This window comes from Pelobates fuscus, chromosome 5 (assembly GCF_036172605.1).
Source record: "Pelobates fuscus isolate aPelFus1 chromosome 5, aPelFus1.pri, whole genome shotgun sequence".
Taxonomy (NCBI): Eukaryota; Metazoa; Chordata; class Amphibia; order Anura; family Pelobatidae; genus Pelobates; species Pelobates fuscus.
The window spans coordinates 242,528,465-243,681,897 of record NC_086321.1 but is presented as its reverse complement, the minus strand read 5'-3'; the positions used below and the strand labels follow the sequence as shown (position 1 = coordinate 243,681,897).

Sequence of the window (1,153,433 nt, the reverse complement as noted above, 5' to 3'; positions counted from 1 at the left end):
ATAAAACCTTAGAAAAATCAGTCTTGAGATATTTCTTGGCCCAGTCTTGACGTTTCAGCTTGTGTGTCTTGTTCAGTGGTGGTCGTCTTTCAGCCTTTCTTACCTTGGCCATGTCTCTGAGTATTGCACACCTTGTGCTTTTGGGCACTCCAGTGATGTTGCAGCTCTGAAATATGGCCAAACTGGTGGCAAGTGGCATCTTGGCAGCTGCACGCTTGACTTTTCTCAGTTCATGGGCAGTTATTTTGCGCCTTGGTTTTTCCACACGCTTCTTGCGACCCTGTTGACTATTTTGAATGAAACGCTTGATTGTTCGATGATCACGCTTCAGAAGCTTTGCAATTTTAAGAGTGCTGCATCCCTCTGCAAGATATCTCACTATTTTTGACTTTTCTGAGCCTGTCAAGTCCTTCTTTTGACCCATTTTGCCAAAGGAAAGGAAGTTGCCTAATAATTATGCACACCTGATATAGGGTGTTGATGTCATTAGACCACACCCCTTCTCATTACAGAGATGCACATCACCTAATATGCTTAATTGGTAGTAGGCTTTCGAGCCTATACAGCTTGGAGTAAGACAACATGCATAAAGAGGATGAAGTGGTCAAAATACTCATTTGCCTAATAATTCTGCACTCCCTGTAAAGTGCAAAATTAATAAATAAAACAGTGAGAGCACACAATGTAAAAATAAAAAAATAAATACAAAAAATATATCTTTACCACAGGCTGTACAATTTAAGCCTACAATAAAAAAAAATCAAAGAAAAGAGCATAGGGTGATACAGTACAGCATAAATCTTATAAATAACCTATGTATGATCCCACATGGTGCTGAGCCACTCAGATTGCTGGCTCAGACTTAACAGTTTTATCAATAGCTGGATGAAATGGATGTTTGTTTGAGATCAGCTTGGTGCAGCTCCCCACTTGATTTCCAGTGAATTTGAACCTTATAAACTCCAGTATACACAGCAACACTTTATTTAAAACACTTAAAAACACTAGATCTCGACCTACCTCCTGAATCTCACCAAAAATCACACCACCACCTTGACACTAAAACACTTAAACACTAAAATAAACCGCAGCATCGTAAGCTGGGCGACGGACTGCGTCGACCGAAGCCTTTCTCGTTCACACCGAAACACACAAAGCCAAAATGCAAAACTGGGGCCTACTACGCTCCACAGACACAAGGCCTGGACACGCTCATCGACAGCTTACTGGAGGCACACGACACAAGTGAGTTGGACTCCCACCTAACGACGTCGCAGCCACACACATTATTAATGGGGCGCCGATCACAAAAATCCGACAGGGACATCGGAGTTATGCTCCAATGACCGGCAGCCCCAAATAATCTGCAGATAGAGGCCCACCAGACTGAGGAGACACCAGCGCCTGCACCACAGAGTGCTAACGGTGACACCTTACCCCCTCCTCAATCTGAGCGTCCCACGAGCCTCCAATTAACCGACAGCTCAGCCCTGACCACCAAAGGTGACCTTAAAATCCTCCTCTCGGATTTACACAAGATGATGGAGGCAGACCGGGCGCTACTCAGAACTGAGATTAAATCAAACACCTACCACAAAAAAAGACGGAGGAAGGAATCAAAACCACCCAAGGTACTGTGTCCTCCTTGAGTAGCTCTGTACAACTCCACACCCAGCAGCCCAATCTCTCTCAGAGGAGGACTAACCTAGAGGACTAACAACGCCGCAATAACATTAAGATTCCGGGCGTCCCGGCCGACATAACAGCAGAGGAACTACCTCATTACACCCGGAGGCTGCTGGCGTCCATCCTGCCACCTGCGGTTGTGAAGAAACTCACCTTAGAGGGAATTGATTGCTTCACCAACACCGCTAACTCCTCTCCCACAACGCCAAGGGATGTTATCATATGTTGCGCCTCCACCCCAGACAAGGCCCACATCATGGCAGCTCTACGAGGCAAAACACCCCTGCAGTTTGAGGGCACTCACCTGAACTCTATAAAAAACAAATAGTCCACCTCACTTGGCGCGTTTCAGGGAAATACGCCTTTTTCAAAAGTGTTCATTGTTTCTGTCATCTGGTATTTTTATCCATCAATTTGGCGCCTTTTTTCTAGTCCAATTTTTCCCTGCCTGCTTCTGTATTTCCACTTCCTGGTGCTATTTAATTTACGCCATGACGTAGTCGGCAGTCAATCCTCCTTTTGCGTCACTATTCTCGTGCACAGCCGATGATGTCAGGACGCATGCACAAATATAGTGCATGTTGGAAATCAGCCAATTGTTTCATTTTATTTTTACATTGTGTGCTCTTAGTGTTTTATTTATTAATTTTGCAAACCATAGTTGAGAATATGGTATTAAAATAATTAGTGTGATCTTATGTTCATAGTAAGAAACATCCAAGCAAATCTGTTAGTCACACTTAACACTGGTAACTCTGTCTGTGCAGAGATATAGCATAGTATTAAACTGGGAGACTGTGCTATGAAAAAAATCACATTTGTTCTTGATAATCCTTAATACGCGTTCTCTATTTTTTTAAAAAAAATAAAAAAAAACATTACTAATTAACCAATAGGACAAGCTGTCACCATTATTTCCAGAACAAATGTCAGGTACTGAACGTGTGCTTATATGACATTTTCACAATTAATTAAGATGGAACTCAACAGCACTCATTTTGTACATAACTGTTCAAATCAAAAATAACTTGAAAAGTTGTTGGATTCTATTCCACTTCATTTAATGTCTTAGAGTTTAAAGTATTTGATTTGTGGTCAATATTCCTTGTATACTGGACAGACTAATGGCCAATTAAAAACAGAACTATCAGCAGTAGTCAGCTTTTTAGTTTTATCAGTGATAACTGTTTGCCGGTGACAGAACTGAAGTGAACTGGAGAAAGTTAGAAACTGTATTTTTAATCAGACGTCCATTATCTGTTATACAGGATCTACAATGGCAGTTTAAAAATGCTATTCTAATGGGAAGCTGGAGGCCAAGGGAACAAGACTTATTAATGTGCAATTTATTTTAAAGAAAAAGCAGATTGTGCATTTTTGCTAGAAATATCGTAACATCACTGTAGAGTTTATGACCTAGCACAGTGAGGACCATGTGAAGCAGGTTTCTCTTGGACTTCAAACTCACACTATACTTAGAATTATTTGGGGCAATATTCACTAGTAGAGTGTAGCAAGAACAGAAGAGCATTTACCAGCTCTGCTGTGATAATAAATTACTCCGGGGTACATCATGAGGAATCCAATGCTGCTTTGTCTGATATGCTGCATGTATCTAATAGTGGGAAAATAGGGCAAACAAGGAATTGCTTATACTGTATTTACAAAGGCTTATATTAATCACAGACAAAATGGTAACACATGCAGTCATCAAAGTGTGTTCTTTAGCTCCCTCAATGCACTCATACCCTACAATCATGCATACACAAATACAATGTGTTCATTGCAACTGTATTTTATTAAAAATGATTGTGCTGATAGGTTCCAGCTCTGCTTAGCTTCCCCAAACAGCCCCGCCTTGTGCAGCAAAGCTGGTAGGGAGATATAGAGATCTCCCTGCACGCAGGGCCTGCGCTACCATAAGGTGGCACAGGCGGCCGCCTTCTGGCACACCACCCTTGGGGGCGCAGTCTCCAGGCGACCAGCAGGAAAGGAGAACACTGCACAGCGCCCAGACCCTGATGAACAGCCACTGGAGGTAGTCTTGATAGGTAATTATTGTAAATTAAAAAAAAAAAAAAAAACTCCATTATTTATGTTGCAGGGCTAAGTGGGACAGGGACACTGCACCAACACCACTTCAATGATATGCTTTAACTGCAACTCCCATGATTTTCTGGACATCTTTCAAATTCAAAGAATTCTGGGAGTTGTTGGCCATCGACATCTTTGAGTCAGAGTTTGAGCTCATGATTGTTTTTATTTGTCTGAGATGTAAGCTGATACCATCAAGGTCTTCTAGTAAATTGATGTCTGGATATAGGTGTAGAGCTATTATGCATATAGATTGGCCAGATTGTTGTCATCTGGTATGGGGCCCAGATCTGCAAGTAGTGGTGTCCTGAATGTAGCTGGGTTTCTCCTCTACCAGGCAATTCAGATTCTTCCTATCCAACCACACACTTTCATACAAGTGTATGAACACATAAATTGATTGGCTCACTATAGAACTCTTTTAAATCTGCACTATGCTTTTGTGCAAAACAAAGTACCACACATTATGCAACCATCTTTGGGTACCCATAATACTATTAAAAATGACAGTTACCTCTGCCAGGTTATAGGTGTGATTGAAAATTCAATATATCTTAAATTTCACTGCATAGATACAGTCAGTTATTCAGCTTACATTCAGTGTATCTGACACTTAAATGACCACATTTATCACCCAGACCACTTAATCTCAATGAAGTGGTGTGGGTGCAGTGGTCCTTTAGTTTTAATCCTGCAAACGAAAAACATAGCAGTTTAATTCGAAACTGCAATGTTTACATGGCAGAGTAATATCACCTCTTTTTGCTGTCTTCCTGATAGTCACTAAAGGAGATATTGTTGCACTGACCGATTAAAAATTGGTCACAACGTGGAAGCTCATAAGAAAGCATGGAATTCAATGTTTCCCAGGTGAAGAATTTACATGTGTCTGTTTTGCGCCCATTGAGTATGCCCATCAGTGTGAAGTGATCCTATTTGAGATTGGATGTTAGCGAGAGAGCAGGATGATTTTGCTGGAGGCTGAGCAATTGGCAGCTCAGAGGGAGCCTCGGCGCTGGAGTAAAGGTAAGTGCAATGAATTCAAATAATGATCTATGCCATAAAATAAAGCATGCTTTAGATGAACCACTAGGGGCAGTGTGTAGAATTCCTTAAGCCATGTGCTTCTAGCAGTGACGTCGCAGGCCAGCCTACACTAGGAATACACTGGGAATAGAAACCAGATGGAGGAGGGCTTCAGTCTCTTTGCCCTTGCTAGTATGTAGACTACAATCAGCTGACTGTTTAGCCATAGCCCCATGGGCTGGGGTCTGCATATGTTTGTTCATGTTTTGTATTGTACTATGATCAGATGTTGTTACATTTAGCAACTGTTATAACCTTTTGTAAGTAATATGTTGTAGTTTTGTATTGTATAATTAATTGTCATTCTGCTAGCATCTGTTTACTTGTATATTATAATTATACTAAATATAAATTCAAAATTACAATGCTTTGTGTATTTTCTATCAACATATTCAACCATAATACTAATATTAATGTTGTTACTTATTGGTTAATTATTATATATTAATTAAAATATTAATATTAATCTTTAAGCCACGGCTACAACAGTAAGTTAAAACTATTTCTAGGTTTTTACTCCAAACAGGCGAGAGGACCTAAAACAAACCTGTAGATTGGGCACTAAAGGATTTATATGTACGGGATTGTATTCCTAATGCCATAGTGTTCCTTTAATCAAAGTCTCTAAAGCTGTGTGGCATCTTCATGATTTAGCTTTTCCAAAAAGGGCACTAGGTACATCCATGATTGATCAAGCAACAATGAGAATCTACAAGTTACTCTCCTTTGGGCCCTCGTTGACCCCCAAAAATTCTTCCTCGAGAGTTCAATTTGGGAAAAGCTTTGTGCCTGGCTTCCCCTAACTTAGAGAATTGTTCAATTAGGTGTTTATCAAAATGTGTTTGGTCCAAGATTGTAAACAAATCCTAGGATCAATTTGCATTTGAAATAACTATAAATTTTTTATTGCACATAGTGCATGACCTGCAACCCCTCTGTCTACCTATGCTTTGGTGGGAGCTGGAAGGAAATAAGATATTTATGTCCTTGGTAGAAGTAATGCATTTTTCATCACTTCTTATCTGATACAAGTGCCATAGGATTTGATAGAGATTGGGGATAGGAGAGAATTAAACACAATGGAAAAGTAGCAATGAAAGGTTCAGACTCACTTGCATATAGCAATCTGACTTTACATCGATTTCTATCTTTATTTCTAGATAGCCACACAAATAAATAAGAAAATATAACGTATATAATCCTTATTTATGTAAAAATATCTAGATGCATTCAGGTGTGTGAGTGCAATTTCCATGGCTTAGCTTGTTACTCATCTTTAGATTGTGCTGTTTGTTTTATTCTTTTTGTATTCTTATGCTCTGTTTCAGCAAACACATTTCTGCACAATGCATTTCTACTTATTACACAGAAGCTACATTCAAGGTGTATAGACCTACTTTCATTATAGAAGAACATAGTGGCTTTTGCCACGTCTCATTATTCTTCGCATCTGCCTATTCTTAGCTAATTAATCATGTTCGTGTGGTTCTCAGTCTGCTTATTGTTCTCTGAAGGACAATATATGAATACAGCGCACACTGTTATTCATAGAATGATAGCTAGCACAGTACATAATCAAACAACTGAATTTAAGATCTGGAGGAATATGAGGACAAATACAACACATACAACAAAACTTGTAAAATTCTAAAGTTTGTTTTTTCTTCTATAAAATGGGCCCTTTGCACAATACATACTGCTGTAAGGTGGTATAAAATAATATTTGGTTTGCATTAATTATGTAGAGGGCTCTGAATGAGCTAACAATGACTGTTGGTTTATTTAATTTATGTTAGAAGCTTGAATTCCAATTATTTATGTTTCTATATTATTGATAGAATTGCTTTTGCTCACATTGTTTGTTTATGTTTGCTCATTTTTTTAGAAGGACATGGAAAACATAGAATTATATGTAAATGGGTATTATTATTTCCATTTTAATGGTATGATTTACTAAATCAGTAAGGTACAGGATTCAGCACACATATTAAATAGTTTGTGACCAAGATAAGAAATGATTATAAAGCTGCAAGCCACGTGGAGTCCCTTACAATAATACTCCCCGGCCCCATAAACAAGCAATCTATTGTTTGGCACAACAAAAATAATATTTGACCTTGGAAATGTGCAATTTATTATTTGGCTACTTAGCTTACGGAAGTAATGCCCCTGCAATACTCATCCATTTGGAAGTCCAACCAGTTTGTTTATGCAGCTCTAGCCACACCTCCATAAAAAAGTTTCATATTTAATCAGATCTTACTGCACAGTGTGTTTACTTTAAAGGTTCTTATCTCCTGCTCTGTTGTTGAACTTTAATCACACACACAGGATGCTGCTATAAGCTCTAGCAAACACTTAACAAAGCAGGTGATAAGAAACGCAGCATCAGGAAATAAAATGTCCTATGCATTTCTTCTGAACGATCTACAAGACATACTGATGAAAACCTTGCTTAAAAAACATGCATAAGTCGACAGTTAAAGTGTAATCAATGTTATTTTTAATTTGCTTGTGACACTGTGTATACTAGTTTATACCCTTGGAATATTTCTAGTGAGAGTCACAACTTAACTCACCATGATGCCTCCACTCCCACTGCCATGTTGGATCCTCAAGATTTGCCGCTGCCGAGCACTTGTCCATTTGATTGTTCAGTATGGGGCACAAGCATCTATGCAAATTGTGTGATGTCTCCCTGGCAATTCAAACACTAGAGAGATGTGTGTGCTCCATAAAATTCAAGAGACCGGCCAGTGGATACAAACCCACACAATAAAAGTACCCATGTCAACCCCAGACACAAGAGAGGGAAAAGGGATTAGGAATGAGGCTTAATAGAGGCTTAATAGAGAGGGCAAGGATATGCAAACAGGCCTTATTAAGAAAACAGAACAGTCATGCCTTAATTGTTCATTTGTTCTCTGCTTTTGACTGATTTTCCTTGAAATCCTGGTTATTTATGTCTGGCTAGTCTTCTCATTTTGAAATCTTTGCTTCCTTGTTTTCTGACTAATAGACTGTTTGACCCTGATTATTGTCTTGCCCTCAGGATTTTGTTATCATGGACTTCAATAAAGTGACGTTACTGCATTTTTTGTTCTAAACTGCTAAATATGTGACAACGAGCATCCAATTTACTGCATAAAAGCCACTTTTTCTCTGACCTGTGTATCCTAGGAGGGGATATTTGTGATGGTCTTAGCTTTTTAAGTTTACAATTATTTGAGTTTTATCCCCCCTTTCCCCCCCACTTCAGCCATCTAATGACACCACTAAAAAAAATAAATCAGTGGGCAAAATCAGGTGGTGACCAGACATCACACAGTTTGGTCAACTACTGCCTTGAAAATACTCAAAAAGTTAAAATGAAATATTTATTTTAAACTACTGGTAAATGGTTATGGTCACTACAATTCCATATCACTTTTAATAATAAATTACATTAAAAAAGGTTTGAGTGATATTTCCTGGTAACGGAAATCCAATGTATTTTCCTAAATCAAGCCATGCAATGATAACTGCAGTGTCAACACCAATGCAAATAACTAAACTGTGTGAAAAAATATTTATTTCTATAATACCACATCATGTATATAAGTTGTGGAGTCAGTTGACATATATGTTAACCTTGATCTTTGTGTTAGACGGTTTAATTGAGTTTTTGTGACATGATTACAATACAACAGGGCATGTCATATATAAAATAAAAAATATGACGTTTATGTGCTTTTAGATACGTATAGTTGTGGAATTCTGTGTTATAACTAGCCGCCATGCACATATGATCATTTTTTTTTGTTTTTTTTTATGTACATGACCTTTTTTGAAAACTAGTACATCTGTATCAATATTGGATCAATAAAACATAACTATAATTATATGCTTCTGCTGTAGAAAATACTGTTATGTGGAAATGAATCTACCTTCTAATGTATTGAAGCAGAATAATGCATGATATCCATTAATTATTGCAGAACATGGCCATTTGAATGATTACTACCCACCTGAACTCCAGAATAACAGTAACCGCACCCCAAGTAAAATTAATTAATGAAAAGTCTCCCAGATCTGGCCTGAGCTTCTCATTTGAAAAGAAGATGAATCAGACAAGCCACACTTAGCTTTGAAGATTTTAATTGAAAGGTCAAAGAAATAGCTTTCCAATCTATTTCAATAAGACATGCGAAAATGGCTGAAAACTAAACATGCATATATATTTTCATCTCAATATATCTTGGAAAGATAATTATGCTTATTTCGCTGTTTATATAATTATGCATGCATGTGTATAATTTACATTAGTTTTATTGCTTGGAAAGCATTCAGAGACGTCCATGCAGAAGGTTAACTAAACACAAGATGGAAGGATTGCCAAGGAATGTTGGATATCATTTATTTAGCTTTTTTTGTAAGAGCAATTTGTGCACCTGGATTTGGAAAATATTCACTCATTTTGGAAAGAGGAGTAGGATAACTGCTTTTTGTTTCAGTTTTTATTCATCGCTGAGTTGCAAGAGTCAAAAATCTTTCATAACCAGAAGCCTTTATTTGTAATGTTTCACTCTGCATCATTACAGTGACCTTTCACTGTACTTGTCTGTTGTAATATTTCCAGCATTCACTGGTCTGTGTGAGATCTACTTTTTTTTGCCAAGTTTTGTGCATTAAGCCAACAATGAAATTACTGGTCTGGCTAGACTTTTAAACACATGGGATTATCCGTAGTGAGTTTTATATAGTAAATAAAAGACAAAAAAAATATTATTTGCTTTGGTCTTTGGTGAACACATATCGTTGCAAAGATCACAGGCAGTCTTTCTGTTTATTTTATAGTAACAATGGAATATACTGACTTGTAAATTAGGTAATTTAAGTGCATTTTCTTAAAAAAGCTAATAACAAGGTACTCCGTCCAGGGCCAACTTGGAACATAAATTAAGCATGGGCATGTAACGGCAGAGCAGCTTAATATGATGGTGGAAAGGGCATCAATCATAAACATGCCTTCCCAATGTGGGCATTTTCCTTTGATGCCTGTCCAGGGCAGCCCATGCATATATCCCTGCTGAGGAACTCTCGCATAGGGAAAATGCTCTGTGTTTGTTTAGTACAAGGCAAGCAAAATAGCTCTACCACCCAAACTTACCTTTCTTAACTTACTGTTCCTTTTTCTCTTACTCTCTCCAAATCTGTTATTCTTTTTTTCCTTTCTGATCTTTTTCTCATAATATAGATGTAACGGACCTTCCATCAATCAATGCTCCTAGTGCTTACCAAGGACCATCAGCACTGCACCAGACACCATAAGCACCGCAGACCCCACGAACCGCCGTAGCTTGGTTAGGATCTCGCCGTCTCCTACCCACCCTGGACCTATGACAAGGCTCCCGGTTCCAGTGGGTAAACCTCTCTATCCCCAGAAAGAGCTAAGTGATTAGAGCTCAGGGTTGTATACAAAGTATAGCAATCCCCAGGGTGAATATAGCAGTTCCCTACAATAACGAGACAAGGCTACATATTGAGGGTTAAGCAGGAACAGGAACAAGCTCTTACAAGAGCTTTGTGATTATTCAAGGGAGTATGAAGAGCATAGCAATCTCTTGTAGCAGATTCCCCCAATGAGAGACAGGACTCTAGAATGAGGGTGAAATAGAACAGGTTTAATGAGCACAAATGCATTTCATATATTCAGTTTTCCCCACAAGGTTACCACACACATGGACCTTGTGGAGCACAGGACACAAAGTCACAATAGCCAGTCAAAACAGTACTGTACAGTTAGACACTCCCAGCTTATGTACACAAACCCTCCCCTCTGCCTGTGATACAATTACCAAACACAATGGACTAACTCAATTACCACAGGCAGAAAATATCCAGTTTTACCCAAAGTCCAGAAACACCCCAAAACAACAACATATCCCCATAAATCCTACATCCCTGAATAGGGACTTCCTGAAACCCTGCTCTGATCTGGGTGATTTTTTAATATGCTGTTCACCCAGATCAGGGCTATCAGGGGATGTATTTATGGGGCTATGTTGTGTTTTGGGGTACTTATTAAAAATTAAAAATGTGTGTTTTTTCTGTCTGGGGATAATTAAGTTAATGCATTATCTGCCTTAATTATATCACAGGCAGAGGGGGGGGGGGGGGGGGAGTCTGTGTACTGTATGTGGGAGTGTCATTCATTGTCACATTGTTTCTATTGGCTTGTGCACTTTGTGTCCCTGTACCCAACAAGGTACACCTGGACTTCACCTTTGTTGGGAAACCAGCATAAAAGGCCAGTGTGCCTCCATTAAAATTGAGTTCCTCTTTACCCTCATCTTGAGTCTTGTCTCTTGTGTGGAGGGGACAGCTATATGACTACAACGGATTGCTATAATTATTATACTCCCTTGGATTCTCTGAGCTCTTGTAAGAGCTATTCCTGCTTGACTCTCTGGAGGAAGAGAGGTTCACCCACTGGAACCTGGAGCCTTGTCGTAGGTCCAACCAAGCTGCAGCAGTTGTGGGGTTTGCAGTGCTTATGGTGTCTGGAGGAGTGCTCGGATTCCTCAGTGAGCATTAGGAGCATCGATTGGGGGAGGCACTCGGTCGGAGTGCCAGGCGGTCTGTCACAATGTATGTCTAAAAACAGCTTGCAAAAATTGCAGTTCTTGTGTCTGCTACCTTTGCAAGCCAAACCTGGCCCAGACTTTGTGTGGGAAACTGTCCAATCACAGACTTCCAAATGCAGCTGAATGAGAAATCTTTGCAAGACAGGTGCTCTGAGCCATTGTTGCCTCTGGAGTTTAGCTTCACTGAGCTAAACCCACAAATGTAAACATTTTAACTTATAAAAGTGCTTTAGGGATCTGGAGTGTACATTTAATAAAGGGTGGATCTAAAGGGTAGCTTCACTTTCTTTGTCTAGATTCATCAAGTCCCATTTTCCCTCAATACTCACCTGCCCATAGCGTCCATTCACTCAAGTCTTGCGATCCATCCTATGTCCTTTTTCTGAGCATAAGGAATAAAACAGTGAGCATATGAGAAACTTTGAGAAAGGGCACATGAAGGCAGGATTCCCTAACATGGAGACAGCTTGAAATAAAATCTGGCAATGCAAACAAGAAAGCACAAAATGGCAAAAAAAAAAAAAAAAGGAAAGACACACTCCCCTTCACTGGAACACTGTGTTAATAGGGTGGAGGAGACTAGGAACCTGGAGGGACTCTATTCCTAAGCTAGAGGGAAAAGTACAGCCTACTTAAAAATGTGGGGACCTTGGTAGGACAACTGGTCCACACGGCAATCCACTGCTTGTAACACCCCCATCAAACTGACTCCCATAAGCGAACTGACCTCTATCGATGCATCTAACCCACATCTAGGAATTTAGCCACCAACACAGACCTAAGGAACCACAGATTGGTTTACTGCAATCCAGCTACCAAACACATCTAGATAATCTGTTGGCAAATCGCCACATATACAGACCACTATCCACATACTTATGCCAATTCCCCTACCCTCTTTACCTTGCTCTATCAGACAACTCTCAAGCAAATACAAAGAAACTAGTCCTGCGCTCAAACTCCCATTACCCCTGGGCGGCAGCAATGACACAGTGCATAACTCTATACAGAGTACAGGGGAAAACGGGTCCAAGATGACCCTGTTATTGGATCCTCCAGTCTTCTGATAGAAGATCCCGAGATCGCTGCCAGACTTCACGTGATGCATCACAGATTCAGATGTGTGACCTGGGAGGCCCACTCCTAACTAGATATACCACAGGTTAAACACCCCAATCTAAACACTCAGTGGCAGACTCTGCTCCACAAAGGGTTCAAGCAGTCAGATCCCCACAGAAGACCTTACTGCTGATAAAGGGTTGATGTCATATATGCTTTAACTAGTATACATGGTAAAGGCCTCATAGGCCATTGATAATAGCGCTGCTTCCCCTGTGTACTCCCCTTTTCTTTTTCTGTACCCCCCTTGCTTTTGTGTTGAAACAAAAAATAAACACAAATTAAACAAACAAACAAAAAAAAACGAGCAAAATGCTGAAAAAAATAAACATAAGGGTATGTGATAAGGACTCAGAGAGTTGGGGTACAAAAAAAATAGATATAATTAAAAATTTAAGGTCAAAATAGGTGAACTTAAATAATTCTCTAAGCTAGCTATGCTTGCTACTGTGGCCTTCAATATGTAATTCATAATTCTTACTTTAGCAAACAACCCTGTAAGTATTTGTGGATGTTATATTTGTAATTGTGTATGTTTGTATGCTAGAGTGTATGAGTATATATCGTGTGCCTGTATGTTGCAAATGTGGGTGTGAATCGATTTACTGTGGAATATTTGCAGAAATATTCTAAGAGAATGTAGGGAGATCTACTATATATAAACATGGGAAGATGTAGTAAGGAGGATGTTGGTAGGTTACTGCAGGGGAATAGTTTTTTTAAAACTTCACTTATTCTTAATTTTTTAATTTACTAGGTATGCCTGGCTGTTTCGGTAATGCAAGAGCAAGGTGTGTAAATTAAATAAACCCCTTCAGTTTTTGAAAGAAAAAAAAAATCTGTATAATTTTAATGCCTATTATTTTGTTTTTCAGTTGTACTTGCTGTAATATTGTGCATTCCTTTATACATCTCTTTGTTATATGGGTAAACTTTAATTATTCAGATTTTGCTGAAGAATCATTCACACTACCCCGATGTGTCAATGAGTGTAGTAAGCAAGTGGTGACACTCTTTTAAAAAAATTATTGGTAAAGAAATGACCAACACTTTTCCATTTATTATTATGTAGTAGATGTTTACTTTTTTTCTGTGCATTAGCACTTTTTTATTTGTTTTTACCTTTCATTGAAATGTTAACGTACTCACCTCTTCTCTAGTACTGAAGCTATACTGAAGCTGTGCCATAAATTGGGGTTTGTTTGTTTTAAAATAGCACAGGGGTGGGGGGAAGGGCATCTTGTCTGAGCTACAGCACACAATCTCAAGTGTACAGCTTTTCTGGCAGATTATACCCACACTGTTAACGCCAGCTGCCCTGTCGGTTATACTAAGCCGATAGTGGCTATTCCGAAGCGTGTTCTGATGTCCTCGGGTGTCCGCGCTACCGGAGACCTGTGTGCTGGCTTGGTGGCCTAGTGGACCCAGGAGAGTGGAGAAGCGGCCGTTCTCCACCCTGGACCCGCGCTGCTGATCAATGCCCTGTTCCCTGCCCCTTTGGAGACCTGTAAGGGTGATCCCGGTCTACTTTCAGGAGTCTTCCTTGTTACTCTGAGGGTGCGCGACATACCCGCAATACAAGCAACAGGCACTTAAACGTACTCAAGATGGCCGGTGCCGCGTGTGACCCCTGGCTATTACAAAGGTATCTCAGAAGTCCTGCACCATTTGGATGGGCTATTCGGGTCCTTTCGGGCAAGGAAACGCATCTATGACCCACTATACCAAAGTACCTGAAAACTTCTACAAGTTTGCCGACAGCCACTGGGTGAAAGGAGAGTGGTCAGTGTCATACCAAGGCTTGAATGGCACGCAGAAGCAGATCGAGACCCACTGTGGAGATGGTAGCAGGGACCACCTGCTGACCACACAGGACTTACCTGACTGCCACACACTACCACTTGAGTGAGCTATGGATCCGCCACTGTATCAGGCCTCCATCTGGGACTCCTGTGGTGGGTCTACATTCGGCCAGCGCAAGCTAACCTTTGATATCACAGTGTCACCTTTGACCCAACAGTGATGCTGCTGAACGGTTGTCTTGTTTCTTTTCATGTATTTCAAAATGCTTTCAAATACAGCCCGCCTGGACGAGCCTCCTGGGGGTTTCTATTCGTTGCTAAATTATGACATTCTTAAGTTAACTACTATTAACTCTATAGCTTCTACTCTCAGTGCAAATAGTCTGCTTACCTAATACCACAAATATTCCACTCACCCTGCACTGTGTCTTTCTTGCCTTTTTTATTTAACTATAATAAATAAAATGTAAAAAATTAGCTGCTTCTTCTCTACACTTCAACTGCTATACCATGCCCATTCAATGCAGAATTTTCAGTGTATAATATGCTATTTTTGTCATTGACAACAATAAAGAATTAAAATTAAATAAATAGCACAGGGGTGTTGCTAGTGTCATAAGACACTAGAGGATTGAACCCAGACATAATTTGGTGATTCCTTCCTAAAAGCCCAAAGCTGGCATCTCCCTACCCCTCCCCAATTCCACTCCTTGAAAATACTCTTGAAACATTCAATATTACTTACAGACACACACATACCCCCACACAGGTACACACATAAACTCAGATGGGCAGATAAAATCACAGACACATGGCAGGCGCAGATAGGCATAGACAAACACAACAGACACAGACAGGTATACATATGCACAGACAAGTACACACAGACGGGTACAAACAGGCATGAACAGACACTGACAGGCACACACGCACCGATAGGTAAACACACAGGCATACACATACACAGACAGGTACACACAGGGACAGAGAGACACATACAAGCACAGAAATGTCTGGAAATCTATTCATAAACAGGGCTATACATAGAACACAAAGTCATGCATTTAGGCTGGAAGAAAGGAGATTTTATCTAAGGCACAGAAAAGTTTTTTTCACAGTAAGAGCAATAAGGATATGGAATTCTCTGCCCGAAGCAGTGGTTTTATCAGAGTCCACAAAGATGTTTAAACAGCAATTGGATAAATACTTGCAAAAACATAACATACTGGGATATCATTTCTAATTAGTGGGGTAATAGCTGCTTGATCCAAGGAGATATCTCACTGCTATTTTAGGGTCAAGAAGGAATTTTTCCCTAGTTTTTTGCCTTCATGTGGATCAACAGCAAAAACATATGTGAGGAAGGCTGAACTTGATGGACGCAAGTCTCTTTTCAGCTATGTAACTATGTAACTATGTAACATGGACACAGAGACAGTTACAAACAGATACATATAGGCACATAGAGGTACAGACAGGCACATACATGCACAGATAGGTACAGTCAGTATCTTGGAGGCTGGCAATTGCAGGGAGTCGGGGGAATTCAGACGACAAGCCAATGTTTCAGGGCTGGTGCCTGCAAGTCTCCTGTAATGCTTTAAACCTTAATGTTTGCTAATATGATGGGCCGGGACTTTAAATTTGATAGCAGCTACTGAATAGAAACTACTAAACTATACCTCCCCAGTGCCCCTATTTAGAAGTTACTATTTTAGGCCCAAATATCTGTGTCCCTCCTTTTTATTCTAATGTCCCTCTTTTGTAAGAGCTCAGTATTCTTATTGTATTTGAATTTACAACACAGCTCCATCGCAATAGTATTCACAGTAATGTGTCTTAAAATCTAAAAATTAGAGCAGAGACAATCCTGGGCAGGGGGGCATGGTGCACCATGCCTAGGTGCAAGCTAGTTGTGGCAAAATGGGGGCGCTAAGAGCCCCGTGGGTGCATCTTGTGCCATGGCCCTGCCCCCCTTACCTCCTCAATAGTCCATGGTAGGGCTGGGATGGAGTTTGTTGTGTGCAGGTACCGTGTGGAACCAAAAAGGAACTGCACACATACAAAATTAGTGTGGAGCGCCTTCCACTGGTGTTCTGCATTCCACTGGCATTCTAACACAGAGCGACTGGACATCGAGAGGACCCTTCCCCTGCCATGACAGGTATAACAGCACTCTTTATAATGTGCTCCCCTGTCATGGCTCAGTCTGTATAATGTGCCCCCTGTCATGGCTCAGTCTGTTTAATGTGCCCTCTGCCATGTCTCCCCTCATATAATGTGCCCCCTGCCATGTCTCAGTCTGCATAATGTACCCCCTGCAATGTCTTGGTCTGTATAATGTGCTCCCTGTCATGACTCAGTCTGTTTAATGTGCCCACTGCCATGTCTTAGTCTGCATAATGTGCCAACTGCAATATCTCAGTCTGTATAATGTGCCCCCTGTCATGGCTCAGTCTGTTTAATGTGCCCACTGCCATGTTTCATTCTGCGTAATGTGCCCCCTATAATGTCTCAGTCTGTATAATGTTCCCCACTGCCATGTCTCACATCATATAATGTGGCCCCTGCCATGTCTCACATCATATAATGTGGCCCCTGCCATGTCTCAGCCTGTATAATGTGCCACCTGCCATGTCTCAGCCTGTATAATGTGCCCACTGTCATGTCTCAGTCTGTATAATGTGCCCACTGTCATGTCTCTGTCTGTATAATGCGCCTCCTCAAATGTCTCAGTCTGCATAATGTGCCCCTGCACTGTCTCAGTCTGTATAATTTGCCCCCTGTCATGGCTCAGTCTGGCCAGTAAGGTTTTGTCATGTATAAATATGGGCATACATTCTCAGGATGAAAATATAATTTTGCCTCTTTATAAATCGCTGGTAAGACCACACCTTGAATTTGCTGTGCAATTTTTGGAACCTGTTCTAAAGAAGGATATTATGGCACTAGAAAAAGTGCAGAGATTGGCTACAAAATTGATAAAAGGAATGGAGCATATTTTTTTCCAGTATACATTTTTATTTGTTTTTCACAAAGAAAATACACATAGTACCATACAATACAGCATAGGCATGAGTCATGAATCCTTATCAAACACATTACTTGATTATCGTACATTCAAAAGCGTTTCTTCTACGTCTGGAATGGAGCATTTTAGTTATGAAGAAAGGTTAAAAAATGTAATTCTCTTTAGTTTGGAGAAAACGGCGCCTCAGAGGAGATGATAACATTATACAAATATATTTTGGTCCAGTACAAACCATTATCTGGAAATCTATTTATAAACAGGGCTATACATAGGACACGAGGTCACGCATTTAGGCTGGAAGAAAGGAGATTTAGTCTATGGCAACGAAAAGTTTTTTTTTTTACAGTAAGAACAATTGGGATGTGGAAGAGCCTGAAGAGGTGGTTTTATCGGAGTCCATGCAGAGTAAATAAATACTTACAAAAACACAATATACAGGGATATAATTTCTAGTTAGTGGGGTAATAGCTTCTTGATCCAAGGAGATCCAAGTTTGTTGCAAACTTGGAAGCGCTTCAGACTGGGTTTTTTGTCTTCTTTTAGATCAACGGCAAAAACATTGATGAGAAAGTCTGAACTTGATGGATTCAAGTCTCTTTTCAGCCATGTAACTATGTAACTATGTATGATGTGCCCCCTCCCATGGCTCAGTCTGTATAAAGTGCCCCTGCCATCTTTCAATCTTTATAATGTGCTTACTGCCATGTATCACTCTTTACAATGTGCCCACTCTTATGTGTTCCTCTTTACAGTGTGAAGAAAACAATACAATCTAGTGTACATTTTAGCCAGTACTAATGATGACTTGAGTGCCCAAACTAAAGATAATTTTTATGTTGCTTTGTATTTTACACATAGAAAAATCTATTTTGCTAATTTTTTTTTAGCCAGTTGTTGCTCACCTTTGAGCCTTTATGAAAATACGTTTTTTTTTAAAAAAAAATGCTTTTAAATATTTATGCAGAGGTAACAGAAAAACTGTTTTCCTTTCCTTTATGACCCATTTGTCATTCTAAACAATTTTCCTAAGTGTATGGTAATTGCACAGAATGTGTCACTAAACATGAGTGGGTGCAAAGGCATAACATAGCATTGTGATACATGGTGTAGGAGATTTAGAAAACTGTGAAATGTTGTACAAACATCTATACAACACGATTCCCATGCAAAGGAATGGTTACTCTCAATCAAAAAAGATAGTCATATACTGTAACATTTGAGTTTTCACTTGTATGCTTTAACTAAGTTTATCGCTGCAAAATGAATCTGCCCAAATCATCTATTTTTTATTTTTTTTCTGTGTATATGTATAAGTATACAAACCAACACAGTAATCTTGAAGTCACCACGTAAAGCTAAACAGACGGTACTGCAGAAATCATCAATTAAAGTCAAACACAATCTCAAAGTTGTACATTCAATTACACACACTCTAATATATACACTCTTTTTATATATCTATACACACACTTACAGGGCTGGTGCAAGGAATTCTGCCGCCCTAGGCAAATATCCATTTTGCCACCCCCCCCCCCCCCCATGAGATAGTTCCACAAGTTCATTCAATAAACTCCAAAAGGAAACATTCCACTAATTTATTTTAACAATTTAGTAGATATACTCCTAAAGACAATATATATATTTTTTTTACTGCAAGCCATCCAATCAGAAGCTTCTCACTTTTCTGGGGCTGCAGTTGTGCACATGTGCACTCGATCACAGCTTTTCCATGTTTCCCTAGTTCAACACATTGAGAAAGGGAGAAGGCAGGTACATGCTAGTACAGAACATCTGCCTCTTCTGGTAGCTCTGTGAAGCTAAAGGAAGTGGATGAAAACCTTCCAAGCTGTGTGTCAGACAGGGAGGTGTTTTGATGCCAATTATAAAAGGTCCCATTTCTATTTAAATCAGCCCTTTTATAAACTGCCAAGAAAATTACAAACTCCAGACAAATAAAGCACTTGAGCAAATTGGAATACTTTATGTGTGTGGAGGATTCCTCTCTCTTAATAAACTGCCTTATACATACATACACACATACACTCACAAAAAACTGCTTTTTACATATAGACGCAGAATACCTAATATGTATACACACACACACACACACACACATACAAATGCCTAATACACACACACAGAAACATACATACATACATACACCAAAACATAAAAACTGCATCATACTCACAAACTCTTTCTAATACGTATACACACACTGTCTGATGCATACACTTACACTCTGCCTAATACATACACAAACTGCCTCACACACAAACAAACTGCTTTATAGATACATATTGCCTAATAAGTACATTAAAATATATGATTATTACATACATGTAGCACATAAACCAACACATAAACTATTTCATACTTACACACTGCCTCATATATACACACACACACACAAACACACACACAGACACACAAACAAACTGCTTTAGAGATACATATGGGGGTATGGATTTTATTTTTTAATCTACTTGTCCAAGGGACTAAAGTGGACCCATACACAAAAACAATGACTCATACATAAACACATTGACCTATACAGAAATACTCTGCACACTAACACTGACCCATACACACACACACACACACACACACACACACACTGCACACTAACACTGACCCACACACACATTGAACACTGACACTCACTAACACTGACCCATACACACACACACACACACACTGCACACTAACACTGACCCACACACACATTGAACACTGACACTCACTAACACTAACATTGACTCATACACACACACTGCACACTAACACTGACCCATATAGAAACATACTGCACATTGACCCATGCACACACACATACTACGCACTGACACTCACTAACACTGACCTATACACACTGCACACTGACACTATCACTGACCCATACACTGAACACTAACAATGATTCATTCACAAACACACTGCACCCTTACCCATACACAGACACACAGACACACTGACCCATACACACACAAACTACACATTCCCTGACAGTCACACACAGTACAGAATACCTGCAGCAGCCTGTCACATGCTCACTCTGCCCCTTTATAGCATGTTGACTGCTGGGTATGATGTCACGCTTAGTCCCGGCGGCCATGAGTCTTTAGCACTGAGAGGAGTGGATGCTGCCGCTCTTCACAACTCCCTGTGAAATGCAGCTAGGCCCAGTTATACCATCTCTTCACCTGCCTGAGGTAGACACACTGCTTGGCACCAACACTCAGCTAGGCAGCCATAAAAGAAAATTGTTGGGCGGCATACATTCCACATCCCTGGTACAAACTGTGAGCTTAATACTTAAAGGGACACTCCAGGCACCCAGACCACTTCTGCCCATTGGAGTGGTCTGGGTGCCAACTCCCACTACTCTTAACCCTGCAACTGTAATTATTGCAGTTTTTTTATAAACTGCAATAATTACATCGCAGGGTTATTATTATTATTATTATAATTGCCATTTATATAGCGCCAACAGATTCCGTAGCGCTTTACAATATTTTGAGAGGGGGGGATGTAACAATAAATAAGACAATTACAGGAAAACTTACAGGAATAATAGGTTGAAGAGGACCCTGCTCAAATGAGCTTACAGTCTATAGGAGGTGGGGTATTAGAAACATTAGGATAGGAAATATCAAGTAGGAGTGAAGCAGAGCTGGAGGAGAGAGCAAAGCACTATCCCATAGGAGAGCAAGAGACAGGTATGTAAGGGAGAGATTACTCTGGGAGGCCATACGCTTTCCTGAAGAGATGGGATTTAAGGCCCTTCTTAAATGATTGAAGACTAGGGGAGAGTCTGATGGCAGTAGGCAAGTTATTCCATAGGAGAGGAGCCGCCCGTGAGAGGTCCTGCAAGCGTGAGTTGGCCGTACGGGTGCGAGCAGCGGTCAGGAGGTGGTCGCGGGCAGAGCGGAGGGTACGAGGAGGGGCATACCTCTGGATCAGTGAAGAGATATAAGAGGGGCTGGAATTGTTCAGTGCTTTAAATGTATGGGTTAGCACTTTGAATTGACTCCTATAGGATACAGGGAGCCAATGTAAGGACTGGCAGAGGGGCGAGGTGTGAGAGGACCGACTGGATAGGAAAATCAGTCTAGCTGCAGCATTCATTACAGACTGTAGCGGGGCAGTACGGCTTTTGGGGAGACCAATCAGGAGAGTGTTACAGTAATCCATGCGGGAAATTACTAGAGCATGGACAAGCTCCTTGGTAGCATCTTGCGTAAGAAAGGGGCGGATGCGGGCTATGTTTTTGAGTTGGAACCTACAGGACTTGGCAACAAACTGGATGTGAGACTCAAAGGTGAGACCAGAGTCAAGTATGACGCCAAGACAGCGCGCTTGTAGGGATGGACTTATGTGGATATCACTGACTTGAAGGGAGAGTGAGAGAGGAGGATCAGTATTAGGAGGAGGAAAGACAAGGAGTTCAGTTTTAGAGAGGTTAAGTTTGAGAAAGCGAGACGACATCCAGTCAGAGATGGAAGAGAGGCAAGCAGTGACACGTTGCAGGACGGCCGGGGAGACTAGACAGCCACTAAACAGCCACTAGAGGGCACTTCCTGATTCAATTCCCCATAGGGAATCTTTTTCAATGCTTTCCTATGGGGAGACCTAATGCGCGTGCGCGGCATTGCCGCGCGTGCGCATTAGGTTTCCTCAGCCGGCGGGCGGGATCAGTCTCGCCCACCGGCTGACGTGATTACTGGGAGGAGCGACGCCGACCCAAAACCACCGCCAAGGGATATTGGCGGGGTCTCAGGTAAGTGACCTGAAGGGGTTTTCACCCCTTCAGCTACCTGGGATGGGAGGTGGGAGGGAGAGGGTACCTGCAGTGCCAGGAAAACAAATTGTTTTCCTGGCACTGGAGTTTTCCTTTAACCCCTTAAGGACCGCTGACGGTTCAGGACCGTCAGCGGTAAAACGTGCGTTTGGACCGCTGACGGTCCTGAACCGTCATAACGGTTTTGGGCAACTTACCTGATCACCGTCGGTTCCACGGCGGCGATCAGCTCTCCTCCCGGTCCAGGGGGACTCCCTGTCTGCCCGGGCAGTCCCCCCTCGGCAGATCAGGACCCCACGGCCATGTGATCACTCGATCACATGACCGCAATAGGGGTCTGTGTATCTGCCTGCAGGGGGACTGTCTGTGCTGACAGGCAGTCTCCCTGCAAGTAAAAAATCATAAAATAAAGTGTAAAAAAAAAGAAATCAGTGTAAAAAAAAAAAAATAATATGTGTATATATATATGATATATATACATGTATTATATCTATATATACCTATATATAATATATGTATATATATAATACATATAATGTCACACTAAGTGTATTTTTATATTTATATATACGTATATTAATATAAAAATACACTTATATTTAAATTACACACGAATATATACAATATATATAATAACTATATATATGGTATATATATATTATTATAAAATACAAATAATATGTTAATAAAAATAAATAACAAAATATAAAAATAATTTTTAATAATTAAAAAAAAAATTATATATATATATTCAATTTTATTCTAACAGTATTTTGATATTGATATATATATATTTATATCAAAATACACTTAGAATGTAATGATATATATATCTATGTATAAATAAATAAATAAAAATAATACAAAATATACATATGTCCACATACATAATTACATAAATAATTTCATAAATATACACGTAGACATCAAATACATAAATATGTATATATATTAAAATTCTACGTGCATATTTATGTTATATTTTTACCTAATTAAGTAATTTTAATGATTGCAATTTGAGGGACCTGCCTGCCAACCTAGGCCAAAAGTCCAGATAATTTAATTTGCTAGCACTGTGTTTAACCCTGTAACTTTCTATGACACCCTAAATCCTGTACATGGGGGTACTGTTTTACTCGGGAGACTTCACTGAACACAAATATTAGTGTTTCAAAACAGTAAAACATATCACAGCGATGATATTGTCAGTGAAAGTGAAGTTTTTTGCATTTTTCACACACAAACAGCTCTTTCACTGAGGATATTATTGCTGTGATATATTTTACTGTTCTGATACACTAATATTTGTGTTCAGCGAAGTCTCCTGAGTATAACAGTACCCCACATGTAGAGGTTTTATAGTGTTTGTGAAAGTTACAGGGTCAAATATAAGGCTTGATTTTACTTTTTTTTTTTTATTGAAATTTGTCAGATTGGTTAGGTTGCCTTTGAGAGCGTATGGTAGCCAAGGAATGAGAATTAGCCCCATGATGGCATACCATTTGCAAAAGAAGACAACCCTAGGTATTGCAAATGGGGTATGTTCAGCCTTTTTTAGTAGCCACTTAGTCACAAACACCGGCCAAAGTTAGCGTTTTTTGCATTTTTAACACACAAACAAATATAAATGCTAACTTTGGCCAGTGTTTGTGACTAGGTGGCTACTAAAAAAGACTGGACATACCCCATTTTGAATACCCTGGGTTGTCTACTTTAAAAAATATGTACATGTTAGGTGTGTTTCGGGGATTTATGACAGATAACGGTGTAACAATGTCACTATTGATACATTTAAAATATATATATATTGAAACAGCAATTTCCTACTTGTATTTATAGGCCTATAACTTGCAAAAAAAAGCAATAAAGCATGTAAACACTGGGTGTTTTTAAACTCGGGACAAAATTTTGAATCTATTTAGCAGTTTTTTTCATTAGCTTTTGTAGATAAGTAAAAGATTTTTCAAGTAAAAGTCCAAAAACATGTTTGTTTGTTTTTTTTTCCACCATATTTTGTTATTTTTTTTTAAATACAATATATGACATAATATAAATACTGGTATGTAAAGAAAGCCCTTCTTGTCGTGAAAAAAACAATATATAACTTGTATGGGAACCGTAAATGAGAGAGCGGAAAATTACAGCTAAACACAAACACCACAAAAGTGTTAAAACTGCTCTGGTCCTTAACGTACAAAGCAAAAACAGGCCGGTCCTTAAGGGGTTAATTGAAATATTTGCTGTTACCTACATGGAATACGTTCATACACTCCTTAATACAAATACAAACTGTCCAGTAGAGACACATAGTTCCTAATTCTCTCTCTCTCACACACACACACACATACACTCTGCCTTATACATGCATACACACACACTACCTTATAACACTTTCTCTTACATACACATCCATACTGCCTTACACATATAAACACAGCTGCCTAAAACATACAAACACATTCACACACTGCCTAATACATACACAGACACTGCCTAATATATATATATATATATATATACACACACACACACACACACACAATGCCTAATACATACACACACACATAGCAAGCTGTCCTTCTTCCCTCACATACTCAGGTAGGGGCTTGGAGAAGAACTGGATGCAGCACAGTCAGTCAGTGTGGTACCTATTCTGTGTCATGCTTCCAGTCTTTCTATGGTCCCTGCCACCAGGAACAGGACATGTGGAGCAGCACAGGAACTTTCTCCCTTCCACTGCCCTCCTCTTCAAAGGACTTCTGGAGACAGAGACTTAGAGGAAGGGAGGAGGGGTTAGAGGAAGGCGGGGTGCGGAGTTAGAATGTTTAGAGCCGGGAAAGGTGGGCTAGTTGCTGGATGGGTGGAGTTAATGGTTTGTGGGCGGGCAGAGGTGGGGTTACGATTGTAACCCTTATGCTTTGATGAAAGCATTTTATCTGGATGAACTACAAGGAGGAGGACTGCAGCAGTAAGGGGAGGGCGCCGGCAGCTCTATCATAGGCGGAGGCGGGGTCTCCGTGTTGTCTGTGAGTAAACACTGGCAGCATAATCTCATGGGAGATTCAGCCTGCATTACAGCCACAGCAGGCGCCCGCTCTCACACAGCGCCCTAGGCCACTGCCTAGCCTGCCTATAGGAAGCACCGGCCCCGCACACTTACACACTTGCATGTTGTTATCCCAGTAGTTTTAATGCATTACCATGGTGAGAAACAAAAATATATATATGCATAATGCAATCCCTGAAACCCAGCAAACTATAAATACATAAGCATGTCCCCAATTGCTAATTTATTCTATTAGTACTTATTGTAATCCAAAGGGATTGCATTATGCATTTAGCAATATGTATTTTCTGTTCTGTACAACGTTAATGCACTAAAGCTATTGGCATAGCAATATGCAAGTGCCATTTTCACTTCTAATTACAGTCACTGCCACAAGAGAAAAGCATTAGTATTGTAATGTTCCATCCAACCTGTCATCTATAATTGTGTGCATACCTGCTCTGACCTTTACATTGTTCCAAGCGTCATTTGACTGGTCAGTTCAGTTCTGTGTTTAGATACCTCACCTCAGGGGAATAACCTACCAAATCTCAGGTTAAATGAAATCATTCTCTTTATTATGTAAGATAAATTCTGGGATTTTTTTTTTTTTTTAATCTTTTCATTGTTAATAATAATACATTTTTTAATTATACAATGCAGAAGGACATTGGCTGACAGCTAGATAAAGTGCATGTGTCTAAGTAATATCTTTGAGAAATCATAATTGTGGTCACGCTGTGCTCTTGAAATTCACAGTTGTATATGAGATGAACATAAAATTTACAGTTTTATATAAAAAAAAAAACTGTGTGATATTACTTAAAATGGAACACAGTAAAAATGGAGATCTATTTTAAAGTGCACAGGTTTTATTTTAACAATCATTTGAGCTTGAAATGTCTTTAAGCAAGTGGAAATGTAACCCCTCTGAGTGAAAATTGCAGTCCTTTTCACCTTAGCAAAATACAAATTGTGCCCTGAACTCAAACTCCCACTACTCTTGTGCAGCAGAAATGGCTATAGTACCTATTAGCCTAAATATGCAGGACAAAATAAAAACAAAAAAATTGCTTGTGCACTGTCCCAAATCCCTGTGCATGTTTGTGTAACAGACATTTTTAGTAGCACTCAAATGTCCATTAGAGAGTAAGCTCACCTGCCATGTCAAGGCAAACCTCTTAGGTGAGTCCTAACTAATTCACTGTGCTGCTTTCAGCTTTTGTTCACCTTGCAATGGTCTATCTGTATTCTACCACTGCAAGTACTAATTCTGGAAGCAGGAACAATTTTGTATGTAGGAAAGAATTAACCAGGCTACCTACATGAAACAAGGCATACAAAGAGAACACAGATGTGTCCCACGGGCTGAGCCTTTGGACTTATGTTGTAAAGCTGGGACATTTACATAAACTGGTGTTTATGTAAACTCAAGAGACTACTGTTATGTGCCTTCAAGTTCCAATACCTCATGATGATAAAGTATAGGAAGGCACATCACAGTAGTCTCTTGTGTAGTCAGATGGGAAGCAAAACTCAATGAGTTGGTATGCCAGTCCAGGTTGGCAAACTTTTAGCACAAATCAAAAACATTTTCTAATGGCCCATGTCTAATACTTTGAAAGGGCATACTTGCAAGTGAGGTCTTAAAATTGATTTGTAAAGAGGAAAATGTATATTTTGATCACGTTAACCAATACCCCATTTTTATACATGAAAGCATCTTAGTACCGTTTGCAACACCAGACTAGCATTTACATACTGTTGCCTAGTTTGTGATCTATAATTGTTCCCACTTCCCAAGTTTCATTTATTGTTATCCACAACTCAACCCCATTTAATGTATAGTGCTTTGTGGATTCCTTATTCCAAAATGCATTGCTTTATATTTATCTGTATTGAATCTCATCTCAAATTGCCTGCCCAATCCCCCAATTAATTCAAATCCCTGCAGTGAAGTTATATCATGTTCAGACTGTATTTTCTTACCTAGTTTTGTGTCATCAGCAAACACAGACAAATGACTTTCAATGTCCACTTCAAGATTATTTATAAGCAGATTAAAGACAAGTGGACCCAGGACAGAACAGCGAGACACTCCACTTACCACTACTTGTCCATTTGGAACATTTTCCATTTCAAACTATTCTCAGCACTCTATCTTTAAGCTAGTGTTCTATACAAGAACATGGTTTTTCATCAAAACCAACTGATTTCAGTTTTTCTAGTATCCTTTTGTGTGGAACTGTATCAATTGTCCTAGTTAAATACAAGTAGGTCAAATCTACTGGGTAACCCTGAGCTATATTTCTACTAACATCTTCATAGAATGGAATATAGTTAGTTTGGCATGACCTGTCCTTCATAAAATCATGATATAATATAACAGGAATGTGGAACTGCACTCAATCCCATTTGAAATGTATTGGGTTGCAACCAGACCAGTCCCAGTACCAGGAACCAAATACTTGATGAGGAAAAAATAGAAGAGAAGTCCAGGCACTCTCAGGATACAAATTTATTGAACCCACTGTCACTCACAACGTTTCAACCTACACGGTCTTTGTCAAGCTTCTATGTTTCTTCTTCATAAAATCATATTGATTTTTTTCTTAATGATATTTTTGTTTAAAATTAATTCTTAAATATTATACCTTAAAAGCCTTTCGAATTATTTAACAACCACAGATGGTCAGCTCATGGTCTGTAGTTTCCAGCTTGAGCTTTGGAACCCTTTTTAAATATAAGCACCACCTGCGCTTTTCTCCAATCCTCTGGTACAGTTTCTGAAAGAAAAGAATCCTGATTTTTTTTTAAAATTGTGCTTTGGATATTTCTGCAACTAGCTACTTAAGCACGCGTGGATGAATACCATCTGGCCTGGGTTTTTTTTTTATATAAATTTTATTTAATTTCTAAAGCACTTTATCCTGTGTTAACCAATCACATGTGTGCTGCAGCCATGTATTCGTCATCCTCAAATACCGAAGAAAAATAATTATTTAGAATTTCTTACTTGTCCTGATTCTCCTTGATTAACTCATACATATCACTTTCCAATAGACCAACACTTTCACTATTAACGGGTTTTTTTTTTTTTGCATAAACATACTTAAAAACATTTGGGGTTTGTCTTTCTCTCTTTGGACTTTGAGCTTCTTATTCTCAAGTTTAGCCCATCTCTTCACCCTATTGGGTTGCTCATATTTGCTAAAGGATGCAATTGAACCCTCTGATTTAAATGTTTTGAATGCCCTTTTCTTATATTTTATCATTTGACTGACCCTTGTACCAAGCCATATTGGTTTTAATTTGCTACTTTTATATTTGTTACAAGACCTTCCATGTATCCTTTGTGCTTTTGCCAGTGAATATCCATGTCAGCCAATTAGTTGTAAATATGCCCTTATACTATTGAATTTTGTACAGGCCATATAAATTAGTTGTTTTTAGTTAATCTCAAATTATACCATATTATGACCACTATTTTCCAATTTTCCATGAATGTTTGAAAATTGTCAACTTTATTAGTTATGCAGAAAACAAAGAAAGGTTTAGGCACTGTGTGTGTGTGTCAGTGAGTGTGTGAGTGTTTGACTGTCAGTGTGTTTGTGTGTGTGTCTGTCAGTGAGTGAGTATGTATGTCAGGTAGTGTCTGTGTGTGTGTGTGTGTGTGTGTCGGTCTGTCTGTCTGTCAGTGAGTGAGTGTATGTATGAATTTATGTCAGTGAGTGTCCGTGTCTGTCAGTGAGTGAGTGTATGTATGTCAATAAGTGTGTGTCTGTCAGTGAGTGAGTGTATGTCTGTCAGTGAGTGTCTGTGTGTGTGAGTATGTATGTCAGTGAGTGTCTGTGGGAGTGAGTGTCTGTCTGTCTGTCAGTGAGTGAGTGTATGTCTGTCAGTGAGTGTGTGTTTGTGTGTGTGTGTGTGTGTGTTTGTCAGTGAGTGAGTGTAAGTCTATAGGTGAGTGAGTGGCTGTCTGTCAGTCAGTATGTGTCTGTGTGTGTGTGTCTGTCTGTCAATGAATGAGTGTATGTCTGTCAGTAAGTGTGTGTGTGTCTGTGTCAGTGAGTTTCTGTGTGTGTGTGTGTCAGTGAGTGAGTGTATGTGTGTCAGTGAGTGAGGGTGTGTGTCAGTGAGTGAATGTGTGTGTGTGTGTGTGTGTGTGTGTCAGTGTGTGTGTCTGCCAGTGTGTGTCTGTCAGTGAGTGAGTGACATGAGGGGGCAGCAAAATAGATCTTTGCCTAGGGCGGCAGGAATCCTTGCACCGGCCCTGAGTGCAGTTCCTAATTTACTTCAGAAAAACATTATTAGTTATGACAAGAAAACAATTTTAGTTGGCCCATTCTTCTAATTGACAGAAAAAGGGAATCAGGGGAACACCCAGAAAATGCATTTCTCAGCAGCAGGGCTTCCGTAGAAACCAAAATTATCCAATTCCACCATATGGCCATACCGTGTTAGGTCTACCAGTGTGTGGTAGTGGTGGACTTAACATGATATGGCCATATGGCGGAACTGAATCCCCGTATTTGTTTGCCGACATAGGTGATTTGAAGTAGCCTTGTAAAATGTAAAACTATATTTTTGTGTGCACTGTTCCTTAATCTGTATTTCATTATTCTACTTGAAACATAACATTATTGTTTATCAGGTTCAAAAACACGTTTTACTTAACTCTACTACTAATCCCTCTGGCCCAATCAATATCTGGCCAATTAGAATCTCCCATGATTAACAAATTAGCCAGTTGTGTAGCCTTATTAATTTGAAATAGCAGTTGCTCTTTCCCATCAGTATTAATGTTTGGGTTGTTGTAACATATTCCGACTCATAATGGATATACCATTTTGTATATTTTCTATGCATATTTGTGGCCTTAAGGCTTCCACATCCTCACTTGTATCTTCATCTGCAAAGTCTTTAACACTTGGCTTCAAATCAGGTTTCATATAAAGTAATTCCCTACTCCCTTTTCCATTTTTTTCTATCCTTTCTAAATAATGTATATCCATTTAAATTAATAATCCAATCAATTATTTTATCCCACCAAGTCTCAGTAATCCCAATTATAAAGACAAAATGCACTATTTAATGTGTTTCCCATGCTGGAATTAGTGTAGGACCCACTGATATTGGGGTACTGTGATTAAGTAGTGGTGGGCATAACACAATATTGCCATATGGTGGAACTGAATCCCCATATTTGTTTGCTGAGAGAGTAGATTTTAAGTAGCCTTATAAAATGTAAAACTGTATTTGTGTGTGTGTGCTGTTCCTTAATCTGTATTAAGAACACTGGTGAGACCTCACTTGGAGTATTGTACGCAGTACTGGAGACCATATCTCCAGAAGGATATTGATACTGTAGAGAGAGTTCAGAGAAGGGCTACTAAACTGGTTCATGGATTGCAGGATAAAACTTACCAGGAAAGGTTAAAGGATATTAACATGTATAGCTTGGAGGAAAGAAGAGACAGGGGGGATATGATAGAAACATTTAAATACATAAAGGGAATCAACACAGTAAAGGAGGAGACTATATTTAAAAGAAGAAAAACTACCACAACAAGAGGACATAGTCTTAAATTAGAGGGGCAAAGGTTTAAAAATAATGTCCGGAAGTATTACTTTACTGAGAGGGTAGTGGATGCATGGAATAGCCTTCTAGCTGAAGTAGTAGAGGTTAACACAGTAAAGGAGTTTAAGCATGCGTGGGATAGGCATAAGGCTATCCTAACTATAAGATAAGGCCAGGGACTAATGAAAGTATTTAAAAAAATTGGGCAGACTAGATGGGCCGAATGGTTCTTATCTGCCATCACATTCTATGTTTCTGTGTTTCTATGTTGCTCTCCATTCTATACTATTTACCACATTTATCCTGACTGCACTCAATCCCATCACTCTGAGCCAGGGTGCAACTAAACCTGGACCCAGCACCAGGTCCCAGATACCATATGCAGAAAACAAAAAAAGGTTTAGGCACTTCAAGGTCCAAAAAGGTAAATTAATTTGAACCAATTTGAAAAAACTTCACTAGTATCCCAAACCTTTATGCACATGAATCTCATGTCATTTGTTATCAGCATGCCTCATTGTGTATTGTTGCTTATTCGTACCTTACCTTTTGCTAATATACCCACTGTACAGAACTTTAGAAAACAACACTTTACATAGGATTTTAGCAGACATGCACTTGATGCCTTTCCATGCTTAAGGAAAATATTAGAAAGGGGATTTAACGTTAAAGAAAAAAAAAAGTTGATATTCATCTCAACATATCAGCACTTCAAAGAGAGAGTGATGCAAAGTGCTGAATAACTTTCTAAAAAATTAATTGCACAATAGCATAAATATCTCTCCGGAACTAATGCAGAAAATATAGTTTTAATAAATCTGTAACTGTCCCATTCTTTTTCTAATTAATATGTACTGCTAAGGATAGTAGAAAATCCAAACTTGTGTTCTAAATTCATTACAAATAACAAATATTTGTTTAGCTAGAAATTAAACTGCAGATGTCATACAAATTACAGTTATCTGTCTGCAACTCTCCAATAACCATTTATAAGCTTCTGTACACAGAGGACAAGAACTAAACACAAAAGAGGAAAAAGGAATGCAGACTAATGCTCATATAATACCTGAGATGCATTAAGCTGTTTTGCTAATCCCTTTATAGATATATGGATATGATTGAAAACAAACAAACAAAAGAAAAACGATATTTTTCTATATAACAAATAAAATAAGTTTAGCACCTCATTAAAATGATTGGAAGCATAATTTTGCAGTGGAATTGAAGTTCCTTACAATTAAACAAAAGCCCAGTCATTTATTGTTTTGTGTCTTTCCCTTGGGTGGCTGTTATATTTCTGTGTAATAATTCTGAGGCTATTAACTAGGGCACATTAAAGGCTTTTAGTGATGTGATTTAGATAAGACCCATGTGTTAGTCATCACAAAAACCTTTCAGGTGGAATTTACTGGGAAATAACACCCATTGGTCCTTATGCCTATAAAATGGAAGAAAATGACTCTAGCTACTAAGCAAGCCCTATTATAATGAATCAGGTGTTACATTTCCGAAGAAGAAATAATCTTTAATATCCAGTCATACAATCCATTCACAGACTCTGTTTTCACCATCATTAGCTAGATTCAAAGGGGGGAGGTGGCCCATTGTTAGTATTCAACCATCATAGTTGGAAGGAAATAGCTGAAACATTATTTTAATAAAAACAAATTCTAATAATATTAGTAAGAAAGTAAGAAATATTTCTGTACACATTTTTGTACCTATCTTTCAAGGCTATTTTAAAAGCTGTCTTGACTTAAAAACTGTCCTAAAGTCTCTCTTGGGTGAGATCACATAAGTACATGGAATGCATAAGGGAAAGTCTCAGGGTTCACAGAGGCCTAGGTGACATGCAACCAGGTAGGACAGACAATCAGGTTCGGCCCATACACTGAACCTTGCTATTGCACTCATGTACGAGATTAAGATTCTTATGTTCTTATGATATTGATTGTCAGTGTCCGGCTGTCAGGTAATAAACAGTACTGGGGGAAAAATCGTGAGTCACATGGAGAGACTGTGGTAATTAACTAGGCATAGAATTTTAAGTATCCAAGGTCGGATGTAAGCTCTCTCCCTGTGTCAATGGCAAATGTCATATGGGGCGCAATAGGAAGCCTCCTGCTGAAAAAGATTAGGCTGCCGGTTGTTTAACCCCTTAAGGACCAAACTTCTGGAATAAAAGGGAATCATGACATGTCAGACATGTCATGTGTCCTTAAGGGGTTAAATCCTCATTTGCCAGTGAAACACGGGTATGCAGCAGTCCATCTGCCTCTTTAGCCACTGTATCAGCAGTGTAGAGTACTGACTAGTATAAACATAAGGTGTTTTTTTTTTTTTTGCAAGACAACTTGTTACTTACTTTTGGGCTTCCTAATAACAAGTAGGCCAAATTTAGAAGGTTGTTGGCAAACATGTAGGTATGTTTTATTGGTCACCATTGGCATTTTATAAAATAATTGCTGATAATGGCTATACAGGCCCTGGGGAGATAAGCGGACAAGGGCACATGTATGAGTGTGGGGATAGATGCGTGTGATTGGTTATGTATGAATGTGTGGGTAGGATTATCTGTTGTGTGAGTGTGTGGGTGGTCTTACCTTAGTGTGTGGGTGATCTTACCTCAGTAACACTTGGGACTCGGGCCAGCAAACAGCTTCCCTCCCGCCCACCGCATTGGCATATTTAGTTGCCGCTAGCCGGGGGTATGTCCTTGCCAATTAAGTTTGAGGTGGTTACGTTTAAGTATGGGGAATGAAGTGAGCAAGTTTTCAGGTCTCAACTTCCCCTGCTCTAAAGGGTACCTGTTATGTCGTGTCCAACGAGCAAGGAAAAGGTAGTAAGCACTGGAAGGAAAAGGAGTTTATGCCAAAGGGGGAGATGAGAGGACATGGTACATAGGCGCATGGTCAGTTTATTGGCAAGGACGGTTGGATGCACTGTATGACACTATGTGTTACGTTATATGTTAAGTTATGGTTATTTATGTTTAACGTTTTGGCTACATAAAAGAAAAGAGATTATTAAAATAAATTATGGATGTGTTATACAGTAATTATCATATGTTATAATAAATGCTGTGGCCTGTTTCAGCCATACTACGTTGTCTGTCATTATTTGGGGGGTGAATTGGGTTGGTTTCTGTATGATGCTGCATCGCGATTCCCCACTACGTACATACATGACTGTTTCAAGTCTGAAACCCCAAGTCTTTTTAAACCCCCCAAAAATAAATGCTCCCTGTAAAAAGTATGCAAGAAATTATACACCAATCTTAAAAAAACATTTCAAATTGTTGAACTCCCTGTCAACTTTCCCTTTTTTTTTATCCTATAAAAAATATGTTTTTGCCAGGTACACTATATTTTTAGGGCTTTACCAAACATTTTATTTACAATCCATAGAGATGCACATGTGCCAATTTTTTATGGTCAGGGAAGAAAGCATGAGTTTGTTAAAGAACAGTTTATTTTAAAAAAAATCTTCATTTTTGCATTGACATAGACTGAAACAGTGCGGTATTAGGAGGCTTGCGCAGAAGCCTTATCTCTGTAAATGCATCATCGTGAGAATATTACAGATCATAAAAGATGCGGGTTACAAGCATCCTGTACATAGAATACTTGTGCTTTGCTTTGCATGAAAAGTTCAAATGAAAAGTTCAAATGAAAAATGTGAAAACGGACTCTGCAAGGTCTCTCGCCTCTCTGCTATAGAGGCTGCCGTTGTATTGGAACATAATTTGAAATGTGGTGGACTTGTGTGAAGATTGTGAAGTTCTGGGACAAAAAAAGGAAAATGGGAGAAAAGAAAATGAGAAAATTGAGCAAGAAAATAATTACTAAAATATGATACAAAGGGAGAGAAATGTGGTTATGACCCATTAGCCACAACATATTTTTGACTCAATGTTTGAAAATTATATTTGATTGAATTATACTTTACTATAGAATGCTTGTATAAACTGAATTTATATCATTGTTACTTATTTAATGCATATGTAAGCCTATGTATATATGCTTTTATGACTATGCTATGTTTGCTATATTGAAGCCATTTGCTCCTTCTCTCAATATATGTGTCCATTCTAAGTTATGTTAATGAGCTATTATTAAGACACTGAGAGGTATACATGTTCTGAAAAGTGGTGGGTTCTGTCACTATTTCTATCATATGTATTAACGTGATCTAAAAAGTGATTTTTTTTTTATAGTAAATTCTGCCAGTTTTCACAGAAGTTTCCATATCAGAAAGCTGGTAATTTTATATCAGCTGAATAATTCTGACACTTTTCTGTAGGGGAAAGTGGCGTAACTACTAGGTGGGGGAGGGGCAGGGGGCGGTGGGGGGTGCAGTCAATGTGGCAGTACAACCACCCTCAAGTTTAAGAAGCCCATCAGAGGGCCCATGCACTTAGGGCCACCCAATGGCCATCTTTGCTTAGGGGGCCCAGTTAGGCACCACTGCAATTTAACAGCGCCACTGGCCCCCTAGTCTGTGTGACCCTGCAGTGCTGGGAGGAAGTGAGTGCAATGGAACTCCTCCCAGTGTACCAACAAGCTGTACGGGAGAGAGGAGGTCCAGAGAACCAAACAGGAAGGAGACTGAGAGAAGAAAGGAGGGAGAGTCTGGACCCAACTCTGGACCATCAGACCCAGCCGGATGCCACTGAACTCCATGGATGTCACCCTCCTATACCAAAAATGATATGGAAGCAGGGGGTGGCTAAAAAATCTGTAAATTGTGATATTTGTGCCTGTGTGTGTATGTGTGTATGTGTTATATGATGTTTGTTTATATATGTGTTATATATTTGTGTGTATATGTTTTATCTGTGTGTGTATCTGTATGTGTATATCTGTGTGTGTATGTGTAAAATTTGTGTATGTGTTATCCATGTGCGCACATGTGTGCATGTGTTATCTGTGTGTGTCTGTGTATGTACGATTTATGTATATATGTTATATGTATATGTGTGCCAATTTGTGTACATTGTGCATTTGTCAGTGTGCATCGGTGTGTGTATGTTTACATTTGTAAATCTGTGTGTCTATGTGTCAATTTGTATCTGTGTGTCTATGCACCAGTGTGTATCTGTGTGTGTATGCGTCATTGTTTATCTGAATGTTAGTTTGTATGTATCTGTGTGTGTATTAGGTGTGTGTATTAGTGTGTATCAGTGTGTGTATGTATGTGTGTGTATGATTTAATGTGTATCTCTGTATGTCTGTGTGTGTATATGTATATGTGTGTGTATGTGTCAGTGTGTATTTATGTGTATATGCATCAGTGTGTATCTGTGTGTGCAAATATCTGTGTGTGTATGTGTCAGTGTGCATCCATGTGTGTGTGTGTGTGTATGCAGGGCAGTGTATGTGTATATGTCCCAGCAATCAAACACCAACTCTACATACAAACACTAACACAAGTACACCACTGCTTTCAAATAGCAACAGTACATACATACATACCACTGCACTCAAATGCCAACACTTCACACAAATACATACATACAGGGAGTGCAGAATTATTAGGCAAGTTGTATTTTTGAGGATTAATTCTATTATTGAACAACAACCATGTTCTCAATTAACCCAAAAAACTCATTAATATCAAAGCTGAATATTTTTGGAAGTAGTTTTTGGTTTGTTTTTAGTTTTAGTTGTTTTAGGGGGATATCTGTGTGTGCAGGTGACTATTACTGTGCATAATTATTAGGCAACTTAACAAAAAACAAATATATATCCATTTCAATTATTTATTTTTACCAGTGAAACCAATATAACATCTCAACATTCACAAATATACATTTCTTACATTCAAAAACAAAACAAAAACAAATCAGTGACCAATATAGCCACCTTTCTTTGCAAGGACACTCAAAAGCCTGCCATCCATGGATTCTGTCAGTGTTTTGATCTGTTCACCATCAACATTGCGTGCAGAAGCAACCACAGCCTCCCAGACACTGTTCAGAGAGGTGTACTGTTTTCCCTCCTTGTAAATCTCACATTTGATGATGGACCACAGGTTCTCAATGGGGTTCAGATCAGGTGAACAAGGAGGCCATGTCATTAGATTTTCTTCTTTTATACCCTTTCTTGCCAGCCACGCTGTGGAGTACTTGGACGCGTGTGATGGAGCATTGTCCTGCATGAAAATCATGTTTTTCTTGAAGGATGCAGACTTCTTCCTGTACCACTGCTTGAAGAAGGTGTCTTCCAGAAACTGGCAGTAGGACTGGGAGTTGAGCTTGACTCCATCCTCAACCCGAAAAGGCCCCACAAGCTCATCTTTGATGATACCAGCCCAAACCAGTACTCCACCTCCACCTTGCTGGCATCTGAGTCGGACTGGAGCTCTCTGCCCTTTACCAATCCAGCCACGGGCCCATCCATCTGGCCCATCAAGACTCACTCTCATTTCATCAGTCCACAAAACCTTAGAAAAATCAGTCTTGAGATATTTCTTGGCCCAGTCTTGACGTTTCAGCTTGTGTGTCTTGTTCAGTGGTGGTCGTCTTTCAGCCTTTCTTACCTTGGCCATGTCTCTGAGTATTGCACACCTTGTGCTTTTGGGCACTCCAGTGATGTTGCAGCTCTGAAATATGGCCAAACTGGTGGCAAGTGGCATCTTGGCAGCTGCACGCTTGACTTTTCTCAGTTCATGGGCAGTTATTTTGCGCCTTGGTTTCTCCACACGCTTCTTGCGACCCTGTTGACTATTTTGAATGAAACGCTTGATTATTCGATGATCACGCTTCAGAAGCTTTGCAATTTTAAGAGTGCTGCATCCCTCTGCAAGATATCTCACTATTTTTGACCTTTCTGAGCCTGTCAAGTCCTTCTTTTGACCCATTTTGCCAAAGGAAAGGAAGTTGCCTAATAATTATGCACACCTGATATAGGGTGTTGATGTCATTAGACCACACCCCTTCTCATTACAGAGATGCACATCACCTAATATGCTTAATTGGTAGTAGGCTTTCGAGCCTATACAGCTTGGAGTAAGACAACATGCATCAAGAGGATGATTTGGTCAAAATACTAATTTGCCTAATAATTCTGCACTCCCTGTATATACATTCAAACACACAACACATGCTTACATTTGTCGCAAGTATTTTTTTCCATTGCATTACAAGACTTGTTTATTCATAAAAAATAAAATTTATTGACAAATACTATAGTCTTTACATATGTTGAATTTGGCTTACAACCACAGCAACAGTGTGAATGGGGGCTGGGGGTAAAAAATGTTTTGCCTTGTGCGACTGAAACTCTAGTTAGGCCACTGGTGCAAATATTCATAAGACCACTGCATTAGTGAAAAAAATTACATATTGGAAATAACAGGGCACAAAAAATGCAACAGATGAAAAATTCAGACAAGATTGGCTCAAAATTAGATGGAAACGTGTCAGTGCCACTTTGAGAAACATCCCCATTATGCATTACAATTACAGAAAAGTGCTAATCAGTGGCAAGGAAGTAATTCTGTGTAATTTTTAGTTAGATGAATAATACGATATATTTTCTGAATCATCAAGTTCTTTTTTTATCTCCTGCAACTCTTTGATTAGCAAGCTACTTAAGTTGCATTCTGAAAACCATAGGACATTCATGTTTCTCGTCCAGTATGCTGCTGGCTGTGATCACTCTTTGTCTTCCAAGATTCTTTATTAGTCCTCACCCAGCAGTGGTTCAGTATGTGGTGAGGGCAGGGTTATGATGATAATTCCTCTCCTTGCCTGTATCCATACTCGCAGAGCTTGCCCTAGAGTTAGAACAATCTGCAAAACACTGTGGTGCCCATCATAGAATAGGGATGGAATGTTGGTGCATTATTCTTCAAAATAGTTTAAATAATAAAAAAGTTTTAATTGCTGGTCACACAGGGGAGATTTGCTTATCTCACCAGTTAACCCATAACTGCAAAATTATAGCCAGTTCCTCACTGGCCCATACAGGGCCAGACTGGGAAAAAATTTGGCCCGTGCATATTTAAATCATCACCAATGACAAAGTGAGCATGTTGGTTCAGGGCTCTTCCAGGGCAGACCATGCGCAGAGCTCTGCTGAAGAGCTCTAGCAGGAGAAAAAGGCCCTGTATTTGTTCTGCGCAGCGCAAGCATTTTTATTAACATGCTTGCGTTGTATTTGCTTGTAACTTGTCTCTGGTGTCTCCATAAGTGGGATACTAGGAGACAAAAGGGCCAGGGAAGGGTATTGTGCATGTGTTTGAAGCCTGCTTGTGGGATTGTGTGTGTGTAGAGTGAGCTGATTGTGGTGTAATGTTGTGTAAATATGTCGGTTTCAGATGTGTTGTGTTTGTGGTGTAATGTGTGGCTAGGGGCTGTAGAGAGTGAGAGAGTGTGTATAGGGAGCATAGTGTGTATGTAGGTTGTAGAGTGTGTGTTTAGGGAATGTGTTTGCTTACAAGGAATCTAGTGTGTGCATAGAGGTTCCAGAGTTTGTATGTCAGTTATGTAGTGTGTTTGAAGTGGATCTAGTGGGTATTTGAAGGACCCAGAGCGTGAATAAGAGATCTAGTGTGTGTAGAGGATTAAGAGTGCATATAGGAATTTAGTGTGTGTAGATGATCCAGAGATGTGTAAGGGATCTAGTGTGTGTCTGGAATGTAATATGTGTATGAGGGGTGCTGTGTGTGTGTGTGTGAGAGAGGGGTGCAGTGTGTGTAAGGGGTGGTGTGTGTGTGGGGTGCTTTGTGCGTGGGTGCTGTGCGTGTGTGTGAGAGGGTGCTGTGTGTGTATGTGAGAGGGGCAGTGTGCGAGGGTGCGGTTTGTGTGTGTTAGGGGGCACTGTGTGTGAGGTTTCTGTGTATGTGTGAGGGGTTCTGAGTGTGAGGGTGCTGTGTGTGAGGGGTGCTGTTTGTGTGAGTGTGGCGGGACCACTGCCTGTTCGTGAAATGCTAGGAGATATTCCCTGTGTTTTCCCCTGTATTGTGTTGTATTTGTGTGCTTTACTTGCTCCCCGTTCGGGAGGTCTCAATGCGAACGGGGACCACCAAGAATAAAATGTTGTTTTAGAACGTTCACACCTTGTAACAAGGTGTCGAAACCACAAACCACAAGGGAAGCCTTGGCGCGTGCCGACCCTGGGTGGGGCCCGTTCGTTATACGAACACCATCTAGGGGGAGCATTTGTGGATTGCTTCCCACTCAGTTAGATTCCTGAACAGGGAACCTCCCCCGTGCCCATTGGAGTGTTCACACCAATCAATTAGAAAGTTGGCAACTTGCAACATAAGTGTGAAACCGCAAGGGAAGAAATTAATGAGTGCTTCCCTGGGTGGCCGCTGCTTGTATACACGGATGGTAGCCCTGGGTGGCCGCTGCTTGTATAGACGGATGGTAGCCAGGGGGATCATTCGTGTCCCGAAAAGAGACACTTCCCTTGCCTGGGACCCCACGTACTGAGGCAGTACCCATTCTGGTGGTCCCTGAGATTAGTGGGGACACTCTATTGTGTGTGGTGGTTTGGCAGGCTTTCTGTGACTGGGAGTCACAGAGGTGGGAAGCTTTCCTGAGCTGGGACTCCCAGGTACAGAGGCTCAGGAAACCCTGAGGATGGGTGGCAAGAACAGGGTAAAAAGGGATTGGGGATCCGGTTCCGTTATGTGTCCCCTGGGAGGGGGAGGACCCTTGGGGGGACATTTTAATTATATGTGATTCACCCCTTGCATGGGGAAAGTATAAAGCCGAGTGTGGCCAATAAAGTTGTTGTTGTACCCCTGGAACTGTGTGCCGTCCAGTTACTGGGGAAAATGGGTATCTTCCTTCATTAACAGCGGGGGTAACCAACCGGTGCTCTCATTGTGTGGCTGCCATTCGTATAGCTGAACACCATGTGTAGGAGAAAACAGCAGCCATCTTGTTTGTGCAAAAGGATGCAGCGGGACTTGGTCATCGTGTGTCTGGAACCAAATTCGGACACTCAACTTCCCGAACACCGTCCAAACCATACAAACACCTGCTTCCTTTTCCCGACCAGCTAAGAGACCGCTGTTCGGTAGTTTTGTTTCCACAAACTAGGGGAACAAATGCTACTATGAGCCAGGGGGTACTGTTCGTGAATTTATTCGGTTTCAAGATTTTCCAAAATAGACCGATCGCACAACCTGAACTCATGGAACTGTTTCTGGGCAAAAGCCTCAAACTAAGACCTCAATGAAACTCCCGAACCCCTGAACTGATCTGGGTGATTTTTGGATATGTTGGTTACCCAGATCAGGGCTATCAGGGGATATGACATTTATGAAGGTGCTTTTGAAGTTTTTAGGTAAAAGGTGTTTTTCTGCCTGGAGATAATTGAGTTATTACAGTATCTTGTACAATTATCAACCAGGCAGAGAGGAGGGATTATGTGTTTACTGTGGGAGTGTTATACTTTGTAACCCTATTGTGATTGGTGTATAACTTTGTATTGGAGTCCCCAACAAGGTTCATGTGCGAGTAACCCTTGCATGGGGACTTGCATAAAAGCCAGTGTGGCAGCCATTAAAATCATTCCTGTTACACCCTTCATCTAGTTTCGGCTGATGTGTGGGTACCTGTCTACTTTACTGGGAGAATATACTTGGGAAACTGCCATTCGTATGGAGAATCGTTCGACTCAACACCCGTACTGCTAACTAACTAATCACTCAGGCTCAGGCATATATATATAATACGGAATAAAAAGAAGTACACGCATAGTGATGTCCCGAACGGTTCGCTGGCGAATAGTTCCTGGCGAACATAGCTTGTTCGCGGTCGCCATGAATAGCGAACATATGCGATGTTCGGTCCGCCCCCTATTCGTCATCATTGAGTAAACTTTGACCCTGTACTTCACAGTCAGCAGACACATTACAGCCAATCAGCAGCAGACCCTCCTTTCCAGACCCTCCCATCTCCTAGACAGCATACAATTTAGATTAATTCTGAAGCTGTATTCTTTTTTTTTTTTTTTTTTTTTTTTTTTTGTGTGTTTGGGTTTATTTTACATTATCCCCCATAGCCAGTAACTTGTGTTTATTATACATTATCCCCCATAGCCAGTAACCTGTGTTTATTATACATTATCCCTCCCATAGCCAGTAACCTGTGCTTATTATACATTATCCCCCCCATAGCCAGTAACCTGTGTGGGTATTATACATTATCCTCCCATAGCCAGTAACCTGTGTTTATTATACATTATCCCTCCCATAGCCAGTAACCTGTGCTTATTATACATTATCCTCCCATAGCCAGTAACCTGTGTTTATTATACATTATCCCCCCATAGACAGTCACCTGTGTTTATTATACATTATCCCCCCATAGCCAGTAACCTGTGTTTATTATACATTATCCCCCATAGCCAGTTACCTGTGTTTATTATACATTATCCTCCCATAGCCAGTAACCTGTGTTTATTATACATTATCCTCCCCATAGCCACTAACATGTGTTAATTATACATTACCCCCCCATAGCCAGTAACCTGTGTTTATTATACATTATCCTCCCCATAGCCAGTAACCTGTGTTTATTATACATTATCCCCCCCACAACCAGTAACCTGTGTTTATTATACATTATCCCCCCATAGCGAGTAACCTGTGTTTATTATACATTATCCTCCCCATAGCCAGTAACCTGTGTTTATTATACATTATTCCCCCATAGCCAGTAACCTGTGTTTATTATACATTATCCTCCCATAGCCAGTAACCTGTGTTTATTATACATTATCCCTCCATAGCCAGTAATCTGTGTTTATTATACATTATCCCCCCATAGCCAGTGTTTATTATACATTATCCCCCCCCCCCCCCATAGCCAGTAACCGGTGTTTATTATACGTTATCCCTCCCATAGCCAGTAACCTGTGTTTATTATACATTATCCCCCCCCCCATAGCCAGTAACCTGTGTTTATTCTACATTATCCTCCCATAGCCAGTAACCTGTGTTTATTATACATTATCCCTCCCATAGCCAGTAACCTGTGTTTATTATACATTATCCCTCCCATAGCCAGTAACCTGTGTTTATTATACATTATCACCCCCATAGCCAGTAACCTGTGTTTATTATACATTATCCCCCCATAGCCAGTAACCTGTGCTTATTCTACATTATCCTCCCATAGCCAGTAACCTGTGTTTATTATAGATTATCCCTCCCATAGCCAGTAACCTGTGTTTATTATACATTATCCTCCCATAGTCAGTAACCTGTGCTTATTATACATTATCCCCCCATAGCCAGTAACCTGTGTTTATTATACATTATACCCCCATAGCCAGTAACCTGTGTTTATTATACATTATCCTCCCATAGCCAGTAACCTGTGTTTATTATACATTATCCCCCCATAGCCAGTAACCGGTGCTTATTATACATTATCCTCCCATAGCCAGTAACCTGTGTTTATTATACATTATCCCTCCCATAGCCAGTGACCTGTGTTTATTATACATTATCCCCCCCATAGCCAGTAACCTGTGTTTATTATACATTATCCCCCCATAGCCAGTAACCTGTGCTTATTATACATTATCAACCCCATAGCCAGTAACCTGTGTGGGTATTATACATTATCCTCCCATAGCCAGTAACCTGTGTTTATTATACATTATCCCTCCCATAGCCAGTAACCTGTGTTTATTATACATTATCCTCCCATAGCCAGTAACCTGTGTTTATTATACATTATCCCTCCCAGAGCCAGTGACCTGTGTTTATTATACATTATCCCCCCCATAGCTAGTAACCTGTGTTTATTATACATTATCCTCCCATAGCCAGTAACCTGTGTTTATTATACATTATCCCCCCATAGCCAGTAACCTGTGCTTATTATACATTATCCTCCCATAGCCAGTAACCTGTGTTTATTATACATTATCCCTCCCATAGCCAGTGACCTGTGTTTATTATACACAGGGCCGGACTGGCCCACCGGGATACCGGGAAATTTCCCGGTGGGCCGCGGCACCTGGGGGGCTGGAGGGAGAGATGGAGCCCTGCTGCACAAGAATATTGCGGCCGCCGGCCGCATGTCAGTGCCGCCGGGTGGCCGGTCCGGCTGTACACTCTGAGGTGATTACTCACCTTGCGGCCGGCGGCCCCATCTCCTGTGCTGACAGCTATGATGCTATCAGTATCAGTGAGTGTGCCGGGCGGCCGCCTAAGCGATGCAGCAGCACACTCACTGATACTGACAGCATCATAGCTGTCAGCACAGGAGGCCTGAGGGAGGGGGCGGAGCTAACTACCAAGCTCCCTCGCGGTTCCCATAATTCCCAGCATCTACACATCATAGAGTAGGGATTACTCTATGATGTGTAGATGCTGGGAATTATGGGAACCGCGAGGGAGCTTGGTAGTTAGCTCCGCCCCCTCCCTCAGTCCTCCTGTAAAAAGGTCAGAAGGGGAAGGGGGGGGGGACAAATAGAGAGGAGGGGGGGCAAATAGAGAGGAGGGGGGGCAAATAGAGAGGAGGGGGGGCAAATAGAGGGGAATGGGGGGGACAAAGAGGGGAATGGGGGGGACAAAGAGGGGGAAGGGGGAGGCAAATAGAGGGGAGGGGGAGGGAAATAGAGAGGAAGGGGGGAGGCAAATAGAGGGGAAGGGGGGCAAATAGAGGAGAAGGGGGCATATAGGGGGGAGGGGGGAAGTGAAATAGAGGGGAAGGGGGAGAGGCAAATAGAGGGGAAGGGGGGCAAATAGAGGGGAAGGGGGGGCAAATAGAGAGGAGGGGGACAAATAGAGAGGAGGGGGACAAATAGAGAGGAGGGGGGGCAAATAGAGGGGAATGGGGGGACAAAGAGGGGAAGGGGGGAGGCAAATAGAGGGGAAGGGGGGGGGGAAATAGAGGGGAAGGAGGGGGACAAATAGAGGGGAAGGAGGGGGACAAATAGAGGGGAAGGGGGAGAGAAATAGAGGGGAAGGAGGGGGACAAATAGAGGGGAAGGGGGGACAAATAGAGGGGAAGGGGGGCAAATAGAGGGGAAGGGGGAGGCAAATAGAGGGGAAGGGGGAGGCAAATAGAGGGGAAGGGGGAGGCAAATAGAGGGGATGGGGGAGACAAATAGAGGGGAAGGGGGGGCAAATAGAGGGGACGGGGGGGATAAATAGAGGGGAAGGGGGGATAAATAGAGGGGAAGGGGGGAGATAAATAGAGGGGAAGGGGAGGAAATAGAGGGAAAACAACTAGAGGGGAAGGGGAGAGACAAATAGAGGGGTAATAGAAACACAGGGGAAGGGGGCAAATAGAGGGGAGGGGGGGCAAATAGAGGGGAGGGGGGAGACAAATAGAGGGGAAGGGGGAGAGACAAATAGAGGGGAAGGGGGCAAATAGAGGGGAAGGGGGAGGCAAATAGAGGGGAAGGGGGGAGACAAATAGAGGGGGAAGGGGGAGCAAATAAAGGGGAATGGGGGAGGCAAATAGAGGGGAAGGGGGGAGGCAAATAGAGGGGAAGGGGGGGAGACAAATAGAGGGGATGGGGGAGACAAATAGAGGGGAAGGGGGGGCAAATAAAGAGGAAGGGGGGCAAATAATAGAGGGGAAGGAGGGGGACAAATAGAGGGGAAGGGGGAGAGAAATAGAGGGGAAGGGGGGAGAGAAATAGAGGGGAGGGGGGGCAAATAGAGGGGAAGGGCAGGAGACAAATAGCGGGGAAGGGGAGAGACAAATAGAGGGGTAATAGAAACACAGGGGAAGGGGGGACACAGAGACTGAGGGGTAATATAAAGACATCAGGTTGGGGGACGACGACAAAGAGACAGAGGGGTAATAGAGAGACAAGGGATGGGGGGACAAAGAGGGGTAATAGAGACAGAGGGGTAATAGAGAGACATAGGGGTTGGGGGGACAAAGAGAGGGGTATTAGAGAGACACAGGAGAAGGGGGGACACAGAGACATATGGGGTAATAGAGAGACACAGGGAGGAGATGGGGAAGAGAGACACACTGAAGGTTTGTTGGGGGGACAAAGAGACATACAGATGGGAAGGGGAACAAAGTGACACAAGATTTGTGGGAGGCAACGCTGGGCTGGGGAAAAAGAGACAGAGAGTGGCTGGGAGAAGAGAAAGAGGCACACAGAGTCTGGCGTTAGAAAGAGACACACAGATGAGATTTGGAAGGGGAGAAAGAGACAAAGTGGCTGGGGCTAAGAACAACACAAAAGGGGCTGGGGGAAAGAGAAATACAGAGGCTGGAGAAGGGTAAAAAGAAACAAACAGGGACTGGGATGAAGTAAAAGATGCACAAGGGTTGCTGTAAGAGGAAAAATAAAGGAGACAATTGGAGACAAGATACACTAAACAAGGTAAAGGTAATAGACGTAAATTGATATGATCCTGACAGTAATACACACACACACACACACACATATATATATATATATATATATATATAGATATATATATATATATATATATATGCATGTATATTGATGTGTGTATTAGTAACATATAATTAAGCCTATAATATTTACACATATAGTAATATACATTTATATATGCATAATACACACATAAATGTCATATATGTGTGTATGTGTGTATGTGTGTAATGAGCACGTATTGGCCCTGTCTTGTTGCTAGATGCATACTCATGCACAATAACATATTCAAAGTGAAGAACGCACCCATAGAACTTCAAAATTAACCAAATCACTTCATTTTTTTTAGTTGTGCAACTGCAGACATTCAGCATTTCAGTATCATTACTAAAATGTCCTTAATAGGCCAAAGTAGTTGTACTGAAACATTGATTACATGCAAATGTACGTCTACTTAAAATAAAGGCACTCTTTTGTTTATTTTGAAGCCCTATATGCGTTCCTTCGTTGGAGTAAGAGTTTTCAATTTTAAGTTATTTTTTCACCCTCTATATCAGCACACTATGCTGGCGCGACGCATTATTGGGCTGGTATAGAATTTTTTTCCAGGGCTGATTTTAGTTCCCAGTCCGGCCCTGATTATACATTATCCCCCCATAGCCAGTAACCTGTGTTTATTATACATTATTCCCCATAGTCATTTATCGTTGGACCTGGGCAGCATGATGTCTTAGGCCGGCCCAGAGAGTGAGTGAGTGAGTGAGTGAATAATATAATATATATGTTCAGAAACATATTAGTAATATATGTAAATCGGGTTCATGCAAAGAGGGTGAATAGGTATTAAAGAAAAACACACTTATTGTATCAACTTTACAAAGCCAAACTTTTAAAAGCTTTCCTCATTTCTTTCTCGGGATGAGGAATATATCGGTTGTAGCCTGAGGATTTCCATCTGCCCAATCTTTCAATAATATGCACTGGAGTGTCAGTGTTGAAGGAGACCGAAGCTGCCCCTATTCTAAATGAAAGACCCGAGACATGGATACACCCAATCTTAGGAGTAGTGTTCTGATGTAGAAGATGAATTTAGCCGTAGTCAGAGGGATTCAGGGAGAGTAGTGCTGAAATGTGTGTGGCATGACTGAGTGTGGGTAAGAAAGAGTAAAGTATTTTAACTGGGCACTAGTTCTAGGTGGGATAAAGTGGTATAGCGGATGGATGAGTAGTTTGGTTCGTTTTAGAGGTTTGTAGAGAAAGTATATAGTGATCATGATTTTTAGCGATATCCAATATTTTAAAGGTGGTCTCAAATAAACATAAAATGCTATATAAAATTTGTGGGAATATCGAATAGACGTGTACAGTAAATCAGAGAGGGTTCAGAATATCGAACCATCGATCAGTAACCTGGATGAAGTAGGGGGTCTATCTGTTTTATTAAATACGCGGTAAAATGCTTTTAATGGGATAGGACGTTAGGAAAGGTGTGTGATTGGGATAAGTGGTTGTGGCTGTATTTACCTTATCTTGGGACCGACCTGGCTCCTAAGATTGAGCCGTGCATGGCTGGATCACTCCTGCCTCCACACGAGCTGCATGCGGCTTGATCTCCTCTTCTGACTTAGCTGCGTGCACTGACCGCAGTGATCGTGGCCCGCCTGGCACTAGGAGCACGGCTCGAGTCACGAGCTCGCTCTTAAAGGGGCAGTGGGAGCCAAAAGTTGATTCAGGCTCCCATTGGCCCACGTCATTCCAGCACCCCCACACACGAACGTTTTGGGGGCGTAGGCATGACGTGGGCCAATCAAATGTTAAAGGATATTTAAACTTCCCTAGCCCTATCAACTTTGTCCTATCGTGGTTTCTGTGTCAGTACCCTATAGTGCGTCCCTTGATCTATTTTGTTTATTTTTGTATTGACCATGGCTTTGTTCTTGACTCTGAATTTATCTTTAAACCTTTCCTGTCTTGTTTGCCTGTGTGACTGATTACCATCTACCTGACTCTGGCTTGTTCTAGTTTTCGTAGTCTCTCTGTTACCATGACCTCGTCTCGTTTCTGATTACGCTTTATCTCTGTCTGACGTTTAGTCTGGCCATTCTAAGTCCAGGTAATAAGTTATATCCTAGTCTTTTCCCTTGCTATCCTAAACTATGCATGTTGGGGTATTACATCATGACATTATGATAGGACCATGGGCCCTGCAGGTTTAGGAAAGCAAATGGCCTCCTATGAGGCAAGATTTTAAGAACAGGATCACCGTATGGACCAGATTGCCCAGGCCCATCAGACACTTTTGTTCAGAAATGCTTATTTGGCCCCTGAGACACTGGTATGCGTACCATCTCAACCCGTACCTCCCATTCCAAAGGGATCTATCCTGACAAAAGATGTCCCGAATAGTTTGCTGGCGAATAGTTCCTGGCGAACATAGCTTGTTCGTGTTCGCCATGGACGGCGAACATATGCGATGTTCGGTCCGCCCCCTATTCGTCATCATTGAGTAAACTTTGACCCTGTACCTCACAGTCAGCAGACACATTCTAGCCAATCAGCAGCAGACCCTCCCTCCCAGACCCTCCCACCTCCTGGACAGCATCCATTTTAGATTCATTCGGAAGCTGCATTCTTTTTTTTTTTTTTAGACAGAAGTGTGTTATATTTGAGCATGCTAGGCTGAACGTGCGTATATCATGACTAGTTGCACTGAGGGTATGAGTATATAGCAGTACATTGTTGTGAAAGATGGCTGTCCTGTTTAGGGTGTAGCTTGCACGTTATCAACTTTGTATTTATATCAGCAGCTCCACCACTAGTTATAAATCAAGTGTGAGTAGCCCCATGAGATGAGACTAGTGAATAACATAATACATGAACGGTTAAGGTAAAGGCATGTAAGGAACTACGACAATAAACTCTTTAGGAGGTGAAATAATGACATGTTTAAACGCTTGCTACTTTACAATTAGTTAATGTGCAGAGAGCAGTTCATGTGATCAAAGGCATGGTGTGGAGGATCGGCTATAGTGGGACATGCTTGGCAGGCTGCTGTTTACTGCTTGTGCTCATCCGATCCCTTCTGGGCGCCAGGTGCAGACCCTGGGAGTCCCTGATACCTGGAACAACAAAGGCAAGTCTCTGGCTGAGTGCCGGGTTCGTGGCTTGAGGTGGTGGAAGCTTGATTTGTCGGGTGGTCGGATCTGTCCCGGTGGTGCTTTACGTCCGGTGCGGGATTGTGGTGGCTTAAGGTGGGCTCTGTGCGTCCATTAGCTCCAGACAGCCTCTCAGGGGTGGGCCGGGATAACCCCCAGCGGTCCGAGGGGGGGTAACGGAGCTCCTGCCGGGAAGTAGCTGCTCCTGGGCATCCCAGGATCGGGAGATCGGCCGCCTCTCTCGCCAGGTGAGCACCAGGCCACACTTGCCACGCGGAGGTAAGTAAGACTCTGTCGAGTTGCTGACCGCTATTAAGCATGTCGGATCGGTCAGGTAGGAGCAACATTGCTGGGTCATCCCCTTCTGGGGTGAAATTTGCTTGTTGATAGCTGCTTAAAGTGAGATATTGAGGGAGCTCACACGAAGTGCGTCTTTCCTCCATGACAGCTAGGCCCCGCCCCCCGGAAGCTGCATTCTTAGTGAGAGGAGGGACAGATTTAATATGGAAATCGATAGCTAGGCTAGTGTATTCAGTGTCCACTACAGTCCTGAAGGACTCATCTGATCTCTGCTGTAAGGACAGCACCCCAAAAAGCCCTTTTTAGGGCTAGAACATCAGTCTGCTTTTTTTTTTGTGTAATCTAATTGCAGTTGCCTGCCTGCCAGCGTGTGTGTCAGGCTCACAGCGTATACTGTGCCCACTTGCCCAGTGCCACCACTCATATCTGGTGTCACAATAGCTTGCATTTAAAAAAAACAAAACTTTTTTGACTGTAATATAATAGCAGTCAGTTTCCTTCACACGTGTGCGTTTCAGGGCCTGCCAGGGCACAGTGTCACACCGGTGCAACTCATATCTGGTGTAACAGTAGTGTACATTAAAAAAAACAAACTAGAAATTTGACTGTGAAATAATAGCAGTCAGTTTCCTTCACACGTGTTCGTTTCAGGGCCTGCCAGGGCACAGTGTCACACCAGTGCAACTCATATCTGGTGTAACAGTAGTGTACATTTAAAAACAAAAATACAGGGGGCTTGTTGTCAATTTTCGGGGACCATTGGTGTTGTACGTGGCTGGATGGAGGAAGAGACCTTCAATGACATCAGTGAGGACAAGGAACGGGACATGGCTAGCTTGGTATCCAACCTTGTGCAAATGGGGAGTTTGTGGTTGTGCAAATGGACTGTTTGCGGTTGTTTGCGGTGCGTTAAACGGGGAGTTTGGTCTGTCACTGTGAAGCGGGCGTAACCCTTACACTACCTGATCGATACAACATCATACCTGATGTTTTAAAGCACGTTATTCCAAACAATTTAGGAATGTTAGGTGATTTATGCCCTTTATGGATTAAAACCAGACTCTGCATCAACTATGTAATTTTCCATGGGAGTTTTGCCATGGATCCCCCTCTGGCATGCCACAGTCCAGGTGTTAGTCCCCTTGAAACAACTTTTCCATCACTATTGTGGCCAGAAAGAGTCCCTGTGGGTTTTAAAATTCGCCTGCCTATTGAAGTCTATGGCGGTTCGCCCGTTCGCGAACATTTGCGGAAGTTCGCGTTCGCCGTTCGCGAACGGAAAATTTTATGTTCGCGACATTACTATATACACATAAAAATAGAATTTTAAATTTTATAAAGCTACTTATAATCACCTATCTCAACAATATGGGCATTCAGTTCCACCATATGGCCATATTGTGTTAAGCTCACCATTACTTAACAGTACTCCAATATAAGCTTATTAGGCTTCCAGCTGTTTCCTTTTTTACGTTGAAGCAGTCTCTCATGAATCCAGTACCCTCCCAAGTGAAGCGATTCTAGTTATATAGTAATACCTAGCTTATTTTAATATGTGCATATAGCATTAACTGTGGTTCAGCCAGACAGGAAACTTATATTATGTTCCATGTTGTATATTTGCTGTATATAACAACCCCTGGAGGTAACATCCCCATGACGTACTTGAAAACCAGAGTTATCTGAATGTACCTTTCCTGGTTAAATACTTTGTTATTATTATTATTATACGTCTGCCATTTCTTATGTATGCACTTCAAATGAAGCCCACTATGGATTTATCATTCTGTAAGATTAAATGTATGCTACAATAAAAAATATAAATTAAAAAAAAAAGTAATGCCACTTTAATTATAGTTTTGTATAGAGCAGATATATGATATGAATTGTGAGTATATACATCAAAGCCCTACCACTTTAATTGTTTAGTTTTGACACTGCATTTTTTTAATTGCATTTTTTTATCACATTAATTTTGCATTATACATTCCCAATGCTCTTGCAACAGATTATTAGCTTATTTAGCACTAGCACAATTTGTCTCCCTCATTGGAATTACTTTATGGCCAGGGAGGACAGTGGGCAATTGGATCTGATAGAAGGAGCTGCAGTGCTGTTCGAAGTGGCAGCAGACATTATTGAGGACCTGGTGGTCATATTTGTAGGCTTAGCAGTTTGCTAAGCTTAAAGGGACGTTATAGGCACCCAGACCACTTCACCTCATTGAAGTTGTCTAGGTGCAGACACCCTAAACCTTGAGCAGTTAGCTATTGTAGTTTTTAATAAACTGCAATAATTACATCAGGGGAGGAGCGAAGGCGGACCCGAGCAAGCACCAAGGGACATCGGTGCTGGACCCATGTAAGTGACAGAAAAGGTTTTTAACTATAACCTGCTATAACTCGCCTATTAGCCTGTCTTCTAGGGCAGATGTGCCAATATTCCAACCTCCAGGTGAATAGGGGAAAAACTAACTTGTAGAGGTGGTGGGACAGAAATATTTATTTATTTATAAAATATTTTACCAGGATGGATACATTGAGATTTCTCTAGTTTTCAAGTATGTCCTGGGTCCACAAAACATTGCATTGTTACAATAGGATACAATACTACAAAAATACATTATAGAATATATATATATAGATACAAATGTAATACATAACAGGTAATAAATATATTCAACCATGACCGGTGCATTCTGTATTGAGGTATATTGCCATAGATCTTTTAAAAGATTTTAGATTTAATGAAGATTTGACTGTGTCCCTGAGGCTATTCCATAATTGTGGTGCTCTGTAGGAAAATGAGCCAGTTTATTTTTGTATTGCGGAAGGCTAAATATCGTGCTAGTACTGGATCGGAGGTTATAGGAGGTCGGAACAGCTGGGGAGAGCATTCTACTCAGGTAGAGTGGGAGCTTCTCAGAAATGCTCTTATGCACAAGGCTGGAAAAATGAAGAGTGCGTTGGGATTCCAGCGATAGCCAGTTTAGCTCTTTCGGCATGTCACAGTGGTGTGCAAAGTAATTACATTCTAGTACAAAGTGGCAGAATGAATTATATAGCGTATTAATTTTATTAAGGTGGGTTTGCGGTGCGGGTGCATACACTACATCCCCATAATCAATGACCGGCATTAGCATTTGTGGCACTATCTGTATGCTGACTGTGGGGCTTAGGCAGGATTTGTTTCTTTACAGGGCACCTAGTTTTGGGTAAAGTTTTGAAGAGATTTTTTCAATGTGAAGGACAAAGGATAGATTAGGGTCTAGCAACATACCTGGATAGTTAAAAGAGCAGACTGCTGTCAGTGTCAATCAAGGAAAATGGCTTCAGTTAAGTCTCCTTGTTCCATGCCAACTTGGATGTCATTGCAAACTTTTAAGAGGGCAGTCAAAGTTGAGTGATTTTGAGGAAAGCCTGATTGATCAGGGGTGAGATCATTTGATTGTTGATAATATTCACATAGTTGCATGTGGATGCATTTTTCCAAGATGACAATACCGGGAGCAATGATATCGGGTGATTGTTAGATACCAAAGTATTGTCACCACTTTTATTGATAGGTACAACTTTTGCAGTCTTCCAAAGTTTGGGTATGTATCCTGACACCAGGGATTCATTGATAAGGGTAGTGACAGGTTTAGCAATTGATGGCACACTGAGCTTCAGCAACATTGCTGTGATTTGATCTGGTCCATACTGTTTTTTCATTTTTAGATTATTAAGATGTTTATTAACGACACTAACAGACACATGTCTAAAATTGAATTTCTCTATATGAGGATTTTAAAGATTTGGCACGGCCTGATCTTTATTTGTGGTCTGAAAATTAGTATTATTTGTTATCTTAGCAACCAGGGTGGTAGCACATCCAACTAAATAATTATTAAAGGCATTTGCTACATCTAGGCGGTCTTGGAGTGTTTGGTTGTCCATTTTGACAGTTGAGTGTTGGGAGTAGATTGTGTATGCTATTTATGATTTTCCAGACGTTTCTTGGGTTTGATAGGTTGTTGTTCAAATTTACACTGAAATATTGGGCCTTTGCCATTTTTTTTTGTTTAGTACATGCATTTTGCCATTGTCTGGAAGTACAGTGATCGTTCATGGAGCCAGTGTCAAGATTACCAGCACGCAGAACTGTATCACACCTAGGACTAAAGGTAATGTCTTATCGGGCCTTAGAATGGCCGGACTTAACGTACCAGAGATTAGTCAGAATACTTGCCGAGGTCGGGGACACAGAATGAGACACAACGATGAGGGAAAGCCAAAAGTCAAGGATGCCAGAATACAGGGAAGTCAAAACAAAGCCAAAGTCAATAACCAGAAATAAACGCTCAGGGACACACTCTTGGACAACCACTAAGGGAAACCATGACAGGGCAATGAGGAAATGCAAGAAAGGAGTTTAAATAAGTCTCCTTTAAATCCGATTGGCCGTACCCGGCCTCTGACCCCAGAACGTACGTGCACATCCTTTGCATAATGTCACACGCAAGTTGACATTGTCAATACCGTTGGTGGACGTGGTGTTATAAATTGGTATGGGTCCGCAGCAGCTGGCATCTTTCCATATGCTGCAGGAGTCAGGCACACCGGAACAGGGCTGCCGACCAGCATCTCCACCAATGCCCAGAAGGTAGTTATCCCCAAAGACACCACAAGGGGAGGATGAACATGTGACATTACCCCCCCCCCCCACCTGAAGACTGCCCACCGGGCGGGCAGGACCAGGTTTGAGGGGAAACTTGGCATGGAAATAACGAATCTTGCGACCAGCATGAACATCGGAAGCCGGAACCCAGGAACGTTTGGCAGGCCCATGCCCCCTCCAATCAACCAAATACTGCAAGGAACCACGAGAAAACCTAGAATTGATTATGTACCAAAATGTCGCTGAAGCAAACTATTTTTTAAGAAGTTCAAAAGCTTCTCTAGCTTCCTTAGACCATATCGTACTACTAGCCCCCTTGCGTGTCATATTGGTGACGGGGGCTATCACAGAGGAGAGCCCTTTGATAAATCTCCTGTAATTATTAGCAAACCCAATGAACCTTTGGGTGGCTTTTAGTCCATTGGGCAATGGCCAATGTAGAACAGCTTCTAGTTTATGAGAATCCATCTGAAAACCAAAAACTGTACCTCAGTCTGGTGAAAGATGCATTTTTGAAATAAAGTTTATTTTTAAGTAAAGTTTGAAATACTTGTTTGACATGTTTGTGGTGAGTCTGAAGGTCAGGGGAATAAATAAGGATATCATCCAGGTAAACTATGAATAAATATAGTCCCTGAGTACATCATTAATAAAGTCCTGGAACACAGCCGATTCATTGCATAACCCGAAGGGCATGACAAGGTACTCATAGTGCCCACTTCTAGTGTTAAATACTAGATAAAGTAGTGATGGCTCTGATTCAGAGGTCAGAACATTGACCAATGAATAAGTGCCAAGAGCCCTAGAATTACTCTCCCAGAGTAGGGAATAACCCTCAAATTTTGTAAAAAAAAAAGGAAAGGAAAGAAAGGGCTAAAGTAAGCCCATATGGAGAGTAATGTTGTAAAGGGAAGTCCCTACCTTTAATAATCCTAAGGGAAAATCCTAAGGGAAAACAATGGGTAATAAAACAGCACTTTTTTGGTAGCACTTATGGATTAAGTTAATTGATTTATTTAAGTTATTAGACAGGTAGGGACTTTGGTTCTAGTAAGCACTAGTGGTTTATCCACTGTGCTGAGGTACTTAGGGACAGTTTATCCTCTACAGGGGTTTCTGTTTAGGCTCAGATTTTGGGATTCTTTAGTGTCTCCTTTTAGAGGCTTTTTTTCACCTCTAAATTCTGGCTTTATTAAGTTATCTCTAACTACCCTGGACCACTCATTGTGAGGCTTTGTTTTGGGGGGGGATTTTTTTTTACCTTTAATCAGGATACCACCCAGTTAGCTTCACTTATAGTGAGCATCTGTTATTGTGGATATTCTCCTCTGACTGGCTTATCACTACCTCCCTGTCTATCTGTTTTATTACCCATTGTTTTCCCGTAGGATTATTAAAGGTAGGGACTTCCCTTTACAACATTACTCTCCATATGGGCTTCCTTTAGCCCTTTCTTTCCTTTCCTTTTTTAGTGTTGAATACTGTTTTCCACTCATGGTTTTCCCTAATCCTTACCAAATTATATGCACTCCCGAGGTCAAGTTTACACACTAACACACACTCTGCATTCACTAAACTATGCACACACTCTGCATTCACTATACTAACATACACTCTGCATCAACTGTACACACAGCATCCACTACACAAACATCTTGTATTCACAGTACACACACTACATCCACCACAAATTAAAACACTCTGCATTCACTATACACAGACACTGCGTCTAATACACACACTACATCCACTACAGACACTGCATCCACTAAACACATTTCATCTAGTACATACAAACACTACATCCACTACACAAACACACACTACATCACTGTACACACACTACATCCACTACTCAAACACTCTCTGCATTCACTACACATTAACACTCTGCATTCACTACACTAACACACACTCTGCATCCGCTACACACTAACACACCCTCTGCATTCACTACACATTAACACACTGCATTCACTACACTAACACACACTCTGCATCCGCTACACACTAACACACCCTCTGCATTCACTACACATTAACACACTGCATCCGCTACACACTAACACACACTCTGCATCCGCTACACACTAACACACTCTCTGCATTCACTACACATTAACACACTCTCTGCATTCACTACACATTTTAACACACTCTGCATTCACTGCACTAACACACACACTCTACATTCATTACATTGACACACTCTGCATTCACTACACACTAACACACACTCTGCATTCATTACACACTAACACACACTCTGGATTCACTATACTGACACACACTCTGCATTAACTGTACACACAGCATCCACTACACAAACATCCTGTATTCACAGTACACACACTACATCCACCACAAATTGAAACACTCTGCATTCACTATACACAGACACTGCATCTAATACACACACTGCATCCACTACAGACACTGCATCCACTAAACACATTTCATCTAGTACATACAAACATCACATCCACTACACAAACACACACTACATCACTGTACACACACTACATGCACTACTCAAACACACTTTGCGTTCACTATACACACTGCATCCGCTACACAAACACACACTCTGCATTCACTGCACAAACAGTATCTAATACACACAAACACTACATCCATTACACACATTCTAATTCACTTCCACTATGCACACCACATTCAGTCCCGCATCATTGTCAGCGGACTAGGTAGGGCGTGGGCGGGCACGGGAGGGGGCAGAGGGGGGGGGGGGGGCCCAGACCTTGTGCTTTATCAGGGGCCCCACAATTTCTGATGGCAGCCCTGTTAGTATCAGATCCATTATGTCCTGCAAGTTGTGAGGTGGGACGTCCATGGATCAGTTTTGTTGTTCCAGCACATCCCACAGATGCTGAATTGGATTGAGATCTGGGGAATTTGGAGACCAAAGCAACACTCTGAACTCATACTTCTCAAACCATTCCTGAACATTTTTTTCTGTGTGGCTGCATGCATTATCTTGCTGAAAGAGGCTTTTGCCGTCAGGGAACACTATTGCTTTGAAGAGGTGTACATGGTCTTTAACAATCTCTAGATAGGAGGTATATGTCAAAGTAACATCCACGTGAATGCCGGGACCCAAGGTTTCCCAGCAGAAAATTGTCAAGAAGATAACACTGCCTCCACTGGCTTGCCATCTTCCCATAATGAATGCTGCTGCCATCTCTTCCCCAGGTATATGATGCACACGCACCCAGGCCATTCACCTGATCCAAAACATGATTCATCAGATCAGGCAACTTCCTTGCATTGCTCCATGGTCTAGTTCTGATGGTTACATCTCCATTGAAGGCACTTTCGGTGGCAAACAGGAGCACTCTGATGGGTGTGTGGCTACACAGCCCCAAATGCAGAAAATTTCAGTGCGTTGTATATTCTAATACCTTTCTATCAAGGCCAGGATTAAGTTTGTCTATCAATTTGAGCTCTTCTGTGTGATCGGAAAACAACCTTTGGTAGTTACCAACCACTGCATACCGGGAAGAACCCACAAGACTTGCTGTTTTAGGAATGCTCTGACCCAGTCATCTATTTGACAGGACCAAGCAATGGCATGGAGGGGTCCACTTCCTAATTTTCCTGGATGTACTTTGGGCTCCCTGGTGATTTTGTGGGATTCCCTGGTGGTTCAGTAAGCTGTTAGTGCATGTCTGCACCTCTGGTTGGTTGTAGACCCCTTTCAATGCGTTGTATATTCTGATACCTTTCTATCAAGGCCAGGATTAAGTTTGTCTATCAATTTGAGCTCTGCTGTGTGATCGGAAAACAACCTTTGGTAGTTACCAACCACTGCATACCGGGAAGAACCCACAAGACTTGCTGTCTTAGGAATGCTCTTACCCAGTCATCTATTTGACAGGACCAAGCAATGGCATGGAGGGGTCCACTTCCTAATTTTCCTGGATGTACTTTGGGCTCCCTGGTGCTTTTGTGGGATTCCCTGGTGGTTCAGTAAGCTGTTAGTGCATGTCTGCACCAGTGGCGGCTCTAGACTTTGTGAGGCCTTAGGCGAAACATGAGGCCCCCACTAACACCTAAAGTTAAAAATAGGGGTTGCATTGTGTGTATAAGGTGCTGTTGTTGTATGTAAGGATGAGCTTGCAGCGCTGGATACAGTGAGCTAGTCTCTGTATTCATCGTTCAGAGACTTGCAGTGTAGCGGCTCCCTGTGCCGCCGCATTATGATCTCTCTGACTGTAGTTATGGCATAATATGCAAACTAACTTAATTTGCAATAAACAAATTTAATAAGCAATTATGCCAATCGTTTATACATGACTGAGGGGTATGGTTGCATAGCCTTGCAGTCGTGTATACATAAGTGCCGGTGTATGTATATATAACTGTATCTGACATTGTCTAGCTATGTGTGACAGGGTTTGGGGTGAGTGTTGCACAGTTGGAGTACAGGATTGTAAGGGTTTATGTAATAGGGTGAGTGTGGCAGGGTGAAGGGGGTGAGTGGGACAGACTGATAGAGGATGAGTGACAGGGTTGGGGGTTGAGTGTGACAGTGCAAGAGAAGGTGAGTCTGGCAGGGTTGATGTGGGGGGTTAATGCAATAGGGTAGGTGTGGCAAAGCAAGGAGTATTGTATGCAGGGGTCAAGTCCTAGGGAATAAAGTGTGGGAACTCACTCGAGTTCCACCCTCACCCCACCACCAGAAAAAAACTAAACTTGCATGCATATATAAACACGTACACACACACTCAGGTACACACACACTCACAGACACACACACAGACTCACAGACACACCGGTACACACACACATACATACACACACACACTCACAGACACACACTCACACACACACTCACAGACACGCACTCACAGACACACATGCACTCACAGACACATACACACACACACTCCCAGACACATACACACACACACACTCCCAGACACATACACACACACTCCCAGACACATACACACACACACTCCCAGACACACACACTCGAAGACACACACACTCCCAGACACACACACTCCCAGACACACACACACACACACACTCCCAGACACACACACATACACACACATACGCACACCCACAGACACATACACTCCCAGACACACACACATACACTCACAGACACATACACACACCCACAGACACATACACTCCCAGACACACACACATACACTCACAGACACATACACACTTCCAGACATACACACACACACACACTCACAGACACACACACACTCACAGACACACACACACTCACAGACACACACACACTCGCAGACACACTCCCAGACACATACACACACACACAAACATACACACATACACTCACAGACACATACACACACACAAACATACACACATACACTCACAGACACACTCCCAGACACAGACACACATACACTCACAGACACATACACACTTCCAGACACACACACACAAACACACACTCACAGATACACACACACTCCCAGACACACACATACACTCACATACACTCACAGACACACACACACACTCACAGACACACTCCCAGACACATACACACTCCCAGACACATACACACACACTCACAGACACACACATACACACATACTCACAGACACACACATACACTCCCAGACACATACACACACACACTCACAGACACACACATACACACATACTCACAGACACACATACTCACAGACACACACACATACACACTCCCAGACACAAACACACATACACAGACACACACTCACACATACACTCCCAGACACACACACACACACACACACACACTCACAGACACCCACAGACACACACACATACACACTCACACATACACTCACAGACACATACACACACAAAAATTATTTGTATTTTTTATTTTTTTTAAATGTCCACCCAGCCTCACTACCTGGAGAGCTGGCGTGGACCTCTCCCTGGGGTCCAGTGGGGCTTCAGTGCGGCCGGCTCTTGTCTCTCTCTGTCAGACGCGGCGAGGGAGCTGTCTCCTCTCTGCGCCCTCTCGCCGCGCGGGCTGTCTGCTGATGCCGGGAGCCGGAAATGACGTCATATTCCGGCTCCCAGCATCAGCAAACGGCGCGGCGAGAGGGAGCAGAGAGGACACAGCTCCCTCGCCGCGTCTGACAGAGAGAGACAAGAGCCGGCCGGGGAGGTCCATGAGGTGGCCATTTGGCCACCTCTTGGGCCCCCCATGACAGGGGGAACACGGGGACATTTGGGGGCAGCATTTTTTGCCGCCCCCTGAGTGCCTGCAGGACCATAAACGGGAACGGCGTTCCTGCACTAAAAAAAGTGCAGGAACGCCGTTCCCACGCGTTCCTGCAGGACTCGAGCCCTGATTGTATGGTTGCAGGAGTGACAGGATTAGGAGGGGTTATGTAAGTTTGGCAGGGTGTAGGGGGCGACAGTGTGTGGGGTCTAAAAGTGTTTGGGAATGGTGATAGTGTATGTGAAGGGGGTGTCAGTATGTGTGATAATGATAGGGTACGGGTGGGGAATGATAAGGTGTGCGGTGGAAGGCTGTGACAGTGCATGTGTGTAAGAAGGCTGTAATTGGGTGGGTGTGGGGTGACAGGGTAGGGGAGCTGTGAGAGGGTGGAAGGCTGTGAGAGAGCGGGGGGCTGTGAGAGAGTGGGGGTGGTAGGGGGTTTTGACAGGGTAGGGGGTGGTAGGGGGGCTTTGACAGGGTAGGGAGTGTTAGCGGGGCTTTGACAGGGTAGGGGGTGGTGGGGGACTGTGACAGGGTAGGAGACTTTGACAGGATAAGGGGTAGTGGGGGGGGCTGGAGCAGGGGGTGGTGGGGCAGGTGGTGGTATGGGGGCTGTGACAGGGTAGTGGGGTGGTAGGAGGACAGTAGGAGCAAATGGGCTTCCTTTAGCCCTTTCTTTCCTTTCCTTTTTTAGTGTTAAATACTGTTGTGGCGAAACCAGCTTCGCCACTGTGAACTGGAGAGGCCTGGCTGCTAGCCTCCTGCCCTGCGACTACGGCCCATGGACATATTGCTCTATAAACACTATATTTGGGCATGTACTAATTTATATTGCTGCTACTGGCCCTTTAAAATCAGCGATGGACATATTGGGACTTTTGGGACTAATGTCCCTTTAAGACTTTGTAACATATCACAGTAATACTGTCTTAAATATTATGTAGGTATTTATGTGTTCAGTTAAACTGGGGATATGTAGAAATGTGTGTTTTATGTGTTAAATGTATCAGTATGTAATTTTATGTCTTTTACTGTCTTTTTGCAACCATGTGGTTAATGGAGTCTGACTCTAGTCCTAGATAATTGGATTACTTCTCCAATTATCTCCAGGGCAGAAGGGAGGAAGCCGGGATGCATTGTGGGGGATGTTTTACTTCTGTTTGAGCCAGATTGTGCCATGCTGCAAGCCAGGGCCCAAAAGATACTTTTAGTAACTTTTGAACCCCTGGTCGGATTCATGCCATTTTTTAATATGTTGTTCCCCTGAATGGATTGATTGTGGATATGTATTTTTATGTGAATGTGATGTATGGTTTTAAAGTTATGAAAGTTGTGTAAAAGTATATTTTACTCTGTATGCATAATGGGATTATGTGTCACACTAAGGGGAGGGGATGTGTGGGAGGTAACATCTATGTCATTGGTTCTTTTATGCCTCCCCCTGGGTGTGGCCTGTATGTGTGAGTTGGAAATAAAAGCCAGACTGGGTGTCCCAGTCTAGATTTCTTGCTTAACCCTCAAAGCGATGTGTCGTCTCGGTCTTTGGGGGAATGGGATTGTATGCTGACTGCCAAGAGTGTAAGCCGATGTCTGCTTTTCTTGTTCAGCTGTTCCAGTGTTCGTGTGGTTCCAGTCGGGAGAATGGTGTTTGCAGTAGCTGCCTGTGCATCTGGAAAGGGGATTATCGCCTAAACTGGGTTTTATCCTCTTGTAAGTGAAACGGTCCGTTACAACTGTTTTCCACTCATGGTTTTCCCTAATCCTTACCAAATTATATGCACCCCGAGGTCAAGTTTAGTAAAGACTTGAGCACCCTGGAGTCTGTCAAAGAATTTGGAAATGAGGGGAATGGGATAGGCATTTTTAATTGTGATCTTGTTTAATGCCCTGTAGTCAATGCATAAACGTAATTCTCCATCTTTTTTAGATACAAAAAAGAACCCTGCAACAGCAGGTGAGGATGATTTACGTGGCCCTTACTTAGGGAATCTTTGATGTACTCATCCATTATTCTACTCTCCTGTGGTGATAAGGCATACACTGCTCCTTTGGGTGGCATAGCACTGGGTAGCAGACTTATGGAACAGTCATAAGATCTGTGAGGAGGTAGAATATTTGTCTGACTCTTACTGAATACCTCCTTAACCACCCAGTATTGTATGGGAACTTTGGAGACCTGAGGAGTAGCAGTGGGTAATGTAATGCTACCCACTCTTTTGGTAATGTGCAACATACATCTCTCAGTAGAGTATTTGCCCCATTCCAATATTTCCCCCTTTGCCCAATCAATATGAGGATTGTGCTTAATAAGCCAAGGAAATCCTAATAAGAAGGAGAAGCAATTATTTTGAATGTTATGTCTTCCTTGTGCAAGGCACCAATGGAAATGTTAATAGGCAAGGTTTCATGGGTAATCAAGGTTTGAGAGAGAAAGGTCTCCCATCAAGAGCCTCAATGGCCAGAGGTGATGATCTCTCCGTGATAGGTATAGAATGTTTTTTGACAAAATGTACATCAATGAAGTTTCCCACAAGGTGAGGATGAACATGTGACAACTAGTACGCTTGGACTTTGAACACAGTGAATCTCTAAATTGGTACATATGAATGAGGTCAGCTGTAACATTTGAATGAGGTCAGCTGTCCCTTGAAGTCGCACTTTACGCAGAGGGGCATGCAAATTCCAAACACGCAAGAGCTCAGACTGAAAAAATGCAGTCGCAGAGTCTAGATCTGGTATTAGAGGTAATCTGTGCCATGGTATGTTCTTGAGATCATTTGAAAAGGGTTCAAGATTAATAATTTTTAAAGACCTGGTGAATATAATCCTGGGAGGGAATCTAGTGGCCTTTATTTTGCGTATGCAGAAAACTAGACAGTGGTCACTGAAACTGTTAGAGAGAACGCCCGCCTCCTGGATTCTGTCAGGACAACTGGATATGGGACAAGGCTGGTAGTGGAAGTAAGCTATATGCAGCTGAGTAACTAGAGGAGGAAATTGCAACTATGAAGGAGTGCATATGTGCATTTACATGCGTGCATGTGTGTCTATGTGTGTTTGTGTCTATGTATATGTGTTTATATGTGTATGAATAAATATGTATTAGCAACAACATTAAAACCACCTGTTTATATTATGTAGGTCCCCCTGTGCTGCTAAAACATCTCTGATGCATCAAGGCATGGACTCCACAACACCTCTGAACATGTCCTGTGGAAAATGGTGCTAAGACATTAGTATCAGATCCATTATGTCCTGCAAGTTGTGAGGTGGGACGTCCATGGATCAGTTTTGTTGTTCCAGCACATCCCACAGATGCTGAATTGGATTGAGATCTGGGGAATTTGGAGACCAAAGCAACACTCTGAACTCATACTTCTCAAACCATTCCTGAACATTTTTTTCTGTGTGGCTGCATGCATTATCTTGCTGAAAGAGGCTTTTGCCGTCAGGGAACACTATTGCTTTGAAGAGGTGTACATGGTCTTTAACAATCTCTAGATAGGAGGTATATGTCAAAGTAACATCCACGTGAATGCCGGGACCCAAGGTTTCCCAGCAGAAAATTGTCAAGAAGATAACACTGCCTCCACTGGCTTGCCATCTTCCCATAATGAATGCTGCTGCCATCTCTTCCCCAGGTATATGATGCACACGCACCCAGGCCATTCACCTGATCCAAAACATGATTCATCAGATCAGGCAACTTCCTTGCATTGCTCCATGGTCTAGTTCTGATGGTTACATCTCCATTGAAGGCACTTTCGGTGGCAAACAGGAGCACTCTGATGGGTGTGTGGCTACACAGCCCCAAATGCAGAAAATTTCAGTGCGTTGTATATTCTAATACCTTTCTATCAAGGCCAGGATTAAGTTTGTCTATCAATTTGAGCTCTTCTGAGTGATCGGAAAACAACCTTTGGTAGTTACCAACCACTGCATACCGAGAATAACCCACAAGACTTGCTGTTTTAGGAATGCTCTGACCCAGTCATCTATTTGACAGGACCAAGCAATGGCATGGAGGGGTCCACTTCCTAATTTTCCTGGATGTACTTTGGGCTCCCTGGTGATTTTGTGGGATTCCCTGGTGGTTCAGTAAGCTGTTAGTGCATGTCTGCACCTCTGGTTGGTTGTAGACCCCTTTCAATGCGTTGTATATTCTGATACCTTTCTATCAAGGCCAGGATTAAGTTTGTCTATCAATTTGAGCTCTTCTGTGTGATCGGAAAACAACCTTTGGTAGTTACCAACCACTGCATACCGGGAAGAACCCACAAGACTTGCTGTCTTAGGAATGCTCTTACCCAGTCATCTATTTGACAGGACCAAGCAATGGCATGGAGGGGTCCACTTCCTAATTTTCATGGATGTACTTTGGGCTCCCTGGTGCTTTTGTGGGATTCCCTGGTGGTTCAGTAAGCTGTTAGTGCATGTCTGAGCATGTCTGCTCTAGACTTTGTGAGGCCTTAGGCGAAACATGAGGCCCCCACTAACACCTAAAGTTAAAAATAGGGGTTGCATTGTGTGTATAAGGTGCTGTTGTTGTATGTAAGGATGAGCTTGCAGCGCTGGATACAGTGAGCTAGTCTCTGTATTCATCGTTCAGAGACTTGCAGTGTAGCGGCTCCCTGTGCCGCCGCATTATGATCTCTCTGACTGTAGTTATGGCATAATATGCAAACTAACTTAATTTGCAATAAACAAATTTAATAAGCAATTATGCCAATCGTTTATACATGACTGAGGGGTATGGTTACATAGCCTTGCAGTCGTGTATACATAAGTGCCGGTGTATGTATATATAACTGTATCTGACATTGTCTAGCTATGTGTGACAGGGTTTGGGGTGAGTGTTGCACAGTTGGAGTACAGGATTGTAAGGGTTTATGTAATAGGGTGAGTGTGGCAGGGTGAAGGGAGTGAGTGGGACAGACTGATAGAGGATGAGTGACAGGGTTGGGGGTTGAGTGTGACAGTGCAAGAGAAGGTGAGTCTGACAGGGTTGATGTGGGGGGTTAATGCAATAGGGTAGGTGTGGCAAAGCAAGGAGTATTGTATGCAGGGGTCAAGTCCTGGGGAATAAAGTGTGGGAACTCACTCGAGTTCCACCCTCACCCCACCACCAGAAAAAAACTAAACTTGCATGCATATATAAACACGTACACACACACTCAGGTACACACACACACTCACAGACACACACACAGACTCACAGACACACCGGTACACACACACACATACATACACACACACTCACAGACACACACTCACAGACACACACTCACAGACACACACGCACTCACAGACACACATGCACGCAAAGACACATACACACACACACTCCCAGACACATACACACACACACTCCCAGACACATACACACACACACTCCCAGACACATACACACACACACTCCCAGACACACACACATACACACACATACGCACACCCACAGACACATACACTCCCAGACACACACACATACACTCACAGACACATACACACACCCACAGACACATACACTCCCAGACACACACACATACACTCACAGACACATACACACTCCCAGACATACACACACACACTCACAGACACACACACACTCACAGACACACACACACACACTCACTCGCAGACACACTCCCAGACACATACACACACACACAAACATACACACATACACTCACAGACACATACACACACACAAACATACACACATACACTCACAGACACACTCCCAGACACAGACACACATACAATCACAGACACATACACACTCCCAGACACACACACACAAACACACACTCACAGACACACACACACTCCCAGACACACACATACACTCACATACACTCACAGACACACACACACTCACAGACACACTCCCAGACACATACACACTCCCAGACACATACACACACACACACACACACACCCCCAGACACATACACACACACTCACAGACACACACATACACACATACTCACAGACACACACATACACTCCCAGACACATACACACACACACTCACAGACACACACACATACACACTCACACATACACTCACAGACACATACACACACAAAAATTATTTGTATTTTTTTTTTTTTTAAATGTCCACCCAGCCTCACTACCTGGAGAGCTGGCGTGGACCTCTCCCTGGGGTCCAGTGGGGCTTCAGTGCGGCCGGCTCTTGTCTCTCTCTGTCAGACGCGGCGAGGGAGCTGTCTCCTCTCTGCGCCCTCTCGCCGCGCGGGCTGTCTGCTGATGCCGGGAGCCGGAAATGACGTCATATTCCGGCTCCCAGCATCAGCAAACGGCGCGGCGAGAGGGAGCAGAGAGGACACAGCTCCCTCGCCGCGTCTGACAGAGAGAGACAAGAGCCGGCCGGGGAGGTCCATGAGGTGGCCATTTGGCCACCTCTTGGGCCCCCCATGACAGGGGGAACACGGGGACATTTGGGGGCAGCATTTTTTGCCGCCCCCTGAGTGCCTGCAGGACCATAAACGGGAACGGCGTTCCTGCACTAAAAAAAGTGCAGGAACGCCGTTCCCACGCGTTCCTGCAGGACTCGAGCCCTGATTGTATGGTTGCAGGAGTGACAGGATTAGGAGGGGTTATGTAAGTTTGGCAGGGTGTAGGGGGCGACAGTGTGTGGGGTCTAAAAGTGTTTGGGAATGGTGATAGTGTATGTGAAGGGGGTGTCAGTATGTGTGATAATGATAGGGTACGGGTGGGGAATGATAAGGTGTGCGGTGGAAGGCTGTGACAGTGCATGTGTGTAAGAAGGCTGTAATTGGGTGGGTGTGGGGTGACAGGGTAGGGGAGCTGTGAGAGGGTGGAAGGCTGTGAGAGAGCGGGGGGCTGTGAGAGAGTGGGGGTGGTAGGGGGTTTTGACAGGGTAGGGGGTGGTAGGGGGGCTTTGACAGGGTAGGGAGTGTTAGGGGGGCTTTGACAGGGTAGGGGGTGGTGGGGGACTGTGACAGGGTAGGAGACTTTGACAGGATAAGGGGTAGTGGGGGGGCTGGAGCAGGGGGTGGTGGGGCAGGTGGTGGTATGGGGGCTGTGACAGGGTAGTGGGGTGGTAGGAGGACAGTAGGAGCAAATGGGCTTCCTTTAGCCCTTTCTTTCCTTTCCTTTTTTAGTGTTAAATACTGTTGTGGCGAAACCAGCTTCGCCACTGTGAACTGGAGAGGCCTGGCTGCTAGCCTCCTGCCCTGCGACTACGGCCCATGGACATATTGCTCTATAAACACTATATTTGGGCATGTACTAATTTATATTGCTGCTACTGGCCCTTTAAAATCAGCGATGGACATATTGGGACTTTTGGGACTAATGTCCCTTTAAGACTTTGTAACATATCACAGTAATACTGTCTTAAATATTATGTAGGTATTTATGTGTTCAGTTAAACTGGGGATATGTAGAAATGTGTGTTTTATGTGTTAAATGTATCAGTATGTAATTTTATGTCTTTTACTGTCTTTTTGCAACCATGTGGTTAATGGAGTCTGACTCTAGTCCTAGATAATTGGATTACTTCTCCAATTATCTCCAGGGCAGAAGGGAGGAAGCCGGGATGCATTGTGGGGGATGTTTTACTTCTGTTTGAGCCAGATTGTGCCATGCTGCAAGCCAGGGCCCAAAAGATACTTTTAGTAACTTTTGAACCCCTGGTCGGATTCATGCCATTTTTTAATATGTTGTTCCCCTGAATGGATTGATTGTGGATATGTATTTTTATGTGAATGTGATGTATGGTTTTAAAGTTATGAAAGTTGTGTAAAAGTATATTTTACTCTGTATGCATAATGGGATTATGTGTCACACTAAGGGGAGGGGATGTGTGGGAGGTAACATCTATGTCATTGGTTCTTTTATGCCTCCCCCTGGGTGTGGCCTGTATGTGTGAGTTGGAAATAAAAGCCAGACTGGGTGTCCCAGTCTAGATTTCTTGCTTAACCCTCAAAGCGATGTGTCGTCTCGGTCTTTGGGGGAATGGGATTGTATGCTGACTGCCAAGAGTGTAAGCCGATGTCTGCTTTTCTTGTTCAGCTGTTCCAGTGTTCGTGTGGTTCCAGTCGGGAGAATGGTGTTTGCAGTAGCTGCCTGTGCATCTGGAAAGGGGATTATCGCCTAAACTGGGTTTTATCCTCTTGTAAGTGAAACGGTCCGTTACAACTGTTTTCCACTCATGGTTTTCCCTAATCCTTACCAAATTATATGCACCCCGAGGTCAAGTTTAGTAAAGACTTGAGCACCCTGGAGTCTGTCAAAGAATTTGGAAATGAGGGGAATGGGATAGGCATTTTTAATTGTGATCTTGTTTAATGCCCTGTAGTCAATGCATAAACGTAATTCTCCATCTTTTTTAGATACAAAAAAGAACCCTGCAACAGCAGGTGAGGATGATTTACGTGGCCCTTACTTAGGGAATCTTTGATGTACTCATCCATTATTCTACTCTCCTGTGGTGATAAGGCATACACTGCTCCTTTGGGTGGCATAGCACTGGGTAGCAGACTTATGGAACAGTCATAAGATCTGTGAGGAGGTAGAATATTTGTCTGACTCTTACTGAATACCTCCTTAACCTCCCAGTATTGTATGGGAACTTTGGAGACCTGAGGAGTAGCAGTGGGTAATGTAATGCTACCCACTCTTTTGGTAATGTGCAACATACATCTCTCAGTAGAGTATTTGCCCCATTCCAATATTTCCCCCTTTGCCCAATCAATATGAGGATTGTGCTTAATAAGCCAAGGAAATCCTAATAAGAAGGAGAAGCAATTATTTTGAATGTTATGTCTTCCTTGTGCAAGGCACCAATGGAAATGTTAATAGGCAAGGTTTCATGGGTAATCAAGGTTTGAGAGAGAAAGGTCTCCCATCAAGAGCCTCAATGGCCAGAGGTGATGATCTCTCCGTGATAGGTATAGAATGTTTTTTGACAAAATGTACATCAATGAAGTTTCCCACAAGGTGAGGATGAACATGTGACAACTAGTACGCTTGGACTTTGAACACAGTGAATCTCTAAATTGGTACATATGAATGAGGTCAGCTGTAACATTTGAATGAGGTCAGCTGTCCCTTGAAGTCGCACTTTACGCAGAGGGGCATGCAAATTCCAAACACGCAAGAGCTCAGACTGAAAAAATGCAGTCGCAGAGTCTAGATCTGGTATTAGAGGTAATCTGTGCCATGGTATGTTCTTGAGATCATTTGAAAAGGGTTCAAGATTAATAATTTTTAAAGACCTGGTGAATATAATCCTGGGAGGGAATCTAGTGGCCTTTATTTTGCGTATGCAGAAAACTAGACAGTGGTCACTGAAACTGTTAGAGAGAACGCCCGCCTCCTGGATTCTGTCAGGACAACTGGATATGGGACAAGGCTGGTAGTGGAAGTAAGCTATATGCAGCTGAGTAACTAGAGGAGGAAATTGCAACTATGAAGGAGTGCATATGTGCATTTACATGCGTGCATGTGTGTCTATGTGTGTTTGTGTCTATGTATATGTGTTTATATGTGTATGAATAAATATGTATTAGCAACAACATTAAAACCACCTGTTTATATTACGTAGGTCCCCCTGTGCTGCTAAAACATCTCTGATGCATCAAGGCATGGACTCCACAACACCTCTGAACATGTCCTGTGGAAAATGGTGCTAAGACATTAGTATCAGATCCATTATGTCCTGCAAGTTGTGAGGTGGGACGTCCATGGATCAGTTTTGTTGTTCCAGCACATCCCACAGATGCTGAATTGGATTGAGATCTGGGGAATTTGGAGACCAAAGCAACACTCTGAACTCATACTTCTCAAACCATTCCTGAACATTTTTTTCTGTGTGGCTGCATGCATTATCTTGCTGAAAGAGGCTTTTGCCGTCAGGGAACACTATTGCTTTGAAGAGGTGTACATGGTCTTTAACAATCTCTAGATAGGAGGTATATGTCAAAGTAACATCCACGTGAATGCCGGGACCCAAGGTTTCCCAGCAGAAAATTGTCAAGAAGATAACACTGCCTCCACTGGCTTGCCATCTTCCCATAATGAATGCTGCTGCCATCTCTTCCCCAGGTATATGATGCACACGCACCCAGGCCATTCACCTGATCCAAAACATGATTCATCAGATCAGGCAACTTCCTTGCATTGCTCCATGGTCTAGTTCTGATGGTTACATCTCCATTGAAGGCACTTTCGGTGGCAAACAGGAGCACTCTGATGGGTGTGTGGCTACACAGCCCCAAATGCAGAAAATTTCAGTGCGTTGTATATTCTAATACCTTTCTATCAAGGCCAGGATTAAGTTTGTCTATCAATTTGAGCTCTTCTGAGTGATCGGAAAACAACCTTTGGTAGTTACCAACCACTGCATACCGGGAATAACCCACAAGACTTGCTGTTTTAGGAATGCTCTGACCCAGTCATCTATTTGACAGGACCAAGCAATGGCATGGAGGGGTCCACTTCCTAATTTTCCTGGATGTACTTTGGGCTCCCTCGTGCTTTTGTGGGATTCCCTGGTGGTTCAGTAAGCTGTTAGTGCATGTCTGCACCTCTGGTTGGTTGTAGACCCCTTTCAATGCGTTGTATATTCTGATACCTTTCTATCAAGGCCAGGATTAAGTTTGTCTATCAATTTGAGCTCTTCTGTGTGATCGGAAAACAACCTTTGGTAGTTACCAACCACTGCATACCGGGAAGAACCCACAAGACTTGCTGTCTTAGGAATGCTCTTACCCAGTCATCTATTTGACAGGACCAAGCAATGGCATGGAGGGGTCCACTTCCTAATTTTCATGGATGTACTTTGGGCTCCCTGGTGCTTTTGTGGGATTCCCTGGTGGTTCAGTAAGCTGTTAGTGCATGTCTGCACCAGTGGCGGCTCTAGACTTTGTGAGGCCTTAGGCGAAACATGAGGCCCCCACTAACACCTAAAGTTAAAAATAGGGGTTGCATTGTGTGTATAAGGTGCTGTTGTTGTATGTAAGGATGAGCTTGCAGCGCTGGATACAGTGAGCTAGTCTCTGTATTCATCGTTCAGAGACTTGCAGTGTAGCGGCTCCCTGTGCCGCCGCATTATGATCTCTCTGACTGTAGTTATGGCATAATATGCAAACTAACTTAATTTGCAATAAACAAATTTAATAAGCAATTATGCCAATCGTTTATACATGACTGAGGGGTATGGTTACATAGCCTTGCAGTCGTGTATACATAAGTGCCGGTGTATGTATATATAACTGTATCTGACATTGTCTAGCTATGTGTGACAGGGTTTGGGGTGAGTGTTGCACAGTTGGAGTACAGGATTGTAAGGGTTTATGTAATAGGGTGAGTGTGGCAGGGTGAAGGGAGTGAGTGGGACAGACTGATAGAGGATGAGTGACAGGGTTGGGGGTTGAGTGTGACAGTGCAAGAGAAGGTGAGTCTGACAGGGTTGATGTGGGGGGTTAATGCAATAGGGTAGGTGTGGCAAAGCAAGGAGTATTGTATGCAGGGGTCAAGTCCTGGGGAATAAAGTGTGGGAACTCACTCGAGTTCCACCCTCACCCCACCACCAGAAAAAAACTAAACTTGCATGCATATATAAACACGTACACACACACTCAGGTACACACACACACTCACAGACACACACACAGACTCACAGACACACCGGTACACACACACATACATACACACACACTCACAGACACACACTCACACACACACTCACAGACACACACTCACAGACACACACTCACAGACACACACGCACTCACAGACACACATGCACGCAAAGACACATACACACACACACTCCCAGACACATACACACACACACTCCCAGACACATACACACACACACTCCCAGACACATACACACACACACTCCCAGACACACACACATACACACACATACGCACACCCACAGACACATACACTCCCAGACACACACACATACACTCACAGACACATACACACACCCACAGACACATACACTCCCAGACACACACACATACACTCACAGACACATACACACTCCCAGACATACACACACACACTCACAGACACACACACACTCACAGACACACACACACTCACAGACACACACACACACTCACTCGCAGACACACTCCCAGACACATACACACACACACAAACATACACACATACACTCACAGACACATACACACACACAAACATACACACATACACTCACAGACACACTCCCAGACACAGACACACATACACTCACAGACACATACACACTCCCAGACACACACACACAAACACACACTCACAGACACACACACACTCCCAGACACACACATACACTCACAGACACACACACACTCACAGACACACTCCCAGACACATACACACTCCCAGACACATACACACACACACACACCCCCAGACACATACACACACACTCACAGACACACACATACACACATACTCACAGACACACACATACACTCCCAGACACATACACACACACACTCACAGACACACACATACACACTCACAGACACACACATACACACATACTCACAGACACACACATACACTCCCAGACACATACACACACACACTCACAGACACACACATACACACATACTCACAGACACACATACTCACAGACACACACACATACACACTCCCAGACACAAACACACATACACAGACACACACTCACACATACACTCCCAGACACACACACACACACACACACACACTCACAGACACTCACAGACACACACACATACACACTCACACATACACTCACAGACACATACACACACAAAAATTATTTGTATTTTTTTTTTTTTTAATTGTCCACCCAGCCTCCCTACCTGGAGAGCTGGCGTGGACCTCTCCCTGGGGTCCAGTGGGGCTTCAGTGCGGCCGGCTCTTGTCTCTCTCTGTCAGACGCGGCGAGGGAGCTGTCTCCTCTCTGCTCCCTCTCGCCGCGCGGGCTGTCTGCTGATGCCGGGAGCCGGAAATGACGTCATATTCCGGCTCCCAACATCAGCAAATGGCGCGGCGAGAGGGAGCAGAGAGGACACAGCTCCCTCGCCGCGTCTGACAGAGAGAGACAAGAGCCGGCCGGGGAGGTCCATGAGGTGGCCATTTGGCCACCTCTTGGGCCCCCCATGACAGGGGGAACACGGGGACATTTGGGGGCAGCATTTTTTGCCGCCCCCTGAGTGCCTGCAGGACCATAAACGGGAACGGCGTTCCTGCACTAAAAAAAGTGCAGGAACGCCGTTCCCATGCGTTCCTGCAGGACTCGAGCCCTGATTGTATGGTTGCAGTGGGTGAGATTGACAGGATTAGGAGGGGTTATGTAAGTTTGGCAGGGTGTAGGGGGCGACAGTGTGTGCGGTCTGAAAGTGTTTGGGAATGGTGATAGTGTATGTGAAGGGGGTGTCAGTATGTGTGATAATGATAGGGTACGGGTGGGGAATGATAAGGTGTGCGGTGGAAGGCTGTGACAGTGCATGTGTGTGAGAAGGCTGTAATTGGGTGGGTGTGGGGTGACAGGGTAGGGGAGCTGTGAGAGGGTGGAAGGCTGTGAGAGAGCGGGGGGCTGTGAGAGAGTGGGGGTGGTAGGGGGTTTTGACAGGGTAGGGGGTGGTAGGGGGGCTTTGACAGGGTAGGGGGTGTTAGGGGGCTTTGACAGGGTAGGGGGTGGTGGGGGACTGTGACAGGGTAGGAGACTTTGACAGGACAAGGGGTAGTGGGGGGACTGGAGCAGGGGGTGGTGGGGCAGGTGGTGGTTGGGGGGCTGTGACAGGGTAGTGGGGTGGTAGGAGGACAGTAGGAGGGCAGAGGGTGGATGGGGCAGAGGGTGGTAGGGTTCCCTTGGGGCAAGGGGGTTATGACAAAGCACCGGGTGGTAGGACAGTGGTGACAGGGTACGGGGTGGTAGGGTGGCTGTGACAAGGGGTTGCAGGAGGGCAGTGACAGGGTACGGGGTGGTAGGGAGCAGAAGGTGGTAGGGTGGCTGTGACAGGGCAGGGGATGGTAGAGGGCATAGGATCGTAGGAGGGCAGAGGGTGGTAGGAGTACAGTGACAGGGTAGTGGGGTGGTAGGAGGGCAGAGGGTGGCTGGGGCAGAGGGTGGTAGGAGGACAGTGACAGGGTAGTGGGGTGGTAGGAGGGCAGAGAGTGGCTGGGGCAGAGGGTGGTAGGGTGGCTTGGGCAGGGGGTGGTAGGGGGGCAGTGACAGGGTATGGGGTAGTAGGGAGCAGAGGGTGGTAGGGTGGCTGTGACAGGGCAGGGGATGGTAGGGGGCATAGGATGGTAGGAGGGCAGAGGGTGGCTGGAGCAGAGGGTGGTAGGGTGGCTGGGGCAGGGGGTAGTAAGAGGGCAGAGGGTGGCTGTGCCAGGGGCTGGTAGGAGGGCAGAGGGTGGCTGGGGCAGTAGGGGGGGCTATGACAGGGCAGGGGGTGGTAGGAGGACAGTGACAGGGTTGTAGGAGGGCAGAGGGTGGCTGGGGCAGAGGGTGGTGGGGTGGCTGGGGCAGTGGTGGTGGGGTGGCTGGGGCAGTGGGTGGCTGGAGCAGAGGGTGGCTGGGGCAAAGGGTGGCTGGGGCAGTGGTGGTGGGGTGGCTGGAGCAGAGGGTGGTGGGGTGGCTGGGGCAGAGGGTGGTAGGGTGGCTGGGGCAGTGGTGGAAAGAGGGTAGAGGGTGGCTGGGCCAGGGGGTGGTAGGAGGGCAGAGGGTGGCTGGGGCAGTAGGGGGGCTATGACAGGGTAGGGGGTGGTAGGAGGACAGTGACAGGATAGTAGGAGGGCAGAGGGTGGCTGGGGCAGAGGGTGGCTGGGGCAGTGGTGGTGGGGTGTCTGGGGCAGTGGGTGACTGGGGCAGTGGTGGTGGGCTGGCTGGGGCAGAGGGTGGCTGGGGCAGTGGTGGTGGGGTGGCTGGGGCAGTGGGTGGCTGGGGCAGTGGTGGTGGGGTGGCTGGGGCAGTGGGTGGCTGGGGCAGTGGTGGTGGGGTGGCTGGGGCAGTGGGTGACTGGGACAGTGGTGGTGGGGTGGCTGGGGCAGTGGGTGGCTGGGGCAGTGGTGGTGGGGTGGCTGGTGCAGTGCGTGACTGGGGCAGTGGTGGTGGGGTGGCTGGGGCAGAGGGTGGTGGGAGGGCAGGGTGGGGAGCGGAGGCATAAATACCTTAGGATCAACTGTTTCCCTGGTGGTCCAGTGGGCAGCCAGGCTGTTTCCCTGGTGGTCCAGTGGGCGGCCAGGCTGTTTCCCTGGTGGTCCGGTGGGCTCCCTTTACGGTCTGCAGCTCCGCCGGGTGCAGAGCTGCAGACCACGTGGTAAATTTAGTCTCGCAATCTCAGCCAGTCAGAGCATTGCCGTGGTGACCCGCGGCAACGCTCTGATTGGGGGCGATCGAGAGACCCCTCAGTCTGCAGCTCTGCGCTCAGTGGAGCTGCAGACAGGCTGGCTCTCTCCCAGGCAGGCATAGGAGGGGCCTCGCACCCGGCGGCATTAAGGGCAAGCCGCCAGGCCCTCTCCTGTGTCGGGGCCTCGGTCTCTGACCGAGGACCCGATCTGTCACACTGCCCTAAGGCAATTTAGGCGCCTAATTAGAGAGCCGCCTCTGGTCTGCACCTCTGGTTGGTTGTAGACCCCTTTTCATCTCTGTGAGCATTGACAGCAGTCTGTATCTAGCTGGTGCAGGGAAGGGCAGGAAAATCTATAGATTGCTAATCCATGCAGCTGAAGGCAGGCTCTGCTGTCAGGGCAGCAATAGCAAATGCAATTCACCCCCACTTAATTGAGTCACATCCTCCTGGGGCTCTCTGTTGTGCAAGGCTAGATAGGTCCCTGGGATGAGGCACTGGTATCAGCGAGGGGTCAGGAAAGCTGGCTTAGACTCCCATTATAAATATGGTGCAAAAAGGCTACACAAACCTAAATATACATACATTATAAAGGTGCTGCTGGAACCAATTTATATATAGTGCAAGAGCCAGTGATACCGGAGAAACTGACGGAAGCCAAGCACAGAGAGATGGACACAGGTTACTTCAGGAAGGAAGAGATTCTTTATTCGGTTCACCGATCGGGACTCAGAGGGACTAATGTCACCAAAATACAGCAAGTTCTGAGCCCCGGACAATAGTGCAGGCTCCTTATATAGGCATATAACTCCTCCCATATTAAGCTCCACCCGCACATTCTCTTGACCAATCAATACAAATAAGAATTAACTTCCTGTTTGACCGCATGGCTTGTCCAGCACAATGGAGGAGGGGAATACTACATCCTGTATTCTCGCACATGCTCCGTACACTACTGATCGTATCTTGCCACGTGCAACTAACTGATCGATACGTCAGCATATGCACGTACACATGCCACGTGGTAATCTCGGCCTACTAAATTTATTTTTACCGAGATTCCACCACATTCCCCCCTTTGATGCCTCTTGATATTTCACAATTACTTGAGGCATCACTTAACCTTAGTTTGCATATACCTCAGGTTACCATGAACCAGACCAGACTTTTCCCATGATGTGAATCCCTCAACACTCCTCTTCCTGCATTGGTTCTCCCTGATCTAGAGCCTTATATTTATATATGGCCATTATCTGTGCTGCAGCCTTCCTTTCTGCTATATTTTCTATCAGGCTTTGCACAGACCTAACTACTAAAGGAATAAGACATGGCAGGAGTAGACACAATATTAAAATCAGTAGGACTCCGCCTACCAATGCCTTAAGCCCTCCAAACTGCTCATACCAGCTACCAAACCAACTACTTGGATTGTACCCTTTCCATACCTGAGTAGGCACATGCGCTAGTTTAACCATATGGCTAGTAATCTCAGCTATTGCTTGCCCTTCGTCATCTATTTGAAGACAGCAATTGCTCAGGTTAAACTTCCCACATACACCTCCCTCTACTGCCAATAGGTAATCCAAGGCTAATCTATTTTGGTATACTGCTGTCCTCATCCTGGTATTATGCTTCGCTAGAAGATTGAGCGCTTGTGAGGTCTCATTAGTAATAATCTCAACCACCGCCTGTAACCTTATAATACGGTTGAGCATATAAATTGGGGTTCTATAACCAAAAGTACCATCCTCTGCCCATGTGGCTGGCCCATAATAATCTATAATACGCTGGGGAGGCCATTCATTATCTTCCCAGGCGCCTATCTCTATGGGTCCCCTTTTCTTCCTATGATTCACATCATACACTTTAACACCTAAAGTCTCACCTGTTTCAATAGGTAACAAGAAGAAGGATGGTTTGAGCATACCCAGCACACATGCCCCTTCCCAGTCCTGTGGCAACTCCGAATAGGCCTTCTTACCACAGATCCAGTACAAATTTGCTGGGGCTCTCCAACTAGATGTGATGGATAAATCAAACCACACGTCCTTTAAATTGGCATATCTTGCAAACGGGTTAGATGGTTCTGAGACATTTGAAGCCGACCACCAAGTTGTATTCTTTGTATCATCATTATAAGCTTTTTGCCCTAAACAAGTTAACTCTCCTACAGAAGTATTATACATCATTCCTTTCCTTGCTATGCAAACATAACCTATGATGGAGGTCTTTAATCTCCACTCAGATTTACCTCTAACACTCATCTGATAATCGGCATGTGAAGATATTAATTGTTCAACTGCCTCAGAACCGGACATTACCTCCTTTGCTTCCCAAGGCCATTGGTCTCCCATGTTAGTACCTCCACACACATAGCAGTTGGTAACATTAAGACTACCGGCAATACTTTCAGCTAAATCAATGAACAGGTTTTTAGCGTTATGGGGGATCTTATTATCTATACTCATCTCTTCATAAAAGGAATGGTATACCTGATGAGTTTGGGAGGTTACCGTATCGGTCTCTATCCCTAAAAACAATACTGTCCCGGGGTCCAAACCCGTCCCGTATATTTGAAACCCAAATAAATTACCATATCTATCTAAGAATTGGTCAGGATTATTTATAAGAATATGGACTGGATTGCATTCCATAGACTTACAGTATGGATTGGTAGGCAACTTAGTCACAATCATATCCTTGCCTGCTGTCTGTCCCCAAGTTGCCCACCCCACACAAGACCAATATGGGCAAAAATTATATTCTCTATTTGGGCATCTAGGACTCACATACTTATTTTTACTACTGGGACAAATATATTTATCATTAGACCCATACGTTCTCTCCCATCTAAGATCCCCACATACATTCCACGGCTTTCTACCACTTGATATTGCCTTACAAGCATCAAATAGCAGAACACCCGAAGAATGTACGGATTCTAACACTGTTTTATTTATTAGGGTCCCCTGAGGATCTCCATTCCTGAGAGTCAACCAAATTGTACGGGGTTGATGCTCTGGGTTGAAGCACTTAGGTTCTCCTACCCCTAGATGGCATACACTATACTCTACATTTAAGTATCTACACCTAGACACATCTCCTTTACATTCATATTGCGAATGCCAAATTAGGGTCTGGGAAATATGGTTACCTGTTCTTGTAGTCTTAATGCATACCTCACAGCTAGGAGTGTCGGTACCTCTACCTTCCTGAATATAAAAATACATATAAATAAACATTATCATAAGCACATCTTTCGTCGGCATCCTCAGTCTTCGTCCGTGCGATGGCACCTCAGCTTCCAGGGTGTAAGGGCTGCAGGGAATGGAGTTCTGCTCGTCTTCACAGGGGTTCCTTCGAGACTTTTCCTGACTTTTAAATCACTCGTTGGTGAGCGGACAGGCTTTATTATGGCCGTCTCACTCACTTACCAATCTCTGAAACAATAAAATTTGTAATCCACAAGGTTCCTCGTCACTCCGACTGAGTCGTGCGCTTTAACCGGATCTTGCAGGGATTCTCTGGATCTGCTGTAGCTTGCCAAGAATCGACCGCTGCTGGTTTAACCCTGGAGTGATGTATCCACGGAGTCACTTCGGCCACTTTTATCGCTGTAGGGGTAGACAAAAGAACAACATAAGGACCTCTCCACTTGGGCCCTAACGGTACATTATTCCACTCTTTAATCCACACTTGGTCTCCTGGGTGGTAACTATGAACAGGGGGATAAATATTCACAGGTAATCTATCTTGTACCCATTTCTGTACCTCCTCCATAGTCTTACCCAACTCTACAACCTGCTGCCGAGTAATTCCTTCTCCCAACTGACTCAAATCACCCCTTAAGTTACCAAGTACGGGAGGTGGACGCCCATACATGATTTCAAAAGGAGAGAGGCCCATCCTTCTGGTAGGTGTACTGCGGATTCGTAACAGAGCTATAGGCAAAAGAACATTCCACTTAAGTTGGGTTTCCTGACACATTTTTGCCAACTGGTTCTTAATAGTTCTATTCATTCCCTCTACCTTACCAGAACTCTGAGGTCTATATGCCGTATGAAGTCTCCACTTTATACCAAGCATATGAGTCAGTTGTTGTAGGCATTGATGAACAAAAGCTGGACCATTGTCCGATCCTATAGCGCAGGGTAGTCCATATCGGGGTATTATTTCTCGTAGCAGGAATCTCACAACTTCTCCTGCTTTCTCTGTACGAGTAGGACATGCTTCTACCCAGCCTGAATAGGTGCACACAACTACTAGTAGGTAGCGATGTCCACCAGATTTAGGCATTACTGTATAGTCAATTTGTAGATCGGACATAGGGAGTCCCCCCATAAACTGAACTCCTGGTGGCTTTACTGGTCCTTGCCTTGCATTATTTTTAGCACACGTCACACATCTTCGTACGATGGCTTGAGTTAAGTTGGACAATCTTGGTATGTAGAAATGTTTTCTGAGAGATTCTTCTGTACTATCTCTCCCAGAATGTGTCCCGTTGTGATAGTTTTGGACAATTTCTACCGCTAGGGATGCTGGAATAACTATTCTACCATCTTCTAACTGATACCATTTGTTCTCCAAATACTTTCCAGGTTCAGTCTTTAACCACTCCTCTTCTTGAGCTGTATAAACTGGAGTCCATTGAGACAGTGGGGTTGGTATAAGAGCAGCTATATGTTCCACATATTCCTGTCTTCCTGATTCAGCAGCACGCTTAGCTGCATTATCTGCCATCCGGTTTCCTTTGGTTACATCACCATCTCCTCTCAGATGCGCTCGACAATGTATAATACCGACTTCTTTCGGTTCCCATACTGCTTCCAATAGTTGTAGGATTTCAGCTGCGTACTTAATTTCTTTGCCCTCTGAATTCAATAGTCCTCTTTCTTTATACAAAGCTCCGTGGGCATGAGTGGTTAAAAACGCATACTTGGAGTCTGTGTAGATGTTCACTCTTAAACCTTCAGCCAATTGTAACGCTCGTGTCAGTGCTATCAATTCTGCTTTCTGTGCTGATGTTCCTTTTGCCAGTGGCCGAGCTTCTATCACCTTGTCTATCGTTGTTACTGCATATCCTGCATAGCGGATCCCTTCCTTAACATAACTACTGCCGTCTGTGTAATATTGAACATCGGGGTTCTGGATGGGAAAATCACGAAGATCTGGTCTACTTGAGAATACTTCATCCATCACCTCCAAACAATCATGTTGACTTTCAGCAGGTTGTGGCAAAAGAGTAGCTGGATTTAAGGTATTTACAGTCTATAAATGCACTCTTGGGTTTTCACACAACATTGCTTGATACTTGGTCATACGGCTGTTACTAAACCAATGATTTCCTTTGTAATCCAACAACGCCTGTACTGCATGTGGGACTCGTACATAAAGTTCTTGACCCAGAGTGAGTTTATCGGCTTCAGCTACCAGCAGGGCGGCTGCAGCTACGGCTCTTAGACAAGGTGGAAGTCCGCTGGCTACTGCATCCAGTTGCTTAGACATATAGGCAGCAATATTGCCATGATCCCAAGTACTGTGTCAATACTCCCACAGCCATTCTTCTTTGCTCGTGTACATACAGGTAGAATGGTCGTGTGTGATCAGGTAGACCTAATGCTGGGGCACTCATCAAAGCCTTCTTCACATCTTCAAATGCCTTTTGCTGTTCTGGGGTCCATAGGAAGGGATCGTGTTCTGTACCCTTGATAGCTGCATACAGAGGTTTTGCCAATATCGCGTAACTGGGAATCCATATCCTACAGAAGCCTGCTGCCCCCAAGAACTCTCGCACTTGTCTTCTATTCTTGGGTATTGGTATTTGGCATACAGCTTCTTTTCTCTCTGGCCCCATTATCCTTTGACCTTTAGAGATATGGAATCCCAGATATTTGACAGTTGGCAGACACAACTGAGCCTTCTTCCTAGACACCTTGTATCCTGCCTTCCAGAGAATGTGTAGTAGATCGTGCGTTGCTTGCTGACATATTTCCCTTGTGACTGCGGCTATCAACAAGTCATCTACATATTGTAACAATACACACTCTCCTGGGATGGACTCGAAATCCAGTAGATCTTGACTTAGAGCTGAACCGAACAGGGTAGGTGAATTTTTAAACCCTTGGGGCAGTCTTGTCCAAGTCATCTGGCGTTTTGAGCCCGTTACAGCATTTTCCCATTGGAAAGCGAAGATACATTGGCTTTCTGCGGCAATTCAGAGGCAAAAGAAGGCATCTTTGAGGTCTAAGACTGTAAAATAGGTAGCCTCGCCCGGAATTAAAGCAAGCAGGTTATACGGATTGGGCACAACTGGATGTATACTAACAACCGCATCATTGACTGCTCTCAAGTCCTGCACAGGGCGATACTCATCTGTACCGGGCTTTTGAACAGGCAGCAATGGGGTGTTCCAGGGGGAAGTACAGAACTTTAGGATACCATACCGTATGAACTTATCCAGATAAGATTTAATGTTTTTCTTAGCCTTCTGCGGGATGTGATATTGTCGTAGGCTCACTGGATAAACCCCAAGTTTTAGTTCGATTTTAATAGGTGGAATATTGCGGGCCAGTCCTGGTGGGTTGTTCTCTGCCCAAACTCCTGGTATGTTGAATAAGGATTCATCACTCCTAGGGTTTTGGCTAGTCAACGCTGTATAAAGTCGCCACTCTTCTTCCTTTGGTACGGATAATGTCATAATACCTGAAGGTCCATTAAACTTAAGGATGTTGTTCCGTTTGGTAGCAACGTAATCTGCGCTTGTAATTTGGATAGCAAATCACGTCCCAGCAATTGGACTGGACATTCAGGCATGTAAAGGAATTTATGTTTTACTACATGGCCTCCCAATGTACAGAGTCGACTTTTAAGAACCGGTTTTGCAGCACTTCTTCCAGTTGCTCCTATTACGGTAATAGTTCTTCCAGATGGAGAAGCAACTAGGTTAGTCACCACCGAATGTTCAGCACCAGTGTCGATCATGAATGCACTCCTTTTTCCCCCTATTGATACATCGACCATAGGCTCCGCTCGACCAAGGGGGATGGAGCCCGGTCGGTATCAATAGTCCTCCATGACCGTGTCAGCCAATCCTACAAAGTCCCTGCTTTCTCTATCGCGGGACCTTTGCGCTGCGGGATAATATCTATCCTCTCTTACACTTCCTCTATTACCATTACTCCCTCCGGGACCTCCTCTACCTCTCGCTCTGCCTCTAAAGTTTCCATAACCTGCCCTGGGTGGATCTCTCTCGTACTGCTCTCTTTTCGGACACTCGCTTCTCCAATGCACTTCTTCTCTGCAATACGCGCACTGATTCCTACTCAAGGGCTCCCTATTCCACCTACTATCGCCTCTATCTGGGCCCCGTCTATCTACGCTTGCGATCGCTACCGCTAGCATATCCGCCTTTTTACGCATCTTGCGCTCTTCCTCTTTCTTACTTTCTGATTCCCTATTCATATATACCTTATTTGCTACTTCCATTAGTTGAGTGATGGACATTCCTGCAAACCCTTCTAACTTCTGTAGCTTGCGCTTAATATCTCCGTAAGCTTGGCTGACAAAGGCAGAGTTTACCATTCGGGAATTATCAGTGTCTTCCGGATCAAAGGGGGTATACAAGCGGTATGCCTCCAATAATCGGTCATAAAAGACACTAGGCGCTTCATCACTTTTCTGAATCACCTCAACTGTCTTCGACATATTTATGGCTTTCTTCCCTCCGGCTTTCATGCCAGCAATTATAGCATCTCTATAGGCTTTTAGGTGACGCATATCTGCGCCATTAACATTCCATTCGGGATTGGTATTAGGATAATGAGTTGCGGCCCATGCTGCTGGATTTGCTTGATTTAAAGTACGGGCTTCTTCCTCTAGCACTTTAATGGCCGCTTGGTTAATCCTAGTCCTCTCCTCATTATTAAACAATGTCATTAGTAATTGCTGGCAATCAGCCCAAGTCGGATTATGCGTCTGAACTATCGAGGTGAACAGGTCGGTCATGGCTTGTGGTTTCTCAGTATACGAGGAATTGTGGGTCTTCCAATTCAAGAGATCGGTAGTCGTGAACGGGACATATACGAAGACTGGGTCAGCATACACCATTTGACCTGAGGCATCAAGATAGGCTGACCCAGGATTCAAACGAAGAGGCATCTGATAATGTTTGGGTCGTTGGGTACCGGTCAGTTGTCGGGTTATTATAGGGCTACGTGGAGGGGCGTCGGTTAGAGGTTCCGGTCGGGGGGTAGTAAGACATGAGGATGTAGAAGCTTGATTTTGGGGAAGGTCGGTAAATAGAATATTCCGAGCCGGGCTAGAAGAAGCCTGACCGGAAGCTTGAATTGGCGCCAAATCAGGATATATGGGTTTAACGGGGGTTGGTACCAGAAGGGGAGGTTTAGTATGGGTGGGATGGATTCTGAGCTGGAGGAGGAAGTAGATGGGGACAACGGACAAGTGGGTGTGGAACTTTCTGTACTTGTATCATTTCCCTCTACAGGGAAGTAAGGGGGCGGCATAGGGATCTCGGACTCAGGGGGCATGTCCAAAATGGGCTTAACCATAGTCCTAGTGGACAAACAAGTCCTGGCCACCATGAGGCGACATTGCTCCTCGTGGCATATCCGGATCCATCTTGGCGAGTCGTTTACGGCCTGCCTCCAACAATCAATGTATGGAAACTGTCCGTAAAGTTCAGGCCTACCTGATACAGCCACGTGTACACGCTGTACCAGATTTGGATCCAAACTGCCACGTGGCGGCCATGCCGCAACCAAAGTAGGCCACTCCCTAGTGCACAAAGTGACCAAACGTGCAGGAGACATTTTAACCCCAAAATCACATACTTTAAATCCCGTTTTAAATTTTTTTACCATACAACCTAAGGGATCCAAAATCGTTGACTCCGACGCGCCCATACTTAGCAATGGAGCGTCGTTGACAACGAATGCTATACACACACTCTATTCAACAGTCACACCCGTTTCTTCCGGCAACAGCACCACGTGGTACAGTTACCAAGTGAAACGTACACAATAACACGATAAAAACACTCAGGGAATTCCCGTACACACACAGCTGTTACACCAGTCACTGAGCAATCAATATTATGCCCTTTGGCGAAACTATACAGTCACCCACGCTATAATTCTCTATATATGAATTACCCGTCTATAACACACCCCAGTAACATCGTCTTTTACAAACAGCAGTTACAGTACGGTTAGCATAGGTCAAAGTACAATTTAAGGTCACAATACAATTATTAGTGGTTATGGTGTTAGACATGCAATAAACGACAATGATTAGTACTTATATACAGTGTCAGTAAAAATACAGGGTTATGGTACCGTGCACTATAGTACAGCAACACACTATTAACACTCTCGCTAGACGGCTGAGCTTGCGCTATCTAACAAGATATACACGTTACTAACAATCTTTAACACATATACAATCCCAACTAAACTATTGGCCAGTACCTTGATGGACTACCTAAAACTATCTACATCCGTTTTGGTTAGCCACACTGCCCAAGCACCACATATAGCGAACTAGAGGGTGGAATTTACAACAGAACCCTTTTAGTCTTTCTACTCTATCAATAGTCTAGTCGGTTCCAAATTTACACGCCTTCCCACTTAGCCAAGATAGGTTGAGATCTAGCGGACCGAATTTACACAGACGCCGCTTAGTCTCCCGGTCCCTCCGACCTAGCGAACAATATTGTACACCCTAGAACGCTAGTCTAGACAAGACACCGGTGTCCGGCTAGGGCTATTTACACAGAACCCCGCCTGACTCCAAACCAAATCAAACGGTCTTACTAAAGAGCGTTCGATTGAGCGGTGCGCCTTCGCTCCTTCCCTCCGACAGAGGGGGCAGATTCCATACACAGATTTAACCCCTTATGGGCCTACCGCACAATCGGTATACCCCTAGTGGGTCCGCCGTCTAAAACAGCGGTCGTCTTACCTCCTCGTTCCTGAACCTGAGTTCACACTCATCGACGGGGACACCCCAGCACTTACTACGTAGAGGCCGATGATCTCCTGGACAACAGACCAGTGGCGCCGAGACGAAGGGAGGTCCACGCAGAAGTTCAGGGGTGCAGCCGTAGAGAACGTGGGCAAAGATAGACCATCTCACGCCTCTGCTTGTCAGCTACCGTTGAACGATGAGCTTCCCGGCCAATGCACCAAATGATACCGGAGAAACTGACGGAAGCCAAGCACAGAGAGATGGACACAGGTTACTTCAGGAAGGAAGAGATTCTTTATTCGGTTCACCGATCGGGACTCAGAGGGACTAATGTCACCAAAATACAGCAAGTTCTGAGCCCCGGACAATAGTGCAGGCTCCTTATATAGGCATATAACTCCTCCCATATTAAGCTCCACCCGCACATTCTCTTGACCAATCAATACAAATAAGAATTAACTTCCTGTTTGACCGCATGGCTTGTCCAGCACAATCGAGGAGGGGAATACTACATCCTGTATTCTCGCACATGCTCCGTACACTACTGATCGTATCTTGCCACGTGCAACTAACTGATCGATACGTCAGCATATGCACGTACACATGCCACGTGGTAATATCGGCCTACTAAATTTATTTTTACCGAGATTCCACCACACCAGCAAGTTATCCAAATTTTCAGCTATCTTTCAAATACACAAATTTATATATAAATGATGCATGTGAGGCCCAAACTTAACAGCTAGTTTAAACACTTTATAACATTTGGATGGAAGGATGTAGCTTCACTGTGGGGCATTTGTGCTGGATGCAATATCTTATATGATAGAGATTCCTATGCCTCATTTTTGCAAGGCTGCTGTATTTTCTGTATGTGCTCATTATTTCTTGTACAATCATAAGATAATAAAGGCACTCTAAGCCTCTCATCCACTACAGTTAAATGTAGTCGTTATTTTGCAATAAGACTATGGATAGCCGTCCTATCAGTTCCATTCAACCTCAATGAAGGAAGTGTAAACATTAGATCTCACTTTATAGGAAGTGTCTAGTAATGCTGTGCACATTATATGCTTGGAGGTGTGACTAGGGCTGCATACACAAAGTGATTTAACTTCCAAATGGCATAAAACTAAGCACTGAGAATGCAGGGGCATGATCTATACCAATGGTTCCCAAACATTTTAGGTTCAAGGCGCCCTTAATATTTCAAGATTTTTCCAAGGCATCCAAAGTCAAAACAAATTTCTAGGTTGTATAAATGTACAGCTCTGCGACATATACTGGGCCCCGGTTCAGCAAAAATGTTTCCCTGTCAGGGGCAGATCCACAAGCTATTCTCTGTCCCTTAGTGTTCCTCTCCCCTCCCAACGCTCCCACCCTTAGTGTTTCTCTCCCTCCCTGTCTTCCCTTCTGGCTGCGCGGAGCAGACCGCGGTACAGGAGTTTTAGTTTCCTATACTCAGTCGTCCTGCATGCGCTGGGCCACTGCTGCCTCTCACATTATTGTCAATATCGGTATCAATAGTAGCCGATACAGATATTTGCCAAAATCCAGAATAACGTCCGAACCGATAATTGGTTGATCCCTAGAGTGTATGGGGGGCAGTGTGTGTATGTGTGATGGGTTCAGTGTGTGAGTGAGGGGCTGTGTGTGTGGGGGGCAGTGTGTGTATGTGTGTGTGAGGGGTACATTGTGTGGTGGTATGGGAGCAGTGCGTGTATGTGTGTGTGTGTGATGGGTACAGTATGTGAGTGAGAGGGCAGTGTGCATGCGTGTGAGTGGTACAGTGTGTTTGTGTGTGTGAGGGGGGCTGTGTGTGTGTGTGTGTGAGGGGGGCTGTGTGTGTGTGTGTGTGAGGGGTACATTGTGCAAGGGGTACAGTGTGTATGTGTGTGTGATGGGGATAGTGTGTGTGTATGTGTGTGAGGGGTACAGTCTGTGTGTATGGGGGCAGTGTGTGTGTGTATGGGGGCAGTGTGTGTATGTGTGTGATAGGTACAGTGCGTGAGTGAGGGGGCAGTATGTGTGTATGTGAGGGGTACAGTGTGTGTGTTTATGGGGGGCATTGTGTGTGTGTATGGGGCAGTGTGTGTGTGTGATGGGCAGGGCTGGACTGGGAAAAAAATTAGGCCCGGGCATTTTTCAATCAGAGCGGCCCCCAAGAAGGGGGCGGGGCCAGAAAGGGTGTGTTTTGTCATCACTAATGACATGCACGCCCCCTCTCAAAGTGAGCATGTTGGTTCAATGCGCAGAGCCCCGCTGAAGAGCTCTAGCATTAGAAAAAGGCCCTGTATTTGTTCTGTGCAGCGCAAGCAAATTTAATAACATGCTTGCGCTGTGTTTGCTTTTAAATTGTCTCTGGTGTCTCCACAAGTGGGATACCAGAGGCCAAAGGCGCCAGGAAAGTGTATGGTGCATGTGTTTGGAACCTGCTTGTGGGATTGCGTGTGTGTAGAGTGGGGTGTGGTATTGTGTATAGGTCCATTTCATTTGTGTTTGTGGTGTAATATGTGTGGCTAGGGGCTGTAGAGAGTGTGTGTACAGGGGCATAGTGTTATAGGGGATGTAGCGAGTGTGTGCATACATGTAGTGTGTGTATAGGTGACGTAGTGTGTGTAGAGGTTGTAGAGAGGGTGTGTTTAGAGAATGTTGTATGTGTTTGCTTACAAGGAATGTAGTGTGTGTGTAGGTGGTGCAGTGTGTGTGTAGGAGATCTAGTGTGTAAAGGACCCAGAGTGTGTATAGAAGATTGTGTGTGTGTGTGTGTGTAGAGGATTAAGAGTGCATATAGGGTGTGGGATCTAGTGTGTATCTGGAGCGTAATGTGTGTAGTGGTGCAGTGTGAGGGGTGCTGTAGTGTGCATATATATATATATATATATTTGGACTATTGTATGTGTGAGGTGTGCAGTGTGTGTGTGTGTGTGTGTGTGTGGGTGTTTTTATCTGCTGTCACATTCTAGGTTTCTAATTTTCTGTTAACTCACTGAGGGTTATTTTATATATTATATATATGTATATATATATATATATATATATATATATATACATATATATATGTGTGTGTGTGTGTGTGTGTGTGTGTGCTGTATATGTGTGGGAGTGTGCTGTATGAGCGAGGGTGCTGTCTGTCTGAGGGAGCTGTGTGCGTCTGAGGGTGCTGTGTGAGAGTGAGGGTGCTGTGTGTGTCTGGGTGCTGTGTGTGTCTGGGGGTACTGTGTGTGTCTGGGTGCTGTGTGTGTCTGGGGGTGCTGTGTGTGTCTGGGTGCTGTGTGTGTGTCTGGGGGTGCTGTGTGTGTGTCTGGGTGCTGTGTGTGTCTGGGTGCTGTGTGTGTCTGGGGGTGCTGTGTGCATCTCGGGGTGTTGTGTGTGTCTGCTGTGTGTGTCTGGGGGTGCTGTGCGTGTCTTGGGGTGATGTGTGTGTCTGGGTGCTGTGTATGTCTGGGGGTGCTGTGTGTGTGAGGGGCTGTTACTGTGAATTTATTTTAATATATTTTTTATTAATAATTTTTTTTTTAAAAAGGTTATATCCCCCCCCCCCCTCCCTTCTTACCTTTAGCCCGGGAGGGGGTGGGAAGCCGGGTTTCTATGGGGGGTGCTGTTCTGCCATGGAAGGTGCTGCCTTCCCTGGTGGTCCAGTGGTGAACTCTAGCCTGCAGGGCTCCCCTGCGCTGGTCCTGCAGGGGCTGGCAGGGGAGATCCTGTGATCTCCCCTGCGGGCCTCGGCCCACCGGGCATTTGCCCAGCGTACCCGATGGCCAGTCTGGGCCTGGTGATGGGTACAGTGTGTGAGCGAGGGGGCAGTGTGTGTGTGTATTGTTGTGTGTGTGTTTGTGAAATGGATACAGAATGTGAGTAAGGGGGGCAGTGTTAATTCTGTAACTTTTTGACATATTATTATTTTTAAAATACATTATATTTTTGTATATTTTAATATGTTGACAAATAATTTTAAATGTTTATCAAAGGAAAACATTTGGAAAGCTTGTCCAACAATATTAAATTGACACCTTACTGCGGTCTACTAATAAGTGTACAAATTGCGCAGAAATTAGCATTCATGCAGTACTGACAAAGTCAATTTTTTAAAAAAAACGAAAAAAAAAAACGAGATAATGAGTGGATCTCTTTTTTGAATAGTAAATACGTTGTCCTACATTTCACTGCTCATGATGGGATCGCTTCAGTGTAGTAAGTTACATTAAATAAACCCACTTAGAAGTCATAGAAATTATACCTTAAGTGTTAATATAACAAGCCAGGGCTCCAGAAAAACAACAGTAATACCATCAGTAATACATTTTCACTTCATATAGGCAAACGTTTCCTTGGAAATATGAACTGAATCTTCTTCAATACATCAGAGAATATGTAATCTCCAAAACTCACTCTGTTTATTTGCTTAGTGATAGTCTGAATATGAAAGATAATATCTGGCATGGTACTTAAATAAGAAAAACAAGCAAGTGAATTCTACTTTTCATAAATGAGCAACAGTAATTGCCAAAATTATTTTACATAGGTTTAATTATATCTCTTTCATCTCTATTATATATTTGGTGTTATGAACCATTACTTAGGAAATTAAAAGTGTCCTCAAATGATATCAGAAACTGTAATTGAATAGTGGGCCACATTTAAATAAATACATAGATAATTCATAGGCTTAACCCATTCTCAGCAGGCTTGTAAGCTTTGTTTCACAGACCATTACACTCTCCCAGATGGTCAGTTACAACAGCTAGCACAGTTCTAAGCTGTTACACCTTGTTTATATATATAGCTGACATATTATGGAAAGGAGTAAAACAAAAACAGTATACCCTGTACTTAGGTTCCGCATGAATGTTCCGGCTTTCCACCAAGAGGGCGCTCTGTGTGTAGGATGGACTCCACTAAAACCACCAATACAGTATCAAAGAAGAGAAACACAGGCATCATTCCAGGATAATGAAGGTAAGTTTATTCTGAGAAAGAAAAAGTATTAAATATGGAGAGGGATTCTCTTCTTAGACCCACACAGAAAGTATCTAATAATCAAATTCGAATACCTTTTGTATCCACTTACAATTTAAATAGTAATAGAGTGGCCACCATTATTCGTGTCCATTGGGGAATCTGTAAGAGATCCTTCCCTAATATTTTGGAATTCCAATCTACTCCATTATTCTCATATAGAAAACCCTAGAATATTAGAAAAAAACTAGTTCAAGCAGACATTGGACCCTTGAAACATAAAAAACAGAGATTTCTTTCAACCCCGGTTTATGGAACTTTTCCGTGCCATAATTGTAATTCATGTTATTCTATTATTAAAGGTGATTCATTTTTCCATCCTCAAACAGGCAGGTCATATAACATTAAACATTATTTTACATGTGAATCTACCTATGTTGTTTATGCTCTTAAATGTCCATGTGGCCTTCTCTACATAGGAGAGACCACTATGAAAGTCCGAGAGAGACTTAATAAACATAAATCCACAATTAGAATGAAACAGAAAGAACTCCCTATAACCGCTAATTTTTTTGGGACATAACCACAATATTTCTCAACTACGTTTCCAAGTTATTGACCATGTGCCTCCATTGAGGAGAGTGTCAGGATCGGGACAGGGATCCAACACACAGAGTACAAACAGTAGCCAGATACGTATACCGGACCTTAGAATGGCCGGACTAACGTAAGTAGTACAGTAGAGAATAGTCAAAGACAAGCCGAGGTCGAGGGTAACAGAAGACAGGTAAGCGATAGACAAGCCAAATCAAGGGTAACAGAGATAAGCAGAATAGAGCAAACAAGCCGGGTCAAAACCAAAAGGGATAACTAGAAAACACGAGCACTGAGTGACTAGAACAAGCTAGAACCACGACAGGGCAATGAGCTAATGAAAGAAGCACTGTTAAATGCCCTGTTCAGATAAGTAGACACACCTCCGACGAGTCCTGATTGGTCCTGAACCAATTGAGTGACAGGTCGTTCCGGTTGACGTCCTGACGTCGACATCCGGGCGTCATGCTATAAAAGGGAGTCAGTCGCTCGTGGCCGGCCTTGCATGACCGGATGGACCGCGAGGAAGAGGGAAATCAGGCCGTCCGGATGGATGAACGACTAAGTCTCTACCTCTCTCGGAGGTAGAGACCTCAGGTACCCTGACAGTACCCCCCTCTCAGATACGCCCACCGGGCGGAAGTAACCAGGACGAGAAGGGAAGCGAGAGTGAAATGCCCTGCGGAGACGGGGAGCATGAACATCCTCCTGAGGTACCCAACTTCTCTCCTCAGGACCATATCCTCTCCAATCGACCAGATATTGTACTTTCCCCCGGGAGATTCGAGAATCGACGATGGAATTGACCTCATACTCCTCCTGACCCTCCACCTGAACAGAGCGAGGAGGGGCGATCGTGGAGGAGAATCTGTTACAAACTAGTGGTTTCAGCAACGAAACATGGAACGAGTTAGGAATGCGTAAGGTAGTAGGCAAAGCTAGACGATACGCAACTGGGTTAATTTGAGCCAACACCCTGTAAGGTCCAATATACCGAGGAGCGAACTTCATGGAAGGCACTTTTAACCGAATGTTTCTAGTACTTAGCCATACTCTATCGCCTGGAACAAACACCGGTGCTGCCCTTCTACGTTTGTCAGCGTGTTTTTTCACCAGCATAGAATTGTGCAGAATAATTTGTCGAGTCTGGTCCCACAACTTCCTCAAATTGGCAACATGGACATCAACCGACGGTACCCCTTGGGAAGAAGACTCCGAAGGAAGAATGGAAGGATGAAAGCCATAATTCATGAAGAAGGGGCTAAAATGCGTAGAATCACAAACGAGATTGTTGTGTGCAAACTCCGCCCAAGGAATCAAACCGACCCAATCGTCCTGGTGTTCAGAAACGAAACAACGTAGATATTGTTCAACCTTTTGGTTGGTGCGTTCAGCAGCTCCATTGGACTGAGGATGGTAGGCAGAAGAAAAATTCAATTTGATGCCTAGTTGAGAGCAGAAGGATTTCCAAAAATGGGAAACAAATTGGGAACCTCTGTCAGATACAATTTGGGAAGGTATCCCATGTAAACGGAAGATCTCCCTAGCGAATATCTCTGCTAATTCGGGCGAAGATGGGAGTTTAGGTAAGGGAATGAAGTGAGCCATCTTAGTAAATCTGTCCACCACACTGAGGATAACAGTCTGCTTTTTAGAGATAGGCAAATCAACAATGAAGTCCATAGCCAAACAGGACCATGGCTTTTCAGGAACCTCTAAAGGGTGCAGAAATCCGCATGGGAGCGAATGAGGTAGCTTAGTCTTGGTACAAACTTCACACGCCCCGATGAATTCTTTAATATCTTTACGTAAATCAGGCCACCAGAAATCTTTAGAGATCAAAGCATACGTCTTGCGAATGCCAGGATGCCCAGCCACCTTGCTGTTATGGAAACAGCGTAACACTTCTAGTTGGAGAGTGGCGGGAACGAAGTGTCGATCCCCAGGAGTCTGTTTGGGCGCAAGATGCTGTAATTTCATGATCTCAGTAAGCAACGGAGAGTGAATCCTGAGATTCGTGTTAGCGATGATGTTACCCTTAGGAACTATCGAGGAAAGGACTGGCTCAGTTATAGTGAACGGTTCATATTGACGAGACAAAGCATCGGCTTTAGAGTTCTTAGAACCAGGTCTATAAGTAAGTACATAATTAAAGTGAGTAAGGAACAAGGACCAACGAGCTTGCCTGGCGGACAGGCGCTTAGCCTCCCCAATATAAGACAAGTTCTTATGATCCGTTTGTTACAAATCGCTATTTGTAACTGGCCCTTTAAATGAGAAATTGCCCTGCTTCCCTGGATTGTGGAGAAGCATGTTTGCCAGCCTCCTGCCTCATGACTATGGCCCCTGGAAGATTGTGCCCCTGAAAACTTATTAACATTTATTGGGTGTGTATGGCCCTTTAAGAACCGTCTGGGGACATATTGTGACTTTGCTGAACAATACCCCTTTAAGACTATGTCCCCAGACCTGTAAAATAACTTGCCCCTGGCTCTCTCCCACTTGGTTCAGTAAATAGGGCTTACTGAACCAAGTACCACACAGGCGGACCACCCAGAAGTTTTTTTTTTTTTTTTTTTACATCTCCCCTTTGGGGGGAAGACTAACCAGGCACCTGACCTTCTGTCGGTCAGTGCCTCCATTAGTCGATCCACCAACCCACAATAACCAAATGCCAGAGTAGCCCACCCACAACAAACAGGTACAAGGGTGACCCACCCACAAGACACAATTACTGCACCTGGGTATTTTGCTGTGGTGATGTGGTAACATGCTGTGGGGACTTGCGGGAGGGCAGAGGCCGACTGTACTCTGCCCTGCTGCCAGCTCTTCTGCTGGGATAGCCTGCAGGACATCAGGCTCTGGACCAGGGACAAAGGTAGGGCAGAGGCCGACTGCACTCTGCCCAGCTGCCAGCTCTTCTGCTGGGGTAGCCTGCAGGACATCAGGCTCTGGACCAGGGACAAAGGTAGGGCAGAGGCCGACTGCACTCTGCCCAGCTGCCAGCTCTTCTGCTGGGGTAGCCTGCGGGACATCAGGCTCTGGACCAGGGACAAAGGTAGGGCAGAGGCCGACTGCACTCTGCCCAGCTGCCAGCTCGTCTGCTGGGGTACTGAGACCATAGTCCGGCTCAGTAGCCAAGGGAACATGGACGTCAGTAGGGGTTAACATCGCCTCTGTTAACCCTGGTGCCACGCTAGGAGTTAGCTGGGGAGGGGAATTTGTACTTACCCCCTCCTCCTGTTGTCCCGGTGAGAGCAGTTGGGGATCTGGACAGGTTGTCCAGCATCCCTGGAGGTCAGGCACAGAGACCACGGTCCCATCTGCGCCGTCTGGGGGATTGGTGTCTCCCCTTGTTAGGGTAAGCTGCCGCTGGGGAGAGGGGGTGCTGTGCTCCTTTCCTGGAAACACAGGCTGCCGCTGGAGAGGGAGACCGTCTGTCTCCACTCCCGTAACATTGTCCTGTTGCTGTAGAGAGGGACCAACTGTCTCTGCTCTCTGTAGGACACACTGCTGCTGGGGGGGAAGGTCGACACCTTCGGCTCCCTGGGGTACACACTGCCGCTGGAGAGGGAGACCGCCTGTCTCCACTCCCTTACCATTGTCCTGTTGCTGTAGAGAGGGACCAAATGTCTCTGCTCTCTGTAGGACACACTGCTGCTGGGGGGGAAGGACGGCACCTTCCGCCCCCTGTGGTTCACACTGCTGCTGGGGAGGAAGGACGACACCTTCAGCTCCCTTGGGTTCACACTGCCGCTGGGGAGGAGGGACGACACCTTTAGCTTGCTGTAACACATACTGCTTGAGCCTGGGTGTCCGTATCCTCAACTCCCACAGTAGTCGCTCAAATGCCATTGCCGCACGGTTCTCAGCACTCAACTGGCGCATTACTTTGGAGACCACCTCGTTTGTAAGGTCTGGGCCATAGCAGACCAACCGCCTCTTCACCTCCTCAATGTAATCGTCACCCTCGTAGCAACGTACCATTTTGAGGTGTTCTTCGCAGGGCTCTATCCATGCCTGCTCCATGCTGCCGAAGATAGGGACGCTGCACAACTCCACACGTTACCGGTGTCTCTGAGCTGCTTCTCCTCGCACTAGGACGCCATCCCACCGCTTGCCACCAATGTAACGGATCGCCTGGCACCCCGACTGGGTACCTCCGTTGAAAGATGCTCCTAGCGCTTCCAGAGGACTCCAAGCACTCCACCAGACACCATAAGCACCGCAGGCTGCAGCTATCTCCCTTCAGAACGAAGCAGGAACAAGCTCTTACAAGAGCTCAGTGATTATAGCAAGGGAATATGCCTAGCATAGCAATCCCTTGTAGCAGATTCCCCCAATAAGAGACAGGACTCAAGTTGAGGGTAAAAATAGAACTCTCTGGCTGCTAGCTTGCAGCCCTTTTTATTAGGTGCTCCCATGAAGGGGAGGGACACACACAGTAACGTACATTAACCAATCACACAATAGTTACATCCCACACATAGCCCTCCCCTCTACCTGTAAACTAATTATCTGTACACACAGGAAAATACAATTATCCTAGGTAGGGAAAATACAGTTTTTACACAACATTCATAACTCCCAAAATATACATCACATTCGCATAAAAATACATATACACAATCAATCCATTCGGGGGAACAACATACTCAAAAATCATACGAATTGGAGCAGGGGTTCAAAAGTTAGTACAAATGTGCATTTGACCTTCTGGAAGCATGGTTTTTAGAAGCTCAAACTAGTTCCCCAGAATCCTCTATCCTGGAGACAATGGAGAAGCTGATTTAATTATATCCAGGGACAAACACAGCCTCCATTAAGCACATGTTACCAGCAACCACCAAAAGACATAAAAATACATAACTCCTGTTATACTAAACAGAACCCCCACATTCAACCCATCCCCAGATGGCTTGGATCTGAGCGCTCAACATATCCAAACAGCGTTTAGATGCCACAAACACAGTTCAAACGCCATGGGGTTTAAGTTTCGTATGGGCTGATGAGAGGGCCCATAATCCTGGGGCAGCCCAATAACCCACAGTATGCCCAAATACCGTGCATAAAGGGCCAAATCGCCCAGGGACCGTAGTCACAGGGTAAGAGGCGGGCAAGCAGCCCCCTCCAAACCACAGTGGCGAAGTGGCTTTCGCTACATATCTTCCCATTCGGGGGTAGACTAACCAGGTACCTGACCTTCTGCCGGTCAGTACCTAGATTAGTCGGGCAGCCCACCCATAAAACAAAATTAGCAGAGTAGCCCACCCACAAAACAAATTTAGCAGTGTAGCCCCCCCACAATAAAGAATTCACAGAATGGCCCACCCACGGTACATAGTTCACAGAGGGTCTAACCCACAAAACAAATTTAGCAGTGTAGCCCCCACACAATAAAGAATTCACAGAATAGCCCCCCAACAATAAGTCATACTGGCCTGTAGGTCCCAAGTTGTGGGGTGAAACTGTGGCACCCTCGGCCTTGCTGGGCAAATGGCTGTGAGTACTTGGGGGCCAGATGCCCGATGTGCTCTGCTCCGGGGTCAGAGCTGGGGTAGTCTCAGGGTAAGGAAAAAAGGAAGGACAGAGGCCAGCGGCGCTCTGCCCAGTTGCCAGCTCTTCCGCTGAGGCAGCCTGTAGAAAGTCAGGCTCAGGGGAAGGAAACAAGGGAGGACAGAGGCCAGCGGCGCTCTGCCCAGTTGCCAGCTCTTCTGCTGGGGGGTCAGGGAACAAAGGAGTTGACTGGGGAGGAGAAATATCACTTACCTCCCCCTGGTACTCCGGCTGCTGCTGGGGGGGGGGGTCGATGCTCTCCACTTTCTGTAACTCCAGCTCTAGTTGGGGATCTGGGCCGGTTGCCCAGCATCCCTGTAGGGCCGGTGGAGAGATCTGGGTCCCATCTCCACCTGCCTGCAGGGGGTCCTCCCAGGACCAGTCTATGAGGTCCTCTACCTCGGGTACCTCTGGTTGCTGTTGGGGAGGGAGACCGGTTGTCTCTTCCTCCAATAACACATTCTGCCGCTGGGGAGTGAGACCGACTGTCTCCCCTCCCTGTAAAACATACTGCCGCTGGGGATCTGGTCCGGGTGCCCAGCATCCCTGTAGGGCCGGTAGAGAGACCTCGGTCCCATCTCCATCGGACACCTCGGTTTCTTCCTCGTCCCATTCTAGCTGTGGCTGGAGTTTCTCCCAACGTGCCCACTGGCCTTCCCTCAACGCCCTGTGTTGTAGGTTCCGGGTCACCATGTCCCACACGAACCGCACGTATTTCTCCTCTGGATTGGGTCCGTAAAACTTCAGGCGCAACCCTACCATCGTGCCAAACTCTAGTACGGAGTAGCTATACGCCATGCTTGCTGTAGCCACTGCTGGTTCCATTATGTTGCTGAAGATAGGGACGCTGCACAACTCCACACGTTACCGGTGTCTCTGAGCTGCTTCTCCTCGCACTAGGACGCCATCCCACCGCTTGCCACCAATGTAACGGATCGCCTGGCACCCCGACTGGGTACCTCCGTTGAAAGATGCTCCTAGCGCTTCCAGAGGACTCAAAGCACTCCACCAGACACCATAAGCACCGCAGGCTGCAGCTATCTCCCTTCAGAACGAAGCAGGAACAAGCTCTTACAAGAGCTCAGTGATTATAGCAAGGGAATATGCCTAGCATAGCAATCCCTTGTAGCAGATTCCCCCAATAAGAGACAGGACTCAAGTTGAGGGTAAAAATAGAACTCTCTGGCTGCTAGCTTGCAGCCCTTTTTATTAGGTGCTCCCATGAAGGGGAGGGACACACACAGTAACGTACATTAACCAATCACACAATAGTTACATCCCACACATAGCCCTCCCCTCTACCTGTAAACTAATTATCTGTACACACAGGAAAATACAATTATCCTAGGTAGGGAAAATACAGTTTTTACACAACATTCATAACTCCCAAAATATACATCACATTCGCATAAAAATACATATACACAATCAATCCATTCGGGGGAACAACATACTCAAAAATCATACGAATTGGAGCAGGGGTTCAAAAGTTAGTACAAATGTGCATTTGACCTTCTGGAAGCATGGTTTTTAGAAGCTCAAACTAGTTCCCCAGAATCCTCTATCCTGGAGACAATGGAGAAGCTGATTTAATTATATCCAGGGACAAACACAGCCTCCATTAAGCACATGTTACCAGCAACCACCAAAAGACATAAAAATACATAACTCCTGTTATACTAAACAGAACCCCCACATTCAACCCATCCCCAGATGGCTTGGATCTGAGCGCTCAACATATCCAAACAGCGTTTAGATGCCACAAACACAGTTCAAACGCCATGGGGTTTAAGTTTCGTATGGGCTGATGAGAGGGCCCATAATCCTGGGGCAGCCCAATAACCCACAGTATGCCCAAATACCGTGCATAAAGGGCCAAATCGCCCAGGGACCGTAGTCACAGGGTAAGAGGCGGGCAAGCAGCCCCCTCCAAACCACAGTGGCGAAGTGGCTTTCGCTACACCGTTAAAATAGTAACAGGGTGTAATGTCCCTTCTAGTAAATGTCTCCACTCCTTTAAAGCCTTAATGACCGCTAACAGTTCCCTATCACCGATGTCATATCTGCTTTCAGGCCCAGATAATTTCTTAGAGAAGAACCCACAAGGGTGTAACGGTTTGTCCACCCCTAACCTTTGAGACAGAACAGCACCAACTCCCGTCTCAGAGGCATCGACCTCGAGTAAGAACGGCAGAGTCGTATCAGGGTGGACTAGAATGGGAGCAGAGGCAAAAAGTTCTTTGAGAGTCTTGAACGCAACAAGAGCCTCCGTAGACCAAGTCTTAGTATCAGCCCCTTGTTTGGTCATATTGGTAATAGGCGAGATGATAGAAGAGTATCCCTTAATGAAGCGCCTATAATAGTTGGAAAAAACAATAAACCTCTGAATAGCCTTGAGTCCTTTAGGCAACGGCCAATCTAAAATAGACTGGAGTTTGTCAGGGTCCATTTTAAAGCCTTCCCCAGAAATCACGTAACCAAGAAAGTCTATCTGCGACTGGTCAAAGCTGCATTTCTCCAATTTACAGTATAGACCATGTTGCAGAAGTTTGTGTAGTACCTTTCTGACTTGTCTATGGTGAGTCTCAATCTCCCTAGAGTGTATCAGTATGTCGTCCAGGTAGACAATAACACAATCATGTTGAAACTCCCTAAGTACCTCATTAATCAAATCCTGAAATACTGCAGGAGCATTGCAAAGTCCAAATGGCATAACTGTGTATTCATAATGGCCATACCGAGTATTGAACGCCGTCATCCACTCGTGTCCATGCTGGATTCTCACCAAATTATATGCCCCTCTGAGATCTAATTTGGTGAAGATTTTGGAGCCCTTAAGACGATCAAACAACTCGGTAATCAATGGGATAGGATAGGCATTTCTGATAGTTATTTTATTCAAACCTCGGTAATCAATACAAGGCCTCAGCGTGCCATCCTTCTTTTTAACGAAAAAAAACCCAGCCCCGGCAGGAGAAGAAGACCTCCTAATGAATCTTTTCTCTAAATTCTCACGGATATATTCCTCTAGAACAGAGTTCTCCTGAACAGATAAAGGATATACATTACCCCTCGGGGGCATAGTACCAGGTAGAAGCTTAATTTTACAATCAAATGACCTGTGTGGAGGTAATGAATCGGCATTCTTCTTGTCGAATACTGCCTTTAAGTCTTGGTACAGGGGCGGTATCTGTCTCTCTGTGGACTGAGTAGAACTACCTGGAGTATTAATATTGGCCAATGGAGAAACCCTGCGTAAACACTTCTCCTGGCAGCTCAGACCCCACGAGAGTATCTCCCCTAATTCCCAATCGATAATAGGGTTATGTCTCTTCAACCATGGATACCCCAGAACTATGGGAACAGAAGGGGACGAAATGAGCTTGAGAGATAAATTCTCCACGTGTAGGATACCAACATTTAAGTTAATGAGTATGGTCTCACGAAAGATAATGGGGTCCAGTAATGGTCTACCATCTATGGCCTCAACGGCCAAGGGTGTCTCCCTTAACTGGGATGGGATATTGTGTCTAGTAGCAAAGGCTTGGTCGATAAAATTCTCAGCAGCTCCGGAATCTATCAAGGCCATAGCCTTTACCACTTCCTTCTCCCAGGTTAAGGAAACTGGTAGCAGAAGCCTGTGATCTTTATAATTAGGAGTAGAGGACAAAATAGAAACACCCAAGGCCTGTCCTCTAGAGAAACTTAGGTGCGAGCGTTTCCCGGGCGGTTAGGACAGTTCGAGAGTAAATGACCTCTGGCTCCACAGTACATACATAACCCCTCCTTTCTCCTGTACTGTCTCTCCTCCTCAGAGAGGCGGGTATAGCCTACCTGCATAGGTTCAGGGAGCAATGAGACCGTGGAGTCAGGACTTAGAAATGCGGGAGCTAACCTAAAGGAAGGTCTCCGGTTCCTCTCTCGAGTGTTCTGTCTCTCTCTTAAAAGTTCATCTATACGAGAAATGAACGAAATTAAATCCTCTAAATTCTCAGGAAGTTCTCTAGTAGCAACCTCGTCAAGGATTACATCTGATAGCCCATTCAAAAATACGTCCATATACGCCTGCTCATTCCACTTGACCTCTGACGCCAGAGACCTGAACTCTAGTGCATAATCCTCAAGTGTTCGGTTCTCCTGCCTCAGGCGTAACAGTAATCTGGCTGCATTAACCTTTCTACCTGGAGGGTCAAAAGTTCTTCTAAAAGCAGCTACAAATGCGTTATAGTTATATACTAACGGGTTATCGTTCTCCCATAGTGGATTGGCCCATCTCAGAGCCTTCTCAATGAGTAAGGTGATAATAAATCCCACCTTTGCCCTATCCGTAGGATAGGAGCGAGGTTGCAATTCAAAGTGGATACTAATTTGGTTTAAAAAACCACGACACTTCTCAGGAGCACCACCATAACGTACTGGTGGGGTAATGCGAGAAGAAGCACCTACAGTGGCTACCTCTAGGCCTGAACCTACAGGAGAGATAGGAGTAGTACGTAACTCCTCTGGTGGATTATTGGCACGAGATAATAACGCCTGTAGCGCTAGCGCCATCTGATCCATTCTGTGATCCATGGCTTCAAACCTAGGATCAGGAGAACCAAGCTGACTGTTTGTACTTGCAGGATCCATTGGCCCTGTCGTAATGTCAGGATCGGGACAGGGATCCAACACGCAGAGTACAAACAGTAGCCAGATACGTATACCGGACCTTAGAATGGCCGGACTAATGTAAGTAGTACAGTAGAGAATAGTCAAAGACAAGCCGAGGTCGAGGGTAACAGAAGACAGGTAAGCGATAGACAAGCCAAATCAAGGGTAACAGAGATAAGCAGAATAGAGCAAACAAGCCGGGTCAAAACCAAAAGGGATAACTAGAAAACACGAGCACTGAGTGACTAGAACAAGCTAGAACCACGACAGGGCAATGAGGTAATGAAAGAAGCACTGTTAAATGCCCTGTTCAGATAAGTAGACACACCTCCGACGAGTCCTGATTGGTCCTGAACCAATTGAGTGACAGGTCGTTCCGGGTTGACGTCCTGACGTTGACCTCCGGGCGTCATGCTATAAAAGGGAGTCACTCCCTCGCGGCCGGCCTTGCATGACCGGATGAACCGCGAGGAAGAGGGAAATCAGGCCGTCCGGATGGATGAACGACTAAGTCTCTACCTCTCTCGGAGGTAGAGACCTCAGGTACCCTGAGAGAGGTGGCAATCGCCAGGGCTTGCTTAAAAAGAGAGAATCTTTTTGGATTCATACATTAGATACCTTATGGCTTTTAGGGACTTAATAGGGAGTTTTCTTTTACTTCTATTTTGTAATTGGGTACATACTAATAGTGATTCATTTCAAGGTTTCTCTCTTCTTTTGTTTCACTATGCTTCTCAAAGTTACATCGTACCCTTTTGTACACACCTGGTATGTAGTGGTTCTACTAAAGCAGGGGTTCTCAACCCAGTCCTCAAGGACCCCCAAACTGTCCAAGATTTAGGGATTACCCTGCTGTGTCTAATGTGTTTTTAGGGGGTTGAGGAGGGACAAACACTTTAGACACAACAGAGTAATCCCTAAATCCTGAACTGGTAGGGGGTCCTGCTTCGTGGATTTATATATGCTAGTTTAACTTGCTGTATTAGACAGGACATCTGATTTTATAATGTAACGGAACCGCTGGCACCCCGACCGGGTACCCTCCGCTGACGGATGCTCCTAGTGCTTTCCGAGGTCTCCAAGCACTCCACCAGACACCATAACCACTGTAGACTCCCACGAACCGCCGCAGCTTGGTTGGGGTCTCGCCACGCTACCCACTCTGGACCCAAGGCCAGGGTCTAGATTCCCGTAGATGGACCTCTCCGAATTCCAGAGAGCAGGAACAGGAACAAGCTCTTAGCAGAGCTCAGCGATTATACCCTGGGGAGTATAGTGATTATAGCAATCCCCAGAGTGTAGTTCTCCAATCCCCCAAACATGAGCCGAAACTTCATGAAGGTACAAGATGATCTGAGGTGCTAGCACACCCAGTCTGCTTTTATTTCCATCTTACACATAAAAGACCGCCCACAGGGGCGGGGTAAAACAGCCAATAGCATAACGGTTACAACCCACAGGTTCCCTCCCCTCAGATAACCAGTTAACATAATTATTACAGCCAGGGAAAATACAGTTGTTATACATGTGCTATAACTTTAAAACCGTACATCCAATCTTCCCATATATTTAGAATCAGCACACTTCAAACATAAACCCTTCCAAAAATCAGCCAAATCCCCCCAGCGGATCAAAAGTTAGCTGGAGGTCCCTTTATGGCCGACCGCAAGCACGTTTTCCTGCCCAAAACAGTTCCATAGATTTGGGCTGTGCGGCCGGTCAATTTCATGCGAAAAAACGACTAAGTCCCATTTCGAACGGGACTTAGTCTCTGGAGCTGCAAGTTCAGTATGGAAGAAGGTAAGGGTCAGCGGTGTTCGGTAAAATGTGTAGCCGATTTTAGTTCCACAGAATCTTTAGCATACACCGCTGACCGCGTTCGACTGAACAAAGATGGCCGCCGCCACGTGCAATTAACCTGCAGTAACCTCACAGCCTGGGAGGTAAATTGCCTGCACACTTTAGCTTCTGGGTGGTCCGCCTGTGTGGTACTTGGTTCAGTAAGCCCTATTTACTGAACCAAGTGGGGGAAAGCCAGGAACAAGTTATTTTACAGGTCTGGGGACATAGTCTTAAAGGGGCATTGTTCAGCAAAGTCACAATATGTCCCCAGACGGTTCTTAAAGGGCCATACACACACAATAAAAGTCCATACGTTTTCAGGGGCCATAGTCTTAAAGGGTATTGTTACCCAAAGTCTCAATATGTCCCCAGACAGTTCTTAAAGGGCCAGCAGCAGTACAATAAAATACCATTCACTGTGCTTAAAGGGCCAGCAGTCGCACAATAAAATACAATATGCCCAAATATAGTTCTCTAAACGTACCAATTTTCAAGGGGCCATAGTCAGCAGGTAGGAGGCGGGCAAACAGGCTTCTCCAATGCCCAGTGGCGAGGTTGGTTTCGTCACAATAATGTTATGGAATATTTGCTATAGATGAGTGTATCACTATGTTACTATATAATGGGTTACTGCATCTTTAAGATCCTGATCCTATACTTGAGTAGACTCCATGTCTTATTTTTATATACCAATCATTAGTTTTAACATGTGATTATAATCTTTGATTAACTTAATTGGTTTTGGGGTTATTTTATGATGTATCCCTTATGCAGCCCCTGACGAAGGAGTCTTGTACTCTGAAACGCGCGTCGGGTTTTTTTGTTTGTGGATTTCCCTCACTCACCGAGCACACCACGATGCACGAGGGAATCCTTTTCTGACACCCGCTTTTTTTCTTTTTTCGTTAGTTTAAATGATTGTTTATTTTTCTTTTGAAGCTGAACTAGCATACTGACAACAGTCTAAGGGGACAGAGCATAGCGATCTACTAGAGCTAGAACACCCACAAAGGTGTTGGGGGGAGTTGATAGGAGCTCAGAATAGTGGTGATTATTAGGCATTATATTCGTCATTTGTGTTACCATTTATACCACTGTATATACCCTTTCCTATCACTCCTAGGCATCCAACAAGCTATTTGCAAGCTATTGAATAACGGACAGGTTGTATCCTCTCCTATATCATGCTATACTGTCTTTACTAGCGTTAGAACACCCACGAAGGTGTTGGGGGGAGTGGATAGCAGTTCAGAATAGTGGTAATTATTAGGCATTTTTTGTCCTTTATGCTACCATCTATACCACTGTATATACCCCACCCTATCACTCTTAGGCATCCAATAAGCAATTTACAAGCCTTTTAATAACGGACAGGTTGTGTCCTCTCCCATTATTTCATACTATCTTTACTAGCGCTAGAACACCCACGTAGGCGTGGGGGAGTCGATAGGAGTGTCTAATAGTGACGATTACTAGGCATTTTTTGTCCTCTATATGACTATCTATACTTCTGTATATACTTCATCCTATCACTCCGAGACATTCAATAAATTACTTGTAAGCCATTGGACGACGGACATTTGTGTCCTTTTTTATACAATGCTACACTGTCTCCATTGATCCATCTGTCAAACTTCCAAAAGATTTCGAGATATCACATTCACTCTTTCATTCCCCAGTGGAGTACCCAATAGGAATATATCGCTAAACGTTAGCATTTAACCTATTATTAAGTGGGTATTGGAATATATTCACTGAGGATGTCTAGGGTTTAAAGCATTTTTTGGACACTGACACATTGTATCCTCTCTACAGTCTGTCTAATAAAGTTACAGTGTCTCACTGTTTATGTTAGGATACATGTGTATCGAGTGTCTCCAGTATATGCTTTCCCTGTAGATATGTGTGTTATCTTTTGATATACCTATTGATATTATTTTGTATCAATCAGTGTTCTTTTCCAAATACCAGGCTGACTGGCGAGCTCTCCCCTTTTCCTTTTTTAAGGGGGAGCTAACCAATCTACATTTCTCTCTGTTATTTTTATGTATATATTAGGGTTCAAGCCCATATTCAGGTGGAACTGGAACCACCACCCTGACCTCTCACCCTACTCTCTGATCCATAAGTTCACGGACCAGAGACGACGGGATTCATAGCTTTATCCCTTATGCATGTTATATTATGATGTATCCCTTATGCATGATTAAGGCTCTGTGGAGCTGAAGCGTCGCACTTATTTTCTGCTGAGGTTGTGAACCCACAAATAAATGCACCTTCATTATCCTGGAGTGCTGCCTGTGTTTCTCTTCTTTGATATTATTGAAAGGGTCTTTCCCGGACCACCTGCCTTATTAGAGAATTTAAACTTTTCTATTCAGTAATGACATCCTAAATTTAGCTAATGCTTATGCAGAATCGATACTCCTTGCCTCTGTTGTACATAGCTTCTTGGGATTTTCATTTGGGTGTTATGTACACAAAGGTGCAATGGCGTGTGTTTTTTATGATCACACATAAATGTGTCTTGTCTGTGAGAGTGTAGGAATCCTTCTTTAAGTTACCTTTATACTGGTACATGATCCAAGATTCCATGCCTTTAAACCTTCACAATCAAATTGATGATGGTGATGTCTGAGTGGTGTTGGATCACAATTGCAAATCTGGTGGGCAGCCCAAAGATCATCCTGTATTCAAGAGGTTCATTGGGTGACATGTAGCCTGACGTAGCAGCACCCTTCTTCTCTGAAAAGACAGTATTTACAAAAAAATCCTGCATGGATACGCAATAGAAACCATAACCACTACTGCAGGGTACCTTTAAGCTTTACAGAAGTCTTTGATATCTCATAAATCTGGAAACAGTGCTGTTTATTTGCAGATTGATTAATATGTTATTCATTGAAGGAATGTGCTCCAGTTGCTATGAACAACTACATTGCATGGATGCCCATCTGTATCATTGGAATAACTTCCAAATTAACAGGTGGACAGTTGCAGCCATAATGACTTTAAATAATTGAAATGCTGCATCTATCTCATTTGTTACAAATAACTTGCCAGGTTGTGAAATTATAGGACCCAGTAATTGAAAACAAGCTGCAGTTATAATTACTATAGATAGGTAGTAAATGATTGTGAGATCATGATCTTGTGAACATTATTATGGATTTAAAAGAATACTTTAGACGTATGTGTTCACCAACATGGGCATGCTGATGCTGCACTGATACAGATCTTCATTTTCACAGACTGATGGTAAACAAAATCATATTTTTGAAACACCAATACACCTTGGCACACTGCATGTAAAATAAACAATATCACACTGAAAAAAAATAACCTATATAAATACAAACAGAAATATACTTTCACATACAGAGACACTGAACACAAATACATTTATGCATACACACGTACCTAGAACTCTGCGTGCACTTAGACCCTTCATGGAAAGAAACCTCTGTTTGTATACACATTGACAGTGCACAACAAAATATTTTTGCCTCTTGATTCTGCTCAAAATATACATTATCCATTTGAATATAATATAATATATTGTTTATTTTTGCAATTCTGTTGACAATTCTTCATTTTTGTGAATACATCCCCGTGTGTCTTTTTTTACAAGTGGATGTCAAGGGGACCAGGCTATAGATTTGACTTGGCAGGCACCCCAAGTGAAGAAATGTGTCCCTTGAACTGCATGCAGACTTCACACATACTCCATAGTATACACCTGTAATTAGAGGCGTAACTAGAAACCACGGGTCCCCAGTGTGAAAATTGCCCTGGGGCCCACCATACATCTACCTCCCACCCCATACATCCCCACCCCCTACACATCCCCGCTCCCCACACATGCAGACAAACAGATACACATGCAGACACATACATACAGACACACACACATACACACAGAGACCCATACATACAGACACACATAGATACACACACACCACACACAGCCATGTAGAGACACACACACATACAGACATACAGACACACATGCACTAACAGACACACACATACACTCATATACACACACTCAAACTTATACACACATACACTCGGAGACACATACACAGACAGACACACTCTCAGACACATACACTCACAGATACACACACTCACATACACTCACAGACACTAACATACTTATAGACACAAACACATTCAGACACACTCACAGACACATACACACTCACAGACACACACACACACACATTCAGACACACACACACACAGACACACACACATTCAGACATTCAGACACACACACACACACACATACACTCACACACACTCACACATACAGACACACACATACACTCACATACACACACAAATTATTTATATAAAATGTCCACCCAACCTCCCTACCTGGAGAGCTGGCGTGGATCTGTCCCTGGGGTCCAGTGGGGCTTCAGTGCGACGGGCAGCAGAGTTCCTGTCAGACACGGTGAGGGAGCTGTGTCCTCTCTGCTCTGCTCCTTCGCAGGCTGTCTGCTGATGCCGGGAGCCGGAATATGACATCATATTCCGGCTCCCTGCATCAGCAAATGGCACGCGAGGGAGCAGAGCAGAGAGAACACAGCTCCCTCGCTGCGTCTGACAGGAACTCTGCCACCCGCCAGGGAAGTGCCCCCCTATAACAGGTGGTATCATGGTCGCAGGGGTCGTGGCTGCTGCCAGGCCCCCTGCTGTGAGGGGCCCAGTCACAGTTTTGACCCATGCAACTGTGGTAGGTACGCCACTGCCTGTAATGCAGAGAGTATTACCCTGTCATAGCGGAAATCACAATGTGATTGGTTAGGTTGGTGTAATTATTCATTTATTCCTTCAATAAAGTTTTAAATACCATGTTTTGAAACAAATAGGCAAATGTGATTGGCCATGGACATTAGCATACAGCAAAATGTTGTAACTAACTGCTCTTATCTATTATCACCCCACTGCACATGGGTAAGAGTGCTACTGTTGACTTTTTGCTGCTGTGTTCCTGTAGTATTCCTGCCAAACATTGTGTGTTGCATTTCCTTGTCCCATTTATTATTTAGGTGGACATTCACATAATTCATATTCTTCAACAAACTCCCCTTAAGTGTTTCCAGTAAGTGTCAAAAATTCTGCTTAGATGGTTGAGGTATACAGATTTTCAGTAACCACCTGCCAAATTCACAGAAGGCTCAAGCTAAACTTCATATTGGTCTGTCCTTTACTATAACTAAAATCAGTAGCAAGTTCAAACAAAGAGAACCAACAGTTGGCCCTGATTCTCTGGCTTACATAGTTAAGCCATTCCTATATATAGTTGCAAGAAAAAGTATGTGAACCCTTTGGAATGATATGGATTTCTGCACAAATTGGTCATAAAATGTGATCTGGGGGGCGTGGCTAACCGCCGGACGAAATGGCCGCACAGTAAAGCAGCTCCGGGCACAAACAGGCACTCAACGCACACAAAAAAGCCCATAGCTCCCAGACCACCCCAGGACGGACCCCAGCAGACAAAACGGGCTAAACTGTTAAAAGTTTATGCGGACCGCATGTTGGATACCGGAGATTCCAATATGGCGCCGGCGGCAGTTGAAACATACTCGGAACCACCGAGCCCAGCAGTCTCGGAAACATCCGCTACCGTCACAGACCTGGACATTAAGGAATTACTGAGGAACCTGCCATCCAAAGATGATCTCTCCAAAATGATGGGAAAGTTGGAGACTACGTTCCAGCGCAAGATGGAGGGCCTGGAAACGGAAATACACCAGGTAAGCCTCAAGGTTCAAGATCTGGAAGATGATAGAGGCAATTTACAGGCCCAAATCCACTCCCTCACTACCAAGGCAGAATTACATGACAACCACCTCTTCCACCTTCAAAGAACCCTGGATGATATTGACAATAGGGGGAGAAGAAATAATCTGAGGGTTAAGGGTCTGCCAGAGGCCCAAAATGAGGACCTGCCCTACATCCTGCAGGAACTGTTTAACCTCATAATGGGACAACAGATAACTACACCAATCCTAATGGACAGAGCACATCGCTCGCTGAGGCCCAAGAATAGCGGCGAAACCCCAAGAGATATAATATGCCGTCTCCACTATTTTGGGGTAAAGGACACTATACTGCAAAAATTACAGGAGACAAGTCCACCGCTCCTATTTCATGGACATGAAGTCCAAATATACCAAGACCTTTCATGGTTTATGCTACAGGCGCGGAGAGCCCTCAAGCCTATAACAGACCAACTAAGATCCAGGGGCATACGTTACAGATGGGGATTCCCCTTCGCCCTCACAGTCGTGCAAAAAGGGCTAACACACACAATAGCGCTACACAGAGATGTAGCACCATTCATACGCACTCTGGACCTGACAGACACATGAATCATGGACTGGAACGCTCCAGATCCAGCACAACACCTCTCCCAACGTCCCCAGGGACAAAGACGCCGTCCGCCACCCGCAAAGAGGCAAAGAACGACCACAGCAGAACGACAACATCGTGAGGAGAGGGACCAAAATCGGGAGCACCTGGGGTAACTCCATACGATGACAGGGTAGCAAGTCTCCGCCGGACCCAACCATCCAACACCCACACTGCACCCCCAGGCACAACCATTCTCAAAAATCAATAGAACTATAACCACAGTTTCCCCACGGTACCAAAGACAGAGACCTGAACATGCTCTAACCCCCCAGCAAGATGCCAAGCCGACAAGAGTTCAAGAACGCCAAGCTCCAGGACGGATTCCAGGCCTTCCCGCCTCATAAAATCAAACTGAACTGCCACGGACATTGTATATGGCACCGAGGGAAGGGCACACGAACGCTGACTAATAACTGGGACTACTTCTTATAATTCCGAAGTGCCCCATGGCAGCATATATTGAAAAACTCAGAAAGTTGGACCGCTCCCAGGTCGTATAAGTGGCTAGTATTTCATGTTTAATGTGTATTAACTATATTACATGTGATTGCTACTAGACTGAGGATAACTGTATGGTAATATTGTTAAGCACCTCTCCCTGACAATAATTGTTCTATAGCAAGGACACGCCAGGACACCTAACCCAGGGAAAAATGATAGATATGTGGGTCACCAGACTCTAACAGAGACTGGGGAGGTTGGACATCAGGACACCTCTGGCACAACCAAACGATCCCCGTAAAAACACACAAAAAAAAACAACAAAAAAAACAACAATCTACCCAAGACCAGGGACCAATCATCAACTTTGGGTACCATGGAGACCCTTGCCGCTGTCACAACTCACACCTCCACTATTAATTCTTCACATATGCACTTAGTGCCGACACACCCGGAAAACACTAGTCTAATACAACCATATCTCCTATCCACACAACTAGTAGTTTACGACACTACCCACTAACTTCTACAGAGGGCAAACCTCTTAGAACCGCGAACCACACACTGTCTCATAAGCATTGTACACCCCCTCCACCACAGGCGGTGTCACAAACGTAATACATCACCTTCTGTGGTATCTGGACCACCACAGAGGCCGACACCAGCCCACATCGTTTCACCGAGGTATAAAGCCTCACACACTCAGGAAACGATTTGTTGTAAATAGTTTTTTGTTCTACTTTGAATTGTTCCAAATATTATATTGTTCTGTTTTAATTGCACACATCGGACCAACCTAGCAGCATCGAAGACATAGCTGAACAACTCTCGACACACTCCCCACCACAGCAGCCCCAGCCAACTACAGTCCTACTATAAATGGCGTCCATTACAATGGTCTCCCACAACGCACGGGGCTTAAACACGCCAGAAAAGCGCCACCTGGCCCTAACAGACTACCACAAACACAACGCAGATGTGGTATTTGTACAGGAAACACATTTTAGGGCAGACTCCGCACCATCCCTTAAGAATAAACACTACTCAAAGGGCTACTTTAGTAACTACACAGGGTCGAAATCCAGGGGCGTAGCGTTTCTACTACACTCGCGCCTCCCGTTCACGTATAAGGACCATATAACCGACGAAACAGGTAGATACATATTCCTAAAGGGAACAGTTGGTAACACAGCAACCACTTTTGCGAATATATATCTGCCGAACAGGAAGCAATTCCCTGCCCTTAGGAAGATCCTTAAAAAACTCGAACCCTTTATAGAGGGAATCCTGTTCTTGGGGGGGGATTTCAACGTATCACTGGACAGCAACATGGACACTACCTCCCAGGCCCAAACCTATCAAACCTCAACGAGATCGCACATAGTACGCCTACTTGACTCACACCAGTTATACGACGGGTGGAGGACACATCACCCGACAGATCGAGACTATTCCTACTTCTCCCACACTACTGGCACATACTCGAGGATTGATGTTCTTTCTCCCCCATAGATTCCTCAATTTGATAACAGACTGTGTATACAAGTCTATTACCTGGTCGGATCACGTGCCACTGAAGATGACGGTCACTATCCCGTCCTTGAGTGTTGCGAGAACCCAATGGAAATTAAATGACTCGCTACTGAACCTTGACCGGGTCCATACTAAAATTACCTCAGCCATGGATCAATATTTCTCCCTGAATACACACCCGGAATCCTCATACCCGATCATATGGGAAGCACATAAATACACAATAAGGAGCACACTCATCCAGATAGCATCAACACATAAGAAACAAAGAAACCAATACATAACAGAGCTTCTTAACACAATCAGGGGACTAGAAAACTCCCATTAAAACAACCAAAATCTCGACACATACAAAAAGTTAACGGAAAAAAGAACCGAACTAAACATACAATTAAACGCCCAAACCAAGCGTAAATTAGCCATCACAAAAAGCCTATACTACGCTCAAGGGGGTAAATGTGGCCGCCTACTGGCACACGCCCTGAAAAAGCAAAGAGAAACAACCTTTATAGCAACCATTCAAAACAAAGAAGGCAACAAATCCCACTTAATGCCAGACATAACTAATGCCTTTCATGACTTTTACACCTCCCTCTATAACCTTAGATCCACCCCCGGAGATTCAAGGATATCTCGCTAAACGAATCACAGCCGCATTACCGACTAACCTAAAACACTCTTTAGATCAACCTATAGAAATCCAGGAAGTCCAAGAGTTGATAAAAAACCTACCCTCAGGGAAAAGTCCCGGCCCTGATGGTCTCACGGCCGAATACTATAGAATGTTCTAGACATCCTTGGCCCCTCACTTCCTTAAAGCGTTTAACTCGTTGCTAAAACAACCGACCCTCCCACCACAAGCACTCGAAGCCACAATCACACTTCTACCCAAACCCAGGAAGGACCTATCGCAGTGTGGGAGTTACAGACCCATCTCCCTTATAAATATAGACCTCAAAATCTTCACTAAGATCTTGGCAAACCGAATACACCAGGTACTACCAACCCTAATAAAATCAGACCAGTCAGGTTTCGTGCCAGGCAGCGAAGCCAAACATAATACCACCAAAATTATGAATCTCCTTCACCAAGCGAAACGCTCGGGTGTACCCAGTCTACTCCTGTCGATAGACGCAGAGAAAGCGTTCGACAGAGTGGACTGGACCCTCATGATGCAAACGCTCCTACACATGGGTTTTGGCCCCAACTGGCTGGAATGGCTTGGAGCCATTTATTCTACTCCAACGGCACGCCTACGCATCAATGGCCAGTTATCGGACACAGTGCACATCAGGAACGGTACTAGACAGGGATGCCCCCTCTCCCCCCTGTTGTTCATCCTAGTCTTAGAGCCATTCCTGCAGGGTATAAGAGATAACCACAACATCAAGGGTATCCAGGTGGGGAAGGACAACCACAAGATCTCTGCATTTGCAGACGACATCATGTTCACACTAGCCCACCCTACTACAACACTGCCCCACCTAATGTCGGAAATGACACAATATAGCAATATCTCAAACTTTCAGGCAAACATTAGCAAATGCGAAATCCTACCGATTACGATGCCCTCAGACACTAAGTTACAACTCCAACAATAATACTCATTCGCATGGACCACAGGAGCTCTCAAATACCTAGGGATACACATACCCAGCGACACCACACAGTTTTACGCCAGCAATGTCCCCAAATTAATGAAGGATATCAAGACAGATCTCACCACATGGAACAAACCATACTTTGGGTGGTTCAGTAGGCTAAACATTTTAAAGATGAATGTACTTCCCAGGATTCTGTATTTACTACAAGTCCTGCCAATAACACTCCCCGAACAACTGTTTGACACGATTCGCCATATCTTTACCTCCTTCATCTGGGCACACAAAAAACCTTGCCTACCGTATGCACTACTTAAACGACCGAAAGAGGAGGGAGGTTTGGGGCTCCCAGACATCGAATTATACCATAAAGCCTCCCTTCTAGCCAGGATCTATGAATGGTCCAATCCGCACTCTGATAAACAATGGGTTAAACTTGAAGACGCATGCTTCACCACACCGATCTATACCATCCCCTGGCATAAATCTGGCCAAACACTACTCCGAACACACGGCCATCCCACCATTACCCCAACACTCAGGCTATGGTCGCATATATGCAACCTCAAAGCGGTATCTCCATACCCCTCCCCAATGTATCCGGTCACACACAACCCTTTATTCCCCCCAGGGACAGATGGAAAACTGTTTAGGCGATTTCGCAAACCATCATCATACCTAACACTAGAGATGGTCGCAAAAGGTGACGAGGTCACACCACTTAAGGAAATGATCCCTGAAAAGGAGATCACAGCGATCCATACCTTCTGCCACACCCAACTCACACACTTCCTGAAAAAAGGCCCCTTAGCACAGGGCAAAGTCAGAGACCAAACATCCTTCGAAAGGATATGCCAGAAACACACGATCCAAAAGAAACTAATTTCTAAGATGTACGAGTTCCTCCTCTCCACTCAACCCAAAGACAGGCCTATGTTTACCACAACCTGGGAAAATGAACTAAACACTTCCTTCACACCAGACACCTGGAAAAAAATCTTCACCATAATACATAGATCCACACGGAACACTGAGGCGCAAGAGAGTAATTATAAGCGCATAGCAAGATGGTACTACACCCCGGCTAGGCTCCACGCCATTTTCCCCCAAACATCCACATGCTGCTGGAGATGCCACCAACCCAACAGCACGGCAACCCACATCTGTTGGACATGTCCAGAGGTAAAAAAAATTCTGGACACGCATATCAGGCCTTATACAAACAATCATTGAAGAAACTATAGCACTCACCCCTGACACCTTTTTATTCCTCCTCCCGCCCCGCAACCTGCCCAAAAAGAAGGTGCAACTACTAACACACCTAATCACAGCTGCCAACCAACTAATTCCGCTGTTCTGGAAAAAACCCAACACACCAACTATCAGGGACTGGATACAGAAAGTGGAAACCACGAGAAGTATGGAAGAAATTTGCTACTCCTTTTCTGACAAATACACCACATACATGGACACATGGGCCAGGTGGTGCGAGTACATGCAAAACAAGGGAGCTCAAACAAGAGACAACCAGACCGCGCAACGATAGGTCAAGTCCATGGGGATCACTGGGAATCACTAAACGGCGAAGCCAATATACATGATACAATTGACAACACTGACGCTGACTTGAAAAGCTCCATGCGACTACCGCTTTTCGAATGTAGATACACGACGTTGACAAAGATCAGTTAAACACTCTAGATATGATAGAAAAAACGGGATAGCATTGCACATCCCACTCTATCTGTCAATTGTAGACAATGTGAATGCTAGTATGTACAAGAGATATTTCATACACAAAGTCTATGAGAACATTAATTGTATAATCTGCTGATCTTACTTGCTGTTAGGCATGGTACCTTTAAGATTGTTGCGATAAGTACTCACCCTTGTTCAATTTAATTCACATGTAACGCTTTGAAAAAAAGCAACAAAAAAAAATGTGATCTGATCATCATCTAAGTCACAACAATGGACAGTCTGCTTAAACTAATAACACACAAAGAATGAAATGTTGACATGTTTTTATTGAACACACCATGTAAACATTCACAGTGCAGGTGGAAAAAGTATGTGAACCCCTAGACTAATGACATCTCCAATTGGAGTGAGATGTCAGCCAACTGGAGTCCAATCAATGAGATGAGATTGGAGGTGTTGGTTACAGTTGCCCTGCCTTATAAAAAACACACACCAGTTCTGGGTTTGCTTTCCACAAGAAGCATTGCCTGATGTGAATGATGCCTCACACAAAAGAGCTCTCAGAAGACCTACGATTAAGAATTGTTGACTTGCATAAAGCTGGAAAGGGTTATAAAAGTATCTCCAAAAGCCTTGCTGTTCATCAGTCCACGGTAAGACAAATTGTCTATAAATGGAGAAAGTTCAGCACTGCTGCTACTCTCCCTAGGAGTGGACGTCCTGTAAAGATGACTGCAAGAGCACAGCGCAGACTGCTCAATGAGGTGAAGAAGAATCCTAGAGTGTCAGCTAAAGACTTACAAAAGTCACTGGCAAATGCTAACATCCCTGTTAGCAAATCTACAATACGTAAAACACTAAACAAGAATGGATTTCATGGGAGGATACCACAGAGGAAGCCACTGCTGTCCAAACAAAACATTGCTGCACATTTACAGTTTGCACAAGAGCACCTGGATGTTCCACAGCAGTACTGGCAAAATATTCTGTGGACAGATGAAACCAAAGTTGAGTTGTCTGAAAGAAACACACAACACTATGTGTGGCGAAAAAGAGGCACACCTCACAGCACACCAACATCAAAACCTCATCCAAACTGTGAAGTATGGTGGTGGGGGCATCATGGTTTGGGGCTGCTTTGCTGTGTCAGGGCCTGGACGGATTGCTATCATCGAAGGAAAAATTAATTCCCAAGTTTATCAAGACATTTTGCAGGAGAACTTAAGGCCATCTGTCTACCAGCTGAAGCTCAACAGAAGATGGATGTTGCAACAGGACAATGACCCAAAGCATAGAAGTAAATCAACAACAGAATGGCTTAAACAGAAGAAAATACGTGTTCTGAAGTGGCCCAGTCCGAGTCCTGACCTCAACCCGATTGAGATGCTGTGGCATGACCTCAAGAAAGCGATTCACACCAGACATCCCAATATTGCTGAACTGAAACAGTTCTGTAAAGAGGAATGGTCAAGAATTACTCCTGACCGTTGTGCACATCTGATCTGCAACTACAGGAAACGTTTGGTTGAAGTTATTGCTGCCAAAAGAGTTTCAATCAGTTATTAAATCCAAGGGTTCACATACTTGTTCCACCTGCACTGTGAATGTTTACATGGTGTGTTCAATAAAAACATGGGAACATTTCATTCTTTGTGTGTTATTAGTTTAAGCAGACTGTGATTGTCTATTGTTGTGACTTAGATGATGATCAGATCACATTTTATGATCAATTTGTGCAGAAATCCATATCATTCCAAAGGGTTCACATACTTTTTCTTGCAACTGTATTGTATAGTGTTAGCCTAATATATATATATGGAAAATGTAGATGTGGATTTAGTAATTATTCCTGAGCCCATTCCTCATAGTGGAATATCAGTCACAAATAAGATCTAATGTGGCACTCAGGAGTCAGTGATGCTGTAATCAGAGAGTAAGCCTCCAAAACACTAAATGCAGAAAATACATCAAAATAAATAGAAACACCACACACAGAGGAATTTAGTTATGCAAACAAGTATTTTTTTTTTTATTAGTGCACATAAATACGATAAAGTCAATCCAAAACAAGTTGTACACACTCTCCAGAATCTAATCTATATGTAAAACTGGTAAGTAATTAACAAAATAATTATGTCTGCTTATTAAAATAGATATCCTATTAAAAAAATTAAAAAAGGACAAAAAGTAAAACTAACAAGAAAAGGGAAAAAGGGAGAGAAAAAAAAAGAATGGTACGCAAATCATTTTCCCTTTTTAATGTTTTTTATTATTTGTCTTTTGCATTTTTTTGCTTTTTTATATATATACATATTTTTTTTTCTCATGTGCTAAGCCCTCCTTATTTCCCATTTTTTTTCTTATTTCCTTTATTTTGTCTTAGTACTAGTCTGGAGTATACCCAGAGCCACATATATTGTCTATTTACATTTTGTAAAATGTTTTCATATTTCTAATATAGATTATATAGTACATACTTGTTCTTAAACTTAGTGTATCATTTTCTTTTTTCTCCAATTTTTTTTACTTTTCTTGTTATTTTTTTTATTTAATTTATTTACTCTTACTTTTTTTTTTCTAATTGTGTGTTAGGATATCTATTTTCCTGATCATACAGGATTATTTTGTAAAGTGGTTATTTTAAGTATGGATTAGATTTCCGAGAGTTTGCACCAACATCTTCTTGGAGTGATCCTATGAGCACTAATAAAAAAAAAGTACTATTTTGCATATCTAAATCCCTTTTGAGTGTGATATCTTTATATATTTTAATGCAGATTTCTGTGCCAATACTCCTACTTCCAGAGTCTCCTAGGGAAGTCTACAAAATATAAACGAAAGGCCTTGTTACAGCTCAGCATAAAGAGATATCTTATGTTATTTTCCTGATTATATTTGGTCACATCTGTGTCCTATATGGCTTGATAAAGGTCACAGATTGTGACAAAAACTTTGCTCTGTGTAATGTTTCATTAAAAAGTTGTTACCTTTACTTCAATGAGTGCCTAGAGCTTCTTTGATATGCTGGAATCATGTTACTAGGAGTTGGGTGCACCACAACTGTACTTTGGATTATTGCTTTGGGGAGTTTTATCACATTTCAAGTGCTGTCCCCATCACAGGAAATGTATATATTTTCTGACTAAGCAGTGAATTCTTGAGAACTGAACACTAAATTGCATAATACAAATCACATTTTGACTATAGCTAAATATGGTAATTTCAAATTCCAAGTTAGCTATTTTATTTTAGCTTTTGAAATCCAGTTTTTGAAATCCAGTTTTCAATCCACTAAAACACACTCTAAGCTATAAGCATCTGTATAATAGTATATATTTTGCCTAGGGATTTTGTTCTAAATGTACTCCTCACCATTGCTGAAGCAGAACATCAATCCAGATGTACAGCATGAGCCAAAACCTCTTACTCTGTCTATGATAGTAGAATACTGGAACATGTATTTTTATCTTAGTCCTAAATCCTGTATACACTGCCAGTTGTTGCCATTAATTAATATTTTTAAGCCTTTTAACTCCCTCCACCCCAAAAAAAATGTAAACCCCAAAAAAGCTTCTCTCAAACAAAAAATTAGGGATTGATATATTCAATAGAATGTTAAAAATATTTAATTAAAAAGGTTGTAGAATGAATGAAATAAATAGTAAATATAACATATGATAAGTCTAAATGTATTTAAAATATATTTTCTAACAGCTCAAACTCACAATAATACAGTTTCACATGAATTAGAAATATACAGTTATTATTTTATACATTCATGCATCTTGAACATTCATGTATTCTTTATGGTATTACAAACATTACACATGAACATGAATTGGATAATTTAATCTTCTAATAAATATATACTTTGCAATCTATATGTCAATGCAAGATTTAGCAATCATGGCAAGCCATTGAATTTATAATATAACAACTCAGTTTAATGAACAATATTGCAATTGCAATCACAGTAGATACGTTTTAAACTGAAATCAAATACAAGTCTATACTTACGTAGTTTATATTTAAAGTTGATATTATTCATTCATTAAGTGACTACCGTTATGTCCATTTCTTTTGCAATATTAATTTAAAAATTATATGGAAATGTAATACATTTACTGTTTTTTTTTTCAGTGGAATAATTCTCAACAATAATTCTACTGAAATGAGTCGGAATTTAGGTCAAATTATAGCAAAGATACTTTTTGTGTTGCACGTCTAAATGAGTTTTGATCCTGCTGTAAATTAGGTCCTATGCATCGTAAAGAACAAGTGACAGACAGTAATCAATGTGAATCTCTAGCTTCCAACAGTGAATAGAGTTGATGAAGTGGAAGATCCCCGTTCTTCTTGGATAGAAAGTCATTTCTCTGTCAAGACAGAGTCTAATTTCTGCCCCCACTCTAATGAGGACTGTACTTTGTCTATTCAATAAATTATCTGTTCATGAAAACTAGATAGAAAAGCAGTACTGCATTTTACTATGGAGCCCAAATATTGATTTGCGATTTGACTGATTCATGCAAATAATATCTTAAAACTGATGATGATTTATGTATGACCAAAAACAAAACAAAAAAGAAAATCAACCCCCCTCCCCCCCCAAAAAAAAAACAGCAACAGTATTGTTCCCCTTAGTGGAAGCAAACTAAAATCAATAGCAGGTTTTCAAATGAGTCTCTGTTGTCCTTTTAAGTTGCACTTGTGAATCTGTATAATAGCAATATGTTAGCTGGTTATTTAGCCTTTACATCTTAATTGTGTATATGTTTTGCACCAGGTGGATGTAATTCACATATTGTTAGCACATGGATTTGCACATCACTACTTTACATTATATTTTACCTCTATATAGTTTAACTGTGCCAGACAAGACTGATACACTTCCATTAATTGCAATACATGTATGTGCACATCTGTGTTATAAAAACCCATGTTACAGTGAGGGTAAAAAGTATTTGATCTCCTGCTGATTTTGAACGCCCACTGACAAAGAAATTATCAGTCTATCATTTTAATGGTAAGTGTATTTTGCCAATGAGAGACAGAATAACAAAAAAAAAAAATCCAAAAAAACACATGTCAAAAAAGTTATACATTTATTTGCATGTCAATAAGTGAAATAAGTATTTGACCCCTTCGCAGAGGTCAGACGTTTCTTGTAGTTGGCCACCAGGTTTGCACACATCTCAGGAGGGATTTTATTCCTCTCCTCTTTGCAGATCCTCTCCAATTAGTATGTTTTTGAGGCTGATGTTTGACAACTCGAACCTTCAGCTCCCTTCACAGATTTTCTATGGGATTAAGGTCTGAAGACTGGCTAGGCCACTCCAGGACCCTAATGTACTTCTTCTTGAGCCACTCCTTTGTTTCCTTGACTGTGTGTTTTGGGTCATTGCCAGGCTGGAAAACCAATCCAAGACCCATTTTCAATTTCCTCGCTGAGGCAAGGAGATTCTCACCCAAGATTTGACGGTACATGGCCCCATCCATCATCCCTTTGATGCGGTGCAGTTGTCCTGTACCCTTAGCACAAAAACACCCCTAAAGCATAATGTTCCTACCTCCATGTTTGATGGTGGGAATGGTGTTCTTGTGGTCATAGGCAACATTCCTCCTCATCCAAACATGGCGAGTTGAGTTGATGACGAAGAGCTTGATTTTGGTCTCATCTGATCACAACACTTTCACCCAGTTCTCCTCTGAATCATTCAGATGTTCATTGGCAAACTTCACATAGGCCTGTACATGTGCTTTCTTGAGCAGGGGGACCATGCGGGCACTGCAGGATTTCAGTCCTTCCCAGCGTAGTGTGTTACCAATTGTTTTCTTGGTGACTATGGTCCCACCTGCCTTGAGATCATTAACAAGAACCTCCCATTTAGTTCTGGGTTAATTCCTCACCATTCTCATTAGCATTGAAACTCCACAAGGTGAGATCTTGCATGGAGCACCAGACTGAGGGAGACTGACAGTTATTTTGTGTTTCTTCCATTTGTGAATAAACTGTTGTCACCTTCTCCCCAAGCTGCTTGGCGATGGTCTTGTAGCCCATTCCAGACTTGTGTAAATCTACAAACTTGTCCCTGACATCCTTAGACAGCTCTTTGGTATTGGCCATGGTGGAGAGTTTGGAATCTGATTGATTTATTGCTTCTGTAGACAGGTATCTTTTATACAGGTAACAAGCTGAGATTACGAGCACTCCCTTTAAGAGAGTGCTCCTAATCTAAGCTCGTTACCTGTATAAAAGACACCTGGGAGCCAGATCTTGCTGATTGATAGGGGATCAAATACGTATTTCACTCATTGACATGCAAATCAATTTATAACTTTTTTGACTTGCGTTTTTCTGGATTTCATTTTTTGTTATTCTGTCTCTCACTGTTAAAATACACATCTTTGTCAGTGGGCAAACTTTCAAAATCAGCAGGAAATCAGCTGTATATATGATGGCAGTCCTCTTTACACAAGGATCTGACATTACCACTCTTTAAAGTGGCTGTGAAAGAAAGTGTGTGTTCTACACACTACATTGCTAATATCGACAGAAATGTTTTCACCTACATATTCTGGATAGAACATTTCCCTTCTCATTTCTAATTTGTTTTTGATTAATGTATGGATACAATTAGAGATCTGCCTTTTTCAGAATTTATACTTGAAATTTCAGAAGATTGATTTACTAGGCCAATATCATCATTTCACCTCTGGGGCAAAATGCCAAAGTAGTAGAGGGGCATAGTTCATGTAATGTCTGTTTTAAATGTGTGGATTTATGTATGTATGCAAGTGAATGTGTTTCTTTGTGTGTGCACTTGTATGTGACTGTGTGTTTATGGTTATCTTTAAATGTGTAGATGTGTATCTTTGTATGTATGTAAGTCTTCCATGTGCAAGTGAGTGTACTGCTATTTACATATGCATGTGTATTTGGCTAACTATGTATTTGTTTTTTAATTAGATGAGAGGGTGGGTAGCATGTGAATGTGGAAATGTAACTTTAGGAGGTGCGGTTTGGTGGGTTGATTGAGGAGCACCATTTTATTCTTGGTTTCAGGCAATAAATGTATGTTTTTTTATACACATATTGCATTATTGTGGTTAATATCACAGTTACAGGGTCAAAACACTAATATGCCAACATTTTGATGAACTGGTTTTCTGGTTGCATGCATTCATTGTGTTTAGATACAGGATCCAATTTTAAATTACCCCATCAAGGCATACTATGATACAAATGAAAACTCCACGTGCTATATCACATGACATAGACCACACAAAAACAATTTTAAATTAGGCATTTTCATTCTTTATTATTAAGGCTATTTAACCCCAAAATGCTGCCAAAACATGCAGTATTACGTATAGATTTATTAACTCATATTTGTGTTATAAACCCTTTCTGACACAAGCTACCTTTTAAATATAAGTACTACAACATTGAGAGTTAATATTGGTGAAGCAGATGTGTGTAAACTATATTTCCTATGATGTTTATCCAACCTTTAGGCACTCGTTGGGTTAATAGGTATTACAGTCTGTAATGCTTAAATCACATTCTAGTTTGTATACATAAAGGTTTAAGTGATAAAAAAAAAGTACATATAGAATTGGCACCATGCAGGCAAAGTAATTGGAACTGAGTAAAAGGAAAATGTGTCTAAGTGACATGAACTCCCACAGTACTTTGGTTTTCAAACACTAAATAACCTTTCAAGTTGGTTCAGTTATTAATGATGCCTACAATGTTTATACGTAACACAAAAAGATTACATAAATTCAAGGAATCACTTCCCACCTGAAAGAATTATAAAACTGCAGCTGATGTGAATGATGACACACTATAGGACAGTAGTGATGTACCGAACTGTTCGCTGGCGAATAGTTCCTAGTGAACATAGCATGTTCGCATTCGCCACGGCGGACGAACACATGCGCGGTTCGATCCGCCCCCTATTCGTCATCATTGAGTAAACGTTGACCCTGTGCCTCAAGGTCAGCAGACACATTCCAGCAAATTATCAGCAGACTCTCCCTTCCAGACCCTCCCACCTCCTGTACAGCATCCATTTTAGATTCATTCTGAAGCTGCATTCTTAGATAGAGGAGGGAAAGTGTAGCTGCTGCTCATTTGATATGGAAATGGATAGCTAGGCTAGGGTATTCAGTGTCCACTACAGTCCTGAAGGACTCATCTGACCTCTGCTGTAAGGACAGCACCCCCAAAAAGCCCTTTTTAGGGCTAGAACATCAGTCTGCTTTTTTTTTTTTGTGTGTAATGTAATTGCAGTTGCCTGCCTGCCTGCCAGCTTCTATGTCAGGCTCACAGTGGATACTGTGCCCACTTGCCCAGTGCCACCATTCATATCTGGTGTCACAATAGCTTGCATTGCAAAAATGCAAAAATGTTTTGTAATAGATTGAATAGCAGTTAGTTGTCTGCAAGCGTCTGGGTGTCAGGCCTTCAGCGTGTACTCTGCCAACTTCTGGCAGTCCACTTTGCCACTCATATCTGGTGTCACAATAGTGTGCCTTTAAAAAGAAAAACTGTTTTTCACTGTAAGCTAATAGCAGTCAGTGTCCTTCAAGCGGGTGTCAGGCCTTCAGCGTGTACTCTGCCAACCTCTGCCAGTCCACTTTGCCACTCATATCTGGTGTCACAATAGCGTGCCTTTAAAAAGAAAAACTGTTTTTCACTGTAAGCTAATAGCAGTCAGTGTCCTTCAAGCGGGTGTGTCAGGCCTTCAGCGTGTACTCTGCCAACCTCTGCCAGTCCACTTTGACACTCATATCTGGTGTCACAATAGCGTGCCTTTAAAAAGAAAAAACAGTTTTTCACTGTAAGCTAATAGCAGTCAGTGTCCTTCAAGCGAGTGTGTCAGGCCTTCAGCGTGTACTCTGCCAACCTCTGCCAGTGTACTTTGCCACTCATATCTGGTGTCACAATAGCGTGCCTTTAAAAAGAAAAAAGTTTTCCACTGTAAGCTAATAGCAGTCAGTGTCCTTCAAGCGGGTGTCAGGCCTTCAGCGTGTACTCTGCCAACCTCTGCCAGTGTACTTTGCCACTCATATCTGGTGTCACAATAGCGTGCCTTTAAAAAGAAAAACTGTTTTTCACTGTAAGCTAATAGCAGTCAGTGTCCTTCAAGCGGGTGTGTCAGGCCTTCAGCGTGTACTCTGCCAACCTCTGCCAGTCCACTTTGCCACTCATATCTGGTGTCACAATAGCGTGCCTTTAAAAAGAAAAAAGTTTTCCACTGTAAGCTAATAGCAGTCAGTGTCCTTCAAGCGGTTGTCAGGCCTTCAGCGTGTACTCTGCCAACCTCTGCCAGTGTATTTTGCCACTCATCTCTGGTGTCACAATAGCGTGTCTATTAAAAAGAAAAAAAGTTTTTCACTGTAAGCTAATAGCAGTCAGTAGTGATGTACCGAATTGTTCGCTGGCGAATAGTTCCTGGCGAACATAGCGTGTTCGCGTTCGCCGTGGCGGGCGAACACATGCGCGTTTCGATCCGCCCCCTATTCGTCATCATTGAGCAAACTTTGACCCTGTGCCTCAAGGTCAGCAGACACATTCCAGCAAATTAGCAGCAGACCCTCCCTTCCAGACCCTCCCACCTCCTGTACAGCATCCATTTTAGATTCATTCTGAAGCTGCATTCTTAGATAGAGGAGGGAAAGTGTAGCTGCTGCTCATTAGATAGGGAAATTGATAGCTAGGCTAGGGTATTCAGTGTCCACTACAGTCCTGAAGGACTCATCTGATCTCTGCTGTAAGAACAGCACCCCAAAAAGCCCTTTTTAGGGCTAGAACATCAGTCTGCTTTTTTTTCCTGTGTAATCTAATTGCAGTTGCCTGCCTGCCAGCTTCTGTGTCAGGCTCACAGTGGATACTGTGCCCAGTTGCCCAGTGCCACCACTCATATCTGGTGTCACAATAGCTTAAGCTTGACATTTAAAAATAATTTTTTTTTCACTGTAATAGATTGAATAGCAGTTAGTTGTCTGCCAGCTTCTGTGTCAGGCTCACAGTGGATACTGTGCCCACTTGCCCAGTGCCACCACTCATATCTGGAGTCACAATAGCTTAAGCTTGACATTTAAAAATAAAAAAAAATTTCACTGTAAGCTAATAGCAGCCAGTGTCCTTAAAGCGGGTGTCAGGCCTTCAGCGTGTACTCTGCCAACCTCTGGAAGTGCACTTTGCCACTCATATCTGGTGTCACTATAGCGTGCCTTTAAAAATAAAAAAAGTTTTTCACTGTAAGCTAATAGCAGTTAGTTGTCTGCCAGCATCTGGGTGTCAGGCCTTCCCTTCAGCGTGTACTCTGCCAACCTCTGCCAGTGTACTTTGCCACTCATATCTGGTGTCACAATAGCGTGCCTTTAAAAAGAAAAAAGTTTTTCACTGTAAGCTAATAGCAGTTGTCTGCAAGCGTCTGGGTGTCAGGCCTTCAGCGTGTACTCTGCCAACCTCTGCAAGTGCACTTTGCCACTCATTTCTGGTGTCTCTATAGCGTGCCTTTAAAAAGAAATTAAAGTTTTTCACTATAAGCTGATAGCAGTTAGTTGTCTGCAAGCGTCTGGGTGTCAGGCCTTCAGCGTGTACTCTGACAACCTCTGCCAGTGTACTTTGCCACTCATATCTGGTGACTCTATAGCGTGCCTTTAAAAAGAAAAAAAGTTTTTCACTATAAGCTGATAGCAGTTAGTTGTCTGCAAGCGTCTGGGTGTCAGGCCTTCAGCGTGTACTCTGCCAACCTCTGCCAGTGTACTTTGCCACTCATATCTGGTGACTCTATAGCGTGCCTTTAAAAAGCAAAAAAGTTTTTCACTGTAAGCTAATAGCAGTGTCCTTCAAGTGGGTGTCAGGCCTTCAGGGTGTACTCTGCCAACCTCTGCCAGTGCACATTGCCACTCATATCTGGTGTCACAATAGCATGCATTTAAAAACAAAAAACGTTTTTCACTGTTATAGATTGAATAGCAGTTAGTTGTCTGCAACCGTCTGTGTGTCAGGCTCACAGTGGATACTGTGCCCACTTGCCCAGTGCCACCACTCATATCTGGTGTCAGAATAGCTTGCATTTAAAAACAAAACAATGTTTTTCACTGTAATAGCTTAATTAGCAGTTAGTTGTCTGCAAGCGTCTGTGTGTCAGGCCAACAGCGTGTACTCTGCCAGTGTGCACAGTGCCACTGATATCTGGTGGCACAATAGCATGCATTTAAAAACCCACAAACTTTTTTTTCACTGTAATAGATTGAATAGCAGTTAGTTATCTGCAAGCGTCTGTGTGTCAGGCTCACAGTGGATACTGTGCCCACTTGCCCAGTGCCACCACTCATATCTGGTGTCACAATAGCATGCATTTAAAAACAAAAAACTTTTTTCACTGTTATAGATTGAATAGCAGTTAGTTGTCTGCAAGCGTCTGTGTGTCAGGCCAACAGCGTGTACTCTGCCAGTGCACAGTGCCACTCATATCTGGTGGCACAATAGCGTGCATTTAAAAACAAAAAACTTTTTTCACTGTTATAGATTGAATAGCAATTAGTTGTCTGTAAGCATCTGTGTGTCAGGCCAACAGCGTGTACTCTTCCAACCTCTGCCAGTGCACATTGCCACTCATATCTGGTGTCACAATAGCGTGCATTTAAAACCCAAAAACTTTTTTCACTGTTATAGATTGAATAGCAGTTACTTGCCTTTAAGCGGGTGTGTCAGGCCTACAGCGTGTACTCTGCCAACCTCTGCCAGTGCACATTGCCACTAATATCTGGTGTCACAATAGCGTGCATTTAAAACCGAAAAACTTTTTTCACGTTATAGATTGAATAGCAGTTCGTTGTCTTGAAGCGGGTGTGTCAGGCCTACAGCGTGTACTCTGCCAACCTCTGCCACTGCACAGTGCCACTCATATCTGGTCTCACAGTAGCTTGCACGCATAGTACCACTAATCCAAAAAAAAATGACAGGCAGAGGCAGGCAACGCCACAGGGGCCATCGTGGTCGTGGTGCTGTGATTCCCTTTTGCCCTAGAATAATGCCCAGTTTTCAGAGACCACGTACCCTGAACTTGAAAAGTTCTGAGGACATAGTTGACTGGCTAACACAGGACACCTAATCTTCTACAGCTTCCGCTCGGAACCTTGACGCACCATCCTCCTCCAGCTTAGCTTCGGGCACCTCTCAAGATACCACTCACCCACCTGCCGCCACCACCAACACTAGCACCACAGCCGCTTCACTTGGTATGTCAGAGGAGTTATTTACACATCCGTTTGAAGAAATGAGTGATGCGCAACCATTATTGCCAGAGGATGTAGATAACAGAGATATGTCTCAGGCAGTCAGCATTATACACATGGACGTACGGTGTGATGATGATGATGTTGTACCCGCTGCTGCTTCCTTTGCTGAGTTGTCAGATACAAGTGAAGCGGTTGATGATGACGATGCGTCCATGGATGTCACGTGGGTGTCCGCTCGGCAAGAAGAAGAACAGGGCGAAAGTTCAGATGGGGAGACAGAGAGGAGGAGGAGGAGACAAGTTGGAAGCAGGGGGAGGTCGTCGCAAGGAGCTAGTGGCACAGTCAGACATCATGCATCGGCACCCGGGGTCAGCCCGACAGCACGCCAATCAACGCATGCTGTGTCCACCACCAGAATGCTGTCATTGCAGAGCTCAGCAGTGTGGATTTTTTTTGTGTGTGTCTGCCTCTGACAACAGCGATGCCATTTGCAAACTGTGCCAAAAGAAACTGAGTCGTGGGAAGTCCAACAACCACCTAGGTACAACTGCTTCGCGTAGGCACATGATCGCACATCACAAAAGCCTATGGGATCAACACATGAGTACAAGCAGCACACAAACTCAAAGCCGCCATCCTCCTCCTGGTCCAGCATCTTCAGCCACATCAACCACTGCTGTCCTCCTTTCCCCCTCTCAACCATCCGCCACTCTGTCTCTCGCCTTGAGCAGTTCCCGCTCATCTGCCCACAGTCAGGTGTCTGTCAAGAACATGTTTGAGCGTAAGAAGCCAATGTCAGAAAGTCACCCCCTTGCCCAGCGTCTCACAGCTGGCTTGTCTGAACTATTAGCCCACCAGCTTTTACCATACAAGCTGGTGGAGTCTGAGGCATTCAAAAAAATTGTGGCTATTGGGATACCGCAGTGGAAGGTACCCGGACGAAATTTCTTTGCACAAAAGGCAATCCACAACCTGTACTCGATTGTGCAAAAGGAAGTAATGGCATGTCTGGCACACAGTGTTGGGGCAAGGGTCCATCTGACCACTGATACCTGGTCTGCAAAGCATGGTCAGGGCAGGTATATCACCTACACTGTGCATTGGGTAAACCTGCTGACGGCTGCCAAGCATGGAATACGTGGCTCTGCGGAGGAGTCGGTGACACCGCCACGACTTGCAGGAAGGCCTGCTGCCAACTCCTCTACTCCTCCTACTCCATTCTCTTCCATAACCTCCTCGGCTGAGTCCTCTTCTGCTGCTGCATCTTGCTCAACATCAACGGCACCCCCCTAGCTCCCCAGGTACTATTTCACATCCCGGATACGGCAATGTCACGCCGTCTTGGGTTTGACTTGCTTGAAAGCAGAGAGTCACACCGGACAAGCACTCCTGTCTGCCCTGAATGCACAGGTGGAAAAGTGGCTGACTCCGCAGCAATGGGATATCGGCAAAGTGGTTTGTGAAAACGGAACAAATTTGTTGGCGGCATTGAAGTTGGGCAAGTTGATACATGTGCCGTGCATGGCATGTGAGTAATCTGATCGTACAACGCTTTGTGCATAAGTACACAGGCTTACAGGATGTCCTGAAGCAGGCCAGGAAGGTGTGTGGCCATTTCAGGCGTTCCTACACGGCCATGGCGCACTTTGCAGATATCCAGCGGCAAAACAACATGCCAGTGAGGCGCTTGATTTGCGACAGCCCGACACATTGGAATTCAACACTCCTAATGTTCGACCACCTGCTCCAACAAGAAAAAGCCGTTAATGAATATTTGTATGACTGGGCTGCTAGGACAGCCTCTGGGGAGCTGGGAATTTTTTTGCCACGTTACTGTACGCTCATGCGCAATGCCTGTAGGCTCATGCGTCCTTTTGAGGAGGTGACAAACCTAGTCAGTCGCACCGAAGGCACCATCAGCGACATCATATCATTTGTTTTATTCCTGGAGCGTGCCCTGCGAAGAGTGCTGGATCAGGCCGTAGATGAGCGTGAAGAGGAAGAGTTGTGGTCACCATCACCCCCAGAAACAGCCTTATCAGCATCACTTGCTGGATCTGCGGCAATGCTGGAAGAGGATTGTGAGGAAGAGGAGTCAGAGGAGGAATGTGGCTTTGAGGAGGAGGAGGAAGACCAACCACAAAAGGCATCCCAGGGTGCTCGTTGTCACCTATCTGGTACCCGTGGTGTTGTACGTGGCTGGGGGGAAGAACATACCTTCATTGAGATCACTGAGGAGGAGGAATGGGAAATGAGTAGCTCGGCATCCAACCTTGTGCAAATGGGGTCTTTCATGCTGTCGTGCCTGTTGAGGGACCCTCGTATAAAAAGGCTGAAGGAGAACGACCTGTACTGGGTGTCCACGCTACTAGACCCCCGGTATAAGCAGACATTGGCGGAAATGTTACCGAATTACAAGTCGGAAAGGATGCAGCATTTGCAAAATAAATTAAAAAGTATGCTTTACACAGCGTATAAGGGTGATGTCACAGCACAACGGGAATCTAAAAGGGGAATAGGTGAAAGTCATCCTCCTCCTCCTACGACCATGCCATATCTGCCAAGTGACCCTATGTAGGGGGAACAGTCTCTATTCTGCTCTGTGTCAGTGTGTATCAGGGATCCTTAGGATAGGTGTCAATCCATATCTGCCAAGTGACCCTATCTAGGGGGAACAGTCCCTATTCTGTCCCTATTCTGCTCTGTGTCAGTGTGTATCATGGTCTCTGAGGACAGGTGTCAATCCATATCTGCCAAGTGACCCTATGTAGGGGGAACAGTCTCTATTCTGCTCTGTCAGTGTGTATCATGGTCTCTGAGGACAGGTGTCAATCCATATCTGCCAAGTGACCCTATGTAGGTGGAACAGTCTCTATTCTGCTCTGTGTCAGTGTGTATCATGGTCTCTGAGGACAGGTGTCAATCCATATCTGCCAAGTGACCCTATGAAGGGGGAACAGTCTCTATTCTGCTCTGTGTCAATGTGTATCAGGGATCCTTAGGATAGGTGTCAATCCATATTTGCCAAGTGACCCTATGTAGGAGGAACAGTCCCTATTCTGTTCTGTGTCAGTGTGTATCAGGGATCCTTAGGATAGGTGTCAATCTATATCTGCCAAGTGACCCTATGTAGGGGGAACAGTCCCTATTCTGCTCTGTGTCAGTGTGTATCAGGGATCCTTGGGATAGGTGTCAATCCATATCTGCCAAGTTACCCTATGTAGGGGGAACAGTCCCTATTCTGCTCTGTGTCAGTGTGTATCAGGGATCCTTAGGATAGGTGTCAATCCATATCTGCCAAGTGACCCTATGTAGGGGGAATAGTCCCTATTCTGCTCTGTGTCAGTGTGTATCAGGGTCTCTGAGGACAGGTGTCAATCCATATGTCAAGGTGTCAATATGTCATATGTCAGGTGTCAATCCATATCCATTGTGATTTAGGAATGTTAGGTGATTTATGCCCTTTATGGATTAAAACCAGACTCTGCATCAACTGTGTAATTTTCCATGGGAGTTTTGCCATGGATCCCCCTCCGGCATGCCACAGTCCAGGTGTTAGTCCCCTTGAAACTACTTTTCCATCACTTTTGTGGCTAGAAAGAGTCCCTGTGGGTTTTAAAATTCGCCTGCCCATTGAAGTCAATGGCGGTTTTCCCGGTTCGCCGGTTTGCGAATGTTTGCGGAAGTTCCCGTTCGCCGTTTGCGAACCGAAAATTTTGTGTTCGCGACATCACTAATCACAACAAATACCCCCAAAATAACCCACAATCCAGTGAGGGAACCGTCAAAACAAATGGGGGGGGGGGGGGGGGGGGAATATTCACCTCCTGTCTTTAATAAAATTTAGATTATTCCTTCACCAAGGCTAGAATAATTCCTAATTTTATGGCAAGACAGGAGGCTTCATATTTGCTATTTTAATGCGCAGACATAAACCGCAGAATAAACATGGGAGCGTGGATGAAAATAAAACGTGTGAAAAATCAACTCCCTAGACCAAACTGCCTTGGACATGAAGAGGTCCAGATAGAGCAGATCCTTAAGGAAGTCCAACACATGAAACACTGGGAATGAAGCTGACAATCTTTGGCCTCTCACCAGTGCAGGGAAAAATTCAGGATGAAGTCCAGAGGGGAGCCACAATCGCCTCGTTGTTCCAGGCCCCCATGTGTCGAAGCCGCCAATGAAGTTCCAGTTGTGCCTTGTCCGAAAGGACCATAATCAGGCCGCAGATAGTGAGCTGTCAGGCATAGTAGGGCCCAATAATGCATGGGTCCCAGGCAAATGGCCCAAATGGAGGATGAAGGCAGACTTATTGTCTGTTTCAGTTCCCACAATGTGGCCTTCAGAGCAAGCGTCTGGCATCCTTCCTAAATGTGGCCACCTTGGAGAGAGGGAGATGGAGCACCACCTGAGTCAAATCCATGATGAAGCTCAGAAACCAGACAGACCAAAAGTGAACCAGATATGACTTCTCCACTTTGATTACGGACCACAGCTCCTGGAGCAGAAGGACCATGAGGAACATTAAGACACTGCAGGACGACAGGGTCTTAAGTCATCAGTAGAATGTCGTCCAGATAGATGAAACACCATATCCCCAGGCACTCAGAGCCGCCATGACTGGTTTTAACAATGGTAGAAGGTGGGGTGAAAGTAACCTCGCCACGGGCTCCTGGAGGAGCCTGCTTGCTAGCCTCTTGCCTCAGAACTATGGGCCCTGTAAAAACCATGGGAAAATACTTAGTTTGTGCCATTTTCCTATGCTGTCCATGGACCACCGGGGAGCTTGTTAAGCCCAATTGACACATTTTAACAATTCTTACTGCAGTGTTCTAATTGTTCGTCTGGGTGGTAGCAAATCGTATGAACGACCATGAGGTTGTGGCCATCTTGTTCACATGAACACAGGCAGTGGTTCATGGAACTCAAATTGGACACTGAGACTCCTGGGGGGCCCTGAGAAGGCTCCACATCCACACTTCTGGCCGCACCGGGGCCCAGTCTAGCCAATTTAGCAGGTAATTTTCCCCTGCACGTGGGGGGCGCCTTTGCCTATCCAGGGACACTTGAATGTGGAGCTTGTCATCAGGGGGTGGAGAGTTAGATCCTCTAGAGCCAGGGGAGTAGACTGCAAAGCAATAGGGGGATGAACCCCATGTAAGACGGCAAAGGCAGGCCAGGAGGTCTTTGGGCACATAAAGGCTGAGACATCAACCATAGTAGTTCCACTGAAACAGAGAAAAAAAAACACAGGTCAGTGCATGGCCAGCTGGGGGTCAGCCAGAGTGCAAGAGAGGGTTACCCAACAAGCACTATAGCTTAAAGCAGAGTAGCCCAATAGAAAAGGGGTCACCCTCTGTGGTCAGATGTGAGTAACAGGTTTGCTGGCAATGAGTGACAGGATGGTACATCTGTAGTTGGATGTGAGTGACAGCATGGCTGGCTGGCAGGAATAGGAATCAGCAGCCGAAGCACATCACCCATCATGGCCCAGACACCCACCCTATACAGCGCACTCAGACACTAGACTGTGTAAGACTGTGAGGTCAGTAATAAGGGGCCTGAATACCAGGCATACAGAGATGTGGCACTCTGCAACAGACAATCTCCCCCACGGGGAGGGGGTTGTGGTCGAACACACACCTACAATTTAGTAGGTAGTAATGAAAACAAACCGTGAAAGGGGAGTAACACATTCATGTCTACAGAATGCATACTGTGCTGTCCTCACATAAAAAAGAACCTGCAAGATAGAGGAGGAAATAAAAGAGGGGCAAGCCACATGGCCAGTAGAACCCTCACGTAGCACTGTAAGTGCAGCCCAAGGGCTGAGACATAAAGCAAGCGCGTGGGAGCCGCACAGCTCAGACAAAATATCCTCCGCAGTTACATGCTGTGGCCTATCGCACCAAATGCAGCCGCTCGGCGAAAAAAGAGAGCACACAGGATGCGGGGCGGGTAAGAACATGGTGCGCAGCACTGAAATCTATGGGGGGTGGGGCACAGGAGAGTGGACAGGGGGAAAAGGGCATGGTGGACTCACAAGAGTGCCGCGACTGTAGCAATGCACAGTGAGGGGAGGAAAACCCACAAAGTAGTCCACAAAAGCCCAAACGCCCCACACAAAACTAAATGTTAGATAAACAATCAAATATACTAGACTAAATACAGCAGACATCAAGGCAAAATGCAGCAATATATTTGACAATATAAAATAGTTTAATAAACACAACCCTGAGCAGACACACTCTCTGAGTTAGGTAATGCTCATCATGCACACAGTCCAAGAGTCCCACACAAAAACTAGATGGAATACTGTACTAACTAAATACAGCTTAGAAATCAAGGCAAACATGCAGCATATAGTAATACATGAACAATAAAGCAATAAACAGCCCAGAGCAGAAACACTCTCTGTGTTGAGGAGTGCTCACCTGGAGGCAGCAGCAAAGAAGAGGAAGTGGGAGGGTCTGCCTGAGAGTTTTGTTCTACTGTTCTTTTGTTCTGACAAGTTATGTTAACTATTTATTTGCTGCTGGAGGTTTCACTAGGTAAAGCAAATATGAAGCCTCCTGTCTTGCCATAAAATTGAGAATACCAACACTTTATCACATGGTATTACACTGCATCAAATGAATAACCCAAGCACCATAGCTGCTAGCAGTGTTTTCTTAAAAGTAGACTCTTTCTGTGCTTGTCTGAATATGAAAAAATCCATCTTACTGAAATGCATAATGCAGGTGCTGCTCTTCTTAATAAGAGTTAAACTGGCAATTTTTGTTCTCAGATTATTAGAAAAAATATATATTCTTCTTCATATCTCTTTTTTTCTTCACTGTTTTGTGAGTCCTATTTTGAAGTCCCATGTATTGAAAAACATATTCAATGTGCACAATATATCATGATAGCAATATTTTGGCATATTTGAAAATACCGTATTTTTACAATATATTTAAATTGCTAGTGATTATACATTAGCTGAAAAGCAGCCGGAACTCATAAATTTAATCTTAAATTTAATGAAAGCTTATAGCACCCAGTTTGCTGAATGCACAATCTGACTAATGGACTTAGGAAACATTTCTCAAATGCAAAGGCACTGGCTTAAGACTTCATGCCAAAACAAGCAAAAAGCTTTTGAAATATTCAAATGGAGCATTATGAATAATTCTGTACCAGCCTAATGTCCACACATAGATTAAAATTATTCTTTTGCATTATGCAAACTGAGAATGTTTGGTTAGTTTTCTGTCTGCATAAATAAAATTATTATACTGTAGCATTGTAATAAATTGAAATAATTCAGACCTCACCAAATTAAACTGCTACTCAAGAATAATTGAAGCGTTTTTTAAGTGGCTTAAGCAGTCGTGCATGCATTATACTTAGACATAAATGGAGCTCAACAGCAAACTGAATTGGAAATAAGTCATACATTATAATTTTGCCATACTGATTAAATGTAATATTTCTTGTAACAGTATTGTTTCTTGCACTGCGACACTTCCCGTTAATCTGCAAATATAAAGTTAATATGATGTATGCAATTAATGTCAAGTAATTGTAATTCATCAAATTCCAGGGAAAATAGTGAAATGGCATTTGAAAAAATCAAACTCAACAAATATGTCATCCATTTCATTAATTGGGAGACTTTAATGGCTGGAGTTTATTAGGATGCTTATAACTGAAGCACTACTATCGGACTGCCATGTTTACATATATTTTGATTTTAAAACATTGTCTATTTTAGCAAGCCCTCCAAACATTATATGTATCAATAAACATTGAACTGAAAGTTCAATGTTAAAATCTCAATGGTCAGAGATACAAGAAGCATGTTTGTTAGCACACTTAATTTTAACTTAGAAAGAAAGAAAGGAGGAAAGCTGGGGAAAAACTGAAGCTTCAATATCAGGAGTTCCACACCTATTAGTTTTATTTTGGAGAATACAAAAGAGCTGCACTGTAAACAAGGGAATAGTGTTAAATAATCTTCTCCAAGTGGATAAAATGGAAAAATAAAATTAAAATCTCTGACAAAATTATTGATGACCTCCCATTAAATGTTTTTTTTACAGCAAATATAGAAGACCTAAACATAAACAAATTGGACAGATAATGGTATAAAAAGAATTAATCAGTTAATACACCAGAACCAGATCATATCATTTGGAAATCTTAGAAAATCAATTTCTCTACCATATAAAGAAAACTTTTCATACCTAAGGATAAAGCACTTTATAGGTAAACATAAAATGGGTCGAAACGTCATCCTATTGTATACCCTTTGATGGATTAAACACTTCGTTTACTATTTGAAAGACCCGAGAGTGCAACCTTTTTTCTATTTATCTTGTGTATATATATATATATATATATATATATATATATATATATATATATATATATATATACATATATATATATACAAGATAAATAGAAATATATATATATATATATATATATATATATATCCCTTAATCCTAGTTGATAAATGCTACTGAAGTATTATTAAAGGGACACTATAGTCACCCAGACCACTTCAGCTCAATGAAGTGGTCTGGGTGCCAGGTCCCTCAGGTTTTAACCCTGCAGATGCAAACATAGCAGTTTCAGAGAAACTGCTATGTTTACATTGCAGGGTTAAGCCAGCCTCTAGTGTTAAGCCAGCCACTAGAGGCGCATCTGCGACGCTGGAGGCATATTATGCCTCCATCGCGCAGCGCGTCCATAGGAGAGCATTTAGAAATGCTTTCCTATCGACAGCTTGAATGCGCGAGCGGCACTTGATGCGCATGCGCATTCGGCTCCGCTGACGTCAGACAAGGGAGCTGATGTCGGTGGGGGAGGAGAGGTCACCAGCGCCGAGGGAGCCCGGCGCTGGAATAAGGTAAGTGGCTGAGAGCCACGGGAGGGGGACCCTGAGGGTGGGGGCGCCCTCAGGGCACTATAGTGTCAGGAAAACCACTTTGTTTTCCTGACACTATAGTGATCCTTTAAGAAGCAAGGAAAAACAAAACCAAGTAATTCAAACACGGTTAATACATAAAAGAGAGTGGATAAAAGGAATCAATTCACCCTCGGCTGTCAATCAATTGCAAAATCTCCAGCCTAACTGGCAACAAAGTATGAGTTTAGAGTACTAATGTGTCTAAAAATAAAGAAAAAAGGGGAATGGAGTGTACCACATAACTAATAAATATGAAGAAACAAATGAGAACAAGAACGAGGGAGAAACAGCTACGCTGAAAAATAATAAATAAAGAATACATAATACAGACTTGAAATGTAATTACCTGAACAACACAAATACCCATGTGTTAAAATTCATATAAATTTTCTATATATTATACATGTTGGAAAAAACTGAAACCAAAGATTTTTCTTTGGCTTTTTAGGTCATCTGATATAATGAGTCACTACTATAGACTGATATTTGGAATAATCATCCAGTTGTCTAAATATATAAATAGTCTAAATGTGTACATTATCAATCCTAACGGCTGGTCTGAGTAAAGGGAAACAAAAGGTTCACTCAAAAAATGATAAATGATAATTTTCCTGCAAAAAGAGTGTCAAGACTCGAGGTTTGTATATATAGCCCCAATGCCTGGTAGGAACACAATCCCGAACTGACTGTCAGTAAAACAATCCAGAACATTAGATATTTAAATGTCCGATATTCTCAATATCTTTTCCCCTGGAAGAGCCAGCACTTGGCGAAACGCGCGTCGGGAACTAGTCAACGGAGGTTTTGGCTTTTAGATTAGGGATATTGCTGGAGTACCTTTATAAGAATAAACAAGCTACCTTGCTAAGATTTATTATTTTTATTTTTTCTTAAATATTTTTTTATTTTCGTTTATTATTTGCTATTGGTGTTGCTGAGGGTGTTGGGAGTATGGCTTCCTCTTTCCATTTGGAAGTCCTTTTGTGGATACATGGGAGGTATTTTAGAGCTTTAGATTTCTTTTAAGGTGTGCCTTCGAAGGCACGATAGGGTACTACCTGTTTAGGACCTATTAACCCGTTCCTGGCTCTTTCCCTCCCTGCTCACTCCGATATTGGCTAGCAGACAGACAGATTTGTACTTTTGCCTGCTTTTTTCTCCCTCTCAACCCACAGCTACTGTTCTAATTCTAAACCTGCATATATTTTTAGTGTACCAGCAACTATTAGGACATTTTGATCATATTTTTACATTCCTGATTTTGGTTTTTAAGAGAATTGATTAAAAGTGATGCTTTAATATTAGTATTATTTTACATTTGAGTTGCTCTCCCTCTCTTAGAGGATAGACATGAGAGGTCTCTATATATTTTTTTACCTCCTGGTTTTACCTCTAGTCCTTATATATTTTCATGTCTGGTGGTCTTGCCCGAAAATCAACCTACTTTGGAATAAAGTAGCAAAATTTTGCAAAGACCATCTAAAAGTAAGCTTTGATTTTTCACGTAGATTAATGGTTTTGCACATAGGTTGGCCTGTGATAGCTACATATAAAAAAGGTCTAGTGGTACATACCTTGGTAGAAACCAAAGCAGCATTAGCTAGACACTGGAAACTCCAAGATGCTCCCCCTTTGGACATGATACAACATCAAATCTTGAACCATTGCAATGGAGATGGGTATTCTAAGGCATGAAAATTACTTTAACCCCAGAATAGAATTATGGAGGATATGGTTAACTAATTTAGATTCCACAGGAGGAAGGACATTTTTTCCCCTTTTCTCCTTTTCCTGTTCTTTTTTTTTTGGGGGGGGGGGCGGCTTTTAACTCGGCACAATGTGTGAATGTAAGTCCAGTTTGTTAATCAAATATTATGAACGTATTAAAAGGTATATAAATGTACATTTTTTCTTTTTTTTTTACATAAGAATGGATAAGCATCTCATAAACTAATAAGATAACCCAATAGATGGCTTAATAGTCACTTCATGGCACTTCTAAAACCACATTTATTTACCTAGATGACCATAAATGTATGTATTTGGTACCTTTTTTCAAAACTCTATATAGGTTTTGTTGTTGTTGTCTTATGTCAATACCTGTATGTGATGATTTGTGATGATGACGTGATGATTTTTTTTTTAATTTTTTTTTTAAAATCCTAATCGTAAAATGTAGGTAAAAGTAGTTGTTCTGAGAAAGTTCTCCAAGTCATCTATAGTTACAGCATGGCTATTTTCACCTCAGTTTTGCCAACTGATTTTCAAGTCACTTTTTTCAGAGTTTAGAAAATAACCCTGTAAAGGTATATGAGGCAGACAGACTTATCTGGCCTTCAATGACACACTTTTACCCACTAATGGAAATGATTTCACTGTATATTCCAGTTCAAGGTATTCCCTTGTTCAAGTGTTGAACTGATGTGTCATGCAAGTATATGTTTATTAAATTTTATCTTTGTGGGTATGGAAAGTAAAATTGTATCTAGATAAATATTTTACTTAACAAAACAGAACTACCATGGGACCCATGCACTTAGGACCACCATAATAGTATTGCTAATCAGTGTGACTGGGCTCCTTTCACATTGGCAACCTGGGAGGAAAGGGAATTCAGGTCTCTTCCTCCCTGATGCGGAGGGAGCCACACAGGAGTCAAAGAGGAGGAAGAGAATGGACAAGATGCAGGGAGGAAAAAGCAATAAGTTAGCCTGCGCAAGACCCCAAACTCCCATCAGCATCAGACAACAGCAGAACACAGAAAAGTCACACCTTGCAAAAAAAGGTATGCCACCACAATGGATTTAAAATAAAACAACTGAAATATAATTGAAGTGCAGATTTTCAGCTTTAATTCAAGAGTTGAACATAAATATCATATGAAACATTTAGGAATTGCAACCATTTTCATACACAGTCCCCTTAATTTAGGGACTCAAATGTAATTGGACAAATCATCAACACAATCATAAATAAAATGTTAATTTGTAATACTTTGTCGAGAATCCTTTGCAGGCTATGACTGCATGAAGTCTAGAATGCACGGACATCACCAAACACTGGGTTTCCTCCTTTGTGATGCTTTGGCAGGCCTTTACTCCAGCTGTCTTCAGTTGTTATTTGTTCGTGGGTCTTTTATCCTTAAGTTTTTTCTTCAGCACACAAAATGCATGCTTGATCGGATTGAGATCAGGCGATTGAGTCAGACTATTGCAGAATATTCCACTTCTTTGCATTAAAAAAAAAAAACTCCTATGTTGCTTTTGCTTACAGTCTAGAGGAGGCGGGGTAAAAATAGACAACAGAGCAGCAAGGGTGACAGCCACCAACAAGGTGGAAAAGTAGCAGAGCTGGAGGTGAGAGTGGAGTGTGGCTCTTTAGGAGAGCAAGAGACAGATATGGATAGGTATAGATAAGTTACTCTGGGAGTTCATAAGCATTTCTGAACAGATGTGTTTTGAGGGACTTTTTAAACAATTGAACACTAGGGGAGAGTCTGATGGGGGTTGGCAGGCTGTTCCAAAGGAAGGGAGCCGCCCGCGAGAAGTCATGCAAGCTCATGTTAGCAGTAAGGGTGCGAGTAGCAGACAGGGGAAGGTCACCAGCAGAGCAGAGAGACCAAGAAGGTTCATATCTATGAATCAGGGAAGAAGTGTAACAGGGTTAGAGCTTTATAGGTAAGGGTTAGTATTTTGAATTGACACCTATAGGATACAGAAAGCCAGTGTAAGGATCAACAGAGGCTCACCACTGCATTCCACTGTACACCTATACATGCACACACACATACTCCAGACAGAAACATGCTTACATTCAAGCACACTCAAACACTGTTCACAAAAACAACCCTGTAAGGATGGGCAAATGGTAGATCCCCAGCTGGCATAGCATTGTGAGTGTTGTATGACAGATGGGGAATTACCATTTGGCCACCCTTGTGTAAAATATTTTCTTGCACCAGGACTTACACTAGTTCCACCACTGTTTCATAGTACACAATAAGCACTATACAGAAATAAAAACACAAATCCCATAGAATGTTTGTTGGTTAATATGTTAACTTATTTTTTTCATGCATATTGCAGTTGTGGCCTACTTAGAGCTTATGTATAGTATCTCACAAAAGTAAGTACACCCCTCACATTTTTGTAAATATTTTTTATTATATCTTTTCATGTGACAACACTGAAGAAATTACACTGTGCTAAAATGTAAAGTAGTAAGTGTACCCTCTATAACCGTGTAAATATGTGGCTGCCGGCAGGGGAGGAAGGGAGGCAGGAGAGGATCCAGGGAGTTCTAGCCAGCAGGTCCACCAGGATCCTCTCGCAAGGTTGGAGCGTTGCCTGCAGGCTCAACACCAAGGATGGCAGCACGGTCCCCCCTCCATGGCAGTGTAGCTCCCCCTAGCCCCCTCCCAGGCTAAAGGTAAGAAGGGAGGGTGGAATATAACGGCTTTTTTTTATATAAAAAAAATACATATTTACATTTAAAAAAACATATTCACACACACACAGCACACTCACACTAGCTTCACCCTCACATACACAGCATACTCACACTAACAGCGCCCTCACAAACACAGCACACTCACACTAAAAGCACCCTCACAAACACACACAGCACCCTCACACACACACAGCACCCTCAGACACACACACATCACTCTCAGACACACACAGCACCCTCAGACACACGCATAGCACACTCTCACACATAAACAGAACACAAACACACACACAAATATATATAATATATCAAATAACCCTCAGTGAGTTAACAGACAAAGCAAATTAGAAACATAGAATGTGATGGCAGATAAGAACACCCTCACACACACACAGTACCCCTCTTACACACACACACTGCATCCCTCACACACATGCGACACCCTTCACACATACACACAACACACCTAACACACTACGCCCCTCACACATACAATACATCCAAACATATATATATATATATATATATATATACTACAGCACCCCTTACACTGCACCACTACACCACACATTACGCTCCAGATACATGCTAGATCCCTTACCCTATATACACTCTGAATCCTCTACACACACACACACACACATACCCACAATCTCCTATGAACACTCTGGGTCCTTTACACACTAGATCCCCTACACACACACACTGCACCACCTACACACACTACATTCCTGACATACAAACTCTGGATCCCCTATGCACATACTACATTCCTTGTAAGCAAACACATACAACATTCTCTAAACAACCCCTACACACACTACATCACCTATATACACACAAACACACACTACAGCACACTTTCCTGTCCCTTTTGTCCTCTGGTATCCCACTTATGAAGACACCATAGACAAGTTAAAAGCAAACACAGCGCAAGCATGTTTTTACATTTGCTTGTGCTGCGCAGAACAAATACAGGGCCTTTTTCTAATGCTAGAACTCACTTTGAGAGGGGGCGTGCATGTAATTAGTGATAACAAAACAGCTTTTCTTTTGGTCTAGCCTAGAGATGTCTCGAACATAAAATTTTCCGTTCGCGAACAGTGAACGCGAATTTCCGCAAATGTTCGCGAACGGGCGAACCGGGCAAACCGCCATAGACTTCAATAGGCAGGTGAATTTTAAAACCCACAGGGACTCTTTATGGCCACAATAGTGATGGAAAAGTTGTTTCAAGGGGACTAACACCTGGACTGTGGCATGCCGGAGGGGGATCCATGGCAAAACTCCCATGGAAAATTACATAGTTGATGCAGAGTCTGGTTTTAATCCATAAAGGGCATAAAACACCTAACATTCCTAAATTGTTTGGAATAACGTGCTTTAAAACATCAGGTATGATGTTGTATCGATCAGGTAGTGTAAGGGTTACGCCCGCTTCACAGTGACAGACCAAACTCCCCGTTTAACGCACCGCAAACAACCGCAAACAGACCATTTGCACAACCGCAAACTCCGTATTTGCACAAGGTTGGATACCAAGCTGGCCATGTCCCGTTCCTTGTCCTCACTGATGTCATTGAAGGTCTCTTCCTCCACCCAGCTACGTACAACATCAAGGGTCCCCGAAAGGTGACAACAAGCCCCCTGGGACGCCTGCTGTGTTTGGTCTTCCACCTCCTCAAAGCCACCTTCCTCCTCTGACTCCTCGTCTTCAGACTCCTCTCTCTGCATTGCCTCTCTCTGCGTTATTATAAGGTGTGTTAAGTAGTACTATTCCTATCAGTTTAATCCCTGTTACGTCCCCTATCAGGGGACGTGTATATGGCATCGATTTTAGGAACCGGGAGACTGAAAAAGATGCTTGGTCAGTCCTCCTACTTCAAATTTGGGGCACTGCGCGTGCAATCTAATGTGCCACCAGATAGGAGTGGTGTGTTAAGTAGTACTATTCCTATCAGTTTAATCCCTGTTACTTCCTTTATCAGGGGACGTGTATATGGCATCGATTTTAGGAACCGGGAGATGGAAAAAGATGCTTGGTCGGTCCTCCTACTTCAAATTTGGGGCACTGCGCATGCAATCTAATGTGCCACCAGATAGGAGTGGTGTGTTAAGTAGTACTATTCTTATCAGTTTAATCCCTGTTATGTCCCCCTTATCAGGCCTTTTTTAGTCGAATGTATCGCCCACTGTCAGTCCCTTCGGGATCCATCCCTCATTCATCTTAATAAAGGTGAGGTAATCTAGACTTTTTTGACCTAGGCAACTTCTCTTCTCAATGACAATACCTCCTGCTGCACTGAAGGTCCTTTCTGACAGGACACTTGAAGCGGGGCAGGCCAGAAGTTCTATCGCAAATTGGGATAGCTCAGGCCACAGGTCAAGCCTGCACACCCAGTAGTCAAGGGGTTCATTGCTCCTCAGAGTGTTGATATCTCCAGTTAAGGCAAGGTAGTCTGCTACCTGTAGGTCGAGTCATTCTGAGGGTGGACCCGAAGGGCTGTGGCGATGCGTAGGACTTAAAAAGCTCTGCATGTCCTCCATCAACAACACGTCTGTAAAGCGTCCTGTCCTTGCCGGCGTGGTCATGGGAGGAGGAGGATTACTTTCACCTCTTCCCCTGTTAGATTCCCGTTGTGCTGTGACATAACCCTTATACGCTGTGTAAAGCATACTTTTTAATTTATTTTGGAACTGCTGCATCCTTTCCGACTTGCGGTAATTCGGTGACATTTCAGGCACTTTATGCTTATACCTGGGGTCTAGTAGCGTGGACACCCAGTACAGGTCATTCTCCTTCAGACTTTTTATACGAGGGTCCTCAACAGGCACGACAGCATGAAAGACCCCATTTGCACAAGGTTGGATGCCGAGCTACTCATGTCCCATTCCTCGTCCTCAGTGATCTCACTGAAGGTATGTTCTTCCCCCCAGCCACGTACAACACCACGGGTACCAGATAGGTGACAACGAGCACCCTAGGATGCCTGTTGTGGTTGGTCTTCCTCCTCCTCCTCAAAGCCACATTCCTCCTCTGACTCCTCTTCCTCACAATCCTCTTCCAGCATTGCCGCAGGTCCAGCAAGCGATGCTGATAAGGCTGTTTCTGGTGGTGATGGTGACCACAACTCTTCATCTTCACGCTCATCTATGGCCTGATCCAGCACTCTTCGCAGGGCACGCTCCAGGAAGAAAACAAATGGTATGATGTCGCTGATGGTGCCTTCGGTGCAACTGACTAGGTTTGTCACCTCCTCAAAAGGACGCATGAGCCTACAGGCATTGCGCATGAGCGTCCAGTAATGTGGCAAAAAAATTCCCAGCTCCGCAGAGGCTGTCCTAGCACCCCGGTCATACAAATAGTCGTTAATGGCTTTTTCTTGTTGGAGCAGGCGGTCGAACATTAGGAGTGTTGAATTCCAACAAGTCGGGCTGTCGCAAATAAAGCGCCTCACTGGCATGTTGTTTCGACGCTGGATATCTGCAAAGTGCACCATGGCCGTGTAGGAACGCCTGAAATGGCCACACAACTTCCTGGTCTGCTTCAGGACGTCCTGTAAGCCTGGGTACTTATGCACAAAGCGTTGTACGATCAGATTACACACATGTGCCATGCACTGCACATGTGTCAACTTGCCCAAATTCAATGCCGTTGTCACAAACCACTTTGCCGATCTCCAGTTGGTGCGGAGTCAGCCACTGATCCACCTGTGCGTTCGGGGTGGATAGGAGTGCTGGTCCGGTGTGACTCTCTGCTTTCAGGCAAGTTAACCCCAAGACGGCGTGACACTGCCGTATCCGGGATGTTGAATAGTACCTGGGGAGCTGGGGGGGTGCCGTTGATGTGGGGCAAGACGCAGCAGCAGAAGAGGACTCAGCTGAGGAGGTTATGGAAGAGGATGGAGTAGGAGGAGTAGAGGAGGTGGCAGCAGGCCTGCCTGCAAGTCGTGGCGGTGTCACCAACTCCTCTGCAGAGCCACGCATTCCATGCTTGGCAGCCGTCAGCAGGTTTACCCAATGCGCAGTGTAGGTAATATAATGCTTTGCATGCTTTGCAGACCAGGTATCAGTGGTTAGATGGACCCTTGCCCCAACACTGTGTGCCAGACATGCCATTACTTCCTTTTGCACAATCGAGTACAGGTTGGGGATTGCCTTTTGTGCAAAGAAATTTCGTCCGGGTACCTTCCACTGCTGTGTCCCAATAGCTAAAAATTTTTGGAATGCCTTGGACTCCACCAGCTTGGCGGGCTCAGAGTTCAGACAAGCCAGCTGTCAGATGCCGGGTAAGGGGGTGACTTTGTGACATTGGCTTCTTACGCTCAAACATGTCCTTGACAGACACCTGAATGTGGGCAGATGAGCAGGAACTGCTCAAGGCGAGAGACGGAGTGGCGGATGGTTTAGAGGGGGCAAGGAGGACAGCAGTGGTTGACGTGGCTGAAGATGCTGGACCAGGAGGAAGATGGCGGCTTTGAGTTTGTGTGCTGCTTGTACTCATGTGTTGATCCCATAGGTGTTTGTGATGTGCGATCATGTGCCTTCGCAAAGCAGTTGTACTTAGGTGGGTGTTGGACTTCCCACGACTCAGTTTCTTTTAGCACAGATTGTAAATGGCATCGCTGTTGTCAGAGGCAGACACACAAAAAAAATGCCACACTGCTGAGCTCTGCAATGATGGCATTCTGGTGGTGGCAACAGATTGACGTGCTGTCTGGCTGACCCCGGGTGCCGATGCATGCTGTCTGACTGTGCCACTAGCTCCTTGCGACGACCTCCCCCTGCTTCCTCCTCTCTGTCTCCCCATCTGAACTTTCGCACTGTTCTTCTTCTCTTCTTGCGGGCACCCACGTGACATCCACGGACGCATCGTCATCATCAACCGCTTCACTTGTATCTGACAACTCAGCAAAGGAAGCAGCAGCGGGTACAACATCATCATCATCATCACACCGTACGTCCATGTGTGTAATGCTGCCTGACTGAGACATATCCCTTTTATCTACATCCTCTGGCAATAATGGTTGCGCATCACTCATTTCTTCCAACTGATGTGTAAATAACTCCTCTGACAGATCAAGTGAAGCGGCTGTGGTGCTAGTGTTGGTGGTGGCGGCAGGCGGGCGAGTCGTAACTTGAGAGGTGCCCGAAGCTAAGCTGGAGGAGCATGGTGCATCAAGGTTCCGAGCGGAAGCTGTAGAAGATTGGGTGTCCTGTGTTAGCCAGTCAACTATGTCCTCAGAACTTTTCGAGTTCAGGGTACGTGGCCTCTGAACACTGGGCATTATTCTAGGGCCAAAGGGAATCACAGCACTACGACCACGACGGCCCCTGCGGGGTGGCCTGCCTCTGCCTGTCATTTTTTTTTTTGATTAGTGCTACTATGCGTGCAAGCTACTGTGACAACAGATATGAGTGGCACTGTGCACTGGCAGAAGTTGGCAGAGTAGACGCTGTAGGCCTGACACACACGCTTGCAGACAACTAACTGCTATTCAATCTATTACAGTCAAAAAAATTTTTTATTTTTTTTTAAATGTACACTACTGTTACACCAGATATGAGTTGGACTGGTGTGACACTGTGCCCTGGCAGGCCCTGAAATGCACACGTGTGAAGGAAACTGACTGCTATTATTTCACAGTCAAATTTCTATTTTTTTTTTTTTTTAATGTACACTACTGTTACACCAGATATGAGTTGCACTGGTGTGATACTGTGCCCTGGCAGGCCCTGAAACGCACACGTGTGAAGGAAACTGACTGCTATTATTTCATAGTCAAATTTCTAGTTTTTTTTTTTTAATGTACACTACTGTTACACCAGATATGATTTGCACTGGTGTGACACTGTTCCCTGGCAGGCCCTGATACGCACACGTGTGAAGGAAACTGACTGCTATTATTTCACAGTCAAATTTCTATTTTTTTTTTTTTAAATGTACACTACTGTTACACCAGATATGAGTTGCACTGGTGTGACACTGTGCCCTGGCAGGCCCTGATACGCACACGTGTGAAGGAAACTGACTGCTATTATTTCACAGTCAAATTTCTATTTTTTTTTTAAATGTACACTACTGTTACACCAGATATGAGTTGCACTGGTGTGACACTGTGCCCTGGCAGGCCCTGAAACGCACACGTGTGAAGGAAACTGACTGCTATTATTTCACAGTCAAAAAAGTGTTGTTTTTTTTTTTGTTTTTTTTTTATCATTCTTTATTTATCGGATTTATGTGTATGTGAATAAACATATCAATATTCGGGAGAGGGGGTACAGAAAAGAAAAGAGGGGAAGGGTTGGGGTGGGGGAATGACATTTGCATCCGAACAGATTTGTACCATCGCAGGGTACACATAAGAGTATTGTAGTACAATGGTATACAGTGGAATATCGACATTGATTAGCTTTTAGGAGTCAATACGTTCTCTCTTGCTCGGTTGTGGGCTAGTATTTGTGCATACCAGTGTCGTCGTGGTGAGAGGTTGCCATTCAGGTTAGGGAGGGTGGGGGTCTGGACGAGTCGTGTGTCCAGTCGGGGTTAGAGCGTCTTGTCCCGTAAGGGACGTTGTTGGGTCTTGTCTGTCGTATCTGTTGGGGATGGTTTGTTCAGAGTTGCGTCCTTGGGTATGCTCGGTTGTTCGTCGAGTTGGCGGTGAGTGGTAAGGGTGTTGGGGACTCGTATGGAGGGTAAGCCAGTAGTAGATCCTGATGTCGGGTCTGTCAGCCTCCCGTCTTGTGTGGAGAGCTTTGTGCGGTCCCTGTTATGTTCTATCTGTAGGGCCTCAGTAACGGTCCTCTCATGGCGGGTTCGGTAGTGTGTGTGTTGGTATAGTGGTCATCCGTGCGTCTCCCTTTTCTGTGGGTGTGCTTTGCGTCTGGTTGTGTGAAGGAATGTTGGGATGGTGGGGTTAGGCGGGTTGGCTGGTGTCCCTGCGGGTGGCTTTATTTGGGTGGGTTGGCGTATAGGAAGGGGATGCAGCCTGTGGACCGCCCGGGGCGCCGTGCTCCCCCGCCCGAACCCAGGGAGGGCCAAGAGTGTGCGATGTTGAGTATGAGTTTTGTGGTGAGCCTGTGTTGTGATGATGTGTTAGCGGGTCAGTCTTCAATCATGGTGGTGATCGTTTCCCTGTCTGTGTGTGCATGTCACCAGGGGGTGGTCGTGTCCCCCTCTAGCCATGGGTCCCATATTTTGTGGAATTGTTTAGGGGTGTCTCGGAGTTGAGCAGTCAATTTGTCCATTTGCGAGCTCTCTATTATTTTTCTTGTGATCATGTCTTGCGGTGGGATACGGGGCGTGGACCAGAGTTCCGCGATGGCTCTGCGGGTAGCCAGTGCGATTCGGGCTATTAGTTTGTTTTCTGATCTCGTGAATGGGTCTATGGGTTTGGATAGCAACAGGGCCCAAGGGTCCACCGGGCACGGTTTGTGTAACAGTTTGGTGATTAATTGGGCGGCGCTTTGCCACAGCGGGCTGAGTTTCGGGCATGTCCACCAGCAGTGTAGGAATGTCCCTGTCTCCCCGCATTGTTTCCAGCATGTGTTAGATGGTGTCTGGTGCATGGAGGCCAGGCGTTGTGGTGTGAGGTACCACCGAAACAGCATTTTATATGCTTGCTCTGAGTGTGTTACGCATATGGATACTGAGGCTGTTGCCTCCCAGATGTCGGACCAGTCCGTCGATTCAGTTGGTGGGCCTAGGTCTCTCTCCCACGCTGAAATGTACGGGAGGGAGCGTTGTGTGGGGTGGTTGGCGATGGTCATGTATAGGTCTGATATTTGGCCTTTTCTGTTTGGGCGGGTCGAGCATTCGCGTTCGAATTTGGTGGGCGGGGCCGTCCCCGCTTGCCTGATACTCGGTGTAGCCGCGAAGCTACGCAGTTGGATGTACCTGAAATGGTCGAACGTTGTTAGGGAAGAGGATTCTGGGATGTCTGCGAATTGGATGGTTTCGGTGCCCTGATAGAGGTGCCCTATTCTGGAGATATCTCTTTGCTCAAAGTTGGCAAAGTGTTTGGGTGTGAGGCCTGGGGGAAACAGTTTGTTCCTCCAGATTGGGGTCATCGGGGATAGGAAAGAGGAGAGGTCATATTTGTCTCTCGTCTTATCCCACAGGTCCAGTGCGTGGTTAATCGCGGGAGCCGTCGGTGGTGGTAGGGGTCTATGAGGTCTGGGTGTCCACATGTATAGGGACGGATGGTCTCGTCCAAAGATCAGGTGTTCTAGGTCCACCCATCTTTTCTTTCCAGGCGGGATATGCCATTGCTGGATCTGGGCTAGGTGTGCCGCCGTATGGTAGTGCAAGAAGTTCGGTAGGCCCAGGCCTCCTGTTTTCTTGGGCACGTATAGTGTGCTCCTACGTACCCTTGGCCTACGACCGTTCCATATGAACGTGTCAATAGCCGATTGGAGGGCTTTGAAGTCTGGTTTATGTAGTGGGATGGGGAGGGTTTGGAAGAGATAGAGGAACCTAGGGAGGAGGTTCATTTTAATGGAGGTCACGCGTCCCATCCACGATATCCCCAGGGGCCTCCATTTGATGAGGTCTTCATGTGCTTTAAGGAGTATAGGGGTGTAGTTCTTGGCATATAGGGAGGAGACGTCAGCTGGTAATTGGATCCCGAGGTAGGAAATAGCCATATGGCAGATCCTAAGTGGGAATGTTTGGCGTATCTTTTCTAGGCTCGCGGAGTCTAGCTGTACAGGGAGGAGTTCAGATTTGTTTAAATTGAGCTTATAGCCCGAGATGTCGGAGTATTCCTGTACAATGGTTAGGAAGGGCCCTAGGGAGTGTTCTGGGTTGGTTAGAGTCAGGAGGATATCGTCGGCGTACGCCGAGATCTTGAATGTCTCCCCCCGTACCGTGATCCCCTCCACCTCCCCGCTGGCTCGCACCGCCTGGAGTAAGTGCTCCAGGGAGAGGGCAAATAGCAGGGGGGACAAAGGGCATCCCTGACGCGTGCCGTTGGTGATGGGAAAGCGCGGGGGTGGTATGTGGGGTAGCAGGAGTGCTCCTTGAGGGGCGTGGTATATCGCCTGCAAGAAAAAGGTGAATTCCGGCGGTAATCCTATGTGCGTTAGGGTGCGGTGTAAAAATGACCATGTTAGGCGGTCAAAGGCCTTTTCGGCATCAAGTGATATTACTGCAGTTGGGATTTGTCTGTGTTTAGCGAGCCATATAAGGTCCACTGCTCGCCGGGTGTTGTCTGCGGCCTGTCTATGGGGGATGAATCCCACCTGATCTGGGTGGACGAGGGAGCCCAGGTACGGGTTCAGTCTATTTGCCATAACCTTAGTCATGAGTTTAAGGTCTACATTGAGTAAAGATATTGGCCTGTAGTGAGAGGGCTCTAGGTGGTCCTTCCCGGGCTTGGGCAGGAGGCAGATATTCGCGCCAGTCATGTCCGGTGGGAGGGTTTCACCCCGTAGTGTGGCGTTAAATACCCTGCACAGGTGGGGAAGTAGTAGTGGGCTAAATTCTTTATAATATAAGGCAGAGTAGCCATCTGGGCCTGGGCTCTTGTTGGGCTTGAAGGAGCCGAGGGCTGACGCCATCTCTTCCACCGTCACCTCTTGCCCCATTGAGGCCTTAGCCTCCTGGGTCATCGCGGGTAGGGATGCGTTATTCAGGAATTTATCTATACGGGCGTGTAGGGAGTCTAGGTTAGTCTGGGAGTGTCGGGTGTGGTTGTAGAGGTCAGTGTAGTACTCTTGGAAGATACTACCTATGCGTGTTGGGCAATTGCTTGTGTCTCCTTCTGTGGTGCGTATAGCTGAGATCTGTTTGGCTTCGATTCGTTGCTTGAGGCGGCGGGCCAACATTGTGTCCGCCTTGTTCCCTTTTTCATAGAATGTGCGTTTCAGCCACATCAAGGCTTTAGCGGTGTCTTTTTGTGTAAGGCTTTTGAGTAAATCCCGAAGTGCTGTCAGTTTGGTTAGCGTGGTGGGGTGTGGGTTCTTTTTGTGTAGGGTTTCTAGGTGGCAGAGCTCCGTCATCGCGTCGGTGATTTGCTGTTGCGAGCGTTTTTTCTGGTGTGACGCTAAGCTGATGAGGGTGCCCCTGATGACCGTTGTGTGTGCGGCCCATATAGTCGCGGGTGCGGTGTCTGCCCGTGTGTTAAGATCGAAGTAGTCTTTTAACTCTTTTGTAATTTTGTCTTTGATTAGGTCGTCATGTAAGAGGAGTGGGTTTAGTCTCCACGTCCAGTGTTTGTGGATGGTCGGTAGGGTCAGGGTGATCGCAATCTCTGCATGGTCTGACCATGATATGGAGCCTATTTCTGATTAGGTGACCTGGGGCACCAGGTTAGGGGTCACAAGGAAATGGTCTATGCGGGAATACGTGCCGTGCGGGTGGGAGTAAAATGTATAGTCTCTGGTCGTTGGGTGTTGCTCTCTCCAAATGTCGATCAGGTTTTGTGATGCTAAGAATTGGTAGAATAGGGCGTCATTCTGCGATGGACGGGTGCGCGTGGTATGGGGATGCGTCCTGTCTATGGCCGGGGTGTGGACTGCATTGCAGTCTCCTCCTATGATGAGGCGTGCAGTAGAATAGGTGTTGAAGTGTGTTGTTAATTGTTGCCAAAATGACGTATCTGGTGTTGTAGGTGCGTAAACTGAGGAGAAGGCATAGACCGTGGTGCCCACCCTCCCTTGTATCGTGACGTAGCGTCCCTGCGGGTCCCTGTTGCATACTATATCGGAGAGGGGGCAATTGGCTTTTAGTAGAATGGCGACTCCTTTGGTTTTGGAGTCCGGGGAGGGAGCCATATAACTTTTCGTGTAGTATCTATTCGTTAAGGGAAAGATTCGTTGGGTTGTGAAATGGGTTTCCTGGATAAGTAGGATGTCTATGTTTTGCTTGTGTGCCCATCTGAGTATGCTGTGTCGTTTGGTGGGAGAGTTCAGGCCTTTTGCGTTAATGGATACGCAGCGTAGGTGTGTGGGCATTGGGCTAGTGGCGCTCCTGAGCGGTAGCTGTGTAGGGAGTGTAAGTGGACGAGGGGCCCGCGCCCGGGCGGTCCAAGGCTGCAAGGCTGAGGGAGGGGGAGAGGGAGGAAGAAGTGGGGGGGGGCTCTAGCGCTCTATTCCCGGAGGGGGAGAGGGGAGGGGAGGCGGGGGGGGAGGCGGGGAGGAAAGGTCGGTGGGGTCAGGAGAGTGTAGACGAGAAGTCAGAGGGGATGAGCTACTGGGCTTATAGTGTGGCCAGTAGTAAACGGGGGTGAGCGTCTAACCGCTCCGTGGGTATTCGTACCCGGGTGGTGTTGTGTCGTCAGGGGTTGGCGGTCTCTCTAACAGAGTCGCCGGCAGGCATAGAGGCTGGTGGTGTGTATACCTTGATGTGTATTGGTCGGTCCATGTCACTGGTGGTTCCGTCAGGCCTGTGGTGTTTCACCTCGTACGGAGTCGTGATCGTCGTAGGTCATTGCCGTTAGGTCGTGGTGTAGTTGGTACAGCATCCCAGAGATGTCGATCGGGTTAGCTGTCCGTGTCGCCCTTTGTGTGTCTGTGGGTCCTGTCTTCCATGTAGCCTTTGCTAAGTCCAGAGGGGAGGGAGCGTCACATAGAATAAAACATATAACAGTTAAAACAGTTAAAACTTGGCATGCATAACATCAACAGCTTGAATGTACCGTAATGCAGATTAGCTTCATATACACTGAGAGTCCCATTCTCTAAGGGGCCCTGTGCGGGGTTGCGAGCATGGGGAGAAGGGGATGCCTGATCTTTTGGCGATGGGTTCCCTGGGTGCGCTCCACTGGTAGCATGCGGGGTAGCGTCTAGTGCGTATGGGACGTAGTGGGGTGGGTGTGGGTCCTGAATTGCCTGCGTGTCTCGCGCGTCCCCCCCCCACAGGGGCGGCGGAGAGTCGCTTGCCTAGCTATGCTTGGGCGTCCCCTACTCCACCTGTTCCTAGTGATGCTGCCAGAGGGGTATAGATACAGCGTGGGTAGTGGCCCGTGCCTGTACGGACTTCCTCGGTTGTAGGTGAGGATCTGTGCTAGAGGGTTAGGCAATCATGATTCTCGTAGCGGTAACATATATATAAATTTTGTATGCAATTTGTGGGGTTTTTTTTTTTTTTTTTTTCATTTTTTTTCTCTTTTTTTTGTTGTTTTTTTTTTTATTTATTTATTTTTGTTGTGTGGTGGGGGGGGGGAGGGTGGGGAGTAATCAGGGCTATCGGAGCGGGGAGGCCCTAGTTTGGGGGTCAGTGTTGCTCGCGGGAAGTCTGGGGTAGGCCTAACGGGGCCATTCCGGCTCCCCTATTGGTACATTTTGATACGGCTAAGGCCGAAACCGGTATTCTATCGTGTCCCTTAAGTCTGTCATGGGAGCAAGGGCTGAGTATACATGTACAGGAGAAAGTCATATCTTATCTGGTTCTTGTCGGCAATCGGTCGGGCAGAGTGCGGTCTTCTGGTGAGTGAGTCCATAGCTTCGGCAGTCTCAAGGATGTGTTTCATGCTGTCCTGGTGGCTTGTCGCTGGTGAGGATTATGGCGGAAGTGGTAGTCTGTTCCCTGGTGCCGCTTGCTTTTGATCGTGGTTAGTTGGTGGTTGGGGGGCGAGATCCTCTGGGCGCTGGGCTTCCCATCGGGTTTGGGTGTGGGCCTCTGGGTGCTGTTCTTCCAATGGGTCGCCTGTCTGTCGGTTCTGCAGAGAAGTCGATGGCGGGTAGACCCAGGCGTTCTGCGAATTCAGTGGCTTCCGAGATATTGTGCAAGGTGTGGGTTCTGTCATTTTGTCTGACTTGCAGCTTAAAGGGGTGGCCCCAGGTGTACCTTATGTGTCTTCTGGCCAGTTCCAGGGTGAGGGGCCTCAGTTCCCTCCTTTTGCGCAGAGTGCTCGGGGCTAAGTCTTGGTAGAAGGATACCTGATGTCCCTCTATCTGTAGCGGGGTGTCTCTGGCCGCTCTCATGAGTGCTTCCTTGATGTGGAAGTAATGCATGCGGATAATAATGTCACTGGGCTGGGCTGCATTGGGGAGGGGGGCCTTGAGAGCCCTGTGTGCCCTGTCTAGCAGGAGTTCGGCTGGTGAGGCTTCGGGTAGCAGGCCGCAGAACAGTTCTCGCAGCGTGGATGCTAGTGTGTCAATACCCACTGACTCTGGTACCCCTCGAATCCGTATATTATTACGGCGGGAACGGTTATTGAGGTCTTCTTGGGCCTCTTCCAGCTGGTGTACCTGCTCTTGTAGGGCAGCAATGGCGGTCTCATTTGTCTGTGTCCGCGAGGAGGTACGGTCCAATTGATCCTCAATGGCAGTGGTTCTGTGCGTCAGATCGTTCAGGCTGGCAGTGATAGGTGCAAGGTGCCTGGTGAACTCAGCAGCCATGTTGGTTTTAATCTCCTGGAGCAGGTGCCGGAGGTCGTCCCTTGTGAGGGGTGTTGTGGCTGCCATGCGGCTTGTGTCACTTGCCGCGGAGTCAGAATCCTCATCGCGGCCATCTTCCCCGCGTGTGGAGCTCTCTGCCCTGCGGGCGCGGAATATCGGCGCCACCTCCGCGCCATGTTTGGATTTCCTTCCCCCTCCCATGTCAGGTCGGTCCGGGGCCGTTGTGGGAATGTTGTGGGCCGAGTGGGGAATAAGTTTGTCGGGTATACTTGCTGTTGTCGATGCTTTGGATGCCTGCCGGTACGGAGCTCTAACAGAAAGCAGCCATCCGCACCGGAAGTCAGGCGCCGCCCCCCGTTGTTTTTTTTTTTTTTAAATGTACACTACTGTTACACCAGATATGAGTTGCACTGGTGTGACACTGTGCTCTGGCAGACCCTGAAACGCACACGTGTGAAGAAAACTGACTGCTATTATTTCACAGTCAAATTTCTATTTTTTTTTAAATGTACACTACTGTTACACCAGATATGAGTTGCACTGGTGTAACACTGTGCCCTGGCAGGCCCTGAAACGCACACGTGTGAAGGAAACTGACTGCAATTATATTACAGTCAAAAAAGTTTTTTGTTTTTTTTTTAAATGCAAGCTATTGTGACACCATATATGAGTGGTGGCACTGGGCAATTGGGCACAGTATACGCTGTGAGCCTGACGCACGCGCTGGCAACTGCAATTAGATTACACAGAAAAAAAAAAAGCAGACTGATGTTCTAGCCCTAAAAAGGGCTTTTTGGGGTGCTGTCCTTACAGCAGAGATCAGATGAGTCCTTTAGGACTGTAGTGGACACTGAATACACTAGCCTATCTATCGATTTCCCTATTAAATCAGCAGCAGCTACACTGTCCCCCTTCTCACTAAGAATGCAGCTTCCGAATGAATCTAAAATGGATGCTGTCCAGGAGGTGGGAGGGTCTGGGAGGGTGAGTCTGCTGCTGATTGGCTGGAATGTGTCTGCTGACTGTGAGGTACAGGGTCAAGGTTTACTCAATGATGATGAATAGGGGCGGACCGAACATCGCATATGTTCGCCCACTGTGGCGAACGCGAACAAGCTATGTTCGCCAGGAACTATTCGCCAGCAAACTATTCGGGACATCTCTATTCTAGCCACCTTACCAGTGGGCCTTTGTAATTATGAAATGCCTGGGCCTTATTTTTCTCCCATTCGTGCCCTGATCGGAATCCATATCCCTTACAATTGGTAAACCTTTCTTTACAAAGAAAAAACACTAAACATTTTTATTATGACACAAAAAAATGACCTGTCTTTCTGCAAAGATTTTTTTAAATGCACACATTATAACAGTTTACGTTTATGTTATAAATCTAAAATCACACATTGATGGCCTTTTCACTAAAGAGTGAACTGTTGTACGTTAATAGCAAATGTGTTTTTCAACAAAAATAGCTGTTACATAAAATTTCACATTGAGTCAAGGCAGATTTATTTCCATGTAGGTTATTTTGGTTCATATTTTGCATCTCACCACAAATTAAATCACATATATTATTATTAGTATCATTATTATATATATATATATATATATATATATATATATATTTTTTATTTTTATTTTTTTGACAAGTTCTATATTTCTAGATACATTGAGCAAAGATGATAACAAAATTTATTTTGACAGAATGAATGAAACCAACAGAAAATATTTTTTGAACAGATGTTTCACTTAAATGATACCATTCTGAGATTTACAGTTAAAAGAAACATTTGCATTTCTAAGTGAACACTATAGCACAAGGAAATGAAAACAATGATTCATAAAATAAATCACTAGACTAGTATTTTAGCTCAATTATCCTACACATATTAATGATTGCCTAAACAGCTTATCTGAACTTTAATTGAATTTCCACCTTTGGAGCATTGAGAATATCTTAATTAGCGTAAAGAAAATTAAAGGGAGCAATATTTAAGAAGTCAATGGGTCATCATGAGTAGATGTGCACAGTATGAATTTTTTATGTAATGCTCTAAGCACATATTTGCCAGAAGATATTACTTTAAAGTGAGGATTAGTGGAAAAGGGAGTATTATAAAACAATAAAATATTATTAACAGCAAAAAGAGCATTAAAAAAAATCTAAATACTGGGGGGGGCGGGGCGGGGGCTGGACTTCATGGCACCAAGATGCATCTTGAGAGTGCTCCTCAGCTAATACCTGAAACCTCTTTGACTTACGACTCCTAGCACTCTCAACCAGCATTCTCTGCAACCTACCTGTCATCCGGAAAACAAGCTGGGTACCTCGAATAACCCCATGAAGTGCCGCTTATTTATTCTGCACAAAACTCCATATTAGTTGAGCAGGAGAGGTGGCCACCTGGACTGGAATCCTCTTGTGGTCCCGCCCCTCCCTCCCCGGGCTGGCGGGGGATATCATGGTCCCCACTGAGCCGGCATATGTACCCCATATGCAGACCAACGCATGCTACCACTTGCTATTCCCGCAAAGTCTCTCTACCCAAGATGGCGGATGCAACACTTTCTTGCGGGCAAGTACTGTCTCTTAATCATGGCGCTGTAGATAATTTCCTGCGGCGGTTGGAGAAAAGATTTGATCGCTTTTGGGAAGCACTAGGGGAAAAAATGGCAGCATCACCCCAGATACAACAGGCAGAGGATCAGAGGCATGCAACGCCAGTCAATACCTGTACTAGCCTGGGCTGACGACCACAAGGGATAAGTGTCACGGTGCGATCGGCACATTGATGTAACCGCACCAGATCGGTACGGTCACATTATCGCACCACAATGTGAATGCATCTGATCGGTGCAGTCACACTAAGGGAGGGAGAGATTTCACCAGAGCCTCTCCCTCCGTGCAGTTCTTAATACAGTGGCCGGGTCCAGCGCTAGGAAGGATGCCGGCCTCTGCAAAGCAGCGCTATATAATACCGCCGCCAACAATGACATCACTAGTGACTTTTAAACATGTGTGCGGCATCACGTTTTCACCATGCACGCTCATTTTGGGGTCATGGGACCCAAATCAGCCATTAGTAGGGTTTACTGGGTCATTTAAACCCAAACCTGCAGTTGGTCAGTACCCTATCATGGTTTCCATTCTGTTGGTTATCCGAGAGCGTGTTCCTGATTCTGTTTATTGTTTTTTGCTCTTGGCTTGGCTTGACTTCCCATATTTCTGGGATCCCTGACCCTTTGGCTTTGTTCTTACCATATTTGTTCCTTTCTGTTTTCCTGACCTCGGCTCGTGTCTGGTTATTCTATCAGGTTAAATCCGGTCATTCTAAGGCCCGGTAACACATTGTTACGGTTTGTCTTTGTTACGTGTCTTACTTAATTCTGCATGTTGGGCCACTGGTTTGTCCTGACAGTAAGCCCCTGAAGCATCCACCACACCACCAGAAAGCTGCCCGTTGGGTACATCAGCAAACTAAAGCAACTCGTTATCGCCCGGCTGGGAGGGACTTGGACTCTATACGCTATATCCAGACGTGTGGTTCACCGAGACCGGCATATAAGGACTTTTCTTTCTGCATTTGTATCCAATTTTTGTATTACTCAGCCTTGTTACAATGCAGCCGCCCATCCCATGTGTTCCCTATTAAGGGTTAATAATGTATAGGGGTGTATATAAAAAATACCCCTTTCTGTCTCATTAGAGATTTTTGCCAGAGGCTCAAGGAAGCAAGGTGAATGGTTAGAGTTAGGACCCACCTAGGGGGGTCTGCCTTGATGTGGCAGGTGGGCTCAATCCTCTCATGGCCATTGGAGGTAACTAAAAGACCTCCATTTGTTTTAAAAATACATAGGGATAAAGGATAGAGCGCAAGTAACATGTTTTTCTTTGGTTTTTACTATGTATTGGGGCTGATGTGTACTGTAGTCATTGCAGCCGCCCAGTAGTGATGGGAGTTGAGCGCAGGACTTTTCTTTCTGCATTTGTATCCAATTTTTGTATTACTCAGCCTTGTTACAATGCAGCCGCCCATCCCATGTGTTCCCTATTAAGGGTTAATAATGTATAGGGGTGTATATAAAAAATACCCCTTTCTGTCTCATTAGAGATTTTTGCCAGAGGCTCAAGGAAGCAAGGTGAATGGTTAGAGTTAGGACCCACCTAGGGGGGTCTGCCTTGATGTGGCAGGTGGGCTCAATCCTCTCATGGCCATTGGAGGTAACTAAAAGACCTCCATTTGTTTTAAAAATACATAGGGATAAAGGATAGAGCGCAAGTAACATGTTTTCCTTCAGGTGGTTTTAATGTTGTGGTTTAACAGTGTAGAAATGCAAGAAAACACTCCAGTGAGATAAAAAAAAGGAAATAACCTATGTCAATGTCATGAATACTAACAGGATTATGCACTAAAATGAGAATTCAAAGTGAGTTCAAAGTGAATTTCAAATTTAAGGTCAATATAGCCAGATTGGAACAATTCTCAAAGTCAGATATGCTTTCAGTTCAACTACTCTAGCCTTAAATTTTAAATAAACTTTCAACTACTTTGAATTCTCACTTTAATGATGATCCAAGTTATTTAGGGGTTAAATAAATAATCAGGGTTACTTACAAAAGTGAGGATTGCTCAGAACTCAAAGGGAGCCTCAACGCTGGAAATACGTAATTTCTTTTCATGATTTTATGCTGATCTCGGGAGGGGAATCTGTCTATACAACGACAGGAACATTAACATGTTAGGAATACATTTGTACAGGGAGTGCAGAATTATTAGGCAAATTAGTATTTTGACCACATCATCCTCTTTATGCATGTTGTCTTACTCCAAGCTGTATAGGCTCGAAAGCCTACTACCAATTAAGCATATTAGGTGATGTGCATCTCTGTAATGAGAAGGGGTGTGGTCTAATGACATCAACACCCTATATCAGGTGTGCATAATTATTAGGCAACTTCCTTTCCCTTGGTAAAATGGGTCAAAAGAAGGACTTGACAGGCTCAGAAAAGTCAAAAATAGTGAGATATCTTGCAGAGGGATGCAGCTTCTGAAGCGTGATCATCGAACAATCAAGCGTTTCATTCAAAATAGTCAACAGGGTCGCAAGAAGCATGTGGAGAAACCAAGGCGCAAAATAACTGCCCATGAACTGAGAAAAGTCAAGCGTGCAGCTGCCAAGATGCCACTTGCCACCAGTTTGGCCATATTTCAGAGCTGCAACATCACTGGAGTGCCCAAAAGCACAAGGTGTGCAATACTCAGAGACATGGCCAAGGTAAGAAAGGCTGAAAGACGATCACCACTGAACAAGACACACAAGCTGAAACGTCAAGACTGGGCCAAGAAATATCTCAAGACTGATTTTTCTAAGGTTTTATGGACTGATGAAATGAGAGTGAGTCTTGATGGGCCAGATGGATGGGCCCGTGGCTGGATTGGTAAAGGGCAGAGAGCTCCAGTCCGACTCAGACGCCAGCAAGGTGGAGGTGGAGTACTGGTTTGGGCTGGTATCATCAAAGATGAGCTTGTGGGGCCTTTTCGGGTTGAGGATGGAGTCAAGCTCAACTCCCAGTCCTACTGACAGTTTCTGGAAGACACCTTCTTCAAGCAGTGGTACAGGAAGAAGTCTGCATCCTTCAAGAAAAACATGATTTTCATGCAGGACAATGCTCCATCACACGCGTCCAAGTACTCCACAGCGTGGCTGGCAAGAAAGGGTATAAAAGAAGAAAATCTAATGACATGGCCTCCTTGTTCACCTGATCTGAACCCCATTGAGAACCTGTGGTCCATCATCAAATGTGAGATTTACAAGGAGGGAAAACAGTACACCTCTCTGAACAATGTCTGGGAGGCTGTGGTTGCTGCTGCACGCAATGTTGATGGTGAACAGATCAAAACACTGACAGAATCCATGGATGGCAGGCTTTTGAGTGTCCTTGCAAAGAAAGGTGGCTATATTGGTCACTGATTTGTTTTTGTTTTGTTTTTGAATGTCAGAAATGTATATTTGTGAATGTTGAGATGTTATATTGGTTTCACTGGTAAAAATAAATAATTGAAATGGGTATATATTTGTTTTTTGTTAAGTTGCCTAATAATTATGCACAGTAATAGTCACCTGCACACACAGATATCCCCCTAAAATAGCTATAACTAAAAACAAACTAAAAACTACTTCCAAAAATATTCAGCTTTGATATTAATGAGTTTTTCGGGTTCATTGAGAACATGGTTGTTGTTCAATAATAAAATTAATCCTCAAAAATACAACTTGGCTTATAATTCTGCACTCCCTGTATTGCTAAACATCTCACAGTTTGTCCTCTGCATAAAAATTGGACATGTTTGTATGGTCAAATTAATTCACTAAACTTTAAATTATAGAGACTTGACCAAAGAAGTGTACACTTCCTAAACTTTGCGATTTCCTAATCACTTCTCCCCATTCCCAGATTAATTAAAGCCCTGTCTCTTTTTTTATTCACTTACTGATTTTGCATAATCATACACCTTGAAAAGAACTGGATAATCAGCTCCCACTCCAGTTGCAAAAACTGTGAAGAAGGTTGCAAGCACCGAGTGTGGGTTATTTTGAACACATATTTTTATTTAAAAAGTACACATGCACAATAGTAGTTATCGACTACTGCATATCCAATTTTTGCTCACTTCAGATCTAATTAACACTGATTTTACACGATGAGCAAAACTGATGTTAATGTGTTAGTGATACAAATCTCCCTCATAAATGTACCATTAGCACCACATATTCTTCACATGAACAAAAGGGCGCTAAATAGCTAAAATCATCATGTCATGTAAAATACGACAGCAACAGAACAAATGGCAAGATTGTACAAACCTATTACTTCACTATGTGAATGAATGACTTTTGTGAGAGATTTTGTGTTAATTGCTCTTTGCTACATACATCTTCTGCTCGGCTGTGTTTTGATACATGTCACTTTAAGTGTTCCCATTTTTATATTTCCACACAAGGTTGTCAAATAAAAGAAAATATGTGTTACTTTTATATCATATCCCAGATTAGGGCAGCTGAGTATTTTGGCTGAATACTCCGTACTGAAAATGAACAAACGTCAAACGATCTTGCAAGGTTCTACAAACTTGGGCTTGAGTGCAAAGAAAAAACTGAACCCCTACACTAACAGAGACTTGGGGGTGTCATGGCATATCACTGCCTCTCTATGTTATAGTTCCTCCTCTCTAGACATTGAAATATATTTAATGAACTTGAAATATTTGATGTGTTGTAGGATTGTCGTTGTGATATGAATATTATACGTTTTTTTATTCAAACTACTTCCAGAACACAGAAACTGAGGGGCCCTAACTAGGCCTATACTAGCAACAGACTATAATTGTATATGAATGGTCCCACATATGGTTCTTTTTAAGAATAATGAATGAAGGCCTGTTGATAGTAACCTTTGACCTAGCTTTGCAAGCCTCCCTGTGTATTACCAAGGCTCAAATTTCTAGAGGCATTTATTCATTTAACCATGTATATAGAACTTCTTTTCTGCAACTTCTATTTTACTGCCTAAATATAATGTATGGCTTTAATTATAGATTGAACAACCCTTTTTCTATGATAGCCACTTATTTTAAAGTAGCAGGCAAACCTTATGTATACGCCCCTATGTAACTGAATTTTAAACATGTAAACTTAAACTTTGCAGTCAGAATTTTTACCAATACATTTTAAAATCAAGCTTGGATATGATCTAGAATTGAATTTACATTGCCTATTGGTCCAGATGTGTTAGGGCAAAGACTTTGTTGTTTTTGGATGGCGTTTATGTTTGAATAAATATACATTTTTAGCTGCAAGACACTCTGATTCGATTATTAGAACATTGGTGTGTGAAAAACAAACATCTCAAGAAAAGCTAATTTCCTACAGACATGAATAATTACATAGTTATATAGTTACATAGCTGAAAAGAGACTTACGTCCATCAAGTTCAGCCTTCCTCACATATGTTTGCTGTTGATCCAAAAGAAGGCAAAAAACCAAGCCTGAAGTGCTTCCAATTTTGCAATAAACTAGGAAAAAAATTCCTTATTGACTCCAAAATGGCAGTCAGATATCTCCTTGGATCAAGAAGCTATTACCCCACTAATTAGATATTATATCCCTGTCTGTTATATTTTGGAAGTATTTATCCAATTGCTGTTTAAACATCTGTATGGACTCTGATAAAACAACCTCTTCAGGCAGATAACTCCATATCCTAATAGTTCTTAATGTAAAAAAAACAACAACTTTTCTATGCCTTAGATGAAAATTTCTTCCGGCCTAAATGTGTGACCTTGTGTCCTATGTATTGCCCTGTTAAGGAATAGATTTTCAGGCAATGGTTTGTACTGGCCCAAAATATATTTGTATAATGTTATCATATCCCCTCATATCCCCTCTGAGGCGCAGTTTTTCCAAACTAAAGAGATTTACATTTTTTAACCTTTCTTCATAACTAAAATGCTCCATTCCTTTTATCAATTTTGTAACTCGTCTCTGCACTTTTTCTAGTGCCATGATATCCTTGTTTTAGAACAGGTGCCCACAATTGCACAGCATATTCAAGGTGTGATCTTACCAGCAATTTATAAAGAGGCAAATTCCTATTTTCATCCCGAGGATTTATGCCCCTATTTCTACATGACAAAACCTTACTGGCCTTAGCAACTGCAGATTGACATTGCATATTGATTCCTAATTTGTTGTCTATAACAACCCCCAAATCCTTCTTGTGTGTGGTTATCCCTAATTCACTACCATTTAGGGTGTAAGTTGCTTGTGCATAACTTTGCATTTCTCAATAGCACAATAGCTTGTGGCTGATTCTCTCTAGGATCTCAATGAAAGCATAGTTGGCACATTCTACAAAGCTAGGTATTCACTGTGATCCCTAACTAATACAAGGTTGTGAAGCAAAGTTGTATCACACAGCACCCCCTCCCAGTACTCACCCGGAGGCACCAATCAGGGGTGTAATCAACAACCACAGGGGCCTGGTGCAAGAATCAAAGAAGGGCCCTTCTTATCACCCCTCCTTCCTTCCCCCTAAGTAATTTACCTGAGTAAGATGTGGTGGTTGCCTGAGTGTGATTCTGTGAGGGGATTGGCTGAGTGTGATTGTTCTGCTTGGCTGAGTGTGGTTGTTCTGACTGGTTGAGTGTGGTTATGTGTATCTGTGTTGCTGCCTGAGTTTGATTGTGAGGAGTTGTCTGAGTGTGATTGTATATGTGGTTTGGTTGCATGTGAATGTGGACTGATTGGCCCTGCTTGGGTACACTAACCCAAGCAGAGCAGTATTTTGTTCTGATGCTAATGTGCTTGTTTTATTGCTGGCACCTTGGCATCAGTGGATTACTTACTCTCCCAGCAAGTGAGTGACAGAGTCACAGCCTGTCATTCAATCTATGGCATTAGACCCTGTGTGCCAGTAAAGAGTATATATAAATATATGAAGATTACTACAAATCACATTGATTAAGTGAATTTTTTTCCAAATAAATGTTTTCATCCTAAGAGCTCTATACACTCTTACTGACCCATACAGGCACACACACATACTGACAGACATAAACTATTATTGATATTGACACACACTCACTAGCATACACACACTCACCGATAGACATACACTCTCATTGATACTGATACACATTAGGGATATGCATGGGCAAAAAATTCAGTTTGACAATTCCGAAATTCAGGACTTCAGCAATTTGGGACTTCGGCAATTCGACACTTCGGCACTTCGACACTTCAGCACTTCGGTTCGGCACTTCCGAAATTCGGGACTTCGGCAATTCGGCACTTAGGACATTCGGAAGCATCCGAATGTCCGGATTGCCAAAATTAATCCGAATTTAAATTCGGACTGAAACGAATTGCACATGTCTAATACACACTTATACACTCACTGACAGATGCACACTAACACACACTCACTAACAGTCACACTTTCTCAATGCTACTGAAACACACTAACACATTCACTGAGAGGCACATACACTAACACAAACACTAACCTGACACACACTTAACAGACACACACTCACCGACAGACACAAGATCTCACTGATACAGACACACACTAATCCACACACTGGACACAGTATATTTTGGCAGAATAAGCACCTGCCACCCAGGAATGCCTAACCACATAGCCACTCTCTTAATGGGAACCCTAAGGAAGCCAGATTGCCAGCTCATGGGCCCCATATGAAAGGCAGAACACAAAGGGCCCAATCACACTCTTGACCTTAGTGACCCCTGTTGTTCTGCTACTGGCACCAACAGCTTTCTTTTTTTAAATAGGTGGCTGCTTTGACAAGCAACTGTCTGATGTAATATTAGCATAAAGAAAAAAACAAAACATTAATATTATCCTACACCTTTCAGCACCTGTAGAGATCCAGGACTAATAGGCCTCACATCCAGGGCCTCAATCCCCAAACCTTCCCCCCCATGCTGCCAAAAACAGCTCTGAGTTATGGCGTTGACTAAACAAGACCTCCTTCCTCTTTTTGCAGCATTTAGACTAAGGGAGAACAAAAGTCAAAATGGTTTTGTTATAAGTAAACAAATAATTCAAAGAGAAACCCACGCCACATATAATGCCCAGTCACTTAGATCAGAGCTAGCCTCCTTAATAATTAATAATACTACCAAAGGCAGGAATGAGATAGAGCGGTATATTTGTAATCGTGAAAGTTTCTCCTCTTGGAGATCTGATGTGAGGTTTACATATTTCAAATAGTTCTCCAATTTAATGTGCGCTGCTTTTATTGTGATAGCATTTGATTGGGTTTGAAAAGGCATACACGTGAGTCCTTCATTTTGTCCTTGGCCTTGTTTTTTACTTTGGAGGTATTTATCAGGAATACTCTAAAGTCAGTCAGTCAGGCTGAAACCAGAGTGTTTTGTATATACAAACATTTATTACAGATTTTGTCTACAGCTCTAGTCCAAATGAGTAACATTTTTTATATGTTATGACTTTTGTGCTCTTTTTTTTAGTTTAAATACTGTACAAAGAGGAAAACATAACCCCTTATGCAATATTTTATGAAAAATCAGCCATGCCATCATGCAGTCCTAACTCATCAAATGGCATCTGCAAAACTGCAAATTCCCCATTAAAAAAGAAAATGGTTTATAAAATAAAGTCAAAGTTATATTTCTATGAATTATTTAGCAGCATGTCACTGTTATCTTTTAACTTGAATATGTTTTGGAAAGTATAAAACAGAAAAAAAAATCCTGCAATCTTTATTTTTAAGAAAAATTCGAACATTTTTTCGTAAACCAAGGCCTATACAATATATGATCATATACTGTAACACAATATCCATTAATTTTGCCCAAGTCAGGTGTTTTTAAGAACTATTACATTTTGTGTGCAGCCAATCAATGATTGCTCACACATGCGGTCCTTAGCTTCTGTACTAAGATGTACAACTTTAGTCAGCTGTATCCACCACAATTAAAGAGAATCCCTCTCACCCCCTCTCCCCCCAATGCTCCCTTGGTTAGGGGCAATACACATACTTCACTAAGCTTAGCCTGACATAACACAATAAAGCTTGATTTCTTAAAGGATCACTATAGGGTCAGGAACACAAACATGTATTCCTGACCCTATAGTGCTAAACCCATCATTTAGGTGGCTTGCCCGCCCTTAGCCCACCTATAAAACCATTTAAAACTCACCTTGTTTCCAGCGCCACATGGGTCTGCAGGTGCTGGCCCCTTTGTGACATCATCAACATAGCCGATTTTTAGCCAATCCATAGGGAAAGCATTGGGTTGGCTAAAATCGGCACGGGGCGGGGCCAAATACCGTTTTGGCCAATCAGGACCTCCTCATAGAGATGCATTGAATCAATGCATCTCTATGAGGAAAATTCAGCTTCTCCATGCAGAGCGTGGGGACGCTGAACAGCAGAGCTGCTTACTGTGCAGCCCTGAGACAGGAAGCCCCTCCAGTGGCCATCTAAGGAGTGGCCACTTGGAGGTGTATCTGAAAAGGCAATGCTTGCATGAAAATGCCTGAAGGGAGCTATTATACTCACCAGAACAACGTCATTAAGCTGTAGTTGTTCTGGTGACAATAGTGTCCCTTTAATAAGCATCTACCTGTGAACGCATAACAGCTATCCTATCCAGCACAGAGGGCACATTAACACCACCCATGCCTGCTATACCTCCACCTGCATAAATCTCCTCAAACCCTACTCAACCCCCCTTCTCTCATTAATGCTTTTCGGATCATTAAACTTATTGTTTCTGACACCAGGTGGAGTTGCACCTTTCAACTTAATGCCACTCCTCTACATCACTCTAGTACTTCAGAGCCTTACAACTACCATGCAGCACCATGCAACACTGTGGATTTTAGGCTTAGCTTTCACACATCCACGTTACAGTAATCGATCAGGTTCTCTTCTAAATAACTATCTTACAGGGCAGCTATTTGAATAACATAATGCCATAAAATAAGAAAAAGATGTAATTACTCTGTGATGTGCTGATTTTATTTCTTGTTTCTATGTGTAATACACAAATGTTACAGTACTCCGTATCATCTTATACCTCAATAAAAATACAGAATATAAAAAAACAAAAACAAAAACTGAGCCAAAGTTTCAGAAAAGTTTAAATGAATAAATAAAATAATTTCAATACATTATTTCTTATTTATGATATATCTGTACAGAAATCTAAATGCTAATTTCATATGTCCGTTTCCAGTGTTTCACATGTTTTTATTTTCTAAGATTTGGTGCTAAACAATTAATGAATGCTATCATATAAAACCAATATTATTCATTTACAAAAAATACCTATAAAGTTCAAAAAAGGACACAGTGCAATTAAAGGCATCAGAAATGTGAAAAGCTATGGTACATTTACCTTATGTGAAATGCCAGAAATGATTAATAGTTACTGTTGGAGATTATTGACAATGCTCCATAAAAAATCACAATGTGCAATCAACGAATCAAATTCATTAGCACTCAGTTTTATGAGAACAGATATCATCATTAGAGTTAAAAGGGAATATACCTACTAAATATAGTAAAGTAAAATCTATAATTGATTACTAGCAAAGGCATAATCTGAGTTTATTGTATGATGCTGCACACTTTTAAATAGAGATGAAATAGGCATTGGATTTATATTGCAGTGTTGGCAATTAAAGGGATTATTATTAATGTACAAATGTGTTGGAAAAAAAACATTATAGGAGGTAATTGAAAGCTTTAATTAAAGGTGAAGGATATAGATTGAAATTGTTTTGTGAAATATGGAGTCACTAAAAATTATAAAAAAAAAAAACAGCAAATAAGGTAGCAAAGGATAGTCTATGAAATGAAAACTAAAGAGATAGTGTAAAAATTAAAGTATCGGAGAATTATTTCGCTTTTTTTGTTTAGCTAAAATCCCTAAAAAAAATTATTTTTCCTTCATAATATCTCTTCTTAATATCAAATTTTAATGACTAGACCCCAAGATAAGAATTATTTACATAGTTACATAGACTGAAAAGATACATGCATCCATCAAGTTCAGCCTTTCTCATATCTGTTTTGCTGTTGATGCAAAAGAAGTCAAAAATCCAGTTTAAAATGCTTTCAAATTTTGCAAAAAAAATAGGAAAAAATTCCCTCTGGATCCCAGATTGGCAGTCAAATTTCTCCTTGGATCAAGAAACGGTTACTCCGCCTATTAAAAATTAGAATATTGTGCTAAAGTTAATTTATTTCAGTAATGCAACGTAAAAGGGGAAACTAATATATGAGATAGACGCATTACATGCAAAGCAAGATAGTTCAAGCCGTGATTTGTCATAAGTGCGATCATTATGGCTTAAAGCTCATGAAAACCTCAAATACACAATCTCAGTAAATTAGAAAATTACATGCAATCAATAAAACAAGGAGTGTACATAGAACAATATCGGACCTCTGAAAAGTATAAGCATGCATATGGACTCATTACTTTGTTTGGGCCCCTTTTGCAGCAATTACTGCCTCAATGCGGCATGGCATGGAAGCTACCAGCCTGTGGCACTGCTGAGGTGTTATGGAAGACCAGGATGCTTCAATAGCGGCCTTCAACTCTTCTGCATCTCCAAGATTTCATGTGTTATCCAGATGTGCAGCTTTCCCAATTTGCTCTAACGGCTGTTCTTCCTTGCCAATATTAACATTAGGTGGTTTATAATGTATTCCAACCAATAACTGATTTCCCTTCTTTTGCTCGAAGCAGATATCAACCCACAAAGCTTCCACATTTTCTTCCTATATTTCACATGCTTAATATATTCTTTTACTCGTGGTTGACATAGACATGACCCACCACCTTTACTGTTGTTTACACCTTCCCTCAATAATGTGTAACCATTTAAGTAAACTGCCCAACCATGTTTAATCCCACCATGTTCTGTAATGCCTATTATGTCAAACTAAAGCTTAGTAGTTCCCCCATTTTGTTTTTTAGGTTCCTTGCATTAGTAAGCGTAGATTTAATATTATCATAAGTCACTTGTACTTTATGTGAGTTTTTATTACTATTACATACCTCCTCTGTTCTAAACTAATCACTTTCACTCACTTTAGTCAATAGCCCTGTTAATGTGTTCCCAAATTCAAATTTCAACTATTACAAGACAGATAAAACATTCCTATTGAGACAGAGAGCGGTTTGTTTGAGCTGTAATATTTTACTTCACGTTTGTGGCTTGACTGTAGCTTGTTAAATATACTATGACAATGCAGTGAATAACACATAGAGCTAGGTGTGCATCTACTTTGCAGTATTCTGACATCATATATAAAACAGAATACTGTAACAAGTTAGAATTCAAAGGGAAATCAAATTCAAAGCCAGAATACCAAACTAAAAGCATAGATGACATGGAGAGTTTTTCCAGTTTGACTATTGTGGCCTTAAATGTAAAATTCACTTTGAATTCTCACATAAGTAAATAACGTAGTTAGCGTGTTAGATGAACAGACATACTGGGTTTGTCTCCAATTTTGTTTTTACAGTTACTATTTACCAAAAGGTCTTTTGCTACAGTTATAGAGTAGCAGAATTATTTATCTTTACTTAAATGCAGTATCCAAACATATATATTATTTAAGCCCAACACAGGAACACCGAATTAACACAGCGTTACCCATCAAAGTAAAGAAAATCACAGTGCCTATGAGTTTTTATTTGAAATATACTTAAGCAGGAGATAAAGGAGGTGACCACCACAGCAGGAAATCTGAACAGGTGTCTTAAGCTGTTTGCCTATTTAGTATCAGATAACCCCATGAAGGCTTTTGGGGGAAAAGGTTGGAGAACTGTCGGCTGGGCATCCGCTCAACAGTTGACAGGGTTTTAAAAATGGGTTTTAAAAATGTTAAAGATTGATATATTAATGTAGCTGTGGTTGTTGCTCTTATCCCCTAAAAGAGGTGTCCGGTGTATTATTGGGGGGCAACAGTGGTTATATGCGTTATGGGTCAGCAGTCATGCATTTGAAGGAGGGGACACCCAGAGAGACATATAGTAAGAATATCACTACCTGTTAATAGTTCAAATTGTTTGTAGCCAGGTTTTGAATTAAAAGCCGATAAGGAAATATTTTAGGCCTTAGGGGGCGTGGCTAGAAAGGTAGGTTTGTTATTTTGCAAAACATAAGGCTAAAATATATCAAATGCATTAAGACTGTATTGATGCCTGGAATGTCCCTTTATAACCAGCCTCTGACCTGGTGCAAAGATGTAAACAGCTAACTCCAGACACATTCTATAGGATATGTAACACATTAGATCTATGATTTTACATTAAAAACTTAAAGCACATATCAAAACATTTGAAACTATACGCAAAAAGCAATGAAATATTGTAATAATGGTATTAAACCTAAAAATGATTTTTTTTATATAAGTAAAGTGTGTGTCATTTAAATGAACAATTAATTTAACCGAAATTTATCAAAAAATATGCATTTGGCATGGCACAAAATAACAGTTTAACTTATTATAGACACTGTCGCTATCTCCTGCTAAGGCCAAATCACAAGGCAAATTATTCAAGCTCATAGTGAGCCTTAGTGATCAGACCAGGGCTGTTTTTTTACATTTCTGCTGTGTTTGTGTTTAGCTGTATTTTTCCTCTTACTCATTTACTGTACCCACACATATTATATACCATTGTTCTCGTCATTAAATGGTCTTTCTAAAGATATCATTATTTTCATCATGTAATATAATTCACTATACAAAAATTATAAAATATGGTGAAAAAACTAAAAAAAAAACACTTTTTCTAACTTTGACCCCCAAACTCTGTTATGCATCTACAACCGGCAAAAAACACCCGTGCTAAATAGTTCTTAAATTTTGTCCTGAGGTTAGAAATACCCTATGTTAACATGTTCTTAGCTTTTTTTTGGCAAGTTATAGGGCTATAAGTACAAGTAGGACATTGCTGTTTCAAAATATTTATTTTTAAAATTATCAATAGTGACACTGTAACACTGTTATCTGTCATAAATCTCTGAATCACACCTCACATGTACATAATTTTTTTAAGTAGACAACCCGGGGTATTCAATATGGGGTATGTCCAGTTTTTTTTAGTAGCCACTTAGTCACAAACACTGGTCAAAGTTAGCATTTAATGTGTGTTAAAAATGGAAAAAAACTATTATGAACGCTAACTTTGGCCAGTGTTTGACTAAGTGGCTACTAAAACAGACTGAACATACCCTATTTGCAATGCTTTGGGCTGTCTTCTTTTGCAAATGGTATGCCATCATGGTGGTAATTCCCATTCCTGGGCTACCATACGCTCTCAAAGGCAACAACCAATCTGTCTAATTTCAATGTGAAAAAATGGGAAATCAAGCCTTATATTTGACCCTGTAAAAAACACTATAAAAAATGTACATGGGGGGTACTGTTATACTCAGGGTACTTTGCTGAACACAAATATTAGTGTTACTAAACAGTAAAATGTATCACAACAATGAGATCATCAGTGAAAGTGCAGTTTGTGTGTGAAAAAATGCACTTCACTTTCACTGACAATATCATTGCTGTAATATGTTTATTTGTATTCAGCGAAGCCTTCCAGGTATAACAATACCCCTCATGTACAGATTTTATGTTGTTTTGGAAAGTTACAGGGTCAATATAGGGCTTGCCCATTTCAGTTTGCCAGATTGGTATTCTGGGTCTATGTTGTCTTTTGAGACCATATGGTAGCCCAGGCATGTGAACTAACCCCATCATGGCATACCATTTGCAAATGTAGACAACCCAGGGTTATCAAATGGGGTATGTCCAGTCTTTTGTAGTAGCCACTCAGTCACGAACGCTGGCCAAACTTAGCATTTTTATTTGTTTTTTTACATTTTTTTTAAAACAAAAAATGCACCAATGTAAAGGTTTTATGGTGTTTTGGAAAGTTACTGGGTTAAATATAGGGCTTGCCAATTAAATTCTCTGGACTATCTGGCTGGATTGTCAGGCAGGTCCCTCAAATTATAATTAATAAAATCAAATAGTTATGTAAAATTAATAGTTAAATATATATGTAGAAAGTGTATGTGTGTGTGTATATATATATATATATATATATTATTATTATTATTATTATTATTATTATTATTATTATTTATATAGCACCGTTGACTTGGATGGAGACAGACACAGGAGTAGCAGCACTTGAGGGAGGAAAAACTAGACGTTCTGTTTTGTACAGGTTGAGTTTAAGGAAGTGAGCAGCCATCCAGTTGGAAATAGCAGAGAGGCAGTCAGAAACACGAGTCAAGGTGGGTGGAGAGATATCAGGGGAGGACAGGTAGACTTGTGTGTCATCTGCATATAAATGATATTGGAAGCCAAAGGTGATGAGTTTACCAAGGGAGGCAGTATAGATAGAGAACAGTAGGGGGCCAAGGACAGAACCTTGGGGGACGCCGACAGAGAGGGGTTGAGGAGAAGAGGCAGTGCCAGAGAAAGAAACACTGAAAGAGCGCTGGGAGAGGTAGGAGGAGCACCAGGATAAAGCAGTATCCCGTAGACCAAAGTTACGGAGAATGTGAAGAAGCTGTTGATGATCAACAGTGTCAAAGGCGGCAGAAAGATCAAGGAGGATTAGGATAGAGTATTGGCCGCGAGATTTAGCAGCAATTAAGCCGTTGGATACTTTGGTCACAGCAGTTTCGACAGAGTGACCAGCACGGAATCCAGACTGAAGGGGGTCAAGGATTTGAGAAAGTCTGTCAATCTGGCGTACGCAACTCTCTCGAGGATCTTGGTGGCAAATGGCAGTAGTGAGATAGGGCGGTAGTTGGATGGGGAGTTGGGATCAAGGTTGGGCTTTTTCAGAATCGGGGTTATATATATATATACACACACACACACACACACATACATATAATACGTATATATATAATACGTGTGTGTGTTTATGTGTATGTATAATATATTTTAATTAAATTATTTTATTTGTTTTTTATATATCTTTATTTTTCACTTAAAATTCATCATATAACAAATTTTCAGTATAAATTACTGTGATATATTGCTGAGTTTACAAGTTTACAGAATTAAACATGTCATATATACTATATAAAACCAAATATTCTATTCACTTTTTCTTCTTCTCTACATTCTTTTCGCTTTCTTTCTTTTTTTTTTTTTCAATTCATACTCATAAAAACTTCATTCATACTCATACAAAGAACACTAACTTGCCTGTCTGAAAGAAGGTGAAATTGGGGATTAGATGGGGTATGGGGTTTATTCATTTGATCTTAAATAACTAACCCAAGGGGCCCAAATTTTGTCATATTTCTCTTTGGATACTCTGTCTAATACTATGCCTGCTTCCATCCTGTATTGGAAATCCACTTGTGAACGAATATCATACCAATTTAAAGTGCCTGTATTTCCCCAGTTTGTAGCCATAACTATTTTAATTGCCGTAAAAATATGAATCAAGAGGATTTTGCAATTTGTATTGACCCTTGGCATTTCTAAATGAAACAAAAACAGTTGGGGAGTTACATCTGTTTGTACCCCAAGAATAAAGCGTACTAGCTCATATATTATTAATTTCATGGGATTCAGCTCATCACAATCCAACCATATGTGAGAAAAAGAGCCTAGTGCCCTACCAAATCTCCAACAATCTGGAAGAAGTGTAGGTTGAAATTTATGAAGACGGGTGGGTAATAAGTACCATCGATAAACAAGTTTAAAATACACTTCCTTTATATTTACTCCATGTATATGCCTTTTCACTAAGTGTAGGCCTGATAACCACTCTTTGAGTGGAAAAGAAAATTGAAAGTCTTGCTCCCATTTAATCAATGCTAACGCTTTATCTATTTGCTTTTGATTTTTCATAAATCTGTTAAATTGGGATGCAATCTTTTTTCTATGATGAGATTCCATAAATTGATCAATTATGGTATTTTCCAAAAATTCTTTGCTTAAAATAAAGGATTTTATTCTTAAGTAATTAAATAATTCATTTGAAGGGAGATTAAATTTAAGTTGTAGCATTGGAAAAGGTAAGATTAGATTTCCTTCTAATAACTCCTCAAAATGTATAATTCCACACTTTACCCATTCTTGAATATTTATATATTTTATATAATATTTTAAACATGCTACTGGGGCACTTCTTGATATATATTTGGTACCATATTTTTTCTTTAAATGCTTTACTGCATATATCATTGTATTATTCATCGGGTTATTAGATTTTATGCTTTTCACGAGCTCGTTATCGCACCAAATAAGATATATAGGTTCCAAGTTGGTCTTGAGGTTGTAAAATTATCACACATAACTAGATGAACTGTCATGTTAATCATATATAATTTTTTAACATCCGGAAAAGAAAACTCCCCCCTCCCTGCTGTCTCTCTGTAGAATTTCCAATGAAACTCTGGGTCGCCTATCCTGCCAGATATAATCTGAAATCTGTTTTTTTAAGAACGCGTATCGTCTGGGAATCCACCATCAATGGGAGATTCCTAAAAAAAAAAGTCAGTTTAGTAAGTAAATAAGAGTTAACTGCTTCAATTCTTCCCATCCATGACAGTTCTATACCCCTCCAAGCTTTAAGAATTTTCCTAAATTGAGTGGCTATTTCTAGATAATTAAGTTTACCGATTTCACTATAATCCAGTGATAATCTCACCCCTAGATATTTTATGCTCCTAGCCTCCCAGTCACATTTAAAATCCTCATTAAGCATTTTTTTCACTAGACCCGGTTAGACCCTTTATCAGAATTTGTGTTTTTTTATATTTACTTTATAACCAGAAATTTTACCATATTCCTTAATCAGACAGAATGCTGCAGGAATAGATCTAATAGGGTCCGTGAGAGACAGGAGGACGTCATCTGCATAGAGTGTAATTTTATTCTCTGAAGTGTTCACCTTTAAGCCACTAATATCCTCATTCTGTCTAATGGCTGCTGCCAAAGGCTCTATAGAAAGGATATATAACAAGGGAGTCAAGTGGCAACCTTGTCGTGTCCCATTTCTAATTGGGAACCATTCTGATTGAAACATAAATCCAGAGATCCTAGCTTGGGGATCTTTATATAATGTCATTGTACACTCCTTAAAAACACCACTATGCCAAAGGCACTCAGGACCTCTTCTAGATATTTCCAACTGACACGGTCAAATGCCTTCTCGGCATCAAGGGTGACCAAGGCAAAGGGGGTCGGGCTTTGACTTGCATGATATAAAACATTCTTTAATTTCCGAATATTATCCTGCGTACCCCTGCCCTCCACAAACCCCCTCTGATCTAAGTGCACGATGTCTGGTATGATTCCTTTAAGTCTGTCGGCCAAAATTCTGGAGTATGTTTTAATGTCTAGATTAATGAGAGAGATTGGTCTATAATTTGAAGTATAAGCCGGATCTTTTTCTGCTTTTAGGATTGGCATTATGGAAGCCTGAAGCATTTCTGATGGAATTACTTTATAATTGGCAAATTCATTGAAAGTCCTCAACATATATGGTGAAATTATTCCATTTAGTTTCTTGTAAAAAATCGCTGTGAAACCATCTGGGCCTGGGGCTTTGCCCTCTTTTAATGCACTGATGGTGTTACTAATCTCCTTTATAGAGAAAGGACTATTCAACTGAGTTGATTTTTCAGTGGGTATATTTGGAAAATTTAATTTATCCCAAAACTGCTGTATTTCACAATTAGAAGGCTCCTTGAGTTTTAGATTGTACAAACTTTTATAGTATTCTTCGAATGCTTTAGCTATTTGGGTTGGTGAAAAATATTATTTTGTTTCCAACTATAATATTTTTTATAGAATGATATTTATTCTTATTTTTTAATTTATTTGAAAGATTTTTACCTGTTTTATTGTTTACATGATACCATCCTTGCTTTAATGTTAACATTGCTTTGTTTATTTTATCTTGAGTTCTTACCAATATTTTTTTCCTAATCTCCTCAATATTCTCCAAGACTCCATGGGTCGTTCCAATTTTGCCAGATCTATATTAAGCTCATTCAGCTCTTTCCTTTCTGTTTTTTTATATTAGCACCCAATTTTATAAGACATCCTCTCATATATGCTTTAAAAGTACACCACAACGTAGCAATTGAAACGTCCCCTGTGTAATTTCTCTCAAAAAAATCTCTGACCTGGATGCGCAATTCTTCCACTTTATTTTCAGATTTTAGGAGGGTTTCGTTTAATCTCCACATATCTCTACATTTATATTCAGCATTATTCTTTATCTCTAAAAAAACTGGTGCGTGGTCGGACCATGTTATAGATCCAATTGCAGCCTTAATGGTTTGCTCCAATGTGTCAGCCCTAACTAAAAAATAATCAATTCGAGTGTACGACTGATGAACATTCGAAAAGAACGTATAATCACGCTCTTCTGGATGTTGAGTTCTCCAGCAATCATACAGACGATTTTTAGCTAGGAAATTCTGCATCATTGATGATCCTATTTTTTTTTTTTTTTTAATTCTTTATTTTTGTTGTGCGTAAGAAAATAACATTTGCCTGTGAGGTACCCCAAAGGTAGTCCTCCAGCACAATACAAACATCTGAACATTGGGGTACAGGGTAAATCCAGCACATTTTTATATAACAATAGGAATGGTCTAGCTTGACGTTGTTTAGCGTGACGCAACATATTTTACTTATATGGTTTGCATTTAACGCTTGCATAAAATGTTCGCATGGAAAAGGTGCTTACACCAGTTGCATTAGGACGGTTGCATAGTTTAGTTACATAAAAAAAAAAAAAAATAATAATAATAATAAAAAAATAAGAATAAAAATAAAAATCGCGTAGACCACGTATACATATCATTTGTGTAGAACGAGTGCATGGGAAGTGTGCAGTAAACATTGGAGCAGGTCAGTTGCATAGGATGTTGCATAGAATATTTGCCTATAGTAAGTGTATGGCCCGTTAGCCTCTATCGTTTACCCGTAGTGGTGGCTTAGGCCGTTTGCTTGTGACAGTTGCCCACCACTGAGTGCCATGGTTTAGGTACAATCAATTAGGGTTAGGCTGCCAGTGGTTAACCGAGCAGGAGCGAGAATTTTTTGGGGAAAAACAACAGCAATTATAAACGTGTGGCTTATATCTAAAGTGACCCACATGCCTAATGGTAAGCACGGCATGGTGTCGAGCCATTCTCAGCAGCTTCCTGTGTTATACAGTACATTAGGTTAGAGGCTTTTGCGGCATATTGAAACAACAAAAGAGACATCAAACAAAACGAAATAACAAATTAAATATTACAATTTACAATAGATTGCTTGGCTGGGGAGCTCAGCATGCTTTTAGAATTATGCGGAGGTTATCGCGCTCTGCTCATATCTTGGCAATAACTTTACAATGCTGCATTATACATTACATAACGCTGTTACATAGGGACCGTCTCCCAAGCCTGGGGGCGGTATACCGGTCTCAGTCCAGTGGGTCACAGTAAGGTAATCAGTGTACTAGCCTCTTCTCCGTTAAGTTAGTCCATCGCTCAGGTGGTTGCCAGGACATAAGATTCCGACGTGGACGTTTGTGGCACAAATTCGGAGACTCCCGCCGGGTTCCATGTGTGTCTTCGTCTGGGGGTATCAGTTGGGTGTTTGTGTGTCAGCGAGTCGGCTGGGAGGCCCAACTTCATTAGGAGCGCCCCGCTCTCATGAGGCTCTTGGATTACATGTGTTGAGTCCTTGTGGAAGACTGCCATGGCTCGGGATGAGCGCCACTGGTAACGGATGTCGTGATGTCGCAAAAGAGTGGTAAGTGGTTTAAGTGTGCGCCTCCATGCTAGCGTGCTCCCGGACAGATCCGAATAAAAGGTTAAGTCCATCTCCTCGAAGCGGTAAGATGACTGAACCCTCATGGCGGACAATACCGCATGTTTATCCGTGGCGTTCTGAAATTGGATAATCAGATCTCTCGGGGCTGTGTCGGGTGCTTTGGCTGGCCTCGGCACTCGGAACATGCCGGTGAGAATCAGAGTTTTGGCTCTCCTCTGCGTCAGCACGGCCGTGAGAAGGCGCCGGAGAAAGTGCGGCAGCTCGGCGTCCACAACAGACTCTAAGACACCCCTTACTTTTAAGTTGTTACGCCGCTTGGCATCTTCTTGGGCTGCTAGGCGGTGTTCAAAGGAGCGATTCTGCTGCTGTAGTTCTGTCACTGCTTGTTGCAGTGCAGTGATCTGCTGGGCGCCCGTGTGGGTGGTGTGTTCCAGCTTGGTGAGTCTGCCTGTCAGGCCCTGCAAGTCTCCCCGCAGCGCTGTCACATCGGCAGATATTTTTTTGTGATGGTCTGCGAGGAGATCCCGTAGTACTGCCGTAGTCACCGGGGCGGTGTCAGGGTTCATCGGCTGGGTTGCCGGCTGGCTAGGTGAGGGTGGAATCAAGGCCGGCACTGTGCCCGTTTCTGCATCGTAAGAGTAGTCATCTGAGAAAACGGAGCAATCCTCTGCAAGGGACGCCATTTTAGGTCCCTGAGCGTGCTGGGCCTGCCGCCATAGGTCTCCAATTGTGAGCCCTTCCCTGGGTTTTGACTGGCTTCGGCTTCTTCGTTTTGCGCCCCATGAGGTTTGTATAAGCCAGGGGTCCCCTCCGGGTACCGTCTAGGCGGTGTTAGTGGGAGATTTTGGTCGTTGAAGGGCTGTATAGCTCGGAGCTCGGCAGACATGCGACCGGCTGCTTCTGTGGCTAGGCTCCGCCTCCTGATCCTATTTTTTGACTATCAATTTTTGTTGGGACTTGTTTCTATTTCTATCCACTTTAGTGTCTATAATACTATTAAAATCGCCTCCGATGATCAGACTTCCAGACGATACATGGTAAACCTTTTGTATTAAACTATCCAAAAATCTGTGTGGGAGTTGGTTTGGAGCATATACATTTACCAATGTGTACAATATGTAATTTATCTGAGCTATAACTATTAAAAATCTGCCCCCAGGATCAGTCTCCTCATGAACAGGTTCATATTTCAATCTACTTGAAAAGATAATTGATACCCCTCTTTTCTTATTTTTTCCACTTAAGTTAGAGCTATATATCACTGGAAATTTTTTATATTTCCAAAGCTTGGGTGTTAAGTTTATCCAATGTGTTTCCTGAACGAAACCAATGTCAATTTTGCTATCGATTAATAGTTTGTATAAATATCCTCTTTTCTGTCCAGAATAGTGATGTCCCGAACACAAAATTTTCGGTTCGCGAACGGCGGACGCAAACTTCCGCAAACTTTCGCGAACCGCGAACCGGGCGAACCGCCATAGACTTCAATGGGCAGGCGAATTTTAAAACCCACAGGGACTCTTTCTGGCCACAATAGTGATAGAAAAGTTGTTTCAAGGGGACTAACACCTGGACTGTGGCATGCCTGAGGGGGATCCATGGCAAAACTCCCATGGAAAATTACACAGTTGATGCAGAGTCTGGTTTTAATCCATAAAGGGCATAAATCACCTAATATTCCTAAATCACAATGGATATGGATTGACACCTGACATATGACATATTGACACCTTGACATATGTATTGACACCTGTCCTCAGAGACCCTGATACACACTGACACAGAGCAGAATAGGCACTGTTCCCCCTACATAGGGTCACTTGGCAGATATGGATTGACACCTGTCCTCAGAGACCATGATACACATTGACACAGAGCAGAATAGAGACTGTTCCCCCTACATAGGGTCACTTGGCAGATATGGATTGAAACCTATCCTAAGGATCCCTGATACCCACTGACACAGAGCAGAACAGGGACTGTTCCCCCTACATAGGGTCACTTGGCAGATATGGATTGACACCTGTCCTCAGAGACCATGATACACATTGACACAGAGCAGAATAGAGACTGTTCCCCCTACATAGGGTCACTTGGCAGATATGGATTGACACCTATCCTAAGGATCCCTGATACACACTGACACCGAGCAGAATAGGGACTGTTCCCCCTACATAGGGTCACTTAGCAGATATGGATTGACACCTATCCTAAGGATCCCTGATACACACTGACACATAGCAGAATAGGGACTGTTCCCCCTACATAGGGTCACTTGGCAGATATGGATTGACACCTATCCTAAGGATCCCTGATACACACTGACACAGAGCAGAATAGGGACTGTTCCCCCTACATAGGGTCACTTGGCAGATATGGATTGACACCTGTCCTCAGGGACCCTGATACACACTGGGGGGGACCTACTGTCCTCCCCCTGCCCCCACCCCTGCGTGGTGGGTGGGGGCCATAAAAATAATTAGAGGGGGACCTACTGTCCTCCCCCGGCCCCCACCCCTGCACGGTGTGTGGGGATCATAAATCACAATGGGGGGAGGACCTACTGTCCTCCCTTGCCCCCACCCCTGCGTGGTGGGTGGGGGCCATAAAAATAATGAGGGGGGGACCTACTGTCCTCCCCCCCGGCCCCCACCCCTGCGCGGTGGGTGTGGGCCATAAAAATAATGAGGGGGGACCTACTGTCCTTCCCCTGGCCCCACCCCTGAGCGGTGGGTGGGGGCCCTAAAAGAAACAATAAGGGGGGGACCTACTGCCCCCCCCCAGCCCCCACCCCTGAGTGGTGGTGGGGGCTCTAAATAAAAATTACCCCCCCAATCCCCTAGTCACCCACCCCCCACCCCAAAAAAGTTACCCCCTACCTACCCCCCTCACCCTAAAAAATTGTGAAGGGGGAATAAAATAACTAACCTGTAAAGAAAAATTCAACTTTGATTGGTTAGATTCCAAGCCCACCAATCACAGTGCTCTGTGTCATTTTACACAGCGTGGGAAAGTTCTTTAAACCAGCCTATCAGAGTGTTCTTAGCCTAATTGCAGGGCGTGGCAAGGCTTTATAAGTCTTCCCCCGCCCTGCAGAGCTCAGTCTGCGCGGAGCCCTCCATGGGTGAAGATGGATTATTATTTTTTGCACATGGGTGGGGGCCGGGGGGAGGACAGTAGGTCCCCCCCTCATTATTTTGATGGCCCCCACCAACCACGCAGGGGTGGGGGCGGGGGGAGGACAGTAGGTCCCCCCCAGTGTATATCAGGGTCCCTGAGGACAGGTGTCAATCCGTATCTGCCAAGTGACCCTATGTAGGGGGAACAGTCACTATTCTGCTCTGTGTCAGTGTGTATCAGGGATCCTTAGGATAGGTGTCAATCCATATCTGCCAAGTGACCCTATGTAGGGGGAACAGTCCCTATTCTGCTCTGTGTCAGTGTGTATCAGGGATCCTTAGGATAGGTGTCAATCCATATCTGCCAAGTGACCCTATGTAGGGGGGAACAGTCCCTATTCTGCTCTGTGTCAGTGTCTGGGGGGAGTATCTGCAGTAATACAGAGTGTCTGGAGGGAGTATCTGCAGTAACACAGGGTGTCTGGAGGGAGTATCTGCAGTAACACATGGTGTCTGGAGGGAGTATCTGCAGTAACTCAGGGTGTCTGGAGGGAGTAACTGCAGTAACACAGAGTGTCTGGAGGGAGTATCTGCAGTAACACAGGGTGTCTGGAGGGAGTATCTGCAGTAACACAGAGTTTCTGGAGGGAGTATCTGCAGTAATACAGTGTCTGGAGGGAGTATCTACAGTAATACAGAGTGTCTGGAGGGAGTATCTGCAGTAATACAGAGTGTCTGGAGGGAGTATCTGCAGTAACACAGGGTGTCTGGAGGGAGTATCTGCAGTAACACAGAGTGTCTGGAGGGAGTATCTGCAGTACCACAGGGTGTCTGGGGGGAGTATCTGCAGTAACACAGGGTGTCTGGAGGGAGTATCTGCAGTAACACAGAGTGTCTGGAGGGAGTATCTGCAGTAACACAGAGTGTCTGGAGGGAGTATCTGCAGTAACACAGGGTGTCTGGAGGGAGTATCTGCAGTAACACAGAGTGTCTGGAGGGAGTATCTGCAGTACCACAGGGTGTCTGGGGGGAGTATCTGCAGTAACACAGGGTGTCTGGAGGGAGTATCTGCAGTAACACAGAGTGTCTGGAGGGAGTATCTGCAGTAATACAGTGTCTGGGGGAGTATCTGCAGTAATACAGAGTGTCTGGAGGGAATATCTGCAGTAATACAGAGTGTCTGGAGTGAGTATCTGCAGTAACACAGGGTGTCTGGAGGGAGTATCTGCAGTAACACAGAGTGTCTGGGGGGAGCATCTGCAGTAATACAGAGTGTCTGAGGGGAGTATCTGCTTGTAACATTTATATGCACTAAAAAAAAAATGGAAAAAAAATGGTTACAGCTTCCGAATGAATCTAAAATGGATGCTGTCCAGTAGGTGGGAGGGTCTTCTAGGGAGGGTGTGCTGCTGATTGGCTGTAATGTGTCTGCTGACTGTGAGGTACAGGGTCAAAGTTTACTCAATGATAACGAATAGGGGGCGGACCGAACATCGCATGTGTTTGCCCGCGGTGGCGAACGCGAACATGCTATGTTCGCAAGGAACTATTCGCCAGCGAACCGTTCGGGACATCACTAGTCCAAAATTTAAACCCCTTGCGTTAGTAGATAATATTTTAAGTGACATCTTGCCACAATCCTCCCCACCCCATTCTCCCCTCTAACCACCTCTCCCATGGCAGCCCACACACATATCCACTCATATCATTTTCTTTCAGCCAAATAATTACTGGCCTCTTGAAAATGCTCCACTTCAAGCATACCAGCTGTACATTCATTCCGTTGCATAAAGAACTTCTAAACGAAGTCTTCATACTTAAACCTGCTGCCGTCGCAGGACTCCAGACCAGGCAAATGTGATGAATATTATCTATAGTCTAAATCTATGTATGTTCTTTTCTCTCTGTCCCTTTTATTTTCCTTCTCTCTTTCTTTTCAGAGGCACAGCAATAATAGTACTCAATATTACAGTATCAGCCCCGCATCCCACCTGCAGATTATAAATTTGTGTCCCATTTTGCCTTAGGAATGGATTTATCTAGGTTGTTTCAGTTACACTTTTTTGTACAAAGTTTCCTCTTTTATCTTCCTACCTCTTACTCTTACTCTTCTCTCTTCTCTTAACATTATTCACATAACTTTCCCAATGGTATGAGTTCAGTTATCCTATTTATTTAGGTGAACTATATATTATTATTTATTTAGTATAATTCAATCAAAAATTTAATTTGTGTACTTATTTTACTCTATTTTCTATGAACAACCACCATTTATTTTCCCCTTTCCCTTTATGCATTACAATTTTTCCTTTACCCTGATATATGTTTAGATGGGGAAAGTTTGACCCACATATGTGTTCGCTTTACTCCTTTTAAAATAATTAAACCGGATATGTGATAATTTTACTCATTTTGACCCTCCCTTCTTATTCCCCACATTTTTCCCCTTTTTTCCCCCCTTTTTCTCTCCCCTTTTCCCCTCTCTCTTTTTTCCTTCCAAAAACTCTAGAGTGTAATTGATTTCAAGAAATCTGTGTTCTCTAATTTCCTTAAAGCGTGCTCAATACTCTTTCATATATATAGTTACATAGTAAGATAGTAATAGGTAATAAGGTAATAATAATAATAAATAAATAAAAAAGTTCATTTTACGTAAACTTCCAAGTTGTCATTTTCTCTTTAAGTGCCATATTGTCTCTGAAGATATTTGTTTGATCTTTAAAATAGACCATTATTGCTGTCGGAAACAACCACTTCTAACATATCTCCTTCTTCCTGAGGATTGCCCTCTCTTCTGAGAAACTTCTTCTTGCTTGTCTTGTCTTCTGAGATAAGTCCTGGAAGAGTTTTAAATACTGAAGTTCTTCAGTGTCCAGCATCTTATTCCTTGCTGTCTGCATAATTTTATGTTTAATTTGAAAACTTGAAATGCAAATTATAACATCTCTTGGATAAGATTTATCAATTCCATTTCGTTTAGACAATCTATGGAATCTTTCAAAGGGTTTCAGACCCAAAGTCTGCTGAGACAAAATCTTTGAAAAAAAAACTATCCAGAAATGAATGTAAATCTTCTTGTTTTATTGTTTCTGGTATGCCTCTGACTCTTATATTGTTTCTCCTAGAGCGATCTTCTAAATTTGTAATTTTGTTTTCAAAATCTTGTATTTTCTTTTCTAGTTGTATATTGGATGATTTAATATGTTCATAATCATCCTGGACTTTTTGTATTATAGTTGCTTGACTTGAGATCCTCTCAGAAAGGGTGGTGACCTCTATTCTAAGATCATTTGTATTGTGTTCAATATCTTTTTTTTCTTTTTATTTGTAGGTTATCCAGCAGTTGAGTTAGTACTTGCTGTGATATTCCCTGTGCTGGTTTCGGCAAACGTGGGAAATCTTCTTGACAAGTTTGATGTTTGATGAGCAGAAAGCTTGGCATTATCTAAAGGCAGAGATTTTCGCTGCTTTTCTAATTCTGTGGACGCCATTTTGGGTGAGTAATATGTACCAATTGATGGTTTCTTTTCGGTGGTTAAGGCTTTCTCTTTCTTAGGGGCCATATGTACGGAAAATGTCCTGTTTCAGTTTAATAAAATCTGGATTACTACCGTTGCCAAGGTGATTTTGCCTTTATTATTGAACATAAAAATTCCATTTATTATAATTGAGTATTATTCTCTTAATTCTTATTTCCTTTCTTATGTGAAGAATATGGCCCCTTAAACATAGATCTGTAATCTAGATAGTACAAATTTAACCCCTTAAGGTTTGCAATAGGCTCAGATATGTGTTTGTTTTCCAGCCTTTATTGCTTGGAAAGTTTAGTCCATTTTAAATATGCAAATAAGCCAAATTTCAACTGAAAAGGCTTACATTTCTCTGAGTATATTTAAAGTTGTTATAATGCCATTACACAGTCCATTTAATATGGTTTGTTTATCACAACAGATAAGTAAATGTTACTCACAGATGCTGGCTTTATATTCACTCTATCTCCTCCTTATATCATCTCTTGCTTTTTCCTTTCTCCGAGATTTCTCACTCTCTGTATACCATAAGAGTAACACGAGAAGCCTGCAGTGTTATGGAGGCCAAATTGGCTGTCAGTCAGTGTCAGTCCGTGTTTTTTCATCCTTGCTATTGCTGCTATCTCTGCCTTATCTGGACTCAGCGTCCATGGTGCCTCTGCTCCTCATTACGTCACGCACATCTCACCCTAATTAATTAATTAAATCATTTTATAATATATTATACATACATAATGCATATATAGGATTACATTATAAGTGTGTTTTGAGTTTTATGTGTATATAATGTATATATATGTGTTATAAGTACACTTATAATGAAATCATATATATGCATTATATATGTATAATATATTGTAAAATGCTTTAATTATCTTATAATATATTATACATATATAATATATGTATAATATATTTATTTAATTATTTTTTTTTTTTTACTGTTAGCAGTCAGGGGGTAGCTTCGTAGACTACTATTGGAACCATGTGATCATTTTGATCACATGGCCCTGGAGGTCCAGGGTTGCCGGAGCTGCTGGGGTCTCGGGCAGTCCCCCCCCCCAACTGGGGTCGCCGCAGGTAGTCGATCCAGGTAAGTACAGGTGCCATATTTGCCGCGGACGTATCTAGTACGTCCGTGGTCCTTAACAACCGTTTTTTGTCGGTTGTACTCAGTACGTCTACGGTCGTTAAGGGGATAAAGATAAGTTGTGGTTCATGTGGGGACAACTTTATTAGCTCCACTGCCATGTTTAATATGTTTTTAAAAAGTATAATCACATCTTATTTATTTGAAACACTGGATGCATAACTAGAACATAAACATAGGATAGCACAGCTAGTTTCTGCATATATTGCTGTGAAGGGATACTTCATTTAAATTACCCAAGTGCCATTGTAGGGCACTGTTTAGTAGATAGCTCAATAATTTGGTACCCTTAAGTGTGATAGCATATTTAAGAACATCAAATTAGGGCGCTGTGGTGAAGCACTCGTTGGGACGATTGTGTATGTGGTCAGTTGGTTATATGTGATGATGCTGCAGCATATACTTCATCTTAAAGATTGCCACCACATACTTATTTAACATTAATTCTATTTGATGAATATATTGTTTTTATACCTTTATACACTTGTTTCTTTTGCAAATGAATGTATTATTTTTGATTTTTATGTTGGTGATTTCTGCTACTGTCTACTTTAACAACAGTTTAGGAGAGGGGTTGGTTATCAGCCTAGTTACTAGGATTTTACCATTATTATTAGGAGGAAGACAAGTCTTTTTTTAATGGGTGCCCTCAAAGGCACAGTGGGAGAAGTATATAGTTCCTCCCCTCCTTTTCTCACCACAGTCCCCTAACCTTTCCCTTTAGATCTTTTTATTCTTGAGATATGCTGTTTACCCACCCCTGTCTATTTTCAGAAAATGTCCTCATATCTTCTGTTACATTTCATCTAGGTAGTTGTCACATTTGTTTGCTAATTTCTCTCTAACAATATATGGCTAGGCAGTTACTATATGTCGTATCCCTTTGCTCCTATCTCATAGATGACTTTGCATTGCATTTATTATTTCATTAGTATTCACATCTTTACGATGAGCATTTTTGTTTATTTGTTACACTTATATGCTATAGCCTAGTAAGTCTAGGTTTACACTTTAATTTGTCACATTTTATGTTATATTCTAATAGATATTAATACAAGTAAAGTTTTATATATGGGTTGCTTTTTTACATAAAGAGTTTGTTTAGAGTTGATTTGATTTTACAGCTCTACTTCCCCTTCTTTTTTTTTCCGGTCTTTACGTCTTTTAGTGAATTTCTGATTAATTATTATTTTGCAAATCTTATACTATCAAAAGGTCATCTTATAGGAGAAGACCCATTTATAATATTTAGTTTATTATTTTTGAAAGACTAATTTTTTACATTTTCTCAGGTTACTTACTAATTTGTAGAGAAAACTTTCTTTAAATTTTAAGACTATTGTATTTTTTTTTGTCATTTGACTACTTGCTGTTTTATGTCTTAAAAGAGCAGCTCTCCCTTCTGAGAAGACTTTTTTAATCTTTGGTTTATTTTTGAGGGACTCGTTGTCTTGAATTTTTCCCAGATCGTTTGCATATTAATGCAGACGAGTTCTCATTAATTTAATGACTTTCCTACATTTCAATTATTTTCAACCTTATTACTTCAATTTTAGTTTACCCTTTTGACTTAACAGGCTCGATAGATGACAAAGAAAACTTTCTAGTGTCTTTGACTTTTTTGTTTTTTATTACCCGAAACTGATGTCCTGGAATTGTCCTGCATTTGAATTGTGGAAACTACACAATAAAAAAACATTTAAAATACTATAAAATAAAATGTCGATTTTTAAGAAAATAAATAGAAGCATGCACAGATTTGCTGGTTTGCAAAAGCACTTAATGTCTACATGTACATCCCTGATATAATAATGCCATGAGACATGTAAGCATATCCTTTCAACCAGAACTGTTAAGTAATTCTCTCAACAGTTAAGTCGTGCGTTGAAATCAATTGAAAATCAAAGGATATCATCTGGTGCATTGTAAAACATGCAGATGCCAATTTGCAGACATAAGCATGTTAGGAATTGCACTTTTAAATATACCTTAGCTATCCTTTGTGTTTGAGGCTAAGGAGCAGTGACGTGCAGGAGCAGTGATGCATTTTACACATTTGGAATTTTTATATTACAATATTTTTAATATCATGAAATTCTTTTTTTTCTCAACAATTTTATAATATTTTAACAACTGTTTACAATGAACATTTGATAGGATTATTCAACTTCAGACTTAAGTTACTCATTTAAATGATTTGCTATAGCTCAAAATCTAGCTTTATTTATATGTTATTTATTGTTCATGTCCATCTTAATGGAGACTTACTGCCTCATTCTTTTAATGAAAGGGGTTGTGTATTGAGGTCTTGAAACAAAACATGAATTAAAATATGAATGGTCATATATGTTATCATTCATCATTTTCTGACTGACATTTCTTCTGCCAATTGTCCTAACTGCTCCTTTTGTTGTATATCACGTTCATGCCTGTGTTCTTCAACCTTGTACAATAGACTGGAAGGGTCAACACCTATTTAAAAATACAAAATTAAATATTTAGATGGGCATCTTTATAACTGTTCTCATTAATGCAAATGTTGTACACTAAATATGCCCCCTGTGCTCTAAGAGTATCACAATGGCAGTAAATATATTGAACAGAGCATTCTAACTATGCCCATAACATAGCTTCTCAAAGTCTCTCTCTGCCCTGTTTGTTGCCTTATTATTTCATAAACTTGTGTGACCTGTTCCTTATTTAGCCAGTATATGCACTATCTGGGTTATAATCGACCCTATGTCTAACTCTATTAGGCCTTCCTTCTCTCCTCAGTAGGATTTGAACATTCACATTTTCTCCTGCTGCAGTGTGTTTAAGGTGCACTCCAGACTCTCAATGCACTTTAGATTATTGGAAAGCTTTATGTGTGAAGATTGTGAAAAAGATGAGTGAAGATTTGCAAAAAGTGCTTATTTCAATAGAAATTGACACTTGTAAATTAACCTGGTTCAACCCCCTTTTCGAGCACACAACAGGTAATGTTACTGCCTGGTTTGGTTAGCTCAGTGGAGCTAAACTCAAGAGGCCATAATCGCTCAGAGCGCCAGACTTGCAAAGACTTCTCATTTAGTTGCAATGGGAAGGCTGTGATTGGACAACCACAGAAGGTCTGTGAGGGGTAAGTAGGGGAGGGTTTGCAAAGACAGCAGACAAGAGAACTGCAGATTTTTAAAGCTATTTTTAGATATACCCCAAATAAAAAATGCATAATTAAAAGCATGCAAGTTTTTATTTAAGATATATCTATTAAACATTGATTTTTATTTATTTTGTATTTGGCCAATGAAGCATCCCTTTAACTGTCCTTCTCCATCATAGCTATTGTGATATATTGATTATGCCACATTCAGTGTTAAATTATTATACTTGATATAGGCCTGCACATATATGCATGACTGTATTGGCTTTGGATCCTGATTATCTATATAATGTTTTAATTGTCATATTAAAAATCTCCAAAATATATATTGGGCAATGTAGAATAAACAATGGATAATGACTGTATTCAATGCATATATGTTTAATCTATGTAGGAACTCCAAGTGAGTAGCATATGCCCTATTTTTAATGTGGGCATTATAAACTCTAAAGCCTCTTTGCCACCGGCAGATCTGGATACACACATTAGCTCAATCTTGAACCCAGCCATCACTTTGTAGTTTGAGCACAGTCACAGGCTCTCAAACCATGTATATGAGTGCACTAATGCACACATACAAGCGCAAGCAGATTTCCCCTTGGATGACAAGTGTATTCAATGAAGTGGTGATGTCAGAGGAAAAAGCTAGGTGAGTATAATAACAGTAATTTGCTGTAAAGCACTGCTCTGAACTCAATATCACTGGGCAGTGAAGCAATGTATGATTTGCTCCACTGATCCAATGGATAAAAAATTGTTTAACTTGTTTGACCCATTAAGCGGTTCCCCTAGGATGAAAAGACTTGCTAAATCATTTTCCCAATATATATTTGTTACTCAGGCAAACTAACATCTTAGCCACCAAGAATGTAATATTACAATTTCATAAACAGTTTAACAATTTTGTTTCATTTTCTGTTTGTTTGTTTGTTTGTATGTTTGTTTGTTCTTTAAAACCTGGTGTCATACTTATTGTAACTTCATACAGCATCTTAAACATTTGTGCAATACTACTTGCTGACTTATCTACCAAAGGTAACCCCTTTGTAAAGATGTCATGCCCGGTTGTTATGTCATAGTGGGATTTGGCATAACTCCCAGACAGAAATTTGTTAAAATACATTCTAAATCACAAAAGATTTGAAAAAATATTTATTTTTCCTTCTGTCTTTTATATATTTTTAATTAGCTGTTAGCTACTGCTCCCTCATCTATAATGTTAAAAGGTGCTGCAATTTCAGTTATCAGCATCTTAACTGACTGTACATTGAAAGTATCATGGATTGGATGCCACAAGAGAACGTCAAATTTTTACAAAATGTCTGCGAATTTATGTACAAAACACTGGACATTTTTGGTGAAAAAAAGACGCCGTTATGATTTTTTTAAAATCTAAAACAAATGTTAACTTTGCATTCTAGTTATTCCATGTACCAGAAAGCCATAGTTTAATTCCTCTATTTTTATCAAGAGGCTGGAAGCTAGGATAACTGTAAATAATTGCACAATGAACAATACCTATTACTAGCTAGACAGAACAAACAGAGGATTGACTCCAAATACTGAAGGGCATTTTTAGTCAATATCTTCAATTTATGAGTGCTTATTTGTCATTAACTTCTTATTAACCTCTATGGCTTTAATTATCACCCCTATAGTGAGGGAAACAAAGCTATATTTATCTGTGCCTGACCTTACATTTGCTTTCCAGTCACAAGTCACGTATTGGCTATAAGCAATCTTTGATTAGATGGCCCTTTGTCACCTTTAACTTAAAAAAAAAGTCAGATAGAATGATTCATAATTTCATCCAGACCATTTTATAGTTCTCTTCTTTACAGCTGCAAATCACATTTATTGTGTTGGTCCATCTATCCCTCATGAATCGAGATCAAGCTTCCACACTTCATGATTGACATGGGGCATTTACAAACATGTTGTCTTGTTCTCCCCAATTGCTCTTCCAGGAAATCCTGGATATATCCTCCACCCCTATTATTTTCCTAAATAGTTTTATTTGTTTGAGTCCCTTACCTTCATTTCAGTATTTATTCTCCGCAAGCCAGACCTTTATCCAAGTTGGCACCATCATCTCTTGTAGTTTTGCTTTCTGATGAGCTTGACTAAATCAAAAACTCTTACACTCATATTAATAAAACCTATTTATGCAAATTGCTTTTCACACAGTCCCTACCATGTTCAGTCAAGGTTTTGACCACTTTGATAGTCTGAACTGCTTTTTTTCCACCATGCATGCATTGTCTCCCTGCTTGTCACCCATCACATTCTGGTGCCGACGACTTATCTTTCCTTGTCACCTCAGTACCCTCAGCAACCAATAACCAAATCTATAGGTGTCCCAACAGAGTACCAGCATCATGCCAGTCAGGAAATGATGATTCACTGCTTTCGAGAGTTTGGAAAACTGTCTTAAGTTTTTGTCATGTTTAATTTAAACATAAAGTTCTCGCCCATCCAAGATTCTCTGTTGAATTGAGACCTGCAGACTGGACATAATAGTATGATCAATTTGTTGTCATGTTTGTGAAACTGGTTCTGGAAATTCTTAGCATTGTTGAATGTGGATTTATACTGGCAAATCAATTTCATGAATACACTACTACTTGAGCTCATCAGTGCCTTCTTTTTTTACTCAGCATGTACCAAACAGTTGATTTGGACACTCCAAATGTTTCTGCTATCTGTATGACAATTTTTTTTTTTTTCATGCTAAGGCTGGCCTGTCTCACTTGCATTAAGAGATCCTTTGACCGCATATGGTGGGATCACATTAACAACTTCGAAATGTGAAATGTGAATGCCACACATGGAATAAACTCCAGACCTTTTACCTGCTTCATTGATGAAAAAATAATTAAAGAATAGTTCACACCTGTCCATAAAACAGCTTTAGAATTAATTGTCTAATTACTTGTGGTCCCTTCAAAAATAGGGTGCTACATATGAAAGGGCTGTCATTCTTAAATCCTTTCTTCAATTTGGATGGGAATACCTGAAATAAAAGGTAAGAGGCTGCACTTTGAACCCATATCCATTATTTAATTGTAACTTGAATCTAGCAAAATTTGTGGTGTACAAATATTTCCAAACCTAACTGTATATAGGTAAAAAATATGTCATGACATTGCATCATGGTACGCTGTTAATTAATCAAGTAATCTGCTTTGTACTGCATGTTAGTTCTTTATACAACCAATATATGTATTTAATGTCACACAGGGTCATCTCTTGGGTTGAGTGATATGGAAAACAGGATGCTAAAACTAAAGTGTCTTACGAACTGTCTATTTTATTTCTTTATTGCTGAAACTGAATAACAAGACAGTGCTCAAGGAGCTGTTGACTTGTAATACTACTGTTATTACTGCCTTAATGAAGCATAATACTTAATGCACTTTTATTTTTAATGTAGCAGTCACTGTTTGATAAGGGCAGGTCTCTATCTACATAATACTTTATACTATATATACAGGACAACCTGGCTGGGTTTACACAAAATAGGAGTCTTGTCTCCATAGTTGTGCTTTCTGTGTACAGAAATCTCTCCCCACCTGTCCTTTACATGCCATACCTTCATTCATATTAATCTTTTTTCCAAACATAGAATAAGTGAATAAATAAAAGAGGTCCAAGTTTAGATGTAGTGGGGTACTATGTTTGTTGTAAATCACATGTGTTATGTTTGGGATGGCATAGTGCATTGTGTGTAATGTTGTTGTCACTGTGTGTAGAATGGCTGTGTGTTGCATGTAAGATGGCTGTTAATGTGTTTGGGATCATGTTTACTGCCCTGTACACAGAGGGAAGCTAAGGTGCCTAGGTACTGTTCATCATGTGCCCTCATGTTAGCCCTCCTGTGTCCTTTTATGCTCAGAAACTAGGTAACACATACATAAAATTATGACATTAAATATTACAAGGTACAAAATTGCCCCACTGGCAACATTGCTTACCATTATCCCAGATCTGAACCTGTCCAATTGGTTCAAGAAAGGTTTAACAACAATTGAATAGTTGATCAAAAATGCAGTCGTCTCTTTCTCTGAAATATATTTAAAAAAAATCAGGTTCCTAACACTGATTTTTAACATTGTTTGTCAAAAATGTTCTTAAATGTACAGCTACTATTGGCTTAATAAGACTGATGCCCAAAAGAAATCAATCTATTTCAATATGCCACCAAACAATAATATCCCATATATATTCAGCAGAGCAATAGTTTATAAAAGGTTGGGAAGGGAAAATAGAAAAAACATTCTCATAAAAACAATGGCAAACCATCTTGAATTTTTCATCTAAAATATCACGATGTGTGAACCACATTGAACTTACCTATAAGCTTATAACTCGTTTTTAACCCCAAAAATGTTTAAGTCATATATATCCATGGGTATCAAAAACGGTTGGAGAGATTGTGGGGATGAAGGTTCCTTCTTACATATGTGATGGAGCTGGCCCTATATTTTAAAGGTCTGGAGGGAACTCTTTGATCTGTTTGAATCAATTATAAATATCAAACTCCCCTTCAACTTAGAAGTAGCTATACTTTCAATATTTCCAGACTCTTTCCCATTCAGATATAAAAAATAGTACTACTTTTTTTGCTTAGCTTACAAAACTTATATTGCAAAAAAATTGGAAAGGAGGGTTGGCATCAAATCTAGAAACTATTAAGGATTCAATATACCATATTAGCCATATGGAATACATAATACAGTGAATAATACAATAAATGTTTTCTATAAAATCTGGGCATCAACAGAATCTACAGGCGGAAGATACGTAGGAGGACAATTTAGATCAACACTATAAAATCTTGGAAAATTCTAGTAAAGTTGATGACAAGGGGAGAAGGAAAAGGAAGGAAAAGAAAAAAAAGAAAGGAAAAAATAAAAAAGGGAAAGAGAAGGAAAATAAGGGTAATGAAAGGGAGAACAAAAAAAGAAAAAAATGAAAGAGGGGAAGAAAACTAAAAACTTTCATCTGAGATACATTTTTTTTTAACTCAGTTGCACAAAAACTATTTCCTTATGCCAAGCAAGAGTCAACATACAATGTAAGCTGAAATCATAGGATTGGAAGGTGCTTTACAAACATTTCTTGTTAAAGCTTGCTATGCCATGCAGAGACTGAGCAATATAATGTAGAGTTCATACCCTATAATTTTATTTAAGGACACGCAGGTGAATATTATGTTTATTATTTTTTTATTTCCTCAGCAGCAAAGAAAGGCGCATGTTAACCTTAGATGTTTGAGTCCTATGAATCTAAGGTTATGACATCGATTCTGTGCAACACCCAATTCAAACCTCCTTGACCCACCAGATCTTCTCTGTGCATACAATCTTCGCTTTTAAATGCATTTGTGCCATATCACCATTTCAAGATAGAGAATATTCATTGGGGATGTTGGGAGATTGGATGGTCAAACTCGACCTACATGATGCATAGCTCACTGTCCAAATTGCACAAGAGCATTGGCATTTTTAAATTCTGGTGGGAAGGGACCATGTTGCACTTCATATGCTTCCATTTTGGTATTTCCTCACACCCTTGGTGTTTCACAAAGCTGCTGAAACCTATGGTCACCCTATTGACAGCAGAGAAGTCCATCTGATGACCTATCTAGATAACATGCTCATCATAATGCAAGACCCTGTCTACATTGTCAACACCTTTCTTGGACATCTTCTCTGCTTCAAAATTTAGGATTCCTGATCAACTGGGAAAAGTAATTCCTCAATCTTTCCCAGTCCGTAAAATTCCTGGATTTCGACATCGAATCAGTGCAGGGGACATTTCTCCTGCCAACCTTTAAGATTAAGAATATAAAAAAAAAAAGAATCGGACCCTGTATCAGACAACTCACCAGTACAATCGGTTTCCTCTCAGCCTCCATCCAAGCCATTTTCTAAGGATTTGTTCATTACATGGTCCTTCAACACTTAAAGGCCAAACACCTGCTTGCGTCACTCCTACTCCAATTCTGTTCCGCTTGACTGAACAGCTTGGGTTAGACTCTCTTGGTGGTTTCAGCACATGGAAGCTATATTTGGTACCGCTCTGGATTTTGCTGTGGAAGAAGCAAGTTCGCTTTCTATGGTCCTGTCTCAACAGGGGTAAATGGTCCTCAGCAATAAAGGAGCTTCACATTAATTACATCATACTCATAGCAGGATTGTTTCCTCTGGGAAGTTGCTTAGATGTTTCAACCAATTGCTCCATTCTGTTACGCATGGACAACATTTCAGCGGTCTGCTAAATCAATCGTCTGGCTGGCACAAAATCAATGGTACTGGCGTAACTAGCAAAAGAGTTCTGGCAATTCTGCCTGGATTGCAATCTATTTGTGTAAATAGAGTGCATACTGAGCATGTCCAATGTAGTGGCGTATTGGAATTTCAGACATCTGTGAGATGCCAGCAACTGGTGGTTGAACCATACTGTTTTTCTCTGGTAACTTCTGGATATAGACCTGTTCACTCTCAGTTGAACTCCCAATTCCTGAATTTCTTCAGTTGGAAACTGGTCCCAAAATCTCCAGCGTTAGATGTTTTCCTACAAGCATTGCTATGCTATTGCTCCTTTCTTTCTGATAGCTTGTACACTACTACTTATATGGCATTATCAAACTTATTTGATTCTCATACCACCCAACCATGGTTCCTGACACTCATGGAAATGTCCATAGATTTTCTGAGATTACTACCTTTCTCCACAGACCTTTCACTGGATCCTGGCAAGAACTCACATTCCCTTTTGGTTCAGGGGCATCTCAGACTTATAGCTTGGCTTCTCTCTGAATACCCTGGTTCATCCCAAATGTTCCACAATCAGCTCACAATCAACTGTCGATCTATTGGCAGAAACGTGGCCTCTGGGAACAAGATGACCCTACCATCATGCCTGAAACTCATGTGATAGTTGGTGCATGGAACAACATATGGATCCCACTTGGTCTTAGCAGCATTGTGCCTCTATGAGTCATATTTAGCATTACCATACTCTCCTTTTTGACCAAGGTTTGGCTTATCGCATGATTGCCTAATTTCAGTCAGCTATTTCAGTGGGACATCAAGGATTGGATGGTTTCCAAGCAGCTAAAAATCTTTTGGTTTGCCATCTTCTTTGGGGCATCAGATTTGCATGGCCACCATGACCTAGATAGATTTCTTTGTGGGATGTGAATCTTGTTCTTCACCTTATTGAGACTTGTTAAAGGAATAAGAATCCTGGACTTTGACATTACGGGATCTGACAGCACGTGAATTTTCAGTTTTGTCGCATTGTTGATTTTTATGTTTTTTGGTACAGCTATTTTCCTACTAGTTTGTTTCGTCATAATTAATGCGTTTATGAAATGTGGGATGTTCTCATTGGCTAATATATTATGATGGCTAAACCTTACTAAGGGCATCTGTTTTTTTTTTCTATTGATATTCACATTATCCTTTCTTGTTGATTGTTGCTGGTGAGTACATAAAGAAAGAGATAAGCATAATATTCACCATGTCTTAATCAATTCAGGACTTTTCGTCATGCAAATAGTAAAATCTGGTAATTTAGAGTTTATATCATATTTACGTAGTTTAATTTCAGCATGCTATTTCCATGAGGTTGTTGAGTGTTTTAATTATTTTAAATTTATCTTCATTTTCTGAAAACAAGGATAACATTGTTATGATTATGTTTGCAAAACCAGTAAGGAAGACACAACGAGGTAGCTAGATGTGAAAATTAATACTTTTTGGCAAGGTTAGAACATTGGTTCATCAGCAGCTGGTTGTAGCATTGTTTTGGGGCATGCTAGATAAAGCCAAGAAATTAGGAAATTGATAACATATGGCGGGTCACAACTTTCCAAAAGACTAAATATTACACATCATGGCTGAACATGATTTGTTGAGTCTAGGATGCTATTTAATTTATCATTTCAACCAAGCAGAATAAATCTTTTGCTGCTTGTTTAATTAAGGTTACCTCTGTAAATTAAAAAGTTAATTACTAGCAGTTTAGCACAATTAAATCTCAGCGTTATAGGAAAGAATATTATATTTATTTTGAATTTAAAATTGTTTATGCAGGGTAGGTCCTCTAAGGTGTCACGCGTCATTTACATGCGCTAAATGGCAGCAGAAATTTATACAGTATAAAAAGATAAATGCAATGCACATTCCCAGCATGCATAACATCAACAATAGAAATGAATAGAATAGGAATATTTCAATAGTGAATCTTAATGTTAAGCAAGCAGATGGCATCTTCAAATAACTAATTTTACGGCTTGATTGGGCATTCCTCCATGTGCTGTGTATCCAAAAATACTACTGATGTCAAGCCCATCAGAAAATTATGCATTTTACTTTTGAACAAACTCTTTACACGTTTAATACACTTAACTGTTTCATGTAAATATTAATTAGCATAAATGCTATTTTAGAAGGACTGCATTTTGGACCATGCTGCATTTTGCAATTATCTTCTCCTTTGCATATTAAAATGATTATGGCCTTGCATAAAGTAATCTCTTTTCAATAAGGGATTAAAAGGGATGTGCTGTTCTCCTGAATAATGAGATTTAGTCACAAAACAGTGAATTTTAGTAAACTGAAAATTAAATAGTCTAATTTAGGCAACATTAGCTGAGGTTTTGCAACTGGGTTATAGTTACATCTTGCCTTTTTTAGTTTTAATATTTAATTTTATTAGAAAATGTAGAATTCAACATTTACAATAATATATGTTTGACATTATAAACATATTATTACTAACATTGACAACATTAAATATGTGTTTTCTTAGAGTCAATTAATCAAATACTAGATATTCAAACATACATTCTTTCAAAAAAGTTTTTGTTTTAATGATTGAGGGACCTTGGATTACTTAATTACCAAATTGCTTCCTTTATATAAAAAAATAATACATTTTATATCATGGGTGATCCTCGTAAGGACTTATTGGTTATAGTGAGGTATACTGATTTGTTGATTTAGAGTCAGCTTATAATTTTTCTTTCTGTTTTTAAAGTTACTGTTACTCAGTGTATGTTTCTGTTGATTCCTTAAGAAATATTATTAAAATGTTCCCATATTTTCTTTTATAATGAGATCCTACCGGAGTTTCTGTAAAATGCTTCTTCCATCTGCTTTTGATAATTAATCTGGTTATTTATTTCTAGCCATGATGCTACTGTTGGAATTTTCCAATTTCTGGCTATTATAAGTTTGGTCATCATTATAATATGAATAAGTAATGTTTTTTTGTTGAAGGTTACATTTTGGAAAGTATACATGGAATAAGAAAGTTTGAGGTAATAATGTTCTCTGGTGTATACCGAACTGTATAAGTATGTTGGAAATCTGCGTATTTATTTTTGCTAGAGCCTCGCATTTCCACCACATGTGGTAAAGTGTAGCTTCTTCCTTGGAGCATCTCCGATATTTTTCTGAGTAACTACTTTTGAACTTTCTAATTTTATGTGGAGTGATGTACCATCTGTGGGCAATTTAAAAACAAATATCTTGTAATCTAAGACTATGAGTTGTTTTCCTGATGCTAATGAATTTGTCTCTCTATTTATCCATTGGAAAATATTTATTTATGTCTCTTTCCCATTTGACTATAGATTTAGGTGTATCTATAACCTTTAGGTTCTGAATTATAAACATAGTTTTAGTAATTAGTTTATTTTTATAATGATTATTTATCAAGTCTTCAAATTCTGGATATTCCTTTATATCCTGTTTGTTAATTTGATGTTTTATTCTAGTATAATTAAGCCACTCTTGGTTAGGCAGCCCAAATTGTTTTTGAATGTCTTTGAACATTTTTATTTTCCCCTGTGGAGCAATTTGTATTAATTTTTAAATGTTACATTCTTTCAATTTTGATAAATTAACCCCTTAAGGACGCGGGACGGTTCAGGACCGTCATCGGCATTTTCCCATTGCCGACCGACGACGGTCCTGAACCGTCCTAAATTTAAAATGTACTTACCCGATCGCCGTCGTTCCCCCGGCGGCGATCGGCGGTGCTCCCGTTGTGGGGAGACTGCCTGCAGCCCAGACAGTCTCCCCATGGCGAATTAGGACCCCTGTGGCCATGTGATCGCCCAACAGGGCGACCACATGGTCACAATAGGTGTCCATGTGTCTGCCTGCAGGGGGACTGCCTGTGCTGACAGGCAGTCTCCCTGCATGTGTAAAATAAAAAAAAAATTAAAGCTACAGTTAATATAAAAAATTATTATTATATATGTGTATATATATATGATATATAGACATATATTATACCTATATAATATATGTCTATATATCATATATATAATGTCATGCTAAGTGTATTTTTATATTAATATGTACATATATTAATATAAAAATACACTTATAATTAAATTACACACGTATATATATAATATATATAATAAATATATATATTGTATATATATATTATTATAAAATACAAATAATAAGTAAATTAAATTAAATAAAAAAAATTAAAAATAATAATAAAAAATTAAAAAAAAATTATATATCTATACGAAATTTTATTCTAACTGTATTTTGATATTAATATATATATATATATATATATATCAAAATACACTTAGAATGAAATTGTATATATATCTATGTATATATAAATAAATAAAAAGAATACGAACTATTCATATGTCCATATAAAAAATTACATAAATAATTATATAAATATACACGTAGACTTCAAATATATAAATATGCATATATGCGGACGGCTATGGGCGGGCAGTGTGTGACGTCGGAGCGCACGTAAGCCGCGATCCCACGGACCAGGAAGTAGGGTAATGCAGCAGCCGGAGCTATTAGGGCGGTGAGAGCGCCGGGACGCTGAAACGCCGAGACTTTGAAAGCAGCGAGGCACAAGCAACAGGCTGAGCGGCGGAGCAACTCTTACTAATCTGCCGAGAGATTAAGGTCGGTACACTGATACCCAGCTTATTTTGCTACGGACGGTTGTGGATCTTGTGAGCTGCTGCGGAGGAATGGGGCAACACAGTTGCAACATTGAGACGTTGTAGCGGGGGTATCCACCTGCCCACCTGTCATTTCTTCCTCCGAGAAATCTTCCACAGGTTTGCTGCAAGTTTGCTAAAAATGCTATAGAGATACAAAGTAAAGCTGTAACTCTGGGGCATTCACCTGCCACTGATTCTTACCCCCCCCCCCCCCTGAAGTTCATCATCTTGTTTAAAACGGGTCCTGCTAATTTCTGTGGATAAAAACCGTATCTGTCCTCCCGTTTGCCACCAAACCTCTACTCTACATCTGAGAAATAAGAGCTAATTTAAAGGGGCAGTTAACTGGTGCTGCAGTGGAGAGGAAAGATTTTTTTTTTCTCTTTTTTTTTTTTTTTTTTCTCTTTCTCTTTCCTGCTAAATATGACAATGAAAATATAAAACAAATTTCTGCGTGTAAAAGGGAAAAAGGATAAATAGACCCAACTACTTGTTTTCTACGGAGCCTTACTCCATATCTTGATAAACAAGAGACAAACAAGAGATAACTTAAAGGGATATACCCGCTATATTTTGATAAATAAGAGACAAATAAGAGATAACTTAAAGGGATATACCCGGTATAGCAACGTGGAAAGGAACACCTGCTAAAACCGACAAAAGAAATACTCATCAGCAGCAAACCCTAGCGGAGCATAAAGTCTAAACTGGAAGTCCAGCACACATGCCTGCAAAAAAAGATAAAGTCCAAAACATGGACAAAAAGAAGGCAACTATAGGCACATTTTATTCACCTAAAGTGCCTAGTACAGACTTAGAGAGGCAACGCAAGTCCCTACCGCTAGAAAACGCTCAGCTCTCCGCCCTTCAAATATCAAACATATCAGAGGACGACTCACCACATCTGTCAAAAAACTCGCAGGGTTTGACACAACAACTGCTAACTCAAATGTTGGACAATTTATATAAAAAGATTCAAGCGGATATTGAAAACAACTCTAAAGATGTCAGAGCAGAAATTGCTACTCTCTCAGAAAAATTTACTAACCAGGCAATTATATTACAAAAAATCCAAGAGGAATACGAACAAATTAAAACATTGAATATACAGTTAGAAAAGAGACTGCAGGACACTGAGAAGAAGCTGACTGACTTAGAAGATCGCTCCAGGAGAAACAACGTAAGAGTTAGAGGTATACCGGAATCAATCTCACAAGAAGAATTATATTCGTACTTGATTAGTCTATTCTCTAAAATACTACCTAGACAGACGCTGGGCCCCGAGACCTTTGAAAGATTCCATAGACTGGCTAGACCTAACGGAAACGATAAATCCTATCCCAGAGATGTCATGATTTGTTTCTCTAGTTTTTGGATGAAAAACCAAATAATGCAGAAGATACGGAACGGGATCCTCGACACGGAAGAATGGAGCCATTTAAAAGTTTATCAGGACCTATCCCAGAAGACAAGACAAGCAAGAAGAACCTTTTCTGAAGAAACGGCTATCCTCAGGAATAAGGACATAAGATACAAATGGCTGTTCCCGACGGCAATTATGGTCTTCTTCAAGGATAAACCATATACTTTCAGAGACAACTTGGCACTAAAACAGAAGATGATAAGTTTGGAACTTATCCCTTAGTCAAATCAAACTCTCCCCTCTCTTTTTTTTTTTTTTTTGACACTAGAAGAAATGGTGTCAAAAGGTTTTAGGCACGGTGTAGGTGTCACCCACCCATGTATATAATGCATATAAATATAGAAGACTATATAATTATAGATTTACATATAGCACATACAGAGTAATAAAGGAAGATTTGTTTATACATTCACGTAAGGGAATATGAGTATAAAGCATAAGTCACACTTAATCTATAGCATAAAGTATAAGCTACACTTATCGATACACCACAAAATGTATATGTATAGAAAGGAATGAATGAAGTGAGTCTCACAATTGACACAAGTTAATGATGATTTGTATATATAGTAATATAAGAGATATGAATATAAAGTATAAGCAACACTTATTGCCACACTATAAAACGTATATGAATAATAAGGAATGAATGAAACGAGTTCCACAATTGACACAAGTTAATGATGATTTGTATATAGAGTAATATAAGGGAAAATGAGTATAAAGCATAAGCTACACCTATGGATACACTATAAAATGTATATGTATAGAAAGGAACGATTGATGTGTATATGTATAGAAAGGAACGAATGCAGTGAGTTTCACAACTGATATAAGCTCACAACCACATAAAAGGAGGAGAAGGGAGATTATAGATCAAGACAAGAGCCAGGGAAAGGAGTATTAGAAGACAAAACAGAAGGATAAAATTGCTCGAGATAATATAAAAATAATAGAAGGGGGACAGATTCCGTGCAGGATAAAAACGAAAGAATACAACTATGCCTTTAGAAATAGGCTCGATAAAAAGAAAGGGAAACGGAGAAGGTAGAAAAGGGAAGGAGAGGGGAAGGGGAAGGAAGGAAGAAGATAAAAGAGAAGAGAAAGGGGGAAAAGAAGGGCAGAACAATATGAAGGTTAGAGGGATCATAACAAAGAACAAAAGGCCCACTTTCCTGGTCCAGGGTCCTGCGACGGCAGCAGGGTTAAATATGAAGACTACTCAGAGTACTTCATATTATGGTTTGAATGAGGTATTAGAAAGTTGGAGTTCCACTAGGGGGTCCAAATATATAGGACCGACCGGTGGAAGTATGAATGGGGTTGAGTGTCGGATACTACGTGAGGGGAGGATAGAGGGGTGGAGGGTGTGGGGTGAGCTGCGGTAGTATGTCATTAAATATACTAACTATTAACACAAGGGGCTTAAATTCAGGTCAGAAAAGAGGATATCTGTATAAATTACTGATCGATAATAAAACAGATATTGGTTTCGTCCAAGAAACTCACTGGTCTAACTTAATGCCCAAATTATGGAATTATAAAAAATTCCCAGTGGTTCACAGATCTAACCTGGTGGGAAAGGTCAAGAAAAGAGGGGTGGCAATCTTTTTTTCAGGTAGTTTAAAATACGAGCTGATACATGAGGAGACCGACCCGGGTGGTAGGTTCCTTATAGTGATTGTTCGTATTAATGATATTTTGTATACTCTGGTAAACGTCTATGCTCCAAACCAATCCCCATATAGGTTTTTGGGAAATTTGATGCAAAAGATTGACCGCGTGTCGTCTGGTAGCTTAATTATAGGGGGGGACTTTAACTGCACCATAGATGATAAAACAGACAGGAATAGAAGCAAGCCCGCCTACATAGATGGTAAGCAAAGAACAGGCTTATCAAAGATGCAGACTATTATGGCAAAAAACTGTTTATATGATGCCTGGAGAACGTCTAATCCAGACGCAAGAGATTATACGTTTTTTTCACACGTTCACCAGACATATACTAGAATTGATTATTATTTGGTAAAACCTGAAATTCTGGAGCGAGTTAAGAAAGTGTCAATTGGACCTATAACATGGTCCGACCATGCCCCTGTAAGTTTAGTCATAAAAAACAACCCTGAATATAAATCTAGAGATAAATGGAGACTTAATGAAAATCTATTAAAATCAGAAATCAGTGTAGAAGCATTACGCACTCAATCTAGAGAATTTTTTGAAAGTAACGACTCAGGGGACGTCTCCAATGCCATGCTATGGTGTACTTTTAAATCATATATTAGAGGATGCCTCATAAAAATGGGTGCTACTATAAAAAAACAGAAAGGAAAAAAGCTTAATGAGCTTTATATCGAGCTGGCAAAACAAGAACGTCTACACAAACTTACCATAGACCATAAAATCTTGGAGGTCATCAAAGAGATTAGGGGAAAAATATTAATTAGAACTCAAGAAAGGATAGACAAAGCTATGTTAACTCTAAAACAGGGATGGTATTATGGAAATAATAAAATAGGGAAAAGTCTTTCAAATAAGTTAAAAAATAAAAATAAACTTCAATCTATAAACTATATAACTGTTGGAAGTAAAAAAATGATCTCTCCAACTCAAATTGCTAAAGCATTCGAAGACTACTACAAAAACTTATATAATATAAAATTTAACGAGCCACCCGAGGGTGAAACAAAACAGTTTTTGGATAAATTGAGTTTACCAACCATATCAAGGGAGAAATTAAGCCTACTAAATGCCCCTTTTTCTATTCAGGAGATTAGCAATACCATTAAAGCTTTAACAGCAGGTAAAGCACCAGGCCCAGATGGCTTTTCTTTAATTTTCTATAAAAAACTAAGCGATATAATCTCTCCATATTTATTAAGAACATTTGAAGATCTCGCTAACCATAAAGCCATCCCAACGGAATTACTCCAGGCCACTATAATACCAATCCCTAAGTCAGATAAGGACCCTACGTATACAACAAATTACAGACCAATTTCTCTTATTAATCTAGATATCAAGATATACTCTAGAATCCTGGCTGACAGATTAAAACAAATTATACCCAATATTGTACATATAGATCAGAGTGGATTTGTAGAGGGCAGGGGCACATCTGACAATATTAGGAAACTAATGAATGTCCTATACCATGCAGATCAAAGCTTGTCTCCCTTTGCGGTGGTTACCCTCGATGCCGAGAAGGCTTTCGATCGGGTCAACTGGAAGTACATGGAAGAAGTACTGGGGGCCTTCGGCATCGAGGGTTTCTTTAAGGAGAGTACAATGGCGCTATATAAGGATCCGCAGGCAAAAGTATCAGGATATATGTTTCAATCAAACTGGTTCCCTATTAGAAATGGGACGCGACAGGGATGCCCTTTGGCACCCCTGCTATATATCCTGTCCATAGAACCGTTGGCAGCCGCGATCAGACAGAATGAAGACATCAGCGGGTTAAAGGTGAATAAGATTGAGAACAAAATTGCACTATATGCAGATGATGTCCTACTGACTCTGGCAGATCCTATTAGATCTATCCCAGCCGTATTTCGGCTTACCAAGGAATTTGGTACACACTCGGGCTATAAAATAAATATAAAGAAAACACAGATTCTGCTAAAAGGCCTGAGCGGACCAGGCTTAGATAAACTCAAAAAAGATTTTAAATGCGACTGGGAAGCAAGTAATATAAAATACTTAGGGTTAAAATTTTCTCTAGAGTACAGAGAAACCGGAGAACTCAATTACACTGATATTTCCACCTATTTCAGGAACACCTTAAAAAATTGGCAGGGATTGGAACTCTCTTGGCTGGGTAGGATCGAAGCAGTAAACTTTTATCTCCTTCCTAAGTTGACATACCTATTTAGTAATCTTCCGTTGAGGGTGACATACCAGACGATACGCGGTCTCCAAAGGCAACTATCAAATTATATTTGGCAAGATAGGAGACCTAGAATCTCACTGGAAATACTACAGAGAGACTGGAAAGAAGGGGGGATCCGTTTCCCAGATATACAGAAATTATATATGAATAACATGGTGGCACACCTAATTAAGTGTGACAACTACACAACGGCTAGACCAAACTGGTTAGACATAGAAAAATCAGACCTTGGTGGTTTGGAACCTTTATTACTTTGGTGGTGCGACAGTGAACTTCTAAAAAATATAAGATCTAGCAACCCAATGAATAATACAATGATCTACACCGTTAAGCACTTGAAAAAGAAACATGGAACAAAACATATATCATTAAACGCCCCATTAACAATCCTAAAATTCTATATAAAGGACATAAATATACAAGAATGGGAAAACGGTGGCGTAGAAAGAATAGCGGAACTTTTAAATAATAATAAAATGCTGCCATTCCCAACACTACAATCTAAATATAATCTCCCAGCGAAGGAAATTTTTAATTATTTAAGAATAAAATCCTTTATTATGGGGAAAGATTTTTCGGAAAGCTCTCCAATGGACCAATTTGTAGCATCTCATCATAAAAAAAAAATCGCTTCCAGATATAATCAATTTGCAAGAAGCCAAAGACAAATAGACAAAGCGCCAGCAATGTATAAATGGGAGCAAGAACTTGATTTTTCATCCTCAGTGGAGGACTGGTTGTTGGGTCTACAAGCAGTAAAAAGATATATACATGGGGTGAACATACAGGAAGTCTATTTTAAACTAGTATACCGTTGGTACCTAGTCCCTATTCGCCTTCATAGATTTCAACCCACACTCCTACCAGATTGTTGGAGATGTGGTAGGGAGTTGGGCACATTCTCCCACATCTGGTGGGGCTGTGAGGAGCTGAAACCAGTGAAATCGATCGTAGTGGAACTGGCAGACTCTATGTTTGACGTTCGGACTGAGATTACGCCTCAAATGTTCTTGTTCCACTTAGACCTTCCAAAAAGCAACATAAAAGTAAAAATCCTTTGGATTCACATCTGTATGGCAATAAAAATAGTTATGGCCAGAAATTGGAGACAAATGGGTGGGTTAAACTGGCAGGAGATATGTAAACAAATGGAATACCAACGCAACATGGAAGCCGGGATAGCCAAGATATCCAGAGAAAAATATAACGAAGTTTGGGCCCCTTGGGTTAGATTTGTCAATTACAATATAACCCCCCCCCCCCCCCACAGAGATAGCTATCCGTAGATGAGAGATGAGAGAATGAGCAGTAGGTATGGTTAAGGCTAAGGTGATATGACATGTATGCTTGTATGAATGCTATGATGTAAGTTGTAAGATACAGCAGAATACTGTTTAATGAAGATGTTTACCAATGCACGGCTTGACTGGTACCTACAACTATTATTTAACGTACTGCTACTGGAAAATAATCTCTTGTACCGTGTTTAAAAACTATACAGTTGTAAGCTGTGTCTTCACTTGAATGAACTTGTTTTACAAAAAAAATGAAAATAAAGATTTATATATATAATATAAATATGCATATATATTTAAATTCTACGTGCGTATTTATGTAATATTTTTACATAATGAAGTTATTTTATTGATTGCAATTTAAGGGACCTGCCTGCCAACCCAGGCCGAAAGTTCAGAGAATTTAATTTGCTATCACTGTATTTTACCCTGTAACGTTCTACGACACCCTAAAACCTGTACATGGGGGGTACTGTTTTACTCGGGAGACTTCACTGAACACAAATATTAGTGATTCAAAACAGTAAAACATATCACAGCGATGATATTGTCAGTGAAAGTGACTTTTTTTGCATTTTTCACACACAAACAGCACTTTTACTGATGATATAATTGTTGTGATACATTTTCCAGTTTTGAAACACTAATATTTGTGTTCAGCAAAGTCTCCTGAGTATAACAGTACCCCCCATGTACAAGTTTTATAGCGTTTTTGAAAGTTACAGGGTCAAATATATGGGTCAAATATTTTTACATTGAAAATGGCCAGGTTGGTTACGTGCCTTTGAGAGCGTATGGTAGCCCAGGAATGATAATTACCCCCATGATGGCATACCATTTGCAAAAGAAGACAATCCAAGGTATTGCAAATGGGGTATGTCCAGTCTTTTTTAGTAACCACTTAGTCACAAACACTGGCCAAAATTAGCGTTCAATTTAGTTTTTTACTTTTTTCACACACAAACAAATATGAACGCTAACTTTGGCCAGTGTTTGCGACTAACTGGCTACTAAAAAAGTCTGGACATACCCCATATTGAATACCCTGGGTTGTCTACTTTAAAAAAAAAATGTACATGTGGGATGTTATTCAGAGATTTATGACAGATAATAGTGTTACAATGTCACTATTGATACATTTTAAAAATGTATGTTTTGAAACCGCAATATCCTACTTGTACTTATAGCCCTATAACATGCAAAAAAATAGCAAAAAGCATGTAAACACTGGGTATTTTTAACTCAGGACAAAATTTTGAATCTATTTAGCAGTTTTTTTCATTCGCTTTTGTAGATGAGTAAAAGATTTTTCACATAAAAGTCAAAAAACATGTATTTTTTTCAATTTTTCATCAGATTTTTTCATTTTTAAAAAATTAAATTACATGAGATTATATAAATAATGGTATGTAAAGAAAGCCCCTTTTGTCCTGAAAAAAACAATATATAATTTGTATGGGAACAGTAAATGAGAGAGCGGAAAATTACAGCTAAACACAAACACCACAAAAGTGTAAAAAGATGCCTGGTCGCAAATGTACAACATCGCAAAAAAAGTCCGGTCCTTAAGGGGTTAATATTATTGATATAGAGTCGAAGAACATCAATCGGTGCAGAAAGAATTAGTTCATTTAATATACCTAATTTCTTTTTTGAATATTTTCAGGGACACGATTGTATAATTTACTACTCTATTTGAATATGTAAACTCTTTAGAATATTCAGAGCTGATCCAGGCCAGATTGAATAGAGATGCATTTAAAACTGTTTTTATTTCTATAGATTTCCAACTTGGATCTGTACTGATAAGATTATCCCATTTCATAAAATGTGTAAACATGATACAATCATGTAATTCCACAATATCAGGAAAATGTATTCTGCATGTATCAACTCTTTTGTTTAGTGCATTATATGAAACTATGGGTATATTCCCCGCCCAAATAAATTTCATAAACATTTTTTTAAACTGGAGAAGTATTGAGAGAGGTACTCTTATTGGTATTAAACAGAAAAAATAAGTTAGTTTTGGTATACATATGCCAATACTGTGATTATACGGCCAAGCCAAGAGATTTCTAGCATCTTCCATTTTTGGAAGCTCTCTTTAAATGATAGTAATATTTTGTTATAGTTAAAGAACATCAACCGCATATAGAGTGATTTTATAATTTACAGAGTAAATATGTATGCCTAAAATAGAAGTGCAAAACGTAAATATAGTACTAGCGCTAATATTTTGAAGTGAGGAAAATAAATGAGCAGCTATAACACCAAATTCTTATCTTTAAACTTTATCTAGTAGTAAAGTGCTGGTGAAGCACTATGTAAATTACAACAGTCGTGAATAGACTCTTGGTGTATAAATACAAATTGACAGTACCTTATAGGTATACAGAAAAAATTTCCTTAGTCATTAGTCAATACCTTAAAAATAAAATATACCAAACATAGTGTAAACTGTGATAATAATAATTAAAGTAATTAGAGTGAAAAATTCCCACTCACACTTTTAAGAGCTAATAATGTATAGCTCAATTTGATAGCCCGTGGGGTCCGTGAAGGCGACCCTATCCCTTCTTTCTACTGGATATTCTTCTCTTTGATTTCTGAAATGGTGAAAAGCATATATGGTGCAGTACCTTATGGTTCCAATAAAGTATAAAAAGAACAAGTGGGTACTTACAAACTCAGAGCCATCCACATCGGCTCTGATCAAGGGTATATGTGGTTAAGGACCACACGCCTTCTTTAAAAGAGCAGGAACAATGCCAGCAGTGTATAAAAATATATAAATATACTTTATTTACATAAAAATATGTATAACAATATAAAAACACTGACTATGCATATAAAAAGTCCAAATCCATAAAGACTGACCTTCTCCAAATTACAGGACACGTTTCGCTGTGACAGCTTCTTCAACTGGATATGTAAAAATCGGAAAAGTCTCTATTTCTTCTGTAGGACCAGTTCCTGCTTTTATACCACTTTAAAAGTCCAATCTTAAGTACCAGGTTCGTGATTTCGCGTGCTTTCACCATGGAAACGGTGACGCCCTGCGATTCACGCCTCGTTTTCGTTCAGTTCCTGGTTTTCCGTATCACTTCCGGTCATGTGTCGATCGGCCGATACGTCATGCGTTCCACCTTGCGGTTCACTCGGCCGATACCCGGAAGCATGTAGTATTGTAGAATAGTAATAAGAGGTAGATGTAAAAACGATACATAAATCAAAAATTATGCGAATAATGAACATCTTTTCCTTAAAATAAGAGAGATCTTAGGGTATATCTTAACTTTGAATCCCAATAGGAAAAAAAGGAAATGTAAATATACTGCTTATATTCTTCAATGAAATATAACCCAACAAATACTTATAGTATATCCAAAAAGAAACATGACACATGTCCATAAATATAATATAAATAGGTAATTCTATTTACAAGAACATGTCAGTAGACAGCAGATAAAGACATTTATAAAATATATAAGAAGAGTGTTATATACAGTATATAAGAACCATAAAAGACTCCATTATAAGTACATAATAGGAATGATGCTCCAATAAATTAGAAATAAAACATTTATTTATTTTTAAAAATGGCACATCTCAAAGTCCGTATTGTTTTTTTCATTCGCTTTTGTAGATGACCGTCTAGGTTGTTATGTGTTTCTATATGATAGGTTTTAGAAGTAATTTTTTTGCACTATTCATCTATTGTTCTGCTCCTATCCTTTTGCCTCACTTGATAGGTTCTTAAGATTACTGTGAATCTTACTGATAGTGTGTATCATGCTGACAGTATATCTCACAGATTGTTGTCTGTTTTACTGACAGTGTGTATCAAATAAGTATTTATTGTAGTTCAATGTTCTAATTTACCCCTTAAGGACCAAACTTTCAGATTACTGCGGGTTTTTGCTGACGGTATATCCACAGAATGCTGTGCGCTTTCTGACAGTGTGGATCACAGATTTAGTTGTACTGACAGTGTACTTCGAGCTTTAGTTTTCCTGACGGCGTGTATCACAGACTGCTGCGAGTTTTACTACTGACGTGAGTTTTGCTGACAGTGTATATCGCTGACTACCGTGCTTTCTGTCAGGGTATATCTCAGATTTCTGCGAGTAACAGGTGTATACGAACGCAGTTATACAGGCTTGGCACAGGGTGTGTACAGTGCCTGTTAGCTCTTGGATTCATGTCCTTCTCAGTGTATATTTTTTCTGGCCCAGCTATGAGGTCTCAGAGGGGACTACTCTGGTATGAATTTTATGCCCATGGCGTAGATATAGATGCAGCCCTGGCTCTGACTCAATCTGTTATGGGAGACGAGTCTACGCTGATATCATACTTTTTATCAGGTTCCTGGGGAGAGTCATTGAGTTGGCTATTGTTTAACCCTACTCCTTGAGGTGTCCGTGATTACAATACCCTTCACGTGGTATGAGGATGGCAATCTATATATGCTAAAGTAATTCATATAAATCCGTGTGTGCATGTGCATACCTATCCACAGTTCATGGACAGTAGCGCTCAGTGTACCTTACATTCATGGACATGAGGGTCACTGGAATACTTCCGCTTATACCCAATTCAGCTGCAAGACCAGTATTTGACTGCTGGGCACATAGGGACTGCCAGTCCCGGTTCAAGGTACTCACACAGCTTTACGCTGTTTCAAAGGGTTGATTGTCTAAGGGTCCTAGGTCACGAGATGCCCTGAGGATCTACAATTTTTAGGGACCTCTTCCCGAACTCAGAGGCCCCCGTTACTCATTCAATACCCACTGTAAAGCGCTACGGAATCAGAAAGCGCTATAAAAATTCATGTTTATAATGTTATTATGGTAATACACAACCCATTGATTGGCCTGCTTTGTCTGTGCCCCATTGATTGGCCTGCTTTGTCTGTGCCCATAGAACGGCCTGCTATGTCTGTGCCCATAAGATTGGCCTGCTATGTCTGTGCCCATAAGATTGGCCTGCTATGTCTGTGCCCATAAGATTGGCCTGCTATGTCTGTGCCCATAAGATTGGCCTGCTATGTCTGTGCCCATATGAACGGCCCGCAATGCCTGTGCCCACGAGAACGGCCTGCTATGCCTGTGCCCACGAGAACGGCCTGCTACGCCTGTGCCTATGAGAACGGCCTGCTATGCCTGTGCCTATGAGAACGGCCTGCTATGCCTGTGCCTATGAGATCGGCCTGCTATGCCTGTGCCTATGAGATCGGCCTGCTATGCCTGTGCCTAGGAGAACGGCCTGCTATGCCTGTGCCTATGAGAACGGCCTGCTATGCCTGTGCCTATGAGAACGGCCTGATATGCCTGTGCCAATGAAAACGGCTTGCTATGTCTGTGCCCCATTGAATAGCCTGCTATGTCGGTACCTACTTGAATAGCCGGCTATGTCTGTGACTATTTGCTTGGCTAACCTTTCTGTGTCCATTCGTTTGGCCTGCTGGGCCTAGGCCCTACTGACGGGCCTAAACTATTGGTACCGAACCCCTTTTTGGCCGCAGGCCTGGGGTAATATCACTGAGGAAAACCCAGTGCACACCAGTGACCTGGAGATAGGCGGGGGTCCAGGCAAACACCACTGCCATAGTGTTCAAGATGACACCAGTATATGGCCATCTGAATAAGGTGGGAAGGGTGAAGGCCCTAAACCTCATGCCTGAAGGGCAAAGTTTCTTATGAAGACCCGGACACATCCACGGTTTACTCCAAACCGGCGACGGCACAGCTCCAAGGAGAACTTCGCACTGGCAGGGACTGGTACTCACTCCTATAGGAGTAAGCGGCTACTCTGTATCTGCCTCCCGGAGTCTTTATAGGTTTGGTAGTTTTTTTTCCTGCCTTAGGTTAGCTCCTGGCCCTGTCCAGTGGGATTTATTTTTCTTACCTTTCGGCCTGCTGTTTACATTCTATTCGAGATAGAATGGGTGTATTTTCTCTTATCTACGTTATTGTTGCTTTTTTTGTTTTTTCATGACTTCCTTTTCCTATTCGCTCGGGTCGTCGTGAGGCCTGACCTGGCCTCCTCCGACCTCCCGGGCACTCGTGGATTGCGGAGAACGTCTCCAGCTTTCCTCGGACTACCAACGTTCTACCAGGACCCCGCGCACGCGCACGGGATCCGGATAGTCGGTTGATAGTTTTTCCATTCCTGGTTTCCCAGATTGCCCTCAGCCTTAGGCTGACATTTATAATTGGTGCGCCCTACAGTTTGGTCACCCTGAATCTCTAGGGACTCTAGTTTGCACCACGGGAGGGTGCGGCCCTCCATCATCTCGATCCGAGTATATTTATTTTCAGGAACAGAGGGCGAACCCTCTCATACGGAACCGGATACTGTTTTGTTATTAGAGGGCCCAGCCCCTCACTTGTCCTCAACCAGATACTGGGCTGGATACAGAGGACAAGTTGGGTGGACCCATTCTCATAGGGAGAACCGGTCTCGGATGTAGACTCTGCTGTTGGTTACTAACGGGTGCGGCCCGCTCAGGCTGGCAGCCGGACGCTCACGGTATGCGATCACAGTAGTAGAGAGCGCGGCTCTCTCATACACTCGACGCTCTACAGTACGGCCATTTGTTCATCACACAGGCTTGTACCTGTGCAAGACATTGACGACTACATAGGAGGGCGTCCCTCCTGCATTCAATTAGAGCTGACATCCACGCTACTGACTTCGTTCTAGAGGACTGCCTGTTCGTGCGAGAATTACATGTTTAGACTAGATCCCTCTATTCTATCTCCTGTGATGGATCTACTGGATCCGGGCCGCGGTAAAACACGCGAGAAATACTCATAGGTATAACGGGGGGAGTCTCCCACTTATTTACACACACTCCTGGAGATGGTACGCTAACGGATGGTCCTCCGGTATTTTGAGAGTGCAGGTTTTTGGCATATTCTGCACCATATAATACAGAGTTTGCTTTCTGTTTTGGATATCCAGACCATTACGAGCAAACTGCGCAGACAGTTTCTTCCATGTCTAGGATGTCAGGATGTCAGGAGATACAGAGACCTCCATGGAGAAAACAGGCACTGCCTTGTTCGGGCGACAAGATTAAGGAAGGCCTATTACCTGGTCTGAAGGTTAAACCGTACGAATGGGTCACATGGTAAATCAGGAATCCCCGGTTGTCTTGTCTTCCCCGGTCTTTCAGATCTTGGGATAAGATGGCGTGACTGCCCCGTCTCCTCGGAGCGCATACCTGGTGAACATGGTCCGGAGATGGAGGACCCTTCGTCTATACTCTATTCATCCCTCACGGGAGCCGTCTTTTTTAACCTCTTTTTCAACTACCGTCGAGGAGATCTACGAGACTTTACGGAGGTACCTGGTGTGCTCCGACTCCTACAGACATCTTTCACTCTTTGACGAGGGCATTGCTGGATGGAAATCTGCGTTCCGGTTGGCATTTCCCTTTCCTTTGAAAGTTTCCAGCCTTCACTATTTCCAGAATAGTCGACCACCGTCCTTCCACACAAGTTCAGTTCGGAACCCGGAATGGACGTCCTTTGGAGTCTTTCTCTACTGCGTCCAAGGTTTACACAGTCCATTTGGAATCTTGGAATCGCTTAGAATACGGCTAGTTTGGCCACACTCTTGCCTGCATTATGAATTTATTCTCGGATGTGACATCTCACCGGATAGGACTGGAGGGAACGTAAGATCCTCCTCGGTTTCTAGTGCGATTTTGGTAGTGGACTTGGGCACATTCCTTGAGATTAGAGATCTACCTGCAAGGCCACATCGCCGAATGTCCCTGGCACGATCGGAGGAACCGCCTTACGGATCATGAGTTGAGACATGGGGAGAGTTTCTTCTCGCGTCCCCAAGTCCGAACTTGACCTTCGATGTTACAACTACAGGAATGTGGCTGATAGGTCAGTTTGCCAGCTCATGGACCGGCTGCTAGGAAACAGGTCGCAACCACATACAATGGATTTACCAGAGGATGGTACTTTTTTCCGTAATTGAGATGCTTTGTCGGCTGGCATTTTCTTTGATCCGTCTACTGTCAGTTATCGTACTTGGAATGTCCAATTAGGATTACTCTGATATTTCCTGGAATAGATATCAGCGACACAAACAGCGTTGGATTGGTGAATTGAGCGTTAAAACAGCAAATACGAAGCCTCCTGTCATGTTATAAAATTGTAGATTATGCTAGCTTTAGTGTACCTATAATCTTAATTTTATTAATGACAGGAGGCGAGTATTTCCCACCCATTCTTGTCCCTCCCTTGTTTAATGTTGTAGTTTAGATTATCAGGTACGTATGCAACTCTGTTTGTTGTCTCTGATACCTGTCGCTTGTTCCTTATGTCTGTGTTTCTTTTCATAAGTAGGGTTGGCATATCTTCATATTAAGGTTAATTTTGGTTGCTACATTGGGTACCTTCATGTTTATTCTGAGTACATTTCATTGGATAATCAACCTGTTCGTTTCTGTTTTTTCTCTCGTTTCAGTTTACAGTCCATCAACACTATCTAGTTTTGACGGTTACTCTCGGATGGTGGACATCGTTATATTCATCGTATCTAGGACTTTGTTTCTTCCCCATGATGTTCTCTGCCTTTTATTCTGTTTTGTCGCAGCTTGAAAGAGGAAATGATGCATGGGGAGGGGAGTTTTATAGTACCTAACTTTTTTCTGATTGGTTGTTTTTTCTGTGCTGCTGTGGAGTTCTAGTAAAGAGAGACTTAAGCAAATACTCGCCTCCTGTCATTAATAAAATTAAGATTATAGGTACACTAAAGCTAGCATAATCTACAATTATAATCAAATATATCAAATATTGTATTATCCTTACTCTCATAGCCCTTTAACCAATCATAATGTGAGTTCTATTAACTGGATATCTTGCCCTTTAAATTCCCCCACAACACCTTATAAACATAAATAAAATAAACTATCAAAAATTATCAGAACATTAGTGATTCATATTGTTTGAAACCTCTTATCAATCTTCTCTTCCAGTACTTTTATCCTTTATGGATTAACTCATATTAGAGGAGGAAGTAGCACTCAAAAAAAGGTACCAAAAAATTTTAAAAAAAGTTCTCGTGTCTTCTTTTTCTGATGTTCTTTTCTTGCTTTTTCCCTATTATTAGACCCTTTTCCCGTGGTATAGAAGCTTCCAACTTTGTATCTTGAATCCAGGTTTTCAGTTTTATTGCTGTGTCAAAGGACACTCTTTTTCCCTTCGTAGTATAAAGTGATGCCGGATGGAAATATCCAGGCATATTTAATATTCAATTTTCTCAGTGTCCATGTGAATGGATTAAAAGCTTTCCGCAAGAATCTTGTATGGAATGATAAGTCTGGAAAGACCTTTATATGTTCGTATGAGGAACCTTTTACATTTTTTTAAACATTATTTTCATAATTTGGTCTTTATATCTGAAGGCGTGGCAACATATCAAAACATCTCTTGGAGTATTAATATTTCTATTTGTAACTGTGGGAACATGATGGAATCTTTCTAGAAATTTAACCTCATTGTTCGGGGGCAATCCTAAGAAAGTGAGAAATTATATCAAATATTTTTCCAAATTGGTTTGCACCACATGTTCTGGAATTCCTCTGATCCTTATATTACAGCGTCTAGCTCTGTCCACCATTTCCGCTGATTTTGCTTCTATATCTTCCATCTTTTTTTCTAGATATTTAATTTGATTGTTTTGTGTGTTTAGTCGGAATGTGAAGTTTTCCATAAGCTTGAGTTTTTCTCCTAGTTTACTTAGATCATTTCACAATTCCATCGTATTTCTGTTCAGTTCTTCTTTAAATTTCAGAAACTGGGCATCTAAAGCAGCTTTTAAAAGATCTGCAGTAATATTTTGTGTCTCCAACCATAATGACTCTGCACTATATTTTGTATTATCAATATCTTTTGAGGAATTAGGATATAAAGTGTAATCAAAAGAGTTCCTTTTTTTCCCTAGCATATTTGATTGTGAGGAAAACATTTTTGACAGACTTTTCTCTGTTTTGTCATTTTTCTTTTCTTTTTTTAGAAATGCTTTTTTTGTAGCCATTATGATTTCTCCTTCCCTTATTTGTTCACTTTATTTAGAGGGTGTCCTATTGATGTAGTTTATTTCCAATATTGATTTAGCCAGATAGTTTCAACTGGAACAAAATTAATCAAGGCTTATTCAAAGGCCACACTTCCTTTTAAACCAGGCAGACAAATTATTCCCCAACAGAAAAAAATAAAAGGAAATTTTATTTTCTCTCCTGCTTTTTTTTTTCCTTTTCCTTTTTTCCCCTTCTTCTTTCTTTCCTCCCATTTCTCCCCATCTTTTTCTTTCTTCAGAGAAAAAGCATTGTTTACATTACAGCCTAGTGATAACTTCACTGGCCACTCCTTAGATGGCTGTTAGAGATCCTTCCGGGGTCATGGCTGCCTAAAATGCATCCAAACATTCAGTATCTCCTCCCTCTGCATGCAGACACTGAACTTTCCTCATAGAGATTCATTGATTCAATTCATCTCTATGAGGAGATGCTGATTGGCCAGTGTTGTGTTTGAATCATACTGGCTCTGCCCCTGATCTGCTTCTTTGTCAGTCTCAGCCAATCCTATGGGGAAGCACTGTGATTGGATCAGGCCACCACTTCTGATGATGTCAGCAGACTGCAGATCTAGAGCTTCTGGCTTGAATACAGTAAGATTTTGCCATATTTATGGAGGCATGAGGGGCCCAGGGTGGCGAGATGGTGACTTTAACACTCTAGGTTCAGGAATACAAGACGTGAAATGCAATCCGAAAGAAATGGATTACAGCTGTGACCTTTCTCTGCAGATTGGATTACAGCAGCCGTGGGAGTGGTATGTTGGATTTTAACCCCTTAAGGACGGAGCCAAATGTACACGTTGTGAACGAAACAAAATGTAAACAAAACCTGGCATTTGCGCTACATGTCTGTCCAACCGTAATTCACCTCTTTCATATTAAATGCACCCCCCTTATTATATATCATTTTATTCAGGGGAAACAGGGCTTTCATTTAATATCAAATATTTAGCTATGAAACATAATTTAATATGAAAACAATGGGAGAAAATAAGAAATGTTGTTATTTTTTTTGTTCTACATGACATTTTATCTGTCAATGTCATAATACTGTTTGCTTTTACTGCAATACAATACACATATTTGTATTCAGCAAAGTCTCACGTGTAAAACAGTACCCCCTATGTACAGGTTTTATGGTGTTTTGAGAAGTTACAGGGTCAAATATGGCGTGTTACATTTGAAATTGAAATTCGCCAGATTGGTTACGTTGCCTTTGAGACTGTATAGTAGCCCAGGAATTAAATTTACACCCATAATGGCATACCATTTGCAATAGTAGACAACCCAAGGTATTGCAAATGGGGTATGTTCAGTGTTTTTTAGTAGCCATTTGGTCACAAACACTGGCCAAAGTTAGCGTTAGTATTTGTTTGTGTGTGAAAAATGCAAAAAACGCCAATTTTGGCCAGTGTTTGTGACTAAGTGGCTACTAAAAAAGACTGGACATACCCCATTTGCAATACCTTGGGTTGTCTACTATTGCAAATGGTATGCCATTATAGGGGTAATTTTCATTCTTGGACTACCATAGGGTCACGAAGCAACGTAAGCAATCTGGTGAATTTTAATGTGAAAAAAATGAAACACAAGCCTTATATTTGATGCTGTAACTTTTGAAAACACCATAAAACCTGTACATGAGGGGTACTGTTGTACTTGGGAGACTTCGTTGAACACAAATATTTGTGTTTCAAAACAGTAAAAAGTATTGCAGCAATAATATCGTCCATGTAAGTGCTGTTTGTGCGTGAAAAATGCAAAAAATTTCACTGTCACTGGCAATATCATCGTTGTAATACATTTTACTGTTTTGAAACACGAATATTTGTGTTCAGCGAAGTCTCCCGAGTAAAACAGTACCCCCCATGTACAGGTTTTATGGTGTCTTAGAAAGTTATAGGGTAAAATATAGTGCTAGCAAATTAAATTCCCTATACTTTCGGCATGGGTTGTCAGGCAGGTCCCGCTAATTGTTATTAATTAGGATACCTAATTATGTAAAAATCTTACATAAATATATGTGTAGAATTAATATATGTATATATATTATATTTATATATAGGTATATATATATAGTGATATATACGTGTATATTTATGTATATAGATATATATATATTATTTCGTTCTACGTGTATTTTGATATAAATATATATATATTAATATCACAATACAGTTAGAACGAAATAACACACATCTATATATTTTTTAATTATGTATTTGTAGTTGTTTTTTTTGTTTTTTTTACGCATTTACATTTTTTTATATTATATATAAATATATATATAACAATAATTATATATATATATATATATATATATATATATATATATATATATTTAATCAGTATCAGTCTACGTGTAATTTGAAATTAATATATATATATATAATTATATATATATATATATATTATTAGTAAAATACACCTAGACAGTGTATGTGTGTGTATGTATATGTGTATATATATATATACTTAGATCATATATATGATCTAAGTATATAATTATTTTTTTTACACTGATTTAACTTTTTTTTATTTGATTTCAGCCAGCAGGGGGACTAACTGTCATTACCGTTAGTCCCCCTGCTGGCAATGAACCAGGCAGCTAACCCGGCCATGTGATTGTGAGGTCCTCGCAAGGACCTCACGCTCACATGGCCCGCGGGGGCTGAAGAGGAAGGACGTGCCGCGGGGGGCTCCCTGGGAGTCCCCCCAACCGCGATTGCCGGCGTGGGATCGCCGGCGACCGGGTAAGTAAGAAAAGACCGGAGGGCGTACAATTACTCCCTGCGGCGTTTAGAGCCACACAAAATAGGGCGTAATTGTACGCCCGCCGGTCTTAAGGGGTTAAAGCCCCCTTTTATACATGGCAATACTTTACTGGCCTTACCAACTGCTGATCGACTTTGCACATTGTTGCCTAGTTTGTTGTCTATAGCAATTTCCAAATCCTTCTCATGTGTTGTTATCCCTAATTCACTACCATTTAGGGTGTAATTTGCTTGTGCATTCTTTACCCAGAAGTGCAAACTTTGCATTTATCTACATTAAATTCCACCTGCCATTTGAATACCCAGTCCCCTAATTCATCTTAATCTCTCTGCAGCAAAGTAGTACCATGCTAACATTGTATTACTTTACAGACTTTTGTGTCATCTGCCAGTACTGGGACATGACTTTCAATGCTTATTTCAATGCCTATCCCTATTCATAAATATGTTGAATAGAAGCGGTCTTAGAACAGAACCCTGAGGGACACCACTTGCCACTTTTGTCCAGTTTGAAAATGTTCCATTAATGGCAACTCTCTGTACTCTATATTTAAGCCAATGTTCTTCTCAAGAATACGAATTATTATCCAGACCAATTTCCTTTAGTTTGAACACTAACCTATTGTTTGATCCACTTAAACACCATGATCTATATTTCTACTTACTTTTCTAAAGAATGCTATTCGATTAGTTTGATATGACCTATGTTTCATAAATCCACAAACAATGCTAATTGCTGTTAATAACAATGTTCTTACCAATGCATTCTTGAAAATGATCCTTTGATAACCCTGAAAATACTTTCCCAGCTACAGCAGTTAAGCTCAAAGTCCAGTCAAGGATTTTGAACCCTTTTTGAATATAGGAACCAACTCTGCCTCACTCAAATCCACTAGTACAATCCTGAAAGATTAAAACCGAGGTTTGCTTATCTCCACACTTAGCTCTTTAAGTACTCGTTGGTGAATACCATGAGGACCTGGGCTTTGCTGGAGCAATTTGTCTTGAGTCATCCAATCACAATTTTTCTACTAGTTTTTTTTTTTTTTTTTGCAGCAGTCATTTGCACTTAACGTCCCTTCTTAATTTATTCTGAGGAAAAAATGTTATTTAAAATGTCTACATTTTCCTGGTCTTCATTAAATAACCCACCCATCTCTGATTTCAGTATACCTTAACTTTCATTTGTTTTAATTCTTTTTTCAGAATGTATGTACACATGGTTTTCAATATCAGTTTGAAGAGAATTGGACCCAGAACAGACACTTAAAGGCCACTACTTACCATATTTGTCTTACCCGAACATTTTCTATTCTAGGAACAAAAATAGACTCCTGAAAAGTAATAATACACATCACTTACAAAGGTGAATAGATGTAAATCTTCTTCAAGCTATATTTCGTTATCATCATCATCATTAATTAAGGTGAACAATATTAATTTATACGATATATGTTCTGTCAATGGTCTCTTCAATCCCCAGCTCTTAAATTTCTATTAATACGTAATGCAAAAGTGCTGCTAAATATTGTTGGTTACTTTATCACCATCCAAGCCATTTGAGGGCACAATTTAAAAATGGTTGAGTAGTAACTGTTATTGCATTTTGCAGTGAAGTACAAGTAATTGGTTAATTACAAGCTGACTACAGGCATCCTAAAACTCCTTCCAACTGCTTGGAGTTTCTTCATGTGGAATTGTTTTTTCTAATAGCAGAACAAAAAAAAAAAAAAACAACACAAAATAAAACAGTGAAAGACACAATGAAATAACTTCATCGTAAAAGCAGATGTCAGTAGTTTCCTTTAAATGAAGCACTGATGAGACTAATCCCAATGTTACAAGTCTGTATCCATTCAAGCAAATTCTTTAAAAAATAACAGAAAGTGACAGTGCAGATTCCAAGTCAAAATGTTCCTGAAATTGTCATATTTACAGAAGAGATCCTAGAGGGAATAAAGAGACAGCCCCTGGTGTTAAATAACAGAAATATCCAAGGAACATGACATTTACAAAGAAAAATGCCTAAGGAAGCTTAACTTTTTGCTTGAGATGATCAGTGATTATGCCTCAGTTGTTAAATCACTTTACTTACGCACAATAATGCAGGAAACTAGACAAAAGTAGAGAACCAAAACATATAGGCGGTTTACCGTGCTTTGTTAAAGCCCAATGTATACTGCTGGGATTATTGGCCACAGCTTTAAAAAGTCACACCCGGATAAGATCTACAATCAATAAAATTATGAAATTTCAGATCTCAAACTCTTATTCAACCCTATGTTTAATCTGAATGCAATTTTTTTGAGGTACATTGACTGTGCAACCAGGGTTAGAAATAGAGTTAAAAAGACAAGGGTCCCCAGATAAACTACTCCGGAGGGACCTGCAGTTATGTGGTCATACTCAGACACATGATAGTTGGTTGTGTGAGGGTTTACATAATTATCAAGATAATCACTCTATAGCATGCTTATAAAAGTCCAAGATGTGGTGGGACAGGCCTGACTTGGGGTTGCTGTCCACTATCCACTGTCCACAAGGTTTGCTCTCTAGAGAACTGCAAATGGGGACAACAGAGACCAGGTCCCCAGAAGGTAAAGCATAAAAGGATCACTAAAAGGACAATCAAAGCTAAACTAAGCTAATCTAGCGACCATTCTGACCAATGTTGGAGATGTAGATTGTGACGAGACCAATCTCGCCACTGTGCATTGGAGGAGCCTGGTTGCCCACCTGCTGCCTTTAGACTATGGCCCCATGTCGAAACGCTTGATTTTCCCCTGCAAAGACATGAAAGCCGGGTCATTCGGTGCTTGCCCTGTTTGAGCGGTGATATGGGGATATGTTGCATGTCTGTATTTTATGTAATAAATGTAACCTTGTGTATTTTATTGTATTTTACTGTCTTTTTACTGCCATGTGGTTAATGGAGTTTTGCCTCTGTCCTTGGAGATAATTGGATTACTTCCCAATTATCTCCAGGATAGAAGACTCTGTGGAACTGGTTTTGGGCAGAAAAGCCATGCTTCATTTGGTCACAAAGGACTACGATCTATGTGCATATGATGCATACTTTTAAAGTTATGAATAATGTGGAAAAACTGTATTTCTCTGCTTGTGATAATTACATTACCCATTGTGTAAGGTAATTGTATCACAGGCAGAGGGGATGATTTTGTGTGGGAGTGTCTGAGTGTATTGTACGTGTTTATTGGTTGTTTTCCAAAACCCTGTGGGTGGTACTAATGTGTATATAAGAACAATAAACCCACAGCTCTGTCTGTTCCTGCTTGACCCTCACAACGGAGCCTTGTCTTGTTCTTGGGGGGATTTATTGTATGCTGTTCCAGTTCGACTGCTAGGAGTGTAAACCTTTCGTATGGTTTTTCCTATTTGGCTGTTTACAGCATTCGTATGGTTCCAGTTCAGCTGTTTACGGCATTCACATGCTTCTCCGGTTCGCTGTATTGGTGTCTACAGTAGCTGTGCCTGTGTCTCTGGAAGGGAAGATCTACTAAACGGCTTTTAACCCCTTCTTATGCCTGGGGGGCCGTTACATAGATCTGCTAGAGGATCTCACTTACATATGTGGTGGGAATGCTCTGAACTGTACAATCTTAAAATAAACCTTACAAGATTAATAACCAAAATTTTAGGGAAAGATTTTTCTTTGGCTTCATATCATTGTTTGTTCCATTTAGAACGTCCCGGTAAAAAAACTCTAGTTTAAAATTTGCATAGCTAGGAATTGTAAAAAACAAGGTCATCAAAATTGGTATGAAGTAATAAACCAAATAAATTATCAATGGTCTATGGAGAAGGGATTTTATGCGAAGGACAACCAAATGAACCTATTAATGGAAATATGAAATAAATGGCAAGTCTCCCCCTTTGCTAATAATGTTTGGATTTCCTAAATGACCAATATCTGGGAAGATAAAATCTAGAATAACGTGGATCATTATATTATGTAACTGTATAGTATAAACCCCTCCTTAACACTCCTTCCTATGTAGGAATGAATGTAGCAAGAAGTATGAATGACAGATTGTATGTATTTAGGTAGACAATGGTTTTCAATTTTTTATAAATTGCATTACTGTTATATATTTATTAACAAGGAAAAAGTAATTGTATGTTTTATATTAATTTTATAACAATAATGCTTAAAGGGAAACTCCAGTGCCAGGAAAACGATCCATTTTCCTGGCACTGGAGGGTCCCTCTCCCTCCCACCCCCAATCCCCGGTTACTGAAGGGGTGAAAACCCCTTCAGTGACTTACCTGAGGCAGTGGCGATGTCCCTCGTCGCTGTCTCCGCCTCCGCGACGCTCCTCCTCTTCATTGCGTCGGCCGGTGGGCGAGACTGATCTCGCCCACCGGCCGAGGGGACCTAATGCGCATGCGCGGCAATGCCGCGCATGCCCATTACGTCTCCCCATAGGAAAGCATTGAAAATCATTTCAATGCTTTCCTATGGGGTTTTGAGCGACGCTGGAGGTCCTCACACAGCGTGAGGACGTCCAGCGATGCGCTAGAACCCAGGAAGTGACCTCTAGTGGCTGTCTAATAGACAGCCACTAGAGGGGGAGTTAACCCTGCAATGTAATTATTGCAGTTTATAAAAAACTGCAAAAATTACACTTGCAGGGTTAAGGGTAGTGGGAGTTGGCACCCAGACCACTCCAATGGGCAGAAGTGGTCTGGGAGCCTAGAGTGTCCCTTTAATAAAGATTTTTTTTAAAAAAAGGTAAATCTAAGCGCAAAAATCACTTTGATCATCTTAATGAAGTGATTTTGATACATTGATTTTGCTCCTGCACACTTGCATATAAAAAGAGTGCCATTTCTGAGTACTGTTTACATTTCACAATTTAGACTCCTAATAGATTAGTGGCTTTCAGACAGACTGGTACTAGAGGCATTGGAAGAATAAAATTCAGTAAATTAATCTTATTTTACATCTGCCATCAGCATGCAAAGTAAGAGAAGCAATGTATCAGTGGCAGATCCAGAGCTCAATCTCGGAAAGGACACAGCCACATTATATAATGGTTGATAGAAAAAAACAAAAAAACATGCTGTTTATTCTCTGTGATAAACTCATCCACCCGGCACATAATTATGGCACTCGGCAATACTCAAACACAGCATATTATTGTGCAATTCTATAATACATCCAAATGTACTGCATATTAACTCCTTAAGGACTGAGCCAAATGCACACGTTGTGATCAAAACAAAACATAAACAAAACCTGGAATTTGCGCTAAATGTCTGTTCAGGCATAACTCAATTATTTTATATTATGTGCACCCACACTTATTATATATCATTTTATTCAGGGGAAACAGGGCTTTCATTTAACATCAAATATTTAGCTATAAAACATAATTTAATATGAATAAAATATTGAAAAATGGGAGAAAATAAGAATTTAAAAAAAAATGTATTTCTTCGTGACATTTTAACTGTGAATGTCATAATACTGTTTGCTTTCACTGCAATAAAAAATACACATATTTGTATTCAGCGATATCTCGCACATCCTATCTACAGGTTTTATGGGGTTTTGAGAAGTTACAGGGTCAAATATAGCATGTTAAATTTTTCAGTTTTTTTACATAGAAATTCGCCAGATTGGTTACGTTGCCTTTGACACCATATGGTAGTCCAGGAATGGGAATTACCCACATGATGGCATACCATTTGCAATAGTAGACAACCCAAGGTATTGCAAATGGGGTATGTCCAGTCTTTTTTAGTAGCCACTTGGTCACAAGCACTGGCCAAAGTTAGTATTAATATATGTTTGTGTGTGAAAAACGCAAAAAACTAATTTGAACCAATTTTGGCCAGTGTTTGTGACTAAGTGACTACTAAAAAAGACTATACATACCCCATTTGCAATACCTTGGGTTGTCTACTATTGCAAATGGTCTGCCATCATGGGGGTAATTTTCATTCCTGGGCTACCATACGGTTTCAAAGGCAACGTAACCAATCTGGCGAATTTCAATGTGAAAAAACTGAAACGCAAGCCTTATATTTGACTCTGTAACTTGAAAACACCATAAAACCTGTACATGACGGGTACTGTTTTACTCTGGAGACTTCGCTCAACACAAATATTAGTGGTTCAAAACAGTATAACATATCACAACAATTATATCATACGTGTAAGTGCATTTTGTGTGTGAAAAATGCAACAAATTTCACTTTCAATGACTTTCATCATTGTAATACATTTTACTGTTTTGAAATATTTGTGTTCAGTGAAGTCTACCAAGTAAAATAGTACCTACTATGTACAGGTTTTATGGTGACTAGGAAAGTTACAGGGTTAAATATAGTGCTAGCAAATTCAATTTCCTGGACTGTTGTCAGGCAGGTCCTGCAAATTGTAATTAATAAAATGACCTAATTATGTAAAATTATTACATAAATATATACTTAGAATTATTATATATATATGTGTGTGTGTATTTGATATTGATATCAAAATACATGTAGAACGAAATAATATATATATACTTATACATAAGTATATACATATATATACCTATATATAAATAAAAATAATTATAAAAATGTATATATATATATATATATATATATATATATATACATATATACATTTTTATAATTATTTTTATATATGTGTATATATGTGTGTGTGTGTGTGTATATATATATATATATATATATATATATATATACACATTTTTATAATTATTTTTATTTATATATAGGTATATATATTATGTATAAGTATATATATTATTTCGTTCTACATGTATTTTGATATCAATATATATATATTAATTTTAAAATACAGTTAGAATGAATTTACATACATATATATATATATATATATATTTTTTTTTTTTACGTATTGTGACAGAGTCTATGGGAGGGTAATAGAAGGAAGGTATCTAGGACCCAGAATCCTCCATAGTCTATACTCATTCACCTGCCCAATTAGCAACTGCTGAGGCTTTAATTAGCAGGTCTCAGAGCAGAAAGAGTCAGATACAATCTGACCTGCAGAGAGAGAGCAGGTCTGTGCAGAGCAGCATCTAAACAATGTGCTAAAGGTTGGTGAAACCAATGCTTATTTTTGATTTGTGTAGTTTATTACCCTGGTGAGTAAGGGACATTTCTTTATGTTTAGTTAGTGCTCAAATTTGAGCTAGGATTTATTTTGTAGATTTTCCTTTCTGTTGTGCTGCAGTTTTTGAACAAACTGATCGCTGTATGGATTTTTGTGCACGCTATAAATAAACCACACCATTTTTTGCACCAGAGACTGTTGTTCTATGCCTGTTACCCTAGAGGACTGTGTTGCTTTGCCCATAAAGGTCACAAGATGGTGGAGAAAGCGGGCACTTAAAGCACATTTATACGGTCTGTGGGTATAGAGGCCTAAGGTACTGCGACTCTGCAAACTGAGACTGGTTGTTTGAAACAGAGGCCTGCAGGTGTGGTGTGTGTGGTATTTACCAAGTGGCTGAAAAAAAAAATGGTGTGGTTTATTTATAGCGTGCACAAAAATCTATTATAAAGTCTATTATTCTATTCCCCCTGGGGTATGACCGTATAGAGGCTGGATACGTCTAAAGTCATTAGTGTGACTGTTCCTTCTAAGTTTTTAACTTTTTTCAGTTCTCCTATTAGAGTAGCTGTATCCTTAATACATGTGGGAATTCCATTGACAGGTGATTTAAACAAAAAATCCAAGTATTTTGCAATCGGTTCCAATAGGCCACCCACTGCCGAGACTATTGGCCGTCCCGGGGGTCTCTCTAGGCTCTTATGAATTTTTGGGAGCGTGTAAATGATAGGAGTTCGAGGACTATCTTTGTGCAGAAATTGAAATAGTTGCAAGTCGATAAAGCCCGCTGTAAGTCCAAATGTCAAAGTTTCATCAATTGTTTGTGCTATCTTTTTGGTAGGGTCCCCAGTTAAAGTTAAGTAAGTGTTCTCATCTTCCAGTTGTTTATAGATTTCTAGTGCATGGTCTGCATAATTCTGTATGACTATGCCTCCACCTTTGTCCGCAGAGCGTATCGTAATGGTGGGATCTTCTGAGAGGCCTTGAATGATCTGTTTTTGTTTCTTAGAGATGTTGGGATGCTGTATCTGATGTTTTGATATTAACTCCTCTGTCTCTGTTTTTACAGCCATCAAAAAGGTCTTGATAGTTGGATGACAAATGGGGGGGTCAAATTTACTGGCAACTTTGAATTTCTGTTTTATGATCTCCTCTTTTTCTGTTTTTCCATCTTGTGATTTGTGGAAAAAGTCCTTTAGTCTAAGACTCCTCCCAAACTTAAAGAGTTCTACATCCCACTGAAACTTATTAGGCAATATCATCGGGATAAAAGAGAGACCTTTGTTCAAAACCTGTATTTCCTCAGCAGATAAGGGCCTCTTTGATAGGTTAAACACCGGAATTAGCTCCTGGGTGGTGGTTTGTCCTTGAGTCCAGTGGGGATGCCCCCTCTGGCCCCTTCTTGTGGTATGTCTCTTACGTTTCTGCGACTGCTTCTTGTCACTTTCCGAGGTGGGGACAATGTGTCCATTTGATCGTTGTCCCCTAAAAAAGTCACCGACTTATGTGAAGAGGCTCCTTCATTTTCGGAGGCAGACTCCCCTGAGGTGATGTCTATTGTCATAACATCTGGTTTGATAATCTTCTTTCGGAAGCGTTTAGGTCTATGTCTTTGCTCCCCCATTAGCCATTTATACACCCGGTTCTCTCCATAATCCATCCTGACTCTTTCCATTTTTTGGCGTTTGAATCTCACTAGTTGATTTTTATATTTTAAGACTTCCTCATTCAATTTGATACTTAGACTAATGCCTTCTGATGAACTTAAAATAACAGCATTCTCACTCTCTACTTGTTGTATTTTTAGTCTAATATCCTGGAGGTCTTCTTTTACATCTTGAATTATGATGAGCATCAGGTCCATTGAACATTTGTTCATAACAGCAACCCAGTTCTTTCTTACTTTGGGTTTCATTCTCCCTATTGTGGGCGCATTTTGCACCCTAAAACCTCTTGGGATTTGTCTAGCCTTATGGTAATCAGACAAGATAATTTGAAATAGACATCTTTGGAGGTAACAGTAGTGGGAAGCTCCAGACTAGTGGTGTCCCATAGAATGTTTAAAGCTTGTTCCTCCGTGAAATGTAACAATTCCAATTGTGGAGTCTCTTCTCCTGACAGCATGTTGTCCTCCATTGTTACATTTCACGGAGGAACAAGCTTTAAACATTCTATGGGACACCACTAGTCTGGAGCTTCCCACTACTGTTACCTCCAAAGATGTCTATTTCAAATTATTAAAGCTTAAGAAAAGAGAGGTGGATTTGGACCTACATGACTGGCAGAGGGGTGAGGTGTGAGAGAAGCGACTAGAGAGGAAGATCAGTCTAGCAGCAGCGTTCATACGGACTGTAGGGGTGCAGTACGGCTTTTGGGAAGACCAATCAGGAGAGGGTTACAATAATCCATGTGGGAAATTACTAGAGCGTGGACAAGCTCCTTGGTAGTATCTGGTGCAAGAAAGGGGAGGATGCGGGCTATGTTTTTAAGATGGAATCTACAGGATTTGGCAACATGCTGAATGTGAGGCTCAAAGGTGAGACCAGAGTCAAGTATGACGCCAAGACAGCGCACTTGCAAGGATCAGAAAACTTGAAGGGAGAGCGAAAGAGGAGGATTAGTATTAGGAGGAGGAAAGACAAGGAGCTCAGTTTTTGAGAGATTGAGTTTCAGAAAGCGGGAGGACATCCAGTCAGAGATGGAAGAAAGGCAAGCAGTGACACGTTGCAGGACGGCAGGGGAGAGGTCCGGGGAGGAGAGATATAGCTGGGTGTCATCAGCGCACAGGTGGTAGTGGAATCCAAAAGAGGTAATAAGTTTGCCAAGAGAGGCAGTATAAAGAGAAAATAGAAGGGGACCAAGGACGGAGCCTTGGGGGACTCCAACCGAGACAGGACGAGGGGAGGATGTATCATTAGAAAAAGAGACACTGAATGAGCATTGGGAAAACCACGAGAGGACAGAGTCACAGAGACCAAGCGATTGAAGAGTTTGAAGAAGGAGAGAATGATCAACGGTGTCAAAGGCTGCTGAGAGGTCAAAAAGAATTAGTATGGAGTAGTGGCCTTTGGATTTAGCTGCAATTAGGTCGTTAGTAACTTTGATAAGGGCAGTCTCTGTAGAGTGGAGCGGGCGGAAGCCAGATTGAAGGGGGTCAAGGAGAGAGTTGGAATTGAGGAAATGAGACACACGGGTAAAGACAAGTCTTTCCAGAAGCTTTGAGGAAAAAGGAGCAGGGATATGGGACGGTAGTTAGAGGAGGTGGATGGGTCGATGGATGTTTTTTTTTAGTATAGGTACTACAGTGGCATGTTTAAGGTCAGCAGGGACGATGCCAGAAGAGAGCGAGCAGTTGAAGATGTGTGTTAAAGAAGGCACAAGACAAGTGGAGAGAGATCTGATAAGGTGAGATGGGACAGGATCGAGTGGGCAAGTGGTGGGGCGAGAGGAGCAAAGAAGAGCAGCCACCTCTTGGTCAGTAGCTGGGGAGAATGTCTGAAGGGTAGGAAAGGCATGATCTATGTGTGGTTGAGAAACAGAACGGCAAGGAGGGGAGAATTCTTTCCTTAGCTGTTCAGTCTTGTCAGTGAAGTAACATGCAAAGTTATCAGCATTAAGGTTAGTTTGGGGGATGGGCACAGCAGGGCGAAGAAGAGAATTAAAGGTGTCAAAGAGACGCCTGGGGTTGCAGGAACATGAACTAATGAGAGAGGAAAAATAGGACTGTTTGGCAAGGGCAAGGGCTGCACAGGAGAGGGAAGGGATGGACAGCAGTCTTGAATCAATGTCAGCTGACAGCTGCTGGATATCAAGAGAATTAAGGTCCCTCCTGAGTTGAGGGGGGGTTAGGCTGAGGTTGTTGGGTGAGGGGGTACGCGAGAGCAAATGATAGGAGGTGGTGATCAGAGTGTGGATATGGAGTGTTGCAGATATTGGATACTGTACATGCATAAGTGAAGATTAGGTCAAGGGTATTGCCAGCTACATGGGTGGGAGAATTTGCCCACTGCGATAGCCCGAGGGAGGAAGTAATTGAAAGTAGTTTAGTGGCTGCAGAGGTCAAAGGTGGGTTTATAGGAATATTGAAGTCCCCGAGAATGAGAGATGGAATGTTAGAAGAGAGGAAATAGTGTAGCCAGGCAGCAAAGTGGTCAAGGAAGAGAAGAGGGGAACCAGGGGGACGGTAAATAACAGCAATGTTAGCAGAGAAGGGTTTGAAAAGGCGAGTTGAATGTATTTCAAATGATGGGAAAGAGAGGGAAGGGGGGGTGGGAAGAGGTTTAAAAGAGCAGTGAGGGGAGAGGAGAAACCCAACACCACCACCTTTACATTCAGAGTTTCTTGAGTTGTGGGTAAGTTGGAGACCACCGAAGGACAAAGATGCAGGGGTGGCAGTGTCAGAGGGGGAGAGCCAGGTTTCTGTTAAGGCTAGTAAATCTATTGAACGAGAGATGAAGAAGTCATGGACAGCAGTGGATTTAGTTAAATTGCAAACAGAGCGTGTGTTCCAGAGGGCAGTATTGAAGGAGGATTTAGAGGAACATGAGATGGGTATGAGATTAGTGTGGATCCTTGGGTTAGTATGTGGTGAGTTTGTTGAGAGGGAACCGGGGTTTGGAGAGACATCACCAGCTGCTAGGAGCAGAAGGATAGAAAGGAAGTGAAGGTGGGAGTAGGATTTGAAAGTTTTGTAGGAGGGTATGTATGTAGAGGATTTGGGAGGAGTTGGTGGGGATAGGCTGGAAAGATATGTGTAGAGTGCATGGGATGAATAGAGAGGGGAGGGGAGTAAGGTGGAAGTAATGATGATGGTGTTGCCAGGGACAGGTGAGTGAAAGGATAGGGATATTTTAGTAATGAGAGAAGTTAGTGTTAAAGTGAAAAATAGAAGGGAGAACATTAGAGAAAATGTGTATTATATAGATATTTGTGTGTGTTTGTATATATGATCTACATATCAATGTGATATTATTTAATGTGATGTTTAAACCATTGTAAGGATGCAGTGTGTTAAATGATTTCAGGTGAGGAGAGGTTTAGTGACTTGATAGGTGTGTTAAGAAAACCAGCTGATGTGCACTATCTACAAATAAGTTGATGACCATGGGGTGGGATGGTGTGGGGAGGGTAGGGTGGGCAATCTTCCAGAGATGATACCTCTGCTCAGAAGATTCTGCAGGACTTGGTTGCTTGGGAGTGCTGGGTGTTAATGCTGTTTTAAGGGGCCCAGTCTCAACCCCTTAAGGACACATGCCATGTGTGACATGTCATGATTCCCTTTTATTCCAGAAGTTTGGTCCTTAAGGGGTTAAACAATAAGGTGCACACTCTCAATGACAGACACATAATCTCACTGATTTGAAACACACACTCTGACCGACACACTCACTGACCGACACACTCACTGACCGACACACTCACTGACAGACACATTCACTGAGAGATAGACACACACATGTACACTTACAGCACACACACACACACACACTGACAGATACACTTACACATTTACATATTCTTGCACAAACACTCACAAGTGTGTTTTATTTCTTGTTAATTTATTTTAGCCCCATCCAGCCTCCCTACCTTTACAATAGCTGGTATAGGTCCTCTCCTGGGGTCCAGGGGATGTTCTCCTTGGGGTCCAGTAGGATTCTTTTCCATGGGGTCCACTGGGTAATGGATCTTCTCACTGCAAACTTCCGGTTCATCTCTGTTTCCTTGCACTCCGTCTGTAGTAATGCCAGGGTCTGAGTGACGTCATATTCCAACTGCCGAGATCACTACAGACAGCACTCAAGGGAGCAGAGAGGAACTGGAAAAACTGTGGAATCCCCTCCCTCCCCCACCTATGGTGGGCACTGTGAAGAGTGGCAAGAAACCTTACCCAAATTCTTTTTTTTTATTGATTAAATCTTTATTTCACATATTTTCACAAATTTAAAAACAAATACAAAAATACAAAAACAATAATTTAGACACATGCTAAATAAAGAGATAAGGCTCTTCTCCTACTAATATCGAGTTCAATTCTCTTAAATCAGTGTATCATATAAATTGATTATATATATATACTTGTCTCTTCATCTTTCTTCTCTGCTCTCCTTCCTTTTCTCCTCTTCTTTTTGATACATATGGTTAAATTTACAGACTAGAATGTTCATGAGGTTAAAGGTATCAGAAAAGACTTGCTAGCATGTGTAACATTTGAAGTCTAAATCTTCTAGATATTAACACAAAAACAATACAAAATAAAAGGGGTGGGGGGGTTCTCTCTTGATTCTAAAAATTCAGGGGGGGGGGGGGGGGGTAAGGAGGGTGCAAAGACAAGTTCTCTTCCTTGTATTATACAAAATGTATTACATTTATTGAATATTCCCAGAAATCATTATGTCTTCATTTTTTGTTGATACTTGTCGGAATATATTTCTCCATCTTTATTTGCTGGTTTATTTGATGTCTTATCAGGCACCAGTCAGGTATAAATGAACTTTTCCAATTCCTTGCTATGCTTAATTTAACAGCTGTCAACATGTGGAGTAGCAAGATCAAAGCTTTTTTAAATTTTAAGTATATTGATATGTAAATTCCCACCATATATGTAAGAAATTGGCGTCTTTGGACCCTCATCTCCGGCAACCCGCAGATTGGGTGAGAAATATTTTATTTATCCTTTTAGGGACTAAATACCATCTATTTAGGATCATATAGTGTAGCTCATTCAGATTCAGACAATGTATATTTGTATTAAGCGTCAAGATTGAGCTACATCATTCACTATAGGAGTTTTGTGTATTTAAGTCTCTGTTCTATTTTAATAATGCTGGAGGATAATATTTCTTTTCCATATTATACAGTAAAAGGTTTACTTTAGAGAGTATTTTTTTTAGTGTCCTTAACATGGATAAGTTGGTCAAAATTATTTAAATTCACATGTTCAGAGGGCTTTTTTAGCCTTGTCTTCATATAAAATTTGACTTTTATATAGTTAAAAAAAATCTTTATTTACTAAATGTGATGTTCTTTTAAGATCATCAAAAGTTTTCTATTTCCCTACAGAGAAAAAAATCTGCGACTGTTTTTATACCTTTTGCGGACATAGGGAGGAGATTAATATCTGGTAATCATTCAACCATTCTATTCTAAAAGATGGAAAAATATTTTCCTTTATGACTAGCTTCCTTTTGATTTCATACCAATGTTTTAAGATATAAATCAAGGCACTGTTTTCATTATAAAAGTACAGTTTTCTAAATTCTTGGTCAGATAGCCAAAATATTGCAGACAAATTTTGAAATGGTTCTATTCTGCTAGTTTCTAATTTTTTTTTGTACCAGCCCTCTACTTGAGAGGATTGTTGGAAAATGCGTATTGCATGTGTTAAAAGAGTGGATTGAACCATTCTTATCAAGGATGGGATCCCCAAACCTCCATGTTCTATTTTTTTGGACAATGGTTTGAAGCTGATCCTTGGTCTTTTCTTTGACCAAATACAATTTGTAAAATAAGCTTGTAGTAGTTTTATCCAGCTTTTGGGAATGTTACTTGGGATTTGATTCCATATATATGTTAATTTAGGTAAAACATAGGTCCTAATAGTATTGATCTTACCCCACCATGATATTTCTTTTTTAGCCGAGTCTTTTAGTTTTATATTAGTTTCTCAGATCAGTGGTAACAAATTAATTTCCATCCATTTTTGTGGCTTTCCTGAAATTTTCAGGCCTAGTTACGAAAAATGCCCAGAGACACTCAAAGTTGGTCGTAATATCTGATTTCATTTGAGGAGTTATAAAAAAAGAGAGAACCATTGTCTTTGAAATGTTCAGTTTATTTAATCGAGAAAGGACCATATGTGCATCTTACTTGCATTAATTAATTAATTGAGGACACAGGGTCTTCCATCACAATGAGTATATCGTCTGCATATAGTTTTATTTTTATCTCCGTATGATCTTTAAAACTTTTTATTTAGTTTTTTTTCCTTATCTCCATAGCCAATACTTTTATGGTCATAACATATAAAATGGAGAAAGTGGAGAAAGCAGGCAGCCCTGTCTGGTATCATTTTTAATTTGGAAGAGTAAGAAAGAATGCCCATGCCTATTACTTTCCCTGTTGGATTTGTATATAGTGCTATAATGGCCTGGTGTATCCTACCTGTCAAACTGAAAGCCTTTAAAGTATTTGATAAAAATTCCAAGCTGACCCTGTCAAAGGCTTTCTCTGCGTCTAAAGACTGGGCCAGCATCGGTATCCCTCTTGGATTGTCTATCTCAAAAACATTAGACAATGTACAAATATGGTTAGCTGCAGTCCTTCTTGGTACAAATCCTACCTGATCTATATGAATTAAATCAGATATAAAATAATTTAGTCTTTTCGCTATAATGCTTGCGTAGAGTTTTAGGTCTTCATTCATAAGGGAAATGGGTCTGTAGCTCTTAACATCATGATGATTTTTATCTTGCTTTAATATGGTAACACTATTTCCCCTTAAAAGGTCTTCTGGTAGAAAGCCACTTTCTGCAAACTCATTAAAAGTATTTTACAAATGTGGCACCAAGTCTTCTTTAAAAGATTTGTAAAATATAGCTGTCAGACCATCAGGTCCGGGGGTTTTATTAAGTTTTGAATGGTCAAAACTTCTATGATTTCCTTCCTTATAATTGGTTCATTTATTTTTTCTAATTGTAAGGGAGTTATTTTTTTTAAATTCTTTCCCATGAAAATAAGATTCTATGTTCTGTAGGGGCTCTTTAGTACCAATGTTATATAGGTCAGCATAATACCTTTCAAAAGCCGTTGCTATTTTATCAGGGGACTGGAGAGTTTCATTATTATTTATTATCTTAGATATTAATTTAGCCTTTTGAATATTTTTCAATTTATTTGTTAGGAGCTTATCCGCTTTATTCCACTTATAGTAGTGATAAGATTTTGCCTTGCACAAATTCTTAGCATGTGTTGCCCTCTCTCAAAGGTTTGTGGTTGCGCACAGGTGCACACCTTAAAGGGAGCAGTGCCCATGATGACCCATGCCCATTTCCAAAAGTGCCTTCAATAGAGACATGAGCATAAGCACTGGACCATGGAGCAATAGAAGAAGGATACCTGAACTGATGAACAACATTTTCTTTTCGTACAGGTGGATGGCCGGATGCATGTGCATTGTGTACATGGGGAAGCGATGGCACCAGGATGCACTATACGAAGAAGGTAGCCAGCAGAGGCAGTATTATGCACTGAATAATGTTCTGCTGATAAACCTTGGTCCTGGCATTCATGTGGATGCTACTTTTGCACATACCACCTACCTAGAGATTGTTGCACACTACGTATACCCCTTCATGGGAATGGTGTTAACTGAACTCTTTGCAATGTTCCTCAAACCATTCCTCAAACCATGTATGATCTTACATACATTCTTTAAATTTACCTGTATGTTTAAAATTTTATTTAGGCAAATGTGACTTTCACTCACAGTGCATAAGTACTGTTTTTTACAGGTGAACTTTGCTTTTTGTTAGAACTTTTGCAGTCATGGCTTCCTAAATGCATATATACAAAAATATACAGCGAGCACCTAGAAATGACAAACACATTTCTTATTACTGTCAGTTATTTTTTATATTTTTTATGTGTACATCTATTTTAGGTCTCATTATAAAACTATTTTCTATACTAAAACAAGTGGTAAAAGTTATAATTATCCCACATAATTTAATATTTTTGCTTAATTTAGATTTTAATGACCATAGGAACTGCCATTTGAAAGTGGTAATTTAGAATTACTTGTGAGTGTTAGTGAACGTGACTAGGGTTTTTATAAATTACAGTAGTTGTAAGACAAGAAGGTATGAAAGACATCTCAAGGTGGCATCCCAGCTGAGATCATCCAAGCCTATCGCTTCTTCTATTCCCAGACATATCGTAGACATTGTTTTGCAGCATCTGGGACACAAAATATTGTAATTTTACTTGTGCTTCAAAGTATGTCACCTGAAATTAATTAGAAATGCTATGTGAGTATGTAACACATATTTAAGAATGTTTTGCTTTTTGTTTCAAGACTAGGTCGTGTTGATCAGATAACTCTCTTGTCTCACGGGAGACTTGTCTCACTGGCCAAACAGTATTTGATTAGTGATATATATATATATATATATATATATATATATATATATATAAATGTACTTTTATTTTTAATACTTTTGGAGTCCTGGGAGTGCTATCTCTATTTGGTTATACTATGCCGACAAGCACCGGGCAAAGACACCAGTAAGTTGGAGTGCAAGACTATTTTTTGTTTTGTGTGTGTGTGTGTGTGTGTGTGTGTATATATATATATATATATATATATATATATATATATATATATATATATATATATAACTAAAAGTCCATTCATCTGCTCTGTTATTGAATTAGTGTAAGCCTTAATAAACATCCAACATAAATGTATTATTTTGGAAATCTTTGCAGACTATAGAAATTAAATACCAATATGCTTCAGAAGTTCTCCATTGTATTCCAAGATGTACTAGATTTCATAATTGATTGCATCTATTAGGCTTATTAAGTTTGTATACTAAATACATATATAAAGTTTTCAGTTATTCTTCTAGCTTACCCTTAGTAAATGGTCATGGCCATTTTTAAGTTATCTTTTGTCAAAAGCACCCACTTATCTGGTCAAGAGTTATGTCCAATGAATAACTAAACCCAGATCAGATTTTTCAGAAAACCATTACATGACATCTGGAAAATATACAAACACTTAATTGCTTACATAGTCTTTGTTTTAATAAGTGGTATTTCTAAATAAATATGATTTAATGATAGACACTAGACTTGGGATTGGTTTTAGACTGAACTGCAATTAATCCGAATTTGGGCGACTCGGGTAATTGTAATGCACCAGTATCTCAGAGGAACCGACTCATGCTAACCTGAATATTATTGTTTTCATTGGTGATTTGGTGTGCCATTCCTGGCATCAGAAAAAAAAATGGATGGAAAGCAGGATATATAGATAAAATAGGGGATAATCTGCTAAATACAGATAAAATGGAAAAACATAGCGTTTAACTGTGTGAAGGTGAGTGACACTCAGTGAATAACAATTGGCCACACACAAATTTTCAGATGGAAAACAGCCTTGAATGAAATCCTTTCTTCAATGGTCACTGTACTTTCCCATCCTCACACTCCTATCATAGGGTTGGAATATGTAGCTCAGAAAGAGAAATATACAAAAGATGTAGTGCACTTCCAGAATGTAGTATAAAAAAAAATTAATAACTTACATATAAGTATAAAACAAATCACCACTGGGCGTGGAATTATTGAATAATAGACGCTACAAAGGATATAAAAGAACTGTGGGAGGGAAATGTATTTTATAATCTTGTTTTCATTGATGTACCAAGTCCCTGAGGAAGTCCGGTTTTAGGACGAAACGCGTAGGACGCTCAGTGGTGATTTGTTTTATACTTATATGTAAGTTATTAAATTTTTTATCTATATACATTTGCTGAAGACAGGAGGAAGTCTTTGGGGACCTATCTGGATACTTCACCTATTACAGGGAAGTTCCGGTTTGTTTTAAGTTTATATACTTTTTTCACTGGGGTTGTGTTCACATATTCTGTTTGGAAAGCAGGATAGGCTGCCAGAGTACAGCCAGGAGCACTTGAGAAGGCTTTAAAAAGGAGATTGGAGATTGGCACCTGGAATCTATAGTCCACCTTTAGAAATAGCTGGGTGTTGACAGTTATTAGCCTTTATTTCTTTTTCTGGTCATCTTCTGTCTGAAAACATAATAGCAATGTCCAAAATTAGCATAGCACTTCTTTTCAGCTTAAGAAGGCTGTTTGCGGTAGTCATTTAATAGTCAACTATATGGCAAAGTATTTTCTTGCATCACTCATAGATGCATCCAAAGTGTTTCACATGCATCTGTCCCGTATTTTTCTGACTCCAGCATGCTTTGCCATCATCGTTGAGTCCATTATTAGTATTTGAAATAGTCCAATCACAACTTTATCATGTATAATCGGTTTGGGAATGATCTTCAGTAGGTTCCTTGTGAAATACCAGTGTAGGTCACAATAGCAATTTTTTCACCATGAGCTGTGTCTCTACTTTTGAGATGGTTCTTGGAGGTTGTCTTCAAGATCATAGAACTTGTATTATGTACAGTCCAATTCAATTTAGGTGCTTCTTGGTTGTTAATCCCAATCCAGTTTTAAAACGACAGCTAGGGTTGATAATGCTGTAGATTGTAAGAAGGAGACACCATAATCAATTTTCTAGCATCCTTTTGCTTCCATCTTTGCATTTCTTTCTTACTGTATAAGATAATTCGGGTACAGTGTGTTTTCTCCAGAGTCTTTCTGATAATGATGTTGATGATTCATTCTTCATACATTCCATATTAACTGTGAATGTATCACATCTGTCTGTTCATCCTTCTCCATCACATTTGCAGGTTCAGATGTCAGATCATGATTTAGTCTGTTATGTGGCTGTGATTCTGGTGGCATTTCCGTCATCTTCTGTTTAGTTTTTTCTTGCCTTCTTTAACAGCATCCATTGTGTCAGTCAGTGGTCTTGTGAGCATTCTGGAACTATTTAGCAGGTTTTTAAAATATCAAAATTTTCTTTTCTCTGTTGGCTCTGATTTTTCTCTGTAATACAAGTTCTTGGAGTCACCCTCTCCAGGACACACTGGCCAACAGGAGGAAGTAGGTGGTCGTGTATGGTGTGGTGGGCTGGAAAAAAAATACCTACATTTCTCTAATTGAGCCAATGATTCTAATCTCTCCCTGGTGCAGAAATATGGTTGTCAGCGAAAAACGTGTAACATTCCATATGGTGTCTCACCATTTGGATTATCAGGTATGTTGTTAATGCTCATCTGTACCATAGAAATAAGTAGATACTACTGTGTGGGGGCAAGCAACTAGTAACGTGGTTAATAGTCATTTTACCTCAGCATTTTTCCGTTCCACAACCCCACTACTTTGGGGGTGGTTTGGTGCACTGATTTCCCAAAGTAACCCAAATGTGGTTGCCCAGTTTTGGGTTTCCTTTGCAGTAAATGCAGGACCACCATACGTGTGGATGGTCCTAGGACCAATGCATTCTAAGGAAGTGAGATCTAAAATCGTGGTATTAGAGGTTGCGCTTCGCACAGGATATAACCAAGTAAACCTGGTACATGAATCAACACATAGAAAAACATATTTATAACCATGAGATGTTGACAAATGTCCAATATATAGCAATTCAAAAGGTACATTAGGTATTGATATTTCAATAAACAGTACAAATACTTACAATTACTAACAACATGAACTACAGTATTTCCCATAACGGGCCACCAATATTCCTTTTCAGAAGTTAGAAGTACATTACATCTATCTATATGAGCTTGTCCTAGCCATGAATAGGCATTTAGGGCAAGTCTCTCATTCCTTTACAGGAAGAATAACCAACATATTACCTTAAATGGTTATTATATAATTAAACCCTCTAAATGATAGGAGCATTTATGTGGATAACCAGGTGGATTAGATCTAAAAGAAATAAAAAAAAAAACAAGGAGGGAGCCGGCAGCGTTACCAGTTCCCTACTTGTAATAAATAACTATTCTAACCCCCCCCCCTCCCCGCGTTAAAACCTATGGGGTCACTATGACCACCATATTAATAAAAGGGAGGTTAAACCCTCCCACATGCCTCTACTCGCGGCTTGCTATATATTTTTACATTAGGTCCACCCCATTATTTATTTATTTAGGGTCCTCACCTGCCGCTCATGGGTGGGTACTGGGGGGGGGGGGGTATTAGGTCCCCCCTTTTATATTAATAGCCCCCACGGGTCATGAGTACGTCCCCCAATTTAAGTAGTTTTAAATGCTATTTAGGCTACATGCCCATACTCGTGGCAGGATTTAACCCCCCCTTTTATTAATAGTGACCCCCCATAAGCTTTAATGGGGGGTAGGAATTGTTATTTATTACAAGGAGGGAGATGGTAGCACTGCCGGCTACCTCATGCACATTGCTGTTTTCGTCCTAATGGATGAAAATGAATTATTTTTTAACTAATTTCATTTGAAAACGAAGGCCTACTTTATGTCATTATAATGCAATTAATATTTAGGTCCAGCCTGTTTAATGCACAGGTTTATATTGTTGCTATAACTTTGAGACAAAAACGAGGCTCTGTTAAAGTGAACCTGTCATGACAGATATAGGTTTGCAGTTTTCTAACCATCCGTCTTGACTAATATTGTACAACTAAGTTTTTCTTCCCTTATTAATATTATTATTATTATTATTATTAAAAACTCATATTTTAATTTATTTCATTTTCCCGTGTCTCCTTAGTCGTGAATTTCTTTAAAATGTCGATTATACATTAAGCACATGTATAAAGTCCAATGAGTATTGCACACCAGTTAAAAGTACTTTGGAGACCTGTGGTGAGTGGTCTGCCATCCACCAGGAATAGTATAAAAGTAGAAGTCCACATGCGTCATGATGTAGGATGATGTTAGAGGTACCAGATACACCCTATACTATAGCTAACTACCTCCAGGATGTTGTTAATAATTTTATATAATGGCCATGTCACTGACATGTACTGTTCATTTTTCTTTGACTAGTTTTATGCTGTTGCTGACATGTTTTTACAAGTTTGTATGGATGTTAATGCACAACAAAAATAAAGAATGTAAAATTATATATATATATAATAAGATGACACTACATTGTTCTAAAATATATCTTTCAATATTGTAACATATGTATAAAAATGCAAAGTTACATAGATACAAAGTATCATATAACATGTATGCGTCCCCTTCAAAACTAAATATGATAAAAAAAAGTTACCAGTTTCTAAATGAAGAATATATAATAATAATAATAATAATAATAATAATAATAATAATAATAACAGTAATTATGAAAACATGGTAAAAACCCTGCTCATATAGGGCCAATAATTAGTAACATTTTGGATGTTGGGCTAATTTTATATCATGACAGGAGGCTTCATATTTGCTTAAGTCTCTCTTTACTAGAACTCCACAGCAGCACATTAACATAGAAAGAAAAACACCAAAGACAAAAACATAAGGCATCTATAAAAGGCTCCTCCTAACCAACCATTCCCTTTTTCTTTGCTGCTCCGCAGACAGTACAGGTCAGAGTACCACTGCCTCCTGTTTTATATGGGTGTCTGTGTGTGTTTTATTACTTTATCCTTGGGGGTTTATGCTATGTTTCTCATTGCAGTTATTTGGTTTTGTTTTCTCTATTTTTCTGGTTTGTGTGCTTTCTGTTTGGCAGTTTCTGACTGCCTGCCGTTTTTTTGCCTTGCTTTCTCCTGTTTTGTTTTGTTTTTGCGGCTTTTTTTTTGCCATCTGATTTTTTTCGTCCTCCTTTGCCTGTTGTTTTTCCCCTGTTTGCCGATCGCCGGGAAGCGGTCACCCGACCGCCTCCCATGCCGACGGCCGGGACCGCGGAGTAAGACTCCGGCGGCCCCGCATGTTGATTCCCGCCCGCCGTCTTTCGACGCCGGGCGGGAATCCTCTTCTTGCCCCCCTTGTCCCTCCCACGTTCCCGCTCGGCTTTCTCTTCACGAGCGGCGTGGGGAGGGATCAGGGGCCTCGTTGTTGCCGCTACAGCTGTCTGTGCGCCCTTCCCCCGTGACCGCATGGTCGGGTCCGGGGGTGCGCGGCTCCCTGCTGTTTATGTCGCGTGTGCGCCCTGCACTTAAAGGCACAGGGCCTCCTTTTTTCTTCTGTGGCTCTATTTCTCCGTCCACATCCCTGGTGGTACAGTATTAGTTGTGGATGTTGTTGGGAGTTTTTTCTTTCTGAAGGGATTAGAAATGTTGCTACATCTTACGGGTAGCACTATCAGTTAGTTGTTCCTTGTTGCACCCAAACACAGCCTACTGTGTAACCAATATATTCTGCTATACCAGGTTATATATCTTATTTTATGTTTTCCCTGTCTCTATGCATGTACCCATAGAATACATGTTGTTTGAAACTATACTAACTGCAGTCACACTCAGTACATGGATTGTGTGCCTATTCTGCTTTAGCTATGCATGCTGCCTGGTCTAATTGAGGATTGGTTTATACAGTACATCTGCATGTTTTCCTAGATGGGACCCTTGGTGACATTATTCCCACACTGGTCTGGGCCTCACCTGGGGACCTGGTACATCTCTACCCTGCACACCCTACATCCGGATTTACCTGCATGTCACCTATTGGGATTTCCTTACCTGCCTCCATTTATCACTGAGCCGATTCTACCCATGCCCGTATACTGGCCAGCCTTATCTGTGCCTATATGATTGGCCTGCTTTGTCTGTGCCCCATGATTTGGCCTGCGTTGTCTGTGCCATATTACGCATGCTCCTGGCCTGGCGGCTCCATTCCTGGACCCCTGTTATTGTGCCTGCATGCGTCAATACTTGCCTCTGCCAATTATAGGGGTGCGGCCCCTACTGCCTGCTAGGGATACCTCTGCATTATGGAGGCCTCTGCACAGGAGCAGAGTTTGCAGGCATTGATTATGTGGCGGGGTCCGCCTCTAGAGAGACAGCCCTGGCTAGGGCCCTCCCTCAATCACAACCGGACAGAGGTGCGAGTGGAACCCCCTGCTTGTCAGACGACTCAACTGAGTCAGACTCTCATGGGAGAGAGCAAGCAAGTGCGCAAATGCGTTATTGGAAGGGCGAAGACGCTGAACCACGCTCCCGGTAGGGCAAGGCTCCGGCGAAGCGACGTGGTTCGAGGTTATCAACATCGCCGGCCTCGCGCCGCCGTCTATCGGGCGCAGGGGAGGAGGCCTCCTTGCCCCCCACTACCATGGCCGTACTGGATGAGTGGCGGGCAGACCAATCCCCTTCAGTGGCAGTAGATGATTGGGACGAGGACCGTAGTGTTGGCCCGGGTTGGCGCTAGGAGGATGGAGACACGCCAGGAACAGAGGCCTCCACGGTGGTGCCGGGAGGCGACACCTTTCTAGATACTACAGGTGAACCTCTGTCTGACCCTCGCTCTATCTGGCACCCCAGGTCCTCAAAATGGTCACGGCCCGACCACTTAGCACAATTCATGCGCTACTGGGTCCGTGAACCCCTGGAAAGGGAGGCCCGCAAGAAACTACTGGCAGAATGACCCTGGCCGTCCTGCCGGACAAGGTGGCAGGGGAACCGGATTTTGACCCCTGGTGGCCTCGTACTTGAATCGTACGGGTCGGGCCCCACGAAAGGGGTTGGACGTTGCCTCCGCTCAGCGCAAGATAAACAGCTGGATAGGCTGGGTCCCTTTGTGCAGGATGTTGGCCCTGTCAGACGTGGCCTACACGGATGGTACGAGCCTGGACCCGGCCGTCATGCGGGATTGGGCGCTACGCCCCATTTGCCTTCTAGGCGATACTGATGTGGTTCTGCACCGAACGCAGGTAAACGTCTCTGTTCCGTTTGGACAACAAGCTATCGGAGCTAGAGTCCAAAGAATTAGGCCCCCTGGCAATAAGACCTACTGTTCAGGGAACCTTTCATTAAGGAGCTACAGAAATGCATCAATTTCTTTGCTTCCCTGGATAAAGCACAGTCCTCTATAAAGAAAGTGTTTCGCTCACTGTTATCCCAGCTGGTCTTCGGACCCCCACAGATCCCCTGGCCCATCCTTTTTTCCACCATACCAGCCCAGACCTCCCTACACTCGAAGGGCGGGTAGAGGTCGTGGAGACCGTGCCAGAGGACGAGCGAGATTTCCTATGGGTGAGTACAACTCCTGCCACTTTCAATTCCCCTCTATTGCATACCGACAGATTGTTTCACTGCAGAGACTGGTGGCAGGAAGTGTCTTCAAATGCATGGGTCCCTCAGACGGTACGGGGTTATGTCGTGGACTTCCACTCCCCACCGATGCATGTTGGACCTTCAAGTGTCTCCTTAGTTGCGAGAGTTCAACGTTCCTTGATAGATTCGGAGGTTCGGACTCTGCTCGCCATTGGCGCTATCCAATGAGCCTCGGATTTGGGTGGGCTTCCTCAGCTCGATTTTCTAGTGAAGATGAAGTCGGGGGAGTTCCGCCCGGTGATCAATTTTGGGAATTGAACACCTTCGTTGTCTGCTGCCACTTCAAGTTGGAGGGATTCATCTCCTTCGGGACCTTCCCAGGCCCGGAGACTTGTTCATGTGACTGGACCTGAAGGATGCTTACCTCTCCGTCCTGGTGGACAAGAGCGGTCGCAGGTAGCTTCGCTTCTCCTGGAATGGCGTCCCTCGCCAATTCACATGCCTCCCGTTCGGCCTCAGCTTGGCCCCTTGGTGCTTCACCCAGTGGCGGATCCAGGGGGGGGGCAACGGGGCAATTGCCCCCCCCGAGATTCTCCCCTGCCGGCTAATGCAGGGCTGACATTGCCCAAGTGCCAGCCCTGCATTGTGCCTGCAGACCGGGGAGGGAGATCAGTGATCTCCCTCCCCGGTCTGCAGGCACATTACTGACAGCCGACCGGCAGGGGAGGGAGAGAGGACCCGGGAGCTGTTACCAGCAGCTCCTCCGGGTCCTCCTCTCGCGAGATTTGGAGCGTTGCCGCGGTTACCACGGCAACGCTCCAAATCTCGCGAGAGTGAACTCTAGCCCTGGAGCGCGGGCTAGAGTTCACTCCTACCACTGGGACCACCAGGGAATCCCCACTGGGACCACCAAGGAAAGAAAGATGTCCCCCCTCCTCCCAGTAAAGGTAAGAAGGGAGGGGGGACATAAATTATATATTAATTTTAATTAAATGTTTAAAAAAAAAAACACACACACATTAAAAAAAAAAAAAGCCCCCCCCTATGCTTCTTCTACACACACATTGCCCCTGCCCCCCATACACACACACACACACACATACACACACATTGCCCCTGCCCCCATACACACACACACACACACACACACATTGCCCCTGCCCCCCATACACACACACACACACATTGCCCCTGCCCCCCATACACACACACATTGCCCCTGCCCCCCCATACACACACACATTGCCCCTGCCCCCCATACACACACATTGCCCCTGCCCCCCATACACACACACACATTGCCCCTGCCCCCCATATACACACACATTGCCCCTGCCCGCCATACACACACACATTGCCCCTGCCCCATACACACACACACACACACATTGCCCCTGCCCCCATACACACACACACATTGCCCCTGCCCCCCATACACACACACACATTGCCCCTGCCCCCCATATACACACACATTGCCCCTGCCCCCCATATACACACACATTGCCCCTGCCCCCCATATACACACATTGCCCCTGCCCCCCATACACACACATTGCCCCAGCCCCCCATACACACACATTGCCCCTGCCCCCCATAAACACATTGCCCCCACATACACACACTGCCCCACATAAACACACTGCCCCCACACACATACATTGCCCCACACACACACACTGTAACTGTCACACACACATACTGACCCACACACACACTGCACCCCTGACATATACTGCCGCCCTCACGTACACACTGCAACCTTCACACACACACACACTGCTAATACAATGTCCCCCTCACACACACACACACACTGCACCCCTCACACATTGCACCACTCACACATACCACTGCTCCTCTGCCCTACTACAGCCCCATTCCCCAGAGGACCTCAGGTAAGTTGTCAAACAGTTCTTAAACAGTTTGACTACTTACTCTGGGAGGGGGTATTGGCACTATAACCACTACACTGAGCTGTAGTGGTTATTGTGTCTGGATTATTTATTTAAATAATCTACAAGTGCCCCTCCCGAGATCAGGCTCTGGATCCGCCACTGGCTTCACCAAGCTGCGGACGCCTGTGATCGCCTGATTCTGGTCAGAGGGCGTCTGTTTCCTGTTATTTCTGGATGATTTGCTGGTCCTCTGCGAAGATCCCTCCAGGCTCAGATATCAAACGCGTTTGTCGATCTCCTTATTGAAGCTCCTGGGATTCGTAGTTAATCTGAAGAAATCAGCTTTGGAACCTTCCCAGACGGTGGAGTTCTTGGGTGTCGTGGTCGATGCGACGGAATGCGTTCTCTGTCTGCCTTTGGCACAGATGGCAACCGCCCAGGAGGTGATGAGAAGGTTATTACGGCAAGTCCGGTTTCCCCTCCAAATGTTTGCTTGCGTGGTGGGCCTCCTCTCAGCCTCGATACAGGCAATATACCCAGGCCCACTACTCTACCGGACCATGCAACGGCTGATGGCCCCTGTTCTACGCAAGTGACCTTCTTCGGACCGGATGATTTCTCTGTTCCCGGACGTGAAGGCCGGACTGCGCTGGTGGCTTCTGCGCATGGCCGCATGGCCGCATGGCACGGCATGGCAATATTTGGACCAACCCCGGATTTCGTGCTGGAATCGACTGCAAGCCTTTGGGGTCGGGGTGCCACGTGCGCGACCGGGTCCGCGGGCGGCCCGTGGTCGGAAAAGGAATCGGAGTTCCACATCAATTGCCTGGATTGATTGCGGGTTCGTTGGCAGTTCGGAGCCTGGTAAGTCACCTTTCGGACTGCTGCATCCTCCTTCGGAGGGACAAGGTCTCAGTGGTGCAATATACCGACCGCTTGGGGGGCGCTCGGTCTCGCACACTGGAGGTGACGAAGGGGATTTCCAGCTTCTACTTCCAGCGCAACATCGCCTTACAGACAGAATATCTGCCATGGGAGTCAAACCTGGAAGGATGCCAGCGACTGGGGACTCTTTCGACCCATCTTCTTCATACTCGAGCGTCGCAAAGGGTTCGTTCACGGTGGGTCTATTCACCTCCGGGACGACCATCAGATTCGGGCGTACCTTAGTTGGCTCCCGGACCCAGCGTGCGTGGCGGTGGTCGCGTTTCGACAGGTATGGTTTTTTCTCAGGAAGCATAGGTGTTTCCTCCGTTTGCCTCGATCCCCCGGGTATTTCTTCAAGTTCGAGGTCGACGTGTGTCTTTAGTGTTGTTAACTCCCATATGGCGGGATCAGCCTGGTTCACGGAGCTTCTGGATCTTTCCTGTCGGGATACTCTTCTCTTACCGTCCTCTCGTATCCTCCTCTTGATCTCTTTCGGGAGTGCCTGGTATGTCGAGGCGTCATCGCTATCGGCCGGGGACCTTCTCTGGGTTTCCTGGGCTCCCGGGACGAGGAGATGTTATCTCTCAGCATGGATTTCATGGTGTAGTTGGTGCTTGGGACGGGATACCGAGCCCTTTACCGACCCGTGACCAACATGCTGAGTGTCTTGTCCCTCCTCGGTGATTTGGGATGGTTGTGCCGTCCGGTTTATGTGACTAGTCAATTATTTAGGCCACGCGTGTTCCGTTTGGAGTTTTTTTTCCCATCGGTCAGGACCCGCTGGTCTGCAGATTTATACGTGGGATGAGGCTGGCACGTCCTCCGGCACCTAAATACTCTTCCCTCTGGGAGGTAAGTATGGTTTTAACGTTTTCTTTGGGATTTGGCCGGGGTTCCTTGACTTTTCCATTCGCCAGCTTTCTGCTGTGTTTGCCCTCTTGTTGTGTCTGGTTTCGTTCAGACGTGTTTCTGATGTCCGGCCCTTCTCCCCTGTCCCGACTCGATGGATGAGATGGTTATTGACACTGGCGGGGGTGAATGCGACCTTTGGAGTGCATTCGGTTAGCGGCGCTGCTGCTTCCGAGTTTCCTTGGTGGGCGTTTCTCTTCGAAACGTTTTGTCTGTGGTGGTCCGGTCCCGTGTGGAGATTTTGCGCCAGTTTTACTTTAGACCATCGGACAAAGTTTCTTTGGTTTTGCTGTCGGAGCGTTAAAACAGCAAATATGAAGCCTCCTGTCATGATATAAAATTGTAGATTATACTAGCTTTATTGTAACTATAATCTTAATTTCATTAATGACAGGAGCCGAATATTTCCCACCCATTTTTTTCTTGCCCTCCCTTTGTTTAGATTGATTGTTGGTTGATTTTCTATGGGTTGTTGAGTCGCCTGGGCTAGATATGGTAGTCTAGGGTGCTGCCTGGGGAAGTTAGGGGAGGTGTCTGTTATATTGGTATTGTCAGTAATTATATACTGGGGTTTTATGTTTTTGTACTATCAGTACTGTTCCGTGGGATTTATGTTTTCTCAGTACCTTTCATTCACTAATCGGTGTTTTCGACTCTGTTTATCTCTTTTCAGGGTAATGGTTCGACTACATTTCATGGAATCGACGGTTTCGCTGGATGTAGCGCAAGATTACATCTGTCATTTGAAGTCCTTTTACAGATGGCATTCATTGTTGTGTTATGTTTCTTCCTTTTATTAGTTTATTGCATTTTGTGTACCTTATGTCTTGTCGCAGCGTGAAAGAGGAAATGGTTGGTTAGGAGGAGCCTTTTATAGATGCCTTATGTTTTTGTCTTTGGTGTTTTTCTCTCTATGTTAATGTGCTGCTGTGGAGTTCTAGTAAAGAGAGACTTAAGCAAATATTCGCCTCCTGTCATTAATAAAATTAAGATTATAGGTACACTAAAGCTAGTATAATCTACAATTTGTACTCAGAAATGCTATGGGAAGCCACAGACAAGATATTTATTACTTAACACCAGTTTAGCACTCACTGAAACACTTTAAGTTTCTTACTGAGTCTTACATTATATGCAGCATGTGCCCATTAGAATGCAGTATGTCTAAAATGATGCTTAGGCCCTTGTTCACATATCAAATAATGAGGAGTTAAAAATAGGTAAGCAAACCAATGAGACATGTTATTCCATTCCTCGCATTATCAGGAAGAACACAATATGCAAACTAACTAGGGATTCTACACTGCTGGAAGTGGATTAAAGTTGTTAGGCTTATTAGAATGATTAAGTAAACAAAATGGAGTCCAGTATTTTCTTTCTCAGGGATGCCCAACAGGTAGATCCCTTGATGTTGTGGAACTACAACTCCCATGATCCTTTGCATGCCTCTAGAATGCATTTAAAATGACAAAGCATCATGGGAGTTGTAGTTCTACCAGATTTGGGGATCTACCTGTTGGGCAGCCCTGCTCTAACTCAATTTCTCTAAGGAAATGAACCAAAAAAACATTTTTCTATGCTTTGCAAAGTTTCATAACCAATATAAACCACTTGGTTATTGTTTTGATAGGAATGTAATGGCTGTTCCTTGTTTAACTGTTACATATTGCATGTGGAAACAAAATAAACTTAATTATAATGTTGTGTGCTGCACATTGCAAAAACATATATAAATGGAATTAAAAAATATATAAAAAATATTTCTATATTTTATTATATTATAAATATATAATTTATATAATATAAATTATAATCTATATTTTTTTAATCAGTGAACACTATCTTGGATGTAGTAGAAATCCTAAAAAAAAAAAAAAAAAGACCTTACCTTTTTTATGACACTGCCAGTCAAATCATTTAATGTCAGCCGATTTAAACTGCTGTTATCCAGAGGGGATAAAACAGAATGAAACATGGCTCAGCCATATTCTGTTTTCCACCTATTTTACTTTGCATTGCTACAAGGTCAGCTGCTGTCACATGTTATCAAGCAATCTGTTTAGACTGTGTTTTATGTATTATGGTCTTTTAAACAATTTATGTTATTTATTGTAGCTAGACTATGGCACACAAAATAAACAAACTGACCTATTTAACCTATCCACAGCTTCTTTTCTAACCCTGTATGTTTATGTCCTCTTTTATGCACTGTATTCATTTTTGATGGTTGCATAAACTAAATTTCAATGATGCATCTAGTGGCTGTTGCTAGATTTGCGAGATAGCCAAGAAATGTTATTCTGATAATATTCAATCCATTTGAGACAATGCATTGGATATACACTTTTAAGATAAAGTTTCTTGGAGCAAAAAAAAGTATTATTATAGATATCTCAGTCACTTACTTTAAATTCATTTCAGTAAATCACACATGCAATGAAAGAGAAAGAAGTAACAGTATTTAATAAACAATAAGATACACGTTACAACTAATTTAGAGGGTTATTAAAATCCATAGTTAGATAACTATTGACATGTTAACAGATGCTGATAAGGTGTTAATGATGTAGCCACATTCCCAATCTCATCATTGAACAACACGATTACTGTGATCATATCTTATGTTAAACAGTTAAGACTGAGTGATCACAATTATTCTGAAGCAGGTGTACCAACACATTAGCCAGAACCATCAGACACTTATCAAATTCAAAATGGAAAAGTAATTGGTAAATCACAGAAAACGCTTTTCAAATACGTAACAAGTACCCAGAATGTTTGCAAAGTGTTTGTGCGTATGCTTAACAAATATCACAAACACCTACCCTGATTCGCTGACTTGAAACATTTATGAATGATTCTTGGTTGATCAATTAAAGCCAATAGAGTACAAATAATCACTTTAACCCTAAGTGGGGGGGGCGGAGGTGGCGGTCTGCCCCGGGTGCCAAATGCTCTAGGTACGCCCCTGCCTTAGAGTAAAAATAACCACTGTACACTAAGCCAAAAATGTTCTTTTTGAACATGTTTATAGAAGCATACACATATATCAATGTGGATTTAAAAAACAGCTTAATGCTACACATATCACCTATTATTATCCATACCACTGTGCTATAAGAGGTCAAAGAAGCAAGTTCGATCATTCCAACATTTTGCTTGATCTCATAGTATCAATCTTGAAATTGTATGATTAACAATGACAACTTTAGGACTGATGTTAAGTTTATAATGATTTCTAACCTCAGAAACATTTCCAACAAGAAAAAGGTTGTGGCATTTTGGTTTGTGATCACATTCACACAATACCAGTAATAATATTGCTTTGATTGACTGCTGACATCGGATTGTGATCAATCCTTAGGACAGAAATGTACTTAAAAATAATTTAAAAAAATAGATAGGCAACACAAAGGATACATATATATATATAAAACATCTGACTGTAATACATTACTACACGCAACTAGTCATCATCCACCCAATTTGATTAAATCACTCCCAGTATCACAGTTCATTAGAGTGATGAGGAACAACTCGGATCCCAATAGAACTGCTATTCAAATTCAAGAAATGTTTGAGAAATTCATCCAAAGGGGTTATTCTAAATACACACTGGATCGAGCATATTCGAAAGCATTTCAGCGCTACACGGATGGGCCATCGACAAGCATCAAATTACCCAGATTAATTTTTCCACAAACTTTCCATTCACAATCCTTAAGTTTCTCAAAAATGATTCGGAAAAATTGTGAGATACTCCAAAAAGATAGCACATTGCCGGCCATATTCAAGCAAGCCCCGATCATGAGCTATAGGAGGAATAAAAATCTGAAGGATTACCTTGTACATACTGATGCACAGGAGCTGAATCAATTTGAACACTACAATGTTGGTTGCTACCGATGTTTAAAATGTACAGCTTGCAACAACATGACTCCAGGGAAATCTTTTTTTCATCCCCACTCTGGCAAAGAATATAAAATACGTCAACGTATTTTGTGTACTACCACACATGTTGTATACCGCATTACATGCCCTTGCGGTCTTATGTACATTGGCAAAACCTCAAATGACCTTCGAGAACGCATGAGGGGTCATAGATCAACCATTAGGATTGCATTGTCCAGCGGCACAGCAACTACGCCTATAGCTAGACATTTCCTTGCAGCGGGACATACATTACCAACCCTTAAATGTATGGGTATTGAACAAGTCCCGGCTCCAAGACGGGGAGGTGACTGGGATAATTTACTTCTCCAGAGAGAAGCCTACTGGATTTTTACATTGGGAACACTGTCCCCAGGGGGGCTTAATGAGATTAACCCTCTGAACTGTTTCATCCCTAAAAGATAGAACAATGCAGTTACTTTTATCAATATAGTATTAAAATTTGCTACATTGGAGCAGAGGTCATCCCAGATATTAACATTTGTATTTGTATACTAAGAAGGTTATAAATCTGTATGATACTGTGGATATCCATTCTGTGGACTAGCTAAGCTTGTCTTTAATATGCTCTTTAATATGCTCTTTGATGGTGTGCCACACGGTTCTTTGCTATTGGATTTTCCATAAAACAGATCTTTAGTAGACTAACCACTCTGCGAGGCCCTTCGGGTTTATTTTCCTTGTTTTTAAATTTTGTATTACTCTGTTCTGTTCACATGCATCTATGAGCACAGACACTTTAGATTTGGACCGAGTATACGGTCTAATCACCTCACAACACTTATGACTATAATGTCGATAGATTTCTTTATAGCTTTTTTTATAATTTTAGTTTTTATACCGCAATGGGTTAAATCTGTCTAGGTATGTTTGTTGAACTTTGACTTTGACTCGTCACTGGTGACATCACAACCTCGTCTTCACTCTCCAATTGAAATCTGCTTTCACCATATTTAAACATTGTTTACCCGCCTTTTGATTGTCTTGATAAAAGTCCTGCGAGGACTGAAACGTTGAACCTATCACTGGCACGTTTGTGAATAAACACAATATTTTCTACTAAGTCCTCTTGAGTGCACTCGTTTTTCGCTGTACATACTGACGGCTGAGGCAGCACCGAGGCGAGCACAAGACCGGTACATTGAGTGCGGAGTTCTCGATATTTCTATATATATATATATATATATATATATATATATATATTCCAATGTTATAATAAGGTGCACTCACAGGACTTTTACGCTGAGGTCTGCACCCAGGCAAGAATATTGGATTTTTTTTTTAAAAGGGTGAGTGCCAAGTGTATCTCTTTATCTCTTTATATATATATATATATATATATATATATATATCCATTACAATATATAAATGTAGGAAAAAGGGGGCGTGGCCTAGCACCTAATGTGAGCGGACGCACATAAACAAAGCTCCCCATCGGCGGCAACAAAAAGCTGGTTAAAAACCTCCATTTACGTACAAAATGGGCAATAAAAAAAAAACCACCACCAACCTGAACACTCCGGATCAAGGAGCTCCCAAAAACTCGGGCGGCCTGGACAAATACTTTCGAGACACAGTGAAAGTTCTCGGAGAAGGCCTGGAAGACAGCCAAACGATGCCATCTTCACCACGCGGCTCTCCTCCACACAGCCCTGCAGGGTCAGAATCATCCATTTTAAATCCTGCAAAATGTACCCGCAAAAGACGATCTTGCAACCATGCTGGCGAAGTTAGAATCCTCCATGCAGGACCAGATTACCTCACTAACCTCCGAAATCAGGCAAATGAACAACAGGTTTGGGGACCTGGAGGAAGACAGGGATCAAATGTTAGACAGAATTCTAGCACTAGAACGAAACCAAGAGAGCAGAGATGCAAAAATTATGTATATGATGAGAAACACAGAGGATCTGGACAACTGCAGTAGAAGGAATAACATAAGAATTAGGGGGCTGCCAGAAATGCAGGGTCCCCCGAAGACCTCCACCATATACTACAATCATTATTTAACAAAATGTTACAAAGGCCTGAAGACACTCTTGCCCTACTAGAAAGAGCCCACAGGGCACTAAGGCCCAGGGGTCTACCTCACGAGTCTCCCAGGGACTTAAAATGTAGAGTGCATTACCACTCAGAAAAATAAGCTATTATGAGGAGCGCTAGAGACACTACAGAAATCATATACAACAACGCAAAAATCTTACTCCTCCCAGACCTCGCCTTGCTGACATTGAGGTGGAGAAGATACCTAAGGCCAATCACGCAAGCTCTCCAACAAGCTAACATCAAATACAGATGGGGGTTCCCCTTCTCACTAACGGCCTCTCATCAAGGAACACAAGCTACGCTAACGTCTGCAGCAGAAGCGGAAGCATTCTCTCAGCGTCTAGGTCTCCCTAACATTGAGATACCAGACTGGTACGATATATCTGAACCAGAGACATTACAAACACATCAACAACGACCGAGAGGACAAGCAACAGATACCCAAAAAAGAACAGCATGGAAGACACCACCAGCGTCACCCTTTCTGAGACCCAGGGGACAACCGATAACCCCGAGGAAAATTAACTGAAAGCAGAACTACCCATTTGTTCAGACATTATCACTGCTGTGATCTGTCACACTAGCTGTGAAAGACTAATCCTGCACAAACCGCATATTCCACTGAATCAGGACGTGGTAATTATATATGGCAGTAGTTAGACATATTAACATGTTGACAAAACTGACAAAACTGTAATGGTAATGGTAACTGTAATTGGTAATGCTTCACATCATCTACAGGGAGTGCAGAATTATTAGGCAAGTTGTATTTTTGAGGATTAATGTTATTATTGAACAACAACCATGTTCTCAATGAACCCAAAAAACTCATTAATATCATAGCTATAGCTATTTTAGGGGGATATCTGTGTGTGCAGGTGACTATTACTGTGCATAATTATTAGGCAACTTAACAAAAAACAAATATATACCCATTTCAATTATTTATTTTTACCAGTGAAACCAATATAACATCTCAACATTCACAAATATACATTTCTGACATTCAAAAACATAACAAAAACAAATCAGTGACCAATATAGCCACCTTTCTTTGCAAGGACACTCAAAAGCCTGCCATCCATGGATTCTGTCAGTGTTTTGATCTGTTCACCATCAACATTGCGTGCAGCAGCAACCACAGCCTCCCAGACACTGTTCAGAGAGGTGTACTGTTTTCCCTCCTTGTAAATCTCACATTTGATGATGGACCACAGGTTCTCAATGGGGTTCAGATCAGGTGAACAAGGAGGCCATGTCATTAGATTTTCTTCTTTTATACCCTTTCTTGCCAGCCACGCTGTGGAGTACTTGGACGTGTGTGATGGAGCATTGTCCTGCATGAAAATCATGTTTTTCTTGAAGGATGCAGACTTCTTCCTGTACCACTGCTTGAAGAAGGTGTCTTCCAGAAAATGGCAGTAGGACTGGGAGTTGAGCTTGACTCCATCCTCAACCCGAAAAGGGCCCACAAGATCATCTTTGATGATACCAGCCCAAATCAGTACTCCACCTCCACCTTGCTGGCGTCTGAGTCGGACTGGAGCTCTCTGCCCTTTACCAATCCAGCCACGGGCCCATCCATCTGGCCCATCAAGACTCACTCTCATTTCATCAGTCCATAAAACCTTAGAAAAATCAGTCTTGAGATATTTCTTGGCCCAGTCTTGACATTTCAGCTTGTGTGTCTTGTTCAGTGGTGGTCGTCTTTCAGCCTTTCATACCTCAGCCATGTCTCTGAGTATTGCACACCTTGTGCTTTTGGGCACTCCAGTGATGTTGCAGCTCTGAAATATGGGCAAACTGGTGGCAAGTGGCATCTTGGCAGCTGCATGCTTAACTTTTCTCAGTTCATGGGCAGTTATTTTGCGCCTTGGTTTCTCCACACGCTTCTTGCGACCCTGTTGACTATTTTGAATGAAACGCTTGATTGTTCGATGATCACGCTTCAGAAGCTTTGCAATTTTAAGAGTGCTGCATCCCTCTGCAAGATATCTCACTATTTTTTCTGAGCCTGTCAAGTCCTTCTTTTGACCCATTTTGCCAAAGGAAAGGAAGTTGCCTAATAATTATGCACACCTGATATAGGGTGTTGATGTCATTAGACCACACCCCTTCTCATTACAGAGATGCACATCACCTAATATGCTTAATTGGTAGTAGGCTTTCGAGCCTATACAGCTTGGAGTAAGACAACATGCATAAAGAGGATGATGTGGTCAAAATACAAATTTGCCTAATAATTCTGCATTACCTGTATATGCTAAATCTTGGGTTGGGTGTTGTCCCTAGCCAACGCTACCCCACAATTAGTGATGTAGTAATAGTTCCCAGCGAACATAGCATGTTCGCGTTCGCGCGGTGGGTGGGGGCCATAAATCACAATGGGGGGAGGACCTACTGTCCTCCACCCGCCCCCACCCCTGCGCGGTGGATGGGGGCCATAAAAATAATGAGGGGGGGACCTACTGTCCCCCCCATCCCCCACCCCTGCATGGTGGGTGGGGGCCATAAATCACAATGGGGGAGGACCTACTGTCCTCCCCCCACCCCCACCCCTGCGCGGTGGGTGGGGGCCATAAAAATAATGAGGGGGGGGCCTACTGTCCTACCCCATGGCCTCCACCCCTGAGCGGTGGGTGGGGGCCCTAAAAAAACAATAAGGGGGGGACCTATTGTCCCACCCCAGCCCCCACCCCTTAGTGGTGGGTGGGGGCCCTAAATAAAAATTCCCCCACCCAATCAAAGGTGACTAGGGGTCCCCAAGCCCCTAGTCACCCACCCCCCCACTCCAAAAAAAGTTACCCCCTACCTACCCCCCTCACCCTAAAAAATAGTGAAGGGGGAATAACTAACCTGTAAAGAAAAATTCAACTTACCATTTGACGTCTTCTTTTTTCTAAAATCTTCATTTTTCAGCCCCAAAAAAGGCCAAATAAAAAGCCATAAGAACCGACGCAATATAAAAAAATAAATAAAAAAAAACGAGCGCAAAAAATAATAATCAATCTTCACACATGGAGGTCTTCGCGCAGACTGAGCTCTGCAGGGCGGGGGAAGGCTTATAAAGCCTTGCCACGCCCTGCAATTAGGCTAAGAACACTCTGATTGGCTGGTTTAATCCAATCAGAGTGCTCTTTGTCATTTTGCACAGCGTGGGAAAATTCCAAAGAACTTTCCCACGCTGTGTAAAATGACAAAGAGCACTCTGACTGATGGGCTTGGAATCTAATCAATCAGAGTGCTCTGTGTCATTTTACACAGCGTGGGAAAGTTCTTTGGAATTTTCCCACGCTGTGTAAAATGACAAAGAGCACTCTGATTGATGGGCTTGGAATCTAACCAATCAGAGTGCTCTGTGTCATTTTACACAGTGTGGGAAAGTTCTTTGGAATTTTCCCACGCTGTGTAAAATGACACAGATCACTGTGATTGGTGGGCTTGGAATCTAACCAATCAGAGTGCTCTGTGTCATTTTACACAGCGTGGGAAAGTTCTTTGGAATTTTCCCACGCTGTGTAAAATGACACAGAGCACTGTGATTGGTGGGCTTGGAATCTAACCAATCAGAGTGCTCGGTGTCATTTTACACAGCGTGGGAAAGTTCTTTGGAATTTTCCCACGCTGTGTAAAATGACAAAGAGCACTCTGATTGATGGGCTTGGAATCTAACCAATCAGAGTGCTCTGTGTCATTTTACACAGCGTGGGAAAGTTCTTTGGAATTTTCCCACGCTGTGTAAAATGACAAAGAGCACTCTGATTGGTGGGCTTGGAATCTAACCAATCAGAGTGCTCTGTGTCATTTTACACAGCGTGGGAAAGTTCTTTGGAATTTTCCCACGCTGTGTAAAATGACACAGAGCACTGTGATTGGTGGGCTTGGAATCTAACCAATCAGAGTGCTCGGTGTCATTTTACACAGCGTGGGAAAGTTCTTTGGAATTTTCCCACGCTGTGTAAAATGACAAAGAGCACTCTGATTGGCTTAACCCCTTAAGGACACATGGCGTGTCTGACACGTCATGATTCCCTTTTATTCCAGAAGTTTGGTCCTTAAGGGGTTAAACCAGCCAACCAGAGTGTTCTTAGCCTAATTGCAGGGCATGGCAAGGCTTTATAAGCCTTCCTTTGCCCTGCAGAGCTCAGTCTGCGCGGCGCCCTCCATGGGTGAAGATGGATAATTTTTTTTGCGCTCGTTTTTTTTTGTTTTTGTTTTTTATTGCGTCGGTTCTTATGGCTATTTGGCCTTTTTTGAGGCTGAAAAAAGAAGATTTTAGAAAAAAGAAGACGTCAAATGGTAAGTTGAATTTTTCTTTACAGGTTAGTTATTTTATTCCCCCTTCACTATTTTTAAGGTGAGGGAGGTAGGTAGGGGGTAACTTTTTTGGGGGTGGGGCGGGTGGGTGACTATGGGCTTGGGGACCCCTAGTCACCTTTGAATGTGGGGGGAATTTTTTTAGGGCCCCCACCCACCACTCAGGGATGGGGGCTGGGGGGGACAGTAGGTCCCCCCCTTATTGTTTTTTTTAGGGCCCCCACCCACCGCTCAGGGGTGGGGGCAAGGGGGGAGGACAGTAGGTCCCCCCTCACTATTTTTATGGCCCCCACCCACGGCGCAGGGGTGGAGGCGGGGGGAGGACAGTAGGTCCTCCTCCCATTGTGATCTATGGCCCCCACCCACCGCACAGGGGTGGGTCCGGGGGGAGGATAGTAGGTCCCTCCCTCATTATTTATATGGCTCCCACCCACCGCGCAGGGCTTGGGGCGGGGGGAGGACAGTAGGTACTCCCCCCATTGTGATTTATGGCCCCCACCCAACGTGCAGGGGTGGGGGCCGGGGGGGAGGACAGTAGGTCCCCCCCTCATTAATTTTTATCGCACCACCCGACGCGCAGGGGTGGGGGCAGGTGGAGGACAGTAGGTCCTCCCCCCATTGTGGTTTATGGCCCCCACTGCGCAGGGGTGGGGGCTGGGGGGAGGACAGTAGGTCCCCCCCTCATTATTTTTATGGCCCTCACCCACCGCGCAGGGGTGGGGGCCGGGGGGGAGGACAGTAGATCCCCCCTCATTATTTTTATGGCCCCCACCCACCACGCAAGGGTGGGTGCGGGGGGAGGACAGTAGGGCCTCCCACCATTGTGATTTATGGCCCCCACCCACTGCGCAGGGTTGGGTGCCAGGGGGAGGACAGTAGGTCCCCCCCCCTCATTATTTTTATGGCCCCCATCCACCACGCAGGGGAGAGGAGGACAGTAGGTCCTCCCCCAGTGTGTATCAGGGTCCCTGAGGACAGGTGTCAATCTATATCTGCCAAGTGACCCTATGTAGGGGGAACAGTCCCTATTCTGCTCTGTGTCAGTGTGTATCAGGGATCCTTAGGATAGGTGTCAATCCATATCCGCCAAATGACCCTATGTAGGGGGAACAGTCCCTATTCTGCTCTGTGTCAGTGTGTATCAGGGATCCTTAGGATAGGTGTCAATCCATATCTGCCAAGTGACCCTATGTAGGGGGAACAGTCCCTATTCTGCTCTGTGTCAGTGTGTATCAGGGATCCTTAGGATAGGTGTCAATCCATATCTGGCAAGTGACCCTATGTAGGGGGGACAGTCCCTATTCTGCTCTGTGTCAGTGTGTATCAGGGTCTCTGAGGACAGGTGTCAATCCATATGTCAAGGTGTCAATATGTCATATGTCAGGTGTCAATCCATATCCATTGTGATTTAGGAATGTTTGTTGATTTATGCCCTTTATGGATTAAAACCAGACTCTGCATCAACTGTGTAATTTTCCATGGGAGTTTTGCCATGGATCCCCCTCCGGCATGCCACAGTCCAGGTGTTAATCCCCTTGAAACAACTTTTCCATCACTATTGTAGCCAGAAAGATTCCCTGTGGGTTTTAAAATTTGCCTGCCCATTGAAGTCTATGGCGGTTCGCCCGGTTTGCCGGTTTGCGAACGTTTGCGGAAGCTCGCGTCCAACGTTCGCGAACCAAAAATTTTGTGTTCGCGACATCACTACCCACAATAACAACCCAATCCAGAAATATCTGGGACATAGTTAAGCCCAATACACAACCAGTTTACAAACAATAAGTGAAATCTATCCACCTCAAGGGGAGCAATAAAACCACTGGTATTAAGGTGGATATATACAAGAGCACAATAAGTGCGGAGTGAAATCCCCTTCTCCCTGTAGAAGTATACGATACAACAGTAAATGATCTAAAAGAACCCACACTACCCCCAGACACAGAGTAGGACCATTGGTGGTCCTGAGCGGTACGAAATTGTTGATAACATTTCTCCGACTATTCACTGACACACCCCTGAGCCAGTACATAAGACTGGGAATACTCAGGGTGCAGTACCGACTCCATTATAGGGGTGTAGAAAACCTTAAACTTAACAAGAAATTCTCTAACGTCAAGTTCATGACCTCTATTACCCACGAGAGGGTTTAGCCCCCCGTTGGGGCAACTCCTCAAAGGACACTAAGCTCAATACTTATCCACTCACACATTGTAAATAGTTTCTCATGTATAATTTGTTTTGAAGTTTTATGTTTCGAATTAACTAAGATTATCCACGACCACAAGCAACCCGCAACAGGGGCACTTCACACTCTCTTACAGTACACTCTCTTATAAACCACAAAATCCCTGTTAAAGCTTTACATTTTAAACGGTCCTTACCACCAAAAGAGCAATACAGACCGACTTACATTGGGATATGGGCTCATTGAGAATTAGCTCCCATAATGTTAGAGGACTTAACACCCCAGAAAAGAGGAGGATGGTACTTACAGAACTTGCCAACAGAAAAACAGACATAGCCTTTCTAGAAGAAACACATCTGAGAGGCCCAGACGCCCCAAAATTTAAACACCCCAAATTCCAACAAGTATACTACAATAATTATAAAAAAAGTAAATCAAGAGGAGTAGCAATACTAATAGGGAACAATGTCCCTTTCAATTACTCTAAACACATTACAGATGAATCAGGCTATTCATTATTCTACAAGGAACAGTGGGGACAGAACCAATCACTCTGGTGGCTATATACCCCCCCAATAAGCATCAATGCGGGACCCTAAGGAAGATTATGGCCAAGATCAAACAAAACACTAATGGCATACTGATTATAGGGGGGGGATTTTAATATCTCGTTGGATGCCAAAAAAGACAGCACATCTCATAACAGCAAACACCTCACCACCACGAGACTTCAAATGCAACACATCATTCACACAAACCAATTAACAGACTGCTGGAGGATATTTCACCCAACAACAAAAGATTATACACACTACTCAGCACCGAATAGATCATACTCCAGGATAGATTTCTTCTTGACTTCACACAGAGATTTGGGTTTGATAAAAGACACATCCATAGGACCAATGACATGGTCGGACCACTCACCAATACACCTCACGTTAAACATGCCTTCCCTCCCTCGTCCTAAGGGTTTATGGAAACTCAATCCCACTTTACTGCAAATAAAAAAGTCAGAGATTCAATAAACAACACGATCAGGCAATACTTTAAAGAAAATAAAACCCTGGACACCACAGCCTACACACAATGGGAAGCACATAAGGCAGTAATAAGGGGGGAACTAATAAAATGGGGTTCACAAATTAAAAGAGAAAAAACTAAACGAATTAATGAACTCATAGATAAAATTGAACAGATAGAGGGATCTCATAAACTCAATATATCCAACTCAATATATTGCAATCTAATTGCCCTTAGGACCGAACTCAAATCATTACTACAAGATAATGTGAAAAAAGCCATCTTGTGGACAAAACACCTATACTATACACAAGGAAATAGGAGCGGAAAACTACTCGCTCAGACCCTAAAACAGAAACAAACACTTACTTACATACCCAAAATCAAACGTTCAGACGGGTCGATTGCACAAATTACAGAAGACATAGCTGAAACTTTCCGAGAATACTATACCTCACTGTACAATTTGAAGGGGAGGGAATCTAGCACAGAAGAAATGAAACATTACTTAGAGAACAAACTCAATGTAATACTTCCCCCAATAGCAACAAGATCATTAGAGGAGCCATTCACCACTGATGAACTTAGACTGGCATTGAAACAGACCCCACATAATAAAAGTCCAGGCCCTGACGGGTTTTCAACCACCTACTACAAGTCGTTCCAAACTGAGCTTAACTCACACCTATTGGAGGCAATAAAATCTATCCCACACCACAATCATATACCAAGCCAAGCATTAGAGGCGACAATCGCACTTTTGCCCAAACTAGGGAAAGACTTAGAGAACTGCGCCAGCTATAGGCCGATATCTCTTATTAATGTTGACGTCAAGATATTAACTAAGATGCTGGCATCTAGGCTCAAACCCTTTCTCCAAGGAATGGTCCACCCCGATCAGGCAGGCTTTGTTCCAGCAAGGGAAGCGAAAGACAACACTTCCAAAATTATAAATTTGATTAACCACGCATCTCATGCACAAATCCTGACCTTACTCCTGACTATTGATGCAGAAAAGGCCTTTGACAGGGTGGACTGGACCTTCCTTTTAACCACACTTGAGTTGATGGGGTTTGGAAACAGATGGCTACAATGGATCAAAGCAATATATTCCCACCCTACAGCCCGACTAAAGGTCAATGGTCAACTTTCCAGACCATTCAAGATAAGCAATGGCACTCGTCAGGGATGCCCGTTATCACCACTCCTGTTTATTTTATCCTGTATTTTATCATCTTACAGGCAGTACGCAAGCACTCCAACATACAAGGTATCAAGGTCCAGAAACAAGAGTACAAAGTTTCGTCTTTTGCCGATGATTTATTATTCACCATTGAACAGCCACTAAACAGTCTCCCCCACTTGACGAAGGTCTTAAATAAATATAGCGAGTTATCCAACTTCAAAATCAACATAGACAAGTGTGAAATACTAAACATCAACATACCTTCCCTTCAAGTACAAAGACTGCAGCATGCATACCCATTCCAATGGGCAAATCACTCCATTAAATATTTAGGGGTAAAAATTACCAACACTTACAAAACTCTGTATAAAGCGAATTTCCCTGACCTACTATCAGCCATAAAGAAAGACTTAGATAGATGGGATAAACCCCACTTCCGATGGATGGGACGTATAAACATTATCTCAATGAATATACTCCCACGCATCCTGTATCTCTTAAATACTATCCCTATACACATTCCAAATGACTTCTTCCGCACGATCCAGACATTGCTTACATCTTTCATTTGGGCAAAGAAACGTCCACGGATAGCCCACAACTTACTGACTAAACCCAAGGAGAAAGGAGGCTTGGGGTGTCCAAACATCCAAAACTACCACAGGGCAATACACTTGGGAAGGATATTAGAGTGGTCCAGAGAAGGAGTCAAAAAGGTGTGGGTTGAAATAGAACAATCACAAATACAAACACCCCTAAAAACACTCCCCTGGACCCTATCCACCAGTGGGGGCAAAGTACCACATGATCTCCCCACAATAGCCGCTACTCTTGAAACTTGGAAAAAAATACACCTACATACGGAGTTTACACCAACCCCTTCACCCAACTACCCCATATCCCACAACCCCATATTCCCATCAGGCAGGGATGGTATAATGCAAAGCACTGATATTACCAAGACAAGAACCAAAATTGTAACATTAAGGGACATAATCACCGAAAACGGAATCATACCTCTGAAGGACCTAACAGGCACCAATCACCCAACAATGACACAAACCTTCCAATACCACCAACTAAAACATTTCTTGAGCAAAGACTGGCTTTTAAAATGGAGGCCCCGGGAGGAAACGCAGTTCGAGAAGCTGTGCTCCCTCCCACCAAAAACTAAAATAGTGACCACGTGTTACCAAATTATACAAGAAAGCACAAACCAATCTCTCCCCTGGTACACTATAAGGAACCAAACTTGGTTCTCGACTCCGATAGAAGACAAGATCTGGCTAAAAATTTTCACTAAAATGATGAAATCACATTCTAGCATAATGTTGCAGGAAACTAATTATAAGTTTCTCACACAATGGTATATCACTCCCGTAGATGCTAACAAATTCAAAACGAGCAACTCACCCATGTGTTGGAGGTGCGAAAAGGAACAAGGCACGTACCAACACATGTGGTGGTCATGCAGGAAGATAGAGGGATTCTGGAGGGAAGTGGCGAGGGTCACAGGAAAACTCAGTGGTGTCTCCCTATCCTTCACCCCTGAAACACTATTATTTTTTAATATCCCTGTATCCTTGAACAAATTCAAAAGCTCACTTATGTTCTACTTACTAACTGCTGCGAAATCTGTGATAGCGGGTCAATGGAAAACAAACAAAAGACCATCTAGAAGGGAAAGGTACATGAAAATAGATAATATTCACAGAATGGAAGAACTGAGAATGTCCACGCTGGGTAAATCACACCATTACACGGCCACCTGGGAAGCGTGGCAGTCTTTTCTAAAAACTAAAAACTAATTAAGGCTCACGAGGGAGGGTAAAAACACACAAACACAGACAATAGGAGGGAGAGTGACACGGAAAACAAGTACAACATACAACATACAAATGCAAAATTTCTCCGGAGTATACAACTGTAGAAGTGTAGAAATGTAAAATTAATGTAAAAATTCAGATATGGCTACTTGTGACAAATGTAAATTATAGGCATATGCTTCTCTACGATGTATAAGCTATATATTGTTCATGTTTTCATCTATCAAATGTTCACAATGTAAGATGTTTTATTTGTAAAAGCAAAATAAAAAAATGTAGGAAAAAACGCACTCCTGGGACTTGAATAAGTTGTTTAAAACTTACCTTTTGTTAAATCCATATAAAAATATCTATATATATTTTTAAATGGATTAAAGAAAAGCGAAGTTTTATACAACTTATTTAAGTTTAGTCCCAGGACTGCGATTTTTTTTACATTTTTTTTTATTCATTTTGCCTAAACCAGCATTAGGCATCATTTTTTAAAGACTAGGAGTGCAAGCTACTGCAATGTATATATAAATATACACATACATATATATTTGGTTTAAGAAGAATTAATAAAAAAAAAGTTTTTACCAAAATATAACAGCAACACAACAAACACCAAAGGAGATTTTGGCTCTTAGAACAGGAGCTAGATTCTTGTTGCAGTCCCAATTATGAACTCGTAATAGATTTATAACCTGGAATTCCCCTCTTCATAAACCCAGTGGAAAGAGCATATCCTTTATCCAGCTCAGTTAAGTGGTCTGGGTTCAGTGTCCCTATTGACCTTAGTCCTGCAATGTAAAACATTTCAGTCTTAGAGAAACTGCAAGGTTACATTGCAGCACTAAGGCAGCCTCTAGTGGCTGTCTACCAGACAGCCAGTAGAGGTGCTTCCTGGATGTTACCAGACTTTTGGTCCCCTGGACATCCTTACGCTCTCCGAGCATTAGTTAAAACCCCATAGTAAAATATTGGTTCAATACTTTCCAATGGGGAAGGCCTAGTGTGCTCGTGGCGCGGGGCTCTACCACCTGACCAGGCTGCAGCTCTCAAGGCAGATATCTCTGTCTATTCCTCTGCTGCTCTCCTTCCAGGCAACTCCTATCCACAACTCTAGCTGTAATTTGATTAGCTAATGCCACTATAAAGGCACTCGTGGTTCTCAGGCCTAGCTCTTTTGAGTTTGTCCCATGATACAGAGACCATGCAGTCAGCCAACAGGTCCAAAAACTATTGTGATCTGTCAATAAATTAGACACAGAACATACAGCTCCAAAATGAACTAGCATACTCAGCTTTATTAAAAACAGCACATCTATTTAAACCCCCACAGCCTCATTTACATACAATAATGTTACAGTGGTACACAAATTTCCCCTTCATGTCCTCCACCATAAACCCTCACAAACAGCACAAAGAGCCCAAGCCAACCAATAGCAGTATGTACTATATATGATACTATCCAATTGCACTACATATTAGTTTGAATTCAGTACTGTGCTTACAAGGAAGGGTAGCGACAGACAATAATAAGAGCTGAGGACCACATGGGAGATTTAGTGGTGTAGCATGGCAGCCACTTTGAACTGGTCTGGACATGTCACTGGAACAATGGCACATTTGCACTGCTGGGAAAACAATAAGACAAGAAAAGTGGGGAGAAAATAACTAACAACAAAAAAATACATTGTACACACCCTGCACCTATAATGAACCCTGGGTGACTAAAACATAAGGGTAATCGGGGGACCTACAGGAAGTATCAGTCTTCCATCTCCAGTGATGGTGACTACTGTCACAGTTTCCATGACCCTGTTGTATCTGTCTACATTTGTGTCTTCATACCACCCACTACCTGTCTTTTGTAGGTCTCCTGGTGCACATTAAAACACATTGCAATGATTCCAACATAGTTGCTAAATTATACAAATACACACCAGCCTTACTATTTAGAAAGGAATTGTCTAATTAAAAATATTTAGCATTTATTAACTTATTAACTTTCTGTCTCCATGCAGGAGGCTTGCTCCAATCTCCACATGTAGGAGATGATACATTGTTTTAATGAGTAATTGTATTAAGGAATAGAGTCCTTAAAGGAACACTGCAATCACTATAACTACAGCATGATATAGTGGTTGTGGTACTTGGAGTGTTCCTTTAAAAACAGGTTATTATGAACATTATTGGTTTTTAAGGGGTAAAAGAACAGTACACTCTTTAATGCATGTGTATGCATTGTGATAACTATTGAATAAGGAGCTACCTGGTATGAACAACATTCTTATTCTATTTCGAAGAAACAAATATCTGTATAAATGTTTTATATGGGTTTTTTTTCATAATGTGACATTTAAATGTGTTAGTACTTAACAATTGGCTATGATATTAATTTGCAAACACTGGTTATAGGTGAATTATCCTTGAACAAAAGAACAGTTTAACACACAGCAATATGTTGTCCTTAATCTGTTGTAATATATCCTGTTCTTATTTTGTTTGTGTCACATTATGTTTCTAAAGTAAAAATGTATTACATATTTAACATTTTTAATCATAGCAACATTTCATCAAGTTACTAAATTGGCAGCGTAGAATGACATTTGGAATTCAGTAGAAACAAGGTCAATAATGTACTCCCAATTGCATTTTACTTTCATTACCACGTTCAAGTACAAGCAAAGCTTCCAAACAAAACGTTTGAGGTATTAAAATTACAATAAAGGCAATAAAGGCATTTTTAACTGTGTGCACTAAATATTAGAACCAAAATACTTTTAAAATAAAGTTCCTTGACAATAAGGTTCCAACTATTCAATAGCTGCATTTCATGGTTAAGAGGTGTTCAGAAAATCGTATGATGCTATGCCAGTGCTGGCATGTTATTACTGATTAAAAGTGCTCAATCACCATAATCCTCTCTGGGAAGCCTTTATCTGGCATGCTGATATACCTGGAGAAGCTGCACAGTCTGTTATTGAAGAAACAATTTCAAACGGAGAGAGAAATGCACACACTATTTAATGGGAAATACTCCCAGAAAGGTGCCTCCAAACTTGGGAGAAGGCAGGCATTGCAAGGTTAACTGAAAACATCATGTTAGCATGGTTACTTAAAAATGCAGATGAGTCAATATTGTTTCTAATTTTGAATTATAAATCAGAAAATGTTATACTGTAGATTTGTAATGGTAGATTTTGTCCAGAAATCAGCATACAATGACAGATTGGGATCTTTGATTGCATGACCTCATTTTGTAGGTATTCCTTTGCCCACCTAAATATGCCTCTCATGTGTTAGCATCATTAGTTTATGCTGCACTACAACTACCACATGGTTTCAAAAATGAAACTACCAGGTTTATTAATGTAAAGGAACACTCTAGCACTTCAGCTTTTTGCAGTCTGTCATTTTTTTTTACATTTTTTGACAGTTTATAAAAGTATTGCATGCTTTATTCAGGGGTATATGTATATCTACTAATAAGTTACACAATAAAATCAAATCAAAGTAGTGTTCCTTTAAGTATGACTTATAAGGAATTGAAAGTAAATTAAAAATGAATTATACATTGTCAAAAATAAAAAACAGTTGTCGTGGAGACTTTTTTCCAATTCGGCTTTAACTGCTACATGTTTAAAAAAAAAAAAAAAAACTATCAAGTTTTTATATTTTTATATTTAAAAGAACACTCCAGACATATATGGCACTTCAGATTCCTAGAATGTGTATTTTTTTTTTTTAACAGTTTATAAAAGTGCAGATTTAAAAAAAAACTAAACTATTTTATAGTTGGCTGTTACTCAGGGGAGAATTCACCTGCCTTCCCCCTTCAAATTGAGCTGTTCAACAGATCATTAAAAATAATTTGCATTCAATCCAATTTTCCACTCTGGCTATTTTGGACAAAAACATTTATTTCATTTTGAAACAACTTTGAATTTGGTTACAATTGCATGTCTCTTAGTCCACCCATAATACAGCACTACGGAGGTTGCTGGCGCAAAATAAATGATATAATAATACTTTTTTTTAAGTTTAGTGGTAGAAACAAACACACATACGTAATTGCAAAGGATTAGAGGTAATATAATTTTGGTAGCAATTGGTAAATCAAGCTGGTTAAGTGATAGTGATCGTCCAACAACCCTCTAACAGAATAACTCTGTGAGAATTCAAAGTTAAATTTAAGATGTTATGGGCAAAAAGCTGAATGAAAAGCAGAGCTGACAGATTTTTTTTTCAAGTTTGGTAATTTTGACCTTAAAGGGACACTCCAGTGCCCAAATACTGAATAAATAAAAAAAAAAAAAGCAATGTTTCGTAGATATAACCCAAATTACAGCATGCATGCATTCAATTGTGCATTTTTTCATTGTGGTTATATCTAAAAACCTCTTGCAAAGCCTGCCGGTCCTCATGTAGGGCTCTCCTACTAACCCCACCAAGGCTTTCTGAGGCTGTCCAATCAAAGACTTCCCAATGCGGCTCAGGTGCTCTAAGCAATTGCTGACTCTTGAGAATTTAGCTCCACTGAGCAAACCCAACCAGGAAGTATCAAAATCCGTTATCTGCTTTAAAGCCAGGGGGTGTAACAAGGTTAAGTTATAAAAGTGGCAGTTTATATTAAAATCTGCACCTTTTGCATAGGGAAAAAGAGAACACACTCTTCACACATAATATATCGTTTTTTAGGGTTCTGGAGTGTCTCTTTAACTTTAAAACCCACGTTGAATTCTCACTTAATTGACTAACCCACAGTATTTGTAGCTAAAGTGATTTGTGCTGAATTCAAAGTGAATTTAAAGTATAAGGTCGAACAAGCCAAATTGGAAAAAAATCTGTAAGTCCGCTATGCTTTCAGTTTATTACTCTGGCCTTAAATTAGAAATTCACTTTGAATTCTCACTTTAATAGATAATCCTATATAATATATATATATATATATATATATATATATATATATATATATATATATATATATATATATATATTAACATGGTTATTTACTAAAGTGAGATTTCAAAGTGAATTTCAAATTTAAGGCCAGAGTAGCTAAACTGACTTAAAGAATGTTTCCAGTTCAGCTATTTTAACCTTGAATTTGAAATTCACGTTGAATGAATAGTCTTGATAATTTTCTACTTTTAATCCATTTTGTTCTTAAGAGATATGTAACAAAACATAATTGTTTTCTCTTGTAGAAAAAGGTACATTAGAGTTTACTTTGATGTCCTCTAGTATAAGTATCTTATGTAAGTGGTTTTCACAAAGTACATACCAGTAATTATGGAAATAATATGGTATTTGCTTAGCATGCTGAGACATCTACAATTTTAACATTATAAATAATCCAGAAATAAAGAAAATGGATACATATGTGATGTCTGAGTATTTAGAACAACCAAATCTCGACTGAGATACAATCTGATGTCATGTCCTCTATTTCAGTGAACAACTGTATTGACATTAAGTTGTTATTACAAGACACATAATCTTTGTCTCATTTGTTTCTTCTTTTAAGGGCTGTTTAAGACAAATCTCCGCATTTACATCTATCTGCCTTTGCACAGCCGTGACAAAAAAATCATTATTGACAACTGCCATTCAAAGCATTCTTTAGAGTTAGAATTACAGCAAATGCAAGTATCATTAAATGCAAAGTTCAGAGCCAGTAATAAAGGATTCGCTAACCACTTGCAACACATTCATCTTCTTACAATATATGTTATTTATTTCTTTGTTGACTCTACCTCAATAATGAAAAATAAAAATCTTACACAATCACACACTTTAGAAAAACTGTCAACAATTGCACAGTTAAACACAAAGACTGGTAAAATGACCTTCAAAGCATTGGGGGCGGAGCCTAGCTTCCTAGCAGGGTGGATGTGCTTCACAAGTGCTCCTGCACACCGTCGACTGAAACGGGGGATAAACCCCGATCCATCGCTCACCCACTGCTGGGAAGGTGCCTGCTGAATGGGGGAGGCCGAGGGAATCATTTTGAGGTCAGACACTCACCCGTGCCCCAGCGGGTCCCCACAATCCCGACCTGAGGCCTAACCGCGACTGAGCCAGGGAGAGACGGCCGCTCTCCTGGATGGTAACCTAGCAGGTGATACCCACGCAGCACTCACCTCCAACCCCCCCCCCCTCTGGACCGGCGGGGGTCATCCCGGTCCCTGCTGGGGACAATCACCCCCATAGCACGGCCAGCACGAGAGACAACGACGGACACGAAGAGAAAGTACTAGGCCCTGATCAAGATGGCGGCACAAGCACGGTCTTACAGAAACTGCATACTTCACACGCCACCACAGCACATAGGGGTGTTCTTTGACAAGATTGGTGCCAGCCTGTGGACTACGCTACACACTCGGAGGCCAGCCTACATGAGGGCAATACAGGAGGTGGCAGCATGGATTCGCCCGGCAACACGACGCCGTTTAGGCGGGAATCCCCTTCCACGCAAATACAAATGAGGTAAAGTCCAATTAAGGCATCAGCTCCAGCACCCAAGCCGACTGTCACCTGCCAAGCCCCTGAAACAGCAGACCGGCACATCCCGGACCGTCTGTCGGTCACCACTCTTATGCCCATCGTTAGGCAAGCAGCAGACCCGCTCATCACGGCGGGCAGGGGCAGAAAGAAAACATAGGATTAAACTCACAGACCCCCGGGACTGCTACTCCCATAACCACAATCTGGACGCTCTCAGATCCAAAAGCCCGCAACATCCTGCCTCACCCCGGGTTCCCATTACAGATCACCGGATTAAAAGCAATATGAGCCAGCGGCAAAGCGTCTATACCCCCCTCCATAGACTGGGCATCGGTTAAACGGGAGAAAAGACCCGGACCGCCTGCCAGCCAGCTCCGGTGATGATGCCGTCATAGAAGACCCTGCAGAACACATTTAACCTGGCGAATATGTACAATGAGCGGACGTTTATAATTTTGTAATTTTGTTTATCATTTTATAATCTTACATCAGTTTATATCACTACATCAGTTAATCACTCTGCATACACATGTGTCAATTTCAGTCGAGGCCTGATACCTCACATTGATTATTAATAAGCGCTCAACTAGTTCTCGATATACTCTGTGGGTGCTGTTTGCGGTTGTAGACTGCCCCTACCGCATAACACATAACATGGAACTACAAGCGATGGCTCGGACATTGGGACCCGTCATATGTTAGTTTAAGCGAGAATGCACGGTGACACGCAGTATATACAGTATAACCTGGAATGCCTGACATAAATATACATGCATAGTCTAAATACACATTAGGAGCCTAAACGATGAAAACCCTATGCTATTGTGTCTGTAAATGCAGCACTCCAACTCTGTGCCTCCCCTATGTCTTTACCTGCTAATGTTAAACAGCTAGTTATCTTCAGTTTCAGAAATCCAAGCATTAGTATTGTTTTCTTACCTACTCACAATGTCAGTATATGTTCGGATCTTTATTGCTTTATAGTGCCTGTTCCACTGACATGAGCTGCAGTTTAACCCTGAACCAAGCATGACACTTATAAAAAAAATGTGCAGTTGTAATCTATGTCGATTTAATGGCCGGCACCTGCTGTTGTGGCAGTGCTGGCATGTTTGTTATCACTATGCACGCCAAAATAAAGAATTAAAAAAAAAAAAAATGACCTTCAAAGCATCTATTGGCAATATTATAATGTATAAGGTATGTGGCTTGTTTAATCCATCACATAAGTATTTCAGACAATATGGTGACATGTTTCAAGGTCTAAATGTGGGACTATTACAAAATATATTGTTCTTTATTATTAGCAAGATTTGCCATTCAGAGTTATGTGTTACCTCTAGAAATGTGGCCACCTTACTCTTCAAACATAGACATTACGCAGGCTCATGATAACATCCACGTTTTACTATTGCAGGCACATATGTGAAGATATGACTTTTTTTTTCTTTTGAGCAAAATGCAGGTCCTGTATCATTTTATTGTGCTCTATTGTACCTATGGAAGGGTTCTTGGGTTCCTCTCCTCCTTCTGGGCTAATCTTTGCTGCTTTCCATTCTTAAAGAAAAGGCCTCTATTTTTTTGTGAATTGTATTTGCATATGGGGACATTTTATTTTCCTTCTGTTGGAAATTGCATGTTATACTCTTTATTTGCATGCATGTGACCTGATGTGGCATGGGTACCATCTTCCTGTTATGTGAGTACTGAATTATTGTTTTTGAAATTTTCCTTTTTACAGTGTATTTTACATTTTACACTGGGCGAGTTGTGTGTTTGTAGCCATTAGCCTCCTGCGTTGTTTTGTCTTGCTTGCTCTTTGTCCCTTGGTTCAGCTTGGCTTTGCTTTACAGTCAAGAAGGCAGATACTTAAGAGCATGCATTTGAGGTTGATTGTTTCTTGTCATCTTGACTGTCTACCATCCAGGAGGCTTGCTGTGCTGCCATAATGCAACGTAGAGTTGATACTTGGCTAACTGGCTTATGACCAGATAAGGTCTATGTCCTGTTATGTCCTGTTATTTATAAAGTCTTAAATATCTACTATCAGTTGGAGTTGTAAGTTAGCAGTCAAACAGAGCTGGTCGTCAAATATTCGCCTTTAGGCCCCCCAATCCCTGCAGCTGTTTGTTTAGTCCTGCAACTGTTGTGAGAGCAACGTCTGAACAGTCACAAATTTTATGCAGATTTTCACATGCTAAGAAGTTTATATAATATATATATAAGTGGATACTTAATAATGTCTTACATATCTGCTAAGATTATAAATAGTCGTTTTGAACATAAGTGCAATAACACTATCAGGATTATCTCTTTTCACAAGGGTAAAACTAGGATACACTTATCTAGTAACAAATGTATGTATCTGCCTCTACTTTATTTTAATATTAATAATGTTAATGTAAGTAATCTAAGCCATATATATACATATATATATATATATATATATATATATATATATATATATATATAATACATAAATATAACTTTTGACTCTTAACATTTAGAATTATGTAACAGTTTTTCTCTGTTACTACAACAATTTTGTTAAAGGAACACAAACATGTATTCCTGGCCATGTAGAGTTAAAAACACCATCTAGCTCCTGTGATACCCTCTTGCCCCCTCCCCCCACCCTAAATATAATACAATCTTACTTTTGTTTCAGTCTGCTGCTGCTGGCTCTGCCCCTGATTTGCCTACTTGGCTGACATAATCAGAAGTGTTTATCAAAGCCAATTGCAATCTTTTCCTACAGGAAAGCATTGGATTGGCTGAGACTGTCAAGGCTGGCAAAGCCAGCACAAGCCAAATACAGCCCTGACCAATCATCATCTCCTCATAGAGATGCATTGAATCAATGCATCTCCATGGGGAAAGTTTAGTGTCTCCATGCAGAGGGTGGAGACCAGTGGCACACACACAACCCATGTGGCCCCGGTGCAAAACTGATCCATGGGCCCTCCATCCCGCTTCCCCCTGTCTAACTCCCTTTATTTTGATTAAAAGAACAATAGATTTTTACATTCAAATACAAAATATACCAGCAACTAGAGCAGCCTGCATATTCATAACATTTTATTGCCCAATAACATGCATTTTTTCGCACAGGATTGCCACCATTTATTTTATTTTGTAAACTTTTACCCATTTTCATTTTTTGTTTTTGATTCTATATACTTCATTACTGCATACATAAATGTGACATTGTTACTTTCATTGTAACTTTAAATTGTTCTTTATTATTTCTTGTCCTGCTGTTTCCCTCCCTCACGTGTTTTGTTGAAAGCATGTCTTATGGGTGCTATTTATATCGTAATTTCAAACAATTCAAATCTCCTATAATCACAACTTAACCTAGATGAGTAAAAAATGTCCTTTTTATAATAACAGGAATGCTTCCCATATCTTTTAATTTACTTAGTTTGCAATCTTCAATATAAATGTTGTATGACACAGTATAATTACATGTGATAATACTAAATGAGCTATAATAAGCATTGCAAGAGAGAGGGAAAGACTGTAAGAAACATTACGCAAAGTATGTTTTATGCATACAATGTTTTTTTTATATACTGCCACTGTGTTAACCCCTTCAGGACGGAGTCAATAGTGCACGTTCTGATCAAAACAAAACGTAAACAAAAACTGGAATTTGCGCTATATGTCTGTTCACCCGTAGTTCCCCTCTTTCAAATTATATGCACCCACACTTATTATATATCATTTTGTTCAGGAGAAACAGGGCTTTAATCTATCATTAACTATTCATATATGGAACATCATTTATTATGAATAAAAGTAAAAAAAATGTGAGAAAATAAGATTTTTTTTAAAATTTGCATTTCCGTCTGACATTTTAACTGTGAATGTCATAATACTGTTAGGTCTTACTGCAAAAAAAATGCACATATTTGTAATCAGCGATGTCTCACGAGTACAACAGTACCCCCCATTAACAGGTTTTATGTTGTTTTGGAAAGTTACAGGGTCAAATATAGAACATTACATTTTAAAATTGAAATTTGCCAGATTGGTAATGTTACTTTTGAGACAGTGTGGTAGCACAGGAATGAGAATAACCCCCATAATGGCATACCATTTGAAAAAGTAGACAAGCCAAGGTATTGAAAGTGGGGTATGTTTAGTCTTTTTTAGTAGCCACTTAGTCACAAACACTGGCCAAATTTAGCGTTCATATTTGTTTTTGTGTGAAAAAAGCAAAAAAACAAATATTTGGCCAGTGTTTGTGACTAAGTGGCTACTAAGAAAGACTGGACATACCCCACTTGCAATACCTCGGGTTTTCTACTTTTGCAAATGGTATGCCATCATGGGGGTAATTCTCATTCCTGGGCTACCATACGCTCTCAAAGGCAACATAACCAATCTGGCAAATTTAAATGTGAAAAAAATGAAATGCAAGCCTTATATGTGACTCTCTAACTTTCCAAAACACCATAAAACCTGTACATGGGGGGTACTGTTATTCTCGGGAGACTTCACTAAACACAAATATTAGTGTTTTAAAACAGTAAAACATATTACAACAATAATATAGACCATAAAAGTGCAGTTCGCTTGTAAAAAATGCAAAAAACGTCACTTTTACTTAAAATATCATCGTTGTAATACAATTTACCAGTTTGAAACACGAATATTTGAGTTCAGCGAAGTCTCCCGAGTAAAACAGTACCCCCTATGTACAGGTTTTATGGTGTCTTGGAGAGTTACAGGGTCAAATATAGTGCTTGCGAATTAAATTCTCTGCACTTTCTCCCTGTGTTGTCAGGCATGTCAATCAAATTGTAATTAATCAAATCACATAATTACGTTAAAAGATTATTTAAATATACATGTAGAATTTTAATATACATGCTTTTATAGGTATTTAAATTCTACGTGTATACTAATGTAATCTTTTATGTAATTATATGTATTTATCTATATATATATATTTGCGGTTATTTGTATTTTATATATATATATAGATATAGATATATATAGAATGTCATTCTAAGTGTATTTTGTTACCGATATATATATATATATATATATATATTAATAACAAAATACAGTTAGAATGAAATTACATATGCATATATAATTTATATTAAATTTTGTTTCAATATTTTATTTATTTATTTTATTATTTTATTTATTTATTATTTTAATTATACGTATTTATATATAATATATATATATGTACATCTATTATATATATAATATATATACATATTATATATATGTAACGTCATTCTAAGTGTATTTTAATATTAATATATATACTTATATTAATATTAAAATACACTTTGTATGACGTTACATATATATAATATGTATATATATTATATATATAATATATATACATATTATATATATATAAAAATATATTTAATTTATTTTTACACTTGTGTTTTATTTATTTTTTATACTTCCCACCAGCAGGGGGACTGTCTGATATTTCAAACAGTCCCCCTGCTGGCAGATCCACAGCCAGCTATAGGGGGCCATGTGATCGCTCTTTGAGAGCGATCACATGGCCCCCGGGGGCCTGATTTGCCGTGGGAGGGCTGCCTGGGCTGTGAGGCAGTCCTCCCGAAGCGGATCGCGGCGGAGGTAAGTACATCTTACCTCCTGGGGCTGCAAGCCGTTACGGCGTGCTATGCCGTCATAACGGCTTTAAAGCCCACTTAACCCGTGACGGCATAGCACGCCGTAACGGCGTTAAGGGGTTAATAAATATGGTTGTCATCAGAAATTGTTGTGTAATTATAACGTTTCTTAGTTTGTGTTCCCTCAGCCCCCTTTGTCACTCTATATCTCCTCCTTCCCCTTCACCATCCTAACATCCGCTCCCCAATTTTGTTTTGTACTTTTCCTTGATTGTATTTTTCAAAATTTAGCTTAATTTCACTCCTTATCCTTTACCTTAAACTGAGATATATTATCTCCTCAAAGCATATCCTAGATTTAATCTACCTTTTCTATTCATAGGGATAACAACACATGAGCAGGGGCGGACTGAGGTCTCGGGCAAATCGGTCATGGACCGAGGGCCTGAGGCTCTTGGGGGCCCACCCGCTGGTCAGGAAAGTAAGGCTCAGCTGGGGAGTTGAATAATCTCCCCAGCCAGCCTGCACACAGCAAGGGGCCCACGCGGCACTCCCTTATTTCCACAATAAATTAACAATATATAGAAATGTAGAATGAGAGCTGTCTGTAATCAGTGTTACAGGGAGCAAGCAGTGTCTGCAGCAACATCAGACACTCTTTTAATTAAATGTTTATATAATCTGCCCCTCTACCCCCCCCGAAGCCCAACTAACCTCCACTGCCCCTCTACCCCTTACAACTCCACAGTCACATAAAAGCTCTCTACCTCCTTACAGTCCCACTACCCCCTATAAGCCTTCTAACCCCTACAGCCCCCTATAAGCCCTCAACCTCCTACAGCCCAACTACCCCCTACCCATATAAGCCCTATAACTGCCACAGCCCTACTATTCTTTATAATCCCTGTTTCCACTACCCCTACAACCCCACTACTCCCTATAAGCCCTGTATTCTCTACAGCCCCACTAGAACCTTCAAGCCCTCTACCCCCTGTCCAAAAACCCTACTATCCCTACACGTTCTCTACCCCCTACAGCACCTCTACCCCCTACAGCACCTCTACCCCCTACAGCACCTCTACCCCCTACAAGTCCTCTATCCCCTGTCCTACAGCCCCACTACCCCCTACAGCCCCACTACTCCATATAAACCCTGTTCCCTCTACAGCCACACTACCACCTACAAGCCCTCTACCCCCTAAAAGCCCTCTACCCCTCTATCCTAAATCCCCACTACCCCCACAATTCCTCTATCCCCTACAAGTCTCCTTCCCCTTGTCCTACAGTCCCACTAGACCATACAAGCTTTCTACCCCATATAGCCCCACTACCCCCTCTAAGCCCACTACCCACTAGAAGTCCCACTACCCCCTACATACCCACTACCCAGCAGTGTGTGTCTGGTAGTGAGTGTGTTAGTGTGTGTGTACATGTCTATTAGTGAGTGTTAGTGTGTGTCTGTTAGTTAGTGTGTGTGTTAGTGAATGTGTGTGTGTCTGTTAGTGAGTGTGTGTGTCAGTGAGTGTGTGTATCTGTTAATGAGTGTTAGATTGTCTGTTAGTGAATGTTAGTGTGTGTCTGTTAGTGAGTGTGTGTGTGTGTGTGTGCCTGTTAGTGTGTGCCTGTTAGTGAGAGTGTGTGTGTGTGTATGTGCGCCTGTTAGTGAGTGTGTTAGTATGCATCTGTTAGTGAGTGTTAGTGTGTGTGTGTGTTTTAGTGAGTGTTAGTGTGTCTGTTAGTGAGAGTTAGTGTGTCTGTTAGTAAAAGTGTGTCTGTCAATGAGAGTGTATATGTGTTTGTCAATGAGAATGTATATGTGTTTGTGTGTTTGTGAGTGAGAGTGTATACATGTTTGTCAGTGAGTGTGTATGAATGTCTGTCAGTATGTGTATCTGTCGCTGAGTGTGTCTGACAGTGTGTGTATCCATGTCTGTCAGTGTGTGTCTGTCAGCCAGTGTATGTGTGTCAGTCAGTCAATGTGTGTGTCTGATACTGAGTGCATATATGTCTGTCAGTAAGTGTTGTATATATGTTTGTCAGTGTGTATCTGTCAGTGAGTGTGTCTCAGTGTGTGTGTCTGTTACTGAGTGATTGTGCATGCATTTCTGTCAGTGAGTGTACATGTGTGCCTTGTCAGTGAGTGTATATGTGTCTGTTGGTAAATGCGTGTCTGTCACTTAGTGTTTATGTGTGTCTGTCGGTGAATGTGTGTGTGTGTAACTGTGAATGAGTGAGTATTTCTGTCAATGTGTATGTTTCAGTGAAAGTGTGTGTTGGTTAAACAGTGTGTGTGTGACAATGACTGTGTATCTGTAAGTGAGTGTATGTCAGTGGGCATGTCTGTCAGGAAGAGATATTTGGAGGGGGTGGGGTGCCTGAGTTTTGTCATGCCTAGGGCAGTACAAAACCAGAATACACCACTGCCACTACTCCTTACAAGCTCTTGACCCACCTAAAGCCCCACTACTCCATATAAGCCCAATACCAACTACAGCCTTACAAGCCCCTACAGGTCCTCTACCCCCCACAGCCCCACTACCCCCTATAAATCCCTTACCCTCTACAGCCAATATACTTCCTAGAGCATCTAAAATCACTGCATCCCCTTTACCTACAGCCTCTCTGCCCCCTAGAGCCCCTCTGCCCCTAAAACCCCACTACCCACGAAAGCCCCTCTGCCGCCTAAAAACACCACTACCCTCTAAAGCCCTTCTACCCCATTACTACCCCTGCACCCAGTGCAGCCCATATACCCCCTGGGCCCCTACAGCCCCTAAAATCCACGCACCCCCTACATCCCATATACCCCCTACATCCCCTAAAATCCCTGCAACCGATTACCACTTTCAGCCCCCTAAAACTCTACTACCCTCTAAAACCCCACTACCTCATACAGCCCTTCTAGCCCTTGCAACCCTACAGCCCATAGAGCCCCTAAAACCCCTGCAACTCCTACAGCCTATATATTCACTAAGGTTGCTAAATTCCTTGCACCTCCTAATGCCCCAAAGCCCAACTGCACCCCCTACAGCCCCTGCACCCACTGCAGCTCCTCTTCCCAATACAGCCCCCACTCCTACTACAGCCTCTATCCCCCTACACTCACTACAGTGTCCATTACCCCTTACAGTTACTACAGTTCCCCCTGTGCCCCACTACAGCCCCTGTACTCCATGCACCCCCAACAGCCCCTATATCCCTTACAACCCCTACAGCCCCAATACCCTGTGCATTAATGAAAGCCCTATACAGCCCCTGTGCCCCCTGTACCCACTACTGCTTCTTTTGCTCTTTTCACCCATTACTGCCCCTATCTCTCCCCTACACCTACCACAGCCCCATCCCTCCTCTGCATCCACTATAGCTTCTATTACCCCCATACCTTCACTATAGTCCCTATTTCCCATTACCCCCACCTCTGCACCCACTACAGCCTTTATCCCCTAGCATCCACTATAGCCTCTAACCCTCCCCTATACTTACTAGCCTCCACTATAGCCTCTAACCATCCCCTATACTTACTATCAACCCTGCGACTACTACTACTATTTAGTGGTGGACATTTTTAGCTTCTATTACCCCCATACCTCCACTATAGTCCCTATTTTCCCTTACCCCCACCTCTGCACCCACTACAGCCTTTATCCCCTAGCATCCACTATAGCCTCTAACCCTCCCCTATACTTACTAGCCTCCACTATAGCCTCTAACCTTCCCCTATACTAACTATCAACCCTGCGACTACTACTATTATTTAGTGGTGGACATTTTTAATACCCCATCCCATTTTGGATTGTGGTATCTGTATAGCCATTTAAATATATTTAAAGGGACACTATAGTCCCAGGTCCCTTAACCCTGCAATGGTAATTATTGCAGTTTTTGATAAACTGCAATAATTACCTTTAAAGGCAAACTCCATCTCTAGATAGCCCTATACAGCCCCTGTGCCCCCTGTGCCCACTACTGCCTCTTTTGCTCTTTGCACCCATTACTGCCCCTATCTCTTCCCTACACCTATCACAGCCCCATCCCTCTTCTGCATCCACTATAGCTTCTATTACCCCCATACCTTCACTATAGTCCCTATTTCCCTTACCCCCACCTCTGCACCCACTACAGCCTATATCCCCTAGCATCCACTATAGCCTCTAATCTTCCCCTATACTAACTATCAACCCTGCGACTACTACTATTATTTAGTGGTGGACATTTTTAGTACCCCATCCCATTTTGGATTGTGGTATCTGTATAGCCATAAAATATTTTTAAAGGGACACTACAGTCCCAGGTCCCTTAACCCTGCAATGGTAATTATTGCAGTTTTTGATAAACTGCAATAATTACCTTTAAGGGTAAACTCCATCTCTAGATAGTCAATAGAGGGACTTCCAAGTGGTTAGTCGACTTTAGGTCGCCTAACTGACGCTGGACGTCCTCACGCTATGCATGAGGACATCAAGCGTCACTCAAAACCCAAAGGAAAACATAATACAATGCTTTCCTATAGGGAAGTCCTAATGCTAACTTGCGAGGCTGAACCTAAATCAGCAATGAGCAACATCGTCGCTAGTACTAGGTGTAACAGAACCTTCCGTTAATGGACGCTTCCTAGCTTGCGCCGAGGACCACAATCACCGTACTGGACATTACAACCACCGCAGACTCCACAACCGCCGTAGCTTAACTGGAGCCTCGCCGTCTTCCGTCCACACTGGATCAGCTTCTGTCCTCCAGGACCGTGTGGGGGAGACCTCTCCTCCAGGAGAGCTTATCAGGAACAAGCTCTTAAAAAGTGATTCAAGCTCAGGGGAGTATGCAGAGCATAGCAATCTCCAGTGTGATTATAGCAGCTCCCTCCAATAACGAGACAAGGCTACGTATTGAGGGTCAAGAAGATCTGTTTTACTTGGCACCAAAGGGCCTTCTTTTATGCAGGTTGTCCCTACATAGGACCACCCACAGGGTTTTACAGAACAACCAATAACACACGTACATTACAAAAAACACTCCCAGCAATTATACACAAAATCCTTCCCTCTGCCTGTGATATAATTATGGTACACAATGGTTAACATAATTATCACAAGCAGGAAAAATACAGTTTTTATACATGTACTATAAATTTATTAATTACATATTCAGAATCAGCACACTTTAAACATAAACACTCTCAAAAATCAGACCAATCCATCCAGTAGATAAAAAGTTAGCTGGAGTCCTTTATGACCGCAAGCACATTTTCCTGCCCAAAACAGTTCCATAGATTTGGCCTGTGCGGGGCCGTTCGTGCATTTAGCTTAGTATAGCAGTGAGTTCAAACTGCCGAACGGGACTTAGTCTCTGCAGCTGAAAACGGAGTGTAGGAGAAGGTAAGGCTCAGCGGTGTTCATTGAAATGTGCAGCCGATTTCAGTTCCATGGATTTGGCTACACATACCGCTGACCTCGTTCGAATGAACAAAGATGGCCGCCGCCACATGTCCGTTTGTCGAATGGGGCCATTTCGACTACTTCGGCACTTTGGCTGCATCCGAAGTGCCAATTTAAAGCTGTAGAACTGCTCCAAAACAATTTAAAGGGGCAGCCAGTCTTTTAAAATCCAATCTGCTAAAATAGTCTTTAACAGACAATATCTTCCAGGGGCCATAGTCTTAAAGGGGTATTGTTCCCAAAAGTCACCGTATGTCCCCAGATGGTTCTTAAAGGGCCAGCAGCCTCACAACACAAATCTTGTATTTAAAGGGCCAAACCTCCCAGGGACCATAATCACATGGCAAGAGGCTGGCAAGTAGTCCTCTCCAGGCACAAGTGACGAGGTTAATTTCGCCACAGTGCCCCCAGTCATGTCTCAGTCTGTATAATGTGCCTCCTTCAATGTCTCAGTCTGCATAATGTACCCCCTGCAATGTCTCGGTCTGTATAATGTGCCCCCTGTCACGGCTCTGTCTGTTTAATGTGCCCACTGCCATGTCTCATTCTGCGTAATGTCCCCCCTGTAATGTCTCAGTCTGTATAATGTCTTGAAGGGGCATTGTTCACCAAAGTCACAATGTGCCCACAGACGGTTCTCAAAGGGCCATACACAGTCCAGTAAAAGTCCATTAGCCCAAATGCTGGTTTAAGAGGGTACAATCTTCCAGGGGCCATAGTCGCAGGGGAGGAGGCAGGCAAGCAGGCCTCTCCAGGACAAAGTGGCGAAGGGCACTTTGTCACACCAGGTATGTGACAGAAGGGTTTTTTGACTGTGGGAAACTATAGTACCAGGAACATAAATTTGTTTTCCTGGCACTATAGTTTTCCTTTAAATATACTCTGAATCCACATATCCTGACATGACACACAAAGACATACATATATTCACTTACATCAAGACACACAGTGAATATACACACAGCAGCATGCACATACAATTCCAAGATTTTACTATTAACAAGACGTAAAGTCATGATTTTATTAATGACACGGAGGCGAGTATTATGCTTTCTCTTTCTTTCTTTTCCCTCAGCAGCAAAGAGAAAATAAATAAACGTGAATGAAAAATGAATAAAAGAATAAATATAACAAATCTACCAAGGAACAGTGCAGCCAATCAGGATTCAGGAACAGTCAAGAAAAGGCCTTGAATTAGCCATCCACTTCCTCTTCTTTGCCTGTATGACTGAAGACCAGACTCCAAACCAGAAACTTCAAACAACGGCCACATAGGAAAACCATCCATGTCGAAAATCAGGCTGTGAAGAAACAAAAGATCCAAACTCCAGAGCTATCAAAATAGCAGTTTAATTCCAAGGCCATAGGAATACATCAGAAAAATAATGATATATAAGTATCATACAACGATAACAGCATAAAACCTCACATGAGACTGTCACAATGAGATTGTCACTTATCGCGTAGATAACTAAAGCATAACAACCAATTAGCGTCTGATAACCCAGCGGGGGCGGGTGGGAATAATACTTGCCTCCGTGTCATTAATAAAATCATGACTTTACGTCATGTTAATAGTAAGATCTTGGAATTTTATTAATGACATGGAGGCTCCATTAATGCTAGTTCAAAGCTGAGCCACCACTTGAGAAGAAAAATAGTCAGTCGGGAGGAAATAGAAACGTAGATTCCTGGGACCAATCAACCACCCTCAGATTATCGTCAAGGTGACAACCAATCCTCTAAGCCTTAGAGGCCATGGCACCCCGCACAGAATGAGCTGAAAAACATTGAAGTATCAATCCCTGCCATGTATAGGAGGTCTCGTACCCACCGGGCCAGAGTGGGCATAGAGACTGGAAGATGTGGAGTATGGAACAAAATAAACAATTGAAGTCGGGTGATCTCAATATCCATGTACGATCAAGCTATCAGATCACAAACATGCCACTGGGCATTGATTAGGTCTGACAGAGTATCTCGGGTAGGAGATTGATTTCGTAGCTGATTTAGTACTACATGATACTCCTTCTAGGGTGAAGGATAGCGCAGTCCAATCCAAGGCTCTAACATCTGATATTCTCTTACAGAAGAACAAACAGAGATGCATAAGCAGTTTCCAAGACACGTGTTTCAGGGACAAGTCATCATTCGGCAGCCAGGAATCCAAGAGGGTCAACACTACATTGACATCCCAAAACGAGGAGTTTCTTGCTCGTGGTGGTCTAGTGAACCTGATGCCTTTTAGAAGCCCATAAACAAAAGGATGTTGCCCGATAGGGGAACCATCCAGACCTCGATGACCTGCAGAAATAAGTCGCTCTATAAACATTAACTGTGCGATAAGCCTTTTCCCAATTCAAACAGAGTCATTAGGAAATTTAGTATCACATTCAGAGAGGCAGAAAGTGGATCCAAAGCCATGCACCAGCCAGCCGATATTCGCCATGCAGGGCGATAGGCAGATCTGGTCCACAGGGTCTGGCGTGGTCCAGGAGTTCCGTAGATGACTGTGGAATGTTTGTGAGTGTCCAGGGACTCCGGAATTTAACCACGCCATGAGTTGAAGTATACCCTGGTCTATCAAGCTGTGTGAGTTCCCATCCGGATCTAGAAGCAAGTCCGGGCCCTTTCAGATAACACACAGCTTTCTTGCTGTATAAAAAGTTTGATGTTAGAACATAACCTGGTTCAGGTTTTAATATCTCAACTCTGGTAGCTTTTGCACCCTTTTGCCATCTCAGACTCAAATTATCACACAACACCATTAAGTTGTATTTAACCAGCATTCAACACCACATGTATACGTTATATCCTGACAACCCTAGTTTTTATCTTCATACCCTGTGACAAACTGCCATTTGCCACTGGGCGTTGGAGAGGACTGATTGCTAGCCTCCTGCCCTGCGACTATGGCCCTGGGATGTATTGCCCTTTAACCCCTTAAGGACACGTCATGTGTGACACGTCATGATCCCCTTTTATTCCAGAAATTTGGTCCTTAAGGGGTTAAGGAACTGAGTTGGGGCTTATGGACTTATATCCTACTGTTTCTGGCCCTTTAACTGTGTTGTACAAAGAAAGGGTTTGTACTTTTAAACTGGCACTTCGGATGCAGTCGAAGTGCCGAAGTCGTTGAAGGGCCGAAGCAGTCGAAGTGGCCGCCATTAGACAGTCGAACACGTGGCGGCTGCCATTTTAATCCAGTCGAACGCGGTCAGTGGTGTGTGCCATCAAATCCCTGGAACGGAAATCGGCCACACATTTGAACGAACACCGATGACCTGTACCTTCCCCAACCCTTCAACACTGCGGCTGGAGACTAAGTCCCGTTCGAAGATTGTAACACACGTTCGAACGGGACTTTGTCATTTTGGGTGTAAAATAGACCTCCAGTAGACAATTGAACACCACGGAAACGCAACCCCGGTTTCACTTCGACACTTCGACAGAAGTCGAAGTGTGTTCAACAATTTGAACGCCGCCTCCGGATGGGACTTTGTTACATTTCAGGGCAGAAATAGACCGACCGCACAGCCTGAATCTGTGGAACTGTTTTGGGCATGCAAAAAGGCATGCGGTTGGTCCAAAGAGACTTTTTCAATATCTCTGGAACCACTGAACCGATTTGTACGAATTTTTTATATGTTTGTCCCCAAGTTATGTGGTTAATAAAAATATAAGTTTTATTCCTGTGTAATACAAAATCATAAAGTTATAAAAATGCATAAAAATGTATAAGTTTTAGCTTGGAGATAATTGAGTAGATACAGTAAGAAACTCAATTATCTCTCAAGCAGAGGGGATGGAATCTGTGGGATGTAACCGTTATCTGGTTGGTAAATGTCTAATTGCCTGTGGGCGTCTCCCTTGCAGGGGAGCACTGCATAAAAGCAGAGTACCTGCCATTAAACATCAGATCTTCTTGACCCTCAATACGTAGCCTTGTCTCGTTATTGGAGGGAATTGCTATATCACACTGGGGATTGCTATGGGTGGATGTAAGACGGCGCGGCTCTAGTTAAGCTACGGCGGTTGTGGAGTCTGCGGTGGTTGTGGTGTCCGGTGCGGTGCTTGTGGTCCTCGGCGCAAGCTAGGAAGCGTCCATCAATGGAAGGTGTCCGTTACATACCCCATTAAGAACATACTAAAAGGCATACACAAAGCCAGTATCACTCCTCCACTCCAAGGTTACCCATACACAAACAGATATTTAAGGATATGTCCGACTTATTAGATACAACCCCTTTCAAACATGCCACAAATTCAGTAATCAAAAGAGCCATCTACTTGGTCTATTACGGCTTTCATATATCCCACTACTTATCCTCCACAAGGCCATCTTGACAACAGCTAAGTTTATGCAGTACGCGCAAATATTACTGACTAGACTAGGTTTGAATTCCAGTAACTTTTCTGGACACTCTTTTAGGATAGGGGCAGCCACTACGGCTTCTAGTCATGATATTCCAGTACATGTCATCAAGTCATTAGGCTGTTGGAGGTCATCTGATTTTCCTTTGTTACATTAAAACATACAGTTATAAAAACATTAGCAGGTGCAAAAGGCCCTGTCTATGACATCACTTGCTGCTGCAGCCTGGCACAGGTCAGAGTATTTTTGCGGTTACCATCTTCAAACGGTCATATTTTAAAAACTATAAATCCTACAGTGAAGAACTTTATATTGTGAGAATCACAAGACCCAGACCTACATTTTGATGTATAGTATGCCTCTGAGATATTAACAATGAAGGCACAGTCGCAGTTTAGAAATTGCCCTTCAAATGTGAGCTTTGCAGGGTGGAGTTTCAATGAATGCCAATGGACGGCGTGAGTTGCAAACAAATGGTCATATTGTGAAAACCTGTGCTAGAAAGTCAGCTTTTGTTAAACTGGCATCTTTATTTTTTTAAATTTGTACACATGTACACATCTTATTCAATATATGTAAATAGAGGTGAAACATTTAAGACATATAAGGCCATTGGTGTAAAGACATCAACATTGGTATGGCATGGCAGGCGCCACAGACATTGATAAGGAGACTCTTGAGGTAAAGCATTAGTTAATTTGTTGCACATATATTGGAACTGTACAGCCAAGTCATAGGTTAGCAGAAGATTGATAGAGCACAACTGGTGCATCCCAGGATCTTAGGTGTTCATAGGAGATGGTGTTTTGAGTCTAGGCAGGTGTCACTGGATCTTTTTAGGGTACAGTTCCATTTATTATTATCCAGGCATTGCTGCCCTCGTGGGCGAAATTGCTGGGAGTTTAAGACGTCGCAGGATTGCCGCAGTGTCTCCAGAGGAGGTCAGTCCCGTGGTGGTATCTCCCTGTTTGACGGTAAGTGAGCCGTCCTCACTCCAGCGGTATTTCGCAGCATGATTTCACAGGTGGCTGGCTATGGGAGCCAGCGTCCATCTCTCTAGCAGCACGGAGAAGTCTTTGTATATTGCGACCACACAGCCTTGGATCTGGACACTTCCCAAAACTCGGGAGCGGGTCAGGATGGCAGATCGAGTCGCAGCATCCCTAGTGACCACAATCGTGTCTCTGGGCACTTCGCTAGTGCTGCAGCCACCTTGTGGACTCTGAATACTGAGGTGATTAGTGTGGGGTCAGTTCCACCCTTGATGACCATTGTTGTGATTAGCCTCCGGACAAAAGGCAGCAATGCTTCCTCCCCTATCGTTTCTGGGATACCGTGGAGGCGTATGTTCCGGTGTCTGTGTCGGGGCACCATCCCAGAGATCGTCCACGTAAGCCTCTGTACTTGCTGGGCTAACCTTCTACTTGCCTTGGGTGGACTGCAGTGCGGCATCCCAAGCACTCTCTCTGGACTCCACCGCCTGTACCTTCTGGTGGAGGGCGCCCATCTTCTCCTGCGTTTCTTTCAGGTCGGCCTTCCACACTCTGCTCAGGTCTGTCAGGAGCCTTTTAATATCACCCTTCATTGAAGGCGATGGGTCCTCATGCGACTCTGCCTCTTGGGATACCTCTCCCAGGGAGGTGAGTATGTCCTCCTCTTCACATGACTCTTCTGAGGCTTCTTCCTCCTCTCAGGGTTGCGGCGCCATCCTAGGAGGTTGCGGCGGGGTAGGCCGCTCGGATGAGAGCCTTATATCTGGCATTCTTGGGCTCTCCAGGCCTCGCAATTTTCTGTTCCTGCTCCCCATGTTGTTATCTGGTGGGGGGGTTTACCGTGTATTCATCTCCCCAAAGCTCTGGGTAGTTTAAAAGTGTATTTAGGCCGTTTCTGGTACGGAGTTCAAAGGAGATGCGTCTATGTTCCAGTTTAGTTGGCCACGCCCCCCTTAAACTGGCATCTTGAGGTATATTCCATGTACTATGTTTTCATGTATTGAATAAATATTTCTTTGGCAAGACACTTCTATTTTTGCCCATTTTATTACCGGCCTACCGCATATGCTGGTTTCGGCACACTTCAACCGACTTGTTCATATCTGTATGGTACATCAGACAATGTACACGCTAACATTACAAGAATTACACCGAACACAAATGTCAAGCAGTACATTTTTGCTTTATTTTACTAACAAGACTTTGTGGTCTATCTGATTGTTAATCACACTTAATATTAATTATGTTTATTACATTCCCTTTGTACAAAGTTACGCTATGTTTTATGATTAAAACATAAAAAATTATCTCTTCCCCTATGGAAGTAGCTTTTGGTCCACAACGTGAAGATGCAGAAATGATTTGGAAACTTAAAGCAAATTATTTCTATATGGAGCATAACACTGGGAAGTCTTAATTGTATATCAATTTACATTTAGAAGCCTTATGGGATAGATACAGGATATTTGTAGGAAAGATACAAACAGTAAGGAGGACTTTTTAATGCATGTATAGTGTGCATGACATTTACCAACACATGCAGAAACATATAACACAAATTATTATTTTTAAACAATTGCTTCTGAGATTTGACTGCAGCATCACTTTCAAAGTCTGTAATATCATACATATATCCTGACATGAGATTGTAGTTTTATTTCATGTCACACACTAGGTAATTAGCCATTCCAGAAAGAAAAAAAACAAATGTAAAAAAAAATAATGAATTACAAATACATTGCCCACAGGGTCCTGTCTAAAAGACACAAGGAGAATGAATAATTATTTTTCATTTTTTCATATTCTTTATTTATTATTTATGTTCAACTCACGAGTGTGAGATATTAGGTTTAACAATATACCATGAGACATAGACATACAATGTAAAAATGTTGGTGCAGACATCAATATACAGTGTCTCGAAAAATTTACCTGTGAGTCGAGTTTTTATATTTTAGAGTATTTAATTATAAATAAGTGTTAATAACCCTCATATACAGCTATGTGCCATTTGGGCACAAAGGCAAAATGAATTCTTCCACAACCTTTTACCCGTATAGCTGGGTTAGATCCTCAGCTAATGCAAGTAAAACTAAAATGTTCTACAATGCTTTGTAAACAAACTCCAAATTTAGCTCTTTTGGTGTAAAATTTTTCAACTCACTTGTCAACTTACATTGCTCCACCAAACTCCAGAACCTTAATGAACAGTCCCCGAAGATTTGAAAATCACAACTCAATATATATATATTTTACATAAAACAAAACTCTGCATATTTTTAAGTTGCTTTAATAAAATTAAGTATGCAGTGTTATGGTGCTGTTAAAAATTAACATTTCTATTTAACCCTTTCTTGAAATGGATTAACAGTGTTTTTCTGTCCCCTCATAATAACTCAACACACAGCCATTAATGTCTAAACCGTTGGCAACAAAAGTGTGTACACCCCTAAGTGGAAATGACCAAATTGAACTCAATTAGCCATCCCCCCCCCCCAACCCCTCGGTGTCATTAGTGTTACAAGGTCTTTCAGGGGAAGAGGCTTTCAGGGCTTATTGTCTTGGCTTTCCTGGATCAGTAATATAGCTGATAGTAGGCGCCCCATGACCATCAGGCTTCCAGTACCTCCTCTGATCTTCACATTGAGCCTCCGCCTGGAGTCCTCCTGACTCGCGAGGCGGCGTTCATACTGTTGGTTCTGCAGCTGCAGGTCCTGTACGGCCTGTTGGAGCGTGGCAATGATCCCTCCAGTTGATGCGGCCTGTCAGGCATCGTAAGTCTTCTCGCAGTGCCGTGACATCTGCGTGGATATTTTTTTGCAGGTCTGCAAATAGAGCTTTGAGGACTGCTGTGGTTGCTGGTTCGGAATCTGCACTAGTTTTACTATGTTTTACCGGCTGTACTGGGGCCAGAGGTGGTAGGTATTCTTTGTCTAGGTCTTCAGATAGCTCCTCGGAAAAATCAGAGCAGCCGCCATGAAGCACCGCCGATCGTGAGCCCCGGGGTGGACTTGTTTGGCATCATTTTTTTGGTTTCAGAGTACCCTCCTGTCGTTTGGCTGGTGAGGGGGTTAATCTGATCATTTATTTCCCCAGTTAAGGCTCGAAGCTGTGGGCTCTTGCGACCGTTCGCTTTGGCATTCAGGCTCCTCCTCCGTGGAGGGATGTTTTTAAGTTTATATTTTGGATGTGGTGAAGGGTAAACATCAAAGTGTTTGTAGCGACACTAACAATAGAAATAGTTTCCTATATTTAGTGTTGAGTAATTAAATACATTTTAATTCTATTTAGCACTCCGATACATTCTAACTTTTTGCACTCTTCTAAAGATGATGCACAAGAAGCCCGGAAACATTTTGCTGAAGACAAGCAGACTAAGGACATGGATTACTGGAACCATGTCTTGTGGTCCGATGAGACCAAGATAAAATTATTTGGTTCAGATGGTGTCAAGTGTGTGTGGCAGTAACCAGGTGAGGAGTACAAAGACAAGTGTGTCTTGTCTACAGTCAAGCATGGTAGTGGGAGTGTCATGGTCTGGGCCTGCATAAGTGCTGCCGGCACTGGGGAGCAACATTTCATTGAGGGAACCATGAATACCAACATGTGCTGTGACATACTGAAGCAGAGCATGATCCCCTCCCTTCGGAGACTGGGCCTCAGGGCAGTATTCCAACATGATAACGACCTCAAACACACCTCCAATACGACCACTGCCTTGCTAAAGAAGCTGAAGGTAAAGGTGACGGACTGACCAAGCATGTCTCCAGACCTAAACCCTATTGAGCATCTGTGGGGCACCTCAAACACAAGGTCTCAAACATCCACCAGCTTTGTGATGGTGGCCACACAAAATATTGACACTTTGAGCCCAATTTGGATTTGGGCCCAATTTCCACTTAGGGGTGTACTCACTTTTGTTGCCAACGGTTTAGACATAAATGGCTGTGTGCAGGGCTGTTGCAAGGACTTCTGTCTACACAGGCGAAGACACATTTTGCTGCCCCAAAAATTTGTCTTCACCTGTCTGTCCAATATTCTCACTTTTGCCCCTCTTACCCATTCTTTTGCTTCTTTTGTGCATCTTGCCACCTTTTCCTTTCTCGTTTTCCCTTTTTATATATTGTTTGGTATTTTTTTTCTTATTTTTTTGTGTCTTCATCCTACTTTTCTTTAATCCCTTGTGTCACTCACTCGCTCTTACACACACACACACACACACACACACTCACACACTGGCTCTAACACACACACACACACACACAGTCTCTTACACAAATGCACTGCTTATACACACTCACTGGCTCTAACAGACACACACACAGTCTCTTACACACCCTGCTTATGTAAACTCACTGGCTGTAACAAACACACATACACACACACACACACACACACACGCACACAGAGTCTCTCACACACACACACTGCTTTACACACTCACTGGCTCTAACACACACACGCACACACACACAGTCTCTTACACACACACACACACACACACACTATAAACTTCATGGGCATTGAAAGCTTGTATTCTGGATGCAAATAATTTACACAGATGAAATAAATAAATAGGGACACTATTACCTTTCCGCAAGCATCCATCTGTGAAACATTGAAATTGCTTAAACATTTTTACAACAGGAAAAAAATAAATAAAGAGCTGTTGAAAGACCATAGGTTAGATTTAGTAATACAGGGAGTGCAGAATTATTAGGCAAATGAGTATTTTGACCACATCATCCTCTTTATGCATGTTGTCTTACTCCAAGCTGTATAGGCTCAAAAGCCTACTACCAATTAAGCATATTAGGTGATGTGCATCTCTGTAATGAGAAGGGGTGTGGTCTAATGACATCAACACCCTATATCAGGTGTGCATAATTATTATGCAACTTCCTTTCCTTTGGCAAAATGGGTCAAAAGAAGGACTTGACAGGCTCAGAAAAGTCAAAAATAGTGAGATATCTTGCAGAAGGATGCAGCACTCTTAAAATTGCAAAGCTTCTGAAGCGTGATCATCGAACAATCAAGCGTTTCATTCAAAATAGTCAACAGGGTCGCAAGAAGCGTGTGGAGAAACCAAGGCGCAAAATAACTGCCCATGAACTGAGAAAAGTCAAGCGTGCAGCTGCCAAGATGCCACTTGCCACCAGTTTGGCCATATTTCAGAGCTGCAACATCACTGGAGTGCCCAAAAGCACAAGGTGTGTGTCAGGATCGGGACAGGGATCCAACACGCAGAGTACAAACAGTAGCCAGATACGTATACCGGACCTTAGAATGGCCGGACTAACGTAAGTAGTACAGTAAAGAATGGTCAAAGACAAGCCGAGGTCGAGGGTAACAGAAGACAGGTAAGCGAGAGACAAGCCGAATCAAGGGTAACAGAGATAAGCAGAGTAAGGTAAACAAGCCGGGTCAAAACCAAAAGGGATAATAGAATACACAAGCACTGAGTGACTAGAACAAGCTAGAACCACGACAGGGCAATGAGCTAATGAAAGAAGCTCTGTTAAATACCCTGTTCAGAGCAGTAACCACGCCTCCGAGGCTTCCTGATTGGTCCTGCAGCAATTGAGTGACAGGTCGTTCCGGAGGAGTGTCCTGATGACAACTTCCTGCCTAGATGCTGTAAAAGGCAGTCACTCCCTCGCGGCCGGCCTTGCATGACCGGATAGACCGTGGGGAAGGGAGCCATCAGGCCGTCTGGATGGAGGAACAGCTAAGTCTCTACCTCTTTCGGAGGTAGAGACCACAGGTACCCTGACAGTGTGCAATACTCAGAGACATGGCCAAGGTAAGAAAGGCTGAAAGACGACCACCACTGAACAAGACACACAAGCTGAAACGTCAAGACTGGGCCAAGAAAAATCTCAAGACTGATTTTTCTAAGGTTTTATGGACTGATGAAATGAGAGTGAGTCTTGATGGGCCAGATGGATGGGCCCGAGGCTGGATTGGTAAAGGGCAGAGAGCTCCAGTCCGACTCAGACGCCAGCAAGGTGGAGGTGGAGTACTGGTTTGGGCTGGTATCATCAAAGATGAGCTTGTGGGGCCTTTTCGGGTAGAGGATGGAGTCAAGCTCAACTCCCAGTCCTACTGCCAGTTTCTGGAAGACACCTTCTTCAAGCAGTGGTACAGGAAGAAGTCTGCATCCTTCAAGAAAAACATGATTTTCATGCAGGACAATGCTCCATCACACGCGTCCAAGTACTCCACAGCGTGGCTGGCAAGAAAGGGTATAAAAGAAGAAAATCTAATGACATGGCCTCCTTGTTCACCTGATCTGAACTCCATTGAGAACCTGTGGTCCATCATCAAATGTGAGATTTACAAGGAGGGAAAACAGTACACCTCTCTGAACAGTGCCTGGGAGGCTGTGGTTGCTGCTGCACGCAATGTTGATGGTGAACAGATCAAAACACTGACAGAATCCATGGATGGCAGGCTTTTGAGTGTCCTTGCAAAGAAAGGTGGCTATATTGGTCACTGATTTGTTTTTGTTATGTTTTTGAATGTCAGAAATGTATATTTGTGAATGTTGAGATGTTATATTGGTTTCACTGGTAAAAATAAATAATTGAAATGGGTATATATTTGTTTTTTGTTAAGTTGCCTAATAATTATGCACAGTAATAGTCACCTGCACACACAGATATCCCCCTAAAATAGCTATAACTAAAAACAAACTAAAAACTACTTCCAAAAATATTCAGCTTTGATATTAATGAGTTTTTTGGGTTCATTGAGAACATGGTTTTTGTTCAATAATAAAATTAATCCTCAAAAATACAACTTGCCTAATAATTCTGCACTCCCTGTACAGATGCACAGACTAGGCAAAGATTAAAAATAACATCCATGTGTTTCTCTATCCCATTGTACACAGTAAATCAATGATTTAAATGTCTGTTTCAACACAATGCCCAGCTAGTGCTGAGAAAAGGCTGTCCCTCAAACGCAAGTATTCAAACAGTACAGTGACTAATGAGAGAAACCACAGACAGGCCCATAATCATTTGGCAGGGGCTACACAACTCATTGGCTAGTGGCAAATAATTATGCAGAGGTTGATCAAAGCAGGACTCTGCATAACACTTCCCTGTGCAAAAGACTGGAATGTCAGACAAACCATCTATAAGTATGTATGGTGGTTTGCAAAGATCATGAGAGTGTTCAGTCTGTTTTACAACCGGCATAGAGCAGAGGTCCTCAAACTCCGGACCCCCAGATGTTGCTGAACTACAACTCCCATGATTCTCTGGCTATCTATGTAATTCAAAGAATCATGGGAGTTGTAGTTTAGCAACATCTGGGGGGCCGGAATTTGAGGACCCGTGATATAGAGGTAACGTTTTTTTGTATAAATTCTAAACTATCTTTAAGAGTGCAGCGCTGTATTGTATGTGAAAGCACAGTGAATTACCTGTGATTCAGAGACAATTATCCTTTGTATTCTCCAGTGCAGTGTACATACAAAAGAAAACAAAAATATATACAGATAATTGTGCAGTATGTTGGAAACTGTAGTGAAGACTTTGTGAGTAACAGATATATCTACACTCACATTTTTAGAGCCTTTTCAAGTAAATTAGGCTCTAAACTTCTGCACGTCTGTGTCTTTAAAGGTAGATCACACGACCCCTCTCTCCAGGTAGAGTGTGTTTTCCTCTCCTCAGCGTATATAAAAGACACAGAATTATCGAACTAAGTGTAGCATCCTTAGTGATACTTTTGTATATTTCAATAATGAGTTAAAGTGCTCACCTTGTTTAGAGCCATTTGGTAACTGGCTCTAAGTATGTAGGCCTAGTGTCAATTTGTGGGGTGACACTGCCCCTTCCCTGGAATCAATGGTGCTGGATACAGTGGATTGTATAAAAATAAAGGAATTTATTACAGAGTATATTAAAACAGTATAAAAATATTTTCTAGAAAAATAAAAAACAAATAGGAACAGAATATTGCAAGTATTAGTGGTTTGATAAAAAATAATGAGTCCACTTTAAAAGCCAAAACGCGTTTCGCCGGTAAAAACGGCTTCCTCAGTCAGCTTGTAGATGTCCTCTTGGTGTTCTGTGTTTTGAGCGTCAAAAATCCCGCCTAAAATCCCTTCCTCCAATCCGAATGGTCCTTTGTATCACGTGACGCGGCTAAACAGCCGTTGCGTCACTTCCGGGTTTTCGTCTGGTTGTTTGTGGGAAATATAGTCCCCAAATGGGGGATTGTCAAGTCCATATTAGAGCCTACCTGGGCTCATATATAGTTACAATAAAAATAAAAGAAAGAAATGGGTAGTTAAATGTTGTTTTGTGTGGCTTATATTTTAAATAAGCATCTTAATATGGTCCTGCTTTTACACTCTTATTTCTCCATACATATTCTAATTTTCTGGTGAATAGTAACTTCAAATTTATTCAAATTAATAAATATTTTTAATTATGTAATTGTTCTCTATTTAAAGCAAAAGTGTTTCATATAAAAAACATGCAGATATTGAACACAGTTGGAATAAAAGGTTGCTTGTACTTAGAATATGCCTCAAAGACACATTAAACATCATACAAACATTACAACATATTCAATGGGAACCCAATTACATCCTAGTAACAGCTGATGTCAGTTCCCTTTACACTATCATCTCACATACGAAAGGCCTAGAAGCAGTAGAATTTTTTCTAAAAAAGGACAACACCTACCCAGAGGAACAGATAAGCTTTATTATGGAAGGAATAGACCTTATCCTTCATAACAATTATTTTTGGTTTAATAATGAATTATTTTTACAGAAAGTCGGTACCGCTATGGGGACGAGGTTCGCTCCCAGCTACGCAAATCTATTCATGGCCTATTGGGAATCACAATTTATAGATAACAATCAGGAGTGGGGAGTGAACCTTGTCATCTATAAGCGGTACATAGACAATATTTTTTTAATCTGGAATGGTTCAGTGGATCTTTTAGAAACATTTTTAACCTTTTTAAACACAAATGACTGGGGAGTGACATTAACCACAGAATATAGTGTTAATTTTTTAGATCTAACTATTTTTATAGAAGACAATAATATCAAAACCAAAACTTTTTTTAAAACGGTAGATGTAAATAATTACATCTACCTAAATAGTTGTCATTTTTCTCCCTGGTTAAAAAACATACCTAAAGCACAACTCCTGAGAATTCGAAGAAACTGCACAGACCAAAGCACTTTTGAGCTTCAGGCCATTAAAATTAAACAAGACTTCATGGAAAAGGGGTATGAAGAAACCTCTCTCATAAACACCATTAAAGAAGTAAGGACCATGGAAAGATCCTCACTGTTGGAATATAAACCTAAAAGTAGTAATGAAAATAAGAGTTTGCCATTTATTTGTAAATTCAACCAAGAGAGTCACAAAATTAAACAAATAATAAATAAACATTGGCCCATGCTAAGGAACGATCCTATGCTGCATTCCGTATTACCAGAGAGACCAAAATTAGTATATAGAGGAGCCCCTAACCTAAAACAGAAATTGACACACAACCACATTAAAGAGAATACACCTACCCCCTTCTTTCAGAAAGAGTTTTTTTTGGCTGCAGACAGTGCTTAGCCTGCAGAAGCACAAAAAGCACAAAAAGGCATATCACAGAATTTTATGACCCAAAAGGAGAAAAGAAATACAAAATACGCCAAATGATTACATGCTTCTCTAAAAGGGTTATATATGTTTTAAAGAGTTTGTGTAATTAATTCTATGTAGGAAGAACAAAACGCCCCTTACAAACACGAATAAATGAACATATTAGAAACATTAAAAAAGGGTACGATAAACACAGCGTTTCAGAACACTTCAATCTAATACACAATAAAGACCCCCAATTTCTAGAATTTATGGCAATCCAGAAAATGACACTAAACTGGCGAGGGGAAGATGAAATTAGAAAATTAGGAAGAATTGAAACAAAATGGATTTTTAACCTCAATACTCTAGCCCCTACTGGTCTAAATGCAGACTTTGAGTTATGCCATTTTTTATAAAGCAGACTAAATATATATATATATATGTATGTATATATATTTACAATATACCAATCCCCAATACCCCCCCTTTTTTTCACTGGGTCTATTTTTATGCATGCTCTTTTATACATGTGACACCTTTTTCATTAACTAGAATAAACAGTAGTTACAGTTCCTGAAATAAATAAATTAATATGCATAAGGTGGAATGTGATTTTGCATAAATAGGATTTTATATATAAAAGATGCATATTCGAAGCACAAGCAACCTTTTATTCCAACTGTGTTCAATATCTGCATGTTTTTTATATGAAACACTTTTGCTTTAAATAGAGAACAATTACATAATTAACAATATTTATTGATTTGAATAAATTTTAAGTTACTATTCACCAGAAAATTAGAATATTTATGGAGAAATAAGAGTGTAAAAGCAGGACCATATTAAGATGCATATTTAAAATATAAGCCACACAAAACAACATTTAACTACCCATTTCTTTCTTTTATTTTTATTGTAACTATATATGATCCCAAGTAGGCTCTAATATGGACTTGACAATCCCCCATTTGTGGACTATATTTCCCACAAACAACCGGACGAAAACCGGAAGTGACGCGCCGAGCGCAAAGCACTATGGACCTTGTAGTGCCGAAAACCCGAAAGTGACGCGACGGCTGTTTAGCCGCGTCACGTGATACAAAGGACCATTCGGATTGGAGGAAGGGATTTTAGGCGGGATTTTTGACGCTCAAAACACAGAACACCAAGAGGACATCTACAAGCTGACTGAGGAAGCCGTTTTTACCGGCGAAACGCGTTTTGGCTTTTAAAGTGGACTCATTATTTTTTATCAAACCACTAATACTTGCAATATTCTGTTCTTATTTGTTTTTTATTTTCTAGAAAATATTTTTATACTGTTTTAATATACTCTGTAATAAATTCCTTTATTTTTATACAATCCACTGTATCCAGCATCAGTGATTCCAGGGAAGTGGCAGTGTCACCCCACAAATTGACACTAGGCCTACATACTTAGAGCCAGTTACCAAATGGCTCTAAACAAGGTGAGCACTTTAACTTATTATTGAAATATACAAAAGTATCACTAAGGATGCTACACTTAGTTCGATAATTCTGTGTCTTTTATATACGCTGAGGAGAGGAAAACACACTCTACCTGGAGAGAGGGGTCGTGTGATCTACCTTTAAAGACACAGACATGCAGAAGTTTAGAGCCTAATTTACTTGAAAAGCCTCTAAAAAAATGTGAGTGTAGATATATCTGTTACTCACAAAGTCTTCACTACAGTTTCCAACATACTGCACAATTATCTGTATATATTTTTGTTTTCTTTTGTATGTACACTGCACTGGAGAATACAAAGGATAATTGTCTCTGAATCACAGGTAATTCACTGTGCTTTCACATACAATACAGCGCTGCACTCTTAAAGATAGAAGACCCAAGGGGTGGTAACACCCATTGGGCCTGAAGTATTTTCTGTATCTCTGTGTTTTTTTGTATGGTGGGTTTTGAGGAGTACCCATAGAGTGCATACAGCAGCTACAACTTATTGTTCACATTCATTTTTCAGCGCCATATATTCCACACCTATTGTAAATATATTAAATTCTAAACTACTTTGTATGCTACAGAATAACACAACCCATGCCTTGACACACTCTCCCTAAAGAATGGAGGTAGTGGTGGTAGCAGCATGAACTGGGGTTTATCCTATTTAACTGCAACTGGACATCTGGATGAAAAAAAAAAAAGAATATAGTAAGACAGTGAGACATACTTAAAACCCTCTACTAGAAAACTATGGTCTGAAAGGAATAAAATAATTAAATGTCCCTCAGAGGTCTTTCCATAATCATGTTCTTTATTTCAATGATAGTCTTAAAGGTTAATAATCCATAAATCCAAATCTAACACACACACACTAACTCTTACACACACTAACTCTTACACACACAGATTTACTGCTTCTAATAATTGCCAAACAGACGTCCCGCTGCACTGTAGTAGCTTTCCTCCTCTCTCCACAGCAGTTGGCCGCCGGGATATGATGTCACGTATCCCAGCAGCCTTAAGCTCAGGAAGAGATTGGCCATGGTCGCTCCTCGCTGCTCCGCCCCCCTCCCTCAGTGGCTGCACAATTTTTCCCCCATCTCACAGTCAGCTGGGTAAATTGTTGCAGAAAGTGACTGGCAGTCTTTTTTAGTAGCCAGTTGGTCACAAACACTAGCCAAAGTTAGTATTAATATTTGTTTGTGTGTGAAAAATGCAAAAAACTTATTTAAACACCAATTTTGGCCAGTGTTTGTGACTAAGTGGCTACTAAAAAGACTGAACATACCCCATTTGCAATACCTTTGGTTGTCTACTTTTACAAATGGTATGCCATCATGGGGTTAATTTTCATTCCTGGGCTACCATACGGTCTCAAAGCAACATAACCAATCTGGCGAATTTCAATGTGAAAAAACTGAAACGCAAGCCTTATATTTGACTCTGTAACTTTTGAAAACACCATAAAACCTGTACATGAGGGGTACTGTTGTACTCAGGAGACTTTGCTGAACACAAATATTTGTAATATTTCAAAACAGTAAAAAGTATTACAGCAATAATATCGTCAGTGTAAGTGCCGTTTGTGTGTGAAAAATGCAAAAAAAAAATAAATTTAACTGCCTTGGATAATTATTAAAATGTGGTAATTTTAGATGAAAATTTGAATTTCTTTAGTCAATTCTTCACAGTTTCAGTTTAAGTGAATAGAACTGCTGTTTCAAGTTACTGAACTTTACAACCCTATTACTTGAACACCCTAACTTTAAAAAGGGGTCTTTTATATTAGGGTGACAACAACATATTATCAGTGAAAATCTAATGTCACTAAAACGTTATATAGAGCATAATTAATATTCCAGACCTGTGTTCTGCTGTAACAGCACAGCAATCTTTAATTAAGCCCCTGATTATTTTGGTAGTTATCACATGTGCTAGAAACATGCCTAGATAATTTGCAATGCTTATTGTATATGCTTTAGGCTATGCATTCTTAAACAAGTCTTACATCACTTCTACGCTATAATTCTGCCATTGATGTCTCTTCAAATCTGCTGTTAAAATGCTTTAGTTTATAAATTTTTTTCCAGAAGAGTACTTTCATATATAATATGGTTTCTAAGCAGATTAGACATTAGCTTTCATTCAAGGGTGAAAATGTTCTATTTCATACATTGTCTAGTGCAGATGCTTTCATTTACAGGTGTCAACTGCTAGGTGGTTAGGCAACAAAATCTAATGCTTTGCAATATGTTGCTCTCTTATTTGGCATTCATTAGGTTAGAACAGCATCACAAAGAACACATTTTCATTAAAATGGGCAGTGTAGTCATATTATCATTGTTATGAATATGAGTTTTAACACCTAGGAATTTTAGTTATTTAGTGTACAGTTTACCTATAGTTTGACTGGAAATTGAAGAATATTTATTTTATCATTGTTGTAATTTTTTTGCTTTATATATTTTTAAATGTTATTGTTGTTTTTTGGATCCCATAAGTAGATATTAGGCATTTACGCTGGATATGTAAACAAAACATTTGTGATCATTTTAATTATCTGCTTCATTCTTTTACATCCTAAAAACTTGGTTTGGCTCTGAAACATCAGGATGGAGTGCCACAGCCAAAATGAATTTGTTCTAGATTCCAAATATACATAGGAAAAATGGGATTTGGGACACACCTGGAACATGCATTTCTAAGTAGTGATGCTCCCATTAAGACCAACATATATACAAAATACAGATAAAGGAACAGGGAACAATAATGGGATGTTTATTCATATTTTGAAAGACCCTGAATAAGTCACTGCTGGACAATAAAAAGTATAAGGTGCTGCCCTGGTGATATATGTAATATACTTTTATTTTCAAAGTTGAATGTAATAAATATGTTAATATGGTTAGGTCTAAAATGTTTGGATACTGACACAATTTTCATAATCTTGGCTCTGAGTGTCACCACAATGAATTTAAAATGTAAAAACTGAGATGCAATTGAACTGCAGACTTTCAGCTTTAATACTACAAGTAGTTGATATTGTATGAAACATTTTAGAATTGCAACCATTTTCATACAGAGTCCCCTTATTTCAGGGGCTCAAATGTAATTGGCAAATTAAAACAATCATAAATGAAATGTTAATTGTTAATACTTTGTCGAGAATCCTGTGCAGGCAATGTTGCTTGAAGTCTAGAATACATGGAAATCACTAAACGCTGGGTTTTGTCCTCTGTAATGCTTTGCCTTTACTGTAGCTGTCTTCAGGTTTTTTTTGCGCATGGATCTTTCTGCTTTAAGCTTTGTCTTCAGCAAGGGACATGCATGCTCAATCGGGTTGATATCAGGTGATTGACTTTGCCATTGCAGAATATTCCACGTTTTTGCCTTAAAAAAAACTTCTGGATTGCTTTTGCAATGTTTTATGTCATTGTCCATCTGTTTTGGGTCATTGACCATCCGTAAAGTGAAGAGCCATCCAATCAAGTTCATTGGATTTGGCTGAATCTGAGTAAGACTTTAGAAACATTCTTTCTTCTTTTTATCATCAATAAACACTAGTGACCCAGTGCCATTGGAAGTCATGCATGCCCATACTATCACACTGCTGTCACCATGCTTTACAGATGATGTGGTATGCTTTGGATCATGAGCAATTCCAAGCCTTCTCCATACCTTTTTATTCCCATAATTCTGGTACAGGTTGATCGAAGTTGCATCTGTCCAAAGAATGCTGTTCCAGAGCTGGGCTGGCTTTTTTAGATTTTTGGGGGCAAAGTCTTTTCTGGTCTTTCTATTCTTGAGGCTTAATAATGTTTTGCACCTTGTGGTAAACCCTCTGAATGTCCTCTTGTGAATTCTTCTTTTTATGGTAGACTTATATAATGATATGCCTACCTCCTGCAGCATGTTCTTCACTTTGATGGATGTTGTGAAGGGGTTTTTCTTTACAATGGAAAGGATCCTATGATCATTAACCACTGTTGTCTTTTGTGGACGTCCAGGCCTTTTTGTGTTGAAGACCTCACCAGTGAGGTTTATTTTGTTTTTTCAAAATCGTTGATTTGACCTCTCTTATTGTCCTATAGGAGCCTAAGGATGGCTGGTTTCACTTCCATTGAGAGCTCCTTTTACCGCATGTTGTGGGTTACTAGCAACAGTTTACAAATGTGAAAGTCCCACCTGGAATCAACACCAGACCTTTTACCAGCCTAATTGATGAAGAAATAATAAAGCAATAGCCCACACCTGTCCATGAAACAATTGATTGTTCAATTACGTTTATTCCTTTGAAAAAGAGGTGGCTACATATTAAAGAGCTGTAATTCCTAAACCATTCCTCCAATTTGGATGTGAATACCCTCAAATTAAAGCTGAGAAACTGCACGTTACGCTCATATTCATTATTTAACTGTAACGTGAATTTATTTTGGTAACAATATAAAAACTTGCATCAGTGCCCAAATATTTCAGACCTAACTGTATATTAATTTTTCTATGCTGCTCTTTATGTGCTAATTTGTGTTTCTTAGAATTGGCTGCATCTTTATTGTTATTGCCTTTAACCTGGAGGACATTTGACAGTTTGGTACATCATCTTTTTAGAAAGGTAGAAATATATGAATTCCAATGAATTACAGTGATAAAATGGGCTCCAGGTCTTTCCCTAATCCATTAAATCTGATTGATGCTTAGAGGTAAGTATAGTCACCACACCCTCCTTATATTTCTAACCATCCTTCATGGTATTAGCGATGTAAAAATTAGGACAAACTGTTAACTCGCTGGTATAGAACGCCAGACTCCCTCAGACACATACACGAGACTAGCACGGGCGAATGCTGGAAATGCGGCACAATGCCGGGCACTAGCATACACATATGGTGGTCATGTCCCCGTATAACTTCGTACTGGCAGATGATGAATGCAAAGATCAAAGAGATCACTGGGGACGACCTCCCCCTACAACCCCTGCCGATTTTATTACACCACACAGCTACCCCCACGCAAGCATACAAAAACTCCCTGACCATTCACCTGCTGAATGCAGAAAAAGCTCTCTTCCCCCCAGGCCCGGACTGGCCATCGGGCAAACCGGGCAAATGCCCGGTGGGCCGCGATGGCCATGGGCCGAGGCCGGCAGGAAAGACCAAGAGATCTCCCCTGCCGGCCCATGCGCAGCAGCACCGGCCCCAAGATGGAGGTCTAACCCATCACGGGCCGGAGGGGAGATCGGGCAGTGAGCCGGTCTCCCTCGGCGCACGGCGACAGCTTCCTTTATCTTCTTCTCGCGAGCTCCGAGATTATCAGAGCGTTGCCATGGTAACCGGCGGCAACGCTCTGAAGAAACGGCGCTCGCGAGAGGGAGAGAGAGAGATGGTCTGTACCCTGCGGGGTACAGACTGAATTACCTGCCACTGGACCGCCAGGGATGTGTGTGTGGCGTAGCCCCCCCTCACTGGACCACCAGGTATGTGAATGCTCCCTCCCCCCCTGCAAAGTTAAAAGGGGGAATAAATGGATTTTTTTTTTTACTTTTTAATAATAATAATTTAAGGCCATATACACACAAACACATCACACACACATACACACACACTACACACACTGCACCCCTGCACTAACACTCACTGCACCACTAACACACAAACATTCTGCTCCCCTGCACTAACACACACTGCACTAACACACACTGCACTAACACACACTGCAGTTGCACTAACACACACTGCACAAACACACACTGCAGTAACACTAACACACACTGCAGTAACACAAACACACACTGCACTAACACACACTGCACTAACACACACTGCACAAACACACACTGCAGTAACACTAACACACACTGCAGTAACACAAACACACACTGCACTAACACACACTGCACTAACACACACTGCACTAACACAAACACACACTGCAGTAACACGCACTAACACACACTGCATTAACACACAAACATACTGCTCCCCTGCACTAACACACACTGCACTAACACACAGACATACTGCTCCCCTGCACTAACACACTACACACACAGCACCCCCTGCACTAACACACAAACACACTGCATACACTCTATACCCCTACATACACACTACAGCCCCTGCATTAACACACAATACACACTCTATACCCCTATATCCACACTGCACCTCCTGCACTTACACACAAACACACTACACACACTCTATACCCCTTATATACACACTATTCCCCTGGCACTCACATACACACACTAAACACACTCTATACCCCATAAACCTACACTACACTCCCTGCACTCTCATACGTTATACCCCTATAAACACACACATTACACCCCCTGCATGCACCCACACTAATTTATATCCCCTATAAATACATATTCTGCACCCCCTGGACACACACTACACCACCCATGCATACATTACCCCCCCTATACACATGTGCTCTACAGTTCCTATATGTATACACACACTAGAGCCCCTAGATACACTCACAAACACACAGTACAGCTCCTTACATGCACACACTCCACAGGCCCTATATAAATACACATGCTTTACAACCCAGAGACACACACACTACAGCCCCTAGCCACATGCAGTACGCCACAAACAGACCCCTTCACATACACAATTGCTCTACACACATGCAACGTCCAAACATATACAACAACACAAGGAACATCCCCACACATGCACAACACAGTGCGGTTCCTGTTTTGATCTCTGGTATCCCACTATTGAGGACACCAGAGACAAATCGCCAGCAAACGCAGCACAAACTCAACCCCCCCCCTCTCCCCCCCACAAAAACAACTCATGGCATTTATTTTAGCTCTGGAGGAGCGTCACATTAACATACTCATTTGGTGGGGGGGAAGGGGGTGTGCGTGTCAATGGTGGTGACATGACATGCCCCCTTTCTGGCCCCGCCCCTAATAGTGGGCTGCTCTGCCTTTAATTGCCCGGGCTGAATTTTTGTCCCAGTCCGGCCCTGCTTCCCCCTGCATTGGAGAGGCCAGACAGTCCCCACTCTTAGGCAATGGATAGATAAAGTCGAGAATATCTATGACATGGAAACGCTAACAGCCTCCCAGCGAGAGCGCTCGGATAAGTGCGCCTTGACCTGGTACCCCTGGAGGCTTTACGTCTCCAGAGGGTTTGCTTGAGACACCCAAGAAGGGAGAAGGGTGGAAAGAGAAAAGAGAAAAGGAAAGGAAAAGAAAACAACTCCGGGAGGGGAGCTATCTCAACCGGGCCCCGGATGCTGATCCCGCCCTGCTCTCCCACTGCCCCCTCCCTATTTTTTTTTCTTCTCTCTTTCATCTGTTCCCTTCAACAAGGATGCAAGTAAACGACAAGCAGACCGAGCCCCGCGGCCCGATCCATTATATCATGGCAGACCTTCCACGAGTAAACATCACACAGACGCTCCCCGGCCCAAGAAGACTGAGCTCCTAGCATGGGGCACTGAGCCCAACACTAACCAGAGATTCATACATAGCCTCTGACCCCCTCAACACACACTCAGATGGAAAACGAGCTACCACATGATGGACCCATGCCGGTTATGGGTAGGACAACTACATCTACCCACAATTAGCTACTAGAACCGAAACACGATCTATTGGGGGGGGGGGGGGGTTCGATGCCTAGTGCAATCCCCACCATTGATGAACCTTAAGGGTTAGCCAACATGACAGAATAGCGGGCTTGGAAGGTCTGAAAGTCCTCCAGTGGATTAGAGGTCAGGCCCACAGGCCCATTCGTATTAAGTGGAACACACACCAGAATAATAATATCCCAGATGAAAGTTAGTTACGAGGTTGAAAACCTGTCTCATAGGCAGTCCTAGTGATGGACAGAATGTAAATGTTCATAACATGTACCTTACCTGTTGTTGTACTGTGAACCGTATGCTTACGGAATTCGTGAAAATATTTGTTATAACACAATTTGTTGGCTGTACTATAGACCTGCGCAACTGAAGTGTTATGCACATGCAGATATCGTTATAAAGTACCAGTTATCGTTACACCACCAATACCAACTCCTACATGACCGCTGTTTGTTCTCACATGTCATAAAAGCTATTACTCTGTATTTTACTCTATCTTGTTAACTAAATGTCTGATTATACAAATACGAAAGACAAAATAAAAATAAAGATTGTCACAAAAAAAATAAAAAAAATTAGGAAATTTGTTACTTGACTATTTAGAGGCCATGGGGACCTCCAGGTTTTCCAATCAGTCACTGAAATCATAATGAGAAGGAATGAGAAGGAGCGTTATATGCGAATATAGTCACTTCTATTCCCTTTAGAAAAAAAAGAGGATCCAGAGAAGAGACCCTCAGTCTTTTTCCTGTCCTTACAGCCTTTAGGAAGGGAGCTCTTTAGCTCCCTCTATAATTTTTCTCTATCTCTTTAAGTATTTTACTTCCTCCTCTATATACTTTACAGTGTGCTATTGAGTGCATACAAGTGTAAATTGATTCCCACTATCTCCTTCCTATTTCTTCTTCTTTTACCCGGGTTTTATTATTACCTGTACAGTCCTGGGCTGCCTGAGAGCTTTGGGAGTCATCCTGTTCGCAGCTGGGATCCCTGGCTTTCCGTCCTCTGTTCTCCAAGGTCGGGAGCTTGGAGAGGACGCCCGCGCATGCGCAATGCGCTCGGTTAGCTTGGCGCCAGAATGCAGTCCTGGTAAAGGTCGCGAGGTCGCGGCGCCCATCTTTACTGTGGGCAAAACTGAAAATTACAGGTAATTTGCAGAAGACGCCAGAAACAGGTTAGTAAATGAGCAGAGACTATTTAAAAGTACCTGGAACTCGAAGGAGGTTGTTGTGGAGTCAGTTATTAGACAACTTGCATTGGATTATCTAGAAGAAATTTAAGACTCTGGGATCTTTCTATTCTTTGCCACAGGTTTGTGTATTTCTGATACATTATTTATCCCTTTATTGTGACAGTTTACTTGTATATTCTACAAGAATTACTTTGAATTATTTTAAATTCTTTATTGTAGTTAGCCCATTATGAGCTCTGATAGTAGGAATCCTTTACCCTGTTCAGGAGAATCCAGGTGAGTAGGATTCCATATATATTTTATATATATTTTATATATATTGATACGTTAAAGGGGTATTAACTCTCCATTTACTAACAGTTCCTTATATTACTTTTAGTAATGGAGAACAGTCTATCTCATCTCCCCCACGAAAGAGGAGACAGAAGTCAGACCCCTGTGCAGGATGTGATGGGAAGGCGTTGGAAGGCAAACAGCTGTGCTTAGACTGTTTGCAGAAAGTGGCCACTCCAGCAGCTTTAACACCCACTCAGTCACCAGTAGTGATGTACCGAACTGTTCGCTGGCGAATAGTTCCCGGCGAACATAGCGTGTTCGCGTTCGCCGCCACGGGCGAACACATGGGCGGTTCGATCCGCCCCCTATTTTTCGGCAGCAGCAGTTTCCCCCTTTTTTTTTAAGAATTTGCCAGTAATTTTTTTTGTTCCCCTCCTCTTGACACGATCAATGACCTGAGAGTCTCCGTAAGCAGGGTTGACCTGTTAGTCCCGTTTTCCATTCAAGTTTTGCATGATGTCCAGGCTAGGTTTCTATGGACAAATGTTGCAGCCTGTTGAGCGAGGTGACCTTGCTCGGGTCCCAGGTGTGCGGTTCCTAAAATCGCTGCCATATACACATCCACTGATAGGAGACGCAACAGGTATTAAACTGATAAGAATAGTACACCACTCCTATCAGTAGGTCCCCCATTGTGATTTATGCCCCCCACCCACCGCGCAGGGGTGGGGGCCGGGGGGAGGACAGTAGGTACCCCACCTTATCCTTATTTACTGAATATTCCCCTGTATAACAATGTTTGGCATTTAGTGAATATTCCCCATTCTGCTCTGTGTCAGTGTGTATCAGGGTCTCTGAGGACAGGTGTCAATCCATATCTGCCAAGTGACCCTATGTAGGGGGAACAGTCTCTATTCTGCTCTTTGTCCGTGTGTATCAGGGGCTTTGAGGACGGGGAACAGTCTCTATTCTGCTCTGTGTCAGTGTGTATCAGGGGCTTTGAGGACGGGAACAGTCTCTATTCTGCTCTGTGTCAGTGTGTATCATGGTCTCTGAGGACGGGTAACAGTCTCTATTCTGCTCTATGTCAGTGTGTATCAGGGGCTTTGAGGACAGGTGTCAATCCATATCTGCCAAGTGACCCTATGTAGGGGGAACAGTCTCTATTCTGCTCTTTGTCAGTGTGTATCAGGGGCTTTGAGGACGGGAACAGTCTCTATTCTGCTCTGTGTCAGTGTGTATCATGGTCTCTGAGGACGGGGAACAGTCTCTATTCTGCTCTGTGTCAGTGTGTATCAGGGGCTTTGAGGACAGGTATCAATCCATATCTGCCAATTGACCCTATGTAGGTGGAACAGTCTCTATTCTGCTCTTTGTCAGTGTGTATCAGGGGCTTTGAGGATGGGGAACAGTCTCTATTCTGCTCTGTGTCAGTGTGTATCATGGTGTCTGAGGACGGGGAACAGTCTCTATTCTACTCTGTGTGAGGAGGAGGAACGGGAAATGAGTAGCTCGGCATCCAACCTTGTGCAAATGTGGTCTTTCATGCTGTCGTGCCTGTTGAGGGACCCTCGTATAAAAAGGCTGAAGGAGAACGACCTGTGCTGGGTGTCCACGTGTCAGGGTTTCTTTGCTGTTTTAAACAGCAACCCTTTTCTGTTTCAGTGATTGAGTTTTCAGCTGCAATTACTATGAGCTCCTTCTGCTTGTTGCCATGGTTACTCACCTGTGAGTAATAATCAACCCTGCTGCTAATCAGTTCTGCCTATTTAAGCGGCTAAGCCCGGAACTTCCTTGCCCTTGCGTGGTTTCCTGTTTCCCAGAAGTCTCCTTGTTCCTGTGTTTCCTGTTTGTTCCTGGTTCCTGACTCCGGCCTTGTTCCTGACTCCGCTGCTCTCCGTGCTCCTGATCCCTGGCTTGTCTGACTACCCGCTCTGGTGACTGACCCCTGCTTGATTCCTGGACTTTGCTTTTGTTATTTATTTGTTATTTATCAATAAAGGTGTGTTTGCATCTAGTTCCGTCTCTGTCTGGTTCCTGGTCCCTGACATTACGCAAGGGCCATGAATACAGATGGTACAGGCAAGACACCTATACCTAACCTACTTACCCGGTGGGACCAGCAGAACCACCATTTGGACCAGTATGCCCATCTGGATCCAGTACCCAGCCAGCCTGCGATTGCAGCCGCCTCTGCCTCACTTCCTGTTCTAGCACCGGTTGTAGCCTCCAAACCTGTAGCGGCTAGAGAAATGACTCGGTCTGTCCCGCTCCCTCAGTATTTTGGGGGCAACCCAGCTCAGTGCAGAGAATTTATAAATCAGGTTAAAGGATACCTTGAAATCCTGCCCCAGGCATTTCCTACAGACAGTGACAAAGTTCACTTCATGATTTCTTTGCTGTCTGAAAAGGCCCTAGCTTGGGCAAAACCTTTCTGGGAGGCAGAGAAGCCTATTATTTACAACTACCCTGAATTTGTTGCATCCTTCAAAAGGGTTTTTGATATTCCAGCTCGCTCCACCCCTACTGCCGAACTACTCATGTCTAATGCTCAGGGCACAAAAACTATTGTCGAGTATGCCAGTGAATTCCGTACCATGGCAGCAGAAGGTGGCTGGAACAACGAGACTCTCGTGGCTGCCTTTGCACAGGGTCTCTCCGATGTGTTTAAAAATGAGATTGCAGCCAGAGAATTACCTAAAGATCTTGAGGAACTGATATCATTTGTCACCCTCATTGACATCAGACTCCGAGAGAGATCCTCATCCAGGGAGCGCCTTTGGAGGCCTCTTGTACATTTGGCACCGAGCTTTTCTTGCCCACCCTCACCTCCCTCACCTCCCATGCCTCCCTCACCTCCCATGGTCCTGAGTCCTCTGTCTGTGTGGAGCCAAGGCGGTTAGGCTTCTCACGCCTCTCGGTCGAGGAGAGAGCCTTTAGGAGGAGGGAGGGTCTGTGCCTATACTGCGGACACCACGGTCACGTGTTAAAGTTTTGCCCGATTCGTCCGGCAAAGGGCCCGCACCCAAGATACTGTCAGGGGCAGATCTTGGGTGGTCTTTCTGCAGACCCAGAGATATGTGTGCGCAAACCCTTGGTGCCTATTATCCTCTCCTGGCCTGATTCATCCATTAAAACCCGGGCATTTCTTGATTCTGGAGCCGCAGGCTTGTTTATAGATTGTGCATTTGCATCAAAGCACTCTATACCCTTACAGTCTCGCAACTTTCCACTAGCCTTCGAAGCCATCGATGGCAGACCAATACAGCCAACCCACGTGACCCAAGAAACCGTGCCCATATCTCTGGCTGTAGGGGCTCTACATCATGAGACGATCCAATTCCAGGTAATTTCCTCTCCTTATTACCAGGTTGTTTTGGGATACCCTTGGTTACAGAAGCATAACCCCACAATTGATTGGCGCAAAGCTGAGATATTATCATGGTCCCAGCAATGCACATTTTCCTGTCTCCAGAAACCGGTCAAAGTTTTGGGCACATGTTCTGCCTCTTCCTTACCCGCTGAGTACCAAGAATTCCAAGATGTATTCGACAAAGGTCAAGCCAGCGTTCTGCCACCACATCGTCCGAATGACTGTGGTATCGAACTCCAACCTGGTGCCAATCCTCCCCGTGGCCGGATTTACCCACTGTCTGTAGCAGAGAATCGAGCCATGGAGGAGTATGTTACCGATGCACTGTCTAAAGGTTTTATTCGGAAGTCATCTTCTCCTGCCGGGGCCGGCATTTTCTTTGTAAAAAAAAAAAAGATGGCGAGTTGAGACCCTGTATCGACTATAGGGGTCTCAATCGCATTACTATTAAGAATGCCTACCCCATTCCATTAATAACGGAGTCATTTGACCGCCTCAAGGGAGCAACGGTCTTCACCAAAATTGATCTGAGAGGGGCATATAATCTCGTCCGGATAAAAGAGGACCACGAATGGAAAACCGCATTTAACACCAGGAGCGGCCATTACGAATACCTAGTAATGCCCTTTGGTCTTTGCAACGCTCCGCCGGTTTTCCAAGAATTTATAAATGACGTCCTGCGAGATATGCTGCAGCAATGTGTGGTGGTTTATCTTGATGATATTCTTATCCATTCCACATCTCTCGAGAACCATCACGCAGACGTTTCTCGTGTTCTACAGAGACTTAGAGAAAATAATCTGTTCTGCAAATTGGAAAAATGTGAGTTTAACTGCAAACAGGTCACATTCTTGGGATATGTTATCTCAGATGCTGGATTCTCTATGGATCCTGAGAAACGTTCGGCTGTACTAAAATGGCCTTGACCTACGGGTCTTCGCTCTATACAACGTTTTCTGGGCTTCGCCAATTATTATCGGAAGTTCATACGCAACTTTTCTTCCTTGGTTAAACCTCTCACGGACATGACCAGGAGCGATGCTGATCCACAACATTGGTCACAAGAAGCCATTACTGCCTTTGAGTCTCTCAAAGTCGACTTTGCTGCTGCTCCTATACTGGCACACCCTAACCCTGCCTTACCATTCATTCTTGAAGTCGATGCGTCTGAGACAGGAGTAGGCGCCCTCCTGTCTCAACGTCCTAACCCTGAGAGCTCCAGGCATCCGTGCGGGTATTTCTCGAGGAAATTGAACCCGGCGGAATGCAATTACCAGATTGGTGATAGAGAACTTCTAGCCATAATTTTGGCTCTCAAAGAATGGAGGCACCTTCTTGAGGGTACTTCAGTGCCAATCCTCATCCTCACAGACCACAAGAATCTTACATATCTTTCCGAAGCTAAGCGGCTTTCCCCCCGGCAAGCTAGATGGGCTCTCTTCCTATCAAGATTCAATTATGTGGTTTCTTACTTGCCCGGTACTAAAAACATTCGGGCTGATGCCTTGTCTCAATAGTTCTCCCCTCCATCTAGAAAGGAGATAACCCCTACTCCTATGATTCCTCCGGACCATATACTGGCAACCATCCGTACTAACCTCACCTCACCCCTAGGCGAGGAGATTCTGGCTGCACAAAGTAATGCTCCTCCAGAGAAACCTTATGGCCGTTGTTTTGTACCTATTAACCTCCGTACGAAACTATTGAGTACATACCACGACCCCAAAGCAGCTGGACATCCAGGCAAAAAGCAGTTAATCTGGTCCGTCTCCCGGCAATTTTGGTGGCCTAGTCTCCGTTCGGATGTCTCGTTCCGTCTCTGTCTGGTTCCTGGTCCCTGACACCACGCTACTAGACCCCCGGTCTCTATTCTGCTCTGTGTCAGTGTGTATCATGGTCTCTGAGGACGGGGAACAGTCTCTATTCTGCTCTGTGTCAGTGTGTATCAGGGACTTTGAGGACAGGTCTCAATCCATATTTGCCAAGTGACCCTATGTAGGGGGAACAGTCTCTATTCTGCTCTGTGTCAGTGTGTATCAGGGGCTTTGAGGACAGGTGTCAATCCATTTCTGCCAAGTGACCCTATGTAGGGGGAACAGTCTCTATTCTGCTCTGTGTCAGTGTGTATTAGGGGCTTTGAGGACAGGTATCAATCCATATCTGCCAAGTGACCCTATGTAGGGGGAACAGTCCCTATTCTGCTCTGTGTCCATGTGCATCAGGGGCTCTGAGGACAGGTGTCAATCCATATGTCAAGGTGTCAATATGTCATATGTCAGGTGTCAATCCATATTCATTGCGATTTAGGAATGTTAGGTGATTTCTGCCCTTTATGGATTAAAACCAGACTCTGCATCAACTGTGTAATTTTCCATGGGAGTTTTGCCATGGATCCCCCTCCGGCATGCCACAGTTAAGGTGTTAGTCCCCTTCAAACAACTTTTCCGTCACTTTTGTGGCCAGAAACAGTCCCTGTGGGTTTTAAAATTCGCCTGTCCATTGAAGTCAATGGCGGTTCGCGCGGTTCGCGTGGTTCGCCGGTTCGCGAACTTTTGGGGAAGTTCCCGTTCGCCGTTCGCGAACTTAAAATTTCATCACTAGTCACCAGATATCCTGACCTGGATCCGACAGGAGGTGGCTCAGGGCATCTCAGAGGCCATGGAGGAAAGTAAGTGGTCAGTAAAAAGACCAAGACAGAGACTGACATCCTCAGATTCATCTGGCTCAGAATACCAGGATTCAGTTGAAGAATTTCAGGTTCTTGATCAGGTTTATTCTAGTGAGAACGAGGAAGAGGTCTTGTCAGAATATCTAGATGCCAAGACAGTGAATAAGCGCATCTTAAAGGTAAGAAAAACCCTTGAACTACCAGAGGATCTGCCTAAACCTGAAGTTTCTGATAAACATTTTGCGGATCTTAAGAAGCAGAAGCCTTCCTTTCCTCTTCATAAAGCCATTAAGGAGGTGGTGACGGCAGAATGGGAAAAACCTGATAAAAAGGTTCCGTTTCAGGGCAGACTATCCAGGCTTTACCCTTTGGAGGAGAAATGGACAACACCTCCGAAAGTGGATGCGACCATCTCTAGAGTTGTTAGGAGAACTAGTCTACCATTGGATAGTTCAGCCTCCCTGCGGGAGCCAATGGATTAGAAATTTGATATATTCAGCGGGAGGTACTGGGTGCCACCCAGCTGTTTGTCTTACGGCGGTGTCCAGAGCAATGAAAAGTTGGATAAAGGACCTTGATACAGATGTGGAAAGAGGAATCAAGAGAACAGTCCTCAGGGATTCTATCTATGATCTTCGGATAGCCACAGAATTTGTCGCTCAAGCTGCCCTGGATATCACCAGGATCTTCTCCCGCACCATGGCTCTCTCGGTAGCAGCTAGGAGAGCTTTATGGTTGCGTTATTGGGGTGTGGATTCCTTTTACAAGTCCAATCTATGTTCCATACCTTTTGAAGGCGAGCTTTTATTCGGAAAGACCCTAGAAGAATCCATTAAGAAAGCAGCTGAAGGGCGTAAGGTCTTTTTACCCCAAGAGAAAAGAACTAGGAAACCCGGCTCCTCTTGGTCAGATAAGCGACCTCAGAGGGATCACTTTTTTCGGGATGCTCGTAGCTACCGACCAGGTAGAGAGTTTAACAGGAGTAGTAATTGGCATGGGGGCCAATCATATGCTTCCCGTTCCTCCCGAGGTAGAAACTCTTCCTTTCGGGGAGGCAAGAACTTCTGACTATCCGTCAGAGGTCGGTGTTCGACTCTCCCTCTTCTGGAGGGTTTGGGCAAGGGACATACAAGATGCCTGGGTCAGAGCTATAATTCAAAGAGAGAAAAATAGTACTACTGGTAGGCAACTCGGAAACGAATTGCCCTCCAAGTAGACCTTATATCCTTATATTACAAAAAGGCTTATACTGCAGGTGCCCATTAAGGGGAGTCTTTGCATGCAGGTAGCCAAAAAAACGGGCTTGTACTGCAGGTGCCCACTAAGGGGAGTCTTCACATACAGGTAGCCAGAAAACAAAAAAACTCTTTAATAGTCCCTCTTGAGGAAAAAGAAAAAAAATTATATACAAGTGTAGATTAAAAAATAAGGACCTAGTGGGGTAGAGTAATAACTGCGCCTGGCTTTACTGTAAAGAACACATAAACTGTGGAGATATTAATGTGGCTTCAAAGGTATGCCAAATGTTCCACCAGAGTAGTTGTTTCAAAAAGGCCGAGGGTACAGAGTATGCAGCAAACAATTGCTAAACCAACAGGTTATATTTGTATCTAATAGTGGAGGATACAGTATATGCACCCAGAAATGCAAGATATAAACACAAAAGTACCTAGTATGTCTTCAAATATATTTGAATGAGTATCACTTGTTAAGTAGAGAATGGGTACAGTTGTGAGGGGTATTAACCTGGAGATAGCTTAGTGGCTGCAGATTACAGTGCAATTCAAAGTTTAGGATGAATGAAGAAATACCCTTAGTGCCATAAACTTATATCCCATGCATAAAGCACATATTGATTCTTAAGGCAAAAGGTATATGAAAACCCATACTAAATCACAGAGAAAAGCATAGTAGTAAAATATGTAGCAATATGTAACAAGATGCCTAAACAGCTAAATGTGATTTGGGGGTAGGAGTCCCTAGCATCTTGTACATATCTTATACATATATACTTAAACAGTCTTTAGCAGTGCTCAGGATCATAGGAATATCAAAACCCCAGAATTGTCCAAACAAGAAAAATTTCAAATAGAATAATCCGCTCTATGTGAGCTGCTCAACGCGCGTTTCGGCGATACAGATCGCCTTTGTCAAGAGCCGTTTGCAGAGTGGATAGCGCCTCTTTTTAAATGGGTCTTAGAACTTCCCCTGTGTGACGTAATCATCACTGTCCAATCGGTGAGTCCGTGTGGACAGGAGGGGGCGGAGTGAACCCTCCCCTAGTACAGGGTCTAAGATGCAGTTAACCCTACTCGGGAAACGAGTGCCGGTATAAATCTATCAAATGACCCGGACACCATAGGAGGCTGCAAGGGATTACATGTTATAGTCCGGATAGTCCCCAAAAATAAATGATAGTAAGACTCGTTTTGGGTCCATAGAAATGTAAAGGTCGTCCAAGAGTATTAGTAGTCAATCGGAAAAAAAATTTTTGTTAAAATTTTCGGATGTACAAACAAAACGGGACTAGTACTTAAAGGTTGCTGGAAAAATCCAGTATATAAACCAGAGTACATAGATCCAGATGTTATATAGGACGATGTTTCTATGGTAGGCATACAAGTGCCATAGTTGGGGAACAATCTAAAGATTCTAAATGTGTATATATGGAGGCGCAAATGAACATTTATAAAGGATAAATAAATGTTCATTGTTGATTAAAATAGAGGAAGTAATTAACTTAAACATAAAGGGGAGACAGAGAATTTTGTAAGAATTAGCGTGGTGTGTTGACAGATATTGTTAAAGGGTTAGTAATATAACCCTAAATAGGTGAAAAAGGGGGGTGCCGACCATACATCTTGTAAATATACATACAAAGTATTTACACAATATTTACAAATTAAATTTTACAAAGAAAATGACCTGACAGGATTGAGTTGGTGTTATTTAGATAAAGGGGGCGAAGGAAAAACCTTTGTTGAGACCTTTTGGGTGTAATGTTTTGAGTTGGAAGATCAAAAAACTTTCTCGTTGTCTTAAGAATCAATATGTGCTTTATGCATGGGATATAAGTTTATGGCACTAAGGGTATTTCTTCATTCATCCTAAACTTTGAATTGCACTGTAATCTGCAGCCACTAAGCTATCTCCAGGTTAATACCCCTCACAACTGTACCCATTCTCTACTTAACAAGTGATACTCATTCAAATATATTTGAAGACATACTAGGTACTTTTGTGTTTATATCTTGCATTTCTGGGTGCATATACTGTATCCTCCACTATTAGATACAAATATAACCTGTTGGTTTAGCAATTGTTTGCTGCATACTCTGTACCCTCGGCCTTTTTGAAACAACTACTCTGGTGGAACATTTGGCATACCTTTGAAGCCACATTAATATCTCCACAGTTTATGTGTTCTTTACAGTAAAGCCAGGCGCAGTTATTACTCTACCCCACTAGGTCCTTATTTTTTAATCTACACTTGTATATAAATTTTTTTCTTTTTCCTCAAGAGGGACTATTAAAGAGTTTTTTTGTTTTCTGGCTACCTGTATGTGAAGACTCCCCTTAGTGGGCACCTGCAGTACAAGCCCGTTTTTTTGGCTACCTGCATGCAAAGACTCCCCTTAATGGGCACCTGCAGTATAAGCCTTTTTGTAATATAAGGATATAAGGTCTACTTGGAGGGCAATTCGTTTCCGAGTTGCCTACCAGTAGTACTATTTTTCTCTATATCTCCAGGGGTTATGCCCCACTGTATCCTATAACCACCACAACACTGGCGGATGGATCTAATCCATTTCCTTCCAGGGTTGTTCTTTATCTATTTTTCAGGTTTCAATACCTAGGTTGTGTAAATATTGTGTGTGTTTGACCATTTAATTTGGGTGTTCGACCATCATTTATACTGACTATGGCAGGCTTTCTTGCTAACAAATTAGATAGCACTATGTGGTGTAAAGACGCTGATAAAGTTTTCTCTAACGAATTACTGGAAAATACGGAGGTTCCCTCTGATATTCATCAAAGTTTTAACAAACTTAACAAAACCTATAAACAACAAATAAGGGCCAGCTGGGAGATTTCCTCCCTGGACTTCTATCTGAAAAAAAGTATGATTCCAAGAGGGCTTAGAGTCCATACGGTCCCCTCCTCCCATGCTGAAAATCCAGAAATGGTTAAAGAATGGGAACTAGCAGCAGGACTCTGTTCTAATACATTTATGCAAATTATCTGTAAATTTGAAAAACTTAAATTGGAGGCTACGGATAAACAACTTGAATCCGAATTAAGTAATATTCACCAATTTCAGTCTGACCCCACATTCAATCAACTAGAACTGAAATTGAAACAGAACTTAGACAAATACCAACAAGTGATCAAAGTTAGAAAACATCAAAAATTTCTTAGGGATCTAAAAGATTACGAAACCGGCAACGTCTATAGCACGTTTAACCCCTTAAGGACCAAACTTCTGGAATAAAAGGGAATCATGACATGTCACACATGTCATGTGTCCTTAAGGGGTTAAACGCCGCCTAAGAACCAATTCCGAAAATGCGCTAACTTCGGATTACGACTCATCCGATAATGACTCAGAGAACAGATCACGGACACAAGTCTGTCCATCAGACTCTGACTCTAACACCTCTAATCAAGGCAGCTCTAGGGGCATTTTGAAAAAAGGGGTGAATTTTTTAGAGATGGGCCATTTGGACGACCCAATACCACGCCAACCCCCATACCACACGCGCAACAGGGGCCGGGGAGGGAGAAGCACAACAAGGAGACGACGGTACTAACCAATAAACTCCAAATTATCAACCTTTCAATGCATCCTCTAACCCCTCAGGAAACAAATGTTTTATCTAAGGGCCTCTCTTTTGTGCCTGTTCCACCCTTTAATAAGTTTATATGGGTAAAAGATTTACATCTATTTGTTAGAAAACTTGCTTTATGCAAGTATCATCAAATCAAATTGGATAAGAAGTTAAAAGATCTAGGCATTCTAGATAAGGATTATGACTGCTTAATGACTCTGATATCTCTCCTTGACGAGAACGATACTGACACTACCACCTATCAGACTAATTTGAAACCCCCGTGTCGATTCACACCAAACCTGGGGAATTTCAAAAACATCGAATTTTTTCTAGAATCAGTTAAGTTTGCAATTGATAATATTCACCATAAGGACCTGGACGTACAGCCAAACATGAATCTCACGAAATCTGAGAACAAAGCTCTGCAAGCACTTAAAGGAGATACCACAATCACCATCAAGCCAGCCGACAAGGGAGGGAATATTGTCATTTTAAACACTACTGATTACATCAAGATGTCTCTCAAGATACTTGAAAATAGAGACACATACCAACCTCTTGAAAAAGATCCCACAAACACATTTCTTCAAGATTATCGAGTGATTTTGGATATGGGCCGCAGTAGAGGGGTGCTATCCAGGGAAGAATATGACTTTATTCTCAATAAACTCCCTAGGATAGCTACCTTCTACTGCCTGCCCAAAGTCCATAAAAATCAAACTAACCCCCCCGGACGCCCCATAGTATCCGGTGTCGACAACCTCACCCAAAATGGCAGTATCTACCTCGATAGGGTTCTTCGCCCATTCGTGGAAAAACTACCCTCCTACATACAAGACACTAAGCAGACACTGGTCCGCCTTTCAAGCTTAAAACTCCCTGAGTCTGTGTCACTCTGTAGCCTAGATGTGGAGGCCCTATACTCCTCTATTCCACACAAGGGGGGTATCCAACATGTGAAACATTTCCTGGACAAAAGGGGCCCTGCCTACAGTGACCATTCCTTCTTCACCCTGGAGTTGCTTGAATTCATTCTTAGCCACAACTATTTCCTCTTCAACGAGAAATTTTATCATCAGGTACAGGGCACTGCGATGGGGACGGCTTGTGCCCCATCGTATGCCAACCTCCATCTGGGCTGGTGGGAGGAAGTAGTTGTGGCGAAAGATACAGCTTTTACACCATACAGACCTTTTATCCATCATTGGGCTCGTTATATTGACGATATTCTGATCCTGTGGACAGGTAGTGAGGACCTATTTAAAAGCTTTGTATCACTTCTTAATACTAACAATTTGAACTTATTCTTTACATCGGAGTTCGGGAAGGATACACTGAACTTTCTAGACCTCACAATCACAATAAGTGGAGATTCCATCAGTACCACATTATATAAAAAACCAACATCCTCTAATAGCCTCCTACGGTGGGAAAGTTTCCACCCCCAACCACTTAAACGGGGGATCCCCACCGGGCAGTATATCAGAGCTCGTAGGAATTGCAGCAACATCGAAGATTTTAAAGTACAAGCCAATGTACTACGACAGCAATTTAAGGATAAGGGCTATCCGAACAAATGCCTTAAAAAAGCTTACAAACGAGCTTTAGAGGCAGATAGGGATAGCCTTCTATCGCCCAAGAAAGTGGAGTTTTCCACTAAACCACAACCCCCACGGTTAATAGCCACATTCGATTCAGGCTGGGAGGCCGTCAGAACTGTGTTTCAAAAGTTCTGGCCGTGCCTATTGGATGATACTCACCTCAAAAGGGTCCTGGGACCCAGAGTCGAAATGACCGCCCAAAGAGGGAAGAACCTCAGAAACATCCTCGTTCCGAGTCATTTTCACTCTCCCCCCATACGTACCTGGCTACATAACACCACGGTGGGATCATATCAATGTGGCCATTGTGTGGCTTGTAAATTTATCAAACGTGACTCCAAGATCATCTTCGACAGTACTGGAAAAAGATCATTTAAGATCAAATCTTTTTTCAACTGCAATACCGCAGGACTAGTATATCTCCTCACATGTATCTGTCATCTGCAATACGTGGGAAAAACCTTTAGACCCTTTAAGGAGCGTATCAAAGAGCATGTCAGATCACCTAAACTGCTCGTTGATACCCCCATAGGTCGACATTTAAAAGAGGCTCACGCTGGTAATCCACAGGGACTTCGTTTCTGTGGACTAGAATTGGTCCGAAAGGATAGACGCAGGGGCAATTATGACCGTTTTTTGAGACAACGAGAAAGTTTTTGGATCTTCCAACTCAAAACATTACACCCAAAAGGTCTCAACGAAGGTTTTTCCTTCGCCCCCTTTATCTAAATAACACCAACTCAATCCTGTCAGGTCATTTTCTTTGTAAAATTTAATTTGTAAATATTGTGTAAATACTTTGTATGTATATTTACAAGATGTATGGTCGGCACCCCCCTTTTTCACCTATTTAGGGTTATATTACTAACCCTTTAACAATATCTGTCAACACACCACGCTAATTCTAACAAAATTCTCTGTCTCCCCTTTATGTTTAAGTTAATTACTTCCTCTATTTTAATCAACAATGAACATTTATTTATCCTTTATAAATGTTCATTTGCGCCTCCATATATACACATTTAGAATCTTTAGATTGTTCCCCAACTATGGCACTTGTATGCCTACCATAGAAACATCGTCCTATATAACATCTGGATCTATGTACTCTGGTTTATATACTGGATTTTTCCAGCAACCTTTAAGTACTAGTCCCGTTTTGTTTGTACATCCGAAAATTTTAACAAAAATTTTTTTTCCGATTGACTACTAATACTCTTGGACGACCTTTACATTTCTATGGACCCAAAACGAGTCTTACTATCATTTATTTTTGGGGACTATCCGGACTATAACATGTAATCCCTTGCAGCCTCCTATGGTGTCCGGGTCATTTGATAGATTTATACCGGCACTCGTTTCCCGAGTAGGGTTAACTGCATCTTAGACCCTGTACTAGGGGAGGGTTCACTCCGCCCCCTCCTGTCCACACGGACTCACCGATTGGACAGTGATGATTACGTCACACAGGGGAAGTTCTAAGACCCATTTAAAAAGAGGCGCTATCCACTCTGCAAACGGCTCTTGACAAAGGCGATCTGTATCGCCGAAACGCGCGTTGAGCAGCTCACATAGAGCGGATTATTCTATTTTAAATTTTTCTTGTTTGGACAATTCTGGGGTTTTGATATTCCTACGATCCTGAGCACTGCTAAAGACTGTTTAAGTATATATGTATAAGATATGTACAAGATGCTAGGGACTCCTACCCCCAAATCACATTTAGCTGTTTAGGCATCTTGTTACATATTGCTACATATTTTACTACTATGCTTTTCTCTGTGATTTAGTATGGGTTTTCATATACCTTTTGCCTTAAGAATCAATATGTGCTTTATGCATGGGATATAAGTTTATGGCACTAAGGGTATTTCTTCATTCATCCTAAACTTTGAATTGCACTGTAATCTGCAGCCACTAAGCTATCTCCAGGTTAATACCCCTCACAACTGTACCCATTCTCTACTTAACAAGTGATACTCATTCAAATATATTTGAAGACATACTAGGTACTTTTGTGTTTATATCTTGCATTTCTGGGTGCATATACTGTATCCTCCACTATTAGATACAAATATAACCTGTTGGTTTAGCAATTGTTTGCTGCATACTCTGTACCCTCGGCCTTTTTGAAACAACTACTCTGGTGGAACATTTGGCATACCTTTGAAGCCACATTAATATCTCCACAGTTTATGTGTTCTTTACAGTAAAGCCAGGCGCAGTTATTACTCTACCCCACTAGGTCCTTATTTTTTAATCTACACTTGTATATAAATTTTTTTCTTTTTCCTCAAGAGGGACTATTAAAGAGTTTTTTTGTTTTCTGGCTACCTGTATGTGAAGACTCCCCTTAGTGGGCACCTGCAGTACAAGCCCGTTTTTTTGGCTACCTGCATGCAAAGACTCCCCTTAATGGGCACCTGCAGTATAAGCCTTTTTGTAATATAAGGATATAAGGTCTACTTGGAGGGCAATTCGTTTCCGAGTTGCCTACCAGTAGTACTATTTTTCTCTATATCTCCAGGGGTTATGCCCCACTGTATCCTATAACCACCACAACACTGGCGGATGGATCTAATCCATTTCCTTCCAGGGTTGTTCTTTTTTTATATAATTCAAAGAGGTTACAGATTGGAATTCCTCAGAAGACCCAGAGGCAACTTCTTCATTCCCACAGGTATGCCCAAAGACGAGGGCAGAAGCAGGGCTCTGGGAGATTATGTTCAGAACCTCAGGTCCCAAAAGGTCATCATTCCAGTGCCAAAAGAGGAACGATTCCATGGTCATTATTCACCTCTGTTCTTGGTCCAGAAAGACAAGGACAAGTGGAGACCTATCCTGGACCTGCGGAGGATCAACAGGAGTCTTCTAAATCAGATCCTTCAAGATGGAGTCCATAAGATCCATCTCCCCAGCTATCCGAAAGGCAGATTGGCTCATATCCATCGACCTACGGGACGCCTATTATCACATCCCGATAGCCAAGGAACATCATCGTTTTCTACGATTTGTTATAGGAGAGGACCACTTCCAATTCAGAGCACTTCCATTTGGCCTGAGCACAGCACCCAGGACCTTTTCAAAGGTGTTGGTCCTGCTTATAGAGAGATTGAGGATTCAGGGAATCTCTCTGTTCCATTACCTGGACGACCTTTTGTTGGTAGCACCAAACGTCCAGATGGTGGTTCTACACAGAGAATTTGTGCAATCAGAACTTCATCGACTCTGCTGTGTGGTGAACCTACAAAAGAGCAGCCTCATTCCATCCCAGAAGATTACGTTCCTGGGGGCAAACTTCGACACACTCCGGAACTCTATTTCCCTTTCACAAGAAAGGATACGGAGGATTTTGATCTTTGTCTACAAGATTCTGCACCTTCAGGTAATAACAGCAAGAACATACTCGCAACTTCTGGGCAATCTGACCTCTTCTATAGGACTAGTCAGGTGGCCCAGTGGCATCTCAGAGTTCCTCAGAGGTCGTTCCTGAACCAGTTCAACCGGCGGGTTATGGATTGGAATCAACCCTTGAAGATCTCTCCTGTTGTGAAAATGGACCTGGTCTGGTGGTTAAGAAGGGTGAATTTGGAAAGAGGTTTTCCTTTGATAGAACCCAATTGGGTCCTATTAACAACAGATTCCAGCGCACATGGTTGGGGTGCCCACTGTCAGGACCAAATGACTCAAGGTCGATGGAACAGACAGGAATCGGTTCTTCCGGGGAATGTTTTGGAATTACGGGCCATCCACAGAGCTCTCATACACTTCAGGGGGATCCTGAAGAACAAGTGGATATGAGTCCAGTCCGACAACCAGGCAGCTGTGGCCTACGTATCTCATCAAGGCGGTACTCACAGCCAACTGTTGATGAAGGAACTACGGCCTATCATGAGTTGGTGCCAGAAAAATATTCAAGGTATTTCTGCAGTACACCTTCCGGAGATTCAGAATACCATGGCGGACTACCTAAGCCACGTGACCATAGACAAGAACGAGTGGCATCTAAGCCCCGAAGTTTTTCAGGAGCTGTCTTTGATCTGGGGAACCCCAGAGATAGACCTCATGGCAACGGCCCAGAATACCCAGGTCAAAGCCTTCTTCTCGAGACTGTTCGATCACAGAGCCAGGGGGCAGGATGCTCTATCCCTAATTGGAGGTTCACTCTGGCCTACGTGTTCCCTCCTATACCTCTCATATACCCAACTCTGAAGAAGACCAGAGGACCTGGTTCCCTATGGCGAGACGGATGAGTCGGGAACCTCCAAAGGGAACTCCCGTTCCAGGCAGGTTTACTATCCAAGGGACCATTGCTACACTCAAACCCCCTAACCCTCAAGTTGTGGGCTTGGAGATTGAGCGGGAAGCTCTGATGAATGCTGGTATGCCTGACACAGTCATTAAAACCCTCCTGCGGTCTCGTAAGATATCCACTTCATACACATATTATAGGATTTGGCATGCCTTTGTTTGCTGGGCACAAGAACATCAGGTGGTGATTAAACCTTTGGCATTATCTTCGGTGCTCTGTTTCCATCAAGCTGGCCTGGATAAAGGCCTTAGCTCTAATACTCTAAAGCTCTCTAAAGCTCCAGGTATCAGCTCTATCCGCTTTATCAGGTACCCGATGGGCACTGGAACCATTGGTCATCCGTTTCCTTAAAGCGGCAATTAAGATCCGGCCTCCTCTTAAGGTATTTCTGCCGGCATGGGACCTACCTCTGGTCGTGAAGGCCATGACTAGTGCTCCCTTTGAACCACTTGACCAAGCTCCTTTGATGGTACTCACTCAAAAGGTACTCTTATTGGTAGCTGTTACTTCCGCACGAAGGATATGTGAAATCCAGGCATTGTCCTGCGAAACACCTTACACGAGGATTCTTCATGATAGCTTAGTTCTCAGACCAGTCCCGGAATTCTTACCTAAAGTGATATCTAAGTTCCACTTGAACCAGGAAATTGTTCTACCATCCTTCTATCCTAATCCCTCTTCTCCTGAAGAAGAAGTTTGGCATACTCTGGACGTGGTTCGAGCATTATCTATCTACCTAGAGAGGACCAGCCCTTTCCGTAGATCGCCCAGATTATTTGTATTGCCTTTTGGCCACAGGTGGGGTGAAGCTGCCTCTACCTCTACATTGAGACAGTGGATGGTATCGGCCATCTCATGTTCTTTCAAATACTTATCACTACCGGTTCCTACTGGCGTCAGGGCTCATTCTACTCGGGCTATCGCTGCATCTTGGGCTTCTGTGGCAAATGCTTCTCCTCATGAGATTTGTAAGGCTGGCACTTGGTCTCCAGTGAACACTTTCATCTGCCAATATAAGCTGGATGTTAGAGCCACAGTGGACTCTCACTTTGGTCATCAAGTGCTTAATTCAGTCCGCTCCTCTCGACGCTCGTAGTTTGTATATTTATAATTTATCGGCATTAATAAAATATTCTTTTTGCATTCATTATGTCTCTTGTTTCCCCTCCCTATGCGCTTGGGTAATCCCATGTGTATATGCTGCCATGATTAGCCAGGAAAGTGGAACATGTATTCATACTTACCGTAATTTTCTTTTCCTGGCAGCATATACAACCCACCCTTATGGGTCTATTTTTCATGTAAGTGCTTGTTACTGACTGAGGGTCTATTCTCTGGATCCTCCTTTTATATAAGAATTTGGTTAATCCTGTCCTATTGGCTGTAAAGGGAGGAGCTAACCTATGTGTATATGCTGCCATGAATAATAGCCAGCAAAAGAAAATTACGGTAAGTATGAATACATTTTCCACTATATATGTGTGTATATATATTTGTTACTTTATTGTTACTAAGACACGGTACCAGAAAACTGTTATAAAAAGATTACTGGTAGGGGAGAGGAAGGATATAATTGTGCCTAGGGCCATTTGAGAAATCAAATGATTAAATCTCAAGTGAGAGATATATTATTCTATAGCAAAATGAAAACAAATAATGCCTCAGATCATTGAAAAGATCCAATGATTAAATCTCAAATGAGATATAAAGGCTATGGCAGAATGCCAATAGGTACACAGAGACAGTCATAGAATAACAATATAGAAAGCCTCTCCCCCTGGTAATCTGACTAGATAGGCTTCAGGAGAATTAAATAAATAGTAAAAATAATCAAATGTGCCAAAAACAACGTGAAGTAAATTAACCCAACATTTGCACTACGTAGTTAAACCATTTTTAGTATGTTATGAAAATGTATTTGTGCCCTCCAGGTACAGTGAGGAGAAAAAAGTATTTGATCCCCTGCTGATTTTGAACGTTTGCCCACTGATAAAGAAATGATCAGTCTATAATTTTAGTAGTAGGTGTATTTTAACAGAAAGAGACAGAATAACAAAAAGAAATCTAGAAAAACGCATGTCAAAAAAAGTTATAAATTGATTCCCATGTCAACAACTTAGTACTTGGTGGCAAAAAACCCTTGTTGGCAATCACAGATGTCAGACGTTTCTTGTAGTTGGCCACTAGGTTTGCACACATCTCAGGAGGGATTTTGTTCCACTCCTTTTTGCAGATCCTCTCCAAGTCATTGAGGTTTCGAGGCTGACATTTGGCAACTCGATCCTTTAGCTCCCTCCACAGATTTTCTATGGGATTAAGGTCTGGAGACTGGCTAGGTCACTCCAGGACCTTAATGTGCTTCTTTGTTGCCTTGGCTGTGTATTTTTGTCATTGTTATGCTGGAATACTCAACCATGACCCATTTCCAATGTCCTGGCTGAGGGAAGGAGGTTCTCACCCAAGATTTGATGGTACATGGTCCCATCCATCGTCCCTTTTATGTGGTGCAGTTGTCCTGTCCCCTTAGCAGAAAAACACCCCCAAAGCATAATGTTTCCACCTCCATGTTTGATGGTGGGGATGGTGTTCTTAGAGTCATAGACAGCATTCCTCCTCCTCCAAACACGGCAAGTTAAGTTGATGACAAAGAGTTTGATGTTGGTCTCATCTGACCACATTTTCACCCTGTTCTCCTATGAATCATTGAAATGTTCATTGGCAAACTTCAGACGGGCCTGTACATGTGCTTTCTTGAGCAGTGGGACCTTGCAGGCGCTGCAATATTTCAGTCCTTCACGGCGTAGTGTGTTACCAATTGTTTTCTTGGTGACTATGGTCCCAGCTGCCTTGAGATCATTAACAGGATCCTCCTGTGTAGGTTGATTCCTCACCATTCTCATGATCATTGAAATTCCATGAGGTGAGATCTTGCATGGAGCTCCAGAACGAGGGAGACTGACAGTTATTTTGTGTTTCTTCCATTTGCGAATAATCGCACCAACTGTTGTCACCTTCTCACCAAGCTGTTTGACAATGGTTTTGTAGCCCATTCCAGCATTGTGTAGGTCTACAATCTTGTCCCTGACATCCTTGGACAGCTCATTGGTCTCCATGGTGGAGAGTTTGGAATCTGATTGATTGCTTCTGTGGACAGGTGTGTTTTATACAGGTAACTAGCTTAGATTAGGAGCACTCCCTAAGAGAGTGCTCACAATCTCAGCTTGTTACCTGTATAAAAGACACATGGGAGCCAGAAATCTTGCTGATTGAAAGGAGATCAAATACTTATTTCACTCATTGACATGCAAATCAATTTATAACCTTTTTGACATGCTTCTTTCTGTATTTTTTTATTCTTCGTTATTTTTTCTCTCACTGCTAAAATACACCTACCATTACAATTATAGATTGATCATTTCTTTGTCAGTGGGCAAACATTCAAAATCAGCAGGGGATCAAATACTTTTTTCCCTTTCTGTAATTTGCCACATGTGGTCATCCCCTTATAGAAGGGATACGCAGTATGCTTTCAACCAACAAGCATGATGCTGCATGACCCTACTTAGCGGTGTAGAGACATTCAGGGATTTCCAATATCTATATACAGTTCTGTATCCACTATTTATTTATTATTATCATCACTGGCATTTATAAAGCGCCAACTTATCGCATTGTACAATTGGACGAAAGAAACACTACAATACATACAGACCAATACAGAATGTTAAGAGGACCCTGCCCTTTAGCTGAGATCTATCCATTGAAGCTATTTTGCACTTAGCTAGATAGCCAGTGAGCTTACAATCTAAGGGTTTAAATGGGTCTTGAGTCGAGACAATAGGTAGTAGGGTGAATTCAGAGTTTGCTGGACAAAAAAGTATTTGCAGTCACTGGCAACATGTAAAGGAGGCAAACTGAGTAAGATCACAAGCAGCTGGAGAAGAATGCTATAAATAGAGAGGGAAACCGGCTGGGAATTAGGAGGGACCAAATGGCTGGGTAGTGCTGGATGAAAATTAAGTTGCTTTGCTTTTTTTTCTCTTGGATGGCTTTGTGGATAAAAGGCCCAGGACAGGAATGGAGATAAGAACAATGTAAGATGAAGGCATTTACTGCTAGGATGAACAAGGGAAGAAGAAAGAGAGGGGTTGGGCAAAGCTGACATTTGTTGTATAGAATGTAAACGTTTGCCAACTAAATTCTTCTAGGACTTATCATCTAAAACAATTACTTCTTTATTTTGGGAATTCATTCTGAATTAATTTGTGACATAGACCAAATTCAGCGATAATTAGGAGTATTAGGGAAATCTCCATTGCAACTCCTACTAAATGCATTCAATTCACCCTTTGGGGAAAAAAGCAGCCTAAATTGAACTGATTTTATGGTTGGATTCGCTGCTGCAAACATATATTTTAGAAAATAACTCTCTGTACCTTTAAATCAGTAAATAATTTATTCAAGCTTCATTATTAATAGTCACATACACAGAGACAGGCACACACGCACATACACACCTTCTCATATATATATAATTCACATGGGTGTTCTCACTTACAGAATGTCAGAGCTCTGGCAAACAACTGGTTGAAGATTTTCTTTGTTCACTTTGCTGTGATGTGAATTTGTAATAAAACAGTGTCTATGTTAATGTCTCTGAGATGTATAATGCATGGCTTCTAATTAGTTCTGCTCCTATAATTGATTAACATTTTGCCTCCGCATTACTACTACAAAGAATTAGTAATGTAACACTATCTGCACATATTCCCTGCAGAGCAGAACACAGAGTGAAGCCTCTGTACAACATCTGTAATAGGAGGGCAGCGGTTGTTATCGTGGATGGAAACCATACAGGGGAAAAGGGTTATGTGTAGAAATAAAATGAGGAGAGTGTCACGGTGAACATGAACTGGGCAGATTGCTAGCAGGCTGCATTACAAGATCAGTACTGCCAAGGAAAGGAGACAAAGTGAACGAAATCCAACCTAACAGATTGGAATTTGTGATTTAACTTCAATGGAACTGGAGTCTGGAATATAACCTTCTGTTATAGTCTTTAATCTTAACAAAGCATTAATCTGCCATTTAAATATATACAGAATATGGATGTTCTCTTCATTTGCATTTTCTTAAACATATCATTGGGAAAAGTAAGGTAATTTAATTAATCAGCATACGAAAATAAAGCCAAACCATGTATATACTTATTAACATTATCATTCATATAATTATTATTGAGGACCCTATTAAACAAGCTTACAAATGTAGAGGAGGTGGGGTATAAATACACAAGAGTAAGAACAATGTGTGGATTGTTGCAGGGCTAAAAATTGAAAGCATCTCTATTAATGTATTGTCATTGTGAATGGGTGTTTTCTTATGATTATGAGTAATGTGTGTATGATGTCATAGTTCAGAGATAGGCAGTGCAGAAGGTTTTCTATCCCTGCAATAATGTCCTGGAAGGCAGAGACACAATTTCCTTTATTAATTTCCAGTGAGAGCAGGTTGACCTTGATCACCTTCATGTGAGGTGTAGAATCCCACCAACGTGCAAAACAACATCTTGTGAAAACTTAAGTAGCTCAATTGATATACAATGTAGTAATACAAAAATAAAATCCAATATGGAATAGAAATATACCTATTGACAGTATTCACTTTCAGATAGATGAATTGGTGCTATTTTTTTTTTTTTTTTTTTGGTTCATCAAGGTCTGGCAAATATTATATTTTCATTGCCATATAGGCATTACATTCTTGCATATAAAATTTGCTAAACGTTTTTGTTTAATGGTTATGAAAAATTATTAAAGGATCACTATAGGGTCAGGAACACAAACATGTATTCCTGACTCTGTAGTGTTAAAACCACCATCTAGCCCCCGTGGGCACCTCATGCCTCCATAAATATAGCAAAATCTTACTGAATTCAGCCTGAGGCTGTAACTCTACATGTTGTTAGACTCAGAAAAACAAGCAGTCTGCTGACATCATCAGAAGTGGTAGCCTGATCCAATCACAATGCTTCTCCAAAGGATTGGCTGAGACTGACAAAGAGGCAGATCAGGGGCAGAGCCAACTGATTAAACACAGCCCTAGCCAATCAGCATCTCCTCATAGAGATGAATTGAATCAATGAATCTCTATGAGGAAAGTTCAGTGTCTGCATGCAGAGGGAGGAGATACTGAATGTTTGGATGCATTTTAGGCAGCCATGACCCAGGAAGGATCTCTAATAGCTATCTAAGGAGTGGCCAGTGAAGTTATCACTGTGCTGTAATGTAAACACTGCAATTTCTCTGAAAAGTCAGTGTTTACAGCAAAAAGCCTGAAGGTCATGATTCTACTCACCAGAACAAATTCAATAAGCTGTAGTTGTTCTGGTGTCCCTTTAACTTAGTTATTTTACACACACCACTTCAGATTCTCCCTTCCCTGTTACATTGCATATAAAAAACAGAAGTTAGGATAAAAACAAGGTAAAATTATTCAAGTAATTTATATAGCTATATATATTAAACCTTTCCTTTGACGTCCCATTTTAGCACACACTTTCAGGCGGTCTACTTTTTGATGATCATACATTCGATTCACAAGAATACATTCAAACTCACACTATGTTTTCAAAGCTTTGGAAACACACTGTCACTCTCTCTAAGTAACAACCCCCCCACAGCTGTGAGTGTACCTTCTTTCCCCCTTCACTGTCTCAGGAGAAGACATCATCATCTTGCACAGACAATGCAGTTCTTTCAAAAAGTCCTTATCACCGTTCTAACAATCAGTGGTCATTTCTGAAAAACAAGCATCTATATTATAAGCATCTTGTAAAATGGCAAATTAACTTGACACAATGGAGAATAATAGGACAACAAGCTTACAAACTTGGACAACAACCTTACAAACTCTGTGTGCTTCTTTCTTCACCTACATGAGCACAGTACCAACATGATGATTTGGTTGGTTGTTTACCAGACCACAGGCCTTTTTCTTCGTATACAATAGTAAAACGGACATTTTTTTCTTTGTACTTTGCTCCAATAAACCACCATTTTTGGCTACACCTTGAGTGTGTAGACCATTGTCTACTATTTTGGTACACAGACAGAAAGAATGTGGCTATTGCATCTACTTTTTATGTCATTTAATCAAGCTTGTTTACCCCTGAGACATTAAAATCTAATATTTTTGCTAAGTTTGCCCTTCACATTCTTACACTTAGAAGAAGGAGTGGTGTTCTACAATATTCCCCAAAATATTTATTTATTCCTGTACCTGCCAGAACTGTCTGCTTTAATTTATCTTAGAAGCAAAATCAACATTAGTAAGGGAGCCCCACATGTGCAGCCAGATTAAGTATACCATTGATGATTTTTTTTTTCTTGGTAATAAAATAGTTATTTTGCAGGAATATTAGCCATATATGTGCACTGTAGTGAGGTATTACAGTTACAAACATTGATTGCTATTATATGAGATAAATTCCTAGTTTGGACTGGGCTAGGACTATTTCAGGGCTTTTCTCGTTAGATTTTATTATGTGCTAATGCTTGTCAGAAGGATTCATTGTTTCCAATATGTTTGTTTTTATTTTATTCATCCAGCTATGCATTTTCTCACCTAACTGTGCTTTTTGAATGCAAGATTAACAAATAAAAATCTGATTTTGTTTGCTCACTAATTTATAAAGTCAGTCTATGGAGAAGTGTATTTTACAACAAGAGCACAGTCACAGTGTTTCCATTGACTCATAAAGATTAAATAACTAAGGCTGGTGAAAGTCAAGAACTGCTTCCATTCTGTTGAATGAGCATTAGTTCATTCATTATTTCAAGTCAATGGAGTAGCTTGTACTATTGCTAAAATGCACACTTCTCCACGGACTTGTATTAGAAAGCACCGCTAAGAGCATTATTTTCTGGATTTATTTTTGTTTCCTGTATAGCATATCTGATAATAGCATAGCGAGTTTTCTGTCCGTGGTTGCTTTTACATTCCACATACCATTCTGTAAACAAACAAATCACATATAAGACAGACACAGGCACGATACTAGCACCTCATCTGTGGAGGCAATTTCAGCAAATTGAAAAGGTGGTTTATTAAAGCAATCTTTAATCGTAATTTATATAAAAAAAATAGATTTAAAGAAATCCATAAATACAATTCATAATTGATCTGAATTTTTTGTGGGACACACAGTAAAATCATGTGCCATAATTTATAAAACTATAAAAAGGGCTCCATAATTGAGCTGATAAATATACATCAAAAGAGATTATCACTCATGCCTTCACAATACAGCGTAGATAGTGCCTTGGTGCCAACCCACTATGAATATATAATAATACATGAGAGTGAGGTGCACTCAACGATCTTCACAAATGAATGGTGTTTTTTAAATCACAAAGTTACACAAGTGACAGATCAATATTTTGCCCCATTTGGTCACCATTTGGTCACTAAAAAAGACTGGACTGGACAATTTGAATACCCTGGGTTGTTTATTTTGCAAATGGTATGCTATGATGGGGTTATTTTTTTATTCCTGGGCTGCCATGAGGTCTTGATGTCAGCATAGGCTATGAAAACCAAACTGACAAATTTCAATGTGTACAAACTGAAATGGACCAGCTCTTTATTTCACCCTGTAACTTTCCAAAACACTGTGAAACCTGGACATTGGGATTATCGTTGTACCAGTGTCACATCACTGAATACGAAAATGTGCGTGTTATTGCAGTGAAAGCTACACGCAGTATGACATTTACAGTTAAAATACCATGCAGAAGATGGAAAAAAGCATTTCTTAAACTCTCACACTTTTTTTAGATTTGAAAAAAAAAGAAAGAAATAAGTTATGGTGGAACAGACATATTGTTCAAATTCTAGATTTTGGTTTTCTCAGAACTTATACAATTGTCTCTATCCTCAAGGGGTTACACAAAGAAATAAATAATTTTCTCCCACCCTCCCTGATGCCTACCTTGGGGCAGGGAGGCGGGAATCCTCATTCTTGGTGTTCTAGTGAGAAATACAGTATGCCTGCACCACAAGTAAGTGCAGACAACTCCTACTTTGTCAGATTTTGTCAACTTTTCTGCTACCCAGTCCCTCTTTTACTTATGTATTTATGAAAACTATAGTAATCAGGAAATAAAAAAAAACAAAAAAAATAATCAGGCCCAGGGAGCTATAATAAATCAGATTATATAATGTTTATTTTTGGTTACAGAGCTGCTTTAAGTCCTTTTATGAGGCTTATGTGAAAGTCAGACATCCGAAGTCTCCCGGTAGTTCCTGCATATTTAGTGTGATTCCCGGACACCCGCACACCATATGTAATATCCGGGAAATCACACGCACAATCTGACATACAATGTATGTCAGATTGTGTGTGTTTGATTTCCAGTATATTACACATGATAAATTTACACATGATAAATTCTCTTAAATAAATGTCCCCTTACTCATTACCCACCTGATGGGTGCTATTTCTGAGCAGGAGCTGGTCGGGTGCTGGCCCTTTAAGAACCTGACAGGCCCCTGCAGAATGGGCCGGCTCGGAGGAAGTGGTATGCTGTCATTTCCTCACAGCTAAAAAGACAGCTGTACAGGAGGGAGGAGGAGCAGAAGCAGGAGACTGGAGGCAGAGCCACCACCCTAGACAGTATGGAGAGGCTGGAAAGAGCTGCTGCTACTCACTCCCATCAGCCTCAGCCCAGACCCCAAATAGTATGCTAACATGTGCCTGCAATGTGTGTCAGGTTGTGTGTGTATTTGTGTATATATGCACCTGTGTGTGTATTTGTGTGTATATGTGCCAGTGTGTGTGTGTGCCAGTGTGTGTATCGGAGTCTCTATGTATGTGCCAGTGTCTGTATCTCTGTGTGTGTATGTATGTGTGTGTATTTGTGTGTTTGTGCCAGTGTTGGTATCTATATGTGTGTATATGTGTGTGTATATGCCAATGTGTGTATCTGTGTGTGTATGTGTCAATGTGTATATCTATCTATATGTGTCAGTGTGTATATGTGTGTGCATGCCAGTGTGTCTGTGTATTTGAATGTATGTGCCAGTGCAGATATCTGAGTTTGTGTGCATGTGCCAGTGTGGTTATCTGTGTGTGTATGTATGTGTCAAGGTGCGTGCATGTGTCCATGTATTAATAGTGTGTGTAAATAGTTGCAGTATGTAGTGTGTGACTGTGTGGGGAGGAGGAGGGGTGCAGCCAACTCCCTGAAATGAGTTTTTGCATATTGGGATATCTGGAAAGTGCACAAAGTAATGATAAAAAACAAAGTAAACAAAAGTGATACATTAATATGTTCCCAATGGAATATTTCTCCTCATATGATTGAAAGAAATACACAATAGATAAAAACACACATGAAAATAAACAGTCTAATCAAAATTAGCGTAATCGGACACAGACTAATGTACCAAAATAACACTGTCTGAGTACAGTTGGGATTACAGAACACATTATGGTTATAACACGAACTATTACTCAAGTAAGGTATTTCAGCACCAATCGCTTTACTTAATCTATTGAAAAATTTTAAAAATGCTTAAATACGTTACAGTGTTTGATTTTAATATCATTATTCAGCAATTGTAACAACTGCGTAACAGTGAATGATTTGAAAATAATTACAACATCAATACACCCTGCTAGCTACATGAAGTTGGGCCAAGTTCAAGACCCTTATACTGTAGAGAAGATTGCATTATAAATATTAAGTTTCTAATCTCTTGTGTAGTGCTTAGGAGTTCTCCAAATAATTTGTTTTGTTCTTCTTTGTTGAGCAGCTCCCTCTCATTTTTACAAGCATTACTTCAAATATTCTTCTTTGTTAATTCACCTAAATTGTATACCAAAATTCAGTTTATTAATTTGGGAAAGTTCCAATAACAATTTCTTTTTGTAACACATTGATCTTTTTAAGTAACTATAAAACCGAAATGAATAGCCAAAGATGCTATTATCATAATGGCATCTTTTCAAATTGTAATTGATTCCATTTTCCGTTTCACATATCAGGAAGTTAAATTAAAAATCAATTAATTGCACACAATAAAATAGAATACATTGCATCTTGTCTGCTTTCTCATTCTGAATTAGCCTTATAAATGAAAATCAGTTTAAATCTTTAACTTTTTCCAAAATGCTTAGTCAAATTAAATGATATATTCCCCATAGTATTTCAGCAAGCAGAAATGCTACGATTCCCATAATACGACTAATAGTGACCACTTCAGTACTGATATGTACAGACTTCCTTTCGATATTGATGTTGTAAAGCTCTGGTCAGTGCAACCTCTACAGATACCTTTGTCTGGAAGCATCTACTGCTTAATAAGTTGGGACCAAGTCAAAAGCAAGTACAGTGGAGGGCATGGTTTGACTGCTGAGTCATATGTACATGTAAGTTAGAAGCACCAAGGCCTCACCGGCATACCTATAACAAACCGGCACCACACATGAGAGACTTCTGCGGGAAGACCGAAATACTTTACAAAGTTGAAAATCCAAATGGTTATCATGGTTAGACAGAATAACAGCTTTTAAATTATATTATGTCCCCAAATCTTTACCAAATTCAAGTACCATTATTCTTCTTTAAGGCAACCACACAACTGATAAGCTCTTTTATTTGGAAGGGGAAAAGGCCAGAGTTGCCTTTAGAACATTGCAGAATTTATGGGACAATGAGGTCTGGGAACCTCAATATGTTTGCTTATTAGAAAGAAGTGATTATTATCTCCATAACCGACACATATTCTGAAATACACAAACCACAGTTGTCTTGTATCAAATCACATCTCTTGAGAAGCACCATGAGAAAAGAGATGCAATTTGATATAAGACAGTGGTCCTATATTCAATCACATCTCATATCTTGTGTTGCTTTTCTCATAAGCACCAAACATAAGCCTGAACAATATGGGAACATGTGTTTAGGATTAACCTTCCTGGTGTCTGGTCAAACACATTTGAAGTGATTCACCAACATTCCATCCCTGAAAGAGTTAATATGAGAAAGGCTAACATTCCAGCACACTAATAAATTTACAAATCTGCCTCTTAGTTCTCAGTAATGTCCCTAGTGTCCATTTTTTATTTTATTGTTTAATATACCAAGCTTCTTAGACTGTTCCATCTTTTCTTGGCAAATACGCACATAAGTTCTATGCTTTTTATAAATAATTGACATAATCAAAGCACATGCCTGGCTTGTATTTCTGCAACCTATTTACATTTTCTATTAATTCATACACCAAAGATTCATATTGGTGTGCCTGGGATCCATCTAGACACGTCTTCTCTGTATAAAACCATTGTTTAATTATTTAGCAAGCAGAATATCTTTGAACCCAACATGCTGCATGTGTGTCTGTTCATTGACCATTCCCCAATTGCTTGATGGTGGTTTTCCTGTCTGGGTAGAAAAAAAGAGTCCATGGCAGAGCTGAGGATTTAGAGTGATCAAAAACTACTTTCTAGGAAGGTTTGCAACTGATCTAACACCAACACATTCAGATATTTGGAATACCTATATTTCCCTTTTCCTGCTGAGATGTTCTAATTTTGAAGACATGTTTATTTAAAACTTGACTTAGACAGCAGATATATATATATATATATATATATATATATATATATATATATATAAATTTTATGTGACATAGGAACATAAGATGGACACTTCAATTAGATCCCTGGATAATATTTAAGTTACCCTGTACCCATTGTGGGTGCAGTGTGTGTATAATGTGGTTGTTTGATGTTAAATGTTTTGTGTGTTCTCCTGTCCTGATTCTCTCTACCAACTAGGTGGATTTGGTTGTGGAGCCTGTACAGCGGCATTTGTTGGTTTTGGTGACCTGAATATCAAGGCTTGTTAATTTGCATATTATGAACTCTGCAGACAGGAGATATATTTCATGTTAGTTATTATTTTTCCCAATCTATTATAAATGTGTTATTATAAGTTTCAGTATGTTTTCAAACATGTTTTGTTCATTTAAATTGTATTACGTTTATCACAGCAACTTTGATGTAGTGAATATAAGGGCCTAATTCAAGATATTACATTGGATAGATGGGTATTTAGTTACTGAAGGGCACACCACAAGGACAAATTAGTCTCCTGCTTGCCTGCCATGTCTCACTAGTACAAAGAATATCCAGGACCTCCTGCGATATTGCTCTACCCTATGGACTGTTGCTGTCAACCCACAACATGCGGTCAGAAGAGCTCAATGCAAGTAATCAGGCCATTCTTAGGCTAAACAAATAATCAGATACCTAAGAGAACACCACTTAGGATCTGTGCACTAGTAAAGACACTCCAGCTGTGTCTGCAGGGCTTAACCCTACAATATATGAATAGAAGGGAAAAAAAACTGACGTCACTAGTTTCTAGTTTTGAGACATATGTGTGTGTATATATATGTACATTTAGTGCTGGTCCAGCTAAACTTAACAGTTATTTAAACAAGATACTTACCTACTATCCAGCTTTCACTCACCCACTCTGTTGCGGTTTGAGTGACTTCAGTTTTGTTTTGTTTCCTTCCATCCTTAGGCTAAAAAAAAAAGAAAATCCATATAAGTGATCACAAGAACATTAGGAGTGGCCACATCAATAGTTTAGTACACTCTAAAAAAAGATTTGGAAAAAATTGCACCGGTGAGTTCTGCAACACAATAAGGTCTGGACGTCCACAGAAAAGAACAGTGATGGATGATCGTAGGATCCTTTCCATGGTAAAGAAAAATCCCTCCACAATATCAATATCATTATCCAAGTCTACCATACAGAGAAGACATCTTGAAATTATTCATAAACCTCAAGAATAGAAAGACCAAATTAGACTTTGCCAAAAAACATATAAAAAAAAAGCCAGCCCAATTCTGGAACAAAGGTTCACACTGTACCAGATTGATAGGAAGAAAAAAGTATGGAGAAGGCTTGGAATGACTTCTGATCTGAAATATACCACATCCTTTGTTAAACACAGTGGAGGCAGTGTGATGGCCTGGGCATTGGGTCACTAGTGTTTATTTATGATGTGACAGAAGATATAAACAGCAGGATAAATTCTGAAGTATATAGGGATATATATTGTCTGCTCAGATTCAGCCGAATTCAGTGAAGTTGATTGCACGAGGCTTCACTTTACAGATGGTCAATGATCCAAAACATACTGCAAAAGTAACCGAGGTGTTTAAGGCATAGAAGTGGAATATTCTGCAATGTCCAGATCAATCACCTGATATCAGTCGATAGAACATGCATTTCACTTGCTGAAGACAAAACTAAGGCAGAAAGACACACATACAAACAAAAACTGAAGACAACAGCAGTAAAGGCCTGGAAAAACATCACAAAGGAGGAACCCCAGTGTTTGGTGATGTCAATGCATTCCAGACTTCAAGCAGTCATTGCCTGCAAAAGATTCTCGACAAAGTATAAAAAAAAATTACATTTTATTCATGATTGTTTTAATTTGCCAATTACATTTGAGCCCCTGAAATAAGGGGACACTTTATGAAAATGGTTGCAATTCATACAATGTTTTTGTTCAAACCCCTTAAATTAAAGCTGAATGTCTGCACTTCAGTTGCATCTCTGTTGTTTCAATACAAATCCATTGTGGGGGCGTACAAAACCAAAATTATGAAAATTGTTCAAACCCCTTAAATTAAAGCTGAATGTCTGCACTTCAGTTGCATCTCTGTTGTTTCAATACAAATCCATTGTGGGGGCATACAAAACCAAAATTATGAAAATTGTATCAGCGTCCAAATATTTGCAGGCCGAACTGCAATTTCTAGCTGTTTTCTTTCTTTCTTTTTTTGGGGAGGGAATGGGAAGAATTATAGGAATGGGTATAGAAAGGGTTATTCTACCATAACAATTGTGTTTTCTTAAAGCACTGTTTTTTTTGGTTGGAGTAACTCTAAGTAAATACCAGTCTTGGATTTTTAGTTTTCATCTAGTTTTGCTATTAAAGAAAATTCTAATATTTTCCCATTAAACTTCACTTGTTTACATCCATTGAAAAGTATTGACAACCATAATTGCTGTAACTGCAATTACATTAAAAGTAATTTTATAGGACCTTATTATTTCGTGAGCAACCTCCTATTCTTTGACAAGCATAAAACTTTTAATTTTAATTTGTGAATATCAACTACATGGAAAAATGTAATTTGAAATGCATGAAAAAATACTTGATGTGTATACAAGAAAATGAACTACTCACAGTTTTATTCAGAGTAGCTAAAATAGAATTCTGTTTCAACGAACCCTTACAAAATGCCTAGCCAGATTTCTTTTTGTCCAAAACAGTATATTTTCATTGTGTGAGGTTAGTTGCTGTTAGGTTGAATCTAACAAGCCAATTTCACTTTGGGGAAATCATCATGAACGTCTGCTGATAGCTAGACAATAGCAAGTATCTTTATCTGACCATTCTGAAAATATAGTTATATAAAATCTAGGGGACTAGAGGATAATTGCAGAAGGGAGTTTGGACAAAAAGGATATTACTGACAGCCCATTAGGGAGTGCAGAAAGTTTTAAAATAAATCTAACATGCACAGACACACAGTGTTATTTTAGTATTTTTTAGAAATGAAATATTGCAATAACCTAGAAGAAAAAATATATTACCTTGGAAATATAGTTTTTAGTATTATTTTGTGTGTTTTACAAAACATCATAAATCAAAAGTGGAGTTGAGATGATTACTAGGAGTAGACATATCTTTAACAGCATGTTCTACAAGCAATTGCTTACACCAGAAGCCTCAGATGAGGTTTAGTTCACTCGTGTTGTTACCGAAAGGCCCTATATCTATAACACAACTGATTGTTGTGATTGTTCGATTTGGTGGGGCAGTCCAGAACCACAATGTAACTAAAAAACAGATGACATAGGTCTCATTAATGAAATATGACTGAAATGCTCGTAGGTACAGTGAGAAAGGATTTACTTTGATTGCCATTTTAAATTTCACAAACCATGAGAATATGCAGATAACCTAAAAACAGATCGACAGATATGTGAACTTCTTACTCAATGTGCCATTGAAGAATTCAGTGAGAGTTTGTGTCCGTAGAGCACCTTTGGTGCCACTATGGTAGGTTTGCAGTATTTTTCCATCAACAAATGAAAATGTGCTAATACCTTCTTAGGAACTCTGAGTCGGAAATATTCATAGATTACAAAATTACATAAGCTGAAAAGATACATATGCCCATCAAGTTCAGCCTTCCTCACTTCTGTTTTTGCTGAAGGCACAAAAAAAAAACAGTTTGAAGCACTTTCCTTCTTGACCCCAGATTGGCAGTCAGATTTATTCTTGGATCGAGAAGCTATTACTCCACAATCTAAAAATTATATCCTTGAATATTATGTTTTTTCAAGTATGCATCCAGTTTCTGTTTAAACATCTGTACAATATCTGATAAAACCACTTCTTCAGGCAGAGAATTACATATCCTTATTGTTCTTACTGTAAAAAAAAAAAAAAAACGTAACTAACGCTCCTTTCTTCCAGTCTAAACACGTGACTTTGTGACCTATGTATAGTCCTGTTTGTGAATAGATTTCCAGACAATTGTTTGTATTGGCCCTGAATATACATGTATAATTTTATCATCGTTTTTCTATACTAAAGAGGTTTACATTTGTTTACCTTTCTTCATAGCTAAAATGTTCCATTCATTTTATTCATTTTGTAGCCCACCTCTGCACTTTTTCTTGTGCCATAACATCCTACTTTAGATTGACATTGGACATTGTTGTCTATATCAATTCCCAAATCCTTCTTGTATGTTGTTATCACTAATTCAATACCATTTAGCATATAAGCTCTTTACCCCGAGGTGCATAACTTTGCATTTTTCTTCATAAAATTTAATCTGCCATTTGAGTTACCAGTTCCCCAGTCTAAATCTAAATCTCTCTGCAGCAAAGTAATATCCTGATCACTTTGACTTTCAATGCTTATTTCAAAGTAATTTATAAATATAATTACCCAGTCTTCTACCCAAGAACAAACATGTTCATCTAGACTCATTTCTTTTGGTTTGAACACTAACCTATTGTGTGGAACCGTGTCAAACGCCTTGGAAAAATCCAAGTAGATTACATCCAGTGCAACTGTCATGCTCCTGAGCAGGTCAGAGAGGAGACAATTGCAAGGGTTATTGGTTAAAACTGTATTTGTCATATCAGACATAACAAATTTACTGAAAATAAATAATAAAGGGCAGTCTGCCACAAACAGGATACTTTGAGAAAAACAGGGTTTAGGCGATATGCACAAACAAGATCTTTAGAAAGTAAATTAATAAAATATTTTGTATACAAGCAGGCTTGAAGTTATACCAATTAGTTAAGGATTTCCAGGATACTTTGCAATGCAGTTAGTTATAGGTAAATACCTTTTAGGATACGGCAATACAGGATCATGCAGAGTTGCAGAGGTTGAAACAGGTAGGTATATTCCAAAATAATATAATGCAGGTTGCTTACGAGATCATGCAGTGATGCAGCAATTGAAGCAGTTAAGATTCTTCAATGAAGGCAATACGCCACAAATCAGGATTCTTGGAAGCTGATAAGAAAGGTCCTTCAGGCAAGTTCAGGATGAAGTAATGCAGGTTAGTGCCTTTCAGTATGAGGAAATGCAGATGAGTACAGGATGAGGCACTGCAGGTAAGTTCTCTACAGAATGAAATCATGTAGATAAAATACAGGATATTACCAGGAACAGAGATTCTTTATCAGAGCATAGACTTCATCTTTATCAGAGCATAGACTTCAATGTCAAGACCCTGTTGTGTGCCAGGAGTAGACGTATCAAGCCTCCTCATTAGTTAATCCAGGTGAGGTTATGAAGGTGAGTGAATAGATTAGTGGCTAGGGAGGCCACTAGAGGATAAAATCATGAAGTTCACTTAAAGGGCCAGTAATAAACGAAAAAGTCTTACATGTCAGTATTGAAACCTGACAGCAACACCCTGGTCTATACTTCTACTAACTGCTTTGTAGAATGCAATTGGGTTTGTTTGACATGACCTATGTTTCATAAAACTATGCAGAATTTTGCTGATAATGTTCTTCTCAATGAATTCCAGAATATTTCCCTTAATAAGCTTTCAAATACTTTCCTAGTCACGAAAGTTAAGCTCATTGATCTATAATTTCCAGGCAAGAATTTTTAACCCATTTTTAATATCGGAACTACATCTGCCTTCCTCCAATCCTCCGGTACACTTCCTGAAAGAAAAGAATATTGAAAGATTAAAAACATAGGTTCACTTATTTCCACACTTAGTTCCTTAAGTACTTGTGGGTGAATACCATCAGGCCCTGGAGCTTTGTTTATATTAACTTTATTTAGCTGCTGCAGCACCTTGTCATGAGTCATCCAATCACAACTTTTCTGCATGTTTTTTACAGCAATTATTTGCATATCTATAGCCATAAGTTATCCCTTCACATATACTTAAGAGAACTAGTTATTTACATATTCTGCCTTTTCTTGGCCTTCATTAACTAACACCCCCAACCCTGTTTTCAGTGTACTTAGATAAAGATATTGAGTTTTTGTCTGTTACCTATGAGCTTCTCTTGTACTTTGCTTTTTGTATATTTGACTGGTTCTTAACCTCTGGTTTGGGACCAAAAACTGGTTCTCTGAGCTAATATGTGCATTACCCAATGGTTGTAAGAAGCAGTTGTTTATTGCAGTAGCACTCACTTTCCTGTTGCAGTAGATAATCATTCAAACTTTGAAACATCTAATAAAATAGTTTTTTTAGAACTTATTTCAATATTTATCCTACTGAAATTCAAGAATGGGTCTTGGAGCTCATTCTAAAATTGAAGAATTGGCCTCCAAGCTTGTGTCTAATATATCATTTGCATCTTGTCAAACAATACTAATTTTATTTATTTGTTGACAATAAATTGCATGTCAAGAGGTGCAAAAGTGCAAGAATCCAAAGGACACCCCACAAATTTTTTTCAAAAATTATTCAAGTTCTCTCAGGTGGGGGGAGAGGGGGGGCATGGCAAGCTGCCAAGCAAGATGGAAGCATAATCCACAGCTCCGGCTTAAGAGCTTCCAATCCAACACCATCCTGGTATACAGAGCACAGAAAAAACAAGATACTGACAAGATGTCCCAACATAAAGCATAGAAGAACACTGCTAAGGCAGAAAAACTGAATTTCTTTATGCAGAAAACAGCTCCTGATCACACTGACCAACAGGTCTCTGATAAAGATGGCGACGGCGTGGAGGGAATGGAGGAATCGCTATGTGATGCTGATAAGCAAGGCCAAGCAGGGAAACTCACTGCAAGTTACCTCACCAAAGCATTACACAACCTTTGCAAGAAGTGGATAGCCTCATGGCAAGCCTCCATGGACTCCCTGCACAGGGATGTCAAAGACCTCGGCCAGCACACACAGAAAACAAAATGGAGGAATTTGCCTCCATGCCCAATGACCTAGCATTTCATGTGGAAGAGCTAGAGGCAAAATTGGACCGCACAGAAGCCAAGATCGCAGACCTGGAAAACCGGGCGCGTCGGATTAACATCCACATCAGGGGAGTATCTGAAACTGTCATACCAACGGAACTCCAAGCCTATGTTCAAGGCCTGCTCCACGCATACGTACCTGAAATCCCCGCCGACATGCTGCTCGTGGACCGCATGCATCGGGTCCCGCAGCCCAGACACCTCCCAGACTCGACGCCTCTGGACATTCTGATTCATGTCCACTATTACCACATCAAGGAACTAATCCTCAAAACCAGCAGAAATAAGGCCAAACCTCTAGATGCCTACCCCTCTGTGAAGCTCTTCACTAATCTCTCGGCAGCGACACTCCGCAGGCGCAGAGACTTTGCTTTGGTGGTCGACATACTGAGGAACAACGGCATCTGATACCACTGGGGATTACCGACCAAGATCTTAGCAAACAAAGAGGGAAGAGGGATACCTCTGCTCTCCCCAGAAGATGGACTCCACAAGCTGAAGTCCTGGGGCCTTGATAACATACCAGACGACCAAGCGGCACCCACGCAACAATCAATTAGACTGGACTGGCACAAAATTCCCAGCAGTCGCTGACAATCTGAACTGTTGTTCTAACTGATTCCCGGCACCGCAACTATCTCTGATATATCCATGATGGATCCATGGATCCACCGATATGTTATATGTGTGTTTTTTGTTTTTTTTCTATCATAAGGGTTAATTTACATTCAGATAACAATGTAAGGTTATTAGCTACCGGTGTAATGACTGCCAGCATAATGCTACACTCTGCCACCTTCTCCCCACACCCATACTGAGATACCCCCAACAGTTAACACAAACAGGAAAAAAAAATAATAAATAAATAAAATTAAAACAAGTTCAATTCCCCATAGGAGGGTACTGATAATCGGCTGCACTAACAATTAGAGTCCAAGCAATTGTAAATGTTCCGATAGGGCCCAAAACGGAACACACCATGCCCAATGGGAATAGGCCCGTGCAGCCGAGAAAGGGAGAACCGCCACTGTAAGGGGAAGAAGGTCCCATTTTAGGTCCACACACCAATATATACGAGATAATGGCAGAGTAAAGTTAACCCCCCCCCCCACCCAAAAAAAAGAGCGGACCTGGGAGCAGAACTTATTATAGTTATATGTATGTTGTTTAAGTCAGTTTCATTTATGTTGATTGCAGCAAAATAATGTATAATACCCTATAGGATATGCCACACTTCCACTTCTGGCATATTGGTAGCTCAGATGCCGCTCACCGCCCACAAGACACAAGCAGGGAAACTGCTGGGGTTCACCTGGGACAAGACCCTAACACTAGGCTACCAATTATATAAGCACAACCCAGCATCGGCACCAAAACCGGACTAGCTCTGAATACCCAAATTCAAGGTGTAAAACAGCTCACTAGCCACCCAAAGGGACAAATGTTCCTAACCCCCGCGGTGCACCCGAGTGACACTGCATCCCTCATGGGACCCCACCTGTATATAGCCCCTCCTCCCCTGGTTAGCCCCCCCCCCGACAACCCATGTTTAACCCCTCCTATCCACCATGGGACCTATCATCCTTGAATACGACCATTCCAACCACCCGACAGACACCCACCACCACCACTAAGGAGGCAAACAAATTATTAAATAATACGCTACAACAGAGAATTGAAACGCTAAAGGTTGCACAGGTTTGTCAGAGGTATCACAACCCTGCTAGAATGCCAGTTTATCCCAATGTTAAATGTTTACTCACATAATGTGAGGGGCATGAACACCCCTCACAAACGCAGGATGTTACTCAAGGACACAAAAACAGCACAAGCTGACATTGTATGCCTCCAAGAGACACATTTTGTCAAAACCAAGGTTCCCTCCTTTGGCACCAGGGACTACCCAACACAATACCATGCTACACACACATCAAAAGCCAGAGGGGTGTCAATCTTAGTGCACAAATCACAAACATTTGAATTACTCAAATTGGTGACCGACAGACAGCGATGATACATCATACTGATATGCAATATAAACAGCACCAGATACACCATAGCAAACATATATAGCCCCAATACAAACCAGCGGAATTTTCTACACAAGGTACTCACAAAACTGGAGGCCCTCCGCTCCTCACAGCTCATTGTCTGCAGGGCCGGACTGGCCCACCGGGATACCGGGAAATTTCCCGGTGGGCCGTCGGCACCTGGGGCCGGGCAGACATGTGGGTATGCTGGCGGCTGCTGGAGGAACTTTTCTGGCGGCCGCAGGGGAAGCTGTGCTGTGTCTGCTCTCCAGCGCGCTACTGAATGACGTCATATTCCGGCCCCGGTCTCATTCAGTAGCGCGTGAGGGCGGGGGAGCAGACACAGCACAGCTTCCCCTGTGGCCGCCAGAAAAGTTCCTCCAGCGGCCGCCATCCCTGCTCCTCCAGCGGCCGCCATCCCTGCTCCTCCAGCGGCCGCTGGAGGAGAGGACCTGGAAAGGACCTGGAGGAGCTCAGTCTGCAGCTCCTCCAGGTCCTTCTCTCACGAGCACGGAGCGTTGCCATGGCAACGCTCCGGATCTCGCGAGAGTGAACTCTAGCCCTGGAGACCAGGGCTAGAGTTCACTCTCACCACATGGACCACCAGGGATTCCCCACCGGACCACCAGGGATCGAGAAATGTCCCCCCTCCTCCCTAAACAAAGGTAAGAAGGGAGGGGGGACATTATGTATATTTAAAAAAAAAATTTTTTTAATCAAATTAAAAAAAAAACCCACATCCTTATCACACACCCTACAAACACACACATACACTGCCCCCATACACACACATTGCCCCACATACATACACTGCCCCCATACACACATTGCCCACCATACACATACACTTCCCCCATACACATACATTGCCCACATACACTGCCCCCAATACACACACACCCTACACACACATTGGCGCCTCATACACACAAACTTCCCCCCATACACACATTGCCCCCACTCACACTGCAACGCACACACACACACTGCCCCCCTAACACACACTGCCGTCCTCACGTACACACTGCTCACACAGTCCTTCTTACACAAACACACACACACTGCATCCCTGCTCCTATGCCCTACTACAGACCCATTTCCAAGCAGACCTCATGTAAGTTGTCAAACTGTTCTTAAACGGTTTGACTACTTACTCTGGGAGGGGGTACTGGCACCATAACCACTACACTGAGCTGTAGTGGGTATTGTGTCTGGATTATTTCTCTAAATAATCTGCAAGTGCCCCTCCCGAGGTCAGGCTCTGGATCCGCCACTGCATCCCTGCTCCTCCAGCGGCCGCCATCACACCCAGCCGGTCACCCACAGGTAATATGTGTTATGCTGTCAGTGTGTGTGTGTGTCATGGTATGTGTCTGTCTGTGTCATGGTATGTGTCTGTCTGTGTCATGGTGTGTGTGTGTGTGTGTATGTGGCATGGTCTGTGTGTATCATGGTATGTGTCTATCTGTGTCATGGTGTGTATGTGCGTGTGTCTGTCTGTGTCATGGTGGTTGTGTGTCTGTGTGTCATGGTGTGTGTGTGTGTGTATGTGGCATGGTCTGTGTGTGTCTGTGTCATGGTGTGTGTGTGTGTCTGTCTGTGTCATGGTGTGTGTGTGTGCGCGCCTGCTAGTGAGCTTGCTTGCTTGCGTGTGTGTGTGTCTGTTACTGAGTGAGCTTGTGTTTTTATGTCAATGAGCTTATGTATATCAGTGAGATTGTTTGTCTATGAGGCTGTGTATCAATGAACGTGTGTGTGTCAGTGACATTGTCTGTGTCTGTATGTGAGTATGCTTACTGTATAATTAAACGTTTTACTATGAAAGGACCAATATTTTATATTAGAAAAAGATATATATATATATATATATTATAATTATATATATATATATATATATATATATATATATATATATATATATATATATATATACTTACATACATACTCAATCATCTGGGGCGGCAAGACATAGCCTTACATATTACATGCGACAATATATGGCGCATTGACTTATGGGGCTGGCATATATTTTTTTTCCAGGGCTGCTTTGTATCCCCAGTCCGGCCCTGATTGTCTGTGGAGACTTCAATCATATCTTTGATCAAGACACTGACACATCAGCAACCCCGCTACTATCAAGAAGCAGAACATTACACACCCAATGCACATCTCTGTCAGAATTCAGCATATATGATGCATGGCGAACATTGCACCCAGGAGAGAGGACCTATTCACACTACTCTCAGCTTCATAAGACCCACTCTAGAATAGACCATATACTAATATCGGCCCTGACACTATCCAAGACACTACAATGCAAAATAGGAGACATAGTGTGGTCAGACCACGCCCCACTGACTCTACAACTGATTGACACATTTACCTCGAGAGGGAGGGCCCCATGGAAACTCAATGTGGCATTACTAGTGGACGGAAAATTTAAAGAAGACGTAGGTAAACACCTGCAGATGTACTTTGTTGAAAATGACACTCCAGACTGCTCAGCACTGACTCGATGGTTGGCCCACAAATCAGTCAGGGGTATCTTCATAAGCAGACCAGCGTATTTAAAGAAAAAATCCCAAACCCAGCTTCTGACACTGCTGAGAGATGCTACCACACAGCACTCTATCTCCCGATGCCAGCCCTGCAAACCACCATAAATCAAATACAGCAAGTTCTCTCAGATGCATTTATTTTGCAGGAAATATAAAGCCACGTGTTCTTTAACTCCAAGGGAAAGTAATGAAACAGTTGTTACTTTGCCAAAAATCCCTGCTGAGCACATACGCACAATGTGGTGCTCTAGCTGGAGCAAGATCTTAAACATGGTCTGACTTTCTGCCTTACCAGAGGTAGAATAAAGATAACAATGATATACAGTCTTTTCTCACTCCTACTGTCCTTTTACAGCATGCAGTCATATGTCATACGTCAGAGAGATTTGTTTATAACCACATCTTGGGTGAACTGCACAAACTACATTGGCTCTAGAACACCCATTCTAGAAAACAGAAAGGCTTTTCAGAGCCTTGCATAATCATAAATAAGCTCCCACTCTGCATATCTCCTCATGTCTTTCTTCCCTTTCTTTTCCATTGTTTGTGTCATTTCACATTTTGCTTACAGGTGTAAAAAAGCAGGGCTTGCTCTGTTTATTGTTAATAGTATTCCTTAGTTAGACAGAAATCATAGCAGATTGAATGAGAACTATAATAATAAGTGGCATATGCTATATTTTAGTTGATCAGCTAAAATTATTTGGTCTCATACAGCATATTACTGACAGCAGCAAAGTCAGTGATGCCAGAAACAGTCTACAATGTCATATAATTGAACAGTTGAAATGTCAGATTGTATTAAGCTATACTAGAATAGTAGTTAGAGTCAGACTTCATTAGGAAAAACATGCCAAGGTTGATGTACCACCTGTCTAATGCATTAGATAGATTAAAAATGTTTTAATAAAAAAAAAAAAAAGAAAAAAAGAAAATACAAATCTTTGGGATTATGATTTTTTTTTCAAGCAATGTCTGCTGAAATTGGAATCCGGCTGAGAAATTCCAACCAACCCATTTTCCTTCATTTGGACCAATATAAACTGTTACACATATTAAGATGTCAGAGTGCATGTTCAGTAATCCAGGGGCAGAACCAGTGCCCCCCCGGGGAGGAGTGCAATATTTTATTAAAGGCATACAGAAAAAAAAATAAACAATAGCTTATTACCCAATTCATTTGAATTGCATAACTGATTACAGGTTCTTTCTTTACAGACATACCATTCAGTTTCAGTCTCTCATTCCTTCTTATACTCCATTTAACTGTTATCATATTAAACCCTACCTTTTTCACTAGCTCTCGTTTATTTTCACACCTGTCTTTTTTACCGGACTCCAAACTTTCTTATCGTAACATTCCCATCAGAGAGAAGGAGATACCCTTGGCCGTTGAGGCCATAGATGGTAGACCATTAAGTTCTCCAGTTGTTACTCATGAGACTGTACCGTTACACATGTACACAGGGGTTTTACACTATGAAACCATTCGGTTCCAGGTCATCACCTCTCCCTCTTCACACTTAGTGTTAGGGTACCCATGGTTACGTGCTCACAATCCTATTTTTGACTGGGAAACAGGGCAAATAAAATCATGGAGTGAAGCCTGCCACGATTCTTGTACTATTGAAGTCACACCTTTGAATTCCATTAATGTTCCTACCACTCCTCCTTTGTCTACGGCTATACCCTCTCAGTACTTATTTCTAAAGACTGTCTTCGATAAAAGGGAGGCTGACAAATTACTGCCTCACAGACCCTACGATTGTGCTATTGACTTATTGCCTGGCACTATACCTCCAAAGGGCAGGGTGTACCCTGTATCGGTTCAAGAAAACCGTGTCATGGAGGAATATATTAAGGAATCACTAGACAAGGGATTTATTAGGAGATCCTCTTCTCCGGATGGAGCGGGGTTCTTCTTTGTATCGAAGAAAGAAGGTGATTTAAGACCGTGTATCGATTATAGAGGTCTAAATAAAATCACCATCAAAAATGCATACCCTATACCATTAATCACGGAATTGTTTGACAGGCTCAAACATACTGCGGTATTCACCAAACTGGATCTTAGAGGTGCATATAATTTAATACGTATCAAGAAAGACCACGAATGGAAGACAGCATTCAACACTAGATCAGGCCATTATGAGTATAATGTTATGCCATTTGGGCTTTGCAATGACATCTTAAGAGACTTTATTCACACATTTGTAATTGTGTACTTGGATGACATATTAATATATTCTACAGACTTACACACTCATCACAGACATGTTACGACAGTTCTGAAGACCCTTCTTGCTAATGGTCTTTATTGTAAACTGGAAAAATGTCTATTTGACCAATCCGAAGTCCAGTTTTGGGGGTATTTGATTTCTGCTAAAGGTTTTCGTATGGATCCCCAGAAGCTTGCTGCTGTCATAGAATGGCCTCTACCACAAGGTCTGAAAGCCATTCAGTGTTTTCTTGGTTTCTCTAATTATTATAGACGTTTTATCAAAGGTTTTTCGTCTATTGTAGCACCTATTACCCGTATGACAAAAAAGGAAGGCAATACTCGTGTTTTTTGCTAGAAGCATTTGCTAGAAGGAACCAAGGATCCTATTCTCATATTTACAGATCACAAGAACCTATCCTACCTTAGTGAGGCTAAAATATTGTCTTCTAGGCAGGCTAGGTGGTCACTGTTTTTGTCCCACTTCAATTATATTATCACCTATAGACCGGGTGATCGCAACACTAAAGCGGACGCTCTGTCCAGACAGTTCGAAACTACTGACAAACAGGAGATTGATGTTACTCCCGTCATTCCCCCAGAAAGGATAATAGCTACTACTATTTTGTCTATTTCCTCATCCCTCTTGCAGGCCATACAAGCGAAACAAAGCATGGCTCCTAGCGAGAGGCCTACTGATAAACTATTCGTTGATGTTCCCGAGAGACGGGATATTCTGTCGTTATATCATGACACTAAGACTGCTGGACATCCTGGTATTTCCAAAACGGTGTCAGCCTTTTCTCGGTATTTCTGGTGGGATTCCTTGCGCATATAGGTACCTGTACCACTTGTGCCTGTATGAAATCTTCTCGTAGGGTTCCTTGTGGGCTGTTGCATCCGTTACCTGTTCCCGAGAGGCCTTGGTCTAACCTGTCCATGGATTTTATTGTGGAATTACCTCCTTCGAATGGTAACACTGTTATCCTAATGATTGTTGATCGGTTTTCCAAGATGACCCACTTTGTGTCTCTTCGCAAGCTACCCACGTCTAGGGAACTGGCACTTATCTTTGCTAGAGAGGTATTTTGGTTGCATGGCATTCCCATATCTATTGTGTCTGATAGGGGTAGCCAGTTTATTTCCAGGTTTTGGAAAGCCTTTTGTTCAGAAATGGGTATTACACTCTCATTTTCTTCCGCATACCACCCCCAATCTAATGGAGCTGCTGAACGTGCCAATCAATCTCTGGAGCAATACCTTCGTTGTTTCGTGTCCCACCATCAGAATAATTGGTCTGACCTCCTTCCTTGGGCTGAATTTGCTCGGAATAACGCTACTCATGATTCTTCTGGCAAAAGTCCTTTTTACGTTGTTTATGGCCAGCATCCCGTTGTTCTTCCGGCTGCTTTCTCCTCACAGGGGATGCCAGTTCTGGATGAGCATTTAGCTGGTTTACGTAATACTTGGGAGCAGGTTCAGCGTTCTTTGGTGGATTCCGCTGCTCGCCAGAAGTTGCAGGCTGACAAGCATCGCAGGGCGGCTCCTTCTTATGTCGTGGGGGACAGGGTTTTGCTTTCCATGCGAAATATTCATCTCCGGGTGCCTACAATGAAATTGGCTCCCCGCTTTATTGGCCCTTATCGTATTTTGCATAAGGTTAATCCTGTCTCGTATGCCTTGAGTCTTCCTAAGAATCTGCATATTCCTAATGTCTTTCATACTTCCCTGGTATACACGACATACTACTCCTCCCCCTCCTGTCTCTGTGGAGGGTCATGAGAAATTTGAAGTATCCACCATTCTTGACTCTCGTTTCCTTAGGGATCGACTTCAATACCTTGTACATTGGAAGGGCTATGGGCCTGAGGAGCACAGTTGGATTTCCGCTGATGCTGTTCACGCTCCTCGCCTGGTGCGTTCCTTCCATTCTCGTTTTCCTGCCAGGCCTGCCCCCCCCCCCGCCCAGAGGGCGTGTCTTCAGGGGGGGTACTGTAGCGGTACTTACCCTTCCGGGTGTCGGCCGGGGTGCACTATTCAAGCCGCGCGCGGCTCAGCTGCTGCACGAGCCGCGTGCGGCTCATCCGAAAATGGAGGGCGGGCAGTGACCGCGAGAAGCAGTCACGTGTCCCGCCTGACACTAAGAGCGTGCCGCAAGTCACGGGCGCGCTCTTAAAGGGACAGTGGGAGCCTAATTAGAAAAGGCCTCCCATTGGTCCCTGTCATGCCACACTCCCCATAAAATTACCTTTTGGGGGTGTGGATATGACAGGGACCAATCAATATAGATGTTTGGCTATTTATACTTACCTCTTTCCCTTTGTTCCTTGCTCTATCGTGGTTTCTGCTACAGTTCCCTTTAGCGCTTGTGGTGTTCAGTTGTGTTTCTCAGTTTTGACCTTGGCTTTGTATTCTGACTTCGTTTACTCTTTATCCTTATCTTTTCTGTTTGCCGGCTTGCTGTTTACTGTGTACCAGACCCCGACTAGTCCTAGTTTACGCTGTCTCTTAGTGCCCTTGACCTCGGATCGTTCCTGACTCTGTACTTCTCCTATATATGTCGAGTCCGGCCACTCTAAGGACTGGTAGACGTATCTTCCCTCTGTGTTGGCTTCTGTTTAGCTGGATCCTGCGTGTTGGGGTATAATCTCGTTACAATTAGTGAGGGTAGGTAGGAGCAGTGTAGAAATTTGTAAGTAAGCACCAGAATTTTAAATTAAGCCCTAAATCTTATTGGAAGCCAGTGTAAATACTGACAAAGAGAAAAGGCATGAGAGGTGCAGGCAGACAAGAATATGTCATATTCACATATTGTAGACTGTAATGGGGCAGGCATTCCCAGTGTAAGACCACTGAGATGTGGATTGCCGTAGTCAAGGCAAAAAATTATAACAGCATGGACCAGCACCTTAGCCGAATCCTGTGTTACATAGGGGTTAATGTGAGCTATGTTGTTGAGATGGAAGCAACAGGATTTGGCAAGTGACTGGACATGAGGGGTGAAGACAAGGTTGTAGTCAAAGAGAACACCTAGGCAGTGAGGCAAGGTAGAGCTGATAGTAGTGTTGTGGACTTGGAGGGAAAGAGACTCGGGAGTAGCAACAATTGATGGAGGAAGGACAAGAAGTTCTGTTTTGGACAAGTTAAGTTTAAGGAAGTGAGCAGCCATCCAGTTAGAAATAGTAGAGAGGAAGTAAGAGATACAAGAGACATATGAGAGATCAGGAGAGGACAGATAGATATGAGTGTCACCCACATAGAAGTGATATTGGAAGCCAAAAGAGATGATGAGTTTGCCAAGGGAGACAGTATAGATGGTGAACAGTAGGGGACCAAGGCCAGAGCCTTAGTAAGCACTGACAGAGAGAGGTTGGGGAGATGAGGAAGAGACAGAAACAGAAACACTGAAAGAGTGCTGGGAGAGGTAAGGTGAAAATCAGGAAAGAGCAGAGTCTCGTAAACCAGATTACTGTGGATGAGAAGAATTTGTTGATGATCAACAGTGTCAAAAGCAGCAGAAAGGTCACGGAGAGTAGACTACCAGTAGACCACTGGGTTTAGCAGCAATTAAATAATTGCATACTTTGGTGAGGGCTGTTTAGATAGAGCTGCAAATGCCAAATCCAGACTGAATGGGTTGAGCAGAGAGTTGGATTCAAGGAAGCCTGTCAATTTAGCGTACACAATTTTCTCGAAAATCTTGGGGTGGGGCTGGAGGACCAAAGCAGAGCAAAAACCTCTTTTGGTATAAAGGGTGTGCATTGAACATAGGAGGGACGTATGGGTCCCTATGTATGGGTAGAGATCTATTTCCTGATCACAGAAACATAGTTTTATCCTGATTTGTACAACATTGACTTAATGATATTTATACTCAGATTAACTGTATTTATTCATACAGTAGGGATAAATAACAGTTTGACTGTTCTTATCAGATTTATCTCTCATTAACCAGTATGACTACACTACCAACTACCCCTATAGTCTCAATCTGCACAGCTCTGTTTTAGAGATTTATGTTTTTGGTTATACAGGGAAATGGAACTATAGAAGCAGTCCCTATTGAATTGAATTGTAAGCATCTATATAGGTCACACTCACTCAGATGCCATATCTTTATTTATCTTTATATTTTTATGAAATGCATTAAAATGACAGCAGAAAAAGCACATATTTGCTTTTAGCTATAGAATTCAAACATTGTCAGCATATTTACCAAACACTGCCAGTACCATTAAATTATGCTTATAATGCTCAGAGTGAGCCCAGTGGGAAGACTCCGGGTCCCGGGAGCCAAGACTGTGTAAGGGACCTCAAGATTTCTAAAGGCAGCCCTGATAGCTGAATGGCAATTCACAAAAAGAAAGAAAGACAATAGCTTGTTGCATAACTTCTATTGGCAGGGCCTCCCTCAAAGGGTAACAACCATGATGGTTGTCATTGGCCCGGTGCCACTGGGGGTCCCAGGCACCCAGCTCCACAATGCAAATGTGCACTACATATACATATATATAATATCCAATAAGTTGAGAGGTGCACTCACAGGTCTTGTTCCAAGTGATTCTTTATTAATAAATTATTTCATCAAAGTAGTCTATCCCGATTAATAAAGAATGACTTGAAACAACTGTGAGTGCACCTCTGAACTTATTGAATATATAATAGTACGCTGGTTGCACAAAGGAACAAGGATAAAGAATATTTAAAGGGGTAAGTGCAAAGGACATTTGGAATGAATAAATATATATATATATATATATATATATATATGTTACAAATCGCTATTTGTAACTGGCCCTTTAAATGGAAAATTGCCCTGCTTCCCTGGATTGTGGAGAAGCCTATTTGCCAGCCTCCTTCCTCATGACTATGGCCCCTGGAAGATTGTGCCCCTGAAAACTTATTAACTTTTATTGGGTGTGTATGCCCCTTTAAGAACCGTCTGGGGACATATGGTGACTTTGCTGAACAATACCCCTTTAAGACTATGTCCCCAGACCTGTAAAATAACTTGCCCCTGGCTTTCCCCCACTTGGTTCAGTAAATAGGGCTTACTGAACCAAGTACCACACAGGCGGACCACCCAGAAGTTAAAGTATGCAGGCAATTTACCTCCCAGGCTGTGAGGTTACTGCAGGTTAATTGCACGTGGCGGCGGCCATCTTTGTTCAGTCGAATGCGGTCAGCGGTGTATGCTAAAGATTCTGTGGAACTGAAATCGGCTACACATTTTACCGAACACCGCTGACCCTTACCTTCTCCTACACTTCTCCCACACGTTCGAAATGGGACTTAGTCGTTTTTCGTCATGAAATTTACCGACCGCACAGCCCAAATCTATGGAACTGTTTTGGGCAGGAAATTGTGCTTGCGGTCGGTCATAAAGGGACCTCCAGCTAACTTTTGATCCACTGGGGGGATTTGGCTGATTTTTGGAAGTGTTTATGTTTAATGTATGCTGAGTTCAAATATGGAGATTGAATGTATAGTTTTAAAGTTACAGTGTATGTGTGAAAACTGTATTTTTACTGTATGCTTTAATTATGTTATATGTTTATCTGAGGGGAGGAGACGTGGGGGTGGTACCATGTATGTGATTGGTTAATTTCAACCTCCCCCTGGGAGTGTCCTGTGTGTACCTTTTTGTAATAAAAAGCAGGCTGGGTGTTCCAGTCCTCAGTTCTTCTTGACCCTTCAAAACGTAGCCTTGTCTCGTTATTGGAGGGAATTGCTGTATCACGCTGGGGATTGCTATGCTCTGCATATTCCCCTGAGCTTAATCACTTAGCTCTTTTAAGAGCTTGTTCCGGATACGCTCTCCTGGAGGAGAGGTCTTCCCCACACGGTCCTGAATGCTGGAGGTTCATTCCAGGGTGGAAGGAAGACGGCGCGGCTCCAGTTAAGCTACGGCGGTTGTGGAGCGTGCGGTGGTTGTGGTGTCGTCTGCAGTGCTTGGAGTCCTCTGAGAGCGCTAGGAGCATCCATCAACGGAGGGTACTCGGTCGGAGTACACGGAGCTCCGTTACAATATATATATATATATAGATATATATACACATATATATCTATCTCACACTGGTCAAGACTTGCTTTTCCCACAGAAATCACAAATTTGCAATGATTTTTTACTTTTGCTTCCCAAGCACTGCCAAGCCTCAATAAGCAAACCAGTAACCAACTTTATGCTAATGATTTGCATTAACAATAAAACAGCTGTCCAAGTATCCAAATATCCAAACTCATTTACATATGCCCACCCAGAATCCTTTGTGGTAGTAACATTACTGCAGATTTGTGATTTCTGTGGGAAAAGTAAGTCTGATGGCTTGACTGGTGTGCAGATTTTTGTTTAACATTAGATGTGCCACTGCACCCTGCACAGTAGCACATCTAATGTTGCGGGGCCCACACACTAAGGAGACACAAGGGATGGCCCATGCGTTTAGAGACCTTGATTCAAAACAGCCCCAGCTAGCAGAGGTCACCTTACTGCACCCAAAGATAAGAAACAGGAGGGTGGCTAAAATATTACCAGCATGTGTGTGTGTGTCAATGTGTCTGTGTATTTGCATTTATGTCAGTGTGTGTGCATGTATGTTTATCAGTGTGTGTGTGTATCAGTGTGTGGTAGTGTATACACTACACACAAATGCATGCCTGAATTAAAACACCAACATTCACAAACACATACTCCATACAAAAACATGCTTACATTCAAACACACAAACACGGCTCAGTGCTAAATACAACCTTGCAAGGATGGACACACTGTAGATTCCTAACAGGCAAAGCATTTTGGAACTTGTGTGATAGTTGGGGGTCTACATTTTGGCCATCCTTGTGCCAAATTCTTGACCCCAACAGCCTGTATAGTGCAGAGGGAGCACAGCACACATCAGACCTAGAGCTGTGTCAGGGGCCCCAAAATTTCTGATGGCAGCCATGGCCATTAATAACATGCTCCCTGTACCCAAGGGAATGCAAATAAGTACAGATTGGAGCAGCAACTGGGAACATTTCAGCATTAAGTTTGAAGATTATTCCCAAACTGCAAGCGTACGCTCATGTCTACTGCAATGCAAATGGTAACACACAGATTTGGCAAGGAATGCACATATAAATTGAAATAAAAATGTGAACCCATTTAGCTTGACACTTGAGCAATGGGTAATATAGAGATCACACCTAAAACAAGGAAGATAACGCTTGGCACTGCACATTTTTTTCACAAGGTAAACTTGTTTACTTCAGAAGATTGAGTTTTAGAAGATGTTTTATGATAACCTTATCTCATATGTATGTAATGCCAAAAGTGAATCAACGAGAGCTGCTAGATAGCTTTAGTGGCTTTGGAAATAACAGAACATAGCACTGTTTCACTGACACAGACCATCGTATTAGAAAATTATTAGTACTGTTAAATCTTTGCAAAGACGTTAAAGACCTAGGTTTTCTTCCATGTGCCCAGATGGTTGCCTCCAGATTTAACTACGCTACAGTTCTATTCATGATGTTACGCACTCATCACAATTCAGCTAAACTGGTGGACTGGTTTTAAAATATTTTGTATTGGCATGCAGAGGTATGCACCCGTTGGTACTACAGATGTCGTAAACTACACCTTCCCTGGTGCTTTGTTAGCCTTAAATCAGTTGGCCCTAATTAATTAATCTGAAAACATTTGTCTGTGATTCCACAATTTCGCACTGTTTGGTTCACAGATCCAATGAGAAGAATTAACCAGATGAGAAGAATTATGTTTATGTTTTTTCTCCACACTATCTCCACTGTTGATGTACTTTGGAATTGCCTTTGATATATTTGTCTTTTGGTGTATCGAATGACAATTGCTTTGTGGAGATACTTGGAGGAGATCATTATTGATACATAGTATTATTGATACAAATTGTTACATTTTGTTGTTTTTTGTATCCATTGATTGATTTATATCTGAGTAACCCTGTTTGGTTAATTCTGCCACTCTGGGTGTGGAACTGCTTGTTTTTTTTTTTACTAATTAGAGCTTTTATATATGTGGTTACTACTAAAAGATTCATATTCATTTTATATTTGTTGAGGCTTTATATTTAAAGCGCACATACCCATTTATCTAATCTGAGTTTATTACTCATTAAGTCACTGATCCGTGTGTGTAGCTGCTCTTTTGTTTAATATTTGTATTATATAATTTATTATTAGCTATTTGTACCTTTTTGTTATTTAGATTTTAACCAGTAGAAGAGAAAATAAGTAGTATCATTTATATGATACACTGGTATAACTATATCCTACTTTTCCCCTTCTATTTTTTAAAGAAATGTAACAGTTAGAAGCTGTCCCTAACCTTGTTTCTATTTTTTTCCTTTTTTCTTTTGTGCCATAGACAGAACTCAATTTAAAACAATTTAACCCCTTAGTGACCAGACTGCTTTTCAATTTTCTTACCGCTAAGGACCAGGGCTGTTTTTACATTTCTGCTGTGTTTGTGTTTAGCTGTAATTTCCCTCTTACTTATTTACTGTACCCACACATATTATATACTGTTTTTCTTGCCATTAAATGTTCTATCTAAAGATACCATTATTCTCATCATATCATATAATTTACTATGAAATATTTTATAAAACATGATGAAAAAATGTAAAAAACACACTTTTTTGAACCTTGACCCCCAAAATGTGTTACGCATCAACAATCGCCAAAAAACACACATGCTAACTAGTTTTTTACATTTTGTCCTGAGTTTAGAAATACCCAATGTTAACATGTTCTTAGCTTTTTTTTGTAAAGTTATAGGACAACAAGAACAAGTAGCACTTTACTATTTCCAAACCTTGTAACACTGATATCTGTCAGGAATCCCTGAATAACCATTCACATGTATATAATTTTTAAAAGAAGACAGCCTAAGGTATGAAACTTGGAGTATTTTGACTCTTTTCGTGCTCTTTTCATGCAACCATTTTACCACTAATCTATGCCAAATTCAAAAAATAATATTTGGTGATTTTCTTTTATACACATAGCAATTTAAGAATACCTGTACTGAGAACTTTAAGGGTTACTGTCAAAGAACACCACAATATGTGTTCAGCAACATCTCCTGAGTACAGAAATACCACCCATGTATAGGTGTGTTGGGGTCTCTGGGGGCTAAAAGACCTTATTTGGAGGGTGCGCAGTCCAGTTTTCCAACTTGAAATTTTCACAGCTGGTCATCATGCACCTATGTCCTTTTTGGGACATTTTTGCAGCTGGTCAATGTAATTTACCCCCATCAAACCATATATTTAGACATTTCGATATATATAGACAACCCACAGTATTACAAATTGGGTATTTCCACTCTTTTTTTTAAGCCACTTAGTCAAAAGCCCTGGCCAAAATTAGCGCTCATATTAGTTTTTTTGCATTTTTTACACATAAACTGTCATTTCAGCAATAATATTATCAGTATAATAAATGTTACTGCTCTAAAACACTCATATTTGTGTAGAGTAATGTCAGACGAGTACAACAGTACCACTCAAGTACAGATTGTATGGTGATTTGGAAAGTTACAGGGTCAAACATAAAATTTGCCGATTTCTGTTTTTGTAACTTGCTATTTGAGAACGTATAGCAGCCCAAAAATGAAAATAAATCACACCATGACATACCATTTGAAAAAGTAGACAGCCCAGGGTATTCAAAATAGGGTATGTCCAGTCTTTTGTAGTAGCCACTTAGTCACAAACACTAGCCAAAGTTAGCATTTATATTTGTTTGTGTGTGAAAAATGCAAAAAACGAATATGAACGCTAATTTTGGCCAGTGTTTTTGAAAGTTACAGGGTCAAATATAAGGCTTGCCCATTTCATTATTTTCATTGAAATCTGCCAAATTGGTTATGTTGCCTATGAGACCACATGGTAGCCCAGAAATAACAATTACCCCCATGAGGGCATACCTTTTGCAAAAGTAGGCAACCTAAGGTATTGCGGATAGGGTATGTCCAGTTTTTTCTAGTAGCCAATTAGTCACAAACACTGGCCAAAGTTAGAGTTCATATTCTTTTTTTTCATAATTCACACACAAACAAATATAAATGCTAACTTTGGCCAGTGTTTGTGACTAAGTGGCTACTACAAAAGACTGGACATACACCATTTTAAATACCCTGGGTTGTCTACTTTTTTAAATGGTATGTCATGGTAGGGTTAATTTCATTTCTGGACTGCCATACCTTCTCAAAGGTAACATAGCCAATCTGGCAAATAGCAATTTACAAAAATAGAAATTGGCAAATCTTATGTTTGACCCTATAACTTTCCAAAACACAATAAAACCTATACTTGAGGGGTACTGTTGTACTCGTGAGACATTACTCTACATATAGAATGTAGATTTTGTGTGTGTGTATATATATATATATATTTTTAGTTTTTTTATATTATATATATATATATATATATATATGAAAAATGATAGGAGTTGCACTCCAGCTTTCCTCCAGTGTCTGATCAGCTGCACAAGTATGTAGTATTCAAACAAAGCCAGCACTCAAGGACTTCAATTGATAAAAAGTAAAAAACCTTTTATTCCAGTGTGTCAAAGGGTCGACGTTTCAGTCCACCGTTGTGAACTTTCTTCAGGACATAAGATACAGTGTACAACATTCAACTTAAATAAAAAAAACTAACTTACCAAATCACCTCCACCTGTGCACTGGCGTGGTCCGCTCCCCTCTGCGCATGCGTGGCAATCCGCTCAACCCCTTCCGGTGTAAAGGTGCACCGTGTCCGTCACCATGGTAACTTGTAAATAGATCGAAAGAATAACGATCTATGTAAACTTGCCCATATATCAAATGACAAGTAATTAGTGCTGATAGCACAGCTCGATGTTAATATCGGGCTGTCATAAATACACCCAGTGATACTACATGAAGCTTGCAAAATAGATCGCAAGCACAAAAAAAACATATGAATATGTGTGTAAATAAGTGTTGATAATATACCATACACCAAGATCTATGCAAACTACTGTGATATGAAAACACATCACAGTGTGTGTAATAAAGTGTGCAGTGCCTCAGAGATAAGGGTAACTATTGATTTACCCAGAAATATATGTAAAAATATAGGAGTGCTCAGAGTGTGCAAACCATAAGATTATAGTAACCTCTTAAAGTGACATGTGCATGTAATCAACAGACATTATATATAAAATCTATATCATAAGTGTAACCTTGGACGGGGAGGCACTTAGCTCATTGAGAGTTGCGGTGTGACATAGCGTACAATAACTAACTATGAAAAAAGGATATATAAATGTAATAATATTAAAAAATTGATCTAGTACACATCAGTGTGATTCCCAGGATCATAGATTCTAGTCAAAATCATTTTGACAATTTTTACAGACTGACTTATCCAAATACAGGGACTATTCACAATAGTTACTAGGACAATGGTCCCTTGAATAGGTTTATGAAATCATAATAAACTACATTGTGATCTACATAAGACCCTATAGAGATACACACTGTTAGACCGTGTATAGAAAAAAGAAAAAACATATTTTAGAATTAAAATCAATAGGGTTACTTATCCAACCAATTAAATAAAAGATATAAATGAAAATTTTTCATTGAGGCCCAAGGGGGCAATGGTATCAAGTTCACGGATCCAGAAGCCTCTCTTTGCAACAGTGCAGTGGATCGATCTCCTCCTCTTCTGGATATTGGAATATGATCAATGGCAATACACTTAAGTAATGTCAATGGGTGTTTTAGTTCAAGGAAATGGCGTGCCACCGGTTTATCAGTATTGCCATCTTTGATCGCTGTGCGTATACTCGAATGGTGTCCCCTTATTCTTTCACATAGTTGTGTGTCTGTTTTCCCAACATAGTTTAATCCGCAAGGACATGAGAGTTTATAAATGACGTGGTCAGTTTTACAAGAAATGCGGTGTCTAATCAAATATTTCTGCTGAGTGTGTGGATGGAGAAAGGACTTAGTGGGGATAAGGTGCCCACATGTCACACATCCTAGACAGCGAAAGCATCCCGGATTGAGGAATTTACTCTGATCCCACAGATAACTCTGTTCAGGGTTAGTGTGGACTAACAAGTCTCGCAAATTTCTCTCCCTCTTGTAACATATCATGGGTTTTTGAGAAAATACTGTTGGTAAAGTTGGATCGCCCATCAGGATGTTCCAGTTTCTCTTCACTGCTTGGACTAATTTAGTACTGGCGGAATTAAACTTCATTGGGAAAGTCAATCTTGATGCCTTTGATTGTTGCTGGGTGCTCACAGTATTTTCCACTTCCAATCGTGCTTTGTGTAAAGCTACATCAAGTGTGTGCCGGTTGTACCCCCTCGTGAGGAATTTGTTGTACATGATTTCCAATTGGTTTTCAATACGTTCAGCAAGAGAATTGTTCCTGAAAACTCGAAGAAACTGGGTATATGGTAAAGATTTTTTACTATGCTCTGGATGCGCACTCGTAAAGTGGAGTATGGTATTTCTGTCCGTAGGCTTTGAGTAGAGTTGGTACTCAATTTTGCCATTCTAGATGAAAATCTCCAAATCCAAATATTGAACAATTGTATCGTTGATATTAGCCGTGATTTTAATGGGACAGAGCAAACTATTAATGTCCTTTACAAACTGTTCGGCCTCAACAGCCGAGCCCTTCCAGAGAATCAAAATGTCGTTGATGAAACATACATATTGTACAATCTGTTCTGTATATGGATGTAGGATGTGTTCTTTCTCAAATACATGCATGTATGCGTTTGCATACATCGGCGCCATTGCTGCGCCCATTGATGTTCCTGAACATTGCATATACCATCGAGTTTCGAATCTAAAGTAATTGAGTTGTAGGGTAAGCATAAGTAATTCCATGATGAATTCTATAGGAGGACCCTTAAAAAAGGTGACTCTGATAGTGTTTGTCTCATTGTTTCCCTCATCGCCTTCCTCGTGAGGGATCGTAGTGTAAAGACTTTGCACATCCAATGTAATTAACACCACATTTGTGGAGATTTGTTTAATTTCTTTCAATCTGTCAATCAAGTCCTGTGTATCCTTAATGCATGTTGGTAGGTGCTCAACCGGATCTTTGAATAAAAAATCTAGGTACTTGGCAATAGGTTCTAGAACCCCGTCAATAGCAGACACTATCAGGCGTCCTGGAGGAGACTGCAAACTCTTGTGTATTTTAGTTTTTACTTTTTATCAATTGAAGTCCTTGAGTGCTGGCTTTTTTTGAATACTATATATATATATATATATATATATATATATATATATATATATATATATATATAGTAGAAATTGTAGCCGTATTAGTCCAGTGATGTAGATGTAAAAAACAGATACAATTCGTATCTTGTAATACCTTTTTTATTGGACTAACATAATTTTTTAGTGACAAGCTTTCGGGAGAACCTCCCTTTCTCAAGTCTGAAGCATTTCTGAGCAAGACGACACATAGAATTCAAAGTTGAGTTGTGATATAGGGGTTAAAGCAACATGAGTGTAGATAAGACACAGGTTTGGTAGAAAATAGACACCATCTTTGTAGAGGGTCATAAATATCTTTCTGAAGAGCAGAGTGAGGGGGGAGAGAGGGAATTCCCTCTCTCCCCCCTCACTCTGCTCTTCAGAAAGATATTTATGACCCTCTACAAAGATGGTGTCTATTTTCTACCAAACCTGTGTCTTATCTACACTCGTGTCACTTTAACCCCTATATCACAACTCAACTTTGAATTCTATGTGTCGTCTTGCTCAGAAATGCTTCAGACTTGAGAAAGGGAGGTTCTCCCGAAAGCTCGTCACTAAAAAATTCTGTTAGTCCAATAAAAAAGGTATTACAAGATACGAATTTTATCTGTTTTTTACATCTATATATATATATATATATAATGTGTGTGTGTATGTGTGTGTGTACATATATATGTATATATATATATATATATATACACACACACACACATTTTTATTTCCTATATATATATATATATATATATATATATAATATAATAATGATAATAATAATGATATGTGTTTTTATCTCAAAGTACACTTATAAAGCAATCATTATTATATATGTTAAATATATTATAAAATTACTTTTTATAATATATTATACATATGTAATATATGTATAATATATATATTTGATGATTTTGCTATTTTATTTTTATTTTTTTCATTTTAGGTGCATGTCCCCCTGCTGGCAGCTCCATAGATTTCCATTGCGGCCATGCGATCATGGTGATCACATTGCCCTTGAGGGCTGGAGCTGCAGCAAGGGGACTGCTGGGATCTTGGGCAGTCCCCCTGGACCAGGATCGCCGCTGATTGCCGGTCCAGGTGAGTACCTGGGTCATTTTAGGTGATTAACTGATTTTTTTTTGTCGGACGTACCCTGCACATCTGAGGTTGGGAAGGGGTTAATCTCTTGTCGATTTTGTCTATAAAAAATTAAGATGTTTGGGATTTTTGACAAATCACTGACTGTCCAAAATTCAGACAAATGCAATTTGTTTTAAACGGAATGCACAAGCTAATCATAAACTCTTGATATCTGGTATCGTGTGGCTAATTTGGTATGCATCCAAATACATTCAGAACATACTCTTCGCTTTACTTGCAAGCAGTTATTTGGTTTTTAAATCTAGTATTAAAATGTATGACATATTGCAAATTAATCATTCTGACAATGAACGTATTACAGAACAGTGATTGCATCAAATCATGCCGTACACAAATTGAAAGTTAAAACTGTAGTCTCTGTAATGGCTTCATTTGATTGAAGTGGCTATTGTGTCTGGAGTCCCTGATGCTGTCCTTCCATTCAGCGTTACACTGTTTTTAATACCTTAATGCTAAATGAGAGATTCAACAGCCCATCCCCTCTGTGCTGCTTGGACTAATGAGGAAACACTTGCCTAAGCAGCAATGGGCTGCTGTAATTGTCTGAGAGTGTCAGCTGACTGCTGTCCACCTATCACAGCACCCATTGGTATGGCTTAAAGGAAATCTGTAATCTGTCTTAACCATACATAGAAACATAGAATGGGATGGCAGATAAGAACCATTCGGCCCATCCAGTGGCACACATACCAGGGTCGCAGGGGTCGCGGCTGCGACCGGGCCCGGCCCACCACCCACTGTGGCCAGCCTCTTCTCCTAGGGGGCCCAGGAGCCGGCCACCTCAGGGCCCCCCGATGCTGGCCCTGGTGTCACCGGGCTGGCGGGTGCGCGAGGGAGCACTCTCCCCTGAGTGCTCCCTCTTCAGCTCCCTCGCGCACCGCACTGATAACGAAGCCGGAATATGACGTAATCTTCCGGCTCCGGTATCAGTACACGACGCGCGAGGGAGCTGAACAGGAAGCACTCAGGGGAGAGTGCTCCTTTGCGCGCCCGCCAGCCTGCCCACTGGGTTACACCACTGGACCCCAGGGAATCTCCTCAGCTCTGTGTGTGTGTGTTAGAGTGTGTGTGTGTTAGAGTGTTTTAGTGTTAGTGTGTGTGTGTTAGAGTGTGTGTGTGTGTTAGAGTGTGTGTGTGTGTTAGTGTGTGTGTGTGTTAGAGAGTGTGTGTGTCAGAGAGTGTGTGTGTGTGCCAGAGTGTGTGTGTGTGTTAGTGTGTGTGTGTGTGTTAGAGTGTGTGTGTGTTAGTGTTAGCGTGTGTGTGTGTTAGTGTGTGTGTGTGTTAGAGAGTGTGTGTGTGTTAGTGTTTGTGTGTGTGTGTCAGAGAGTGTGTGTGTGTCAGAGTGTGTGTGTGTTAGTGTGTGTGTGTGTTAGAGTGTGTGTGTGTGTTAGTGTTTGTGTGTTAGTGTGTGTTAGAGAGAGTGTGTGTGTGTTAGTGTTAGCGTGTGTCAGTGAGTGTGTTACTGTGTGTGTCTGTTACTGAGTGTATTAGTTTGTGTGCGTCTGTTAGTGAGTGTGTGTTTTGTAAGTGAGTGAGTGTGTCTGTCTGTCAGTGATTGTGTATGTATGTCTGTCACTGAGTGTGTGTCTGTCAGTAAATGTGTGTGTCTGTTAGCTAGTGTGTATGCGTCTGTTCATGAGAGTGTGTGTGTGTGTCTTAAGCACTTACCTTTCTCCAGCGCCGGACTCTCTTGGTGCTGGGGATCTCTCCGCCCCGATCCACCTCTCAGCTCCGAATGCGCATGCATAGCAAGAGCCGCACGCGCATTCAAACAGCCCATAGGAGAGCATTACTCAATGCTTTCCTATGGACTGAACGTCCATAGGAAAGCATTGAGTAATGCTCTCCTATGGGCGGTTTGAATGCGCGTCTTCTCACTGTGATTTTCACAGTGAAAATCGCAGAAGCTCCTCTAGCGGCTGTCAATGAGACAGTCACTAGAGGCTGCATTAACCCTCAGTGAAACATAGCAGTTTCTCAGAAACTGCTATGTTTTCAGCTGCAGGGTTAAAACTAGAGGGACCTGGCACCCAGACCACTTCATTGAGCTGATGTGATCTGGTTGTCTGTAGTGGTCCTTTAAGTGTATGTGTATCTGCATGCACTGGCGTACATACCGCAGCACTGGCGTATATACCGCAGCCTTGCAACCCCTGCGACCAGGTGCCTTCCGCCATGTGTTGCGGCCCCAGCTCGCGCAGAGTAAGCGCGTGGGGGAGGGGGGCCCACGGATCAGTATTCGCACCGGGGCCCCATGGGTTGTGTGTACGCCACTGGGCCCATCTAGTCTGCCCAATTTTCTAAATGCTTTCATTAGTCCCTGGCCTTATCTTAAGCCTTATGTATATCCCACGCATGCTTAAACTCCTTCACTCTGTTAAACTCTACCACCTTAGCTGGAAGGCTATTCCATGCATCCACTACCCTCTCAGTAATGTAATACTCCCTGATATTATTTTTAAACCTTTGCCCCTCTAATTTAAGACTATGTCCTCTGGCCCCAGTAGGAGCCAGAGCTGTGGGTGGCCAGGCAACTTATTATTTATTGTTAACTTTTCAAAGAGGGTTTAACACCAAATGGCGGACAGTGCCAGAGAACTCTCAGGCACTATAAGCACATCATTGAGATAAAATGGTTATAGTGCCTACAATTATTTTTTAATTATCCTTTAGTCATCATCATTTATAGTTAATACTAGACATGCATACATGCAACCAACATTTGTGGAAAAGTGTTACATGCAACGGCTCAGCATGCAAAATGAGATTAGGGACTTTGGATTAATTGTGCAGCTTGCAATATGAAAAAGGTCCAGCTAAAATATACATTAAGTTTGCATGAGCTGTTTAAATGGCCTTGGTTATTGGTAAGCATACAATTAGTTAATTATGCAAAATATTTCTACTAATTGTTCATCATTGGTTTGACTTTTGGGAAATTTAACGGATTTACCTAATTTATCTTTCAAAACTGGAAGCATTTTAGGGCACAATTTTTATGTTCTAGCAACTGCAAGTGACAATCTCAGACGTTTTACAATTTACAAAGTAAATAAAGTCCTGTGGGTACAGTGTTTGCTGTGCTAACTTACTGCAATTAATTCAACACCCATTTTCTAAGGGGACTCATCCTAGGGGGAGTCCAAATTCATATTTCTCCTTTATATAAGTGAAAGAATAAAGACATTATGTCCCATTATCAAAAAGTTACAGTTGCCAGTCTATTAAAAAGTATATTGCTTTTTTTCCAAATGGATTAAAAAGAGTTAATCACATAAAGCAAACAGTAATAGCTTAAAGACTCACATAGATGGTGTAGAAGTACACAAATCAACTTAATTCATATAGACTGGATTTTGTATGGCTGAATCCACTGTCAAAATTGGAAATAATCTGTCCAAAAAGTGAAACATAAGGTTAATGACTCGTGTAAAGCTATCCTACAATGGGGAAAAACAACTTCTAACTGAATGGAAAGTAAACCCACACTGCTAGAGATGTCAAAGACTTAACCCCTTAAGGACCAAACTTCTGGAATAAAAGGGAATCATGACATGTCACACATGTCATGTGTCCTTAAGGGGTTAAAGGGACATGCTATTAAAAAGGTTTCACTATCTAGTAGATCTCCACAAAAAACATATATGCAATTATTTTGGCATATTTTCTCCTAGCTTACAGTTACTGCAGATCTACTACTGCAAGCCCTTCTCTTTCTGTATTCTCAATGAGAAACGATACTGACACCAAAATTAAAGCAAAAGCAATGTTTCAGGCTGATATGGCTGTTGTGAGGGAGGAGGTTGAAACACTGACAGGCAGCATACCAGCACACCCAATGGATGAAGATTGGGGAGGACACTGGTACAGCCTGTTACAGCGGTTAACACTCTACAGAAGAAATGTGGCGATTTAAGTATGTTTTGGCCCCAACATGGTTGTCTGTTAAAAAAAAAAAAAAAGCAATTAGGGTATTGAGACTTTTTATGTCTTAAGTTTTCTATGTATTATACAAAATCTCAGCTTGCATGTAATTTAAGTTAAACTAGCAGTTATGCACCTATTGTTCTATTTTAGAACCTGTGAAAGATATCATGTGCTTTGTGTTGCTTAAAGGGACACTATAGTCACCCAGACCACTTAAGCTCAATGAATTGGTCTGAGTGCCAGGTCAATCAGGTTTTAACCCTGCAGATGCAAACATAGCAGGGTTAAGCCAGCCTATAGTGGCTGTCTTCCGGAAAGCCACTAGAGGCACATCGCGCAGAGCGTCCATAGGAAAGCATAAAAAAAAGCTTTCCTATTGACAGCTTGAATGCACGTGGCACTTGCCGTGCATGCGCATTCCGCTCCGCTGACGTCGGCAGAGGGAGCTGACGTTGGCGGGGGAGGAGAGGTCACCAGTGCTAAGGGAGCCCGGCACTGGAAAAAGGTAAGCTGCTGAAGGGGCCACGAGAGGGGGACCCTGAGGGTGGGGGCACCCTCAGGGCACTATAGTGTCATGAAAACCGCTTAGTTTTCCTGACACTATAGTGATCCTTTAATATGTAACCTGAATGTTGTATTTCATTGTGGCTGCTGTGTCTACTATCAACTGTAGATTGACACTTTTATTAAAGATCATAAGGTAACGCTGGTGAATTCTTGCCTTCTATGCTCAAAAAGACTGCTGAAATTGTATACGTTTTTTTGTCATGATGACAAAAAAAGGCAGTTTACTTTTTCTCCCTCGCAGCACTGGTCTCTGTGCCGCCGTCCGACCTCCTTGGCCATGGTTATTGAGCTTGATCTCAGCAAATCCAATGCTTTCCCATTTGAAAGCATTGGGCAGCTAGTGCTATTTTGGAGGAATCACCCCAGTGGTTGTCAGAGTGGTAGCCACTAAAGGTATTTAAACCTTGCAACAAAAACATTGGCATTTTACAGAATGGTAGCGTTTTCATTTTCAGGGTAAAAAGTCGGGACATGGCACTCAGACCATGTCTGGGTTTCTTAAGATTACATATATTTCTGATAAAACACATTGATTCTTGCTCAGTGTAGTTAAATGGGGAGTAGGAGGGGACCTTAGTCAGTACCTTCAAAGAGAAATTGTATCTACAATGTTGGATTACATTACATTTTAACATGCGCAAGGAAGCATACATTTAAATAATAATAATGTATTCATTTATTTTTATTAAAACAAAATACATTTTTTTAATGCATTTCAAGTATCCATCTGAATATAACAGTATACATGTTGATATATTAAATCATATATGAAATATGGCAATTCCTGTAATAAACATGGATTGTTTCATCAGTCTGAGGCTATAAATAGTTACTTTATTGGAACTGTCAATTGACTGTTTATTTTGCAGAACACACTGTTCATCCTTTTGGAGCACATATGTTTTCCCACTGGATGCCACTAGTTAAATGAAACGCCAGCTTCTCATTCTTGCTTCAGTGATTTTGTCCCCCCTATATAATTGCCAAGAATATGGTTACAACATTATGTCTCTTGTGACAGACAGACTCGATACACTAAACATCTTCTAGTTAATCAGTGCAATTTTGAATGCTCTCTTTAATTAGCTATTTTGTGTTCCCATAATTTACTGGGATGACCTATACAAAGAGACACAGTAACTTTGTCAAGCAGCTAGGAACCAAATGGCAAATTCTGAATATAGGATTGTTGTTTTTTTGCATGTATTATGGGGAGTAATTTTGGATAGAAAGAAAGAGTTGCTTCTTTTGTTGCACATATTAACTCATGTTAATCTCCCATAGAATATATATAGACTCTGTTTCTCTCCAGTAATCAGTCTTCCGTTTATTGGCCTTACATGGATGTTTGCAACCTACTTTTCTCCCCTCCTTATCAATACTATTATGCATTGGAATTCTAAGTGCAGTTAATGTCTTTTTGTTCATGTAATTTTCTATTATTACCTGATCAATTGTATGTTCAGCACACAAGGTTTAAAGTCTATCTGCAGGGCATTTCAAGATAATTAACTGTATCTGGTTGGAGAGGGGATTTTATGGGTTAACATGATGATGGAATGAAAAGTTTAATGACACTTATAGGAGAGAGGTGTGGGGGCATTTTATGGGTAGGGGTTCACAAAGGCCAGATTAGGTAAGGAATGAATTGAGTGAAGAAATGATAGTGCTGGTAAGAGGGGCAGGGGCACAATTGCCTACCGGACCACTAGCTTACATGTGTGGGCTGCAGTCTCTAAGTATCATATTTTTTCTGATCAAAAGCAGTGGGACATGTTTTGGAATGTATTGAAGCAGTGACATAGCAGGTATAAATTTGCAATTAATTTTATTATCCCAGCACTGTATGGTCTTGTAGTTGGTCTGGTGGCACAAACTCTAAACCCTCTGAGGACTGCACTATATGGGGTCAAGTAGGCTTCCAGATTATATTGGGTATGATGTTTGCCTGTGTATGACGGACCGCCTGCCACCCCGGCTGGAAGCCTCCGTCGAACGATGCTCCTAATGCTCGCCAAGGACCATCAGCACCGCACTTGACACCATAACCACTGCAAACACCACGAACTGCCGCGGATTGGTTGTGGTTTCACCGTCCTCCACCCACCCTGGACCCATGAGCGGGCTCCAGCTTCCAGTGGGGGGACCTCTCCTAAATCCTGAGAGCAGGAACCAGGAACAAGAACAGCTCCTACAAGAGCTAGTGAATATACTGTAGGGAGTATAGTGATTATAGCAATCCCCACAGTGTAATTCTCCAATCTCCCAAACATGAGCCAAAACTTCATGAAGGGGTAAGCAGGTCTGTTTAATGTAAGCCAGCATTCACAATTTATACAATTCCTCAGGCCAAAGGCACACCCCCTGGACCTGATGGTACACAGGCACACCAAGGACACAAACCAATCAAAACAATACAGTAATGTCCATCATGCCCACATACAGCACACAAGCCCTCCCCTCTACCTGGAATATAACTAAAGCAGCTAACACAATAATCTAATTATCCACAGGCAGAAAAAACACATTTTCCCCAAAGTCCAGAAAACACCCCAAAACATAACATATCCCCATTATATCACTGGATAGCCCTGATCTGGGTGAGCAACATATCCAAAAATTACCCAGATCAGAGCAGGGGGTCAAAAGTTTTGTAGAAGTCTCTTTTGACCGACCGCACGCATGATTTCATGCCCAAAACAGTTCCAGAGAATTTCGCTGTGTGTCCGGTCTATTTCCAATATTAAAAGCAGTTCAAATAGACGAACGGCAACCGTTCGTGAAAATGTCAATGTTAAGGTGCCGTTCGAATTTTCAAATGGTGTTCGACTCCAGTCGAAGAGTTGAAGTTCAGAGAAGGTAAAGTTTCAGTGGTGTTCGTGCCGTCGCGTGTCCGATTTGAGTTCCATGAATTCGACGACCAAACACAGCTGAACGCGTTCGACTGAATTAAAATGGACACCGACACGTGTTCGTATGTCGAATGGCAGCCACTTCGACTACTTCCGCACTTCGGCTGTATCAGAAGTGCCACTTCAAAGGTTTAGAACTGCTCCAATAAAATTTAAAGGGGCAGTAACAGTACTTTAAAATCCCATATGCCCAAATAAAGCTTTTAAAAGGCAATACATCCCAGGGGCCATAGTCACAGGGCAAGAGGCAGGCAAGCAGGCCTCTCCAAATCCCCTTTGTCACACTGTGACTTTGGGTTAAGATGAATAAGAAAATCTCAGGCACTCACTGCGATGCTTCCAGGCAGATTTATTGCAACGTTTCGACCTGTTAAGGTCTTTATGAGACATTGCAACAATAGTCTAATAGAGAAGGTGTAGTAAGCGTCAAACAATTAAGTGGGCAACAACATACGTCCACAAGCATCCTAAATTGAGTATAAGCTCAAAAACAGAAAAGTATGTGCGCTCCTGGAAATACTAAAGTGACACTTAAAGTACAAATGTATATTTATTAGTAAAAACCTCATATAAATCTATAAATCAATCGGATCACGAATAAAAACATGACTAAGTTGATCTGTTGCTGAAAGGTACACAATGATAAAGAACAAATAAATAATAAATCAATAAATAAGTAGATCCTGACAAATATAAATGCCAGAATAAACACTTAACAGACACTATAGATACAATGTATGAAACAAAGTATCTAGAGGTACAACAAACAGTGTAATGAAAGTAAAATAAAAAACACATATATGCATAATAAAAGTACCTTGCCTCGGTGGGGGCCCCCACGAGGTATAATGGAGAGGGAGAGTAGTGGCCAAATAGGATCCGTCAAGGGAGGATAGAATATTACACCGCGGTTGGGATCTTCTAAAAAGACCGCGGTGTGATGGAACACACTCTCCCAATAAGGCAGATAATCATCCGTAGGTTAGATGTAACATGTTGCACCGCGGTCGGTGTCTTCAAAAAAGACCGCGGTGTGAGGAAACCAACTCCCGACAGGTATAACTAGAAACCGGCTATCTCATAAGGTAAAAAAACTATATCTCCACACAGCAACAGAACAGGACGTCACGTTGTCAGCTGTGACTCATCGACGCATTTCGTCCCGCCCACGGGACTTTCTCAAGACAAAGTAATTGCCACAGATCACGGTTTAAATAGCCCAGGAATAACCCGGGTTATATGTGTAAAGGGTAAACCCTGGACTGGATCCATAAAAATATTTTAATAAAAAATAATGACATATTAACAAAAAAGAGAACTTTTATTCAATAATAAGTATATATATAAGTGTCTGGTTGAAAATAAAAAGAAAACTAAAACTTAAGCACTTCAACCATTTGTTTTTTATATAAATGTATATATATATATTTTAGAAAATAAAACTTCATACATTACAATTAGGCCACCAGTAAAAAGTTTATATAAAAAAGAAACACAAGGTGTGTGTCTGAGTGGGCAAAGGGAGGGGGGGGAGGGGGGGAACAGGTTATCAGAGAATATTTGAAAGGACCAAAACCAGATCTTAGAGTGGAAATGTATATTCTATCAAGGAGTCCATGTAAAGTAACCAAGATAAATTAATATATACATACACAGAAACGTGTACAAGATTAACCTAAAGGATGGCATAAAGATATAAACAATGCTACAGGGTGTGCTATAACATAGAACAAGCCAATATTAGATTACTTAGAACAGATCTAGCTCTTCGTTCAAGCCGTTAGGTGTCATGGTGTTTAGCTTAAAGATCCACATGGACTCAGACTTGATTAATTCCCTTTTCCTTAATGCCCCATCCTGATGTGGGGGATTATGTGTTAACCCCATTAGCTTAATACCTGATGGATTCTTATCATGGAAGGTGGCAAAGTGTCAAGCTACTGAAGACTTGGTATTATAGCTGTTCTGTGTTCACGAAACCTGCATTTCAAGGGCCTGGTAGTTTGGCCCACATATTGCCGATCACACGGGCAAATTAGAAGATACACTACAAAGGGAGTGTTACAGGTAATTTCAGATTGCACTGAAAACATCTCTGAACTGTTGTAAGGGCTGAAACTCAAAATAATGGCAAATATAGCACAAAGTATTTAGTATGGCCGCAGCGCTTGTTGATTGAACCCTCTTTATTCGCTTTCATTTTTCTCTCATTAGAGTGCTGTAACTTGGAGGGAGCTAAAATATTTTTCAGGCTGGGAGCCTTCCTAAATGTGACTCTAGGGAATTCTGAAATGCAAAAAGATAACCAGGGTTTTTTAGTCAAAATAGGCCAATACTTATGGAAAATCTCAATGATGTCATCAAAAGCTTTATTAAATGTAGTTGAAAAAATGGGTGTTATACCTCTACCCACCTCTCTCGTACTGATATTATATTTCGCTTTTTTCATCTTAAAGACATGAGTTTTATCTAATAGATCCAGAATCATATGATGCTCATTAGTGTTGGGCTCATATTCATAATACACAGTTATAGAGGGATTAGTTAGGCTGGAAAGGCCCATAGTATGGTTCTCAAGCGGAGCGATGACATTATAATTGTGCCCTTTCAGATAAGCATTCAATACCTTATTTGGAGGATACGACTTATCAACAAAGCGTTGGCATAACACAAGGGACTCTTTCTCATAATCAGACATAAACAAACAATTTTGTTATATTTTGTCACAATAGTGTAACGGGAAAAACATTGATCACTCATGCATGAACAGATTTCTGTAAATGTTCCATCATGATGAGCAGGTCATTCTGATGGGTTTTGCAGGAATATATGCTGTCATACTTAGTGACTCCATAAGCTTCTATCTGTTAACTCCATATATCATATGCACAGCATAAGTAGGAGTATTAATACAGATATCTATGGCTTTCGTGTGCAAAGACCAATCATTTGAACTGTCCCCCTGGCCAAATGTTTCTGACCCTCTCCTGGATGAATGGATTAGGAACATTACCTGAATGAATGAGATTTGGGACATTACATAGCTGTTTGGGGATGATTTGTGGTCATTAACCTGGTCAGTATGGAGCATGGTGCCTCTAATTGCTAGCTAAGTGAGTTTTGCAATGAGCTCAATTTGCATATGTTTCTGGAACCTCCCTAAACTCCTGAGTATAGCATTGTATAAGTATTACAAATTCAACATGCACACCCTCCTGAGTATAGCATTGTATAAGTATTACAAATTCAACATGCACACCTATTCCTTTAATGGTTATCCAGTTATAAGATTTCAACATAGTTCATTCTAGAGGGCTCATGTGTTGAAGGGAATTGATGTAAGAATGGCAAAATGACTGAATACCTGGAAGAAAATAGCAGTTGTGTTCTTATATGGCTACGTGGATAACACGGCAAGTGGAGCTAATTGATACAGTTGAGGACAGGCACACACATGGGGAAGATTTGAAGACTAAAATGGAAAGTGAATCACTAAATTAAGAGGAGTCTTAATATCATGGAGTTAACAAACACAAGTATTGACTATAGATAACAGTGCCTTAAAACACAGTAATGTACAAAAATGAAGTCAAATATAAATCATATGTACATACTTTTTTGTTAAAAGTCCATGAAGTCTTTGGCTGTTATACAGTGTTTGGTATCTCAAAGAAAAAAGAAAAAGAGAGACAATAATATTGCAGTATGTCTGTAACACAGTGAAGTAGAGTGCTATGGTAAAAACTCACTCACAATTTATAGAGCTACAAAGAGCTCTGCTGTGTGGGGCATAGACAGTGCAATCTCCATCACTGGATATATTTTCAGCTACAGTGGTTGTAGACTTTATCTGTGTCTTATATATGTAAATATGTGAAGACAAAAATCGGAATATCCAGTAGTGCAATATGTATATCAAAGTGGTAGTGCATATATGAAAAGGTAGGTATCTTACTCACATGAACTAGAGCATAGACCTGCTCTAGTATAAAGCGCTTTGGTGGTATGATCCCCAACTGTGATATATGTTGATCAGAAGGCCAAAAAAAAATACCCACCCCAAAAAACATTTCTAAATAGATTACATTTATATTTAAAAGGATTAATTTTATTATGATAAACAAAAAAAAAAAACAATATATATATATATATATATATATATATATATATATATATATATATACACTGTGTGCAGAATTATTAGGCAAATTAGTATTTTGACCACATCATCCTCTTTATGCATGTTGTCTTACTCCAAGCTGTATAGGCTCGAAAGCCTACTACCAATTAAGCATATTAGGTGATGTGCATCTCTGTAATGAGAAGGGGTGTGGTCTAATGACATCAACACCCTATATCAGGTGTGCATAATTATTAGGCAACTTCCTTTCCTTTGGCAAAATGGGTCAAAAGAAGGACTTGACAGGCTCAGAAAAGTCAAAAATAGTGAGATATCTTGCAGAGGGATGCAGCACTCTTAAAATTGCAAAGCTTCTGAAGCGTGATCATCCAACAATCAAGCGTTTCATTCAAAATAGTCAACAGGGTCGCAAGAAGCGTGTGCAGAAACCAAGGCGCAAAATAACTGCCCATGAACTGAGAAAAGTCAAGCGTGCAGCTGCCAAGATGCCACTTGCCACCAGTTTGGCCATATTTCAGAGCTGCAACATTACTGGAGTGCCCGAAAGCACAAGGTGTGCAATACTCAGAGACATGGCCAAGGTAAGAAAGGCTGAAAGACGACCACCACTGAACAAGACACACAAGCTGAAACGTCAAGACTGGGCCAAGAAATATCTCAAGACTGATTTTTCTATGGTTTTATGGACTGATGAAATGAGAGTGAGTCTTGATGGGCCAGATGGATGTATTGGTGAAGGGCAGAGAGCTCCAGTCCGACTCAGACGCCAGCAAGGTGGAGGTGGAGTACTGGTTTGGGCTGGTATCATCAAAGATGAGCTTGTGGGGCCTTTTCGGGTTGAGGATGGAGTCAAGCTCAACTCCCAGTTTCTGGAAGACACATTCTTCAAGCAGTGGTACAGGAAGAAGTCTGCATTCTTCAAGAAAAACATGATTTTCATGCAGGACAATGCTCCATCACACGCGTCCAAGTACTCCACAGCGTGGCTGGCAAGAAAGGGTATAAAAGAAGAAAATCTAATGACATGGCCTCCTTGTTCACCTGATCTGAACCCCATTGAGAACCTGTGGCCCATCATCAAATGTGAGATTTACAAGGAGGGAAAACAGTACACCTCTCTGAACAGTGTCTGGGAGGCTGTGGTTGCTGCTGCACGCAATGTTGATGGTGAACAGATCAAAACACTGACATAATCCATGGATGGCAGGCTTTTGAGTGTCCTTGCAAAGAAAGGTGGCTATATTGGTCACTGATTTGTTTTTGTTATGTTTTTGAATATAAGAAATGTATATTTGTGAATGTTGAGATGTTATATTGGTTTCACAGGTAAAAATAAATAATTGAAATGGGTATATATTTGTTTTTTGTTAAGTTGCCTAATAATTATGCACAGTAATAGTCACCTGCACACACAGATATCCCCCTAAAATAGCTATAACTAAAAACAAACTAAAACCTACTTCCAAAAATATTCAGCTTTGATATTAATGAGTTTTTTGGGTTCATTGAGAACATGGTTGTTGTTCAATAATAAAATTAATCCTCAAAACTACAACTTGCCTAATAATTCTGCACTCCCTGTATATATATATATATATATATATATATATATATATAAATCCAAACAGTTCCTTGCACTCACGCTTTGGAGGTTTCTAAATGCCGGGTGTACTTTGCCTGGGCTTCCAAATGTACAATCCAAGTATAACGTTGGCTGCACTCCGGTCTTTAAAATATATTTAATTTGTGAAGACAGTGCACACGATACCCTTAAACATATGTCCCGGACAGGACGGCTTCAAGGCCAAATGCAATAGAACCTTCACCGAAGTACTGACTGACTCTTTTATAACAGCATTTAACTCGCTCACTGACAACCATTCCCTGCCAGAGGCAGCTTTGGATGCACACAGAACACACAGAACAATTCTTCTAAAACAGGGGAAAGACCCCACGGCGTGCGGTAGTTACCGCCCGATTTCCATAATCAGTGTGGACTTAAAAATATTTACAAACATTTTAGCCACAAGACAAGCCACATGTCCCATACTAAATGACGTGATACACCCAGACCAGGTTTTGTCTAAAAGAGAAGCAAAGCACAACACAACAAACTACTCAAACTCATCCACACTTCAAAAACATATCCTAGCCAGAGCCTTCTTCGACCGGGTGGACTGGGCCTTTCTGAAACACACTATGAAATTCCTGGGCTTTGGACCAAATTGGACACACTGGCTAGATGCCATATACTCCAATCCCACCGCCAGACTGAAAATGAATGGCCAACTATCAGACCCAATGTCAATCACCAACAGCACAAGGCAGGGATGCCCTCTACCTCCCTACTCTTCATTTTGACGATGGAACCCTTCCTACAAGGCATCAGGTAGAATAGGGACATATAGGGATTCCATATTAAACAACAAGAATTTAAAACTGCAGCATTTGCATATGATCTACTATTTACACTGACCTCCTCCCCAACATCCCTGGTGCCTCTCATGAACAAAATTGACCAATATCACAAAGTATCCAACTTTCAGGTCGATTTCTAAAAATGCAAACTACTACTCCTATGATTACACACTCAATCACAAGCTACCCTGAAGGGGCTTTTCCCCTTTGCATGGGCAAACTCACACATCACACACCTGGAGGTACGCCTTTCCAAAGATGCACAGAGATGCACAACAACTATATGACTTAAACTTTACCCCAATATTTAAAAAAATCTCTAAAGACCTAACAACGTGGCACAAACCACAATTTAGCTGGCTGGGGAGGATAAACATTCTAAAAATGAACGTTCTCCCAAAGCTCCTTTACCTGCTGCAGACCTTACCCATACACATACCCAAACCCTTTTTTTAACAAAATCAAACAGTTATTCACCAAATATGTATGGGCTAATTGTGGTGAATAGAACGTCGCCACGGGCTTTTGGAGGGGCCTGCTTGCCAGCCTCCTGCCAAAAGACTATGGGCCAGGTCAGCGACTGTAAAGACCCATTTATTCCCCCTGGTTCCCCTGGTTCAGCACTTTCCATAGAATGGAACGCTAGCTCACTGGCGGCCATTCACATGGACCAAAACCGTGAATAGACTTCAGGGGAAATTAGCAGCGAATGCCCTGGGACTATTTTCGGCATGAAAACTTTGCGGTTCCCAAACGGTCCCCAGTGGCACGTAGCTGCGATTCCATGGAACTGTTTTGGGCATGGGACCATGCATGTGGTCGGCTAAAACTCTGACTTCCAGGAAATTTCTGAACCCCTGAACTGATCTCGGTGATTTTTGGATATGTTGTTCACTCAGATCGGGGCTATCAGGGGATATAACTTTCGTGGGGGATTTGTATGTTTTCAAGGTATGTTCTTGTGTATTTGTTTCTTCTGTGGTTTACTCTCAGGTCCAGGGGAGGACTGTGCCTTGCATGGGGACTGTCATAAAAGGCCAAGTGTGGTCCCATTAAAGTCAGTTCACTTCACCCTCAACACGCAGCCTCATCTCGTGATTGTAGGGGACAGCTATACCAGCTATACCAACTATACCTGCTTTGTATTGCTATACTGGCTATAATCACTAGCTCTTGTAAGAGCTACACAGCTATACCTGCTAGACTCTCTGGAGTAGGAGAGGTCCACCCACTGGAAGCTGGATCCTGGGCTTGGGTCCAGGGTGGGTGGAGGACGGCGAGACCCCAGCCAAGCTGTGGTGGCTAAGGGCTACAGTGCTTATGGTGTCCAGTGCGGTGCTTATAGTACTCCAGGCTACTAGGAAGCAGCGATTGATGGAGTCACCCAGTCGGGGTGCCAGGCGGTCTGTCACACTAATAAACACCAGAGAATTTCATATGATATCTTAACGAGGGTCAAATCTCATGCAGGACTCAGCCTGCCTAATATGTACCAATATTAAAAAGCAATTATACTCACGAATCTATGACTGGACTAACCCAAACCCCGGAACACAACGGGTACTATTTGAAGAATATTTCTTCCAAGCCCCACTTTATATGATCCCGTGGCACCTCTCTGGGAATGTTTTTTTTAGGGACTAGCCATACTTCTCACCCCACTATTGCCCCCATTTTACATTTTACTTCTCTCAAAATATCCCTCCCCACTGTACCCTCTGACTAACAATCCACTATTCCCACAACTGATCGGCTTTTAGCTGGAGGCCGAACCTTCACAACACTTGAAACGTATTGCGAAACACGTATGTTAAAGCGTAAACAACTCTCAGTGATGTACAAACTGCTGCATGAAAACAACAAACGTACACTACCACATTAGACACAACACTGGATGCAAGAACTCAACATTTCACATACTGACAAAGACTGGGAGATCATATTTCTCAACACTCACAAGACATCAATCAGCATTGCTATTTAAGAGAGTAATTACAAACGAATCGTCAGATGGCACTACTACCCAACCAAATTACATTTCCCAACACCATAGACGGATGCTGGAGATGTCAACAACCCAACGGTACCACAGCCCACAGCAATGCCCTGAAATCCAGACATTCTGGAAAAGAGTAGTGGATATGATCACAGTGGTGACAGGGGTAAGCTTACCACACACACCTATGACCCTGCTGTACCTGGTTTGCCCTGGTATGCCCTAGCCGCATGCCCACCAAATCCTTAATACTCCACCTACTAACTGCAGTGAATCTCCTGATACCAGCTAAATGAAAAAACACTAACCCCCAGAAAATAGAATCCATCAGATTGATGGAGGAGATCATTGCATCCCTATCTCATAAATATGAGCTCTACTTAACTACTTGGAATCCTTGGGTGAATTCATGATAAATAACTCTATGACCCCCTAAGGGCAGACACAGGGACCTCTGCACACTCAAATAACCCCAGCCACCTACCCCATTCCTAGTCTGACCTCCCTTTCCTGAACCTCTCCCTCACCGACTCTCACAAAACAAATGCATGAGACACTGAACCGGTAATCCCACTTTGTGGGTCTGGGAAGAGAAGAGGGATGCACCCCTCCGAACAGACACTGTAATTTGATTGTTATATCTTTATTGTTGAAACTCTGACTGTTAACATCCTTTTATGATATTATGATTGAGCATGGGACGCCGACGTTAGTCCTGGAATGTTATCCCCCCGGTGGGGTGTTGTCGATATCTGAAAGTAATGGTTTCACCAAATGAGTAGACAACAATAATTTGTTATGATGGAATTATAATGTGACTACTATGCCATTCGAATGTTTGCTACCAATTTAATGACCACTGCCTGCAGGTACATTATTACCACAACCATGTATGTACAATGCAAATGGCTTTTGTTCCAATGTATACGCTATTGTTGAATTTGAAAATGAATAAAAATTAAATACATTTTAAAAATAATTAAAATGTAAAAAAAATATTGACTATGCTATTCTATATTGATTTATGTAGAACACTAATAACATTACACAATCTGAAATGTAACTTAACTGTATCTTCATTATTTTTGTGTGTCTATTTTTAAGATCTGATATAAACATACCATTTAGATTTTTTTAGTATGGAAAAATCGTCTAGTTCAAATGTCATATAATGTGACTCCTGCTGCTATATATAAGTGGCTATTCCCTTCTGAAGCCAAAAGCAATTTATAAACAAACCGAATAAGGGCAAAGCACTCAAAGGAGTAAAATTGTCCTCATCACCACGGCACTACTATGACCTATATACACTGCCAACCACTGCGAGCATCAATATTAGAGGAACTCCGCACCAAATCAGACGCATCACAAATATACCACTTCAGTATTAAAAGAAGATGCAGGCACAGCAGCAGACTCGTCCGGGATTACACCGCATGTCAGTTCTACTTTGGCTGTTGCAGTAGTGTTTGTGCTTCTCTCAGACTCACCTGGTTTATAGTCATTAATATTTTTTTTTTTTAGAAAACAAAATAATCACAGTTTTGTTCAATGTATTTTCTTTTTGTCTAGTCTTTTATGCTTGGATCACATTCTTTCTGTACTTTTGCTTATTTTCTAATTAATGTTAAACGATCTTTTTTCATATTTTTTATGCTACTTCACTTTAATTATATGGGCAATTTAGCTAATATTCACTCACATGGGTGACCCTTCTAGTGACATATTTAAAATGAATCTAGTGTGAATATATTATAATATGATGGGTACAGACTGAAGAAAATAATAATAAAATTCTCCAATGCGTATTTGCAGTTAAATGCCGGACTCTGAAGTTTTCTATATATCGATAACCAGAATTTGTAACGATGAAATAAGTGCTAATTTGCAGGAAATGTAATGTGAATTGTGATGTACATCACAGCAATGAATGTATAATTAGGTCAGTATTACTGATCTGCTAAATCTCTCGACAGATTGCCAATATTCTAATTGCTTTGCATAAACCTTCTATTCTGGAGAAAAACAACTTTAATACATGCAAAGCCACTCATCATGTTTGGCATTTATATTATCCCTTTATTTAAGGAGAAACTATTTATTTTATTCTCCTACATTTTATCAACCATTATTCCGTAGTACCTTGGAGAAAAAGGGTTATCAAATTCACCTTTATGTGTTACATTTAGGGTATTTAATGTTGTATTTAAAAAAAAAAAAAAATTGTGTTACAAAGAGTAAATGAAGTAATTTAGGTAGGCATTATAGGTTTTTCCTGAGACATATGTGTGACCCGCTCATTGTTCGTACAGTTATGTAAGTACTATTTAGCTGTTGTGGGCTAGATTTACTAGGCAGCAACAAGGTTGGATCAATTTCTCTCTCATGTAAAACACCTATGTTTTAAATAGAACATTTTCGGGTCGACAAAATTTGGTCCATGCTCAGCTAGGCCTAATTTCCATACCAAAAAATACCTGGGAAGGCAATTCAGAAAGTCAGGATAGCCAGAACAGCAGGAAAAAGAAGGGTACTATGACTTTGCTGACATGCAAAAATGGCTACAATGTTGCCTGGCCTAATGGATATTTATTAACCACAAGTTTTGCAATGCAAATTCCGAGTTTTCAAAATTAGATTAATAAATATCTGGATTTAAAAAAATAATTAAATCAGGAAATGAGAGAACTTATGTCTTTTGCTGTCTTGCATTATGAAAAATGGGAAACAGGCAAATAATGGGGATTTAAAAAAAAATGGGTGAGTGAGGGTGTCATTGTCGTTTTTTTCCTTTCATTTTTGATTTTTTGAAAAATTATGTTTTCAAATTAAACTACTTCTGCTGCAGCTGCTCCCTTTTTCTCAAATGTCTTTCACTGTAGTGGTTCCACTCTGCCTGGTGAGTCTTACCTGTTACCTCTGCAGACACAATTAGAAGCTGGTGTTGCCGACAAATGTTATTGCACTATTTTTTCTTTTCACCACACTGAACGACATTCAATGATGCTACACACTGGGTGTGTGGGAAAGCTTCATTCCCCTTGGGTGGAAAGGGTGAGTGGGTTGTCAATTGCCCATGCCCACTCAATCTTTAGTGACCTTCCTTCAGATAAAATAACACAGTGCCTGATCAGCTTCTTCCAACGGCATCTTAGGCGGTAACAGGTACCAGAATACTCAGTCAGGAAGAGAAAAACCACAGTGAAAAGAAAACAAGGGGTGAACAAGGCGATGACCACCAGAATCACCACTACATTTTAGAATATATATTTTTTTTTTACAAAGAGCTAAAAAAAACAACCTGCAGCCACAAACCATGTATATTACTGAGGAAATTAAGTTTGCAATTTCCAAAGCACAAGCAGAGGCACAGAAGCACACTACAAATCATAGTCTTTTACTAGAAATAAAGTAAGACATCTATAAAACAATTCTAAATCAGGGAATCACAATGTGTGTAAATTACACTGGCATTTGCAGCTAGACAATAGAAAACTTTTTCTTTTATTCATAAAAATAAGAATGTCCATTAGGGAGAGGAATTAATCACACTACAAAATCTTTTCTTAAAACTCAATTTGAATATATCCTTCCCTGACGAGACAAGGAGAAACAGAGGAAGGCAACATTTCAAAAATTTATTTATTTACACATATATTAACATTTTATTTGGTATAATGGTGAGTGACCTTTCTGTAAGTTTTCACAATCACACATAAGACAACAACCCAGTTAGGCTAGCCCTGGTAGATTGAATGAAATATAGCATCTAACATCATTTGCAGCCTTTCAATTCTCATGTGCATGTTCTGGAACTAACCTCTGCCTCCGCTGTGTTGTCACAGTTGTTGTCCTAGTCAACATTAAAACATTGAAAGTAACAAAGTGATCACTAGCAACGTTATTTACTAAGGTCAGAAAACAAAGTGAATTCAGATTGCTTTTAAAATTTAAGGTCAGAGTAGCATACGAAACGCAAAGCATAACTGGCTTAGAGAATTTTCCCAGTTTGGAATTATGTTCATCAATATTTGAAATTCACTTGGAACTCAAACTTTATTGAATAAGCCTGTGAGAAAATATGTTTGAGCTAGGGTTAGTGGTTTTTTTAACCTTGGTGCAGCACTTGTATATAAATGGTTTGGCCTGCCAGTTATTGTAAGTAAACTCCTAGTAGAAGAACTATTAAGGACAAATCATCCTATCTTTGCCCAACGTGTCAGAAATGTGGCTGCTGTCCATAAGTAACACACCAATCTTGAGTTAGTCAGACATTTTAGTCTATATTTTTTAATTATCTTGTCAATTCACCAATTCACTGTTTTGAGTTACTTATCGCAAAGAAAATCTTGCCATCCACATGTTTGTGAGTGACAGGTTTTTTTTTTTTTTTAGTGAAGTTTAAATTTCTGAATTAGAACAGTACATGAAGTGGAAATTTATATTGGAACTATATTGCTAAAATGCCACAAGAAACATTTTAGTAACACCATGTCAAATTGACTGTGTACTAGGAGAGGCATCTGTGTTTTGTATATCATTTGACATTGATTGAGATATGCGCTACAGTGTATTTGATGGATGGACAATGCACAGTATAGTAATTTCATGTAGATGACAATTTTATTCCCCCTGGAGAATACTTTAAACCAATAGAACAGAATGGTATTATATGTAAACCTTATAAAAGATATTTGCTAATGTCACCATAATTAGTATTAAAATGGATTCATTGAGAAAATTAACTATTAATACACAATCTCTGTCTTTTAATGGCCTTAATATAAGAGAGGCATTGATGCATAGCTACGTGGGATAATTGACTCAGTTTATTGACTCCCTGGATTCAACGACAGAGAGCTCATTAATCTACTGTTTTCCAGAAACTCTCAGAGATTGTATACATTGAAATCAGGATTCTATGTAATGAGATAGAAGCAAGCACACTGATCATATATCAAACGTTTGAAAAGTGCACAAATGCAGTGGATTTTAAACCCTTTCTTCCTACATAACATTTACATTTAATCAATCCGCTACCATGTATAAAATAAAAATGAATTGCTTATATAAGCATTACATATAAGCAGAGGAATGCCATGTCCATGGTAGAAAGATCTGAACTCATATTTGATCTGATAGTTCAGTTGGTTACAGGCTTAACCGCGGGCAGGGTCAGCCAATCCATCCATCTTCCCAAGGTCAAAACAAATATAAGATAGAACTAGACTTTAGCTCAAGCATCTATTTCCAGTGGCGAACTTAATGAATGCTTCCTGTAAAATGAGACAATCATTTCCTTTTTTTTTGTTGTTTTGTTCACGTTTACACTGTAATTAAAAAATCTGCATTTGTAAAGGTTGAAAAATCTAATTCAATGTAAAAAAACTTCAATATACTGCTGCATATACCTCTAGTCTATAACTGAGAGCCTTTATTTTGGTATCATGTCTGTGATTTTTTTTTAAATGTATGCTCTTTTCTCTTTTTTGTGAAAATTAAATCAACTGTTTTGGTAAAATTGTGTTTTCTTATTTATTTCCTCCATCATTCCTTGTCTTGTTCTTTATAAGTTGAACTTTAAATCATTGTTGACTGAGCGATCTAAATACTTTATTTTATTCTATTTTTCTCCCATGTTCTGGCTCCTCCTTTGCAACCTCATAATTTCCCATTTTCATTTAGGCTGGCTTCCTCTCCTCAAGCTGGACCGAGAACCATTTAGATTGCATTAATGATTCTCTATGGGAATTATTTCTATGTAGGTTGAGGAGGTGGTACAGAGGTCTTGTGACGCTCCCTCTACTTCTTTCAATCACTCGCTCAATAATGTGCGCATGCCCCAAAAAGCCTGATAGTAAGCCTGTTTTCCATCCTGCCAGCATTATTCCCTAAATTGATGAATATCGCTGGAGGAGGTGAGCAATGCATATTCTCATAAAATATTAGGTGGGAAAACTGAAATCATAAATGCATTTATTTTATGTAGATTATTTGCAAACTCATGTATAAATATGCATAGTATATGTTTATGCATATTTGTTTTCAATTTGTCTTCATGTATAATGAATAATTTATGACTCTGGCAGGGTGGCAACAATTGGGGTCTGAGCAGAGTGTGGGGACATAGTGAACAGTGATGGTAGACATGGGTGGAAGGCAGGGAACGGTGGCAAAGGGGTTTGGTGAGGTATAGGGACAATAGAAGGTGGGCATGGGAGGTGGGTGGAGAGCAGTGACAATGGCAGTATGGTAACACTTGAGGTCTTAGCAGAGGGCTGCTCACCTGAACAGCAGGGGCCTTCTCTGCTGAAATATAGTATGTCAGTGGGGCAAAGTTGTATTCATATCACTATAGCTCCCTCGTTTGTCCCTATGACTCTTTGAATTTTTGCCTAATTTCATCTAATTGCTCTGAATGGAGATATCTTCCCAATTGATCATTTGCATGTTGCCTATTTTACTGTACTGTCACATATTTCATAGGTATTCATTTATTTGGCCTGTTTGATCGTGATAGCAATCTGCATGCATGTTCTGAATGAGAATTTGTGAAATTAATACATGCCTCTTGCACATTTATTGTGCCTGCATGATGATTACTTTTTTTTTTTTTTTTTGCAGAGTTCTTGACCCAGAATTGTTGCTGAAACTGGCTCACCCTCAAATCAGTTTATCTTTTTTCACTTTGATTTTGAACCCTCCCTATTATTAGACTGTATGAGTCAGAAGCTCCTGCTCAGGAACTTCCACTCTCTTAGTGAATGGCAAGCACATTGGCTGAGATAATCAGTTGGTTGCTTTCAGCCAATGAGTAAAACCCTGTACCTCCAGGCTTAGCACAATGATGAGAGCTTTACTGAGATTTAGTGGAGGTGGGGACTGACATTTGGAAAACCCCAGGTAAAATGTAAAACCGTTATAAAACAGTTTGAATCCTTAGAAGGGATGCTTGTCATGTTCTTAAATTAAGCCTTTCAATCCAGACTGGTTTTTGGATACCATTCTTTGTATTTACTCAAAGTTGATTATTTTAGCCTACTCACTAAGAATATAGATTGCACCTACAATATTGGCTTTGTAATTGTAACTGCAGCCGTTTCCCCTATTTACCACTATAATGTCTTGAAGCATAGAACTTAGCAGGGCTAACCATACAGATATCTTAGCCATAATTGTATATAGTTAGTAAGAGATCCTTTATTTAAAATATATTAATAATTGAGAATACAATATAAAATTAGGGCTTGTTTTGGAAGCTATAACGTTTTGTCTTTTAAATATTTTACTAAATAAATATATAAATATAGACATATAAAATCCATTACAATAATTTATCACAGAGTTTATCAGATTAAATTATATGCTTGCAATATCAGTAAATAGAATAACATACCCTCCTGAACATGTCAACCTCTATCAGTCATGATAAAATGGAGCAGTATATCTGTCTCCAAAATCTCTCCTCTGTGTCCTAATATTAATAAGTACACATACGTATACCTTAGATGTTCAATTAGGTCATATCAGGACCTACTTTAACTTGGCAAAGGTACGAGGTCATAACTTGGTCATTTCACATGGGAACATCTTATCTATGTTTAGACTAAAACATAAGGGTGCACATGACATGGGGAATTCCTTGACTTGAGGAATTACACTAACATAGGACAAGATGGTGTCCTAATGTCTGAACACCATATTCACTGAACATGGGTAAGAGGTAATTTATTAAATAAACATTGTATGAAAAACAATATGTTCCATTTCTAACAACTTGTCAGGTTGCAAAATCTCTTAAAGACAAAGTACACAGTTTAAGAAATACAGCTTTTCATTTTAAAACTTGTAATATTTGCATTTTCCCATAACATTATGTTTTTTTTCCCTCATCTTTATTATACTCTTTCCAGACAAATTAATTGGTTACATGACTTTGATCTAATGTGTATCAGTTGGTTAGAGCAGTGGTCACTGGCTTAGAAATGGGAAACCTAGGTTTGAATCTCAGTCAGATCACCTTACCAGTAAGTGACCTTAGGCACGACACCTAATAATATACACATACCATCCTCAATTAATAATATTTTAGCTTTCATCAGAGCTACATTACTGGGATACCCTTTGGTGAATTAGCTTCTTGGATTTCTGACTGGTAAGTTACAATTGTTTAACAGATTTGTCTCAGTTCAAGTATAACTGAGATGAATAGATTAGTTACACACTACAGTTATAGCACTCTGCACATGGGCTGGATTCTCTCCATGCAGGTGGATGCATTAGATATGCTTGTGTAGCACTTGCTAAGAACAAACCTGTGACAACTAGACATGATCAAAAATAAAGGTACTATACTACTGAACTCAGGAGACATGCAGCAGCCTATCTCTGTCTTTGCTGGCTCTCTAATATACCATGAGAAATGAAGGCCAGAAGAAACCGTTCAGCCTCTTAATAAAGTGTGTTCATGGTATTATATTTTACATGGAGAGCAGCTTCACATGTGCAATTCATACCAAGAGTTACAATATTTGAGCTGGCGGGGCCCCTTTTTTGACATGTGGCCTAGGCACTGGGAATTATACACAACATACTAAATCAACTACAACACGCATGTACATACAATACATACATTACATATAAGTGGCCCACTATTACTGAAGAAACACTAAATTAGATAATAACCAACACCCCATAAACTAAATTTTATTTAGATCAACAAAGCCTGAATAAGGCTAGAAGACCACCTACCGCCATTAAGACCAGTTAGACAGACTCTCCAGTCAGCATGAAGACATGAATACAAAATATTATAGTCAAAGCTCAACCAATATGGGTCATTTTTGGTGTAGCATGCAGAAAGAAACCCATTTCTTTCTGCGTAAGGGAAATAATTGTTCCCTCACCAGGTACTCAGCAATCATATAATACAAATAATTCCCAAGCACACCAGATATTTTAGTACAAAGATAATTTTATTTCTTTAGATATATATTTAATAAGAAAGTGCAATAGTGCAAAACAGATATACATATATTACTATCAAATGTGCAAAACTGCATGCATAAATATATATATATATATATATACACAAAATATTCTCCCTCTTGCAGGGCACACTGAGGGACAGCTAAAGGGCCTTCCCAAAGACCCACTAGGCTGCCCCTCAATGTACCTGTCTCTGAACAGAGCCTCACTGAGCTGCCTGTAACTGCTCTGGGGAGCTTTGTGCGGCTTATTCTGCACAAAGTGACATCATCAGTCACAGTGCAGAGTGAGCTGTGCGGAGCTGCCTGAGCAGAGTTACAGGTAGCATGTCAGCATTCTGTGCCCTGAATCAGTGAGGATCCTTCAGAAGAGGATTTCTGGACCACCAGGGAGGTAAGATTTGGCAGGGGGCTTTATTTTTTTTTAATATATATATTTTTGATTTATTATATCGTTTTCCCCACTACTGCCCCATCAGAGCCCCTACCCCTTTGCTACCTCTGCAGCACCTACCCCCCTGCTCCCACTGCAGCCTCTACCCCCTGCTCCCTCTACAGCCCCTACCTCCTGCTCCCACTGCAGCTCCTACCCCCTGGCTCCCACTGCAGCCCCTACCCCCTGCTCCCTCTGCAGCCCCTACCCCCTGCTCCCACTGTAGCCCCTACCCCCTGCTCACACTGTAGCCCCTACCCCCTGCTCCCTCTGCAGCACCTACCCGCCTGCTCCCACTGCAGCCCCTAGCCCCTGCTCCGTCTGCAGCCCCTACCCCCTGTTCCCTCTGCATCACATATTCCCTTCTCCCTCTGTAGCCCATACCCCCTGCTCCCTCTGCAGCCCCGACCCCCTGCTCCCACTGCAGCACCTACCCCCTGCTCCCACTGAAGCTTCTACCCCTGCTCCCTCTGCAGCACCTACCCGCCTGCTCCCACTGCAGCCCCTAGCCCCTGCTCCGTCTGCAGCCCCTACCCCCTGTTCCCTCTGCATCACATATTCCCTTCTCCCTCTGTAGCCCCTACCCCCTGCTCCCACTGTAGCCCATACTCCCTGCGCCCTCTGCAGCACCTACCCCCTGCAGCCTCTTCCCCACTGCTCCCACTGCAGCCCTTACCCCCTACTCCCACTAAAGCCCCTACCCTTGCTCCCTCTGCAGCCCCTACCCCCTGCTCCCTCTGCAGCCCATACCCCCTGCTACCACTGTAGCCCCTACCCCCTGCTCCCACTGTAGCCCATACTCCCTGCGCCCTCTGCAGCACCTACCCCCTGCAGCCTCTTCCCCCCTGCTCCCACTGCAGCCCTTACCCCCTACTCCCACTAAAGCCCCTACCCTTGCTCCCTCTGCAGCCCCTACCCCCTGCTCCCTCTGCAGCCCATACCCCCTGCTACCACTGCATCTCCTACCCCTGCCCCCTCTGTAGACCCTACCGCCTGCTCCCACTGTAGCCCATATCCCCTGCACCCTCTGCAGCCCATACCCCCTGCAGTCCCTTCCCCCTGCTCCCACTGCAGCCCTTATCCCCTACTCCCACTGAAGCCCCTACCCCTGCTCCCTCTGCAGCCCCTACCCCCTGCTCCCTCTGCAGCCCACACCCCCTGCTACCACTGCATCCCCTACCCCTGCTCCCTCTGCAGCACTGCAGCCCCTACCCCTGTTCTTACTGCAGCCCCTGCTCCCTCTGCAGCCCCTAACACCTGCTCCCTCTGCAGCCCCTACCCCCCTGCTCTCACTGCAGGCCCTACCCCCTGCTCCATCTGCAGCACCTACCCCCCTGCTCCCACTGCAGCCCCCTACCCCTCTGCTCCCTCTGCAGCCCCTACCCCCCTGCTCCCACTGCAGCCCCTACCCCCTGCTCCCTCTGCAGCCCCTGCGCCCACTACAGCCCCTACCCCTAGGCACCCACTACATCCCCTATTACCCTTTGCACCCACTACAGCCTGTCCCTCCTCTGCACCCTCTACAGCCTCTATCCCCCCCCCCCCCCAGCCCCTTTCTCCCGGCACCCTCTGCAGCTACTACCCCTTTGCACACACAAACATAAAGGGACCCTATAGTTACCAGAACAACTACAGCTTAATGTAGTTGTTTTAGTGAGTATAGTCTACCACTGCAGGGTTTTTGCTGTAAAGACTGTCTTTTCAGAGAAAAGGTAGAGTTTACATTGCTGCCTAGGAACACCTAGGTGCTTCATGTGTCAGTGTTGCAAAATGTGCAGCGCTGACATTCAGCATCTCCATGCTCTGCATGTCGACGCTGAACGCTTGTCACCACAAGGAGATGGTGATTGGCACAGCATTTTGCTGCGCATGCACAATAGCCTTCCAGTGCTTTCCTATGGTAGTGCATTGGGTTGGCTGAGATCATCTAAAGAGTCACAGAGACCGAGTGATTGAAGAGTTTGAAGATGGTGAGCATGATCAACGGTGTCAAAGGCAGCAGAGAGGTCAAGAAGAATTAGTATGGAGTAGTGGCCTTTGCATTTAGCTGCGATTAGGTCGTTAGTAACTTTGTTAAGAGCAGTCTCAGTAAAGTGGAGGGGCTGGAAGCCAGATTGAAGAGGGTCAAAGAGAGAGTTGGAATTGAGGAAACAAGTCAAACGGGTAAAGACAAGTCTTTCCATAAGCTTTGAGGTAAAAGGGAGCAGGGATATGGGACAATAGTTAAAAGGACAAGTCAAGAGATGTTTTTTTCTGGATACAGTGGCATGTTTAAGGTCAGCAGGGACAATGCAAGAAGAGAGAAAGCAATTGAAGATGTGTGTTAAGGAAGGCACAAGACAAGGGGAGAGAGATTTGATAAGGTGAGATGGGGCATAATAAAGTGGGCAAGTGGTGGGGCAAGAGGAAAGGAGAAGCACAGCCACCTCTTGTTCATTAGCCGGGGACAAATCTGTAGGGTAGGAAAGGCATGGTCTACATGTGCTTGAGAAAGAGAAAGACATGGTGGGGAGAAGTCTTTCCTTAGCTTTTCAATCTCGTCGGTAAAGTAGCATGCAAAGCGATAAGCTGTATGGTTAGTTTGAGGGGTGGCCACAGCAACACGAAGAAGAGAGTTAAAGGTGTCAAAGAGACGCCTGGGATTGAGGGAGCATAAACTAATGAGAGAGGAAAAGTATGACTGTTTGGCAAGGGCAAGGACTGTGCTGTATGAACATAATATGAATCTATAATGGAGAAAGTCTGACTGGGTGCAAGAATGCTGGAGGTCAATAGAATTAAGGTTCCTCCTGAGTTGAGGGGGGTTAGGCTGAGGTTGTTGGGTGAGGGGTATTCAAGAGCAAATGATAAGAGGTGGTGGTCACTATTTTATTGTAAACTTGCATGTTGCTTATTGTTTAACTTCTGCAAACCAACTCCCCCCTCCCCCCTCCCCCCTAAAAAGTGCGGTGATTCATGACATTTACTGAAAATTCTAAATCAGCCTGTAATTGTGTCTTGTTTCACATACAATCTTAACGTCTCTTCTTGTGTGCATATCTGCACGACCAAAATAAAGAATGTAAAAAAAAAAAAACAACAAAAGAATGATTTACAAAATTCTTATAGTTTTGTGAATGGGGAGCTAGTCGTAGGCTGAGAGAATCATCTCACACTCTCAGACAATCAGCGGAGCACAGTACAATGTATTCATTAAATCCTCAGACATTGCCAGAAACCAGTTGGACAATCTGACTTAACTACTTTGGGGATAAATAATTTGTAAACAGTTAAACCCCTTAATTTAAGATTGTGTCCAGGATTTGCTGACACCTTTACAACTTCATGAAATTGAAGTTGTTATGATGCCTGGAGTATTCCTTTGAATCTAGAAAACCACAAGTTGGACCACCAAGGCAACCTGCCCATGTTAATAGAAAATGTGATCACGTTTTTTATGTATGCAAAACAAAAAAGTAAATACAAATGACTGCTTTTTGTCATCTATTAATTATTGGTACAAGGGAGTAAATAAAAACAATGTATTGCATTATAATGTAATCTGCTCTAGAATACAGGGGGAACAAAGGTTAGTCTGACCAGAAACTAGGAACTATTAACAATATGATCCTTCTTGATGAAGATATTTTAACTGCTTCACATGCTTTCATGTGGTTTATGTGGTTCTATTGATTCTGACCACATTATTTTATGAAAGAGACCATGATCACATACAACTAATTAAAATTTCATACTCAAATTATATGTAACCATAAATACATAGTTATGAATAGATGAAGCCACACATTTGTATATAGGGATATGTCAGGTTGTTATTTTGAGTATATAGTAGTGAATAAAATTCATCACATAGTGAGTAAAATGTAAAGGAATAGAAACAATAATAAAAACAATAAAACATAAGAGAAAGGCATTACGGCAGCTCAGGTATTGGTGGACCAATAGCTTACACATAGATATACAAATAAGAGAGGTTTCTGGGCACTCTTTTCATCCCACACCGCCTTTAGAGATTCTAGCTGTTTAATATTGTTCAAGTATCTACTCTATGTATCTAATGGAGGCACTAAATAGTTATTATAGTTAACTGTGGAGGGATTAATAACAGAAAAACTGGAAGAAGGGGGGGTGTCTATATGTTCTCCTTTTTCCGCGGTGTGAATTCAATATCAAAAGTCAATGTCAATAATCTGAAAAAACATTGTAAAGAAGAGTGGGCCAAAATACCTCCACAACGATGTGATGCCGATAAAGTCATACAGAAAACTATTACTTCAAGTTAATGCTGCTAAAGGTGGTTCTACAGGCTATTGAATCATAAGTTATATTTAGTTTGTTATATGTAATGTCTCCATTTTGGCTTTATTTTTGTTAAATAAATAAGCACACATTATAATATGTAATTTGTTGTTCATTTGTTGTATTTACCTGATGTCCTGATATTTAAATATGTAAATACTGATCAGCCACAAAGAGATAGCTCAGTGTGCTAATGCATCATCAGTATAATCTGTTTAACCCCTTGGAGTCACAGGTTCAAATCCCAGCAGGGTTGACTCCTTCAGTCATCCTTCCTAGGTAGATAAAACGATTAACATTAAATTGGGTAATTGTAACAACCTGTGGATGTTGGGCAAAAGTAACCTCCCCAGGAAGCACCTTTCTTGGTTAAATACGTTGTTATTATTATTATTATTATTATTATACCTGGGATTTTTCAATGTATTGATGTGTAGTCAGGGTAATGGAAATAATTAATCAGCCAATCGTATGGCAAAATGTTTTAACATGTATAGCTTGGAGGAAAGACAAGACAGGGGGGATATGATAGAAACATTTAAATACATAAAGGGAATCAACACAGTAAAGGAGGAGACTATATTTAAAAGAAGAAAAACTACCACAACAAGAGGACATAGTCTTAAATTAGAAGGACAAAGGTTTAAAAATAATATCCGGAAGTATTACTTTACTGAGAGGGTAGTGGATGCATGGAATAGCCTTCCACCTGAAGTGGTAGAGGTTAACACAGTAAAGGAGTTTAATCATGCATGGGATAGGCATAAGGCTATCCTAACTATAAGATAAGGCCAGGGACTAATGAAAGTATTTAGAAAATTGGGCAGACTAGATGGGCCGAATGGTTCTTATCTGCCGTCACATTCTATGTTTCTATGTTTCTATGATTCTATAAGATAAAACAGATGAAGTGAAACATTGTTACAATAGCACCTGCCAAGGGGTTGAAAATATTTAAGAGCAAGTGAACAATCAGTTATTGATTCTCATGTGTTGAAAGCAAGAAAAAGGCAGTTGAAAACAAATCTGTGTAACTTTGACAAAGGCCAAATAGTGATGGCTTGATGACTGGGCCAGAGCATTTCCAAAAAAGCAAGTCTTGTGGAGCTTACCCGGTATGCACTGGTTAGTACCTACGAAAAGTGGTGCAAGGAAGGACAACCGGTGAACAAGCATTAGTGTCATAGGTGCCCAAGGCATAGGAAGTGAAAGCTAGTCCATCTGGTACAATCACACAGAAGAGCTACTGTATCTCAAATTACTGAAAAACTTTTTATTTGCCATGATAGAAAGGTGTTAGAACACACAGTGAGTTGCACCAACAAAAGTGCTTTCAATAGGGACATGAGAGTCCGAACTGAATCATGTAGCAATAGAAGAAGGTTGTCTGATCTAATGAATCTCATTTTTATTTTGATTATTTGGGTGGCTGGGTGCATGTACATCGTTCACCTGGGGAGGAGATGGCAGTAGAATAAACTGTGTGAAAAGGAAGGCCAGTGGAGGCAATGTTCTGCTGGGAATTTTGGGTCCTGACATTCATGTGGATGTTACTTTGATATGTACCACCAACATAGAGATTGTTGCACACCACATGCACCCATTAATGCTGATGATATTCCCTGATGGTGGTAGGATACTCCAGCAGCATAATGCACCTCTCCAAACTGCAAATGTTGTTCAGGAATGGTTTCAGGAACATGATAAAGAGTTCAAGGTGTTGCCTTGGCCTCCAAAATCTCAATCTGATTGAGCATCTGTAGGATGTGCTGGAAAAAAAATCTGATCCATGGAGGCCCACATATCACAACTTGCAGGACTTAAAGTATCTGCTGCTAATATATTGGTGCAAGATAGAGCAGGACATGTTCAGAGGGCTTCTGAAGTTGTTACCTTGATGCATCAGAGCTAGAGGGGGACCAACATGATATTAGGCAGGGGATTTTAATGTGGTGACTGATCAGTGTGTGTGTTTATATATGTGTGTGTGTGTATATATAAATGTGTGTGTATAAATAAAATCTCTTCCTACGTATACTTAGATATTTGTTTCATTCCAAGTTTGAGCAAGTTGGGTGATCAGTTAAATCCCTGACATACCTAAATCACTAAACCAAAGGACATGTACAATGGGCAATGCATTTACAAATATTTGACATACAAATATAGATTTTGTTTTATTTCATTTTTATTTGCTCCTCGTCTTTTTTCCCCTCTACTGGTTAGTTTTTATCACTTGATCTGTAATATCTGTAAACCAAATGGTGAGTAATAGAGGGAAATACATAAGTATAAGTTTACAGCAAAATATATAAATATTTATTTATATATATTTTCAATATACTGATTGGTCTATTTTTGCACCCTTTTGTTCATCCAGTATGAGTGCCAAAACTCTGCCGAGCCGAACAGACATTTGATAAAAATTCAGGTGTCCCGAATAAATTTCTGTTTTTGGGAAATGTATAATACAAATGTACAAAAGAAATTAGAACAATCATATTCAAATTTCTGAGCCAGACTCACAATTACCCAACACCCAGAGTCATTCATTTATTTAGTGGTAATTAACTTCAACACAATTAACATGCAGCACTACTTTACCATGTATGCCATGTACCTTTTTTGGTTGCCAGTTTGGTCTGCTCTTGAGATACTTTAGAAGTCATCACCAATGAGTCATTTAACTTATCTAATCATAAAATTATATTGATATTTTAGACTGTTGAGTGAAGCATCATTCTATAAAAGTGTTTTAATGTATATCTTGAATAGTTATCTTCATAGAATTCAGAAATTGCTGTATTTTTGAAATAATTTTTACTTAATAAATTAAAAGCTATCATTAGAAATGTGAGTTGAAAATAAAATAAATTATAGGCCCTAATTAAAGATAACTATGCATGTTTTTATTTTACTCAAGTTTGATTAATTAATCTGTTTTATTTATTTACTCTTCATGTTAATTTGAAAAAAGTCAAACTTAAAAAGAAAATGGTAGATGAAAAGTAATATATAAATAAATATTAGTATCAATGAACAAAAGCCAGTAATGGATCTTTTTCTTCTGTTCACCATAAAATGTTGTCATTTTTGTGATATATTCTCATTGTTTGGCTCAAAAATTGTACTAGAGATGATATTTAAAGAGAAAGGAGGGATTAACAGATTCAAAATATAAAATGCTCACTCATAAAGCATATGGAAATTATAAAATATCAGCATAGCATTAAAAACAGAATTTCAACCCCTAAAAGCAAACTGGAAATATCTTCTATGTAGCCTTAATATGTTCCAAGTATACGTTTTAATCATGTTTTCCCAGGGAATTGTTTGATACATTCTATATAAATGTAAAGTAAACACCATTACTAAATTTATGATTAATACAATTCCCTAATGCATTTCAATTCATAAAAGCATTAATATAGCCACAATATTCAAAGTAAATCTAGAACTATTTCCTTAAACTTAAGCTTGAGGGATAGGGGCTTCTCTAGACAAGAATCTAAATTGAGATAGTCACAGAATCTGAGCAATATTATCTTCCCCAACGACAAGTTTTAATTAAGATAAGCAAATATGCCCTCAATTTAATTCTATTGGCTGCAAACAGTTAATAGTTGTTGACTGTTTGTAGCCATTTTGTTTATCGGATTTAGGCTTGACTTAATGCAAGCAAAAATTCAGCTTCTCAAAATAACCACAGATATGTGTACATCTGAAGCACGTTTATCAGCCTTTATAAATGACTAACCCTGTTAACGATTAAAAAATAAATTTAAAAAAAAGCCTACTGTGGTCAATAGGACCCCCATGCTTTTACCTGCAATGCCACGGCTAGGGGCATGTCTACTAAATAGCGAGTAGGCTGCAATAATTTAGTAAGTTAGCAGCTATTACTGCCCAGTCACTATTTACATTCAGGGGCCATGCTGTTCAAGGTAGCTGTTGATAAAATGTCTAAGATGGGGAATGCATCCTGTATGTATTTACTGACTTGTGATGCACATTTTGCATGTTTAGATGTAACTATGGATAAAGAGATGTTTTACTGCAACTCCTCTTGTTTTCTTTCTCTTTCGAGTGATGAGTTCTCGAACCATGTTTTACTTTTTGTTTTTTTCTTACTTTGCTTCAAGAAGTCAACCCATTTTGCATTTGATAGTAAGCTATTGTGTGCCTATACAGGACCCTTCATCTATGCTGGTTTTATTGGCATATCTACCCTTTATTAGGTAAAAGCCCCCACCTGCCACTCATGGGCGGGGGGAATTTTGAATGTTCATCCTATTTTTTTTTTTTTAAGAGAGTATATTGAAAATTTAAGAGAGTCCCCACCCTCTGGTCATCAGTGGGGGCCGGGGATGAAAAGTGATCTGTCATCACCAGATTATTTAATTTGAATCCCCCATCCAATGCACATGGGTGAAGGCATGCAGGGTATTGTGCCAGGTCCCTCCATAGGATAAGGCTTTCTTAGCTGGGCAGCATTTTGACCCAAATATACTTTTTAAAAATATTTTTATAATGGTATTTTTTAATGTGGTATCTAACTAGCAAGCACTGGCTAGCCACAACACGTGTAAACCCTTGCATCCCCAAGGTTGTCTTTTTACTTTTATAATTAGCCTGCTGGTTAAATGCTGCCAATAGGAAAATAGTTGGTATGTTAAACCCCAAATCGCAAAACAAACAAAACAAATTGTCCATTGGTTTTGTGATATGTATATTGGCCAGTTTGGACTACAGAGTTTTAGACGGATTGCTGATCACTCAGAATTCAGAAGAATCGTGATAGCTGAGTTATTATTGCACAATATATTACTGCAAACAGCACATATCATATCCTGATATTCCAAAATGGATGCAAAGCCATTCTTTGTATTTGTTAGAGAACTAGAATACTAACCCACTAGGCATGCCACAGTGAACTAGTGGAAAACGTTTGCAATCAGATTCGCCTGAATGCAGCCCTCACAAATAGATACAAAAACCCCTACAAAGAAACAGACAGATATAAAAAATATAATACAGTATAATGAAAATGAACACTGGAAGCTTTTCAAAAAGACATTGAAAGGATTTTGATCCACCAGAGCATTGTGCACAGTTCCATAGCTCCCTAATTAACTGAAAGAAACTGTCTAGAAAACTGTTCCACAAAGCTTTTCCCATTAGTTTTAATCACATCCATCTTTTTTTCCTTTCACTTTGCCATTGTTTGTTGTTCAGTTTATATTTTTCTTACAGGCTTAGCGCACATAGAAGCCAGGTTGGCAGTTTTAAACACTTTAATTTGCAGATATAGAGCTAAAAGAGTCAAAAATTTATTTTAAAATGTTCTTTACACATCTAGGATTGAGGAAAAAAAGAAACCTCGTAAATTGATGTGAATAAGCTGAAACATATACTCAGTTGGGCCCTCACAATGAGCACTTTGCAGGGAATTTTATGATGGTGAAATCACATTTGACTTCTAACAAAACAGAATGTGGACAATAATAATAAAAAAAAAAAAACAAGGTGGAAAGAGGGGCGGTGGGAAGGGGGAAAAGGAGGGCTACTGTAGGAAGAGGCACGAGCCTCTATACAAACCAGCAGAACTCAGATAACTGTCATGCTACAATGCTTCAAAGAGAATGACACACAGGAAATAGCCCCCCTCGTACTGTGGGAGGCCCACAAATGTGTAATACGGGGATATTCTATCAAAAATTGTACTGCCCACAAAAAAAACACAAAATAATGACACAGAACCTAACTTCCAAAATAACCAACTTGGAACAACAACACAAGGATGCCCAAATGGAAGATGTCTACAAAGAGCTTTTAAAAGCTTGTAGAGACCTACAACAGATTCTCTCACAAAGACTGGCCGTAACCGTATGAAAATCCAACAGATTTTTCTATGAACACTCCAACAAATGCAGTCGCTTCCTAGCCAGGATGCTGCGGAAACACAGACGGCTACACCAGATTACTAAGATTGCCACTAGAGACAAAACCATCACGCAGCTCCCCATGATCTCAAAGTATTTTTACCGGTTTTACTCAGACCTTTACCACCTCCTTACAGGTGACACAGAAGGTGAATGCTCACAACTCACGACCTTGATATGGGACCACTTGAATAACAACATAGCCACTACCCTGATGCCAGACACTGCAGAAGAACTGGAGACCCCTATATCGCTAGAGGAACTTTGAGTGCTCTTAAACATAGAAACATAGATTGTGGCGCAGATAAGAACCATTCGGCCCATCTAGTCTGTCCAATTTTCTAAATACTTTAATTAGTCCCTAGCCTTATCTTATAGTTAGGATAGCCTTATGCCTATCCCACGCATGCTTAAACTCCTTTACCTCTACCACTTCAACTGGAAGGCTATTCCATGCATCTACTACCCTCTCAGTAAAGTAATACTTCCTGATATTATATTTAAACCTTTTTAAAAAGACACACTTGGAGCCACTATCACGGTTATCCATAAAGAAGGGAAGGACCCCTCAATTTGTGCTAGTTACCGTCTGATATCCCTCCTTAACACAGATTTATGGGTCTTCGCCAAGGTCTTGGCGCTGCGGATTGGGAGGGTACTCCCTCACTTGATCAACCCGGACCAGGTTGGGTTTGTGGCCGGCAAAGGATAATACCGTAACGGCGTTATGTCATGCAAGTCATCCGAAAGGCTGGTTGTCAGTCCCTCCTCCTTTCTACTGACGCTGAAAAGGTCTTCGATCGGGTGAACTAGGTGCTCCAGACACTACAGACAATGGGATTTGGTACCCATGTGCGCACGTGTATCTCTTCACTCTAACAGAACCCAGTGAATAAATACGAGTTAATGGAGCCTTATCCCGACCGTTCAAATCCATAACTGAACAGGCCAGGGGTATCCCCTGTTCACATACAAAGGTATGACGCATAAGGTTGTGGCATATGCTGATGACTTCTTCTTTTTCCTAGAGGAACCCATAGTCTCCCTAACAAGTCTACTGAAGTCTTCCATACGTATGGCAAACTAGGAAACCTCAAACTGAATTTAGACAAATCCGAAGCACTAACACTAATAATACCACAAAAGGAAGTCGCAACCCTTGACTCACAATTCCAGTTTATATGGTGCACACGACAGATAAAATATTTGGGCATATGGCTGATCAAGGATCTTAACCAACTCTATATCGAAAACTTCACGCCCATTTTGCGGACGCTACAGGCAGACCTGAAGAGATTAGAAGGTCTGTACATCTCCTGGTTAGGTCGGGTCAACGCCATAAAAATGAACCTGTTACCCAGATTACTCTATTTATTTCAAACAATACCGATAGAACCCCCGAGAGCCTTTTGCCAGTCCATCGATTCTGCCCTGACGCGATTCGTATGGAAAGCAAGATCATCTAGGATAAAAATATCACACCTGACCATGCCTATTACGACTCACAGACTGGCACACGAAGGACACTCAGAAACTATGGATATCATTGGAAAAGGATCAGATGAATGGTGCCATCCCTGCCCTACCATGGCTGAACGACACGCTGAAAAAAACAGCTGCCCGCGAACACCCTTTCATTAGCCCAACCCTAAAAGTTTGGTGTTTGGTTAGACAAATGCTACAATTATCATCAACCCCTTAACCTATGACCCCAATCACACACAACCTGGACGTAGCAGGGGAACTGACACCATAGGACCTGAAAGGATTTACGGATTCGGACTGGATATATTTCCATCAATGGAACGAAGGTCCCACCCTCAAAACCCTTACCGCGATACTTGGAGAAGGAGTACCTACAGGACTCCAGAAATATTGCTACTACCAAATAGCGCAACATTTCAGCTCCATACCAGGTACAAACCTCAAAGAGACCTCACCACATTCAAGAGCTTCTGCACCACTAAGACACACCTAAGTCATGGTATAAGAAGCCTCTACACTTTACTCCTAACGGCCTCCAAACCGGTACCAATGGCCTATATGTCGGCATGGGAATGAGACACGGGGGTCACGCTAACTGATAACCAGTGGGAGAAAATATATGAACTGGCCCATCAAGGAATGGTTGACACTAAAATACAAGAGCTCAACTATAAAAAAATCACTTTGCGGTACAGAACCCCAGCTCGACTGCATAGAATGTTCCCTGACCACTCGGAAATGTGCTGGAGATGCAGATGTGCAACCAGAGACACCCTAAACATCTGGTGGACCTGCCCGGAGATAGCCCCATACTGGCAGAGGATACATAGCTTGATCAAATAAATAAAACAAAAAGATACAAGTAATCACAACACCTAAAAGACACATAAAGAAATTTAAATGTAATGAAGGGCATGAATATCCGATTAAAGAATTCATAACGTGCCATTCAAAAAACCTCATCTACCTCATACAATGCCCATGTGGGCTAAATTATATAGGTAAGACGACAAGAGCCTTACACTTAAGAATAGAAGAACATGGTCGAAACATTAGCAAAGGTTTTGAAAAATATAGCGTGTCATTAAACTATAAAATCCATCATAATTGTGAGATAAAAGGTACAATTTTTCTGGGAATTAATAAGATATCTAAAGATTGAAGAGGAGGTAATTTTAATTTAAAATCGAGTAAAGTGGAAATGGAATGGATTTTTAAATTCAATAGTCTTATCCTTAATGGTTTGAATTCAGATTTCGAAATGTGCCACTTTTTAACGGATTAATTTTAATTTATTCCTCCTTTTGTCCCTTTTTTGCATTAGTAAGCTTTAGTATAAATTAAGTCTTTTTATTTTACACTCTTTTATATATATACACATTTTTATTACCCTTTTCCAGATTTTATCTGTTTTTATTTTTGGGGTCTATCTATTCTAGTAGGAGTTTTTTATATAAGAGTTTGTGTATAGAACTGTTTCCTCTTAACCATCTTATATGCACTCATTTACTGACATATGATACACCTATATCTTTTTATGCTTTTTCTAAGAAAGTTTATTAACAAGGTTTTTCATATTTTAATGATTTGTCTGTCCCTTTTTTTGTTTGTAAATAGAGCAAGTTGTGAAATGCACATTCTTAATATATGTTTAATATATGTACATATATATATACCTTTTTACTAGTGTTGTATAAGTCACTGTATTAATATTAGTAGAAATATTACTGTTAACTATTTTTCGAGGAATATATCTTCAAATATGGCATAGGACATTAGAAACACGGCCATAAGGTGGAACGCACCGTGGAACGCACCGTGGAACGCACCGTGGACCGCACCGTGGACTGCACCGTGGAACGCATGACGCAAAACTAGCCGAAACCGGAAGTGAGCATACCTGGAAGTAACTGGACGAAGAGGAGGCTTGAAACACAGGGCATCTCCGTCACCATGGAGATTGCCCACGAAAAATACAAGCTTGAAGCCACAATTAACTGGATATAAAAGCAGGAAGGAGTCCTTAATGCCTCATGAACATTTTTCCAGCTGAGGAAGCCAATTTGGTGAAATGCGTCCTGGATGAACAGTGAGTAGACAGAATTGTCTTTTGGATTATAGCCACAAGTGTTATTTTATTGATATACTATTTTTATATTTATGTTATATTATTATTATTTTTTTATACAATAAATTACATATATAAATTTTTTACACTTACGGCTTTTATTCCTACCTGCTATTACAAAGAATAAATGTGGTCCTTAACCACATATATCTTATGAAGCGAGCCGATATATTGGCTCAGGGTTTGTGAGTATATTGGTATTATCTCATAACATACACCCTATATACACAGACTGTACTACGCTATATTTTCCCTCCTATACCTATTTCCTAGGATACTGCACCTGGAGAAAATTTGGACGAAAAGGAGGGTGAGAGTCGCTTCTACGGACCCTAAGGAGCATATACCTGAGCTAGTGTATTAGCTCAGAAAAGTGTGAGTTAGTTACCTATGCACTTTATTTCTATTAATACTCTGTATACAGGTTACACTATGTTCTGTATATTTGTGTTCTTTATTTAAGGTAAACCTGAAAATATTGGGACTACTCATAAGTATATATAACCCATTAAGGTACAGCAAGGTTTCCCTTCATTTATTCCTATATATCCACTACTACAGAGCGCTACACCGGATATCTCTTCCTTTTCCACAACACCTAAAGTGTTTATGAATCAATGTATCTCCTGGAAATACATGTAGTTAAGTGGATAGTCAATATACAAGTATAAAATACAAAATACCTATAGGCAGGTAAATATGCATAAGCAAGATATGGTGACCAAATAATAAATGCATAATAATAGCCTAATAAAATGTGCTCCTATATTGTCAGGATCGGGACAGGGATCCAACACGCAAAGTACAAACAGGTACAGGGTACGTATACCGGTCCTTAGAATGGCCGGGCTAACGTACAGAGAGTATAGAGAATGGTCAGAGACTAGCCGAGGTCGAGGGAACGAGAAGACAGGTAAGCGAGGAACAAGCCGGGTCAAGGATAACGGAGGTAAACAGAGTAAGGAAACAAGCCGGGTCGAAACCAAAAGGATAACTAGAGAAACACCAGAGCACTGTGTGACTAGACAGGCTAGAACCACGACAGGGCAATGAGCAACAGGGCGAAGTATGTTTAAATACCCTGGCTAGAGGGGATAGACACGCCTCCGACGAAACCTGATTAGTCTGTCTCGGACTGAGTGACAGGTCGTTCCGGATTGGCGTGATGACGTCGGCCTCCGGGCACCATGCTACAAAAGGAAGAGATTCCCTCGCGGCCGGCGTTTGTGTGACCGGGTCGACCGCGAGGAACAGAGGAAACATGGCGTCCGGACGGATGAACGTCTAAGTCTCTACCTCTCTCGGAGGTAGAGACTTCAGGTACCCTGACAGTACCCCCCCCCTCAGATACGCCCACCGGGCGGAAAGAACCGGGACGAGATGGAAAGCGAGAGTGATACGCCCTGCGGAGACGAGGAGCATGAACATCCTCCTGAGGTACCCAACTCCTCTCCTCAGGACCGTATCCCTTCCAATCGACCAGATACTGTACTTTCCCCCGGGAGATACGAGAATCAAAAATAGAGTTAACCTCATACTCCTCCTGACCCTCCACTTGAACAGGACAAGGAGGGGCTATTGTGGAGGAGAACCTGTTACAAATAAGAGGTTTCAGCAACGACACATGAAACGAGTTAGGGATGCGTAAGGTATCAGGAAGAGCCAGACGATACGCAACTGGATTGATACGAGACAACACCCTGTAAGGTCCAATATAACGGGGAGCGAACTTCATGGAGGGCACCTTTAAACGGATGTTCCTCGTGCTCAACCATACCCTATCACCCGGAACAAAGAGCGGAGCCGCCCTTCTACGTTTATCAGCATGTTTCTTAACCAGCATAGAATTGTGCGTAAGGATTTGCCGAGTTTGATCCCACAACTTCCTCAAATTAGCAACATGAACATCAACCGACGGCACCCCCTGGGAAGGAGAAGCCGAAGGAAGAATAGACGGGTGAAAGCCATAATTCATGAAGAAGGGGCTTGAATGAGTAGAATCGCAAACGAGATTGTTGTGCGCAAACTCTGCCCAAGGAATCAAACCGACCCAATCATCCTGGTGTTCAGAAACAAAACATCGCAAATATTGTTCAATTTTCTGGTTGGTACGTTCAGCAGCTCCATTAGACTGAGGGTGATAGGCAGAAGAAAAGTTCAATTTGATACCAAGTTGCGAACAGAAGGACCTCCAAAAACGGGAAATAAATTGGGAACCTCTGTCAGACACAATTTGAGAGGGTATCCCATGTAGGCGAAAAATCTCCCTAGCGAATATCTCGGCCAATTCGGGAGAAGATGGAAGGTCAGGCAGAGGAATGAAGTGTGCCATCTTAGTGAATCTGTCAACCACGGTGAGGATAACAGTCTGTTTTTTAGAGATAGGTAGATCGACAATAAAGTCCATGGCCAAGCAGGACCACGGCTTCTCTGGAACTTCTAAGGGGTGCAGGAATCCACAAGGAAGCGTATGAGGTTGTTTGGTCTTAGTACAAACCTCACATGCAGCGATGAAATCTTTAGTATCCCTACGTAAAGCAGGCCACCAGAAATCCTTAGAGATCAACGCAAAAGTCTTGCGAATACCAGGACGTCCCGCCATCTTGCTGTTATGGAAACACTGCAACAGTTCCAGTTGAAGAGCAGGAGGAACGAAATGTCGACCCACAGGAGTCTGTCTAGGTGCTAAATGTTGTAGCTTAACGATCTCGGCCAGTAACGGAGAATGAATCCTGAGATTCGTATTAGCAACAATATTGCATTTCGGAACTATAGAGGAAAGAACCGGCTCAGGTACAGTAGAAGATTCATACTGGCGAGATAAGGCATCGGCTTTAGAATTTTTTGAACCAGGTCTATAAGTCAGCACATAGTTGAAGTGAGTCAGGAATAAGGACCAACGAGCCTGCCTAGAGGACAGGCGCTTAGCCTCCCCAATGTAGGACAAGTTCTTGTGGTCCGTCAGGATAGTAATAGGGTGTAAGGTTCCCTCTAATAAATGTCTCCATTCCTTTAAGGCTTTAATGACTGCTAAGAGTTCTCTGTCGCCGATGTCATATCTGCTCTCAGGGCCCGAAAGTTTCCTAGAAAAAAAACCACATGGGTGCAATGGTTTATCTACCCCCAATCTTTGTGACAGAACCGCCCCAACTCCTGTCTCAGAGGCATCGACCTCGAGCAGGAACGGTAAGGTCGTATCCGGATGGACTAGTATTGGAGCAGAAGCAAAAAGTTCTTTGAGACTCTTGAAAGCAGCTAGAGCATCAGTAGACCATGTCTTAGTATCCGCCCCTTGTTTGGTCATATTGGTGATGGGCGCAATAATAGACGAGTAGCCCTTAATGAAGCGTCTATAATAATTAGAGAAGCCAATAAATCTCTGAATAGCTTTGAGTCCCTGAGGCAATGGCCAATCTAAAATAGACTGGAGTTTGTCAGGATCCATCTTAAAGCCCTCCCCAGAAATCACGTATCCAAGAAAGTCTATCTGGGTCTGGTCAAAACTGCATTTCTCAAGTTTACAGTACAAACCATGTTGTAAAAGTTTGTGTAATACCTGTCTGACTTGTCGATGGTGGGTCTCAATCTCTTTAGAGTGTATGAGTATGTCATCCAGGTAGACAATAACACAATCATGTTGAAATTCCCTAAGAACTTCGTTAATCAAATCTTGGAAAACTGCAGGTGCGTTACAGAGACCAAAAGGCATGACCGTATACTCATAATGACCATAGCGGGTATTAAACGCTGTCTTCCACTCATGGCCTTGCTGAATTCTCACCAAGTTGTACGCCCCTCTGAGGTCCAACTTGGTGAAAATCTTAGAGCCCTTTAACCGATCAAAGAGTTCTGTAATCAAGGGGATAGGATAGGCATTCCTGATGGTTATTTTATTCAACCCTCGATAATCGATACAAGGTCTGAGTGACCCATCCTTCTTCTTAACAAAAAAGAACCCAGCCCCGGCAGGAGATGAGGATCTCCTGATAAATCCCTTGTCTAAATTCTCCTGAATATACTCCTCTAAAACAGCATTCTCTTTAGTGGATAGAGGGTATACATTGCCCCTAGGAGGCATGGTACCAGGTAATAGGTTAATTTTACAATCAAAGGACCTGTGTGGAGGTAGAGTATCAGCGTTCTTTTTATCGAATACTGCCTTTAAGTCCCTGTACAAAGGAGGTATCTGTCTCTCTTTAGGCTGGGTAGTAGTGTCAGGTGTGTAAATTACAGCCAAAGGGGATACCTTCTGTAAACACCTCTCCTGACAACCCTGACCCCACGAGAGTATCTCCCCTAACTCCCAATCGATAGTAGGGTTATGTTTCTTTAACCATGGATACCCCAGGACTATGGGAACGGAAGGGGACGAAATAAGCATAAGAGATATATTCTCCTCGTGTAAGATACCAACAGACAGGCTCATGGATATAGTCTCACGAGTAATAACAGGCTCGAGTAGTGGTCTACCATCAATGGCCTCAACGGCCAAGGGGGTCTCTCTTAACTGGGAAGGAATAGTATGCTTAGTGGCAAAGGCTTGATCGATAAAATTCTCAGCAGCGCCGGAATCTATCAATGCCACGGTCTTAAGTACTTCCTTCTTCCATGTTAAAGAAACTGGTAGTAGAAGCCTGTGATTTTTGTAATTATGCGTAGAGGACAAAATAGAAACACCCAAGGCCTGTCCTCTAGAGAAACTTAGGTGCGGGCGTTTCCCGAGCGAACAGGACAGTTCAGGCGTAAATGACCTCTGACTCCACAATACATACACAATCCCTCCCTTCTCCTGTACAGTCTCTCCTCTTCTGAGAGATGAGTATTGCCTATCTGCATAGGTTCAGGAATCAGTGAGGTATTGGACTCAGGACTTAGAAATGCGGGTGCTAATTTAAAGGCAGGTCTTAGGTTCCTCTCTCGAGTGTTCTGTCTTTCTCTTATACGTTCATCAATACGAGAAATGAACGAAATTAAGTCCTCTAAATTCTCTGGTAGCTCCCTAGTAGCAATTTCGTCAAGGATAACATCTGATAACCCGTTCAAGAATACATCCATATAAGCCTGTTCATTCCACTTAACTTCTGACGCCAGAGACCTGAACTCTAGTGCATAATCCACTAATGTTCGGTTCTCCTGTCTCAGGCGCAACAGTAATCTGGCTGCATTGACCTTTCTACCAGGGGGGTCAAAAGTTCTTCTAAAAGCAGCTACAAAGGCAGTATAATTGTATACCAACGGGTTATCGTTCTCCCATAATGGGTTAGCCCATCTCAGAGCTTTCTCAATGAGTAAGGTGATAATAAACCCAACCTTTGCCCTATCGGTAGGATAGGAGCGAGGTTGCAATTCAAAGTGAATGCTGATCTGGTTTAAAAAACCACGACACTTCTCAGGTGACCCACCATAACGTACAGGTGGAGTAACACGGGAAGAGGCACCTACAGTAGCTACCTCTAGGCCTGAACCTACAGAGGAAATAGGAGTAGGACGCGTCTCCTCTGGAGGATTATTAGCACGAGACAACAATGCCTGTAGTGCTAAGGCCATTTGGTCCATTCTGTGTTCCATGGCGTCAAACCTGGAATCAGAGGAACCAACCTGACTGTTTGTACCTGCAGGATCCATTGGCCCTGTCGTAATGTCAGGATCGGGACAGGGATCCAACACGCAAAGTACAAACAGGTACAGGGTACGTATACCGGTCCTTAGAATGGCCGGGCTAACGTACAGAGAGTATAGAGAATGGTCAGAGACTAGCCGAGGTCGAGGGAACGAGAAGACAGGTAAGCGAGGAACAAGCCGGGTCAAGGATAACGGAGGTAAACAGAGTAAGGAAACAAGCCGGGTCGAAACCAAAAGGATAACTAGAGAAACACCAGAGCACTGTGTGACTAGACAGGCTAGAACCACGACAGGGCAATGAGCAACAGGGCGAAGTATGTTTAAATACCCTGGCTAGAGGGGATAGACACGCCTCCGACGAAACCTGATTAGTCTGTCTCGGACTGAGTGACAGGTCGTTCCGGATTGGCGTGATGACGTCGGCCTCCGGGCACCATGCTACAAAAGGAAGAGATTCCCTCGCGGCCGGCGTTTGTGTGACCGGGTCGACCGCGAGGAACAGAGGAAACATGGCGTCCGGACGGATGAACGTCTAAGTCTCTACCTCTCTCGGAGGTAGAGACTTCAGGTACCCTGACATATATAACAGAGGTATATAACAGATACGAGTCATAATGTACAGGTATAGTTCACAACTAGATATAAGTGGGCTTTATTAAATCTGGCTCTTAATATAGAAGAATAATCCCCTGATGATATATCTCCTGTTATATGCTGAGAAAATTATCCTCACAAGGTATATTCCATGTATCTAGTAGAGTACAGATCCTCATACATAGAGTAGTGTTTCCTCGGAGAGTACTGGATATCCAATCTTGCAGTGTTCCTTGGGGATATCAAAAAAATAACTAATGGGATATATCAAAAAATGGATATATATCTGGATCAAATGTCATAATTTATCCTAGTAAATATTCAGAGGATAGGTGCTGTCAGAATGTTAGTTAATTAGAGGGTAAGAAATCAATAGACAACTAAAAAGACAAGCTGGCAATTAAACATGAAAAGCCTCTCTCCCTGGTAAACTAACTAGACAGACATAGGAGCAGAAGAATAGATAGGAAATAATTATAACAAAATACTTAAACAAAACGTGCTAAGCAATCAAAAGTGCCATGCCCAGTGCCCATAACCCAGGAGGAAAAAACGCCCAAAGCGCATTTCGGTGCCAAATGAGATGCACTTAAGATAGCCAGACACTCCAGGGCGCTGTCCCTTTGGTGTAGCGACACTGGTGGTACCTACTATCTTATTTCTGCTTGTTCAATTTGGTCAAAGAAATAGTTGACTTGGACATAGAGCTGCAACCGCTACCGATGCTACTCCACCACACAGAGCTCCCTATCTCCACTAACAAAAAGACCCTAACAAAACACAGCTTAAACGCTGCTAAAGAGCTCATACGCACAAAATGGGGTAAACCAGACATACCAACGATCAAGTAATGGATGAAACGCGTGGAGACGATTCACAGCATGGAAAGCCTCACAGCTGACATTTGAGGCAACCCTGAATGATGCGCTCTACTCTGGACTCTCTGGTTTACTTATATCTCCCAAAGAGAGGGAGACTCTCAGCTGCCTACACACCAAGACTAAGCATCCCAACCACTAAGATCGTACATTTTTCTTCTTCTTCTCTTTCTCTCCTATCACTGCCTCTCCCTTCCCGACCTCTCCCTCCCATTATCCACCCATCTTCTTGCCTTTCACTCACCAACTATGTACATCATAAATATTAGACGCAAAACTGACCGACCCAGTCAGGCCCTGACATGCAGTCTCAACTAAAATAATACACATGACTGCAAGTTACGGGTCATCTCCCCACCCCAGGAAACTCCGTCAGATGGAGACCCTGATTTTAAATGCAGCAAGTAGAACTTCTATACTACCCAGGTTAGGTAACTTGTAACATGATCCCTCTGTTGAAGTGACTCACCTCATTTAAACCATGCAAGTGCATAGTCATTGAGGATCACCACAGTCCTAATTACATGTGATTACCGGTCAGCCGTTACATGCTACTTATTATATTGTATCTGTATTACTGGTATGCCTACCTTGATGTGTTGTACTAAAAATATATAAATAAAGAATCCCAAAGAGTATTGTTTACCAAATTAGAAAGGGTTATGAGTAAAGAAATAAAACTCAAATAGGAGATGGCCATTTTCAAAAATTACATTGATAAAAAGATGACTCGTAGGGTGCTAAAACTGTTCAAGCTGCCTAATTCCAATCAGGATGATCACAAATTTATGGAAGAATGGCTTGGACAGTTAGACAATTGCTCCCTAGGACTAATGAATATAATAATAAACGAAAAAAAAACTGTCAACTAGCTATGATAGACCAAGAAATCAATATGCTAAAAGATAAACTGTCCCCCTTTAGAGAGGGGCAGGAATACAAGCAAAATTATGTTTTAATACAGAGCAAAATAGAAAAAGTAGAAATAGAAACAAGGCACATAAAAAGTAAAAAATACATCAGAGACAAACAAGATTATAAGAACCAGCAAGTGAGAACATCCCACACAAAAAAGGGAAACTCTGTCCAACTCCCTGAATAGGGGTAGAAGCCCAATAAGAACCAGATACCATCAAAAATACCCACACTACTCATCATCCCGTACACGCCTCTTCAAAAGATCGAATTTCACCATCACTCAATGCAAGATTCCAATTATCACCTTCACCGAAGAAAACATACAGACACCATAAATCTAGATACCCACTACACAATCCCTATTCCACTAAACAGCGCCTACCACCAACATCCCAAAATTACTACACCCTCTCCCACCACATCACACGTAAAGATTCTGTCAATATACCCACACATAACTATGTTTCATCCCAACCCCAAAGGAAAAGAACCACCACCACTCATTTCCTTAAACTGAAGACTCTGAACAGACAGATTATCAAAGCCCCTCTTTCCCCCAATGAACTCATCAAAAGAAACAGATTTTACACTCTTTCATCAGGTTATACTAACACTGATGATACTTTTTTACCACCTAGCACCCACCACACCTCATAGAAGAGAATTTTTTTTTAAGTTACAAAAAAAGGAGAAGGGAATAAAAGAAACTAAAATTAAAACCCCACCGTCAGACTCTAGCAAGCAGGGTTCTTAGTGCTACAAAACTGGCAGTTCTCAGTAAGGGGCTCAAATATGCCCCCACCGGCAAGTTTAATACATTTTCAGCTTTTATTGACATAAATAAATTTGTGAGAAAAGCCCCCCTAAAATGTTAACCAAAACAACCAAAATACAGTTAAAGTCTCTAATTCTCCTAATGCCGAAGTCCCCAATGGATACACAAAATTTAAAACCTTCTTCTAATTTCTATCCTTCAAATTTTAAGTCAAGCAGTCTAGAGACTTTTAAAAAATTGGTAACTACAGATTTAAAGAAAACTTAAGTGAATACATTTGACAAATATAACTTCACAAAAAAAGAAAAGGAAGCTATTGAAAGTTTAAAAAGTTACGATAAGATTATCATTAAGCCTGCCGATAAGGGGGCGGACTACGGATCCTATCCAAAGATATGTACATGAATGAAGCCCTCTCCCAGCTAAACGACACTGCAGTATATAAAAAGCTTTTATCAGATTCCATTGCCAACATTAACAATATTGTAAAAGTTTTTTTTTTTTTTTTTTTTTTAAAGGGGCTAGACCAGAAAATTATCAATAAAAATGAATACATGTATATGGGCATTGCCCATCCCACTATACCAGTAATTTACTTCCTACCAAAAATCCACAAAAATAAAAAAAATAAACTCTTGGTCGCCCCATAGTATCAGGGATTAACTCAGTTTTACCCAACTTATCCAAATACCTAGACACTCATCTCCAACCCCATATGATCAAAATAAAATCTTACCTTGAAAACAGTATGAGCATTTTACAGGTTCTAAACAATTTTGAGTGTACACCAAATTATGTTTTAGTCACGAGTGATGTTAAATCCCTTTATATGATTATCCTCCATAATCTTGGATGTGCTGCCATCAAAAGGATTTTAGATACAGATGACAACACTACTATTTTAACAGAAATTATTTTATATTGAAGATACATAGATGCCCTGTTTTTTATTTGGGACAATACTGACAAACATATTAACGAGTTTTTAAACTTTTTAAATTATAATGATAGAGGTATTAAACTTAGTACTAATACCAGCACCATCAATGTCCAATTCCTTGATTTAGTGATGTACATAAGAAATAACAAGTTACATACTAAAGCTTTTTTTTTTTAAAGTACACACTAACAACTTCATAGATTTCACTAGTTGCCACCACCTTCCTTGGCTAAAGAGTGTCCCCAAGAGTCAACTAATTAGATTAAGGCGCAATTGCAGTGAAACATATGTTTTTCAACTACAAAGCCTGTGACCTTAAAAATAAGTTGACAGAAAAATATTACAATGAAAAAGAATTGCTACAATCCCATCACTCCAATCAAAATAAGGACATCATTTTATCCATACTCTTAGACTATAACAATAAAAGTTTTAAAATGAAAAAAGTATTAAAAAATACTGGGATATTTTAAAAGAGGATAATTATTTTTATTTTTTTTAAAGATCTTGCCAGATAAACCCAAAGTAGCTTTTAGGGGAGAACCTAACCTCAAAAGGGTCCTCACCAAAAACTATACTAAAATTCCTACGCCTAAAATATTCTCTTTTAATTCAGAAAAAAGTTTTTACAAATGTAAAAGATGCATAGCATGCAGAAGCACCAGCAGAGAAAATACAAAAAATATTTTTAAATCCAAATACTCAACTAAAAAATATGAAATAAACAACCTCATCACGTCACACCAAAAATTGTATTATTTATTAGAATGCTCATGTAAGTTATAATATGTCGAATGACAACCAGAAATTTAAAAACCTTCATTGCCGAACATTGTAGAAATACCTCTAAAGGCTTTCTAAGTCACTCGGTGTCCGAACATTTCCTAATGCACAAAAAAGATCCAAAATGTGTAAAAGTCTGTGCTATAGAAAAAATCTCCCTCCCATGGTGAGGAGGAAATCTTTCTAAGATACTATGAAGAATAGAGATTATTATTTTATTTTATTATTGTATTATTGTATTATTTTATTATTTATTTAGCACCATCAGATTCTGTAGCGCTGTACAATGGGGTGAGCTGGGTTTTTAAACTAAATACCTTAGCCCTTCATGGGCTAAATGCTGAATTTGATCTTTTTAATTTTTTATAATTTGTTTTTATAATAAGGTTTTAAAAAGCATGTATCCTTTTTTATATCCATTTATATCCTTTGTGTAAAATTTTAGAAGATATGTTCATTTTATGGATTGTTGGTTTTGTATACACTGTCTCTTTAAATGCTGGGTTGTGTCGTGCTAATGTTTTTATTTTTAATTTTCATAGGTCTTGTCACATACTTTACATATAACCTTTTTTATTTTTATGTACCTCTCATCATTTTTACACTTTTTACACATTTTATAGATTACTAGTTTTGCATGTACCATCTCTTTTAACGATGGGTTGTGTCATTTTATTGCTTTTATTTTTTCATTAATTCTTGTCACATATTTTAAATGTAATTGTTTTTATTTTTATGTACCTCTCTTATCATTTTTACACTTTTTACACATTTTAGATTTTTATTGATACCTCTTAAAACCCATCTCCCTCTGCACACATAATTTCCCATCATTCTGTTTACAAAGCAGGAAGAGTTCCAAGCACCCTCCCTCTTGCCTTCCAGTCCTCATGCAGACTAAGATACTATATCTCCCATAATTCTTTTTGGGAGGCAATTAGGGTTTCCAGCTCCTTCCCTCTTGCCTGCCTGGGAACACCCTCTCCTTCCAAAATGGCTGTGCATAGGCGTGCGCACGGGGTGTGCCGGGTGTGCCTGGGCACACCCTTATCCCCGCGGCACGCCTATGTATTGAGACCGGCAGGGGAGATCTCAGATCTCTGCTCTCAGCCTCCCTCCCCACCGACCCACAGGCAGGGAGGGAGGCAGGAGAGGACCCGGGGAGCTCAACCAGCAGCTCCGCCGGGTTCCTCTCGCGAGATCTGAGCGTTGCCGCAGCAATGCTCAAATCTCGCGAGAGTGAACTCTAGCCCTGCAGGGTAGAGTTCACTCTCCACTGGACCACCAGGGATGGTGGTAGCATGGTCCCCCCTCCCTACATAAGGTAACAAGGGAGGGGGGATATTAACTAAACGGCACCTCACCTCCACTGGACCACCAGGGAAGGCAGCAGGAACAAGAATCCCCCCTCCCTACATAAGGTAAGAAGGGAGGGGGGATATTGAGTCATGTACCCCCACCTCCACCCCCACAATCACCCACACACATACAGCACACACACCCACACACACAGCACCTACACACATACAGCACCTTCACACATACAGCACCCTCACACAGCACACACACATACAGCACCTTCACACATACAGCATACATCACACACACACAGCACACACACAGCACCTACACACATACAGCACACACACACACACACACACACAGGACCTACACAAATACAGCACTTTCACACATACAGCACACACACACATACAGCACCCACACACACAGCACCTACACACATACAGCACACACACACACACATACAGCACACACACACACATACAGCACCCACACACATACAGCACCCACACACATACAGCACCCACACACACAGCACCCACACACATACAGCACCCTCACACAGTGCACACACACACATACAGCACCCACACACAGCACCTACACACATACAGCACACACATACAGCACACACACATACAGCACCCACACACACACAGCACACATACAGCACCCACACAGCACCTACACACACATATAGCACCCCCACACACACAGCACACACACATACAGCACCCACACACACACAGCACACATCCAGCACCCACACAGCACCTACACACACATATAGCACACACACAGCACCCACACCCACATACATCACCCACACACATACAGCACCCACACACATACAGCACACACACACATACAGCACACACACAGCACCCACACACATACAGCGCCCTTACACACACACACACACACATACAGCACCCACACACATACAGCACCCACACACATACAGCACACACACACATACAGCACACACACAGCACCCACACACAAACAGCGCCCTTACACACACACACACACAGCGCCCTTACACGGTAATATACCCCAACACGCAGGAATAGTCCAGATAGTCAAGAGACAAGAAACCAGGATTCGTCTTACCGGACCTTAGAATGGCCGGACTTAGACGAGAACAAGAAAAGACAGAGTCCAGAACAAGCCGAGGTCAAGGGGACGGAGAGACAGCGTAAAGTAGAACAAGCCAAGGACTGGTACACAGGAAGACAAACCGGCGGATAAACAAGCAAGGATAAAGAGAAAGCGGAGTCAGGAACAAAGCCAAGGTCAAGCACCAAAAAACCAACTGAACGATACAAGCACTAAAGGGAACTGAACAGAAACCACGATAGGGCAAGGTGCAAAGGAAACAGGTGAGTATAAATACCCTAATGTTCACTTTGATTGGCCCCTGTCATATCCACGCCCCCAAAACGTGAGTGTATGGGGAACGTGGCATGACAGGGGCCAATGGGAGACTGATTCTAATTTTGTCTCCCACTGTCCCTTTAACCCCTTAAGGACACATGACATGTGTGACATGTCAAGATTCCCTTTTATTCCAGAAGTTTGGTCCTTAAGGGGTTAAGAGTGCGCCCGAGTGCTCTCGCGGTCACTGCCCGCCTGACTGATCTCGTCGTTGGATGAGCCGCGCGCGGCTCGTGCAGGAGCAGGACCGCGCGCGGCGAGAAGAGAGGACCCCGGCCGGCCCCTGGAGAGGGTAAGTACTGCTACAGTGTGTGTGTATAAATATATATATATATATTTATATATATATATATATACACACATACATATACACGCGGCGTGTGTTTGTGCTTTAGGGTGCACACCCTAATGCAATAGGCTGCGCACGCCTATGTGGCTGTGCCACCATCTTGGTACACCAATTTCAATGTGCCATTTTATTCCTTATACGGCTTGTTTCGGGAAGGGGATGGTCTCCCACATGTTACAGTTTTATAAGTGCCATTCTATGTTTCATCTGGCCACAGCCATCTTGTTACTCACATAGAGGATGGCTGCAGCGATCATATTGGTACTCCTATAAAGTGTCCTATAGAGCAGGGATAGGCAACCTTCGGCACTCCAGATGTTGTGGACTACATCCCCCATAATGCTCTTATCTTATACCCATAATGCTGGCAAAGCATCATGGGAGGTATAGTCCAAAACATCTGGAGTGTAGAAGGTTGCATATGCCTGCTATAGTGGATGGCCACAGTAGTACTCTTTATTAAAGCTACCTACACCACATTTTTTTTAAAATTGATTTTGCAAGTGTTTTTTACTAAATGCCATTTAAAAGTCACTTTTCCTACATTATCAACACAGGTTCATCCTATCTTCATCTCTCTATTTTATTTTAAGTTATTTTATAATTTGAAGTTAATTAATATTCCTAGTCACATGACATCATCTGACTGTTTTATTAGATTTTTTGGAGGCTACTTAAACAGGACAGGTCCTTATCTCTGTAACACTTTAAGAAAGCCTAGTAGTTGGTGAAACGCATTAGTGTTTTATTGGTGTTTTATATTATATTATTGATTTTATTATTTTGTTTACTAATAAAATAGAGAAAATTTATAAGAAACTTACCGTAATTTTCTTTTCCTGGCTATTTCTCATGGCAGCATCACTTATGGGTAGCTCCTCCCTTAGCAGTCACAGGACAGGAATTAATTAGATTAATTAATTAGACTGATGGGTATAAAGAGTCCCTCCTCCCCTTACACCTCAGTCCAATTATAAAGCTGAAAATTAAAAGAATGGGTGGGACCCTGATGCTGCCATGAGAAATAGCCAGGAAAAGAAAATTACGGTAAGTTTGTTATAAATTTTCTCTATTCCTGGCTAATCATGGCAGCATCACTTATGGGTAAAACCCAAGCTCACAGATTATAGGGTGGGAAATAAAAAAACGAGAAAATACACTGAACAGACTCTTATGCTGCAAAGGAATTTAATATCAACAGGACAAAGAAACCGTAGACAGGACACATCTAGTTTGTAGTGTTTCATGAACGTCATCGGGGAAGACCAGGTGGCTGCCCTGCAAATATCATTGTATGGAGCCTCTGCCCAATTAGCCCATGAAGTTGACAATGCTCTGGTAGAATGAGTTTTTATCTTCAGTGGAGGAGATCGATCTTTAGCTATATATGCTTTCCTGATCACTAGTGCAATCCAACGTTTCAACGTAGATAAAGAGGCTGCCTCACCTCTCCTGGCCCCTGAAGGTAAAATGAAGAGTTGGTCAGTTTTTCTGTAAGACTCAGAACGCTTAAGGTACATAGACAGGCAGTTCATGACATCCAAACGTTGCCACCTAATCTCCTCTTGCGAAGAAGGATTGGGGTAGAAGGATGGAAGGACCACTTCTTGAGATAGATGAAACTGAGAGACCACTTTAGGAAGAATTTCAGGTTTAGGCTTCAGGCACACCCTATCATGATAGAATCGTGGACAAGAAGATAAGGTAGAAAATGCCTTAATCTCCGAAATTCTCCTAGCGGAAGTAATTGCCACCAAAAACAACATTTTGTACGTCAGGAGGGTAGCATCCAAACTCTCAAGAGGAACGAACAGATCCTCAGTCAGGTAGTTGAGAACTAGTGGAAGGTTCCAAGGAGGGGTAGTAGATCTGGAAGGAGGTCTTAACTTGAAAGCCGCCTTGAAGAACCTGGAGATCAATGGATCTGAAGACCAAGAGATGTTGCACAAAGCCGAAAGAGCCAAAGACTGAACTTTAAGAGTGCTGAGGCTAAGGCCCTTATCCAGACCTTCTTGTAGGAACTCCAAGATCTCAGTGTTGTGAGGATGCAGGAAGTCAATATTTTTTGCCGAAGCCCATTCCTGAAACACATCCCAGATCCTATGGTAGCATGAGGAAGTAGAAGCTTTCCTTGATTGCAAAAGGGTATTGACCACTGCTTCTGAGAGACCTAATCGTTGAAGTCTTTCTTTTTCAAGACCCATACCCCCAATTTGAGGCATTCCGGATGAGGATGGAATACTGGGCCCTGCGTTAGCAGATCCTCCATAACAGGAAGAGGCTAAGGCTGTTCCTGGCTCATCATAGACAATAGGGGGAACCACGGCCTCCGAGGCCAAATCGGAATTATGGCAATCACTTTCTTTCCTTCCGACCAAACTTTCCGCAGGAACCTGGTTATCATGGGTAGGGGAGGGAACGCATACCCCAGATCGAACAACCAAGGAAGAGAGAGAGCATCCTGGCCCAATGCCTGACTTTCCGGGTGGAGGGAGTAGTAATTCTCCACCTGATGATTCTGGAATTATGCCATCAGGTCGATCTGGGGCATGCCCCACCGATGGGCAATCCATGCAAAGACTGACTGGTGAAGTTTCCATTCTCCTGGAAGAATTTCTGTTCTGCTGAGAAAGTCCGCCGTCACGTTCTCTGAACCTGGAAGATAGATTGCCGTCAGTCCTTGGAGATAGGTCATGGCCCTCGTCATTAAAGGAGCTAGTTCCTTCAAGAGCTGCTTCTCGTGCCTCCCTGGTTGTTTACATATGAAGCAACCGCTCTGTTGTCCGTTTTGATCAACACCCAGGAATCTCTGATCCTTGGTAGGAATACCAAGACAGCCTTGGAAATAGCTCTCAGTTCTCTTAGATTTGAGTGTAGCTGACTCTCTTCTCGGGTCCACTTCCCCTGAGTCCACGAGGAATTGAAGTGGGCACCCCATCCAGAAGAACTGGCATCTGTTGTAATAATGTTCCATGGAGGCTCTTCCAACGGGAAGCCTTTTGCTAAATTCTTCCTGTTCTTCCACCAGTCCAACTCGTTCCTCACTGGCAGGGGCAGAGATATCTTCTGTTCCCAATCTGTTTCCCCTCTGTCAAACTGGAGAAGGAAGCAACTCTGGACAGGGCGAAACTTCCATTGAGCCCACTTTACTAAACCTATCTTAGATGTTAAAGAACCCAGGAGACTCATGACTTCCCTTGCCGAGGCCATTTCGAGACGTTGAAGCTTCTCGATTTTGTTTCTGATCTTTACGACCCTTTCCGGAGACAGGAACACATGGGCAGAGATGGTGTTTATTACTGCTCCGAGAAACACGATAGTCTAAGACGGAATTAGGGAGCTTTTCTCTATGTTCAGAAGCCACCCGTGGTCTTGAAGGATGTTCATTGCCACCAGTGTATGATGAGCCACTATCCTTTGCGATGGACCTATGATGAGGATGTCATCCAAGTAATGGAAGATCTCGATACCTCTCATCCTTATGACAGCAATCAAAGAGACAAGGACCTTTGAAAATGTTATCGGCGCCAAGCTGAGGCCAAACGGTAGTCCTCGGAACTGAAAGTGTCTTCCCAAAGCCCAGAACCGAAGGAACTGCATATGATTGTGGTTTAAAGGGATTTGGTAGTAGGCGTCCCTTAAGTCTATTGAGGTCATCCAATCTCCCTTTTTGATGCTTTTTAGGATGGTCTGTAAGGATTCCATTTTGAAAGTCCTCACATCGAGCATGGAGTTCACTCCTTTCAAGTTCAGGATGAGACACCACTTTCCATGGGGTTTTGGAGCCAAAAACACTGTGGAATAAATCCCCCGGAACCTTTCGTGTTTTGGGACTTCCTCTAACACCATCTGTTCCAGAAGAGTGGAAATGCATGTCCTCATGGCCCTTCGTTTGACACCTGCCAACACCCTTGATTTTTTGAAGAGAGAAGTTCTTGGGCGAGAAGAAAATTCCATACTGTAACCCTTTTATGATGGATGTGACCCACACGTCTGTGATATTTGCGGCCCACACTGGGTAAAAAAACTTCAGTCTTCCTCCCACCATTCCCGGATGGGCCTGAGGACCTTCAGAAGGTCTTCCCGGAGGTTCTGGCACCTCTGCCTCTGCCTCTGGAAGCCTTATTGGATGAAGAGTGAGAGAAGGATTTCCACGAAGAGTTTCTGGAATACTCCCTTCCGGGTTTGTAGCTTCTGCTGTCCCGAAAGGACCGATCTTTGATTTATCCCACGCAGCAGTTCAGCACTTACGCTGAACCTGACCCAGTTAGTCCTGCTCATGCAGGCTGTTAACTGGGTCCTTCAAATGAAGAGAGGCTGAACTTTATTTGGAACGAACCCATGACAAACGCAGGAAGGCGGCCATAAAATAAAACGTAAAATGTCCTGTATAACTTGCTAAGGACAGGAAAAAAGACTGAGGTGTAAAGGGAGGAGAGACTCTTTATACCCATCAGTCTAATTAATTAATCTAATTAATTCCTGTCCTGTGACTGCTAAGGGAGGAGCTACCCATAAGTGATGCTGCCATGATTAGCCAGGAAATAGTTTTTACTTTATTTGGACCTTCCTGATTTTATCTCAGAAGATTTTACCTGAAGGATTCCATACTTCAGTTTCCTAGGTGGGGAAGATACCAGCTAAGCTTTATAAGATTGAAAATCTTCACTTTTCTCTCCTTTTGTGAGTATTCCTCCTTTTATCCTTTTTATTTCCTATTTATCCATATAGAGACCATTATTTTCTGTTTTTATATTTATATTTATCTGCTGGTGTACCTGTGCTGCTGAAATACAATGCACTGAAAAAAAAACCCCCTAGCAACTTGCATATGCTGCCCACCGCCGACAGGCCTAAGTATATCTCCTAACAAAGGACCAGGACCTATACCAGCATATCCACAGATGGGGATCATACCGTCCAAGCAAATACATCTGGAGCTGATTTTAAGCTCTAGAAAATTGTAAGTGTATTTCTTTCTTTTCATCTAACATGACCAGCAATGAAAATACTGCACTATATTCCATTTCATTATCTTCTTATCATTTCATATCACCCTATACTCAACTGAATTTGAAGGCATTACCCGAGGCACTGCTTCCCTACATCACCTTTTCACTCTGGTTTGGAAAGTCCGAGCAGCCATTACGCAAGAGCTAAAAATCTAATTTCTTCTATCCCTATAATTAAAGATTGTTTAAAAAAAAAACAAAAAAAAAACTACACCTAACAACTTACAAAAAAAACATAAGAATCTAAATTATTGTTTTTTGAAATTTTACCTAATGCTCTTTTCTTCTGGAGAAGCCTTTATTAATACGTTTATATATTATAGAATCTATGGCAACATATATGTTGGGCTAATTGTGCAGATTGTTTTAAAATAATTATTTCTTATTCCATTGGTTTTTATCATTTGGATGGCAGCTGGTTTATATAACTTTTGATTTTAACTGCACATTGGTATTTTCAAGATGATTGCTTTCACAAGCCATTGTATTTCTGCCACTGCATGCTCCTCCGTCATAGCAAGAATGGAGAGGGTGACAACAGAAACAAAAATTCTGTCCATATTTCTTTCTCTGATGGATAAGTGGCTTATTACTGTTATTGAGAACAATTTTTTCACAATCAAATGAAGCCCACAATCATGCACATCTCAATGATTCACTATGTACAAACATCTGTGTTTTTTTTCATATAAGAAATGTCAAGGTAAAACCTGAAAATTGTCATAATGTTGGCTGTGCAATACCAATTTTAGATTTTTGATTAAATGTAGGGTGTATGCATTTCTGTACTTATCAATTTCTTATTTTTTAATGGACTTTTGAGTTTTCTTTTGACCACAATTAAATTAATACGTGGCCTTGAACAGATGCTCTTCCACAAATCGATAAAATTGCTGTTCTAAGCTAATGAGTTGTAAAGTGGATTAGACGGTATGATGAAAAACATTTGCATTTTCACCCCATACTGTGTTCAAAGGTTGCACTGCAGGTGGTCCAGACACAGCTATATATATTTTTTGTGTATTTCATAAAGATAAAATCTTTATAAAATGTTCATTTTGATAGAACTGAGATTTATTGATATTCCAGAGTAATTAAAAGATTGGCCTCGAAAAACAGTAGATCACTAATTGTTGTAAAAATATGAATGCCATATTTTGCCAGCCTTTAGAATATGTACATCTTTCAATAATCTATTTGTTAAATTAGATTTTGGAACTACCATGCCTTAACTACCACTTTTAGGTAAACCCAAATGTGGCACTTTCTTATCCATGCCTGGAATGCGTTGCATGTAACAGTATCATAAACGTTGAGAAGTGTATGCATTCTAGGACAGTAAAATTAGATAATGTGTGATTTTTTATATATGCGTTTCTTTTGTTTTCTATGCGTATATGTATAGGTTTGGACTTGGACCTAAACCTGGTCCCAGAGGCGGCTCTCTAATTAGGCGGTTTAGGCGGCCGCCTAAGGCCTCGCGCTGGCTGGGGCCTCGCGGCCGCCTAAACCGCCTGTTGGCAGAGTGTGTCAGGTCCTCGGTCAGTGACCGAGGACCTGACACCAGGAGGGGGCCCGGCGGCTTGCCCGGTATGCCGCCGGGTGCGAGGCCCCTCCTGGCTGCCGGCCAGCCACAGCAGACACTGGTCTGCAGCTCCGCAGTGTGCAGAGCTGCAGACCATGTGACTCGTGAGAATTGGCCAATCAGAGCGTTGCCGCGGGTTACCACGGCAATGCTCTGAAATCTCGCGAGATTACACGGTCTGCAGCTCTGCGGAGCTGCAGACCGGAAGTAATGGCCACCGGACCACCAGGGAGCCCACTGGACCACCAGGGAAAGGTAGGCTCTCCCTCCCCATCACCCCCCACCACCATCACCACCCCCAGCCGTACCCCCCACAGCCTCACCACCCCCATCACCAACCATCACCCTCAGCCTCACTCACCATCACCCCCCACCACCCTCAGCCTCACCCCCCCACCATCACCACCCTCAGCCTCACCCCCCCTCACCATCACCACCCTCAGCCTCACTCACCATCACCCCCCACCACCCTCAGCCTCACCCCCCTACCATCACCCCCACCACCCTCAGCCTCACCCCCCCACCCTCAGCCTCACCCCCCCACCCTCAGCCTCACCCCCCACCCTCACCATCACCCCCCCACCAGCCTCAGCCTCACTCCCCCACCCTCACCCTCACCCCCCCCACCCTCACCATCACCCCCCACCACCCTCAGCCTCACCCCCCACCACCCTCAGCATCACCCCCCCACCCTCTCAGCCTCACACCCCACCACCCTCAGCCTCACCCCCACCACCCTCAGCCTCACCCCCCACCACCCTCAGCCTCACCCCCACCACCCTCAGCCTCACCCCCCACCACCCTCAGCATCACCCCCCACCACTCTCAGCCTCACACCCCACCACCCTCAGCCTCATCCCCCCACCCTCAGCATCACCCCCCACCACTCTCAGCCTCACACCCCACCACCCTCAGCCTCACCCCCCCACCCTCACCATCACCCCCACCACCCTCAGCCTCAACCCCCCACCATCACCACCCTCAGCCTCACTCACCATCACCCCCACCACCCTCCGCCTCACCCCCCACCCTCAGCCTCACCCCCCCACCCTCACCATCACCCCCACCTCACCATCACCACCCTCGGCCTCACTCACCATCACCCCCACCACCCTCACCATCACCCCCCACCACCCTCAGCCTCACCCCCCAACCCTCACCATCACCCCCACCACCCTCAGCCTCACCCCCCACCCTCACCATCACCCCCACCACCCTCAGCCTCACCCCACCTACCCTCACCATCACCCCCCACCACCTTCAGCCTCACCCCCCCACCCCCCTCAGCCTCACTCACCATCACCCCCCCACCACCCTCAGCCTTACCCCCCCACCCTCACCCTCACCCCCCCACCCTCAGCCTCACCCCCCACCACCCTCAGCATCACCCCCACCACTCTCAGCCTCACACCCCACCACCCTCAGCCTCACCCCCACCACCCTCAGCCTCACCCCCCACCACCCTCAGCCTCACCCCCACCACCATCACCACCCCCAGCCTCACCCTCACCCCCCACAGCCTCACCACCCCCATCACCAACCATCACCCCTCACCACCCTCAGCATCACCACCCCCACCACCCTCACCATCACCCCCAACCACCCTCAGCCTCACATCCCCACCCTCACCATCACCCCCCACCACCCTCAGCCTCACCCCCCTACCCTCACCATCACCCCCACCACCCTCACCCTCACCCCCCCACCCTCAGCCTCACCACCCCCACCACCCTCAGCATCACTCCCCCCACCACCCTCAGCATCACCCCCCTCAGCCTCACCACCCTCAGCCTCACCCCCCACCACCCTCAGCCTCACCCCCCACCACCCTCAGCCGCACCACCCCCACCACCCTCAGCCTCACCACCCCCACCACCCTCAGCCTCACCACCCCCCTCAGCCTCACCACCCCCCGCCACCCTCAGCATCACCCCCCCGCCACCCTCAGCATCACCCCCCCACCACCCTCAGCATCACCCCCCGCCACCCTCAGCATCACCCCCCCACCACCCTCAGCATCACCCCCTCACCACCTTCAGCATCACCCCCACCACCCTCAGCATAACCCTCCGTCACCACCCTCAGCCTCACCCCACTCACCATCACCCCCTCCTTCTCACATCACCCCCTCTCACATTACCCCCTCTCACTCTCACATTACCCCCTCTCACTCTCACTTTACCCCCCTCACTCTCACTTTACCCCCCTCACTCTCACTTTACCCCCTCTCACATTACCATCACCCCCCTCCCTCTCACATTACCATCACCCCCCGCTCCCTCTCACCATCGCACCCCCGCTCCCTCTCACCATCGCAACCCCACTCCCTCTCACCCCCTCTCCCTCTCACCATCGCACCCCCTCTCCCTCTCACCATCGCACCCCTTCTCCCTCTCACCATCACCCCCCTCTCACCATCACCCCCCCCCCCCCTATACACACACAACACACTTCAAGCAGCTACCCCATACACATAGGGTCTCAGACAAAAACGCAAACATGCTCACAGAGACATACATTCAGACACACAAGGATACACTCTGTCAGACACACTCTCAGGCACATACACAGGTAGACAGCGCATCAATGTGTATATGTGACACTTTTTTGTTAGTGGGGCCTCATGTTTGCGTTTCGCCTAAGGCCTCATAAAGTCTAGAGCCGCCTCTGCCTGGTCCGACCACTAAACCAGTAAGTGTCCCTGGGCAAGACACCCAATAATATAAATCCTGCTCACCTCAATAATATAAGAGAAACATGAACCAAGAGAGTCATGCTGGCTTGGACGTTGCCCGGATTAACAAGGTCTGCGTTATATGCTACAGATTGCTACACCCTCTTTGAATTTTATGGTTTTACATTAGGTGAATACAATCTCAGATAAACAACAACACGTGACATATTTCACCATGTCATGATTTATTTAACAAAAATAAAGTCAAAATGGAGAAGACTGTGTAAACTAAGTACATCAATAGCTTGTAGATTTAATGGTTTGCTTGGGATCATGACCTCACATTTAACTCTAGAATATGTTCGTATACAGAGGAGATCATAGTCGACTCAAGGCTCCCTGGTGATGTGGCTGCAAAATAAGCCCAAATCATCACCTCGCCACCATTGTGCTTGACAGTTGGTATGAGGTATTTCTGCTGATATGCTGTGTTTGGTTTTCAACAAATGTGGCACTGTGCACTATGACCAAACATCTGCACTTTGGTCTCATCTGTCCAAAGGACATTGCTCCAGAAGTCTTTGCTCATTTGCAACTTTAAAAACTCAAGTCGTGATTCCATTTTCTTTTCAGAGAGACAAGGCTTTCTCTTGGCAACCCTTTTAAATAAACCATACTTGTTCAGTCTTTTTTTCTAATTGAACCGTCATATACTTTAACATTTCGTATACTAGCTGAGGCTTGTAGAATTTGGGATGTAACTCTGATTTTTGTTTTGCAATTTCTCTCAGCATTGCATGGTCTGACCTTTGGGGTGAATATGCTGGGATGTCCACCCCTGGGAAGATGACAACTGTCTTGAATGTTTTCTACTTTGAAATAATCTTTGTTACTGTAGAATGATGGACTGTGGAAATGGCCTTACAACACTTTCCAGTTTGATGGCCTGCTTCTCTAAGATCATTGCTGATGTCTTTCCTCTTTGGCATTGTGTTAGCACACAACAAACCAGCAAACTGCAAAAACACACTTGCTGGTGATCAATTAATAATTTGAATAGCAGCAAATGTGTATTACTTAGCCTCTTAATTCCTATGGAAGCAGTAAGGGTATACTTTGTTTTACACACATGGCTTCTCCATTTTGGCTATATTTGTATTAAATAAATCATGAAACGATGAAAGCAGTGTCAACGCAATCATATGACTCGGATTGGGTGCATTTACTGCAAGGGTTGCCAGGCAGTCCTGCTGATCAGATCCGGTGAGGTGAGAACCTTTTTTATTTTCACAATGTTACATATTTATTTACTAGCTACATTATGAAGTGAAATGGTTCGCTTAGCACATTGTACTTTTGTTTTATAATGTCTTCACTGTAGTAATTATCACTATTGCAATACTCACTTTATATGGGCTTATTAAACCCACTCTTTGGTCGCATGATTAATTGACTTTTAAATGGAGCAATGTTCACATTTGCAATTGCTTGAAAAAGGCATGGTTGAAATGTTGCTACTTTTGGGTTGCCTATAAAAGGTTATAACTTGAAAACATGAGAAGTGCTGGACATTATTTCTCTTATATGACAAATGTCTTACTTTAGTGAATACTCCTGCAAGTATTTGCTCCCCTTTTTCTACTTCAGTAAAGAACCTTCTAGTGCTTTGTCCAATTTTTTATTTATCCATTGTAAAATTTAAAGGGACACTATAGGCATAAAAATAACTTTAGCTTAATAAAGCAGTTTTAGTGTATAGGTTCTGCCTCTGCAGTTTTGCTGCTAAATTATCTGCCATTTAGGAGTTATATCACATTTCTGTTTATGAAGCAAAAGCCACACCTTCCATGGCTCTGGCTGACACAGACTGCATAAAACTTGGTTTAATTTTAAATCACTTGTTAACTTGTTTTAGAAGTTTATATCTGCTCTGTAAATTGAACTTTATTCACACACAGGAGGCTCCTGTAGGATCTAAAAGACTATTCGCAGAGCATGAGATAAGAAAAGTTTACTTTAACAGAATGTGCAATAAACATGTTTAAATATTAGATCTCACTCTACAGGAAGTGTGTAAGGAGGCTATGCAAGTCATATGTAGAGAGGTGTGTCTAGGGTTGAATAAACAAAGTGATTTAATTCATAAACAGCAGAGCATTGAGAGACTGCAAGGGTATGATTTATCCACCAAAACTCATTTAATTAAGCTAAAGTTGTGTTGGTGCCTGTGACAGAAATTGCCCTGGGCTGGAAACACGGAGTTCCAGAGTTAGTGTTTTAATATGCGTGTCACAGCAGCCCACTGAGAATGGGAACATATATGGTTAGGTTAGAGTTTTGCCATGACGGATTCATCGGGGACTGACATTCTAAGTCTCACCAGACTGATCAGCTGTGAGGGTTCCATGTGCCCCATCTGGACAAAACTTGAAAGCCCTGCTGAAGGGTCTCTAGATAAATATGTACATATGAACCAAATAAAATGTCTTTTGTTTTCACCCTTTATCAAGTCTAGGCTGATATTAGTGTGAACTGAAGGTGTCCTGCTGGAAAATGAGGGATATTAACAGAGCTACTCAGGCTCAGTACGGAGCTCTGTTACAGTGCTTATAGTATCCCTCTAAAACATGGTGCATGTGTGTCTGTGTGTGTGTTGTTTGTAATCAGTTCACTGTCTCAAAGTAAAAAAAATATATATGACTATAGCCACCTTAAAAATGCAAGCAATAGCAATGGCAGCAGTCAAGCTAAAATCAGGTAAGAAGTCAACATGTAATATGCTGCTTGCTTTATTTTTACATGCCTCCATGTATTCACTTTAAATTGCTTTGAAATATTCCAAGGCCAATGTTTTATGTAAGTGCTATTCTCTATTTTTATCAATTGTTATGTTGATGCCAGGAGAATGGAATGCTCAGCAATTCAGAAGCCAAGTATTGAGAATTGCTATGGTTCTAAGCTTCTGAAATAAAGGGCCCTGAGTTTCTCAACTCGTTTACAGCTGATACAAAGCCTGACAATGAACTTCTAAAGAGAAGGTAGGAGGGAAAAACGATCCCATCAACTCCTTTTACAGGCAGCCATATGGTATCAGACTAACAGTGGACCTCATGATTCACTTACCCCCTTCTGTAGCAGCCAAGCACCCATTGTACTAATAACTGGCAATTGTATGTGCTATATATTACTATTTTGATTGAAATGTGTAAATGTACCAGCCGCTCAAGTTAAGTTAAATTCTGATTATATTGTTGAATTAGTACTGTCGAGCAAGGTTTTTATTTTGCATTATTTGATACTATTGCTGCAAATTGATTTGGAAACTAAATAGGCCCATGTGTTTAAAATAAATCCAGTGTGAGGAATACCTTTCTGCAATGGTTTCACACCATTGTTAAGTCTCCTCTACCTCCTGCTGCAGTGTATCTGCAAGCCAGGGAATAAACATCTAAAATAGTCAGTTATTACACTTCAGTCATATCAGTCTTGAAGAATTGCCACAAGACATAAAAACTTCAAGCATGTTGCGCTCCCCTTTCAACCCCGCTAATAAGATTATAGTGAAACGATGACTTAAAGGGACATTCCAGTGCCAGGAAAACAATCCGTTTTCCTGGCACTGCAGGTCCCCTCTCCCTCCCACCCCGCATCCCCGGTTGCTGAAGGTGGGCTTACGTCAGCCGGTGGGCGAGACTGATCCCGCCTGCCGGCTAAGGAGACCTAATGCACAGCAATGCCGCGCACGCGCATTAGAACTCTCCATAGGAAAACATTGAAAATGCTTTCAATGCTTTCCTATGGGGAATTGAGCGACGCTGGAGGTCCTCACACAGCATGAGGACGTCCAGCGACGCTCTAGCACAGGAAATCTGTGCTATAGACACGGAAGTGCCCTCTAGTGGCTGTCTAGTAGAAGGCCACTAGAGGAGGAGTTCACCCTGCAAGGTAATTATTGCAGTTTATAAGGGGTTAAGGGTAGTGGGAGTTGGCACCCAGACCACTCCAATGGGCAGAAGTTGTCTGGGTGCCTACAGTGTCCCTTTAAAGATTAATTGAGATAATTATTCCCAGATTTATCTATTCTTTGCAAGAAATGGACCTGCATGAAGTTCTCAATTTAATTCCCCGTTCAATTCCCAGATTTTCCATCTTCTGTAAATGAGTGCTAAACTTTCTCGGGTCAACTCAGCATATGATAAATAGCACATTTGAAACAGAAAAATGTTTGAGTAGAAAAAGTTAAATTCACTCATTTATTTTACTTCTCCATTAAATCCAAATTGCTAATCATAAAGCTTTATCAGACAGCATCAAATGCAGTGCGAATATTTAGCATTGATTAAGCACAGCATAAATGATTAAATTATTAAATTGCAAGTTAAAAATGTAACTTTGCTTTCATGAATTAAAACAATCAAAATCCAAGTAAATTTACTTTTGTTGGCCATAAATTACTTTTGTATGGTCTAGGTTCTTTAAAAAATGATTTATACAGTACTAGAGGAATAGATTTTTCTTTATGACTATTAACTTATATTATGATATTTGTTCTTTGTATTTGTTTGTTGATTTAAAAAAAAAAACTTGAAAAATGTGTTCTCAATAAATAATATTTGAAAAGAAATGGCATCAACCCACCTGCTCCACTGCTAAACAATTAGTCTTCAAGGTTGTTGATGCAACTTACATTTGTTGAGTGTTGAATACCTAAAACAGTTTCCAAAAAGTCTGCTGCAATGTTGTCTAATAAGCAGTGTTCATGTGCTGGAAAAAACAATAGTTTATTAAAGGAACACTATAGGGTAAGGAACATAAACATGTATTTCTGACCCTATAGTGTTTAAAACACCATCTAGCCCCCTGGCCTTGCCCCCCCCCCCCCCCTAAATGTAGTAAAACCTTACCTTTACTCCAGTCTGCTGCTGCTGGCTCTGCTCCCAATTTGCCTCCTTGGCTGACATCATCAGAAGTGATGACCTCAGCCAATCACAACACTTTCCCATGGGAAAGCATTGGATTGGCTAAGATTTCCAAGAAGGTGGGCCAGCGGACATAGCCAAACACTGCATTGGCCAATCAGCATCTCCTCATAGAGATACTTTGAATCAATGTATATTTTTGAGGAAAGTTCAGTGTCTGCATGCACAGGATGGAGACACCGAATGCCAGTGCTGCACAGTGTGCATCACTGCCCCAGGAAGCACCTCTAGTCGCCATCTGAGGGGTGGCCAGTGGAGGTGTCCCTATGCTGTAATGTAAACAATGCCTTTTCTCTGAAAAGACAGTGTTTACTGCAAAACACCTACATGGACTGACTATACTCACCAAAACAACTACAACAGGCTGTAGTTGTTCTGGTGACTAAAGCATCTCTTTAAGTATTCTGGTATATTAAAAGAATTCCATACTTTATATAAGTACTGAATCCCCAATTCTTCAACTGGCATCTTATCTCTACAGGCTGGCTATTGATGACGTGAATTTCAGTTCAACAATAACTTGAGAGCTCTAGTCTATTTCTGTTTAATGTACTACTTGGTGGTATATTTATTTAGCAATGTGCTCATTTGTTTGAAACAGACTGGTCAGGATTTTGACTTTCTTTTTACTGGTCATTTTTCCTATCAATTTTTAGGCTGTTTTTAATGCCATGGGCAATTATAGTAAAGCTATAGTTTATTGTAGTGTGTGGGTATATAGGGTGGCAATAAAGCAAGAGGCGAAGTAGCAAGCCTCACCCTTTATAATAAAATTAGATTTTTGACACATATATACTGTTATTAAAATGTTAATGAGATGACTATCCTAGGATTATATATTGTAACACCACAATAACTGAGGCTGTTTCCTATAAAGTTGTATAGTTTGTCTCAGTGATCATTGTCCTAGAGAGAGAGAGGCAGAGATAGTGTGTGTGTGTGTGTGTGTCAGGACGAACCAGTGGCCCAACACACAGAACTAAGTCAAACAGGGACAAAATAACAAACGGTAACCAGGGGACTGGGGATACAAAGCAGCCCTGGAAAGAAAATCTATGCCAGCCCCATAAGTAATTGTACCATGTATTGTGTGTAATATATATGAAACCAAGAGGGCTGCACTCCTGAACATGCATACATTATAGGGTGCCACTGGGGCCAAAATACACAAAACACACAATCCAGAGCACTCACCTAGGCAAAAAACAATAGGGGTTTATTTACTGATCATATAATGTAACTAAACCCCCATTATTGTTTTGCCTAGGTGAGGTGTTTTTAAATAAAACTATTATAATCCGTAAGATTTTAAATCATTGTTTAGAGAATAAGTAAGTGCGCTGGATTGTGTGTTTTGTGTATTTTGGCCCCAGCGGCACCCTATAATGTATGCATGTTCGGGTGAGTGCAGCCCTCTTGGTTTCATTTATATATTTGGGAGTCCAGATAAACGCCTTGGTTTTGCACCCCTCCCTGTCACATGTGCCTCATTCCAGGACCCTATTTAGCCTTGACTTGCAGAGAGTCCCAGTAAGGAAGTATTTTCCAAGTAAGTGGATTCATCTTGATGCTCTTCTTCGCCCCTTTTACTCCCCCTCCTTCTACCACCATGTCCGCCACAGACTTTGCATCTCACTTCATTGAGAAGATCTCTAATTTCTCTCCATCCCCTACCTATACATCACTCAACCCCAACCCCACTCCCTCCACTAATCTACGTTCACTTGCACCTGCTACAGCAGAAGTGGTTTCTACTCTGCTTCAGTGTTTCTTTCTCTGATTCTGCCTCTCCCGCCAACCACTCTCTGCCGGCTTCTCCCAAGATTCTGTCCTTGGTCCCCTACTGTTCTCTATCTATACTGCCTCCCTTGGTAAACTCATCAGCTTCTTTGGCTTCCGTTATCATTTCAAGCAGATACGCAAATCTACCTGTCCTTTCCTGATCTATCTCCACCCATCTTGACTCGTGCCTCTGACTGCCTCTCTGCGGTTTTCAACTGGATGGCTGCTCACTTCCTTAAACTCAACCTGTCCAAAACAGAACTTCTGGTCTTTCCTCCCTCAAGCGTTGCTACTCCCGTGTCTGTCTCCCACGCTACCATCACCTCTACCACGCAGGCTCGCTGCCTGGGTGTTGTTTTGGACTCCAACCTCTCTTTCACCCCTCATGTCCAATCAATTGTCAAATCCTGTTGCTTCCATCTCAAAAACATAGTGTGCATCCGCCCCTATTTAACAAAAGAGGTGACTAAGTTCTGGTCCATGCTGTTATTCTCTCTCGCCTTGACTACAGCAATCCCATTCTCAGTGGTCTTACAAGTTCCCAGATTGCATCGCTGCAATCTATAATGAATGCGGTGGCAAGGCTCATTTTCCTATCCGCTCTCACCTCCCACGCCTCCACGCTCTGTCAGTCCCTGCATTGGCTTCCAGTTAGATATAGGGCTAAATTAAAAATTCAGGTGCTTGCTTACAAGTCCCTACATAATTCTGCTCCAACCTACTTATCCTCCCTAATACACAAGTATGTCCCATTGAGGCCCCTGCACTTTGCCAAAGACCTACGTCTATCCTCTGTCCGTAAACCACGACAGGGAACTGAACAGCTGCAGGTTTAGGTTTAAATAACCCAGCAAACCCTACTATTTGCTCATTTGGGCCCCATGACCCCAGAACATGCGTGCACAGCACGTTCACGTCACTAGTGATGTCATTGTGGGCAGCGCTTAAATATAGCACCACCCACAATGCAGCAGCCGGCATTCTTCCTAACACTGGACCCGGCCGCTGTCCTAGGAGCTGTGCCGAGGGAGAGGCGCTGGAGGCAAGGTGAATAACCTCTCCCTCCTTGAGTGTGACCGCACCGATCAGATGCAGTCACATCATGGTGCCGATCTGGCAGCATGATGGCATGACTGCACTGATCAGGTGCGGTCACATTGAGGGGCACTGTGACAGCACGTTTGTCACTGAGAGTTTTTGTCAGTGAGTGTCTGTCAGCTAGTGTATGTGTGTCTGTAAAAACATAAATGTTGGTTGCACTCACCAAATGTTGGTATGTGAATGACCATTAGTGGACACAGTAGCCTGTCACACGAAGATAACTTGTCACTCTGAATGGCAGTTATTAAAATAATATTATTCAAAACATGTAGGTTAGACTAGCCACTTGGAATGTTACCAGTGGGAACACCAGCCTGTGCTATATGATGATAATGACCAGTGGTATAAATGCTTGCTTTTTAAATAAAATATCATGAAAACAGTAATTTATCGTCTGCACGTTGGAAGGTTTTCTTATGTGGGTACTGTGTGGCACCTTAAGATGGGTTAGTGATTGTTTTTATTTTTATGTATATCTATGTTTTTTGGTATTGCTTAACATTTTTTTATTAGAAACCATTCCATTTATTTAAATCACATATTTCCAGGGTGCATCTCTAATTTAATGACTTCTATAAAATTATATTACCATACATTTGACATGAACATAACATAAAATACATTTTCCACAATACATTTTGCATTCATCAAAAGAGTCAGTGATATTTTCAATATTCCATTTCAATAATAAGGGATTTCATTTTATTAATAATGATAATGATGGAGCATTGATAAGTTCTTTTATACCAGGTGTGGATATTTTACCTCCTGCCATGTTATTTAATATTGCTTATTCATGGCTGTTTCTGAAATTACTCTCGCCTAAAATATGTCTTAATGAACTCACAAGTTGATGAATCAGTGTGGCTGCATAAAGCAGCATGAATGTCTACCGGCTTACCTGCAATAAAATGTAATCTCTTCATGCTAGACATATGAAACAATGTAGAAAAGTAATATAGAACCCTTTTGTGAATCTGTAGCTTTTTTTGAGGCATGTTTATAAAAACGGTATTGTAATATTTTTGTTAAAAAATATGTTTTTATTTCATTATTCGCCTTATGCAGCATTCCGTTTTAAATACAGTTATGTTCCAGATAAAATAGAATGTAAAGGTGGAGTTTAACTGACATATAAAACACTTTTAACATTAAGATTTTTGTTAGGATATTGTTGAATGCATTGGATATTTTTTCTGTTGCTAATATTTTGTATATTGTAAATTATATTATCTTAAATTTAAAGTTAATTTATTGTTAAATAATTCATCTGAGCACAAAAAAACTGTCTTTACATAATATTAACATGGTTCAGTAAGCTTTAGGATATTTTAACAAATTAAATCTACCTGGTGTGAAACTCATCATGCTATGGTTATTTCAAGTACCATTCACGCTACCTCCTTTTTTATGTTTTTCCTTTTTTGTACAAGTTATCTGATCAAAAGGCAGTTTAGTTATGCTTCTAACCCTTATATTTTCAACATCAGTTAAAGAAAATAAAAATGAAATTGTTTTATTAAAAATGTAAACCCATAACCATAAATATAATGTGTATACTTGTTTTATTCAAGTTTTGAAGTAACAAAGTCTAATTTAGATTCTGTTTTTTTTTTTCCTTTTAAAACTATTCCAAGAATAACTGCTTATTCAAGGTGTCATAAATGGTGCAGATTTTTTTTTTTTTCAGTATCCCCATTTTGACAAATTTGGAAAAGCTAAAATCCTGTGTTGGTGGACTGGGTTAGCAATTACTGATATAATTAATGCAAAATAAAATGTGTTCCGTACAAAATATTGATAAAAAAAAAACAAGATGCCCAATGCCTGATAATTCATTGTAACTTGACACACTTATAATAAAATATTTAAAGTTTAATTAGCATGTTCCTGTATGGATATTCAACAGCAAGTGTTTTAACTGCAATTATTTAGGGACGTATACAGTCCCAGGTTTCTTAGTAGCCTATCTTTATAATTTCATATTTTCAAATCACGGCCTGCATACAAACATCAAGCCTAGATTTGAGTAGAAAGGTTCTAACGTAAAGCACTATATTTCATATCAGTTCTTTTTTGTGCTGTTTTGCAAACCTGAATAATAAAGTATAAATAAAAAGAAATAAAGGTTGTTTCAAATAGTGGAGCACATTTATAACAAAGACAAATTTTATATGACATTATCACACTCATGACATCATTAATTTCTATTTTTAATGTATGGAGTCCAACATTTTCCGCAAGATAAAGAACAACCGACTTTTATTTCTTGCTTCAACAATTGTTGCCACTTTCCACTGCTATCAGTATTTCATTTATTTATAACTAGAAAAAGAAATGGAATTTAAGCATTCAAAGCAAAAAAGTGAATACAACGCACAGATAATAGCATTGACTGGAACATTAATATTCTGTTACTTCTCTATGCAGTAAATGTAAGATAGCATATCAAATGTGCGGTAATGGGACATCATGAAGCTGGGTCGAGATGGGTCAGTCATGGTTTGAAAAAGCATTGCTGAGCCCTTTGGTCATAACCTTTATGGATTTAACAAAAATACCTTCCCATTTTGTAGCCAGAACATACAGATAAACAATGCATATTGATAATTCTAATTTCCATAATATGATAGTCACTTTAGTAATTATAAATAATTATACACTTGTCTTAGATATTACAGAATACAGTTTTCTGCAATGCATAATGTTTACTCCAGATTATTTATTTTTTTCCCTTGGGCATATCATTTAAACACAGATATGGTAACATTTCATCATGATTATAACATTTATATATGTAAAAAAAAATAGTAATTTTTCTTTCAACAAACAAAACTAGTGTTTAAATGGCTTTTTGTTATTTTTCTCACTGTGATTTGAGAGTATATATTCGTAATGCTTGTTTAATTTTATTTTTCAGTATTCCGCAGTAAAGTTTCATTCTGACTTATACATATATTAGCAATACTTCTAAGATTAAAATGTTCGCTTTTACTGAAAAGACATTTCTGTTTTGATCTGTGCTTTTTTTCTTTCACTATCTTCTATAGATAACTACACCCAAACAGCCGAATGTGTACCTTTTGGCTAACCCCTGTAATAGGAGGTAGTATACTATTAGACAGTTAAGGGGAGCTGTTATTTGACAACAGCTGGAGGGCTACCCGTTGTTTATCCCTGCCATTATTAGCTTCGATACTTTATGATGCAGACTAGATACATATATATATATATTTCTTACAGTAAATTGGTCAATTGTGATTCTAGATTTAAAAAAATATCTCAGCTCTGTATCAAATATCAGGTTTGTCTTTATAAACATGGACACAAGTTAAAACAACTCAAAGATTTTTTTTTTATTTTGTGTTTTTTCTTTGTTTGCAAATATTTTCTTGGGTGCAGGCAAAAAACATGTAAATAAAAATAAAATAAAACATTTAATTAAAAGAGAAGCTTGTAACCCTTTGCAGGATTTAATTACCTGGCTGCCATGTTAAAGATCACCTTGCCCAGCCTTGTTAATCATGTTGTAACCATGGATAACACATTATGAACTCTGCTGATGTCATTCGGTTTATATGAGAGTTATATATATTTATATATATATATATATATATATATATATATATATATATATATATATATATTTTATTTTTTTATTTTGTTAATTAAAATAATCTTTTTTTTTAAACTTTTAGAGAGTATCAAACTGATGCTTCAGTAAGAGCATTATCATAGAAAATAGTAATATAATTCCAGCCAGCAACACAATTTGATAAAGAATCTTATCACCAGAGTTTCATACAGAATCCAGGCCTGTTCCCACATTATCTTAGTCATTAGATTCAATTGTCATTTGTGAGATTAACCCTTTGGGTTCCAGACAGGGTGTTAAAACAGCCCTACTGGCACTCAAAGAATAAAAATGAGAGTGATGGACGATTACACTGAAGTCATCACCAGTGGAGAAAAAGCACAATATGTTGTTTTGTATTGCTTCACGATGGGCGTGGCATTTGTATAAAATAAGCAATATCAATTTGATTGTAGTGCGAAAAACACAACAAGAAAAAATGATGTTAGCTTTAACAAATGATATCTATAGATACAAATTACACTGGAGAATATGTTTTGGACACATGTTTTATAAGTCAACCCTACACTGTAGGTTTGTTTGTCTTCTTTTCTTTTCTTTTTTTTTCTCATAATGGTAGAAAATGTTGAATAGTTAGTTGTCCATGAGCGTGAGCCAAGAGTTTGTTACTGAGATCCCCAGAATGCAAATATTTGCAATGCAAACAACTAGTGGAACAGTTCAGTGGAATGCCCTTGGTGTTTCTGCTCTCAGGTCACAGAGTTCTTTAGGGCAGTCAGACAGGCTTTCCAGTTTCACAAAACCATTTTGACACAGTGACAGCTGAATGCAGCTGTATTGACCCAGCAATCCAAATTGCTAGGCTGTATTAGTGGGTAGAAACATTGCCACAGGAAAACATATCTCTACTGGCAACAATCTGCTAGATCATTTTCATATTAAATCTCCTGGGTACTGTACCTGTAACATCAGCTTCCACTACTGCCCCATTGTTTTTGCGTGGAACATATTCCAGGTCAATGCTGGTTTTATGCTTCCCTTTCCCTCGGCTCCACACAAAAAGGAGTAGGAAACAAAACAAAACCACTCCCAGGAATGTAAAGCAACCCATTGCTGTAGACACCAATATAGTCTTAAGGTCAAGTGAAAATGTCATATTTGCATTGGTTCCATTGGTGTTGGTTTCATTTAACTCTGTAATAGACATCGGTGTTATGTTTGTAAATGAACGGTCAGATACAAATCCTTTCACAGTAAGTGAAGCTGAGAAGGTATCATTTCCAGCAGCATTGCTAGCAACACAGACATATGTTCCAGTGTCTTCAGCTTGGGCGTACCTTATTTCCAATGTGCCATTTACAAGCACGGTGGCTCTTCCATTGGTTTTAGATGAAACCATCCTCTTGTGTGGGGTCACCCAGGAAATCATAGGCTGAGGATCTCCATCTGCATTGCAATTCATCTGTACCCTCTTGCCCTCATCCACGTACATCTCCTGCATTTCCCGGTCACGTATCTTAGGTTTTTTACACGTAAAGTAAAAAGACAATACAGTGCTTTGAAATTCCTTGAAAGCTTTTTCTCGAACATTATCTGGACTGGCACACATTGGCTGTTGGCTTCCAAAATTCAATGCAGGATGTCTCTGTAGCATCCACATGAGGCGGCAATCACAAATTAGTGGGTTGTTATCAATACAAAGTGTTTCCAGTGCTTTAGGTGAATGAAAAACATTCTCTTCTATTGTCTCCAAGAGGTTCTGAGACACATTAAGTAATCGAAGGAAACGTAGACCTTGGAAAGCTTGTGGCTCAATGGTATGCAACTGAGCTCCCGCCAAGTGCAGCTCCTGAAGACGCACCAAGTCGGCTAGTATACCTGTCTCAATGACGCTAATAGGATTAAAGGACAGGTTTAAGTGTGTCAGGTAAATTAGATGTTTTAAAGCATGATAAGGTATCATAGATAGATTAGTATAGGTTATTGAGAGAAAAGTGAGATTCAGACCATAAAAGCTATTAGCTGGTACCATACCCAGCAAAGGCCAATTGCTTATTTCAAGAATTTTCAAACGGAACAATCGCTTAAAGGCAATTGGAGGGAGTGTATTAATGTTAAGTTTTCTCAAATGTAGACTAACAAGGTTATGGAGGTGAGACAGAGCCTCCGTTGGTACAGCCGTTAAGTTGCATTTTTCCAAAGTAAGTTGCTCCAGACTAAGAAGTCCACTGAAGGCCCTGTGCGTGATATAAACTAATTCATTATCTCCAACTTCAAGGGATTTTAAATTATGAAGATCCTGAAACATGTAGTCTAGTAAAATTACTATCTTGTTTTCACTTATATCAAGCTTTGTTAAGTTTGACAAACCTGTGAACACTCCTAAAGATACCAGTTTTAAGCGATTTCCCTTTAAGCGTAAAGAGCGCAAATTGAAAAGACTATTAAAAGCTCCAGGCTCCACATTTGAGATGATATTGTCACTAAGATCTATCTCCTCCAGTAGAGGATAAGACAAAAAATCCTCTGGGTTCACACTTTTTAATTTGTTCTTGCTCAGATCCAAGATTTTAGTCTCAATAGGTATGCCCTCTGGAATGGAAATGAGACGCCTGCGATGGCAGCTGACAGACTTGTTTGGTGCTGAGCACTCACAACGTGCTGGACAGCCAACTGTAAATCCCAAATAGACCAAGACCATGGTCACACACAGAAGTAGTTGCCAGCAAAATTTGGCTGTGTGAAGCATGACTCCTCCCATTAAGTACCACTCTCTGGTCAGGGACCTGCAAAGAAAAAGAATACAGATATGAGATCTAAAGGAAACAGATTCTAAAACGTTATCAGGAGAACATAGAATTTTCTCTGTAGTTTTGTTAAACGCAGCCAGTAACAAATAATACATTCTGACTTTTGATTTTTGTACCTTTTGAATCGAAAGGCTGACTCACAGTGCTATCCCTTGAGATGAGCAACATAATGACATCAGCATCAATTTCTACTCCTACTTTATGTTGATTTCTCATCAGTAACATTATTAATGTAGAGCACATTCAACATTCCGAACAGGCTTAAGTAGTATTACATTCAAGTGTTTAAAATGAATCAATGTAGATCCTTAAACTGAATATTTCGTATTCGAACAGTTTATGTAACATGATGCTTGCATTAATTTACAAGAGAAGTTAAACCCTCTTTTTACACAGATGGCACATATGTACATTGCAAGCAATTGTATTCAAGAAACAAGAAAATACTAATGAAACTTGCAGATAGCAATGTTTATTTTAATCAACTCTCAAATAAAAAAGCAAATCTATAACCAATGCTTAGGATGACAATCTGTGTCCTAAACGTATAGTTTGAACGTCAAGTAGAACGTCAAAAAAAAAAAAAAAATTGGAAAAACATTGTATCACAATTCTACCAAAGAATTAAATTGAAGGAAGGAAATGCAATACCTAGTTAGAAAAAAAAAAAAATGAACTCCAGGCACTGTTATTGTGATGTCTATTCTCTATTGCTGCTCCATCTCAGTAGAAAACATAATGTAGAAAAAATACAGTGTCAGTACATAATGCCCTCAAGGTACCAAGTACTCACTGTGACATATACACTGTCTCATTTCCCCATCTGTTACAATGCCTCCCAGAGTCTGTAACTGTGGGCACACTTGAAAATGCCAACCTCCCTCGGACCAAAGCAAGAATCGTTGCATGCAATTGCATCGGCAAATGGTAGTGTTCTGGAAATGGTTTGTTCATTTCAATGTGGTAGCATCAGTGTGTCCAGCTTCATTCATGCTCTATGGACTAGATTATTTTACAAGAAATAAGCTTATCTCTGGTAATTTTCCATTTCCCACAATACTGCTTTGATGAAAAATCTGTCATTATGTCACCTCACCAGTATTACGTTATAACTAGCAACAGAATCCAGCCCTGTGTTTTCTTTTTTTGTTATAAGAAAGAATGCATATAAAGGCAACACTATTTTACAATGCATTTCAAAAATTAGCTGCAGTTCTTAACAAGATTTCTTTTTTTAACATTCTAATAAAGACATAGCATGTGTACAGTGTTCAAGCTGATGACAAGACACCTGCTCCTAATAACTCCTGCTAAGCACAATTTTAAGGAAGATTAAGCAATGTGCTCCTTACTATTATTCCTTAATGCCCCATTGGAGTATGTAATGTGTTGCTAAAGAGTTAGTGGAATAAGCCACTGGTACCGAGACATTTAGTCTTATTTTCATATAACCTATACAAACAGAACTGATATCTGCCATTTCTATTTTGTGTATATAAAATAGACTTGGAATGGCGCAAAAAAAATATGATTCATCCAAACCACTTAAGTAGAAAACCATTTTGGGATGGCAAAAGCTAGTTTATGTCGTGGTTTGGCTGGTGCCAACTCTCAGTATGCAAAAATTCAGAAAAGCAATTCACGCAGTCAAAAAAGTAGGATATAAATGTGCCTATATAATATACAAAGGTGCAACCTTGAACAATGTGATAAAGTTATTGTGCTTCAAAAAAACCCGAACCACCTCTTACATTTCTACCTGTAATATGTGAAAATAATCTATATACAATATACCAAGCCTTTGGCGCCAAAAAAATAAAAGTGCTTATAGTGCCTACACAACCCAGTGTAAAATAGCACAATTTAATATCACCTGTAACTGGTTGTTAGGGTACTCCCAGAAATAGTAACAATGAATGAGGAAGATCAAAAAGAAAAGAAACAAAAAAGAAAAGGAAAGGAAAGGGAAAGAAAGGGAGAACAAAGAAAAAAAAGAGAGAAAAAAACGTATAGTGTAGTATTTAATGCATAAAATAATAGTACATAGAGCACAACTGACACTCACAAGAAAAATCTGCACAAAGAAAATTTGTGCAATATAAGCCTTGCACTTTTATTGTTTGCACCAAAGGCTGGTAGATTATAAATGTGCGTATTACTGAAGATGGCTACAATATTGCCTGGCCTAATGGCTACGCAATATTACAAAATTTTTATATCTGGTCTAAAAAAATGGAATAGGACTTGAAAAACTTTATAATGGTTAATTGTAATCGTATCCCTTTTGCTAACTTGTGTTAATGAAAAATTCTGTTAATAAAATATCTCAGAGTATGAAGAATGATTAGCCGAGACCCCTACATACCAATACTTCTCTAAACAACAAGTCCTACCTAAAGCAAATTGTAAGTGCTATCACCCATCACAAGTGAAAAAAAGCAAAACACCCGATGCGTGTATTAGCGCTAAACATGTGCGTTTGTCTGGTGCTGAGAAACTCAAAGTTGTTTCAAGTGCCACTGGCAGAAGCTAGCTAGATACAGAAGCAAACTAAACCTAGCCTCATACTATAATCAATGGCCCAGATAATTTTCCGCTATGATACTGGTACAGAAAGGGTAAATTGCTGCTGGTCTGTCTCTTTCAGTGCTGCAGTCAAAGTGTCTGGTAAAATCATTATTGGAAGATTGTTTTATGGTTTCTCTTTAATTCCCTCTATTGGTCACATGCAACATGTCATCTATGAATACAATCATTTAATTATTACAACCTTTTTTTTTTTTTTTTACATGATTGGGCAGACCTTGTCTATAATTGCACATTAAAATGCTTATTTCCCCCCACCAATAAAAGTGTCTCCTTCCTTATTTTTTGGGTGACAGAAAAGACTCTCTGACTCACAAATCAAAATGAGCATGTTCAGGATTGAATTTGGATGAATTTAAATTTGGCTCAAAATAAACCTACCAGTATATTACCTTTAAAGACAGTTGATAATCATATGCCATACTAAAACCCTGGCTATTATGGTTCAAACATTAGGACATAATGTAAAAGGGGCATCAAGTGTATTTCTGTCCATATGATTATCTTTTTTTGTTAGATCTTGCTATATTGCTGTTACAAGGTTTGCTGTGTCTGTACTAATAAAACACTGAATGGGTCAGTATAACAGAGTTGCATGATGTTCAATTGTGTTTGGCAATGTATATCTATGACGTCTCTATGTTGCAAATTCATTAGATGTCAAGTTGTAACAGCTCTGAAATCTCCGAGTTAGCAATTCCTAAATGAGTCATTCTATGCACCATAACCACTGTAGCCCCAGTGCTTTCAACCATTGGCTGTCATCTACTTTATAGAGGAATGCTGCTGAGCAGAGATTAGACTGTTTGTGCCGGGAAAGCCTGGTGTGTTTGTTTGTTTTTTTAAACCACTATGATAGGGATTAACATAAGAGCTTTAATGGAACGTCAGCTTAAGGTTGCTCATTGCAAATTAAACTACCCATGTTGATAACATAGAGCTCTTGAAACCAACCATGCTGTATTTTTTATAAACTTTAAGAAACATTCCAAGTACCATAAACACTTAGGGACGGTCCTAGAGGTGTGCAACCTGTCCAGCCGCACAAGGTGGCATGGCAGCAGGGTTGCCATGTGGCTGACATAATTTCCACATGCCCTGAGTGACAGGCATGAGCAGGGCTGCCATCAAATATTGTGGGGCCTCTTACACAGCTCAGTGACTGGCTCCCAGGGATCTCCTCCAAGTCCATCAAGAGGGTCCACCCCCGGGTCTGCCCACAAGGATAAGTAAAGTCGCTGCAGTTAAAAGATACATAAAGTTCCTTGGTATCATCAGGGATTCAACTCATGTTGGTACTTTCATTATATGATAGTCTATGCCATCACTGGGCATTAAAGCCCTTCACTGTATGAGAAGCATAGACGATCATGTGGTTGTTAAGTGGTTAAATAAAATTAATATTTACTATTCTTGAACCTGGATAACATGCTGGAGCTGAATATCTGAATTATCAGTATCATTTAAATGTAACATAATAGACTGGCCTGTGTGACCTTCTCCTGTGTAGATATCTTTAAAATGCTACGTGTTGTTGCTAGGTATTGTCATACAGCTAGCTAAATGTACTAATTAGTGAAAAGCTCACCAAGTGAAATCACACTAATTATTCCCCCCACAGTGCTTAAAACCATTAAATAAAAATGGCATGCTATTTAACAGGCAATCTAAATGGGGTAAAAATGCTTTACATACAGATATGCTTTTAACATGCTATTTTCGAAAGCTATAGGAACAGCTAAGTAAAAATTGCCAGGGATATTATCATCTATTTTTCCATTAAACATGAAAATAAGATTGGTTTTAGTGAAAACAGATTTAATATCATGAACAAATCTGAAGTTAAATGCTTCTATTAACAATAAAAATGTGATTAGTGAAATAATGTAAAATGAGAATAGTAGGTAAAAGTAATTTATATACTGTTATAAGTAACAGTGGGCATTTTAAGGGCAGTACATGGCATGGATTTGCTTCACATTGGCTTGTGCACGAATCTGATCTGAGATCTGTGAAAGAGCTCATCTGAGGTCTATGGGAGGGGGAGGAGGCAAGTGTTCTCTACTTGAGGGGAGCAAATGCAAGGAGGCATGAATCCTCCCTGGTTGTTTGACAGCTCAGAAGGGAGGGGGTCTATAATTTATTTATTAAAGTGGCAATTTCTTGTAAAAATCAGAACTTTTATAAACTAGAGTAACAATAGGATACTCCTCCTCACCCATAAAGCACTTCAACAACCTAAAATGCTTTATGGCTGTGGAGTGGTCCTTAAAGGGTTTCTCAATGTTGCTCTATTCAAATGGCTCTTAACCTCTAGGTTGGAGCTCAAACTTGGGTCACTAATCAATTTGCTTTGGAACAAGCAGTTGCAATTGGCCACATTATTTATTTATTTATTGCAACAGAGAAGCCCTCCAGCACGCGATATTGGATTCAACTGAAAACTGTTTTGGAACCACTGTTTAAATATTAAAGGTTATTGTTATTATTATTATTATTATTATTAATATATTCTTTTTTTTTTTTATCACGGTAAAGAAGAGGATCCCTTCTGTCAAAGTTCCAACTTTGATATCAAACACAATTATCTTATTAAATTTAACTAGAACTGGAGATTAACCTGGTTCTCTCCAATGGCCCTAATGTGGAACATAGATAACAAACTGTACCACTAAACTTTGCTACCTGGTATTTAAAACACTTAATTAGCTGTCAGGGTGTGCTTTATCCAATCATATCCAAGCTTATGCTTTCACAGTAAGAAATACTTGTTTTCATAAGCAATTTAGTACAGTAGATCCTTTTACAATCCCCTATATTGATTTTATACAAATAATGGTTTATACAATAAGTGGTTGTCTTCAATCAACTTCCCTTGTCTGAAGTATACAGGTTGAGATTAGTAAAATAAAATGTCCTGTAGCTTAAGACGTACATACATGCTTTGTGAATCTTTAGAAAAGGATTGCTTTCTATAGTAGACACAAATGCTATTTTAAGCAATGCTTTAAAGAAATGCAGCAGGGTGGATGTGACACCCATTTTAAATACAATGCATATAAAGACCTAGGGAATACCTAGATATTTCTTGTCAGTTAATATTTTAATTTAAAACCAGGAACTAAATGAAATCCTTCACCAACTGGTTAACATAAACCACACTCTGACTCATTTTGTCCAGACCTTAAAGGATCACTATAGTCACCAGAACAACTACAGCTTATTGTATTTGTTCTGGTGAGTAGAATCATTCCCTTCAGGCTTTTTGCTGTAAACACTGTCTTTTCAGAGGAAATGCAGTGTTTACATAACAGCCTAGTGATAACTCCACTGGCCACTCCTCAGATGGCTGCTAAAGCTGCTTCCTTGGGCAGTGCTGCAGAGTAAGCAGCAATGCCATTCAGTGTCTCCTCCCTCTGCATGCAGACCCTGAACCTTCCTCATAGAGATGCATTGATTCAATTCATCTCTATGAGGAGATGCTGATTGGCCAGGGATGTGTTTGACTTGTGCTGGCTCTGGCCCAGATCTGCATCTTTGTCAGTCTCAGCCAATCCTATGGAGAAGCATTGTGATTGGATCAGTCCACCACTTCTGATGATGTCAGTAGACAGGGGCAGTTCACAGGCAGAGCCATCAGCTTCAGACTTGAATACAAGTAATATTTTAAAATATATTTAGGGAGGCAAGAGGAGACCAGGGGGGCTAGATGATGGTTTTAATGCTATAGGATCAGGAATACATGTTTGTGCTCCTGACCCTATGGTGCTCCTTTATTTTCACCCATATGTTGATGGCAGCAATGTTTCATCAGATCCTTCTGTTAGACAATTTTGGAATAACAATTTTTCACCAACACTTTTGGAGACTTTAGTAAAGTCTAAAAAATAAACTCAGGTGTTAAAAGACACTTCAGAGCAGCTAGTACAGAGATCTAATTGGGGTAGGAAAAAAGTAGAGCAAACATACATTTTTTTCCAAAATATTTTTTTCTAAATATTCTGTATAATGAATAAATAACGAGGTTAAAAAAAAAAATCAAAACAATAAAACAAGGAGTAACAGAGGACTCAGCTCTTGAACAGGGAAAGTAAAACAAATAATGACACAATGAATATGTAAATGCATGTTTATTCCATACATGCACAGACATGTAGTCCTAATGCTGTAGTGTCCAAGTCCCTCATCAGATTCTACCCCCTTTTTAACCTGTTAAAAAGGGATTGCGAAAAAAGGATTTAATTATCTTTTTTCCAGTGCCAAGACGCAATCGCTGCTGCTGCCTGCCCCTTCTCTCGCAATGTCATCATAGAGGCATAACTTGCTGTCTTCTTGTCCAGTCCAGTGCTGCTCATAGAGATTTAGGGATGAGATGTGTGTGCACAACGAGTGCTACACACATCCATTCTAATAGAGAAGCATTCAATCCAATGTTCCCTGTGAGCTACATTTGATGACATTAGACAGCCTCATTTGATGTCAAATGTCACATGGCCAAGTGAAACCCCTTGTTTCAACCCAAGAAGCTCAGCTTAGGAAGACAGCCACTAGAAGTGTGTTTAACTCATCAATCAAATCATTGCCATATCTACTAAAATGCAATGTTTTAGATTGGAGGAATAAAGGACAGAGCCACTGCACCCAGACCACTTTATTTAGATGAAGCAATCTGGGAGTCTTCAGTGGTCCTTTAACTTTCCCCTTTAAATAGTATCCCATCCAATAACCCTGGAGTAAAACTGATTATATTTCCCTAACTCATTGAAGCGTATACTAAATATATTTAGCATTCTAGAATAATAGTGTCTATTTTCTCTCTTCTTTTCCTACTCTAATTACACCAGTGTAGTTTGTGTTTAGATGTTTAACATTTCGATCACAACTGGGATTTGGTTACAGTATGTAAGGATACATTACATAAGGCTACCATAAATGTGTGCATATTATTTACATTAACATTTACTTTACTAATGTAAACACTTGGAAGACACATTTGATACATAGGTTAAAATGAAGCTTTCCAAATGCTCTAACAAACCAGCAGTAGGGGTGCTACTAAAATAAATGCAAGTGTCAGTAAAACATAATTAACAAATCCGATTTTATAGTTCTATTCCTATTCCATATCTCTGCATACATGGAGGAAGAGGAAAATGAAAACAAAGCTGACATTTACCTTTCCTTATTAAATAAGAATGAGAGTGATGAATTTGCATTCAAAGTCACGATATCTCAGTAACACTTGCAATCTTTTCAGAAGAGATGGACGGTGAATTAGGGTTAAGGGACACCTATTGCAAGATGAGAGTTGAAGCCTTTCACCATTCAGATGGCAAGCATGGAGGAGCAGCAGAGGGCAGTAGTGATTATGTGAGTACTAATGATCATAATTTAAGAGAAAATTCGGAGAGCTGTGAAATATCTCTCATATAAATGAATTAATAAACCATGATGTACTCAAGAAATCAAATGTAAGGGTTCATAAATTCACAAGTGCACCCTTAACACTTCCATTGAAAAGTATATGAATATCATATAATATGTATCAGTATGTATAATACAGAGCATGGCTTGAATTCTATAGCGCTTTCATCCATCCATCCATTTCCATCCATCCATCTGCCCATCCATCTGTCCGTCTACACATTAGCAGAAACATTCAATTAGACAATTAAATTAACATTAAGAATGCTGCTGATAATGTGAGAGTTGCTAGGTTCATTGCCAATTAGCAGGAAGTGTTAGCTAAAATATAGCCCTGACAATCAACACTTTGATATGTGTGTTTTCAGGGAACATAAGTTATCTGGACAGAAGTGTTGGTATCTGTGTCGCTGCTGCATTAGTCACAAAAACTGCAAAGTCTCAACAATAGTGATAGTATATGTCAGTTATGGTCATATTGCATTGTGTCAGGGGAACCATTGTTGGAAGGCAAAACTCACTGTCGGGGATAGATTATCCTAAAATACAATCGAAAAGTGAAAATAATGATATCATAACTTCTGTGAGTCTTTCTCAACAAAATAGGTAAGCTTCACCAAGGAAGAGTTAATAGTGAGACTTTCACTTGGAGACTACTTGTATCTATGGTTAACAGACAAAATGTATGTACTGGTGTAAAAATCACAAGACATTACCTCCTATGAAAATAATCTAGTCCATGGATTCAGGTAAGTGTCTGAAGGGTTTTTAACCCCTTCAGCACCACAGGAGCACCAGGGAGGGGGAACTTATTAACCCTATAGTGCCAGGAAAACAGATTTGTTCTTTTCTGGCACTATAGGATCCCTTTAATAGAAAAAAATCATACATATTTCTTGAAGTTCATAGTTATATCACGTGGTTCCCACTTTAGACATCCAATTTCAATATTGAGAAAATTAATTAAAGGAAAAATTAGGAAATTAAAGAGTACCTGTAACTTCACAGAATTTTTATTGTTATGTTTATGTATTCATGGACACGATAGGCACCCAGACCACTTCAACTAATAGAAGTGGACTGGGTGCAGTGTCCCTATTCCACTTAGAGCTGCAATGTTAAACATTGCAGTTCCAAAGAAATCTCCCAGACAGCCACTGGGGGCACTTTGCATCTTTGGTCCGGTATCTAATGCTGGGCGGCCTCATGCTCTGCATGAGGACATCCAGCGTCAGATTTCCCCCATAGGAAATAATTGATTTAGTGCTTTGCTATGGGGCGGTCTAATGCTTGCGCATCATATGCCGCACATGTGCTTTAGCTCCCGCTCGTCGTGGGATGGAGGAGGAGGCAGAGCCATGACCAAACTCAGAGGGACTCTGGGATTAGGTAAGTAAGTAAATGTTTTTTTAACCCTTTCTTCAATTGGGTGGGAGGCGCGAGGAAGGGGGAGGCAGAAGGAGCTATAGCTGCACCGGATTTCTCTCACCTTTGCCACTAGATTATTACCTCATTATAATAACGCTATCATTGTTATCTATAGTGTACTATAGTAAAATGTTGTACTTGCAGTTACATGTAGTTATTAATAATCTGGCTGTTAGACTTTGATTGACAAAATTCTAAATTGTATACCATAAATGTTTATTGTGCCCACTAATCCAGCAACTTAAAGCCATGCCTCCAATTCCTCCCGGTATGAGAGCCATATGTTACATACGGTGACGTCATGCATGCATGAGCAGTGCAATCAAGATCGGCCATAGAGAATCATTGCATTTAATAATACTCTATGACAGAATCTTAGGCGCATTGCAGCGAGCACCACACATGCACATAAGGTCTCTGAGGAGCACGTCTTCAGGATGGCACAACCCGAGGAGGAGGCTGGAAGACGTGGCACTGGAGAAAAGGGGAATAATTTATTTGATTTTTTACAAATTTAAACTACAAAGGAGGGGGGTTCCTAATTGATAAGGGGCATTAGGGCTGTAGCATTAGGATGCTACAGTGCTTCTTTAAACAATGTTTCTACTTCTCCTCATTTGCAATGTTTGCCATGGCTTTTACTTGTCTGAACTGGACCGTGATCTTATTTACTAAAAGTTTAATATAACATAAAATGAACCATCTCACGAAAAAGGTGAACACAAGTATTCAATGATGTTGTACATTCCAAAGAAGGAGCAGTTTCCAGTTAATTCTGACAATTGTGTGATGCCAAAACAGGTCAGTACTTAGCTAAATATATGTTGATTGTTTCCTCCATGTTTAGACATCTTTCTGGCTCAAAACATCTACATATTGTTCTCTCTGTGTATGAAATGATGTGTGCATATAGTTATCCTTCTGTTTTCGTCTATTTAGCAACCATGCAATGTATGTATGTCTAGTTTGCATTTCATTTGACAGAGTGTAAAGAATACCAACAGTTGAGTCATCAAGTACACACAGAGATGAGCACCTTTTATATTAAGAATTAGCAGGGAAAAAAAATGATCCTCTATCTGCATGAAACATTTTTCCACCTAAATATCACGATGCCAGATGTTCAGTGCAGAACTTGTGTAGAGAATCCGTCAGTCAAATCTAGAAACTAAATCACCAGGGGCCTTTTTCTACTCCCTTTGAACTGTCATCGGCACAGCGAAAATCATGCAGCCTGGGAGCAAGATGCAGGCTTTGGCGTGTTTCTGTTTCTTTGCCCTTGCTTTTTAACTTAAAATAACAAAATTATGTGACCTGTGTTTTTGAAATACAAATAGACAGGTGGACTTCCCATAAAAGTGGATGCAGTTTTGTCAGAGCATCAACCTTCCTGACTGCCAATGAAAACATTTACACCAAAGCATTACCGAGATATTTAGCACATCAAAGGGAATTTAGCGAGTGGGCCTGTTATGTTTTAGTTAAAAAGTAATTTGAAAGTCAACATGTTAATTTTAGTGCAAAATGACTTGAAAGAATATTAAAATGTTTTTTTGTTTTTTTTTCCGTAACATTAATTTGAAAGCAAGCCTCAGTCTGCCATTTAGTATTTTTTCCACAATTCTGTAGGCAGTGCATCATGGTTAGAAGAAGATGCCCAGTGTTAATTCATGAAAGAAGGAAGTTTCATCCTCTTTACCATTAGTTTGTATGTTTCCTTACTGCAGTCTACTGGCTTGAGTAGAGAAAAATATATATATATATGTATATATACACACATACATACATACACACACACACACACACATATATATATATATATATATATATATATATATATATATATATGTGTGTGGTCCAAAACAAAGGCTGTTTTTGTCCCAACTATCTGAGGCATATTTGACAGGAGTTTTCCAGAACCAATGGTGAGGTTAGGACTGTAAATACAGAGGGACTACCTAGGGTACCGGTGATAATAAAGGATTCGCCCATTAGAAATTTCAGGACAGAAAAAAACCCTGCCACACATATAGGCCACTTGCCATATCATCATCATTATATATATATAATTTCACAATTACACACCCAGGCCTCAATTACAATCCAGACGTTAATTTATCGGTTCGCATGTACCAGTCAACAGTTAGGAAAAAAAGCCAGCGGGGATCAATATGATCCCCACTCTACATTAGTACTAAATATGTAGACTATGAATTATATCCCAGGCAAGGAATGCTCATTCTCATTCTCTCAAGACTTAAGTTAAGTGAGAATTGACTGAGAAGTCAACCGATCAAAGTGTTCTGACTGAAATTGCATAGCATAGGAAAGCCTTTTTAAAGATGTTTCCTGTTGTGCAAGCTCATTCTGTGCATATCCCTTGATTTTGTGTTTTTCATTGTGATTTATTTATGCCTTTTTTGAGGGGGGAGGGGGGCAGGCCTTTTTTTGGGTGGGGGGGCATTTTGTGAGGCTGAAGAAAAGAGGATTAACGAAGAAAGAAGACATGTTATGGTAAGTATGAAAAAAATATTTTACAGGTATTAAATTAATTGGACCCCCCTTACTATTAGGGTGAATGAGTAGGCAGAGTTTATATTATTGGGGAATCATAGCCATCCAAGGGGGGACAGACATAATTTTTTGGGGGGTGGACATTTTTTGGGGCATGACCACCTTTCTCTCATTGTTTTTTTCATGTAAAACTCTGAGGGGTTGGAGGTTACAGTATTTGTCTCCCCCATTCATAATAATTAGAGCTCCTACCTGCAAACCATGGTTGAGGGCAAAGCTGACTTCCCAAGAGTATTATGCTTTTTTTTTTTTTTAAAAACATGACAGAGAATACAAATTAGGCATTTTCTAAATCAATATGAGCTTGCTTTATATTTTAGATTGCGCTTGTGGGATGTATTTTTTCTAGTGTCTAGTGTCACCAGAACAATTACAGCTTATTGTATTTGTTCTGGTGAGTATAATAATTTATTTCAGGCTTTTTGCAGTCTTTTGAAAATGCAGTGTTTACATTAGAGCCTTGTGATAACTACACTAGCCACTCATCAGATGGCTGCTAGAGGTGTTTCCTGGGGCAGTGCTGCACACTTTTGTTATACTCCTTTAGTGTCCGCACCCTCTGTGTGCAGACACTAAACTTTCCTCATAGAGATGCATTGATTCAATTAATTTCTATGAGGAGATGCTGAAAGGCCAGGGTTGTGTTTGACTTGTGCTGGCTCAACCCCTGCTCTACCTCCTTGACAGTCTCAGATAAGCCTATGGGGAAGCATTGTGATTGGCTCAGACCACCACTTCTGATGATGTCAGCAGACAGTAGGCATATCAGAGGCAGCAGCTGCAGACTTGAATAAAGTACGATTTTACAATATTTGGGGAGGCAAGAGGGAGTCAGGGGGGCTAGATGGTGGTTTTAACACTATATGGTCAGGAATACATGTTTGTGTTCCTGACCCTATTGTGTTCCTTTAAGACACACACAATTATATAATGCAAGATCAACACCATTTTATATAAGCATACCATACAAAGTAAATAAGCAAAAAAGCTAAGTGTATTCATGGGTAGTTCAAAATAAGTTGTCTATTGACACAACATGAAAATCACTTATCTAAGCATTTCATACATATTCTGTAAACGTTTGATTTTGTAAAAGGCTGTGTTACTTGTTACAAACTTTAAAGATGCTATATAGTACAACCCCACTCATGCACAGTCGCATCAGCATGCCTATGCCCACAGGGGAAACTTTCTATTTCCTTTCATTTTGTCAACACGTTCAGAAAGCATATGGCCATGCTTGTTTATATGCAGAAAATGTTGCCAGTGTGTAAAATCTGTCCTGAATAATATGCCACAAAATAGGCAGAATTACTTTCTAAGTACCTGTTTCATAATGTTGGTGGCCTGATTCAGTATGAGAGGATTACAATTTGATCAAGGTGTTTGGTCCAATTAACTTGTGTTGGATATAATTGCCAAGTATTCTTAATGTAATGTCTGTATCACTGGTTATCACTTGTCAAATAAATCAGGAGGGTTTTTTGGGGGTTGAAATTGAGATTGATGATCTCCGACAATCCAATGCTTTCCCATAGGAAATGCTATTTCATCAAAAGCGCCCCTCGTGGTTGTCTGAGTGACAGCCACTAGAGGCATTTAAACACTGCAATGAAAGCATTGCCATTCTGCAGAAAAGGAATGTTTTCAGCTGCACAGTTAAAACAGGAGGTAAAGTGGTCTGGGTTCATAAAGGGTCCCTTTAAATCAAGGTCAAAGTGTCACAGACTGGGTAGAAAGGTACAGAAAAATATAAATGTTAACCTCTTCAAGACAAGGCGTTAAGCACATCAGATTATATCATAATAAATCTTAGTATGATATCTGCCATTTATCATGGCAAATATAGTGATTAACAGGCAAATACCTAAAAGTTGAAATCAGACACATTGTCCATGGTGATTGTTATTGTCTTTACATCATTTTTCAAAATGTATTGTGATAAAGAAGGCCATAGATCTCTGCCAAGTGTATCTTATTGTGTGTGTTGTCTAGCTAAGAACATTGATGTGGGGATACAGATAGTTGGTACTACACAATAAAAGGAAGATATTATTTTAGGGTGATACTTATCATACCTTATTGTCATGGTATAGCTATGATGACTGGCACAATCCTCCAGTCAACCTTATATCATAAAGGTAGTGTGTTGGGGTATTTGCTTACTCTGTTGGGGAGGGAGCCAGAGGCTTTTAAGGCTTGCCTTCTTAGATGCAATGACGTCCTGTTAAAACTGCCCATGCAAATGATTTTCTACATGCAATATATTTAACATTTAACTATTTTAAAATGTATCTATGCATCATGAATTTATGTTCCACAAAATTTACATCCAATTGCTGAAAAGGAAATCTTCTACATGTAAATCAAACTGATTTAAATCTTCGCAAGAATGAAAGCTAAACAGGAATAGCAAGATTTACACACAGAGTTTAAAATAACAAGGGTTGACACGCTGTAATCCAATGTATCATTTTTAGAATTTCTTTCTGTCACTGCGTGTCAATAAAACTGCCAGATATAAGCATTAAAATTGTCTGTCAAAGAATATTATGTTCTAAACCTACAAACCAACAGATTACATTTTACACAGCTGGTGAAAGATGTGATATTAAATAATGATTGGAAAGAATGGCATGAATGGAGGATGCTTTTCATAGGCATTGAAGTTCATGATGTTCAATAAAGAAGTTATGTGGCATTCTAAGCAACTAGGGGTTACTCCATCCAAAACACAGTGTTTCTGATCTGAGTAACCTTTCTTATCCTAGCCTCCCTCCCCTTAAAAGAAAAGAAAAAGAAAATAGCTATAGCTCAACTCCATTCCAGCACTCAGGCCAAGTTCTCCATTAGTTTGATCCTCTTCCCTTGATGTCATCCCTCTCCCCCCACCCCTCCTTGAGGGGGACAGATGTCAGAGAGACTGTGATTAAGGGAGGAAATGGGTGTTATGGGGAAAGCATTCCACCATTGCCTGTCTGTCACCATCATGCTGGGTGTGCTGACGAGAGATGCCAAACATACTTGGAATAGACATTAGACCATTCCAGAACTCTTGCTACAGGCTAGCAAATAATGCCAAAATGATGCTGCCGGAGGTGTAGTTACATATACAGCAGTATGGGAGTAAACTCTGTATGTGCAGAGTTTCATTGCGAAATGCTGCACATACAGACACCAGGCACCCTGACACCTTTGAAACAGTGAAGTGGTTATGGTACTTGATGCAACCCTTTAATGGGTTTGCAAATTTGCCATGAGCAGTTAAAACACACACATATATAACTTCGTCATCTCAGATGCTAATGCTGAGCATCATGGGAAATGTAGGGTAGGCACTGTTGATACTGCATTTTTAATGTGTAACATGACTCCATACTCAGACTCTGAGTTTTATATATTTATATCCCTTGTGACAATTAAAATGAATACAGGAACCAATTACGACTTTGTGTATGTGAATGAAAAAGATTGTAATTGGTGTATAATTGTGCTATTCCAAGGAGACCATGACCTGATTTGGTTTAATTAACTTTATATTGCTTTCAAATCATCAAGGGTAGTGGCCTCAGCTCACCAGACCAAGAATGGTCAGGATACATGAGAACTCTTTGGCTTTTTATTCATATCTGTCTTTGACTGTAGATTGTACAAAAGACAGACTCGGTTGTTTTCCAACAATAAAAAGGACCCATTGACTAATTCTAATTATATTTAGCTTGAGCAAATGTACAAAGGTTGCAAATGCTTCAGCTCTGTTCTCTATAACAAGGGAGAATCGTTATATCAGCAAAACGGTTTCGACACGTTTCCCAGTCATCTGCATAAAGCGTAGGAAAAAAAAGAAATCATCCATATTTAAATTATTAATTAGCTTCCCAGAAAGTTTGACACTGCCTGAAGCACACCTGCTTTTGACACAAGCTTAACACAATGAATCATATATAAAATGAGAGTATTTACATTTACTGGAATATAGCCCCCACACTAACACGGCAACGTGGTACAGAATTATTACCAATCTAATCAACAGCTCATATAATGTTAGAGTCTCAGAGACCTCCCTCTCTTTTGTATTATTTGTTAGCAGCATGCCATGTTAATTATTTCCACAATTAAATTGCACCTGTCATGCACAATTGCAAAGTATCACTTTTGAATGCATAATGTTTCATCCAACAATTCACTAACAAAAATTATACATATTAATTTATCTGTTTCATTTATTTATCTTAAAGCATATCTGACCTATATTCTGATGGGCATAGCCGAATGCCCCGAATATGTAAAGGCACGAAAAAATGGAATATACCTTTTGGGGCTGATTCATCTATGGCTTTCTCAGTCACAGAAACTCTCTCTAAAAATCCATCATATGTGTACAGTAACATGAACTATAGGTAGATCAGTGAGCTTATCTTCCTTTACCCTGGGGAGCAGATAGAGGAAGCTCTTGAAAAATCTATGTAGTATTACAGCTAAATGTAGCTAGTGTTAGAGTAAATATGTAAAGGCCCACTCTTAGGTAGTCCATCACGTTTAAACAAATCTACTTACGCTGATGATCAAAAAACAAGAAAACAAACAAACAAAAAACCCACAGCGAAGCAGTGTTTAACTGTGCCACAAAACAAGGGGGAAAAAAGCTCCATAATGGCAATCAGATTTTTTCTTGTATCCACAAGCTGTTCCCCCACATTACATTAAATATATCTTTGAGTGTTCAAGTTTTTAAAAATAAATCTCAACATCTTTAGGGAGAGAATTCTCCATATTTATTGTTTGTACTGTAAAAACCCTTTTCATGTGCTGTAGGAGAAATTGTCTTTCGTTCTTCAGGTATCAATAGGTGACGTCTTGCCCGGTTACCAGAGTGCTGTTTCTTATTAAGTAAGCCTAATTGTCATGATTCAAACTTCTGAGTGCAATTAATTTTATTCAGTGTGCAATTAATTTTCCAAGTAATTCAGCTAGTTTAAAGGAATACTCCGGGCACTATCAGCAAGTGGTTTTTAGGGTTTTGTGCCACCCTCCACATTGTTAAAGTCAAAAGCATGATACTTCCTATTTATTATCTGGTATTTTCCATCAACATACTGTACCATTGGATTCTTTCTTTGCTTTATTCTGCATGGTTAATGAACATTGGAAGCCTACTGCATTGAATACCCACACATCCCAAGACGGGGGTTACACCATCCAAGCGCTATTTAGCAGAGCTCTTAGTAGCTCTAGAAAGTGTGAGTTAGTCTTTTATTGGGTTACATCCTATAATATAGATGTGACATATTACACAATTATTTTTTCTTATTCTGTTTTGTTATGAGGTTCTCTAAAGACAGAAACTATTGACCTCCAATAAGTGTATGAAATATATATTATTAGACACTGGTTCTTTGTTTAAATTTCTATTTTTTGGAGAGCTTTACCACATCTCTTTTTGTCACGTAATGCCATTAACTAGTGGTCTGTAAAAATGTACCCCAAGAATTGTGGGTGTCCTGAAAAGCAATGTTCATATGTTTTGTTTTAATATGCCTGGCTAGCGCATTATTTTGAAATAGCCCCACATATATTGTATCTGTTGCCATATTATAATGATATTTCTCATATCATTTAACCCTTACATTGTTTATTTTATTATTATTATTATTATATGTATTTAATAGCACTTGTGGTGGAGCTCAATGTACCCCATCTGGGCACTTCCGCCAAGCTCGCTGGAACCGGGAATCCTGCAGTGCTTCTGCCCAAGTCGGCGCAGCTTAACTGGGGTCCTTCTGGAGCTTTTCCACCCAATCAGGCTGCAGCTCTCCTTCCAGGCAGGTATCGTGCCCTCTGCCTATTCCACTGCAACCCAGCATCCAGTGTTTGCTATTGTCTTTAGAAAGAAACTTGTGGCTCTCAAGCCTAGCTCTCTTGATTTATCCCAGGGCTAGAGGGATCCTGCACCCAGACAAACAGGTTCAAAGACTCTGTCACTGGGATCGCTAAATATTCACACAGGACACAAGTTCCAAAATACTTTGTTACTTGGGACTAGCCCATACGTTTGTTACATAAAACTAATTAAATACAAATAACAAAAACATGTCAGAAAACATACAGGGAATTATAATTACATAACGACATATTCATAACGGTGGGGAAGACAATATTAGACACAAAATATATATCCTGCCTGCTGAATTAGCAATGTACAAATCTACCTGAATATACAAATTAGCAGTTCTTGCCATTCAGGTAGTGCATACAGCCGTTTGCAAGATCTTTGCAACCAAGAGGTGGCACTGTACAGGCTCCACAAACAAATCCACCTAGTTGATTGCAAGTATTAGCAAGACAGGAGAGCACACTAACATTTAACCCCAAACAGCCACATTACACACACACACCCTGCACCCACAATGGACACAAGGTGACTAAAAGATAGGAATAGTCCATAAAGAGGCACTGGACAGGGAGACATGGGTTGGAGGGCTAGTCCATAGTGAATATAGTCTCGTTGCAGAAGGTAGAGAGTCAGGGAGACATGTATCCAGCTAAGGTGACCGGAGGGTCCATCACAGCATTTCAATGCTAATAAATAGCCTAGGTACCTTTTAAGGAGACTGATTAAGGGAATGAGCAATGTTTTAGTGATTAAAGGGAAAATCGGGATGTGGATCCGATTAGTACTTTAGTATTAGTACTATATGAGTTCAACTATAATCAAAAAAACATTTCAGATTTGCCAAACACTTCATCATGCTTGATTCTGTTTTCTTGACATTTAATCAGTAAGTGTGGTTAATTAGACAGATATTAGACAGATATTAATGGAACTTGACCACTTTATAATATACTCTACAGCAATTTCAAAACATAAGGTAATTGAATGTTGCACTCAAGCCCAACAAATTTCTCCTCATCTGTTGGAAGAGTGACGGGTGATTACTAACTAAATTAGATTGACAATTTAATAGCTGAGCAGGGGCACGTTCAGGTTTAATATTAATAGCAAATTGTACATGTGAATAAACTGGATATGTTTATCCACAAATATCAGTCTTCAGCAATACACGTTTTAAAGATTGACAATACTTTCCTCAATACCACTTCTGGCCTACACAGGATTCGTAATGGATTATTCGTGTGCAATCAATTCACCTATGTGAAGATCTCACATGATGAAAGTCTCCCACCCAAAGCACATTCAGTCCATCCAGGAGACGAAGGGAAATAGCTGTTAATATTACAGATATAGATAGAAATATAGAACATGCATAGCCAGTGTAAAGCATGGGCTCAATAGATTAGGGCTTCATGAGACATAGTTTTAGAGTAATGTAAAATGATTTCATCTTTAACTTTGTTAAATTAATCCATGCAATATAAAGTACACTGCAGTAATCTATAAATAAAAAAGTAATAAAGGGCTGACATTTTGATTAGGAGGTGTTTGCGTTCTCTTTGTAAAGCACAACCAAATATGTTTTCATTTTATTAGAGCAGCAAATCTTATGGACATTTTCACCAACATCTCAATCTGAATCCTAAATATTTAGGGCAACCATAGAATAATCAGTCCGGCTGTCATTATAGGTGTGGGTCATTCCCAGGGTGACCATATCCACCATGTTTTCTGGGACACATTTCGTAGCACATAAAAAAAAATGTAGCCATGTAGTATGTAAAATTCAGAAGAAGGCATTTTTGATTAATAAATAGGTAATGAAGACTCCTGCAAGTAAGCAATTAGGCAGTACGCATTATACACACTGCAGGGCAACCCTTTTCATATGTTTTCATAAATATGAGAAACTTATATGTGTCCCTATAAAACATGGTGGATCTGGTCACCCTGGTCATTCCATTTAAGTAAAAGGACACTATGAGTACTCAGACCACTTCATCTCAATGAACTGGTCTGGATGCTATGCTCCTGTTGTTTTAGCTCTGCAAATGTACACATTGCCGTTCTTCAGAAATGGCAATGTCACTTTGGGGTTGAATGGCTCTCACGACTGTCACACTGACAGCCACTTTAAGCATTGAGCCAAAATAGCCATGTAAAACTCAGCAATTTCAATCAGATGGTCTCATAGAGATAATTGCATTGTCCCACTGTGACTTTTCTATGGGAAGGCATTGGATTGGCTGAGATCATCAAGATTGATAATCTCAATCAAGGAGGCAAAGCTTCATCACAGAGAATTGTACATAAGGTAAGTAACTGTCTTTTTAAAAACTCACAGTGGGGTGGCTGGCCACCTACAGGTAAGGGAAACATGCATTCCTAATGAAATAGTTTCTTTAAAGAGACAAATTATGAAAACATTTATGTAATAACATAATCAAAACTCATATTCCTTTTCAATTAAAAAATATACTGTCTAAATTCAATATCTATGGACCTAGTAGTTGCCATGCAGGTATAATTGTTCTGTGTTTTTAATGTGGAAACAAGTGACATACTGTCACTTATCTATCTAAAGCAACCTATATAAATACACATTGTGCTCACTGCAAGCAACATAACAACTTTCACTGTCAGCTCTTGTAACATAAGTAATATAAACTTGTATTTATAACCAAGCACAAATGAAGGATATCACCCAAGTTCCTCCTATAAAATATGACATAAATATATATATATTCCTACATCCTCATAACAAAATAATATATTTATGAATAATTCTGACTTCACATATAGTAATCTGTTTTTAAAGCAATGTCAGTCAACTAAATATCACTTATCAATCAAATTTTCATAATGGAAATGTATGACAGCGCTATACAGCACCATAAAATGAACACAAATGTCACTATGATTAATAGAAATATTTGCAGAATGACTGGTGTGCTGCCTCTTTTAGGTTCTAGAAAAAAAAAAAAAACACAAATACATATCCACGACCATTCATCATATGAATGCAGTCTGGTTTTTGATTATTTTTGGTATAAACATTTATAGCTTTAGTAACATTTACATATACTTAGAATTGTGATTATACACATCTTGAAAAATATACAGGTCTTGAAAAAAGCTAAAAGGAGCCAAAACGTTGATTTATATGCACAGTTGATTTGGAATATCACATGGGAATAAACAGCATTGAAGATTTCAAAGCTGTTGTATACAGAAAACACTCAAAGGAATCCATGTTTAAAATGGAATGAGGCAAACATGTGATTCTTTGTTAACCCCTTAAGGACAGAGCTTCAGAAGCTTGTCTTTCACTTAATGACATTGGCATTTTTTGCATTTTTTGCTGTTTGCGTTCAACTGCAATTTGCATTTTACTAATTTATTGCACCGACGCGTATAATATACAGTTTTTTAAAGGACAGAAAGGGCTTTAATTTGATGTAACATATATATATATATATACTCTATGGTATCTCATAAGGTGCATATTGTGCCTTAACATGCCCCAATTATTTCACCAATATATGACAAATTATCTGGTAAAAAATAATTTTGTGCATTTTTTACATACGGATTGCATTTCTTCTGGACATTTTGTATATTTTATATGTGCCACTAAGTTTAAACCCCCCAAATTATGCTCAGCTAAGTCTTCTGAATAAAAGGACACCCCCATTGTATGTCTTTGGCACTATTTCATGAAGCTACAGTGCCATACAGGAGACCTTCCCTTTTCAGTATTTACAGTAGAATTTTGAGAGACGGATTTAATGAGCCTATGCTTCCATTTGGGGTATTATAGTAGTTTGACTGTTCAAAAAAAAAAACACAAAGGCCTACCATTTGTAAAAGTGGACACTCCATGGTATCTCATAAGGTGCATATTGTGCCTTAGAATGCCCCCATTTTTCCACCAATATATGCCAAATTATGTGGTAAAAAATTATTTTGGGCATTTTTTTACATACGGATTGCATTTTTGCTGGGCATTTTGTATATTTCCTATGTGCCACTAAGTTCAAAACCCCCAAATTATGCTCAGCTAAGTCTTCTGAGTAAAAAGACACCCCCAATGAATGTCTTTGGCACTATTTCGTGAAGCTACAGTGCCATATAGGAGACCAAGCCATATCAGTTTTTACCGAACTTTGAATATTGACACTGGGCCTATGTGCAATTTCCAAGCATCTCCGCAGGTTTTAAATTCAAACTACCCCACAAAGGCCTGCCATTTCTTAAAGTAGACACCCCAGGGTATTTCAAAAGGCATATTTTGAACCATAGCATGGGATCATTTTTCCGCTAGCGTGTACCAAGTGTAGTGGTAATAAGCGTTTTTTTCTGCCTTTTTGACACACAAAGTGAGTTTGCACAGTATATTTTGCAAACCTTATGTGTACTACCACTGTATAATACTTCATAGGTTGCTCAGCTATGTCTGCTGAGTAAAAAAATACCCCCGTATGTACCTTTGCCAGGTATATGTGGACATCGGAGGGGCACATTTGGGACACAGCCATTCCATTTTTTTTCAAACTTAAAATTTTTACGCTGTGCCCATGTCCCATTTTAGAGTATTTTACCAGGCTATATAATGCAAATACCCCATAAAGCCATACCATTTCTTAAAGAAGACATCCCAGGGTATTTCAAAAGGCATATTTTGAACCTTAGCGTGGGATCATTTTTCCGCTAGCTTGTACCAGGTGTAGTGGTAATAAGCGTTTTTTCTGCCTTTTTGACACACAAAGTGAGTTTGCACAGTATATTTTGCAAACCTTATGTGTGCTATCACTGTATAATACTTCATATGTTGCTCAGCTATGTCTGAGTACAGCAATACCCCCGTATGTACCTTTGCCAGGTATATGTGGATGTTGAAGGGGCACATTTGTGACGCAGTCATTCAGTTTTTTTCTAACTTTGAAGTTTTATGCTGTGTCCATGTTCCAATTTGGAGTAGTTTAGATGGTTGGTTATTGAAACTTCTCCACAAACACATACTATTTATTAAAGAATACATCCTGGGGTAATTCAAAAGGCATATTTTGAACCTTGGCGTGGGATCATTTTTTCTTTTGTTTGTTCCAGGTGTAGTGGTAATGAGCGTTTTTAAATGTATTTTTTAACTTTTTAAAACTTTTTTTACTTTTTAAAACTATTTTTAAACTTTTGTTTTGCTTATTAATTTTTTTAAGTTTCCTAAACTTTCGTAAAACTTTTTTTTACAGATTTAACATTTTTCTAAGCTTTTTTTCTTACCGTTAACCTAACTAGCAGTAAGCAGCACTAACAGTAAATTCACCATGTTCCCATAACTCCCACCCACCCCAGCTAGCAAAATATTTAATTATACAATATTTAAATTAGTTAATTAAATAAATTTAACCCCTCAGGGTTAAAAAATAACTAAAAGTTAATCGTCAGGGGTTAAAAAAAATTAGATCACAGTATAATACTGTGATCTGTATTTTGATCACTGTAGGCAGTGATCGACAGGCAGGGAAGGGATTAATTTTTTTTTGAACTTGGTAAAGGGTTTATTTTTTTTTAATTTTTTACTTAAACGTTATTAAAACTTTTTTTAACGTAATTTTTTAACTTTTTAAAGCTTATTTTAAAACTTTCTTTAACGTTAACCCCTAGTTAGCCTAACACTAAATCCCCCAATTCCCCACTAACTTCCACCCTCCCCAGCTAGCTAAATTTATAATTTTAAAATATTTAAATTAATTAATAAAATAAATTTAACCCCTGAGGGTTAAAAAAAAGAATTAACCCTCAGGGGTTAAAAAAAAATCAGATCATAGTAAAATGTAATCCCTGCCAATTGATCACTGTAGTCAGTGATCAATTGGCAGGGAAGGGGTTAATTTTTTATTAAACTGGGTAAAGGGGGGTGGGATTTTAATTTTACTTTATTTATTTTTTAACAGGGGGCAGGATCACTGATGAATGATCCGTCTCCCTGCACTTCACAGTGAACCCAGAAGTGCAGGGAGGCGGAAGGTAAGTATACACAGCACATGTGCTCGCTCTGACATGCTGTCAGAGTGGGCACATGTGCTGGGACAGCGCAAGTCGGTGCTCCTGGTCTGCCTCTAATACAGAGGCAGACCGGAGCACCATTAACCCCGCAATCGCCGCAATTGCAGCGATCTGGGGTTAATTTTAACGGTCATTATGGCAATCCCCTGAGTGACGGACCTTGTCCGTCACTCGTCGTTAAGGGGTTAAAATAATTTGCAAATGCCCACCCAGAATCCTTTGCGGTAGTAACATCACTGCAGATTTGTGATTTCTGTGGGAAAAGAAAGTCTTATGGCTTGACTGGTGTGCAGATTTTTGTTTAACATTGCATTTATATATATATATATATATATATATATATATATATATATATATATATATATATATATATATATATGGAATAATCCAGGATGCACTCACAGGTCTTTCACTGGAATGATGTGATTTAATGTGAAAAAATTACATTCAGCAAAGCAATCAACGTTTCGACCCTTTCGGGTCTTGTTCAAGATCTTGAAAAAGACACCATAGGGTCGAAACGTTGATTGCTTTGCTGAATGTAATTTTTTCACATTAAATCACATTGTTCCACTGAAAGACCTGTGAGTCCATCCTGGATTATTTCATATTTTATATATTAAACGCGAATAGCACCCAGGCTATTATATTGCTAATACTCTAAAGGAGAGTGCCAAGCCTTCAACATTTTTTATATATATAATCACGATCCTGCACTCACATTTGTAGTGCCACGGTGCTATTTCAGCCAAATCCACATAAATCTCCATGAAGAAAGGCACATGTTGGACTTTTTGAAGAAAATTATTTAAAATTCTGGTTCTTGCTTTCAAATCTCTACATAATGCTGCTCCCACCTATCTATCCTCCCTTATACACAAGTATGTCCCGTCTAGGTCCTTACGATCTGCTGAAGACGTCTATCGTCTGTCCGTACTCCCACCTCTGATGCTCGCCTTCAAGATTTCTCGAGGGCTGCACCGTTCCTGTGGAACTCACTTCCCTCCTCCGTTAGATGCTCCCAAGTCTCCACTCCTTCAAAAAATCGTAAAAAACCCCACTTCTTCATAAAAGCGTAAACTGTTAATAGCTCCCAACTGATTCCTCTTCTGCAACTGTCACTAGTCTAATACTATCCTTACCTTTTTGTGTAATTTTGCCCCACTCCCTCTAGCATGTAAGCTCATTGAGCAGGGCCCTCAACCCCTCTGTTCCTGTGTGTCCAACTTGTCTGGTTACAACTACATGTCTGTTCGTCCACCCATTGCAAAGTGCTGCGGAATTTGACGGCGCTCTATAAATATCATAATAATAATAATAATAATCTTTATTAATAACACACAGGTTACAGCAAATTGACGTTTTAGTACTTCCTGATGAAAGTCCTATGATGGACTGAAACATCGATTTGCTGTAACCCGTGTTTTATTAATAAAGATAAATTGTTTTCTTCAAAAAGCCCAGCGTGTGCCTTTCTTTGTGGAGCTATATATATATATATATGAAATCTGACACTATATGTGTGTGTGTGTGTGCATGCGTGCGTGTTTGTGTGTGCATTTATTTGTATCCTTTATTTGTATCACTATCGGGACAAAATTTAAATTAATGGTTTCAGCAGAAAATAGCAACTGCTGTCCAGCAATCTAACTCCCATCAGTTTCAGGCAGACAGGAAACACATTTCCCAGTGCTATTCTAAGATCAAACTGACCATAAACCAACATTAACTCATATGTTCCCAAACCAACATTAACCCTAAAATAACTTTATACCTTATTGTAAAATGTAGTAAAACAAAAATATAGAGGACACTGAAACATTTATTTTGGAAATCTCACGGTTCAGTCTTGCTATGTACCATATTTCCAGAACCAATTATGACATATTTTCCATTATACAAAGCTCACCATTATGCACCCCCCTTCTCCTGAGAAGAGAAGTACATAAAGTAGAAAAACAAAAAACAAAAAAACTGATATAATCCCAATACTGATAGAATTGGTAAAAGAAAATAGAGGTAGACATTGAGAGTGACTGAGTTAAGATTGTGCCAGAAATTATAAACTACCTAGTGAGAGAAAGTGATAAATAGGGGGGGGGGGAGCAATACTCAAATCAACAGTGTTGAAATAAATGCTATAGGCACTATAACTTCCCCTTATTGAAGTTGTTATAGTGCCTCAGGTAAACCCCCTGTTTCCTTGAAAATGTTAAGAGTACGCCACTGCAATCATGACTTCTCATATAGAATCAATGCATGCAGTGTTACTCTATGAAAAGATTTTGATTGGTGGATCATGTTGAGTGCCACACATGCGCCTACATGCCCCGATTGTCCTCTATGAATGTCACTTTAAGATAAAAAAAAAAAGATTGAGAGAAAGATCAGCCAGGCAGTGATACGATGGAAAGAAGACAGAAAAAAAAGATAGATAGCATGAAATGTAAATAAAAGATAAAAAAAATGGAATACAGGAAAGACACAAAAAGAGACAGAATGTGGAGTTGGTTGCATAAAGGGACACTCAAGGTACCAATACAACTTTTCAATTATAGCATTTGGTCTAGATTATTATCTATATTTTATGCCTGGTTCTGCCCCTTCACTCTAAAATATTTCTTACTTACTGGTTGCTATACTTTTTCATTACCTGTGCTGAAACATAGTTGTATATGTCATCAGAAAGCAGAGAGATACTTGTGTGTGCAGCAATGAGCTTTCTGTATTGAGCTATATGCAGTGATATTGTGTGTGTATGTCAGTACGTTTTCTGTAGTGAGATGTATAGCAAGCTTGTGTGTATTGAGCATTCTGTATTGAGCTGTTTGTGTTAGTAAGCTTGTATGTAGTAAAATATGTGCACTATGAAATATTTTATAAATAAATAAACTAGTGAACCTGTCTGTGTGTGTGTCAATGAGATTGATTTGAGATTTTTCAGTGTGCCGTTGTGTGCCAGTCAGATATATATATATATATATATATATATATATATATATATATATATATATATACACATACACCAATATCTATATAAATTATTGTGCAGCTTTTTTGGGGGGGGCAGGGAGTTGTTGTATTTTTCTCCATTTAATCCAGTGTTGTTATTACCAATACATAGTAATGCCTTGTATTCACTTGAATCATGCTTCTTTCAGCAACCATAACTGACAAGGAGAGATGGTGAATAGAGTGCTACTCACCATAGTGCTACTGTTAAAAAACACTGATCTACTGTGCGTGTGTATCAGACAGATAGGCAGTCTCACAGAGGCAGGTGTATAGGGAATGTGGAAGCCCATCTATCAAGCTTAAACAGCTTTGATCCTTTCCACTTAGTTTTCAGATGCCGCCACAGCACTGAAACAGCGCTAGTTCGAGTGCTAAATTATCTCCTTATGGCGAAAGACAAAGGTGATAACTCCATCCTTATCCTCTTGGATCTCTCAGCTGCATTTGACACCACTGACTATAGGATTTTAATAGAGCACTTGCAGCACATATGTGGTCTAGGAGGCAGAGTCCTTAACTGGTTTAAATCTTACCTCACTGATAGATCACAGAGAGTAACATCAGGATCAAGCTCATTGGCACCAACATAACTGGCCTGTGGAGTTCCACAAGGATCCATCTTGTCTCCCATGCTATTCGCAATTTACTTGCTACCACTGGGGGACATCATTAGGTGACATGGCCTAAGGCAGGCATAGGCAACCAGCATTATGGGTGTAAGAGCATTATGGGGGATGTAGTCCACAAGATCTGGAGTGCCGAAGGTTGCCTATCCCTGGCCTAATCATTGTTACGCTGATGACATAAAACTTTACTTCTCCTTTGCTCCAGATACCACAGATCCAACATCCCGCATCAACAGCGCTTAGCAGACCTCATAGAACGGATGAATGCTAGTTGACTTAAAGTGAACCGGACAAAACAGAGTTACTCTTGGTGAGGAGACCCCGGGAAACAAAAACATCTCATGATCACCCAACTGGCCTGGAGCTTGGAGGCTCTGAACTTATTAGTCATCAAAGGTACAAATCCATTGAGTGCTGGTTGACTCTGGACTATAATTTAAACAGCAATTTCCTTCATAATAAAATCTGCCTACTTTCATCTGAAAAACATAGCCAGGATACAACACTTAATTCCACCGGTAGATATGCCAACATTAATCCATGCATTTGTACCCTCTCAGCTAGATTACTGCAATGTACTATACTTGGGCCTCCTAGATAAAGAACTCCATTGCCTTCAGACTGCACAAAAATGCAGCAGCCAGACTACTGACCAATCAAACTCGCTCCTGCCACATAACACCTGTTCTCTCCCTGCAGTGGCTTTCAATTAAATGGCAAACATATTTTAAAATTGTCCTTCTATCCTTCAAAGCCTTAAACAATCAAGGCACACAGTACCTGAAAGAGCTCCTAACACCCTACATTCCATCCCGTTCACTTTGTTCTGCCAACAAATCCTTCCTGTCAGTGCCAAGAATTAAGACAGACTCAGGTTCCAGAGCATTCAGCCACGCTGCCTCTACCTTCTGGAACTCTTTACCGTGCGCAATCAGAGAGGCACCATCCTTACAGACTTTTAAAGAACTGCTGTAGACCCAGCTGACCTTCAGAAACTCCTAACTTGTATGTCTTTATGTTTGTATACCGGTAAAGTGCTTTGAGCCTCACAGGGAGAAAAGCGCTAGAAAAATCACAAATTATTATTAATATTATTATTGTGGTCACTCTAAAGTCAGTATTGTATTATACACATGAAATATATGTAAACACTCTTCTCTGAAGCACCCAGTCGTCCAAGACATGGGACAGACATGTTCCAGTAATTAACACTCATACACACCACTTGTCTCCAAATTAGCAGCCAGATCATGCTTAATTTACATTACTTACTCTATACATTAATATAAAACAAAGTACATACAAACGTTGATACCAATAGCAACTTTACCAAGCAAGCAAGTCCTGTCTGTAATATGGCTGTGGGAAGGTTCTATGTCACCTACACATGAAACCTTAACATCAGTAAATAAAACCCCTTAAAATCACATTTTATTTCTATTATACAATCGTTCTAATTGCATCTGTCACCACCATTGCTTCTGTGAGACATCTTTACAAATAATTTGGTATGGTAATTTGCTCTGGAGGGAGTAATTTGTAAATGTGATTTTGATGTCCTTATAATAAATCACAATCAGATTAGTGAAATAGTAGGTACTAGATATTCTGCATGTTTCCTTGTTCATATCTCTTTGTGTTCTCTGTATATTTATTATGAAGAAATAAACAAAAAAAACAAAAAAAAAAAAGATTTTCCACTACCCCAGCTTATTTAGTTAATCCAGTAAACATCACATCAGGGATCCTATGGTGTATTCAGAAAGTTTTTAAATCCCTTTTTTCACTTTTTTTTTCCTCATGTTTCGGCCTCAGTTACAGTTGTTTAAATTATATTTTTCACATAGGTATTCGACTTTTAATTCAGTACTGAATTGAAGCACCTTTGACAATGATTTGTCACATCCTGCCCTGTTCTGTGGAGATGTCTGGCCTTGGCTTCTGGTATCCAGTACTCTTTTTACAATTCTTGTTTAGTTTTTCTTGGTTTTTTGGTTTTCTATTCTATGTCTGGTTTTCTTTATGCTGGGATTTCTGGGTTCATTCTTATATTCCGTCCCTGGATTTCCCAGTCTCTTGGGTTCATTTAAATGTTTGTTTTATTTGCCACACCCGTTTGTTTTCCATTATTGCTTTTTGTTTCAGTGTTTCCTTCAGGCAGCTGCTCAAGGCTTCTGCCCTTTCTTGCAGGTAAGTACTATATATGTCTTCTTTGGTTGTTTTAGCATACATTAGTCAGTGTAGGACCTGCCATATATGGGGTACATTGGCGTTGTTGGCAGGCTTATGCAATGTATGATCATATAGTGTGACTAAATCCCCATGATTTTCATATATAGTGCTTAGTTATTTCTCCTCTTGTTTTTCCTATCTTCTCTTGTCTTGTTTTATTTTGTAATCCCAGTCCATGTACAATCCTGTCTGGTTCTGCCCCTGTTTAGTTAATGTTCCCTTATGTATTGTGTACATGTTCTGGGTTTAGCTTTCTATCCTTCTCTGGTTCTGGGTTCTACTAGTTTTGTCTTGTTTTCTTGTTTGGTGCCTGTTCTAGTCTTGCCTTGTTTCTGTACTGGATACATGTCTGCTGCAGAGCCCTTCCGTCTAGAATTTATTGGACAGAATACTAGCACTAACAGAGGTAATGAGATGATCTCTGCAATCAATATGAATAATGACAAGTACTTGTTTGTTTTTTTTAAATGTAAGACTTAAAGTTCTCTTTGCACAGAAAGGTAATACATTTACACTCAAATAGTCTTAAAATTGACTAAAAGAAAAAGAGTACCTTTTTAGGAGGTAACCACAGTTGTGCAATTGAGATGTACCTGGACATTTATTCGGTAAACAGTAATCTTAATACTTTGATTTCTAATGAGCATTTCTATTCATTACCACATAACAATTTGACCTCCCAAGAGAGAATGGTCCTCATGGAATTAAGCAGGTGTACTGAACTAACAATTAACCTACTGATAAGGGAGATTCTACTGTGGTAATGAATACCACAGATTACATCAAAGAAATGGGATGCCAATAAGTGACAGTGATCAAAATGCACACCACAACAGCTACAACTTGAATTTATAAATTCTTTATTCAAACAAATAATGTTTATAATACAGAAAAACGAGCCACCAATACCTCCATCGTTCCGTCACCTCACTGGCTGCCTTTCTCCAGAGTGCCTGTATCTGTACATACATTTGTCTGCTTAAATCTCCCCTCCACAGCTGATGGCCATCAGTATCAAATCACAACTGGTATCGGTATATACCTATACCTAACTGCCTCCCATATATTGTGTTAACAACTAACATTAAATCCCCATGCAAAAAGTAAGAGGACAAACGGAGCATACCCCATGAAGCTCTCCTCCATACATAGACACTCATTATCGTTTTTGCACATGCTTATCTGGTACTACAGTAGTGCATCTTTCTTGTTGGCATATCCCCACAGTTCCCAAGCTGACCGCAATATTCACGCATGAGCAAGTCCTACTATGTCCGAACTAAGCACTATATACCTCACATATCTGTAAGATTAAATATATATATAAAAAGGGAATAAAATCAAGATCCTACATAGAAGTCCAGAAAGAAACATAATGCCTAATATGATAACTGAATGCTCACCACTATATACAAACTATTCATAAGACCGAACTACCAATAGAGAATCAATCAGCACATTCACCAATAAGAATTAAATAAAACATCATAAACTAAGCGCAAAATATATTTACTAAAATTACACCCAGTGCAATAATAGAATATTAGGACATAATCACCACATAATCCAAATAAAATCAGATAAACATTACATATCAGGATAATAACATCATATAGGGATTTCATGTATGTTTTTTCATTATGGGGAATCCCAGATACATGCACAATAACACCAAATGCAATGCAACAATACAATGTAATTGTAGTATTATATACAATAGGGACCAAAATAACCAAATAAAACAAATTTGATATCTTATTATAATGCCAATAACAATATATGGAGTCCTTTAATTCATCGGTCCTCACAAGCCAGGTCGCTATTTACAACTGTAAATTCAACAAACAAAATAGACTGCAGCATTACATTTACCAAAATTGCTTACTTAAAGTAATATCTCAATAATACTTATCCCTATATTTAAGAAAATATACATTGTAAGACAATACATATTGTTACTGGATGCATGATGCATGTTTGTATCACATCTTTAGGAAATTGAGGGATAGTTTACCCCATATTTAGGAATTTCAACATTTGCTCCAAATCACCTATCATAAAAAGATAGAAATGTTGCTAGCCAATAAGTCAGAGGAACGCAGATATGAAGTGAAACATTCCACTGTCCACACCTGTCTGTGGTGTGCCAGCTGTAACAGGGTTATTAAAGGTAATAATTGTACACATCCAAACATAGTTAAGACATAGCATGTTAAAGGGATTTTTAAACTTGTGAATCTTTATATCTTGTAGAAATACTTAAATGTTCTTGTGGCAAAAAATTACATTGGTGAAACTACTGAGAAAGTCAAAGATTGTATTTCTAAATATAGATCTACTATCCGCACCAGGAACTTAGACCTACCCATGCCTAGCCATATTCTTGAAGCTAAGCATAATTTCTGTCAGTAATGTTTTCAGGTGATTGAGGAGGTGGATTTCCTCGGACAAGGGGGTGACTATTGATATATATACTATACTATATACCAGGAACATCTTAAAACGAGGGAACTCTTTTGGCACCTCTAAGCAAATTACCATCTTCTGGAATGAGAAGGCCTTCATAGCGATTCCTATGGTAATATATACGATGGCTACATTACAAGATGAATATACCATGACACATTGTTGATTTAGAGAAAGAAAGGGTGGTACCTAATTGTCTATCAATGTAAATTTATTGTTTTTTTATTATATATTTGTTTAAGTGTAGATATATATATCACACACACTATAATTGAAGTACAGCATCAATATACATAGCATCAAATATGTTTCACATCTAACCTAGATAGGTTTGTGGAATGATAGGTACTTGAGATTACTGTGCATGTTTCTTTGTTTATGTCTCTTTGTGTTCTCTCTAGTAACAGCCTTGATACTGTATGTCAACATGTATCACTCTGTTTGTTCTTTTTCCTAGTCACAGAAGTGTGCGGGGGATCCACATGGCTTGCAGTGCTTACATAATGAGTAATCTAACATGTGACCTTATTCTTCCTTCTATAGTTCTATCCCTGACCTGAACAAAAACAGACTTCATCCAGTTCTTAGATTTCACCCTATGTCTGCTCCATATATTTCCCTCTATATTCATCAGGACCATCAGTTAAACCACCAACCTTGTATCTACTTGTCCTTCTAAATATTGTCAATAATAATATCGATTGCTCCTGATTCTAATACTTGGGTTTTTTATGACTGTGACATTTAAAATATCCTTAATAAGGGAACTCTATAACAAATGTCATGAAGTTAGGTGTATGGATAGGGTCTTCTTGCATACGTGGAAATTAATCTCTTATTTTTTTTTTCAACCAAGTAACTCTGACACAGGCTGTTGTTGAGGATCCAAGACAGTGATGGTGAACCTTTTTGAGCCTGAGTGTCAAAACTGCATCTTGAAACCAACATATGTATGTGAAAGTTCCCATTATGTACTTAAACATGAAAATGAAAGGCTTTTTTATTTATATAAATACTTCACATAATTGCCTGCTTATTTTAGTTATGAACCAGTTTCTGAATACAGTTTTTAAAAAAAGATAAGGAATTTATATAAAAAAACAACATGTTTACAGAGGTGCATACAGTTAAACTATAATAATATACTGATGGGCATCTTGTCAACCCATGAGTTTTGCAAATCCCTTTAAATATATATTCTACAATTTGCTTCGCACCAAACCTTATCTTATTATTATTCAATGAACCTGGAGGTGTATTTAAGTATATGCACACATGGTTTGGCCCAAACATATAACACCATATGAGCACTATACTGCTTCCAATGTACTAACATAGAAAGTCAAGCAGGACAGAGATGATGCTGAGCACAGTGATGCTGACAGCTCTCCTCCCTAGAGGACACAACGTGAATGGTTGCTAGCCTTTAGTTGGGCAGGCTCCCGTGATGGGTCATATTGTAGTCACTAGAAGCTGCCAATCAAAGCTGCAGACACTTCAGTAGTGTTAAGTAGGCACACTGCGGTACCCATGATGTGGTGAACTATGGCTTGCAGAGGCAGCAGAGAGGTCCCTGTGTGCCATTTGGGCCATGTTTGCCATAGGTTTGCCATTGCCAAGCTAAGGAAAAGTAAGATGATAATATATATTAGATTTATGTATGGTGAAAAAAAAGCTACTTTAAGGTATTTTGAAGGTGGCAAAATTGTCATTAGATGTATATAACTAGAGAATACATCTGCATTCTTGTTTTATAAGTTTTATGTTTAGTAAGAAACTTGTTTCATTATTGGTAAATATTGATGTTAACATTTCTCTTTGGCATCAGAGTATCATCAACACAAAAATTCCCCAATGCTTTGTGAAGTTACGTCCGCCAACTCTTCCTTTAACTGCTGCCAAAGTATTCACATTGAAACTGCTTAAGTTGATGAATGATATTAAGCAAAGTACAAAAGTTATAATTACAGCACTGTACATGATGTCTATTAATTACTCATATATGTCTTGTAGTGTTTAAAAGATGAATTATGCACATATTGCTAACATTTTTGTTCATTTGTCCAACCATACATTTATGTTTTTATGTGTGTGTGTGTGTGTATATATATATATATATATAACATGTTAAACATAAAATAAAACATGCAGCATAATAATAACACTGCTATTTAAATTGGACATTTGACTATTCATGTATACCAAAGCAATACATAGTTTACTTTATAGTAAAATATGATTTCATTAAAAAACAAACTACTTCACTTAATTCTGTTTGCTACCTAAAATGAATTGCAGAACTGACATTCTCATTAACCGGGAAGTGGCTAAGCTATATCAGACAATTTCTAGGTTCTAATTCACTTTCCGAGGTTCTACAGCCCCTTGCATACTCCTTTGATGTTTTCTTTAAAATCCACTTTTGGTCTTGTTCAGAGGACTAATCTCCATAAGAAGAGCATTCATACATAAGAGCTGCTGGAAATGTCAGTGGAGATGTGTTGAAAGAAAGATTGCTTGAATAGAAGAAATGAGAGAGCCAGGTTTAGAAATATTTCTGGGAATCGCAAATATGCACTTAGGGGGAAAATTGGTACAACCTATTTTGCCATTGGATTAACTAGGTGAATAGCAAGAACATGGGGCATGGGCTCAGGTTAACAAATGCAGAGTAGGAAAATTTAAAGCTTATATCACCTCATTACCTCCTACACCACCTCTTACATAAATGACTCTGCATGAGTACAATTCCTCAAGCAGGACAAGGCTTCCTCATGATGCTGGAACCCTGGCTTCATTGCCAACATCTGTCGCTTAATATCAAAATGTCTTTAGAAAAGTGATGTCAGACAAAAAAGGAGAATTGACAGAAGAAGGTTCTCCCGGTCACTCATTTCTTGGCATAGAAGAATAAGCTGAGAATTGATTGACGAGTGATGGAGAACAATATATTTATATTAATACAAACTCTACATATTTGCTACCAATTCTGTTAGGACAATGCAAAAATGAACTTGTGTCCCTAAATTAATGTTCACTTGTGTGCACCATGATGGTACATTTTATTATTATTTTATATGTTTATTATTGTTATTTTTAGTTATTATATTTATTATTATAAGAAAATGCTAATCATTGCTGTTTGATTCTCTCTTTTTTATACATCTTCCTCTGTCTAACTGATTTGTTTTATATATATATATATGTTATATAAGTGTTAACTTTGTAATATGCCTTTCAATGTAATCATTATATGTTTTATTAGTTTATTTACAAAGGGTTTTCACAGTTCCCAGCTGTTGTGAAATGAGAAGGATTACTTTATGATGAAGTAGCTGAGAAATAAAGTGCTAGAAAGGTCACCTGAATACATTTTACTGAACTTACAAACTTCCAAAACAACAAGCTAAGTGATCAAACAGGTCAGAAAATGACCGATGGCATTATTTCTTCTTACCTCGTTCAATCCTCCACCAGGAAAAAAAAAAATCACATCACTTGAGTTTGGCTTCAGATTTTACTTGTACTGTTGGTGAATAAATGTTTAAGTAAATCTACTTTGTCCTTTGGTATAAGTCATGTTCAAATAATTAATTCAAAGCACTAAAGCCCCATGGCTGTCAGGCTATTAAAATGCAATCTGTTAAGACTCTGTGTATGCCAAGCTACATAACCCATGCAAAAACAGTAAGGCAGAAGGCTACATATCAGAACGTCATGCTGCTTCCAAACAAAACAGTGCTATTTCACAATACAAGATTCCTCCATGTGTAATGTACAAATTATGACAATTGGCATTAACTTGAAATGGATATATACCTAATAGTAAGCAGACAAAGGGCATTAAATTCATACATATGCTATTAGACAGACCTAAAACTTAAAGGGACGCTATAGTCGCTAAAACCACTTTAGCTTAGTGTATCAGTTTTGGTGTATAAATCATGCTTCTGAAGTTTCACTGCTCAATTCACTACCTCAATCAGAAGTTAAGTTACTTTTGTTTCTGTTTATGCAGCCCTTTTGAAATTTGAAAACCATCCCCAGAAATGATGTAGCCCAGAAACTGTACCTTATTCAAATCAAACAGACATTTCTAAAATTTGCAGTATAACCCTTAAGAGTAAAGTACCTGTAAGTGGTTCGGACAAGTTTGTGATGAGACTCCATGTCAGAGAAATTACCTAGGATATCTTTCAGGTAAATAATTGCAAAAGATTACAAGTAATACCCAAATACTGAAGGGCACCACTAGGTATTTGTAATGGTCATTTTAAGTGTTGAATGCTGTTTTCCAGGTTGTATTTTCCACTTAAAGGGACACTATAGTCACCAAAACAAATTTAGTTTAATAAAGCTTTTGGGGTATAGATCATGCCTCTAAAGTTTCACTGGTCAATTTTCTGCCATTTAGTAGTTAAATCAATTTGTTTTCTGTTTATGCAGCCCTAGCCACATCACTTGTTTTATTGTGAGCACTGTCGCCTTATCTATTTCTCCCTGGATTCCGGTCATAATGAACCAAATGGACGCCTCCAATACATCTCATAAGTGGGGATTATACCACCACACGCTATATACGCTAGAGCTTGCTAAGGCTCTATAAAATGTGAGTGTGATAGCGTCATATTTTTACTACATAACTAGATTTGACATATTACACTATTTCTGCTCTTTCTGCTTTTGTCTTTCTATATACGTCAACAAGAAAATAAAGACAGCTGCCCTACCCAAAGAAAAGTTCTTGCTGTACTAAAGACTAAAACGACTACTATCAAGAAACTGTTACTAGTGAGGATTATCACATTTACTTATTTCTTGTTTGTTCCAAAGATCTATAAATATTTGTATACTGTCTATTGGTGCAACCCTTTTTTTTTTTTTATCTTTTTACATACTGACTCCTACCTCCATGATCACTTCAAATCACTGAAGTGTTCATTGTGTTTGGAGTAACGCTTTCATGATGTAAGGGTTAATTGTTTAAGAAATATTTTTTTTCCTAATATTATGGAACCAATTAAGTAACTTTGTAACCTAGTTCACCTTTTCATATTTAAAAGAAAAAGAGTGTGTCTACGGATAGAAAAAAGTGTTACCTAATAATACATTTGCAAATGGGTACATTTGACACCAAGCCGTGAATACACATTTACTGTCTTTGTTCTAGCTACCAAAGAAGCACACAAACATGTAAGCACATTTCATATTGCTGACAGTGTAGTTTGTTCACTAAACTATGTGCTGAGGTATCTTGCAAAATCATAAATAATAAACTTGAATATTTGTTTCAGACTGAACTGCAATTCATCTAAATTTGGGCCGATCAAGAGTTTGGATTTCTGAGATGAAATATAAAGGATTTATGGACTAAATTAACTGCACAATGCCAAACATGTTGGGGAAGGTGTAATATTCTAATCTGAATTCTGCCTTGTTGTGGCCCCAAAAAAATGTATAATTGATTTTTGGTGGACACTCACTATATTTTTCGACTTTATTTTTATTTTTTATTTGTTTTTATATTTATATTTCTTTATTTCAAAAGATATTTAAGCTGTTACAAATACAAAACATTAAACACGTTATATTTATAATTATACAGTATAGACAATAAAATAAAAAACATCATTACATTCAAATTGATGACCCTTAGTTATTAAATCTACTGGATGATTTTAGCTGGATGCAAGGACATTCCTTTCATACTTAATTCATTCAAGAGAGAGAGGCAGAAGAAGAGAAAAGAGAAAAAAAAAGAAAAAAAAAGAAACATGTTTCCCTTCAGGTTTACGAGGACCATGTCGCGGGGTAATCTAAGGGGACGGAGTCCCAAGATAATTCAGTTTATATTTTGAGATTCCTTATGCTGTGTCCAGGGATGCCAGATATGTCTATACTTATCTAATTCCTCTTTCAATGCATAGAATCCATATTCCATCTTACATTGAAATTCTAATTGATTTTGTACTTCCAACCAGTTCAGTGGTTCTGTTTTTTTCCATTGTCTTGCTACACAGATCTTAGTGGCCATTAGAATATTTTGTTACCAATAGGAAGATCAATATTAAACAAACATTTGTGGAGAAATAGTATGAATATTTGGGAACAAATTTTTGAGTAGATTACACAGGTTTGTTTTTAATACGTTCCGCAGTATGCAGTCCCACCAAATATGATAAATATTACCTATATCTGATAGACATCTCCAACAAAGATTTTAATTTGATTTAGAAATTCTATGCATGCACTGGGGAACCACATACCAATGGTACATTAGCTTATAATGTATTTAATTTGAGTGTTATGCAATTAATATTGCGTGTGATGAGAACTATTCCAGTAATCCATTCCTCCTGTGAGAAGGAACTATTCAGATCTTTTTCCCATTTAAGAAAAGGTGCATATTTAGTCATACTTTCCATACTATTTAATAATTCAATTGAGTTTTTCGACTTTATTAACAGATCAAGTGAGATGTGAAAAACTGGGTGAAGCAGAAGGATCAGTAAAAAAAAAATCTATATTTAAATATTTCATATTTATATTAATATTTAATTTACTGTTTCTCCTGTTTTTCCCTCTATGGGTTACTTTTTCTCAGTTGATCTGAACCCAAATGCTGGAAAAAAGGCTCCAATCAGTGTACTGCAAAAAAAACCATAACATTATGTAAAATATATTACTAAAAATTATTCCATAGAACCGATCTGTCTTGCCATGCAACAAAATTCAACTAAACTCACCAGTTCAACAAGCTTTATATTTTGCAAGTTATTCTAGGCAAAACAACATGTTTATCCTCTGAAGTGGGAATTGTTCAGAATTCAAAGTGAATTAAATGAAAATGATAGGAATAAAAACGGTGTTCCATCTCCTCCCTCCCCCCTTGTGCCTCCCCAATAGCAAATAAAGGGTTAAAAAAAACACCTTTTTTCACTTACCTGATTCCTTGGCGCTGGGTCGGGCATCTCCTTCCATGCATTCCTAATAGGAAAGAATTGCCTCAATGCTTTCTTTTAGGAATTTTCAAAACCCTGAATGTGTACATGCAAAGAGTGAGAATGTACAGCGTTGTTTCACCGAGTCAAACTCTGTGAAACTGGTATACAACCACTAGAGACAGTCTTAACCCTATTATGTAAACGTAGTTTCTCAAAAACTGCAGTGTTTTACATTGCATTGTTAAAAGAACAGGGACACAGCACCGGACCACTTCAATGAGATACGATTGTCTGAGTGCCTATAGTGTTCCTTTAAAACCCCTTAAGGACCAAACTTCTGGAATAAAAGGGAATCATGACATGTCACACATGTCATTTGTCCTTAAGGGGCTAAAGATAAAATTCACTTTTAGAATAGCTAATTCAGAGAATTTTTACAATACAGCCTATAATTAGAAATTTATTTTGAATTCACTCTAAATTCCTGCCAATTCATACCTCACCAGGAATTGACAATGACATTGTGAATTTGTTAATATTGAACAATTCAAGCAAAGCAAAAATGTATAACTGTACACGCACTTCTGTTCATGTCCTTCCTTCCATCTACCTACTTGCAAGTCTTACTGTTCTGATTTTATTGTTATAGCAGTGAGTCCAACCATTCAAATGACCAATAATATGGAATATCCTGTATGGTTATTTTAGGACTCACTACACTAGCCTGGCGTGACAACATCACCCTTCTCTCCTAGCAACTGCACACGGGCTCTTAAATTTTTAGAACATAGAGCTATATAGTTTTGCAAGTATATAAGTACAGTGTTATATGTTAAACAAATTTGTTCCATGAATAATGACATAATTTAAAAAGAGTCTGTAAATCATTGCTCATTATAAATAAAATATATCTGTTAAAGAACGAAGTATTACAAAAGTGGAAAGAGCTAAAATAAATAGCTAACAAAAGAGTAGCTGAATAGAATGTTACATATTTCAAGCGGAACATAACAAAACAGGCAGACAGCACTCAGCATCAGTGACCTTCTGTCCATTTACCGAACAACATGTCACGGTCTCTCATTTATGTTCAGAGCGTGCACATGGCAAGTGACTGCTTTATGGGTACAGAATGCAACATTTATTGTCTTTGAGTGAAAATTGAGTTATCTTGTATAAGTCCTTGTACAATTCAAAGCTGTCAATTTAAAATGCCAACACGTTTTGCAGATACTGGATTTATTCCTCTTTACCTTTGTGTTAAGTAAATATATCAGCAAATCATTTTCTTTAATTTGATTCACTTAGTTTCTTTGTAAACAATTGCCAGACCTTTAGTTTTTACCTTGCATTAGTCTGTAGCCCATATTAAACAACAATGCATGTACAATTGCATTTATATTACTGTAAATCTTAAATAAGTATGACACTGTTTTAATTTAATAATGTAATGCTACATTTCTAGGTAAGACAATAAACATATAGTACAAAAATATATATTTTAATGTAGTCGATATATTTAATCTGTAGACCAAGTATTTTTGCTATTCTCAAAACCTTATATTCCATATGTTTCAGTTAATCTGTAAGTGTTGCCACCCACTACTTGGTTGATTTTTATGGAGGGTTCTTATTGAAATAATATTATAGTCATCTTATTTGTAGTGGACATCAAGAGCAAAAAAATGGGTGGATTCTCTCAGACTTTGAATTAAGTTTACTTTTTTGACTCCCTATTAACATAAGATGACCATTGGGCAACTGCCGCAAATAGAGTGGGTGAGGCCACACAGCACATGGGTAATGACTATCTCCAACAAATTTAAATAGAAAATTCCATTCAGTCCAAAGCAGTGGGCCTCTCTACCCTGTATTGAAATACTTTTTTTTTTTTTTAATAGAGATTTGGAATAGAGTATAATTGGAATAGAATTATATAAAATTGCTAACGTTCCAGTTACTGCCACCTAAAATGTATGTGCGTACTAGACAAGCAATGGTTGCTGTCGATAAAGCAGTGGTAGGAAATCTTTTTTTCTCTCATGATCTGGTCCTCCCTGTCCTCAACAAATTCAGATCCTATGCTGGCTGGGTTAGAGCTGTCAGCTGACGCTCTAAACCAATCAGTAGCTCCCCAGTCTTAAAAAGAGGCACATAACTCCTAACAGGGTAATCACACAGAGTGATCAGCACTGGGCAGTATGCATAGCCCAACATTGATCAACCTTTACAGTGGGTGACCACATTGCAGTGAACTTGTAAGGATACCCAATCTTCTCAGACCCCAGGTTTCCCTCTCTCAGAGAGAATTCCAGGTGATGTCAGTAATGCTCACAGTACACAGCTCATCCGTTAGTATGCGACCACTAACTGTGGCAACAGCTGACAGAAGGAGCCCCAGATAGTGAGTAATACCTGGGGTTGCTAAGCATCCAGTAGGAAAACAGTCCCATTGGTAAAAATGTTCATGATGAAATTACTCTATTGTGGACTCTTTAGGCAAGGACAGACATGACAGAATAATCTGTCATGCATTAGGAGAAAATAAAGAAGCCTGATATAAAAAAAAAAAATATGTAGCCCTTTATAGTTGAGATGCATTTTCCAAATTGCTGGCTTATTTTTTTCTTCGTTCTAGAGTATGTTAATGCATTGGACTTATTTTAAGTGAGTAGTAGTTTTCTTCTCGAATGATAAATTATTTATGTATTACTGCAAGCAATAGATAAGTCTACTTTTTGAATTGATACATTTTCTACTTTACCAAATATTACTAACTTAGAAAATGTCGCTGTACCTTTATCTACTTGAAGGAAGTGTCAGTTATATAACCTGTTATTGTACCTTTTTTAACAATAATATTAAAAATATATATTTTCATGCTTGTCGCAATCATTTATTGACCAGTTGCCAATATCAAAAATGTTGTTAATTACCAGCTATTTCTATACTAAACTGGTAATGACTAGTAATTAGCAGATTTTATTAGTTTTAAACAACGTAATTATAAGCATGGATGGCATGTGAAGTTGTCAATAAATACCTGTGAAATTTGGTATGTAATACGTAAGAAAAAGGGCAAATTGCTCAAAAGATCACACGTGAAGTGTACATTCAATGAGTAGCGCCATTACGTAGTTGTTATGGCAATTAATTGGGAATTGCAAGTTTCTGTTGAATTTGGAAAATAGCAAACAGTGACTGGTGGTTGATAGGAGAGTAGTGAGTATTTTTATTTGCAAACAATCTACAAGCTTTTGGTATTAACAATACTTTATAGCTGTTTTTTTACTAACAGGCATAGAAACGAGCTCAGACAGGAAACAAGTTTATATTTGAAAAGTAGACATGAATATGAAACAAATCAGCCAATCTCAGGTTGATCCAAATGGAAAACAAATAACTGATTTAAATATAGTGGATGAATCTTAGTTTGCATGATAGAATAAATTGGAAGTATTCCTTTGAGGTTACAGTAAGTATGTAAATTCTGCCCCTTACTTAAAGATAACATGTTAGTTATATATTACGCATTAAGATTACGCAAATTCCATTATTGAAGCATTTCAATGAAAACATGGGAACACCATATACATATGCAATCATGATGGCAATGATACATTTAAAAGGTATTCTAAATGGAATGTTGAGAAGATGTGACTATTACCAGTGTGACAATGTGTTGAAGATGGCCCCTGCCTCTGTCATGCAGCATCGAAATGTCTAATCAGATCTGTGCAGGCATGCAGAAAATGGTTGCTGCGTGTTGTTGAGCTGTTCATTTCGATAAGTTCTAGTCATCTTTTATGCAAGTGTTAGAGTCAAATGCTGGCACACAGAGCACCCTAAAAGGAGGAACACTATTGAAAACAGGTTTTAACTAGAACTTTATTTTAATCAGGGGCAGCATGCTCATAAATCTACCACTTCATTTTTGTAATCGGTTACCTGCTCTGCATTAAGTAGTTTGGGTCCAAATGCCACATTCTCTGTGTAAACCCAGCTTTTAAACTTGAATTGAATATTTCTGATGCATACCTAATTATTTAATTTATGACCTATACACTCCAGATGGGTGGACTACATCTCCCATAATACTCTTACAGCATTTATATTGGCAGAGCAATACAGGAGATTCCACCACATTTGCAGTGCCGAAGGTTCTCTAATAGTTAATCCTAACTCCTTACTATGATTTATTTACTTATTTTTTATAAACTTTAAGCAAGAAAGCTATGTCCCCTGTTGCAATCAGACAATGCAAATGTTGCAGAATGGCACTGATTTTTTGTTTCATTGAATCAAGTAGAAGCTGTCGCAAATCAGTGACCCTTGTCGCTGTTCCCTTGCTTTGGGTTTCTGAACCATTTAGGGTGAGGGGGCAGGGAAATATCAAGCACAACCAAGCTTTGTGAATTGCACAGCTCTGTAAAGCATGAGGCATCAGAGGGAGAGAGGTAAGTAAGTGAATGCTTAATTCTCATGTCTCTAAGGTAAGCTCTAGGGGACAGGAAAAGCAAAATTCCTTGGTCTCTCTGCCAGCTAAAGGGTGAGAATACATTATGCTGATAAAAAAAAAAAATGAAAAATCCACTCATTGTATAGAAACCTTGTTTCCATGTTTCTAATGCACTTAAAACTATGTTTGACATCCTTGGTTTGGATGCACCTATAAATTATAGAAATGTGAATAAATTGAGAACAATGTATGGAGCAATTTTACAAGTGTGACAGCTACATTAAAATGGACAAAAATACAAAATAAAGCTATGAATACATTGTTCAAGCAAAATCACTATAGGTTTTCTATGATTCGAATTTCATGGAACACGGTAATCAATTCTTCTGGATCAAAAATCAAAAAGGTCAAGATTGTTTAAAATAATTGCTAATAAGAAATGAACCCACCAGACTCTTGTAAGCTGTCAAGATAAATTAATGTCCCTGGAAACAATGCTATTTATTTATGGCTTTTAGATTACTTGAATGATTTGTTTTTCTAATAGAATAATATTGAAATGGAAATTCCCTAATCTCCTCTTGTGGGATTAATAAACAGTTACGTTACATATTATTTGACATATTAATATTTTTGAAGACTGAATAAGGCATACATTTTCCAACACACAATCCTACAGAAATTACCAGTGGTAATTGTGGCACACTGATGCTGATTTGTGGTTTGAAAGAAGGAGAAATAGTCATAGTCAATCGAAATAAAAAATGAAATTCACTTGGAATATACAGTACATGTATAGGAACTGCATGGCTTTCTCTTACAGACTCCGTAATTTATAGCTTAATTTTGGGAATGTGGCTACATGTACTAAGTGGAATGGTGATCTATGACACAGAAGAATAATTCCCCTAATATTTAATATTCTCTTTGTCCTCCTCATTAATATGAAATCATTTTATACTGGCAGCAAGATAGGGAAGATACACGCAGATTTTTAATAGAGAATGTATATAGATGGTCATAGGTAACATTAGGCATATTTTGAATAATTCAACAATCAAATAAAAACAGAATTGCAAAATTAAAGGAACACTGACACTTCCTGTTTTGTGAATCTCCAAGAAGCAAAAGGACAGAGCTAAACAGAGCTGGATTTAAAATATAGGGGTTAAATTGACACCAAGGACCCCCTGACACCATAACAATATCATTCTGACAAAGTTGTTATGATGCTCTATGTTTTTTTTTTTTTTTAAGACAAAATATCTAATTAGGAGAATCTTTCCAGGCCATCTTTAGGGTTAGTTTTGCAATGTAGCAATTCAATACATTTCACAGTTTAGTGAATAACTAGGGCGGGTGGATATATATACCACTATCATCCTAATTACACCGGATTTAGTGCTCTTTCATTACAAAACTAAATATCATAAAATAATCCGTTCATTGGATGTTATGTTTCTAGTGGTTTACCAATGGCTTTCTGGAATCCATGTGATTGATGTTGGTACTGATGGCTAAGTGTTCTGGAAATTGTTTTCAGAATCGGTGTGGAGCAAAGAACAGCAAGGAAAATTGGCATTGCAATGTTGAATGAAATATTCAACAATCACAGCAGCAAAATTGCAGAAATCTCAACATATGCTGAGACAAAAATATTATCAGAGGGATAGGATAATGTTTTAGTTTATGATTGTGCTGCCACTGGCTGATCTGTTTTTCGTATTTTATGGTATTTCTGATCTTACTTTTAAAAATGGTATATTGTCAAATTGTCATTGTAAGACATTATCATGGTTTAATATGTTAGGTAGGCATCCCGAGAGGCTTGTACCAATAATTTAATATAAATAAATATATACTATTTTTTTGTGTTTGCCACTTGTAGTAAATTATCAATGAAATAACAGGTTATTAAATATCAGAATTAAAATGACTATATTGAAAATTAGAACATTTTATGGTCGGTTGATCTCAACACACTAATGTGTGACAATACACATTTCATACATGTAATAACTTTTGTATGGTAACACTATGGCACAGAAGACCCTGATGTTATTACCCAAAAGCTATTTTTAATAATTCTATTTGTGACTTGATAATACATGCCTCCTCTTATATGCTAGACACCTCTTTACATTTATACTTTACTTGGCAAACAAATGTGAAAAAAATAAAAAATAAAATTAAGTAGAAAGCACTGATAAATACATACAATCTAAATGTAAGATCTGCTTAACAAATAAATACAATATATAATATATATATGTTAGGGGCACCAAGGCCATAAATAGAAACAGAGAAAAGTAGTATGTGTGTGTGTATATATATATATATATATATATATATATATATATATATATATATATATATATATATATATATATATAAAAAATACAGAATCCAGCATACTCGCTTATTAACTAAACAGTGATTTCAAATCTTAGAGATTGTAATAGTTTTATTTCAAAAAACCTCACCTAGGCATAAGCCTGCCAACTACGTCAAAGTACCCCATATTCGGCAGGTCCTATCCTAATAGCAGCCTAATGCTTGCTCTTATGGGGTACTTTGATATAGTTGGCAGGCTTATGCAATGTATGATCATATAATGTAACTAAACCCCCATCATTTTTTGCCTAGGTGAGGTGTTTTTAAATAAAACTATTACAATCTCTAAGATTTGAAATCACTGTTTAGTTAATAAGCGAGTGCGGATTCCAGAGATTCAAGACTAAGGCAGTTTGGCAGTATGAGATGGGCAAATATTGTGTACAACAGGACAGAAGTGGACAAAGAAAATCAATTGTTATTATGTTTTTGTGATTATGCCAGAAAAAAATCTTTATTGTTATTATTTCAGTCTAAGGGCATTATACATTGATAGATAGCTATCAAATTAGATGGAATCAATTCAGCTTTCAAAACATTTCATTGAAAAGTAATAACTGTAAAATGACTTCTTACAATAACACCTAATTTCAGAATTTGATTTAAAACTCCTTACATATTTTGCAAAGCAATGCATTTAGGCTGCAACAATATAATAACTCCTTTATAATAGTTGCTCAGTGAACCAATGTGAAATATGCAAAGATGCCAATCTTCAGCTATTGTCTAATCCAAATGATTTATACATTGGATGTTTATGTGCAAACATTATTATTAAATAAATAATAATATATAAAATTAATTTATCCTTACATATTTTTATATTTTCATACTGAGAGGCTTTGCAAGAAGACCTTAGTTATGTGGTGTCAATTTGCCCAAAGCCTTACTTACAAACAATGTCACTGTTTATTATGTTTACTTGTGTGCTCTTTTGTTAATGGTTCAAACTAAATACATTTTAGGCTGACTTACCACATACTAAAACCAGGAAGTTATTAATGTTAAATGGATGCTATAAGCACCAAAACAACTTTTAACTGCGTGTTTTTGGTATATAGATCTTGCCCCTACAGTCTCACTGCTCAATTCCCTGCCATGTAGGCGTTAATTCATTTGTTTATGCAGCCCTTGGCATACCTTACCTGCATGTCACCTACATAGACTCGTTACAAATGTCTTGCTCCTCTAACAGCCTGCTAGGGTCTACAGGAGCCTCCTGTGTGTGATTAAAGTTCAATTAACAGGACAGGAAATAAAAAACTTCTAAAGTAAACACACTATGCTACCGCATTTGAATGAAAATGAAACTATGAATTTCCATGTGTGCTGTGTGAGTCACGGCCATGTATGGTGTGGCTAGGGCTTTATAAACATATTTATCTCTAAAATGGCAGATAATTCAACAGTGAGACTGCAGAGGTATGAGCTATACATTAAACATGCTTCAGTAGGTTTGTTGTTTTGGAGCTTAGGGTATCCCTTTAATATGGCTACACTAGTGCAGCCTGCATTTTAATCAGTGCCTCCATTTATTCTCATTTATTTAACCCCTAAAGGACACATGACATGTGTGACATGTCATGATTCCCTTTTATTCCAAAAGTTTGGTCCTTAAGGGGTTACATATGTAAAATGTTAAATAAAATGTTCATGTTCTCATATGGTAGTACAGCAATAAGCAAGGCTTTGTTGATGTCTTGAATTATTTGAGTAGAGAACAGATATATCATAATGTAATTTAACTGTATGCATGCAAACTTTATCTTGTTTAAAGTTAAACTTTATCTTATCTCTTAAATTCATCTTGCACGAAAAGGAGGAGGGGTCTGCAGGATCTCATGCACTTTTTACTCTTTTATGAGATATTTATGGTTGAGAGTGTGCTTAGCTTAAAGCTATTCCTCCACCATATAAACAAAAATGGGTTTCATGATGAGCAATCTTTTGGTAGAACATCAAGAATTCGCAGACTGTGATTGGTTATTATGAGTATTTCTATTTAACCCCTTAAGGACTGAGCCAAATGTACACGTGATCAAAAACAAAATGTAAACAAAAACTTGAAATTGCGCTATATGTCTGTTCAGGCGTAAATCGCCTCTTTCATATTATGTGCACCCACATTTATAATATATCATTTTATTCAAGGGAAACAGGCCTTTCATTTAACATCAAATATTTAGGTATGAAACATAATTTAATATGAATAAAATATAAAAAAATGGGAGAAAATAAGAATTAAAAATTTATTTTTAGTTCTACGTGACATTCTAACGGTGAATGTTATAATACTGTTTGCTTTTACTGCAATAAAATACACATATTTGTATTCAGCGATGTCTCGCGTGTAAAACAGTACCCCCTTATGTACAGGTTTTATGGTGTTTTGGGAAGTTACAGGGTCAAATACAGCATGTTACATTTTTCAGTTCTTTCACATTGAAATTCGCCAGATTGGTTACGTTACCTTTGAAATCGTTTGGTAGCCCAGGAATGAGAATTACCCCCATGATGGCATACCATTTGTAATAGTAGTCATCCCAAGGTATTGCAAATGGGGTATGTCCAGTCTTTGTTAGTAGCCACTTAGTCAGAAACACTAGCCAAAGTTAGCGTTAATATTTGTTTGTGTGTGAAAAATGCAAAAAACTAATTTAAACCCCAATTTTGGCCAGTGTGGCTACTAAAAAAGACTGGACATACCCCATTTACAATACCTTGGGTTGTCTACTATTGCAAATGGTCTGCCATCATGGGGGTAATTTTCATTCCTTGGCTACCATATGGTCTCAAAGGCAACGTAACCAATCTGGCGAATTTCAATGTGAAAAAACTGAAACGCAAGTCTTATATTTGACTTTGTAACTTTTGAAAACACCATAAAACCTGTACATGAATATTACTGTTATACTCAGGAGACTTTACTGAACACAAATATTTGTGTTTCAAAACAGTAAAGTGCCATTTGTGTGTGAAAAATGCACTGATGATATCATCATTGTAATACATTTTACTGTTTTATAACACTATTATTTGTGTTCAGTGAAGTCTTCCGAATAAAACAGTACCCCCCATGTACAGGTTTTATGGTGTCTTGGAAAGTTATAGGGTGAAATATAATGCTAGCTAATTAAATTCCCTATACTTTCGGCCTGGTTTGTCAGGCAGGTACCGCAAATTGTAATTAATAAAATGACATAATTATGTAAAATTATTACATAAATATATACGTAGAGTTATTATATATATATATATACACGTGTGTATATATATATAATTATTTTATTATTTTTATTTATGTATAGGTAATTATATAGTGATATATACGTATATACTTATGTATATAGATATATATATTATTTTGTTCTACATGTATTTTGATACCAATATATATTTTAATTTTAAAATACAGTTAAAATAAAATTACACATTTTTTAAATTATTTTTTAAATTAATTTTTTTGACATATTTACATATATATTTATTTGATATATAAATATATACATAATTATAATTATTTATATATTTAATAAATATCATTCTACGTGTACTTTCATATTAATATATATATAATATATATATATATATATATATAATTATATATATTAATATTAAAATACACATAGACAGTGTATGTGTATATATGTGTATGTGTATGTGTATATATATATATATATATATACTTAGATCATATATATATATAATAAATATATATATATATATATATATATATATATATGATCTAAGTATATATAATTCCATTTTACACTGTTTTAAACTGGTTTTTTTTTTCAGGATGCAGGGGAAGTACTTGTAATAACAGGCACTTCCCCTGCTGGCACTGCCTTGGACGGCAGTGGACCTCGTGATCACTGGGCCCAGGGGGACTCTCTGGGCTGCCAGGTGAGTCCCCCCACCGCGATCGGCGTGCGGGATTGCCGGAGACCGCGTAAGTAGAAAGGACGACGGGGACATGCTATGCTGACCCCCGGCATTTAGAGCCGGGTCTCCAAGGACGGCATAGCACGCCTGCCGTCCTTAAGGGGTTAAAGAATAGATAGATAGATGCGAAAACTACTTTCTCATGTGAAAACTACTATCTGAAACAAAACAGACTTTTAATAGTACCAGGAAAACCAGGAACTTTTATATAATTATTTACTGAACAGAGGTATATCAGTTACACAGAGATCATTATGTGTTGTTCATTTTTATTTCTTCTTGAAGATATATAGATATGTACATTGATATCAACTTTATTTGTTTTTTTACAAAGATGCATTTAATTTAGCAAACCATCCACCCTTGTCATCACCTGTGTGTAAGCATAGCTTTTAATGTAATTAAAATGTTATATTTTAATATACCGAATACTATGGGATGCAATGGGATGTCAACATGAACTACGATGGGACAACTTTTCATTAAGATACATTTTTCTTCTAGACATTACAAGCCAGCAGATGCCAATGATCTATTCTATCAGTTTATAAAAACGGATTGAATAGGTCATATTGAGTAGTATTGTATAAAACTCTATTGGATATAACAATAAATCAAAGCCTCTATATAGGATTTCCTGGAATCCCTCTCAGCTCAAACAGGGACTTCAGGACTTTATGAATTGCGTACTGTTCCTAACACCTAAAGCATCTCTTCCTTAGCTCCCCTACTGTTTAATACAAATAGCACAGTAAAGTGTGAGCCTGAGCAGACACAATCTAGTGAGAATACAGACATATTCTCCATGAAGCTAAGGATTTAGCAGATGGATCGTAATTCAGAAGTCCCACCTGGGATCTCTTAACCAGATTTGCCACCTGGCAACACACTATACTATACCATAGCATTTTAATTTGAATTCCTGATTGACTTGTAAACATTTTCAAAACATTTTCTCAGCTATAAAACCAGTCTTGCTACGAACATCTTAGTTAATCTATTTGCCAAACCAAACTACGCATCTTATTATCTGAAGAGACAATCCATTCAACATACAACCGTAAAATTCACAAGAATATTACTAAAATGGTCTAAAAACAACTGAATTGAATGCTTTGGATTTTTACATACTATTGACCGCAATCAGGGCCGGACTGGGGATACAAAGCAGCCCTGGAAAAAAAAATCTATGCCAGCCCCATAAGTCATTGCGCCATATATTGTCGCTATACATATATATATATATATATATATATATATATATATATATATATATATATATTGCTTTTTCTAATATAATATATTGGTCCTTTCAGAGTAAAACATTTAATTATACAGTAAGCATACTCACATGCAGACACAGACAATCTCACTGACACACACAAGCTCATTGATACACAGCCTCATAGACAAACAATTTCACTAATATACATAAGCTCATTGACATAAAAACACAAGCTCACTCACTAGCAGGCACACACACACACACACACATACACATGCAAGCAAGCTCACTAGCAGGCGCACACACACACAGCTTAATGTAGTGGTTCTGGTGTCTATAGCCTGTCCCTGCAGGCTTTTGAATGTAAACACTGACTTTGCAGAGAAAAGGCAGTGTTTACATTGCTTCCTAGTGACACCTCTAGTGACAGACACTCAGACGGTCACTAGAGGCGCTTCCTGTGTCAGTGCGGATTGGCTGAGATCATCAAGCTTGATGATCTCAGTCATAGAGGCAGAGACCAGCACGACGTTGGAAAAAAAAAAGGTGAGTAAAACACTATTTTTAAAAACACACACAGACACCACGACTGACACACACACACCACGACTGACACACACACACACACACACCATGACAGACAAAGACACACACACACACCATGACAGACACACACCATGATACAGACACACCGTGACACAGACAGACACACAGCATGACACATACAGACACACACACACAGCTTAACACAGACAGACACACACACAGCTTAACACAGACAGACACACACACAGCGTAACACATACAGACACACACACAACGTAACACAGACACACACACAGCGTAACACAGACAGACAGACACACAGCATGACACAGACAGACACACAGCATGACACAGACAGACACACAGCATGACACAGACAGACACACAGCATGATACAGACACACCGTGACACAGACAGACACACAGCATGACACAGACAGACACACAGCATGATACAGACACACCGTGACACAGACACACAGCATGACACATACAGACACACACACACAGCGTAACACAGACAGACACACACACAGCGTAACACAGACAGACACACACACAACGTAACACAGACACACACACAGCATGACACAGACAGACACACAGCATGACACAGACAGACACACAGCATGACACAGACAGACACACACACACACTGCATGACACAGACAGACACACACACACTGCATGACACAGACAGACACACACACACTGCATGACACAGACAGATACACAGCATGACACAGACACACACACACCGCATGACACAGACAGACACACACCGCATGACACAGACACACACACAGCATGACACAGACACACACACACACACCATGACAGACACACACACACACCATGACAGACACACACACACACACACAATGACAGACACACACCATGATACAGACACACAGCATGATACAGACACACACACACCGCATGACACAGACACACAAACAGCATGACACAGACAGACACACACACACCATGACAGACATACACACACCATGATACAGACACAGCATGACACAGACAGACACACAGCATGACACAGACAGATACACAGCATGACACAGACATAAACACAGCATGATACAGACACACACAGCATGACACAGACACACACACACAGCATGACGCAGACACACACACACAGCATGACGCAGACACACACAGCATGACACAGACAGACAGACACACACACTCACAGCATGATCCAGACACATACACACACACCATGACAGACAGACACATACACACACACCATGACAGACAGACACAAACACACACAGCATGACACAAACACACACTTCCACTGACATACATATTTTTTAGTACCTGTGGGCAGGGGCGTACCTAGAGCATTTGGCACCCGGGGCGGACCCTGAGTGTGGCAACTTCCCCCCCCCCCCCCCATAATAAAAATGTAAGAAAACACCCACATATTTTTTCGATGTTTTCAATAATATTTATTGCACAAATTTGTAAACTGCTTGTAAAATTTGTAAAATGCGCCAGTTTTGTAGAAGGGGGAAGACCAGTGCTTTTGTAGAAAGGGGCTGGTGAGAACCTTCTAGAAAACTCCTGCCCTGCCCCTTTCTACAAAGCCCCTTGTCTCGCCCTTCATATAAAAACCCTGCACCCCGATCACATAAATTTCAGACACTCCCTACACATAAAAACCCTGCACCCCGATCGCATAAATTTCATTCACTCCCTACACATAAAAATCCTGCACACCCCCTTAATAAAAAACCCTGCACACCCCCTTAATAAAAAACAAAAACGTGCACAACCCCTCTTAATAACAAAAAACCTGCACACCCCCTTAACAAAAACAAAAATCTGCAGTGCACATCCTCCCTTAATAAATAGAATACTGCAACACCCTTAATCAAAAAAAACCTGCACCCCCATTATGTAAACCTCCCCCTTTAATTCTTTAATCCACAGCCCCCTTTAATTAATCCACACACCCCTTAATTAATACACCCCCCTTAATAAATCCTCACCCCCCCCTTAATTAATACACCCCCTTAATTAATCAACACACCCCTTAATTAATACACCCCCCTTAATTAATACACCCCCCTTAATTAATCCACACACCCCTTAATTATTACACCCCCTTAATTAATCCTCACTCCCCCTTAATACACCCCCCTTAATTAATCCACACCCCCCTTAATTAATCCACACCCCCTTAATTAATACATCCCCCTTAATTAATCCACTCACCCCTTAATTAATCCACTCACCCCTTAATTAATCCTCACTCCCCCTTAATACACCACACTTAATTAATACTCACTCCCCCCTTAATTATTACACACCCCTTAATTAATCCACACACCCCTTAATTAATACACCCCCTTAATACAACCCCTTAATTAATCCACACCCCCCTTAATTAATACTCACTCCCGCCTTAATTAATCAATACACCCCCTTAATTAATACACCCCCTTAATTAATACACCCCCCTTAATTAATACACCCCCTTAATTAATACACCTCCCTTAATTAATACTCACTCCCCCCTTAATTAATACACCCCCTTAATTAATACACCCCCTTAATTAATACTCACTCCCCCTTAATTAATACACCCACTTAATGAATACACCCCCCTTAATTAACACACCCTTAATTAATACACCCCCTTAATTAATACTCACTCCCCCCGTAATTAATCCACCCCCCCTTAATTAATACACCCCCCCCCCCTTTATTAAACCTCCCTCCCCTTTAATTCTTTAATTAATCCATTATCCACCCCCCCCCTTTAATTAATTTAGCCCCATCACATAAAATGACTACTTACATTTGTGGGTGTGTGGGTGGGCAGACTGGCAGCTGTGCTGGCGGCCGCAGGGAGAACTTGAAAGGCGGCCGCAGGGGAAGCTTTTCATGAGGCCGGGAGCAGGCTCTTCTGGGGGAGCAGGCTGTTCTGTCTCTGCTCCCCCTCCCTCGCGCGCTAGAAAGACCGGGGCCGGAATATGACGTCATATTCCGGCTCCGGTCTCATTAAGCTGCGCGCGAGGGAGGGGGAGCAGAGACAGAACAGCCTGCTCCCCCAGAAGAGCCTGCTCCCGGCCTCATGAAAAGCTTCCCCTGCGGCCGCCTTTCAAGTTCTCCCTGCGGCCGCAGGTCACCCCGGCCCCAGTTGCCGACGGCCCACCGGGAAATTTCCCGGTATCCCGGTGGGCCAGTCCGGCCCTGACCGCAATGACATAGAAAATGTTGAGTTGAACGCTGTCATGTGGTATTTTCCAGCTGTTTGGAATTCTCTGTATTCTAAGATTGGTATATATATTTATTGTTAATGGAGATAAATATTTAAAACAACATTCTCACCATCTGAGTAGTATATAATATATAATAAGGAGGTATGATTTAAATTGTATCTGTCACAAGTGTTACATATTGACAATTTGAAGTTAATGCAGTTATATTTATAAATTCTTCTATCATTTTTCTAGGTTACACTTTTATCTTTATGCTACTGACATAGAGGAAGCTAATGTAGGGGCACCCAGCTGCATTCCTCCCAACCTTCCCAATTTCAATGAGACAATCCAAATTTTCATGTCCTGTTTGACCAGCCCGACCATCCATCGTAGCACAAGTACACCATTAGATGTGCTCATCCTATATTCAGGGTACTATGAATGGGCAAGGAGCACTGAAAAAGTGCTCCTTGCAGGGTCAACCCTCAATGGGATGGTTAAATGATTGGCAGGAAGCCTTGAGTGTATTTATGCCAGGCTGGCCTGTCAGTAAAGTGGGCGTAAGTGCCCACATTACAGGTGGGTCCACCCATTTTGGGCAGAGCCAGAGATGCAAGCTTGTTGCTCCTCTCCCACAGGTGTTTCGATTTTGGAACTTGAGGATGTTGGGAGGTATGCAGCTGCAAGATGAAAAGATGTAGATTTTTATATGTAATTTCATTTTACATACCTCATAAATACATACTTGTAAATTATAGGGAATATTAAATATAATATTTAAAATCCAGGGGAGTGACAGTTCCCCTTTAATGTAAAATGGTGTATAATCTATTTTGTAAGGGTTCTTCAAACAAAAATTGACCCATGGCCACTCTGTTGGTTTGGTATTAATGAAATGAAATAAATTAACTGACTTTCATATAATTTTATTATTTTCCACCGCAATTTCCCCTTTGCTTTTAAAACAAATTCTGCTCAGCAACAGATAATAATGTATTCAGGCAAACAATGCAACAGCAAAACTCTATTGTCCAAAGAGTAAAGTATTAGTACAGAACTAGAGTCACGAGTCACTTTACTGGGCAGCATCTATAAATAATATTCTCTTAATCATTACAAGTCCATTCCAATACCTTTCTGTGAAATAACTTGCTAACAATATATTAGCCATGCATTGTTTGGTACACTTTGAAAATGCTGATACTTATGTTTAGTTTCCACTTTTGACTTTTTATGACCGCTTCACATAGCCATATGTTTTGCTAGGCATTTCTGTAAAACTATGATTGATTTAGTGAATTATAAATACCATAGCCAATTTAAGCAATTCTCCAGATGTCAGTGACAAGTTGGAAAGTCACAGTTTTCTCAAAAATCCATTACATGTAATGAACATCGAAACAAAATCTGAAGATGCAGTATGTCAGTGCACAATGAGGTTCAGGTCAAGTCTGTGACAATTTGGTGCTCTCTGTAATTTTGAATTGTGAGCAGAGTTACTCAGATTAATTGTCCAGCTTTTGTGTGAATCTGACCATTGCACTGGAAGTCTATCAACTATTTTCTTCTGTTTAATTTATTTTCAGCAGCCAGTGAACCATTGTACAGACTGGTTCATCAAAGGTGTCTTCAGCAAAGGATCCTGCGGAACTGATTCCTGGTTCATTAACCACGCCAAAAGGTCCAGGGATGGAGTAATTGACATAACTTTTTCATTGCCATCCACATCTGTCTTTGAACAAACATATTCACCGCTTATAGTAAAAATATTGCTTAAAATGATAATGTATGTTCGCTTATTTGTTTTGATGGGTTTTTTTTAATTATGTTTTTATGTTAACCCATTCTGTGATGTCTGAGCAAAAAGTTATGCAAACTTCATTTATCTTTTAAGTGAAACTCAAATAGGAAGATAATTGAAATCCTGCACAAAAAAAAATAGTTTGTGACATAAGTTACAGTACTGATAAACCATTTTACATCTCAGAGTCTTATTACGCATTTCTACAGCTATAAACTCACCATAGTCCCAAGTCTACATCCATGTTCTCCACAACCCACATTCATATTCTCCCTCCACATTTCATCCCCACCAGATATGAATCTACACTTTGTGAGGCCTCGGCAAAACTCAAACATGAGGCCCTCTCTAACTTCTGTTGAAAAAAAAATAGAGGAACCATACTGTGTGTTTATAAGGAGTGGCTTGCAGCGCTGGGTACAGTGAGCGAGTCTCTATATTCATTGTTAAGAGGTTTGCAGTGTCACGACTTCCTGTGCTGATGCGTTGTGAGCTCTCTGACTGTAGTTATGACATAATTTGCAAAGTAAATTAGTTTACAATAAACACATTTAATTTCCAACTATGCAAATCATTTATACACGGTTGCGGGTTATGATTGCATAGTCTGGAAGTCGTGTATACATAAAGGACGGTGTATTTACCTTTGCATTGCAGGTACCATACGCAGCCGTAGACACAAACATTAATACACGAACAAATATACACACTGCACACATATATCCACTTATACACAAATACACTCCCAAATACATGTACATGTATACACACATTTGGCTGTGTGTATTTTTGAATGTGTCTTTCATTGTCTATGGAACCGCTGGCACCTCGACCGGGTACCTTCCGCTGACGGATGCTCCTAGTGCTTTCCGAGGGCTCCAAGCACTCCACCTGACACCATAACCACTGCACACCCCACAAACCGCTGCAGCTTGGTTGGGGTCTCGCCGTCTCCACCCACTCTGGACCCAAGGCCAGGGTCCAGCTTCCAGTAGGTCGACCTCTCCAAATTCCAGAGAGCAGGAACAGGTACAAGCTCTTAGCAGAGCTTAGTGATTATATCCTAGGGAGTATAGTGATTATAGCAATCCCCAGAGTGTAGTTCTCCAATCCCCCAAACATGAGCCGAAACTTCATGAAAGTACAAGATGATCTGTTTAATGAGCACCAAAGGGCTTTCTTTTATGCAGGTTTTTCCACAAGGTTACCACCCACATGGGCCTTGTGGCACACAGGACATGCAGTTACAATAGCCAATCAAAATATTACAGTACAGTCAGACACTCCCAGCCAAAGCACACAACCCCTCCCCTTTGCCTGTGATATAATTACTGAACACAATGGGTTAACTCAATTATCACAGGCAGGAAAAAACAATACATGTAATTCACATAAAAGTCACATATTCTGAACCAGCATAAGCAGTATACAAACATATGTTAAAATCATACTAATTGGTCCAGTGGTTCAAAAGTTAGGTGGAAGTCCTAATTGACCGACTGCAAGCATGGCTTTCCTGCCCAAAACAGTTTCACAGATTTAGGCTGTGCAGTCGGTCTATTTTCTCCTCTATCGTGGAGATAATTGGCTTAAGTGGGTTAAGTGGTAACTTAATTAACTCCAGGTACAGGGAATATCTCCATTTACAAAAACAGTAAAAGTACATAAAAATACATAATTCCTATTATACTGAACAGAACCCCCACATTCAACCTATCCCCAGATAGCTTGGATCTGAGCGCTCAATATATCCGAACAGCGCTCAGATTCCACGAACAGAATAAACTCGCCATGGGGTTAAAGTTGCAAGGGCTGATGAGAGTAGCAAGGGCTGATGAGAGATTGAGGAGAGACAAAGCAGCCAGTTTAAACTGGTCTGGCAGTGTCCCTGGGACAACGCCCTGCTGGAGAAACAATAGACAGGAAACAGGGGGAGGGGAAGAGGCACATTCTCCCATGGATTCAAAGGGGCAGAAACAGTGCAATAAAATCCAATATGCCCAAATAACGTTTTTAAAGGGCCATACACACCAGGGCCGTAGTCACAAGGCAGGAGGCTGGCAATCAGGCTCCTCCAAAAGCCAGGGGCAAAGGGCAGTTGGTAAAATAAAAAGCCGTGACAAAAGGCAATTTGTCACAGTCTATATTTGTATGTGCCTGAGAGTGTATGTCGGACAGTGAGTATCCTTGTCTGTGAATGTATGTCTCTGTGAGTATGTGTATAGTTGTGTCTGGGACTGTAAATGTGTGGGGTAGCTACTTGCAGTGTGTTGTGTGTATAGGGCAGGGCAGGCGCAAGACATTGAGCTGCCTGGATCCAAGGATGAAATTCTGCTCACGCCCCCACCCCCAAAAAAAAAAAAAAAACGTATGTTTCTGCAATGGTAGTGTCTCTATGTGTGTGTGCTGGGGATAAAATGTGTCTCTGTGTGTGTACTGGAGATTATTGGAGATTTTAATTACCCGGACATAAATTGGGAAAGAGGGAGTAGTAGCTCAGCAAAGGGAATTACGTTTTTAAACTTGTTAAATGACACCTTCATGTCACAACTTGTACAAGCAAGAACTAGAAAGGACGCTTGTCTGGACCTGGTTTTAACAAACAACGTTGATCTTTTGACCAACATTCAAGTAGGTGAGCACTTGGGAAATAGTGATCACACTATAGTGTCCTTTGAAATAAACTCAAAAATACAAAAGCACATGGGGTATACTAAAACATAAAATTTTAAAAAGGTCAATTTCTATAAATTAAGGGCAGCTTTACAATATATTGACTGGCATAAACTCTTTGGTGAAAAGAACACTGAGGATAAATGGAACATCTTCCAACAAATATTAGAAAGGCACATTTCTCAGTATGTACCATTGGGTAATACATATAAAATAAACAAATTAAAACCAATGTGGCTTAGTAGAGAAGTAAAACAAGAGATTAAAAATAAGAAAAGGGCATTTAAAGCATTCAAAATCGGACAAATCAGATACATCCTATAAAAGATATAAGGAAGCCAATAATGCGTGCAAAAAGGCGATTCGATTTGCTAAACTTCAAAACGAAAAAATGATAGCCAAAGAGAGCGAAACCAAACCCAAAGCATTATTTAAGTACATACATTCTAAAAAAACAAAAAATGAAAGTGTAGGTACATTAAAAACTGAAATGGGGGTTTTAGTTAATGAAGACCAGGAAAAGGCAGGAATTTTAAATCACTATTTCTCCTCGGTATATATTAAGGAAGAACCCATGGCAATAAATGTGCAAATGATTGCTACTAAAAACTTGCAGAATAATTGTAATTGATTAACTCAATACAAGGTGCTGCAGCAACTAAAGAAAGTTAATATAAACAAAGCTCCAGGGCCTGACGGTATCCATCCACGAGTACTTAAGGAACTACAGGTGATACTCGAAAAATTAGAATATCGTGCAAAAGTTAATTTATTTCAGTAATGCAACGTAAAACGGGAAATTAATATATGAGATAGACGCATTACATGCAAAGCAAGATAGTTCAAGCCGTGATTTCTCATAAGTGCGATGATTATGGCTTACAGCTCATGAAACTGAGCATGTGTGACTGTTTGTCAGGGCTGGCACGTCCATTGGTATATATATATATATATATAAACAAAAAATAATCCTTCAGGCACTCACCCCTGAATGGTATGTAGATAAAACTTGCCTCCGGTGCTTCCAGCGTCGTATATATATTCACCAATGAAAAGGAGCACTCAGAAGGACTAAACAATCGTGAATTTATTATTCAAGTAGTTTTACAACAGCATGTAAATCCTGTGATTCAACGTTTCGACCCCTCAGGGTCTTTTTCAAGAACAATTTACAAGTGAACTAAACATGTAATATATAGGCATGAAAACAGTGCACTCACCAATCTCGTGTGTGTAGCCGCCCATTCGAACCCGGAAGTGTCACGAAGCCCGCCCCACGTGGTTTCCATAGCGTGCATCAATACGTGCGACGTAATTGACGTCGTTGCTAGGTGATATCATATCAACAATATGTTATATTCGTGTATACTAGCAACCAGAATAGACAATGTGTTCTGAAAGAGTGTGAGATGTCTAATCGCTAAGGAAGAGAACCCTAAATGTCGAATAAATCTTAAGTAAGAGGGTCTCAAGAAATGAGTGAGTGTCAGTCTGAGGCATGAGACTGAAGTGCCAGATGTGCTAAATAGTGCAAAATACAAGGCAGAAAGTGTACTACTGCATATAGTGCCAAACAGAAAGAATTAAAACATAAGGCAACATCAATCTCAAATATTGCAAATAAAAACAAAGAAGGCAAGAATTTCCTGAGTGTCGAGACTAAATATACACTGATATAAGTAATATTATGCAAACACTTAGTAAGACTATTGTATGTTATATTATCTTAGCTGATAGCGAATAATTAAAAAAGGTTAACAAGCGGGATGATGATCTGAGAACCAAACATATTCTTATTGGAACGACCTATGATTTGCATAGGTCGTTCCAATAAGAATATGTTTGGTTCTCAGATCATCATCCCGCTTGTTAACCTTTTTTAATTATTCGCTATCAGCTAAGATAATATAACATACAATAGTCTTACTAAGTGTTTGCATAATATTACTTATATCAGTGTATATTTAGTCTCGACACTCAGGAAATTCTTGCCTTCTTTGTTTTTATTTGCAATATTTGAGATTGATGTTGCCTTATGTTTTAATTCTTTCTGTTTGGCACTATATGCAGTAGTACACTTTCTGCCTTGTATTTTGCACTATTTAGCACATCTGGCACTTCAGTCTCATGCCTCAGACTGACACTCACTCATTTCTTGAGACCCTCTTACTTAAGATTTATTCGACATTTAGGGTTCTCTTCCTTAGCGATTAGACATCTCACACTCTTTCAGAACACATTGTCTATTCTGGTTGCTAGTATACACGAATATAACATATTGTTGATATGATATCACCTAGCAACGACGTCAATTACGTCGCACGTATTGATGCACGCTATGGAAACCACGTGGGGCGGGCTTCGTGACACTTCCGGGTTCGAATGGGCGGCTACACACACGAGATTGGTGAGTGCACTGTTTTCATGCCTATATATTACATGTTTAGTTCACTTGTAAATTGTTCTTGAAAAAGACCCTGAGGGGTCGAAACGTTGAATCACAGGATTTACATGCTGTTGTAAAACTACTTGAATAATAAATTCACGATTGTTTAGTCCTTCTGAGTGCTCCTTTTCATTGGTGAATATATATATATATATATATAGCGAGTAATGCTATATACATGCTTATCATATGGCAAGAGGAAAAGGCCTCTGACTGCAGGAGATGGAGAATTAAATCTCTATGCCCCCTCTTCACAATACACCTTGATGTGCCACTGGACCACCAGGGAACATTGTGTACCCCTTTCCTGCCCACAGGAAGACATTGCTATCCAGAATTCTCCTCAAGTGTATACTTTCCTGTGGTCCTCGAAAAGGGCATCTGAAGCAGAGAAGCGGGCAGGGTACCAAAAATGAATCTAGTCTGGACTCCAAACATACATGAAAAGGGGAAATGGTAACACACGCAAAACATGCATTTCTGATGAAAAATGCATGTTCCACATGTGCCCCAAATTCCTCCTTTTTAAAAAAAGTCTATATTAAAAAATGTTTTTAGCTTTATAGACTGTTTTTATGGACTGTGTAGAAATGCATTGGGCATGGTAGAATAGAGTGGTGTGGAAAACACAATACTGCGAGTGTGAATGAAGTGTGCAAATGCGTGAATGTGAAATGTAACCTTGACAATATAGCCATGCCTTTGCTATTTTACCAAGGATCTATATTGGAAATTGAGGAGAGGATAACATGTGCAGGAATGTCAAGTTTTGACATTTAAAATTAAAGTATTGTTTGTTAGAAAATGCTACATTCATGCAAATATTAATCATTATTAAATATTTTTAATATCACACAAGCCAACGACAGAATGATGCATTGTTGTTATCTTTGCTATTCTCCCATGATTGATCACTGGTTCTCTATACAGCCAAAAGATATGTTTTATATCTAGCATGGAGTACATGACTTTGTGTCTTTCCTACAGAGTCTGCTAACACTCTTAACCTATATTCTACCAACACACATATCCCCTTTTATATTACAGCAATATTTCCAGCATGCATGCATTATACATTGCTATGCCCTCTACCATTTTCACTTTCTCCCTCCTGACAAATATCTCTTCTTGTCCCCTATATATACACCATTTTAACAGCCGTAATCCATCAATCGTATAAATTTTAATCCGCTAATTATTTTTCCCCATAAAATCAAGCCTTCTTCACAGTGCTTTATCTCTAATCCATTTCTCCCCCTACAAGCATATCCACCTAAAACCTGTGCTTTTACCATTTACACAAAATCCCTCATTAGGCTCTTCCAGTTCATTAGGTTGTTATGGCTTGAGAAGGAAGAGTACTTTTTTGGTATATGATAACACTGTACTCCATAGAGAGATGTCATTGTAAACAACACCACAGGTGATCAGTGACAGAAAGAAATCTCATAGACAAGGAAAATCAACATAGATGAATGGAAGACCACTATGGGTGTCTGTTTCATAATTCAAAGTGATCCCACAATTAACTGATGATACCAGCCAAGTGTCTAGCAACATTGCAATATATAAAAAAAGAAAACGGTGATAAGACCATCCATCGTTAGGACAGGTTTAGATGTCAAAGATTTCATTTCAATGCTTAGAATAAAATATATATTCATTAAAAAAACAAAACGATTATAAAACCGTATTTTAAAAAACGTTTCAAAAGTTTACTAATTATAAAATGTAAATAAAAAAATTCAACAAGACAGATGTACCTTACCCAATGGAAAAGCTGGTGTAGTTGGTATGGAGCTATGACATTTAATTTACCACTTTATTTCTTGAAATGACAGTTTACTTTGTTCTAACTATAGCTACTTAACATAATTTAACAACGGCATTTCCCACTGATTGTAACGATTTCTTTACATTTGCTCTGTTCTCCCATGAGAATCGGCTTTGAAGAATACGTAAATTACAGCGCAAAGCACGTAACTTCACAAAGCAATATATGAAGACATATTTCAAGTGATTAATGAGCATGTGAACTAGTAATCCCATACCTCCAAAAAGTATAAAATACAGAAGTTTTTATTTGTTTTTTTTTTAAAAACCTCAAATTACTTATTTTCATTGTGTCTCCTTCAACATACTGCTTATGCAATATTTGCCTTAATAAACACATCCAATGACCTCAAGAGAGCTAATAATGATTATTTACAAAAGGAAGAGCACTCAAAGATAATTAATGAGCGGTTATTCTGTGAATAACAGAGCAGGTAAGCCAAAGCAATTCTAAATCAGAATAACCTATGCCAGTTTCAAACAAGAGCCAGGTACTTAAATAACGTAATTTCATTTAACTTTCTTGTTTGTCTCCAGAGTAGATATTAAGCCTAATGCCAGTTAAGGGTGTTACTTACACGTTGTCTTGGACATTTTTTTAGGCTATTAGGCTTTGGTATAGTATGTACCTGAGCACAAATTAAATAATAAAATGGATGCAAGGTAATAGAGGACTTCTGCCACATAGGTATTTAAGAAAAAAGGACTCTGTTAGACAGACAATGCCTAAGCCATTTCAAAGCTAATGGATTAACTCTTTGTAATGTTCATTGAATTGTTGGCTGATTGTCTGAAGTTACCAAATGGAAGATCAGCAAAGATATCACAGTAAGGTGTACTCTATAGTATACTAGCACTCATAGACACACATTTAATTATATATACTGCTACATTGGCATAATTGTGTGTGCCTATACAAAAACAGTTGATCTCCAATAGCAAATATATATGTAAATGCTACCTAACTCCTCTAAAATAAATTAAGGTAATGAATCATTTTCATCTGCTTACAATTCCCTTGTGTATAAATTCCTGTTAATTTCCACCAAGACATAGGCAGAAATAGTTCAAACGTTCCAAAAAAAAAAAAAATAAAGAGTATCAAAAGTATTGTATTTTTGGGGGGGCGTGGCTTGACCGGGAACCAAGCTGGACGTGCAAGCCTAGAGCTCCGCGCTTAGCCCCCTATACCAACAGCTCACAACAGCGATAAACCGACCAAAACACGGAAAAAACCTCACCTCCCTTCCCCTGACCCGCCATGGATAGGCGCCAGCCGAAAAAATCGGGCAAAAAAAACATGGAAAACACCGCCACAGTACCCGACCTGTTTGCGGCCTCCCGCACACCGCGCCAAGACTCCCAAAATGGCGGCGGATCCAGCCCACGAGCCCAGGCCTCACCAACGACCCTGAGCACACCCCAGCCTCACAGCCTGGCATCTTCTGATATGGCCCACATACTGACCGAACTGGCGGCGGTCAAAAGCTACCTGGCTCGAGAGATTGACAGGTCCTCAAAGGAGGTGATGTCCGAAATCCACAAGCTGGGTGAGAGAACAGCAGACCTCGAACACCGCGTGGAAACAACCACGGTGGCTCACAACACGATGTCCGCCCATGTCAACACGCTCACAGCCCGGCTGGAAGCATCAGAGGCAGCTCTAGAGGACTTAGCGAACAGGTCGCGCCGCAACAACATCCGCGTGCGCGGCCTACCGGAGCAACAAGATGAAGGCCCAATTTCGGCCTTGCTCCTCACGATACTACGCCCCCTCCTGCCAGAGATACCAGACGAACACTGGCACATTGACAGAGCCCACAGAGCCTTGCGGGCCAGGAGAGACGACAACACGAGGCCCAGAGACATAATAGCCCGGTTCCTCCACTTCCAGACAAAGGAAGCAGTGCTGAGGAAGGCCAGGGACAACCCCATCACACATCAAGGAAAGGAACTCTCCCTTTTTCAAGACCTGGCCCCCATCACCCTCCAACGCAGAAGGGAATGGAGACCTATTACGGAACTGCTCAGGGCCAACACGATCAGGTATGCCTGGGGACACCCGTTTAAATTGATGGTCTTTAAGCAAGGCAGACCACTTATCCTAATGCCAGGCACTGACCCTGTGCCATTCCTCCAAGGCCTGGGTATCACAGTGCCAGAGGGCTTCTCGGTGCCGGACACCACCCTCCCAATCTTGCAACCCTTACCACGCGACTGGTACACCGCCGGAGAATAAACGGGCGGCAGACCGACACCCACCTGGCCTACCCGACCTCCCAGAAATGAGCACACCCGACCCCCTCCTGACAAACGGCATAGCGTCGCAACCACCCTTCCCCATCCACCAGAAGCAGATGAACTGGTCACTATGCATCGAGAATGTTGCCCCACTCGCTGATCGGACGGGACTCATGCTACCCAAGACCCCGTTTTCGTAATGGACCCCATCGCAACAACCCCACACTACAGCACGCGACCTTCTTTGTTCCTTGGCGGCCGCTGGCACACGCAGCTCCGGCTCCCTAGACCCTGTCTACCCATACGACACCTGCCACGGCTACAGACCCAATTATTTGGTATTGTGGACTTTGAGACTTTCTAAGAACTATTGCTGCCAACTGGATACCAAAAAGAGACTCTAGTACCGGCTGTCAAAATCCAGACATCGCAAGGAAGTGTAATGTATACTGATAACACCAGTGGGATGTATTGAGTTAACTAGTCAGGTTACACACACCACTGTAAACGTAACACTTCAGACTAAACATCACCCCACCGCACACACATCCTATACTTGCATGGGGGCCGGTGGCGGGGGCCACTTGGGGGGGTGGCGGGGTGGGTGGCTGGGTGGCTGGGGCAGGTTGCAGAGCACACGACTCCAGAGACACTAAGTCAAACCAAGGAAAGCAGTGTAACGTACGGGGAGGGGAGTGTGAAATAGACATGTTTCCTGCTCTGGCATAATATGATGTGTACTGTTTTTTCTCATGTAATGTTTTATGCAGCCGCCACGGGCCTGTCCTTGTCTCCCCCCCCCCCCGCCCCCCCCCCCCCCCCCCCCTCGCCGGCCGGTCCAGCCACGTATTCAGGCGATGTGACCCTCTTCCATTCACCCCCTCATCCCTATCTAGCCGAGAAAAAAAAAAAAAAAAAAAAAAAAAAAATACAACATAAAACAACAAAAATAAGAGCGAACTGTAAATTGAGTAACCCCCGGCGCTATTGTGCTCATTGCTGGGAGAGCTGTCTCGACACGTAAGAGACGACACTATGGGTCTCATCCATTAAGGTTTTCACTTCCTCCCCCCCCCACCCAAAACTCACCTGAGCTCCCAGTCCTACCTCCACATGGCAACCATTTAGCATCTAAGAACCAGGGACGGAGGAGCAGAACATTCTGCTAGGTTTATCAAAAAGCATATGACACACTTAAGATATAATAAGCAAACGTTTTATGGTATTAGGGGGCCACACCGGCTTTTAGGTTCATGACCCATCTCTTCCTGACCGGATTAGCCGTCACGGAGACGAGGGTTCATGCACCCCCCCACCGTCTGGCACGGTATAAGACCAGACAAGTACGGCTCCACCGTACCTTCTCCTTCCTCTTCCCTCTACACCCCTTACTCTTCTTTATCCACTTAATCACCCTCCCCCTCCTATTGTCCACACCGGTCCTGGACGAAACTAGAGACGCAACTGACACAGTCCCATTCCTAGTCCCAACACAGCTCCCAATGGAACAGAGGTGGGAGCGCAACCCACCACCCTCTCCACGCATACGCCACTCAACCCACAAGGAGACGCCAACACCACCCGAACACCCACCGGGTCCAAGTGCACACACCAAACCCCCATGACCATGGCCCTCAAAATATCCTCGCTTAATGTCAAAGGTCTTAACGCCCCCCGCAAACGAAGGACATTGTACAGGGAACTCCGTAGGCTGAACCCAGACATTGTATTCCTTCAGGAGACACACCTACCTCGGTCCGCCCAGGTCTCCCTCCGTGACCCCTCATACCGCTTGACGGCCGAGGCTCGCTCCTTTCGCAAACACAACGGAGTAGCGATACTCACACACAAACGCTGCCCGATACACATAACAAAAGTGACACCAGACCCAGACGGTAGATATGTCTTAGCAACCGGACGGATCCACTCGCAACCCATCCACTTAATCAATGTTTACGCCCCTAATACACACACACCTCAATTCTGGAACCATATGTCAGATATGGTCCTCGCCCTCCCCACCGGGATAATCCTCCTGGGGGGAGACTTGAATGCGGCACCCGCCCCGGCTATTGACAGAAGTTCACGCCCAGGACTACTAAGATCCCACGGCATGGGCACTCAGGACAAACAATTACACCATTTTATTCGTAAAACAGGCCTCATAGATGCTTGGAGGGCCCAACACCCCTCAGATAAGGACTACACATATTACTCACCACCCCACGACACATACTCACGCATAGACATGTTCCTGACCAACCATACAGGCTACACGAAAACGCAAAAAACAGACATCGGTTCCATCGCATGGTCCGACCACGCCGACATCGCAATCTACCTCACCGGCCTCCAATGCCCTACCCCATGGACATGGAGATTGAACACATCCCTCCTCAAGGACCCGTTGGTAGTGGAGGACATACAGAAACAACTCACCTCATACTTTACTGAAAACATATCTCCAGACATCCCAATGACCACAGTGTGGGCAGCTCACAAGGCAGTAATCCGAGGCTCCCTCATCAAAATAGCTACCCATAAAAAAAAACTAAAAACTCAGAAACTCACACAACTGCTAGACGCCCTCCGCACGGCGGAGCAACGCCACAAAACCGACCCAACTCCTCAAACACTTCACATTCTACAGAACACCCGCATTACGATTAGGCAACTACTCATAGATGACACAGCCAGAGCACTCACATGGACAAGAAGAACGTATTATGACAAGTCCAATAAAATGGACACCCTACTGGCCCGCACACTACGCCCCAGACCACATCACCCACATATCACCAAGATAAGAGCCCCCGACGGTACCATGAAAACCTCCCCGGCCGATATAGCCAGTACTTTCACAACCTTCTACACAACACTATACAACCACTCCCCACGAGACGACGTAGCCCACACAACAGGGAATCAGAAAATAGCGGACTTCCTCACCAACCTAAATTTACCTAAACTACACAATGCAGCCATAACAGAACTAGCAGCACCGATCACAAAAGAAGAAATAGACTCAGCCATCTCCTCTCTCAAAAGCAACAAAACCCCCGGCCCTGACGGTTTTGAGGGCAGCTATTATAAGACCTTCAGGGAAACCCTCGTCCCGCACCTCGAATCCCTGTTCAGGGACCTAATGACGGGAACTCCACCAGACAGAGACATGACTAGGGCAAACATTATCCTCCTGCCGAAACCGGGCAAGGACCACACACAGCCAGAAGCATACCGACCTATCTCGCTCATAAACCATGACAGCAAAATTTTCGCCAAGATCTTAGCGAGCCGACTGAACCCATACTTGACAAGTCTAATCCACGCAGACCAAGTGGGGTTCATACCCGGACGCCAGTTGTTTGAGAACACGAGACGCAACATTGACTTGATAGGGATACTAGCTGACACAAAAACACCATCCTTAGCGCTTTCACTTGACGCGGAAAAAGCCTTTGACCGTGTGCAATGGCCCTACATGTTTACCCTATTGGAACACATAGGCATGCCCCATACGTACATAACTGCCATCCGCGCTTTATACACCTCCGTTTCAGCGCAAATAAAGATTACGGGGACGGCCTGCCCGCCCTTCACAATTACTAACGGCACACGACAGGGTTGCCCCCTGTCCCCTCTACTCTTTGTACTGACACTCGAACCACTGCTCCAAGCCATTCGGGAACACCCGCAAATCAAAGGGGTCACGGTGGACAACCAGGAGTACCTGGTTTCGGGATACGCAGACGACATCCTGCTGACCATCACTGAACCCACCCACACACTACGGGCCCTACTACCACTCCTGGCTGAATATGGGACGATTTCGGGATACAAAGTCAATGTAGACAAATCTAGCGCACTCCCAATAAATCTCACTCAGACAGACATACTCGGAATCACATCAGACTACCACATACGTGTTACGCCAACACACCTTACCTATCTGGGCGTAAAATTACCAGCAGACATATCCACACTCCATAGCCTGAACTATACTCCCATGATAGCTAAACTCATCTCGGACATGGAGACCTGGGCGGACAAACCCATATCCTGGATAGGGAGAATACATTCAATTAAGATGAACGTACTACCCCGAATTTTATTCCTTTTTCAGGCTCTACCCATCCCCATCACGAAACATAGCCTCATCCCCCTACAACGAGCAATAGACAGATTCATATGGCAAAACAAGAGACACAGGGTAGCCCGTAACATCCTATATCGCCCCAGAATGCAAGGAGGTCTGGGGCTGCCCCACCTACACTTTTATTATATAGCCGCACAAATGGCACAAATTGCCCTATGGCACACCCCCCCAGAGACTAGACGTTGGGTAGATCTCGAATCAGCTTTAATGAAATCGGATCTCCCACAATTCTATATCTGGACACCAAGGGACCACAGAGCACTCCCGAGAACTGCGTGCCCAGCTATTACTAACTCGATCCAGTTATGGGACACCTATGCCATCAAACACAAACTCACCACCACGTCCTCCCCCCTCACCCCACTATACCGTAATAAAGCATTCGCGCCAGGCATGAGACCCTGGGACTTTAAAGGCCTAGAGAACGCCGGGCTCCAAAGGGTCTTTCAACTTTATATTGGAGACACGATAATCACCTTCCCCGACCTACAAACCAAAGCAACCCTAAAACCAGCCGACTTCTTCAGATACTTACAACTGAAGCATTACGCGGCCCAAGCGACAGTGAAAGCGGCCGCTAAAACCAACCCAACCTTCTTTGAGCGCATCTGCCTCACAGAAAGTTATCAGAGAGGCCTAATCACCCTATTGTACTCCCACCTCTGTTCCACCACACGGGAATGGGGGACCCTACACTATACGGAGAAATGGGAAACAGACTTGGGAGAAACCCTAGAGGGTATAGACTGGCAGGATATTTGGGAAGCTAATTCCAAAACCTCTATCTGCGTAACGATGCAAGAACAGGCATATAAGACAATGATGAGGTGGTACGTTACTCCAGTCCAACTTTATCATATGAAAAGAACACCCACAGATCTCTGTTGGCGTAACTGCGGAGAAAAAGGGACTTATGCACACATGTGGTGGTTCTGTCCCGCAATCAAAGTATTCTGGAAAAAAGTCCAGCAGCTTGCATCAGAGATCCTACACAGACCGATAGACCTAAACCCTTGGACCTTCCTCCTAGCCAGACCCCTTGACGACTTACCCAGATCAGAGCAACAACTACTCAACAAGATAGCCTTAGCTGCCAGAAAGGCCCTAGCCCACACATGGCTGCAGCCTACCCCCCCCCCATTATCCGCAGTGCTCAACAAAATCAAAGAATGCCATCTCATGGACAAACTAACGGCCCAAGTAAGGGGCAACACGACGGCATTCACAAAGATATGGGAACCGTGGGATAACTATATTGACGACTAAACAGCCACAGGCATCATCCAGGACCATCCCCCCCCCCCCCCCCCCCCCTACACCTAGTTCTCCACTACCCCATTTTCCTTGATTGTAGGCCGAGCTTACCGGTGACCCGGCCTATAGGTTCGACACACCAATCCCAAGGCTACCAAACGACAACCATGTCAGTTGATTCAAAGTTACGTAATATGTTATATATTTGCTTTCTAAGTGTTGAACTTTTTACTGTATTATACTGTATTGAAAAAAGACGACAGACAGATAGCGTAAACAATTGATGTAAGCAGCTTGTTATACATTTTATTAATACCACACCTGGGCTTCTGCGCAAGCCACATAATTGCACTGTTCATTTATGTCTGTCATTGAAAAATAAAGAATCATAAAAAAAAAAAAAGTATTGTATTTTTGGAAGAAATCCCACATGGGGTAAATGTCCATATGTTCTCCAATCTACTTTTAGGAGGAAGATTCTGCTGGACTATACTCACAGATCTCTTACATGTTGCCATATGTTGGTACTGGGGAGTGTACTGTGAACCTGCTTAGTCCAAGATGGTGGAGTACAGTAAATAAACAAAAACATGTTTTTCCTTTTAAAAATTTACTATCATGCTAAAATATATGATATTAAAGAATACCTGTCACCTCAACACTTGTAATATAATGATGCCTTTTTCAATATATGTCTTATCTTTAAATCCTTTCTCAATATCTTGTAACATTTTTGCCAGTTCTCAATACCTTGCTCCATTTTGTTCTCCTCTGTCTATAATGTCTGATGTTTGCCCCTCTGTTAATTTTTTTTCACAGATAGATTTTAGATAAATTGGTTTACCACTAGTGATGTCCCGAACAGTTCGCTGGCGAATAGTTCCTGGCGAACATTGCATGTTCGCGTTCGCCACGGATGGCGAACATATGCAATGTTCGGACCCCCCAATTCGTCATCATTGAGTAAACTTTAATCCTGTACCTCACAGTCAGCAGACACATTCCAGCCAATCAGCAGCAGACCCTCCCTTCCAGACTCTCCCACCTCCTAGACAGCATACAATTTAGATTAATTCTGAAGCTGCATTTTTTTTTTGCATTATTTTATTTTTTATTATTTTTTTGTGTGTTTATTATACATTATCCCCCATAGCCAGTAACCTGTGTTTATTATACATTATCCCCCATAGCCAGTAACCTGTGTTTATTATACATTATCCCCCCATAGCCAGTAACCTGTGTTTATTATACATTATCCCCCCATAGCCAGTAACCTGTGTTTATTATACATTATCCTCCCCATAGCCAGTAACCTGTGTTTATTATACATTATCCTCCCATAGCCAGTAACCTGTGTTTATAATACATTATCCTCCCATAGACAGTAACCTGTGTTTATTATACATTATCCTCCCATAGCCAGTAACCTGTGTTTATTATACATTATCCCCCCATAGCCAGTAACCTGTGCTTATTATACATTATCTCCCCCATAGCTAGTAACCTGCGTTTATTATACATTATCCCCCCACAACCAGTAACCTGTGTTTATTATACATTATCCCCCACAACCAGTAACCTGTGTTTATTATACATTATCCCCCCACAACCAGTAACCTGTGTTTATTATACATTATCCTCCCTATAGCTAGTAACCTGTGTTTATTATACATTATACTCCCATAGCCAGTAACCTGTGTTTATTATACATTATACCCCATAGCCAGTAACCTGTGCTTATTATACATTATCCTCCCATAGCCAGTAACCTGTGTTTATTATACATTATCCCTCCCATAGGCAGTAACCTGTGTTTATTATTCATTATCCTCCCATAGCCAGTAACCTGTGTTTATTATACATTATCCTCCCATAGCCAGTAACCTGTGTTTATTATACATTATCCTCCCATAGCCAGTAACCTGTGTTTATTATACATTATCCTCCCATAGCCAGTAACCTGTGTTTATTATACATTATCCTCCCATAGCCAGTAACCTGTGTTTATTATACATTATCCCCCCATAGCCAGTAACCTGTGCTTAATATACATTATCTCCCCCATAGCCAGTAACCTGTGTTTATTATACATTATCCCTCCATAGCCAGTAACCTGTGTTTATTTTACATTATCCTCCCATAGCCAGTAACCTGTGTTTATTATACATTATCCCCCCCATAGCTAGTAACCTGTGTTTATTATACATTATCCCCCATAGCCAGCAACCTGTGTTTATTATACATTATCCCCCCATAGCCAGTAACCTGTGCTTATTATACATTATCCTCCCATAGCCAGTAACCTGTGCGTATTATACATTATGCTCCCATAGCCAGTAACCTGTGTTTATTATACATTATCCCTCCCAAAGCCAGTAACCTGTGTTTATTATACATTATCAACCCCATAGCCAGTAACCTGTGTTTATTATACATTATCCCCCATAGTGATTTATCGTTGGACCTAGGCAGCATGATGTCTTAGGCCGGCCCAGAGAGTGAGTGAGTGAGTGAATAATATAATATATATGTTCAGAAACATATTAGTAATATATGTAAATCGGGTTCATGCAAAGAGGGTGAAAATGTATTAAAGAAAAACACACTTATTGCATCAAATTTACAAAGCCAAACTTTTAAAAGCTTTTAAAAGCTTTCCTTATTTCTTTCTCGGGATGAGGAATATATCGGTTGTAGACTGAGGATTTCCATCTGCCCAATCTTTTAATAATATGCACTGGAGTGTCAGTGTTGAAGGAGACCGAAGCTGCCCCTATTCTAAATGAAAGACCCGAGACATGGATACAACCCAATCTTAGGAGTAGTGTTCTGATGTAGAAGATGAATTTAGCCATAGTCAGAGGGATTCAGTGAGAGTAGTGGTGAAATGTGTGTGGCATGACTGAGTGTGGGTAAGTAAGAGTCAAGTTTTTTAACTGGGCACTAGTTCTAGGTGGGATAAAGTGGTATAGCGGATGGATGAGTAGATTGGTTTGTTTTAGAGGTTTGTAGAGAAAGTATATAGTGATCATGATTTTTAGCGATGTCCAATATTTTTAAGGTGGTCTCAAACAAACATAAAATGCTATATAAAATTTGTGGGAATATCGAATAGTCGTGTACAGTAAATCAGAGAGGGCTCAGAATATTGAACCATCGATCGGTATCCAACCTTGTGCAAATGGGGAGTTTGCAGTTGTGCAAATGGACTGTTTGCGGTTGTTCGCGGTGCGTTAAACGGGGAGTTTGGTCTGTCACTGTGAAGCAGGGCGTAACCCTTACACTACCTGATCAATACAACATCATACCTGATGCTTTAAAGCAAGTTAGTCCAAACAATTTAAGAATGTTAGGTGATTTATGCCCTTTATGGATTAAAGCCAGACTCTGCATCAACTATGTAATTTTCCATGGGAGTTTTGCCATCCCCCTCCGGCATGCCACAGTCCAGGTGCTAGTCCCCTTGAAACAACTTTTCCATCCCTATTGTGGCCAGAAAGAGTCCCTGTGGGTTTTAAAATTCACCTGCCCATTGAAGTCTATGGCCATTCGCCCGGTTCGCCCGTTCGCAAATATTTGCGGAAGTTCGCCATTCGCGAATGGAAAATGTTATGTTCGCGACATCACTATTTACCACTTGAAGTGGAACTTTGCTTAAGCTCTGCCCATTGCAAAAAATGCCAAAAGTCATGCGTCCCATTAGAAAAAGTAGTCCCTACGTCTTATTAAGGATAACTTAAATTCTTTGGAGAGTTAGAAAGAGAAGTAGAAGTACAAAAAAAAAACGGATTAATCCAAAACAAGCAAAACCTGCAAAGTGACAGAGGTGCTTTAAGTTCTGATTAGACTAGGGATTTCTGGGACATGTGGTTCAATTATCAGCTTCCTAATTCTAAAAACTATTAACTGAACTACAACTCGAAGAAACCTTTGCTATGCTTCCTGATAACTTGCACAATTGTGTTAGTGGGAAAGAATGTAGTTTAGAGGACTGGTACAGAAAGGGAACTGTGTATGCACTGTATATGTTTCAAAAGGCAAGTAAGCAGCATTTTAGAATAAAGGAGGTGGGTCATAGAATATTAAGTTAATATGGAGATTGCTGCAAAATGTTTATTATATTATACATTATATATTATGTACAATAAATGGCAAACAAAAATAGAGCTAATTATTTAGGTCAGAAGGTGTAAAATTCAAGGCATGCAAATGTAGGCAGACAATGTAATAGAACAGCAGGAAATGCTAGCAGAATGCTTGTTGTATAGGGAGAGGTATTAGCAGTAGAAAGAGGGAAGTGCTCATGCCATTGTACAGAACACTATTGAGACCTCGCTTGGAGTATTGTTCGCAGTACTGGAGACCATATCTCCAGAAGGATATTGATACTTTGGAGCGAGTTCAGAGAAGGGCTACTAAACTGGTTCATGGATTACAGGATAAAATATACAAGGAAAGATCAAAGGATCGTAACATGTTTAGCTTGGAGGAAAGACGAGACAGGGGGATATGATACAAACATACAGGGAATCAACACAGTAAAGGCGAAAACTATATTTAAAAGAAGAAAAACTACCACAACAAGAGGACATAGTCTTAAATTAGTGGGGCAAAGGTTTCAAAATAAAAATAATATCAGGAAGTATTACTTTACTGAGAGGGTAGTGGATGCATGGAATAGCTTTCCAGCTGAAGTGGTAGAGGTTAACACAGTAAAGGAGTTTAAGCATGCGTGGGATAGACATAAGGCTATCCTAACTATAAGATAAGGCCAGGGACTAATGAAAGTATTTATATAATTGGGCAGACTAAATGGGCCGAATGGTTCTTATCTGCCGTCACATTCTATGTTTCTATGTGATGGTTATCAAGTACTAGAACATATGGAAACAGAAGTTGATGTGGCGCTGTAGAGGAAGTATGTTATGATCTTGTCTTGCTTCAATTCATCTATATCCCTTGATATGCAGTCATTTTGTTCAATGTTTTTGTTTCCTGTTTTATTAAAAGGGACACCCCATTGCCCAAACCAAATATTACAAAAAATAATCCCTGTTTCGTAAACATACTCTCAATGAAAACATGCATGCATTTTTTATGAGCTTTTGTCTAAAAACAACTTGCGAAAGCTACAGATATCTTGTTAGAAACATTGATCAATGAGAAGTCTTTGCAAGTCAGGTGCTCTGGGCAATTGTCTGCCACTTGAGTTTGGCTCCACCTAGCTAAAGTACCAAGGAGTAACAGGAATGATTGTCTGAGTGACAGCTAGGGAGGTGTAACAAGATTAATTTATAAAAATGACAATATGTATGGAAATCTGCACTTTATGTAAAATGAAAATAAAGAGGAAACTCTCTTCACACATAAAACACTTCATTGTGTACTGGTGGCTGTTTGGATTATTAGCTCCCACCTGAAGCGGGAATTAAAAAAAAATAAAAAAAAAAAGTTTTTTTTTTTTTTTTTTTAGCTTTTTTCATTCACAGCTCCTCCTCAGCTGAGTTTATTGAGAAAGCATCAGGAGGCTAGTGTGCATGCATGGCAAAACAAGTGGCCTCTCTAAGTTTTACTTGCCTATTTTGGAGGAAGCACCACAAGTTGCTGTCAGAGTGACAGTCACTGGAGGCATTTGAGCACTGCAAGGAAAACATTGCCGTTCTGCAGAATGATAACACTTCACACTGCAGGGTGCCATGTTTTGACTTCTACATGCTGCTTTGCTAATGGTCTAGCTAACAAAACTCTGCTAAATGTCAACAGTTTTTAGTTTATCTTTGGTTACTCTTGCTTTCGCTTTACTGTGACTATTATACACAAAAACAGTTGGCACATTGTTTGTAACTTTAAAGCAGCACTGTCAGTTGAAGGGCTTTGCCTTTATCGAGAGATCCCTCCTACGTGACAAGATTGCTGGGAGGAGAAGGGGAAAGATGAAATGCCTAAAGTTCTCCCTCCGGAATGTTTCCATCTTCTGGAACAATCTTGGCAGAGATACAATAAAACAGGGCCTCAGAAGATATTGCAACACCAACATGACATACAGAAAGTGTAATGACTTGGGATTTGTGTGTGGGTGGATGGGAATAAGTGACTACTGCGGGAAGCTAAAAGATTATCTAGCACAAAACCCCTCACCTTGCAGTAACACTGCTGACAGACAGGTTAATTAGAAGGCAGTGATTTATTTTGCAAAGCTATTTTAACACGTTGTGTGTTTTATTCTAATTCTGTGGATAAAATAGCCTAATATTGGCAGTCTACCAAGATCTTCACACTGACCAACTTGTACACTGCGGGTTTAGTCAGCTTTTACACTAGGGATGTTAAATGAAGTGAACACGGCATGCTACATTGAACTGTTGTTCTTAATAGCTAAACTTGTAATGGTACTTGTAAAACACACAGAAGCAATAAAAATGCATAATGCCTCTCTGAAAGCTGCAAAAAAAAAAAAAAAAGGTGTGGAAGACAAATTTGAACAAATTAAGCCAGAAACCTCAACGTAGTAGCTGCTATGGATTATGACTTGTAAGTTGCATAGCAGGCCTGCACACTAAGCATTATGGGAGTCACAGTCTAGAGCAGCAGAGTCCTAAAGATTACCCCCCTAGTTTATCGAAGGAGGGGAAGTAAAATCGAGTGATTAACCCTTTCAGTGCTGAATGGATCTACACTGCATTGAAATATATACATACCAACATTCTAGTGAAACAAAACAGCCATGTAGTGGGGGTCTAATTTGGGGACATGTTAGTCAGCCACACATGTTAAAAGGCATGAAGTGAGCCACTAATTAACCAACCGCACACACTGCATGCTGATTAATCGTTCTGTGCATATACATGGAGCTTATTTTCCCTGGTATTCTCATGCCAAAGGATACTGGACGGCAAAATAGTGATCCAAATAAAATTGATCCAGTATAAAGCATTATAGATGTGTGGTAATGTGTTGAATACCTGCTAGCAGTAAAAGTGTTTAATGAGTCAGTATAGCAATGAAAATGTAATACAGAGTGAAAGATGTTAATATTTAGTATATTTCTTATTACATAGAATAATTTAAACACCAACGTATTTACACCTATCGTCTTCATAATAGGTGTGTATCTTCCTACCATTTTAATCACACTTTTATTATATGTTAAGCAGTCACTGAGCAGCTAATAATGCTCTTGAATAAATAGAGGACGAGGATGAATCACTACTGCGTTAGCTATTTTCTATCTTTGTAAACCTGTGTGTTTGTATAAATGTTAAGTTACATTTCTCTGCAAACATACCCACCCACTGCCCTATCAATCAGGTATTGATCCTGATGAAAATCCTGGGAAAGGACTGAAATGTGGATCATATTTAACCTTGTCTCAATAAAGAACTGATTTTATGGAAGACCACGAGTGCAGCTATATATATATATATATATCAGTTCTCTTGTCTGCAGCCTTTGCAAGCCCTCCGCTTGTAGCCCAGCCCAGACTTTTTGTGGTTGTCCAATCACAGTTTTTCCAATGCAGCTCAATGAGAGGCAGGTGCTCTGGGAAATGGCTTGCCTCTTGAGTTTAGCTCAAGTGAGCTAAACAACCAGGAAGTAACAAGACTATTTTTCTGATTGACAGTCAGGATGTGTAGCAATTTATAAAAGTGACAATTTCTGTTAAAATCTGCGTGTTTTGTAAAATAAAAAAAGATGACTTAGTCTTCAACATAAACCACTCAGCAAGTGCTTTAGGGGTCTGGAGTGTCTCTTTAACCCTCTTTAATTGGCTCTTTAAAAAAAAAAAAAAAAAAAATTTACAGCACTATCTATTTATTAATATGTCAATCTCTCTCTCTCTCTCTCTCTCTCTCTATATATATATATATATATATATGTAGGAAAACAAGGGGCTGGCTGCACTCACCTAAACATGCTTAAATGGGGTGCTGCTGGGGGCCAATACGTACAGTAAAAATAGAAATCCAGCGCACTCACGTATCAACTAAACAGCTACTTTGATGCTGACAGATTTGACTAGTTTTATTAAAAACACCTAATCTAGGCAAAAAATAATGGGAGTTTAGTTACACTATATGATCATACATTGCATAAACCTGCCACAACGTCAATGTACCCCATCTTTGGCAGGTCCTATTCTAGTCTAGCCAGCTCCTTGGTTTTGCACCGCCCCCTGTCACAGGTGTCTCATCTCAGGACCCTATTTAAGCCTTGTACTGCAGAGAACTTGAGATGGAAGGATTTCCCCAAGTGAGTAGCTCATTTAGTAGACAGTTGGCAGTGAGAGTAGGACCTGCCAAAGATGGGGTACATTGATGTTGTGGCAGGCTTATGCAATGTATGATCATATAGTGTAACTAAACCCCCATTATTTTTTGCCTAGATTAGGTGTTTTTAATACAACTAGTCAAATCTGTCAGCATCAAAGTAGCTGTTTAGTTGATACGTGAGTGCGCTGGATTTCTATTTTTACTATATATATATGTGTGTGTGTGTGTGTGTGTGTATCTTCTTGAGTTTATCAAATCCCTTCTGAAATTGTGCAGCAAAGTATTTCATGCAAATATGTATAAACCTAGCCATAATTTCTCTGGTTTGTAAACTGCTGTGTTATCTAAAATACATAGGGGTGCAAGAAGTCATGACAAGTATGATTGGGAATATGACATTAAAACCACCTAACCGGTTTGTGCAGCTTGGTTAAGAGTGTGTTTCCATCACTCAACTTAATATATCACTCTAATAAAGACTTCAGTGGTATTTACTATGGTGAACAAGCAATGAACTGCCACATAAAATAAAATGACAGTTGCTTTTCAAGTATATTGTATTCTTGCAAAAACAGCATATCTGTCTGCAAATGTTAAACAACAATTAAACAATTCTACTTTTCATGCATTTTGTTCTAATTGCAAATACTTGCAATTGAATAAAATTCTTTCTCGACCTTTTTGTGATACTAATTAAACCTTCTAATGATATGGAATTAGGCTGTGAAAGCTGACAAGGAAATGAAAATGCCTGAATAAACTGACAGCTTTTACCCTTTGCTTCTAAAAAGAACTAGCTATAAAAAGTTAAAAAGTAAACCTCAACAAAATATTAAATGGCTTGGTGCATACTACAACAATGTAAGGTGCTAAGTAGATTATTTAGAATTTATAGGTGATAATAGTACAATGACAGGATGATCGTAATAATGGTATTAATCATTCTATAAAATGTTAAAGCTCACATTCAGTTTGGATTTTTTAATTTCTCTTCCATTAATCCACTCATTATTTTTAATTATTATTACAAATGTTATTTTATGACTGTCATTGTTTCACATTAAGCATTTGCAGGTAAATACTTCTTTTGTTTAATATTACAGTTGATTTATTATTGTATTCATTAATATGTAGTAATATACTATTTGACAATTATAATTTATGTTTTACGATTTTAATATGAGTCTTGATGGTATACGATAGCTCCAAAAAAAAAAAAGAAAGGAAACAGAGCAAGAAACTGGGGTGCCAATACAGAGAAAACTTCCTAAATGGGGGATAACCCTTATGGATAAACGGCACAAAGAAAGAGAGAAAGATAGGAAAATTGCTGTTTATCCAAACAGTAATAAACAATAGGTATGTGGACTAATGTAGATAAGATCTGAGTGGAACGATATCTAATTAATTTAGGAGTTGGCTGAACAAATGTATAAAACTTAACCTTTAATAAGAATAAAGCTTAAAAAGGTACAATACCCTAAATATAAATCACCAATATAAAGACATACACAAAATTAAAAATAATAACCAAAAAATAAATGAATAAGTGCGTACCCAATGTGTAATAATAAAAAAAAGGGAACAGTTTGCTAAATATTGCAAAGTAAGCCTACCTACAGTCCTCACAAATAGAGGAAATTTGCAAAACATAAGATAGGTAAGCTAAATCATAGGCGTGCGCACGGGGTGTGCCGGGTGTGCCTGGGCACACCCTAATCCCCGTGGCACGCCTATGTATTGAGTCCTGCAGGAACAGCGTTCCTGCACTTTTATTTGAGCAGGAACGCTGTTCCTGCAGGCACTCAGCTCCCCATTCCTCCCCCTATGTTCCCCCTGTCATGGGGGGGGGGGGCAGGTGGTGAAGGACCCCCACCCCCCGGTCAAGCGCCGGTCTCCACTCAGCCGCGGCGAGGGAGCTGTGTGCTCTCTGCTTCCTCTCGCCGCGCGCTGTTTGCTTATGCCGGGAGCCGGAATATGACGTCATATTCCGGCTCCCAGCTACAGCAGACAGCCCGCGCGGTGAGAGGAAGCAGAGAGCACACAGCTCCCTCGCCGCGGCTGAGTGGAGACCGGCGCTTGACCAACCCACTGGACCCCAGGGATAAGTCCACGCCAGCACTCCAGGTAGGGAGGCTGGGTGGACATTTTTTTATTAAAAAAATAATAATTTGTATGTATGTGTCTGTGAGTGATTGTGTCTGTGAATGTATGTGTGTGTGTGTCTGTGTGTATGTGTCTGTGAGTGAGTGTCTTTGAATGTATGTATGTGTGTGTGTCTGTGTGTGTCTGTGAGTGAGTGTGTCTGTGAATGTATGTATGTGTGTCTGTAAGTGTGTCTGTGAATGTAGGTGTGTGTCTGAGTGTGTGTGTCTGAATGTGTGTCTGTAGGTGTGTGGGTGTCTGTGAATGTGTGTGTGTGCACGCGTATATATGTGTGTCTGTGTATGTGTCAGTCTGTGTGTGCACGCATATATATACACACACACACACGTGTATATTATTTTTTTTGGGAGGTGGGAAAAGAGTTCCCACACTTTATTCCCAAGGACTTCACCGGAGATCTCCGGATCTCCCCTGTCGGCTCACGCAGAGTCGGCGCTATCTGAGTGCCGGCTCTGCTCTAAGCCTCCATGGGCTGGCGGGGAGATCAAAGATCTACCTCACCAGCCCACAGCAACATGGAGGGAGGCAGTAGAGGACCCGGGGAGCTCTAGACTGCAGCTCCGCCAGGTTCCTCTCACGAGATCTGAGCATTGCCACGGCAACACTCAGATCTCGCGAGAGTTAACTCTAGCCCCGCAGGCTAGAGTTCACTCTCCACTGGACCACCAGGGATGGCACATGGCAGCAAGGATCCCCCCTCCCTATATAAGGTAGGGAGGGGGATATTTACTAATCTGCCCCCACCTCCACAATCCCTCCAAACATACAGCCCGCACGCTCACACACACAGTACACTAACCGCACCCTCACAAACACACAGCACCCTCACACACAGCACACTAACAGCACCCTCACACACAGCACACTAACAGCACCCTCACAAACACACACAAACAGCACCCTCACAAACACACACAAACAGCACCCTCACAAATACACGACACCCACACACATCACACAAACGGCACCATCACATGCACACATCACACAAACAGCACCCTCACACAAACAGCACCCTCACAAACACAGCACCCTCACACAGCACAGTAACAGGACCCTAACAAACACACACACAAACACCCTCACCCACATAGCACACTACCAGCACCCTCACACAGCACACGAGCAGCACACACATACACAGCAGTGTATGTATGTATGTATGTATGTATGTATGTGTGTGTATGTATATATATATATATATATATATATATATATATTATATATAAATATTTATTACATATATACACATGCGCCGTGTGTTTGTGCTTTAGGGTGCACACCCTAATGCAATAGGCTGCGCACGCCTATGAGCTAAATGTTGTACAATCATAGGCAATCATAAGTAGTGAGATAGAAATAGACAGTTTGAAGTGAAACATTGTTCCAAAAAGCAATAACAAAATAGACAGAGAAGCTGATACAAGTATCAAGTGAAATCCCTGGACAGGTAGCTATATTGGTAAAGGATTAAAACATAAGATATCCTACAGTCTCAACTTCTATAATATCCCTATTGTGCCTTCGAGGGCACCCCTTAATGAAAACCTGTCCCCAGGGACGGATTTTCCTATAGGCTAACTGGGCTTCAGCCTAGGGCCTCAAGATCAAGAGGGGCCTACATTCAAATTGTTAGCAAAATTAAAATTACACTATTCTAAAAACAGTGAACACTAAAACACTGAACCGAAAATAAGGAGAAATTCTACGCATATGATATGACCAATGGCAGACTAAGGGGGGGCGGTTCGCCCCGGGTGCCACTTACTAGGGGGGTGCCCGGGGCAGACTGCAATGCCCCTCCTGCCGCGATCGCCGAGACCGGCGGTCTGCAGCTCTGCAATGTGCAGAGCTGCAGACCATGGATCTCGCGTGCACTGCCCAATCAGAGCATTGCCGTGGGTTACCACGGCAACGCTCTGATTGGGTCTCGCGAGATCCATGGTCTGCAGCTCTGCGGAGTTGCAGCCTGGAAATGAGGGCCACCGGACCACCAGGCAGCCCCCACTGGACCACCAGGGATTTAAGGTATTTTTTTTTAGTCACCCCCCCTCTCCTCATCACCCCCTCCCTCTCACAATCACCCCCCCTCTCTTCATCACCCCCTCCCTCTATATGTGTAAGGGGCAAATAGCCGTACATGGAGTAAGGATCCAGCATAAGCGTAGGATAGTATAAAGGGAGCAAGTCGGTTGTGGTGTGCCGAGACCAACGATACGGTAGGCCTGTAAATAAAGAGGGCCCACCAAGGAGTAAGAAAGTAAAGTAAATGGAAAGAAAATAGAAAGTGTTGAAATGAGGAGTGGGTGGGAGGGTTATTCTGATGCTGACCTCAAGCGATATGAGTCGGGTAAGGGGTGTCCCTTATATAGGGGAGTGAATTAATTTAAGCCCCTCCCACAAATACAGGCCAAACGGCCTTAATACACATATATATATGTGTATTAAGGCCGTTTGGCCTGTATTTGTGGGAGGGGCTTAAATTAATTCACTTAAATATTTATATATTTATTATTATATTTCCTTTCTCTACTGCCAGACTCCCTTGGTGCTGGGGATCCCTCCACCCCGATCCGCCTCTCAGCTTACTCAATACTTTCCTATGGACGTCCAACGTCTTCTCACTGTGATTTTCACTGAAACTGCTATGTTTTCAGCTGCATGGTTAAAACTAGAGGGACCTGGCACCCAGACCACTTCACTTCACTTCAGACCAGGTGCCCGTCGCCACGGATCAATTTTCGCAGCGGGGCCCCATGGGTCGTGTGTACGCCACTGATTAAAAACACATGCTTAAGTAATTTTAGAAACAGTGCTTACATTTTTACTGTTCCAATTTAGGAGCATTCATGATTTTGATTGAAATGACATGCTGTTGGGTTTGATGACAAACATTCTTCCTATAGTGCTGGGAATTCCACCAACGCAAATATATCATTTATATATTTCAACTGTGCGCTTTGTATTTTTGACAAATATCAACATTGTTTGTTAAATGGACTACACTTACTCAGTTACTGACTATTTATATAATGTATTCTTCAGCAGCAAGTTATTCATATAGTGTTAAAAGTGTATAATTACCCTGCACAGCAAGCACTCATTATCATAACTCAAAGTCTATACAAGGAAAGAAATAGTGTTAACTAAAGGTCCGTACAGATAATTTCAAGATTCCTCATTATAAATATTAAGGCTTTAGCAAGGTTATTCTGAAGAAAGAATTATACACAAATGAAGTTAACATTAAAATAATTGTAAAGCACCATGAAGGTGAAAACTATCATGAGGTTTAACAAATGTGCCCATGACCCAGACATTATTACATTAATGATGGCTTGGGAGCTTCAAAAGAGAAGCATCATTCTTTATAAATAGAAGAACCATAGTGAAATAACAGTTATTTATAACCTTAGCCAGTTACCAGGGAGATTATAATTATTTGTAATTTATTAACAAATTTTTGCAGAGCTGTACAAAGAGGAGAAAACCTGTTAATAGCAGCCAAACTCGATGGCTGCTATTAACAGCATTACACATGCAAAAGTTATCCTATTCACATGTATGCAAAGACTTCTTGACTCTATAATCAAATGATTAGTGAAAATGATTATGTCCTGGTGTTGATTGGGGTGGTTTGGTTTAGAGGGTATAAATCCACATAAGAAATTGGTGAATCACAGTAGATGATTACACACGCAAAAAACAAACAGACAAACATAGGTAGGTAACAGTGCAATAATATATAATATATTTTATAGTGAAATGCGTTTCCAGGTAATGTATTGTGATGTATTGCATTGAAATGCAATTTTGCCTAGGGCAAAGTATGGATAAGCAATCAGCAGACAGCAAGTGAACTATACCCAAGTCTTCAATTTCCCCTAATGGGATTTAAAGTCTTCAAATGTACATGCTCTAGTGACACACAGATGACATTACAGGCAAGCTTTTCTTATCACTGAATACTTTGTCAAGACTCCTCAAGACTTTGGCCTGTTGTCACTTCCTGACAGGCAAACATTTCATTGTACCTATTTCCGAGCGGGGCAGCAAATGTGGAAGGTACACTGCAGAGCAATGACTTTGAGCTGTACCAACAGTTTTCATGCAGGGTTATTCATTAAAATGTGAATTTCAGAGAATTCAAATGGCAGGCCAAAATAGTTGAACTGGAAAGATTCTCCAAGTTAGCCATGTTTATATGAAATTTGAATTCCCAACAACACACACTTTAGTGAATAACCTTGTTGATATTGCTCTAATTACTTAGCATAAAGTACGATATTTTCCATTAAAGTGACAAACATATTGTAGCATGTCAGGTGCTCGTCAAGCCCTTTACTACCAAGCGGTTTGCAGAAAAATCACCTGCAGAATCAGAGTATTTTGGTGTCCTGTTGAAATGTTTAAAAGTATTTTTCATTTCAGTATGTTTAGATACACTTTGATCCATGTATGCACACTCAATACAGGATTATAGATACACACTCTGATACACATACTTATACACACAAACATACTGATCCATGACTGTGCCTGCAATGCATATCTGTGTGGGAAAGGTGGTGATGGGACAGGGTGACTGACTGTGAGTCAGTGTCTGTCTGGCAGTGTGCATTGGTACCTGTGTGTGCATGTCTGGCATTGTGTAGCGTGTATGTACCTGAGAGTGTGTGTTTGGCAGTGAGTATCCTTGTGTATTTGTGAGTGTATACCTGTATGTATGTGTATGCATGACTGTGCCTAAACACAGTTGCAGGGTATGGGTGCAGACCCTCTCAATCGTGTATACACAAGTGCCGACATGAAGGAGGTTAAATATATTGAATTTTCAAACTAAAAGTGCTTGTGTTCCTGACAATTTTTGTATTAAATAGAAGAGTAAGAAGCACTTCTGGAAGATAAATAATGGTGAGACAGTACCAGAAGAACATGTCACTATGAATTCTTCTAAGCATGGTAAACAAACGTCACAAAAAACAAGCTTTATGTTCCAAGAAAAACAAAACACATATATGAGAATTAAAGATTAGTTTCATATTTCTACTAACTAGGTTAAATTTATTGATTTTGCAATTTATTATAAAATCTGATATATAGTGGTACTGCTAAAATATAAAAGAGCATGCTCAGTACAGTGAAAAGATCTAGAAAAGGGTTAAATAAAAACATAATATACCGTCATTACCACAATTACAACAATCTTTGTCTGTTAGTTTGTGTCTGACAGTCTGTGTCTTCACATAGCTGTCACTCTCACATGTATTCACTGTATATCATTTGTCAGATATTGGGTTAATTAAAAGGATAAATTACATTACTCGATTATTTTTTATCCGCTGTAATTTTCCAAACTGCAATCAAATTGACCTGGGTGAGCTCCGAATAAGTCCAGTTGGCCCAAAAACCCTTTATAAAGCTTAAATATGCATTCCTATTTGATTCCTTAGTAATTTCCTGCCGTTTACTACATTATTAACCCTTACAATGCTGTCAGTATTGACGGGGTATATGATGGACTTCTATCTATCTTTCTTTCTTTCTTTCTTTCTATCTTGCTATTTGATGTGGACAAGTATTCTGGATTTCTACATTCAAAAAAAAAAAAAAAAAAACAGGAAAAGGGCAATCTCAAAATGTGACTCTCCAACTAGTAAATAATTGCAGTTAGATCATTGTTGAATGCCATGGCATTCAAATTATTTTTCTAATCATTTTTAGAAGACACTGAATTGCTTAGTGCAATTTCCTAATTTAACTCCTGCATTACAATTACACATAGCAAATCCAAAGATTGTTAGAATTATTCATGTTCATAGAAAACTGTTAAGCTCTTTGAAGATGTCACATTTGTTATGCTGTTTGCATTCTGTATGTGTCCCAGTATGTGTGTATGCCAGTTTGTCAGTTGGTGTATGCAACCATGAATGTGTGAATGTGTATGTATCTATCATATGTGTAAATCTGTATTTTTTGGCAATGTGTATGTGTTTGTGTCCATTTGTATGTGTTGGTATAAGTGTGTTTCAGAATGTACCAGTATGTATGTGTTTGTGTGTCTATTTTTCAGTCTGTCTGTTTTGGTATTTATGGCTGTATGTTTGTTTCTGTGTGAAAGGCTCTGAATTGATGTTTGATCCAGTCTGTATTAAAATATGTACTTAGTAGTAGTTATGTGTCTCTCTGTTAATATCAGTCTGCGTTTGTGTCTGAGTATGTTTCTATGCAAATATATATAAATGCCTCTATGTTTGTTAGAATTTGTATATTGTCAAGTATGTTTTTGATATTTTACATAGTTTATCAGTAATGTAATTTTTAATGTTTTCCATATTCAGCTAAGTGCATTAATATTCTCATTTTATGATACCAGAAACTCTGCACACCATTTCCAAAATTCAAAATTACCTCGTTCCCTAAACCTTTCCTGTCTGACATATGTCTGCTTTCTTGCATCCTTTGATATTTTTCTAGTCTATGTTACAAGTACATTTCTTCAAGGTTATTTGACTGACATATTGTTAGCTTAATGAAGAGCTTGAGAGCTACAACTACCGGTCTGTGTAGGGTTCCCTCAAAAGTGTCCCTTCCGCATCTCATTAGCCCAATTGTAGCAGATTAATTCTACACTGAACACAAAGTAAACATGAGGGTTTTTTATTAAATTTCACTTCAAGTACTTCCAAACACTGGCACTTGGGCACGGTAACAAATGAGCAGGCTGTCAGCCACAATATGCAGAGAAGATTTAAAAATGCTTGAAAATGCACTTTACCTCACAGTCGCATTAAGAAAGATTGACTAGGTGGTGTTATATCCGATATCTTGAGTTTTTTTTTGTACAAAGACAATAGACTATAGGATATAAAAGCACTCACAGCATGAACATAGGGCTTTATAAATAGTGATGTCGCGAACATAAAATTTTCGGTTCGCGAATGGCGAACGCGAACTTCCTCAAACGTTCGCGAACCGGGCGAACCACCATTGACTTCAATGGGCAGGCGAATTTTAAAACCCACAGGGACTCTTTCTGGCCACAATAGTGATGGAAAAGTTGTTTCAAGGGGAATAACACCTGGACTGTGGCATGCCGGAGGGGGATCCATGGCAAAACTCCCATGGAAAATTACACAGTTGATGCAGAGTCTGGTTTTAATCCATAAAGGGCATAAATCACCTAACATTCCTAAATAACAATGGATATGGATTGACACCTGACATATGACATATTGACACCTTGACATATGGATTGACACCTGTCCTCAGAGACCCTGATACACACTGACACAGAGCAGAATAGGGACTGTTCCCCCTACATAGGGTCACTTGGCAGATATGGATTGACACCTATCCTAAGGATCCCTGATACACACTGACACAGAGCAGAATAGGGACTGTTCCCCCTACATAGGGTCACTTGGCAGATATGGATTGACACCTGTCCTCAGGGACCCTGATACACACTGACACAGAGCAGAATAGGGACTGTTCCCCCTACATAGAGTCACTTGGCATATATGGATTGACACCTGTCCTCAGGAACCTTGATACACACTGACACAGAGCAGAATAGAGACTGTTCCTCCTACATAGGGTCACTTGGCAGATATGGATTGACACCTGTCCTCAGAGACCCTGATACACACTGACACAGAGCAGAATAGGGACTGTTCCCCCTACATAGGGTCACTTGGCAGATATGGATTGACACCTGTCCTCAGGGACCCTGATACACACAGACACAGAGCAGAATAGGGACTTTTCCTCCTACATAGGGTCACCATTTTAAGCCCAAGGCAGCTCATCTCATCAGGTCTTTTTTTAGTCGAATGTATCGCCCACTGTCAGTCCCTTCGGGATCCATCCCTCATTCATCTTAATGTCAGGGTACCTGAAGTCTCTACCTCCGAGAGAGGTAGAGACTTAGACGTTCATCCGTCCGGACGCCATGTTTCCTCTGTTCCTCGCGGTCGACCCGGTCACACAAACGCCGGCCGCGAGGGAGTCTCTTCCTTTTGTAGCATGGTGCCCGGAGGCCGACGTCATCACGCCAATCCGGAACGACCTGTCACTCAGTCCGAGACAGACTAATCAGGTTTCGTCGGAGGCGCGTCTATCCTCTCTAGCCAGGGTATTTAAACATACTTCGCCCTGTTGCTCATTGCCCTGTCGTGGTTCTAGCCTGTCTAGTCACACAGTGCTCTGGTGTTTCTCAAGTTATCCTTTTGGTTTCGACCCGGCTTGTTTCCTTACTCTGTTTACCTCCGTTGTCCTTGACCCGGCTTGTTCCTCGCTTACCTGTCTTCTCGTTCCCTCGACCTCGGCTTGTCTCTGACCATTCTCTATACTCTCTGTACGTTAGCCCGGCCATTCTAAGGACCGGTATACGTACCCTGTACCTGTTTGTACTTTGCGTGTTGGATCCCTGTCCCGATCCTGACATTACGACAGGGCCAATGGATCCTGCAGGTACAAACAGTCAGGTTGGTTCCTCTGATTCCAGGTTTGACGCCATGGAACACAGAATGGACCAAATGGCCTTAGCACTACAGGCATTGTTGTCTCGTGCTAATAATCCTCCAGAGGAGACGCGTCCTACTCCTATTTCCTCTGTAGGTTCAGGCCTAGAGGTAGCTACTGTAGGTGCCTCTTCCCGTGTTACTCCACCTGTACGTTATGGTGGGTCACCTGAGAAGTGTCGTGGTTTCTTAAACCAGATCAGCATTCACTTTGAATTGCAACCTCGCTCCTATCCTACCGATAGGGCAAAGGTTGGGTTTATTATCACCTTACTCATTGAGAAAGCTCTGAGATGGGCTAACCCATTATGGGAGAACGATAACCCGTTGGTATACAATTATACTGCCTTTGTAGCTGCTTTTAGAAGAACTTTTGACCCCCCTGGTAGAAAGGTCAATGCAGCCAGATTACTGTTGCGCCTGAGACAGGAGAACCGAACATTAGTGGATTATGCACTAGAGTTCAGGTCTCTGGCGTCAGAAGTTAAGTGGAATGAACAGGCTTATATGGATGTATTCTTGAACGGGTTATCAGATGTTATCCTTGACGAAATTGCTACTAGGGAGCTACCAGAGAATTTAGAGGACTTAATTTCGTTCATTTCTCGTATTGATGAACGTATAAGAGAAAGACAGAACACTCGAGAGAGGAACCTAAGACCTGCCTTTAAATTAGCACCCGCATTTCTAAGTCCTGAGTCCAATACCTCACTGATTCCTGAACCTATGCAGATAGGCAATACTCATCTCTCAGAAGAGGAGAGACTGTACAGGAGAAGGGAGGGATTGTGTATGTATTGTGGAGTCAGAGGTCATTTACGCCTGAATTGTCCTGCTCGCTCGGGAAACGCCCGCACCTAAGTTTCTCTAGAGGACAGGCCTTGGGTGTTTCTATTTTGTCCTCTACGCATAATTACAAAAATCACAGGCTTTTACTACCAGTTTCTTTAACATGGAAGAAGGAAGTACTTAAGACCGTGGCATTGATAGATTCCGGCGCTGCTGAGAATTTTATCGATCAAGCCTTTGCCACTAAGCACACTATTCCTTCCCAGTTAAGAGAGACCCCCTTGGCCGTTGAGGCCATTGATGGTAGACCACTACTCGAGCCTGTTATTACTCGTGAGACTATATCCATGAGCCTGTCTGTTGGTATCTTACACGAGGAGAGTATATCTCTTATGCTTATTTCGTCCCCTTCCGTTCCCATAGTCCTGGGGTATCCATGGTTAAAGAGACATAACCCTACTATCGATTGGGAGTTAGGGGAGATACTCTCGTGGGGTCAGGGTTGTCAGGAGAGGTGTTTACAGAAGGTATCCCCTTTGGCTGTAATTTACACACCTGACACTACTACCCAGCCTAAAGAGAGACAGATACCTCCTTTGTACAGGGACTTAAAGGCAGTATTCGATAAAAAGAACGCTGATACTCTACCTCCACACAGGTCCTTTGATTGTAAAATTAACCTATTACCTGGTACCATGCCTCCTAGGGGCAATGTATACCCTCTATCCACTAAAGAGAATGCTGTTTTAGAGGAGTATATTCAGGAGAATTTAGACAAGGGATTTATCAGGAGATCCTCATCTCCTGCCGGGGCTGGGTTCTTTTTTGTTAAGAAGAAGGATGGGTCACTCAGACCTTGTATCGATTATCGAGGGTTGAATAAAATAACCATCAGGAATGCCTATCCTATCCCCTTGATTACAGAACTCTTTGATCGGTTAAAGGGCTCTAAGATTTTCACCAAGTTGGACCTCAGAGGGGCGTACAACTTGGTGAGAATTCAGCAAGGCCATGAGTGGAAGACAGCGTTTAATACCCGCTATGGTCATTATGAGTATACGGTCATGCCTTTTGGTCTCTGTAACGCACCTGCAGTTTTCCAAGATTTGATTAACGAAGTTCTTAGGGAATTTCAACATGATTGTGTTATTGTCTACCTGGATGACATACTCATACACTCTAAAGAGATTGAGACCCACCATCGACAAGTCAGACAGGTATTACACAAACTTTTACAACATGGTTTGTACTGTAAACTTGAGAAATGCAGTTTTGACCAGACCCAGATAGACTTTCTTGGATACGTGATTTCTGGGGAGGGCTTTAAGATGGATCCTGACAAACTCCAGTCTATTTTAGATTGGCCATTGCCTCAGGGACTCAAAGCTATTCAGAGATTTATTGGCTTCTCTAATTATTATAGACGCTTCATTAAGGGCTACTCGTCTATTATTGCGCCCATCACCAATATGACCAAACAAGGGGCGGATACTAAGACATGGTCTACTGATGCTCTAGCTGCTTTCAAGAGTCTCAAAGAACTTTTTGCTTCTGCTCCAATACTAGTCCATCCGGATACGACCTTACCGTTCCTGCTCGAGGTCGATGCCTCTGAGACAGGAGTTGGGGCGGTTCTGTCACAAAGATTGGGGGTAGATAAACCATTGCACCCATGTGGTTTTTTTTCTAGGAAACTTTCGGGCCCTGAGAGCAGATATGACATCGGCGACAGAGAACTCTTAGCAGTCATTAAAGCCTTAAAGGAATGGAGACATTTATTAGAGGGAACCTTACACCCTATTACTATCCTGACGGACCACAAGAACTTGTCCTACATTGGGGAGGCTAAGCGCCTGTCCTCTAGGCAGGCTCGTTGGTCCTTATTCCTGACTCACTTCAACTATGTGCTGACTTATAGACCTGGTTCAAAAAATTCTAAAGCCGATGCCTTATCTCGCCAGTATGAACCTTCTACTGTACCTGAGCCGGTTCTTTCCTCTATAGTTCCGAAATGCAATATTGTTGCTAATACGAATCTCAGGATTCATTCTCCGTTACTGGCCGAGATCATTAAGCTACAACATTTAGCACCTAGACAGACTCCTGTGGGTCGACATTTCGTTCCTCCTGCTCTTCAACTGGAACTGTTGCAGTGTTTCCATAACAGCAAGATGGCGGGACATCCTGGTATTCGCAAGACTTTTGCGTTGATCTCTAAGGATTTCTGGTGGCCTGCTTTACGTAGGGATACTAAAGATTTCATCGCTGCATGTGAGGTTTGTACTAAGACCAAACAACCTCATACGCTTCCTTGTGGATTCCTGCACCCCTTAGAAGTTCCAGAGAAGCCGTGGTCCTGCTTGGCCATGGACTTTATTGTCGATCTACCTATCTCTAAAAAACAGACTGTTATCCTCACCGTGGTTGACAGATTCACTAAGATGGCACACTTCATTCCTCTGCCTAAACTTCCATCTTCTCCCGAATTGGCCGAGATATTCGCTAGGGAGATTTTTCGCCTACATGGGATACCCTCTCAAATTGTGTCTGACAGAGGTTCCCAATTTATTTCCCGTTTTTGGAGGTCCTTCTGTTCGCAACTTGGTATCAAATTGAACTTTTCTTCTGCCTATCACCCTCAGTCTAATGGAGCTGCTGAACGTACCAACCAGAAAATTGAACAATATTTGCGATGTTTTGTTTCTGAACACCAGGATGATTGGGTCGGTTTGATTCCTTGGGCAGAGTTTGCGCACAACAATCTCGTTTGCGATTCTACTCATTCAAGCCCCTTCTTCATGAATTATGGCTTTCACCCGTCTATTCTTCCTTCGGCTTCTCCTTCCCAGGGGGTGCCGTCGGTTGATGTTCATGTTGCTAATTTGAGGAAGTTGTGGGATCAAACTCGGCAAATCCTTACGCACAATTCTATGCTGGTTAAGAAACATGCTGATAAACGTAGAAGGGCGGCTCCGCTCTTTGTTCCGGGTGATAGGGTATGGTTGAGCACGAGGAACATCCGTTTAAAGGTGCCCTCCATGAAGTTCGCTCCCCGTTATATTGGACCTTACAGGGTGTTGTCTCGTATCAATCCAGTTGCGTATCGTCTGGCTCTTCCTGATACCTTACGCATCCCTAACTCGTTTCATGTGTCGTTGCTGAAACCTCTTATTTGTAACAGGTTCTCCTCCACAATAGCCCCTCCTTGTCCTGTTCAAGTGGAGGGTCAGGAGGAGTATGAGGTTAACTCTATTATTGATTCTCGTATCTCCCGGGGGAAAGTACAGTATCTGGTCGATTGGAAGGGATACGGTCCTGAGGAGAGGAGTTGGGTACCTCAGGAGGATGTTCATGCTCCTCGTCTCCGCAGGGCGTATCACTCTCGCTTTCCATCTCGTCCCGGTTCTTTCCGCCCGGTGGGCGTATCTGAGGGGGGGGGTACTGTCAGGGTACCTGAAGTCTCTACCTCCGAGAGAGGTAGAGACTTAGACGTTCATCCGTCCGGACGCCATGTTTCCTCTGTTCCTCGCGGTCGACCCGGTCACACAAACGCCGGCCGCGAGGGAGTCTCTTCCTTTTGTAGCATGGTGCCCGGAGGCCGACGTCATCACGCCAATCCGGAACGACCTGTCACTCAGTCCGAGACAGACTAATCAGGTTTCGTCGGAGGCGCGTCTATCCTCTCTAGCCAGGGTATTTAAACATACTTCGCCCTGTTGCTCATTGCCCTGTCGTGGTTCTAGCCTGTCTAGTCACACAGTGCTCTGGTGTTTCTCAAGTTATCCTTTTGGTTTCGACCCGGCTTGTTTCCTTACTCTGTTTACCTCCGTTGTCCTTGACCCGGCTTGTTCCTCGCTTACCTGTCTTCTCGTTCCCTCGACCTCGGCTTGTCTCTGACCATTCTCTATACTCTCTGTACGTTAGCCCGGCCATTCTAAGGACCGGTATACGTACCCTGTACCTGTTTGTACTTTGCGTGTTGGATCCCTGTCCCGATCCTGACACTTAATAAAGGTGAGGTAATCTAGACTTTTTTGACCTAGGCGACTTCTCTTCTCAGTGACAATACCCCCTGCTCCACTGAAGGTCCTTTCTGACAGGACACTTGAAGCGGGGCAGGCCAAAAGTTCTATCGCAAATTGGGATAGCTCAGGCCACAGGTCAAGCATGCACACCCAGTAGTCAAGGGGTTCATCGCTCTTCAGAGTGTCGATATCTGCAGTTAAGGCGAGGTAGCCTGCTACCTGTCGGTCGAGTCGCTCTCTGAGGGTGGATCCCGAAGGGCTGTGGCGATGCATAGGACTTAAAAAGGTCTGCATGTCCTCCATCAACAACAAGTCTTTAAAGCGTCCTGTCCTTGCCGGAGTGGTCGTGGGAGGAGGAGGATTACTTTCATCTCTTCCCCTGTTAGATTCCCGTTGTGCTGTGCCATCACCCTTATATGCTGTGTAAAACATACTTTTTAATTTATTTTGCAAATGCTGCATCCTTTCCGACTTGTTGTAATTTGGTAACATTTCAGCCACTTTCTGCTTATACCGGGGGTCTAGTAGCGTGGACACCCAGTACAGGTCGTTCTCCTTCTGCCTTTTTATACGAGGGTCCCTCAACAGGCACGACAGCATGAAAGACCCCATTTGCACAAGGTTGGATGCCGAGCTACTCATTTCCCGTTCCTCCTCCTCAGTGATCTCAATGAAGGTATGTTCTTCCCCCCCAGCCACGTACAACACCACGGGTACCAGATAGGTGACAACGAGCACCCTGGGATGCCTGTTGTGGTTGGTCTCCTCCTCCTCCTCAAAGCCTCCTCTGACTCCTCTTCCTCACAATCCTCTTCCAGCGTTGCCGCAGGTCCAGCAAGCGATGCTGATAAGGCTGTTTCTGGTGGTGATGGTGACCACAACTCTTCATCTTCCTCTTCACGCTCATCTACGGCCTGATCCAGCACTCTTCGCAGGGCACGCTCCAGGAAGAAAACCTATGGTATGATGTCGCTGATGGTGCATTCGGTGCTACTGACTAGGTTTGTCACCTCCTCAAAAGGATGCATGAGCCTACAGGCATTGCGCTTGAGCATCCAGTAATGTGGCAAAAAAATTCCCATCTCCCCAGAGGCTGTCCTAGCACCCCGGTCATACAAATATTCATTAATGGCTTTTTCTTGTTGGAGCAGGCGTTCGAACATTTGGAGTGTTGAATTCCACCGTGTCGGGCTGTCGCAAGTAAAGTGCCTCACTGGTATGTTGTTTCGCCGCTGGATATCTGCAAAGTGCGCCATGGCCGTGTAGGAACGCCTGAAATGGCCACACACCTTCCTGGCCTGCTGCAGGACGTCCTGTAAGCCTGTGTACTTATGCACAAAGCATTGTACGATCAGATTACACACATGTGCCATGCACAGCACATGTGTCAACTTGCCCAACTTCAATGCCGCCAACAAATTTGTTCCGTTGTCACAAACCACTTTGCCAAGATCCAGTTGCTGCGGAGTCAGCCACTTTTCCACCTGTGCGTTCAGGGCGGACAGGAGTGCTTGTCCGGTGTGACTCTCTGCTTTCAAGCAAGTCAAACCCAAGACGGCGTGACACTGCGGTATCTGGGATGTGGAATAGTACCTGGGGAGCTGGGGGGTGCCGTTGATGTGGAGCAAGACGCAGCAGCAGAAGAGGACTCAGCCGAGGAGGTTATGGAAGAGGATGGAGTAGGAGGAGTAGAGGAGGTGGCAGCAGGACTGCCTGCAAGTCGTGGCTGTGTCACCAACTCCTCTGCAGAGCCACGCATTCCATGCTTGGCAGCCGTCAGCAGGTTTACCCAATGCGCAGTGTAGGTGATATACCTGCCCTGACCATGCTTTGCAGACCAGGTATCAGTGGTCAGATGGACCCTTGCCCCAACACTGTGTGCCAGACATGCCATTACTTCCTTTTGCACAATTGAGTACAGGTTGGGGATTGCCTTTTGTGCAAAGAAATTTTGTCCGGCTACCTTCCACTGCGGTATCCCAATAGCCACAAATTTTTTGAACGCCTCAGACTCCACCAGCTTGTATGGTAAAAGCTGGCGGGCTAATAGTTCAGACAAGCCAGCTGTCAGACGCTGGGCAAGGGGGTGACTTTCTGACATTGGCTTCTTACGCTCAAACATGTCCTTGACAGACACCTGACTGTGGGCAGATGAGCGGGAACTGCTCAAGGCGAGAGACGGAGTGGCGGATGGTTGAGAGGGGGCAAGGAGGACAGCAGTGTTTGACGTGGCTGAAGATGCTGGACCAGGAGGAGGATGGCGGCTTTGAGTTTGTGTGCTGCTTGTACTCATGTGTTGATCCCATAGGCGTTTGTGATGTGCGATCATGTGCCTACGCAAAGCAGTTGTACCTAGGTGGGTGTTGGACTTCACACGACTCTTTTCTTTTGGCACAGGTTGCAAATGGCATCGCTGTTGTCAAAGGCAGACACACAAAAAAAATGCCACACTGCTGAGCTCTGCAATGACGGCATTCTGGTGGTGGACACAGCATGCGCTGATTGGCGTGCTGTCGGGCTGACACCGGGTGCCGATGCATGCTGTCTGACTGTGCTACTAGCTCCTTGCGATGCCCTCCCCCTGCTTCCAACTCATCTCCTCCTCCTCTCTGTCTCCTCATCTGATCTTTCGCCCTGTTCTTATTCTTGCCGAGCGGGCACCTACGTGACATCCATGGACGCATCATAGAAGGAAAGTCGAGGCACTCCAAGGTACAAATCAGGCAATTTTATTGAACCCACTCCATCGCAATGTTTCGACCTACACGGTCTTTGTCAAGCTACTAAGTGCATGTATACATTCATTTTTATAGGAATACAAGTGATTAACAATTAACAAGATCCCATCAAACAATTAGTTAAAATTACATCCATATACAACCCCCAGTATGGCCACATTGATAGTAACGGGTAACAGCTGTGTCACGAGTGCAAATTAACTCAATTGGAAGCTTTCTCAACAAGTACCATCCCTGGGATAGGGAGACAAAATTGGAAAAAAATAAAAATTAAAAGGTAAATATCACAGTAATAAACAAAAAAATGAATCAAAGACAGATCGAGTCCAATTTCTCTTCAAGCATTACTATTAATAACTTAAGTATGATAATATTTGATTCTCTGACATATATAATATAGAACATATACGTATGTAAAAAAAGGAGAAAAGAACATATATAAAAGTGATAAAGATAAACAATCAGTATATGTGTTCCAAAAGTTATATATACACACATATATACACACATAAAGAAACGTGTTGTATATAAGAAAGATCTACAGAACTTGGATAGACAGTGTACATGTTAATAGACAGATTCCAAAGCTGTGAATAGTTCTAGTTCATAATTATATTTTAAGTGTTGAAGTGTATTATATGAAATATCACAATAAAAAGTAACTATATAACCAAATATAACAAGCAGGTGTGAAACCCATTATTCTAAGATAAAGTGCATAAAGTGAAAAAATTATCATATTATAGAATTTATTCAATAAATCTATCAGAGATCTATATTAAGTGATCAAAGTCATTACATTTTCTATGAAAATTATTAGAATATAAGAGATAAAGACCTGACTGGTCCAGAATTCATTTATGTGCATTTAGTAGATATGTCCCCAGCACTAATATCACAGATTAAGAATAATCTGCAAAAACAAAAAAATAGTTAAAATACAAAAGTTAAAACCAATATGACAATGTCTATAATAACGTATTGAGATCATAATAATTAGGGCCTATTGAGGTCAGGGTTTTAAATTCCCTAATTTCCAGTGAGCTTCTCTGAATAATAGCCTTATGTGTCCCCCCATTAATTGACTGTTTAAGTATATGTTCTATATTATATATGTCAGAGAATCAAATATTATCATACTTAAGTTATTAATAGTAATGCTTGAAGAGAAATTGGACTCGATCTGGCTTTGATTCATTTTTTTGTTTATTACTGTGATATTTACCTTTTAATTTTTATTTTTTTCCAATTTTGTCTCCCTATCCCAGGGATGGTACTTGTTGAGAAAGCTTCCAATTGAGTTAATTTGCACTTGTGACACAGCTGTTAGCCTTTACTATCAATGTGGCCATACTGGGGGTTGTATATGGATGTAATTTTAACTAATTGTTTGATGGGATCTTGTTAATTGTTAATCACTTGTATTCCTATAAAAATGAATGTATACATGCACTTAGTAGCTTGATAAAGGTGTAGGTCGAAACGTTGCGATGGAGTGGGTTCAATAAAATTGCCTGATTTGTACCTTGGAGTGCCCCGACTTTCCTTCTATTTTGTTATTCAGCATTTTGGTCTCTGGTACTGAGACTGTCTGAGTTGCACCCAGCTACATACTGCTTAAAGGGATAGAGTGCAGTTCCACACCCTACCATAACTATCCATGGACGCATCGTCATCATCAACCGCTTCACTTGTATCTGACAACTCAGCAAAGGAAGCAGCAGTGGGTACAACATCATCATCACCACACCGTACGTCCATGTGTGTAATGCTGCCTGCCTGAGACATATCCCTGTTATCTACATTCTCTGGCAATAATGGTTGCGCATCACTCATTTCTTCAAACGGATGTGTAAATAACTCCTCTGACATACCAAGTGAAGCGACTGTGGTGCTGGTGTTGGTGGTGGCGGCAGGCGGCTGAGTGGTATCTTGAGAGGTGCCCGAAGCTAAGCTGGAGGAGGATGGTGCATCAAGGTTCCAAGCAGAAGCTGTAGAAGATTGGGTGTCCTGTGTTAGCCAGTCAACTATGTCCTTAGAACTTTTCAAGTTCAGGGTACGTGGCCTCTGAAAACTGGGCATTATTCTAGGGCAAAAGGCCTCTGCCTGTCATTTTTTTTTGGATTAGTGGTACTATGCGTGCAAGCTACTGTGAGACCAGATATGAGTGGCACTGTGCAGTGGCAGAGGTTGGCAGAGTACACGCTGTAGGCCTGACACACCCGCTTGAAGACCAGTAACTGCTATTCAATCTATAACAGTGAAAAAAAGTTTGTGGGTTTTTAAATGCACGCTATTGTGACACCAGATATAAGTGGCACTGTGCACTGGCAGAGTACACACTGTTGGCCTGACACACAGACGCTTGCAGACAACTAACTGCTAATTAATCTATTACAGTGAAAACATTTTTTTTATTTTTAAATGCAAGCTATTGTGACACCAGATATGAGTGGTGGCAATGGGCAAGTGGGCACAGTATCCACTGTGAGCCTGACACACAGACGCTTGCAGACAACTAACTGCTATTCAATCTATTACAGTGAAAACAAAGTTTGTGGGTTTTTAAATGCACACTATTGTGCCACAAGATATGAGTGGCACTGTGCACACTGGCAGAGTACACGCTGTTGGCCTGACACACAGACGCTTGCAGACAACTAACTGCTAATTAATCTATTACAGTGAAAACATTTTTTTTATTTTTAATTGCAAGCTATTGTGACACCAGATATGAGTGGTGGCACTGGGCAAGTGGGCACAGTATCCACTGTGAGCCTGACACAGAAGCTGGCAGGCAGGCAGGCAACTGCAATTAGATTACACAAAAAAAAAAAAATAAGCAGACTTATGTTCTAGCCCTAAAAAGGGCTTTTTGGGGTGCTGTCCTTACAGCAGAGATCAGATGAGTCCTTCAGGACTGTAGTGGACACTGAATACACTAGCCTAGCTATACATTTCCCTATCAAATGAGCAGCAGCTACACTTTCCCTCCTCTATCTAAGAATGCAGCTTCAGAATGAATCTAAAATGGATGCTGTACAGGAGGTGGGAGGATCTGGAAGGGAGGGTCTGCTGCTGATTGGCTGGAATGTGTCTGCTGACTGTGAGGCACAGGGTCAAAGTTTAGTCAATGATGACGAATAGGGGGCGGATCGAACCGCGCATGTGTTCTCCCGCCATGGCGAACGCGAACACACTATGTTCGCTGGGAACTATTCGCCAGCGAACAGTTCGGTGCATCAATATTTATAAAATGATGACAGGTGAAGCCCTCTCCAACTTATAATCATATGTATATGTGTTTGTCCAGTAATTGCATGTTGCCTTGGAAATAGAACACTAATACAAGAGTTCAGAGAGGTCAAAGTGATAATGATTAATTTCCAAGTATTAGTAAACTAATCAGAACAATTGCGTTGCCCTAATTAATAGCACACACATGTGTAAACAGATTTAAATTAACAGTAATTTTATTTTCAGAATTTGCCAATATAAATAGTTTATTCATTGTTAAGTGATTAATTGGGGTTAAAAGACACAAATCGCATTTAACCTTTTTTAAATACCTGTATTAGATAGTTGAGCAAACAAAAATAACATGCTTTATATGTTTTATTTACCCCCTAACGGCAAAGGATATTTTTCACTGAAAGACCAGTGTTTGCTCTACGTTATTCTCCTATTTCTTTGTTCAGTGCACCAACACATATTGTTGCCTTTAAAAGCACAGTTACCCATATAACATATACTATATCAAATAAAATATAACATTACAGTGGAGATTAAACTAAGAAAAACTAATTTTCACAGTGTTGCCTATAATATGTTTATGATGTTACACTACAAGAACAGTTAAAGGGAAACTGTCACTTCTCTGGAGTATACAACTATATCAATATGCTAACCTTTTATCATATTTTCATATTTCTATTAATGTTAAAGATTTAGCAAATTACATTTTAATCCAGTTCAGACAAGGCAAAACAAGGGAAAACATTCAAAATGAGGAGAAGAAATAGAAACGTTCTTTGCCTCTGCTGAGTGCCAAGTACAAAAGACAGAGTTTATAGTACAGACACTCCTCACTTACTGACCGGGTTCCATTCTGGTCGTAGAACGAATTGGTCTGTAAGTGAGGAGTTAAGGGATTCCCTGCTCTGCTGTGTTCTTCTATGTTCAGGGAAATTTACCCTGACTTTTCCACTAACTGCTGGAGATTTCTGACTCTCACTTTTTTATATATATATATATATTTCAGGCATGTGTCATGTTAAAAGGTATCTATTTAACACTGAGATACCTTTCACCCCAGAAGTGTGCTTACTTGACATGTATCCTGATGCTTTAGACAATCTAGTAATTCGGCAGTGGTGTACTAAGGGGGAGGCGGGGGGGCGGCCCGCCCCGGGTGCCACTGACTAGGGGGGTGCCATGACGTCCAGTGTCATGTGTCACCCCCCCATCATTACGCTGCGGCGGCTGCGCACAGCCGCAGCACCTTTGCGGCACGGCGGGACTTACTTCAAGGAGAAGGGGGAGGAGTGTTGCGGGCCGCGACGTCGCACAACATGATGACGTTGTGCGCAGCGCCGTCAGCCCGCCTTCACGGATATTTTGGCGGTCAAGGCATCATCAAAATGTGAGTAGTCATTTTATGTGATGGGGCTAAATTAATTAAAGGGGGGGTGGATAATGGATTAATTAAAGAAGGGGAGGGAGGTTTAATTAAAGGGGTGAGGATTAATTAAGGGGGGTGTATTAATTAATTAAGGGGGGTGTATTAATTAATGGGGGTGAGTATTAATTAAGGGGGTTTGAGGATTAATTAACGGGGTGTATTAATTAAGGGGGTGTGTATTAATTAAGGGGGTGTATTAAGGGGGTGTGGATTAATTAAGGGGGGTGTGAGGATTAATTAAGGGGGTGTATTAATTAAGGGGTGTGTGGATTAATTAAGGGTCTGTATTAATTAAGGGGGGAGTGAGGATTAATTAAGGGGGTGTATTAAGGGGGTGTGGATTAATTAAGGGGGGAGTGAGGATTAATTAAGGGGGTGTATTAAGGGGGTGTGGATTAATTAAGGGGGGTGTGAGGATTAATTAAGGGGGTGTATTAATTAAGGGGTGTGTGGATTAATTAAGGGGGTGTATTAATTAAGGGGTGTGTGGATTAATTAAGGGGTGTGTGGATTAATTAAGGGGGGAGTGAGGATTAATTAAGGGGGTGTATTAATTAATGGGGGTGAGTATTAATTAAGGGGGTGTATTAAGGGTGTGTGGATTAATTAAGGGGGTGTATTAATTAAGGGGGGTGTGGATTAATTAAGGGGGCTGTATTAATTAAGGGGGAGTGAGGATTAATTAAGGGATGTGTATTAATTTAGAGGGGTGTATTAATTAAGGGGAGTGAGGATTAATTAAGGGGGTGTATTAATTAAGGGGGTGTATTAATTAAGGGGGAGTGAGGATTAATTAAGGGGGTGTATTAATTAAGGGGGTGTATTAATTAAGGGGGAGTGAGGATTAATTAAGGGGGGTGTGGATTAATTAAGGGGGTGTATTAATTAAGGGAAAGTGAGGATTAATTAACGGGGTGTATTAATTAAGGGGAGTGAGGATTAATTAAAGGGGTGTATTAATTAATGGGGTGTATTAATTAAGGGGGGTGTATTAATTAAGGGGCAGTGAGGATTAATCAAGGGGTGTGTGTATTAATTGAGGGGGTGTATTAATTAAGGGGGGGTGTATTAATTAAGGGGGGTGTATTAAGGGGTGTGGATTAATTAAGGGGGGTGTATTAATTAAGGAGGGTGTGGATTAATTAAAGAGGGCTGTGGATTAAAGAATTAAAGGGGGAGGTTTAAATAATGGGGGTGCAGGTTTTTTTTTATTAAGGGGGTTGCAGTATTCTATTTATTAAGGGAGGATGTGCACTGCAGATTTTTGTTTTTTGTTAAGGGGGTGTGCAGGGTTTTTATAAGGGGGGGTGTGCAGGTTTTTTGTTAAGAGGGGTTGTGCACGTTTTTGTTTTTTATTAAGGGGGTGTGCAGGGTTTTTTATTAAGGGGGTGTGCAGGATTTTTATGTGTAGGGAGTGAATGAAATTTATGTGATTGGGGTGCAGGGTTTTTATATGAAGGGCGAGACAAGGGGCTTTGTAGAAAGGGGCAGGGCAGGAGTTTTCTAGAAGGTTCTCACCAGCCCCTTTCTACAAAAGCACTGGTCTTCCCCCTTCTACAAAACTGGCGCATTTTACAAATTTTACAAGCAGTTTACAAATGTGTGCAATAAATATTATTGTAAACATTGAAAAAAAATGTGGGTGTTTTCTTACATTTTTATTATGGGGGGGGGGGGGGGGGTGCCACACTCAGGGTCCGCCCCGGGTGCCAAATGCTCTAGGTACGCCCCTGTAATTCGGTAATGCATTTCTTGGTAGAGGCCAAAATCAGTATTATAGGTAACGGGAAGTCACCTTCTCTCCCTGTGGTGATTGACAAATTGGAGTCTGCAAAGTTATATGAAGAAATGTCCCACAGACTAACTGTTCTACCAAAGAAATTACCGAAACTTGAGCCAGCTGAACTGATATGTACTCACCATCTACTTAGCATAGTAGGTTTTCTCTCAATCATAATGGCTCCTTGGTCGCCCTATGCGTAAAGACTGTTTTGTTTCAACTAACTGTTGAAGACTGTTTTGTTAATTATCTTTATTGTTTGTATTATCATTTGTTATGTACCAATACTACATTGGATTGTACCTGCAAGTGGCTCTGTTCAACTATCAGACTCATGTACTTTTACGGTGTTGTAACCTGGATACGTTTCTGTGTGATGTATCTTTAACTACATTTCTATAAAAATCAAGATATAAAAAAAAAAAAAGAAATTGCGTATTATTTTTTACTTTCATGCAGCTGTTTCATCACCAGCATCTGCCATATTTTCTAGTAATAGCTAGGGAAAATGTGCTTTTCATACATACTCAAGATTGTATCTTCGCTATGTACACAAGTCGGATGTGAAGTACTGAGGTAAACCTTTTAATTTATGTTTAGATGCATCCCTCATGTACGACAACAATGAATAGAACATTCCATGTCAGAGTAAGGTCTCTATATACTTGATTGTTAGAGCAGCAGTAACAGACATAAACCCATAACAGATTAATGAAGGCAGTCACCTATGACAAAGATTTACATGTGTAGTCCAAATATGTTGTGCCTATTAATGAATCACTCAAGGCAAGCCCTCTGTCTCTGGTAATTGAAAATTACTTAAAAGGTTATAGTTTATAGTTTATTTTCAAAATAAAATATGGTACCTGCTGGGTTTATGACATAAATACTTTTTACTTTTCCGTGCATCACTTTTCAAAATCAAATTGAGGATTAAGAACACTTAGATCATATTTAGTCCCAAGAGAGCCCTTAGGTTAAAACTTTGCCTTTAGTTTTAATAGAAGGTCACAGGTTTATTGCTTCTCTCAGACTTTAGATATTACCGGGTAGTTTTAAGGATAACAGCGATTAGTCCCATGGGGAAAGTAACATTTGATTCTCAAGGTCTTACTCTAAGCATTGAAACTTCCTTGTGCTCAACTGTTTCACACTCCAGTGGACTGGACATCTTTCTTCTAGTTTCCTTTGTTTTAACTAATGTATGATATGCTTAAAGTAACATGCAGAGTCACATTACAGATAAGCTAGAAAAATGTACCACAATGTCAATGATAGCACTGCTTTCGACTATTTCTGTGTTATTGTCTTTGGTTGTGTGTGGCTTTCTTTTTGTACAGTAAATTGGTTCAATACATTAGATACACAGTCATAAACATATTTAACAAAAACAGCGCTGCCTAATAAAAATGTGTTAATTCCCATTCTCCCTACTGAAACTAATGACTGCATACAATAAGCAAGCTACTGCACAGAGACCGCCCCGATGTGGGCGGACGTGCACGTGAGGACGTGAGCACGTCGGGAGGCGGGTCTAGGAAGAGCGTGTGAGAGGCGCCCGGCGGGAGATGAGGGAGAAGGCAGCGACCGCGGCTTGCAAGTGACCGCGACTCGATGGTGAAGACGGAGCAGTAAGCGGCAGAGACGGAGTAAAAACGGAGCAGTGAGCGGATAGCTCTCCATCGAAAAGGGAAGTGCTTAAAATTTGTGCTTAAAATATTTAAACCACGTTGGGGGATAAGACCTGACTCAGTTGGAGGGGACGAAAAGACAAGGGGACAAAAATTGTTGCCTACAAATAGGAGGTCCAAGTTAAATAAGTGGAGTAAGTTAAGTTCACATATAACCGTAGTTGGAATTTTTTTTTTTTTTTTTTCTCCTATTTTTTCTATCTACGTCGGTATTATAATTTACTCTACTTTTATTAAAGTTTACTTCTGGTAAAACATGGTAACAAGCAGGATATAGCAGGATATAGTAGCAACAAAACCTTGCAACAAAATCTTGGCAAAATCTTTTGCAAAATCTTTGCATATAAAAATTGCACCTAAGGAAGTTTTCGCTGCTGCTGCTAAAAGTTAAAGCGGCTTGAAAGAGGCTTGAAAGAGGCTTGAAAGAATCTGAGTGAACCTCCTCCCCCCAGACTCAGGAAAGAAATCCAACATGGCGTCTAAGAGACAAATAAAAAGCAAAGAAAAAAAAGATGACTCTCAGCCAACTAGGTTGTCAGGTTTTTTTTCCCCCAACAAAGAAAAACTGGGGCACAAAGAGAACGAAACGATATTCCATGATCAGAACACGCAAACAACAGTTGTGCTCAATACAGATCATAAGAATTATGCGAATTATGTGTCTCAAGATTTCCTGGTGAACAAACTAGACGAGCAAATGGCACAGATTGCTAGCCAGATTGTTAACAGCTCAAATACAATTAAAATGGAGATGGAGAGAATTAATACCAAATTGAGCTCGGCATTAGAAAAAATTGATAGAATGGAAGGCCAAATAAATAATATGCAACGGGAGAACACTCAAACAGAAGCTTTAATACAGCAAATAAACTTAAAGATTAGAGACCTTGAAGATCGGTCGAGGAGGTGCAATGTTCGTTTCAGAAACATATCTGAATCTATAACCCAAGACCAATTACAGGATTTTTTACTCTCTTTCTTTCAAGAAGCTGGCTTGCAGAAGGAAATACCTCAACCTATAATAGAACGAGCACATAGATTAAGAAAGCCTCATGAAGTTCCTGCTCATTATCCAAGAGATGTAATAGTTTGCTTCTCCTCCTATACATACAAACAACAATTGTTAAACCTGCTGAGGAATAAGGACAACTTATCGGAGAAATTTAAGGACATCATTACATTCCAAGATCTCTCAATGCAAACAAGAAAATGGAGAAGAACATTTTTTCAAGCCCTAGACCCATTGAAGCAAAGAAACGTGAAATACAAATGGATACAATCATCCAAAATAATTGTGTGGTGGGAAGAAAAATGGATACCATTCACTTCAGCTAAAGAACTAGAAGCATGGACAAAATCATTAACTCTCTAATAACCTTAAGAGAGCTGGGAGAGATGAGAGATATGGGAGTAAAAGAAGAAGGCGGTGGCTTTTTTTTTTTTTTTTTTTTTTGAAATGGGTTAAGCATACTAATGTTAAACCCGGAGCTCATTGCTCTCTATGAGAAGGATGCGAAGGAACGAGAGAAAAGGGAAGTTCAAAGGAAGTTCAAAGGAGGAGAGAAAACTTAAAGACTCTATTATGCAAGTTACACTCCACCCAAATTAGTTGGTAAAGAGGATCTATTCACCCGGACTATTGAGGAAAAGAAAGCTTTCCTATTTTAGAGAAGCAGAAGTATGGACCGACCTATTTACAAGCCTAAAAAGGGAAAGGGCACGGAAAACAACTAATGCTTTTTTCTTTTTTCTTTTTTTTTTTTCTGTAAGAAGAATATGGGTTAAGATATATCTATAAGGGATACAAGATGCCCACTTGGGGACAAAAATTGTTTTAGAAATGTGTGGAATAAATCACTTACTATAGAAACAGAGATAGAGAAACAATTTACCATAATTATATTTGTAACTGAAAAGTTTATAGAGCACGGTTTAATTGAAAGTTTCTATAACTATACGTCACTATTGAATTTGTTAAGGGTAATAAGGAAAATAAGCTTAAACTGAGGAATGACAACACGAGTGCTTTTTTTTTTTTTTTTTCTTTTTTCTTTTTTTTTTTTTTTTTTTAGATTCAGGTTTGAGATATACCTACTTATGATCCAGTAAAGGATTTTAAGATATGAGATGCCCGTTGTGGGGCTAAAAGGGTTTTAGGAAAGTGTGGAACAATTACTTAGTATAGAAACATAGATAAAGGTGAGGGGAGAGAAATAATCTCTACAATTATATTAGTAATCTAAGAGTTTTATAGAGAACGATATAACCAAAAGTTTGCACAAGCACACGGCACTACTGAATCGATTAAGGGTAATATGGAGAATAAGTTTAAAACGAGGAATGCTAACACGAGTGCCTTTTTTTTTTTTTTTTTTTTTTTTTTATTTATCACAGAATACATATATAAGGGTATGGGTAGAGAATGTATCATTATAATTTATACTAGAAAACCTAGAGCCTACAGAGAACGTTATAACTGAAAGTTAGTATTATTAATACGTCACTATAAAATTGGTTAGTGTAAATTGGAAACAGTTTAAATTATAGAAAAGAAAAAAAAAAAAAAGAAAAAAAAAGATATATATATTTTTTTTTTCCCTCTCCCTCTCCCTCCCCCAGTCGCCCCTCCTCGACTCTCACTTAGAGTCCCGCCTGATGCTTATATTAAGCATAAATCTCGGAGTAGCGATCTACTCACGAGACGGGGGCTATCCGCTAGAGACTAAGGTTAGTCCTAGGCGAGATAGGTAAAGATGTGGTACCAGAAAAGGTTCCCGATTAATGTAGTGTTGTTTGTTATGAACATGTGTTATCTGAAGGGTCTTAAAGGCAAGAGGCTAGAAAATAAAGAGAGAGAAGGTAAATATGGTTAAGTTTTTGTCTATAAATGCTCAGGGCCTAAATACTATGCATAAAAGATCTATGATACGCAACCAAATGATAAAAGAAAAGATTGATATCTGCTTAGTCCAGGAGACACACTGGAGACAAAATGAGAAACCCACATGGGGAGGTAATAAGTTTCCAATCATCCTACATGCATCCATGAAAGATAAAAAGAAAAGAGGTGTAGCAATGATAATTTCGGACAGGGTTAAGTGGGAGAAACTCTATCAGGATTTAGACACGGAAGGCAGATTTATGATTTTGGTGGCGAAGATAAATGACGTGAAATTCACCATAATTAATCTATATCTTCCGAATGTAGCTCCAGTTTCCCAATTAAAGAAAATATTAAACAAAGCGGATTTGGTTAAAACAGGGATATATATAGTGGCGGGCGACTTTAATTGCATACTAGATCCACAAAAAGATAAAAAATTGCTGAAAGGGAGCTCACTGAATAAAGCAGTAATTAAAAACGCTAGTTCTTTGACCAACATTAAAAACAATTATGATTTATTTGACGTCTGGCGCCTCCAAAATCCGGATGTAAGAGATTATACTCATCTATCGAGAGTATATTACACATACTCAAGAATTGACATGATTTGGGGAAATATGAATCTAGTAGATAACTTGACTAGGATAGATATTGTGGAAAACGTCTGGTCGGACCATAGTATGTATATATTTGAACTAAAAGACAATTTGACAGCTAGAAGTAACTCAACTTGGAAACTAAATAATTACTTGCTATATAATAAACATAGCAAGTCCAAGCTGGAGAATCTGATAAAATGCTTTTTTAAGGAGAATGACCCTTTGGATACCTCAAATCTTAACACCTGGTGCTGTTTCAAAGCAGTGGTAAGAGGCTATCTTATAAAGCTAAATCATGAAGCTAAAGGTAAAGAAAAAAGACTAGGAGACCTGCATATTGAACTCTATAAGCTTACAACTGATAATAAAAATGAGCCTACTATGGAGAGAGGTAGAAGAATAGCAGAAGTTCAAAAAAATATTTTACAATGTTTGAATATTAAGATAGCAAATAATATAAAGAAATTAAAACTTAGATTCTACTGTAGAGGAAATAAAACAGACAAGATGTTAACTAATAAGCTGAGGAAACAACAGGCTAAGGCGCGCATATCCAAGATTGTATATAACTCAAATACCTATATAAATCCAAAAGAGATTGGAGACTGTTTTAGAGATTACTACGGGTCATTATACAATCTTCCCGTAGAAACCTCTGTAACAAAGATTAAAGAATATTTAACCAGTACAAAGCTAAAAAAAATAGACCAAATTCAGAAAGATAGTTTGAACAAAGGGATTACAGAGGACGAGGTGATTAGGGCTATATCCAAAACCCAGAAGTTAAAAACACCAGGCCCAGATGGTTTTTCTAATTTGTTTTTTCATACTTATAAATCTATTTTGAGTTCACATCTAGCACTAGCGTTTAATGATGCAGTGAAAATAGGTAGCTTCCCGGAAGAGATGACAAGAGCAAACATGCTTCCCATCCTGAAACAAGGAAAAGATCCAGCTGTAGTATCTAGCTACCGTCCCATCTCTCTAATCAATTCAGATGTAAAAATATTCTCATCCATCCTGGCAGACCGCCTTAAAAGTATTATTAAAACTCTTATCTATAATGACCAAATAGGTTTCATATCAGATAGATGGGTGGGATCCAATTCAAGAAGAATTATAAGCATTATAGACAACGCTAACAAGAAACATATTCCTCTTATGACCCTAGCAGTCGACGCAGAAAAAGCCTTCGATAGGCTAAACTGGAAGTTTTTAGAACTAACCCTAGAAGCCTATGGAATAGATGGCTGGATGATAAGAGGAATTATGGCCCTATATAAAAATCCTTCTACTAGGATAGTAGGCCCTAATGTATGTTCAGATTGGGTATCAGTAAATAATGGAGTCAGACAAGGGTGCCCGCTCTCACCTCTATTATACATCCTCTCAATAGAACCCTTAGCGGAAAATATTAGAAACAATGTAGATATAAAGGGATACAAAATAGGAGAAAAAGAACTAAAAATTAGTCTTTATGCGGATGACATCCTTCTGACAATCACTGACCCAGTTAGATCTCTGAAACATCTGATGGAAGAAGTTAGACGGTATAGCCAACTAGCAAATTATAAACTTAACAATGAAAAAACAGTCGTGATGAGCATTGAATTAGATAAAAAGTCAAGAGAGGAAATTAGTAATCTCTATGCATTTACATGGGCACCTCAGAAGTTTGACTGCTTAGGAATAACCATTACGAAAAATATAGAGAGAATGATGGAAGAAAATTTCTTAAGCTTGTTAAAAAGTACAAACTTACTACTCAAAGATTGGAGAAATGCGCAGATTACCTGGTGGGGTCGTATTAATGTCATCAACTCCTATATTATCCCTAAGTGGAACTATTTATTTCAAATGATTCCACTCAGGGTTCCAGATAGTTGGTTGACATTATTACAGAATAATTTAGAGAACTTTATTAATAAAGGTAAGAAAAATAGAATAAACAGGAAAATCTTATCATTAAAAACCAAGGACGGTGGATTAAATTTTCCCAATATAAGAGTTATATACTGGGCAAACGTGATTACACATATGTACAGGTCCCAGACGGTGACGGCTAGGAAAGAAAGTTGGTTTTGTATGGAAATGGAAGATTTAGGTCTAAAAAGTTCAGAGGGCATATTATGGAATACAAAACCTTTAGGGAAAATGGAGATAGATATTAAAAAATAATATTATATGGGCTCAAATGGTGCCAGTCTGGGAGGAAATCAAAATGAAAATGTCTCTAAAACATGCGATTTTGGATACAGCAAATTTGAGAACAATAGAAGCTAATATGAGGGACATCTCTCTAGATAGCTGGCGAACCCAGGGAATATATAAAGTCTCGCAGATATTAGGTGCAGCTAACATATTGCCTTTTGATATTATTTTACAGAAATTCCATCTGTCCCAGCGAGAAGTATTTACGTACCTGAGACTTAAATATTTCCTGCAGAAACACCTTAGCAAAGAACTTGGAAAAGCGTCTATGATGATAAAAAATATTTTCTCAAACCAGAATGTACCAAAAGTCCTAGCTAAAGCAATAGAAGCTATAAGAAACATGAATGAAGTGGTTAGCTTCCCTCAGAAAACTAAATGGGAGAGTGATCTGAAATGTCCTTTAGATCAGGATGAGTGGTGTAAAGCCATAAATATTACTCGTCGACAGGTCCAATGCTTAAATTTATTAGAATCTTACTATAAGGTCATCTATAGATGGTATCTAGTCCCCAGTAAGCTGTCCCAGATGTACCCAGGGGTATCTTCTAAATGTTGGAGATGCGATAAAGAAGTAGGCTCATTTATTCATATCTGGTGGAGTTGTTCAAAAATCCAGAGCTCTATAAAGAGAATGCTAAGATTCATAAAAGAGATAACCGGAATAGAGTTAGAAATGAAACCTGAGATAGTCTTGCTACACATGCACTGGCCAAAGATGGTCTATAGTATCAGATGTTTTGTTATTCACTGCTTTATCGCATTCAAAATTGTCTTAGCACGGAATTGGAAATCAAACCAAACGATCAATTGGGATACGATTAAGGACCAAATCCGTCTTCAGACAATGATGGAGAGAGATCTGAGCATCCCATATTTGAATGCCCCCAAAAGAAGAGACCTATGGCAAGGGTGGCTTAACAAAATTGAAAATCGGCTATAAAGCATATTAGGATTTACCTGAGCTCAGAAAGAATTAGAGCCATGAGTTAAGGATATATCCCCTCTCAATGCCTGACCCGGCAGATAACACTGTATTGTGTTTGTATTTTGTATTTTGTATTATGTAAATGTGTTAAATGTGCTAATCATGTTAAAACAGTATTGGACTTATGTAGTCCTAGTGTTAAATGTATGTGTGTAAGAAATTAAATAAAAGAATTTATACTAAAAAAAAAAAAAAAAAAACAATAAGCAAGCTACAAGTGCACTAGTCTAATCATGTGATCTAACCCTACATTCAAAATGGGAGTACAGTATTGCATGTAAATTAGAGATTATTATACAGATTTTAACACTATTTCTAGCCTTCTTTTAAGCACACGATAAGTTAAAATAGTAAATGGATAACATTAATAGTCTAACATAATTTCAAAAACTGTCTGTAACAGAATTTGGGCACTTAACTGTTTTTCACCCAGTACAGTTACAATAAAAGAATAGAAAATTATAAAAGATTTAAAGATCGTAAAATTGAAATTTCAATACAAAGCGTATGTTTATACTCCTAAGGGTACAAAGGTTTCTGATTAATGGCTGTCTAACACAGAAAATGTCCTTCTTGTTATAAATAATGTTATATTTAGGTATTTGCAACAATTAAAATAAAAAGAATGTGGAAAATTACCATGAAGGAAAAATGCTGCCTCTCTTTGTCTACCTCTACACTAAAAGTAGAGGTATTAGAACAATATATCCAGGAAGGACTGTTCAAATTGATCCCTTTTTTTATTCACTATGGAATGGGAAGTGAAAATCAACATTAACGGAGAAGTAGGCCACAAGTGCCCATCTACATCTACCTTAACTTGTAAATCTGGGCTGACCAATGAGATGATCAAAAGTACTGCCTTAATAACTTCTGTGAGCTAACTTAAGCTGTCCTTTCAGACCATGTAAGAACTTAAAATACCCAGTGTGTTGCCAATAAAGCTTTATAATATTTGATTTTCTGCCTCACCCTCTCACGTTGTGAAATTCATATTCATTTCTAACTAACAGTCCATGCAATGTAAGGATCCTCAATCATTTGGACCATATATATAGAACATCAACAACATTCAAGGTTCTCCAAGCTCTTATAAATTCTGATGACAAAATATAGTGTCATTTGGAGGTCTTGACTCTCTTAGCCCTTCAATGTCCAACCAAAACAAAATGAACATTTAAAATAGGGTGCTTCTTGAGTGAATGAAAAGATGCTTGTGGCTCACTGGCAATGAAGCATTTCTCAGTGACTTTCATTAGAAAATACAACACAGAGCCATATACACCTATATGCCTCCTGCCAAATATCTCGCTAACATAAACCCATGTGCTGTATTTTCTCATTGAAGTGACTTAGAACTGCTTGCATGAACCATTCGGCCATGATACCGAACCATGATGCAAGGGTTGCAATAACCGTACATTGGCTTTAGATACTCACACATATATATATATATATACTTTGCAGATTTGTTTATTGTACCCCTTTTTCAGTTTGTGTTATTGAGGAAGCCTGACACTGAACTAGGTATTAAAATGAAATGCACTTTACTATAAAAAGTTAACATAACAACTGTTCACAAGGCTTACAAATAAATTAGATGAAACAAACGAACTGAGATGAACCTTAAAGTCTGAAAGTCACAGACAACTTGTATAAATTTCAAATACTGCTCTTCACTCCCTGTGGGACATGATATGACTTGACTGAGGTTGTCTTAATCTGTTCTCAGTGCACACAAAGAAAAATATATTAAACATAGCCTGTAGTGAGACTTACAGCGAGAACTACAAAGGATGTGGAATGTGCATCATTGCAACCATTAACGTATTTATGTACTGTAGATAAAGTGCTAATATTGTTGCATTTTTCCCAAAAAAGGGTTACAATTAACTATCACTTCAGTTCCCAATTAAATCCAGTGTCAAATGATTTCTCACTTTAAAACCACCGAATGTTGAGCTAAACAATATCTCTAACTCTTGTGTATAAGAGTTTCCCATCCTACTGACAACATAAAAGGTTAAAAGGTTAATGCTAAAGATAAAAGAAAATCGAAACAGCAAGATATAAAAAAAAAAAAATGAAAACCTGTAGCAGACCTATATTACAGTACAATTCTAGCACAAGCAGAAAAAATAAGCAAAACGCAAACTGGAACTTTGAGCACTGGGAAAGAACTTTATTAGCAGGAATCACAAACAATTAAGGATACAATGCATAATATTCATACAGCATTAAATGTCTATTGTAAAAAAAATCTCCCAGTTCATATTAAGTTACAGCCAGGGCTTGAGTCCTGCAGGAACGCATAGGAACGGCATTCCAGCATTTTTTTTACAGCAAGAATGCCGTTCCCACTGTTCCTGCAGGCACTCAGGGGGCGGAAAAAAATGCCACCCCCAAATGCCCCAAATGTATGTGTGTGTCTGTGAGTGTGTCTGTGAGTGTTTGTGTGTGTCTGTGAGTGTATGTGAGTGTATGTGTGTGTGTGTCTGTGAGTGTATGTGTGTATGTCTGTGAGTGTGTGTGCCTGTGTGCCTGTGTGTATGTGTGTCAGTGAGTCTGTGAGTGTTTGTGAGTGTCTGTCACCTGTCAGTGTGTGTGTGTGCATGCGCATATATATATATATATATATATATATATACACACACGAGTGAATATATTATTTTATTTTTTTTTTGGGGGGGGGGGGGGGGAGTTCCCACACTTTATTCCCCAGGACTTGACCCCTGGTTACAGCTTAGCTATTTTAGCCTGCATTTTGCAATTCTGTTTTCAATTAACCATGGGAACACACTGGCCCCCTTGTGCTTTTCTATGGAAATGGATTGGATTGGCTGAGATCATCAATATTGAATCATGCTAGCAGGACAGATTCTTGCACGGCGAGAGCTGAAAGGTAAGTAAATATCATCCTTCAAGCCTTTACATGGATTTACTACAGATACATATTTGTATTCCTAATTCTATAGTGTTCCTTTAAATTTTATTATTTAAACTGAATATATGAATACTTCCTTTACAAATAGCTTTACTCCCAAAAGCACATTTTTGACAGGAATCAAAGAGGATAAATCGAACATATCTTTCTAACTTCACATTTCCTAGCAATTGTATCATCTTAAACTGTTTTAATTACTTTTTTCTTTTAATGAAGGGCCGGCTTTTAAGTGTTGTCAGCAGAAAAAAAAACAACTTTATAGTATGAACAGTTTTACTGTGCATAAGTGCTGCCTTTACCCTGGTATTATAGTGAGTATAGACAATACATCATTATGTAATTAAAATGAAAATGCAAGGCTTAATTGTTCATAAAACATAAGTCTTGGTTCTGCCCAAAAAGTTATACTTTCCAACTAGACCTGCTTTACTCAGAGGTTTGCAGTCGTTAAAGCGACACTATAGGCACCCAGACCACTTCATCTCTTTGAAATTGTTTAAGTGCAGTGCCCCAGACAGCCACAAGAGGCGCTTCTTGCAGTTTCATGGAGTTTAATGCTTGAAAAGAGTCTGTCCATCATCTTGTTAATCCCCATAGTAAAGCATTGATTCAATGCTTTCCTATGGGGAAGGTCTAATGCATGCATGGCACTCACCACACATTAGGCTCCCTGTGAGGCTGATATCGGAGGAAATCAAGACAAAGCCAGTACCGAGGGATCTCATCGCTGGAATGAGATAAGTGTTTAAAGGGTTTTAACCCTTTCATTGCTGCAGTAGGGAGGGGTGGCGGGGTCAGAGGGACATTTTCGTCTTAGGAACAAAACTTTGTATTCCTAACACTATAGTGTTCCTTTAATGGGCAGACAATTTCCTAGAGACTTAATCTGCAAGTTATTGTGTAACTAATACTGTGAATATTAGCTACTTATTACACCTGTGGTAAATCGAGGTTATTTCGTTACATAGTTAATATACCCTTATGTCTTTAAAATATAGAATTCAGTGCTCATTTTCACAAAACTTTTCCCTATAATTTCCTTTTAATAATCCACATGGCAATTCAAGAGAGCTTGTTAAGAATAACCTGGATAAGCTTTCAGTACCTAGAGATGTATTCACAGAAAGTTTTGTGAACCTTGCTTGGGCTCATCAATATGAGGTTATTTTCTGATTATGCAGAATGAGGATGGAATAGACTCCTCATACATAAGCTAGCGAGCAAGAACAAAGAGGCCAATTTTCAACACTGTGCATTTCCTATGCTTCAAAAGCTGTGTAAAGTAGATAGAGGCAAAAGGTGACACATTCTAAGAGCTTATTTGATGTGCAGCACACATACAAGGGAAGGTTTCAACCACCTCTGAGCTAACCATTGCTGAATTTCAGTGTTGCAAGGAAACCTGGGTAATGACATGTAAATGCTTCAGACAAGATGACAGTTCTAACCTTGTTGTTTGGCTGTACTACAGTAGCATGCTGAAGAGCTTTATATAGAGTGAATGTAAGCAGTGCTGGGGATCATTTTATAAAACACTGATGTGTGTGATAACTTGACCCCGGAAAATTTGGGACAACTTAGCCAAACTGCGCAAAAATTCCATTAAAAAAAAATGGCAGATTTTTTTTTTCAACTCTGTTTTAAGCTAATGTTTGCAAGCACGTTTATAGCTCTCTCTTTCCCATATAAACATGATTAAGTTGCTATGAGTGCACATTTAAATGTTGTTACCCAGAATCCCACTGGATGAAGACATGCTGTTCTGCAATGGGCTGTAGATCTTCAAAATGTATACCTCGAGGGACTGCATTTTTTTTTACTGTATGTGGTAATGTGATAAAGCGTATTGACAAGCTGGGAGCTACAGAAAGTTATTTTGGGACGCATACAAGGTATTCATTTAGAGAGGGCTTAGGTTCACTGATACATGTATCTGTTTTGTAAATGATGTGCAAAGAAGAACATTTACATTCACCATTGCTCTCTGATCATTTAGCTGTCATCAAATGGGGAATGTCCATATGTTTTGAAATAGTTTACCACCATAATGCCATTAAATGTTAGCACATTATCAACCCATTCATGCATCTACTTACATGCATTAGTCCAAAAGGAGTCTAAAGGAGGCATATACATGGGTACTTAACCCCTTAAGGACCAAACTTCTGGAATAAAATGGAATCATGACGTGTCACACACGTCATGTGTCCTTAAGGGGTTAAACACTTAGCGACTCACAATCCAAATGTATGCACAATAAAAAGGTTCAGTTTCAAACCAACAGAGCTACAGCACAATAGCTTAGAATATGACTCTTCCTGTAAAAGAGAGGTATTTTGGGGCATCCATAACATTGCATACATAACATTCCAGATTATAAAATTGCATTGTTTTCGAGCATTTACTGCTTTTGAGTGTTAAAAATATAACAAGTATATTCACTAGAAAGAAAATTACAGAAAATGTAAATGAGGTGTTTTGTTTTTCCATTCTGCAGAACTGACATTTGGAGTATTAATTGTCATATTATTTAGAAAATAATATTGTTAATTATTTTGTAGCCATGTCAATCTAGTCTTTAGTCTCTGGCTGTCCTCCCTATACATCTTGCAGAATTGCTATTCCCCTGAAGGAGCACGAGACATTATAAATTGGGGTAAAGGCATTGGTATACATAAGCCAACAATGACGTTAACTGCTATACTTTTCATTAACCTTATTTTCTTTTTGTGGCTGTTACAATGACACAGATAACCTTATCATTTGGTTATCACCTCCTCAGCAGATGAGCCCAGCAACACTCCATTAGCTGTAATCACTCCTGTACTCGCCTCCATTTTAATATATTTCACTGAGATTGTTCTACCAGACTGCAGCTATTCAACTTACCTCCATGCGTCTATCCCCAAATCCATTCCATCAAAACTATCATTTATTTATCCCTGGTAATGCTGGTGACTGTGGTCATCACAATGTACACTTAAAGGACCATTACAGTGCCAGGAAAACAAACTTGTTTTCCTGGCACAATAGGGTCTTAAGGTCCCCCCCCCACCTGACTGACCCAACTTCTTTAGCCACTTACCGTTCTCCAGCGCTAGGCTCCCTCGGCACTAGGGAACTCTCCTCCTCCTGCCGACGTAGGCGCCGAATGCGCATGCCTGGCAAGAGCCATGCGCGCATTCCAACCGCCCATAGAAAAGCATTTCTCAATGCTTTCCTATGGACGTCCAGCGTCTTCTCACTGTGATTTTCACAGTGAGAAGCGCCTCTAGTGGCTGTCAGTGAGACAGCCACTAGAGGCTGTATTAAACCTCAGTGAAACATAGCAGTTTCTCAGAAACTGCTATGTTTTCAGCTGCAGGGTTAACACTAGAGGAACTTGGCACCCAGACCACTTCATTGAGCTGAAGTGGTCTGGGTGCCTATAGTGGTCCTTTAATTAGTCACCTTCTCACTACAGTGTTTTTTTTTTCTCTATAGTAAACACAGTCTTTGTCCAACATTATAAATTGTACTGTGAGTAGTGGCATAACCCAACCTTCTCCAAGAAGAAAAAAACCTCAAATTATTGAAGTGATGAATCAGACAGGTCCAATGATGTTTAAATCTAGAGATTGGGAAACCACATGAATTGCTTGGTCATGTTAGTATTCATTACTTCATACTAGTTTATATAGCAGTGCAATAGAACATCATGAATTCGGATTGCAACATGATGGCTGCCAATACCATTGCAGATCCCCACCTTGTTTAACATGATTTACAATAGACAATATAGTTGTTTAGCCTAAAGGGGGAAAAAGTACTTTTTTCAGGTGTTCACTCCAGGTTACATGACATTTGACACTGACTTTGGATAGAAACACTTTCTTAGCTTCTTTTTATTTCCAGATTTGTAAAACTTACAATGTAAAGATTGTCTTGGTATTGGGTCACGGAGATGATGCTGATTAAATCCTGCATTAATTTGTGAAGCTGTACTTAAAGGGGATACTATAGTCACCAGAAAAGCTACAATTTAATGCAGGCGTTCTATTGTCTACAGTTTGTCCCTACAGGCTTTTTAATGTACATGCTGCTTTTTCAAAGAAAAGGCAATGCTCACATTATTGCCTGGAAACATCTCTAGTGGAAGTCACTCAGATGAGTGACTTCACACAGCATCTGCATGCAGACACTAAATGCCCCCCCATAAAGATGCATTGATTCAATGCATCTATATGAGAAGATGCTGATTAGTGCAGTGCTGCATTTTTGTGTGCATGCAAAATAGAATCCCAATGCTTTACTACGGGGGTGGAACCAGCCACAACCGGATCCGCATGTTACTGGAATAAAGGTGAGTTTAAATTATTTTACCTTTCTAACAAGTGGCCAAGGGACCCAAACTTTGTTTTTAAAGCCACAGTGTAAGGAATGCACTATTCTATTCCTAACACTATTTTTCACCACTTGACATTTCCTGATGGAGTTTGTCCCTGTGTGGAGTATACTATCCTTAATTTTGCATCTGTTACACAAATACATTAAATATTTCCGTGTGGCTTTATATAACTCCCATTGCAACACCAAATACTGGCCATTTTGGAACTCTGTTAGTTGTTTCATGTAACTGAAATAATTACCTATCAAATAAGAATTAATGTACAGCTACACTTGTTATTGCGATATAATATTTTGTTGCAATCTCTTTTTTTCTGTAGTGTTTCCATTATTTTTCACTTGCCCATTTTTTACATGACGACATTTAAGAACTGACTGTTCTTTTGCTGCCTAATATATCCCACCCATTGACAGGTTCCATTGTAATTATATAATTCATGTTATTCACTTCAAATGGCAGTGGTTTTACTGTTGTGGCTGATCAGTGATTTGTGTTAAATATTGTGATTCTATTGAAGTATATCTAAAACAGTTACTTTTTAAACCATCCAGCATAATGTATATTAAAGTCTCTAGTCATCCTATGACATGACTTATTTATCTAAATTTGTAGTGTTTTTTTAAAATCTGATTTCATATTAGACTATACTTATTTGAAGCACATTTCTGTATTTTCTGTTTTCATTGGATACAAAACATCCATTAAAGGGACACTATAGTCACCTGAACAACTTTAGCTCAATGAAGCAGTTTTGGTGTATAGAACATGCCCCTGCAGCCTCACTGCTCAATCCTTTGCCATTTAGGAGTTAAATCCCTTTGTTTATGAACCCTAGTCACACCTCCCTGCATGTGACTTGCACAGCCTTCCATAAACACTTCCTGTAAAGAGAGTCCTATTTAGGCTTTCTTTATTGCAAGTTCTGTTTAACTAAGCTTTTCTTATCCCCTGCTATGTTAATAGCTTGCTAGACCCTGCAAGAGCCTCCTGTATGTGATTAAAGTTCAATTTAGAGATTGAGATACAATTATTTAAGGTAAATTACATCTGTTTGAAAGTGAAACCAGTTTTTTTTTTTTTTTCATGCAGGCTCTGTCAATCATAGCCAGGGGAGGTGTGGCTAGGGCTGCATAAACAGAAACAAAGTGATTTAACTCCTAAATGACAGTGAATTGAGCAGTGAAATTGCAGGGGAATGATCTATACACTAAAACTGCTTTATTTAGTAATTTAGGTGACTATAGTGTTCCTTTAAGCTTCAATTATCTATTTACTGATGTAACACAGTGCTAAAGTCTGTAAATTCTGCTTAGTATATTCTCATCTTACAGATCAATGTGCTTTTATTAAGGTGCATTGTTAAAGTCATCATTAGGCCTATTATTATTTGTAAAAAAATCGGTACTATAACTGTTGGTCCTATTGACCAATAATCGTAATCGTGGTACTGCCACTTTCTAATGACAATACAGAATAGACAAAGAGGCTGTAAAAAAAATAAAACTCACTCAAATTATAAATATGGTGTTAGATTTTGGTTTAAGATAATTCTATGCAATCTGGGGGTGGTAAAATCCGATAGTTACATCTTAGTTTGTGCCTTTCAGCATCTGGCTTGGACAGAAACCCTTGTGTGCCTATTATTGTTTATCTTCAAAGAGCAATTTGCTCTCCAAAGACCCTACAGGAATGTAATCAAACATACCCCATAAAAGTATATTACATAAAAACAATTACATTTTCTTCACCATCCATAGTAATTGCCTGGTAAAATGGGGATTTCTATGCTAGACTATTATTGTACAGTGAGTATGTTTTAAGACCTCAATTACACATGTGATAAAATACTGCACTGAAAGCAATACATTTCACCATTCGATCCCTGAATCCTAAATCTAGTTCCCCATGGTCATGACATGGAAAACAACATTTTCTGCTTTGTAAATCCATTGGCGTCTCTTCCTCCTCATTAAAACAAGCATAATGAACCTACAGGCAAAAGACAGTGATGTATGGATTTTATGTCTATTCATCATGCCATTCTGTTTTATGACCACAGCTCAGAATCAATAAGTTGAACTCAATTTATCTTCTAAATGGGCTAATCGCTCACATAGTCAGTAAGTTCAAGAAAGCCTTGTGACTTTTCAACTATTAGATACCTACACAGTACTGATAGTGTTTGAGACAGATAGCCACATGGCAGGTTAATTTTCTGTATGCTGTTATTTTTATAGATTTTTTTTTTTTTTACATATTTTGTGTTACAAATGTTGACATGTTAAATCATATTTGTATTACTCAAATATATATTAAGTAATACTTATTATTATTATTATTATTATTATATATACATATATTTAGTTTCCGTTTATAATAAGAATGGGTCAGGGATCTCAAACTCAAACTCATCCCCACAGATGTTGATGGTCTACAGCTCACAGAATTTTTTAAATGCAATAGACAGCAGAGAATCATAGGAGTTGTAGTTGAGCAACATCTGGGGAACCAAAGTTTGAGATGCCTGGACAAGATTGAAAATGGCAACTGGATGAAAGAACAGTAAATGTTATGTCAATAGATATATTAGTGGGAACGATGGGTAAAAGGGGGGAAGGACTGAAGCCAGATGAGTTGTCAGACAAGGGCCAATAAATAGTTCAAGAAGTTGTGAACTGGGGTAAATAATGGGGAATTAGAGTGTTATAATACGTATAAACATTGCTATGTGATTATCACTGCCATGCTCATTAAACTTGGAGAAACATTTGGATTATTATTATGCATTGTGTATAGGAACAGACACTCTAAAAGCTTCAGACACGTTTATGGGAACATGTGGAAAACTGCAACATTTCGACCCAAGAATGGGTCTTTGTCAAGCTTCACAAGGACCCATTCTTGAGTCGAAATGTTGCAGTGTTCCTCATGTTCCAATAAACATATCTGAAAGCAATATGAGTACCTGGACCTCTTCTCTGTTATTTTAGGCTTGTGCTAGCCCTTGGTCTAGTTCAGCACCCTTGGCTTATATGGATTGGAGTGATGTTCATATTGGTATTTTCATATAGGAACAAGTGTTTTTATCGTATTCTAGATAATGTTTATTTAAACCTGTTTAAACCTGTTCAGGACTTCTAAAAGTATAAATTAGCATACATAAATCAACATACATTCCCCAAAACATTGTATAGGTTTTCATTACTATTCAACCCAGTGCTATTAAATGAAATCATTATATGTTACTATGAATCATTCGCTTTCCTTGGCACAATAACATAAAGCAGGAGACTTAACTTCCACTAAACTGTGAAAAACTAGAATTCATTATTTTTAAATAATAAGCATTGGTAATACATCAACCTTGATACAAATCATCGACAAGTTGTTGAATTGCTTGAAAACACTGGGAGAAATAAAACAAACGGCAATGTAAAATTCCTTTTAGAAGAGAGTGTACAACTGATGCTGATTAGTGCAGTGTAAAATTCCTTTTAGAAGCGAGTGTACAACTCATGTAAAGACTTTTGAAACAATATTGTTTGCTGCTTAAAGCAGTGGATTCTTGCTGGGAAAATCTCTTGTAATGTGTGTACAAGATAACCTTTGATATCCTCCCAATTCAATATAGTTTCAAACAGAGTTTTAAGTTTTTTCCAACCTCCTTTAGGAGCACCAAACATTTCACTGTTTATGTTTGATATGATGAACGGGGAAATTTGTACTTTTGCTAGTTAACATTAACTGAGATGATTAATTTTGGAGATGTAAGTTCATGAATGTATTCACATGGGTTGCCATATAAAACACAATTGTAAATAAATCAGTCTCTTGAAACAAGGCTGCAATTTACGGAGCAGCCCACATCTTAAATTCCCTTGGCATTTGATCCAGTTATGACATTGATACATTGCTGCAAAAGCTTTAGGATACTGAAATGTTATCATAACATTCTAGGTTATGATAGCAAGGTAGCCATATGCTATAACAATAAGGTAATCTTTTATGCATGCATCATTGTCTGTTTCCACATTGTATTTTATATCCATATGTGAAGGGTATTTTAAATTGTCTCTTTGCCATTTACTATAGTTTTCATACAGTGTAATAAATCCACATTTATTTGGGTAGCATTGGTTGTCTTGCCTGGTTATTTGATCTATCACATATTTAGATAATATATTGGTTGTATTTTTAAAACTGAATTAGACCTTGCCAAAAGATGTTTGGGAGACCATTCCATTAACAGAATTTTGCATGATTGAACGATCAGGTAGACATAGAAGAAGACTTGATAAGATATTGCTTTTAACCCCTTCATGGCACATGAATGCCAGAAATGACAAGATATCATAAGCTGTGCTTAAATCTTTGTCATAATGGCAGTTAAATTGTTCAAATCTACTGCATATATTTGCAGAATTTGAAAATCATGTTATATAAATGTGACTAATGTGACCTTGCAGAACACATGGGTTTCTATTGTGATCCTTGTAAAGATCCAGTATGCGTTATGACAAATTAGTCACATACACTTAAAGGGAATGGTTCATGCCTGTAACTTCTATGTCGACATTGTGCTAGCAGTTTTTTTCTACCATACGTATAGATTGGGAGAAAAACCTATTTAAAAAAAGTTTTTCTAAGAATGCCCCTTTAAGAAATATCTGTTAATGTATATTTACATGCAATACAGCACTGTATATATATATATATATATATATATATATATATATATATATATATATATATATATATAAGCATGATGTGAACATATATATATAATTATTTGTATTACATATGTGTGTAGATAAGAAATTTAGGTATATAAAAATACCTCAAGCGCAACATCTTTGCATGGTAACTATGTAACACATCATAAACACATTTTCAATGAAATTATATATTAATGAAAAGGCAAGAGACATCATTGCAAAATTAGATTATTCGTCATGAATTTCTAAGTAATGTGTTATGTATTAATGTGATAGAACAATCATTCCATCAAATTTCTAGTTTCTCACAGGTGAAGTGCACAGGCAATAGCCAAAGTTTTTTTTTTTTTTTTTAGTGTGGTGTTTACTGTGGTTTTACTGTGGTGTTGCCATGGTAATTAACTCAAAAGCGAAAATAAATATCTCCCTTATAAACATACCAGGATCCTTAACATGCAATGCTTGCATGTAAATCTGACATTAAAATGGAGTCATAATAGCTTTTTGTCTAATGGTACACTTAACAATAAGATCATGAAAAGTAAGCTAAACATTATATCTATCAATACATAAAATTGTGTACAAAGCAATATACAAAATTCAAATATAGTTACAATTCTCTCTCAAGGCAGCTTCCATGTCATGAAATGTCTGTTATATTTGTTCTGTACCAAGGATGCATAAAATGGCTTCCTGGCTCACGCTAATAACACAGTGCACTTGCTTATTTGCAGTTATATTATACACATGTAGTGTTCAATAAATATTTGAGACTGAACACACAACATATGTGGTCCTGATTAAGTACAGGACAGTGCTAGAAACATCGACCCACTATCTGTTCATCTCTGTGTAGTCCCATAATATATTTTTGAACACAAGTTTAGGACACTGTGCTGTCTGACTATTATGGTTTGAGCCCTTGTAACATTCCTTCCTTAGTCTTACTTTGGTCTTAAATGTATAATTCTTGTGTCACTTCTCACCAAAGTAGGTAATTTTGAAAAATTCCCCAATTCAGCTGCTTCACCAGCTTGGCTATTTTAGATTATAATTGGCAATTCCCTTGTTGATTTTCTACCATGCACATTATATTTAACAAAACCCAGTGGAATATAACTTTATTGTCTTGAATTTCTAAAATCTGAACACAATGCTAATTATACAGTGAGGAGAAAAAAGTATTTGAGCCCCTGCTGATTTTGAACATTTGCCCACTGACAAAGAAATCATCAGTCTATAGTTTGAATGTTAGGTGTATTTTAACAGTAAGAGACGGAATAACAAGAAATAGAAATCCAGAAAAACGTATGTCCAAAACGTTATACATTGATTTGCATGTCAATAAGTGAAATAAGTATTTGATCCCCAATCAATCAGCAAGATTTCTGGCTCCCGGGTGTCTTTTATACAGGTAACAAGCTGAGATTAGGATCACTCTCTTAAAGGGAGTGCTCGTAATCTCAGCTCGTTGCCTGTATAAAAGACACTTGTCTACAGAAGCAATCAATCAGATTCTAAACTCTCCACCATGGCCAAGACCAAAGAGCTGTTTAAGGATATCAGGGACAAGATTGTAGACCTACACAAGGCTGGAATGGGCTACAAGACCATCACCAAGCAGCTTGGTGAGAAGGTGACAACAGTTGGTGCGATTATTCGCAAATGGAAGAAACACAAAATAACTGTCAGTCTCCCTCAGTCTGGTGCTCCACGCAGAACTTTTTTTTCCATAAATTCTTTATTTATGTTGATTTTTCAAATTTTAGTTAGCAAGGAAGGGAATTACAGAATGAAGAAGAAACTTTAAGGGTTTACACTTGGGTATAACATGGTGCAACAATAAGCATTTATACATTCAGTAATATATTCATCTACAAAGAATGTGCAATGTACTTCAGCCTTGTTGACAAAGTGGTGATACTCATATATCCTGTACGGTGGTGGAGAAACCTCCTATTTTGTGAGATGTGAGGTTTGGAAAATTTCGTACATGGGTAACAGCCATAAGGATTGTTGCAGCGTCATTGCAAGCCTAGGGGGGTGTCTGTCTCTGCGTTGATTTGTGTGTTTAAGCGTTTTGTATCTGGGCGCATTATTGAATATTTAAGATTAGAGAGAGTTGTTAATGCTCTGTAGCTAGTGGTAGAGTGGTTTGTACCCTCAATGGTTAGTAAAGTGACCAGAGGGTGTCTGTCCCTCTCATTGGGTTTGGGAGGGAGGGAAAGAAAGCATATATAACTTTTCTGAAATGTGTTTTTCTGGATTTTTTTTTTCTCGTTATTCTGTCTCCCACTGTTAAAATACACCTACCATAAAAAATATGGACTTAAAATTTCTATGTCAGTGGACAAACGTTCAAAATCAGAAGGGGATCAATATCTTTGAAAAAATACTTTTTTCCCTCACTGTACATTCTTGTAATATAACAAAGTATGTGGTGAAACAAATCGTTCACCACATTTCATTTTAATACATAGCCTAGATTGGTATTTATCATATTTCACTGTATTATCCATGCTGAAGTGTCAATACCAGGCCATTTCAGTAAGGAGCTTCAGGCTATTGGAGAGACTTAGAGATTCATCCTTAGAACATGTAAATGAAATGCTAAACTAGAGGGCTGCTGTCACAGTCATACATATACATGTATTTTCATTAGTGAATAAATGTTAACGGCATAAAAATAACCCATTCCCCTAGGAAACAGGAGAAAAGTGCTGTGTGTTGTGATTCAAGGGCAGCTGTAAGTGCAGAATATATTTCACATGACACATCTAAACAAAACTTTTTAATATAAAAGTACACCTTGCAATATCAGCAAGCATTGTATAAAGACTGCCATGGCCAAGGCCTGAATATCTCATGCTGTTCATAGTGTAGAGTATTCAGGGAAATGTTTGCATCCGATAAGTTACTTAACAATAATACAGCCTCAGCTTCTTCCATTATACAGAGCACAGTAATTGCTCTATTAGCTGTCCATGGTTCTATTTTTTCCCCCAGGTTTAATATGTGTTTTCCAGTGGTGTCCAAAATGTGAATTCACAACTGATGTAGAACTGAAATCCCATAAGAGTTATAATAAACTATTTGTAAACTGTGCAGAGAACTCTCGGCTAACAACCGAACCCCTGTACATCGAATGTTAACCAGCCCAGAACTCATGTTATAGAATGCTAGAGGTACATGAAATAGCAAAAATGTGGAGTGTTTCATAAAATACCAACAGGGTCCGTGCACCATGACCACTTTAAAATACTAAAAAATTCTGAGTGCTTGGAGTAACCCTTTAAGAGTTATGCTACTCTCTGTTACCACTCCCCCTCTATCATTGCCCTCGTTTCTTCTTGACTTTCTCTCCTAATCATTTATTCTCTTTTCTGCTTTTCAATAATCTCACCTCTATTCTATACCCAATAACTCAGTGTATTCTCACCTCTGTTTCATACTCCCTTTTATGCACATACTTGCTCTCAGTTACATATTTAAGCACATACATAGGTACAGTTGTCCTCTCCTTAATGCATATATACATACATGCACAATCTCTTCCCTATACAAACACACATGCTCACCATCTATTGATAATCACATCATGCTACCACATGCCTTGGTGCCAACTTGGCCCGTTCCACTCTTCTTATAGCACCAGCTGGAACTATTTTTGAAAATGTAACAGTGTATAGTGTTGGGGAACTACAGCTATGACCAGCAGGTAGGCAACATTATAACAGAGCAAAGAGACAATTTAAAGTGCCACAGAAAAATAAGTACCTGAGGGTTTCACATCTGGGGCTCTAGCCTCTAAAGTCCACTCCTAACCATAGCCATGATTTATGAAATAGATCAATATTCTAGACAAAATTTGCACCCATTGATTCCATAAAGAATCAGATAATGTCTTTTTACAGAAATACCCCTTTATAATGCTGTACTGATTTCTGGGATGTAATAATATATATTAGTGCTTGCTACACCAACTACTAAGGCTAACTATCTCCTCCCAAATCACCAAGTATCGTATTGCTTCATGTTATAAATGACTCTATTGTCCATACTCAACAACTAGGATGTCATCAGACATGATCCAGACATGAAACACATCTCAGAGTAAGTAACAGTGGACACTTGAAATGAGAAAAGGATGGGCAAGTGAACTGGCAAGTGAGTGAGATGGCAAGTAATGTAAGAAAAGAAATGTTTGAGGGAGCATTTCATAGGGAGGGGAGATATCTTGAGCAGGGCCGGCCTTAGGGGTGTGCGAGCTGTGCGGCCGCACAAGGCGCCATGGAGCAGGGGGCGCCATGCGGCCGCACAGCTCACACATGGCCGGTCGGGATATAAAAAAAATAAAATAATTTGCAGCGGGGGCGGGGCTTACCGTGTGGTGGGGGCGGGGCTTACCATGTGGCGGGGGCAGGGCTAAAATGCCGTCTAACTGCTGCATGGGAAGCAGTAAGAGTCCCTGCTTCCCCCAACAACCAGAATCCTGGAGCTGCACTGCCTGTCTGCCTTCACAAGGAACAGAGGTAACTATGTGTGACTGTCTGCTTGTGTGTGAGTGACTGTCTGTGTGTGTGACTGTCTGTGTGTGTGTATGTGTGTTTGACTGTCTGCCTGTGTGTGTGTGACTGTCTGTGTGCGTGTGTGTGTGTGTGTGACTGTCTGCCTGTGTGTGTGACTGTGTGTGTGTGTGACTGTCTGCCTGTGTGTGTGTGTGACTGTCTGTGTGTGTGTGTGTGTGACTGTCTGTGTGTGACTATCTGCCTCTGTCTGTGTGTGTGTGTGTGACTGTCTGCCTGTGTGTGTGACTGTCTGTGTGTGTGTGTGTGTGTGTGACTGTCTGCGTGTGTGTGTGACTGCGTTTGTGAGTGTGACTGTCTGTGTGTGTGTCTGCCTGTGTGTGTGACTGCTTGTGTGTGTGACTGTGTGAGTGTGTGTGACTGTCTGTGTGTGCGACTGTCTGTGTGTGTGTGTGTGTGTGACTGTGTGTGTGTGTGTGTGACTGTCTGTGTGTGTGACTGTGTGTGTGACTGTCTGTGTGTGACTGTCTGTGTGTGTGTGTGACTGTCTGCCTACGTGTGTGTGTGACTGTGTGTGTGACTGTCTGCCTGTGTGTGTGACTGTCTGTGTATTTGACTGTGTGTGTTACTGCCTGCCTGTGTGTTGTGTGACTGTCTGCCTGTGTGTGGGGCTGTCTGTGTGTGTGACTGTATGTGTGTGTGACTGTATGTGTGTGTGTGTCTGCCTGTGTGTGTGACTGTCTGTTAGTGTGTGTGTGACTGTCTGCATGTGTGTGTGTGACTGTGTGCGTGACTGTCTGCCTGTGTGTGTGACTGTCTGTGTATTTGACTGTGTGTGTTACTGTCTGCCTGTGTGTTGTGTGACTGTCTGCCTGTGTGTGGGGCTGTCTGTGTGTGTGACTGTATGTGTGTGTGACTGTGTGTGTGTGTCTGTATGTGTGTGTGACTGTGTGTGTGTGTGTGTGTCTGCCTGTGTGTGTGACTGCCTCTGTGTGTGTGTGTGTGTGTGTGACTTTCTGCCTGTGTGTGTGTGTGACTGTGTGTGACTGTCTGGGGGGGTTGGGAGGGGGGGGCGCTGTGAAGATTTTTCACACAGGACGCCCAAAGGCCTAAGGCCGGCCCTGATCTTGAGTCACTTGAAGTCACTTGAAGAAGACAAGAATGAGTAAAATAAAATTGTTGGGGTTCTTGAGACTAACTCCATATACAAATAATAATGATATATAAGTGATATATACACATCAATACATGCGTTTCTTTTGTAGCTCAATATATCCTGTTCTTCACTCCCACATGAATTTTGTAAATGTATTCTAAATTAGTTTCAATAAACACTCTGCACATCTGATTTTTTTTTTTCTCCTACAAATCTAGACCATCTCCGGATATATTCTTCCTTAATTGGAGTAATCGGCTTCTGCACACACTGAATTGTAACACACAGACCTTGCCAGAGAGGATCAAACCTTGTGAATACTGAGATCTGCAATGTTATATAAGGTATGAGTCATCTTTAAAGTCTCAGGTTTCTTAAAAAAAAAAAAAAAAAATAGATGAGTTCTTGTGTTATGTCCTTTATTTTGTATTACACAGTGTCGACACCCTTCATAATTAAATTATTTGCATATTAAGGGTGGAATAGAGGATATATATATATATATATATATATATATATATATATATATATATATATATATATATATATATATTCATAATTACCAGTCTGTGCAAAAGCAGCAGGTCTCTTTCACCACCACTGCAACATCATTGTTTATTATAGCTCACTAATCATTTTACATAATGTTCAGGTTTCTTTTCACTCAATTACTTCCACTCAATTTTTTTCACTCAATTACTTGCTTTAGGCTGATGACAATTATCATTTTGAAACAATTATTTGCACCTCTACAGTAGCATCCTGATGAATTTCTTACATTTATTCCCTCCCAACTTCATTTTCCTACTTCTCTCATTTTCCCGACAATAGAAGAACAAAGATCATGTACTGCTTTGTTGTTTCTTTGTCCAAATTGTCAATGAAAGGCATGAATTACGGTTTTGATTTTTTTTTTCTATTTTGCACAAAAATGAGGGTCCCGGGGATAAGTTTAGATTGCTGCCAGTGGTGTGTGCTGAGCATTGCCATAGAAACCCCATGCAAAATGAAAATAACATCAGAAAGTTTCAACACATTGTTTAGAGACTGTGGAAGCCAAAGATAAAATAACATTTCAATAACATTTCCATCTTCAGGGCTAGTGGCATGCTTAAGGGAGAAGAATGTGCAGTAATATTAAAAGAGGACTTGATGACCGCATCCTGTCCATTAATTAACACAACATATAATATTGTGAATATGCGGTGTTATGTATATATCTTCCTTAATTTAAATATTTAATGTGAATAAATGTAAGTCATTTTCATTCTTACTTTTAACTTGTCTATTTCGAAACTCACTGTATTTGAGGAAGTTTGCCCAAATTAAACAACCAATAGGAGGGAGGAGATTACATGAATGATGGGTATCAAGGTACCAAAATAAATCTAGAAGCACCTTACATTAGAGAGCTCTAATGTCTGCAACTTATGTGTAATTACAAATATTTTTTAAAGTAATTTTTGTGTTAGAAAGTAAACACTATAGTTTTTGTTGAGAAAGAGATGATACCTTTTATGTTTTCATTAATTATGAAATCTTGACATATCCCCGGAGTAGTAAACATTAAATCACTTTGTTTTAAATAAAATATACAGTTAAGTCTATGATGCCTTTGTTTGGAATCTCGTTTATATAATGTATCGTTAATCAATTATAACATGATTATGAAATCAATTATAACATCATCGAGATTCCCTTAAAAGAGTTTTTGCTGATATACATCTTCATGGAAAATCCAAGAAGAAGAATACTTCACGTTTACAAAGAGTTACTGTGAAATCCAGCTGGAAGAAGGACAAGAATCCCTATATAAAGTTGATTGGGTAGCATAGTAGAGAAAGCAGCTACTGTGGAACTTTTGTCACAGCGCGGCTGTTGAGTACAAATGAGATTGCTCCTGGGGTACAACAGCAGAATAAGAAACTGCAGGGAAGAAGTGGAATCTGTTACACAATTTAAGAAGCCAATTCATTTTACAAGCTGGAACAGACAGATAAATTGCAATGTTTTGCTTGATAAAATCAGGGAACTGTAGATTGTTAATTGGCATGTGATTTAGACAAGCATTTAAGAAAACTGGAACTTGAAAGCGATGCTTTGTTTGACAGAAAAAAAATAACCTTTTCCATATATATATATATCACTATTGGCATTTAGGAGAGCAGTTTGCTTTGACGTCCCCTGTAGTTGCTATATTTATTAGTGATCCCTACCAAACGCAACCCCCGTTAAGTCTACACTCCATTTAGTCTACACTCCATTTAGTCTACACTCCATTTAGTCTACACTCCCTTCTAAGTGAGGCAGCCATTACAAGAGGGCTTCTGACTGAGCTCTTGGCCAAATATTGCTAGCCCTCACAAGACAAAAACAAGACTACTGTTAATACAGGTATTCATTGGGATGTGAACCAAAATGTTGATCCATCCTCTAGTAATAACTGCAACGAGTTCATATCTCTTTTACTACTTTGCCCCCTCAAGATTGTCGTGACCACCTCTGCTCAACTCACTTGCCTCACGTATTATCCATTGCTTGCTTCCTCACTCAGTCTGTTCATTGGCTTTCTGATCAGTGTCAGAATAACATTTAAAGTATTGTTCTTTGCATTTTGTGATTTAACTGTGTCCATTCTTTCCAATTACTCTGCCTCTCTCTTCATTGTACCTGAAATTACACTCCACTCTGTTTATTTCAATCACTTCTACCATGCTGCATATTTTCTCTTGAATTCCTTACATCACACTGTCAGACTCTCCCCCACATTCTACAAGTTTAAACTTTTCCTGAAAACTCCTTTGTTCAAATAATCTTAACTCGATCTCCTTATAATCTCCTATATAGATTAAACAAAAAAAAATCTCTGATGTGTTTACCTTCCAGCTCTACCATCTCCAACACATGCAATATTATTATCTTTGAAGAGGAAGGTTCTATATTCTACTGTACCAGTTATGTAGATTCATGCGTATTATGTTAAACTTTATGCAATTTTCATTTAAAAAAAAATGCATTTGTTCATAACTATGTTATATTCTACAGATCTCTGGAAAAAGTTAACACTCTCTAAAATGAAATAATAAATAAATCATCTATGCATTCTTCTTCACCACTCTCATCATATATCTCCTTTCTTTCAGCCAATACATAGACTACCAGCACAACAAAATACATGCTAACTGGAGTTCTAACCCATTTATAATCAGAAGATACACTACTAACAGGGGACAAAAAAAAAATGTCCTATTACATTTGTATGTTGCAGATTTAATAGAATAATGACTGGATTACAACTAGTGTAGATCATTAGATCATTACTTTAAAGGATTGCATTCTGCTTAGAAATATTCGACTGGATTGGAGGAAAGTGAATGTAATACTTGTGGTAAATCTGTGTGAAAGACTCAGGAATAAGCTTTATGAGTACACTCTTCTGCATCTCTCTCCCTGGTTGGCTTTTAGCTGATGAACTGCAACCTAATAGCTCAATAAATGTTCCATAAATAAAACATTTTGCAAGGATGTACAATTTCCATACCAACAAAGCTGCAAAGCTGAAAAAAACAAATACAAATGTATATTATTTTAAATGTTCTTTTTACAAGTCAGGAGGTAAGGAAGGAAGTGCGTTCTTTAAAGAATATAGCTTTCTCAACCATACAAAAGGTGCTGTGAACTGCGACTCTCATACCGAAAAACAAGCCATTCCTCGGCTTACATCATTGTAGTTCTAGAGCAGCTGGTGCATTCATAACTCCTAAAACGTATAGCTCTATCTGAATTAAAGCATCCCTGTCAATGCAATATGATGTGTACATTTTTCATGACGATAAAATCTTTATGACAAACTCTTATTGTTGACTACTTTGTTTTATGATGAATCCCAAAGTTAACAAAAGTTGACAAATGGCGGAGCTTCCATCGTCACTGTTTGTCAATTCCGACAGAGGTCCGGGTGATTCTTGTGATTCTTGTTGTGCATTGTGAGAGCTGGTCTATAGAGGATCCAGCTGCCCGCAGGATCCTGCATAGAATTCTGCACTGTACTCTTGCGCATTGATGCCATTTATGGTGGATGAAGCACCAGGAGTTGAAGAAAGAATTTGGCAGTATTCACAAGGAAGAACTCCAGGAAAGTATATCTACCATTAGTTTCAACCTCTGACTACAGTACTCAAAGCAGGGATGTTAATTTTTTTAACTATAAAAAAAGACCATAAGATGTGACAAAGCTGTCATAAAGGAAAACTATAGCATTAGGATACAAACCTGTATTACAACACTATATTGACCTTGTCCCTAGGTAAATACAGGTGTTTACCCCATAAAGATGAATAAAATAAAGCCTGCCTCCTCTGACATCAATGAGGAGGCATGGCCTGATCCTTGATGGTCCAAACCATTGTTCCGCATAGAGGAGCATTAGGGACCTAATGTGCAGCAAGTGTAGCTCACATTCAAGCTTCCCCACAGGAAATCATTGTATTTCACATCATGTGACAACGTCTTACTCTGAGTGTGATATTGCCGCTATTTAATTTATATTTATATTTTGTAAGGTATTGACATGTGTAACACAATATTTATATTTATTTAAAGTGACACAATCACAATTGTTTGTACTATAAACACTCTTGGCTGTACAGATAATTTGTCGTCAGACCACTTGGATTATATGTCTGTTTTTGATAAGCACTTTGTTCATTCACCAAAAAATAATAATAATAATTAAGTGCTTCACCAACACTACACATATATCATCAGTTAAATTTCATGGACCTATTACTAGAACAGTGGTTATTAACTTTATTCCTATTAATGCATCCCCGTGTTATGTTGAATAGGTTCCCTTTAATTAGGAAAAGGACATCAAATTAATCAGTTCCAGGAAATTGCTCTCAATAAATGGTTTACTATAGTGGAACTATCTTCTACACTATAATGGAGACACTCCTGAAAGCATGATGAATCTACACTGGTTAGAGTTAGTATTTTATATGACAATTGAACAACAGGCTGCTAGCCAATTATGCATCATCACAAGGTTATTCACAGGAGTGTGAATGGTGAGGCATTCAACGTAAATTTCAAATTGTAGGTCAAAATAGTCAAAAGATTAGATGACTAATATTTTTCTTTTTTTTTAAATATCTGTTGTGCATGTCTATATAATTCTGCATTTTGAATTAGACCAACATGTGCACATAGTTTTCATCAGTTCTGGTTTTAGATTTTAGTATCATGCTGAAAATTGCTTGATATAACTTTTCAATACATACACTACTACTACTAAAATGCAGCATAGTATGTAATTATTAATTTGGATGATTTGGGATGGACATAGGAGAATGCATCTGAATATAAATGTAAAATTGTTTTAGCTGGAAAATCAGATGAATAATTAGTTGTCACATTCCCTGATTGCACCTTATTTAGAATGAATAATTAACCTAATTATCTGGTAAAGTGTAGGACACGGTGTTCATGATTACATTTTTTTCTGTTACACATATTGAAATGTTACATACCACCCAGGGATAAAATTTAATTTTTCAAAATCAGGAACCTCCCACTTCTGAACCAATGTTAGGTGCCATCTGCACAGAGTTAATCATCTATATGTTTTTAAGGGAAGATATAATTAGATTTTCTCTTTTTCTCAATTGTGCTTATTAAAGAGGTTGGCAACCTACAACACTCCAGATTTTGTGGACTACATCTCCCATAATGCTCTCACAGCAATAATACCGACAATGCCTCCGGGGAGACACAATCCATAATATCTGGAGTGCTGAATTTTACCTGCCCATATTGTATAATTTGTAGAATACCTAAATAAATAAAATATTTTATCACCTTCAGAAAAATGAAAAAGCAGTGTTTATCATGCTGGGTAATGGGTTATGGAACTTGGCCAGGTTAAATAGTTTGTGCATTAGCTATTTCTCCAATTTAAAGACAGGCAAAAGATTTATTTCTTGTGATAAATTGGAAATCTAAGGAAGCTGTAACTGACTTTGGAAAAGAAAGGCTAGAAGGAAGAAAAAGAAATCCACTTAAAGAGAGATCTAATGATTTTAACCTTGAATTTTAAGTAGCTGGGGCATATGTTTAAACATCTCATGCAGTGCTTTATTTTGAACTCTGCTACTAGTACTGTTTTTACGCTATCTATTCCCAGGACATAAAGGCACTGGATGACAATATAACTCCCTTTAGACTTAATTCAAACTGTGTGCCTGTGCTGGGGTGAAGAACAAGGGATTCTAGGCATTTAAGATTGAATTTATGTATGTATTCCCAAGCCTCTAGCAGTACATGGGTCATTTGTTTAAATATATAACGCAATATATTATTTTTTATTAGATGGTATTCTATTTTAGAGAAATCCAGATTTTATATTTGTAAAAGCCCATTAAAGCAGTGCTTCCAAAACCAGTCCTTATGGCCCATAAACAATCCAGTATTTATGTAGATTCCTTTTTTTATTCCGATGGAGATACTGACAAAACCTGGCCTGTTGGTGAACCATAAAGACTGGTTTGGGAAGGAACGCGTTAAACAGTATGAAACCCAGTATGAAACTAGATAAAACATGGACTTGTGGTGAGTTGATTATCAATTTCTCAAATTTAGGGCCAAATGTCTGCATTAGGATAAAAATATTGTTTTCAACACACTACAACTCACTGGGTAGTAAACCCTCTATTTTGCTTTCCTCTGTGGCTTTTAGATTGTCATTGACATCTTACATTATTTTTTTTTTTTTTATGGTACATTAGCTATAATAATATATATCTGGCACCTAAAACATAAACACATTTTCTCTTTTGGCTTGAACACAACCATCATGTTTTGCATTGTATTTGGATTTTAAAGATGCTCCTTGGATATACAATTTGATATTCTGATATTTGTCCTTATTTCATCACATATGTTGAGAGAAGCACATAATGCACAAATCAATTTAGCCAGACCAATTCAAAGAAAAAATTTAAAAAATTCTGTTTCTTATTAAGACAGTTATACACGGTTTCTGAAATATGCCCTGCTGGCTGCAACATATGTGAAGTCTGAACAAACAACCCATTAGCAAATGAACATCTTCCTTTTCTGGTTTTCTTGAAGGCTGCGGCTAGATTATGTTCCTAAGAACTATACACATTGCTTGGAATCATGATGCGCACTTTCCTTAGGCACAGGCATTGTCATTTTCTATACTAGTGCTTATTAAATGCCATCTGAAGGGCCCTTATAGACCAGGTTTTAAGGATACCCAGCTTGAGCACAGTGGATCAATAAAAATGACTGTCTAATTGACAAAGCCATCTGTGCTCATGCTGGGATATTATGAAATCTTTACTGAAATAGAAAGACTTGAGAACTGCTAGTAAACCCTACTCATATCTAAAGAAAGAGGGAAAAGCTAAAACGGACCTACAGAAATGGAATATTTACATATTGGACCAATTCTTAATTACTACTGATATGTTCTATGTACATGGATCCACTGTGCCGAAATCTGGTAAATTGAATGAATTAAATACTGAACTATATAAGCTCATTTTGCACAAAATATCTCCATGCACAAGTGACTGTATAATCCTAAGAAAAAATAACCTATTTAGTGTTTCTTCTTCAGTATGCTCATAAATGAATGTATGACCTTACAAAAGTCACCCAAAGCTATAAGGTTAACCTAGATGAGGAACCCCATGTTCAATGGGTCTAGAAGTGCTTCAGCTGCCACCTCCATGACATGGCCAACTAATGTTGAAATGATTGTCTGGCGATGTTGTACCTCTCAAGCAGAGTGATCCTACCAGCATTTAAGATCTGGACTGCACTTTTGGGTGGAATCAGTCTGCTAAGCAAATGGTCCCAATGAAGGACACAGATTTGTGTTAGTGTTAGTGTTTTCTTGTGATATATCTGTTTTGGTTATTATTTATACACAGACAATTTATAAATCTAATTATTTATTTAGGTATTGGTTTAAAAACTACATATCTCTGCCCTCACAATATCCCACTGCGTTGTCTATTGACCTTTATATAAATTAGCCAATACATCTGCAAACTAGTTACTAGAAATGATAAATTAATAACGTAATCATAGGCATGCATAATGAGTGTACCCTGTAGGCACACTCTAATGCAGGGTCAAAATAGCCTCTCTGCATCTCTTAAGGTGTCTATAGTCAGTTAGCGGAATATAGCTTTAGAGATCATTATCTCTGCATAGCCTGGCTATCACTAGAGTGATAAATTTGCTTTTTGTATCTCATTTTTTTAAATTAATATTTTTCAAGGAAAATTTAGATGGTATTTCTTTCTATTTGCTCATTGTGTGACCGTTACGCATGCCTATGCATGTAATGTTTTATCTTATGCCTCCTGATCTACTGCAACCATCTGCTAATCTGGTTTCCTGTTTCTTGTGGCTTTTGCTACAATCTTGTCTAAACACAGATGCTCCAATCAAAGTCATCTCGAAAACACTACAACCTTTACATTCTCTTAATCCCTCTAACTTCCCATTAATTATTAGTTCACTTGCTCCTAATTTAAGAGTTGATACTCTTACAGTACACTCCTGATTTCTTCAAATGTTATTAGATGTCCAATCCACTCCAATCTCATTATTATTTTGTTTTTATTCCAAATTTTCCAATACTTAACGATAATTTAACTTTAAAAAGTACAATACTCATTTACAGCTTGGTTTTGTGTGAAATTGTACAAATTGTTATTATTATTATTATTATTATTATTATTATATCTCTATATTATGTTCACTCTACATTATGTTCACTCAAATTTCTACTGCTCTGCTGACCTTATGCAAAAATAAATATTTGCAAAGGATTGCACTAATTGCACAATTTGGTGCATTTATCAATCATTTATTTTGCAGGGTGAGCCATACCATCAAGACTTACTGCAGTCAAAACAGTGTTTCGATAAAACACAGTTTTTAGTTGGACTTACTCTTTAAATTGATCTCTAATATTGCATTATACTTTGGGAAGATCATTTTCATCTTTGCAACTGTATCTCGATTTTCGAACACTAGCCATTAAAAATCATCTATTTACTATTCATATGATGAATACATAGCATATTACGGTGGACTTTGATGATCACAGGCCAAGGGCCCATTATTATTTAATTCTCCAATTATGTAGAATGGCTGGACAGCATCTGCTCTGGTTTTATATCTATAGCTGTGTAGAGTGGCTGAACGGAATATGTTCTGGTTTTATATCTATAGTTATGTGGAGTGGCTGGACAGCATCTGTTCTGGTTTCTTAGCTATAACTGTGTAGAGTGACTGGGCAGCATCTATCCTGGATTACATCTGTAGTTGTGAAAAGTGACTGGCTGGTATTTCTTCTGGTTTTATATCTATACTTGTGTGGAGTGGCCGGACAGCCTCTGTTCTGGTCTCTTAGCTCTAGCTGCGTAGTATGACTTAATGGTATCTGTTCCAGTTTTTAGCTATAGCTTTGTAGAGCGGCTGAATGGTGTCATATTACATATTTTTGGACTGTGCGTAAGAGTAAAGGATATGACATTATGTCTTATTCTTGCATTTCACAAATATCACTACCAATGGTGCAAGTATATGAAAGAGTCATCCCAGAGAAGATCTTTGTAAGCCTCATATACAAGGATGTCATCAGGCCAAGCTACTATCACAGGAAAAGAAGTGACAAAAATGACAATTTATTTTAAAAGATAACTTATTTGAGATCAAATTAAATCTTTATTTTCAAACACTTTAAAACTAAAAATAATTACAGAAAAAATATAAAAAATAAAGTTTCTGCCTTTCTTTGCATTATTTATAAGTAGAATTGCTTATGTGAAAAATTTTATTTATACATAATTATACTAGATGTAGTGCACAATGTACTGCATTTCTACTACTATTATCGTTAGTCTGACTAGTGTTACAATTGATGTTCATATTCTACATACATAATCTTACTTGTACATATAAAATGAAAAAACAAGTTATTTTTTAGATAAAATATACATGTTATTATTGTTTTGATCTGTAAGTAGTTTGAAAATAAAGCTTATTTAAAAGTTCAACACGGATTTCCTTTTGTAGAGAATAATTAGTGTTTAGTTTTCAGTGTTACTTTCAAAATCTAACTGTTACGGGGGCTGGAGTGTTTGGGCACTGTCTTACCTTCAGAGGTTAAACCATTATCCAGCAGTTTAATCCTGAACTTGGTCCCTCTGCACCCAACACCTCTGCATCCTCAGTGTCAGGAACGTTTGCTGGTTAGACAGTGATAGCCACCCATTGAGAGAAATTGTATGTACCCAATATATGTGTTACTTGACATCTCCTAAGCCTAATTTATTAACCCTAAAAAGTAAGTCTAGGAGCTTCGTAGAGTTACCTTAGAAGGACTAGGCATATTTTTGTTTCTAATGTAGGCTTTGCTATTAAGGGTTTATTAACTACGCAATTAAATAACTGATTTTATGATTTCATTTGAATTTGATTAAATCAGACATCACCACTGCAAAGAATCGGAGACTTTATTCAACTCAACTATATTCATCTAAATGTTTAAAGTTACATGTTAATTCATTACTTTAGTGAATAACCCCTCCAAATTAGCATTTGTATATCTCATTTACCAAACATTTAATGTTTTATCTCTTTGCAGTGCAGTTTTGATTCCATTTGTCTGCAAAAATGAAGCCAGAAGTATAAAACATGTAAAATAATTAGATAGAAAATAATTTTATGCCCTTGCAAAATGATGGAATTTTGAGCAATTGATAGACTTCGTTAGATTACTGCAAAAAACTTGATCCATTTCCCTTACAGAATGCAATACACACAGACAAAACCCCAAGTCACTTTTGCATAAATAAAACAGCTAATGGTCTGACAAGATACATTACTTATTTTCAACCATTATTGATGATCCTTCATTGGACATTTTTCTCAGTTTTACTACTTGTTAGGATGTGGAGATTAATATACCTCCTGATGCCCTCCCAATAAATTGAGATTGTTTATCAGCAGTTATTAACTTCTAGCAAAATGAAATGAAGTTGAGAATGCTGTTTATATATAGTCTATCTATCTATCTATCTATCTATCTGTCTGTCTATCTTTTTAATTTAACACATAAAGTATCCATAGCATCCATTACACAGACCTTGTTTATAAAACATACAAAAGTAAGCCGTGGACTCAAACTCCCACTACTCCGGCAGCAATGACTATAGTATTCAGCAGCCCCAATACATAGAACAAAAGCAAAAATGATAATTGGAGTAGTACAAAAACCTCCTGTTATTTAAATGTACATATGAATTTGGGATAGTGTGCAGGTAAAATAAATAAGTTATTTTTCATTCCAGTATCTTCTCTTAAAAAAAAACAAAAAAAAAACAAGGATTAATGTATTCAATGAGGGCATTGGTTTTTCAATTGCAGAGGCCTGACTTTAATTTTCTAGCTGAGGCCCCAAATAAAATGGGTATTACAGGCTGTGTTAAAGATATAGTTTATGTGCACAACTCTGCACATTCAAAGTCGGTTAAAAGGAGTCAAGGACTAACGCAGACATAATGCAGATCAGGATTAAGATTCTTATTTTGAGATTTGCAGAAAAGCCTCTATGCTATATTTGAGAACAAAAAGGAGAGCAATCTCTTACCTTTATCAGTGTGTAAGTTCAATGTGTTAAGTAGATTTTTCTAAAGGATGAAACAAATAATTGCTCTTCAAAGAGATTGTAATTCTTTCCTATAAAATAATACTGATTATTATCTCTGAACTACTAGCCTTGTAACACCAGTGTGAAATTTTACAAAATGCATAGTATGAAGGTTTTTTATTTGATCTTAGCCTTTTGTTATCTATTAACATTTTGTATGCCTGGCTTCAGTTGCACGTATGCGCATATTGTTTCCCTTTCGGTGGATTTCCTGGGAACGCATGTGCAGAGATTATTGGAGGTTCATATGTTTTGCTTGTGCGTTCGTGCGCATGTGCGTACAAACAACTAGTGGCGTTCATATGTATAATCACAGTTTTCTGTGATCTATTAATATTTAGTATATCTGCTTTCAGCCATACGCATGTTGATCTCCGTTCGCAGACTGCCTGGAGATGCATGCGCAAGCTAATTGTAGATATGTATGATTTGTTCTTGCTCTCGTGCACATGTGCGTATGAGCATCTAGTGCTGTGCATGCGTATTATTGTACGGAACGTCTTTTGCATTTTCTTTATGAATGGATTTTTTTCGATTGCGCTTGCACCGTTCCTATGCATTCCAGAGTACAAGAAATGCTCTTTTGTGTTCCACTTAACCAGACGTTAGTCTTGGGTGCTTCAGTTTTTTACTTGTTTCTTCTGTTTTACTGTTAATTTTAATTTTCTTTACTAGATCTTTATATTATTTTGTCTCTCCCTCCTCTGACACACAGAGGTAAGTCATGGATTGTTGCATGTATAGATATATTTTTTTGTAGTTTGTATGATTTGTGTTAATTACTTTTATTAATTATATTTACTTAAGTGAATTATTGGTTGCCCTTTTTATGCACTGATTAGCTTGACAAAGACCTCATAGTAGTTCGAAACTTTGATGTTCTTCTTTGTTTCATTAAAATTGACTGCGGCTTTAACACCTTGAGTGCCTGAAAAAAATTATTTCATTGCCTTCTCATTGTGGGATTGCTGGTCCTGCTCCGAAACACCGGGTGGCCTACCATCACTTTTGTTTATTTGATGTCCATACAAAACATATAAGATTATTACCAGGATTTTTTTCCATAAAAGAACCATTTCAGCTGTGGTATGTTTCTCAGAAATTAAGAAATTGATCAGTGTACTTTTTGTATAATAATCTGAGACACATACATACAATACGTACATTACATAGTATACAAAGTATTTCAGGTCCAGAATTTACTTATTGATACACTGTCCACAGTGTACCCCATATTAATTCATTGCTCATCAACATTTTTAAATGGACACTATAGGCACAAAGACCACTTCAGCTCTTTGAATTACCTGTCATGGAAATTATTGCAGTTATTGAGAAACTTCAATAATTACCTTGCAGGGATAACTCCACCTCTATTGAGCTGTCTACCAGACAGCCAATAGAGGTGCTTCCGGGTGGTTAGGCGACTTTTGCATGAGGACCTCCAGCATCAGCTAAAACCCCACAGGAAAGCATTTATTTAATGCTTTCCTATGAGGTTGTCCAAATGTCAGCGTGGCGCTCGCCGCACATGTGCATTAGGTCCCCAAAGTCAGTTGACATTGGGGAGGAGAAGCATAGGTGGAGCCTTATGTTCCTTGGTGCTGGCTTCAGGTAAGTGACAAAAGGGATTGTAACACTTTCTGGGCTGCAGGGGGAGGGGGGAAAGGGTAAGCAATGTTCAGCACTTCAGACGTTTCATACAACATCTCCCATGAAGCTTTGCCAGCATTATGGCAGTAAGAACATTATGGTAGATGTAGTCCAAAACATCTCGAGTGCTGATGGTTGCCTGTACTTGGACTTGGAATACAATTTCACTTTATGCAGTTTCATTTTAATGGCACTGGATTGGATCTTTGTTAATTACAATTGACATTTTGCTGGAGGAACATTTAGCTAAAGGAGTGGCATGGGTAGTCTTTGTAAATTCATGCTCATTAATTCTAGACACAGCTCTAAGTAACTAATTTAAATAGGTTTTCTAGAGGGCGTGCACCTTAGAATGTAAGGGAAACCGAAGACCTTTTTTTCCACGGCTGTGTTTTGTATGCCTTTGAATGTGTCCTACTGCTCACAGAGATAAAAGACTGGTTTCTTCGTGAAGTACTAATCTATAATTTACTTGTACTGTCTGCACACTTTTACATTGAAGTTCTATCTGCATAATTTGGAGCAATCCGTTGGGCATTTTTTGCTTTTCAAAATTATGAGCTTGTTATGTTATATTTAAGTATATGCATATATTACTACCTTTATACCTGTATTTTTTAAGGGACAGGTTTATTAAAAGGTCTTCAACCAAGAAATAATATGTGCTACTAATTTAAACAAAGCTCAAAAACTGTTAACAACCAGTTAAATCTTTACCAGTCATTCAGATTCAACTATTTTTTTAGTTTCCTTCTAAGCTAAAAGCAATACATTAAAGTCTACATAAAGACATGTAACAAGTGTTATGTACATATAGCCAGATAGAACAAAACGTAACCTAAGGTTGATTCCATTTTAAAAATTATCTGGTTTAGGAATCCAAAAGAAAATTTGATGATACCCCAAAACATTTCCATGGTACATGCCTGCATGTGGACGCAGAGATTTGTATAATGTGCAAGGGTATATATATACAGCACTGAGGCATATATCTGTGATGTTTGTGTAGGCATGTATATAAAAACAACCAAAGACAAATGATTCCAATGTTCAGCAAATCTGCAGTTTCTACATTGTCGATAAAGTTGCTGTTCTAATCCCATTCTAGTTCACCTAATAATGTTGATAGAAGCACTATGCATATCCATAATCCTCTACTCAACATTTTTTTATGGGATATGCAACTCTAGTAGCTTCATTCATGAAAGAGAGCTTATACAATTTAGTAAGGACATTGTGCATGTGGCACAGTACTGTAGGAGGAAGACAGCAGGCATGATTTGTGTGTGTGTTTGTTTTTTTTCTTCATGGGTTAATAGACCACTATTTCAATGATTCCAGACCTGGACAGTCCTGCTAAAATAGATCTAAGTGTACTGCAGTATCCAAAACAAATACAGACTAATGTTGCCACTGGTGTATTTAGCCTAAGGCAAATTAGGCATTTGCCTTGGGTAGCACTAACCAGGGGATGGCAAAAATGCTGCCCCTAAACACCCACTTGGGCTTCCCTGGGGTACAGTGGGGCTGCTGGGAGGCGTGCGTCTGTGTTCGAATCAGAGACAGCGAGGGAGCTCTGATTTCCCTGCTCTGCTCTCTCGCGTGCCGTTTGCTGATGCTGCGGGAGCCGGATTATGATGTCATCAGTAGATGGCCCGCGAGGCGCGAGGCAGCAGAGCAGGGAGAGCAGAGCTCCCTCGCTGCCTCTGATTCGAATACAGCCGCACGTCTCCCAGCTGTCCCACTGTACCCCCAACGAGAGATCCACGCCAGCTCTCCAAGTAGGGAGCCTTGGTGGAAAATGTTAATTTATAATAATTTGTGAGTGTATGTGTGTGTATGTGTGTATGAGTGTGTGTATGTGTGTATGAGTGTGCGTGTGTGTATGTGTGTATGTGTGTGTATGTGTGTATATGTGTGTGTGTGTATAATTGTATGTGTATGTGTGTGTATGAGTGTATATGTGTGTATGAATGTGTGTGTGTGTGTATAAGTGTGTGTGTGTTTATGTGAGTGTTTGTCAAATCAGTGAGAGTCTGTTTGTCATTGAGTGTGTGTGTGACTATCAGTATGTCTGTCAATGAGTGTCTGTCAGTGTTTGTGTGTCTGTTAATGAGTGAGTGTGTGTCAGTAAAGGTGTGTGTCAAATCAGTTTGTGTCTATCTGTGACGTCTGTGTGTGTGTGACTGTCAGTGTGTATCTGCCAGTGTGTGTCAGTCAGTGAATGTGTGTGTGTCAAATCAGTGAGTCTGTGTCTGTCAGGGACATTTGTGTGTTTTCAGTGAATGTGTGTGTGTCAAATCAGTGAGTCTGTGTCTGTCAGTAATATCTGTGTGTTTTTCATCAGTCGGTATCAGCCAATGTGTGTCTATCAGTGAATTTGTGTGTGTCTGTCAGAGTGTGTCCTTAAAGGGACACTATAAATTAAGAAAATCTCAGGCACTAAATGTGATTTCTTCCAGATAGTTTATTGCAACGTTTCAACTTGAAACCAGGTCTTTATCAAGCTTGATAAAGACTTGGTTTCAGGTCAAAACATTGCAATAAACTGCCTGGAAGAAATCACTTTTAGTGCCTGAGATTTTTTTTCATTTATACAGATTGTATGGGGTTTGCTGACCCATGCTGACCCTCCTTTACCTCTTATTACTAAAGGGACACTATAGGCATCCAGGCATCTGAGAAACTGCAACAATTAAACTTGAAGGGTTAAGGGGACTGGGACACTGTACCCAGACCACTTCAATGAGCTAAAGTGGTCTGGGTGCAGTGTCTCAGTCACCTTAAGCCTGCAAGTTTAATTATTGCAGTTTCTCAGAAACTGCAATAATTACCTTGAGGGGTTAAATCCACCTCTAATCTACCAGAGGGACTTCCGGGTGGTTAGGTGACCAAATGTCACCTAACTGGTGCTAGATGTCCTTATGCTGTGCATGAGGACATCCTGCGTCTGCTAAATCCCCATAGGAAAGAATTGATAAAATGCTTTCCTATAGGAAAGCCTAATACAAGTGCAGGGGAAGAGCCTGACTCAGCGCCGAGGAACACCAGCACTTGATTCAGGTAAGTGACTAAAGAGGTTTTAACCCCTTCAGTGCAGAGTGGGTGGTGGGGTGGGCACAAGGGAGGGGGGCACTATAGCATCCCTTTAAAAAGAGTAGGAAGAGGTGGAGTCTAAAGAGGAAGGAGTGGGTTCTTAATCAGGAACAGGTGCGGCCTTGACAGGAAGGTGTGGGTCAAATTTAGATTAGGGGGTGCCCAGGTTTAATCATGCCTAGGGCAGCACAACATCAAAATACACCAGTGAATGTTGCTTGCTATCAATAACATACAGCAGTTCTCGGTCAGAAGAAACAGTCAGAGGTGCAGAGGTAAAATGCAGGAGGTAATTAATATATAAAATATACGTACATAAAAATTATCAACGATTCTTATAAATCCTCAGAAATAAAAACAGAGAGAAAACATCATAGTGCAGTATTATTAAGTAAAAATAAAATAATGGAGTGAATTAGGGTAATTTACACTCACATTTGGTAGAGATATCCAGGAGCTCTACCGTAATTTGCTTGGACGGAACAATCCCCGTCTAAAGATCTATATCACAGCGGATAACTCCAAATTTCCAATGGTGGTAGTAATATAAAAGGAATATAAAAAGAGAACTCCAATAGTATAGTATGTACTGATAAAATGAATAAAAAAAATACAGTACAGTACACCCTCTCTACACTAAGCAATACTAGAGAAAAAGGGGGAATCAACCTTCCAGACCTCGAAACGTACCACAAGGCAATGCACCTTGCCCGAATATATGATTGGACGCTGACTAATCCGTATCTGCACTCGGTACAGATTGAAAACGCATCCTCCATGTTCCCTCTGCGAGTACGCCCATGACTATTCACAAACCCATTCCAACGCCAACTCACCATAGATACCCATCCTACAATTAGGCCCACTCTTCAGACCTGGCAAAAACTAACCAGGGCATCGAAAATTGCCCCCCACCCCTCCCCGCTCTATCCTCTCACACACAACCCAGATTTCCAAAGAGGACAATCCAGGAATACATACGACCCCTACCATACTGGTAAGGTCCTGCAACTTAAAGACATGGTCGAGAACAATAAAATAAAAAGCTTAATCCAACTGACGCCTAATGCGGCTCCGACAGGTAACCAACGTTTACACTACGACCAACTGATCCACTTTATTAAAAGTGCCAACCTCTTACAAACGGAGTTACGGACCTTGACCAACTTCGAACAACTTTGTTCTGACCACACACTCACAAAAAAGGTTCTATCCACCGGGGGCGGGGCCGGACCGCCGAGCCGAGCGGTCGCAGGGAAGAACAGCTCCTGCATAACATGGCCTGTACACGTTATAAATCGTGAATTTCACAGACCCAGGCGACCAACAACCACGACCGGCAACATAGGCGGGCTACCAGAGCCGGGGAGAGGCTTGCTCCCGGAGTTCTAGTCCCCCGGGGGAGGTTTCCCGGCTAACGGGATCCAGCCTGGCGGTGAGTGGAGTGGACGGCCGCCACTCCACTATCCTGCCCAACGGAGCCCGTCATGCACACGGCATAACGGCGGGTCCGGTCCTGAACCCCCCCCTCCGGACCAGGGGGGTGATCCCGGTCCATGCCTCAAAACTACATTACATTACCGGACCACCACGCAGGCCCGGGGCCAAGATGGCGGAGGCCACGTGTGTGATGGCCGACCTGCAGAACCCGAGCCGGAGAGCGGATACAACCTGGCATGGCAGCAACTCACACCATAAAGCTCTGTATACTGCCTTGACCGATCAACTAGCCGCACACACCTTGGACCTTAACCACAACCAGCATTCAGAGGAACCTTGGCGGAGCAATATGGCAAGGCACCACGTGGAACCGAAGCGAGGTCATACCTGGCCTCCAAACAAGCCACTCACCTGACACAGGAACCGGTGCACGATACAGCCTGCATTAACCCCTCCACGTCACAGCCGCAAAGCAAGGAGCCACAAAGCTGCACACTCAACTGAACGAAGAGGGAGCTGACTCCCGGTCCAGAGGTGCTCCTGGGACAACACCGCAGGCAAGAAACAAGCCATTGCACAGGGCATGGATTAGAGAGACTACCTATGTGCCCCATGAGCGAGCATGCCTCAATGGGGACAACCAGCAGCCACCTGTCTATCCTGACAACCCCCATCCTGATGGTCAATACGAGACTTATACTTACTTGTCTGTTTTATCAAACGATCTTACTCACAAGTACCATAATTTAAATTTAAACGTATCTGTCCTCAAGCATAAATGATACCAAGCCTATTCATTACCAAGCCTGTTTAGTAATATACTCACATAATGTAAACCGCCTGTCAACTTTAGTAACCAGCGCTAGTATGTCTAATGCAGTGCTCTTAATCTGTGTCTCTCCTCTGACTGTTCTTGCCTGTCAGGCACATCTTGCTTCCTAACTAACAAGAGAATTTACACGGTAATAAACATGGCATTAGCGTTAACGTTTGCCACCCTCAGATCTGCAATGCCATAGACATGACGTAACATTTAATATAATCTCAAACAATACAGTTTGCTAAGCGAGTTAAAATGATTAGAAATGTACGAACTCTCATCCTCTCACTGCATAGGCAAAAAGCGAGATTTCACACTAATAACTTAATTGTTAGAATGCTCTTGTATGTACGATTTCTGCACGAGCCATGTTTTTCCTCTTTTGTCCCTCTCCTACCTATTTCTGCATGGCATGTGCATTATGCTAACATCTTGAAACTAAACGTCAACCTAAACTATCGTAATACTATAATAACTAATAACTATAAAATGTGCCTGTATAACGTATGCATGACTTGTACTACTTATGTTTACCTATTTTACTGGATGTCGCTGTTGTGGCGCATACCGGCTACCTGTTTATTCTGTGCACACCCAAAATAAAGAATAAAAAAAAAAAAAAAAAAGGTTCTATCCACCATGTATATACTGATAAGGGAATCAAGGGATCTAACGTTGCCAAACTGCACAAGGAAATGGGTAGAGGAACTTCAAATAGATATCTCACAGAAAGAATGGGGCACTATCTTCCTCGATGCACACAAATCTACCACATCTATTGTAGCTCAAGAAAGTCATTATAAACGCATCACCCGCTGGCATTACACCCCAGCGAAAATTCAACAAATACATAATTTAACCCCACAGACCTGTTGGAGATGCCGACACGAGATAGCTCATCATGCCCACATATGGTGGCAATGTCCGTTGATAGTAACCTATTGGAAGAGAATCCATGCCATGACACAAATGTTGCTTCATGATACCATTCCGTTCGAACCGCAACACTATCTGTTCTCTTTAGCCCCTCCAGGTATAAGGAGAGAAAAAGCCACCCTGTTCAGTTATTTGGTTATGGCAGCCCGAATAGGGTTAGTTCTCCATTTAGTGAAAGGTGGGGAAACAAATGGCCCAAGCAAAAGACCCTGTTCCAATTCCATGTTAATAAGATCACTCACTCACTAACTCTTGATCTGTCAATGCTGTTTGTAGATTATTGCATTCCAGTGTAGCAGATGGCAAATGTGTTATACCTGTATGAAACCCTTCAGACAACCCTTCGGTGAGGAATTTAACCAAGTGCTGTGAGGGGTGGTGTCATAGTAGAACAGCAAATAACGTGACGTTGATGCAAGTGGGGTATGGTTTGGGAAACTTTATTAGGGCATAGTTTTTGCGTGAGCCCGGAAACAGTGAGCACAATTGTGTAGCAGCCTACAAGAACTAAAACCACAAGGGCCCGCATTAAAATTATTACATATTTGGGATTTGCCCAGGAAGATGATGTCCCTACCCAGCTTATCCTTTAAAACTCTGGTAGGCTGTGCCGAGTTAGGACCTGAATGGCCCTTTTCAACTTCACTGAATTAGGGCATAGGTTGGTACTGTGTGCTGTGGATGCACAAACTGCACAAGCGGAGTCCTGAGGCCTGCAAAATGCCTGCAGAATAACAGTATCCAACTTACTCCAATTTATGCTGTAGTTAAACTGAGTCAGAGCTGCAGCCACTTTTACAGAAAAGGAACGGTGGTAATCATAAAAGGCTGTTCCACAGTATTTGTACCCCAGATCCACCAGCTTGTGCATGTACACGCAGGGCCGCCATCAGGGGGTGACAACCATAACGGTTGTCACAGCCCTGGCGGCCCTGGGGGGCCCGGCCATCTGGGCCCCACGTGGAGCGGCAAAACTGCCGCAGGTGCATCAACACCAGGGCCCATCAGGTGGCCCAAGCATTTAGGGCCACCCAATTCGCCCCATATCTTCAGAGGCCCGGTCAGCGCTGCGGCCGGGTAATTGCACGACCGGGCTACACCGCAAGGGCTGCTGGGAGGAAGTGACGGCCGGTCACTTCCTCCCAGCTTACTGCGCGTGGGAGGAGACCGGAGGGAGAGGAAAAAGGACAGGAGAGAGGAGAGGCATCCGCTCACTCCCATCATCCCCAGCCACCCTCCTGCAACTTAAAGGTAAGAGGAGGGTGGCTGATAAATGAGGTTTGTGTGTGTATGTGTCTGCATATATGTATGTATGTCTGTGTGTATGTCAGTATGTCTGTGTGTGTGTGTATGTCTGTATGTATGTGTATGTCTGTATGTATGTCCGTGTGTATGTCCGTGTGTATGCAGTGGTGTATCCTGGTTTTGTGCTGCCCTAGGCAGGACAAAACTCAGGCGCCCCCCTCCCACCCACGCCACCCTCACCCAACTCTCCCCCCCCCACCCGCGCCACCCCCACCGAACCCTTCCCCCGTCCCGCCTTCTAAATACACACACACACACACACATTCACTGACAAATACGCATACACTAGGTAACAGAAACACACTCACTAGCAGACACACACACAGTCTAACAGACACACACACAGTCTAACAGACACACACTTACAGACACACACACTGACATACACACACACACACACAGACCCACACACATACAGACATACACACACACACACATACAGACATACACACACACACACACATACAGACATACACACACACACTAACAGACACACACACAGACACACTAACAGACATACACACACACTAACAGACATACACACACACAAACTAACAGACACACACACAGACCCACTAACAGACATACACACACTTACAGACATACACTTACAGACACACACACACACACACTAACAGACATACACACACACACTAACAGACATACACAGACATACAAACACACTCAATCACTCACATATTTAATACATTTTTTTTTTTTAATTTAACCCCCCCAGCCTCCTTACCTTTGGGAAAGCTGGGGGGGGGGGGGGGGATATCTGTCTCCCTGGTGGTCCAGTGGCTGCTGGGAAGTGCGGGTAGGTGGGCGGCCGGCGAGGGAGCACTTCCTCTGAGCGGTCTGCTCAGCTCCCTCGCGCGCCGCAGAGTGATGCTGGGAGGCGGAGCCGGAATATGACGTCATATTCCGGCTCCCAGCCTCACTCTGCGGCGCGCGAGGGAGCTGAGCAGACCGCTCAGAGGAAGTGCTCCCTCGCCGGCCGCCCACCTACCCGCACTTCCCAGCAGCCCGCCGGCCGCCCAGCATGCCTTGTTAGCCGCAAGGCTAACAAGGCATTTGCCCTGGGCATTTGGGGGCGGCTTTTTTTGCCGCCCCCTGAAAAATGCCGCCCAAGGCAAATGCCTTGTTTGCCTCGCGGCAAATACACCCCTGTGTGTATGTCCGTGTGTATGTATGTCTGTGTGTATGTCTATGTGTATGTGTGTATGTATGTATATATCTGTCAGTATGCATGTATGTCTGTGAGTGTGTATGTCAGTATGTCTGTCAGTATGTCTGTATGTATCTGTGTATGTATATATCTATCTGTGTGTGTGTGTGTGTGTATGTCTGTATGTATATATGTATATCAGTATGTATGTGTATGTATGCCATTATGTATGTATGTCTGTTTGTATATCTGTATGTCAGTTTGTATGTATGTCTGTTTGTCAGTATGTATGTATGTGTGTCTGTCAGTATGTGAGTATGTATGTACGTCAGTGTGTGTGTGTGTGTATCTGTATCTGTGTATGTGTCTGTTAGTATGTGTGTATCTTTCTGTGTCCTTTTGTGTCTGTGTGTGTGTATTCCTGTGGGCGGGATTTGGAGGCGGGGCTTGGAGGCGGGCACACGGGGGCCCAGACCTTGAGCTGTGTTACGGGCCCCACAATTTCTGATGGCAGCCCTGTGTACACGTCCAACTCTTCTCTTTTCTCAGGATACACAGAGCAATAGACATCCCTATAAATACCAAAACCCAACAAAATTAAGGTATAAACAGTTTTTTTATTTATCAAAAAATAATAATCTCTACCTTTGTTGGTGGGCCCAACAAATGGAACCCCTCTCCACAGGTAGAAATACACCTAGATGGACACTCCAGAGGTGTCCTGGGGCTTAACCCCTATTCAGGAAATAGAAAGAAAAAATACTTAGACCGTCTGGATAGAGTACCCAGGTGTCAAAAGTAAGTACTGGAATTAGGAAAATGGGATCTCCCAAATTATTTGATAATATAAACAAAAAAAGTCATATAGCAAGCATAACCAAATTTGGTTGTCAAACACCCGAATTGGGTAAAAAATCTAGCCTTAATGGCACACCTCTAAGTATCCTAGTAAGTGGGGTACTATAGATTAGTCTCTAAATAGCTACAGATAATAGACTTTAATCATGGTAGGTCAATTCTGATAGCTACAGACGATATATAGACTTAGCTTTGGTTTGATAAGTATAGTGTTAACTAGGATCAGAATTGACCTACCATGATTAAAGTTTTTTTATTTAGCCTAGGATCTCTTGCCCTCAGAACCACTGCAATTTCCCCATATACAAAGGTCCTGTTCTCAAGGACATACTGAGAGGCAATGAGGAGCGAGACTAGGTTAACATCCTTCTCTTCCAGAATGTCCATTGTGAGATTAGCCGGGACCATATGTGATGGGTTGATACTCTCAGGGACCTTAAATGTGACAAGAGAGTTACCGGGCGTGACAGTTGATCCCGCTGAATCAGGAACAGCAGGCTCTGTAGGCACATTGGAAGAACAGACTGCTTCTAATTTCTCCAGTCTATCACTTATAGTTCCAACAGAAGACATCAACGAGGTCATCATAGCATGAAGAGCCGGCATCTGAGTCCCACTAGGCCCTCCCCTGCATCTGAGTTGTCGGTGTTAGTATTGAGCAGTATGAATAACTCCGCTTTCCTGACAGTAGCTGGGAAAGGAATAGATCCTCTGCTGTAAGGCGTGGAATAGTCCATGAACTAAGTGAAGATGGACTAGTCACATCAGCTCCATGGGCAGGGGTGCAGGACATAGTGGGGTGCTAGGAAGGGACAGCTCTTCTGGTACTTCAGGAACTTGAGACATACTGAAAATATACATGCACTGTAATTACCATGAGTGAGACAATGTGGCCTGGTACTAGCTAGCTAGATGCCAAGCGGCAAAAAAATATCCTACCACATGTTGACAGGTGAGTCCCTACTAGTTGCCAAGCGGCATGAGGATCTTGAAAAAGACCTGAAGAGGTCGAAACGTCGATCAGATGTATGTTACCTGTTATTAAATAATATTGAGTTTTTTCTACAAAGACCTGAGAGTGCATCTCTTTTCTCCTTGCTTTACATACCCAGCGTGGGATTGCACCAAGGCAGTTTTTTTCTTATTCATTGAAAGGGTGAGTGCCACTACACTTGTGTATATATATATATATATATATATATATACACACACACACACGTGTGTAATTTTACTCTGTGTATTTTTATATTAATATATGTATATGTTAATTAAATAAACACTTAGCATGACGTTATATATAAGAATATATATAATATATACATATATATTTAAAAAAGATGAATTACCTTTCATTTATTTATTTTACTTTTTTGTTATTTTTTTCACCAGCAGGGGGACTGCCTGTCAGTTCAGGCAGTCCCCCTGCTGGCAGCACTGTGGACACATATTGCGGCCATGTGACCGCTCTTTTAGAGCAGTCACATGGCCCCTGGGGGTCCTAAATTGAAGAGGGGGGACTGTCTGGGATGAGCAGAAGATCGATCGCTGGCGGGGGAATGGCGGCTATTGGTAAGTACATGGGGAGGGAGGGAGAGGGAGGGAGTGTAGGGGTTAATTTAAAAAATATATATATATTATTTTTTTACATTTTTCTTTTTTATTTCAACTGAGTTCCTCGACCACTCAAGGCACTCCTTACAGGCAGAGCATCAGAAGCCTGCCTGATGGCTTCCGATGCTCTGCCTCACTGCCATGCCACACGTGGAGCAACCCGGAAGTGATTGCTCCAGGGGGAGCGATCACCCGATGTTCTCCGGCAGCTACCGGCAGTGAGGGGGGTATTGCAGTAATGCCTCGACATCGAGGCATTGCTGCAATACCATTAGAGCTGCTGGAAGTGATCATGATCACTTCCAGCTCTCTAATTCACCGTGTACGTATCAGGTACGTCCGCGGTCCCTAAGGACCGTTTTTTGTTGGACGTACCTGATACGTCTATAGTCACTAAGGGGTTAAGAATGTAAATTATTATATTAAATTATAATGTTTCCAGTATATTGAAAATAAGAACATTTCACTTCTTTTTTTCCAGCATCATCAGAAAATATAAAGAAAGAAAATGTTATATATTTTCTGTTCTGTCAAAGTTTAAAATTCCAGCTATATATCTGAGTCACTAAGAATGTGATAAAGTTTTAGATTTTTTTTTTCTCACAAAATCTGTAGAAAAGCATGTGAGCTGAGCTAAACTTTTGAGGCTGTTACTCATTTGTGGAGACCATCTGGTATCTCTAAGCATATTATAACATTTTGATTGCATACTTGATTGATTGATTTTAATTACTATGATTATATTTTTCAGGCTATGTTTGTTTAGAGATTCGCTGATAGGCTGCATTTTGATAACCAAGCGATACAGATATTAGAAAACGCATTCCTATACTGATATTGAAAACCACAGGCATTCTGCTAAACTGTGGGCAATATCTGCTAAAATAAAGTCAGAGAAAAAGAGCGTACAGCCACTGGGAAATTTAATTATAGCAAAATATTTTTACAAAATATCTAAGCAAATATATTCACTTGAGAACAGTCTGGCAAGTTACTCTAAATTAAATTGTACTTCTTGTATGTATTCATCACAACATAGAAGATTGTGGATCACCTTTCTAGCTAGTGACATAGTTGTTGACAAGGAAACAAGCTTACTTATGTACGCCTAAACCAATCTGCAGCTTGAATCTCACAGGGAAAAAAGTCTGTTAACTACATAAATCAAACTAAAACTCAGTCAAAGATCCTAAAACTATATAGGGTGTAATTACTGAAGTGAGAATTTAACGTGAATTCAAAGAGGATTTAAAATTTAAGGTCAAAGTATCTGTATGGAAAACTTATCTAAGCCAGCAAAAAAATCAGTTCAACTACCATGGCCTTAAAGGAACACTATTGGGTCAGGAATACAAATATGTATTCCTGACCATGCAATGTTAAAAACACAATTTAGGTGGCAAGCCCCCATTTGCCATATAGGATAAAGAAGTACCTTTATTCCAGTGCGGCAAGGGTCTGCCTCCTTGGCTGAGATCATCAGAATTGACAATCTCAGCCAATCCAATGGTTTTCTATAGGAAAACATTGGGAGGCGAATGCGCATGCGTGGCAAAACGCTGCTCTGTGAAATCAATGCATCTCTATGAGGTACGTTCAGCGCCTCCACACAGAGCATGGAGATGCTGAATGTCAGTACTGCACCTTTAATGGTTGTCTGAGTTGCCACTAGAGGTGTTACTAGGCAGCAATATCAATACAGTTTTTCTCTGAAAAGACAGTGTTTCTATGAAAATGCCTACAGGTACAGGCTATAGACACCAGAACAACTATATTAAGCTGTAGTTGTTTTGGTCATATATATATTGTATAGGTTCCTACAGTGCCCCCCTCCCATGGTGCTTTAATCACTTACCTTAATCCAGCGGTGCTAGGTCGGGCTCTGCCCACTCTCCTCCTTTACCGACATCAGCCAGTGTTGCAAGTGCCAGCACTCGCATTATTATTCCCTAAAGGAAAGCATTGCTTCATGAACAGCGTGAGGACATCCAGCATCATTTAGGTGACTTCTGGTTGCCTAACCACCCGGAAGTCCCTCTAGTGGCTGTCTGGTGAACCTGTGAGGTAATTATTGCAGCTTCCCTTAATTACCACTGTAGGGTTAAGGAACATGGGACATTGCACCCAGACCACTTCAATGAGCTGAAATGGTCTGGGTGCCTATAATGTCTTTTTAAATTTGAAAGTCACTTTAAATTCACTCTACATACTTTCTTTAAAGCTGTAGATAGTTTATTAACTTGTCTATCTGTGTTTAAACTTGGAGATCTTGATTGGCAAGTGACTTTTGTTACAAATGATTACTTTGTAAATTTCTTTTTCTTAATATGGCTAAGGGAAAACTATTAGGGAGATTATTCACACAAGTGCTAAGCAGCCCTCCTGCACACCTCTCATTTCCATATTGTAATTAGAATGTTGTGTGTGCATGACTGCTTAGAGTTCCTTGCAGAAACGCTCTACTGAACAGTTAAGTGGTCAATGGAGAATTACGTAGACCCACGTGGGAATTTGAGCTCCTTCTCATCTTTCCCAACAGCAGATGTATTAATGTAAGAGGTGTACTCTAGATGGTAGATGCAATCTTTAACATGCTTTTACATGTTTCCAGTGTGTCAGGTAGTCAGGAGCTAGCAATGGACAGTGCACAGTATTCATTATTTATTTTCTGAAAAGGTAATATATATATACCATACACATCTATACTATACATATATGTTGAAATACACCAATATATATGGTGAGTGGCACCATCTGTATATTATTTTCATGGTGTACCTTCCAATATGCAATGCAGAGCCAATATTCTCAGGGGAGTGTTGAGACATATATGTTTTGGTTTCCTTGAGGAAAATGTGGAAAGGAGTTATGCTCTAGAATGGTAGTTGCTATATATTCACAGTTTACACCATTTTAATTTCAGGATTGTAACTCCCACTAATATAAGGCAGGGCCATGTTTAGTCCAGTATAACCCTGAAATTAAATGAACTTTAGCAATTACAATAATTCAATAAGTAATTCACCAAAAAAATAATTCAGTGAATTTAAACTTGAGACCAAAGTCATTAAATTGAAAGCATAGCTAACTTGGAGAATTTTTCCAGTTTGCTATTTTGGCCTTCAATTTTGAAATTCAGTTTGTTTACACTCAGAATTATCTGCAAATCTCACTTAAAGGTACACTCCAGACTCTAAAGCACTTTAGCTTGTAGAACAGATTTCAATAGAAAATGTCACTTTTCTAAATTAACCTGGTTACACCCCCTGGCTTTCAATCAGATGAATGGTCCTTTCCTGTTACTTCCTGATTTGTTTAGCTAAGTGGAGCTAAATCAAGAGGCAGCAATAACACAGAGCACCTGCCTTGTAAAGATTTCTCATTGAGCTGCATTGCAGAGTCTGTGATTGGACAGTCGCAGAAAGTCTGGGCGGAGTTTGAAGGGGAGGGTTATCAAGGGTAGCAGATGAGATCTGCAGTTTTTGCAAGCTGTGTTTAGCTATACCACCAATAAAAACATGCATAATGAAATACATGAGGATATATCTACTAAACATTGATTTTTACTTACTTTGTATTTGGGCAGAGGATTTTCCCTTTAAGTGAATAATCATATTTTCATAAAAGAGTTCAAGTGAATAAAAAAAATAAAGACTTTATGGTCTGCATTATGGTCTTGTCAATTATGGTCAATTTTGGTCAGCATGGCTACAACAAATAAATCAAAAACATGCCACTCCTTTAAGTCATGCAAGAGCACTGAAAAGTATCTCTTAATATTGCTTGTGCAAAGGATTTGTGGGTTTGAGATGCGGTAATTGTGCAGCAAAATTATCTTCACTTTTCCTCTTCACTACATTATTCCAAAACATTGCTTTGATATGGCTGATGATATTTTTTTTTTTTTGTACATAGTAACATGAGTTTCCATTTTCAATTATTTCAAGAAAGAGAGTGAAACACTGTGATTTATTAAATATTTAATTTATTCAATAAACCTAGTTTCCAGCAAGTGTACTTAACAGGTACTGTAATGAGATATTGGTACCCAAAGGGATCACAGTAGCTCAATAATTACATTTGTTATTTTTTTTATTTATTTTTTCAATCCCAATTGGTTTAGTGGAAAGGAATATGGAGAAATCTAGATGTTATTTCAAGCATAAGAGTGATAATAAAATGCCATACAATAGGTAATGTGTATTTATAGATTATGTCATTTCATAATGCTATGCTGAGCAGTACAGTAATCAATATTTCCAATAAACTTTGTTCAGATAAATCAGATAAATGTAAATGGCATATTAAATTAAAGTGTGTATTTTGTAAAAATGCATTGTGTGCTAAATGACATTAGGCAAGGGTGGTAGAAAGGTAGACCCTTATTCTTTTCAGGGCTAGATCTTCCATGATCATTCGCCAGTTTTGCTGCACGTTACAGTTATAGTTCTGAGATGTCAGCTGAATCCACAGATATATTGTGGATTCCCTGCAGTATTACTTCCCTAATGCTTTGTAAAACATCACTGGTGTTGTAATTCTTTAAAATCAGGATATCTAACGTCTACTATCCCTGGAATGGGGATCACTCTGTGTAACCTCCATAAGCAACAAACGGTTTCTAATTTGTACAAGAGTCTGGAGAGGATAAATATACTAAATATCATATACTTCAATTCCTGGGGCTGTGAAATGACAGGGGTAATTGTAATAATGATGGGTATGTGGTGGTCTACTCTGTTAATACAAATACTGTGGCTACTAGAGTGACAATGTGTCACCAAGCAAGAAAGCAAAAATTATAAAGGGACTACTCTAAAAGTATGAAATGCAAACGGCTGACTTATAGGGAAATCGATAATAAAAAATGAAAAAAATGGTGAGATAATAAATGATAAATGTCATTGAGAGAGAAATGTATTAAAATTAGGGGTCTGAGTGATGGGTTAGTGAACTGGGGATTGGGAAGGGTTATAGGAGAAGACTTTGTAAGGCTTATTCATTTTAAACATGGCTCTGATTAGGACACATTGGTAAAGTTAACAGTTTGGTCAGTTGGGTTGAGAGTTGGGGCTCATGCCTTCTCAGGTTCCTATTAGTCCACACAAACTGTAGGACATCGCACTCTCACCTCCAGGTGCTCCAAACTCAGGGCTTGCAAACCCCGATATAGTAGACAAAAATAAATCAGGTCCAGGAAAAAGCAGCAACTTTTCGGCCTACACAGAGGCTTTTGTCAAGCATATTAGACATTTATTTTTTTAAATGAAGACATTTTTCAGCCATTTACTGAACTACATCCCACAACACTGATTCCACTCAGAAAGTTAGTAGCTATCTATAAAACTAAAATAGTGTGATTGTTCGTGAACAATAACACAAATCAATGGATTGATCAATGGAACGAATGAATTAATACCTTCATGTTTTACAAGTTTAGCTCATTTTGATATTCTCCAAGCAGAAGCATCTATCTCTATTTATTGCTATTTTGATTCACAGTTGTATTGCAGATGACAAATGCGCATCAACACACTGAGCAATCATTATAACACAGCAGCACTGTCTATCTGGAAGTGCTTATTTGTATGGGACTTGATGCCTTGAAAATGCCATTTCCAAATTATCAATCAAAGTGAATCTCTGAAACACATGTTTTTATGTAGAATTAGTTGGAGTGTGCGGGACACAAATTTCAAGGCACAACATCTGTTTAGTTCATTATATGTGGAGTGCAGAAAAAAATCTTCTATATACTTATGAATAAGATTAAGGTGCTGTGACTGCATCAAATGTAAACTTAACATTTTCAGAGGATCTGAAAAATATAATCTAAGGAACAAGGTTCTTGCAAACATATTTGATAATCTGATGTTGAGCAGTCAACAGTGATGGCTATTTTATTTGAAATACTGACATCTCACAACTTGTATATGTTTTGCTAGATATGTAAGTACACTGATGTGATAATGCTGTTGATAAGGACAGTTACTGTGCTCGATATTGAAGGCAGAATATAAATAAGGCACCAGAGAATTTTATACTGCAGTTCTGTAGGTAATTCTTTATCTCATTGCCTAAAGGGGGAATGAAATAGCTCAATATTACAATTTAACGAGATCTGCAGCAGAATTTGATGTTGGCACTCTCTGTTATTGACTGACACACAGTATTACTTTCTGACACAAACAAAAATTTACTCATTCAAACACACACACACACACACACACACACACACACACACACACACACACAGACACACACACATTAAATTCGAAATGTTTTAGCTATGGTGAGTACCTGTGAGATATCATTTAACTAATTCACTATTTTGTGAGTGTGTGTTTCCTCAAAATCTGGCATATGAGGACCTTTTATATAATGTGCTATGATTCTTCTCTTATCGTATAAAATATAAAATTATTTCCCTTTGATTTGTTTTGCTATTGAGCAACCATCTCCAAGAATCTCTTCAACTTTGGTCAGTATACAGCTAAACTATCTCAAATAGAAAACACATTCAAAGGGGACATCTTGACAAAGCTGGAACTTTAAAGCTCAACATTAATTACTCTTCATATAATGAACAGGTTTATCCAAATAACAAAGCATTTACACTAAAAGTAAGGAAAAACAAAAGTCATGAAAATACAGATAAAACATTTCAGGACTAATCTAACTGCAGGCCCATAATCAAAATTCTAGGGAAAAATGAGACTCAGAAGAAAAATCATCATCAAAATGAATTTCCTGACCATAAGGAATATATTGTAAGTCTTGAATAACTCTCTATTGTATAAAATGCAGACATCATCAATTTACGAGGCTAAACGCGCACAAATGATTTGCACCATTAAATATTACCCTTACAATTCACAAAAATATATATTATGTCTGTAAACTACGGTTTCTTGAAAAATAAAGACATAAAAAACATGTAGAAATCAAGATCAAGATCAACATCCATGTCATGAAGCTATATGTAAACAAGAACATTTTAGAAGAATATGTTGTATAAACCAAATACAAGGAAATTCTTAGGATAAGTACAACATTGGTGTAAACCCAGAGATTATTTATTTTTCAGCAAAACATTAAGCTTGTTTCCAATCAGGAGGAATAGTTCTAGATTATAAATGTCAGCCATACATACATGTTTTGCATCAATGATAATCGGGTAATGAATGTGTATAGTCAAACATAAATCAAAGATCCAAAACATAATAACAAATGTGAATAACTGAGGCCTGGGTAACCAAATCTGGCAATATAATATACTGCTATTCTCATTTTCTTATTTTATAATGGCTCACCCTCCACACTAACTATAAACTACATATTTGAAGTACTACACTACTAAAAAATTACAGATCACACTACTACCCTTGAAATAAAAAATATCTTCACGCATGAGAGTATTATGGACAAGGTAATAACCAGATAGTACAGAACCATGTATAGCTTCAAACCTCAAGTCTGTATTGAAATGGCACCAAGAAAACATAGCTATCCTTCATAAAGGGTGGGCCAACATTTAGAGTAAGATTTGACAGGTAAATAAATTGTTTGTTAGTTGTTTAATTGTTTTGTTGCAGGTACACATTATGAATTAATCTTGGGAGATTCATAATGGGTAATTTCCCAAAAGAACAATGAAGGAAAATAGTGGAATTTTATTGGTGTGAGTTATTGGGATATGACTGAATTTTTTTTATGTCATTTACTAGAAAATTATCCTGAAACATGGTTTCAACCGGATGGAGCTGCCTATACCGCTGGAGTCACAATAGACAACTTTTCGGTGAGTGGATAATTTCAAGAATTTCCCAGATAAATTGGCCACTTTGTTCTCTTTCAGCACCCAATTACTTCCTGTGGGGATATCTGAAGGAATGTGTATACGTGTTCAAACTGCGTACACTTGAGCAGCTCAAGAAGAATATCCATGCACAAATTTGGGTGCTAGAGCCTCCAACAATAACTAATGTTATGAACAATGCAATTGAAAGAGACAGACTTTTGCAATTTTTTTACCTAGTCATACATATCTAAATATGTTAAGCATTCGTTGTATGTAATATCATTTAAATTGGTTAATTGATAAAACAAATATTGACTCCTCAAGCCCTATTCTGAATTTTGGTCCAACCTGTATATGGAAGAGGTACACTAAAATCCATAATATTGGAAAGAGATCAAGGACACAATAATACAATTACCTATCAATACTTCTCAAATGTCACCAGTAGCAGCTCTTCTTCATCATACCTGTGAAAATACCACAGCATATAGAACATTAGTAATTAAAATGACTCATGGTAAGCTCTAATGACATTTTACATGCTTATTACAATTTGATTGCTAAAAGATCCTGGTCAGCAAAGATTGTCATAATTAGTTAGAATTGGAGGGTTTATACAGCTCTCTTGTCAATGAATGTGGCATTCCATTTTTTTTTTTTTTTATTAATCTATGATCACTTCTGAGCCCCTATCAACCTGGAAAAGTATAGCTGTTTAGCAAATGTCAAGAGGTTACATAAATGTCTAGTGAGTGGAAACATTGCCTAGATAGTTTTGAATTTTGAACAATTTTAACTCTATGATTTTTAAGCGTAGCAAATGGCAAGATGTCTATAATAAGAAGGATGAAAACTATTGCATAGTTGCCAACAGTTGAAAAACAGTTGAAAAAAAAATCCTGGGACAATTTTAGGAGGAGAATGATCAAAGAGTCACCATCACTTGCATGGTTAATTTTCCACAAAGATTTTTAAATGTAACTTTATTTTTTCTGTTGCTTCTTAATCCTAATTATCTCTCCCCATAGCAACAAATCTTCCCCAGTAAGGTATGATAGGTAAGGTATGTGTTTAAATTTTAGTGCTACAGATCGCAGCTGTAAATTGTCATCAGTTTCAGATCTGAAATGGTTAGTTTACTGTTAGCTAGCATAGCAGACCTGACAAATATCCCAGGTTATGACTCCTGTCCCACCATCAGGCATTTGTTCCTAGGTGTCCTGCATTTGTGGCCATCATGGAACTGTCCTCAGAAAACATAGTTTGAGTATATCATTAAATGTGCTTGCACTACGCTAATAACTCCACGACCATGCTCAGAGCACTGTAACTGCACTCTGTACATGCTCAGCCATTTGTGGTGCCAGCCAGCTTTATTAAGAGCCAGCCTAGGATGCATTCACGGTAGGCTTGTATGCCCATTTTTTGGTGTGACCCACCCATTTTCTGAGTGGTTTGTTTCATTGGCATTTAGAGTCATGATTTCATACCTTCCTGTGTCACAACATATGCCATAGTTGAGGGCCTGGGTCATTGATAGCTAAGACTATCACAATCCAATTTTATTATTTATTATTATTTTCTTTAGTTGTTGATTCTACCAAGTACAGTAGCACCCAGTAGGACCAATGTCTGCAGAAAAAGGAAGTCACCACATGGTTGTTTTTACCATGCACGTTTCAACCTCATTGTCACGGAAACACTACCCAACTCACAAGTCTTTGGTCAGAGACAGGAAGTCAAGAAAATAGCCTATTGTAAGACTTTAGAATGGTCGGGTTTAATGTATAAAGATTACAAAAACAGAGATTCTAGCCAAGATCAGGATAACAGAAATACAGGAGGATGATATAACTAGTTAGGTCAGGATTACAGAGGTAAAAAAGGTCAAATAGCAAGCTATAGTCAAAATACTAGAAAAATCAGAGAACACTAATGCACTGAACATGAAACCAAGAGGAAACCACTACATGATAATGACCATGGGGCTAAAACTTTAATTAAATACTGAAGTGGATTTGTCCATATCATTCCTGCAACCCCAGAAAGGGTGGGAATTATGTGGATCTCCTGTATCTGAAAATGATGCTAGGTTTCTTAGAAGAAGAGGGGCACCATGAGCGTGCAATATCCCTCTCCCTGTCCAGAGCCGAAGTATCTGCTTCCCAAATGACGTCGGGAAGGCAGAGAGACGAGAAGTGTATCAGAAGTCATGGCCTAATGATTGACAAAAGCAGGTCACACAGATAAGCCAAAGAAGTGTCGATCAGGTAGGTACTGTGACACAGATGCATGAATTTAAGTGACCATGTTAATATATGTATATATTAACACCAGTCAAGCGAAAAAAAGAATCATATGTCTAGAAGTATGAAAGAAAAATACACCTCTACTCTCTAGTAGTAAAGTGTTCAAAATAATATATAAATATATGAAATCAAATAGTTTGCAAATTTTATACATTTTGACAAAAGTTATCCGATCACTCCCCCTCCCTCTCTTCTCGCTCATGTTTCATCTCTAACAATACTTGAGAAAGAAAAGGGATGTGAAACACTGCACAATACCTAGACTGCAACATATCTTATCCTCTAATCTCCTATATCACGGAGTGACAGTCTTAATACTGTACTGATTAAGCAGAATAAACCTTTTTGTCAATCTCTATTGGATACGCAAGAGACTTTCTATGTTATATTGTCTTGGTTGTTATTTGCTATACTCTACTGTAAAGATAATTAATTGCTAAGGAAGCCGAGGGCCTGCCACATGGAGAAAATTCATAGTCTCATCAAAGTAGGATTAATGAAAACAAACAATCAATAGCCTGGAGTTAATGTGAAGAGTTAACAGAGAAAAATGAGACTATTTTCTATTGAAGACAATGGAACAAACATACCCATCAATCCTGTCAACAAGAAGATACAAACTATTTCTGCAGCTAGATTTTGTACTCCAGGGAATAAACCAATACAAGTGTATGATTGAGATTCCGAATTCTTTCAATGACGTGTGTTATGGACATTCTGGCGTCAATCATCACATCTACTACAGTAGAACTATCTTCTTTTATGATGACACAATAAAGATGCTGAGAATCATTTCATCTGCCAAATACAAATCACACAAAATGGGGTCTTATGATGTATATAAAAGAATAAAAGCAGAAATAAGGAATAACATACTAAAAAGGCCATATGTCAACACACGATTTCTAAATGTAGATCTCCCACTCACAAACATAAATTGTGACTTTTTTTTTTAATTAAAATGCATGATTATATATGTATTGATTTATTTTTAAAAGAACACTCCAGGTACCAAATTTGATGAAACATCAAACAAAAGTTATCTATCTTTTTTTTTTTGTACTTTGCCAAATGCATGTTTTATACAAAAAAAAAGCAAAAATATATTTCTTGCTCTATGCTACTGTCAAGTTTTGCTTTTCAATCAGACAGATAAATAGGAGCAGCTTGTGTAGTGTTACACATAAACTTAATTCGACATCAAGCATCCCTGTATTAGGGAAGGAGATTATTATTATAGAAATGTTGGGAAACCCAGTATCCCTTGCATATGAGTTACCAGGAAGTTATATCACTCTAATTGCATAAGTAAGGGATGTGAGATAATATCCTTTATACTTATGTAGAACCCCAAAGATTAATTGACATGAGTGCACACTGTATACGTGGTGCTTAATAGAAAGCATCAAATGAGATTCACTAAACAAAACTCTATAATAAATGTTATTTTTTAATTTGCCAATGCTGCTCAAAAACATTTAAGATAGCTTAAATTATATTTACAATATATTTTTATATAACTGAGCTAATGGTGTCACTAAGAACAGAATGACCGGTCGGTCTATGAATAGATACCATGTTATACAATGCTGCAATGCTGAATTACAAAAAAAAAAAAATCTGCAAGGTTGATGTGTTGCTATGCCACTGTTCATGCCATCATCTTCATGAGCACTCATTCCTGGCAGAGAACGAAAACATTAAATATGTCATTCTATGTACAGTAAATGTCTGCAAATTAAAATGTAAAAGTAAAAAAAAACTGTATCTTTGTTATAAAACATATTTCATTCACTTAGCTACTTTGACCAATAATTTGGAAACAAGTCACCCAGATTTTTAAAGGAGAGCTGTACTGTGATATTTAGCAAATGCTGACTGTGTTAAAGGAATACTCCAAGCACCAAAACTACTACAACCCAATATCGTGGTTATGGTACTATGAGTGTACTAGCTTCTTCCCAGATGAAGTATCCATTAGCACTATTTAACTAAACCCTGCCATGTAGGGCCAGCTTATCATATCGATAAAGAGCAACACTTTATTTTAGTGGTTTGAGTAGGTGTGCTTGCCAGGGATAAGACTGCACTGAGAAATTGTTGATGACATAGAAGACTTGCTAATAACAATTGCGAAACTATCTTATTTACATAGACTGATGTCTATACACATTTAAAGACACACTAATGTAAGTATTATTGTGGTGGAGCTCTGTTACACATTTAGATTCACCAACAATATGAAGCTCCTACAAAAAAGGGACATTAGGATAGAAAAGTGGGACAGAGGGATTTGGGCCAAAAATAGGGACTGTGCCTCCTAAATGGGGACTCTTGGGAGGTATGCATAATCACTACAGTGACCCTGCTTTGAAATGTGTGTAAAGAATCCTTCCCTCACCAATATGAGATCAGAGAACTGCATACAGGTGTTATGCTATTTTGTTTGATGTACACATAATAAACATAAACTTAAAGGACCTCTAAAGGCACCCAGACCACATCAGCTCAATTTAGTGGTCTGGGTGCCAGGTACATCTAGGGTTAACCCTGCAGCTGTAAACATAGCAGTTTCAGAGAAACTGCTATGTTTACATTAGGGTTAATCCAGCCTCTAGTGGCAGTCTCATTGGCAGCCGCTAGAGGCGCTTCCGCCTGTTCATAGGAAAGCATTGAGTAATGCTTTCCTATGGACTGATTGAATGCGCGGGCAGCTCTTGCCGCGCATGCACATTCGGCAAATGACGTCGGAAGAGGGAGGAGAGTCCCCAGCACCGAGGGGGCCCGGAGAAAGGTAAGTGTTTAACCCCTTAACCACTCTTGAGCCCGGCGGGAGTGGGACCCTGATGGTGGGGGGGGACCTATTAACAGTATAGTGTCAGGACAACGAGTTTGTTTTCCTGGCACTATAGTGGTTCTTTAATTCTTAAATACAAAAAGATTTTAATCCCAGTTCAGTTTTTACTGAACATAACCCGGCTGCATCTTAACTCTTTCACATATCTCTTCTCTTTTCTTGATAACATTTTATTTAGCTCTGAGTCACTTAATGAATACGTATTTCTGTTTTTTGCCACCCCTCTATTTATCCCACAGTGTGAGGTACAACGAGAGAAGGTGAGCAACAGAGAGAGAAGCTGAAGCTGAATAAGGCAGAATCAAGAATAAAATGCATGATTTCACTGAAAATTACATGTTATCTTTGAAGGAAAGTAAGGTAATTAGGGAGGACACATCAAAAAGATCTAACTGATATTATGTGTTAAATGAGTATTTAATGCTGTGGAGACTTTGCACATTTGAATGACATTAATAATCTTACTTTATGAGAGCAATGTTGGAAAAGAGATTTCTGTTACATATTTGAAAATGCATGTCCTTTGCTAACAAGCTGCTCAATTTTGATTTGTTTTAACAATTCAAAGGGATTTCCTAATGTCATTGTTTACAACTGCAGCAAAATGTTGAATGTAATTTGCTAAATGAAATCTATTTATCTTTATCTAATAGCATGCACAGCTCAATGTCAATGGAAATCTTGCTCCGAACATCAAAGCCTGATGGTGTTGTGACACATTAAAATGTGATGATCAGATGCTTAAAGACGGGCCAGGGATTACACAGTTAGCTGGTGAACATAAATAATATGATTTACCAAAATTATTTTGAAGAAATTCTGTTATACTAAATAATTAAGAAGGGATCCTTTGATGTTTTTCTCAGAATATTTTATCATGCTTAATGATTCATTTACAGTTATAAGCTATAATGATTAGAATTAAATATTCATTCATCACAGTGTGTGTGTTTATGATGAGTTAGCACTCATTTCTACATTTCTATTCTTTTGACATGCTACACTTTAACACCATTCCAAACTACATCAATTCCATAATTCATGGCATATTTCTCCAATACCGATCCAGAGTCTGGGCTTGTGCATTACATGGTGCTTATGTGATTAGTACATCTGCTTCTACTTTGTAGAAATGTATCATTGTCATCTATGAGGTAGTACACAAGTAACCATCAACAAAAGTGAAGGTTTTCCTCTACTATCTGACCCACCCTGATCCACACCATCTATATTTTCATACAGTGGCAGATCTGGAGGAAACGCGGCAAGTGCTCCCTGCATGGAGTCTAGCGGCTAACTTTTATTTCTCAGCATGGTCAATCAACATAACCAAGGGCCGTCTGCTATATATCATCCTCCACCATTGGTTGCAAAAGTGCAAACACAGTGATAGGTATTGTACCTGCCCATCACTGCACTCCACACTGTATCCTTCTATTGAGTGGAGTGTAATTGGTGGGGAATGTGATATCACATCCCTTCCACTTCTGAATTAGGACTGACTCACTACAATAATACAGCGCTGAAAGGAGCTCCTGCCTCTTCTCCTTTCTTATACCACCAAAGGTAGAAAGCAATATTTGTAATTAATATCAAACTGTTATTGATGGACAAACTGCACAAAGCTCCACATGGTAATAATATTTTATGTGGAGCTTCATGTTTTATTGCTGTTCGAGCCACCTCCTATATCTCCCTCTTCATTTAACTCCCATCCACTCCTTCTCTCCCCCTCACCCATCTCCTTTTAATCTCCCTATCCTCTAGAACAGCGGTTCCCAACCCAGTCCTCAAGTATCCCCCAACAGTCCAGGATTTAGGGATTACCCAGTTGTGTCTAAAGTGTTTGGTTTTCTTGTTTTAAAACACCTTAGACAAAACTGGGCAATCCCTAAATCCTGGACTGTTAGGGGGTACTTGAGGACTGGGTTGGGAACCACTGCTCTAGAACCAGAAAGCTGATTTCAGTATATATATATATATGTATATATATATATTTTTTTTTTTCTTTAATGATGCAGCAGCATGCTGCTCTTTCCAGACTGCTGTCCTAGACATAAACCTTGTTGCAAAGTGAAAAAACTAAACGTAAAAAAGTTTTATTGCTGTAGAGCATTGTAATACTCGTGTACATTGTATACTACAGTATCACAGAGCTCCACAGAATAAGATAAATCAAATTAATTATATGAGAGCTCAGATTTTCCCAAGTCACTGCTTTGCTGCAGAATTTGGTAGTGTCCGTCCTGAGCGCCTGCTGTGCTGTGTGTATACATTGCAAATTTTTACTACACGCTACGAAAACATTGCTGTTCCTGCAGAATAATAATATTCCTAATTGTTGGGTTAAAATATGAGGTACATGGCACCAACATTTCTTAATTGATATGCAATGGTCTGGGTGCCTATAGAATCCCTTTAAGTTATTCACCAGACCACTATAGTTGGATATACTTGCAGTATATCCAATGTTAAAAGAACACTTTGGGCAACATAATAACTTCAGCTCAAAGGTGCATGGAGAACACTTTCACCTTTAAGTGTTAAACCCTTTGTGATTGGTTTAATAACTAAAGATGTTTCCCCTGCATAAATTAAACATCCTACAAAAAAAACCAATACCAACCATCTAAAACTAAGACACAAATCCTATTGCAGCTGTAGTCATTGATTGCTGGTAACTAATTTAGGTATAAAAAATAAGAAAGAGAATGCACACCAGAAATCACAAGTAATAACTCACCTGGTTTAATAAACCAATACTAGGTTCAAGCAAAAAATAACAGTAATACATAAAGTGACACAAAAACAGGCACAAAGCATAGATAACAAACAATAATAGTTTACCAAAATTCTCACAAGCCTTATAGGGCAGAAACAGGAATCAAAAATAACTCACTTTCCAAAATCACATATGTACAGTTAAATAACAGAGCTTTTTAGAGCTACTGCAATAGGCATTGAAGTGTAAGCTCACCCGCCAATGTCAAAGCAAGTCATACGCTAACAACTGACCTTGCTGCTTTCAGTTAAACGGTAAAATCTCTATTGAGACAGAAATGAGTATTCCTATGAATACATACAAACCTATTAACCTGTAATAAGGCACACATTTAATTTTAAATAAAGATATAAATAGCAATACTAGCAAGCAGATATGCAGCTTATGTGAACAGAGGAGAGCTGAAAAGCTTGAGGATAGGAAAGTAACATGAAAAACACAAGAATAACTTTTGCAGCACCGATTCCCATGAATCGTGGGTAACAAGTCCAATCCAGAAGCACAGTATGGAGAATAATGCAAATTTACTTACCTCAAAAGTAGTGAGTGAACTGGGTGTTGCCCGAGTCCTTGCTGAAGAAAATGCTCTGCAAGCAAATAGCTAGCATGCCATCAATATGTGGAGTGCAGTTTCAAATCTGACACTAAAGCTTAATGTCATGGATTAGATGTCTACATCCTGTCTTTGGAGGGTTTTTCGTTTTTTTTTTTATTCTGTATTTTTTGCTGTGCATGAGAATACTGATAGACAATCTTGCAGTGCCACAACAGCAGCAGCAAGCACGTGAGAAACAATCGTTGTCATGGCATACTAGAAAAACAGCACTGTTTTTTATATTAGGGTAAGCAGGCTAAACATGCATGAATAGGCATCAATGAAATGGACAGGCCTAATATGCATTAAGAAACAATGGAAAGGTAACCATGCTGGATCTATATGAAAAAAACATTAATATAGTATACCAATCCAGGGAGCTCCAGGGACATGGAGTGACTGTCCATTACATGTAGCAAGAGGACAGCTATCGCCTGGGTACAATGGAATTAAACATGAAATAACTCGGCAATGGGTGATCGATTAGGGATATCAATAAGCTGTGTGTGCACAAGTAGCATAAGTTCCAGTCTTATGTTCGGCCTATTCCTGTGATAGGGATGAGACAAACCCAGTTGGATTGCCAGTTTGTGGATCCAGTGCTAAAGGGGTCAGTTGTGGTTTCTTAGAGTCCCTTACATAAATTAAACATGCTGCCCTCTTTATCCAGCTCACACTCCCCTTGCATACTGGGAATGTATGCAGCAATGATACTGATCTGCCATCAACTTTCCACAAAGTGTTCCAGAAGGGTCTCCTGCGCCTCATTCGGGCTGGTCGGAGTAGGGTGCTTTGGAGGTGGTTTTGACCTCATACTGCCCGCTGTATAGGTACAGGTAAAGATGTGGGCTTTATGGAGTTTCTCCCAAGAAGCTCTTAGGAAACGTGTCCAGGTGCCATTGCAGTAAGGCCCTGCCCTCTGCAGGGTTTTTAATGTATGTAATCTCAGCCATGGAGAGGGAGCAAGGCAGAGGCAGCCATGGAGAGACCAGCGTGCGGCAGTAAAAAGAGATGAGTAAACTCACATTTTTAATGTAAAGAGATGGGGCCGATGTTGTTATTTTACTACTACAGGTGATACAAAAGTTCATTTATTTCAGTAATGCAACGTAAAAGGAGAAACTAATATATGAGATACACGCATTACATGCAAAGCAAGATAGTTCAAGCCGTGACTTGTCATAAGTGCGATGATTGACTTACAGATCATGAAAACCCCAAATCCACAATCTCAGTAAATTATCATATTACATGCAATCACTAAAACAAGGAGTGTACATAGACCAATATCAGACCTCTGAAAAGTATAAGCATGCATATAGACTCAGAACTTTGTTTGGGTCCCTTTTTCAGCAATTACTGCTTTAATGCGGAGTGGCATGGAAGCTATTAGCCTGTGGCACTGCTCAGGTGTTATGGAAGGCCAGGAAGCTTCAATAGCGGCCTTCAGCTCTTCTGCATTGTTCGGTCTCATGTCTCATCTTTCTCTTGGCAATGCACCTCTTGGGGTTCAGGTCAGGCGAGTTTGCTGGCCAATCAAGCACAGTAATCCCACGGTCATTAAACCAGGCTTTGGTGCTTTTGGCAGTGTGGGCAGGTGCTTAGTCCTGCTGGAAAATGAAGTCAGCATCCCCATAAAGCTCGTCTGCGGAAGGAAGCATGAAGTGCTCCAAAATCTCCTGGTAGACGGCTGCGTTGACCCTGGACTTAATGAAGCACATTGGACCAACACCAGCAGATGACATGGCTCCCCAAATCAACACAGACTGTGGAAACTTCACACTGGACTTCAAGCATCTTGCAGTGTGTGCCTCTCCATTCTTCCTCAAGACTCTGGGTCCTTGGTTTCCAAATGAGATGCAAAAGTTGCTCTCATCAGAAAAGAGGACTTTGGACCACTGAGCAACAGACCAGGTCTGTTTTTCTTTAGCCCAGGTAAGACGGTTCTGACGTTGTTTGTTGTTCAGGAGCAGCTTGACAAGAGGAATACGACATCTGAAGCCCATGTCCAGGATCCATCTGTGTGTGGTGGCTCTTGATGCACTGACTCCAGCCTCAGTCCACTCCTTGTGTAAGTCCCCAACACTTTTGAATGGCCTTTTCCTGACAATCCTCTCCAGGCTGCAGTCATCCCTGCTGCTTGCGCACACTTTTCCCTTCCACATAACTTTCTATTAATGTGCTTTGATCCAGCACTTTGGGAACATCCAACTTCCTTCGCAATTACCTTGTGATGCTTTCCCTCCTTATGGAGGGTGTCAATGATGGTTTTCTGCACAACTGTCAGGTCTTCCCCATGATTGTGATTCCTACTGAACCAGACTGAGAGACCATTTAAAAGCATAGAAACCCTTTGCATGTGTTATGGCTTAGTTTGCTGATCAGAGTGGGACACTGTGAGCCTAGAATATTGCACCTTTTCACACTATTCTAATTTACTGAGATTGTGGATTTGGGGTTTTCATGAGCTGTAAGCCATAATCATTGCACTTATGACTAATCACGGCTTGAACTATCTTGCTTTGCATGTAATGCATCTATCTCATATATTAATTTCCCCTTTTACGTTGCATTACTGAAATAAATTAACCTTTGCACGATATTCAAATTTTTTGAGTATCACCTGTATAGTGTCAGTAATACATGTTTGTGTTCCTAACACTGTAGTGTTCCTTTAAATTCCATAATTTAGGCAAACAAGTCATTTTTATTATGGTGAGTGTACGTTCAAAATAGTAAGAGTCTCACAGGTATGTAATAGGGTAGCTCACCTGTACAATATGCCTAAGACTTCCTTATAAACAATCCTAAATATAAATCAATAAAACTAATATGCATTATTCCAATATGCATGAGGCTGAATAAATAGGACATATGCTCTTGCCAGTTTTAGTGTTTGTTTTTTGTTTGTTTTTTAAATACATGAATGCATAATTCCATAGATGCCCATATTTTATAATGTAAGTGTAATGTGGAAATTAAAATTTTATTTTCAACGTGTATTTCTCTTAACAAAACACATTGCAGATTAGCACAACAATGCTAAGGAATGGTTTCCATGCAAGGGACTGGGAATAATGATGCAGTAGGCAAAATCTCACAGTTCATCACACAATTACTTGTTTTTTTTGTGTAGTGTATCTTGTTAGATTTAATTTAACTAGGATAGGTTACGTATATTGTATTTGAATGTCACTTAGTAAGCAATGTATCTGGAATTCATCTGCTTCCTATGTTAGCTCTGTGGTTTGCACTGTGATTAAGGAATTTGATAACCACTTAAGGCCAGTTACAACCTCATTTCAACTGATTAGATTTTAGCTACACATCTTAATGTAAGAAGTATTGCTAAAACTGGACGTGGAGCTGATTCTGATGACACAAATGAGAAAAAAATAAATCATAAAAAACAAATAAGACTTAATTTAATATTATGTTCTAGAATATTAACATAACATGGTTATCTGCCAAATGTTTACAGGAAACTATTACAGATCTGAAAAAACATGCTTTGTGATTTAGCTATATGATAACAAAACCTTTTTTTTTTTTTTTTTCATTAAGTTTTTATACTGGTTTTATGATTTTTAAGTGTTAACTTTCATTCTACCAGCCATTTTGTGTTCTAAGATGAATCTGTTGCTGGCATATTGTGCTGTGGTAATGTACACAGAAAATATGAATCACTGTAAGATGCCTGGATTTAATTCACATGACATTATATACAAGTAAATGCATAATTGGTGTAATATAGTAAAAAAAAAAAAAAAAAAAAAAAAAAAAAAAAAACACAACAACAACAATGTAATATAGCAAGTGTGACAGACCCACTCCCGCAAGTCTAGGCTTTCCAGACTCTGATACAATGTACATACAGGCGTATTTTTGTGCAGTTTGTTTACTATGGCATAATATTATGAGCAGAGGATAGTGTGTCACTGTTAAGAATTTGTTTTTATTTGCACCATTTTTTACCTATTTCTGTTGTCTGTATAATACGGAATTGTAACTGCAACAAGAAAAGGTTACTGGATCAGAGTCTCTGGTGATTAGATTTATTTGCAAAGCATAGCATAAATCTGGTTCATTGCTGCTCTTATAGCGAGCACAAAAAGGGAGTTCTGAGCAAGATGAATCGATCCCCATATTATTTGAGGGGAAGTTTTTTCAGGTTTGATAAATTGTATTGTTCTGCACAGGGCATGACTCGCATGTTCGCTTTACATATATAGTGCTGACAGGGGTTTTGAAGCAATACTTTATAAAATAGTTTTAAATCAGTTATGCTTTTAAATAAAATGTATCCTTCGTAGATACATGTTTTTGGGAACTAAATGAAGAATGGTATATATAATAATAGAGGACAAATAAAAAAATAATCTTCATACTGTCAGTTACCTTTGGTGTGAACTCTCAGAAATGCCAAGTTAGAAGAACTGCTACTTATGTAGTTCTAAACTTTTCTTTTACATGTGATTTACTTTGTATATTAGTAAATGTGACCTTGTAAATTGTGTTCCAAGAGTAAGTTTGATGAATAGTCAGCTTGTAACTTTTACTTTACTGGGCATTAATGTAAAAATGATTACCATACTTAGAATTAAGACCTTATGGGACCTCAGCACTAATGCCTCTAGCTCAGCTTTTCTTTAGCCTGGCTTGAATCTTCATAATAAAGAGATTCCAAAGAGATTTCACGTGTGTGGCTTTAAATCAAAGAGGAATTGATCATGTCTTACAGGCGCAAACACCATCACAGTTTCTCTGAAACATTTCTATGTGACAAAACAAGCTTTGTTACGTGACACTTCAAAATCAACACATAAACTATGTCAGCCTCAGGTACACAAGAAAATGTGTCATTTGAACAATTTCTCAATGTGAAAAAGTTTCAGGTTTTTTTTTCAGTACTGTAACCTCAAATGTATAAAATAGAAAGGTGAACAGCGCTAAAGCTCAGAAATTGTACATACGTTTAGTAGAAATACTGGCCAGCGGAGTAACTTAAAAAAAAAGGAGAAACAAAGATACAAATAATGGTACAGTATGTATGAACGATATAATTCCACAAGAACAAAGGTGTTATATTCACACTCACACTTTGAGCAGCTATATCAGCTCGATGTTAAGAGCTTGGACGGAATAATCCCCGTCTATGGATTTCTTGAGGTTCCGGATCGTTGGTGAGTTTATAGGTGTAAGTATTCGTTATATGAAAAACAAGAGTAAAATACGCCACATGGTCTAGTACGTAAATATAAAATATTGTAGTAAGAGTAGATGATCCTACTTACATATACTAGAGCAACGACCTGCTCTAGTTTGGAGAATTTCAGGTGGAATAATCCCCACCTCGGGATATAGTGGACCCAGGTATAGCAGCAAAGCAGTATTAAATAGGAAGGAGGACAAAAAAAATGACTGGATGGTTTAAAAATTATATATACTTTAATACAATAAGTAAAAAGTGAATAATACACTACAACCAGTCCTGTATAAAAGCCGAAGCTTTCTCAAAAGTGAATTTTTTTTTTTTTTTGAGAAAGCTTCGGCGAAACGCGTCAAGTGAGGAAGAATTTTGGACTTTTATACAGGACTGGTTTTATAGTGTATTATTAACTTTTTACTTATTGTATTAAAGTATATATAATTTTTAAACCATCCAGTCATTTTTTTTGTCCTCCTTCCTATTTAATACTGCTTTGCTGCTATACCTGGGTCCACTATATCCCGAGGTGGGGATTATTCCACCTGATATTCTCCAAACTAGAGCAGGTCGTTGCTCTAGTATATGTAAGTAGGATCATCTACTCTTACTACAATATTTTATATTTACGTACTAGACCATGTGGCGTATTTTACTCTTGTTTTTCATATAACGAATACTTACACCTATAAACTCACCAACGATCCGGAACCTCAAGAAATCCATAGACGGGGATTATTCCGTCCAAGCTCTTAACACCGAGCTGATATAGCTGCTCAAAGTGTGAGTGTGAATATAACACCTTTGTTCTTGTGGAATTATATCGTTCATACATACTGTACCATTATTTGTATCTTTGTTTCTCCTTTTTTTTTTAAGTTACTCCGCTGGCCAGTATTTCTACTAAACGTATGTACAATTTCTGATCTTTAGCGCTGTTCACCTTTCTATTTTATCTGTCCATTTATCACAAGGTAGAGGGAACACCTTGTTGGTGAACTGCTGCTCACCCTTGAGAAGAGAGCGCTTATTACCCTTTTGCATTTGAACCTCAAATGTATGTCTTTTAGATCATATACAGTTGCAAGGAAAAGTATGTGAACCCTTTGGAATGATATGGATTTCTGCACAAATTGGTCATAAAATGTGATCTGATCATCATCTAAGTAACAACAATAGACAATCACAGTCTGCTTAAATTAATAACACACAAAGAATGAAATGTTGCCACTGATAGCTTTTCTTCAATTTAACAAACTGTGATATATCTGATCTCTCCTCATTCACACTGCATTATCCTACTTGTCTTACTAGGTCCTTTCTTCATTTGTGGACTAATTCAAACTTATTGAACATGCTCAGCTTCAATGATGCAGATAAGCATAAACATTTTAAATGTTGAATTGCTCTCAATATCACAAAAATAGGTTATAAATAAAATACAGTACCTTTAAAATCACCTACGCATTTTACCAAGATTTATCTCATCTGAGGAGTGGCCACTAGGTGTTCCTAGGCTGTGATGGAAACACTGCCTTTTCACAGAAAAGACAGTGTTTACAACAAAAAGCCTGGAGGGACTGACTATACACACCAGAACAACTACATTAAAGGATCACTATAGTGTCAGGAAAACAATTTTTTTTCCGGACACTATAGTACCCTGAGGGTGCCCCCACTCTCAGGGTCCCCCTCCCGTGGTGCCGAAGGGGTTAGAACCCCTTCAGTAGCTCACCTTTTTCCACTGCCGGGCTCCCTTACCTTTCCTCCCCCGCCGACGTCAGCATCCTCTTCTGACGTCACGGGAGCTGAATGTGCGACAACGCCACGTGCGCATTCAAAGTGTCCATAGGAAAGCATTTCTCAATGCTTTCCTATGGACGCTCTGCGTGATGGAGGCATAATATGCCTCCAGCGTCGCAGATGCGCCTCTAGTGGCTGTCCGGTAGACAGCCACTAGAGGCTGGCTTAACCCCAAATGTAAACATAGCAGTTTCTCTGAAACTGCTATGTTTGCATCTGAAGGGTTAAAACCTGAGGGACCTGGCGCCCAGACCACTTAATTGAGCTGAAGTGGTCTGGGTGACTATAGTGTCCCTTTAAGCTGTAGTTGTTCTGGTGATTATAGTGTTCCTTTAATGATGAAGGTTTGGACATTTGTACTAGTTTTTCTGTTACATATTGGTGTTATGCTACATGTTCTTTGGAAAAGAAAATGATATATCACTATTTATGGGCTAGGAAGAAGCCATTGTTAGCTGAGCACTGATATTGTGCAGTAAATTAAATAACACTCTACATGCATGTCTTCTTTATTATATTTTACCATCTATTTTGTACAGAATGGTAATATGAAATTACTAAAATAATAACATTATGTTAAAATGTAAAATTAAAAATCAGTTCTATTCAATTTGCATATACATGAAAGGAATGGAGAACATGGTAGATCACAATAATATGCTGCTGTTCTGAGATAAGTCTTCTCCTTGAATAAATAATAAATTCACTTATAAACTGTGATTTTGCATGAACACTCATTTTATTGGTAAATGAAAGTGGCACATGTTGGGTTTTGCTTTGTAAAGTTTACAATATTAGACACAATGGATTTCTCAATCAGTCCTAAGATGTTTTGCTATTGAATGTGATGTACATCCACTGAAAGAAAAAAAATTAAACTTTTGAAAGAACACACATCCCTCTAGGCTTTCACAATACTTTATAGTCTTTTTAAATTGCTTTGCAATACATGAAATAAGAGAGGCACCTTTATTAACGAAGATAATAGCACACTGCAATTATTCTACAGCTAATTCTACCCAAAACAGCTTTATCTATATTAATATGATGTAGCACATTAAGTAGCAACCCAAATATATTATTTGTAGACATGCATTTCATATATTTAAGAGAGAATGGGGGAACAGGAAATTAAGATAAGAGAGAATAGGAAATAATCATGGACATTACTCATATGATAACAGGGGATGCTGGGATATAGAGATCAGACTATTAAGCAAAACAATGTGCTAAATGTCTGTGGACGTGATCAATGATGATATTTCAGTCAATCCATGGGGACCTATCTGAGCTATCAAGGAACAGACCTATAAGAATGTGAAAAAGGAACCTCGGGTGCAGCTAACACCGTTTAGTCTGTGCTGCACCGGGAAGTATGGGGCAATCAAATCACTCTCATTGTGCTATAACGCTCTACATGACAAATATATGAAAGAGATATAAAATATAGAACTAAAACAGCATCTCATAGTATATATCACTGGGAATCATACTGTAAAATACTCATGAGATGGTATCTGTTCCCTCAAAAATTGGCAAAAATGTATGCCAACTAATCACCTACCTGCTACTCCTTGCGCTTCCCTTCTGCCGGGTCACTCATATCTTGTGCCCCCAGAGCCGGTGGAGGAGAACAAGTGAGGGATTGTAAGAAAGCGGAGGGGGAAAAGTCAGGGATGGGGAGAAAGAAGTGAAGAATGGAGAGAAAAAGAGGGATGGGGAGAAAAAAGAGGAGGCCAAATCAGGGATACGGAGAATGTAGGGGGGAACTAGTAAGGGAAGGGTACAAGAACAAGTGAGGAAAAGGAAAACAAGAAGAGGGGAACAACTGGAGAAAGGGAGGGTTATGGGGAGAGACCATAATTAAGGAAAGGGGAAGAGGATCACATGTGAGAGAGAGATAAATGAATATACGGGACTATTCCCCACTGCAATAAGCTCTAGTGGCTATGGGGTTTGGATTATCCCTTTAAATTTTAAAATTTACGGGTAATTTTGGTGATTATGGACAAATCCACGCTATATGTCAAAAGATTGGGTGTAACTCAAGAACTGCATTTCCATGTAGTTCCCTTGATGTCCAGCCAGATGCCAAAACCCATCACTGTCCTCTTACATTGGCTGGACTAGTTAACTAAAACATAGATTTTAATAATTTGTACTACATTAATATATGGCTTAATAAAAATGTATTTTTTTGAGAGAGAGAAAGAGAGAGAATTCCCCGTAATGCTTTAATACTATTACCCTTTTACAATCATATTATATCAAGTATAATAATATTATTCTTTTGTCTAGTATAAATAAAGCACTTGAATGTTTAGCTGCTCAAATATGTGATCATTTCTAATTATGTAAAATTAATTCTATAACATTACACTGCTGGGGAATTGTATATATCAGTATCCAATTACACAAATGTTAGAGAGAATTTGTGCTCCCCAAACAATTTGGTCCTAATTACATTTAAAAGGTCACTCCAAGACAATGTTGTTTTGACCAGGGGGAGGTGTAGCAACCCACCCTGGCCGACAGGTGGCAGGGGGCACACAGAGCACACCTCTCGTTGATTAGACATTTCATGGTTGCCGAAGGATAGGAGGAATTGTGGAAATCACCGACAGCAGCTTCACCCAGTGCTGGATTTCAGAAACAAATAGGGCATTTTTAATTTAAAAAAAAATGTAGGTTAAAAAAGGGTTAAAGTAACCCTTTAGTCTCTTAACAACATTAGGACTTACCATTATGTCCTACAAAGCTTGGGCTTTAATACCGTAAGGATGTGAGGGCACATCCTTTTAACATTTTGTTCTGTGCACTGATCCCCTCTGTCAGCTAATGCCATATATAGTTGCCCCAGAGTGTAACATGAGCTGTATGCAGCAATTCATGAGTGCAGTATACAGGCCTTTAAAGGGGATTTAAATCAATGCAGATGGAACTTGGTGTGAGCAGAGTTTGTATAGGTCCCAAATATATTTCTATAATACTATGTTATCCCCTCTGCTGCGCCGTTTTTTCAAACGAAGGAGATTTAAATATGTTAACCTTTCTTCACAACTAAAATGTTCCATTCCTTTATCAATTTTGTAGCTCACCTCTGCACTTTTCTAGTGACATAATATCCTTCTTTAGAACAGATCCCCAAAATTGCACAACATATTCAAGGTGTGGTCTTACCAATTATTTATAAAGAGGCAAAATTATATTTTCATCCTGAGAATTAATGCTCCTTTTTATACATGATACCACCTTATTGGCCTTAGCAACTGCTTATTGACATAGCTCATTGTTGCTTAGTTTGTTGTCTGTAACAATTCCCAAATCCCTCTCGTATGTTGTTATCCCTAATTCACAACCATTTAGGGTGTAAGCTGCTTGTGCATTCTTTTCCTGGAAGTGTATAACTTTGAATTTTCTATAATCAATTTCATCTGCCATTTGAGTGCCCAGTCCCACAATCTATCTACATCTATCTGCAGCAAAGCAATATACTGCTCACATTGTATTACTTTACAGATGCTCTTAATTTATATGTCTTTGTCTCCTGCTCTGTAAATATAAGTGTAATCACACACAGGAGCCTCCTGTAAGGTTTACCAAGCTATTATTAATAACACAGGATATCAGAAATTCTAAATTAAACATACTGTGTAGTAAAGGAAGTATAAACTTTAGATCTCACTTTACAAGAAGATTTTTTTATGATAAAATTGATCAGTGAGACTGCAGGGGGCATGATCTATTTACCAAAACTGCTTCATTAAGCTGTTTTGGTGACTATAGTGTCTCTTTAAGTACACACACACTTATTATATATTATTTTATTCAAATGAAATAAGAGTTTTCATTTCACATCAACTGTTTATATATGAAACATAATTTAATCTGAATAAAATCTAAACAAACGTGTGTAAAAATTAAGAAATTGTATTTTCCAAGTTCTACATGGCACTTTAACTGTGTCATAATACTGTAATAAAACACATATTTGTATTACCTGTGATGTCTTATGAGTACAACAGTACTCCAATATATAGGTTTTATGGGGTTTTGGAAAATTACAGGATCAAATATAGGGCTTGACAATTCAGTTTTTACACATTAAAATTGATTATATATATTTGATAATTCTCAGTGTTTTTTAAATACAATTTATATATAATTATCTTATTTTATTAATTACATATGTGGTTACCTGCCTTACCACCCAGGCAATTGAGCTGATCAGTGAGGAGTGTAAGTATCTGGGACGGGGGGACGTCCAGATCGTTAGGAAGCCCTCTTCTTGTAGGACGGCATAGCATGCCCTAACGTCAGGAAGGGGTTAATGTAGGTCACAGAACCGCCAAGAAAACAAGTGCATAAATATAGGTAGAAAATAAAGCTTGTTTTACTTCAGAAATCAGTCTTAGCTAATTTATAATACATCTCTTACAAATAAACAACACTTAGCTTAGAAATAAACATTTGTTTAGGTTGATATTTGTAGTGAACAAGTTTATTTTCCTTCAGGTGTACTGACAACTGTTTTGTCAAATAGCACCGCACCAAAGAAATTGCCATGTTTCATTTCTTCAAAATAGGTATATTTATGGAAAAGATATTTATCATTTCTTGTCTTTACAGCCAGCTGACAACAATATCTACAAAGATCTGCAAGCATATCTGCTCATAGAATAATAATTAGGTAATATGAATAGGAAAATGTGCCTGTCTTCTGTCTACCTATTTATCTATCTGGAATAGTACAATGTCTTAGAGCCACAATAAAACCTGTCTTATTCAATACTAACAGTGCTGCTGAGTTCAAATATATTTATGCAACCTTAATGTAACCACTATTAAGGAGCAATGCCGTTATGATAACAACGTAATCTCAATAAAATGATTAGAGTGCTTAGAGTGCTCATTTAAGATACCTGACCATCTCCTGAATACAAAAATATAAACTCAATGTGGGCCAGACAGGTTACCGGCTATGGCTCTACATCAGTGCACTGGTAACTGCCGACCTCATATTTAATCAGTGGCTCTGTCTTGTCTGGTTACATTCCCAAAAAGCTACAAAACACCAAGAGGTAATCTAAACCGCACAATGAAAGAAGTAATTTTGCTATCAAAAGAGGAATACAACTGTGCAGGTATTTACTTTAAATTCTTTAAATGCATCTCCATTCACATATCTCTATAATGCATGCCCTCCATAATTTACAGAAATAGCCATCAAGATTTGATACAATGTGAGTTATGGGTGGCTTCTTTGTACGGTAAGGTACCTCAGTGGTTGAGGATTTAGTATTTGTTATACTGTTGCGTCCGCGCAAGCGCTTTGCCGCAATGCGCATGCGCGAACAAAGTGATGCGCATGCGCGGACTTTCTTTGCGCGCGGTGATGGTTATGATGCGTGTTGGCCGAAGCAGATACGGCGTTCGTATGCCAGTAAGTAGTATGGCGATTATAGACGCCAGTTTTAGTATATGATACACTTTCTGTTGATTTATGAACTAATGGTTATCAGAATATGTATATTTAATATCATTTTATGTTATATTTCCTTGTTTTACTCTGTGAATATATATTTTTTACTACTAATCTTGATATCACTATGTTATTAGTAGAATATTGTGCCAGCACTTGAGTTGATGATGTCACTTCTAGTGCTGGTAACAACATTATGCTAATGGCTATCAGCTGTAAGAGGGCTTTAAAAGCAGACACATTTGAACATGGATACAGGTACCCTTGATAAAGGCAGCCAGTTGGTGCCGAAACGTTGGGGAGTTTGGTGACTCGTGTTTCTGTCTTGTGGCTTGTAAGGGATTTTTCTTGGTTATTTACCATTGTCTTATTATATTTGCCCTAGCTTCTGTCATTGTGTTTATTTATATTTCTTGTATTTTTTTTGGTACTTTTTGTACATATATAAAATTACAGTTTTTGCGATTTATATAGTGTGCATCCTATATTCTATAGACAATTTTAATTAACCACTTTTTTATTTTCAAGGCATTTGATCATTCTGATTTTATTTGATATAAATAAGCTAAAAACCTCAGTTGTTGCTAAAATTGTCTGGCAGTTTATCAATATTGGCTTTGTTACTTATCAAACAGAAGCCAGTGCATGTCTATTGCTATGCATGTTCTCAATTTACTTTAAATACACAAGTGAGAATTCAGAGTGAATTTAAAGTGAATTTCTAATTTAAAGCAGCTCTGTCAACTCCACCCATTACCAAAAAAAAAAAAATAGTATTTCATAAATATAATTTTTTTCTGAAATACTCACATTGATATATTCAGATAATATACTGGGATAAAGTACTTTGTCTTATGTATACCCCCTACACCTGACAAAATCTGATGGCTACTACCATCAAGTTTTTGTCATTTATCCCAGTTGTCATTAGTGACGGCTGTGAGGAAAAGGCATTGTCTATTGAGGCTTCCATAGTCTTGCTGGATCCTACATAGACCTGAGTGTTGTATTTTTGCACATGACAGCACTGGCTCCTGGCAAATTATACGCCACAAACTGAAGAGGATCCACTGGATGAAGATGGCGGTGACTGCAGGGAACAGCTTCAGATAAATTTAACTTTTCCCTGCATCTGGGGGCCACCACACTTTAAGTGGCAATGTTACCATATCTTTGCAAAATGGACAAATACCCCAGATGGTGACAGAACTCCTGTCTAGGACCAGTGAGAGAGTGAGCGAATAATAGCCACCTCCTCGCGCAGCCATTTCCTCTGCTGGGCTGCCCCAATGCTGCCACCGATTATCTGATCGGGAAGTAGGGTTTACTGTAATCCAAGTGATTCTGCTGAACTCAATACTTCCTGCAGGCAATGGAAGCCTCCTTCCAGAAACCCCTCTAAAGGGAACACAAAGCAGCCTGTACAAAGAGAGTATGGCTCACCTGCTCCCACATTAGAAACAAGGAAACCTAACTATAAGCTCATAGGTATGGCTCACATGGAGAATAAAGGGGTTTGATTATTTTGTGTGTCTTTCTGGTGTGAGTGTGTGTTTTAAATCGGCATGTTTGTGTATGTGTAAATAAATTGTGACTATATGTAAACTGCTTTGAGTGTGTGTGTATACAGATGTGTGTATTGGGCAGTGTGTCTGTATGTGTGTATGGATGCATGTACTGGATGTATACTGGATGTGTGACTTTATATTGGGCAGTATGTCTCTTTACCTAAATATCTTATCACTGTATGTTTATCCTAATTTGTCTCCCAATTTGTCTCTGTTTCTTAAATATCTCAACAGTCTCTCTATCCTTTTATTAAATTCTACCCAGTCTGCTTTTTTTCCCTAAATGTCTCACTGGTCCATCTCCTTTCACTAAATGTCTCCACAGTCTGATTCTTATCCTGAAATGTCTCCCCAGTTCGTCTCTTTTCCTAAATGTCTCTTTTGTCAATCTCCTTGCCCGAAATGTCTCTCCAATATGTCTGTTTTTCCGAAATGTCTTTGCAATCTCACCAGTCCGTCTCTGTTACATAAATTTCTCCCCAGTCTTTTTCTGTTCCCTAAATGTCTTTCCAGTTTCATAGACATATTTCCACTAAATATCTTGGCCTGTCACTCTAAGACAAGAACAGGCAAGTAGACACGTAGTAGTCTATTCACTCGCAAAAAACTAATTTCATTTGCAGATATGCAAATCGTGTATTTACGATTGTGGGGTGTAAATGCATACTCTGGCAATTGTATATTGAGTGTTGAGATGAAGTGGATAAGTATTGACAGACCTGTCTTAGTGGAGTTTCAACAAAACATATATTAATTAAATGCAACAATTTAATATGAAAACAATGCCAAAATCTGACCCCAATTATCTTGTTTGCATTACATATTGCTAATGTATAACCCAATTTGACATAACATTTTTTTCATTGTTCTGAAACAAATCTTGTTCCAGTGTTCAAGGTACGGAGCAATTCTACACACACACACACACACACACACACACACACACAAACACCACACACATACACATACAATCACACAAAAAACTCTACAGACATAAAGGTTATACAAATATTATTCTGAGCCTCGGGCTGTAACTCACCTTTCAAAGATATCATCTGGAAAATTGATTATTTTTGCTAATATAAATATGCATGGACATGCATATGCTATTATTACAGAAGAATAATAGAACAGTGAGTCATGGCCTTTTACCAACACTTGGTAAGATACAGGAAATCTGAGTGCCCTTTCATTACCTTAACATGGGCATGCATTTATTTAAATGTTTTCCTATTATTGTAGGATGAGAAAATAGAAAATGCACTTATTGTCTTTTTCTTGCACTTAATGTTTTTAGTTTTTTTTATGTCATTCTTCTTCCATTAGAGGTATAACTTCATGAAATAATTATGTATTCTCTTATAATTTTACTGCCACTTTTCACGTGTCACTTTGAAATAAGTGATTGAGCTACAGTTCTGCTACAGTGAGGCATATCAATCTTTGAAATAAAGATGTAAACAAATGAATTCTTTGAGACAGACACACTAGTTTATATTGCATATAAATTAATAATCCAATGTTTGTGAATCACCTAACCTTTCCATCAATGTGACAAAATGTATTCAAGGGAAAGCCAGGTATATTTTTTTCCCAAGTCACATAAATCAAAGCATTATATTGATTTGTGTCCTTTGCTTTAGGGTACTGTATTTACTTTTTTGACAGAAATGTCATATAGCCCATGCTTTTTACTATGACAATCACCCTACACTGTCTAGGTTATAGGGCACAGAACAGTGCTGCACTTAGCAATTAGAGGGTTATCACTGGAATTCTTGGAAAAACATTATACTCTTTTATTTCATTTGCTCACAAACATCATCACATTGTTTTCTTTAGATTACTGAATCACACACTGCACTTGTGCCTAGAAAATGGAGGAGTGTTGAGTACGCTGAGTTTATCATTTCATTAAACATTGCTTCAGTAATAAATGGTTCACAAATAACTTTCCTCCTCCTGACTAGTATTTTTTCTTCTAAATGGTAAACTAGAAAAAAATAGAACGTAAACATTATATATATATATCAGTATTGAAAGGTGTGAAAGAAAGACCAAGTTATTACAAAAACAAGCATATCAGCATATATACACAATAAAATAAGTAGTCTTTCTAAGGTAACTTTCAAGTCCTGTTAAAATATTATAGTGCTTAATGGAAAAAAGGAAATACAGCAGAAATTAAAAGGAACTAAACTGCAATAGTATAATATTGTCAGGTGTAGCAGACAACAATTGTACAATTAATGTACTTATAACCATAAAGATTATAAGCGCCCTGAATAAGTCACACAATAGTACATAGTAAATGAAGTGGATTTTCATTCAAACACTTATGATCATAAGACACTTGCATTTATAATTTTTTTAACCACAGATCGAAGTACGTTGAGCTTCAACAACAATCGCTTTTACCCTATGCATTTTATTGCTAGATCTACTTACTTAAGATATAAAATCACAATGCAGTGAAGATCAAAGATGTAGCATTCTTAGTACGGTCAGTTCAATCCCTCTACCCCATCTCCAATTGGGCCCCCACTATGAAAATAGCTAGTCTGGGAGATGGGAGGTTCAGACAATAATAATTAACCAATCTGGTCGGTGAGAGGTTCAGAGGTCTGTTTTCCATGTTATCATGTATTACACTTTGTGGCGTCCTATAAAGAATAACTAGGCCTGGTTAAGGAAGTAGATACATATTAGCCGCTTGTTTTAAAGGGTTACTCCAATCAAAGAATGGTGTTTTAATAAAAACAGTGTTTTTATAGAGTAATCCCTTCTGAGGTGGTCCGCCCCCCAAAATAAAAAAAAATAAAAAATTGTCAACAGTCATCTCCATTATAGTACCTAGTCCAAGCTCTGCCTGCAACACCATCCTCCTTTCCTGATGTCCTTCCCCCTCCCCAGAAGGGCAGGGAGGGCAGGAATGACAGACTGAGGGGAGAACAGGATAGGCACGGAGGGGGACAGTGCCACTATTAGCGGTCTGCACCAGCATAATGTGTGTGCTAGTGTCAAACGCCAATTTACAAGAATTGACAGTGAAAATGAATATATGTATCCTTGCACCAAACATAATTATGCAGTCAGATCCGCAACAAAATGGTACATTATTAGCTTTAAACTATGTTACATATTTTGATACTTATTCATGTTGATCTATACCTTGTATATAATATGTATAAACATAATTCTGTTTCGCAACCAACATCAGAAACAGCGAGTAAGAGAACAATTCTATATCGTTTGAAATTTACTGAAGGTGCGGATTCGTTATACGTGTAACATAGAATAGAAAAAAAGACTTTCACATTGGGATTTGGTGCTTTGAAAGAAATACGCCTGCTTCCCATTCCATAGTTGACTAGAGTGGTGATATTTTCCTTGCAGCCTCAGCAAATACAGGCAGACCACTATGACATTATAAGAGTGATGCTAACTAGTACAAACAGCTCATTTAAATCCTTATTAACATATGTTACCAAACACGATGTTAGTTGCTTTGACATTTAAACAAGGAAGAATGTTGTGTAAAGGATTAGGCAAAACCCAGATTATATATATTTTCTTAATCTTATTGAAATTCTCTCTTCAAAAATGTAATTACAAACACAAAGTTGTTTCTACTAAGCCAGGATTTCCAGTGAATAATAATATGGAGTGCAACAACTGATATTACCCCCTTCTTATTAATATATTTATTCTATAGCACAAACAGGAGGAAAGCAGAGGGCGATAAAGTTGGTCACATCATGTAATCTCAGTTCCACAGCAAGGGCTTTCTCATGCAAGCGAAGGACAGAGAACAATGCAGCTTCTAAACACAATGCTAATATAAAGTGGTTTCCACAGAGATATGGCTAACCCTTTGCATACCACTCCATTGAAAAATAAGTATCATCATTTATTTTAAACATGGTGCTGAGACCTCGAATTGTATGAATTGCTGTTCATGGGTAGCTAACCATATCAATGATGTTCATTTCCAAAAATTACTTTTATTTAATGTTAGATCATCTTAAGCAGAAATATTGAAGAGAGCGGTTGGATATAAATAAAATAGTGAAAGCAAAGATATGCATTTTGGTGGGAAATTGAAGGCTGTTATTGCAGTGTGCAAAACTTTCAATAGATCTAAACTCCCCATTTCCTGACTGCTATACTGCAGCTCTTTACAGACTGATTTGGACAGCATCATGTGTGACTTGGGAATGTTAACATAATTTACAGTCCCTCTGTACCATGCAGAGAGACTAACTGGTATCTAGGAAATATGTTTCTACGTCAGAGGAACAGAGAGAATGGTATATTGAGCTTAACATATTAAATTCTGTTTTGCATTGCAAAGTGAAACCAGCATATATGCTCTACATTGCTGTTAAGTTATATTTAACAGATACTCCAAGCACTATAACATGCTAAGCTATTTTCTTGTTTTGTTTTTCTTGTTTTTCTTGTTAACTAGCTTATTGACTCTTCTTAGTTTATTTACTTTTTCTGGCTATTCTCAGCCAACCTGAACCTTTCACTTTCAGGCACATCTTCTTATAGCTTAGGCCATCTTTATGTAGAGCAACAATTCTTTGCCATGAGGTGCCATGTTGAACTTCCAGTGACCAGTATGAGAGAGTGTGAAAGAAATTGAACACACCTGCTCCCTATTCACACCTGAGGCCTTGTAACACTAATGAGTCACATGACCCCAGGGAGGAAAAATGGCTAATTGGGCCCAATTTGGACATTTCCACTTAGGGGTGTACTCACTTTTGTTGCCAACGGTTTAGTCATTAATGGCTGTGTGTTGAGTTATTTTGAGGGTACAGCAAATTCACACTGTTATACAGGCTGTACACTTACTACTTTGCATTGTAGCAGAGTGTCATTTATTCAGTGCTGACACATAAAAAGATATAATAAAACATTTACAAAAATGTGAGGGGTGTACTCACTTTTGTGAGATACTATGTATATATATATGTATAAATCTCCACGAAGAAAGGCACACGCTGGGCTTTTTGAAAAAAAATATTTGTCTTCATTAATAACACATGGGTTACAGCAAATCGACGTTTCAGTCCATCATAGGACTTTCATCAGGATGGACTGAAACGTCAATTTGCTGTAACCCATGTGTTATTAATAAAGACGAATAATATATTTATCCTGATGAAAGTCCTCAAGTAGGACTGAAACGTTGATTGGATTTTTTTAACAAGACTGATTAAAAGTTATATTTTATGGAATCCGTGAGTGCAGCCTTCTATTACAACCATTTGGATGTTTGGAGCCCTGGTAGTGCACCCGGTCTTGGGAGTTGGAGTCTGAGTGCAAGGTACAGTTGTTTCTTTTACACATATATATATATATATATATGCGCAGGGTAAGTATTCCAGTCGGCATAGCACACCCAAACATCTAGAAGGGGTTAAAGCTACATTCTATGAAGCAAAACAATGTACATTGTTATGTCATAAAGTCCAGTTTCCTTACACACTACTGCATATAAGAACAGGTGTGTGTGTGTATGTGTGTTTGTATGACAAACTATAAAAATAACATTCTAAAAATTGAGCAATCAGACAGAATGTTAAATGTGTTTACGTGGTCTGTTCTACTTTTACAAATTTGATCCAGAACTGCTCTTTGTAATGAATTCATATGTTCTGATTCATTACAACATTTTGAGTTCTAACTGTTTTTAAACCTCTAAATCCATTAGCTTCATAACCTCTAAGTAAACCTACATACACCCAAGTTTACATAAAAGTAAAACACTTAAATGATCAAATGTAGGATTTCAGGCTATAAAGTATCTGTAACTAGGACACATCATTTAATTCTGCATAACAGTAGGTTTTGGTGTCTGCGGAGATTTGTCTTATCTCTTTTAACACATTGGTTAAACGCATATAGAAAGTTACAGATGGATTAAATAAATACATATACATAAAAACGGATAGCAAAAGCTGATTTTTATTATTTAACATTCTAAAACAAGAATTAAGCTTAAACCCTTATGTCTAAACGTAGACATTTCAGTGTACAAGGTTAGGTCCTTCTGAAGAACTGTCTACAACCACAGATTTGTTATTTAACAGTCCATTACTACACCAATAGTTTCAATTTATTTCATAGAGCACAGATTAATGCTTTTGCCAACATTTTCTTTTCATGGATTCATATACAGTCAAAAAGAACAAAGACAAATACAAGGTAACACAATACTGAAAAACAGATTATGGGTTCTCAGTTTTATTATTACAACAACATTAAACAAAATAAACTTAACATTAAAGAGACCCTCTGGCCACCACAATAACTTCAAAACAAGTTTGTTATGGTGCCAGGAGGTCAATGTTTCTGGCTTATGTTTAGGGTTGAAACCATTCTCAAACAGTAAAACTCCAAAGTTTCCTTCCCAGCGCCATTTCATTCTGCCTCTCCAATATCTGCTTTTTTAAAAATCTTCAAAAATGGATGCCTCAGACTGCTGCTAGCAGGGGCAGTACTGATTAGCTTAGAGTAATCAGCTGATGTGCCCAGCTAATAAGTAGCTCCCCAATGACAAAGGAATAAATTAAACAGCAGTAAGCGCCTCTAGTGTAGGGCCTCTGGTAGATAGCTGCTTGAAGCAGTCTTAATATTGCAATTTACGCATTGTTTGTTTATTCAGGCCTATCAACCTTGATGCTTTCACTGCTTCTCTAAAAACATTGCAGGGTTAAGGGAACAGGGGCACTGCACCCAGACTTCTTCAATGAGATGAAGTAGTCTGGGTGTCTATAGTGTCCCTTTAATAGAAGCAATTTTGCACCAGTCACAGGCTGTTTATTATTCAGTGTAGCTTTCTAGTAAATGTCAATTTCTTGTAAATTTTCTGCAACAGCATATGAACACTGGCTAACTAACCCATATTCAGCTGCTCACTTTTGGTATTTACTGAAGTACCCATGTTACGTATGCAATGTACTTTGAAAAAAAATACACATTGTTACAATAAGCCTTTATCTAGTCATCTAAAGAGATATGGCATGAGCATCCACAATTTATTTAGAGGTCCACTAACATCAGTTGTTGCATAACTAAATGAATACCCTCTCCAAGAGAGGACGCAGAGCATATGAATGCATGCAAACTTACTGCACTGAAAACCCGTTACGGTTACTATAGTAACAACCTGGAATTTCTGGAAAACGACATGTTTTGATACATATCTCTGTACATAAAGCAATGAACGTGACGCTATAACAATTTGATTCATTTATTTCTACACAAACCTGAGAAAGTGCCTAGCAGCAGATTGCAGGGATCAAAGAAGGTGACAAATGTAGCCATATTATTTCCCCAGACCTTGCGTGCCAATCCCTGGAATGTAAACAAAGAAACAACCTCTGCTGTGCTGCCTCAACAAACCATAATTAGCCATATAAACAAAATTACAAAAAATGCTATTAATATACTGTTTCTAAATGCATCTATCATCTGCACATGTGTGCACTACAAGTCCATATCAGGTATTTTATAAAATGTAACCTGTACATAGTGCTTGCAGTTTTACCTTATATTATATATTGTTGATTTCTCTCTTTTGTACCTCATGTCCCTTGTTGGTTGCATCTGCTTCCATCTAAAAGTTATTCCCACAATGCAAAGCGTAAACTCATAAGCCTTGTGAGCCTAAGTAACAAAGGCATTGTGGGAGTCAGCCATCATGCTTGTTATTTGTCAATGTGCTACCATTGTGAAGAGGAACTGTCATGGACATGTTCTTTTAAACTCTAACCTCCCTAGAATGTGTATATTTATCCATCGCGTTATGTGAAAATGATTTCTTTAGTACTAGGAATTACATCTGTCCTTCTGGGCTTACAGTTTAAACGAGCACTGTCGAGTCAAGTCTCCTGGCATTTTAACCCTGAACACTGTCATTTGAGTGACAATTGGGCAAGCACTCACCCAAATGAAGATCACACTGCTTTGCTAAGCAGCTCATTCACTCTGCTATGAAATCAGCCCCAATTTATTATGTAAAGTCACTCGGGGCCTTAGCATGATGTGTTTTTCAACCAATTGGGGACTTAAGTTTGAGTTCCAACTCAGGTGTTGAAAACTTTGGTTGAAACAAATATTAAAATATCTCTATTGTGGTTAAAAATAAATATATAATTAAAAATATATTATAAAGTTATTCTCCAACAATTGTGTAGTCATATGTCTGCTGTTCCAGTTCAGCTAAACTGTTTCAGCTAGATTAATTCTGTAAAGTTGGCAGCTAGCCGAAACAAAAAACTGCCACAGAACTGACAATAGCTCAATCAATATTTCCAGCTCAGCGCACAAGTATATAAAAAATAATCCATATATTTGGACAGTAAATACACCTAAATGGGAGCAAAGTGGGCTGGAGTATACAAAAATCAAACAGCTGTATAAAACATCAATTACAGAAAAGGCCATATGGCATAGTTATCTAGCAATAACAACAATAAATAATCTAACCTCCAAATTTCATAACATTTACTTGGAGAACAATATAAAAACTTAGGCTAGAATCTGAAATGAAGATATATATTTTTTTTAAATCGAAAAGGTTACATAAAAATGTGTCTCCTACTACATAAGAATTTTCAGACAATTTGGATAACTACAGAACACTAGATCATAGTTTGAATATTCAATCACATATATAGTAATTTGAGTGATATTTAAATATGTTGCATAATCTACATCTTTAATTTAGGAGAGATTTATACATTAACAAGATTGTATTCATACAAATATTAGGGGTCTTCACCTACCAAGTTAAAACAAGGTTTACCAGAAAGAGATAAATCATGTTGCAGACTCGTATCATTAGTTAGTCCTGCCTTAAAGTCACATCTGGCTGTAATTGACCCACATTTCTTTACACAATACTTACCCTATAGGCACTCAGATGGCTTCATCTCATTGAAGTTGTCTAGGTGCACTGTCCCTGTCCCCCTTAGTCCTGTAATGTAAAAACAATGCAGTACCAGAGAAACTTCAATGTTTACATTTCAATACTAAGAAGGCTTGTAGTGGAGTTTGACTCTGTGAAATGGCACTGGACATCCTCAGGCTTAGCATGAGGACGACCAGCTGCAAATAATATCTCACAGGAAATGCTTTCCCATGGGGAACACCTAATGTGTGTTTGGAGCTTGCCATACGTGCATTAGGTCCCTCTATCAGATGATGTTGTAGGAGGCGGAGCACGACTGAGCACTGTGAGACCTGAGCACTGGAATCAGATATAGGGGTTTTTAACCCATTACATTGTTGGGGAGAACGAGGGCTGAGAAACATGTCAGTGTTAGGAATAAATCATTGTATTCCTAACACTAAAGTGTTCCTTTAATGCATTAAACATCTATGTAAAAAAAAAAAATGTAAAAAAGAAAAAAAACATGTACCTGGTATACAGAGCTTTTTTATTATGCCATAAATCTCTGTCTAGTAAGGGTTTATGGTATATTTATTGATGCTGTAGCACATAGGATAAGTCAAACTAATTTATAAACAGTGATAATACTGTCGCTAACAGTTTATACACCATCAGCTTCAGATTTTTATTTACCTGGCTGTGTGCAGCAATCTCCCATGCAATCAAACATGTAAATACATTGTCGGAAATTGTCTCTTTCCAGGACAGGTGGGAAAGGCTCATCTAAGACACGTGAAGCCCAAGTCTGGCCAATCTAAGACTATTCATGCTGGCCCTTTAAAAATAAGCAGCTTTTCTGCTCTCTACTATATAGCTCAACTTCTTTACAGCAGAATCGTTGCTGGGCTCTCCTGCATTCTACATAGGGAATTCTATTCAGAGCAAAGATCTTTACCAGTTTAGGAATATTATTTTGTAGAATATTGTGGATCCATTCTCTATGTTGACATCACAGTACATTATACAGGCACAGGACTCTAAATCAAGCTGTGACGGACCGCCTGGCACCCCCGACAGGGTACCTCCATCAATCGCTGCTTCCTAGTACTTGCAAGTACCATAAGCACTGCACTGGAACACCATAACCACTGTAAACCCCACAAACCACCCACCCTGGACCCAATACCAGGATCCATCTTCCAGTAGGTAGACCTATCCTAGACCAGAGAGGGTAGCAGGAACAGCTCTTACAAAAGCTTAGTGATTATACTCATGGGAGTATAGTGATAATAGCAATCCCCAGAGTGAACGTAGTTCTCCAACCCCAAACATGAGGCTAGACTTCATGAAGGGTAAAATGAGTGTGTTTAATGGAAGCCACTGCTGGTCTTTTATGCAAGTCCCCATGCAATGGGCACTCCCACATGGACCTTGTGAGGGACAGGGACACAAAGTTTACAGCCAATAACAATACAGTGACAAAGTGTGACACTTCCAATACAAATAGATAATTCCCTCCTCTCTGCCTGTGAGATAATTGAGTCAGATACTGTAATAACTCTATTACCTCCAGGTAGAAAAACTTCATATTTACAAAGTCTCATAAGTACCCCAAAACATAACATATCCCCATAAATGTCACATCCCGGGATAGCTCTGATCTGGGTGAACAACATATCCAACAATTCACCCAGATCAGAGCAGGGGTTCAGGAATTCCCTGGAAGTCTCTTTTTGACTGACCGCACGCATGGCTTCATGCCCAAAATAGCTCCAGAGAATGCGGCCGGTCTATTTTAACATTCGAAGTAACGTTCAACATCCCAGGGGCCATAGTCACAGGGTAGGAGGCTGGCAAACAGGCCCCTCCAAAAGTCAGTGGCGAAGTTCAATACAAAGCCCTTCCAATCTTATCAGTTTATCATTGTTATAAAGTAAGATCTCTGTACTGAATGCACAGTTAAAAAACACTGACTGCTACTCACATACATGATTAGATTTGCATTTACTACATCCTGAAATTAACAATGGTAAACTGCATTAAAGGGACACTAAGCACCAAAACCAATTCCACTTAATGAAGTGATTTTAGAACAAAAATCCATTCTCCTTTCTCAACTATTCCTAAGCACTGCCATATCTGGAAAAATGCAATATTTAAATGTTTGCAATAGAACTACTTTGGTGGCTGTCATACAGAGAGTCATTAGGGGAGCTGTTTTGAGGGCCTTTGTGTTTGGCATAATTGCCTACAGCTGTGGTAGTCAACCTTTGGCCCTCCAGAAGTTGTGCGCTACTGTACAGCTCCCCTATTGCTTTGCAAGCATTATGGCTAGCATTAAGAGCAAATAGGGTAATGTAGTCCACAACATCTGGAGTTTAGAAGTTTGTCTGCCCCTGACCTAGAGCATGATGACATTAGACTCAGTGTTTATTATAAGGCAGATTATAGTAACAGTTGTGTATGCACTGCAGGTGCTCAGTGCGTCTTAGTGCTTCTCGTTAATGATCTCATCATGCACAGATCTGTATGCAAAGAAGAGCATGTTTTAGCGCTACATTACAGGTATTTTTTTATTTAAATTTTTTACAGGGGGGATATAATGGAAATTTAAAAAGAACACATCTACTGTATAGAAATATGTATAATTTTAAAAGTTAGAATATTCCAATAAAAGGTCATCTGGTCACCCGTAGCCTTACAGAAAACTGTTTCTGTGCTATGAAGTCAAACATATTCAAGCGCTCGTGTGTGCCAGAGCACACATTTACCATGACATTTATTTTGTCAAGATGTCTTGCTTTTTATTTTTCTTCATTAACATTTCCCTTTCCATTTTTAGATGAATCATCATATTACCAGGAATGTCAACAGATTCTTTATTGTGTGTCACAGTCGGTATAGATTACAGTATTGTGCAATCATCTTCTGAATACTGCATCTTCTGGAAAAAAAGACTGGAATCCAATGAGTTATTGGTTTAATTTTAATTGCCTCAAGTCTAACAGATAGCAGAGGAGAAACTGTGCAGAGTAAATAATCAGAAGCAGTGATAGTAGGACAACATATTTATGCTCATATATGCAATGTATAGCATTTTATCACCATAATTGCTTAAACAATTAACACACTCTATGTTCAAAGGAGCACACTATTTAGTTATTGCATCCCAGCTTTTCTTACATCCTTTATATTTCACTTGTCGTGTTGCAAAATAATTGATTTTCACTCTCGACTGCTTTGCAGAAAACTCACTTTTTATCGGTGTGTCTGAGCCCTCATTTGAAGCTGCCTCTAGCATCTAAAACACATCATATGCGCTCTGCATTTAAATCCCCTGAATATGCCTCTGCTTCCCCTCTCATTCTCCCCCCCAGCTCTATAATTCATCCTCGTAAGTACCAGTAATTACATAGGGGTATGACTTAAACATAAAGATGAGGGTACTAATTAAACAAATAATGGTGTCTATCATTCCAGTGAAATCGAGTCAGTTAATTATATAGCTATGGAAAAAGAATACCAATTGTAACTGTAGGTTTCAAGAGAATATAGTAGCAAATATTTTGACATGATTAAAAAAAACTGTGTTTACACACATTTATATTTTCATATATGTGTGTGTGTGTGAGAAAAAAAAATATTTATATATATATATATATATATATATATATATATATATATATATATATATATTTAAAAAGTGCACAATTAATTGTTGGAATGTTTTTGATATGCAGAGCTCCCAGAATGCACACTATAGTCACCCAGACCATTTCAGCTTAATGAAGTGGTCTGGGTGCCAGGTCCCTCAGGTTTTAACCCTGCAGATGCAAACATAGCAGTTTCAGAGAAACTGCTATGTTTACATTTGGGGTTAATCCAGCCTCTAGTGGCTGTCTTCCGGACAGCCACTAGAGGCGCATCTGCAACGCTGGAGGCGAATTTCACCTCCTTTGCGCAGAGCGTCCATAGGAAAGCATTGAGAAATGCGCATGTGCATTCGGCTCCAGTGACTTCGGACGGGGGAGCTGACATCGGAGTGGGAGGAGAGGACACCAACGCCGAGGGAGCCCGGCGCTGGAATAAGGTAAGTGGCTGAAGGGGTTTTAACCCCTTCAGCGCCACAGGAGGGGGACCCTGAGGGTGGGGGCACCCTCAGGGCACTTTAGTGTCAGGAAAACCACTTTGCTTTCCTGACACTATAGTGATCATTTAACCACCAAAACGTTCTGCCGTACTTATGTTGTGCTAAGAGCCTTGTATTTGTTAAAATCTAGTGGATATGGGTATTGCTGGGAAATGCGATCCTAACTTTGAACTTATTTACAGTTTCTATGAGTGCATGGTAAGGATGGGGTGTATTGTTCTAAAATTTACTAATCCCATGATTTTAGTAGAATTTTAGAAGTTCATTGATGTAGTAGTGCAGTACTTTAAACACCATAAATGCAAGGCTACCTCTATAGCTGTATTACAGAGATTGCATATCGCTAAGGAACTGCAAGATACGGTATACATCACACATTGCTATTTCTACCAAGACCGCATCTTCTCCGAATCACTCAATTCTGATGAAGAAATACTACCCTCATTGAAACATGGTATTCACAAACCATCCCTCACTTCGTGTGCGTCGATTTACCAGTGGTTTCAGTTGGGTCCCTGAAGATCTTTACTTGGGGCTTGCTGCTGAATTTCCACTTTGCATTTAAATTGCCATGGACCATATTTTTGACTTCAAGGGCATCTGAGTTGACCTTACATCAGCTTTATAAAGAGTCTCTGTAAGATGATTCCCAAGAATTATGATTTTGGATAGACTGGTCCCTAGATAATAAACCTCTTAAATTTCAGATACTGATTTATAGCAATACCTGGCATAAAAAAAATGTAAATGTATAATTTTAAGGTAGACCTTTCACATACAATATTTGTAAAAGGTTTAGTTTAGAATATGTCTAGGTTTGGGACTTGTAGTTGGAGATTAGTTTTGTTATGAACTGCATTTTGTCTGAAATTGGGCCAATCAAATTCTGGAACTCCAAACCAATAAGTTGACAAACGGAAAGTACAATGAATGAGCACATTTATTTTGATTCATAGTTCATAAAAAGAGATTATTGATGGGAGAAAATGTTAATTGACGGCTAGAGGAGAGTTACTTAATGTTGATTTTATTCTAGTGATATATGTATATAAATGTCATTTATTACTGCTGGACTACTCTTTAGCCAGCTTGTGACCACAATAAGAAACATGATGTGGAGCTCCTCTTTTGGAGATTTTTATTTTTGTGCAACCCTAACCATCTTTATTGGGGAGATGTATCCTTTTGTACTTCTGTGTTCATGCAGATATATACATTGTTGGAAGTCAGCTGACCATTGAATGGCCAGCAATATAGTCAGAACTGTGGATGCACATCACCAACCATAGAGGACCCTCGGCACCTAGCAAAATAGGCAAATAATTGCAAAATGGTTTGCTCCATTACTAGGAAATTACAGTGGGTTGTAGTAGTTATGGTGCCCTTTAAGCTTGTTAGTAACAAGTTTAAACTTAATTTGAGGTTAGACAGCAGTGGTCAAACAGTACTCCCTGTTCCCTCAGCATTCTGTTTTGCTCACAGTTCAGCTCACAGGACTGGGTCATAATCTGTTACCAGAAGAGCATCTTTAAGAGAAGAATGCTAATGTGCTATGAAAATCTGCAACATGGAAGCATACAATGACACTGGTTTTCTTCTTAATTTAGTCTTTCTCTGGCAGCATATCTTTGTCCTCATGGTCAGAGCCCACTAGGTTTGTCTGGCCAGTGGCTACTTCTGCCAGGCTCCTAGTACCCACTCCCACCACTGCTTGCCTCTTGAGGGTCAGGCCAGTACTATATTGCAATATCAAAACTGATATCAATAACATTTATTAATATTTTACAAGATTATTTTTTAAATTATATTATGAAACTTTCTGGACACAGACACACACTCAGTCTGTATGGTTTAAACTGTGATTTCAAGAGTCAGATAATGGTATAGAATCTGTGCCTAAGCCCTAGTGTTGGACTCAAAGATACATAAAGCCTCTGCCATGCACATTGGCTCACAGTGACAACTAGTAAATTGGTTTATAAATACATTAAATCCCAAACCAAATTTCTAATAGTGTATGATGTGACATCTGATCTGACATGTGACAGTTAGACAACGGATGCCACACACTCTTCCATCACCTTCCCTCCCTTGACTTTCTCCAAATGTCATTATTTATTTATAATGATTTTGCTCAGTCCTTACTAAAACGTAGGCAGGCTGTGTACTAAAAACAGCAAACAAAGCAGACCCAACACATGCAAGGTCCCAGAATGAATGCACAATCAATGTTTCAGCCTGGTTTGAGGCTTTTATGAAGCTTTTCTTCACCATAGGCCAGCTGAGTATGAGATCCCTCCTGCTTCAGATCATTCTTTTAATATCGGTTCAATGTTCTAAATTGAATGATGGTTAATAAGCGACCCTTTGATTAGGAACTTAATTAGACATCCTTATAACAACTGGATGTAGCTGTTTTATATATTCTTTTAAACAACTGGTAAGAGCTGGCAACATCAGCATTTAAATATTCACTTTATCTGGATGTTTTGTTCAAAACAGGATTATACATACATTCATGGGTTGTATAGACAATATTGATCCATATACTGCACAATCTATAAGCTAAGAATTTTGGGGAATTCAAAGTGATTTTGAAATTTTAGCCCACAAAAGCATTCTCCTTGTAATCTATGACTGAAATACACATTGAATTAATTGTAAACTCCTTACAATTCACACTTTAGGGAATAACCTTGACATTTTTTTATAAAAGTGCAACATTTTGCTCAAGAAAGAAAAAATATCTATAATATTATAATACATTAGCATGAACCTATGATTAGATTTGCCTATTTCCCATTTTTAAATAAGTTTAGTGTTGGACAAACCGATACTGGGGTACTTTGTAAGCCGTGGTGGTATTAAATACAATATGGCCATATGGCGTGATCAAATCCATCTGATCCATCAAGATCTGAAAAAAAGCCTTTACAATGTAACTCTGTGCCGTTTGTCTATGAGCTGTTCTCTTGATGTGTATAATGTAAAAAAAAAAAATAAAAAAAAAAAAATAGACCTTTACAGTAGTACCACTGTTGAGAAATGCAGGTTCTGGGTTCCTAGAACCTATAATTTAGGTTAGAACATCTAACTTGAAACATGTTAGCTGTTTTTAAAACATATTTTATTTCTTTAACTCAGTGTTTGTACTTTTAACTAAGATGAAGTAAACGGAGGATTTGTTTGTTTTATGTGTGGAATATGGAGAATGTTTTGTGCAGATTTGACTGGTTCTGCACTAGTATACCAGACGGCAAAATATATAAACTATCTAGGACCGAGAAAAAAAACAGAGAGACTTCAAGGAAAATAGGAAAATGTTACAAAATTTGAATATTGTTTACCAGTGACGGAACTACCGTGGTCGCAGAGGTCACTTCAGGGGGCCAGGGCGCCCTGCAGACCCCTGCAACCGCGAGTCCCACCAGCTGAGTAATGCGGCCCCGGCCCTCGCGGTGTAACTGCCGGGGCTACATTGAAGGGCATTGAAGGACTTGTAGTCCTCTTTATTCAGCACACATCCAGCACTTACTCTCCAGCGCGATCTTTTCTAACTCGGCTAGGGTTCCCTGTTGTTGAAGTTACCAGCCGAAGTGAGCTAACATACATACCATTTGGCAGATTGGTGTGCTCCCCAGCCTGGCGTGAGGTGTGGCGAACAGGGTAAGTTGATTTGGGCTATTCCCAGAGTGTTTCTGACTTGGGGTCCAAGTGCAGCACCCTTAGCCCTTCCATATTTGCTTGGTGGGTTTCAGAGCTCCCAGCCCCCCTGGTATTGCTCGTTTCTTCTCCATATCGCTTATGGTTATAGATTACCCTTTTTTATCTTTGACTCAGGATATATCCAGTGAAGGGGCCCCACACTGGAGGTATTTTTTCCATCTATAGGGAGCATTTGGGTCTTGCAGTATTACAATCATCTATGTTTTATATGTATTTTACGTACTAGTTTCATATTTGTTATATCCATTTTGGTCATAATATATGGCATGTTAACCCGGTTTTTCGGTTCGCGAACGGCGAACGCGAACTTCCGCAAATGTTCGCGAACCGGCGAACCGCGCAAACCGCCATTGACTTCAATGGGCAGGCGAATTTTAAAAACAACAGGGACTCTTTCTGGCCACAATAGTGATGGAAAAGTTGTTTCAAGGGGACTAACACCTGGACTGTGGCATGCCAGAGGGGGATCCATGGCAAAACTCCCATGGAAAATTGCACAGTTGATGCAGAGTCTGCTTTTAATCCATAAAGGGCAGAAATCACCTAACATTGACACCTGTCCTCAAAGCCCAGCCCTGATACACACTGACACAGAGCAGAATAGAGACTGTTCCCCCTACATAGGGTCACTTGGCAGATATGGATTGACACCTGTCCTCAAAACCCCTGATACACACTGACACAGAGCAGAATAGGGACTGTTCCCCCTACATAGGGTCACTTGGCAGATATGGATTGACACCTGTCCTCAAAACCCCTGATACACACTGACACAGAGCAGAATAGAGACTGTTCCCTGTCCACAGAGACCATGATACACACTGACACAGAGCAGAATAGGGACTGTTCCCCCTACATAGGGTCACTTGGCAGATATGGATTGACACCTGTCCTCAAAACCCCTGATACACACTGACACAGAGCAGAATAGGGACTGTTCCCCCTACAAAGGGTCACTTGGCAGATATGGATTGACACCTGTCCTCAAAACCCCTGATACACACTGACACAGAGCAGAATAGAGACTGTTCCCTGTCCACAGAGACCATGATACACACTGACACAGAGCAGAATAGAGACTGTTCACCGTCCACAGAGACCATGATACACACTGACACAGAGCAGAATAGGGACTGTTCCCCCTACATAGGGTCACTTGGCAGATATGGATTGACACCTGTCCTCAAAACCCCTGATACACACTGACACAGAGCAGAATAGAGACTGTTCCCTGTCCACAGAGACCATGATACACACTGACACAGAGCAGAATAGAGACTGTTCACCGTCCACAGAGACCATGATACACACTGACACAGAGCAGAATAGGGACTGTACCCCCTACATAGGGTCACTTGGCAGATATGGATTGACACCTGTCCTCAAAACCCCTGATACACACTGACACAGAGCAGAATAGAGACTGTTCCCTGTCCACAGAGACCATGATACACACTGACACAGAGCAGAATAGGGACTGTTCCCCCTACATAGGGTCACTTGGCTGATATGGATTGACACCTGTCCTCAAAACCCCTGATACACACTGACACAGAGCAGAATAGGGACTGTTCCCCCTACATAGGGTCACTTGGCAGATATGGATTGACACCTGTCCTCAAAACCCCTGATACACACTGACACAGAGCAGAATAGAGACTGTTCCCTGTCCACAGAGACCATGATACACACTGACACAGAGCAGAATAGAGACTGTTCCCTGTCCACAGACACCATGATACACACTGACACAGAGTGTCCGCGTGAAATAGGGCCGTGAGTAATGACGTCACGGGTAGCCTGCCCATAGTATCGCATAGGGTGGAAGAGCTGATAGGACATCTGAAACGTATTGGGATGGAGATGCTTAATTGTTCTCCAAAATGCTTGACACCACCCCATAGTGAATCTCTGCAAACTTTAATACCATCAGAGGAGGAAGAATGTGGCAGCCCAGTGGGATTATTCGAAAAATTTCAAATTGATGATTTTCCAGACCCTGGGGTTGACATTAGTCCAGATTTACATCTTGTGACCCATGAGGATGTTCCAGGCACTACTTGTGAAATAAAGACAGATAATAAAGTGAATGATCCTTCTCCTTGGGACTTGCACCCTGTCGTTGAAGGTGGAGTAGGCAATGGCAAGAGCATGCTGTGGGTAGTCAGTGCAAACACTCTCTTCCCGGTGAATAATGAGGAGACTAACTATGATGACGTTATTTGCGTTGAAAGTAATGATGCCAGAGATCTTTTGAAACCATATAGAAGGAACGAATTGGTTAAAAGAAAGGCAAGAGACCACCTGCATATAGACAAGAATACGCATAAGAGAAAGAAGAGAACAGGTGAAAAAGAGAAGCTGCAGACTGCCTATCTGCAAATAGTTGAGTTATGTCCTGAAGATGTCCGTGTTACCACAGTGCAGACTCTGTTTGATACACTACTGAGGAGAGTCAGAGAAACCCCAGATCTTCACGTATTGGATGAGTCGGTGCGTGGAGTTGCAGAGAATGTAGAACAAGAAATATTTAAACTTTTCCTGTGTACTGACAGCAGATATAAGAATAAATACCGGATCCTCCTTTTCAATTTGAAGGACCCTAAAAATCAGATCCTGTTCCGTTGTGTGGTCCTTGGTGAAATCACCCCACAGTGTTTGGTTCTAATGAGTGCAACGTAAATTGGCAATGTGCACTGGAACAGTTCTGCAGAGCACACGCTGAAGGAAGGACTGACAGAGCCGCTTGAAGACAAGTAACTGCTATTCAATCTATAACAGTGAAAAACAAATTTTGGTTTTAAAAGCACGCTATAGAGACACCAGATATGATTGGCAATGTGCACTGGAACAGTTCTGCAGAGCACACACTGTAGGCCTGAGACACCCGCTTAAAGACAAGTAACTGCTATTCAATCTATAACAGTGAAAAACAAATTTTGGTTTTAAAAGCACGCTATAGAGACACCAGATATGATTGGCAATGTGCACTGGAACAGTTCTGCAGAGAACACACTGTAGGCCTGAGACACCCGCTTGAAGACAAGTAACTGCTATTCAATCTATAACAGTGAAAAACAAATTTTGGTTTTAAAAGCACGCTATAGAGACACCAGATATGATTGGCAATGTGCACTGGAACAGTTCTGCAGAGCACACACTGTAGGCCTGAGACACCCGCTTTAAGACAAGTAACTGCTATTCAATCTATAACAGTGAAAAACAATTTTTTTGTTTTAAAAGCACGCTATAGAGACACCAAATATGATTGGCAACTGTCAAAGCACACTGGAACAGGTCTACAGAGCACACGCTGAAGTAGGACTGACACCCAGATGCTTGCAGACAACTAACTGATCTTCTATTACAGTGAAAAAAAAATATTTCTTTAAAATCTAAATCTTAAGCTATTGTTAAAACAGATATGAGTGGTGGCACTGGGCAAGTGGGCACAGTATCCAATGTGAACCTCACACAGAAGCTGGCAGGCAGGCAACTGCTCTTCTATTACAGTGAAAAAAAAATATTTATTTTAAATGTAAAGCTTAACCAATTGTTAAAACAGATATGAGTGGTGGCACTGGGCAAGTAGGCACAGTATCCAATGTGAACCTCACACAGAAGCTGGCAGGCAGGCAACTGCTCTTCTATTACAGTGGAAACAAAATTTTGGTTGTAAAAGCACGCTATAGAGACACAAGATATGAGTGGCAACTGTCAAAGCACGCTGGCACAGGTCTGCAGAGCACACGCTGAAGTAGGCCTGACACCCAGACGCTTGCAGACAACTAACTGCTCTTCTATTACAGTGAAAAAAAAATATTTATTTTAAATGTAAAGCTTAACCAATTGTTAAAACAGATATGAGTGGTGGCACTGGGCAAGTAGGCACAGTATCCAATGTGAACCTCACACAGAAGCTGGCAGGCAGGCAACTGCTCTTCTATTACAGTGGAAACAAAATTTTGGTTGTAAAAGCACGCTATAGAGACACAAGATATGAGTGGCAACTGTCAAAGCACGCTGGCACAGGTCTGCAGAGCACACGCTGAAGTAGGTCTGACACCCAGACGCTTGCAGACAACTAACTGCTCTTCTATTACAGTGAAAAAAAAATATTTATTTTAAATGTAAAGCTTAACCAATTGTTAAAACAGATATGAGTGGTGGCACTGGGCAAGTAGGCACAGTATCCAATGTGAACCTCACACAGAAGCTGGCAGGCAGGCAACTGCTCTTCTATTACAGTGGAAGCAAAATTTTGGTTGTAAAAGCACGCTATAGAGACACCAGATATGAGTGGCAACTGTCAAAGTACGCTGGCAGGGTTGTGCAGGGCACACGCTGAAGGAAGGCCTGACAGAGCCGCTTGAAGGACACTGACTGTCTGCTATTAGCTTACACTGGAAACCTTTTTTCTTTGTAAAAGCACGCTAAAGAGACACCAGATATGAGTGGCAACTGTCAAAGCACGCTGGCACAGGTCTGCAGAGCACACGCTGAAGTTGGCCTGACACCCAGACGCTTGCAGACAACTAACTGCTCTTCTATTACAGTGAAAAAAAAATATTTATTTTAAATGTAAAGCTTAACCAATTGATAAAACAGATATGAGTGGTGGCACTGGGCAAGTAGGCACAGTATCCAATGTGAACCTCACACAGAAGCTGGCAGGCAGGCAACTGCTCTTCTATTACAGTGGAAAAAAAATTTTGGTTGTAAAAGCACGCTATAGAGACACAAGATATGAGTGGCAACTGTCAAAGCACGCTGGCACAGGTCTGCAGAGCACACGCTGAAGTAGGCCTGACACCCAGACGCTTGCAGACAACTAACTGCTCTTCTATTACAGTGAAAAAAAAATGTTTATTTTAAATGTAAAGCTTAACCAATTGTTAAAACAGATATGAGTGGTGGCACTGGGCAAGTAGGCACAGTATCCAATGTGAACCTCACACAGAAGCTGGCAGGCAGGCAACTGCTCTTCTATTACAGTGGAAACAAAATTTTGTTTGTAAAAGCACGCTATAGAGACACAAGATATGAGTGGCAACTGTCAAAGCACGCTGGCACAGGTCTGCAGAGCACACGCTGAAGTAGGCCTGACACCCAGACGCTTGCAGACAACTAACTGCTCTTCTATTACAGTGAAAAAAAAATATTTATTTTAAATGTAAAGCTTAACCAATTGTTAAAACAGATATGAGTGGTGGCACTGGGCAAGTAGGCACAGTATCCAATGTGAACCTCACACAGAAGCTGGCAGGCAGGCAGCTGCTCTTCTATTACAGTGGAAACAAAATTTTGGTTGTAAAAGCACGCTATAGAGACACAAGATATGAGTGGCAACTGTCAAAGCACGCTGGCACAGGTCTGCAGAGCACACGCTGAAGTAGGCCTGACACCCAGACGCTTGCAGACAACTAACTGCTCTTCTATTACAGTGAAAAAAAAATATTTATTTTAAATGTAAAGCTTAACCAATTGTTAAAACAGATATGAGTGGTGGCACTGGGCAAGTAGGCACAGTATCCAATGTGAACCTCACACAGAAACTGGCAGGCAGGCAACTGCTCTTCTATTACAGTGAAAAAAAATATTTATTTTAAATGTAAAGCTTAACCAATTGTTAAAACAGATATGAGTGGTGGCACTGGGCAAGTAGGCACAGTATCCAATGTGAACCTCACACAGAAGCTGGCAGGCAGGCAACTGCTCTTCTATTACAGTGGAAACAAAATTTTGGTTGTAAAAGCACGCTATAGAGACACCAGATATGAGTGGCAACTGTCAAAGTACGCTGGCAGGGTTGTGCAGGGCACACGCTGAAGGAAGGCCTGACAGAGCCGCTTGAAGGACACTGACTGTCTGCTATTAGCTTACACTGGAAACCTTTTTTCTTTGTAAAAGCACGCTAAAGAGACACCAGATATGATTGGCAACTGTCAAAGCACGCTGGCACAGGTCTGCAGAGCACACGCTGAAGTAGGCCTGACACCCAGATGCTTGCAGACAACTAACTGATCTTCTATTACAGTGAAAAAAAATGATTTCTTTAAAATCTAAAGCTTAAGCTATTGTTAAAACAGATATGAGTGGTGGCACTGACTGTGCAAATGGGCAAGGCATCCAACCTGACACAGAAGCTGGCAGGCAGGCAACTGCTCTTCTATTACAGTGAAAAAAAAATATTTATTTTAAATCTAAAGCTTAACCAATTGTTAAAACAGATATGAGTGGTGGCACTGGGCTAGTGGGCACAGTATCCAATGTGAACCTCACACAGAAGCTTGCAGGCAGGCAACTGCTCTTCTATTACAGTGAAAAAAATTATTTATTTAAAATCTAAAGCTTAACCAATTGTTAAAACAGATATGAGTGGTGGCACAGACTGTGCAAATGGGCAAGGCATCCAACCTGACACAGAAGCTGGCAGGCAGGCAACTGCTCTTCTATTACAGTGAAAAAAATGATTTCTTTAAAATCTAAAGCTTAAGCTATTGTTAAAACAGATATGAGTGGTGGCACTGACTGTGCAAATGGGCAAGGCATCCAACCTGACACAGAAGCTGGCAGGCAGGCAACTGCTCTTCTATTACAGTGAAAACAAATTATTTATTTTAAATCTAAAGCTTAACCAATTGTTAAAACAGATATGAGTGGTGGCACTGGGCAAGTGGGCACAGTATCCAATGTGAACCTCACACAGAAGCTGGCAGGCAGGCACCTGCAATTACATTACACAGGAAAAAAAAAAAAAAGCAGCCTGATGTTCTAGCCCTAAAAAGGGCTTTTTGGGGTGCTGTCCTTACAGCAGAGATCAGATGAGTCCTTCAGGATTGTAGTGGACACTGAATACCCTAGCCTAGCTATCAATTTCCCTATCTAATCAGCAGCAGCTAAACTTTCCCTCCTCTCACTAAGCATGCATCTTCCGAATGAATCGAAAATGGATGCTGGGAGGGAGGTTGGAGGGTGTGGAAGGGAGGGAGTGCTGCTGATTGGCTGGAATGTGTCTGCTGACCGAGAGGCACAGGGTCAAAGTTTGCCCAATGATGACGAATAGGGGGCGGTTCGAACTGCGCATGTGTCCGCCCGCCGTGGCGAACGCGAACACGCTAATTTCGCCGGGAACTGTTCGCCGGCGGACAGTTCGGTACATCACTAGTTATAGATTTATGACTCTTGTAGGTTAATATTCTGAGAGATTTTTGTTTTTACATTTTCCTGGCACTATAGTGCCCTGAGGTGCCCCCACCCTCAGGGCCCCCCTCCCGCCGGGCTCTGGAGAGAGGAAAGGGGTTAAAACTTACCTTTCTCCAGCACTGGGCGGGGAGCTCTTCTCCTCCGATCCTCCTCCTCTCCTCCCATTTTGCTGAATGCGCACGCGTGGCAAGATGCTTGCGTGCTCTCACTGTGAGAATCATGCAAGCGCCTCTAGCGGCTGTCAGTGAGACAGCCACTAGAGGATTTGATGGCTGGATTAACCCATTTATAAACATAGCAGTTTCTCTGAAAACTGCTATGTTTATATAAAAAAATGGGTTAACCCTAGCTGGACCTGGCACCCAGACCACTTCATTAAGCTGAAGTGGTCTTGGTGCCTAGAGTGGTCCTTTAAAGGAAAACAGTGTCCTTTAGCAGAAATTATAAGCGATTCTCAATGTTTTTTTGTTTTTTTTTTATGGTGTAATTTTCCAAATAGAAGTTCATGTAGATGGTACAGGGAGTACAGGGATAGGATTATAAAAATTCTAAACATGACCCAATTAATAATTTAATTCGCTATATTTCAAAATTTAATAAATAGCCCTGTTACAGTCCAAAATATGTTGTTGTTTTTTTGTTATTATGCTACAATTTAGTTCCCACTAGAATTATTTGATCAAACCCTGTTTTCATTACAACTACTAAGGTTGCTTAGGGAAGTGTAAGTTGTTGGTTTTAAAGTGTACATTTAAAGTGAATTTGACACCAAATTCTAGTTGCTTGATTCAAACAATTCATCATGCCAACGGTGTTATCAGTTTGCTAATTTACCCATAAAATTTGAAATTCACTTTAAGTTGGATTACACACTTTAATGAACAGCCCTGCTATCCTAATTACAATAAACTGAATGAAGATTGAACCAAAGAATTCTATTGAGGCTTTGGTAAGTAAACCATATGGACAGAGTTCTATTTTTCAGATCCATGATTTGCTCAATATATATATATATATATTTTATGCGTAATAAAAATATATGTATTGCAATTGTCCCTATCAATAATATCATATTTACTGAATCAAACACAATTCAATATTTTAAGTTGTACTTGGAATTGTACTTCGCTTTCTGTCCTCACCGCAATGTTTCTTTCTATCCTAAAATCATGTTCTTGTTGACTTCAGAATATTGAATATTCGGCTAAGTGTGATATTTCTTGCACATGTCAGGAAAGCTAGAAGCTCTATTCATTTCAATAATGGGAATAGACAACCTCCCTGAATATTGCTTTGCTCAGTATACACGTGGATCATTCAATACAATAAATCACTGACATTTTACGTTTGTGTGGTTCAATAGAGATTCAGAAAACTAAAACTTGAGAATGGGTTATACTGTATTTATCATAAGTTTATCTTGATGTATATTCGTTTTTCTTTCACCAAAACGTTTATTTTTGTTAAAACAGCTTTGCCACTTGTTTAGCCTTTATTATATTGCATTTTGTTTCCCTGGTTAGCTCAGGTTTTTTTGTTCTTTTTTGGTAAAATAAATTCCTTACAAAGTTACACATAAGGAAATAATTGTATTTATGTATAAACAGTAGGTTGACAAAAGTTGTCGAAAGGTCAAGCTCCATGCCATTGGATATAAAGAACTTTACTTACCTCCCACAGTGTTGAGTCACCTCCTCAGCAATGCGCAAGCACACTGTAATCTTTCAAATTTCTATGACTAGAACAGTGCTTGGGGTGGGGCTCGACAAATCCCAGGTGCCACGTCTCCACGAGAATTTTGTCCTGGCGCCTGGGTGCTTGTCAGCATGTTCAGTGGCTGCAGAATCAGCCCCCCTGCTCTCTTGTGGTGGCTAGCTGATGCAAAATGGAACCGGGCGGCGAGGGATCTGTAATTTTTACGCAGAGCGGGGAGGCGCTGAATGTAGACTTATGCCAAGTTTCCACTGAGTGGTATGGTTTGGGTCGGTACTGTCTGGTACTCTATTTTGAGTGTTTCTATTATAAAAGTGGTTCATACAACCGAACCAAACCGCACCATTCCTGGGCCCTCTTCAGAGGTAGGTCCATAGGAAATGGTACGGTACGGTTAGGGTGGAGCTACTGGTGTCACACTATACAATCCATTGATTGGCGGACAGGGAAACGTCAATGCTCGCAACAAATGACACACTAGGCATTTGGTCTAAACCCTGCATGCCCACTGGAGGTTCGACTTGCAGTGGAAACGCTTACCTGAATAGGCTCTTCCGAACCGTACCGGCCTGAACCATACTACTTAGTGGAAACAAGGCATAAATCTGAGTGACTGCCACAGGAGGTGTTAGCAGGCAGTAATGTAAACACTACTAAAGTTAAAAGTCACAGCTGTTAATGCAAGTATTACACAATAAGATACAATAAAATACTGTGTAACCTACTTAACAGGTACCTTTGTAAGAGAAACACAGAATGGGCAAACTGTGATAGACTGCTACTGGTTATAGAGCACCCACCCTGGGCTAGAAAAAAATAGAAATAGAGATATTGAAAGAAGTGAGTCAATACTCAAACTTTCCACCAGGATTCAATAACAGCTAAGATAGGTAGGTCCACTAAACAGTGCAAAAATAGCAACTGTGTAATTATCAAAACTGGAATGAATATCTAGGGTAACGTTGGCTCCTACAATCATAAATATATCGCAGGTCTGTTAGTCTCTAGAACTTAAGTCCAAATAATATAATTTAATAAAAAGAGTGCTGTCAATGCAGAGTCCACAATGTATCAGCTAGCAAAAATTGCAATATGGAATCTTCCTGCTATGGTATAACACATCAGGAGGTATCAGGTAAATCTTGACTGAATACAGTATATATACAGATATAAAATCCGTAGATCTCGTTGGAATCCTAGTAGTGTGATGATGGATGTTCTATTAGTATAAAATAAGGATGAAATACACAGGTACGTAAGCAGAAGTTGTTATCCTCATTTTCGAGATGTGTATGCAGCCGCTGGTAAGTGCTGGTGTGCGCTCCACTGCAAACTCAGTTTGCGTTCCACTTCGCTGTTCCTGTCTATTGTGATGCTGCCTTACGCTTTTCGTAACTCAACCGTTCACTTCATCAGAGAGTAATGTAATCATTGCCTTTTTTTTCTGAAAGGCAGTGTTTACGTTGAAAAGCCTGCGGGGACAGGCTATAGACAACGGAACATTAAGCTGTAGTGATTCTGGTGACTATAGTGTCCCTTTAAGAATTTTATTTTTGTCAATGAAAATAAAGCCTTGTTCGTTTAAAAAAAAAAACATGACTCCTAACTTTTTTTGTTGGCTGCTGGACTCCAAGAATATTTGTCAAGCACTGGTTTAAGGCACCTCATGTAGAGATTCAACCTTTGCTAACCTGAAGGAGGGCAAATTGATTACACCACTGTAGCAGTATCAAACATGTATCTCTGCAAATACATGCAATTTTACACTGCTGACTGGCTCGAAGGTGTGGTGCTGGTAGCGTCAGCATGTGCTCCAAGCAATGTGTCACAGTTGGTCAGTGCAAGCACAAACAGTGAGGTTCTCTTACTGCTATAACTGAAATAACCTAGTTGCAGTCCACAGTATTGATACTATGTAGAAATGATGGACTCTACTTTGTCACCACCCTGAGCAGCCTGCATATATCACACTGATGCACTGACAAGACTGACAAGATGGTTGGTGGAGGATCTAATAGAGAAAGTATAGGTCAGTTAATTAAATATGGAAATGGAATAGTAGAGGTTACAGTAAGGGGTACTTCTAGACCTTAGAATGACCTGGCCAGTCAGACACACACCTACGTTAATGATGTAAGAAAAGTAACAACCATACAGAACTAGCTGGGTTAAGATAACAAAACAGACTAAACAATACGCAAACCAAGTCAGGAATAAAATCACAATAATAATTAAGAATGTGCTATCAAGTACTGAAAACCACAAAAGGGCACAACTTTGTGTCTGGAAAAATGACAGCAAATAGGCAAACTACATGAATCAGTCTTTGTTAGGAAATCTACTCCAAAAGGTGCAGGATTACTCACACATTATTGCCCCAGTTTGGCAGTCCATTGTATTTCCATACTAAACACTCGTTTGTTTTTTTCTGATAGATTTACATTATTAAACAAAAAGAAGTTTACTGACAATGAAAAAAATGAAAACACATAGTAATACACGATTCAAGACTAGGTGGTTTCTCTGATACCATAAAAACAAGACCCAGTGAAAACTCCTGGCTACTGCCAGATGCCTGCGATCTACGTCTACAAAATTCATGGACATTCCAATGTGTTTATCACAAAGAAATGCAACTGATAGGATTATCTAACAGAGTTTGCAAAATGCATCAGGGAACATGAAAGAGAATTTTCAAAATAAGTGGTGCCCTTTTCTTTCTTGATAGCGTCAGTAGGAAAAACAACACTGTACTCATAACATGCACTGGGGAATTTTGTGATGCCTACTTCAGTTTCTTTTGAAGTTTCTTTTTAAAGAAAATCTTATAAGACAGGCTCAATACTTAACTTTTTATTTTAAAAAAAAATATGTTTATAAAAATAAATCGCTATTTAAACAGTGCTCTCTAAATATATTAAATGCTCAGAATTTGCACATGCACATGTTTGTGACAGTGAATTTAAAATATTATCCAAATATAGAGCTTATTTATAAATTATTTATAAAAAAAATCTTATTTATAAATTAGAACAGGTTCTAGAGAAAGGACTTAAAGGATGGTCACAATTAAAAGATGCAGCAATTTTTACATACAGTAAACAACTGGATTGCATAATTTTGGTAATTATTGTATGTAATTATAGGTACTGCTGATAATTACCATTTACAAACTGGGCTAAAATTCATTTACTGCAGAAGCTTATTAATATGCCATTTCTTCTTCATCATATTATTATCTATTTAGTATCTTTTCTGTTCAAAGGTTAATTGCTGCACACTTTGGAATAGGAGGAACTTTGTGAAAAGTAACTATCCACATTTTATACTAAAAATCTGATACATTAATTATGGGTTTATGTCTTAAACAAGGGGTAACAGGAAAGGGCGCAGTAAGCCCTTTAAAATAAATTGACTCCTTTGCACGTGTTTGACCAATTTATCCTGTTGCATATTTATAAGTTTCACCTTCCCAGCTTACTGCAAGAAAACGCCCAGAATAGAAATTCTCTTTACACGTAAACCCTTGCCGGGTCTGCTAAAGTGATTTAGGGTTATATAAGCACAAATTCCATACAGCATCCTTAGTTAGGTCTGACTCAGAGCTTTGATGGTGACCATCTGCTATCCCGTTTAAATCCTTCTGTTGCAGGGTAATTAGAAAATCAACGAATGTGCACATTACATACAGTTCAAGAGGGCCCATTTAGAGTATTTAGTGTGTGTCAATGAGGATTGTGGCAAGTGGTTTAGCACATGAGTCATTCGCAGAAGTGAACAGGAAGAGATAAAAGTCGCCATTGCATTTTATTGTCAGGCCTGCGTATGCTCAATCATTACGGCAAAGAAATGGCAGACAAATAGTAATATAACAGACCTATTTGTATTTATGAGCCATATGCTTAATAATTGGGGTATAGAGTAAGTCTGTTTGGTTTACCGACTTTAATTATACTCTGCAGTTCACAGTAAATCAATATTGGTCACAGTGACCAATGGGGCATATAATATATAGTTCTATATTAATCCCCCCTAGCTGGGTTGCATTAGATGTGCATCTTCACACAAACAGCACCATCCCCGATAGGACATGTGTATAATATGTACTTTCCAGGACATAGAATACAATTTCATGTTATCCATGAATTGTCACCATTTCTCAAAATGGTAGAATGATGTTATGATGTTACAATGCCATAGGCGGTATTAAAAAATGAAAAAGAAGCATTAAAATAATGCTTAAAACCATTTTAATAGTCATATGAACATATCTATGTAGTGGTAGATACCTGCTACATTCCCTTTTTGATATGTAAATCATTTATTACATTACATTACCACAGAAAAATGAAATCAGATGTTTCAAACACAAAAAGCAACATTTCATAGCAATGTTTTGGAGTTGTATTATGCCTGTAGGTGTAAAAAATGTTGTCATGGCAGCCAAGGCACTGTGTAACTGCATGAAGTGATGTGAGTGAGTTATGTAAAAAAAAAAAAAAAAAAAATCACATTAATAAATTGTAACATATACACTTTTTAAAATGCCCTCCCGTTCCATATTGATCCTTTTTTATCCACTTATTGCTTCTAATGTCTAAAACAGAGGGGGGAAGAGGCATCTTTTCTTTCTGACAAATATTACCACCACTGTCAGATTGGTAGTTTGTCAGTGACGGGTAAGTTGTTAGTGTTTTCTTTTTTGTAAAAAACAAACAAAAAAACTGATGTGCACCTTTAGCTCACATACAAGTGTAATCTGATTTCATTTTATACTAGCTCTTATAAAATGTCATTGTACATACTTATATCAAGAAGCTCTGCAATGCCCCTAGCACCCTTTTGTAAGAAATTATAAATACATGCATTCACATTTATATACACACATACTTACGCACGCACAGACATTAATACAGACACATGCTCACATTCAGAACCAGAATAGGGCAAGTTAATCTACTCTTGCATAATTTTTTTAATTTTTTTTATTACTGAGTTGCTCTCTTTTTGGGCGTATAAGTGAAACAGTGTTATGCTTTTCTATAGGCAGTTTTAAATCCAAAGAGCCATTCATAAATCCAAAGATACTCAAGAAGAATTTAGTAGCAGGTTATTCTCTTAGGTGACTGGGCGTACTGGGACTGTTAAGGAATTAAAAATAAAGGGAAAATATCAGAGTGTGAAAAACCAATGTGATTAAGGGACAAAGGTAAAATGCTATAAGGATTATTCAGTAAACAACTGTCAATTATTGCACTTTTCAGACTATAATAACCAGCCTTTGACTAATGTTATACTGACGAATGTTTACAATTCCACTGTTTTGGGATACGTTTTGCAACGTTTTTAATTCACTATTATTCACTATTCGTTGAATAAACTTATTTATTTTTATGTATATCTTGGAAAGCTTGTATGATAACATTTTAAAAACTTTTCATAGAATGTATATAGTACAACTCAACAGTAATGGTTAGTCCAATTGACTTTCTAAGCACATTAAAGTTTTACTGTAACCCTTTTAAGGGGGGAGAGGGGCTTTCTGGTATAATATGGCCTATTTGACTCTATAGAGAAATCCTCCCTCCTCAATTTGCAGTTAAAACTGCAAAAATAAGATTTTACTCCTCTTGAATCCATCACTGCGCAAAGCTCCTAGCTCTGTTTTTCTGCATCCCCTCTGATGTCACGGGGCCATGTGTGAACCAATCACATGCCTGTAAAATTGTAAAATTTTTCCAGCTTTTAAAAAAAAAAAACAATGTAGAATGGAGGGTGGCGGGAGGGAATGCAGAGTGGGTGGGAGGGGAGAGCTAGCTTTTCGTTGAGGGCACTTTGTTTGCGAAGGTAAGATTTTCACATCTGTCCGGCCCTCCTGTCAGCCATTTAAAAAGGCGGTGTTTACATTAAAAAGTCTGCAGAGACATGCTATACTCACCAGAACAACTACATTAAGCTGTAGTTGTTCTGGTGACTATATTGCCATTATCTAATCAGTTTGTGTTTAAGGGAATAAGGAGTTGTGTGTATGTGTGTATGGGAGTATAGATTTGTATGCATGCAGCATATCTGGCAGTATGACTTTGCAACCTCTCTGGGAGACTACCACTTTGCCAGTGACCCTCAAGTAAACTGACTTTAAGATCCCTATTCTAGATTGTTACAAAGTTTGGATTACACTACTCTAATGCATGGTTATTTACAAATTGAAAATTACAGGAATCTTATATGAGTGACAACATAGTACAGATTTTCACAGTAATTCTTACTGAACATTTGCAGGAATACCAAGAAATGACGTTTTCTGGAAGTATTTGTGGAAACATTTCTACTGCAATATTTTTACTTTACATGATAGCAGAATATTAATTTAAGGGAAATGAATATGCTAAAAGAGAAATATATTAAATATATGGAGTTATAGAGAAAGGGAGTTTATAGAGGAGGGAGAATTGAGGAATTGGAGAGAATCTGAAGAGAGAAGAGGCTAATTTCCAATTTTTGTTGGTGCTACTTTTTACTGACCAGCCGCTTCTCACTGAAGTTTCTGTCACTACTGTTAGCAAGACACGAATGTTTACCAACTGCTAAATTTCAGTAGTGACAGACAGGTACCAGCTGCTGCCACCAAATGAACAAGTCCTATAGCAAAAATAAACCTATAATGTTCTATAGATATGTGTCTGGCAAAGCACAAATCACCATTTAATATATGTATGCACTATTACTACCTCTTCCTCAGGCAAAACATAGAATGAATTAAACATACTCAGGGTGAACCTTTTTTACAGGCAAGGTGTGGTTGTTGTAGAGACAACTTACACAGTATGTACTGTGCTTTACTGGGAGGCATCTAATTTGTGAGTGGTAGGTATCTTTACAAGTAGAGGTTATTGCAAAAATAAAGACAATGTTAATAATCACTACCAGTTACAGGTTGTTGGTAACAGACTAGGTTAATAATTACTACCAGCTAATGGTTGTTGGTAACAGACAAGGTTAATAATCACTACCAGCTACCGGTTGCTGGTAACAGACAAGGTTAATAACCGCTACCAGTTGTTGGTAACAGACAAGGTTAATAATCACTTACAGCTACCGGTTGTTGGTAACAGACAAGGTTAATAATCACTACTAGCTACTGGTTGTTGGTAACAGACAAGGTTAATAATCACTACCAGCTACTGGTTGTTTGTAACAGACAATGTTAATAACCACTACCAGCTACTGGTTGTTGGTAACAGACAAGGTTAATAAATACTACCAGCTACTGGTTGTTTGTAACAGACAAGGTTAATAACCACTACCAGCTACTGGTTGTTGGTAACAGACAAGGTTAATAACCACTACCAGCTACTGGTTGTTGGTAACAGACAAGGTTAATAACCACTACCAGCTACTGGTTGTTGGTAACAGACAAGGTTAATAACCACTACCAGCTACTGGTTGTTGGTAACAGACAAGGTTAATAACCACTACCAGCTACTGGTTGTTGTTTCAGCAAGGTTGTAACCCCTTAAGGACACATGACATGTGTGACATGTCATGATTCCCTTTATTCCTGAAGTTTGGTCCTTAATGGGTGAAACAAGGGTAATTCAATGAACTGGTTTAGAATGGCCAGTGTTCTTGTTGTTTTGAAGACTAGTCTACACTAGACTCATGTTTAATGAAAATGTACGTGTGAGTATTTACCGCTGCTTCTGGTGGACACCTACGAATTGGTCTAACATTGTTATGTACATTAAACATCAAGTGCACACCTGCTCAAACCTATACCCATAGAATTTGTTGATGACATACTCAGTATGTATCCCACACAGCAGCTAGTGATTAGATTTGTGTAAATAATGCATTAAATAGTGCACTGTTTTGATGCAGTCTGTGTATGTAAACCAGAGGTCAGTGCAGTAACCATTCATTGACTGAGAGTGTCATCTGACTGCTCTCGGCCAGTGAATAGCACACCGTGCACAAAAAAACCCACAATCTTATGCACAGAATTGACATCAGCCAGTCCTGAACTCTAGTTACACCTCTAGTTACACCTGCAGCAGCCAAAGAGCTAAACTGCTAAACTCTGTACAGACACTCCTCAGTTACCGACCGGGTTCTGTTCCTACGGAAGTATTGGTCGGTAAGTGAGGAGTTAAGGGATTCCCTGCTCTGGTGCATTCGTCTATGTTCGGGGAAACTTTCCCGAGCATAGACGAATGCACCAGAGCAGTGATCCCCTCTAATCTATGTTTGGGGAAATGTCCCCAAACATAAATTTGAGGGTTTCCCTGCTCTGGTGCGCTTTTCTTTGCTCGGGGAAGTTTCCCAGAACGTAGACATGCGCACCAGAGCAGGGAATCCCCACGACGGCTCGCACTTACGCCTGGTTGGAAGTGTGAGCCGTCGCAAAACAGGAAGGTCGCTAAATGAGGACCACCTGTATTTCACAGCGAAACGCTGCACATACAGAGTCTCGACACCATAACCACCTCAAACCCTGCAAAATGAAAACACTGAAGATAAAAAAACATTTTGAATTTCTTGTCATGTTGTAACTTATTTTGAATATTTACTAAGGTCAAAACGCATGAAATAATGATTGCTAATTTGCCTGAGAATTTTGGCTTTATCAAAGCCCATCAGAGACAATAAAAATGGTGATTGCAGGTCTGACATACTGTTTGCGTAGAAATGTTGTCAATGTTTTAAAATAGTTTTGTTATGAACATCTTTCTCCCAACCAAGCCATGAACTTCATATTACCTCCACCCTACCAGAAAACATTTATTTTGATTATTGTGTCTCTGATGGCAATATATCTAAAATGATATGAATAGTTTTAACATTGTTCAGGAGACACCAATAAACAAGAAAATAAAACAAAATAACAAATAAAAAAATGAAACATTAATTATTATTGTTCTTGTGGAAATAATTGTTGATTTCTAGACACATAAATAATTGTCCTTCACACATCAACTGCTAAACCAGTAAGCTATTCGAAGTACAGTCATACAAAGACCCTGAAGTAGCACATCTTTTTTGACTTTTTTTTTTTTTTTTTTACATGTAAAGAGTACTTTTGCACAATGGATACATGAAAACATATAATCACACACAATCCCACCAACACAGCATGACGAAAATCATTTTCCACAAGTCACTGGGTCTAGTCAGTCATTGCATTGGTTAATTTAAAATGGGTGGGACTTGAGCCCAACCACACACTGCTTGCAATAGTACTATGCATACAATCAGCTCATTTGGACATGAAAGTAGACAGCATTTTAACTTATGGGGGCTAAGAGTTGCTTACTCTTAGTGTCCTCTTTTTGTATTTATTTCAAAATTACTGATATATTTCAAAATTACAACTAATATCATATACATGCCAGATTATGGAAAAGCAGTTCAGAAAAAAAATATTAACATAGCAATATTTCAAAATAGCACATTTTGCCACAATCAATACACTTATACTTGCAATAAACACATTCTGTAGTCACCTGTCAAATTATTTTAGCTTCCCAGTGCCAGAAATCTAGGCAGAGCCTACCCTGCCGCCAACCAAAGGGTTAAACATCTGGATCAAGAACATTACTTGGTCTTTTTATTAATGTATCTCTACCGTACAGAAAAAAAAAGAATCAATTTCATGTCACTATTTTTCCGACACACAGACAAGTTGCTTAAGATGTTGTGTGGCCAGGTTTACATTACATGGATCTTTTAACAATCTAAGGGAACGTGCACTCCAAGCATGTTAACCCCGATCACTACAAAAAGCACACCCATCCATCTCACATAGTTCAGCTGTCCACACACAGAACAAGTGCATCACTTCCCACATCATCCTTCTTCCACAGATTTTTTTTTTTTTTTGTTAATTTTCCCGTTGCCGTTGTGTGTGGACAAGAGTGAATATTATATATTTTTCTGACATTTAAATTGCAGGATTCCACACACAGGTTTGCAAAGTAAAACTACAGGTGGCACACTCTAAAAAAAAAAGACAGTCTGCATACAAATGGTTTAAAATCACAATGTAAAACTCACTAGATGCCAGCCAGCTACCCTCCTCCCATGCAATACGCCTTGCATTATTTCATTAATTCCTTTCGCCTCTGTCTCTTCTATGGCACTGTATCTTGTTCCTTTACATAAAAAAAAAATAAAAAAAAAAAAGCCGAATGGGAGGGGGGAAAGTGGGGGGGGGGGGGGGAGAGAAAGAGGAACAGTTTTTGGGTTTCTTTTTGCAATCACTCCAAATCAACACAGCTGTAAACCGAGAAGATCTCAGAAGAATCCTTGTCATCATCAGCACCACTACACAGCATAGTAAGAAGGAGAGAAAAAAAAAATATTGAAATCCCTTACCAATCATTGATCTCTTCCTGTCCAGGATTACTGTGATCATGTTGCAACGTGCATAGCAGTTAGTGACTGCATGTCTGTCTCTAAAAGCCTCACATCTGAAGAGGAAGACACAAACATTCCCTTTGCTGCTCATTTAACCTTGCACAGACAAGCATCCTTTCATGAAAACAGCTAAGAGCAGTTTAGGTTTCCTGTTCCTTATGAGGTCCACTGTGTGCTGCTGCAAGGCCAAGTCATTGATGAGAAACAGTGATGGATCGTCCTGTATATCCTGGTATAGTAACCTAATAAACTCGGGAGGTAAAGGACACTGCTGATGATGATGCCAGGCAACATGATTGTTCATAGTAACAATAGTTTCCCTGCAGGACCGGTGAAACAATTCAGGTGGTCCTCCTGTTTGTTTGCTGGATTTGGGCACTACCTCATTCTTTTAATTAACCCCCTGAGATCCAGCTGGGGAGCTGCTCTGATTACAAAGTAATGGGTCCATCAGGCACAATTAGATTCCAAGCGAAACACTATAGTTTGCATGAAAACTCTTGCAGTAAACAATTCCTGTTCCTCTTCATTCCGGGGGAGAGGGGTGGAGAAAAGGGGGGCACAGTCTTAATTAACCCTTAGAGGACCGGTCTATTAGCGTTAACCTGATCGTCTCTGCTCCTTTCACTGACCGTGTTCCATAACATTTTACTGAATGGATGTAGGAAGCTGACAGCAGTGTTTTGCTGTAGACACGAATTAATTAAATCTCCGTCTATAGGGCTGTCCCCTTTTCTACTTCTCTCCTACATGGGAACATGTAATGTTCATGTACTGACATCATCATCATGTAGATCTGCTATAAAACTCTCTCTCTCTCTCTCTCTCTCTCTCTCTCTCTCTCTCTCTCTCTCTCTCTCTCTCTCTCTCTCTCTCTCCCTATTAGGAATTACCTATGTATACATAAAATAAATGGCTACTAACATAACAATTGTGTGTATGTATGTGTTATTGTGCTGTATGAAATGTATTTCTGCTTTTACATGCACATATAGGGTCTTCTGCACAGAGACATACTGGGTGACACACACAGTATTAGGGGATAAAGAGTGTGCATGTTATAACAGCTACAATTGAGGCTGTGTTACATTGAAATGATATGCAATAGCCACATTAGCAGCTAGATACTCAGGCATGGACAACAGCACAATACAAGGTGTTTAGTTTGCACCTAATGTTTGGAGATGAAACCAGGGCAGAAAACAGTAAGATGAGAGGAAGGCATTTTACATCATTGTAAAGGCAAAAAAGAAAAACCAAAAAGGGCACTAAATAAAATAAAATAAATATATATTTTTTGTATTTATTTTACAGAATACGTTGCATTGTTGTCTCAGGTTGTATAATATTCCTACTATTTACCTATTTGGTGTTTGGTTATATACAGCCTTTATCTATTTATTTCATTTTATTTAGTACTCTTTTTGGTTTTTCTTTTTTGCCTTTACTAATCTCAAGTGTCTTGATAGGGAACACTTTTCCTTAAAGGGTCTGTTTGTATTTTGGGAGCATATAGTGAACCATTCTTGTGTAATTTTACATCATTGTACTCTGGGTATGACAATAATGTTTGGGGTGTAGATTATTATTATCTCCATTTATATATCGCCAACAGATTCCATAGCGCTTTACAATATTATGAGAGGGGATTTAACTATAAATAGGACAATTACAAGAAAACTTAAAGGAACGATAGATTGAAGAGGGTCCTGCTCAAACGAGCTTACAGTCTATAGGAGGTGGGGTATAAAACACATTAGGACAGGAAATATCAATCAAATAAGGAGTGAAGCAGAGCTGGAGGAGAAAGTAGAGTGCTGCCCTTTAGGAGAGAGCAAGATACAGGTGTGTAAGTTAGAGGTTACTCTGGGAGGCCATAAGCTTTCCTAAAGAGATGGGTTTTAAGGCACTTCTTAAATGATTGAAGACTAGGGGAGAGTCTGATGGCAGTAGGCAGGCTATTCCATAGGAAGGGAACTGCCTGCGAGAAGTCCTGCAAGCGTGAGTTGGACGTACGGGTGCGAGCAGCGGACAGGAGAAGGTCACGGGCAGAGTGGATATGTATGGGTTAGCACTTTTAATTGACTACTATAGGATACAGGAAGCCAATGTAAGGACTGACAGAAGGGTGAGGTGTTAGAAGACCGACTAGAGAGGAAAATCAGTCTGGCGGCGGCATTCATTACAGACTGTAGAGGGGCAATATGGCTTTTGGTAAGACCAATCAGGAGAGGGTTACAATAATCCATGCAAGAAATTACTAGAGCATGGACAAGCTCCTTGGTAGAATCTTTCGTAAGAAAGGGCGGATGCGGGCTATGTTTTTAAGGTGGAATGTACAGGATTTGGCAAAATACTGGATGTGAGGCTCAAAGGTGAGGCCTGATTCAAGTATGATGCCAAGACAGTGTGCTTGCAAGGATGGACTTATGTGGATACCACTAACTTGAAGGGAGAGCGAGAGAGGAGGATCAGTATTAGGAGGAGGAAAGACAAAGAGTTCAGTTTTAGAGAGATTGAGTTTCAGAAAGCGTGAGGACATCCAGTCAGAGATAGAAGAAAGGCAAGCAGTGACATGTTGCAGGATGGCAGGGGAGAGGTCCTGGTAGGAGAGATATATCTGGGTGTCATCAGCGTGCAGGTCGTAGTGGAACGCAAAAGAGGCAATAAGTTTGCCAAGAGAGGCAGTATAAAGAGAAAATAGAAGGGGACTAAGGACAGATCTAGTTTTAAAATAGTAGTAATCATAATAATAATAATAATTATAATAATAATTATTATTACTATTATTACATATCCTTAATCAATCAGAATCATATCAAATGAATTGAGATGTTTTAAGATTAAGAACACAGTACAATTTAGAGATGTACAAAATGTCCAACTATTCTGGTTATAAAAAAATCTCTCTTTTTTATCACAATGAAAAATACTTAAAATGAAGATGTTATTCATTCACTAGCAATAACAATAAGCCAATATAACAAATTATATTCTAAATTGTGTTCAGAATTTCATAGTCAAGGCTTAGGTTAGAACAAAACACAAGTATAGACAATGACATTGGAATATTTGGGAAGATTAATAATGGTGTTCTTAAAGTAAAAAGTCGTGCAAAGTTGAACGCTCATCATGGAAATTATTATAATGTTATTGATGTTGCCACTGGTTTTCCTGGTAATTGCTATGATGATTAACATGTAATTGATGATTTACATGTAATCTTGTCAAAATGTCCAGGTGGCACAGTTGTTTGTGCAAAAGGCTGTTCTGAAGGGCTTTGATGGATGCAGGTTCTCTTTTGATCTATTATTTTTTTCTTACTGTAAATTATCACAAAGAAGAGCTTAAAGGACTATTCACTAAGTGGAAACTTGGCAGAAATTAAGTAATTGCAAAGTAAGTTTCAAATTAAAGGCCAGAATAGCCAAACTGAAAACAGAATTGAATGGAAGAGTATGTTTAATTCAGCTATTATGGCCTAAGTTTTTAAATTCACTTTGAATTCACTTTGCCGTTTTACATTTCTTAATTTGCTGTATTAGGTAAGCATTAGAACCACTGCAATGAATGCTGGGATAACTCGTTTATAGAACTTCTGACCTACCAAATTGATTGGACTCACATGAAATTTATTTCTGCATTCGATAATCAACAGCTGAGGAAATAGGCGGAAGGAAAGAGGACAGCCCTATATTGTGCCAAATCAAATGCAATTACCCACAAGCCAAGGAGATGGTATTCACAGACACTTTTACATCCTAACCATTGCATGAGCTGTAGTAGTTATGGTGACCTTTTAAGGTTTTTTCACAACTATCTTTGTTTGATATCAAATTTTCAGATTGGGTAGGGAATAAGGAAAGCATTATCTTTCTAAACATTTTTAGTCACATACAGTGCACCGTGGCCAGAGTTTTGTATTGATCACACACGGACTTAGAAGTTTCTGCATTTAAAGGCAGGAGAATTCTAAAATTGCAATACACTTGGGTCACCAGAATCCCTTAGGTTATTTTCAGAAGATATTCAGTATGATAAAAGCGAAGTCCCCTAACTTACCGATGGTTAAGTTTCTGATTCAGTTTGTTAAAAAGCGGCTTGAGGACTTATCTATGTTTTGCATTGACTTTACTACGATACATATGCTTATCAGTATAAAACCAGCGCAATTCCAGAACAAAATAATCATTCAGAGCAATCAGCATAAACATGACATTGTTTACATGGTTATTGCTGCAATTTTTACTTTGCCCTATAATTGTCTCTATACATAGAGCTTTATACATTCAGAAGAAATTGGAAACATGCACTGCGGTGCAATTTTGAGAGGTTTATTTCAAAGCAGGTGTTAACTTTCATGTAATCCACCTTCTGATTCAATGCACAACATATGTAACACCAAACCTAATTGAAGATGGTTTACATTTTCTAGTTGTGAACAAGAGTGATATTTACCCATTTTATGAGAAGCGGAATTAGCTTAAATTAGCTTAATGCTTCCTGAGCAAGCAAAATGGAGTTTCCAAACATAATGGATTAATCATTAAAATCACTGGCCCTTACTTAATATACTGTGAAGGCACATGCCCTATGCTTTGGCATATTTAAATTCCATTCAACTATTGACTAGAAGACAACACAGGAAGATTCACAGTAAAAACACAAAAGCAATAATCTGCATTTATAAGCCTCATTGTTTTCTTTTCCACGTTGTTTTTAAAACAAATCATGATTTACAAGTGTTTGCCATGCCATACAGCATTGGGAAACTAAATATCCCTTTTTATGCAAAGGCTTGGTGACAGTATTTTATATAAATATAATATTCCACACATCTCTGTTGAAGAGTAAAAAAAAAAGCAAAAAAAACAACAACAACCAAAAGCGATAATAAATATCATAAACAATTTCTAAAGTAATTGATGGATGCCAACCCCACTAGGTGATGAAATATATCTATAACATAATATATAATGAATAACTATGTAATCCTTTTTTTGTAAAGGATAGATTCCACTGGTGCTTGTGAAATCTTCATTCTTCAAGTCTCAGTGGATGACCTTCTAGATGACCCATGTTATTATTTTTATAAACAATTCTTGACATGGTACAAGTGAAGTCTTCCTCATTTAAACAATGGATGACATTTTTTGTACAGTCCTGTTATTGAACAGGTCACAAGAAACAATCAAGTTTTCCTTGTAGGAAACTCTTTTCCCAGTGTAAACAATTTCATAAGCTTTTCTTTTTAACTATTTTTCTTGTGCAATTTTTGATGTTATCTTTATAACCTATAATGGAAACAGCTGATCTATTTAACATATATCATTTAAATTCTATTTGCTTCTTTTTATGACCTGACAGTGCTTTTGTAAACCAAATTGGTTTTAATTTGATTGTTTTACTCTTTATTTTTCTAACATTATTTTAAAGACATTCTACTTATGACTGGTAGTTTTTTTTTTCTCCTAAAATTAATATAGTTTAATTTTGATAATAGTATAACTTTTTTTCACACAAGAAGTGCCCAAAACTGCACAATGTTAAAGTGTGTTTTACTACTTACTAATGTATATTTTTTTTCAATGAGGAAAAATTATTTTGTTTACTTGCCAATATTTTATTTGCCCTTACTGCCACATACACACAGTTTCCAAGTTTATTTTCTATGTTTATCGCCAAATCTTATTTCTTTAGCAATATCCCTATTTTAATGCAATTTAAAGTGTAGCTTATTATTGCATTTATGTTTGTACTAGCTATATTTAATTTCATTTGCTATTTTTCCAGTAGTCCCAAACTTGTCAAAATCCCCTTCCAGGGGCAAAACACCCTGTTATGAATGAATTATTCTCTCTTATTCTCTCTTTATATAAAAATAAATAAAACATATAGCGTACTCTTTATTTTCTTTCAATGAGTAAATATAACTACTTTCTACTCTCTCAGGTTTATTTACTAAATAGAAAATTAACAGGAACTCAAACAGGGTTATTAACTAAAGTGATAATAATTGGAAATCCAAACTGAATTTCAAATTTAGGTACAAAGTAGGAGAACTAAAAGCACCGCTGAATTGGGGAACCCTTTTAGCCTTAAATTTTGAATTCTCAGTAATTCTCACTTTAAGGAATAACCCTGAAGAAAGTAGATTTAAACCCTGTGTAATTTTTTAAGCCAAAAACACCAAATAATAAAAACCCAGCAGGTTTCCATTTTGGATATTTCAGCATAGAATTTGAAATTCACTTTATCGAATAACCTTTGCATATCTTCATTCTAAATTTCAGTCCAAGAACATTTTTTTTCCTAAAGTTTTAAATTGTTTTACTGTAATGTTTCATGGTGCACCACATCATTGTTAAATAAAGTAAAGTAAAGTAAAAGTCATGTAAATCTACCAAAAAGCAAAGTGTACCACAAAAATATAAACTGTAAATCTGTGATCTATATTTCTACTCGTGTAATGGAACGAAGTTATGTCACTTTGAAGCGATATGTCCTTAATAACCCACTTTCACTCCTACCATGTATACTGTCTTTTAATAGCTCTTGTAGCAATTATCCCACCAGAGATGTCAAGCTAACAGGTCTCTTAATTTCAAGCTGTGATTTTGATCCCTTTCGAAATATTGGCAGCACATCTTCTTTATGCCAATCTTTTGTCACTGTGCAATAAAAAGATTTTCTTTGAAGCTTAATGGTCTGGACATTACTAGAATAAGCTTTCTAAGTAACACCGAACATGTAACATATGGCTCTAGGCAGGTATAGATTAACATAGAGGTTAATAGAGCTGAAGCTCCAGGCCACCCATGCCATGGAATAGGCCCATTAATTAAAAAAAAAAAAAGTAATATTTTGTTTAGTACTGTTTAGTATGGTCTCTCTCTAACAGTGTGGCATGTCCCCTTAATCCTATGCTCACTACATCTACCTTTTTCTCTGACCCAGGCTGCATACCAGGAGCTTCTGATAGCTAGTAAGAAGGAAAGGAGAGGAGTGAACAACTGAGTGGTGGGGAACATCAGGGAATGGTCCTCAGAAGTGTAGAGCAAGAGCATCATTAGATGTGTTCATGCCAAGCTTAGGATGCTGAGAAAATGCTGTCTGTGTAGTCAGCCCTTAGTTTGCCAGCCTGTATGATTGGCAAGCAGCCTGGCATGCATTCGTGCTGACCTCCCAATTCCTTGGGCAGACCAGACCCTTTTCTAAGCAGGTCCAAGTCCACTCCTTTGGGCAATGCCAGTGATGTATTTTGCACTTAATTTTCCTGCTTCGCAGGATGCCAATGTTGGGGGACATGGGTTTTATTGAGAAATGAAAATGAGAGATTAGCATATGGTTTGTGTTTTTTTATAAATGCATCCTGTGAGTTTCCCTCCAGCACCACCTCCAAAAGATACATACAGACACTTGGGAGATATGATGGTTTAGTGTTTTCTGTTGATAAGATTCTCTAATTAGGCCCATCGTAATTGTCAGGACCAGACCCAATGGGCTACTAATTCTGCCCTGGCCTTAGCGCCAGTTGCATACCTACCATGGTCGCAGGGGTCACAGCTGCAACTGGGCCCCTCACTTTAGGGGGCCCGGCCACAGCCATGACACCTGCGACCGTGGGCCGCCTGGATACCTCACGGGTGTCTGACAGGAGGGGAGAGCTGTGCTGCCCCCTCCTGGCTGTGTGTAGCGTGGGCGAGCGATCTGTCAGGAAGTACTCACTAAGAGACCGGGATGCAGCCCCACATGTTCCTCCTGTCATAGGGGGGCCTAAGAGGTGGCTTGCTGGCCACCTAATGGACCCCCCAGCAGGCATCTGTGTTCCCAGCAGAGGCGGCGAGGGAGCTGTGTTCTCCCTGCTCTCCCTCTCACGCCGTTTGCTTATGCTGGGAACTGGAATATGACGTAATATTCCATCTCCCGGCATCAGTAGACAGCCCGCGTGGCGCGAGGGAGCAGAGTAGGGAGAACACAGCTCCCTCACCGCCTCTGCCGGGAAAACAGCCACCCACCTCACTGAAGCCCCACTGGACCCCAGGGACAGATCCACGCCAGCTCTCCAGGTAGGGAGGATGGGTGGACATTTTTCTATTTAAAAAAATATGAATAATTTGTTTGTGTCTGAGTGTGTGTGTGTGTGTGTGTGAGTGCATGTGTCTGAATGTGTGTCTGTGAGAGTGTGTGTCTGAGTGGGTGTTTCTGTGAATGTGTGTGTGTGTGTGAGTGTCTGTGAGTGTATGTGTCTGTGAGTGTATGTGTATGTTTCTGTGTGTGTGTATCTGAATGTGTGTGTGTTTGATTGTGTGTGTCTGAGTATGTGTGTGTGTCTGTGAGCATGTGTGTGTCTGTGAGTGTGTGTCTTTGCGTGTATGTGTGTATATGAGTGTACGTGTGTGTCTGTTAGTGCATGTGTGTGTCTATGTGTGTGTCTCTACATGTCTGTGTGTGTGTGTGTATGTATGTGTGTCTGAATGTATGGACCTCTGTGTGTATGTGTGTGTCTACATGTATGTGTGCCTGTATGTGTTTGTCATGTGTGTGTCTATGTGTATGTCTGCATGTGTGTGGGTGTGGGGGGCATTTGTGGGGGGTGGGGATGTATGGGGGGACCCCAGGGCAATTTTTGCACCGGGCCCCGTGGTTTCTAGTTACTCCTCTGCTTAGCGCTTTATCTACCTAAATTTTATGGAATTCCTTCAGCTCTTTGCTATCAGCCAATGTATATCTTAAGACTTTTGCAAGTTTGCAGCCATCCAGTCTTTTGTGGTATACACAGATAAAAATATACAGATAAAAACAGATATTAATAATTACTATATTGGAATTTCTGTTCTAAATAATCCAATAATAATCCAAATCAATGCATTGATTTAGTTTGGGGTTTTATCTTTGTCTGCTTTGTTATCAGTTTTTAAGTTCATAATTTGGTCTACCTAATTGCCCCATTGCAATTTTTGATGGTATCTTTGTAATTTATAAGAGAAACAACTGATCTATCCAACATCATTTAAATTGTATATGCTTCTTCTTATGTCCTGGCAGTGCTTTGTTAAACCAAATTGGATTAATTTGTTTCACTCTTTATTTTTCTAACATCATTGAAATATATTTTACTTATGATTGGTGTTTTTTTTTTATTTGAGAAAGATGTATATAACTTTTTAGTTATATTTGATGGCATCTTACAGTTACTGTAGATCTATTGGCTCTTTTAAACTATAAGTCAGGGCTTCCCAAACTTTTATGGGCTGAGACCCACTTTTGAAAACTGTAATTTTTCGAGACCCACTTGCTTTTAATGCATATATTTTAAAAATGAACACCATGGCAATCCCCTTTAGAGGCATACAATTGGCACACCATAGCAATCAGTTTTAGAGGCATACAGTTGGAACACCATGGCAATCATCTTTAAAAACATGCAATTGGCACACCATGGCAATCAGCTTTAGATGCATACAATTGGCAGACCATGGCAATCAGTTTTAGAGGCATAAAATTGGCACATCATAGCAACTTTAGGCGCATAAAATTGGAACTCCATGGCAATCAGTTTTAGAAGCATAAAATTGGCACACCATGGCAATCAGCTTCAAATGCATAAACTTGGCACATCATGGCAATCAGCTTCAGATGCATAAACTTGGCACATCATGGCAATCAGCTTTAGAGGCATACAATTGGCGCACCACGGCAAACAGTCTTAGCTGCATATAATTGGCATGCCATGGCAAACAGTCTTAGATGCATAAAATTGGCACACGATGGCAATACATTTTAAAAGCATAAAATTGGCACACGATGGCAAACAGTCTTAGATAGTTATGTTGCGAACATAACATTTTCCGTTCGCGAACGGCGAACGCGAACTTCCTCAAATGTTCGCGAACGGGCGAACCGGGCGAGCCGCCATAGACTTCAATAGGCAGGCGAATTTTAAAACCCACAGGGACTCTTTCTGGCCACAATAGTGATGGAAAAGTTGTTTCAAGGGGACTAACACCTGGACTGTGGCATGCCGGAGGGGGATCCATGGCAAAACTCCCATGGAAAATTACATAGTTGATGCAGAGTCTGGTTTTAATCCATAAAGGGCATAAATCACCTAACATTCCTAAATTGTTTGGAATAACGTGCTTTAAAACATCAGGTATGATGTTGTATCGATCAGGTAGTGTAAGGGTTACGCCCGCTTCACAGTGACAGACCAAACTCCCCGTTTAACGCACCGCAAACAACCGCAAACAGTCCATTTGCACAACCGCAAACTCCCCATTTGCACAAGGTTGGATACCAAGCTAGCCATGTCCCGTTCCTTGTCCTCACTGATGTCATTGAAGGTCTCTTCCTCCACCCAGCCACGTACAACACCAAGGGTCCCCGAAAAGTGACAACAAGCCCCCTGTATTTTTTTTTTTAAATGTACACTACTATTGCACCAGATATGAGTTGCACTGGTGTGACACTGTACCCTGGCAGGCCCTGAAACGCACACGTGTGAAGGAAACTGACTGCTATTATATTACAGTCAAAAATGTTTTTTTTTTTTTGTTTTTTTTTAAATGCAAGCTATTGTGACACCAGATATGAGTGGTGGCACTGGGCAAGTGGGCACAGTATACGTTGTGAGCCTGACACACGCTGGCAGGAAGGCAACTGCAATTAGATTACACAGAAAAAAAAAGCAGACTGATGTACTAGCCCTAAAAAGGGCTTTTTGGGGTGCTGTCCTTACAGCAGAGATCAGATGAGCCCTTCAGGACTGTAGTGGACACTGAATACACTAGCCTAGCTATCGATTTCCCTATTATATCAGCAGCAACTACACTGTCCCTCTTCTCACTAAGAATGCAGCTTCCGGGGGGCGGGGCCTAGCTGTCATGGAGGAAAGACACACTTCGTGTGAGCTCCCTCAATATCTCACTTTAAGCAGCTATCAACAAGCGAATTTCACCCCAGAAGGGGATGACCCAGCAATGTTGCTCCTATCTGACCGACCCGACATGCTTAATAGCGGTCAGCAACTCGACAGAGTCTTACTTACCTCCGCGTGACAAGTGTGGCCTGGTGCTCACCGGGCGGGAGAGGCAGCCGATCTCCCGATCCTGGGATGCCCAGGAGCAGCTACTTCTCGGCATGAGCTCCATTACCCCCCCTCGGACCGGTGGGGGTTATCCCGGTCCACCCCTGAGGGCTGTCTGGAGCTAATGGATGCACAGAGCACAGCCGCCCAGGCTGACATACTCATCAGCGACTCTCCCAATATGGCGGCAGCCGCGTGTCCTCCTGGAACCAGCAAAGCATGGCAGTATATTGAGTCTAAGCTGGACAGACTCTTTAATCAATTTTGGAAGCAAATAACAAGCAGGAAGCCCCAACAAGCTCCACCACAGCCCCAACAAGCTCCACCACAGCTAAGCGAAGCAGTCCCCATTAAAATCCACCAACGCAAAAGGCATCGAAGACGGGACCGGAGGCACAAACAGAAATGCAGAGCCTGCCCCACGTCAAGCACTCGCCTCCACCTTAAGCGACCACAATCCCGCACCGGACATGAAGCACCACAGGGACAGATCCGACCACCCGACAAAACAAGCTTCCACCACCTCAAGCCGCGAACCCGGCACTCAGCCAGAGACTTGCCTTTGTTGTTCCAGGTATCAGGGACTCCCAGGGTCTGCACCTGGCACCCAGAAGGGATCGGATGAGCACAAGCAGTAAACAGCAGCCTGCCAAGCATGTCCCGCTATAGCCGATCCTCCACACCATGCCTTTGATCACATGAACTGCTCTCTGCACATTAACTAATCGTAAAGTAGCAAGCATTTAAACATGTCACCTCCTAAAGAGTTTATTGTCGTAGTTCCTTACATGCCTTTACCTTAACCATTCATGTATTATGTTATTCACTAGTCTCATCTCATGGGGCGATTCACACTTGATTTATAACTAGTGGTGGAGCTGAGGATATAAATACACAGTTGATAACATGCAAGCTACACCCTAAACATGACAGCTATCTTTCACACCAATGTACTGCTATATACTCATACCCTCAGTGCAACTAGCCATGATATACGCACGTTCAGCCTAGCATGCTCAAATATAACACACTTCTGTCTAAAAAAAAAAAAAAGAATGCAGCTTCAGAATTCATCTAAATTGTATGCTGTCTAGGAGGAGGGAGGGTCTGGGAGGGTGGGTCTGCTGCTGATTGGCTGGAACGTGTCTGCTGACTGTGAGGTACAGGGTCAAAGTTTACTCAATGATGATGAATAGGGGGCGAACCGAACATCGCATATGTTCGCCGTCCGTGGCGAACGCGAACAAGCTATGTTCGACAGGAACTATTCGCCAGCGAACCGTTCGGGACATCACTAGTCTTAGAAAATAAATTTGGCACATGTCAGCTTTAGATGCATACAATTGTCACACCATGGCAATCAGCTTTAGATGCATACACTTTGCACATGATGGCACTCAGCTTTAGAGGCATACAATTGCAACACCAGGGCAATCGGCTTTAGATGCATACAATTGGCACACCAGGGCAATCTGTTTTAGATGCATAAAATTGGCATATCATAGCAGTTTTAGAGGCATAATTTGGCATATCATGGCAGTTTTAGAAACATAATTCTAGCATGGGGAGGACAGTGTGGGGGCAGGGTGAGAAAGGGTTACAGTGGGTGGGCAGGTTGAAAAAGGGTTACAATGTGGGGGCATGGGGAGAAAGGGCTACAGTGGGAGGGCAGGGGGACAAAGGGTTACTATGGAGGGGCAGGGTGAGAAAGGGTGTCAGTGTGGTGGACAGAGCGCAAAATGGATACAGTGAGGTGGACAGGGTGAGAAGGAGTCACAGTGTGGGGAGGAGGGCAGGGAGAGTAGGGGTTACAGTGTGGGGAGGGGGCAGTGAGAGAAGGAGTTACAGTGTGAGTGGCAGGGAGAGAAGGGGTAACAGTGGGAGGGGCAGGGAGAGAAGGGGTTACCGTGTGGGGGGCAGGAAGATGAGGGGCTACAGTGTGCAGGTGGGGCAGGGAGAAAAGGGGTTACAGTGTTGGGGAGAAGGGAGAGAAGGGGTTACAGTGTAGGGAGGGGGCAGGGTGAAAGCGTGGTGAGAGGGGGCATGGTGAGAAGAGGTTACAGTGTGGGGGGGGGCAGGAAGAGAAGTGGTTACAGTGGGGGAGGGGGCAGGGAGAGAAGGGGTTATAGTGTGGGGAGGGAGGCAGGGAGAGAAGAGGTTACAGTGTGTAAAAGGGGCAGGGAGAGAAGGGGTTACATTGTGGGGGGGCAGGGAGAGAAGGGATTACTGTGTGGTGGTGGAGCAGGGAGAAAAGGGGTTACAGTGTGGGAAGAAGGGCAGGAAGAGAAGGGGTTTATAGTGTTTGGAGGGGGGCAGGGAGAGAAGGGGTTACCGTGTGGGAGGAGGCAGGGAGAGAAGGGGTTACAGTGTGGGGAGGGGGGCAGGGAGAGAAGGGGTTACAGTGTGGGGGAGGGCAAGGAGAGAAGGGGTTTGTGGGGCAGGGAGAGAAGGGATTACAGTGTGGGGGGGTAGGGATAGAAGGGGTTACAGTGTGGAGGGGCAGGGAAAACAGGGGTTACTGTGTGGGGGGTTAGGGAGAGAAGGGGTACAGTGTGGGGGGCAGGACGAGAAGGGGTTACAGTGTGGGGGGCAGGGAGTGAAGGGGTTAAAGTCTTGGGAGGGGGCAGGGAGAGGAGGGGTTACAGTGTGGGGAGAGGGGGCAGGGTGAGAAGGGGTTACAGTGTGGGGGGGCAGAGAGAGAAGGGGGTTACAGTGTGGGGGCAGGGAGAGGAGGAGTTACATTGTGTGGGGGCAGGGTGTAGGAGCAGACTGTAGAGTTAACCCACCGGACCTCCAGGGAGGACACTGGACCACTAGGGAAATATTTAATTCCTTAGTTGTCCAGTGTCCTCCCTGGAGGTCCGGTGGGTTAACTCTACGGTCTGCAGCTCCACCGGGTGCAGAGCTACAGACCGTGTGATAGAAGTCTTGTGAGCACCCAGAGTGTTGCCGTGGTAACACTCTGGGTGCTCGCAAGACTTCTATCACACGGTCTGCAGCTCTGCACCAGCGGCAGACTGATTGAAGGAACCCTGGCGGCACAGACCGATGGCCCGACTAATCAGTCTGACTTAGGTCCTCGGTGACCCTAGGGGCTTGGGTCAATGCGACCCTCTGGGAATCACCCTGCTACCTACCAGTGGTTCGCAACCGAGACTTTGGGAAACCCTGTTATAAGTCTTCCACTCTATCACATGCCACAGATGCTTTATTGGGTAGAGATCCAGTAACTGTGGAGGCCATGGAAGTACCCCAAACTTATTGCTATGTTTGTGGAACTACATGAGACGATGTGTGTGTTTTGACATTTTGCATTACCCTCCTGGAAGTAGCCATTAGAAGATGGGTAGACTGTGATCATAAAGGAATTCACATGACCAGCACTTATGTATTGATGTACTCAAACCTTTAACATCAACATGGTTAAAATCAGGTCACATGTCATCCCTGTTCTGGTGTTTATTTTGAAAACAACTGAACCTCTTTATCATGCTTTATATATTTTTTTATGTATTGCGTTTCTGCCACATGACTCGCTGATTAGATATTTTCTTTAATAAGCAAGTGTACAGGGCAACTGATAAAGTGGTACTTTATGTATTTTAATATAAAGTATGAACATGTATTTTTTATTGCAGATGGACCGAATGGTTCTTATATATGAAAACATTGCAATTTGATTTTCTCCACTCATTTTTCTGCACATGCCAAAAGGATTGCAATCTCTAAATGTTCTAATCCCATTTTATTTATTGAAAGGATTAGAACATAAATGAAAAAAAAAAATCCATAACTACATACATTTTTAGGTATGCATGAAAGGCAAACTGCACATAGCTGTGTTAACTAATTTAATACACTGGTCTAGTGGCAGCTACTACACTTGAATCCACATTTATAATGATAATAATTTATATGAGCCTTCAAAGATTCTGAGAAAATTAGGATATATTTTCTAAACATCAATTTGTAAACTGAAAAGTGAATTTTACATTGAGCTAAAACAGCTAAACTGAAATAGTACTTGGTTGGAAATTTCAACAAATCGGCTAGACTGCAGCTTGCTAGAGCCGCGGCTAGACTGCGGCTAGACTACAGCCTAAACTGCAGCTTTCAATTTATTATAAGTAGCTGAATAAACCTCTAATGAGAAGAAGCAGGGGTAGGCAACCTGCAGGAGTGCCAATGTTGTGGACTATATCTCCCAAAATGCTCCTACAGTGATAATACTGGCAAAGCATTAAGGGAGATGTTGTCCACAACATCTGGAGTGCCAAATATTTCCTGCCCCTGAGATAAAGGTTGTTGTTGTTTGCTGCTGCTGAGTTTTAATATAATAATTGAGATCTGCGTCTTTAATGTGATAAAACTATATCACCTATCAAAGCCAAACAAATATATGCAGAAATATTCAGCTTTACAGACATAGCTTTGCAAATGTACACACATACAAAACACATAGGCAATCCTTTCAATCTTATCGGGAAATATAAAGCTATAAATCTGGAATAACCTACTGAAATACTCATGAAACACGTGGCTAAGGAGGGGTTTTGGCGCTACATTTGCTTTAAACATTCACTATTCAGTGATTAATATTTAATGACCTCATTTTTAATTCATATTTTCCAGAAATATAGGTCAGAGGTCTTTGAGTTCCCGACTTGCCAGATTCTCAGTGAATGTGCTCTCAGTATTATTGAATCCATAATTCTTGATCTGTAGCACATCCCATGTTGATGCCAATGTGTATAAACAGATTATTTGATGTCTGTTATTACTATTATGTAAGCAGAAGTCCAATACGTTTGCTGTTATATCAAATATTGATTAGAAGTCTTTGAACAGGATATGCAAGCTGTAAAATGTGCCTTTGTAAATACATTGCTTGATTTAATTTAAGCTGGTCGGATGCGCTTCATGTTCTAGGTGTTTTTGGCCAGAGTTATGGAATGTCTTCATCTTTTTTGCTAAAGGAGACATTCTTGAGAATATGAGTGATGTGACTGCTTACTGCACAGTTTTGTTTCCAAGTATGTTTTTTGGTAGGGGCAAAGAAAGCATTGAGCTGCAGTGTTTTTTTTTTTTGGTTTTTTTTTTGAGGGGCTGACTGCATTGTTCCTAACAGCTTTTCAATTTTGATGAAGAAAGAAAAGAAGGAAAAATAAAAAAAAGCACAAGGCTAGGATAAACAGTTTTGTGGAAGAAAATAGCCAGTTAATTGCAAAGCTCTCGGAATGGGAAGGCAGCAAGTTATCAAAGTGAAACTGCTAGAATCAGGAGACTATGCATTTATTTTCAAAGGACCTTTTTGCTTGCAAAATTGCACTGCTGTGGGATCGGAACCATCCCTGTATTCTCCTTACATCCCTGTATGCATCTGTGTAGTTCAGAGAAAAGGTGACGTAATCATATAGTCCCTCTGCGTGTAACATGGAGACTGACCAGAACACAAGCGTGGTAGAGATCGTTTTTGGAGCATTTAATTATATTTCACAATGTTGACATGTCAACCTAAAGATGCAGCCATTCATCATGATGGTATAATGTTGCCAAGTAGAAATGAATGCTACATCATTATACTCCAGTTTATTATGCTGAGGTTCATTATGTAGTAGGGTACACTTCTGTATTTGATAATGTAATTACAGAGTGCATACCAGGGTAATCCACATGGTAGGTTTAGGGGGATTTAGGATTACCATAGCTAAAAATAATGGTAGTTTCAGTCAACAGAATCCTGAAAGCCCATAAGACCGCAAGCATTGCAAGGGCACTTTGACATCCAAATACCAAAATAAATAATTACATAAATAAAAATTAATGTTTAATAAATATATCACCAATGAAAAAATGCATGAATTTAATTTTACTTTTTTATCCATTTGGATTATATCAAAAGACAGTTTGCAAAAGCTACATATCTTTTGCCTTCAGACTTTGCAAGCCCTCCCCTTCAAACCCCACCCAGACTTTCTGTAGCTGTCCAATTACAGACTTCCCAGTACAGCTCTATGAGCAATTATTTTGCATTGCTCTGGGCAATTGCCTGTCTAATGAATTTTGCTCCTCTGGCTAAAAAAACAAGAAACAGGGCTGGTTGTTTGATTGACAGCCAGGGGGTTGTAACAAGGTTAATTTATCAAAAAGGCAAATTTCTATTTAAATCTACACTTTTTTTGCAACATGAGAAAGAGCCACTCTTTACACATAAAGCATTTCAGCAATCCAGAGTTTCTCTTTAACTCCATATAACCCTAAATCTGTGTCCTCACCACAAACTTAAATCTCCTTAAATCTGAAGTATCTACCTAAACGCTGGTTATTAAGAAAACTTTCTGAGGAAACAGGAGTAGTAGTATTTGTTAGTGGTAGTTTTTTTTTGTTTTTTTTTTAAAAACATGTTTATTACAAATAGGAGTAGCAATCATTTACTTTGGAATTACACATAATTACAAATCAATAATAGCTAATATTGAAAATTATGAAAAATCACAAGTAGACTAAAAAAAGTCTATGACATTTTTGAAAAAAGAAAAAAAAAGTTATACAAAGAGAATACTAAAAAATTTAGTGTAAAAAGGTCGAAATGACCTACACAGGAAAAATGAAGATGATCATCTTATTTGAAATACTCAAAGGAGAAAAAGAAGATAGTTTTCAGTAAGGCGTTGTGTTGATTTTTTTGTGAAGATGATGTTGCTGTGAACATTTGATATAAATAGGGCATTAGAAATGGGGTAGGTAATAATAACTAATGCATGAAAATGTTCATGTAACACTAAAAAATATAAAAAGACAGTTTAAAAGGACAGGCTAAACACTAGAACCACTACAGCTTTTTTGACAAAAGGCAGTGTTTACATTTATCCCAAGGCCGCCTTTAGTGGCTGTCACTCAGACAGACCCTTCCTGATGTAGTGACGTTCGGTCTCATCACGCTTAACACGTGGACACTAAACGCTCCCCATAGAGATGCTTTGATCTAATACGTAGCTGTAAGGACATTCAGATTATTGTAGTATTGCGACTGCCACCTATGAGCAATAGCCCTAACATTAAAGTGCTCCTTTAATATTAGTCATCAAATTTACCCAATTTCATGAACGTAACACACGGGAGCTCATCAATTCTATGCAATGATAACTACATATGTGTCACATCCAACTATTCTGTAATTTTGACAATAATGCTATTTTATATATATATATATATATATATATAGAGAGAGAGAGAGAGAGAGAGAGATTGGGAGTGATTTAGAGAGAGAGAGAGAGAGATTATACATGGCAGCATATAGCATTGCCTATGTACTGGGTGAAAAATAAGCATTTAGAATCATGAAATATATATGTTCATTATTAACCTGACGAAAATATCTCTCATAATCTTGTCTTCGTCCTCTGTAACCCTAGACTACTCTTCTCCATAACCCTAAGTCCCCAAACTCAATTTATCCCTAACTTAAACTTATAATTTCACTCCATACCTACCCCTAACCCTAATCTTACTCCAACGTTAAACCTTACTAAAATATCCCATAATGCTAACCTTGTACTAACTTCCTACTTAACCTTATTTTTAACTTTCACTAATATAGCATTATTCTAGCAATGTTGCTATTACTGCAATAATATTTCAGCATTGCTTTAATGGTTTAAAATTAGAAATCTGGGCGGAGCCTGGCTACGGAGCTGAACAGTTGCAGCTCCTAAGATTTGAAGCAAATAACACCCTATTTGGGCCACAAAAACTAACCTCCACGACTACAAACATCGGGCAGAAGTTGGGTGCACCAGCATGGGTCGAAAGACCAAAATACAGAAACCCGACCAACCAAGACAAGGCTTAGACATCGGAGCCATGTGGAGATGGCCGATTACCCGGAGACATACTCTAAGCTCTCGGACGACTTCTTCCTGGGAGAAGACACACCCAACCTACATGTTATGAAGGTCACGGCACCAAAACCCCCGAGCCCCGATACAGCACCAGTGACTACTGCGGTGCTAAAAAAACTTTTGGCAGACCTCCAAACGACTATCCAGTTGGACATGGCGAACCTCCGCACAGATATACAAGGGCTGACAGGAAGGCTGGGCACCCTGGAGAACACCTTCGCCACAAGTACTACCCACATTAACTCCATACAACAGGAGATCCAGGGTCTGTGAAGCCGCAATTATGAATTCAACCGAAGATTCGCAGCTCTGAAAGACACGTGCCGGGTGACCAACCTGAAGGTACGGGGCATATCCGACGAAATACCTGCAGCTGAACTGCCGCACCTCGACCTCCTGACGGCACTGTTATCACCGCGGCAGGCCAAGGCCATAAGCTTATAAGGCATCTTTAGAGCCCCAAAGTCGGCCAGAGCCCCACCTGTGGCCCACCGAGTCCTCATCATCCGTTTTAAACATAGGAAAGATAAAGCAGCAACTCTGGCAGTGGTCAAAGACTGTACCCCATACACATTTGAAGTGATGTCACTCTTATCTTTTGCGGATCTATCAGGAGGCACTCAGGCCTGGAGGAGGTCCCTCAAACCGATTACCTTGCTACTCAGGCAGCAAGGCATACCATATAGATGTCGCCTCAACCGCTCCCTACTCGTCATGAAGGGTGAGGACACACACAAGATCTACAATTTGCAAGAAGCAAAGGGCATGCTACCTACACTGGGACTGCCTCAAGATGCTATGCAGCACGTGACACCTCCCGACACCGCAAGACCACTGCACAGATGGGACCCAGAGAGGGTGACAGCCCTTGTGCCGAGACAGCCTAGACAAGGCACCTATGCTGCAGCCACCACCTGAAAGTCTCACAACGCCCAATAACAGTGGTTTTCTGCTAATATTATGCTCTTATTATACTGCTGTTTTGCTATGTCCCCATTGCCTGATTTACTTTTCTTTGAGTTAAATGTTAACACATCATCAGTACACAGCAACAAAACTAGCTCCTATAACATGTAACAAATGACTTGTAACCAGTTCCAAACTCAACCCTCCCCCCCCCACATCTGCCCATGAATGATAGTGTGACAAAACATACAGCAAACAGGTAGACATATGGTTAACATCTATCTATGGTTAGCATCTATCTATGTAACCATCACAGTAGCCGAAGCAGCTACACAAGGGCCTAGCGAGGAAATGTGATGTAAATAGCCTAGCTTACCGACCCAGAGTATAGCTTTACAAACCTATAGTAATGCTTAACTTGTACCTCATGCACAACACACGTTGACTTCTCTATTAAGAGAACCACACACCTGACTCCGTGCATTCATAAAAAAAGAAACATTTTGTGCTGTTGTTTTATTGCCATAACTTTGTATTAACATGTGGATATATTCGGCGTGTTCCTGCTGTTGTGGCATGGCACATTTGTTTGTTATAATATGCGCAACAAAAATAAAGAATTATAACATGAGAAATCTTAATGTAGATGTTTAGTAAGTAGTGTATGTACAGATGCTTAAATTAGGAGAGAGTGGCCCTCAGTTATGGAAGTAACTGGTGCCTGGTGGAACCCAGGTAAGTTGCCAAACTCTTAGCAAACAGTTAGACTATTTAAATTGGGTGGCACCATAGTACTCGTGACATCATAACCAACTTGTGTGCGGTAGTGGTCATGGTGCTCAGTGTGTTTTTGAAGTATTATTACATTTAAAATGTGTACCCATCTGACATATTTTATCAGATCATTTAAAAAAAAAAACATAACCTTCTTTTCTTCAGCACTTTGGCAGATTGTTGCTTTATTTTTTGTTCTCCTTTTTGATCAAATAATTCCAAATCTTTATTCTAGTACTCAAAGGTAAAACATCTCACACATCTCATCATAAATGTGAGATGTCACATCGTTAACAATCCAATAAAGTCAGTGGTAAAATCAGTTTTACATGGTGAATGTCCACTTTTAGACTGTCAAGAAGTTATGAAATACTTCCAATGAGTTTCACTACTAAGCACCCAAGAAGCTTTAAGATGGAGATAATGTTTTAGTAAACACTGACATATCAAACAAAATATCAAATTGAGGAGATGATCACTGATAGTCAAGCCAATGTTGGGTTACAATTTACTATGTACTTGATTACAGATACGGCAACTATTTCCACGCAGTTCTTTGTGGCAAATCTAAGAATAGGAAGAGAAAGCAGGTCTATGTAAGGTCTATGCTACTTTTAACTGAAGGGTATCTACAAGCTCTAAAGATACGTATGAAGTATAATTCTATATACCATTGGTAAAGCATTCATTTAAAATAATCAGATCATTTTAGAAAATAAAATTAGATTATTTCTTCTGCAACATATTATCCATAAGCAGTTTTATTAGCCATGTAGCAGCAAAGGATTGTAGTCAAATGATCCTCTTTTCAAGAGTGGATTGGTATGAAAAAACTAATTTTGATTACACAAAGATTAGTATGAGAGCAGGCTGGATCAATGAAGAACCTTTAAATGAAATGCAGTGAGCAATAATATGCAATGTTAATAATCACATTAATCAAGATAATCATGCTCCAACCTTATTAAACTCCCATGCGAACTGAATACCCAAAGAATGTTTTTTTCATGAGTACCAATTGTAGAAAGGTTTATAATGGAATCTCAAATGTTTGTGGAGAAAAAGCTTTGCTATTTACAAGGTTTACAAAAGCTCAGAACTTGGAATTAATCCAGTTTAATTATGCATACATCATCACGCGCTTTTCACTGTTTACAAGGGTACAATACACTAGCTCCTAATCAAAGGCAGGTAAATGCCTAACTGAGAGTGTGACAATGCCATTTTATTTTTTAGTTTGATAAAAGTATGCAAGAAAAATACAAAAACAATGCAATAGAAAATAACTCTTTGTTTGGGAACATGAAGTGACTTTAATTTGGTGACACAACAAGAAAGACAGTAGACTTCCTACATTGACATGCCTGCCTTGTCTGTAACTAAATATTACATTTTCAATGTGTGGCTGCAACTGTAATCTTGTAACTGGCTTTGTTTGAAGGAGCTTCTGTTACTATTGCTAGATGCTCGAAATACAGAATTCTTAACATCTTAATAAAGAGACAAAACGATTTCAACATTCCAATCTAAGTTAAAAACGAACTGTCACTTATCAGGATTGTTTATATTTTGTTCACTTTTCCTTATGTTTTACATATATATATATATATATATATATATATATATATATATATATATATATATATATATATATATATATATATAAAACATAGAAAGTCACACCTATTCTGCAACTGTCCACCATATTAGTTTCCTGCCGGTCATTGTTCTAAGCTCCTTCCTTTGCACTTGGCAGTCAACATAGAGAAAGTGTTCAGAGAAAAAATAATTTTAAAATTTTTCCTTTATTCGCAATGTTTGTCATAGCTTTGCTGAGCTTAATTATGATGGCAATGCTAAACATATAATATGCATTAAAAAAAATTGGAGCACCTCGTGGAAAATAAAGCTTAACACAAGTTATATGGGATTTTCAAGGTTTTACTCAATGTTGTATTAGATCAGATAGAACTGAGGTTCCTGTTGTAGGCTAGTTGTCAATTTAATTGAGGTTTGATTGTGGAAATTATTACTCCTGTAACCAGCGATGTATCTTACATGAGGCAAACAAGGCAGTTGTCTTGGGTGGCATTTTGCAGGGGGTGGCAAAAAAAAACACCCCCAAATGCACAGGCGGATGCCTTGTTTACCTCGTGTCCTGGGGGGCTCAAGAGCTGGTCCGCTGGCCACTTTTTGAGCCCCCCGGAGGTGGGCGGCAGCTTCTATTGCAGTGGGCAGCGAGGGAGCATGCTCACCTGAGCTCTTTCTGCTCAGTTCCCTCGCGCGCCGCTTAGTGAAGCAGGGAGACGGAATATGACATCACTCCGGCTCCCGGCATCACTAAGCGGTGCGCTGAGCAGGAAGATTAGAGCTCCCTCGCCGCCTACTCTGCCTGTTCGCCCCCTGCCTGCCCGTGCAGCAGCCCCACTGTAATCAACTCCAGCTCTCCCAGGGAGGCTGGGTGGATTTAAATTAAAATTAAAAATAATAATAATTTGTGAGTGTTGGGGGAAATGTGTGTGTGTGTCTGTGAGTGAATGGGTGTCTGTGAGTGTGTGTGTATGTGTGTGTCTGTAAGTGTGTGTGTCTGTGAGTGAGTGTCTATCAGTGAGTGTGTCTGTCATTGAGTGTCTGTCAGTGAGTGTGTGAGTCATTCAGTGTGTGCGCCTGTCAGTGAGTGTCTTAGTAATAGTGTGTGTCTTTCAGATTGTGTCAAATCAGTTAGTGTTTTGTATGTCATTGTTTGTCAGTGTATATGAGAGTGTGTATCTGTCAGTGAGTGTGTGTTGGTTAAGTAGTATATGTGCCAATGACTATCTTTTAGTGAGTGTATGTCAGTGAATGCATCAGTAAGAAAGTGTCCGTCAGTCAAAGAGCGGCCTTGACAGGAAGGGGTGGGAAAAATTTAAATAAGGGGTGGTGGGGTGCCCGAACACCATCCTGCCTAGGACAGCAGAAACCCAAAATGCAGCACTGCTAGTACTGCTAGTCAAAATGACCGGTAGATGGAGATTTAAAACAGCCCTTAATAAAACTAATGTTTCTGAATGATTATATACAATTATTATCTGGGAAAACCAAAACTCAAATTACAGCCATTTTGTGCAGATGAATCTGAATAGACTAAAAAAATGAGAACAGGTCAGCTTGGCTCAGTTGTAGTATCATAGCCAATAAAGTTTAACCAAGGCATGATTGCTGCTAATTGAAAAAAAAAGGGTAAAGGTCAGCTTTACTGAATGCTAATAATGTCAGTAGTACACTGTATATGACATGCATTAAGGTTGGATGAGTAAAACTGCACAGTTAATTATGTAGTGGTAAAACCTCAACTCCCGGGCAAAGGTGTAATGTCAGGTTTATATAATATTTATGTATATGGTAAATAGCAATGACATGATTTTAGACTGTATTTTAAACCCCATTTTATCGCAGGGATGCATAATAAATGCAAATTGTATTATGTTAAATCTCTGACTAAACATATCCCTTTCTCTTCTTCTAATCACATCCTTCGGTTGCTGTAACAAAATCTAGCTCCAATATCCACAGTATCCCATGCTCCCCAGAAACAGTATTTTTTTTTATTTCACGTTACCTTGCTAATTGATCTAGAAACTGTCATACTCCTTCATTAATTATAATGTCTCATTACATTTTAGGAAAGGTCACTTTGTTGTCCATTGTAACATTCAAAGTTTACTTCCCAAAATGAATGAATTGAAAGCTTGCCGTTTGAATCCTTTCACTGCTAAAAATATACATGTATACACATGTTTAGCTTCAAGGTGCATTGCAATTCCATTGCAGTGCTTAATCAAATTATGATGGTGAATTACAATGTATTCATTAAATTAACCAAAACTAATTAATTAATACAGATTCTCCACTCTTCTCACTCTGATCCTTACCTGCAAAACTGGAAACATAGCTTTACTAAATAATGAATAATTATGTCATGATTCTAGTGCTCATACAGTTTACCTGCTAGTAGAAAGCTGTTAATTGAATTACAGCTCACAGAAATCCCTACATTTTTCTTAAAATGATATTCCACTGCCCAAATAAAATTAATTCATTAATTAATATAACTGTTTAGTAGCTATACCCTAAATGAAAATATGTATGTATTTAAATATGCATTTTTCATTGGTGGTACATCGAACAACCTTCTTGTCTGCTTCCTGTTCAATCCCTCTTCTTCTTCCCCAGGCTAAACTTTTTGTAGCTGTCCAATCAAAGATATTCCAGTTCAACTCAATGAGAAGTCTTTGTAAGGCAGATGCTCTGGGCAATTGCTGCCTCTTGAGTTTAGCTCCACTGAGCTACGCAAACCAGAAAGTAACAGGACTGGTTGTCAACATGATTAAAAACCAGGGGTTGTGTAACAAGGTTAATTTATAAAAGTGCTATTTTCTATGGAAAATATCCCTTTTTGTAAAATCACAAAAATGAAGATGCACTTCTCACACATAAAGTACTTCAGCAAGATAAAGTGCTTTAGGTGTGTAGAGTGGTGCTTTAAATCAATGTTTTATTGAACAACAGTGCTATAGATAATTAAGTGGGTTTCACTCGTTTCCTGTTTTGAAGAGAGCTTCAGATGCTGCAAAATCTGGGAATTGGCGATAAACACAGAATTTTAAACTTAAGCAAAACATTGCATAGCACCTATAACTTACATTAAATTTTTTTGATGTGATGCTCCATTTTCTTTAAGGAACATGACCGGTGTATCGTATGGGCATTCAGAACCTTGGACAAACCCCCCGCATACCTTTCCCAATAAGACACAGACACTATGGTATATGGGTAAAATTGTCCATAGCTTTATTAAATAGTAATAACAACTAAGAAACTTTAGGTCATTGCCCTATGCCCCGCCTTCACTTCCGTATCCTTCCGTTAGGCAATGACCCCATTATAACTAGACATATATAACATTATACCACCATAAACATCACTTAAATTGCCAACAATTTATTATAAATTAACCATGGTAGGGGTATACACGGATATCCCTACCCCACCAGGTTCTGAGCCACCGACAGTACTCAAAACCTACCAAACATACCAATAACCATTTACATAACCTTCCTAATGGGAAGCCTATATCCTCTCCTTCAGCTAACTATCCCACCGCTGTGACAAAACGGGACAACTAAACTGTAACCCGGGAGGGAGGGACAAACTCAGGTAGGTAGGCAAATTAAAAGTGACTCTTCCAAGATGTCTGCCTATTTATATAGCCCAACCCCTTACCCACAAGCAACCAATCCCAACTAGCTTCCTCCTATGCCTGTCTCCTAATCTCTGTCAAGGCACCTTTGCACTAATCTGCACTTGTGCTACATGGGGCTACATTCTAGTGACAGGAATATAAGAATGTATTCCTGACACTATAGGTCTATATGCACTATTTAAGCCCTGTTAAAAAGGTATAATACTTACCTTATTTCTAGTACTGCGTGGGCCTCATCATGGCTGGCTTCGTCCCCACCCGCCTCCTGGCTGAGATAATCAAATTGAAAGCGACACTATAGTCACCAGAACAACTACATCTTATTGAATTTGTTCTGGTGAGTAGAATCATTACCTTCAGGCTTTTTGCTGTAAACACTGTCTTTTCAGAGAAAAAGCAGTTTTTACATTGCAGCCTAGTGATAACTTCACTGGCCACTCCTCAAATGGCTTTTAGAGACCCTTCCTGGGTCATTCAGTATCTCCTCCCTCTGCATGCAGACACTGAAATTTCCTCATAGAGATTAATTGATTCAATTAATCTCTATGAGGAGATGCTGATTGGCCATAGCTGTGTTTGAATCATGATGGCTCTGCCCCTGATCTGCCTCTTTGTCAGTCTCAGCTAATCCTATGGGGAAGCATTGTGATTGGATCAGGCTACCACTTCTGATGATGACAGCAGACTTCTTGTTTTTCTTAGTCTAACACCATGCAGAGTTACAGCTTCAGGCTTGAAAACAGTAATACAGTAATATTTTTACTATATTTATGGAGGCATGAGCGCCTCTATGCAGAGCATGGAGATGCTGAATGTCAGTTCTCTGAAAAGGCAGATAAAAAGCCTACAGGGACATACTATGCACACCAGAACAACTGCATTAAGCTGTAGTTGTTCTGGTGACTACAGTGTCCCTTTAAATTTAGATTAAAGCTCTGACAAATTACACCACAATACAGTTGAATCCAGGCACAACCAAGACTGAAAAAAGGAGAATAGATAGAAACACTGTTTAACTTCACCACTTCTCTGTATACTTGATATACACAAGGTGCAAAAAATATTTGTTAAATATAAACAAAATATTAAAATTTATGGGAAGTGGCAGTTACCCTTTAATGAATTGTTTTTACACCTGTGCAATGCATTATAAAAATGAGTAACATTCTTCTTAATAGATTTAAAAAAAACAATCAATTATAACTCCATTTGACATGTTTGAAATTTGTTAGTTTTTTTTTTTTACATCTCAAAATTGCATCTATTTTAATTTAAATGTTGATTCATTATGTGCATTCAAATTCCAGTTATGTGAATTATTTCACTGAATGAACACTCAACATGGATTGCCTTTATTAAATGTATATATTCTTGCTGAACTAATACAACATATTTTGTCCTTGCGTGATAATATGAGTTAATTGATATTTGTATTTATATTCATAAGCAGAAGTGAAGTAGTCCATTAAGGTAAGTAGAGCCATATTCCATCTATCTACATAATGCAATAGTAAAATATCCACTAAAGAAATAAATTAATTACCAATAAATGTCCAATACTTGGAAAAGAAAGAATTCACATTTGATGCCTGTTGATGGCTATGCATATTTTTTTCTAACAAATTGTTGAATTAATGTAAATATTAAACCACATGTAACCAATGTAAATATTAAACCCGTTGGACATTGATGTAGCCTTGTTAAAGCAACACTACAGCTTTAAGAATACACACATGTATTCCTTGCCTTATAGTTCTAATATACCCATTTAGGTCACGTACCTGTGAAAGTTTGAAAGGTGAGTTTTAATAGGCTCGCCACACCAGCCTATGTCTTGTCGCTCCACCTTTCTGGCAAGATTGATAATCTCAGCCAAAACAATGTTTTCCCATAGTGAAACATTGAGAGGCAAGTGCGCATACATGGAACCAAGCAGCACCAATCAGATACTCTCCATTAGAGTCATTTCAACACATGACCAAGTTTTTCCCGATGGTCAGAGAGACAATCACTCTAGGGCTGTCAGCAAGACAATCCCGTTCCCCATTCTCTTTACTCATTATTAGGAATGAACATTCTGAATTCATAATAAAAATCATCAAATAAGTAGCAACATATTCCCAGGAGGAAGGAATTCCCAAGTAAGTGGATTAATCTAACAAGAATAGGCATTAGGTTGCTATGATAGGACCTGCCAAAAACGGGGTTCATTGGTGTTGTGTCAGGCTTACGCAATGCATGATGATATATTGTGGCTGAACTCCCATTTTGCCTAGGCTAGGTGTTTTTGAGAAGAACTGTTACATTTAGTGATCTTTGACATTGTTGTTTAGTGAATAAGCGAGTGAGGATCTTGTATGTTGTATGAATTGGCCCCAGCAGCACCCTTACCAGTATCCATGTTCAAATGAGTGCAACCTTCTTGGTTTTATATATATATATATCTATATATATATATATATATATATATATATATATATATAGATATATATATATATAAATATATGTGGAAAGATTACTGTTATGAATACAGTAAAATGTACTAGGGTTAGAGCACCATGTGTGAGTCTACCTAGTTTACAAACAGAGGTTTCAAATGTGGAGCATTATCAAATATGAAGAGATATGATACTGTTGTTCAAAAGACCAGGTTGTTAATTGTAGGATAAAATGTATTTACCAGTTATTTTACCTTTCTTCAATGAATTTGACCTTTTAGGTTCCCTCTCAAAAGATAAAATACAGAGGAAATATATTGTGTCACAATAACACAGTGGTCAAATCTCAAACCACATTAGCACAATCAGGCACCATTTTTAATTTAAATTAAAAAAATAACTGTAGATTATAAAATACAGTTCCTACTTAGACTCATTTATGGTTATTAACTAAAAAGGGAAAGGTTGGGAAGTCCTCAAGGAAATTGTAAATCGTATGTCCTAATATAAAAAATATCTCTCAGCCATTTCTCCACTTAAACAAATTTGGTCCTAAATATACAATACCCTCATGCATTCCTGCAATCCAGGGTTTAGTTAATAAACATGAATTTGGTTTAGTGCTTTTTGCTAAGATGGAACCAGCAATGCCTCTGATAAACATATGTCAATATTAACCCCTTAAGGACGGAGGACGGTTCAGGACCGTCATCGGCATTTTTGCGTTGCCGACCGGTGACGGTCCTGAACCGTCCTAACCGTCCAATGTACTTACCCGATCGCCGTCGTTCCCCCGGTGGCGATCGGCGGTGCTCCCGGTGTGGGGAGACTGCCTGCAGCCCAGACAGTCTCCCCATGGCGAATTAGGACCCCTGTGGCCATGTGATCGCCCAACAGGGCGACCACATGGTCACAATAGGTGTCCTAGTGTCTGCCTGCAGGGGGACTGTCTGTGCTGACAGGCAGTCTCCCTGCATGTGTAAAATCAGTGTAAAATAAAAAAAAAAATTTAAAGTTATAGTTAATAAAAAAAAAATATTATTATATATGTGTATATATATGATATATAGACATATATTATACCTATATAATATATGTCTATATATCATATATATAATGTCATGCTAAGTGTATTTTTATATTAATATGTACATATATTAATATAAAAATACACTTATAATTAATTTACACACGTATATATATAATATATATAATAACTATATATATTGTATATATATATTATTATAAAATACGAATAATAAATAATTTAAATTAAATTAAAAAAATTAAAAATAATAATAAAAATTAAAAAAAATTATATATCTATACGAAATTTTATTCTAACTGTATTTTGATATTAATATATATATATTTATATCAAAATACACTTAGAATGAAATTGTATATATATCTATGTATATATAAATAAATAAAAAGAATGCGAACTATTCATATGTCCATATACAAAATTACATAAATAATTATATAAATATACACGTAGACTTCAAATATATAAATATGCATATATATTTAAATTCTACGTGCGTATTTATGTAATATTTTTACATAATTAAGTTATTTTATTGATTGCAATTTAAGGGACCTGCCTGCCAACCCAGGCCGAAAGTACAGAGAATTTAATTTGCTATCACTGTATTTTACCCTGTAACGTTCTACGACACCCTAAAACCTGTACATGGGGGGTACTGTTTTACTCGGGAGACTTCGCTGAACACAAATATTAGTGATTCAAAACAGTAAAACATATCACAGCGATGATATTGTCAGTGAAAGTGACTTTTTTTGCATTTTTCACACACAAACAGCACTTTTACTGATGATATAATTGTTGTGATACATTTTCCAGTTTTTAAACACTAATATTTGTGTTCAGCAAAGTCTCCTGAGTAGAACAGGACCCCCCATGTACATGTTTTATAGCGTTTTTGAAAGTTACAGGGTCAAATATATGGGTCAAATATTTTTACATTGAAAATGGCCAGGTTGGTTACGTTGCCTTTGAGAGCGTATGGTAGCCCAGGAATGAGAATTACCCCCATGATGGCATACCATTTGCAAAAGAAGACAACCCAAGGTATTGCAAATGGGGTATGTCCAGTCTTTTTTAGTAACCACTTAGTCACAAACACTGGCCAAAATTAGCGTTCAATTTAGTTTTTTACTTTTTTCACACACAAACAAATATGAACGCTAACTTTGGCCAGTGTTTGCGACTAAGTGGCTACTAAAAAAGTCTGGACATACCCCATATTGAATACCCTGGGTTGTCTACTTTTAAAAAAATATGTACATGTGGGGTGTTATTTAGCAATTTATGACAGATAATAGTGTTACAATGTCACTATTGATACATTTTAAAAATGTATGTTTTGAAACCGCAATATCCTACTTGTACTTATAGCCCTATAACATGCAAAAAAATAGCAAAAAGCATGTAAACACTGGGTATTTTTGAACTCAGGACAACATTTTGAATCTATTTAGCAGTTTTTTTCATTCGCTTTTGTAGATGAGTAAAAGATTTTTCACAAAATTCAAAAAACGTGTATTTTTTTCAATTTTTCATCATATTTTTTCATTTTTTTAAAATTAAATTACATGAGATTATATAAATAATGGTATGTAAAGAAAGCCCCTTTTGTCCTGAAAAAAACAATATATAATTTGTATGGGAACAGTAAATGAGAGAGCGGAAAATTACAGCTAAACACAAACACCACAAAAGTGTCAAAAAGATGCCTGGTCGCAAATGTACAACATCGCAAAAAAAGTCCGGTCCTTAAGGGGTTAACTCAATGATATTTATTGTGTATAATTTACATACATGAAGCACTTTCAGTACTTATCCAGGAATCGAATCTGAAGTTTGAATAAGGATTTCAGTAAAAATCATTGAGTTATTTTACAGGTGTATAATATTCTTTAAAAAACCCAAAAACAAGTGGATTAATTACAAAGGGTTAGCGCGTGATGAATCCATGAGTATTAATGCAGGGATATACCACTTTGTGTTCTCAATATTGAAGGTTGATTAAACTTGTTTTGGAAAGCACACAAATCTAGCACATTGTGTAATTAAGAATTCAACTCTTTGATAACTTATTGGGACCTGCATGATGCTTCATGAAACATAATTGGCCTTGACACATCGACTTCCCAAGAGACACTTCAGCCAGATACATGCTTTACTGCACTGGTAATTGTAAATGGTACCCTATTATACACTAAAGCTACTTAGTTCACAAATAGTGGTACCCTACACACCAATAATGTCTGCAACATATCCCAGTAAAACATTACCCCAATATAATGTGATGTGTTAAACAAAACAAAACAGAACAAAAAAGCAGACATGGTTCGCTGCATTGCAGTATTAAATTGTATTTTTTTTATTACGATTAGAAAACTGACTGGTTAAATAATAATATTCTTTCATATTATTCCACAGAACCAGAATGGAGGTTATTCTGTAACAAAAAAGAGTAACAGTTCCTCTGTTCCTTATAGAACATAAGTGTTAAAAGTCCATACTGAATTTTTGTTACTCATTTCAGAAAAGCCCATCTATTATATTCTTACTTTCAAGATTTTTTTTAGAAATCTAGAAATTTAAAGAGGTTTCCACAATCAATAACATCCCATTAAAAAAATTAAACAGTCCATTGCCTAAAAAAAGTAAATCACAGTGAGAATGTACTACAAAGATCTTTGCAAGCCTATTAACTTTCTTTCTAAAGAATATCGATGGGAACAGAAAACTCAGCTGCTCTTTAATGTATTGACTCCTGTAGACAGAATTTTACAGTCATAGTCATTAATATCCTGCAAACTAGACAGTGTTAATAAGATATGCCTAAAATCCAACAGAGTTGTTAATTTTCTGGTATGACAGTGCTTGCAAATTTCAAATCTTTTCAGACTTAGACAGCTATAGGTAGAAATATTAATGTCACATCCCAAAAAATATTAGAGGATATTTAATGGGTAGAAGGTGAGTGAAACATGTCCTAAATAAAATATACAGATTAAAAAGTATTGAATATTATTAAATACTTCATAGATTTTACCAAAGTTTATAACATGGGAATTCCTCCACAAGACGTCTAAGGAGATGACTTCTCTTCTCAGCCAGATATTTGTAAATTATTAAACTCATGCATAGAAGATGACACTCATGTGGTAATCGCCCTTCAGGAACTCTGCGGACGTATGGGTCTCCAACCATGCAATGCATGCAGTAGAGCAATCTCCTACTGCCGGGAGTTAAATAACTCTACAAACTGGAGCTTAAGTTATTACTGATGGCTCTTAATCAAGGGATGATACCAAGTAATTATTTATCAGGACACTAGAAGCTGTTCATTTAGAACAGATAGGAGCTACTTTGAAAAGTAATTCTCTCTCTACATTTGCAGCTCAAGCCATGCACTCTGAGACATGTTTTATGCTGTCACAAGAATAACACCTTCTGCCTCAATAGAGAAATGACACTGACATCAAATTCGACCAAAACAATAATAACCTACATGGCATTCCAGAAGCAGGTGGTGAGCTTGCTCATTGTATACATAATTTGTCAGCTGCTCTGATACCATTCTGTAGACAGAAAGATATACCAACTTCCATTATGGTCAACTTTAAAAAAAAGAGGAACCCAATTGAGTAGAGGCACCCAAGAATTATTTAAATCAGACTATCTATACATCTTATAAAATGGAGCTGATGGCCAAGTAAAGAAAACTTCGCATGTTTTTCCGGACTTGTCATACACTAACTTGGCTTGGAAGAGACTGTTTAGTTAGTTATCCAATTCAATTGGAATCCACAGTGATTATCCAAGGGTCTCATACCTTCTCCCTCGTTTTCCTGAGCAAGGTGTTCACATTTTTTGGAACAACCAGTTGCTGGTTATCCATAATTTACTCTACAGGGGGGTGGGGGTGGGGGGGGAGGGAATAAGGAAAGGATTTGTGGAATATATTCCACAATCCTACTTATAGGAATGTAATGTAAGATACTTCCTGGGCTGACGAGAGCTTGATGCAAAAGAAGAACTGGCAGCAAAACTCAAGAATCTTTTTCTATTCTAATGTAAGTCATTATTTATATGGCTCCAAGTACTAAAAATCAAGTCCTTTATTGATCTTCTTGGGGACTAAATAAAAGCAAAATATAGTGCAGAAAAATATAGGCAATTCATTATTTCAGTCCCCATGGGGATCAATAAAGGACTTGATTTCTAGTTCTTAAAGCCGGTCGCTTGTTTTGAATTTGCAATATTTTATGGTAAGACTATGGTAAGAACCTGAGTGATTAAAGTTTATGCATTCAAATATTTGGATTTCAAGCAAAATCATTTTAGAGTTACTCTAGTGAGCATTTGAGGAATTTGGTAATTTACATCATTAATGATATAAAGCAATACAAATTGAGGTCAACAGGGAGCTCTTGTTTAATAAAACTTCCAATAAAATGTCATTGCTTTCTGTGGGGTGAGTGTAAGGTTCGTACCTGATTGTCTAGTTCGCAGCATCCTGGACAAATCATTGTAAAACCTAAAGGAGTCTAGGGAGGGACCTTTTTGGCTATAGACTGGTAGAAAAATACTGCTGCATCTGCTTACGTGCTTATAGAATGATCTCTTATGGTCTTATGTCTCTTCTAATCAGGTTCTACACATATGTGTGTCACATGTGTAGCATGAGCCATAAGAAACATGACATTACAATCATTTAAAGCAAACTCAGAAAGATTTTTTATTCAATATCTTGCAGGCCCTTTTATTCATGTTCCTAAGTTATATACAGTGGAAGAGTACATGTGTTCATTATAGTGTTCAGTATCCATGACATGCTTTATCACGGCTAGCCATGAACATGAGAATTACATTTCATACACACTGACGGAAGTGAAAAGTCCTTTCCTGACTCAATGACAATTCATTTGCAGTGCTTCAGGCACCGAGACACTGGAAAGATTAATTATTGAGTGCCAAAGGTTCTCTTTCTTGCCTGGTTTCTGAAATGCATCCTTTTATATATATCCTTTACCTTGATGAGCCTGACTGAGAGATGTCTGTTACTGTTGCAGCTTCAGTGAATAAGAGTCTTTACATATCTTTAGGTAGCTACACTTTCAATTCAGAAACACAGTCAATTAAAAATAATGATATCAATGTGTTTTTTTTTGTTGTTTTTTTTAATAAAGTGATGATCCTTTTCTCTTGGGCTCTAAAATATGAAAAGCAAAACCCCCCGTAGACTCAAGGATCTAATTTGTTTATGAAAATCAGATAAATAAAACCACAGGAATCACAGAGAACTGTGAAAGTAGCTGCTGTGAGTGACAATATATGCACTCAGAGCCTTATAAATGATGCATTGTGTAATCCTGAGTTGTTCAAACTCTACCCGTGTCACATAAAGGCGAACAATACAGAGGCGTGTCGCTAGTGCCTAAAATTCTTTAGAATTAATACATACACGGTACATAGAACAGATATAGCTACAGGCTTTAACGGCTTTTCAGCCAAGGGCTATATGAAGCCTTTTATATAATGACATGCCTGCCTGGTATGCCTGATTGTTTATAGAGATAATCACACCCTCAGTTCATTTATTTTTAGATTTCCTGCAAGGATGTTGGGTGAGGTATATATACGCAAAGCGAAGTTCCAATTTAAAGGAACACTATGTGTATTCCAAACGCTGTAGTGCCGTAGTCACCATTGAGGTGATGGCACGCCGCTTTCAGGGTTGCGTTGACTTACTTTCTCTCCTCACAGTGTTAGTCACCAGCATGCTGATCCATCTCTTTGGCTGAGATTATTGAGATCGATTATCTCAGCCTATCCAATGCTTTCCCATAGAAAGGCAATGGTAGGCTAGTGTAAAACAGTGCACAAATCTGTGAGACCATCTGATTGAAATAGTAGAGTTTTACTGCACTATTTTGGTGAAGCGCCTCTAGTGGCTGTCTGAGTGACAGCCTCTATAGGTATTTTAACCCTGCAATGTAAACATTGACGTCAATGTATCAATGTAAACTACTGCATGGCTAAAAGTGGGGGGACATGGCACACAAGCCACTTCATCTCAACGTGTATAGTGCCCTATAGTGTTCCTTTAAGGCCAGACTAGCTGCAGTGAAAACATAGTTTCCTATTTGGCCATGTTGACCTTACATTTCAAATTCACTTTTTTAATTCTCACTTTATAAAATCATCCTGTATGTTCTCATGAAAATAGGGCGTGCATTATTTTGTTTATTACAATTTTATACATAACACAGAGCTCTACTGGGCACATGTGGCTTGTTTCCTTTTAGATTTGGGTTCATAACTACGTGCTCATATTAGAAGAGAAAGGGTAGAAATCAAACTTGTCACTTACAGCTATTCCTGACATTAAAGGCCAGGAAAACCGTAATGTTTTTATTTAAAGACTCATTCACATGGTAAGATTCAATTAGGAAATTGTTATAATGAGCAATATAAAAAGAAAATGTTAATTGATGGTGCTTTAAAATACTAATTAGTAACCTAGCAAGTTGAAATTTAATGGCGGAGAGTATTTATCAAACCAGACTATATTAATCAATCCCCACACAGTGCAGGACAAACCTTGCCATGTATTGCTCAGTTCTGGCTTGCGAACATCACACCCAATAAGTATGCATCTAATTCAGGCAGAGGAGGAAGATACAGCCTGAGGCTGTATGAAAACCTGGCCACATATGATACAGCGGTAACAATTCTCTCATTGAATTACTGTACTCAAGCTCTTGCTGAAAATCATGATTGGGGTCTTCTGATGTTGCATTATGGCATTGCTAAAATGAGAATTGGAGATAAATAGCAAGGCTATTGCTAATTCTACAATAAAACAACCAAGGTGGTAATATTACAGAAACAGGGAATATTTACTATTGTGACAGCTTTCGGTTTGGTTTTCAGTTTATTACAATGTGGGTGTTTAAACCCTATCATGCATTTTTTGAAGATAAATTTCAATACAAATGGATATTATGAATGTCAGTTAGAACGCTGGTTACTTAATTGCTTTGCTCGTAAAGAAGACATTTACAAATAGTATTTAATTAATTGGGTTTGGGTAGTGTTTGGATATTGGTATGTGTCCCATGATTTCAAATACAAAGGAGATATAAAGGATAATATTAACTTCTCAACCGTTACCAGTTCCCACCTGTTGGGGAAAGAACAAGAAGGGATGCAGGACATTTAGCTAAATGCCTTTTTAGACCTTAGGCTCTGAATCATTTATCTAGGATATCGCTGGCTTAAACACACTTGTATCCTTAGGGCACAATGCGTGTGATGTGATCTTGTTGATCAATGCAGTCTCAAGTGTTCCATTTCAGTTTTAAATGGTAAATGGAACATTGGCTAGCATTTCATGAAAGGGATGAATGACGGATCTCTACCTTTTTTTTATAAAAGAATATAAAATGGACATATGCATATATTTCATTTCTTTATTAGGTAGTGTTAAAATGGAACAAAACAAATACAATGTTAATAATTCATCTTTGAGTAATTACTTCACACTCATTTAAAAACTCATTTGAGCAACACATTTTCTTCCTGTATTTAAACAAACAGAAAAGGTATAGTTTAGAACACATATACGTGAGGGTGCCACAATCACAATTGTGTTTATATTTACCATTCAGACGGCAGAATAAGGCATGGAATAAAAACATAAGAGAAAATACATAGTGAAGTATTTAATTGTATAACGAAAAGAAGGATAAAAAACTAACAGAGATACACTCACAAATCAAGTGGCACAAAGAGAAATATCTATCTGTGCAAAAGAGCTTTCAGCGACAAAAGGGATAAGTCCCCATAGGGTAGTTTTCAGCCAGTGGTACCTCTGGATTTTGGTCTGTTGTTTTTCTCACTTATCCTAAGATACAAAGATAACTGGAAGCTGGATGATATTCTGTTCTGACTTGAAGGTATCAATTGTAGGCTGTAGACTATATTTCTTGGGGATGCTCAACGCGTTTCATCTTGCAAATTTTTCAAGAGCTTGCATATCTTCCTGTATCTCGGCATCCTTAATGCACTAATTTGTGCTGCTTCCTGGTGCACGGGCATGCACAAAGACTATCTCAGTGTTTACAGGTATTTTCCCTAACATATTTTTGTATTTTTATATTTAGATCAGGATTGATTTTTTAATTAATTGTTTTTATTACTATTTTCATTATGTTCATCAGTGTATAACCATTTGAGATTAGAAGAAATACTGTTTGATAAAGTAATCAATAGCAATTTTGCACAGAATATCTTAATATCACTATGATAGGTTTATGTACTGTTTTTGGTATCTTTGCTTTGTGCACTCCCGCTATTTTTGTTTACTATCTTAAAGTCTAAACTATTTTTATATCGATATCATATTAACAATATTGTTCTTAATCCCACTAACAGGTTTTCTACATGCATACATTTTAATTTCAATTAGTATTCACTATAATATACAATTACATACTATCATATAAAACCGCTGTTTGTGGGATGTTATACTATACATTGTATTATATTTTTCTCTTTGTTTGATTGTTAATGTCTTGTATTTTAAAAAAGTTTGAATTTTAACATTCATGCTCCATGCTGGAACGCATGCGCATGTGCGGCAGGTTGAGAGGTGACACTTGATATATTTCTCTTTGTGACACTTGATTTGTAAGTGTATCTCTGTTAGATTTTTGTCCTTTTTGTTATACCATTAAATACTTCACTATGTATTTTCGCTTATGTTTTTATTCCATGCCTTATTCTGCCATCTGAATGGTAAATATAAACACACTTGTGATTGTGGCGCCCTCACGTATATGTGTTCTAAACTATACCTTTTCTTTTTGTTATATTGTTGGGATTTGGGAGTGATCCCTTTTCCGAGTGGCTTGCCTGCACCTCTTTCTTTCACTTGTTTCCCAAGTACCTTCCTGTGTATTTAACTTGTTGCAGCTACTTATTTGTTTTCCCACCTGTAGTGCAGTGCTATGGAATAAGTTCACACTTCCTAAATAATAATAATAATAATAATAATAATAATAATAATAATAATAACGATTATAATAATAATAATAATTATTATTATTATTATGGAAAAATGTACATTACATACAGTTATTTTAACCCCTTAAGGACTGAGCCAAATGTACACGTTTACAAAATGTAAACAAAACCTGGCATTTGCGCTATATGTCTGTCCAACCGTAATTCACCTCTTTCATATTAAATGCACCCCCCTTATTATATATTATTCTATTCAGGGGAAACAGGGCTTTCATTTAATATAAAATATTTAGCTATGAAACATAATTTAATATGAAAAAAATGGGCGAAAATAAGAAATCTTGTTATTTTTTTAGTTCTACATGACATTTTAACTGTCAATGTCATAATACTGTTTGTTTTTACTGCAATAAAATACACATATTTGTATTCAGCAAAGTCTCACATGTAAAACAGTACCCCCTATGTACAGGTTTTATGGTGTTTTGGGAAGTTACAGGGTCAAATATAGCACGTTACATTTGAAATTGAAATTCGCCAGATTGGCTACGTTGCCTTTGGGACTGTATAGTAGCCCAGGAATAAAATTTACACCCATAATGGCATACCATTTGCAATAGTAGACAACACAAGGTATTGCAAATGGGGTATGTCCAGTCTTTTTTAGTAGCCATTTTGTCACAAACACTGGCCAAAGTTAGCGTTAGTATTTGTTTGTATGTGAAAAATTTTCACCAGTGTTTGTGACCAAATGGCTACTAAAAAAGACTGGACATACCCCATTTGCAATACCTTGGGTTGTCTACTATTGCAAATGGTATGCCATCATAGGGGTAATTTTCATTCTTGGGCTACCATAGGGTCTCAAAGGCAATGTAACCAATCTGGCGAATTTTAATGTGAAAAAAATGAAACACAAGCCGTATATTTGACGCTGTAACTTTTGAAAACACCATAAAACCTGTACATGAGGGGTACTGTTGTACTCGGGAGACTTTGCTGAACACAAATATTTGCGTTTGAAAACAGTAAAAAGTATTGCAGCAATAATATCGTCCGTTTAAGTGCTGTTTGTGCGTGAAAAATTCAAAAAATGTCAATTTTACTGGCGATATCATAGTTGTAATACATTTTACTGTTTTGAAACAGTATTTGTGTTCAGCGAAGTCTCCCGAGTAGAACAGTACCCCCAATGTACAGGTTTTATGGTGTCTTGGAAAGTTATAGGGTTAAATTTAGTGCTAGCAAATTAAATTCCCTTTACTTTCGGCATGGGTTGTCAGGCAGGTCCCGCTAATTGTAATTAATTAAGATACCTAATTATGTAAAAATATGACAAATATATGTGTAGAATTAATATATGTATATATATACGTATGTGTATATGTATGTATATATATACATATATATATAATTTTTTAAAAATATTTTTATTTATATATAGGTATATATATAGTGATATATACGTATATATTTATGTATATAGATATATATATTATTTCGTTCTATGTGTATTTTGATATAAATATATATATATATATATATATATATATATATTTTAATATCACAATACAGTTAGAACGAAATAACACACATCTATATAATTTTAAATTAATTCTTTTTTAATTTTATTTTTTAACGTATTTACATACTTTTTTATATTATATATAAATATATATATAACAATAATTATATATATATAATCAGTATAATTCTACGTGTAATTTGATATGAATATATATATATATATATAATTATATATATTAATAGTAAAATACACCTAGACAGTGTATGTATGTGTATGTATATGTGTATATATATACTTAGATCATATATATATATAATATATATATATATATATATATATGATCTAAGTATATAATTATTATTTTTTTACACTTATTAACTTTTTTTTAATTTGATTTCAGCCAGCAGGGGGACTAACTGTCATTACAGTTAGTTCCCCTGCTGGCAATGCCTTAGCCAGCTAACCGCTGGACCTCACTCTCACATGGCCGGGAAGCCCCCCAGGAGGAAGGACGTGCCGCGGGGGGCTCCCTGGGAGTAAGTAACAAAAGACCGGAGGGCATACTATTACGCCCGGCGGCGCTTAGAGCCGCTTAAAATAGGGCGTAATAGTACGCTCTCCGGTCTTAAAGGGTTAAGAAACAAAAGAACTATATGTAGATAGATTAGTAGTATGACAGGCAAACAAAATGACACACACACAAACACACACATACACACACTACATCATTGGTATTTAGGGTTGTGTGAAGTGACAGGCAATACCTGTGCAGCTAATATCTACTCAACCAGCATCATATTAGAGGCTGAAAAATAAGTATAGATAAAAAAAAATAAGTATAAGTAAAACTGGACCTATACATTGTGTTAGAATTGGGCTTGTACAATCTATAAGTAAAAATGTCTGCTCTGTAAAGTCCATTTTTGCCAGACAGGTGCACATAACAGCATTTACACATTTATTACAGTGTATTTCATTGTCTGTAATTTTCAGAAAACACAGTACCTAATATTTGTCACAATCAATATTTCATAAAAAACAAACAAAAAAACAAACATTTATTATCCTATTACTAGACCCATCTGGACACAACAAATTGGCACAAACAAATTCAAATGTGGGAAAGTAGAATGAATGGTTCTCACGAAGATACTATAAGATAACAAGTTGCCTAATAAACACCCAAATGGCTGTAATGGCTTTTATTTTTAGAGTGCTGCTTTTTGCCATACAATTTATATGACAGATCTTATTGTCACTTATTTTCTGAATGGCTGTCCAATAATTGCCATTTCCACCCTAGCTGAATTTCTAGCAGATAAAAATGTTTTTGAAATCAAAACCCCTGCCCTGGGTGCAAATAGCCTTATAGATGTTGATACTTGGAAAAAGGCTTACAGTACTATTAACGAGAACTAAAATTCTCTGCATTTTGATGTTTTATGATTGACTCGACTGACAGCTGCTTACAGAAAAGCACTTAATGAAGTAACCATGGTGCTTCTGCAGTGTGTATATGCATACTCTTAATGGCAGGGTGCTCATTCCCTTCTATTTTATGCAGAGTTTCAGAATATCTTCAATATCTGTAATATCATATTTAAATGCTAGCACAATGTACTATGTACACAATGTACAACGATTTTCACAGTACTATCAATTTTTATTTGTGACAGTTACCCTTTACGCCGATACTTGCATCTAAACTAGGCAGGTTGATTAAAGTTCACTTTTATCAAAAGAACGTGAATGAGCCATTAGGAGGGAGAAACTTCCATACCAGCACGCATACTTACAGAGGGTTGAAAAACCTGCAACTGTAACCGAAAATGTTATAACTGCAGCTGTAAGAGGGATGATCATAGAAAAACTAGCACCAGACAGTATAGCAGTGGTTAATGAGATACATCTACAATCTGCTGATTTGGTGATATATTAAATAAAAGGTAACTTGCACATTTTGTGGGTTTCAGCAGTATCCTCAGATATTGAGACCCCGCCAGGGCTGCATATGCAGCTGCCTGTTCAGTCTTAAAGGAACACTATAGTCACCTAAATTACTTTAGCTAAATAAAGCAGTTTTAGTGTATAGATCATTCCCCTGCAATTTCACTGCTCAATTCACTGTCATTTAGGAGTTAAATCACTTTGTTTCTGTTTATGCAGCCCTAGCCACACCTCCCCCGGCTATGATTGACAGAGCCTGTATGAAAAAAAACGTGTTTCACTTTCAAACAGATGTCATTTACATTAAACAATTGTATCTCAATCTCTAAATTGAACTTTAATCACATACAGGAGGCTCTTGCAGGGTCTAGCAAGCTATTAACATAGCAGGGGATAAGAAAATCTTAATTAAACAGAACTTGCAATAAAGAAAGCCTTAATAGGGCTCTCTTTACAGGAAGTGTTTATGAAAGGCTGTGCAAGTCACATGCAGGGAGGTGTGACTAGGGTTCATAAACAAAGGGATTTAACTCCTAAATGGCAGAGGATTGAGCAGTGATGCTGCAGGGGCATGTTCTATACACCAAAACTGCTTCACTAAGCTAAAGTTGTTCAGGTGACTATAGTGTCCCTTTAAGGTAGCACCAGTCCTGGGTGCTGTAAGGACCAAGGACGATTTCAAAAGTTTACTATACCACTGGCAAGCTCCAGCATTCCCAAGTGCCCTCCACTGGCATAGAGTAGCCCTGACCATATTATTCAGTCAAAACTTTACTGTACGGGTTGTGACATACTGACTCGGTTTCAACAGTATTCTGTGTATATCAACTAAATTTTGTTCCCTGGTAATATTTGCTAATTGTTTTTTTACATGAAACCTTTTATAGGTACATATTTATTGCTTTCCATAAACCTTCTTCATTTTCCTTTGTAGCATTTGCTATTGCACAACAATGAATTTACCTCATTCCTCTGTGTATAGTGTGGTAGAAGTAATGGTTCAGCAGAGCTCAGGATAACAGCTATGAATAGGGTCCCATTACGCTAGGAATCTATATCAAGGCATTAAAGGAACAACTAGAGTCTCGAGAGCCAAGCAGCAGAGTACTTCTCATATGGCTCTCTCTCTGTGTCTTCAGAACACAGTGTTCAGCTACAATATGATCTCATGGCTCAGTAAAAAAATACAAAACCGAATGCAACATATTGCTTTAGGTTTCTTCATTCTTTTGTGAATGTGAATGTGAATGTTAGGAAACTGGCAAACTGATGTTTGGATACATTTAATAATCCACATCAACATAAAAGGTGTGTTACACCATATGGAATCCAATATCAAGTTCTGGATTACCTATCCATTGTCATGTAAATTAAATACAGTGTAAGATGTCTTGTGAAACTTGTGTCATGTAACACTCATAGGTTTGGCTTCAAAGCTACCTCATTTTTTCCTTTCATATTCTGTTTAGTTATTTTTTTTATCTGATTGTGACCTTTTATAGCATGTTATAACATACATATAAAAGTAATCGCTGACAGGAGAGACTGTATATTGCATATACCGTATATACTCGAGTATAAGCCGAGTTTTTCAGCCCATTTTTTGGGCTGAAAAACCCCAACTCGGCTTATACTCGAGTCAAGGTCTGTATTATGGCAATTTACATTGCCATAATACAGACTGGGGGAGAGGGTAGCTGGCAGAGCTGTAACTTACCTGTTCTGCAGCTCCTGTCAGCTCTCTCCTCCTCCGCGCCGTCCGTTCAGCACCTCGGTCAGCTCCCAGTGTAAGTCTCGCGAGAGCCGCGGCTCTCGCGAGACTTACAGTGTGAGCTGATAGAAGGAGCTGCACGGACGGCGCGGAGGAGGAGAGAGCTGACAGGAGCTGCAGAACAGGTAAGTTACAGCTCTGCCAGCTCCCCTCTCCCCCACTGAACTGCCACTGGACCACCAGGGAAGGAGAGCCCCCCTCCCTGCCATGTATCAAGCAGGGAGGGGGGACAAAAAATAAATAAAAATATAAATAAAATAATAATAATAATAAAAAAAAAATAATAATAAAAAAGGGGGTATAAGGACCACTGTGGGTTGGGGGGGGTATAAGGACCACTATGGGAGGGAGGGGGTGGGATAAGGACCACTATGGGAGGGAGGGGGGTATAAGGACCGCTATGGGAGGGAGGGGGGGATAAGGACCACTATGGGAGGGAGGGGGGGATAAGGACCACTATGGGAGGGAGGGGGGGATAAGGACCACTATGGAAGGGAGGGGGGATAAGGACCACTATCGGAGGGAGGGGGGTGGGATAAGGACCACTATCGGAGGGAGGGGGGTGGGATAAGGACCACTATGGGAGGGAGGGGGGGAGAAAAGGAACACTATGGGAGGGAGGGGGGGATAAGGACCACTATGGGAGGGAGGGAGGGGGGGATAAGGACCACTATGGGAGGGAGGGAGGGGGGGATAAGGACCACTATGGGAGGGAGGGGGGGTATAAGGACCACTATGGGAGGGAGGGGGGGATAAGGACCACTATGGGAGGGAGGGGGGGATAAGGACCACTATGGAAGGGAGGGGGGATAAGGACCACTATCGGAGGGAGGGGGGTGGGATAAGGACCACTATCGGAGGGAGGGGGGTGGGATAAGGACCACTATGGGAGGGAGGGGGGGAGAAAAGGAACACTATGGGAGGGAGGGGGGGATAAGGACCACTATGGGAGGGAGGGAGGGGGGGATAAGGACCACTATGGGAGGGAGGGAGGGGGGGATAAGGACCACTATGGGAGGGAGGGGGATAAGGACCACTATGGGAGGGAGGGGGGGATAAGGACCACTATGGGAGGGAGGGGGGGATAAGGACCACTAGGGGAGGGGAGGGGGAAGTAAGGACCACTAGGGGAGGGGAGGGGGAAGTAAGGACCACTGAGGGCGGAGGAGGGGAGGTCAGGACATATGGGGGGGGGGCAAATATCCTTGCACCGGCCCTGCACACACTGCATTCATACACTGCATTCATACACACACTGCATTCATACACACACTGCACTCATACACACACACACTGCACTCATACACACACACACTGCACTCATACACACACACACTGCACTCATACACACACACTGCATTCATACACACACACACTGCACTCATACACACACTGCATTCATACACACACACACTGCATTCATACACACACACACTGCATTCATACACACACACACTGCACTCATACACACGCTGCACTCATACACACGCTGCACTCATACACACACTGCACTCATACACACACGCTGCACTCATACGCACACACTGCATTCATTATACACACACTGTAAATAAATATTCAATTAATATATTTTTTTTAGGATCTAATTTTATTTAGAAATTTACCAGTAGCTGCTGCATTTCCCACCCTAGTCTTATACTCGAGTCAATAAGTTTTCCCAGTTTTTTTGGGAAAAATTAGGGGCCTCGGCTTATATTCGGGTCGGCTTATACTCGAGTATATACGGTAAATGTAATTCACAGCCTTGTGTGCTATTTTAAATGCAACTTACAACTTCTGTTATCAAATACAATACTGCAATGAAAGGACAGTGCGTACTCCAATAATACTATGCACAAATATTTTTAGGGTTCCAGATTGCTATTGAAATCTGTTCTCTTAGCATTTATAGTAGGGGGAAATGAGATAAAGGTCCCCCTGATCTTTTCAAGGGAAATGTTTGAATTATGTTCTGAGCTTGATAGGTTTCCTTCCTGATGACTCTTTGCATGATCTGTTTAGCTATAGAAAATTATGGCATGTGATGCATTTTGTGAAGCATAGCCTTCCATTTTTTTCACTGGACAACTGCAATAAATTGGGGATAGCAGACCCTCAGTGTTCTTGGGGATCTAGATTTTACTGCAACTCTGTGCATCTATTTACAACCTTTTTTTGATAACAGTATGCACAAAAACATGGATCCCTTCCACTAAAGGTAATGGAACTATTGATATACCCAGGGAAATAATGCCAAGTATGTTTAACTACTAAATAGTCCTATATTTTAATATTGTAACGTGTATATGTACACTTGTGTAGAGAAGACCCTTTTTCCCTTTTTTAATCTATGTATAGCAGAACAACATCAAAATAGCAAGAGAAAACTATGGTTATATACATTAGCCCTGGGAATGAGGATAACAGAATTGATACCGTACTTATTTGAACTTCAGTGCTTCATCATATGTAGACAATGTGATGGTCCATAACATCCGTAGGCCTACCACAGACAATCACATTCAAGAATGAGAACAGCCCAATCCTCAAATTGTATCTAGCTACCGGAGTCCACACAACAACATAACTGGTAGAATGGACTCACTGCTGTACTCTACCACACTGCATAGTCTCTAGCTCCCATTCTTTATGCAGTGGGAATTGGGGCATAGTTTTTCTAGTGTAATTTATTTTACTATTCATGCACACGTTATCATACTGCGAATTACGATTTGTGGTTAACTTGGAGATTTAGTATCTAGGCGAACGGTGTGGTAAATCCCTTCAATAGCATATATTCTGACATTATGCCAGACTTTTCCATGTTTCTGCAATCCATATGTACTACTGAACCTAGATGTCTGCTTATTTTCACGTTCCAGGTTTAAAATTATTTACACTCAAAATTAAGAGCACGAGTGATGATTTCCCAGAATAATCCTGCATACTACATGTTGGGAGTCTTAATCATCGTCTGGAAAGTCATTAAAAGCTAGTTAGTTGGTGATCTGCACTTCTTTGATCATCAGTAAATCCCTAAGGGAAGAAGTTTACGAACTGATAATGACCATGTCCAGCAGCCTGCAGTGTATCCAAGCATATAATCTGTCTAACAAACACAACAGAAGTTTAATTAAGAAATATTGAAACGGTGTAATCAGGGTTTCTTTTCTGAAAGAACAAAAAAGGAGTTTCACGTCAAATAATTAAAACTTGTGCAGCACTGTGGCACAGCTGAAACAAAAGAGACTAATGTCTGTTGTTTTTCTTTCTTTGTTACAAAATGGGAATATATTAAATGATATTGATCTTAAAGTCAAAGGCCTTTCTATCAGTTTTAAAAATCACTAAGTGACTGTCAAGGTCCTATCAGTATTGATTGCACGCAAACATGAATAGATTATATTGAACTTGCCTTTAAACAATAGCAACGTGCGTTTTGACGATGAGGCAGTCATATGGTTCAAACAATATTCCCTCTTTTTTGTTAATTGAAAAAACAAACAAAAAAAAACTATGTTTGTTGTTGTTTTAAAGAACACATCAAGAACAAAAACCACTACAGAGTGCTGTAGTGGTTATGAATGCAGATGTGCTGTGGTGCCCCTTCCCACATTATAAGTAGTGAACACATGTTAGTCCTCCCTACACCAATTCCCAGCCCCACTGCCTAAGCTAGAGAACACTCAAATAGGTGTATGGTTATTGGAGTGTTCCTTTTAAGTATTTGCATATGCACTAATGATATATTAGTGGGAATTTATAAGGCTACACAGGTAGAAGTCTTGGTGCAAAATGGTAATAGACAGTTTCAATTGGTTTCCATGGTGATTGCTCATTACTTACCTATTTGTACCTTGAATAATCTCTCCCATAGTAGTATTTATGGCCAGAGCTTAAAGGGCTTCTATAATGTAAGAAATACAAAGCTGTATTCCTTACACTATATTTCACCGGGGGCCTCCTGGCACCATGACAACATAATTGAGATTATTTAAAGTTCTACATAACCAAGAATATGTGCAATAAACATGCCTCCCAGTTCATTACAACCCCATATACCTCCAATCACACTGTAACCCAAATCTGAGAGTAACACACTTTTACACACTTTAAACACACTTTCCTGTCCCATTGTGTTTTACACCCCACCTCATACAGACTGTAAGCTTGTTTGAGCAGGGTCCTCTTCAACCTATCTTTCCTCTACGTTTTCTTGTAACTGTCCTATTTATAGTTAAATCTCCCCTCTTATAAAATTGTAAAGCGCTACGGAATCTGTTGGCGCTATATAAATGGCAATAATAATAATAATAATAATAATAATAATAAAATTGCATTGCTTTGGCCTGGCAGACCCAGACTGACCAGAGTGATCAATGGCTGCAATGGGCTGAGTCTGACTGGGGAGATAAAAGGAGTTCCCTGATCAGGCCATGAAGGACTGAAGCTTCTTGAGTGCAAGCCCAGAGAGGCACTACCACTTTGCCGGCATCAGGTGTGGACATCAAAGATCCCTCAGACCTGCCCAGAGCACCTTAATGCCTGGAAGCATCTGTGGTGGAAGCAGACCACTTATATTGTTCTGGCAACGCTGACAATCGCAACGCACTGCTGCCACCTTACCATGACAATGCTCTGATACTTTACCCATGCCAGATATATTCAAAAATTAAAATGCAAGGATTTACATTGAATCTTTCAGTTCCCCATTTCCCAATACTCTTGAACCAATCTGAAATTAATTAATTAATTGACTATATTCTATCAAGATATATTAAAACTGTTGCATAATGAAGATAACACTAGAGGATATATATAGATCGAAGCAGAGTTTGCTCTGTCTTTGTACTATACAAATCCACAGAAAGAATGACTGAAAGATAAACCAACAGCCACAGAGGCAAAGCAGACAAAACAAACATAATTTCACTAGACTGTAGTTTTTTTTGAGCCAGAAATCTTTGTGGAAACCCCTACAGCAAGCTCATGACCTCCACTAAAATGTTAGTTGCCAGATATAAAGATGTCCAAGGTGAGAGCTATAGGATGTAAAACGAGATAGCTGGGGAATAGAGTAAAAGGAGTGTTCAACCGAGGGTCTAAGGAACTATGAAACAGAACAATTCTGTTGGATCAAATCAGCCATAACCTTTGATAGAGATATACAGGACATCTATGTAGTTTAGTGCTGTCACTCTAAGCATGTATAACCATTGAGATAATGAGATAATATGATTAAAAGAGCCCTTGTTTATACACATTAAAAAGAGCAAATGCACAATTGCAACAACATCAAAAATGTCAATAAAAATCATATTGTGAGATGTAAATACAGAAACAATAGTCCAGATAATCATGCCGTGGCCTCCTAGAAGGGTATTTTGAGCAAAGACTGCGATTTAAAGACTTATCGGCATTATATGTTAAATGCAGTTCATTACTTGTTTATTGTTTACTTTGCTTAGCCTTGAAATCCAATAGAGCCGATAGATGCCCTGTCCCAGAACGCGCACAATTGCTTGGATAGCAGGCCTATAAAAGCTTGCCAAAAGCCTAGCCAGGAGGATTTAACCAGGATGATGATTGTTAAACAGATGAAACACTTATGTGTGGTTGTACACTTGCATTGCATAATGTCCTAAACCCATTCTTGTTCCAAATACAGAGGTGCCAAATTTCCGAGATACAAAGTGACACTAATTGCAGTATGTGCAGTTACAAGCCAATAATTCCGATGTGATTAAATTCAGTGAGAGCATGCGGTGGCTGTAGCATGGAGCCATTTGGAAAGAACTTAAAAGCGAATGTATGCCGATAAAACTTTAGTTTGTGTCCCTGTGTATTAGTCACAAAGATCCCTGTGATCTTTTACAGACACAATCATTTTAGAAATCCATTAGTCGACTCAGTAAACAAAAAATATCGCTCATGGAATCAGTGCTAGAAAAATAAATTTTAGACACATTTAATGACTGATCAGAGACACTCCAAATCTTGTATTTTTTTTAAAGTTGAAAAAAAATCACGATATTCCTACTCATCGTGACTCCTACAATATAATATATTTTATAATATATTTTTATATTTATATATATAAATATATATTCAATATATATTTTTTACATATTATTGAAAAACCAAGTTCAAAACAGTTCATGCAATTTCCACATTAAATAACAAATATATGTGGTAGAACTAGTAACATATTTGGACTAAAATCAGTGGGGGACTGGCTAGTTTTGTCCTTGGGAGCAACTACAAACATGTAGCCCAAATTGACGCAAAACAAGTACATTGTCTAAGCACACTTTGCTCCCTTTCTTAATATGACATTTTATGTTTTATACCAATGCTGCAATTAATGGACTACAAAAAAAAATGCTATATTTACATAATATATTTAGTATTGTGCTATGAAGATGCAATCAACAAACGTTTCCATACTAGTTGCCTGGGGGGGGTAAATGTCCCCATGCCACCATGCCAGCATCTCACGGTAGAGAATTAATGCAAGCACTAGAACCAGCATTGATTATTGTGGAAATTATGTAGGTCTACTCACCTAGTCAGTGGGAGTCCACCAAATCTTTATGACTACCACCAAGTCCAGTCTATGCAAGTAACCTGCAAGAAATAAATTAGATATAAAATCCACATTTGTATAGATGTTAATTTACAAAACTTGCACAGTAGTTGAAGAAATCCAACTATTGTTGTGATGAGTATTAGTGAGTGTCAGGTTTTATATTGCATACTCATACTTCTGGTGACCTGATCAAGCACCGATAACTGCAATGCCACAACCACATGAGTTATATGGCTATCTGGAACCTAATATAAAGAAGTACAAATAAAACATATTCAGTAAATGTTCTAATGTTATCAGCAGTTTAGATCAATGTAGATCGTCTGGCTATTAGCAATGTGCATATACTAAATTGTTCTTGCAATTACTTTTACTTGGTTTAACCTCAGAGCGATCCTGTGGGTACATTAGAAGCAAAGTGGTTGGAATTCCATGGGCATTCTGTTCACAAATAATGATGAGATACAACCGTTGTGTAAATCCACACAGTTTAATTGTGATTTATTTATAATAAATGGGTCATAAAACATACAAGAAGCAAAAGTGAGTCAATACAGAACAAAAACCTGCTACCTAATATATATGCCTGCCAAAGGCCGAGCACTCCTTTTAAATAACAAACACTCAGTTGACCAGGTGCCAAACCTCCAGTCACATATACATCAACCAAGAAGAGACACACTCAAGGATTTGTATTCCAAACAAACTGTTTGCTGCTTATTTAGCTATTTCATAATTCAGTCAACGGTTCAGTCTCACAGAGAGACTTGATAAAAGTCTCTCTTTGAGACTGAAACGTTGACTGAATTATACACTAGCTGAATAAACAGCAAACACTTTGTTTGGAATATAAATCTTTGAGTGCGCCTCTACTTGGGTGATATAAATATATATATATATATATATATATATATATATATATATATACACTCACATACATACATACACAAATACACATGTGCCAGTCTCTCGATCTATCGGTCTCTCTCTCTGTTTCTCAAGTTCTCTGTCAGTCTATCCAGCATATCTGCCTGTTTGTGTGTCACCTGCTAAATCTCTAAATGTGCAGGTTTGTCTTGATAAAATAATATGTTTATATATCCAGTATGAGAACCATTCCTGAGAATTTGGCCTGCAGCTATGGAGCCTTTGTAACTAAGCTATAGAGAATGATCAAAGCACTGCATATGGATATGAAGTTTTGTGAGATGGCTTTAGTATGCTTATCACATGTACAGTGTCTGAAAAGGCAGTGTTCACAATCCTGTTGAATGCAAATGCAAGCCTAGAGACTTTGTTTTTTTCACATTGAATGTATTTTTATGTTGCCGTGAATCAAAACATAATGCTGATTAAAGACCATGCATTGTTTCACACTGACATTTATGACAAACATGCTATATAGTGACAAGCTTTGACCCCTTCAATTACTACCAGGTAAATATTTTACATCGTTCTGCTTTGGCTGTAAAGCATACTTCTGCCTACCCATCCAATCAAGAAAATAATCGATTATTCACAAATCTAAAATCACAGAAACTCTAAGTGAATTCAAAGATATTTTAGGTCAATATAGTAGAAATTTTGTAACTCTGGTTCCTTCTACATGACTGCATTATCGCTCTACTTTGTGTCTCCTCTTTTTTTTTACATAAGGCTCTCTGGTGTCTTAATAATCCTCCTCCTCAATGCACAAATAATCCAAATAGTTCAATCTGAATCTGCAGTTTTAAATGCAGCTTGTAGACTATTACATTGGCCATGCACTGCTTTGAGGTTTATTACTCATAGCATATGCATGAATGGCATGGCAGTGAGTTTAATAAGAAGACCCCCTAATGTCATCTAATGAGTCAAAACAAAACAACTAAACAAAAAATCAGTAATGGAGGGATTCAGAAATAATGTGTAAAAAGTGATTTGAAATGACAAAGATGCGGTTTGTACCTTTAAAGTCTTCCTACATTTTTATTTTCTGACATTTGATAGGTTGCAAATAAACACAATTGTGTTCCCATAACCATTTGAAAACGTGTTGATGTTTTCTGACAGGAAATAAGGACAATATATAATACTTGCAAGATATTAGGACATAACCACAGAGATTCTCTGATATTCTCTAATGATGGATATCTCTCGTAACAAGCATAGAGATGTAAAATTAATCGATATTAAAGGAAAACTATCGTCGCCAAAACAACTTTGGCTTAATAAAGCAGTTTTTGTGTATAGATCATGCCTCAATGCACTACTATTAAGGAGTTAAATCCTTTTTGTTTCTGTTTATGCAGTCCTTGCCACCTCCCCTCTGACTGTGACTGACACAGCCTGCATGAAAATAAAATGGTTTCCTTTTCACTCAGATGTAACTTACTTTAAACGTTTTTATCTAATGCTCTCTAAATGGCACTTTCGTTACATACAGGAGGCTTCTGCAAGGTCTAGCAAGCTATTAGCAGAGCAAGAGACAAGAAATTACAAATTAAACATAATTTGAAATAAAGGAAGTGTAAACATTAGATGACTCTTTACAAGAAGTGTTTAGGAAGGCTGTGAAAGTCACCTACAGAGAGGTGTGACTATGGTTACATAAACAAATACAGTAGATGTAACTCCAAAGTGACAGATAATTGAGCAGTGAGACTGCATGAGCATGAGCTATACACATAAACTGATTCATTAAGTACCTATTTAAACAAGTAGAGTTCAGTAAGAATATGTCCTTACACATCTATGTTTCTAGCGTGGGTCTTCTTGGCTTTCATTTACAATTCAAATGTCAGTTCACTGGTCAACAGCTCCATAATTTCTACAAGTAATGTTAGTGATGATTTGTAGCTGAATATACAGGTTTTAAAGTATTTTACCAAACGTGCAGGCATTGGTGTTATGCTGGTATTTGTTGGTTTAGCAAAGCTTACACACAAATGTCAGCTGTGTTACACACACAGACTTGTACAAACACTCACACAAACACATACAATTGTACATATATGATGCACACACCGATACACACATACAAACACACATACACACACAAATTTGTACGTTCATACACATACACATACATGTGCACATATACACACATGTCTTAACACCCTTCACACAACTCTAGACATTTTATACATTTTCCTTCTGTTCAGTAAAATGAAGGGGAGGGGAAATTAAAACAAATAACCTATGAGCATAGCTCGCATTCATTTCTAATGAACATGGAGGTAAGTCTGTAGTTCACTTAAAAAAAAAAAAATGATTGTGGACGTATTTCAATGACATACCCAAAAGCAAAATCTATTTTTCTTACCTACTACGTTGTCCCTCAAGATGTTCATTATTTTAGTCTAAGCGCCGACTGTTATTACTGAGTGCATACTTTGCTTGAATAATCCATGAGAAACTGCTTGTCAATTCATTAGCGGTAGCATGCTTGGACTGTTTTCTTGAAATTAACATCTACTTAGATTACTTTAGTACCAGATACAAAAGCTGTGATTTAGTGCCCATACTGTTCCTTATCCCTTCAGTGAGCCAGTGTTCTGTTAGTAAACTCTGTCTTCTTAGTTAATTTATCCTAATACCTGAGAAAAATGTATCTAAAAATCTTATTTCCAAAATGAAAAACAAACAAGAAATATAAAAGGCAAAAATCACAAACATAAACTCATACAACAAGTATTCACAGGAATATACATCTGCCCAGTGTATTTCCTTTTTATGAGATGCTTTATATATTTTTCATACAACCCATAAGGCTAGTAGATTGATAGAGGACAACATGGCAGGCAATGTAAGCAATATTGAACAATATCTTTCTTTGACATAACATAAAAGCCTTGGTTGTTTGCAGTCACAACAATATCAATACTTTCATAACAATTAATAAAGCTCTGTACAGTAGCACACACTCATTTCCAGGAATCTCTGAGAGTAAATGTGCACATAAGTCAGGCTATATATCTCCAAGTCATGTGTCAAGTCAATACAGAAATAATAGAGTCTAGGACAAAGTCATGGAGCTTATGGATAAGACATCTGCCGAGAATGATCAAATAACTCATGTTTGTGTTCATACAACTGGCTAGTATCCAGAGCCACACAGTGTTGGTTCGAAGGATAGATGGAAAACTGGGAAAATTCTTTAAAGAGTTTTTTTTTTTATCTCTAAAGAAATGATTGCGTATGCTATTCCTTTCAATACATTTGGCACAGCTTGTTTGTGTACATAAAACTCTGGGTGTTGGTGCATTCTTTATATTATCACATCATAGCAGGGTTTAGTGTCTGAATTATTAAATTGCAACGTTTGTGATTCTATAGTTTCTCCCCAAAGATGTCAATATTTATGATAATTAAGATTTTCCATGAAGTCACTGTGTCAGATCTTTCAAACCTCCACTCATATGATCTACAAATAGCATAATGTTTACAGATACATCCTAGCACAGGAATATCTAAAGCAACCGTGCTGTGAGCTTTGAAACTACAAGTTCGTACATATCCTCATGAAAGCCACTAATTAACTTTTAAGGATTACTACAAACACGATGACCACTCATGGTCATGGTGCCAGGTGTTTGCATGTGCAGATTTATGCTGTGAATAGAATACATTTATATGACACCTTCGTGGTCCTCAGATGTACTAGAGCAGGCTTCCCCAAACTCCAGCCCTCCAGATGTTGTTGAGCTACAACTCCAATTATTCTATGAATTAAATAGATAGGCTGAGTTGTAGTTCAGCAACATCTGGCAGGCCGGATGGAGCTTTGGTGTGTGTCACTACATGGATATGCAGTGTGCACCATAGCATATCTGTCTGTCTGTCTGTTATAGAATGTTTTACCCCAGATGTTATTAAACTATAGCTTTGCATACTGTAGTATGCTCTAAGAAGACCAGAAACAGTGTGGGTACCTGGTGTGACCCAGATAATTATCAAATTGTGCTAAAACATTTTAACAGATTACACTTGGATGGCACCTGTGCTTGCCTTGCACCATAGCCATGAAATTAGCTTTAATACATGTCTGATAAGAGAGTCCCTGTGTAGACTAGATAGTGTCTGGAAGTTTTCAATGTAGTAAATTCTATAAAGTGGCTGTGTAGAAAAAGTACTGTTAGTTTTACTTCCACCATGCCCACAAACTAAATAAATATATGCATTCTTCACATCTCCTCCACAATAAAATTGTCGGTAGCAGGTAAACTCGTGTAATCTTAGTGATCACTGCTCATGGAAACCATGGCTGCATGTCTCTGTACATGTGTTTTGTTAAATTTAGTAAAAGAACCTTGTTCATACAATAAACAATACAAACACAAAAATAAAGCACCGCGCTCACAGCAGCTGTAAGTGCGGTGCTTTATTTTTGTGTTTGTATATTATGTTTGTATCACACAGCTATGTTACATCGCTGCCAGCTACCCCATGTTTGTCTTATTACAGGGGGATATATATATTGACACAGGGGGTTATATAAACACATGTGGTGGGACTGCCTTAAAGCACAGTCCTTCTGGGAAGAGGTGGGAGGCCTTTTGGAGAAGGTATTCCAGAGACTGGTAATAAGAGACCCATGGGTATTGCTTCTGTCCAGGCCAGTAGATGACTGTCCAAGAAGGGAACAAAAACTATTGCACAAACTCACCCGACATAGTCATGAAACCCCTGCCGGGCCAACCGACCTAGAAAAGGCTTGAAACTTACCACAGAAACCTAACCACGGCAAGCATAAAAAAAACCTACACCCCAAACTCCGACCATATGAGGGACACTATCCTTTCCTTCCTTCCCCCCTCTTCTTTTCTTTCTCTACCTCTTGTGAGAGTGTCATTAAACTGCATATGTACGAGCAACTATACAGCTACATAAGAGGCTGACTTGTGAACAATCTTAAAATAACACTCTGTTTATGTTAATGGTATTGTTTTGCAATATGTTATTGTTTATTAATAAAACGGTGTTGTCGGAATGCTAGACACCCATGAAAAACAGCACGGATGCCTACCAGCACCAATTACCAAAGCAATGGGAGTCATATGACAAATGCCAACCTGTATCTATATTGTTGTCCAACAAATGCATGTAATGTTTTATGGTTATCACATATGCTGCAATGACAAACCAAAAATAAAGAATAAAAATAAAATAAAAAAATAAGTCTTTGCAAGACAGGCGCTCTGTGCAATTGCTGCCACTTGAGCTTTGCTCCACTGAGCTAAACAAACCAGGAAGTAACAGGACGAGTTGTCTGATTGAATGCCAAGGGGGTGTAGCCAGGTTAACCGATAAAAGTGTAAATTTTTACTGAAATCTGCACTCTTTTCAGGATAACAAAAATAGGACACATTCTTAACATATTAAGCTTTTAAGCAAACAAAAGTGTTTTTCGGGATCTGGAGTGTCCCTTTAACTGCAGATTTCATTCTTACCCTAATCCATTGTTCATATTTCTGTCTCTCTCTGTTAATTTTTACACTTTTGTAACAGGATGACGTACATTTGTTGTCGTTTTACAATACAAATAAAAAAATTATATTTGAAAAAAAAAGTTAAAAATTTTAAAAACAAAATTTAGCTATTTTTCTTTATTTTGACAGAATGATAAAATAGTAATGTCATGGCTTAAGTGCATTTTGTTGGAAATAAAAAAGAAATACATAAGGCTTATCTGCAATACTAGGTCTTGGTAGACCTTTTACAAATAATCATTACATTGTCAAGGAAGATGGAGAGAGATAACGGAAAATTGTACTGAATACAGAGTCTGATGGCCTTTAAATTGTTTGGTTTTAAAAGGTGGGGCAATTGGAGTCTATCTCAGGTTACTCTAGGGTTTTATGTAATTCCTGCTATCTTCTTATGACAGGTTAGCAAGCAGTTCAGGCAGCTATTTACATTGTACCAGCTACAATGCTGTCTGCAGCTCTGCTAGACTGTTTTCCCTGTAAAAAGAGCAGATGGAAAGCATAGGTCTGTTAAATTACAGAATTCTTTGGCCTGTCCCCGGTCCCCTTCAGGTCAACTATAAACCGAGGCACCATAGATCAAATGTCATGTCTAGGGGGACAACAAATTCATCTTTACATCTGTATCATGATGTCTAGATTTGCTGTAGCAAACATGATCAGATAGCCTTGAATAGAAGAATGTCTAAAATAACTCACTTATTCGTGGGGATTCATACTCTCCTGCAGTATTTTATCTTGCTTTGTCTCACCTTTAATCTCATAGATGTATGTTGCAATTTTTTTTATTTTATAAATAAATATGAAAAACTTACTTTATTTTGCAATGTCTATTTTCTAAACAGGCTACTCTGCTCACCCAGGAAGTTGTCTTTGAGTTGACATTTTTGATCTTTCTTTCATGGAAACATTATTTAATTGGAAAAAGAAAATGTTTTTTTGCTTCTAAATCAGTCTGCAGCTGCTCCGAGAAAATAGTGTCGCTGTATGTCTTTATTCGTGAAGTGAAAAAGGCAAACTTTTCTTTAATGAAAACGCCAATGAATTTGTCCTCTCAAAACCAGATATTTTCTTTCTCACTATATTTACTCTTTCATATTAAATGGGAACTGTCACTTCTCTGGAATTTACAACATTGAATAAAATATTGAAAATGGATAGATGGCAAGAGGTCACCAGTTAAAGTCTCCCCTGAAATGGCTAAAGAGGGAAATATATACCGTAAATAGTTTGCCAAGAGCAGAGAAAGAATTCCCATATATAGATATAGGCAGCAGATAAGAGACAGGGGTAGAACTTGATATAATGTTGCAGTCTTAGAGAGATAGACTGAAAAGTAACAACCTATATATCGCAAATAAAGTTACCCCTTCTCATAGCTCGTATCCAGAAGTTAGTGCTAATACACGGCTGTGAGATGCTTCTAAGGCATTTAATAGCAAAGAATACTATAAACTAGTCCCTAGTCTCCTTAAACACCTTCGAGGGTGTTCTAAACTATAACTGAATCTAGAATACGAGTTGCTGCCTAATGAACCATCACCATAACTGTTAGGAACGGCACTGTATAAAATTAAAAGGTTAGCTTAAGTGGGTCTAAATACCCATGGTGCAAAAAGGTGTCCCTTAGGTGAAAGTGGTAAAGTGAAGAAAAGTGACGAGCTAACGCCATTGTCTTGTGAAAAAGTCGGGACTTTTAAATGCCTTGTAGCCAATTGGAGATGAGGTTCCTCCTTCATCATTGATGACGTTTCGGGATAACCCTACGTCACTTGTGACGTATCGCCCCACGTGACTGTGGGTGGAGGCATAGGCGGGACTCCTCTATGAACGTGGTTTGATTGACAGATTAACTGTCAATGTTAACCGCTGAAGGGCCAATAAAAGTGTGTGATGAACAGTATGAACATGATTATGGAACACTAATGTCCTTATTAAAGTTACTCCATCCTCTGTGCGATGTGATCGCTGGTATGGTTAAGGATATAGTAAGCAGTGTGTATATTAGTAATGCCTCTATTGGCTGTGAGACACTGTATTATTCTACTTAAACCAATAATTGCTTTGAAGATTTTATAAAGGATGGAAGTAAGTGGTATGATCACTATAGGTAGCTTAAAATTGCCATCCTGCATTAGAGGTACAGTTAATTAGGAATAAAGACTTACTTCTATTGTTTAGTGTATGCAGTTAAAGGTAAATGAAAGCAAGATCATAGGTTTTAGTTACTGTGATCATATTGGATTTAGTCAGTGTTGCCATAGATAGATGATATTGGGGGATACTGTTAACATTGATAGTTTTGATATGATTGGCACAAGGTTCTATGTGTCTGCATATGCTGATAGTGAGATAATTATTTACAGTGCAGATTAATATTTACAAGTTGTCATTATTTACATATAGAGATCATGTGATGAATGGAGTGTAAGTAAAACCTTCATTCAATCCATTAGGGGACAGAGTTTTTAGTCGGTAGATCCAATAACACTCCCTTTTCTTGATGTTTTGGTCCCAATTACCCTTCCTTTGGTCCTGTCTGATAAGTTATATGCCTTGAAACTTCAAAACTGTAGTGTCTCCGCTATGTCTTGTGGTTTTTACTGAATTGATATGTTCAAGGATTCTTCTTCTAAAAGGACGGAAGGTTTTTCCTACATAGGACATTGGTCATTGGCAAGTGATCAAATAAACCAAGCCCTTTGAACTACAATTGAACTACAATTGAAGAAGGAGCGTGTGTCAAAGTGCTGATTTTTTGCACTGTCGGTAAAAGTTTTTGAGTCTTTTTTAATGAAATTGCAGGCTTTACATCTGCCACATTTGTAAGTACCTTTAAGGCTATTAGATAGCCAATGGGTAGGTGCTGCAGTTCTCTGGAAATGACTGTGTACAAGGGAATCTTTAAGATTCTTACCTCTCCTTGCTACTAGGGATACTTGTGATGGAATAATGTCCTTCAAAAGTTCGTCCTGTTTTAGCAGGGGCCAGAATCTGTGCATGATCGATCTTACGTAGTCCCAACCTGCTTTGTAGGTGGCTACACATCTAAGTTGTTTGATATCTTGCTCCATTGTTTTTTTACACGGGAAGGGTTCTTCTCTTATTAGGCTTTCTCTGTCTACAAGTAGGGCTCTATGGTAGGTCCTTTTAAGGCATTTGTTGGGATACCCCTTTGTTCTAAACATGGTCCGCAGATCTCTGGCCTTTGTTTTGAAGTCGGCAATGTCTGTACAGTTACGCCTAAGGCATAAATATTGGCCGATCGGGATCCCTTTTTTCTGAGGGACTGGATGATGACTCTTCCAGTTAAGTAGGCTATTTGTGGCCGTACTTTTCCTGAATAAGTTACTTTTGATTGTCCCATTGGAGTTCGGGATTAAAGTAAGATCTAGGAAAGTCAGAGTAGGGGTTCCCACCTCAGTAGTGAATCTGAGGTTTAGATCATTCGTGTTCAGTAACTGTACAAAATATGAAAACTGTCCATGTGTGCCTGTCCATATAATTACAATGTCATCTATATACCTCTTCCAGTAATGGATGCATTGAACTAGGTGATTTTGTGGATCTGCAAACACTATTTGTTCTTCCCACCAGCCCAGGTGCAGGTTGGCATAGGAGGGCGGACAAGACGTCCCCATCGCCGTTCCCTGCACCTGATGGTAGTAGACACCATCAAACAGAAAAAAATTGTGTGTCAGGATAAACTTAAGTAGTTGTACCGTGAAATCACTGTGTTCATATAGATGTGTGCCTCTTTTCCGTAGGAAGTGACTTGTATGTTTTAGGCCTAAAGAGTGGGGAATGGAACTATACAGAGACTCCACATCCAAACTACATAGTATAGAATGTGGAGGCATCTGTAATTTCGTTAATTCTGCCAAAGTTTGTTTCGTGTCTCTCAAATATGATGGAAGTCGGGTAACCAATGGTTTCAAAATTTGGTCAAGATATATGCTTGCATTTTGTGTCAGGTTGTTATTACCAGAGACTATTGGTCTTCCTGTTAGAGTACTATACTGTTTGTGTATCTTAGGGAGACTGTAGAAAGTTGAAATGCGTGGACTAGCGCCTTGAATTAACTCATATTCATTTTTAGAAATACGTTTTTGATTAAATCCTTTTTCTAGAATTATTTTTAACTCTTCCTGAAACTTTTTGGTCGGGTCATGTTGGATTACTTTATAAGTGCTTACATCCGTTAATATTTTCTTTGTCATATTCACGTAATTAGTAGTATCCATGATGACTACGTTACCCCCCTTATCGGACGGTTTAATCGCAATTTCCTTGTTGTCTCTTAAGGAATTCAATGCTCTCACTTCTGATGTAGTGAGATTTGAGTTGGATTTAAGGTCTAAATCAGATATCTTAATTTTTTCAATCTCATTACTTACTAATTCCACAAAAGTCTCAATATATTTGGAATCTCCAAGTTTGGGACAGTATAGACTTTTTTTCTTTAACCCCTTAAGGACAACTGACGTGTGTGACATGTCATGATTCCCTTTTATTCCAGAAGTTTGGTCCTTAAGGGGTTAAATTAGTTAGAGGATGTGGTGCTTGTTCACCACATTCATTTTCCTCTAAAAGTTCTGCTAATAGCATGGTCATTTTGTAGTCCCTGGGGTCTAGGCCTAATGTTTTTGCTTTTTTATCCTCAATAAGGAGATAGTTTTGATGTAGTAGGAGTTTGCAGGCGAAAAGGTGAATATCTTTCACCCAAGTGAATTTATAGAGACGTGGAGTGGGTATAAATGATAAGCCTTTACCCAATAAGTCCAATTCCGGCTGTGTTAGCTTGTGCTTTGATAAATTAATTACTTGGTTTTTGTTTAGAATTGACTCTTCCGGTTGTACTGTCTTTTGGGTCTTGGTCTTAATTGGGGGCGACCTTCCCCCTGTTTTTCTAAAAAAGTGACCCATTTTTTAAGGATTCCCCCACTCTGTTCATCTCCAGTAGAAATGGAGGCTTGAGAGTCAAGTTCTGACTCACTGGTTTCGTACTCAGAGGTTGAAAATTGGTCCCTATCTACTCTTCTCCTCCTCTGAAATCTCCTATATATGTTGCCCGTTTTAAAGTCTTTAGTGTCCCTCAGGAATTTGTGATGTTTTCGTTGTTTGATAATGGATTGAAATTTTTCCAAATTGTTTTGTAGTTTATTTTCATTCAGGTTGAAAGTGGGGTCTGATTTAAATTGTTGGACCCTATCCACTTCTTTTTCTACCTTTTTCTCTATTTCCTTTAATTTTTTATTTTCATATTTACAAATTATTTCCATAAATTTAGCCGAACAGGGTCCTGCTGCCTCCTCCCACTCCTTGACGAAATCTTCCTCATCTAAGTGTGTGGTTGATGTAGTTGGGACTCTCAACCCCCTGGGTATTAAGCCTTTCTTTAAGTAGTTCTCTAGAGATGCTATCTCCCAGCTTGTTCTAATTTGTTGTTTATATAGCTGAGTCAGGGAGTTAGCGCCAGCTGTTAAGGAATAGTTAGACTCATCAGGTGGAAGGTTGGCCTCCGAAAAAATTATATCGGCATCTTGACACCAATTGGAGGCATTCGGTAAATTAGAAAGGAAGCCTGCCATTTAATCCTAGAAATTTATTGTGGATCTCTAATGTCTGACCAATTATAACAATGGGTCTTAAACCCTAGAAATTTAGAAAATGACCTTAACTTGTGTTAAGCTTTTATTGTGAAGTGCTCCATTTTCTATTAAATGCATAGTAAAGATTTAACAAATGACATCATAATCCAGTTCAAGGAACACTACAGGGTCAGGAACACAAACATGTATTCCTGACTCTATAGTGTTAAATCCACCATCTAGCCCCCTGTCCCTCTTTACCCTCTTAACCCTTTAATGAGGGTACTTCAGACAAAAAATGGTCGTTAATGACCGCTGACGTACCCTGTACGTCTGCGGCAAATTTGAGTGCTGAAAGCAATCGTGATCGCTTCTAGCCGCTCTAAGGGTATTGCATAAGGCATCGTGTAATAACTCCCTTAATCCCAGGCATCCAAGTGCTCCACGTGGAGCCCAGCAGTGTAGAGCATCGTAAGCCTTCAGGCAGGCTTCTGATGCTCTGCCTGTACGGAGTGCCTTGATAAATAAAAAAAATTTCAAATGTAACTCCTACTCTCCCTTCCTTCTCCCTCCTCATGTACTTACCGATCGCCACTGTTCCGCTGCTGGCGATCGGTCTTCTTCTTAGGTGGACTGTCTGGGCTCAGCCAAGACAGTCCCCCCTGTGCAAATTAGGACCTCCAGGGGCCATGTGACCGCTATATAAATAGGTGTCCATAGTGCTGCCAGCAGGAGGACTGCCTAAACTGACAGGCAGTCCCACTGCTGGTGAAAAAAGTTTAAAAAAGTAAATAAAATAAAGGTAAAACATTGAAATATATATATATATATATATGTATATATAATATATATATATACAAATATTATATCTATATATAATATGTATATATATATATATATATATATATATATATATCTTATATATATATAACGTCATACATATATTAATATAAAAATACACTTAGAGTAAAATTACACACGTATATATAATATATATATATATAACTATATATAGCGTATATATATATATATATATATATATATTATAAAAATACATAATAATTAAAAATAAAAAAAAACTGTCAACTGTCAAAACTGTATTTTGATATTGATATATATATATATTTATATCAAAATACTCTTAGAATGAAATTATATATATATATATATATATATATATATATATATATATATGTATATCCCTTTAACAACCGTGGACATACTAGGTACGTCCGACAAAAAACGGTCGTTAAGGACCATGGATGTACCTAGTACATCCGCGGCAAATAAGAGCCCTGGACTTACCTAGACCGGCGATCTGCGGCGGTTACAGTCAGTGGGGGGGGGACGGACTGCCGGAGACCCCAGCAGTCCCCCTGCAGGAGCTCTGGCCACCCCGGCCCTCCAGGGCTATGTGATCACCATGATCACATCGCCGCAATAGGAGTCTAGGAACTGCCAGCAGGTTGCTAAAAAGTAAAAAAAAAAAAAAATATATATATATATATATATATATATATATATATATATATATTTACAGTTGCAAGAAAAAGTATGTGAACCCTTTGGAATGATATGGATTTCTGCACAAATTGGTCATAAAATGTGATCTGATCATCATCTAAGTCACAACAATAGACAATCACAGTCTGCTTAAACTAATAACACACAAAGAATGAAATGTTGCCATGTTTTTATTGAACACACCATGTAAACATTCACAGTGCAGGTGGAAAAAGTATGTGAACCCTTGGATTTAATAACTGGTTGAACCTCCTTTGGCAGCAATAACTTCAACCAAACGTTTCCTGTAGTTGCAGATCAGACATGCACAACGGTCAAGAGTAATTCTTGACCATTCCTCTTTACGGAACTGTTTCAGTTCAGCAATATTCTTGGGATGTCTGGTGTGAATCGCTTTCTTGAGGTCATGCCACAGCATCTCAGTCGGGTTGAGGTCAGGACTCTGACTGGGCCACTTCAGAAGGCGTATTTTCTTCTGTTTAAGCCATTCTGTTGTTGATTTACTTCTATGCTTTGGGTCATTGTCCTGTTGCAACACCCATCTTCTGTTGCGCTTCAGCTGGTAGTTCTCCTGCAAAATGTCTTGATAAACTTGGGAATTAATTTTTCCTTCGATGATAGCAATCCGTCCAGGCCCTGACACAGCAAAGCAGCCTCAAACCATGATGCTCCCACCACCATACTTCACAGTTGGGATGAGGTTTTGATGTTGGTGTGCTGTGCCTCTTTTTCGCCACACATAGTGTTGTGTGTTTCTTCCAAACAACTCAACTTTGGTTTCATCTGTACACAGAATATTTTGCCAGTACTGCTGTGGTGCTCTTGTGCAAACTGTAAATGTGCAGCAATGTTTTGTTTGGACAGCAGTGACTTCCTCTGTGGTATCCTCCCATGAAATCCATTCTTGTTTAGTGTTTTACGTATTGTAGATTCGCTAACAGGGATGTTAGCATTTGCCAGTGACTTTTGTAAGTCTTTAGTTGACACTCTAGGATTCTTCTTCACCTCATTGAGCAGTCTGCGCTGTGCTCTTGCAGTCATCTTTACAGGACGGCCACTCCTAGGGAGAGTAGCAGCAGTGCTGAACTTTTTCCATTTATAGACAATTTGTCTTACCGTGGACTGATAAACAGCAAGGCTTTTGGATATACTTTTATAACCCTTTCCAGCTTTATGCAAGTCAACAATTCTTAATCGTAAGTCTTCTGAGAGCTCTTTTGTGCGAGGCATCATTCACATCAGGCAATGCTTCTTGTGGAAAGCAAACCCAGAACTGGTGTGTGTTTTTATAGGACAGGGCAGCTGTAACCAACACCTATACAGGGAGTGCAGAATTATTAGGCAAATTAGTATTTTGACCACATCATCCTCTTTATGCATGTTGTCTTACTCCAAGCTGTATAGGCTCGAAAGCCTACTACCAATTAAGCATATTAGGTGATGTGCATCTCTGTAATGAGAAGGGGTGTGGTCTAATGACATCAACACCCTATATCAGATGTGCATAATTATTAGGCAACTTCCTTTCCTTTGGCAAAATGGGTCAAAAGAAGGACTTGACAGGCTCAGAAAAGTAAAAAATAGTGAGATATCTTGCAGAGGGATGCAGCACTCTTAAAATTGCAAAGCTTCTGAAGCGTGATCATCGAACAATCAAGCGTTTCATTCAAAATAGTCAACAGGGTCGCAAGAAGCGTGTGGAGAAACCAAGGCGCAAAATAACTGCCCATGAACTGAGAAAAGTCAAGCGTTCAGCTGCCAAGATGCCACTTGCCACCAGTTTGGCCATATTTCAGAGCTGCAACATCACTGGAGTGCCCAAAAGCACAAGGTGTGCAATACTCAGAGACATGGCCAAGGTAATAAAGGCTGAAAGACGACCACCACTGAACAAGACACACAAGCTGAAACGTCAAGACTGGGCCAAGAAATATCTCAAGACTGATTTTTCTAAGGTTTTATGGACTGATGAAATGAGAGTGAGTCTTGATGGGCCAGATGGATGGATTGGTAAAGGGCAGAGAGCTCCAGTCCGACTCAGACCCCAGCAAGGTGGAGGTGGAGTACTGGTTTGGGCTGGTATCATCAAAGATGAGCTTGTGGGGCCTTTTCAGGTTGAGGATGGAGTCAAGCTCAACTCCCAGTCCTACTGCCAGTTTCTGGAAGACACCTTCTTCAAGCAGTGGTACAGGAAGAAGTCTGCATCCTTCAAGAAAAACATGATTTTCATGCAGGACAATGCTCCATCACACGCGTCCAAGTACTCCACAGCGTGGCTGGCAAGAAAGGGTATAAAAGAAGAACATCTAATGACATGGCCTCCTTGTTCACCTGATCTGAACCCCATTGAGAACCTGTGGTCCATCATCAAATGTGAGATTTACAAGGAGGGAAAACAGTACACCTCTCTGAACAGTGTCTGGGAGGCTGTGGTTGTTGCTGCACGCAATGTTGGTGGTGAACAGATCAAAACACTGACAGAATCCATGGATGGCAGGCTTTTGAGTATCCTTGCAAAGAAAGGTGGCTATATTGGTCACTGATTTGTTTTTGTTATGTTTTTGAATGTCAGAAATGTATATTTGTGAATGTTGAGATGTTATATTGGTTTCACTGGTAAAAATAAATAATTGAAATGGGTATATATTTGTTTTTTGTTAAGTTGCCTAATAATTATGCACAGTAATAGTCACCTGCACACACAGATATCCCCCTAAAATAGCTATAACTAAAAACAAACTAAAAACTACTTCCAAAAATATTCAGCTTTGATATTAATGAGTTTTTGGGGTTCATTGAGAACATGGTTGTTGTTCAATAATAAAATTAATCCTCAAAAATACAACTTGCCTAATAATTCTGCACTCCCTGTAATCTCATCTCATTTATTGGACTCCAGTTGGCTGACAACTCACTCCAATTAGCTCTTGGAGATGTCATTAGTCTAGGGGTTCATATACTTTTTCCACCTGCACTGTGAATGTTTACATGGTGTGTTCAACAAAAACATGGCAGCATTTCATTCTTTGTATGTTATTAGTGTAAGCAGACTGTGATTGTCTATTGTTGTGACTTAGATGATCATCAGATCACATTTTATGACCAATTTGTGCAGAAATCCATTCCAAAGGGTTCACATACTTTTTCTTGCAACTGTATATATATTATACATATATTATATATGTATAATATATCATAAAATAATTAAAGCATTTTATAATATATTATACATATATAATGCCTCTATATGATTTCATTATAAGTGTACTTTGAGATATACACACATATATCTCAAAATACATTTATAATGAAATCATATATATGCATTATATATGTATAATATATTATATAATACTTTATAATATATTATACAAATATAGGAAATATATACATACGTATTATATACACACATATTAAATGTAAATGTGTGCGTATATATATATACATATATATATATATATATATATACTGTATATATATACATACACATGAATTATATGTGTCTGTGTGCATATATATATATATATATATATATAGTTATACACGCACAATACACACGTATAATATATATATATATATATATATATATAAAATATACAGATCAGTGCACATATATATAATTTGTATAATATATAAATTGAAATTTTTTTTATAAAAAACAAATAAAAACACAAATTTTGGCTAAGTGGCTATCTAAAAGACTGGAAATAACCCATTTTTTGTAAACTGAATTGGGCAAGCCCTATATTGACCCTGTAACTTTCCAAAACACCATAAAATCTCTACATTGGTAGGGGGTATTGTTATACTCGGGAGACTTCGCTGAACACAAATATGAGTGTTTAAAACGGTAAAACTTATCATTAAAACACCACTAAAAGTGCAGTTTTTGAAAAAGGCAGTTCAGTTTTTGAAAAAGGCAAAAAACAAATAATCACTGTACTCAGGAGATGTTGCTGAACACATATTGAGAATCCATGCCTAAAGTACAATGTGAGAGAAAAATAAAACAAAAAAATAGTAACCCTAAGTTTGACAAAGACTGGTGGTAGAATTAGTGTATGGAAAGTGGTAAAATACCGCCATTTGAAATGGCCTAGGGTGTCTACTTTTCAAAAATATATGGTTTGATGGGGGTTAATTACATTGACCGGCTTCAGAAATGTCCCAAATAGGACATGGGAGCATGATGAGCAGCTGTGAAAATTCCAAGTTGGAAAACTGGAATGCGCACCCTCCAAATAAGATCTTTTAGCCCCCAGAGAACCCGACACACCTATACATGGGTGGTATAACTGTACTCAGGAGATGTTGCTGAACACATATTGATGTGTTCTTTGACAGTAATACATAACAGGAGCTGAGAATCCATGCCTAAAGTACAGTGTGTGTGAAAAATAAGACAACAAAATGACTACCCAAATAATTACAAAGACTGGTGGTAGAATTAGTGCATGGAAAGTATTTAAATACCACCATTTGAAATACCCTAGGGTGGCTACTTTAAAAATATATATGGTTTGATGGGGGTAAATTACATTGGCCGGCTTCAAGAGATGTTGCTGAACACATATTGGGGTGTTCTTTGGCAGTGTTAACTGTTAACATTGGGTATTTCTAAACTCAGGACAACATTTAGAAACTATTTAGCAAGGGTGTTTTTTGGCAGTTGTAATTGCGTAACAGATTTTGGGAGTCAAAGCTCGAAAAAATTAGTTTTTAAAAAAATATATATATTTTCATCATATTTTATAATTATTTTAAAGTAAATTATATGATATGATGAAAATAATGGTATCTTTAGAAAGACCATTTAATGGCACTGTGTGGGTACAGTAAATGAGAAAGAGGAAAATTACAGCGAAACACAAACACTGCAGAAATGTTAAAACAGCTCTAGTCCCAAACGGTAATAACATGTAAATGTAGTCTGGTCACTAAGGGGTTAAATATAGTGAAATCTTACTTTTGTTCAAGTCTGTAGCTGCAGAAGTGATTCTCTTAGAAAATAAAAATGCTTTCACATCGGATTTTCTGACACTGTCAAGAAGGCAGATCAGGGACAGAGCCAGCACAAGCCAAACACAGCCATGGCCAATCAGCATCTCTACTGAATAAATGCATCTCTATGAGGAAAGTTCAGTGTCTCCATGCAGAGTGTGGAGAAACTGAGTGGCAGTGCTACACAGTGTGCATCACTGCCCCAGGAAGCTGCACTGTGTGAAGCACTGCTCCAGGAACTACCTCTAGTAGCTATATGAGAAGTAGATAGTTGAGGTATCCCTAGGCTGTAATGTAAACATTGCATTTTCTCTGAAAAGACAGTGTTCACTGTAAAAAGCCAAAGGGAATTATTATACACTCCACAACTAATACAATAAGCTGCAATTGTTCTGGTGACTATAGTGTGCCTTTCTCACAATGTCAAGCCAGGCCAAACATTGTAAACCAAGAGGAGAAACTGAAGTATTTAAACATCGTTTAATTTCTCCCGTTTTTTAATGCTTTTTCTATGCCAACTGCCAGGTGCAAAGGACAGAGACCATAACAGTAATTGACAGGGAGCTAGGATGGCGGTACCCAGTTGCAGGAAACAGAGGCGTGAATGTCTATTTTTCTATTTCTAATGTTATTCTTCTTTCTTGACAAGTACATATTTGTTAAATATAGTAATACGTAAACACAATATGAAAAATACTGGGAATTGACTGTTCCCCTTTAAATTCACCCAAACAAATGATTTTGAATAGGCTCTATAGGTTGAACTTTCAGGAATTCAAAACACATTTAAAGTTAATTTTATATTTTAATCCAAGATGAGCTGGAAACATAGCTGACTTGGAAAATGTGTCCAGTTTTACTCATTTGGCCTCAAAATTGATATCTGTTTTGAATACACATTGCATTCCTAACACCTCAGTTCAGTTAATAGCTCTTTAAATATTGTTGTATTAAAAAACACAATGATATTATTTTATGTATAACCCATAATTTAATTAAAAAAGCATCTAAAAATTTAAAACAAGAAACTTGTTATCCAAAGCATACTAAAAGATTGTCTAAAATAAATTTTAATTTTGTACATGATCATTTGCATATAAATACTGAATTACCTATGTGATACTTTGATATACATTTATTTACTTCTCCTGATTATGAAGATTAAACACATGCTCGTCTTGATCATGTTTCGGGAGTTAAGCCAAAAATCAAAACATTCCCATTACAGCTTCTATTTTTGTCTTTTCACAAATTGCATTTCTTCGCCTATGTTTGTTTATGTTTCATTTGAGCACCTGCAGATTTAAAATGCTCCACAAAAACATATATTTTTAAAAACCTATTTAATGTCATGTGGATAACTTACATAACCTTTCAAGGACAAAAATTATAGTGAAAATAATTGTCATATTGAGAAGTCAAGGAGACCAAGCCATATTAACTTGTGCATTGTGCACTGGTTGTACTGCAGGGAACATACTTGTCAATCACTCAATTCAAAGATATTGACATCCCTTTAGATCCAGCGAAGACACTACAATTAACTTTAAGGACAGAAATGTTGAACAAAATGTCTTTCTCTTATAGTTTTTTACTTCCTGTTACCACATTTCTGGACTCTGACCAGCAAACAAAAGTTGACACCACACACACATACACACATCAACGGGCTGTTGAAAGGACTATAAAATAAACAGTCAGTATCACAGTATCGCAGGTGCACCCAGAAAAAAAAGTTGGCTAAACATAGGTATAAAGAAGAATAGACGGATTGTTGGAGTCAGAAGACTAAATACTTCTAATTGTTTTTAAACTTGCATTTTCTTTTTAGATACAGGTGTTACATTACTAACCAGATTGTCACTCTTATCCTACTCTAATGTCTAATTATGAATTACTTTTAAATACATGGCTAAAATCAAGACTGCAAGCAGCAATGTTGTATCAATATATATCTATAACTGCATGCATTCTAATAAAAAAACGCTGCCTTTCCACAGCAGCAATACCAAATTAGTCAATTTTGGTAATGGTTTTGACAGATTGTTTTGTTGTTCAAATTAAAGTAGTCAATTTCTAATCAAGATTCCAAAAATATCAAACTTAATAGTTCTTTAGGGCTCATTAGGTGGGCGGTGTGAAATATAACACAATACATGTTTTTAATAATATTAAATATATCTGAAATGGAAGAAGATTGGTTTTGGTGCAGAATGAACAGGAAAAGATAAAATTCAGGGTCTGAATGAAATTCTATTAGAAATAGAAGGACGTGAAACATAGAAAATGGTTTTAGGGAGAGTGGATGAAAAGTGTTGAACAGAAACAGGCAGTGACACAATCAAAGGGGTTATATATCGGAGCCTTTCATCTTCTTTGACTTTTCCAGCTTTGTCCTTTTCCTGGCAAAATTTAAATGGCATGCCAGAATAAATTAGGGATGTATTTCAGCTGCAGAACAGTGATTGTGGCTTCCAAACAGTTATTGAATTGAATCCAGCTGGAATAAAATACTTGAAATGCTAGTGGGTTCTACAAAACCCAACAATTAAAAATCACAATATAAAGATTGAATGTACACCTAGATATATACGAATGTGATTAAGGTGCATTAGTAGATTCCTGTTATCAAAATACATATGGCATTTGGTTGTGCAGAGAAGCGATGACTACAAGTCTATGAATACTTTATTCATACTCTCAAGGACAATAGAAGGACCTCTCGTTATAGTCATTTATTGTCTCCACAAATAACACGTCTTTTTGAAAAAAAATAAAAAAAAAATAGAAAAAAGAAAGTGTCACCAAACAACTGTAAAAGCAAAATGAAGCAGCATTCACTACAAATGATTATTTGCCTTTACTGCTATCATAATGAATAACTGGAATAATAAATATAATTTCATTAATCAGACATACAAGGTGGCAATGGCAACCACTAATAAATTCAATAACCACAAATATTCTACAGTTTCAGATAATTAACAACCAAATCAAGTCTTAAAAAAATCTGTAAATGAAATATTTATGCGTATGAACGCTGATCAGAAATTATTTTTTGTAGGGTTTTTTTGTTGTTTTTTTTTTCTACGTTCAAGCGGTTATTCTGCATTATAATTATTAGACTAAATATGGCATACTTAACCAGAATGATTATAAGCCATGTCATGTAAATGCATCTTATCATTGCCTTTCAATCACAGTTTTATATCTTTACCAGGAAAAAACCCTCAGGCACAAAATACAAGCACAGTCTCCCAAGGGGGCAATGAACAGTTCATCATATATATGAAATCATTTTGTACAGCTATTATTATCTGTGATTCATGATGAATTCAGACAGATACTCTTCAGCTACAGGTCTGTAATGACAATTGGATACAGCAGCTCCCAGGAATTAACCCAGAAAAGTCCAAATATGTTTTGAGATCATAATCCTAACACACTTTTAGTATTCTTCTACTTATCACTTAATTAACCAACTAATGCAGTGTTTCCCTACACAATGTGCTTGAGTATAGCGAGAAGAACTTGCCTTTGGCTCTAGATTGTTAGATTTTATTTTCAAAAAAGTTAGCCAATTTAAAATACTCATCGCTGTTCCACTGGATGTTTGAAATACTTTAATTCTACCCTAAAGTTGAACCATCATATTTAAATTTCGATTTTTCATTGAGTATTCATCTCACTAAAAAAAAAATAATGTGTAAAATGTTGTCAAAAAGCAAGGAGAAGGGCATGCAAAGTAGCCTGAGTGTTGAATGCTCATCATCCTATTTAGCTGTGTTCATCCTCAGTTGGAGTTTAGCTACAAAATATTATCTCTACTTACTGGGAAAAAGTCTGATCAGAGGCAGAGCCAGCACAAACCAAACACAGCCCTGGCCAATCAGCATCTCCTCACGAAGATGAATTGAATCAATTAATCCTTATGAAGAAAGTTCAGTGTCTCCATGCAGAGTGTGGATGTCACGTCTAAACATTTGTTATGAAGGAACACAACTGCAGATTTCTTATAGTTTGAATATTTATTATAAAAAGTAAAAGGTATTGACTTTAAGTCAAAATTACAGGTACTGTAGCTTTAATTAGTAAACGATAACTGAAGTCCACAATTACAGGCACTGTAGCTTTAAGTAGTAAACGATAACTGAAGTCCACAATTATAGGCACTGTAGCTTTAAGTAGTAAACGATAACTGAAGTCCACAATTATAGGCACTGTAGCTTTAAGTAGTAAACGATAACTGAAGTCCACAATTATAGGCACTGTAGCTTTAAGTAGTAAACGATAACTGAAGTCCACAATTACAGGCACTGTAGCTTTAAGTAGTAAACGATAACTGAAGTCCACAATTACAGGCACTGTAGCTTTAAGTAGTAAACGGTAGTAATTAGCAGACACTGAATCAGAAAGAGTCTCTTAGTAGTATTAATGAATTAGGTGATAAGAAGTTACAATAGCTGTTCCATAGACTTTAACTGAAGCAAGACAGATGCAGCTAACTGAGATAAAGTATGAGTTGAAGTTAGCTGTAACGGGTTTGTTTTATCGAAGGACTTTGGAGACAGGAAATAACAGCTTTGAGATGCAACGCTTATCACAGAGGTTTTACTTAGCTTCCGGCACATAGAACACTGGTTCCCGAGATCTCCTCAGAGGCGGTTATCCTGGATGGAGAGAGTTCAGCTTTAGTCGTGGATGAGGAGAGGTGAAGGGAACTTGAAGTCTTCCAGTCCGGTCCGGTAACAGAGGGCTTTCACAACGATGTTGTAGCCGGTTCGTGAGTACGGAACGTAGTTCAATAATCCAGCGTCGATCAGCTGGTGCGGTCGGATTAAATAGGGAGACCGTGTCATAAAGGGGTGTGGCTAAGCTCCGTGGAACCAGGAAGTAAGAGGATACCATAGTTAAGGCATGACAGTGGAGACACTGAGTGGCAGTGCTGCACATTGTGCAGCACTTCCCCAGGAAGCTGCAGAGTGTGCAGCAGTGCCCCAGGAAGATCCTCTAGCAGCCATATGAGGAGTGGCCAGTTGAGGTATCCCTAGGCTGTAATGTAAGCACTGCATTGTCTCTGAAAAGATAGTGTTTACTGCAAAAAAAAACCTGAAGGGAATGCTTCTACTCACCAGAACAAATACAATAAGCCTTAGTTGTTCTTGTGACTATAGTGTCCCTTTAACAAAGGGTACTAGGCTAGATATGAGAAAGGAGAGACTGGCATAGTACTGAGAATTAGCGCTGACATAACTCGTGCCCATGTAACCCACAGATGGGGTTTTACAGATATAGTACAGAAAGTCGAAACATTTTGGTGTCTGGTGGTGAACTGTAGCAAGCAGTATAATGCAACTTAGTTCCAACAATGTAACAAGAGAATAGTCCTAATGGATAGGACGTATTAGAGTGATAATAAGGGTGTAATATTGTATATACTGTACAAGTAGCTATAGAACCATTCTAAATTTCGTGACATGTCCCCTTCTGCTTGGCATGGCTGGAGACAGGGGGATGAACAGTAATCTGCCTACCTCAAATTATTATTTTAAAGTCCCACACACAATTCATCCCTGTTATTTCACATGCCCCATTACTTTAAAATGGGGCCTTTTCTAGCGACTGGGCAGCAATGGCTCAGTCATGCACCCACCTGTCACATGGCAAGTCAATGCCTTGAAAGGTTTAAAACCTTCCTTGCCATATTATGGGCCCCTTAGGATTGTATTTATTATTATTTATTTTAACTGTTTAATGTGGTGGCTGGCTAGTAAGCACTGGCTAGCCACCGCATAATTAACCGTTGCACTGCTGAATTTTTAAAAAAAAGTGTTTTCTCACCAACTGCTGACATTCTCACTAGGCAAATAGTACTCAAACAATTTTTTGATCTAAAATCTATTCTTTATGTAGGATTCAGATCCGAAAGCACCGATTTTAATCCAGACACCAAATGCTGCAAGACGATTGTTGCAGATTCGCTCATCCGACCAAATTCTGACTGCATTTGGCTTTACTAAATATGGGAATTGCCAAAGTGATCGGCATTTAGGTAATTTTCATTGGATTTTGTCCATAGGGAAAAAATTCGGTTTTCAGTGAATAAACATTGGTCATTTAATCATAAATGTTCTCAGTCCAAAATGTTTAATGTTTAGTACATTCATGGTGATTGACATATCTTTTAGAAAGGGACATTATCGCTAGATATATTCATCAAGAGATGAGGTTCTTGGAGTGGTAATTAAGTCAGTATATTTTGCATTTAAACAACTCTTTCCAGTTTACTGCATGGTTTGCCTAGAAACAAAGGGGGCAGAAACCCACTGGAGTACACTTTGCCAAATACACTTCAGAAGCTGTTGGAAAGGAAATTGTCTCTTTTTCTGATCAACATGAGGCATAAACACTGTGCAAGGCAGCAAGCCATGCGATGTAACAGAAATAAATGCAATGTTTAATAAAGAAACATTTCTGTTTTCTCTTCTTTGGCTTCTGCTAAATGCATTGAAATCATCTGGTTCTTCAACTGTTGTGGTTTAGGGCTTTTAAGTCATGTCTTAGAATGAGGTGAGACTATTGCTCTGAAGCTGGACATGGTGCAAACAGTGCATGACCTTTGGATACATAATGTAGCAGCCATGTAGCCATTCTTGGCATCGCTGTTTATATCTCTTATTTTAACAAGACCAATGGGCATCATAAAGAGACAAATGGTTCCCTTACATGTATAGGCTTATACCCAGCAACTCTAGATCCAATATTGACTATGGTGTCATTGTTGTTGCCAGATCTGGTGCTCAAGCATCTCTGAAACAGCTGACATTTTGCACATAAAGTAGTATGCAGTATCTGTAATTGAATAGCATGATAAAGAATTCTAAAAATATTTTGAGATAAACATGGTGCTAGATGATTGATCAAAGCACCATATAAATGTGATCCATGTGTAGATTATTGTACAATAGGCTGTGCACACCTTGTCTTCCTTCTTTGTTCACTATAGATGACGTGATTTAAAAAAATCACTATAATCATATGTCCACAGACTGTCCCATAACCGTTGCCTTACAGCGGTAGTGGTTACGCTGCACAAAATGTCCCTTTAAAGGGGAACTATTACTTACAATAGTTTTTAAATCTATATTTACATATCAATATAGTTAACAATTATGTATGTAAGTATGAAAATAAAATTAAATGTGAAATCCACTTTACTCTACAACTTGTTCTTTCCATTTTAGCTCCCTGTCAGTCATTGTTATAAGCTCTGTCCTCCTTTCCACGTAGCAGCATAGAGAAAGCACACACAAAGGAGGAGAAATGAAACAGTTTATTTTTATCCTCGTCGTTAACAATGTTCGTCCTTGCTTTGCCTGGTCTGAACTGGATTATGATGTCATTTGCTCAATCTCATATGCGAATGTAAAGAAAAAGAAGCATCCCATTAAGGAAGGGTGGATTTTCTTAATCCCATTAAGACTATTTTAGTCATTGGTATAAAGTCCAGAAATGTGACAGTTAACACCGAATAAGCATCATTTAAATGCCATAAACTAAGCATTTTTACTGATCATGTGCACATACGCATTTTTTTAATACATCTTCAAGTAGGTTAATGTGTCACATCTCAAAGCACGCCTTAATAACATGCAAATCCTTTAACATGCATAGGGATTTTCTTTTATTTTAGCAGTCTGTATATTTCTGAAATCATAATATGGACTGGGGGATCAGATCATAAATGGTCAAATAATCTGCAAGACCATTACTTGGAGGCAAACTGAAACCATGTATTATTTATTTGTGGTTCTGTTTGAGCCTAAAATGTCCAATGTTGGTACATTATACAACAATATGTCTCTCCACACACACAAACTTTCAAGACTATTGAAAACACTTGTATTCCCTCATATTCAAAATATGAGGATTTAGTCAACCGTATGGCCATAATATTGCATTATATAATATATAATATACTTGAGATTAACTTTGAATTCTAACTTTAGTAAACAACCCTGAGAGTGTTTTAATGAGTCTTTCACAAAGCTCTTATAGAAACATAGAAACATAGAATGTGACGGCAGATAAGAACCATTCGGCCCATCTAGTCTGCCCAGTTTTCTAAATACTTTCATTAGTCCCTGGCCTTATCTTATAGTTAGGATAGCCTTATGCCTATCCCACGCATGCTTAAACTCCTTTACTGTGTTAACCTCTACCACTTCAGGTGGAAGGCTATTCCATGCATCTACTACCCTTTCAGTAAAGTAATACTTCCTGATATTATTTTTAAACCTTTGTCCCTCTAATTTAAGACTATGTCCTCTTGTTATGCATGAAGGGCATCAGAGAGTTTTTCCCCTCACCCTGCTCTCCTTATAGCCCACAGTGCTTATTTTTATGTTACGTCTAGCAGTCTTTATTAATGATTAGGATGACAAGATTATTCCTTTAAAATAGGAATATATATAGCAAAGAAACATTCAAAACAAAAATTGCATTAAAAAAAACAATAAAGTCCAATAATGGATTGTTCTTCAAAAAATTAAGCCTGTCCTAAGTAAATCAGAGCAGCGGGGTAGTATTTACAGCTGATGTAAGACATTTAATCATAAAGGTGCTTATTTACAAAGATATATACCTGTTTGTCATTGGTACTTAATTACAAAATAGTATTATTATTTTACAAAATATAGGCTGAATGAGTGTGATGGGACTTGCTTTCCATAGCTATAGCATTCTTTTATTTCCTACTGTGATGCAAACAATGTTGTCTGACTGCCAAATACATGGATCAGTTTCACGTCTGACTGACAGGAACTAACATTGCAAGCTGAATAATTGCACTAGCATATTATCAAAGCCAAATTGGGTTTAAACTTAACAAATATATCGTAATGACTAGATGGACGCCTCTTTAAAGAAACAGCCTGGAGCAAGGAATGACTAAAGTCCGCGTGTTTTAATGAGCACTTAAATTGCAGAGCCCCTGGACTCACGGGAAATAAGTGAAGACAGAGGAAGAAATTGAGTGACCTCTTTCCTTATAGCTAGGGAGAGAACTGGCAGAGTCCCTGTGCCTAGGCAATGACGTTAGTAAATGACTGATGTATTACAAGCACACAATCAATCACTGGGGGGGCGGTGGACTGCTTCTTAACTTAATTCAGAGCTGTTACTTGTGTGCTTCCCAGAGGCGTCTAATTGGTGACATATTTTTCCTATCATTAGCAATAAACAAATATTTTAATGTTAAATTAATCAGTAACGTTATGTATGTTAAACCACTGCTTCAAGGCTTGCCTACTGACTATAATGCAAATAATGTGATAAGTTCTCTTTTGAACAAATAAGGACATTTCATTTTTTTTTTTAATAACATAAATAGGGGTTTAAATATCTAAATATTTGTTTGGGAACTCAAGCAATGGTATGGCTAATATATAAACAATTTATTTTTCAGGGTATATTTAGAGTAGGAAACCAGGACAAACCAAATGACACCTTCGACTTGATTTTACTTGATGGCACCATTAATAAATTGATATTAAAACTGGATCTTTAAAAAAAAATCAAATAAATCCTTAGATGCCTTTGATTAGTTGGTGGGTTGCATTTTTCACAATCCACTCAATATGTGTTTTTGTTTGTTTGTTTAGTAAACAGTATATTTCTATTCTATGAATTTAGCAATCTTACAAAATATCTGAGCACAGGGCCAGGGTTATTAAGGCAAAACTTGAACAATTGTCTTGCAAAATACCATATAATGACCAAACAGCAAAAACATTTCATTGTTTTTTTGTTTTTTTTACTTTTAAACGATCATTTAAGCACAAGCATAATCTGTAGATTTTAATAACAATGTCCTTCAGTGACAATTTTTAACATTATCAACTGTGTTAAATAGTGTTACTTATAAATTAAAGGAAGAACAATTTAAATGTTCTTTTTCACCACCACATTTTCTGTTTGTATCTACAGTGTCAATATGAGATGAAACCACTGATTCAGATAAAATTATATATATATACAGGTGTTAACAGAGAATTATTTATCACCTTTTTTAGCTTCAATTTTTTTCACTCGTTACATTAGCTATGAGTATCACGACATGCAACAAGTTTAATTACTTTTACAAAGGTTTTTTATTTTCTTGGCATATTAATGCGTAAAATGGCATTTTTAGATGCGTTTTTTTCTTAAAGAATACTCTCAAATTAAACAGAAATATATTTATGTTTAGCCTTAGAATGTTAGTATTTTAATTTAGATTCAAGGCCCTCGTATGTTAAAAAAAAAAAGTAAAAAATAAATAAATCTGAAAGTCTCCTCACAGCAGTTGCTCTGCCTACAATGAGATCATCAGAATTGGTGATCTCTCACCCAATTAGACGCTTCTTATACAGAAGCATTGCAGACATCTGACGCATTCCTGCCAATCTCCGTGCTCTGTCAATCGGATGCTTCTTATTGAATTCAATGAAGAATTAATTTAATTGCTTCTCTCTCATTATCCTGCTGAAAAAGACCACTTCCATCAGGGAACACCATTGACATTAAGGTGTTACATGGTTCTACAACAACCTCTAGGTAGGTGGTATGTGTCAAAGTAACATCCATATTAATGCCAGGACCTAAGGTTTCCCAGCAGAATATTGCCCAGAGAACAACACTGCCTCCTCTGGAATGCCTTATCATCATAGTGCATGCTGCTGCAATCTCTTTCCCAGGTAAACAATGCACAGGCACCTGGCTATCCACCTGATCTAAAAGAAAATGTGAATAATCAGATCCGGCAATTTTCTTCTTTTGCTCCATTGTCCAGTTCTGATGCTTACATCCCCATTGAAGGCACTTTCAAAGGGGGGCAGGGGTCATCAAGAGCATTCTGACCAGTTTGCGACTATGTAGAAAACAATGCACTGTATTTTCTGACACATTTCTATCATGGTCAGCATTAGGTTTTTCAGTAATTTCAGCTACCGTAGTTTTTCCGTGTGACTGGACCAGAAGGGCTAGCCTTTGCTCCTCGTGTGCATCAATGAGCCTTGGATGTACATGACCCTGACACCAGATCACCAGTTATCCTACCGTGCACCACTTTTGGTAGCTACTAACCACTGCATACTGGGAACACCCCATGAGACTTTCTGTTTTAAAGATGCTCTAACTCAATCATCTAGCAATCAGTATTTGGCCCTTTGTCAAAGTCACTCAGATCTTTTTGCTTACCCATTTTTCTTGCTTCCAACACATGAAATTTAAGAACTGACTGTTCACTGACTGTTCCTACCCCTTGACAGGTACTATTGTAATGACATAATCATTTTTATTCACTTCACCTGTCAGTGGTTTTAATGTTGTTGCTGATCAGTATATATTGGAAAGAAACTAACCGGTTCTTCTGAATAGGAGACTATTTTCCAAACTCAGCTATTTTCTCCAAAATTCAGAAAATTGGTCTCAACTCAACAAAACGATTATATATTAAAGACATGCTGATGAACCTTGTGCATCTATTATTGTGTTTAATGTTGAACATGTACTGAGAATTAAGTATGGAATAAGAAATATTTTGATTGAGTTTGAAAACCTACCCTACTGGAGGTCTCATGGGACTGACCAAAAACTGCTTAACTTAAATGTAAAATTGAAAACCCTCTATTACTAGATCAAAGGCCTTCTTGTACTATGTATCTTGAAACAGCCATAACAATTGTGTTTTAGTCAGAGTTCATGTATGTATTAACTTAATAACTTTACAGGTTTTATTTGAATCATTCTTGCCAAGGGCAAATCCCTCTTGAATACTAATTAAAAGGATACAGCAAATAATGTATTCAACCCTGATACCTGTTCTGCAACAAGCAGCTGGTTTTAACATGATTATTTTAACATCTTACAAGTCAATATCTCAAACATCACACGTGTGTCAGAATCCTATAACATACATATATAAAATATTATTAACAACAACTTTATTGTCAACTAATCATAAAAAGAAGATCTGAATAATTTATTGTAAATAACATGAGAAATGACATGGGGAATTCTGGCAAATTTTTACTTGGAGAGTAAGTACAAACGAATGACCTTGAAACTTGTAGATCTCAGTGTGAATAGTGCTATATGGATATGATAGATGGAGGCTTCGGGAATTATGAGATGCTAAGTAATGTGTCCCTGAAATCTCCATTAGTGTCATCTGTGCAGCATGATGAACCAATCATATGAATCTTTAGAAGATATACAGACTATGTTTACTGTGTCACCTCCATTGTCATTAATGACAGTCAAAATGTTTAAGAAACCTCATTGACATGAGATACTGCAGTCTCCCAGGAAATATAGTAATAGGCTAGTCCAAGCCATTAGCCAAAACACAAATACACACAGTGGTGGAAATGACCCTGCTCAGTTCCTGCCTGCCACTGTGCCAATACATAGATGAATGTACCTACTGATATTTTAATCTACACAAGAATGGTCTGCAGACCATACTCCCCTTGCTAGCCTTTCTCTGCTAGTTACCCTAGGGGACAGTTATCCCTTGCCTTCCCCCTTACTAACACTCCATAAGATATGCAGAGGTATGCTTGTAAGTAAACTCTTACTGGCACTAGAGATAGGACTTGGTAAATCATGTCCTAGATCAGAACTTACAATCAGGTGTTATATTTGGGGTTGCAATCAGGGCCGGTGCTTCCTATAAGGCAACCTAGGCAGCTGCCCTGCGTCCTCATCTCCGTCCCTAATGCTGCAGCCGCCTGAGTGCTCTATAGAGAGCCTCAGGCGGTTGCAGCACTGCCTCCCTTCCCTGACTCCCTTCCCTGTGTAGCGTGCCCAAGCTCCTCTCCAGTCCGAGGTACCGGATCATCCGTTTCCTGTACCCGGCCGGACTGATATGAAGTGCTCACTCGGTAATCTGTCACTCTGATCGACTCAACCAGACAGTTTGCCGGGTGCTCGGGTCCGGCATGTTGCCGACAGAGTGGAGGGATTATTGGGAGGTGCTGGGGATGACCCAGCTGTCATGGTTCATATTGGTACCAATGACAAAGTCAGAGGAAAATGGAAGGTCCTAAAGAGTGAGTTCAGGGATCTAGGAAGTAAGTTAAAGAAAAGGATCTCCAAGGTAATATTTTCAGAAATATTACCTGTGCCGCGCGCTACAGCAGAAAGGCAGCGGGAGATTAGAGAGGTCAATGCGTGGCTGAAATCTTGGTGCAGGAAAGAGGGTTTGGGGTTTTTAGAGCACTGGGCCGATTTTGCGCTTGGGTACAACCTGTATAGTCGTGATGGATTGCACCTAAACGGAAGAGGGTCTGCTGTGCTAGGGGATAGGATGGCTAGAAGGTTGGAGGAGATTTTAAACTAGTAGTAGGGGGGAGGGTCAAATCAATCTAGAAAATGGAGATAGGATAGAAATGAGATGGACTTTAGCTCAGAACAAAGGGGGTGGAGATAGGGGGAGGGGGAAGCTTGATAATTCACAAAAAGTACCAATGACTCATGGTAATATTAAATGTATGCTTACTAATGCAAGGAGCCTATATAACAATATGGGGGAACTAGAGGCAATAGCATACACTAAACAATACGATATAATAGGCATAACAGAAACATGGTGGGATGAGACACATGACTGGGCAGTTAACTTAAATGGGTACACATTATTTAGGAGGGATAGGATAAACAAGAAGGGTGGTGGGGTATGTTTGTATGTCAGCCATGAGTTCAAGTCAAATCTTAGGCATGTGGAGTGTGACGAGGAAAATGTGGAAGCTTTATGGGTAGATATCTGCTTGGGGCAAACAAAGGGAAATACGTTATTGGTTGGAATATGATATAAACCACCAAATGTAAATATTAATGAGGAAGAACAGCTGTTAGAGCAAGTTGGGAAAGCTGCAAATTGGGGTAACACATTAATTATTGGCGATTTTAATTACCCGGACATAAATTGGGATAGAGGGACTAGTACTTCAGCTAGGGGAATCCGGTTTTTGAATGTGTTAAATGACACCTTTATGTCACAACTGGTACAAGCACCAACTAAAAAGGATGCTTGTCTGGATCTCGTTATAACAAACAATGTTAATCTTTTAAACAACATTCAAGTAAGGGAGCATTTGGGAAATAGTGATCACAATATGGTAACTTTTGAAATAAACTCAAAAAAGCAAAAGCATGTGGGGTATATTAAAACGTATAATTTAAAAAACACCAATTTTAATAAGATTAGGGCAGCTCTACAACATATCGACTGGCATAAACTCCTTAGTGATAATAACACTGAGGAAAAATGGAAACTATTCAAACAAATATTAGAAAGGTACATTTCACAGTATGTACCATTGGGTAATAAATATATAAAAAAAAAATTAAAACCAATGTGGCTTAGTAGAGAAGTAAAACAAGAGATTAAAAATAAGAAAAGGGTTTTTAAAGCATTTAAATCGGACAAATCAGAGGCATCCTATATAAGATATAAGGAAGCCAATAATACTTGCTAAAAGGCAATTAAAGTGGCTAAACTAGAAAATGAGAAATTGATAGCCAAAGAATGCAAAATAAACCCCAAAAATGTTTTCAAGTACATTAATTCTAAAAAAAACAAAAAATGAAAGTGTAGGTACACTGAAAACAGAGATGGGTCTGTTAGTCAATGAAGACCAGGAAAAGGCAGACATTTTAAACAACTATTTTTCTTCAGTATATATGAATGAGGATCCTATGGCAAGAGATATGCATATGATTGCTGCAACAAACTTGCAGATAACTTGTGATTGGATAACTCGAGACAAGGTGCTACAGCTATTAAAGAAAATTAATGTAAATAAAGCTCCGGGGCCTGACGGTATCCACCCACGAGTACTTAAGGAGCTAAGTGGGGAAATAAGTGAACCTCTGTATTTAATTTTTCAAGATTATTTTGTTTCAGGTATTGTACCGGAGGATTGGAGGAAGGCAGATGTTGTTCCTATATTTAAAAAGGGTTCAAAATCCTTGCCTGGAAATTATAGACCTGTGAGCTTAACTTCTGTGACTGGGAAATTATTTGTACGGCTATTAAGGGATAATATTCAGGAATTAATTGGGAAGAACTGTGTTATTAGCAATAATCAGCATGGTTTTATGAAACATAGGTCATGTCAAACTAACTTAATTGCATTCTACGAAGAAGTAAGTAGAAATATAGATCAGGGTGATGCAGAGGATGTGATCTACTTGTATTTGCCAAGACATTTGATACAGTTCCTCACAATAGGTTAGTCTTCAAACTAAAAGAAATTGGTCTAGATGAATACTCTTGTTCTTGGGTAAAAAATTGGCTTAAGGATAGAGTACAGCGAGTTGTCATAAATGGTAAATTTTCAAGCTGGACAAAAGTGGCAAGTGGTGTCCCTCAGGGTTCTGTTTTGGGACCGCTTCTATTTAACATATTTATAAATGATCTTGAAATGGGCATTGAAAGCCATGTATCAGTGTTTGCAGATTACACAAAACTTTGTAAAGTAATAAAATGTGCTGCAGAGGGATTTGGAGAGGGATTTGGATAGATTGGGGGACTGGGCACTAAAATGGCAGATTAAATTTAACGTAGAGAAATGCAAAGTTATGCACTTTGGGGTTAAGAATGCACAAGCAATTTACACCCTAAATGGTAGTGAACTATGGATAACCACACACGAGAAGGATTTGGGAATTGTTATAGATAACATATTAGGTAGCAATATGCAATGTCAATCTGCCGTTGCTAAGGCCAGTAAGGTTTTGTCATGTAGAAATAAGGGCATAAATTCTCGAGATGAAAATATAATTTTGCCTCTTTATAAATCGCTGGTAAGACCACACCTTGAATATGCTGTGCAATTTTGGGCACCTGTTCTAAAGAAAGATATCATGGCACTAGGAAAAGTGCAGAGACGAGCTACAAAATTGATAAAAGGAATGGAGCATTTTAGTTATGAAGAAAGGTTAAAAAATGTAAATCTCTTCAGTTTGGAAAAACGGCGCCTGAGAGGGGATATGATGACATTATACAAATATATTCGGGGCCAGTACAAACCATTATCTGGAAATCTATTCATAAACAGGGCTATACATAGGACACGAGGTCACACATTTTAGCTTGAAGAAAGGAGATTTCATCTAAGGCAAAGAAAAGTTTTTTTTTCAGTAAGAGCAATAAGGATATGGAATTCATTGCCTGAAGAGGTGGTTTTGTCAGAGTCTATACAGATGTTTAAAGTGCAATTGGATAAATACTTACAAAAACATAACATACAGGGATATAATTTCTAATTAGTGGGGTAATAGCTGCTTGATCCAAGGAGACATCTGACTGCTATTTTGGGGTCAAGAAGGAATTTTTTCCTAGTTTGTTGCAAAATTGGAAGCGCTTCAGACTGGGTTTTTTGCCTTCTTTTGGATCAACAGCAAAAGCATATGTGAGAAAGGCTGAACTTAATGGACACAAGTCTCTTTTCAGCTATGTAACTATGTAACTATGTAATTCAAAGGGGAGGGAGAGGAGAGACCACAAAGGGAGGGGGGAGGAGAATAGAGACCACTAAGGGACAGGGGAGGAGAGGAGATATATTAGAGCTAAGGGGCAGGGGAGAGCTCTAATGGATGGAAGGGAGAGCTCTATAGGACAGGGGGCAGGACAGGCAGCTCTTTCACACTACGTGCACACACACACAATGCATCCCTACACATACACAGAAACACACAATGCATCCCAAAAACACACAGAAACACAACATGCTTCCCTTACACACAGAGAAACACACAATGCATCCTTTACACACACACACACACACACACACACACACACACACACACAATGCAACACTTACACATAATGACAATGCACCCCTTTTAGACACACACACTGCATCCCTTACATACACAGAAACACATCTTGCATCCCTTATACATACAAACACAGATTCACACAATGCATCCCTTACACACAACCAGAAACACACAATACATCCCTCATACACATACACAAACACACACACACACTGCTTTCAATCCCTTACACAAAAACACACTGCTTCCACAACACACAAACACACTGCATCACCTATACAAACTGGTATCCCTATACACTACATTCCATAAGCACACACATTAGATCCTCTACAACAGTGGTTCCCAACCCAGTCCTCAAGTACCCCCTAACAGTCCAGGATTTAAGGATTATTTAATTGTGTCTAAGATGTTTTTGAAAAAAACAACACTTTAGACACAACAGGGTAATCCCTAAATCCTGGACTGGTAGAGGGTACTTGAGGACTGGGTTGGGAACCCCTGCTCTACAATAACACATAACATTTTTTTCTTTTGCCTAGAGCGACAAAAATCCTTTCACCGGCCCTGGCTGCAATGCTGTATACATTTTGTAAAATCCCAATGCATATATTACTTTACCATAGATTATAACATTAACATTTTTGCATCCTCAGTCTTATTTAGGTTAAAATGTAAAGTCTTGGTCAACAATGAGAAAGAGGCAATGCTGGTTTTCGTAAAGGGTCTGTATAGATATGCCTATGAAACCATTGGATATAAATTCACCTGAAGTAAAAAAAAATAAAAAATCCTGAAATTATGTTACTGATAGATGATATGAGTATGCTAAATCGTCAATACTTGTGAATTCAGGGAGTACTATGCATTTACCATAGTAATTCTAATAACCATTTAAAATGTATTCCTGTTTTTAACACATATGGGACATCGTATTAGGCATATACAATGATATCTTCAGTTGTTATTTGCCAAGGCAATTCATGGACTCCACGGAGTAGGCAAAATAAAGATACATTTATTGAAACAAGGACAAAAAAAAAAAAAAACAGATATATTAGTGATGTGCATGGGCAAAAAAATAATTCAATCGGCACTTCCGAAATTCGGGACTTTCCAATTAGGCACTTCAGCACTTTGGCAATTCAGGACTTCGGCAATTCCTTAATCTCACCCCTAACCGTAGCTCTACCCTTTGGCAATTTGGACATTTGGACATTCGGAAGCATCAGAATGTCAGAATTCATCAGATATATATTGGGACCGAAACAAATTGCACATGCCTAAGATATATGATGTTTCAGCCTACAGGTCTTAATCATGTATAACATATGCACATACCTGCATCAGGTCCTGACATCAGGGCATTTGAGTTGCCTTGGCAACAGTTTGTGTTTATAGAGGGAGTTTTCCAAATTTGGGTGCCACTGCACAAGTACTTAAACAGTTTTGTTTGTTGCACATGTTATACATGATCAAAGCCTGTGAACCAATATGGAGGATACCTGTGTTTGTGTCCTTGTTTCAATAAATGTATTTTTTTTTTTTTTTGCTTACTCTGTGGACCCTGTGTATTGCCATGATTGACATGTATTAGGTGATTGTGGATCCCATTCACGGTGTCCCTGATGTGAAGTTAGCTTCACTTTTTTATCCTCGAGGGTTACGCCATTCTATTTATTTAATTTATCATGTTATCTGTCATGTAGGGCTTTGGTGAACATGGAGATAAAATGAATTACAGATGTATCCTATTCACAGTGCCCCTGTCAAACTTGTGCTCATATTCCATCTACACAGTTTCAAAAACATTAGTACAAAACACATTAACCTGAATTCTTTTTCTCTTGATATTAAAAATTGTATGAACCAAACATTGTTTGTAAATAATGGGAAAAATACAAGCAATGCTCATTTTTAAACCACGAAACCGACAAAAAAAATTAAGGCTTCTAAAACTGGCCAAATAGGATCATTTTCCTTCTTGGCTATTTTGGTCTACCTTTGGATTTAGTAGTCAACTCATCGAGTATCACTTTTTGTTGCTTCATGGAACACTCCAAGCACCATAACCACTATATCTCAGCTTAAAGTCACATTCTAAAGCGTTAAGCCATTTACCCAAAGTTATATAAGGCTACACTCAGGACTTCCATGTGCCTTGATATGTTTATTGAGATGAAAAGTGTTCTATTACATCTAATTGAATTGGTTATAGTCCCTGGAGTCCCCTGCTGCCATACCTCCACTCAGTGTTCAACCATATTCAATGCTCTAACACTGAATGACCGCTCACAGCAGGCCCTGGCTAAAGGTATGGCTAAAGCAGAGATCTTTCCTAGCTATATCTAATCATACCAGCAATAAGTGGCTGTGACGGACTGAGAGTGGTCCTTCAAAACACTTTAATATTATTGGAAGGACAGTACCAAGGGACCCCAAGCACTCTAAAAACTTCAATGAGATAGAGCAGTTAGAATACCTGCTACTATCCTTTTAAGCTACCTAGAGCGAGAGAAAAGACATAATTTAATCAACAGGTCTTGCATAACTACATACATTAAATAAGAAGAAAACTAAGCCATTTTATTCACTTGCTAATGTTGTATTTTGAAAATATGTATTTATTTTAATTTACATTTTCACTAGGACATTTCAATAGTTAGATGCATTATACACAACTTACAAATTCACATTAGTAAGAAATAAGTGCAACTGGGAAAATATTGCAAGAATAAAATGAATTAAGGACTTATAGTGTAAAATTGTATGCATTAACACATTTTTACTGAGAAGGAACAGCCAATAGATATTAAAGTACAGTTGCAAGTATGATCCGGGGTACTTAAAAGCAATGTTCACATAATTTGTATCGCATAAGACAGTCAAAGAATCGGAGTATGTCCAAAATATAAATACCCCAAAGACACACAAAGTAAAAGCATGGCAACAGGCTGCATATGGGAAATGATAGCACATATTAACTTTTGAGCAGAAGCTTGCATGTTTTATACTTTTAAATAAAATGGGTTTATTATCAGGCTTAGTAATCTGAATGTTCTGCTCCAAAGAACACACATACTAGATAATCTTCACTTATAAACTCCTTTGTGTGTATGTACCACACACTTTACAATTATGCAAAGATGTGATACTGCTAAGAATGACCCTTAAAATATATATTTGGTTGGAATTTTTTTTTCATATTTTATGATTTGACATAAATCATTGGGATTTATTGAAAAGTTTATTTGTGGAAGAATAGAACAAGAGATTAGGGTTTTATTTTATATACACACCTCCACAGGTCTGATTTCTAGAAACGCAAAGGCAATTTTCCTATTCACATTTTCGGTAAATATAAAATATGAATGTGTAACTATATAGCTTTCATCATACAATGTTTCTGGAATGTTGCTTAGCATTCGTGTTTAGGCATTAACCTTCAGCATGAATAAGTATACATTAACACAGTATGAGATATATTCTGAAATCACTAATATCAGGACTGTTTGACAATGGAAATTCTTAAAAACTATTTAATATTTTAGATTCTTCAATGGAAAAAAAATGGAAAAATTGTATCTGCTGCAAATGTATTAGTTTAAATACTATATTTTCCTTATTTTGTGAAGCTGTGTATAGAAAAGGAGCCATGAAAGAACACTATGGAATTGATCTATGAAAGAAATATAAATTTTGCAGCTTCATCTACTTTAAGTTGTCTTAGGGATTAGTAAAGGGTAATACACGGGGGCATGCAATTTAATATTGCTTTCAGATTGTAATGGTTTGTTTTGAATTCCAAGATCTGTGCATAACTGGTTATAATTTTCTTAAGGAATTAAATTAACTCTGGTCTTTTCTGGAGTGTTACATTGAATATTTGAAGAGTAACAAATATGCATATGCAGTTGTTAATATCCAAATTATAATATAAACCAAATGCATTTTTTTTCAATCCCATAAATGTATTAAAAATACAATATTGCTTGAAGGCACAGCAACACAAACATATCCAAAGCTGTATCCAACATTTATCATATAGAACAACCATCTAAGTCAGTATACACTTAGGATACTAATGCTACCAAATTAATGTTTAAATGGGATAATTTTATATCTTAACCAATAACTATCTCCAAAATAATGTTACAGCTACTGCCTTTAAACTTCTTGTTTAATAATAACTTGTTGCCTACAGAGTAATTGATACCAGAACACTCTTTGTGGTAGAATAACATTTATGATTATGTTACACTTGGATTGACATTTTTTAAGATACCATTTTTCATTATAATAATAATTACCTATATACATAATATGTAGATGCAAATGTTGATCAGAGAATCCCAGACATATTCTTATATTGGGAAAACAAGGAATTTATGATAATAGTTTAAGTTGCAACCAGATTGCCTAAAGTCTAATGAAAAGAAAATTCCAGTTGGGCTGTTCACTGTAAACAATATGTTTACAGTGAAACCAATTTTCACTGCCCATCTTGGACTCTTATTTGACAATTTGCTATTAATGCTATTACTACTATAGCAAGTCAGTAGAGATGTCACGAATGGGCGAACCGGGCGAACCGCCATAGACTTCAATAGGCAGGCGAATTTTAAAACCCACAGGGACTCTTTCTGGCCACAATAGTGATGGAAAAGTTGTTTCAAGGGGACTAACACCTGGACTGTGGCATGCCGGAGGGGGATCCATGGCAAAACTCCCATGGAAAATTACATAGTTGATGCAGAGTCTGGTTTTAATCCATAAAGGGCATAAATCATCTAACATTCCTAAATTGTTTGGAATAACGTGCTTTAAAACATCAGGTATGATGTTGTATCGATCAGGTAGTGTAAGGGTTACGCCCGCTTCACAGTGACAGGCCAAACTCCCCGTTTAACGCACCGCAAACAACCGCAAACAGTCCATTTGCACAACCGCAAACTCTCCATTTGCACAAGGTTGAATACCAAGCTAGCCATGTCCCGTTCCTTGTCCTCACTGATGTCATTGAAGGTCTCTTCCTCCACCCAGCCACGTACAACACCAAGGGTCCCCGAAAGGTGACAACAAGCCCCCTGGGATGCCTGCTGTGTTTGGTCTTCCACTCCTCAAAGCCACCTTCCTCCTCTGACTCCTCTTCTTCTCTGCGTTGCCTCTCTCTGCGTTATTATAAGGTGTGTTAAGTAGTACTATTCCTATCAGTTTAATCCCTGTTACGTCACCTATCAGAGGACATGTATATGGCATCGATTTTAGGAACCGGGAGATGGAAAAAGATGCTTGGTCGGTCCTCCTACTTCAAATTTGGGGCACTGCGCATGTAATCTAATGTGCCACCAGATAGGAGTGGTGTGTTAAGTAGTACTATTCTTATCAGTTTAATCCCTGTTACGTCCCCCTCATCAGGCCTTTTTTAGTCGAATGTATCGCCCACTGTCAGTCCCTATGGGATCCATCCCTCATTCATCTTAATAAAGGTGAGGTAATCTAGACTTTTTTGACCTAGGCGACTTCTCTTCTCAGTGACAATACCTCCTGCTGCACTGAAGGTCCTTTCTGACAGGACACTTGAAGTGGGGCAGGCCAGAAGTTCCATCGCAAATTGGGATAGCTCAGGCCACAGGTCAAGCCTGCACACCCAGTAGTCAAGGGATTCATCGCTCCTCAGAGTGTCAATATCTGCAGTTAAGGCGAGGTAGTCTGCTACCTGTCGGTCGAGTCATTCTCTGAGGGTGGACCCCGAAGGGCTGTGGCGATGCGTAGGACTTAAAAAGCTCCGCATGTCCTCCATCAACAACACATCTGTAAAGCATCCTGTCCTTGCCGGCGTGGTCATGGGAGGAGGAGGATTACTTTCACCTCTCCCCCTGTTAGATTCCCGTTGTGCTGTGACATCACGCTTATACGCTTATAAAGCATACTTTTTAATTTATTTTGGAACTGCTGCATCCTTTCCGACTTGCGGTAATTCGGTAACATTTCAGGCACTTTCTGCTTATACTGGGGGTCTAGTAGCGTGGACACCCAGTACAGGTCGTTCTCCTTCAGCCTTTTTATACGAGGGTCCCTCAACAGGCACGACAGCATGAAAGACCCCATTTGCACAAGGTTGGATGCTGAGCTACTCATGTCCCGTTCCTCGTCCTCAGTGATCTCACTGAAGGTATGTTCTTCCCCCAGCCACGTACAACACCACGGGTACCAGATAGGTGACAACAAGCACCCTGGGATGCCTGTTGTGGTTGGTCTTCCTCCTCCTCCTCCTCAAAGCCACAAAAGAAACTGCTGAGCTCTGCAATGACGGCATTCTGGTGGTGGCAACAGCATGCGTTGATTGGCGTGCTGTCTGGCTGACTGCGGGTGCCGATGCATGCTGTCTGACTGTGCCACTAGCTCCTTGCGATGACCTCCCCCTGCTTCCAACTCGTCTCCTCCTCCTCTCTGTCTCACCATCTGAACTTTCCCCCTGTTCTTCTTCTCTTCTAGCAGGCACCCACGTGACATCCACGGACGCATCGTCATCATCAACCACTTCATTTGTATCTGACAACTCAGCAAAGGAAGCAGCAGCGGGTACAACATCATCATCATCATCACACTGTACGTCCATGTGTGTAATGCTGCCTGACTGAGACATATCCCTGTTATCTACATCCTCTGGCAATAATGGTTGCGCATCACTCATTTCTTCCAACTGATGTGTAAATAACTCCTCTGACAGATCAAGTGAAGCAGCTGTGGTGCTAGTGTTGGTGGTGGCGGCAGGCGGGCGAGTGGTAACTTGAGAGGTGCCCGAAGCTAAGCTAGAGGAGGATGGTGCGTCAAGGTTCCGAGCGGAAGCTGTAGAAGATTGGGTGTCCTGTATTAGCCAGTCAACTATGTCCTCAGAACTTTTCGAGTTCAGGGTACGTGGCCTCTGAACACTGGGCATTATTCCAGGGCCAAAGGGAATCACAGCACCACAACCATGACGGCCCCTGCGGGGTGGCCTGCCTCTGCCTGTCATTTTTCTTTCAATTAGTGGTACTATGCGTGCAAGCTACTGTGACAACAGATATGAGTGTCACTGTGCACTGGCAGAAGTTGGCAGAGAAGACGCTGTAGGCCTGACACACGCTTGCAGACAACTTACTGCTATTCAATCTATTACAGTCAATTTTTTTTTAAATGTACACTACTGTTACACCAGATATGAGTTGCACTGGTGTGACACTTTGCCCTGGCAGACCCTGAAACGCACACGTGTGAAGGAAACTGACTGCTATTATTTCACAGTCAAAAAAGTGTTGTTTTTTTTAAAATGTACACTACTGTTACACCAGATATGAGTTGCACTGGTGTGACACTGTGCCCTGGCAGGCCCTGAAACGCACACATGTGAAGGAAACTGACTGCTATTATTTCACGGCCAAAATAGTTTTTTTTTTTTTAAATATACACTACTGTTACACCAGATATGAGTTGCACTGGTGTGACACTGTGCCCTGGCAGGCCCTGAAACGCACACATGTGAAGGAAACTGACTGCTATTATTTCACGGCCAAAATATATATATTTTTTTTTAAATGTACACTACTGTTACACCAGATATGAGTTGCACTGGTGTGACACTGTGCCCTCGAAGGCCCTGAAATGCACACGTGTGAAGGAAACTGACTGCTATTATATTACAGTCAAAAAAGTTTTTGTTTTTTAAATGCAAGCTATTGTTACACCAGATATGAGTGGTGGCACTGGGCAAGTGGGCACAGTATACGCTGTGTGCCTGACACACACGCTGGCAGGCAGGCAACTGCAATTAGATTACACAGGGAAAAAAAAAGCAGACTGATGTTCTAGCCCTAAAAAGGGCTTTTTGGGGTGCTTTCCTTACAGCAGAGATCAGATAAGTCCTTCAGGACTGTAGTGGACACTGAATACACTAGCCTAGCTATCGATTTCCCTATTAAATCAGCAGCAGCTGAACTGTGCCTCCTCTCACTAAGAATGCAGCTTCCGAATGAATCTAAAATGGATGCTGTCCAGGAGGTGGAAGGGTCTGGGAGGGAGGGTCTGCTGCTGATTGGCTGGAATGTGTCTGCTGACTGTGAGGTACAGGGTCAAAGTTTACTCAATGATGACGAATAGGGGAGGACCGAACATCGCATATGTTCGCCCGCCGTGGCGAACGCGAAAAGCTATGTTCGCCAGGAACTATTCGCCAGCGAACTATTCGGGACCATTCTACAAGTCAGTTACATATGTCTACTAACCAATGATTTCACTGGTGCAATTATTCAGGTTGTAGGTTTTAGGTAGGGTCCTTATGGAATACCTGGTACAAGGCATTAGATTAGTATAACTAATTAAGATACTGCTAAAGACAGGGCCGTCTTTACTGCAGGGCAAATGGGGCAGCTGCCCCAGGCTCAATTACTCCTGGGGGGCCCGAAGCAGCTGCACCGTGGGCACTGCTGGCCTCAAGCATTTCTCCCACCCACCAGTGCAGCCGCACACTAAGTAGGCCCACGGGGTGGCCCATGCACTAAGGGCCACCCGGGGGGCTTCTGTCAGCAGGGACCCGGTCTTGCGCTCTGGCACTTTAAGAGCACGACTGGGCCCTCTTGCTTTTTGGCAGCCGGCTGGGAGGAAGTGACGGCCACAAATCACTTCCTCCCATAAAGATAGGAGCCACGTGGGAGGAGGAGGCAGAACCCAACTCCCAACAGCTTCAGCCACCAGTAGGAAAGCCACCCTCTAAGGTAAGAAACTGGAGGGTGGGTTAAATAGTGTAAATTTTGTGTGTGTCAGTATGTCTGCCAGTGTGTTAGTGTGTGTGTGTGTGTGTATATGTCAATGTCTCAGTATATGTCTGTATGTCATTATGTCTGTCAGTGTATGTCAGAATGTCTGCCTGTGTCTGTCAGTGTATGTGTCAGTATGTCTGCCAGTGTGTGTGTGTGTCTGAATGTCTCAGTATATGTCTATGTCTGCCTGTGTGTCAGTATGTTTGCCTGTGTATGTCAGTATGTCTGTCAATGTATGTGTCAGTATGTTTGCCAGTGTGTGTCAATGTGTGTGTGTGTGTCAATGTGTGTGTGTGTGTGTATCTGTGAATATCTCAGTTTATGTCTATATGTCACTGTCTGTCAGTGTATGTGTCAGTATGTCTGCCTGTGTGTGTCAGTATGTTTGCCTGTGTGTGTCAGTATGTCTGTCAGTGTATGTGCCAGTATGTCTGCCTGTGTGTGTCATTATGTTTACCTGTGTGTGTGTCAGTATGTCTGTCAGTGTATGTGCCTGTATGTCTGCCTGTGTGTGTCAGTATGTTTGCCTGTGTGTGTCAGTATGTCTGTCAGTGTATGTATCAGTATGTATGCCTCTATGTATCAGTATGTTTGCCTGTGTGTGTCAGTATGTCTGTCAGTGTATGTGTCAGTATTTCTGTCAGTGTGTGTGTGTGTGTGTGTGTGTGTGTCAATATGCCTGTGAATGTATGTCAGTATGTCTTAGTATATGTGTGTGTGTCAATATGTCTGTCAGTGTATGTGTCAGCGTGTCAGTATGCCATCAATATGCATGTGTGTGTGTCTGTGAATGTGTGTCAATATGTCTGTCAGTATATGTGTGTGTGCCAGCATGTCTGTTAGTGTATGTGTCTGTGTGTGTCCATATGTATGTCAGTGTGTGCATGTCTGTATCAGTATGGCTCTTTGTGTCAGTATGTCGGTGTGTGTGTGCTGGTGAATGTGTCAGCATGTTTGTCAATGTGTCAGTATGTCTGTGTGTCTCTCAGTATATATCTGTCTGTCTATGCGTCAGTATGTCTGTCAGTTTATGTGTCTGTGTATGTATGTCTATCAGTGTATGTTTGTGTGTCAGTTTGTCTGTCGCTATGTGTCTCTATATCTGTGTGTATATCTATATGTTGTCATTGTGTGTATCTGTGTGTGTCAGTGTGTATATATGTGTGAGCATCTGTATGAAGTCTGTGTGTGTATCTGTGTATCTGCAGGTGTGTCAGGTGTGTATATGTGTACCTGTGTAACTGCATGTGTGTCAGTGTTTGTATCTTTGTGTATGTCAGGATGTGTATCGGTGTGTCTGTATGTGTGTCAGTGTGTATCTGTATGTTGTCAGTATGTGCATCTGTATTAGTATGTGTGCCTGTGTATCTGAATGTGTGTCTGGTAGTGTATCTATATGTCAGGTTGTGTATTTATGTGCCAGTGTGTGCGTATACCTGTGTGTCTGCATGTGTTTCAGTGTGTGTATATATATGTCTGTGTTTGTGTGTGTATATGTGCATACATCTCAACATTCACACGCTAACACTACACACAAATACACCCCTGCATTCAAGCTTCAGCACTACATACAAATACATGTCTGTGTTAAACACCTACATTATATGTATACACACCCCTGCATTCAAAAACCAACACTACACCTAAATACATGCTTAATTTCAAACACCAACACCACTTACAAACATATTCCATACAAAAACCTGCTTACATTGAAACACACAAAAACTGCTTAGTGCTAAATACAAACCTGCAAACATGGGTAAATGGTAAAGCCCCAGCTGTCAAGGCATTGCTGGAGTTGCACAACAGATGTGGATCTACCTTTTAAACATCCTTGCGTTAAGGGTGATAACATAATTGCACGCCTGAGGAGGGTGTACAGGGTCCAGGGGGCCCAAGCAAATGCTCTGCCCAGGGTACAATCAAAATTAAAGAGTCAAAAACATAATAAAGAAAAAAAAATCAATAAAATAGTTTATAGGATATCTTCTAATAGGTGTTGACTAAGTTAGTGGTGGCCCCATGGACTCATTTTTAACAATAATTGTCCAATCAGCATATCAGTCAGGATTTATACTATATGTTAGTGGGGGGATACCTTTGTTTCAACGCCACTTGTAACCTCATTTAGTCAAGCAATTAATTTGTGCAGGATACACGGTGCACCCTATTAACCATAAGGCATTTGTGCATTAATGACTTCTATTAATTTACCGAATCTAATCTCTCATTTGAGGAAACTCATCTATATGCGCTTACTTACCTGCTCTAAGCTAAACTGAAAGAATACAGAGTATACAAAGAATGTCTTTACTTGAGTTCTAGATGAGTGATAACCTTTATAGTTAATTAGTCATGATGAAGTGTTAAGAAACATTGCAGTTCATCAACTTTGAAATGTAGATCTAACTTTATAGTCCATATTTAATTAGATTTTTTTTAAACAAAATATGCCTGGTTTGGTATTTAATTAGATGCTCTAACTGACATTTCATATAATTGTATTGTGTTTTTTAACTAATGTAATTATTGTGTGATTACATTATTATTTTTATTTACCTACAGTGATTGTTTTCGATATCCATAATTCATAAGAGTGCAATGACTTGCACAATTGACTTTACAAAATATATCATGAATTTATTTATTTTTTTGTATGCTTCTGGCTTACTTTTAATAAAATCCTAAATAGTTTCCAGTGGTTTTTCAATTTTATGTTAATGTCGCATCAAGAGCTATAACTTGAATGGTTATGTTATGAGAATAACATTATCCAATTTATGGCATTTGCGGTTCTTATATTCTTTGCACTAACTTGAGCTGTTTGAAAGTTAATCATATGCTCTCGGAAATTAACTTTGGCAGCACAAGAAGGACTTAAAAAGCGTTCTATATTTACAGAACAGAAAGATTTGATTTCATAATCATGTAATGCAATCTTACAAGAAAAACATTATATTTGAGCATGGAAATATAGTAGACTCGTCAGACTGTCAACTTTTAGAGAGTTATTTACTATAGGCTAAACTTGTACTAGCATATCTGGCCAAAATCATTTTGTGAATTATAGTCAAATCTGAGCCTTTTGTTAGGGTAAAACACAAAATAAATATTAACATCAGTGGAGTGGGCATGGGACTTAATGGATGAGAGCTACTGAATACCATACTAGCCAGAGGATCCTGAATGTAGCCATTTTTAAAGGTAGCTACTTTGCTGTTACAATTATTGTGTGTTGGTTGTTTTATTAAACAGTGACTTGCAACATGTTTATTCATTTTGGTAGACTTAATTATTCAATTTGTGGGATTTAGAGGGAGGTTCTTATTAGTTTTATACCACCAAGGATAAAAACCTGCTAAATGGTAAAAAAAAAAGAGAATAAATATAAAGAAAAGTGATCTTAGCTATGTGGTTACTTGCTGTCAACATCTCTTATACTTTCACACAAACTTGGGGCAAACTTGGTCCTCTACAAGAGATATATAGATGATGTTTTTATGATATGGAAGGGTACAGAGAGGGATTTTACTATCTTTTTTGACTACCTCAATCTAAATAATTGGGGGATTAGACTAACTAAGAATATTAGCTCAACTTCTATAGACTTTTTAGACCTTAATATTTTTATTCTGAACAACCAAGTTAAAACTAAAACTTTTTTTAAACAGGTTGATATTAACAGTTTTATTGATATTAAAAGTTGCCATTATGACCCCTGGCTACAGAACATACCAAAAGGACAATTTTTACGCCTGAAACGCAACTGTACGGAACAAAAGGATTTTAATGAACAATCTCAATTTTTAAAAAAACAATTCCTGCAAAAGGGTTATAAGGAAGAGATACTTGAGAAAAGCCTTAGAAGTATAGATACTGTTGATAGGACTGACTTGTTGAAATATAAAGAAAAGAAAGAGGTGGTAAAATCAAATCAAATTCCCTTCATTTTTAATTATTCCAGCAACATTGGCTTTTTAAAAAAGACTATTGGCAAAAACTGGCACATTCTTAGTCAAGAGCACGACATTAAGGAATTTTTAGGAGAGAAACCAAAATTCATCTTCAGAGGTGCCAGGAATTTAAAGCAAATTTTAACATCTAGTTTTATCAATAGTGAAGAAAAGCAAACATTTATAGAGGACTGGTCTAAAAAACAAAAAGGCTTTTTCCATTGTGGAAACTGCAACGCCTGTAAAAATACTAAAGTCAGTAAAAGAAAAAAAGAGACGTTTTTATCAAACATAACCAAAAAACAATATCCTGTACGTTCCTTCATCTCCTGTGAATCCAAAAATGTTATTTATTTATTACAATGTCCCTGTGGTTTGCAATATGTAGGGAAAACCTCCAGATTATTAAAAATTCGTATAAACGAACATATTAGAAATATAAAAAAAGGTTTTCCCAACCACAGCGTGTCAAAACATTTTTTAGAAGCCCATCAATCAAATCCAAAAGATCTAGAATTTATGGCCATTCAAAAAGTTTTAACAAATTGGAGAGGGGGTAATGTTGCTTTAAATCTTAGTAGAAAAGAAAGCTCCTGGATTTTTGATATGCAAACCTTACACCCAAGAGGTTTGAACTTAGATTTTGATATAGGTCCGATTTTATAAAACTGTTGCCTGTTTTAGTAAGAAATATTTTTTTAAAGATTTTTTAGATAATACATCTTTTATATATTATGTATATTTTATTTTTAATACATATAATAACACCTTGATTCCTTTATCCCTCTTTCTCTCACCTTTTATTGAGCTAAACTGATATTTTGTACTGGACTTTGGACTTTTATTGAAATATCTCCTGTATGCTGCACATTCCCTTACCCTTGTATGTTTTTTGCCCACACGGAAATGACGTTTTTCACATGTAATTGTGAATACACTGTATTGGAATACGGAAGAATCAAAATACCCGAAAACGGAAGTGACGTATCGGCATGAGCCGGCGGATGTGACGTATCGGCAGTAAGACTGATAATCACGTGAGCGGATACGAGCCTGTGGAACGCACGGCCATGATGAGAAGGTCGATTCCCATGGACTGAAGCAGGATATAACGCCATATTGGATGGGAACAAGCACCGGAATCTCCTTATATGGACATGGAGGGTGGGAATTTTATTGTATACACATATGTTCGCAATATTTTAATTAGATATGTAACATATAAGCAGAAACTGTTGATGTAACAGCATTGCACCTGAGGAAGACCAAGAGAGTGGTCGAAACGCGTTGTGCTTATTTATTTATTGTTTTTATTGTTAATAAATACTTGATTATCAACTTTTCCTGGTTCCTGATTATATCCAGACGAAATTTGCTGTCCGTTTCTGGTGGGACCTACCTGCACAAATCACTTTACAAAGATCACCTGATGTGCCTTTAAAGTAGAGAGCCGACTGATATGGCTCTCTAAAGTGTGAGTGCTTCTATTTATTTTCTCTAAGAAATATTGGGATTTTATATATTGCCCTATGTAAGCTGTTTATCTTGCAGAGTACATCAAATATCCAAACATCCAAAGTGTGCGCAGAAACCCCTTTTCTTTTGTCAAAAATCTCTTATACTTTGCCTTTCCTGTTTCGAGACACACCTAAAAAGGTACAAAATGTATCACTGTTATTTTCAGCTCTCTCGGTTTCGTTCACTGATACTGACCAGATCTCTACATCTTGTTCCAATAGCTGTCTGTCGATAAGCATGTACTAGGGCAGGGATAGGCAACTTTTGGCACCCCAGATGTTGTGGACTACATTTCCCTTGATGCATTGCCAGCATTATGGCTGTAAGAGCATTATGGGAGATGTAGTCCAAAACTTTTGGAGTGCCAAAGGTTGTCCATCCCTGTACTAGGGGCTGCTAGCCTTATTCAGTTTTTATAGACTATTGTTAAGGGTGTTATTTTATTTACTGTTGCCTCACTAAGTAAGGGGAGTTACTTGTATATAATGTACATATTGTATATACATATGTTGTCGTTTATGTAGAATGCTTTGTAAAATTTTCAAATAAATGTTTTCCATGGTGGTGTAAGCATCTGCGAGTGAATTCAGCTCCTCCACCATTTCTTCCAAGTGAACAGTATGTTCTCCAATAGCCTGGATGCTAGCTCTAATATCTGTTGCTAGTTAAGAGAAGTTATCCCTTATGGAGACTCATGGTAATCAAAGTATCTGAAGCTCACATAGACAATCTTACTGATATTGAGGTGATGTCACTGGCATCCGAGTATGTGTTTGGAGATGGTGGCTTGTCAGTACCAACTTGGGCCTTCATTAGCAGGGGAAAGAGGGAAAAACTTGTATAACATTGACTTTTCGATGAATGCTTAGTCATATAGGTGGGTCGTCGTTACATAGATGTGTCCTAGTGCACTGACTTGGGATAAGTATTTCTCAGCCACTACTGTGTGACACTCTGTCTGCACCACTTTACCCGCCAGGCTCATACAGCCGCTCTAATTGCGCAACAAGCCTCTAAATAAATGCTTAGTACAGTGGATGAAACTCTCTTGTGTTACATATATCCTGGTTGTGTGAGTGGTAACTAGTTGATATATTAATAAGTACATATAAATATTACCACATGATAGTTTAAGCAGAAACATATGGAGTCATTGGTAGTAGATGTGACTCTAAAAACAGTTATCCTATCGATTCATTCTTAACAATGATGTCCCATATGTGTATTAGTCAGGATTAGTAGTATAAATCAATGGTGGATACGAGCAAGTCAACCCAAAACGCAATTCCATTCAGCAGTGATATTGCTCAGTGCAGGATGAACAGTGTCCTCTATTACCTCTTCAGTAGTGTGTGCAGTGGCTTCTGTTTTTCGTTCACCCCATGCATGATAGGGTTAATAACTGAACAAAGTAGGATTTTTGCAAAAGTGTTAATGCCCTCACTCATTCAACGAGATTGGGAAAATGTATCTCAGTGGGGTCCTCTCAAAAAACCATGTGAAATGAAAATAAAAAGAATGATTATAAATAAATCAAATATATTATGCTAGTCTGCCTAGTGATAGGCTGGAGGGAATGGATTTAACTGCACCTTAATTATCTCTTTGCTAGTGTTTAAATATCCATTAGTAACAATTATTCCAATTGTCAGAATCCTGTTTAAGATTAGCTGTCTGTAAGGACATGGTGATCATCTACCATAATGATATATGGCCTGCAATGCCTGCAAAACATTTGTTTTCCCGTGATACTTTAGATATTCTATTACAAAAATGTCCTTTATACTGTGACACATACTTTCAATCTCTATACACCTTGAAGGTTACATCTAAATCTAATAAAAAAATGCACTCAGGCCCTAGTTTGACGCCACTGTTATTTGCTTGTGATATACTAACTTGCACTTCTCATACATATTCTTTCATACGCTGGGGACTTTTGCCCTGCTGCATTAATTGTCAAAGAGGGGTAGAAAGCCACTTTATAGCATCTTCATGGGTTATTACACAAACTGCTATTGATATCACATCTCACTTTAATTGCTCTCTGCTGAACATATAAAGGCAGATGACAACTTTGCATTCAATTTATATGAAGCAGGAGAAAATTATGTCTTTCATCTCTTGTTTGCGTGCCTGGAGTACCTCCATCTCTTCTTGGTCACTTTCACATCATCTAGCTTATGAAATTGTTATTTTGTCATGCTTTAAAATGTTAGAGGATATCATCCATCACTGCGGATTTCATCTTTATTATTTTTCTTTTCCTGTCTTCTTCTTTCTTAGAACACAGCGTACTGATTTATATAGTTATTTCTCTTAATTCATATCTATATTACAGGTATGTCGCAAAATACTTTACACTGGAAATATGAGCCAACTGCTTTCAGAACACTAATCTTATAATATTGGTTTTAAAACTTTACACAATACTTTTATTTTGTTTTGGTAAAACTCTCGATATCAGTGGAGATAGATTTATATTTCAGATGCCTATAGGCACAGAATTGTTATTTTTCTCCCAGTCCAGCAACCTTCAAAAAGAGAATTTTAATTAAGCTGTCGTCACTGATCAACAAGCACAGACACGTCAGAAATTCTAAATACCTATATAAACTTGGCATTTGAACTACATGTCAAACATTTCTACAGGTATAAATAAACACCACTGTCTTGTACATTATCCATTTATCAAGAGTTATGAAATAACCTGTGATGTCTGACAATTGGAATATGTCTATGGTCTTCCTAATTTAAAATAAATAAATATCCAGACTGACAAAGCCAAAGAAACAATCATCAAGGGTTGTTGTATTTCTTGTGTAGATGGGACCTACTCGGATTTCTGATTACCCTTGTGAATGTAATCCTCAGACTAGATTTAGTCTCATATGGAACTCTTTAAGGTTCTCTTTCTAATGGCACAAGTGAGCTAAAACCTGTATCAGACCCAGTGTTCTCACAAAATGCTTGCTTCTAGGGTCTGTGTCACCCTTCTTCTCAGTACCTGTGTAACAGCAATTTGCAAAGTGCACAGCCTTTATACAGACTTACCCTGTCCATGCTTTAAGAAGTGGACCTCATAATTTTAAAGGTTTAATCTATCACCCTCCCCTCAATATCTGGTTGTTTTTGCTGGTAGCAGTGCTAGCCCCTCCACAGCTTTAACAATATTTATTACAAAATGTCACAAATCATGTGCCAATATGATTATCCAGGTGTCATATACCTACTGGCAAGGATGGCCTAGTAAACAAACAAAAAAAACTATGCTAGACAAAAAAAAAACTGTGATCTCTTTGAAAATATAAATAAATAACACACAAATAATTAAATGTGATTAATAACATCAACAAAATATATATAAGCAGCTGCATAACATCAGCAAAGTTATTATTAATATGTCCATCAACAGTTTGTGTTATATTTTAAAACCTGTACTTAAAATCCAGCAATGCCATACTATATTATCTTTTTTTTTTTTTAATTCTTTATTTTATGCGTGCATATATTATACATTGTGTCTGCATCGCCACAACAGCTGATGCTAACATGTTTGCAGGTAAGTCAACATACATGGCGGCATAAACATTGCACAATTTTTATATTATTGTGTTTCGTAGGTGTTACTGAGCTTGTGTATAGGCGTAGATGAGTCTCTATGAGTGGTCCGTGGCGGCTAAGTCTGCGCCTCTGTTTAATGAATGGGTTATAGAGTGTTGCTTTCGCTAGAGTTGGTAGTGCATATAAGGGGTGAGCGTACTAAGCTGCGTGTTGTGCGCTTGCTTGTTGCCATCAGTCGCTCATGGATGTGTCTATGTGTACGCAGCTGAAATGCCTAGTGTGTGACCCGTCTACCTATGGCTAACTGTTGAGTGGTCTCTCTTACATGTTCAGCGTAGACGGGGGGGGGGGGGGGGTTATGTCGTTAAGACCTATGCCACTGTCATCGAGGTTAGTAGGTCGAGCAGAGGGTTTTCAGTATATATAAGAACAAAATAATAGGTACATGCAAAGGAACAATAAAACATTAAGTATCAACTGAGGCGTTATATTATCATAACTGTACGGTGGAACAGTCCCGGTAATAGTTGGTCACCACTGCCTTTTCTCGGTAAGCCTTCATGTAGCGACTGTGTCGAAGGCTCCTCGTCTGGGCTGTCGTGGTACAAAGTCAGTGACTCTTTCAGGGTCCCAGTTGTGTCGCTGAGCGGAAGATTCTGCAGGTGCTTAGCAGCGTAGATCGTCTCGAGGCAATCCCAGCGTGGGTAGTAGATCTTGTGCGCTGTGTAGGTCATAGATTTCGTGCTTAGTCTCCCCTTTCAGGATGAGCAGGGAGCGGTTGTAGCGCCACCTATACGGTATGCCTTTTTGCCTGAGAAGGGTGGTAAATGGTGACAAAGATTTCCTCCATGCTAAGGTGCCGCCAGTAAGGTCCGCAAAAAATGTGAGGGACATTTCTTCGAATTTGTATGGGATACAGTTTTTAACTGCTGCCATGGTCATCGCTTTATCTTTCCTCTGTTGGAACCGGATTATCAAATCGCGGGAAGCTGTTGCTGGGGCTTTGGCCGGTTTTGTGGCTCTAAAGATGCTTTCCAGGCATATGGTTTTGGCCTGTCTCGGAGGTAGCAGCTTCGTCAGGAGCCTGCGTACAAGGTGCGGTAGTTCGTTCTCCGGAACTTCGTCCGGCACTCCCCGGACTTTTAAATTGGCTGCCCGTCGCGTGTCCTCCATGGCGGCGAACCTCCGTTCGAATTCCTCATTTTTATTTTTCAGACTACCGATCTCCTGTTGTATGGAGGCAAGGTGGGTAGCGTGTGCTGTAGAGGTGCCTTCCATGGCATCGAGCCTTCCTGTTATGCCGTGCAGGTCAGCGCGGAGGGCCGCAACATCCGTTTGGATCGTGGATTGTAAGTCCGCTAGTAGGGCCTTAAGTACCCCTGTCGTTACCGGTGCGGCATCGGGGTTCACAGGCCTGGGAGCGGGCATTGTGGACACGCTTGTGTCGGGTGTGTCGTCCCCCAGGGAGTAGTCATCCGACATCTCGGAGTATGTCTCCGCGTGGACGGCCATCTTGGGCCTAGTAGCTCCGTGGGCTTGCTTCCACATCGCTCCGATGTCGAGGTTTCGATTCGGCTGCTCTTGTTTCTGTTTTTTGGACTTACGTCCCATATTGGCTCTCTTGTCTCCCGTTTTGCAGCTCGTTTGGACGGGTTTGACAAGGTTAGTAAGGGATATTAGGCTTTAATCGCCGGAGCTTCAGCGCCATGCGACTTCTCTCTATATTATCTTTTAATATTAGGGTTAGAGAATAATGAAAATAACAAAGAGCATTTATAAAAATGTTTTAAACCTAATAAACATGGTAAGCAGAAAAAAAAATTAAAAACGACAATGAGATATGTTTATCCAATTCTTTAAACCCTTAAGGACACATGACATGTGTGACATGTCATGATTCCCTTTTATTCCAGAAGTTTGGTCCTTAAGGGGTTAAAGGAGCAATACAGGGTCAGGAACACAACCATTAATTCCTGACCCTATAGGGTAAAACCACCATCTAGCCACCCTGAGCCCCTCACGCCTTCCTAAATATAGAAATCTTACTTGTATTCAGGTCTGGAGCTGCTGGCTTTGTGCCTGTTTCTTTTAGACCTGCCCACTGCCTGCTGACATCAGCAGAAGTGGTAGCCTGATCCAATCACAATGCCTCCCCATAGGATTGGCTGAGACTGACAAAAAAGGCAGATCAGGGGCAGAGCCAGCATGATCCAAACACAGCCCTGGCCAATCAGCATCTCCTCATAGAGATGAATTAAATCAATTAATCTCTATGAGGAAAGTTCAGTGTCTGCATGCAGAGGGTGGAGACACTGAATGTTTGGATGCATTTTAGGCAGCCATGACCCAGGAAGGATCTCTAGCAGCCATCTGAGGAGTGTCCAGTGAATTTATCACTAGGCTGTAATGTAAACACTGCATTTTCTCTGAAAAGACAGTGTTTACCGCAAAAAGCCTGAAGGGAATGATTCTACTTGCTAGAACAAATTAAGGACAGTGATATCAAGTAATGTCACTCAAAATGCCCTCAATGAATTAAGAGCTTTGACCTATCACCCTCCTGAATATCAACATTGGTAAATGATTTGGATGAGGTGACAGGTCAATTTGAGTTTATCAATAACAATGATATTAAATCAAAATCTTTAGCTTTAAGGTACTGAATGAGCAATTCTCACTTTCAAGTAACACATAATATATATCTTGTTTATTAGTTTGTATTATACTTATAACTTTTTTTCAAGTTAATTAATTATATTACACCAATGTAAAGGAATCTAAAGGAAACTATCTAATGCATTGCATTGGAGTTTGAGGGTGTCTGTACATAATGTCATATTCTACCACATTCTATTTTTAAGAGAAGAGAGGAAACTGATTTGTGACACTAGAAAGATAGATATTTGGATGCCCAACAAGGACTATTCACTTCTGCATTATGATACCAGCTTATACTATGTTTTACCATAACATCTCCGACCAGAAGTACTGGCAGTGCCCAAAAGAGACAGGTAAACAGCAAACTAGTCTTAAATTGTTTAATAGTTTACTGTTAGATAACACTAGAGGATTCCAGACACCGTAACCTCCTGCAGCACACTGCAGTGGTTGTGGTGCATAGTGTCCCTTTTAAAAATATATAAGCATTCCCTGCGATGTGCCTACAATTCCTCCATAGAGAATAATTGTATTTCATGATTTGCTATGGGCGACAGCACGTGACATAGCGGTATGTTATGGTATGAGAGTCTGGAAGTAAATTTCATGGCTCTCACACACAGAGGGGTTTTAGGCGTTGCCTAAGCTTTTTAATTAGGTTAATATTGGGTTTTGGGGGGTTAGGATGAGGAGGCATGACTCCGGTTGTTTAACAACTTCAATAATTTGAGGTTGTTAAAGTGCCTATAGTGTCCCTTTAATAACACACAAAAAAAGTTTTAACCTCAGTCTGCTGGAACATATCCAGTAAACCTGACTTTTTGACATCATTTATACTTGTCATAGGATCTCCACATGCGTTCTATGTATAATGATGACTATTTATCCATATAAAGACATGTCATTAATTAAAAATAACTTACAAATGACATGCATGCAAGCATCCCATTGCAAGGCTTTACCATTACAAAAATACCTCTGACTTAACCAGAGAAATAAAAGCTTAATGTAGCTAAGTCACTTGAGATACCTGAACAGTCTCTAAAATACCATCACAAAGTAACTAAGGTGTAAAATGGCCCCACTAAAGCAAGTAAAAGTCATCAAAGAAAAGAACCCAACACACACACAAAGCGAGAGGTCCCCAGGTTATCATATTTTGGCAAGATTGTAAACCTCTGTTTTATTACTTTGGCATTTGTTGATTTGTTATAATATTCTTTTTCACCTGAAGGGAAAGATTGGTGCTTTCAGTTATTTTATTAATGCTTTGTTGTGACTATTCAAAGTAAAGGCTGCAATAATATTGTCAAATTCCTGTGGGACTAAGCTTCAACTAAAAAAGATTTTAAATCAAAGTCAATCTCATGCTGGCAATAGAGAGAGACTTCCATTTCTGTAACTCTGGGATAGCTTGGGATATAGCAGAAAATGTTAAATAACTATTTTTTTCTCAATCTCAGGGTAGCAGAATACAAACTAGTGCTTAATTCAAAAAAGCTGGGACAAGCTTTTGCTGTTATACACAGAGTTCAATTTTACCCTAAAATATGTGATAAAGAATTAGAGCCATTCTAGGTAGTTTGTAGATGCAATGAAAACCCAAATGCCGATCCAATGTGCTTTATATTTTAATTTATTAAAATTAAACTGAAGTGGCCTTGAATATATAAAAATAAAAATGGACTCAAGTAGCTTAGAAATAGTTCAGGAACTAAATACCATGCAATTGTTGATTTGATTCCCCAAAAAATAAAAAAATAGATAGAGATAGAGATATATGGTGGTTCAGCACTCCTGTAGTATTACATGAGGATAGGCAGCCTGAACGCCTGATCTGGAGTCTCTCTCTTTTTCCATATAAATGCAAATTGCTTGTACAGGAAGGGAGGGGTAGCGCCTTATAGAATTTCTTGATGATATATGTAACAGATATATATGGGGAACTATATAGTACATTTTTTCTAGTAAAATGGAAGAATAAGTAAGGAATACACTTACAGATTTTGGGAGCTCTTAAAAGCTCCACTTGCATGAGTATAACCACAGATTCTAATTGAATTGTACCTAAATAAGAAGAGCTAGTCCAGTTTGCTGTGTCACTTTTTGCTCTATAATTTATATATATTTTTAGCTTTATGTGTCACAATAAAGCTTTATTTATTTACGACAACCTGGACCATTATGCTTTTAATTAATCATATAATGGGTGTCACATTCCTTGGTGGTAAACATACCACCCAAGGTGTTTGGATTGAGCAAAACCGCATTTTGATCCCCACTTGTACATGATTTTACATCTATTAGCACTAAGAATAATAAGTGTGGACTATAGTAAATAATTCTGTTTTATTGCATACCTTAGATATGGAGAGGACAGTCCCTCACCAGCATCCCGGCATACCCCTCCACGCTATATTTTAGGAGCCAACTTACGGGCTCCATACTTTGTGAATGCGTTTTCATTTTATCTTTTATCCATTTCTATCCAGATATACTACACTATACTAGTCTATCTGTATGTTTTACATTTTCTTACACACTCTATGACTGCTGATTGAAATCCATGAAACCAACAAGAATCCAGAAGTGGTGATTGTACTGTTCGTGCTCCTAAAATCTGTAAGTGTATTCCTTACTTATCCTTCCATTTTACTAGAAATACTGCACTATATATTTCTATATATTATTTTTGGTTTTGATCTCTGGTACATATATCATGAAAAAATATTGTAAGGTACAACCCCTCCCTTCCTGTTCAGGCAAATTAAAGAAATGCTGGCTCATTGGTTCATTAGCAGACAGTGAGCATAAAGTGAAAATATATTAAAACTTAGTTGTCACATGCAGTCCATCTGGAATTCTCTTATCCAGAAGTTGAGCAGGTGTATGCATATTCCCCATAACTGAATCACTGGACATTGTTGCTAAAAGGAAAAATCTTAATGTGAAGCTCATTAAAAGTATAAATAAATAATTAGAATCTGAGCAGCAGCATGTGTATGAATAGTAGTACAGTTCTGCGTCTAACGCCAACTATGTATACGAGAGTTGCTAAAATACAGCAGATTGTTATCTTGAATAAAACAGGAGCTATTCATTAAACATCCAGAGAAATTCCTAAAATGTTCTGCTGGTAAACCCCACAGCTGATACATATAGCCTCAATCTACTGTCTGCTTCTTTAATAAACATGTGCAACATTATGCAGCAGACTTCATACAAATGTATTACTGCAACAGTTATGCTACAATGTTATAATTGTTGGGTGGGGTGGGAGGGGGGCATAATACTTACTCATTTAGCAGTTTTAGCCCTTATAGAGCCATGAAACTGCTTGAGTAAAATATTTTCTTTATTGTTTGTTGTTTATTAAGTTACAGTCCATACAAATACAAGTAGACATTTGTGAAAAATACTCACATTAGCGCATGGGACACAATGGGGCATGTCTCCTAAGCAATCTGTGTATAGCAAAACATTCTTTGCTGAGATTCAAAGTTGACAAAATGTAAGAAAAGGTGGAGCTTTCTTTCATCATCAACATTTGTGAATTCACGCAGTCATCGCAAGGCTTCTTGTCACCTACTTGGATTATTGGTCCAGAGTGAATGCTGCAGTTGTTCCGAAGACATCAGTCTTATACTCTCTTGAGACTACAACATAGGTTTAGCTCCTGGTGAGTACTTAAGTTACCAGAAAATGAAAAGGTGTCTGTGATGCATAGCTTATGGCTCGTTTACTATCTTCTCTGCCATGTGCTGTCAACCAACCTCACTTGGTAAGTCATTCATTAGATATTTTGCTAAAGAAGAAACATCATTTAGTAATTAATATATTTTCAAGGCTTTTCTGGAAAAGATTGACATCCAACAAATTTGGGATTTCCCAAGACCCACTTCAAGGTGAGTTGCCAATGAAGGCAGATGTGTGCAAGGAGAATCAATGCAGGTGTTTCCTCCACTGCACACCTGACCCAAATAAAGGCTTCAGTTGTGTTCATTAACTAGGTAATAAGCAGCTCGGGTCAAGAAGATATAATCTGACCAATGAGAAATGTAATAACATAGATCATTAATATTTGTTGGTAAAATAAAATATATAATTCACCAGAACAATGTCTTTGTATTCATAATACATTTAGCAAAAAGGTCACATAATGCCGTCTGTACTCAAAGAGCCACAATTGCTTTTAAACATGCTTGAATCATCAGAAGTAAAATGCTTTAAAAATATGATTTCCAAACGTTTCAAAGATATCCTCAAATTCCTTAATTAAACACTATTGCTTCAGATGTGCTGCCGCACTTCCCATCTGTGATTAAATCTCATTGCTTAGCAGATAATAGAACATATTGTGCAATAAAATTATAAAGCCTTATAAGGAAATAAAAAGGAGACGCATAAAAGGTGATAAAAAGACCACAGCTCTGAAACAGAACCATGTCAAATGTGTGAGGAGGCAAGATAATGAAAGGAGGAGCAGAATGCTAAAAACAGACACTTCAGGAGATAATAACAGCAGTACATATTGATGTTGCTGAGCTCTAAAACATCCGGACTACCAATTACACTTGACAGTTTCATTACGTTCGTGCTACACCCTGATAAAAAAGGTTGAATTGACCTAATCCTTTTCATCCCATTTTTTTTTTTAAAGTTATTGTTACATATTTACTTTTTTCATTTTTAGCAGAGAAAAAGAATGTTGCAGTATTACACAATATACTAAGATAAATCCACTTGGTAAGAAGATACAAATATGATTTTAATCTCTTGGGACACACTTCTTAATTATTGAACTCGGGTGTTTTAATTAGACACGTCAGACACTAGCCATGCAGTCTGCATTTACAAATATTTCTGAATCAAATGGGTTGTTCTGAAGAGCTCAGTGAATTCAAGCATGGTACTGTGATTAGATGCAACCTTTGCAATAAGTCAGTTCGTGAAATTTCAACCCTGCTTAAATTTTCCGCAGTCAACTGTAAGTGGTATTATTGGAGAGTAGAAGCATTTAAGAACAGCAGCAACTCACCCACATTAAGTCACAGAGAGAGGTCACCGAGTGCTTAAAAGTTCCAAACTTTCACAGGCATTAATATCAGGACAAAGACCTATGTGGTAGGAACTTTATGGAATGAGTTTTAATGGCCAAGCAGCTGCATGCAAGCCTCACATACCAAGAACAATGACAAGCATTTGATCGAGTGGTGTAAAGCTGGGCCCCATACTTTCAGTGATGTTTATCTTAATGCTTCAGCATACCAATACATTTTGGATAATGTTATGATTCCATCTTTGCAAGAACAGTTTTGGGAAGGCCCATTTCTATTCCAACATGACTGTGCCCCAGTGCACAAAGCAAGGTTCATAAATACCTGGTTGGATGAGCTTATTGTGTAAGAACTTGACTAGACTGCACAGAACCCTGACTTCAACCCTATTGAATGCCTTTGGGATGAACTGGAACTGAGATTGTGAGGCAGGCATTCATGTCCAACATTAGTGCTTAACCTCACAAATGCTCTCCTGGATGAATGGACAAAAATTCCCACCATTTCAAAACCTTTCCAGAAGAGAGGAAGATGTTATAGCTGCAAAAATACATGTCTATGTATTCATAATGCGATGTCATAAAAGTCCCCATTGATGTAATGGACAGGTTTCACAATACTTTTGTCCATATAGTGTATATATCTTAGAAAATATTTTAAAAATATTTTTTTAGCTAGACTTCCTAAATGTTGTACTTATTTTAATCCAAAACGTATCACGTTTTCCTAATTTTGTCGTGTATTTCCCTTCTTATGCTCTCTTATGATAGCTTGATCCATGGCCTAGATATGTTAATGGTGGGAATCAATTGAGCTGAAGGGTGTTATAAATTGTGTAGATTGCATTTTTAATCTCAGTTTATCACATAAGGAGAGGAGCAGTCTAGATCCATCACAAAAACCTAGCCCTTGATCCAATGATATATACATTTTCATAATATTAAAGACTATCCTGACTTATCAGTTATACATGCAAATTTCTTGCATGTTACCCAATATCCTTAGTGTAGATGCTCAAACTATATCAGATTAACAATATAGTCAGCCTGATCTCGACTTACATATGCGTTAATGGATATGACAGTTATCTAAAAGGGTTTTTTAAATCTGTCAGTCAGTAGTGATTTGTTGAAATAAGAGTAATGCCTTGTGACTAGTAACAGCTGATAATTTAAATTAGTTACCTGCAAATGTAAAGAAGTACCAGATGCTGTTCTTTTGAGCAATTGTGAAATGGTTAGAAAAATAAAAATTGAGAATGTAAATGATTCAGTACATCTTCATTCTGGGTCAACAGCAAAGGGAAAAATGGGACTTTTCCCTCAGTAATTATTTTTAAAGCTTGATCGGTTGACTGTGAACACAGAGGAATTATATTAAAAAAAAATGGAAGCATTATCTAGCACAGGTATTACCTACTACTTGTGTAGATGACATTTTCTTAACTTTACACAAAAACAGAAAAATCTGAAAGTTCATTTCAGCTGTTGTTAGACAGTAACACAAGATTCCAAGACCAGACAGATGTATCTGTGCACAGCATGGATTTACTACAAAAAAGTCTATGACCCAATGTTACACACATGAATCCTGGAGTGCTTGGCTCTATACAAAGACACTAATAGTCTTCATCAGAATCTGAATGGGCAACTGGAGAAAAACCATAGAAGCCAATTCTAGGACAACTGCTCAAGTGAACATTAAATGTGGGATATAACAGGGTGATGCACTATCCCCAATGCTGTTCTGCATAGGTCACAGGCAGATCATCATAAAGAGCCAATATGGATACAGGTTTAAGAGTGGAACTACCTCCTTTACATGATTGACATCACGTTGTATGTCAAGAATGAGTGAGACATTAACTCACTAATCCATCTAACTAGCAAGGACATCAGATTGAAGATACCGAGGATACATATAAGAAGGAGGTTGCTTGACAAGACAAACCTCTCTATGGCAGAGAGTGGATATGACTCATATTATGAAATCATACTAGTGGCTGAAAGATAGCACTGGTAGCACAGAAATAGGCACTCTGTCCAAGAGCAATAGAAATGGGGATCTACCACACCAGACAGAGACAGGACCAAAGGTAAAGACCAAGCAAACAGACAATAAAGCACCCTGTAGCTGGATGCAAGATGTTAGCAAGCACAGCATAAACCGACAGGCACAAGCAAGTTGCTGAGATTTTATGCTGAAACATATGCACAGAATATGGACTGAATCTATCATATGAGAGGCACAACAATGGGTAGTTGAGAATGACAGGGCTAAGATGTTGTGGTACTTTAAAATCCAGATAGAAAAGTAAGTACTAGCCAAACAAACTTGACATTGTGGTAGAAAACAAGGGATGGCAGACTGCAATGGTGGTGGATGTGGCAACACCCAATGACTATAACATTAAGAACAAGAAATATGGGAATGTGGACAAATACAAGGACTGAAAGAGGAGCATAAAAGTGGGAAATCGAAGCAGTAGTAGTCCCAATTGTCCTAGGAGCATGCAGGGCTGCAAAACCAAAGTTGGGATAGTGGATTCATTGGATTACAGGTAGGACATTTGAGATCTCTGTCCAGAAGAGTGCAGTTTAACCCCTTAAGGACACATGACATGTGTGACATGTCATGATTCCCTTTTATTCCAGAACTTTGGTCCTTAAGGGGTTAAGGAACACTTAAAGGGAAACTCCAGTGCCAGAAAAACGATCCGTTTTTCTGGCACTGGAGGGTCCCTCTCCCTCCCACCCACCAATCCCCGGTTACTGAAGGGGTGAAAACCCCTTCAGTCACTTACCTGGGACAGCGGCGATGTCCCTCGCCGCTGTCTCCGCCTCCGCGACGCTCCTCCTAATGATTACGTCGGCCGGTGGGCGAGACTAATCTCGCTCACCGGCCGAGGAGACCTAATGCGCATGCGCGGAAATGCCGCGCATGCGCATTACGTCTCCCCATAGGAAAGCATTGAAAAATCATTTCAATGCTTTCCTATGGGGTTTTGAGCGACGCTGGAGGTCCTCACACAGCGTGAGGACGTCCAGCGACGCTCTAGCACAGGAAACCTGTGCTAGAACCCAGGAAGTGACCTCTAGTGGCTGTCTAATAGACAGCCACTAGAGGTGGAGTTAACCCTGCAATGTAAATATTGCAGTTTATGAAAAACTGCAATAATTACACTTGCAGGGTTAAGGGTAGTGGGAGTTGGCACCCAGACCACTCCAATGAGCAGAAGTGGTCTGGGTGCCTGGAGTGTCCCTTTAAGAAACTGTGCAGACCCCTCAGACTCTCAGGACATTGTGTATTCTCACACTTTTCAATCATGGCCAATATTATTTTTTTTCAGCATTTTAAGCTGCAGTAACTCTTATTAATGATTGTATGAGATGGGCTACCCTTCATTCTTCATGTGCATCATTGAGCCTTGGGTGCCCCTTGTCCCCGGTTTGCCCCACAATACCTGCCATTTTATGCATGTTCTGTTGTCTAGCCATCACTATTTGGCTCTTGTCAAAGTCACTCAGATCTTTTCGCTTGTGTATTTTTCCGGCTTCAACATAAATACACATATACACCCATGCATAAAATATAAACACATACTCGCTCCCAGACAAATTTGCATACACATAACCCCAATGAATAAACCCACTACCGTATGAGTAGCATTTCTCTTCTACAAGTGAAGGAATATATGATGTAACTTCTGCTTCCCAGGGACCTATGAATTTTATAGTATTGAAAGAAGCACAGAGCTTGAAGACATTACACAAGAATGACTGGGATACAGTGAAAAGCTGAAATACTGTGATGAAAATGAACCGTGCGACTCGAGGCGAGTTTAGTGAAGGTGGCAAAAGAAGTAAAATACAAGCTATCTTAAGCAAAGTTAATGGCAATTCTACAGCAAGCATGTGACATGTATGACAAGGGAAGCTCAAATTATTTCACTTTATTACAAAGTGAAACAAAAAATTATAAATAATGGAGAATCTCTAACTCAAAAGAGATTCCCCTAACTAGTAAATACATTTTTACAGACAGTATCACTTTCAAAGGATGCCTAAAAGTAGTGTCTCTAATAGTGCATAAGGTATAGAGGCTAATCATTCTAAAAATCGGTACAATGTACAAATCAGGTTTTATTTGTATGACCTAGTGTACAATGTAATGAGAAGTAGCACAGTGTGCAAATTGTACTACAATTTAATGTGTTCCAGAGTAACCAGAGAATAGGATTTGAAGCTGTAGAAATAAAAACCCTGCTCAATAACCTTCCCCGAAGCAGGAAACAAAAAGAGAATATAGTGAAAGAATACTGCAGAGTAGCAGGTCCCACAAATATGAGTACACTCACTGGCTGAGGTATAGATCAGGAAAGAGGAGCTATACTGAGAATATCCAAAAGATAATCCTTCAAATGTTACAGGGGGAGTAGCTGCCACCCTCCTCAATCACACCACTCTAAATAAGAGATTAAAAATGAGTCATGCAGGGTGGCTAACTTGCACAAATCTAAGTAAAGTCTCCAACTCACTATGAATCAAAAGGGATGTGAATAGGAAGAACCTACAATATATTATATATAAATGGGATAGTTATCCTCCAACACCTCTAATAGAAAGAAACAGCAGGAAAATGAGGGGAGATAAATAAAATAATGATTAGAATAAAAGTCAGAGAATAATATGGTTGCTGTAATAACAGCAACCTACTGCCTCCTAAAAAACAAAAATGTAAAAAACAACAAAATAGAATGTCTCACCTAAAATAGTTCTCAACAAAAAGAAGATCCCCTCCCAATAAGGCAGCATCATTGTGGGCAGGGCTAGCGCTATCATTAAGTATGTATGTTTTAAGGCAATAAGGCAATCGCCTGGGGCGCCGGCCTCTGGGGGGCACCCACTGGGTGGTTTCCTGGTGGGCTGTCCTGCTGCTGTCTGGGGATGCTGTGTAGGGTGAGCGGCTCCTTAGCCACCCCCCAGCGCAGCCACTTACCTGCTGGGCTCCTCTCTGCCGCTTGCCTGCTCAGGGAGAGCACCCGAGCAGAGCACTCTGCTTCCTGCAGACAGGGGGAAGCCGTGATGTGACTTAGCTGCCCCCTGCCTGTGAACACCGGAAGCACTCTAAGGGGAACAGGAAGCAGCCTGTGCTCACAGTGCACGGCGCTCCTGCTTCCCCCTACCAGGAACAACAGTAGCTACCTGCAGCTGGACTTCTCTTCACAGCACCCAGGTATTGCAAACTAAGGGGAATGGTTTATTGTGTGCATGGTTGTAAATTGGTGTGTGTATGTTTTAAATTGCTGTATTTGTGTGTGTTTTAATAATGTGTGACTTTAAGTAAAGTGATGTGACTTTTTTGTTTGAGTGACAGTGTGTGTGTGTGTGTTAGTCAAAGTGTGTAAGTGACACTGTGTTAGTGAGAGTGTGTAAGGGACTCTGTGTGTTTTAATGAGAGTGTGTAAGTGACACTGTGTTAGTGAGAATGTGTAAGTGACTCTTAAGTGAATGTGTAAGTGTGTGTGTGTTAGTGAGAGTGTGTAACTCTTGGTTTGTGTTTGTGTCTGTGTTAGTGAGAGTGTGCAAGTGACAGTGTGTGTTAATGAGAGTGTATAAGTGACACTGTGTGTGTGTTAGCAAGAGTGTGCAAGTGACATTGTAAGTGACTCTGTGTGTGTGTGTGTGTTAGTGAGAGTGTAACTGACAGTGTGTATGTCGGTGAGATTGTGTGTATGTTAGTGAGAGTGCAAGTGACACTGTGTAAGTGACTCTGTGTGTGTGTTAGTGAGAGTGTGTAACTGACAATCTGTATGTCAGTGAGTGTGTGTGTTAGTGAGAGTATGTATCTTTCTTTCCCTAAATGTGTGCTCACTATGTTTCTCTACTAAAATGTTTCCCAGTGTCTGTTTCCTAAATATCTCAACATTCTCTCTATCTTTTCCCTAAATGTCTCCCCAGGCTGTTTCCGTTCTTTCTCACTGTGCGTCTCCTTTCACTTAAAGGGACACTATAGGCACCCAGACCACTTCAGCTGGTTGAAGTGATCTGTATGCACTACCCCAGTGCCCATACACTGCAAAGGTAATTATTGCAGTTTTTAACAAACTGCAATAAATACAGTTTAGGGTTAACGCCACCTCTAGTGGCTATTCATGGGGAAATGCTTTCCTATGGGGAAATCCTAATGTGAGCATGGCCATTGAGGAGCAACGGCGGACCTGAACCAGTGCCGAAGGACATCAGCGCTGGACCAGGGTAAGTGGCAGAAAGGATTTTTAACCTCTTCTGCTTTGTTTTCCTGGCACTATGATTTCCCTTTAACGTCTCCTCAGTGCTTCTCTTTCCATAAATGTCTCTTCACTGCAATTCAGAGTTTAGTGAATAAACCTCTGAGGGAATGTAGTTGCATTCATGAGGGGGCGGGAATATGCACCGGCCCTGATTGTGGGTACCCAGGGCATGGGTTGAGGCTACCCAGCCTGATTGAGGCTACCCAGGGCATGAACCCAAATATGGGTTTGTTTGTTTATTAAAAAGTGACCTTAATGATTAAGCGGAATCCTATAACCATGTATGGGGATTGGTTGAACACAGTGATAGGGAAGGTTTAATAACAAGACTGGCTTTAGAGTGTTGTCTCCATGAGATGTGTGACCTCTGAGACTGTGGTGTCCCAGAAGTTTTAGGAGCGTGTGAGCGTGTGAGCTTGTGAGCGTGTGAGCTCAATCAAAAATACCCAAATTGAAAGAGGTCGTGTCCTAAAATATAGGACCTCTGAGACTGAGGTGGCCCAGAAGTTTTAAGATCATGTGACCTCTGTGAAAAAGGAAGCTCAAACTAAAACATCCCAAATTGGAAGAGGGCATGACCTAAAATATAGGTGGCTCACTAACAACCAGCAATACAATGACTATGTAACCTCCGTATAGATGAAGTTCAGTGAAATACCAATTGCATGAGCATGTTATCAGAGGAATCTCAGTAAAAATAAACTAAACAGATGAGCGTGTACCCTCTGTGAAAGTGGAAAACTCTGTAACTAAATACGGAAATAAATGACCAATGAGATAAGTGAGTCATAAACAACTGCCAATATATGGGCAAGTAACCTCAGTGATAGCTGAAACTCAAGAAAAACTAGACTTGGGCATTCATTTTCGGACGAACATGCTTATGTTCTAATTCTTTCTATTTATCGGAAAGACGAATGAACAAAAAAAAAAACAGATTGTCCGTTGGACAAAATTTCACCCATGCTATTCATTCTTTATTTGTTCATTTGTTTATTACAAGGAGGGAGCAACTAGTTCATGGCTCCCTCCTCACAATATTTAAAAATAGAAAAAGCTTTATAAGGCGTTCCTTGCCCTACAGGCAAAGTCTGCACAGAACCCTTGCAGGGCAAAGATGGATTCATCTTTTTCATTTTTTTTTTTTTTGTCAAAGTTAATTTTTTCGATTGGGCAAACAAGACTTTATGGATTTTTAGTTGTCCTCTTTTGAGACTGAAACAAGTACATGTAATAAAAAATAAGAAATTTAATGGGAAGTATTACTTTTTTTTTTTTTTAGGTAATTTGTTTATTTCCCCCCTCACTATTATTGTGATAAAGGGGGTAGGTATGGTATTTTTGTTATTATGTGCTTGGGGACCACTAGTCAAAGGGGGAATTATTTTTATTATTATCCTCCACCCGCTGCCAATGTTTGTGGACTGGGGTGGAAAATAGATCCCCCTAATACCTAATGAGCATGTGTCCTTTGTGACAGAGGAAGTAGCAATTAACAATTTACCCAGTAGATTCATGTGTAACCTGAAGGTGAGGCTCAATACTGATACTAATTTGCTGACCCAAAAGACACCCCTGAACTCCAACTTTAAAATTATATATAAACACTCAAACATACCCATCACTCAAACACCAATAATACACACAAATGTACATTCCATTTAACCCCTTAAGGACAGAGCTTCAGAAGCTTGTCTTTCACTTAATGACAACGGCATTTTTTGCATTTTTTGCTATTTGCGTTCAACTGCAATTTGCATTTTACTAATTTATTGCACCGACACATATTATATACCGTTTTTTAAAGGACAGAAAGGGCTTTAATTTGATGTAACACATATATATATATAAATGCTTATTTATTATAAAAAAATACAGAAATATGCAAAAAAAATAATTTTTGTGTGTTTTTTTTTACAGTTTTTGCAATAATAATGTGTACATAATTAGTGCAGGTTAAGGAAAGTAATTAAAAATAAATTCATTTAGTTGTTCTGAATTACAGAATATATAATGTGTCTGGGATTTTAAGTTTTTTTTGGTAGTTACAGGTCACAAAGCACAAGGAGTAAAATAAACTTTTTATGTGGAGCGATTTTAGAATTTGGTATGTTTGTCTTGTAAGCCTAATAGCCATAAAAGAAAACAAAATTGCCACACAAAAGTATATATTTATATAAAGTAGACACCACAGGCTATTTACCTAAGGTTGTTTTGACACTTTCTACGTAGCCATTTTACCGCCAACCTCTGCTAAATATTGGAGTAAAATTGTGTTTTTTTGTGGTTTTCGCACACAAACTTATAACAAAGAACTTCTCATGTGTATTTTGTAAAGTTGGTGTGTGCTATTCCTGTACAAAGTTTTATTATGTGTTCAGTTACTTCTGCTGAGTACAACGGTACCCCCTTTGTATGTCTTTGGCCCTATTTTGTGAAGCTACAGTGCCATATAGGAGACCTGTCCTTTTCAGTATTCACAGTAGAATTTTGAGAGACGGATTTAATGAGCCTATGCTTCCATTTGGGGTATTATAGTAGTTTGACTGTTCAAAAAAAACCCCACAAAGGCCTACCATTTGTAAAAGTAGACACTCCAGGGTATCTCATAAGGTGCATATTGTGCCTTAACATGCCCCCATTTTTTTACCATTACATGCCAAAGTATGTGGTAAAAAATAATTTTGTGCATATTTTACATACGGATTGCATTTTTGCTGGGCATTTTGTATATTTCATGTGTGCAACTAAGTTCAAACCCCCCAAATTATGCTCAGCTAAGTCTTCTGAGTAAAAGGACACCCCCATTGTATGTCTATGGCACTATTTCGTGAAGCTACAGTGCCATACAGGAGACCTGTCCTTTTCAGTATTCACAGTAGAATTTTGAGAGACGGATTTAATGAGCCTATGCTTCCATTTGGGGTATTATAACAGTTTGACTGTTCAAAACACCCCACAAAGGCCTACCATTTGTAAAAGAAGACACTCCAGGGTATCTCATAAGGTGCATATTGTGCCTTAACATGCCCCCATTTTTTTACCATTACATGCCAAAGTATGTGGTAAAAAATAATTTTGTGCATTTTTTACATACGGATTGCATTTTTGCTGGGCATTTTGTATATTTCATGTGTGCCACTAAGTTCAAACCCCCCAAATTATGCTCAGCTAAGTCTTCTGAGTAAAAGGACACCCCCATTGTATGTCTATGGCACTATTTTGTGAAGCTACAGTGCCATATAGGAGACCAAGCCATATCAGTTTTTACCGAACTTTGAATATTGACACTGGGCCTATGTGCAATTTCCAAGCATCTCCACAGGTTTTAAATTCAAACTACCCCACAAAGGCCTGCCATTTCTTAAAGTAGACACCCCAGGGTATTTCAAAAGGCATATTTTGAACCTTAGCATGGGATCATTTTTCCGCTAGCGTGTACCAAGTGTAGTGGTAATAAGCGTTTTTTTCTGCCTTTTTGACACACAAAGTGAGTTTGCACAGTATATTTTGCAAACCTTATGTGTACTACCACTGTATAATACTTCATATTTTGCTCAGCTATGTCTGCTGAGTACAAAAATACCCCCGTATGTACCTTTGCCAGGTATATGTGGACATCGGAGGGGCACATTTGGGACACAGCCATTCCATTTTTTTTCAAATTTTGAATTTTTACGCTGTGCCCATGTCCCATTTTAGAGTATTTTACCAGGCTATATAATCCAAATACCCCATAAAGCCATACCATTTCTTAAAGAAGACATCCCAGGGTATTTCAAAAGGCATATTTTGAACCTTAGCGTGGGATCATTTTTCCGCTAGCTTGTACCAGGTGTAGTGGTAATAAGCGTTTTTTCTGCCTTTTTGGCACACAAAGTGAGTTTGCACAGTATATTTTGCAAACCTTATGTGTACTACCACTGTATAATACTTCATATGTTGCTCAGCTATGTCTGCTGAGTACAAAAATACCCCCGTATGTACCTTTGCCAGGTATATGTGGACATCGGAGGGGCACATTTGGGACACAGCCATTCCATTTTTTTTCAAACTTTAAATTTTTACGCTGTGCCCATGTCCCATTTTAGAGTATTTTACCAGGCTATATAAACCAAATACCCCATAAAGCCATACCATTTCTTTGTATATTTCATGTGTGCCACTAAGTTCAAACCCCCCAAATTATGCTCAGCTAAGTCTTCTGAGTAAAAGGACACCCCCATTGTATGTCTATGGCACTATTTTGTGAAGCTACAGTGCCATATAGGAGACCAAGCCATATCAGTTTTGACCGAACTTTGAATTTTGACGCCGGGCCTATGTGCAATTTCCAAGCATCTTTGCAGGTTTTAAATTCAAACTACCCCACAAAGGCCTACCATTTCTTAAAGTAGACACCCCAGGGTATTTCAAAAGGCATATTTTGAACCTTAGCGTGGGATCATTTTTCCGCTAGCTTGTACCAGGTGTAGTGGTAATGAGCGTTATTAAATGTATTTTTTTACTTTTTAAAACTTTTTTTACTTTTTAAAACTATTTTTTTAACTTTTGTTTTGATTATTCATTTTTTTAAAGTTTCCTAAACTTTCGTAAAACTTTTTTTTACAGATTTAACATTTTTCTAAGCTTTTTTTTTTACGTTAACCCCTAACTAGCAGTAAGCAGCACTAACAGTAAATTCCCCATTTTCCCATAACTCCCACCCACCCCAGCTAGCAAAATATTTAATTATACAATATTTAAATTAGTTAATTAAATACATTTAACCCCTGAGGGTTAAAAAATAAATAAAAGTTAATCGTCAGGGGTTAAAAAAAAAAATTAGAACTGTATAATACTGTGATCTGTATTTTGATCACTGTAGGCAGTGATCGACTGGCAGGGAAGGGGTTAATTTTTATTTGGACTGGGTAAAGGGTTTATTTTTTTAAATTTTTTACTTAAATGTTATTAAAACTTTTTTTTAACTTAATTTTTTAACTTTTTAAAGCTTATTTTTAAACTTTTTTTAACGTTAACCCTAGTTAGCGTAATACTAAATCCCCCAATTCCCCACTAACTTTCACCCTCCCCAGCTAGCTAAATTTATAATTTTAAAATATTTAAATTAATTAATAAAATAAATTGAACCCCTGAGGGTTAAAAAAAAAAAGAATTAACCCTCAGGGGTTAAAAAAAATCAGATCTTAGTAAAATGTAATCCCTGCCAATTGATCACTGTAGTCAGTGATCAATTGGCAGGGAAGGGGTTTATTTTTTATTAAAATGGGTAAAGGGGGGGTAAAGGGGGGTGGGATTTTAATTTTACTATTTTTTTTTCCACCAGGGGGCAGGATCACTGAAGATCCGTCCCCCTGCACTTCACACAGAACCAGGAGGTGAGTATAGAGAGCACATGTGCCCGCTCAGACATGCTGTCAGAGCGGGCACATGTACTCTGACAGCCCGATCCGGTGCTCCCGGTCTGCCTCTAATGCAGAGGCAGACCGGAGCACCATTAACCCCACGATCGCCGCGATTGCGGCGATCTGGGGTTAATTTTAACGGGTGACGGACGAGGTCCGTCACTCGTCATTAACGCATTCCCCTGAGTGACGGACCTCGTCCGTCACTCGTCGTTAAGGGGTTAAAATCCAACACTACATCCAAACACACCATTATACAAAAATGCAAGCATAATATACAAACACACCCCTGTATTAAAATGCAAAAATTATATACAAATACCAGCTCTACATACAGAAGCACACCTGCTACTAAGTACTACAATCTGTTTACTATTTGTAGAAATTTGCGGAAAAAGAAACCCTTACGCTCTGTTAATTAAAAGGTTTGTGCTACGGATCAAATTATTTTTTTTTTTTTTGGGGGGGGGGGGGGGGCTTCCACGATGTAGGTACACTATGTCAAAGGGTTCCACAGGCAAAAATAATTGGTAACCCTTGTTCTATGGGATAGAGGTGGCTCAATAGGGAATATTCATTTGATGTGTACATAATCTTTGTAATAGAAGAAGCTCTATAACAAATAATGTAAAGAATGAGCAAATTCTGTGACTGTAAAATGTCAGTGACCAGTATCAATTAAGTGTGCATATTACATCTGTGGTATAGAAAGCTCAACAGCAGACACCCATTTGAATTAGTGTGCGACCATATAGATAAACATGGCTCAGTAGTGAATACTAAATATATATATATGGAAATAACACCTGCGGTAGAGGAAGCTTACTCCTCAATACTAATTTTATTAAGCACATAGCTTCAGTTAAGGATTTGCCAAAATCACATGAATTTTATTAAGAATAAAACAAAATAAATGTGAACTGTGAAATGGTATTACATACTGGACGTTAAAGCAGTCAATGAGGCTCAATTTGGACGTCGAGACCTTAACTCAGTTCAATCTTCTAATCTATTTTGAATTGTTCTGATTGTTTGATTGACAGTTATTTACTTTGCTGTCCCTCCCTTTGTAGCTTGGGTATTCCCTTTTGTATATACTGCCATGATTAGCCAGGAAAGTGGAAAATGTATTCATACTTACAGTAAATTTCTTTTTTTGGCTATAATTCATGACATTATATACTAGCCACCCATCAATGTCTCTATTTATCAACTGTAGAGCTTGTTACTGACTGAGGACCTTAGGAATGCATACTCCTTTTAAAGCCTTTCTTTTTTTTCCTGTCTTATAGGTTGTAAGGGGCAGAGCTAACCCTTTTGTATATGCAGCCATGAAAAATGGTCAGGAAAGGAAAATTACAGTAACTATGAATACATTTTCCACTATATGTTGGAAGGCCATTTGGCCTGAATTTGTGGGAGGAGTTACGATCCTATATAAACCCTACGCCCCCTACTTACCTTTCTTGTGCAAGCTGTTTGTTGGTCAGATGAATAGACTGTTCAAGGTCAGCATTTGCATGAGATCCACTTCCAGGTCATACAAGACACCATTTTGGCTTCACCTTTGCTCCATGAGGTCTCCTACTTTAAGTTGACCCACCTGTTGCGCCAGGATTAGTTCCCACGGCGTTCAGCACAGCACGGGTCCTCACTTTACGGTTTCCTTTCGTTTTGCATGGTTATTTTGTTACCTTATACTCACCTAGCTGTTCATGTCAAATCTGTTGTTTAAAAGCTGTTTTAGTTAAAATCTGTTGGGTTAAAAATCTGTTCGGTTAAAACTACAAATAAAATAAAATTTTTCGCCTACACACTGACCCCTACCGATCTTTTGGTGTACTACAGGCTTCTCAGACATTATTGCACTTCATGTACAAACCAACAAACCACTGCATTTTCGCCTACACACTGACCCCTACCGGTCATTCGGTGTACTATATGCATCTCAGACGTTATTGCATTTCATGTACAAACCAACGAACCACTGCATATTCGCCTACACACTGACCCCTACCGGTCATTCAGTGTACTACAGGCTTCTTAGACATTATTGCATTTCACGTACAAACCAACAAGCCACTGCATTTCCACGTACACACTGACCCCTAACGGTCTTTTGGTGTACTACAGGCTTCTTAGACATTATTGCATTTCATGTACAAACCAATGAACTACTGCATTTTTCACCTACACACTGACCCCTATCGATCATTCGATGTACTACAGGCTTCTTAGATGTTTTTTGCACTTCATGTACAAACCAATAAACCACTGCATTTTCACCTAGTCACTGACCCCTACCGGTCATTCGGTGTACTACAGGCTTCTCAGACATTATTGAATTTATCAGTCTTTAAGAAGCGGTATCCCAGTACCCTGTATTACTGTATCAGGTAAGTAGGTTTACCAGTTCTCTTTTTCCCTCGAGGCCTCATTCAGCCTCCACAGCCTCATTCAGCCTCCCCACCTCCCAAAGTGGGTTCTAAACTTCCAACATGCCAGTTCTGAGATTCCTCACGGCGTTTAAAAACATCAATCACACAAACCTACACCACCTTGCTACTACTTATACTTTTCTTCAAACAGAGCTCCAAGAAGATGTACCCAGTATCCTGCATTCCAGTAACAGGTAAGAAGGTTTACCATTTTACGTTTTTCCTTGAGGCCTCATTCAGCCTCCACGGCCTCATACAACCCCCCACCTCCCAAAGTGGGCTCTGCACTTCAAAACATACCTGGGCTAAGATTTCTCACAAAATGTCAACAACAATATCTTAATCATAATCCACCATATTACTACTATATTTATCGGTACATGTTTTGTCATTTATTTCAACATATCATTACTTAGACACCAAGTCCTACGCCATCAACAACCTACAGCAGGGGTAGGCAACCTACGGCACGAGTGCCATGCACGGCACTCAAGGTGTATTTGTACGGCACTCAAGGCTGTTAGAGCCAAACAGGCTCTGTCCTATCAGGAGTCTCAGTGAAACTTCAGATATCTGCTAATACGAAAAGGTGGTGAAGAACAATCCTCAATTTATGCCTTGTAGCACGTAGAGAAAGTGATCATAGATCACTTCCTCCCAGCACTTGTGAATGGGAATCCACACTGGAGTAGAGCAGCCCGCAGCGGCTGTTGCAGCTCCTTTCCTTGACCTGTACCTGACCAGCATTGTCCACGCTGGACCCCAGGGAAGTAACCCACACTGCTAGATATACACAGAAATGCAGGATAACCCGCCCCTCATACAAATAATACAAACAGCCCACACACAAACATGCACACAATCCACACAAACTCAACACCACTAACAATCCACATACATGCACACGACCCCACATGCAGCCTCTCACATAGAATACCCCAAACAGCCCCTCACATACACACACTATCAAATACACAATATGACAAATCCATCTACACACACACACACACAATTCCACAAGTAGCCTCCATCTACACAGCCCACATTCCTAGGTATCATACACGATACCACAAACGAATCATGAACATATACAATATAACAGCCCACATACGCACAAATATAAAGATACAAAGCAATTACAGTATAAATAACACAAGCAGAATACGGCAACATACACACCTCAATTAAAAAAAAATTAAGACCGGCACGCTAAGGGACATAACAATCCTATATTGGCACAGTGCTGCTAAAAGGTTGCCTATTCCTGACCTACAGTCTACCTGGTTCCCTGCATTGCAGTATCAGGTATTGGTAATCTTACTCACTACAATTAAGTTTCTCCTTAAGGCCTCACTTTGCCTTCATATCATTCAAAAAATTCACATTTATGGGAACCCAGGGGCTTTTCTCTAATTTACGGACCAACATTCAGGTCCCTCAGCTTACCCACATTCGTACGTTACAGTATCTCTGAAACACACCTTCTCATACGTTCTACATTTTTACACTCATTATATTAGTGGCACACCTCAGGCCCTCTAGCATCTTTTTCCAACTAAGGTTTCCCGGACCGGGCCCGTTCCCTGCAGAAGCAAGAATATATTGTAATCTTCTGGCACGTTGCCCAAATAAAGAGGACAAACACTCAAGGTTAAGTATCTACATACGTTATATCACACCATTCTAAGAGACAAGCCCCATTAGGCTAGAGAAGTGGCATTGAGGGTTAGGTCCCGCGAGCTCTACACCCCACCTCAACATGGAGGTTCAGCCCCACGACCAAATCATAGTTAGCCACCTCGCTCGCCCTTCTTTAGGGCTACAGTTAGGGCTTCCCATGTCACGGCCACACGTTTTGAATCTTACGGTCACCGAGAGGCCGACATCCTGCCACCACGTTCAAGTGGCCACAAAATCCCCTCAGCCCAAATCATAGGTAGAGCCTCTCTCCGCCACTTGGCACTAGCAGGGCCTCACCTGTCACTTGGTACTAGGTAAATTCTTTGCTTCGGCACTAGCTAGCAGGCCAGTTCTCCGAAGGTCTCATCCATACCTCTAAGACACATTACTTATCCAAATCATTATTTCTTTTTCAGAATGCCACAAGTATCCATCCCGATAATCGGTCTGCTGTTGGACGAAATACCCAGCACGCCAGTCTGGCCAGGGTCTCCATAGGAATCACTCACCCCTTCTACCCTCAGTTACCTGGGATTCTGGTACATTCTAAAAAAAAATATCAGCAGAGCTCTGACACAGGGGTATCCTCTCCCCAGCCACTGCCAGTAAGGCAGAACTACACTGGCTCACAATGTTCCCAGGCCCGGTTCTAGTTCACAAGGGCCGTCGGCTTACTCCTCAGATTCCAATCAGGAGACCCCAATCGCTATCCTGGCCAACCTCCAAATGATTAACAGGCTGATAAATGGAATCGGCTATAGCCACACCAGGTGTCTCATTAAGCCCGGCAGGCGCTCACCTGGCGATCTCGGTCATACAGTCTGGCTTACCCCTCATTACCATCCCTGTCCCCCACCACCCACTATCACTACTCCATACGTCTCACCGGCCCACCCTGTTCCAATTTCCATGGAGAAAGTAATTCTCGATGTAAAGGACGTTAAACTAACATCACTACTTAACTTTACAAGACTCCCTACAGTACAAAGGTTATATTCTTGGCGACATTTCAGTACTCCAAAGAGTGACACCCACGACTTAACAAAGCTTTCCATTCCTCTGTTTATCATTACCTCTCGCATAGAGACAGCTACTTCCACTTCTCACCACCCCTTCACCCCACGCACTAGTCAAGGAGGCGGCCAAAGGGACAAGCTGGGCTGACCACTTCATTTCTGGGGAAGGCTCGGGTGCACTATGACTTTAATACTGGGGTATGCTTTTTCACTACATGCAGGGTTTTGCACATCTGCTCCAGAACCTACACCTAGTCCACATACGCAGCCCATCTGTCACCTAAGATACGCCCAACTAAGGTTAACTTTGTTATCCTAATATACTATCTGCATTTACACCCAGCTAGGCATCTGGTAGATTCTGGTGCCTGGTTTCTCACAGGGGTTCACATGGGCCTTATTGCCATTCCCACAGGTACACTCGTAGGCCCTAACCCATTATCTGCACCCATTTACACTCTTACGGTGGACCACCTTCTGTCCACAGCAGTCATACGCTGGGTTCACGATCGCCTCCTTACGGTCTTCACACTTCTCATCTTGGCGTACCATTCCCATCGATGTAGAAATCCACTATACCCTATAATACGTCTGATCATAGACCTCTTCCGCACCGCACTCTACATCCATTCCCAGCATCAAACTCCCTCATTCCCGCTATGGAGTTCTCACTGCACTACGCAAATCAATCATGCCATACAAGCTATCACTTAACAAGTAGTAAGGCTTGGTTGAGCAAGATGGACTTGTCCAACGCCTTTAATCTACTATCTATTAACCCTTCACCATGGCACCTGGCCTACGTTCGGGCGGCCATCCTCGCTAACCATTTTGTGGCTATTTTCATAGGCTGACTTGGCTGGCAGCAACCTCTCAGTTCTTATTAGTCTGCTTTTACATTCCTGGTGTCCACAACACAGCCACTGAAGCTCTTTCACGCCCAGTTTAAGGTCTCCCTATGACCTACTATATACCATCCAGGATACAACCTTTTCATGAGATAATAATCTTGGACTAAGCACACAGTTACACCTCATACAGATACACACGCTTCATGCAGTTTCACGACTACTCTATCACTCACGCCAGGGCTTTGTATATTGTTCCATGTCACAAGTAGAGTTTGCTTGATTCAAGACTTTTTTAAACTATTGTACTTTTTGCCTTTTCCTCTAAACCTACATATCAAGCATCTTATTTATACCTCCTATGCTGTCACTCCGTTTTACGTATCCAAGGTCAGCCACACACTATCAGTACTAAGCCATTACTTTACGTCTAAACATTCCATTAACGTAAGCTACATCATGGCTTCCTTCACTGGTCTCTCTTTTTCGCAGAAGCGCTGCATCAGCGGTTCCAAGCTCTTACACCCCAGTCCACATCACTAGGTGATGGGGCCACAGGTAATCTTCAGCTTAGTTACATATATACCTCAATCAGAGTTAAAGCTCCTTACTAGCTTTCAGTACACAAGCTGTATAAACTTGCAATAAAGTGTATTTTCTTTGAATCCTCTTTTTGCCCTCTTTTACAGGCCTACTCGTACGTTGGTTTCGGCACACCTCAACCAACTTTGCTTCTCCTACATTCCATTACGTATTAGATAAATTCCGAGCACAAGTTGGAAGGCCATTTGGCCTGAATTTGTGGGAGGAGTTATGATCCTATATAAACCCTACACCCCTACTTACTTTTGTTGTGCAAGCTGTTTGTCCCCACCCACCTACACCCATCTATATTAACAATTCACCTTTGTGGGCCCTCTTTTACAGGCCTACTTGTACGTTGGTTTCGGCACACCTCAACCAACTTTGCTTCTCCTACATTCCATTACGTATTAGATAAATTCCGAGCACAAATATATATATATATATATATATATATTTAAATCCCTGATTCCAGTATAGTATTGTTAATATAACTATTAACAACTCTTTTAATAACTAATATAATTATTTATATAAGTTGTGTATAATATAAGGGTTTTGAGGGTCTATTCACAAACATGATGAATTGATTAATTATGTTAGATTAATATATTTTATGAGCATAAAAATATAAACAATTAGCTGCCTTGTCTGTTTTGGCTTTAACTTTTTAGAACACACAGCAAAAGGCATAAGTTGTGCAAACGTTAAGTATATGCTTGCAATAATTATAGTATAATTTTTTTCCTGCTGTACCATATATGTGAAAAATGTGACAAACAAACATTTTTTCTCATTCAAAGAAAAGGATTACTTGCAAAAACCATGGATGCTTTCCATTAATTTTTTTCTGAATTTAAAATTGCAAAATGAGTGGAAAACCAACACACAATTGCCTGCAGCTCGGAGGTGTCAGAAAAGTTGAAGACAACCATCTGTATCGTCGTGGGCAATTTATTTTACTACAGTTTACTACATTTATTACATTTCACCATGCAGCCTTGTTCTTGAATGTTTCTTTTTTCCCCCAGAAACCATTGTGCCCAACAAATATATACAATATCATACAATTCATAGTGTGGCAGACCTCCCTGCCCCTGGATTTTAAATGTTATTTCTTAGTTCATCTGTTTGTTCGGTAATTCTAACCTTCTCTATGAATACCCTGGTCTCGTTCCAAAAACTGAACCAACGCGTGCGGCGGGGCAGAAATGGGACTTCATATAACTTTTGAATCCCTGAACCGATCTGGGTGATTTTTTAATATGTTGTTCACCCAGATTGGGGCTATCGGGAGATGAATGTTTTATGGGGTTCTTTTGATGATGATTTTGGGGTGTTTCCAGAAATGTATAAAGCAATATATTTTTTCGTTAGGATTATTGAGTTGATACAGTAATTAACTCAATTATCTCCTAAGCAGAGGGGAGGGATGGTGTATACTGTATGGGAGTGTCTCAATGTCTAACTCTTTTTTTATTGGTTTATTAATTTTGTGTCCCTGTGCCCAACAAGGTCCACCTGGGTGTCACCCTTGTTGGGAAACTTGCAAAAAGGCCAGAATGCCTCCATTAAAATTGAGTTCCTGTTTTACCCTCAACACAGAGCCTCGTCTGGTGCTTGGGGGAATAGCTATAATCACAATTTCCTTGTGTTTTAGGATTATAAGTCAAAGGATTATTGCAGCTCTCTTCACGCTAGGAGGAACATCGCTTGGTGGCGAAAAACCCTCTCTCTATCGGGGTGGTCGCTACACATAGCAATATATTTATTCTCATAGCCTTTAACAATTACGGCTTTTTTCTTGACTGCTTCATTTGTGAGTGCTACATTGTAAGCACAATCCATGCACTTCTTGCTCAAAAATCATGAACACCTTTTTCATGGATTTCTCACAATAAAAGCATGAACACTTTGCACAATGTTGAAGAAAGTAAACATAAATCACATGAACTTATGAGTAACTTACTACAACTCTTAAACATATAGAAACTGCTACATTTTCATATTCAAAAGCTTGCAAAATGTAAAGATACTGATTTTTGTGACACGTTCTACTCTAGGGTGTTTGTGCACTAACAACATGGATTCATTAATATGATTAAGTGTTTTCATTTAAACAGAGACTTACATTAAACACATACATGTTAAACAAATGTCAGTTACTAAGCTATATGCTTTCTATTGCCAATTATACCAACTTTTTAGTTTTGTTTTTTTATTCCACAACATAAAAACTATTTCATGACCTTTTATTATAGTACTAGTGAAAATAACACATCAAAATAACACAATCAATGTCCATGCCTAGAGATTGTATTGCGATCAATTCAGCACAAAATACTGCTTATTCAAACACAAATAGCCTCTCCTTCGATTTCCAAAGAGAATACTAGCAGCCCTTAATTCTTTGGTTTTCATTTTACAAGCTTTAAGATAATATAAAAATATTTTGCATATACGATCATATTTGTGGTAATTCCCAAGTAGTGCAAGGAGCACAGTTTAGTGGACAGAGCCCAAGATGCAGATAGATGCTGAAGGCAATGAACCAAGTTCACAGTACCAAAGGATCAGACGAAGAGAATAGTCGGGGAAGCCAAAGGTCAGGACAGGTGGCACAGGTTCAGAAACGATGATACAGGCAAGGGTCAAAATCAGGAACAGAATCAGGATCAGAATACAACAGAAGTAGGAGTCTCTGAAGGTCTTTACACAATCAGGAGCACAGTACAACTGAGTGAAGAGTGAAGGGTGTGTGTGCGACTAAAATAGGGGAAGTGGGTGGTCTTGTCTCCACCTCCCGTACCGTTAAAAGGCTCTGTGTCAACGTGCATGCCTCCTTTTATTCTTCTGAAGTTTTGCTTGCTGTGTGGTTGCACATGGAAGCAGCGGTGTTCTCACGAACAGACTTCTGTTCTTGCTGTGTTCGGGAACCGGTGTCCATACAAACTGAGTTCTGTCTGCAGTAATAGGTGAGTAGTGTTCGCATGAACAGAGGTGGCGTTCGTACGTATGGAGTTCTTCCTTCTGCATCGGGTAAGTGGCGTTCGTGCAAACAGAGGTGCTGTTCGCATAAACATGAGCGGTTGGCATGGGTGATTGAACTGCTGCCTGGGAATTCGCACTCCGACACAGCGTCCTCGTGGAGTGAGAGAGAAACGTGGCATGGGAGCGCAAGGTAGGTGAGTGTGGGAGCGAGGTTGTGGTAAGTAGCCCCATTCACCTCTGTCTAGCTAAATTCTTATATCCCATGTCCTTCTTGTTCTCCATTAACTGAAGTTTTTGATTAGGATTAAAATATAAAAATGGGAGATCATGTTGTTTGATAAATTAGTAACTGAATGCTGTGTTTTTATATATGAAAATATTTAATATTGAACCTGTCTAATTTGCTATTATATAAAATACATCATTATTTCAACTACTACACTATATCCCAGCCATGCGTTTTCCAACTAGATCTGTGATGCAATCTAGAACTCTATCCATATCCACAAGATATGCCCAATATATTTTATGGCCTCAACTTGTCAAAATCTAAAATTGCCATATGTTTTAATAGAGTCCCTGTTACCACAACTACAGTAAGTTCCTGGCCAGTCACGAAATATAAAATGTAGAACCTGTTGTGTATACAGCAAACAGATCACTGGCTTGTGGATTGATTTTATTTAAGAAGCAAAAACTTACAACAACTTACAACCTCAAGAGCAAATGATCGTATGACTTTAAAATCTCATCAATTGACAAAGACCCATTGGAGGGTCAAAATGTTGCCGTGTACTTGGTTTCAATAAATTTGCCTTGCTGAGCTTTGGAGTGCCTGGAGCGTTTTTCTTTCTTTTATTGGAAGTATGACCTGATAATTTCTAAATGATCTATTGTCTTACTAGCAGTGATAACCCCAAGCATTTAATGTGTTTAAAAATAATGCAATTGGTGCAAAAAAATAATTGTGAAAGCATACCTAGCAGAAATTGCAGCAGTTACAGTATAAAGAGCTGAAAGTCTAATTACCTGGGCTTTACTCAGTGTATTGCCAAATATGTCTCCTTTCTATCAGGTACAATTTAAAGGCTCATTTTAAAAGAAAATAATAAAAATTGCATGCAGAGAATAGCAAGGATGCATTATTTCTCAAGTTCTTTCCATTTGCCAGATGTTTTCACACTTTGAAAGGATATTGCAGACAAATATTAGAGATTCTCACCCTACTGATTTCTTACTTCAGCACACAATAGCCAGCTAAACACCTGCAGTCACTTTTTTTGTACGGCAATCTTCTCCTGAATATATCCCATGAACATATAAATTGCACCATTATTACAGAATCTGCAGACACATTGTTATCAATCTTGTAGAAATTATAGCAATTAGTATTGCTAGACATGCGCATTACCAGCAAAAAATTGTAAAGTTATAATTTCTTACAAAAAAATACATAAATGCAAAATCAATCAAAATTGTCACAATAATTTTTTTTAGAATTAATCTGCAAAACCATAAAAATGGACATAATACTAAACAAAGAATAGCAGGGTGCTGGCAAGGGGAATATCAGTTAAGCCAAACAAGGATTGAGTACAAGAATTTTTCCAGTTTTACTCCTTCTGTTTTAAATTTAAACCCTTTAAGGACGATGAGCACGCTATGCCGTCCTTGGCGGACCCGGCTCTAAATGCCAGCGGGCGGCATAGTATGTCCACGCCGTCCTTCCCACTTACCTGCTCGCTGGAAATCCCCCACCTTCGATCGCGATGGGGGAACTTACCTGGCATCCAGGGGAGCAGGGCTCGAGTCCTGCAGGAATGCATAGGAACGGCATTCCTGCACTTTTTCCATATACCATATGTGTATATTGCAAATGGTATGCCATCATGGGGGTCATTCTCATTACTGGGTTACCATACGGTCTCAAAGGCAACATAACCAATCTGGCTAATTTCAATGTGAAAAAACTGAAATGTAACATACTATATTTGACCCTGTAACTTCCCAAAACACCATAAAACCTGTACATAGGGGGTACTGTTTTACACGTGAGACATCGCTTAATACAAATATGTGTATTTTATTGCAGTAAAAGCTAACAGTATTATGACATTCACAGTTAAAATGTCATGCAGAACTAAAAAAAATAACATTTCTTAATTCCTCACTTTTTTATATTTTATTCATGTAAAATTATGTTTCATAGCTAGATATTTGATATTAAATGAAAGCCCTGTTTCTCCTGAATAAAATGATATATAAGTGTGGGTGACCTTAATATGAAATAGGTGAATTACGGTTGAACAGACATATAGTCAAATTCCAAGTTTGTTTACATTTTGTTTTGATCACAATGTGTAAATTTGGCTCAGTCCTTAAGGGGTTAAAATTAGCCTGATCATATAAAAGCTATCTATAATATGTATTGTGATATCTTTTGATTGTGCTGTAATTTTAATTCCAAAGTAGTCTCTTCGAGTTTATCATAAAAGTGATATCTTTGCAAAAATGAGGTGAGGTGTAGAAACAACATGCCCCTAACTCAGTGACTGAGGCTTTCCAGAGATTATGGGCACTTGTGATTAAGACACTTTTGTTCCATTATAATTTACTAATTTCCATTAAGAGCTTTCATATATATTTTATGTCACCTTTTAAAAGTCAGCTATGACTATCTTCTGATACTCTATGTGTATGCAGAGCACAATATTATTGTATGGACAAAATATTAAAACAAATTGGGTAAATAAAACAAAAAAAAACTTGTTTTTCTTATTTTCAAACTCAAAACCATCAAAATAAATTCACTTACTCAAAATGCCTAACTCTCATAGTTAGGATATCACTTTATTTGTAGGGCAAATATTGCAAGAAGTGAACTACAGTTTTAAAGCTGAGCCCCCAGAGCAATGAACTAAGAGCGTTTTGGGACTCTTTTATCAACAATATATGCCCAATCTGTGTATATATTTATATATATATATATATATATATATATATATATATATATTGTGTGGCCTTCACAAATATTTCATTTTCATTGGGAACCGCAGACCTTCACAGACCTTGAATGGACCACTACTGTAAAATCCACAGGGGAGGTATGCATTAGCTTGGGATAAACATGGAGATTATTTGGAAGAGTATGTTTGGTTGTGAGCTTACTTAGTTATAACTGACATACACCAAGTGATATTTTGTAGATGCTCACGATTCATGGTTACAACGGTATTCAATAAAGTTGGCAGTTAAGGCAATAGTATAAACCATGGGCATACTGTATGAGGGAACTCACAGACATGTAAAAAAAGGCTATAGTGGAGACAGCCTGTGCAAGGCTACAGGAAGGACTTAAAGTTTATTGGACTCTTGGTCAGTGAAAGTGATTCTGGCTCTCAGTAACAATAACTACCAAGCTACGTGAGCCTAGAGACATGTGCTGCACTTATACAAGGACATTGACGCAAGAACTATGCAGGTTCTATTCCAAATCCATGGAAACCTGAAAAGAACATTTCAGGATTGTATGTGTACTGTACATTGCTCTTGAACCAAAGGACTCCATCCACAACTGTATATGTCCCAGACCTATATACATCAAGGAGTAACTTTGTAACTAAAGGAATGTAATTATGTCTTGTTTTTATTATCACTCACACAGTTATTGTTGCATAATTAAAACATGTTGGGATTGCTTAGAAATATTGCTATAATTAGTATATTTATATATTTTATTGCTGATCAACACGTCTCCTGACATTTCTTACCACAAAATTGACTGGGATAACTAATATTATATACCATTTGTATTTTAATATACAAATAATATAGATAACTAATATATTTTATTGTTGTTCTTAAGTTTCCATGATTACCTTAATTAAATAGTACACTACAATCAAGCCACCCTCACAACAAGTTATGTCACATTACAGCGGCTGCATATAGATCGAGAATTCAATGCTTAAAAGGAGATTTGGCATTAAAAACATTGGTACAAAGCACAAAGAGGTCGTTTAAGTATTTAGATTGCATTTGCATAGTCAGAATGCAAAGAAAAAAAAGAAAATGTGTTATTTTTAAATACAATTTCAATATTTTTGTTGTAACTGAGCAGCAGTCTACGTGAGAAATATGTGTTTTGTTCTTATTTCTTGTGAAATATATCTAATGATTTAAACTAAGTATGAGTTGCAAAATACGTTTACTTATTCCTTTTTCATTTCTTTCCACTACACCAGAAACTTTGGATACTAGTGGCAATTTATTTTGATTGCTTCATAGTGATAGAGTTACTAAAACTGATGGATTAAACTGATAATGTATCATCCATTATGGCTAAATGCTAATTCTCACTAGCCATTGATAAGTGAAAATCGAACCATAAAGAGTAAAACGTCAGCCCTAGCAAGTGTACCATGGTCTACTGCTATCTGTGAATATGTATTGCTCCTCTAATTTCTCATTCATGTACTACATTATTACAATTGTATCTATATATTGTGTTAGCGATATTGCTTGCAAATGGATAGCTGAAAATGTATACTGTTTTCTTTAACTTGTGCTTTTATGTCATTACTTTGATGGTAAAGATTACATACATGGAGTCTACTGGCTACTGCAAATGGTAACCTGCAATGCCTAGTTCAGTGGTAGACAACCTTCAAAGCTCCAAATGTTATGGACTACATCTCCCATAATGCCCTCACAGTCATAATGCTGGCAAAGCGTCAAGTGAGAAGTAGTCTACAACATCTGAAGTGCTGAAGGTTGCCTACTCCTGGCCTTGTTTATACACACAGCGCATATTAAAGAACAGTTGTTGTACATGCAGCTGCCATGTCCATTGCCAGAGGTCATGTATGAGAAGCACATTGCAGTCATGGTTAACTTTCATTAACAAAAAGTAACAAAGGAAATTCAATTTTCAGCAGTATAGTATAAATGCTTTGTCGAGAACACCTTTAGAAGCACCGTGAAACTGCTGAATTTCTTCACCTTCAATAATTTTGTCTTCTTTGCAACATTTACTGCTTTTTCAGATTCAGGGATTACTGGTAATTATTGCAAAGACATGCAAATAATGTGATAAACACTAACAATGTATTTGCACATTGATTTGTTTTAGAGTCACGTTAACTTTTTTTAAATGTTGCTGAATGTGTTTTAACCCATTAAGTCTAGAAAGTAGCTACACACAGACATTATATAATGACATTTTAGAACATATCACATGCATGAATTTAAATAACAAGAACTTAGAACACTGAGGGCTTAATTAGTATCACGTTAATCACGTCAATACATTGATGGCCGGTATATGACAAGCTATGTGTACAAAGTCAATATGACAGGAGAGAAGCATGCATTACATAATGATAATCAGAAGGCATATGGAAGGATATTGATGTGCTATAATAAAATATGGGTTGTGACAATACAAACATGTAAAATGTTTTTATTTTTTTTAAAAAAAGTTAGTAAAAAGTTTAGCCAAGAAACAATCTGCCAGTGCTTCACAGGTACTTCCTTATGTAACTGAATTGCTATGACTGTGAATAGCCATGTCATATGTGGCCAGTTGCATTTATGCATTCACACGGGGGGGGGGAAACAAATTATGACTGAATTCTAGACTGAATTTGTTCTAAACTGCAAGCAATCCAAATATGGGCCGATTGGGTGATCGTTTGAATCGATATATAGGTCAGTCACTAAACAAAATCACAGTTGAGTATGTTGTTTTGAATTCTGTCCATGGTGCCAGAAAAATTAATTAATGTGAAAAAAGTTGACTGATAGCTAGGGGACATTCAATATTCATTTTACTTATGCATCAAGTGACAAGTGATCAATAGAGGGATATAAAGGGAGAGCAGTAAAAAAAATATATACATGTTTGGGCGCCTTGAAACAAGGTACGTATTCCCGTTGCGATGTGGGAATGCCACCGCGACAAGACGTGCCTGCCGGGACCTGTCCATACCACTCTCTGGCAGGAGCAGACCCAGCATGACCGTTTCGAGGTGGGGCCTCCATGAATTGGATTTGTTTTTCCAGCATATTTCTGGGGAATTTGAAAACCAAGGCAACACCTTGATCTCTTTGTCATGTTCCTTAAAGGGACACTCCAGGCACCCAGACCACTTCTGCCCATTGGAGTGGTCTGGGTGCCAACTCCCACTACTCTTAACCCTGCAAGTGTAATTATTGCAGTTTTTTATAAACGCCACCTCTAGTGGGTTCATGCCCTGGGTAGCCTAGTACTACCCACAATCACGGCCGGTGCAGATCCACCTGATCTTAAAGAAAATGTGATTCATTAGCCCAGTCAATCTTCTTTCATTTCGCCATGATCGAGCTCATGCCCCCAATAAAGGTGCTTTTGGTGGTGGACGGGGTCATCACGGGCATTTTTACTGGTCTGCAGCTCCGCAGCCCCATATGCAGCAAACTGTGCTGCACTGTGTGTTCTATCATGGCCAGTATTAGGTTTTCGGCAATTTGTGCTACAAAAGCTCTTCTGTTTGATCGGTCCAGATGCTTGCGTTCAAATCCCACGTGCATCAATGCCTTGGGTGCCCATAACCCTGACGTCAGTTCACCGGTTGTCCTACCTTGCATCACTTAGCAATAGGTGCAGCACTGAATATCAGGAACACCCACAAGACCTGCTGTTTTGGAGATGCATTAACCCAGTCATCTAGTTATCTGACCCTTGTCAAAGTCATTTGGATCTTTTCGCTTGCCCAATTTTCCTGGTTCCAACACATACAATTCAAGAACTTGACAGGTGTCATTGTAACACTATCATCAATGTTATTCACTTCATTGGATCAGTGTTTATATATGTAATATATATATTGAATATTAAATTTTTTTTTTTTCTCTACTGGATACTTTTTTCTCACAAGATGCTGTGAATCAAAGAGTGGGAAATATGTTTATCAGTGCACAGCAAATAATATACATCATTTTTATATTATGTTTATATTTAGCAGCACACTGACTGTCAAATTTTTGTTTTTCCTTACGAAATTCTGCTGAGCCATATGTCTGAAATTCGGCCACATGTTTCGACATGGACATGTTTTCATTTCAGAAATATTGGTATTGGTTTAGCCCAGGGATAGGCAACCTTCGGCACTGCAGATGTTTTGGACTACACCTCCCATGATGCTTTGCCAGCATTATGTGTGTAAGAGCATTATGGGGGATGTAGTCCACAACATCTGGAGAGCCGAAGGTTGCCTATCCCTGGTTTAGCCGAAACAAATTTTCTCACTATGCACAAATCTACTTAATATCAACTAAATACTTCCCTATAAAAATCATATTTGGCAGGTATACTGTTCCCTATTGTGGTTTCTATTTCTGTAGCATGTATTGATATTGTCTGTTTTCTGTCGAGGTCTATTCTGTGTTTCTCTTATTGACTCTGGCTCCCCAAGCTTGTGATCCTGTAACTCTGGTGTTGTCTTTGCATTAAGCCTTACTATTACAAAGCTGTTTTGTGCAGTATCTACCTCTGCTATTTAATTATAATAATGTTTTACAGCTATATCAGTGTCTGGATTCTATCTTTCATCCTAACACATTCTCCTCTAAGGCTGAAACTTACTCAAATAAAAATATATACACTTTCTATTAGTATGAAAACAAACAGTGGATAAAACATTAAATTTTACAAAAGCTTGCAGAGCACTTTTACCAATAGCAAATGATTATGCAAATAAACAATGCATTATTTAGCCAATGACAATACATTATGCAAAATTAAATTGTGCAGCTAGTTACTTTTAGTAAATTACTTACGATTTGCAAAATGCCTCTGAAATAGACTGGGGGATGTGAAGTACCTAAAGGAGTTGGAACTGATACTGGTATACAGAAGAATATAAAGGATGTAAAATAATTCTGGATATGACACCGTAGAGTAGAGGAATCTGAACAGGGCAGCAGGGTCTGCATTGTAAGAGATGTTTGCAGAAGTGAGCAGACAAATATAAACTGATGAATTGTGTAAAAAAAGTAGGTGGAACTGACAAAGATTGTGTAGACAGCTTGTGTAGCAAAGTATATTCGGGGCCAGTACAAATCATTATGCGAAAATCTATTCATACACAGGGCTATACATAGGACTTGAGGTCACGCATTTAGGCTGGAAGAAAGGGGATTTCATCTAAGGCAAAGAAAAGAGCAATACGGATATGGAATTCTCTGCCTGAAGAGGTGGTTTTATCAGAGTCCATACAGATGTTTAAACTGCAATTGGATAAATACTTGCAAAAAAACATAACATACAGGGATATAATTTCTAATTCGTGGGGTAATAGCTGCTTGATCCAAGGAGATATCTGACTGCTATTTTGGGGTCAAGAAGGAATTTCTTTCCTAGTTTGTTGCAAAATTGGAAGTGGACTGGGTTTTTTGCCTTCTTTTGGATTAACAGCAAAAACATATGTGAGGAAGGCTGAACTTGATGGACGCAAGTCTCTTTTCAGCTATGTAACTATGTAATTATGTATCTGAAATGGGTCAAGGATTGTGAAATAGGCATGCAGAGAAATTTTGAGGAAAAATCGATTCCATGGAGCTGGAGACCACTAGTATATAATAATGTTCTTTAAATATTATTCTCTAGAACATTGTAAAAACTAGAACCTCTTCCCCAAGAGCACGGGATCATTTCCAAGTGCTAAGGATCACAATTCCACAAAATGTTCATGTTATTTCTTTAAAATGAGGGCAAATATTCTGTGGTTTAGTTTTTATGTTACAGATCTCTTGAAAGTCAATTCATGAATGTATAGCATGGTATCAAACAATGTCATCATTAAAAATTATACAGTGTTTAAATTGCAGATAAACCGTCCTTACTGACAAGTTGTTTTTCTTTTTGATATGTTACCTCTCATAACGCTACGTTTCATATCCAAATTATTATTGATCCCTGAAATCCTGAATACTAACATAAAACTATCCTTTCAACTAAAAAGGCAGGCATTTGATCTTCCCATTTTTCTAAACATGAAGCATGGAAAAGTCAATAGTGCAAATATTTCAAATGTTTTCTCTCCATTTTAGGATCACATTAAAATTATTCATAAGTTAAATAGACACCCCTCCCCCCTTCGCGAAAAAACATACGTTGCCATAAACAATTTAACAGATAGGCAAATCTATTAGAAAAAAAAATCTTTGAAAAGCTATTGCTTTGAAGAAGGTAGAATATTCTGTATACCTTTTTTTTGTTTACCGTGCGATTCCAATTATCCCATAGTGCAGTCAATTTTGTAGTTAAAAACAAAGAAAAAAAGGTTAATTACAAAGAAATTACTATATTTTACCGGATCCACATTTTATTTTCTTATATATTTTTTTTCATTGCTAATACTTCAATTTGATCAAGTCAATAGGATATAAACCCTTTGACGTTGTTACAAAACTTTCATGCATACCTATGAGATACCAAAAAAGTAATATCATAGAAAGATTACCACAACTAATCAAAATATTCTCATATCACTATGTAAACAATAAGTGTTCCAACTCTCACTCTATCCTCCTTATCCCCTCCATTCCTGTTCCTCTTTTTCCTTGTACTAATGTTTCATAAAGACATTTTTCTTTAGCCCCCCTCATAAAATGTTCATTGTTACAAACAAACAAAGTAATATTATAATGTTGTAATTATATTATTATTGTTGTCCTTACTTTTGTTCATTTTATCTATGTAAATGTATGCATATCTAAATATTCCTTGTAATAATGATAATATAATGCATATATTGTTATAAAATATAGAACTTTTCAATAAAAAATATTTGAAAAAGAATATTCTGTATACAGTATGTGACCAAAGAACTAGAAAACAAATTCTGCCAAAGATAGTTTTTGCATGCAGACATGTCTAGTAGGATGAGTAGGATGAGCCCTCGTCTAGAAGCGCCATGCGGCCTTCTGCGAGTTGTGGAATAAATAATAAATGTCATGGCTCCATGGGCTTTTATCAGCCTTTGGTCTTTTATTTTTGCGGCCCACGCTGTCAGGTGAGTGGTGGTAGCATCAAAAAACAGGCTTTTAGGGCAAACCTTTGCAGAGCGCAGGGAATATGCGACTGCTCTGGTTCAGTGCTTGGCTCCACTCCGCTCCCCTTATACTGTTTTATTAATTGTTTGATTGCCATTAGTCCTACCATAGACATTAGTATTTATATTAATTTTTAGCTACTATGCTGACTGCTCTCATTTTCTTCTAGCAATGATTATGTTTTAGCTGTTTATGCCTTATTTTTAACAAAATGTTAAATTTCTGGACTATGCTTTGTTAATCTCACTTATTAATGCACAGGTACTGACACACAACCAAAACTATATGTAAAATTAAGAGCATAGTAACAAACACAAATAAACAGTGTCCCTTTAGATGATCAGTGAAACTTGAAATATTTGTGCTGTGCAATACAGATCTGATATCTAATTCCCCTTATTTTTTCTGATCTGCTTCACACTCTATCATTATTACTCTGATGTGATCTGATTGATGTACAGTAAGAAACCTTCCCTTGCTGGAGAAAGAAAAAAAAAATAAGGCAATTATTATTATTACTACATCAAATCTTTGTTAAAGATCAAATAGGGACAGTCAATCTGCAAGGCAAGTTCTGAGGTAGATGGGAAAATGAGATCAGTACTTCAACATGCTAAGCCCAATCATAAATCTTATGGAAAAGCAAGTGTTATAGCATTTATTAGAAGATCCAGCTTATACCTTTTTTTTGGATGCTGTATAAGTACATCCAATTTGCCCTAATGTTCCCTTTGATTGTGGATGTTTGATTTGCAAGCCATTTAGCTATTGCAAGCTAAGACTTACTTGTTCAAAGTTAGTCAGTTACTTCATCTCCTGTAACTAAGCATTAACAATTCCCCGTGGTCTTGCATTCCTTCAAAAGCTACTGAAATGATCCCAGCTATTAAAGTATAAGGCATGATACCTTCTCTGGTCACCTGTCTCTCATAAAAAAAAAACACAGCTGGTGTTCTTGGGGCAAAGTACTACAGTTCCTGAAACATTCTATCAGTCTGCACAGGGATTATTTTGGACTTCTCTAGACTTCTTTAAGCACTCCAGATCGCTCAGGACTACATATCCTTTAATGCTCTTACAGACATAATGCTGGCAAAGAATCATGGGTTATGTAGCTCAAAACACCTGGAGTGTCACCATCTAAAGGTTGCCTATCCCTGCTCTACACCACCACCTGATTTCGCTTTGATAAGTGAATGTTTGCAGACTATAGCATTCTGTGTGTGTCGTATTTCAGATACATATACATATGGAAAAATTAACACAGGTAAAATGATCTATGAAAGTTCTAGAAACAGATTTCTAAACATATAGAACATTACTGTCATTTAGCATTGATAGGAAGCTATTAATGTGTGATAATCTGTGACATGTAAACACCTCCATATACATCATTTTTGCCAAGAAAAAACACAATTTTTTTCTCAAGTTAAATGTAGATCATTCTTTCTCAGTGAGTAAGATGTTTTCAGGAACTTGAAATGTTAGGAAATTTAATATATTACAGGAGATTATAACTTATTTTTGGATCATTTCAGGTGAAGGCTTCTTTATTGTTTCATTTTACAAGGATACTGTCACGGGAGATGGGACTTCTTGTATGTGTTTCCTTAATTATAGTTTGTATCATCTAATGTTTCCCTGCATTCAAATGGAATTATTCCCTTCTGTTAGGTTACCAAACAGATTCGGTGGGGCCCTTGTTCGCAAATCATGTTTAGGCTTGATTAGAAGATTGTGCATGTCCCATTCTAAATATGATAAAAATGAGACTTGAGTATTAATCAGTGGATAGGTATTAAGGTTTCTTTTGGATATGATATTGGAACACAAGGCTTGTTCATATCAAAGGACTCCTTATCGAAGAGGGAATCAAGACATATGGCAAATAAGAGAGTTAGTTTATACTGATACCAGACTTCCAGGCCACGTATGTGTGACTTCTCACACCTTACAGACTATCTCTGCTGGGGTCCCAGCTTCAAAGAGGAATTTAGGTTGCAAGTTCTGACCTCCTATACAATCAAATGAACCCCTTTTGAAATTGACGAACATAGCTTTCGTTTTACCAAACCGATCTGAGTGCTTTATGGATAATTGTGCGCTCAGATCTAGGCTATTTGGGAATATAATTTTTGTGGAGTTCCGATGCTGTTTTCATGTATTTTTGTGATATGTAAAAATTGTATGTAAGTTTCCTATTTGCAAGATAATTGGATTGCTTAATTGTAACTCAATTATCTCTCAAACAGAAAGGCTTGTGGGAAGGAAACCCCTGTGAATTTGCATTAGAAACCCCATGCAAGGGGCACTGCATAAAAAGCCGAGTGTGGCCTAATAAAGTCAGATTGCTGCTTTTACGCAATACGACTGGTTGCGTCCATTATATTGGGGAAACTTTACACAAAAGGAAACTTTCACTATATTCAGCACATCTGGAATTAGGACTAGTGGAGGATTGAAGGAATAAAAGCAATAGACTCACAAACCCGTGACAGATACACTACTTGCAAAAACCCCAGATGTAGCAGTGGTTGCAGGTAGTGGAGACATCTTGAAAATGCATACTGCTTAGACAGATTTAAAATGGTCCAGAAAAGTAGACAATCGAAGGCCATAAAACAAACAAACAAAAATCTATTACATTTTTGTATCATATCAGAAAGATTGGATATTTAATAGAGATGTCCCGAACGGTTCGCTGGCGAATAGTTCCTGGCGAACATAGCTTGTTCGCCACGGATGGCGAACATATGCGATGTTCGGTCCGCCCCCTATTCATCATCATTGAGTAAACTTTGACCCTGTACCTCACAGTCAGCAGACACATTCCAGCCAATCAGCAGCAGACCCTCCCTCCCAGACCCTCCCACCTCCTGGACAGCATCCATTTTAGATTCATTCGGAAGCTGTATTCTTTTTTTTTTTGTATTTTTTTTTTAGACAGAAGTGTGTAATATTTGAGCATGCTTGGCTGAACGTGCATATATCATGGCTAGTTGCACTGAGGGTATGAGTATACAGCAGTACATTGGTGTGAAAGATGGCTGTCATGTTTAGGGTGTAGCTTGCACGTTATCAACTGTGTATTTATATCAGCAGCTCCACCACTAGTTATAAATCAAGTGTGAGTCGCCCCATGAGATGAGACTAGTGAATAACATAATACATGAACGGTTAAGGTAAAGGCATGTAAGGAACTACGACAATAAACTCTTTAGGAGGTGAAATAATTACATGTTTAAACGCTTGCTTCTTTACGATTAGTTAATGTGCAGAGAGCAGTTCATGTGATCAAAGGCATGGTGTGGAGGATCGGCTATAGTGGGACATGCTTGGCAGGCTGCTGTTTACTGCTTGTGCTCATCCGATCCCTTCTGGGCACCAGGTGCAGACCCTGGGATGGGAGTCCCTGATACCTGGAACAACAAAGGCAAGTCTCTGGCTGAGTGCTGGGTTCGCGGCTTGAGGTGGTGGAAGCTTGTTTTGTCGGGTGGTCGGATCTGTCCCGTTGGTGCTTCACGTCCGGTGCGGGATTGTGGTGGCTTAAGGTGGAGGCGAGTGCTTGATGTGGGGCAGGTTCTGCATTTCTGTTTGTGCCTCCGGTCCCGTCTTCGATGCCTTTTGCGTTGGTGGATTTTAATGGGGACTGCTTAGCTTAGCTGTGGTGGAGCTTGTTGGGGCTTCCTGCTTGTTATTAGCTTCCAAAATTTATTAAAGAGTCTTTCCAGCTTAGACTCAATATACTGCCATGCTTTGCTTGTACCAGGAGGACACGCGGTTGCCGCCATATTGGGAGAGCTGCAGATGAGTATGTCAGCCTGGGCGGCTGTGCTCTGTGCATCCATTAGCTCCAGACATCCTCTCAGGGGTGGACCGGGATAACCCCCCCGGTCCGAAGGGGGTAACGGAGCTCCTGCCGGGAAGTAGCTGCTCCTGGGCATCTCAGGATCAGGAGATCGGCCGCCTCTCCCGCCCGGTGAGCACCAGGCCACACTTGCCACGCGGAGGTAAGTAAGACTCTGTCGAGTTTTTGACAGTTATTAAGCATGTCGGGTCGGTCAGGTAGGAGCAACATTGCTGGGTCATCCCCTTCTGGGGTGAAATTCGCTTGTTGATAGCTGCTTAAAGTGAGATATTGAGGGAGCTCACACGAAGTGTGTCTTTCCTCCATGACAGCTAGGCCCCGCCCCCCAGAAGCTGCATTCGTAGTGAGAGGAGGGACAGTGTAGCTGCTGCTGGTTTAATAGGGAAATTGATAGCTAGGCTAGTGTATTCAGTGTCCACTACAGTCCTGAAGGACTCATCTGATCTCTGCTGTAAGGACAGCACCCCAAAAAGCCCTTTTTAGGGCTAGAACATCAGTCTGCTTTTTTTTCCCCTGTGTAATCTAATTGCAGTTGCCTGCCTGCCAGTGTGTGTGTCAGGCTCACAGCGTATACTGTGCCCACTTGCCCAGTGCCACCACTCATATCTGGTGTCACAATAGCTTGCATTTAAAAAAAAAAACACACTGTTTTGACTGTAATATAATAGCAGTCAATTTCCTTCACATGTGTGTGCGTTTCAGGGCCTGCCAGGGCACAGTGTCACACCAGTGCAAATCATATCTGGTGTAACAGTAGTGTACATTTAAAAAAAAAATCCAGGAGGCTTGTTGTCACCTTTCGAGGACCCTTGGTGTTGTACGTGGCTGGGTGGAGGAAGAGACCTTCAATGACATCAGTGAGGACAAGGAACGGGACATGGCTAGCTTGGTATTAAACCTTGTGCAAATGGGGAGTTTGCGGTTGTGCAAATGGACTGTTTGCGGTTGTTTGCGGTGTTAAACGGGGAGTTTGGTCTGTCACTGTGAAGCGGGCGTAACCCTTACACTACCTGATCGATACAACATCATACCTGATGTTTTAAAGCATGTTATTCCAAACAATTTAGGAATGTTAGGTGATTTATGCCCTTTATGGATTAAAACCAGACTCTGCATCAACTATGCAATTTTCCATGGGAGTTTTGCCATGGATCCCCCTCTGGCATGCCACAGTCCAGGTGTTAGTCCCCTTGAAACTACTTTTCCATCACTATTGTGGCCAGAAAGAGTCCCTGTGGGTTTTAAAATTCGCCTTCCTATTGAAGTCTATGGGGGTTCGCCCGGTTCGCCCGTTCGCAAACATTTGTGGAAGTTCGCGTTCGCCGTTCGCGAACGGAAAATGTTATGTTCGCGACATCTCTAATATTTAACTGTGCTTGAAAACAATGTGACCTAACAAATTATGCAGTGTTAGGTTACTGTGATGGATTTGCATAGCAGGTGCATTTACTCAGTCCCATAGTACATGTGTTGCAAAATGTGTTTTATTATAAAGTGATCTGCCAAGGATTAATTTTTGAGCCAAATACATTTTTCTATACTCATATACTCATATTTTTTTCCATATCATTTTTTACAATAAATTCATAAATTTATTGAAGAAGTTCTGGGCTTAGGGTAGGGCTCCATTTTTATATTTAATTTGCAACTTTAATATTTTAGTAGAACTCTGTTATGAAATCCAGTTTGCAAGGTACAATAAGGTGAATTTATGAATCAATAATAAAAAATAAAAAATATTCAGTGCCTTTAACAGAATTGTGGCACACAAAGCCAATAAGAAACAGATAGATGAATGTTTTTATCAGCCATATAATAATTTTCACATCCAACCTCTCTTTCTTTCCTTTGCTTCCTCTGGTATAAGTAAAGACACAATATAATTTTCTAGAGTATCAATGTATTTTTAAAACGCCATGTTCACCATCCAGTGGCGGATCCAGGGGGGGGGCAACGGGGGAATTGCCCACCCCGAGATTCTCCCCTGCCGGCTAATGCAGGGCTGACATTGCCCAAGTGCCAGCCCTGCATTGTGCCTGCAGACCGGGGAGGGAGATCAGTGATCTCCCTCCCCGGTCTGCAGGCACATTACTGACAGCCGACCGGCAGGGGAGGGAGAGAGGACCCGGGAGCTGTTACCAGCAGCTCCTCCGGGTCCTCCTCTCGCGAGATTTGGAGCGTTGCCGCGGTTACCACGGCAACGCTCCAAATCTCGCGAGAGTGAACTCTAGCCCTGGAGCGCGGGCTAGAGTTCACTCCTACCACTGGGACCACCAGGGAATCCCCACTGGGACCACCAAGGAAAGAAAGATGTCCCCCCTCCTCCCAGTAAAGGTAAGAAGGGAGGGGGGACATAAATTATATATTAATTTTAATTAAATGTTTAAAAACAAAACCACACACACATTAAAAAAAAAGCCCCCCCCCCTATCCTTCTTCTACACACACATTGCCCCTGCCCCCCATACACACACACACACACACACACACATTGCCCCTGCCTCCCATACACACACAAACACATTGCCTCTGCCCCCCATACACACACACACACACACATTGCCCCTGCCCCCATACACACACACACACATTGCCCCTGCCCCCATACACACACACATTGCCCCAGCCCCCATACACACACATTGCCCCTGCCCCCCATACACACACACACATTGCCCCTGCCCCCCATACACACACACATTACCCCTGCCCCCCATATACACACACACATAGCCCCTGCCCCCCATACACACACACACATTGCCCCTGCCCCCCATACACACACACATTGCCCCTGCCCCCCATACACACACACATTGCCCCTGCCCCCCATACACACACACACATTGCCCCTGCCCCCCATATACACACATTGCCCCTGCCCCCCATACACACACACACACATTGCCCCTGCCCCCCATATACACACACATTGCCCCTGCCCCCCATACACACACACATTGCCCCTGCCCCATACACACACACACACATTGCCCCTGCCCCATACACACACACACACACATTGCCCCTGCCCCCATACACACACACACATTGCCCCTGCCCCCCATACACACACACACATTGCCCCTGCCCCCCATACACACACACACATTGCCCCTGCCCCCCATATACACACACATTGCCCCTGCCCCCCATATACACACATTGCCCCTGCCCCCATACACACACATTGCCCCTGCCCCCCATACACACACATTGCCCCTGCCCCCCATAAACACATTGCCCCCACATACACACACTGCCCCACATACACACACTGCCCCCCATAAACACACTGCCCCCACACACATACATTGCCCCACACACACACTGTAACTGTCACACACACATACTGACCCACACACACACTGCACCCCTGACATATACTGCCGCCCTCACGTACACACTGCAACCTTCACACACACACACACTGCTAATACACTGTCCCCCTCACACACACACACACACACTGCACCCCTCACACATTGCACCACTCACACATACCACTGCTCCTCTGCCCTACTACAGCCCCATTCCCCAGAGGACCTCAGGTAAGTTGTCAAACAGTTCTTAAACAGTTTGACTACTTACTCTGGGAGGGGGTCTTGGCATTATTGGCACTATAACCACTACACTGAGCTGTAGTGGTTATTGTGTCTGGATTATTTATTTAAATAATCTACAAGTGCCCCTCCCGAGATCAGGCTCTGGATCCGCCACTGTCACCATCTGGGAATTGCATGAGCTCCTTGCTGAAAATAAATTTGTAGAGTATATAGCACCAAAGACAACCTATTGTTTCTGGTTTTAAAGATGTACAAGATGATACTATATTTCTAGCTATCTTCTATTCAGACTTCATTGAGCCATGACAGTTTTGACCTAATATAGCTGCAAAATAGAAATTTAAAAGAATAAAATTGCGATTCAAAGGTTAATATTGCTTTTGGCAGGTAAAGAAAATGCTAAGAGAAAGAAATGTATTTAAAAAGGAAACTAAAAAGAAACCTCTTCATCTGTGTACTTTTTACTTTTCTTTGACTAAAAAATACATACGCAGTAAGAATCATGACAAATGAGTTTAGCACCTTGTGCAATGGCTTGATATATTAATTACAAACTTCATATGGTATCTCACATTTTAGTAAATTTTTTATTATATATTTTCATGTGACAACACTGAAGAAATGACACTCTGCTACAATCTAAAGTAGTTGCTATCCCCTCAAAATAACTCAACGCCATTAATGTCTCCATGAACTCCATGCCCATGAGGGTTAAGGCAATGCTGGGAAATAATGGTGGCCACACAAAATATTGACACTTTGGGCCCAATTTGGACATTTCCACTTAGGGGTGTACTCACTTTTGTTGCCAATGGTTTAGACATTAATGACTGTGTGTTGAGTTATTTTGAGGGGACAACAAGTTTACACTGTTATACAGGATGTACACTTACTACTTTACATTGTAGCAGAGTGTCATTTCTTCAGTGTTGTTACATGAAAAGATATAATAAAATATTTACACAAATGTGAGGGGTGTACTCACTTTTGTGAGATACTGTATATATATATATACACACACACACACACACTATATGGACACCTGACCATTGCACCAACAAGGACTTTTAGGACATCACATTCTAAATACATAGACATGAATATGTAGTTGGTCCCCCTTTGCCTATACAACAGCTTCCATTCTTTTGTGAAGGCTTTTCACAAGATTTTGAAGTGTTTCTGTGGGAATTTCTGCCCATTCATCCAGTAGAATATTAGTAAGGCCAGGCATTGATGTTGGATGAGAAGACCTGGCTCATAATCTCCATTCCAGTGTATCCCAGAGGTGTTCAATGGGGTTGATGTCAGGGCTCTTTGCGCGCCAGTCAAGTTCTTTCACTCAAAACTCATCCAACCATGTCTGTATGGAACTTGTTTATTGCACTGGGACACAGTCATGCTGGAATAGAAAACTGTTCCCACAATGTTGAAAGCATAGTATTGTCCAAAACGTCTTAGTATCTTGAAGCATTAAGATTTTCCTTCACTGGAAGGAATCAACAAAAATAGAAAAAATGAGGGCAGCGCAACAATTGCAAATGTGCACACCAAGTGCTACCAAAATATAAATTTTAGGATATAAGTACAAATGTTTCCTTAAGTAACACTCTCCGCATTAAGCAAAGGATTGAACTTTGTTTCCTCTTTCAAAATTGACTTTTTCTTGCCTGGTTGAACTTTAAAAGTTTATTAGTTTGATTAACTTACGTGCCTTTTTTTCAGGTCAACCACTCAAGCAACAAAACACCCCACAGCATCAAGGCGATGATCCTCCAGTGGGTATCGAAACTTCTCCAGGGTATCAAGTTAACCTTGAGGTTTGTAGACAGAAAAGTACCTTTTTCCCAATAGTCCCCAATAACGCTGTTCAGACTTTTTCTAATGTGGTTTAGGCATAAGTAGAATGTCTTCCATGGCAGAACCAACACATTAGACACAATATGTATTTGGGCGAAAGAAAGCTTTGACAGAACTGACAAGGAATTCTGAGATCATCATCAAGCCAGCTGATAAAGGTGGCTTGATTGTGATCCAGAATAAATGTGATTATCATCAAGAGATTATGCAACAACTTCTAGACCAATGTAACTATAAAATTTTGAAATGTGACCCCACAACACATCTCTAAAATCATCAAAACTATTCTTGATAGAGCATTGAAAGATCAGGTGATTACACAATCACAACGGAATTTTTTTTTAACGCTGCTCCAGTTATTCCTGTTTTTTATACCTTGCAGAAGGTGCATAAAGATTCTACACATCCCCCAGGCCGCCCTATAGTTGCTAGGACTGATTCCATTCATGGAGAAGGGTTATGATTGTCGTACACTACGAGCTGCCAGACACAAGGCACACTCTATGAAATTAAGGGATTTACTTTCCATTACAAACAGGTGCAAAATTGACAGAATAGCTTACGTAAGTACCTATTCTACTTTTTCTCCTCAAATACATGACATTATACACAACAAATTTCACATTCTACAATTGGACAGAAAGATGGGGCATCTATTTAAATAACCACCACTTTTTACCTACAAGAGTGGCCATACCATAAGGGATTTAGTGGTGAAGGCTGATAGCTTAACCCCAAACAAACAGCAAATCTTATCTAAACCGGTCTTTGGTACTTACTCCTGTCTCTGCTGTAATCACTGCAGCGGAAGGGTGAATTCTGTACACATCCCCAGACAGGACAGCAGATTAAACTGAAAGGTTTCTTTACTTGTCAATCTGACTTTGTGGTCTATCCCCAGAAGTGTCTGTGCGGCTTGGGCTATGTGGGAAAAAACATTTGTGCTCTCAACACAAGACCTCCATTCGTAATGTAAATGCAGACACTCCAGTCGCACGTCACTTTCGGGAGATGAGGCACAATCTATCACAGCTCCGGTACCAGATTCTTGAGAGGGTTGAACTACCCCCTAGAGGTGGTGATAGAGAAAGGAGATTATTGCAGAGGAAAGTTCACTGGATGCATCTACTGGACACAGTGTCACCTCATGGTCTTAATGAGAAGCTTGAGTGACACGGGTTCCTCTAGATTCTCCATATGATACCCACTGGAAGGTGAGTCTTTTTTGAATTATATCTTTTTGAATGAAATCTTTATGCATACTAGTGTCTTGGTATGACTGTTTTCTATGTGCCTATAGATATTGGTTTTGGATTAAACCTTCTCTTTATTCCTGCCAGATATTCCTCTCCTTTTGGATGGAATCTCTAGGTCCTCCTTCTTATACCCTCCTCTTTGCAGGGGTTTGAGGGACCTTGTAGATTTTTGTATACATTTTGTATTTATATTTACACTCTAACACTTGGTTTGATGTAGGTGTTAGGCTTGTGGAATAAAAGCTCTCATCTGTGTGTTCTTCTATGATGTGTCTGGCTGTGTAAAGCCTCGTATAATTATCTCTGCTAGCAGCAATGTTCTTGAATACCGAGTTATTTCTGCCATTAAGCGATTTCAGCTTTGTGGTATATGTTTTTTGGCCTTTAGAGGCCTCTGTATCTAGCTTACTCAGTCTGTTTGCTACTAGTTTTGTCTTTGTTTATCTCCTAGCAACTGGAAGAGTATCATGTGATCCAGTATCCAAGATGGCGGAGGGTTGTTGGGAGGGGCTGCTTTACTCAATTATGCAAGGGAGGTGTTGGGAATTGTGATCTATTCTGTCTATTTGGGTCATGTATTTAATGATGAGTGCACTCTGTTTTTGTAAGGACATACAATGATAAAAGGGATACCTGGAAATGTTTCTACCTTATGTCCTTGAAAATAAATCTTTTTGTAGCACTTTGTGTGCACATTTGCAATTGTTTGCACTGCCCTCATTTTTTTCTATTTTTGTGGATTACTTTACCATGCTTAGAGCTACAGAGGGAGGTGTCAGCAGTACAATAGGAAAAGTTTGTATTTTGATTTTCTCTGGGTACTGCAGTAACCATTACCTTAGCTATATACCGGTCAACCACTGAAAATTAGCCCATACGATTATCCCTCCTTCACCAAACTTAACAGTTGGCACAATGCAGTCAAGCAGGTAACTTTCTCTTGGTATCCACCAAACCCAGCCTCGCCCATCGAACTGCCAAACAGAGAAGCAAGATCATTATTCTGTAGAACAGGTTCCACTGCTCCAGAGTCCAAGGGCATGGTTCTTTACATCACTTGATCCGATGCTTGACATTTAACTTGGTGATGTGAGGCTTGCATGCAGCTGCTCGGCTATGGAAACCCATTCCATGATGCTCCCACCGCACAGCTTTTGAGCTGATATTAATGCCAGGTGAAGTTTGGAACCCTTCAACTATGGAATCAGCAGAGCTTTGGCATCATGCGCATCTGCACTCGGTGACTGAGCTCTGTGACTTTACATGGTCTTCCACATTATGGCTGCTGTTCCTAAACTCTTCCACTTTCCAATTTACAGTTGACTGTGGAATATTGATAGGGATGAAATTTCACAAACTGACTTCCTGTAAAGGTGGCATCATATCACAGTAACAAAATTGAGTTCACTGAGCTCTTCAGAACACTCATATTTTTTCACAAATGTTTGTAAATGCAGACTGCATGGCTTAGTGCTTGATTCCGTACACCAGTGGCAGTGGGCCTGATTGAAACACTTAAATTCAGTAATTAAAAGCTGTGTCCCAATACTTTTGTAGATATAGTATATATATATATATATATACTATATCTATGTATAGTATTTATGTATTTATTTATATTTGTAGACTTATATCTATGTATAGTATTTATGTATTTATTTATATTTGTAGACTTATATTGTATGTATAGTATTTATGTATTTATTTATATTTGTAGACTTATATTGTATGTATAGTATTTATGTATTTATTTATATTTGTAGACTTATATTGTATGTATAGTATTTATGTATTTATTTATATTTGTAGACTTATATTGTATGTATAGTATTTATGTATTTATTTATATTTGTAGACTTATATTGTATGTATAGTATTTATGTATTTATTTATATTTGTAGACTTATATTGTATGTATAGTATTTATGTATTTATTTATATTTGTAGACTTATATTGTATGTATAGTATTTATGTATTTATTTATATTTGTAGACTTATATTGTATGTATAGTATTTATGTATTTATTTATATTTGTAGGCTTATATTGTAGCCAATGTTAGATTATTTTCAAAGCACCCTAAAACTTTCAGAAGACTGAATGATAGTGCTAAATACAATATTCTAGAGAATTAAATGTAGCTGTTATTTTTTATCTCAGTGTCAAAAATAGCTCCCAGCACCAAAAAATATATATAAAAAGGGTTTAGTTTCTATTAGTCAGTCAACCCTGGATAAAAGTGTAAAAAAAGTACTGATCTTTTAATTTAAATAGGATTTCAGGTTTCCTAAAGCAACAATGTGACCCAGACTGATACTGACTGATACTGATTATATAAAACAGTTTAAAGCTTTCAGTGTAACAAACTTACTATGACCTTTACTCTGTACTGAATAACACTCTACCAACAACAGGGCTTAATAACAGACATTCTAAATAGAAGAGAGCGGCTACTTAGGAGAGCTGAGTTATACATAGATATGAAAAACACTTAAAGAGGCTTATATGACCTTAGGAAATTTAGGAAGTGCAGTGAATTCAGTAATGAGGTGTTTTGTGTGCACAAGAGCCAAAAAGAAAAAAAAAAAGAAAAGCAATAAAGGTGATAAAGGAGTAAGTAGCTATCTCAAGAGCTGAAGCGTAAAACTATAGGGAGAAAATGTAACATGATAAATAGGTTTTAGTATGTTGTTCTTATTGCAACCCTCTAGAACACAATTAGCTGCTTTGGTTCCCAGTGAAAATTACATTCTTGGTAGGAGCAAGTGATAGATTTTACACTTTATGTCAAGGTCTCAGCAATTCTCTTAGAAATATTATTAATAAATTGTTTTTAGAAATCTAAGGCTCATAAAATAGCAAAGCTGTGCTATTGCTATGTCTTGATGAAGAACAAATGCATACAAAGCAAAAATGCAGCCTGCGCAAGTTGTAAAAAAGAGCAGATTGTATAGAATATTGTATAAGGACAGACAACAAATAATCAGTGCAGAATAAGGTCGAAAGAGAACATATTTGAGGATAACTAATTCAATTCGCATTCTGGTCATGTGATTGATAATGATGGAGTAAATAATAATAGTTATTAGGTAACAGGAACACGATTTGGTCTAAATGTCTTATGTCGGTGCATATTTTTTAGGTTTAGCTTTGGTGGATGAAATTTGTCAAACACCTTGCCATTGCACCACAACTCACATGATAAACTGCACTGAATAAATATTATTTTTGGATTGAAGAGGCACTAAGTTTCAGTGAGTATAGTAAGGCACGTACTAAATGCAGAAGGCTTCCATGCCAGAACTCCAAAACGTACAGTGCTACTGACCCAAAAGCACAAGAAAAGTTGGTTCCAATATGGTCAAAATAATATAAATAAGCCAGAGAAGCTTTGGGATTCTTTACTGTGGAGCAATAAAACAAAACTGGAACTTTTCAGCCCAACGCATCAGCAATATATCTGGAGGAAGAAAAATGAAAAATACACTGAAATGATGACTCTGCATAGAGTTAAGCATGGTGGTGGCTTGGTGTTGTCTGGGGCTGCTTTGCATCTTCTGGCATTGGAAACTTGCAGCTAGTGGAAAGCAAGATGGATTCATTGAAGTATCAGGAAATCTAGGAGAAAACGTCATGCCTTCTGTGAGGAAGCTGAGGCATCATTGACATTGAGGTATGCTTGGGATCATTGTTGAGCAAGACAATGATCCCACACATACCTCAAATTACACCAAGGCTTGGTTGCAAAAGAAGTCCTGGAAAGTTCTACAGTGGCCATCAAAGTCATCTGACTTGAACCCCATAGAAGCACTCTGGTGGGATTTGAAGAAGGTGGTTGATGCATGCAAATTCAAAAAGATTACTAAACTGGAGGATATTGCTCATGAGAAATGCATCAGCTATGCATCTCATTTGCAGCAGTTCATAGCAGCAACATTCTGCTCTACTTAGTACTACAAATGTTTTCCATGAAGTGGTTGAATAACTTTGAGACTGTAGAAGTCATTATAAGTTGCATTTTCAGTTGAATTTGGGGAAACCTCTTAAAGCATTTGTTACTTCATTGTCAAACAAGACAATGATCCCACACATATCTCAAATTACACCAAGGCTTGGTTGCAAAAGAAGCCCCTGAAAGTCCTACAGTGTCCGTCAAAGTCATCTGACGTGAACCCCATAGAAGCTCTCTGGTGGGATTTGAAGAAGGTGGTTGATGCATGCAAATTCAAAAAGATTACTAAACTGGAGGATATTGATGATGAGAAATGTATCAGCTATGCATCTCATTTGCAGCAGGTCGTAGCAGCAATATTTTGCTCTACAAAGTACTACAAATGTTTTCCATGAAGGGGTTGAATAACTTTGAGACAGGAGAAGTCATTATAAGTAGCATTTTCAGATGAATTTGGGGAAACCTCTTTAAGCATTCATTGCATTGAGCTATTTCAATTGCTTTTGTTTGATTTGTTCATTGCAAACAACTGAAAGTCTGTCAATTTTGACAATAATCCTGATTTTCAATGGGGCTTGAATAATTTTGATTACAATTGTATATGATCTAAAAAAAATGTATTGTGGATTACATCACTATGAGGAATGCAAAATAACATAACTATATAATCTCTTTAGTTTAGATAAATTTATTAACTAGGATTAAGTTTGTTGGAATGACATTTATAATTTCTCCCCCCACCCATTTTTAATTTCTTAGACAATTAATGCATATATTGACACAGACCTGAGGGACAGTGCTTATATAGTACTAACACCTTTAAGAGCTTCAATGTGCTGCAATGGTTGTGGTGCCTAATATAACAGTTTAATTTTGAACAGAAACTATTTGTGAAAGGAACAATAGAACACAATGACTTAAAGGAACACTCCAAACCCCTAAAAAGGTCAAGCTGAACCTTCCCCTGATTGACCTTTTCCCCTTTTGTCTTTGTGTCTCAAACTTCAGTTTGATTTTTGACGCTTGTTGTAGTTTTTTATTTTCCTTTATGCCCAAACAGCGAATGTGACCTTGCCTATTTTCGGATACATTCTTGTACAGTGATTCAAACTTTGTATAATAGGTACAATATGTCACATGTAAGAGTTAAATGAATAATTAAAAAAAAATTCTGAATGACTACTTATCAAAAAAAAGATAAAATTTTCCACAATTTTCTCTCATTCACATTACTTCATTGTTACAATTTCCTCTCCGTCTAATGCAATCCTGAAAACTCAGATTAATTTTATTCTAGCTGCTGTGAAGCCTCTTTAACTCTTGTAGTCACTGGAACAGTTTCCACTGAACAAAGATGTATGGGTCTAATGTGCTTTTAAGATGTTAAGAAAATGGTTGGTGCTGGTACTGGCTGAAAAGCTAATTGGAATAAGGGTCCTGCCAGCAAGAGAAACCAATTCATCTTCGCCTAGCAGTTTATCCTTGGGTGTGTAAATCAGGTTCATAAAGAGTTGCAATCTCAGAACGCCATCTGAAGATAACACCTTTCTGATGTTCCTTAGAACTGTTTGATTGCTGCAGTATGGGGTAAACATACAATTTATAAAAACTGTTTCTCTGCAGAAAAATTGCTTCTGTCTTCCCTACTGTGAACTGCATATAGGGAAAAAGTAGTACACAATTCTGTATGTGCAAGGATAAGCTTCCTTCATATAAAGGTAATTTAGAAACATTTTCTGTGGCTGTTTCTCAAATAATTTTTTCCCCTGTGACCAGATCCCTGAAAAATAAATAAATAAATAAATATAGCCCATCCAAGTATATTTCTTTATCGAAGTGAGGAAACTGTTTGAGTATTTTCCCCTCTAAAGCAATTTACTTATCTTGGAACAATGCCAATCAGGAGGCAAAGCTGTTGAACGAAATAACTTCAGTACAACTTGATGACTATAGCCAAGTGGATAACGGCTATTGTTTCTTAAGTGCCTGACAAATAACTTTAGCTTGTACCGAGAGGGAAGAAAGCGAACATATACTGGTTTATTGTGGATAAATGTTTCACTGATTTCATTTGAAAAAATATATATATTTTGGGATCAGAACAGTTGCTGAGGTTTGTATGTTTGCAAGGTGGGTAAGCAATATATAATTGTTCAACACTAGTTATTACATTAACAAACCAATACAAAAATTGCAAAGCAGAAAGTTAGCAAATGACACGAAAAAGCAATTGGATGCCAAATGTGTTATAACAATGTTAACCCCTTAAGGACACATGACATGTCTGACACGTCATGATTCCCTTTTATTCCAGAAGTTTGGTCCTTAAGGGGTTAAAAAAAAATAAAAAAAATTTAACAGGTCTTCCGGGTGTCCTTGATCAAGCACAGTTATATCATACGTTTAGCAAAACCGAACCAGACAGGGCCACTTGTTAGCCCCTGATGACCAAAGCTTTTTGGAGATTAGAGTCATTTTTGACACTCTTTTGCTACATGTTTGTTGTACTATAATTTAATGCTTTCTATTTCAGTACACACATACATATTGTTTTTATTTTTAAATCATATTAGGGCTTTCTTCCGATACCCCATATGTAACAGAAAACAGAAAGTGCATGGTGCCAATGCAGTTGGAAGTCTGGATAAATCCCCAGAGATTGTTATTGCTCACTAGTGAGGATTCCAGGAATAGCTAGGATTTGCTAGGATTAGTGAGGCCAACATTTTTGTAGTAATTAAAATTGTGAGTTATAATTTGGTAATTCGAAATAGCTGACATATCCTGCCATGTAATGGCTCTCACCAAATGTACATGTAATAGTGTTGTGCAAGGTGTTAAAGCACCGAGTCTTACTTGATAGAATGCTACTTAATTTTTACTTTTTGTTGACCAGAGGATACATTTTAAAAGAAATACATTAATACAGTTAATGAGTTGGATTCACAGACTCATTTGAATGGCAAGAGTGGCATGTTATTGTGCATCCATCTATGGATGAAACATCTCATTTTGACTTCAAACACAGACATGACATGAATAGTACAGTTAGAAAACATAAACAGAAATGGTAAGCAGCAGTCTAACTAACTTATTGGTTTTCATTTCCATTGCACTGCACCAATAGAAACAAAATACTAGCGTCTACAGCACATACACAATTATTGTAGGTTTGTATGTGGTCAAAAAACACACACAATATTGTCCAAATAAATCCATATTAAACCAGAAATCTTGAACCATTATCTATAACCTAATCCAAAAATTGTTATTAATATTACTAGTAGCAGTAGTAGAAGTAGTAGTGATAGTAGTAGTAGTAGTACCATTTACAACTTTCCACAGTGCTATACAATCATTCACTGGGGGCAAACACAAATAATACTGACAGACAAATGACATGAAGATGGTCCAGCTCGAATGAGCTTACAATCTACAAGGAATAGGTAAATGAACACAAGAAGAAGAACAAAGTTTCAGCGTGGAGGTGAGTTTGATATAGTGGAAGATGAAATTGGTTATTTGTACTTTGGAAATACAGGGGAAATGTTACCCAGGAAGATGGTAAGATTTTCTAGAGTTGAGATTATAGTGACTTCTAAAAAAGACTAGAAGAAAAGATAAGGATGCTTCTAGAGTGAAAGTAACAAGAAGGGGATCAGCATTAAATGATGAAGAATATGGGATGCCAATGTAAGGACTGTCAATAGAGTGCAGCGTGAAACTAGCAATGAGTCAAGAGGGTAACCCTAGCAGCAGTACCCACTACAGATGGAAATAGAACAATATGATATGGAGACTGACTGGATGTGGAGAGAAACTGTGAGACTTGAAGTGAAAGTGACTCTCCAAGCCAGGGAGCGTAGATGTTGAGGTAATAATAAATGTTCCTTTGACTATAGGGAAATAGAGGAAGTGGATTATTTTAAAAAGGAAAGAAAAGAAAATCAGTTTTCGAAAAATTAGATTTTAGAAAATAGAACAACGATTGGTTAGAGGCATAATTAAGGCAATTACTGACATGTTCTAGCAGGATAAGAAAGAGATTAGGGGAGTAGAAGTAAACCTGCATGTTTTCAGCATATAGATGGTATCTAAATCTAAAGAAGCTAATAGAAGAAATCTAAAGAAGCTTATATAAATATAAGGTTACAGAGATGGTATAAACAGAGAACAAAAGGAGGCTAAGAACTGAGCTTTGGGAGATTCCAGCTGAGCTTGGTCATGAGGAGGTGACTGTTCCAGAAAACTGAACTGAGATATTAAATGGGTGTGAGAATGGGGGAATTAAGGCACTTTTGCACAGATTATGTGAGCTTAGGCTTCTGATGAGATGAGGTAGGTTTATGATGTCGAGTGAGAGACACATAAAAACCCAAGTTAGGAGATGATGATTAGGCAGACAGAAATGTGAGACAGGAAAGAGCAACGGTTGGAAACAATTAGCTTATTAGTATTGCTGGTTATATTTGTAGGGAAAGAGTCCACTGCTAAAGGTTAACGCAGGAGGTAATTGCAAGAAATGTTTCAGATATTCAGTTGCTAGGTTAGTTAATAGGGATGTTGAAGACTCTGAGGATGAGGGATGGAATGTGAGAAGAGATAAATTGAGGAAACCAAGCAGAAAATGATCATAGTTGAGCCAGGAGGATAACAGATAATAGTGATGTGGACATAGAAGGGATTGAAGAGGAGGATTGAATGAATGTCAAAGAGAGAACGGAGAGAAAAAAACAAAAGGGCAAAGGTGGACATGAACAGTGAGGGGAGAGCAAACATCATACACCACCATGCTTGATATCACATGGTTTGGGAGAATGGGCTAGCAACAAATCATCAAGACACATCTCTATTCACATATTGCACATACAAACTAATGCCACTAATATTGGAATAATAGGATTGGTTTTCTATAAGTAAATAGACACAGAAATACAATAAACACAATGCTGCCTATTGTTTAAACATTGTCTTATTCCCTTCACATTAGATGCATTGTGTGTAATATCACAATTCTTTACTACTTAAAGTTATGTTAAATAAATGCAGGTTGATGAGAAACTTACCATGACATGCCCCTGGGTTCTAACTGAATATTTTGTTTGATGCAAAATGTAATTGTTTGTTGCTTGTAGCCTCTGTGTCACTGCGATACACTTAGAAACATTAAAAGGCTTTTTACCACTTCAGTGATGTGTGTACATGAATTTGCAACCTAAAGAAAAAAAAAACAAACACAAAAAAAGAAGAGGAAGAACAAGAAAGATAGATGGTTATTTAATGAATCCTTGCAAGATAGTTTCCGTAGAAACCTGTTCTCAAGAGTCACAGCCAACACATCAGTATTGCTAAATATTAACACTTATCTACAGTAGTTCTACAATGCCCTCATTTAATAATGGTAATTATTTAGCACTATTTACATGTGTCCCATATTTTAACAAAAGTAAATCATAGCAGTGTTATGCAAATGAAAAAAAAATGATATCATTAGTACAAGCCCCAAAGTTTCTGCTTTCAACTGGCTTGAGGCCCTTCTTATATAATACTTGACAACACTATGGCCTTGATTTAATAATTTAAATATTGAAAATAATAACCTTTCAAAATGATTTGATATTTAAAAAAAATATTTTAATACTTTTATATTTTTTTATATATTGATATAATTATTTACATGTATATTAATATGTTTATTTATTGATATATTTCTTCATATATGACAATTATTAAATCAAGACCTTTGCTAGCAATCTGAAGCTATCCTGATGTTGTTTACCTTGCTTATTTAGATATAGTGTAAAACACGTTACAGCAAATAGATAGAATACAATTTAATGCTGATGATGAAAACAAACAGCATGAACAATAGTAATTCAATTAAACATGTGGAACAAATAATAATGTGTCCATGCAGTCACATTGCTATGTTACTAAAAGACCAGGAGAAGAGATATTATACATTTTGTAAAATATTTATTATTTGGTATGTAACAGATGGCCACTCATGGAACACAATATACGACTACATTGTTTGTTATTTTGTTATATATTCTTATTTTAAACATAATAAACTGACAGAAAACGCAAGTCTAGGGTGTACTGATATTTTTGACTGACACACAGAAGTATAATAATGTTTATTTATAAAACATCATTGTGAGCCAGCTACCAGGAAGAAAATAATAGGTACATATATTATAAGTAATTAAAAAGATGGGATTTCTATCTTATAACCACTTTAAAAAAGCCTGGTTGAAGATGAAACGCTTTATGTTTTATTGTTCTTTTATTCTGTACTTTTGGTTTTATTATTTTCGGCATAAATAAAACTAGTTTTTTTTAATCAAATTTGGATCTTTCTATTTTTATCTCTGAATATTTTTACCTGGATAATTCATGCTTTGGTTTCCTAGGTAGGGAAGGTACCACATAAGCTATATAGGATTGAGCATAACTTCACTGTGCTCTTCATTTGTGAGTATCCCTCCTTTTATTATTTTAGTATTTTATTAACTGTACAGAGAGCACTATATTCTGTTTTTATTTTCATTTTATACACCGGTGAACTCTCACTGTGATAAAATGGCACATTGAAAGAGACTACTTCTACGAATGCTGACCACCACACACTGGTGACCGGCCTATGGATACCTTTCCACATACGATAAAGACCGAGACAAAGATCGATATATCCACAGATGGGGATTGTATTGTCCAAGCGCATTTATCTGGAGCTGATTTCAAGCTCCAGAAGATTGTATTTGCATTTCCTTTCTCTAATTTATAATCACCAGCATCAAAAATACTACACCATATTCCGTTTTATTTGTCCTCTAGTATTGCTTAACGCTTCAATTTTATTTGAGTTGAGGACACTTGTGAAGGCTCTGCTTCCCTCTATTTCCTTTCTATATATTATAAGGTTAAAGTGTTTTTATGCACATTTGAACAATACAGTAATTAATGTCACTAAAAATATGTCACATTTATAAAAATGACATACACACTCTAGTTCTCATATGAATATCACAGAACCTCATCTTTGGTATGTACATTTAAGCTAAAAAATATTTAAAACTGAACCTGACACTCAAGGTATACCTAATGCCATATCAGCTCCCAAAGCTCCCATAAGTACATAGTCATATTATTTAACATAAAGGTACCTGCAGCCCCAGTGCTGCCATTTAGAGCAGTATTGTAACATGCATGCTCCATTGCCACCCCTCACATACTGTGATTGACCTTGATTAGAGATACTTCGCAAAGCAGGGCCATCCTCTGTGCTGACAACAATGTGCTTGTTTCATTGCTAGCAGAACAGCATCAGTGCATTCTGTAATTCCCCAAGCAAGCATGAATAATACCTACTGGGAGAGTTACAATGTGATAGGGAGCAAGAGAATTGCCTTGGTGATCTATTGCTTCCCCTCACCACTCAGAATGGTGGCACACAAGATCTAAAGCCAAGGATTTGATTGACATGTGTGGGTGAGGCCCAAACATTAAAGGGCATTAAATAAAATAAAATATATATATATATTTGCTAGCATAATGTATAGATGAAATGTAATGATTTTTTTTAACACCAAATTGCGTTTATCATGACATACACACATTAATCCAGAACTCATCACTGCTTGAAAGATCAAATGGAACTGATTTACCAATATATGCAATGCAGTAAACCCTCAATCATATGTTGTGGAAACTACATACAAATCTTTATATTTTCTTTTGAAACAAATTGTGTGAATGCTTTACTTGCCTATCTGCCACTACAATTCAAATTAAATATCAGATTTTGATAATTATTGTTCATAATTTGCAAGCGGTTAAACGGCTTTTACAAGAGCCTCTATTAAAATCAATAACGGCAGTTAGCACCTCATTGACAGCCCTACGGCCAAATGTCCATGAAATTTTGCAATCAAATTTATAGCATTGAATGTTTCAGAACAGATGTATCATTGCAAATTTGACAGATTGAACACAACCAGTCTCCTAAAGAGTCTACAGTACAAGAAGTGAAGAGCTGGAAAAAATTAAAAGAGTGCACCTAAATAATTCACATCCAGGCTTTACTTTTTTTTTTACTTTTTAATTGTGACTTCTAAACACATACAACTTCATAAATGGACAGAATAGAGACACCAGGCAAATCAACATTGCCTGTAAAACAGACACAAATAGGGAAATGTCTGAAACATACTTCTGAAGGGACTTTACCTTTAGGTAAAAACTGTTTTTCTTCTCAACAGGCAACTGCTTGCAGCCCTTGATAAGCAATCCAATATATTTAGGAAGTTAAGTCCTGACACTGGAGTCTTCTAAATTTATTTAGATATGGATTGAAAGCAAACAAGTAAGCAAATAAAAATAAAAATCTAATTGGGATTCTGACAAATGTCTAGTGATCACCATGCTTGAATAAGGATGGAGGGGTAATGTGAGTAGCTGTTGATGTAAAAAAGAACACATTTGGCATTTCTTGAGATAGGGATGAAACACATTGATCATTCTCAAAAAACGTCTATACATATAATTATAAAACTGCTGGTGTTTATGCATTATTCATGCATTGCCATGAGAAATAACAAAAAACAGAATTTATAAACAGACAAAACAGCTTGACAAGATCAGGTTATGTGGCATCCTTTCATTACTTACATATAAGACCTATGGTGTATGAGGTGTTGCACACAAATGTAAAAAGAAAAAACTAGCCCTAGTTAGTAATATTTTTAGGAACCATGGCTCCCAAACATGTTCGATTTGTGAAGTCTTGGATGCACAGTATCTACTAATAAACTAGAAGAAACAATACGAATGCATCTACAACATTTTATCTATATGTAAATTAATTTCTAAATCACTATATGGCTCCATTAAAAATACCTGCAGCTTTTAAAGGTGTAGCACTATTTAATATATTTATTCTAGGCTATTTATATTTTTAAATTAAAAGTTTCCTTTGGAATGGTGAAGAGTAAGGATATAGCTTTTTTTTTCTGAGAAGCATTTTTTCTGTCTCTCATTTACACCGTTGGCATAATGTATATTGGTATTTCTAGAATTATGTAAGTAAAAGGCAGGTCAAAGCCTGAAAAACCAATTAATATTAAGCCTTTCTTAGGATAATGGAAGAATAATGAAGGATAATGTCTTAATATGTGGTTCTTTGATGCCTCAAAAGGAGCAAAATTCTTCATTAAATGCACAAAATTATTATTATATCAAATCCATAGAAAGCACCCTGTAATAAAAAATATAATGGCTTGTTTAAATAAAAGGTGACCTAACTGTTGAATATTAACTCAATTTTATAAGCCCAGGTTGGTGACTGCAGTATAAAGCATAGTTACATAAGCATCACCATGACTATGTTGATAAGCAATTGGTCAAAGTCTAGTTATTCTTTCAGCGTTCCACTAACAACCACAGAAGCAGGCTCTCTCCACATCAGAAGCATTTTGATTGCCCCATTATATGGTGTGACCTTTCCATATCTTCATTACATGTGTAGGGGAGAGAATTTGGATGCTTATTGGAGCTTGTTATTCTACTTTGAGAGTCAAAGGAGACCTCTTTACCTCAAGCAATTGTTTTGTCCTATTGAATCATGAATATAAGCTACAGGTACAGTATCATATAACCACAATGCGACTGGTGGCAAAACATGGATAGATTTTTTTTAACCCTGTACTCTAGCATTTGCCAGTGCATCAAACAAAATAATAGCTGGGAGAGCAATATCTTCTGGTATCTTGGGTTCAGAGCTTGGCCTTAAGTGCAACCTCACGAGTCCATATTATTACAGCACAATATATTAGGTAATTCTACATTCAAATTGGCTGTTTACTAGATCTCGGTTTGTTAGCAATATACCCTGAAATCATCAGCTAGTGAAGATCAAGGATAACACTACTTCCAACTTTCCAAGCTTACCTGAAATAAAATAGGAGACTAATCAAGGCAATCATGTTATTTTGAGTGAACCCAGTTTAATTCTATAGGTTTCCTTGCTTTTTGAACCTTATTTAGCACTTTTCCCAGAATAACATCTATTTTTGCCATGGTAAACTTTATTCCAAGAGCCTAATTTCATCTGCTAGCTTTCCCTTCATTTTTGTGGTCTCTTCATTTCCTATTACAACTAGTCCAGGAATGAGACAAGTATCTGCCTATGAAAATCATTAGCTACTTAGTACCAGGCTGAACATTTCAAGTCCTCAGCTTCTAGGGAGGCCTAAAGGTTACTTATCACCAGTGACCCCATCTTCACCTAGCCTAAACTCACCCTCTTCCTGATCCTCAGGCAACCTTGTCTGTTGCCTTAACCCACTCTCAATTCCTTCTTCTCCCCACCCTTCTCATCCAATTATCCTTTGTGAAATGACACAGTTATGTGTGTCAATACATCCCTCAATCCTTTAAAAGAAAATCACTCTTCAGTTGACATGACAACATAAAAAATTGTAACAGCAACACTTTATCGAATAAGTTCTGTGGTCAGCTCCTCTCGACTCTATGAATCAACGAGACTTACACCAGTCTGTAGTCTCTCTCAGAATTCCCTATCAGCATGAGCCCATGGCTGCTGACCCCTGAGTGTCTTCCTTCTCCTAAACGTCACAGCTGCACATTTTTTTACCCAACTGGCATTAAGCTACTGGTATAGGCACAGAGACTGATGGAGGACAGTCAACAGCTAGCTAGAAACAGCTTAACATTTGTAATATGCTTATCTGCACTGTGCAATTGCAGCAGGAAATTGCACCATATTTTTTTCTGCCCTGCTTAGATGGAAACAGTGACAAGTGACAGAGCCAGTGAGAGCGAGAAATATCTGAAAGGGTTATAAGGAGTCATTCAGTAAATTATCTACAGAAAAGTATTACAAATTATAAAAAAAAAATAGAAAGTGTTTCTGGAAACCGCTTACGTAAACAAAAACACATCTTTACAGCTATCATGTAGCTGCTAAATGTGATGATGTGGTGTCAGCACTGATAAAATAGAAGAATCCAATTCACAGTGCTATATAGGTTAGTAGTTTCCTAAAGCCACCTTACTAAAGTTGGCTTTTTGCAGAAGTTATGTGGCTCCATAACTTTGTAGAGAATTCAGGGAGTTGAAATCCAATAAAATGTTAGCATGCTGAGTAGAATGAGCATGCTAGATTAAATTGTCATTATATAATTGTATTGCTGTTTCTCTAGATAGTCCACTACTGCATTCTCCAAAAACATACTGTGTTGTACATTGAGGAATATATTTATCAAGAACGTGTGCTTTCCTGTGGAAATGTGCTAACTAAAGAGCAATCATCATGGAAACCAATAGTTTCTCAACATTCGGTCCTTTGCTCCAGAGTAGCAGATGTGTTGCATTGATAAATCTTTATCATATGTGAAAAAGAAACTTTTTCTAGCTGTACAGCAATCCATAGCTCACTTATTCGGTTACCTGCACTAATATCCTATTTTACTAGCACAACTTAAAATATATACAGTGAGGGAAAAAAGTATTTGATCCCCTGCTGATTTTGAACGTTTGTCCACTGACAAAGAAATGACCAGTCTATAATTTCATTGGTAGGTGTGTTTTAGCAATGAGAGACAGAATAAAAAAAACAGAAAAAACATGTCAAAAAAGTTCTAAATTGATTTGCATGCCAGTGAGTGAAATAAGTATTTGATCCCCTATCAATCAGCAAGATTTTTGGCTCCCATGTGTATTTTATACAGGTAACAAGGTGAGATTAGCAGCACTCTTCTAAAGGGAGTGCTCTTAATCTCAGCTCGTTACCTGTATAAAAGACACAGAAGCGATCAATCAGATTCCAAACTCTCCACCATGGCAAAGACCAAAGAGCTGTCCAAGGATGTCAGGGACAAGATTGTAGACCTACACAAGGCTGGAATGGGCTACAAGACCATCGCCAAGCTGCTTGGTAATAAAGTGACAACAGTTGGTGCGATTATTCGCAAATGGAAGAAACACAAAAATAAGTCAGTCTCCCTCGGTCTGGTGCTCCATGCAAGATCTTACCTCGTGGAGTTTCAATGATCATGAGAACAGTGAGGAATCATCCCAGAATTACACAGGAAGATCTTGTTAATGATCTCAAGGCAGCTGGGACTATTGTCACCAAGAAAACAATTGGTAACACACTACGCAGTGAAGTACTGAAGTCCTGCAGCGCCCGCAAGGTCCTCCTGCTCAAGAAAGCACATGTACAGGTCTGTGTTTGAAGTTTGCCAATGAATATCTGAATGATTCAGAGGAGAACTGGGTGAAAATATTGTGGTCAGATGAGACCAAAATCGAGCTCTTTGGCGACCCATTTTTAAAGGGAAGGAGGTTCTCACTCAAGATTTGATGGTACATGACCCCGTCCATCGTCCCTTTGATGCGGTGCAGTTGTCCTGTCCCCTAAGCATAACAATGACCCAAAACAAACAAGCAGGGCAACAAAGGAGTGGCTCAAGAAGAAGCACATTAAGGTCCTGGAGTGGCCTAGCCACTTTATAACTTTTTTGCCATGTGTTTCTCTGAATTTTTTATTTTTTTTTGTTATTCTGTCTCTCACTGTTAAAATAAACCTACCATTAAAATTATAGACTGGTCATTTCTTTATCAGTGGGCAAACGTTCAAAATAAGCAGGGGATCAAATACTTTTTTCCCTCACTCTAATTTAGTCATTAAAGGCACAGGACTAATCATTGTGAAAAAAAATGGAGAATTAGCCTGTAAATGAATAATGTTCACTTTATATAGTTTCTGTAGATTTATAATTATCCGATCATTCAAATATATTCTTTAATTATAACTGTAAACACCTTTTGAAGCACGACTATTATTTTTTTCTAAGCATTGTTTAAGGCAGGGAATTGAGAACAGCTGCTATATTGGTTAATCAATATTTTAAATAGCTACTGTTTTGTCATTGTTAGATATGTCTTGTTTGGCTTTTACTCTTCACTGAATAGATCTTGTATCGCAAAGCTCTATTTCCCTACATGAAGCAGCAGAATAATAAGCTTAATTAGCATTAAAAAATATTCACGAAGTGAAATGGCATTGAAAGAAGATGGAGCTTTAAGAAAAAAACAAGACAGATTTTCATGGCTTCAAACAAAACATGCATTCTAGAGGAACAGAATTATTTACAGTTAAGTGAGCAATGGAGAGGGAACCAGAGAAATAAGAAATATTGATGGACTGTGACATGTGTACTGTCCTTGTGTCTTTTTCTTGACCAACGGCAATTCTTAAAGTTGTGCTGTTGTTTGTGAATCATTTTCACTACACATAGAAGCCTTTCTGTTCAGAGAAGAACCGTCGAAGATACGCATATTGTTGTTCCCTATGCTCCGATTTTACTTGTCATAGTCATAAGACAAATGAAACCAACCAAACAATAAGTTTCAGAGCTACAAAAAGTTAGCTCCTGGCCTTTATTGACTGACGTTGTTGACTTCAAATCTGGAAAGGATTGGTCATCAAATAACATGCACCTCCAGTCAGATGTTATAAATATCTCAAGGTTGCACACTTTATCCATTCAGGGCTGATGATAAAAGTGAAGGAACAGAAGATTTTGATTAATCGCACACTGCTGAAGGGGGTTTAAGGGAAAAAAAAAGCCATTTTGTGGAGCTGAAGAAATTAGTTTTGGCAGAGATATGTTTGAATGAATGGTTTTGCTTAGAATAAATGTAATATTTTGTGTATTTTTAGCAATGAAGTTATTTCATGTCTCAGTTTGGTAACTTGAGTGCTCAGGACATTAGCTACCTGAAATGACCGGCATTTGAGAGCTAAAGTTTTGTTTTGTTTTATCATTGCTGTAAAAATAACTTTGACAGTATATAAACAATTATTTTTACAATCAGTCTCTTATTTCCTATTTTAATGTCTCATCTGTTGGTAGCACACATTTGTAGCAAAATGTGCTTTGTGATAGTTAGTATACTGTTGTTTATGGCTCTTGAACATGCTAAATATCAGATAAAACAAACAATATCACAGGACATACTAGATTAAATAATTATTGCCCGCCACTTGCTTGTGTCCTCGGCAGTCCACTGAAGTAATGAGGGAGTTTGTCACACTACAAGGCCTAGAGAAAATTAGCTCTACACTTATACATCATATGTTCTTTCCCACAACAAGTAAAGGAGAAGGTCAAAGGGTAATATTGGCTGGACCCATTCATTTTTTTTTACTCCATTATATCAGGCACTGCCCGTTACAGCTCAGCTCATTTTTTTTTTATAGGGGGATCAATTGTAGTTCCTTTTGTAATTATAAAAAAATTTGACTCAGCAAGCCTAACTTGTTAAAAATAACAGTACAATGCAATTTCCAAGAACGACTGAGTACAAAGGATGAAATACTGTGAAAGAAAATTAGGATGACATTTATTTGAAACATGGCATGCATAGAGCATGTTAGCAAATGTCAAATCAAAAGTTCCAGAAGCATATTGATGAGATTATATAATAGTCTTCATCTTGTAACATTTGAAATAATAATAAGCAGAGATAATTTACCACAAGAAAATAGCGTGAGAAAAAAAAAAGATCAAAATGTGAAATACCTTTAATATTCTTATGGCTACTTGTATAAAACCTGATGGTGATTTTGGGAGTGCAGCTTTCCATAAATGCATCAAAAATGTAAAAATATTTTTTGTATGTGGGAACTAGGTATTGTTAATAGCCAGAATGTTTTTGAGTTGCCCTTACTTTCTCCTTGGCTGCTACAATGCAGCTTAGAAGTTTGGCTTACAAAGGCAGATTTGCTGTGAGGTAGGAGAAAATGGCCATCTATTTATAGCCCAATTAAAAGAAAATGACCGAATATATCCCTGGCAGAGATATTAATTTATTTTCAGGATGAAAGCCATTGCTGGAGCAAAGTGCAAGGTATATGGTACTTTACAGGCTGAATTTCATATGAGACCTATACCAAATACATATTTTTGTGAAAGACAGCAGGGTTTGCTAGGTTTCCTTTAATTAATTTCATATAAGTAAACCATGAATTACATGCTGCAGGGCAGTACGTTCAAGCTTAGCACAACAGAATGTGAAAATTACAAGTTTTCCACAAAATATTGTGACATTTCAGCAGTAATAATTCAGCAAATAATTAAAACTGGACAATCAAGTAATCATCTTGTTTCTATGCATTCTATCCTATGTCTCCATGGCACCAGGATCTGTTGTGCAAGTGTGTAGGACAGCTGATATATTTTACACATAAAGTGTGGGAATAAATTAGATACTCAGCATCCCAAACTGTATAGTCATTGTATAAATATAAAACAGATCTATTCTTCATTAAACTCCTGCATCACAATATATGTTATGCAGTCTGTGCCATCTGTCAAGATACTTGGGCTATTTTCTTTAAATAAAACAGTGCTATCTCTGCTTCAAGTAGCTTTCAGTTGACTTGTAATGTGGATTAGTTTAGAAGGCCACTGGGAAAAAAAAAAGACACTTGGCACTTTTTTTGTGAAAATCGCTCTTTCCTATGTGAGTAGTTTGATGTGATAAGTGTGAAGTCTGATACTGAAATTCTGCAAACTTCATTGCATTATATATCTGCAAATCCATTGGGATATTTTCTGAATCCTCAATAATAGAAGTGCCTTTATTAAGATATAAATGGCAGGGTGTAGGAATAAAGATGTGCAATTTAAGAAAAGAACGTGAAATTGTTAATGAATCAAAGAGTACAGAATTTTATTTCAATTATTTGCACTTTGCTTTTACCTTAATTAATCAATGAGTGATTATCTGCTTCAGTCTGTTGATAAGTCCAATTCTATATCCTTGTATTAAAGGCTTGCCCTTATCCTTAATTGAGTGCCAATGTTTTATTGCAAGCGTAGAAAAATTAAAGAACATGGTTCAACTGTTTCTCCCGTGACACTCCTGTGATATGACTTCCATTTTCATCTCTCATATAAACAGATCTCAATTCCGATGCTGTTTCTACCAAATGTAAGATTATTTTAGTTTGCATAGCTCTTTCTCGTGCTAGATCTAAGTATTGGAAACACATCTGGCTGAGGTGACATCTGAAACACTGCATGGCAGAGAGAGAGTTAATAGTATAACTGTAGCAGCTGATAACATGTGAAGGGAATAAGGAGGTGATTGGCTGTGGTTCCAAACAGCTGGAAGAGCATCCTGTATAGCTAGGGTGGGCGGGAGGAGTGGAGGGTGGGTGGGTAGAGCAGAGTAAAATTAAAAGGCCTTGTTGCAGGGATGGATAATGATTTGGGGCTAAGGAAGAAAGATAAAGTTACTTAAAAGGAATTTACGGCTGGGAGTGGCAAGTGGGGGGGGGGAGGAATGGAACGCAGTATAATTGCACTGCATATGGGAGCTTTCAGTGTGAAATAAAACATATTCCTTTAAATGAAAATTTAATTTCAATAACCATGATTATATTAGATGATTTTTCAGACAGGCTAAATATTTGAATAATAATAATTATTATAATTAGTGGCGAACGTGAACTTCCGCAAATGTTCGCGAACAGGCGAACCCGGCAAACCGCCATAGACTTCAATAGGCAGGCGAATTTTAAAACCCACATGGACTCTTTCTGGCCACAATAGTGATGGAAAAGTTGTTTCAAGGGGACTAACACCTGGACTGTGGCATGCCGGAGGGGGATCCATGGCAAAACTCCCATGGAAAATTACACAGTTGATGCAGAGTCTGGTTTAATCCATAAAGGGCATAAACCACCTAACATTCCTAAATTGTTTGGAATAACATGCTTTAAAACATCAGGTATGATGTTGTATCGATCAGGAAGTGTAAGGGTTACGCCCGCTTCACAGTGACAGACCAAACTCCCCGTTTAACGCACCGCAAACAACTGCAAACAGTGCATTTGCACAACCGCAAACTCCCCATTTGCACAAGGTTGGATACCGATCGATGGTTCGATATTCTGAGCCCTCTCTGATTTACTGTACACGACAACTGTATTACTGTACACAAATTTTATATAGCATTTTATGTTTGTTTGAGACCACCTTAAAAATATTGGATATAGCTAAAAATCATGATCACTATATACTTTCTCTACAAACCTCTAAACGAACCAAACTACTCATCCATCCGCTATACCACTTTATCCCACTTTATCCCACCTAGAACTAGTGCCCAGTTAAAATACTTGACTCTTACTTACCCACACTCAGTCATGCCACACACATTTCACCACTACTCTCACTGAATCCCTCTGACTACGGCTAAATTCATCGTCTACATCAGAACACTACTCCTAAGATTGTGTCTCGGGTCATTCATTTAGAATAGGGGCAGTTTCGGTCTCCTTCAACACTGACACTCCAGTGCATATTATTAAAAGATTGGGCAGATGGAAATCCTCAGTCTACAACCGATATATTCCTCATCCCGAGAAAGAAATGAGGAAAGCTTTTAAAAGCTTTTAAAAGTTTGGCTTTGTAAATTTGATGCAATAAGTGTGTTTTTCTTTAAAACCTTTTCACCCTCTTTGCATGAACCCGATTTACGTATATTACTAATATGTTTCTGAACATATATATTATATTATTCACTCACTCACTCACTCTCTGGGCCGGCCTAAGACATCATGCTGCCTAGGTCCAACGATAAATGACTATGGGGGATAATGTATAATAAACACAGGTTACTGGCTATGGGGGGGGGGATAATGTATAATAAACACAGGTTACTTGCTATGGGGGGATAATGTATAATAAACACAGGTTACTGGCTATGGAGGGAAAATGTATAATAAACACAGGTTACTGGCTATGGGAGGATAATGTATAATAAACACAGGTTACTGGCTATGGGGGGATAATGTATAATAAACACAGGTTACTGGTTGTGGGGGATAATGTATAATAAACACAGGTTACTGGCTATGGGGGAGATAATGTATAATAAGCACAGGTTACTGGCTATGGGGGGGATAATGTATAATAAACACAGGTTACTGGCTATGGGAGGATAATGTATAATAAACACAGGTTACTGGCTATGGGAGGATAATGTATAATAAACACAGGTTACTGGCTATGGGAGGATAATGTATAATAAACACAGGTTACTAGCTATGGGGAGGATAATGTATAATCAACACAGGTTACTGGCTATGGGAGGATAATGTATAATAAACACAGGTTACTGGCTATGGGAGGATAATGTAAAATAAACACAGGTTACTGGCTATGGGGGATAATGTATAATAAACACAGGTTACTGGCTATGTGGGGATAATGTATAATAAACACAGGTTCGCCAGGAACATGCGATGTTCGCCAGGAACTATTTTATTATAATAATAATAAAAAATAATACTGGGAATCAGTCTTTATTATTTCGGTTAGGATTTTTTTGTAAATAAATAATATAGAGCATGGTGTCTTACCCTTAATAAGCTTTGTGTACCAATATCCTATCTCCTCGTGTATGATATGGATATATTCGGTAAGAAATTGATACGCAAGAGGCTGCAATATTGTATATAACTTACTGTGCATGTAACTGGCTTCACAACTTTGGATCATCTACTTGATAACAGTAGATAATTACGCTAATTGTCAAATGATTAAATTATCAAAGCTTTCAGTTGTATTATATGTAAGAAATGTTGGAGTGTACATCTCTATGATTGACTTTTGGGCTTTTAAAATAAAATATATTAAAATGATTAGTGTGTAGAGGTTACAAGGGTCTTGTTAATCAAAAAAAGCAAGGATAATTATTCTCAGTTGGGACATTTGAAGTTTAATATTTCCAGGTTCAAAAGTCTCTGATCCAACTGTTATCAAGCAAAACTTTTGTGATTTAAAGGGACCCAATAGTCACCAGAACAACTACGTCTTTATGTAGTTGTTCTGGTCAGTATAACCTTTTCCTGCAGGTATTTTCATTTAAATACTACTTTTGTAAAGAAAAGGCACTGTTTACATTACTGCCTAGTGACACCTCTAGTGATAGTCACTCAGACGGCCACTAGAGGTGCTTGTGTATTTGCTGCACAATGTGCAGCACTGATGTTAAGCGTTTCAACTCTGTGCATGAAGATGCTGATTCTTTCCCATAGAGATGCATTGATTTAATGCATTTTTATGAGGAAATGCTGATTGGCCGATGTGGCATTTGGCTTCACCTCTCCCCACCTACATGGCTGAGTTCATCAGAATTGACAATCTCAGCGTATCCAATACTTTCCCACAGGAAAGCATTGGATGTCTTAGATTGTCAATTCTGATGATCTCATCTAGGGAGGCGGATTGAGCCAGCACCAGTGGACCCAGTTGGCACTGAAATAAAGGTAAGATTTAACCCTACTTAAGGGAGTCAAGGGGAAGGCCTTGCCTTCCTTAAATAGGATTAACATGTGTTTTTAACACTATAGGATATTAATACACATTTGTATTCCTGATCCTATAGTGTTCCTTTAAGACAAGTTTGATTGCTGACCGTAAGACATGTTAGTGGCCTGATTTTCTCTCATATCTTGTTTGGATATCACTGCCACTTATGAAGTATTTACATCAAACAAGAAACAAAGAATTTGGTGTTGAGCTATTTATTCTCCCCAACCAATCTGTATAAACATACATAAGCCAAAAAATAGGAAGATAACTGTTCTGGGAGCCGTTTCAAGGAGATATGCAGAAGAATTGCTGCTAAGGAGACTTTTTCTTTGTATCTGACCATGTGAGGGTGGAGACAGCTGTGTATCAGCATGGAGGACAGAGGGAACCAAGCCATGTATATGTAAGTATAAAGAATGACGATCTTAATGTATTATATTGTCTTCAAGGACTATGAATTAATACTGTTTTTACAACAAAACTGTAATGGTAGCCTAATTTAACAACCAATATTGATATATATGTTATTTTTATATACACTTTGTGACAGTAGTCACAGTCACTGGGGATGGAAGAAAGCCACTATGTTTGTGTCCCCATATTCCTTTTGTGTTTTAGTCACCTTGTGCCCATTATTGGTGCAGGGTATGTTGGATGTATTGCTTGTCTATGCCTTTCCCCCTCCCCCTTTTTCCTCTCCTATTGTTTCCCTAGCAGGGCGTTGTCCCAGGGACACTGTCAGACCAGTTTAAACTACCTGCCCTGTCCCTCCTCAATCTCCCATGAGCCCTTGCTATTGCCTGACCCCACCCGTCTTTGCTGTTTAACCATCACCAAGTGTCGTCTGGTGTTTTATCCAGGGTGGAAAAGGCTCTCAGTGATGCCAGTCAATCCTTGGCAACTGGGTCTGAAGTGCTCCAGGGTCCCCAGTAGCTACGAGGAAGCTGATTTAGTGGAGGTACTCGGTCAGAGTAATGGAGCTCAGTCACACACTTGTCTGTGTGTTTTATTTGTCCACATTTCCTAAAGAATAATCGTGTAAGAGGGTCATAATTCTTTCAATCTACCACCTGAGATAAACATTTGCCTGGTGATTAAATAGCAATTTTCTCATACATGTCAATGTGATATCTGCTCACTGCTTAGTCCTGTCCTCTCTTTTTTGAATGCTGGCACTAGGCAGGATTTCTTTCAGTTTCTCTCTTTTTATGGCCATGATTTAAAATTGTTGCATATGTCTTCAAAACAATTAGATATTTTTTCATTTTTTTTTTATTTCAATATATTAAAACATCAAAAAATGTATCATATGTAAAAAGTATAGTACAAAACTTATATATTTTTCATAAGATTAAATCATTTGCAAAGCTTATTCAACAATATTAAATCAAGCCTTATGTTGGCTCTCGATGGCACACTTACACAAAGTAATTGTAACATTGGAACTTCCAAGGCTCAACAACATTGAGCATTATTAAGAGCCTTTTTTTATTTATTTTTTTAAATATACTGTTTCACGTTTGAGCCAAATCAGTCATTACAAACGTATTGTGCACATCTTCAGCAGTTCGTCATTAAATGTTCTTCAGAATGGCATCTAACAAACGCAAATGAAATGGAGCATGATTGACTATAAAATGCTTGGAAAGCTTGGGTGCCATTAAGGAAATGGGGAGGGCAACAGGGCACCTGCAAGATAGTTATCTTTTGGATTTTTTCATGCATTGTGATTTATTGTTGTCTTCACTAGTAAAAAAAATAAAAAATAAAAAAACATAATCAGGCAATGTCTGTACCCTTAAACAAAGAAGCTGATAATCCCCTCCTATATCTGAATATGTTATCTGGCTCCTATTTTATTAGCAGATGTGCTGAGTCCTCTCCTGTATATGAGTTTATAAGGTTTTTGGAAATCTGCACTCTATCAGCTGTAATCTGCTACACAAAGTCTAGTGTTATGAAAGTATCTCCAGTTCTTTGTGCAAGAAACAACAGATCCTCTTGGGAACAGAATGTCTGAGGATGTGTATTATATAGATCCTTATGGAGTTCTTTTAAAATCTCATATAAAAATAGACAAAGCTTTACATTCGGTGCTGATCCTGTGAAGTTTAAATGTAAGTCTGTTAGGAAATAGGATCTACATGTTGTGAATAAACCAGATGTTAGCAACTTGGCAAATGTCATGTCTACCGGAGATAATACAAGAATTAACACAATGCCATTGAAAGCAGTGTTACTAAGCATGTTATCTCCCAAGTGCATGCAATATTTGCTCTCTTGAATACATTGCCCCTTGTTTATGAAGCAGTAAATACCCAACAGGTCTGAAAGCATTAATGTGTCATAATAAGATGCTGTTAAGGAACACAAATAGAGTACTCATTCTCTGTTTCTTGATCAAAGATTTTCTTTAGAAAACCTTTTGGTTTTCAAAGTTGACCAGTGGGTGTCCCTGACATTATTGGTTGTGCCTAATTTAAAAAAAGTAAAAAAATAACTCAGCAAACCTTCCATAATGAAAAAATCATTTACAAAATGGAAACTGGAGTAAATGCAAAGCTAAATCGTCACTGTAAAATTCTGGTTAGTGTTAGATCTATATTGGAAAAAAAAAATACAATGAAAAAAATGGCCTTCATTTTATTTTTTTATAAAGTTTTCCATTTTTGTATTCTTCTTTGCAAAATAGTATAATACATAAAAAATGTTACATGTAATATTAATATATCAATATATAAGGAAATATAAAGATATTAAAACATTCTCCAAAAAACTTAAATCATTTGAAAAGCATATCCAAAAATATTAAATCGAGACCTATGTAATAGTAGAGATCCCTGACTAACAAGTAGCTTTGTTACTGATTACATAGCTTTAGCTTGATAATTTTACAAACTAAGGCCTCATAATTAATATTGTCCGATAAGCTTAAAAAATGTTTTAATATTTTTGGTTAAAGTTTTAATAAAGATTTTAAACATATTAAAATTTAAAAAATATATATTATATAAAAATATAAATATATATAAAAAATCCTAATGTTACAACATTACAATTTTTTCTCAATATTAAATCACTTTAAAAGATTATCCAAAAATATTAAATAATTTGGAAAGCTTATCCAATATTATTAAATTGGGGCCTAAATGCTTTATTGTAATGGTCACTAAGCACTATCGCAAAGGTGAAGGTGTAGTCATATGTAAAAAAATATCACGGCAGCTATAAAATAGCTGTCCAGAATTTTCAGTTCTACCTGCCCAATGTCCATTTTCTCAGTAGAAAGGACCGAACTGGGGACAACACATGCATGAATTGTACTTGTTCTAATAGCTGTACGTAGCCTGGTGCACTAAACAGTGAAATGGTTTCTATATAAACCGATAGCAGGTGAGGTATGGATGCTAAAAATTTACATAGGAGTTCCACTTATATAAAATGATGAGTTGAACTCCTCCTGATTAATAAGCTACTTATACCTTAAACATCTTCTGGATAGGAGCTTATGAGATAAGTTCTCATATTCTCTGTTTATGAGATATGATTTTCTTCTCAGTTAGGGTGGTATCTGCAAGTAGCTCCAGCTAGACCCAATACAAATAAATAAGCAAGGGGAATTTAAAAGTATATATCTTTTTATTATTATTTTATTTTTTTGTTTGCATTTTTTGTAACGCATTATCTATGTAATACTTTAAAAACAGGGCACGTTGTCCTTCTTTATTTTCCATTTCAAATACAAATCTACCAAAAAATATAGACATCTGCAATGTGCCTTTCTGATATATTATTACATTTTACAATAAATGTTGCTTACTGTCTTCCCATGTGGCCAAATGCACTGAGTCAGAACAGTAGTTTTTAACACCAGGGTCAGGATCTGAAATTTGTTGTCATGCTATGCGAAAAGTTTCCATCATTTGGAGCAGACACATCATATTCATTAAATGAACATTCTAAGCACCATAACCACTACAGCCCACTACTGATTTGACATCTTACTGTGGGAGGGTGCCAGGTCACTCCTGGCCTCATACCCACTACAGGGGTTGTAATTGTTATGGTGCTTGGAGTGTTCATGTAAGGCCCCAGACATCTACCTGCAATACATTTGCACTGTAGAACAAATTTATTTCAGCAAATATAAATGTCAAAAGGGTCATGAAGGTAACCTACAAGTGAACAGCAGTACTGTGTAGATAATTTTGGTAATTATCAAATAAAAAATAGAAATATAAATAACATTAAATATTCAAAGAGTAAAAAAACAAAAAAAAAACACATACAACAAACAAATAAAAAGAATGTAAAAATGCAAGAACACATTGGGCATATCATCTATTGTAAAACAATAATGTAATCTATAAAAAAAATATCATTATTATTATTACTGTTCAATAATGCATTTTCTACAATACTTTATAGAAATGAACAGCCAAAAGACTTATGATGACTGCTAGCCTGATTTTACTGTTGGTACAGGCAAGCCGCGATCCCTGTGGGGAATCATGTTGTACTGTATTAATTAGGTGATGAAGTTGTTTGTGTAATTTCTAACTTGAGACTCAGATGTGCTGTCCTTAGTGACTATTCAAAGGGAGCAACTGATCTCATAGTTTGCTCCCATGTTGTACACATCTGAGTCACACAAGGATAGACCTCTGTGCAACAATTCCTATTTTAATAGTTCTCTGTAGGGAACAAAATCATTAAATCAGACTATGCAGCAGACACCTAGTGGAGATGCATAGAAAGAAAATATACAAAATACTTTTTTTATACTGTTACTTTGCAAGCAATAGAGAAAGCACAAGGGTTATTCACTAAACAGTGCATTGTTGTAACTCGAAAATAATCTTGGAAAGTTAAGGGAAAAATAAAAGAAATGCAAGAAATGTTCTCGTCCCACAATTTGCATGTCCTTTCTTAATGGGGAACTATCTCTTTCCAGGTTTTTTTAATATTCTGCTTACATATCCCTCTACAAATATGTTCATTTGTGGTCTGTAATCTAGCCATTGATTCTAGTGTGAGACTAAAGGGGTTATTCAAAAAAGTCAGAATGACCCTCTACTGAATGGGGCAATCCCATTTGCTGCTGTACATGGCCATTCAGATTGCAAAATCCAAACATTTTCATTAAATTCAGAACGTACGGATTTTGTAATTCAAGCCCCAAACGGTCGTCGCTGGATATCTGAAATCCTGATTGAATGCTGCAAATCCAGCCTGGGGGCTTTAAACTAATAAAAAATATTTACCTGCTGGCAGTGGTAGCAGCCAACAAGCAAGTAGTTAAAAACCCTTGGCAGCATTAGGGTTAATTATGTGATATCTGGTAAGTGCTTGACAAAGTGAAAACAAAGAATTAATACATAAAAAAATTCTATGGGGGTAATACAACCCCCTATACTACTAATGGAGGTATTTTATCTCCAAATGTTCCCACATGCTAAGCAGCAGGTTAGGGTATGTCTGCTAAATGTTTAAAACTAGAAACTGGGCACAGTCATTGCTGTTCTGTTTCTAGACAATGCACCATACCTATTGTAAAATAATGGTGGGAACATAGTCCTCCCATAACCCCACCCATGTGCATGTATGGAAGCTATTATAATATTTATTAGGGAGGACATAGTGTCCCCCCTTTACACAAACACACACACATATATCTGTCAACATTGAAGTTGCTGTTTAGTAGATAGGAGAGTGCGCTGGATCTTGTGTATTGTTTATTGTATAATATGGCCCCCAGCAGCACCCCATTTAAGCATGTTCAGTTGAGTGCAACCCCCCCCCCCCCCCATGTTCCATATATATATATATATATATATATATTATTTATTTGCCTAGGTGAGGTGTTTTTAAATAAAACTACTACAATCTCTAAGATTTGAAATCATAAGTGAGTGCGCAGGATTCTGTATTTTGTATATTTTGGCCCCAGCAGCACACTATAATGTATGCATGTTCAGGTGAGTGAAGCCCTCTTGGTTTTGTTTATATATATATATTATTTTTAATTATTATTATTATTTTTTTATATATATATTTATTTCTTTTTTCACAATTGCAGGGATCTTTTAACAAAAAGCTGAAGGGTTCAAAAAACTTTATTCACAGCTATCTCTGCTATTTTCCAGTCAAGCCCTTCCTGCCTCTATATTCACAGATCACCAGTCTTGCATGTTAACATTTCCCCTGTGGTGAGCACAAATGGTGATATTTCTGATTTAGGCATACTGGTAAGTCCAGCTGTGTTAATGACATTCACTTTTTGCTCCACGAAGGGACGTTGAAAGCCTTCACTTCTGTTTGTGCTTTGAGAACAGGGTCACGGAACACCATTCTAATCAAATCAGTCACCTCACCACCTTCCCTTAGTGCAGTTTTTCAATTGTACATCATGTGATGTTGTTCAGCATGGTGTCTAACAATTGTAAATCAATTACTACACTGTGGACTATTGAATGCTTTTGAAAGGGTTATGTTGCTATTGAGGCATAGAAAAACATGCACATGGGCTTCACTTTCAAAATGCTGCCAAATTGTTCAAGGTACATTAATGTATTTATTTTCATTAGTGTGAACAGCCGTCCACTTTTATGGAAAAAAAAACAAACAAAACAATTACAGTCACCTATAACCCTAACAGCTGGACAGTCTGCTCCCTGCAGCCTGACGCATTTTCATGATATGCGCCCACAGTGAGAGCGTGCTTTACGGTAATGCCAAACATAAAGACATTCGAAAATCAAAAGTCTACGATGAACAAGTATTATTAAATGTGCTTTCAGGCAAAATGTAATGATTGCTATTTATCATAACAAGCAATATTTTATATAGTTTGAGAAAAGGAACAACATCTTTGCACCAAAACCACTACATCAATATGTAGTGGTTTTGGTGCTTTGAGTGTTACAGCCATCTAAGATTCACATAGACAAAGGTCCATGGTTCAAGTCTCATGTCATAGAGTTTATAGTGTCGTACTCTATCATCAGTGGATCTCTCTCTTGAAACCTTCAATGCATCTGAAATTGTTTTGTAGCCCTCCCCAGGTCTGTGCCTCAACACAATTCTGTCTCTGATCTCTGCAGACAGTAACTTGACTTCCTGGTTTTGTTTTTGTTTTGATATGCAGTTACAGCTGTAAGATATAATATAGGTTTCTGTATTTCCAAAGATTTGGCGCAGGCAACCTTACAAAAACATTGTCCGCCCCCACCAATGGCTAGCAGACAATAATGCATACACATGCACCCGTTCACATTAACATAGATACATACGTGCATTACCACTCATGCTTTCTCAGAGATGCACACACAGATACAAACTGCCACACATATACAGAAATAGATACAATTTTCCAAATGCCAATAAACACACACACAGTTTCATACTACCGCATATATAGACACACTGCTGCACATATATACAAACAAATATACATTGCCACACACAGATACACACATATACAATGCACATACAAGCAGATTCACACAGCCACATATAAAGACACACCACCACACAAACACACAGTTACATACTGCCATAAACCGCACAGGCACACACTGAACTCTGTTTTAGCCACCATCCTCTTTGTCTACCTTTGAGCTGGAGGAGAGTGCTCCTGTGCAGCTTTCTTTTTGTGCTGGGAGGAAGTGAGCTGGCATGACTTCCTACTAGTGTTACCACACAGTGTCTGCTATGCCTCAAATCTAGAATGCGCTCAGTCTAATCAAGAAAGATATGTACATTTATAATTAAAATTATTCAACCCTCCATTGAAAATCAGGCTTATTGTCAAAATGTACAGACTTTCAGCTGTTTGCAAATCAAACAAAAGCAAATGAAATAGCTTAACACAACAAATGCTTTTAGCGGTTTCCCCATTTTCAACTGAAAATACAACTTATAATGAATTCTCCAGTTTTAAAATTATTCAACCCCCTGAATATAAGTCCTCACAACAGCACAAATGTGCAAAACAGGTGTCTCAAGTACACCGGAGACAACTAATCAAGGGCTTCATTAGGTTACACCATGAGTGCTTGAGCTGGAACACTTACAATACCATAAATGGCTAGGGGTTTGTTGAGTGTCGCCTTTGACTGCATGTTAGAAATATGGCTAAGTCAAAAGAATTTTCTACAAAGTTAGGAGAAGAGATTATTGCCCGTTATAAACAAGGAACAAGTTACAAAAAGACAGCGAGGGACTGAATGTTCTTATGGACACCGCTGGAAGAATAGTTTGCAAGTTCAAAGTTGAAGGAACAGTGGTTACACTACCAGGACACAAAAGAAAAATGAAGCTATTTATGGCTAGTAAGGCATACTAAACGCTGAAGGTTTCCGTGCCAGAAGACGTACGTCACTACTGACCCAAAAGCACAAGAAACGTTGGCGCCAAAGTCATATAAATAATCCACAGAAGTTTTGGGGTTCTGTTCTGTGTAGCATTGAAACAAAACTGGAACTTTTCAGCCCAATGGATTAGTGGTATGTTGTAAGAAAGAAAAATGAAGCATAAGCTGAAAAGAACACTCTGCCTACCATTAAGCATGGTGGTGGGATATGAAGAAGGCAGTTGCAGCATGCAAACCCAATAATATTACTGTACTAAAGATTCCTCAGGAATGCTAGCAGAAGATGGTATCTTGTTATGCATCTTATTTAGAGCAAGTCAAAACAGCAAAATGGTGCTCTACTACATACTTAAGGTGTTTGCCTTTTAAGTTGCATTTTTAATTGACTTTGGGAAAATGACTACAGCATTCATTGCATTGAGCTTTTTTAATTGCTTTTGTTTGATTTGTTCATTGAAAACAGTTGAAAGTCTGTAAATTTTGACAATTCAATGGGGCTTGAGTAGGGCCCCTAACAGAGTACGTCTGTCACCTGGCCCAGGCCTACAGGTAACTCCAATCAAATAGTCTTCAATCAAAGAGTAGAGACATCTCAGAGTAGTGAGCAGAGGAAGTGTCAACACAAAGGATGTGAATCCTTATGTAAATGGGACATTTTAGTTTTGTTCTGTAATTATAGGGTATTACTTGTATATTGATTTAAACAATTGTAGTATAATCCTTCAGCATGAAGTAAAAAAAATCAAGGGGTCTAAATACTTTCTAAATGCACTGTATTTTCAACCTTTTTACATTTTTCTTATTTATATTTCTTGAGAACTGTGCACACACATTTCTTGACATTAGTATTATTATTACTGTTTACTAGTACTGTTTTGTGTTTTTCATTTTCCTCATCTCCTTTAGTGTGCATCCAAAACTGTTTTGGTCATCTTATCTCAATTTTCTTGCTGTATGGCCCTGAGCACTTACATAATAGAAACCCTTTACGAAATAACTACCAAGCAGTTTTGGATCAAGATAAATGACCCGTTGCATATATCTATTGTGTAAAAAAATGGATGCAATAAATTATTTAGTAAGTACATATATTTTTTTTGAAATCCTTCATTGTTTTACATTGTTTCCCTGATGCATTGTGTGACGCTTGATAAAAAAAGGAACATAATATTTTAATTTTGTGTTCTTTTTTAAAAACAATCTTTACTGTATCAAAATACCACAAAAGAAACACTCCAATCATTTTAAAAACTACAGCCCTCTGTAATTGTAACGGTGGTACCTCCCTAGTTTAATATGTCAAACTATTTTCGAATGGTTTGAACATGTACATGAATCCATGGGTACCTATGCTGCATCCGATCTTCTCTTGCAGGAGTAGCTGGAAGTCTCTATTCAGCTAAGCATGGTTGATACAGAACTACTCTCATTTCTGCATGTCCTAGTCTGCATGATCTTGGAGCAGACTACCTAAATGGGACTCGGGTAAGTTGTCATAGAATAGTAAAATAGTTTGTCAAATTACACTGTACACTCAGGCTGTAGTAGTGGTTATGGTGCATGGAGTGTTACTTTAAGTGTAATCCTATTGAAAATGTGCTTAACCCCTTAAGGACCAAACTTCTGGAATAAAAGGGAATCATGACATGTCACACATGTCATGTGTCCTTAAGGGGTTAAAAGTGCAAAAGTAAAACAAAAGTGTAAAAATGACTAAACTAATTTAATAATGTATTTAAAAGATAATAAAAAAACAGCCTATGAGGACTTTCAAGTACCAAATACCTATGTTGTATAATGGGCTTTTACATGGAATGTTTGTCCCATGTTCAAATATGTGATTATATTTGTGGAAATTAGAGATAAATATGCCAAGTGCCCAGAGCATATAGTACAGAGGTTTTTAGCACAGCAGATTGTTCAGCATGTATTAAATGAATGGCTATTAGGGGAAAAACTCATGGTAATGCATGCATATGTTTACCGATCTAGAAAAACAACAAAATGTCAAATAATAGATCTAGATAACATTTAGGAATACACCATACTCTTACACTATATTATTTTATTTCCTATTTATAACCCACACAGAGCTCTTGATCTTTGTCTCTAGGAGTATCAATTAAACCTCATCAACGAGGCCAATGGGAGCCCAAAACAATCCTAATGTGTTCTGTGCCACTCTTCCTGAAAAAAGGTTTCCTTATACCCATAAGATATGACAGATATGAACATTCCTTTGAGACATGAATCTGTAGCTTTATCCATTCTCAGTAAATATTTCTAACTGTTTTTCTAACTGGGCTCCATATTACAGACAACGAGCTATTAGAGCTGTTAGATATTTTAAAATAATATGTAATGTGTCATTGGTCTAAAAATGTATAGTCTGTTAAATAGCACCGCTCACTTCTCTTTTTAAATTATTTTATTCCTCGTTATTATTTTGGAAGACACATGGGTAACTTAGAAATGATCGCATCCAATTAGTAGAATAACAAATATATCAAATACAAGAGTAAATAGCAAATACACAGAAACAAACTTAACGAGGAAGAGGATTATGCTACTTTTTGCGTTTTTTTATTTTTATCATTCCTCTTACAAATGTAGACAAATACAATAGTACATCTTTGGATTCACTTTTATATTTGCCTCATTTGATTTTGCAATAATGTACTGAAGAAAACAAACATCAGTGTCTCTAAAAACATATGTATTTAGGGTCAACAATAGTTCATAGGTGTCATTAAAGGTACTCCACCATCAACCATTGATAGTTTCTTGTTCAATATTATATTTTTATAGTGATCTACATTTTACATTAATATATTATGACTTCATTATGACGATCAGCTATTTGTCAGTACCTAAGTTTTACGTTTTCTCCTGTAAACCTTCAACAAAGCTATACGTTTCAATCAAGCCATAACTTAAGTTATAACATGTATACTGTTAATACCATGATATAAGAGCAGCATATGGTGCCAAATGTGTATTTCACTTATTTTTATATTTCTCAGCATTCCATTAATGTGTACACCAATTTTTGATTAACTGAGCATTCATCCAAAGTTGAAGATAAAAATGGTCCTCCTAACCTATCAATTAATTCACGGCATACAGGGTGATGCAGATGCTATAGCATATATAGCATATATTAGAACTCAGTGATAGGTGACGTCACTCTGTTCCTATACTTCCTGACTGACAGCTGGGAGAAAAAACTATTTCGTAAGTATAATTTCTGTGGAGCTCTGCTATACACTCAGACACACAAACACTATGGAGCTTCTAGAAAAGTGGGACATTAGGATAGAAAAATGGAACAGAGGTCCCAAAATAGGGACTGTCACTAATAAATAGGGACACCTGTGAGGTATGCTTACCAGAGGCATTTGTTTTTTATGAATAAACATACAAAGGTTCATTGTGGCCTATTATGCAAAATGGTGATCAGTTAATTAAATAGGAATAAAAACACACAGATTAAAATTAAATTTGTTGAAACTTTGGAAAGAACATTATAAAATGGAAAAATATATTAAAACTATTTTTTTTGTCTAGTGACAGACTATTTAACATTGTGCTTTGCAGCACTTGTTCACCTGTTAGCCTTTTGTGTCCCTCAGTAGCATTCTTTTCTTAACGCATTAACACCACAACAAACAAAAATATACAATAAATGTAAAAATAAGAGAGCAAATTGTATTGTTGGCAATCTTCCAAACAGACAGAAAGATCCATAAATGCTATAGCTGGCAACACAGTCTTTAAAATTGCTGTATTCTTATCAGAGATAAGCATCTTGCTGTCACAGCTGGTGACAGAGACTTCACTTTGTTCCATTTGAATCCACCCCCAGTGATCAGCTACCTAAGAAAACGCTTCTTCACCGGATGATATTTCTTAATCAAAATACGACAGAATGAGTTTGCTCTCATGGTGAGTGAATCAATACTTCATTTTAGCTTGTAGCTTGATATTTCTATGATGCTCTACTAGATTTTTTTTGCAAATTTGTTATTGAAGTACTATTGAATGTAAGTATAGGAAAAATAACTTCAAAAGTCTCTACATAAGTTGGTCTAAGAATGTACAGCTTATTTATATAATGTGTGAAAGCAAGAGACAACTTGCAATGTCCACATTTATTTTAAACGATAGCTTTTACTCGTACACATTAGTTTTTCTCGGTTATATAACAAACCTATGTGTAGATGACTCCTTGAATTCCCCCTGGGCCACTGCCAAATGACAGAGAAATCATTCTAGGTCACCAGAAAGAGATGTGTGAAGATGTCCCAGTTCTTTTAAAGACATTCACAGTTGAACCAAAGTTTTCTTGCTAATACATCACTTTTTTGTTTGGCTTACTATGATGTAATTGAAATGTAACCAATAATGCATTATATTTGATTACTGAGCATTGACGTTATGCTTGATGATTGTCTTTCAGTACTAGTATTGTAAAATGATCAGTGTGGGAGAAGAATCAATAAAACATGATCTTATATTAGGTTTGATGGGAGCAGATGATTAGGTGATATAAAGGTCAAAGCTGGAAAAAACTTGGAGGTCTACAACCAAAGCAAGCCCAAATGTTTTGTATGAAATGATGTGCACAAACAGGTATCAGTACAAACACAAAAAAATAAGCTGTATAACTTTTAAGGCCACATACATTTGAAGAACATATATGGGACCTGGCCATACCTAGCACTCTCACTTGTAGGGCCCAGGCTGTTAGGTCTACTTGAATGCTAGTGCTATAGGGAGAATAGATAAATGATCTAAATCAGTTTAACCACTAGAACATGCTGTATTGTTTATGGTTCCAGGAGTACCCTAGCACCGCACCATTGAAAGTAGTCAAACTATTTTAGAACTGTTTGATTTCTTGTCTGAAGTTTGCCTGTCACTAATCCTGCCTCTAGTACAGCTCAGTAACAACCAGAACCTATCTGCCTGAGCAAATCCCAGTGGTGCATGTCTTAGCTCATTGGTCAGTATTTTTTTTTTTTAATTTTCTTTTATTGATTTTATATCTCAAAGAATTAAGCATAAGCATGTTGGTTACAGAAGAGAAGAAGTGGTGGTTAGAACAAGCATACAGTATATACATTATTGAAGAGGTTACCCACTTTCATTGTACAATACATTGGTGATATGCCATAACATTAGATAACATAAAGCGTTATACTCTCTGCATATGAATGCTATAAGTGAAATACATCTCTGGATTGCCTGTCTGTTAAATTTTTGTCTACCCCTTGATAAGCTTCAATATGTCAGCTTTGACGCACCTTTTGGTACTTCAAGTGATAGCATACTTCATCTCTCAGGTCGTCTTATTTTGCTAGATATGAGCTTAAACACATATATAAACTGGGGGAGGGGGGAAAAAGGTAACTCAGGGTGGTTGGGATAGGGGGAGGGAGGGAGTTTCCTCATCTTAATGCGCCGTGGTTTTGAAATATTGTGTGCCCGGATAGATTTGTTTGATTAGAGATTGGAGATACATGCTGTCTGAGGCATGTTTTCTAGTAGAGATATTTTAGTTGCTCGGGGAGGTGTGTGTGTTTTGGGAGACGTTTTCCATCCCGCTGTTTGGTTGCCTTGATTCCCACATTCTCCAAGCTTCCCTCCAGAAGGGTCTAGGGGGCATAGTCAGTCTGGCCATGGTTTCGTATGACTTGGTGGACTGTAGTGTCTGTATACATAGGTTAATGTTTGGGGATTTTTCAGATAGCCAGGTTTTGCTAATTATGGAGAGAGCTGCAATTATGATGTGATAAGAAAGATATTTTGTGGTTTTCGTTATATCATCGGGGAAAAGTTGCAGTAAGTAAATCTTCGGGTTAAGTGGTAATCTTATCCCGGCTGAGTCTTGTATTAATTGCCTCACTTCATCCCAGAATTGTGTTATCTTGTGACATGTCCACCATATGTGGTACATAGTTCCCGGTGCAGCTTTACATCTCCAACATAAATTTGATCTGTCGGGATCCATATGCTGTAGCCGTGTGGGAACCATGTACCACCGGTATAGAATTTTTCTGGTTAGTTCTATATGTGCGGCGCACAGGGTGAGTGTTTTATTTGCAAGGAAAAATTTTGACCATTGTGTGTGGTCTAATGTCTCTTGGAAGTCCGATTCCCATGCCCTGACAAAGGAAGGTTTCCCTGTATGGTGTTGTCGTGTTAGGAGGGAGTATAATGAGGAGAGCAATTTTATTTTCTTTGGATTTTGCATTTGAGTGCAAAGTTCTACAATTGGCGTTATATGGGAGCTCGTTGTTTTATCTATTTCAGCCGCCATTGTGGGTATTTGCTCCTTGAGCCAAGATCTTATTTGGAGATAAGATAGGAAAGCTGAGTTGGACAGACCAAATGTAGTTTGGAGGTACTGGAATGGGTATATCATTTGGCCATTTAATAATTGTCGGATTTGGGATATCCCGCATGCGGTCCAGTGGGCCACGGAGAAGGTGGGAAGTAGAGGGGCAAGTGCAGTCAGGGGGGTCATTGGTGTTATGGAGATTTTTTCTTTGGTTTGCTTTTGGAATGTGTCCCACATAGAGAGAGTGAGGGATGTAGTAGGTAGTATGTGGACATTTGTGGGTCTGAGATGGTGCGGGAGCCATGCAAGTTCTGCGAGTGTATGACCGTCTGTGAACGGAGCTTCGATGCTGAGCCATGTTGGTTGGGTGTCTAGGTGATGTGCTGAGATTAACGGGCTCAGTTGCGACGCCATGTAGTACTTAGTTATGTTGGGTACTCCTAGCCCACCCTCTCTAAACGGCCTATGTAAAATTTCGGCAGCCACCCTGGGTCATTTATAGTTCCATATATAGTCGCTGAAAGTTTTTTGTATAGCTTTCAAATAAGGAGGTGGAAGTGCGATGGGTAGGGTACGGAATAAATATTGTAATTTGGGGAGAAGGATCATTTTTATTGCTGCTATGCGGCCTAACCATGACACATACTTCCCCTTCCAGGTAGATAATCTTTGTGCTATTTCTTTGGCTATCACTACATAATTGGCTTGGAATAGGAGTTTGGGATCGGTTGGGAAGTCTATGCCCAGAAACGTGAGGCTATTATTGTCCCATTGGTAGGCATATGTGTTTTTTAAGGTGCCTAGTGTTTTAGTTGGCAAATATAGATGCATTACTTTTGTTTTGGTTATGTTCAATTTATAATATGAGCAGGCGCTATATGCTGTTAGGTGGGATGTGACATGTAGCAGTGACTCGTGTGGATTTGTGAACGTTAGCATAATGTCGTCCGCAAACATTGTGATCTTGTGTTCGGTTTTCCCAACTTTAATTCCTTGTATATGTGGGTCGTTCCTTATTAGTTGCGCTAAAGGCTCGAGGGCCAAAACATAAAGGAGAGGGGATAGGGGGCAGCCTTGTCTAGTTCCATTCGTTATTGGGAATTGCATAGACTGAAACCCGCTGTTTGCTACTTTGGCGCACGGAGCAGAGTATAGTGCTGCTATTAGAGATATGAACCTCGGAGGGAAGTGAAATTTCTCAAGGACAGCAGCTAGAAAACCCCAGTGCAATCTGTCGAATGCTTTTTCAGCATCCAGTGACAGAAATGCACTGGGCTTCATCCCCTTTTTCGCGACGTGCTAGAGATTAAGTAATTTTCTCGTGCCGTCCGCTCCTTGCCTGCCCCTGACAAACCCCACTTGATCTTCATGTATTAGAGCAGGGAGCATTTGTGATACTCGGTTTGCATATATCTTTGCCAGAATTTTCGTGTCTTTGTTTAGCAGGGATATGGGTCTCATGTTCTGTGGTATAGTTGGGGGCTTGCCTGGTTTTGGTATGGTTGCAATATGGGCCAGGAGCATATCTGGTGGCATAGTGCTTGTGTCTATGATTTGATTTATTGTCTTGAGTAGGTACGGGCCTAAGATGTCGGAGTATGTTTTATAGTAAGTATTTGTAAACCCGTCAGGGCCTGGTGATTTCCCCGACGGGAGAGCCCTGATGGCTTCTGTAAGTTCTGCTAGTGTAATCTCGGCCTGCAAGGCGTTTCGCTGATTCGTGTCCAGCGTGGGAAGAGTGGATTGTTTCAGGAATGATTGAATTTCTTGAACTGTCGGCTGATGCGTAGTAGAGTCATTTTTAAGGTTGTACAGCGACGTATAATACATCGCCATAGTGTTGTTAATGTCTTGCGGGTCGAAGACTTTTGTGCCCTGTGGTAGGTATGGGATTTTAGATTGGCTTTGTTTGTGCCTCAAGAGAGAAGCTAAGGCTTTGCTCGCTTTATTACCCTGACAATATGTGTGGGTGCGTAGTCTCTGTAGTGTGGATGTTGTTTTGGCTAGTAAATAGTCATTGAGTTTCTTGGTAGTATGGCTAGTAAATAGTCATTGAGTTTCTTGGTAGTATGTGTTATGGAATTTTGTCTTGTTCATTGGTCAGTATTGATCAGTTGATAATCTCAGCCAATGAGCTAGCTCTAGAGAGCCAACAGAGTCTTCTAGTTGGAGTTTTCAGTTCTCACTTCTGCCAACAAGAAGGTAGTAAGCAGTGCCTGACAGATCCCAAGTACGAAGTCAAACACTTGACTAGATATCATGGGGGCTGTGATGGCAACAAGGCTCTATTGGCCTTATAACCACTTTAGCAGGTTGTAGTGGTCATGGTGCTTGGAGTGTTCCTCTAAAGGGTTATATTTACCTGATACACTTGGAACCTTCATCTTGTCCAACCCTATTATTCTTAATTTCCTTGCGGTTTCACATTTGCTGTGTCAGTTGTAGTTCTCATGCAAGTGCGAAAGACATGTATTACAAAGCATACATACAGGAAAAAGCATTGTTGCAATGGGGAAGCATATAAGAGCCTCATCTGTTTAAATGATAGTCTAAGGGAGTAGTGGAGCGTTCAGGAATGCCGCAGCCATCAGAGATACTACTCTGCTAAAACTACCTGACACCTTATTTGTTGTGTCTAAAGTTAAATATCGTGGCGCCAGTGATCCGTAACATTAGGAACAGTTGCGTGTAGGACTTTTCGAGTGAGAAGTGCAGGATGGAATTGTTGCTGGAAGGATAAGAACTAAACTATACAGTACATGCTAGAGGGTATTAAAACATTCATTGACACTCATATCATAACCCCCGCTAGTAGGGACCAGAGAATATCAGCGTCTACAGTACGGTAGAACGTGCATCCAGTGGCCAGTATTTAGTAGTGTCTGTCAATGGTTATTCTTTCAGCAGGTGGGGAAGCCCTTGGGCGGTGCGTGGTGGCATGGCAATTTAGGTATTATTGTGTAGTGTATGACTGGGTGGGTACTGTGAGTAATTCTAGGCTAAGGCCCCTTTGGGCGATATGCGAGTAGGTACATGTCTGTATTTGGACCAAATAGTGAGGGTGAGCGCAGTCACCGAGTTGGGTGGTGTATGAATGTGGATCCCTTGTGGAGTATTGCGTATGTGGCCGAGTCAACATATGTGGTTTGACCTGTGGGACGTATATTGCAGTGAAAGTATAATAGCGTTGATGATAAGTGTCTTCTGAAAAGGCTTGGCTTGTAGCAATGCCCGCAGTGGGTGCTCGTTAAGTCGTGGGGTGTTTATGATGCAGAGTTGCGCAGGTCTCGGATGGGTACCAGAAGTGAGTTCAGTGCTAGTGGTGATTGTTCTCAATGTGTGCCAGTGTTTCGAATAGAGGTCTGGTAGGGATGGGTTTGGGGGAAGCAGGGGTGAGGATCGATGGTGTATGTGAAGGAGAATGATAGTTATTCTGTTTTGTTCTGAGGTTCTCTAAAGACAGGAACGATTTACCTCAATTAATTGTTATTTTCTATATATATATATATATATATATATATATATATTTAAATATATCTATAATGTCTTATTTTGAGCAAGAGCTTTTGTCAACCCCAACTTCAAGCTTTTTGGACGTGATGTGAAAGTCTCTATTTTAAATCATTTTAATAAATACTTTGTGCTGTATGCCCTTTTTCATATTTGTAAACATTTTATCAAGCAATCAGTTTCACATATTTTTAAAAATGCATTTCTCCTTAGTTTGCAAGCAGAATTTCCCATTGTATTATTTCTCACTCTCCTCATTTAGAAATAGTTGTCACTAATCATTTCAATGCATTTAGGACCAAATATATTATAGACATCTCAATATTTGCTTAACCCCTTAAGGACACATGACATATGTGACATGCCATGATTCCCTTTTATTCCAGAAGTTTGGTCCTTAAGGGGTTAAAATAATCTAATGTAAAATTGCATTAGAAACTTGTGAGTCAAAGCTTTTTAAATGACAACTCAATATTTTACTTGAGAAAATCCAGAAGTATAGGTACTATAATTTAAATATAACACCAAAGTGGCAAACAGTGCCAGTAGTATTTTGTAGATTCTAACCCTCTGTGGGTACATGTCTCATTCATCATACCTTTGGATAAAATAAAAATTCTGATACAATTAATGTCTAATTATACCCTTGTCTAATGGGAGGACATGGTCACATTCATGCCTGAAAGCTCTGGAATTCAAATTGCCACTCTTAATTTAGTTCAAATAAATCTGTATTGACCCCCAGCTTTCTACTGGAGTTGAAAAATGTTTCTTTAGACAATATGCAAATGAGGAGTTTTGCCTAATTGGTGGAAAATTGATTAATTTCCACTAAAGAGAAACCGCAGGGAAAACATTATCCATTTTTAAAATTATTATAAAGATAATGCATTCAAAAAATGAAAAAGTAGAATATAATAATAAAAAAAAAAATTACTCACCTTAAAAGTTTCCCTTGCTGCACTGCTTGGTTGGTTCACTTGCAGTTGCAAACAGACCCCACCAACATTAGGAAGAAAGGCTTGTCTCATACTCTCGCATCCAGCATCGGTTTTACCATCTGCAAACAAGCCTCTTCAATTGAACGCTGCAACATTAAGGCTCAGATCCCTGTTTTTATTTGCATAGTCTACTTGATAACGCCTTGCAAGGCGAAACGTGTTGTAGATTTTTTATATTTTTTGTAATAAAATAAATTTCTAATACTCTCTATACCTGGCATCCTGATTTTACCATCTCAAGCGAGGACTAAATAATCATAGGTGGGGAATATACCACCAGCGCCCTATTCATCGAGCAGTAAACCTGCTCAAAGAAATGTGAGTACATCTCCTCTACAGTAATTTATTTTTATAATTATTGAATACAGTGAGCACTATATTTGCTATATTTCTCCTTACCCGGTCCGGAATTGTCAACATTGGAAATGTTTGGAGAAATTATCTACCACACATATCCTCGGAGTGGGGATCATTCCACTTCACGCTATACACACCAGAGCTGGACATAGCTCTGGTAAATGTTAGTAGAATAAAACCCATACAGCACTATATACATACCTCATTATATACTGTACCATTGGAGTCTCTCTTCTTATGTCTTGCATGTACTTGTGGAACTACAAGAACCAAACCTTCCAGGATGTCTAATTTTATCAAGCTTGGCTGTTCTTTCTAAAACTTTTAATTATAATTTTTCCTTTTTTATTTCCTTTTTTATTTGCATTTTATATGTTTTATTGGGTATTCTATCTCTATTATTATTTCGGAATATTCCAATTTTTATAAGGCGCAACCTTACTCCTTTGCATTTTTTTCTCAGATCCCCATACCATCTGCAAACAAGCCTCTTCAATTGAACGCCGCAACATTAAGGCCCAGATCCCCATACCATCTGCAAACAAGCCTCTTCAATTGAACGCTGCAACATTAAGGCCCAGATCCCCATACCATCTACAAACAAGCCTCTTCAAATCTACTCAGCATTTGTGTTTTCTTTTAGTAAATTCCTCTGTCAGGATGAAAAACACATTTAACAAAATGAATAACTATATAACTAAATAACTGAACATTTTAGAATTATCCAGCTAGGAAGAAGCAAATACCTGTGTTATAAAATAGTTGTTTGATATAGACATCGACCTCTCCACATACAGATGAATAAAAACAGGTCCAATGTACTCAAAGATAAGGTGTGTTGCATCTGTTTATCATGGTTTATGAGAATATAAAGCCCACATAAGCCTTATACATAAGGAATGGGCAAACGTTTCTAAAGAATTGTGTAACATATCCCAGTATATGCCGCATTTGTCCATTTGTTTGAAAGGAAGTGAAATACACGCTCATGTGTTACTTGAATGATAAGGAGTCTTTTTCAATTCTCTCTTCTCAGCTTAGTAGAAAAGATTTAATTATTTTTGCTCTGAATTATAACTCTTCCAGACTGACATATTCTGTTCTTATAGATATGTATGTATGTATGTTTGTCTTAATTTCATTTCAGGAGTGTTTAATTTGTAATTATATTTAATATGTAATTCTCATATTCAGTTTAGTAGAATATTTATCAGAAAAAAATTGACTTTCAGCAAGGCAATGAATTAGAATTGGATGCTTCCTGTATAATCAACATGTCACATATTCCATTATCTTTGTATTCAGACCTTCTGCTTTGTGCTCAGGAACCATGTAGTCAGCCACAGCGTTTAGGCATTTGTGACTCTCAGAAAATATAAATCCCACACACAACAAGCTTCTGTTAATGGTGGCGATGAGCACATGTTTATGCATATCATGAATCACAGCACTTTGCTCTCGATAAAGGACACATTAAAAATAATGCCAAGGGGAGTTGTAATGTATACATTTCACTACAGATGAATCAACATAAAAATGAACGAGCTGTGCATTAATTAAAATGAAACCGAAAAAAAAAAAGCTGAAGAGGTTTCAAGAGGTTAAATACCTTTAATTGAACAGAGGTTGTTGGCAATCGCAGTTAATAGTTAGGCCACGGCATTGTGATTCAGTATTTGCTGCTAGTTTGGTATAGAGCTTTAGTTTTGGTAATATGAGCCGCCTGATGCAGCTGTCAGCTCTTTCCTATGACCTTGCAAAAAAACACTTCAGCTTAAGTGCTTCGGTCACAAAATATAATGCGTGTGCTCTTCAGCTCATACTGTGCCTGCAAAATTTTATGTGTATCGCTGTATAGAAAAAATGCTGTTAATGACAACCTTATTTTTTGTTTCAGTGAAAAAGGTCAGATTTCCTTCAAAATGTAGTTTATCATTGCCTAGCAATGTGAATGTGTAACCTTAAGGCACGACTTTTCAGAGTTGTATATATTGTTAATAATTTATGATTTTAATTTTTTTTTTTTTACTTAATAAAGATAAGGGAACAGAGCTGGCAAACAAACTCAAATTTTACAGTCAGGTCCATAAATATTGGGACATCGACACAATTCTAATCTTTTTGGCTCTGTACACCACCACAATGGATTTGAAATGAAATGAACAAGATTTGCTTTAAATGCAGACTTCCAGCTTTAATTTGAGGGTATTTACATCCAAATCAGGTGAACGGTGTAGGAATTACAAGAGTTTGTATATGTGCCTCCCACTTTTTAATGGACCAAAAGTAATGGGACAGATTAACAGTCATAAATCAAAATTTCACTTATTAATACATGGTTGCAAATCCTTTGCAGTCAATTACAGCCTGAAGTCTGGAACGCATAGACATCACCAGACGCTGCGTTTCATCCCTGTTGATGCTCTGCCAGGCCTCTACTGGAACTGTCTTCAGTTCCTGCTTGTTCTTGGGGCATTTTCCCTTCAGTTTTGTCTTCATCAAGTGAAATGCATGCTCAATCGGATTCAGGTCAGCTGATTGACTTGGCCATTGCATAACATTCCACTTCTTTCCCTTGCTTGCTTTTGCAGTATGCTTCGGGTCATTGTCCATCTGCACTGTGAAGCGCCGTCCAATGAGTTCTGAAGCATTTGGCTGAATATGAGCAGAAAATATTGCCTGAAACACTTCAGAATTCATCCTGCTGCTTTTGTCAGCAGTCACATCATCAATAAATACAAGAGAACCAGTTCCATTGGCAGCCATACATGCCCACGCCATGACTATACCACCACCATGTTTCACTGATGAGGTGGTATGCTTTGGATCATGAGCAGTTCCTTTCCTTCTCCATACTCTTCTCTTCCCATCACTCTGGTACAAGTTGATCTTGGTCTCATCTGTCCATAGGATGTTGTTCCAGAACTGTGAAGGCTTTTTTAGATGTTGTTTGGCAAACTCTAATCTCGCCTTCCTGTTTTTGAGGCTCACCGATGGTTTACATCTTGTGGTGAACACTCTGTATTCACTCTGGTGAAGTCTTCTCTTGATTGTTGACTTTGACACACATACACCTACCTCCTGGAGAGTGTTCTTGATCTGGCCAACTGTTGTGAAGGGAAATAATTCTTTCACCAGGGAAAGAATTCTTCGGTCATCCACCACGGTTGTTTTCAGTGGTCTTCCGGGTCTTTTGGTGTTGCTGAGCTCACCGGTGCGTTCTTTCTTTTTAAGGATGTTCCAAACAGTTGATTTGGCCACACCTAATGTTTTTGCTATCTCTCTGATGGGTTTGTTTTGTTTTTTCAGCCTAATGATGGCTTGCTTCACTGATAGTGACAGCTCTTGGATCTAATATTTATAGTTGACAGCAACAGATTCCAAATGCAAATAGCACACTTGAAATGAACTCTGGACCTTTTATCTGCTCCTTGTAAATGGGATAATGAGGGAATAACACACACCTGGCCAAGGAACAGCTGAGCAGCCAATTGTCCCATTACTTTTGGTCCCTTGAAAAGTGGGAGGCACATATACAAACTGTTGTAATTCCTACACCGTTCACCTGATTTGGATGTAAATACCCTCAAATTAAAGCTGGAAGTCTGCATTTAAAGCAAATCTTGTTCATTTCATTTCAAATCCATTGTGGTGGTGTACAGAGCCAAAAAGATTAGAATTGTGTCGATGTCCCAATATTTATGGACCAGACTGTATAATTTGAGTTTGTTTGCCAGCTCTGTTCCCTTATCTTTATTAAGTAAAAGCAACATTTAAATCATAAATTATTAATAAGAATTGTGTTGATGTCCCAATATTTATGGACCTGACTGTAGTCATACAATTAATAGTACCAAGCATTACATGGTAAATATTTTGACAGATAGGCTAGCTAGAGGAACAATAAACAGGATATAATGTTAACATATACTATTGACTGCTGGTGCTGTAAATAGGATAGTCTTAAGACTACAAACACATCTAAACATGACTCTAGGAACCACAAAAAACTAAACAGTCACTTAAATATCAAAATAAAGTTCTCAGGGAGATCCTTCCAAAAAAGTGTGTGTATATCAATTTTAAAGGAAGATATTGCAGGAGTATAGAAAGTGCAACAGTGAGCTACACAATTAATAAGGGGTATGGAAAACATTAGTTATGAAGAAAGGCTTGAAAAACTGCATTTGTCTTCTTTAGATAAAAAGTATAAAAGGTGCTTTGGGAGATGTGATATCACTACATTTTTGTATATGTTTACAACCATATAGAGGTTCATTAGTAAGAATATACAACAGAAAGAGGTCACCCATTGAGACCGGAAAAAGAAAGGTGTTTTTGTTTAAGCAGATGAAAGGGTTCTTGATATTAAGAACAATAAAGATGTGGACTTATTTGCAAAAATATGCTGTCTTATCAGATTCTATATATTATGTAGTTTTTTACACAAAGGCCTGGATGTTTTGTTGTTGTTGCAAAAACAGAATAACAAGGATATAATTGATATGTATGAGAACAGGTTGTTGATATACGGAGAAATGTGATTGCCATTATGGAGTCAACAAGGATTTTGTTTTCCATTGTTTGAAATGGCTACAATTGGATTATTTGCTTTTTTTCAACAGCATAATAATGGGTTTCAAATGATGAGCTTGATGGAGAACACTAATTCACTAAACAGCAATTTCAAGGCTCACATAATGTAATAGTTGTATTTTAAAACACCTCACCTCACATAATGGGGGTTTGTTGCAGTATATGATTATATATTGCATAAACCTGCCACAATGCCAATGTACCCTATTCTTGGCAGGTCCAACTCTAGCAATGTGTATGTATGCATAAGTTGCCTTCTTGCATATTCTGGATTCTTGAGTGTTAGCACATACATTCTAATGTTTTTTGTATCTCTCCCCCTTCTAGTACTATCTCCTGCCCTGTTTGTTTGTTTGTTTGTTTGTTTGCTCTCTCTACTCACAGAACATTTATGACCCGAGGACAAATGGTGCCCTTACCATAATCAGACCCGTGCCTTATCTGCACTAGTGCCACATTAACCCCTGTATCACAACTCAACTTTGCATTCTATGTCTTGTTTTGCTCAGAAATGCTTTAGACTTGTGAATATTGAGAATCTCCTGAAAGCTTGTCATTCCAAAATTCAATTTCCAATAAAAAAGGTATTACAAAATATCTGTTATTTTACATCTGTATATATACCTAGAGAATAATCAATGGCATGGATTACCACTGTGAAGTTCAGGGGTTGTAAACTTGGGTATAGCTGGTCAGCTCATTACAGAACAGATTTAATGGTGACAACTGAAATAGCTGCAGCCGCATCCAGTACTTTGAGTATTACTTGGACATGTAACCCTTGCAATAATCTAACACTAACCCTAATCCTAAACCTAACTCCAACACTAACACACTAACCTAGTTTAGAAATATTACGTTTATAAAAGCCACACAATGACAAATAGCCCTCAACTGCACTCAAGCATAAAGCACTCAACTGATGCTTTATTGTGATGTGTCCAGAACCAATTGACAGCAACATTTCCCCACCATACATGGCTCACACTATTATGCATCCATTATGTATTTTGGAATATTTGTCACAAAATCCCAATTTGACAACATTTCAAGAAAATTAAAAAAAAAAGTCTGAGAGAGTCTGAACTTTTCTCCTTTAGCTCCTGATCAGCTCTATTTAGCACTGTCTGTCCTTATTATAATAGAAATATGTTTTCATTCTTCTACTGACCCTTATGCTCTTTTGTTTTGATAAAGCCCACATCCTGTTTCCTCTCTTTTTTCCATTCATTAACAGAGAAATGTGTTTGTATTGTAACAATGCAATCTTAGATTGAGCTGAGGGGGATTTTTAATAATCCCTGCTACATTACTATAAAAAGAAACCGAGAGTAATGTCATTACTGAAACAATACTTGAAGATTCATTGAGCTTGTTATTTTTCTCCCACAGTGACATTGCTTTGTTAAGGCACATTGTAAAAATGCATAAAGAAGCAACTAGATGTTTCACATGAAGTTTATTAAAGTATACTTATCATGCAGAAAGATGTTGTGGTACTTTATAGAGAATAATGTCATGTACTGCACATACTGTCCTATTTATTTATTTATTTATTTAATTTAGATAACTCCAACTAAGCCATTTATTGGTCTACACATGTTCATACTACCCACAGTGAATTGTTTGTTGTGTCTTTGTGTTACTTCTTTGGATTGACATTAAATCTACTTAAACTCTGCTACTAACCTTATTTGCTTTTTATTCCATAGTACTGATGTTTAGTTTTTCTGTTCTAACATTTCTTTGTGATTAAATAATGCTCTTTCTTCTACTGATCCTGTGATTCTTGTGCAGCCTAAGTGGACCGCTATCAGTTCAACATTTCTGGACTTTTAAAACAGACTATAGATTTATTAACTTGATATTAACAATACATTTGTACATAGTCATTTGTCTCAAAGGAGTCTTTCATATTTAGCCAGATCTTCAGCTGATTAATGGATGTGTTTATTACCCGGCTTAACCCATTCATGAGAGAGGTTATATCAGAGCTCTCTCAATAACAGTGAACTTGCTCAACGCTTCTTATAAAGAAAATAAGAACGGACATCCTATTTTTCTTGAAAGGTTACAGAGTTAAATATTAATATGGGCTAAAGAAAAAGTTTACAATATCAAGTTGAGTTTCACACATCTCTGTTACTGATGTAACCCCATATGAACCTAATAAACCTAATATGAAGAGATTTCCAGTTTTAGCACATTTGATTTCAAAATGGCAATCTAATTTCTTCTTGTATCTACAAGCTGTTGCCCCAAATATGAACTATTATATCCTTGAATATGCTGTTTTTTGAAAAAATCAAAAAGCAAAAACAAACACCAATACTTTGTTTAAAGATATGTACAGAATCTAATAGGCAGATAATTCCATCTCTTAAATGTCCTTTATTAATTGAATGAGCTTTTCTTCCCACTCTTCTTGACCAAGTTAATTAGATAATTCAAACTGAGCATGTATTTTACCAAATTAAATAGTGTCTTGCTGACCATATCAAAGTAAAAGTTACAGTAAAACTGAAGAATAGTGATGTCCCGAACGGTTCGCTGGCGAATAGTTCCTGGCGAACATTGCTTGTTCGCGTTCGCCTCGGATGGCGAACATATGCGATGTTCGGTCCGCCCCCTATTCGTCATCATTGAGTAAACTTTGACCCTGTACCTCACAGTCAGCAGACACATTCCAGCCAATCAGAAGCAGACCCTCCCTCCCAGACTCTCCCACCTCCTGGACAGCATCCATTTTAGATTCATTCTGAAGCGGCATTCTTAGTGAGAGGAGGGACAGTGTGCTTCTGCTGATTTAATAGGGAAATCGATAGCTAGGCTAGTGTATTCAGTGTCCAGTACAGTCCTGAAGGACTCATCTGATCTCTGCTGTAAGGACAGCACCCCAAAAAGCCCTTTTTAGGGCTAGAACATCAGTCTGCTTTCTTTTTTTCCTGTGTAATCTAATTGCAGTTGCCTGCCTGCCAGCATGTGTGTTAGGCTCACAGCGTATGCCACCACTCATATCTGGTGTCACAATAGCTTGCATATCAAAAAAAAATTTTGGACTGTAATATAATAGCAGTCAGTTTCCTTCACACGTGTGCGTTTCAGGGCCTGCCAGGGCACAGTGTCACACCAGTGCAACTCATATCTGGTGTAACAGTAGTGTACATTTAAAAAAAAAAAAAAAAAAAAACTTTTTTGACTGTGAAATAATAGCAGTCAGTTTCCTTCACGCGTGTGCATTTCAGGGCCTGCCAGGGCACAGTGTCACACCATTGCAACTCATATCTGGTGTAACAGTAGTGTACATTTAAAAAAAACAACAACACTTTTTTGACTGTGAAATAATAGCAGTCAGTTTCCTTCACGCGTGTGCGTTTCAGGGCCTGCCAGGGCGCAGTGTCCCACCAGTGCAACTCATATCTGGTGTAACAGTAGTTTACATTTAAAAAAAAAAAAACTAGAAATGTGACTGTGAAATAATAGCAGTCAGTTTCCTTCACACGTGTGCGTTTCAGGGCCTGCCAGGGCAGAGTGTCACACCAGTGCAACTCATATCTGGTGTAACAGTAGTGTACATTTAAAAAAGAATTTTTTTTGGACTGTAATAGATTGAATAGCAGTTAGTTGTCTGCAAGCGTGTGTGTCAGGCCTACAGCGTCTACTCTGCCAACTTCTGCCAGTGCACAGTGCCACTCATATCTGTTGTCACAGTAGCTTGCACGCATAGTACCACTAATCGAAAAAAAAAGGACAGGCAGAGGCAGGCCACCCCTCAGGGGCCGTCGTGGTCGTGGTGCTGTGATTCCCTTTGGCCCTAGAATAATGCCCAGTGTTCAGAGGCCACGTACCCTGAACTCGAAAAGTTCTGAGGACATAGTTGACTGGCTAACACAGGACACCCAATCTTCTACAGCTTCCGCTCGGATCCTTGACGCACCATCCTCCTCCAGCTTAGCTTCGGGCGCCTCTCAAGTTACTACTCGCCTGCCTGCCGCCACCACCAACACTAGCACCACAGCCGCTTTACTTGATATGTCAGAGGAGTTATTTACACATCAGTTTGAAGAAATGAGTGATGCGCAAGCATTATTGCCAGAGGATGTAGATAACAGGGATATGTCTCAGTCAGGCAGCATTACACACATGGGCGTACGGTGTGATGATGAGGATGTTGTACCCGCTGCTGCTTCCTTTGCTGAGTTGTCAGATACAAGTGAAGCGGTTGATGATGACGATGCGTCCGTGGATGTCACGTGGGTGCCCGCTAGAAGAGAAGAAGAACATGGGGAAAGTTCAGATGGGGAGACAGAGAGGAGGAGACAAGTTGAAGCAGGGGGAGGTCATCGCAAGGAGCTAGTGGCACAGTCAGACAGCATGCATCGGCACCTGGGGTCAGCCAGACAGCACGCCAATCAACGCATGCTGTTGCCACCACCAGAATGCCGTCATTGCAGAGCTCAGCAGTGTGCCATTTTTTTTGTGTGTCTGCCTCTGACAACAGCAATGCCATTTGCAACCTGGGCCAAAAGAAACAGAGTTGTGGGAAGTCCAACACCCACCTAGGTACAACTGCTTTGCGAAGACACATGATCGCACATCACAAATGCCTATGGGATCAACACATGAGTACAAGCAGCACACAGACTCAAAGCCGCCATCCTCCTCCTGGTCCAGTATCTTCAGCCACGTCAACCACTGCTGTCCTCCTTGCCCCTTCTCAACCATCCGCCACTCCGTCTCTCGCCTTGAGCAGTTCCTGCTCATCTGCCCACAGTCAGGTGTCTGTCAAGGACATGTTTGAGCGTAAGAAGCAAATGTCACAAAGTAACCCCCTTGCCCAGCGTCTGACAGCTGGCTTGTCTGAACTCTTAACCCGCCAGTTTTTACCATACAAGCTGGTGGAGTCTGAGGCGTTCCAAAAAAATGTAGCTATTGGGACACCGCAGTGGAAGGTACCCGGCCGAAATTTCTTTGCACAAAAGGCAATCCCAAACCTGTACTCGATTGTGCAAAAGGAAGTAATGGCATGTCTGGCACACAGTGTTGGGGCAAGGGTCCATCTGACCACTGATACCTGGTCTGCAAAGCATGGTCAGGGCAGGTATATCACCTACACTGTGCATTGGGTAAACCTGCTGACGGCTGCCAAGCATGGAATGCATGGCTCTGCAGAGGAGTTGGTGACACCGCCATGACTTGCAGGCAGGCCTGCTGCCACCTCCTCTACTCCTCCTACTGCATCCTCTTCCATAACCTCCTCGGCTGAGTCCTCTTCTGCTGCTGCGTCTTGCTCCACATCAACGGCACTCCCCCAGCTCCCCAGGTACTATTCCACATCCCGGATACGGCAGTGTCACACCGTCTTAGGGTTGACTTGCCTGAAAGCAGAGAGTCACACTGGACCAGCACTCCTGTCCGCCCTGAATGCACAGGTGGATCAGTGGCTGACTCCGCACCAACTGGAGATCGGCAAAGTGGTTTGTGACAACGGAAGAAATTTGTTGGTGGCATTGAATTTGGGCAAGTTGACACATGTGCCGTGCATGGCACATGTGTGTAATCTGATCGTACAACGCTTTGTGCATAAGTACACAGGCTTACAGGACGTCCTGAAGCAGGCCAGGAAGGTGTGTGGCCATTTCAGGCGTTCCTACACGGCCATGGCGCACTTTTCAGATATCCAGCGGCGAAACAACATGCCAGTGATGCGCTTTATTTGCGACAGCCCGACACGTTGGAATTCAACACTCCTAATGTTCGACCGCCTGCTCCAACAAGAAAAAGCCGTTAACGAGTATTTGTATGACCGGGGTGCTAGGACAGCCTCTGCAGAGCTGGGATTTGTTTTTCCATGTTACTGGACGCTCATGCGTCCTTTTGAGGAGGTGACAAACCTAGTCAGTCACACCGAAGGCACCATCAGCAACATCATACCATTTGTTTTCTTCCTGGAGCATGCCCTGCGAAGAGTGCTGGATCAGGCCGTAGATGAGCGTGAAGAGGAAGAGTTGTGGTCACCATCACCACCAGAAACAGCCTTATCAGCATCGCTTGCTGGACCTGCGGCAACGCTGGAAGAGGATTGTGAGGAAGAGGAATCAGAGGAGGAATGTGGCTTTGAGGAGGAGGAGGGAGACCAACCACAACAGGCATCCCAGGGTGCTCGTTGTCACCTATCTCGTACCCGTGGTGTTGTACATGGCTGGGGGGAAGAACATACCTTAGTGAGATCACTGAGGACAAGGAATGGGACATGAGTAGCTCGGCATCCAACCTTGTGCAAATGGGGTCTTTCATGATGTTGTGCCTGTTGAGGGACCCTCGTATAAAAAGGCTGAAGGAGAACGACCTGTACTGGGTGTCCAAGCTACTAGACCCCCCGGTATAAGCAGAAAGTGCCTGAAATGTTACCAAATTACCGCAAGTCAGAAAGGATGCAGCAGTTCCAAAATAAATTAAAAAGTATGCTTTACACAGCGTATAAGGGTGATGTCACAGCACAACGGGAATCTAACAGGGGAAGAGGTGAAAATAATCCTCCTCCTCCTCCCACGACCACGCCGGCAAGGACAGGACACTTTACAGACGTATTGTTGATGGAGGACATGCGGAGCTTATTAAGTCCTACGCATCGCCACAGCCCTTCGGGGTCCACCCTCAGAGAACGACTCAACTGACAGGTAGCAGACTACCTCGCCTTTACTGCAGATATCGACACTCTGAGGAGCGATGAACCCCTTGACTACTGGGTGTGCAGGCTTGACCTATGGCCTGAGCTATCCCAATTTGCGATAGAACTTCTGGCCTGCCCCGCTTCAAGTGTCCTGTCAGAAAGGACCTTCAGTGCAGCAGGAGGTATTGTCACTGAGAAGAGAAGTCGCCTAGGTCAAAAAAGTCTAGATTACCTCACCTTTATTAAGATGAATGAGGGATGGATCCCGAAGGGACTGACAGTGGGCGATACATTCGACTAAAAAAGGCCTGATGAGGGGGACTACTTAACACACCACTCCTATCTGGTGGCACATTAGATTACACGCGCAGTGCCCCAAATTTGAATTAGGAGGACCAACCAAGCATCTTTTTCCATCTCCCGGTTCCTAAAATCGATGCCATATACACGTCCCCTGCTAGGGGACGTAACAGGGATTAAACCGATAAGAATAGTACTACTTAACACACCACTGCTATCTGGTGGCACATTAGATTGCATGCACAGTGCCCCAAATTTGAAGTAGGAGGACCGACCAAGCATCTTTTTCCATCTCCCGGTTCCTAAAATCGATGCCATATACACGTCCCCTGATAGGGGACGTAACAGGGATTAAACTGATAGGAATAGTACTACTTAACACACCTTATAATAACGCAGAGAGAGGCAATGCAGAGAGAGGAGTCTGAAGAAGAGGAGTCAGAGGAGGAAGGTGGCTTTGAGGAGGTGGAAGACCAAACACAGCAGGCGTCCCAAGGGGCTTGTTGTCACCTTTCGGGGACCCTTGGTGTTGTACGTGGCTGGGTGGAGGAAGAGACCTTCAATGACATCAGTGAGGACAAGGAACGGGACATGGCTAGCTTGGTATCCAACCTTGTGCAAATGGGGAGTTTGCGGTTGTGCAAATGGACTGTTTGCAGTTATTTGCGGTGCATTAAACGGGGAGTTTGGTCTGTCACTGTGAAGCGGGCGTAACCCTTACACTACCTGATCGATACAACATCATACCTGATGTTTTAAAGCACGTTATTCCAAACAATTTAGGTATGTTAGGTGATTTGTGCCCTTTATGGATTAAAACCAGACTCTGCATCAACTATGTAATTTTCCATGGGAGTTTTGCCTTGGACCCCCTCTGGCATGCCACAGTCCAGGTGTTAGTCCCCTTTAAACAACTTTTCCATCACTATTGTGGCCAGAAAGAGTCCCTGTGGGTTTTAAAATTCGCCTGCCTATTGAAGTCTATGGCGGTTCGCCCAGTTCGCCCGTTCGCGGACATTTGCAGAAGTTCGCGTTCGCCGTTCGCAAACGGAAAATTTTATGTTTCCGACATCACTACTGAAGAAGGCTGTAAAACCGGCCAGGAAACAAACTCAGCATCAAAGATACATTCGGCGGCAGAACTACCAGTGGTGAAACCTATGTGGCCGTGCCTGGGCCCTAAATTTGGAGGTCCAACTAGTTGGATCATGCTCTTAGCATCTTAGGATATCTGATCAGAGTTTATGGCACTTTAACAGCACAAATTGAATCATGTCAGACTGGCAATTGGCTGCAGTTCTGGGAGAAAGTGTGTACAGATCAGCAAACATTTGCACGTGGATGGAGAGGAAGATGCAGAGAGAAAAGGATGGGGAGAGTAAGGCCAGTCATAGACTACCATCACTCTTAGAAAGCTCCTGCTTTCTGAAAGGCAGCTACTTACATATGTGGAAACAGGAAAGTGGCAACAGATATACTGTAAAGTATGACCTACACGTGTGTGTGCACATTAGTGTGAGTATATTTGCATCTCTCTATGCCTCAATGTGTATATCTTTGTGTCATGTGTATTCATGTAAGTATGTATATGCGTATGGCAGTGAATGTATATATGTGCATACATCCCTGCATTCAAATGTCAACACTACAAAACAAATATGCCCCTACATGAACACACACATTCTCCAAACAAAAACATGCTTACATTCAAACACACAAACACTGCTCACAAATATAACCCTGCAAGGCCGGTCTAATGGTAGATAAATGCAGATAAAGCATTGTTGTAGATGTACGACCAATGTGGGTTCATTTTCTTGCCCAGAGTTATACTAAAGAGCGACCCCAAACATGTTTCTGCAACAGGGCCATCTCTACGTGAGTGCTGTCTCTGTGCACATCATCTTGTGAAATCCAAGGGCGGCAGATTTCATGCAGTAATCAAATTTAAAAAGATCTTCAGCCAACTAGATATGATGACTTTGTTAGGATTGTGCTATTGTAAAATAGGATGGAAGGTTATAATTTCATCACAATTCATGATTCATTAATGTAAGTAAACTTAAATTAAAGATGACTGTCTGCAATTTAGACTCCTAATTGTTTCAAATAAAACCCAATGTATTTGAGCATAGATCCAGTAAACAAAACCTGTGTCACTGTCCAAATACTTAAGGACAGCACAATGCTAATTTTTAATTTTGCAATAGCGTCATTGCTTTTATTAAGGAATAGTATTTAAATTGCCCTTACATTGTCTTCCCTACCCTATTTTTATTCTTTATTTTCTCTTTAACCCTTTACCACTAAGTGAGTTTCAAAAACAAAATACCACCTTCTTGTCATCCAATTTATACTAATCATTTTCATGGAATAAAGTACATTAAATTTACAGCAAACATTTTACACTATAACACAGTTCCCTTTTTTGCACTATAAAATAGTTGAAATATATAGGTGTATTTATCTGTTATGATTTTTCCCTATACTTTATACTGTCAGATGCTGAGTTTCTCAGCTATGTACATCAGTGGAGGGAGGTGTAGGTAGGTAGAGTTGTATGTTACTTACATCCATTTCTGCCAGCCATCTAAATGGAATCACATGCAATTTTTTGGCAAGTAAATCTTTTGAATTGCACGTCCTTGTAATATCAAGAGATCAGTGTATATCTAATGACAAAGTCCTTTTAGTTAAACTACTAAAATCTCCAATCACAGTTGGATAGGTATAGCTGATGATAATAAAAGTGTTTCATTTATTTATGTGTCATTTCATGGATTAAATAAAAAAGACAGGGGAAGTCTAGGCTCATACTGTGTTGGATTAAATTTGGCTAAAATTTAGTGAAACAGCGTATGTAGAAAACATTTCATCTTCTGATAAAAGGAAATCACACTTTCCTCCAGAAGCAGGTGTTTTAACAGAGTATAAATAACATTTCATCATCAAGTAAAGCATCTGTCAAAAAATGGTTTAAAAAAAGTCAAGGGTCATAAATATTTATGGAAGGCGGTAGTGTATGATGACAGCTTTTGTTCCATGTAGGCATTTTACTTAATCGGAAAAGGATAGGGAAGAAATTATCGTTAAATTGTCCGACTAACACACAAAGTTAAATGTGAAATAAAACACTGGAGCAGCTGTAATACTCTAGGATATTCTGTATGCCTGATTTAAATTTTAATTCTGTTCACTCAGTCCTAGTGCTGATTTAAATCTAAAATCAGGTAAGAATATTATATATATATATTTTTTTCATTTAGAAATTGCCAACATAGGCCTCGATTTAATATTGTTGGGTATGTTTTCCATATTTCTGACTGTGTTGTGAAATGTTCAGTCCAGTGTGTGCTATGCAACTGATCGACCACTGTGCAGTGTTTCAAAACATCAAACACCATACAATTACAGCAGTAAATCCACCAACCACAAACCCATTATGCAACACAAACACCTATTTTTGCAGAATAAAGTTTGATCTTTCATATCCCTTATCTAACTTGACCTAATAAGAAAATGGGACTCACCATCATCAAGGTCACACGCTACTCCCAAGTTGAAATTGCTGGAGGGTTGAGGACGTGGTTCTGTTCCCAACTCCACCATCAGCAGTAGTGCCATGGCTTCTGAAAGTTGGAACTCCTCAGACATGCTATGAGTATGATCATCCAGAGGAACTGGAAGAGGAGATTGTGGAGAGGACAGGCAGCAGCCCCTTATTTTGAGTGGCAGCTCATGTGCCCTCAGCTTCTGCATCTTTTCTAGCACCTCCAAGTTCACACCCATTAACATCACCTGTGCCAGCACTATCAACATTTCAGTTAGCATTAATCAGATATCTTTATCATGTTACATACATGGTACTGTCTCTTTAACTATGTCCCTATCTAGCCCTTCAGGACTTGATTATTGAATCTTGTGTTGCATATCTATTCATCTACAGTTACATATCTATTCATCTCTTTACAGCTCCTGAGTTGCCCTGGCGTCGTTTGCCTGTGCCTGCTCACATGAATTCCTTGTTTCTATCATTTATGCTAACGTGCCTGGCCTGTTCTTACAGACTTCTCCTCCTATGTTTCCTTACTTCCATCTGAGACCATGGTTTGTCTCAATGGGCTGACTAGTTTTTTTAAATTACTTCTCATTCCCTTTGGGAAGCTTCTACAGTTACCAGACACGAGTATTGCTACACAGACCACTCTACTACCCCCCCCTCCCCCAAATGGATAGAAAGGTACTCAATGAAACATTCATCTGCCCCTTAATGGACTGCTTTCAGGTAATGATATATATCATTGCTCCATGGACTACACTTCAGCATTAACCCATAATGTAGTGATTACCTGTAAGAACATTTGGCATACTCTAGGATTACCCTTCTATATTAATCCGTAATAGACTGCTTACCAGTAATGCTATTTGGCTTGCTCCATGGAATACTCTCCTGCTTCACCCTTATATGGACTGATTCAAGGAAACAGTAATAAAATACAGATAGAAAGTCTAAATGTTTTCTTAAAATCTCAGTGTATTGACTTTGATTTATCTACAGTATTTGAGAATACTGTTTCCTAGGCTTTTAGGTTAGTAACAAGCACTTGTTGCAGACTGTCATTACTTAAAAGTTATGTAAAAAGTTTATTTGTACTTTAAATTTTCTTATGGGTCCATGTCAATGAAAAAATTTTGAGCTGCAAATAACTGTAACTCTCACTATCTGGTTCAAGACATCCTTTATTCACACTGGATTCAGCTATAGGTGAGTAAGAAAATGGCATATTTCTGACATCCACCTACATCTGTATCAGACACAAGACAAGGGGGTGTGGGTACTGTATTTTGCCAATGAAGCAAACTTTCAGATCACTCTGAGTACCACCAAGAAGGTCGATTTGCATAGAGCACATTGTATGGCAAGGAGGCAAGTAGGGACTGAATGAAGGTTCATCTCTCTAGTGCTGGTAAAAAGTAACATCAAAGATACATATAAATGATGACGTAGTACTAAATTCACCAAGCAACATTTGGTAAAGCAGTACCAGGCATTGACAGAGGCAGATTGGACAGGGACAGCTGTACACCTCACCATCCCAGGGATGTGTCCAGTAGCCCACTCTTTAATTTCAGGGCCATGTCAACAATGCAGGCTAATAGAATCACACAACTGGTTGCACAGATTTATGGAGTGTTCCTACAGCATGCCTTACTTTCATTGATAGCACACTGGTGGCATCACACAATGCCTGGGTATGGTGGTGTTGGTAGTAGAGGTGGTCCAACCATACTGCAAACCATACTTGTGCATTTCAGGAGGATTGCCTGGCGTTTTCCACCATCATATGAGTGCTATCAAACTCTTTAAACCAGAGCAAAAAAAAAGGAGGGCTGTTTTTTTCCCCACTGAAAGACTGTCACTGACGCTACAGACTGAATATGTGTCATGAATTGCCTATTCACGTTTTCCTTTTAATTTTTGATAAATCCTCTATCTTTAATGTGAAATTACTCATGCTCCCCATTTTTTATTAAAGATGCACCAGAGTGCTTCCACACTAGAGGAGGTCCATGAACTAGTTCATGTGAGTAGGATACTTACCTTAGTATATGCACAGTCACTCTATTATACATGTTGCCCTATTGGATATCCCCATTTTTGTCTTCACAAATTTGATACACTGGCAAGGTCCACCATCACTACTGCTGTATATTGATCCCGAGATGGGGATTGTACCGTCTATGCCTAATACAGCAGTGCTCTTTGTGGCTCTATAAATTGTGAGTAAGTTTTGGCACAGTATTCTGTCTGTTCTTAAATACATACTGCACTATTATTGTTTTCCTTTTTTTCTCTTTAAGATACCAAACATTGTGTAAAGATCCTACAGACATATGTACATATATCTATTGTATATGTGATCTCACTTATGGGCTACACTGTTTGTTAGGCGCGGTCAACTACTGTTTGTTCTTTTCTATATTAATGCAAGATAGCAAAAAATAAGAAAATCAATCAAGTCTGACTTGATAAAGGCTCAGAGAGTAGCCAAAATGTAGCCTTTCTGGAGTACCTTTGTGGGAAGTATTCCCCCTTTTTTAGTGTGTGCATTATACTCTTGTTTTCTTGCAAACAACTATAATGATATGTCTTGAGAATCTTAAAGGCTGCCATAGTTAAATATTGGCTGGTTAGAGCACTCATGTATATCTGTCTACCTCAAACCACTGCGGTATATGTTGGTGCATCTAAATAAATGCAAATAATAATCATTCCATAAAATTAAGGCTGGAAAAAAAAGTCAATTTCAGTCTTTCACATCTCCCTTTCTGCCACCCTTTGAAACAAACAAACAAACAAACAAACAAACAAAAAAAAAAATATATATATATATATACATTTTTTTTCATAGAATAAAATGTTTTTTTTTTCATCATATATCTCCTATATATTATATAATAAATTATATCGGGTTTTTTTGTATCAGGTGGCCCACCATACGTGTCAATAATACCCAGTTAAAAAAGAGGTTAATGACAGAAAGTCATATTATTAATGAAAAGAAAGGAAATAAATAAGTGTAATGTTTACATAGCAGGGTTCTTCTAGTTTCTGTTATACTAACAGCCACTAGAGGCACTTTTGAAGCACTGACTGAATAAAACTTGATCACATGATGCAGAAGACCCCATAGGAAAGCATTAAATCAATGTTTGGATACATGCAGCATTTTCACTTCGGGTCCCAGATTGGATTGGACATTGGTGTTAAAGGCCATGCTTCCTCTGTCATATCACAGTAGGTGAAGAGGTAAACAATATCATGGGAACCTCAGTGCTGGAAAAAGTTAAACGGGGATGGGGACACACCTATTTTCAAATAGGACAGGGACACTGAAGAATTTGTATTACAACAGGTACAACTTTCATTACAGTTGGGGTTGAATACTATGAGGAAATACATTCCAATCATTTTTTGGTGAGCAATGTTTCGGCTCTGAAACTGAGCCTTTATCAAGCATGCTTTATAAAGGTTCGATTACAGAGCCAAAGCGGATTCTACCTGGGTTTTGTACACTCTGCCTAGTTGCACCTAAAATGGTCCACTGGAGAAGCAATCATCCTTTTGGATTTGATATAGCTAGTGTTGAGACTTTTCAAATCAATACACTAAAGTTAAAAATAAAAATGCATTCCTTATTATTCTCAAAAATCCATTGCAGTATAATTAGAAGGATGCACCTAAAATAAAGTAATACAACTGAAAGTATAATGTTTTTTTAAGTTATATATCCCGTTAACTTTAAATAAGTCCAGTTTAAAAAGTTGATCATAGTTGGTAAGGCAGTAATGATGCAGCAACTGCAAAAAATAAATGTAGCACTGAAAAAAAATACCTTGCTTCTCAAGGTCATTGAAAAAGTGCATTTAAAAATATGTATTAATATAGCCTATGGGAAACAAACATTAAGATAACATTCATTGCGCTTTGGACAAACATATCCTACATCCTCCTTGTGGATATTTAAAGAGATGAACTATTTTATTGCATTATCTCTTCAAAATATAATAAGAATTGGAGATTCTATAATATTTAATCATCACCACTAGCAAGTAGAAAAAAAAAGATTAGACCTTGTTAAACATCTTTCCCTCAAATATAATTAAACAGCTAAATTTGCTTGTAGGCTCATTGCCATTCATTAAAATCTTCTTATATGGTAACACACAGCAAACACACAGCAAACATTGAGGTAAACGTTCCCACTGTACCAGCTAAAACTTTTTGCAAAATCACAGATTTGCAGGGGTGTGTGCGATGACGTGACAAAGCACGCTGGTCATGCTTCGTGGGCTTTCTAGACGGGCACAGGGTGAGGGTCGGGAGTGGAGGCGTTTGATGGAGGACACAGATGGATGCCGGCAAATAGCCTGATGAATGAGGAATGATTGCTTAGAGCAGCTAAAAGCCCAGCAGTGAATGGCTGTGAAAGGTCCTGTAAGATCTAATCTGGTGCAAAAGTAGAGTGGTCATAAGAACCAGTGAATGAGGTCGAGTTGAGAGCAAAGAGAGAAGGAGAAACGGAAAGTGGTAGAGGGAGAGAGAGAAGAATGACAGGGGAAGAGAAAAAGGAAAAAAAAACGCAAGTACATCTGGCTTATATTTCTAATGGATATCTGAATCTAAGCAGAACTGAAGTGTAAATAATGTAAATACCTCCTTACTACCCCATCATACCGCCTACCCACAATATATAAGTTAGAGATAGAGAACTATTCATTTCAAAACTACTTGTCTATTTAAAGACATATTAAAAATATCAATCCCCTGAGATAGAGACATCCATGTGTGACATGTCATGATTCCCTTTCATTCCAGAAGTTTGGTCCTTAAGGGGTTAAACTGGGTTATTATTTCTAGAAAAAAAGTGGAGATTAAGGAAAGAAAGAAGAAAGAGCTAAAAGAAAACGATCCTGCAAGGAGAAAAGAAAGCCTATAAACATATTTACTACATACTCACTAAACTGTGAATTAAAGATAATGGAAATTTCCCCCCTGTTTTATACCACCTGAAATCTTCCTGCTCCCCGGCCTAATAATGGCAACAAAAAAACAAACAAACGACTCTAGACAAATAAATAAAAAGGAGAAGGAAAAAAAATGGAAAAGCGTCTCTCAAATTACATCTCCTCAACACCAGACAAAATAGAGAGACGAAACAGCATAGACCAAATGCAAAGAAATGCTGGAGATGAAGATAAATTGCAAGTTCAATTATAAAAGAAGGGAGACAGAGAGACACAAGAGTTTGCTCATAAAGATTCATAATATATTGAGAAAGACTTTCTAAATGCATGTCTAAACTCACAATTTAACAGAATCAAACAAGAAATACAAATGGTTGCAGAAGAATTCAAAGGAGAAACGTTTCAATAACTTATAATAATAATAAATTATTTGTAAACCGTTTTTGCATTTCCCTCTCTTTGTTTCTGTACCCCATATGATATGCTTCAATAAAAGAAAGATTGACAAAAAAAAAAAAAAATAATAATAATAAATTATAAATAAATTCACTGCTTTGGAAAAAAAAGTAGAACACACACTTTTACAACATAATTTATAACAAGATAAAATATCAGCCTTGGAGAAGAAACTAGAACAACTTGAAAAAAATTATATAGATCTGGAAGACAGAGCCTGGAGAAAAAATATCAGAGTAAGAGGTGTCCCAGAGAACATAACACAAAGGAATTTAGAGAGCTACTTGGTGGAACTCTTCCAATATTTGGATATACAGACGGCGAACCAACCATACCTTATTGAAAGGGTACGTAGGATCCCTAAAGCAGGCAGCCTACCAGATCATATTCCCAAAGAGATCATTGTACGTCTTCAATCATTTAAATTGAAGATGGAGATTACCTCTGCAATGAGACTAAAATCGTTAGAAGACTCTAAATATCAAGCGATAAATATATTCAACGATTTGTCTAGTGCAACTAGAACAGCACAAAGAATTTAGATTTTATGAAATAATAACATAAAGTACTACTGGATATTTCCAGTATGGATCAGAGTGTTTCATAAGAAAAAGATTGAAATCTTTAAAGAGCCTACAATGCTACAACAATGGCTAGTTACTAATGAGATAAGTTAAAATAGTTCAAATGGTGTGTAAGGAACTTTCTGTTTTTTGTTTTTTTTCTATCTTTTTTTGTTGTCATTCATGAGGGGGGGGGCTAGGTTTACAAGAAATGGAGTAGAGGTGTTGAGTTAAAAAAAAAATATATATATTTTTCTTTTCTTCTCATATTCCCTTCATCTCAAACATATATAAGTAGGAAAAGAAGCACTCTAGTTAAACACAAGTATTATGTACGGGTGAAAGTTTACATATTATCAAGAAAAATACACGGTATCTATATACTAAATATTAATATTCACATGAGATAAAATTAAGCTTGGAACTACTTAAGTAACAAGCACTTATTATTTATACGAGTCGTAAATTTACATATTACAAAGAAAAAAAGTAAAATAATAGAATGTGGGAAGAATAAATAAGGGGGTCTAGTATCAACATACTTCGTGATATAACACTGATGAAAGGCACTTAAAGTGTTTTTGTTTGTTTTTTATGGGTGACACTTGGTTGGAGCAAATTTTTGATATATTAGAGTAGATGGTGTTATAGGAGTGCTAAAGAATAAATACAATTTAACTGCAAGCGCGGTTATCTTTTTGTAGATGAAACCGAAAATTTAGTGGATAGTGCACTTACACAAAAAAAAATTTCCACAGTGAATAAGAAGAGCAGTAACAAATAGTATATACACTTATTAAGGAGCTGTGTCCAAAGATCTTTCTAAAAAGAGAAAAACTCACAGGGGGCAATACAGTCTGTATAATACCCACATATTTAATGTATAATGTTTATATTATAGTTGCATCCTACTCACATTTAATTGAGCCTGTTAACAAAACTGGCTCAGGTATATAGGCATGGGTAGGATGTAAGAGCCAAGAGAGAAGGGTATTTTATGTTAACCGTGTGAGTGTTTTTTGTAGATGGCCTAGTGTTTTGGGTGAAAAAAAAAGGCGATGGGCACCCTCTAGGGGAGTAATCCTGTAGAACAACAGAATTTTTTTTTTTTGAAAGACAAATCTATACATGTATGTGGAGCTCAAGAGACACACTGGCGGTTAAATGACAAACAATGGATTAAATCAAAGAACTATCCGCACATATTTATCTCCTCAATGTCTAATAAGAAAAAAGATAGGTGGCAACTTTCATATCAGCCAAGGTCTCATTTAAATTGATTTACCAAGAAACTGATAAAGAATGAAGGTATCATACTGATGTTATTTTAAAACCTTTGCCCCACTTATTTAAGACTATATTCTCTTGTTGTGGTAGTTTTTCTTCTTTTAAATATAGTCTCATCCTTTACTGTGTTGATTCCCGTTATGCATTTTTTAATGTTCCTATCATATCCCTCCTGTCTCGTCTTTCCTCCAAGCTATACATGTTAAGCTCCTTTAACCTTTCCTGGTAAGATATATATAATATAATAAGTTTTACCCTGCAACCCATGAACCAGTTTTGTAGCCCTTCTCTGAACCCTTTCCAAATTATCAATATCCCTATACAACCAAGAATTCTGCTAGCATTTCCTGCTGCTCTGTTACATTGTCTGCCTACCTTTAAGTCATCATAAATAATTTTTCCTAAATCCCTTTCTACAGATTTTGAGGTTAGTAGTGTATTAAATATTCTATACTCTGCACTTGGGTTTTTACGTCCAAGATGCATTATCTTGCACTTATCCACATTAAATGTCAGTTGCCACAACTCTAAACATTTTTCTAGTTTACCTAAATCATTTGCCATTTGGCTTATCTCTCCTGGAACATTACCCCGTTGCAAATTTTTGTATATACAGCAAAAAGACATACCCTACCATCAAGGCCTTCTGAAATACCACTACTAAAAATATCAAAGAAAATGGGTCCAAGTACAGATCCCTGAGGTACCCCACTGGTAACAAGACATTGCTTTTAATATACTCCATTGACTACAAAGCTTTGTTGCCTGTCTCTCAGCCACTGCCTAAGCTAATTAACAATATTGGAATCCACTGTGCCAGTATATAGTTACTACTGTAGTTATAGCAACACTAAGAATCTGTATGGTTTTATGAAACATAGGTCAAGTAAAACTAGCCCATTGCATTATACAAAGCAGTTAGTAGAAGTATAGATTAGAGTGTTGCAATGGATGTTATCTACTTGTATTTTGCCAAGGCGCTTCATACGGTTCCACACAATAGTTCAGTGTTCAAACTAGAAAACAAATTGGTCTAGATGAAAACTCTTGTTTTTGGGTAGAACATTGGCTTAAATATAGCGTACAGATATTTGTCATTAATTAAATAATGAATTTATTCAATTTATTAATTGAATACATTTTGGACAGAAATGGTAAGTGGTGTCCCTCAGGGTTCTACTCTGAGACTTTTAATTTAACATATTTATAAATGATCTTTAAATAGGCATTGAAAGCCATATTTCAGTGTTTGCAGATGACACAAAACTCTGTAAAGTAATACAATGTGAGCAGGATATTGCTTTGCCGCAGAGGGATATAAATAGATTGGGGGACAGGGCATTCAAATAGTAGATTAAATAAATGTAGAAAAATGCAAAGTTATGCACTTTGATGTAAAGAATGCACAAGCAACTTGCACCTTAAACAGTAGTGAATTTGAGATAACACACACAAGGATTTGGAAATTGTTATAGACAAAAAAATTAGGCAATAATGTGCAATATTAATCAGCAGTTGCTTAGGCCTGTTAGGTATTGTCATCTGTAAAAAGGAGTATTTATTTTTGGAATAAAAATATAATGTTGTCTATGTATTAATCAATGGTAAGACCAAACCTTGAAAATGCTGTGCAATTTTGGGCAACTGTAATAAAAAGGGATTTTATGGCACTAGAAAAAGTGCGGAGGTGGGCTACAAAAGTAATAAAATAAATTAAATATTTTAGTTGTGATGAGGCACTGAGGCTAGTGGTGTTGTGCAGAGAGGCACTGAGGCTAGTGGTGTTGTGCAGAGAGGCACTGAGGCTAGTGGTGTTGTGCAGAGAGGCACTGAGGCTAGTGGTGTTGTGCAGAGAGGCACTGAGGCTAGTGGTGTTGTGCAGAGAGGCACTGAGGCTAGTGGTGTTGTGCAGAGAGGCACTGAGGCTAGTGGTGTTGTGCAGAGATGCACTGAGGCTAGTGGTGTTGTGCAGAGAGGCACTGAGGCTAGTGGTGTTGTGCAGAGAGGCACTGAGGCTAGTGGTGTTGTGCAGAGAGGCACTGAGGCTAGTGGTGTTGTGCAGAGAGGCACTGAGGCTAGTGGTGTTGTGCAGAGAGGCACTGAGGCTAGTGGTGTTGTGCAGAGAGGCACTGAGGCTAGTGGTGTTGTGCAGAGAGGCACTGAGGCTAGTGGTGTTGTGCAGAGAGGCACTGAGGCTAGTGGTGTTGTGCAGAGAGGCACTGAGGCTAGTGGTGTTGTGCAGAGAGGCACTGAGGCTAGTGGTGTTGTGCAGAGAGGCACTGAGGCTAGTGGTGTTGTGCAGAGAGGCACTGAGGCTAGTGGTGTTGTGCAGAGAGGCACTGAGGCTAGTGGTGTTGTGCAGAGAGGCACTGAGGCTAGTGGTGTTGTGCAGAGAGGCACTGAGGCTAGTGGTGTTGTGAAGAGAGGCACTGAGGCTAGTGGTGTTGTGCAGAGAGGCACTGAGGCTAGTGGTGTTGTGCAGAGAGGCACTGAGGCTAGTGGTGTTGTGCAGAGAGGCACTGAGGCTAGTGGTGTTGTGCAGAGAGGCTTGAAGACTATGGTGAGGCCTAATAGAAAGCAGTTGTTGGTGGGGGATTCCATCATAAGAGGTGTGGAGATGGACAATGGTGGTCTTGTGAGGTGTCTTCCCGGAGCTACTGCTCACAGAGACAGGAGACGTATCGGTAATATTGTTAAGCAAGCAAAGCAGGAAGGGGAATTGGATGTACTTGTCCATTTAGGGACAAATGACTTGGCTTGCAATGAGGTTTCAGGGGTTAAGGAAGTTTTTAGTGTTTTTGCCAATGATATACGGCAGGTTGCTTCCACACTGTCATTCTCTGAAGTTCTGCCTGTGCATAACACTCAGAATGACAGGCGGATGCGTATTAGGGACTTTAACTTGTGGCTTGGTGAATGGTGTCGGGAGCAAGGATTTGGCTTTATTGCTCATGGTAGCTCTGTTTGGAATGGAAATAAACTGTACAAAAAAGATGGTTTGCATCTTTCTCAAAAGGGAACAAATGTTCTCAGTGAGCAGTTCAGAGGTTTTGCTAGGATGTATTTAAACTAGGAGGGGGGGGCAAAAGGGTGATAAAACATCAATCCAATTGTCCCCCAAAACAAGGACAGAAGGTGCCTGTAGCAAGTGTGTTAAAAAATGATAAGCTTAGAGTCATGTCTACAAATGCTCGCAGTTTAGGGAATAAGATCCATGAACTTGTGGCAATAATGGCAACTGATAGTGTAGATTTAGTCGCTGTTACTGAGACATGGTATAATGAGAAAAATGACTGGGACATAGCAATACCAGGGTACTCTTTATATAGAAAAGACAGGGAAGGCAAGAAAGGGGGAGGGGTGGCCCTGTATGTAAAGAATAGCATAAAATCTAGCCTAATAAAGGTTAGTGAGGCGAACATAGAGTCAGTTTGGGTTACGTTAGAATTTGGTAATCACACAGTAACTCGTGTAGGTGTGATTTATAGGCCCCCAGGACAAATTGAAGAGTTAGATAATCTACTAGTTGAAGAAATAGCTAAAATGACAATGAAGGGGGAAGTTATCATCATGGGTGACTTTAATCTTCCTGATATAAATTGGAAAACAATAATAGCTACTTGTGCCAGGAGCACACATATTCTAAACTCCCTACTGGGATTGTCTCTAAAACAAGTCGTTGAGGAGCCAACTCGTAAAGAGGCCATACTAGATTTAGTGTTAACAAATGGAGATTTGGTATCAGATATTACTGTAGGTGAAAGTTTAGGATCCAGTGATCATCAGTCAGTGTGGTTTAATATAAGAACAGTGACTGAGTCACACCACACAAAAACAAAAGTTTTAGACTTTAGAAAAACAGACTTTTCCAAAATTAGAATATGTGTAAAGGAGTCATTATCAGACTGGAGCAATTTAAATGGAGTCCAAAAGAAATGGGATTATTTAAAAGTTGCACTACTGAAGGCAACAGAAAATTGCATTAGGCTTGTCAGTAAAAGCAAAAAATTCAAGAAACCACTGTGGTACTCCACAGATGTAGCCAAAATAGTAAAAAACAAAAAGTTAGCATTTAGTAATTATAAAAAACTCAGAGTGAGGAAGACAGAATGACCTATAAGATTAGGCAGAAAGAGGCTAAGCAAGTTATAAGAGCTTCCAAATCACACACAGAAGAGAAAATAGCACAGTCAGTAAAAAAGAGGGACAAAACCTTTTTTAGATACATAAATGAGAAAAGAAAAGTAAAACAAGGATTAGTTAGATTAAAAACAAAAGAAGGAAGGTATGTAGATGAGGATAAAGGTCTAGCTGACTGCCTCAATGAATATTTTTGTTCGGTATTTACAGATGAAAATGAAGGAAAGGGACCTCAGTTAAGAAAAAGGATAAATGAGTCATTTATTACACGTGAGTTTACAGAGGAAGAGGTTCTATTTCAACTGTCAAAAGTAAAGACAAATAAGTCAATGGGACCTGATGGAATACACCCAAAGCTATTAAAAGAGCTTAGTGGTGTACTAGCAAAACCATTAACAGATTTATTTAACCAATCATTGATAACAGGAGTAGTCCCAGAAGATTGGAAGTTAGCGAATGTTATGCCCATTCACAAGAAAGGTAATAGGGAGGAGTCGGGCAACTATAGGCCAGTAAGCCTAACTTCAGTAGTGGGGAAAGTGATGGAAACCATGTTAAAGGATAGGATTGTTGAACATCTAAAAACACATGGATTTCAAGATCAGAGACAACATGGGTTTACTTCAGGGAGATCATGCCAAACTAATCTTATTGATTTTTTTGATTGGGTAACTAAAATTATAGATCAGGGTGGTGCAGTAGACATTGCTTACCTCGATTTCAGTAAGGCTTTTGACACTGTTGCACATAGAAGGCTTATCAACAAACTACAATCTTTGAGTTTGGATTCCAATATTGTTGAATGGGTACGGCAGTGGCTGAGTGACAGGCAACAGAGGGTTGTAGTCAATGGAGTATATTCGAAGCTTGGGCTTGTCACCAGTGGGGTACCTCAGGGATCTGTACTTGGACCCATTCTCTTTAATATTTTTATTAGCGATATTGCAGAAGGTCTTGATGGTAAGGTGTGTCTTTTTGCGGATGATAATAAGATATGTAACAGGGTTGATGTTCCAGAAGGGATAAGCCAAATGGAAAATGATTTAGGTAAACTAGAAAAATGCCCAAAATTGCACAGCATTTTCAAGGTTTGGTCTTACCATTGATTAATACATAGACAACATTATATTTTTATTCCAAAAATAAATACTCCTTTTTACAGATGACAATACCTAACAGGCCTAAGCAACTGCTGATTAATATTGCACATTATTGCCTAATTTTTTTGTCTATAACAATTTCCAAATCCTTGTGTGTGTTATCTCAAATTCACTACTGTTTAAGGTGCAAGTTGCTTGTGCATTCTTTACATCAAAGTGCATAACTTTGCATTTTTCTACATTTATTTAATCTACTATTTGAATGCCCTGTCCCCCAATCTATTTATATCCCTCTGCGGCAAAGCAATATCCTGCTCACATTGTATTACTTTACAGAGTTTTGTGTCATCTGCAAACACTGAAATATGGCTTTCAATGCCTATTTAAAGATCATTTATAAATATGTTAAATTAAAAGTCTCAGAGTAGAACCCTGAGGGACACCACTTACCATTTCTGTCCAAAATGTATTCAATTAATAAATTGAATAAATTCATTATTTAATTAATGACAAATATCTGTACGCTATATTTAAGCCAATGTTCTACCCAAAAACAAGAGTTTTCATCTAGACCAATTTGTTTTCTAGTTTGAACACTGAACTATTGTGTGGAACCGTATGAAGCGCCTTGGCAAAATACAAGTAGATAACATCCATTGCAACACTCTAATCTATACTTCTACTAACTGCTTTGTATAATGCAATGGGCTAGTTTTACTTGACCTATGTTTCATAAAACCATACAGATTCTTAGTGTTGCTATAACTACAGTAGTAACTATATACTGGCACAGTGGATTCCAATATTGTTAATTAGCTTAGGCAGTGGCTGAGAGACAGGCAACAAAGCTTTGTAGTCAATGGAGTATATTAAAAGCAATGTCTTGTTACCAGTGGGGTACCTCAGGGATCTGTACTTGGACCCATTTTCTTTGATATTTTTAGTAGTGGTATTTCAGAAGGCCTTGATGGTAGGGTATGTCTTTTTGCTGTATATACAAAAATTTGCAACGGGGTAATGTTCCAGGAGAGATAAGCCAAATGGCAAATGATTTAGGTAAACTAGAAAAATGTTTAGAGTTGTGGCAACTGACATTTAATGTGGATAAGTGCAAGATAATGCATCTTGGACGTAAAAACCCAAGGACAGAGTACAGAATATTTGATAGAGTCCTAACCTCAACATCTGAGGAAAGGGATTTAGGGGTGATTATTTCTGATGACTTAAAGGTAGGCAGACAATGTAATAGAGCAGCAGGAAATGCTAGCAGAATGCTTGGTTGTATAGGGAGAGGTATTAGCAGTAGAAAGAGGGAAGTGCTCATGCCATTGTACAGAACACTGGTGAGACCTCACTTGGAGTACTGTACACAGTACTGGAGACCCTATCTTCAGAAGGATATTGATACCTTAGAGAGAGTTCAAAGAAGGGCTACTAAACTGGTTCATGGATTGCAGGATAAAACTTACCAGGAAAGGTTAAAGGATCTTAACATGTATAGCATGGAGGAAAGACGAGACAGGGGGGATATGATAGAAACATTTAAATACATAAAGGGAATCAACACAGTAAAGGAGGAGACTATATTTAAAAGAAGAAAAACTACCACAACAAGAGGACATAATCTTAAATTAGAGGGACAAAGGTTTAAAAATAATATCAGGAAGTATTACTTTACTGAGAGGGTAGTGGATGCATGGAATAGCCTTCCAGCTGAAGTGGTAGAGGTTAACACAGTAAAGGAGTTTAAGCATGCGTGGGATAGGCATAAGGCTATCCTAACTATAAGATAAGGCCAGGGACTAATGAAAGTATTTAGAAAACTGGGCAGACTAGATGGGCCGAATGGTTCTTATCTGCCGTCACATTCTATGTTTCTATGTTTCTATGAGAGGTAAACAAATTTAAATATCTTTAGGTTAGGAAAATGGTGCCTCAGATGGGATATGATGGCATTATTAAAGTATATTAGGGGCCAATACAAAGCATTGTCTAGAAATTAATTCATAAACAGGACTATATATACAAAGTCTAGCATTTAGACTGGAAGAAAGTATTTAGTCTAAGGCAAAGTAAAGGTTTTTTATGCTAATAATAAAGCGGCTGCAGATTTCTCTGCCTGAAGAGGTGGTTTTATCAGAGGCACTACAGATGTTTATACAGCAACTGAATGAATACTTGCAAAAACATAATATTCGTATAATTACAAGTTATCATTTTAAATTTGTTGGGTGATAGCTTCTTGATCCATGCAGACATATGACCGTCAGTCTGGGGTCAAGAAGGATTTTTTTCCTAGTTTGTTGCAAAATGGTAAAGTGCTTCAAACTGGATTGTTTGCCTTTTTTGGATCGACAGCAAAAAAGATATGAGCAAGGCTGAACATGATGGACACGTCTCTTTTAAGCTATGTAAATATGCATGTTATAATATATATGCATATTAGCTGTTTAGTGATTGCACCTATGTAAATCTAAAGCTTTAATCAACAATTTGCCCTAAACATATAGAAAGCTACCTCCATTTAAAATATTTTTTTCAATCAAATGCAATATTATACAGGACCACATGATGCTTCTGTCTGAAGAAGAGCAATTCAATGCTGATTTCAAAATGTTCCTTTTCACTCAATGTGCCTTGATGAGAAAACGATGGGTAATCATGCAAGCAGTCATTTATGTTCAGTAAGATTCTAGGGTAAAAAAAATTTGCATGCAGAATAAGTAAAAATTGTTATTTTTACTAAAAAGAACTCAGGGGAAATACTTCTAGAATTCACAGTGTGGAGCATGTAAGGCAGTAAATAGGCTGCCTATAAAATGCTGCTACTGATAATGGATGGTTCCCCATGCATGGATGATGCTTCACCTGATTTTATTCAGGAGGCTGTTTGGAAAATCACAAGTTGATTTAATGCGCTTGGGTAGTTACTGCTGCCAAAGTGACAATCTCCTAAAAGGATTTAATCTATTTTAAATTTTGAGCTGTGAAGCTCGGGAACTTTGTTCAGATTTTATGGAAGATCATAAACAGTCCGGCAGGCTATTGACATATATTTATGTATAAATATTATGTTGAGATTAGTTGCTGGGTTATTGTTATCAAAGGCAGACCTCAACATAAAATACACGTGGGATCAAAAGCTGGTAGGAAAGAATATTGCAGCTCTGTATCACAAGGATATATATTAAATATATATATTTAATGGAAATACAAATTCACACATTTAATGCCTGAGGCAAAATTAACTATTATACATACATGATGCTGACATACAGGGTGTTTTTTTATCCTTAATACCTGGTCACTTTGTACCTGGTTATTCTATTAAATAATGTACATGTCACTATAAAAAATAAATAAAAGTAAACTGGTATCCAGTAAACATTCCTTCCTTCCTTACAAAAAAGTCAAATTCAGTTTTTCACTTGTCTCCATTTCCCATAGATCAAAAAGAAGTAAAAATACATTAATTGTATTAATTTCTTAAAGCGGCACTGTCACACGGTACTTACATTTTCCCATTCACTTCCTTTTCTCTTTCTCTTTCCTACTCTGTCTTTCTTATTCTCTTTTTTCTTATATTACTAATAAAAATCATAAGATAAAGTAGTATATCTTTGTTTAATTTATTTTTCCTGACACTTCTTGACATTGGACTAAGCTACCACTGTCAAGAAGTGTCAATCCCCCAGCCGTCACCAGTGACAGCTGTACAGAATTGTCTCTATCTATGGATAATCCTGCAGTCTTGCAAGATCCTCTGTAGACCTCAATGCTGTACTCTAATGCGTGTGTGAGAGTACAGCAGTGATGTTGGCTCGTGGCGCTGAAGCACTAGGAGCAGAAGAGTACCCACTGAGTGAAGATGGCGGCACCTGTGAGGGACAGGTTGAGGTAAGTAGAACTCACATTTGCCTGCTTCTCCCAGCCACTGTACCCTCTGTGGCGATGTTGCTGTCAGGGGTCTTTTCAAATAATGCAGAGACCCCAGACGGCGACATTGCCGCTTTAAGATTTATTACACTAAGCGTTTTAGGCCTGGAACCCCAAATGCCTATTTTTGATAGAATAAAAGATATTTCTTTCAACATGTTACTCCTACACATTATATAATAAATGAGAAAATGCTTTTTTATCAGGTGGCCAACCATATGTGTCAGTAAAACCCAGTTAAATCAAAGCAGTCAATGACAGAAAGTTATGTTATTAATGAACATGTAAGGAAATAAAGCTTTGTTACAAAACTTAAAATATCACGCTTTCCTTCTGCATGCATCACATACCTTAAAAAAGCAAACCATCTGGTAATGATTTTTTTTTTCATTTCACAAAGCACTACAACGCATGGAAAACTTCTGTCATTGCTGAAAAGTGTCACATTATGCTTGTCAAGTTTAAATTAAAAAAAAAAATCCAGTCACATCCCGACTTACTAAGCAGTGCACTATCAGACATCGTCATGCATGGCTTAGTAAGTAGGCCTCACATTATCCAGTCAAAGATTTATGATATGAGGAGTCACTGTGTGGGTCATAAGATAACTTTCATTACAGCTGAGGTTGAGAAATTCCAAATCAATAAACTTAAAGTTTAAACAAAATAAAAATGCATACATGATTATTCTTCAAGATCATTTTGCATTATAATTAGAAGGATGCCCTTAATATAAAGCAATACAACAGAGTACAATGTGTTTTAAGGAATATATACAATTCACTTAAAATAAGTCTAGTATAAAAAGTTGCAGATGAATAGCAATTTAATAATGATGCCGCATTAAGCAACTGCAAAAACTCCGCATTAAAAAATACACTGTATTCCCAGGGAACCTACAAATGCACATTTACAAAAATATACTAATATATCCTATGGGCAACATGCATTAAAATAACATTCATTTTGCTTTGGTGAGACATATCCTATATCCTCTTTGTTGGTTTTTAACGACACTGAATATTTTAGTGCATTATTCTTCAAAATATAATAAGAAGGGGAGATTCTATAGTATTAAATCATCACCACTAACAAGTATCAAATAAAATTAGAGTCCTTGAAACATCCTTCCCACAAATATAATTTGACAGCTAAATTTTCCTGAAGGCTTATTGCCATTCACACCAATACAGTCATATAGCAAAACACAACATTACCATAGAAACATAGAATGTGACGGCAGATAAAAAAACATTGCCCATCGATTAGACTAGATTTCCCATCTAGTTTGCCCAGTTTTCTAAATACTTTCATTAGTCCATAGCTTTATCTTATATCTAGGATAGCCTTATGCCTATCCCACGCACTCAATATATTCATATCCCTCTGTAGAGAAGCCATGTCATGTACAGACTGTATTTTCTTACCTAGTTTTGTGTCACCAGCAAACACCGACAAATGACTTTCAATGCCCACTTCAAGATAATTTATAAGCAGATTAAAGATAAGTGGACCCAGGACACAACCCTGATTAAGCCTTCACCTATTAATTTCACCCAGTTTGAAAATGTTACCATTAAAAGTACTCTTTACACTCTATCTTTAAGCCAGTGTTCTATCCAAGAACATGAATTTGTTTGTCCAAACCAACTGATTTCCGTTTAACTGGTAACCTTTTTGTATGGAAATGTATCAAATGCCTTACCAAAACCAAATGTTTGCACACAGTTTAGCCACTGACAGTACTGAATGATCTGAACTACAAACAACCTGCATTAGAAGGAGAAATCACCCAGGGGAACACATAGTAAGTATACCACTACTGTTTATAGTTTCTCTGATTGTCTGCATCCATTTGAGCTATAGGTTTGTTGCCCTGTAATTTAAGGTATTCTCTTCAAGTGTCCCCGTACATATTATATATATTTTTTTAAAGGACAGAAAGTGCTTTCATTTGACATGCTTTAATATGTATACCTAACACAATATTAAGTGTGAATAAAGTGACAATATTTTTTTTTATTTCACACTTTTGCTTATAATAATCTACTTAAAGGCATTTAAATGCCTATTTAATTTACTTGCAATGCTGCAAGCAGCTTATTAAGAAGTCTGGGGCCATTAAGAATTGCCCCTGCTCAGGGTTGTCTTTGCCCCTGCTCAGGGTTGTCTTTAACTGAGGGCAAACGAGGCAGCTGCCCTGGACCCAGTTACTCCTGGGGGTCCCAAGGCAGCTGCCCTGTGGGCTCCTTGGCCCTCAGCAATTTATTTTTATCTCCATGGGAACATTAAGGAGGCTAATCGTGGGGCGCATGCACTTAGGGCCATCTGTCAGCAGGGGCCCGGTTCGGTGCTGTGGCCCTTAAACTGCGCGACTGGGCCCCTTTTCTTTTCAACAGCCTTTCCTCCAGTCACTTCCTCCCACAGAGACATGGAGCCGCCAGGGAGAGAGGAGGTGAAGGCAGTGAGAAGGGTGTTGCTGAGCCAGATGCTAATGCCAAACAGCCTTAGGCATCCCACTGGACCCTAGGGAAGCCACCGTCCTGCAAAAGGTAGGAAACTGGATGATGGGTCTACAAAGGCAAATTTTGCATGTGAGTCAGTATGTCTGTGTGCGTTTGTATGTGTGTCAGTATGCCTGTTAGTGTGTGTGTCAGTATGCCTGTTAGTGTGTGTGTAATTATGTCTTTAAGTGTATGTGTGTCAATATGTGTCAGTGTATGTATCTGTGTGTGTCAGTATGTCTGTCAGTATATGTATATGTGTGTGTGTCAGTATGTCTGTCAGTGTATCTGTCTGTATCAGTACATCTGACAGTAAATGTGTCTGTGTATGTGTATCTGTATGTTGTCAGTATGTGTATGTGTGTTTATCTGTGTCTCTGTATGTAGTCAGTGTGTGTAGCTATCAATCTGCATGTGTGTCAGTGTGTGTATGTGTGTCCGTGTTTGTATCTTTGTGTATGTGTATGTGCATGTGTGCCAGGTTGTGTATCTGTTTGTCTGTATGTGAGTCAGTGTGTTTGTATCTGCATATGTGTCAGTGTATACATGTGTCTGTGTTTATGCATGTGTGTCAGTGTGTATATTTTTGTATCTGCTTGTGTTTCAGTGTGTGTGTATGTGTATCACAGTGTGTGTGTGTGTGGCAGTGTATGTGTATATGTGCATTTAAATACCAACACTACATACAAAGATACCCCTGCATTCAAAATTTAACACCACATACAAACTCATTCCTGGGTATGAAATATCAACATTATACATAAACTCACCCCTGTATTCAAAAACCAGCACTACACATACATTTATGCTTGCCAACAACACATAGAAAAATACACCACTACATTTACACAAACATACATGCTTACTTTCAAACACACAAACACTGCTCAGTGTTACAAACAAGCCTGCAAGCATAGGAAAATGGTAGAGCCACATCTGTCAAAGCATTGTTGGAATTGCACGGCAGATGGGGATCTACCTTTTGCCCACCTTTGCAATACAGGGGTCCAAAATAATTCTTGCCCTTTCTACTTTAGTTCCACCACTGCGTAGATACCCTTTTGAATTACTTTATATTGGACACTTGTCAACATCTCATGGTTAAAAATATGCTTTTGTATGTGTTGATGCATTTACCAGGTTTACTTGGATTTATCCTGTGCGAAGTGAAACCTCTGATAGCATGATTGCTAGTCTCATTTCCTTAGTATGCATTTGGTAGTCCCAGGACCATCCACTCGGTACTGCAAAGAAAACCAAAAACTGGGCAACCACATTTGGGTTACTTTGGGAAATCAGTGCATCCAACCGCCCCAAAGTAGTGGGGTTGTGGAACAGAAAAATGCTGAGGTGAAATGACTATTAACCAAGTTACTAGTTGCTTTCCCCCCACACAGTGGTATCTACTTATTCCTATGGTATAGATGAGCATTAACAACATACCTGATGATACAAATGGTGAGACACCATATGAAATGTTACACTTTTTTCACTGACAATAATTTTTCTGAACCAGGGAGAGCTTAGAACCATTGGTTCTATTAGAGAAATTGGGGGAATTATTTTTTTCCAACCCACCTCACCATGCACCACCACCTATTTCCTACTGCTGGCCAGTTTGTCCTGGAGAGGGTGACTCCAATAACTTTTACTATAGAGAACAATCAGAGCCAACAGAGAACAGTAAGTTTTGATATTTTAAAACCTGCTAAATACTTCCAAGATGTTCACAGAACCACTGACTGACACAATGGATGCTGTTAAAGAAGGCAAGATAAAACAAACAGAAGACGACAGAAATGCCACCAGATAACTGTCAACTAAGAGCAGAAGCCCTGCCAAGAGAATGGAATATAAAAGGCCAGCAAAACCTTTCAGAAACTTGACATCAAGGGACACTTGTACTAAAACACGACTTACAGCTTTTCTTAAACTCTGCATATTATGTACATACCTGCAAAGCAAGGAACTACTGTAAACATAAACACAGAGACATTGATACAACAAGGAATCTGTAATGGTTCTATTGTAGATGTGATCTACCGATGCACCCCTTGCTCTTTTTGGTGTAACTATACCAAACAAAACGTTAAATGGCTCCCTAGGACCATAGACCAAGGATTCTTGCTATATTCCGGGGTTCCAGGAATGTGGTGCATGGACAGAAATATTATAATTACTAAAGCAATCATGCAATTTTGTTCCCTGTATCAGAAATATGTCAGTGACAATATTTAATATAATACAGATACTATAAGTAATGGTATAAAAACACATAATGCGGTAATTGCAAAGGTGGATAGACTTTGTGAATATCTGAAATGTAATTGAAAAATATGGCTAAAATGTCATATGCAGCTGCGGTCTGGCCTACAAACAATATCTGTTAGACATAAGTATAAGAGCATACCAGCTGATTATCCAGATAAATGTACATTCATGCCTGTGTCTTGCAGCAAAAGGAAATAGCTAAACAAAGCAGATTCAGTTATATCTACATATCTACATTTACTTGTAGATTAAATCCAAGCAGTGGCCAGATTATCTGATTTTAACAATGTATCTTTACATAATTGAATCATGATAGTTAACCCCTTCAGGACGCAGTCAATAGTACACGTTCTGATCAAAACAAAACGTAAACAAAAACTGGAATTTGCGCTAAATGTCTGTTCACCCGTAGTTCCCCTCTTTCATATTAAATACATCCACACTTATTATATATCATTTTGTTCTGGAGAAACAGGGCTTTAATTTATCATTAACTATTCATATATGAAACATAATTCATTATGAATGAAATTTAAAAAAATTTTGAGAAAATTAGATTTTTTTTTTACATTTGTATTTCCGTCTGACATTTTAGCTGTGAATGTCATAATACTGTTTTTACTGCACAAAAATGCACATATTTGTAATCAGTGATGTCTCACGAGTACAACAGTACCCCCCATTAACAGGTTTTATGGTGTTTTGGAAAGTTACAGGGTCAAATATAGAACATTCCATTTTCAAATAGAATTTGCCAGATTGGTAATGTTACCTTTGAGACGGTGTGGTAGCCCAGGAATGAGAATTACCCCCATAATGGCATACCATTTGAAAAAGTAGTCAACCAAAGGTATTGAAAGTGGGGTATGTTTAGTCTTTTTTAGTAGCCACTTAGTCACAAACACTGGCCAAAGTTAGCGTTCATATTTGTTTTTGTGTTAAAAAAGCAAAAAACAAATATTTGGCCAGTGTTTGTGACTAAGTGGCTACTAAGAAAGACTGGACATACCCCACTTGCAAAACCTTGGGTTGTCTACTTTTGCAAATGGTATGCCATCATGGGGGTAATTCTCATTCCTGGGCTACCATACGCTCTCAAAGGCAACATAACCAAACTGGCAAATTTCAATGTCAAAAAAATGAAATGCAAGCCTTATATGTGACTCTCTAACTTTCAAAAACACCATGAAACCTGTACATAGGGGATACTGTTATTCTCGGGAGACTTCACTAAACACAAATATTAGTGTTTTAAAACAGTAAAACATATTACTACAATAATATAGTCCATAAAAGTGCCGTTCGTTTGTAAAAAATGCGAAAAACGTCACTTTTACTTAAAATATCATCATTGTAATACAATTTACCAGTATGAAACACTAATATTTGAGTTCAGCGAAGTCTCCCGAGTAAAGCAGTACCCCCCATGTACAGGTTTTATGGTGTCTTGGAGAGTTACAGGGTCAAATATAGTGCTTACGAATTAAATTCTCTGCACTTTCTCCCTGTGTTGTCAGGTATGTCAATCAAATTTTAATGATGGCTTTTCCTTTCTTTTTGTTATTTAATAATTGTGTATTTCACAGTCCATATGACATATATGAAGAAAGATACAGATATCAATGTTTTCCCCACTATACATAACATGTTTAGTATATAGAACAATGATGGTCTTACTTCAAATAACTTTCTCAAACCACCTTAAAATTATTTATTCATATGGTCTTCCTTGAAAAGTTGGTTTAAAATGTTTAGTTTAATGAACCGATCCCTTAACACTGTTGAGAGTAGAAGACGTCCTGTAGAAGTAAAATTGAACATTGTATTTGCCTCAAGGTCTTTGTACTATTTAAAAATAAAATACACTTTAAATAACTAATCTCATATCTTGTTTTATTATTTTCTAATTAATATATGTGGTAGTAGACAGGAGAACATATGTTCTATGAAGATTGTTTTTCTTGCATAGGGATTCCAGTAATTGTTATTGAAACAGAAAATGTTCAGATACTAGAAAATGTTCTGATATAGGACATTAATAAAACAAAAAATAGAAAAGCTGAATCATTTCTAATGTGAAGGTTTATGTGATAGAAAATAATTAACTTTTGTTAATAGTAGGAGAAACCTGAAATAATTACTCATTCATGTAAACTAAGTCATCAAACATTAAATGTACAATTCTTTTCATTAAAATATTCTATGCAAATTTTTTTTATTTTATTTTTTTGTCGTGAGGTTTGTCAGTGTAAAGTTTACTGTTCCTTTAGATAATGGGATTTGATTATTCGATCAAACCACTTCAGTCTGAAAAATCTCTTGAAGTCCATTAAATTAGCAGTGCTTCTCTGTACAAAACGTGATTGCAGAAAAAAAAATGAGGAAAAAAGTAACACCACTGATCAAATATATTTTCATTTTGCTATCTCTATCACACATTTCTTTTGTTAATCTGTAATTATTCACATTCCGTAATGGAAAGGTTTTTTTTTCACATTTTCCGTCAAAACGCCGTCCAGATAGCATCTCATTTTCTTGTCATATTTAGCAAATGACTTTATGAAATCATGTTATATGGAGAATAGAAATAGATATCAGGAAATTATTTTTTTTAACATACAGTAGCAACACACAGAGATATATTTTTAAGCAGCCAAAATATTAAGTTGTTGGATTATACATCAGTTTTAGAACCTAGTTATATTATTTAATAACAATTAAAATATTTGTTGAAAAATATAATTTCATAATAGTATTTGATTTTTTCACCGATATGTGAACTGAAGTGTGCCGCAAAATTTCAATGGAAAAAGAGGAGGAATTCCTCTATCCCATCAGCCATTTTGGACCAAACTTATCTGCCCAAAAAGCTCAGCTCTAAATGTATCGCAACTTGTCATTAGTAAATATGCCATTGGCTAATCAACTTAAATGAACATTTAGAAAATAAATGTGTGCTCCTAAAGCTATAGTTCTCTGGTGGCCATATTTTACCAAGGCCGCCAACTAAAGTTACCTATAGTTTACATATAGTTTCTCTCTTGAAGCACCAGTCTCCACACTGCCTTTCCACCTTCTTGGCTGAGATAATAATAATAAAGTATTTAACCAGGAAATTAGCATTCAGATTACTCTAGTTTCCAAGTACAACTTGGTGATGTTACTTTTTGTCCAACATCCAGGGAATGTTACTATTAACCAATTGAATGGTACTCATTTTATCTACCTTGGAAGGTGGAAGGGATGAGTTAACACTTCCAGGATTTTAACCTGCAACCCCCATGTAGAACAGACTCAACTGATAATACATTAGCCTACTGAGCTATCTTACCAGCCTAATAATCAAGATCAATGATCTCAGTCAACCCAATGTATTACCACAGGAAAGCAGTGGAAGGCTAGTGCACGTGTTCAGCAAAACACTGCAACGCTACTATAAGATGCACTCTCTAAGTCCATCTGATTGAAGTAGCAGCATTTTACTTGGTTATTTCAGTCGAAGTCTCAGTGACAGCCACTAGAAGCATTTAAACCCTACATTAAAATCAGTGGCATAACTGAAATGTCTTTAATTGCAAGGTTAAAATGAGAGACATGGCACCAAGACCACTTAATTGAGCTGAAGTGGTCTGGGTGCCTATAATGTTGCTTTAAGTTGGTATATTCAATATTCCAAGTTATTTTCCAGTATAAATTATTTATTTCATATTTATTTAGAAAGTAAGGTTCTCTGGTAATGTTGAGAAAGGAACACACTGCTTGTTCTAAAAAATTTCCAGGCCATTCACCGAAAGCAATATGGCTGATCTAATATACAGTACCAAAAAGGGAAAAGTAAGGAAAAGATGTCCAGGATAAGATCAAGGTCAGAATCTATAGGAAAAATTCTGGAAACAGAAGATGAATACCAATAAGATGATGAATACCACTTGTTGCAGGGTTATTTCCTCAAGTGTGAGTTGTTGGAAAGTCACAGAATAACAGGAAAATAACTTGTAACAACTGAGCCTTAAATCAAGGAACAGAATGCCAGAAAATAGTGTAATAATATGAGCACTAGAACATGCAGCTGTGAACACAGTGGAATTAATCACAAAAGATTCCACCAACAGTGAAATAAATATATAATACAAAGAGAAAGTGCTCAGCGCAAAATTGGAGTAATATTAATGCTCCCAAAAGCTTAACACCACCATATGTGTTACACAGGTGAATTATAGTTATACCTGAATACAGTATAATTCCTTCTCCAATAATGGAGGCAAAATACACAGGTATGAGGAGAACTCATAGGGTAACACTGTTATAAAAGAGGATTCGATTTAAAACTCTGAATGGTCCAACTCACATTTTTTTGAGCCTGTTATATCAAAACTGGCTCAGGTAATATCACTTTAAATGCAATGTGCAGATCCAGGTGAGTTGGAGATGGTCCCTCAGAAAAGAATTGTGGGAAAGGCAACAGCAGATTAGTATAAAATCACAGTATTTATTAAAATAAATATAAAAAGCCTTACATCGAGGTTTCTGGAGTGCCATTCATCCAAAGAGTAAAAGCACAACGCGTTTCAACGCTTAGATTTGCGTCTTCCTTAGGTGCATCAAAAGTGTGGACATACCCCATTTGTAATACCTTGGGTTGTCTACTTTTGCAAATGGTATGCCATCATGGGGGTAATTTTCATTCCTGGGCTACCATATGGTCTCAAAGGCAACATAGCCAATCTTGCAAATTTCAATGTGTATATACTGAAAAATTTAACATGCTATATTTGACCCTGTAACTTTCTAAAACAACATAAATCTGTACATAGGGGGTACTGTTTTACTTGTAAGCTATCCCTGAATATAAATATGTGTACTTTATTGCAGTAATAGCTAACAGTATTATGAAATTTACAGTTAAAATGCCATGCAGAACTAAAAAAGACATTTCTTAATTTCTCACATTTGTTTATATTTTATTACTTTTGAATTATGTTTCATATATAAATATTGGATGTGACATGGAAACCCTATTTCTCGTGAACAAAATGATATTTAATAAGTGTGGGTGCATTTAATATGACATAGGTGAATTAATGGTTGAACAGATATATAGCGCAAATTCCAGTTTTTGTTAACGTTTTGTTTTGATCACAACTTGTACAATTGGTTCCGTCCTTAATGGGTTAATCAGGGTTTTGGGAAACCCCCACTTATTATTTGTTTGTTTATGTATGTTTGTATGTATGTATGCATGCATGTATTTATTTATTTATTTAAAGTAATATTAGTTTATTATTTATTAACATTAAGAATGTTGTTATTTACCATATTATATTACTACCAAGTTTTTGTAGTTTTTTTTGTACATCTGCCAGTTGGTGGAGCAGGATGTAGCTGATGATCTAAAGCCGATCCTACTCCATCATTGTTCCAAATAGGATCATGCACATATCAAATAACGCACTATTTAGGATATACAGTTCAATATCTTGCAGTAAATGCCAATAAACTATAAGCAAAGAGACTACCGTAAGTCATGATTGTGAACGTTTTTACAAGGCTTATCTATTAAGCCCCCTTCCTGGTGGTTCATTTGATAAATTATAAACCACTGTATTCTGCACAGAATAGAACACAAGGATTTAATATACAAGTATAAATACCTGTAATATCATCATCATGGTGGACATTTTCACATGCAAGTAGCATAAGAAACTGGTAGAGTGGAGCTCCTTGACCAAAAGTATTTGCAAGGATTAATTAGTAAGGGTCCTTATGATGCTCTAAGACTCCCTTTACATCTATCATTACCAGAAAGCATCCAGGTTCATTAACTATACACTAAATTGCCCAGGACATTTTTTTTGCAGCCTAGTGAGAAAATAGTAGATTTATAATTGGTAAAGTGGCCTATTTGTCATTTTCGATTTGAATAATTAGAAAGCCTTGTGTTCTTATATAGGCTTCTTTTTCTGTAAGAACAAAATTCCGCTTTTGCTAAATTTGTTTGAGAAAATTAACAATTTAAAAAAGGCCCAGTGGACTATGTATTAAAGAGAGGTTAATGGAAAAATATGTTTCATATCTTGCCAAAAATAGCATTCTCCTCTTTATTGATGACTGGAGATGCAGTTGCTTTGAACAGGGCATGGCATTTCATGGGGCTAAATGGGAACAGCCCTGTAAATCTTGAAGGGAGCCAGCGGGTATCTATCTTTAAACTTCCCCAGTTGCGATTGGTTTTCATATGGGCATGATACATCATTGCTCCTTGCTTCAATTAGGAAAACTTTCTAACATACAGAAAAAAAAACAAAAACATGTTAATCTTCTATCTTAAAGTGAGTTTTCAATTGAACTTATATAGTGTATTGGTGTCAGGAATGTTTGTGCCTATATACCCTAAGTAAATAATTGGAACATGTACCCCATTTTTATTTTCTATTTCCTACATAGCCTTCTATGCTTTGGTTTAATAAATATACCCTATCAAACAAGAACATATCTTTTTAAATCTGTGATTATTTAATGAAACGGTGTAAAGAAGACTTTGCGATAACTGTATTATTGTTATCAGCCAATGAGAACTCATGATAACATCATCCTGTATAATATAACTGCAGCATCTCATCACCACTTTACTCTAAAATGTCAAATGAGTTAGTTTCCTGGTTCCCGATTTTGATTACCAAAGGAAATGTGTACAGCAATAATCACACTTCATCCAACAATTAAATTCAGTGAGGTTTGTTAACCTCTGGAGAATAAATTATCTAGATGCCCTGAAGAACATAGAGAATTGCACATTAGCCAAGGAAATTAAATCAACTGACCATAGCAATGTCTGCCTTGCCTATAATCTATTTTCCACCAGTGCTGTATGTAACTTGACCATGTATAATGTATGCATATAATGTATAAAATGTTTCAGTGGGGTGCAACAATAATATTCCAGTATTTTCGATAACCAGTCTTTCTTTTACTTTCTCACAAAGCAATCATAAACACATAAACACAGGATCCCATTTGTACCATAAAAAGACATGCTCATTTTAGCATGATTAAAAAAATCATTAACATTATTGGCTTTCTATGCACAATGATCTTAAGCATATCCCAGTGTGTCACCGTTTTATTCAAACATTTAAAGAAAGCCTATTATTTTTAAGATTGAACCTAAACATATTTGGGCATCTGATCCCATTCGTAGCTTATGCAAAGAAACATTGCAATTCTATGTTAGTGTACTTGCTAGGCCTCTGATTATAAATTAAAGGAATCTAGAAAGGAATACTTAAGTAGTCATCAATTCATTTTCTATTTTGTATGTTTGTGTGCATGTGTGTAGGCAAGTATGTCTGTATATATTCTGTTTAGAGCTGAACAGGGATTAGAAACTGGCATTGATCAGAGATTGACAAAAATTAAACACAATATTGTGTTGCTACTTTTTATTGTACCCCTGTGCCAGTTAATATAAGACCTATTTCTGCTTTTTATTGAATGAGTGGAAGAGTTCAACGCGGCTTGGAATGAACACATTGCTAAAATCAAAAATATGGGTTGCATTTTTTCATGGAAAATAGACAAGCTATGTGGTCTTGCCCACAATCTATCTAGGTGGTCTGTTTCCTTTTGCACAGCCATTGGATAGACATGATAAATGACTGCAGCACTTGGACGCCGAGTCCCTCCCCCACTTCCTGTCTTGCAATCACACCCTCCACCCTTTTGATACCAAATCTTACAGCCATTGTGGAAAGCCACATTTGTGAGATTGGAAGCTTAACAATGTGAATCTTATTTGTTTGAGTATATTTTCCAGCGGCTGTTGGGTGGAGCTTAAGTTGATTTGAATTTTGTATTATTTTTTGAAAAGTAAGTTAAGAAAGCACTTAGATACAATATTGAGGGTATTTATATTTTAACTCTATCTTTGTATAAGTAGTTTTAACACAATTTTTTAAAAATAATAGATATCAGAATCTGTTGTATACTATAACTGGTTGAAGTGGGGGTATGTTACAATCAGAATATGAATAATATGACTATGAATAATAATCATATGTATGATGTATTGATTAAACAATCAATAGATGTGGCAGGATTATTGCCACAAGGTATATGTACCTAATCATCACAAACCAAATAAAATTTTCTTGGTATTTGAAAAACAGATAAATAAAATATTTGATCACATGTATTTTAATTTATATACATATAGTGGTATGGATGTTGAATTTATATCTTTGACATCTTTTCACCTGTTTTCAATAGGTGACCTAAGTTATCAATTTCCAAATTCATCATGTATATCACCTGAAAGGGTTAATCCTCTTTGACTTTCCATTGACTGACTTTAGCTCTGGCCAACTGAACATGTTAATTATAAATAAAGGTTTGTGATAAGTGAAGTAAAGTTTTTGGCTTTCAGTTAAATGTTAACTGTTGAAGTACTTTGCTTATATTGATTAGCTTATATTAATCATACCACTCTGCAAACTTAAACGAATTTCGAGTAGTTTCTGATTTAATAAAAACATTTTACATTTTCTTCTAAAGTTGAAACATTATCCATTATTGCAGCTGTTATTGTAATCATATGATCTTTAATTAATCAAATCACCTAATTATGTTAAAAGATTACTTAAATATACACGTAGAATTTTAATATATATGCATTTATAGGTATTTAAATTCTACGTGTATACTAATGTAATCTTTAATGTAATTACGGTATATGTATTTATCTATATATATATATATATATATATATATATATATATATATATTTGCGGTTCTTTGAATTTTATATATAGATAGATATATATAGAATGTCATTCTAAGTGTATTTTGTTACCAATATATATATATATATATATATTAATAACAAAATACAGTTAGAATGAAATTACATATGTATATACAATTTATATTAAATTTTGTTTCAATATTTTATTTATTAATTTTATTATTTTATTTATTTATTATTGTAATTATACGTATTTATATATATAATATATGTGTGTATATATCTATTATATATATATAATATATATATATATGTAACGTCATTCTAAGTGTATTTTAATACTAATATATGTACTTATATTAGTATTAAAATACACTATTATTATTATTATTATTATTATTGCCATTTATATAGCACCAACAGATTCCGTAGCGCTTTACAATATTTGGAGAGGGGGGATGTAACAATAAATAAGACAATTACAAGAAAACTTACAGGAATAATAGGTTGAAGAGGACTATGAATAGGTTGAAGAGGACTATGTATTATGTTAAATATATATAATACGTATATATATATATAATATATATATATATATATATATAATATATATATACATATATTATATATATATATATAAATATATTTATTTTAATTTTACACATGTCTAATATTTTTTTTTACAGATCCCACCAGCAGGGGGACTGTCTAACATTTCAGACAGTCCCCCTGCTGGCAGATCCACAGCCAGCTATAGGGGGCCATGTGATCGCATCTTGAGAGCGATCACATGGCCCCCAGGGGCTTCTTTTGCCGTGATAGGGCTGCCTGGGCTGTGAGGCAGTCCTCCCGAAGCGGAGCGCCGGTAAGGTAAGTATAACGGGCACTCCAGGGCTCAAAGCCGTTACGGCGTTCTATGCCGCCGCAACGGCTTTAAAGCCCTCTTAAAGAGGGACGGCATAGAACGCCGTAATGGCGGGAAGGGGTTAAGTTAATTAATTGTTCTTAAAAAGAAACAAACAAAAAAAACAACTATATCCATACCCCCCAAGTGTAAGTGTCCTTAGAAGTGACAGTTCATACTCTGAGCCCAACTCTCTTTGTCCCACTTTTCTATTCCTAGGTTGCAGAAGCTCAATGTCATTAGTATGTCTTAATTTATATGAGAGCTCCACAGCAATAATACTCACAGTAGTATATCTTTATAATAGACTTGTGCATGGCCAAACAATGTTTTGGCTGAGCCATTTTATCTAAAATTAAAAATTAAAAATTAGGACAGCAAAATGAAATGTTTGTTTTTGTTTGACTTGTCAGACTTTCGGGGAAATGAATCAGACAAACCAAAAGAGTGTAAAAATGGGCCAATAAGTGTACTGATTTATAGGTATATAAATATTGTATTAGATATAAATGTAAATAAATATTAAATATATATTTTGCAGTACACTGATTGATATATTCTCCAGTGGATCAAGTGACAAAATGCAACCAACAGAGGGAAAAAGGAGCATTAATATTTAAAAATATATAAATATCGATTTTTCTTGCTGTGCACTCTACTGGTCACTTCTCACTTGATCTATGAACAAAATTAGCATTTATTGGCTGTTCCCTCGCTATCAAGCTTATTTTCCCCCCCAGAAATCATCTCTTTTTTTGGTGCTATGGTTGGAATTTCAAATCACAAATGAAACAAACTTGCTTGACTGTTCAGAAATGAGGAAGTTGAAAGATCACCCGATCAACTTGGGACACATTGCAAACAGTAAGTAACCTAAGATTTTTCTTAACAGTCCGTTCACTTGCAATCCTAAAATGTAAGTGTCCCTCTTTGTCTATTTGCTAATGCTTGCTAATATTGGAATGTATGTATACCCCACCAACAGTTTCTCTACCTTTGGGCTTGATTCGATATTATTGGCAATATTTTATTGAATTTCTATTGGATTTAATGCCAACTGAGTTTCTAGTGGCTTAACTCGATAAATGGGTCAGCTGTTCGAGAGAAATACTCAGATAAATGTGCTACAGAAGCACATTTTTCTTAATTCTTAAATGGCTAACCCTGTTTATCATTAAAAATAAATATAATTAAAGACTGTACAGCTCATATTGAGTAGTAGTAGTAAAAGGGAGGTTAAACACCTCCCCAATGCCCCAACTTGCCTCGCACATGGGCCATGGACACTAAACAGTGCTGCTTACTGCAATAACAGACTAGTGAATGGTCAGCTGTTAGGAACGTGGCACAGTTCCAATCTATTCCCTCTACTCATTGGTATCAGGTGGGGCTTAAAAAAAAAAAAAGAATAGTGGACAAATCACTCCATGGTAAGGGGACATACACTGTCATTTGTGGGTGGCGCTAACTATAATAAGCAAGAAGCTATCTAATGGTAAGTATACATTTATTTTTACAGGTATTATGTTTATTGGTCTACCTCACTATTATTAGGGTACAGGAGGTAGGTAGGTTATCTGTGCTTTATTATTTAAATTAGTAGCCTCACCGGGATGGAGATTAAAGACTTCTCGAGGGCTGCATCGTTCCTATGAAATGCCCTTCCCCTCTCTGAAGGACTCTCACCCAACCTCCACTTCCTCAAAAAATCTTTGAAAACTTACTTCTTTAGGAAAGCATATCAATTAACCCCTTAGTGACCAGACCATTTTTCAATTTTCTTACTGTTGAAGACCAGGGCTGTTTTTTTAATTTCTGCTGTGTTTGTGTTTAGCTGTAATTTACCTCTTACTCATTTACTGTACCCACACATATTATATACCGTTTTTCTCAACATTAAATGGTATTTCTAAAGATACCATTATTTTCTTCATATTGTATAATCTTTTATAAAAAATTATAAAATATGAAAAAACACACTTTTTCTAACTTTGACCCCTAAAATCTGTTAATCATCTACAACCGCCAAAAAACACCTGTGTTAAATAGTTTCTAAATTGTGTCCTGAGTTTATAAATACCCAATATTAACATGTTCTTAACCTTTTTTTTTTTTGCAAGTTACAGGGCTATAAATACAAGTAGGACATTGCTGTTTCAAAATATATATTTTTAAAATGTATCAATAGTGACATGGTAACACTTTTATCTGTCATAAATCTCAGAATCACACCTCACAGATACATATTTTTTTAAAGTAGACAACACAGGGTATTCAATATGGGGTATGTCCAGTGTTTTTTAGTAGCCACTTAGTCACAAACACTGACCAAAATTAGCATTCATATTTGTTTGTGTGTGGAAAATGCAAAAAACTTATTTGAACGCTAATTTTGGCCAGTGTTTGTGAGTAAGTGGCTACTAAAAAATACTGGACATGTCCCATTTGCAATACATTGGGTTGTCTACCTTTGCAAATGGTATGCCATCATGGGGGTAATTTTCATTCCTGGGCTACCATACAGTCTCAAAGGCAACATTACCAATCAAATTACAATGTGAAAAAAAAGTAAATGCAAGCCTTATATTTGACTCTGTAACTTTTGGAAACACCATAAAACCTGTACATGGGGATTCAGTTTTACTCATGAGAATCCACGGAACACAAATATTAGTGTTTCAAAACAGTAAAAAGTATCACAACAATTATATTGTCAGTCAAAGTGCTGTTTGTGTGTGAAAAATAAAAAAAAATGCACTTTCACTGATGATATGATTGTTGTGATATGTTTTACTGTTTTAAAACACTAATATTTGTGTCCAGCTAAGTCTCCTAAGTAAAACAGTACCCCCGTGTACAGGTTTAATGGTGTCCTGGAAAGTTATAGGGTTAAATGAACCAAATTCTCTGGACTTTCTGCCTGGGTTGTCAAGCAGGTCCCTCAAATTGTAATTCATAAAATTACTTAATGTAAAAATATTATATAAATATATTTGTAGAATTTAAATATATATATTTTAAAAAAAATCTTTAGAAAAAACTTTAAAAAAAACTAATAAAATCTGTCAACATTGAAGTTGCTGTTTAGTAGATAGGAGAGTGCGCTGGATCTTGTGTATTGTTTATTGTATAATATGGTCCCCAGCAGCACCCCATGTAAGCAGGTTCAGTTGAGTGCACCACCCCCCTATGTTTCATATATATATATATATATATTTGGACGTCTAACCAACTCCTTGGTTTTGCACCCCTCCTGTTACAGGTGCCTCATCTCAGGTCCCTATTTAGCCTTGTACTGCAGAGAGCCTCAGATGGAATTTTTCCCCAAGTAAGTTAGTTATTCACATAAGAGTAGACATTAGACTGTGAGAGTAGGACCTGCCAAAGATGGGGTACATTGACGTTGTGGCAGGCTTATGCAATGTATGATCATATAATGTAACTAAATCCCCATTATTTTTTTGCCTAGATTAGGTGTTTTAAAAAAAAAGAAAATCTTTTGAAAAAACGTAAAAAAAACTAATAAAAAAAAAATCTGTCAACATTGAAGTTGCTGTTTAGTAGATAGGAGAGTGCGCTGGATCTTGTGTATTGTTTATTGTATATATATATATATATATATATATATATATATATATATATATATATATATATATATACAATAAACAATACACAAGATCCAGCGCACTCTCATTTAAGCATGTTCAGGTGAGTGCAACCATCCCCCATGTTTCATATATATATATATATATATATATATATATATATATGTAACAGGGTCCTCAATCCCTCTGTTCCTGTGTGTCAAACTTGTCCGGTTACAAATACGTGTCTGTTAGTCCACCCATTGTACAGCGCTACAGAACTTGTTGGTGCTTTATGAATAATAATAATAATAATGATAATAATAATTGTACCAGCTTCCCCTGTACATTATTAGTGACTAGGTTACAGTATTTGCCCAGTCTCTCGTCTTTTATTATAGTGAGCAGGCAGTGGCTGCTCTCTTTGTAGCTGACATTCCCCACTTACTATATGGGGGTGTGCATGATCTCTGTTGTATGACTGCTGAGCCCCACAGGCTTTATTTGGCTAGCTGGCTGCTAGTGTTTCAAGTTGGAATATAGTCAAGGACTGTATCTTTATATATATTGTTCGGCTGTTGTTATGTTCAAGGCCATTTATTGAGGATTATAATTTTGCTGGAAAGTATATGGTACATTTTTGATATTTTTTGAAAATGAATAATATTTGATCTGATATTTATCTGCTCCCGACAAGCCTTTAATGGAAAGTATTAAATCAATCTGAACAAATTAAAAGCTAATAAGGAGCAGTTAAACTGCCGATACACGCAATCGGCTGGTTTGTAATCAAGGCCATTTTTTTTAGATTGAGAGACTTCAATAATTTATTTTACCACTCACCACCTTGGATGGTAAGGGTATCTGGAGGTGGAGTGTGGTGTAGCTGGGGTCCTGGGTATCCTACTAATATAAGTAGTATCTTCACGATTACTTTGCAATACATTTATTTATTGTATAAGCCAATTGTTGTGTTCATTTTTAAAAGAACATATTATTTAAATGACTTTGTTCTTGTCTTAAATATTTTATAACTATTTAATCCTCAAGCTATTTTTCCACGAATTCTGAAAACAAGCTATTTTAAGGACTAATGCTAATTACTGAATCATTATTTTTTTAAATGAACAATAAAAAGAGATTGAGGTTTCTTCTTTCGAAATGAATGCTTTTAGTTGAAATGGTATATTCTGAATGGCGTGTCTGCATATAATCACAATTAGAATACTTTGCAAAATAATAATTAAATAAATACCATCAGTGATTGCACAAGATTGAAAACAAAATATAAAATATAATTAAAGAAAAATGTTCTTACTTTTGTACTTTTATTTGTTACGCATGAATAAATAACATTATCCTTTTCATATAAGCGTTACATATTTTTTTACTGTAATAAATTCATTTTGGCATGTTGCACCTGGTAACCCTATGATTTCATAGAAAATAAACTCAATGCACACCATAGATTATTGCACATAAAAACATTTTACTATTCATAAATTGAGATAATGGACACATAAGACTGAAATTCTAGGGTTTGTATACAATGATGTAGCAATTGATCAACTGTTGTGGGTTACTTTAGTGAAGCATGCAGTTATTAAAGTGTTGGGTGCTGGGGGGGCGGGGCCTAACCAGCATGGCCGACGGACGTGTATGAGAAGAGCTCCTCACACAAAAATAGACACAAACAGTTTAAACTGAGATATCACCCCTAAAAATCAAAACTAACGAGAACCTACATCATAAATAACCGACGGGGAACCCACCCAAGCGAACCCGGAGACTCATCCAGTAGCCTGAAGCCAGAAACAGATTTTGCGGCCTACTCATCTGGCGGATCCCACGAGGGGAGGAAGCGGACAATCCTCCACCTTGGGGCTGCCGGACTACTACAGCAGACCCGTTCCCCGCCCCTGGACCGGCGGGGGATATCCCGGTACCAACTGAAGGTCAGGCAGTTAAAAACACCCCAGCAGTGCACCACGTCTACCCTCACACCGGGGCCGCAACTAAAATGGCTGCCACGGCGGAGATAAGCACTGAGAGAGATTGGGAAGCCAGCTTCAATGCTAAATTCGTCAGGGTGTGCGCAGCGTTCTGGCGCCAGTTGGAAGCCCACGCTCAGCAGGCGCAGCCACCCACAACCCAGGCCTCAAAGCTCCTAACAGAAGCCTGCCAAATAAACAGCTATATCAAACCAACAGACCCAGCCACGCACGTGGACAACGCTGCCGCTTCAACCGCACAGGCCTCTTCTGAGTTAGGCACTCACCTGGAGATACTTCTCCTCTGCCAGCCACACACCCAGGGAGACAACCGGGTACCGAGGGATCCTTGGGCCCGGGGCCCCCCCAAAAGGGATCTATGGCAAGAAGGCACAGAAGGGACACAGAAGGGACACAGAAGGGACACAGACAGCAAAAGCTGGCGCACAGCTGGACACAGCAACCGACAAGGGCACCCAAGGGCACCCAAGCGACCAACCGAATCGGAAGAACGAGCAGAAAGAGTGCAGGAGACCCACACTAACAAAGAGGGCAGAAAACGACCCACTCCACGACCCGAACTACAAGCTCCTCACACACCCAGCAACCAACGGCTCCGACCCAAGCAGCCGCGAATGGCACAATGCACCCCTTTGAGCGGGGCCCAAACCCTTCCATGGACACTTTACCAAGCATCCCCCAGAAGGGCACCCCGAGCCTCACTCACCGACCCTCGCTGCTCTGGAGCTACGGGCGCAACATTGAGAACCCCGGATCGGAGGGTCCCTCTCACAACGCTCTGGCCACTCCGCCCCTGCAGCCTCATACCACGGGGCATCGGCTAAACAGCCCTCGGAGGCACATACAACGTGCAAAGGACACTTGCAGTACCCGCAGCACATGAAGTCCTCCAAGCATCCAGGGACAACTTCAGAAATTATTCCCACACGTTATTTTATGTTTGACATTTGCAATTTACCTTCTGCTTGATATATCTGTTTGTTGACTACTACACCATTATAAGCGTGCCCTCAGCAAGACCTCAGCTGACCATAATGTGCACACCATTGTCTCTTCTGCCCACCTTACTTCCACACCCGACAGGTCGACAGTCACATAACTGCAGGCCACCCAGCGACTACTAATGCAGGTCATGTAGACGGACCCTCACCTTTTCTGCTGAGATAGTTACTTGTAATGCCTTACACTAGCTATGATACAACGGCCTGTCCTCTCATTATCTAACACAACACACACTAATTCACCTGTCTACTCGAATGTTAATATCACAATACTCAATTGTATAAACAAAAGCGCAGACCCACAGTCAAAATGTTCTAGATGTTGTGGTATGACTGTATAGACTATAATAGACCATGTTAGAATAACCTCAGCTTCTAAAGCTTGAATACATCAACCCTATGTAGGCTCATGCAAAAGACCAGCATGTTTAGAATCGTCAAATATGTTCCTTATGTTTATGACGTAATAAAAAACAAAAAAAACAGAAAACAAAGTGCAGACCTAGCTGACATTACAAATTGGAATTGACAGACAAAAGTATGCCTTAACTAAGTTGTGATGTCATGTAACAATCATCACCCACAAGGCTGTTGTGGCCAGGCGCGCTGTTTTGTAATTACCCATGCACGCAAAAATAAAGTGTTGGGTGCTTAATGAGAAGAAACCTGTAACCCTACCAAGTCCACAATAACCATAGAGAATAAACCCAAAGCACATCAAAGATTACTGCATATAAAAACTTTTTATTATTCATATGTTGAGAAAATAGACAAAGACAAAGTGCAAATGTGCAGAACAAGCATGCAAAACATGTAAAACATACACATAACTACATGAACCTTAGTGTAAAGAGCTCACAATATAAACCCACTGACCAATGTTACATCAGGTGTACTGACCTAGAGCTGGAGATAACAAAGATCTAATGTTTTGGCACACCGCCTTACTCAAGGGAGATCCCCTTAGAGGAAGACTGTGAATCATTGGGGCTTTGTCAGCCCCAATGGTCTGTTGGTTTATACTGTGAGCACTTTATACCAAGGTTTGTGTAGTTATGTGTATGTTTTACATGTTTTGCATGCTTGTTCTGCACATTTTCACTTTGTCTTTTTTTTTGTCTATTTTCTCAACATATGAATAAAAAAAAGTTTTTATATGCAGTAATCTTTGATGTGCGTTGGGTTTATTCTCTATGGTTATTGTGGACTTGGTAGGGTTACAGGTTTCTTCTCATTAAGCACCCAACACTTTCATAACTGCATGCAGGGCCGGCCTTAGGGGTGTGCGAGCTGTGCGGCCGCACAGGGCGCCATGTAGCAGGGGGCGCCGTGCGGCCGCACAGCCGGCCGTGATTTAAAAAAAAAAAAAATGTATTTTTTTTTTTTTAAAAAAAAATTTGCAGCGGGGGCGGAGCTTACCGTGCGGCGGGGGCGGAGCTAAAAGCGCCGGAAAACTGCTGCAGGGGAAGCAGGAAGGAGTCCCTGCTTCCCCACCAAACAGTCACCAGGAGCTGCACTGCCTCCACAATGAACTCCACAGGTAACTGTGGGATTGTCAGGTGAGTGTGACTCTCTGCCTGTGTGTATTACTGTCTGTGTGTGTATGACTGTCTGCCTCTGTGTGTCTGTGTGTATCACTGTCTGCCTGTGTGTGTCTGTGTGTGTGTGTATGACTGTCTGCCTGTGTGTGTCTGTGTGTCTGTGTGTATGACTGTCTGCCTGTGTGTCTGTGTGTGTGTGTATGACTGTCTGCCTGTGTGTGTCTGTGTGTGTGTGTGTGTGTGTATGACTGTCTGCCTCTGTGTGTGTCTGTGTGTATGACTGTGTTTGTCTGTGTGTATTACTGTCTGCCTCTGTGTGTATTACTGTCTGTGTCTGTGTGTGTGTATGACTGCCACTGTGTGTCTGTGTGTATTACTGTCTGCCTCTGTGTGTGTGTCTGTGTGTATTACTGTCTGCCTCTGTGTGTGTGTCTGTGTGTATGACTGCCTGTGTGTGTCTGTGTGTATGACTGTCTGCATGTTTGTCTGTGTGTATGACTGTCTGCATGTGTGTGTGTGTGTGTATGACTGTCTGCCTCTGTGTGTGTGTATTACTGTCTGTGTCTGTGTGTATGACTGACTGTCTGCCTGTGTGTGTGTGAGACTGTCTGCCTTTGTGTGTCTGTGTGTGTGTGTATGACTGTCTTCCTGTGTGTGTGTATGGCCGTCTGACTCTGTGTGTGTGTGTGTGTCACATACAACCAATACACGCATATCACACACTGTTAATACACCCATTACAAATATCACACATAGCATACATATCACACACCGTCATCACACCTACTATCACATACACAGACAACACAAACATTACAGCATACATGGATGACGGGGGGGCGCTGTGAAGATTTTTCGCACAGGGCGTCTAAATGCCTAAGGCCGGCCCTGACTGCATGCTTCACTAAAGTAACCCACAGCAGTTGATCAATTACTACATCATTGTATGCAAACCCTATGATTTCGGTCTTATGGTTTAAAATATTATCTCTTGTAGCATTCACACCTCCTGACTACTGACCCTCCCTGGACTGTTAAGGAAGGGAGGACATGATTGCTATCCAAGTTAAGGGTCTGGGCTTAGGGTATACAATGTTACAAATTGGAGGAGCTAATAAAAAGGGGATGAATAGGGAGGGGACATACCAGCTAATGAGAGGAAATGTTAGGATTCTAACTCTTCCCCACTCATCCGTAATTAGGATGGTTTTGGTTGTGGTGTTTTTTGCTGTCTTCTTTTGCCACAGCTGCAATGTTAATGGCCCACAAAGTTAAAGTCAAAGGACAGTGTTGATTCAGCTTGGGGAGTCAAAGTCTGCTCAGAGCTGATGGTGGTAGACAGGCTGTTATACACTCTTTGTTGTGGAGATAACTGTCTCTTGTCACGCCAACAGCTGACAGTTTGAAACATGTTTTTTGTTCAAATAAATAAAGCTGTGACCATTGCCCTAACCCACCATATTCAAGTCTCTTGTGGTTACAATGTGGGGAACAGGTATTTTGAGTAAGCAGTCAAGTGCTTTTAGCTGATTCTATTCTGCAACTTCAGTGTTTTCAGCAGCCTGAATAATCTGTTTACATTTTTTGGTTAGAATTTCTGTTAAATAGTGCTATATCAAGAGTATCTAAGAGCTGCTTATAGCACTAAATAAAGACTTATGCCAATCTTGATGATATAGTTTGTACTAATAACCATCTACTAACTAATTATTATCTATTATGTGGTAAGTTATCCACCATGCACTCTAATAGTCAAAGCATCAAAGAGAATTGCTTTGACAATGTTAATGTACTCTTAATGGGTCCATTCCTTCATAAAAACAGACTGAAGTCCTTTTTGTCCATTTTATTTAAACTTTACCTCAACTATTAAAAGCAGAATATGTATTTATATTGTTTATTACCTGTAAATTGCTCCAGATAAAAAACACAAACATGTATTTACAAGATTACCCATGGGTGAAGTTCCTCTTACGTGAACATATGTATACTTCCAGCCATATAGTAACCCCCAAAATTGTTAACTGCAAACATTTAATATATAGACTTAACAGCATAACATTTACTGGGAACTAAGGCCCATTTTACGTACACACAGAGGTAATCCTAGTATAAACCATCCATCTATTTAAATGATCATCATGTTATCATGTTATTATTTATATAGCGCCAACAAATTCCGCAGCACTTTACAGTGGGTGGACGAACAAAATGATCAACCTGTCTGCATGGACAGAAACAAAAATTATTTACCTCCTAAATGACAGAAAATTGAGCAGTGAGACTTAAATACACCAAAACTGATTCATTAATTAAACGTTGTTTTGATACCTATAGTATCCTTTTAAGTTTTGTTTGGTATTCTCATCTGCATTAGCCTGATTTTTTTAATCATGGGAAACATGCTATATAGGATTGCTTAATTGTCAATGGCAATATAATATTGTTTTCCTGTATTAAAAATGAATTTAAAATAACATATTTAATATTTACTATGTACCAGACCTGCTACCGGTTGGTTAGACCAGGGTACCAACTCCAAGTCTCAATCTTTAGAGTAACCTACAGGACTGAGCAATATGATTGAGTGAATTTTGCAATAGCATATTTGGGTGCTGGGCTGAGCCTGCTTGTTCAATACAGGATTTGTTCCTATGTAGATGTATTAGTATGTGTCTAAGTATGTGTAGAAATGCATACCTATGCAAGAGTGTTAGTGTGTATAGACATTTCTATCCATGTGTTTTGCAATTACTTGTTTATCTCTGGGTATTTAGGTTTAGCTTTCTTGAACATGTGACTTCCACCATCGTATTACTTTTTTTGTTCTTGTTTTTAGATGATACTATTGTTTGTCACTCCTCATATTTAATGTATTCTGTAAACAAATTATTTTTCCATTTTTGTTTGATTTAGTAAAAGCTGAGTTAACCAAAAAAAAAATCCCTATATTATAATTATTTAAACTACGTGGAAACCTTGATAAAAATCTTCATTGTTGCCCAGATTGGCGAGCAGGTGGTACATAAACCTGTTCATTGATATGATCATTGAAATAGTTTGAACTACTGAATGGTATTGCAGAAATTACTTTCTGGAAGAGAAAGGGATGCTCACAGACTAACAAAAGCAAACTCTCAAAAGATTATGATATTGTGAAAGAGCTCGTGAGAAGAGCATATATATTATTTGATTAGTGGTTTTATCTTCTTTTAAATCACATTTTCTAGAGAATCACCAGTAACTTAATGGACTTTAAGATATTTTCTATTATCTAAAGCAATTTATCTAAAGCAATAGTAACATTTTATAGAGTTTTTACTGAAAAGTTATGTACATTAAAGGTTTAATTACATAGCTATTTTAACCATTATGGAAAAGTTCAAACATTGTTATTTTATGTATTTTGTTAGCAATAAATAGGCTTTTTATTTTATGTTTGATAGCACTCATAATTTATTGTGAGTATTTAATATCTTATTATATTTTAATATTATAGGTCATAATGCATTAGTGCATCACAGGGAATAGTCAAGAGGAAAACAAATGCATCTGGGATTTATTTACTAAACAGTAAACTGTACTCAAAGGATTATAGAGATTGCAGTGGCTGACGTAATAACATGATCAATAAATCTGGTAGTATTTCACACAATAAGCCCACTAATATATTTCATATTTAGTTGATTTGACTACTTACATATTAGTTGACCTGTATATTAGTTAGTTGCCCTGAATACATATTACATATGCAATAAATTAAGCAAGTGAAGCCTGCTGGTATCTCACCATATATTATTGAGTTGTAAACTCTGTTATCCGAAGTGAGCTTTTAAGGATAATGGGAAATGCAATTCAATGTATGGCAAGCTAGTTGGTTTCAATTTTTAAACTATGGTCTCTACTTTAATTAAGTGTTCTTGCATAGCAAGACCACTTACTGTTATCTCATATATATTATTATTATTATTATTATTATTATTATTATTATTATTAGTAGTATTAGTATTATTATTATTATTATTATTACTATTATTATAGCCAAATTTACCACCCTAACTCCTCCCATAGTTTTTACACTACTCTAGCCATCTCAAACTTGAAGGGCAATTTCTAAACTGTGACTGTGCCTTCATTTTTAATACTTCAGAGACATACTATACATCAAAATGTAGGTCTAGGTCTTGTGATTCAAAATATAAAGCTCTTCGCTGTAGGATGTATAGTTTTTAAAATATGACCGTTTGAAGATGGCAACCGCCAAAATACTCTGACCTGTGCCAGGCTGGAGCAGCAAGTGATGTCATAGACAGGGCCTTTTGTACACCTGCTAATGTTTTTGTAAATGTATGTTTTAATGTAACTGTGAAGCACTTTGGGCAACAACGTTGCAATTAAATGTGCTATATAAATAAATAAAAGTTGAAATGCATTTCTCACTCTATCAAGCTTGCCATGTGCACTTTTTAAATTTGATCAATCAATTGGTTAGTGTAATGTTTAATATCTTTACTCACTCGAAACACTCCACACAGTTACTCTGTCCAGTCCAACCTTTCCACAGTTACTCCAGCCACACAACAGTTCCTCAAGCCACTCGACCCAGTTACTCCGCCCACTCCAGTTGTAGACTACTGGTTGAGGCAAGAACACTTCACACAATTTCCCCAGAAATTGTAGCTTTTCTAGTTATGATTTAACTACCTAAATAGAAAAAAAAAATAGGAGAGGAACAGCGCTACAGTACTGATCACAGGGGAGAATAGAGCTGCACACCTCAGGGGAAGGGTAACCCTCAAACTCTTCAAAGAATGGAGAGAACAAGATACAACAAATACAGGGTGTGCTAAGTATGAGAATGAGAGATAATAAACAAAAATAATATAAAGAGTCTCTTAAAGTACAGCGAAGACCTGGAGTGTATATTCTTCAGTTCTTGCTTTGAATCCTCAGTGGTAAATATGAAATACAAAAGCAAAAATAGAGACCAATAGTGCAAAACTATTTTAGGAAAGCTGGATAACGAACAACATAGAAGTAGAGAAGTGCCAACTCACAATTTAAAGAGCTATGCCCAGCTCTAGGTAAAACAGCATACAGTGGTATTTAATACTCCACACATGTAGGATATAACTGGACACTTGGAGGTGTATCCTCAAGACTTCTTACAGCATTCCAGATAAGCATCAGCATATAAAATACATAAAAGGGGGAAAAAACCCAATGGTGCAATAACGTAGGTTAACTGCAACTACAGACAACACAGAGGTCCTAAGAGTGCCAACTTACAATTGGGAGATCTATAACCAGCTCTGAGTAAAACTGCATACAGTGGTATTTAAACTCCCCACATGTAGGATATCCTTCTAGCGATGCGTGCAGTGCCGGTTTTATGAAATAAAATCACAAGAGAGGGCCCATAGTGTTTACCGTATAACAAACAGCAGTAAAAGGTAAAATGAAACGTACTTACAGTATTCAGAGCAGCCACACTGCTCTATGAACCAGGCGAAGGTGGAAAAATCCCCACCAGGGATTTCTTTTGTAGTACTGGATCTTTAAATTGATATAAAATCAGCCAGGATAAAACAGCAACAAATAAAAGTAAGTGTGCAAAATACTTTTATTGGATTGTTATAAAAACACAACGCGTTTCACCAAAACAGGCTTTATCAAGCGTAAAAACTTTTTTTTTTTACACTTGATAAAGCCTGTTTTGGCGAAATGCGTTGTGTCTCTTAGGACCTCAGTGTTGTCTGTAGTTGCAGTTTACCTACGTTATTGCACCATTGGGTTTTTCCCCCTTTTATGTATTTTAACCTTGTTAGTGTCCAAAAAATCCATAGCTATCACCATACTGCACAATTGGCCCAAACGTTAATTGCACAAACTGCCCATTGGTGGGGGCAGGTGGCACGTGGGATTAGAAGGGAGGTTACAGATCTTCAATACAGTAACATGCTAGGCTTTTTGTTTTAACAAAACTGCCACATGGTTAGCCTTAGAGGTGATGGAGGCCTGCAAATACAGAGGGTCCATGCACTTAGGGTCACCATAAGAGTATTGCTGAAAGGGGCCCGGTCGGTTGCTGTGGCCCTTTAACCGAAACCCTCTTACATCCGCAGCCTGGGAGTAAGTCAGTGCCAGTCTCTACCTCCAAGCTGCATAGAGAAGGGAAGCAGGAGCATAGGGAAGTAGAGCAGCAGGAGGAGGTGGCTGTGGTGGCACAGCATGGGGGAATGTACAAGGAAAGAGCTGATCCAGATCCCACACTCCCATCAGCCTCAACCACCAGCAGTAGGACCCCCTGGCAAGCCACCCTTCTGCACACAAAATGAATGATAAATGTTTGCTCAAGTTTAGTTATTTTAGACTACATTGTGCCATATACGTGTCATTTCACTATATTGTGGTGTTAATTAGTGGGCCTTGAACAAAGTAGTTTGGCAATCTAAGATAGATCTGAAGAGAACCTACAGGTACAGGAGACATAATAAGAAAAGGTTGGTGAGTGATTGCTATACAGCAAGTGGATAATTGCAAACTGATTATGAATGGGGTAGTTAAAGAAGCTAAAGAGGCTGTGGCACCCCTCTCCCCCCTCCCCACCCCCTAAAAAAAAACCAAGAATGAGAAGTTCATACACATAATATCTTTATGAAATGCATTGATTCTGTTGGAATTTTTTTTTTACACTTGATAAAGCCTGTTTTGGCGAAATGCGTTGTGTCTCTTAGGACCTCAGTGTTGTCTGTAGTTGCAGTTTACCTACGTTATTGCACCATTGGGTTTTTCCCCCTTTTATGTATTTTAACCTTGTTAGTGTCCAAAAAATCCATAGCTATCACCATACTGCACAATTGGCCCAAACGTTAATTGCACAAACTGCCCATTGGTGGGGGCAGGTGGCACGTGGGATTAGAAGGGAGGTTACAGATCTTCAATACAGTAACATGCTAGGCTTTTTGTTTTAACAAAACTGCCACATGGTTAGCCTTAGAGGTGATGGAGGCCTGCAAATACAGAGGGTCCATGCACTTAGGGTCACCATAAGAGTATTGCTGAAAGGGGCCCGGTCGGTTGCTGTGGCCCTTTAACCGAAACCCTCTTACATCCGCAGCCTGGGAGTAAGTCAGTGCCAGTCTCTACCTCCAAGCTGCATAGAGAAGGGAAGCAGGAGCATAGGGAAGTAGAGCAGCAGGAGGAGGTGGCTGTGGTGGCACAGCATGGGGGAATGTACAAGGAAAGAGCTGATCCAGATCCCACACTCCCATCAGCCTCAACCACCAGCAGTAGGACCCCCTGGCAAGCCACCCTTCTGCACACAAAATGAATGATAAATGTTTGCTCAAGTTTAGTTATTTTAGACTACATTGTGCCATATACGTGTCATTTCACTATATTGTGGTGTTAATTAGTGGGCCTTGAACAAAGTAGTTTGGCAATCTAAGATAGATCTGAAGAGAACCTACAGGTACAGGAGACATAATAAGAAAAGGTTGGTGAGTGATTGCTATACAGCAAGTGGATAATTGCAAACTGATTATGAATGGGGTAGTTAAAGAAGCTAAAGAGGCTGTGGCACCCCTCTCCCCCCTCCCCACCCCCTAAAAAAAAACCAAGAATGAGAAGTTCATACACATAATATCTTTATGAAATGCATTGATTCTGTTGGAATTTTTTTTTTACACTTGATAAAGCCTGTTTTGGCGAAATGCGTTGTGTCTCTTAGGACCTCAGTGTTGTCTGTAGTTGCAGTTTACCTACGTTATTGCACCATTGGGTTTTTCCCCCTTTTATGTATTTTAACCTTGTTAGTGTCCAAAAAATCCATAGCTATCACCATACTGCACAATTGGCCCAAACGTTAATTGCACAAACTGCCCATTGGTGGGGGCAGGTGGCACGTGGGATTAGAAGGGAGGTTACAGATCTTCAATATAGTAACATGCTAGGCTTTTTGTTTTAACAAAACTGCCACATGGTTAGCCTTAGAGGTGATGGAGGCCTGCAAATACAGAGGGTCCATGCACTTAGGGTCACCATAAGAGTATTGCTGAAAGGGGCCCGGTCGGTTGCTGTGGCCCTTTAACCGAAACCCTCTTACATCCGCAGCCTGGGAGTAAGTCAGTGCCAGTCTCTACCTCCAAGCTGCATAGAGAAGGGAAGCAGGAGCATAGGGAAGTAGAGCAGCAGGAGGAGGTGGCTGTGGTGGCACAGCATGGGGGAATGTACAAGGAAAGAGCTGATCCAGATCCCACACTCCCATCAGCCTCAACCACCAGCAGTAGGACCCCCTGGCAAGCCACCCTTCTGCACACAAAATGAATGATAAATGTTTGCTCAAGTTTAGTTATTTTAGACTACATTGTGCCATATACGTGTCATTTCACTATATTGTGGTGTTAATTAGTGGGCCTTGAACAAAGTAGTTTGGCAATCTAAGATAGATCTGAAGAGAACCTACAGGTACAGGAGACATAATAAGAAAAGGTTGGTGAGTGATTGCTATACAGCAAGTGGATAATTGCAAACTGATTATGAATGGGGTAGTTAAAGAAGCCCCCTAAAAAAAAACCAAGAATGAGAAGTTCATACACATAATATCTTTATGAAATGCATTGATTCTGTTGGAATTTCATTGAAATTCCAATTCAGTCAAAAGATATCACAAGACAAAGTAGGCTCTGCTTTCTCTCATCCATTTTTCCTGTGCTTGAGCTACTACCAGTAAGTTTTGTTGTTGTCTTGCGGTATCTTCCATAGACTTCTGTGTTATACTCACACATAAGTGCGAATGTATAGCACTGGCGTGGGCTTCTGGCAGATAAAGCTCCAGGAGCTGAAGAGGGTACACTGAATGGTCATGGTGTCAGCCAAGATGGACAGTTTAGGTATGTAAAACTTACCTTCCACTGATGCCCAGGACCACCACTGTCTCCATCGGTGGTGTTGCAAAATATGCCAAGAAGGTGACAGAGCAACTTTAACAATGATTAACACTGCTTGGAGCTTCCTGCTCTCCAGAGGAAAAAGGGTAGATGGGAAGTAGCTCCTTGTGGGAAGGATGTGAGCTAAAAAGTCAGACTGTTGTAAACAGTTTGATTACTTAGAGTGGGAAGGTAGGGTAAAGTGTACTCCTGATACCACTGCCATTATAGTAAGCTTGGAGAATTGTCAAAATTTTGATTTAGCTTTAGCCCAAATCACCTTTAATTAGATTAGCAAATGTTAACAATATCTAACCATTTAAGCCAAAATAGCTTAGTTTGGGGGGAAAAAAACCAACTATTTACCTTTTTGCCTTACACCATGTTTTTCAAAACAACATATCACTGAAATCTGAACATATGCATTAACTTGTCCGGAAAAAGAAATGTATCAGTTGATTCAGGATTTATGCATGTGGTGTTTAAGTTCAGATAAATGTTGCCCCTTACAATCACTTTGATAAAAACAATTGAGACGTACCAAAAGGTGTTAGAATGGGCCAATCAGTGTACTGCAAAATATATACACAGTAGAAATATTCTGGATTTATTTTGCACAACACTGATTTTTCCATTTGGTTCACAGGTCAAGTGAGAAAAAGCAACCAAAATATAGAAAACGAAAGAGAAGCAGTAATACAATCTATACTTGTATATTTAAAATTAGATATTTATTAAATATCTAATGCATAAATATAGATTGTTTTACTGCCTGTCATTTTTCCCCATTAATGATCATTTTTCACTTGATCTGTGAATAAAATCAACATTTAGTGATTGCACCTAATCTATCATCCATTTTTCCAATCAATAAACTATTTTTGGCGCACCACAGATTGAACTCCGAATCAAAAAGCAAACAAAATATTGTCATTTTTTGGTTCTGTATTTCATCTATATAGCATTTTAGACTTACAAAATTTGGAAGAATATTAGAGTTAATCGCAATTAGCATGAAACCGAATCCACATGTCTACTTGAAAAACCATTTACATACTGTCTACTTGCAAATATAGCCCGGAATACTTATATAACCTACCGTAGAAGCAAATCACACGATGTCCTGAATTCTGTAACTGTGAGTTCCACACAGCATGGCCAATTCTGTTAAAAAAATAAGGATAATAATTTTGCCTGTTTGTGAATTCTACCAAAAGGCTCATTCAAATTAAGGTGGATATAGTAGTTATTTTCCTTTAAACAACTCTGCCAAGCAGTTTTGTGATAACAATGGAATAGCTAACGCAACAAGTCATTTAAAAAAAGGATGATGACATTAACTACAATTTAAATTCACATTTCCTTCATAATGTAGACAGGCTCAAAAGGTTACATAGTGTAGCTATTGTACGTCTCATTTTCTTTTTTACTGAATTGTAATTAATAATAGTCTTTGAATATGACATCCGGATGTGATGCCAAATTCTGAAAGTGCCAAGTATTGTCTCCATTAGCAATACTATTATAACACATATTTTTGTTCTTTGCCAGTCGCTTTCTCTTGCTTTTAATATATTATGTGTAACCATATGATATTTTCATTTTAAGTACAAAGAGATGGCTTCTTTGGGGTTTAATTTGCAGTTGATATGAATATGCAACATATTAAAAGAATACTTACTTGAGTAAAGTTCCATGTAACTAAACATAATACAATTTTTGTACCAATTATTGCTTTTTTAAAGCCTGTCTGGCATTTGAGTCCCATTTTAATCTGCAAATCAAAATAAATGGTTACTTTATCCAAAAACAATGTTTTAATAAAACACTGTTTTTGATTGGAGCAACCATTACAGAGAGGAATAGAAAATATATAAAATTTAAAAAAGCTCAAACTTACCTGCAATCAACTACCAAAACCAAGTTCTCCTGGAAGTTTGATCCTCCTACAGTGACATCACTCCCCTTAGAAGGAAGGGGAGGGATGTCAAAGAGGACATATGGAGGGGTAGACTTGGGTGGCACAGAAGGGAGGTTTGTATTGCTATTGGCTGTCTGTCATCAGCATGCTATGTACAGAACTATGTACAGAATTAACATTAGCCAGCCCAGAACTCTTGTACCAGGCTGGCCAATGATGCGCTGATGACACTGCTGGAGGTGGAGTTACACCTAAAGTAGCAAAGTGCATTTTCGCTGTTTACATAAAACCAAGTGTAGATGAAAATTATACTCTGTCAATGTTGTTGACAAAAGTGAGAATTCAAGGTGAATTAAAAGTAAATTTCAAAATAACTAAACTGGAAATATTCTCTAAAAGGGATATTCACTAAAGAGAGAATGCAATGTGAATTTTAAATTTAAGGCCAGAGTACCCACACTGGAAGCAAAGCTGACTTAGAGAAATTTTCCAGTTCAGCTATAATGGCCTTAAATTTTAAATCGATTTTGAATTGATTTTGAATACTCACTTTAGTAAATAACCCTGTTGAGCTTTTCGTTCCTAAATCCAAAGCATTCTGCAAAGACTTTGGTATAATATGACACCATGCATACTTCTACAATGATAAAATGTGAATAAATTAATTTAGCTGTGAAAGGTAATACATGTACAAATTATATGACATATCACACAGGGTGCATGCTATTTTTTTACAGTACCTTATATTTTTAAAGTTTTTTTTTCTGTTCTGTTGACTACACTTTAATTACACACACAGGAGGCTGACTGAGGCTCTAGCAAGCAACTAACATAGCAATAAATAAAACATTCTAAATTAAACACTATGCGCAATAAAGAAAGCTAAACATTTCAGCTCTTTTTCAGGAAGTGTGTAGGGAAGCTGTAGCATCTCACATTTAGGGCTGTGTTGCTAGGTTTGCATAAACAAGCAGATTGAAGTCCTAAATGGCAGATAATTAAGTAGTTAGAAAGCAGGAGCATGATCTATGCACCAAAGCCCATCCATTAAGCTAAATTTGTTTTGGTACTTAGAAAGTCCTAACTTAATTAAGTAGTTTTGGTATATAGATCATGCTCCTGCATTCTAACTGCTCAATTATTTTGCTATTTAGGACTTACTTTGTTTATGTAGCCTTAGTTACACCTTCCCAGCATGTGACCTATCCAGTCGCCCTACACATTTCCTGTAAAGAGAAATTGAACATTTAAACTTATTTTGTTGCACAATCTGTTTAATTTAATTTTGTTAACTCCTGCTCTGTTAATATCCTGCTAGAGCCTACAGGAGACTTCTGTGTGTGATTAAAGTTCAATTAAAAGAGCAAGAGATAAAAACTACCTTAATATAAACAAACTTTACTGTCAAATCTGATTGAAGAGGGTACAATTATTTCTTGCAGGATGTGTGAGTCACAGCCAGGAGAGTTGTGGTTGGGGCTGTATAAATAGGATCAAAAGTAACAAATCCTAAATGGCAGAGAAATGAACAGTGTAAAAAAAAGATTAAAAAAAAAGCATACAAAAAGAGAAAATATCTACTGAACAGCTACCTAATTTGGTACCCTTAACTATGACAATCTGCCAATTTAGGGAGCTAAATTTGCTAAACGACTGCAAGATGCCCCCAAATGAAATTCAGAAACAAAAAGGAATCGCTGAATTTCATCTGAAATCAAATAGGCAAATAGACAAAATGTGGTTCGGACAAAGCAAAATTTTTTTCATCCGCATGTATTCGGACTAAATGGGAATTTCGGCAGCCTGCAAGTCTATTAAATACTGATAATAATGTCTCAAATCTCTTTTTTTTTTGTAAATCTTTTTATTGAGATTTTCATGTTGAGAAAGGCGTTCAATTGGTAAACAGTTAGAAACTCGCAGGTTTCTGTTCTCTGTAAGTAAAGTTAAGACAGTGAAACAAGTAGAAGTCTGCATACATTTCAATAGAGAGACCCGCGGGTCTCCGGGCATGATAAGAATAGCTATCCAACATAATGTTTACAGCGTGGGTATTATATAGTGCGAGACGGTAGCTTTATACAGAATAACATGTATGTATCAAATTGAAAAGTTTCGATCAACAGGATTATATGCAGTAGACAAACATTGGTTGCATACGGGGTAAACCGCTCCCAACACAGAAACATAAGAGTCACCTAGCACTGAATTTCACGAACAGGTGGGTGTGGTGTCAAGGCAGGTATAAGAAAGGTGGGTTCAGACTCCCGGTGGGTTCTGAGTTATGGGTCAGTCATGTTCTCACTAAGTAAACCTAACATGTTGCGTTGGCGGGTGTTGTCGTTATCGTGGTTAGCGTCACTGTAAGGTAAGAATCCGGTCGTATAGGGATACATTATTGAGGTAAGAGTCGCCCTCATGTAAGGTCGACGCGGATTGGTTTCCATAGTTTGGCTACGAATTTCCGCGGGAGGGTGTCCTACAGTCCTTGTCACTAGTGTACCAATCTATGGTTGTTGTTTCTCTTGGCAGAGCCCGCGGTGCGCGTATATCCCAGGATGTGAATAACATAGGTTTGTTGAGTACAACGTAATTGTCAGGCATGAGCTGTGGAACCATGTGATTACAGTGTGTTTCAGCGTTAGCGTGAAGTGAGTTTGGAGTGGGTCTACGTGATACAGGACTGTTAGCTGCGGACGTGTGAGGTCCCAGATATTTACTCGTGTGGTAACGGTGTGTGCGTCTGGGCGCGTCTCGCGCACCCCAGAAACCTAGGCAGGTGAGCGGGTCCCGTGTGGGTCAGGAGCCCTTATTGTGTTAAAGTGAGGCAGATGTGTGTGCGTCAATAACACTTCACGATGATCTCGGCCCTCCTCCCCCAGGTCCTGGGGTTCTGAACCCAGCAATCATAGAGGTGGGAAAGGGGACAGGGGGATGTAGGTGTAGTAGGAAGGGATAGAGGGTGAGGTGCTCTGCGTCAAGCAGAGCTCACGCCAGCCGCCCCCCGGTCCGCGGACCCAAGGGAATCAGTTGTCTGTCTATACTGGGTAATGTATGTGAACCACGGGAGCCACAATTCCATATGTTTCGTTTCACGGCCTGTCAGGGAGGCGTGAATGTCTTCCGCTCCATGTATGTCCTCCACCCTGCGGATCCATTCTTTCTTTGTCGGCGTGTCGCTCGTTTTCCAGTGTGCTGGTATATTGGCTTTGGCTGCGTTAAGCAAGTGGCGTAATATAGATCTTTTATAGGTCCGAATGGATTGCGTTGAGATGTGTAGTAGGGCCAGTTCTGCATTCCATTCCGGGATATCTCCCAAAATGTCAATTATGGCACCTTTAATCATCGCCCAGTATGGGACGATATCCCTACATTCCCACCAAATGTGTATCAGCGTGCCGCGTTCTGCTTGGCATCTCCAGCACAATGGGGTGATCGATGGAAAGATCCGGTGCAGCAAGGTTGGGGTTCTATACCACAATGAGAGCAATTTGTAGTTGACCTCCTGGTAGTATGAACTCATAGAGCTTTTCTGTTGCCATAGCAATGCCGTTTCCCATTGTGCAGGTGTAAATACCTTTCCAAGTTGTTCTTCCCATTGACGGCGAAAAGTGGATGCCTGCGTTTTGTCCCCGATAAGTAAGTATTGATATAAAGCCGAAATTGTGTGGCTAAGTGGGGCGCCCTGGTTGCAGAGGTCTTCAAACCAAGTGAGGTCCCGATGTAAGCGATCTTTATGTGGTATCGAGTTGTAATAATGTTGCATTTGTAGATATCTGAGGACCGTGAGGGGAGTCCTGGGATTTGTTCCCAATAGCGTGGTCAGGTCTAGCATTCCGCCCCCTTCGCGAATTTGGTAGATGGGAATGTATTTCCTAGTGCTCGCGATGGGCCATGCGTCCGATGGTAGTCCGCCCCCCAAAGACGCGTTATGCGTCAGCGGGATCATGGGGCTGGGGGTAGGCGAGATGTGGCCCATGTTCCTCAGCGACCGCCATCCGAGCAGCGTTTGTTGTATCGGGCCTCCGTTGTCTTCGTTGGATATCCGTCCCCGTGTCGTCCCCCATATCTCCGTTTCGAGCGATGGTCCGAGTAGGCCTTTATCCAGCGCTACCCATTGTTTCGACGAGGGGTCTAGGTGCCAGTCCAGTATCCGCTGCAATATCGTGGCTTGGTGATACTTCTTGATGTCCGGGAGTGCCAGTCCCCCGTGGTTCCGCGGCCGGCAAAGTATGTCGTGACGGATTCTGGAACGGCCACCGCGCCACACAAATTTAATTATCGCCGTTTTTAGTGAGGAGAAGAAGGTGCTCGGTATGGCCAGAGGAATTGTTTGCATGAGGTAGAGAACTCTCGGTAAGATATTCATTTTTAGTACAGCTACTCTGCCGTGCCATGTTATGTGCAGGTATGACCATCTATTCAGATCGGCCGCTATTGACTTCAAGAGGGGAACAAAGTTGATTTGATAAGTATCGTCCGGGGCTGTGGCCACCCAGACCCCCAGGTACTTCATTTTGCCGTAGCACCACCGGAATGGGAACTGCGAGTCAAGAGACGTGTAGTCTTCCGTAGGGATCGTGATATTCAAGACCTCGCATTTGGAGAGATTAAGTCTGAAGCCCGAGATCTTACCAAATCTGTCGAATTCCGCGAGTAGGCAAGGTAGCGTTGTCCTCGGGTTCCTAACGAAGAACATGAGGTCATCCGCGTAAGCGGCTACTTTATGGTGTGTGTCTTGCCATTCATATCCATGTATGTTCGGGTTTAAGCGAATCGCCTGGAGAAGCGGTTCCAGTGTCATTGCGAACAGAAGTGGCGAGAGAGGGCAGCCCTGCCGGGTGCCATTGCCAATCCCGAAGGCAGCAGTCGTAGACCCGTTGACTCTTACAGTTGCATGCGGTTTACTATAGAGGGCTGATATCCACGTGAGGAACCTCTGCCCGCATCCCATCTGTTGTAAAGTGGCCATCATGTACGTCCAGTCGACCCTATCAAATGCCTTTTCGGCGTCAGTCGATAAGAGGAGTAGTTGGGCCTTCGTCCTCTTGGCGTGTTGTTGGATGGAGTATAGCCTCAGTGTGCTATCCCTAGCCTCTCGTCCCGGGATGAAGCCTGTTTGGTCTACGTGAATCAGGTCCGGTAGGAGGTGGTTGAGTCTGCTTGCTATGACCTTCGTAAACAATTTGGCATCTGTGTTTAACAAGGAGATGGGACGGTAGCTTCCGCAGAGCAGAGGGTCCTTCCCCGGCTTGAGCAAAACTGTAATGGTCGCCGCTAAGGATTCCGCGCCCAGGTTCCCTCCTTCACCCACCGCATTAATCGCTTTAGTCAGCCATGGCAGCAGGAGGTTGGAGAAGTACTTATAATAGCCAGTCGAGAAGCCGTCCGGGCCCGGGGCTTTGCCTGATTTGGATACTTTTAGGGCCGCCGTCAGCTCTTCCAAGCTAATCGGTGCATCAAGCACGGATGCTGAGTCCTGGTCAATCCTGTTGGTGACTGTGTTGATTAAATAGTCCGATATTTGCGTGCATCGGCTTTCGTCTCGCGTCGTCCGAAGGGGAGGACGCAGGTTGTAAAGGTTTTGGTAGAAAATCCGGAACTCATCAGCTATCTTCTGCGGAAAGGGGGTCACCTCGCCGGAGGCTAGTCTTAGTTTCCGTATTTGCCTGCGGAGCATGGGGCCCTTTAGCAGCCTAGCCAGGTATTTCCCCCCCTTATTAGCGTGGGCGTAGTAGAACCCTTTTGTACGCTGTAAGGTGCGAAGATGTTTTCGTGTGATGAGGTCTCTAAGTTTTCTCCTGAGTTCCATCAGTTCCCCATAGACTTCGTTCAGCTGTGACCGTTTGTGTCGACTTTCCAGTGAAGTTATTTTCCGGTATAAGTCGGTCATCTCGGCCATGGTTGCTTTTCGCTTTTGTGACGCGATGCGGATGAAAGAGCCGCGGATGACACTTTTGTGGGCTTCCCACACAGATATCGGTGACGTTTCAGGTACATCGTTTTCGCGAAAGTAAAGTTCCAACTCCTGGTTTATTTGATCTGTAGTGGCGGGATCCAGAAGTAGAGCCTCATTGAGTCTCCAGGTCCAGGACGATGGGCGGAACAGGGGAGACTCCAATTCCATCCAGACCGAGCTGTGATCCGACCATGTGGCAGGGTCTATGTCTGACCTAAGTAGACGGGAGAGACCTTCTTGTGTTATAAAGAGATAGTCGATGCGCGAGTAGCGATTGTGAAGGGCGGAATAGTAGGTATAATCCTTCACCAAAGGGTTAAGCGTCCTCCAGCAGTCAACCAATCTCAGGTCCTCCAATGATCTGCGTATAGACCGGATACTGCTCTGTGGGATGCAACTGTGTCCCGAAGAGGAATCCAGCACTGGATCTAGGGGGACATTGAAGTCTCCCCCCACAATTAGGATGCCGTCTGTGAAGTCCTCCAGAATGTGTAGAGTATTCCGGAGAAAAGGAGCTTGGCGTCGGTTGGGAGCGTAGATGTTGGCCAGTGTGTAAATCTTATCTGCTATGATCCCCTTTAAAAAGAGGTATCGACCTTGGGAGTCTTGAGTACGTTCGAGTTCCTTAAATTCGAGCTCAGCGGCTAGCATAATGGCCGTTCCAGCTTTGTGGGCCGTCGAATGGTTAGAGAAAAAATTATTCGGATAGTGTCTATTTTTTAGCTGGGGCACTGCGCCCTCCTTAAAGTGGGTTTCCTGAATCATGGCCACTGTTACGTGTTTTTTCTTCAGTTCCCTCAGGAGGTGAGTCCTGCGTTCAGGTATGTTGAGGCCCCTACAATTCTGCGTGAGTACCCTCAGGGGCAGGGGCGTATTAGCCGCGAGGCAAACAAGGCATTTGCCTTGGGCGGCATTTTCCAGGGGGCGGCAAAAAAAGCCGCCCCCAAATGCCCAAGGCAAATGTCTTGTTAGCCTTGCGGCTAACAGACATGCCGGCGGTCGGGCGGCGCTGGCGGGCGGGCGGCGCTGGCGGGCGGGCGGCGCTGGCGGGCGGGCGGCCGGCGAGGGAGCACTTCCCCTGAGCTGTCTGCTCAGCTCCCTCGCCAGCCGCAGAGTGAGGCTGGGAGGCGGAGCCGCAATATGACGTCATATTCCGGCTCCCAGCCTCACTCTGCGGCTGGCGAGGGAGCTGAGCAGACAGCTCAGGGGAAGTGCTCCCTCGCCGGCCGCCCGGCCGCCCGCCCGCCCGCCAGGCAGTGCCCCCCGATCCCCCAGCAGCCACTGGACCACCAGGGAGGAAGAGACACCCCCCACCCCCCCACCATTCCCAAAGGTAAGGAGGCTGGGGGAGGGGGGTGTTAAATTTTAAAAAAATTTGTTAAAAATAAATGTAAAAAAAAACATGTTAATAATAAATTAAAAAAATGTATTAAAATTTTTTTTAAAAAAATGTGTTAAAAATACATTTAAAAAAAAACGTGTTAATAATAAATTAAAAAAAGTGTTAAAAATAAATAAAAAAAATGTGTTAAAAATAAATTTAAAAAAAATGTGTTAAAAATAAATTTAAAAAATGTGTTAATGTGGGTGGGTGAGTGTGTGTCTGTGTCTGTTAGTGTTTGTGTCTGTTAGTGTCTGTGTCTGTTAGTGTCTGTGTCTGTTAGTGTCTGTGTCTGTTAGTGTCTGTGTGTGTCTGTTAGTGTCTGTGTCTGTTAGTGTCTGTGTGTGTGTGTGTGTGTGTGTCTGACTGTGTGTGTCTGTTAGTGTGTGTGTTTGCCTGTGAGTGTGTGTGTATGTTAGTGAGTGTGTGTGTCTGCTAGTGAGTGTGTGTCTGTTAGTGTGTGTCTGTTAGTGAGTGTGTTTGTCTGTTACTGAGTGTGAGTGTGTCTGTTAGTGTGTGTGTGTGTTTCTGTTAGCGAGTGTGTGTTTCTGTTAGCTAGTGTATGCGTATCTGTCAGTGAATGTGTGTGTGTGTATTTAGAATGCGTGGCGGGGGGAAAGGTTGGGTGGGGGTGGCGCGGGGGGGGGAAGGGGGGCGCCTGAGTTTTGTCCTGCCTAGGGCAGCACAAAACCAGGATACACCACTGCTCAGGGGTGTATTTTGGTAAGCCATACCTGTAGCGTGGTATCGGTGCTACCCTAATTCACTAATGTACCTAGAGATTGCCCGCGATCCCAGGGGGCAGCCGACAGAGCAGCCAAGCTCGACACAGATCACCGTAGGAAGGGGAGAGGAGGTAGAGAGGGGAAGAGATAAGTAAAAGGAATGAGAGGTAGGTAGCAAAGGCTCTAGGGTTCAAGATCAGGGTCCAGGTGCCCGGGGAACGGAGCCTGTCAGCGTCCCTCTAGTGTGACAAAAAATGGAGACTTGTGTCTCGGGTGGTCACTCCGGGATTGTAGGTATCTCGAGTGTAACCCCGTATACAGTGATATTAATGGTAGGACTCGTGCTGCAACCAGTGCTAGTGGTGCCTCGCCCTGGTTCCAGCCCTGAAGGCGAGAGCAACCACAGCCCAGTTGCCCAACTCGTAGCACGAGTGTGTGATGTGGGAAATGCGCGTCAGGCTCTGCCCAAGAGAATTGATATACCTAACAGTGGGCCCGTCCGCCCCACCAGACCCCCTAGAGCTAGTTTCAAGCCAGACAGATCGGTCTGTGTGTGAGGGGCGGTCATAGTTTCCCAGGAGCGTCGGGAGTGGTATAAATGGATTGTATATTGGCTATCGTCTACATCTCAGACCCCCAGTGTCCCCCTCGAATCCCCCGGACGGGGGGGTACTTTCCCATTCATCATCTTAACGTCTTCCCGGTCTCTGTATTTAGTCATGTGTCTTCATACTAGTGGGACGGGGTTCAGGGCATCATTCACGGGCAGCGGTGGCTCTACCAGTCTACCCACCCGGAGGGAAAAGTCTGTCCTGTCTCATGGGAGTGCCAGTCGGTGACACAGGTTCAGTGCTTGGGCCATGAAATATGCATTAGGGGGGGGGGTGGAGGGCTCCCCTGGACTAGACATCGTTATCACCTCCCTATAGGCGTGTCTTTGAGTTCCCTCTCAGTCAGCGACAGGGGGCGTAGGCAGGGTGGAGGAGGGGGGGTACCATAAAACTACGTCTCCAGTCAGTGTCATACCCAGCGCATCCCAGTTATGCACCAATCAAGAGGTAGAGACATAGCAACAATTACATTTTAAACCCACATATGTGTCCTCCGCCCCGCTCCCCCCACATATAGGTACATGCTGATTCATGCGTAATTAGGTGATATGAGGTAAAATATAATAGGCGTGTCTTTGAGTTCCCTCCCGGTCAGCGACAGGGGGCGTAGGCAGGGTGGGGGGGGGGGTGGTAGCGGGGTACCATAAAACTACGTCTCCAGTCAGTGTCATACCCAGCGCATCCCAGTTATGCACCAATCAAGAGGAAGAGACATAACAACAATTGCATTTTAAACCCACATATGTGTCCCCCGTCCCGCTCCCCCCACATATAGGTACATGCTGATTCATGCGTAATTAGGTGATATGAGGTAAAATATGATAGGCATGTCTTTGAGTTCCCTCCCAGTCAGCGATAGGGGGCGTAGGCAGGGTGGGGGAGGGGTGGTGGGTGGTAGCGGGGTACCAGAAAACTACGTCTCCAGTCAGCGTCATACCCAGCGCATCCCAGTTATGCACCAATCAAGAGGTAGAGACATAACAACAATTGCATTTTAAACCCACATATGTGTCCCCCGCCCCGCTCCCCCACATATAGGTACATGCTGAGTCTTGCGTAATTAGGTGATATGAGGTAAAATATAATAACAATAAAGGAATAATAATAATATTAATAATTAGAATGAAATAAAGTAGACTAAAATAAACATTCTCCCCTCTCCTTCCCTTTGCCCTTTCGCTTCTCCCTCCTTATAATGTATACATATAAGGTCACATCGACTTGACTGTGCGGAAGCCAGGAATCTCGGTGTGCAGTTCAGGGCAGGAGTCAATGCGGTGGATGTCTGCGCCCTCGCCCAAAGGATCCCCCCCAAGAGAGAAAACAGGCCCACCAGAAATAAACAGGTCAGGCCAAGTTAATGGCAGGTTAGCCTGTTTAACATGCAGGCGAGCCCACTGAGGGCTGGACATACAGGGAGAACAGTTTAAATGCTCCCTGTAGAGCCCAACTGCCCTAAACATAATGAGAGCATGTCTGAACTTGAGCAGTGCATGTTGAAGACAGTTCCCTGGTGTCCTACAAAGTGGGACAACAGGGTACTAAGGCAGGACATGGCCCCAAAATCAGGAGTGTCCTGCCAAACTCAGGGCGGTCACTTTGCAGGTTTTATTTTTGAATTAATCTTTTTATGGCCCTCTGCATTTCATTATTTGCATTGTTTTGATATTCATAGTTATTCATAAGAACATGTAGGGATTACATTTTCTTATGGGTAGTGTTATATTTGGCAATGGATGGAACTTAAAAGCACACTACTGCCCAAACACAAAAAAATAAACAAAAATACACTATTTAGTAGATATATCTCAAATGAAAACATGCATGCATTAAACTATGTTTTCATTCTTGAGTTTAACTCCATTGAGCAACTAGAAAGTAACAGGACCGGATGTCTGATTAACAGCCAGGTGCATACCTCCCAAGTGTCCCTATTTAGGAGGAATAGTCTTTATTTGAACCCAAATCCCTCTGTTCCTCTTTTTTTTTTAGAAACTAAATATTGTGTCTCATTGTGTAACAGAGCTCTACATCAATACAACTCACAGTAATGTATATTTAAACTATAATAAATGTGTTCAGAAATCAGTCTGTGTAAATGAATTTCATTGTTCCTTCTAATTACATTTAAGTTGCCAAAATTATTAGTCACTTAAAATGTTTCAGAACAGCCCTGCCCCTAGCCTTACCCCCACTTGCACTTCTAAAATTAAAGTGTCCCTCCTGAAATTTTCAGAGATATTGCCAAGGTTAATGTATAAAAGTGCCAGTTTCAAATGAGATCTGCACTTTTTGTAAGAGGACACACTTTACACATAAAGCACTTCGGCACTTCGGCAAAATAGGCGTTTGGGGCATTCTTTTAAGCAAACTTCCATTTTTGGACTTGTTTACAATCTTGTTGTTAAGTAGCTGCTATAAGCTATAACTATTAAAAGCAGCCTGTATATTTTAGTTGCTACAGATTATTACAGTTAAAACTGTTAAAATGTTATAGTCAGTAATCAACCACTACTCTCTGACTCCAGAAAAAAAAGCATTTTACTGAGCAGCAGCTGGCTGGTTAAACATAGGGATATGGTTGCAAACAAACTCTTAGTTGTTAACTAGTTTACACTCGATGCACAGGTCAGAATTTCCACACAAGGGCAAACTGCAGACATTGTGGACAAAGGAGAACAAATTATGGCACTCAGGTGCTGAGATCTAGCACAAGAAGAAAAAATAACAAATACAAACAAGATGATAGAATTTTTTTTTTTACATTACATTTTAAGTAAATAAAAATCACCCTATACATAAATAATGCAATAGATGCATAAATAAACCATTTAATATTTTAGATAAAAGTCCTTGAGCAGCCATTTTGGAAATCTTAGACTAAGGTCCATTTCTTTGCGAGCCCCGATGTCATTAATATTGCTTGTAATTTAATGTTTTCCTTTCACTTATGTACTTGTATTTCCTGTAGAGAATTGAAATGCTGTTATGCAGCAGTGCTGTTGTTTTATAATTCACTATTTGTGAGCCACTGAAAACAAAGTTATTCAAAACATATTGTTAAATATACACTAACTGGTGGGGAATTTAATGTTATAAAGAGAAAACAAATTTATTTAGAAATCATTAGGTTTTGCAGGTGAGTTCTTCAAGTCTCTGAGTATTATTGGGTTGTGCAATACACTGCAATAAAAGCATTGATAAACGGCTACTAAATGGTAAATGATAATATGGGAAACACTAATATAAACAAATGAATTGCATTTCAAGCTGACATTTCACATTTAGCGGATGCGATATCATTGTAAGGTGTTCTATGATTTTAGAGAAAGGGATGAAGTGGATGACGCTTACACAGTAGAATAAACAATAAAACACAGTAATGGAGTGAGGAGGTGTTCCCCAACACCCTAGAATCAAAGTAATAAAATAAAAGCACTTGAAAACAACAAGTGCCCAATACACACACCACTCCCTGTGTACCAATAGTACCAATAAAAAACGGCCAAAGAAAATACTTATACATGTACAGATGTGTGTGGAAAATATTCCATGTAGTAGGTACCTATAACAACACAAAATAATGGTACATAGTATAGACTGTATATACAAATAAAAGAATATAAAAGTGATTCACAGATTATGCAGACACGTTTCACCTCAGTCCATGCACTGATGAAAACTTGGACTTAGTTGAAACGCGTCTGCATAACTGTGAATTTGTGTGTCACCATATGGGACCTGCACAGCCATTTTTTAACCTTTATTTGTAATAAATTTGTTTATTTTTATATCATCACTGCTGCTTTTCCTGACTTTGGGGGATATCATCCAGGATTCTCCATATAGCCTTTTGAGCCTTTTGAGGCACCTTTGGGCATTATATACAGAGCCTGGCACGGCTCTGGAATTCGTGAGTGGATTCAATCAATTTTATATTCTTTTATTTACAGTCTATACTATGTACCATTCTTTTGTGTTGTTATAGGTACCAACTACATGGAATATTTTCTACACACATCTGTACATGTATAAGTATTTTTCTTTGGCCATGTTTTATTGGTACTATTGGTACACAGGGAGTGGTGTGCGTATTGGGCACTTGTTGTTTTCAAGTTCTATGATTTTAAACATCTTAGGTTTAATAATGCACCAAGTTCCCTAGTATATAGGTGGTAAAGCCAGATGATAACCAAGCACAAGTTATTATTTTTTTAATCTTGACCAACAACGTTAAATATGTTTGTTTGCATTTGACCAGTCACAAACTAGTTACCTTGAGTGAAAAATAACTCAATTTTGCGACCTACCTGTTTCACGACAGCTCGCACTTACAACCAGCTCTCTCGCGAGTTGGTAACTGCGAGCTGTTGTGGGAATTAAAAGGGATTCCCTGATCTGTTCATCTATGTTTGGGGACATTTCCCCAAACATAGATGAATGCAGCAGAGCAGGGAATCCCTCTAATCTACGTTTGGGGAAATTTCTGAGCATAGATTAGAATAGTGGTTTCCAAAGTTTTTAGGTTTAAGGCGTCCTTAATATATCAGTATTTTTCCAAGGCACCCCAAGTCAAAATTTCTAGGTTGAATATCTGTACAGCGCTGTTGCATTTACTGGTGCCATAGTGTAATGTATAGTATTCGTGTTTGAAGGGATGCTTGTATACATTTATTGTGTTTGTATGTAATGTTTGCATTTGATTGCAGGGGTGTGTCTGAATGTAATGTTTACTTTTAAATGTGGATGTACATTGTTATGTATTGAGGTTTATGCAGTCCACCTTCCAGTAGATGGCAGCATAGTGAAGTTATGCACTTGTTCTGTTGTGTTTAGTCTCTTTGGTGTTATGCCATTATGTGTGTGTACTGAAGTAAAGAGAAGTTCTATTTTACTACAATGTCTGAGAGCCATTTGTGAATATATAACATGCTAATACACTAAACTGGCGACGAGGATGGGATTATAATAAATGGACACTGCAGAATATATATAAAGGAAATTAAATCAGCCTGAGTGAGGAAGTAAAACTTTTTTTTGGAATTCTTTTATCTACAAATATTTCCAGCATGACTTCTCTGGGACACATGGAGGAATTTGATCTGGCTAATCCAGCCTCATGGGACTCATATGCTGACAGGTTAGGGTTTTTCCTGGAAGCTAATAACATGGTGGATGCTATTCAGAAGAGAGCTGTGTTACTGAGTGTTATTGGATCCAAAACATTTGATATTGTCCGCTCACTGATATCTCCTGCTAAACCACAAGACTACTCATTTGAAGAAATACATAACATACATTTATGTGAAGTATTTGTGTTTGAGGGAAGGGGTGTGTTTGTATATATATATTTTTGAATTTGAATGCAGGGGTGTGTTTGTATGTAATATTTGTGTTAGATTGCAAGAGTGTGCTTGTATGTTGTGCTGGTGTTTGACTGATTGGATGTATGCACATACACTACCACATGCATACATACTTACACAGATATTTATGCACATTAACACACAGATGCATATAAATACACCAACACATACACACACATTCCTATAGACACCGAAACACATACACACATATAGATACACACAGCACATACACACACAGATCCACACCGACATACACATATTCACCCTGACACATACTAACATTGATACATGCCCACACCATGACAATTATACACGCACTGACATAAAAAACACACACCCTGACACATAGAGGCACATACACAGATGTGTGCGCACACACAGGCACAGAAGCACACTGACATATATATACACCCACAGATGCACACCCTGACACACACACTTACAAATACCCTGACACACACACACACACACTCATACACATACACACACTCATACACATACAAACACTCATACACATACTCACACTCATACACATACAGTCATACACATACCCACACTCACACACTCAAACACACACACACACACACATACACATACTCACACTCATACATACACTCACACTCATACTAATACACACACTCATACATACACTCACACACACACACACACATACAAACATACAGACACTCATACATATACAGACACTCATACACATACACACACTCCTACTCACACTAATATCTCATAATATCTCAATATCTCACACATTCAAACTCATACAAACACTCACACACAAGTGATTTTTTTTTATATCTCCAGCCACCCTCCTGTTAGCTTACCTTGTGTGTCCAGGAGGGAAGCTTGGAGTCCTGGTCCTGCTGGGGGTAGGGAGTGAAGGGGTCTGAAGCTCTCCATGCTCCTCTCCCCTCATGCTGCGGCTGCCTCCTCTCCATCCCATGCTATCTCCCTGCAGAGTTATCCCTCTAATGCTGCAATCACACAGTACAGAGGGTTTACAAAGCCATCTGTACTGTGTGAGCTAAGAAATCGCTCCACTGTCAGTACTGACATCAGCAGAGGGAATCTCTTGAGAGGTAGGATTAGGTGTAGGATTAGAGTGTTTAGGAATAGGACTGGAATTAGTGGGTGGGATTTGGATTAGGATTATGTTTATGATTCATGTTGAATTTTGGGTAGCATCAGAGTTTGGATTAAAGATTGGATTAAATATTGGACACTGGCAAAAAGTGCCAAAAAGCCTTGGATACAAATGCATCGCATCACAAACAAATCTTGGGTCCTTAAAGGGTTAATACAAATCTATAAATATAGACTTTTTAATGCACCTTTCCCTTCTATTGGTCACTTCTCACTAGATCTGTGAACCAAATGGCAAGAAAATACTCCTATTAACCCCTTAAGGACACAGGACATGTGTGGCATGTCATGATTCCCTTTTATTCCAGAAGTTTGGTCCTTAAGGGGTTAATGTACTGCAAAATATATACATATTTATATTAGATATGTATTTTTTAGTAAGTTTTGACTAATTTTGTGTCCTCTTGGTTTGTCTGATTTGTTTTTCTAAATATGGCACAAGATCTGGACCAGCCAAACTGCAACATGGACGAAATTGTGCCGCAGGTTTGGCTGATCTGAATTTTTCTGTCATGCATAAGTCTATTAAACACTAGTTTTAATTTCTTACATAATATGTGACTTATCCATAATATTTACAAGATAGTATGTGATACTGAATTTTATTCATGTTTAGAAGGGTTGTGTATGCTTAGTAATTGCAAAACCAGGATTGTTTTCACGTATAACAGTATGAGTAAGCAATGGTTATATTAGCATTATTCCAGTAGCTGCCAAGATACTAATAATACTTTTATTCCAAGGTAATGATTTTACTTGGCGACATGAATCTATAAAAGCAAAGCTGTGTTTCTTAATGAGAAGCATAACTGTGCTATTTCTTTATATCTTCAAAACTAGGCTGAATTCACGCCTCTTAAATATAGTTCTATGGTAAATGTCTTTTTGAACAGCATAGCTGCAGTGATTTATAACAGTAGCTAGCGCTGCAATTTCTCATCCATCTGTCTCTGTTCTTCCTTGTGCACTTTGCACATACAGAGAAGACATACCTAAACGGTGAGAAAAGTTATATTAACCCTAAGTAACATAAGTTAATTTACACTCTGAAATATAATTCCTAAAAAGGTTGAAAAAAAATATGTATAAATAGAGCATACAAAAGAGTAAACAAGCAATACCATACAGTATATACACAATGTCGTCATTAATGAACATTCGCAAGCATGGTACGTTCAACCAGAGCTATCTGGTCCTAAGAGAAAGATATTATGAAGTTCCTTTACAAAGTATTTGAATCTGGAGGCTCCACTTTGGGGACCACTTTTTTTTTTAAACAAATATTGTGAACAAGCAATACGATGGTTCTGCATATAAATTGAAGTCAGGGCAACGAAGACCGACACAAGTTTTGGCCATAGACTTAATCTTGCATTATGATCAACAACCCATCTGAGACACTGAATTATTTTGTTGTCCTGATTCCATTCCAATAAGCAGTTTGACTATTTACAAAAATAGGGTGTTCTTTTGTATATAAATTTAATTCTACATTATGAGTGACGTTTTGAGACGCTACAGCTGCAATTGACTCTCGACATCTAGACAAAGTTTAGTGAAACAAGAAACCATATAACTGTTGTATAACTCTTTCACCATATGTTTTTTTAAAAATTTTATTTAAACTAGTTTAAAAATAAATATATAATAAGATAATAAACAACATTATTATTATGAATTGGAATGAAAACATTGGTGGGATAAAAATTAGACTTATTCATCGCAAGAAAATTTGTTTCGGTCATATGTTGGTTCAACACATGCAATTATTGATAATGAAAAATTAATTCAGGAAACAAATCAGATAAACCAAAAGGGTGTGAAAATGGGCCAATCAGTATGCATGGAATGGGCCAATCAGTATATAAAAAGGTATTATTAAATATTTTTTATTATTATATTTTACAGTACACTAGTGGGTGCATTTTCCTGCCAGCTGTGATTGAGTGGAAAAAATATGTTTGATGGCTAGGAGTATCACTAAATGTTGATTTGGTTCACGATTCAAGTAAGAAAATGTAACCAATAAAGAGAAAAACAGCAGAAAAAATAATCAAATATATATATATTTTTTTTAAATCTAGTCTGTGAAACAAATCAACATTTAGCAACTATCATCAAACCATCAATCATCTTTTTTTTCCATCAATTACCTGTTTTATTTTGTTTGATGGGTGGAATTCAGAAAAATTAATTTGAACAATATAATTGTGTGTTTCGTGTTTTGTGATTCAGTTACATTTGGGCTCAGAGTTCAGGAATTTGAACAAAGAAACAAATCTCCAAAGCTAATAAAAAACATATTTACAGAAATTAGACAGTATTCCTCAGTTTGCAATAGTTCACCCAGGAACAGCAATAATAAAATTAATACAGTAAGTGTAAGTGTGAAAAAATAAAGCAATGCGAATAGACAAAAACTTAAAGCAACACTATAGGGTCAGGAACACAAACATGTATTCCTGACCCAGTTGTGTTAAAACCACCATCTAGCCTCCCTGGGCCCCTCATGCCTCCCTAACTATAGCAAAATCTTACTTGTATTCAAGCCTGAAGCTGTAACTCTGTGTGCTGTTTGCCTCAGAATAGCAAGCTGTCTGCTGACATCATCAGAAGTGGTGACCTGATCCAATCACTGTGGTTCCCCATAGGATTGGCTGAGACTGACAAGGAGGCAGATCAGGGGCAGAACCAGCGCAATTCAAACACAGCCCTGGCCAATCAGCATGTCCTCATAGAGATGAATTGAATCAATGAATCTCTATGAGGAAAGTTCAGTGTCTGCATGTAGAGGGAGGAGACACTGAATGTTTGGATGCATTTTAGGAAGCCATGACCCAGGAAGGATCTCTAACAGCCATCTAAGGAGTGGCCAGTGAAGTTACCACTAGGCTGTAATGTAAACACTGCATTTTCTCTGTAAAGACAGTGTTTACAGCAAAAAGCCTGAAGGTAATGATTCTACTCACGATAACAAATACAATAAGCTGTAGTTGTTCTGGTGACTACAGTGCCCCTTTAACTTATTTGATGATTATAAGAAATGCAATGACATTTATAGATAAACAACTTCCTAAAAATGCCACCAGTATGTGCATATTGCATCTATTATATAGAGTACTGAAAGATGATATTGTATCCTGCACAAATCCATCTGGTATTATCATTGAGAAGGCAGATGGATGGAGGTCAGGAAGAGAGATGTGATTTCCTGCAGAGTAAACACCAGTGCCAAAGCAAAAAATAAAATAAGTACAATGTAATGCAAAATGGAAATCAGCACACAGTGTAAATGATGTTTGAGAGGGAAGGAATTAACACATTTTCCTAGCTGCACATACCATGCCTGTGGTCTGTAGTTGGTTGACCGAGGAACATAGGGGATATTAGTGCCATGGCTGTACAAGCAAGAAAAACACATTTCTAACAGCCTAATTTAGATTTCCTCTATAAATCCTTGAATACAATTTATGGTTGCATTTCTGCTCCATATTCCACTGCCCACTTTTCCCCTTTCATATAAATGTGTCTCAAAATGATGTCATTAGAGCTATCTCCTCTCTAATGCAAGACACAAGTTCTAATGCCCTTCTTATACTTCATTAAAAGGATCCTCTTGAAAACGCATATTTTTTTCTCTCTTTTCTACAGTCTTTTAAGACTAACATCCATTACACATGAAGTCTTGTTAGTGAAATACTGAAAAACATTATATTCGTACAGCAAGATAAAAAGCTGTGAACTAAAACATAGAACATCTTTTTAGATATTTTTTAACATCAATATTTTATTTATTCACCTACGCTTGCTGAAATTATTACTGCTATTAAAATGGGGTTATCTTTTTCTGGGGAATGTAGCTTAACACCCCTTTATATGCTTTTGCAACATACTATTTTCTATTTTTATTACACTTGGGACACAAAATATCAAGTATTTATATCATGTAGCAGAAATGTTATAATAAGGCTATTTACTGTTTTCGGTCCCATAAAGGGCCTTAGCAAATCTTTTAACCGACTAGGTTTCCTTAAAAGTAAACAAACAATGAAGATAATTCTGTGAAAAATGTATAAATAAAAAACTGCTAAAAATATTAGTAGTGTTTATTTGGGCAACTTGCTACTTATTATAGTTAGTGATGTCGTGAACACAAAATTTTCGGTTCGCGAACGGCGGACGCGAACTTCCGCAAACGTTTGCGAACCGGCGAACCGGGCGAATCGCCATTGACTTCAATGGGCAGGCAAATTTTAAAACCCACAGGGACTCTTTCTGGCCACAAAAGTGATGGAAAAGTTGTTTCAAGGGGACTAACGCCTGGACTGTGGTATGCCGGAGGGGGATCCATGGCAAAACTCCCATGGAAAATTACACAGTTGATGCAGAGTCTGGTTTTAATCCATAAAGGGCCTAAATCAGAATGGATATGGATTGACACCTGACATATGACATATTAACACCTTGACATATGGATTGACACCTGTCCTCAGAGACCCTGATACACACTGACACAGAGCAGAATAGGAACTGTTCCCCCTACATAGGGTCACTTGGCAGATATGGATTGACACCTATCCTAAGGACCCCTGATACACACTGACACAGAGCAGAATAGGGACTGTTCCCCCTACATAGGGTCACTTGGCAGATATGGATTGACACCTGTCCTCAAAGACCATGATACACACTGACACAGAGCAGAATAGAGACTGTTCCTCCTACATAGGGTCACTTGGCAGATATGGATTGACACCTGTCCTCAGAGATCATGATACACACTGACACAGAGCAGAATAGAGACTGTTCCCCCTACATAGGGTCACTTGGCAGATATGGATTGACACCTGTCCTCAGAGACCATGATACACACTGACACAGAGCAGAATTGAGACTCTTTCCCCTACATAGGGTCACTTGGCAGATATGGATTGACACCTGTCCTCAGAGACCATGATACACACTGACACAGAGAGAATAGAGACTGTTCCCCCTATATAGGGTCACTTGGCAGATATGGATTGACACCTGTCCCCAGAGCCCCTGATACACACTGACACAGAGCAGAATAGGGACTTTTCCCCCTACATAGGGTCACTTGGCAGATATGGATTGACACCTGTCCTCAGAGATCATGATACACACTGACACAGAGCAGAATAGAGACTGTTCCCCCTACATAGGGTCACTTGGCAGATATGGATTGACACCTGTCCTCAGAGATCATGAAACACACTGACACAGAGCAGAATAGAGACTGTTCCCCCTACATAGGGTCACTTGGCAGATATGGATTGACACCTGTCCTCAGAGCCCCTGATACACACTGACACAGAGCAGAATAGGGACTGTTCCCCCTACATAGGGTCACTTGGCAGATATGGATTGACACCTGTCCTCAGAGATCATGATACACACCGACACAGAGCAGAATAGAGACTGCCCCCCCTACATAGGGTCACTTGGCAGATATGGATTGACACCTGTCCTCAGAGACCATGATACACACTGACACAGTGCAGAATAGGGACTGTTCCCCCTACATAGGGTCACTTGGCAGATATGGATTGACACCTGTCCTCAGAGATCATGATACACACTGACACAGAGCAGAATAGAGACTCTTCCCCCTACATAGGGTCACTTGGCAGATATGGATTGACACCTGTCCTCAGAGCCCCTGATACACACTGACACAGAGCAGAATAGGGACTGTTCCCCCTACATAGGGTCACTTGGCAGGCATGGATTGACACCTATCCTAAGGATCCCTGATACACACTGACACAGAGCAGAATAGGGACTGTCCCCCCTACATAGGGTCACTTGGCAGATATGGATTGACACCTGTTCTCAGAGACCTAATTGTGTAATAATGGTAATACTATTACCTATTATATAATATTGGCAGGGGCAAGGAAATTCCCTCTAAATAGATGGGTATAAGCAGAGAGTATGGAAACCGGAGTGATAAAGTGTCAATAAGGTGATATAAAGTTAAATGTATCACAGACACACAGCCACCCTTTCTCTTAGCTAGTTTCCAGAAATGCTGGATAGGTAGAAGGGCTATAAAGACTCAGAGAGGTCTAAGAAGAATCCTCTAAACTAGCCCTAATCTCCTTAAACACCTTCAAGGGTGTTCTAAGCTAAAGCTTAATCTAAACGTTTAGATGACTGCCTGATTTCCCATCACAGATGCTGGCTAGGAATAACAGTGTGCAAGACAAAGAGTGGGTCTAAGTGCCCATATTGCAGTAAAGTGTCCCTAGTGAAGTGAATAAGAGAATAACGAGCTGACTCCCAAGAGAATAACGAGCTGGCGCCCTATCAGGCGCATCGTGTATATGGCATTGATTTTAGGAACCAGGAGATGGAAAAAGATGCTTGGTCGGTCCTCCTACTTCAAATTTGGGGCACTGCGCGTGCAATCTAATGTGCCACCAGATAGGAATGGTGTGTTAAGTAGTACTATTCCTATCAGTTTAATCCATGTTATGTGCCTTTTTTTTGGTTTGGTTTTTCAAGCCACAGTGCAGCACCAGAGACCCGAAAAATTAGGCATGTACACATGCCTGAAAAATTAGGTATTGTTGCAGCCGCTTGAACCCTAGTTGGTGGCGGATAAGTCACGCAAGTCAACCGGCATTCAGAGCTAAAATACAGCAGCGTGTGGACAATTTTTAGCCCAAGGCAGCTCATCTCATCAGGACTTTTTTAGTCGAATGTATCGCCCACTGTCAGTCCCTTCGGGATCCATCCCTCATTCATCTTAATAAAGGTGAGGTAATCTAGACTTTTTTGACCTAGGCGACTTCTCTTCTCAGTGACAATACCTCCTGCTGCACTGAAGGTCCTTTCTGACAGGACACTTGAAGCAGGGCAGGCCAGAAGTTCTATCGCAAATTGCGATAGCTCAGGCCACAGGTCAAGCCTGCACACCCAGTAGTCAAGGGGTTCATCGCTCCTCAGAGTGTCGATATCTGCAGTTACAGCGAAGTAGTCTGCTACCTGTCAGTCGAGTCGTTCTCTGAGAGTGGATCCCGAAGGGCTGTGGCAATGCGTAGGACTTAAAAAGCTTGCATGTCCTCCATCAACAACACATCTTTAAAGCATCCTGTCCTTGCCGGCATGGTCGTGGGAGGAGGAGGATGACTTTCACCTCTTCCCCTGTTAGATTCCCGTTGTGCTGTGACATCACCTTTATACGCTGTGTAAAGCATAATTTTTAATTTATTTTTCAAATGCTGCATCCTTTCCGACTTGTTGTAATTTGGTAACATTTCCGCAACTTTCTGCTTATACTGGGGGTCTAGTAGCGTGGACACCCAGTACAGGTCGTTCTCCTTCAGCCTTTTTATACAAGGGTCCCTCAACAGGCACGACAGCATGAAAGACCTCATTTGCACAAGGTTGGATGCCGAGCTACTCATTTCCCTTTCCTCCTCCTCAGTGATCTCAATGAAGGTATGTTCTTCCCCCCAGCCACGTACAACACCACGGGTACCAGATAGATGACAACGAGCACCCTGGGATGCCTGTTGTGGTTGGTATTCCTCCTCCTTCTCAAAGCCACATTCCTCCTCTGACTCCTCTTCCTCACAATCCTCTTCCAGCAAGCAATTCTGATAAGGCTGTTTCTGGTGGTGATGGTGACCACAACTCTTCCTCTTCACGTTGATCTACGGCCTGATCCAGCACTCTTCGCAGGGCACGCTGCAGGAAGAAAACAAATGGTATGATCGCTGATGGTGCCTTCGGTTCGACTGACTAGGTTTGTCACCTCCTCAAAAGGACGCATGAGCCTACAGGCATTGCGCATGAGCGTCCAGTAACGTGGCAAAAGAATTCCCAGCTCCCCAGAGGCTGTCCTAACACCCCGGTCATACAAATATTCATTAACGGCTTTTTCTTGTTGGAGCAGGCAGTCGAACATTAGGAGTGTTGAATTCCAACGTGTCGGGCTGTCACAAATAAAGCGCCTCAATGGCATGTTGTTTCGCTGCTGGATATCTGCAAAGTGCGCCATGGCCGTGTAGGAATGCCTGAAATGGCCACACACCTTCCTGGCCTGCTTCAGGACGTCCTGTAAGCCTGTGTACTTATGCACAAAGCGTTGTATGATCATATTACACACAGGTGCCATGCACGGCACATGTGTCAACTTGCCCAACTTCAATGCCGCCAACAAATTTTTTCCATTGTCAAAAAACACTTTGCCGATATCCAGTTGCTGCGGAGTCAGCCACTTTTCCACCTGTGCGTTTAGGGCGGACAGGAGTGCTTGTCCGGTGTGACTCTCTGCTTTCAAGCAAGTCAAACCCAAGACGGCGTGACACTGCCGTATCCGGGATGTGAAATAGTACCTGGGGAGCTGGGGGTGTGCCGTTGATGTGGAGCAAGACACAGCAGCAGAAGAGGACTCAGCCGAGGAGGTTATGGAAGAGGATGGAGTAGGAGGAGTAGAGGAGGTAGCAGCAGGCCTACCTGCAAGTCGTGGCGGTGTCACCAACTCCTCTGCAGAGCCACGAATTCCATGCTTGGCAGCCGTCAGCAGGTTTACCCAATGCGCAGTGTAGGTATACCTGCCCTGCCCTGACCCTGACCGGGTATAAGTGGTCAGATGGACCCTTGCCCTAACACTGTGTGCCAGACATGCCATTACTTCCTTTTGCACAATCGAGTACAGGTTGAGGATTGCCTTTTGTGAAAATAAATTTCGTCCGGGTACCTTCCACTGCGGTGTCCCAATAGCTAAAAAATTTTTGAACGCCTCAGACTCCACCAGCTTGTATGGTAAAAGCTGGCGGGCTAATAGTTCAGACAAGCCAGCTTTTAGACGCTGGGCAAGGGGGTGACTTTCTGACATTGGCTTCTTACGCTCAAACATGTCCTTGACAGACACCTGACTGTGGGCAGATGAGCGGGAACTGCTCAAGGCGAGAGACGGAGTGGCGGATGGTTGAGAGGGGGCAAGGAGGACAGCAGTGGTTGACGTGGCTGAAGATGCTGGACCAGGAGGAGGATGGCGGCTTTGAGTTTGTGTGCTGCTTGTACTCATGTGTTGATCCCATAGGCGTTTGTGATGTGCGATCATGTGCCTACGCAAAGCAGTTGTACCTAGGTGGGTGTTGGACTTCCCACGACTCAGTTTCTTTTGGCACAGGTTGCAAATGGCATCGCTGTTGTCAGAGGCAGACACACAAAAAAAATGCCACACTGCTGAGGTCTGCAATGACAGCATTCTGTTGGTGGACACAGCATGCGTTGATTGGCGTGCTGTCGGGCTGACCCCGGGTGCCGATGCACGCTGTCTGACTGTGCCACTAGCTCCTTGCGACGACCTCCCTCTGCTTCCAACTCGTCTCCTCCGCCTCCTCTCTGTCTCCTCATCTGAACTTTCGCCCTGTTCTTCTTCTTGCCGAGCGGGCACCCACGTGACATCCATGGACGCATCGTCATCATCAACCGCTTCACTTGTATCTGACAACTCAGCAAAGGAAGCAGCAGTGGGTACAACATTATCATCATCACAGTACGTCCATGTGTGTAATGCTGCCTGCCTGAGATATATCCCTGTTATATACATCCTCTGGCAATAATGGTTGCGCATCACTCATCTACATCCTCTGGCAATAATGGTTGCGCATCACTAATTTCTTCAAACGGATGTGTAAATAACTCCTCTGACATACCAAGTGAAGCGGCTGTGGTGCTAGTGTTGGTGGTGGCGGCAGGCGGGTGAGTGGTATCTTGAGAGGTGCCCGAAGCTAAGCTGGAGGAGGATGGTGCGTCAAGGTTCTGAGCGGAAGCTGTAGAAGATTGGGTGTCCTGTGTTAGCCAGTCAACTATGTCCTCAGAACTTTTCGAGTTCAGGGTATGTGGCCTCTGAAAACTGGGCATTATTCTAGGGCAAAAGGGAATCACAGCACCACGACCACGATGGCCCCTGCGGGGTGGCCTGCCTCTGCCTGTCATTTTTTTTGGGATTAGTGGTACTATGCATGCAAGCTACTGTGCGATCACTATAACAGTGAAAAAAAAAATTGTTTTTAAATCAACGCTATTGTGACACCAGATATGAGTGGCTTTAAGGACACTGACTGCTATTAGCTTACAGTGAAAAACTTTTTTTCTTTTTAAAGGCACGCTATAGTGACACCAGATATGAGTGGCAAAGTGCACTTGCAGAGGTTGGCAGAGTAACACGCTGAAGGCCTGACACCCGCTTTAAGGACACTGACTGCTATTAGCTTACAGTGAAAAACCTTTTTTTCTTTTTAAAGGCACGCTATAGTGACACCAGATATGAGTGGCAAAGTGCACTTGCAGAGGTTGGCAGAGCAACACGCTGAAGGCCTGACACCCGCTTTAAGGACACTGACTGCTATTAGCTTACAGTGAAAAACCTTTTTTTCTTTTTAAAGGCACGCTATAGTGACACCAGATATGAGTGGCAAAGTGCACTTGCTGAGGTTGGCAGAGCACACGCTGAAGGCCTGACACCCGCTTTAAGGACACTGACTGCTATTAGCTTACAGTGAAAAACGTTTTTTTATTTTTAAAGGCACGCTATAGAGACACCAGATATGAGTGGCAAAGAACACTGGCAGAGGTTGGCAGAGTACACGCTGAAGGCCTGACACCCAGATGCTTGCAGTCAACTAACTGCTATTAGCTTACAGTGAAAAAAGTTTTTTCTTTTTAAAGGCACGCTATAGAGACACCAGATATGAGTGGCAAAGTGCACTTGCAGAGGTTGGCAGAGTACACGCTGAAGGCCTGACACCCGCTTTAAGGACACTGACTGCTATTAGCTTACAGTGAAAAGCTTTATTTTCTTTTAAAAGGCACGCTATAGAGACACCCGATATGAGTGGCAAAGTGCACTTGCAGAGGTTGGCAGAGTACACGCTGAAGGCCTGACACCCAGACGCTTGCAGACAAATAACTGCTATTAGCTTACAGTGAAAAACTTTTTTCTTTTTAAAGGCACGCTATAGTGACACCAGATATGAGTGGCAAAGTGCACTTGCAGAGGTTGGCAGAGCAACACACTGAAGGCCTGACACCCGCTTTAAGGACACTGACTGCTATTAGCTTACAGTGAAAAAAGTTTTTTCTTTTTAAAGGCACGCTATAGTGACACCAGATATGAGTGGCAAAGTGCACTTGCTGAGGTTGGCAGAGCACACGCTGAAGGCCTGACACCCGCTTTAAGGACACTGACTGCTATTAGCTTACAGTGAAAAACGTTTTTTTATTTTTAAAGGCACGCTATGGAGACACCAGATATGAGTAGCAAAGTACACTGGCAGAGGTTGGCAGAGTACACGCTGAAGGCCTGACAACCAGACGCTTGCAGTCAACTAATTGCTATTAGCTTACAGTAAAAAACTTTTTTCTTTTTAAAGGCACGCTATAGAGACAACAGATATGAGTGGCAAAGTGCACTTGCAGAGGTTGGCAGAGTACACGCTGAAGGCCTGACACCCGCTTTAAGGACACTGACTGCTATTAGCTTACAGTGAAAAACTTTATTTACTTTTAAAAGGCACGCTATAGAGACACCAGATATGAGTGGCAAAGTGCACTTGCAGAGGTTGGCAGAGTACACGCTGAAGGCCTGACACCCAGAGGCTTGCAGACAAATAACTGCTATTAGCTTACAGTGAAAAACTTTTTCTTTTTAAAGGCACGCTATAGAGACACCAGATATGAGTGGCAAAGAACACTGGCAGAGGTTGGCAGAGTACACGCTGAAGGCCTGAGACCCAGACGCTTGCAGACAACTAACTGCTATTCAATCTATTACAGTGAAAAAAATTTTTTGTTTTTAAATGCAAGCTTAAGCTATTGTGACACCAGATATGAGTGGTGGCACTGGGCAAGTGGGCACAGTATCCACTGTGAGCCTGATACAGAAGCTGGCAGGCAGGCAACTGCAATTACATTAAAAAAAAAAAAAAGCAGCCTGATGTTCTAGCCCTGAAAAAAGGGCCTTTTGGGGTGCTGTCCTTACAGCAGAGATCAGATGAGTCCTTCAGGACTGTGGTGGACACTGAATACCCTAGCCTAGCTATCAATTTCCCTATCAAATGAGCAGCTTCAGAATGAATCTAAAATGGATGCTGTACAGGAGGTGGGAGGGTCTGGAAGGGAGGGTCTGCTGCTAATTTGCTGGAATGTGTCTGATGACCGTGAGGCACAGGGTCAAAGTTTACTCAATGATGATAAATAGGGGGCGGATCGAACCGCGCATGTGATCGCCCGCCGTGGTGAACTTCAACACGCTATGTTCGCCGGGAACTATTCGCTGGCGAACAGTTCGGTACATCACTAATTATAGTTCATGCTTGCAGTAACTTGCTATAAAAATGTACAAAACTATACTTTTTTGCAGATGTCATGAGTTATGAGTGACAATGGCAAAAAGTAAAAAAATAAAAAAGCCTAGCTTTAATGCACATTGCATAGTACAAACTGTAAAGACTACATTATATAAAACCAAAGTACCAGTCTTATTCTTATTCAGCTCTTTAGGGTTCTCAGAACATTTTGCAATCTAACTGAAGCTTACAATACTTGGAATGGGAAATGCATCAGCTAGTCAAAGAAGGTACATAACCATCAAAAATCATATTGCAAAAATAATGCATCGGTATTAATATGATTTCTAGATGCAGTAGAGAACATCTACAGAAACTATCCCTCTCCTTCAGAAACTAGCCCTCTCCTTCAGGAACTAGCCCTCTCCTTCAGGAACTAGCCCTCTCATTCAGGAACTAGCCCTCTCATTAAATAACAGCATAACTCCTGTAATGGTTACTCCTGTATGCTAGAAGTACCCTGGCACGGCACTCTCCTAATGGGACAAACTGTTTTAGGCTCTAAGTTGAAGAAGTGTGTGGCCAATCTCATCAGTCTGCTCTTAGCCAATGACTAACCCTCGGGGGATGTAATATGTACGGAATTGACATTAGTCAGTCCAGAACCCGTGTCCAAATGGCTATGGATGCCCTAATGAAGCTGCCCATCATCAATCATTTTTTGCAATAAACAATTGACATGGGAGAAAGGTGAAAAAGTGTAGCTTCTGAAGTGAATGGGATGTTGACATTTGTAATTTCATGTATGTTTATATGTATTGCTTTCAAGTAGATATTGTTGACACCAGATATGAAACATTGATCAGATCCCTCCCCCGCAATTTTTGATTTCCCATAATTGTTAAATAAGCCATTTTATCCTGATCCTAAACATGTGATTCTGATCATTGCAGGACCACCATAAAACTTATAACAGACTGAATCACATAAGAATTACAAGTGAGGCGATAAAATATTTTTTTTTTCTCTCTCATGCATAAAGACCTCATGTGACCAATTTCTCACTTTTTTTTGATTAACAAACTTCAGCTCATCTTTTAGAAGCCAGGCTAGATTTTAGTGCATGCGTCACTGTGGACAATTATGTACATTGTTGGGCTACACCGATTTATACAGTTTAATAAAACATATTGTAGAAAAATACCTTAGTAGGAATTTTTATTTTGCATATTTGAAAGGGATTTTTTTTTCATTTGTTTCATGAAGTAATATATGATTCCATTGTTAGAAGTCAATGACTCAAGAGTCCAAGGATGGAACAGTGAGCCAAGAATGTAATTGTTTTAATGGTAATGGTTTATTAAATATATTTTCACTTATTGATAGGACACAATCCTACAACATCTCATTATATTTCTAGATTTAGATTTGGCACACATGTAAAGCTCATTAGAATGTATTTACTAACCAGCTGCTATTTTAAAGGGTGAGATGTTTTTTTTCCTTGTTTATTGTGCTTTATACAATACTTTTTTTTATTATTTATTTTTAAGACATTCTGCAGTAGAGTTACATATATATTTTTTTTGATCTAAGTAACTCTTTCAGGCATGATCCCTTCCTAGAAAAAAACAAGCAAAGAAAATCTTACCTGTGAGCATGTGCAGTTTGATCCTCATATTTTGACCAGCACTCCCTCTCAGGGACAGGGGCAAGGATGTTTTAAAGGATGGGTAGAGGTGATGACTTGGTGAGTACAGAAAGGAAGGCCTTGGGGACATTTTTCATCTGTCCTCTGGATGCTATGAGTGCTTACAATAGATGTCATATATGCACAGAATTAACATTACTTAACCCAAGAACTCTTGTTCTGAGTTGACCATCAACACCACAGGAGGTGTAGTTACACCTCCAGTAGCAATGTGCATGTTTTCTGTATGCACAGTATTTCATACTGAAACACTGCACATACAGACTGTGGGCACCATGGCCACTTAAATTCAGTGAAGAGGTCATGGAGCATAGAGTAACCTTTAATCTGTGAAGTTTAGAAGGAAGGAAAACAGTGTTTATCTATATATAGGAGAGTTTCATGGGGCATTTAAAAGTTTGTAATATGAAGGAGAACATGAGAGTGTGAAACATGGAACCCATGGATAGATGCATCATAGAGAAAGTCCTAAAGGCTGGCGAAATAAGAGAACAAATGAGGCACACTTCAAGGGTACAATGATTTGAGGGAGTGGGAGATTATTTTGAGCCAAGAGCAGGAATACAGTGTTACTTAAATTCTGAACTTTGAATTTTATTCTGAAATTTATGGGGAGTCAATAGTTAGACTGACAGACAGAACGTACATTTGAAGTGGGGACTTCAGCAGTGTTGTATGTAAATAATCTAAAGAAGCTTGTGTTAGAAGGTGCAGGGGTAGATTATGTCTAATTCCTTAATGGATAAAGAGAAAGTAGCCTCAGGGTAAAAACCCAGGGTGCAAAAAAAGGGGAAGCCCCCCCTAAATTTATATGTACGCGATGCCACCCATACAAGCCATTAGCAGCACACTGGCTATATATATATATATATATATATATATATATATATATATATATATATATATATATATATATATATATATTGTTAACGTCCTGGGACGTTGCAACCACCATACCCATTAATATGAGGGGCGAGTGTGTGGGTGGTGGGGAAACCTGTAGACTATAGAGAAATCAAAGAAAAGAAGTTCAATGAATGTTAGAAACAATGTCCATTGTGCGAGGTTGAATGGTATAGTGACAAAAATAAAGTTATAACCATGGAAGGCAAAGGGGATATCAATAGGTATGTTAATGTCTCCCAGTAGGAATATATATGTTGGAAGGAGCAGAAAATAGGGACTTTGCACCACAATGCATTATGGTATCAGCTGGGACTTGTAGGAGTAGTTATGTACATTTGTTGGGGATAAAGAAGAAAGGGTGATTGAGAAAGAAAAGCATGTAGTAATAAGAGTTGAGAAGAGGTGAGATGGTGAGCACTGCTTGAGGGGCATCTTTTAGGAGAGAGTGAGGTTGTAGGAGGGTACAGGTAGAGAGGAAGAAAAAGTGAAAATAATGCATGATTAAAAGTCATTGATAGGTATGTGACTGACCTGTGCAAATAACCAAGGTATTATAATTATTTATTGACATTATTGCCTCTTCAATAACTAGTAAAAAAGCATGTTTCGTTCGTAAACTTGCACTTCATTAGTGTCGATGACTATCTGTGATTAAGTACGGGTTTCCATATGAAACATTACAGTTGCAATTGGTCCAGACATATGTATGAGGGTCTTCCTATACTGTAAAGTATTTTTATACTGGAATACTTGGAGTTTTTTTGCCTGATTGCATGCTTAAGACCATTAAGCTGGTACATATGAGGATTGTTAACATTGTTTCTGCTGACTCTGGTCCAGTGCTTATGAGCCCAGTGGTTTCACTAAACAGTGAGCTGTGTTCTGTAATTTTGCCAGTATGGATGTGAGCATTGTTTCTTTTTTATTATTTATCTTTCTTTCTATTTGTCTGTTGTATCAGTCTTTATTCAATTGGCATAAACTTTTATTTAACCCAGACATACATAAATAAGTGCATCTAGTATATTCAATATACAGCTTAAACTGCCTTCTATTGTATTTAGATAATTTCGCTATTTAGGTTTTTATGCATGTTTACACTTTATTACTGGGATCTGGTTTCAGCTTTTTCCGGTACTAATGAGATGTTGCCTGAAGCCTACAAACTCCTTGTTTTTCCCAATTATCTACTTTTTAGTTTGTATGAGTACTCAATTATTAATAACATGTTAATACTGGTTGTAACTCACCTTGAAATGATTGATTTTGGCTTTCCATTTAGGAGTGTTGTAGTATAATTCTTACTTGGTATTCCTTTATCCCATAAAAGTAAACACTTATGTGAACCATTCTCTCTTTTCTGTTTTACTTGAATATATGTCTATTAGTGAATGCCTGTGTATATTTGAGAGTGTGTGTCTATGAGCATGTACCAATTTTTTTCACAGTTAGTGTGTATAATTTAGTACATGTGTGTGTCTATGAGTGTGAATGTGAATATCTGTGTATATGTTTATGTCTGAAAACATGTGCTTGTGAAGACACAAACAGTGCTTAATGTATGCACAAGGTCATATACTGCATATGACAAATGTAATCAATTCCAGCTGCTTGGACTTGTGACTTTGAATGGAAGACATCCTGAATAGCTGTCAGGTGCACACCTAGATCTTGCTTGATAAAGACCTTGGTACAGGTGAAAACATTGCTGTGCACCTGGATGTTACAACCTCATAGACATACACCTTGTCCGCCACATACTTTGCATCTCACTTCACTGAGAAGATCTCTACAATCAGAGAAGAGATCTCTAATCTCTCTCCTTCCCCTACCAATATTTTATTTATTTATATTTATTTATTTATAAAATATTTTACCAGGAAAGATACATTGAGATTTCTCTCGTTTTCAAGTATGTCCTGGGTCCACAAATCATTGCATTGTTACAGTTGGTGTACAATAAAATACAAAAACAATATTAATACACAATATATACAACATTTAACATAGAACAGGTAGGAAATATATAATCAACCATGACAGGTGCATTCTGTTTTGAGGTATGTAGAGAGGGATCTCTTAAAGGACTTTAAGCTTAGGGAAGATTTTTAATTGTGCAGGAGGTCGTTCCACAATTGCGGTGCTCTGTAGGAGAAGGAGGATCAAGCTGCTTTCTTTTTGTATTGAGGTAGACTTAGTAAAGTGTTGGGGGAAAGCATTGTGTTCAGGTAGGGTGGGAGTTTCCCAGAAAAGCTCTTAAACACAAGGCTGGAAAGATGAAGGGTGCGTCTGGATTCCAGCGACAGCCAGTTTAGTTCTTTTAGCATGTCACAATGGTGGGTCCTGTAATTACATTGTAGCACAAATCAGCAGAACGAGTTATACAATGTGTTGAGTTTATTAATGTGGGATTGCAATGCAGATGCATATACTACATCCCCACAATCAATGATTGGCATCAGCATTTGCTGTACAATCTTTTCCTTTACTGTAGGGCTTAGGCAGGATTTGTGTCTGTATAGGGCACCTAGTTTTGGATAAAGTTTAGATGCAAGCTTTTCTATGTGCAGGCCAAAAGATAGATTGGGGTCTAACATCATACCCAAGTATTTGAAAGAGTGGACTGCGGTCAGTGTGCCATTTGAAATTGTTTTGATGGATAGGTGGGAATTGTGTAATTTGTGTAATTTAGGTACTGTTCCAAAGATCATTGTGACAGTTTTGTCAGTGTTCAGGAAGAGTTTGTTTTTTGAGATCCACTTTTCTACCTCTGTAAACTGGTCTTGGAGCACAGCCTCAAGCTGCGGTAGATCGGAATTGCTTGCATAGATTACCGTGTCATCTGCGTACATGTGTACATTTGAGGATTTGCAGACATTAGGCAGATCATTTATAATTAATGTAAATAGTAGGGGCCGAGAATGGAACCTTGGGGAACACCACACGTGACTGGGAGAGGTAGGGAGTCGCTGTCAGAAATGGACACATATTGTGAGCGATCCGATACATACGATCGAAACCAGTTTAGCAAATGATCACCAATACCTGAGTTTTTGAGTTTGAGCAGTAGAATGTCGTGGTCTACTGTGTCAAATGCCTTAGCAAAATCAAGGAAAATAGCTCCAGTTAGGTCTCCTTGTTCCATGCCAGTTTGGATGTCATTGCAAACTTTTAAGAGGGCAGTTGTAGTGGAGTGATTCTGGCGAAAGCCCGATTGATCAGGGGTCAGATAGTTTGATTGTTGGTAATACTCACATAGTTGCGTATGGACACATTTTTCTAAGATTTTTGACAATACTGGGAGCAATGATATAGGGCGATAGTTAGAAACCAAAGTAGTGTCACCACTTTTATGGATAGGCACTACTCTCGCAGTCTTCCAAAGTTTGGGTATGTATCCAGACACCAAGGATTCGTTAATTAGAGTTGCGACGGGTTTAGCAATTGCCGGCGCACTAAGCTTTAACAGCATTGCTGGGATTTGGTCAGGTCCGGACTGGTTTTTCATTTTTAGATTATTAAGATGTTTTTCAATGACACTAACAGGAACAGGTCTAAAAATTAACTTGTCTATATTGGGACTTTGCAAATTTAGTGAGACCTGATCCACATTTGTAGTTTCAGGATGCATGCCATTTATTAGCTTGGCAATCAGGGCAGTAGAGCATCTGACAAAATAATTGTTAAAGGCATTTGATACATCTAAGGGAAGTTGCAGGGTTTGGTTATCCACTTTGACAGTGGAGGGTTGGGAGTGGATTGGGGGAGTTTTTAGTTTATTTATGACTTTCCAAAAGTTTCTAGGGTTTGAGATGTTATTGTTCAGATTTTCATAGAAATATTGGGCCTTGGCCAATTTTGTTTGTTTTGTGCATATATTTCGCCATTGTCTATACGCACAGTGATCATTCATAGAGCCAGTATGCTTAAACTTTGACCACAAAGAATCCCGAAACTGGTACATTTGGATGAGGTCAGCTGTGATCCAGTTCATATGTGCTCCTTTTACCCTCACCTTACGCAGCGGGGCATGCAAATTCCAAATTTGTAGGAGTTCAGACTGAAAGAATTCAACAGCACAGTCTAGATCTGGGATAATGTTTAATCTGTGCCATGGGAGGTTCTTGATGTCCATTAGAAAGGATTCAAGATGAAATTTTTTGAAGGACCTAGTTATTTTAACCTTGGGAAAGGATTTAATAGCCTTTATTTTGTGCACACAGTACACTAAACAGTGATCACTGAAAGTGTTTGGGAGAACACCGGCCTCCTGGATTCTATCAGGAGAAGTGGAGAGAATCCAATCTAGCAGGGTATGGTTAAGGCTTTTAATGTTTATGTGAGTTGGGGAGGAGATTAATTGCGTTAGCTGCAAAGTCTTAAACAGCGTGCAAGAACTATTATTTTTAGGATTCAGCCAATCAATATTAAAATCTCCAAACAACAGTTCACTTTTAGGGTTTTGAGCTATGGTTTCACTAAGGAGATGGGCTATGTCAGAAAGGGAATGCACAGGGGAGTTAGGTGTACGGTAGATTCCTGCAACAATGATTGATTTACTGCACGGGATCTCAATTGTGCCAGAAAGGAAATCTAAGGTGGCAGGAGGACTAAGGTTTTGTAAAGGGGTAAACTTTATGGAATTGTCAACATAAATAACAATGCCTCCTCCTCTCTTTGCTCTGTCATTTCTAAAACATGAATACCCCTGTATTGCAATGGCGCTGTCTGGTATTTTAGTTGTTAACCAAGATTCTGAGAGCACAATGATTTTTGGTTTGTAATGGGAACACCAGGCTTGCAGTGCATCCAGTTTAGGGAGTAAACTACGGATGTTGCAGTGCACAAAAGAGAGGTCTTTTTTTTAGTGGGTAGATTAGCACTAGAATTTTTGCAAGGGCAAGTAACATAAGGAATAGTAATTTGGACATCATTTTTGTTTGGGCATATAGTGAATGGGATACGTTATAATTTTGTGAGGTGGGGGTAGGAGGGCTATTTTTTAGAACTCTCCACCAGCACTCAGCAGATAAGTTACAGGAGCAGAGCATGACATGGTGTATGATAATTTGTGTTCCTGTTTGAGGTGTGTGCTTATGCTGGTAGTGGTGTGAACAAAATTGGATTGAAAAAAGGGTTATTAAGAATATCAGTATGGTTATATTTGGATTCATGTTAGTGGTATGAGTGGAGTGGGGTATCAACCAACCCCACTCCATCCACCATTCTACACTCATTTGCACTTGCTACAGCAGAAGAGGTTTCTGCTCTGCTCTGGTCCTCCCACCCCACCACCTGTTCCCTCGACCCTTTTCCATCGTATCTCATCCGCGCTTTGTCTCCCTCTCCTGCACTTCCTCTCACTAAATTTTCAATCTCTCCCTTTCCTCCCCCCTTTCTGAAAAACTCCCCATCCAACTACCAATCTTGCTACTGCCATTTGCCTCCAAAATACTCGATAGAGAGTTGTGTACACCAGACTGACTGACTTTCTCGAATCCAACTCTCTGCTTGGATTCCGCGCTGGCCATTCTGTCGAAATGGCTGTGACCAAAGTATCCAACGATTTAATTGCTGCCAAATCTTGTGGACATTACTCTATCCTAATACTCCTTGATCTTTCTGCTGCCTTTGACACTGTTAATCATCAACAGCTTCTCCGCATTCTCCATAATATTGGTCTATGGGATACTGCTCTCTCCTGGTGCTCCTCCTACCTCTCCCCGAGCTCTTTCAGTGTTTCTTTCTCTGACTCAGCCTCATCCTCATAACCACTTTGTCGGCGTCCCCCAAGGTTCTGTCCTTGGTCCCCTATTGTTCTCTATCTATACTACCTCCCTTGGTAAACTCATCAGCTCCTTTGGCTTCCGTTATCATTTCTATGCAGATGACACGCAAATCTACCTGTCCACTCCTGATCTCTCTCCGTCCATCTTGACTCGTGTCTCTGACTGCCTCTCTGCGATTTCCAACTGGATGGCTACTCACTTCCTTAAACTCAACCTGTCCAAAACAGAACTTATGGTCTTTCCTCTCTCAAGTGTTAACACTCCCGTGTCTGTCTCCCTCCAAGTCAACAGTGCTACCATCACCTCTACCTCGCAGGCTCGCTGCCTTGGTGTTCTTTTTGACTCCAACCTCTCCTTCACCCCTCACGTCCAATCAATCGCCAAATCCTGTTGCTTCCGTCTCAAAAACATAGCACGCATCTGCCTCTATTTAACGCCAGATGCGGCTAAGGTGTTGTTCTCTCTTGCCTTGATTACTGCAACCCCCTTCTCAGTGGTCTTAAGTGTTCCCATATTGCACCGCTGCAATCTATAATGAATAGGCTAATTTTCCTGTCCGCTCCCACCTCCCACGCCTCCCCACTCTGTCAGTCCCTGCATTGGTTTCCAGTTAGATATAGGGCTCAATTTAAAATTCTGGTGCTTGCTTACAAGTCCCTACATAATGCTGCTCCAACCTACCTATTCTCCCTAATACACAGGTATGTCCCATCGAGGCCCCTACGCTCTGCCAAAGACCTATGTATATCTTCTGTCTGTACTCCCACCTCTAATGCTCGCCTCCAAGATTTCTCCAGGGCTGCACCTCCTCTGTGGAACTCCCTTCCCTTCTTTCACCCAGTCTCCACTCATTCAAAAACTCACTTCTTCAAGAAAGCATATCAATTCAACTATTAGCAGGTTTTTATCCCCAACCCCCATAACTCCTCTCCTGCAACTGTCAAAATTACCTACTAAGCCCTCAGTGAATACTTTTCTTACAACCTACTTCATACCCCTACTTTTACCCTTTGTGTCACTATACCCTACTCCCATGGGCGTCCGCAGGGGGGGGGGGCAATGGGGGGCAGCCTAAATATTAGGGGAGTGAGGGATGGGGGGGCAGCCTATATATTAGGGGAGTGAGGGATGGGGGGCAGCCTAAATATTAGGGGAGTGAGGGATGGGGGCAGCCTATATATTAGGGGAGTGAGGGGGGGCAGCCTATATATTAGGAGAGTGAGGGATGGGGGCAGCCTAAATATTAGGGGAGTGAGGGGTGGGGGGCAGCCTATATATTAGGGGAGTGAGGGATGGGGTCAGCCTATATATTAGGAGAGTGAGGGATGGGGGGCAGCCTATATATTAGGAGAGTGAGGGATGGGGGGCAGCCTATATATTAGGAGTGAGGGATGGGGGGCAGCCTATATATTGGGCGAGTGAGGGGGGCAGCCTATATATTAGGAGAGTGAGGAATGGGGGGAGCCTATATATTAGGGGAGTGAGGGGGGGCAGCCTTTATATTAGGAGAGTGAGGGATGGGGGGCAGCCTAAATATTAGGGGAGTGAGGGATGGGGTGGCAGCCTATATATTAGGGGAGTGAGGGGGGGCAGCCTATATATTAGGGGAGTGAGGGATGGGGGAAGCCTATATATTAGGGGAGTGAGTGATGGGGGGCAGCCTAAATATTAGGGGAGTGAGGGATGGGGGGGCAGCCTATATATTAGGGGAGTGAGGGATGGGGGGGCAGGCTATATATTAGGGGAGCAGCCTATATATTAGGGGAGTGAGGGATGGGGGGCAGCCTATATATTAGGGGAGTGAGGAATGGGGGGGCAGCCTATATATTAGGGGAGTGAGGGATGGGGGGGGCAGCCTAAATATTAGGGGAGTGAGGGATGGGGGCAGCCTATATATTAGGGGAGTGAGGGATGGGGGGCAGCATATATATTAGGGGAGTGAGGGATAGGGGGGAAGCCTATATATTAGGGGAGTGAGGGATGGGGGCAGCCTATATATTAGGAGAGTGAGGGATGGGGGGCAGCCTATATATTAGGGGAGTGAGGGATGGGGGGGCAGCCTATAGATTAGGGGAGTGAGGGATGGGGGGGCAGCCTATATATTAGGGGAGTGAGGGATGGGGGGCAGCCTATATATTAGGGGAGTGAGGGGGGGCAGCCTTTATATTAGGAGAGTGAGGGATGGGGGGCAGCCTACATATTAGGGGAGTGAGGGATGGGGGGGCAGCCTATATATTAGGGGAGTGAGGGGGGGCAGCCTATATATTAGGGGAGTGAGGGATAGGGGGGAAGCTTATAGATTAGGCAAGTGAGGCATGGGGTGGCAGCCTAAAGATTAGTCAAGTGAGGCATGGAGGGGCAGCCGGAAGATAAGGCAAGTGAGGCATGGGGGGGCAGCCTATAGATTAGGCAAGTGAGGCATGGGGGGGCAGCCTATAGATTAGGCAAGTGAGGCATGGGGCGGGCTAAATGAAGAGTCAGCAAGGAGCAGGGGCAGCAAGGAGTAGGAAGGGTATGCAAGGAGCAGGGGCAGCAAGGGGCAGGAAGGGTCTGCAAGGAGCAGAAAGGGACAGAAGGAGAACAAAGGTAAAGGAGCAGAAAGAATCAGAAGGAGCACAAAGGTAAAGTTGAAGAAGGAGCAGAAAGGGACAGCAAGGAGCACAAAGCTAAAGTAGAAGAAGGAGCAGAAAGGGTCTGCAAGGAGCAGAAAGGAATCTGAATGAGAAAGGAGCAGAAGGGCGCATAATAAGCAGAAAGGAGCAGAAAGGTAAAAGAGCAGAAGGAGCCAAATATAGAAGACAGTGTCAGAAGAAAAAGAAGACTGTCAAATGAAGGAGAAGAAAAGGAGATTGGAGCAGGAAGGACAAATGAACTGAACCCTCCACTTTATTCTGGACACAACATCATAAGGCTTTGGTACCTGGGCCTGGCAGGGAAACTCTGGACTTTCTCATCTCCCCAGGTAAAAAAAAAATATCAGTGGTAATATGTTCACTTTTATTTACTGAGTGTCAGGAAGCACAGAGTGCCGCTGGGTAGGGGTGTTGCTGATTGGCTAGAGCGGTCAGCTGGCACTCTAAGCCAATCAGTAGCTCCCCATTCATAAAAAAGTTTTAAAAAATTATGAACCGGGAACTAGCGATTGGCTTAGAGCGTCAACTGTCAACCCTAGCCAATCAGCGGCACCCATGCCTGACGTCAATCTGCACTTCCTGACACTCCGTTTCAGATGCCGAATACCACTGAGGGACCTGAAACTGGAGGAAGCCTTTGGGGTTAAACCATTTGAGAGCGGTTTAACCCCTTAAAGGAAAGAGCACCCAGGGGCTTCCTGGCATCGTAGCATTTTCATTTAGATGAAGTTGTTATGGTGACCAGAATGTTCCTTTAATTTGCTTAAAGGAACACTATAGTGTCAGGAATACAAACATGTATTCCTGACACCATAGTTGTGAAAACGCTATTCACCCTGGCTTTATGTGATAATCACTATGCTCCTCCCCTTCATGACATTGTCAAAAAGGGGCCAAGCATAGATGTCATTACAATTATGCCACCCCCTGGAAAAATTCCTGCGGACGCCCATGCCTACTCCCTCTAGAATGTAAGCTCATTGAGCAGGGCCCTCCACCTCTCTGTTCCTGTACGTCCAGTTGTCTGGTTACAATTACATATCTGTTAGTCCACCCATTGTACAGCGCTACAGAATATGATGGTGCTATATAAATAATAAAATAATAATAATAAAAAAAAATCTGCTTGAAACTTTAAACAGTGAGTGCCTGAGTATTTTTGTCTTTATATCATACAGATGTGGGAAGTGCAGACCCTAACTCAGTGAGCACCCTGTTTTTTGGTTGATTGCAGCCCTTATTCAGTTTTTTACCACACCTAGACCCTATTCATGCTTGGTCAGCTAGTCACAATGTATGAGTATATGGTTATTAAGAGTAGTCTGGTTAGTACATGGGAGTTCTTGTGCATATTAATGCAAAGTTGAGAAGAAGAATATTTAGACATATTTTAAGTATCATAGTAAGCATATGTCTGTATGTATGTGTTTGGGAAAATGTGTTTAGGAGTGTGTGAAAAACAGAGAGAGAGAAATTATAGACCTTTTTGGAATACAAAATATTTAGCATAGCTAGCCCTGTTAGATGATAAAAGACAGTACAATTGTGAAGCATGATAAGGAAATCATTAACTGACCACAATTGGATGGTTGTAGCAAATGTTAAATTAGTGTGATAATATCTGACAAATCAATATAAGTATTGTCAACATAATGAGAAAACGCATGAATTAGTTTGGAGTGTCTTTAGTGCTGTCCGGGCTACAAGTTAGTGCATGCTCTTGTTTCTAACTTGATGAAATGGCTTAATTTGGTTTACCTAGGTCGGATCTGTGCATAGAAGGAACTAAGGCACTGAAATGCACGGTGGCTTTGCACAAAACCAGCAAAATGCCAAGAGCTCATCCAATAACAAAAAGACCAGCTTAAAACAAGTATACAACAATACAAGGCAGCTTAGGCAATTAAACCAGTCCAAATTAAGGCATTGTATTGATAACCTTTGGCATTTTTGCAATATTATTTTTGGTATTGCCAAAAGTAAACTAATTAGGTCATGCGCAAACATAAGATGTCAATTGCACAAAAATTTAAAGTGTCATATAGCTTTCAGATTGTTTTAAAATCAGGCATGCTGGTTTAAATAGCTTCAGGTCTATTGTATAACAGGGGCTGCTGTATAGTGTTTAGAGTCTTTGATTTAATTGTATTTTCTTTTATTCTATTTTATTTTTACTGTCTTCTGGTTCTCTCGATCCTGGGATCCTGTGACTGGAATATTTTATATGATATGCCTGCTTGCCACTTCATTCTTGTAAGTGTGCCCTATAATTAAAGTGTTTATTTTATCAAGATACTCTGAACTATTACACTTCTTTTCTTCCTTCTATGTACACCATGATGTCCTACAAATCCTGAGGTTTCCACCACCTTTATGATATGCCTGCAATTGATTTTGGTTTGTTAGTGCGAATTACTATTTATATTACCACTCCACTTTTTATTTCAACAGTATTGCGCTATGTTTCTCTCTGTAATTATTTTATTGTAGATTATTCCCTTTCCCCTATTGTATAACAGGTTCTTACTCACAGTCCTATTTGCATTAAAGGAACACTATAGTGTCAGGAATACAAACATGTTTTCTTAACACATTAGTCCTGAAGTTGCTGCTACCAGCCCCCCACCAATCACAGTAAAAAGATGATTTTACTCACCCTTTCCTCCCCACTGAGCTGGTTTTACCACTGATGTCCTCGCCTGGCTCAACCTCCATGGCTAAGATCATCAATATTTCCCACAGGAAAGCACTAGGAGGCTATTGTGCATGCATGGCAAAATGCAGGACTGTGCCAATCAGCATCTTCTCATAGAGATGCATTGAATCAATATATCTCTATTGGGAACATTCAGGGCCTCCATGTAGAGTGTGGATACACTAACTGTAGTTGACTGCCTCAATGAATATGTTTGTTCAGTATTTAAAGATGAAAATGAAGAAAAGGGGCCTCAGTTAGGAAAAAGGACACATGAGTAATTTGTTACATGTGAGTTAACAGAGGAAGAGGCTATATTTCAAACGTGAAAAGTAAAAATAAGTCAATGGGACCTGATGGAATACATCCAAAGTTATTAAAAGAGCTTAGTCGTGTACTAGCAAAACCATTAACAGATTTATTTAACCAATCATTGTTTACAGGATGAGACATATGTGGATATGATAGAAACATTTCAATACATAAAGGGAATCAACACAGTAAAGGAGGAGACTATATTTAAAAGAAGAAAAACTACCACAACAAGAGGACATAGTCTTAAATTAGAGGGACAAAGGTTTAAAAATAATATCAGGAAGTATTACTTTACTGAGAGGGTAGTGGATGCATGGAATAGCCTTCCAGCTGAAGTTGTAGAGGTTACCACAGTGAAGGAGTTTAAGCATGCATGAGATAGGCATAAGGCTATCCTAACTATAAGATAAAGCCAGGGACTTATGAAAGTATTTAGAATATTGGACAGACTAGATGGACCCAATGGTTCTTATCTGCCGTCACATTCTATGTTTCTATAAGTCAGCCCTGGTCCATCAGAATATATATGAACAGCATTTAATTTATAAGGATGCATTAGTTAATTTAAAATTTGCAAGTATTTCCTATCTGAGTGAAAGTTCCAACTTAAAACTCAATATACTAGTTAGTGAAAAAAAACAAAACAGGAATACATTTTACCTTTGAACAATCAACATGTCACTAAAATTATATGCAATTTATCAACTGTGTCAGGGTTTTCAGAAACATATTTTGCAGGTTTACAAAGTTCAGATTTGATGAATATACATTGTACTATGTAATTGTTTCATCCTGAAAATATCTTTTGAAAAAGATAAAAGATAATCAAGTTCCCAAATGAAATAAAAAATGTATTAGAAGAATTATACCTTGCTTCTATACTTTATTGTGTCTCCTCAGAGGAATTGATTTGATCTTGCAATGTTCTTTCTTAATTAATATAAGCCTTATTTCCTAATTGTACTTTTTGATATTTACTTCTATATGTGTACTCCACCAGGCACTTTTCGCCACATAACGCTAACCTCCTCCCCTCATAATGTATGTACAGAAGCTAATTTTCACTTTGCACAGACATTTCTCTAAAGATGGGGTACACAACTGCCACACTCCAAATGTTGTGGATTTCATATTCCCTGATGCTGTGCCAGCAGTATGGCTGCAAGAGCATTAAGGTAGATGTAGTCCAAATATCTCTTGTGCTAGAGGCTAGCAACCAATAGAGGTTGTGCAACCTCTTGTCTTTTGATTAAAAGCAATAGAAGATGTGTTAGAATGTCTGTTGACAAAGCACTGCATGAATGAGACAGCAGTCTGGAATTGCACTGTGTGGGCTGTTGCTTAGGACTGTATCCTGTGATGCCAATGCTCAAGCCCACTGGGATATTTACTGAGATCTGAAATCATAGAGAGAGTCCAGGTGCAAGAATGTTTCTGCCCCCCACCCCCAGCGGAAGTGTGTACAAAAGGTAGATCCCCATCATCGTACAAGTCTCACAATGCTTTGCCAGCTTGAAATGTCCCATCTGCGAACAAGCATGTTTTCATCATAGACACATAGATACAAACACTGACACACATCCAGATAGGCAGGCATACAGAAGTACATTCGCACACACATACAGATACAAATAAGTATATACACACAATGACTCACATGCAGACACAGACATCCAGATACACAGACATACACAAGGACACAAATACAGATACATAGGCACACATAAACACCCAATGGCAACGATACAGATACAGACACACAAATATACACACAGACACACATGCACATACAGACAAACAGATACACACACTGACAAACATGGAGATGCACAGACACACAGATCCACATACTGACACACATACAGATACACAGACACACAGATAAACACACTGACACAAAGACACACAGTAACAAACATATGTTTATGTATGTGTGTATATATATATATATATATATATATATATATATATATATATATATACATATATACAGATACAGACACACACAATGACAAACATACAGACACACATGTTGGTCAAATTTTAGCCACAGTCATGCTGTTAAAGCTCCACAGTGCCCAACCTGGGCCCTGGGGAGAACTACTGCACTAAGTGCACCAGCGGTAGTTCTGCTGCTGTCTTGCATTTGCCCCAATTCTAAAAGTTACCAACCATACCATACTGAAAAGGTCAACTTATCCTCCTCTTTGCTCTATCACAGATTTTTAAACATCAACAAAATGAATTTCAACAACTGGGCTTTCTGCATAGAACTAATGAATGGCAGTCTCAACTCATGCTTACCAATGATTACATTCTAAAAATGGTCCATTCTTTTACTAAATTGGTAGTCCACCTTCATGTTTTCTAGTGCCATAATATCTTTGTTTAGAACAGGTGCCCACAATTGCACAGCATATTCAAGGTGCGGTCTTACCATTGATTTATAAAAATACAAAATTATATTTTTGGCCAGAGAATGAATTCCCCTTTTTATACATGACAATACCTTACTGGCCTTAGCAGCTGCTTATTGGCATTACACATTTTTGCCTAGTTTGTTGTCTATAACAATTGCTAAAGCACATGTTATCTTTAAATGGTTTTATTATCTAAAGTTTCTGTAAATGATTAAATAATAGTTAAAACATTAAAACTGCTTAAATGTATAGAATTTTATTTACAGGTACCCTAAAATATAATTCACCCAAAAATAGCTATTTTATTTTATGTGTAGGCTGCAGATCCTGTGTTTCAAATACATGTTATGATATTTGTTAAACACTGATACATGTGAAATTGTTAAATTTACAGTATAATGTATGACACATTTACACTTGTGTAGAAGATGAGTACAATGTGAGTTACACTTAACACTGCATTAATGATATATATATCTAAACTGGATTTTAAAATCGGGTAAAAAATACGCTGATATTTTTTTCATTTTCAGGTTTGCCTTGGGATTAGACGTTATAAATGCTTAATGTAATGGTTCTCATTATATCAACCACAGGGGGATGAGCAGCTACATTTACACTGCAAGCCATGGCACTTGTGACATTGAGGTTTAAACAGGTTATAAACTAGATGTGTTAACTAATGTAGCTAGTCCCATTGTCTAATCAAAGGGCAAAGGCTTGTGGTTTGCATTCCAATTATTAGGTACTTTTATTACCAGTACCGAATAAGAGAAAATGTATTAAAATTTCCATTTAATGTTCAGAAGAGCAGTGGAATTTCTGTCAGTGACTCGTGAAAGAAGAGGCGCAGGGGAGTTCTAGAATACACTCAAAGGATGTGGAACTCAGGAATTTGACTGGCTTACATTCAACAACACAGACATTCAGTCAATGCATCACACATGCCTCATAACCTTCATTTGCCATTCTGTCATTGTATTTAGTTTCCCTAGAATAATTGCCATGGGGTTAAATATAAAGCTGTGAATATGAAGCAAGAGACAATCGGCAAATTCTATCTCATTCAGGGAATACTGGGTGTGGGCAAAATAACAGAAACACCACACGAAAAGGAATGTTACTTTGAATTAATATGATCAAGCTGTAAAGGTGGGTCATAGTTGGTTACTTGCCAGTTAACAGCATGTGTCGACTATAAAACGTTTGACAATTAATACTTTGATAATGGTATTTTCAAAGCAGTATGTGGCGCCTAACAGTTCTAAAGAGACCTGTGTTGTTTGCAGCGACAAATGAAGCATGCACAATTTATTTTTCCGCGTGTCAAAATCATTATTTGTAAAACATACGTTGATTTACTAACTATTTAAGAACCAAACTGATATAGAAAGTGCTGCTTTTTAATGCATTTTACAGCTGCAATATTTAGCATAATGTTTGTGGTTATTTCTGTTTCCACTTCATTTCAGTTATACAATTAAAGGAACACTATAGTCACCTAAACAACTTTAGCTTAATGAAGCAGTTTTAGTGTATGGATCATGCTTCTCAGGAGACTGCAGGGACATGATCTATATACCAAAACTGCTTCATTAAGCTAAAGTTATTTTGGTGACTATAGCGTCCCTTTAAATTCAACACAAAAACAACACAGATTATTTGTTGCAAATACTTTTGAACAATAGCGGCTGGTTAACCTTAAGAACACGTTTCATAGAATGTTTGAGGAACCATATCTATTACCCAACTTAATACACAAAGATAAAAAAAAAAGAATGGTGAGTGAAAAGCTAAATAGAATAGTGCTGTAGTTTTATATTTTAAGCAGAGTAAATGGTGAGATAGGCACTCAATCCCAACGGCCAAGGGTGCTCCAGAGCAGGACCAGCAATCCCAGGACAATAATCCAAGAAGAAAGACTCACAGGCACTCCAATTTAAAGCCGTAGGCAGTTTTATTGTGGCAGAATGCTACGCAACGTTTCAACCGAAAAGGTATTTTTCAAGCTCAGCTTTTCAAGCTCAGCTTGAAAAAGACCTTTCCGGTCGAAATGTTGCCTTGCATTCTGCCACAATAAAACTGCCCAAGGCTTGAAATTGGAGTGCTTGTGAGTTTTTCTTCTTGTAGTTTTATATTTTGTCTGCAGCTGTCCACTGCTTGGTGTTCAATCTTGATTTAGCTTAAATTATAGCATTATCTAATAAAATCAGAGTCTCAAACAACAGATTCTGCCTGTTCAGCTGAGCTTGCAAAAAGGCTAGGATAGGATTAAATCTATTCTATGTGACAAGGACTGTAGGGTGACATCAAATGATAGATAGAAGCTCACGGTTTATCAGTTTTGTATTTTAAATTGGAATCATTCACTCATCAGCTTGACATGATTTCTGTTGTGTAACATAGCAATTATTAACTTGGATCAATATCCTAAAGCAAATGAAAAAAAAAAAAATATAATACAACTCAATTTAATATAATGCGTTTCACTAATTTTAAGGCTTTGCATCAATAATATTATGCAAGGCTCTATCCACATGCCATATAAATCCCATATCTTTAAGGGGATGGATTGCAAAATAAATTATTTTATCACATTGCTCTCCAATAAATTTTGGCTTTTAATCATTTGCCTCACTAGAATGTCCTTCACCTTTATATTTTGTTACTAACACATTTGTTAAAAAACTATGTGAAATATACTTCTCTCTTTTTTGCCAGTGTTTTCATTAAGACGGATTTCATTAGAGAAACATTATTTTTTTCACAAATTAATCATATAAAGAAACATTCCTTAAACACTGTCACACACTGTAGTGGTTTTGGTGCCTTGATATGTTACGTTAAAGTGAAGTTTTTACGGCTTACATGGCCCTCCGCTCCCCCACATTAATCTCATTAAAGATGTGGGTGATACACTCCTGTCTGTCCGGGCTGCTCCTGGTCTCTTTGTTAATTTGCCCTGCTTGGAGGCACTTCCCCAAAAAGGGCACACTTCCTCCATGTCACAGACATGCTGTCTCTGTTGCCAGCATGCCAGTGTAGGAACGAAGTGATGTCATATAATCCCTAGCCAGCTTTATCAGTGGCAGCTAAACATAGCAACACAATGCATGTGCTGTGGTTGCTATGGGTGGAGAACAGATTATGTCCTGTGGGAGATTTATTCTGCTCTTCCTGGCTCTCAATTCCTCAGCAGTAAGTGTCTGCTGAGGAACTGAGACTCAGATGGAAGTAAAACCTATTTTCCAATAGGTATTTCTCCAAATCAATACATTTCCTAGCAAAATTGCTAACACAATATATAGTTGGAATTTAACATGGGCATGGCAGGTTCCCGTAAATGTATTAAACAAGACAGGAACATGCCTTTGTAGTTTATTATCATCTGTGTTTTTCCAGATCATCAAATAGCATTTGAATAAAGATTTTGATTGCCTGAGAACTCATAGATGCTTCTTAACAAAAGATGCACCCAAAGCGCATGCTCTATTTTGCTAATTTCTGCCCACTTTTATTGATCTTAATTTTACTCATATTACCCCTTATGATCTGTAATTAATGTTAAAATGGGTTATCATTTTTACATGTTATAAGACAAAGTACCCCTACCCCAGCAAAACTCTTATAAAACTCTTCCAATGTGACTCTCTTTTCCATAGAGCATTGGAATATCCTCAATGGTTACAGTACCATAACACAACCAATTAGCAAGCATATGTGTTCAATACAAAGTGTTACACATGGTAGTATCCAAACCACATACAATGTAAGGACCTGTGATGCAAAAAATGTAACAGATGTACATACACCAAAGTAAATACAATAGGGGGCAGCAAAAAATAATAAACCACAGTAAGTGTTTTCATGTCTACCAAAAGATGCTTCTTCAGCAGTTACAATCAAAACACATTAAAATTTAAGGAAAATGAGGATCCCTCTGCTAACATTTACTAAATCTGTAACTATCAATCAATTATTACCTATTAGACAAAAGTGCATCTTAGGCAAAATGTATAGTTCACAATATAGTCTATTCACTAAATAGCAAACTGTTCAGATATACCCACAGGCCATGATAGCAAGACTGCCAAAATACCACCAACTATGTTCATTTAGATTTTTGTAGCAACCTAGCTATGTTGTGTACATTTTGTCTGTGCACAACTCTCTAGAACAGAGGTCCTCAAACTCCGGCCCCCCAGATGTTGCTGAATTACAACTCCCATGATTCTCTGTAATTCAAAGAATCTATGTAATTCAAAGAATCATGGGAGTTGTAGTTCAGCAATATCTGGGGGGGCCGGAGTTTGAGGACCCCTGCTCTAGAACATGCTGTTCAGTGAATGACGCCTAAGTGGGAAAAATGATTTTAGTTACTGAAGTATAACTGTAAAATAATATAATTTGCAAGGCTTGTTTAAATTGTTTCACTGTGATATTAGATCATATAATAGTATTAGTTCAGGTTCAGAGTTTTCATTATATTCAATAATGGAGCATTTTTCATAGTGGAGCAGCAGCTGCTTAAAATAAAATAACTTGACCAACAATATTTTATAACTATTTTCCAGTGAACAAATATGGACACTTGACAGATTCTTTAGTTATCAAGTAATTTGCATAAAATAGCCAACTTTGATTTGATAACTGGTGAAATAAGCAGCTAAGAAAACAAGATTTTCTTAAATTACCTTTTCTTTTTTATAGTTTATTGCATCCACCATGCAAGTTGAAGGAATTTCATCAAGCTTTTTATCACCAGATAACCTGTCGCAAATAAAGATATATATATATATATATTTGCAAAAATTAACTGCACATAAAAAAAAAAAAAAACATTGTTCTCTCTTAGTTTTCATATTTGCACAATAATAAAAAATATTGAATATATTTGTGCTGGGGTGACAAATTGATTAGTAAAAAAAAAAGAACACAGAAAATATCACTTAAAGAAAGACAAAATTTTCATATATATTTTAGTATGGGATCGACTATTACCAATTTATGTAATTTTAAAATGTACTAAGAGCTAACTATTAAATACTGCTACTGACTAAACAACTACTACTAGTATTGATAGCAGGTAAATAGTATTTATTCCCACTATTAGTCATAAATGTATTATTACATTTAAATAACTTGAAGTAGGGTGAGGCAAGGGATAATGTAAAGTTTTATCGTTAGTTGAATTAACGATATACTGTACATATAAATTATATGATGTGTGAGAGAAATGCTCTGCTTAATCTTGTGGGAGACGGGTAGACTGTTAGCGTTTGAGAAAAAAAAAAACATTGTGGCTGACATGATTTCCTGGAGTTATGTGTTTTAAAAAAATTCTTAAAGAGACTTATGGAAAATAGAATGAGGAACAATGTTCTCTAAGAATGAGAAAGCAAGATTAGATCTAAAAGTAAGGATAGCTTTTTAATTTATTGAACAATTCTTATCCAACTTTTACCTGTACGTGAGGTGAAAACTATAAGTTTTACAAAGTAAATTGCATGAAGAATATGGTAGATTCACAGAATTTTGACATACCACTTTAAATGTTTCATTGCATGCATGCTGGGCAGAGGGTGTTTTAAGAAGTAATTTGACAAGGATGAGAGGTCCTCCCTTTCTTTGCATTTTAAAAGCACAGTGTTTTTGTGTTTTGATTCTTGATTGATTGGTCACTGCTGAGGAAGCCAATTTGGTTACCGGTCTTGTCTTTTATAAACACCCATAGTAATACCTCCCAGCTATCATCTAAACCAGTGGTACGCAGCCCAGTCCTCAAGTACCCCCAACAGGACAGGATTAAGGGATTACCCAGTTGTGTCTAAGGTGTTTAGAAAGAAAAATAAACACCTTAGACCAGTGGTTAACAAACCAGTCCTCATGATATATTTGATAAATATATCAAAATGCTACAAAATGATTAAAACATTTATAAGGTTTAATTATATAAGGTTTATTCAAAAATATTAAATTATTGGGAAAGTGTATCCAACAATATTAAATCACGGCCTAAGTCTTCAATTTTTCAAATTGATAAGATTTCCAAATGATTTGATACTGTTGGAAAAGCTTTCCACATGATTTAGCTCCAGAAGTCACCTTTAACCCCTTAAGGACCAAAGTTCTGGAATAAAAGGGAATCATGACATGTCACACATGTCATGTGTCCTTAAGGGGTTAAAGGGACACTATATTTTTAGGAATAGAAACATATATTCCTGACACTTTTGTTTTAAAAGCGCCAATTTGGTTACCGGCCCTCGTCTCCTGCATTTAAAAAGATGATTTCACTCTCTTTTTTTCCAGCGCTGTGTTGATCTTAGTTAAGGATGTGGATATGGGCAGAGACAGCCATTAACAGACCATCAAATTTGACAATCTCAGCCAATGCGCAGCAAATGACGCTGTCTGCCAATCAGCATCTCCACATAGAGATGCATTAAATCAATACATCTCTGTGGGGAGTGTTCTGCGTTTATCTCCAGAAGTCACCTTTAAAGGAACACTATATTTTTTAGGAATAGAAACATATATTCCTGACACTTAGGTCGTGATTTAATATTTTTGGATACACTTTCCCAATAATTTAATATTTTTGAATAAACCTTATACAATTAAACCTTATACATTTTTTTTTATCATTTTGTAGCATTTTGATATATTTATCAAATATATCATGAGGACTGGACTAGACACAACTGGGTAATCCCTTAATCCTGTCCTTTTAGGGGGTACTTGAGGACTGGGCTGGGTACCACTGGTCTAGATGATAGCTGGGAGGTATTACTATGGGTGTTTATAAATGTACTGATATCTCTTGAAGTCAGCACATTTCCTAAGTAAGATAAAGGTGACATGCTCTAAGTCCTAAAAGTACTTTGCTAAGCTGAAATGGTTAGGAATTTGGATTGTTCCTTTAAAAACAAACTCTTTTTAAGAACACATTTTATTAACTTAGGATATTTTTCTTTAACACTGTGCACAGGAGATAGCTATCAGGTAAAAAAAGATTGTGGTTTCATGGCATATGAATAGATATTGATTTCAATGAATACTAAAATGTGGTTTTCTATCTGTATTGTTCTATTGCTTAAATACAGAATGGGAAAATTTCCATCTACAGGTTTCACAAAAAGATATCTGCTAATAACATTAACTCAATTCACTCTAGTGTTGTGAGATCACTTATCAGGCTGCACTTTGTATAACAAAAGGTTGGCATGCTATTATGTACTTATTTTGTTTTTCTAAACTCTGATATGGGTTAAGGCATCTTAATCTGGGTTTATGTTATATCCAAGTCAAGCTCAGATTTGAAAGTGAGATAACCCTCATTGAAACTTGGTGAATTAATGAAAATGTATTTTATTACCTGCTTGTAATTATATTCAGAGAAATTTTGTGATAAGGATGTTCTTTTGTTTTCAACTGGGTGAATGTGCTTCTCACAATGCAATTTAATTGTGCAGCTTTTAGCAAAGTGCTATAGAGATTTATAAACACAATTATCCAAATTTGTATTACTGTTACATAGGCAGTAAAAAGGACAACAGTCTGTGGAAAACAAATACAAAGATACGATTCCACTAATACATTATTTCATTTATATACAAATTTCACGTGTGATGCTGTAACTCTAGTGGTTGTCTTTTAAAGATTTTCTTACAAAAACTAATGTCTTAATTGAAGTCTGTGAATTTTAGCCATCTTGTTTGCCATCACAAATAATTCTGTCCTTCTCTCTCTCTCTCTCTCTCTCTCTCTCTCTTTCTCTCTCTCTCTCTCTCTCTGTGTTTATCTAGCTAAGATTAAGTGTGGTGTTGCTTGAGTATGATTGTGAATGTGGCTGGCTAAATGTGATTGTGTGTGATTGTGTCTGGAGTTTACAAAGTATTATTCAGTGTGAGGTTACCTGAGTGTGACTGTGTGTGGTGATGGATGAGTCTGTTTATAATTCGCTGGTAAGACCACATATTGAATATGCTGTGCAATTTTGGGCACCTGTTCTAAAGACGGATATTATGGCACTAGAAAAAGTGCAGAGGTGGGCTACAAAATTAATAAAAGGAATGGAACATATCAGCTATGGAGAAAGGTTAAGAAATGTAAACATCTTTAGTTTAGAAAAACGTCGCCTGAGAGGGGATATGATAACATTATACAAATATATTCAGGGCCAATACAAACCATTGTGTTGAAATCTGTTCACACACCGGACTTTACATAGGACACAAGGTCATGCGTTTAGACTGGAAGAAAGAAGATTTTGTCAGAGGCAAAGAAAAAGGTTTTTTTACTGTAAGAACAATAAGGATGTGGAAATCTCTGCCTGAATAAGTGGTTTTATCAGAGTCCATACAGATGTTCAAACAGCAAATAGATGCATACTTGCAAAAACAGAATATTCAAGGATATAATTTTTCAATGTAGGGTAATAGCTGCTTGATCCAAGGATACATCTGACTGTCATGAAGGAATTTTTTTCCTAGTTTGCTGCAACATTGGAAGTGCTTCAAACTGTTTTTTTTTTTTGCCTTCTTTTTGATCAAAAGCAAAAAACTAATGTGAGGAAGGCTAAACTTGATGGACACAAGTCTCTTTTCAGCTATGTAACTATGTAACTATGTAATGACACTAACAGGGACAGGTCTAAAATTACATTTCTCTATATGAGGATTTTGAAGATTTGACAGAGACTTATCTTTATTTGTGGTCTGAAAATGAGTGTCATTTGTTATCTTAGCAACTACTGTGAAAGCACATCCAACAAAATAATTATTAAAGGCATTTGCTACATCTAGGGGGTGTTGCAGTGTTTGGTTGTCCATTTTGACAGTGGAGGGTTGGGAGTGGATTGTGGGGGTTTGTATGCTATTTATGATTTTTCAGAAGTTTCTTGGGTTTGATAGGTTCTTATTCAAATTTTCACTGAAATATTGGGCCTTTACCATTTTTGTTTGTTTTGTGCATACATTTCACCATTGTCTGTAAGTACAGTGATCGTTAAGGGAGCCAGTACGCTCGAACTTTGACCACAGTGAATCTCAAAACTGGTATTTGAATGAGGTCAGCTGTAACCCAAGGCAGGTGTGTAAATTTTAGTCGCACTTTACGCAGAGGGGCATGCACATTCCAAACAAGCAAGAGCTCGGACTGAAAAAATGCAATTGCAGAGTCTAGATCTGGTATTAGAGGTAATCTGTGCCATGGTATGTTCTTGAGATCATTTAAAAAGGATTCAAGATTACATTTTTTGAAAGACCTGGTGATTATAATCTTGGGAGGGGATTTAGTGGCCTTTATTGTGCGTATGCAACATACTAGACAGAGGTCACTGAAACTGTTAGGGAGAACACCTTCCTCCTGGATTCTGTCAGGACAACTGGTGAGAATCCACTCGAGCAGGGTATGGTTCTTGCTTTTAATATTAATGCGAGTTGGGGAAGAAATGAATTGTGTTAACTGCAAAGTCTTAAACAGCGTACATGATTTATTATTTCTAGGATTCAGCCAATCAATATTGAAATCTCCAAAAAACAACATTTCACTTTTTTTGGTTTTGAGTTACAGTATCACTTTGTTGTTGGGCTATGTCAGAAAGGGAGTGCACCAGAGAGCTGGTTGGGCGGTAGATTCCAGCAACAATGATAGTTTTAGTGAAAGGGATCTTAATTGTGCCAGAATGGAAATCAAAGGCAGAAGGGTTTGTGTTTTAAAGGAGTCAATTTTGTGGACTTGTAAACATAAATAACAATGCCTCCTCCACTCTTTGCTCTGTCATTTGTAAAACATGAATAACCCTGTATTGCAATGGCAGAGTCTGGTATTTTAGTCTTTAACTATGATTCCCGAGAGCACAATAATATTTTGTTTGTAATGGGAACTCCAGGCTTGCAGTGCATCCAGTTTAGGGAGTAAGCTATGGATGTTGCAGTGCACAAAAGAGGCCTTTTTGAGTGGGGAGATAAGGACTAGAATTAGCTGGGGGACCAGGGTTAGACTCCATATCATTTGCAAGGGCAAGTAACATAAGGAATAATAAGGAAAATTGGTTTGGCCATACAGTGAATGGGATACTATAAAATTTTGTAGGAGGGCTATTTTTTTTTTTAAATATATGATTTTTATTTTCAAAAAAGGTAAATTAGGGTATAGAAAGTAAAAAGGGAGGAGGGGGGGGAGCACAAGTCCTTTTATTAATTTTGTAACATTTCCAGTTGTCTGAGCTTAGCTTCACACATTGAAGCTATGCAAGTATGTTTAACAGTCAATTCTCAGAGGTTTTAGGAACTACATCTAGGCTTTCTATATGTATATTTCTTCACATACACAAAGACCTTTCATTAAGACAATCTCAGATGGGGAGCCCTTACGTTCAATACTATAGTCCCAACAGAGTGGAATATCTGGTTCGTCCCTGTTTCTGGAAGCCCTTGTGGGAGTGCAAGGATCTGTTCCTCATTGATTGGGTTTCTATCTGTGATGACCTCTGGTGCGTTTACTATGGCTACAAGTTGATTCATGTGTCTCCCATGTATGGTATCTTTCTAGTTTGTGTGCTCAGGACGAAAACAAGGGGGGGTGTGTGGGGTGGGGGTCAGTGGGGCAACAACTTGGTATTACTATAGATAGGTCGCTACTCGCCTGGGTGTACGTCAGCTCTTGTTCGTGCTCCTATGGGTTCATCTGTATGGCATCTCCTCTTTAACATGTGTCATTGATAGACTAATTTACACCCTGAGAGGTGTCGGTTAGTGCCCTATCTCTGTTTTTAGTCTTTTATTGATGTGTGTTCTCTAGCCATTGTTTCCATAGTGTCTCTAGTTTCTTCGTCTTATCATGAGAGTCTGAGGAGAGTGTTTCATGTCTGTACTACTGGTACACTTTATCTGTTGGTTGGGCAGTAGGTGGTCTTCCAGTGAAGGGCTAAGAGATTCCTGGCCACTAGGATGATCAGGGTGGCAATTTTCCTGATGTTCAGGCTCCAGGAATTCGGGAATAGCAGCAAAAGGCTAATTGTGGGAGTGAGTTGGTGTGATTCTTCTGTTCCCTGCCGTATCAGTTTCTGTGTTTGTGTCCAGAGTGGCTTGATCGCTTCGCACTCCCATCATATGAGGGTCATATGTCCTTCATTAGCATTGCACCTTCAGCAGTTGTGACTTACTGTGGGATATATTTTGTTCAACCTGTGTGGTATAAGATACCACTGGTAAACCACCTTTTTGTGGGCTTCTACATGTGAGAAGCAAGACGTGATGCCCCAGAGTGCATTTAGCGACTTAAGCCACTGGTCATCTGTGAGCTTGGGCATTCCCTATTTCTCCCATGTGTTACATATTTAAAGGAACGTGGCATGGTTTTATCAAGTAAAGCTTGGTAGGATAGGGATAGGGTTTTAGGTTGTGTTGTGGCAGAGTGGCACCTGTCTAGGAGCATCATTTGGTGTTCATGTCCGGAATTGGAAGTGTGCCCTGAGAACACAACTCTAGTATTGATAATGCTCTTCAGTTGAAGATACGGAAAAATAAAGGAATTCGGCAGATGATACTTCTGCTGTAAGTCAGGTAAGGGTAATAGCGTTGACTGAGAGCATTGGTCCCGAATTTGGTTGATACCCAGGGCTGTCCACACTCTCAATGACAGCCAAGGCGATAATAGTTCTAGTGCTACAAGAGGAGCCTGCAGGCTAAATTTCTTGTTGTCGGGGTGTTTGGCATTTAGGGTATCCCAGACCTTTATCATAAGAGCAGTAGTGGGGTATATCCAGGCCGTGTTCGCCCGATACGTGTTCGGGGTCCATAGTGTGCTTATCAATTTGGGTGTGCTAGCATGGTCCTTTTTCATGTCTACCCACTGGAAGGTGTTCCTGGGAGCATGAAGTCTGACTGCTGACTCGAGTACGACTGCCTTGTAGTAGGTTAGAAGTTTAGGCAGTCCTAAACCTCTCGCTTTCGGAGTTAGTTGGAGGAGGAAGAGAAGTAACCGTGGTTTCATTTTGCCCCATATAAATCTATTCAGCGTTTTTGGATAGTCTTGAACCAAAGTAGCGGGACCTGTAGTGGTAACATCCGAAAGACATACAGGATCTTGGGTAGTACCATCATTTTGATAGTTTGTATTCTTCCCATCCAAGATAGTCGAACATCTCTCCATTTCTGGAAAGCGGAATTGCATATGTTCGTGAGTGGGATATAGTTGAGGGATACCATTCTCTGTCTATATAGAGCCAGTTTGACCCCTATATATGTGAGGCGTTTTTGTCTCCATTCAAACTGGTAGAAGCTGCGTAGTGTTTGTGTTTGCTGTGTCTGTAGGTTAATCGGTAGTACTTGCGTTTTAGATATATTAAGATTTTAATAGGATACATGTCCATAGGTTGTTAGTAGGGCCAAGAGTTGCGGTAATGATGATTCAGGTTTACTCAGGGAGAGCAGGATATCATCTGCGAACATGGCCAAATGGTATTTGGTGATATGAATTTGCATGCCCGTGATCAATGGGTCCTGCCGGAGGGCTATTTTTTATTACTCTCCACCAGCACTCAGCAGATAACTTACAGCAACAGAGCAGGCCATGGTGTATGATAATTTGTTTTCCAGTTTGAGGTGTGTGCTTATAAAGTGATGTGAATACATTTGGAGTAAGAAAAGGGTTGTTAAGAATAACAGTACAGTCATATTTGGATTCATGTTAGTGGTATGAGGTGTGTAGATGAAAATGAGATGCAAATAGTGAAAAACACTTATTAAAAATTAAAACAAAGTATATAATATTGGCGTGTGATATATAGTTATTTGTAGGGAGAAAGGGTATGTAATCTATAGGTTTAAGAGATTGGAAGGGTGTGCTGATCAGTGTTTGCACCTGTCATTTCAGGAGAATGAAAGTTGTGTGGGAGACTATCTATAAATGAGGAAATGACCATGGGGTGGGTGGGCAAGGGGTAGGGTGGGAGGGGGAACAGTCTTCCAGAAGGCTACCTGTTGCAAATGGCAGTGGAACAGCTGATTGAGCTCTGGGTGCTTTGCTGGACTGGGTAAGTTTTAAAATCAGGCCGTGGGAGAGAGATATATATTAGTGTCAGATGGGCTAAGGGATGGGGGAGATGCATCTATGGACATTTGATTTAAAGGTCATTTGAGCAAAAACAAAGGGGAAGATTGAAAATTACAGAGATAAGACAGAGGTATTCATGTAGGGAAATAAAACCATTAAAAAATAACATACAATAACATATTGCATACAATTTATCGTGCTATATTGCCCTATGAGGTTCTTTTATTCTTATTTTACATGTATGCTCTCCCAATGAAATCAACCAATATTCTACAATGATACATATGTAAGTTTGTATGTTACACTGATCCACATTTTTTTCACGAATTGTGGCACTTATATTGCATTGTGTTTGCACCAAAGTACTATTGCACTTTATAATACATGCACCTTAATTGATTATGTTTTAAGGGCATGTTGCAATTTTCACTAATATTGTCTTAAAGACACAGCGCACCTTAACTTTCGTTTTATGTCTAAATAGTGTTTTGTAAGCTTGTACACTGTAAGGTGCAGCTTTTTTTTTTACCTCTAATCTATTTTATTGTATCTGTTTAGTGCCTATTTTACTTGATTTTGCTGTGTTTTTTTTTTTTTTTTTTTTTTAAAGATATATGGGCCTGAGCTGGTTAAACTAACTTTTAACATAATGGACAAGACAAAGGTGATGAAATAAGCAATGTGCCAGGGCTATGCAAAGTATGATTAGCACAGGCTGTAGTTACAAAGACATGGAAATATATACATTGAAAATAATAAAATAAAATAATTACTAAATATAAAAAAACACACAACAAAAATAACAGGGTTATGTAAAAATATAATGAAACGTTGGTCTTCCAGAAGGCTACCTGTTGCAAAGGGCTGATTGAGCTCTGGGTGCTTTGCTGGGCTGGGTAAGTTTTAAAATCAGGCTGTTGCAAAGGGTAGTGGAACAGCTGATTGAGCTCTGGGTGCTTTGCTGGGCTGTGTAAGTTTTAAAATCAGGCTGTTGCACAAAGTTTTTTAGGGTAAAGGAAGGGGTTAAGGTTAAAGAGAAGTTAATGTTAGAGTTAAAAAACATAGGGTACTAAGAGGGGTTATGATGGGATTACATTTAATATTGGCATACATGGTGTGTTTAGTTTTAAGAGGAGTTTTTCAGGTTTAGGTTTTTAATGCTTAGATTTCAAAGATGTCAAAATAAAGGATTTTTTGGAATGGTTTATATTTAGGGTAAGGAAAGGGGGTGTTTAGTCCATGTGGTGTTTCAACGGTTTTTTTTTTTTTCAATATACTTACCCTTCTATGTTTTCTGTCGCCTTTCAACCTCCAATGATTGATAACCGAAATGCATAAGATGTTATACTGTGTGCATCACTCACTGCTGTCCCTGATTCTCCTGCAATGTGTTTCCCATGTTACAGGATGTTAGTGGGCAGACACAGACTGGCATATGTAAGTTGTATGTCCTCTATAACTGTTTCTGCAACTCTGCTATTAAGCATGGGAGGCTGACTGGACTACAAGAGCCTACATGTAATGTCCCAAAAAGGCACATTGTAAGTACTAAAACCAGGCACCTGCTACAGGATATGCAGAGAATCTGACTCTATAGATAAATAGTTAGAGAGATATAGTCACTTTTTAAAATGTCATTAAGACAAAATAAGAAGCCTTACCCAAAGTTGCAAGAGACAACATTGGGGTATGAAATGAATTATACACTGTATTGTTAATTAATTTTTACTATGACAAGGCACACCAGAGCATAATGCCTACTGATCCTAAAGCCTTTTCTAAAAATCAATCATGTTTAAAAAAAAAAAAAAAAAAAGGAAAAGCATAGTGAGGAAGCACAGAGTTATCATTGATAAGAGTTCTTTTAACTTGGGCTACAGTGAGACAATAACATCATAACTTACTGTGTTGGCCAGGCTCATAAAGCATTCGTGTCGAAAGTTTTATAGATGTGTGTGAAACTTAGAAACAAGCAAGCATTATAAATTGAATAATCCAAGAGAATCTTCTTATAAAAAAGTAAGATAAATCATTCTTCATGGCTCCCGATCTTACATTGTTAACAAAAGTGAGCCAGGGGCTCTCTGAATCCCAAACAATATAGCTCATCAGGCGAAAATACGCGATGACCTTGCTCCTTTTTTATTTTGTACTGTGACTCTGTAGCTATACATATTTGTCAAACCATCACAAAAACACTATAAATATCATAGAAAAGACAGTCCAGGGTACCAAAGATCAGGTCTGAGGTGAGGTTAAAAAAAGAATTATATCTTCAAGCAGTTTGCAGGTTGAATGCTTGAATGAATGCAGTAAAATGAATGACATATTTACGTGGCCTGATTTCAGATAGCACTTTTCAAAGTTAGATTACAATAATATGATGCACATGTAATTATGTGTTAAGAAAACGAATTGATTGATTTGGAATTTGACTTATCGCTACGTATAGGTTTAATCGTATTGAATAATGCACTCACAGTTTATAAACAACTCAAATATATACTACCTATACTTTTATTTACTCAAAATCAACAATTATATTAGTAAGTTGTATGTACAAATGCACATTTCTATAAATGATTTTAATATGTTTTCTAAACCAAATGGACTGACGATTAATGCTAAGTATACAATGGATGGCTCATTTGTCAGACCTTGGTCATTTACTGAATTATATTAATGAATATTCAGGGTCAAGATAGCCTGGCAAGTGGAATGGAAAAAAAAAAATATTTAATAGCATCATCATGCAAACAGATGTGTTACGGTACCACCTTGCGAGCTCCAGACACAGTCGTTAGTCACTTGTATTCCCGGTTCCCCCAATAACGAGACCAAGCTCCATTATGAGGGTAAAACATGAACTGAGGACTGGAACAGCCAGCCTGCCTTTTATTTGCATTTCACACACACAGGCCACACCCAAGGGGAGGCATAAAACAACCACTGGCATCGATGGTACATCCCACACATTCCCTCCCCTTGGTGTGACACATAATCTTATTATACAGGCAGTTTAGAATATATTTTTATACAACTTTCATAACTCCAAATCCATCCATCATATTCACATAAAAGGCACATATTCAGATTCAGCATACTTAAATCATAAACAGTCGCAAAAATCACACCAATCCCTTCAGTGAATCCAAAGTTACTCGAAAGTCCGTTTATGACCGACCGCAGATACCGTTTCGTGCCCAAAAGAGTTCCCTGGATTCGGGCTATACGGTCGGTCACTTGTTGGCCTAAAAATGTCTACGTCCTGTTCGAAGTGGACCGGTACTTCGACTTACGTTGTACTGTCGAAGTATCGTCGATAGTACGGGTCGGCGGATTCGAAGCTAAAATGGCCGCCGCCACGTGGCCCTTTGTCCGATGTCGGCCACCACGAGGCTTTGGTAGCTTTAGCGCTTCGTTGGTTTCTGCTGTATTCGAACTGTTAGTTGTGCAAAGTCACAACTCTCCGCAGGATCTCTCAGGGACCACAAGTACTGGGCAAATCAGACGAACCCAATAGGTTTAGTCCAGCGGGATGGGTCTGTCACATGGCTCCCTCCTTGTGGAACACTCCGGCAGACCCGGCTTGACCCTGTGGCGGGTCAACTTGGGGATGACCGGACTTAGAGAGAATAGGGACGTCTATTTGCCGGGATAACCCATCCGCATTCCCATTCTGCTTACCGGGCCGGTAGCTGATAGTGAAATTATAAGGCTGTAAGGCCAAACTCCACCTCAGCAGTCTGCCATTGTCCCCAGAGACCCGGTTAAGCCAGACGAGGGGGTTGTGGTCTGTTACGAGGGAAAATTCTTGTCCATATAGGTAGGGGCTCAGTTTCTTCAGTGCCCAGACCAGGGCTAAACACTCTTTCTCTACTGCCGCATAACTCACTTCTCGAGGTAGTAACTTTCTGCTGAGATATGCGACAGGGTGTTCTCCGCCATCCTCCCCGACCTGGCTCAGCACAGCCCCCAGTCCATACATGGAAGCGTCTGGGTCTCAACAGCAGGTGGGCCGGCCTCAGTGGCACGGGTCTGGGCACGGGTCGTAACAGCGTCCACTGCAGCGGGGCCCATGGGAGCAAAGGCCGAAACCAGGGGGGCCAAGTCGTTGCCAAGAAGAACATCAGCGGGTAAATCCTTAATGACCCCCACATTCACGTGTCTAGCGCCCACTCCCCAATCCAAATGTACCCGGGCCACGGGTAGGCGAAATACTGCACCCCCGGCTACTCGTACTGCCACGGTATCCCCGGTATGTTGAGCTTCGGACACTAGGTGCTTTTGGAGCAAAGTCAGGGTTGCACCAGTGTCTCGTAGCCCACTGGCTTCCTTTCCGTTGACCTTTACACTCTGTCTGTGGTGTTGTCGATTGTCCTGGTGGGCAGCCTGAACAGGGTCCGCCTCATGTAATATGCCCCAGCATTCCTCTTCCTCTACACAGTGGACTGCTGGAAGAGGTGCTGGGGAAGGGGCCCCCGTGGGTTTCCTCCAGGACTGGTTCCTGTTGGCACGGTTCATCGGGCACTCCTGTCGCCTGTGCCCTAGCTGATTGCACAGGAAGCACCGAAGGGGTTCAGAGTACTCTCGGGCGTTAAACCGGGGTGGACGTTGGTACTGGGCAGCCGGAGGGGGTGCGGATGGTCTGTTTATGGGAGGCTGATACGTGGCAGCGGCTGGTTGGTATTCCGCTCTGGCTGTGGCCTTGGTGATGGAATTGTCCAGTCTGCGAGCGTCAGTGTACTCATCGGCCAAGCGAGCCGCCTCGTGTAGAGTGGAAGGCTTACGGTCTCGTACCCACTCTCTGACCCCTGTCGGCAATTTGTCGAAGCAATGTTCCAATAAAAACATCTGCAGCACCTCTTCTCCCGACACCGCCTGGCACCCTGCCATCCAGTGGGCGGCTGTGCGATGTACCTTGCAGGCCCATTCCACGTATGAGTCCCCAGTTGTTTTTGCAGTGTCCCGGAACCTCCTCCGGTATGCCTCGGGTGTAACGGCATACCGGGCAAGTAAAGCTTCCCTGACGGTAACATAATCCCCGATCTCCTCATCCGGAATAGCCCGAAAAGCGTCGTTGGCCCGGCCGGATAACTTGCCGGACAGTATAGCAACCCAGTCTGCCGGGGGTACCTTGTGCAGAGCACATTGCCGCTCAAAATCCGCAAGGTACCCGTCAATCTCTCCTTCGGTCTCACTGAAGGCTTTGAAGGCCGCAAATGGCACTTTCTGTTTGTCCCCCGGGTTTGCTGTGACTGGGGCCGCTGCAGTACCGTTTTGGCGTAGCAGGCTGGCCTCCACAGCGGCTTGAACCTGGGTGACGATCTCCGCGGAGGGGTTGGGGCCATAATGGGCCAGCCGAATTCTTACCGCCCGGTCAAATCTTGCCTCCTCGGGGGTTCTGTCGTCTGGGCTGGGTCCATTGGTTCCCTCTGCCGCTGGTACTCCATCCATTTCCAGCAATAAAGCAATAATGTCCCTCTTCTTGAGGTTACTGGCCTGTCCGCCCCTTTGTTCCAATAAGTCTTTTAAGGTAGCTCTTCTCAGGTTTTGGTATTGTAGTTCCATTTATTCTTGGTCGTAGCGGTTTCTTTGGGCGTTGAAGATCATCCCGTCGCTTGCCACCAGTTGTTACGGTACCACCTTGCGAGCTCCAGACACAGTCGTTAGTCACTTGTATTCCCGGTTCCCCCAATAACGAGACCAAGCTCCATTATGAGGGTAAAACATGAACTGAGGACTGGAACAGCCAGCCTGCCTTTTATTTGCATTTCACACACACAGGCCACACCCAAGGGGAGGCATAAAACAACCACTGGCATCGATGGTACATCCCACACATTCCCTCCCCTTGGTGTGACACATAATCTTATTATACAGGCAGTTTAGAATATATTTTTATACAACTTTCATAACTCCAAATCCATCCATCATATTCACATAAAAGGCACATATTCAGATTCAGCATACTTAAATCATAAACAGTCTCAAAAATCACACCAATCCCTTCAGTGAATCCAAAGTTACTCGAAAGTCCGTTTATGACCGACCGCAGATACCGTTTCGTGCCCAAAAGAGTTCCCTGGATTCGGGCTATACGGTCGGTCACTTGTTGGCCTAAAAATGTCTACGTCCTGTTCGAAGTGGACCGGTACTTCGACTTACGTTGTACTGTCGAAGTATCGTCGATAGTACGGGTCGGCGGATTCGAAGCTAAAATGGCCGCCGCCACGTGGCCCTTTGTCCGATGTCGGCCACCACGAGGCTTTGGTAGCTTTAGCGCTTCGTTGGTTTCTGCTGTATTCGAACTGTTAGTTGTGCAAAGTCACAACTCTCCGCAGGATCTCTCAGGGACCACAAGTACTGGGCAAATCAGACGAACCCAATAGGTTTAGTCCAGCGGGATGGGTCTGTCACAAGATGCAAATATGGAGATGCTTCTGAAACTGTGGATAATCAAGAAACGTTGATGAAACCTTTTACGTAATCTAGTAAGAATAAAACAGCCATTTATATATACCATCAATATGATCATGAAATGCAAAATCAGACCTCTTTTCACCAGTTTTTTTGAACAGTTCCCATCAGAAAGAAAGAAACACGGACTAAGTTTCCTTTTGGTATCACTATAGGCACCCATATCACTTTATATCATTCAAGTGGTCTGGATGCACTCTCCCTGTCCCCTTAATCCCGCAGTGTTATGTCTTTGCTCTGCATGAGAACATCCATTGTCTTCTAAATCCTCATAGGAAAGCATTGATTTAATGTTTTCCCATGGGGAAGTCCTAAAGCGCCTTAGGTTCCCCTTTGCAATGATGTTGCAGGTGTTGCTTTAACACTTTACCCTCCATTCCCCTGCCTCCATTCTAGTTAATAAAATTTGTGTTAATGTTTAGTTACAAAACATATATTTGTCATCTTGCAAGCATATATTTCAACTTAAAGGGACTCTCAATTAACCCTGTAGATCAAAACATTTCTGTTCTGCAATGTGTCGCTTCTAGTGTCTCTCATATTGACAGCCACTATAGGCACTTAATCATGGCAGCAGAGGCCCTGTCACCTAAATGATGACTAGAGCACTATAGCGTTAGGAATACACATTAGTATTCTTGACACTATAGTGTTGCTTTAATAAATAGGGTAAAGCTAATGCAGCTTGCATTTACCTAGAAATTTTATTGCTGCGCTATTTCTGCATTTCATTCCTGCTATCAAAGGAACACTATAGCATTAGCAATCCATACATGATTTGTATTTACTACATAGTGTTACCCTACTCAATTGAACTATTGCCCCCCACTGAACTACAAATAAAACAAGCTTAGAAAGTTTGACTTACTGTTACTCCCCCAGTGTGCCAGTCAGAATCTCCTCATAGAAAATGCATTTGAATTTTCCAGGACCAAACTCAGGAAACCCCCTCTTGTGGCACAATGAAGTTATGTAATCATTGCCTTTTATCAAAAAATTTTGCGTTTACACTGCTGAGACTGCATAGACCAGGGGTCCTCAAACTCTGGCCCCCCAGATGTTGCTGAACTACATAGATAGCCAGAGAATCATGGGAGTTGTAGTTCAGCAACATCTGGGGGGCCGGAGTTTGAGGACCCCTGGCATAGGAAGTTTCTCTGGCCCAAAACACTACAATAAGCTGTGGTGGTCATGATGCCTTTAGTTTGCTTTTAATAAAAAAAAAACAACAACTATGATTTCATGGCTACTGCCAGACCCACTGCAGACCAGACCCACTTTATTAAGTTTATTGCATTTTAAAATGAACCGTAAGTACAGTGTTTGATGTAAAATATAAAAAAGCAACAAGAAAACACTTTGTAAAACAAAGTCTGTAAATGTGTTAATGCTTTCTGTATCCTAGCTACATTACACATAATATAAAAGCAATTTCTTTCAAAATGAAAATGCTGATGTCAGCTAATTGTTTATTTCTGTAGAGGGTGTTTAGGCAGGAAGAATAGATTGATGTTTTTCTTGTTTCACGTAGATCCTGGAGATTCTAATGGATAGTACCCTTTTAATGCCACTGGAAAAAAATCAAATCTAATTGAACATGAGACCAAAGCATTGCAAAACATCAATAGCATCCTGTTGACATACAATTGCTTTTCTTATTTTCATAATGAATTCACTGAATGCCTTGTTTCTATGGTTTTGTTACCCCATTCTTTTTCTACATTACATTCTAATTTTGTTCTGCCCAAGAGAACCACTGGAGATAAATAAAAGGTAGATGGCCTTTGATTGGCTTATTCCCTTTCCCATCACTTCGTAAAACAAGGACATTACGCACAAAACTTCTATGCACTTGGATGACAAATTGTCTCCAATAAACAGTTGCTATGACAACAGAATTACTAGCAGCAAAAAATTCCCTTTAAAATCTTCTTGGTGTATAGCAATACAAATGTAGTGGATGTTGCTGACAATGCTTTTTGATGCATAATATATATAAAAAAAAAACATAAATACACAAAATTTTATAATTATACAAATATAACATATATATTTAAAATTAAAAAAATGCATCCAAAATTTCAGATTTTGCTACAAACTTCCAGGAACTCTACTCACACTAGGAAATATTATTTTTTTTTAGGTGGTGTTGATGCATCTCTTACAATGAAAAAGCTGGATATGTCCTATAAAATGCCTGTCCTTCTAATACCTGCAGATATGCACAACTAGGTACAGGGGAAAAGGAAGAGCGGACCTTGCACCACAATCAAAGATAAAGAATGACATTATGTGACTGTTATTTTGTGAACTGATGTCCTTTCCAAGCAGCAAAAAACACTGAACTATAAAACATCACAGAAAGTTCTTGTACTGGACTGTTTTTTCTCAGGGGAAAGTACTGTAGAGTTAACACTTCTCACCATGTTAAGTGTATACATTCTGTGAATGCAGTGTAAAATAGATAAGGATGCTAGCCTTTCTCTTTAATTTGTAAAAGAATGAAAAGCTTCTACTACCCTGACATATCTGTCTCTCACTTCACACTCATTCCACATCTGAAAGGGTTATGTCGTGAAATAAATTACCTCCGTTTTGGAATGATTCTATCTTTACAAGTTATGGAATGTGTGGCTAGCAAATGTATGGATACAAAGTTATTTTACATTATGTGCCTCACTCAACCAGAGCTAAGATCCATGGCCTCAGGAAAATTACAAATTTAAGAACCAGAAAGTGATGCTAGTGGTTGTATTCATGTTTAATTTTGCCTGTCAGTTGTTCCCAGACTGGGGAAGTTACACATTACAACCTCCAGTTTGTCTGTTGTCACACAGGTGTAGCATTGGCCCTGATGTCACAATGTTCTTGCTTATTCATTTTGTGAAGTCACATGGATACTCGGACTTTGTTATTAATTTGAAATAGTTTCCTAATATGGCATGGCACATATGCGTGTTGCAAAGAGAAGCTGGCAAAATTGCAGTTATACATATTGCCTCTGTAAACATTGACAAGCGTATCATGTGACCCTGACGTCTTGCCAGCATTAAGTCAGAATTTAAAGTCAAGGTGGTAGGTTCAGGACTTGGCAAAATCCCCCTGAATCTATGGATAAAGACCACCTTCTCTCGATTATAGAATTTAAAGTTTGTTAGGGGAATAATATTGGCAATATTGTTCTGAAGCACATTAGGCCAATTAATAATAGTTTAGCAAATGTGAATGTTATACAGTACATATGCACAATACAGACATTACAACTTTAATTACTAGTTTCCATCATTCACCAGTCATGGTCAATCTTGACACTGCTTAATGAGTTTATTGTTATCACTATGCCTTAGCACATCATTAATATCACACAATGCCAAAATGTACCCGGGTGACAAGAACTACCGGTGTAATATTTAATTCTCTTTATAATATTGTGATTTATTATATTTTACAATACATGTATTTTACCTTAGAATTAGTAAAACAGGATTTGGTTTATAAAATATAGAGATGCAATATATTTCTGTCACCAAGTCAACAAGGAAAAACATATGTATTAATAAAAAAAACAAAAAACAATATAAATTTCTGTTATGTAGATTTCCAATACACAGATACCTGGTGATGCATCAACATCCATGAAAATCATAGAGTTAAATTTCACATCACATTTTTTAACTTGAAATTCCTTAGACATGATCTGACTGTCATGGCCTATACGATAACTGTAATGTATGGGGTTGGCTAGGGCTGTGAGATGTAAGCTACGTTAAAAGTGAGAAAAAAATCTTTCATCTGCTTTCAGGGTCTAGGTTACGGATAGGTTTCCAGATTCAATAGTTTTACTATGCTGTCAAAATGTTACTTGTCCTTGCATCTGTGAATCAAGTTATGAAATGCCAAGTTCATCCACCTTGATAACCTCAAGAAATATGACAGTATAGTTAGATAATTCTTCTTATATTCTCCAAGCATTATTTTTTACCAGTCCTTATGCTATTTTGAACTGAAAAACTAAATATTTAATAGCAGTTTGTCATTGGTCATTTTGAGTATTTCTTATATATGTAATATATTTCCTAAAGTTGTCAGGGGTGCATGGGGATTTCAACTAACTATATTCCATTTCAAGGTGTATAAAACAGTTGAAAAATAGCTCTATCTGAATTCATAATATTACTTAAAAAATATCTATGTCACCTGAATTGTTTTCAGTGTAGATGTGGACATTTCCTAAAGCTGCTGGATTATCTGCCAGAATTTAGAATTTATTTTGTTAAAAAGATTATTTATCAACATTACACTGACTATGGAAGAAGATGCAACATTAAAACTGATGTAAAACTCTTACTGTGGCTCAACAGATTTAGAGATGATGGAAGGTTTTGGCAGTGTTTATTTTAAACATTGGATGATGACAATGAGAAGTGCTGATCAAAGAGTGGCTTTAATTGCTAACTTAACGGAAAAATAAGCAAAAATTAAAACATGCCCAAGATAATAGCCAACCATTATGTTTTCCCGTTAGTACAGAGTACCTTAAAGGGACACTATAATCACCAAAACAGTGTTCCAAAACAGTGTTCGCTTAGTGAAGCAGTTTTTGTATAGATCATGCCTCTGAAGTCTCACTGCTCAATTATCTACAATTTAAGAGTTAAACCCGTTTTGTTTCTGATTGGTGACTACAGTGCCCCATTAAGTCATTAATTGATAATCTTTTGTTTGTCATACTAAAACAGAATAGGACCGAACATGTACTCTGAAACCTATCTAGATCCATCTATATAAAAAGACCCCAATCCAGATCGTTTTTTTTGTATGCTGCAATGTGTCAATTACCATGCCATAACTGTATCTGTTTCTATGACATGTAGGATACTTTTTTTTTCCTCACAATATCATATTGATTTATGAACACATGAACATGGTTTGAATATGGATCATATTGCAGTTATGACAAGAGATCAAATAAAACATGGAATGTCCGACTGAAACATGATTAGTCTTTTTTTTTATTTTGTTTGCTTTTTGGTGTCTTTGAGAGGTGGAAGAGATAAAGATTTAGCAAGACATTCTAGTTGGTGCTTATTTAAATTAAGGATTTATTTGCAGTGACCGGGAGGCTGTGACTAATTTCGGTACTGCTATAGTTTTGGTAGAGCTTAAAGAGCAGGATGGAGACCTAGAACCAGATTTACAAGAGATCATAATCAAGCAATGAGAAAGCTTTCCAAGAAACAATTACTCTCAGGAGCCCACCGTTTTGTCTTTTGCTGTCTGACTATCATAAAGAAGTGGAAGAAACAATGAAACGGTTTACACATCTTTCCAATTTGAAGACTTTAAAAGGGTTTCTACTTTAGTCCCACATTCTGCTCTAAAAATCTCACAATCTGCTATGTATAGGAAAATACCAGCAGAGGTTTTGCCAAGGGACCCATTAATACGGAAGACAGCTCTAAGTAAGCTCTAAGTAAGCCTTTTTCTTTGAGGTGTCTGAAACAGGATTTGTTGGCATAAACCTATCAATCTCATTGAACATCAGCTGAATTCAGCAATGAATTCACATATTAAATCTATGCACTCAGAAATGGAGACAGCATTGTAGTGGTTAAAAAAAAAATCTTTATTTGAATATAAACAAATGACTAAAATACAAAACAAAATATTGCCAGGCAGTAAAAATATTGTGCAAAAATTACTCCGAGGGTCATACAGGACAGAGATATTGTCGTGTGAGCTGGAATACAACATTTCACAAGTATCTAAGCATTGCTTCTGCCCACTTTGCTGATATCTTGGTTATAATAATAATAATAATTTAAAATTGATACTTCCAGCTGTATAATGCACAGTAGTGCAAAGTGCACAGCTTCTCAACATTGCTCCACAAATGTGGAAAAAAAAGTGGCCTAAATTAACTCTATTAGTCTGCACGGTATCTAAGGATCTTAATCAAACAAATTGGTTTAAGTATGACTTGAGTATATTTGTGTCTGTCGGCTCATCCATCTGTCTGCCCATATACTTGTCTACCTGCCTGTCTGCCATCATTACTTCCATCCATCCACATATATATATATATATATATATATATATATATATAAATATATACATATATACAAATCTAAATTCTCAAATATATAAACTCAGTAGTCTTGCTAACATTATGTATTCTTTGGCAATGTTACAGATTTATATGTACCTAATATGCTCTTTTTTTCTTTTTTTTTGTAATGATAGGTCTCCAGATTCTATAACCCTGTGCGGGCATGAACGCAGGAACAATATGCTAGATCCTCTCTGCATAGCAGTGCATCCATGAATGTGGATCTATATATGTATAATAACTGCAGGCTGAATATGCGTGAAAGTGAGTTGGAAACTGGTGGCTATATCAGATATCTTGGGCAGCTCCTTTTTAATTTAGATCAGTAAACAAGGACAGTAGGCAAAGCTTTTTTTTCTCTCCTTCCTCTCACTTTGTAAGCGAGTAATTTATTTTTCTCTGAAAACTAAAATTGATTTGCCTAGTTTTATTGTGTTCAGATCCAGATGTCCCTTAACTGATTACCCTTGGGCATAGCATCAACAGCTGAGGACATAAAGAATGCTGCTTTAAAGACATTACCGGGATAATCAAATGGACCAGCATGAGCTCTGGTCCTATGGAAACAACCCGTTACTGTTGAATAAATGCTAATAAAGCCAAACTGTTTCTGCATATTTAAATAGGTCTGTTGAAATAATTCAGTTTTATCCCTTCACAAATATGAGAAGTAAATGCAATGAGTTACTGTACATGCGCTTTCGCGTGAATGTGTTGCCTTGCTAGAAAATTTGAACACGACTGGCTCAAAAACAACTTATGTTTATTTATTTTTGCCTTGGGTTGCTCGGGAGAAATTCTTTAATGCGAATAATAAAAGTGCAATAAAATGAACTTCAATTTGTACAAATAAAAAAATAAAAAACGTAAAGGCAGACAGAAGAGATAATTTAGTGTTCAGTGGTTTGATTGCTGTCATTTTTGCTGCTATCCTAAAATCAATGGATGAGGAATGCATTGGCAATATTCCATTAAATTTTAGCGCTTGTTAATTGATGGACTGGAATAATTGCATGTCTGAATTACCTTGTACATGCCACCCGAGAGTATATGTAATGACCTGCAGGGTAAAGCAAACGTACAGCTTGTGGATACTAACACTGCATCAGCCATACAAGCACATTGCTGCACATTGCTTTCTGGTAGAATGTAGGTCACAAAAGCTAAAACATAACTTGAATAAACCAGACTGCTCTTTCTGGGGGTTTTTTTCCCACTATCTTTGGAAATTGTTTATTAAAACATTAATCACAACATTATCAGGTTGTTACAGTGATTATATTCAATTTCCACCCGAAGAAGAAATAAGATATGTTATTAAAATATAAAAATTGTATTGCACTGCAATATACTGTTAATTTAATAAACACAATTTCTTCAAGCAAGCATAAACATGAGTCAAAATAAAGATGTTTTTTTTTTTTTTTGCCTTGTTTTCATTTATGCTGTGCTGTTAGTTTGGTTCGGCATCTAAACCTTTGAGCACTGTTTATAAGAGAGGATTGGAACCCATTTGAAGGCAGTACTCTTCCCTCTCGCACGAGCTGTTAAGTAATTAATGAGAATGTAAACCAGCTGTTCTGGATAGCATGTATGTGTGAAAATGGAAAATAATGACAATAATTACATGCATTTATCAATTAACCTTTTAGTGACTGAGGCTTTTTTAAGATTCTTCATGATCACGTTTTAAAGCATTTTTACTAGTGTATTTGTTCTAATGTACAAGGAACCCTTAAAGCACCATTGCCACTTCATCTTAATGAAATGGTTATGTTGCCTAGAATCTCCTAGCACCATCTTATCTTTCAGTGACAATATTCAATATGTGCCCCCAGGAGTCTGTCTGGTACTCCTATGCTTGGGCTTCTCCTCCTATACTCAGGTTAAAGTAGCAAAGTGGCAGCAGTGGTAGGTTGAGATCTACAGCTAATGCCATTTGTGTGGATGTCCATTGTGATATTCATCTGCAAAGGCTGGCCAGTAAAAAAAAGCTGGGAGGGTCAACCTATCACTGCTGTTCCTTATCTGTTTGTGAAAAAAACGTCTGCATTATCCTGAGCATGCAGGAGAGGCAGCAGATTGGAGCCCAAGGACACATTGATAGTGTTAAACCAATTGAAAATTATTTAATATGAAGGTTAAGATGGAAACAGAGAAGTGTCAAAGTAGTCATATGAAGTGGTTATGGTGCCCAGAGTGTCACTTTAATGAGTTTAGTGCACTTTAATATACTAACATGGTTCTTTATTAAAGGCCAAGTTAAATTCAAAGTGAATCTAAAGTGAATTTCAAATTTAAGGCCAGAGTAGCTGAATTGAAAGCATAGCTGACTTAGACATTTCCAGTTGGGCTATTTTGAAATTTGAAATTCACTTTGAACTCACCATGAATTCTTACTTTAGTGAAAAACCCTGTTAGTATTAGTTGTATCTATTAAATAGTTCATATGTCTAGGAATTAGGTTAATTTTGGCAGTATTAGGTCAAGTATTGCAAAGTATAAATTATGGTTTTAAACACTTTTCAAAATTTGTGTTTAGCTGTCACAGAATCCAAACCTGCAACACATATACTTGTGTTAAGTATACCATCAGGGAATTAAGCATATATATTTTTTTACATAGATACTGAATTTTAATGGTGAGTTTTAAAAGCTATGTAACCTCTACTACTTCAAAGATACCAGATTTGTAATCTTTGCCTCTTTCAAGTAGAGAAATACTCCACATACATACTTTTGCCAAATTGTGGGAAATTATTATCAGATAATAGACAAGCCCTAATTTTGACATAACTTGCTTCCCCAAAATGTCAGAGTCACCATTCGGACCAGTGCCCACTATTTCAACCCAAGCTAACCCTAGCTTGCCCAATCTCAACCTAACTCTAGTTAACCTGAAACCCTAGCTAATTCTAACATTAACTAACACTAATCCTAGCTAACCACATGATTTACTCAAGCTAACTCTAACTAGCCCTAACTAAATCTAGCCCTTACAAAAAGCCCAACCTAACAAACCATATAATAACCTTACACCTACACCTACATTTATATTATTAATCATCTTAATGATAACCAAACACCAACATTACCTCTACACTAACCCTAACTGTAAACAAACTCGAATCCTAATCCTAACCCAAATGCACAGAAGTAAAATGTTTAAAATTGTATTTGAACTGTGTGCAAAATGATAACAGATTCAATATTGAAAATAAGATGTACAATGACACAAAGTAAAAAACTACAGTGCTGCAGTGGGAGGGAAGTACAGTATCAGAATGTTGTGTGTCTAACCACTGACTTCTATAAATAACATTATCCAGATCACAATGATGTCTTAACAAAGCTGATGAAATTACGTGTCCAGCGGCATAAGGGTCAAAATCCAAATGTGTAGCATTACATAGAGAAACATTGGACATACTGACTTCGAGCACCATGACTACTACATATTAATGAGCTAATGCCACTGCTCTCATTGCCTACTTGAAATATGTTTTCAAACATACTAAATATTAATACAATGTTAAAAAAGGGAGGGGGAGGAATCGCATTTTTGCTTATAATTAGTTTTACAAATCAATGGCAACTAAAGAAAAATAACTCAAAACAGATTAATGTATCAGTCCTTATTAATTCCTCATATTAAATGCCTAATTTCTAAGATCTAAATACATTTTTGGTAGCTAATGCTAATCATATACCAATTCCTTCCAATCCTATATGAACTCTTCCCCTAACCCTATAAATACACTAACTCTAACCGCACACCTACACTAACATCGACCCTACACTATCCCTAACCCTAACATGTCATTAAACCTAGCTCAGCATTAACCCTTACTTCTAGCGCTTCAGTAATGCTTGACAAGGTATATGTGAAGAGAACCAGAGAAGGAATAATAGTGTAGTAAAACACTTTTGATAAAGCCTATCCAAGGAGAAACGCGTTCAGTGTATTGTTTATAACTTTTTTATCTCTATTTTATATATATATTGTATTTCTTTTATTATATTTTTTTAACATTAAAGTACTTTTTTAATTGGACCATACTTTGCTGCTGTCAGATTGTTTGGAGCTATATTCCTGGTGGGGATCATACCACCCAAGTGCATTGGATTGAGCAAACCGGAACTTGCTCATTAGCATGTGAGTAGGCTTAAATTATTTATTTCTGCTTACACTCCTTTTTTGCGGTGTACACTATTGTGGCTATGTTTGTTTATCTCCACATATACACGGAGGGAAGAATTTGCTTGTACACCTGTATCCGTGAGTGGGGATCATACCACTTCAAGCGCTATCAGAGGAGCCAGGTTTTATGGCTCCATTACACGTGAGTGCACATTTTATAGTTTTTACCTAACCTTGCTTCATAGCTCTACATACTTTACCATATACAATTTTTATTTGTTTGTTTTTTATGAGGATACCCCCTACCACATCTATAACTTGAAGAATTGCCTCTAAACTTGATCCATAGGAGGGGATTATTCCGCCCAGGCGCATACACTGGAGCTTAATGAGAAAGAGAAATTGGGTTCAAGAAGAAGGGGAATTAGAAGTGGAAGACCCTTTAAAGGAGAGGAAGAGAGGAAAGACAAACACTTAGGTGTAATTAACTTATCCAACAAAACTTTTACTGAAGATCAACTCAGAGTATTAAGTAAGGGATTGAAATTTGCCCCTACGTGTTCTAATGATGCTTTTAACTCATTTATAGATTTACAGAAGTTTAATCGTAAGCTGTGTTTAAAGAAATTTTTTTTTAAACACCCTCAAAAAGATTTTAAAGATAACCAAGATGTGAATGATGATATGGTACATACTAAACTAAAGAATAAATCTAAATTTTTTCCTAAGTACCATTCCAGTGGTGCTATGGAGGTCTTCGAGAGATTAGTCATAGAGGACATTAAAAAAATCCCCAAAAATAAATATGGAAGACGTGAGAACAACCTTCGACCGATAGAGAAAAGAGCCCTTAGGGAATTAAGCAAAGATGACCAAATTATTATAAAACCTGCCGATAAGGGGGGGGCTGTGGTTATTCAAAATAGGGAAGACTACGTTAAAGAGATCTATAGACAACTGGGGGACTCGAACACTTATTTAAAGTTGCCGGGTAACCCTATGGAGTCTATTAAGGATAAATATTTTAAACTAATAGAGAAAGGACGTACACAAAAAATTCTAAATAAAGATGAATATGATTACTTGAATGTTAAAACTTCTAAAATCCCTGTTTTTTATACCCTCCCCAAAATCCATAAAGATAAGGTTAACCCACCATGCAGACCGATAGTGGCTGGGGTTAATTCCCTATTGAGTCGACTGTCTGAATACATAGACAGATTGTTACAACCTATAGTCACTTCACGTCCTACCTATCTTAAGGACTCCTCCCATCTCATCAGAGAGTTACAAAATATAACATGGGAGGAGGGTCACATATTAGTAACTTGCGATGTTAATAGTTTGTATACTATTATTAAACATGACCTAGGATGTGACTCAGTTAGACACTTTTTATCAGATAGTTTAGTTCCAGAAACCCAAAGAGATTTTATTATAGAGGGCATTTTACTCATTTTACAGAATAATTTCTTTTGGTTTGAGGGTTCTTATTTTTTACAACTGATTGGGACTGCGATGGGGACCAAGTTCGCACTGGGTTATGCAAATTTGTTTATGTCCTTCTGGGAGGAATCTTTCCTCTCAGAGGATGTACCTTGGAGTGCGAACTTGGTCCTCTATCGCAGGTACATAGATGATATTTTTTTTATTTGGAGTGGGGGAGAACAGCACCTTACTTCATTTTTTCAATTTTTAAATAACAATTCTAGAAATATCACTCTCACCAGTGAATATAGTGCCTCCCATGTAAATTTTTTAGACCTGGTTATCTATATAGAGGATTCTTGTATTAAAACCAAAACGTTTTTTAAACTGGTTGACGTCAATAGTTACATTGACACAACCAGTTGCCATTATGCCCCTTGGATCAACAACATGCCAAAAGGACAATATATAAGAATGCTGAGGAACTGTACAGATCCCCATCAATTTGATAACCAAGCAAACACATTGACGTCATTTTTTAAAGAGAAACATTATGATCCTACAGTCCTGAAAGAACAGATTCAACAAGTGAAGAACATGGATAGAGTTGAGGTATTAAAACCTAAACCAAAGAAAGATACAATAAGTAGGGATAAAGAGTATGTACCTTTAATTTTGGATTATAATATCAACTCTAAACAAATTAAACACATAGTGAATAAACACTGGCATATTTTAAAAACGGATGGGATCTTAAAGATATCATAGGTGAGAAACCGAAGGTTATTTTTAAAGGGGCTAAAAATATTAAAGATCACTTGGTTAAAAGCTTTATTAATTGCAAACAGGGAGACAAGAATGTTTTTAACCAAAGACCAGGTTTTTATCCATGTAAAATGTGCTTACCGTGCAAGAATACTACTTTTAAGAAAGATACACAGAGCACGTTTAAATCCAATGTTACAGGAACTAGTTTTAAAATACGTGATGTTGTCACATGCCACTCCACTAATGTGGTGTATCTCCTCTGGTGTCCCTGTGGGCTCCAGTATGTCGGCATGACCACTCGAAGCCTAAAAACTCGCATTATGGAGCACATGGGGAACATACGGAGGGGATACACTAAACATAGTGTGTCAGCACATTTTATTGAACTTCATAATGGTGACACTTCTCTCTTAAGTTTTATGGTTATTGGGAAGAAGCGGATGAATTGGAGAGGAGAGGATAATGTCCGAGAACTTAGTAAGTTAGAGGGTAAATGGATTTTCACTTTGGACACTATGTGCCCTAAAGGTCTCAACATAGATTTTGAGTTAAAGCAAAAAATATATAGTATATATATATAAAGTGGATAGCGCACTGAAAACCCAAGAAGATATATCAGGGTATTTAACACAATATGAAAGATATACAATACATATACCCATAAAGCAGATCTTTGTCTTGATGTCTCTGAAAAGAGTAAAGCTTACATAGGGCAATATTGTACTGATAGGTATCCAGGTATCATATGTATATGTTTAAATAGTAGAAATTCCTACTCACATTTAAATGAGCCTGTATTCAAACTGGCTCAGGTATATAGACTTGAGTAGGATATGTGGGTAATATCCTTTAGTGGATATGTTCCTCCCCAGTATGATAGAAATCAGAGAATAATGTTAGGAAAAAGTATTCAACATTTATTTTAAACTGAATAATAAAATCTTACATTTAAGAAGTACAGATTCAACACAACGCGTTTCGGCTAAATGCCTTCATCAGGTGCATAAAAGACATATCCCCCTTGCCCCTTCTTTTAAAGCCCACTTTCGTGGTAAAAATCCGTTAAGCCCCGCCCACATTCACTCCGTCGCGTCACTTCCGGTCATACGAACTTCCGGTTTCGGCTGTTCCGTCCTTATTATCCTTCCCTCCTTCTGGTATCCCAGGAAGTGTCCCACTTGATGAAAAAAGGTTCCCTCTTCATGTTTACTCATTTAGTCAATGCTCTGCAATTATAATACCGGAAGTGCTCCGGCGGCCATTTTTAAAGTGGTATACACATATAATGTGTATTGGCAAGGGAGACAGAGAAAGATATGTATAAAAAATTAAGTTTTCCAATAACAAATAAAATATAAACGTGATATATTAATACATATATTTAAGACTTATATTAAAAGGGTGTATTAAAAAAGGTGTGCATATCCTCCACCATTATTTAAAAGGAGAAGACACAATCAAATATAGTTAAAAATCTCAAAGTCAATATTCATACCAAGAGGGGATAAAGTGTCTAGCTCAAATATCCACCTCATTTCTGTTTTATTAAAAAGTTTTATAAAATCTCCCCCCCTCCATGGTTTCTTAACTTTCTGTATGCCAATAAAATATAAATGCTTAGGATCCCCATTATGTTTTTCTGCAAAGTGTGCAGAAACAGAATGATTTAAAATTTTATTTTTAATATTTCTAATGTGCTCCCCTATTCTTGTTTTCAGTGGTCTGGTTGTTCTACCAACATACTGCAGTCCGCAACTGCATGAAAGGAGATAAATAACATTATTTATATTACATGTAATAAAATAATCAATTTTATACGTTTTTTTAGTAGTATAAGATGTGAAACTGTCTGTCTTTTTGTTCTTAACTATGGTTTCTCTGCACGCTTGGCAAGTTCCACAGTTAAAAAAGCCTTTTAATTTAGAGCATTGACTAAATGAGTAAACATGAAGAGGGAACCTTTTTTCATCAAGTGGGACACTTCCTGGGATACCAGAAGGAGGGAAGGATAATAAGGACGGAACAGCCGAAACCGGAAGTTCGTATGACCGGAAGTGACGCGACGGAGTGAATGTGGGCGGGGCTTAACGGATTTTTACCGCGAAAGTGGGCTTTAAAAGAAGGGGCAAGGGGGATATGTCTTTTATGCACCTGATGAAGGCATTTAGCCGAAACGCGTTGTGTTGAATCTGTACTTCTTAAATGTAAGATTTTATTATTCAGTTTAAAATAAATGTTGAATACTTTTTCCTAACATTATTCTCTGATTTCTATCATACTGGGGAGGAACATATCCACTAAAGGATTTGACCCACATATCCTACTCAAGTCTATATACCTGAGCCAGTTTGAATACAGGCTCATTTAAATGTGAGTAGGAATTTCTACTATTTAAACATATACATATGATACCTGGATACCTATCAGTACAATATTGCCCTATGTAAGCTTTACTCTTTTCAGAGACATCAAGACAAAGATCTGCTTTATGGGTATATGTATTGTATATCTTTCATATTGTGTTAAATACCCTGATATATCTTCTTGGGTTTTCAGTGCGCTATCCACTTTATATATATATACTATATATTTTTTGCTTTGTGTTTTTCTGTGAAACTGTGTGGTTGATTTCACTGTGGTTTTAGCAGCACATCATAGCGCCACCTTACCACCACCCCTTTTTTTCTGTATAGATTTTGAGTTAGTCCATTTTTTATAATATAATATGTTATATATTTTTTAAATATTTTTTAAATATTATATTTACATTTTTATATTAATATATTTTCTCCCTTCCACATCCCCCTGAGTTACATTTCTTCTATTTTATATATGATGTTTTATATGTACCTATATTAACAAATATTTTGTATTTTATATTTCTATTCCGATTTATTTATTCACAGCTTACTCAATTTGTTTATTTATTCTACTATATTATTGTATTATTTGTTTGGGCAAATGCCCTCTTTCAATATGAACATTTTCTGTAGTCAATTCCACCATGCCCGAGTGTGGAACGCATGGTGGAACACAAATACATCACATGACCGCATCCAACCGGAAGTCACATGTTTTTTAAATAAAAAAATAAAAATAAAAATTTTTTTTTTTTTTTTCCAAAACCGTAAGTGATATGGCTGGCGGGATTTCTGAAGCACAGCTGGATGCAGTTGGACTTATCAAGGGGGCTACTTAAGCCCTGAAGGTTCTCCAGGAATTTAGCACTGAGGAAGGCCCTATCTAGGGCTGAAACGCGTTTGCACTTTACTGGACTTCTTACTGGGACTTTCATTTGGCGGTATTGTTATTTTGTGTATATGCTGTGGTGCTTTGCTGCTTTTAATTTTGGCCATTATTGCAGTACCATACCACGCTGTATTTTATACATATATCTGCCTATTTTTGTCCTATATTATTAATATTTTAATATAATATTTTATCAATTAATAAACCCTTATTTACTCTTGAATTCGTGGAGTCTGGGTCTTCAACTGAAAATTATCGAAAGCCTGAATAGGCACCCGAGAGCGAAGTACATAGAGCCTAAGAGGCTCCATCCTTGTGAGTTCAATCCTCATATGATACAATTGTTTGTTTTTACCTATATGGAAAACACTATGTATGTCTCATTTGTTTTACAGATGTAACCACCATATCTATATCTGCAATAGGTGGTATATCCTTTTTACTCTGTATATTTTTCTAAGTGGGTGTGAATTATTTTAATTGCATACACTGGAGCTGTATTGAAGCTCCAGGAAAGTGTGAGTGCACATCTTTTATTTTATTTATCACCACTACAGTTTTAAATACTACACTGTTATTCCTTCTCTGGTTCTCTTCACATATACCTTGTCAAGGATTACTGAAGCGCTGCACCTATCCCCCTGTTTTTATCCAATTTTCTGATCGGAAAAGGGAGACTCCGTATTAGTGTTCCAGCAGCTTTTTGACTATTATCACTTTGCTTCCAGTCTGAATTTATTTTTGTGTGATTGTGAACCCTTACTTCTACCCTGAATTTACTAAAACACAACTGAACTGACATCAAGAGAACCATTTCTTAGTAAAAACTGTAGAGAGCAGCCTCTGAGCACCATCTACTGGATGATTGCAGCATTGAATGGAGATTTTCCTCAAATGCTGCAGCTCTGGCAAACTGTCCCTGCTGATCCCACTGTCATCTCTGCTGGGCAGCTGGCAATGCCCAGCACTAATTATAATCAGCAGGGGTGCATTGTCATAGCCTGGGGGTCTCCCTCTCTTGGTGGGCAGAGTCAGAACCACCATAGTTGTATGTGATCGCCTAGCCATGGGATTTAAATCGCATTTAACCCCTTAAGGACCAAACTTCTGGAATAAAAGGGAATCATGACATGTCACACGTCATGTGTCCTTAAGGGGTTAAAGGGTTATATGTAGTATTCACTGTGAATATGGCCCTAGACTGACAGAGAGGAGCCCAGGGAATCAGTTCAATAATATCCTAACATTGTTAAGGGATTAAATAATATTGTGTTCATTTTGTATTTCAGATAGAATTATAAACATAATTATTTTGATACCTTTGTATTCAGAAGGACAAAGAATTAGGGATTTCCAGAATCTTGTGCCAGTTAGCATATTTTACTAAATGAGATGCAATGACCCTCATTAATATAAAACACCTGCAAGCTTAAAATAAATCCTTTAGTTCAAACAAGTAATTGGCTTGTTGGTTTTAACTTGTTATTTTTTATTTTAGTTTCAGTAGATGCAGATTTTGCTTTTCTGTAGCCAGCTACTGTGTAAAGAAATATTGTTAAAAGTTTAACCATTTGAGTGGCACAGCTTCCATTGTCTTTTACTTAATTTATGTAATTTTGGCGTTTTTACTATGTGTGTTAACTTTATTTAATGCACCACCTGGACGGTGATTACCTCACACTTCAGGCCACCCGATGGGCATCTCTACAATGGTAGTGCTGGAAAGAAGGATTGCTGCACGAGCTTGGTGTCAGCAGAGATAGGAAAAGGGAGAGCAGACAGAGACCCTGGACAATTCCCAGACTCCCATAAGGCATAGCCAGTAGCCAGATCTCACTGGACCGCAGGGAAGCCAAACTGCTGCACTCAAAGGGTTTGGAAACAGGGGACGGCTAAAAATATGTCAATTATGACTTATATATACAGTATCTCACAAAAGTGAGTACACCCCTCACATTTAGGTAAATATTTTATCTTTTCATGTGACAACACTGAAGAAATGTACACTCTGCTAAAATGTAAAGTAGTAAGTGTACAGCCTGTATAACAGTGTAAATTTGCTGTCCCCTCAAAATAACTCACCACACAGCCATTAATGTCTAAACCGTTGGTAACAAAAGTGAGTACACCCCTAAGTGGAAATGTCCAAATTGGGCCTAAAGTGTCAATATTTTTGTGCCCACCATTATTTTCCAGCACTGCCTTAACCCTCATGGGCATGGGGTTCACCAGAGCTTCACAGGTTGCCACTGGAGTCCTCTTCCACTCCTCCATGACAACATCACGGAGCTGATAGATGTTAGAAACCTTGCGCTCCCCCACCTTCAATTTGAGGATGCCCTACAGATGCTCAATAGGGCTTAGGTCTGGTGACATGCTTGGCCAGTACATCACCTTTACCTTCAGCTTCATTAGCAAGGCAGTGGTCGTTTTGGAGGTGTATTTGGGGTCGTTATCAAGTTGGAATACTGCCCTGCGGCCCAGTCTCCACAGAGAAGAGGGGATCATGCTCTTTTTCAGTATGTCACAGTACATGTTGGCATTCATGGTTCCTCAATTAACTGTAGCTCCCTAGTGCCGGCAGCACTCATGCAGGCCCGACCATGACACTCCCACCGCCATGCTTGACTGTAGGCAAGACACACTTGTATTTGTACTCCTCACCCGGTTGCCGCCACACACGCTTGACACCATCTGAACCAAATACGTTTATCTTGGTCTCAAAGGACCATAGGACATGGTTCAGTAATCCATGTCCTTAGTCTGCTTGTCTTCAGCAAACTGTTTGCAGGCTTTCTTGTGCATCATCTTTAGAAGAGGCTTCCTTCTGGGACGACAGTCACGCAGTGTCAGGATTACTGTTTGATCCAGCACGTAGAACTGTATAGCACGGATGACAAATAAGTACCGAATTACCGGTCCTTAGAATGGCCGGATTTAACATACATAGAATAGTCAAAATACTAGCCGAGGTCAGGGAACACAGAAAGGGACGCAGCAATGAGAAAAGCCAGGAGTCAGGATACCATAATATAGAGAAGTCAATAAACAAAGCCAAAGTCAAAATCCAGGTAGAAAACTAATAACAGGAACGCGCTCTCGGACAACCACAAGGGAAACCACGACAGGGCACTGAGCAGGATGAGAACTGGGCCTAAATACCCCTCCTTTAGTTCTGATAGGCTGTAACCGGCCTTTGACCCCAAAGTCAGTTACCAGGTTTTTATTTGCATAATTGCTGCTCAGCATTAACCCTAGCATTTCAGCATTAAGCGTGAAAAGCGCGGATCTTACGGCCGAAACCCAAGAATGATCAGCAGGACCGTAACCTTTCCAAACAACCAAGTACTGTAAAGTGCCCCGAGAATCCACGATAGAAGATACCTCATACTCCTCCTGACCACCCACCACCACCGGAGGGGGAGGAACACAAGGAACAGTATATCTATTGCAGACAAGAGGTTTGAGTAAGGACACATGAAAAGTGTTGGGAATCCCTAAAGATGCAGGAAGAGCCAGAGAGTAAGACACTGGATTGATCCTACGAAGCACTTTATAGGGACCAAGGAATCTGGGGGCAAACTTCATGCTATGGACCTTAAGCTTGATGTTGCGAGATGACAACCAAACCCGGTCCCCCACTTGGTACACCGGGTTGGCACTCCTACGCTTATCAGCAAAATGTTTGAAGCATTCAGCAGCAGTCCCTAGAGCAGTTTGAACCTTAACCCAGGTATCCCGAATGGAGGCCAGACGCTCATCCAGAGCAGGAATGGCAGTATCAGAAAATACCGCAGGGAGAACCGTAGGATGCCTACCATTATTGACAAAAAATGGACTGTGCCCAGAGGAGTCATGAACAGCATTGTTTCTAGCGAAGTCGGCCCACGGGAGTAGTTCGGACCAATTGTCCTGTGTGCTATTAATAAAACAACGCAAATAAACTTCTAATGACTGGTTAGCCCTCTCAGCTGTACCATTGGTCTGTGGATAGTAGGAGGAGGAGAAGGAGAGATCAATCCCCAATTGTTTACTGAACGCCCTCCAGAACCTAGACACAAACTGAGAACCCCTATCAGACACAATATTGTGAGGGATGCCATGCAAACGGACAATTTCACGTATGAAAATTAGGACCAATTTTTGCGAAGATGGCAACTTCTTGAGAGGAATGAAGTAAGCCATCTTAGAAAATCGGTCTACAATCATGAGAATAGTAGTGAACCCAGCAGAGCTAGGAAGCTCAACAATAAAGTCCATGGATAAGTGGGACCATGGAATCTCAGGAACAGGAAGAGGCTGCAACAGGCCACAAGGAAGTGCATGAGTCACCTTAGAAACTGCACACACAGAACATGCCTGCACATACTCCTTTACATCTTTCCTGAGTGAATCCCACCAAAATGATCTAGTGATCGCGGCAGTGGACTTATTGATGCCCGGGTGTCAGTGGCGTACATACCAGGGTCGCACCGCCCCTGCGACCCGGTATGTACGCTCTGGGCCAGCCTCTTCTCCTGGGGGCCCTGGAGCCGGCCACCTCCGGGCCCCCCGAGGCTGGCCCTGCTTACACCCGGCGGGCAGGCAGGCTGGCCGGTGCGCGAGGGAGCACTTTCCCCTGAGTGCTTCCTCTTCAGCTCCCTCGCGCACCGCACTGATACCGGAGCCGGAAGATGACATCATCTTCCGGCGCCGGTATCAGTACGTGGTGCGCGAGGGAGCTGAAGAGGAAGCACTCAGGGGAGAGTGCTCCCTCGCGCGCCACCAGCCTGCCTGCCCGCCGGGTGAACGCCCCCCCCAGGAGCCCAGCAGCACCACTGGACCCCAGGGAATCCCCTCAGCACTCCAAAAGGTAAGGAGGCTGGGGGGTTTAAATAAATAAAAAAAAATGTGTTAGTGTGTGTGTGTGTGTGTGTTACTCTGAGTGTTAGTGTGTGTGTGTGTTACTGTGAGTGTTAGTGTGTGTGTGTGTGTTACTCTGAGTGTTAGTGTGTGTGTTAGTGTTACTGTGAGTGTTAGTGTGTGTGTGTGTGTTAGTGTTACTCTGAGTGTTAGTGTGTGTGTTAGTGTTACTGTGAGTGTTAGTGTGTGTGTTAGTGCTACTGTGAGTGTTAGTGTGTGTGTGTGTGTGTGTTAGTGTTACTGTGAGTGTTAGTGTTACTGTGAGTGTTAGTGTGTGTGTTAGTGTTACTGTGAGTGTTAGTGTGTGTGTTAGTGTTACTGTGAGTGTGTTACTGTGTGTGTTAGTGTTACTGTGAGTGTTAGCGTGTGTGTTAGTGTTAGTGTCAGTGAGTGTGTGTCTTCTAGTGAGTGTGTTACTGTGTGTGTCTGTTACTGAGTGTGTTTGTGTTAGTGAGTCTGTTTGATGTCTGTTAGTGAGTGTGTGTTTGTCAGTGAGAGTGTATGTTTTGTAAGTGAGTGTGTATGTCTGTCTGTCGCTGAGTGTGTCTCTGTCAGTAAATGTGTGTCTGTTAGCTAGTGTGTATGCGTCTGTTCATGAGAGTGTGTGTGTGTCTTCAGCACTTACCTTTCTCCAGCGCCGGACTCCCTTGGCGCTGGGGATCCCTCCGCCGCTCAGCTCCGAATGTGCATGCACGGCAAGAGCCGTGCGCGCATTCAAACCGCCCATAGGAAAGCATTGCTCAATGCTTTCCTATGGACGTTGTGTCTTAGAATCGCGGAAGCTCCTCTAGCGGCTGTCAGTGAGACAGCCGCTAGAGGCTGGATTAACCCTCAGTGAAACATAGCAGTTTCTCTGAAACTGCTATGCTTTTAGCTGCAGGGTTAAAACTAGAGGGACCTGACACCCAGACCACTTAATTGAGCTGATGTGATCTGGGTGTCTGTAGTGGTCTTTTAACCCCTTAAGGACACATGACATGTGTGACATGTCATGATTCCCTTTTATTACAGAAATTTGGTCCTTAAGGGGTTAAGTGTGTGTGCATCTGCATGCACTGGTGTACATACCGCGGTCGCAGGGGTCGCAACCCTGCAACACCTGCGACCAGGTGCCCGCCGCCATGTGTTGCGGCCCCGGCCTGCGCAGAGTAAGCGTGCGGGGGGGGGCCCACGGATCAATTTTCGCACCGGGGCCCCATAGGTCATGTGTACGCCACTGCCGGGTGTCCAGCAGTTATATTGTCATGGAACACTTTCATGATATTAACCCTTTCACATAAGGGAATGAACAGTTTAGCACACAGTTTACGACTGGGCGCCTGAGGCTGGGCCTCCAGTATGCCAAGCAGTGGAGAGGACATTGAGAGGACAGTAGTAGCAATAATACACTCTGGTGGAATAATAGGAGATGTCACCTGTTCCGGAGCTGACTCATTATCAAATTGCCTGGACAAGGCATCAGCCTTGGTATTTTTAGAACCAGGTCTATAAGTAATGAGGAAGTTAAAACGTGAAAGGAACAGTGACCATCTAGCCTGTCTGGAAGACAAACGTTTGGCATACCCTATATGTGCCAGGTTTTTATGATCAACAGGGGGTCCTTGGAACCCTCCGAAAGATGTTGACACTCCTTGAGGGCAAGAATAATGGCCAACAGTTCTCTATTGCCAATATCGTAGTTGCGCTCAGCAGGAGACATCTTTCTGGAGAAGTAGTCACAAGGATGCAATGGTGTTCCCTGGCTTTCTCTCTGAGCGAGAACAGCCCCTACCCCTGTCTCGGATGCATCAACCTCCAACATAAAAGGTTTACCGGTGTCGGGATGTTTTAGTATGTCCGCAGAGGCAAATCTTTGTTTAAGAGTCTCAAAAGCATTCACAGCCTCTTTGGACCATACCGTGCTACTAACCCCTTTGCGAGTCATGTTAGTGATTGGGGCTATTACAGAAGAAAATCCCTTGAAGAATCTTCTGTAAGAGTTGGCAAAACCAATAAACCTTTGAATGGCTTTTAAACCAGAGGGTAATGGCCAGTGTAGTACAGCCTCTAGTTTTTTAGGATCCATTTGAAATCCCGATGCAGAGATGTTGTAACCCAAAAAGTGGACTTCAGGCTGGTCAAATATGTACTTTTCTAATTTACAATAAAGTTTATTTTTCAACAACGTCTGCAGAATCTGTTTCACATGGGAGTGGTGAGTTTGAAGATCAGGGGAATACACCAAAATATTGTCCAAATAAACCAAGACAAATGAGTACATGAATTCCCTGAGTACATCAGTTATAAAGTCTTGGAATACGGCCGGGGCGTTGCATAACCCAAATGGCATTACCAGATATTCATAGTGTCCACTACGGGTATTAAATACCGTCTTCCACTCATGATTCTCTTTAATTCTAACCAAATTGTAAGCGCTCCTAAGGTCAAGCTTAGTAAATACTTTAGCTCCCTGAAGTCTATCGAACAATTCGGAAATGAGTGGGATAGGGTATGCATTTTGTACAGTGATTTTATTAAGTGCCCTGTAGTCTATGCAAGGGCGTAACTCACCACCCTTTTTCTCAACAAAAAAGATTCCTGCACCAGCTGGTGAGGATGACCTTCTTATGTGCCCTTTGCTCAAGGATTCTTTGATGTATTCCTCCATTATTTTACTCTCCTGGGGAGATAAGGCATAAACTGCCCCCTTAGGTGGCATAGCGCCTGGAAACAGGTTAATGGCACAGTCATATGCTCTGTGGGGAGGCAATACATCGGATTGAGCCTTGTTAAACACCTCCTGAAGTTCTCGGTATTGTATGGGAACTCCAGGAGTTTGGGGAGTGGTAGTGGGAAGGTCAATAGTATCCAATCTCTTTAGTACTGGTTTTATACATCTCCCCATACCCTCTTTACCCCATTCTAATATCTCCCCGTTAGCCCAGTCAATATAGGGATTGTGCTTACTCAGCCACGGAAACCCTAATATGATAGGACATGATGGAGAAGTAATAACCTGAAACGTCATCTCCTCCCTATAGGAGGCCCCAATGGAGATCGTAATAGGGACAGTTTCGTGGGTTATAAGCGGCTGTGTGAGTGGTCTACCATCAATAGCCTCTACAGCTAGTGGCGTAGGTCTCTCCCTGACCAGTATCTCATTACCCCTAATAAACTGGACATCAATAAACTTTCCAGCAGCACCTGAGTCCATTAGGGCACTGCAAGAACGCTTCTTGTTATCAAGGGAAATAGATACCTCAAGGAGGAATCTACTTTTGTTTTTGTTAGAGGACAACTCCATCACACCTAAGATCTGTATTCTTAAGGTTCTTAGGTGCGGAAGTTTTCCGGACGCACTGGACAATTAGTTATCATATGTCCCTTTCTACCGCAATATAGGCATAACCCCATCCCTTCTCCTATACTGTTTTTCGGCCTCCGATAGTCTAGTGACCCCCAACTGCATAGGTTCAGGTTCGGACTGTACAGGGAGGTTAGAAAAAACAGGTTTAGAGAATTAAGGTGCTTGGGACATAGCCGTACGTCTGGTCTTGCTTCTGGTGACTTCTCTGAGTCTTAACCTATTATCAATATGCATGACAAACGTAATAAATTTGTTAAGACTCTTAGGTAATTCTTTAGCGGCTATCTCATCTAGTATAGTCTCTGAGAGACCCTTTTTGAATGCTGAGATTAACCCATTGTTAGTCCAGTCTATCTCGGAAGCTAAGGTACGGAATTCAATAGCATAATCCGAGATAGACCGGTTACCTTGTCTGATGTGCATTAGGGCAGTGGAGGCGTCATCCTCTCTACCCAAAGGCTCAAACGTGAGCTTGAATTCGGCAAGGAATTCCTGGTAATTATGAGCTATGCTCCGATTACTCTCTCACAATGGATTAGCCCAGGCAAGGGCCTTGCCCTTTAATTGATTCATTAGATAACCAATTTTTGCTCTGTCCGTGGGGAACGACCCCAGGTCTCAAAATGGTACTCCATCTGATTAAGAAAACCCCTGCATTCCTGGATATTGCCATCAAACTGTAGGGATGGCGATAAGGAGATGCTAGGAGTCCTACTAACAGTGGGTGGAGGTACACAGGGTAGAGGTGCTATAGGAGGAGACGCTGCAGCTGCAGATGCACCGTTCTAGCGAGAAGCATACTGAAAGCCTGAGAGAATTGATCCATGCGGTGATCATTCTCCTCTAATTTCCTCTCGCAAGCAGCTATGTGCTGACACAGGATCTGTGGCCATGTCGTAATGTCAGGATTACTGTTTGATCCAGCACGTAGAACTGTATAGCACGTATGACAAATAAGTAACGTACTACCGGTCCTTAGAATGGCCGGATTTAACGTACATAGAATAGTCAAAATACTAGCCGAGGTCAGGGAACACAGAAAGGGATGCAGCAATGAGGAAAGCCAGGAGTCAGGATACCAGAATATAGAGAAGTCAATAAACAAAGCCAAAGTCAAAAACCAGGTAGAAAACTAATAACAGGAACGCGCTCTCGGACAACCACAAGGGAAATCACAACAGGGCACTGAGCAGGATGAGAACTGGGCCTAAATACCCCTCCTTTAGTACTGATAGGCTGTAACCGGCCTTTGACCCCAAAGTCAGTTACAAGGTTTCATTTGCATAATTGCTGCTCAGCATTAACCCTTCTGTGGATTAGGTTGCTGCTCGGCACAACTTTTCCTGTGTGGACAGTAAATGTCATTAACCACATTTCTATAAGCGGATGAATACGTGACACGCAGACCAATTTGATGCAGTGTGACAGGATGACCCCCCGCCACCCCCTTTATACTCTGCAGCAATGCTGGCAGCACTCATACGTCTATTTCCTAAAGACAACCTCTGGATATGACGCTGAGCATGTACACTCAACTTCTTTGCTGCAGCTCAGTTTCAGGGTCTTGGCAATCTTCTTATAGCCTAGGCCATCTTTATGTAGAGCAACATTTCCTTTTTTCAGATCCCCAGAGAGTTTGTTTCCATGAGGTGCCATGGTGAACTTCCAGTGACCAGTATGAGAGAGTGTGAGAGCGATAACACCAAATTTAACACACCTGCTCCCCATTGACACCTGAGACCTTGTAACACTAACGAGTCACATGACAACGGGGAGGAAAAAATGGTTAATTGGGCACAATTTGTACATTTCCACTTGGGGGTGTACTCACTTTTGTTGCCAACGATTTATATATTAATGGCTGTGTCTTGAGTTATTTTGAGGGGACAGCATATTTACACTGTTATACAGGTTTACACTTAATACTTTACATTATAGCAGAGTGTCATTTCTTCAGTGTTGTCACATAAACAGATATAATAAAATATTTACAAAAAAGTGAAGGGTGTACTCATTTTTGTGAGATACTGCATGTGTGTGCAAGTGTGTGTATCTCTGTGTAAGTGTGTATTTGTATATGTATATAAGTTTGTGTATGTGTATATCTGTGTATGTCAGTATGTGGGTTTTATCTATGCTTGTGTGGCAGTGTATATTTGTTTGTATGTGTGTGTGTATATCTGTGTTTGTCGTTATGTGGGTGTATCGGTGTTTGTGTGGCAGTTATAAGTGTCAGTGTGTGTATATTTGTATCAGTTTGTGTGTGAATATCTGTGTATGCATTGCAGTGTATGTGTATACACTGTGTATATGTACATCTGAGCATTAAAACACCAACACTACACTCTGACAAACCACTGCATTCAAACACCAACACTGCATACAAATATACCCTGGGAATCAAACAGCAACACCACTTAAAAACATGTCCCAACAATCAAATGGAAACACTTCACACTAACACAACCCTTGTATTCAAATATCAACATTATATATATATATATATATATATATATATATATATATATATATATATATATATATTTGTGTGAAGGGCTCATGATGGCAAAGAGAAATAAGACCTAATAAGTGTAGGATGGTATAAAAGTAGCAAGTCGGTTGTGGTGTGCCGAAACCGACGATGAGGTAGGCCTGAAAATAAAGAGGGCCCACCAAGAAGAAATGTAAGAAAAAGGAGTTGATAAAGAGGTGTGGGTGGGAGGGTGATGCAACGCTGACCTCGAAGGTATGGAGCCAGGTAAGGGGTGTCCCTTAAGTAGGGAAGGGGTGTGTCATACGCCCCTCCCACAAACACAGGCCAAAAGGCCTTACTACTTGTGTGAAGGGCTCATGATGGCAAAGAGAAATAAGACCTAATAAGTGTAGGATGGTATAAAAGTAGCAAGTCGGTTGTGGTGTGCCGAAACCGACGATGAGGTAGGCCTGAAAATAAAGAGGGCAAAAATAGAAATTTCAATATTTAATACAAACTACCAATATACATACTTTTAACAAGACATGTTCTGAAACACAAAAATGCACCCTGATATTCAAATACCAACACTTATAATTGCTGTATACAAACATCAACAATACACACCTACATTCACACACCTACACTATTCAGAAACATGCTTACATTCAAACACACTGACTCTGCTCACAAACACAGCCCTGCAAGGATGGGCATTTTTTACATCTCCAGCTGGCAAAGTATCTTAGAAGTAGTAGAACAGTTGGGGATATATATATATATGTGTGTGTGTGTGTGTTTGCCTGTACACACCACCAATTTTTATATATATATGTTTTGACCCCCCTTGTGCTAGAGGGGAGCTCTAAAAGTTATTTGGTTCTTTGTGCTGGTATCTGTGGTGAACCTATATTAGTTCCAATACTGGCACTAGCACAAATTATAGACAGTTATTAGAGGACAAAAGAGATTTAATTTGATGTGGCATATATAAATTGGTTATTAAATCTTAAAATTAGAATTACAATTATTAATACTATTAATTAATTAAAAAAAGGGAAATAAAATATTGTCCTTAGTTTTGGTGATAATAATGTGTAGATAGTTAGTACAGTTTAACAAAAGTGATTAAAAATAAATGATTAATTACACATCATATGTGTAGGATTTCAGTAATTTTTTTTGACAGTCACAGCAGGGTCCTATTTCCCATTAAGCAGATTAGGCATCTACCTACAGTAGAGGGTGCCTGTTTTCCGCACTATAATGTATAAATATATATAAATGTATAAATTAAGAAAGTTTCTTGGTTGTATATGGGTTGCATATTTTCAAGTTAAATTGAAAATTGAATACAGTGTTTCTTGCAGAAGCAGTTTTTTATTTTTTATTAATTTCAGCAAAACAGCAATTTGTTCAAATTCGGGTGATCAGACAAAATCCTTATATCTGAGCACATGCCAGAATCACGGGGAGATATTCAGTCCTTGATTTAGAGTGCCATTCCTGACAATGGAACAAGAGGGAGATGGAAAGTAGAAGAGGCTGTTTAGTTTTCCTTGATGGTCAAGTGGTTGTCCTAATCATTGAGGTGGATGTCCTGTCCAATTAAGGGGTAGCAAAAAAAAGATGAATGATGGTTAGGGGACAGACAATAATTTTATTCACTGATCAAGTGACAACAGACCCATAGAGGAAAAAAGGAAGATCAGTAAAACTGTCTATACTTCCGAATTGGATTTTCCAGACACTTTAACTGCCCAAATTGAGGGAGACAAACCAACAGAAATACAGTTTTTACCCTTGCTTTGCCTTTGTTTTGAGTAAATCCTGCAATTACCGGCCCATTTTGCAACCAAAACACCTTTTACACATATACCAAATATATTGTAATGAGAAAAACAAACTTACCAACATCAGTGTCACATACTAATACTATGAAAAAAATTAGAGAAATTGGGGGAAGAGGTTCTCTTCCCCAATCTCCCATCAGCAGGAGTACCATGGCTTCTAAAACTTGGAACACCTCAACCATGAGGACACTACCATCGTTGCTGAAATTAACCACTATTAGTAGTATTCAGCCTCAGGACCATGATTAGCAGCATTACATCCACTTCACCACCTACAGGACAATTGTTTTATTGTCAGTATTTTTATGTTGAAACAAATTGCGCTGCCACTTCAACTGGCACTGCATCCATATCTATCACAGCTAGTTCAAGCGTTATACCTTTTTGGTGCCCCCCAAGAAGTAACTTAAGGAGATTGCAGCACAGCCTACTTTGAGGGGTCATCAGAGTCACTCTTTAGTTAGGACTTAGCACAGTGTACAAAAGCAGTTTCTCCATTGTCTGTTGGTAGTGTTGATAGTGACAAATTAGAAGATGAGAATGATAATTTCTGCATTACTGACAAAATAGCACCTCTGGCAAAAAAACTACTCAACTATGAGTATAACAAACCAAAGGAGTTATAATATGATAGTATAGAGTGCACAGACATCAGCACAGCACAGATAGTGTGAACTAACCACCTGCATCTTCTCGTCCATCTCCAGGTCCATTTTTGTCTACTATATAATCTCCTCACTCACAGGGACAGTTGTAACATTAGCTGCCCCTGCAACCAATGGCACAAACAGCTCACCTACTGTCAATGTTACCATCACCGCCACCACTGCAACTACCACCACCAGCAACAACATCCCCATTAACATTTCCATTAGCATTATTCAACCAAATTCATGGTGTGGACTTATTATTCATGCTACAAAAACAAAGTTTGGGACCACTGTGGCTCTCTCCAAAAGCAGAACATGAACTTATTTTTCCTGACCACCTAAGAATTGCCAAAGTGGTTTGGAAGAAACACATTTTTTCACCCTGCACAAGTCTAATTTTTCCCTTTTAAGAGCTTCGTAGAGCTGCACCAACACATACCATAATATAGAAAAAACTGTTTCCATATTCATTCTGTAATCATAGAAGAGCAGATTTTGTTAATGATACAATATCGGTCCCAAGTGATAGATATTTGTTTGAGCAAGCTTATGAATGTTTGCAAGTATGTTATTGCATTTGCTCTATCCATACTTAAATTATGAAATTCATATGTTGAACACTAAACAGAACCAAGTAAACATTTAATTAAAAACAAAGTAATTACATTTTCCCAGAAGACTTGATGTTCGATTCAGTTTTATTTATTACATTTTGACAACAATGATGTCCAATTTTACTTATGACAATAATGAAGCATTCAGTTACCTACAGCTAAAATATTACAATGTCTCTTATATCATAAAGATTTAATTCAGCATGTGAGGGCAGAAAAGACATAGTTTGTGGATATCTCTAATTAACATGTTATTAAGTAATTAACTTTATGTATCACTGAGAAATGTGCTAATTATTAATCTGACAACCTGGTGTGTTTATGGCACGCCTTGATGAGAGATCAACACACCTGTCGTAAATGATAAAGTGATAAAGAGATTTCAATTTTAGCAGTTTAATTACAACTAAATATTGCCTTAAATTGCATTCTTTATGTTCCTTAATTTTGAAATTTCAGAATTCTTATTTCACCAAAAAAACTAACAACAAACAAATCAAAACTTATGTTACTGTAAAAATATTTCTGATGAATATATCACTAATTAGTGTTGTTAATTAACATGCTGTTATCGAATTGATCTTGCTCTGTGAATCTCTAGTATATTAAATGGAATGGGTATCATCAGGATATCATGTATATGGGGGACCTGCCAATTTGCTCATGGGCAAAATGGGTTCTACACACAGAAAAGCATGATCAATAGAACATTGAAAAGAATAAGCATGGCACTTAGATTCACTGCATTTCGCTGAACTATATGACACCATCATATATCAAAAAGGATGTGATAACATAATTGAACAATATATTTTGGGTTTCAGACCAGAGACATGCTCAAGCACAGATTAATCTGCCTTAAAATAATACAGATGCAATTTATTTATATGTTTACATGAAAAGATTTTATTATGGCACTAGTTCAAAGCTTCATATGTTCCTCTTCTACCACTTCTTTTTTTTTTACATATCATTTCATTTTCTTCTTATGTCACTACATGTTTCACAATAACAAAATAGAAGGAAAGTCGAGGCACTCCAAGGTACAAATCAGGCAATTTTATTGAACCCACTCCATCGCAACGTTTCGACCTACACGGTCTTTGTCAAGCTTGACAAAGACCGTGTAGGTCGAAACGTTGCGATGGAGTGGGTTCAATAAAATTGCCTGATTTGTACCTTGGAGTGCCTCGACTTTCCTTCTATTTTGTTATTCAGCATTTTGGTCTCTGGTACTGAGACTGTCTGAGTTGCACCCAGCTACATACTGCTTAAAGGGATAGAGTGCAGTTCCACACCCTACCATAACTACATGTTTCACAGTCAATACTTAAGTTTATATACATTGTATTATTTTAAATAACTATTACTGCATATTCACACAAATAAATATATACATACAATGACATTAACACATATTTCTAGATCAGTGATAGTTTGTTCAACACACACAAACCGTGTGTGTGTGTGTATAAGTGTGTATGTTTGTGTGTGTTGTACAAAATACCACATTGATCTAGAAATATGTGTGTATGTCACTGTATGTATGTATATATATATACATATATATATGTTTATTTGTGTGAATATACAGTGATAGTTATTTAGAAAAATACAATGTATACAAACTTGAGTATTGATTGTGAAACGTAGTGAGATAAGAAGAAAATAAGTTCACAAATAGAATTCCCAGGGAATCTATAGAAGAAAGCAACTTGATTTTATGCAGACAATACAAAATTGTCTGCAATACTGTACAGCTAGTGGTAGTGGTTATGGTGTAAGTAACCTATTGTGTAATAGTTGCTATGCATTTGTTTCGCGTTCCACTTTTTGGAGGTTTAGTTGTTGTCTAATCTGTAGACAGTTCTCTATCTTGCGGCAGGAGATTGTATTTTTGAAGTCTGAGATTTGTAAACTATCTGGTAAACAAACTCAGGCTGGAACTGCTGCAAAGCCACTGTCACAGAGACATACTAGGAATGGCAGATGGATTACTGTAGGATCTGGTAGACTTAGAATTGTGGATAAAAGGCATATTGCACAGTCTGTTGTTCTACATAATTCATTTTCTGCACTTTCAGAGTGTAATGGTGTCATGGAGACAGGCACTGAGGCTAGTGGTGTTGTGCAGAGAGGCACTGAGGCTAGTGGTGTTGTGCAGAGAGGCACTGAGGCTAGTGGTGTTGTGCAGAGAGGCACTGAGGCTAGTGGTGTTGTGCAGAGAGGCACTGAGGCTAGTGGTGTTGTGCAGAGAGGCACTGAGGCTAGTGGTGTTGTGCAGAGAGGCACTGAGGCTAGTGGTGTTGTGCAGAGAGGCACTGAGGCTAGTGGTGTTGTGCAGAGAGGCACTGAGGCTAGTGGTGTTGTGCAGAGAGGCACTGAGGCTAGTGGTGTTGTGCAGAGAGGCTTGAAGACTATGATGAGGCCTAATAGAAAGCAGTTGTTGTTGGGGGATTCCATCATAAGAGGTGTGGAGATGGACAATGGTGGTCTTGTGAGGTGTCTTCCCGGAGCTACTGCGCACAGAGACAGGAGACGTATCTGTAATATTGTTAAGCAAGCAAAGCAGGAAGGTGAATTGGATGTACTTGTCCATTTAGGGACAAATGACTTGACTTGCAATGAGGTTTCAGAGGTTAAGGAAGTTTTTAGTGTTTTTGCCAATGATATACGGCAGGTTGCTTCCTCACTGTCATTCTCTGAAGTTCTGCCTGTGCATAACACTCAGAATGACAGGCGGATGCGTATTAGGGACTTTAACTTGTGGCTTGGTGAATGGTGTCGGGAGCAAGGATTTGGCTTTATTGCTCATGGTAGCTCTGTTTGGAATGGAAATAAACTGTACAAAAAAGATGGTTTGCATCTTTCTCAAAAGGGAACAAATGTTCTCAGTGAGCAGTTCAGAGGTTTTGCTAAGATGTATTTAAACTAGGAGGGGGGGCAAAAGGGTGATAAAACATCAATCCAATTGTCCCCCAAAACAAGGACAGAAGGTGCCTGTAGCAAGTGTGTTAAAAAATGATAAGCTTAGAGTCATGTCTACAAATGCTCGCAGTTTAGGGAATAAGATCCATGAACTTGTGGCAATAATGGCAACTGATAGTGTAGATTTAGTCGCTGTTACTGAGACATGGTATAATGAAAAAAAATGACTGGGACATAGCAATACCAGGGTACTCTTTATATAGAAAAGACAGGGAAGGCAAGAAAGGGGGAGGGGTGGCCCTGTATGTGAAGGATAGCATAAAATCTAGCCTAATAAAGGTTAGTGAGACGAACATAGAGTCCATTTGGGTTACGTTAGAATTTGGTAATCACACAGTAGTTCGTGTAGGTGTGATTTATAGGCCCCCAGGACAAATTGAAGAGTTAGATAATCTACTAGTTGAAGAAATAGCTAAAATGACAATGAAGGGGGAAGTTATCACCATGGGTGACTTTAATCTTCCTGATGTGAATTGGAAAACAAAAATAGCTACTTGTGCCAGAAGCACACATATTCTAAACTCCCTACTGGGATTGTCTCTAAAACAAGTCGTTGAGGAGCCAACTCGTAAAGAGGTCATACTAGATTTAGTGTTAACAAATGGAGATTTGGTATCAGATATTACTGTAGGTGAAAGTTTAGGATCCAGTGATCATCAGTCAGTGTGGTTTAATATAAGAACAGTGACTGAGTCACACCACACAAAAACAAAAGTTTTAGACTTTAGAAAAACAGACTTTTCTAAAATTAGAATAAGTGTAAAGGAGTCATTATCAGACTGGAGCAACTTAAATGGAGTCCAAAATAAATGGGATTATTTAAAAGCTGCACTACTGAAGGCAACAGAAAATTGCATTAGGCTTGTCAGTAAAAGCAAAAAATTCAAGAAACCACTGTGGTACTCCGCAGATGTGGCCAAAATAGTAAAAAACTAAAAGTTAGCATTTAGTAATTATAAAAAAACCCAGAGTGAGGAAGACAGAATGACCTATAAGATTAGGCAGAAAGAGGCTAAGCAAGTTATAAGAGCTTCCAAATCACACACAGAAGAGAAAATAGCACAGTCAGTAAAAAAGGGGGACAAAACTTTTTTTAGATACATAAATGAGAAAAGAAAAGTAAAACAAGGATTAGTTAGATTAAAAACAAAAGAAGGAAGGTATGTAGATGAGGATAAAGGTCTAGCTGACTGCCTCAATGAATATTTTTGTTCGGTATTTACAGCTGAAAATGAAGGAAAGGGACCTCTGTTAAAAAAAAGGATAAATGAGTCATTTATTACACGTGAGTTTACAGAGGAAGAGGTTCTATTTCAGCTGTCAAAAGTAAAGACAAATAAGTCAATGGGACCTGATGGAATACACCCTGATGGAATACACCCAAGAGCTTAGTGGTGTACTGGCAAAACCATTAACAGATTTATTTAACCAATCATTGTTAACAGGAGTAGTCCCAGAAGATTGGAAGTTAGTGAATGTTGTGCCCATTCACAAGAAAGGTAATAGGGAGGAGTCGGGCAACTATAGGCCAGTAAGCCTTACTTCAGTAGTGGGGAAAGTGATGGAAACCATGTTAAAGGATAGGATTGTTGAACATCTAAAAACACATGGATTTCAAGATCAGAGACAACATGGGTTTACTTCAGGGAGATCATGCCAAACTAATCTTATTGATTTTTTTGATTGGGTAACTAAAATTATAGATAAGGGTGGTGCAGTAGACATTGCTTACCTAGATTTCAGTAAGGCTTTTGACACTGTTGCACATAGAAGGCTTATCAATAAACTGCAATCTTTGAGTTTGGATTCCAATATTGTTGAATGGGTAAGGCAGTGGCTGAGTGACAGGCAACAGAGGGTTGTAGTCAATGGAGTATATTCGAAGCTTGGGCTTGTCACCAGTGGGGTACCTCAGGGATCTGTACTTGGACCCATTCTCTTTAATATTTTTATTAGTGATATTGCAGAAGGTCTTGATGGTAAGGTGTGTCTTTTTGCGGATGATACTAAGATATGTAACAGGGTTGATGTTCCAGGAGGGATAAGCCAAATGGCAAATGATTTAGGTAAACTAGAAAAATGGTCAGACTTGTGGCAACTGACATTTAATGTGGATAAGTGCAAGATAATGCATCTTGGACGTAAAAACCCAAGGGCAGAGTACCGAATATTTGATAGAGTCCTAACCTCAACATCTGAGGAAAGGGATTTAGGGATGATTATTTCTGAGGACTTAAAGGTAGGCAGACAATGTAATAGAGCAGCAGGAAATGCTAGCAGAATGCTTGGTTGTATAGGGAGAGGTATTAGCAGTAGAAAGAGGGAAGTGCTCATGCCATTGTACAGAACACTGGTGAGACCTCACTTGGAGTACTGTACACAGTACTGGAGACCATATCTTCAGAAGGATATTGATACCTTAGAGAGAGTTCAAAGAAGGGCTACTAAACTTGTTCATGGATTGCAGGATAAAACTTACCAGGAAAGGTTAAAGGATCTTAACATGTATAGCTTGGAGGAAAGACGAGACAGGGGGGATATGATAGAAACATTTAAATACATAAAGGGAATCAACACAGTAAAGGAGGAGACTATATTTAAAAGAAGAAAAACTACCACAACCAGAGGACATAGTCTAAAATTAGAAGGACAAAGGTTTAAAAATAATATCAGGAAGTATTACTTTACTGAGAGGGTAGTGGATGCATGGAATAGCCTTCCAGCTGAAGTGGTAGAGGTTAACACAGTAAAGGAGTTTAAGCATGCGTGGGATAGGCATAAGGCTATCCTAACTATAAGATAATGCCAGGGACTAATGAAAGTATTTAGAAAACTGGGCAGACTAGATGGGCCGAATGGTTCTTATCTGCCGTCACATTCTATGTTTCTATGTTTCTATGTTTCTATGTTTCATTTGTCTAAGCATCTGGACAAAAAAAGGAAGAACCCCCACCACCACCAAAAAATAGAAACTGAATAGGGATGTACTGATTGGCTTAGAGAGTCAGCTGACCAATCATAGTCTAGCCAATCAGCTGCGCCCCTGCCCAGCGGAACTCTGCGCTCCTGTAGCTAAGATTCAGAAGCCAGATGCTGCCTGAGTGACCTGGAGATCAGCGCTGGAAGCAACCTTTGGGGTTGAACTGTTTGAGAATAGTTGTGCCCATAAGGTAAGAGTGTGCCCAGGGTTTATAAAAAGGAGGATAAAACTTGGAGTTTAGGATGAGAATACTTTTGTTTTATTATTAAAGAAGTTGATACAGGATGTGGGCCATGGGGCCTCAACAGCTCTTTGCCTGCTCTGTGTTATAAGTTATGCTCCAATTCCATGTTGTTAAGAAGAAGGGGTGGACCATGCTCCCTTTCTAGAATTACCCTCTCAGCACATTACAAACACTATGAAGAAATAGGGGGGACCATACATCAGAACCTCCTTATTTTGGATTTATTGTCACAGTGACTCATAATTGATGTGAAATAATAATCTATGTGCAGAAAAAAATAATGGTTACTGCTGGTTTTAGTCAAAAACTATATGTTTACTGTGAAAAGATGACAGTCAACTTGAAAAGTTATGACCAAAACAAGCTAGTTATATTCCAGCTACTTTTGCCCTTCACATGTTAAGGCAAAACCTTTACCTATCACAGTAGTAAACAATATATTAATATGAATAACCAAATGGCACTCATTTTGAGTACATGCTTGAAAGTCACAGTTTTAAATAAAAAAAAATCATCTGTAAAAAGTGGTTTTAAAAAACTATAATCATCATCTATAATTTTACCTGCACAGTTAAATGTGTAATGTTTCAATTAATATACTATATACCCATAAAAAAATGAAATGTACAATATTGTCTTTAAAGCTGAATTGTTTCATACAATGTAAACATTTTAAAAGTATTTGATTTGCTATTGAAAACTTCCACAAAAACACCAAAAGAGATATTTTATTGTGTTACCTACCGTGCTAGTTTTATACGTCCTGTCCTTCTTTTCGATAATAGAAAGCTCTTGGCCACTGAGTAAAATCAAAGCACAGTACTTGATCATGATAACCCCAGCTTGTCAAGGACAGATACATCGCTCATGGCTCCTCTCTCAAACAGTGGGAAATGAATCTGGAACAAAAACACATTAATTCATTTTAATTGAAAAATAGTCAACTTTATACCTTTTTATACATTACTACTTAATCAGTGGTCTCCTTGTCGTCAAATACATTGTGAATGACGAATGGATGTCTCTTGTGGTGTTGTCAAACACAAAAGGTCAGCGAGGAAAGTTACAATAGTTATTAGGTTAAATATACCCCTCAGAGCAATGGTGGTACGGCTATTAGAGGAGAACTAAAGTAAGCTGCTATATAAGAGTAGAGAAAATACTAGAATCAGGGATAAGCAACCTTCGGCACACCAGATGTTGTGGACTACATCCCCCATAATGCTCTTACAGTCATTATGCTGGCAAAGCATCGTGGGAGGTGTAGTCCAACACATCTGCAGTGCCGAAGGTTGCCTATGCCTGGACTAGATGATGCTTAGAGATGGAGCATGGTATAATATAGAATTGTAAGGTAAGACTAGAATTAATTGTATCCTTTCATTTTTGGTGCACTTAACATATAAGAATTCAAATGAGGCTGTAAATCAACACAATAAGATATTATGGATCTATTACAATAAAAATTTGCAAATGCACAGACATTTCATGTTTTAAAACTAAAAAATATAGCTTCCCCTCAGTACATTGTTACAATAAATTTAAAAGGAACTGCATTTAATGAAAACAGTGTCTAATTTTCATTACTGAATTTACAACAGATGTGTAATCTGTACAATGGAATACAGGCACTAGAACATTTTTCCTATATACTACTGAATATATGCATTCAGAGCTATTAAAATGTCTATTTCTATTGCATTATAATAACTGTGTGTTCCTAATTAAGTGGATAAAGTAAACTATATGTGCTTTGGGAAGGTAGGAGAGATTTATTAAAGTTAATATGTGCTATTGCTAAATGTAATGTGCTAAATGTTGAGAGATATTCTCTTGGTTTCATTTGTGGTTGGTACTATTTATTACGGCCTCATAGTATCTGTTTTCTTTTAACTTTTTCTTTCTTTTTTTAACAAGAAAAAGTGGAATTTTAAACATCCTGTGCAAAAATAACAGGATATATTTCTCCTTGCATTTTAGCTCCCTTCAGAATGTATGCTCCAGAAAAACAACCTCCACAAGTATTGTTAACAAAAAGGGGCACACAGATTAAACTAATTTCGCTGCACATCTTCTCACAGATTTTGTCAAATATGTTCAGGTTGACTTTTGCAAGGGTATATTTTGGACTAATAGTTCTGGTATTTATAAGGATAGTGCTTCTTTTTATTATTATTTATTATCCTTAATAATATGGAGTAAATCCTTATTCTCTAATAAACAGTTAGCTTTGTTGCACATGCGTTGATCATGAATTCCACAGTGGTACGCATCTTTCATTAATCAGCTGCTCCCCTTTCACCTGTGCTCCAAACCTGCACCCAACACTGGAAGTGGACTCATTCAGTAAGAATGTGCTTCACTATGGAAAGCAAGATCATTACAAAGACAAATATCTCAGCTTTTGTTGGGATAAAAAAATGGACTAGATATAAATGCAATAACCTGTGTCTCAAGTGTTAACATTATGTTAAAAACAAACAAACAAAAAAACACAGAAACATAACATAATATACAAATATCAAATGTGTTAAATATTCTATGAAAGTTAAACATGATCTTGAAAAAAGTAAATGATAAAAAGGAAACTGTTTATTACATGTACATGTAATGGAAGAAGGGCTATATTTAAATTATCAATGATCTTTTGTAGAAAAAAACAATCAAACTGAACCCTTGAGAAAGTCCACCATGTTATTGGGTGAAATACAGTTTTCTAGGAGGTTTCCTTTGTGAGTGTCTTTTTGTATTCATATGTTATAATACATTATTGATACATTTTACACTATGAAGATATTTTTCTCTCTTCTGTATATGCTATCACAGGATTGATCTACTAAGTAAAATTTGCCCTGTAGTAAAACACCCACAATATGATTTTATTTTCCAATGATCTGCAGCAGTGGCGGAACTACTGTAGGTTGCAGCCGGTGTAATGCACCGGGGCTGCATGGTGGGGGGGGACCATCAGGTGGCCTATGCACTTAGGGCCACCAGATGGGTTTTGCTAAACAGACTCGTTAAGGTGATGCAACCCTTTTAGTGCACGACCGGCAATATTGCCCAGCTGGAAGGAATTGACAGCTGGTCATTTCCTCCCATAAAGAGAGGGAGAGTGCCATGTATGTATGTATGTATGTGCATATATCTCAGCAATTAAAAAACAACACAACATTACAAAAACACACCTCCTGCAAACTCAAACATTACATGCAAACATAACCCTGAATTCAAACTCCAAAATTATATACAAATCCACCCCTTCACTTAAAAACTAATACTACACACAAATGTGCATACACATTTCAAAGCCAACATTACATCCAAATACACCCCTGCAATCAAACGAAAACATTACATTGCATACAAACACACCCCTGTATTAAAATACAAAAAAATATATACAAACAGCCCTTCATTCAGACACCAACAATACACACAAAAGCACACTTGCATTTAAAACCAACACTACAAACACACCTGCATTCAAATGCACTTCACACCACTGCAGTACACCACTGCATTCCAGTAACAACAGTACATACAAATACACCACTACATGCACACACATACTCTATATAAAAAAACATGTTTACATTCAAATGTACAAACACTGCTCACAAATACAACCATGCAAAGGTGGGAAAATGGTAAATCCTCAACTAGCATAGTATGGTGAAAGTTGTACGACAGATGGGGATCTATCTTTTCACCATTATTGTGCTGGAGAGGGGTCCAAAAATGTTTCTTGCAATGGGGCCCTCTCATCTGCAGTGATTTTAGTTCAAAATGGGCACCCTTTCTTAGTGACAATTGTAGCACCTGTTTATGTTGCATGTTTCCTGCAATTCCATGGATGGTGATTAAACAATCTGCCCACTTCCTAAATGCACCCTGCAAACATGACATTAATTAAAAAAAAAGAGGAAACGGATGCAATTTCCAGACAACCCTTCTTACTGTCCTCTATTATGCTTTAAATGTTATGATACTGTATGTGTTCTGCCATTTTAGGTAGAAACTATTTAATTGAGGTTTTTATCGGTAGTTGTGAATGCCTCATACTTTTTTTAAAATAAACATCCCACAACCTGCACACCCCAAACCTCTCCACCATAGCTTGCTCTTAAGTTTAAATATAGTGTTATATTAGCCTATTACTCAAACCCTATAATTTATGTGTTTTATTCCCCATCTAAAGAATTGATATAGACCTGCCCTGTTGTTTATCCATTTTAATATGTATTTTCTGTCTTCATACACATTTGGCTGATTTGTGTTTATATAACTGATTATATGTTTTTTTTAATGTTTTATATTCTCACTTTTTCGAATTAATTAAGAAAATGTTGTATGGGCCCTGCATTATAAAATTAACATTATCAAAATTGCATTAACATGCATCAAAGCATGACCGTTTAGTACTTTTGCGATGAAGGCTGCAATGATTGAATAATAAAATGAACTGTATGAGTGTATTTATGTCTTAATTATTGCTGTTAATAGTCTTTGTACATACTGTTCTTTGATATGCATTAATTAAAAAAAAAAGGCTAATTGAGAAGCCTTTTTTCTATATTAAACATTTGTATGCATGGCTCATGTGCCATAAACATCCTTTTTGTCAAGTACTTGTTAAGAATTTTTAAACACATTTGCTACAGAAAAATGTATAGAGGCAGACTAATTACTGTACTTTAAACATATAACATTGTACATTGAAGAAAACACAAATGCTTCCAACATTTTAATAGTCTGTAGTTCAAAGAAGGTTCAAAGAATTAAGGCATTAAAGTGACAACAGGGAGTGCTTTAACTGGCCATTATTACATGCCTTTGGTATATGGGGAGGCAGTAGGCCAAATGCTTAATTGAGAAGACTTTCATGACCATTAAAAACAAAATTGTAGAGACTATTAATGTACCTCTAATTATATTGTTCTTTTATCGGGACAATAACTTGGAGATTTCTGAGAACATATTTTAAATAGAAATATGAACTGATGAAGTGAAATGCATAAAATGAAAGGGCAACTAAAGGTTTGATTTTACCCTCTTGTTTTAATACTGGTATATTATATCGATAATATGCTAACCCAGTTTTTCCCAGGCTCCACTGATTAGTAAATGGGAACATTTTTGAACTTTTGTCATGCATTTGTTTTATCATAATTTCACACTTTCCATGTTAGTTCATCCAAACATAGATTAGAGCAGGCATGGGCAACCTTCGGCACTGCAGATGTTTTGGACTACATCTCCCATGATGCTCTGCCACCATTATGGGTGTACGAGCATTATGGGGGATGTAGTCCACAACATCTAGAGTGCCAAAGGTTGCCTATCCCTGGATTAGAGGTTTGTCGTGGATTCTGCTTAAAACTATTTCTATACATCTAGTGAAGGTATAATACATTTCAAAATAAGTCTAGGATTCTCACCAATATTTACAGTTATAGATTACATAATATAACGAGAATATACTGTTTTCATTCTTAACATGTTGCATACTAGCACAGTAATTTTAACAGTGGCCACCAAATCCAAAATGTCTTCACTAAAGTACACATTTGCAGAAACTAGATTCCACAAACTAATTACTATTTCACACTATATAAATAAGCATTTTTTATCATCGATCACTGCCAATAATTCTGGTTTTATTTTTATTTTTAGTGTTTTTCACATGCACCTATACCAGTAGAGTTTCACTGTGTATATGGTAATCCTGATAATGGCTAGTGCTGAAAAGACATTAGGGGTTCAGTTACATTTGCTGAATATAGAAATACCCATAATCACAGTTTTCCATTTTTGGATGCATGAAGCTGTATGTTCAGATTATAGATAGTTGTCTAACACAATTCAGACTTGCAATCATGGCAGACTGTCATATTTATATCAGTTGTAAGGATTTAAAGGTAAAAGGCGATGGAATGCACTGTAGGATTACCAAAATTCTGGATTACCAGAATTCTACACCAAGATTTTATGTTCATTTTGATACAGACCTCAGAACTGCTCGCCAACCAACCTTTCTTAAATCTTAAATCAGACTGACATTTTGTCACTTGACCACATACATGATTATTACTATCTGCTTCTCCCTCTATTAAATTTAATTAGTCTTTTGGTATAAGAAATGGGACTGTATACTTGATGATGTGTACTCCTAACAATAATAGTAACTTTAACCCCTTAAGGACCGGACTTTTTTTGCGATGTTGTACATTTGCGACCAGGCATCTTTTTGACACTTTTGTGGTGTTTGTGTTTAGCTGTAATTTTCCGCTCTCTCATTTACTGTTCCCATACAAATTATATATTGTTTTTTTCAGGACAAAAGGGGCTTTCTTTACATACCATTATTTATATAATCTCATGTAATTTAATTTAAAAAAAGAAAAAATATGATGAAAAATTGAAAAAAATACAAGTTTTTTCAATTTTTATGTGAAAAATCTTTTACTCATCTACAAAAGCGAATGAAAAAACTGCTAAATAGATTCAAAATGTTGTCCTGAGTTCAAAAATACCCAGTGTTTACATGCTTTTTGCTATTTTTTTGCATGTTATAGGGCTATAAGTACAAGTAGGATATTGCGGTTTCAAAAGATACATTTTTAAAATGTATCAATAGTGACATTGTAACACTATTATCTGTCATAAATTGCTAAATAACACCCCACATGTACATATTTTTTTAAAAGTAGACAACCCAGGGTATTCAATATGGGCTATGTCCAGACTTGTTTAGTAGCCACTTAGTCGCAAACACTGGCCAAAGTTAGCGTTCATATTTGTTTGTGTGTGAAAAAAGTAAAAAACTAAATTGAACGCTAATTTTGGCCAGTGTTTGTGACTAAGTGGTTACTAAAAAAGACTGGACATACCCCATTTGCAATACCTTGGGTTGTCTTCTTTTGCAAATGGTATGCCATCATGGGGGTAATTATCATTCCTGGGCTACCATACGCTCTCAAAGGCAACGTAACCAACCTGGCCATTTTCAATGTAAAAATATTTGACCCATATATATGACCCTGTAACTTTCAAAAACGCTATAAAACCTGTACATGGGGGGTCCTGTTCTACTCAGGAGACTTTGCTGAACACAAATATTAGTGTTTCAAAACTGGAAAATGTATCACAACAATTATATCATCAGTAAAAGTGCTGTTTGTGCGTGAAAAATGCAAAAAAAGTCACTTTCACTGACAATATCATTGCTGTGATATGTTTTACTGTTTTGAATCACTAATATTTGTGTTCAGCGAAGTCTCCCGAGTAACAGTACCCCCCATGTACAGGTTTTAGGGTGTCGTAGAACGTTACAGGGTAAAATACAGTGATAGCAAATTAAATTCTCTGGACTTTCGGCCTGGGTTGGCAGGCAGGTCCCTTAAAATGCAATCAATAAAATAACTTAATTATGTAAAAATATTACATAAATATGCACGTAGAATTTAAATATATATGCATATTTATATATTTGAAGTCTACGTGTATATTTATATAATTATTTATGTAATTTTGTATATGGACATATGAATAGTTTGCATTCTTTTTATTTATTTATATATACATAGATATATATACAATTTCATTTTAAGTGTATTTTGATATAAATATATATATATATTAATATCAAAATACAGGTAGAATAAAATTTCGTATAGATATATATATTTTTTTAATTTTTATTATTATTTTTAATTTTTTTAATTTAATTTAAATTATTTATTATTCGTATTTTATAATAATATATATATATAATATATATAGTTATTATATATATTATATATATACACGTGTGTAAATTAATTATAAGTGTATTTTTATATTAATATATGTACATATTAATATAAAAATACACTTAGCATGACATTATATATATGATATATAGACATATATTATATAGGTATAATATATGTCTATATATCATATATATATATACACATATATAATAATCTTTTTTTTTTATTAACTATAACTTACATTTTTTTCTGATTTTACACTGATTTTACAGTTGCAGGGAGACTGCCTGTCAGCACAGACAGTCCCCCTGCAGGCAGACACATGGACACCTATTGTGACCATGTGGTCGCCCTGTTGGGCGATCACATGGCCACAGGGGTCCTAAACCGCCATTGGGAGACTGTCTGGGCTGCAGGCAGTCTCCCCACACCGGGAGCACCACCGATCGCCGCCGGGGGAACGACGGCGATCGGGTAAGTACATTGGACGGTTAGGACGGTTCAGGACCGTCATCGGTCGGCAACGCAAAAATGGCGATGACGGTCCTGAACCGTCCTCCGTCCTTAAGGGGATAATACTAACCCTAACAAGACTATGTTCTTGCTCAAAACCTAGCCCTAACCCTACCTTTAAAGGGACACTATAAACAGCCAGACCACTTCAGCTCATTGAAGTGATCTGGGTGTATAGTCCCAGGATTCTTAACCCTGCAAACGTAATAAACTGCAATAATTACTCAATAATTTGAGGGTTAACTCCACCTCTAGTGGCTGTCGCCTAACTGACGCTGTATGTCCTCACGCTATGCATGCGGACATTAAGCGTCATGTAAAGCCCCATAGGAAAGCGTTATACATCTTTTCCTATGGGGGTGGGGGGAATACTAATGCCAGTGCAGTGGAAGAGGAGCGGAGGGGGAGCCTGAACCAGCGTCAAGGTACATCAACCCCTTCTGCACCACAGGGAGGAGAAGGGGGCACTTTTGGGAGTTATAGTGCCAGGAAAACAACTTTGTTTTCCTGGCATTATGGTTCCCCTTTAAGGTTCCCCTCTGTGCTTCAATCGTCGCTTTAGGTGCCGGGATATCCCTCTCTGGCGGGGGGGGGGGGGGGGGGAAGACGTATTCCGGGGAGACTTCCAGGTGAGAGGCTGCTGTCCCTCGCTTTATCTGGGTAGGCCTCTGGTAGGCCTCAGGTCTATCCCCGGGTAGGAGCCTCCGATTACGGTCGGGATGCTTGGCTCTTTGCTCTATAATGCTAGGTCTCCCTTCTCCGGGTCTCCCAGCTTTGGTCAGATTTTGTGCTGATTTTGGTGATTTAAAGGACCACTCTAGTGCCAGGAAAGCATACTCGTTTTCCTGGCACTAGAGTGCCCTGAGGGTGCCCCCACCCTCAGGGACCCCCTCCCGCCCGGCTCTGGAAAGGGGAAAAGGGTTAAAACTTACCTTTTTCCAGCGCTGGGCGGGGAGCTCTCCTCCTCCTCTCCGCCTCCGTTCCTCCCCGTCGGCTGAATGCGCACGCGCGGCAAGAGCTGCGCGCGCATTCAGCCGGTCACATAGGAAAGCATTCATAATGCTTTCCTATGGACGCTTGCGTGCTCTCACTGTGATTTTCACAGTGAGAATCACGCAAGCGCCTCTAGCGGCTGTCAGTGAGACAGCCACTAGAGGAAACAGGGGAAGGCTTAACTAATTGATAAACATAGCAGTTTCTCTGAAACTGCTATGTTTATAAAAAAATTAGTTAACCCTAGCTGGACCTGGCACCCAGACCACTTCATTAAGCTGAAGTGGTCTGGGTGCCTAGAGTGGTCCTTTAAGAGCGATTTTGCACGGAGCTCATGTCCAGTGCGACTGCTCGGCATGGCCGCTTAGCTCCGCCCCCTGAAAACAACATTTTAAAGCTTATATTTGATTGGAAAAAACTGGTCTACATTGGGAGTGTTGTGTTAACACAAATGACAAGCAAGCCCCGCCCCCTCAAAGTGAGCATGTTGCCTCAGTGCTCTTCCCGGGCAGCCCATTTGCAAAGCCTTGCTGAAGAGATCTTGCATTAGAAAAAGGAACTGTATTTGTTTTGCGCAGCACAAGCGATTTTAATGACACGGTTGCAGTGCATGTACTGGTTGCTTGTCTCTGGTGTCTCAATAAGATAACAAAGGACAAAATGGGCAGTAACAAGTATTGCGCATGTGTATGGAGCCTGCTTGTGGGATTACATGTGTGTACAGTGAGTTGGTTGATTGTGGTATGGTCTCAGTTGTGTGGTGTTTGTGATGCAATATGTTTTCCTAGGGGCTGTAGAGAGTGTGTGTGTAGATGTGTTGGTATGATATGCCATGGATTACAACCTAGCAGAGAAATTTGATTCTCGTGTTATCAAATATAAATGTACCTTAGTACATTTTATTTACATTTCACATTAGAAAAATTACATTATTTTATAAAAAAAAATGGCTTTGAGAAACCAAAAGAAAAGAGAATTAGAATGCAACATTTTAATATACCTATCAACAGTGCCCTAACTTTGGTAACTTTACTATATTGCTATGTTGCGCTTTTAATTAAATGTATATTTCTCCTTTAAGTAAAATAAGGTACAGTATTTCGGCCATCTGTTACTTATTTGTGTGTATGAGATAGAAAGATAACATGATATGTTGCAGGTGGACCTTGTTTCATAAAGCCTGTAAATGAGGAGAGATTTGTAAAGCTTAGTGTTGGAGATAGTCTCTGGAGCTCTACTGACAGCATGTCAGTTATGTCATCCACACTGTGAACCATGTATGAGACGGGCAGCGTTTAAATGTTGTGCTGTGTGGGCTAGAATGTTGTCTTTCAACATGTCATTGAGATAATTAATGTTTCTTCTGAGCATCAAGTGGTTCCTGCAGAGCATCTGAAAACCTGTTAGTATTTGACCTACATAGGGGCACAATATCTGAATATCCTTACTTAACTTAAGGAAACAAACTAAAGTCTTTCAGAAATTTTCTATAGTATTGCTCTTGTCTGTAACACAGGCAATATAATGCTTAAACATTTATGATATTTGATAACTATATGTGAATGTAATAGATCTATAAAACATAATTTTCTATAATTTATTGCTGAACAGAATATTACATAAAGTGGCACAAGCCAATCAGGGAAATGTCATATTTATAAATAAATTTGGAATAATATCAATTAACCTGATTAGGAATTCACTCATATTGCATTTTCAGGATGGAATTATTTTTTTTCATACTTATAACACTTATATCACTCTGTTTGTATTAGGACCAATATAAGTTAGAATTTGGTTTACAAAGAGTGAATCACAATGATATGAGACCAAATAATATGTAAAATATTAGTTAAAGAATCCTGTTACAGAAAAAAGGTTTGCTGGATTTACCTCTTGGATATGGTGTCACCTCGTGGTCTTAATGAGAAGCTTGAGTGGCACTGATTCCTCTAGGTACTCCAGTGAACACCCATTGGAAGGCTGGAGTATCGTGGAGCGGGGTATGTATAAAATATATACTTCTATGTCTTATGCCTTATTCTAGAGACCAATACCTTTCTATGTCTTTTGCCTTACTTAGGATATTAATACTCTTGCATTTTGTTACTCTAAGCTGTATGCACAGTTTTAGGCACCCTGTACACCCTTGTACATAATGGGTAAAGGGTGTTTTTTATTTATTTATTACATATATTGTATATATGGGTATAACATTATACACTATAATATTATTCACTATACTCACACAGCTTTTTTCTTCACACACTCGGGATTGTATTCACTTTCACTTTTATCTTTTCATTCCAATTCTATCATGTGTTCTCCTGTGTCGCAATGTCATGCCTATGTTGCCTGTTTCTGATATATTTCATATTTTAGCTATATCTCTTTCAACGTTTTTCTTATGTAGATTTATTTATTGCGATCTGTATAATGAACGTCTGTACTGTATACTCGTTTCATTTTTTTCCAAGTTTATTTGGTTTACACTGCTGGAACTACAGAGAAACAATTTGTATTTTCAGTCCTGTGCCTCTACCTCTTTTTTCTATGTTGGTCAAATACAAGTTAAAATTAGGAATCTCAAACTTTGGCCCTTCAAATGTTGATGGCCTACAACTCCCAAAATTTGAATGCAATAGATGGCCGCCATATTATGGAACATTTGAGAGCAAAATTTGATTTTCAAACTCAGTCCCTCCTCCAAAACTAACAGCAAGTAAATTTCAAATTCAAGGTAAAATAGCTAAACTGGAACACATTCTCCAAGCTATTCTTTAAGTTCAGCAACTATAGTTCCAGAATTTGAAATTCATTTTGAAATCACCTTGAATTCTAACTTTAGCAACTAACCCTGACAATGTGATTCTCTGTCGCCAGCTCTTCTACCAGACATTAATAAAGAGAGATGGCATGAATCAGCAACAATTTACAGTAACAGCTTCTGGCTGGCTGGTCCCACCAATCTAGGGTAGACCATGGCATATATGTTTTGGCCCTGACTTAAGATTTAAGGCACTCTAGCTCAAACCAAAAAACATGTAATATAATCATTCCTACATAACATTCCATTAGACTATATATATATATATATATATATATATATACAAAGTTATATAATAAAAGTACTGTTATATGCTATCTAGCTTACAAACTATATTTAGTGATGCCTGGTGTAATGGATCTCCACTGGATTGTCAGAAACAAGTATAGGGAGAGGTATTAGCAGTAGAAAGAGGGAAGTGCTCATGCCATTGTACAGAACACTGGTGAGACCTCACTTGGAGAATTGTATGCAGTACTGGAGACCGTATCTTCAGAAGGATATTGATACCTTAGAGAGAGTTCAGAGAAGGACTACTAAACTGGTTCATGGATTGCAGGATAAAACTTACCAGGAAAGGTTAAAGGATCTTAACATGTATAGTTTGGAGGAACGACGAGACAGGGGGGATATGATAGAAACATTTAAATACATAAAGGGAATAAACACAGTAAAGGAAGAGACTATATTTAAAAGAAGAAAAACTACCACAACAAGAGGACATAGTCTTAAATTATAGGGACAAAGGTTTAAAAATAATATCCGGAAGTATTACTTTACTGAGAGGGTAGTGGGTGCATGGAATAGCCTTCCAGCTGAAGTGGTAGAGGTTAACACAGTAAAGGAGTTTAAGCATGCGTGGGATAGGCATAAGGCTATCCTAACTATAAGATAAGGCCAGGGACTAATGAAAGTATTTAGAAAATTGGGCAGACTAGATGGGCCGAATGGTTCTTATCTGCCGTCACATTCTTTGTTTCTATGTTTCTATGTAACCTGAAACAACTATTGTAATGTACACTGTATATCCTGATCTGTTTCAAAGTTCCTAAAGTTGGCTAAAGAGCCATTACTAACATTCAATTCCAATTTCAAGGTAAATTAAAGCCAAACATACCAAATGTTTCCATTTCTATATGAGATATCAGATTCAGAGTTATTAGCAATGAAGCCATGGCTACACCACTAGATTTCACCATAAATTACTACTGCAGATATTTACTAAAATTCGTCAAAATTCATCAGTGATTCAAACATCCAAAAGCTGTAGGCACAATATATAAGATGTAATATCAAAATAACTACACCACAGTTAGACCAGTGTCAATACTGTAGAGCTAATAAAATAGCCTTCTATTTTCATAAGTATATTTTTGAACAATATATATCCTGCTTCGCAATGTGTGTCATCAGCACATAGTTTACTATACTTCAAAGTGACCTTGCCGTTCTATAATCCTTTTATCAGAAATACCTTCTGACATCCCATTATTGCTGCCAGGCTGAATTATCTACTTTTTTCTGCAAATAAACTATTTTTTTTCCAACAAAACTAATTTTAGAATCAATAACTATGTTTGAGCATTCATTCTGAGATGTTTCATATTTTGTCAAGAAATACAATAAACAATAAAAATAGTGTATCCCAGAATTAAGGTATTTACACATATTTACAGTTGTAACATCATGTTAGAGTGCACATAGTTGTATGTTATCCAACATATGACATTGCAACACAGGAGAACACATAATAGAATTGGAATGAAAAGATAAAAGTGAAAGTGAATACAATCCCGAGTGTGTGAAGAAAAAAGCTGTATGAGTATAGTGTATAATATTATAGTGTATGATGTTATACCCATATATACAAGATATGTAATAAATATATGTATATATATTGTGACACAAATCTTTTCTATTGGTCCACCACCAGACCAAGGGATTCCAGTACTCATTTACAAAGACAAAGCAAACAGAATGTGGGTCTGTTCTGGATAAAATTAAACTTTTATTAATAATACAATATGTAAAATTAAAAAAAATTAATAAGGTAAGCATTAATAAGTAAATAGGATAGAATAATAGGAGGAGGGGCATTCTCTTCCTAAAAGCCAGGGAGAGCATTTGTCGATGTTCACACAGGAATTCACGAAAGTGGACCTGCCGCTGCCCCCCTTTTCTCTGGAACTATGTTGGGCCATTACCTCGTTGCCGGCCGGTCAGAACTAATGGCGATTTAATTCTACCAAATGGATCTGAGCGCTATTTGGACAACTTGGGTGATCAGATCTGGGCTGTTTGGTGATATAAGAATTGTGGGGTTCCCATGGATTATGAGTAAGTTTTTAGGGTGTTTTATGCATTTTTCATATAGTTTCCTGTATCTGAGATAATTGAGTTCTAAGTTTTTACTCAATTATCTTCCAGACACAGGGACGCCTGAGAGGGGCTTGTGTTGTGTACTTGGGAGGGATAGAGCTATTCACTTCACAGTGCCTTGTTCTACAGTTCCTGTCTTCACAGATACAGCGGAGGAAAAGTCCTTGTCAGGACTGGAGCTTCACTACATGACTTGACCTTGACAAGACCACAGTGACGGCAGCAGCACTTTGGAGATGTTTTGTCACTATCATTATCTCCAAGCTATCTTCCAGTGTTCTAAAAATGCCATGCAGCAATAAAGGGAGTTCTGCAGCTGTTACAGCTTGATCCCCTATCATAGGCTATTGCCTTGATTTCATATCGTTGGATAAGCTTTTCAAATGATTTTATATTTGTGGATATATTTTGTTATGATGAAAACTATTATAATTTTGTAATGTTTAAAAATTGTTTGATATATTGATTTTTTTATATATGATATTGTTTATATTTTAATATATAGAAAAAAATAAATAACAATGTTTATCCAACAATAGTTAATCAAGGCCTATATTAGTATAATGTAAGTCATGACATATATTTGGAGAATAAACTAATTTGGTATCACTGCCAAGGACCAATAAACCAGCAAAATGTAGATCTGCTTCCAGAATTTCATGTGATATAGTATTACAAAGAAATTGGGGTTTATGAATCAGATTCAGTTCTGGAGCAAAGTTTTAAAACTTAAGAGATCAATGAGAACATTCCAGGATTATGCATTGTGGTTGTTACAGTTAGGAATTGCTATCTATAATTTTATTTATATATATATATATATATATATATACACACACCCAATTTTGAAAGGAGATCTTTCTGAGAAATATACATTCATTTTATCAAAAATAAATCTCACTGACATGTGTAGATCACCACACCTTTACCTTAAAATATTAACATTTAGATCTTTTCCTTTCGAGATCAGGTGATTTATCTGAAGGTCTTCTGTATGTTCTTTGAAAATCCTTCAGTTCAATTTTATATTTTAGGTATCTTGTTTTAATATTTAACATTTTATCATTATTATTAATATCAAGAGACTAAAGTTATTGCTTGTCACTGTCTTTGTTGACTCTATCGAGTAAAAGATTGCCAGTTTATTCAGCAACTGCGACCAGATGAATGGTTATGCTGACATTTCGAAATGAGACAAAAGTGACTTTTAATTAAAATAATGCTATCACAATGCTAAAATAGAAAACAGACAAGATGATATATGTGTTATAAATTCAAAAAATGCTCACTATATATATATAAACGCTGCATGTTCTGGATAGCTAGGATAGGAATTTTTAAAGAAAAATAAAAAGCATATTGTAAAAGGAAGTTCTTTTCAACAATGCATGGCCACTCTTTGCACTGGCACACATAATCAGTATTATTAGGCAACATTTTCTGATCGTGTGCTAATACAAAATCAAGAATATTGATTTAATTATGTTTCAGAATTGCAAGTTTGTTATATTGCCATATATATTTTCATTCATTTGTACATTTATATAAAACAAAACTTTACTATCACTTAACTGTTTGGTATATTTGATGAATGATCTTGAATCACAGTAGGGGTAGCGTAATGATATTGAATCTTTACCTCTTCTAATGGAACCATTTGTTCATCTAGCATGCTAGAGCAATTTTCCTCTGCCTAATCTCTCTCATTCTAAAATCATTTATTTCTCATCTTTTTATTTTATATTCAATTTCCAAACATCTGTTTCTAAATTCCACCTCCAGATTGTGGTGACCCCTGACAATTCATAAGAAATGAGACATCATTGTGGTATCACGTGTTATGAAAACCATATCAATTTTAAGACTTTTATTCACAATTTTATCCTAATATACTTTTAATTGTTTCTGTGTTTGAACTTTTTGAATTCCAATTTGCTAATAATTTTTAAAATATATATATATCAACTAAAACACCCACTGCACATGATTGGTATTTAAATTAGGAGATTTCAATCACTACTTGGGTCAATCCTTAAAATTGATATAGGTGTCTGCGCTATAATACTTTATCTATCTGGAACATTTTCTCGATGTGTTATGTATTTTCTCAGTTTAGGTCCATAGACAGTTTGGACATCTCTTGAGGATTTATATGATGTCATATGACCCCATCTCTATATCTGGCCTTCTCTCCTTTTGATGTAATGAAGCTCAAACCTGACTAGATGCAGCTATGAATCATGTAACCAATGCTTTAAAAGAAGGCCTATTAATTAGAGTTAAACAGGTCATACCAGACTTGCAGTCTTTTACTGTTAAAAGGTTTCGCATGAGCTTATCAGAAACACAGAGCTTGCGGGTAATGATAGCAGAAGCTGCAGAATATCTTTGTACAAGACAGGGTACCATTCATTCTCCCCTACCATGCCTATAAGGCTTAGAGAAGGATACGGAGATCATAAAGATACAGAACATTTACAATTGATATGAATAATTATGTTAGTATAACTATTATTAGCATTTATATAGAGCCAACATAGCCTGCAACACTTTTCCGTTATAGAAAAGGGATATAAAGAGCTTACAACCTATGTCGGTATCAGGTAGGTGGTCATATCATTAGGTATGTTTCCCAAGGACACTTACCAGTGAGGTGGTTTGGAAGAAGAACCACAGTTTCGCAGTTTTATTGCATTACCACTGCTGTAACTAGCCAACAAAGTCTTGCATTAAACTTCTGGGTGCATTAAGCTACATTCTGACGTATTAACCGTAATTATTATCCTTATATCCTTCTCTGTCTGTTTAATAACTACCTGTGATTGTGATCCCGTATTGTGTGTTAAACCTTCAGCTATATATGGCAATGCATTGGCAATAAATTACATATTGAATCAATGATAAAACAGATAAATCATGGTTAGACCATACATAGCAAGTCAATGTTTGATGAAGTCTTACATTAAAAACTACCTACTTTTTCTAGTGACCATGTTAATTCATTTTACTTGTTCAGAGACATATCTTTGCCTTTTGAAATGTGGAATTATGATTAAGCTAACAAGCTGTATTGAAGAAGAATTAATAATAATAATTATAATACTACTACTACTACCAATAATAATAATAATTATTATTATTTTTGCATTTGAGCTGTTCTAGTAATTCTTAGGTTGCTCATCATTTTATTCACTCAATTAGGAATCCTTTGAGAATTACAGCTTTTTTTGCAAGTGACTAGAATGGGGCCTGGGAGAATTATGGTGTGATTGTAAAGTGACTGCCTTTCACCTGAGAAGAAACATTGTATAAAATGCTAAGTGAAGGGAATACCCTAGACAACCAAGTGAAAAACAGATGGCTATTTGGTGATAAAAGACCAAGAGGTAAAATGTTAAATGCTTTTTGTAAGTATCTACACTAACATCTGTTTGTTTACCTTCAAGATAATTTCTTTGGTAGATACATGTTTGTCCAGAGAGGCGTTGGGTCAGAAGCTATTTAGGTCATAGAAATAAATAGTTACTATATATATATATATATATTTTTTTTTTTGCTAAATGCCTAGTTAACAACAGTGTAGTATTTTTTTGGCTTTATATTGTCTTTGACGTATATTAATAGTTATATATTTGAAGGCTTAATTTTAAACATCTGGCAAGGTTTATTTTATCTCTCCTAAATAAATATTCCCTACTGAGTTTATTTCTACAAAGCTAGTATACATCAACATACAGTAACCATATAATGTTTGCTCAGTACATAAGATTGTAAACTGTTGATATACTTTTTTGCATTTAACATTTAAACAGCTATAATAATATTAAATAGCTTCCTCTGTTGTGTTTAATATATAAATAATAATACAGCAATAAAATATCAGAGTAAGAAAGAGAGAGATTGGTTAAACGATGTGGATTTGCATTAATCATGATGCTTTCATGAACTAAAATGAATCATTTTTATCAAGTGATTCATAAAAAAAGCAATTTCAAGTATCTGTAAAGCAATCATTGCGCTTTATTAAAATTGTGAAACCTAGCACACACTTTCAAATTATTGGCATGTAACTATATGTCCACTTGGTCTGGGTCTTGGTAAACATAACCGTTTTTTAAACATCATACATACAGATAGCTCTGAAAAAGGTGATGTTCTGGAAACAATGCTGTTTTAATGCTGAACATATATAGTTTCTGCCCTTAAAGTTGGTGGAAAACCAGTTATGTGAATACAGATGTAACCGTTGTTTTCTCTCCCGTATTTGTAGGCACTCACCAACCCACTTAAATGGTATATGGATTTGTAGATGAAAGCTAGTGCTGGCTATCAGTTGTACAGAAGACATCAGCTATTATGACAGCACAACACTTGCAAGTGCCTTCACTGATCTTTCTACAAAATCATCAGAACAAAAATCACAAAAGATGTCTAGTAAATGGACTTGACTGTTATTAATACAGTGTGGAATATTGCTAACCTATGTTTTTTTTTTTTTTTTTAAATGACCACTTGTATCCAGCACTAGACAAGCACCTATGTCCAGTGTTTACTTAATTAGCAGTTTTGTCTCTGATCCTGTGTGTTTATCTTCACTTACATCCATATTTATGAATTTTCTAAATTCTAACAACTCCTCAACCACCATAGGCATTGCTACGACTCCCCCCCACCCTGTGTACCCCACCACCAATCCGTGTGCCCCCCCCCCCCCCCTTGCCGAATTTGTGATTGTGCACTTGTATATCTTTGGGTCTGTTTGGGTTACTAGGCCACCCAGGCAGACCCAGTGATGATCAGTAAAAATCTCACAGACACAGTTGTGCTGTATTCTGTTACATGGGTAATTTCCATCACTTGGCTTCATGAGGGCGCAGCGTCCATCTCCCCTGACTTGTGCATGGAGATGTCACAGAGCCAGGGCATGTGGGTATTGTTGGATGATGTGGGAATAATGAAATGGAGGTAGACTAAAGAATATGTGGCATGCGGGGAATGTGGCATGATGTGGTCATAACAAAAATAATGCATACTGAAATAAATGTAGGCAATCTGGCATGATGTGGGCACAATAACATAGAGTACAAATGAAAAAAGTGTAGCATGTGGGCAATGTGGCATGATGTGGGCATAATATAATGGAGGAAATCTGAAATACTGCATACTACAAGCAATGTGTCATGTTAAAAAGAATGGAAACTGAAATAAATGTAGGCAACGTGGCATGATGCAGGCATAATATAATGGAGGCAAACTGAAATATGTTTAAGCCATGAGGTAAGTGGGCATTAAAAAAAGGATGCAAACTAAATTAAATGTAGGCAAGGTCGCATGATGAGAATTATAAAATAGAGGCAGACTGCAATAATGGAAGTGGCATGTGGGCAAAGTAGCATGATGTGGGCATAATAAAAGAAGGTAAACTGAAATAAATGTAGGCAATGTGACATGTGGGCATTATAAAAATAATTGAAACTGAATTTAATGTGGGCATAATAAAATTGAGGGTTACTGAAAAATATGTGGCATATGTGCAAGATAGCATGATGTGAGCATAATAAAAAATAGGTAAATTAAATAATTTTAGACTGTGTGGCATCTGGGTAGTGTGTCGTGTTGTGGGCATACTAAAAGGAGGCAACCTAAATTAAATGTATACAATGTGCTATGATGTGGGGCCTCGGCACCTCTGATTATGTTTGTGTGTATATTTATATTTATTTAGATTTTTCAGTGGTCTTATTTAGTGGTGCAAATTATTACCCCCTTCCCCCCTCCTGTACCCCCAGTTTTGACTATGGTATCTTTTTGCTTCCTCTATATCTTGTTCCTAAAGTCACCATTCTTAACAACATTTGTTTTCTCCAGAGTGCTTCTAGGTAGTTGTGTGTCATGGCAATTGATTGGCAAGTTTCTTGTAATGCTGTCCTAGAACCTTGATAAAATACAATAAAAAAAATAGGGAAATTGCTTTGTTAATGTTTTCCATGTGTCACTGCACCGCTGTTATTTTGATTTTTTTTTAATTGAGATGAAATTAGCATGATAGAATTAGGGATGCAAATGAAATGACAGGTCCCCATGACCTGTGTTCCACAATTAATGCAGTATATGAATAGGACACATCACATGAAACAAGGCATTGCACTGTAAGGACTTATTAAATTATTCATTTGTGTACTCCTATCAGCATTACTCTCGATGAGTCATAAGAAACATGATGCCAGTGGGAGAAGTGCGATCATTATCTTTCTCAAGGTTAATATTTATCCAAAAATTATCTGTCTTTATTATTGACATTTCTGTCAATACTGGAAAAATAAATAGTCATGCAAGTTGCATAAAGACAAGGAGGTTATGTATTCCTTGGGAATGGGACAAGCTTTAATGAATACAATTTAAACTCTTATCCACTATTACAAGTTACATTGCATAATATCAACGTGAAAAATGACTTCTTATTCTATTAACTGTATCAATAGCTATAAATATAAAAAAAAAAGGGCTAAAAGCTTAAATAAAATGGGATGGGCCCGTTTAATCCATTTATATTACTTGAAGACATCATCATATATTAAAATAGTAATATACAGTGTTATTCCTTAACCACGAAAATTCGGAACCGAATGCATCAGGCCAGATGTACTTCCGCAAATTAACGTTCACTTGCTTTTATACAAGCAAATGATAATTTTAAGTACTATTTGCCAGCTTGCAGCATTAGTAGCCATTACGCAATTGTTCAAAACTTTTAACAGTGCAAGGGTTAATTTTGTGGCAACTGGCCAGCGCTTGCTAGCCAGCTGCCACATTAAAAAAGTTAAATAAATTGAAGAAACTGTAAGCATCCATATTTCAATAAGGGAGGTTTAGTATATCTGTTAAATGTTTAAAACTAGCGACTACTGCTGCCCAGCCTCAAGAAAGGCACCATTGCATGGGATGTGGCCGGTAAAATAACGGGGTTGGAGGCATAGTTATTTGCCCTATGTTCTCATCAGCAGACATTGGTTGGGGGACCTTAAAAATTAATAAGGGAGGATGGACAGTTCTCTATGCTATGCTATGCTATGTTATGCAATGCAATATCAGAAAGAGTACTCTGATTGCCTGGTTTGTAAGCCAAGCAATCAGAATGTTCTGGCAGGCATGTCTCATTTATTATTCAGTAGGAAAATAGTTTTTTTTAATGAAGCATCAAGTTTTGAAGCCTCTGGGTCTAGAATGTTGCGATTCTGTTGCATTCAGTCCGACTGAAATACAAACCAAATCAAGGCCAATTAGGGCCTAAATTGCAAAATTTAGACAGTGTTGAATAGTGTGAACAATGTCCATTTTTTGGCAGTCTGAAAAACCTCATATACAGCCAGACTTTAGTGAATAACCCCATATCATCTTTCTTCATATAGGGCCACCGTCAATTATTGTGTTTATAATACATTTAATGTAGATGTAATGATGATTGCATATAACTAGTGATGTCCCGAACTGTTCACTGGCGAATAGTTCCTGGCGAACAAAGCTTGTTCGCGTTCGCCACGAATGGCGAACACATGCGCTGTTCGGTCCGCCCCTATTCATCATCATTGAGTAAACTTTGACCCTGCCTGTACGTCACAGTCAGCAGACACATTCAAGCCAATCAGCAGCAGACCCTCCCTCACAGACCCTCCCACCTCCTGGACAGCATCGATTTTACATTCATTGTGAAGCTGCATTCTTAGTGAGAGTAGGGACAGTGTAGCTGCTGCTGATTTGATAGGGAAATTGATAGCTAGGCTAGTGTATTCAGTGTCCACTACAGTCCTGAAGGACTCATCTGATCTCTGCTGTAAGGACAGCACCCCAAAAAGCCCTTTTTAGGGCTAGAACATCTGTGTAATGTAATTGCAGTTGCCTGCCTGCCAGCCTGTGTGTCAGGCTCACAGCATATACTGTGCCCACTTGCCCAGTGTCACCACTCACTCACTGGTGTCACAATAGCTGGCATTTAAAAAAAAAACTTTTTAGACTGTAATATGATAGCAGTCAGTTTCCTTCACTAGTGTGCGTTTCAGGGCCTGCCCAGTGCCACCACTCACTTACTGGTGTCACAATAGCTTGCATTTAAAAAAAACAAAACTTTTTGGACTGTAATATAATAGCAGTCAGTTTCCTTCACGAGTGTGCGTTTCAGGGCCTGCCAGGGCACAGTGTCACACCAGTGCCACTCATATCTGTTGTCACAGTAGCTTACACGCATAGTACCACTAATCGAAAAAAAAATGACAGGCAGAGGCAGGCCACCCCGCAGGGGCCGTCATGGTCATGGTGCTGTGATTCCCTTTGGCCCTAGAATAATGCCCAGTGTTCAGAGGCCACGTACCCTAAACTTGAAAAGTTCTGAGGACATAGTTGACTGGCTAACACAGGACACCCAATCTTCTACAGCTTCCGCTTGTAACCTTGGCGCACCATCCTCCTCCAGCTTAGCTTCGGGCACCTCTCAAGTTACCACTCGCCCGCCTGCCGCCACCACCAACACTAGCACCACAGCTGCTTCACTTGATCTGTCAGAGGAGTTATTTACACATCAGTTGGAAGAAATGAGTGATGCACAACCTTTATTGCCAGAGAATGTAGATAACAGGGATAAATAACAAGAAAAAGGAAACTCAAAAGGCTGGAAAGTGTGTGGGGGGGGGGGGGGGGGGAAGACACTCCCGTATCCCACTGCCGAGCCTCCAGAGTATAGAGGTCACCTGGACTGGTTAAAAGGGGGTAACCCTGGAAATTGTAGAAAAAAGGAAGAAAAAAAACCCAAAAAGTGATGTCTTATATAAAGACCGCCCAGAGGGTAAATACCCAGTCCAATCTCAACAGTAGTGTAGTTGCCAAAAAAAAAAAAAAAAGCCTTTATTGAAATCTATTAAAAACCTGGGTTATCAGTGATGGACAGAATAATATAGGGAGAAATATGTATGGTAGGAACAGGGCTAGTCAGGAGCCTAATAGCCAAAAGGAACCCTCACAAAAAACGGAGAGGGGATAGAAGGCAATATGTACCCCCATACATAACTCAGGTAACAAAGCAGTAGGAGAGAACAGGGAAAGGGAGAAACACACACTCCCAACCAAACAGTAGTGCTATGCTAATACCCAATCTCCTATAAAACACCTTCGTGGGTGTTCTAATCTAAATGCTGTCATAACATATGAAGCCCCAGGTTACACACACATGCTAGAAAAACATAAATGAAAAAGGTGCTCAGAGCAAAGTGCTCAAAGAGTATTAAAAACACAGAAGAACCCGACGTACGTTTCGGCATGACCACACGCCGTCCTCAGGGGTATCAGCAGTGAGCAGAAACTGTCCGGGTGGTAAATTTATACCTTAAGCTCATAAGCTTTATTGTAATCACCTGTGATTGTGTCTAAGCTGCTCTGGTCCTCCTGCGAATGGGGCTGTAGGGGTGTGGTGTAACACACCATAGTGTCAGCCCACATTTCTATGTCAGAGGTGGCCAGAACAGAAAGCTGAACATAATCAGGTGGAAGGTAATTAACCCTTTGAGTGCCCTGCCCGGAACAGATATAAATGGATACTTACTATGTCTAAAGGGCAGTATCCATAGCTTAACAATTAACCATTGGAATGTCCAAATTGTGTCATATAGGTCAAGTATGTGGATTGATTCTTATGGCTGTATTGTGTAGCTTTAGTACATTTAAAGAAACAACTTATAACCGTTGTAAACCAGTAAGGGGTAAGTACAATGGCTATATGGGCAATCATACACAGAAGCCGACAATTATTTTTGTTTTGTAACCCATTAGTTTTGCAAACACAAAACAGACCCCTAAACTCTTAGACCTATAATACAAGTAAAGTGAATGGACATATGATTACCAAATATTAATAGAAATAAATAAAGAATATATATATATATATATATATATATATACAGGCATAACTTAAGATACCATTTATTATCAGAATTATTGCAGTACTTTAAATAAACGGGGAATATGAAAACCCTTCATTTAACCCCAGGGGAGATAGCGTTTTGAGATGGTAAATCCAAAACGCCTCTCTTTGTCTTAGTTTTAGGTCCCAGTTTCCTTTCCTAGGAGGCTGTGGTACATGTTCAAGACCCATGAACCGGATGCCTGCCGAGGAGTGATTGTGATGTAGATGTAAATGCCTTGAGACGGGTGTTTCCAAACGTCTCTTGACAGAATTTACATGTTCACGTATCCTTAGCCTAAAGTGGCGAAAAGTCTTGCCTACATATTTTAGGCCACAGGAGCAAGACAGTAGGTAAACTACTCCTGTTGTGTTACAATTAAAGAAGGAACGTGGTTTGACATTCATTAAGCCCTTGCTGTCAGAGGCCCTCTTGGTAATAAACGGGCATGCACTGCAGTGACCACATTGGAAAGAACCCATTGGTAGGTATTTTTGAAAATAACCTGACGGGGACGTAGTTGAGAGGTGACTAGGTGCTAGGATATCTCTCAAGTTTTTGCCCCTCCGTGCTGTAATTGAAGGGAGTGATGGCACAATTTCCTTCAGATGCTTATCTGATTGGAGGATAGGCCAAAATGTTTGAAAGACATTCAGCATAGTGTCCCATCCTGCATCATATGTACCGATGCAGCGTATTTTATTTTCCTCAGTCTTACGACCCCCATCTGTAATTAGGGTTTCCCGTTCAGTGTGGATTGCCCTCAGATAGGCTCTTTTCAGAACCCTATTTGGGTAACCTTTGGCCTTAAACATGTGACGCAGCTCATTTGCTTTTAATTTGAACTCCTCCATCGTGGAGCAGTTTCGTCGAAGTCTCAAATATTGGCCAATGGGATACCGGATTTGAGTGATATGGGGTGATGACTAGACCAGCATAGCAGGTTATTTGAGGCTGTCTTCTTTCTGTACAAGGTTGTTTCAATTTTGTCTTCTTTAGATACCTGTAGTGCTAGATCTAGAAAGCAAAGGTTTTGACCCCCTACTTCACTAGTGAATCGTAAGTTAAAATCATTGCTGTTCAGCAGACATACAAATTCTTTGAATCTCTCTGATGTATCAAGCCAAATAAAAAACACATCATCGATGTATCTTTTCCAATAGAAGATCTGATTAGTGTATGATTTCAGCTTGGGATCTGCCCTAATACACCTCTCCCACCAGCCTAGATGGAGATTGGCATATGAGGGCGCACAAGACGTCCCCATAGCTGTACCAGTGGTCTGGTGGAAGATTTTGCCATTGAACAGAAAGATATTACGAGTCAAAATGAATTCAAGTAATTCCATCACAAAATTCACATAATGTTCAGGTAGGTCAGTTTCAAGATTTAATAGTTCACGGGTATATAGATAACAGGGATATGTCTCAGTCGGGCAGCATTACACACGTACGGTGTGATGATGATGATGATGTTGTACCCGCTGCTGCTTCCTTTGCTGAGTTGTCAGATACAAGTGAAGCGGTTGATGATGACGATGCATCCGTGGATGTCACGTGGGTGCCCGTTAGAAGAGAAGAAGAACAGGGGGAAAGTTCAGATGGGGAGACAGAGAGGAGGAGAAGGAGACGAGTTGGAAGCAGGGGGAGGTCGTCGTGTATAAAAGGCATAGATTTTAGGAAGCGGGAGATGGAAAAAGATGCTTGGTCGGTCCTCCTACTTCAAATTTGGGGCACTGCACGTGCAATCTAATGTGCCACCAGATTGGAGTGGTGTGTTAAGTAGTCCCCCTCATCAGGCCTTTTTTAGCTGAATTTTTTCGCCCCCTGTCAGTCCCTTCGGCATCCATCCCTCATTCATCTTAATAAAGATGAGGTAATCTAGACTTTTTTGACCTAGGCGACTTCTCTTCTCAGTGACAATAACAGGGATTAAACTGATAGGAATAGTACTACTTAACACACCACTCCTATCTGGTGGCACATTAGATTGCACGTGCAGTGCCCCAAATTTGAAGTAGGAGGACCGACCAAGCATCTTTTTCCATCTCCCGCTTCCTGGGTGGAGGAAGAGAGACCTTCAATTACATCAGTGAGGACATGGCTAGCTTGGTATCTTGTGCAAATGGGGAGTTTGCGATTGTGCAAATGGACTGTTTGCGGTTGTTTGCGGTGCCTTAAACTGGGAGTTTGGTCTGTCACTGTGAAGCGGGCATAACCCTTACACTACCTGATCGATACAACATCATACCTGATGTTTTAACCCCTTAAGGACCAAACTTCTGGAATAAAATGGAATCATGACATGTCAGGCACGTCATGTGTCCTTAAGGGGTTAAAGCACGTTATTCCAAACAATTTAGGAATGTTAGGTGATTTATGCCCTTTATGGATTAAAACCAGACTCTGCATCAACTATGTAATTTTCCATGGGAGTTTTGCCATGGATCCCCCTCCGGTATGCCACAGTCCAGGTGTTAGTCCCCTTGAAACAACGTTTCCATCACTATTGTGGCCAGAAAGTCTCTGTGGGTTTTAAAATTTGCCTGCCCATTGAAGTCTATGGCGGTTTGCCCGGTTCGCCCGTTCGTAAACATTTGCGGAAGTTTGCGTTCGCCGTTCCCGAACCGAAAATTTTATGTTCGCAACATCACTACACATAACAAGTAAAGGGCAAACAAAATTGTGTTAGGCTCACAAATTCTACTTTTCCTTTACAATTTTCTGTTGACTAGCCTAAATATAAACATAGGCTTTGTGATGTTAATTAGTACAATTTGGTTTTTTGCACCTAGACTAAGTGTACACAATTGTTCCTGCATATGTTATGTCATTTGTTTCAGCAATACATTACATTTTCAGTCTACATAAAAAACATGCACATTCAAAGAAGCCCTAGTTAAATATATAAACATTAATGGAAAATACTTCTTTTTAGTTTTATTACTACTTGAAGACCTGCATTTTACAGCAGTCTCTGGGCTTAATCTGGTCTCCCCCATTCACTCTAGGTCACTTACCATGGTTTAAATTATAGCTAGATTTTAACTGGCTAAAATCAACAATTTCCATTAAGTTCACATTACCTGCTTTATCTGAAATACAGAGCTTTTTGCAGCCGTGAAAGTGCCTAACTGTGCTATTCTATATAAAAGCAATTTATAATCTCTCTATATTTTTTAATTACATTTTTAACTCAACACACCCCATCTACAGTGAACATGACTCGTTCTGAAAAGACTATATTTACTGATCCCTTTAAAAAAATAGTGCATATGAATTATATCAAATTAACCTCATACATTAAAAAATAAGTTCAAAAACCTCTAGCAAATAGAATCTATAAAACAGACTTACACATGACAAATATATTAATATAACCTGGTCTTATTATAATAATTTTTTTTTAGGTATTTACATTCTTTGAAAAATATAATTCTTATACTTTATGTAAGGATAACTGTGCTGATAAGATGGTTTGTAATCTCAGCTACAATGGTACCAGAAATGACATTGGTGATACATATCGAAGATTAATACATGAGTTCCATCATAGTTTCACTGAGTCAGTGAGTGATGGTACTGCGATGATGCATGTTCAAATTATATTGACACAGGCAGTGAAAAAGGACTTCAAAAAGGGCACAGTCAGAATATAATCTTTACATTGGGTTTTAAATTAAACCAGGAGGAAGCCTGCTTCAGCAGTAGCTGTGACTTAAAAACTTAGAATTATAAGTAACTTAAAAACACACATATATATATATAATACACAAGATCCAGCACACTCACTTATCTACTAAACAGCAACTTCAATGTTGACAGATTTTAGTTTTTTAAAAAGACATTAAGCTGTTAGAGTAGGTCAGTAGGACCTGGCAAAGACCTGCCAAAGATGGGGTACATTGAGGTTGTGGCAGGCTTATGCAATGTATGATCATATAATGTAACAAAAACACCATTAGTGTTGCCTAAATTAGGTGTTTTTTTCAAAAACGAATAAATCTGTCAACATTGAAGTTGCTGTTTAGTAGATAAGTGAGTGAGCTGGATCTTGTGTATTGTATAAATTGGCCCCCAGCAGCACCCCATTTATGCATGTTCAGGTGAGTGCAGCCCCCTGGTTTCATATATATTTTTCCTCTTCCCATACTTTACATGGTACATTTCAGTTGTAAGTCTTGTTTTCAATATGTCTCTACTAAATTTAAATTTTCACAAGAAACTGCAAATTATGCTGGTTTTTCCAACTGTAACACAAACTTGTGAATTACATGGCATGAACTTGCTCTCTATTCAGCTGCCTTGATCCTAAATGTAATGCTCCAGTTCTATTTCAGAACAGATATAGGGGTGGTGATTTTTTTTCCATCTCTATATTTCCTGCACCCACCCATACACACCACAGATGACCAATTGGTGCCTTAAGGAGGCCCTTTTAGCTGAACCTCCTTCTGACTCAAATAAAAAATAAATCCCCGGTCATTTCTTTCCTTGTTACCTGGGAAGTGCAGAAAGTGTTTTTCAGTTTTGAGATAAGTGTAAGAGGAGGTCTGTCCCTAGATGAAGATTAAAAAGTTAAATCTTTATTCTTGATATACTTAAAAAAGAAGTAAACAGCACACGTGAAAATAATAAGATGAACCTAGGTCTAATGGTAAAAGAGGAGAAAAGAAAAACAGAAAAACAGTTGCCACAGAGTGACTGCTCATACTCTTGACACTGGAGAAAGCCTTTATATTTATGCCACATTAGGGATGTAGGTTAAGACTCCCACTTATATGAGTGGATTCATTCCCTTTATGCTACCCTGTATGCCAGGCGCAGTATTAATGGGGTTTTTTATGGACCTACAATTTATTCACAATGGAAATTGACAAGTTGTCACTTGTCAAAGAAGAGAAACACAGGCATCACTCCAGGATATAGAAGGTAAATTTATTTGTGGGTTCACCACCTCACCAGAATAAGTGCGACGTTTCGGCTCCTCAGAGCCTTAATCATGCTCCTGAGGAGCCGAAACATCACATTTATTTTGGTGAGGTGGTGAACCCACAAATAAATTTACCTTCTATATCCTGGAGTGCTGCCTGTGTTTCTCTTCTTTGATACTACATTGGTGGATTCAGCGGTGTCCATCCTACACACAGAGCGCCCCTTGGTGGAAGGCTGGTGCATATATGTGGAACGTGAGTGCAGGGTATACTGTTTTTGCTAAGTTGTCACTTGTCATCCCTTCTCTTTTTCCTTGCCCTTTCAGGAAGTAATCTGACAGAATCCTTATTATTTGATTTAATATTTTTTATGTCCCCAGAGACCAAGTTACCCTGTTTTCTGGTATCGTTCAAATGCTATGTGTGGCTTTCCAACCTTATAATTCACTTTTCCAAGTCCATCTCCTAAATGTCAGCTTCCTTGAACATAGGTCTAAGTCGATAAGACAGCGTTTTCCCTTTAAGTGGTCAGACAGGGAGATCAAGTATCTCTGGGTTTGGCTGAATATCAATTTATCTCAACTCTATCAATCCAATTTTTTCTCCATTCTCCCCTCCTTTCATAAGAACCTGAAAGACTGGGCTGTGCTTGGATGGTTCAAATAGTACAAGTTAAAATGTACTTATCACGAAGGCTCTTCCAGGCTCTTCTCATAGCCCTAGCTTCTGCATGTTCTGCTATTCTGCATCACTGTGCACCAAGTTCACTTAATATATTTGGAAGGTTTATAAACGCAGGCAAAACTTTTCCCTCCTTACACTCCCAAAGAGAGGCTTGATGTTGCTGGATTTCCACCTTCATTATTATGTTACCATCTATTATGCACTGTAGAGTGTGCCAAAGCTAAGGTCCATAAATTATGGACGGACAATGAAGGCGCTCTGAAAGGTAGGCTTCTCCAGGTTCACGAAAGTTCAATCCCATCCATCATTAGCTCTCCAGCCTTTCATCTGCTCCATGATGTGTGTATGGCACTCATTAGCATACAAGTTCAATCTCTTATCATTTTCATCTCATTTGTATCCATTAGCCTAAAACCCAGACTTCCCTCCTGGTCTGGAATGTTGGCAAATTCTCTCCTCTACCATCACATCTGCTCCACACCTGGGGCAAGATTACACCCTTATGGACACTGCTACATTCATGATGCACATGAGATACAAACAAATGCTGGGGTTTGTTTCCAAGGTTCCCTCTTGGCCAAACCTCCACAGACCCTCATGTCTTTTAAACAATTATGCACTGCATCAGACCTGTGGCCTTATGGCATCTCCTTCCTTTATGCTACCTTACAAACCCAGGAAAATATAGCCTGGCATCCTGGTATTTTGGCAAATGGGAGCTAACTATAGGTAAATCTTTCACACCCAACCAGTGGTACAAATGTGTAACATGGTGCATCGTCACTCTCTTTCTAGCAACTAATAAAATGTGTATAAAGTACTGACTGTGTGATACAAAAACATCCCAAATGAAGAACAAAAATCAACCTGCACAAAATGGGCTTTGCTGAAGATGGTTCCTTTCTTCACTTATCTCACTCATTGCCATCATTTAAAGCAATCCAAGGGGGGGCATTTCTGGCAATAATTCACAGGTTTTTAGATAATCCCCTCCCCTTAATTCAGCAGTCTTCCTACTTAACAAAACCACCCTGTCTCCAGGTACAAAAAGTCCCTTTCATCCTTATCCTTAAAGTTAATTCAAAGTGAATCCCAAACTGAAGGTAAAAATAGCCAAACTGGAAATTTTCTTTAAGTCAGCTATGCTTCCAGTTTGGCTACGTTGGCTGTAAATTTGAAGTTCACTTTGAATTCTCACTTTAGTAAATAACCCTGTAAGAGGAATTATGAGTGTGGAAAAGTAAATTTTGTCAGAGAAGGGCAAGATTCATGTGTACCCAACGGTTGACTACTACATTTACCTTAGATTTTTAACACTTTCTGACTTACACTTAGCTGTCCAGATATAACTATATGTCATATGTTCTTTTGCCCAGGCATGAGATCTGTGACTATGAACTTATCTCTGCTGGTTGCAACTCCTGATTTTCTTCCTGCAAATTTATATTTTGGGGCTACCCATCCTGATAATCTTTGTAGCTTTCTTTGAACCTTTAGCATTTGTACAAATATTGCTTATTTGATATAAAGTTCTTGTGTTTTTCTTGCCTGTGTAGATGCCTGCATCTTAACTAGAGATGTCACAAACATAAAATTTTCCGTTCGCAAATTTCCGCAAATGTTCGCGAACGGGCGAACCGGGCAAACCGCCATAGACTTCAATGGGCAGGCGAATTTTAAAACCCACAGGGACTCTTTCTGGCCACAATAGTGATGGAAAAGCTGTTTCAAGGGGAATAACACCTGGACTGTGGCATGCCGGAGGGGGATCCATGGCAAAACTCCCATGGAAAATTACATAGTTGATGCAGAGTCTGGTTTTAATCCATAATGGGCATAAATCACCTAACATTCCTAAATTGTTTGGAATAACGTGCTTTAAAACATCAGGTATGATGTTGTATCAATCAGGTAAGGGTTACGCCCGCTTCACAGTGACAGACCAAACTCCCCGTTTAACGCACCGCAAACACTGCAAACTGTTGTCAGAGGCAGACACACCAAAAAAATGCCACACTGCTGAGCTCTGCAATGACGGCATTCTGGTGGTGGCAACAGCATGCGTTGATTGGCGTGCTGTCTGGCTGACCCCAGGTGCCGATGCATGCTGTCTGACTGTGCCACTAGCTCCTTGCGACGAACTCCCCATGCTTCCAACTCGTCTCCTCCTCCTCTCTGTCTCCCCATCTGAACGTTCCCCCTGTTCTTCTTCTCTTCTAGTGGGCAACCACGTGACATCCACGGATGCATCGTCATCATCAACCGTTTCACTTGAATCTGACAACTCAGCAAAGGAAGCAACAGCGTACGTCCGTGTGTGTAATGCTGCCTGACTGAGACATATCCCTGTTATCTACATCCTCTGGCAATAATGGTTGTGCATCACTATTTTCTTCCAACTGATGTGTAAATAACTCCTCTGACAGATCAAGTGAAGCGGCTGTGGTGCTAGTGTTGGTGGTGGCGGCAGGCAGGCGAGTGGTAACTTGAAAGGTGCCCCTAAGCTAAGCTGGAGGAGGATGGTGCGTCAAGGTTCTGAGCGGAAGCTGTAGAAGATTGGGTGTCCTGTGTAAGCCGGTCAACTATGTCCTCAGAACTTTTTGAGTTCAGGGTACGTGGCCTCTGAACACTGGGCATTATTCTAGGGCCAAAGGAAATCACAGCACCACGACCACGACGGCCCCTGCGGGGTGGCCTGCCTCTGCCTGTCATTTATTTTTTTTTGATTAGTGGTACTATGCGTGCAAGCTACTGTGACAACAGATATGAGTGGCACTGTGCACTGGCAGAAGTTGGCAGAGTAGACGCTGTAGGCCTGACACACACGCTTGCAGACAACTAACTGCTATTCAATCTATTACAGTCAATTTTTTTATTTATTTTTTTTTAAATGTACACTACTGTTACAACAGATATGAGTTGCACTGGTGTGACACTGTGCCCTGGCAGGCCCTGAAACGCACACGTGTGAAGGAAACTGACTGCTATTATTTCACAGTCAAAAAAGTGTTTTTTTTTTTTTAATGTACACTACTGTTACACCAGATATGAGTTGCACTGGTGTGACACTGTGCCTTGGCAGGCCCTGAAACGCACACGTGTGAAGGAAACTGACTGCTATTATTTCACAGTCAAATTTCTAGTTTTTTTTTTTTAATGTACACTACTGTTACACCAGATATGAGTTGCACTGGTGTGACACTGTGCCCTGGCAGGCCCTGAAACGCACATGTGTGAAGGAAACTGACTGCTATTATTTCACAGTCAAATTTCTAGTTTTTTTTTTTAATGTACACTACTGTTACACCAGATATGAGTTGCACTGGTGTGACACTGTGCCCTGGCAGGCCCTGAAACGCACACGTGTGAAGGAAACTGACTGCTATTATTTCACAGTCAAAAAAGTGTTTTTTGTTTTTTTTTAATGTACACTACTGTTACACCAGATATGAGTTGCACTGGTGTGACACTGTGCCTTGGCAGGCCCTGAAACGCACACGTGTGAAGGAAACTGACTGCTATTATATTACAGTCAAAAAAGTTTTTTTTTTTTTAAATGCAAGCTATTGTGACACAAGATATGAGTGGTGGCACTGGGAAAGTGGGCACAGTATACGCTGTGAGCCTGACACACATGCTGGCAGGCAGGCAACTGCAATTAGATTACACAGGGAAAAAAAAAGCAGACTGATGTTCTAGCCCTAAATTGGGCTCTTTGGGGTGCTGTCCTTACAGCAGAGATCAGATGAGTCCTTCAGGACTGTAGTGGACACTGAATACACTAGCCTAGCTATCGATTTCCCTATGTCCCTCCTCTCACTAAGAATGCAGCTTCCAGGGGGCGGGGCCTAGCTGTCATGGAGGAAAGACGCACTTCGTGTGAGCTCCCTCAATATCTCACTTTAAGCAGCTATCAACAAGCAAATTTCACCCCAGAAGGGGATGACCCAGCAATGTTGCTCCTACCTGACCGACCCGACATGCTTAATAGTGGTCAGCAACTCGACAGAGTCTTACTTACCTCCGCGTGGCAAGTGTGGCCTGGTGCTCACTGGGCGGGAGAGGCGGCCGATCTCCCAATCCTGGGATGCCCAGGAGCAGCTACTTCCCGGCAGGAGCTCCGTTATCCCCCCCTCGGACCAGTGGGGGTTATCCCGGTCCACCCCTGAGAGGCTGTCTGGAGCTAATGGACGCACAGAGCAGAGCTGCCAAGGCAGACATACTCATCTGCGACTCTCCCAATATGGCGGCAGCCGCTTGTCATCCTGGTACCAGCAAAGCATGGCAGGATATTGAGTCTAAACTGGACAGACTCTTTAATCAATTTTGGAAGCAAATAACAAGCAGGAAGCCCCAACAAGCTCCACCACAGCCCTAACAAGCTCCACCACAGCTAAGCGAAGCAGTCCCCATTAAAATCCACCAACGCAAAAGGCGTCAAAGACGGGACCGGAGGCACAAACAGAAATGCAGAGCCTGCCCCACGTCAAGCACTCGCCTCCACCTTAAGCCACCACAATCCCGCACTGGACGTGAAGCACCACTGGGACAGATCCGACCACCCGACAAAACAAGCTTCCACCACCTCAAGCCGCGAACCCGGCACTCAGCCAGAGACTTGCCTTTGTTGTTCCAGGTATCAGGGACTCCCAGGGTCTGCACCTTGCTCCCAAAAGGGATCGGATGAGCACAAGCAGTAAACAGCATCCTGCCAAGCATGTCCCACTATAGCCGATTGTCCACACCATGCCTTTGATCACATGAACTGCTCTCTGCACATTAACTAATCGTAAAGTAGCAAGCGTTTAAACATGTCATTATTTCACCTCCTAAAGAGTTTATTGTCGTAGTTCCTTACATGCCTTTACCTTAACCGTTCATGTATTATGTTATTCACTAGTCTCATCTCATGGGGCGACTCACACTTGATTTATAACTAGTGGTGGAGCTGCTGATATAAATACACAGTTGATAACGTGCAAGCTACACCCTAAACATGACAGCCATCTATGTACTGCTATATACTCATACCCTCAGTGCAACTAGCCATGATATACGCACGTTCAGCCTAGCATGCTCAAATATAACACACTTCTGTCTAAAAAAAAAAAAAAAAAAAAGAATGCAGCTTCCGAATGAATCTAAAATGGATGCTGTCCAGGAGGTGGGAGGGTCTGGGAAGGAGGGTCTGCTGCTGATTGGCTGGAATGTGTCTGCTTACTGTGAGGTACAGGGTCAAAGTTTACTCAATGATGACGAATAGGGGGCGGACCGAACATCGCATATGTTCGCCATCCGTGGCGAACGCGAACAAGCTACGTTCGCCAGGAACTATTCGCCAGCGAACTATTCGGGACATCTCTAAACTTAACAGAATAAAAACGTATTTACAAAAAATGTACACTTAAACGTTAAATCTTGTACAAAAGAACAAGTAGAGAAAAAAACATAGGCCCAAGGCAGAAATTGCAGCATATTCATTTTCATTTAGGGAAAAAGACATAATGATACAGGTTCTGTGTATTTATATTTCTAATATGAAGACATATTGTGTAATCACGGAGAAAATTTTAAATCATTACAAATGCTATGTGCCGCCACACAGACCCAGAGGAATGGAAAAGAATTCTAAACTAAGTATTAGACTCATTATATAGTAGTCATGCTTGCCAAAGTTGGACATGTTCTTAGATATCATTTTCATGAAGATAAAATAAAATGAAACTATACAATTTGAAAGCAAAATTGGCAATTAAAAGTTCATTTTGGCATGTTTTAGACTGTATTATATTTCCTACAGGTGAGATTCTTTCACTACAGCTCATTCAGCAAAATTTCTACTGAATCGGATTGTCATTGCATAATAGCCTAAAATTCATCACATCTTTCTACCTTATATAGAAAATATACTGCATAAAAATGTTGGTTTCAGGCATGTTGGAATAGCAACATCAGTCATCATATTGCACTCCATTTATTTATTTCATCCAAAACAGTTGATCGGATATCAAATATCAACTGTTATCACATACTTAATTTTCCCAATTTTAGCAGCTGAACCTAATAAATGTGTCCACTGTTTCAAACAATACCACCTATAAATGTGATTAATAAGAACATTTATTGTCCTTTTTTAAGTCTAAAATTAAGAAATTAAAGACGGGGTCAATACGACTCTGTATTAGTATAAGTAAGATTTCTCACCCGGAATGAGCACACAGCAAAGGGTGCAATAGCGGAACACACATAAACAGCAGGATTAAGTGCCTTGCTCAATGAGCTTACATGCTAGAGGGAGTAGGGTATAGTGACACAAAAGGAAAGAGTAGGGTAGAAACGTAGGTTGCTAGGTGAGTATTCACTGAGAGTTTAGTGTTTTGTTTTGATGACAGTTGCAGGAGAGAATCAGGGTGCTGGAGGGGAAAGCTGTTGACAGTTTAGCTGATATGCTTTGCTGAAGAAGTAAAGTTTTCAAAGTTTTTTTGAAGGTGATGGTGCAGCCCTAGAGAAGTGTTTAAGATGATCATCAGAAGTAGGAGTACAAACTGAGGTTAGACCTAGGTCTTTGGCAGAGTGTAGGGGCCTAGACAGGACATATTTGTGTATTAGTGAGGATAGGTAGTGTGGAGCAGCATTGTGCACAGATGTGTAAACAAGTGCCAGGATTTTAAATTAAACCCTATATCTTATGGGAAGCCAACGTAGGGACTGACAGAGTGGAGAGGCGTGGGGCAGACAGACAGGAAGATGAGCCTCATGCCGCATTCATTATAGACTGAAACGGGGCAATTTGGGAACATTTAAGACCACTGAGAAGTGGATTACAGTAGTTAAGGTGAGAGAGGACAGCGGCATGGACAAGCATCTTAGCCGTATCAGGACTTAAATAGAGGTGGATGCGCGCAATGTTTTTGAGGTAGAAATGGCAGGATTTGGCAATCGATTGGACATGAGGGGTGAAGGAGAGGTCAGATTCAAGGAGAACGCCTAGGCAGCAAGCCTGCCAGGTTGAGCTGATGGTAGCGCCATTGACTTGGAGGGAAAAAGACAAGGGAGTAGCAACACTTAAGAGAGGGAAGACCAGACTTCCTGTTTTGGACAGGTTAGTAGCCATCCAGTTGGAAATAGCAGAGAGACAGTCAGAGACATGAGTCTCATGAGGGTTGATGGGAAATCAGGGAAGGACAGGTAAATGTGCATGCCGTCCGCATAGAAATGATACTGGAAGTCAAAGGAGTTTACCAAGGGAGTCAGTATAGATTCAGAACAATAGGGGACCAAGGACAGACATTTTGGGGACACCAACAGAAAGGGATTGAGGAGAAAAGGCAGAGACAGAGAAAAAACACTAAACGAGCACTGGGAGAGGTAGGAAGAGCATCAGGAGAGAGCAGGAACTCATAGACCAAGATTGCGGAGGATGAGAAGAAGATATTGATGATCAACAGTGTCGAAAGCAGCAGTGATAAGTGTGCAGAAAGTATTGTTGTTTTGTTGTCCATGTTATATATTTTTTCTACAATCTATCTCTAGGGAGTAGAACAATATATTACTGCCCATTGTATGTATTTGTGATAATACATTAAAAATACCAATACCACAACAATAACACAGTAAAGACCACATTAGCATTAATGTTTTAAATAAAGAAAAAAATAATTTCGAAATGACTAAAGAACCAGGGGCAATTAGAGATGGCCCATGGCCACATGGCATTTGGTAAAGTTATTCTAAATTTGAAATACCGTATATACTCGAGTATAAGCCGCGGCTCTCGCGAGATTTACACTGTGAGCTGACAGAAGAGCTGAACGGACCGGCGGAGGAGGAGAGAGCTGACAGGAGCTGCAGGAAAGGTAAGTAACATCTCTCTGCAGCCCCCACAGCCCCCTCCTACACAGTGCCCATCCACTGGACCACCAGGGAAGGAGAGCCCCCCTCCCTGGCCAGCTAGCAAGCAGGGAGGGGGGACGAAAACATTTATATATATTAATAATAATTAAAAAAAAAAATAATAAAATAAAAATAATAATAAAATTAAACATAATAATAAAATAAAAAAATTATAATAATAAAAAAATGTAATGAAACAAAAAAATATTAAAATAATAATTAAAAAATAAAAATGCCCACCCCCCCACCAAGGCTCTGCATCACACTCTGCATTACACACACACATACACACACTGCACTCATACACACACACACTGCACTCATACACACACACACTGCACTCATACACACACACTGCATTCATACACACACACTGCATTCATACACACACACTGCATTCATACACACACACACAGCATTCATACACACACACAGCATTCATACACACACACAGCATTCATACACGCACACTGCATTCATACACGCACACTGCACTCATACACACGCACACTGCATTCATACACACACACTGCATTCATGCACACACACACTGCATTCATGCACACAGCATTCATGCATGCACACTGCATTCATACACACACACTGCACTCATACACACACACACTGCACTCATACACACACACACACTGCACTCATACACACACACACTGCATTCATGCACACACACTGCATTCATGCACACACTGCATTCATACACACACACTGCATTCATACACACACACTGCACTCATACACACAGCATTCATACACACACTGCATTCATACACGCACACTGCATTCATACACACACACTGCATTCATATACACACACACTGCACTCATACACACAGCATTCTCATACTCACACACTGCACTCACACACACACACTGCACTCATACACACACACTGCATTCATACACACACACTGCATTCATACACACACTGCACTCATACACAGCATTCTCATACACACACTGCACTCATACACACAGCATTCTCATACACACACACTGCATTCATATACACACACTGCATTCATATACACACTGCACTCATGTACACACTGCACTCATATACACACTGCACTCATATACACACTGCACTCATACACACACACTGCACTCATACACACACACTGCACTCTCATACACACACACTGCATTCATTATATACACACACTGCATTCATTATATACACACACTGCAAAAATAAAAATTCAATTAATATAATTTTTTTAGGATCTAATTTTATTTAGAAATTTACCAGCAGCTGCTGCATTTCCCACCCTAGTCTTATACTCGAGTCAATAAGTTTTCCCAGTTTTTTGGGGTAAAATTAGGGGCCTCGGCTTATATTCGGGTCGGCTTATACTCGAGTATATACGGTACTTATGGGCTATGGTGTTTTGTTCTCTTTTGTTATAGCTTTCTAAAATACAACATGGAAGAAAAATAACTCACAACCACCAATACCGCAAAATAATCAATATGCATACTTTTCGTACGTGGTGAATAAATATATAATATAAATGTATTTAAATAAACAGGTCCATTGACATTCACCTGAGAACTGTAATTGTGATGTCATGAATCTTGTGGCTGCTGATATTGTGATCAATGCCTCTGATACTCTACACTCTGACACTCTCTCTCACACAGGGATCAGAAGAAGGTAGATCCCCAAAGTTTGTTGGACTATATCTGCTTTGATTCTTTGCCATTCTTTATATGCTTTGGCAAAACATTATGGAAGATATTTTCTATTGGCTGTGTAAAAACAAAAAAAATAGAGTGACAGAGATGGGTTAATCCCATTGTACAGCGCTACGGAATCTGATGGTGCTATATAAATAACAGTGGCGTCACTAGGGTTGGTGTCACCTGGTGCGGTATCTCACGGTGTTGCCCCAATCACTTTAATAATGTGTTTCTTGTTTTGTTTTTTACTAATGTACCTCGTAAATTATAACTCCCATCAGGGCCGGTGCAAGGATTTTTGAATTTGCCACCCCCTCATATGTTCTGCCCACCATGTGACATCACAATGCCCCACCCATATGGTCTACCATTTGAGTTAACACCAGTGCTGCATATGAGTTAACACCAGTGCTTTACATTAAAAAGCCTGCGGGAACAGGCTATTGACAACAGATCCACTACAATAAGCAGTAGTGTTTATGGTGACTATAGTGTCCCTTTAATGTAAATTAGAGATTAGTGAGACTATCTACCAGATGAGGACATGATATTGATGATGGGCTTAGGCTGCAATCTGGCTCCACTGGTCAAGTGTAGAACAGGCTCTGTGGAGGCTGTTTGTAACTCTGCTCACAAAAATCAACAAACAGGAAGCAGCTCCATTTTTGTAGTCCCCTTACACAGCTCAAGGTCTGGGCCCCCAGGGCCTGACTGTGAGTATGCCTATAAGGCCCGCTCATAAGTCCACCTACATGGCCCACTCCTTATTTCGCTCCCAGGGAGTGGAGTGTATGTGTGTAGGGGATATGTTATGTGTTATTGTAGAGGATGTAATGTGTGTGTGTTCTTATGAAATGTAGTGTATAGGAATGCCAGTTTGTGTACAGGATGTAGTGTGTGTGTGTGTGTATAGGGGGTGCAGTGTGTTTTGTGTGTAAGTGATATAAAGCAGTGTGTGTTTGTGTATAAGGAATGCATTGTGTGTGTGTGTGTGTGTGTGTGTGTGTGTGTGTGTGTGTGTGTGTGTGTTTAAGGGATGCATTATGTGAATCTAGGGATGCAAGGTGTGTTTCTGTGTATGTAAATGTCAGGATTACTAGTTGATTCAGCACGTAGAACTGTGTCGCAACTAGGACTAATAGGTAACGTCTTACCGGGCCTTAGAATGGCCGGACTTCTCGTACCAATGAATAGTCAGAATACTTGCCGAGGCCAGGAACACAGAAAGGGACACAACGATGAGGGAAAGTCAAAAGTCAAGGATACCAGAATACAGGGAAGTCAAACAAAGCCAAAGTCAATAACCAGAAACAAACTATCAGGAACACACTCTCGGACAACCACTAAGGGAAACCATGACAGGGCAATGAGCTGAACAATTAGACAAACTTAAATACCCCTCCTGTGGATCTGATTGGCCGTAACCAGCCTTTGACCCCAGAACATGCATGTGCGTCCTTTGCCTGACATCACGTACACATCGTCCATGCCATGGGCGGATGTGGTGCTACAATTGATTAACATGCTCCAGGGGTCAGACATATCAATGCATGGCCGCTGAACGGCACTACTGCACTTTTTGGCAAGGCAATCGTTATTGATGTAGAAAGGTGAGGATGAATATGTTACATTATCCCCCACCTGAAGGCCACCGACCGGGCAGGCAGGACCAGGTTTGAGAGGAAATGTGGTGTGAAAAGAGCGTACCTTGCGGCTAGCATGAATGTCAGAAGCAGGAACCCAAGAAGGCCCATACACCCTCCAATCTACCAAATACTGCAATGGACCATGAGAAAATCTGGAATCGATTATGGAAGAGATCTCATACTCCTCCTGTCCAGAAACAACCACCAGAGGAGGGGGAACACTTTAGGTAGTATATCTATTGCAAATAAGTGGTTTGAGTAAGGATACATGAAAGATGTTGGGAATACGTGAAGAGGCAGGAAATGCCAGAGAATAGGAGACAGGATTAATCCTAATGATATGGAATGGACCAAGGAATCATACTAGGAACTTTAAATTTTACGTTACATGATGATAACCACACCCTCTCACTCACTTGGTAAACAGGGTTGGCACCCTGTTGTTTATCAGCAAAAATTGTAACCGATCAGCTGCAGTTTTGAGAGCGGAGTGAACCTTGGTCCAAGTATCACCAATAGAATTAAGGTGATCATCCAAAGCAGGAATAGCCATGTCGGAAAAGACAGCCGGCAGAACAGTAGGATGACAAACATAATTTACAAAGAAAGGACTATGTCCAGAAGAGTCACGATTAGTATTGTTCCTAGCAAACTCTGCCCAGGTTAGTAATTCGGACCAATTATCCTGAGTGCTATTAACAAAACAACACAAATACACTTCTAATGACTGATTAGCCCTCTCAGCCTTGCCATTGGTTTGGGGATGCTAAGATGAAGAAAATTACATTTCAATGGCCAACTTTTTATTGAAAGCCCTCCAAAACCGAGACACAAACTGAGAACCTCTGTCAGAAACAGTATTGTGAGGAATGCCATGCAGTCTGTCAATTTCTCGTACAAAAATAAGAACCAGGTGTTGAGAGGAAGGCAGTTTCCTGAGTGGAACAAAATGAGCCATTTTAGAGAAACGGTCAACCACCATAAGGATGGTGGTATACCCATTAGAACTAGGAAGTTCCACGATGAAATCCATGGACAAATGGGACCATGGAACAATAGGTATGGGAAGTGGCTGCAACAACCCACAAGGAAGTTTATGAGGGACCTTGGAAACTGCACAAACAGAACAGGCCTGCACATATTCCTTAACATCACTCCTGAGAGAATCCCACCAAAATGATCTCATAATTGCGGATACGGATTTATTGATGCCTGGGTGTCCAGCAGTCACGTTGTTGTGGAATACCTCATGACATTCTCTTTTTAACCCAATGGAATAAATAATGTATCTGGTGGTTTATTGCATGGTGCCTGAGACTGAGCCTCCATTATAGCACCAAGCAAAGGAGACGACAGTGAAAGAACAGTGGCACAATAGGGGATGTCTCGTGTTCCTGTATAGATTCAGTATCAAACTGTCTAGAAAAAGGCATCTGCCTTCACATTCTTGGGACCAGGTCTGTAAGTTATAAGAAAGTTAAAGCAAGACAGAAATAAAGACCATCTAGCCTGTCTAGAAGACAATCGTTTAGCATCCCCTATATAAGCCAAATTCTTATGGTCAGTGATGATCAAAAGGGGATCCTTGGAACCTTCTAAAAGTTGTTGCCTCTCTTTAAGCGCTAGGAAAATGGCCAACAATTCTCTGTTGCCAATATCATGATTGCATTTCTAGAAAAGTACCCAAATGGATGCAAAGGGATATAATGACTCTCCCTTTGAGAAAGAACAGCCCCTACCCCAGTTTCGGAGGCATCAACCTCCAGTATGAAGGGTTTACTGGTTTCAGGATGTATTAATATGTCGGCAGAAGCAAACCTTTGTTTAAGGCTTATTTGCTTCCTTAGACCATACAATAAAACTAACCCCCTTACTTGTCATATTGGTGATGGGAGCTATTACAGAAGAGAACCCCTTGATAAATCTCCTGTAATAGTTCGCAAACCCAATAAACCTTTGGATGGTCTTTAGTCCGTTAAGCAATGACCAATGTATAACAACCTCTAGTTTCTTAGAATTCATCTGAAAACCAGAGTCAAAAAATGTTATATCCCAAAAACTGTACTTCAGTTTGATCAAAGAAACATTTTTCCCATTTTCAATACAGTTTATTTTCCAGTAAAGCCTGCAAGACCTGTTTGACATTTTTGTGGTGGGTCTGAATGTCAGGGGAATAAATAGGGATATCATCCAGGTAAACTAGGACAAATGAGTAGATATAGTCTCTGAGTACATCATTAATAAAGTCCTGGAATGCGGCCGGGGCATTGCATAGCCTGAAGGCCGGGGCATTGCATAGCCTACATGGGGAGTATTGTTTTACTTGGAAGACTTCGCTAAACACAAATATTAGTGTTTCAAAACAGTAAAACATATCACAGTGGTGATATTTTCAGTGAAAGTGAAATTGTTTGCATTTTTCACACACAAACGGCACTTTCACTGATATCATTGTTGTGATATGTTTTACTGTTTTGAAACACAAATATTTGTGTTCAGCGAAGTCTCCTGAGTATAACAGTACCCCCATGTTCAGGTTTTATATTGTTTTTGTAAGTTACATGGTCAAATATAAGGCTTGATTTTCAATTTTTTCACATTGAAATTTGCTAGATTGGTAATGTTGCCTTTGAGACTGTATGGTAGCCCAGGAATGAGAAATACCCCCATGATGGCATACCATTTGCAAAAGAAGACAACCCAAGGTATTGCAAATATCACAAACACTTTAAAAAACTACATACATGTGAGGCGTGTTTCAGAGATTTATGACAGATAACTGTGTTACAATATCACTATTGATAAATTTTAAAAATATATATTTAGAAACAGCAATGTCCAACTTGTACTTATAGCCCTATAACTTGCAAAAAATAAATAAAAAAAAGCTAAGAACATGTTAACATTCGGTATTTCTAAACTCAGGACAACATTGAGAAACTAACACAAGTGTTTTTGGGAGGTTGTAGATGCAATACAGATTTTGGGGGTCTAAGTTAGAAAAAGTGTGTTTTGTAAAAATATTCATCATATTTTAATTTTTTTTATAGTAAATTATATTATATGATGAAAATAATGGTATTGTTAGAAAGACCAATTAATGGCGAGAAAAACAGTATATAATATGTGTGGGTACAGTAAATGAGTACGAGGAAAATTACAGCTAAACACAAACACCGCAGAAATGTAAAAACAGCCCTGGTCGTTAACAGTAAGAACATTGAAAAAATGGTCTGGTTACTAAGGGGTTAAGAGAACTAGAACTAATATTTAGCTGTAGGTGAGGTAAATAGTCAGCTATGAAACATGTTGGATTTGTGCTCAACAGCTGTGTTGCCATATACCTCAAAAACAAGTAAAATTCAGAACTTCAGCTTCAATATATATTTTTTTAATCACAGCCCTTGTTTTCTCCCTAAATTGTTTCTTATGATACCACCATTTCAATAAATTAACTTGTAACACTAGCACAATCAAACCATGTGCATTTATCAGATCCTTGATTACAGAGCAACCCTGGACTATTAATACTGATACAATCTACACACATCTGTTAGATAATGTTTATGGTATAGTGAATTATACCTATATATTGCTTACTGCAAAAACATTACACCACAACTACTCTATGCCATGAGGTACTCAGTTTTGACTTGCTTTCCCATTCCATAAAAATATGTACAATTATTAATGGTTAATCCCTTTCCAATGTCAAATTAAACAGTTTATAGTCTCATTTTATAATTTTTTATTTACAAGATACATAATAATGCAATTTTATTTTTTAATGCACAGTTATGTACATATGTTGAATACTTGTCTTTAGATTTTCTTATGACTATGACTATAACTAAATGACTTATTGTAATGAGTGGGTCCTTCTTAAATATTGGTCATTATTTTGCTGTTTTATAATTTTATTTTAAAGAAGTACCTTATTATACCTATGAGATCAGTACCCTAACCTGTCTACTACACATAATAAATTGCACCACATACATACATATTCAAATTGTTTCTGCACCCATGCAGAGGAGTACCTAGGTTACATGGCACCCTGTACTGTATAATTTTTTTGTGTGTGTGCCTCACTATGCATCCTGCAACATAGTTTTTTTTAGAAAAGTTGCATACACATACTCACAATCATATACACATACATATTTTTATGCATAGACATTCATATTCATCCATATTTACATTCATATACACACCCGGACACATACATAGACACACACACTAAAGAGAGCAAAACCAACCCCAAAGCATTTTTTAAGAACATAAATTCTAAAAAAATCCAAACATGAGAGTGTAGGTACACTAAAAACTGAAACGGGGGTGTTAGTTAATGAAGACCAGGAAAAGGCAGGAATTTAAAATAACTATTTCTCCTCCGTATATATTAAGGAAGAACCCATGGCAATAGATGTGCAAATAATTGCTACTAAAAAACTCAAGACAAGGTGCTGCAGCAACTAAAGAAAGTTAATATAAACAAAGCTCCAGGTCCTGATGGTATCCATCCACGTGTACTTAAGGAACTAAGTGTAGAAATAAGTGAACCTCTGTTTTTAATCTTTCAAGATTCTTTTCTTTAGTGTTCCGGAGGATTGTAGGAAGGCAGATGTGGTTCCTATATTCAAAAAGGGTTCAAAATCCTTGCCTGGAAATTATAGACCTGTGAGCTTAACTTCTGTTGCTGGTAAAATATTTGAAAGGATAATATTCAAGAATTCCTTGAGAAGAACATGGTTATCAGCAAAAATCAGCATGGTTTTATGAAGCAAAGGTCATGTCAAACTAACTTGATTGCATTCTACGTAGAAGTAAGTAGAAGTATAGATCAGGGTGTTGCAGTGGATGTGATCTATTTGGATTTTGCTAAGACATTTGATACAGTTCCACAAAATAGATTAGTGTTCAAACTCAAGGAAATCGGTCTAGATGAAAATGCTTGTTCTTGGGTAGAACATTGGATTAAAAACAGAGTACAAAGAGTTGTCATTAATGGTAAATTTTCAAGCTGGACAGAGGTGACAAGTGGTGTTCCTCAGGGGTCTGGGACCCCTTCTATTTAACATGTTTATAAATGATCTTGAAGACAGCATTGAAAGTCATGTTTCAGTGTTTGCAGATGACACAAAACTTTGTAAAATAATACAATGTGAGCAGGATATTACTTTGCTGCAGAGGGATTTAGATAGAATGGGGGACTGGGCACTCAAATGGCAGATTAAATTTAGTGTTGAAAAATGCAAAGTTATGCACTTTGGCGTAGAGAATACACAAGCAACGTATACCCTTAATGGAAGCGAATTAGGGATAACAACACATGAAAAGGACTTGGGAATTGTTATAGACAACAAACTATGCAATAATGTGCAATGTCAATCAGCAGTGGCCAAGGCCAGTAAGGTATTGTCAAGCATGAAAAAGGGCATTCATTCTCAGGACGAGAATATCATTTTGGCTCTTTATAAATCACTGGTAAGACCACATATTGAATATGCTGTGCAATTTCCACACCTGTTCTAAAGAAGGATATTATGGCACTAGAAAAATTGCAGAGGTGGGCTGCAAAACTAATTAAAGGAATGGATCATATCAGCTATGAAGAAAGGTTAACAAATTTAAACCTATTTAGTTTAGAAAAACGTCGCCTGAGAGGGGATATGATAACATTGTACCAATATATTCGGGGCCAATACAAACCTTTGTGTGGAAATCTATTCACAAACCGGACTTTACATAGGACACAAGGCCATGCATTTAGACTGGAAGAAAGAAGATTTTGTCTAAGGCAAAGGCAAGGTTTTTTTTACTGTAAGAACAATCAGGATGTGGAATTCTCTGCCTGAAGAGGTGGTTTTATCAGAGTCCATACAGATGTTCAAACAGCTACTGGATGCATATTTGCAAAAACAGAATATTCAAGGATATAATCTTTCAATGTAGGGTAATAACTGCTTGATCCAAGGATAAATCTGACTGCTATTCTGGGGTCAAGAAGGAATTTTTTTCCTAGCTTGTTGCAAAATTGTGCTTCAAATTGTTTTTTTTTGCCTTCTTTTGGATCAACAGCAAAAAACAAATGTGAGGAAGGCTGAACTTGATGGAAGCAAGTCTCTTTTCAGCTATGTAACTATGTAACATTGATGTACAAACACAGAGACTCATGGACACATACTTCACACACAAACTCATATACAAATATAGATACATATACACAAACACACATTTGTATACATACATACATACACATGCACACATTCATACACTCACGCATAGACTTACATACATATTGCACCTGCTATGAAGCCATTAACAAGACAGCGGCAGAGCAGGCACGTGCTGCGCAGCACCGCCACCAGAAATCTGCCAGTAAGGAGGTGCCTACTCTAGAGGAAAGATGGTGCTCTGTGAAATCCAATGCCTGGTCCCCCATTCCCACCCCAACATTTTATTTCTTCAGCACCTGTGAAAAATGGTTTACTACGTTTTTCTTTTTTTCCTCCTACTGTTTTACTCTTTGCTAACTGTTGTAACAGTAGAATAGCTCAGTGCATAACGATGTCACTCTGTTTGTTATAGTTCATCTTTTTTCCTTTCCATGCCCATTTAATTCTCTCAAGTGCATGGCTTCCTTAAAGTTTATAGTATCCTTATTTAGGTTATGCATATTATTTTAAGTCAACTAAGATATTGCTGTAGCTTCTGTCTCTTTCCGCTAAATTAAATCTTTAAAATGTATACAGTTATTTGTTTCACCAGATACTAATTGGCAAAGAATGTAACACATATTGGTAATTATTTATATTATCAGAATATAGTGTATTCTTTTTTTTTTTTTTTTTTTTTTTACAGTGAGTTGTGAATGATTAGGATTCTGCTACTCAGTGGTGTCACACGGGGGTTGCATCATCCTTTAGGGTGCACCGGCTCTGGGAGCACAGGATACGGGTGACCCAGCAGGAGGGAAGCACACCGTTCGCCCGCCTGCCAGTCACTCTGAGCAGCATGGCCGTTCGCGGTCCTTAAGGACCCTTTTTTGTTAAACGTACCTAGTACGTCTGCGGTCTTTAAGGGATTAAAGGGTACCTCAAAGTACTGTGAATACTTCAGTAATTTGAATTGGTCACGGTACATTGAGTCTGTATGTGCAGCATATTATCATGCAACACTTCACATATGGAGATTAACTACTATGCGTCTAGAGATGTAGCACTGCAAAGTAATGTGAACTTTAACGATTTTCTGAGTGGACCAGGATAGGAATGGTTAGTCCAACCAAAACCATTCACAGTTACCCAAGCAAGGAAACATTGATTACTCAGAGAGGAACACTGCAAAGTCCAACATATGCCATACATCATCCATGGCCTGTCTGAAAAACAGAACACAAGTGCTGCAGATGTTTTACTAGTGCTGGGGATCTTAGAGTAAACAATAATCTGCAAAAGATGGTGCCCACAGATGATATAGAGGTATACCTGATGGCATTTGAGCAGAGATTGCCCCCTGTGTCTGGGTGGGCTAGTTTGCCTGGACAGCTTCTATGTGGGGAACCCCAAGAAGCATACTATGATCTAGATCCAGAGCAATGCAAGGGCTATGGCAAACTAAGACTACCATTTCAGCATGTCTGTGGGTAACCAATGCAGTCTGGACTCTGAGATTTCACACCTGGACCTAGAAGATTATTCGGGCCCAAATGGAGTAGTCCTATTGTTTTGGTATAATAAGATTTTGCAATTTTGTTTTGTAATATCTCATGCCGAGAACTGATAAACCAATTGAAAGGCTTGGAAAAGCCCACTATCTCACTACAAAACACTTAACCAGATGATACTGACAGGTGCCATTTTCAGATCAGGCAGAAGAAAGTACTTTTTTTTTTCTAGTCCTGATGGCCTATTCCAATATATATATTCACGGTGCTTTAAAGTGACAAGTGACAATTAAGTATCCTATCAGGGGAGAAAACATCTTGCAACACTGTACAATAATAAAAAAAAATTAGCACAATGTGAAACCGATTTGATTATTACCCTAAAAACATTGCAACCAGGGGGTCTCTATTTAGATATCAATCTGTGTTTTTTTTGGTATTAGTTCCTTATATGTTTAGCACTTATTTTTACTGGACCCTGGTATTGCTCTTCTTTTAGCCTTTGCTTTTAGAGTGTGTTATTTTGGTGCATCTCCTGTTGTTTGTTTGGATTCCCCGTATAACACTTTTAATATGTACCAAGTATACATAGATTTTAGTATACTACATATTTTAGATTTCTTAATTATTTTTGTTAAATATACTATACACATAGATAATATAGATATATTTTAAACATATTTGTACTATATATTTATGCCATTAATAGTCATCTATGTACATATATTCTATGTATATTGGAGTGTCCCATTCAGCAACAAGGATAGTTTTTAAAAAAAAATAAGATCTCTGGGTAAGATGTTGTATAATCTTTTAAATAAGTTTTTGATGTAGATAAAATACTTATATTTTTTGTATATTTCATTTTTTTATATCTTAATAAAGCTTAGTTTTAATGAATGTATTTTCCTTTTCCCTCTTCTGAAGGCTCTTGGTCTTTTCTTAAATTGTGGGTGGCCAATTGGCTCTTATATTAGACCACCACTTTATTGTACAGTGTTGAACTATGTTATACCGTTTTGTCCCCTGACCCCTATGTATATATATATTACAATACATAGTTTTACCTTTGGGCTTACAGTGGGCACCTGCCGCATTCCAAGGAATGATGGACAGAATATTAAAGTCACATGCTCAGTATGCATATTTAAATAATATAATAATACCTAACGAGGGCTGGGAATCTCATCTACCAAAAGTACAGGCTGTACTTAAGTCATTACTAAATGCTGGCTCAACCCCTTAAGGACACATGGCATGTGTGACATGTCATGATTCCCTTTTATTCCAGAAGTTTGGTCCTTAAGGGGTTAAAGACACACACTAGTGGATATACTATTGACTTGAAGAAGACAAATTATTTAGGATATTCCATTGGTAGGGAACTAGTGAATCCTCCTTGAAGCCATACAGAAGCCATACAAGCCAAATTGAAGCCATATAGAATTGGCCAAGAACACATATCGGAAGTATTTGATGCTGTAACATGGTGTATTTGGATCCAGTTCCTCTTGCAAGGTATTTCCACACAGCATATCTTACAAGCATGAAGCTATTTTGAATTAGACCACAAAATGGGAAAAAGTCCTTCAAGAATCGAAAATAGCAATGATGTTTTCGCTTGGATCAAGTAACAGTTGAACGCATAATATTACATTTTATATGAATGTCTCTTAACATTTAGTTCTTTGCAACTAGAATATCGACTGCTTATCCTTGATAAAGTTCCATCCAAAGCAAAAGGAAACAATTCTGCCCATAGAATGACTACATAGCTTCAATAATATTTCGTAAACAACAACATCTCTACAGTGAATTGGTACGAATGGGTTAATTGTTTGTTGTTTTTGTTTTGTTTTTGTGGGTTGGAAAGTTTTTCATCTTTTCCTAATTCTAATGATTTATTTTATAAAATCACAATTATGTTTAAGAAGTATTTTTTGAACTGACAATGTCTCTGAGTTTAGTTCTTGTACCTGCAAGTGGGATTTCCAAGCAATTTAACTTCAAACACATTTGTTTTAGATTGCACATTGGAAGTGAAATCAGAAAAGCAGATGGAGATATCATTTATTGTCTCCAAAAAGGGATATGATTATACTAAGAATATGGATTTTATTGCTGCTGAGAAAATGAGTTGTGAGACAGAAAAAATAAAGATTACTTAATACCACTTATATAGCTCAAATTCACACAGACACACAAACATTTGCACGCACAAACACAAAGTCACACATACATAATCCAAGCATATCATTTATTGTGAATACCATAAAAATATGTGTATATATAGTAGACCAAAACAATACATAGATAAACCGCACCAAACAAATTGGTCTTAAAAAACAACCCTTATGAACACTACTATATAAAGAAATGTACATATATACATTTATATACTATTGCACATAAGGGTTGTTTCTAAAATCTCTTTGGCACGGTTTATCAAATATATTCTTTTGGTCTATTGTGTATTGCCACAAGGTTTTGGGAATCTTTGTATAATTTACTGTTGTCCCTACTGTTGATTGTAGTGAGCACCTATCTATGCCAATTTACTATAATATGTGCAAATATGTTTAAAGGTATATATGTTTGTGTATACATGTATATGCACTCATATATCATTGCATTCAGTACCGACCTTATTTTAAAGGCATGTAGTAACCTGTAGTAACCTTTTAATAAGTCAGTATAGTTTGTGGCAGAAAAAGATTGTGAAATTAGTAGATCATTTTAGTAGATGTTTAATTATCTGGTTACAGCTCTGTTGATTACTAGATCACATGACATTTAATTTGATATTTTCATCCTCACCCTTTATAGAAATATTTAATGATTTGCTTTTCAGTCATTCTTTCCAATCTGTCTTTAAAGAGAGCAAACAAAAAGGCCTTTTCAAGCTAGCTTGCAGCTTACAGTGATCCCATAGTGTAATGAATTCATTCTACCCTCCCAAACATGGAAAGGGTTAAGTAACCCTTTAGTCTCCTTCAGCGCTCCATAGGCCCTCTATCTCCTCCGATGGGGGGAGGAGTGGGGCGGGAGAGGAGGGCTTATGTGCATGTGTGGCCAGCACCACATGCAGAGCATGAGCTCATCCAGTGTCAGCTAGGCGACCAAAAGTCACTTAACCATAAAGAAGTGCCTCTATTGGCCACTAGAGGTGATCTTAGTACTGCAATGTAATCATTGCAAGTTCTCAAAAACTGCAATGATTTACATTGCAGGACTAGATGGGACAGGGATACTGCACTTCAATAAGCTGAAGTATTCTGGGTGCCTACAATGTCTCTTTAAACTGACGAAGAGCATTTTATAGCAACTGCATTTTTAAATAAATTATCAACTAATCTACTTGCTTTGCTACAATCTGGTATAGATAAAACTATATAAAGTTGAAATGGCATGACAAAATACTATGCATAACTAATTATGTTTACAACTCATAAACAAGGTTTTATGACTTTCTAGGGTTCATTGAATTGCTATTTTGTAGATGTACCACACATTTCAAGTATCAAATGCGTACTGTTGCGTAATCTTTAACTTATTTTAGGCTTGGATAAAATTCACATTGCACGAAGTGGTGATAAAGTGCCTTCCAGAGAGCTGAATGAATTTCACGCCTAAAGTGGCACTCACTAATCAGCAATTTCTGTTTAGCTGTCTTAGTGTCAATACATGTTATTGTAAGAGTTTGTGGTTTTAATATTTGTACACATCACAGTCTTTTGATATTTGTCGACTGGAAGCCTATTAGACTATTGCCAATTTACATTCCATTGTTACAATATGCAAGTTACTGGGCTACTGTGAATGCAGAGGATTAAAGCTCACATTCCTTGCAGAAATATTGTTCCACAACCTTAAGCCAGTATGCTGTTTATTATATTTAATTTTTCCTTGGTGGAGAAATCATTATTTATAGAACAGTTATCAAGGGAGGGTGTGAAGTCAATGTTGTTAGTACAGTATAAGCACAAGGCTTGTAATCCGGATATAAGGAATGTACTGAATCAACAAGGCCTTTTCCTGAATTCAATTATCTATTGAAATGCCAAACAAACAAACAAACAAACAATAAACACTATGTGCACTGATGTTTCTGTATGAACTATGCGCAAAGAGAAATAGATTTTTTTTTTTTACAACTCCAATCAATGAGGTCGTTCCTGATGGCATTTATATAGAGTAACTATTTAAGGTGTAGCAAATGATGATCACTCTTTGATAATTCTGATATAGAAAAATGGCACTTGGTTTTAACTGACTTGTGTTTTGCATGACAGAGTGTATTGAAAATAAAATGGGTCCATGGACCCATGATGCCAAAAGTAAATAATCAAGTTTGTTAATTGCTTTTATGCATCCAAACAGTTTGTTATTGCCAAGCAATTAAAGCAACACTGTAGTGTTAGTGATACTGCATTTCTAACACTACAGTTTCCCTCTGTTTCCGTGCTCCCCTCTGCGTCAATGAAAGGGTTTTTCTTACCTGAACCCAGCACCAAGGTCCATTGGCGCTGGATCAATCTCCTCTTGCATGCATTAGTTCTTTCACAGAGGATAACATTGAAACACTGATTTCCGATAGGGATTTGCAAGACACTGCAAAGCGTGAGGGCACCCAGCATCGTTTCACTAGGTTAAATTCAGTGAAACTGTAGAAAACACCACTTGTGGCTGTCTGAAGGGTTAAAGTGACAGCGAAAAAGTACCCAGACCACTTCAATGACATGAAGTGGATTGGGTGTCCCTTTAACCCCTTAAGGACCGAGGATGGTTCAGGACCGTCATCGGCATTTTTGCATTGCCGACCGCTGACGGTCCTGAACCGTCCTAACGGTCTTAGTTACTTACCCGATCGCCGTCGGTCCCCCGGCGGCGATCGGTGGTGGTCCCGGTGTGGGGAGACTGCCTGCAGCCCAGACAGTCTCCCCATGGCAGATTAGGACCCCTGTGGCCATGTGATCGCTCAACAGGGCGACCACATGGTCACAATAGGTGTCCATGTGTCTGCCTGCAGGGGGACTGTCTGTGCTGACAGGCAGTCTCCCTGCTAGTGTAAAATCAAAGAAATAAAATAAAGGTTAAAGTTAATAAATAAAAATAATAATTATATATGTGTATATATATATATATATATATATATATATATATGATATATAGACGTATAATATATATATATATATATATATATATATATATATATATATATATATAATATACGTCTATATATCATATATATATATAATGTCATACTAAGTGTATTTTTATATTGATATGTACATATATTAATATAAAAATACACTTATAATTAAATTACACGCGTGTATATATATAATATATATAATAACTATATATATTGTATATATATATTATTATAAAATACAAATAATAAGTAATTTAAATTAAATAAAAAAATGTAAAAATAATAATAAAAATTAAAAAAAATTATATATCTATATGAAATTTTATTCTAACTGTATTTTGATATTAATATATATATTTATATCAAAATACACTTAGAATGAAATTGTATATATATCTATGTATATATAAATAAATAAAAAGAATACGAACTATACATATGTCCATATACAGAATTATATAAATAATTATATAAATATACACGTAGACTTCAAATATCTAAATATGCATATATATTTAAATTCTACGTGTGTATTTATGTAATATTTTTACATAATTAAGTAATTTTATTGATTGCAATTTAAGGGACCTGCCTGCCAACCCAGGTCGAAAGTCCAGAGAATTTAATTTGTTAGCACTGTATTTTACCCTGTAACGTTCTACGACACCCTAAAACCTGTACATGGGGGGTGCTGGAGACTTCGCTGAACACAAATATTAGTGATTCACAAAAGTAAATCATATCACAGCGATGATATTGTCAGTAAAAGTTTTTTTTAAATTTATCACGAACAAACAGCACTTTTACTGATGATATAATTGTTGTGATACATTTTCCAGTTTTGAAACACTAATATTTGTGTTCAGCAAAGTCTCCTGAGTATAACAGTACCCCCCATGTAGAGGTTTTATAGCGTTTTTGAAAGTTACAGGGTCAAATATATGGGTCAAATATTTTTACATTGAAAAATGGCCAGGTTGGTTACGTTGCCTTTGAGAGCGCATGGTAGCCGAGGAATGAAAATTACCCCCATGATGGCATACCATTTGCAAAAGAAGACAACCCAATGTATTGCAAATGGTGTATGTCCAGTCTTTTTTAGTAACCACTTAGTCACAAACACTGGCCAAAATTAGCGTTCAATTTAGTTTTTTACTTTTTTCACACACAAACAAATATGAACGCTAACTTTGGCCAGTGTTTGCGACTAAGTGGCTACTAAAAAAAGTCTGGACATACCCCATATTGAATACCTTGGGTTGTCTACTTTAAAAAAAATATGTACATGTGGGGTGGTATTCAGAGATTTATGACAGATAATAGTGTTACAATGTCACTATTGATACATTTTAAAAATGTATGTTTTGAAACCGCAATATCCTACTTGTACTTATAGCCCTATAACATGCAAAAAAAATAGCAAAAAGCACGTAAACACTGGGTATTTTTAAACTCAGGACAACATTTTGAATCTATTTAGCAGTTTTTTTCATTCGCTTTTGTAGATGAGTAAAAGATTTTTCACATAAAAGTCAAAAAACATGTATTTTTTTAAATTTTTCATCATATTTTTTCATTTTTTTTTAAATTAAATTACATGAGATTATATAAATAATGGTATGTAAAGAAAGCCCCTTTTGTCCTGAAAAAAAACAATATATAATTTGTATGGAAACAGTAAATGAGAGAGCGGAAAATTACAGCTAAACACAAACACCACAAAAGTGTCAAAAAGATGCCTGGTCGCAAATGTACAACATCGCAAAAACAGTCCGGTCCTTAAGGGGTTAAATACTTGAATGGATAGAGGGCTGGCTTATAGACATAGTCATATTGTACATGGTAAGATTATCTCCACCCTACATTTTACAATAATGCAATGTTGCCATAGCACCTAAGCTTATCCTTTAACAGTTTCACAATGATTACAGTGGTTATGAAGGCATAAATAAAACTTGTCTCTGTTTGATAGGTATACCTGATAAATGGACTACCAGGTGGATGCATATATCTTGCTCTAACAATATCAGATCATCACCACTACATCCCTAAACTCTGTACTATAGTTTCCCATCAACAATCAAAATTAGAACATAATGTTACTGTAGTTAAATCTAGATTAACATTTTTTTTTTTTACATTGTAGTACTTGTTTGGTAACCAGCTGCAACTTCTTCAGTCCTTCTATGACGTAAATGCTTGGATGAAGGCAATATGCCTTAATCATAATGTTTTCCTTCCTAAAGAGTCTCCAATCTCTTTTTTTTTTACTCTTCTCTGATTTCTATGGGCTACCACTGTGCTTTAGGTATGTGTGTGCCTCTGCAATCACAGCATGAATATGAACTTGATTATTTACACATCAAAGCTTTGTCTAAGCAGAGGTTTTGATCACTCTTGTGGCAAACAGTGTGTGCTATTTTGTTCTCATGGTTATATTTATGACAACTTCAAATACACCATGGACATATGCTTTTTCAATAAGTACTTAAACTTTATTATTTTTACGTTATCATTTATTTATTTTTAGGAAGTGCCATCTTTTTATCTATAAGTAGCACAAGGACTTCACAATATTTGGGGATAACTAAAAATTATATTCACATTGTGTAAAAAGTAGGTGATATAGCATTTACATTTCTTTTCAGAATTGTTGTTATATATAATATGTAAACCAACAATAAATTTGACAATTACAAATGAAGCCATCAGAACCCAAGGCATTGATTAACCCCTTAAGGACCAAACTTCTGGAATAAGACATAGTCATATTGTACATGGTAAGATTATCTCCACCCTACATTTTACAATAATGCAATGTTGCCATAGCACCTAAGCTTATCCTTTAACAGTTTTCACAATGATTACAGTGGTTATGAAGGCATAAATAAAACTTGTCTCTGTTTGATAGGTATACCTGATAAATGGACTACCAGGTGGATGCATATATCTTGCTCTAACAATATCAGATCATCACCACTACATCCCTAAACTCTGTACTATAGTTTCCCATCAACAATCAAAATTAGAACATAATGTTACTGTAGTTAAATCTAGATTAACATTTTTTTTTTTTACATTGTAGTACTTGTTTGGTAACCAGCTGCAACTTCTTCAGTCCTTCTATGACGTAAATGCTTGGATGAAGGCAATATGCCTTAATCATAATGTTTTCCTTCCTAAAGAGTCTCCAATCTCTTTTTTTTTTACTCTTCTCTGATTTCTATGGGCTACCACTGTGCTTTAGGTATGTGTGTGCCTCTGCAATCACAGCATGAATATGAACTTGATTATTTACACATCAAAGCTTTGTCTAAGCAGAGGTTTTGATCACTCTTGTGGCAAACAGTGTGTGCTATTTTGTTCTCATGGTTATATTTATGACAACTTCAAATACACCATGGACATATGCTTTTTCAATAAGTACTTAAACTTTATTATTTTTACGTTATCATTTATTTATTTTTAGGAAGTGCCATCTTTTTATCTATAAGTAGCACAAGGACTTCACAATATTTGGGGATAACTAAAAATTATATTCACATTGTGTAAAAAGTAGGTGATATAGCATTTACATTTCTTTTCAGAATTGTTGTTATATATAATATGTAAACCAACAATAAATTTGACAATTACAAATGAAGCCATCAGAACCCAAGGCATTGATTAACCCCTTAAGGACCAAACTTCTGGAATAAAAGGGAATCATGACATGTCACACATGTCATGTGTCCTTAAGGGGTTAAAGAGACACTATATGCACCCAGACCATTCAGCTAATTGAAGTGGTCTGGGTGCACTGTCCCATGTCCCTTAACCCTGAACAGAAAATGATTGCAGTTTTTAAGAAACTGCAATAATTAACTGCTAGAGTTAACTCCACCTCTAGTGGCTGTCTATCAGACAGCCACTAGAGGCACTTCCGGGCTGTTAACTGACTTTTGTCCAGCATCCCCTAAAACCTCATAGGAAGCATTGAATAATAATAATAATAAAAATAATAGCATAATAATATTGCTTTCCTATGGGGAAACCGTAATGCGAGCATGACCATGCACATTAGGACTCCTTTGCTGGCTGACTTCAGCGGAAGAGGTAAAAAGGCAGACCCGAGCCAGTGCCGAGGGACATTGGCGTTGAATCCAGGTTTTTATCCCCTTCTGCACCGAGGGGGGGTGGGGGGGGGGGGCAGGGGCGAGTGGGGGGGGGGGGAGGGGGGCTTGACAGAGGGGGAAGCTATGGTGACAGGAAAACAAGTTTCTTTTCCTGGTACTATAGCTTCGCTTTTAAGGAGCTAATGGAAACCAGTGCAGAAAACACCTAAAGATGCTTTTTTTTTTTTAACAAATTCAATTGTCAAGTTAGTAGCTGCTGATTCATTTTATTTTTTAAATTGAAGTATTGATAAATATATGTAAACATATATGTGTAATAATACAATTAGTCCAATTTTTTGATCACATGCTACAGGAGAAATCCTAAAATGTTGTAAAATATTCAGGCCATTGAGTTATAACAGTAACACCCTAACACATCTGATTGTAACTTGGAGTAAGAAGTCAGTAAACTCTAATGGAGTGCATAAATGCTGAATTACATAGAGCAGTTTCATAATCGCAGATGTATGAAAGGTGTTTATTAATCATCCAGTAACATTCATGGAGTGCTATATATTTAACATGAATCTATTTAACCATCTCTGACTGGATGTCGTCACGCTTTCTCAAACTTAACCTCTCTAAAACTGAACTCCTTGTCTTTCCTCCTCCTAATACTGATCCTCCTCTCTCACTCTCCCTTCAAGTCAGTGATATCCACATAAGTCAATCCCTACAAGCGCGCTGTCTTGGCGTCATATTTGACTCTGGTCTCACCTTTGAGTCTCACATCCAGTTTGTTGCCAAGTCCTGTAGGTTCCAACTCAAAAACATAGCCCGCATCCGCCCCTTTCTTACGCAAGATGCTACCAAGGAGCTTGTCCATGCTCTAGTAATTTCCCGCATGGATTACTGTAACCCTCTCCTGATTGGTCTCCCCAAAAGCCGTACTGCCCCGCTACAGTCTGTAATGAATGCTGCAGCTAGACTGATTTTCCTATCCAGTCGGTCCTCTCACACCTCGCCCCTCTGCCAGTCCTTACATTGGCTCCCTGTATCCTATAGGAGTCAATTCAAAGTGCTAACCCATACATTTAAAGCACTGAACAATTCCAACCCCTCTTATATCTCTTCACTGATCCAGAGGTATGCCCCTCCTTGTACCCTCCGCTCTGCCCGCGACCACCTCCTGACCGCTGCTCGCACCCGTACGGCCAACTCACGCTTGCAGGACTTCTCACGGGCGGCTCCTCTCCTATGGAATAACTTGCCTACTGCCATCAGACTCTCCCCTAGTCTTCAATCATTTAAGAAGGGCCTTAAATCCCATCTCTTCAGGAAAGCGTATGGCCTCCCAGAGTAATCTCTCCCTTACATACCTGTCTCTTGCTCTCCTATGGGATAGTGCTTTGCTCTCTCCTCCAGCTCTGCTTCACTCCTACTTGATATTTCCTATCCTAATGTTTCTAATACCCCACCTCCTATAGACTGTAAGCTCATTTGAGCAGGGTCCTCTTCAACCTATTATTCCTGTAAGTTTTCTTGTAATTGTCTTATTTATTGTTGCATCCCCCCCTCTCAAAATATTGTAAAGCGCTACGGAATCTGTTGGCGCTATATAAATGGCAATAATAATAATAATAATAATAATAATAATAATAATCTGAGAAGAAAGCTTCATATCAAACTTCCGTTTTTTTATCTTGATTTGTGTGATATTGTATTTATTAACCCCTTAAGGACTGAGCCAAATGTACACGTTGTGAACAGAACAAAACGTAAACAAAACCTGGCATTTGCGCTATATGTCTGTCCAACCGTAATTCACCTCTTTCTTATTAAATGCATCCCCCCTTATTATATATCATTTTATTCAGGGGAAACAGGGCTTTCATTTAATATCAAATATTTACCTATGAAACATAATTTAATATGAAAAATATGGGAGAAAATAATAAATGTTGTTATTTTGTTAGTTCTACATGACATTTTAACTGTCAATGTCATAATACTGTTTGCTTTTACTGCAATAAAATACACATATTTGTATTCAGCAAAGTCTCACGTGTAAAACAGTACCCCCTATGTACAGGTTTTATGGTGTTTTGGAAAGTTACAGGATCAAATATAGCGTGTTACATTTGAAATTGAAATTCGCCAGATTGGTTACGTTGCCTTTGAGACTGTATAGTAGCCCAGGAAATAAATTTACACCCATAATGGCATACCATTTGCAATAATAGACAACCCAAGGTATTGCAAATGGGGTATGTCCAGTCTTTTTAGTACCCATTTGGTCACAAACACTGGCCAAAGTTAGCGCTAGTATTTGTTTGTGTGTGAAAAATGCAAAAAACGCCAATTTTGGCCAGTGTTTGTGACTAAGTGGCTACTATAAAAGACTGGACATACCCCATTTGCAATACCTTGGATTGTCTACTATTGCAAATGGTATGCCATCATAGGGGTAATTTTCATTCTTGGGCTACCATAGGGTCATAAAGGCAACGTAAGCAATCTGGCGAATTTTAATGTGAAAAAAATTAAACACAAGCCTTATATTTGACGCTGTAACTTTTGAAAACACCATAAAACCTGTACATGAGGGGTACTGTTGTACTCGGGAGACATCGCTGAACACAAATATTTGTGTTTCAAAACAGTAAAAAGTATCACAGCAATAATATCGTCCGTGTAAGTGCTGTTTGTGCGTGAAAAATGCAAAAAACATCACTTTTACTGGCGATATCATCGTTGTAATACATTTTACTGTTTTGAAACACTAATATTTGTGTTCAGCGAAGTCTCCCAAGTAAAACAGTACCCATGTACAGGTTTTATGGTGTCTTGGAAAGTTATAGGGTTAAATATAGTGCTAGCAAACTAAATTCCATATTCTTTCGGCATGGGTTGTCAGGCAGGTCCCGCTAATTGTAATTAATTAAGATACCTAATTATGTAAAAATATTACATAAATATATGTGTAGAATTAATATATGTATATATATACATATGTGTATATATACGTATATATATATATAATTTTTTACAAATATTTTTATTAATATATAGGTATATATATTTATATAGTGATATATACGTATATATTTATGTATATAGATATATATATATATATATATATATTATTTCGTTCTACGTGTATTTTGATATAAATATATATATACTAATATCACAATACAGTTAGAACGAAATAACACACATCTATATATTTTTAAATTATTTAAATTATTTTTTTAATTTTATTTTTTAACGTATTAACGTATTTTTTATATATATTATATATAAATATATATAACAATAATTATATATATATATATATATATATTTAATCAGTATCAGTCTACGTGTAATTTGATATTAATATATATATATATATATATAATTATATATATATTAATAGTAAAATACACCTAGACAGTGTATGTGTGTGTATGTATATGTGTATACATATACTTAGATCATATTTATATAGTATATATGATCTAAGTATATATATATATATATATATATATATATAAATATATATTTACACTTATTTAACCTTTTTTTAATCTTTTATTTGATTTCCAGCCAGCAGGGGGACTAACTGTCATTACAGTTAGTCCCCCTGCTGGCAATGCCTGAGCCAGCTAACCCGGCCATGTGATTGTGAGGTCCTCGCAAGAACCTCACTCTCACATGGCCGGGGGGCCCCCCAGGACATCGGATGTGCCACGGGGGGGCTCCCTGGGAGTCCCCCCAACCGCGATCGCCGGTTAAGTAAGAAAAGACCGGAGGGCGTACAATTACGCCCGACGGCATTTAGAGCCGCTTAAAATAGGGCGTAATTGTACGCCCTCCGGTCTTAAAGGGTTAAATAGATGACATCTATGAAAGCATACACACTCATGGACTCTTTTCCCAAATCTTGGATCACCTTTCTCCAATCTTGACCTTCACTCTATGACTGATATTCCTGCAGAACATGTCCTTCACAATTCTTCAAAATCCCTAGATATAATCTTTCAATATAGGGTAATAACTGCTTGATCCAAGGATAAATCTGACTGCCATTCTGGGGTCAAGAAGGATTTTTTTTCCTAGCTTGTTGCAAAATTGGAAGTGCTTCAAACTGGTTTTTTTTGCCTTCTTTTGGATCAACAGCGAAAAACATGTGAGGAAGGCTGAACTTGATGGACGCAAGTCTCTTTTCAGCTATGTAACTATGTAACATCTCTTCCATGTCCATAACGAAAACCTGGACAACCCATAGTTACTGCAACACGTGTGCCCTTTTAGCATTATGTTTCTTCTTTTCCAATAATTACCAATTTTCTACATATGGAGGCAGGTTGTTTTTTTCATATTTTCAGCCAGGACTCAAACCTTCAAACCATCATTATTTTAATGTTCTTGTCATTTTTTCCATTGCCAAAATGTAGTTGAATCACAAACCAATAGCCAAACATTTTGATATATGATATATGAATTCTGCCCATTGCCCCCAACAAAGAGATTGTTTAATTCGGAAAAAGCTGATTGAAGGCTGGAGAAGAGTCACTAAATGTGGATTTTATTCAAAGATCAAGTGACCAATAGAGGGAAAATAACTATATTGGTACACACAGGCACAAACATACATACATAAACAATTGTTTTTTTTTCTGTTAATCCTGTTTTTTTCCTCTATTGGTTACTTTTTTCAGTGTGTACCAAATGACTGGAAAAATTCTCAGTGTACCACAAAATATATACATAAAACTACCAAAGAAGAAAAAAGTGGTATTTAAGTACAATATTTAAAAGATAACCTTAGATTTATATTATGTATGTACACTGAGTGAAATGAAAATGCTGTTTCCTGGATCAATAATTCTGTTATGGATATTCTACAGAGCCAAACCAACATATAGCTGGAATTTGGACACCATGAATTTATTTTTCAGAAAAAAAATGGTTCAACATAACCATATTTTCTCATTGTATAAAAGTCTAAAGATCTCCAAAAAGTGTGAAAGCTACTATATTAATGTGCAAACTACTAAAGTAAACTCTTTATAGAAGGATTCATCCTATAATATAAACACCACATTCAATATAAAAATCACAGAAAGTGTACATTTCCACACCGGACAGTCAAATTACTTTTCTTTCCTCAATGTACATTTATCTTGAGCCGCTTGCAGTTTCAAACATACAATGTAAAAAAAAAAGAAAATAAATAAAATAGTGCTCTTCCCTTAAATTGAAAATTCACACTCCAATGTCAAACACTGAACACTCACATTACTTAGAGCACTTAATCCCTGCTCTGGTATGTAGCCACTATTAGAATAATCTGAATGTAATCGAGCAGCAGGAAATGCTTACAGAATACATGGTTGTATTGGGAGAGGTATTAGTAGTAGAAAGAGGGAAGTGCTCATGCCATTGTACAGAGCACTAGTGAGACCTCACTTGAAGTATTGTGCACAGTACTGGAGACCATATCTCCAGAAGGATATTGATACTTTGGAGCGGGCTACTAACCTGTTTCATGTATAGCTTTGAAGAAAGACAAGATGGTGGGATATGATAGAAACACAGTAAAGGAGGAGTGGATATTTAAAAGAAGAATAACTACCACAACAAGAGGACATAGTCTTAAATAAGGAAGGTCAAATGTTTAAAAACAATATCAGGAAGTTTTACTTCACAGTAATAACTGTATTTGTTCTTTTAAAAAAAGATGTCTGAAATATAAACAGGTTCAGTACAAAATGCTATGTACTAGCACGTTCATTAGTAGGAATATACAACAGACAAGAGTTCACTCATTGAGACTAGAAGAAAGGCGCTATTCACTTTCAGCAGAAGCAAGTGAAGCAAGTGTTCTTTACAGTAAAATAATAACCCAAAGAGTTTGCCTTATTCGATTCTTTTGATATTAAAAAAAAAAAAAAAGGACTGAATGTTTTTTGGGGAAAAACTTGATATTCATGGATATAGTTAATGTTTAAGCAAAGAGGTTGTTGATTCTTGAAGAAATCTGATTGCCTTTATGGAGTCAAATATGTATTTTCCCTCTTTTTATGGCATAAAATTGGAAATCACTTTAAATTGCTGTTTTGCACAAAAGATGGGTTTTAAAGTTTGAAGTTGATGAACATCAGTATTTTTTCAACCTAGCTTACTATGTAACAAAGTAGAAAAAAAAATCCATCTTTTTCTTCCTAAAATATATCTGCCTTCATTGCTTTCTCCCATTACTGCATCACAAATTGCATCAACTTTCTCAAGTAAATATGTCAAGTTGTCAACATTTGTGAATGCCTTCTCAGTACCATAACTATGAAGATGTTATTTACATTTATGAAGCCTTTTCAATAAGAATAGTGGGAACTTCATGGAAACAGAAAATAAAGCCATGTAACTATCTCATTAAAAAACATATATGTTATATTCTTAATGATTGTTGATGTGGACTTTGACCTGCTTTTACAATAATGGCAAACATTTATAAACATACAATTTATAATAATGATTTTTCTAAATTGCTTAAGACATAAAATAATAAATAATAAGAGAATACATATTTTGTTATATGAAACTAATGAAACCTCATAGAAAGCATATATATATATATATATATATATATATATATATATATATATATATATATATATATATATATATATATATTTGTGGTCAGGGAAATAAGCCGTATTGACGTTAGACCTTATAATGAACTAAAGTCGGTTGTGGTGTGTCAAAACCGATGTTCGGGCGGGCCTGTAAATAAAGAGGGCCCACCAAGATGTAATTGAATAGAGGGAGTGGTGGGTGGGGTGACAAGCCGACAACAGCCCAGTATAGAGGTAGGTTTGAGTATATATAGGCTGGTCAATGCCTTCCCATTTGTGGTCAGGGAAATAAGCCGTATTGACGTTAGATCTTATAATGAACTAAAGTCGGTTGTGGTGTGCCGAAACCAATGTTTGGGCGGGCCTGTAAATAAAGAGGGCAAAAAGGATATTTAACTATGTCACTTTAATACGTGACAGATTGTTACGATATAAGTACAAACGTGATTGTAACTTAATTAGCTAATTCTAGAAAGGCTTGTCTTAGCTCTTTCTCTGGTTGTGGTATATATTGATTGTAAGGCGATGATTTTCCTCATCCCAGTCTTTTAATTATGCGTACTGTAACGTTTTGGCTTGAGGCAGCCGTTGTTGTCCGTATGCGAAACGAACGGCCCGTGAAGGCTGATGGATCGCTTCCTATTTTGTGATTAGGGTTTTATGTCTAACATGAATTTAGACGTTGTCACACATTGTATTGGGGCATGAAATAGCATGAAAATAGCACCGAGGCAAAAACAGGACAGGCAGGTAAGTGCCAAGCCCATGTTGGATATATATATATATATATATATGTATTAAGGCAATTTGCCTGGATTTGTGGGAGGGGTTGGTTTGCTACCTCTTCGAGGTCAGAGTTGAATGATTATCCACTTCCGGGTTCTCTCAGACGCCATCTTGGTTTTCTTACCCGCAAGTTTTTCTGCAGTAAGCTGTGTCCAAGAATCCTCTTGCAGGCCTTTTCCGTCCGTCCAGCTTCTTACCCGGGTCTTCGTCGTAGATCGCGTCCCAGGGACTCCTAAACCGTAAGTCAGACCTACCTGTCACACCTGGATTGGTTCCCACGGCGCACGGTACAGCATGGATCCTCGCTTTACGGTTTTCTCTGCACAGTCGCATTTCAAAGCCTTTTTCGCGGCTTCATTTCTTACAAATTGTTCGGCTAAATTATGCGTATTAGAGAAGCGATCAATTCGTACAAACTGTTTTGCCCTTGCTTCATTTAAACGATTGTCATTTCGGTTTGTGTTTTCTGGTTGGCATTTATTCATAGTATATTCTATGCACGATTGCTGTTCGCATTAAAATGCATACGGTTAAGCTATTCATGCTAACTTCTGTTTCCCTTCATACTAAGATTCGGTTATTCTGCTATGTATTCACATAGATCTTTTTCGTGAGTTACATTTCATCATTTCATGTATTTACATTTGGTTAAAAAGTTGCTTGGTTAAATAGACAGACCATTTTCATGCTATTTTTAAGGTATCACTTTGCTGCAGAGGGATTTAGATAGACTGGAGGACTGGGCACTCAAATGGCAGATGGAATTTAATGTTGAAAAATGCAAAGTTATGCACTTCGGCGTAAAGAATACACAAGCAACGTATACCCTTAATGGAAGCGAATTAGGGATAACAACACATGAAAAGGACTTGGGAATTGTTATAGACAACAAACTATGCAACAATGTGCAATGTCAATCAGCAGTGGCCAAGGCCAGTAGGGTATTGTCATGCATGAAAAAGGGCATTTATTCTCGGGACGAGAATATCATTTTGCCTCTTTATAAATCACTGGTAAGACCACACATTGAATATGCTGTGCAATTTTGGGCACCTGTTCTAAAGAAGGATATTATGGCACTAGAAAAAGTTTAGAGGCGGGCTACAAAATTAATAAAAGGAATGGAACATATCAGCTATGAAGAAAGGTTAACAAATTTAAACCTATTTAGTTTAGAAAAACGTCGCCTGAGAGGGGATATGATAACATTATACAAATATATTCGAGGCCAATACAAACCATTGTGTGGAAATCTATTCACTAACCGGACTTTACATAGGACACAAGGCCATGCATTTAGACTAGAAGAAAGAAGATTTCGTCTAAGGCAAAGGAAAGGTTTTTTTACTGTAAGAACAATCAGGATGTGGAATTCTCTGCCTGAAAAAGTGGTTTTATCAGAGTCCATACAGATGTTCAAACAGCAAATAGATGCATACTTGCAAAAACAGAATATTCAAGGATATATTCTTTCAATGTAGGGTACTAACTGCTTGATCCAAGGATAAATCTGACTGCCATTCTGGGGTCAAGAAGGAATTTTTTTCCTAGCTTGTTGCAAAATTGGAAGTGCTTCAAACTTTTTTTTTGCCTTCTTTTGGATCAACAGCAAAAAACAAATGTGAGGAAGGCTGAACTTGATGGATGCAAGTCTCTTTTCAGCTATGTAACTATGTAACTATGTAACTTATTACATCAAGGGTATGAAACCAGCTAACATTTCTGTATAAACCATTGGACTCCCACGCTTACTGGAGTTTTTTTTTTTTTTAAATTATCCATTTCATTACAATTAAATCAGCCTACGTTACAGGCCTCATTTCTATGTTGTTAACCATGACACATAAGGATTTAATTCCTTTTCATGCATACTCGGGTTGAATCACACGTACTGATCCAACCAATCATACGTTTCCTGCACAGTAATATCATATATATATATATATATATATATATGTAACTTACATTTTATGTTCCCCTTACACACCATTATTATATAACACATATGTTGTTGGTACATAGGCCACGGCCTCCCTCAGATATCTTATTAAAGCCTTGCCAACATTTCTGAGTAACACATCTCTATTGCATAGTATCAACATTTTATTTGCAATCATACGCAAGCAAACCTTAAAACATTGCTGCTACAGGCTATAAGTCTGTTTTCTTTCCAACAATCCACACTCATCATACTACTTTCTTTTACCCATTTCAGGCTGTCAAGCTTATATATATTTGCTCCACACTGGTTTTTCCTGTGAATTTGTCATACCAGGTACGTACACCTGCTCATATGGTATTTCTACCATACATTTAATTTTATCCCCCTAGGTTAGAGTGCTGGCAATAGGGTCACAGGCATCCCAATAGGTATTTACCCCTTCTTGGCAATCACCATCAGTTTGTGGTCCCGCGAGGCCAACACCCCGCCTCAAACGTTTCAGAGGCCACACGTTAGCTAGCCGCCTTGCATGTTGCATAGAGAGGGCCTCACCTGTCACTCCCTTCCCCTGTTTTCTGTCTTACAGTCACCGAGAGGCCTAAAACTCCTGCCACTACGACGAGTGGCCTCAATAACCCCTCACGCCAACCAATAGATAGAGCCTCTCAAGCCGCTTGGCAATTAGCATCGCCTCATCTGTCACCAAACAAGTATAATGTTTTCGCCATCCGGCCTAGCTAGCCTGCCAGTACAATTTGGTGGTTTCCTATACTAATTAATTGTTTTAAAAATAAATAAAAATGAGACAGCGCTAGGTAACTAAAAAGCAGCAACCTATTAAAAGGGGATCCCTCAAACCCTTTAGAGCTAGATAAGTAAAAAATAATAAAAAGGCTGCGCTTACGATAAAAACAGACACAGTGTAAAGTCCAAAGGGAGGAAAAGTCCAACTGGTGTGTCCTTACAGGAGGTCTTTGCTGGTGGTGTCCTCTACCAATGTAGTAGTTCCTCTCATATGAAAGACAAAAGGGAAGAGATGGACAACCAATAGTGTAGTTTGCACAATACTGATGTGGATAGAAATAATAATAATAGTTGAGAACTCACATTTACCAGAGCTACTGTCCTAGCTCTGGAATAAAGCGCATACAGCGGTATAATCCCCGCTTATGGGATTTAAATGGGTTCCTCTCTGTGTTCTTGGTGTCCAATTCTCAAAAAGATAAAAAGAAACATCCGATAGTGCTCACTGTTTGGCAAAGTGGATAAAATAATAAAAGGGTATACTCACAAACCAAGAGCAGACCGACTGCTCTGTGTAGACAGCTTTGGTGGATTGATCCCCACCTAGGATTTCTTTAAAATGCAGGAAACTTCCAGGGTTTTTGAAAAAACCCTGGAAGTTTCCTGCATTTTAAAGAAATCCTAGGTGGGGATCAATCCACCAAAGCTGTCTACACAGAGCAGTCGGTCTGCTCTTGGTTTGTGAGTATACCCTTTTATTATTTTATCCACTTTGCCAAACAGTGAGCACTATCGGATGTTTCTTTTTATCTTTTTGAGAATTGGACACCAAGAACACAGAGAGGAACCCATTTAAATCCCATAAGCGGGGATTATACCGCTGTATGCGCTTTATTCCAGAGCTAGGACAGTAGCTCTGGTAAATGTGAGTTCTCAACTATTATTATTATTTCTATCCACATCAGTATTGTGCAAACTACACTATTGGTTGTCCATCTCTTCCCTTTTGTCTTTCATATGAGAGGAACTACTACATTGGTAGAGGACACCACCAGCAAAGACCTCCTGTAAGGACACACCAGTTGGACTTTTCCTCCCTTTGGACTTTACACTGTGTCTGTTTTTATCGTAAGCGCAGCCTTTTTATTATTATTTTTTAATTAATTGTTTTGTTTATAGTATGTCTCAGGAAGGGGTAGATGATTTCTCCCTGCCTAGCACCCCGGCTAGAGCTGTCACTCCCACACAAGGAGGAGAGCTAGTCAGTCCAGCATCGATCAGATCCTGGACGATCCCATGTATAACCACGGAATTGAGGAGATGACAAATCCCCTACCCCGCTACAGTAAGGAAAGCACAACTTTTCAAACTGCTACGCACATCTACAAATAACATGGATGCTGGGGAAGGACCTAGCTAGTCCAACCCAGGAGATATACATGCCATGTTATCCTCACTCATGGCGTCCATGAGCAAGGTCAACTCCAGGCTGGAGAAACTTGAGTCGGTCACCACGGCCCTTATTCTAGCAGGGCCACCCGCTGCTGCTTCACAAGCAGCAGCTGACTTGCCATTAGTTGCTCCAGCCATCACCCTGGATGACCAGGAAGTTAGCCCGGCTCATATGATACCTGAGCATATAAAAAGGGATATCCTGGAAGGTAAAGACGTCAACCTGGCTTCCCTGTTGATTGCCTCCCAGGATATTGTTGAGAATAAAACGTATGCTTAGGATGATGTATCTGTTGTTGTCAGGTCTAGGGATGCCCGCCTAAACAGGAAACTGACTATCCCTGAATTTGTACTAGCTTTTGGTATTTACAGGGATGTCATCTGTGCGTTCTATCCCAACAGAAGAGAGGAGTTTGATCTCTATATGCACAAGCTGGTAGACCTGGGCATCAAATATGGTGGTTCAGCCTTCTATGACTACCATAGGTCTTTTTCTGCAAAAGTGTCTGGAGCCTTCTCCCAGTACAGAACACGATCCAACTGGGGAAGGATTGATACCGTCATTTTTTGCAGACACTTTGCAGGTCTAAGAACACTGGCTTGTGCATACTGCTCCTCCACAGCCCATACTACAAACTTTTGTCCCAACACGGTGGACGAACATGCCTCCACGCAAGGAGCTAGTTCCTCTGGGGTTCCTGAGAAGTTGTCACGAGACAAACTGGGACGCCCAATCAAGTTTCTGGGCAAGTCCTAGATATGTAATAATTTTAATGTTGGGTCTTGTAATTACAGTGGATGTAGACTATTGCATGTCTGTTCAAAATGTTTTAGGGCACATGCAAAGACCATGTGTCTAAATAAAATGTATTCCAAGCCTTACCTAATGTCCATTAATATGCCAGTATTCACTGCATTTATGTCTCAGCACCCATCTAGACACCTAATAGACTTTCTTATCTCTGGTTTAACAGAAGGCTTTCATACAGGTATCCTACACTTACCAGTCGGAACTCTAGAATGCCCTAATCTACAATCCACCCAACACAACCCCACAGCGGTTGACACCCTCATAGCTCAAGAAGTGGCTGAAGGCTTTGTATTGGGGCCTTTCAAAACTCCCCCATTCACAGAATGGCGCACTAACCAGATTGGTATTGTCACAGGGAAATCTTCCCAAAAACAGAGACTCATCATTGACTTATCGGCACCCCACTCATCGGCCAACCCCAGTCTTAATTCCCTCATCCCCTCTGAGGAATTCTCCCTGCAATACACCACCATAGATCACGCCATTACCGCTATCATACAAGCAGGGGTTGGAGCCTGGCTCAGTAAGAACGACATTACCAACGCCTTTAAATTACTACCAATGGCACCTGTATGGCATCAAGTGGTCCAGAAACTACTATTTTTTCTCCCGTTTAACCTTTGGGTCCAAAAGTAGCCCAGCTATTTTTGACACATTTGCCGAAGCATTATACTGGTTACTATTAAACATAGCCAGATGCCCTACGGTATTACATTACCTGGACGATTTCCTACTGGTCGAGGAGAACACTTCCCCTCCTACTAGTCTCAAAGCTACCACTAAGCTATTTGAGCAACTAGGTGTACCTATCTCCCCTAAGAAAACAGAGGGGCCAGACACGGTTATCACTTTTCTGGGTATCCAATTAGACTCCGCCACAATGCAAGCGAGCCTACCACACGATAAGATAGTGAATATTCTCACTTACATAAACAGCTACCTTTAGCTCGGTACTTGCAACCGCAAAGAGCTACAGTCTCTGCTGGGATCACTAAATTTTGCTATGCGCATCATACCTCAAGGCCGCTCCTTTATATCACGACTATTGCATCTTTTTCCACTTTTCCTACATGACACGCACAGGTTGTCCTTAGATACCCAAGCTACGGCAGATCTAAACATGTGGAAGAGATTTTTATCCACTTGGAATGGTAAAAGTATGTTCCTCCCTCAATTGACTGACTCATCTCCCACCATTTGGTCAGATGCGGCATCTACCACTGGTTTTGCATCAATTTTTGGGAACGAATGGCTTTGGGGCAGATTTGGAAGGTTTTTCCACTACCTCAGCTCTTTTTGAGATCTATCCCATCGTGGCGGCTGCCGTAGCATGGGGTCATTTATGGGCAAACATGCCAGTTCGTTGCTACTCAGATAACCAGGCAACCTGTCACATCATCAACAAAGGTCGTTCCAAATCCCTTACGATCATGAGATTTCTGAGGAAACTCACTTGGTTGGCAGCTTGTCATAATTTTTTCCTATGTTGTTTCCATGTTCCAGGTGTATGTAACACAGCTGCTGACAATTTGTCTCGCTTTAAATTTCAGGCGTTTCATCAAGCACTCCCGTCAGCGGCGCCCACAGCCACCATCACTCCAACATTTCAACAACTCATACTGGACTAGAAACCATCATGCAGCATAGCATGACATTGTCCCAACTGGCACTTTCAAACAATACACACAAAACATACAACAGAGCTTTCACACTATTTCACACTATTCAAAAGATTCCTTCTGGAACATAACATCATGCAACCATTTGTTATGACATCTTTTTTGGGATTTGCTTCCTTTTGCCACCTTAAACTTAAAATGTCATATAACACCATCAAACTCTATCTCACTGGCATTCAACACCACATGCTAATCTTACACCCAAATAACAACAGTTTCATGGCCTCTCACCAAACTCAGGTATTCAGAAATCAGAACCCACAAATACAGCCCAGAGGCTACCCATAGATAACCATATCTTTAAAGCATTATCTAACCTGCTTGACTTAAAACTGTTTGACACCAATACAAACTCCATCATCAAAACAGCAATATACATAGCTTTCTATGGATTTCTAAGACCGAGAGAATTCACTACAACCTCCACCACCCAAACTACTCCATTCCTCCTCTATTCCCACTTGACAAAACATATGGATCATTACATCCTGACTTTACCTCACTCCAAAACCAGTCAGCACATACCCGTAAACATTCCGTACTATCCCATGCACAACAGATGGTGTCCAGTCAGGGTTCTTGATGCCTACATACAGCATCATAACTTACTACCCTCACAACCATTACTACAGATGCAAGGTTCCGTACTCACCACTACAACCTTCATGACCTACGTCAGGTCTTTGCTCACACAACTGGGCCTCAACGCAGCCAACTACTCAGGGCACTCCTTTCGTATAGGAGCCGCGTCCACAGCCTCCAGTGTAAACATCCCAACTCATGTTATCAAAACTCTGGGGCGCTGGAAGTCATCCACTTACTCACGGTACATACCTAAGCCAGTACAAGAATTAAGGGATGCTTTCAAAAACATGTCTGGTTGATAAAATGTATATGTATTGGTTGTCTGTAAAAAATAATTGTTTACTTCAATTTTGCCCTCTTCTTTCTCAGGCCTACCTCATCGTCGGTTCCGGCACACCACAACCGACTTGCTCTTTTATTATCCTACATTTATCTATGGTATTTCACACTGTACTATCATAAGCACCTAACACAAGTATTAAGGCAATTTGCCTGGATTTGTGGGAGGGGCTGGTTTGCTACCTCTAGCCTACTTAAGGCACTCCCCTTACCTTGCTCATTACCATTCGAGGTCAGAGCTGAATGACCCTCCCACCACTCCACATTTTAACATTTATTTCCTTTCTATTTATTTTCCTGGGTAGGCCCTCTTCTTTCTCAGGCCTACCTCATCGTCGGTTCCGGCACACCACAACCGACTTCCTCTTTTATTATCCTACATTTATCTATGGTATTTCACACTGTACTATCATAAGCACCTAACACGAATATATATATATATATATATATATATATATATATATATATATATATATATATATATGTATATAGATATATGTATATATATATATATATATATTCACAAAAGTCCCTTGAACTCACGCTTAGAGGGTTTCAAGTGCCGGGTGCACAAACATACAATTAATTCTATGTTTTGATCCTGAGGAAAGTCCCAGGAGGGACTGAAATGTTGATCATTTTTATTTCTTTGATTCAATAAATATTTAAAATTTATAAGACCGGAGTGCAGCTGTAACGGAACTTCCTGTACCCCGGTTGGGTACCTCCGCCGACAGATGCTCCTAGTGCTCACCAAGGACTCCAAGCACTTCACCAGACACCATCAGCACTGCAGTCCCCACGTCCAGCGTTACAGCGTTACAGCATTCCTACCCACCCTGGACCTACGACAAGGCTCCAGGCTCCAGTGGGTGAACCTCTCTTCCTCCAGAGAGACAAGCAGGAACAGCTCTTAAAAGAGCTATGTGATTATAATCCCAGGGGAGTATAGTGATATAGCAATCCCCTGGGTAGCTGAAGCCTTTCTGCCCACACATGAGACAGAGACTCTATGTTAAGGGTAAAACAGGAACTATTTAATGCAAAGCAAACACTTACAATTTATACATACATTTAAACCCCCAATTTACATACATATAGGTTACATAGAGCACTATAGTACAAGGAAGGGTGGTGTCAGACAATAGCAAGGGCTGATGGGAGATTGAGAAGGGACAAAGCAGCCAGTTTAAACTGGTCTGGCAGTGTTCCTGAGCCAACACCCTGCTGGGGAAACAATAGGACAGGGAAAAGGGGAAGGGGAAGAGGCACAATTTCCCATGGAAGTCACTTTTTAACATGTCTTTTTACAGGGCACATGGTCTTTTTGCAGGGCCCATAGTCTATGTCAATTTTTTTTTTTTTAAATGGGAAGCTCTAGTGTTTGAGAAAGCAAAAAACTAATTGCACATGAAGCTATAGTAATACAGAAAGCCATGAGCATGACAAAACTTTTAATTTATCCAAAATGCAGGAACTATAAGTCTTCAAGGCATCCCAGGGAATCCCTACAACAACAGGAGAGGTCAATTAGTAGACTCTGCTTGAGAGGGATTGGGGAAGAATTTACAAACCATAAGAGATATACTTACCTATGCATAATACCGTTATATGCTCAGCACTGGTACTGTTATAGGAAGGGGAACTGGACATTTCCCTGGACGTGTATCTATGAAGTGGGTGTTGAAATGTTACTACCAGTGAAACTAGCATTCATACCACGAGCTCATGGGTCTTCTTACATAATACCTTGCAGGAGGGTAGAGTCCACGGCGCAAGGCTCTAGTCTCCTTTTGTTTCACTGTGTATACTTATCTATCCCCAGTTTGTATAATTAATAATATTCTTTAAGCATAAACTGTAAAGTGCTCTGAATAAAAACACTATATAAGAACCGGTAAATAAATACATAATCTGGCAAGCTGAATAAAGTGAAGCATTAGTAGTAGAATTAGCTGACAGTCGGAATGGACACATTTAAACATATAACAATTACATGAACGGAGCATTCTAGGCAACATAATCACTTTATCCTAATTAAGTGATTATTGTGCTTGGAGTTCCCAAGTGTCTTTTTTTTTTTGTAAATCAATATTTATTAAGCATACAATTATATGTGTAACAGTACTCTTACCAAATTGTTGACATAAATAACCAACTCCTTTAAAAACCAAGCAAACAAACAAAAAAAAATGCCTGTGTCTTTCCCCACAAAAATCTTCAACAGACATCCCAAGACTCACTTCACCCCTCTAACTGTACTGGTATAAGAGTGAATTCAGCATAAAATTCAACTGGATCAATGGACACCAGCCAGTAAGTCCAGATTGCTAAATAGGATTGCTGACATCCTTTTACACTAAACATAATCTCCTCAATGGAACAAAGATCTTCCATAAGTTGGATCCCAAACACTGAAGTGGTGGAACAGGCTTCTTCCAGAACATGGGGACAACACTCTTGGGGACAACTAAATTTAATATGTGAATAGTCATGGATTTTTTGTATATTGAGTTTTTTTTTGCCTAATTACCATATGTGTAAGAGAATGCCCACCACTGCATGACACTTCCAACATTTGCCATCATTTGCTGGGTCTATAGCAAAATAAATAAAACATATATAATATGTTACATAACAATAATATATAAGTTTGAGATCCTATACCAATGAACAAGCAGTTTGTATTGCGATTCTTGTATCTTACTCAATATTGTACAGTGCTTCTTGAAATATCACTGTCTTTTTTTAAGAAAAAACTATGAAAGTAATTATGTATAAAACAAAATTAAAAAGTAATGAATTAAACCAAATTGATATAGCCTAGATATCACCAGTTTCCATATTTCTCTAATTATGTGTAAATATTTAAGTGAATTATATTTTATTAATTGAGATATAGTTCTTAGCCTATTGCATATTACAGAGGAGCTCTAAAAAAACACCTCTCTAGAGAGCAATTAACAAATAAGTGTCTCCAGTCCTACATCCCTAATTGTGTGATAACTATATAGATATTTCATTTAATTAAAATATAGGACACATTATATGCTGTATAGGAAATTGTTTAAGATTGAAATTCTCATTAAGCCTTTTTTGATTTAATGAATTCTTAGTATTAATCCAAAACTGTTTAAGTACATAACAAATGAAGATTTTAGAAATAACTTTTCATTCAACCTTTATGAGTTGTGATAAAAGAGCGGATAAAAGGGCATTTACAACTGTAATAGAATTCAATAAATAATTGCTAATATCATGCAAATTAAAAATACTGGAATTCTGTTTATAATCTCTAAACATTTATTACATTCTATATTCATAAATCAAAGTACGTTATGATCAACAAAGGACAACATTGACCTTTAAATAATTTTATTGAGGTCTGAATTTCACTGTTCCTTATGACTGTCTTTCTGATCTTTTATGTTATTTAGCTTCTTAGATTAAGGTAAATATAACCCAATTAAAGGAAATCCTTCTAGTAATATATAGTACCTTCCTTTAAAGGTGTAGTAGTGTTACCTGATTCTGATTTATAGTTGGTATAAATGTCAAAACTCTTGTAATTTTATTAGTGAAAGCACAAAATGTTATTATGAAAAGTGAAATCACTTATCACTTCTAGTTTCACCTAGAGGCTCGGAATCTTTTTCAATCTGGTTTCAGAATTGGGAGACAAGATGAGTCATAGGTGACATAACATAGAATGTTATCAAGAAAATAAAAGAGTGACCCATTGTCTACAGATCCACTATGTCTTTATTTAACATTTAACAACATCTACTATGATGTCCTGAGCCATTGGCTAGAATCAGTTAGCAAGGTCAGAAAACTGACCAAAGGTTGGCAGATGTTATCACTTCTGAGTTATGGAATAGAAATTGTGAAATTGTTCACAGAATGTCATATCTTCTATGTCATATTTATGCTAAAGCTTTGACGGACATTGTGTCGATTGTGTTATTAACTGTTTCCTATGTATTAATGCACACATCTGACCGTTCTCAATTTTTATATGGAAAGTCGAATTCCTTACAGTATCCATTTTCTTGTATAGAGACATGTCTATGCAGGGTCACAATGTGTACCTCTGTGTTAACTTTACATCTGATTTGTTTTTAGTACATAAAAGGTATGTTGCTTGGTTTGTTTGCTTAGTTCAGATCCATGGGAAAGAGGAATATCAATAAAACAAGTCCTGTTACTTCCTGGATTGGCTAGCTCCGTGGAACTAAACTTAAAAGGCAGCAATTGTCCAGAGATTACTCATTGAGCCGCATTGGGAAGTCTGTGATTGGACAACCACTGAAAGTCTGGGTGTGGTTAGAAGGTGTAGGGATAGCAGTTGCTTTGGACAATAGATCAGCAGCTTTTACAAGCTGTTTTAGATATACCGCAAAAGAAAAAAATGCATACATTAATGCATGCATGTTTTTTTATTGGGGTATATCTTTTAAAACGTGATATTCACATTTGGGTTTTTTGGGGGGGCAGTGGAGTGTCCCTTTAAATTTCTTTATTTGTCTCTGATTGTGCGCTCAGTGTTTTATTTAGCATTTTTAGTATTAAATGCATACCTCTCAACATTTCAAGAGGAAAATGTGGGGTATCTTAATTTTAGGGGTGTAGGTGAGGGTGTGGCCAGGGGTGAGGCTGAGAAAGGTTATGTGACTAACTAATAACAATTTATGCATCTAAAATGTAATTTAGAACAAGAACAATGTATCTTATAAACACATATATTATAATTTAAAAACACATTACTGGAGTATCATTGCTGTAGCTTTGTTATACACTCAGATGCTCAAACAATATGGAGCTCCTAAAAAACAGGGACATTGGGATAGAAAAGAAGGACAGAGAGATTTGAACACAAAATAGGGACTGTCGCTCTTCTAGAGATATTTGGGAGGTACGTTAAAGAATGTAATTCATTTTTAAAGGACATCTAGCTGCAGAGTTGACCATCAGTTACTATTCTAGCATTTCTGGTTTACTCTTCCTCCCTTGATTGCCTCATTGTGCTTGTACACTGTAAGATAACCAGCACTACTAGTAAGTTGATGTTTCAGCTGTAGTTTAGTCTTTATTATAGGATTTTGGGTGCATTTACTTTCCTTTTTATTGTAAACTTGTAAAATGCATTAAGGAATTTTACATTTTGATTTGCCAGGGACTAATGAAAGTATTTTGAAAATTGGGCAGACTAGATGGGCCGAATGGTTCTTATCTGTCGTCACATTGTATGTTTCTATGTTTCTATGTTAAATGTCCCATTTGGCTTAGACCAAGGCATAAAAACTATTTAAACTGGCTCAATAAGCTCTGCTTTCTTTATCAAATTAATTTGTTTGCTTCCAGTTTATTTCTTAAATGTTAGGTTTACATCATTTTAAAATGGTATTTCCAGTTGCTAAATATTTATCTTGAGAATGTGGAAATTCTGAAGAATGTATGGATATATTAAAACAAAAATTGACACCAACAAAAATATAATACAAGGAAAAGTTTGACAGTGCAAGCGTTTTTTTTACAATTTTGGGGCTTAGCAAACTTGGTATAGCAAGGAAATGTAGAGATTAAAAATAAAATGGAGGATGTATTAGACCAAAGAGATTGTTTTAAGGTAGCATCTCTAAGGACAGCTGCAATTACTGAGGTAGCATCTCTAAGGACAGCTGCAATTACTGAGGAGCTATGGTTGCCACAACGTGGTAAAAGTTCTTGGCATTTATTAATATCTCAATTATTTACCACTCACCCAGTCAAGATATATATGACACAAGATAAGTTTGTCCACTATTCTTAACATGTGTTTGGAAATGTCACATAGCATACTAAACAGATGTATAAACAAATGGAGAGAAAAAACGGGTCGCGAGAGTATTCTGAGAACGGACAGCAACTGAAATAGCCTTCCCTTCGGTAGGTCCCCGCTCAGAACTCAAGCTGGTTTTAGCTCATCTTGTGCCATTACAGAGAGAACATATCTGAAGCATATCAGACTGGTCCCACCCATACAGGTAGTCCAGATCCGAAATGCCAGCAAGTTCTCTATGCACGAGAGATACAGCAACCCCAGACGATCGTTTCAGCCTTGTTAGGCATCATCAGTGAGGCATAGCTAATATCTCTCTAGGCACCGTGAGCAAGGGGTCCACGTCTGGGTTACCCTTTAAACTTATGGAGAGAAAAAACGGGTCGCGAGAGTATTCTGAGAACGGACAACAACTGAAATAGCCTGCCCTTCGGTAGGTCCCCGCTCAGAACTCAAGCTGGTTTTAGCTCATCTTGTGCCATTACAGAGAGAACATATCTGAAGCATATCAGACTGGTCCCACCCATACGGGTAGTCCAGATCCGAAATGCCAGCAAGTTCTCTCTGCACGAGAGATACAGCAACCCCAGACGATCGTTTCAGCCTTGTTAGGCATCATCAGTGAGGCATAGCTAATATCTCTCTAGGCACTGTGAGCAAGGGGTCCACGTCTGGGTTACCCTTTAAACTTATGGAGAGAAAAAACGGGTCGCGAGAGTATTCTGAGAACGTACAGCAACTGAAATAGCCTGCCCTTCGGTAGGTCCCCGCTCAGAACTCAAGCTGGTTTTAGCTCATCTTGTGCCATTACAGAGAGAACATATCTGAAGCATATCAGACTGGTCCCACCCATACGGGTAGTCCAGATCCGAAATGCCAGCAAGTTCTCTCTGCACGAGAGATACAGCAACCCCAGACGATCGTTTCAGCCTTGTTAGGCATCATCAGTGAGGCATAGCTAATATCTCTCTAGGCACCGTGAGCAAGGGGTCCACGTCTGGGTTACCCTTTAAACTTATGGAGAGAAAAAACGGGTCGCAAGAGTATTCTGAGAACGGACTGCAACTGAAATAGCCTGCCCTTCGGTAGGTCCCCGCTCAGAACTCAAGCTGGTTTTAGCTCATCTTGTGCCATTACAGAGAGAACATATCTGAAGCATATCAGACTGGTCCCACCCATACAGGTAGTCCAGATCCGAAATGCCAGCAAGTTCTCTCTGCACAAGAGATACAGCAACCCCAGACGATCGTTTCAGCCTTGTTAGGCATCATCAGTGAGGCATAGCTAATATCTCTCTAGGCACCGTCCGCCTGTCCGTTCTCAGAATACTCTTGCGACCCGTTTTTTTCTCTCCAGATGTATAAACAATATTTACATTACATACAAGCAGCCCCTCTTACTTACTGAGGCAACACTAAATTGAATAGCAACCATCCACCTTTATTTACAGGGTATTCTTATTTTCAATAACTGAATAGTATACCAAACAACATTTCAGATGGGCAAAGAAGGACACTTCAATGTTAGATGTTGCCAGGGGTGTGGCAAAGATGTTCTGAGAAATTATAGGTGACATCCTAATACCAAATGACTCCATGAGTAGTCTTTGCAAAGCATATGCTCTGGGCAATTGCTGCCTTTTAAGTTTAGTTCCACGGAGCTATCCAAACCAGGAAGTAACAGGACTTGTTTTATTGATATTCCTTTTTCCCATGTATCTGAACTAAGCAAACAAACCAAGCAACATACCTTTTATGTACTAAAAACAAATCGGATGTAAAGTTAACACAGAGGTACACATTGTGACCCTGCGTAGACATGTCTCTATACAAGAAAATAGATACTGTAAGGAATTCGACTTTCCATATATAAATTGAGAACGGTCAGATATGTGTGCATTAATACATAGGAAAGAGTCAACTAAAAGAACAATGTATTTTATTTACACAGACTGATGTATAAAAACATGTATTGTAGTTTAAAGACACATTATTCTGAGTACACGCCAACAGAAAAGAAGGACATTGAGATAGAAAAGAGGGACAAAAGGCTTTGGGTCCAAAAAAGGGCATTTTATCCCCACAATTAAGGACACTTGGGTTGTATGAAACATGGCTAGTAGTCCCCAGTATATACTCTTCAACACAGCCTTTGCGTCAAGATAGGGAGGTTAAATATAGGGTTAACAGCAATGTCTGTGGTTGAGATTTAAAAGCTATAGAGATGACATATCTTTCAACATAGCAGGATCTGCCACATATTGTAACCGTCCATAATTGCTTAGAGAAACTCTTGAATTGAATGCAAAAATGACTGCAGCTAAATTATTACAAATAATTATTTTGATAGTACAAATGTAACCAGGTCAATTATATATTTATCATTATAGAGGATATAGTACCCTTTATTTCCACATTAGCAAGTTATTCAGACAGACTGCTTTAAAGGGACAATATAGTCACCAAAACAACTTTAGCTTAATGAAGCAGTTTTGGTGTATGGATCATGTCCCTGCAGTCTCACTGCTCAATTCTCTGCCATTTAGGAGTTAAATCCCTTTGTTTATGAACCCTAGTCACACCTCCCTGCATGTGACTTGCACAGCCTTCCTAAACACTTCCTGTAAAGAGTCATCTACAGTTTATCCTTCTCTTATTGAGAGTTCTGTTTGATTTAGATTTTCTTATCCCCTGCTATGTTAATAGCTTGCTAGACCCCAGAAGAGCCTTCTGTATGTGATTAAAGTTCAATTTAATTATTTAAGGTAAATTACATCTGATTGAAAGTGAAACCAGTTTTTAACTCCTAAATGGCAGTGAATTGAGCAGTGAAACATGAGAAGCATGATCTACACACTAAAACAGCTTAATTAAGCTAAAGTTGTTTAGGTGACTGTAGTGTTCCTTTAAGGAATACTAGCCTGAGAGGTGAAATTGATAAAATGACGAAGAACTTATCCCACCCACAAGAGTGATCAGACAGCCGGCTCTTTCATTTACAGAGATAACACGAAAACCTGTATTTCCCAAGACTTTGCAATACATGTTTTAACCCAAATAATATATTGCAGAAACTTCCTGCCCACTTGCAAAATATTGTTTGATGGTATCACATGCTGGCCCGGTGTTTCTGCCATAGACTTACGTATTTCCTTTATTTGCAGTGACACATCCAACTCTTACCTTCAAGACTTATCTTGGGAAGTACTGTCTTGATAGAATACCCTTTCATTTTTAAACAGACTTGCTTCTAGTCTCCAGTTCTTGAAGGAATCTTTAAAAACGAATTAGCAATCTATTTTTAAACTAATAAGTTATCTTCTTTCTCCTGTCTTGTCACCTGTTTGTTTTCACAAGCCCAGCTTCTCCTTTACCTCAATTTGCAAAGAGAAAAAAAAATAAACTCTACAACAAGCATGTCAAACTCAAAGTGTGGCATGGGCCACATAAACAAGGTTTAAGTTTATGTGGGCAACACACACACACACATACTCACTGAAAGACAGACACACACACACACACACATTGACAGACACACACACACACACTGACAGACACACACACACATACACTGACAGACACACAGACTGACAGACACACACACATACAGACACACTGACAGACACAAACACATACTCACAGGCAGACAGACACATACAGACACACACACATACTCACTGACAGACACACACACACAGACACACACACACACTCACGGACAGACATACACATACACTGACAGACAGACAGACACACACTGACAGACAGACACACACATACAGACACACTGACACACACACACACACACACACAGGCACACACACACACACACATACTCACTGACAGACAGACAGACACATACAGACACACACACACATACTCACTGACAGACACACACACATACTCACTGACAGACACACACATACTTGCTGACAGACACACATACACACTGACAGGCACACATACTTGCTGACAGACACACATACTCACTGACAGACAGACACACACTTGCTGACAGACGCGCACACACACTGACACAGACACACACACCCGCACTGACAGACAGACACACACACAGACACACACACACTGACACAGACAGACACAAACTTGCTGACAGACACACACACACTGACACACTCACTCACACACACATACTTTTCTTTATTGCTCCCTACCTTATGGAGCAAATGGGGGGCATCTCCCTAGGGTCCTTGTTGCTCCTCACTGCTCCCTCCCTCGCACGGTTTAGTGATGCCGGGTACCGGAATATGACGTCATATTCCGGCGCCAGGCTTCACTTCAGTCAGCGCGCAGAAGGGAGCAGTGACGAGCTGGAACATTGAGCTCCCTCGCTGCCCTCCTCCCTGGCCGAGTAATTGTGAGCAGAGTAGGCACCTGCAATATGGGGAAAGCAGGTGCCTACTCTGCTATAACACTGAGCATGCACTCGCGGCTCGCTGGGCCGCAAAGATGGTCCTTGTGGGCTGCATGCGGCCTGTGGGCCGCGAGTTTGACATGCTTGCTCTACAACACCAAGAATTAGCAGTGACTGCTGGTTTATTTTATCCACCAAGTGGATCCAGTAATGTTTCAACCTATGATGTCTTGACAAAGATTGTTACAGGTCAGAATATTGCCGAGTCCAGTTTATGGATAAAATAAAGGAGCAATCATGGCAATTTCTTGGTGTTGTTGGGCTTCTTTTTTTGTTTACACACACAAAAACAACTATCCCTTTACGGAGATAGTGAGTGATACTACACCTAAGGTTTTTTTCTCTTATGCCCATTTTCAAAATGGAGTTCCAAAATGAAGCTTCACAATACTCATAGGAGGAGTTCAGTTAGACCACTCCTCCTTTTTTAATGATTATTATGTTTAAACATATTCTTTTTTATAACCAATTTTATTCATAATGTTTTTATTTCTTTTCTGGATAGTGGGTTCCTGATGGTCACTTTATTTTGCGCTGATCCATACATGCACTTTATTCCGGCGGTGGGGGGCGGTCCTGGTGAGCGGGTGAGCCCGTTACGCCACTTCCGCCGTTCCCCGACCGGATGGAGAGCACACTATTGGTGCACCGCTGTTATCCCCCCCCCCCCCCCACAGAAATTGACATCCAACAAGGGTTCCGTTTGAGTTTAACGTGCCGAGGGGGGACTTTTAATTTGACGCACGATATGTGATGTCGGTGAGGTTCACTTCCCCCCGGCCGGTCACCTGACCACAGTATGGAAATCACTTCGACCCGTCTTTTTTCAAATAGGTTGTATGACGCTTGGCTATGCTAAGCGTGTCGTCTATACACATTTAGATTATTTATTTATAAAAAAAAGGGTGTTTTTCGGCCGGCAGGGGAGGGCGGAAGTGGCGGTCGGCATTTTGAGTACCTGCCACTTCCGCCAACCACCACCCTGATTGGATTGTCTTTACAATGACATCATTGAATAATTAATGCATTTTTTTCCAATTAAGCCTCTCCTTTGAGTGAAAGGAGATCTAGCCAATAGGAACTCCTTTAGCACAGATGTTTTGGTAAAACAAACTGTTTGAATTTCTTGTTTGGACAATTACATACTTAATGACCTTAAAGGGAAGTCCCATATGATGTTTGGGTAATTTATAAAGCAGAAGACTCCTGAGGCTACTCTACAACTACTGAGGAAGCTCATACAAGAGTGAAACGCGTTTAGCTGGATTTTTGGACTTTTATACTTGGACTTTTTCATTTTATTCATGTGTTTTTTAAAATTCTAGCATTGCTTTTATTTTTATTTTCAATAAATTAATATTTTGCTATACCTACACATAGCAGTCCAATGAGTCCTTTCTAGCCTTCAGGAATTTTATGTGGGGAATGCTATCCCGTTTAAACTAGCATACCGCCAATCAACCTCAGAGCCGGGAATCTAAGGCTATGTTTAAGGTGAGCACAATCTTTATCATTTGTATTACATCTACCCTCCATACAATACTACCCATTTGGCCTATCTTTTTCTGCTCTATATCCATGGAGGAATACTGTTTGGGATCAAGGGGTGTGTTGTTGCCTTAAAAGCAAGAAGGAGTTATCTACGGAGCCAATGTTATATAGGCTCCAACCCATGTGAGTGGTTTAAGCTATTTTTTTTACCAACATTCACTGTTTTTTGTTACCATCTGCACTATAATCTGTATTTGTTATTTTGTTTTGTATGTATTTTTGGACATATATTTCCAAGACTGTCATTGCACTGGAGGGGTGAGTGTACCCCCACATTAGTCAAATCAACTATAGCGCTCCACTTGTTGGTATATAGTCTATACCTCCTTTTTTGAATATTCTTTTTTTGTTTGATTACATTATATTGTTAATACACCAGGAAATCAATTTTTTATTTTTATTTTTAATAGAATATCCTTGAACTTTCATTCAAGAATAATTCTACCTCACTTATTTTAGTTGCTAAGCTAGGTTTGAGCAGAACCTGCTCTCGTGTAATTATGTGTATACTTTACCCACTTTTTGTACAGCAATAAGGGATATGTCGGTGCCTTATAAATATCAATAATAATATTAATTATGATTATAGGGCATGAATAATACATAATTAAGTGGATATGTCGACAGGGACAAAGCATCTCAGAACATCAAGCTACAGGTCGCTTAGGACAAGTTGCTTTTTAATGTTGACTCTTTGTACAGCAATAGTTTCATTATAACAGCACATTGTGAGTACACAGAACCCTTACTTTTTTGATGAAAACATCTACTCATGTCAAATGAACACTATAGTATTAGCAATACAAAATTGAATACAAAACTGTAGCACGTCCCCCACTATCAAATACATGGTTAAATAACCCTTTTGACATTGACCTGATTCCAGCGCCAACTGCGCATTAGGCCTTCCCCATAGCAAAGCATTGACTCAGTATTTTCCTATGGAGGATTTGAAGATGCTGGGACAAAGCATCCAGCATTGTTTAAACTCTTTGAAAGGCCAGAAAATGCCTCTAGTTAATGTCTATGAGACAGCCACAAGAGGTAGCCTTGGCCATGCAAAGTCAACATTTCAGTTTCTCTGAAGCTGCAATATTTCACATTGCAGGCTTAAGGGAACAGGGACACTGCATCAAGACAACTACAATGAGATTGAGTGGTCTGGGTGCCTATAGTGTCCCTTTAGTAAAGACAAAAAGGAATTGGGGGCACATCGAAATCTGCATTCGGCATGAATGGTGCTTCTGTAGTGAACAAAATTATAGTGTCCCTTTAAGCATGTTAATGTCAAGATCAAATTACAATTGTCTGGCTCTTGACCTCTAGAGAATCATTATAAATTATGTGATACAATTATATTTTTCATATTGATGAATACTTACATATCTTGAATCTTTTATTATTATTTACACCAGACATAGAAAGCGATGTCAGGAGTAAAAAATAGTTTGAGCTACATCCATAATTTCATATCAATATATCATTTAAAGAAATTGCCAAGTAGCGGGGCTATAAATTAATTTGCTTATCAGCCAACGTTTGTGTACATAAATGTGTTCATTCTTCTGGCTAGATAAAGTTTAGAATTGCTCTCTCTATTTAATAACACAAAATGGATTTTCAAAAATCTTTTTCAAATACTTTAGCAAATTATCGTATTTTTACAACAAAAATATACAGAAGATAGGCTATTCTTCATCATTTCCATAGAAAAAAAGTAATTTGTGAATCAATAATATTTCACATTCTTGAAGGAAAATATGCTATTATATGCTATTAAGCTATTTCTTCTCCCAAGCACTGGTATACGTTTTTTTTTTTTTTTTTAATATATATTTGTGTGTATGTGTTTGAAGTGGTTGCCTGTAGCATATTCACAGTTCTTTTATTAATACCCATTGAGTAAGAATCATTTTACTTTAACCCCTTAAGGACACATGACAGGTGTGACATGTCATGATTCCCTTTTATTCCAGAAGTTTGGTCCTTAAGGGGTTAATGGAAAAACAATATACAGCAAAATAATTTATGTTGTTTTGCAACTTAAATTGAATATACCCACTCATGTTATAAAGTAAGAAAAGAAGGTGATTAATATATAGAGAGAGTATACATAATTAATATAAAATCATATAGTTCACTATCATCAAAGCAGAACTGTCACTTCTTTTGAAACTACACATTTGAATAAAACATTGAAAATCACCTTTAACATGTGTTGAACTTTTTTCATGAGATGCTCTTTCTTAAAAACAAATATTAAAGCAAATTACATTATAATTCAGTTCAGACAAATCAAATCCAAGGAAATATGCAGTAACAATGTTAATTTCTCCTCTTCGGCACATTCTCTCAATATGCTAACTGCAAGGAGCAAAGGACAAAGATTATAACAATTATTGACAGGGAGCAGTTGATGGTAAGTATCAAATGCAAAAAGGAAATAAGCGCTCTCTTCTCAAGGGTGAGCAGCAGTTCACCAACAAGGTGTTCCCTCTACCTTGTGATAAATGGACAGATAAAATAGAAAGGTGAACAGCGCTAAAGATCAGAAAATGTACATACGTTTAGTAGAAATACTCTCCAGCGGAGTAACTTAAAAAAAGAGAAACAAAAATACAAATAATGGTACAGTATGTATGAACGATATAATTCCACAAGAACAAAGGTGTTATATTCACACTCACACTTTGAGGAGCTATATCAGCTCGGTGTTAAGAGCTTGGACGGAATAATCCCTGTCTATGGATTTCTTGAGGTTCAAGATCGTTGGTGAATTTATAGGTGTAAGTATTCGTTATATGAAAAACAAGAGTAAAATACACCACATGGTATAGTACGTAAATATAAAATATTGTAGTAAAAGTAGATGATCCTACTTACATATACTAGAGCAACGACCTGCTCTAGTTTGGAGAATTTCAGGTGGAATAATACCCACCTCGGGATATAGTGGACCCAGGTATAGCAGCAAAGCAGTATTAAGTAGGAAGGAGGACAAGAGAAATGACTGGATAGTTTAAAAAATATATATACTTTAATACAATAAGTAAAAAGTGAATAATACACTATAAAACTAGTCCTGTATAAAAGTCCAAAATTCTTCCTCACTTGACGCGTTTCGCCGAAGCTTTCTCAAAAGCTTTTGAGAAAGTGGGGATTATTCCGTCCAAGCTCTTAACACCGAGCTGATATAGCTCCTCAAAGTGTGAGTGTGAATATAACACCTTTGTTCTTGTGGAATTATATCGTTCATTCATACTGTACCATTATTTGTATTTTTGTTTCTCTTTTTTTAAGTTACTCCGCTGGAAAGTATTTCTACTAAACGTATGTACATTTTCTGATCTTTAGCGCTGTTCACCTTGCTATTTTATCAGTTGATGGTAAGTATAGTGTTTTTGACATAGCTATAAACTTCAGTAAACAGACTCACAGACGTGCCCTTTATGCAATTATTCTCACTAGCCTTAATTCCCTCTGACATAGAGGGGTAACCTCCATTTCAGAATATAAAACCTTTGTAAGTCGCTCGTAAGGTTGTGTCAAGAAGTAGTGTCAGATCTGAGGTCATTCTTATGAACCCTGTGTTCCATTATCTGCACTTTGCCTCTTTAACTCTGCTTGTTGTTGGCTGAGTGTGCCAGGTTGAGCTCCCCTCTTAAGAAGAGAGCATTCTAATCGAATGGGATCAGGAGGAGGGATGGAAATAGGAAAGCCAGAGAAGTGGGAGGGTGGGGTGGTTGCGAAGAGAAATGAGGAGAGTGGAATACCAACCAACTGTGTACACATTAGTTCCTATGTTGCGTTGCGCCCCATAAGTAGGCTTTAGGTTTGGAGAGTGGACATGGTGCAGGCTCTACTTGCAAGTGCACCCCAGGGTAGAGCGGCATTCTTCCGACCCAAAGGAGCTAATCCTAATCTCTCAGTGAAATGGGCTGTCTCGGTTATCACCCTCCGATGGAGTCTCCTTGTGTGTGTTATGCTGTGTTTATTTTGTTAGATTTTTTTTATATAAATTCATTACTTGTCTCTATTTCCCACTGTTGTCTCCAAATGTCCCCTGCCTGTATAGTGGTGCTTCCTGATCTGATCTGTGTACATACCATAATCTCGTAGTCCCAGTTATTTGGCTCAACAGAGCTTCCCTTGAGTGGGCTGTTGTAGATTTCCATTCTCTAGCAATCAGTGTATTGGCAGCGATAAGCATTTGAAATAAAAGTTTACCGTCTAGTGGCATGTACTGTTTGAGTCCCATGAGTAACAGACCCAATACAGGTTACAAGGTACATCGTCAGGATTTGGTCGTGTTAATTATGTCTTGTACTGTTTGCCTGTAATTTCTAATATCCGGGCATGTCCACCAGATATGAAACATTGTGCCTGCAGCCCCTTTGCATCTCCAGCTCCAGTTATTAGAGGTACCTGGGAACATGCGCGCTAGTTTTTCTGGCACATTGTACCATCGATATTAGATTTTTCATATTAATTCTATATGTGACATACAGGCTGTGTTGCCCTAATGGGCTCAAAAAGCCTCCTGCCACTGGTCCTTGGAAAATGTGGTGTTTAGATCTCTGTGCCATTCCACTATACATTTATGTGGTGTCGCTTGTTGTTGGAATATGAAGATGTTGTAGATCCCTGAACGTGCTTTTTTCTGGGTACTGTCGTGAAGGCACATTTTCTCGAATATCGACAAGTTAGGATGTGTCAGTGTACTTGAGGTTTACTGCAGTGTGGATTTTAGCTGGAGGTATGCAAACAGGGCAAGTTGGAGGTAGTCCAAATTTGGTTTGCAGGTCGGGGAATGACTGTAGTATGGTGTCGTTATACAAGTGATGTATGTGGGTACAGACGTGATTTGTCCACGTAATATAGTCAAAGGTGGGATTGGCAATGTGTAGACTTTGAATTGGTGTGGCTAATGAATATGAATCCCTCTCGTTCAAAAGGCCATAGTGTGCATCCCATATGGTCAGTGATAGTTTAGTACTGTCAAGGTGTGGCAGGTTTCTTGGTCTCTGTTGCTCAGGTAGTCACAAGCCCCTGTTTTGTGTGACCATAAAGATTTTATGTCAACCCATTGAGGGTTGTTTTGTGGGTTGTTATTGAGGAGGCCAGAACGGCTGCTCTCTGGTAGGTTTTTAGATTTGGTAAGCTTAACCCTTCTGAGAATCAGAGTTGTAAGATAGATGACGTGATTCTCACTCGTTTACCCGCCCAGACAATCCAGTCATGATTTTCTGCATTTTGTATAAGTAGTGTTTAGGGAGGGGTATTTGCAGTGTCTGAATAAGGTATTGACATTTTGGGAGTTAGGTCATCTATTCTGGGATTCCAAAATTCCAAAGGATGGCGGTAAGAAAGCCCCAATGTAACCGTCAAAGGCTCTCTCCACCTCTAATGACAGGAGAAGCCACTTTTGTTTGAGCCAGCTCATACTCTGCATTATGTTGAGAATGTTTCTCATATTGTCTGATCCTTGTCTCACTTTAATGCAGTCTAATTGGTTATTGGAAATAATGCTTGGTAGAATGGGTTGTAATCTTAATGCAAAAATTTTTGCAAAGATTTTTGCATCTGAATTTAATGGGGAGATGAGTCTGAAATTTTGGGCGCAATGTGTGCTAATAAAATATCTGATGGGAGCGATCCTGTCGTGACTGCTTCGGTAAATAAATTAGCTTGTTTTGGCACCAACATAGGTCCAAATCTCCTATAGTAAGAGTTTGAGAATGCTTTGCCTTTCGGGAGGATTTTTATCATGCAGAGGACTTTTCTCTGTGACGGGGTCTGCTGCTCGTCTGTGAGCTGGGGCAACGTTATGCATTCTAGATATGTGTGAATGGATGGGTCTAGGGGCTGTGAAATTTCCCCATCCTGCTTTAGGTTGTAAAGTTGAGAATAATATCTGGATAATTCATTACAAATGTCAGTCGGTGATATCAGTTTAGTTTCATTGTGTGATATAAGATGTCCAATTTTTTTTATTAATTTGACGTTTTTTTAATCTGTTCACTAACAGACAACCTGCCCTAATCCCCTGAGCGCAGTGGGACTCTTTCATATTTCTGAGGTGGTGACCTACTTTAGTTAGGGCTTGTTGGTGGATTTTTTTTGTGATATCAGTGATCTGGGCTTTCACCTCTTGTGTAGGGTTTTGTTGATGTCGGGTGTTCATGTGGTAAAGTTCCTTTTGCCACTCAAGCAGTTGTGATCTGGAGCATTTGTGTAAGTACGATGCACACCGGATTAACAGTCTACGCATGACTGATTTGTAAGCCTGCCATATATTATGTTATACTGAGTCAGAAGTTTCACTTAGTGTAAAGTAATGTTGTAATTCTTCAGTAAGGGTCTCCATAAATTTGGGGTCATGTAAGAGGGATTCATTTAATCATCATGGACTTTGTTTTTTATAGTCATACAGGTCTTTTAATTCCAGGATAACTGGAGCGTGATTAGACCATAACATAGGCTGCCAATAGAAAAAGAGAGGGAATTAGGTAGTGGAAAAATCCACCACCATTACCCAAAAGGGTTACAGGAGGTATACGGGGCTTGACCCCAAATATAATAATCAAAAGAAAGAAGTGGAGTAGAGGATCCACCAGCATAAAGCAAGTGGGAACTCAAATCCACTGAGCTATGCCTCCTAAAATAAACGTCACATAAATAGGGTAAATAAACCTTTATAATAAACAGTAATAGAGAATTGTGTACACCAAAATATTGTGTAGAGAAAGTAAAAGCCAACACCAAGTAAAAAACTTGGGTGAGACCTACAAATTACCTTGAACTAAGTATAAGGTGGGGGCCAGTGATAGTATAAAGTATATAGTATGGAACTTGAGAAAATCACTGTAGAGAGCCCCTAAAGAAACAGTATTGGTATAGAAGTAACCAAATCGTAGAGTCTCTAGGAAAAAAGCATGAACTGGATAATGGATGTCTAGCAGTAGTTATGGTACCATAAGTAGAAAAAATACAGTAAGGTAAGAAAATTAGGGATAAGTAAGTATACTGGGTCCTAATAATCCTAAACAGGCAAGAAGGGGGCTATCCTATGGTGTAAAAAACACCAAAATACAAAATAGTAATAAAGTAACCCTATAAATAAGGATGAAAAAATCCCTTAAAACATGAAATATAGAACCAAAAAGGAGTATAAATAAGTGGTAAGGGAAATACACCTCCAAAACCAGGACCTAATCAGCCCTAAACTAACTATCTAGAGAAACCACTGTTGACTGCTGCTTCAGGGCAGCCTAACAAAATCCCTCCAAGCTTAAGTAGTAAGACACATGGATAGCGTCATAAAAGCCCAAGTTAAATAAGATAGAAACGAGTAAATTTAGTAGAGAATCATAGCGTCGGCTATTGGTAGCTCGACGCTCGTTTCGGCGTGTTCAAACGCCTTTGTCAAGAGCAAACCGGCAAGTGTAATAAGGGCCGCTTATAAAGGGGTAAGTACCCGCCCCTCATCGTGAAGCCTCCAATAAAGTGACGAGATTACCAGAGATTGACACATTGGTCGTCCGGAGACCGGACCAATCCCGAGCGGTGGGCGGGATAATGCCGCGTCCGTGATCGTAACTGACAGAGGACGAATACGGGCATAAGAGAGGAACAAACTTAGTGACTGCAAAGCAGACTAATGATTACTGAAGATCGAAAGTGGAAAAGAAACAAAGTAGTTAATCAAAATAGTGTCTTTGTATGGAAAGAATGTAATACACTTTAGAATGGTTCATAATCCATTTGAGGATAAAGTATGGTAAAGTAAAATGACAATGTATCTTAGAAGTAATAGTAACAGAATAAGGAAATAAAGCATAGGTGATCCATAAGGAAAACCAAAAAAATTAACAGTAATAAGTCTTAAGTAGAAATTCATACCATGCAGTCACCAAGAAAATTAATAAAGAGAAAGGACCTTATATATAAATGCCAAAATAAAGGTAAATTACCATGAGATGTATACTGAGAGTGATCACCACAGTAGAGAAAGGCCAATTAAAGAGACAGATACAAAAGTAAATAATGAAAAATAAATATAAAGTATAAGAGATAAAATTGGTGTAAAGATATGTTGATAAAAAGGAGAGATGGAGAAGATTATAGTTATTATCATTATCATTGATAACATTAACAATGACAGTAAAAACGTCTGAGAATCAGATATAGGGGGAGAAAGAGAAACCTTCATTTAAACCTCTTGGGTTCAGTGTGTTTAATTTGTAAATCCATCTACATTCTCTTTGACGTAGAATTTTGTCAAAGTCCCCACGTCGTTGTTCTCGTCTGACAAGTTCCAGGCCACGGAAGCGAATGTCTTTAGAAGACCTCCCATGCTGTTCATAAGGTGTCTGGAGATGGGAGTATCAAGACGATTTTTGGGGGATCTAACATGTTCTTTAATACGCTCCTTAAAGGGACAGAATGTTTTACCAACGTACATTAACTTGCAACTACAGGTAAGTAGATACACTACCCCTGTAGAGTTGCAATTAAAGAACTGAGTAATTTTGAAAAGTTTGTTTGCCTTCGCTGTCGCTTACTGTTTTAGAGTCTCTAAGGATGTACCTACCGGCTACGCATCTGCCACAGGTGAAGGAGCCTGTAGGGATATTACGTCCAAGCCACGTGGTATTGGAAGGATGTTTGGTAACAAAGTGACTAGGTACCAGTATGTCACGAAGATTCTTACCCCGCCGGGCCGTGATAGTAACATGTGGACCTAGGACTTTGTTAAGGTGAACATCCTTCAAAAGTATCTGCCTGAATTTTTGAATAGAATATTTCACTTCATCCCAACCGGTGTCAAACGTGCCAATCATCCTAATGGTTTTGTTGGCACTTTGATGTGACGCCGGGGGGTCTGCCAGAAGATCAGACCTATCAGTTGTCAAAGCTCTGAGGTAAGCCCTATTGAGACACCTATTCGGGTAGCCTTTCTCTTTGAATTGTTGTCTCAAGATCTTAGCTTTAATTTGGAAGTCTTTGACATCAGTGCAATTACGATGCAATCTGAGGTACTGTCCAGTAGGGTTTTAGAGATCTTGGATGAAAACTGTCCCATTTAAGAAGGGAATTTGTTGCAGAGGGTTTCCTAAATAAAGTTATTTTGAGACAACCATCTTGAGAGATTGAGATTGTAAGATCCAAAAAATTCAAAGGAGGTCCGCCAAATTCTGCAGTGAACCTAAGATTATCCTCCTTAGTATTGAGGAATGTCACAAAGCTATCAAACTCATCCTTATTACCCTGCCACACTAGTATAACGTCATCTATATATCTGTACCAAAAGAGGATCTTGGACAGAAAGGGTGACAATTGGGTGGATGTCTTAATACTCTCTTCCCACCAGCCTAAATGAAGATTAGCATAGGAAGGTGCACAAGCAGTGCCCATTGCTGTACCTTGTATCTGGTGGTAGTACTTATTGTGGAACAGAAAATAGTTGTGGGAAAGGATGAAATTTAACAGTTTGAGAGTAAAAGCAGTATGTGCCTATAATTCAGGACCTCTTTTATCCAGGAAATGTTTAACATGTTCAATGCCCCTATGGTGTGGAATAGAGGAATATAGAGCCTCCACATCAAGGCTACACAAGTTAGCCGTAGGGTCAATATGAAGGTTTGAAAGGAGGGAGAGTGCCTGTTTAGTGTCTCTAATATAGGAAGGCTACCATTTTGGGTTAAATTATCGACTATGCTGCCAGTAGTCCTTGGCTGCACCTCATTACCTGGTTAATTGCGGATCCCGCCATGAGAAACGCATCTATTCTGGTGTTGTGTACTGCAGAGAAATGGGTATAATCCCTTTCCCCTGTGTGAATTACTCTCCAGCCATGATAGAGATGGTGTACCGAAAGCAGCCCATGGATGTCGCTGCAGTGTCTTTTGAGCGAGCGGTAAATGGCTCCAGTAGGAGTCGAGAAGGTTTCAAGATCGGGGCCCATTATGTGGTTAAAGTCCCCATATAATACTAAGATACCCTTTGTGTTTTAGATACTATGTGTAACAATTTGTAAAAGAAGTTTTGTTGTTCTGAGTTTGGTGCACAGAAATCAACAATCGTATATTGAATGGTATTAAGCTTTCCCACTAATATTATGTATCTTCCTTCTTTGTGTTGTGATTATAACTCAAGAGTTACATTTTTACTAATAAGTATGGAGACTCCCTCATACTTTGTGTTTGAGGTAGATTGAAATTGTTGGGGATAGTCCTGATTTCTTAGCGTTAGGTGATTGTTAGATTTAAAATGGGTTTCCTGCAAACAGACGATGACTGCCACATGAGTACGAAGGTCTCTATACAAGTGGTGCCTCTGTACCAGAAGATTTAGTCCTTGAACATTTTGGCTGAGTATTTTCATACTTGTTTTTGTGGAAGGAACCAGTATAAGATGATATTAAATTGATTCCTCAATAAAGAAGCCACCTTTCCCAGCTATATCAAGCCAGGCAACTCCCCACAGAAAAACACTCTCCCCTCGGAGCACAATCAACTTGATATTGTAGCCTCCATGAGTCACTTAGATAGGCATTGAGTAGATTAACACCCCCAGAGAAGTGGGTAACTCGAGGGCCACCCATAAGGCTCAGAAGTGGTAAGACAGAGAAGAGTAGTGAAGTTTTGCATGCACTGCAGAAAAGCAACATGAGAACCAGTGTGTAGTGGAGGAGGGAAACATAACTATTTGCAGGTGCCAAAACAAAGGCATAGCACATGGGGGTAGAAGCTTAACACTTCATTTCCGGATATGGGTCGAGAGCATCAGCACTAGTTTGATGCTAGAAAGGTGAATTGAATGGCCTGGTGTTGGGTAAAGATTTGCTGGCTCTTTGTGGTGGGTAACTCGGCATAGTGGTGTCTCAGTGGTGTCTGTACTTCAGTGTATGTTGTTGCATGTGTTGGTGCTCTGTCCTGTATCTGTCCTGCATCGGTCACACATATCTCGAATTTCCATAATCTTCATCCATGCCCAGTTCCACCCAGAAGTCAAGATCTAGTATGTCAGGATATCTAAGATCATGGTATGATGGTATCGTAACCTTGGAGGTTTCTATCCGGATATTCCATGTGACTTGTGGCTAACTCAGCATAAGACTGACAGTGTCAGCTTCGCAACGTGAGTGGGGGACAGACATATGAACATATACATAAATCTTGTTAGTAAGCTGTCATCCTAAACTCTTTTGTACCAGAATAGGTCTACCACTTAGGTGCATTCCCGAGAGGTGAGACTTAGGTCTGTATAGTTATCACTGTGAAAAATAATGTCATATCAGTGTACTGTGTTCCATTTGATAGTGTAAGGTGCAAAATGGCTGTGTGTTTTTTATTGCCCCTCCAGCCATGTATTCAGGCTCACATTCAACGTGTAACCTGATTTTGAGTGTCAACCAGAGCTGGATATATTATCTATAATTAGTGCAACCTGTGTTAACTAGGTTATGGTCAGGTTATAATTAGATGAATGAGTGGGGAAGTGTAACAGATTCATCCACGCATAGAAACGTTTATAATGGTATTTACCGTCCTGACTAGAATAGTTGTGCCCATCTTCAACCATGCACTCTAATACCTGATAAACCCAGCATGTCTACGGCCGCTGGCCGCTGCGGGTCTATGCCACTTTATAGCCCCATGGCTGCCCACGCTGATGATGATGTCGGCGTGCGTGTGATGTCACGTGTGCCCATGTTTTAGGGTCAAAGCCAGTTACAACCAAGATGAATAACTGGAGGGTTATTTAAACTACTTTTTACATTCTCTCATTGCCCTATCATGGTTTCTACCTGATGGTAATCCGAGAGTGCATTCCTGATCTTGATTTTTTGGTATTCGACTTTGGCTTCGTTCTGAGTTCCCTGATTTCTGGTATCTTTGACTTTTGGCTTTTTCTCATTGCTGTTTCTGATTCTCTATCCCTGACCTCAGCAAATATTCTGACTATTCTTGGATACGTTAAGTCCGGCCATTCTATGGTCCGGTTAAACATGATCCTTAGTCCTAGGTGTGATACAATTCTATGTGCTGGGTCAGATAGTAATCCTGACAGGAAGTAAATCAATCATAAAGGCAGTTTGCGGCCTTATTTACAGTCAATGTTGGCACAATTCTCCTATCACTGCCATGCTCTTCTCCATTCAGGAGATATACCTGTGGAGCGGGTTCGTGTGTCTGATGGTTCAGGCACTTCAATGCCCCAGCTGCGCAGGGTCCGAACACCATCTTTAGGTGATGTTATTGTTGTGAGTGTCCCATTTCTTTCGACCAACAATTTTGTCGGGTAACCCATCTATACAGCAGGCACTAATCAGTCAGTGTGCTGGTAAATTGTGCAAATTGGTTTCCCCTTTGAAGACTGGGTGAACAGATGTCAGCAAATATATAGAGTTGTAGGTCGCTGGAAGGTTCTTGGCTAAGCGGCTTACTTTAAGGATGATTTCTTTGGCAAGTAAGTAATTTTTGGGTTTTTTAGGTATTACTTCTCTGGGTACCTCTCGGTCCAGGAAAGCAGGCTTGGCTATTCTGTGTATTCTATCCAGAAGCAAGAGATCCTGGGGTAGGTCCAGAGCCAAGGATTTAAAAAGAGCGGACACATAAGCTGTGAGATCCGGGGCTGTAACCACGGCAGGGATTCCCCTGATTCTAAGGTTACTGCGTTGTGCCCTGTTCTCTATATCAGCCATGTTGGCCTTCATACATGTCAATCCAGGCCTTGCGTTCTTTCATCTGTTTCGCCATGTTGTTGTGGGTCTCCACATGCTCAGACAGTTTGATCTTGAGTGTGTTAGTGCGGGTCACCAGTTCCTGGAGGTCTGTGTGGAGAGAGAGTTGATAGATCTCTGCATTGATGTCTCAAATTTGACAGTCATGCCGTCTAGCATTGTTTGTAGCAGGCTTTGAGTCAACGATGTATCAGGCAAGGTGGACTCTAGGGCCACCCTGGTCTGTGTCGCTACCATCTTGGCTGTCCTCAGTGAGCAGGAGGTGTTTGCTCACCCCCTATTTTGCTCCAAAGAAGTTTAATTTCTCGCTTTTTTCCACTTGCCGTTGTCCCTTCTGTTGTGACATTGCAGTAGAACCATTTGAATGGTTTTGATCGGGCCGTTTTCAGTGTATAAGAACCGATGTGGCACAGAGCTAGGCTTTTATGCGGCCTCTCTCTATCAGGTCCAGGACACATCACCAATATATTTTTTGACATGGATTAACACATACGAAACTAAACTTATTATCGCTTGCATGTTCACTCCACAGACGGTCATTACGTGAAATTAATGTAGTTTGTCCAATTTCAATAAACATATTCACCAAATATATTAAGATAATTGAAATTTGATGACAAGGTTACACATGACAAAATTAAAATGAGCAGAAAAAGAATTACAGTGAAGGGCTTAAAATCACAGCCCCTCCATCAGAATGAGAATTACATGCTCAGTACAGAAAAAAGCAGTACAATCTGTGGCGCTAAGAAAAAGCAGCTAGAACACACTTAATGGGAATAATCACAAAATCCCACAACAAGAAGTGAATGCATACAACAAAAGTAGTGTGCAGCGCAAATATGTGATACCACAAATAAGATGCAATACATGCACAGTGGAGGTGTATATACCCAATATAAAACACACAAATATACCCTAAGTATAAACAGGATCAGATGGTAGCCAAAAGCCGAATGCTGGAAAGTTCAGTAATACATTTCATTTCTGAGAGCCTGTTTCGGGTAATAGCGTTTGTAGAAAATGATCCAAAGGGTATGAAGCTTGTTCCTCAAAGTAAATGATGCAGAACAGGCTCACATTTATTTATAAAGAATATAAAAGTCTTACATAAAAGTTGAAGTAATGCCGTTCACAGGTAGATACCATAAGCACAACGCGTTTTGACGAAATCACTCGTCTTCCTCAGGTGCAGTAGTTGACAACAAGCTTCAAACACATTTAAATACAAAGATTGGTGTGGGAAACGGGTGCTTCCAACCAACCCCCTTCGCCTGATAGCCAATCAACGATGAAGTATCTCATCATTCTTTGATCCTGTGGGGTTGCTATAGCCGCGGCCATTTTCTTCCGGTTTCAGAGCTTCATGCTTTACTTCCGGGTTCCATGGTTTCCATGGGTAGCCAATCGTAATGTTCATGCGTTCCAAAGATCACGCATACTATCCCCAGGTGTTAATACTGTGAGAATCACAGCTTATAGTCCATTAGTGTCCATAACGGAATCCATTCATAAATAGAGATGTCCCGAACGGTTTGCTGGCGAATAGTTCCTGGTGAACATAGCTTGTTCGCGTTCGCCACGGATGGCGAACATATGCGATGTTCGGTCCGCCCCCTATTCGTCATCATTGAGTAAACTTTGACCCTGTACCTCACAGTCAGCAGACACATTCCAGCCAATCAGCAGCAGACCCTCCCTCCCAGACCCTCCCACCTCCTGGACAGCATCCATTTTAGATTCATTCGGAAGCTGCATTCTTTTTTTTTGTATTCTTTTTTTTAATATTTGTTATATTTGAGCATGCTGGTCTGAACGTGCATATATCATGGCTAGTTGCACTGAGGGTATGAGTATATAGCAGTACATTGTTGTGAAAGATGGCTGTAAGGACAGCACCCCAAAAAGCCTTTTTTAGGGCTAGAACATCAGTCTGCTTTATTTTATTTTTTTTCTGTGTAATGTAATTGCAGTTGCCTGCCTGCCAGCCAGCCTTTGTGTAAGACTAACAGCATATACTGTGCCCACTTGCCCAGTGCCACCACTCATATCTGGTGTCACAATAGCTTGCATTTAAAAAAAAAACAACTTTTTGGACTGTAATATGATAGCAGTCAGTTTCCTTCACACGTGTGCGTTTCAGGGCCTGCCAGGGCACAGTGTTACACCAGTGCAACTCATATCTGGAGTAACAGTAGTGTACATAAAAAAAAAAAAATAGAAATTTGACTGTGAAATAATAGCAGTCAGTTTCCTTCACTCGTGTGCGTTTCAGGGCCTGCCAGGGCACAGTGTCACACCAGTGCAACTCATATCTGGTGTAACAGTAGTGTATATTTAAAAAAAAAAAAAAACACTTTTTTGACTGTGAAATAATAGCAGTCAGTTTCCTTCACGCGTGTGCGTTTCAGGGCCTGCCAGGGCACAGTGTCACACCAGTGCAACTCATATCTGGTGTAACAGTAGTGTACATTTAAAAAAAAATAACACATTTTGACTGTAATAGATTGAATAGCAGTTAGTTGTCTGCAAGCATGTGTGTCAGGCCTACAGCATCTACTCTGCCAACTTCTGCCAGTGCACAGTGCCACTCATATATGTTGTCACAGTAGCTTGCACGCATAGTACCACTAATCTAAAAAAAAATTACAGGCAGAGGCAGGCCACCCCGCAGGGGCCGTCGTGGTCGTGGTGCTGTGATTCCCTTCGGCCCTAGAAAAATGCCCAGTGTTCAGAGGCCACGTACCCTGAACTTGAAAAGTTCTGAGGACATAGTTGACTGGCTAACACAGGACACCCAATCTTCCACAGCTTCCGCTCGGAACCTTGACGCACCATCCTCCTCCAGCTTAGCTTCGGGCACCTCTCAAGTTACCACTCGCCCACCTGTCGCCACCACCAACACTAGCACCACAGCCGCTTCACTTGATCTGTCAGAGGAGTTATTTACACATCAGTTGGAAGAAATAAGTGATGCGCAACCATTATTGCCAGAGGATGTAGATAACAGGGATATGTCTCAGTCAGGCAGCATTACACACATGGACGTACGGTGTGATGATGATGATGTTATACCCGCTGCTGCTTCCTTTGCTGAGTTGTCAGATACAAGTGAAGCGGTTGATGATGACGATGCGTCCGTGGATGTCATGTGGGTGCCCGCTAGAAGAGAAGAAGAACAGGGGGAAAGTTCAGATGGGGAGACAGAGAGGAGGAGGAGACGAGTTTGAAGCAGGGGGAGGTCGTCACAAGGAGCTAGTGGCACAGTCAGACAGCATGCATTGGCACCCGGGGTCAGCCAGACAGCACGCCAATCAACGCATGCTGTGTCCACCACCAGAATGCCGTCATTGCAGAGTTCAGCAGTGTGGAATTTTTTTTGTGTGTCTGCCTCTGACAACAGCGATGCCATTTGCAACCTGTGCCAAAAGAAACTGAGTCTTGGGAAGTCCAACACCCACCTAGGTACAACTGCTTTGCGAAGGCACATGATCGCACATCACAAACACCTATGGGATCAACACATGAGTACAAGCAGCACACAAACTCAAAGCCGCCATCCTCCTCCTGGTCCAGCATCTTCAGCCACGTCAACCACTGCTGTCCTCCTCGCCCCCTCTCAACCATCCGCCACTCTGTCTCTCGCCTTGAGCAGTTCCCGCTCATCTGCCCACAGTCAGGTGTATGTCAAGGACATGTTTGAGCGTAAGAAGCCAATGTCACAAAGTCACCCCCTTGCCCGGCATCTGACAGCTGGCTTGTCTGAACTCTTAGCCCGCCAGCTTTTACCATACAAGCTGGTGGAGTCTGAGGCGTTCCAAAAATTTGTAGCTATTGGGACACCGCAGTGGAAGGTACCCGGACAAAATTTCTTTGCACAAAAGGCAATCTCCAACCTGTACTCGATTGTGCAAAAGGAAGCAATGGCATGTCTGGCACACAGTATTGGGGCAAGGGTCCATCTGACCACTGATACCTGGTCTTCAAAGCCTTCAATGACATCAGTGAGGACAAGGAACGGGACATGGCTAGCTTGGTATCCAACCTTGTGCAAATGGGGAGTTTGCGGTTGTGCAAATGGACTGTTTGCGGTTGTTTGCGGTGCATTACACGGGGAGTTTGGTCTGTCACTGTGAAGCGGGCGTAACCCTTACACTACCTGATCAATACAACATCATACCTGATGTTTTAAAGCACGTTATTCCAAACAATTTAGGAATGTTAGGTGATTTATGCTCTTTATGGATTAAAACCAGACTCTGCATCAACTCCGGCATGCCACAGTCCAGGTGTTAGTCCCCTTGAAACAACTTTTCCATCACTATTGTGGCCAGAAAGAGTCCCTGTGGGTTTTAAAATTCGCCTGCCTATTGAACTCTATGGCGGTTCGCCCGTTCGCGAACATTTGCGGAAATTTGCGTTCGCCGTTCGCGAACGGAAAATGTTATGTTCGCGACATCTCTATTCATAAATAAAGGCAAACATATAGTAATTATTAGAAGAAACATATATATAAAATAGAGAATAATATATAAAATACCTATACAATATTCATATTAAAAGATCATTAAATCAAATATAGTTATACATATCAAAATCAATGTTTAACACATGAGGAGAGAGGGTTTCTAAAATATTAAATATGCCAAATCGAAGATCCATCTCATTTCCGTCTTGTTAAGGATCCTCAAATGGTCACCCCCTCTCCAGGGTTTTAAAACCTTCTGAATCCCCTTAAAATGCAGGGCTTTACATGCTCAGTACAGTTCTTCTTGGCTACCTTGCAAGAAGCCTAGAGGTATGTGTGTTAAATATTTTTTATCTAGCCAATTCATGTATTTATTTTTCGTTTCATTATGCTGTAATGTTAAAGAGTTTTCAATGAGAATTTAAGGCTTTTCTGCTATCATACACTGTGCATTTAGTTCAAACAACTTGCGGAGACTAAATAAGTCACTTCAAAAAGCACGTCTAGGGGCACACTAAGCATGTCCAGTTGCTCCCTGGACATATTTTAAAAAGAACCTAAATTCTACACATGCCCAGTTGCCCCCAGCAGCTAGTTATTCATCATTTATTATCAATGAGTTGCTTTGTGCTGAAGTGGAAGAAGTTGAGGGTACTGTAGAACCGTATGGTGAATGTTTACCATTTATAATGGAAATTTACAAGGTAACTCTTTCCCAAAAAGAATCAAAATCAGTAATTCCTTTTTTTATTACTGGTAAAGGATTTTTTTTATTTTTGTATTTTGTATTAAGGCAACAATGAACTGGTGGGTTGCTTCCCTAAGTGCCCATATGGATAAGCCACTGCTGTTTGATAAGTTCCTGAACCAAGATTGATATAAAGCATTCACTATAACATTAATTTAGGCAGTAAGAGAGAACATCATACATTCAACTCATACATTTAATAAACATGTACATGCCAAGGTTATTTTTGCTTTTTTCATTTATAAAGAAGTATAAAGAAGTATCTGATTCACTCTTACAGAGTTGAAATGTATACAACCTTGTGTTTTACTGGAAGACATGAACTTCAGCTGCATGATAGTAAATTAGATATTCCTGTAAATGAACTTGACACCCACATACATTATAAAAGTCTGAAACATTTATTCCACTTCATGAATACTCTGGTGTTAATTTCACTACTGGTAGTGAGAGCTTACAGTAAATGTTGTATATATCAGAAAGGGAATGCAATAGATTATATATCAGAATATAACAGATGAAAAACAAATACAAATCTTGATATGACCAATATCAAGATTAATTTACTGGCTTAGAAAGAAAAAACAGAAATATATGTTATATATCTATTGAGTAAGCACAATTAATATGATTTACTTAATTGATATAAAATATTTATTGACTAAGCATAATAGTTCTACTATTATGATTTAATAATTTTTGCATTGATATTTTAAATTATTTAATCTAGAGAAGTAATATATTTACTTTACTTTGTAGGAAATAATGTTAATGAGTAAGCAATTAATTACAATGTTTGCACAGTACTCCATTGTACAGTTTATGCTAGTAATATTAACCTTTGTGGGTTATCGTGACAATATTTTACATTTTATTTGACCATCAAGTCTTGGCAAACAGATATGTCCGTGTTTTAATTTATAGCGGAGAAAACTGGGTATGTGGAGTGTTCTATCCTTGTGCTGACAAAATAAAATAGTGATTAATTACTACAAAATACATGCCCATATAGAAAGCCTGGAGATTCTTACTCCATTAGTGTGTAGCAGTGAAAGTAATTTGCTATGGTGATATGCTACATATTTGCATTGTTTATCACATCATTCACTCATTATCTCTACAATCAAATTAAATATATTTTCACATTTGCATTGCTTCTGGTTTCTAAAATATTAAATATGCCAAACTATTCTAGGTTGTACATTGTCTTAGTAAACAAAACCCCAAGCAAGCAGTACAGTATAAGAAAATGCAAGGTACTGTAGCAATATAGTGATCACTTGATAAAAATCAACACATTAAAACTCACAACCGCTATATTTGTGACCATAATCAACAATTGACAGAGCTTATATCCATTTAAAATAGCACTAATTTGTCTTAAACAACAAAGTATAAAAAGGATAGTAAAATCAATACTTATTTTTGCTTTATTTAAAACCAAAATAAATAAAAATAAAAATGTGAAAATAAAACAAAGCCCCCCAGAATCTAGGTAGAATCTGCTTTTGTTAGAACTGTGAAATAGTGATGTCCCGAACAGTTCGCCGGCGAACAGTTCCCGGCGAACTATTCGGGACATCACTACTGTGAAACTCTTTCTTTAGCATACTGAATGAAAATGTGGTTGTGTTATATATTATGTGGCTATATCATTTATTCACAATGGCAAGTTTTGTTCTCATAAGGGATTCTATAGGTGGGGCATATGTGTTTTTCTGACATATTTTTATTTTAATATATTTTCGTATTGATTTTAAATAAAAACAAATCACTAAATATTGATTTAATGAGCGATCCCATTAATACTGTGATCTCTTTCAATAATACCACTGATATTAATTAATATATATTGATCTCAATGTGTGTTCTTTCTTTACTGCACTTAATGCTTGTAAACATATCAAATGACTTCACTGAACAATCTTTTTCCCATTGTTAATCCATATTTTCACATACAATGAATGACATTTCATGAGAGCAAGACAATTTTATTTAGAGAAAAATAGAGAAAAATAGGATTTACTGGCATCTTGTTCAAAACACTAATACTATACTTACTATATTTGAGTGTAAAATACAATGCAAAAAAAATACAAAAATAAAAACCCAACAATTGATAGAAAAGGGATGAATATCTAAGGCGGAGAGTGAAGAAAATATCAGAAGAAAGAAAACTATCCAGATGGGTAGGGAGGATGTTATGGAACAAATTTTCAATCATGTGGAAGAATGTTGAACGGAAGTAATGGAGTAATGGAAGATTATTACAATTATTCGGGCATAAGTCAGAATGAGGTCAGGTTAGAGATTTTTTAACATCTTGACTTTTTGCACCCATTAAATGTATACTCTATGCTCCAAAACAACTTTAGCTTAAAGGGACACTATAGGCACTTAGTCCACTTCAGCTCAGGGAATTGGTCTGAATATAGACCACTTCAATGAACCAGACAGCCACTAGAGATGCTTCTGGGATTTTACCGTACTTTAGGTAGTATGACGTAAGATGGACATCCTCACTCTCTACATGAGGACATCCAGCTTCAGTAAAATCCCCATAGGAATACATTAATTCAATGCTTTCTTATGCGGAGGGCTTAATGTGCTCGTAGTGCTCACCGCACATGCGCATTAGCCCCCCCTCGAATGTTGTCAAAGGAGGCAGTGCTCCGACCTAGTTCCAAGGGACATCAGCGCTGGAATCAAGTGAGTGACTAAAGAGCTTTTAACTAGAGATGTCCCGAACAGTTCGCCGGGAACTGTTCGCCGGCGAACATAGCTTGTTTGCGGTCGCCACGCGGGCGAACATATGCGATGTTCGGTCCGCCCCCTATTCGTCATGGAGGTGGGAGGGTCTGGGAGGGAGGGTCTGCTGCTGATTGACTGGAATGTGTCTGCTGAATGTGAGGTACAGGGTCAAAGTTTACTCAATGATGACGAATAGGGGGCGGACCGAACATCGCATATGTTTGCCCCCCGCGGCGACCGCGAACAAGCTATGTTCGCGGGCAAACAGTTCCAGGCGAACTGTTCGGGACATCTCTACTTTTAACCCTTTATTGGGGAAGGGGCAAGGAGAGGGCTCTATAGTGTTTAGGAATTTAGATATACTTGTTGATATTGTCTAGTCAGTATTTTATGCAATTTAAAACAAGGAATATGCCTATGCAAGAACTGGATTTATGTCTCCCTCCCATCCCAAAATTGCAAAAGTCATATTTTAAATACATATTTTATTTATGTACAATACGTACATAAATACATATAATCTTGAAGAGTCAATTTGTTAATAAAATAATGTGTAGATTAACAGTGAATTAGATGTAATAAAATAGCAAAATGTATCAAAGTAGGCATTTCCTTACATTATCCATACTTCTGCATCCATCTACCTTGTTTAAATTTTCTATAGTCTTATCAGTTTATAACTAATTATACTTCCATTTTCCAAAATACACATACACACATGCACACAAACTGGCCTCTAGCTGTTCATGTACAAGCAAGCGTGTGTTTCTTGAATAACTTTCAGCAAACCTATGCAGGCCAAACACATACTTGTTCAGTAATCACTTTGCCTAATTAGATTTGTTGAATTTACTTTGCCAATAATTTTTAACCACTCAACTTGTAAAATGGTCTTAAGCTTTAATTGACTAATTTCAATAGGCTAAACAAGATTGCTTCTACTTCTTCTCTTACATAATGGTTTTCCAGTTAGCATAGGGGGACACATTATTTAATACAGAAACACATTTCACACTCAAGCCCTTTCCATGACATTCAAAACTCTTAATATTAAGAATTGATTTCATTGTCATATCAGTCAAATCATAGCTTTGCAGCTCATTACCTTTAAAATATATAAAATACATAGCTAGCAGATGAAACGGCAATCCTAGGCTAAAATCATATGTTCATATATGCATAATTGCAGTATATCATCTGATCCACAATTGAATATATAGATAGACTATTTTAGACAGCTTCCAACTTTGCATATTTAAAAGGAATATCTTATACTATAATAATATTACTTTAAATACAAATGTATATCCTACATCTACACTTTCCCTTATATGGCGTATCAGTTTACAAAATGAATTTAGGAAAATTAATCAGACAAACCAAATGGGTAGGGGAAGTGTACTTCAAAATATATACATTTTATTATATGTAACTCGTCAGATTTTTTCAATCACTTTTTTCCCCACCAGTAACTTTTTTGATTTGTGCTCTGCAAGAAACACCAAGTCTCAATAGCAAACCAGTAACCAACTTCATGCTGAAGAGCTGCCTTAAAGGACCACTCTAGGCACCCAGACGACTTCAGCTTAATGAAGTGGTCTGGGTGCCAGGTACCTCTAGGATTAACCCATTTTTTATAAACATAGCAGTTTCAGAGAAACTGCTATGTTTATAATGAGGGTTAATCCAGCCTCCAAATCCTCTAGTGGCTGTCTCATTGACAGCCGCTAGAGGCGCTTGCGTGCTTCTCACTGTGAAAATCACAGTGAGAGCACGCAAGCGTCCATAGGAAAGCATTGTAAATGCTTTCCTATGCGACTGGCTGAATGCGAGCGCGGCTCCTGCCGCGCATGCGCATTCAGCTGATGACGTCACGATCAAGATGGAGAGGAGGAGGAAAGCTCCCCGCCCGGCGCTGGAAAAAGAGGTAAGTTTAACCCCTTCCTCTCTCCAGAGCCCGGCGGGAGGGGGTCCCTGAGGGTGGGGGCACCCTCAGGGTACTCTAGTGCCAGGAAAACGAGTATGTTTTCCTGGCACTAGAGTGGTCCTTTAACAATGACACAGCTGTCCATGAGTGGTTCACAGACTTTGCATCGCTTCCTGAGTTGTGTTTCACAGCTGTTGTATAGAGCAAACATGAGCGGCAAAGAACCCATATTTTAAATGGAATAATGAGGCAAAAAGGTGATTCTTTGTTGAACTAATTTGCATATTCCCATCCAGAATCCCTTTAGTAGTAGCATCACTGCAAATTTGAGATTTCTGTGGAAACAGCAAGTCTTGACTGGTGTTTGCAGATCTGTGTTTAACAATGTATTGACAATCCACTGATTTCAGGTGGAAGAGGTTTTTAATCCCTTTTTTTCCCACCATAACTTTCTTGTTGGTTGAAACGTTGATACACTGTTTGGAAAATTCAGCAAGTGCTTTCATTCATTTATTATATACCCTGCGCTGAGCTGCACCGTGGTCATTTAAAAAAAATAAAAATTGTATCAAACATTTTGGCAGAGTGCAAGACTTATATATATATATATATGAATAACTAAATATATTGTGTATAAACACTACCTTATCACATGCAAGCTCCATTTATATCTTAATTGACTGGGGTTTGAGAAGAAGTGTAAATGTTTGTTTATTCAACATATTATTAATATACTCATGTGCAAGCAAGTGGTCCTTTTGCATTTGTGTCCCTGCACACATTTGCTATAAGCCTGCCTTTTTTCTTTCACGTGCTAAAGGAAGCAAATCTCTAAAAACAAAATCTTCCCATCTCCAGATAGGCTTACATATGCAGTGGGCAGTTCTGATAAAGACACTGCACAACCTCATTCACCATACAGTGAGTGATAATGTCAATAAACTGATATCAGCTAATTTTATTCAGCAGTTCCACTAATCCTGTGTAAGGAATGTAATTATTGATGGGAGCTAAGCTACATATCCTTCAATTCAAACTTCTATTGGACAAGCCTTTATGGGATAAGAGTCAATCCCTCTGATCAAAATGAAAGGCTCCTTAATCATCATAATTACCAGTGTAAGTACAGCATCTGAGGGAATAGTAAAGATGAGCATTTTGTTTTATTTCATACATTATTACATACATTTAATGCATTATCTGTATAACTCATCAACAAAATGGTGATCATCTCCAGCCTGTAGTATACCTATACAATAATGCATGGTGTCTTCAGCTACTGGGGTTTTCCTGCTAGGGAAATTGTCAGATAAATATCACACTATATTTTTCCTTAAAATGGTGGAGCCAGTTGTATACAACTATGAAGCCAAGGTCCGTATCCAATTAACATTTCCTAATCTAGATCTAGGCATGCATCTGGAAACTGAATTCTCACATAGTCTCTCGGTCTATGGCTCTACCTTGGAGTACCCCTTGGAGTAAGGTGCATCAAACTGGTAGTAGATGGAAAGTTATGAATTTATAAATATAATCAGTTTAACGTTATTATGCTTTCTAGACACCTAGGAGAACAACTAATAAAATTAATAACTAAAAGTAAAAGTTTTTCTTTTCTCTCTCAGTTCTGTTTTAATTATAATGCATACTTGTATTTTCTACCTACGCATATAAATTATTGAGCCTTAGGCTTGTACATTATGTGCTGATAAACTGATAAATAGACACATTTAGATATTTTCATACAGACATATATTTACAGTTTATTAAATATATTATGTATTGCATACCATGCAGGGAAATTCATTTTGGGAGTGCTGTTCCAAAAGAAGGATACAGTATTTATATAAAATATAAATAATTATTATATAAATATTAAGTGGATAATGATACTGGTTTTAATGAAATTGGTATCATGTCATCATAATGCTATTTCTGAGAAAATAATACAAAAAATAAAAATAAAACATTTCACCTGATATAACAGGTATAGGGTGAGCAAACACACTATGTAATCCCCACAAAAATATTATAAATCCAACAACTTTGTAATTAGATAATTTATGCAAAATAGCATACATGCTGTGTGATGAATACATTGCTAAACAATGTTTGTAAAATAAACAATAAAACTAAAAATGTCCTGTCATTTTCATTATAAAGATGATGTCATCAACTTTCAGATTAAAATGTAATATGTATCTATTCATATTATTAATATAAAATGATTTCTCCATCAAATTAGAATACAATGAAATTAAATGATTTGTTGTGAGACAACACCACATGCTCGATGACTCTGGACTATTAAAGCCTCTAAGCGCTTTGCTGTTGATGGTTATCTTACCTCCTATTGAACAGAGTGCTCTAGGCTATATTTTTCGATGATCTTTAAAACTGTATTGCCACCACTGCGCTATTTGTTTTACAATCTTTCCCAACTCAACAAAGTATCCTGCTGCCTTTACACATTACTGGGTTATTAGTCTGCTTTCAAGCATCAGGGACTATAATCCCCTGGATCTTTTTTTCTCTGTGTGCTGGCAATCTTGTGAAACTAGTCATGTATTTCGCCAGTGGGGTTTTGTGTAACATTCAGCATATAATATTTTATCATTCATATTTAAAAACAATATTCATTGTTATAAGGTTTGTTTATAAAACATTAGTTAAAAATTAATAATTATCAGTGCAAATGAAACATATTCATTTTGTGTCAGGTGCACTGATATACTTGCTTCATGTATAAATGTTATAACGTTTACATATCTATAAATATATCCATATGTTGCATAAATAAGTGCTTGAGTACATACTACAAAAACACCATTAATGACTCAGGCCAAGCACTTTCCCTATTCTGCAACAAATGGATAGCAGAGCAACTTTCAATTCCATGCATTAACCCCTTAAGGACACATGACATGTGTGACATGTCACAATTCCCTTTTATTCCAGAAGTTTGGCCCTTAAGGGGTTAAGGGTAGGTGGGGTATGATAAGAAGACTATTAATGTTATTAAATAAATAATAAAGCTGTGGTGGATGAAGTAAATAAGAAGTAAATTAAAGTGTTTATCAGTGTATCTATGTGTGTTTGTGTGTAGGTGTATTTTATGTCTGTGTGTCTATGTGTGTGCATGTCCTCTAGTCAATAAATGACGCCTTAAATACACTGATCAGCGTTAATATTAAAACTACTAACAGGTGAAGTGAATAACATAGATTATATTATTACAATGGCACCTGCAAAGGTGTGCGAAATATTATGCAACAAGTGAACAGTCAGATCTTGAACATCACGTAGAAGCAAAAGATCTGAGTGAAGTTGACAAGGGCCAAATAGTGGTGGCTAGATGACTGGGTCGGGGCATCTCCAAAACAGCAAGTCTTGTATGCAGTGGTTGGTACCTACCAAAAGTGGTACAAGGAAGTACAATTGGGGCACCCAAGGGTTATTGATGCACGTGGGGAGCGAAGGCAAGAACGTACCAAAGAATAGTCAGGAATAGCCGAGGTCAAGGGACACAGAAAGAGACACAACGACAAGGAAAAGCCAGGTGTCAGGGATGCCTGAAAAGAGGTGTGACAGACCTCTCTGTCTGTGAATTACCTTTATTTTGTGCCGGTTCGTCTGTTTATTTGGCTATTTCCCTGTCCGTACAGTCCCTACGCTTTATTCCCCTTTTTACCGAAAGAACTGCCGAACGGCCAGCCATGCTGCATGGGCGGGCAGGACCAGGCTTGAGATGAAACTTGGCATGAAAATAGAGAATTTGTGGCCAGCATGTATATCAGATGCCGGAACCCAAGAACGATCGGCTGGTCCATAACATTTCCAATCCACCAAGTACTGTAAAGTGCCCTGAGAAAACCTGGAATCAATTATGGAGAAGACCTCATACTCTTCCTGTCCAGAAACAACTAAGGGAGGAGAAGGGGCACTTGAGACAGTATATTTATTGCAAACACATGAAAGGTATTAGGAATTTTTAAGGAGGGAGGAAAGGCCAGAGAGTACGCATCAGGATTGAGCCTACGAAGGACATGAAAAGGTCCAAGGAACCTAGGAGCGAATTTCATGCTAGCGACTTTGAGCCTGATGTTACGAGAAGATAACCAAACCCTCTCAACCACTTGGTAAACAGGGTTGGCACCTCGACCTGTAAAAGCATAATGCTTGAAACGGTCAGCAGCAGTACCCTGAGCAGATTGAACTTTAAACCAGGTATCACGGATGGAAGCCAGACGGCCATCTAAAGCAGGAATAGCCCTATCAGAAAAAAAACAGTCAGTAGGACAGTAGGATGCCGGCCATTATTATTATAACAAAAAATGGACTATGCCCAGAGGAGTCATGATCAACATTGTTCCTAGAAAACTCGGCCCAGGGTAGTAATTCGGACCAGTTGTCTTAAATGCTATTAACGAAACAACGCAAATATAATTCCAAGGACTGGTTAGCCCTCTCAGCTGTACCATTGGTCTGGGGTGGTAAGAGGATGAAAAAGACAATTCAATCCCTAATTGTTTATTGAAGGCCCTCCAAAACCGGGACACAAACTGAGAACCAGATACTATATTGTGAGGAATGCCATGCAGACGGACAATTTCTCATATAAAGATTAGTACCAGGTCTTGAGATGACGGCAATTTCTTGAGAGAAATAAAATGAGCCATTTTATAAAAACGGTCCACAACCATGAGAATAGTGGTATAACTGTTAGAACTAGGAAGTTCAACAATGAAGTCCATGGACCAGTTGGACCATGGGACCTCAGGAATAGGAAGAGGTGTAACAAGCCACAAGGGAATTTATGAGGCACTTTGGAAACCGCACAAACAGAACAAGCCTGAACAAACTCCTTAACATCCTTCCTGAGGGAATCCCACCAGAATGACCTCATGATAGCAGAAGTGGATTTATTACCTGGGTGAGGTTTACTGCAGGGCGCCTGAGACTGAGCCTCCATGATGGAGCCAAGCAGTGGAGAGGACAATGAAAGGACAGTGGACGCAATCATACATTCCGGGGGAAGGATATAGGACGTTTCTTGCTCTAGCATAGCCTCAGTATGAAACTGCCTGGACAAGGCATCGGCCTTGACATTTTTAGAACCAGGTCTAAAAGTGATATAAAATTAAAGCAAGAAGGAAATTGAGACAATCTAGCTTGTCTAGAAGATAATCGCTTGGCATCTCCTATGTAAGCCAGGTTTTTGTGATCAGTAATGATCAAAAGGGGGTCCTTGGAACCCTCTAAAAGATGTCACCAATCCTTGAGAGCTAGAATAATGGCCAACAATTCTCTATTGCCAATGTTGTAATTGCGCTCAGCAGGAGACAACTTTCTATAAAAGTAACCACAAGGATGTAACAGAGTTTCCTGGCTCTCCCTCTGGGAGAGAACTTCCCCTAGCCCTGTCTCTGAAGCATCAACCTCCAGTATGAAAGGCTTACTGGTGTCAGGATGTATCAATATGTCGGCAGAGGCAAACCGCTGTTTGAGAGTTTCAAAGGCTTCAATAGCCTCCTTAGACCATATCGTACTACTAGCCCCCTTGCGTGTCATATTGGTGATGGGGGCTATTACTGAAGAAAATGCCTTTTATAAATATTCTGTAATAATTGGTGAAACCAATGAACCTTTGAATGGCTTTCAACCCAGTGGGTAAAGGTCACTGTAGAATAGACTCTAGTTTTTTAGGATCCATCTGAAACGCTGAGGCAGAAATATTATATCCTAAAAACTGTACTTCAGACTGGTCACATTTTTCCAATTTACAATAAAGTAGTTTTTTTAACAAGGTTTGCAGAACTTGTTTAACGTGATTGTGGTGAGACTGGAGACCAGGAGAATAAATAAGGATATCAACCAGATAGACTAAGACAAACAAGTAAATGTAATCCCTGAGTACATTGTTAATGAAATCTTGGAAAACCGCTGGAGCGTTGCACAACCCGAATGGCATCACTAGATATTCATAGTGTCCACTTCTGGTATTAAATGCAGTTTTCCACTTGTGGTTTTCCTTGATTCTCACTAAATTGTAAGCGCTTCTAAGGTCAAGCTTAGTAAACACTTTAGCGCCCTGGAGTCTGTCAAATAATTCAACAATAAGAGAAATGGAGTAGGCGTTCTTAATGGTCATTTTATTCAATGCCCTGTAATCGATACATGGGCACAACTCACCATCCTTTTTAGATACAAAAAAATCCTGCACCAGCAGGCGAGGATAATTTTCGTTTATGGCCTTTATTCAATAAATCTTTAATATATTCCTCCATTACACTACTCTCCTGAGGAGATAGAGCATAGACTGCTCCCTTAGGTGGCATAGCACCTGGTAGTAAGTTAATGGAACAGTCATATGGTCTGTGAGGAGGTAGAGTATTAGACTGAGTCTTGCTGAATACTTCTTTAATGTCTTGGTATTGTATAGGGATCTCAGAATTTTGAGGTGTACTAGTGGGTAATTCAATAGTGCCCACTCTTTTGGTGACATGCAATATGCACCTTTCATTACAATCCTTACCCCATTCTAATATTTCCCCATTAGCCCAGTCAATATGAGGGTTATGCTTGCTAAGCCATGGAAATCCTAATATGATAGGACAAGAAGGAGATGCAATCACCTGAAATGCAATCTCTTCCTTATGCTAGGCACTAATGGAAATATTAATGGGTAAGGTTTCATGTGTTATCAATGGTTGTGAGAGTGGTCTCCCATCAATAGCTTCAACAGCTAGGGGTGATAGTCTCTCCTTGATAGGTATAGTACCTATCAAATTGACAAATTGACAAATTGAACGTCGATGAAGTTTCCAGCAGCACCTGAATCCATCAGGGCTTTGCATGAAAAGTTATTTTTGTCAAAGGCAATAGAAATATCAAGGAGAAACCTATTTTTATTCTTTTCAGGGGACGTTTCCATTACACCTAAGACTTGTCCCCTTAAGGTACTTAGGTGCTGTAGTTTTCCGGACGTATAGGAAAATTGTTTCTCATGTCCCTTCCTACCGAAGTATAGAAATAGGCCTTCTTTTCTCCTATATTGTCTTTCTGCTTCTGACAGTCTAGTGACCCCCAACTGCATGGGTTCGGGTTCGGACTGTACAGGAATGCTAAATGCATACTCATGCGTCTGGTCTTGTTTCTAGTAGCCTCTCTGGTTCTCAATATATTATCAATCTGCATGACAAAAGTGATAAATTCATTAAGCTTTTTGGGTAAGTCTTTGGCGGCAATCTCATCTAGCATAGTTTCAGATAGTCCCATTTTGAATGCAGAGATTGGCTGACCTCGGTGTGCGGCAAACTTTTGCCTAAAGTCACGCGAGAGGCAAATAAATTATCTTTCTTCTGCCTCTCCATGACACGTTTACATTTGGGTTGCGACATTTGCAGTTCTGGCTGATTTCTTTAGCCAATTACACAGTTTTATGGCCTATTTGCTATTTATAGCATGCGACTGCTACGGTCTGCCCCTTTTATAAGATTTTTTTTTTTTTTTATGATCACTATCCATTAAAAGAAAAAGCTATGTTTCCAAGTATTTATCTACATAAATCATCTTTAAATGCATGGGAATTTTTGCAGATAAATCAAAAGTTTTTCTAACAGACAGCGATCATTTGATAAGTGTATCCAAAACAATTAAATTGAACCCATTCTCAGAAGATTGTCATCAATTGTTAAATTATTATTCAAAGTTGAAGTATAATAAAAATAATAATTGCATTGATCTATAAGATATTATGGTGGAAATGATACTGTTGTTTTAATTTTGCTTTCTTAGGTATATAGCGTTATATAAATTTAAAAAAATAACAAAGTAGGTGTGTGAGAAAGTGTGTAGTGTTTTCTAGAGCTATGGTAATGTGGTGCCTGAGGTAGGCATTTAAATTGTGCTTATTGTTTTGTTTGTAACACTGCTCTTTAACAAAACTGCATTAATAAAACAGTGTGTTTAAAGTAAGGAGCAGATTCTTCTCTATTTTACAGCACTGCCGTAAGTTGCATCACGTTCATCAAATTAAAGGAGTTTTGGTATAGCATGAGAGGTGGACATACAGCAAGTATTTAAATTAAAGACCACACTGCTGTTTCTAGAGCAGAAACTATTATCAACAACAATTTAAAATTTTCTAACTCCATACTCCACGTCCCTTGGTTATTAAAATAATGGATATTATGCCATTACACCCTGAAACAAATATTGCCTGTGGAACTTATGTGTAATTACAATTCATTGAACTTAATGATCCCAAAAGCATTTGTCTGCATGCAATTTTCCCAAAAATTATTCATCAGTCAATGAACTGATATCTGAAATGTGCTATTTGCGATTTCTAGGTATAACATATAGCTTGATGAAATGGACTCTACTGTCATAATACAAAATATAACGACTCTTCTAAAATCCACATGTATAATTCTATTCTATGACCCAAAACAGTCATTGGCCTAATTATTTAAGAAAGCTAGCATTCTTTAGATTTTTTTTATGTATATACATACCACAGAATTAATCTAAATCATCGTACTATTTATACTGCAATTTTCTATGTATTATTTGATTGAATGTTGTTGGGAGATTTGTAAGACCCATTGTCTTACTGAATTAATTTTCCTTTCCCTATGAAAAAAGCTTTATGCTTGGGTTGAGCAGTTCATGTAAATAAATGATCAGTGATATCTTCGGAAATTATTCTACAGTGCTATTATGTGAATGCTATATTTTCTATAATTTCTTCCAAAACATTAATTTTCAAATTATCCTTGGTAATTTTATTTATATGCCAGTAGCTTTTGTATTTTCCCAATTCTTTTTCTTCAAAACAACTCCAGAAATTGTACAGATACATTTTCTTTTTGCATTAATAGTGGATCGGTTATTTCATTGAAAGAATAAATGTAGACTGTCTCTTGATACACTATGAATAAACAAAGTGTACAGGCATTTCTTAAGCAAATATTACTAAAATTGCCTACATTTTCTTTTCTATCATATCTAAAAAATATATATTCCTTTTTTTTCCCCCAGTGGGAACTGAAATCTTTAGCAAACATTTAGGCTGTGTGTACCTAATCCAAATGAAAAACAAACAGAGGCTAGTTATGCTATCACATGCATAACACGCATAAACAAGAGGCAATTGTGGAGCTTAGAGCAAAAAATACATTATAGTGGTTCTTTGATTGGGATTTCGGAAGCACAATAGCACAACAGTCTTGTACATGTGACCAAACAAAATAAGTACATGTATGATTAAATGGCCTCATTGCTAGTCAAGTTTTAATGGTATAACATCCAGCAGTTTAATTATGAAGAGCTGTGAAATATGGATTTAGGAAAATAGTAATTGTTTTTGATAATAGTCTCTGAAGAAGCAGCATAATTGAAAATAATCTAATTTAATCTTTTACGGTTTCCATTTTTTTTATTCAATGAACCTTTAATTTTTGAGGTGTTAGTATCTTCAGTAAGCTCTTAAGTCTACTCCCATTGATTTAATAAAATGACAGAAGCAGACTAAGCTAATAGTGTCCTCTACCATTCAAGGACATTAGACCAGCCTTGTGAATATTATTACTAACAACTGATAAACCTAGTCGTATTGTATGCTGGGTCATGGGCACAAATGACATGAAATTCATTATGCATTAATGTTATGTCACTAACAGGTGCACTCAAAAGTCAATTTCCTTGTGTACCTAAGAACGTAACAATGATGACTGACAGCAAATGAGAAAAAGAAAGCTAAGAAATAGGTAAGTGGTTGAATAGAGTTGGAGGTAACACATATAATACAAAAAACACTTAATAAAGAAGGAAAAAACTACAATCTGGCGTTTGAGTAAGAATTTATTAAACATAATATGTTTATGAAATGCACTTATGACAATTATTTGGAAATGGTATGTAAATATACACTAATTCCGTAATGGAACGCACGATCAGCTCGGCATGTGTTCCAGTGACGTCAGCCGACATAGACTGCACCACTCGGAGGTGGAACGCATGCCGTCGGCCGTGGAACGCACGTTGCGTTCCAAACGTGCGATACCCGGCTGTGGAACGCACATTGCGTTCCAAACGAATGCTAGACGGAACCCAGAAGAAAAAAGAACGGGGGGATTTAAAAGATGCCGAAATACAGAAGAACTCCAGACACTGATTGAAAAAGCCCCAGGTACGGGGCGAAACGGGTTTCGGATATTTTTGACTCATATTGGACTTCTATTGCCATCTGGCAGGACTTATTTTATAGGCTTATATAGCCATTTACTTTTATATTTATTTTCTTTTTTTTTAGTACTATTTTATATAGTTTTACTCCATATTGTGGAGCAATAAAAGTTTATTTCTTAAAGTCACCTCCTTGTTTGGGAAACTCAAACAATGTGAATATGTGAATATTCAAGTGGAGTAACCATAAGGCCATTCAACAACAGGAAAGGGACATCCTAAACAAAAGTCCCACAGCATCATCCATGAGAGCCATATGTTGAGATTTGGCTCTAGGCTTGTGAGTACCTGACTCTAACTTCTATTCATACTATTGTACAGACAATATTACACTACACTGTGTTTTATATATCTTAAAGATTTATCCAGAAGTGTGATCCACCTACTACATTGTATGTATTATATGTGTGTATTCTTTTGAGTGGTGTAAGGGGTTTCCACTCAGGTGGTCAGTGGCATTTAGAGCCACCAGACTTAGTCCCACTTGGTTGCTGTATATACTTGTGGTTTGTGTACTAGAGTTGGAGGTAACACTAACTATTTCTCCCTGGAAAATTATAATGGCCACTCTGTGTGTCCCTCCTTATATCTTCAAAGGTTGCGAAAACCCAGTTGACCACCAGATAAATGAACCCTATACTGGAACCAATGACATAGTTGTTTCTATCATCATAATGTCATGAGGGTAGTATTTGATAAGCTTGGTAAATCATTGCAATGTCAGAAGGAAGATGTTACTGGCAAGACCGCAGACTGAATTGTAGCAACTGGAGAAAGTATCTCTAAAGTGTTAGAGACCTTGGATAGAGACCCTGCTGGACATAAGGTGACACATGGGTGACCTTGCATCTACTATCTGTAGTCAGACATATACAAAGGAAGCAGCATATGTAGTGATGTCGCGAACATAAAATTTTCCGTTCGCGAACGGCGAACGCGAGCTACCGCAAATGTTCGCGAACGGGCGAACCGAGCGAACCGCCATAGACTTCAATAGGCAGGCGAATTTTAAAACCCACAGCGACTCTTTATGGCCACAATAGTGATGGAAAAGTTGTTTCAAGGGGACTAACACCTGGACTGTGGCATGCCGGAGGGGGATCCATGGCAAAACTCCCATGGAAAATTACATAGTTGATGCAGAGTCTGGTTTTAATCCATAAAGGGCATAAATCACCTAACATTCCTAAATTGTTTGGAATACCGTGCTTTAAAACATCAAGTATGATGTTGTATCGATCAGGTAGTGTAAGGGTTACGCCCGCTTCACAGTGGCAGACCAAACTAAACGTTTAACGCACCGCAAACAACCGCAAACAGCCCATTTGCACAACCGCAAACTCCCCATTTGCACAAGTTGGATACCAAGCTAGCCATGTCCCGTTCCTTGTCCTCACTGATGTCATTGAAGGTCTCTTCCTCCACCCAGCCACGTACATCGAATGTTACCGATCGATGGTTCGATATTCTGAGCCCTCTCTGATTTACTGTACACGACTATTCGATATTCCCACAAATTTTATATAGCATTTTATGTTTGTTTGAGACCACCTTAAAAATATTGGATATAGCTAAAAATCATGATCACTATATACTTTCTCTACAAACCTCTAAAACGAACCAAACTACTCATCCATCCACTATACCACTTTATCCCACCTAGAACTAGTGCCCAGTTAAAATACTTGACTCTTACTAACCCACACTCAGTCATGCCACACACATTTCACCACTATTCTCACTGAATCCCTCTAATCCCCAAAGTTTACTCAATTATGACGAATAGGGGGCGGACCAAACATTCCATATGTTCACCGTCTGTGGCGAACGCGAACAAGCTATGTTCGGCCAGGAACTATTCGCCAGCGAACCGTTCGGGACATCACTAAGCATATGGTTTTACCAGGGCTCTCAAAAAATTCAAAATACAAACAAAATCATGATTTTCAACATAATAAAGACATAATAAAAGAACTTGCTTCTTGGAATTCATTTTTAATATAAAATTAAATGTGTTCATTTATCTAAAGAGAAAAACATAGTGATTCATTTCTTTCATTTTAATAATACTGATTACATTTTTTCAACATAATATTTATGTTCTGAAGTAAATGCATTCTTGTTACTGCCATGTAAATCAATTAAAATAATAAAGTAGACTATTTAGGCCATTTAACACAGACTGAACAAGAAAATTAATTTCCATTTCTGTATCAAAGAATACAAATGAACATTTCTATTTCTGATCTTCCACCTGCTAAAAAAATAAACTGCTCTATGTATTATAATGACAAAATAATCAACAAAATATTCAGTTATGCACATCATTTATATGCATGTCTGTTTGTTTGCCTGTCTGTCTTTCTTTCTATGTATATGAATATACACATTAAGTAGCAACACAATTTATATATGATAGATATAAAATGAACCTTGATACATGCTAAAATTAAAACAGGAGTGCTTTCAATGCTACTGATATCATGGACAATGTGACCAGCCATGATGAAGACATGCTCATGCACAACAAAATGGCAAACAGCTTGACAAACAGCCAATAGAGCTTTCCAAATGCTAAGCACTGCTGAAGCACAAGTGTATGCGGTTAAATGTCCTTAAGCAGTTTAAATTGCAAATTGAACACAGTTAATCTTGCTATCAGGGCCGGACTGGGGATACAAAGCAGCCATGGAAAAAAAAATCTATGCCAGCCCCATAAGCCATTGCGCCACTTATTGTCACATGTAATATATAAGGCTATGTCTTGCCAGCCCAGATGATTAAGCAATATATAAACACATAATATATAAACACATATTATATATATTAAATCATCTGGGTTGGCGAGACATAGCCTCTTACATATATATATAAAGAATATTGTTTTCTTTATATTTACTTTTGGGCAGAGTGCCAGATTATCAGTTATTGTATGTATATATATATATATATATATATATATATATATATATATTTAATACATTGCCACATCATAAGACATCATAAGTCAAGCCATAAGACTTTTGCCTCATAATTCCACTTTATACATGTTTTCGTTGGAGTATGTGTCTGCTGTATACAACAGCTTTGAAACACAACTCAGGAAGAGGAGAAAAGCCAGTGAACCACTCATGGACAGCAATTTCGTTGTTAATGCAACTCATCAGCAGGCACACATACACACAGACTCACTCACTAGCAGGCACACATACACACAGACTCACTCACTAGGAGGCATACATACACACAGACTCACTCACTAGCAGGCATACACACACATGCTCACTCACTAGCAAGCACACACACACAAGCTCACTCACTAGGAGGTGCACATGCACACACAAGCTCACTCACTAGCAGGCAAACATACACACAGACTCACTCACTAGCAGGCACACACACACAAGCTCACTCACTAGCAGGCACACACACACACACACACACACACACACAGACAAGCTCACTCACTAGCAGGCACACAAAAACACACAGACACGCTCACTCACTAGCAGGCACCCCCCCACACACACACACACACTGATTTACTCACTAGCAGGCACAGAAACACACACATATACAAGCTCACTCACAATCAGGCAAACACACACATACAAACTCACTCACTAGCAGGCACACAAACAGACTCACTCACTAGCAGGCACACAAACAGACTCACTCACTCGCAGGCACACACACACACAAGCTCACTCACTAGCAGGCAAACACACACAGACAAACTCACTCACGAGCAGGCACCCCCCACACACACACAGACTCACTCACTAGCAGGCACAGAAACACACACATACACAAGCTCACTCACTATCAGGCAAACACACACATACAAACGCACTCACTAGCAGGCACACACACAGACTCACTCACTAGCAGGCACACACACACAAGCTCACTCACTAGCAGGCAAACACACACAGACAAACTCACTCACTAGCAGGCGCACACACACACACACACACACACACACACACACACACACAAGCTCACTCACTAGCAGGCACAAACACACACACAATTACTGTCATGATTTAAGCATACCTGGCACTGGTGGTTGCAGTTGCCATTTTGTGGCCTCTTCCTTCCAGCCAGGTCAGCAACATGCATGGGGGTGGTGCCTGTGTGTGGGAGGTGGAGCTATGTTCTGGAGGCGGGGCTTGCGTGTTGAAGTAGCACATGTGGTCAGAATTGCTGAGCATTGTGCAGAGAGACTGACCAGTCCCCAGCTCCTCCCTCATTACTCCCCTCGGACTGACAGAGGCTGGCACAGTCCGAGGGGAAAATCATTTAAATTACTTTAGCATGATGATTAGGGCTCTCTGCCCGGCCCCAGGTGCTGCAGCCCACAGGGTAATTTCCCGGTATCCTGGTGGACCAGTCCGGCCCTGCATGCTATTGTCTTACACTTGGCTCTGTTACCTAGTGGGATCAGGAATCATTTTTCTCATGGAGTGCCATTTGACTTGACTTGGTGTTCCTTTACATCAGTGGTGCCCAAAATGTAGCTGTTTTAAAACTACAATGTTAATGATGTTTGTCCTTCTAAAGGCATGCAAAGAAGTATGGGAGTTGTAGTTCTGCAATATCTGGGTATGTATCTTTTGGGCACCCCTGATTTAAATTCTGCAGTATCTAACTATGTTTGTTGTGCATATTTTTTTGCAGAACAAGCCATAGACTCAACAAAAAAAAAATAGAGTATTATTTATTCTTGTTATAGAAAGCTTCTTACAGACCTGGCATAAGGATCTCAGTTCATAAACAGCACATGCAAAATGGAATAAATTACATGTCAATGTAGGAGTGCACGAAGATCATTCCTAATGGACCATATTATGCAGTAGGAGTTCAGTGCTTCCATTTCTAAATGAAAGGTAGAGATTAGTGGAATGTCCTGATGTAAAAGTGAGGAATATTGTATTTTGAATGAAAATTTAGAAGACCATATAATTTCCTGCTGTGTTTCTACGACATCAAGAATGGGTAGACAAGCATGGAAGTCTAATCATAATCATAACCGCATTTATGCATCTACACGCTGAAGGGGCATGCTTCATTACACAGTGATAGATGCACATGAACATCAATCATCAACAGTAAAAGTTTAGACACAAATTCCTTGGTCATATTTTAGTCGGATGCATATGCACAGTGCCATTCACACTTATGTTTTTAGCATTATTAAAGTAATACTAAATTACTTTATTGCTTCATAGCATCTACATAAAATAAGAGAAAACATTTTGATCCAGACACAGCGGGGGTGACTTATCAAAGTGTCAAAGACAGCTTTTTGCCTTTTGTCTGCATTTCCTTTTAGTGTTTATAGACCAATTATTTAAGGGAAACTATAGTCACCAGAACCACTACAGCTTAAAGTAACATAGAAACATAGAAACATAGAATGTGACGGCAGATAAGAACCATTCGGCCCATCTAGTCTGCCCAGTTTTCTAAATACTTTCATGTAGGGGTTCTGGTGACTATAGCATGACCCTGCAGGCTTTTCAATGTAAACATTGCCTTTTACGTTTACATTGCTGCCTAGTAACACCTCTAAGTACAGTCACTCAGGCAGCCACTAGAGGTGCTTCCTATTTTGACCTACGTTTAGTGTCTCCATGCTCTGCATGGGTATGCTGATTGCTCCCCATGCGTTGATTCAACACATCTCTTTAAGGAGATGCTGATTGGCACAGAACATTGTTTTTTGTGCATGTGATCTGTCAACTTCATCTAATGTTTTCAACCAATTTTATTATAAATCAGGTCAAAAGTCAGTCCTTATAATACGAATGTTCTTTAACTTTAACCCCTTAAGACCACAGCCAAATGTACAAGTTGTGATCCAAAAAAAACGTAAACAAAACCTGGCATTTGCGCTATATGTCTGTCCAACCGTAATTCACCTCTTTCATATTAAATGCACCCACACTTATTATATATCATTTTATTCAGGGGAAACAGGGCTTTCATTTAACATCAAATATTTAGGTATGGAACATAATTTAATATGAAAAAAATATAAAAAAAAATGGGAGAAAATAAGAATTTTTTTAATTGTTTTAGTTCTGCGTGACATTTTAACTGTGAATGTCAAAATACTGTTTGATTTTACTGCAATACAATACACATATTTGTATTCAACGATGTCTCACGTGTAAAACAGTACCCCCTATGTACAGGTTTTATGGTGTTTTGGGAAGTTACAGGGTCAAATATAGCGTGTTACATATTTCAGTTTTTTCACATTGAAATTCGCCAGATTGGTTACGTTGCCTTTGAGACCATATGGTAGCCCAGGAATAAGAATTACCCCCATGATGGCATACCATTTGCAAAAGTAGACAAACCAAGGTATTCAAATGGAGTATGTCCAGTCTTTTTTAGTAGCCACTTGGTCACAAACACTGGCCAAAGTTAGTGTTAATATTTGAAAATGCAAAAAACGAATTTGAACGCAAATTTTGGCCAGTGTTTGTGACTAAGTGGCTACTAAAAAAAACTGAACATACCCTATTTGCAATACCCTGGGTTGTCTACTATTGCAAATGGTATGCCATAATGGGGATAATTTTCATTCCTGGGCTACCATACGGTCTCAAAGGCAACCTGGCGAATTTAAATTTGAAAAAACTGAAACGCAAACCTTATATTTGACTCTGTAACTTTTGAAAACACCATAAAACCTGTACATGAGGGGTACTATTATATTAAGGAGACTTCGCTGAACACAAATATTAGTGTTTTTCAAAACAGTAAAACGTATCACAACAATTATATCGTCAGTGTAAGTGCCATTTGTGTGTGAAAAATGCAAAAAATGACACTGTCACTGACGATATCGTCGTTGTAATATATTTTACTGTTTTGAAACACTAATATTTGTGTTCAGCGAAGTCTTCCGGGTAAAAAAGTACCCCCCATGTACAGGTTTTACGGTGTCTTGGAAAGTTACAGGGTTAAATATAGTGCTAGAAAATGTAATTCCCTGAACTTTCGGCCTGTGTTGTCAGGCAGGTCCTGCAAATTGTAATTAATAAAATGACCTAATTATGTAAAATGATTACATAAATATATACGTAGAATTATTATATATATATATATGTGTATATATATATATATGTGTGTGTGTATATATATATGTATATATCTTTTTTATTATTTTTATTTATATATAGGTATATATTTAGTGATATATACGTATATATTTATGTATATAGATATATATATATTATTTCGTTCTACATGTATTTTGATATCAATATATATATATTAATTTTAAAATACAGTTAGAACGAAATTACGCATGTTTATATATTTTTTATCTATTTATTTTTATTATTTTTTTAATTTTATTTTTTTACGTATTTATATATATTTTTTATTATATATAAATATATATATATATAATGAAAATTATATATATATTTAATCAATATCATTGTACGTGTATTTTGATATTAATATATATATATATATATATATATATATATATATATATATATATATATATATAATTATGTATATATTAATATTAAAATACACTTAGACAGTGTATGTATATTTATGTGTATATGTGTGTATATATATATATACTTAGATCATATATATAATAAATATATATGATCTAAGTATATTTAATCTTATTTTTACACTGTTTTAACATGTTATTTTTATTTTTCAGACAGCAGGGAGAGTACCTGTCATTACAGGCACTCCCCCTGCTGGCATTGACATGGACGGCTATGTCGTCCATGTGATCGCGGGGTCCTCGCAAGTACCTCACGATCACATGGCCCTGGGGGGCCAAAGAGGACAGAGGGGGACTCCCTGGGCTCCCAGGTAAGTCCCCCATACCACGATCGCCGGCGTGGGATCGCCGGCGACCGGGTAAGTACAAAAGATCGCAGGACGTTCTGTGCCGTCCTGCGCGTTTAGAGCCACCAAAATAAGGACGGCATAGAACATTCTGCGGTCTTAAGGGGTAACAACCCTTTTCAAATACAGTTAGATAAGTGATTGATTCATAAGAAAATATTATAATGATGTGGACAAGCAATAACTGATACATCATCCCATAGATAAAGTGTTAACCTAAATAACAGATCTCATGTGCCTAGTTGATCTCAAGAAAAAAAGTAAATTGATCAAACATTCTTAAGACTCAAGAATATTTACCTTGTACAACAGTTGCAAATACTACTAATCCTTTCTATGCAAAGGAAATATTGATATATCTGATTCCTCATAAAAGCAGGGATTATAAACCTACTGCAAATGTAAGCCAGCGCTCTCTTTAAAACAGCTATTAACCTTTTTATATGTTTCTAAATACATGCCATTTAAAATAACTCACTACAGCTCCTGCATTGGAAAACTTAAAATGAGAAGGTCAGAACCTCTGACTCACCAGTGATTAAGAGGCTGATTTCCATCATCTAATCCTATTAGAAGCTTTACAAATGTTGAGGAAGCTCTCATTCCCTTCCCGATTAAAGCTATCAGCATTGTGTTGTTAAGGATACTAGGGAAAATAAGATGTACGGTTTTCTTAATCAGGGCCCTTGCCATGCATATAGTTCATAGGTTAAGTGCATGTTACAACACTACTCCATAATAGTTTTAGCAGAATTTCTCAACCTTTGATACTTGTAAACTGCTTGAAAGAGCGGCAATGTAATGTGTTCTCTTAGAGTGCTTATGCAGGTTCACTTTGCTCTGTAGCTAATGCTATTTAATATTTTACCTATTTCATTTAACCCCTTAAGGACCAAACTGTACTTTTTTTTTTACGATAAATGCTTAATTGTTCATTCACCCGATCCATGCTCACCTTTCTGCTTGTAACTTCTTCCTCTAAAACTAAAGATTTAGTTAGGTATGCTTGTTGAAAGACCCTAAGGAGCATTTAAATACATATAGGATATTAATAAGTAATAAATAAAACAGAAAAGTTGTCCGTACCAGAGAATCAATTAATCACCAATCAAGTTATAAGTAAAGAACAGAAACAAACTGTATTTTATTCTACAGCTTTGCACATTTTGCTATAGCATCACATGTTAACAACTTTTGCAACCACACTCATTACATATGTTGAAGAATTTTGCATATTCAGGATAGATAGATAGATAGAGTCCCTGGAGTATCAAAGGTCAACCACACAACCAAGGGTTTGTAGAACTTCAATATGAATATAACATATATATATATATATATATATATATATATATATTTGAACGTAATATATATATATATATATATATATATATATATATATATATATATATTTCGTTCAAATATTAATCCAGACATTACAGGCAGCAGAAATCAAACAAATAATCAGAAAAAGTACCCACTCAACAATGTTCTCTTAAATGAGATTTTCCTTACACAGTTGTTACCTGCTTCAGACTTCAAAACTAAAACATCTAATGTGGACTCACATCATCCAGTTAGGAGGTCATGCAAAGTTTCATTAACTTTGCAGTTTATTATATTTAGTCATGTTTTCTGGTTTTAATCTATACTATATGTAGACACTATGTTCTACCTCAAAGGCATTTGAGTGTCACTGATGGCACACATGTCGAAGCTTTAACTTCATTGATCATAGATGATCTTTCCAATGGCAGGTATAACTTGCCAAAATGCGTCCGAGTCATGCACAGTCTGGTCGTCTTGCATGAACAGCACGTTTGACATCACCCCAGAGTGGCTCGTTGATATTAATGTCAGGAGACTGTGATGGCCACTCCAGAACCTTCCCCTTTTTTTGCTGTTACCACTGGAGGGTTAACTTGGCCTTGTGCTTATGGTCATTGTCATGCTGGAATGTCCAAGAGCAACCCATGTGCCACCTTCATGCAGAAGAATACAAATTACAGTGTGCCAGAAACTGTGAGACATGTCAAGGTGTTGTTGGATATATTATAACAGGGCTTTTTTGTGGCATTGGCACAGTAAATGATTCTTTCTGGCAACTTGACCATGCAGATCATTTTTGTTCAAGTATTGTCATATTGTGCTCCTTGAAACAACCACACTGTCTTTTTTCAGAGCAGCCTGTATTTCTCCTGAGGTTAGCTATGGGTTTTTATTTGTTTCCCAAACAATTATTTTGGCAGTTGTGGCTGAAATCTTTCCTGGTCTACCTGACCTTGGCTTGGTATCAATAGATCCCCAGATCCTTCACTTCTTAATAAGTGATTGAACAGTACTAACTGGCATTTCCAAGGCTTTGGATATCTTTTTATATCCTTTTCCATCTTTATAAAGTTCCATTACCTTGTTATTTAGGTCTTTTGACAGTTCTTTTCTGCTCCCCATGGCTTAGTATCTAGCCTGCTCAGTGCATTAATGTGAAAGCTAACAAACTCATTGACTATTTATATACTGACACTAATTGCAATTTAAAAAGCCACAGGTGAGGGAAATTAACCTTTAATTGACATTTTAACCGGTGTGTGTCACGTTGTGTGTCAGTAACAAGGCCAAACATTCAAGGGTATGTAAACTTTTGATCAAGGTCATTTGGGTGATTTGTGTTATCATTAGGATTTTAAAAAGGACCCACACGACTATGTGATCATTAATGGCTTCATATGATCACTATCCTTCAATAAAAGACATTTTTTTTTTTTTGCATGTTCAATCAGATCAATTAAATTTTCAAAATCAATGGCGAAATGTCACAATTGCTGGCATGGTATGCAAACTTTTGAGCACAACTGTACATCAATTTGCCATATTGATAGTGAGTAGCCTATTTCTGAAACCTGTAATTTAATACAAAACAAGATTATATTAAATCCCTGCCACAAAAACAAAAAAGTGCCAGTGCACAACTAAAACAGTTTTAATACACAGTAGCCAGTAGACAGTGAACCAGTGGGAAACGACAAATATAGTTTGTTTACTTGATGCCTGACCCAGTTCCAGTGAAATAGTTTGGAAACTGGCAAGCTGTTCTCCTTTCCACTGTGACTTAAAAAAAAGATGCTTTTTTGAGAGAGCGCTTACTTGGAATGACATTTAACTGCCTAAAGTGTCTTCTTGGCCCTTTCCCAATATATGACCTAGGAATGACAGGCTAAATGCTTTCTGTATGAGAGTTGGGACTCAAGCTAGGAACTTTGATTTCAGCTTTGGATCTCCTGGCAACTGAAAGTACAGATTAATTAATGGAAAAAAATGCAATTGTAATACACAGGTTTCTAAATATTTCTTTTAAGGGTTTTGCCTGGTGTTATAATTAAAGTTATTTAGGAGGATTTTATACTATTTACTCTAAACTCTCTTTTACTGTTAATCCTTGCAGAATGAGCTATTTTGTTATCTGATTTATCTTGTCAGCTCCCCCTGTATTGCGGGATCAGAAAGCAGTGACTTGTTCTGACTCCACCTTCGTTCATTCTTTGTATCACATAGGTCTTGATAGGATAAGTCCCACAAAATAGTGATCTGACTAGGGAGCGCAGACAATATTGCTTCTTTTGATAAATCTCAGATATTTATGCAAGAGCAAACAAAGTCATGACAGTTGTATACTTGACTACTACACTGTGTTTACTATAAATCAAAACACATGACATAGACATATTGGGTATAAAAAGCCAAAGCTGTTTTTATTCATTAAAACGTTTATTGCATTTAATTAACATTATGCATTGAACCTTATAATAACATGAGACAATGTTTTAACACAGAGTTAATATAACCCTAAATAACTTCCATACTGTAATTACCATAATTAACAATCTAACCTTTCCAGGTTTCACTAGCTTGCTCCCAGGGATAAAAACCAACATGTCAGGCGGTCTGTCCCACTTAACCTGCAACCACTCCACAGGAAAGCCCAGCTGCAAGCCCCATAGCCTAACTGTGGTTCTCCTTTCATACCAGTACACAAAAAAAGTGCCAGATAGTCCAGGCCACTTATTTCGCTCCTATCACAAAAGGCAAGGAAACCAGCCAACATGCCCACACCAGTCCACAGACCCTACAGCGAGCAATGTGGCAATACAAATCTATTGGATTTCCTGCGCTCTAAATGCCGGATGACCTTGTCCCCCTGACCAAGGTGCACCACCTTGTTTTCAGCACCAATCTTGAAAGAGTACTGAAGTTCCCGCATGAAAGGCCAAACACCACCAAACCTT

The 1,153,433-nt window shown here is 39.7% G+C and overlaps 1 protein-coding gene across 8 annotated transcripts; it reads right to left on the bottom strand.

Moving 5' to 3' along the window:
- Positions 1–439,129: 439,129 nt before the first annotated feature.
- Positions 439,130–1,024,296, bottom strand: LINGO2 (leucine rich repeat and Ig domain containing 2). Of its 8 annotated transcripts, XM_063455170.1 has the most exons (6): positions 1,024,145–1,024,296; positions 905,413–905,475; positions 825,191–825,339; positions 713,288–713,349; positions 604,752–604,800; positions 439,130–441,331 (listed from the first exon to the last, which is right to left on the bottom strand). In XM_063455170.1, exon 6 carries the CDS (start codon positions 441,304–441,306, stop codon positions 439,468–439,470), a length of 1,839 nt encoding a protein of 612 aa, XP_063311240.1. In that variant the 5' UTR covers positions 441,307–441,331; positions 604,752–604,800; positions 713,288–713,349; positions 825,191–825,339; positions 905,413–905,475; positions 1,024,145–1,024,296; the 3' UTR covers positions 439,130–439,467. The 8 variants fall into 8 exon arrangements, with proteins under 8 accessions (XP_063311240.1, XP_063311239.1, XP_063311241.1 ...); XM_063455169.1 differs by lacking the exon at positions 905,413–905,475; XM_063455171.1 differs by lacking the exons at positions 604,752–604,800; positions 905,413–905,475.
- Between the last annotated feature and the right edge of the window lie 129,137 nt (positions 1,024,297–1,153,433).

Bases quoted from the DNA above. Each gene is read 5' to 3' on its own strand.
- LINGO2 (XM_063455168.1), bottom strand. From the start codon at position 484,317: ATGACAGAGGCAGGGGCCATCTTCAACACATTGTCACACTG. The intron at 441,332-484,276 runs GTAATAGTCACA...TTTTCTTTGCAG, and splicing joins TTCAACACATTGTCACACTG to GTCCCTGACCAGAGAGTGGT.